Consider the following 1,148,099-nt stretch of genomic DNA (forward strand, 5'->3'; position numbering starts at 1 on the left):
ATTATTTGTAGGAATTTAACAGGTAGGTGAAAATAAAGAAAAGGAAAAAACAGGAGAAGAAGACTTAAGCAGGAATTTTCAAAATTTAGTAATTCATGGAAGATTGGCTTATTCTTTAGAAGTGCAGAAAAGGGAAATTTCTAATCTATAGAAATGCTCTTAAATTCACTGAGGTCATCAGAGATGGCAAAAGGTAGAGGGTAGTCTTAATAGAGTGCAAAGGTGCCTCAGCTTAAGAGCTGGAAAAATAGCCAGTACTCCAGATGGGAAGCAGATTGAAAAACATTCCTTGTTTATATTTATTTATTCAATTTCATGGTGTCCTTGGTTGCTCAGAGGAGCTACTGAGAGTAGTTTCTACTGTGCTGTTGGTCAGAGTTAGGTTACACACACATTTAGAAATTCAGCTGCCTGCCACTAATGAATTGTTCAGTGCAGCTTGAGGTAATGATGCAAATAGCAAAAGTAAGCCAAATCTGTCCCAGGTGAAGCTCTACTGATGTCAGTGGCTTTATTTGGGATGATGTGCTTATCCCAGTGTGTGTAGGGACAGTGTGTAAAAAGAAGAGTCTTGAAAAAGGACTTGCATGGATTTCATTTGTATTTTCCAATACTAATCCTGCATTACATTGAGTAAAATGTGAAAACACAGCATTTGCATTATGCAGCAGTGCATTTCTGGGGTCCAGTGCAGCAATGCAGGAACCTCATCCAGTGGGTGACATCCCTGCCCATGGTGGGGGGTGGGACAAGATGATCTTAAAGATCCCTCCCAAACCAAACCATTCTATGATTTATGATTCTCTGATTCTAAGTTTAATAATTATTTTATATTAGTAATAGTGTCCTTTAAAATTCTACCCATAAACTTGTAGAATAACAGGTTTTCCATTCCCTGCTGACATGCTGCCTTTTTGAATTTGTAAAAGTAAAATATGTACTCAATGTCCTCATACTCAGCTATTCAGGAATTAATTTGCTTCAGAGGAGACCACAGTAAGTGCATGGCAGACAAAATAAGGGTGAATTTTGTCTTCACTCCCCCCCTGACTGGGACACTGAAACACAAAGCAATAACCTTTCCTTGGCCAAAAGGCTTTTAGAGTCTGCTCCACCAATTAAAGATATATTTTATTGCAATGAAGTTACCAGGGCTCCATGACTGTTGCCCTGATAACTAAGAAACAAAATAAAGATTAAAACTGAAATCACAAACCACCCATTTCACCCAGGTTGTACAGGAAGTCTGTGTCAGAGCTCCCAAATCTGATTCAGGGTTGCTCAATTATTTTTTCTGGACTTTGCTGGAAAATTGTGTTACTGTCCCCTTGGTAGGAAGTGAAGCCCTGATGCAGGTCTCCCCAGCCAGAAAGCCTCTCCAAGCTGCAAGAGGCACTGGCCTGCATTAGCATGGGAGACATCAACGTCTGTGACTGAAAATATCCATGTGAATCATGTTCCTGGTCAAGATTTTGTCCAGAAATCATCAGTCCTAGTTGGTGTCTTAAATAAAGAGCCATCCTTCCTCCTATTGCTTTGAAAACAATAACTGAATTTATGAGTAGAGGATAGTCCACTTGATAGTAACATAAAGAGTACAACCTACAGTCCTTGGGTTTATTATCTCTGAAAAAAACCTGGTTTTTTAAGTGGAACTGCTTAAGTGTGACCTCTTAAATGATCTCTGCTAGTGGGTTGTAGCAACAGTTCCCCAGCTGTGCTGTTATTCATAAGTAACCATAGAAATTAAAGTGCTGCCAAGTATGTGCTCTTTGTTTTTTCGAAGGGCTGAAAGATGATGCAGTGATGTCTTTGCCCCTCCTGACTTCATGCTGAACTCACCCCCTGGCAGCCCTGATGGAGAGGTGAAGATGAGACTTGCTGTTATTGGAAAGCTCTGTCCTCAGAGAGCTCAGTCAACCATGTCCCTTCTGCCACTGGGATGATGGTGCATTTTCAAAAGGCCTGCAGCTAGGAATAGGATGTGGTGGGAAGTTAAGTCCTGTTATTCAGTAACTGCTGGTTTTAATGAAAAATATATTTTGTTTATTTCTATTGAGATTGAACTGAAGCAGTGTTGGTATCTTTAGTCAAATAGTTGGTTATAGAAAGAAAAAATTGTATAAAATCTCTTCTACAGGAACACTTTCAAGTTATTTATTAGCCCACATTGATCTTCAAGTTTTTCTGGGTAATTTTGTTCTTTGAAGAGGATTCTCTCCCTCTGAACTGGTGTCTAGGCTTTTCCAGTATCCACTAGAGTGGCACACTTCCAATGGGCAGTGCTAATCCTAGGTTAGGATGGGATTAATCCTCCTTCTCCCAGACTTAGAGGGAGCAACTGGCTGAGAGCCAGCTCCTGTCTTATAGGCAGCTGCAGCTGGGTGAGAGGACTACTCATGATGTTTTACTGCCCATTTACTGGGCAATTTAAGGACTGAGAAACCCTGGTGTCCTGCTCTTTATTGCCCCAGTTCCTTTCCTGCCACACCCTGTACTGCCCAGCAGCCAGGTACCCATGGGCAGTGACAGCCCAATGTGCTTTTGCTTTCCATTGACTGGGCAACATCTGCCCTAAGGAAAGGAGACAGCTCCCACTTGCCCAGGAGAATTTAGAGAACATCCACAATGGGATGCAGTGATTTCTTCAGGAGCTTTTCAAGGGGGAAATCACAGAAGAGGACTTTCTAGCTTGGCATGGCAACAATTAATTGTGCACAGCAGACTCGGTTGTATCTGAGCACTTCTGGCTTGGCATCAGTGTGGGAGGAAGTAACTCATGTCTCTCTACAAATAGAGTGAAATAATCACCACCCCAGGCTTGTTAATCAAAATTGAACAGAAATAATAGATTTGGCAAAAAATGTAATTATTTCCCTCTGTCGCCCTTTGAGGGGTTCACCACTGCCCAGTTTGATTTCACCACAGGAACTTGGTCTAAGAGAGAAAAAAATCTGATTTTAAAATTTGGCTTGTACTTGCCAGATATTCCATGCTGATGTGTACCAAAAATGTTGGGTCATCTAAATATTTGCAGTCTGAAGAATAAAAAACAAAACCTCTTCATGTTGGTTCAAATAAGGAAATCATACAAGTACCATAAAGACAAAACTGCCAGCTCCAGGGTCCAAATGAATTTAAAAGTCTATATTTAGCTCCTACTATATCTGTTTAAATTATAAAACATTTCTTGTTAAATACACACCCTCATCTCAAATGCTGCACTCAGTGCAGTCACTTGGAGGCCCATAATTCATCTCTATTTTTAGTTTGCTCACAAATAAAGGAATGGCAAAGGACATCAAGTAAATGATTTAGGCTGATGCTTTGACAGGACCCTCACAGCTGCTGCACTAGGAATTGCTCTGGAAAAAATCCAAACTTGCCCAACTCCTGTTAAACAACTTCTCTTACAAAGTGTCAGTTCTTAAGCAACCCTTTCCCTGCTTTTGGGAAGGGTAGGAGAAAAGGGTACGTGAATCCTTGCTAGAGCAGAAGGATTTTCTGAGTGTGCAAATGGCATTAAATGTTGTTTTGTGGCCATGCATCACTCCTTGAAAGGGAGAGATCCTTAATTTAAATGCCAGGCCTGGATGTTACTAGGGGCATTAGGCTGTTGGAATTTTTTATCCTGACTATTTGGATTTTCTTGAGAGATTTGTAATTCCCTAATTGCACATTAGAAACAAAAGTGTTTCCATCTTCTAATAAATGCCAAATTTCTTTCTAGAGTCCCTTCAAAATGTTCAGCATATGTTCATTGTGCCCTGCTGCCTGCCATAGAGCATTTCAAATTTGCCAGGAGCCTGGATCCTGGAAGTGAAAAAGGGAGGGGAAATGCAGAAACATGATTCAGTCCCACTTGTGGAAATAACAATGGGCTGAAAAGTAGAGGGGTTTATTGTATTTTAAATAGAAAAATCAACATTTTTAGCAGGCTGTAGAAAGAAGAATTTAAACTGATGGAAGATCTGGGTGGGCAGTGGAGATGTGAGGCCAGGCTGTTCACTTTCCCTCAGGGCATGAGGGGTCAGGTCTCAGCAAACCCACTGGGCACTATCAGGGGAATTTCCTTGCTGCACCACTCTGTCACATGCATGGTGCTTTTCCAAGCTCAGGAGGAGGGAGACTAAGCCAACACCAATGTGGCTGAATGAGAATTGGCTTAGTTGCTGGGTTTAATTAAGTGGGCTCTCACAGGATGAAGTTTGGAAAAAGGAAAATTTCAGCTGGAATACAATTTACACCACTTGAACGGAGGAGGATGTGAAGCCATGCCATAAGGAAAGAGGCTGTTTCTTGTGTCCAAGGTCTTTCAAAACTGGACCACACAAAATCCTAAGTACTTCTCCCAGGAGCAATCATCTGCTGGTGGAAAGATGGAAGGGATGAGGTAATATAAGACAGATATTAAACCCTTCTTTGAGGTACAAGGAGGGAAGTATATATCCTCAATGAAGGGAAAAAGACAGGCAGAGAGGTTAAAGGCTACCTCCAAAAAAGTCAGCTAGAATTGAATAGTAATCTACGTTTTTAGGTGTGATTTAGCTGCTGTAAATCCTGGAAGAAGCTACATTTGACTGGTAGCTCACTTGCTCTGTAAAGCCTCCCCCTTGCACATCCATGCTCACCTCAACACAATGGCATGAGGCAAAGCCCAGCCAGGAGCCCTCCTAGGCTGCAGGAATAAAGCAAAATCCCCAAAATACTTTTAAAAATTTTTTTTAAAAAAGAGTAAATCACCCAACTTCTCTAAATTTTTTAGCTCAATTTGTAATCATTAGGATATGACATAAAAGGTCAGTTTTGCCTCAGCTGTCCTTTAAATGGCATCTCTGAGGTGAGCCTCTGAGAGGTGTCTGTGCTGAGGACACAAGCCCAGATGAGCTCCTGGATGGGATGGCAGCTGGTGGCAGTGTCCCTGGGGCAGCTGCCAGGCCAGGCTGTGTGTGGGGGCTGCAGGGATTGCTTGCTGGAGCCTGGCTGTGACCCTGGCACCGTGTCACCCATCACAACCCCCCCGAGGTGCCAGCCCAACCCTGGCATCTCCAGCCCTGTCCTGGACACAAGGGCCATGTCCTGACTGACAGGGTGGTGATGCCTGCACAGCTGGGGTCCCCAGAGGCTGCACCCCAGCCCCTCAGAGACAGGCAATGCCACCCTTCCCTCCTTGCTACGGCCAAAGTGTTCTAAATTCATGATGGAATCTGCAATTTGTGCCTCAGACTAGCTACTCTAGCAAGAGCTACTGACAGGAGCAGACACAGTGTTGTCATATGTCCAAACTCAGTCCCAAACCTTAAACTAGTTAATTTTACTGAGGTATGTTTACACAAGCTGACTAGAAGGTAGAGATAAATGTCAATGTCTTCGTGTTTATAATGAGAGCAACATCAGTTTCCTCATGCATGGAAGTTTGAAAGCTGCAATACAGAAAAAAAAATTATCACAAGTGTGAGGATTTCTAAAATTAAATATTTATGTCAGGAGATTATCCAATTTGATTAGAGGGATTTTTGAAAGTAGAATTGGCTTGAAATAGCTGCACATCAAACAGCTACTCTCTCAAACTAAATTAATGAATAAAATATGAAGTCCCATACAGCACAGTGTGACGTACATACAGTTCAATATGCACCATAAAGAAAATGGCTCAGTTATTCTCTTCAATGCTAGAGAATACTTAAATGCAGAACTATTTTTAAAACATTGAAAACAATGAGAGGTTTGACATTGGAGCACTTTGCCCAGCATTACTTTTGCAGCAGCATATCCCTTTAAAATAGCAAGAAAATGAGAAGAGTTTCTAGGAAATATCAAAGACTCAATAAAATCAACTCACAAAAAAAAAGGAAGGAATAAGGGAAAACAAAACTGACAACTGTCTTGTGACCACAAGCTTTGATTAAATGTTGAATTCACTTTTGCAAAGACATTTGTTTTACTAAGTATAAAGTTTACTGCCTGTTCTGAACTGCCTGTGTCCTGTTTTATCAGTGGTCAAATAGCATCTGATGTTGCTGATCCCTTGGAAGATATTTGTTCCACACACCCAGTGATGTCTAGTAGGTTCCTTCTCCTAGGAGAGATTGAGTATTCATTTGTTGCAACAAATTCCCAAAAACCTGGAAATCATCCTAACTCAGCTGTGTCTTCTCAGAATGACAGGCACTGACTGGCTGCAGAAAGATGAGCTGAAAATGCATAACCTCATCAATGCTAGGGGGTCCCAAATGTCCGTGGAACAATTCTCCAGTGATTTTTATTCTCCTTAAACTGATATCACACATTCATGCTATCTCAGTGTGAAGTCTGAGCAATACAATGAATCATGAAAGCTGAGGCATTGCAAATACAGACTTACTAAAGAGTTGGAAAAACAGCCCATGAAAAACAGCAGATCAGCATCTGCAGACTCCAATGGACTGTGGGTCAAGCCTTGAAAAGCACTGCCTTCTCCAACGACCAACAAGTTCAGAAACAATTAATTGGATTTACATCTAATTTATGTCCACTTCTAAGACCAGAAGATCATTTTCTATATTGAGTGAAATTCCCACTGCTTTAAAAGATGTATTTCTTCACCACTAAATGCATTCACAGCCAGCTTCCCCTAACTAATTATGGATCATCTGAGTTGAGAATAATGTCATGGATGGACAGGCAACCAACTCAATTCCCAGATAGTTCAGGTATGTCTGTCTTGCATCTCTTCCCTGTGTATTTTTAATAATTTGGACATGAAACTGTCACTTCTGGTCCTAAATTAACTCCAGAAGATAACTTCTGTGTATTAGTACACAAGTACCACTGGGGTTGCAATGCTCTCTCATAGGATGGTGCTCACCAAGAGCCCAGGTGTGATGGAGACAGTGCACATCCAGGTTGTGATCAGAGGGTTGGAGCATGTCTCCTGTGAACACAGACTGAGAGAGCTGCAATTGTTCAGCCCAGAGAGGAGAAGGCTCCAGGGAGACCTTAGGGGGGCTTCCAGTGCCTCAAGGGGATAAAGGAGAGCTGGAGAGGAGCTTTGGGCAAGGGCATGTAGAGATAAGACAATTGCCTTTAAAATGAAAAAGGGGATTGCATGGCATGGCATGGCATGGGATTGGGGGATAGAATGTAAAAAAATACTGCAGAAGGCAGTCTCACAGCTGAGGAGTTGCAGCTGTACTGATCACCAAAGATGAGGAACAAACCTGCCCTTAACAGGGCACAGCTGTGTGCAATAAGATGACAAGTGCCACAAAAGAGTGGGTTAGCTGGTTAAGAGAGTTGGGGTTTGTGGGCTGTGAGGAGCTCCCCATGAGAAAGCATCAAAAAGGTATGGGAACTTTTGCAATGAGATGATAATGGATTGGACTGGATAAAAGGAAGGAATTCCTCACTGTGAGGGTGGTGAGACACTGGAACAGGTTGTGGGCTCCCCATCCCTGGATGTGTTCACGACCAGGCTAGATGGGGCTCTGAGTAACCTGATCTAGTGGGAGGCATCCCTATACATGGCAAGGGATTGGAACCAGATAATCTTTGAGGTGCCTTCCAACCCAAACCATTCTAGGATTCTATGATTACCCTGAAGCTGGATTTCTGACTATTTTTATCTGAAATATAATAGAAGGGCCTTGACTAAAGTTTGATGTTGTTGTCATCTTTCCTCTAAAGCACTACAACATCAAGGATTTGTCAAAGCATGGAAACATTTGTGTTATCCAAAATCAGCCCAAACAATACATTTCTAAGTTCTGCTGTCAGAAAGCCAACATCAAACACTTGGCATGCTTGACACAACTGGTTTTTAAAAGACACTGCAGAAAAAACTCAAATGTTTCCAATGCCTCAGTTGGAAGCACGACATCTCTTTAAACACGTTCACTTAAGGATTATTCCCCAAGCACAGAGGAGTAAAGTGATGTATAATTTATTTACAAAAGAGGGTCAGACCTCTAAACATCAAGGCTGGTGCCATTTTGGTGTTTTCTGAGGAGTTAAAGGGCTTGGGTTTGACTGTACAAGAGGCTTCAACTGCAGCTGGTAATGGTATAAACACAGTTGTGCTTAAATACATATGCTTATACTTGTGTAGCTGATTTTGGCTAGGCAAGGAATTATACTGGTAGAAAAGTTTTTATTAATATACATTCATAACTGTATCCAAAACAGCATTATGCCAACATATACATACACTGGAAAAATAATAATACTCTTAAACAATCCCAGCTACACAATTATAGGCACTGCCTTGTCTTCTCAAATGGCTTTTATCCTTCTTCTGAACACTTACCATAAGGATGAAACATATAAAAGTGGATTGCAGTTTATCTTTCCTGCAGAAAATGTAATGTATGGTCCATTTGACATCTTGAAATAACATTAAGCGAACCAAGAAACCTGAAAGTTGGATTTGGCCTGTGACATATTTGTAAATCAGCTTTCCATTGCATCAAATCCTCCATTATTTTTAATAATGAAATCGGTGTTGCAGCCTTTAGCTAAGTAAAACATTCCCTTAATATGGCTGAATTTTTTAAATGATTATTCAAGGCAGGAGCTGGTCTGTTATGCTCTTTATGTGTGCTTAGAAGCCAAGGAAAGCCTCAATGGAGGGTAAGTCAGTGAGAGCCTTCCCAGAGGGCTCTGGAGGTTTTAGCAGCTATTCTGCAGAGTAGGTGCCATCAGGTGTGTGCATTTAGGAGAATTCCCAGGTGCAGAGCTGACAGAAAGGTTCATCTCCCTCCTGCTTGCTTGTTTCACCCTCAGAAGTATTTTTACAGATAAAGATGATTCTGCTATGGTTTTCAATTGTTTGCAAGGACCATTTAAAATGGTATAGAAATTAAGTGTGCATATTTAGTGTAAACCTGTAATTACCATTTTGGAGGGTTATTTTCTAAGGGTTTTTGGCAAATTAGGAAAGTCCTGCTGCAGCTGTGAGTACTCTTTATTTAAACATCTGAAATTCCACAGCTATCAGCACATTAGCTTGAGCTTCAGTGACTCGTAAATCTTTCTCAGCATCTTATTTCACGAGGTCTAGTTCAAGCATTAGATGGAAATTGCATTTTGCAGAGACCATATTTGAGTGCATTACTTAAAGAGAAGCAAATGGATTTTCATTTTAGCAGTAGTCCAGGTAGATACTAGAGAGTGTTCAAATAATCCAGGATCTGGTTTGAGCTAGACAGCAGGCTTTTAATAGAAATAAAAGACACAGATAGTTTTTACCATTAGTAACAACACAAAACATCAGGGGTATCTGAAGATCTGAGACAAGAACTCAGTGTCTCAAAATGCAGACTTGAAGGCAGGCACAGCCTTGACACAGCAGCCACCTTGCCAAAAGCTGGTGACAAGGGATCCACCCACCCTAAGAATGCTGTTTGGATTCCCAGTTCTTCAGCCCCACTTTGAACACACCCTGCAGACAATGGCAGGGCTGCTTGCTGTGTTTTGAAGCTATCAAGTGCAATCTGAGCCTTTTAAGAGCTTTTTAAACATGCATCTTGGACTGACCTGTGATACAGGTAATAGTATATCTAGTGAGAAAACTCTTGTGATGATGTTTCAGATGGTTTCATGTGTTTACTACCCAGGCATCCATTTTTTGTGATCCTTAAGACCATGGCTTATTTGAGCCTGCTGAGAGACTCAATATTTTTCTGCACCACGAGATCCTGTGCAGGTGGTTAAGGGCTCCTGTGTGGCAAGCTCTGGGCCTGCTAGGGCCCCGTGGAGGGAAGAGGCTTAAAATGCCAAGTCACGGTGAAATAGCAAGAAGCCCCTGTCTTCCACCTTTTGGACCCCAGCTTATCTCTCTGTGACCCCACAGGTCACTTCCCCTTAACCCCTGCTATTGGACAATATCTGATCCCCCTTGGCCTATATAATGGGCTGTTTTAGCCCATTCTGGTCAGAAGAGCCGTGGCTGGAACCCTTCACAGACCCCCCAATAGAGACATTGCTGTGGAATGCCAGGATTGCCTTCTCCTCTCTCTGTGTCTGCCGCCGCCTGCGTCACCTTGCAAGCTAGAGCTGAACTCACCAAGAGCTGATAATCACTAAAGAGCTGATATCCCTTATGCTTGCTAAGGTTGCCAGTGGCTAAGAGCTGCTTGGGTACTCGGACAGTCTGTCCCCAAAGGACTGAGCTATCTGGACTGTGCTGGGGGCAAACCTGCCCAGCAGGAAGCTGGAACACTCCTGCTCAGTGCCATGATCTAAAACTTCCCAAAGTTTAGACAACCTAGGCTAGACCTTCTGCTTTGCATTGCATCACTGTTCTATGGATTGATTGTCACATCTCTGAAAATGCAAGGGTTTGATCCCCTCTCTTAAGAGCCAGGATGACTTTTGCCTTGAAGGAGGCCCCATCTTAGCCCAGCAGTTTTCTCACAAAGTGCAGATACAAATCTCCCTCACCATCAAACATCAACACAATTGCAGCACTCATGCAGGCAGAAGAACCAGGTTTGCATTGCCCATAAACTGGGCACAGAACCTTACCAGTGAAAATTGAGAGACTTTTCACCATTTTGCTCCACCACCCAGTGATTATTCAGCAGCTTCTGCACAGTGAAATTATCCATTGAGAAACCTCAAGAGAACAAAAGTCAGCCTGAGCACCAACAACCCCTTGGTTTGGATCCCCTCCTGTCAGAGCAGTGGGCACTTAGACATGCACTTATTCTGCTGTGGAAGGTGCTCACTGAAGGTTGAGGGGAGCTACAGACAGGAGAGGCTTCCCTGATCTATGTGATAAAACAATTCCAGGAAAAACAACTGGGCCAAGATAGACAAGGGAAAAATTTTCGTGCACGGAGTCTCTTCAACATTGCATTGTCAAAGACTAGAGATTTCACCTCCTTCTCCCAGCTTTTCTCCAGGCAGAACTGGAACACATCCTGAGAGTGTGCCCCAGGGGACAGGGATGCCATGAGGAAGACTGACAAGTGTGTGGAGCTTAGGAACGCTGAGAGGACTTAAATACTGATCTGCTATCAAATTTTTAAATAAATCCATATTTACAACACCAGAAATGTAGACATCTAGATGTTTTCACTGATGGGAATTCCATTTCTTTGAAAGGTATGAAAAAATGCAAGGATCTATGTTTTAGATTTGAGTACCTTAAGCTCCTTTGCAGACCCTGGCCTTTCCTTTTTATCTCTGACACTGATGTCATTCATGGCTGGTGCATTTTTACAGAGCAAGTGACATAATAGTCTACTACAGTCAGTCAATAAAAAACCAAATAGAGCTGCAAAAAGCAAAAGGCTATTTTTTAAAAACCCTAAACAGGAATTGTGTGGTGTTTAATGGACTACCTGCAGTGCAGGGAATTGCTTTGGGCCAGGTAGAAATGGGGTCCGGAAGTCCTGAATGTAGTCAAAGCAAATAGTTTCCAGACAGTGACAAGGTTTTCAGGATTAATAACACAGGTGATGTAGTGCAAATAGGCAGCCTGCACAGACACCAGTCCTCTACTCCTGCTTCCTGAAAATCAGCTCTGGAGATTTTATTGTCTGTGTGACCATTCTTTTCCAGCGAATTCCCAGGCAGATGCTGCTGCCAGCACATTATATTTCTCAGAATGGACAATAAAAAGTCAGATGTGTGACCCAGGCTGTGTAAATGCAAAATGGCAGCCCCTCAATGTCTCTGTTTTCACCAGCAACTTCTGCACCCAGTCAGCACCAGCCAGGTAAGCTCTAGCACTGACAACACAGAAAAGCCCAGCACATCATCAGAAGACTATGGCTATTCTCCTACTTCTCTTAATATATTACAGGTTTTTTCAGCATGTCTACTGAGTAAGATTCTTCATGGAAACAGCAGCAAAGGTTTTGGCAGTTGTAGTGTTTTTTCATCACCTCTTAATGCAGTGGGCAGAGCACGCATGCAGCCTGTGAAACACCTATTTCTAGTTGTTTTCTTAGCCTAAGGAATATCAAATTTACACGTCCTAGGAATGGGATCTAAACATTGAAGTGTTGGAGGATGACTTCATGCACCCTTCTAGACATCCAGCTTTCACTGGAGTTATAAAAGATTCACTAGGCCAAGAGATAATCCTTCTATTTTCAGTTTAAAGTATTCCTTTACGAGGGCAGACTCATGTTCCAGTCCTTGCTGTAAGATCTGTTTATATATCTTGTCCAATTACTATGGATACTGTAGAAATAGGATGCAAAACTCCTAAATGCAGTAAAATTAGAAGAGCGTGTTTGCAGCTTTCAGGGAAACCACCCAACCCCCAAATTAGGGTGTTGATTTCATTGCTTCTTCTGTCTCATTCATTTTCCTTGGGTGTGATCAAAACTTAATAGCACCATTGATAGAAAATCTTTTATTCTCAATTTAGTGGGACACATTTGTATTTAGCTCCATTTCTGATTTCCCCACAACACTGGTAGCATAGGAACACACTCTACAGTGTGCGCCCATTATTTTGTAAAACCAGTTAAAAATAACCAAACCAACAACTTCAAAAGCACAACTCTGATGTTATTTGGTTTCCATCCTCTTTTGGCAAAACCAAATTCTGAGTCTAAAGGCATTTAGTATCAAGCAATAGTTTTTATGCCCCTTGGGCTATCACTCCTCTTGCTGTTTCTATCTTTAATAAATGCTTTTAGCAGGTTTTCTTCTCTCTTAGTCATAATTTGGCAAAAAAAACCTTTTTTGATCTTCCAATGTTTCTTTTTTACAAACTCATTGAATTCTCACTCAATACTGTTAACTCTTTTCATTCAATATGCATTTCTTTATTTTAATTAAATTATTCAATACCTATCTGAAATTTACACATGAAGCACAAAACCACTTGATTCTGGAACTCTTCAATGTTAAAAGATGTTCTCTCACTTCTTCTTTTGTGTTAAAACTTCCTTATTGACACCAAGATTTCAAAATATCTTTCTCCAGCTATATATCTCATTCCAAAGAAAATCTGGTGGAGAACATAATTTAACCTTTTTCCATATTTAATAGCATTTATTCATCATTGAAAGTACTTCAGTGATGTGACTACTATGGTCATCTGGACGTTTCCTAAATCTGTGGAAAGGTGCTTCTAGACAGTACATCCTTCCCCTTAACTTTGTCTCTTTTTGAGGTATGTTATCTTCTTTTTTTTTTCCCAAGAAAATTTAGAAAGCTAATACATTCTAAGCAAGTACGGCTCAGATGAAGCTAGGCAAGATGTCTTCTCCCTGTTCTGTAGATTTTGGCAAGGTCTGAATTCAGTGTTTGAGTTTCCATTAACATGATAAATAATGGCTTTTAGTAAAGCTGGGCCTAGCACCAATTCTTGTAATTCTTCTTATGTCCATCTTCCCTTCCAAACTGGAACACAGCCATTATCATTAATCTTGATTTATGGTCCCCTGTCTGCTTGCTAGTTTACTTGAAAGTGTAGTTATCCTACTCCTTTTTAATTCATTTCTGAAATGAGATTCCGTGCCATGCTATTATAAAGTCCAGATTCAGCAAATATTCTGAATTCCAGCTGTGTATTAATCCTGCCACTCCATTTAACCAGAGATGTCACTTTGAGGAGAGCACAAAGCCCAGGCAGTGTTAAGAACAAGCATTCCCAGCACAGCAAGAATAGGGAAAATAGGTCTGACAGGTTGAAGAGATGGCTCTGGACTTCAGGAATAGTCACATCCCTTTTCAGAAACCTTCTGTTTTATCATCATGCCAAGGACCCAGCATGAAATTTTCTTTGTTCATTTTCCTCAAGAATTCATAAGCATGGGTTGCATTCATCTGCATCAATAGAAAAATAGTTTATTTCTACTGTTATTTATCTGCTAAATACCTTCAGGAGAGTTGGCATTCTGTGGGGAAATGGGTTTAGTACAATCATCCTTGATGTGTTCAATACGGTTCTATTGTGTTGTAAGGACTAAAACCTGTTCTTTTTCAAAAGCTTTTTAAAAATAAGGTTTGTCCTCAGAGGTCTCACTCTGTAATTACCAGTCAAAGAGGTAATTAAGCTCCTCCATTGCTGAAAACTTGTTTCTCCTTGATTTTTTTCCAACTTTGTCTTTACTGATAAGAGGAGTGGAGGTAACTAAAAATCTGATTCATGGAGGCAAGAATTCTGAATCTAGATAAGGAAAAGCCTCCTCTGAGGCAAACAACCCATTACCCCACAAAAGAGCACCTGAAGAGCAATGCAAGGGCAGAAATTATTTACACCAAATGCAATTAGAAATCTCTCATAATTTCTTAAATATAATAAGGAATATAAGTAAGAGTAGCAAAAAATGATCTAGCAACCCTTTTATTAAATGGTATTCATTTCTTCTTCCCTCTGTCCCTGTGAGCATTGTTGCACAGGATAAGCACACAGAGAGATTTTTAGGTGGTGTAAAATACAGTCTACAATTTCTTCAGGAAGGAAATTAATTATCAGCAAAGCTTGAGGCTGGGGAGTTTGTTAATTTTCTAACTTGGATTCTGTGGAATAAACCCCCAACTGGCCAGAAGTAAAGAGCAACAGTCTCAGTTGCTAGCCCCAAGTTTCCATCTCCCTCTAGGGCATCTCATGCTCAAAATCTCATCAGACACACTTTGATCCAATAAACTGATGCTTCTGCTGTGACCTTGTAGCTGGTGCTTACAGCTGTGTCTGTGCAGTAACATAACAAAAGCAATACAGGAGCCTGAGTAGACAAAATAAATTCCTTTAAAGCAACCAAAATTGTTGCACAAGAACATAAGGTGGAAAGGGAAAATGTACATGAGAAAAGACAAGACATTAGGAATTCCTAATGAGAGGGTTGGGGATTAGCTAAAACTGGTAAAACATCTTTATATGGTTTCTTTGGGCCTGGGGCACAGAGAGGTGGAAGGGTATCTTGACTGATCATGAAGTGTGAAGAGGAAGGTGGTGCAGCTATGAGAGTTGGGTTACAATTATGGGCATTTCAAGATTTAATTCTGTTTGCCCCATGGGGTTTTTCCATTGCTGCTCCCCCCCAAAGCCCTGAGAATTCTAGATGCAAAAAAAGGGAGGGCTACAAAAAAAACCCCAACTTTCTCTGCCAACGAAACCCATTTGGATCTCTGACATTTCATTCCAATCTCCATTTTCTCGCCTACCTCAAATTCTACATAAACTTTGGAAGACATTAGCGCACCTCTTTGTCTGAAACAACTCTGCTCTTTTCTTCTTTCTTTTAATCCTTTTAACAGCTGCTTTCCAGCAACTCAGAAAGAATTTAGGTCTGCTAGATGTTAATTATTACACTGCTTGCCTTCTCCCCCTCCATGTGTGCACTCCTCCATCATAAAAACACAGCAAACTACACCACAGAGGCAGCATCACTGCAAAAACCTTTCTACACACAGAGGTCCTTATCTAGTTATTGCTCAATACTCTCTCAGGGAAACTTGACTTCAGTGGGAGCAGCGATTTCAGGTCATGAACTGCAGAGCACAGGAACCCCCACAGAAATTTTATGTAGCAGATCAAGGCAGTGAAGCCCCGCCAACACGGTCTTGTGGGAATACTGACACCACAACTGAGAAGTGTTGACTTCTGCCTCTGCTTAGGATGTACTGTGAGATCAGAACCTGCATTTATATATCAGCTCCAGGCTGTAAAACCTTTCATGACACTTCAAGTTTGATAAAAACATGTTTGTTACTGTTTTAATATTACTTTTAGCATGGTCTTATTTATAGACCTAATAGTAGATTTAAGATATCCTAGAGGTGGAGTTGGTAGCACTGCCTACTATTAAACATTACTAACACTTCCACTTACAAGGCTCTGTGTTTAACAGCATATAGCTCTGCCAGACCTGAATGGTTTGGGCTGCAGTTTTACATGTAGCTCAGGAAATACAGCCTTAGGCTGAATTTTATTGGCAAGTGTCAGCCAAAACTGCACAACTGTCCAGCTGTCTTCAAGAACAAAACTGAAAAAATTAAATATCTTTTGCAATGTTAAAAGTACACAGATATTTTCTTGGAGAAGCTGGAAGAGTATGCTACAAGGCACCTTGGAAACACAGTGGAAATTATACTTTCTTACATGAAGCACATTTTCACTTCTTTCCACCAAATCTAGACAAAGTTTTACAAGATAAACTTCTGTGATATCGTAGATTAAAGGGGCTCAGCAGAAACAGCTTCTGTTTTAAAAGCTAAACAGCACTGACAGCACCAGTTCTGTTGTCAGTGAACAGTCTTCATCTTCTCACATCTCCTGTAGTGCTGGTCTCACAGAGTTGGAGATAAGGCATCTTCCAGATTTCCTCTCTTTGGGGACAGATTTCTTGGTATAGAAACTAGGCAGTAAAAATCAAGCTGAAGCATGAACTTGGATGGGAGGAAGCACAGAGGAGAAATGGTCTACTAAGAATTGGAGAGAGGGCAAAGACAGACCAGTGAAGGGAAGGACACTGAAAATGAGTGAACAAAGATTTAAATCTTTTCTGGAGGATGGAAAGTGAGCCTGGATAAATTACTTGGAATAAGAGGCCCAGAAGAGTCAACGCAGTCATAGGAACATGTTGGACAAGGTGAGACATGAAGTGACAACTTGAGAGTCATAACATACTTTTTTTAGCCTGCAATTGATACCCAGCTTCCTAAGCCTCATCCCTTGCTGCTGCCAGATAGTGGCTGTGAAACCCATTGGTGATGTAGAATGCATTTTTCTTCTTCACAGCTGGTCTCTATAAATTATGTCAATGTATTTCTGCTATAAATTATTTAACTGCTCGACAGCACCCTTCTGTGCTCAGCCATGATATATGATGAAATACTTCTATTTCTTTTACAAGAAACTGAATCAGGCCTGGTCAGAAATGGGTGCTGTGGTTTAAGATGACACTGCCATCTAAGCCAGAAATTTGATTTCCTCTGGGGGTTTAACTGTACCAGTGGCTCCATCATCTCTAAATGAAGCCTAAAAATGTCTCTTCCATATTCAGTGTGAATTCTGGAGAGGTTTTGGTGAAAATGCTCAGATCTGACTGATGTTGCACTGAACTTGACAAAGAGCATTCGCACAATCTGGTCACCTAACTCATCATTACAGCAATCTCCAGCTAGGACATGGCCTAAAACACAATAAAAGAATTTGGAAGCTTTATAGCCAAAAAATCATTACTTGGTAGAAAAACAACAAATAGGCAGACTTTTGTTAATTTATTTAGTACAATGATGATACTGTGGGCTTGTGTAAAATGCTACTTGATATCAATGGAAGGCTCAAAGATTGGTTTCTTAAGATTGCAGCGCCTGATTTTAGTTTCTAGATTTGCTTGTGGCATTTTAAAAGATTCTGCATGTGCTGACACATAAAATTCCCTAAAATATTAAATATTCCTTGTATACTTCCTTTTATATCACACGAGATTTCCTTATTTTAGTTCCTGATCTAAGAAATTTTATTCTGGATGCCAGAATGTATATGACCCATAGTTGAGTTCAGTGCTCAGTTCTTTATTTTTGAAACCAAAGAAGAAAATTGCAAACCATTCTGGATTTGGTATACTGAACCAAAAAAGCACAGATATTTGTTTGTGGATGGAAAAACCTAAGGTGCCATTGCAGTTCTGTTTCACCTACTGTTGAGGTTAGGAAGAGTCAGTCACAGTTTTTTCCATAGTTTAGTTTGGCCTCTGACTTTGTACAGTCACTCTGTGTCACACCAGTGCCAGCAAAGCTACCCATTTCTCTCAGCAGCAAACACCAAAAACTCAATTCCATGACATTAAATTCTTCCTCTTTCTTACAGCAGAAAGGTTGATGCATACTTGAGCTAAAGAATGGTATATTTTGTCTGTACTCTCCAAGGCTTCCTAAAGCAAGGCTGATGGAAAGGTGACTTGTTAGAATTCTGATCAAGCACTGATGGTTTAGGATTTTCTTAGAAAATCATTTCACCTTTCTGAAATAGAGGAAATCAGGGGAGATCAATTTTCAGAAGAAAAAATGGTTCCCAAACTTAGGAGTCCTCAGACTGCATCTTAAAGCAGTGGCTTTAAGATATAACTCACTGGATTTGCAGTAAGGCCAGACTGAGGAGGTCTGGATTTATTCCCTGATTTAAACAGAGCAGATTTAGGTCTCTGACAGCTCCAGCCAGTGAGGAGCTTAGGCTGTGAACAGATGACTTTGGTGGAACAAAGGCACCAATGCCCAAATGTCTCAGGCTGGATGTTTCCTGCCCTGTGCCTATCTGGGATGCAGGCAGGAGCCATTCCCCCAGCTCTGCCCAGAGGTCCCCTTCAGAGAGATTACTGACCTTGAAGAAGACAGAATACTGTTTGTGTATGTAGTGTAAGTTTTCCTCCCATATTCTCTCAAAAAAGCTTCTAGTGCAGCTTTTATCTGTGCTGAGTGGACCAAAACACAAGACTCCCTCCTCCACAGCAGCCACAAGTTGCATGCTCCTTCTGGCTTTGTTCCCTCTTGGACCTTGGATTCCTGTTGGCTTTAGGGGAGAGGGAAAGCTCCAGTTTTGCCCAGCCCATGCTATCTGGCCTGAAAGCACAGCTGAATGCCCCTCCTTCAGTGCCTGCCTGGCCCAGCTCCTTGCCTGGTAAGAGCTTAAAGCACAAGACTCCCAAAACAAGGAAATCACTTTTGTTTTGAGGAGTATTGTTTTTAAAGGAAACCATGAAGCATTATTCTTTCAAAAACCAGATGTAAATCTCTAGCCACAGAAGACCCTCTAAACTCTAAAATGTATGGATACATCATTCTGTAGGCTTGAATCCAGTCTATGCTCTGGAGAGGGATAGTGTTCATAACACATAAAACCCCATTCTTTTCCTATTGGTTAGCTTAAACTTCTCCTTGCCTAATACATGTGTTATGTATTTTCCAAGATGTCCAGTTTTCCCCCTGGTCTTCAAAGGGAGCCCATGTACTTTCATACACACCTATTCTTTGCACTCAGAGGGTCAATGAATTAAAAATGCTGGTGCATCAAAGTTCTTTCAGGAAAACAACCTATGGGCTGGATCCATATAATTGAATTTCTTGTCTATGTAACAAAATTTGGTATCTCAATTTACTTGGCCTGTTTGAAACAGCCAGACACCAAAATCTTACCCTCAAAATAGAAAATTAATAGTGTGACAAGCAGAATGTTTACAAAACACATTACAGAATCAAAACACTGATTCTTTTTTTGGATACAGAAATGGAGACGTAAAGGCTCTGCATAAAAGAGTCATGGAAAAGCACTGGCTGGACTGTTGCATTTTGTGATTCCAATTTAATACTTTTTCATCCAGCCACTGAAGCCACCCAGCATATTCTGATGAAATCTGTGCAAGTGATTTGCCAAGATAAGTGGAAGAATTCAGCTCGGTCTGTACTCACTTCTCCTTAGTGTGAATGGGATTACAGACACAAATACTATCACACACATTGACATTTTCCAGTTATCATCCAAAGTGTTGCTAGCGCCAAGAAATGAAATTTCTCTTAGGATTCCCTCACCACATCAGTTATCACTGAATGGTAGAAGGATATAGCCTGAATCTCAAATTCCCTAAGTCATATGGGAATATTTTTCTGGTAGAATAATACAAGGACTACATGTTACTGATTATTTGCCCTTTTCCTACCCTATTTAAGATATTACTGGCTAGGCAAAAGCACAGAATTCTTTGCTAAACAGATATTTGCTCTTTCTGTGCCGTCTAAAGTCCATTATTTACCTGTTGGCAATGAGGAAATGCGAAGATATTTGGGATTGTTCAGCCTGGAGAAGAGAAGGCATCAGCTAATTGTGGTCTCCTGGTGCCTGAAGGGGGCCTAGAGGGAGGATTGGGAGAGGCTGCAGGAGCTCGCAGTGACAGAGCAGGGAGAATGGAACCAGGCTGCAGGAGAGCAGGTTAGGCTCAGGTGTTTGGAAGAACTTTTCTGTGAGGGTGGTGAGACACTGGGACAGATTGCTCAGAGAAGACGTGGATGCCCCATCCCTGGAAGTGTTCAAGGACACTTTAGAGTTTTGAGCAACCTGGTGTAGTGAAAGGCATCACTGTCTGTGGCAGGGGGGGCTGGAAATAGAAGATCTTTACAGTCCCTTCCGACTCAAGTCATTCTATGATGCTTTTTATGATCTGCCTTTTTGTTCTGAAAACCAACAGATTGCTCACTACCACCAAATCCATTTGTATCACAGTCTTTAATCTCATGCTATCTAGAAGTTACATGTTCCAAAGTATGAAATCTTAATCATTAGGATCAAGAAACAAAAGGAGGCTTAGAAATTCATGTAGGCCATGTATTTTTGGGCTCCCATCAGATTCAACCTACTACATTGTTGGTTGTTCTGGTTGCTCTGGGTTGTCTTCAAATCTCACTGTGCTTCAACATTCTTCTTCAAAACTTTAGTAACAACACTGCTTAGGCATATTTCAGGAATATGTATCCAATATATGTTATGCCAATACACATCATTAATAAGTATCCAGGCAAAAAATTGGAATTGCAACATCACACGCTTGAGTTATACAAGTTAAAAATAGTTTCCCTTTTACAGAGTAGAGAACTATAAGGAATAAAATAAAAGGTGTCTAACACCTTTAAAGTGGTGAAACAACAATTATTTCACCTCCAGTACGTTGAAAGGAAAATAACACCACTTCAGTATTGAATATACTGAGTGTTTATGAAAAACCATCAACACAAAAAAAATCTTTCTGATTCTCTTGCATCATTTTCATCTTTCTGTGCTTGTATTGTTTATATACCCATGGTTTTTCTCTCCCTGACTCAGACAGGCATCATCACTATTTCTGGGAAAATATTATTGACGTTTTGTCCATGGGTGTCTGTCACTTGTGGAGGGGGCGGGGTGAGACTATCTAATGCATGGAATGTAGGTCATAAAAAGCTGAGGACACTCAAGATGTTTTTGAACCAGAAAACAGACTTTACTGGAATGGGAAAAGAAGGAATTAGATGGCTTAATGTGATTTAATTTTAGATGCTTCACTGAAACACCACAGCTGCTCTGCTGGTAGCATATTTTCTGGAGAAAATGAGCTGAGTGTTCTAACAGTGGTTTAGTGCTGGTGGGCAAACTGAGAAAAAGTCAGCAATTGAATGGAATTTTTTTTTTCCCTCTGCAGAAATATTGGGGAACTCAACATTCCTCCAATTCAGCTTGCTCATGCATGGAAGCTGCAAGGTACAAGCTGAAGCTTAGACACTACCTCACCACCTCCAGCCCCATCCAAGGCAATTCGTAAAGAGCACTTCACATCACTGACAAAGGAATTTGGGACAGTTGGAAAGTGCTTCACAAGTTTTTTCCATTCCAGTTCTTCATTCTGGGCGGTCCTTACCAGACCCTGCTCTGGGTTTTGGCTCTTCTCTACCCAAAGCTGGCCAGAATAATTTCAGTTATATAACATTTGCCAGACACTCCTCTATTCTTCAGCCTGTCTCTTCTCACCACATTACCCAGAGTTCCAATTTGCTTAGCAGCATTTTCTCCTCTTCCTATTTTATCAAATTCTCTCCTTGATTGTCATTATCTCTGTGAGAATCTCTACAAATATTTTAAATTATTTCATATCTCTACTTCAGAGCTCAGAGGTTAACACATAATGCTGCTCTCTCCCTGGTCACTCTAGTATGAGTACCTAACAACAGTTACAAATGGAGATATTGATATCTCAGCCACTGGAATCTTTCTTAGGAAGCTCTCATTTCCCATGAAGCCAGTGGAGAATGCTGTTTTATCAAACTTTGGTACAGGTACTAGGCATAGGGAATGTCCTTAAACAATCCTAAATACGTGACAGAGGCTTTAGAAGCATTCATGTACGAAACATAATTTTCTTCTAGGAAAGCAGAGACCTCTGTACTGGTTGTGTGTTCCACCTAAGTTTTTGTGGAACTAGGAGGAGTGACGACTTGCAGGGCACAGAAACGCTGCTGTTGATCCCTGTTATTGGATATTCTGCTCCCCTCCCTCTGCCCTTACCCAGGGCTGTGTGATGGGCAGGTGGTGGTCACAGCCTGGGCACGATCCTGAGCCCACATCTCACTCATGCCCTGCAGCTGGCCTTGCATGTTTAATCCCTAATGGTAGCCAGGTGGTTACTGGGCATTTTGAAGACTATTGACCCCAGTGATTTCCAAACCAATGTTTGTGCAAATGGGAGGTGCAGGATGTTTAATGTCTGTCTGCTACACTTCTAGTGCAGCCACCAGAAACCGTGCAATCCTCTCTCATCATTTAATAGCTCACTTGAGAATAGCAGCCTGATTCTCCTTTCAACAGTTGTGGCCCAGAAAATGCAAGATTATACAACTTCAGTCACTTCTTGACAGCTTACAGGAAAGTAAGTTTTAAAGGTCTTTGTGGGGTTGGACATTTCTGATTGCAGAAGCCCAATCTTAAATGAAACACCATAAAACACTACTAGGGAATAAAAGGCATTCTTTCAGAGTTAGAGAAAAATGCACATTGCAGGTAATTTCTCAGTAAAAGTGCCTACCAGGAATGCTCAAGTTTGTCTGCAAATGTAATAAAGTCCAGGAGAGGAAGCAGTGTTGGAGATAAATGATGCAGAAGGATCTCTGCAGTGGCAATGAGGAAAAAAAGACACCATTTGAAAATACATATGATCATAGTCCAACTGATTTTTAACAGCAATGTGAAAGAATTAAGAAGAATTAATTTCAAAGTGCCAATTCAAATGTACATAAGTTGTAGTAGATCTAATTAGCCCTCGTAAAGGGCTAATTAGAAATGGAAAGGAATGGTTGCAAATGGTAGATCAGATCAGAAATTAATCAAAAAGGAGAAAATGAATTTGCATATAAAAATCTTACCTGAAAATAACATAATCACAACCCAGACATTCTGGATTTTCCTGTAATAGCCGAAGTATAAGACAAGAAAAAGTATTAAAATGTCCTTTAGTCTGAAACAAAAAATTTGGATGGGTGCACTGGTTGAACACAATAGAACTCCAGATATGAGTGAGGCTGTCAGGATAAGTTTTCCTAAGTAATTAATTCACAGAGAGGAAAAAATTTAAAGGTAAAGTAATTAGGAATAGCTGCACCTAATTGGAGAGATGAGTTAAATCAGGTGTTTAAATTACTGACAGGGCTGTATTTCACATGTGCTTTATCACTTAGTTTACTATCAATAAGTAAATGAAACTATGAAGGACAGTACAGAATGCAAAATAAACCTGGATATAAGAAATCCAACAACTTTAAATCTAATTCAGCTAAGGCTTAATACTGAAAAGCATCAGACTGCTAACTTCTATCCCAGTCATTCAGTTAGAGCCTGAACTGCAATGTTTGAAAATTAACAGACTCCCATAGGAACGCAGAATTTCAAAATATAGTGCTATATATTGTCTTTTTCCACTTGATCTGCCTGATATAAAACTAGTAGAACAAGGGCAGATTGAAAGTGAGTCTGAATTTTAAAAATCTGGATATGTTATTAAATGCAGACAATAAGCAGTAGAAAGCACACGGGGAAAATTCTATACTTCAAGCCATGATTTTTCTTTTCAATAACATTTTTGCAGCTCTGCTCTTTATATAAACTGAGACTGCTCAAGTTCCATCTGCCCCGTTCTGCAATTCTCTGATGATACAGTCTGCCAACCAGCTAAGTACCCAAGCCCTCAAATATACATTCCAGGCCTTCAAAGCCTTTGAAAGCAAAGCCTCTTTCAGCTTTTCCTTGACAAGACCTAGTGGGACAGACACACCAGCTGCTCAGACCTGAAAAAGGGCTTTTTGAAACAAAAAATATGAGTATCAAAAATATGCAAAATGAGACTGCAGCACTTATAGACTGCCTGAAAATTAGGAATAAATCAGAGCTGTGACACCTGTAGTGGTATTTGTATTATACAGGCAGCATTAGCAACTGGCAGCATCTTGGTTTTAACAATCAATCAGCCATCTCTTTGACTTGGCTCACTATCAGGTGACATAGTTAAAGAAAATAAGGTCCTGGAAGACTGAAAAATTCTCAAATTAATAAGATGTTTATCATTTAAACCAATTGATGGCAGATTTTGCCACTGAGTCGATAACTTGCATATCTGTGAATGGCATATGTCATCCTTTGATGGTTTCAGTCAATTATAAACTCTCTTCTGATAAAAATAAGAACAGATTTTTAAAGATTTATCTCTAAAAGCTCTCTGTTTTCCAATGGTTTAATTTGTGAAGGAAACAGAACTCTGCTTTCCACTGGAGAGAAAGGCAGGTGGGGTGATGGTATACCTGTGGGACTCTAGAAAAAGACAGGAAAAGTCTTGCCTGGTCAGTATTTTAGTTGCCTTCCATTTTTGCATTTTTCCTCCATAATCAGGCTGAAAGCCACTGAGAAGATTTCTCCCTGGCTCCATGCTATGGAATGAATACATTCACTAGAGCAGAAAGATTGGACACAGCTCTCATGCTGATACTAATGAGGTCCCTGGTATAATTTCCATACCCCCTCTAAGCTGATGCTATAAATAACAATCAATGCAACCTTACATGGCTAAGTCTTGATAAAGTTTCTGATGGTGCCAAAATATCCTATTTCTCTGCCTGCCAGCTGCTTTCAATAAAGTGCCTTCCATCTTGTGGAGCTGTGTTTGCATTACCCTCCTCCCCCTGAGCTGCTTACAGTGATGCTTACAGTTGGGTCAAACTTTTTTCCCCTGTCTTGCCCTTTTGCCTCTGTATAAAAAGTATGCTCATTATTCTTTGGAGCCACCCACAAAGAAGAAAGGATATGTATATACCACCTCTTTCTGAAAGCATTTCACATTGATTTAAGACTTTCTTCCACTCAGGGCTCACTTGCACTGCTCTTAGTGAAAGCTCTCTAAAAATGGCCAGTAACTAATGACAAATAAAATGAAGTTGAGTGGAAGGAAAAGAGCTCTAAAGCTGACAATTACACAGGGACCTTTTGTCCTAGTCTCATCACAGCTGCATTGACATTGGATAGAGGCAGAGAGGCAGCTGTGGTTGAAGTTTGGATGTTTCTCAGGATTGATGGCACTTGAGAAACCTTTCAATATTGCACTACTGGAACCCTGTATCTAATCTCAGTTAAGACTTATTTCAGATAGCTTCTCAGACCCCAGTGCTCATAACCCAGTCTGGTTTCTGTTTTGTTCCCTTGGGCAGGAATCATACAGAACTCACAGAACACTGAGTAAGAAAATCCATTTCTCCCAATTCTTACTTCCTGTACAAATAGACAATGTATTTGTTATAATTTATGAAAGGAGTCTGTTGAGAACTTAAAGGTCAACTGGTCTGAATGGAACTAAATTCTTGCCCTGTGTGCAAAGGAAGAACTAGAAGACATGGAAAAAACAACCAACAACCCAACCAAAAAAACCTGAACCTTTCCACAGTGTCCAAGTTCCAGTAAGTGCAGAAGTGAAGCAATTGCTGTCCCTTCTTCCTCTTAATGGGTAAGCACATGGCTGAGGGCAGCACATCTGCTGGATGGGCTGGTCTGACAGGCACTGCTCAGAGCCCACACTGGGATAAGGCCTTCAAGAGATCAGGGAAGCTGAGGTGGAGGTGAGGGTTTCCCTGCAAGCCGTGGCACTGACCCAGAACCGCTCCGTCCACCCGCGTTCGCTGGCTGCTTCTGTGGCTTCACTGTGGCACTCCAGCCTGTTAGAAAATTTCACAGGTGAAGTCTTTTACTATTGATGAGGGAGTGGTTTAAAAAAGTGTATTCCAGCACTCTTGCTTGTGCACTAAGCCATATGCCAGGCAGGCAAAAAAATCTCGGGCTGAATTTTTTGGGAAATCTATCAAACCACAAAGCCAGGCTAAGTCAGAGCGAGTGTGTGAGTCAATGCACTTATTTAGAGCTCAGCAGTGCCTGGGCTACGGGCTGTGCACGCAGAGAGAGGAGTCAGTTGTTGCTCTGAAGCAGTTCCAGTCCACAGTAGGAAAGGAGACCCAATTCACTGTGGTACATGAAGCAGTAAATGTTTCGTTTTCTAAAGGGAATTGGAATTCATTTATGCCCCAGAAAGGAAAATCCTAATAATAGTCTTATCTGAACTATATCTACTTTATTTGGAACTGGAAAGCAGGGTTGTAAAGGTTATTTTGCGAGATCTGATAACTCTTTACTAAAGGATAGAATTTTATTACTTGCTATTGAGAATTGGATTAAAGCTATTCTATTGGAGTCTTCTTAAACTTCCATTATTGGCCATACTACCTTCTGTATCACCATAAATGGATTTAGAAAAGTAACTGGAAAAAGATCTAATGGCAGAAGTAAGTACTGGCTCAAGATTCAAGGCTATGATGTTATGGGTTACTTTTTCAGTTTTCAGCCAAATATTTTATAAGGCATTCTTACAAAAGGCTGCCACTAATTGGGAGGTTCTCCCAGAGGAACAAAATATCTGCTGTAACAAAACAGTTGCCACAATTTGTAGAATGTAGAAAGAGATATCTGTTTCATATTCAATTCCTGTTCGAACAATGAGATAGCGTTGCAAGAGCTGTCACAAGAATTATTTTTGTATGAAAAAATGTTTCTCCAGGCTATAAGAGGCAAGGGGCAACACTGAAGTCGAGTGTGTCTGTCAGTACACCCAGCTCCAAAATAAATGTTATGAAACTGGCTTTGGTGTGATTAAATTTTATCTTACTGCTGCATCAGTATTGAAAATATGGTTTTGTTAGTTCTGTGTTTATACATCAGAGGTAGACTGACAAACTCTTACAATATCAGAGACTGCAACAAGATTTTTCTGTTGCATCTTATTCTAATTATACATTGGATCTGGTATTTTGAATTGAAGTTTATTATTTTCATTCTTGAGATACCCCTCCATTAACCTAAGAAAAAGTACTATGATACTGTTTCTGTGGGACTGTGTGCTCTGTTTTCTCTTTCAAGCAATTGCAGTTACTTGTGGCTCTATATTTCTCACTTCAACAGCAGCATTGGCCCTGTAGTCTAAAAGCCTTCACTATTTAGCAAATTCTAGCCCCCTGCAGTCAGCACAGGTGAGGTCACATCTCAGGTTCTGTGTTCTGTTTTGGACCCCTCACAACAAGAAGGACACTGAGGTGCTGGAGAGTGGCCAGAGAAGAGCAATGTGCTGGGGAAGGGTCTGGAGCAGAATTCTGATGGGGAGCAGCTGAGGGAGCTGGGGGCTTTCAGCCCAGAGAAAAGGAGGCTCAGGAGGGACCCTAGTGCTCACTAACACCACTGGAAGGAGGTTGTACCAGTGGGGTTCAGCCCCTTCTCCCAGATAACAGGACAAGAGCAAACAGCCTCAAGTGATGCCCCAGGATGTTCAGGTTTTATATTAGGAAAAAATTCATCATAGGAAGGGTTATCAAGCACTGGGTAGGAAGTGGCTACCCAGAGAGTCACCACCCCTGGAGGTACTTACAAAAAGTGCAGATGTGACACTCATGGCCCTGGCAGTGCTGGGTTAAGGGCTGGACTCAATGATCTTGGAGGACTTTTCCAACCTTAGTGATTCTTTGACTCTATGATTAAAATTCAGGGTACACCTAAGCTGGTCTAAAACTCTGATATGAGGACAACCTTTTCTTAGATGTTAAACTTACTCTGTTTTATTTAGCTAAAAAGTGCAGACCATTACATAATCCTATTATTTTTACCAACTGCATGCATTCCTTGAGAAGAGCATTAGAGAATAACACCCAGTGACTGCATAGTCACATTTTTACTTATTACCACAGTAAGGTCAAGTCAGGTGAGGACAGAACAGAAAAACATAAAATAGAACAGGATAGCATTGAACAGGAGAGGCCAGGCCAGGCAAGGCCAGAACTAGGTTGTCCTCCATTTGATTTCATATATTTATATCTGTTGTGTATTTGTAATTTGATTCTTGCAGTGTTTCAAAGGGATCTGAACACTTTTAGCTTTGTTTCTTCAGAAGAAGTCACCTTAGTATTTATACAGATCCTAACACTGGCAGTATATTTTCAACTTGGCCACTTGGCTCAAATCCAGGTCACCCCTTAACACAAAATTATTGCTATTTCATGACAGATGCAAAAGGACTTTGTTGATCTTAGACCAGGTCATAACAGCTTGTAACTTACCACAAAGACTAGTACCTTGTTTGTACTTGCACTAAATATGGAGGGGATTGACTGGTGTCTGGATTTATTCCTTGCCTTTTTCACATTGCTTCTCCATGTCACAACTGAAAATGAAGTCCACCAATATTTATTAGATAATGGGTTTTTTCCCCAAAAAATAAAATCTTATTTTTAGGAAAATACTGGTTTCTAGCTTGTGAAGAAGCCTTCTTATTTACCTGTATTTCATGATAAGCTAATGAATAAATCTTGCCTCACTACATCTCCCTCCTGGCATTTAGAATATTTCATATGGATAATAAAAATGTAGCTATTCTTGTTAAAGTTAGCATTTTTTTGAATTTTCTGTTCATAAATCCTCCTTTTCTTTGCTTGATATGCAAACCTTGTCTGCTGTCTTTATTTGGAAAAGTCAACTTGGCAAACAGCAAAGGCTGGGAGTAGAAAGACAGGGATAAAAAAGATGGAGATTATTTAATTTGACAAGCTGACCTTATGGTGAAGCACAGAACACACAGCTCTTGCATGATCCCTAAAGGGTCTTCTGAAGGCTTTAGCAGCAGCAAGGCTGGATGCTTTCTTGCATCTTGAGGTATCAAAGGAAATGGAATAAATCTTGTCTTCTATTTTCCCCCTCAGAACTGTCTTTCTCAGAAGCCTTGCCAGTATCCAAATAGCTGCCTTATGAGTTTATTCTGTATAAAGTGCACAGATTACTTGACTTACTTCAAAATTACCTACTACTATATTATTCCATGCCTAAAAATAGGGAAAATCAGACAGCCTGTGCATATTCTGCTTTCTTACAGATTTATAAGGAGGCTGACAGGTAACTTGTAGTTTGCCACTCCTAGCACACCTCAAAACCCTCACCTGGTTTTCATATTCAAACACCCCAACAGCTCCCAGATATTTCAGACCTTCCAGAACCACACACATTGCTAATGCACAAAGATGTTTATGGGGATTTTTCCTGTTCCTCCTTGCTGTAATGTTGAGTTAATTTGTAGGGGGGTGATAATGGAGGTTGCCTTCAAAAGAACCTGACCCTTTCAGAAAAATGTTTGCTGTGGTTGTGCAGGCAAGATCTGTCAGCACAGGCACGATTTTGGGATTTTTTCCTCCAATCCCTATAAAAATTGGAGAGCATCCTTGTGCTTTAACTTCTCTGAGTTTTGACACAAGCACCAGTCACTTCCTCTCAGAAGGTAAAAGCAAGTGGAAGAGTTTCTGGCAAGATAGGATTTATCTTGTTTTGACATATTAGCTTTGAGTTTTTCCTATTGTATGAAGTATGGCCCTAACTTATGAAAGACAAAGAAATTAGCTAAGGTATAGTTTAATTTTATATTTATTATTCTGTCTTTTAATTACAAGAACCTTAATATCCTACGAGAATGTTCTACTTGAGACTTGGCACACAAAGAAAACATATATAAAAATCAAAAAGAAAACAAAAACTAAAAAGCACCAGCACCGACTCGCTGATAAAGGGGAAAGAGAGTATGACTTTTCCCAGAAAAAAGTGTTAAAGAATAGGTGGTGACTTACCAGGATTAAAAAATTATTAAAATATATGAAAATATATGAAAAATTAGTCCAAATGAAACTTTCTGACGCTTAGAGACAGCACCCTGACTGGCCATGTTGTCTTTAGCCTGCTCAGGCACTGAATTCAGACATCTACAAAAGCACATGTCCACAGCCATGAGCTAAGGTTTCAGTGAGGAGACTGAATATCAGAGAGGAGCCAGTGTCCATTTAGACATCTGTCCTCTTGCAGACCACACAGGCCAACTGAGTTGTGCTATTTTAAATCACACAGAGACAGAATTTGCAATTTGATAGCATAATCTTATTTTCCTGAGTTTTCAGAATGCTTTGTGCTAGCAGTGCTACCAGTCACATCTAATAGATGCAGGAACTGAAGCAGAGGAGGAGTTAAACAACCAGACCACCATAGATCACAGTCTGGAATAGATATAAACTACAACCCCACCACTTTTCAAGTAAGTTTCAGAAAACTTGTTATCTGTATAAATTCAGGGCTTATTTACCACAGCCACCTCCTCCCTTGCCCTCCTCCTGCCACAACATTCTCATTCCTGTGAGATTCTCATTCCTGGGCAGATTTTTTTAATGTCTGCTAGCCACAAAATTCATCTATGATTTCCCTGGTGAACACTTCTACTATTTTTATATTCTCTTTTATAGTAATTTCTACTTTTTGTATCTTATGTTTGCACAGACTGCATATGCACACACAACATGAATGCACCATGTATATTTTGTTGTGTATATAACCTGGAACACATTAGAAGTGTGTCTTCATCTCTCATAAGGTCAGAGCTGCTGTGAACTTGCTACCCATGGCAGATGAAACACTTGTTGGACTGGCAAATCAGGATTACTCACTTGCAGAGATTTGGAGGGATATTTTAATACTGGAAATATGAAAATTCCAGCATGGACCAGATTTCAGTGTTCACCAATATATTAATCATGTGCTCAACTTCAAGATCATGTTTTCTTTCCTAGATTTTAGGATCAGGCCCTGGGATTCTGTGGACCCACAGACAGATTATTTGTTAAGCAGACAAAGCTCCTGTGCTTGGAATTGAGGAGCAGATGAGTATTAACTTCTGAGATAATTAATCTACCTGTTTTCTCTTTCAGGATTTTAGCTACCTTACATTGTCACTCTCCTGTTTCAGTGTTTACCATGAAAAATGAGCAGAGTTATTTTGATTCATTGTTGTAACAGACTATGAACATCTCCTCTGTTTTCAGAAACATTTACCATAGCAGCTGAAAGATGATTTTTCAAAATACAGCCATGGGATTAGGTCTTGGGTTTAACCCAGAACACCTCCCATGCCACTAACACCCCCTTCTCTAATTCTCCTAATCTCTGCACACACACAAAAGTTAAATGACCTACAGTGACTTGGTTTCTCTTTTCTGTTTTTAGGGGAAAATTTCAATCTAAACCAAACCTATCCTGTGTAGTACATTATTACCAATATGACTTTATATTTGTTGAAGTTGGCACAACTAGAGGTGGGGAATTATCAGTGAAAATGAGCTGCTGCTGCACATCACTAAGCATTAGCCTTAATGTCATGCAGATCTTTCCTAATTTGCATAAATTTAAATGCTGGACATGAAGTAGTTTTTCAAAATGGTGTGATTTTAGCTAAAGATGCTTAATATGGAGCAAAACCCACATTTTTAAAATTAATTGTATACAGCTGCCATTAAAAATCTGAAAAAATTCCTTCTTCTTGCCTTCTTCTGGACACTTTATGTGATGTACTTTATTTTATTTTCTTTCTGTCTGAGCTGTTGATGTGTTTGTAGGGAGATAAATGAACCTCAAAATGTGCCTCTGTAATTAGAAGCATCGAGATGGACCTGAGGGGAGTCCTTCCTCCAATAAAGATGTTTACATTCTGGTGCTTTCTCCCCTAAATCAGGACACAAACCAGTGCTGTGGTGTTAGATATTGCCACACACATATAAATTTTGTCTTATGGCCAGTCTCTAGGAAATAAAATACCACCCACAGCGAAACATGTAATCTATAAGGTATTCATGAAATACCACCTACATCTTCTGGAGAATCTGGACCTCAAATCCCATGGGAATGGGACTGTGTAAAGTCACAGTTAAATAAACCTCTGTACCATCCAACCACTCTGAACCACAGCAAGAGCAAGCTGAGCTTCAGGCCAGCATTGCTTTTCTCTTCTTCATTTTCCTCCATGCTAATAATGAAAGCAGGATGGTGGGGAGCTCATTTTTCACTCTTTGACATCCCCTTTCTTGTTTTTCTCTAAAAATAGAAAAGACCACAGGGGCTTGATTTCACAGAGGGTATATCTATCACTGTAAGCCCACACTGCACATGCAAATGAAAATGTGCCAAGAGCTGTTCAAAATCTGTGATTTTTTTTACTGCATAACTTTCTACTCACTGACCTACTTAAGCTTCAGCACCCCTTTGCATTTACCTCCCAAATCTCATGGACCTAAACAAGATTATAAATGCAGATTTTTTTATATATATATCAGAAATAAATGTAAACAGGAATCAGTTTTCAGGTGAAAAGAAAACCACATTTTATGCTGATTTATCACCTGCAGAGTTATGTTCTCAAACAGATGGAGGTATCAGCAAGCTGGGGGGGGGGGGGGGGGGGCGGGGATATAACTTCTGCCCAGCTGTTGTAATTAATAGCAATTGCTGCAAACTCTCACAGGTACATAAAGAGGCAAATGTATGCCTGGCCTGCAGCAGTCAGCAGAATTACAGAAACCCACCCCAACTCCATGGCAGGCCTTTGTGAGCTGACAAAGTAATTCCAGTTATATCTTACAGGGTCTTTCTGTCTTAGTCTTTCATCCCAGAATCAGACTCCATGCCATTAGGGTTGTCAGCATTAGCAATTTACTCTGCTGGGTGAAAGTTCCTCAGAAATGTATAAAATAAATGTGTTATGAAAACACTGCCCATTTAAAAAGTTATGTTTGACAAGGTTCACCTCTCTCTTAAAAAACTGATTTTATTTAATTACCTACCATGTTTCAAAGTAAAATAATTTCAAAAGTTTTTCAAATGTTGTTCCAGTTAAAGGAAAATTTGTAAGAGCAAAATGTGTAAAGAGTAGTATTTTTATTTTCAACACAAAAATTGTTTAAATGGCATAAATAAGCTGTAGTAAAGCTTGCTTTATTCTAAAAGGTAGTGGTGATGATACAGAGAAGTTTGCCAGGCTGCCTTCAGAGGCTGCTCTTTTTCAATTTGCCAGAATTTACTCATGTGTCCTTTTCTGCAGCTGATGCTACAAATGTCTGTGAAGCAAAAACATACAAACAGAACACACAAAAAAACCCTCAAAATAAAACAACCAAACCCCACTCAAAAAACCATTGCAGCTCATCCATATAATGTTCAGCTCCTGGTTTTGGTGGCTTAGCCTTACACTGATAAGATTAATGAAATTGATCAGCTAGAGCTCATAACTTCTCCCTAAAAATTCTCAGAAGCACTCAGAAAATTTACTTTAAAAATAAAACCAACAAAACAAAAGACCATGTGTACACACATTCTGGGGGAAAAACATGCAAAACAATGGTATATATTCATCATTGCACCTCTCATCATTTTCTCAGATTTTGCTCACTGACTTTCCTCTTCACAAAATATCTGACATCCCAATCCACTGAGAAACTGCAAAGAGTTTTTAAAAATATCAGAATTCCCTTAACCTGCTGCAAAAGTTCCTCTGCTTTTCTCTAAAAGGGGAATTTCACTGTCAGATTTATGGGCCAGAATGGCAATATTTAACCCCAGAGGAGTAACATATTTCAGATGTTGAAGTCTTTCTGCAGAGGCACAAGTGGCAGCTTTATGCCCTTAATGTGAGCAACAGCTCATTTTCCAGCAGGATGCACACCTGGCAGTGGGTGACATGCAGGGGCAAACAGAGCACTGGTGTCCAACCACAAGGACGACCAACATGACAACTTCCAAGCTCAGATACTTTCCTGTACATAGAAAAGGGTTTGGGGAGCATTTCTGCTGGTTGAGGTGTATTTTCCTATGTTCCTTGCATCTGGATTTATAGACAGGAAAGAAACAGCTTTGGTGGTAAAACAGCTAGAAAGGCCAGTGTAATTAATGCATTTCAAACACAGATCAGATAACTTTAGGTAGGTGGGCTTGTCATGGGGGAGTGAGCTTAAAATCCCAACAAGTCAGGAATCAATATTTCGCTTCCTTCAGTAGAAAAACCTACTCCAGTGCTCTTGTAGATAAACCTACACAATACCATGTATTATCACATATTACTACATTCAGAAAGTATATTTCTCCCCTTGGCACAGAACTTAATGGCTTACTTTTTGCTGGACAAGGAAAAAAGCTGAGATTTTTTTTTTTTCACTCATTCAAAATTAGGATTGAATTTAGGCTAGTAATTGCAGGTGAAACCTTCATTATTCTGAATCCACCTTACAAGTATAAGGTTATTTAAATCCATTGAAAGTCATCTCATCTAACAGGATTTGTACAGCGCGGTCATGTACATCAGTTTGGGTTGTCGGAGGCCTCTTAGGAGGAAGGAGGCTTTGTAGTAACTCTTTTTAGGATAAAACCTTTTGGGCTAGTTTTGAACCTCTCCTTTCTGAGAAGAGGAAAGCCACTGTTTCTTTCCCTTGATGCTAAGGGGCATTTAGACAGGTAGCTCAGATGAAATGACCAGCAGTCTATGGGACACCAACCCTGAGAGAGACTTCTTCCTACAGAAGGAGAACAGAGCAGTTGGCACTACTCTTGTAGTGCTGAACATCTTCTTGACCAAAAAGATCTCAGAAAATCATCATCAAAAGCATTAGCACTGCACTCTGCAACTTCATGATCTCTCTTTGACACTTAGGGTCTTACTCAGAGGACACTTGAAGGCTTTTTATTTTCCTGTTGTGTGTTGGTTCAGTTTTTAGGGTTTGGTTGTGGTTTTGTTTTTTTCCCAAGCTGCTTCAGGGGCTGCAAGCAGCAAAGCATCCTGCCCTGCTATTTATAGCAATGGAGGTAAAAATCATTTTAAGAGTGGAGCACAACTTCAGATGGAGGCAATTGAGAGTCATTGAACTCAGCAGCTGTGCAGCTGCGTCACCAAAACCCTCACACTGCCCAGTTATTTTCCTTGGCTACTGCTGCCTTTAAGAACTTGTTTTTTCCTGACTATGCTTCAGTTGGCTGTTTGTGAAGGCCTGGCTGGTGTTTGTTGAACAAAGAAAGAGCAAGAAGTTGCTTCTGTTATTCTCCAGGGATCTTTATAGGGAAAATGCTGTTTAATATTGACATATTCTCACAGTCTCTGGGGGAGAGAAAGGGAGGTGAAGAGGAAGGGGGGATGGGGAGCACTGTCTGACCTTTCTCCCCAGAGGATAAAAATCAAAAGAGGAAAAACCCAAATATATATCTTCTTTTTTTGTTGTTGTTTGTGATTGTTGCAGACTGAAGTTCCTCTCCTGTATCCATGTTCTCTTCTCCCTGAGTATTAGTTCACTGCCAGTAAATATAATCTGCGTTTTTGAGTATAAAATTGCATTCTAGTATTTTCTCTAATGTTTGACAGAAGATAGACAATAGGACCAACCAACAAGGTCTCCTAAGCAACTGCACTTTAAGTGACAGAGGTTCTTTCTGCCTCATTTTACAGCCCATGGCATCACCTGCAAATTCTTCTATAGCAAAGGTCCAGGAAGCTGTTCTGCTGACACTAACACAGGCAAAGCCTGGATAAAAGACCAAATCTACTATTTACAGAACACCAAAGTTAGAAAAATAACCCACTGCTGTTGGAATAAGGATCAGAATAAACACAGACCTGGAGGCTTTCCCTGGGCATGTCCAATTAAATGAAGATTATAGCCAAGTAAATAAAGGGAATAAAATTTTTAAAAATATGCTAAACATCCTTTTCCTTCCCCTTTTAGTCTTCTTCCTACTTCAAAGCAATCCTCAGACTTTAGTCCTGTATGTGGGCACAGAAAGCACACCCATACTGCCCATACACACTGGGGTACACCCTCAGCCTTGTATGTCTACAAACACCAGTTCCTGCCTGCTGGTGCCTAAACAGAGGCAGCATCTCCCATATCCTGCAGTGTCTTGTGGTTAAATAAGCTTCTCATCAACCCAGTGCCTGAGCATTTTGCTATGGACTTGAAATGTTCAGCACAGCACCCCAGACTCCAGAGCCTGGGAAGAAAGAAATAAAAATTCCTCCTTCTTCCTTATTTCTGCTAAAACAACAAAGCCTCAAGCAAAAAACAAGCAGCCCAAACAAATTTTAAAGAGTGTGAGGCTGCTCCCTGGGATATGTGGAGGTAGGGAATAGCTGTGCAAAGGGAGAAGGGCAAACCGAGCAGCTGCTGCAGAGGGCAAAATGCAGAGGTGTGAAAGGCCTGTGGCAGATGCTGTGGGGAAGAGCTTTGCACAGAATAACTGATGCAGAGCCCCAGGACATGTAGAGGAAGGAGAGACTGCTGGCTGGGATGTGGCTGTGCAGAATGTACACAACAGCACACAGAAAGCAGGAGAGTTGACTTGCACTGATTTTCTGTGTGAACACTGGGGTTCCCCAGTAATTCATATTTCTGCTGCCTTTTCAAGCCTTTTCAGACCTCCACAGGCCAAAATTCCTGGAGTGGCAGCAGATACAACTGCTGGACCATGAGAGTGCTCTGGACAACACAGCAGCCCCAGCTGACAAATCATGAGCTGCTGTTACACATGAGCAAGTGTAAAAGCTTGGCAAACCCCAAAGCTCATGCTCATCTTGAGTCCTGTATAGTTCCTTGACAGGTGCTGGATTCCCTTGTTTTTCCTTGTTTGCATACACAAAGTGCCTCTCTCTCTCCTCCCAGTGATGTTTTTTAGCTGCTATCAGAGGCACAAATGTGTTAGAGCATTCATTCCGTGGGGGAACAGAGAGCTATTAATAATCAGGCATTGGAGCAGCTCTGTGGGACTCAGGGAAGATGACAAAGTGTGTGATACACTGACTACAGCCTAAAGGCTCTCTCTCCATTACTGCTTCCTCTTGGGGAGAGTCACTGATGCTCTGGGATAGCACCAATCCTGCACTGAGGGTACAGAGTTATAAGGTGCCATCCCTGCAGAAAGGGGCCTTCAAGTACTTGGCAGCTGTACAGCAGCCTGGCCCAGTGTCATGCCCATCCAGTTAGAGGAAAGAAAGTAGCAGACATAACTTCTTTTCTTTTTTTTTCCTCAGGATATGGTTATTTTCTTTCTGTTGTGTGTTGTTTCATGGTTTCCTGCTCCACCCCTACCTTGTCTTCCTAACAGCCACAACCTCTATTTATGGATGTACATGGTGTGCTCTCATTCCTGTTTTGAACCCAACATTGAGCCTGAAAAGCTGTCATTGCCTTGCTCAGCTTCCCAGCGGGCACACACGAGCAGGACAGGTGAGAGGGAGCTCCCCCACAGGGCTTAGCTAGGGTAGGGCTGAGCAGCAACCAGAGATGACCTTGCTGACCTGCAGCATAGAAGTGTCCTGAAATACTCATGTCTTTCTTACAGTAACTGGGGATCTCTCCCTTTCCTTTTTTTGCTGATTAGGCCTTGCAGAAATAATGAGGTCAATGACCACTTTGACTTGAAAAAGCTGTAGCTGCCAGTCCAGTACTTTTGAGAATCAAGATCACTTACTTTTTTTTTTTCCTAAGAGACACAGCCAGTAACTGCTTACAACAGAAAGACTGTCAGAATATTTTGTTTTAAAGAGACACCACCTGACATTTCACTTCCTTTTATCCAAGAAACAGAGATATCAAGTTTGGGTCATAAACTTGATGTTAACTGCTGGCAGAAGAAGATGCTGATCCCCTCTTTGAGTAATTACCCTTTGCAGTTCTGGCTGATGTAAGGGGACAAGTGGAAATTAATAAAGTCTACTCATATCTCAGCAGATAAGGGTCACACCACAGCTGAAATGACACAGATGCTCCTGCAGCCAAAGGGAATGACAATGCTTTCTTTCTAAAGAACCCCAGCTGGCCTTTGTTACCTTGGAGGGAGATCTGTGACAGTGCAGCAGCACTTGCAGACCACTAGATGCGATATGTGAGTTCATCAAAGTTTTTAGAGACAGTTTACAAAACCTAGGAATTGCTGGTAGAATGCAATATTTTTTGATGAATAAGGAAATAGCCTTTCTCTCCCCACACAGTGACTTGATTAAAAGGCCAAGGCATTTGGCAAGATCCAAAAACAATGTTTTCAATTTTTAATACTGTTGTGTCACTTCCAGTCTCTATCCAATCGTGCTGTATTAGGAGTTTTTATGCAATTTATTTCAAAATCAGCAGTTTGTTAACTGGAAGACAAAAAGCTTATTTTACAGTAAAAGAAGCTAATCACTCTCTAGGGCCTTCTTTAACAAACAATTCCTTGGCCAAAACCTGAAAAATTAGCAACAAATTCAGAAATACTTTAATTTCTTTTGTAATAATCAATGGTTACAGACACCCTTCACAAACTGTAAAATGTTGGTCTTACACGGTACACACGGAGGCATAGGCTTAAATTTAGCCATGAGAGCATCCTCCTGCATGCCACAGCTACCCTAAGTTCAGAACACGAGAAAGCTTTTTGCAAGTCTGGATGCTAAGGCTATATCTTAACATAAAGGAACTGGAATCTTCAACAGATAAAACTGACCATCTTTAGTCTGTGTTCTGAAAACAGCTCTTTGTTTAGTGACAGCAGGGGGGTGTAGCCATCATTACAGGCACGTTACATTTCTGTGATGCACAGACTGTTCATATTTAAGAGGAAGGTAGCCCATCCACCTCTGAACTTTGGAGCTGCAGTCCCAGTCAGCCAGCAAGGAGGGAACAGACTGTGCTTTTCCATGTGTGGCACTGTACAAACCTGAAGATGCAAGGCTTGTCACACAGGAGTGAGTTGGTATAACCAAAAAGTCTAGGCATGATGGCAACCTCAAAGGAACTGCCCAAAGATTAATTCCTTTTTGCATCAGGGTAACAAAGACATGAGAAACAGGTCTGGAAAGCACAGCTTGATGTGGAAAGTGCTCCAGATAGAAACTCCTCTGGCTCTTTGGGAAATGAAGAAATATTCACTAAGGGAGAAGATACTTGTTTGGTTTGGGGTACCTAGGAGATCTGGATTTAGCTCTTTGCAATTTCTCTCCTGGGTTTATTACACAGAAGTCTCACGTGCTCTAGCTGTAAAACAGAGTTACTGGTGTGCTTCCCTTCTGCTTCTCATCCACATACAGAGGGAACTGAGGACAACAGGACTCCAACTTGATACTCTCTAACTGACATCAAAGCACAACTCATAAATATGGAAAAAACCAGTGTAAATAAATTACTTGTGTGAAAAGTATTTCTAAACATAGTCTAAATAAGGGCAGAAAAATTGTATCATAGGGATGCAAAGGGTTTTCATAACATCAGGGCCAAATTTTCTGTAAGAAAATTTTCTCTTGGGAGTGAGACAGAAGAAGCAGAGAAGACATTTGTTTAAAAAGAGGTTTACATCAACAGATTATTTGTGTAAACTTTAATCTCCTTACAGTAGAAACATACAGTCAAAGCCAAAAGTAGTGTAACAATTTTACAGCAAAGCTTACCAGTAAAAATGCAAAACAAGTTTGTATCAAATTCTTAAAAAATTGTGCACTTTCTCAAACTTAACTTTGTTCAGTACATCGTTTTGATTTATATATAAGGCATTAATTCTATAAGAATCATTTACTATATTCCAAAAATCGCATGACCTAGGTGTAACACTCTATAGCCTGACACCATTTTTGTTCCTTTCAATATTTACAGATTTCATCTATGTGCATTGACACGGAGCACAGAAGCACTAAGAACAAGCTTTGCCAATAATAGGCTCACATTGAAAAAGTTACATAAAAGGAAAAAAAAAAGTCAATTTTGCATAGCAATAACTTGGGTCTGCTGTAGCCATGATTGTAGTTTAAGAATAATTCCCTCTTTTATATACTTCCTCACTTCCAGTAGTATTTGGATCTTTCCATATGCAGAACTGAATCTGCTCTGCATCTACAAGAAGTGGGACCCACAGTTCTTAAGTTTCTTTGAAATTTAAATCCTCTATAAATGGCATCCTTGAAGTCATTCTAGCTACTATGTACAGAAATGGCTCAGGCAATTAAGTTAGTCCACCTTGTCATTAGTCAACAGGAAGTATAATTACTGTAGCTGTAAAGGAGGTATCTAGTGTTCCAGAATAAGTGAGTTTACTTATGGTGAGACTCCCCCAATTCTATTTACATGACAACTTCAGGCTCAATGTTAAATAGCAAGTCATCGTTTCCTCTTCGAACTTCAAGTAGTAGAGGCGATTCATTCATCACAGCCTCCTGCAGGTCACTGGAGGTCACCAAAGGACGCCCATTGACCTTCACAATAATATCTCCATCCTGGATCCCTCCTCTGCAAAGGCAAGAAAAAGGCATGAAGGATGCAGTCGATGCAGAGGAAAAGTACAAAAGCTATTCATCGCCTCTTTTGCAAATTCAGTAAATTTTGATTTGTTTTAGTCTCCACTGAAGGGACATTCCAGCCTCCTGACTGTGAAATAATTACAGGTGGCACTTGCTAAATGCAAAATAAGGCTCAGGTTATTTCACTGAGGATTTTTTCTTAAAAAAACAAAACTAATTTTCTCATGTCTTCTACAAGAGTACAACAAATGAGAAAGAAAAAAAGGCTTTTATCTATTACAGATTAACTTAGTCCATTTGCAAGACCATGCTTTTATGACACCAATATTTATTTCAAGAATTGAAAATGAAAACTGCAAAATTTCAAGACAAGTAAAGTGTACCAGCTAAAGTACTGGGAAATTATTTCTCTCTTGCTGCTCAAATGTAATCCTGAATAGATGTTTTTATTACTTTTGCTTTTGATCTTCCTAAAATTATTTTTAGAAATATTTTATTTATTTTGCAACTGTTCTGTAGAACAGCCTCTTCCCTTTAAGATTAAGCACTGTCTCAGATAACAGCTCTGATGGTGCCTTAGGTGAACATTATTCTGTTTCCTGCTTAAACTTAATCCAAGTTTCTATTGATTAATATTCAACATACTTCACAAAACTCCTCAAATTAGTTAATTGTATTTGGGATGTTCTTTTTATTAGCACACTGTTAGTGTTTCATAATGTCATCAAAGGTTGTAGTGAGGTGGGTGGCAGTCTCTTTTACCAAGTAACAAGTGACAGGGCAAGAAGAAATGACCTGAAGTCATCCAAGGGGAAGTTTAGATTGGATAATATGAAAAATTCCTTCACAGAAAGGGTTTTCAAACACTGCAAGAGGTTGCCCAGCAAAGTGGTGGTGTCACCATCCCTGGAGGAATTTAAAAGATGGGTAGAACTGGCACTTAAGGTCAGAGTTTACTGGTGGCCTTGGCAATTCTGGGTTCATGATTTGACTTGATGATCTTAAGGATCATTTCCAACCTAAACAATTCCATGATCTAGATAGTTATGAAATGCTTCATTTTTGTAGAGGTGAGCAGAATCTTAGCACAAATATTTAAAACCAAAAGGCACAATTTTTAATTGTTTAAATACAGCTCAAGCCTGGTATGAGGAAATATTTGAATATAAAAAGAAATATTACCTTCTAGTATCCCTTTGGAGGTTTATTTGTGGTGAAGAAAATGATGTGCTCTACCTACCTATGAGAAGGTGAGTTTGGAACAACTTCGTGTACATAAATTCCACTTCTGACATCAGGAAAATCAGCATTACTGTGCTTCAGTTCCTCCACCAAGCTAAAAGAAGAGCAAAGTTATACAGACTCTGATTGCACTACAAAAGCATATAAATATTCTTATTTATTTAAACTTTTTGTGACAAAAAGTAAAATACAACAATTAATCATTTGCCTGTTGTTTTGTAATGAAAATGTAGAGGATTTGAACTTGGATTAAAACAAATTACATAGATTTTAAGAGAGGTGAAATCCTTACCTGTGCAAAGCATGCTAAACCTAATGGTCTTGCAAATCTGCAAGAATCTGACTTTGGTTCTTTGCAGCACTAGCACAGAGGGCCTTGTCCATGAGCACAAGAACAGGAGCACTCTCAGGGACAAAAGGTTTTTCTGCCCAAAGAATTAATGCTGGTGACAGGGCAGAAATTTGCTAACTTTTCTAGTTTCTTTTATTTTGCAAGTCATTCTTAATTTGTGTTTATCTAGAACAACAGAGTTTTTGATAACTCCAGAGAGAAGACAGATCAGAGCTGGAAACTTCAGTTTCCTCAAATTGCCATCAGCAATTCTTGTGGATCACTTTCTAAAGAAAGAAGACAGGAACCCCCTGCAAAATAGAGCCTCTACAAACATCCCCTCATTTCAGAGATGATTACATCATTTCAGGTCTGTGTACAATGTGGGTTAAAACCCATTTCTGGAAAGAAAGATTTTAAACCAAGGATGGATCACTGGGCTGTCTGCCATGAAAAACTGGGGTCCCACAGAAGGAAAACAAGCCAAAAATGGCTACACAGCTTCTCTTTATTTGATTTAGTACTGAGGAAGCTAACAATTGAATAATTAAAGCAAACACAACAAGGGAAGTGGTCTTTTTTCTGAAAACAGGCCTGCAGACATCTTACACGGCTTACTTAGATGTTCCAAAAGCAGTAAAATCTCACATCATGTTCACAATTATGCAGAGAAACATCCTGAGTGTCTCTCCATCGGTGATGTTAATGCCATTACACTGATTCATTCCAGCTGAGGATCCGACCCTTCAGGGAGGACTGCAGGAGAGTAACTCAAGAAAAAAAGATGGCTTTACTACAACCCCAGCTGGAAATTCTCTTGTTTAATTTTGCAGTCTACTGCCACATTGGAAACATGCCTACTGCTGGGAAAGAACATCAGCACAAGAGCACTCATTTATTATCCAAGAACATATCTGGGCAACAGCAAGACACAAAGCAATGTAAGAGGGAAAAGGCAGTAAAGAGCCAGAGGAGGATGTCCATTTCTGGCTTTGTTAACATGGAGGCACAAAGCTTTAGTTTGGCACTTTAGCAGCTCTTTCTAGTTAATAGTTAGGCACCTAACTTCACATCATATGGCCTCCACTGGCACTGATAAAACACCACCAAACCCTCCATCAGCTGATCTGTCATTGGCACTCAGAGTCACCTGAAAGCACCATTTTGTTTACATGCCACCTAAAACCTGGTGTTACTCCAAGTGCCCTTGTCAAGAACCAAAACATGTGTTTAGGCTTTTCCTATTTTCCCTCAGCCATCCTCAGGACATCCACTACTATCAGAATTTAGAGAATTTCCAGGTCTCAGAACATAGATTTTACCTATGTAATTGAAATGCCTGCATATTTCCTAGAAGCCAATGCCCACTTCTGGAATTCTGGAGATTTTCAGAGAAAGGTGAATGGATTTCTGAAGCACTGCTGACCACTTCCTGTGTGCATGAACATACAGTTCCCTCTCTAAGATACTTACGCAGGTGTTATTGTCAGCATTCTGATGCCAATGAAACGTTTCTTCCCATCTGAAAGGAACACAGAGGATATTTAAGAAATGTAGGTAAACACTGACAAAAATAACTGCTCCGATGACCCAAAATACCTGAAAAGTAAAACAGAATGTATCAGATTTTAACAAAACTAAACAAAATCACACACATCTGTACTAAAGTGTTGGTTTTTTTAAAATTAGCTTTAGTGAACAGAATGACAATCCCTCTTTCTGCAACTAAGGGTAAGAGAGAAAGCACATTTACACTCTGTAAGAGTTGTTCCTCCAGGAAATTCAGAAAATTATTGTGATTTAGTGTCACAAGAATTCAGTAAATGGAAAATTTCATAACCAACTACCATTTAATCTGAAATTGGTCAATACAATTTCATCATATGATGTTCTCATTAAAATGGAGATGGAAATGCAATCTAAACAAATCCAAATTTCCACTTTTCAGAGAAAGGGCAATCAAAAGATTCACGCTGATTATAATGCAAATGGCTTGTTATTTCTACCCCAAAGAATAAAAAGCAAGTTTAAAAAAAAACAAAAACATGTAGACTTTTGCCAAAATGATCACAAAAATACTCAGGGGGCTGGAGCACCTCTGCTATGAAGATAGGCTGACAGAGTTTGGGTCGTTCACCCTAGAGAAAAGAAGGCTTCAGGGACACCTTAATGAGGTCTTCCAGTATTTAAAGAGGGCTTTTAAGACAGGACAAAAGGTAATGGCTTCACACTAAAAGAGGGTAGATTGGCAGTAGGTATCAGGAAGAATTTTTTATTATGAGAGTAGTAACACATTGGAACATGCTGCCCAGAGAAGTGGTAGATGCCCAAGCTGCCAACACTCAAGGTCAGGTGGGATGCAATGAAAGGCGTCCCTGATCACTGCAGAGGGGCTGGACTAGATGAACTTTAAAGGTCCCTTCCTGTAGACACTATTCTATAATTCACTAGGACTCTGTGGAATTTTAAATGGTGAGAAATCACTCCTTTAGGAAGAACAGCATATTTCTGAAGCTGGCTTTTACTAAGCCAAGATATTGCACAGCTGGCTTATGAAAAAAATGCAGTTTGATGACTTCCTGCAGTGAGTGCTGCAGTACTCAGTTACATCCGGCATGAAACAATATTTCCCCTTACTTGTTCCAGAACGACTTCACAAGATCTTTGAGTTTCTCCAGGTTCTCATATGAGGAAAAAGGAGATGCACACAGTCTTCTCTAGCTCTTATTCTTTCCAAGAAAAATACTCCCAAGTAAAGGACTTAGTTTTGAATATTACACATGCCAAATATTCCCATTGGAGTCACTGAAAATGTTGACTACTAAACATTGGATTTACTACACTCTGAAAAATCTGGCATCCACAACTGTCATCCCTACTTAGCCCTGAAATGCTTGGCTCTCCTCTATTTTAAAGTAAAACTAGCAAGATCAAAATCAGCCATAGTAACAATGTCAAGAAGTTCAATTGCTCAGATTTGAAGTCTGAAGAGCTTTGGGCATGACCATGAACTAGCTCACAGCGCTCCTCCACTCCCCATGGCAGAAATGTAATTTTTCACTTTTTAAAAATATTTAGACATGATAATTCTCCCCCCTAAAAACAATCCACTTGTCCATGCAATGTAGACAGCTAAATAATGAAATTCCCTTCCTAAGATCAGTGACAGCATCTGTGATGACAGTTTTCCCTTCGAATTAAACAATTTGATGCTGGTCATCGCCTGCGAGGCAGAAATTTGCAGTAACACGAAGATACTCTGGAGCCTGAGTTAGAAATGTTTACATGATGAAAAATGAAAATGAAAGAAGAGACAAAAGAAATTGACTTGGAAGAAACAGAACTGCAAGAATGCAAAACCACAGGAGAAATGACACTAGTGATAGCAGCAGAGTAGACACTCCTCTCTTTCCCCTCTCCAGACATTTTGTGTGTCAGAATATAAGTTAAAAAAAAAAAAAAAATCAGTCCTTTTGCTTCACAAAAGTCCATTCCATTGAATTTAACCCAAGTCAAACACCTTCAACAAAACCCACAGTTTTCAACAATGATTAATGGGAATTGAACTGTCCATCTTATTTGAAGTATCAGCAGAGACTGAACAGGCACAGACAACCAGTAGTAGTGTTTTATCATTCCCAAAGTATAGACACGGTGATGTAGGGGCTAAGTCACATTGGCACAACAGTACATGGCACCTGGAACTACCATTGTCATCTTACATCTGCTCTGTGAATAGAAAGTCTCAAAACCTGTCATTCTGGCAATATGTGCAATCATGAGACAAAAGAAAAAATATTTAGGAGAACTGGAATAAAGTGATGTCATAAATCTAAGGAGAACATCACAAGGGTGCAGTCCCAGCAGTAGTTAACATATGTTAGAAGAATCAGGTTTAGCAAATGCGAAACCATTGTGGCCTAAAGCTGGAGCACAGCACAGAAGAGAAAGACTCAAATTTCATTTTTGTAAATACCAGGCCAGATTAAACACTGATTCCAGAGGTACAAAGCCAATCAAACCAACCTCAACCACAAATTTAAACTTAAATCTGCTTATTGTTAATAGAAAGTCACAAGCAGCTGACCCCAAGTATTGAGAAGCAGTTCACTATTCCCAGAAATTTCTGTTTCACAATAAGGAAAGCACTTGCCTTACTGTTAAACTTTATTTATTGATGCTTGCAACAATAAAGATAAAAACCAGACAGATAAACACCAACTGAAAGCAGAAATGTTTATGACACATAAACTGTAGCAAAAAGAACTGATAAATCCAAATTAAGGGGGCATATACTCAAACTTCTATGGGCTTGAATAACTGTGGTACAAAATTATACTCAATGAAGCTGATTTCAGTGGGGCCAGGATATCCCCAGGACTTCCAAGTGAAGAAACGGATCCTGCACTTCTAATTCAAATGCCAACTTCTACTTTTCTGATAATTCCTTTTTCACCTAGCACATCTAGTAGATTATATGAACAGCCCTGAAAGCATTTAAGAAAGATTCTAATGCCAAATAGAAAACATGCAAACAGCTCAAGCCTATAATGCTGGACTGTGTGCAGCGTCCCTTTCATATAAACTGCATAGCTGAATTTAACAGTGGTCTGAACCTACACTCAGCAAGGCTCCTAAGCAACCCTCATGATTTGTGGTAATTATTATGGGTAATAATCATTCAAACACAAAGGTAATCATTCAACACAACTAATACAAGGTCCTGGGGATGTAAAATGAGGATTTATGTAAATGAGTTTTTGGGTGTGGCCAATGCAGAACTCCCCTATTTCCCCTTGCCCATCTGAAACCAGGTTTATTCACTTTTCTGCTGACACTTTTAGAGGCTAAGCTGACCTTTTAGGATGGATTTTCTCTTTAATATTTTTTTTCAAATTGCTGACTTACTGACTTCTACCTTAAAGCATCTAAAAGATTTCCTAGTTTTACTGCTTTGCTCAAGTCTAAACTAGGAATAGATAGAGCCAAGACCGAAAGGGAGAAATTCCTAAAAAAAAAAAAATTAAAAAATTTTAAAAATAAAATCAGTCAATGCTTAAGTATGTTGTTAACTTCCAGACATAAACACAGAATACATAGCTGGTTAAAACTGAGATACAGATGGAGACACTTTACTTTATGTAGCAATTTAAGACTTCATAACTATAAAAGGACATTAACCTTATTACCGGGTTACCCCAAAATTAGCAAAGCCTTTCAGACCATTCAACAGACAAACATTTCTGTGAAGGCTGTGGCAAATCTTTGGTCAAAAATACATTAGGTGCTATTATATATTAACAATGCATTAGGTAATATAGAATGTACAGATAACAAACAGTGCAAATTCTTTATTCAAATTACATCCTCTACTTTTCCTCTGCTTGCTACTCCTGTTCTTCAATAGATCAGCTATTTGAAATTATATATAATAGATGAGATTTCAAAAAATATATGCCTTCTATATAAAACAGTTATCTGATCAACTGAGATTCAAAGAACTAAAGTCCAGCTTATTAAAACACTGAGGATCTACTATGCCAGAAAAAATCTGGAAAGAGTGGTATCATAAGGGAATGTTATCTTCAGGCAATATGATATTAAGAGCAAAATGGTAATACCCATAAATGTCTTTCTATGACCTAATTGTATCATAAGGGAGGATCCCACTGAAACTTCTGAAACATAACTGGAAGAAAAGAAAACATGATAAAAACATCCCTAAAATTCTGCTTACACAAATTCATTATGCCAAAAAATAGTGACTATACAATAAACCTGAGAACTATTACTAAAGGCCTAAAAAATCAAAACTAAAAGTCCCAAATATGTGGTGAAAATATCTCCTAGAAACTTTCTGTATGGATTAAGGGCTGTAAATGACTTCTGCTACAGCAAAATTATAAGATGTACTTCAGAGAAGAAAAAGCAAAAAAAAAATTGATAAACAGTAAAATTTCCTATGCCCCAGGATTTTTGGAGCAGGGACAGTCACAGTGACACTAAGAGAATGTGTAAATCCTTTCGATTAGGGAATTCTGTGACATTATTAAAAAATAAAATCTGTATGTTACAATCCCGGTATAAACTTGAATCTTTCACATTTTTTCCTACAGTTCCTCCATGGGCAATGCTGTCTCTGGGCCCTTAGCTGAGCTCATCATTCTGTGGAGGTAAAGGTGACTGAAGGAGCAGGGTGACTGATTTCAGTCGTGACATCTCTAAGCTTCACTGACTTTCCAGCCCCAGTTAGCAGGAGATAGTGAGCTCTGCACAAGGCTTGAGTTCATGCCTCCAGGCCAGCCCTGCAGGCTGAGTCATTGCTCTTCCCAGGACTGGGATGAGCAGTTTGGTTCTAAAGAGTAACATCACTAATGAGACACCTGCTTGTTTCAGAAACCAGCAATAAGTTAGTAACCAGGGCATAGAAGTATGTTTTTTTGACATGTTGACTGAAAAAAAATTATGTCAGCTACTTTAAAATGCACTTCTCAGCATATAATTAACAACTTTTTTTTAACTACTCCTCCCTCTTCCCCCAAATCAACAGTGAAAACAATATGGTTTGTGGAATTCAACAAAGCACAGATGAGGGTACCCATCAGGTTTGTGATGCTCTCATACAAGCAGATGCATCCCATTAAAACCGCTGACTAAGGGAAGTTTCCAAAATAACAATATCTGAGAGGACAGTGGTGTAGGGAAACAGCCCTGGCATCAGGAACTGGATGAACTCAGGAGAAGACAAGATTAATAACATTAAGTTTCAAGAGAAGAAGCAGCAGCAGCCAACACTCATGGTAAAAGATTAGTAGTAGGGTGTGGACAGATAAATTGGCAAGAGAAAGAGCAAGGAAGGTTTGGCCTGGATGCAGCATTACAAGATCAGATTTGGCTGTGCAGCCTATAGTATGACATCTAGAACAGGGTGACAAATATGGTGCAGGCATGTAAAAAGTCTAAAGTACTGCAGTTGTCATTGCCAATATATTTAGATTTATATGCTGTCCGGTGCAGAGACCTTTCTTTCTGCCTCTCTCCCATCTTCCCACGTATTTATTCACAAATTAATAACAGCCTTTCTTCCACCAGGGCCTGAGAGTCTGTCACAATATGTGATTATATAGCATACATGACATACATGACCATGATAAAAAATAGGTCAGGTTCTATGGACTACACCCCACCTGTGGACAGGTGATTTTAAAGGTTTTTACCTTATTTTCTACAGTATACCTTAATCTTTTTGCTTGGACAATAAATGAAAAGAGGACAATAAAACTCCTGAAAACAAGTGATCATCTGTTCTCAAGATCATTTGAGACAGTGATGATTCATCTGTGTCCTCACTATTCTCAGAGGCCCTATTTCCCATATTTATACACACACTGGCTGCTCTTTGGGGGTGTGAGTAATAAAAAGTCTCTCCCACTTCTGTGAGATTGTTTTCTATTTCCTAGTCTGTGATGGTCTATAATGGAAAAGAATGCTGCCCCTTTCAATAATAGGATCCCATATCCATGTCTTTTGGCACTTCACCAGGATCAGGATAATAATTGGAAGATGTCACTGTTTCTTGCAGACCTTACCTTTACTTTGTTTGTCATGTGACTCTGTGAGAAACTGAGTGATACGATCCGAAGGAATAGCAAAAGAAATTCCAGCTGTGACCTTCAAGGTGTTAATCCCAATCACTTCACCATCCTGTTGAGAGACAACACCCAATTAAATTTGTTCCTAAGTACAGGGTCCAGCTCCCTGCCTAGCATTTCATGTTAGAAGCTGGTGTAAGAAATTTTAGAGTGTTGTAATCACTTAAGAAATAAACACTACTTATAAGGGAGGATCTGGGCTTTGATTCATGATCCATTTCACATTTAACTGTGATGGCCAGAGAGATTACAGTACAGTGTGTTCATCCAAGGTCCATCCCAACACACAGCAAGACATTCCCTCTGCCAAGTGGACAGTGGAGTCACTACTACCACTACAACCACTGCCCTGCAAAACCAGTGCTGATTTAAAGCAATCTACTTTCAAAGAGTTGTGTGGGGTAGCCAGGCTCCATCTCTGTTGTGCATCCCAGGTTTCACAGCATGAACTAACAAGTGTAACTGCTCCCCCCAGATCCAATATTTCTCACTGCTATGTAAATATTTCTGTGCTCAATGGGGAAATGTTCTCCTATGGTGTGTGAACTGAGACCTAATTTGCATGTTCTGCATTAGCTACAGGCTGTCTACCATTAGCTAAATGAATGGAAGCTGGAATGACCTATGAATCTTTCCAAAAGAACACTCTCCCACTTGAAACTAGCTCCTGAAACAAAACCAACCAACCAAACCAAGTCACGTGGACTTACCAGATTAACTAGAGGTCCTCCAGAGTTGCCGTACTGTAAAAACGACATAGGGGAACAATAAATTAATACTTCACTGTTGGAAATGCAGTTCTCATTACAAACAGTACTGTTTTTGTAAGTAAATGAAAGAGAGGAAGTAATTTCTTAGGCAGCACTGACAGACACAATATCAATCACAGAAGATTAAAAGTAGGCCTTATTCTGCCCTTCAAGCCCTCTCATGACTATAGTTGGTTTTTTTCAGAAACAAGAATTAAGTTAGGAGTCACTCCAAATAGTCTGAGTTTAAGACATTGAATAGCTAAAACTAGTATTTTGATTCTTCTAAAGCCTGTCAGAACAAGATCTTGAGATAATTAATAGTTATTTAAAGTTATACTTCAGTGAAGTGCTTCCACAATTTTTGTTTCACTCATCACTTTGGTTTGTAACACTGTCAGTCTCTCATTCTCCACTGGAGCAGAATACAGTGGTTTGCATATTTAATCACAGCATATTGCTATGAGGTAGCTACTACATAAGGATTGATTTAGTAACCACAGACCCATATGCCTCTCTAGGGAAGGCACAGAGCAGCTCTGAACAGCTCAAAATTACCTAATACCTAATGGCCTTTAAAGGAAACATGCAACAGGACCACAGGAAATGAGAGCTGGGGAAGTTGCTAGTCCATCTTCAAGCTGGCTCAACAATTTGTTTTTGAGTGAGGCCAGAGTTTGAGTAGGTTTGCAAAACAGCCAAGAGCAGCAACTTACCACTCAAAAGAAACAAAAGCTAAATGATGTATGACAGAGAAGTAAGACACAAACTGTTTACACTTAGATAGTACTGGGCAAACCTTATAGGTTCTTTGGAGAATAAAATAGACATTAAAATTTATAAAACAGCTTCAAAGTTCAAATTAAACAAATAGATTAGTTCCTTATACTGTATCTCTCCAGTGACCAGAGGCTGCACACGTGATTTTTATGTCTGCTGGCACAAAGAAACCAAAATAATGATTTTTCAGGCTTGCTCAGCACCTAGTCTGTCATTCACTTGTCTTCTGCTTGAAGGATGTGAAAGCACTTCAGCACATGCAATACAGCTCCATTTAGAACCTTATGGCCCTGTTTTTGACTGCCCTGTGTTACTGCTGTCCCAGCATTCCTCAAAAGGCAGCTGCATGCACATTCCTGCAGAAAAGTCTTGGCTGAGCCACAGGAATGCTCTGAACAGACCAACTCTCAAACTCCTCCCTTTCTCAGGAGAAAACGAGTGCATTAGCTAAGCACAAAGCATCCTTATGCCAGGGACCATCTTCATGTTTTGTGGTCCCAGATGGCAAAGCAATTCAAACTTAGTGTCATTTTCCTCACCTCATCTGCTATCACTCTTCCTTTGGTCCAGCATTATGAGACACACTGCTATCCCTGTCTAAACCTGCTCATTAGCTTTGAAAGGCAGCAAATGTCTAAGTACATACACAAGGAAGGAGTCTGAGCTTGAAAAATGTGTATACGCAAGAAGCCAAGAATCCCATGTTCCAATTCTGTCTCCACCACCAATTCAGTGTGTGCTCTCAAGTAACCCATCTTGCCTAAGTTTTCCTTATTCTCCTTGCACAGCTGAAGAGAGTAATCCCAATTAAATGTCTAGAGAAGTTCAGCTCCTGCGTCACACAAAAGCTTTTTGAAAAAGCTCACTTTTATGTCATATCAGAGCAAAAAATAATTTTCCTCTTTTTTCCTCCCTACACAATTTCTTTCAACAACTCTGTGACAATAACGATTTGTGAAGTGCTCTGTGTGTGTAAAACACTATTATTTCTTCTTATGTCAAATTTGACATTAAAGTCCAACAAACAAATCCTGAAAATATTTTCCTTTCAATGTGTAACAGATTTAAGGTATAAAATTTCAGGCAGTTTTCCACCTCAGATATGTGTGCAGCACTCATTTTAGAAGCAGTACAAACTACACACACACCCAAGCACTTCTCTTAAGCCCTTTGGATCACTCCAAGATGCTCTGAAGGAACATTACTTAAATGTATTTCTATATAACATGCAATGCTAGGACCCTTAGCTCCAAACCGTACCTCAAACTTTCCGTTATTTTCCACCTTGATTCTTGTTTTGATTATGTGATATGCAAAGGGAAAACAAGAACAGCAACAAAAACCCCCAGTCCTCTCCTTATGTTCTTACCTGGGTGCCCTGTCATTAAACTGAAGTACATACTCTCAATTTGACTACTCCATCTAATGGACGGAGATGAAAGAAATTTAGGCTTCCTTCTACAGCTTCCTTGACCAGAGCAATTCAGCAGGCAGAGAGAGAAATGTTTTAATTTACTGCTGGCTGATACAACCATGTTGCTGCATGAGATTTACAGAATTCAAAGCATCTGACCTATGCAGCATCCTCACAGACAACCTCAGTGGGAGAACTTTTATTTATCATTCCCTGCACAACACTGCCTGAACACACCTGACAGACACTGCACTGCATAGACTTTAGAAAAAGAAGAGTTTCACTGATGTTAAAGCTGTTGTATTCATCTCTCAGAGCAGGCACTTCCATGCCACACAGTGGGGACAGACTGTGAAGTGGAACTCATCCCACACCTCGTGCTTACATTAATAATGGCATCTGTCTGGATGTAATCCATGTCCGAGTCCCGCAGGCCCAGCTCTTTGCCGTCTCGCTGAGCAGTGCTGACAATACCCGTGGTCACAGTGTTCTGTAAGGCAAATGGGCTTCCAATTGCCACCACAAATTCTCCTGGCCTCAGATCAGCTGAGTGTCCCAATAACAATACTGGTAGTTTTTTCTTAAGTAAACAGAGAGAGAAAGAAATAAGCATTAGTTCATACTTGAAAACAACCTGATTGCAAAGATTAAAAATCAGCAAAAAGTTAGGAACAAACACTTTCTATTACATTAACAAAAGAGCCACTCACTATCCTATACCAAAAACTTAAGCTGTTTTAAACCATCTTCAAAAACAAACAGCTATCCGTAGTTCCTTGCAATTTCACTGAGAAAAGGACATCAAAACTTCCCTGTTTTCCAGCAGATTGTTGCCTCCTCCTAGAAGCAGTATACAAACCAACTGTTAACCAGTTGCTGACTGCCACTCTCTCTGCATTATGCCCACCTTGCAGTCCATGCATACTGGCACAAAGCTTAGAAAGATTAGCCTGGGTATTTAGGTAAAGATAGCATGATTTTACCACATATTAAATGAGTTTTTGCCACAAATGAACGTAATTAAAATATTTTTTTCTTGTTCATTTTTTACAGTTCCTAGCACAGAAGACAAAGTAACTTAATTCCAAGATATGAAAAGTTTCCAGGCCTGTATTTCAGTACACTGTTTTCCACAGATCTTTCCAAGGAATCCTTAAACGTAGATTCTACTCAATCTACTTTGCACTAAGTGAAACTGAAACTGCCCAAATGAAGGCATTCACCTGTTTATGTCACTCACCTTAGGGTGAATCTTTATTGTTGCAATGTCAGATTTCTTGTCAATGTCTTTGATGGTTGCTTCATAAGTATCTCCATTCTGGAGCTGTACCTTCAGTTGTTGTCTCCCTGATATTGCATTTGTGCTTGACACCACGTGGGCATTGGTCACAATTAAACCAGAATCAGACATAATAAACCCAGATCCACTGGAAAGGGGGACATTTCGACCAAAGAGAGGGTGCCTGTAAAAAAAGCAAGAAATTTTGTGTCATAAGCAAAACCAACTTAAGAAAAGATTATATCAGACATCACTTACCACCTTTCCCCTTAGAATCATTTTTTTTTTTTAATTAAAGAGAAAGGATCCCTTCCTGAAAATTGTGACTGGTTTTAGTCAGTCAGGGAGATAGGAACTGATGTTTACAGACAATCAGCAGGATCCTTTTCCTTTGGTTTCCAATTCTGTCTTTATAAACTTCCTTGCACAGAGGGTAGGTGACAAAAAAGGAAGGAGAAGGAGCCCATCTGATCCCAATGGTTATTTATTACATACTGAAAGAGGGAAATAATAAAGCTAAAAAATTAACTGATCATCTAATGGGAAAAGGGAAAGAAGGAACCTTGCAGCTGGACAGAGGCATAAAGGAAGAGACGAGGTCTAAGGGGATCATGAAGCCCAAGTGCAGACTGGAAAAAGCATGTCTGGAAACCAAAATGACTAGGAATGTGAAAGAAAAAATGAAAAACACTTACAATGGGTAAAACTTGGTGGGAAATAACAGGCAAAAGATTTTACAAACAGGGGAACATAAAGTGTCTGCATAGCAGAGGACAAGAAAAGGCCCACAAAGTCCCAGGAAAAAGTAGTATCAAAATAAGCACCCAGAAAGCTGCTGGGCAAACATTTACTTGTAGGGAAAGAACAAACAATCTTAACTACATATGCAAAGATCTTAAGGATCTTCCACTGTAACATCCTCTCAAAGGACCAATCACCATGTGCATAAAACTGTGTCTCCTGATACACTTGATTATCTTGATTTTGTAAAGTCAAGATAAAGCCTATGAAAAAAAGCCTACAAAAATTCTCAAAGAAATTCTTATATCTGTGGAAATTGAGAGGACTCTAGGAAGAAAGATATTCCCATAATGGAGTACATGCAATATTTGCAGTAATTTGTTCTGACAGCAGGTTGTTCTGAGCACTCGTATTTAAACCTCTCAGGTTGATTTGACACGTTAGTGTTATCTTGCCACATCAGGGCTCGCTTTAGCATCCTGAACATTGGTGATGTTCTGGTCAAAAAATTTAGTAAATTTCTTTCCTATCAGGACTAATTTCTCTGTTTAGATAGGCTACATCTCCTCCACATTCTACCTCTTAATGCTTTTCCTGCAAAAATAAAATCGTTTCTCATTCAAAGTTGAAAAAGTAACAACAAACCATTTTTTCCCAGCTTAGTGTCTGAATATATATATACACACATACACACACATATATATATAAAAATATGTATATATATGTATTTAAACTGAGATAACAAATACAGTCCAAAAGGCAGAACATTTTAGTGAAGGCTGAAGATACCTCCAAAGATGAGATAGACTTACTTTAGGGTAGATAGTATATATTGTATAGTACTGTAAACCCATTAGAATAGATCTACTGACCAGCAACAAAACACACAAATGGGTGGTTCTCTGGAGAAATGGGTCTGCTGTAATGTTTTAGAATATTTTGTGAATCTCCAATTCAAGAGGAAAGTTACTACACTGTAGATCTTTGTTAAACAATGTAACTAAAACAAAGAATTGAAAGTATTACCTGAGGAAAAGTTCAATGTGCACAACTGCAGGTGCAATCTTTTCCACCACATCAGCTATGAAGTTGAATTTGTATCTTGGGCTGCTGGACTGTAGGTGACCTATACTAGCAGAAAGAATTGGATATGTTAATAAGACAATACATTTTTTTATCAAGCAGGCAAGATGAACCTGACTTGGTCTGTTTCTCCTACTAGAACAGTTTCTAAACAGTACTGGAAAAGGAATCAAAGTCATTAAGATTGTTCAAAACTTACCTAGCATTCTATGTGATCCTGAGAAAATTAAACATCAGCCTCACTTACCTCTACATTCTTTTCTTTGGAAGTCTATAAGCTCTGTCTTGAGCATTTTTCTGAGGACAACTACTTGTTATTATCCCAGACACAGGTGAGGCTGGAAAGGACCTTAGGAGGTATCTGGTTCTACCTCCTGCTCAAAGCTGCATCAGCTACAAAGGAAAACAGAGCTGGGACTTGCAAAACTCCAAGGACATTCTAGAAACTGCCTGGGAAACCTATCCCACTGCTTCACTGTCCCCCATGATGTTTAGGTTTTTCTTACATCAAGTCTGAACTTGTTGAGCTCACATTCCAACTCATATCCCTTGTCCCTCCTCCCATTATGCACCTCTGTGTGAATCTGGCACACTGGGAGGCTGCACTCAGCTCCCTCTGAAGCTTTCTCTTCCTGAGGCTGAACAAGGCCAGTACCCTCAGTTTCTCCTCACATGAGATATGTTCAGTTCCCCCCAAACATCCTCATGACCTGAACTCACTCAAGTCTGTCAATGTCTTTCTTGTGTACTGAGAGATCCAAAACTGGATGCAGTATTCCAGATGTGGTCTGCCAAGTGCTGAGTACCACAGCTGCAGAATTTGGGAGTCACAATTCAAACTTAAGTTCTAATTTTTTCTAAGTAGATGCATTAGAAACCTGCTTTAAATTACAACCTTTCCACTTAAAACTTTTTGTAAATTCCATTTAAGCTGTCACATGCAGCTGGGCCTAGCAATAGATTACTGAAATGTCTGACAAAAGCCTGTATGGTACTACATTAAACAGCACTATACACAGCATTCATTAAGAGTGAATACAATAGCATGAAATTGAGCTCTTAAAGAGGGCGGGGAAGCCCACAGCATCTTGGCTTCTAATGCCACAGCATCCTGGATTCTAGCATCACAATATCCCAAAGGAATAGCACTGCTTGTGCTAAATGACATTCACTGCAGTCCCTGATACACAGAGCCATATCACCACACGTGTAAAGCATATGATAGGGGATGTATCACCAAATTCAAATAGCAATCTTTTGTGTTCACAGCCTGAAGCTTTAAAATTAACTATGGGATCTACCAAAGGGAGAAAATGAGTTGAAGAAACCAGATCAAGAACATTAGGAATTTCTTCACAGAAGTCTGCAAGTTCTTTATCCTGTTACTGGACACAGGATTTAGTTCTGAATGAAAAGAAACCCTGCTTAAATTTAGCAAGTTAGATTTATGTGATACTGAATAAACAAAAGGAAAAGCTTGGCAGGACTAGGTTCAGTCTATTATTTCTATGTACATTCTCACACACTCTGAAGAATCCCTCCAGCCAATTGAATGTGCTTGTTTTAGTGCTCAGTTTAAAAGAGACACAGCAAACAGGAATCACAGAGAACAGTCAAATGTAAGCACAATATACTGTTACTCATTTTGCTTACAAGGCCACTGAAGAGTTATTTTACCTTCAGTTCCCAAGCAGCTTGCCTGCTTATGCAGCATATCCTTTGAAGTCTACTGACATGACTTTGAACACTTGCCTACACAGCAAGTGCTCACTGACAGGATATAACATTGCCATCACATTTATCTTAATAGACATGGCCATGCATCAGTGAAAGGCAGCTGATGAACTGCACAGAACTGGGGAAAAGCTGGGGATGAATGCAGCCTTTCAGTTGGTGTAAATCAGCATAGCTCCGTGTGACTCAGGGCAACTAAATCCATTTGCATCTTCTAAGAGCTCAACTGTTCTGTCCAGACCAAATGGATACAGCACTGTACATGGCCACAAGCACAGGAAGATGCTTGTTCCAAAATCTCACTCCTGACTAGCCACCAGGCAAACATCATGGGTGGCAGTGACTTTCCAGGTAGGATTTGGGGGAGGCAGAGAGAAAGTATCTGAAAGAGGTACTGAACGCAACATGAAAAAAGGTGAGGAAAATAAAATGTGGCCATACAGAGAGGAGACTAAAACTGAAACCATGTTTATCTTCTGTTTATACAACAGTAAAAACATTTCTCTGTCTGAGCAGAAGCCCAGAACATCCCTGCTGGGGTTAGACGACAAGAATGCTCAAACCTGAAAGAAAATCAAAATCTGCACCAATATTAAAGAGAAACCAGAAACAAAGGAGGATCAAGAATAACAGATGCTCAGGCTTTGTATGAAAGGTGTGTCTGAAGATCTGTGCTGATCAGAGTTGAGCTGTTTTTTCTCTTGTCTGGTGGGGACCAAACACTGGTGAAAACTGACTTACAAAGCTGATCTTTCTTGAATAATTTTCTGCAAGCTGGCAGTGATGAAAACCTTTAAACACATTATAGGATGTGCCAGGAACCCAAACTACAGACATGGAAGGTGTAATTGCCCACTTGTATTCGCTCAGCACTATTTAAGGGAACTGAAGTGATGGTTATCATTAACAGCATTTTAGTGCATAATTATTAAACTGATGGTTTTCATCAGAAGTCCTCAGTATACTTCAGAAGGGAGAAACTGAAGCCTGGAAAACTGAAGGAAGCAACATCCAGCACTGAGTATACTGTATAATGTCACCCTGAATACAAGTGTTATAAGTGTAGAGGTAGAATCTATCCTTTAATTTGCATTAGCTGGTAGACACCAGCTGCTGCCACTGTCCTTACCACAAGAGAAAGTTAAATATGTATCTCCCCCCTCCATATTTTTGCTGCCTTGCAGAGGCTCACACAGGCCTCAGATCTCTGCTGCCTTGAGCATATAACAGCTCTGAGCCCACAGCACCCTTGTAGATTTTGACCCATTGACCCTCTGAGATTTCCCACATAGTTTTTCAAAGGTCTCTCAATAACATGCATTATTTTCCACATTATTAATGAGTGTTCAAAATCATCTCACACTAACAAAATCTAATTTATCTTGGCAAAAAGCCATAATTTAATCCGATTAGCCAAGTGTTGCATAACCAAGAATTCAAAGGTGCTGCAACCAGGCTGCATTTGAAACAAAACCAAATTTATGCTGCATGAGTCCTTAGCTGTCTATGCATTTCTTAGCCAAAAAAACTAGATTTCCCCAATCTGCTGCATAGCCACAAATCAGCCAGATTTTCAGCAGCCTTGAACTTTGAGCCTATAATTTCAACTAAGTGATCAGATCTTCAGGTCTCCAGCTCCCCTTGCAGAACACTCAAAATTCAGATTTCAATTTAAGTGCACGGAGCTAAAGATTTTCAGCCTATTTTCTAAAATGTGATCTTATGTTTCCAATTTTATGGGCTCCAACTACACTGAATTCAAATGGAAAAAGCTGAGTGCCTTTTGGGTAGGAGTAACCTTATTATCAGTTTAAGATTTTTCCTGGGTAGTGGTGTTATCTGCTATGGCTATGGGTTCATTAAAAAGTGGTTTATTTACTTTCTTGCAGAGACAATAGACCCACATCAATCTCATTAACACTGCTATAAATCAGGAACAATGCCAACAAATCTGTTGAGTTAACCTAGTATGAGGAGAACTGGAAAAAAATTCAGCAGAAATAATCATTATAATCCCACTGAAGACAATAAAACCAGACCAATTTACATTTGCAAAAGACTGAACATTTCTGAATATCTGCCAACTTAGTCCCTGTAGAATTAAATCAAATCACATTCACTGCTTTCTTAAAGACAATACATGGTATTAAAATCCACAATTTCATATTCATTAAGAATTTGTGAGCCTGGAAAAGTAATTCTTTTAAGGTTGTTTCCCCATCCCCCTTTTAAAAGCAGCTTCAGAGAAGATCTGTGCATTCAGCAAAATTATTATGTCTAAGGGAGGAGTGCAACCTGGCAGATCTGATCACCAGGGATAAACACTGTCCCTACTGTGCTTTCATGGAAAGAAATGAAAGACAAATAAAAGATTATAATGTCTCTGCTTAAAAAACAGAAACATCTGCTGGAAACATAGGTTCATGGGCAGCTTTTCTGATGAATTCAGCATTAAGATCAAGTTGCATAGCTGTGCACTGACCATAAAGCTTTGGTGAGTTTAATGCCACATTATGGTTCAGGCAACTTGTTTATACAACGGATGTCTACCGTGCACAGATGAAAACAATTTGGTGAACCAACACCAAAGTGGCTTTCTTGTGCAATGCAGCAATCACAAGGGCCAGACAGAGACAGACTGGTACAAGCCATCTAGCACAGACACCACAGCCACTTTGTATGCTTGGTATCCCTGCCTTCCGAGCGACCCTCATGAGGAGATGCAGCAAGAATATCCTTTTCCTGCTACCCATCCTTTACAAAGCAGTGAAGTGCTCTACTCTGCATTGCATACCAAACACTGAACACTATCCATCCTCACCTGCAGTAACTCAAAGCAACTCAGGCATAAGAAAAAAAAAAGAAGTACAGAAATGTGACCAAAGTTTGTGTTTCGAGCTAATACCTTGCAGTACATTTCCTTAAATACAGCTGCAGGCAGCTTTAAGGCTTTGATGGCAATAACACCAGCAGGAGACTTCTATCCCTTACTGGGCCAGCTTCTCAGAAATGCACGTAATCGTACACTCAGTTCTTCCTCTGTATCTTCAAGGTTACATACAGGCACACTCAAAACACCTGTGTGCAATGACTTATGAATTAATTGTGTTTCAAACACTCTCTTATGAACTTTTAGGCTCACATCTTGCAAAGATCTGACTGACTTGGGTGAGTCTTAACATCATGACTCCTTTCTGAGAGTGAATTCAGGTTAACAGTGAAGAGGACACTAAATGGTGAGTGTCAAGTCCAGTTCAAAGGTTTTCTAATTAAGCTTTTAATTTTCCTAGTTCCATTGACAAAAATGCTCCTGTATTTAAAATTTTTTTTCTTCCATGTCTTAGGTAAGAAAACACAAATCTTTTGACATTTAAACTCTCTTAACAGAAGCTATTTGCAAAATAACCTTGCAGGGAATTTACCTGTACTAAGCTGTACTGAGAGATCAAAACCAGTCCTTTGTTCAAGAAACAAGTAGATTGACTGTAGAAGGCAGGTGACCAAGTGAATCCTTTGAGTGAGATGTCTGACATCTTAGTAGATTGATATGTAGCATTCTTAAAAACTTACACTTTCTGCCCTGAGAAACAGGGCTCTGTAAGAATAGATCTTTGATTACAGAGGTTGTCCTCAAAAAGTATTTCTTCCACTGCTTACATGCTAGCTTGTAATAGCTTGTTGTTATCACAGTAAGTGACAAAAGGCAAGGAAAAAACCTAGCAGTTTCACAATATATTCCCATATATAAAGGTGTATACTGTTGAAAGTAGTTTTAAAAAACCCCAGTATTTGTAGCAGGGAGTTTAAGTTTGCTCAGGATTTCTGCAGACTGCTCCCATTAGTATCTCTGAGAAGCCCCTGGGCACTGGTACATTGCAGAGCATCAGTAATGGAGCTCCTGGACCTCCATGCAGTGCACACCCCGTTTAGTCCACTGTGTGTAGAACTTGCAATTTGGCATGGTGCTTTTCAACTCAATCCAGGACTTCAACGAGGAAAAAAATATTTTAAATTCTGTTAACTTTTCGATTATCCCTCAGTAACCCTGGACACCTCATTCCTCCCTTCCTGCCTGCATCCTTGTTTCATGTATCCCTATTCACCAGGCTGCTGTCACCAGGAAACCACAGCTAAGTTTCTCAGTCTGGGTTTATCATAGCCAGAATCCAACTCAGCATCAACACAAGCAACTGAAAAAGGAGAGGAGCAGACATTTCAGGAGCCACTCTGGGTCTGTACGTGTTCTAAATAGGGCCTTAGTCATACTATGTGAAGCTTCTGTTATCTGAGTTTATTTTAATATATGGATGGTCAAGTAAAACTGCATTTACTTCATAACTAGCTTATCCCTTCAAATTCTGAGTCATCTGAGGCCAGGCAAGAACAGAAGAAAGAGAAATTGGACAGCAATTTTAAATTGTCAACTTTCTTCCAAGCCTCTCATTACAGCCATTGCATGTTATTGTTAAAAAAAAACCAAAACAAACAAAAACAACCCCATAATTGAGTTCTATTCCTGGCTCAACTACCAACTCAGCCTGACCTTGGGCAAGGCACTCGGTTTCTTTGAGCTTCAGTTTGTGCAGCTGTAGAACTGAACAAAAAAAAAATTAAATCTCAACAGAAAACCAGATGCTTCATCCAAGCTGAGGTTTTCTGAGACAAAAAAAAAAAAAATAGCCAAAATAAAGTGAACACTAAAATAGTTGCTTGAAAAAAAAAAATCTCTTCTGCCTCACAGCTCTAAATTCCTAAGCCTATTAGCATTAGATTCAGGAGGATTCCTTAAAGAAAATGTCACATATACCAAATGCCAAGCACTCAGCAAGCTCTCACATGCAAGCTAGTTCACTCATTTGGTTAAACATTTTGCTTATTTCTCATGGATCAGTTTCAACCAAGTTTTAGGAGTATTAAAGTTAACATTTGCTGATGTGAAAAGGTACAGGCAGAAAACAATTTATAACTACAAAATACTGGAGAGACAGAACACTGCAGCTTCAGGCTGGCATCTGAAACAATTCCTGGCTCTGACAAGATACTCTGAATAGAACTCCAGGAATATAATTTGAATATCTTCCCACTCTGAACTGGTTTACCCTTTCCAAAGATCAGGATATATATGAAAGGCCCCCTATGTTCACAGAAAGGCTACAAGAGTACCCCTATTCCTTCTGAACCTTCCAATCATTTTGGCCAGTTTGCTATGAATAAATAGGATGGTTAGTGGTTTACCTGACATAATGGAAACACTAATGCATGTTTTATAACTCCATTAAGCATAGCACTTTTCTCTTTTCAGGAACTCTATGGGAAATGTAGCAGAAGCAAACCCTTAAAATAATGTATCAGTAAGTATGTGGAAAGATACTACCAGCATTAACACTTCCATAAAGAGACACATTTTAATACTAAAAGGAAATTACTAGCTTAAGAGATTACTAAACTTTCCAAAGTTAAATCACCAAGCCTGATCACAGGCTCTGAGCAAAGGCCTCGACACTTTACTACAACCATAAGACCATTTGATAGCCTGAGCATCAATATTTTACACTATAAAGGAGCTTTTCAGGCTTTTTTTTTTTTCCCTAGTTGGGTCTCTACAAGACTACAAAACCCTTTGGTGAAGAAAGCAAACCAGGCAAAAGACTATGTTTTAGGTGGCTGATCTAATACTCAGAGTTTTTTCTGCCCTGATGGGCTTTTAGAGGCGTTTTCTGATTCGCCTGTCGGGTACATACGATTAACAGCCCAAAATCCCCCAGGGACGGTCCCGGAGCTCAGGTGTTCCCGGGTCCCGCTCTGTTTGTGCGGGCTGTGCCCTGCCCGGGGGATGCCACCCAACACCGCCACCCAACAGCGCGGCCGCCACCGCAGCCGGCGCGGCGAGCGAAGGTGGCACTGGCCCGACGGGAGCGGGCCGGTGCCGCTGCCCTGCCTCCCGAAAAGCCTGTACCGCTGCCCTGCCTCCCGAAAAGCCTGTACCGCTGCCCTGGCTCCCGAAAAGCTCGTACCGCTGCCCTGGCTCGGCAGCCCAGCCACCTCTTCCCACCTCGCTCCCATCCGGCAAGCGCGCCCGCCTCCTGTCCCAGGAGCACTGCGGCAGCAACCTGCACCTCAGCGAGGCATCATCCACAGCCGTGCTGCTGGTTTGGGGGAATCCTTCCCAAACCCCAGCCCAAGCCCACCCTGAGCATCCAGGAGTTCGTTCTGCAGGTCAGAAAGCACCTGAGCATCCATTCCGCATACCACAGGTGTCATTAGCAGCTAGGTAGGTGAGGTACCACATCCTTGGAGGTTTTTAGAGTCCCTAGAGCCACCCAGTCTTCCCAGACCACTGAAAATCATGACTTTCTTTACCCTGGGAGCCAGGTCTCCCACCCCCCCCCTTCCCCCCCCTCCCCGCGGCAGGTCCCACCATGCTCCTACCCGATTCACAGGCTCCCTTCTGGACCTGGGCGACGGCGGGCAGCCCGTGCTGCAGCGCCTTGCGGCTCACCGCCTTCAGCTGGCAGATGTTGTCGTAGGTCCGGCCGTCGCTGCCGCACACCTGGGCGCTGAGCTTGCACTGGCAGACGCCCTTGGCGAAGCGCTTGCCCATGGGGTAGCGGCAGTCGAGGCTGTCCCCGCAGGGCGGGTCCTCCTTGCGGCCGCAGGAGTCCCCCTCGCCCGCGGCGCAGATGAGGCAGCAGCCGCAGCGGTCGGGGACGTACCCGCTGGGGCAGCTGGGGCTGGGGCACGTGGAGACATCGCAGCGGGCCGGGCACTTGGCGCGGCCGAGCTGGAGCTCCGCGGCCTGCGGGCCGGGGCTGAGGGACAGTAGGAGCAGCGGGCTCAGCAGCGACACCCGCATCCTCGGCGGGGACAGCGGCGGCGGAGAGCGGGGTGCGAGCCCGGCCGGCGCCGGGGCAGGAGGCGGGAAGGTGCGATCGCGGCGAGGGAAGGGGAAGGCGGGCTTTATGCACACTCGGGCAGGACAGTGCCTTCTGCCCTGGGCAGCGCTTCTGCGGGCCGAGCGGGACGGCGGAGTGGGCAGCAAGCCGGAGACAGGGCCGCGGAGTCACGGCCGGCTCGGTCCCCGCAGGACGCGGCGGCTCCCAGGACTCAGCTGGCCGGGCTGAGGCGCCGAGCCATGGCACGGAGCGCCGAGGGCAGGCGGAGCGGGAGGCGGTGGGAGAGCAGCGGCAGCGCTTGCAGGGTTATATGAGGGACGGGCCCGCCGCCTCCCGCAGCACCGGCAGCCCCGGGCGGGCAGGCTCCACCCCGGGCGGGACGGACGGACGGAGCGGGGAGGGCCCGCTCCCCTCATCTGGGCGCCGCGGGGCAGAGCCTCCTCCCTGCTGGTAAATCACCGCCCGGACGGGGAGAGCCAGGCGTGAGGCGGGCTGTGCCATCCGCTGGACACCAGCGGCTGTGGGTGCCCGACGTGGCATAAACAAAGGCGAATCTGTTACTTCTGGGCGGCTGTGACCTCTGTGAGTGCAGGGGCAGAAAGCCGGCAGCCGCTTTGCCTTCCCTCATGCTTGTCTGTGATGTCAACAGTAAGGGCGTTTGTCGCCACCGCCACCGAAGGGTAATCAAGTTTGGCCTCTCGTAGTTTGGTCTCTGCTGTAATGTTAAACACGCTTTGGTCACGAATCCCTCTTTGCAGGTGTCGGAGTAGAGACACAAGGAGCTGAACACAGTCCTTGTAGTCACTCATTCGGTATGGCATGTTTTACGAGACACTTTCCAGCTGCCAAAGGGGATCTGCTGGGCTCCCCACCGTCATTTGCTTCAACAAAAGATTTAGCAGCTTCTCTATAATAGTAATTGGAAGTATTGGCTAAGCTTTAATATTTGAGGTTTGAGGGGTTTAATCTACTATTAAACGTATTCAGTTAGTAAGATTATCAGGAGGAAGAGTGCATCTGTTGAGCTCTCAACTAGTCACCTCCATAGTCTTCATAACATACAGAGTAAATCTTGCCCATGCATGCCATCTTTATCAAGAAAATACTCACTTTTGCTCTAAAGTAATCACAACTTTTACTAGACATAGCTTCCAAATTAATTAATCCAAGTATGGGTTGAGTTGGCTTTCAAAAAATTTAAGCTGACTTCAGAAAAAGGACATCTGACATAGCTCACCCAGACCCTATACCAAACTTTGGAAGTCTTACTTGCTGGATTCGACACATCCAGCCTTGACTTCTTCCTGCAGTTCCCCTTTCCCTCTTTTTCACGCAAGGGATAAAACTCATGACGTTCTGTAAGGTACTACCTCAGGCCTTCTGATGGGATCCTGTGAGCTAGGATTAGGCAGGTACAACTCACTGAGCTGCATCAGGCTATAGGGTTGGAATCACCATCCTGTGTTCTAATTAAGGACCTCTTGAATGCAGTAGGCAGCAGCCAGAATCCCCTACTACAGTTAATGAGTTAGTGTTTTGTTGTTCCCTCTGTTATAGGGCCAGAGTTGGTCCAAGCCTGGATTTTCCGAGCAGCAGCAGTCTCATTTATGACAACAAAAAGGTATACATCATTGCTACAGATGCGGCATGTCTTGTGATAAGAAAACTGTAGGATTTTAGTGTAGCATACATTTTTCCACTTTGAAAAGGTAAGTTTTACCTAAATGACTTTATAGTGTTATATCTAAAATATGAAAAATGTTGGTGTTTTGATATACTTGCCCTTTAAGGAAACAGACTAATAAAAGTGAAAAGTGTTTGAAAACATGGATCTGAAGGAAACAAGAGCACTGTGTATAGGTAAGGTGAATATTTTTGTTATTTACAATGACAGTTACAAGGAAGAGGTTGGGAAAATTGTTTCAAATTAAAAAGTAGTAAATATAAACAGTCTGTGAGGTACTGTTGTTACTCATGTTGGACTACAGACTGTTTAATAGTTCTGTTGGATTCCTGTTATCTCTGTAGTCACACTTGGAGACTGCACACACAATATCAGAAAAAAGGGTGAATTTCAACATGTAGATACAGTCACCTTAATTGGAGAGAGTTTGGCATATAAAATGAGTGTAAGGAGTTTCACGGAATCTTTCATAATTGACTTATCAGTCTGCATCTTGATCATTTAGGATTAAAAAAAATAAAAAAATATGAAAGGTGTTTTCTGCTAACTGATGTCTTGTAGCCAAAATGGAACAGATGAAATTATTTGTCTCAGATAAGCATAGGTATAGCATGGGATAGTTTCCCCCCAAAACTCATTATTCCAAAAAATGAGAGTGATGCAGAGAGTAAGGTTAGGAATAGAAATGAAACTCACAAGTATTGGGTGTGTTCCTCTTGGGAGCAGTGAGTAAAGTTTCTTGGCTCAGTGACACTTGTTGAACACCTTTCACTAGAATTTGAATTCATTCAGAATTCAAATGTGGCACTAAAAGCTGTTTAAATGATAACTCATTCAGTAACAGTTCTCCATGACTTGGAAAAATGAGCATTTCATGGGTTCTGAATCACCTCTGTCTGGTGGAAATGATGCTTTACTGCAGAGCTGGAAGGGAAGGGAGGTGCCTCAAGACAAATACAAATCCAAATCCAAAGCAATACAGCAAATGTTACTGGTGACTCAGTGGGTCTCTGTTTTCTCTCTTGAGGGCCAAATTGTGTTTTTGCAAGCCCAAAGGACAACAAAGCATGCATGTCCTTAACAGAATATCAATAGTTAGGTCTAAAACTCACCTATTGCATTCTGAACTCTCCTCTTTTCTTTCTCACAATAGGAAAGAAAATCTTGTTGCCCTTTTATGAAGTCAGTTGTCCTTTTGTGCTTGCTTGTTTGCATCTCCTGGCATACGTGCAGGGCAGCTCCCTGGCTGTTCCTACTTGTGCCTGGCAGCATATGTGTCATCAGAGCCATGGATGCTGGGCTCTGCTGTGCTGTGTAGGCCACTTAGCCATGACAGAGAAATAGGGTGGCACATGACATTACACAGAATTAAAAGTTAAATGATGCTCTAGTGCTGTTCTGGGGATCTAGATGCTGCTGATAATGGAAGTGCCATTTGAATGATAGCTAAATCTAAATTTATGAGCCCATAACCATTAAAATGCATACTTAACTGCTCAAGTAGAAGAATATTTTCCACTCTGTCTTGTCCCAATCCATACTGGGTAACTATGTGCCATCTCTGTGAATCTCTATGTGTCTCTTAGTTATGCAAGTCACAATGCATTCCAATTCACATGCAGTCCTAAATCCTATTATTCTAATTAATCTTGGAGTATTCATAAGTCTTATAAGTTTCTTTGGAGTGAATTTCTATGTAATTCAAATTTCTTGTTGTTTCTTTAATATGGTTAAAGATCAGAAACACTCACTGATGTTATAACATAACTATACAAATTGTGTAAGTTAAAGACCCTCTGACCTTGCCATTGAGGTCTCTAAATTAGGAGCACATGTTTAATATTCATCCTCACTTCCTCGTAGGAGTATTTTGAAAAGAAATCCAAAGCACACTTTAAACTGGAGTAATAAACACTGTTTATTTATCAGATTGTCTGCATCTCATTTCCTGGACTAATCAGCAAAAGTCTGTTTGCACTCCTGACATTGCAAGTCTCACAAGCTGATCCAAGAGAACATCTGTCAGTTTGTTTTCAAGCAGAAGAAAAGAAAAGGTGGGAGGAGAAATAAGACTTTCACAAACACATCAGTTCAAACAGAATGAGAACTTTCTCAGCTGTCTGCATAAGCCAGGAAAGTTGTGCCCTAGAAATATACTTTAAAGGAAAATTTCTTTCTCTTTCCTCCATCCCCTAACAGTAATTGAAAAGCAGAGGTAATTTTTCTTTTTTGTGTTCTTCCTGAAACTGATGCCAATAAATAATCTTTGGAAACGTTAATGAATCCAAAAGTCTATTCAAGAAATGCTTTGAAAGTATACTGAAATCAAAGTAAAAGATCCAGAGCTTTTTCTCCTCTAACATGTATCCAGCTATTCTGAACTCATTGCATTTGATGCAGGAGAAAAAAGGTAGGCTTTTGGCACAAAGACATGGTGATCTGAAGGAAATGCCACAGCCTGCTGTCTTCTTCACTCACTTTTCAGCCAAAAGAACAATTTGTGTTAGTATGTTTAAGGAGAGGAAATTGAGAGTGTTAATAACAGAACTGGACTAGAAATCATGAGCTATAAATTTTGCCACAGACTTAACAGGCTTTTTTGTAGTTGTGGAAGGGGGAATCGTATCTCAAATTTTATTGTTAAGTTGTTCTGCAGTCAAAAGATAAGTGTATTTTTAAGCAGGCGCTTAGGAACAAAATAGGAATCTGTTTTTTTATTGGAAAATACTGATTCATGAAAATGAAAGGTGTCCAGAGGAAGCAAGCAATAGGATTTGTGTTTTGAAGAGCTGTTTGTGTGTGAGGGTGTTTATAAAGAGACAAGGGCGGGTCAAAATATGTGTTTGAACAGGGAAGAACGGAGAAGGAAAGAAAAGACCCCTTTGTTTTTTTCCCCTCCATGAAATCCAAGTAGCAATATTTCAAGCTTTTTTCCTGAGCTATAGGAGCCTACTTCAGTTCTCTGATCTTTCTGGTCAAGAACAAGGACTTGGCTTTGGTGTTTTGGTGTTGCAGGTAAATATTCTGTTTACCCTGGAAAACTCAGTTTCTTATATAGTTTTAGAAACATTTGGTTTTTTGCAGAAGCAAAAAGACAGGAAAGATCAAAGCCACCTAGGAGTGCAGGTTTCCTGCTTTGCAGCCCCCTCTCTTTGCTGCACTGTGCGAGCTCGAGTGGCTGCTGAGGGGCCTCAGCAGACCTAAGGCAGAGTCACTGCTCAGCAAAATACTGACGTTTGTAGTTCTTTAAAAGTACTCACCTATTGATCCTTATCTCCTGCTGGCCTCCAAAGGCAAAGTGATGACACCAGCTACTATCAGGTTAGTATGTGAAGGGCTATCTGAAAGAAAGAGGAATCTCCTTCAAGTCAAACTTTCCTGGGTTCCTCAGACAAGATGGTGACAGGCCCAAGCTGCTTCTGGTCTAGCTCATTGATCTGTCTGTGTGTGATTCACATTTGTGGAACCAGCAGCCACATGGAAATGGTTGTGAGTCGTGGGAACTCCTTATTCTTGTCATAAATGGTTACTGTGAATGGAAGGAAAGCGCAAACGTAAATGGGATTTTGCTTATTTCTGTTCCATGTGCTGCTTTGCTGTTAACAACTGCCTAGAACTTCAAATAACTTAATTCCAGCTGATGTATCCCTGTGAATATACATGTCCTGCAACATCCTGCTCATCAAAAAGGATACAGTGCATTAAAGGGGACCTAATTTCTAAGGAATGAATTAAAGGAGTTACTTTTAGAGATTTTTCTACTTGGCTGGACCAATATGTTTGACCTTAGGATGCTCTTAATGAACTGCCAAAATCAACCTAGAAGAGCAGTTCACAGTACAGTGAAAATAAAATCATCTTATAAGCCTTCAGAAGACCATAAAGTAATAAACAGATATTATGATTAAGAACATTCTTTGTCTCACAAGCCTAATTTCATCTACAATAGAATAATAGGTATTGTAGACTGTGTAAAAGCTGTGGGTGTCACATAATTACATACTAATATTACTAATATCTTTGATCATACTTTTGTAAGCAAACAGTGAAATTAACATCTGGGTAAAACTTCACAATGCACAGCTTCTTGGAATTCTGCTGTCCAAATAATCAGTCCTTCAAAATCCATCACAAATTATGTTGGATGTTTCCATGGGAACACGTCTTTAACACTGTTGTTATGGTTCCTTCAGCTGAGTGCAAGACAAAGGAATAGAAAAATAGAAATTAACAATTATTTCTTTAAATGGAGAAGTGATTCTGGTAAATAAGATGCAATTCAATAAGAGCAGCTGCAGAGTGCTACATTTAGCACAAGTAATGAGCAATCCAGTAGTGAAACTGACTGGCTCAGTACAGTTCCCATGTAAGTTTGCAAGCTTGTGAGAGACCCCACCTCACCTCTCCAGTTTCCTCTTTCCTCACTGTTTGTAGGGTCTCAGTTGGAATTCAGTGCCTAGATTTGCATTTGCAGCTTAAAAAGTAGTACATGAATCAGTTGGAGAAAATCCACAAGAGTGTAAAATCATTAGACCTTTAGAAATATGACTTAAAGCTAAGCTTTAGAGACCTGAAATTGTTTAGTCTAGGACAAAAGAAGACAGTAAAGGGACATGATAAGAGTATTCAAATATGTAAAAGGTTGCTGAAAGAGAGTAACAATCTGTTATTTGTATTCACTGGGATAGCTCAAGAAGAAAAAACTCAAAATTCTACTAGGGAATTTTAGGACTGGTACTGCAAATATTGTCTTCAGTGTAAAGTGTATTTTTAAATATAAAGATAGCAAAGAACTGGAACTGATTTTGTGGACAATATGTGGAATCTATATTTTTAAAGACCTTGTTTATAAGAAAGCTTATATAGTTTTTGATCAGAAATTACTCTAGAAAGAACAAATCCTGTTTTGGAAAGGTAGAATCTTGAATTGCCAGCCTACTTTATTTCTGATTGTGTCACCAGAATGCAGGCAATCAGCCAGATTAAAGGGTATATGATTGAATAGCAGAAGTCCTTAAATGAGTTCAGGGAGCCCATTCACATTTTCAAGATTAAAGAAAAAAAGGGACAGATTGGAATTAGGGATGAAGGAGGATTCCACTAAGACTATGGCAGACTAGGAGTTTCAGTAGTGTGATAAAACCACAAGGCAAAACCCAAAGAGAAGTACAGTGAGACTGAAAGTGAAAATGGTTGTACAGCTAGAGTCTGAGGTCTAGGGATGATCAGAGGATAAAGTGCTGAGGGTGGGGGGATCTAAGAGAAATATATAACAGATGGGAGGGTGGGGGAAAGAGAAACATTTCCTCCAGATGGCATATATTATCTCCTGGAAGGATTGGCAAGATTAGAGAATCTTGCCAAGAGGAGGGTATACTGTGAATAGAGCTATACTAACTGTATTACATTAAATTATGTTCAGAAGTTCTTTTTAAAAGAGTAAATTAGTTATTACTCTTTTAGAAATGCAGATTCCATGTAGTAAGCCGACTTGCTCCCGTTTTACTACAATTATTAGTATCACTCTGTATTCAGTACATAACTATGCATATTTTCTAAAACATCCCAAAATCAACCTTCTTCTGTTTTCCATTTCTTCCCTAATGGTTTTTTTTCCTTGATACCATCCCATTTTATGTGACTGTTTTTTTCCTTTTTGGCAGAGTAACAAGGTTCAGGGGCCTGCAGATTTTATGAATCTTTTTATGGTGGCTTGGCTTTGTGGAAGAATGGTGTGGATGTCACTGGATGTCAGCCAGTCTTTCTGTGAGAGGGTCTGCTGTGTAGGTGCCAAGAGGGATGGGGATTGGAAGACTGAAACAGAATTTTAGAATTAATTAGAGAAACAAATATAGAATTAATTATAGAAATCCAAGTTAAAAGTTTAAATTTATGAAGAAACCTTTCTTCTCTTTAATTCATGAAAGGACAAATTGTTCAATTCAACTTGGAAAGGGCTAGGGAATTTACCATAAAAATGGCACTTGCCTAGAGTATATGATGCTTTTCTCATCAAATTTTTCTAATTAAATTATCAGTCCAAAGGAAGATTGCTGAAAAAAGATTGCTTTCCACCCTCAAGTTTTTAAACTCCTGAGCCTTTTCCTAGTTATGAATTTAAAAATTAATAGCCTACATTTGGTGTGTGTGGGGGGGTGTTTATGGTATTCTTTTTATAAGCCTGAGAGTTGTGTTTTTGAGCTTCCCTCTGTGAAATGAGAACTGGAAAATTGTTTTATTGTGGAATGGAAAGTCTCAAATTACTTCTGTAGTTAATGTTTGAAGAAAAATACCACAAATTTCAAGATTTTCCATAAAATTATAAGAGTTGGAAATTTTAGGTTAATTCAGAGGTTAAAACTTAAAGGTAAGTAGAACTACTTTAAGGAATTAAAGAAAAAACAACATAAGCACAATGAGGAAAATTATAAAGCAGCCTCAGTTTTCCCTGTGAGGATGGAATGATGGCAAAAGAGAGGAGCTAGCAGAACTCAAAAGCCAGGGTAGGGAGATTGATAGGATGAGGGAAACCATAAAGAGGAGGGCATGGGGACAAGTGTGGAGAAGATAAGAGCAGTCCAAAGGGCCAGTGTCCTCTCATTTATGGTGACTTAAAACAGATCCTTGGAAAAAATAAGGAAAGTGGCACTTCCATGGTGGATGGTGCTGCTGATTTGGAAGCAGCTGTTTTCTCACATCCTGCCATTACTGGTTTAAGCTGGAGCTCTCAGCCCAACCACATGAGCCAGATTAGTTGTGAGTGAAAGGGCTGATTGCAGAGGTGGTTGTTACACCTTCTCACCCAAGCAATGGGCATTTTTATTAGCTCAGCCCTGTGAAATAATTGGCCAGAGCAAGTCAAGAGGACAGGTGTTACTGTTGGTCCAAGCTGTTTGCCACAGGGCCGCATTTGCTTACCCTGGCACGCTTGGTGTGATGTCAGCACACAAAGAATGTTTCTGCAGATAAAGCGAACAGCAAATGATTTCATGAGCCTGTTTGTGACAGATGTGTGCAGTGTGAAGAAACATTGTAGCACAAACTGTAGTACTCCTCAAGATCATGTTATTCCAGCTCGTTAATCACTTCTCTCTGGTTTGTCTCCATGGATGACTATCTGTGAAAACTCACCAGTGCTCACAACAAGGCTTTCTGCTTGCCACCCCCTCCACATAGAGGCCTGTTGAAATTCTGTGTATTGTTATCAAAGCCCCGCTGAAAGACAGATGGGAGCTGTACCTTTTTCATGTCTGCTTCACACTCCTCTTCCATTTAGAGCCAAGAGCTGCCTTGTACAGGAAATCTCCCACAATGTTTCATGCTGAAAAAAATAATGGGTTTAATCGGTATTCTCATAAACTCTTTTATCAGTGTGCTTCATCCAAATAAGCTAAAACTATCATGGCTTTTTTTGGTGATGACTGGATAAAAGAAGAATAAATAATAGGCAGTCTAAATTAGAAGAATTTGCATAATGAAATTACTGAATCATATTGCTACAGTGAAATTGGAGCATAAAATATGTTTGAAAACATACGTGTTTTAAGGATATTTTTTAATGAAAAAGAGGAGATGCTTGTCTTCTCTCCACTCCAAAGAACCCAAGGGAATGTATAATTACTGCTATCCCCAGGACTTCTGTGTGCTGCTGGCCCAGATTTTGGAAAATTTTACTAGTCAAGGAGTCATGCATGCCTGTTTTCTCATTCTTTACTTGTCATGGAGCAGCTGCATTTCAGAGTTGTTAGGAGAGAGCAGTGACTACATATGGAAGAGAACAAAATGAATATATCAGTATTTTCAGTTGAGATTAAATCTGAAAATAAGCAAGTAATGTGATGTTCGTTGTTGCAAGGAAGAACAGGGATTCAAAAATTCCCTCTCTATTGGTGCACAGACTCATAAAGCTTTTCCACAGACAAATCTTTTAACGCTGGACATTTTTGGCAGGTTGAATTGCAAGGACAGTTCTTTTACGGTTCTGCCAGTTTCTTGGTGTTCAGAACAGCAGCAGTGGACCACTCAGGTCCCAAATGCACTTTTCTCAGCTGGAGTGCCATTCAGTCAGGTCAGAAAACCTCAAAGTTCCAGTCCCACTGTCCCCAGCCCTTCCTGCTGTTCTTAGAGAAGGAAGAAGGCACTGCACCCTTAGTAGGATTATGATGAGCTTTAGTTTTCCAAGGCAGTAGATGAGGTGTTTGGTGTTACACAGTGCTACAAAGACATGAGCAACTAAAGGAGGATGGAATTCCTCTCAACCAGGTGGCTGAAAATCCCAAAACAGGCCAAGTATGACATTGCCGGGTGGGAGTCACTGCAGGGAAACAAACCCAGGACTGAAATAGCTTCTGCACTGAGGTGTCTGGGTATAATCCCTGACTGTACATTGGCCTAAATCTTCTCTTCAGAAGTTCTGAAGGAGATGAAGATTTAGTCATATTTAATACAGCAGTATAAAGACTGGAGAGCTCATCCTGAAAGCAAAGAAAAGAGCTTGTTCTCACCCAGAGGGTGAGAGGAACTCCTCCTGGCTCTCCATCTAACCTGTCACTAGTGACTTCCCCAAGTTCTGGAGAGGTTGTCTCATCAGAACTACCTTGTTTAATGTTACCTTTGTCCCTCATCTAGCTTCTTGAAGAATCTCTCTCCTTGTTTCTTCCATTCATCCCCTGTCTCATTCACCTCCCACATTTAAAGAGGTGACTCTTATGCCAGATATCTGATTTGAATGTGATGAACTTAACTCACATAAATTATATCATTTATCAAGTTATAGAGGTCCCTTTTCATCCATCAACACCCCCAGAACTTTTCCCCCAGAGTTGCTCTCAATCCATTTTCCTTCCAACCTGTATTTGGATTGGGAATGCAACAAAGTCTGTCTGTTGTATCCATAAGATATAACTAACTCAGTGAATTGTAATGATGGTTGTCACTATATATTGTGCTCAGCATTTTGCTTGTTCTTATATAAACCAACCTCCTCTTCCTATTGTTTTTCTCCTGTTAAGTGTTCCTCATCTTATAATATGTTTCAAAAAAACCTTTAGATGAAAGCATTTGTCATGTTGAAATGTTTTTATCGACAAATGGGAAGTCATCTGGTATCAATATTTAGTAAATAAGTATGATTTAGCAACGCCAAAATGTTTTTTCCCCATTTTTGTAACTCACTTTTCTTGACATGCGCAAAGTGCCAACAATCTGTTTTTCTATTGTAGTTAATGTTTTCTTATGCATGCTTTTTGATGGCTGTGGCCAAAAACATCTGCTCATGGACAGGATCACTTGGGATTTTTGTTGCTTTTTGATTTCCACTTTGGTCTTTGGAGTTCAAATAACGCCCACTCACCTGACAGCATCAAAACCAAGCCAGAACAAAAGCTCATCTGCTGTGGGTGAATTTCCCAATGCACAGCTGACAGCAGATCTAGAAGGGAGCTGAACTTAGGGCCAAGTCAAATGCAGCTTTGGTTTGTAGAGCTCATTTGTATCCAGAGCACACCAGGACAAATCCTGGCTCCTAAAACTGAGTGAGGAATGCCAAACTAGATCCACAATGTTCTGGACTTGGTTTTACTAGTGTTATATAACCTGTCCACGACACTGAGGTCAGTGTCTTTTGCCTTGTGAAATGTTCAATAAGATCTTTGATTTGCCACAGGCCACCAAGGTTCAGGTTTATCTTTCTCAGCAGTAAGGGTCTCTTTGAAGCACGTTGGGCATGGTGGGAAGACTGCTGTCTTCTGAATCACTACCAGCCTTTCACTGCAGCATCCAGCAGGCCTTTGAGATCACAGCTGCCATCCAGATTTTAGCCACTCTGAGCCTGCATTGCTCTACAAAATCTGGAGAGATGATAACCTGAGTTTGTGTAGTGTCTGAGTTGAAAGTGCCTCACAATTTCAGAAATCTTTAAATCAATGGCTGATAAGTAGGTTCTTTACTATGCAGGCAGGCTAAAATTTTCACAATACACACAACTTAGAGAATACAAGTACAGCTTTCAAGGCACAACTAGATAGATAAAACTGAGTTAGCTAGTGAAAAGGTAAAAATGTATAGGGAACTTAGATGTCATATTAGAAAGTCTGTCTCTTCAGTCTGAATGCTCCTTCTTAGATACCTAAGTCTATGGTCATAATGAAACAGTTACACAAAATTTGCAGGAAATATAGAAAATTATATGATCTGGAGAGCCATTGCAGTTCTCTGAGGACAGAAAATCCTTATGGATCAACCTGGAGGCACTGGCAGAAAAATGTAAACCGCAACTCAGTATTGGTTATCAAACACAAGACAGAGGCTCTTTAACTTTTTTATTGTTATGTACTTTGAGTTGTAGAACAGCAGAATCTTTAGTTCAAGACAAGCAGAACATTTAGTTCATTTCATGAATATCATCCCTTGAATTCAAGGTACAATTAATTTAATCAAATGTGGGTGTCTACTTTTAGATTAGAGAAATAATTCCCTGTATTTTATTGCCATTAATATTAAGATTAGCCTAGATACTTGAGTTACATGTAGACATGTCCTTTGCAACTACTTATGGCTCAGTCCAGTTGCACACATATGGATCTATCGCCATCTGAGCTGCATTCTATCTGGCCTGCAAAAGGGCACTGGCACTGCAGAAGAGCATAGCTCTCTTATACACCCCATTTTTCCTGGCAGCTTTGCAAACATCTTGAATATATTAAAGTGCTAAAAATCACAATGTGCGCTGATACTTAGAAAGTTGAATTCAGACCTTGAAGTTAGGGGAGAGGAATCACATGCATTGTGTCTTGTTTCATTTGAGAGCTTGGACAGGATTTAGTTCACCTTTCACAGAAGACACCCTCAATCTTTCCCTTTGTTTAGATGGGAATCAGGTAAGCTATATAAAGTAAAGAGACTGAATAGCCCTCCAAACTGACACTATCCAGACTGCATTATTTCATTTCAAATAAAAGCAAATCTGGTCAGAATCAAAACTTATGCTTATCTAATGGCTGTTTTTTATCTCAGTCCTGTAGATTGATATCTGCATCCCTGATAAAACTGGTGTAGTAGATTCTAGGTATGTATCCAAGACCCAGATTTTATAATACTGCCAATGAAGTTTGATTCAGTTAGCGAGCTCCAGAGCTCTGTAGTGGGAAGTTACTTTGTAGTCCCAGTAAAAGAAAAGCAGGTCTGGCAATTGACAGCTGAGGGTTGGGACAGGGCACTCACCACAGAAGGTGCAGTGGAGAAATGTTGTACAGTGAAAAGATGTTGCTCCCGATGGGTTCTGATTAACATTTTCAGAAATTTCTATCAGACATTGAACATCCACACTGCTTATCAGATTCAAAGAAATTGGAGAGGGGTCTAGAGCATTCCTAAAGCATGCCGGATAATCCAGCATATCCACTCTCTCATAGCAGTGGAGGTATTCCTGCTGACCCCAGCATCAACAGGAGAGGGACTCAAAGCCCACTTCTGCTGCCAGAACTCTCAGAGCAGAAGCTCTTTACAACAAAAAACTGTGCATATGAGTTGAAATACAATACATGTAATTTTCCTGTTAAAACTTCCTTACACATATAAAGCTTTGCTTCTTGGCTTGCATGCAGTTGTCCTGTCCTGACCAAGCTGGATATCAAGCTACCTGTTCTCTAAAAGAGCCCATGACCATCCACACTGTTGGTATCTTTATGCCAAATTCTTTTGATGAGTTTGTTTCACTAGGCATTTAATGTACAACCAGAGAACAGCGACCAGCAGGCATCTTACATTAATTCATTTATTCTAAATTCATTCAAAGACTTGAAGGATAAGCTTTTAGAAGGAGACTAATATCTCTTTTTCATGTTGTAACTGTTTTTCAAATTTGGCTTCCCTTAGACAGCAGAGGGAGTAGAAGAACGTGTGGGGTTTATGAATTGTCGCTAGCAAACTTGTGTTTCATCTTTTCAGCTAGATTTTCACATTTGAAAATAACATCTGCTCCTTCCCTCTTTCTCAGTAAGTCTTTTTAGAAAGAGATTAGATGCAACCATTTTTTAAAATCCCAATATAATGAAACAGCTGAGAGAGAAGCTTAAAAGAAGGCAACTGAAAAAGAAATATATTCCCCACCATGATCATAACTCATAGCTATGTGTTGTGAGAACTCTAACAAGCTAATCCGTCTGGTTTTGGTTTTCAGTCACAGATGAACTAACAGCTTCTCATTTAAGTTACTGCATGGAACCACTGTGAGCTTAAGAAGCATTAGTCATTTTATTTGCGTTCAAAGGGTTGTATTTTTTAAAATGTAAGGAATATCCCTTTCTTTAAGAAAGGAACATATCCTGCATAGCAAGGATTAACAGAGAGGCAGAAAAATATGTGTTAGCTAAAAATTGATTACATAGACTCATTCGGGTTGGGCAAGGATCCTTCTGTGTCATCAATTCCATTCCATTACACCAGAATCAAACTGATGATACCAGTCAGATTGTGGGATGGAAGAAAGTATAATTTCAGAAAGGAAGAACCTAAAATTATTTCAGTGTATGTATATGAAATTAAGGACCTTGAACTGTTCTGATCTCTCTCCTGTAGAAAACACAAGCAAGATTTGCATTTCTTTTGCCAACATTTTCTTTAATACCCTCATTGGGATATCAATTGATACACATTTTAATTATAAATATTTGTTGTTTCTTTTCTCACTGTTTCTTTCAAGAATGTTACAAGAAGTCCTTCAGGAAGTAGTTATCAGCAGATTTCATGAGATTTAGCAACCATGCTTTTGCCACATAGTAAAGAAGGTAATATAGGGCCTTCATCTTGTCTGCTTCATTAAGGCTTGTAGAGGTTGATGAAAACTTCTAATTGTGGAAATACACTTCTATTCAAGGGAAGCCATACCATAAGGAAGCAACTTTGTTCACAACAGGCTTCCTTTTTCAAGAACTCACTCAAGTTTGTTGTACTTTTTATACTGCTTCCATTTGGCATTGGGTCAGGCCTCTTCAATGATGAGTTTGAAACCCTAGGCATAGATAGGAGAATATTCTATGCAATAATAATTCAAAGAAATTACCATGCTACAGTGGAGCGCAGCAGAAAATTTTGCTGTAGTAGGAATTCTAGTCTTTAATTTTGGTTTTGACCTAGAAATTATCTGACATGCTATAGACAGATAAATTGTTACCATTTTTTGATTGTATACGTTGTTTGAAATAAGCTCAAGCAGCTGGTTTTCAGTATGTTTTCTCTTTTTTTTAATGTTAGTCATATTATCCCTTACTCCAGTGATATCACTATAGATTTCATAGGAAGGCAGAGATTATCTTAAAAAAAATTTGAACTACATTATCCCTAACTCACTGGCAACATGTCCTTCTTTTCTCAGAGACTGATAACGCAGGGCTCAGCTGGGCTTGGGAGAGTGTAACCTTTAATAAGTCTATATATATCTTGTTTTCTTGCAGATAGAAAATCAGACAGGGTTACATGGCAATACACCCCATACTCTTACAATGTAGGATATTGCATTTCCCAAAGAACCATAGGGTAACAGCTTTGTTCACAGGAAGCATTTTTAGGACATCACTGTGTAAGGCCACAGGGAAAGAGTCTTTGGCTTCCTCCCCAAAGAGTTCCTGAAAAAAATATGTGTGCATAACTTGGGTCAAAGATGTCCAAACTGTTGAATGGAAAGACAGAACAAAACTGAATTTCTGTGGCCAGAAAATTTCTGTGAAATAGTGCTATGTTCCATGCTACTTCCATGGTACTTATGATGATCATTTTATGGGGTTTTATTTTGGTTTGTTTTCTGGGTTTTTTTAAAATTATGTGGTTTTTTACTCATTTAGAGGCTTCAGTATGGTGTGATTTTTTCCATGGCCTACATCTATCACTAGCTATTGTTTCTAATTCTTAGTAGTTCTGTCACCTTTTCTATTAGACTATAACATTTTAAGGAAGAGGATTATGGTCTTCATTCTACAGGGACGATTTTGTCTACACACATGAGAGTATATAGACATATGTGTGGAGGAATTTCATTTCAGACCTCTGGGAGCCATTTTTGGTTCTCTTTACAGGCTTTGAGGATATGTTCTCTGTGGTGTCTGCTCTGTTACACTTCGGGTAACACTGGTAGAGATCCCAGAAGCTGTTTATGTGAGAGGTTAGAAACTCATTTGCACAAGCTGTTATTCTCCCAACCAGCTTCATAATTATCTCCTACAGAAAAATGGGATTTATTTTGCTTTCCCTTGGGCCTCATGACGTAGGTCAAGATTTTCCGTGGGCAAATACAATCGGCACTGGTATCATTTCATAACTCAAAATGGCTCATAAATCCACAGAAATTTTCCATTAGTGAGAGATAAATTTACCTCAGAAATCCATTTCTATGAAAGCTACAGACAAAATATTCTTGAAGTCATCTCCTTTTATATGCATGGTAATAGCCATTTTGCCTTGAGGTGCATTTGGAATTATTAAATTTTCAATTTAAAATTTAATAAAAACACAACTTATTAATCTCACTCTTCTTTCCTCACTAAGTTGCTGGTCCTATAAAAGAAGAAAAATTCTGCACATTTCTAAACTTAAAAATTATACTAAAAATTTCATTTTCCCAGATTTTATATACTTTACTTTTTCACCAAAAGGGAAGTAATTTTTAATTAAAAAAATATTTTAAGAATAATTTCCAATCTGTACTGCTTATAGTAATGGGCTGGTTATTCTTAATAACAGAACCAGGACCACATTCTGCCTTATGGCACATAAGGGCAAACATGAACGTTGGAAACCACAGCCTTAGTGTTGTCTTTTCAGTCCACTAGTCTCAAGAAAAAATATGGCTATCCATTGAAATTAAAGTAGTTCAGCAAGAGTAATCAGAAGATAGTAACAAGGATCAAGGTCTTGTGACAGGCATAGTCTATAAATAACAGCAAAGAAAAATAAAAAATGTATGCCGTCATTAAAAAAATTCTATTGCTAAATTATGTCTAGCACCTGTGGAAGACAGCAGTCAGCACCCAGCCTATAAATTTAACATTTTTTGTTCACATAAGCAAGTCTCAGTTCTTGCAGACTTCGTTCTGAGCTTTGCCATTACCTCACTGAGGATTTGTGCTCACTGGTGTGTTTGTGTTTGTGCAGCAGTGGAAATTTTTTTTCACCAAGTATGAGAAGAAAGCCTGCATGTTTTTCAATTTTGAAAATATTATCTTTGGCAATGAAAGTGATAAACTGAGTGGCTAAAAATGGTGTACTTTCTAGGGTATATTTCTTGGTTTATACCTGAAATAGGACACCAAAATCAATTACAACAAATCTCTCAGGTGACAAAAATAGCACAGTAGCATGAGTGCTGCCATTAACCATGAGAAGGCTCTCATTAATCTAGATTTTTTGAAGTTACGTAGTGGTTCAAATAATTTATTGTACATATTACTGATTTGATACCATGGAATGGTTGTATGCACCTTTATAACTTTTGCAGTGTTACTGGAAAAATACTGTAGTCACTGGTAAAGCAGTTGTGCTTTAGTGTTCAGGGTGCTTGCCTGAGTTTTCATCAGCTTCAAACCTCAGTGCCCAAAGCTAAAAGGCCAGTATAGGATAATCAATAAAGTCAGTTGGATGTGTAATGGAAGTTTCCAACACTGGGATCATTGTGCTTCATACACAACTGGCACCCAGCAAAAGCAGGTATATGGAAATTGCTCCACTGTTTTACAGGTGGGACTTCTTCTTCCAAAAAGAAAACTTTTATTCCAATAAGGACCTGCTTTTGGAACTGCAAAGCTCACATATGATTATCTGGGACCTTTGGATAAGTACTAAGATATTCTGTAATGGTATCCATCAGTTTGTGGGAAGCCACAAAGCCAGAGAGGCCCTGTGTGATTTCACATTCTTACTGACCTGTTTGGAACATTCTGTTACAACTTCCTCCATTTTCTATTACCTCCTCTCCAAAATTAACAGTGCCTGATGATTAGGGAGGGCAACCTGTTGCTGTTACTCTTTTTAAAAGACTGATTTATTAAGGAAGTTTGAAACTGCTTTCTGGATTGAGATGTCAATCAAAATAAACAAAGGAATATCTTGCTAGCAGATTCTGATGGGACTTAGATTTGAGGTTTGAGCTATTCATGATATAGAAACTGAGGTTATACCACAGGAAGAACATCAGTCAGGAGAATCCAATGGCCAAAATTATAAGTGTCTGTGGGTTTCAGATTGCTTTAAGCAGTTGATAAGCATGAGTTTGGAGTTCTGGAGCTTTGGTGTCAGGTGCTGAATATCTGACTACTCATCTGTCTGGCTCACAAAATAGTACTTCAGAGTATTTTCATTGAAGGCAGTGGACAGAAAAGCGATGTAAGCCAGAAGAAACAAATGACAAGAAAAATTACTGGAAAATATTGTGTCATGCTTCACCCACTATTACATTTAATTCTTCCTGATAAATGTTGTAAAATTTTGCAAGTAGTTTAATTTTTCAGTTACCATTAGGGAGTCTTACATTCAGCTGAAATAAAAATCTGCATATGAAACAATTCTGTCTTATAAAAATGTTTTAGTAGTGGAAATGAATTTCTAAGCAGACCAGTAACACGCAATTGATGTAACATTTCTGTTCTAAATTATGGGGTTTTAGTCCAAAATGTTAGTGACAGCTGTTCATTAGCCTACACTCCTCTCTCAATCTCATTTCCCAGTGGACAGGCATCCATAGCAGAATCATCAGTCTTGGTAAGTGATTGTTTCTGCATCAGCCTGGAGACTAAACTATCCTCCTATAAACTGAGAAAGCCGTCATGTGTTTCATGCTGTGCCTGTCCTGTGCCTGTGCAGATAAAGAAATTATGTCTGTCTCTTTTGCTGTCATATCTACTTTCATTCACAAGCACTAAGCTTGTCTGAGCACAAGAATAATACTATGGAAAAGTTAAATCTCCCAAAAAATTTTTTATTGTTTAGTTTGGGTTTACCAAAGCCCATGCAGTCACTGTAGGATATGTCATTCCTTACTAAGCATCTATCCAGTGTTTTGGTATAACCACCATTCAAAATCTCTCCTGAGCTCTTGAACCTCATTTAATCCCATGACACTTACAGCTTTGTCACTGGTCAGAAGCACATTAGCACTGATAGTGCCAAAGATATGGCTATAGCCTAAAAAATCTGAAAGAAAACAGGTTTCCCCTGTCTCTTGCTCTAGTGATGTATGCATGGTTTATTCCTACAGAGCACAACCAAGTGAAATAATGCCTTTTTAGTTAGTGGTTGGGCAACTAGACATGAAAGAGTCTGAATCACCATCTCCTTTGGCTTCTATCCACTATAGTCTGGGACATTTACAGATGGAAGGCTTTTGATCCCTCCAGCTAAAGCTGGTCTGTTTTGTCAAATTAAATCCTGAAAGCATGCAAATGCAAAGGATCAGATGGATCCCTAGGGATCTAGTGTAACCCTGGTGCCCTGAGGCAGAATACTTACAGCCAGGACACCAAATATTAAAAAAATATTTATCTTATTTTTTTTTTTAAGTGCAATAAATATGACTCTCTGTATGGGATAGATCTTGGTATTTTAATGAAGTACTCCTTCTAGAATGAAAATATACAGTATAAATTGTTTTCCTTTCCCCTGCAGATGAGAGGAGCTATCCTCTTTGTAAAAGGCTTTTACATTGCCAAGCCTGTTATATCTGCTCTCAGTCTGTTCTAGACTAAACAAACATTGCTCCTTTCACAAAGTTCATATTTTCTAAACTTCTTACTGGTTTTATTGTTCCACTTTGTGCTCTAATTTGTCAACATGTTTCTTCTGTTGAGTTGTGCCTAAACTTGATACACTCCCAAGATCTCACTGGACGAGAATAAATTTATCTCTGTTGTCCATGACACTTCTACTGATTTGAAGCTTGCCATTTTTGTACTGCAGCCAAAATGTTTGTTAATGTCTGACTTGCCACCATCACAACCCCCTCCGCCTGTCATCCAGTCAGCTATTCCCCTTCCACATCTCTTCCATAACACAGGCCTTAAACACAAATTTCCTTTCTCAAAGAGTTTTGAATTCTGATCCTGCCCTCAGTAGTGCATGTAGCCCCTATCAATTTGCCATTAAAGGCAAATTATATACACCTAGATTTATCCAAAAGAAGGTAGATGTTTGAAATCCTTTCTATTTTGATAGTGTGAAGTCCCAGCTGCTTGTTTTCAAATTCTTTATAAATCACATATTTACATCATGCATTCCTGTAAAAGAGGATGTATGAAGTGACACTGTTTTACAAAATTTGTCATTTATCACTTCACCTTCATCCACTGTTCCATTAAAGCACTTATCCTGGGAAGCTCTGACGTGTGAGCTCAAGGACACTTTACCATCATCTTGGTGCTTCCTACTGCCAGTTTTATGCCAGTGGCAGATATTATGCCTTTTATTAAATCCCACTTCTGAGATCCTTTGCTGCTACAGGAAAATGGCAATCCAAGAATTGCAAAATTGTTGTCATATCTAAACTGTAGAGACTTTGTGCTTTTCTGCTGGACGCTATAATAATAAAGAATTCCATCCAAGAGTAGGCTCTTGGGATTGAACCAAATTTATATGTTCTTTGGAAAAGGATGTGTGAAATTAATTTGTTACAAGATCTTTTAATAAGTTCAGTTATAAATACATAAAGCTCCTTCTAAGTGATGATTTAAGCCTCAACAATAATGAAAATTTATTTGCATGGGGCTTTATTCCAGAGATTTTATTAGTTTGTTTTCATTAATGAAAGATTCATTAAAGAATGAACATGACTTTAATGTGCAGAAGAGTATGGACCAGAAGAGTATAATGAAAATATACAGAAGAGTATAATTTAAAATTATACTTTGCTCCACCCAAGAAAGAGCTGTGCTTCCCCTTAGCAGACTGAGAATTTGGAAGGAAGAAAATAGCTTCAGGTTGGTTTCTGATGTTCTTTAAAATTGAAAAACAAAACAAAACCCTGAATTTAACCCATTTTGTTTTCCACTGTTTACTCAGAAGTATTGCCTCAAGATATGGATTATTTCAAGCATTGATATTCCACCATACCCTGTAATACAGGACACAGAAACTAAACATGATAGTAAAAATCAATAGAGTATTCTTTCTTACGCCTGAATTCAGACATTTGCCAAGATCATGAACGTATCTGAGATATTTATACTCAGCTCACTGAACCTATGGGTCTGGGGAACTCAAAGGTTCTCTTTGGTGCTTTTTTCCATGAGGTCTAACAAGTGATTATGTTTGTTTCATGTATCTTCTATAGTGTCCCAGTCTTCCTTGCATTGTATGAAAATAATTTCTTCAGTTAACTCAAGCAAATAAAAACAGGGCTAAAGTCTTAACCAGAATTGTATGTTTGCAGAAAAATAAAAACTTGAAGAATTTCTGATCTGCAGTAAAGTGATAAAGGTACCTAAGAAATAGAAAACAGGCATATTATACATAATTTCAATTCTGTAATCTTCCATCCTTTTGTAATTCCTTAGGTACTTTTCATGTACATTTATTACTAAGGACTATCTATGGAAATGTAGTTTATGAATTATGGTATCTTATTGGCATGCACATCTTCAGTTACCAATTTGAGTCTCTTTGCTTAAATTGTGTTACCAGTAGCTCAGGCATGAGTTTAATGTCTTTATCTTTACTTGCTATGGCATAACTAATCAATACCATGACAAAAAATACAAATTTGGAAGATGCAGCGAAGATATTAAAAATTCATTGCTATCTTGTGCATGTCCAATGCACAGATTTTTCTTTTTTTTTTTTGTTCTCTGAAAGAACTGGATGATTGGATGCATAATTTATTCTAGAGATTATGATTGGTTTTTTTGCAGAATAGAAATAAAATCATTAAAAGCGGTGTAGTAACACAGTATTAGACAAAAAATAATGCTAAAAAAGAGGATCTACAAGTATCTTGAGACTGGTTCTGCTATGCTGGAATTCTCCAAACTACTTTGACCATAGTGGAGAATATCCCACATGCATAGGTACTGTAATTAAAGCCTTGGTGTATATTAAGTTAGATCTTTCCAAAGTATTTTAAATTACCTGAGTAACTTATTGAAAATAAATATCGATATTGAAAATACATGTGCTTGCCTAATCAAAACCTTTCTATTAAGGTTTTTCAGCTTTAAGTTAAAATTCCTGAAATTACAAAAGAATGAGGGAAAATATGGCTTGATGAAACTTTTGAGAAATAAAAATCATTCAATTTCCCTTATATTTTCCTGTAATTCAGGAAAACTGAAGGCTTAGTTTTAAAATTTCCTGACTCCCTAGTACTGAAAATTAAATTAGGAATAAAATTATGCTGTCATTGATAGTCTCTCATGCAGTATAACTGATAGACCAACTGTGGAAGGTTTATGCACAAGATGACAAATAAAGGAAGAATCCAAGCAGAAATGGTCAGACTCATATTCCAGTGAAGTCATCCAAATATTAGCTTCATGGAAGTGTAAACAAAGCAGTCAGTAACTTGGCTTAGGAATTGTGGAATGGGAGAAGACTAATTACAGAAATATGAATTAGCCAATAAAGGATAATGGATTTTTTCATATGAGAAAAAAATCCTGTAAGGTCTTGAACTATAGGGAAAGTGCGAGACTGGTTTTAAAGCATGCACTTGTGATCTTCTTCCAAAATCAGACCTCTCTAAAGGGTCTTATAAACCAAATCCTGTAAAACGTGTCCCACTCTGCAGCCCACTTTCCAGTAGAACCTTTAATATTTTGTAGAGCAGTAAAGGAGAGGGGAAGGTCATTGAAAGGACAAGCAAGAAGGATGTGTAGGAATATACCAAAACTTTTACATCCTGTGGAGAAGTGCTCCTCATGGTTTAGTGCAACACAATGATGAGGAAGTCTCTCCTGTTCCTCCCTGCCCACGTAACCCACTTGTCCAGACTCTCACACGGGAAAACACACACCAGAGCTGCTCCCAGATGGGAGGAAGATTCAGTCTCTCGGCCCACATTCACTGTTTCCATTATTCCATTCAGCTTGAGCCCTTCTGCAGGACCTCAGCATTCAGCTTTTATGTCCCATGGGAAGAGAATGTTGTGCTAGATATAGACCTTGAGCCAATCTCAAATTCTGAATTTGACCCAGATCTACAGCTTTAATTTAATGGAGCTTGGCTGATTTATGTGAAGTGAGAATGTGGCTTATTGTCCAAATCAGAATTCCATGTCTCAGCAACTGAGTAAAATAAAACCTTAACTTCTGAACGCAGAGGTCCAAAGGCAGCAATATAAATATTTTTAAATGCTCAAAGTTTATATTAGATTTAACTTGCTATAAACCATATCCAGCATATTTAATACAGGATTAGTTTATAAAAAAAAATTTTAAAATAGAACACAGTTCAGAAAAGATCAACAAATACATTTGGGTAATCATGGTATAGATTTTAAAGTAAAGTTGATGAGCACAAAAAAAGCAGTTTGCAAAACTGCAGATATTTGCAAATTAACAAAGACTAAAACCATAGAGAAATGTGCTCAGTGCACTGCTTTTAAATTTTACCCCTTGCCAATTAGAAAGGATAAGTATAACAAAAAGCAGCAAAGCATTCTGAATCCATATAATTGCTGTGACTATGGGAGACTGGACATTATGTAGCAGTATCCAAAAGTAGTTCCCATGGCATTTTTTCCTCATTTTGAGCAGAGGATAAGCCTTGTTCATACTTATCATAGCTTTTCTCTTACTTTCTCTTGGAAGTCTTGTTGGTTTCTTTGCTTCACCCTTTTCAGGGCACAGAGTGTGCACATGGCAGAGCCTGCTCACCCCTGCAAGATTCAAGTAGATGAAGCTTGCTCAGCAGGCACAGAATTTTGGTAGCATGCTTCAAAGCATCTTTCCTATGCAAGTTAAATTTTTTTAAAAGCTTATGACAGGAATAATTTTCAATAGGAGAAAATACAGGCTTAAAAAAAATCCCTGGCTTTCCTGGCAAATCAATGTTCCTGGTCGCTAAAGCTTAATACTGAACAGGTAACCAGACTTTTCACAGTCTAAAATAAACATTGACCAATTAGTACACTTTTCTCTAGACTCTTTCTTAGAAATAAGATTGATTTTTTTCCAACCTTAACTGGTATGTGGCAGACACCCAGGAACCAGCAAGAGCAATGAAAAGCCTGGCAGGCATAAAAGTAAAAACAATGTCTAAAAAAGGAAAGCAATAGAGCAAACATAATTGGCAAAAGATGCAATAAGAACAACTTTTCTCTGATTTAGTAAGAAAATGTGTCATCTTTTTAATGACCCAGAAAATCACAGATGCAACTTTATATAGATTGATCAACTGGTAGGCAGAAAAAGGAAATATGTAACAGCAAAGTGATTCTACACAAAAATTCCACTATGAAAGAAGAAAAACTGTGTCAGAAAAAAAGACTTCAATTAAAACTCATTAGTAAAAGACAGATTTTTAGGCTAAGATACTTCTTGACAAATGCCTCAATTTTCTTGAAATTTCCTGTAGTTGCAAATATTTCAAACTTTTAAGAAACCTGTAGTTATCAATAAGTTAAAATAAATGGGATATCTTGGACAATAAAGAAAGAATAATAATCATCGAATTATCATTATTTCAGGCTGAACAACTTATTTACTCAGCTGTATGTTTGCCTGTAAGACTGCTGCTATCTCTGGTATGCAGGAAGAACAGAAAAAAGAACTTTTATACAGTGTATAATTGACAGACCTACAGCAGAGCATAAAAGAAAAACAGTTTTCGGATTACTTGGTAAGCAATTTATAAGTGTTTTCTCTTGAGTTCAATTCATCAGTACCAGAATGCATGATTTTAACTATATCTTTATACAACATTAGTCTTGACCAATATGAGACAGACTCAAGACTTAAAGGACTTTGCAGTGCATATCACTTTAATCTACCAAGGAAATAGCTACAGGTTTATGCCAAGAATTTACAAGCGAGGAAGAAATAATTTCTGGGGAATAGCTTCATGGATAGTGTGGATGTATTTATTTCACTATTCTGTGCCTACAATTCAGGTGTTTCTCTACGGTTAATACTAATTTTACAGGAAGTTCCACTTAATATGAGGAAAAGCTCCTTTACTGTGCAGGTGACAGACCACTGGAATGGGTTGCTCAGGGAGAATGTGCAGTCTCCCTCACTGGAGATATTCAAGAGCTGTCTGGACACAATCCTGTGCAATGTGCTCTCAGCTGACTCTGCTTGTGCAGGGAGGTTGAGCCAGATGCCCCATGTCCAACCTCACCCATTCTGTGATTATATGAATATCAACTCTGAAAACATAAGACAAATCCTGACCACATTTTACATTTATACTAAAATTTAAGTCTAAATTAAAGAAGACTGAAAAGGGATCTGATCAATGCATATAAACATCTCAAAGGCAAGTGCCAAGAGGATGGTGCCAGACTCTTTTCAGTGGTGTCCAGTGACAATGAGGAACAATGAACATGAAATACAACACAGGAACATGAGGGAGAACTTCTTTACACTGAGGATGGCAGAGGCCTGGAACAGCTGCCCAGGGAGGTCACGGAGTCTCCCTTTCTGGTGACATTCCAAACCTAGACATGTTCCTGTGTAACCTGCTCTAGGTGACCCTGTCTGGCAGGGGGTTGGACTCGTGATCTCCAAAGCTCTCTTCCAGTCCTACCTATTCTGTGATTCTGTGAATTGAGAGTGAAATTGCCTCAATAAACAACAGGTTGTTGAAGGCTAAAGATACTTTTTAAAGGCTTGTAGACTAAAAGTGATTAATTTACACTTGAATTTTAAGGAAATACAGATGCTTTGCTGCATTGTCGCTGAAGAACAGTGTATCTGGATTTGGAAGGTTTTGTATGTTATTATATGGATTAAAATTTCTAAAGAGTAATTACAGAAAAATATAGAAAATAACTTAGGGGGTTGCTGTGTCACTATACCTAAGTCCCCAATTCTCCTAAAAAACCCATCCCCACCCATTCATGACCAAAGGTCAAAGTGCACAAGAACTCCAGAAAAGGAACCAACATTAGGCTTCACATTCAGTTACAGTCATTTCTTCTGTGTTCATTTGCACCTCCTAATACCCATCTGCTCTTTCTCTCTTGCTTTTTGATATTACAAAATCCACACTCTTATACTGGCAGTGGGTTTGAACTTCTTCTTGAGGGAGAGAAAGAAACAATTGTGTTGAACCTCAAACATGCACCCATGGCATATATTAGCAAAGGCAGGTACACAAAAATGTGTCTTCATCTTAAGCAAAATGCAAACAGGAGGATAATGGTCCATGATTCATTGTAAAGTCTTTGCCCAGCTTGGGAATGGATTGGATCCTGAGAAGTTTCTCTCTCTGTCAGTGTATAACCTGACTGATAGATCAGAAATATCTAATACCAGCCCACAGGAAAGATTCAGAAAGAACCAGGGTTATACTTAGAAAAGCAAAAATGCTTCGTTTATTTTGCTCATTCCAATTTCCAAAAATTTAGATATTTTCCATGCAATGGTGAAATTTCCTTCTGTTGACTTGGCAAAGAAAGGCTACTTTGAACAGATTTTGTACATCTGCTACATCAGGAAAAACACCTGCTGACAATTTTTGAGTTTCCCAGCACATGACTCTCTAGAGTAATTCAGCATCTAAATGGCATACAAGTTTACATAATATTGTAAGTCAGAGTAATTGTGCTTAATTTGCCTTTTCATGGAAAGATACAATCCCTTTAGTATATCAGTGCAAAGGCAACTTAATCTGCCACCCAGTGATTAAAATGCCAGAGCTAGACAGATATTTGTGAAATTAAACATTTTTCTTACCTTCATTATCTGAAATGGCCAAATGAAGGCAGCAAAAGGAGCAAAATATTTAAAGGAACATTTCCTGAGCAGTCAGCAGAGAATAACACCAGCCAAGCAATTTGTATTAACTGGTAAAGCAGCTAATTATACCAATAATACCAATATGTACCAAAATTTTTGGTAGAGCTTCAGAAAAAGTTCTCGGTTCCTTAGGTTAGGTATTTTGATTGTCACTGCCTGTACTGTAGCACCAGGCTCATACAAAGAATTTAAGGAGTATTTCTTTGAAAAACAAGTAAATGTCAAAAGTTGACCTTACTTAAAAATAATACCAGGAGTTTTGAGCATGTACCTGCATCCAACCTCATTCAGCAGGTTTCTTCTCTACCACAGTACCCTGCACTTGCACAGCAGTTTGCCTGTTACAAAATAAATCTCCACAGTACCTCAGAGCAGCCAACTTTCTCTAGATTATGGATAAGTCAGTTAAAGGCATTTCAAAGTAGCTTAGAATTATTATCTTCCATTCTTTTTTTCTCCCTGCAAACACTCTTTTGCTTTCTTAGAGTGTATTTCCCTTGCAATTGCTGCTGACTGGTGAAAGCCCTGTTTTGCTTGCCCTGGTAAAGGGTCTTGAAGAGTTTTAGCTCATCCGTTTCTAGAGGGCTTATTTGAGTGAGTCATGGGGTTTTTAGTGCTGGTTTCTTGTTTGTTTTAAGAAATTTTAGCTGGATGGGAAGGGTATGGGAGAAAATGGGATGCTTTTCCAAGTTCGTGGATTCCTTTGTTATCAGGCGGGCGGGAAGGCACTGATGCGAAGCTAGACATTGCCACCCCGCGGCCAGAGGCGCTCGACTGGCCAGCGCTGGGGCCGCAAAACACAGAGTGCTCCGACCAAATTAGAGCTTCAGGGTCCTGGAAAAACGCGAAGGGCGCTCAACTTCTCCAAGCAGGCCAAAGTTGCCAAAATGGGGACATGTAGCCCTGACCTCTATTACTCCAAAACGAACTGTTTATCCATGAGAGGGGACAGGGCTGCCCTCCCTTGCAGAGACACACACAGAACATGCAGAGTTTGGAGTGTCTTTTTATTAAACCAGGAGACAGGGAGAGGATAGGCCCCTCACTGCCTCAGCATAGTACTCTATGTTTTCCTCTTTGAAAACATAGGCTTCTACAGGAAGACATCCTTTCCAGTAATTAAGTATTCTGTACCATAGTACCATCACTACAGTTTCCTTCTCTGCAATCCCATTTTAAAAATGAAGGGGTGACAATTGGGAACATGTCATTTCTGGATGAGAAAGCACCACAAGCATCTGGCTCTATATCTGACAAGGTTCCACACATGGAGCTGCTCACAGGCACCAGTTTGTGCCAGTTCAGGAAGCAGAACATTGTTATTTCAAATCAAGCAGAAATACCTACAGTGTGTCAGTTCCTGCAGAGCTTTTAACAGCTCAGCAGCACTTTTTGGCTCATTAAGAGTATCAAAATTTGCTACTGATCAGCTACATAACTCATTCTGGGTGGAAGCCCTCTAAATCTATGTGCACTTCCTATGTCTGTTTTTCATTTATCACTCAAACATCTCATTCCTCGCTGTCTTTTCTAACAAACAAACTCTGCAGAGATATGATTCTATACCCTATCAAGGAGGTATCTAGACTCCAGGCTGTTCAGCCATTTGCTTCACTATGCTGGAAGAATGTTCTGCCAGTTATCTGGCCAAAACTGATCATTTACATAACAGCTATGGGAAAACAGTTTTATAATAATCAGATTTCTGTTCAACAAACACTTGCACCAGGAAGCTTATCAGGTAAGGTTCATCTCCCCTACCTCTGGAATTCCACATTGCAGACCATTCTCTGATGCTAAAGACACTAGGGCCACTTAACAGGTGTCTCCTGCAGGGAAGATGAATCCTACCACTCCTTGCTAGATGAACAGGACTTATCAGTGTAATCCATCTATCCAAATGCAGTTCCTCACAGAAATCAAATTCCAGATTTACTGTTCAAGTGCATTAATTGTATTTGTTATCTCAGAATCATAAAATTATATTGTGCTCCCTGGAGGAAAAGATGTATTTAAAGATCAAACAGGTTTTGGAGCAGCTTTTAAAAATTAAACATGCCACTTCTTATATATAATAGAAATGCAGTTCTTTGAAATCCTCTGCCTGTGATGTACTTAACCACATGCAGTAGCAAAACATAATTCCCATGTTACCAGAGCAAGGAGAGAATTCAGATCCCGCCTTTCCAAAAACCAGATACGTTTTAATATGCTGCTCTACTGATTTCAAGGAAATGGTTAAGAAATTCCATGTACTATACACTGCTAAAGCACAATTTAACACTAAAGGGTAAATTAAGAATGTAGAAAAAGATTGCTATGAAAGCAAAACTTCTGTGGAATCAAGGCAACAAGATGAAGTAGCCGTGCAAGAAAGAAGATGGGCCTTATCAGCAGAATTGAATTGCAGATAAAGTGCAGCTTCCCTTCCCAGAATAGAGACAGCCTATGATTGCAGCAATCAGAATCAGCAAGAGGCTATAAATTTAGCTAGTCTGAAAACCAAATTAAATGGAAGATAGAAAAACAAGCTAATGAACAGAGAGCAGCATCTACAATTTTCACAGCTCTCAAGAGATCATACAGGACCTTCTGTTGAGTTTTCAGGTCCAGAGCATGTGGGATAATTAATTTCCCATGCTTAATGGGACAGTATGACACCAGCATGAATATGTCATCAAGTCATTCCTAAGACACCATCACAGTAAAACTTTCAAATTTACTATGTCAGAAGAGAAAACAAGCAAATAAAATGCTTTTTGTGTAAAGAGCCTTCTAGAAGTCGCAAATACAAAGTGTTTAATCTCAAATGCCACTGCTTTCTGGACATTGAGCTAAGAGCAGGACCATAGTGAGTTACCTTGACCAGCTATGTCATCACACTGCTTCAAGGTAATTAAAAGGTCACAGTTTTCATGATAGTGGCAATTATCCGTTATACAGACAAAGGAAAAAGATGCACTTCCCCTTTCCCCAGAGAGTATCTCAATTATATCTAGATCTGTATATACAGACATAGCTATTTAATATACATATAATACATACACTCACACACACATATATATTCTCTCCATGTAGGAAATAAGTAAAGCTGACAAAGAATTCTAAAGGTCAAAAAGATGACAAAAATCCAATACCTGAATGTGCATATAGAAAGAATTCAGAGCATGGTCTGAATGACAGATTTTAGGAAAAGAAAGATTCTTAGGCAAAAAACCAAGGCAATGATATCACATAGCTATAGAAAAAAAAAATGGCGTGTTTTTTACCTTTTCCCAGACTTGACAATATAAACAAACATAATATGTAGCCAAAAGCCCCATCTGGTTTCTGAGGCTGTACGTGCAACTTCCAAAAAACATCCATACTTCCTTTCCTTGTGGTATCCCTTAAATATAAAGTAAATCAGCAGTTTCTGTAGAGAGTTCTTGAGAGAATAAAAACAGGCATCATCTCAAAGTGGACTTCTTTTGTAACTAAAGTGAAATAAAAAATTTTTTCTGAAAATGTTTAGTTCTATATAACACAGTAGGAAAAGCTGTAATAAGTCATTGCAGACAATAGTGACAGTTCTGAAAATTGGTGACACTTAAATTGTCTTTGAAAATAGGGGAGGAAGGCCTTCACATGACCACTGAAATTCACAAAACTACTGCTCACATTATGAGAGCCTTCAGTTCAACAAACCAGTTGGTTCTTAGTACAATATGTATGTAAGCTTTCTTGAATTAGAAGATAAAGCTAGTTCCCATAAGTACTGCAGTAGATGAATTTGGCAGAAAATGAGGAATGGTGTCCAGGGAACTGGGTCAAACCAATTCTCAAGCCCACCTAACATGCTTGTGCAGATGCATTTACTTGATGTCAAAAAATGTAATAAAGCTAAGTGAGGCAAAGGAAGCCACAATTCATATTGAGTGGTTTTTCTGCTGTAACACTTTATTAAATATTTTTCATTGCATCTATGCATTAATAGTTTTCTAATATCCATCAAGGCAGAAAGATACAGCAAAGAAAATAGTAGTTTTTAAAAAAAGACTGTTGGGTTTTGGTTTTAGTTTAGATCCTTAACAAGTTCAAGGCTGTGTATCTTAAAGGCATTGAAATGAAATTCACTTCATATAAACTGTTAATTTAGTCTGGGATGAGGAGCTCCACCTTACAGCACACAGATAATGAGTCACAGAATGCAGCCTGCATCCTCCTACAAAGCCAGTGCAGTATTTCCTTAGGTACTTCTGCAGTAGTTAGGCTGCATTTTCCAAAAATGCTTATGAACTCTTGTAACACCGATCAGGAGCTAAATTTATTCTCCTTACATTCAGCTCTGTTGCAAAGGTTCTTGCCTTTTGGTAGAAGAAGAGAGACATTTCCCGATCCACGAGGAAGTTGTGGTAGATCACAGCAAGTCTGGTGTAAATCTTCAGTTGAGCTTTTTTATTGCCCAGGTCCATGGCAGCAGCAAGTGCCAAGTGGTAATAGCCAGCTGCATCAAAGGGGTCCTGAAATAAGAGGCTCAAAGATAGTACAACCACTGCAAGAGGACTGCAGAGCTCAGGTTTGTAAGTATCTAATAAAAATAAAATAGATTCTGAGCTTTTGAGGTTTTCCCACTTTACTGTTTACATTCCAAAAACACAAAACCAGAAAATGGCAAAATCTGATTCTATGAAATATTACTCAGTATAAAAATTTGCCACACAAGTTGTTAAAATTTCTTACCTTAAGGTCATAGAATATAATATCTCCTAAGATTGAGTACACCTTGACATAATAAAGTGTTTCCTCCTCAAACTCCAGAGGAGAGGAACAGAGGGACAAGGCCTTTAAATAGAAGTGTTCAGCTAGTTCACAGTGACCCAAATGGTGATGGATGGCTGCCAGGCGGTGGTAAGCTACTCTTTCATTTAGCTGATTTCCTAATGAGATAACACAGAAGTCAGGATATAAACAAAGATATAGACTACTCAAATCTATGCTACTTTTTAAAAATTCTATATTGAATTTGCTGAACTTTTATTGAAAAAAAACCCCACATTTGCTTAAGAGATGCATGGTCAAAACCTGCCCTTCACGAAAAATCCTATTGAATTTCTGAATTTCCTCCCATAGGATTTGACAGTGCGTGGGATTTTAAGAAATAACTACATTCATCTCTCATGTATATATTATAATATATATATATATACACACACACACTGTGCATACTTAAAAAGAATAGAAATGAATTATTATGAAAGAAATGAAAGAAAAATTAATGGGAATAAAGACTCCCTTGACCATTCCAAAATATATTTTACATGAAAATTTACAACAAAAAGATTCTTTTCTGACTGACCAAAATGACCTGTCTGTGCTTGTACAGAGGGTTAAGAAGGTTCTTAATCAGTTGAACAGCTACTAAACTTGAAGAACAGTTATTTTGAAACAAGACCTATAATTTTTGATTTTTCCATCTTATGTTGGTTCACAATCAGAGCTTTGGGCACATCTGAAAGTACTCTCAAAAGCCTCTTAGGAGTATTTTATTCATGAGTATTGTATCTTAGGTCTTAGAAGAATACTCAGTTTGGCAATAAAATTCCAGGTTTGATTCTGTGCTCTACCAAAGGTTTTCCATTTGATCCTAAGTTAGAAGAGTAAGAAACAAATTGCTCATCCTTGAATAGAAGCAAAAATAGTAATTATAGTAGTGTTATGAAATCCTGGCAAGAAATGACTGAATGCAAGGGAAGAAAACTAAATTTAGAGTTCTGTTGTATTTTTAGAGGTATCACTCATACTCATTTCATACAATAATGAAAATTGTTCTTACCTAATTTTACACTGAGGACAAGAGCTACTCTTGCATATTCCAGACTTTCCTCATAAGCCTTCAGATTCATCAGCAATTCCACCAATTTATTGCATAATCTGAGTTCAGTGGTTTTGTTGCCAGTCTGAACAGCAAGTGGAAGAGCCCTGTCCTGAAACACACAACAGCAGCTTAGGTATGGCTGAACCCCAAGATATGCACTGACAGTTCTCATTTATGTCAAATCAAGTAATTTGTGGTTTTGATTTGCTCTTTGCTTAGAACAGTCCTTGCAAACAGAAGTGGATTTGAAACAGGTGATATCTACTAACGCCATGACAAGTACTCACTGGAACAATTTGCTGAGAGGTTCAGATTTTGGGTCAGCATTTACAGAATACCTGCTATGGTGGGAGGTACATAACTGTCAATGCTGCAGAAAAACTGCACAAACCCTGTAGAAAGTCACTGCTTTCTCCTTTTCCCAAGTACCATTGAAAAATATGTCTCCAGCAGCTTCAAACAATTCCATTCCTAAATTTGGATCTCCTGTGCAAAGAGCAGCATCCTGAGCAACCTGAAAATTAAAAGAGGAATGGGGAAGAAAAGAAAGAAATTAAATCTTGTTTACTCCATGGTTTAAAAAACCATAGTAATAATAATAAAAATCATAATAATCAAGTATTAGCAATTTTAAAAAGATCATTTTATTTTCTTTCCTATTATAATGATGAGAAAGGCTATATTTGACATGAACATGCTCCTTTTTGGTACCCTGTCTTTGTACAAGCCAGTGACAGGTACTAAAGAAACAAAAACCTGGTTACCTTTTTCTGGCAACAGTATCCTGCTATCTTTGTCAGCACATAACATTCTAAGAACAACAGTGTATTTGATAGCTGCCACATAGTAAATTTGAATTAGATCAAACATATCATAGAAATAAATTCAAACTGCAAGTTAGATATTGCTAACTGCAGATCTAAAAACTTGTGAACTGATTTCTGTAAATAAATGCAGGTCCACTATTCTGTTCTCATGGATAAATACATGTCTTGTTAGCAAAAAGGATTTAATGACAGAGCATGCAGAGCAAGAATACCAGGATCCTCAGTTATTGACAGAGAAAATTGTAATGAAAAATGAGCCTTTTACATAAGGCAAGGTTAAGAATCCTGCTGTGGCTTTGTTGTCTTTAGTTTTCCATCTTTTTCAAATTGTGTTCAGTTAATAAAAGTCTTCCTTTCTATTTGAGCACAGAGGTGTGCAAGACACATGCCTCTGCTCTCACACATGGAAAGACAACAGCAGCTCCAGCTGGCCTTGTGTCATACTAGGCATGGCCACAGCAGGAAAAATTCAGATGCTGTGGAAATGCTTCCTCAAGAAGCTACTCTGTTTTGCTGGGAATCTGGCCCAGAAGCCGGCATGCTGAGGTGGTTATTCTCTGTTACCCACCAGCATGTAGCATGCCTATGTCATATAATTGCTGTGGTGCTGTAGAGCTGGTAAATGGTGTTGAAGGAACACACAGAATTAACAGGAACTAAGAAATGTCACTGCCCAGAATCCTCCCTGAATCAAGCAATAAATTAAAATGGATTAGCAGTGAAAAATGCTGAGACTTTCCTTTCCCCTGCTGAGCATTACATGAATGGTGGCACTAAATATCAGAACATGAACTGGCAAAAAGTATGGAATTTTTATATCTAATTACTTACTCTTATCATGCCACCTGCACAACACTGATACCATGTGCATGCCTGTAAGTGTTGACAATGTACCTGAATATAAAGATCCACAAGCTCATTCTGCCTCAGAACATAATAAATCTTTCCTGCCCGGAGCCAAGCATATGCCTCCTTCTCTTTTTTCTGGAGATCTATAAATATTCCAAGGCTTCTTTTGGTGTATTCCAGAGCTGACCTGTAGGCCCTGAAACAGGGAAAGTGCTAATCACAGAAGGGTTCTTCAGAATTACAAATTGTTTTCTTCATAACAAGAAATGTTGCTGCAAGACATTCTGTTTCCCCTATTTAGGGCACAATTAAAATTTCTCAGCCATAGTACACTAGTTGCTAAAGGACTCTTTTTCCCTCTTTTTTTCCATCTACATTTCCTGTTAGATTATTATTATATTGTTATATATTATAAAAATTTTATATATATAATGGTATATATTATGTTATTCATATATTTTTTCTGTTATATTATTTCAAGATGGTTTATATATGTCCTTCCTCTACCTCAAACTTGTAAGAAGTAGAAAAGTCTTTCATCATCTTTAACTCTTCTATCATTTATGGATTTTTACTAAAAATGTCAAAGAAATCACCTTAGTTTTTTAATCATCTATACACCTGACTTAAGTGGAATTGAGATTAATCAGCAATTGTTGGAAAAAACCCAAGAAACTGACAGAGGAGAATGTCCCATTCTCATGATCAGTTCTAGAAGCACTTAAATTACCAGATTTATTGATGCTGTGGGGCTTTATACCAGACCTAGAAACCCCAGAAATCTTAAATTTTTCTCCATCTTGTGCTAGACTCCCATCACCTTGACCCAAGGCATTTTTATCTGAGCACAAGATGCAAACATATTAAACTGGAACATGACCTGCACAGTTGGGGTGTAGGGAGAGCTGAGTTTCCTTGTTACTCAGGGCAGCTAACACAAGGAATACTGGCATACATACATACATGGTATGTCTAATACCATCTTGAGTTTGTGCTATTATCTGGTGGCTTGCTAAGGTTATACAGTCAACATCTGGGAGCCAGGCTCCTGGGATATACAAATTCCATCTACTACAAGCACACAAAGCAGCAGCTTCTCCAGCTAGTGAAGTCTTTCTGCAAATTCCAGGCAGCTTGAAATTTTAACCAACTCCTTTGTCTTCAGTCTCTCCAAAGGATGGTCACCAACTATATCATTAAAAAGCCCTAACAAAGCAAAATAAATTGGGTGACCTACTAAGCACATTAGATGCTCAGACTACAGTAACTTAAAGCTAAAATAGGCGTCTGTTCTCTTTCCATGACTGAGAATCTTTTTTGCATCCTTACTGAGGCAAGCTTGAAAATATCTGAATCAAAAGTAACTCCTTGAAATACAGCAAGGAAAAAAAAAATCAGACAAAGCAGCCTTAAAATACACTCTAAATGTTCTTAGAGAAAACTAAGTTTCCTCAGCACTTGCGACTATAATTTAACTTGTGCAGTTTGTTATTTCAATAGAACAGAGAAAAAAATTGGTATTTGGAAAATAAGAGCAGTCTAGAAATTGCAGAAGAGCAATACTATGCAGGTTTCCACTTTGGCTTTGTACTTATGTAAGTTTTGAAAAAAAAGCCCTTCCTCAAAGAGAAACACTTACATAGAGGCAATTTAATGCCTGACCTGTTTGGAATATGTCCTTTGGTGCCTTAAAAAAAGTCTTGCAAAAATCCTTGAAAATAAATCACCTGATATGGCAATCATCAAGAGCTGCATAACAGACAATAGGTTTAAAATGTATTTACGTAGATTTTTAAAATAAAATGGTTTTTGAAGTAGTGCTAATCCTTGCAGAACATCTTGTCTCCCTTGAGAGATTACAGTTACTTAAAAAGAAACAAGAAAATTCTCCACTAGCACTGGACTTTTGAATTCTGATGAAGTGTATTACCAAAGCAGAGAGAGGAAAAAAGAAATCACATTCCGCTTTTGTAGAAAAATTGGGATCCTTTGCAGGATGAAAAAGTTAAAATTAGAATGAAAGAAAAGTCATTCAGCATGTCTTACCTTTCTGTTCCTAAAGACAAATAAAGCTGACTAATAGTTTCCAAAATTTGTCCCTCCAGAACTTTGTTTGACATCTTTCTGGCTAAAGATAGTTGATATTCATTGTAGATGACACACTGAGTCTCATTGGGAGCAACTGTACTGTAGAAATGACATAGCAGTTTAATTGCTTGCAGCTGACCTAGGAGAATAGATTGGAAATACAATCATTAATCTCTGCTTTAAAATGAAAATTAATTAATTTTAAAATGATTCATTTTCACTGTTTCACAAATTACAGCACATATGATGAAAAATATAGAAACCATTACAAGAATATCCACTGCCATTTCATTTACCCCCAAAGTTAACAAAGGCTAGAGGTTAGTTCAAACTTCATTTCCAAAATAAAATAGTAATAGAGTCACCTTACCTGCATTAGCTAGCACAATTACAGCAGGAAAAATAGCAAAGTAATATATGAATCTTCTAAATACAGATGTGACATACATGTATAACTAACATTCCCAAACAAGGTATATTTTGTGACTTATGAAAGATATACTTACTCTCCAAATGACTTGTTTCCATTGCAACTAAAAAAGCCCATTCATAGTAAAACCTTCCTTTCTCTCTTTCGGTTCCACCAACATAATAACGTCCCAGCTGAAGGAGGACTTGGATAAAATCTTGACCACAGTCCATAATTGGAAGCTTGGAGAATAGCTTAACTGCCCTGATAAAATAATGTTCTGCCAGCTTGCTGGCTGCTGCATGCAGGCAGAGTGCCCCAAAATTAGCCAGGGCTATGGCTTGGTTATGTGTCATCTCAGTCTCTTCTGAAAGACGCAGTGCTTTGTAGTAGCCCTCGGCAGCTTCTTTTGTGTTGTTTGTCCTTTTCAAAGCAATGGCAAGCATGTTGTAAGCAATGCCAAGCTGCTGAGGACTGCTCCATGCAGAGCCTACAACAGCATTTAAAATGGCTAAGGCCACTTCATACTGCTTGTAAAGAATGTATAGCCAAGCAAGTGAAATCAAATAGTTGATCATGTCCTCTGGCTTAGCAGAAGAAGAGTCCAGTGCTTTCATCATGTAAGCAATGGCTTTTCCATACTGTTTGTGGTGGCTGTACAGCTTTGCTAAGCTGAGATAGATTGTGCTGCACAGTCCTTCCTCCTCATTAGTAAAGACAGAAGAAAGTGCTTGGATGAGGTAAGGTGCAATTTGTGATGGGAATATTTGTCTGAGTTTTCTCAGGCCATATGGTTTGGGAGCATTTTTGATGACTAAATCAATCCTTTTCAGGGAATCCATTAAGGTACTGGGGCTCTGGGGAGAGGTAACCTTTATACAACTTAATACAATGTGTGGCAAACACTTTTCGTGGTAGGACTCTGCCAGTTTGAAGTAACAGTTGTTGGATAAACTGTTTTGTAAACCCAGGTCATTGAGCAACAGCTGAAACCTTTCCAAGAATGGCAGTGCCTCTTGGTGTTGTTTGCGTGCAATGTAATGTTTTGCCAGCAGAAAGCATGCCCTTGCCTCTGCATGTTTATTCTGGCTCAAAATTGTCCTCTTCAGAGCATACTTCAGTATATCTGACTCCAGGTCAGCACTGCAAATGTAGTTGGGAATTCCCATGAGAAGAGATGCAGCCTTGTCAAAAATATGAGTACACTTTTCTTTGTTCTTCTGGGTCAAGTAGATGACTGTTAGATTTGTATAAAGAGCAATCACAAAGTACAAATCACTAAACCCTCCAGCTACTGCTCTCAATGCTTCCTCAAAATACACACGAGCTTGGGAAAACTTCAGCTTTTTGACACTGAGCCTGCCTAAGAGAAAGCATAGCCTTGCTAGTGCCCAGGACAGACCTGCTTTCTTTGCTGCTTCCCTTGCTAATCTTAAAAAATTAACCAGTTCTTCTTCTTCTGAAAATCCATAAAACATGCTATTCATAAATGAATAGGAGAAATTATACAGGCTTTTGAAGTTGCTGTCATACTCATTCCTATTTAAGAAGAGTAACAATGGCTCAAAGATGTCAGATGCTTGAGTATCTTCTTGACATATGTGGAAGCAAGGCCCTTCAGGTAGAGGAAATATTTCAGTCTTTGAAGAGCCAGCAGACTCCTTCCCTTCAGCAGTTGGCTCTTCAGCTTGAGTGGCCTCCAAATTCTTGAAGTTTGTCAGCAATTCTTCTATCTTGCCATTCTTGCTAATAGATCCTGGGCTAGAAGGTGAGTGTGCAATTTCTGAAATTTAAAAATAAATTACAGATCACAACTTCTTGTATGCATGCATGCACACAAAGGCCTTGGATAGACCAAGTAAAACATTTGTCAGTGAAGATGCTGTTATGAAAACATTATGTAAACATACCATGATTTCTTAACAGAATGTCTAGAAGAAAAGCCAAAGGTGTAAAAAGATAGCAAGGAGAATGAAGAAGTGTAGGAGACTGGAGGAGTGGGAATAAACACAATGTGCCACATGTAAGCAGGTTAGTGATCAGTACACTTGTCTAGCCAGGCTCTGGGCCTGATCCAACACTAATCCAACTCAAGTCCAGCATTAATTCAAACTGCCTTTTGTCTGTGTATACTCAGAAAGTACAGTCAGTGTATATTCTGTGTTCTCTCCATGTGTATGTGAGCAAGAGACCTGCCAAAGAAATACAGTTCAGAGTAGCTGGTGAGCAGAAGGAAATCTAAGATCCAAGGTCTGAAGTAGAGGCTGGATAAGGGGCCCAGGCTCAGGACATAGTTGGATTTAAGGTGTGAGGGAAATGGGAAACCATTCCTGTAGAGTAAGGGAATGCCTGTGTCCTGACAGCCTGCTCAGGCAGGTCAGCCAGGGCGGGGAGTAGGATTGTGCTATTTGAGCTGGTCAAGTCTCACTGTGTTTGGGGGTGTCTGCAAAGGTTTTGTTCTCCTGTCCTGTCCTGGCCAGCCAGGCCTGTGTCTTGTGTAATAGGATTTCTTCTATCAATCAGATATCAGCCCTGATTCCCTGCAAGCACAGATTATCTTTCACAAAATTACCAATTTGTGGCAAGTGATGTGGCCATTAATCTAAATTCTCCTAGTGACAATATTGTTGAATACCTACAAATATAATAAAGGCAGATAGGCCATCAATTCTTAATCCTCCCACTGTTTTCCAGGCCAGTTACTAGGGCAGGGATTAGGGATGGAGTATTCAGTCATAGTCAGTTCTTAAATTTACAGCTGCAGATCAATAGGAGCTTGTTGAAGTCACAGATTTAGAGCTCAATTCCCTTAGAATCTCATTTCTGAAACTGCAGCAGAATCACAAATATAAAAATTGTTGTTTAGGAAAATGTTGTACAATATGAAAAATGATAGTGACAGCTTAGCAGCAAAATGCCAAAGGGAAATAATTCTGCACTCTCAACAAAATATCTCCTTTGGGAAATCTATTTCTGGGACGAAGTTTTCTAACAAAAAAAAAAAAAAATCTGCTGGAATTAAAACTCAGCAATTGCCAGGTGCCCCATAAGCAGTATTTTGCCTTGATAAACAATGTGGAGGGGCTGGGAGTGTCACATCAGTGAAAGTCAGTCATAAAATTTACAGCTGTATAGCAAGTTCCAAGAAAGACATTTCCTATCAGTTAAAACCCACAATGTCTTACAGAAAACCTAGTAAGAAGGGGTTAAAGCAAAATCTCAGAAAGCAAACAATGGCACAAGGAAATTTACATGTGAAGAGACATTAGAAGGAGAATAGCTGGCAGAGACACCAAAAATATCAGAAGTCTCATTAATTTTATGTAAAAATTGTATGTGTATGAAGTATTACCACATTCATGAGCTTTCTGAAATTCAGGTTCTTCTAATTCATCTGTAAGAAAGAAAAAAAATATCACATTAGCTATACTATCTTGGTCATTTTTCAGTTTCAAGTCTCCTAAAATAAGGCTCTATTTAGTTGATAATTCTTAAAGTCAGAAGAATTTGATAGATCCTGGAAATTTAGAAGAAAATAAATATTCTAAGTCTGACCCAAAGCTAACAGGGACTTACCCTCCTGCTGACACAATTCACTGCTTCTGCATGGCTATCATCAAGTGGCTGCCTCTGCTCGGTAAGGTGGGGAGCACATGACAGTCAGAATAAAAAGCCAACCTGTCCTGCAGGAGGGTGGCATTTCTGCTGCATTAAAATACAAGTGGGCAACAAAGATATGACCATTCTCCACAACTTGCTTGTAAAATGAGATAGCAAGGAGCCCTTAATATTTTTAGTGTCACTCCCAGGGTAATGGGAAGAGAGGTGGAAAGGGAAGTTGTTTAGGGTTGTTTGTGTAGATGAGTGTCGGACTTTTGTAGCCATTCTAATAGCAGGTGGGTGATAAAAAAAATCATCACTTTTAAAAAAATTTAGCCTAATTATGTAGACATTATAACTATAGATCTAGCTTTACATTTAAACAGAGCACATCTGTAGAGCATTTAAGAATTACTATTTTGAGTAGCAGATATTTCTCAAGGCATGTAAGTTATCATGCTGCATTTCAGGAATATTTTCACTGTCTTTCATACACTTGATGCAATAGAAGTGGTACTGAGGGTATAAAAGATATATACAAAAGCAGAGGCTCACAGACCTATTTAAGCTCTGTTTAAGCTGGTGGAAAGCTACTTTACTAGCCTTTGAGAATGACCTCTCACTGACTGTTTACTTCTGGCAGTCCTTTTTATAAATGCTTTTCTAACTTTGGTGGATGAAAGCCACAGATGTTTACAGTAGTTGTAACTTAATACTCTAAATATTTAATCAGGGAAGTGCTCATAAGTAAATACTTCTCAGTAGATTGATGTAGATGGAAGAATTGAAAATCCATTTAGTCACATCACACAACAAAATATCAAGTGAATATTGTGAATATTGAAAATTATTGCTCTGGATAACTTGAGTTATGAGAATCAATTGAGCTGTTTAAGAGAAAAGTGGTAAAGGTGGTACTATGAGCTTGGGAAGATGCAAAAGAGGGTGATACTTACAAAGATTAGGGAGGAGATGCAGTGAAAAATGTGCAAGAGCAAAATAGCAGTATGTCCATTAAGCCCATAACATGCTTTAGTACCTTAGAGGTTTGAGCTTTTGTTCCCAGGCTTTTCATCAGAGCACAGGAGGGGAGATGTGCAGGCTTTTTGCACATTGCCAGGGCAGGTCTGACACACCCTAGTTATTGTTCACACTCACACACACGCCCTGCTGATTTGCAGAATTAAACCAACGCGCCTGACTCCAACCTACACAGCAGCTCCTTTCAACCTGGAGCCTACAGGCCTGTCTCGCAGGATGGCACTAATGGAGATAACACTTCCTTAGGGATTGGACAAGCAAATGCACCACCAACAGCCTGTGGTGGAGTAAGAAACCACTGCCTCTCCTCAGTTCAGCAAGACTATTACTGATGCCTCAGGTTTTAGCTTTTATATTTTTCAGATTCTGTACTGCTTTAGTGAGTGGGTCTGGGCTTCATATTAGGGGATAGCAAGCTCTCTTCAGACAGTAGAGAGACAAAACAATTCCTTCTCTAGCTGGGGAACAAGGACAACCCATCCAGATCTCAGGCCCAAGAGCATAAACAATGATGGTCTGAAGAGAGAAAAACAAGAAGGATGGGCTGGAGCTGTAATTGGACAATTAACTCAAATATGCCAGACCAAAACTTATAAAAGTGTGAGACGTGTGAGACCCCATGACTGGTAGTTAATTTGGGGACCATTTTGGGTTCACCTGGCCGGGCTCTTGTGCTGCCCAAGGTGAATCTGCTGAGGCCTCCTAATAGACATGTACTTTATTCTTTAGCTCCAGCTAGTCTAGGTCTAGGGTGGCCTTCACAAGGCATCCTTACATCACCCTGCCTTACAGTAAGTCTATGAGGGTGAAACCCCAGTTACCCCAATTGCTTAAGCACAGCACAGAGAAATAACAGCTGTACCAGAGATTATGTTACTATTACTAGATTTTGCTACGTTTCTATACCTTTGAAAATTAAATCAAGCATGAAGAGGTGTGTGTTTGCATGAGCTGTCAATAACTATTAGGCTGTGCTACCTTTCCCAAGACAAAGTCAGCAGTGTTTGGGTGAACATACTGCTTTTAACAATGCAGCCATGTGAAATTTTAATTTGTAATTCAGTCATGTAAAAGCTTGGAGATTTGTACAGCACAATAAGAGTTTTTAAAAGCCTGTTGTTTACATTCACTCGGGAAAAAGAAAAAAAGACAAAAGGTTTACAAATCCTCTTCTGGAAAACCTTGAAACAGCAGAAAAATCGCAAAGATGTTATAAAGGACTTCTACATGCCATATCAAAGATCCAGTTGATAACTAAGATATTGCAAAATATGTGTAAATGCTGGGATATCATTGAAGAAATAATTTTATAACAGGGTTATAAGAACTACACATGTATCTTGTGCAGTAAAAAGGAGTAAAGCTCATACTTACCTACTCTGTACACAGAGCAAACATCTGTGATGGAGGTTTGTTTCAACAAATGTACTACTTCTTCCAAATTTTTTTCTTTTGAAAAAAAAGATAGCTCTTCTGCTTCCAGAAAATCCAGATCTTGTGATCTAGCAAGGAAAGGAGTAACTTTGAAGGTGCCTGAAAGTAGATTTGGCTTAAGGAGCTCACTGCATCAGTCACATATGAGGTTGTTAGAGAAACTAATACAATCTTTACATTATTGGTTGTGCTGCGTTCAAAATTAGTTTCAGTCAATGTATAAAATATGAATATAAACTGATAGTAACTATGCTTACAACTAACAGTATCTGCCATATCAGAGTAAGCTTTATGTCAGTGTCATTGGATAGCCTTTTATGAGAGTATTTACTAGAAGCACGAGTCTTGAAGGACTTTGTGGTATTGATTTTCTAATATAAACTTAAAGTTACATATGAAATGGACCTGCAAGCAGCATTTAAGAACTTCTTGTTTCAGCATGCAAACAGTTCAGGCATATTAATAAGAGCAGCCTATTTACATGGTGCCAATGCATGATGAAATACACCCTTTTTAGAGGTTTCAGTCTGCATTATTAGCAACTGTTTGCAAAGGTCCCATTAGAAGCAAGTTAAGGCGTACAACTGAGGGTACTGAAAAAAAAACAGAACTTGGGTGCTTTAACATAGACCTTGAGAGACCAGAAAGAGAATGTTCTGCAAGGGTAAAGCTGCTCAGATCTTGTGAGCCAAAGAATAGAAACTGAACCAATATAAGTCCAGCAACCTCTTTTCCCAGGAAGAAACTCAGCTACAAACTAATAATATTTTATAATATATAAGCAGATTGCATATTCCAATTCCTTTGCAGTTTTGACTGATACATGCTATGACAATTCACACTAAAACAACACAAAACAACAAAAAAATAAAACAAAACAAAACCCCCCCAAAAAAACCCAAAACACAATAAAAGAAAAAAACCTAAACAAAACAAAAAACCCACACCAACAAACAAACAAAAAAAAACCAAAACCACACCCTGAATTTAATGTTCAGCATTTCAAAACTGAGAATGGAAGACTAGGTTATTTTTGTTTATGAGAGATAAATGTGTATTACTCACTTATTTCTAGATAAGTCCAGTTTAACATGACCTGTCTTTACAAAACCTATTTGGCCAGTAAACACATGTCTTCCAAGAAACCATTCCATGCATTCAATGAAGTAGCCGAGGATCTCAATTTTGTCCCCTTCTTGGAAACTCAGCTCTTCTGACACAATACTTTCATAATTCATCATAGCTAGACAGGATCCCATTGCTGTGTAATAAGGAGATAAATAGTATTTGCAGATAAAGTCATTTAACAATAGAAATACACTTAATAGAACAGCAACTCAGCAGGATATATTTAACAAACGACGTTCCTGGAACCTATGAGTTGAATATCTGCTGTGACAAGATTTAAAGCATCCAAACTTCATTGGTTTGATAATCTGTAAATAGCAAAAAAATGCTAATTTCCTGTTAGAAAGCAAAACCTAAAATATTCTCACAATTCTACCAGATTTCATAATGGAGCAGCAAAAATAAATGTTTTAAGTCCTTACTTTCCGTCTTATAAAGGGCTCTGAACTTGGACCAGAGTAAAGCACTTGAACCAATTTTGAACCAAATGAAACAATCCCTATGGGATAAATAAGGGTATATACCAGTCAGTACAGTATTAAAACTGAAATTGTGGAAGAAAATAAGCCATATTTGCTCTCTAACCTCAAACCATCTGTATAAGTTTAATTTCTCTAGCAGAATGAGTAAAAACAGCACACATATCAAAGATCCACAATTACATTGGTGCATTTTCTTAGGCATCCTCAACTCAGTCACTCTGTACTACCTTCTGTAGTATTTAGGAGATAAAAGGGGAAAGACAAGACTTTAGCACTTGACTCTTGAGAGTTTAATCTTAGACAAATTTATAGTCTCACTAATTTTATGCAAACTAATTTTGGAAGCTGTTTCCCCACTCTAATACAATGGACAAAAAGTTATTGAACTTTTTAGAGTCTGTTCTAGCAAAAGCATAGAGTAAGTTTGGGGTTATTCTAATGTTGATGCTTGAATGAAGTTTCTTACCAACTTTTCTGATAGATTTAGATTCATTTTTATATGGAAAATCAACAGGATTAGAATACCCTTTAAGAAACCACCTGAAAGCAAGAAAAGAAATTGAAGTTAGTGTATAGAACACTTCACTAAAGGTTGAGACAATCATATTTAAAATACATATGAAAACTGATGTGTCCCTCCCACAATTAGCTTTCAATTTCAGCACTGCCCATACACTTGAGACACGTTTATGGTTTCATTAATATTAGTAGTATAAGTTCTGCTACTTCAGGAAAACAAACCAAACTGAGAAAGTTTTGCTATTTTTCCCTGCCCCAGAGAGAGGCATCTCTAAGAAGATGTGCATATGTGAATCAGATGTATATAGAATAGGTTGGTAGAGTCAGGTACCTACTGATGGAAAGGCTCCAATGGCTCCAGGGAAGAATTAGACCACATGGGCATGTCACTATCTACAGATCCACCTGTCACATCTTCAGTAAAAGCCCCAGTCTCGAAATAAGTTGTTTCATTGTCTGTAACCATCATCTTTCTTATCATATTATCAGGATATAAAACAAAAAAAGATCCTAAAATAAAAGCAGTTGAGCAGATGTCATTTTATGTAACATTTTAGTGTCATATAAGCCCTAAAACTGGCTTCAAGAGCATCAGTAATATTCATTTAGAAATTGAAAATCTGATCTTTGTCAAGAATTTTCTTGCTGATTGTCAGATATTCATACATTTCTATTTAGTGTGTCTTTCAGAAGGGGAAAAAAAGAAGCAGAGATGATGTCTTAATGAAGCACTGAGCCCTCTGCTTCAATTCTGCATATTCCTATTGCAGAAACAAAACATCCACCTATCCTGACATCCTGTCTCTGGCAGTACCAGCAGGTGATACTGTTTAGGAGAAACACTGGAAACTGTTTTTAATCCTTCTCCTGCACATCTCCACAATCTGCAATAATATTAAGCAAGTTGGAATGTACATCACTCCCTAATCCTTTTGGTATCCATTTATGCACCAGCTGCACATGAATTTCTTCAATCCCTTCATGATCTCACTGAACCTAATCTGTGTTTGCTCTTTCTTTTCTCTTTACAATGTGCATTTGGAAAGTGTAAATTTAAACTTCAACTCCATTAAGTATTTGAATAGGTCTTAATGTCTGATTTGAACATTTTAAACAAAGATGCTTCCCTGAACTTATCCTTCGCACATACAGTCTTACCTTCCTGTACTAGCAGACTTCTGTACATCAAATTTAATGATTTTTCATTTATACAGACTTCAATGCCTGTATCTTCCTCCTCTTGGGAATACAGCCAGAAAGACTGGTCTAGGAATAAATTCTCCATGCAATGATTTATAAAACCTAGAAAAAAGAAAATCCAATTTGTTTTGCCATTTTACAGTATTACACAAAAATACAAACTTTCAGAGAGTTAGAGACTACTCCATTATTACTTAATGCACAGTGTATAAATCACAAAATTGTGTTCAACAAATTCCCAACAATTGTGTGCAATTGAATACAAATTAATATACTGAACTACTGTATGGTGAAACAACTTTACCCAGTGAGTGGTAAGTTAGAAACTTCCAGATTTCTTCAAAAGTTTTAAATGTCACCACTATTAAATCTTGATCACTGTGAATAGACAGGAGTCTGGCAGAAAGCTCCTAAAAATCAAAACAAATACTCTAATTACAATTACACAGATTTAAGCACAATTTCTCGCTAGGTAACACTTAGGATTCAAAAATAAAAATCCAGAATTTTATCTGTAAGCGTTATCTGTTCTTAACACCTACAACGTATGGGGAGCCAAATTTTAATCTGACTCTTGCTTAGCAGTGGTACTGACAGTTTGTGAGGTTAATTTAAAGAGGAAATAAAGACCACACTGAGTGGGACTGAAGGTTTGTCTAGTTCAGAAATGTCTGTGTATAACCATATGCATAGTCAAATGTATCTGTACAGGCAAGTATATAGTAGTTCTTTCCAAGAATATCCTGCACACAGAGTGCTTTACAGCTTGGGAACTGCCTTTGCCAGACGTGTGGGCATTCATGTTAAATAGTGGAAAGGAGCTAATTTGGGGCTATTTTAACTTGAAATTTCTCACTTGATCACTGTAAATTTTTAGTTTCTACAACTTCCTGATGTAGATTACCCTCAGAGCTCTGTACACACCTAAAAATGCAGCTCCTTTGATGCAACTTTGAACCTGCTTCCCTGTATAGTCAGTTTTTATCCAGAAGAGATATTGAATAATTATTTCCAAGTTCACTCTTTTTTAGTTAAAACAAATATAATGAAGTATTATATTTCTTCTTTTAAAGATGCAGTAAGATATTTTTATCTTCATTTGTACTAGTTCACATTGCTAGAATAGCATTAAATTACACTTTTAACAAAGATAAGCAACGATCATTGTAAGTGGTGATGATGAATTTTAAGTTATTCCAGAAATGCTAAAAGGAACAACTACATAAACCTTCAAATAAGTAAAAGAAAAACACATTTTGATGGATTCTAGACAGAGAGGGGTAATATAGAGTCTGGTTGCACTCCAGTTTATAGTTTAAAAACAGGGCTCCCCAGTGATGCTGGCTATTGCCTTACAGGGAAATTCAAAAGTGTGTAATTTATGAGACAAGTATCTGAATCACTATCTCAGAGAATAAATCAAACTTAAAGCTAACAGGTATGATGCTACTGTACCCTTACTCCCAACATGTTAAAATTGAAATACACCTCGAAAAAATTGAAGGACTGATCAAGAAATTGATTCTAACTCAAAGCAGCAGGGAGGAAATTGTCCCTCAAACCTTTTCTAAAATCTGAGTAAGATGGAGCTGATTCACTGATTTTATGACTGTTACAGCACAGTTTTAAAAATATCTTAATTCTGTTTAACATCCATATTTTCAATTCACACAATCTGAACACATTAAAATATAAAAGTCCAACCTGGACTTCTTCATCAGGCATGTCTCATCACTGCTTTGATCTTCTATATGCACCTTTCTACACCAGATTACATATTAATAGAGCCTGAAATCTATTAATAAATTGCCAACACATGCCAAAGTATGTCAGCCTCAGGGGCTTCATGCACTGCTGAATATCAAAACAACATTCTAAGGAAACTTAACATTATCAGTCTTGTTTCCTTCAAAGCCCTTTGCAGTCTGTTTCTAACAAGGCCACAAATCTAGCCCATTTGTTTGCTCTTTTCCTTTGCCTCCCAATCCCATCTCCTTTCCTCCTTCTCCCTCTAAACACAATCCAGAGCAGAGAAGCAGAAATACAGACTGTTTGCACGGCCACAAGGTCAGCAGCCTGGTGGTGGGATAGTCACAACACATGAAAAGAAAATTCTGTAGAAACATGTGTCTGTATTAGTCAAAAAACATAACTAATTAAGATTTCAGTAATTTGGTTTGCTAGTGAAGGAGGCTGGAACCCATGGCACAGACAGAAAGACACACCAGAGGTTAAATGGTATAATTTTTTTTTTTTCCAAGAGGAAGGAGGAGACTAACCTTTATTGAAAGTAAACCTCACTGGTTGTGGAGGACAGGTTTCCCATATACAAAAAAAATCTGAGAGAGTAATTAAATTTGGCCAACAATTGTATGCTATTTAAAGTTATGGCCATTTAGCCCTAGGAAGTCCAATGCTTAGGCTATTCTCTTTCAGACTTCCTCTTTGGCTTAGCACTGAGCTTCCCAGGAAATTAGCATGCAAAGCTCCAGGTGTCTAGAAGCTGAAGTGATGAGTCAATACAAGGGCAAATTAAAATAAATCAAAGTCCCATTATTTCCCTTGATGTAAATGAAAGCAGAAAATTTTAAGAAACTAATTCAATTACTTATTAAGGTGGGGTTTTTTATTTATTTTATATCAATTTGGTGTTCCAGTCTTTTTCAATAATTCAATATTTCTAAAGCCCCTAAATGTTTCTGGGCCACAGGAAACTGGTTACTCAAATTCAAACACCCAGCATGTAGATGGAAATAGGACCCAAATACCTTGCAGACTATTTCAGTAGCACAGGAGGTATTAGCTGAATACATAAAACAATTTCCAAGCAATTGACTTACACTGAAGACAGCCATCACCTCCTTGCTGTCATTTTCCAGAAGACGGAGCTGCCCTCTGAGCTGTCTTTGGAGCCTGGGATCAGGACATCCACTCTTTCTTTTTACCATTGTTAACTTCAAGGAGATATCTGGAGGAGGATAACCATTTTCAGTACTACAAGCTTTGTGAATCAGCTTTGGACAACCAGAAAAAACCTCACAATCTTAGAATACACATTAAGATATATTTTTTCAGCTTCAGAGACAGGCACACAGTACCCTGATCTACTGCATGTTCTTTTACATTTTTGTTATCCTGTACACATAGGAGCCTAGCATGAAACAATTCAGAGAGACAACTGATATGTATGGATGGATAAAAAAAAAATAAAGCAAGTAGATTGGTAATTTGTCAATTTAGACAGCTCTGGGCATTGGGAACATGCTCAGATTTCCAAATATTCCATGCATATCAGAAATCAAAGCAAACAGATACTGCCACCACAAAAAAAAACCTTCAACAACAAAGTTCTGCATGTTACAACCCTTCATGCTAATCTTAAATTCATAGCTATCTGGTATGTCACCCCTCTGCTTCAGAAGACTTCCATAAATCAAATATTGTAAAAGCTGTTTCTCAACTAAGCAGGTTGAACAGTACCAACCAAGTTAAATGGTCCAACTGAAAGCTCACTTAGATGATTTTCCCAGCACATCTGAAGCAGCTAGATACCATTCCCAAGCTCTTGGCATCTGTTTATGAGAAGTTTTTACCACAGCTAAGGGTACAGCTCCAGCCAGCTTCTCTCACATAAAGAGGATCTTTGATAAAGCTGCTTTTATTCCACATTAATTTGTTAATTTAGCTCAATAATAGTAAATCATAAATTTTCAGACACCCAGATGGGCACATATAAGCCAATAATACCCAGTCAGGAAGAATTCCAATTGCAAAGTATGTAAATAGGTCACACTTCCAGCAGTATGGAACTGTTGTGCATACTAAAATATTCCACCTCCTCTGAGTTTCACTTTTTAATCTGGTAAAATAAATGGTTTTCACATTCTAGTCTAATATGCTGTATCTTGATCTGTTTTCAGAGGGCTTCCTATGCATGTCTCCAGGATTTTTACCATGACTTGCATAAATTACTCATTACATTAGGGTCAAGAAGGGTGGGTCAGAAATATAAACCTGTGTTACTGAATTACAAGGCTTCTCCCTTTAAGCTGTGGTCATATAGTCAATTTTTAGTGGAAGGAACACAAAATAGAGTCCCTGAATTTTGTTCAGATCAATGCTAGAGTAGAATTACTGACCTTTTCATTTTACCTGAAAACATAAAAACATAAAACATACTGGCACAAGAGAAGACTGACTTAAAAATGTATACATACATTTTACTTAATCAAATTGTTTCTGAGGTAGAATATATATATATAAGTAATAGTAGACACAATCTTACTTTCTATAAAAGTTAATGTTAATGAAATAATTATTACATTGAATTAAAACAGAAATACAGCTAGTTCTGTCAAAAATCCCCTATAACAATGCCTTATAGAGATGAAATATGGTCTACAACCCTATTATAATCTCCTGTCTACTTCTGTGAGTCCTGACTCCAGTTACAAAGAACCCAAATTCTGTACACAGCAAGACAAGCAGGTACATAAAGCATAAATAATTTGAGTAGAAATAACCAGATGCCTGGGGAAGACTGCCTGCCACTGATGTGATTTGTCAGGTCAAGCCAGAGAGCAGGGAGCAGCTCAGTGCTGGTTCTGATGGCACAAATGTGCCAAGACCCTCAATTCACAGTGCCTGCCATGAGCTCTCCTGAGCTGAAGCCTACTGAACCCACTTACTGAAGAACTGCATTCAATTGACACTTCACAGAAAATACAGCATTACAAACAATAAAAATAGATACTGGGAAAGGCCACAAACTTTGAATCTTTCAAATGTCTTATCTTTTAAAGGCATATGTAAAATAAGCTATGAACTTTTTCTTTGCTTATCTTTATTTTTTTTGTAACCAGTATAATATAGTACATAAATTATTTCCGGTTTTTATATCAATTGCTTCCTCTTTTTGTAAGAAATGCTCAACAAATCTTATGTATAAGTTGGTCACTTCACAGTTGCCATGAAATACTTTGTAAAACTTACAGGAGTGATGACTGCAAATGTTGATATAGTTAAGTTGTCTCAAAAATAAAAAGTAAACTGCGAGAAAATCATCATAATATAGGATAAAGGATGGAAGAAAAAATGCCTTACCAGTTGGAAAATTCTCTGCCTGACTGGAAAGAGTCCTTGAACTGACATTCATGCATTTTCCACTTGGAGAACACTCTATTATGATAAATGAAAGGAATGGTTATGTGCCTTTTCTAAGTCATATAAAATACCCTGAAAAAAAACCCAACAAAATACCCCGTGCTTTCAAAGCATTTGAGGCATCAGATAATTTCTAAGACAGAATAACTATTTTCTCCCCTTCCTGCTATATAATTCCCAAACTCTGCAAAAAGTATCTGCAGAATAATTCTTTCCTCCTGGGCTGGAGGGGGAAGTTAAATCTTTATTGCATCATTTTGATGTGAAATTTCAAGATGAGGAATTGGTGGAAAGAAAGAGTCTCAGGAAACAGAATTCTCACTTGGGAGAGAGCAAGGGTCAGACCTGATTTTCTCTTCCCTTGCACCTACATTAAAAATGGCTCCCACTGATTCTTCAGTGGTTCAAATTGCTGTGCCTTGTACCAATTAATACATGGAGAAAAATAACTCTTCTTCTGTTATATGTGTGCTTAATACTTGTGAGAGGGTACTGTAAACTCAAGTGATTTGATGTTTCAGGAAAATATCACAAATAGGCTATGTTTTGCTTTAATAGTAATCTGCTTTTTTTCTTTTAACTCTGCTTTGGAGAATGATGTATTTTTATGCTAATAAAACAACCATTTCCATTCTCTCAAGTTCCTGGGCAAGGGAGTGAAGACAAGGCTTCATATTTCTAAGAATAAAAGAGAAATAGATCTTTGATTTTTTCTAGAAAATTTCTGAGGCAATTTTCATGTATCCCAAGACACTATCCTATGAAGTTCTGCTTTTAAAATAAACCCTGTAATATAGCAGGGCATGGTAATTTCCAAGTCTTTTGCATCTTCCCTCAAGTGCATCTATGAATGTTACATGAATAAAGTCATGCAAATAAATAAGGATACATAAAAAAGAGTTTTCCCACCTCACAAAGAAAGGAAGCACTAAAAAACATTGTCTTTAAGGCCTATTACTAGCAGATACTCAAACCAGAAATTGAAATCCCCAAACACTTCAGTTTTGTAGGGTCTTGGCTGAGTGTTTGACAAACTTTGGGGTTGGTGTTTTATTTATTTTCTTAATATAGACTATATGATGTTTGTTTTTAACTAGAAATTTGATAGTAAGCTCACCACAGTGCAGGCTGACCGTGTTTAGGAAACATTCTAAATTTAAGTCCCCTAGAGCTTCTGGGACCAGACTTACCTGCAGTTCTGCTTTTTCTGGTTTTAGTCATAATTACAAACAGAAGGTGTCAAACTTTGGCAACATGTTGTTATTTTATAATCATTTAATAGCTGACAAGAACAATAAATTAGCATATGTTTTTGATACGTGAACTATTAACACTATTATTTTGATATTAAAAACTATAATTTTCCTTTAGAGGCAGTTATCAAGACATTAACATCCATTTCTGTGACTTTTAGGAAAAGGCAAAGGCTATCAGCAAGCATTTGAATTACTCATCAGTTTAATTTAAAATAGTTTGCTGTTAAGTTTGAGTGAAAGGGTAAGAGTTATTCAACCTGTATTTATAGTATGTTTAAACTTTTTCAAGTACTATAATTAGGTTCAAAAACTTAATATTACCTCCTACTTGGTGGAATGTCTTGCGTACTTCCTGGAAAGCTAAGGAGCAACTTTATACTGCCCTGGGATGCTTGTACCTGGTCTTTGATGTCAGAAGTTGTGCACAGAAAGATATTGTGCAAGACACAGGACATATACTTTTAAATTAAACATAGTTTTGTCCATGATTTTTGGAATTATTTTCATATTAAGAACTCTTGTAAACTCTTGTAAACCAAGAGCCTGGCCATTACCACCTACCTATGTCCCTCCACTCCTCTACCCAAAAGGTCCTTCTGACTTGCATGGTTTTAGCCCACAAAATTGATTTTCGTTTTCACAAAGGCAGTACTACACCTCAGATGAAAAATGAACTTTAAAAAATTATTAAAATAGAAACTTGGCTTCTGAATCTTACAGATATAACAAAAAGTGCTAGAAAAAGAACTTATATTTCAGTACCCTGGCTCTTGGGTTCTGATAATTTTCATCTCCTCTTATCTTACTAAAAGATCATCCCTTTGCCTGCCCCAAGTGAATTTCAGTGCAGGTTGTTCAATAATCCAATCTATGCAGTGTTTCTATGGAGGAAACATAGCTGCTTTTTGGATTCCAAAAGAAGCCCATCTGGGTTCTGTGATTCTGTGAAAAACACAGGAGAGTTCTCAGCTTGTGCCCCATTTAAAAAACACAGTAATTCAAGCACAAGAAGCCAGGAGCAGAGGCACCAGGGTGTATTGTTTGAGGTCTTACCCATTTGTTCTTGCAACGTGTCCATCCCATCTCCCTCCCTGAGGGTGCTGATGGCAGCGTTGCTCTCCACATGTTTGCAGTCACACCTGTATTTTTCCTGCTCTATTTCTTCCCTCTCCAAGTTCCTGTCTTGCTCTCCCTCCATAGCAGGGACAATGGTGTTAGTGCTGAGCATAGATGTGCCACCTGCCAAACTCTCCATAATTTGAAGTTCCTCACAGTGACACAATTAACATTATCAACAACCTGAAAGGAAAAAAAAAAAAAAAATTTTTTTTTAAAAAGCATCAGAAAAGATGAGCATATTCAAGAGCTGTGCCTCTCCTGCAGGAGTTATTTTTAATTGTAATATGGATTAAAGAATTTTGCTATAGGCTTTTTTCAGAGGAACTATTGTGTAACACCCAAATTTATCCCAGAAAAAGCTCCTGCAATGAGGTGGCATCACTGCTTTAGGAACAAAGCAACAGACTTGGCTAACAGCAACAATCCAAGGCCTGAAGTGAAATGTACTTGTGCCCACTGCTAATTATTTGTTCTTGGCCAGCCATAAAGCAGAGCCTCCCAGGGATAACATCATTCACATCGACAGAGGAATTGCAGGGGAAAAACATCATTTTCTAAAGGTGACAAGAATGGAACAAGTACTGCATGCTGGATTCAAACAACAAAGAAGGTTTATATAAATTCAGCTAAAGAATGAATCCTCCACAGGAACCCACTGGGCAGGAAGACAGGCATCCAAAGAGCCAAGTATTTGCAGCAAACAGAAAAATGAAGCCCTGCTGAAGCTAGAGGCTGAATCTGGTAGCAAGACTCCATTTGGCATGATCAGGAAGAAGAAATAGAAATGGAAGTAGAGCACAAGTGGCTGCAAGCTTCAGTGCTCCCTGCAGTCAGTGAGGTGAGGCATCCTGCAGTCCCATTTCTTGGGCACAAGCTACTTCAGGGTCAGGAAGATGCAGCCAGACCACCAGCCAAAGCATCTGCAAAGGATGTGACTCACGTGGCCAGAACATGCCCACTGATATTTACACCCTTTTCCTCAGTGGGCTTTCACATGTGTCTAAGTGATTTCATAAAGGCACAGGATAAATTTTGCTTTAGTCCTGTCATTTGCATTAAATCTGAATTCCTCTGTGTTTACTCCAGCCATACTCATTAACGAGCTACATTCATGATGAGTGTCCAAGGTTTCAATCTTTGGGAAATGTCATCATTTCTGTTTTCCAGCAGAAATGATTTAAATCTGAAGCTGCAGATGAAAGATACACTTCTGCTCTGCTAAAGTCTCAGACTAGTGCCTGGTCACCTAGGATCCACTTATGACCTGCCTTCAGTCTGGTCAAGAAATGTCTCACTTCTCCATTTACCATGCAATGGGGTGTCCCAAAGCACATGGTTCTGGTTTTTTTTCTTCACAACCCTGCCTTCCTACACTTCTTGCCCTCCAAGTTGCACATGAGGGATCCCTAACCCTGAGCAAACCAAGTACCAACATGAGCAGCACAACAGCTGCCAGCAGCCTGTCAGGGTAAGCAGGTACACAGGACAAGGCAGGATCTGTATGCACAACTTTCCTACTCTTTTACAGTCATTGAAACCTTTGCCCCAGATGAGCACTTCTTGAAAAAACAGTGAACTATTTATAGACCTAGGCAAGTTATGCAATTATAGAAAATTAATGAGGTATAGTTACAGGTTGTATGACCAGCTCAGAGAATTAAATCATAACCAGATCTACCACAAGTTAATGAAGTATGAAGAAATCTAGGCTGGATTTTGCTTTAATGTTTTCATTGTCCTATTTTACCATTTTTTCAAAGTGCCTATCAGAGTGCTGAGGCTGACTTTCAAAAGATTCTTCTGGTGCTGCATCACAGTTCTGTATACAAAGCTATGTGTAAAATTCATATATGCACCTACAAAACACAGGTGGAACTCAAACACAAGTAATTTTTATCCCTTCTCTTACAAAAGAGCATTTTAACTAACCTATTTGGTTGACCCTAAAACAGTGCCTATCAGATTTTAAATTATTAAAACACAGGCCTGCTAAAGGCCAAACTCACTTTGCCAGAGTTCTGTTTTCCCATTTATATAGCTGATCTTTTCCTGGAAGTAATGACACTAGCTAACACCATTCTTTTCATTACTGTACCAAGATTATATGTAATGCATCCCAATTTTCACACTTAAAAATTAAATACTTTTGTGCATATAATTTGTAAATAATACTATGTCCTGTTGATGAAGATGTAAATATTTTGGTATTGATGATAATTTGGTTCCAAAGGAGGTTGTTTAAATTACATTGTTCTGTGAATCCAAAGACAGTTGTTATTTTTAGATCAGGATTACCCTTAATCCCAGAAATGAAATTCAGTGTTCAGATTATTCATTTTTTCCATAAACTCCTATCCACAAGCAAAAATATCCTGCACAAAATTTAGGAAGAAAACATACTGTGACTCCAATTCAGTTGAATTGGAGAAGAGATACTGATACAATTTTTCATCTCTTCTGCATCAGCTTCTGTCAGTAAGAGTAACATATATGCAGGTCTGTGAATGAACTTAGAAAGCTTGGTGCTATAAGAGCAAGAAGGACATCTGAACAAATCAAAATGGATACAATCTGTTTAAGAGGATTCAGTCATAGAGCCTAAGCCAAGGGAAAAAAATCAGAATGAGTGAAAGAAAAGCAAAACAGGTATGTCCATATGTATATTTCTCTGGTTTCTTCCAAGATCCACAGAAGAAAAACTCAAACCTTGAACATTTTTAGCAGTCATGTTCTCCTCTACAGATGTTTTTTCATTTTTACTGTTTGCCTTACCACCAAATGTCAACCCATGTGGCTTTGTGTAAGTACTGAGAACAAAATAGTAAACTTTCCCGTAGCCGGGCCCCTTGTGTACCTAGGCCCTCTTGAATGTTTATCTGGCATCTAAATGTATCCTAACTGACACAAATTTGGTCCCAAGTGACAAAGATTTCATAGAAATTTACATTAAATCCCTCTACTTTTATTATTTGCCTTTAACTATCATGTAAGTACCTCAAGACACATAAGCAAAGCTACAGTATAATTATCCTATTTATTATGCTGATGCTTTCTCAGTTATTAAATTGTTCCACCGCAAATTAAAGTGGATTTAATGGCACAGAACCAGAGAAAAACATTCATCTAATATAAAACAGCTTCAGAGAATACTAAACCTCAGTGCTTGAGTCACTCTCATTATTAGAGATTTCTTCATAAACCTGTAATGCTAGTAAGTATAATGGTAAATTAGCAACTAACCATTTGTTGATAGCAACAAATACAAGATTAAGATCTTCAAGAGTAAAGATCTAGCACTCACCATATAAAGTTTATCATCTTTAACTAGTTCTTACAATCTACATTTATGTGCAGGCTAAGCATTTTATTGATAATTTAGGTAAAACAATTTTTCTTATGCTCTCTGAGGCTTGACCAAAAAATTCATATTTGGTGCAGGATCTTGGCCATAAGACTAACTGATCTTCCTTTTCTTCTGAACCCAGAGCCAACCTCTACTCAAAATAAAAGCCATGCAGCCAAGATGTGGCTCTCCCCACTGCTCAGGGGGAGGCTCAGTTTCCGAGGCAGCAGAGGGAGGAGCAGCAGATGCTGGACAGCTCAACACCTTGGGTGCTCTGGTGTCCCCCCTGCCCATGGCCCAGGGTCCCTGGACGCTGGAAATGTGTCCAAGGGCTCTGTGTGCTGCCTCTGTCCAGGCTTGTGAGGCTCAGAAGGACACTCCACCTTCCCTGTCCCTTCTCAGGGCACAGCAGGCAGGAAAGGACAGTACCCAACAGCTGTTGGACATAGGGGGAAATGAGACACTTTTTCCTCCTTTATCATGCCTTTCTGTGTGTTGTTGCTTCCTTTTTGCTGAGTGTTTTCGAAGTCCAGCTAATCAGAAGAAAAACATATAGCTTGAGATTTTCCATGCAGGCTGAGGGTTGTTTTTCTCCCCTGCCTTTTTTTATTATTTTAAGATGCATTGTGGATGGCAGGAACATCAATCCATTCCCATTTAAAGGATGTTGAAGGAGAAAGCCAATAACATTCACTGAACCAGAATCTCTCTCTCCCTCTAAAGATATATTTCTGAGACTAGGACTTGGTATACAAAAATGGGCTTTATTCAAACTAGCTGCCTAAAACCTGTATGCAATACAATATTTTTTTCATTCATCATCTTCCCTCTAGGAGCCTCAGGAAAATGTACTAACGACTTACTAATGACCTGCCTTGCAACTGTCCTGCCCTAAGTTAATCTGGGTCATTTTCCCAAACTGACACTAAAGTGATTTTATTCCTTCCTTCCAGTTCCAATTAACATTTCACATCTTCTGTATTAGGCTACAAACATCTTAAAGCCAAGATCATTACAAACTTTTCCCTTAGAGAGTAAATCACAGATTTAATCTCTATGAAATTCAGTCACAGGCATGAATGTAAGAAAAAAAAAAAATCCACATTAGGTTCTGTATAGGCAGCAATTTTTTTGTATTCTACATAAAGGTAAGCAGATCTATAATCAGGGTAAACAAACTTAGGAATCTGAGTGCTTTCCAAAAATGGAAGATTGACTCCTTTATCACAGAAGTAACTTGAGTTTAGTTAGCAATTCTCAGTAAACAATGTTGCAATAGGTATCATTGTTCCCAGCTGGTCTACAAACAAGCCCTAGCAAGCTTCAGAGATCCAATAGATGCCTTTAAAAGCTTTAGTCCTCTCTATGATTAATTTTCTTTATATCTCAGAAGCACTGAAATATATTTTCCATCCTCAACACAGCTCTAAAAGCACCAAAATTTCCAAGTTTAGATACGGAAAACTGGAGAATAAAATCCACAATCCCATAACTGCTTAAAAATAAGCATAAACTCTAGAGATTTTTTAAAATAAAAATCACATCACTGTTAGAAAACTATAAAAGGCATCTGTGAATCTCAGTACTTCATTCTGAGTGCTAGATGTGACAGAACTTGGCCTGTGGCAGATAATTCAGAGGAATAAAGTAGGAGCTGTTGCTACTGAATTGCAGCTCAGCTGACACCACACTACCTAGAAGAGGGAAACAGAGCAGCACAGAAAATCCCAGCAGGTTCTCATAACTGTGACAGATCACATTTACACATATTTTCCAGTGATTTCATTATGGGCACACCAAAGAACAGAACACTACTGAAATTACCCATTGAACTGGCTGCAATTCCAACACATTGACAATAACACAGTCAGATACCAAACCACACGTACCTAAAGCAGAGCAAAAGAGGGAGATGCAGACACAGAGCCCAGCGCTTCCCCTACCTTTTCCAGGTCTGATCCACTGTAACATGCTGGTAAAGAGCAGGCAGATCCCTGCCTTCCTCAGCTCTGCTCAAAACTGACTCCAGCACAGCTCTTCCTGTTTGACCTTCTTATCTTTCCTGTTGATTGCACAGCCTGGCTTGGATGTGGCCAGTACAAAAAGTTGTCTATTAACCAATACTGTTAATTCCAAAACTTTTTTTTTCTTTTTTTAAAGAAAGAAACATTCCTGAGAATAGAGTTGAGCTACTAAAGTTCATTATGCAAAGCAGAAATGTATCCAGTGTGCTGGAAGGTTCATCCACACACTCCAGCTTTTCAAACCAATAATTCATTGTGGCATTTTGCATTGGTGGCTAAAATCTCCAAGGGACACATCCAGGCCATTGTGTTAAAAAAAAGCATTGTTCAGAAAAAAGTTACAAATAGCCCTTCAGATAAAGTAGTGGACTTTGTCACCCTTTTGCTTTTGACTGCAAAATTAGATTTCTTGCTATCATTACAGCTGCAAAAAACACTGATGAAAATTTTTTGACAAAAAATTTACACCAATACGCTCAGGCTTAAATGCAGAAGTCTATTATTTAGCAGATCTATGATGCACTATGCAGCATTAAATATCAGCATGGGGAGTTGAGCAAGACTGTTGTGGAATGCCCACAGAGTTTATCATCTTCTGTGTAACAAGACTGATCCATGTGCCTTATCCTAAAGGACCCACAAAAGCAGTGGGCTCAAGGGGATGGGCTGACCCCACTGCTCTGCTGCCATCCCACAGCTCTTACAGCAGGAGTACCCAAACCAGACCCTTCAGATGCCTTTGAGACCTTAGTTATGACTCCTGCCAGCCCATCTCAAGGAACATGCTCTTGAGGGTTGCTTTAAAACATTACAAATCAGGTATTAATTATAAATCATGCTCTCATTTACCTTACTTCATCCCACATAAACAGGAATTAGAAATGCTACTTCACACTGATAGGGCAGTCTGTTCCTGCAGTGTGCTTGGGAACTCTCCATCTTCCCAGAAATTATGCATTTGGAAGGTACTCAAGTGACTGTGTAAATCACAGCCAACCAATCATCCCAGAGGGAATTAATTTGATATTGCACTATAATGCAGTACATAAAGCATACCACTTCAGGAGTAATTAATTTATGTAGTAACTATGCCAACAGCATGAAATACCACATTTGTCACCACTTTACTGATTTATTTTCTATGAGTTTCATAAATGTCTAAGTCTTTTAATCAAATTTATTTTATATGTATATTTAAAGATAATATTTGGTTACATTTTATTACATTAGTTCTTCACTGGTATTCCTCTTTTTTTATATGACTCAAAGCAGTTTTGAAAAAAACCTTCAAAGAGTCATCTAAGCCTATATTTTTCCCAATGGATAATAATCTTTCAGTCCCTATTTCTGAATCCCAGTCATTGGAGAATCTACTACTGATTAGTATGTCCCTAAAATCTTAAAAGATACAACTAACTTTTATTTTAGAGTACAGAAATTAGGAGAGATGCAACTCACTTCAAGAAACAGATAACAAAATAGCACCAACTGAACTCCAGGCTCCTCAGCTCCCTTTTCCATACTATCATAAAATAGTTTAGGCTAGAAGGGACCTTTAAAAGTTGTCTTATCCAACACCTCCCTGCAATCTTCAACTAGATCAGAAATCTTCAGCTTCCTCTGTGATTTTATTCTGAAGTCATGCTCCATGGTATCTCATCACACCACAGCCAGTACTTCAATTCTTGGTGGTGTATATGGACATGTAGTTTACATGGAAACAAGAAAAACAGTTTTCAGTTTTAAGGGAATGACATCAAAATTTGGCCCTGGACTACCTGTTGTCTTGTTGGGACAATACTAATTTGCATTACAGAACTCTAGGTGAATAACCTTATTGGACAGCTGCTCTCATGAAATAACTCCAGAGACCAACATATTGCAGCAAACAGGAAAAAAACAGAGGTAGCACAGATTGGTTTCCACATTAGTAATCACATCCCTTATACTACATTCTAATTACTATGAATTGTGCTACCTGTTTCAGGTTTCCTTTTGCTAAAAATAGTCTTCAAAATTGCTTCTTCTAGTCAATTCTTTGACTAATAAAATTACATGAAGACTTGATCATCCTGTATATGTTGGGTTGTCCCTGATCTCGTCAAAATTATTAAAAGAAGCTGACAGGAGGCTGGGGAGGACATTGGGTGTTTCTACAAAACACTTCCTCTAATTGTCTCTCTCAGGCATTGCTTTTCATCATCCTGTTTGTCTGCCCTTCTGCAGCTGCATGTTTTTCTGACCATGTTTTCACTTCAGCAGCTTGTTTTAGGGAAAACAACACATTTTAATTTTAAGGCTGACTTATACATTCCAGTATAACTATTATTCCATCACAGTTGGGGAAATACCTATGAAGGAACAGTCCACTGCCAAAGTAACTCTAACTTCTAAACAAGTAACTCTAAGTTATAAAAATATTGAGGCATAACTTATTTGATTACTTACTGATAAGTGACAGAAATACCAGTTTTAGGTGAGAAGGGATATTTCCAAAGATTTTACTAAATTCCTGTCTGATTTCTTTCATCTCAAGTCCAATAAAAGGTAATAAGTATATTGTCCCTTGCTGGAGCCCATCATAAAAAAATCCTCTTTGTTCCATGTTTTGTTGACAGTGGCATTCTCCACTAGTCACATCTAGCTTGGCAAATTTGAAATCACACAAGATACTGACTGCTGTCTTGGCTAAATTAGTCTCTGCTGGTTCCTCTTTCAACAAGTAATTGAGGTACACCCACTTAAAAGAAATGTAGTATTATACAATCTGTATTGCAACGTTCAAAAAGAAATATCAATTGAGGCCCTAGGTGTAAAAAACATTCAGCTTGAAGTACTAAGTCACAGTGGTAATATTTTAGCAAATTTACCCAATTATATTAATTCTAGCCAGATTATCAGCATGCATGGATATTAGTTGTGTTATGTGCATGCTATGATTACACACAATTTCCACAGAAATAGGTTTGGCCATATGTTTCCTTTTGATTAGCATGTTATCTCTCCACAGCGACTGCATATAGAACTAGCTAAAGTGCTTTCTCCTGATCTTCTGTCATCTTTGCATCTGCCTGCTTGAAAACCAGATAGCTTTACTTCCCCCAGGTCTTGAAAAAAACACCATCCCAGCTCCATAGACAGGGTCAGAAAGGAAAAATAAAAAACATGAACAGAAAAATACACTGTCACCCATCTGTACGGAAATGCTGTCGCCTTCTAGTCTGCAGGAAAATGCTGAGTCAAATCATCCAGCTGTGACACCACTTCCAATCCACTTCCACAGCTCCTGAGCTATTGACACACCACCCAATAATGGATAAGTTTGCTTACAATTACCATGCTAATGGTAAAAATATTAAAGTTATATTAAATTAATATTCTATAACATTAAATTAATATTATATTAAATAAAATATTTATCTTATTTAATATAATATGCCATTAAATGAATATTACATAATATTAAATGAAATAATTAAAATACTTCAAATAGATGTTACTCAGCTTGTTATTCTCGAGCACAAGAAGGACCACAGTACACACCTGACAGAGCTTCCTCCCAGGTTCAGCATCTGCCAGGTGCCACTGCTACTCTCTTGAAAACACTTTTATCTGCAGACCAAAAAGCCAACATAGTCCTAACCAAGGAAGCCCATATTCAAATCTCAGCAGGCAGAAGGGGATGCAGTCATGACTGGATTCACAATTGCATCTCAGCCACGGCATGGATCATAGGCCTTCCACAGCAGAGGTGGAGAAAACTTCTAGAAGAGTCTCATCAGGACAGAATAAAAATTGTAATTATCACTTACCACTTAGAATCACTAATCCTTAGATTAATAATTTCACTTCTGTACTTTGTGGCTGGGCAGGACTTATTTTCTGCCCCATAGGAATAGCAGCCTCCCCAAATCAAGCACAAACTTCGGAGTCCCATGCAGCACAGAAAGCACATTACAGCTCAATCACCTCAAACCAAGCACACTGAGTTTATATTCACAGGCTTCAGCATAGGAAATGAGCTTTTCCTATTTTGCTTTCATATTGCAAGTGGAATTAAATTCCTCTTATCTACTGGAATTAACAAACCACTTGCCAAATAGAGCCTCTAAAACATCCAAGTACAAAGAAATTAGGAAATATATGTTGATGGGAAGCAATAATTCTGTTCATCTAAAAACTTCTAATTATTAAAAGGAGGGCAAAAAAAAAAAAAAAAAAAAAAATCAGTATTCCAGGCACCTTACACTTAAACTCCTACAGAATGTCCTTTTTTTAAAAACATTTTTTTTCTCCTTGACAGGCTAAATCCTCACCTTTTGCAGCATTACACGGGAATTAAAGAAAAAAACAGGTACTTCCTTTTATAATTAGGTGAAGTGATTTTTTAATTAAAGGTTAACTATTTTCAGCTGCTTGAAGTTTGCAGGTAGTTTCCTTCTTCTTAAGGAAGGAAACCTTATATGTAGCCAGGAAATAATTATATATCACAATCATACACTGAGTAGAGATTATTTGTTATGCTGTTCAAATAGATTTGGTATCTCTTTTCCTTCAGAGGGCTCTTTTCACAGGGTCACATATCCATCAAGGTTGGAAGAGCCCTTCAAGAGCATCTAGTCCCACATTAAGCATTTAGAAAAAGGCACCACTTAAGGCTTTTTCCTGGAATAAGATTTCTTGCTGAGGTTGTCACAGCTTTTCTGCTGTCCTTTAAAGCAGAGAAAACTATGTCAGTATATCTAAAAGTGTTTATTCTGAGGAGTGGAGTAGAAAGCCACAGCTCCTTGATCTTAAAAAAGAAGGGGGAGGAGCAGCAGCAATGAATATTTAGTTCTGCTTCAATCCCTTCCTAGGATTTGCATAAATGTGTACTATTTGAAATGTATTTTCATATTTCCATGTACATATTCAACTCTTTTCTTTGCTAGCATGCCAGAGCACTTCTGGGATGGATAAAAAGACTTTCAAGAAAGAAGCACTTACAATCCTTAACCATACACTGAAACACTTAATTTGCAGAACTGAAATTTTACCCATCTGTTTGGTGATTCTGCTTAGTGCTAAAAAGTGCAGGGCCATGGAAATTTATTTATAGGAGTTTGAATATATGTGGAATACAGATATCTCCTGAGCTAGTTTTGGCATTGAGAAAGTAAATTTTTATTTCCTTAGGCATTCAAAAATTGGAGAAACGTTGTTTTGATACAGATTCAATAGAAATGAAATCTTGCTTTTGGTTCTCCTAATGCTCTGTGGAAGAACATGCCTGAAGGAATATCTGGAAGACTAAAACCAACAGATAGCCATCAGGATAGAAACAATCACAGAATTTCAATTTATCATCCTATAAGCTCTGTTCCACTCACTAAGTGCTACTTGGGTTGCTGTCAGTAGTTTTCCCTTTGACCAAGGCAGCCCAAAAATACTGACTTCCTACAGTTTGGGGTTACCATTTCCAGCCACCAAAATGTCTACAGTAGAGAAAATCCTATTTTGATACTTTTGACTTCAACAAGTAACTATAAAAGTCTGTCTTCACATAAAACTAACAAAATAATTGGAAGTTTTCCAAATTACTGCTGCCCTCTAGTTGAGACCCGAAGAAGGATTTACGTGTCCAAATTTTGCAGCTTTATCTGTAGATCTAAGTTATAATTTTTAGTAACAGCTTTCCTCTCACATTTATCTTTTTAGACCATTTGGCCACAGGTATCAGAACTAAGTATATTAAAACGTGTTTATAAACATAACAAGCCCAATATTTTCTGTTTAAGTAAGAAGAATAAAATCTTTAAAAAGTACATTGCAACCCTCAGTCTTGAGAAATATGAGGGAAGATTTCTATTTATCAGGGAAAATCTGAGACAGTGGAACTTCTGTCAACACAGATCTGAAAATCATGAAAACTCTAGATGCTTCCTGCCTGGAATTTGGCCTTGGAACCATCTTGCAATTCCATTTTTTGACTTTTAAATAAATCAACTGTACTTGCAATGGTCACCAAAGACAATAATGGTGTTCAGGTTGAATGTGTGGGGAGATGGTATAAAAAGATTCCTGAGTTTAAGGCTATTCAGCTAAACACAAAATTTTTAATAAGCATGAACATATTTTGGACTCACTCCATTAAATGCACAGCATGTTTAATGCACATTAATTACATTCAGTGGCATTTTTTCCACTTTTTCCCATGTTTGAAAAAAAAAATTATGTTTCCATTCCTTCTTTTTTCCTAGTTGCCATCTGTGCATAGGCTATCCACGGTCTCCACGTAATCTTTGAGTTCTCATTTAGGGAGGCTTGGTCCGGGCCATTTCACACAGAGTGAGACCTTCCCCTAGGGAAGCCTGGAAAGCAACAATGATAGTCCAGGATGGCTTTGTTGCAGCTGAGGACACAGAGAGAAGTATCAGGCACAGCTGCATTTTTCTAGGGCCTGGTGTCTCAGGAATGTTCATCCAGAGGGGGCTGAAAGTCCCTGCAAGCTGTCACACATCTTCCCAGGCAAAGCCTCACTTACAGACAGCGCTACACGAGAATTTTATCACCTCAGAAGAGTTTAAATTCTGCTGGCATGAGGCTGTGTTGTGTGGTTTGTTTTTTTTTTTACATAAGAGCAGTGTTAGCTATGCAGTGTAGGATATGGAATGGGAAATCAGCACACATCAGCCTAGGCTGAAAAACAGAGTAAAATTGACTCAGGGCCATGAATTGTAATATCATCTACTCCAAGGGAGAAGCTGAAGCTTCACATAAAGAGTGGTTTCCAAGGAGTCACATTTGCAAGGGATCACAATATACTTAATAAGTGTTAACCTCTCTGCAACAAAAGGGCCCTCATTATCCTTCTTGTTTACTACAGAAAGTACAACATTATTTACATGTTTACTGATGTAAGTATTGACATCAGTGGATACACACACTGTGTGACATGGAACTGAAATCCTTGCAAGCTTCACCTGCCATTCCCAAACTAAAATTAAATTTTGGCAGTGTTTTTTGCAAGTGCAGTGACTTTTATATTATTCATGCTTTGTTTTGGCTCCTCCCCAAACCCTTTGCATTTGTATTTCTGCCCATTTCATTGCTGTGACCTTGGAGTTTGTCATCCTTGTATGCATTCTATATGGATGTTCATCATTACCTGCTAGACTTCCTGCCACGTGCAGCAGCCTGCAATACTAAAATTTATTTGTTCTGACCAACTTTCCAAAAGCTGACTGCTGACATGAGAGAACAGTCTTTGATTGTCTCTCTGTAACAAAGATTTCTTTCATCCTCAGCCATTGCTCCCTTTGATGTTATTTCATGCTTGCTGTTTCCAAAGTTTGCCTGGGAGTTTTATTTGACCTACTGATCATAATGCATTTAGGTTTGTAATGGGTAATGGATATCTAAGCTATAGCTGCTGATGCAGGGTTTATATTCTTCCCACGGTGTGAGAGGAGCTTTGTATAAAAGTTATTGCTGACATCTTGATAGTGCAACTCAGACATCTTAATATAGTGCCATGTTATTATTTCATTACTGCTGCTTCACACTAATTCATTATTTATAAACACGTGTGCTTCTGGCTCAGTGAGTCGCTGGAAATTTATTCCCATACCCAGAATCTCATTTTAAGATCCCAGTTTGTTACTCTCCTGGAACTTCAGACTTGCCTTATATTTTATTTACTACCACTGTCATTCCAATACAACAAACAGAGTAAGGTGGTAGAGAGGTAACTGCTGTCACTGGTTGCAAACACAAGGGTGGCTTATTTTGGCAACTGCCCCAGTACCAGTAATTCTGTGATATAGTAATTTTAATGTCAAAAAGCTCATTACTTGATATGAAATTAGTAATAAAATTACAGAAGTTCAAGTCTAGTTACTGTAACCCAGGCAAAGTAGCCCAGCCCTGAATTCCTAAGAGATGTATGACACCAGAAAATAAGAGTAGAAATGTTTTTAACACAGAGATGTTTAGGGAGCTTTCGTCAAACAAAAGAGAATCAGTAGAAAACAAAAGAGGGGTCATGACAGCATGTCATGTCAGGTTCTTAATATCCTGTGATACAAAAGAATTTCTATTTTTGAATTAATAGGAAAATGACATATTTCTCTAAATTTTCTAATTTGTCATTTAAAACATAAGCACTTCAAAATACATTATAGTAAATTGCAAGATTTATTTTGTCTTCCAGAAGATTTAACACCTGTCAAAAGACAGCAGCTCAGATTGAAAATCAGCTTATAAAGTAGATTTCAGGTTAAAAAGTAAAAATTACTGTAGATTCTTAGAAGCTTAAATTCAGTTTTCAGGACTATACAATAGAACTTAATGGCATGAAATACAGAGCTGCACAGTAAGATTCACAGAAGCAGGTCTAATTTATGCAATTTTTTTCTGATTTTTTTTTTCCATGAGTTATCTATTTAGGACAACATCAGAAAGGTTTCAACAACTAATAGCATATCTGGCACAAAATAATTGTTCTTTTAAATTCAACTCCAAGTTGGTATTTGACCTGAAAAACTTGTGGTACTGTATCAGCTTTGAACATAAAGCCAAGGGAAAATTTAATCAGGTTAAACAGCTACTTGGATTTGTAGTTTTCTATAGTCTGGATTAGCATGAAAATCACTCCTGGCAACTGGATGGATAGTGGCTTTTTTCCCAGGTCTCTTTTTGTTTTGCTTTGTTTGTTTGTTGTTGTTGGTCAGTTGGTTTGTTTATTTGGGTTTGTTTGTTTTGTTGGGTTTTTTTGGAAGAGATAAAGGTTCTGCTTCATTCCCAGTGCAGAAGTTCTAGTTCCTCTCTCTCTGTTGCTGGACCCTCTGTCACTGAGGTGCTTTTAAAATATGACCCCTCTCATATGGCAATGATATAAAAAACTTTCATACAAATCATCAAATAAAAGGAATAATTTTATTGTCCTGGAAGACCATGACCACCCTGAATTTGTAAACTTCAGAAATATTAGAAATATTAGAAACAATCCTTTTTTTCTTGCTTCAGCTGGATCTTTTATAACTGAAGACACACTACATTGGTATTTTTTTCCTTTACATTTACAGTGCTCATTCTTTTTTTTTTTTTTCTTTACATGAAAATATGTTCCCTTACTTGAGGCAAGATACATGAATATATATTCCCTTATGTGAGGAGGATGCATTTCTGATAACTGGGATGGTTACAAATTCAGTAGATAGTGAAGATTTTATTGTCCTGATACAGCTAATACAATAGAGCAAGAGACAAAGATGTACTTCAGAAAGACATGGAGTTTAAATGCACTTGGACTGTAAAATGTAAAGTTCTTCCATAACATTGTCCAAATAATACTAGTGGAGAAATTTTAGAAAACACTTCTATGCTAGAAAGTAAATTTGTCTTGCATAGCATTTTTCAAGCATTTTCAAAATCAATGGTCTTAGAAGAAATCAGGATGACACTGAGGACATGAAGGAAGAGACAGCATCATCAGGTTTGTCAGGTGCCAATTGAATTCCCAGTAATGACAGAAGTGGTGCAAAGTGCTGACAGGTCAAAGGCTGACTTTCCAGCCTTCTTCATCCTAGCTGAACAAGCTGATTGCTTTCAAAAATGAAAATCAAGAGATGACTGCCCACTAGCCTGAGATTGGTAACAAGAGGCTGAATATTACAGTGCCCCAAAGAGTGTATCTGCCCATTCTCAGGACAGATCATTGTCCTGAAAGATTTGAGCTATTTATTCTGTGACTTGGTTCTCAGTTTAAATTGTTTAGTATAAGCCTTCTTGGCAACCCTTTCTGGATGGTTTCACTTTGACTGTGAAACCAACAATTTCACCACACTTTTGTTATCAACCCTTTCCAGGCCAGCTTCTCAGAGAAGGAGACAATTTCTTTCTGGAGAGCAAGGATAACATCAAATCCAACAGAATTCATAATAAACTCTGGCAACTATTTTTGCCACAGACCAGTCATGCACTGAACTGTGACCTCTTCCCAAGTAATACTTCTATCATCTGTGTCATCCATAATACTGAACTATCTTCAAAAGTCATTGAAGCAGGTTTTTTTTCTGGATAAGCTTGGAGAAGGTCTTTTTTAGACAGTAGACCTTTTAAGGGCTGATTACTCCCTTATTCATTGGTTGGAGTAATGGGATCTTACCAGAAGCAGACCGTGATTTTTCCAGGGGCTCACAGGAGCTTTTAATCAAGCTTGTGGCAGGTGGCATTACCCTAAACAAGGGGAAATTTGAAGTCCATGGCCTCTTCCTCACAGTGTTCCCTAAGATCTGGCACTGTGAGGGCACTTTGAGCATTTGTGTAGTAATGTCAACCTTTAAGTTGTCTCTATGAGTTGTAGGGAAATTTTCCAAAAACCTCTTGTGGCCCTGGGGTTCTCACTGCAATGAATTATGAAAGGCTATAGCATGCATTCTCCTTTTGCACTGCCACCCAGCAGAAGGGTCAAACTGTCTTTTAGCAGCCTTCAAGCCCAAGGCAGTTTCCTCTTCATTACCTCCAATATGGATTGTACACCCACCACATCCAAGACAAGAGTTCTGTCTAATTTAGCTTTTAAAGTAACACTTATGCATAGCCACAGGGTTACTAACATCACTCAGAGATTGCCTTGAACTCATGATGATTATTATATGCAAAGGCACTTCATTATTAAAACCAAAGTTGGTAATCAAACAATAAAACTCCAGAACAAATGACAGAAAGTGACAGCAGCATGGTACTGAAGTTACATGTCACCCATTTCAAGGAATGACTAACTAGAGTAAGAGTGAAGGGTGGAATCTGATAGAGCAGTGTAAACTCATAAGTGGCACCGAGAAAGTGAACAGGGAAATGTATGTTTGCTATCTCTTCTATTACAAGAATGAGCAGGTATCAAGTAAAAGTAGCAAACAGCAGGTTCAAAACAACAGCAGATAGTTCTTCACAGCAGACAGTTCAGCTGTGAAATTCCCTGCACAGGAGGCTGTAGTTGTTTGAAGCGTGCCTGGGTTCCAGCTACAACTGGACAAGACAACAGAAGAAAATCCACAGAAGGTTCTTCTAAACAAACACACATCTGGCTCAGGAAATCCCCTCAGCAGATAGCCACTGATGGTGCTGTCAGGAATGGGATGTTACTTGTTTGGATTGTCTGTTCCTGTGGCTGTTCATATTGCAGGTCCACGTTCTTCCTGATGGCAGTGATTATGTCCAGGGGTTCCCCATGCACATCAGACAAATGACATGAGAGCCATAAGGTACTGCCATTCTTACACGGGGCCAAGGACCACAATTCTCTATCAAAGTGGGACATGTAAGCACTGCTACAGAGCTCATCTCTTCAGTTTCAGGTGTAGGTTGGGAAAGCTGTGTAGGTTTCATGCTTACAACTGTTAATTGTTGTAACTTTTAGGCAACTGTCAGTGGAACAGAGCAGACTGATATAAATGCAAAGCGAGTCTTCACATCCCTATTTCCTCATGCTGTTACTGTAACCCCAAGCACAGTCTGAAATCAGCATCAGAGCAGTTGTGCAGTTCAGCACGCTTATGCAACCACGCTGGCTGCTTTTGGATTTGATAAAACAGATGTTTGTTTTTTAAAGAAAGATCCCATTAATTCTAAATAAAATAGAAAATAGAAATAAAATAGATTTTCGGATGGATGCAATACTGAATAAAGCGGTATTTAATAAACAAATGGCTTTAATAGTAATTGTGTGCGCTTGTACTTGCAAATCCAAAGGATCAGTGAAAGTTCACCTGATCCAGAAAGCACTGCTTTACCCTGCTGAACGCCCAGACCTGCTGCCAACACCTTCCGTGCGGTGCAGCGCTGCGTGGGAGTCTGGGCTGCGCTGGGGAACAGCGCAAGCATCCTCACGGTCACTGCCCGGGCGCTTCGGGGACACGCCGGAGCACCTGTGCGCCTCATTGCTTTGCTGGGGCATCGTACGAGCCGAGCACCACCGGGACAGGAAAATGCAGAGGAATACCTCAGCCGCAGGGCGGGGGAGGCCGGACGGAGCGCTGGCTGCCGGCAGGTGGGAGCGGGCTGCGGCTCGGCCCGAGACCTGGGGGGAACTTTCTGCGGGGCGGGGGTGCTGCAGCAGCTCTGCCCGCAGCAGCGGCGGGGCCGGAGCCGCCCCCGGCCGCAGCAAGGCACGGAGGGGGATGTAGTCCGCGGGCGGCGGCGCGGGGCTGCCTACACTTCCCAAGGTGCCGCCGTGCCGTGCCGTGCCGTGCCGAGCCAAGCCGAGCCGCGGAGGGACTGCGGGTGCCGGCACCTGGCGGCGGGGGCGGAGCGCGGCGCGGCCCCGCTGCGCGGCGGGCGGGGACGGAGCCGGAGCCGGAGCCGCCAGCGGGGCGCGGTGACGGGCGGCGGCAGCGGCGGGAGCGCCATGAGCACCGGCACAGGTAGGCGGGCGCGGGGGGCGGCCGGGACCCCCGATGTTTCGGGACATCTTTGCCGCTGCCCAGCTCGGGTCCGTCTCATTGCAGCACGGGGTGCGGGCAGTGGCAGCCGGATAAAAATTGCTCACCTAAAGCCACCCGAAAATACGAGAATCTGTGTGTGCGCCTGTCGCGGGGGGAGCTGCCGCAGCCTCGGGCGCTGCCGGAGCCTCGGGCGCTGCCGGGCGGGAGGGGCTGCGGATCCGGCGCGGTGCGGGCGGCGGGACCCAGCGCGGGGCTCCGGCGGAGCCGCCCCCGCCCCGGGCTCCCCGCAGCCCCGGCCGGAGCCCGCAGGACGGGCTGGAGCGGCCGCGGCCGGGCCGCCCTGGCTCCATCCCCCGCCGGTACCCAGCGGCTCGGGCGTCTCGCCGCGGCCCCGCAGCCGAGGTGCGGTGCGGGCGGCATCAGCTGGTGCCCCGGCATCTCGGGTGGGAGCACACAGCTTTTCAGACGGGATATTTGGGTTAAAAGCCGGCCTTTTTTTGCCGGCCGAGATATTGTGGTGATAGAGGCGGCGGATATTAGGGATGTGCCACGGAGCCCAAGCTAGGATTGCCGCCCGGAGGAATCCAGTTGCCCAGGGCAATACAAAACTAATTTATCTTGTAATACATGCAGGATTTGAGAACTGACTTGGAACTGTATTTTTTAGCGATTCAGCATTCATCTGCGTTGTGTGTCAGCGGGGGGTGGTTACTTCAGAGCACAGCTGATTGCAAAATATTACAGTCCTTAAGGCAAATGCAGGGTTGTGCACAGAGGAGAGGGGACTGTGGGAGGTGGTTGTGTATTTCGTTTGTGAGGGTAACCGTAGTGCTAAATTTACGCTCTACCACAACAACAGGGAGAGGCTGAATAGCTGCAATTAACGTGGTGACTCTGTATGTCAACATGCTTAATCATACCACATCCTCGCACCGAGGCAAAGGGGAGCAAACAGAGAGGAGAACGAGCTCCCGGTTAGGACAGTGAGTGACCTGGGGTCAGGCACCTGCTGCCGATTGCAGCTGAAAGCCTAGTCTGGCATTTCCTCATGTTTGTTGGTGATGTGAGTGCTTTCATGTGTGCTGATTGTCCGCGTTTTCACATGGTCTGTGGATGAAACACATACTGCCAGCGTGCTGGTCCTCTCTGTGGAAGTGCCCAGGCCAAGGCAGGTGTGCAGGTGAGAGCAAAGCATGTGTTGCAGGGTGTTTGAACTAGGATAGAAATCCCAAGTCTGTTTCCTGTCTTTAAAGAGCATCGGGATAGTTAACAGGGATGGTAACATCTCCTTTGGCACTGGTGAAATTACGGAATCCTCTCCTTGATTGCCTGGCTGTAATGTTGAACTGAAGAACATGAAATACTGAGAAATGTTTAAATTCCATTGTGGTGGAACTGAGCCTGGTAGAGGAAATATTAGAGTTTAAATTTTTCTCTCTTTAATATTTTAAATGTCAATTAAATAGATTCTGAAGTTATAAACCCAGTAGTAAAGTTAGCGCAGAGGAGACGTGACACAATTCTATCTCAGTAATTGCTCCAAACACGGTGTAAATTAAATAGCAAAAAAGAGCAGTGCCAAGATAAAAATAACATCCTGGGAAATAAGAGAGTGGAAAAAAACCTTGAGAGTTCTTCAGTCTCATTTGAGAGAATAACTGACAGTTTTAGGAGTTTTGGTTTCAAGTACAGGGTTAGCTTGGATCTTTCCAGATTTTGATTTTGTGTGGCTGTGTGGGCTATGTAAACAACCTGCAATCAATTCTCATGATAAATTAAATGTGAGGAGCCCGTATCTACTCAGTGAAATCAATGGAAATTTTCCATTAACATTGATGGGTCAAGTATTGTACAACAATTTCAGTGCCACGGTTTGTTTAAAATTGCTGTTCCCAAAAGATTTCCACCAAAATTACTATGGAAAGGCTTTAATTCAAAGTTTGCTGTTTACTCTAACAGAAATATATTTCTGGTTCTGCAAAGAAAACAGGGGTGCAGTGGGGTGTTAAAATCAGCCCTATGCAAGCTCCAATGAATTGCTAAATGGTTTGGTAATCTAGAAGAAATTGCCAATATTTCTTTTACTCTTGAGATGGAGCAAACAGTTGTGGATCTGCCTTATTACTCCAGAAACTTTTGCTCAGCCTGTGTCCTCTCTTGCACCAAGGCAGCACATCACTCACTGTCTGTGTCAAGAGGGTTTCAGGCAGTGCTGTGGCACTGCTTTGCCACTTTAACCATAACATTTGGCATTAGATAGCGAAATGCTTATATTTGGTAAAGGTGATGTAGTTTGTTAAATATTGATAAAGGTAATACAATTTAAAATGGTTCAATAGTACATGCATTGAGCCATTGTCCTGAAGAATGGGCTGCAGACTCCTGCTATAATTTTAAATCTAGAAAGCATATGATCATCTGGTGTAGCAAGACACAGCTCAGATGCATCATTACCTGTGTTGTAATTAGATTTTTCCACACGTTATTTTCCTCAGCTGCCTTCTATATACTTACCATTGGTCTTGGCTGAAACTATTTCTAAGAAAGAGCCTATTCACTGCTTTTTATACCTAGGAGGTTTGCATGAAATGGTTGGGCTTTTAGGATACTAAAGGTAGTATTAAGAGTTTATAATATGGTTTTCAGTCTAATAATTAAGTCCTTTGCCGTCTTGAAACCATAGCAAGAAGAACAGAATAGGTTAAATATTTGAGATTGTGAAAATGAGGTTCTCCTCAATTCCCTGAAATAGGGTAACATGATGTCTATTATTTAAGTGCAAAAAGAGAATCACAGAGCTAATTACATACTAGGTGAGTTATCTTAGATTAGATTAAATTAAATGTCATGACACAAATTCACACAGCCATTTAGTCTTTAAACTATTATATTAAAGGGGCAATTTGATTGCATGGATCAGAGAACAGCTAATGGAGTGTCACAGCCCAAATGGAGCAGGAATGTAGTGGCTCTGGTTACAAAAGAGGTTACTCAGGTTGGTCACACAGGGTCCAGCTCAGCTTGGAGATGATTAATTCCTTTTCAAAGTTCACATGCAACTATGCTGATAAGAATCCTCCCTAGACAAAAGTTATGATTGTTTCAGACTGTGCTATATTTTATACTTAGATACAGCATTTTTCTTTCAGCCCTTTGTTCTGAGCACTGGTAAAAGAGCATTGAATTACTAGACAGGGGCACCAGGAGGTCCGCTTGCTTTGGAGTTTGCCTGCTAATGAACGTGTTCACCTTATAAAATGCAACCCTGCATATTTCATAATTAAACAAGAGTAGAACTCCTTAATTTCATTGCCATTTTAGCCAGGTTTCCCTGAAAAAATACCCCAACAACTTGTATTGCCTGATGGTATTTTCTTCCTCTGAGGTTGAATTGCAAAGACACTATTTAATTTCTTAGACTGTAAAAATCAGGAAGCTGTATCTTGGGATTTGTTAAAGTTTTGGGGGATTCTTTACAGCTCTTAAGAAAATTGTTTCAGCTCAGTGCACGTTATCTTTTAAATGGCAGCATGTTCTTGGATGGTGGAAACACATAGCACAGTTAGGAGAGGGTGAAGTAGGACAGAAGAGATTCTCAGGTGATGTCACATCAGCTGGTAATTCCTGACTGCAGGACATCCTGTCTCCTGGTGGCCTTCACATGGCAGCCCATCTCTGGAAAGGTGGATAGCTCTGCTTAACAGAATGCAGACATTTGGCTTTCTGAGTGAGGTCTCCTCCTTGCTCACTTGCCTGTTTGCAGTGCAGCACCTGCCCAGCACTGAGCACCCTTCTGGGCTGGTCTCTGTTCACTTCTGACTGCTCCTGCAGTACAATGTACAAGCAGTATGCTTCCAGTTTTGTTCCTCAGGACATTATTGCTTATGTACTTAATCACCAAGAATTATCTCTGACATAAAAACAGAGAGTGTCGCTGTCATATTTTCTGGAAAAATCCCTTTGCCAGGATTTCTTCTTCTGGGAAGCTGAGAAGCCTCAGAGAAAAATGAAAATAATAATTATCTGATTGCTTCTCCTGTGTTTTGCTGCTTTGGAATGTGGCTGGATATTGTTTATACAACGTGTGAATTGTTTTAACTTAATGACCAACCACATCCAGCTGTGATGGGACTCTGGAAGAGGTCACAAGTTTTTCATTAGTATCTTGTTGAGCCTTCTGTAAGTATCCTTTCTCTATTCCATCCTTACAAACTCCTCTTTCCTGACTCCTGTTAATTGTAAGCTCACTGCTGCATCTTTCAGTCCTGTAGGGGTTTGCTGGTACCATAAACTCACCCTTGGACCTTGGGTTCTCCAACCAAGCACCCAGCACTCACAGTAAAGAATTAAATAAACATATTTGTGTTAAAAGGGCGTGTGCTGCATGTGGCTGTTAGAAACAGAGCTCTGACAGTGCCAGGGTGGAAGGGGGCCCAGGCAGCACAGCTGGGTCTCTGCACAAGCCCAGCATCAGATGGAGGGTGGTGCATGGGCCTTGGAGATTATTGGACAATTTGCTGGCTTGCTCTCTGCAGCCTTAAATATAACCTTAAGGCAAACATTTCTGAATTTATATTATTCCCTGTGTCAGGATACATTAGCAGTGTGTCAAGGTCCATAACTGTTACCATCTGAAACGTTGGAATGTTTTTTTTTCACAGCTTATTGGTTGATGTTCGTGCTCTGACATCTAGATGGAGTGTTGTTTTGCATGAAGCGTGGTTACTTATTTTTCCATTTCAGATAAGAAATGTGACATGAATAAAAACTTTGTTTGGTGAATATTTCTGTAGCTTTAGGAGCCATTTATTTCCCTTTGTCTTTAAAATCAAATCCTTCTACTGGCAGTAGTCAAATTGATCATTAACTATATTGTGAAGAATCTCCTGATCTTATAGGACAAGTTGACAAGTTTCTTGATCTGCAGATGAAAGAAAACAAAGTCTAAATGCAGCTGGCCGTGAAAAATACACATTCCTGAATTGCAGGAGATCTCTAGTGATGTTTTGAAAATACTTTTAAGATTCTTAATTGCAGGTTGGTTTTTTCCTACTTAGAAACTGTTATTTTTAGGTTTAAGTAATGCTGTCATTGTAAAACAGTAACAGATTGCAGTTGCTCCTCATGGTGGAAATGAAGAACAAATGTGTAATCTTGGTTGTTACTGCATAGTAGCTACTCACAAATACAGCACCCAGCTCCTTGGGAAGTTTTCAAGTTCCTCTTCTGTCAGTTCATTTCTAGCGTGAGGCACTGTGATACTTCAGAGGAGGATGAAATGTGGTTCTTCCTCTTGCCTTTTGCCAAGTTCATTTGTGCTTCAGTGGGAAAAAAATCTTTCCCCTGTACTGGTTTATGGAGTGCAATAGCTGGGTAGGGTGTACAAAAGGGAGCACTAAGCATTCAGTAGTTGTGTTCCTTCAAGTCTCTTTCAGTCAGGGCAAAGTAAGATTGAATTGCTGTCATACTGTTTTATGGTAAAATTCATGGTGAAGGAAGAGTTAAAGTTTGATGCATATCATATGAAGAACAAGCCACAGAACCTGTTCTGCTTAAGTGTCAGGCAAGAGCTTTTGTCACTTTAAAAAATAGGTCATATACTTCCTTCTCCTCCTAAGTATATGACTTAGAGATTATATGACATAGAGTATGTGACTTAGGATAAAGGAAATTTCAGAGGTGATTCATGAGGCAGTTTATTAGTTGATGTCTAAATATATACTGGGATCTTCTCTGCTGAGCAACTCTGAGTGGGACCAAATGAATGGACAGCCTTGTATGCAAGGAGAGTTTCATTTGGAGAGTTCTTGATAAGAGACCACTTTGTTATTTTCTTGACTTATTTTTACCTCTGTCAAGAGATTTTACTGAGGTACATTTATAAATCCTAGACTGCTGTAAATTTTGCATTTTAAAATAATGTGAATGCTCTAGAAGTCATGAAAAATACTTTTACATTTTCCTGTTTGTTTTTGTCTCAGTTACCTTCATTTGCCTTGCTCTGTTTACAAATACTTCCCCTCTCTTTTCCTGTTGGTGTCGTTGGTATTGCAAACTCAGCTGGGACCTGCAAGTTAAATAGGCTTTTCTGTTCTTCACCTTGTAAGGCCCCCCTGGGGATATTTGAGTTGGGAAGTTGGATATTTCAGTTGGGAAGTTTGGCTTTATGGGGTCTGGTAGGGTTTTCTGTGGTAGAGTTTCCTTTGTCTTTGCAATACCAGCAGCATGAAGGCAGTCATGCTGCTGGTACAGTTTGAGATGCAACACAGGTACAGAGGATCTAATCTTCAAGGTCACATATACAATTGTGTCCTGATACCAAAGGAAACCATAGAAATGGCTGTGTTGCCACTGTTACTCTTGATGAGAGGAAGATGGGAACGGAGAAGGGTTTGCAGCCAAAGGCTTAGCTGGGACACACCCGGGAGCAGCTGGGACTGCGTCTGTCTGTGCCGTGGGTGTCTGGCGCTGGCCTGGCACCTCACCCCTGGGACTTGCACATATGCTCTCTGCTCTGCTGTCTGTCAACCTGGCTGCAAGTCAGGCTTGCCAACCCAGGGCTCTGCCTGTGCTCTGAGCCTGGCTTTGCTCGGCAGCTCTGGCCCTGCTCAGACCAAACTCAGCCCTGTGCTCTGCTGCTGGCTTCAGGCAGGGACAGACACATTCCTGGGTGCCGGGGATGGGTAAGGACTGGTGATAAGGGAGGAGAGTTGTTTTGCACTGACCTTTCCATGACTAATAGTGTAACTGAGCCATGATGTTCCCACCCACTTGGTCAGCAGAGTGGACCTACCAGGACTGGTGCAGTGAGCGTGATGGGCAAAGCTGCTGTGTGCTTCTCTGGAGAGTGTGGCAGCCAGGGAGAGGGATGGAGAGCTCTGCTCCTGATCCTCCTGCAGAGGAGAAGTCAGGACAGAGGGGAATTGAACTGTGTTTTTCAACCCCCTCGATGGGTGGGTGAAAGGGAGATGAAGCCAAACTTCTCTCATAAAGACATAGAAAAAGGGCAAGAAGCAACAGTCAGGAGTAGCAGGAGGAGTTCATGCTGGTTGTAAGGAAAAGTGAAATCCCAGTGATAGTCCTTGAACCCAGGAGGGAACCAAGGAGGGTGGCAGAGGGGCTGTGAAATCTCCAGCCTCTGAGATTTTCAAAATTTAATGGGCCAGGTTGCTCCAGCAGTTGCCAGGCTGAAGATTGGCCTGCAGTCAGCTGGATCTCCGGGCACCTGGTCCGAAGTTTTTGGTGGGTATTTGAAGCTGTCCTTAACCATGACTGCAGAGCATCTGTTGTGCTGCTGCAGAGATCCACAGGCAGATTAATCTTGAATGTTTTGTGTGGCCATTTACCAGCCAATCTTCCCGGACATGTTTTGATGCCTCATTCCTGCCTTGGAAAATTGGAGAAAAGTTAGTGTCAGCTGCATGTATGAACATTGGTAAGCTTTCCTAAACCAGCCCCTGTGGAGAAACAGGGTTTATGTATCACAAATCTCTTGAACAATTGCCTAAAGATGCAGACCTGTCCTGAGGTTATGTATGTGCAGCTGCAGAGCCTCTCAACTGGGACATGGAGTTCAGTGTGAAAATCTGGCTTCTCCACTGCTGAGACTTTGGGAAGTTTTAAGTATCATCACCCATCACTGTGAACTGCAGTGTTTTATCTCTTTGAAACTAGGGCATTTATTTATGTGCCTTTGTACAGAATTAGGTGCAATCATTTCAGCATTTGTTTGTTCTAATAGCCACAGGTTTTCATGGTACCAAACTAAGGTAACAAGCATCTCACAGATTGCCTTAATTTGTTGTCAGTGAGAGCATAACCAAAGCTTTTCTAGCATGTTCTTTACGTCTGTGTGAGCCATGGGACCTTTAGTAATGATAAAACACAATAGATCATGTTTCAATTTGCTGACATTTACTGTCATTATTTCAGATCATTAGACTGTCCAGCTTGGATTGAGTGCTTGTGTGGCCCAGTGGTTTGTTTCCAGCCGTGCCCATTGTCCTGACCTGGGAGCTAATGATGACAGTGGCTGTGTCCATCTTGGACATGTTTCTCAAGATGCTACTAAGGGATCATCACCTCAGATGATGAATTTTAGCTTCTTTTTTTAGTATGGCCTAAATTTCATTAAATGCATAAAGCCAGCTTAACAAAGTTCTATTTATATCTTAATAGAGCTACCCACTGACACTGCTGCAGATTTGGTTGTCTATATTATTAATAGGATTTGAACTAAGACTAAAGCCTAGGTTGTGCTGGGAACCCTTAACTTCTGTTATTGCTAAACTTTGGGGTTAAATCAAATTTTTGGTCCGAAGTCATGTGATACATTTTCAGAAAAACTGCTGAAGCAATTTTTTGCATTTCTTTCCATAGATCTATAATTTTAACTCGTGATGCGCCTGAGTTTTTTCCCCAAGGTCAAAGCTGGCTTTTGATGGGAACAGCTCAGGCTGTGTCCTGTGAAGTTGATGAGATTGATGTTGGGGGAGTGCTGCCAGCTCTGAGGAAATGCTCTGCTGAGCTTTCAGTGCCTTGTCTCTGAAGCACATAAGGTCTACATAGATCTAGAAGCGTGCCATAGCCGTGCCTATTTTAGAAAGCAGCACGAGCTGCAAATTTGAGTTGGCAGAAGAAGCCTGGCTGTTAAACTGAAGCTGTCAGAAACTGCCACAGTGTTGGTTGGATGCTCGATTTACCTGTCCTGCTAAGAGTTAGAAAGATGAAGCTTCTCAGGCCCTTTCTAAATACAAGGGTAAATAGTATTTTTGGCAATCTATAGAAATCCTGTATATTGGAGGCAATCCCAGTTTCCATCCTAGTAATTTTACCATCATATATGTGTTTTGTATGGCCATTAATTATGTATTTATTACAGTGATGGATGCTTTCAGTATAGCTGTTTGCACCATGGGCATCAAAAAGCACAAATATTTCAGTTCTGCATTCCATCTTTAATTCTAGTTATTTGCATAAACTATTTTTGAGACACTGCCTACTTTAAGGATCAAATTCAGTTGCTAAACATCTAATCCTCTCCTAATTTTCTGTATAAGTGGTTGTTTTTGCTCATATATCCCAGCAGTGAGTTGATTGCAAAAGCAGAAGTGTGTTCTTTCAGGACAATAGAAGGTATTGAACATATCACTTCTCCTGATAGTCCATTTCTGTGCCAGTTACACTGAATGCTTAGAAAATGCTGTACTGGTTTGCATTTTTGTAATAAAAAAATAATTTTCTTTTTTCCCTAGGTGAATTTGTGAATCTGTTTTAAGGAGTTGCACATCCATTGTTGCTTAGAGAGACCTTAGCAATGGGTAAACAACAAACCTTGACATTTTAAAGGAAGATTCCTACCCTTAGCTTGCCTTGTGGCTCTGTGCTGTGGATCTGGAAGGCAGATCGTGTCTCTTGTGCTGGAAGGCAAAGGACTGAAATTTAGATGGCCCCTGTGAATTTTCTAGGGAAATCATTGTAACTGTGCTGTGGGAAAAAACATTGCATGGACATTGTTTCCACTGCACTGATATTATGGTACCATGAAGAATCAATGCTTACTAAAGAACCAGACTGGTCACAAGCTACCTGGCATTGCATCTTGGCAGCTCTGGAGCTGTGGGGAGGGAGCACTTTGGGTGGGCAGTAGGAGCTGCACATCCACAAGTCCATTGGACAAAATGGTTTAAACAAATCAGAAACAAATAAACAAATCACCCTATGTGTTCCACTCCTTCCTGTCTCTAGGCTGCTTCCAGCATGGCTCTTGAATCTGTCAGTGTTAAAATCTCTTTTCATCAATTTATTTTAACCTTTATTGCATACTTCTTTGTAAGCATCCTGAAATGGTATGGCGTAAAGAAAGCAATAATGCAATAAATGACTGGAAAACTTTTAAATACAAATAGCATAATTATTGCAACAATTGCTGTTATATTCATATTCCCTGTATTTTTTCTGACTGCATTTTATATAGTTTGTAAACTATTGGGAGGAGATGTTGTCTCTGGCTTTGTGTCATAGGTAAACAGTTGTACTATTTTTAATCCCAAACCAAAAGATAACATTTTATCTTTAGGAAAATGTTGCCATATTTTGCAGGAACCTCTTCCTTTTTTGGTAGGATGTATGACATTTATGTTCTCTGATGTCAGAGTTTCTTTTTGGTAGAATTTCATTATGGTATGTTGGTGCTCATATTTTTGTAAATATGTTTAGATTTCTAATAGAGTTTTTTGTCCATTGACTGCAAAGCTCTCACAGGGGGGGATTTGCTTGTGCACGCAGAGCTGAGAAGAGATTTGTGACTTGTGTTGAGTACGATTACTCAAGAGAAGAAGAGTCTGAAATACCAAAGTCTGAATTATATGTTCCTTCTGTTAGGTCACTCTGACTTTACATGTGTAAGACTTAATACATTTTGGGTTATTTTTGGCATTGGCATGAGTGGCTGACATTTGTCTGTAGATGTAAGAGTGGAAATTGAAAGGTTAATTTGTTTGCCATCTTCCCCTAAGTTTTGAAAATAATATCTGGTCCTTAGCTTGTCCAGTGGCTCAAGAAGGGAGGGAAGAGCTGGGCTTGAGAAAACTAACCGTAACAAAGCCAGTTTCCTGCTGCTAACTCCATGCCCCTGGCAGCCTAAATATTCCTGCCCTTGATTTTTGTTTCTCTCTGGATCATATCCATGAGGAGATTTCATTTCAAAAAACAACCAAGATTGCGGCTGATGTCATCAGAAAAAACTTCACATGTAAAAAAATGACATTTAAAAAGAAATCCTTAGAACCTAAGCCTGGAATTTATTTTTTAAGATTTTATTTTTATTTTTACATGGTAGGAAAAGGCAGCATGTGCTGGCACCCAAGCCTTGAGCGTGCAGCCCCACCAAGGAATCTGTGCAGCTTGTCCCAGTACACCCCTGCCAGCAGCTGTCACTGTCACTTGCCAGTTCTTTAAAGCTCTTTAAAGGTGGCATAACGTGGCAAAGAGATAACGTGCAGCTTTCTGCCCTAGAGACAGGCTTCAGTTAATATTCCCCCAAAGGCCATTGTTGTGGATAAGTGCAGCCAAGTGGAAAAGCTCCAGGTTTCTCTGTGCTCACCCATCTCCCTTTCCCAGCTAGGTAGGGAAGCTGGGGTTTGAGGCAACTTTCCAATTTTTCAATTTATGCAGCTTTCATCAGTTACAATCCCATGGATTCAATAGGTAGTTCAGAAAATATTTGTGTTCCGTTCCAGGTCACACCGATAGCGCGTGTCAGCTCTTGTATCCCCCAGTGACCTGAAGGCTGAGTTGTTGGGGTGAGGATTATTTCAGCTCTGAGGATTGGTACTGAGTCAAGCTTCTTTGCTGAGTATGATTGTCTAGATAAAGGTTACCTGCTCCAAGCCACACGTGGCACTCCTCTTCAAAAGGCCTTGAGACAACTGAGGCCATCCGAAAAAAATCCGGCCAAAGTGCACCACATTGGTTGTGTCCTGTTGCTCTCTGTTTGGAGGCATCACATTCCTGTGTTCATTTCTTTGGCAGCAGGTTTTGATCATTTCAGCACTGCAGAAGAGCATCACTGCTGGTATAATTCAATTGTTGGGGGAAAGGCATATGCATGATGAGAACTATTCCCAGGAGAGGTGCAGCAGACGGGCCACGCTGGAGGTGCCTGCTGGGGACTGGCACGGGGTGGTTATGAAGAACTGTCGCTGAACACGCTCCTTCCAGCTTTTTTGTTGTTAGAAGCCTTCTGACAGCTCTGGCCTGTGTTCCAGAGGTGTCTCTCAGTGGGTTGTGCCTGCACACGTTGTGCAATGGGCCATTGCAGTCCCAGTGAGGAGTGGCTGCCTGCCCACCGAGTCAGATGAGCCTGCTGTACAGAAAAATGCAGACGAGTGTTTCTTTGCAGGAATTCCTCCATGTCACACAACATTGTCCTTTAACTGGGTTTCCAAGCACAGAAGCGTGTTTCGGAAGCTGTATTTTTAAGTGCACTCCACAATTTTGATTGTACATTGCAGTTTAAGAGGTTCATGAGGGTTCTTTGCAGAGCTGTTGACGTGACCCCGCTGCTGAAGCAGCAGCCAGCTGTGCAGTGCCTGTAGGAAAGGCTTGTCACAATGCTAACCCTGTCACAATGCCTAACCCAAATCACCAGGGTAAGGCACTGGCAAGCTGAATGTGTTTTACTCATGCCCAGAGCCCCAAGGAACCAGAAGTGCTAATGCAAGGGGTGCTGACTTATCAAAGGGCTGCAGCTACATGCAAGAGGATTATTTTTACTAATACATGCTTAGAGTTTGTCAGGCTAATAAGGCTCTGCAACGTTTCTTGTGAATGCACTGAAAGTTCAGTAGAGTTCATATTTCTCCTTCAGTTTAATAGGTGCAGCGTTCATCTTTACAGCTTGGAATTCCTCATTTGTACTGCTCATCATAATGTTTTAAAAATTATTCTAAAATTGATTCCTTAAAAGTTTTTGAGATGAATAATCTTCAGTCAAGACTAGCTGTACTGCCATGTATAATCCCATTGAAGCATAAGGAACTATATATATATATAAGAAATAAAACTTCATTTTTTATTTATTAAAATCTGCTGTTACCTTAGAATTAAAGTTTTGAAGAATATTTTCTGAAAAAGTTGGATTCAAACAAGACTATTTAGATTTCAGATTTTAATACTATTACTCAGAGACCCATTGCAAATACAGCTTTGGCCAGCTTTCTTACTCAGACACAGAAATCAAGCTATTATGCCTTAAACTCCCAGAGCCCCATCATTTATGAATTATTGTGCTGCAGTTTGTTAGCAGAACATATTATACTGGAAGTTTTATCTGAATCTGTCTTATATAATTTAATGCAAATAAATTGTAGATAAAATATCCTAGGACATGAAATGTTTATTTGTGATAATAGTTCTGTTTATTCAGCTTGAGGAAACTGGGGGTGAAGTTAAGAGTAAGTACACTTAAAAGGAAGCAAGAAAACAGGTTTTAATTATGATTTAAAGTAAAACAAGCCAATAGGTCTAAAATAAAATGATTAAATATTGCTGTAGGTTGCTGCAGTGGTACATTAACATACTAAACTATTTAGAGTGTGACACATTTTCCACATCAGAATTAAACAAATAGCAGCTTAATACGTTAAGTCATTTCAGCGACATCTGCTCTGTCAGTTGCCTGCGGGCTGGAAAATGAAGTATTCTAGCAAAAGATCCACAGATGGATCCAGCAGCTCAGGATTTGCTCTGAGTGCTGGAGGGCTTGGGGCCAGTTCTGGGTCCCTTGGCACCAGCCGTGTTGTGATTTGCCTTTGGCCCTGCCTTGGTTTGGTACAGGGTGCTCAGCTCTGGGCGTTGTCCCCACTGTCCCATTTCCCCCACCACGGCCATGAAATCAGTGAGTGGGACAAAGAGTCCATTCCTGCTGTTTCCAAGAGGAATATCACTTACTGTGGGAGGTTTTTTTAATTTTTTTTTTCTCCCTGATTTTTTTTCCTTTCTTTGTGGCTACACTGGTGAGTGAAACTGTCCCATCAGCTCTTCCCAACACCCTGGGAAGGTCCCTTCAAAACTCGTGGTTGGTGTTCTTTCTCCAAAGCAAGGTATTATAGTGTATCTCTAGGACTTAAAATAAATAAATACAATATTTTTTTAAAAATACTATAGTATGATAAATTTAGAGACCATACAGGCAGAAACCAAAATCTTATGCATATTCCTGAGACCTGTAAATTAGGCTATGTACAAGCTCAAGAACCATTAAGGGAAAAATCACAAGCAGTGGCATCCATAATCATAAGATGGAACAGAAATTGGAGTCTCATTTTTACCATTTGCATTTTGTTTATGTTGTTCATACTGGAAAGGGATGAGAAGACTTTATAGAATGTTGAAAACTTCTAACCTTTTTCTGCAACTATGACAACTAGAACCAAATTAATCTAATAAAAAACTAAAGAACAGATTGCTGTGCAGTCACATATCTCTGAGGGATGGTACTTAATTTAAAACAACAAGTGTTTCAAGGCTGTGATAGAACTTTGAGGGCTTAACAATACTTCTTATATTGCAGTCAAAACTCCCAGAGCTCCCATATGGAAGAGTCAGCCAAAATTCACAGTGCAGCCAGATTAGCAGTGTTAATCACACTGCCTGTTCTTTGAATTGCAAGGAGCCTGGGCAGGGTGTAGGGGCTGGAAACTGGATACCTGTGCAGTAATGCCTGTGATCCTGAGGAAATATTGTTAGATGGGATTGGTATTTATTGTCTCAACAAAATCTCTACTTCTAAGGCGAATTGCAATGCCAAATGTGTAACTTTGTAAGCTGCCTTGGTTTCTTTATATGTTTATTCCATGCATAGATTTAAAAACTGTTTGGCTGCTCTACTTCTGCTGTGAATTTTTGGTGGTGGGATCATTGATGTCACTGTGTATCTAGTATTTGGTTTGTAGGGTCAGTCCTCAGGGTAGGCTGATCTACAAATCTCTATATTTGTTTTGACTGGTAACACTGTGGGACAATTAATTATGACATTTATATCTAAAAGAAAGGCATTTATTTAGCTATTTAAGCATGAGTATAATATTAGTTTCTATTATTCTAGAATCCAGTGGTCTAAAGCTATATGTCCAGATGAGAAATGGTGACCCCCCCCAGGGCATTCCAAGCTCCTTTATGGCAGATCCAGATAGAAGAGTTTTGGTTTGTTACTTAGGCTACATGGTACCATGCTGGAAGGTGGCTGTGTAAAAAAAAACCTGGATGGGCAAAATGTGAGTTAAAGGTGTTCAGGAGCACTGAACACTGGGTCAGCTTTCAAATGATACAAAATATGGGTTTGGAAGGCTAATTTTTATCACCCTGCTTGAAATTTGTCTCCTCACTCTGCTGTGCTGGTGTTTATGTTGGAGAGGGGTTTCAGAGAGCTCTGCTTTGCTGTCACACCAGAGTCCTGGCAGGGGAGCAGGGCTGTGGACAGGCTGGATGTACAAGGAGGGTCTGCAGGAGCCAGGCTCCTTCGGGAGGTGAGGGAGAGCATCAGTGTCCTCATGTCCCACTGCTGGCCTGGAGGGAGGATGGACCCAGGCTCTGCTCAGAGGTGTGGGGCAAAGGACAGGGCTCAACCCCATGGCAGCTTGCAACGTGGCAAGTTCTGATTAAATAGAAGAGGAATCAAAATTCCCAAGAAGACTGTAAAGCACTGGAGGAGGGAAAGTGGCAGCCTTACATCCTTGGAGGTTTGAGATTTGGACAGGACGAGGCCCTGGGCAACCTGATCTAGTGGGATCTGTGCTGAGGAGGAGGCTGGACTAAATGACCTCCAGAGGTGCCTTCCAACCTAAATTATTCTGATTCTAAATATAGCACGTGGGAGTGCTAAACTTAACTTTGGCATGATTAAAATTACATTTAAAGCTAAAGCAGGACGGCGAGACAATGCTTCTGGGACTCTGGTGCAGCACTTCCAAAAAACACACACATTTCATGGGGAAGCTCAGTTACTCTGAAGCACAGAGTTACACCAGAGTTACATGGTGATTTTAAAACCAAGCTGTGCCTCAGAGTGTGTGTGGTGCTTACATGTGCTTGGTAAGAGGTCAGATTTATTTCTGCAGGTCACAAACTGAACAGCTGAATGGATTCGAGGCTCCCAACTCCCCTTCTGTGACAGATAATTAAAAGATCTAATCTCTTGTACAGCTGACCTGAGAATAAATTTCTAACAGCCTCTGGATTTGCTGCACAACAGAGTATACAGCTTCTCATTATAATTTAATATGTTGTTAGTACAGCTAGAACAGTTTTGAGATAGTGTCTTGATTTAAAGTTGAATCTTGAGACTGTTAGTTTCTTTTTGAGTGAATGTCAAAAATATAAGAAATTCCTAGATAGGAGAGGTATAATCTCAGTAGTATAAAACTGTCTGTAAAATGATAGCAAAACATACTGAGAAAAGGGAGCTTTTATTTAAGATAGAAGAATTTAGAGTTTAAAAAAGCAAATTTTATTACATTTTCTAATTATGTCCCTAACTAATCATACAACCAATAAAGAGATTGATATGTGGCAAAGCTGAGGTTTAACATATAAGTATTAAGGCTTTTGAGTAGGTCTGAGTGTGTTGGAAAGGTTTTGGATTAGTGCTTTACATAAAATAAATTAAATCTTACTGCGTGAGTAGAATAATTAACTTAAAAGTGATTGTTATAATTCTGCCTTTGTACCAACATCATCTCACTGGTTGAAAAGAGAACATACAAAATGAATGGAGAACTCCATCTCAGAGGGATAATCATGAGTTTATTTTCTGTCTTTTTCCAGTTTTTGGTAATTATTAACAGACCAAATATGGAAGTGGGAAATCTGTCAGTCTGCTGGAGCATCTCTGGCACTGCTGCTCTAGTGCTGGCGAGTCAGACACTTAGGCTGTCTGGAGGACAAAAAGATGACTTCCAGCAATTTTCCTTTCCCCTTACTGATGCTAAGTGGAACTCACAGCTGAAATTAACCTAACCAGTTTTTAAATGAGTGTTGATTACACCTGTATGGATATAACCACCCTAGCAGACTGTCAGTAATGGGGCTGAAGGCAGGAATTATGTGGCAAACTTGACCTGCAGCTGGAAAGAAAGTTCAGTAGAGGTTTAAAAGAAGCAAATTGTCAAGTGCAGCAGAAAATGTTCTAGAACTAGAGGTACAGGGATTCTGCTGCTTTCTGAAGAGCCATACTGAATGATCTTGTGTTAGTGGTGTATTTCTAAATCAAGTTAATATTATTGCTGTGTGTATAGAAAACCTCCATGACACTATCTTGAAAAAAGAATATTTACCAAAAAAAAAATCCTGTATTTTGAGATGACAGTTGTAGAATGACACAGCATTGCTCTTTTTTTTTTTTTTTCCCAAATGGTTAGCTAGTCTTTGGGGCACGTTTTATTATTTTGGTTAAGAGAAAGAATTGACAGCAGGTATTCCTTGCAAAATTACATTTTCTCAAGAAAATAATACGAAGAAAGGCCTGTTTTGTGTGAATAGCAGGGCCCAAGATAAGACAGAGATCTGCTATTTCTCCACTCTAGAGAACCTGCTGTTGTTCTCTTATTATTAAAAAAGTAGTAGTTGGTGGGGTTTGCATTTCTCCTGGTCCTTTTCTTTCCTCAGGACCTCATCTGTGTTGGCCAGCAGTTGCCAGGTATTTGTATGCAGGGGTTTTCTATTGTTTTACAGATCTTCCCCTAAAAGAGGCAGCTTTCTTCTTTTTCCTTTGTTTTTCTTCTTCCTTGGTTTTTCACTCAGTTTTGATATAAGTCAACATTAAAGATACAGCTTGCACATTTATTTAATATTTGGTTATATCCTGAGCTTGCACAATCAGCATCTAGAAGTAAGACTTTGTAGCAATTTGAAAAAATTGAGAAAGAGAATTTCTTCTTCCAGTGCCTAATTTTAAAGCTAGAGATTAAAGATGTTTCATTTTTATTATGCAATACCACACATTGTTAATTTTTGCCCAAGAGAAATGCCTAAACCATTAAATATTATTGCTTTGAATAAAATATATTTGCACATTGTTTCATATAAAGTGTTCTCAGTGAGTGATTTTGTTTGGGAGTTACTAACTCCTCTGATAAAATTTGTGTTGCTATTGGCAGTAGCATTTCAGGAAACTTTAGCAAACAATGGGAGTCTGGAGTGTTACCTGTTCTCCCTGTTTGTGTAAAGCTCAATGTTTACATAGAGGGAAGAACTGAAATCGTGTTCCTTTGAAGATTACAGCTGCCATTGGAAAAGATGCCATGTTAGACTCACTCACAGTGCTCTGGAAATACGAATGTGCCTAAAAGCATTGCTGTTGTCAACTCAGTGCTGCAATGCAAGGTACTAAAACCTGTCTGCCCTGGGCTCTAGCCAGGTGTCAGAGAGGGAACCTGTGACATATTGGGGGCCATCAAGCTGGTATGGCTTGGAGCATAAGAGGAAGTTCGTTGTGCTGTGCCAGACTGAAATTCACACCTGAGTTTTCAACTCAGTTTCAGCTCAGCGTTGGAAGAGGGACTGAAATTGAGATAGCAGAATTTCTAATGCTTAGTGACACAGCAAATATTACTAATAGACTCACAAAGAGTTGGAACTGATTTCTGATTGACAGCATGAAAAGTGTTGTCAGAACGACTTGAATCTGAAAGCTAGGTCAAATTAAGGATTTCTGCAAGTCATGGTGGCTAATTCAGAGTTTTCTGCTCTTGGCACCTAAGGTTGAGCTAGTTGGTGTCAGTAGAGAGAAGCATTTCCGTTAGATGTCACATTTTCCACAGCCCCAGTGACAGTTGTAGCTAAAATTATTACAGTGGTAAGGATTGGATTGCATTAAGGAATTGTTCCTAGTGCTCTGCTTATTTAACGTGTCAGCCCTTACTATTTCCTTTTCCTAGCTCTTATGTAAGAAACTCTATTGCTGAGAAAATTCAATTGCATCATATCATTTTTCACACCCTGAGGAACCCATCAGTCTTTTCATGGAGTTGCATATTGTGCTTTGAATATAAAATTAATACTCACTGCTTCCAGCTTGCTCAGTGTAACTTTTTTAGGCTGTGTTTTTCTCAGGTACCTCACTCAGTGCTACAATTACATTTGTATTTTAAGAGAGCACCTTGAAAAGCAAAATAACTTTTTGAAATTCAGGCCTGTTTCTACAGAAACACTATTGAAGTGAAGGAGTTTTAAAGTCCAATAATGATAGTGCTTAGCAGTGCCGAAAAACAAGTCATACAGGAGAGAATGTTGATTTCATTCATTACAAAGCAGAATTGTCTTCTTTAATTCAGCGAGAGCAGGGCTGTCACTCCAAATGATAGAGAGAAGTGGGATGTGGTAGAAAGGATATTTACCATCTGAGTCATCATTTACTTCAGGAGTATTTGGACTGACTCTTTGTTTATTTTCTGTTTTGGAAATAAACGCTGGAAATGTGCTGTGGTAGCATGGATCACTTGTTCTTTCTGTGTAAAATTGGGCTTCTCTTTAATTAAAACCATTATTTTTTCTGCTCTGGGAGCAGAGCAGTGCCAGACTGTGCTCTGATGCTCCTTTGGTACATGGTCAGCAGTGGGGAAGGGTGTCACAGCCCTGGGAAGCACTAAGGGAGACTCACTTCCTCCAGCAACACGGTGGAAGGAATATTTGAAGAAACTGTGTGCCCAGGAGAAGGATTAAAGTTGGGAAAGTGAGATGCTAAGGGCAGTCAGGGAGGAGCATTTGTGGGAAAATCGAGCTAAATTAGAAGTAAATGGTTGTAAGCAGATTGGTCATTGGGTGTTGTCCTGCTCTGGATGAGCCCATCACTTCACGGCCATAGCTTGTCCTCTGTTCTTAAACTGCCTGTGGGTTTGGTGGGGCTGCATGTGCCTATTGGGCTCCTTGCTGGCTGTGTGTGGACACATCCCTGCGCCCCATGGTGCCCCAGATCTGGCTGTGCATCATCTGTCCTGCTTCTACACAAAGCCAGCTGCCCCAAGAGCAGCCGTCGGTGCGAACACCAAACCCGTGTGCCAGCAGCCATGGGGCAGTGCAAGGGGGCCCAAAGTGCTTAAGGTGGGAGGGCTGTGAGTGCAAACAGCCTCAGAGCCAGGCAGGCAGCAAGGAGGGGATGTGCTGGAACGTGTCCTGCCATGAGCTGGGTCCTTGGAGAGCCGTCTCTGTGGTGGCCCAGCAGCCCAAGTCTCGCTCCGGTGGCATGTAGGTCAGGGGACAGCGTCCTGCGTCACTGCTGTCTTAGCAGGTTGTTATTCAAAGACCCAAATTGGGGGGATTATTGGCAATTGGAGCAGCTTGCAGCCAGATGAAACTCCTGGTTTCCTTGCCCTTCTGAGGGGGAGGAGGGGAGTGACCTACATCTGCCCAGGGGGCTGCCAGCCTCCACATTGCAGTGGCTTGCTAGGCTGTTCTCTGTTAGGGACAGAGATAAAGGCTTCTCTTGAGACAGAGGGAATAAAGGTTCTCCATGTTCACCAGGCCTTGGCTAGAATTTTAGATTAATTGCATGTTTTGTGTAGAGCATGAGACATTAACCAGCTTCAGTGGCTGGATGGGGAGTAGTGTGCTTCAGGGTCTCCTGACCACACTGCCGTTCACTTGACACAATAAAGACTCTTTGTGTTTCAACCCTGTTGAAATCAAGGTAGAGAGGTTAGTGTGGAATTTGGCATTGGATTTTCATCTGTCCTGCACTGGAATGCATTTCTGTACATTAGTTGGGAAAAATGCTGTACAATATCTTTGTTTTTACACATAAGACATGATTTTATCAGATGATGTTGCTGCTTCCGCTTCTGTCTGTAAAAGGTGAATATAAAGTTTCAGAACAAAATATTTATTTTGAACTGAAACTCATTTGCTGTCTGAATGAGGTGGTGGTTTGCAAATTAAGCAACTCAAAACTTTGTCTAAAAGCAAGTTGTAGAGATACTTTAAAAATGTTCCTGTAGATAATAGAACTGTTAGTTGCAGAACTGTGCAAGAAGTAGCGCTGTAGCTGAAGGCTCTGGGGTCGTGTTGGTGTGAATGTAACACATTTCTGCTATGAATGCAGTGTTGGGAGATAATTGATTGCAGAAATTGTGTAGCCTGAATGTGAAAAGGGAGGGAACAGTGCTGGTTTGTCTGATGGGGATGAAGCAGAATTAGATTTGTATGGGTGTAACTAAATCTAAGAAGAAATTCTTACGCTGTGAAAAATTCACCAAAGATAACTAATTTGCACTGTGTGAGGTAGTGTGACTTTAGCACCAGAACTTCAGTAACATCAATATCTATGTATATCTTAATTAACTCTATGATTGCAGTAAAACAAGAATTAATCCCCTTCTAATGCCAAATTAAGCAGAGCAAATAAAAGCAGGAGTTCAATTTTATATTTCAGAGTAACTATTTTAGACATTTTTTTAGGCTTTAGACTGCAACATAAAAAGGAAGAAGCCCTTGCAAAGATCCCTAAGTTATTAATTGTAATTCTTTTAGAAATATATTTCATATAGTGCTAGTGGAAAATTAGTAAATTTTATTCATTAATGATTGGGGGTGATATATTGTGGCTTGGCTATCAAAATGAACTGTTCCTTTCTGTATTACTTTATCTTGCTCTTGCTTTTTGGTGTTGCTGTAACAAACAGCCGTCACTGTTGTTAGTATTACTCTGTTTGTACCAGGGAATGGAAAGACAAATGAGCCATGGAAATTCCTTGTACACTGTTTTTCCCCAGTTGCAAACATTTGCTCATTTCCAAGCCAGGGAATGTGCTTGTCCCTCTCCCCCCTTGGAGGATGCAGATGGAGCAGATGCCAGTGTGAAGAGTGATGCAGAGCAGGGCTGCACCCAGCAGGTGCTGCAGACCTGGGGGCAGGAAATATCTCCACAGTGACAGTTTCTGGTATTGGGTCACAGCTCTCCAAAAAAGAATGCCCTAAAGGTGAGGGGACTGGCAGGAATATGGTTTGGGTAACTGGTGGAGGGGCTGGAAACTGATTATCAGGCAGCCAGGGAGGTGCAAAACAGTAATAGATATAGACTCCATTGAATTTATTTTTTTTTTAGTTGATTCTGAAGCTGCAGATTTTGGAGCTGCTTATGGTGGAACTGAGCAATAAAGACTATCCATTAATTTAGACACACTCCAAGAAAAAAAAAAATCTGCTTTGTTTCTTGGTATTAAAGCGAGCTCAGAGACATAATTGCATTTTGGATGTTACTGATGGGAAATTGTAACCCCGGGCAAGCAGGGGAAAGGCTGAACTTTCTGGTCGTGATGAGCCAACTGCTCAGATCAAAACTTGACAGAATTAGGAAATGAATGCTGATGAAAGTCTCTAACCCAGATCAATAATGGTTTTACTGGGGGACTTTACTGGGAACAGTGTTAAGTGTAACAGCATCTCATTTCCAGTGGTGGCTTCTTTTTTACTTTCAAACCAGCACTGCACATTGTTGACAAATTCCTCAGCGATCGTCAACCAAAATGAATGCATTTAAGTAGGATTTGGATGTGACCTGCTGCTTTGCAGCTACATCCCTTCACAGAGAATGGGATTTGGAAAGCAGGCAGAAAATGTTCTCTGGCATGGTCCCTGTGGGCTGAAGGCAAGGATTAAAGTGCTGGGAGCTGTGTGTGTGAGCAGGACACAGAGTGCTGCAGATGAGGATGTGTCTGAAATCCCCACTCCCCTCTGGGGCAGATTGCTTCTTCAGGGCTTTTCACTTGGGATTTGAATTCCAGATCCCAAATATGATCTTCAGTGGAGAGAGACACTGAAAACCTGAGCAGAGCTATCTGTGCAAACATCAGGGTTGGGATTGCAGCTGCTTGAGCCTCTGAGGAAGAGGAATTTGCACCCGTGGGTCCCTGTTGGATCTACTGGTATAAAACTCACCTTGCCACTCGTTCAGGTGGCCCCAGTCTGAAGATGATAGTCAGCTTCTTTTGCACAGTGTGGTCTCTGTCTCTGCATGGCCATCTCTAACTGTCCTGCCATCACCATCGCTGGACTGAGCTGCAGGGTTTGTGGAAAGGCATCCCAGGCTTGTGGGATGAGTGCATCCAACAAATGTGACAGGGATTCGAGAGGTCTCTATGGTCACAGAGTTGTTGTTTCTTGGAAAACAAGGAAGGGGACTCTTCAGATGGAAACTTCTGAGATCTGCTGGGTGACAGGGAGTGCAGCCCTCAGTCCCCACACTCACAAAGGACACGAGCACAAACAAGCACACACAGCTGTGCCCACTACATGTGGAAGCCAAAGGTGCTTTCCCACAGTCAGCCATGGACAGCTGGGAAGTGGGAAGTGAAAAATCAGCTTGCCCTGCCTTTGGATGTGTCGAGGAGGGGTTTCCAGCCTTGCAGCTTTGGACTTCTGTGTTTGGCATTTCAGGCACATGAGTTCTGGATCCGAGCCTCTTCACCCTCAGAATACCCCATTTTGGGGGGGTTGATGGGGGTGCCTTTTTTCTTTTTTTTTTTGGTGAGAAATCTTCAAAGTTAAATTTATTGATTCCAATTGAAACACATGAGAGGTTGAATCTTTTTTTTTCTGGATAGTGCACAACCCCCATCGTCATTTGATAATTTTGTAAGATAGGTAGCTGGTGATTGAAGAACTATGGCAATGTCCATCTAACTTTTCAGAAGAGAGCAGTGCAATGAAGGTCCTTTAAGTCTGTCTAATTCTTTAGGTAATACTTCTGTTTACTCTCTATTTAAGCACTTGAAATGTCCATTGATTAAAAATCCAGACAATTTGAACGATAATTTTATATATAAACCAATGATAAATTAAAATGTAGTAGTCTCTTTCTTTATGTGCATGTAGCATCATCCCACACAGAAGAATCTTTCCTTTAAAACCTTCTCCATGTATTCATTTAGTCCCAAAAGAAATACCCAAAAATTATCTTGGCATCTTTGCAGTGCTATCTTTCTTGCACCACTCATGATCTCCTAAATGCCAAAATCACATTGTAGTTTAAATCCTCCCATGTTCAAAGATATAAATGAGTTTTTCTAATTCTCATGCCTACCATGTGCAATTTTTGGCCACACAAACTGACGTTTATTGCCTTGTTCTGCTTCTTTGATTTCCCTCCCATAAAATTCAAGTTTTTTCCTGGGTGGTTCTTGTTACAGTACCTTTTCTGTTGCAGCCAGGATGCCTTCCCTTAATACAATACATCCCATTATCCTAGCTCACCACTGGGTGTACAGTTTCCCTCCTGCTTTCTGAAGCCCTTCCTGTGAAAAGTCCCTTGTAGTGCCTTTTAGAAACCTTTTATTAACCTTTTGTTAATTGCTTGCCTTATCCTTATTACATGACAGGTTTTCTCAGAGCTAAATTGTAGCCTACAACCTCTACTTCAGCAGATCTTTCCTTATCTGAGGTCTGCTCCATTTTACTGGCAGTCCCTGTGAGTTTCAGAAGGTCAGCAGAGTCCTGGGCTGGCAGGTTCATTCCTGAAGGTGTGTGACCTGCAGGACCATCGCTGTGCCTCTCATTGTCTCTCTGCTGCTAACCAGACCCTATCCCTTTGTCCTCTCACCTGGGTCACTTCTGCATTCTGGACATGCTCTCACTTCATTATGGGGCAGTGTTTGGTTTTTTCAGTTCCCTGAGCATTTTCTTGCACCCTGTTTTTAGGTTTGATACACCATGTTTCCCGTTATAAAATCTCTGCTAAAGGCTTTGTAGGGTTTGTGTCTGATTTCTGCTCACTCTTTTGGGTGTTTTCTGAAGAATATGAGATGGTGCTTTCATTCTAGTTGGGGAAGGACAGGGGGCTAATGCCAGCTTGATTTGGATCTAGGTCTGCCATAGAGAGGTCCCCCCTGGAAAAAGGAGCTGGGAGTGGAAAGTTCTGCTTTTGTTCATCCAACTTGCTGGCCAGCAGTTAAGGGCTGTCATCATGGATTTCAGGGCTGAAGAAGCTCTTTATTTCCAAGAGATAGCAAAGAGCAGAGCAGGACTCATGACCCAGTTACCTCTGGAGCAAACACAGCTTCCTGCTCTCTGTCAGAGCTCAGAGCGGATCCTCAGTCTGATTTTTCCTGCTTCATAAATATGCAAGATTCACAGAATCACAGAGTGGTTGAGGTTGGAAGGGGCCTCTGGAGTTCATCTAGTCATTAAGGCTCCAGTATTGCAAGGGACCCATGGGGATTGTTGAGTCCAGTTCATGACTCCACACAGGGCAACCTAAAATTTTAACCAATAAACCAATCCTAAGCAAGTTTAGAGTTGCTGCAAGCTAGCAGGTACATACCTGGTGTGTATTGCAAAGTCCCTGAGTCTTGGGTGGTGTTATGGCTCTGACTTTTAAAAAAATTCTTTGTTAGAAAATACTTCCATATTTTATAGTGAAGAGCAAACTCTACATTCTTCTATATGTAATAAAGTAATTGCTCCAAAACATTTTCAGAGACAGACTGCGAAAAAAGCTCAAAACAGGCCTAGTGGAATGCAGTGAAGAAGAGGAATGGGGCTAGACTGTGTATTGTCATCTTCCTAGAGTCATATTCCTGGAATCCTATTGGAATGCCTCAAACTGAAAGGGACCACGAGGATCAACATCAGGTCTAGCTCCCTGTCCCTTGCTAAACTACTAAAGCTAAACTATAACTAGTCCAGTTACTACTGACATTTACTTTAGCTTACACTTGGGAAGAGGGCAGGAAGTGCAGGAAAAAAGTGTGAGTTAATTAGGAACAGGTCTGAAATCTTTTTAAGATGTCCTTCATAATTCATGGTACCATAGGTTATAAAGACTTTGCAGCCAGCTCATCCATTTCAGAGTGGCCTAAATTCATTGCTGCCTGGTTGCTGTTTGCAAAGATGTTGGTGACAGCATTGACCTGGGTAATGTAACCTTGGAAAAAGCAAACCTGGAACAGAGGATGGGTGACAGCACTGCTGTGGCTACCAGGACTTGACTTGAGATTTTAAGAGGAGCCAGGTGTCCTGTCCTTTTCTGTAGCAAGGGCAGTGTGCTGTTATTACTGTTTAAACAGTGAAGTTACAGGTGTTTGGTCTGGGTTGATTTGAGAAATCAGGTTAGAGCTACATGGTTTTTTGGATCGTTTGCAGCAGGAGGTCTCTGAGCTCTGCCTGTGCTGCTGCCACTGCTGTCCCTTGTCATGGCCATCATGAGGCAGCCCATCATGCTAATGAAGGGCAATGGCCTCGTGTTCTGTGCCTGTGAAGCCCATGAGTGGTTGATGGAGTTTCTCAGAAACACCACACAAACCCTGTTTCTGAGCTCCTCCTTTGCTGTAGCCGAGTGGTGAGACTGCAGGGCAGGCTCAGGGATCACACCTCAAATTGTAAATACAAATCAGCGCACTGTGTGACTGCATTGTGATCATACAACGTTAGAATGCAGGTTACCAAGCATTTAGCCCTGGGAGCCTGGCAAGCAGAGGGAAAGGCTGTGTTAGAGTGAAAGCCCTTTCACTTTTCCTGCCTATTAATTTACGTGCCTTCAGAGTGTTGCCATTTAGCAAAGTGCCTTTTGTGTTTCTGCCAAGCTGAAGTAGCCGCTGGGAAAAACTAAGTAGGCCAAATCCTGCAAATATCTGGAGAGCTCAGCCAGGGTAGCTGATGGTGATCCAAAAGAGTGTGAGGATGGATTTGGCTTCACGCAGGCAGCACAACAATATTGAACAAAATAAAAAGCTGACATGAGAGTTTCGTGTCAAAATGTAGTTGCTGCAAGATAATGCATATAGAAGTTATTTTTTTTTTTAATTGAGTTGTTCATAGTTTTGGTTCAGTGTATAGAACCTGGGATCTTCAGATCTGTGCTCTGGGTCTCAGGCTGTGTCAGCTGAGGGCTATTTCAGGTTATAACCATGCCTGGCATGGCCCAGGGCAGCAGTGTCCTCACCATATAGATTCCTGAAGTCAGAGTACTTATAGAAGTGCTCGTTCTGTTCCCATGTAGTGCTTTAAATAGCCGAACACATCACTGTTATTCCAGTGCTGCACATTCCAACTCCCTACGAGCAAGCAGGGGAGAGATTTTTGGCTGCCAGGTATGGCACAGTGGGAGCATCTCCCTGCTTTCATCATCTCCTTCTGCCATCAGTGCTGTGCCCTCCTGCGCCGGGGGAAGGGACCGCTGTGTTTGGGGGGTGTCTAAAGGGCTTTCCCTGCTTCCTCAGCCTACATTTATCATTTACGACAAGGAGTTCGCAGGTTTTAGTTCCTTCAGCCTTTCTCCCCAGCCGCCCTGAAGCGGCTGTGCCATCACCTGATGCAAACTCACCCCTCGCTGGCACGTCCTGCATCCGGTCCCTCCGGGACAGCGGTGCCACCCCCCATGGACGTGACAATATTTCGGCTTCTGGAGGTCGCTATTTTTGCCCGGCGGTGACGGCGAGGTTGGCCCCGCTCCCGGCTGTGCGGGGGTGCGGCAGGCGCCGCCTGACCCGGCTGCGGGGTGACACCGGTGGTGACAGCGGTGGCCGTGGTGGCAGCGGTGACACAGCGGTGGTAGCAGCGGTGGTAGAGGTGGCGGTGGTGGCAGCGGTGACACAGCGGTGACACGGTGGTGGCAGCGGTGACAGCGGTGGTGGCAGCGCTCCCCGCGGACCCCGCTCCCCGCGGCAGCAGCAGCAGCAGCGCTCCTGCGGGAAGTGCCCCTGCGGGAGGGAATTGCGGCAGGGATGCCCGAAGATGCAGGTACAGTGCGGTGACTCCGCATTCTGCTCAGCCGACACCTGAAATGACTCGTTTATCTCCTGGGGCTGTGGTAACTGAGTCGCTGATGCTGTCGTGAGAGTAACACCTCGGTGTTTATGTGGAAACACAGCAGAGTGGGAAAAGATGGTTAAATGCTTATTGTAAATGATGCTTTGTGTTCTTTTAATTATGTGGATGATGGTTTGGAAATGATAATGATTCTGGGAGTTAGCTGACAGCTCAATTTGAAAACTTTCCTCATTTTTTTTTAATTGAAAATGACTTCAGAGTTTATATTAGACTATAATGCGAAAAAAACCCCCATTTCCTTATGCAGATATCTTGGAATATTGCTTCTATATCCTATCTCATTGGAATCTGCCTAAACCTGTACAAAAATAGCCTTTACAATACTGCAGTATTGTAACTCAGCAGAGATTTTTATGAAATGTGTTTGGATTCAGTAAATATCTTATTATAATAATGAGGGCAGGAGGTTAGCTTATGCTAGGTTTGTTTATGTGATACGAATTTAGCACAGAGCATATGGTGAGATTTTGAACTCTTGTGTAAATACTGGAGCTGTGTTGCACCTCTTGTGCATGGTTCATTCACAACCTGTTGGATGACACCTCTCTTTTGCCTCTGGCAGAAACTCTGTGATTGTTGGTAAAAGCAGAGGTCAGCTCAGTTGTGCTGTGTGCCTGCCCTGTATCAGCTGTGGGTTTCTGTTTTGATGAGGATGAGTAGGAAGTGCTGGAATAGGCATGCCTTGGAAAGGCACTGTAGGAGTGGTTGCTTTTATGTAGTAGAAGCAGGTACACAATTTGAAAAGGAAAACAGTTCATGGAGCATTTTATTTTGTATTTTTGGACAATGTGAAAGAATTAAATTGAGATATATTGACATAGAGATTTGTCAAATTTGATGAATATTTTTCTTATAATACAGGACCTAAAGAGAGAAGTAACAGTGCTTTGCTGTAGGAGCCACCACAGAGGTCTTGGAAAGAGCAGTGAGCACTTCTGGGGGGGTGCCCAGACCCCCTTGGTGCAGAGAAGCACTCTTGGGAAAGGGATTGAGTTTGTGTGCTGGCCTGGGCACACTTCAGCCCTCTGTGTGGCCAGCTGGAGGGCTCAAGGGACCATGTAATATGGACATTGACAGCAAAACTTCTTTCCCTTTATCCTCCTCATCTTCTGGTTTCTTGTGAGACATACAGAGGAGCAGGCATTTTACTGAGAAGGCACCATAAAGCAGGAAAACATGTTTGTAAAGTCACTTAACACAGGGGCTACCTGAGAAATAGGGTAAAGCAGATAACCATCAGTTATTTAGCATCTAACATGTCCAGTCCTTAGGCAGGGCTGGGCCAGGGAACTGCTCTGGCTGAGTGAGGTTGGCAGGATGGATGGGAAGAGCTAGTGGAGTTCCCATTACAGAATTTCTCTTTTTCTCATCTTTTCTGTGTAAAGGACCAACAGGGTCTCAGGCCCCCAGAAGGCTCCATAATGAATCACTGGTTCTTAGGGGGAAAAAAACCAAACCCTTATCTAAATTGAATGTTCAGCTGACACCCACGTAGCTCTCTGATCACTGCATATGTTACTGTGTCATGTATTTCTGTGTTTTCCTCACATCAGCACAGCTCCTTGTCACTGGATTTTAGACACAAGACGGGGAGAGAGCAGGGGCCAGCTCTGCAGTGGGAATAATGCTTCACTGGGGTATATAGAAGCACTTACATGCTTCTTTCCTTTGTTTTCATCAGGATGTTTTTAATTTCAGCCCTGAGTGTTTGGACTCAGTTGACACAAGAAGAGTTTGTTAAAACAACAACTTAAACTCCAATCTCTAATTCCAGCAGTACTTGTGTGCGTCTTCTTTAATCCTGCTCCAGGAAGATTGCAAATTTAATTCCCCTCTGGGCTGCTGTGAACCTCACCCTCCCCAAGTCACAGCATATCAGCAATCAATAATTCTGTCCTGTTTCTCAAATACTTAGTGAGTAAATGGAATTTGGGTCCCATATTTGTCTATTTTGATTTTCAGTAGCCACCTGTAGCTATAGAGATGAAAGGTTTTAGTGTAAACACAAAGATAATTTCCTGGTAATTCCTTCTTGCAGAATAACATCCTTTACCAGTGTTGTGTGGTTTTGGTTCAGAGTTGGAATGTAGCCTTTGCCTTTGTTGAAAAAGCTGAACATTATTATGAACTAAACAGCTTATAATTACAGTTTGAAATATTGATGTCTAATATTTTTTCCACTCAAAAATGTGTTTTCATCTCATGAAGCAAAAGGTGGTGGATTTATACAGGAGCCGGTAGTGCTGATATTTGCTAAAGAAAAATGTTGGATCTTTTCTGCTGATGGAGGGTTGCTCTTGCAGGCCAGTGATACTGTATTTGTATGAGCCTGAAATGAAAGGCTTGCACTTTTTTATCCTAACCTCCAGAGCACAATAATAAAAGTGCATTCTTAAACAACCCACAGAAAGGACAGGGAAGGTTCCCCCTCACACGTCATGCCCTTTGTTTTTCCTTTCATTGTTGCCTTTAGGCTCAGTTTCTGCACTATCCTTCCAGGAACTTTCCCTGCATTGAGAGGTAATTTGGGGGGTATTGCAAATATTAGGAACAAAATTTCTTTTCTCATTACTCCTGTCTCTCCACTCAAATCCCATCTCTCTTTAGATCACAGTACTCTTTAAAATGTCAACATCACAGAAGGACAGGTTGGATGGGGCTTTGAGCAACTTATTGTAGAGGAAGGTGTCCCTGCCAGTGCAGGAGGGTTGGAGTTAGGTGACCTTTAAAGTCCCTTCCAACCCAAATCATTCAAGGATTCGGAGATTATACTATCAAATTGTGTCATTTGACCCTTTATCATTTTGGGCTTCTTTAATCACCAAGAGCAGTAAATCTATTAAACTGGTTTTTTTAGAACAGAGTTAAATAATGTGACACAAATGAGATATGTGGCCTTAATTATGTCTGTATAGTAAACAAAGAAGGTGGAAATCTTTATTATTAAACTTTATAGTTGAGGTTCGATTCCAGATTAAATGTGCATTCTTAAGCATGACGCTTCTTTATTGTCATACTTGATTTCCAAGCTCAGAAATGGCTTCTGTAGGTTCCTGTGCAGAGTTGAAACAAAGCACAACAAACTGGAAAAATCCTTAGGGCTGTGTGGAATTCTGCACTTTCTGGGCATGTTTCTTCACCAGGTCTGTAATCTGCCATGGAGGTTTCTCATTTAGGAGAGCCTGATAGCAAAGGCGTTTATTGTCTTCTGCACAGACCAGTCCCAGACTGGCTCTGTTGCCAGGAGTTTGGTTTCCCTTGGCAGTTTGCTCACAGCAGAGAGGAGGTGACATTTTCTATCCCAGGCTCCTGACCAGAGCATGACCAGGGACTTGTGAATCCTCTCTCTTTTGTCACTGCCATCAGCTTGTCTTGCTCTCACCCAAATCTTTCCCTTACCTCTGGCACCTTATCCCAGAGCTGTTAAATCCTGCTTAGTCTGGCAATAACAAAGGAGGTGGGCTTAGTCAAAGGGATGGGTTTTTGCCCACAAACTGTGGATTTGGGATCCAGTGTACCTGTCACAGTGTTCCCCAAGGTCAGGCTGCAGCCTTTGATCCAAAAGCAAGCTGCTCTGCTTTCTTTTTCATGTTGAAAACCAATATATTGTATACTAACCTTTTTTCACCTTTATAAAAAGCTTAAACATTTTATCTGAAATTTTCCCTGAAGAAATGTGTTTGAGATCATCAAATGCAAGTAATGTTCATGTGAAGGGGTCAAGTTTGGCAAAGCTCTCAGGCAAATACTGTGATTCTTAGGGATGTTCCTGTGTAGGGCCAAGAGTTGTACTTGATGCTCCCTGTCAGTCCTTTCCAACTCAGGATATTCTGTGAATCTGCAGGAGTTATAAGCACACTGAAAACAGCCATAAGATGTGTTAATGCAGCTTTAGCACTAAGCAATGCCACTGTCCCTCCTTCCCTGTGGTGCATGCTGCACATCTAGAGTGAGCACTATAGAAGCCAGTCTGAGGAGTTTATCTTATTTGACAATTCTTCAGCAAACTGTTGCTGGTTCATGTGCCCCACTTGGTCCAGGGCTGAGCAGAATTATCCACTGTGTAGCCTGGTGGAGACAGGCTGAGTCTTGACATCAGAGATGTGTGAGCCCTGGACAGTTGGCAAGAATATTGGCAGTACTGTCCCCAGCAGAGAAGTCTTGCACAAAGAAGTCCTGTGGAAACTGCTCGTTCATTCCTTGCCAGTTTTTGTCCTTGTCAAAAAGTGAGTGCAGTCAGATCCTTTTAGGGTTTAGGGATTAATGAGGATACCTCTGCTGGAGCAGAATGTAGTCTGGGAGAAAGGCAAATTTAGAGAATCAGGTATTCAGCTGTATTATGGGTTTGAAAAAGTAGCTTAAAGTTAAGAAGGAAATTTCTACAAATTGGGGTAAAATGGAAGCATTTAATTTTTAATGAACTCTTTAGTTAGTTATGATCTGATGAGTAGCCTCAGATCGTTCCATTCCATCCGTAATTCATTATTTCACTTATTAAATATGTTGGTTGTTTCTTCTGCTGCTTTGAAGACTGATTTTGATACATAAAGGCATAAAGGTAGAGTGCTGAAAATTCCCATGTAAACTTATCTCCTTAAATATGGTTTGAATCATAAGTTAAAGTGTGAAGTTCCCTAATGGAATTAGTTTCTCAGAATTGTCAGCAGTTGAAATTTCAACCTAAATCCTATTATGTTATATTAAATACAAATTGATATTTGATTAATTATATGATTTTGTTGTGCTAGATGGAAGAGTCAGTATTTCAAACTGTCTTCAGAAGGACCTCTGAATACAGAGGCACTGTATTCCCACTGGGGTTTTGGGTGAAATAATTAGTGGCTCAGTTCTGAACTGAGACAAAAGAAAAATAATTACTTCTTTGTCTGCAGTGTATATTTTAAATATGCTTTGTTTTACTTCAAAATTAATAGAAAAAATCTGGAAGAAATTTCAAAGAAGAATTTTTAAAAAATCGCAAACCTAAATATTTTCCTTTTTAAATTTCTTTTATAGCCGAGTTACTGAGTTTTTAATTCCAAACCTTAATTTAGAGACACAAAGGGAAGGAAATGTGTGAACTCCTGCCCTGTAACTCTGGACACTGAGCACCAAATACATCATGGGAAACAAATTTTTTTCTGTTTTTTGTCACATTTTCAGCTTGCAACTGTGCCAGAAACTAAAAAAAAAACAACTTTGCAACAGTTTTCAGTGTTCTGCTGCTTTGCAGAAAGTTCAGCTTTGGACTCCCAGGGGGAGGAAAGCAAAGAGAAAAGCAGAGTTTTCTCTGGAGGTGGGAGGCTGTTGTCACTTTGGGGAGGGGGATGTTTGGAGGGGTGGGCTGCCTCTGGCAGGGCTCTGGCTCCTCCTGGCCCTGGGCTGGAATTCCTGAGCCTGGAGTTCCTAGGCTGGCTTTCTCTGCCCTGTGGGACTCTCCACAGCATGGGCTGGCAGCTTTCAGCTCTGGCCAGGCACAGATGCCTCTGCAGAGATGCTGTTCTGAAAGGCTGGAACAGGGGAATAGTCGAGTGTGAGGAAAAGTCAGTTGTTCGATTGTTCCAATCAGAATTTTATATTTCAAATGTGACTGTTTAGGCCCAAAAGCTCTGGCTATGGTCAGCTCCTTTTCAGTCAAGTCTTTCCTGAGTTGTGTGCTACTAATTTGATGCTTGTTAGCAGATCTGGAGAGAGCAAACCTTTATTTATAGTTGCACTTTTAGCTGCTGCTCTGCTCTACTAACTCAGGAAAATACTTTGTTTTGGTTTCTTACAGGGTTGATTCTTTTTCAGGGTGGGTCGTTTGTTTTGGGCAGGTTACAGTACAGAGAGATTCTTGTGTCAAAAGCAGAGTCTTGCAAAGTTCAGAGTTTCCTCTGTTTTTATTTGAGGAATAAATCAGACCCTCATATTAGCCTGAATGATCTGTACTGCTTGCTCTGTGTAAGTTTGAGCATCTGCCTTTCTCTAAACTTCCAGTTGCCTGTCATGCTTCTATTGTTTTTATTGGAGATGTCCTTAATTATAACCAGCCCTTCAGTAATTGCTCCAAAGTTCACAAAGCCTTGAGCAGGACTTTTTGACCATCACAGAACGTGTAATTTTAGCAGACAAGGCAGAATGCGAGTGGGTGGTGAATAATGTCATGAGAAGCTCAAGCCCATGTATCTTCTGGGTAAAAAAAAAAACCCCAAACCACTTTAGTTGCAGGAGTAGAAAGTGCTGGTTTGGGTAAAACTTGCAGCAAGAGTGTGTGGGAGGGAAGCTCATCATCTCACTAACTCCTTCAACTCAGTGGGTGTGGAAAAGCCTTTTTTGCTTAAGCATATTGATGTATGAGAGGCTGCTCCATCTTGACTGGTTGGTTGGTTGGCGAGTTTATTTTGTAGCCAAAATTTAAACAAAATCATTTTGAAATAAGCAATCCAGCCTTTGAGTAAGCATGCCAGATTACAGAAGAAAATGTCATTAAATATGTCATTTATTTGAAATGCTTTCTGTGCTTTCCTGTTATTAGTTCTTCACCCAGGGAAAAAGCCAGATGTGTTGAGTTACAGTGCAGCTCCTCTATAATTAACTGCCTTGATGTTTCCTCTCTTGACTCCTAAGTACACTGATAAAATATTGATGCAAGTGCTGCAGCAGGACTGCAAGAATGAGGTCATATCTCACCTGTTCCACATAACACATTGAGATGCCAGCTTTGCCCATGTTATCAACTGCACAATAAATGCAATTTCTAATTTACATCACAAGATGGCAGCAAATTTTTAATTCACTTAATTTTCACTAACCTAGATTAACCTAACCTCTTGAAATGGTGGTTTCCTTACAGAATGACAGAGAACTTTGGTTAATGGTCAGATATGTGTGCTATTTATGGGGATGTCAATGTTTCAGAAGCGTTCAGAACATCTACAGAGCTGTATTTCTGCCTTAAAATCAGTAGAAAAGGCATTTACTATGAACTTTAAAGAACAGTAGCTCACAGTGTAAGAGTTACCAAGTACCATTAAAGATATTTTGAATAAAAACTGTAGCTTTTATCTATATTCTCTGATTTCTTGAAGAGAAAATATGACAAAGCAGTTTTTGAAATTCAGGCGGAGGCTCTCAAGACTTGATCACGTGGATTCTTTCTTCTAAAAGAAATTCTGATTTATGTTTGAAGTGTGTTCAGTCAAAAGCTTTCAAAGTTATGAAATAACAGAGTTGGCTTGGCTCAATTCCTTTTGGCAGATCTTTTCTCCTGTGCTGGCCAATTCCAGAAGTTAAAATTTTAGTCTGCTTGAGCTGATTTGTCCTAGGTGTTAATTGTCATTGCTTGTAGTTCTTAGAGAAGATGCATCTATGGCCTTTAAAATGCTCTCCATTTTGTTTTCTCCTGCAGTGTCACAACCACAGGCTGTACATAGCCAGCTGGAGAAGCCATCCAGTACTGCAATTCTCTGCAATACCTGTGGAAAACCATGCAAAGGGGAAGTTCTGAGAGTTCAGAACAAATATTTCCATATTAAATGCTTTGTTTGCAAAGGTAAGTGTGACTGCTGCTTCTGTGAGTAGGGCATTAGCAATGGTGTGTTACTTAATGATCCTGCAAACTTCACAAGCATATTTTACAATCCAGTCCATGCCTGAAATGGTTTACTGTGAAATCCCTGACTCCTTGCTGTGAGGTTATAAACATTCTGAGTCTCAAAACTGGAGGATGTTTTCAGTGGATATAAAGCTGTTTTTATCCATATTGGAGTTTACTGTAGATCTGGGATGTCAGGAAAAAAGAGCACTTTGGGAGGACAGTGCAGGGCTAGGAGAGGGTGAACATTTGCAAAGAAACTCAGAGGTTTTCTCTCCCCCAGCTCTCTAGTGCATGCTGTAGGCTGCACCATGGCCATGTCCAGGCTCTCTTGTGTTGGACTGTGATCTGGAAATTCCAGTGTGACCCTCTGTGCTTTTCCATTTTTGGGGGGGAATGACTTGGTTTGCTCCAGCTTGCTGCCTGGTGATCTGATATTGTCACTTCAATAGCAGAAGGATGCACAGGAAAAGGGAATTATCTGATACAACACCCCTTCTGTAGATACTTGCTTGTTTCAAAACCTGTCTGGAAGCTGCTAAGATCTAATTTGTTTTAAATGTACAGGTACATAAATGTTAACTGATATTTACTGAACAACCTGCTTACTCCATTATTAACCAGTGCTTCAAATGACATTTATTAATCCTTGTAGCTCAGTCTGGAAATATGAGCATGTCTCTGGTTTCAGATGTGTTACTGTAACTATTTCTACTCCTCTTTAGAGGAAATACTGGAAAGAAAACTGTCACTATCTGTTAGCTATACTGATATTTTTATAAATCTAGTGGGATTGAGTACATAATATAAAAAACTGAGGCAATAATGAGTTGGACAGACATGATTAAATGTTCAGCTCAGTAATGGTGTTCTTTGCAAAATTGCACAGCAAGCAAAATAAACATACTGCACTTTCCTAAACAGCAAAAATATTTTGGTCATCTATTCAGAAGAGATTAGTATTCAAAGCAGAACACAGCCCATACATTCATCTTTTAAGTTCTTCTAAAGCCAGCTGTTCTTATGGCAAATTTCACTATTAAATCAGTTTTTCAGACCTAGCTGAGGAAAAGAGCAGCTGATCTGTTATTCAGGAGTCCTGTTGCCCACATGAACCAGTAACATGCTGATATTTACTCCATATGATTATCTGTATGAAGACCAATCCCCCTTTACTTTTAATAGATTTGCTGTGAGAAAAGACAAATTCTACAGGGGGAGTAAGACAGAATTGTACATCCAGTTTTTGGTTTTATAGGCCATCTCCATTTAGATGATGCCAGGGCACCAGCAAATGCAGCATGTGGTCACTGAACCAATCCACTGATCCCAAATTTAGGCAGTGCAGAGGGCTTTTTCCCACCCCCATGCAGAGGAAGATGATGAATGCACTGTACAAGTGCATTGCCCCTATCTGTCTGTGAGAGATAAGGAGGAGTTTGTTCTGCTTCTGGCAGATCTTGAATAAAATGAGGAAAAAATCACAGTGTTAACAAGGCAGCAGGGTAGCATCTGTCAGCCACCTGTCAGTCTCTCAGCTGGCACAGGAGAGTGTCAGAGGTGTGCTGAAACTGCTGCTAGGTGTCAAGGCTCTTGGACTCCTCCTTACTAATCATTTTGCTGAGTTTGCCCACATGATTGGTTTGAGGGTTTTCTCTCTTTATTTAATGCCTTCATTTCTTTTATCACCTTTCACTGGTTTCCATCAATTTTTCTGGCATTCTTCTGGTAACTGTTTTTGTTTTGTTTCTGGGCTTTATTGGTTAGTTTAGAAGCATAAGTTGCTTTGTGATATGTATTTGCCATATTGTTAGGTGAGAAGAGCTTTGGAACAAGCAGAGCACTGAAGATACATTTCACCAGCTACATAAAAGGAGAAAAAGCAGGTTAGGCAAATGTGACTTGGATTTTTAAATTAAGGGATGAAAGAATACAGTTCATGTGTTAGGATTTAGCAAAGAAATGGCATTCAGTTCTGACCAGTCCATCTGCTTCCAGCCTTGGAGGAGAGTTTTGTGCCATGACTCCTGCTGTGCACGGGCAGGGTGATGATTCTGGGAATGTATTTATCCTATTGTTGATTCCTCCCTGTGGTGCATTTATTTTGCTGCTACTCAGCAATGCAATTTGTGCTGCCTCACCTCATGCACCAAAGATAGCACATGGAACGAGGCTGTGTGTCCATGCTGGACTGTCCAGGACAGATAATCCCATGTGTGGGCTGCCTGCATTGCCCTGCTAGGATGCCTGCCTGCTTGGCTGACTGCCTCTGTATTAAACCATCCTGTAGCCTGCATCAGAAAACATACAATATTTATAAAGCTGCAGGAAATTTTGGTTCCTCTCTCAGAATTTATGGCTGTACCGTGGTGGAAAATGCAAACTGATAAGAATGACAAATGACCATGGTGTGATGGCTAGAGGTACTTGAGGTCTGTTTGAATGACCTCATCAGTGACAGATGATCTTACACTGGAAGAAGTTACACCTTTTTGAATATGTGTGAAATTTGAAACTAATTCTTTGATAGTTTTGGATAAATTACAAGGTTTCAGAGGGTCAAATACATTGAATTCTGTATTTCTACCCTTTTTTTTTTGTAGGGTAGAAAGGTAGTTTTGTGTATTGCCATACTGCTGTCTGATTATTCATAGAATGGTTTGGGTTGGAAAGAACCTTAAAGATCACCTCGTTCCAACCCCCCTGCTATGGGGAAGGGTACCTTGAACTAGACCAGGATGCTCAAAGCCATCCAGCCTTGGGCACTTCCAGGGGTGGGGCAGCCAGAACTTTTCTGGGCAACCTTGTGAATTTCAGAATGGCAACAGCAACTCTCTAGATGCCTTTTGTATTCAAATTAAATTACATAACCAAGGAAGGTTAGTATAAAGTCACTAATTCCCATGCAGTTCTTCTTTCATTCCCATCCAGTTCTTCTTGCATTCCCCAGGTAATGATTCTAAACAATTCAAAGTTTTTAAAAGGTGAACAACTCCTTTATTATTCAAGACTAAGAGATACATCCAGATTAAAAAATTTAACAGCAGTATTGGGAGCATCTGCTAGTTTTGCTCAGTATCAAAGTGTAATAGGACCTAAGGAGGTAAATAGGCATTATTAATAAGGTTTATACTCATATCTATTCATATGTGTTATTTCCTGTTCAGCTGCCCATCTAATCTGCTAATAAAATTCTGCAGGGAACCTGCCATCTAACCTTACTTCAGATTTTTACTTAATTTTTAGTTTAAAATATATCCCATTTTAATCAGGTTTTATAGAAGTACTGTTATAATGAAGAGATACCTTTGATATAGTAAGGCAAAGTTTCATCAGACTTCAAGGGCTTTTGTTCCCATGTTTGCTAATTATTTTTTTATTTGTTACCACTGTAATAAAAATGTCAAGGACTGTAATAAAAAGCATTGTAATAAAATATTTATGACTTAGACTGTCAAACTAAAAAAAAAAAATGTGTTGAGTATAAACTATTCTGAGGGTGTCTGTTAGGTCAGAACTGCATTTAATGGAGTGGATGGTATTAGACAAATATTAACCTGGAGCTTGCTTACAGCTGTGATTTAGTAGACCCAGCAGAGAGACAGGTTAACATAGAACTGTAGATAGGAAGATGTAGGTGCTGTAATTATATTATCTTGGGCAGCCTCTTAGATCATTGATAAGGATAGAAATTACCCTGTTTTATTAGTATTTAATTTTCTGTGTTTTGATTGTATCCTAATATTTGCAGAGTTGCAGTGACCAATTTAAGCAGGAGAACCCAATTTAAGCAGGAGAACCATCTTGCTAAGCAGTGTTCTTTGTGCATATGTGAGAACTCTAACTCACATCTGTGTCCTTTCCTGGGTTGTCTTGATGAAAGGAAATAAACTTCCAGTCTGAGCCACAGAGGTGAAAACATGACCTGTGTGTTACACCTGCTTCCTTGTATCTCATATGTATCTTGTTTTACCCCTGATCAAAATTCTCCTGATTGCTGTCTTGTTATGAGTGCAGCACATGCAGTCTTCCCTGCTGGCACAGCTAGCAGTACAAGTATACTTGTTCTCCCATTAATTCCCCTGGTTTTTTTTTTAATTAATATGCTAGAATTTAGCACATCTTTACCTTAGAATGGGGTATGTGGTTCTGGGGATTAGTGTTTCTGTGACCCTGCAGTGTCCTGGGAATTGTGAAAAAGCCCAGGTCTGCATCTATCACTTCTATACCTTTTTCTCAGTAGAACATGCAACAGAACCCAGAGTTATATCATTTATTGGGAAGTCCTATTAATGGGGAGGGCTAAGACAAAATATTCAGTGAAAAACACATGGAGTAACTTGGCAATAGGAGTTAGTTCTTTGTTAGATCAAATGCATTTGCTAGGATATAAATAAGTTCTAAGCCACACTGAGCAGTCTGAGGGACTCACATCTGAGCATGGCTAGGGGGTTTCACATTTCAAACTGGGAGTCACTTATGGGAAGCTCATTTGTAAGATTTCCCAGTCCCAGATTTTGCCAGGCAGTAGCAATTTCTGGTATTTCTGCTGTCATGGCACTGGGCATTAGTGTGGGGACTCTTTTTCATCTGGCACTCTCAGCAGCATGTCCAGCACTTCCTGAGTCCTGGAGGAGTTTGCAGTCCCTGATCATATAAACTCAGGATAACAGGAAAAACTGTTTCCAGTGTAATGCTCACCAAGGTTGCAGAGAGTGCCTTACCAATGTCATGTTAGCTTGTAATTTTTTATTTCAGTGAAATTGTGATGATGATAATAATGATCACTTTTGCTGGTGCAAAAGTAATTTAATGTATCAGCAAATGGTTCTGTGTTGTAGTTTTAAAAACCTGAACTTTAAAATTTTTAATCACTGATTTTCTAAAAACAGCTCAGTGATTAAAGCACAAATTTTGGTCTGTTAGCTAACTTGCACTATCACAAAGCAATGGATACTTTTCCTTTTTTTATAATCATGTTCTTGTTGCAACCTTTGCATTCATGAAGACCCTTCTGCAGCCCCTCACATCCTGGCCATACACCCATCACACCATCACTCTCACAACATGGCATATATATTTCAACCAGAGTCTGTGAATATATTTTTTAAGAGTATCTTTCATGAATTTAATAAATAAATAATATTAGTAAAGCATGATGAAATGGGAGGAATCATGGTTACGAGAACTGGTAAAGGAATGTCTTAATAACATTCAATAGAAAGTAGCTAACTACCCACCCAAGGAAGCCAAACCTCTGTTTTCTCTGTTTTCCAATTTATTTACTCCTTATTTGCACCCTTTTAGTCCATTACAGTTGTAGTAGAAAGGTAAGTGCTCATTAGAGGAGAGTATTTTCAAATCTATGTAAGCTTTGCAGGCAGTAAAGATACCATTCATATAAAGAAATTTTGAACATACATAGTTTCAGCCCACGTTAGATCATTAGATAATGTCACAGAATTATTAATATTTTAAAAAGTCCATAAGTCTTTTTAATTACTCAAGTTCTCTTTTGGGGTAAGGTTTTCCCTGTGCAAAAAAAAAAGTCAGTGCCAGGATGCCTTTCTGCAGGGGACTTGCAGACTGTGAGATGCTCTTTCCCTTGAGGACACAGCAGGGATGCAGCAGCACCCTGGAGTAGCTACTGGGCATTTCAGTGCACTTAGGTGATGTGATGCTTGTATTGAGACCCAGAGAAATTGCCTGAAATTCATCACTGCCACAGTGGTGTTATTCCACCTCCCACTTGCTGCAACTCATTAACACGAGGCCATCTGCCATATCTGTGAATAGAGCAGGGACTTCATTTGCAAACCTGGAACTGGCACCCAAAGCACTGTTAAAAGAAATCTGAAAATATTTGGTGTTGTTGCTTTGCATGTTGGGGTTTCTTTTGGGTTGTGGCTTTTATTGTATTTTATTGTTTTTAAAAGCCTGTTTTAATTAGTCTGGCTAATGACAGGAGTGTTATAATAGACACTTAAGATGTTATTAGGTTTAAAATGGGTTAAAGCACATTATCCTGTTTCTTAAATTCCTTTAGCATACTTGTAAATTTTAAATAACCAGGTTGAATACTTAAAATAAGAAATTAGTATAAACAGGACATTTTTTGCAGTTTTCCTGGGGATTATTTTGGCAGTTTGAAACAGCCACATACCTAATGCTGAGAGGACCTTGTTCACCTCTAAGACTGTGGGAGAGCTTTTATAGGGCAGCAGCATTCTCTAAGCTATTGGGAAACTATGCTCTCCAGAGGGAACATGGAAATATATTTTCTAATGAAAAATTACTCAATGTGTAGTTTTATTATAGGAGTCAAGGTACATAGTGCAGGACATTTCCAAACCTCTTCTTCATTTTAATTGGTACACTCTAATGTTTCATCAATCTCATAAGAGTATTCTGAATCTCAAAGGGTTTTCCTGCAGTGAAGTGTTTACTCCACAAATTAATTTGTGAGCATCATGGCCAGTGTAGCCAGGGAGCTTATGTAGGTGCTGTACTCTCTATCCTTTATAGCTTTATCAGTGCCACATGTGCATGGTGAAGTGTTGCAGGATATGATGTATCCCCACAGTTCTCTGTATCTTTTCTGCTCCAAAAGTTGCTGGTTTTCTTCCATCAGACCTGTCTGCCTTCCTGCATTTCCTGGTTGGAAGCTGCAGAAGAGACCAGCAGGCCTGTCCAAGACTTTTCTGGGACTGCATGCTGCTTTTGTTTGCCCTAGATATTAACAAAATGAGATGTCATTCAAGTCCTTGAGATAATAGATGATATTTTAGATATTATTGCTAATACACTGCCAATGACTGACAGGCTTGAGTATTCATGATTTCACAGATGTGTTTGGAAAGACAGTTGATATGATCACTTGTGCACAGAAGAGTGATTGTATTGTATGGTTTGTATTCCCCATTGCAAGGTTCCCTCTGTCTTACTGCTGCTCACCTATAGGTGAAGGTTGAGGTGTGAATTAACTAAGAGATGATATCCCCATGCCAGTATTTGTATGGCCAGCAGACTTGGAGCTGTGAAAGGCTTCCCCAAAAACTTTGTGAAAAGCTTATCTGGACTTAGCACACCAGACCATGCAAGGAGGAGTATCAGAGTCACAGCTGTCTGCTGGAAATGAGCTTAGACTGCTTCAGATTAATTGCAGCTCAGTTTGAACTTCAGTCAAAGCTGTAGCTGTGGAAGTTTGCCAGGTGATTCTGATTCCTTCTCACAGCATAGTGGCCAGGAGAAATGTTCCACGTATGATCGTGGGCTTCTGGAGAACTTCATTGGTGGTGTTTGAATATATACAATTTAGCTGCCAAAAGAGAATAATATCAGCAGTGCCATTCTTGGGATCGTGGTCAGCCAGCAGCATCCATCTCATGGATGGAGGAAAATACCAAAGTGGACATAAAACCACAGTGTTGAGGAAGAAAAATTTTATTTAACTTACATCAGGCAGAAAATGGGGGGAAAATATAGACTTGATATGTGCACTTGCATGTAGGCAAACCACTTATTTGTCTGGCATGTTGACAGCAGAACAGCACTGCTGGGCTGACCAGACCTGCAGTGCCTGCTGCTGCTGCAGCCTGCTGCAATGTGCAGCAGCACAGAGAGCGTAGCATCCCCCAAGACACAGCTGGTTTTTAGACCCAGCATGCAGCCAAAAAATTAATCTAATTTCAGGAGGCTCATTTGCCAGCACAGAAAACAGATGAATTTTATATTTGTACGCTGCAAATGGAGTACTGATGGCATACAGTAGGGGAATAGCAATGTGCTTAAAGTGCATTGATTAATTGATTTACTGCTATTTATTTTTATAAAATCATAGCGTAATGGAAGGGACATTTAAAGGTCAGCTAGTCCAAACTCCCCTGGAATGAGCACTGATGTCTTCAACCAAATCAGTTTGCTCAGGGCTCTGTCCAACCTGACTTCAAATGTTTCCAGAGAGGGACCATCTACCATCTCTCTGGACAAGCTGTTCCAGTGTCTCACCAGCCTCTCTTAAGAAAAGGTCTTCCATATATCCTGTCTAAATTGCACCTATTTTAGTTTAAAAACATTACCATTACACACTTCATAAATTCCAGTGCTTCAGGTTGCAGATGCTGTGCTAGGGAAAAAAGTAGTCAGTTTCTAAACCTGTAGGGGAACCCCTCACATCTATATATGAAGTATTTTGGTGTCAGGAAACTGCAAACTGTCTTGAAAAGTGGAATTATCCAGCTGTAAGAGAAGCCACCCTGAGATACCCTCCCTAAAAATGGTGTGGATATTTTCCCTCTCAAGTCCCATAGCACATCCAGGTACTGGCTTGCTTTGAAGTATCATAAGAATAAGAGACAAACACTTATTCACTACTTAAAAATTCCTCCTAAAGCTTATAACTGCTCAGGAAAAGGCAGTTTTCTTTGCCTTGTATGCAGGGTAATACCGAGACAAGAAGATGAGTTACTCTGTGTTAGTCTCTTCATTAATATAATTACTGTTTTCAGTGCTTTTCTCATCACCAAGATAAGCTCCAGAAACTGTTGAAAACTGTTTCTAGGCTAAAAATAATCCTTCCTCCAGATACTCCTTTTGGAAGACAAATGCTAGGTGGGAGTGGATGTGACATAATGCTAATTTCCTGTCCTAGGAGAATAAGATCTGGTAGCTGCCTTCAGATGTTCTCCCTAGACTTCCTCCAGCTTTCCTTTCCCGGTTTCTTGTCTCTGCAGCACCATCTCAGATGGGCAGAGGCTGTGTCCACATGAGTAGCCAGCAAGGGGCACAGCATCCCCCCTGAGGGAAGGCCAGTGGGTCTCTCTTCAGAGCTGCTCTTCTCAGCCTTAAAGCATGATTATTTTTAATATCCAGGCCAGTATTTAACTGGAATCCCTATGTTTTTCTCTGGTCAGCTGGGTGTCCAGTTGAACTGGATCAGATGGTTCAGAGGGTGCAGGAGCAGGAAGGGTCTGTGACTCAAGCAGAGCTGGTGGTGGTGTTCATGCACCCCCTCTCTGCACAGGGGAGGCTGAAGTGATGGGGGTGCAGAAGGGACCTGGTGAGAGGATGCTGAGCTCACTTTTGTTTTGAAGTCCCAATAAGTTGTTTTTCTGTCTCTCTTTAGGAGAGCAGCTTCACTGCAGGGTTTCCTGAGAAGCCAGGATGAAGTGCATTAGTGCAGACTGCTTTGGGGACAGAACTGAGAGAGGCCACTACCCTCAGGGGGAGGCAGAGTGCCACCAAATGCCAGTGGCACAACTGCTGCTCACCCCACGTGCCCCAAACCTGCACCAGGCCTCTCTGAGCTGCAGTGAGACAGAGCCTGCCTGGCTTCCATTTAGACTATAAATACATATTTGCTTGTGCTTATCTCTCATTTTAGCAGGTGAACAGGGACAAAAGTGCACAACAGAGCAGTGGCAAATAATTTGTGGCTGCGCTATCAAGTCATCTTCCTGTGGTGATGGAAGCCCAGCTGCAAGTCCCTCTGTGATGGTGCACAGCAGAACGTGTTACCCAGTAGCTCCAAGTGGCTCTTGGTGCCTTTTTCCAGGCGCATTGCAGTCAGGTGTGCCACTACCAGCATAAAGAAACACATTTAGGGACACAACCCCTCTCTCCTCTTTTAAGAAATGCACTTATGTCCTTTTAACTTTTTTGTCTTATGCTCCATTTTACAAGTTCAAACACTGTATGGTGCAGTTAAGAACTGCTCTGGGGCATCAGAATCAGCTCAGCATGCCACTCAACATCATCCTGAATCCATAGCTGAGCTCTGCTTCTGTGACACCAGTAGGTAGCTGAAATACATAGGCTGAAATAAACTCATGATATCCAGAGTGTTGTGCCACATTTTTAGAAAGTCTGTTCAAAAAGCCTGTCCTTCGTAAAAATGAGAGCACGGGTGAGAAAGAGAAATGCTAAAGCAAATGTGTTAAGCCTTTGAGATGGAGAACATGAACAATGTATTCAAATATAAATAATCTAATCCATGTTGTCCATGACACATGCAATAATAATAATTGGAATTATTGGAATTATTTTGAATTATAGGAAAGATTAGAGCCCATAGTTCTTCAGTTCTTGACCATGCGCTAATGTTCTAGCATGATTGTTGTTTTCTGGCTCTTGGCAGTCAGGGCCATCTCCAGGGAGAATGATGAGCGCTGAAATCCAGATGAGCACTGAAATCCAACACAGGGATGAGCCTTCAGAGGGTTGAAGGAGAGCCTTGATCTCAGGCCTCCTGTGCTACAGTTAACAAAGACTATAAGAAGGGAGGGTGACTGGATGTAATTTTGAATGAATGATCTGGATCTTCTGCTTCCTTGGGGTTTCTGTGCTGTATATGTTGCTTTGTGTCTTGAGCACCTCTGTTGCACTCTTTTCTTGTAGTTTAGTAGCAAGGTGACTGATTCTGACACTGCAAACAGCCCTGGGTGTGAGTTGCCAGGCTTTACATTTAGAAACCAAAGTGCCTGTGGGCTCCCAGGTACCTAAGTGTAAATCTCAATCTGGAATTTTAGAAGCATGGATACTTCTGCTATTTTGGGACCAAAGCACTGAGCAACTCTCCAATGTTTTGTACATGCAACCCAGATTTAATAAGCAACATTCCCACTCCTTTTCTGTGGGCTGTGTGTGAGTAGTGACACTGCTGTGGTTCAGCACCATTTGACTGTAAACACCATTTGCTGATGGGAACACATTCCCACGTGAACATCCCCGGGAGCAGAGGAATGTAGTAACAAGTGTGGTGCTGTGACTTGCACCAAAGGAGTAGTCAGCACAGCAGCAGAATCACCACTTTGAAGTCCAGTTCTCTTTTAAATCAAGTCAAGTCTGTTTTCAAAGATCCTGGTCAATGTGGAGGATGGTGGTGTTCTACATGTCTGCCCTTTCTGTGTGACTTCACCAGACCATTCTATCTCTCCTTTCCCATCTTATACTTTCTCAAAATTCCAGCCTAGCTCCACCCCTGGTGCAAGGAAGGAAACTCCTGAACAGTCTCACAAACCTTTGGTAAATCAACTTTAACCCTTTCCTACGGGTTTAATTTAAAAAATAGAAATTGATATTTCAGATTAAAACCTTACTTTTGGCAGGAGCAGATGGACCTGGAGGTGCCTCCAGTTCATATGTGATGAGTGGTGTTCATCAGGCAAACATGAGAGCTGCTTTAAACTGATTTAACTTGTGAAAACTTGCAGCAGTTGCCATGAGCATAAGCCCCTGTGTTTAGAGATAGCACTAGTTAACCCTTTTGTGTCAAGGAGAAATATCAAACACCTGTAGTCTGTCAGAGATGTTTCTTTGCAACACTGGTGCTTTAGATTTTAAAGATTTATATCCTTTAAGCATTTCTTTTAACCTGTTACATATGTTAGATGTTGTATATGGTAACCCTGAACTTCTACAGACTTTAACTTTGTACTCACAGCTGCTGCACTGAGGTTTTTACATTAAATATGTCCAAAATACCTGACTGATGTAATTCACTGTAAGGGTAGAGTCTTTCAGATGCACATCTGCTGTGAGATCATATGCCCATACATTGAAGTGCTTAAATACTCCACTATGAACCGTTCAGATCACAGGTGAAAACTCAGCCTAATTTTAGAACATTTGTTTCTTGCCTTCTGAGTCTGCCTTTTCTCTTTCTGCAGCTTGTGGATGTGACCTGGCTCAAGGAGGATTTTTTGTGAGACAGGGAGACTACATCTGTACTTTGGACTACCAGAGACTCTATGGCACACGATGCTTCAGTTGTGATGAATTCATTGAGGGAGAAGTGGTCTCAGCCCTGGGCAAAACCTATCACCCAGACTGTTTTGTGTGTGCTGTCTGCAGGTAGGTTTTCTATCACCCAGACTGTTTTGTGTGTGCTGTCTGCAGGTAGGTTTTCTATCACCCAGACTGTTTGGTGTGTGCTGTCTGCAGGTAGGTTTTCTACATGAAGTTGTGTTTCTGATGCCAGAATGTCCTGAATTCCAGGCATTCAAACCTATTGCCTAGAGATAGGGTTTTCCTTTACTCACTCCTTAAAAAATTGCAGAATTAAAAAGAAAAAGAAAATCTGTAATTTTGAGTGCCTCCCTTTTTTCCAAATGTGTTTTTCTTTTTAATGTTATCTTATGTGTGATGTTTTCAAAGTACTTTAGAAACTTCCACTGTCTTCACTGTAAGATCTTTTGCCCCAAGTGTTACCTAATTTCTCTGGTGTCTGCTGTTTTGTCATTTATTGGCCTGAAGCTACAAAGAATTCCAGTGCCTGTAGCTGAATCCTCAGCAGGCTCCTACTAGAGCCCAGTGTAGTTCAGTGGGATCATTTCCCACATGGGTCCCCAACTCAGCAGTACAGCACAAACACATCTATTGAGGGCTTCATGAAGCAGCTTGAAGTGCACTAAACCTTCAGAAAACACTGTTCTAGCAGTTTGGAGCAAGTGGAAATGCTGCCATAGTTTCTCTGGCTCAACTTGAGCTTTGAGGGTCCAAGAAAAGCGACCCCACCCTGACAGGGTTTAGAGCCCAGCGAGGCTCTGGTGCAGCCCAGTTGAGATGCTCTGTGTGCAGGTGACTGTGCAGTCCCAAACCAGCAGGGCCATGCCCCTGTGGCTGTCTGCCAGCCCAGCCTGCCCTGCCCATGGAGCTCAGAGATCCTCCTGTGCTGATGCAGGAGCAGGACGTTAAATTCCAGGGCAGCTGTGGCTCCTGACAGAGTCTCAATTAAATAAAGCAATTGCACAAATAATAATAATAATAGCTGTGATAGAGGGGAGACTCTGAGATGGACAAGCCTTTATTATATTAAATTCTGTCTAAATTCTGATCTGTTTTTCCTTTTGGATACTTAAAACAAATGTGGAGAGTTAAGATAAGAAAAATTCTAAAATTCTTTTTGCATTTTATTTTTTTCTTTTACTAGTAAAGGAAAATGACTTCAAGTGTATCTCATTAATTAACTGCTGGCTGCACATGCTGTTGGCCTGCAGCCTGGCAGTATCACAGCTCTGCTAGAGATGAGCACAGTTAATTTTTGGTACCATATTCTCAGCACTAGTACCTTCTGTAAAGTGAGGTACTCCTTCATTTAAGAGAAATCAAAAAACTGCTTGATTCCATTTTTCTGGCTAGACATGCTTGTATCCTCAGTCACACCACTAGAGCTTAGCAGAAATGTATTTAACTGTGTATTACTGTACTGAGAAACTACCTGCCTTGGCTTTCAGACCATTGGAAATGCAATTCCTGCTTTATTTAGTCAATCATCACTTAGAGCTTGGTGATACAGTTTCTTTTGTCTCCCTGGAAATTTGGAATAATTTTCCTTGTGACTAAAATTTATTTTTAAGTACCTAACAATTCAGGTGAGTTAAATTGCAGCACTGTGAAATTGTTCATGCTGCAAATACAATGTGTGATGAAGATGTGGTAAAGCTTTTAAAAATGAAGTTCCTGATACAATAATATATCATATAAAAAATAAAATCAGAGATGTTCCCTAAGCTTCTGTATATTTAATTTATATATTTAACACAACTAAATAGTTGTATTAAATGCTATTTTGCTGTTTCTAGTCATTCAGTAGAGAGACACAGATCTGCTTCTGTTGCTTTTCTTGGAAGGGCACACAAATTCATATTGTCTTCATCAAAGCCAGCTAATGCCCTGCTGACTAGCAGGATTCAATTAGTGTCTCCCAGGGGGGTTGTAACACTGATTTGTGGTGCAGAGCAGCAGAAGAATCCTGTCATGTGTTTATATGCTTTAAATCAGCTTCAATTACCCCTGTCATTGCAAGCCAGACATAACCTGTGTTTTTTATGGGGAAGGGCGTCCTATCTAAACATCATCAGCTTTTATTTTATTGAGTGATATCCTCAGTAAAAAAAAGGTTGGTAGGCTGTAAAGACATGCTGTTTAAGCCAAATGAAGGAACTTGTTTGTTTTTTAAGAAACAGTAATGATAAAAGAGGGGTGAAATGGTGTAAAGCTCTCTACCTTGGTATTTCCCTTGGTGAGAAGAACCAGGAGAACCATTTGTGGTTCTGTTTTTTACAGATGGGCAGAAACCTTAAATACTGCACCAAGGCACACTGTCAGTAGTAGTTGGTGGGTGATGCCAACTGCATTTGGCATTACCTTTCGCAGCCAGACTTTATTGTGGGTGCTGTGTTAGGAATCCAACCTCCAGAATGGTGAGAATTTGAGAGATGGTGACTGCCTGCCAGTGGGGCTGATCCTGCTCTCATGGAAACCAAGCCAGGCTCATGCCATCTTCAGCATGAAAACACTGGCAGCAGAAGGCATTTTGCACTCATGACACATTTCTCCAGAATGCTGCAGGATCCTCAAATTCTTTTAAATGAGCTCTTCTGCAACCCCTACTTCTGTAGCTGCTGAAGTAACACTTCTGAACTGTTTCTACAGTGCATAGTAAACCAGTGTCAGTAGCAAGTCCTTTTTTTTCCTTATTTTCAGAGAGGATAAGGTTTGAATAGAAACGTGTGGGAAGTGTATGGTAGCAGCAGTGGGAAAACCTGCTAGCAGGAGCAGTGGGAAGAAGTCAGCAATCCAAACCCAGTTGTCTCCTGATATTACTGTGCTGGATGCCACATGGCCCAGTGTCACAGGGAGCTGTATTCCTTGTGCCCCCTGCACTGCATTTGTAACCTGCTGCCCTGCTCTTTGAAAAAGCTGGAGTGTCAGGAATCCAGCTCATCCCTGGGCATCTCCTGGGAATCAGATGCTACTGCCCAGGGCTGCCACAAGCTAAAGCCTTAAAAAAATGAATGAATTGGTATTCAGAGAAAAATTGGTAGAAGTAAAATATATTGTGCCATCCTATTTGATTGTTTCTCTCTATCTTGTGTCAACCAAGCAGCTCTTAAAAAAAAAATAAATCAGGTTTCAGTTGCGTGTTTGCTCTGCTGGAGTAAAGATTAAGGACTTAATCCCTCCTTCTTCCAGTGCTGTTCAGTCTAGTGAAACCTTTTTTCTGCTGTGGTGTTTTCTGATGATAATGCCTAAAACTAGGAACGAGTGGAAGAATAACAACATAGATTGAAAACTGTTGCAGATTAAATGCTTACTCTGAATTCCCAGGAAGTGGCTGAGCAATCTTCTTATAGCTTCATTAATTGGAAGGAGCTGTGTCCTCCAGAGGACTGCCAAAGACATTTCCTTCAAAAGCTTCATGTGTTTGTAAAAGTTAACTAGAAAAGGTAGAAAATTGAGGCTGGCTGTAGCAATAGAAGCTTAATTTTATTAAAATTGTGCGCCTACTTCTTACATGGCTTTCACAGTCAGGACAGTTTGGCTTGTATGTAGGATGGGAAAGGGCAGGACATTGAGTCTTTCAGAATGATAATACTTTGAAAATGGAATTTCCAGGAGATGTCTTAGTATGTTAACAAGTCCTATAGATTTAGTAAGCATATCTAAGATGTATGGCCTTGTAGGACAAGGGGAAATGTCTGTATATTGTGCTAAAGAAGGTTCAGACTGGATATTGGGAGAAGGTTCATTGCTGAAAAGGGGTTAAGCATTGGAGCAAGGTGCCCAGGGAGGTGATGGGGCCACCATCTCTGGCAGTGTTCACAAATCAGTAGACATGGCACTGTGTGATGACATGAGCATGGTGGAGTTTGGTCAAAGACTGGACTTGATCTCAGAGGTCTGTTGCAACCTTAGTGATTTTAGGATTCTTTGGTTCTATATGGAGCATCCCTATGCCCTAGAATAATGTAGCATGGAAGGGATTTTTGGTGGTCCTGTGGTCCAGCCCCTGGCTCAAAGCAAGTCCAGTTTGAGCAGACAGCTGATGGCATTTCTTTAAAAAATTCCCAACAGACTCTCTGAACAGTGTGTTCCAGCATTCAACAAGCTCATGGTAATTTTTTTTCCTTATATTGAGCTGACATTTCCCATGTTCCAGCTTATGTCTGCTGCCTCTTGTCCTTTCACTCTTTACCTCTGAGAAGAGCATGGTTCCAGTTTTGTGTGCATGTCATCAGGTGGTTTTGGACAGCAACACAATCTCCCCTGAGCAGGTGCATCTGCTGCAGCCCCTGCCTGCCCATGTGTCTTGTGCTGCACTCTGGACCTGACCACCTTCCCTCGTCTCCCTCCAGTAATCCTTGTCCTCAGGAGCCCAGGATGGTGCCTGCTGCAGTCTCCTAAATGATGGACAGAGGGAAGGTCACATCCCTGTGCCTGCTGGCTGCACTGGTGCCTCTCAGGAGGTGGCTGGCCAGTTGCTGTGGGGACACGCTGCTGACTCACATCCAACTTCGTGTCCCCTGGGACCCCACATCTTCTTATGCTTGATTAACCCCTGTGTGCACTGGTGCATGGGGCTGTTCCTCACTGCTTGCAGGATTTAGCATTTTCCCTCACTGAAATTTGTGTAGATGGTAGCTAGCACTCAATGCCCGCTTTGTATCATCATTTTAATCCACAGGGATTCATCCCTGTGGAGCACCTTGAGGGGTGTGATTGTACCAGGTACAAGTTAGAGCAGAATTTGATCCTGCTGGTCCTTGGGTTGCTGTCTGACATTACACCTGACCTGGTGAAACTGCAGCCACCTACTGACATGAATAGCTTTGCTCTCTCAACTGCCTGACCACAGGCTTTTCTTAATTTTCATATATCAAATTTAGTTGACTGTTCAGCTACAGAGTCAGATCAGCAATTTAAAGAATAGATGGGCATTCATCTGCTCTGAAAAAAACCCAAAAAACACTTTCTTTTGTCCCTCCCAGAAAGCTTGAATGACTTGCCCACAGCTGCATAGATTGAGGTGTGGTGCAGAGAAAGACAAGACCTTTTGGTTTCAACACACAGCCTGGATTAGGCTGATGGTGATTCAGTGTTTTACAATATAGTTGTGTTGGTCACCTCCAGATTTTTTTTCTGGGTTTGCAAATATTGGCAGGTGGATAAAACAAAATTTGTTGGGAAATGAATCATAGATGTATTAAAATCCTGCAAGTCATTTGAGAGGGCTGCTTTAAAAATGCTCTTAATTCTCATTTTAAAAATAGATTATCCAACTGTGAAAATCTCACTGAATATTTATTAAAGGATAAGTAGCTAATTAAAACCCTGTCCTGCTTTTTGCAATACCTAGCAGCGTTCAGTGGGTGACTGGTGGTGAGATATCATTGTATTTGAAGGCAGATATGCTGCTCTTAGCCTAAAATTCTATATATAGTCCTGCTCACAACTTACAGAGCTCAGAAGCTGAAACCTTGTTAATTGGCTGTTACCACCTTCTGTTGTGCCTTCGCTCATCCTGGCACTGAAATGCTTGTGAAAGGGAGAGGTCAGCTGGTACAGGAAAACTGACAAATGTGTTGGGTATGAATTCTCAGTGAACAAGACAGTGAAACAAACTTTGAAACTTACTTATAGGTTTAGAAGACCTGTGAGGGGAGGAAATGTCTGTCTGTACCTTGGGGTGGACAGCTCCAAGGAATATTTCCCTGGGTTTTTTTCCGAACAAGATGTCTTGCATATTTGGAGAACAATAAGGAATCAAAATTGTTGCCTTCTCCCATTGGAATGGAAAGGCGTGGTGATTAGCTACTGAACCATGAGAAAATAAACCAAGTACAGTATTTCTATGGGCTAGGAAACCCCCTAAGTGCCCTGCCATCTAAGGAGGCTCTGTGACTTGCTCTGGGGCCTATGAGCTCTGGCATGTTTGGAGGTGTCATCTGCCTGGTTCTGTCTTTGTGCCATAGGAGGTGAATATTCCTCTTCTGCTCCTCCAGTTTTAACTTATTTCCTTTTAGATCATCTGATTGCTCAGGCAATGATGAGGTGAGCCTATTCAAAGTGGGCACTCCCTGCTTCTACTGATGCTTGGTGCATCTGTTTGAGAGGTGCTTCTGTGCTCAGCTGGAAGATCAGCTGGATCTTTATTAGGTATATCCCTGAGTCAGGAAGATGTAATTATAATATACCTCACCTCTCCCTACTGCTCCTTGCAGACTGCATACAAGATTGTTCAGTAGTCACAGTCATTCTTCAGAGCAGTGAATTCTCACAGCTCCAGTGTGTCACCATCCCTGGGATTGTTAATGGTGCAAACCCTGCTGAGCCCAGCCTTGGTTCCCATGGCAAAACAGCTGAAGGTCCTGTCCTGCCCAGGGCAAGCAGCTGTGCATAGGAGTGAGAGATGCCAGGGTGGTTGTGTGCTGGTATCAGTGCAGCAGGGTGCTGCTTTTGTGGGGCAGATTAACAGTGGTTAATTTGGGGCAGATTACCAGTGGTTATAATAAGTCTGTGTGTATCTGTAAGTCAAGATGAGATGTCTTCCTGAAAACATGCAGGAGACTGGATAAAAGTTCCTGTCTCTGTTCTGGAATGTTTGAAATCCCTTGGCTTGTGTCTTTCCAGGTCAATTGCAAGTGCTAAGTTCTAGGCTTGATTTTGTAATATTTTTTTTCTAATGAAAACATTATTAAATGGTTTCTTTCATATTTGCAGTAGAAAACTGGGACGGCATTTGAATTGTATCACTCCATTTTTGAGACAGTTTTTGGTAATTAGTCATGAATTTTTATTATCTATATAGAATTCTGTCACATTTACTGATTTTTATTCAAATGTTCATTTGAATAAGCTTTGGGTTGGTCCAGATGACCTTCAGAGGTGCTTTCCAACCTCTACTATTCTGTGAGTTCATAAAGCTCTTTTATTATTCCATGTATTAGAAGTATCTCTGACTTTAAAAAGTACCAAAATCTGTTGCAGACCACAGTTATGACCTAACAAGATAGTGCTGGGAGTTTTTTTGAATGTGTAACACAGAAGCTTTCTGCTGCTGCTCTGCTGCAAGACATGACAGGTTTGCTCCCTGCAGTGCAGCTCCACCACATCCTGCCTGTCACACTAGAAACAGTGTTGTCTTCTGGTTAGGTTGTTGAGTAAAACTCATGGTACAAAATCCTCTTTGAAACAGATGGAAATTTAGGCCTCCTGAATCTATAATAACATGGGGTTGGACCTTGTTGTACCAGAGTCATGAGCAGATCCTTGAGTTGGGTCAGAGAGTAAAGCAATATTAAATGCTATTTCCATGAGGTATTTTTACTTATTGTAACTTTGAGTGAAAAGGTAGGAAGTTTTTTGACTATGAAAACTTGATAAAGAGAAAAAAAAAAGGTGAAATGCAGAACTCATTATCAGATATCAAAAAAGATAATAATATTTGCACTCCATGTGTCGTCATGATTTTTTAAATTATCACCAGTGGTCCAAAATGGATGGCACTTAGCTGGTTTCAAATATATTTTAGTAACATTATATAGAAACAAAGGACAGCATTGCTTCTGTTCTTCTTCTAAGTAATAAAAAACTTCTTTTAAGTGTAATTCAAGTGTAGAATAAGCATCTCTTAGGCAGTTTTGGAAGCAAAATAATGTTTAAGTTTAGCAGTGTAGCTGTGTAGTTTTGTAGTGGAGACAACGTCACAATTGGTATGAATTTGATAGAATTTGTGGGAGAATGCCATGAATTTTAATGAAATGTTAATGAAATAGTGTGGTCAGATGGACTTCACCATGCAGCAGAAGTTGTGTGTTATGTTTGTGCCCCATTAAGCCACATTTTGATAGCTTGGATAGGAATTTAGTTGGACATGAGCTTTGGGTGGAGTGAAATGTGTTTCTAAATCCTCACCATCCTTTGCTGCATATGAAGTGATTTGTCCATCTGGTTCTCTTAGAGGAAAAGCCTCAGTGGTTTCTGTGCCCAGGCAAGGAAGTGCACAGCAGAGAGCTTTTGTTTTAAGAACATTGATAAAAAGGAATGATTTAATTAAGTGTAAGGAGAGCTGTTGTTGGGTAGGGAAAACAAATAGTGTAGACACTGTGGGTTTTGTAACTGGGATAGGTTTTTTCCCTTTGAGAGTTCATTGCTTTCTGAGCACATAGATTAAGAGAAAGACTTTGATGTGATAAAAGTTGTGAGGACAAGCACTGATTTTAATGTATAAAAGTCATCACTCTCGTGCAGTTATTTACAACATAAAAGCAGCTGCATTTGCCTCTACTTAACTCCCTGTAATGCCAATTTTATTTTCATTCTGTAACTGATCCTGTTAGTGATGAACTCTGGCTGATACTACATTTCTTACATACACAACAGTTTGGACTTGAGTGCTCACTGTGTTTTTGTATCTTTAGATATTGTTTTTCCTAAGAAGCTGTAACCATCTGCATTTGAAGTTGTCTGTTTGATATGTCCCTTTGATACTTAAGCCTCTAAGTGGCCGGAAAACTGAATGAGAACTGTGCAAGCAGAGAAAAAGAAGCCAGAATTTAATCAGTTCCTTTATGGGGAGATATTTAATTTTGATAAAGGCATGAGGCTGTAACCAGTTTGCTTTTGTTTCTGCTGTTGCAGGTTGCCTTTCCCTGCTGGTGACCGGGTAACTTTCAATGGGAAGGAATGCATCTGCCAGAAATGTTCCCTGCCCCCTTCCAGCAGCACTGGCTCCTTCCCTGTACAGAACCTGAGAAGTAAGTACAGATTTCTGCTCTTTTCACTCAGTACTTCTTAGTCTGCACAGGTTTCATGAACATAATTTTACACCACTGTGTACAGTTGGAACTTCTACTACTCTGCTGCATAAGAGGTGTCATGAAATTCAAGGTATCCACATGAAAAAGTATAGGGTAATTTTTCAAGAAAGTCTGATATTAAAAAGAAGCACAGATGGTGCTATTATAGGATTAACAATACATTGAACCTCTCAAAGATCTGATTAAAATGAACTAAATACAATTTTTTGGAGAAAAACAAAATATAGATGCTAATACTTTTGAGGATTTAGTCCAAGTCCATCTGAAATAAAAGCCAGGGTGAGATTTAATGATTTTTAAGTGTTCCAGTTCCAGCTTCAGAAAATATCAGGCAGGACTGCATGGCTAAATACTAGACAGCAAGGGGTTTAATGTATGAAATGTCAGTGGGGGGCATTCACCTTGGCCTCAGACTTCTGTGCACTGTCAGAAGATACAAACACAATGGGTAAGAAATGTGGTCTTTCCACACCAACTTCTTTGCAGTAAATCATAGAGGGATGGTGTTGCTCTGGACTCTGTCCCTCTGCTGTTTTGCTCATAAAGTGCTGCCATGCTTTACGAGTCCACCACTAATTTTATGTAATTAAACAGCAGCAGCAATTCAATTAAACAGCAAAGAAAGAAAAATTTTTAATGACTGCTACATCAAGCTGGATTCTGCATGGCTGAGGAGGTGCCCATGGATTGCTCATCTTCCTGCATAAGAAATCTAGCCCACTTCTGGGAGAAATCTCTCCTTTTTTTCTGTTTTATTTCCCCCCCAAACATTTCTTCTCAGAAGTTTTCACCATCTCATTTCTACAGTTCACCAGCCAAACCTGCTGTGTGAGTGCCCTGTGAGATGCTCTATTGATTCCTCTTGCTAATGCCATTCTCTTTTTGGGATAGGTTGGCCCTCTCTGTTTGGTGCTTTCTCTTGTCACTTATTCTGGAGATGGATCCTCCTGGGCCATCTTTGCTGTCTCCTTGTCATATGTGAAAAGTGCCTTTGACTACAATGGACATTATTAGTCTGGTTGAGTACTGACAGGACAAGTTCATTTGATTATCTGTGGCACAGAATCCTTTAATGTATTTACATTCCCTTTCTCTGTGAACACACACACCGTGGAGAGTTCTTCTTGTCATTGCATTTCCTCAGCAATCTTGGGTCTGCACTGAGCCTTCCCAGAGCACAGATCCCTGCAAACATCAGCAAACCACTTGCCTCAGAGGGAAACAGCACTGGGAGCAAGCACATCTCTGTGGCAAAACCTGACCCTGGGAAGCAGCAGTTTACCTTTTGCCCACATTGCATCGAGCAGTGAATGGTGGATCTCCTGACAAGAACTCTCTTGGAAAAGACCTTAATGCTTTAAACGAGCAGCTCGTGTTAGTAGTGCACAAAAACCTGACCTCAGGCAAGCTTTTCAAGGAAGGAGTAGTGCATTGCCCCACTGTTACACTGGGTTTGTTCCTGTCTCAGAACTGTCTGATGTGTACCATGTGTGCTGCTCCCCAGCCAGTTTATCTCAGCACTGCTTTCAGAACATCTCTTGGGGACTCACTGAGGGGGCATCACTGCCCCCTCTGACAAGTCCTTCTATTTTCATCCTCCCCTTTTGCTCCTAACCTCCTTCATGCATTCCATTTGGAAGAAATGAGGAATGTAAAATGCTTGCTTTCTGCCTGAGACCTTGAATTTTTTATTGTAAAAGTGCCTACCTCTCTGTTTTGTTTTGTTTTATAAAACAATAGCTCTGAAAACCTCTTGTGACAGTGTTGATTTTGAGAGAGTGCTCAAGGAAGAATATTAACATGGAGCAGCAAATTGATGTGTTCTGCAGAGTTATTGCTTGAAATTAGTTGAGTCACCAAAGGATGCTGCATCCAAGATGGGAAGACAAGGACACGCATCAGTAGGCACTGTTGGCATAGCAACCACAATATTTGTTTGTAATTATCTGGCACTTTACAGAGAAAGCCGCAGTTGGGAATAAAAAAAAGTAGCTCACAAGATGCTGCATTTCTGCCCACCCAAGCTTAAACCAGATAAAAGGTGAATGACATTTGAGCACACGATGTTGTGTTCAGTTTGTGAAATAAACCCTCAAGCAGTCGGATTAAATTAGATTTCCAGATGAATCCCCAGTACAAGGGAGATCACAAACAAATTTCTGATTGCAGTTGAACAACAGATACTGTAGAATACTGCAGGGACTAAAGCCAGGCACACACCCAAATGTTCTTTATTATTAGCAAAACTCAAATGTTCTGATCTGTAGTGCACATGCTTTTGTGCTAGGCTTGTTTCCAGGTACTGGTGCTCCAGAGGGTAACATTAAAGAGCCACGTTATTGCTCCCTCAATACATTCCAAATCCACTAGAGCAGAATACAAACTGTGCTTTATCATTGTGTGCTCAGAAGTGAAACATTTACAATTTCACTAACACTGTCTCATTAGGGTCATGGAACCAATGAAATACAGTCTTAAATCAGAAAGTTTTTAAGAAGGCTGTTGAAATGCTTTAATGAGATCCTAGGTTGAGAGTACCTTCTTAATAACTAGATAAATCTTTCTAATGCTTTTGCATAGCTTTGTCTTCCCTGTAAGACATTGTTATGGGTTTGTTTTCTCTCCTGGCATTTCTGAATGATTAAGTGTCTTTCAGGTTTTGTCTTTTCTCTAGAAAATTATTGGTATACCTGAAGAATTCCTAAAAATACCATGTATTTCTCCACATGAGATGAAAGATATTTTATGGAGGATTTAAAGGATTACTGAGATATTGCTACTAGAATCAATTTTATCACTGCCATTTACCCCTTTTTTCCTCACATATTTTACTGTTTTAACATTTAGTAAGAAAATCATCCATAGACAGGAAATCTGTAGAGTGAAGAGTGAATGAGAGATGGACCTTGTAGGGTATTAGAGGGTTTATTTGGGTTCTAGAGAACCAGATCCAAATCCCATGTCTTGTAACATCTCTGAAAAGGCCGAAACTGATTGTAGGTTTGGCTTTTGCTAGCTTAGTCAAAATCTTCCATTGTTAAAAAGAAAGGCAGCCCAACCCCCAGACAGTCCTGTTCTCAGTTACTCTTTCTGAGGAGCATAGCTTGTTCACCCACAGCCTGTTTAACCAACATAGACAGCCTCTGTTACCAATTATTGCATGTTTTACATGTATTTTTTGTTAACACCTCTTGAAACTTTATATAAGTGAATTTTTATAGAGAATAAATACATAGACAGCCATCACTTACTTCCACATATTGAAATGTCACTAATACCTGTAAAGCATTGGTGTGTTTTTACTAGTTATAGGACATTTCATTCCAGAATTTCAGCTTGGATTTTTTTTCATGGTTCCAAAAAGAATTTTGAAATAAGTAGAGCTTGCAGATCCAAAAGCAAAGGCTAATATGAAGAATCAGTTATTTGTTTTACTCTTTGTCTTTTTTATTGCTTTTATCAGGCTGATTTGTGGCGCTTGAAAAATTAATCAGCAAAACTTCATTTTTTTTTAAAACACAGTATAAATGAATTAAAGCCTAAGTCACTAGGAAACTGAACTCATCAGATTTTTTCTTTGAATGATGCATGTCTTGTAGCAATTTCAGAGCTTTCTAAGGGCAGCAACACTTGCCATCCATCAGTGAGCAGTGGAGTGAGCAGTGGAGCCCTTGCGAGCTGTTACTGGGACACTGATGGATCCTGGTGCTGCTGTAACTGACTGCTGCATCACCACCTAAAGAACATCCTTCACTCTTTTGGCTTTTTCTCTTGCAGATTGTGGAGGCTGTGGTTCAGAAATAAAAAATGGTCAGTCCTTGGTCGCCTTGGACAAACACTGGCATTTGGGCTGTTTTAAGTGCAATACATGTGGGAAGCTACTGAATGCAGAGTACATCAGCAAGTAAGTAAAGGAGCATTTTCACCTCTTTTAATCATGCTTTTAATGCCAAATAATTAATTTATCATTGCACTTATTTGCATTTTAAAGGTTTAAAGGTAATGCATAATATAGAAATATATATATCATAATAATATAATTAAGTCATGTAATATATAAATACATTACCTATATATATATATATTCAGAAATATATAAGATATTATATATTATTGTCTAAATTATTACCTAAATTGTAGTTTTAAAAATTAAATGGAGAAAAGTAGAAGTAACATTTTTCCATTTACCTGGAATGGGACTTGACAAAGCAGCTATGCTACAGAGAGGCAGCAGGTGGAATATGTTTCCAGGACCCAAATGTATGCCCTTAGTTACCCATGGTTTTGCTGTCTGTGATGCTGTAATGTAAGCAAGCGGGTACTGTTCTTTCTATATGCATTACATAAGAAGAAATGTTAGCCAAGAGGTTCATCAAGGATGTACATGCCCTGATTTTGTGTAGCTGCAGACCCTCATGCTGTCAGATTTGGGTTGAATGTGATGACAGCACTGAGAAGCAGCACAAAGCACACACACAGACCATGTCCCGTGTCAACACTTGATCAGGCCAGTGACATGCAGGCCTTTCACTGGCCAAGGCACTTGGTAATAATTTCTGCTTCAGAGAATGTGCTGTGCTCAAATTTTCTTAAGCAGCAAAGTAACTCAGTCACCAGTGCCCAGAGGTGATGGAGTTTCAGAGCCTGTGTCCCCCTGAGTTTCAACAGTTCTTTGGATTTCGATTAATACAAATGCAACATTTAATTTCACAGATTGCACTGGAGAACAATATTTATTAAAATGGTGTTCTTAAATAAGGTTTTGCATTGTCTCAATGTTGGGCTAATCTGCTGTATTTTAGTACAGTGCTTTTTTTGCTTGTTATTGAATATAACCCTCCCATAAATTGTAAAGATATAATTACTGCAAAATCGTCTTTTTAAACAGGCTAAATGCCAAACAAAATAACTCAAGAGAAGAAACATCCTGTCTTTAATTAATTATATATTGTGATAACTTCTAGGTTAGCCTCTAAGAAATCCAACTTCAGGCTATAAAATGAATGTCTATGTTTCTCCAGGGAAATGTCTGATAAAATTATGCCTCTACTAATAAATCTGTCTGATCATGGGCTATTTTAGTATAACAAACAAAACATATTTAACTATGTTTAACTTGAACTTTGAAGAACGAGAAGAGTCTCCAATTTCTTCTTAGAGCAATTTGTTTTCATTCATCAGTGTAATTGTCTGCATGTACAATTCAGTAAAACTGTAAAATGTAAAATTAACAGATTCTTCTCAGGGCAGTAGTCCAAATATTCTGGTCTTGACACTTTAAAATAAAAGCTGAGACTCCAGGTGGTTTTTTCTTTATATCTCTAAACTGTATCTTAACTCACTGGTGGTGGTGAAATAGCTGGTTACATCATGCATGAACACACTGCTGCTCAGCCTGAATTCTTGTAGTCATTGCTGGCTTCTGTGGAGCAATTCCCAAGTTGTTTGATCCATGATTGTCTTTAAGCAAGTCAAGTCAAGAGTGCCAGTAGATTTAAATGTTTATCAAAACTTGGTTTACAGACAAGATATTGGAGAAATTACTCTCTGCAGTCTCAGCTAAAGGATTAGGTAATACGAATTAGATGCTAGGAGGGGAAGAGTAATATGTAGAAATAACTGTCTTTCCAGAGAGGGGGAAACACATAAAAGAAGTTAATGGGTAGCATGATTAAACAGGTGGTGTGAGGGTCTCAGAGACTGAGTGTTACTATGGGGCTGATGGCTGAGTTTAGCAACAAAGGAGAAAAGTGGTCCAGAAGAGTTGTTCATTACTATTCAGCTTTTTACAACATTAACAACTACAAGATACCTGGGAGGCAGGAAAGCCCATAAATGCCCTGTGAGGTGTTGAAACATTGACAAATTTTAGATGCAGAATCTCCCAGTGAGCTGTAAGCTTATATAAAGGAGCATCTCTACAGCCTGTGGTTCTTCCCTAGGGATGGGGTCCCTTACTGTGAAACAGACTACCACGCCAAGTTTGGGATCAGGTGTGACAACTGCGAGAAGTACATCACAGGAAGAGTGCTCGAGGTAAGGAGAATTCAAGCACATCTCAAAGTGTACAAAAAGACTAGCTTTTTGGGTTCAGTCCTGTGCTCACAAATGAGTGTTAATGCCTCAGCTTAATGTTACTTTTATTGAATACCAGGAACTTTGTCTGTAATCGGGTTTTTTGTTTCTGTTGTAATACACAAACTCCCTAACTGGATATTTATGGTACTGGAGAATGTTCAGGCAGCAGAAGTAATAAATGAATGTGTTATCAGGCCCATTTTAAAACTTTCATTAAATTCATTTATAATTTCTGCTTTTTTTGATTCCCTTAATGTTCCCCAAAGATAGGATGAAGCTGTTGATAAGTGAAATGAATTATTTGAACTGTGTTTTTGCAACAAGAAATGAACTGTGTGGCAGAGATTTTTTTGCACTTGTTGTTCTAAGAAGCAGGAAGTTGTTTAGTGTAAGTGTATGTTTATGCATTATGCAAAAATTTCCAGATAACTGACCCAGTGTCACAAAATGAATATATTCCTTTGATCAGGATAAAAATTATCCTTGGATCTAAGTGTGTTGTTACCCTGTCAGTGTCATCGATTATCTACTTTTTCTTTCTACTTTTCCCTGTGAAGTCCAAGCAGTACTGGAGTTAGGAAGAGTTGCTCAGTTCACTCTTTTCATCAACTAAGAAAGCCTGGAGAAATCCCAAAGGGCTTCCACCAGAGAGAGATCTGCTTGGAGTCACACAAAGACTTAACTGTCCAAGTGGTGGACAATGATAACTTGGTAGGAGCTGATGAGCCAGTATCCATACCAGATGGGAATCTGTATTGGATGGGATGAGATGGTGTTAACATAGGCATGAGAGATTTTTCCATTTACAAATGTTTTTACAGACCTCTCTGAAAAGAGGTTTTTAAAAGGGAATTTCAAAGAGTATAAAGACATTTATACTCTTTTTTGCATATTTTATATACATATTTTTGCACACAATTGTCTCAACTGGAAGAGGCAAAACAAAAGAAAACATCTTAAAACCTTCAAAAATGTAAAAGGTGACCATGGAAGCTGTTACATATTTTCAGAGGTGTCAAGCATTGACACTGAATGAAAGTAAAAGGGTGAGATTTGAAAGGGAAGGTAATTAAGAGAGGTGCATGCAGAGAGAAGAGTTAAAGCTGTGGCAAATTTGGAGTGCACTTAGTCAGAGCAGTTTACAAGGAGTGATTTATACTGAGACAGGAGAAGAACAGAAGCTCCAGTTTCTGTACTGACTATTGGCTTCACAGTATTGTGTTTTTCTGTCCTGGTTCTTGCCTTGAAATATGTGCAAGAATGCTCTTTTTATGTGGTAATATTCTACCTGCAGTATGGTTAAACAATAGCATGTGGTGTGATGTGATTGAGAACTGGGTCCTTACTGTCTCTATGGGTAATAAAATGAAAAAAAAAAGCCTTAAAGATCTGCAAAGTGACATTACCAAGTGTGATTTGTGGGACCTGGGAGCACATGTGACTGTAGTTGATTCTTCTGACTGCTTGGTGAGAGTGTACTGAATAGGAAGACAGTTCCTTGTTTTGATGGTAGATGGGCCAGTAAGAGACTTGGGAAGAGCTAATTTTTGAAAGCTCTTGTAGGAATTCTACCATGACAGATTACATATGATGGTTTTGGTCAGTGTGTGTGTGTGTCCCTCTCCTCTCCATTCCCCAGTGTTGCTCTAAGGACAGCTCTGTTCCACTGATCCTCATCTTGTTTTGGTACTGCTTCAGGCTGGGAGCTACATTCATTGGTCTGTGGCATTTAACTGTGGAAAAAATACTGATGCAAGATACCAAAACCTTTAAAAAAAAATAGATGAGGAGAAGGACTTTTAGCATCTGTAAAAGCATAGATAGTATCATTGTGAAACAGGAAACGTAGGTTGAGGTTAGAATGGAGCAGGAAAGGGATTTGAATTGGTTACAATGACATTTAATGTCTGGACACTTGTTGGAACAACCTGGAAATTTTATGATCTGATAATTTTTTTTTTCTATAGAATTGTACAAAACAGTTTGTTGGTTTGTGTGCAGCAAAGCTGATGAAGCTCGAAGATGGGTGCATGTCACATGTCCTGGCATTCTGCTGTCACAGTAGGTCCTGTTCCTCATGACATCTCCCAAGATATCTGCTGCCATCCCCTCTGTTTTTCCATGACACATCTCAGGAGCTTTCTGTACATTCCTGCTGCCTGTTCACAAGGAGTGACTCACACTGTGAGCCTTCTCCCATGGTTTTCCTGCATTTCCATGACTCTTTGGAGCTCTGTAAGGGATCCCTTAAAGCAGCCTTTGAGCTGGGTGAGGAGGCAATGCACACACCTCGTTTCAGTGGGAAGCCAGACTAAAAGCCACAGTCTGAGCAAACAGATCTGAAAGGGCTCAGAAAGCATGTCCATGGCCAACGTGGTTAAGGCATTTGTTGTTTGTGTGCAGCAGATGGGCTGGTTCTAAAGGCTTGGAACTGGGCTGATCTTTTCTCTCTCTCTCTGGTCTTTGTATCAAACTCTATGTCTCTCTGTCACTAGCAGCCTAATTTACATGTTTGTGTATCTCCTGGTCAGGAGGACAGAGAAAATACCGGGTAGCAATGCATGTTCTTTGTTGTAGGATGTATTATTAGTGAAATTTTCTGGAATATTGACACATTTTTCAAAACATCTGTATTTCTTTTTACCATCTTGAATATTATCTGGAGAAACACAGAAATAATAGGGCAAATTGCTCTTAAACTGGGGGGAAATCTTGACAGCAATACTTATTAGGTAGGGGAATGCTCTCCCAAGGGAGCTGCTGGAAACTATCACTTTGAAAGTCTTGTAACAAGATTGGACAAGGCACTGGAAAATCCATGTTAGGGAACAGTCCTGCAATGACAAAGGGAGGGACTATATGACCTAATAGGATTTTTTCCATCTCTGATTTCTGTGATAATGTCAGGAGGACAGCTGCTTCCAATGTTATTCTGTGACCAGATTTTATAATATTGTCTTGCTTTCCAACACTTGTTCATTTTAAGTGTTTATTCAGCAGAAGGGAAGGGAGTGTCAGCTAGTGTGAGTTACTGATAAGTTATAAAATATGGCTGGTTTTGTAGGTCCTCAGCCAAAGACAGTGATGATTTAGTTACCTAAATTCTTCTCTCAGCGCATTTCCTGAGGGCCAGATTAATTCAATGTAGTAAATGGGCTTAGACACAGAATAGCCTTGTTTATAATTCCTTTCTAGTTTCTTTCTTCCCCTCCAGTCCACCTTGGCTTGCACCCACTCTCCCAGGGAACTTGTACTGGAAAAGCTATAAAAGCAGTTCCTTTATGGAGATGAGAAATTTTATTACTTTTAAAAGAAATTATTTTGCTGATTTTTTTTTTAAACCCTACCCACCAGTGCACTTATGGGCAAGATTTGCTTGGTTTGTGATGTATGCAGGACACTTTTAAATGTAAATCAATCCTCTCCTAGAAGTTGTGTTATTTTATCCCAGACCATAGATATTGATAAACCTGCCAGCTTAAGTGAGGAGCAGGAAGTTGCTGGAGTTTACTTTTGTAGTTTGACTTAAAATGCACTGAGACTGAAAACTTCTAGGGAGAGAAAGGGTCTACTTCAGTGCTCATGCTGTATCTCTGCTGCCAATCCTGCAATAGTTAGCATCATGCAATAGCACACATCTTAAAATAGCAAGCCATTGATTTTTATGACCAGCCATTTCCCTTTTGTCATGTTGCAATCCATTTCTCTGCACTTAGCCCTAAAAATATTTTTCTCCTTTTTTCTATTACAAGGAGTAATTTATTAGTTAAAATTTCAACTTGTGCTAATGAGCATATCCTAAAAAATGCAACTGTCTTTTTCTTTTTAATTACTGTGCATCTTTTGATAATACAGAGCCTGCTTTAAATCCCTTTCATTCAAGAAGACACTTTCTGTTTCTTTCCTCATTTTTAATGAGTCTTTTAGCTGCATTTTGCTGGGGGAGGCAGAGATGTGTGGTCCGTCTCTCAGTCCCTCCCACATAGCAGGTTGTGTGAAAGGTTTGTAAAGCTGTTGAGGTTCATGACAAAGCTGTGTGACAGCCAGTGACTCCTGCTTGTCCTCTCCTGGGAGGCATTTCTGGGTTTCCCTAACAGCTGATACTTACAAACAGCATCTCAATTCCAGCATCTTTTTATTTTTAAGTGGTCCACATTAAAAGAATTAAAAATGCTTTGGTTAAGATTGATTTTTAGCTTTTTGTGTTTTCCCCTCCAATTGATGAAATATAAGAGAAATTTATAGTGAGTAGTCTTAGTTCCTCTCAACTTTTATTTTACAAAACTGAGTGAACCCAGTTCTCCTCTGCTGGTAAAGTCAGCTCCAGGCTTTTCTGGGGAGGCTGGACCTTCTCACTGTGGGCTCCTGACTGGAGCCACCTTCTCCCAGCACGTATGAACACTGTACTCCAGACAATGCCCCAGCACTATCCTGGGCAGTGATAGCAACCCCTTCCACCATTTCTAAAGAAAGTGCTTTCCTGGTGCATCCACACTGGTGTGATTTTCTTCTGTGAGTTCTCTAACACTGACAGCCCATGGCAAGATATTGAGACATTACTTTGTGGGGAGGGGTTCTCTTCATCCGCTTCTTCAGCTGGTGGTTTCCTGCATTGTTAGAGGAAGCCTCCTTATGAGACAGAGTAGAAATTTTCTAGGGTAGAAATCTATTTTGATTTAGGTGAAATGTACATCTTTAAGTCAAGTCTGTAGTTTGAAAGCATAGCTATTTAGTTTGACTGCTTGTTCTCATAAAAAGCCTAGGCTCAGAGAAACTGTTTCAGTGAAGGACAGAGGTAAGGGTGGGGAGGCAGAGGGAGATAGAGACAGAGGCTGCTGAGGGGGCAGGTCAGCTTGACCTAGGAATTTTTTCTGATAGAGAAGAACTAGCCCCAAATGTCACACGAAATTTGTAAAAATGAATATGTATGAACTTATTGTGAAATTGTATGCATATGCATTTGAGAGGGAGATAAAAAGAGATCTGAAGTTCTCAGAAGTACACATGCCTTTTAAGGAGAGTAATCTCAGCATGTGTCTAGTGCTGCAATAAACATACTGGCTTTACAACTTCTGTAAAGTTGTGGAGTTTTTGATCTTCTCCACAAAACACTTACCCAAAGATAACCTTCTGAGGATGTTTTAATGGCAAACACAATATAGGCTGTGAGGGGGTCACATTTGCTTGGATAGGCAACTGTGTCCCATCAGTGCCCAAAATACCCCTCAGGGGTATTTTCAGCACTCGATTTTATCTACAACTGTCCCATGATTCACAGCTACATGACTCTGGTGTAAATGTGGCTTACAGGTGCTGTTGAAAATCACAGCAGTTGGAGCCATCATCTTTATGTTTAGTATCTGACATCCTAACGCAGCAGCATGGCACTCACTTTATGTGAGGGAAGAAAGAGTTAGCATTTTACTAGTTGACATGTATGTGTAAATGTCTGGAAAAACATAATCAATATATGTTCTTAAAATCTATTAATCACAACCATATGTTATTTTGAAATAAGGGAACAAAAGCAGTGGGCACCAGGCAGGAATGAGACTAGAAATGTCAATAATTTATATGTCAATTAAATGTCACTTATGACAAAGTCACAGTGACTTACTAATTAAAACATGAATCTTCTTTTCCATAGTTTGTGTTTTGCCGTGCCCTAGGGTTGAGCTGGTTTTGTTTGCAGCCTTATCTACTTTGTAAATCGATTGCCTTTCCCTTTGCAAGAGTCTTGGTATAGCAGAGAGACGATACTAATTCTTTACAGCAGGGAGTACAAATTTCTGCCTGCAGTGTGGAAGAATGGTTCATTCTGCAATGTCTGTTGCCCTGCTGTTTCATTAACAACAGGACCTACTGATGTGTGAAAGGTGCTTGAGCAGCTTATTATGTAGGCATTAACAGTGAAACATGCAATAAAGGCAGCTCTGTCTGTAGGAGTGAAGGGTTCCCTGTGCATGGGCAGCCTCGGGAGGGCTGTCAGAGCAGCAGAAGGATCCAAGTGTCAGTGCTGCCTTCCTTAGAAACTGCTCTCTGCGCTTCTCTCCCTTCAACAGAGAAGAAAGAAAGCTGTTGGAAAGACAAATCTAAATAAATCAGCATTAGCTTTTGCAAAAGGAGACCATCCAAGGTAGGAAACCTTCACTAGCCCTTTAATGTTTCCTGAGATTCAAGGCATTCTGCAGCTTGGGAATGGTCTCTGCTTTGGTGCCACTTGCATTTATCTGGGGCTGCTGGCTTGCAAAGGCAGGTTAATCATCAGTGCGTTGTATCTGAATTTGGCTGGGTAAGTGTTGACAGTTGACCTAGACTTTCTCCTTTAAAACAGGCATCATTAACCATACTATCAGCAAACAGATAAACAGCAATGCAAATGCTTTTTTTCCTTATATTTTAGCTTTTTCTGTAGCACAGTTATATTGGTCTAGATGAATTTACCTCATCTTTTTCCCACTTTCAGCCTTTCTGTTTTTAGCCACCTCTTCTCTCCAGAAATACAGATCTATGCCTGTCTTTATTGTCTCGACTCCTACAAACTCACAGATTGTAAATGTGTCAGGAGAAAACTATACATTAAACCAAAGTCTTTGCATAGCTTTTACCCTGTGAATAATTTGTTAGGTTTATTGAAGAGCGCTGAGTGCTGTTTGATGATAACTTAAGACATATTTTTACCAAAGGAAGGGGTTCTGCAAACTATTTCTGAATAACATAGAAAAGTTTAGGATTTAGGGGAAACTGATTGAATGAGAAGAAAGAATGACTGTTCCAGGTTTTGGGAGGGTTTTTTATTTCTTTTCTCAGCTGCTTATTTGCTTTTCTGTTGAGAATTCCTCCCACATGTGTGGGGAAAGTCCTCAGTAGTGCTGCTGTGCATTTGTGCTTGTGTGGGTTCGTACATGTTAGTTTTAGTGCACAGCTTGATTTCGAGCCTGGCAGACTTGTGGTGCCCGTTGCCTTTACTCACACAAAAATGCAGTACCAGTTACCTGTCTTAAATTATCTGACTTGACTGACAGGAGGATCAAAGGAGTGATTCCAGTAGTCACCCTGATGCTGCTGAGCCCCAGACCCCAGCAGCACAGTCTGCAGCTACCCTGCCTCCCCAAGCCATGTGTTGCTGTGGTGATGCATTAACATCCAGTGCCGTTTGCCATTTGGGTGTTCTTGCAATGTGAAATGTTGCACCTCATGGGTATCTTCAGTCCCTCATCCAATTATCTCGTGTGTTCTTTCATTCCTGTGGTCCTCTGACCCCCATCAGGGGAATGCTGCCCAACCCAGTCAGCAGCACAAGCCCTGCCTCCAGCTCTGTCCCGTAACCATGGCAGTGGTGCAGCAGTGAGTGCACTCAGTGATGGTTGCCTTTGTTGATAAAGTACCTCCAGGATGCTCTGGCCCGTGTGAAAACAGTTCAACATGTCAGCTAATAGCAGGAGAGCAGCCTGTGACTCATTTCTTGTAGCTTTAAGATTTTTTCATCCTACTAACCTTCAGCATTCTTTGTGATTTTTCAAATTTCTCCCCCCCCCCCCCCCCACTCCAAAGTAAGAACTGCTGAATGGTGCATTGAACTGGAAATATGTAGATTAGGTCTGAAAGTAGTAACTACCTACTTTCAGGAAGGATTATCAATGTCAGTTCTGCATGTGACAGCAGCATTTCCACTCCCAGGTAAATCTAGTGATCCAGAACAGCAGTCCTTACTCAGGCACAGAATGAGACAGCTTCTGTTCTTAGATTGTTTACAGCCCAGATCACCACATTCAGCTTGAAAAGAGCTGTGCTGGCTTCCTCTGATAACTTGGGTTGTTTCTCCAGGGCTGTTCAGTGTTGGTTGAGCTTCATTCTTCCTATCTGAAATAGGTGTGTTAAATACACAGCTGCAAAGTTGAAAATTAAGGGGAATATGTCTGCAAGTCATCTTTCTCCTTCCTCACTCCCACTCTCCTATCAAAAGTTGGCATAAGTGAGAGCCAGCTGCAGCTTGTCTTGGCCCTTAGGTGGGTTTTAAGGAGTGGGAAAGGAAAGTGGAAAAAAAATAAAGGAGATTTGTTGAGCAGATGGAAAACAGAAGCCTCTTCCAGTCTCAGTGGGTGGCAAGAAAAATTGCAAAGCTGAGAAGAAAAAGACAAAAGAGGCAGATCACTCACTCCATAACAGAAACAACTGAGTGCAAAATCAGTGGTTTTCGGTATGACAGACCATTTTGATTTACAAGAACATTTACCAAATTCTGTAGAAAAAAATGCACTGTTGTCCTTTTCCAGATTTTATCTGATTTTGGCAGGGCTGAATTTGCTCCTGAGCCAGAACTTGTTTGGAGAAGTCACAGAATGAGATTACAGTTGTAATATTGCTAGTTTTCCTTCTATTATTTATTTTTTCTCAGTTATCCCCTTTATGGTTTTTTAATTACTTTTATTTTATTTTCTCCCACAACCATTAGAAACTTCTTCTGCGAGTCCAGTTTTATAGTAAGTTGTTATCATTCTTAGGTAAATGTTTCTGTTGGTACATTTGATTTGCACCTTATACCTGGAAGAATAAAGGAGTGTGTGGGAAGCAATTAAAATGACTCAAATGTGGGTGGGAATTCTCAAGGCTCTGCAAAGCACAGCAGGATGAGCCAGAACCAAGACAACATGAAATAACTGTACATGTGAGATGGCTAAAGCTGTAGGTAATGCTGCAGGTGTGTGTAGGGAACATTTCATGTGACTGTTTCTTGCCACCCAGTAGGATGATAAATGAATCCAGTACGGAGAAGATGAGGAGAATGATTGATGTAAAACATTACACTGCATTTGCAGTGGTGTAAATCCTGATGAAAACGGTTCATTTGCCCTGGCACGCTGTTGAAGTGAGTCACTGGTGAGTCAGGTCCACCGTGACTAAGAGAATTAGTGAGAGTTTTTCTCCACAGAATTCTGTCTTCTGGCTCTCACACTTTTTCTGCTCAACACTGTTGTATGACTTAAACAATAGACATTTTGCCAAATACCTCTGCCTTTACAATGTTGCCTGTCCCTTCAAACCCAGGAGATGATATGACAGCTGTTTACTGACATTGCCATTACTGTGTACAACTATTACTGAGTAATTCTTCGAGTCCTTCTGTTGTGTATGCAAAACTCTGGCTCTGCTAGAAATGTGAGTGGAAGTTTTATGCGATTCCACTTAAAGCTGTTCATGAGCAGAGTGTTATATTCCAATATATATCCCAGTTCTGAATAGCATCACTGTAATTTGAATATACTCCTTAGAATTCAGTTTATGGTAGCTGTAGTATGCCCCAAGGTGGATGCAGTGGCAGAGTTATCAGAGTTATCAGTGCATCCATTGATCACACTTGATGGTGCAGTGCTGTGCACCTTTCCTGAGAGAAAGGCAGGACAAACATCTGAGCCCTAGATTTTACCCAGCCTTTTGGATTAAATGCACACTGTGGGTGGAAGCACTGGCCAAGAGTAGGAGGGTTATATTAAAATGTGGGAATAAGCGAGAGCAACTCCTGATTGGCTTTGCCTAATTGGTGGAATAACTTGATAGGAAAATTTCCTAAGCCAGTTCTGTGCTGTTAGGTCAGAGAGTTATTAGATATCTAATGTAGTTCTGGGAGCAGGAATTAAAACCTTATCTCAGCCAAAGTCAGGGAACTGCATTTACTTAGAGAAATTGGGAATTTGCCTTTATAAATCAATGACTGGTTGGGCTATTTAACAACAAAATGCTGAATCTCATTCAAAAACTTTATTAAATTTCATAAAGATAAATATGTGGAGTTCCTTTTTATGCCTGTGCTTCATTATCAGTTTCCTGTAGATTCCTGGCACCTAAGAAAAAGCACAATTCATTCACATAATGGCCTAATATCTTAGTAAAAACAATCATTTGGGCAATGAATGAAGAAGTATAAACAGGATGAATTAAATTTCCATTAAAGGAGTTCTGTGGTTTTCCACCTTTTTTATTTATATACTCTGAAAAAAAATATTCCCAGTGAAAGTACATGCTCCTCAATGTTGAGTTTAAAATGATAGATAATGAAGCAAGTATGAAATGAAAGATAATGGGAGCAGAACAGAGCCAGCAGATTTTAAGGAAGTCTTCCACAGAGTGGAAGAACTCGCAATGTGATTTTGGTGGAGGACAACCATGATAGTTGAGGTGTTGAAGCAGATATCCTGAGGAGATGCTCAGGGAGCTGAACTTGTTCAGCCAAGGAAAGTGATGGCTTTAATGGGACCTGACTGTAGTGTTCCCACACCTATGAGGAGGCCCTTGAATGTGTGGAGACAAGCACCTTGCTGAGGCACATGGTGGGAGGGCAGGAGACAACTGTCATAAATTTAAAGTAGGGAGGTTCTGACTGGATAAAAAAAAAAAAAAATCATTATAAATAACTAAGAGTAACTACTGTCTGTTGGAGCAATATTCTCAGAGGTTGTGCAGTGTCCATCCTTGAAGGTTTTCAATATTCAACTGAAAAAATTCCTGGGCAGACTGATCTGAATTGAGTATCAACCCTGCTTTGAGCAGGAGGTTGGATTAGATGAATTACTCTATCATTCTGTGATCACTTGCACACTTCCTGGCTTTAAACTGAATTCTATTTCTCTTGCCTGTACTATGAAATTTACCTGAAAGAATATCAGTGTCCTTTAATGAACAAATGGGAGACAAACTATACAAAACAGAATAATTTATTGTGCAATCAAAGTTTTACACTTTCACCCATCCCTGCATTGCCTAAGTATTTTTCCCCTGCCCATCTCATACAAACACTAACTTCCCTCCACTTAAAAAAGCAACAGAAGTCAAGTCATATGTCTTCTATAGGATCTCTAATACTTCATTTCAGGTTGAGAAGCTGCCTGCTGGGAAGGCTTATTGGCTGTCAGTGGTTTTGTGCTTTATTCTGTTTCCCTTTGCTTGGACAGGTGGTTGTCTGCTGATGACACAACTCTCTAACACATTTGTTCCATGTGAAAAGCTTTTAACTAAGAATGCTTTATACCAGTCTTCTGTGGGCTTTGTTTGTGGGTCAGGCAGCTGCCTCATGCCTTGGCATACCCATCAGCTGTTTTTCATTATTTCTGTTCAGGGTAGGGTACAGCAAGGACTTGACTTGGGGATTTTGGAATATGAGGTTGGCAGGATTTGAATCTACTTCAATAGACAACACTTAGTGGTAATGAGGAACTATTATAGCAACTATATTGTATTATACACTCAAAATGGAAAATATGCTTTGATATGATTGAATCATTGCAGCAATCTAACCTTTTGTCACTTCCACAAACTCTTTACTCCCTGCAATAAAAGATGTCAGTTACCCCTATGCATTTTGATAGCAAGATAGATAGATTTTTTTTTCTTGTTATTATTTTTCATTTTTACAGGAAAAAGTTTGCTGATAGCTTTTAATTCTCAGGAAAAGAATCAGATAGCTGGAAGTTTATGTAGTATTTGAAATGATTTTCTGTACTCTTATCTTCCCTTTACTAATTACTTCATTGAGTAATGCAATGAGGATATATTTAGACCTCAGTGATGAATCAGACATCAGAAATCTTGAGTCTTCCTTCCAGGACTCAGCTCACACTCTGAGCTTTAGGCTGCTCAGTTTCTTTTGTGTCAATCCATAAGCAATTGCCGCTCATCAGCTGCACTAAAAAATTGTATCAATCACACTTTAGAAACAGCATGAGACATCAGACAAGCAATGTCATTGTGGTAGAGTTACAGTTATTGTGCATATCATCTTTTATATATTCTACCACTTCATCACTTATGGCAGCCATAGCCAGAAAATGAGCAGAGTTTTTTGCTGAGCTGTCTGCAGTAATGTAATATACTTTTCCTGGGTGATGACAGCTAAGTTAAAAGTCAAACTTAACTACTTAAGGTTATTCCTTTTGGTATGAACTACTCTAGTTTTGCTAGTGCTGCATGTTTTCCAGGCCTGGTGATCATACTGTTCTAAGTACTCATTTGAGTAACATCCCTTACTGTCTCCAAATTGTGCTTTGAATGATGCAATTCACACTTGTCCCATCAGCTTAATTCTCCTTTACTTAGTTCAAGCCCTCAAGTTATGAGAAATGAGGAAAGGTGGTTGTATGTACTTTGTTGCAGAGCTCTGTGGTCTTGCTTTAAGTGAAGCATGGGTTTGTTTGTCAATGTACTGTGAGACAGGTAGCAATGCTGAGATGGCCCCTGTGCTCAGGGCAAGGGCTGCAGGAGGTCTGTGTTCATCAGCCCAGGTAAACATCATTCTCATGTTGATCAGCCCAGGTAAACATCATTCTCATGTTGATCAGCCCAGGTAAACATCATTCTCATGTTGATCAGCCCAGATAAACATCATTCTCATGTTGATCAGCCCAGGTAAACATCATTCTCATGTTGATCAGCCCAGGTAAACATCATTCTCATATTGATCAGCCCAAGTAAACATCATTCTCATGTTGATCAGCCCAGGTAAACATCATTCTCATGTTGATCAGCCCAGGTAAACATCATTCTCATGTTGATCAGCCCAGAAGGCTCTTCCTTCTCTGCAGAGGAGACTTCACATTCAAAGGGGTCTCTAATACCTGAAGGGAAAGAGGTAACTCATCATACTTTGTCTCAGGGGGTTGAGGACTGTTTTGACTCCATTTAAATTGCACTCTAAGAGTGCAGCTTGGTGATTGTGGGAAGCTGGTTCATGGTCAGTTGGAGAAAAATTAAATTGTTGGTACATGTACTGTATTGTTACTAAGGACACACTTTGCTAATCAGGTTTGAGGTAATCTCAGCTGAAAATTAGTCTTCAAGTTGATCTTCACAATAATACTGTCTTCACATCTGGATTCCTGGGCACAGAGACCTGGTGCAGTCTTGAAGCAAATGTAGGATATTGGGGAGGTTTTTTAGAAGCTATCACTTGAACTGTAAGAGATGTCTCACTGATGAATGTTGCTTCTTCTGTGCTCTGAGTGTATTGGTGTTTTATTAAACACTGAGACAACAATCTGTCAAACTAAGCTTTCAAACTGTGCAAAGAAGAAGTAACCATATGGTTAGGAATTTGTTTGCTGCATTGAACTACTTCACATCAATATAAGCAAGAAGAGAAAAAATGATGAGGCCTTTATTACAACTGAACCAAAACCATACAATATTTGCTGCCCTTAGTTTATAAAGTAGCTGTGTTCTGCTGGAACCAATTGTTCATCTGTAAGACCAAGCCCCTGAAATTGAAAGGACAGGAGAAAGGGGCACTGGTGAAAGCCTCCTTGGAATTTATCCCAGGGACTCTATCATTCAGACTCAGGTCCTAGGTTTGAATATAATTTATGACATCTAATCAGAGTAATTGCATATACATATTAATAAATAGTATTAGTTAATTCCTGCATCAGCTGCCTGGCCTCAGGTTCAGCTTAGAAATATGGTGTGGTCTTATTTAAATGTTTCCAAGTGTTGAAATGTCTACTGTATCTTGTCTTCTGTGCTCTGATTAGAAGAAGGACAAAGTCAAATAAAAAAAATTAAAAGGGGCGACAAAAGTCGCTGTCAGCACTTAGACTTACATGAAAATTTTTGAGTTTGTGCCATTTTAATTCATTGAAGTTCTCCTGGTGTGATCATCAGCAAAAGAATCACTATACATTTCTCCTCTAATTTTTCTGTTCCAGTTGTGTCTATGTCATCAAAGAGGTCTTTCTGTGCCATTCAATATCTATGCAAGTGAATTTACTAAGTGAATCGAAATTATATATTTGATTGTACTGTTAAATTTAGGGAAATAGGCTTTGTTCTGTGATGCATCCAGGTTATCTGAGAATCTGTCCTGGCAGTTTATTTTAGCGAAGAAGTAATTTAATTCCCTTAGAGAATGTTAGCCTGGGAATTGTCTAATCTGAGCTAAATCAGTTGAATTATTGAGGTTATGCATTCCATTAGAAATACTTGTGCACTTCCAAGGGAAATTGTATTTCTTTTCAATTTGATACGCCAAACATAAGTTTGTCTGGTAATAATTAAATATTCTTCTGTGCTTAAACACCTGCACTAGGGCAAGCAATTTTAAACCAGAAGTTTAAGCTCAGTGCTGATACTTTGTGGTCTGGTACTTTAAAGGTGTTATCACAGATATTATTGACCATGTTCCATGTCTAAAATAGCAAAAATCACTCTGAAATCTGCCCAGATGAAACCATAAAAAGAGTGAGCTGGAGCAGAGCTTTTTTCAAAATGGCAATTCTGATGTGATGTGTTGCTCTTTATTGCCAACCTGAAATGCTGCAGCAGGTTTTCAGGAGTGAATCAAGTTAACACTGATGCAGTGGAACAGGAGATTCTTTAATGTAGATTTACTGCATTCCTGTGATTGGTACTGTGAATGGCCCCCACACACAGATTACGTTCTTTAATGTAAATGCCTCTGAAAGCTTTGAAATTCAGTGCATAAGAAAGAGTTAGAAAAGTCATCTTCATAGTAACAGGGCTAAATTTCTAGATTGACAGAAGGGGATTTGCAGTGCTGTGAGAGCCTGTTTACATGCTGAAGGCTGTGGGGCAATAGTTGAGAGTAGTTTCTTAAAGGCATCCACAATGCTAGTAGCACTTTCAGTGTTTTTCAGGTAAGCAGGTTATGAGACATTCTACGTGGATCAACATTTGCATTTTTTTAACTTCAGGAGAATTTCTACTAAAGTCAGGCTTAGCTTAATCTTAAATTAAACCTAGTTTACTTAACTCTAAGCTGTAGAGTTACTTGGTCTCCTGGTTTTTATTCCAAGTGGAAATGGCATTGACCTTAAGCCATTTAAACCATGGGTGATTCTGTCTGGCATGGAGGAGTGTGGGGTCAAAGGGAGGCAGGAGATGCCACGATCTGGCTTTCAGTTCCACAGGGATTTTGAAGAGTGAGGAGTGCTGGGGGTATGTGCAAGAACTGTCTTTGGGTCTTTGAGCTCTGTTTTGTGAGTGCCATCTGAAAGATGGGGTGGGAGTGCAGTTTGGAGGGACCGGCCCGTGTTGTTCACTCAGCACAACTCCATGAGTGCTTTTTGTCCCTGGCTCAAGCCAAAGTTGCAGGTAATTAAGAATTTAAATACATGAAAATTGGTAGGTTGCTAAGCAGTTCTGAGCAAATTGAGGGCTCAGTGCTGTTCTCATTCCAGTCAATGAAAACAGTGGTATTAAATTATGTGGATTAATCTCTGAACAGATGGCAAAATTCTTGGCCTGTCCATGTGAAGGTGTGGGTGCACAGTACCAAAGGTGCCTGCTCTGGACTTGCTGTCTTAAAGGCAGGCTACACTCATTCCTCATGGAACTCTTTTGTACAATTTACCTTTCAAAGCAGCTACAAACATTCCTTGCACAGAATGGTTTTTGTTGAGCATTAAGAATATGTGTTCAGTTGATGCATGATGAACATATGAGTTGCAAATCTGTGCTCAGGGTTATGACCTCCCAAATTCCTCTTGCAGGTAAGTCCTAGGCTGCCCTGAACTTGGTTTACAGGGAAGATGTGTTCATTGCATAAATTTGTTTCTGTCCTTTAAATTCAGAGACTTAACTTTTGCACGTAAACTTTTTTGGCTTTGTGTAGGCAAGACCATAATTACATTTTAAAGCATGAATTGTCTAGAATGACAAATCAGTATTGTGGTTGTAGGAGACTGTTGAACTAATTATCATTAATTAATTAAATTATTCATAATCAAGAGAATGAAAGAAAAACTGCAAGATTGATCAATATTAATCATCTGTACTTTCTTTCTGATCAGGCAGGAGAGAAGCATTACCACCCAACCTGCGCACGATGTGTCAGGTGCAATCAGATGTTTGCAGAAGGAGAAGAAATGTATCTGCAAGGTAAATCACACAAACAAAAAAATAAAACACTTGGCTCTCTTGCCCACACCATAGGCTTGCACAGGAGAAATTCAGTGTTACAGAAGGACTTGTGCAATAAAGTATGCAATGGGAAAAGAAGTAATTTAACATAAATATGAGCTGAAATTCTTCATATGTAGCAACTTCTAGCTCTACTCAACTGATCAAAGAAAATTGTTTGCACAGTTAAATACAGGGGAAAACAACAGAGAAAATAAAGGCTTTTGTACATGTCTTTGACTGGAAGCATCTTTTCAAAGGAAAACAGAAAAGAGAAGCTCTGTAGGATGTGGGAACTGCAAGGCTGGTGTTATCCTAAAATCAGATTCCTGCCCAGATCTGTGTTTACTTCTCAATTGTCCATGGTTTTCTAGAAGTGTACTTGAACATTTTTACTTAAGCTGGAAAAGTTAGACTTTATTTAGAACACAGCAGTGGTCTCAGTAAGATCTAATTATGGTTTAGTATTTTATTTTAAATGACAATTTTATTGTCACTTTAGTTTGCAACAAGAGCAAGCTCATTAAAGGACATGGTGATACTTGTCTGTGCTCATGAATTTTCCCTCAGGAGCCAGAAAATGATGCAGTTCTTCCACTTGAAAAGGATCTTAGCTGTGCTAAAATCCCATAATTCATTAATGCTTTACAAACTACAAATTCGTTCCTGGATTTCAAACCTTCTGAAACTTTTTTGCAAGTCAATCTTCTTTTTAAGTTCCATTTGTTGTTAGGGTGGATATTTGTTAGGTTTTATTCTGATTATTAGTTCAAATAATAGCAGGGTATGCTCAGGTTCTCTTAATTTGGATCCATTTTACTGTATTTTATGATGCATGGAATGTTTGCACCAGCTTTCTGTCATACCCATTTTGTCTTCACATGGACAGCAGTTTCCATCAGAAACTGGTGTTAGCGCCATGAAAGATCTATAATCAGTTATTTGGACTGCAAACCTGTTAAATAAAAAATATTGGAGCCCTGGGTTTTATAATGTGTTCTTCATCTTCTTAATAAACTATTATAAAGTTTTAGGTGTTTCATGTTCTTAGCAGAAATCTTCAGTGGTCATGCAACAGGTAGCTTTTGGGTGAAAGGACATTTTTTATTCAGTGTGAAAAAGTTTCCCAGCCAGTGTTGCTTGGCTATGGAGAGGAGTAGGTGAAAAAAAAAACAAAAACCAACTAAATACTTCTTAAATCCACTGGGATAATTTGAAGCAATTTATGGGACAAATGAGGCAAGCTCAAATCCACTTGTAAATGGAAGAGAACTTAGCATTAAATTTAAAGGCGCTATAGTCACTCAGGTTCTTAGGTCACTCAGCTACAAAAAATCCCAGTAACTTAGTAAACATAATTTATCTGGTCTGTTCTTATAGGTGCTCTTTTACTGCAAGAATCTGGGTTCATCTGAGTTATTTTTGTGAAATAAATTCTAATGATTTCCATCTGTCTTCTGGGAAATAGACTATGTTTCTATCTTGTTTCCAAAATCCACTAGTTAGAAAACTATCAAACTGCTGTGAAAACAAAGCATTTCCAATAACTCTTCTTGATACTCCCCACCCAGTATAAACATTAAGTATTTATTATGCAAAGGTTCTCAGATTCCAGTTCAGTCAGGCAGAAGTTGTAGTGCACTCACATTGTTTACCTCTGGAGCTCTAATTTGTGGCGTGTCTGAGCTCAGACTGGCAAAAACATAAAGGTTTCTTCTTACTATTAAGACTTGCAAATAACTATTTTATTTTATATCATTATGCACATTCCACTTCTTCTGAACAATATTCCAAACATCATGTTCAACTTTTTGAAAAATTGTGACTAGTGCAAAACTATTCAAGTTTCTGTCTCACGCTCATTGTTCACTTACATCTCGTTAAGATCCTCGTTTCAGTACCTGTATGCAAGAGAGATTTGGTTCATTGGGTATCTCCTGCTTCCTCCACAATGGAAATTCCCCTGAGTTTATGCAGTTCCTTAGTAGCAGACTTACAAGAGACACACATGTGGGCAGTGCAAGGTGAAAGCAGTGAGTAAATGACAGACAGACTGGATGTTCAGTAGGGTTACATGGCACAATGCTGTGTACAATTCCATCCCACCATGGCTGTTGTGCTACTGTGTATGAGCCAAGCCTGACTACTACAGGAATGTGTATTACCGGAGTGTAGGAAACTCTAACTATATCTAGATAAAAAAGAGGCAAAGCCCAGCTAGACACAGCCCTGCCTGCTCTAATGGGACCTCCCTGGGCAGGAGGTTGGACTGGTGGAGCTCCAGAGATCCCATATCATGCTTCTTAGGACTCAGATTTTGATGTTGATCTGCCCTATTGAGGTACATGTAGCTTTCTGAAATCTTATAAATGTCTGTGATCAGGCTCACAGGGATTGAGAGGCTGTCATCTTGACCTCTGAAAGTATCCTGCACTAGCAGGGGAAGTAGTCAGTAACCTATGTCTTATAAAACCTTATGGGAGGGTTTAAGAAGGTTCTTATTTTCAACTTTTTGAAGGTTCTGAATTAATCAGAACTTTAAATTTACTTTGCAGGAACATCCATTTGGCATCCAGTTTGTAGACAGGCTGCAAAGGCTGAAGAAAAAAACAAGGTAAAATACCTGTGGTTTTTATCCAATGTTTTTAAATTGCCATATTATTCTCTATCAATTTTTTTTTTTCAGCAGGCATGGATGGAAGGATTTGGAAAATTTTCACTACTGTAATTTTAAATTTTAAATTATAGGAATCCAGTTGGCTAATGAAATGTAATATAAATACTCTGCTTTTAATCAGTGATTAAAGCTATAGATAAAGGAGAATGTTGACCTAAGAGTTTTATATATATATATTGTAAGCTGAATAAGTAAAAATGTGAAAATCTGCATAGGGAAAAAAAAGTTTAAAATTAACTTCTGTTTGATTATGATGTTATCAGTTCATGACCTCTTCTCTTCTCATGTGGCTCTGAACTTAAAAGATCAGAGGACTTTCACTTTGCTTTTACAAAAAAAAAAAAATCCTTGGCGTTTCTGTTAAATTTTTTGTTTATAAAATGTTGGCAAGCCAGCCACAATTTAATTTAGTCTCTGGCTTTAAGTACCTCCTAAGTTGGATGATTGTGCACCTCTCTGTGTGCAAGGGGAAAAGGGGGAGAATTCTGGCAGAAGATTAGCTGATAAATAAGCTGTCCCTAGGACATGAAGAATTAATGATCCTTCTGAAGTGGTGGGAATGAGTTACAACTATCTCATTTAATGTAGAGGCCAAGTGTGGGTTTTTCACTTCTGATGTTCTCTGATGCCCTAAGTGGTACCCTTGGTATCCTTCTTCAGAAAAGCTCTGCTTTGGTTCAAGGCTTGGAGGAAGGCACATGGGGCAAGTCAGAACAGCAGGCAGCATCCATAAAAAGATTGTTAAATCTGGTGTGTCAGAAAGTCCAACTTTGACTAAATTACAGCTTGAAAAAAAAAAATTTGTTTGGGCTTTACCCTAAAGGATCTTGGCTGTAGTTTTTGTACCCATGTGTTTGGGAAGTGATTGCTTGGTGTTGTTTATGACGAGCTCTGAATATCAAATAATTTTCCCGAGCATAGCAGTTTTTCTTTTTCTTGGAGTTTTTCCTATTTTCTGATCTTTATGTTCATTATTGAAAAAACAAAACCAGAAGGAAGGATGCCATTTTTAAGAGAGTAATAATGAACTTTTCAACATAACTTGTAAAGTCTGGAATGAGATCTACTGTTTGAGAAATTTACTGTTTGACCTTGCAGTTTGTTGTTTTTAAGTTATCTTCCTATATATAGATATATGAACAGCATGTAATAAAAGTAGGTGCCAAAGGCAAAAGGAGAAAGTGGCAGCATGCTCCAAAACTTTGGAGATGGAGTGGATGGGAAAAAGAAGTTGTGAAAGAGACTGACAGCATAAAGAAAGATGATGGGAGAGTGAGATTTTAAGCAGAAGGGAGGACACTTGAAAAGACAGGAGAAATCAAAGTAGCAAGGGAAAGTAACGTTTATAAAAAGGCATATAGGGAAAAGAGGTAGGTGGAAGAAGAAGAAAAATTTGCAGTACAGAAAATGAACTAACAGAGGCAATAGAGTCAACAAAGGTGTGAGGTTTTATTGAAAAAGCTGGGAGATGATGTGGAGCAGGCATGGATGGGGATGCTAAAAGGGGTAATGGGTCATGAAGAGAATAAAGAGCATGTGTGAGATGTGGGGTGTCTCATATCCAATTCCTTAGCCACCAGTATCCTCCAACTCCTCCCTTCACCACCCAGTTTGTGGAGGTGGTACTGGAGATTGCCCTGACCTTGCCCTTGGCCTTGTTGAATTCCATGAGGTTTGCATGGCCCCACTTCCCAAGCTGATCAGGATCCCTGTGGATGGCATCCCTTCCCTCCAGCATGTTATCCCACCACATGGCTCACTGCAGTCTCCAGGTTTGCCAAGGATGTGCTCAATCCCCCTGTCTGGGTCATGGAGGGAGACATTAGGCATCACTGCTCCCTGTAAGGACCCTTGAAGAGCACCACCTGTTACTGGTTTCCACTTGGGCTGTTCAGAGAGGTCACTGGAAACATGCAAGGCTCAGGCTGGGAACTCTGGTGACCTCGGTGCCAATGGAAAGCTGTGATTGGGATCTTCCAAGGGGGTGTCAGGAAAAAGGACTCACCCCTTGTCTGTCCTTGGAAAGACCCAGAGCTCCAAGGGAGCCTCTGGAGGTCATCTTGTCATCTGCTCAAGCTTGGCTGCCTTGGGCCAGATGCCCATGACCATGCTCAGGACACAGAAAGAAGCTCTGAAGCTTTATCTGGGAATCCTGAGCTTAATCCAAAACTGTTATTTGACTTTAACATGGTTCAAAACATTGGGATAACATAATTTTCTAAAGTTATTTTTCTCTTCTGCATTGAGTGTCCTATAAAGACCTCATGAAAGAGGAATATGGTTTGTACATGACATCAGTTTATCAGTGACACTTTTATGTTATTTACACAAGTTCTGGAAAACTGAAAAGTGCTTTAATTATGCAGAAGAGGTGTTTAATTAGACTGTCTGTCTTAAATGATCATTCCCCAGGTCCTTTTCCATGTTGTGTTTGCTGTGAGTGAATGGCATGGCAGTGTGACATGTTTCAGTCACAGTGGTTTGATGGCATAACCTTGGAGTAAAAATGTTGTCACTGTATTGTCTTGTAACTGTCTCTGATAGTGCCCAAAGGCTGCCCTGGCACCCCAGAAATGCTCTGGGACATTTTATTCTGAAGAGCAGGGATAAGAAAGCCATGTGTAAAACAATTCCTGCACTTTTAAAAGGTTAAATTGATTGTCTGCAAGTGTTCTTTTATTTTTACTCCATATTTTGAGCTCACTATAATATGTCATTTTTGAGTGTTAGAGATTGAATTAAATTAAATGTTCTGTATGCTTTTTTTAAAATAACTGTTATGTTATCTTTGACTCTCCTGTATTTCCTATCCATGTCACTTCTCCTGCCATAGGAAACTAGGACTTCCTCTGAGAGTATTATTTCTGTACCTGCTTCAAGTACATCAGGTTCCCCAAGCCGTGTGATCTATGTGAGTATTTCCCAGTGAAATTTGTTCTGTGGGATGGGAAAACCTTGTGCTTCCTCCTACAATTTAGCACATTATATGGAAAGTTAGTGTCTCTAAACCACTGCAGTTGGTGATTCCTCTAAGATGAAATTATTTTCTCGAGTTTAAAGTATTTGAGTGTTGCATTTGCTGTTACAGAATTCTGGCATATTCCTCCCATATTTTGTGGTGTACTTGTAGCACTTACACTATAGCTAGAGCTGGCTTATACCAAAGCATGCAGAATACCACAGTTCTTTCTGAAAAGAAAAGTTGAAGTAAACAGTACAGCCCACAGGTACTTTACAAGTTTGGATTTGAACACAACTTGTTTAAATTGAGCTCCTGAGCCTGCATCTGATTGCTTAAGGAAACTCTCATGTGTGTGATTGCAGGACTCTGCCTGTGCCAAATGCCAGTCCCTTGCTCAGAGGACCTTTGATGTGTTTATGGTTTACAAAACACTCTGAAAAGCTCATTGAGAGAATTTAAAATAACAAGTGTAACAAAATTTTAGGACTTTTTTTTTCAATACAAGATCAAAATTGCTGTAATGTAGAGTTCATGGCCAAGTTCTCAAGGATACCAGCAATAGATAAAAAATGCAAGTGTGTTATGATCCATACAGATATCTCTTGCAGGGCTTCAGCATTTCCAGGGCTTTCCTTTCTCCCAGCCAAGTATCCTTCAGGATGCAGGTCATCCTCATCAGTTAGAGCCATGTAGTGAGAAACTTGCTGGAGATGCAGTTGACTTCCAGAGAGGTTATTATACAAATATTAAAGGCTTTTATCTCCTCCATAGAGACAAGCAGAGAGTGCTTTGGATCTAAACTTGTCTTTTTTCCTCAAATAAAAGTTATTTTGAATACAATAGGCACTTTATCTGAGTAAGATTGAACTTGCAGTGGTAGAAGTGCCTCTTCTCTAGATGCTTATCAGGGATTCTGACTGCTGCTGAATACCACTGGTACATTACCAGCCAAGAAATGTCATTGTGAAGACAGTTCATTGTGCTGGGAGCCTGTTATCATGTAAGCACTTTCTTTGGCCAAATGATCCCTTTTTTTGAGGCATGCACCATCTCATTGTGTTTCTAAGCATGAGAATTCTCCTAAGATTTATATGTTTTTAGAGAAATTTATCTAACTGCAGTATGGTGCTGTTTTTATTGATGTTTGTGTTACAACCTTAAATGTGCTTCACTGGCTGTTAAAAGTCGAGGATGAGCCTCCATTCTCCTTTTCTGTTTTTGTTTGTTAGTTTGTTTTTAAAGGCTATCATCATTAAATCAGCACACAACCCTGATGTTTTTTACTGTAATTTACAGCTGGGACTTTGAAAGAATAAAATTGTCTAGCAATATGAGTCAGTCAGAAAAAAAGATTCCCCAGAGGAGTGCAAGTTCTTGTTCTATCTGTCCCATCTCTCACTGCTTAATTGTCAAAACTTGATTTTGATTGATTGAATCAATCCTATTTTGGCTTTCACAGACAGGAAAGTAAAAAGAATTTAAAACATGTTACTGACTTCTATATTATCACAGTGGCTATCTGTTTTTGCATGTGTTTTCTGTTACAGGAGTGTTATGACATACAGACACGCTCAAGATCTGTCTTGTGTGCTTTTGTGGCTGTTTTTGCCAAACCTAAATTCTTGCTGCCACTGAAAGGAAGGTCCCACCCACATGTGGCCCTGTCCCTCTCTGGCTGTGCTTTTCCATCTCCTCTTTGCTGTTAATACTAGCGGGTACACAGAGATATGCAGTCAAATTTGAGGCCAGACTGAGCTAAACAATAACTCAGGAAAAACCTCCAGACAACCAAAGAGGCAAAAAAAAAAAAAAAAAGAAAAAAAGAAAAAAAGCCCAAGCTGTCTACATGACTTCTAATGCTAAGCAGTAGCACAGATCCAATCATTAAAGTTGTAGTAAAGTTGTACCTCACCAGCTGGTGAGCTCTGTGGAGTATTTAATGGACAGAACAGTTTAGAGAAAGCAGTTCCATCGTAGGAAGTATGAGTTTGTGGTGCTGACAGTTCCAAAGCCATCGAGTCAGAGCAGTGCTGAACATCATCGTGGGCACCACCCCACGGCAGGGCAGCTGTGCTTCTGGGCCACGGGGGTGTGGTCACATAGGGAGAGGTGAAAAAAGGGTTTTTTTGACATAAATATGAATGTGCCTCATACAGATGGTTTACTAAAGCCATACCACTTGTTCTTCATCTACTGAACAGAATTTGGTGTCTTCTTGCACTGAGAGAGGGCACAGGCCAATGCCTTTTGAAGGAAATGGGCATCTTTTCATGACCTGTAGGGATGACTTCATTATATCCAGACTGAAATTTGCCCTAGTGCTGGCAGCCCTTTGGTGTTCCTAATTAAAAATTTGTTCATTTCTAAATTATGCCATTAAATAAGTTTTAAATAAAAGTCCTGCTTTATACTTTGCTTAATTTTATTAAGGCAGAATTAGGTGCTCCAACCTAATATATCCAACTGGAAGGCTTACATTAGTTTACATAGCTTTGTTATATGTGCTCTCATACAAGGAATAGAAATCACACTATATTTTTATACAGGTCATATTCACAATTATATGTTTGTAAAATTACATATTCCAGATGAAACAGATACTCTATACTTAGAGCATGGTTTTACCAGAACCCTAAATACCAAATTACTGAAGAAATGGCTTGAAGCCTCTCAGCTGTAATTTGAGCTTTCCTGAGCTGATTTGAACTCCATTCACATAACTGAATGTAGGTGAAACAAATAAAATAAAAATACAGTGTAGACTCAATGTTTGAAAAATTGAGTGTTTAGAAAGCAGCTGTATTCCTAAGGTGTTTCTTCATCCAAATTTGCCCGCATTGTTATATCTAAACTGAAAGGAATTACATAGCAAGTTAAGTTTTACTCCTCTGACATCTGATATCTAAGGGGAAGTTGCACATCTAGATGGAGAGCCAAAATTATTATAATTCACATTTAAATATTCCCAATTCTGAACTAATTTGGATTCACTAGATTAATGGCCAAAAACCTGGATACCTTAACTGAAATCACAGCCTTTTTGGCCTTCCTTGTAGGTATGATGCTGCCCAACGTATTTCTGGGACAGATGGGACAGACAGATTCTTTCCCTTTGCATTACCTGTCTCTGCATCAGAGCTCTCTGCTGCTTTCTCAGCAGGGAGAGACTTTCTTTAATTAAGAGGATATTTCATTGCTCTTTAGCTTCTTAAAGGATGGAACTGTGTGATGGTTATGGCACCTTGGTTCTACTTTCCTATTTAAGAGTAATCTCCCTTCTTTTCATGCAGTTTATGCTTGCACAAATTCATGCATTGTTTTAGAAAAAGGGGTAACTGGAAGTTGTCAGACTAAATTTTTCCTGGATTATTAATCTGATAGAAAAGTCCCCTGGAAAATCTGTTGAATTTTTCTTAGCTCATACTAAGAAACAACAGAATTACTGCACACATAAATCCTGGATACTTTTGTATTTTTGCATATGGAAAGCATTATTGCAGTTTTATAGCTAATCATACTGAGATTTTCAGAGCACAGCAAGATTCACTCATCATTTTGTTGCCAACAAAGAGTTTATCCTTCTGCAAAACCTGAAGTGGGAATGAGACCATTATGCTGCCTGTTTCTCCACTCTCAGTGTGGCCAACTTGTCATCATATCTACAACACAGTTTGTGCTGGATACAGTTTTGGTGCAATTATCCTAAGGGCAATCTGTGAAAATGTGGCAGCTTGGTAATAAGTTACTCTTTTGGAATATGTGTAGTAGGAGGAGAACAGGGACCAGCACAGTCCTTTCTCCCTGTTGGTTGTGTGAGTCTCATGGAGGATTTGAACTTTGAGTGGCATCTGTGATCTTCCAACATGGTGCAAATCCATCATCTGCTGGTTTGTGACCCATAATTAAGGGCTGTTCAGACATAGTCAGGAAAGGAGGTGAAGCTGTGGGACACAACTGAATGGGGAAGATCAAAGAGCTGATTGATGCTTTTCAGCACCTGAGAGTATATGCTAGAAATACATATTTGATTATTCACTACTGCTTACAGCAGGGGAATTCTGCACACCAAAACCACTTCAAAATTCAGTGTGTTTTGCCTGAAAAAGACTGCAATATCTGTCCTCTGTATTTGTTTGTGCATCCAGGAGTAAGTGGGATATAACCAGGGAATTGGAATGATGCCCTGCTATTCCTGTTAGCCAAATGCCAGTGACGAGGTAGAAGGCAACAATATATAGAAGAAAACAGCATTAATATTTAGCATAGTGTAGTAAATACAAGAGATTAAATGTTCACAAACAAAATTAAAAAGTGGTTTATTATGATTATGACTTTTCTACCTACATTTATCTTTCCTTGTCTGATTGCATCCTGCTCATATTCTTTCTTATTCTCACTGCTTTCTTTCCTCCTTTTCTTAGGCAAAGCTTGGAGATGAAATTCTTGACTACAGGGACTTGGCTGCTCTTCCTAAAAATAAAGCCATCTATAACATTGACCGCCCAGATATGATCTCCTATTCTCCATATATCAGTTACTCTTCAGATGACAGGCATAGTTACGGGGAGGTACTGAAACATGGGTATTTTTCTAACTCTGAGTCTCAGGTTTTATGTGCATCATTGAACATGTTGCCAAAGATATTCACATGTGCATAACGTTTTTTTTTAAAACTGTAACATTTGTAGCTCTAGTTAATTTTAATTGAGTCATGTCATCCATTCATTCCCAGTGACTTCCAAAAAAAAAGAACAACAACCAAACCCAAGATGTTAATTTCTATTATTTTAATTTTTTAGTTTGTAGAAATTAAAACATTGCTATGTGTGATCATTTTTTGAAGAGATGACATGCAATTAAAATGTTTTTCCATGGGAGTAGTTCTGCATGCGGTAGGAAACAAGAGCCATTGCTAATTATAATGCAAAAATGAGAAGCAAAGCCAAGTGTCTTTCATAATTTTTTTTTTAATCAAAGTGTACCATGTTATTTTGGTAACAAAACAATGGTATCACTTTCTTGTGAACAAATTTCTTTCAACTGTCCCTTACTTAACTTCATCCTCATGTCATGCATGCACTTCAGCCTTTTCATATGCAAAGCTAATATGATACAGTTTGTGCTAATGAAATCTAATTTAACACAATACTAACATACTAATAACTAATACTAATTCTGGGCTTTGTGAAACATAATTGTATATAACTCCTGTCATGCAAGTTAGCTTTTCTTCTCTGAACATACCTGCATTTCATTTGACTTTATGATTGCTTTTATAGTTTTAGCTAAATTTTTATAAGTTAAATCTTTACAATATGCTAGATATGAGCAATATGCATAGAGTGTAGCATGGAAGTCTGCTTTGTTCTCTCCAGGTGTCAGTAAATGAGCAGAAATAAATGCTATAATTAATGGTCATGATATTTATAAAAGCCCTAGTCATGCTATCACTTGCACCTTTTACACTTAATCAGTACCACTAAGGTCTCAGTACCACTGTCAGGTGAAGGGCAGTGCATATGTTAGGTTTTGCAGGCTTTCTTCCAAGCCCTCTCTGCACAGTGCTGAACCATGATAGTATTCAAAAATAATTAAATTGTATTTGGTAAAGGGTTTAAATGGTATTCAGGTTTCTGATTTCACAAAATGAAAAGCTGCTACCTCACCCTGAACCTGTGGAGCATAATAACTTCCTCTTTATGTCAAAATTTGTTGGTGCTGCTGATAGCTGTGGCCCTCCTCAAGTGCCTGGCAGAGGTGCACAGACCAAACATGGACTGTGTTTGCAATCCAACATATTTCACAGCGCTCCAACTATTTATTGTCCTTGATATTACCAGGGGGAAAAAAAATTCCTATCTTCCAAATTTCAGCATCCTGGCTTCTTACCTGCAGCTGCAAGACTTTCAGTCTGTTTGCTCAACTAACCAAATGTAGTGTTTGATTTGGAAAGGAAAATGAGCAGCAGATTGTCAAATTACATGATGTTTAATTGAAAATAAATAGTGCAGGCATTTTCCTTTCCCTTAAAACTGTCAGTTCTAGTCCTGATTTTGGAGGTCCTTCAATGCAGATTTAATTAGGTCTTGTGTTTAGTTTCAGGCAATTGCTTTAACTGGGAGTTCCCTGTTGCCCTTCTCTGTGCCACAGGACTGCCCTCACCAGACCCCAGGATTCTGTAGTAGAGAAATTACTCAAAAACAAATATGAAGTTATTTATATATTAGTTCTTATGTATTAATTCAAAACAGATAATAAAAAAATTGCCCTAACTTAATTGACAGGGGTTTTTCCTAACTGTATCATGTGTTATACATGGATAGGGATATTTTAAAAGTAATTCTTCTCACGAATAACATCATGCATGAATTTGTATCACTAATTTGTTGTGTGTTGCTGTTTGCAGTCACCTCAGTTGCTCTCTCCAACACCTACTGAGGTAATCCCCAGTGCCTTTGTTCTCCTATTCTGACCCATTTTGTGATGCATTAACCTGGTCATATTAATAACCAGCAGTGTCTGAAATGTGGGGTTTGCCCCTTGCCTCTACAGTGCATGGGGTTTATAATTTATGATTTTCAGAGTGTTACTTGTTTTCAGTGTGTGCTCTGCTTCTGGATTGTCTTCTGTATGCATCTGTCTCCACTGTCATCCATGTTTCTGCTTTCCAAAATAAAGGTTGTATGGTGGTCACTTCTTCAAGCTCTACTGAATAAATTATATTGGGAAATATGATTTATGTTCACATTTAAAGCTGCCAGTGTGAGCTGATTCAAATTAGTGCTCGGCATAGATTTCTCTTCTTTTATTCTTCTCATTTTTTTATTCCACAAATAGTTAAACTACTTATACTATTTGTGTGCACCTACATTTAAATCATTTGCACATACCTGAACTTCTAGGTCTGTGTATTTTGACGTGCATTAATTAAGTTAGTCATTGTTTCAAGAAACATCACTTTGGAAGCGGTGAAAGCATTTAATGTATTTTCCCAGATAGTAACTCAATTCCATATCATGGGTCTGGCTATTTTCTCCACTATCCCAATTTTATGCACTGCAAAATTTTGGTAATCATGGAGAATGAAGGACTTTAAGAACTGGTTAACAGAGAGGGTAACCAGTATAGATGTAATTTTTTTGATAATTTAAAAATAAAAGCATGTTTCATGTAATATTTGGTGACATGGACTAGGTTGATTGTTCCTTGCAGAGACACAAGGTAAGGTCTGAAACAATATGAAAACGTGATGTTTTGTAAGATTATAACAATATCCTTTAAATTCAGTTACCAAACTGCCAATATTAAGTTCCAGAAGAGATACTGGTGTGGAGGTTGGGACTGCCATGATTTGTGTATATTCCCATGTTATCCAGCTTCTCTGTGCTTGCTGTCTCTGTTTTGTTGCAGGGATTTTTTGTTAGAGGAAAATTCCACTGTGTCATACAATGGGACACATCACAGACCTTTAGCTGACACTCATATGATATTTAAATATCATTACAAGACTTTGTAGAGCCATTGCAATACTGCTTGTAAATCTCTTCACAAAGGTTGGAGTAGGTATTACACAGTGAGAAGGAAAAACCCTAGGTTGGATGTTGAGAGGAGTTGGTGGCAGAGTGCCTACAGAACACTGCATGTTTGGGAAAGCATCAGTTGTTCTTTGCTTTTTTTGTAAAACTACTTTTGAACTTGATGTTAAAGCAATAATGCTGCTGGCCACTATACTAAACTGATTTTCCACTTTTGAAAATGTAGCTGGTAGGTCTGGGGTGACGTTGAAGGGACAGAGCATCTCTTGTCCACAGGATAAACCTGATGATGTGAGACTATTGTACATCTTTGTAGAGTCAAGGATAGTCCCAGAGAAGCCAAATTCATCTAAAGATGAATGCGTGGACATAATTAAGTTATTCTGATAAGAATTTGGGAGATGATGGTAGGGCTAATAGGATGTATGGTTTATTTAAATGATGAATGATCCAGATGCCTAAAGGCATCCCCATATTCATGATAAGTGACTGACACTTGATACAGTGCACGATACCTTCATGTTTTTCTACTGGAACAGGAGAGGGGAAGCAATTTTTAAGTATGACTTTTCATAAAAGAGCATCTGCAGGTAACATTGATTTGTTCCAATATGAACTTCACTCAAGCCAATGTCTCACGTGTCTTAAAAAACAAGAAATTTGAATTTGCTTTTATGGCAAGTTTACACAAAGTCACTTCCCATCTGTTTCACTCAGTGCTTTTACTGTTAAGACCCTACTTGCAAGCTGCAGTTGCAGTTTAACTGGCTGTTGAAAATCAGAGGCTTGGAGGGTGTGTACATGGTTTTGACTGGTTGAAGCCAAGGGTTTAGTGGGAATTGTATGAATGGCTCTGCACAATGGTGCAGTATTAATGCTGATGTGTTAATATTGTGTTTCTTAGGGTAATGACCATGTTACAGCGTGGCACACTGGGTAATTTATACACAGTCAGTTTCATGATGTAGTGAAACCAGCAAATGCTGATTTTTGTGTTGTCTGCAATCATTATGTATCTATTCATATGGGTACAAAGTGACCATAATGCTGTCATGCTGACCTGAGCTCATCATCCTCCCACTTTCATTTGTTCAGGAAATTACACTGTCCTGAAACAACACTTTTACAGTTCTGTTCAAATTAAATTATAATTTTAACTTTATGTCTGTGCTGACTTTCCTGGCAACATGACCACTCTCTGGTACTTGGCACAGCTCTTTCAGTCACTCTGCAGGTGGAGGTGCTGAAAGCCACCTAATTTCATTAGGATTGCATGGAATCTTAGGACAGCATTGACTCCCATCTACACAGCACAGAAACACATGAGATGGCATATTCTGCCTGTTTGAGAAATAGCTTCTCTTCCCTAATAACATGATTTTCTCTCTTCCTCTAAGGGTGACCAAGATGACAGATCTTTCAAGCAGTACAGGACATCAAGTCCTAGCTCTGCTGGCTCCCTGGGCTATGGTCGGTACACCCCCACCTCCCATTCTCCTCAGCATTACAGCAGACCAGGTAATCCAAAATCAGCCTTATTTCTTCTCTAGATTTTCCCATTACTTTGTGTTATGTTGTAAGTAGAATTGACTCCAGCAGTCAGGGGTTTAAGGTGGAATAGCAGTTCATTGCAGGGATTTATTTACGGTGAAAAGCGAGTTCCATGGGGAGAAATCTGGAAACAAATGCTTCAGGAACGTGCATCCAAGAAAACAAAATCAGGCATTTACAAAAAATGGATTCTGTTCAGACACAAGATAGGAGGGTTTAAGGGACTTAATCCTGGTGTCATCCTGCCTGAAGATGCACACTCATTCCACAGTTCTTCCAAGGGGTGGCACAGTAGCAGTGAGTGCACACACAGCCGAGAGGGTGATCAAGTGACCCTGTGTTACATTCTTGTACCACAGGGTCGTGGTTCATGTCCCCTCCCCACAGTGCAAGAGCTGGAGGAATGACTAATTCTGATGGCTGAATTTTGAAGGCCAAGTTGATTTAGTTGAGAAGTTTGCAGAGTTTTTTGCAGCTTTGGGCTGTAGTAACAGCTGTGTTGGTGCTCTTGTCACACAGACAGGAGGGATCATCTCCTTTTGACCTTTGCATGGGAATGCTTTACAAAACCCCATTCATATCTGGGCTCTGTACAGGGTTTTATCCTTGGAAATAATTGGTGAAATTGCTCAAAATTAATTGTATTTTTTCTCTACTCCATCATTTAGGTGAAGAACACAGAGCATTTATATTATTCTTTTGTTGTCTTTTAATTTCATTGGGGATACATTATAATTCTAAACTAGTTTGAAATATGCATGTTCTTAATCTTTCCAGGGGAAATGAAGATTTTAGAAGTAACAGAAACAGTTTTTACAGGATTTGAATATTTGTACTACACAAAGTCTTTGACAAAATGGAAATGAGGTGGAGTATAAAAAAATCTATTAGAGTGACATTAATCTCTGCTGAAGGTCTGGTAGCTGTCACACCTCATCTTAGTAGCACAATGTTAAAGCAAGGAGGAAAAACAAAAGGAATTCCAAATAAAATTGAATGCTTTAAAATTTAGAAGATAATCTTCATTATAACCATTTTTAATAATTGCCACTAATCCTCCAAACTGTGTATCAGGACATTATGGCAGCAAAGCAGAGACGATTTGAGAGCATTTTTCAAGGTACTTAATCACACATCTAACTTTCAGAGCTCAAATAACTTCAGGATGTTTCTTCAGGTATTTAAATTAGCCATGCACTAGAGTGCCCTGGTGCATTGTGAACTAAATCCTAGCAGTGTGCAGCGCTGACAGCGAGAACTGGACCCACTGGTGGCACAGTTCTCTGCAGAGACAGAGAGGCTCTTCCCATTTCATTTCATTAGACCCATGATGAGCATTTCTCATTCCCTCTTGCAGCTTTTTAATATGCAGGTTTTCCCCTGAGTACAGCCATGCCTTTTGTGGTGCCTTTTCTGGAATATTTTCTGATGCCTTACAGCGGTTTGGGTGATGGCCTTTCTGTCTGCAGAAAGCCCCTGGCCCTTGGCCGACCCCGTGGCGGGGCCGCTGGAATGTTTTTAGCAATAACCAGAGAAAGAGGAAGACTTAAATGTAAACTGTATGTTTTCTAAGCATCAGGAGGAAAATGTTCCTGAAAAAAAAAAGGATGGCATTGTAATTTGTGGCTTTCAGTAAGTGAACTAAATAGTTTATTTTCACTTACTCTCTGTTGCCCCCAGCTGGTACTCACAGTCTTGGTACCAGTAGCTGCATCTCCCTGCCCCAACACCCAAGCCTTACATCTACATTCAGACATCATTACATCCCTTTCTTCAAAGGTAAGGTCCAGGAATGCAAAACCGTGCTGTGATAATGTAGATTTATTCAGCTGTGTTTCACTTTTATGTCTGTGCAAGCATGGCTTCCACTTGGATAAAATTTGTCTTAATTTTGTGCAAATGCTTCCTTGATGTACTGTGTAAAGTTTTACAAACTGAGTGGGTATGGGGTGTTTTATTTTTGCTTTTTCAGTCAGTGTTCAGTGTCTTTCAAAGGGATAGAGGGAAGGAAATAGTTTTTATAATGAAACTGAGGAAGGAAAATATTTAAAAGTCTGTTAGTTCTAAAATACCTTTACCCTTTCTGGTGATGCTAAATCATATAATATGCTTACACATTTGATACAACATAGAATGATCAGTTATCTAACTACATTTAGATATTCCTTCCAACCTACATTTAGATATTCTTTATATTACTTGTAGCATTGCCAAAAATGATGATAGCTGGTTACATCAGTGCAGCTGCACTGACTCTCGATTAGTCTGTGCTACATCTTACAAAACAGTAACTGAATCTGTTCTCTTGCCATTAGTTTTTTTGCAGTGGATGTAACTTCTAGCAACCTCCATGTTGCTGAGGAATGCCGAGAACCTTTGAGGCCAAGGCTTTGTTTTAGTCAGTTGGTAAATGTCTGAAAGAGAAGGCATTCACCTACCACATTTGTCTTCCCCTGAGTCTGTCTTCTCCAGTAACAATATGAACTGTGAGGCTGCATGAATGGCAAGCACTTTCAATGCCTGTTCCTTGACTCTCATGTACTCTCTGATTTAATAAAGTAAAACTGTTGTTCTTGAGGTTGTAACCAGTAAAGAAAAGGGAATGACCCTCTGCAGGAGACAGACTTGCACATTCAAGTGAATAGCAGGTTATTATTCCATTGCCTTTGGAATAATAACTAAGGCATCTTCTTTTGGGCCCTGATGCTGCCCAAAGTCAGCTGAATTTCACTGGGATAAACAGGAACAGAATCAAGCTTGAGACCTCCAAATATGATCCTTGAGAAAAAATTTTGGAGGAAAGAGCTGATGAGATTAAACTGTTTGATGTTGTTTTTGAGGCTACCTGCAAATCTCTTTTCCACAACCAGAAGCAGTCAACCTCCCACACATTTCTTGAAAGGCTGGCACAACCCCTGGTATTCTCTGAGGCACTGCTTGAACTATTTTTGTATCTGTCCTCTCATTTTGGATGGTATTATACAACCTGATGTACTGAGTAAGAGAAACTTCTTTATTGTGCTGCAGCACACGATTTCAGTGTATGGAAAGCCTTTGCTCAGAGTCCTGTTGGCAGCTGCTTGGCAGCACTCCTGTGCAAAGGAGTTTCTGCTCAGTGCTACCTGCTGTTTCTCAGAGCAGCAGCAATTATTAAGTGCTGCTGTTTGGATGAAGGAATCGTTAAGTGGTACCTACTTGTGCCCAAATAATTATTAGTAATGTGATCAAAATTATAATATTTTGCAATTCTGAGGCACTTTTTTATCAAGGAGCTAAAATATTTTGTAGGCAGTACCTGACAGTGCTTCACAGTGTTCCTTTGAGGCAGGTGAACCTTTTTATAATTTTCCTAAGTAGGTAGTCCTGGGCCCTGCCAAGGTTGAATAGGTTATTCATTGATTTACACTGAGTTAATGTCTCTGTCCAAAATAATTCCAAAGATTCACTTCATCCTCTTCAAGGTCTCTAAATTCAGAGTTCCAGAATGTGGTTTTTTCCTTATCTTAAGGAGCCTTTTGATGGTGTGGATGTGCTCTTTTTTTCTCTTCAAAGTGGTTAGTGTGGGAAGAGAGGGATTGTAGAAATAGTAGGTTTGTATCCAGATCAACCTCGATGTTGCCACTTCAGTTTTAAGAAAGTGAAATCTTGCTAATTAAAAAAAAAAAATTATAAGATCCAAAAATAATACACTGCTTTACTATACTAGAAGTAATATTTTTAAAACCAGCACTCCACATATGTCATAAAAGAGATTTCTCTACACTTCCAGTAGACAGATATATTACTACCCATGGGAAATTAAGACAAACAAAATCTTCCTTTTGATTTCACTGAGGTTGCATCATGTTCTTCCTGAGAATGACAGGGTTCATAATTTTTTCCAATGACAAATATGATTACTAAGTTCCTGTTCTTCCAGCAGTGTTCTGCAGTCTAGCTCCCATGAAGTATAATGGGATGATCTGTTATTTATCATGAAGGCAGATGATTTGGTTGCGCTCTTTTAAGGATTTTTGTCTTCAAAATAAGTTCTGTGACAATCTCACTTCAAGAAAGCTTCACAGTTCATGCCACTGCAAGTGATAGGTGTGATTTTCCAAGCACCTCTGCTTGGTGTAGTAGTTCCTCTTGAGGTGATGGAGTCTTTGAGTGTGCTGAGCCCTGCTCAAAAAATGTTTACTTAAAACACAGTGGAAATTATTTTGCCTTTGTAGTGCAGGAGCACAGCTTCCAAAGCCCTTTTTTTTTTTTTGCTTTGAACACTTGAAAATAATTAGTCATCAAACTCCAGAAAACTTCTTTTAATTTAATGCACCATGGGCAGAGATATTAAAGGGTCCAATTTTGTGAGTAGGCTTGGATGGCTCCCTCCTTCAACCAGTTCTGTTTGTTCTTCAGTGCTGAACTTGGACAGCTCTTGCTGTAACTTAGTATCAAATTTCCCATTCTCACAGATAAGATAAAAGCTGACTAAGTAGGCGATATAAGCAATATTGTACTTTTCCTTGAAAATGGAGCATGGCCTGAGCCCTGGTCAGTTGGCTCTGCACACACAGGGTTAAAAATACAGCCTGCCCTGTCAGCAACCAGAAGACACAAGGAAGTTTTTGTGGTTTACACTCAAGTTCAAAGTAAGCCTTCCCAGATTCTTTCCAAGTTAAACAACATCCAAGGAAGAGTTCAAGATTCTGGTTTTTTGCTCTTCACTGATCAGTAGGGAAGATCACAGCCTGTGGCTGCTTAGGGCAGAAGGCAAACCCAAAAGTTTGAAAAATTGCTCTCTCTGGTAGTTGTCTTTTCTCTGAGAATTTATTTGAAGTTCTTCTTCAGTCTGTACTAAGCAAACCTTGAAAGAAATAGTTTATTGGCAAAGTCTCATTTTAGAGATTGAAATTATAGCCTTGTTTAAGTGGTTGTCTGTAGTTCCTACTCATTAACTTTCTACGTGGGTCTTCAGTTTGCTTTATTATTAAACACTTACTTTGGTATGCAAAATGTGAAATACAACTACTCACATGTTTATCTGAATCAGTGGCAGAATGAAAGTTCAAATGTGCATTAGTTTGTATGAGTGGAGTCCAAGAAAAACCTTTTCCATAATTTCATCCTTAATTCTTCCATTTTAAGCAAGTTAGAGGTGATGGCTTTGCAAACTGCTCCACACAGATGATCCTTGCACTGAGAAATTTTTAGATTCCCTGTCCCCTGGTACTTGCACTTACATCTTGTGTTCCTAAAAGCTTATTCCTCTTAATTAATGCTTCCTCCTGATTCCTTGCTGACACTCTACCCTGTCTGTACAATACCAGCACCTTGAGTCACTGCTCAATGAAGTGATTACTCATGCAGGTCATATATGAATAGGCATTTTAAAAATATGCTAATTTTTAAGTAAATGAGAAATCAGTACACTGTGCAAATTGCTTGAGAATTTTCATTTTCTGTTTAAATTAGAAAAATCCAATAACAATATCTAACTTGAGTGAAGGACATTACAAAATTTTTAAGAATTTTGGAGGTGTAATGGATGTTACTTTAGTAAGTATCTGCCAGTGACATTGAGGGTTCTCCTATTTAATAGGGATAGGCAGGAATCTGGGCAGCAAGCAGCAAAGAAAGAGGGGAATTCATAAATGTGGAGTGAAAACCTGTCCCCACTTTTTTCTTTCCAAGGGCAAAGTGGGAATCAAGAAACTGAATAACTGTCTGGTTTCTTGTCTGAGGACTACTTGCCAGCAAGCTCATGGTGATGCACCAGATTCTTTGTAACTCCTTAATTTTTTCTTAACATTTTGGAAGGACCATAGGCTCTCAGCACCTGTAGTTGGCATTTCAATCTTTCAGTATCCCAGATTACATTTTTCCAACAACAAATCACTGAGTGGTCATGGCTGAGCCGCTTTTGAGTTTTAATTTTTGGTCTACTGTGAACTCTGCAGACACAAAATTTAGGGTGGATTAGTTAGTGTATTGTCATGAGATAACACAGCAGGCTCTTCTGACCTCGTCTGTCCTGTCTCTGCTCCCACTGAGCTCGGTGGCACTGTCCCTAACCTCAGTGGTGCATGGCAAGGCTGGCTTTGGTGGCAGTGGGGTGGCCATGAGCCCACTGTGTGTCAGCAGAGACCACCTCCACAGGCATGGCCTTGACAACTCTGGTAACCCAGCAGCTCTGTGGCTATGAAACATCCCCTTCATGAAGGCAAAACTCAGCTGCAGATCTAATGCCCTGAGCTGCTGCACTTTCTTCACCCCAGAGAAACTTGCTACAACATCATTATTACCAGCCATTAAATTTGTGCTTCATCCACACTAAAACAATAACAGCAAATTAACAATCATTTGATGTAAGAATAAATGTCATGTTTGCTTCCAGTTGCTTAACAGTGCTGTAAACTGAAAGGATTTTACAAGTCCCAAAAAAGTAGAGCTTTACTTTTTTGTTTGCCAAGCAGCACTATAATGCCATAGAGTGTGCTTCAGGGAAATAAGCCAAGAGGAGATAAATGGCACCTAATAAGCATTTGAAAAAACAAGTGGAAAAATCCTATGTATATCTTGAAATCTGGTGAAGTGACTATGGCATTATAGATCCATGACTTGATAATCCAACCTTGTTTGCATAAAAATGCTGTGGCATGTTACCTGTGGGAAAAGTTTGCAATTGAAAGCCAAATTTCAACATCTCTTTTTGTCACTGATATATGCAGGATTTTTTGACTTAACCATAATGTTTATATTTTGGTCTGGTCCTGCTTTGAGATAATTTAAACTCTACTGAATTATGTATTACTAGTTTCAGGGGCAGGCTACGAGCCATAGCATTTAACTTTTAAAACACTTGATCAATTATTCTGTTAAGGCTATGCAAAATGTATTGAAAGATTCTGGATGTTCTTATCCTTTGATTTTCTTTTTAAAGCATCATTAAAAGAGAAGTTTTCACTTCAAAGTAGGGCATCTTAATCTGATATCTATCAGATAGTAATTTTTGATGAGGTGTTAGGAGTCTGAGCCAATATACTATGTTGAAAAAGAATGGGTTTTACAAAAATATAGATTTAAAACTGTTGGATTAACAAGTCATTCTAAACAAGCTTTTATGCTTGAAATACTCTACTTTGCTTTCCATTTTTCTTTTATCTGCTTTCTTTGCTCTTCCCCTTGGAGGCAGTGAAAGTGGTCGGAGCACTCCAAGCTTATCCATGTACTCTGACAGCAAATCTTCTCCTTCTGTCTATCAGCAGGCTCCTAGGCATTTCCATATTCCAGGTAGGCATTAACTGCTTAGCTTTTGATCTTCAATTTCTAGCACCTGTTTGTACTCTTCTGAATGTAATTTTTTTTTTTGCATTGATTTGTGAATTTCAAACTGTAGAAAGAGAAAATGTCTACTAGTGAATATCTGTTGTTAAACTTCATCTCAAAAATAAAAGAAAGCTGTGTGCTCATGTACCTATATGTTAAAAAAATTGCTTCACAGAAGGAACAGAATGAAAAATGTTACCAACAGTACAAAGTTACAGCAAGCACTGGGTTAGTGGCTGTACTAGATGATCTTAGATGTCCTTTACAGCCTTAATGTTTCTAAGATCCCATGATTTATAGTGCCATAACTGCATAGATGTATTGAATTTGTGTGCAGGAGGAATGACTGAAGGGGTTTTTGTTGTTTGTTTGTTTTTTTTCTTACCAGTCTATTATCTGAATTTAAGTAATAGCAACATAAACTTTAAAAGAAGCTGGAAGGCTTCAGACCTGCAGGAGGCTCATTGTGGAATCTTTGTATATATACTGAACTGTTTTCAAGTTCAGTCAACAAGCACATTAAACTTACATCCACATCATTTAGTTTTTTGACCACTGAACACACTTACTTCCTCACTGTAATCCTTTGTTTATTCACATTTAGCTTCTGTGGTTAATGTTTCTGTAAACAGATCACAATTAGGAATTCTGTCTGCTCAGATCCACAGTACTGAGTAAATCTGATGTTTGTACAATGTGATGTGGGAACCTAGACTGTGGCTCTGAGTGCTTCCAGAAAATTCCTGGAAGGCCAGGTTGGCTATACAATTCAAAGTAAAGATAAATGATAGGATTCCTTAAAAGAATTGTTGGTATTTACAGTATAAACCTTCATACCTGAACATGTACACTTTATTTATAAATAATGGAGAAAATCCTTTTCCAAGTGTGACAGTTGTAGTATTATGTTGTACTCCTATATGAATTTTCAATAGTGGCAAGTGTGCCAGTTTCTTTTTTGCTGATTATGAAGTATATTCTGGTAGTGCAGATGAAACCACCTCCATATCACCAAATGGATGCCACTCAAGTTGTCTTAAAGCATTCTGAGGGACTTGGGGGGATTATGATGTACAGGTAGGTATAAAGATTTTCAGCATATGATGGAAAAAGTTCCATTCTCTTTTAATAAGCAGTGAATGGCAAACCACTGAATGAATGCATAGTTTTTGCTGAAGTTTCTGCATTGTTACTGTTGCTGAGAGGAGACAAGAGCAGTGTGGTCTGAACTGCTTGCTTACTCTTTCATTCTTTCCTTTCTCTTTCCTCTTCCTCAGACACTGGTGCAAAAGATAACATCTATAGGAAACCTCCTATCTACAAACAGCATGGTACAGTCTGCTTTTCTCTGTTGCAGTTTTACCTCTGTGTCTTTGCAAAAATGTGTATTAACTCCCAAATTTGTTTGCTGTAGCATTTCATTATGTCCCTCTAGCCTCAAATAGAAAAGGAGAAAAAGTGATATGAAAATTAAATAGCATTTGGTATAACGTGATGTCCAAGGATACAGTAAGTTCTCCAGAACTGGGATACTGGTATTTTGATTTGTTGTGATGGTTCAGAGCTGATAATGAATGCCACATAAAGTGCTGTGCTACACCCTGACTGCTGCTTCACTTCCTATTTGCCCTCTCCTGCCCCTCTGTGCCTGCTCCTCAATATAAATCATTAGATGTAACTTCTCAGGCTGAGGAAAAAAAAAAAAAAAAAAAAAGGACAGACAACTAAAAATTTGAATATTATACTGGTGTTTGGAAAAATCATGAACAAATGCAAAGTAACAATCACCTAGTGTGAGTCAGCATAGTTTCACTCATTTACAGAAGCTGATGTTTGCAAAGAGGATTCTAAGCAACAGCTTTATATTTGCAGGCTGGGCATTTTTATATCAGTTTGCTGTCTATCGAAGTCTGGATTATGTCAGTTTTGCACTGCTGCATGGAGTTGTGCTTGTAATCACTGAAGTTAGCAGAGAATTAAAGTAGCAAGTCAGCAATCTCCATAGGTTAACAAGACTTTGTTTTAAACTTTCTTTTCTAGATTATAGACTTTCTGAAAGATTGTGTTGGAAATAGTTTTTTTTCCCTCCCAGAGGGCAAAATATAATTGAGTAAAAAATCCCCAAAACCCATAAAATCCAGAAACAGCAACAACAACAAAAATCAATAAACTTTGCTTCCAATAAAAATAATACAAATGAATATCAAATTTAAAAAGATTTATTTTTTGTTCTGGAAGGACTTCCAGCTAAAGCATGAACACATGAGCAGCTGATGATTCAGCTCCTCAAGCTAATGGGACACTGAACTAATTCATACTTAAAAGGAGCCAGGGAACATTCCTTTGTTGAAGAGACCAAGTTTGAACAAACAAGCACAAAAATGTTCTTTAAAACAAGAAGTGCAAGAAGCTCTTCCAAAACATTTGGTTTAAAACGTTTTAGTTACATCAGCACCCAACAGATTTGCTATAGGCACAGCTTCTGTGTTTCTATTATAAACAACCAACTTCAGAATGAGAAAAAGGTGGTGAAAGAATGGAACATGCAAAAAGATCAGGCTCAGAGCTGGGGTTGGAAAGTGAAGTGTGTAGGAGCCTGCGTGGTTGTGTGTGTGTTTGTGTTTTAGAAATATTTGAACATCATTCAGAGTTACTAAAAAAGTTTTGAAATCACGTTGGGATTCATGGCAGAACAGAGTATCCCTTGTAGTGGTGAAGCTAATGCTCAGCACTGATGAAATTCAGGGCACTTGGATTTATCTGCTAGCAATGTGTTATATGAAGCCTTCTCAGGAACTTGGGAGGGACTGGCCTTCATGGCCCTCACTGATTTTGGCTGTAAATCCTCTGCATCTCTTTGAAGTCAGATGCTCTCAAGATCTTGTGGAACTTTCTTGAAATTTCTGAATAGAAATCTTGAATCAAGCATGAGGTGTTTTTCCTTTGAAGACGTCAATATCTTGAAATAAAAATAAAAATTTCCAAAAATGCATCAGATCCTCTATAAGGATTTCTGATTTAATGAGAGCAAGATCTGTACACATAACCCAGAATAACTTGTTGACTTACAGTTTAGTGTGCTCCCAAAATATCTGCGAAGCAGGTTTAGGTCCTTCTTGCAGTGTAGGGACTTTCATCATCTGTCATATTTGAATATTCCTTCCTATTTTATTCCTCAGAGAAGCAGCTTGCCATCATGGGGAAATACCCTTGTCAGGAGAGATAACTGTGAAAACCTTTTTCATAATGCTGTTCACATTTTGTAATCCAGCTTTTTTTTTTTCTCCACACTTGAATTGAATTGAAATTGAAGTGGGGGAAGCATCCAAACCCTCTACAGTTCCAGACTTTCACCTCCAACCTACAGATATTTTCCTTATGGCAATTTATCATTTTTTAGCTACCACCTCCTCAGCAAAACCACTTAAGGCCTGGATGTGAGCTGTGCAATGGCACCAGAAATTGCATCAGAATAACACTGAGATGTTTTTGGTAGTGGCCTTTCGCCTTTCGTGTTGTTTAGACATGGGGCAGAGCCTCTGCAGACATGATGGCTGGGGAACTGGAGAGGGCAGAGTTTTTCCCAACTTGCTGGGAGTTTTCCAGCACTTCTAATGGTGCAATTTAATCTCCTCTCCATCTCTGTCTCTAAGAATCTCATCTGAGCCTTAACTTTTGTATTATCATACCCTTTTTCTTAACAATAATTACATTTTCTGTCTACATTGCATTGCACAGGGACAATTTTCTCAGGCCTTGCAGTCAACCCCTTTTTCACATTCATTTCTCATGGGCCTAAAGTTGTGCTATGTCCTTCCATTATTTCAGTTTTGCACCATTAAAACTCTCCCTAAACTACCCAGAAGGATACAAAGGCAAGTAGGGCTCAAATTTTAAGAACTTACCTGAAATTGTGTGAAATTTGGCAAATTATGTGAAAATTCTATAAGATTCTTGAGTGTAACTCAGTGTCTGTAACAATACCCGGGGAAATAAAAGACAAGGGAAAACAATTCAAGGGTTGGGAATTATCTAATGAAGAGCTTTGAGGTTTTCAGTTTTCTTCTCAGCAAGTTGGAAATTTAAAAGGAAATAACCCAATGGTAAAACATCAGCATTTTTTGGGAAACATTCTTTAACAGGACAATATGGGCAGAAGAGGAAAATACAGTCATAAAAATTGGTTGGTCAAGAATTTTGAATTTTAGAGTCTTACACAATCTCTCATGCATATTTTATAAAGAGGCAATGCCAAGTTTGTTCATAGTTTTCTTTACCATGATTGTCTGCCCTCTTTGGGACTCCAGGAGATCTGACTCCAGGTGTGCTGACTACAAAATATCTGTGTGACTACTCATACTTCCATGGTCATTGTTACACAGAAGGGGGAAGTGGCTTCCCTGTGAGTGGTGGCTGTAGAAATTTGTCCCTAAGTTATGATATACAATTCTTTTTCCCACCAATCATTCCCCAAAAGTAGTTTCTTCCTGAAAATGCAGGTTCAAAATCCAACAGGAATAGATTCTCTAAATTTACTGTATACGTGAAGGATGAGGATTACTGTAATACTTTCAAAATTATTTCAGTTAATTATGTGAAACCATAGCTCTATACATTAAATTTTCTGTCAAACTCTATTTTTTTAATTGATTTTACTCTCCCTCTTAAAAATATTCAGAACATAACTACATTCAAAACAGAAGACAAAAAAAAGATGCATTCTGTTAAAATTTTTCAAAATAATTTAATCTTACAGCAGCAAGAAGATCAGAAGGGGAGGATGGAAGCTTGGATCAGGACAATAAGAAGGTAATGACCAGAAAGAACAAGAGGAAGTTTTGATGATTCTTGAAGCAACTGGTTTTTAAAATACATTCATATGTAAAGGTATTCTTTTAAATAATTGAAATAATCATTACTACTTTTAGGTCTTTCCAAAAAGATATAGAAAAGCTTAATCTCTCACCCAAATGGTGTAGAATGTACATTCTACAGTAAAGAGAAGTAGGGATATTGAGATTGAGAGCATTAAATATGGATTTTTACTGAGTCTCAATATCTACACTGGTGATTCAGCTAATCCTGCATACACAGCGTGCACATCAACCTAGAAGAAAAATGTCAAGAGCAGATTAATTATAAGAAAATGACACAGGGCATCTTCTAAAGTGGGGCAGAGTGGGTAGCTTCATGAAGAGAGAAACTATCCTCAGCCCAGCTAAAAATTAAAACTTTCTGGTAGCTGTGATGTCTAATTCACCATAGAGTCAGCTTTTGTAATTTGATAAAGGATGGTACAAGCGGCAGTGAGCATTAACAAACACTCAGTTCACAAGGCATGTGCGACAGCCGAGGTAGAACTGCCTCTAGGTGTTAAATCCTGTATCTTACAACAGCCTTTTCCTCTCTGCAGCTGAAGAGCAGCTGGCTGATCTTGAAAGGGGATCTGGAGACCAGAACCAACTCCCCGGATTCGGAGACGCGCTCGCTGTCGCTCACCGCCGGCAGCGAGCGGGCGCAGGAGGGCACGGCCACACCGTACTGCCGTGAGTGCTGCCGGGGCACCGAGGGCTCCTGCCGGGGCACCGAGGGCTCCTGCCGGGGCACCGAGGGCTCCTGCCGGGGCACCGAGGGCTCCTGCCGGGGCACCGAGGGCTCCTGCCGGGGCACCGAGGGCTCCTGCCGGGGCACCGAGGGCTCCTGCCGGGGCACCGAGGGCTCCTGCCGGGGCCCGGCCCCACCGCTCCCTGCCCGTGCTCAGCCCAGCCCCACCGCTCCCTGGCTGTGCCTCAGCCCGGCCCCACCGCTCCCTGCCCGTGCTCAGCCCGGCCCCACCGCTCCCTGCCTTTGCCTCAGCCCAGCCCCACCGCTCCCTGGCTGTGCCTCAGCCCGGTCCCACCGCTCCCTGGCTGTGCCTCAGCCCGGCCCCACCGCTCCCTGCCCGTGCTCAGCCCGGCCCCACCGCTCCCTGCCCGTGCTCAGCCCAGCCCCACCGCTCCCTGGCTGTGCCTCAGCCCGGCCCCACCGCTCCCTGCCCGTGCTCAGCCCGGCCCCACCGCTCCCTGCCTTTGCCTCAGCCCAGCCCCACCGCTCCCTGGCTGTGCCTCAGCCCGGTCCCACCGCTCCCTGGCTGTGCCTCAGCCCGGCCCCACCGCTCCCTGCCCGTGCTCAGCCCGGTCCCACCGCTCCCTGCCCGTGCCTCAGCCCGGCCCCACCGCTCCCTGCCTGTGCTCAGCCCGGCCCCACGGCTCCCTGGCCGTGCTCAGCCCGGCCCCACCGCTCCCTGGCTGCCTTTGTGCCTCATCTCTGCCATAACTACACCCATCTGTCTGTTGTGCCGTGGTTTGGGAGCGTTCAGTGCCTCCGGATTTTTTGTAGTTTATATAAACAATTTGTAGTTTCTTATTAGTGAAAGGAGCAGCATTATGGTGGTGTTTGAGGGTTCCCAGGATCAGGAAAGAGATGAGAATCTTGACTCCATGTTTCAGAAGGCTGATTTACTATTTTATGGTACATATTATATTAAAAGAAAATGGTATACTAAACCTGTACTAAAGAAGGAGAAAGGAGACATCAGAAGGATAGCAAAGAAAGGAATGAATAATAAAATCTTGTGACTGCTCACAGCCTCGACACAGCTCGCGGTCATTGGTCATCAAGTAAAAACAATTCACATTCTGGGTAAACAATTCTCCAAATCACATTCCAAAGCAGCAAAACATGGAGAAGCTGAAGCTTCCCAGCTTTTCCCAGGAGAAAAGATCCTGACAAAGGGATTTTTCATAAAATATGTCAGTGACACAGCATTGCCGGTGTAACTGAACTGTTGTCTCTTTGGAGAGCAGAGATTCCTTACTGCAAAAACCTACTCCTCATAAAAGTGCCCATTTATTATATGATACCTATTTTCCATTTATTATATGATACCTATTTTCAGTAGATGGGATGTCAGTATCAAATAGATTTTTCATTTGTGCTAATTAGTCCTTGACACAAACTATATATTTTGAATATTGACTGACCCATTCCTTCTCTATCATGATATGCATAAAGATATTAACTTGCTCCAGAGATTAACTTAGGCAATTTTTTTTTTGTTATCACTCACAGTTATAAGGTCACAGAAATATGCCAGGTGGGAAAGGGAACAATTTTGTAACTGAATACTGGCCTGGAGGCCATATGCCCATGCTAGCTGTCAGTACCAAAAGCACGTTCTACACATTTCTTAGTACGCATTTCAGCAAGTCAGAAGCATTGCTATTGGGCCTGAATTTTACTTTTAAGTTACAGACATGACAAAAAATACGTTTAATGAATTTTAAGAAATATCTGGGTCGTTCCTCCTTGCCTCCTCCACTTTGCCCCATGCTGCAGTAGCAGGTCATCCAGGGTAAACAAGCTGGGGAAGCAGTTTTCCAAAAGAATGCACCCAATGCAAGGCATGTCTGGTAGCAGGGCTAGGATGTCAGCGTTGTGGGCATTTTGGTAATGTGATAGTTGGCTCCATCAACTTATATTAAGGAAATTATGGCTTAGCTATGCAAGGAAGAGGGAAAACAGATGCTACAAAGTCTGTCACAAGCCTGTAACAAGATAAAGAAGAAGACTTATTTTAGATCATACCAGTCTCACTGGTCTAGCTTAAAGGAATTTGATAACTTAATCCTTACTAGAAATAACAAACATGTGCGCAAGGTGTACTGCAGGATTCCCTGTGCAGGGGAAACCAAGTCTGACCACCTCACACACTAAGCATCTGTAAATCATAGCCCATGAATGAGCACCTTTGAAACCTTTCATTTCACATGGGGTATGTCTGGAAGCTTTATGGCGTAGATCTGATGCTCTTCTACATGTGTTTTGAGAGACCAGTCCTTAAGTGCAGATTTTAAGCGGGGAGAAGTATGTAGCACACCAATAACTGTTATATAGGAACATATATGGTGTTCATTTTTTCCCCTGAGAATGTTGCTATACCTGTCACTCTGCTATACTAGCACTCCTTTCATATTTTATATTATCTTGGGAATGTGGAACTATTAAAACTAGAAATGCAATAGATAATTCACACCTCTGTGTCAAGGTCTATATCCCATTTGTGCCAATATTGGTTCTGTAGTTCATGTTCCATTGCTTTTTATCATCATTTCTCTGTCCCTCATGAAAGTTGACTCCATTACCCAATTAGCAGCTACACAGAAATGACATTGAGGAAGTTGTATCTTCCTGAAATTTACAGTTTTCCTTTCCTTATGCTTTTATTCACTTATTGACTGTTTTAATACCTGTGGACATCCTAAGTAATTCCTTCTCTATTCAGTGTTTCCCTATTTAGTTCTGAATATTCATAGTCTGTCATGTGCCTCCCATTGGCCACAGAAGAGTAGCATCTCTACCCCCTGCACTTCTGTTTGAGAACTCTGGCTTTCAGCCCCATCCCTGTGGCATAGTCAGTGACTATCAGAGAAAATGAACGTGTTAGGTGTAGGTTTGGTGCCAAGTGGTTACATGCAGAGTGGAGGGAGTTAGCAGGCTGTTAATTGGTAGTGATGTTTCCAGATATACTGAGCAAAAAGCTCTTCAATTTTCTGTCCAGCCTCTGAGCAAACTGGAGAAGAGTTGTTTTGCTCTAGAAGAAATGTTGCCACATTGCATAATTTGAATGCCCAGAAGAACACAACTAACAGTACATCAGTGTGAGGCTTGTCCAATCAACAGGCAAGAGTGGAGCTTATATCTCCTTACATCCACCTGTGCAAATGGGTCTTGTTTCTGTATATGTAAATGTGTAATAGCTAGTCATTTACCATAATTCATGATTTTAAGTGTTGTGTATTTAGGAAAGCAGGCATCTAGGAAGGCATGTAACCCTTGCTGTTGATGTGTCCGTGATGTGCCGAGAGGCAGCTTCAGGCTGGAGTGCATGTCGTACTGGACGGAGCAGGAGCCGTTCCCCTGCCGAGGGCAGCTGCTGTTCGGACAGTGTCTGATGGCAGAGGAGAGGAGCTGGCTCTCAGTGCTGTGCTGGGGCCGTTCGGGCTCAGCGCTGCGCTCCGCTGCTCCAGGCGGCCGCGCGGTGTCGCCGGCGCCGCGGCTGCGGCTCAGCCCGGCCGCTCCAGGCGGCTCCGCGCCCGCCCGGCTCTGCTGCCAGCGCCCCTTCGCCTTGGGGCAGCGTTCCTCGGTCACCGAGGGTTACTTAGCGACAGAACAAACCTCACTCGCCCATCTCTGTAGCCAAAAGGCCAAAAGATTGATCTGCACGCTGATGTCCAACATAGCAGCTTTCTCCAGGCAGGAGCAGAGATGACAGCTTTGTTGCAGATACAGGCATTCTGTTGCACAGGTATTATTTTGCTCTTTGCTCCCTGGTGGCGCTACCATTCACAATACAGGCAATTATAAGGTTTTTGTTTTGTTATTTTTTCCTCTCTTAAATATAAAAACTGTAGTTCCCCTTCTCTAATGGTAGGAGGTATTTGGTTTGTAATTCAGTGGGAGCCTGTTGCTCCCTGTTTAAGTACATTCAGTGCTTTGAATTTTTTTTTCCATCATGACAGTGATTCACTGGCCTACCCTTACTCCTTTAGCTTTTCATCCGTGCTCAGTACTGCACTTTCTGTTCCCTGGATGAAATACTCCTTCAGTGCTCAAGCCCTACCTGGGCTGTCTTTCACCTTTGCTGAGTGCTGAGTACTGACACAGTGCAACTCCCTGTGATCCCCTTTCTTCTTGCCTTGTTCTCTTTTTATTTTGATAGCTGGAGAAACTTTTGCTATTTGTTTTAATATCATTTTCAGTGTTTAACTCAGCTTGACTTCTGGCAGTTTTCAGTTTATCTCAGCACATTTTGAGCTCTCTGCTGATCCATCTTTTGCTTTTTCTTTCTGCATGCTTATTCCTAATAATCTCCTTAGGGTATTTATTAATCCAGTGGGGTCTGGATTCCCTTCCTGCATTCCTCTTTGGACACAGACTGCTAACAATTTTGACAGAAAGAAGTATTGTACATTCAGTTCTTTGAGCTATCTGACTTCTGTAACTCTTTACACCAGTTTTACATAATGTCCTGTACTAGAATCAGGAATTTTTATTACACATGTGTTTGTTCTTCTATTATTTAACTTTTAAACTTTTTTATTAAAGTCTTAATACTAAAAGTAAGGCATTTCAGTTGTCTCATAATGACCGCAGTCAGTACTCAGTTTTATCACTGTATTACATAATTTATTCATGGTAACACCACTTTGCCAGTTTTCTCCATCTTAAAACTTTCTTTCACTTGGGTGTATATACTCTGGCTGATTTACTTTATCCACTGCTGTATCTTCATTTTTGCTTTTTTCCAAGAGATATTTTACAGGAAAAAAGAAAAAAAGTTTTTATTTTTCAAGTGGTAGGGTATCAACCCATATTTTTCAAGAAACAAAACCATAACCCAGAACTCATATAGCACATTCAGAAGTGATGATCTAAATCCCTTTAATCCCAAGTTCAAGTTATGATTTAGCACCAATCTGGAAGGCAGAGATGTCCCAATCTCTCAATTCACAAGCTTTACATCATGTAGGTGCATGAGGCTTCCATAATGTGAGCCCCACAACTCTCTCCATGTTGTGTCCCTGGCATGCTGCTGTTTCTAGATATTGCTACACATGTTCTTGTGCATGAAATATGGAGAAAAGATGAGCATAGGTCAGTTACATCTCATCTCATTGATAAAATATTTGCATTGATCTTGTAATTGCTGTTTCTGGATGGTTTTTAGTAGGCTGTGAAAAATTTAGTTGTATATTATGTCTTTTACAGGATTTCCATATTCTAAGTCTGCTTCTCTACCTGGCTATGGAAAGAATGGCTTACATCAGGTAGGTACACATTTAAATACATTCTCCAGGGAATAAGGTCTCATAAATAGACAACTCAGTAACTAGTTGAAAATCTACACAGTAATAACACTTCAAAGGTGTTTTGGCTGTCAGCCCTGTCTGACAGATTCATTCCCTAAGTGGGTTACAGTTTGCCTTTCTGCAAGAGTGAGACTGACTGAGGCTTCTCCTTTTAATTGTGTGCATTGTGAGCATTGGGAATCTTGATTCTCCTCCCAAAACAAACCAAGATCTAAAATGTACAGGCTGCACATATTAGTCATAGCTTTGAATTAATGATAGAGACAGCCCTATAATTAGGAAAGTAATGATCCAAGAGCAAAGGTGGAACAGCCCACATCCATTGCATTCCTTGAACCATCTGTTCTGTTTTTTCTAGTGTGTGTGTCTGTGTGTGGTGTGTGTATTCACACACAGCCATTGTACTTCTAAGGCAGGGAGGGATCAATGAAGACTGAATGATAAGCAGCAATCTAGAAAGAAAATTTTCTAACAAAATTATGATCAGGACAGATGAAGAATTATTTTTTAATACTTTTTTGCAACTTTTATTAATCTTTAAGAAAAAGGAAGCTTTGACAATGTGGCCTCTCTGGAGTCTAGCATTATGGATTCTCAGTTCATGTCTTATGCTATTAGGTGAAAAACCACTATGGTTTATAGTAATGAGCAATACATAGATGCAGGTGCACCTACCTTTGGAAGAATTGATTTGTGTCCAAATTGCATGGAGAGGACCTCGTTCAAATTCCTTTCTTTCTCCAACGGAAGATGTGAAACCTGGAAAATCATATGAGGAGGATCAAACTTCCCCAGTGACAAGAGTCAAACTGAGAGGCATTTAGAAGGAACTACAAGAAAAAAATTTTCAAGGAGTAGCTAAATGGATTTTTCCATTTAGCTGTTGTAATGTCCATCCCTTTGAGTTAATATTACTAATTATGTCTGTGGTGCTTCAGTACCTGCTTTCTTGAATTCTTCTCTGAAGAAAGGAATGACACTGAAATTTTTTCAAATCATATTTAGAAATTTAAAAGGGTCCATATTAAACTTATCCCACTATGAGTCTAGAGGTTTTTCTGACTGTTCAGAATAGGTGTTGGCAGTAACCTGAAGTGAGCAAGGCACTGACTTGTGCCCTGCCACTGCCCCGGTGATGAGACACCAAATCCTTCCCGAGGCTTCCCGAGGCCAAAGCAGTCAGGATGCCTTGCAGTGTGATGGAAAAGCAGCAGATGGCAGCATCTGTCCCACATAAAGAGTTCCAAACCTGTGTGAGAGTTGAAAAGGTTGCTCATGGTCAAATCCTTGAGGCCAAAATTCCTCTGAGAATGGATGTCCTGTGTTTGGATTGTAGGTTCATACCAGCTTTTGTGGTTTGTTATTTTTAATCAGCCATCCTAGAGCTGCATAAATAAAACCCCAAAAGCAAACAACAAGGAGCCTTGCAGGTTATTGTGGGCATAGCTGTGCACACCATTGATACCCTAGCAGGCAAAAATGAGACTTGGGAAAAAAAAATCCCACAATTTTCTGATTTCCTGTACTGTTTTTCATCATAGCATTTGTCAGCAGAGGAAGAAGACAGTGGTTCAAACAAAGCACATATATGGTACATGTAGTACACTGACTCCCTGGTCAATGGCATCAGCAGTGTGAAACAGAAGGCAGAAGGAGAAAAGTTACAGTGCAGCAGAAGTGATTTGTGGTGATGGCAGTAACACATCAGCATGTGACAGTTTCAGTGTTCCCTTGCTTACTTGAGCATTTAGGTCAAATTTGAATGAGACTTATTTCTCTTTCTCTCACACAAGGATCTGTATTTTGGTTCTATGTGTTTCTTTTTTCTCTCAACAATATCCAGAGTGGGGTTTTTGTGTATTTTGCTGTTACATTGCTTCTTTCTTTCCCTGTCAGCCTGAAACTATGGGCCAATATGAAACGGACCAGGATGCAAGCTGGGGGATGAAAGGTACAATTTTTTTGCAATATCATTTCCCCTTGTGTTTTCACCCTTTGAGGATTTTAATTAACATATTGCCATAAAGGTTACTATTCTGAGCTCCTGCTGTAGTTCACATAATAATGACTAGCCAGAGACACAGCTCAGTATCTGTTTATCACAGAGAATATTCTTTTTACTTACCCCAACTTAAAGGCTTGACAGAAGTCTTGCATTATAGGGTGGTGCAACCAGGCTGAGTCAACAGCACAATCCTTGATATGTGGCAACAGCCTTGTGGTGTTCGTCTCATATCAAAGACAGGAGGAAATTTAAGATAATCATTCCTTCAAGTCTAGTTGGAAAAAGTCCATTGTGTTTCTTGGTTGTGCTACAGTGTGGTTAAAAAGTGGAGGGTTCAAAATGCAGAATTTATTTGCAGTTTTTTCTTTTATTGCAGTTTTAAGTGGACTGTGCACTTAAGATAGAACTTGGGTTGGACTTTTCTAAGGAGCTGAAAAATTTTATTTCCAAGACACTTTAACTCATTTTAAAAATCTTACTCCAATGCCTCACTTCATGATTCTGTGTTGATAAAAATCTTTGTCTCAGTGCTTGAATAGATTAAAGTACAGGTTTGGAAAAGTAGAATCAATCTCTGATTTAATTTCAGACCATAAAGAGGTCTGTGAGAACCTTTTGGCTCTCCTGGTTGCGTTTAATCACCATCGTGAACAGATAACATTGTGTAGTTATATCATATATAGTCATACACTGACCTAAATTCCCTTGTGCTAGTGTAGATCCAGGAGTCACTGTTACCACATCCCCAAATCATCTTTTCTTCCCTATTGTTATTCCCACTGCAGTCAGCCCAAGTGCAGGGTGTCAGCATCTTGTAATACCGTATTATCTCAGTGGTTTTCATCTATGTTTCCAAACTGACATGCCTTTAATAATCCATATATTTTAACTATTTTCAGTAAAGAACAATAAGGGCAGGAGTTTTGGATGACAGACTGACTTAACTCTGCACATAAGCCTCCTGTAAAAAAGAGATACCCAATTTTGCCAGACATACTCACCGTGTAACCCAATGGCATCGGGAGATGGATTTTCTGTAATAAGCCTTTGCTTTCCAGGACAATTGCTTTGGTAATAGACAGTGTTACAGGCATTCAGGGCATGGGGGTCAAATTCTTATTATGCATGCAGTTATCCAACAGCTACTGAGAAGAAAGAAATGTAGTAGCATAGCACATTTGTGATGTACCTAAATGTTCATTGTGGTGACACCAAAAATGGCGATAAATTCTAAACTGTGAACCTGTTCTCATTCTTTTGCAGAATACAAGGTAAGAAGGGCTTTTCCAGCACTGGAAGAACAATCAGATTCAGCACTTCCTAGCAAGGTTACATGGGTTCCTTTCTTTTATTTCATTTTTTAAATTTTTGTCCCACTGAAATATTTGTCAAATCAGGATGCAAGTATGTACCATTTTTTAGTAAGTTCCTCATACCACCATTTCCATGCCTCAGAATTGGATTCAGCTGGAGTTCATATGCTCTTGTCTTTTTAACAGATTTATCCCTATGAAACACTTATTGTAACAAACCGAGTTCGAGTGAAATTGCCCAAGGATGTGGACAGGACCAGGCTGGAGGTAGGAATGTTTGCTCAACAGTTGTGCAAGCACTTCTCCTGTTTGCTTACTATCCTGGATATCCCCGTGCCTCAGTAATAGCAACATAGAAGAGAGAAGAGAAGAATGACATTGCGTATTTTTTTTCTCAAAAAAGTCAATAGGTAGGCAATTTAGCTAAAAAATTTCCAAAATCCTGGGAAATGCCTGACCAAATGGTGTTTTACAAAGATACTGATGAAACCCATCAGTTTTGGATGATTTTACAGGGTATTGGAAGTTCAGGCGGGGAGTAGGAAAACGTGGGGTTTGTTTCAGTTTTAATTCATATAAAAAACATCCTCATAGAATAACCTAAATATTACAAAAAGACTCAATTTATCCTGAAACGACAGGGACCTCTGCTTGGTCTGTTGTCCTATTCAGCCTCTCCTTTGGCTGTGTGATCTGTGGTTACTCTGCTACAGCTTTGCTGTACCATGCACATCTCACTTGAGATAGAGAAATAGATATAATAGTAGATATAAATTATATAAATAGATATATAGTAGATATAATTTATCATAACAGAAAGCTGAGTTTCCAAAGATCAAATCCTGAAGTTGATGGTCAAGCAAAATTCCCAAGGTTGATTTTTTTGACTGATCAATAACAGGACTGAATAAAGACACACCTTAACTAACCTCTCTTTCTGTGAACTACTATTAAGAAGAAGAGATAGCTTAATAAAAAATATGTGATAACAATATTAAACTTTTAGGGAGATTTACATTTTAATGAATTTACTGTATTTGAACTTGATAATACGACAAGAAAAGAAGAAAGAAAACTTACTTCTAAAACAAGAAAAGAAGAAAAACTCTGAAGGAGCATAAAGTTCCTCATTAAAGATCAGTTTTTAAAAACAATAATGTACCAAATTTAATTTACCAAATTGCATACATGGACGATGTTTTGAAATTGGTGTTATGCCCTTGAATACTTGAATGTGCTTGTCACTCACTTGATTTCCCAACAAGTAGTGTTGATTTGATTGTAAGGAAAAGAGAGCCTCAGTTATGTGCTGTTTTAAGTCTGGTTTATAGTAAGGCATGATAGCAATACTAAAAAGCCTGATGAGTCTGGAAAAAGGAGCAGGGAGTTGGAGGGATGCTCCTCTGGACATCCTGTAAAGGATTCTTTCATATGTATATATTTACACACATCTGTCTATGTGTGTGTTAAAGAATAGAGTCTCTGTTTAAACACAGCAGACTTGTCTGAATAGCAAATGCAGCTCTAAATTGCTTTGTTAAGACAACACAGAGTTTGCTTTGGATGGATCATGCCTGCCCTGGCTGCCATTATCTGTAACTCATACACCATCCTCAGCTGGGATCGCTGTTTGTTTAACTTTGGAGCTGTTCTGTCTGCCTCACACCAGGTGCAGCACAGGGCCTGTTGGCTCAAGGAGCCCAACCACTTCAAAGATCTCACAGAGGTTTGCAAAAAAGAACAATAAACAAGATCTGCTTCAAACCTGCACCAGAAAAGCAGTGAGGGGACCAGGCCAATCCTGCTGATTGCTGCTCTATGCTAAACACATGTGTCTGCAGGAAGGACTCCTTTGTAGACTGTCTTACATTTAATAGGGATTGGTAGTTTTTTAAACAATTAAATTAGAGTTTTAATAGCACTCTAACTACTGTAAGAGCAGAGGCAGTTGCTTATCTACACATTCAAACCATATGCAGAGTTGAGTGACAGGCACAAACCATTGCCTTCCCTGTTCATTCCTGACCCTTTCTTTTGTATTACAGAATGCCTGCAAATAAGTAGCTTTGCATAGAAAAGCAGTTTATCATTATTTCCCTTTTGTGACAGAAGTAGAAGATAATTACTTAATTATTGCCTTGTACACTCAGCAGATTTCAGGCTTGGCAGGACCCAGGGACTCAGGGAGCCCAGGACTATGTGGGCTTTTAGGTTTGCACAGAATCAGACCAGGCTTAGAAATGTGGATACAGACTGTCTGTTAATGCAAGGCCCACTTCACAATATCTTGGTATCACCAAGTTTTTAAGGACAGCACTGGGAATACTGAAGGCATGTACTAGGGATATATTTCACCTTGTCTTGAGATCCATTTTACACTTGCTAGATGGTATGATTCCATGCTTGGGATCTCTAAGAGGCAAGTGCTGTTTCCAGTCTGGATTGGTTTCCAGCTGATGTTCTGTTTCCATCCTGCACATCCAATGTCCCTTGTGAAAGGGCTGGATTTCACCTACAGAAATGGTGGCAGTGCTAAGTCCATGTGTTATCCAAGCTGTAGAGTGATATACCTAGGAAAATTTCCTAGGAAAAAAATCCATGTTCTAATACACCAGTTTTATTTGTGCGGGCTGAAGCCTCACCTTGCTGCTGCTGCAAAGCAGAGCAAGTTCCTGGCTGTGATGGCTGTGCCCAAGGGTACAGGTGGTGTCTGTGAAAGGAGACCTGGAGCTTCTGTGCTTCATATCAGCTGTCAAGCCTGAAAGCAGTCTTACTGTGCCTGGTATCAGCAGGATATCTCTCTCTGACTTGTGATGTTTCTGATTTCCTGATCCACTTAGGAGCAATAAGGTTGACTAAGTTTGCAAGAGGTAGATTTGTTTAAGAGCCGTCTCACAATTTGACTTGAAGCAGCCTCCTCTTTGTGAAACAGTTTGTTGTGAACTTTGAATGATCCATCATAGATGTCATGGAAGGGGCATTATTGTTTGTCTATGATTCACTCTTCCAAGCAAAATCTCCTACATTGAGTGTTCCTATCAGGAGAAGTGAACTCAAGTCAATGATATTAGCTCCTGGGGTCAAGTTAAGGGAGGCTGCAATGAAACCTTGGCTAATGTTCAAGGACCACAGGAGGGTGGGGGTTTAATGGGTGGTAGTGTTTTCCTAACTTCACTCCCATTGCGAGTATTTTTTAGATTACACTGTTGTGCGAGAAATTTATTTTAAGGATTATAAAAAATATTTTCCTGTAAAAATGCGTATTTTTCTAAGCCCAAGAGGTATCTAGAGATTAGGATGGCTCAACTGGTAATAAATGCATTCAAATAATAGTCATTCTTTCCTCAAAAGTACACGTAACTAAGCACAGAAACATGCAGCATGTTTTTGTTTGCTTGTCTTAACTCAGCAGTGAGACAGAAGTACCCAGATCCTTGTGCTCTTCCAAGGAGATGTTTATGCCAACAGTGAACTAATACATGCAGCACCAAGAACTGGTTATAATGAGCAGCCTGCTGATTTTTAAATACCTTACTGGCACTTTGGTTTTTGAATAAATAGCCTGGATCTCACTTTTGTATAGGCTGATTAGAAATGCAAGGAATTTACAGTAGATAAGGATTTGGCCAAGGAATTTTTTTAGGAGTTTCTCTCTACCACAGTGCTGTTTATTGTAATGTTAGATGAACAGAGCAGCATTCTAACAGGAAATGGTGAAGAGCAAGTTCACTCACATAACATTGCAAAACAGCAAAGCAGTAAAGTGGGTGGATTATACAACCGGGGTAGAGAAGAGGAATTGCACTCTCCCCATGTCTGCAGATGACATTAACTTGAGGGAACTGCAGCTAATGCTTAGGTGAGCAGAGCCTCTGTTCAGAGGGACCTGCCAGGCTGCAGGAGTGACTGACAGAAGCTTCATGGAATTCAGTGAAAATAAATCCACATCCTTGCACTTGTGACCAAGTAACGCTATTCATCAGGACAAGATGGGGGGAACAGCTCTGAGGAAAGGTACCCGATGATGCTGATGGAGAACAAGCTGAAGATGAACCAGCTGCTCACCTTTGTAGTAGAGGGGTTAGGGCAAATCATCCCCCTCCCAGAGGGTGGCACTGGAAAGCCAAGAGGCAACAGTCACAAGCTGCAGGAAAGGAAATTACAATTGGATATAAGGAGAATGTTCCTCACTGGAAGAGTAGTGCAGTGGATAGGTTGCCCAAGAGGCTGTGGAGTCTCTAGACCTGAAGGCAGACAAAACATAGCTGGAAAAGGCCTTGAGGAATTTGGTCTGTTTTGTCTTTATAGTCTTCATGGTCTTCAAATTTGGCCCTGCTTTGAAGACCTCTGTAAGTCTCTAATTTGCCTAGATTTAGTATAATTACAAAATGGGATTATTTGGTGACTTTGCTGCAATAGCATTTGAAAAAATATAGCAAATTTGGTCTCTGAACTTTTTATCCTTTTTTTTTTTTAATGCAACAGTTATAATATAAATGTTCTGAACCAAACTTCCCCATTTTGGACAACTTAAGTCCTAAGTTTTCAGGACTAAGACATCACCTTTGGATAGTACACATTGGCACATTCCTTACCTGATGCTTCTCAAAGGAAGTTGGGCTTGCAGACACTTTCAAATATTTTGCAGTCTCTTTTAAGTATTTGAATACCTTGATCATTTGAGCCTTGTGCTCCTAAAAGCATGCATTTGATACTTTTATCTTAGATTGGATATTGTTTGGCTGTTCTTCAGTCACAACAGTATGGTTCAGTGCACACATTGCACATTCATATTGGTAGTTCATACCCAACTGTGAGGATTTTTTTTTTTTTTCCTTCTGCCGTTGTTTTTATCGCAGAGTATAAGATTTCTTTTGTGGTCACAGGCTGGTAGTTTTGAAAGCCAATATAGTTAGGATCTTCCATTTGGAAACCATGCTTTAGTGTTTTCATTTCATTTCCTTATCCTAATGTATCTTAGGTTTTTTTTAGCAGTTTCTTTTGAATGTCAAGGCTTAAAAGCATTATCCATTCATGCCTATCAAATGCAGTAGAAAGTAAATTACTCCACTTTTTGTTTGAGCCTGTTCATTCTTTGTTTAACTGAGAAAATTGCTAAGGAAAAAGTACTCTGGAATGTCAAGTAGCAAACTTTCATTTGTCACCTTGTTCTCCTGTAAACAGAAATGAGAGATTTAAACATGGGTGTGGTCTTATTTGAACAGAACACTCACTTTAAGTCAAACATGCTTTTCCTCCTGGAACTGCTTGTCTGGATTTGCTTTAGGGATAACATTTTTTCCACTACTTTTCATTCAACAGTCGCCCTGGGTTCCAGCCATTTGGGCTTCAACAATTTTAGAACTTGTTTCCAGTAACTGAGGCTGAATTTTCAAGAGCCCAAGTTCCTGGATGTCATTCATACAAGTAGCATTGTGTGTCCCACCTCCTCTGGAGCTCAGATGGAGAAAACGAGAGCAAGACTGGGCTGCTGTGTGTTTTACAGTTTGCAGCTTGGGGCTGGGTTTGAGGTTCCAGGCTGACTTCACAATAAAGCTCATAACCTGGGGTGAAAAAGTGTGGGTCACTGACTTCAGCAGAACTATTTCACACTGTTAACCTTGAAAAATACATGTGTGGTGTTTCTCATTCTAGGCATGTGCTTGTGTTGTGATCAGTGATGCATGTTTATATCAGATTTCAAAGCCTTTTACAAAAGGAGCCATTATAAAACGAAAATACGCGTTAGAATTGATGGGATATGATCTGAAAAGTAATTTCTGTGTGAGTGGAAACACTGTAGGAGTGAACAGAGATTAGATGTGGGACACATATTACAGGTGCACTAAAGTCCAAACTAAGGGAAGCTGGAAAATCTGCTTTAAGAGTAAGGTATTTTGTGCCTAAAACAAATGAAATTTTTGAAACTCGTTGTCTTCTTTATATTTTCATATGTTATTATGGTGTCCAAGTTTTTTTAATTTATTTATTATTTATTTCCTTAATTATACAGAATTTTTAGCAGCCATCAGCTGGAGGCAATGACTTATGTCAATGCCAGTAATGAAAAAGCTCATTTGAATGATAGGATGGTGGCATAGATTATCATCAGAGATATTCTCTGTGTATGCTATTTAGATAATATGTTCATATACCTGAGAGAAATACATTGTCCCAGCTTTCTTTACCTTTATGAATGACTCAGCTGGGCAAAATCCTGGCTGTACAGTGCTCCTACAGACGATTTTCTGTGTGCCTTGTGATGTTTCCCAGGAGGTTAGATTGGCACACCCTGCAGTGGCAGTGCTGAGTGGAATGCAGCTTCTCTGGGAGACTTCATGGTACCCTGAAATACTGAATGAGATAAAGCCCAAGATCCAGGAGCCTTGTAGAGGTGCTTGGGGTGATATGGGCATGGGGAAGGGTCTCAGACTCCTTTCCTCCCTGCTCCTATTGCACTGCTTTCCCTGGAAACCCCTCTGGGCACCCACATTGCTGCGTGGAGGGGGATCTGCAGCTCCTGCAAGGCTTGGCTGCACAAGGGCTCTAACTGTTTGTGTTGCCACTCATTGCCCTTATCTGGGGTAGCTGCAGGTGCCTGCTGCCTTATCCTCTGATCAGCAGAGCTGCCCTAGTGATCTTTTGATACCCTCTAAAGTTCATTAGGTGCAATTCATGCCATTTCTTAACTTTCCCTCCCCAGTCACATAATTACTTAATAGTTTCAAATATTTATTGAGCATGAGGCTTAATTAGGCTGTAGATGAGCATAACATTCAATACTCCCTTGGGAATGTGACACATGGCTAATTACAGCTTTGTAATTAGCCATGCAGCAGGCTTAGAAGGAACCTCTGAAAAGCCTGCTGAGCCCCAGCAGTGAAACAGAAAGAGGGGTGAAGAGTGCAAACCTTGTGAAAGCAAAATAAGGATTCAAAAGTCAATAGAAAAAAAATTCCAGCAAATTTTGATTGGCCATCTGAGAGTTTTATTTGGGCTAACCTTGAGAGGCATGAGAGAAGGGAGTGGAAGGGCAGTGAAGAAGAGAAAAACTGGAGAGGGGAAGAAGCTATTATCTTCTAAGGTTTGAAATACTTCTACAGTCCTGAGTCTTACTATAGGAAAAGCTTGTGCACCAACTTGAAGAGCTAAGGCTCGGTTATTTACATGAATGCTCACTTAGCAGTGAATAAACCTTTCTCAGTAAATCCCTGTTTATTTTGAGTATTTCTCATGCTGAAATCTCTGGAGAAGATCCTGTAGCTTTTATTTCTGGATTATGTGAATCAGAAGTTGGAAGTGTTGCAAGGATTTTGAATAAAAACGAATTGAAGTAGACAGCTACTTAAAATTTCACTCTATAAAACAGAGTGCACAGTAGTGCCTCAGAGAGACTGGCTGAAAGAGTCACCACAGATTCAGGCAAAGGCAGTGTGGTGGTCAGCTGTCATTTCCCATGAATGCAGCAAAACAAAGAGCAAAAGAGAAACAAAACAGGTTTTAAATTCCTCTAGGAATTAGGAACTTGATCTTTCTGGTCTTCAGCTCGTCACCTGCTGCCATCCACTGAGATCTCTCATTGGCTCAATTTTTTTTCCTTCATGAGGAAGTAGGATATCCTCAGAGTTTCCTACATCAGCAGGTTTGCACATGAGGACTCCAATCCAGTTACTGACACAGAACAGGGATGCTTGTGAAGCACCCCCTGGTCACCATGTACTGCAGGATGGCTGCAGGTGAACTGCCATTTCATCTTCCTGTGACTCATTCATACTAATGCCACATTCCTAAGTGTTGGTTTTGGCTGGAGTAATTTTCTTCAGAGTGGCAGGTGTGGGGCTGTGCTGTGGATTTGTGCTGAACACAGGGTTGATAACATAGAGATGTTTTTGTTATTGCTGAGCAGAGCTCACACAGAGCCAAGGTCTTCTCTGCTTGTCACCCTCCACTCTGGCAGGGAAGCTGGAGATGAATGGGAGGCTGGGAGGAGACACAGCCAGGACAGGTGACCCAAACTGACAAATGGGATAATGCAGACCATGTGACATCATGCTCAGTATATAAGTGGGGGTGGAAGGAAGGGGGAACATTTGAAGTTTTTGTCTTCCTAAGTGACTGTTATGCATGATGGGCCCTGCTCTCTTGGAGATGGCTGAGCACCTGCCTGCCCGTGGGAAGCAGTGAATTAATTCCTTGTTTTGCTTTCCTTGTGTGTGTATCTTTTTCTTTCCCTATTAAACTGTCTTTATCTCAACACATGAGTTTTCCTGCTTTCACCCTTCCAATTCTTTCCTTGATCCCACTAGTGGGGAAGTGAGTGAATGGCTGTGTGGATTGCCAGCTGCAGTGAAACCATGACACTATGTATTGGTTTTGAGCATCTCTGAATTTCATTGAGAGCTAAATTTTTCTTGGGAAAAAGAAATATCTTTGAATTAAATAAAGATTATAACTCTATTTAGAATTATTACTGGCTTTTTAACAGACCACAGAAATAGAGACAAGCCTCATTAATTTATAGTGAAAAGTACCACTTCTTTCTGAGATAACACTGTGGAGCAAGTATTTGAATGTGCAATTAATTACTTTTGTTCTGAGAGAGTAAAAAATGAGGTCATGTCTGTACTGCTCATTTTCATGTTTGTGTTTTGTAGAGGATGAGGATTTTCTGTTCTAGTAGTTGCAATGCAGTGGAGAGCTTTAGCTCAGCCCTCACTTAGTTCTGTGTATCCTAATAAAAGCCTCAGATTAATACAACGTTATCAAAACAACATGATGCCATAGTCCTTTCTATTGTAGCAATATCGCACTTAACTATATCACAAATGCTGATATTCTGATGCTGTGAGGTCCAGTATAGCAGTCATCATAGTGAAGAATCATCTTTAAATTGCTTACCTTATCTTTCAGCAAAGTTTTCAGGTAGCATCATGTTAACATCATTATGTAGCTTCCAAAATGACCTCACTTCAATACAGTGAGTTCAGAGTGTGGGCAGAACAGGATCTCGGTAAGTCCTCTCTTCTCCTCAGTGTCTGCAACGTGCCCAGCCTTGCTGTTGTTGCAGAGCAGAGAAGGAGATTGAGTTAAGCTGCCTGAATATGGCCAAACTGTCACAAAGGGAATTAGGAATCACTTACTAGCACACTGTAAAACACCCAGACTTCCTATGTAAACAAGGCCAACTCTAGTAAAAAAAAAAGGAATGAATGTTGCTTTTCCTAGTAAGTTTGGCCATTCCTTCCTTTAATAGCCCAGTGATGCATTATTAACATAGCTGGATATTTTAAGCTGATCCATTACTGAAAAAAGGAAAAAGAAATTATGTTCTTGGCCTTGTAAAGCATAGCTTCACCCATATTCTCTCATACCTCAAGATGAATATCTTTCGTATTCCCTGCTCATAGTTTTCAATTTCCCTTCTTTTGTTTCACTAATGAGAGACGGTAACGCTTCACTTAAGGCAAATTAATATTCCAATAGCTGAGAAGAAAGATTAATCAGTCCAGGATTTCTTAGTGGTGCATTTTTTCTGCCTTTAGGTTTGGGAGGAGCTCTAGGTTTTCAAGCTTTAAGGAAAGCTGTTAGGAAAGTCCCAACAATAGTGGAGGCAAAATGTAGCATCACATATACATAGAAAAGTGGGACCATAAACTTCTGACACTGGTGTATTCCCCTGGTGTTTAGACCCTTCAAATATTTGTAGATATTACCATATTTTACCTTAGTCATCATTTGGCTGAATTTAGACATACTTAGGCTTTTTAGTGTTTCCTCATAAATCAAACTGCAACCCATGATTACTTTCATTGCTTTTATCTGAAGCTTTGCCAGTTTGATGACAACTTTCTGGGACCAAGGTTTTATTCCAAATTTGAAGACAGAACTTAAGTCATTGCTGCTTCTAGGGTCAGTCCCAAATCTAGAGCCCACGGTGCTTAAGAAGGGCATGGTGAAAGCTTCTAAGATGCAGGGACAGCAGCAGGAAACAGGTTACACTGGGGACAGACTGGCATTCTCAGAGAGAGTTCAGACCTAAGGGAAAATGTTCCCTTCTACCAGAATTATTTTTGCATGTGGATAAAGCATTGATAGAATAAGAAACTGCCAATATGGAAGTCAGTGTGTTAGTCCTTGAGGTGGGGGCATATGTGGAAGAAAATTAGAAGCAAAGAAGCACTCTAATTGAATGGATGTGGAAATAAGTGAGCTTATGCTTTCCCCATCTCAGTTGCTTTGTCCCTGGGCTGGAAGCTGTCACCTGCTTTTGGACCAGGCAGCACCAAATGAGACCTTCTATGGGGAGGAAAAAATGGTGCTGTTATAAAACAAAACTTAGGTATAAGAGATAGAAAATGAGTGTATGCAAAGAATGAAGGTGGTGTCATGTGGGCACAGGCAGAGGAGCACAGTGCACAGCTAATTAATTCTGGCTTGGATAGCTGCATGTGGATGGAAAGCTCAATAAGCCTGAGGGCAAAGCAAAAGGATAAATGGCAAAGTACAGCATGGGAGAGGGAAGGGGGAATTGCACAGCTTGTGCTGAGATGGGTGGCAGCTTCATTAGGAGGGGGAGATGTAGCAAATGTTTGGCACTCTGGAGGAAAGGGGTGATTTAGGGCTTCTTGAGTTTTCCTCCACTGACCTTCAGTACTGGAACAGATCTAATGAGACCACAGCAGTTTCTCATGATACATGGTGTGAATTACCTTAGGAAAAGAAAAATGGTGAAAACAGTTCTTTTAAAGTTTTATGTAATTTTCTATGATTTTGGAAGGTTGGCAAGGTAGGTTTACCTGCAAGGGTATATAGGCTTTCTCATTTTCTGAGTGAGATCTACAGTTTGCCACTGCTTTCTCCTGAGTGAGGAGATGTCTCAAGTCTTATCCACAACCTAGAAAGTAAAATCAAATAAAATATTGCACAGTTTGCTCATCCAGCCTTCCTTTTCAATCCTACAGCCTACAGACATGTTCCTTGCTGTGGGAAGTTGCTAAAGTTAAATTTACTTGCATTTGTCCACTGGATTACCAAGAAAATATTCTAAAAAAAACAGTGCAGAGAGACGTTACTTTTTCTTTCTGAGCCCAATAGAATTAAATTCTGTCAGTGAGAGATTGTTTCTAGAATACATTGTCAGATGTTGCTCATTTTCATGTGAAAAATGATCTCCTTTGCTAAATATGCATGGTGTGTTTGTTCCATGCTATGAGCAGCGCTTATGGTGGGTTGCTGTCATTTGTCAAATGAAAAGTAAAGGCTCAGTTCCAAGATTTTAGTCACTGTTGTTCTGAATATGTGGAATCTCAAGGGAAAAAAACAAGTCCTGTTTAAAAAAACCAAGTCTGTCCTTTCTTAAGAAACAAGAATCTGTGATAACCATTCAAAGTAATTATATACAATGACTTCTTACAAACAATTTCTTTAGTTTTCTTGAGTAAATTACATTACAAAGATGAAGTCTTTGTTAATAAATGGAAAGTGAAATTTTACTTCCAAATTAATTCACATATTTACCTTTTCCACCTTTTCTGTGTGGATGCTAATAATTGCTAGGGAATTGTTATCCTACCTCCTTCCAATTCTTTATGTTGGATTTCTTCCCTTTTTCTCATCTCTTTTTCATTTATTTTTTTTTAATATTAAAGCATGAAAACATCAAATAGGAGCATATTTCTTGACACTTAAAACCCCCTGACTTTATCCAGCCTGAATTTCTGACTAGAGTCTCTCCCCCTGGATAAGCACATTTTGGATTTCAGAATTTAGCAGTACCCTCTCTCCTTTGTTACAAGGTTGCTCTTAGTGGAACAGTGTGGTGTCCAGTGCTCGCATTAAAGATCAAGCCAAAACAAATCCAACTTTGAAATTACATTGTTATCAATCTCTTTAAAGTCCTGGAATAACTCGAATTTGTCTTGGTGTGCTCTGTCATCAGGCACCCTGGATAAACATACTTTCTCCCAAAAGCCATAGCTTCTGTTCAGTTAGAACTGTATTGAAAAGATAACTTTTTTTAAAAAAAGTCACTACTGCCATCAATAATTTCATTTCCAAGCTACTCTGAGCTCATTTGGTTTCGATGCAGTCTTTTCCAGAAACAATTTTGGAATTTAAATGCAAACCCTAATGCATTATTTTGTGGTGTGTTTTAAAACTTAGGGCAGAAGTATTCCTGTGCACAGACAAGCTTAATGATATCTTTTGTATTTTCATTTTCAAGAGGCATTTGTCCCCTGAAGAGTTCCAGGAAGTCTTCAAAATGAGTATTGAGGAATTTGATCGTCTGGCACTTTGGAAGCGGAATGACCTGAAGAAAAAGGCCCTGCTTTTCTAAACCCTCCCGGATAAAATATGTGCTTAATCAAAACAAAAATAGTCTTGCCAGAACTATCACATGCACTTGCTGTTGAACCATTGTCCAGCTTCATTGTGTTAGTATGTGTCAGGGAAACAAGACAGATTAGATGGTAATGTGTTGGGATACAGAGAATTTGCTAATCTTGCATCTCCAGCTGGTTTTGTCAGTAACTCCTGGTCCTACCCAGTTTACAATGTGCAAAAAAATCTAGCTTTAAATTTATTGTTGCTTGCATTTGTTGCTTGATGCAAATGGAAATTCTGAAAGGAAGAGAAAAAAGTGTAGCTGTACACAGGAAATGCATCCAACATTTTGTTCCATTCAGTTTTATAATGCAATTTTTACAAAAACCAAGTAAGTAATTATTATAGAAATTTTCCAGCGGGGGGTCAGATGCTATTAAAAATATGGTAAAAGCCAAAGAAAAGCATATCCGCAAGCAATTACTGCAATTGTTTATCTGTGGTACTTTTTAAGAATGAAAGCAGAAATATGGAAGCACCTTAATTCTACTTCTTATATTTAAACACAGTGTACTCTTTAAAAGATCATATTTGTCTAGAAGGTAACTAGCTATCTTTAATTACAACACCAGAGTTTTTATTTTATTAAGAATATATTGTGACATAAAACAGTTATAATTACTAAAATGTATACAGACCTACTAAGATTTAGTTCCATTCATCGGGAAAACTGAAGCCTTATACAAAACTGGTTGAAAAGTGTATTGTGCCAGTTGACTGTGTTTTCCTATTAGCTTGGGGTGTTTGAAGAATGATTTTTTTTACATTTCATGCTGATAAAATACCATGTAATCTTAATTACTATGTAGATAGATATATCTATCTATAAAAGAATTATTTTCATTAATATGTGTCCCAAGTGAAGGCATTCTTACTTTCTCAACTTTCCAGCTTTACACAGTAAGCCATGAGAACTGTGGTGGCATTTGGTAGATGTGGAAATGGAACAGTTCAGCATAAAATGTAACAAAAAAAGCTTGGTGTGCTCTATCAGTAATACAGACAATTAGAATCAAATCCATAAAAACCTCATGCATTACTATTTGCATGTTTCTGTACAAGTCAATTTGAAAAAAAAAAACCAAACTATGTGATACTGGTGCAGTACCTTAAAACTATCTTAAATAACAAGCAAAGCTAACAAAATCTAAGCATTTGATATAAGTGTTAGACCTTAATATCTCTTCCAGCTGAAAGACTGTATTAAATTTAATAGTTTCATTTGGTCAGAGGTATGGTTGCTGACAAAGAATGTTTAAAGTGAGTTGCTAGTTTTTTGTGATACTAAATGAGCATTACAAAAAGTACATTTTTCAGCCATGTGTCAGTATTCTGCATTTTTACTGCCTTGGATGTTTGTACTCACCTCCTAGTTCACTGTCTTTTTGCATTTCCTTAAGGTAACTGGTTAATATGCACTACAACACACTATTTCAACTGACCCAGCATTGGAAAAACCATAGCATTGAACATGCCTTCTTCCAACTAACTTTCAAAGTCCATGCTGTTGGAAATGAATATTTTCTCATTACCTAAATGTTTTGTCTGATGATACAAATGTTTAAAAAAATTCATTAAAACAAAGACATAACTGAATGACTTTGCTAATGTGTGTATAATTTTTTAGATCATATTGTTACTCTGGAAAGGGTCTTCCCATTATATTAATGTAAATAATCCCTAATTTGCATTAAATTTGCTCACTGAGGAGAGCATTGAGGGCACCTCTGAATATCAAGTCACTGTAAAGTTGGTCTTGATTTAAACAATCAAGCAGCTGTCACGTCTCAGCAAGCAGAAGTTGCTTCACTGGTGATGTACAGAACCACCAGCCTGTGTACAGAACCATTAGCCAGTTTCAAATGAGAGCTCCCAATCACATGTAGAGTACATCCATAATGCTCTTCAACCTCAGAGTAGCTTGTTGCATTATTTTGCATTAAAACTGGCAGCCCACTGAAATGGGCCAATCTGAAATGTGAGCAGCAGGGTCCATTGCAACTATGAAAAACTAAATCCAGGAGAACAATTGGTTGGAGAAGTATTATGAGGAAGTTTGACATTGGCAATGACCACTCTTCTCATCCACACATTCCTGGGACATCATATGGATTACAGGCATCTTCTCAGTGATTAAGAAAATCTCAGGTTGATCAAAGAAATCCATGTATCAATGCAGATCAGGTTTACTGTGGGTTTTCATAAATAATTTGACAATTTCTTAACCACAGCAGCTTTTGTACTGGTGTAGGATTCAATCTGTGCTGTAAGGAAAAAGTGCATTACTGAAGTGCATTACTGAGCACCACAGGCAATCTGTGTTGCTCTATTGTTTTATGCACCAGCAGATGTGTGCATGATGACAAGTGAGGATGGTGAGCTCATGTGAGCTGTGTTGACCCATTTACACTGTTTTGAGACAGTTCCTCTCTTATAATGTCAAGCCTTTAAAGCGTCTCTTGAAGGTCCTTGTCCTTACCTGAGCTAAATCAGGTACAACTCTTGCTTTAAATAGCCCCATCCAGAATTTTTAGCTCAGGAGCATCAGTTCTTACCACAATGCCCAAATCTGCTAGGAGTTGTACCCCTTCTTCTTTCTATATTTGCAGACAAATTCTTTTATCATTCTGTGCTTCCTTTTATGGTCAGTGAAGAGAAAAAAAGCTTCATTCACATCCTAATGTTCAAAATGCAAGATGAATTGCCCCAATCATATTCCTGTCCACTGAATATAAAGAAGGCAATGCCTCTGCAGAAGTACACATTGCAGGCTACCTAATCTTGGGTGAAATTAATTCTATGCCTACAGTCTATTGAAGGAAATAAGCCAGTTTTTACCAATTGGTAGAAGACCAGTCTTAAAACCACTGGCAGTTCCTAGACCATGTTACCAAATCACTCTCAAGCAATCAGGAAAGTACTTTGAGTTGCACAGATCTCACAAAACTCCCTAACACAGTAATTTTTTGTGCTCATTATACTATTCACTAAACAGGCATGCATTCAATGCCAAACACGCAAAAATGTTTTAGAAGACAGTCAGTTTATCAACTGACGTTCCTACTACCAGCCAAAACCAAAAAGGAATTTTGGCTTCCATACACAAAACCTTTGCTGACTTTAGATGAACAAGTACTCTTGTGTGTCCTTATTTCATTTCCATGAAGTTTGAAATGGTCTGTAGATGTCTGTTCCATGCAAAGGTGGCACAGCTCGGTAAGCTGTTCATTTTTTCACATGATACATGCCAGTGGATCACCCTATATTTGAAGCATCTACTGTCATATTCAGTTGTGCTCCCCTGCCTAACTAAATTCACATTTACAGTATGATATTGCGTGCTGGATTTGGCAGCTAAATGTACCAGTGTAAAAGGGTCATAACATGAGTAGCATTGTGATTTACTTCACTGCTAAGTTGCCTGTACATCACCTAAACTCCATAAACCATGGTATACCAGAGAATACAAGATTCCTGTTTCTAAAATCTATCATGTTTTCCCCGTTTAAAAATTGCAAATTGGAATTTCAGACATGTTGTTTTCTTTCAGGAACTCTGAGTGTCTAATTAAATGTGGATAGACTGACATGTGGATAGTAAATATTCAGGTTTATTTTAATAGGGCTCCATATGCTAATCTTATGTAGGATTATGAAATGGAAAAGGCATTCAGAGTAATGAGATAAGACTTTGCCAGAATGTTCCATCTGATAGTGTGGTCTGATGTTGGCAGTAAAAAACTGAGTCTCAACAAATCATAGGCTGTTTTTCAGATAATGCTCTTTAGAGTTAAGTTACTGTTCTATAGTCTTGTTTTCAAGGACATGCTGCCTTTCAGCATTTTTGTAAATATGGATATGCAGCTCAAAAGGATCAATATAGCTCTTGGAGAAACTTATTTTGATATGCATACAAGAAGCAGGGGAATTCTGTCAGAGACTTCATTTTCATTCTTGGATCTGAGCTGTATGTCTCAGCTGCTCATGTCAGCCCTATGTATGACCTAATTCTCACCTCATGTATTTTAAAGAAGACATGTCTCAAACTCAGCAATGAAAGAGACAGCATTTCATCATCACTGTCTTTGAGACACAGGAATATGTGGGGTTTTGTGGTTGCTGAAGGAATATCTTACCAGCAATTCCAGCTAGGGAACCAGGCATGCCAGGTTACCATTATAGCTGTCTGAGAAGGCTGGACATTTTTGTCTGACCTTCTGCTATTTCTTTTCCTCATGGTTCAGGGTAGAACTCTGAAACCTGTAATTTGTTTCTTGCAGAAACAAGAAAATACATAGTTGTGAGATAGTACCTGGAATCTAATAACCCTCTGAGATAAGGCTAATTTTATATGGGCAAAAAGATATGGTTCAGACCAAGAGAGATGCCTGGTCCTACATTCCACATTTTGATTTTGAGAAGCCATCTATTTGACATTTCCCATGTGTGACTAAGACAGACCAAAATATTTTACTAACCTTTTCACATATCTGCAGGAAAATGCTGTTCTGTTATTTGCAGATGAGCTGGATGAGATCCCAGGCACTTCTGTCTGGCACTCAACTCTGATGCATAAGCTTCAGAGTGTCCTTATATTCATATTCTCCTGCCCCTTTGATTTGTGTGTCAGAAAAAGGACAGGATCATTGTATAAGCTTCCTAAGACCTCAGCTGACCTTTGACCAATGTGATTACTTGATAGGTCACAGTTGTGGCTACCATTTTTCATATATCTTGAGTAGCTCAAAAAAGAAAAAAAAGATGGCTGTTATTAATATAGCTATTAATAACAGATGTGACTCTCTTGTACATGTAAATTTATACTGGGACTTGCATCACTTCGTCAAATCCAAGCTGCCTCTGAGGTATGGGTAAATCTTTGAAGGCTCATAGAAGGCGCTGGCTCAGGCTTTGTGAGTCTTTGTATCCCTTCTCACTTTTTCTAGCCTGTGAAAAGCCATGTTAGAAAAGGTGGTACTCAGTATACTCAGTGTACTTTTACTAAGTACATGGCCATGAAAAGCAAGATCTCAGTAGTTTAACTCCCAGGTGATGAAGCACCCTCAGCAAATTGCAGTTTGTTGTGTTGTTGCAGCAGCTTGTTACTCCCTCCTCACAACCACCATCTCTTTGAGTTACAGCTCAGAGAAGTTAGTTCTAAATGCTGCTGCTTTTCGTGATTTAGGACATTTTCTTCCTTCCCCTGGGTGTTTGACATCCATGCCCACAGGTAAGTAGGTAGGTTCCATGTTTGTAATGCTTGGACAGACATCTGCAGCACCCAGGCTGTTGGGACCAGCCAGTCCTTCCCTGCCAGTCTGGACAAGCAGCTCCAGAGGGATCCGGAGGAAACCAAAACCAGGCAAAAGCCTCGTGTCCCACACAGGTAAATGTATCCCAAGTTGGCATTAGTGCCCCAGCTATTTTGTATTTGCCTTTTGTTACAAGTCTGGATAACGTTGAGTTCTGGTTTTCAATCTGGTTACATTTGTGTCATGGATGATTTGCTGTTGATCTGTGTTTTCCATTTGCTATCATACATTCTTTTACATTACATCTTCTACCTTGTCTCTCCACTAAAAAATGCAATGTTTTTTATTTCTTTTGAGATTAAAACCTTTCTTTGCCCTTGATAGTTCTTCTGCAAATTTCTCATAGCTCATTGTACCTTGTGTTCCAGAATGGTCTGACAGAATAAAAGCTTCCTATTTGGCATGTAATGTCAAGAACTATAACTTTTTTTTTTTTTTTTGGGGGGGGGGCAGTGGGAGAGAGGTGGGGAAGACGAAAATTGAGAATGTCTTTGACTTTTTTTATTACAAATCTATATTATGCTGATGCCTTGCTTGACCTAACCTCACTCTTGCAAATTGCTGGGGTTTTTTTCCATACAAGTGGACATGATTCTGAACTCTGACACGAGTCATTGTTATTTCTACTGCTATAAATTTTTTTCTATTAACTGATAATCTAGAAAGCACCATGATTGATAGCAAATTAAATAACTGAGGTTGTTAATGGTCTGTCTGAACTTCCTTTCAGTGCTCTGACCTGGAATAATTCATTTGAGAAACAGGGTTAAAACTCTTCATGTCACTTGACAATTTTGCTAGTCAGACTTTAAAAAAAAAATTCTCTCAAGGTATGGATGTGGAGCATAAACACTTTGAGCTCCCCATTTTTCCCAGTTTTACACTAGACATTTTTCATCTGATAATTAGTTTTTTACAGATGGAAGTGCCAGGGAGACTGTATGAATTGCTGTATAAGGATCAAATTCTTCAAATTGCATTTCTTTGTCTTAATCCCTTTTTTCAGTATGATAACTGATTATTTTTATAGTGCAATAAAAATAATATAATAATCAAAGATTACTGAAATCATTTACTCCATTTTAAATGGCATAGGAGACAAATACAGAATAGAAGCTAAAATTTGTCTTTCAATGAGATTCCATTTTTGGCCCAGTGTTGCTTGAAGCAAGGGGCCCAGGGGCAAGAAGCAAGACTCAGTGGAAATCCCCTATTGTATTCAACTTTAATATAAAATCTAAATTTATAAAAAGTAAAATTACAAGAATAGGATTTTTTTCAAGTTAGTAATACCCAAAGGCAGAGCTACTTTTCAGAGATTCTGAGGGTTTAATATGCATTTAATAAAAGGATGTTAGCATAGTATTTTGAAAATGTCAGTAACTAAATGCTAATCCCACTGAAATCACTGGCGCTCGTACCTGCACCAGAGCGCAAAGGTCAGGTTATACAGAATTTCTTCCCAAACTGAAATCACAAGGAAGGATTGTTTGCCTATGTTTAGTTCAAACAGAGGAATATAAGTGGAAAGTAACTATTTTTACCTGCACAAGAAGGTTCTATAAAATGTATATTCTCTTTTTTTATATATTCCTTCCTTTGTCCTGATTCAAAATTAAGAAGCTAATTTAAGGTATTTACATTTCTGTGAATTTACTTGCAGATAGTTTTGTTACACAGATGACCTACCTGTGTGGAGAGTAAAGAGAGGCCTGTGCATTGTAGAAAAGCAGCATAATCCCTGCTCTTGAAGTTTCTATAATGCACACTTTTTCAAATTTGCTTTTTTGCACAAAGGTGAATGGCATTTCTGCTTTATAAGCCCTTTTGGGACATATATGTACTCAGCACTATAAGATCCCTGAAACAAATTTTTCAAGTATATCTAAAATATAATTACTTTTTCCCCCAGTGGATCTGGAAATTATGTGGGACCCAAGAAGAAATAACTCATGATACTCTTTTAAAAAAATCAAAAATATGCTATTAGGTTCTTAATAGCAATAGATTCTGCTGTAACAGGATCACAGTATATGATAAGAAAGGGAAAAAGACCCTATCTTTGTCAAGAGTTTTTTTTCTATTTGTAAAATACGTGTATTTCTAGTCTGTAAATACCTTGAGTGTCTGAGACAACTTCAGAAACAGTGATGTTTTCCTTACTGAAAAATTATGGTTTCAAATTAGAACAGAAGATTTCTGTTCTAAAAAGGCATAACTTGCCTCCTGCTTTTGAAATCCTGCCATCAGTATGTTTTACTGAGGAGAGTGGCAATTGCTGCACTGTCACTCCATCTCTTGACAGATTGCACAGTATTTTTGCCTGCTTTTCGCTCTTCCCTGAGACCATCCTGGCAATACAATACGAGGGCAGGAGGTGGGACACATCAGGAGGCAGCTGATGCTTGCTCCAGGGAGCCTGACCTCCCCTGCCTGACACACCAGTGTCACAGGGCAGTGTGGGCTCTCACATGAAATCAACATTTTGCTAATTCTAGGCTTTTTTTTGTCTGCTCAACCCCCCTTCCCAGAAAAAGAAAACAACAATCCAAAGAGGTAAATTATTTTACAGTCTTTCTGATACCAAATATCAAGAACACACAGACTTTACCTTACAGCTATGATTTCACTTTAAGGTACTGAAAATAAAGAACATAATCTTGTACAGGCACCCTGAAAGGTTCTACTGAAAAGTATTGAGCAGACTTTCAGGGAATACCAGCCATCACTTAGAGCACCCAATAGGTTTTCTTACACTTGTTTCCTCAATAGGATGTTGCTGAGTTTTGGGGGCCTCTAACTAGTGAGTTGTCAGGGTATGGACTCAGTCCAAGGTGTATTTGAAGTGGAATTGAGTGTATCTTTAAAAACTGACCCATACTTCTAAATGCCTGAAGTACTTTTTTCCTGCCTTTTTACATTACTTAAGTGAGCCAAATCCAAATTGCTTGGAGTACCTTACAAGACATAAATCTCCACAAATGGTTGGAGATTTTTTTTCAAAAAAAAAAAAAAATAGATGCCTGTGTTTCTCAGATTTCATCCAATGTTGCTTTTCCAAGGGGAAAAAAACCCCCAACCTTAAAATATGCATAAATAACTCTTTTGAGCACATCCTAAAGATGATAAATATGGTCTGTCATTGTCATGACTTCTCTGTTTCAACACACTACAGATTATCTGATGGTTAAAGTCCCAGTTTTGTAAACAAGTCTATTTGGATACCTTACTGCTGGGACTACTTGACTGTTTTATTTTTCTTTGCTCTGTTTATTTTCTTTCTTTTTTTTTTTTTTTTGTGATAACCAGTGCTAAGAAGATTATAGGAAGATTGGGGAATCCCTGTGACTAAGCTTCACCAAGTCCTGCCTAAAGCTTGTGAAGATTATTTCTACAGTAATGAAGTTACCCTTGATAGAGTAGAACTTAATAATGAATTATTGAGAATAAAGACAGTTTGGAACACTGCATGAATATTTGGTCTTAAAGCTAAAAAGTGCTTTTTGAAGCTGGAGGACATGTATTTCAAATAGGGACATTTACACAGATTTGCTTTCTGCTGCTTTGTGTTAAAAGATGATTAGTTTAAGAAGTTTATTGGGTGCAAAGTATGACGTACAGTTACTGTGGACCTCAGATTTCCTATTAATGATGTGACTTCAGTTTCCCTGCAAGCAATTCCTTAGGAATCACTTGATTTATTTTGATGATATTGTGTTCTAGGTGAGTTATATGCTGTTCTTTTTAATTCTATAAAATAGAATTTGTATTTCAGTAGTGTCATTAAAGATTCATGGGGAAGAAATTCAATGAATCACTAAATTGTATTTTGCAGCTGAAGTAGCTTACAGAATGGATATGTACAAATGAAAAAGTGGGGGAGAAATGCCATTTTGAAGTGTAGCATTGTGAAAACTAAAAATTCAAATAAGAAAAAAGGCCTTTTGAGCCCTTCATCCTGAGAGCTTGTCCATGAGGAACAGCTTGTGCTGTCTGATGATTGTCTTTATGATAGATGGCCCATTATTTGGTCCCTATGGAGTTACCACACAAGACATGAAGTCTTTACCACTCTCTCCAACAGCCTAAGGACAAACCCTTAAGTTATCTCGCTTTCACATCTGACAGAGGGCACAAAGTGCTTATTTTCCTGCTGGTCTTGTGATGACATTCTCTGATCTGTGCTTCTCTGTTGATTATCTTCCTAACTTCTTCAGGACATTTCTGTGGAAGAAATACTCTGAAGTGTTGCTAGAACCAAGCACTCTGTTTACAGACCACAGAGTGTCTTAGGGCAGGGAGAGGCTGAAGTGTCACTTAATGTGATGTGTGCATTAGAAATAAAAAAAAACCAAAACAATAAAACTAGATTGGTAAAGCCAGCAAATAATGGAAGTGCTCACTGCAAGCATCCAAATCAATGGTAGTGCATGTGCCACAACAGCCAAGGGCTGTGCTTTTACAGCAAAGTACTGGATTGTTCTCCCTAGAGATCATATTTTACAGGTCATGATACAAATTAAATAGCTCTAAGAGAGCAATAGCTGCAAGCAATTGAACCATGGAGAAGAGGAGCTGCGGTTTAATTTTTTCAAGACCAGCTAAGCACTTTACTATTGCCTGAAAAATCACTACTTCTAAGTACTCCAAGGCTCGCCCTGCCAACTCTCAACAAGCAGAATACAAAAAGGCAGGTAGGAGCAGGCTGCTGCTGTAATAGCTCATCCAGTAGGCAAGTCCTTCCCTGCCCATACCCAAAGGCATACAAGAAAGAGAACAGCTGAAAGTGAGATTTCAGGCTAAGTAATACTTGTTGAAAAGGTTGGGCTGTGAATTCAGCTCTCCTGTTTTAGGCTACAGAGATCTCATGCAAATCCTAAGTGGCCACACAGTGTACATGCTGACTAAATAGAATTTTCCCTGGTCAAACCTGTTACCTTTGGTATGACCTTCTTGGAATGACTGAGGATGATGAAACAGGACAGAAAAGCCAGACATTAAACCTGGCCAGAAGAATCCAAATTTTATTGATCAAAATTTAATGTGCATAACAAGTTGCATACTCTATGGTACAAAGTAACCTACAAGCTTGTACAGAATTATGCACTTGCATGTCCAGTGCTCCCCAAATATTTCTCACAAGAGCACACTTGTGCATCTAGCTGAAGTTAAAGAACAGGAGTTCTGACACCCAGCTGGACTAATGACAGAGTTGCCTTAAGTAATGTTCTTCCTTTAGTGACATTCTTCTGTGACCTCAGTTTCTGTATGGACAGGGAGGAAAAGAAATGGATTCCTCAGAGTTGGAACGTTTACCCAGGTTGCCCCTATGTGAGCTTGCCCTGGTTCAGCAATTTTGTTACAAACCGAAGCCTGCAGGTTCCATCAGTATAAACCGTAGTCTCACCTTGATTTAGATCTGGCTTATATTAAGCTAAACTAAGATGATGGAACCAGGTGTTAAATCCATGTTGGGTTTGTGCATGATTTCACACCATTTCAACAAAAGGGCTTAAATTTTAGATAAATGCAGACATGCTCGTTATGCCCCAAACCCATGTTATTCCTCCACTGCTCAGCGCTCAGGTCACAGCATCTCCTGGGCAGGAACGGGGAGGGCATGGGCTGCACTGAGGCCCCGCTGTGATATCTCAGTATTCCAGCTTTTACTCGGGGAACAAGCCTCCGGCTCCTGGTACGCTTTACTCTGGGGCAAGAAGCCCAGGTTTGATCTGCCAGCATCTGCTGCTGCGCACACCTGCCCCATCCTGCCCCGCACCAGGGGCTGCTGTGCACACCTGCCCCATCCTGCCTTGCACCCGGGGGCTGCTGTGCACACCTGCCCCATCCTGCCCCGCACCAGGGACTGCTGTGCACACCTGCCCCATCCTACTCCATCCTGCCCCGCACCAGGGGGCTGCTGCGCACACCTGCCCCATCCTGCCTTGCACCCGGGGGCTGCTGCGCACACCTGCCCCATCCTGCCCCGCACCAGGGACTGCTGTGCACACCTGCCCCATCCTACTCCATCCTGCCCCGCACCAGGGGGCTGCTGCGCACACCTGCCCCATCCTGCCTTGCACCCGGGGGCTGCTGCGCACACCTGCCCCATCCTGCTCCATCCTGCCCCGCACCCGGGGGCTGCTGCGCACACCTGCCCCATCCTGCACCATCCTGCCCCATCCTGCCCCGCACCAGGGGCTGCTGCGCACACCTGCCCCATCCTGCACCGCACCCGGGGGCTGCTGTGCACACCTGCCCCATCCTGCTCCATCCTGCCCCGCACCAGGGGCTGCTGCGCACACCTGCCCCATCCTGCCCCGCACCAGGGGCTGCTGCGCACACCTGCCCCATCCTGCCCCGCACCCGGGGGCTGCTGCGCACACCTGCCCCATCCTGCCCCGCACCAGGGGCTGCTGCGCACACCTGCCCCATCCTGCCCCGCACCAGGGACTGCTGCGCGCCCCCCCCGCCTTTGTTCGGCTGGCTCCGCCTCGGCGCTGTCCCCTCCCCGCGGGGCGGGCCCGGCCCGGGGGCGGTGGGAGCGGGCGGCTGCTCCCGCCCCGCTCGTCCCCTCCCCGCTGTCCCCTCCCCGCTGTCCCCTGCCGGCGCGGCGCTGGCTGCGCTCCGCGGCAGAGCGGGGCTGCGGGAGGAGCCGCGCTCGGCCGCTTTGTGCCGGCAGCCGCCGCAGGACGGCCGCAAAGGTAGGAGGGCTCCGGCCCCGCTCGCTCCCCGCCCGGCCCGGGCAGCATCCCTGCCGAGCTCCGCGGGCGGAGAGGGAGCGCGGGAGGGAGGAAGAGGGAGGGGAAGGGCTGGATTCAGGAATGGGCTTTTTCAGCCGCTGCTCCGCTGCTTCTCCCGGCAGCCCCGTGCTAGGAAAGCTGTGGGTTTACTGGGGAAAAAAAAAAAAGCTGAAAAAATAATAGGAAAAAAAAAAAATGTCTCGCTCGTTTTCTTGGCCGGGAGCAGCACATGGAAAGAGCGGGGAGGAAACCCGGTTATCGGGCGGTGGCGGCCCCTGCCCGGGCTGTAGAAGGGCAGGAACCCGGCCGAGATCCTCCGGAGCACAGCCTCTGTCCGCCATCCCGAAACTCGCATCCCTTCCCGGGAAAGGCACCGGCCCCGCAGCCGCGCTGCTGCTTTGTACCTTTGCGAGCTTCCTTATTTTCTGCCTTGTGGGGTGGGCAGAGGTGGTCTCCCCGCAGGCTTGGCCGTTTGATCTGTTTCATCATAGCCGAGAGATTGCATCATGTTTCAGTCCTGGAGTCAGTCATGGCACAGGCGAACAGAACCATCTTTCCAGATCCATCCCCTCGGCTTCCCGGGCCGACCCCCTCCTCGATTTCCTGTTGCACGGAGGTTCGAGCGGAGGAGCCGCCTGCCATTGGAGGCTGGGGGGACCGGTCACAGCGACGTGGTTCGATTTCTTCCACTGAGAGGTTTTTTGGAAACTCGAGTTTGTCGGTCCTACGCGCGGTATGTGCCTTGTGTGGAGGGCTTAGGGAAAACTTGCCAAAGATTTAGGCGGTAGGAAAATAATGGGCGGCAAAAGAGCCAGATAAACTGCCAAAAGCGGGAGTCGCTCCGTAAGCTAAAAGCTCTGGAGTGGCAGGAGACGAGTGGATTCAGGCAGGCATCCCTCGGCAACCCAGGCATTCACCTGCCCTAAAGGGCAGTGCAGCTGAGTAAATGCTCACTCTGAAAGGCAAGACAAGGCACATGTGAGAAACAGAAGTATTAAGCTCATTTCCTCTCTGGATCCTTTATGATCATTTTGATGCAAACACTTGGTGTGCCTGTGCCTGTTCTGTTTATTGTATTACTGAAGTTTGCGGCTGAGGTCCAACTATGAAATGATAAATCTCAAAACCAGAGAGATGCAATTAAATCATGTACTTCAGTCTAGGGCTTCTTAAGGCGTCAGATTCTGCTGTTCTTTGTGCATCTCTTTGTTTTGTTCCATAGGGAAAAAAATGTCATGGCACAGCTTGGTTCAGTTCTCAGAGGTATCCATAACAATTAATGATTATTCCATAACTAGTGTCTCGCCCTTGCAGGTGCTCTGCTACTGTTTGCTCCAAGTGTTACAGGGCCACTCTTTTCCGTTCATGAAAACAATAGTATTGTGAACCTTTTTTTGTGTGTGCCTTTCTGAGAATGGTCGGTGCAGGGGCACAAGGGAGCAGCTTGGCAGGCAGATGGATCTATCCATCAGTGCTCTCGGATGTGGGCACTTGGTGCCTTTCCGTCATCCCTTATGCCTCCTGGCGGTTTCCATGGGAAGAACTGCACAATTACTTTCTTGTTTTGAACAAACCATTTTTCCTTTTAGAACTGGTGTAAAAGAAGAGCAAATCTACATTCGAGCAAGAGGGAGAGTATCCTGTCATTCTGGGGCCATAGGGCCCCACATGGGTTTAAGAAGAGTTTGAAATGGATTTGAAAAAGAAGGATCTACAGTTTTCTTTGTGTGTCAGCCAGTGATGGCAGTGACAAGCCGGCAAACAGAACAATGAGCAGATACTCACTGCCTTTGGGGATATGTGGCATGTTTGGTGTTTCCTAGGAAATTTGTCATCAAAAGTCAAAGTGTTATGTTGTGTTCCTGTGGCTTGGATAGATTTTTAGATGAAGGGATTTGGGAGGTCTGTGGGGTTGGAACTGAAGTATAGAAGCAGTGCCAACGAGGACGGGGTAAAATGCAAGACTTCAATAGATCAACCTAGATCACACAATTTTAAAATTTTACAATCTTAGTGAAGGATGATTTTCCTTTTTCTCTCCTGAAGTTCTCAGAGTTGAAGAGATACTGTCTGAGACATAAAACCCAAAAGCAAATACTGAAGTCTCAGTGGGACAGGCTGTATTTGGTACATGTATGACGAATTAATTGTGCTGTTCCTTTCCGTGGTGCAAAGACAACTTGCTGTAAGACCAGGAATTGTATTGCCCTGCTGCTCGCTGCAGTCTCCCTTGTGACATTGCCTCAGGACAAAGAGACAGCGGTTCAGGGGTGGTTGATGCTATCTGGAGTCGACTGATTTAATTTCCATGCATTTTCAAAAGTTTCTGATAGGTCAGTCAGGGCGAGTGTGGTATCCAGGAGCCCGCCTGGTTAACTGCTTTGTTCAAAGCTGTGCTCTTTGTTTCCTGAGGAGGGGTTGAGGAGGAAGAGGAGGAGGAGGAGGAGGAAGGGATGTACTTTATATTCATTTGCAGATCTCCTGCTGAGGTGGGAGGGTGGGATGCAAGAACTTGCACCTCCAAACTCCTGTACAGCTTAGTCTGCTGTGTGCTGTTATGGGTTAGTCATAGTAAAGTGTACTGTGGCAATTAAAAAAAAAAAATTATGCATCCCTTCCAGCTGTGCAGTTCAACTGGGTTTAGGTGTGAATGACACCTAGCTACTGGTATGGTTCTGGCTTCCCTGACTCATCACTTCATTGACAAATAGTATTTCATCTGGTATAGAAACTCTGTCTGGGCTGGGCAGCTGACTGGGTTACACACTCAGTATGTATTATTCCAGATCAATGTAAAGTTTTATTAGGCTCACAGTTGAACTCCTAGTAGTCAAACCCAACAAGATTAATAGAAATGTGGAAGTCAGCCTGAGGACTGCAGGTACTGTGAACTCTGAGCTTTTAGTGGAGGACTGAAAAAGCCAGATCTTGAATGTACTCCTCCATCTGTAAGTGTTGTCTAGTTTTAGGAATTAGTTTTAGGAATTAGTTTTCCTACTATGAAGCACCCCAAGCTGACCTTAGAGCAATTGAAGTTTTCAAGACCATACCAGATGTCTTTTTGGGGAGTGTCTGCATGAAGCCATCCTGAGAGCAGCCTGTCAGCCCAGGATGAGCAGGTAGGAAGGCACGTAGCTGCAATGGCAGTGACCCTGAGCTCAGAGTGCAGGGTTACACCATCACAGCTGTCTCACTGAACCAGCCTGTCCATGCACACATGAAGGTCTGCCTTTTGTAGTGCTCTAAAACACTTTGTGTAGATTCAGTTGCTCTTTACTGGATGATCTTTCAGGCCCCTCCAAACCCAAACTCCTATGAGACTCTGTGATCAGAAGTTAACTCTTGACTCTCCAGGTCATAAAAGACGTGCTGCTGTGACTAATGGTAATCAATAGTGTTCCAGGAACATAACTTGAGTTTGTGCAGTGGGGGATATCTCATAGCAGGTAACAGTCTTTTGGGACATAATCTCTATTTTCCAGAGAAATGGCAAGTAATTAAAACCTGGATGGCAACACTGCCATCAGGTTCCCCTTTGCCATCCTGGCAAAAAGTCAGCCATGAGTCAGTGTGCACAGTAAGGTTTGACTGCCAAAGGTGCTGAGCACCCTTAACACAGCAATGTCCAAATGAGCTGCTGGTGGTTACCTCTCTTAGAGTATGCCTTGGAGAATACAGGAGTCTGTGAAAAGGATAAATCAATATCTCTTTTATATTTTGCCAGTATTCATCAAGAAACCTAGGAAAGAAACTCCTAAAAGTATTTATCAGCTGGATCGTGTATAGATACTGTTTTTTACTTGTATTGGTATTTTAAAATTGATTGTGTATGTTTAGCAGTAAAAGGAGCAAACTGATAGACACATCTTTTCTAAATCTCTTTCCTCAACTGGAAAAGGAAAAAAAAATCAATGTATTATTCCTCTTATGGTGACATAGTAGTGGGATTTTTTAACTATCCGGAGGATTCCTGCTGCCAAGATCTCTCTGCCATCAGCTAGTTTTGAGCTGAGTGATAAAGACTGTCTTTCTCTAAGACAGATGTTGGTAATGGCCTTACTGTGCCAAAATCCTCGTGAGTACAAAATGCTGTATAAAAATATTTCCATCCATTAATAGTGAGTGCCAGAAAAGAGTACACAAGTGGTTTCAAATTTAATCTGTAATGTAGCTGATGTCTCAAAGATAACAACATCTTACCCCCAAGAAATACAACACTGTATGTGAGGTAATTGCTGTGAGTTACGCTGAATATATATTATTCATTAGGGGACTGTCATTATATCATGCTTGTGAATTCCCCAAAGTCTCATATCAGTGTCCTCATGACATCTCAACATCTATGGAAAAGATGATTTTGGTGTCCCACTTGACTGACTGATGCTCTGGCTTGCTAGTAGCCACTTCTAGTGAGCCTGCTTTCCTAGTTCATTTAAAATGAATAGACTTCGGGAAAGGAGCTTAGTTCATATATTCACATTATCAGAGATAGCACTCCCTCACAGGGAATATGTAGTGGTATGTTATCTCAGTTTTGCAGAAGAGCAAATAGTAAAAGCTCTTTCATGCGTAGCTTTCATGCTAAACTACTCTGCACTGTCTTCCAAGTATAAAGGCTCAATATTTGGCCAGTTGCTGTGGATAGATTTTTTTTTTTTCTCCATTAAAGGATGTTTAAGTATGTCTTTGAAACTTATCTGGTCTCTCATCAGTTACACATGCTTATGGTATTCCTGTTAGAAATTGGAAGAGAGGAGAAGGCAAGGTAAGGACGGAATTTCCCTGTTATTGGCAATTAGCGGATCCAGATTTTATTTTCCTGTACCATTTTTGCCAGGAGCAGCTGCAAAGGGAGAATTACACCGTGACCTTCACAGCACTTCCTAGTGCCATCATCAATCAGATCTGGCAGGAGCTTTATCACATCTATCAGTGTGGCTCATAAGCCACATGCTGTCTAGTCTGGGGGGAAAAACAAACAAACAATGGGAGCTACTGTAGGGCTTGTTTAAAATAAAACAACCAGGAGTGAGCTTTTCCCACGTGTGCCAGCTTTGTAGGCAGATTTCTGGTTTTGCCGTGTGCTGTTGGGCTGATTAATAAAAGATGATTGTAAAGCAGTGGAAGAGATTTTCATTACATTTCAATGGCACTGGCAGCTCATTCACAAGAATGTGAATTGCAGCTTCAGCATTTCTCAGGAGATGCTCTTCAGTCCCATTCTACCCCTCAGCATTATTTTCACAAAGGCATTTGTGCAGTTAGATTAATTCAGGTGTTTTCTACACAGGTAAATATTACAGAATCAATGTTTTCAGACCTCTCTGATTCCTATATGAAATAACATAGCTTTCTCAGATTAAGTGGTTTGCTATATATATATATATATATATATATATTTTTTTTTTTTTTTTTTTTTTTTTTTTGGTGGGATCATGTGTGCCTTTGCAGGCCACTCTAGGTCTCTTCGAGGCAAGTTCATAATGTAGCAGCCAAGGTCAGGAGATCAGCAACAGCATCTCCCTTTTCAGCATGCAAAACATTATTAATACCCTGTAAGTAGCTGTTTTGTTTTCTGGTTGGTTGGTTGGTTTTCTCTATTTACCTTGCTCTGATTATGGAGTTTTACTAAAATTTAAAACATTTTGTGTTCTTACATTTTTTCATTGTTACACCAAGTTCACTGCCATTTTCAAATTCCTTTGCTCTCCTTTTCTTGCTGTCTACAATAGATAAAACTTTCTTGCTTTGCTTTCCTGTGCTCAGTACAGTGACAGTTTGACAGGTTGTCACATTGTGCCTGATTTGCTTGCAGGCACAGTGCTTGCTGACAGGGAGAGCAAGAAGGGGACAGGCAGAATTGCTACTGGATGTGTAATTCTAGCTGCCTTCATGGTGATATGTTTGTGTGTGTATGTGATATATACAAATGAAGATGTACATGTATATAGATAAATAAAGAGTGTGTATAAGTGTAGGTGATATGTTAGAGCTGCCTGTTACACAGGTTTTTGAGAAAAATGATAATGGCTAATAGATAAATAAATGTACTGTTATACTTTTGAGTAAAAGATTAAGGCCTTGAGCTTCAAGCTGCTGATGCTGATTGCCAGCAGCAGGGTGTGATCTGTAATTTCAGTGGTTTTAACCAGCCAGTTCTTGGCAGAAGCCATCTTGGTACCAGATCAGGGCAAGGAAGTTTGAAATGCCATATGAAATGAGCAGGTGCAAGGAAAATGCGCATAAAACGTGAAATACACTTAGCAAAAGGTTATGAACTGGCTAGCTGGTTATGGAAATAATGACTTTTGTGTTTTTCCTCAGTGTGTGCTGTGTCATTTTGACAGGTTTTATAGCCCCAGCTGCTGCAGTGGCACTGGGCAGGGCAGTGGCTGCAGTGCTCGGTCCCTGCTCCACAGACCAGCAAAGCCTGCCCAAAACTGCGCTGCCTGGTCTCCATCTTCTGCTTCTAGCAGCCAGGCACCATGCACCAACACTTGGTAGAGAGGTTTTAAAGAGTCCAAAGCCATGAGCCATCCCATTTCTGCAGCAGGATGAGGAGGAGAGGGAAAGCTGCCAGCAGGAATTGGTCTGAGATGCTGAGTCCTGTGTCATTGTTTGGGGGCTCCTGCTTCAGGGGGATGCAGCAAACCAGCTGGCTGCCTGCTGCAGGTCAGGCTGCACAAAAAGACATGGTTTCAGCCCTGAAGACAAGGTGGGCAGTAATGAGGAAGTAATAAAATGGCAGGAGTTAAAATAGCAGATAATGCAGAAGGCAGAGGGATGAGTTCAGGAGCAGGGCTGCTGGGGGTCACCAGGGCAGTGGTGGTTGGGAGCTGAGCTGCAGAGGGGCCATGCTGGTGCTGTTCTGCTGCTGCATCTTAGCATAGATCAAACATAAAGAGACTGCCCCTTGGAGAGTAGGATTTATTAATGTAATGCAGTCCATGCTAAGGAATAGAGTGAAATACTGGATTTGTCACTGGCTGTAAGAGATCAGGCTGAAGAAAGTAAATACCTGAAAATGTTAGGAAGCTCAGTGATTCTAAGCTCTGTTAATACAGAGCATTAACAAAAGAATACCTGTTGGAAAATGAAAAGATCTGGTTCTTGGAAGGAGGAAGAAGTGTTCAGAGTGAAGAGCTGCTGAGAATATACAGAACTCCTCTCCTTGCCTGAGCCCTCTGTCTGCACCATGTGTTTGTCATTAGCACCAAGAACAGCTGAGTCTCCTTGGAGGGGGAGTGATGGGTGCATGGTGGGTCCTTCAGGAAGAACCTGGAGAGCTGAGAGGAGACAAGGGGCTAGGTCAGGCCACAGCATTTTGTTTTGAGCTTAACAGGAATGAAATCCACCCTGAAGAGTCTTGGGGAAAATTCTGGATGAGGGCCAGTATGAATAATGCTGAGTGCAGATGGGTGGGACCCCACCTGGTTACAAAAACAATCCCATTTCCAAGGTTAGCTATTTCTGCTGAAAAAGGGGATATTTAACAAGTACGGTTTCATTTAAAAGGAAAAAAAAACAGTTGGGGACCTTAAAAAAACAAACCCAAATCAAAAAATCTAGAAGTCTCTCACTTCAGAAATTAATGAAAACAAGCCCCCAAACATGCAGACAGCTGAAAGTACACACCAAAAACCTCAGATAAACAAAACAAGTGTCCTCTGGGGAAAGGAAGAGTTGTTCCCTCTCTGGGAAAATTTGTCTGTTCCTGTGGCTTGTGAACTTTTCATCTTCTCTGGGACTTTCTGCTGTCCTTGGTTTGCTTTTTTCAGCTTCTTGGTCTTCTTTCCCTGGAGCCTAGAAAAGTGTTTATGCAAGCACTAGACTTTAAGTAAATGAATGATGAGTGCTGTTTCTCAGAGGTTGGTTTTGGACCAGACTTGTTTAACTTTTTGTCAGTGACAAGGGCAGTGGGATTGAGTGCAACTCAGCAGGCACTGGCCTCTACCCCTGCAGCTTGTGGCCATCAAGACACCTTTCCCCTTGTGACAGCCACATCCTGAGCATTATTCCAGAGCTAATCTGGAGCAAACTGTATTCAACACGCCCCAAAAAATGCCACAGTTAACTTCAGTCTGACTCAAGTTTCCATTAATCTCCAGTTGACTCCTGTTCTGTCTGTCTGCAATGACTGAGCCTCACAGCCTCTCAACACAGCAATTTCCTTCACATCCCTTTGGATCTTCCTCTTTATTGTTGTTTGCAAAACACTGAGTCTAGATTTTGCATAAGTGGAAAATCTTGCTGAGAGCTGTCCCCCCTTTGACCTCATTCTTTTCAGATCTCTCATTTTTCTGTCTTCTTGCTTTTAGTCCAACTGTGTAACTTTTAAAAGTGGCCTGAGTGTAAAAAATAAGTTGTAGTGAAGGCTTGTGTGTAAAAAGGGAAGGCAGTAGCTCTCTCTACATCCCAGGGGCTAGTGATATGTGTGTGGAAAGCCCAAATGACTGACTGTCCCAAGAAGTGACTAAAATACTGATTAGATTCAAAGGAAAGCAAAAGCTGCCGTGAAGAGGTATGATGTTTGGGGATTTCTAGACTTCCTCAACTCTTTTTAAATCCTTCAAGAAAAAATTGTTTTTCTACCACAATTACATCTTTTAAAGCATTATGGAACTACCTCTGCTGTTGCACTTGGGATTCCAGTCTGGTTTATGGTCAGCACACCCACAGGCTCTAGGATATAAGTGCAAACTCAGATTGCCCTGAAGTTTATTGTACTTTATGGGAGCAAAGGGTGAAATCCATCTTCAAGATCTGGGGTCATTTGGGCTAGGTTTCCTAACATACCAGCTCTTACAAAAAACCCAGCTGTTCTGGGGTTTTCTACCAGCTTTAAAGAAAAACAACCAAATAAAGAAAAAGTACTCTGCCAAACAGGGATCAAACCTTCTCTTGCTTTGAGTGTGCTTTGAGTCGTCTCAGTCTTTGCACTGACACCAGTTAAGTTCTTCTGCTTCAGGGAGGTAACTTGGAAGCAGCACTTGTGAGCGAGTCCAGGCCTTTCCCTGCACATTGCTGTAGGGAAGGGCTGTTTCCTGCTAAGCTCTGAGTGTTTCCCTCTGTGAGATAGGATCTGAACAACCCAGAGCAAGACCTACATGTAAATAATGTGAAAATAAAGGCACATGAAACGATGCTGCTCTCCGAGGTGTGATTGTGGAGCAGTTCTTGGCCAGGAGGCATCTCTGGGATGGCCCATCCTCAGCCAGGAGCACAGGAGACAGCACAGCAGCAATGTGCTCTTTCCCAAGCTGTGGTTTGAGCCCTGTGGAGAGAGCAAAAGAAGCAGGGCCCTTGCAGCAAGTTGTCATCAGTGACTTATAAAGCACTTGGTACCTTAGAGCAGCTCTTTATATGTTAATAACTCATTAAAATCTAAAATTAAACTCATTAAAATCTAAAAATTAAAATCTAATGACTTCATGAAATTGGACAGGCAGTAGGAACTGGAAATGGCAGATGTTCAGGGTGCAAAGGGAAGGAGAGAACCCACAGGCTGTTTGAATGCTTGAAAGAAATGCATAATAAAGTTGTAAGGGTTTTGGTAAACTGGTCACTTCTCTCATCAGCCCTGCTAGTGCCTCAGCTCTCCTGAGGTTTCAGTACAAACCCACAATCTTCTCTGAAGTGCAAGGAAGGGAGAGAACATCTAAGAATCCTTTAGCATCTTTTCTGTTTATTTGTGTTGCCACCCCTGCTTTTTAAACTTTCTTTTTAACTCTTGCAGTGCTAGTGAGTTTAGGAACACTCCTAAATTCTGGGATAAACAAGCTTTTATCTACTTTACCTGGAAACCTTTCTGACATAATGCCAGGTGTTACATCCCTAAGACCTTTTGCCACAGCACCTCTGAACTGTGGTTTGCAGGGGTTACCTCACCTGCCCCTTGTGCCAAGCAGCCTGCAGCAAACATCTCACCTGCTCTTGGACACTGTTTGCATGAGTGGTGCCACTCAGTGCTCTGCTGTTTGCTATTGAAATTACAGCCCCTGCCCTTCTCCCAGGGAGCCTGCAGAGAAAAGCTGTGCAGGTTTTCTCACTGACTTGGGACATGCTGAGCCCTCCACATGTATCTGCACTTCTCAGCTGTGAGAGCTGACCATCCTGGATCACTGCAGTTCATGCCAAGATAATCCTTCCCCTGTTCAGTTCAGCTGCATGCAGAACAAGAAGTATCTGCATCATTCCAGAGGGCTCTTAGCAGCTCTAGGAGGGGTGGGATGAGGCATGGCTCTGTGTGTACCAAAGCACTTCATGGGGCTGTTTTGTTATAATCAGTAATAAAGAGCATTTTTGTGGAGTTCAGTAATATAAAAGTAATATGGAGCAAGTGCACCTTGTGATGAGAGTTGCCAGGGTGTAGCTACATAAAAAGCAGACAAAGAGCTTGGCAAGAAGGTTTTTGCTTGGATTGAAGAAATTGTTATTAGAGGCATAATTCTTCAAAATCCTAGTTGTTGGACCATCTGAAGTAAGCCTACCTAGGAAAATATTTAACTCCTTTTGCCACTGTTTCTTTATTAAAGTGAGAATTTCTTCATGGTGAGATTTTTGTAAGGAGAAAACTTCACATACACCAGTGGAAGTTGTCCAGAGCAGAAGGGAAAAATGCTATTTCAAATTGTTAAGTACAGAATTAAAGGCCACCTGGAAAAAGAAATGTTCATTGGTTGCTGATTTCACATGTAAGTGCATTTTCTTCTGGAATTATTATTTATACTGTAGTAAACCCAATGCCGAATTAAATAATTTTATTCAGTTTTTAATTTGGCGTTATAACCAACTGATGTTTCTTCCTTCCTGTGCTTAAGAATTAACATTCTTGTCTACAATAACTCTTTGTCTGCCTGTAGGCAAGTGAATTTTTGTCATTGACTAATACCAGAGAGATCAGGGACTTGGGACCCTAATAGTAGGACTGCTGGGAAGCACTGAACTCCAGCAGAGAAACCTTTGAGTGGAGAGAATTGAGAATTTTCATTGTCTGCTGCCATGATCTTATTTCACATTCTGCTTGTCTGCCAGCTTGTTACTGTAGTAAAAAAGATTACTAGAATCTGGACTTTTGAAATTCCCATTATTTTCCTTTCTTTATCTGATCACACCATGGAATTGTGTCACTGAATTAAAATTCTGACAGTGGTAGACTTTGTGTCCTGGATGATTAAACATTTTGTCAGCATAAAGTTGCATGGTTTCTAATTTAAGGATCAGAGGGCTGCATCCCTTCTGCTCAGTGTGAGGGCTAAGAAATAGCATTACTAACCTAGCCAAACAACTGTAAAATGTGTATGAAGACTAGCAAGTGGATTCATTTGGGTAGTTTCCTGTTGCCCTAGCTTCTTTATCTTCCAGAGGGTTTTCTCCTACCTTCTTCATATGTGCATTCATTTTCAGAATCTCTCAATGCAAGAACTGTGTATAAAATGTGCCACTGCTCTTTTGCCATATAGTTATTATAGGATTTTTACTTGTTAGATCAGACTGGTGTCATTTTCCAGATTAAAAATAGTCACTTCTGAAGGGAAAATTTAGAATGAAGTATTGATTGTAACTGATAGCTGCTTTTCCAAATGATCATCTATCAGCATCTACTCATACAGGGCACTTAGCAACACAGAATGGCCTTAATCTAGCTGCAAGTCCAAAGATGACAATATATCTGCTGGACTTGAAAAACATTAAACTGGTTTGTCTGCACTCTTCACTTGAAAATATCCTACCCCAAAACAACCATATTAGTTATTGTTTATGCTTTTGTTTGTTCTTAAGCAGCAGTCTACCCCACACTGGAGGTATTTTGGGTCCACCTCTGAATGGTACCCTATCCTTGATATATGACTTTTGCCATCCTTTTTTTAGCCTTGCCTTACTCTTTGATTGAGTACCTGTGTCTGTTGTTAATTTTCATTTGTGATGAGTTTTGGATAGGGTCAGCATCCTGACAAATTACTTTGGAAAACAAATGGGGAGCAAGTGTCCCCATTGTAAGAAATGAGACCAAGGTCCTCCATCATGGAGATAATCAGTCCCTCAATATAGAATGTTGCTGATGGGAGCTTGTTTGGGTCTCTTTTCTTATCCACCATGGGTAGAAGTTATGTAGGGGATTTCATTTCAGATTACTTTCAATCACTGTCCCTCAAATACAGAATGCAACTTGACATGTGCAGCCAATGGCAAAGTGAAACAGAGGACAACCAACTTGGATTGGTTGATTAAAGATGTGAATGATTGCAAATAGTAATAAGATTTGTGAAATAAGATGCTTATCTAAATCAGGTGTAGAAGAGCAGTAGTGGGATCCAGAGGGGTACTAAAGGGATATTTAACTGCATTATTCAGTGTACTCTGGGGCTGGAACTAAGTTGCTACAGCTGAACTGGCGTTGGTAGGTTAGGAAAAGCAAAGGTGTACTGAGTGCAGTGCAAGTCCTGCTTATCGGTGGGACTGGTGGGAAGAGGCTTGCTGTTTGTTAAAACCATTTTCACTGTGTTTGTGCTGGCCTGTCAGGTTTGCTGTTCTTGATAGATGAGTGTCAGCTATGAGCCAGAAGTGCTTTCTTTCCATCCTCCCTTTTCTTTGGACACTGGCATGAAATCTTTCCTTTATACATCACATCTGTTATGTTTTTCATGTTTTGAGGTGTGGAGAAAGAGACCATGATGAGTCTGTGACAGGAGGAAGCCAAAGTTAAAGTGAAATGAGAATGCATTTTTATGAAGTTATGTTCCATTTACCAATTTTGAAGATTAGCATTTGGAAATGTGCTTCTTAGCTGAGGATAAACAGTTTGTTTTAATCTATTCACATCTAAATTAGGACTCAACTACTGGTACTTGCAAGGCACTAAGAAAAGCACTCACTCAGACCATCTGTTGAGAAAATGGGAATATGAAACTGTCATCGTATGTTCACAAATCCTTCCTGTCCCTGGTGCTTTAAGAGCAGCCTCATGTGAATGCTGAGTGAGTCTGAAACTGAGGAGGCTCTGTGGGATCTCCACTGTGGCTCTCTGTGGTGCCAGTTAATAGGTCCTTCAGAAAATGCAAGTCTAGCTATTTCTCTCACTCCTGTTCTCAGCAAAATTCTTTGAGTGCTGTTAGAAGATGACATGAAAATAATAAATAATAATAGCACAAGTTAATATATGTGAGCATAACCTATCATTAAACAGCTTTCTACCTATGTATCAATATGTTACTGTAATGAAAAAGCTCTTTTCCACTTTCATTTTAGTAAACATGGGATCAGATTTCCAAATGAAAGGCGTGTGAAAGCTGATAGGCACTTAGACTGAGATGCATTCTGCCTGACTTGAGCCACACATGGCAGAGCAGGTCTACAGCTGAGTTCCTTCCCAGCAGACCTTCTGTACCATCAGGGAATGCAAATTGGCTTCTCCAGGATGTGATTAATCTGATCTGTTCTAGACATCTATTTTAGGAAGACTGAATTTCTCCATTGACTGTGCATTGAGCCTAGGGCAGCTAGCTGAGATACAGATGACTGCTTTGTAAGCACTGGCATTTAGTCAGAGCAATGGCACTGCTAAAGCTCAAATGGCCTGCCTCACCTTTCAACCCTATAAAATGAGCAATTCTTCTGAATTAAAGGAATTTATTCTGGAGGCTTAAAACAAGACAATCATTCTTTGCATTTGCATGTAGTGTACTCCTACTTTGGGTTTAGTTAGTGCTTACAAAAAGGTCTGTCCCAACATCTTTGCATGGCTGTTTCAGAGCTTTGATGGCTTATGGTATTCAGGGAAAACATCTTTGGAAAGAGACTGGAAATGCAGGAAGGATGACAGAGACAGATTCTCAGTAAATGAGGTTTATGATATAAAATTCTTAGTGGGGTTCTTCTGGGCATTGCTGTATAATTTTAGTTTCCTGATGTATGAGTAGTTTGTCATTTTGGTCACATAGAAAATTATTTGCATACCAAATGTGAGTTCATTCAGCTGTGAGATTTTCATTTAGGCTGCTGCTCTCCATGCCTAACTAATTAAGATGCTGTGCATTTGAGTAACTTAGGTTCTTAATCTCCAATAAACTAAGAATAATTAGTTTTATTGCCACTGTTTAAAGTTTTAAAACAACAAATAAAAGTGCCATCCAAATTAAATGTTCTCAAGGCAGGAAAAGAAACTGATTGTGTAGTGGCTTAGAAGCCATCACATGGGAAACTACAGATAGAATTTGGGAATTTTTTTTTCCTTGAGTCTTTGAAAAAGGTGCACACTAGAGATTGTGATTTCTGGGAAGTTGAAGTGTTTGGGTTTAACTGATAATTTAGTAATCTGTTTAAAGATGAATCTTACATTTAAACAATATCAGGAATTTGGGATTTTGATAGGAAGCCCAGGGAGGACCGGTGGCTTTGATTTCTTTCCAAAACCTGATTCTTTTATAAGTATATTTCAGGTTTGGCCAGGAAGTATAGATATGGATAATTGAGAAATATTTCATACGGAGATTTCTTCAGCGGAAATCTCTATATGAAATACAGTATTGTAAGGTGATCTCCTTAAAGGCTGCTTTTTAATCAAACTCGGTTTGGGTTTTTATTATATACTCTTATCATGTTACATATTTAATACATTTTATCTAATTATCATTCTGAGGTAGTGTAATAGAGCAATAATTTCCATAGAATGTAGAAGAAATTTAAATAGAGATGACTGGAAACTGTAAACCTGCAACAGCACTCAAATGACTCCAATGGGAAATGAACACCTATAAAAATGGGTTTGCCCATGAGATGCAGTCAGGCAGAGTTCATTACACATGTGTGCTTGCATTGAATCCAGTGGAAAATTCAGAGAGTTAAATATGTCTATTTCCATGCCAGAAGTCCCAGTGGAGCTGCAGAGCTCTGAAGGTGCAGAGCGCCTTGTGAAGCTCCTTCATTTACCCAAAGGCAGGCAGTGCACACAACCCATGTTCTCTATTTCTTGTTGATATTTGTTTACTGATATCAGCCTTTGTCTGACTTCTTGTTGCTGTTTAAGTCTTAAAAATAGTTCAAAGACTTAATAATAAGCTCAAGGTATTTTTGTAAGGAATGTAGTTCTTCATCACTGCTGCAGGCTGAATAATTGCAGGGTGTACATGTTGCTTGTATGGTAGGTGACCTCCCAGAAAGATTCATTAGTGTTTGGAACAGGATGATTACTCCTGTATTGTTTTACCTAAATAGTTTTTGTTGAAAGAAAGAGATAAGTTAAATATTATTAGAAGTTGGAGAGGTAGAGTGTATTTTAGAAAGTGCTGTTCATAAACACATCACATTCACTCAGTGCAGACCACCACGTGGTTGCTGTTTAATTTAGGCAAGTGTCCATTTATGTGTTCATTACAAGGGCTTGTGATACATTGAGCAGCTGGAGTTTTTGTTAGCTTTTTATATTAACCAGAGAGACAAGGTGGAACTAAATGTGAGCCTTGGTAAGTACTTCTGTGCTTTCTTCAAAACTGTATCCTAGATCCCTAGCAAAATACCACACCGTGCTGCAGGTGTTGGGAGGAAGAGATCAGCTGTAAATGTATTTACACAGCTCTCCTTACCTTTCTGTCCAGAGAATTGCTGATTTCTTTGACAGTTAAAGACTGTAAGTGCAACAAAATGTAAAGGACTGGGTGGGGATTAGGGATTTTAAGTGCAAGGAGCAGCCCTCTGGAGATGCCTGCCTTTCAATATTGGCCTCAATTTAGAAGAAATTGGTTTCTACTGGCAACCATATAGCACATAAGTGCTTTTACCTCTTCACTAGGATATTAACAAATACAACCTTGGATAGCATTTCTTGACTTAAAACTAATTTGTAACTAGGCTTCTCCCCTGCAGAGTAGTGAGGTGTGACCTAATCTAGTGAAATGTATTGCAAGTGTAGTTCTGGAATAAAGCCACATATTGTCCTACAGGCCTACATTGAGAGAGGCTCTCTGTTGCAAAATGGTGGAAACTTCTAAATTGTTTAATTCAGGCAACCTCATTTGCTGATCCCAAACAAATCTGGGGAAGATTGACCCCAGCTTCTTTATAGATGGCTAGCTGGTACCCATCACTCCTTTTGTTGCTATTGTGATATTCTGCACAATATGCTTGTATTTATCTCTCTCAGTATGTTTATATAAATATAAATATAGGTATGCACTGGTTGTTCTTGTGTCAGTGGAGAATGCCTGAGAGAAGCCATGCTGTGAAAGGACTCTCAGATCTGTGTCTCCCTGGACTGCCTCGTCCCTGGCACTGACATTGCTGCGTGACACACATCCCTGGGTATCATCAGGGGACCTGAGACTTCTCTGCTTAATTTAGGGAAGCTTGCCCACTTTTCCTAAACCCTGGTGAGAATTTTCAGCTTTTCCTGAGCTGTTGGATTTTGATGTAGAATAGAAGTACCAAGTAAACTAGGTAGTGCTTCCAATGCTGGATTGGTTTAGCTGAGTGGGAGCTGTGGGGTAGAAAAGATTCAGGAACTTAAACTGTGTTATGGACAGCAGGTCATATATGAAAGCAATACATGCATTTATACATGTATTATATATACAATATATAGAAATACTAACTCATTGCAGGGGAATTGTGAAAGCCTTCGGGAGAGATTTGTTCCTATTGCTTCTGATGCATTTCCATTTTTCTCATAAACTGGAAACCCCAGCTACCTTTCCATACTCCATCCTTAAAGAGTATTGGTTCTTTCTGTTTGTTTTTTGTTTGAGTGTTGGGGATTTATTGTTTTGGTTTTTTTGTGGTGATGGTGGGGGTTTGGTGGGGGTTTGGTTTTTTTTTTTTTTTTTTTTTTTTGTTTGTTTGTTTGTTTTGTTTAATGCTTTCATTTGCCATACTGCTTGTGGATTTCAAAACCTTGCCTGAAGGTATTTTTAAAATTGGTCACTCCTCTTGGTTGTCACACTTCAGCACAAATCAAAATACTTGTAAACAATTTTTCCAATAAATATCTTTATTAAATTCATCTTACAGTATGAGTGTATGTATGTAGTCGGCTTCAGTAAAGGTTGAATAATATGCTTGAATCTACTTTTGAGGAAAAGAGACTGTAGTAAGAATTGTAATGTATTCAATTTCACCTGGAGGACAATGTCCTGAGGGTTAAAATACATCAAAAAATTAAATCATTCCCTTTGGAATGTGAGATGTGGATGATTGTGTGCATTCCTCTGCTACAACTTTTGCTTATCCAGTTGCACTCTCTTCTATTTAATTATCAGGTAGGAGCACAAATCAAAAAATATAAAAAGGAAATGGTAGTTGTGATAGCGCGTTGGATCATTATTTATGTAAGCAAATATGGTCTCTACTTATGTTGTATTTATTGACCTTAAACCAGATTTCAGAAGGCAAAATAAACAATGTCCCTAATGTAACACATGAAAGGCTACAGCACTGCTTAACTCTTGCAGAATTACTCAGAGTGAACTTTCCCACTCTTTTCATAGTTGCTTTGTAGTCTTTAAAAGCACAGGGCTGCATTGTTACCAGAGAAGATAATGCTTTCCACATAGCTGCAGGATAACACCCCTGCTAGGAATGCACTGCCCCAGGGAGGAGAAGGCTAAAGGTGAGCCTGCTTGCAGCTTTTGCTTTCATTTGAAAATAATTATGACATTTGGGCTGTTGGTGTCATTGCCTCTGATAATCCCAGCAGGTTAGAGCGTCTGAGTCTGTTTCACATGTAACACACAGAAGTATTTTGCGTATGTTTTTAATAATTACCATTTTTTCCTTCAGGTGTTTTTCCTTCTGGTGTTCTTATGCAGCCCCAAATTTCTCTGTCTGAATCACACATGCTCCGAGAAGCTGAGCATACTGATACTAAAACCAGCCTTGTTTCTGCTCCCACATAGCTACTGAGTCCTTCAGGTAAATCAGGGAATCCCCTCTGGAACAGGGGCTGTAGTCTGAGGAGCTGGGAGGGAGCTGCAGCCTTCCTGCCATACCCTGAGTGCCCTACCCAGGGGACAGAGATGTTTTCTCCCAGCATTTGTCCCCTGGTAGCTGTCATGCTTCCACCCACAGCAGCACGGGGGTAGTCTCCTGTGTACATGTACAGCTGTGTGGGGATAGATAGAGAGATAGATGGATGGATGGATGGATGGATGGATGGATGGATGGATGGATGGATAGATAGATAGATAGATAGATAGATAGATAGATAGATAGATAGATAGATAGATAGATAGATAGATAGATGCATGGATGGATGGATGGATAGATAGATGGATAGATGCATGGATGGATAGATAGATGGATGGATGGATGGATAGATAGATACATACATAGATGGATAGATAGATAGATGGATGGATAGATGGATGGATGGATAGATAGATACATACATAGATGGATAGATAGATAGATAGATAGATAGATAGATAGATAGATGTACATTTTTACACACACACATATATAGGACTACACCATGTGCAGTGTTACCATTGTGTGACATCTGCTGTTTCACAGTGGCTTTAAATCTAAATGTAGGCTGCTGTTACAAGATGTGACCCAGCTCGTTCTCCCTTCCTTGCTCTTGCCCTGCAGAGACACCAACAGAAGCTCTCACTGGCACGTGGTGAGCTGGCTCCATGCCCTCCTGGCTCACCCATGGCCCAAAAATGCTAATTTTGGCCCGAAGGAAGTCATGGAAATGAGGGATCAGGGATGACATCAGTCCCTCTCAGCAGCAGCCTGAGTTAACTTTTTGTAAAACCACAGCTTTCAGGAAAGGCAGGGATGAAAAAAGAAACCCAGAAATAACCATCTGATTTGAAATACCTACTTGCACACTCGAGTGTGCCTCTTTCACTTGTACAGATTGCACTGAAAGTCATCTCAGTATCTCAGACAGTGACTCTCCAGTTACTGTTTTCTCAGTGTTGGTGACTTGTTTCAGGAGAACATCCAGCCTGTCCTGAGGGACAGCAAGTTCTCTAATCAGGAAATAGTTAAGATGAAAGCACCCTGCAACCGTCTTGGAAGGGGGGGGGGAAGTAGAGAGGGCATCAGCAGGAGCTTTTTATTTACATTCAATTGTGCATCTTGTCCTCTCACAGAATATATGATTTTATCTCATGCCAGTCTGCAAAGAGAAGTAGGATGAATACCTATGGAATTTAAACTTATAACAATGTCAGAATTACCTTTTGTCCTGACTTTTCCAGGTTTTTTATTATTTGCATGATATGTTACAGCTACTCTCTAAATTAAACTGCTACTCCTTGACATGTATCAAAGAGATTCCCTAGGAACTTGATTTTTTTCCACTAAAATTTAAGTGGAGAACTCAACATTATTAGATCTAAGTCTTTAATGAGGATCACTTATTTTCTGTGAAAATTGTATTTTGTTTATATTGAAAATTTATTGTATAATTTTTTTATTGTATCACATTTTCTGTGAAAAGTAAGAAGGAAGAAAAGGAGGCTCTTAGGACAAGCTCTGCACAGACTTCTTTACTGCTGAGCCTGTCAAACCCTTGGTTAAGAGCTCTGGTGTATCCTTCTTGGCCAGCTGAAGTTAATTCTACCCATGCATGGCTGAGCTACTTATGATTCAGCTGCTGAGCTGCTTGGCATTCAAATACTAACAAGAAACAGGGATCTTTTGCATTAGCCTGACTCTTCCAGGCACAGTGGCTCAGCAGATGAAATAAGACTGGTTCAGCTCCCCTGCATGGGGAGGAGGGAGAGGGATATCCTTGGCAGCTGTGCCAAGGTATGTCCAAACCCTGAGAGATCTGTGTCATTCTGTTGAGGTGAGCTGATTGTGTATAGTGCCTCTTCCTTCTGTCTTTTTTATTCCTGCCTGAGCTTATGTAGCAATTCAGGATTGACAGAAAGGAGCCAATAACCCATTATTTCTGCTCCATAATTAGGCTTTGTTGTTGCCATTTCTTTACAACCTCCTAGTTTGTCATGTTAGCAGAGCTGTGTTGCCTCATCACAACTTTTTTTAATCATGAAAGGATAAGGTCAGCTGAACTATATATATATTGTCACTGCTAATACTTCAGGCAGACACAGAGCTGTTTCTCTGATTCAAGTGATGTGCAGTATTTCAGGAGGTGTTGGATTATGTCATGTTTTTCCCCCCGTTACTCGAACAGTGCTTGAGCACCTGAAGGTTGTTCCTGGACTCCTAAGCACACCATTTGTATCATCTGCTTGCAAATCCTTCCCTTTCCATCATTCTGCTTCTCATAAAACTGACTGCTAGAACATGAGGGAGAGTTGGCAAGCCTTCTGCAGTATCTTGGCATGTGGGAAGGGGTCTCTCAACCTGCAGCAAAGCAGTTTCTTCAGACTGCCACCAGCTGGGATGTTTGCGGCTTTTTTGTCGTCTTGTCTCATGCCCAGATGTCAGAAAGGTTTATTATTCTGTGCAATTAGGGTGAATGTTCCTCACTTGTTTTTCATCTTCGGTGTGATAAATTTGGTGATGAAACCCTGAAGAGTTTTTAAATGATGTTTTTTTGCCTATGCAGAGGCTGAAGGCCAGTAACATTATAAAATGTCATCCCTGGCCTCCCTTACCCATGTTTAAGTAATAGAAGTAATTAAAGGTAAAAGTGTTAACCTTTCATGTGGTGGTTGCATTACCTACAGCAATAATCAAATAGCTGGATACAATAATCACTTAACTGTAAACACTCCCAAGGTGTGAGAAGTGGGGGCCACATCTTGGCCAAGGCTGAAGGACTGATGGCAAGCCTTGCCAGGGTAACAGGCAAACACTTTATTGGAGTGTTGTCTGCAAGAGATGTCAAATAATCCTCATGGCCCAAATAGCCTTGAGAGGGCCTCTTCTAGAGCAGTGTCACATGTGGGGCACTGTGCTTGAGGGAAAATTTGGACTAGCACATATAAAAGAGATTTCAGTACAAAAGCAAAAGGAATATTCAAAAGTTCCGAGGGTGCAACCTGTGAGAGATAGGGGAAGGGATTTCAGAGAGGAAAATGAGAAGAGGCATCACAATAGTCTTCAGGTATGGTAAGGCTGCAATAAAAACACCGTGTTCCCCCTATATTCTGTGGGCAGAACAGTGCAAATGGGCTTAAGACTCAAAAAAGAAGATTGATAATGTGTGTTAGAAGCACTCTTTCTTAGGTTAATAGTTTGAAGGTTGGGTTTGATTGCCAGATAAGAGGTTGGACTGATTTCCCTGAGGAATGAGATAGCTGGTCTCACCTAGGATGAGAATGATAAACAGCATCACTTCCTCAATGTTGTTTTCAGCTATATTCTTTGAATGAGCACAAACTATTCCTGTTGTGTGCATTCGCCTGTTTTTTAACCCTTTCCCATGCAAAAGATTGATCTTTCCTCATATGATGCCTAAGCAAAGTAAACTTAAACAATAGTAAAGGACATTTTTCATGAGGGTAGCTTGGATTTCCTGGCTGCTCTCTTCAGTGACCTGACAGCTTGTTTCCACATCTTGAATACAGTATGATGGTCATACAGTAAATAACTAATGAAAAATAGTTTTGCCCTCTTGGAAGCTTTAAATGCTAAAATACCATTGCTTCGCTTATCATATTCATAGTTCTTCTTAAATCACCGTTTCATGTTCACCCAAAGCTGCTCTTCCATAGAACTCTATATATGGAATTATTCTGTTCTTTTTCTTCTTTTGTTGGGTTGAAATTCAATTCTACAGTCATAGCAAAACTGACATGTCCTTCACCTATTCACCCTTGGAAGCAGCTGCAGGACTGGCTGCTCTGTCACCTCTTCTCAACAGCAATACCTTCCCTTTCTCTCCCTCCCCTTTGCTTCTCCAATGGCCAGAATTTGAAAACCATCTGCTGGCAGGCTGGGACGTGCTTTCTGTTTCCTTTCAGTTGTAGTTGCTGGCACCTCTCGCTCCCTGAGGAGAGCACATCCCTGTCCTGAGTCAGCTCCGCGCTCCCGGGAGCTCCCACCCCGCCAGGGACACGGCTCGCACCAGGCAGGGTCAGGCTGGTGTAGGGCTCTGTCCTATCTATTAAAGGCTCCAGCAGGAAAATCTCCAGCTGAGTGTTTAAAGGAGGGAATGTTGGAGAGGCTCTGACAGAGCAGACATCTTCTGGCACTGCGGTCTGTCCTTCCTCCTGCCTGCTTCTGTTGTCTCATCCTGCTTCCTCCGATGGCTGCTGCTTTAGAAGTGGCTTTAGTACAAAAAGGGTTTTCTTTGAAGTATTGTGGAAATGCCATTTCTGAGAAAATATGACCAGCAAAACCCCAGCTTTCTTTTTCAGCTGTCTGGTTAGAGCCACAGCACCAGTATCTGTGTTTCTCCTCTTCTGGTGTAATATTAAAACTTCCAGTGACTTTTACGGTTCAATTGCTTTTGGCAAACTTCGGTTCTCCATCTTAAACCCACGCACTTGTTTAAACATAACTGGCTTCAAGCTGTGTCAAATATAATCACTTAGCTACAAAAACAAAAACACCCAGATATAATTGCTAAGATTCCACTTTTTATAAACATTTTAGACTGAAAATGAGAATTTGGAGTGACAGTCACACTCGTCTTCCTAGAACCTTTTTGGTTCTTCCATTCATTGTTCCCTGTTGTCATCCTTTTCTGTTCACTAAAATCACATTTTTGCTGCTCTGAGCCTCACAGAAATACATTCTGCCTAAATTGTGTCTTAAAAACACACACAGAGACACATGTCAATGGGAAATACAAAGCAAAAGCTGAAATATGACACCACCATTCCTTAAGGAGAGGAATATTGAATATTAAGTGAAATCCTGAAGTTTTTTGTGCTGCTGCCTAAAAGCAGCTTGATATGGCTGGTGAGCATTAAAAACCAAACTGTTTTGTGAAAGGAGTGGAGTCAGCAAAACAATTCAAAGAATGCATTTGCTTTATGTTTCTGTTTGAGAGTAAATATTTGTTCTACATTAGTCAAAGAGGAAAAAAAGAAACTAAAAAATCATTTTTAAAAAGCCACTGTGCTGGCAAAAACAAACCCACAAGTAGTGGGGCAGAAGAGATTGCAGGGTTTATTTTGAGGAGGCTCTTAGGATATTTTTGAGCAATTCCTCCCTCCCACACAGTTCTCCAAAGCAGTGGATCACTTTCGGCTTTGTTTGAAAGTTAAAAATACTAACCAGAAAAAAAAAAACAAAACCCAAACAACAAACAGCCACCCTGTGCTTTTTTGAAACTGACAGTAAAAGCATGGAAATGTTGTTCTGTACAAATGAGGTCAAAACAGCTTTCAGTCCCCCAGCACTACCCAAACTTGAACTCTCTGAAGGGCTCTTCCTGAGATTCAGAAAACGCAGTTGCACTTTGCATGAACATCACGAGCTGTAGTAAGAATTCAACTTGTTTCATACTTGTCTGTAATTCCAACCTTTACTTTAAAAATAACTAAAAAAACCCCAAAAAACAAGCAACCCCCCCACCCCCCCAAAAAAACCCCAGAACAAAACCCCCCCAAAACAAAAACAAAACCAAAAAAAAACCCAAAATATTAAGTGATGTGTTACCTTCCATTGAGCTGCAGCTCTGGGGCTGCTGAGACTCCAGGAAGGGCAGATGAACATGAATTAGCTGCTGATCCTTTTCCAGGCTTCACTCCTACCCTTGCCCAGGTTTTGTCTGGTTCACTTCCCAAACACACTTCCCAAAACCCTCTGAACAGAGCTTGGAGCTGCTCTCAGGGTGGGCAAGGAGCTCGATGTGAGCAGCTAGGGGAAGAGCTGGGAGGGGTCATTGCTGGGGGCTGCTGCTCTGGCTGCTTCCCAGCCAGGATGGGGCTGAGCTGCAGAGGAGTTGTGACTCTACCTGGGCATTCCCAGAATTTCCTACGTGTGCCTGAAGGCAGGCAGTGAACCTGTGGAGGTGTGCTCCCAGAAGCTCTTGCAAAGCCCATCTGGAAAGGCAGGAGTTATCTGATGTGTATGGGATAGAAATGCCCCACCTGAACTGGGTTCATCCACTGAGCAGTGCTGCAGATGTTCCTGAAGCAAAAGATATGTTTTATCAAATATTTAAATATGAGTATCATGGTGGTTGCTTGGTTGATTATATGGAAGGTATTAACTACTGAACAGCCTGTAAATATTTACTAAGCTGTAAAAGTCACAGGAAACTGAAAAATTCTGGATAACACTAAAAAAACCCTTGAGAATCTTTTCTTGCTCTTCGTACAACCTAGGTATAAATTAAATTGTAAGTTACATTATTGTCTTCTCAAATGATAAAAATACTCCAAATTTCATAATAACATAGCTGAATTGTTGAGAATTCCAAAGGTTTGTTTTCTCTGTGGCCCACTTTGCTCCACTGACAAATAGAAAAGCGTGTGGTTAATATTACTAGAGAAAATACACACTTTTATTGATGGAACTGCTTTCATTTACATGGTTTTGGAATACATGGGTTTACTTAGGGAAAATCCAGATGCAGATGATTAGATGAAAGGGAAAACCACCAAAAACAATAGGATGAGACTAAATCTGTGGAGCCACCATAATGTATCTCCATATCTGGACTGCTGTTTTCTCTTAATGAGTAACAGGACCCGGAAACCCTTTAACATATGTTACATTCACAATGAATCAACTCACAGTTTTACTCATATCCTTTTTATACTTTTATAAAACAAAATTTGGATCTGGTTTCAGCAATTTAGAAATGTTTTATGGCAACTGAGTCAAAGAATTTGGCAGGTTTTGCAGTTCGGAAGGCCGCTGGAATGTTTTGAAAAAGCCGTACTAATGTCTTAGTAATAATGAGGTAAAAGTAATAAATTTTTCTTCATTGCTAAAAGTAAGATTCTAATTTTTATTTGAATAGTTAGAGGATATTCACTCTCTGGGAGATTCCTGTCGGTTTTGTCTTTCATATGATAGATTCTTTATAAGGAAGGAGTCGTCCATGGGGAACCTTCTGACTTTTTTCTGTATTTGCATGGAGATGGATGTTTCCTTATAAAATTTAAAAAAAAGTTATAAATACATATTGGTTTTCTAATATCAAGCTTAGTTTTTCAGGGAAGTAACAGAAGGACAATGTAGGGGATAGAGTTTTTATGTCTAACATAATAGCCTAGAAGGTGCCTAGTGCTACCTGGAAATTATGAGAGTGTAATAACATCAAAAAAATCTCACCCCTCTTTCTTAAATATTTAAATGTCAATGAACCACCATGTCAGAATGTTTAATGTGGGCAACCTGATTCTGGCATAAATAACATGATATTTTTTCTGTTAAGTTTACTGCCTAGGAAAATATGTGTGAGGTTTTTGGTGGTAAGCATGAACAATTCCTAACAAATAGAATTTTGTCACTGATGCTGCACTTTTCCAGAAGGCCTGGAAATGATGAGGAATAAGTGCAAAGGGTTAAGGAGCTGGTTTCTTGCTGCCACAGTATTGTGTTAAGTATTGTAGGAGTATAGCTGGATCTTCTCGTAAATCAGAGTAAGGTAAGGAGTAAATGCATGAAAGTTAACAGAATACTACATGGTTAAAATAAGGGTCTTCAAAGTGTTGGTGTATTTATTCCATTATGTCAGCTAACATGGCACATGAGGGCCTATTTGTACAGGAATTGTTGGATCATTTTGTTTGTGGAGAAGTTACATTCTCAGTGGTGTGGCTCTGGTGTCCTTCCTGAGAATCAGGCTGTGTTAAGTCTTTGGTGTGATGGTTGGAAGAGGCATGTTGGGAGTCTGACCACTTCCATCAGTAATCAGAAGACTTCACCTTATTGCAGCACTTGTGGAGAAAGGTGTCAGCGTGTCACAGTTGTGAGAGACCTTAAATAAAGTCAACATACTGGAAGAATGTGAAGAACCTGAGACTAAAATGTTGTAATCTAAATTTCCAGCCTCCCTTATGTGATTATTGAAGCCACTGGTTCCTGATTTACAGAGGAATGAGGCTTGAAAACCACCAGGAACTCAGCAAGGTTATCCCATCTTTGGACCAGCTTACAGAGCTGGAGTTACACTGAGTTCTTGTCACTCCTTGGCTGCCAGCAGAGAAATGATCATTCTTTGGCTCTCTTAAACCTTGAGACTGAACAAAAACCTGGAGATTTTGATTTTCTTGTGAAGTGGTGTCTGTCTGATAGGTGTGCCACTGGGACACATGTAGGATGCCTTTGGGGTTTGATATACCTTCCCATGTGCTACTGGGATTAAAATGCACTTGTAACTCTGGTCTGCAGAGCAGGTGCCCATCTGCCAGGGACAGCAGAGGCAGCAGGGACCTGGATTTCATGGGCAGTGAATGCATATGGGCACAATTATGCACTACAGAGGTGTTGTTTCTCATTTGTGTTTTTTTAAAGTAACAGAACTCTAGGGAAAAACAGTGTTTGCTCATTGTTTTGAGGGACAGCAGGGACAGCATATTCTTATATTGTCATAAATTGTTAATGCCTGCAGTCCAGTTATGATGATAAATTATTAATTACTCACCATTTTGTACTCTTCTGTATCTTCACATAGGATAGGTAGCTTCTTTCTCACTGGAGCATAAGGAAGGGAATGCATCTGGTAATAGCAAAACTTTCATGAATTTGAAAGAAATTAAGTTAGGGAAAAGAGAAGAGTGAACAAACTTAGACTATCTATTAGCGTTTGAAGAAAGCTGTATTTACTTCAAAATTTGTCATTTGAAGTATATATTAATAGATCATAATCTGTTCATTTTTTGTTGTATTTTTAGGCTTGTTTTCTCCACTTTCAGTGCCATAAAATCAGCAGTTATTTTAACTAGCAGTCACATCGTTAACAACATTTGCAGGTTTTTCATATTTATCAAATATTTTTTTTTCTCTCTTAAAAGCTGTTTGCTCGTTATTATCTCCCTGTTTCAATACAGAATGTGAAATAGTTTGTGTACTTTTTCAGTAGATGCTGAAGGAAAAGCAAGGAAAGCTGGGCCACACAGTCATCATTGGCATTTGTTAGGATTATTACGCTGTATAACGGCTTGCTTTTACTAAATATCTTTTTGATTGACCACCAAGCCTTTCCTGGACTTTTAAAATTTGATAGTTGACTCAAGCATGTAATTTCAAAGATTATATTAGACATTTGGAATTGTATTACCAGTTTATGGGTGTTCGACTTCATGGCAATTCTATTCTAATTTTTAGACTATTCTTTAAACTAATAAATCTGCTGTTTAGTTCAGACAGATGACAAATAAATGGCTTCTGCCAACCTGGCTAATTTTTTTCCCTTTTCCTCTCTGAATACAAAAATAAGTATTCTGTAATGTTCATTTGAAGGGACAAAGTAATTGGATATGTACATCTATTCTTTAGGCCATTAGTTGAAATTCGGCCAACCTCAAAGTCATTAACGTGACTGAGGCTGTTTCTAGCTAGTGTGAAATGAGCTGGAAATCTTATCTAACTATTGATAGGCATCTATAATAAAATGCTTTTGCTGCAACTGATGCAGAAAAAATATATATAGTGGGCATAATTAAGTATATAAATAGCAAATTTTGCATTCCTAGGATGTAAAAAAATTTTTTACCGAGAAAAAAAGTTGTCTGAATCATTGTTTGAGGTCTTTTAGCAGAGAATACCTTTTGGAGTTCCCCCTTATATTACTGTGCTATGCCTGCTGGACTTTTGGAAATAAGACTTCAGTTTTCATGACTGAGATGTATTTCAGACACAGTAGCATAACCTTCAGTACAATGACAAGGTTTGTGTATGGATGAAACCTTGAAATGAATGTAGCTTTGATCCAGAATGGAAGGGATGTAAGAACTGTGTCTCTCCTAAGATTAAGGTAAATACTAGAGGCAGATGAGATTAAATGTGGAAAGACCAACCTGAGCATCTAGTCCTGCAAGTTGTGGTACTGTCTTTGTAGCTATAGTAAAGCCTCAGTTAATTTCACACAATTTTTCAATCTTCTGGGTATTAGTATAATGAAAATACTAAAAATATTGTCAATATGTTGTAACTGTCATCAAAAGACTTGTTCTGCAGATGTGGGCCTTCTGCAGAAAGTTCTCTCTTTATAATTCAGTTAAATGAACTTAAATGTATTAAACTTAAAAACACCCCACACATTTGCTGTTGGAGATGCAAAAAAATGTAGAATTAAATGTCTTTAGAAATTTAAGTCATTCAACAAGGTGGGATCTTTTACAGCCATAGGTGTTCTCCCTGGAGCATGGAGTATTTCCCTTTTGAGGAAAGGTTGTGGGAGCTGGGGCTGTTCAGCCTTGAGGATGCTGAGGGGAATCTTAAAGGTACATACAAATACCTTAAGGGCAGGTGTCATGATGGTGGGGTCAGGCTCTTTTCAGTGGTGCCCAGAGACAGGGTAGGGGCAACAGGCACAGACTGAGCACAGGAAATTCCATCTGAATGTGTGGGAAATCTTCTTTAGGTTGAGGCTGAAAGAGGACTGAACCAGGTTGTGATCTCTTCTCTGCAGATAGGCACGAGCTGCCTGGATGCAGCCCTGCTCTAGGTGAAGCTGCTTCAGCAGGGGAGTTGGACCAGAGGATCTCCAGAGGTCTCTTCCAACCCCAACCATTCCATGATTCTGTGCCAGAAGAATGTCAGAGTCTCAGGTCACTTTTCAGCCACTAAGACTAAAGGAGATGGGGAAAACCTTCATGCAGAGCATCAGGCTCTGCCTCCTTGAGTGAGGAGGAGCAGACAGGGTGACTGCAGAAAGGAATGGGAATGAATCTGTCAGGATGTGTCCTGCTTTTTGGATGAAAGAATGCCTTCCTGCCAGAACATGTACCAGCCTTCTGAGGATCCCAAAGAAGGTCTGAATCTCTGAGTAGCTGAGTCCAGAAGGACTCTGTTCTGAAAAAAGTGACTAGTCCCATGAATTCAGGTTATTGTGGCTGTGACTGGTGTATTTTGCTTAGTATCTTGTAAGGAGCAAACCTTAACAGCTGATAAGGATGAAGGTTCCCCAGGTGTCATCTACCCTGCAGCAAGTCTCCCCCAAAGCCTCTCAGATCTAATTCTTTTACTATTTTGAAACAATGCTTTTCACTTTGAGAAATATTTTTTTCTTTATTTTCCTTAGCAACTTCATGACAAAAAAAAAAGCAAGCACTGGCCCTGCAGCACAAAGGGAGGTTCCAAGGCATGGCTGTGCACGAAGTGCTCAGAAGGGTCTGTAGGAGAGAGGCTCAGCATCCAGCAGAGTTGTTTTGTGCCTCAGGAAATGTGACATGTGCCATCATCAGGTCTGTAGTGCCAAGAGAGAGTGGCCTAATATAAAAGCACCAGCAGGAAGTATTTAATGGAAATCTAGAAGTCATTTCCATGGAGACAGCTCTGAATTTTCTATATCTTAATGTTAACAAAGCATTCCCTTAAAATAGGAGTGTCTTGTTGAACATATAAATGGGTTTTGTGATTAAACCTGACTATTGAAAGATTGCATTTTCAACCTCAGAGTAAGGCATTAGCAAGAAGAACAAAAAGCAGTTGGAAATTGAGTTGCTCCAGAGTAATTTTAAGATTAAAGTCAGCAGCCCTGAAGATGACAGTGCCTGACTGGATTGTTTTACCAGGGACTTGGATTCATGATGGGTGCACCAGATCTAGCAGTTGTGCAGCTGCAGGGTGAGATGGCTCTTATCAAGGAAAAGGAATCCTTCCCTTTGCACTCACTCGAGGTGCACTGCTCTGCTGAGTTAGTTCTTGGGGGGGGAGAAAAGCCAGAAACCCACAGCAAAAAGTGGGGACAGAGCAGCTCCACCCTTTCCCAACCATCAACAATCACACTGGGTTAGGAGCAAGGAATTGCATTTTTTAGCCAGATGTGCCAGAGGAAAAGGATCCAAGTTAACTTTAGTGTTTGCTATAGATTCTGCAGGTCTGTTCAGAGTGTCTCCCACATGCCTGAAAGCAAGAAGGTGTTTTAGGGCTGTTTCTTTTATTACAATTGTCTCTGATGTAACAGGGATTGTTTTTCATATGAAACTATATAAAAGTAGTACATTATGGCATTGACACTGTGTTCAAATTGATGTTTTGGTATTATTTAGAAAATGTTCCAAGCCAAAGGCAAAATGCCTCAAATTAGCTTAGAAACAATATAACTCAAAGAAAAAATTGTCCCCTGGATAAAATCCAGCTCTGGAAAAAGAGAGAATTAGATTGTCATCCTAACTGGCACCAGCTCCTGCACAGCATTTGGCAGATTACTTAGGTCAGATTTTAGCTGTAGTGTTGATGATTAAGTGAAGAGGCTCTGGTTTCCAAGCAGGTTACTATATAATGATATTTTAACTGATAATAAAGGCCAGTTCTCTCAAAAGTGCTGGAAAATTTGAGCTTTTGGGGGATTTTAGGAATTAATCAACAAAATTCATGTTTAGGAAAGTGTGTAAAATAATGATGTAAAGACACAGACTTAAGTGTCCTTCTATTAACAAAATTACTTTAAGGAATTCTAATGCCAAAAATTAATAGGCATTTGAAAAGAATGAAATGCATGGCTGTTAAAAAGGCACAAAGTAGACTAAAATAATAGCAGAATGTTCATTTTTTCCCTCAAAAAAGAAAACCCTTGTGTTCATCATAAATACTAGAATTGAGAAGATAGTGCAAGTTACAAAAACTTTTATTTACCTCATTTTGAATAGAATTGGAATTTTTTTTCTGCTTCAGAACAAAAGTTTAGAGGAGAAAAAAAGAAGTTTCCTTTGACAGATGATTTTAATTTACTTCTAATAAATCTGACTTGTATTATACTTATTCTTCTGAGCTCTTATTGGAAACTGCCTGAGCAGAAAGTTCATTTTTCCTGAAAAGTCACACTTCCTCCTGGATGTGAGTAATAACGTGTATGTTTATTTAGTAATTTATTTTTTTTAAACTAAATAAAAGACCTCTCCAAATACACAAGGCTGCCAAGAAGCGGATATTTGCCGGTAATTTTCATGGTAGGTTTCCAGAGCATCTTTTTCTAACATAAAACACTGTTATTCTGAGGTGTAATAAAATGTTCTTGCACTTTTAAAGCATTAAAAAATGGCTCTGAAGCACTGGCTATAAATGAGAGGACCTTATCTCAGTACCTCAGGTTGGTGGGACACTTACATTTCTTCTTGATCCGAGACTTCTGAACAGGTTTTTGGTTCTCAGAGGGGATCTCTCACATGGTGTTTGTGCTTGGCATATTGCAGATCTCACCTCTTGGTGTGGCAGTTTCTCATGGTCTTGAGGAGAAGAAGGAAGAATGGTTGAGAAGGTGCAAAAGAGCGCTGGATCTTCATTGTAGCGTTTGGTTCTTGCTGGGGAAATGGCCATTTAACCCTTCACTGCCTCCTCCTCCTAGTCAGTACACCCAGACAAAGCTCCTTCAGAGCTGACCCTTGGCAGTGATCTGTGTGTTCCATAAACGTCCTTTCTCTGGAGACTCTCACAACTGCTCAATTAACAACAATGTGATGTTACAGTCAGGGAAACTTCATCATTCTGGGATGGGAGATGCTCCCACCTCTCTTGCTGCCATGGTGAAGCTCTAGCACACAGTTCAGTATCTTTTTGTGCAAAGCACAGCTGGATAGCTGTATTCCCACCGGACTATTACATTCATGTTCATCAAAATTAAGCTTTGCCTGCTTTAATGTACCTGAATCCTCCTGTACAGGAGACTTCTGGTTTCAGGAATTCAGCATATTCTTGTACAATGCCAGAATAAATAGGGGGTAGGAAACAAAGATGAAACAGAGCTAATGAGGATTTTGTGTTGAGTGAATGTTTGGACTTTAAACTCTACAGTGGTTTGGGCTGTGTATACACACTTGTGTTGTGAGGAGGCTGATCTCAACACCAGTGTCCAACAATAAATAAGATTTTGCAAAGAGAATAAATAAAATTTTGAGAAGACAGATAAGGCTGCAGCCTGTCCAAAGCTGAAAGGCAGCAGAGAGGCTCATTATGAGGTGCTGAACCTATAAGAAAACATTAAGATTCAATGCCCTTGGAAAACATGTAAATTAGAAAAGAATTTCATGCAATTAAGTGAAACCCAAAATAATAAGCAAGTAAACTTTGACCCAGACTATTCCTTGAACTCAGCTTTGCCCTTGACTTTTCTGCTGATTCACTGGCACCAAGACAGGCTCCAGTGTAGGGGCAGAAACAGGGACAATTCGTGATGATGGAATCAAATATTGCTAAGATCCTGCCAAAGCAGACGCAGCCTTTTCTCCTCTCTGTCCATGTCTGAGTGCACTGTTGCCAGAGATCCAGCTTTGTAGCAAATGCACAAAGAGAGCATGCCCCATCCCATCATTTGGGTCACCTTGGTATAACCAGACTTCTGGGAAGTTTCTTATTAACCCCTTGAGAAACAGATAATCCTGTCTGGTCTGTGTCCTACCCTGCAGACAGAATTATTAGCAAAAGAAACATTCTTTGCATCCTTGTTGATATGTTCTATTTATGTTTTTCAGTTGCATTTTTCAAGTTTTTACTATAATACGAATGTATTATATCAGTTGTTTTCTTTGAATTGTGTTTACTGTATTCAAACGTCCTATGTTATTTAGCTTCCTATTGTTTAAGTGAGAAAGACTAGAAGATAGATGTTTATTTGTTAATTTGGAAAAACTTCACCATTACTTAGACCACCTAGAAGATTAAACCTTGCCAAGGCATCAGTGACCTGTCCTGTGTCCTTTACTCAGAGGTGTATACTATAAATAAGGATAAATAACAATTTTTATTGTCTTATGCAGGGAAAGTTGGAAATGACAAATTAGACAGAAGGGTTGGATTGCTTGGTGGCAGACCTTTGTGATCATACTCTGCTTGCATTTTACTTCTTGTCATGCTTTCATATTTCTGTAGCTGAGAAACCGCTTAACAGTTGGATGGCATACACAAGAATTCTTACGTTGCTTTCCTATATGAGTTATAAAAGACATAATATAATTTTTATCTCCAATGACAAGGCCATAAAAAGCCCCAGAGGAGGTTTTGTTTCCTTCAGTGCACCTCATGAGTCCATGAAGAAAAAGTAGCATGTCTGCTTGGTCCTCTGGTATGTTTCTTCTAGCCCTCTCCTTCTGGAGGAGCAGAGGTGTTGGGGCACAGCTATTGCCTGTCTGCTTCCTGGGCTTTCCATGCAGGCTTTGTGCCAGGATTGTTTATTCTCCATGTAGGTTTCTGAGATGGGATTGAAGCTTCTTGAGGCAAACCTGTTGCCCTGGGGTGTGGCTGAGGCTTCTGCAGCTTACCCCTGCATAGGTGCCCGTGTCTAACCTGTGTGCCAGGGGGTGTTTGCTGTGGTCATCCTCAGCTGCACATTCTGCAAATCAGAACATACAGGGCTTGCCAGACACTCCCTGACAAAATGTTTTCCAAAGTTGATATATATTCTGGAAAATGCCATCTGACTGTGATGATTGCCAAAGGGCAGTGTTTTTAAGGCACCATTGCTGAACCTAAAATTTATGTCAAGAGCTCAATGAACCCTTTTCTTTTCGCTTTTAATTTGAAGCCCTGCTGACAGCGCTGCTCCATTGATCTGCTCCATGGATCACTGAGCTGTGGCCTCTCAGGGCAAGCCTTGGGAAACTGTTACCAGAGCTCTAAAGAGTGATATTATTAGCTCACGATTTGCTACACTTAAGTAGTGCTCCCAGAGGAGCCGGGTACTGGACTGAGTTTTCAGAGTTCTGAATTCACCTCTGTTTTTGCCATTTATTTTTGTAGTGGTCTTGGGCAATTGCCTTTCTCCACAGTCACTTAGTTGTTGCTCTTTTAACCTTAGAGAAAGATAATTGTTAAAAGACTTGATGAGACTATGGAGAAAGAGCAATCCTCAAGTCCTGTGTAGATGTTTGAAACTGGGCTTTTATGCCTTGTTTTTTTAATGCATAAAGGGAAGATACCAATACTCAAACCTGATGCCTCCTAAGCTGGGAGGCTTAATGAATATTCATGCAGTGCTCTGAAGAGTAAGTACCTAAGAATTTTCCAAATAATAATTACACCTGCTGACTTGGATTCTAAGCCCCCTTCCACCCTTGCTCTTTCATTATTTCAATATATAGTCTCTCAGGGCTGTGGAACTGAGACCATTGGAATTTAATAATGAACATTTCAGAGTTGTGCCTGCGGTGTGCTTGCATATGACGATAATTTTCACCTATCGTTTTATTTCTCCATTTTCTTCTTGTTTCAGGCATTTAGGATGGGCTGGTATAGTGGGATACAGTTTCACTGTAGCCTGTGATAGAATTTTTTGCTAATGTCATCGTGTCAGAGGGTGACACGATGACATTAGCATCTGCAGCCACCAGTGGGGGTGATGTGTTGGTGTGGTTGAGTGTTTTTATTCTGAAGCATTTATTCTTTCTCAGTATGAGAGGTTAAAAAAGGAATCCAAGCAGTTCTGATTAATCCATGCTGCATATAATCTCTGGCTTGGCTTGCAGTCCAGTCCTCTTCCTCCTTACTCCTGAACCTAGGTAATCCATTTGCCTGCAGGCTAGTGCAAGCCAGGAATGTGAGTCTGGGGCCCGAGGTGACCTGTGATTGTCCTTCCAGGCCAGCCTCCTTGGGCTGGGGAGGCTGGGTGTCCCTCTGAGCCTGCACCTCCTTCTTGGCAGTGGCTCAGCATCCTTCAGCTCCATGTCAGGATGATGAGGTGAGGGGCCCCGGGGGCCGCGCGCGCTGCCAGGACGGCTCTCGGCCCCTGACTCCTGGCCAGCCATCTGAGCAGCTTTGGCACTGGAGATGGAGGAGAGGCTGGAAACCAGAAAGTCATGAATGCTTACATGGTTCTGCCATCATCATCATCATCGTTATTATTATTTATTAACATCTGCACATCTGGTCAGGCCGTGCTGTGGCTTGTGCAGAGGCAGCTCCTGCCAGGGGGCTCTGCCTCCATTCACAGCGCTGGGACGGTCCTGCAAAGGCAGGGAAACCTGCTCAGTTGTGTTGAAACTTCTTAATAAAATGTACTGTTATAAAAGTTTATATAATAGTAAAATCTGTATGGTTTTAACAATTTATTTAATGATTTTCTAATGCAAATATTTAATGATTTACTATATAGGAGTTTGGGCTTTTTTAGGTTTAACAAAACATTTCTCTTCTTCAATAAGAACTTTCCACTGCGTTCAGGTCACATTATTTAGATCCACATTTTCATTACAAAGCCAAAGACAAAAATAAACAACACTGTCAAAAAAGGATAAAATTAGTCACATTATCTGGAGAGGGCCACAGCTTGATTTGGATTTTCAGATGTGCTAAGAATTAGATTATCTCAGCAGCCATTGACACTGGGAGAACTTTACTATTAATGGGAATAATTGGAAAAGGCTTTTTGGATCTGAGATTCCATCTCAAACATTCAGTGTATGTACACATTCAACATGTATATATTTGGTCTGTAGGGCTGATTTGGTGTTGCAGCACAGCAGTTACATTGCCACCAAATTTGTGGATTTAGAGAACTGCAGAACACGAAACTTTTCCCATTTGTCACTGGTCTCCCCACGAGGGAAGTACCAGGCTGTGCACAGAGCTGCCCTAGCCTGCAGTGTGGTTGGGACACCAGCCCTCAATGTGTTCTGTCACTCCCTTTGTGGAAGCAGGACACAGAGGACAACATGATTCTGTCATTACCCCAGTATTGCCTGATAGGATAGGATAAAAGGAATTTCAAAACAGCCTGAGCTTGTGACTACAGCCCTACAAGCTTCATGGAGCGTTAATTTAGGTACAGGTATGTCTGTGGTCATGTTCCACCATGAAGTTACTGCAGCATGACTGGGTATTGCTCTTAAAAACTTTATCAGAGCCCTGCTTCAGTCCATCCTGTGGCTGCACAAGCACACATGCCAGCCCAGAGAAGAGGCAGAAAGTCAGCCTGGCTTTGGGAAAAGCTGTGGTTTGGGAAAGGTGCCCAGAGCTCCTTCTTTTGGTGGCAGTGCCAAGTTAAGCTCTGTGACAGTGTTTGTGGTACTAAGCCTGCCTCAGTTTCCCATCTGTAAACCACAGAGTGCTGCTTTGTCATCCAAAAGGATGGTAGGAAAATTGAGTAGTCTCCAGTGCCTTGGGAATGAGCATTGCTTTCTAAAAGTTAGGAGATAGTTTCTTTCCTGTTTCTCTGACTTGAAAAATTGCAAAGGCTTTTTTTAGAATCCATGCCTTCATCATAATGATTTCTTGATTTAGCTATTAGTCAGTTTTCATCACTTTGCCATCTGGAATGAAAAGGAAGTGTAAGCAGATTCTGCCTTTCTTCATATTCCTCTTAAGGAAAATAGTGGCAAAAAAAAAAAAAAAGTAATCATGAGAAAAGAGATTAAATAAGCAAAGAAGATAAAAAGCCTTAGCCCAAGCACACATTTGCATTTTTCCTATAAACAAGCTATTTAACTGAGAGAAACTTTTCAGTTTTTCTTCAAAGAATTCTGTAAAGGTTCATGGATTGTGAATGACCCATCTTCCTCTTGTTTTTCTTCTCACGTTCCTTCCATTTCATCAGGGCCACCTGGCCTTTTTGAAGCACCTTTCTGCCATTTTCAAATGCTCCAAAACAAGGACTTATTTAGATAGTTGATATTTTTCTCCTGGTCTTTTCTGCCTTTTGCCAATTGCCTGTCAATTTCTTGCTTCTAGGAGGTGAACAAAGTCACCAGGCATTATTTTATTGCTAAAGTATGTATCTGTCCTGAGCCCCTACAAATATGGGGACAGATCTAGAAAGGACTAGGACATGATGGAACATTTTGTCCTTTCTAATGTTGTTTGGGTTTGGGTTTTTGGGTTTTTTCTTTTTGGTTTTAGAACTTTATTAGCTACAGCCATGGTTCTCAAACTGTAGCTTAAGAAAAAAATGGTTGCAAATATTCATCTTAGCAGTTTCTTCACTTCATTTTCAAAGTGCTTTAAACAGAAGGGAAATGGTTTGGGCTTTGGTTTTTTGTATTTGCTAGAATTCCCCCAAAACCTGCTAATGTGGATTTGACTGCTTGTTTTCTTATTGTAAATAATTTCTAAATTGAATGATGAAAAATCCATGTAGGGTAAAATGTATTTTACTAGGAGCATTTTAAAATGCTCAATTTGATGATTCTGTTCCTGTAAGAAGTTTTCAGTGTGTCTTCCATGGAAAAGAAGAGAGCAGATTTCTACCTCAGATTATTGCCCCTGGAGCCTGGCGAATTAGTTCTTCTCTAGAGTCAGTATGTTGCAATTTATGTATAGGAAATGTCTCTCTGAGACTTTCTCTTTTTAAAGGCCACAGAAGTAAGATTAGTATGAGAATTGTAACCTCAATGTGCTTGATTATTCTCACATTTTGCTTTTCTTCATGCAGTGCAAATCAGATGCAAATAGGAAACTATTAGGAATAAATGATCAAGATGATAAAATGCAGTTTCACTTGTTTCCTTAACAGCCCCTAGAAATTAGATGGGGAAATGTAATTTACACAAGCAAGACCAGTCCTGAGTTTTCTGTACTTTTGCTTGGGAAAGACCTTCTTATGTTCTTTGGAAGAGATGTACACTTTATTAACTTACTTTTTAACTCTGATGAAAATGTATGGGGGAAGGAGAAGGGGAAAGTAAAAAAGCACAGACCAGGAGGAAGATTCAGTCCCATTTGTTTCAGTGTCTACAATTTGGTCTCTCTTGATGGAGGATAGATGCTGTCAGATTAGAGGCCACTGTCACCCCATTTGAGTTGCAAAGAGGGTTGCCTGTGTGGTCTAATAATGATCTAAGGAGGACAGATGTAGCATTAGCTTCTGGTTCAAGCAGCCACTGTATTAATTTTCAAGTGAGCAGCAGCAGCAGATGGTGAGATGAGGCAAGGATGCAAATGCTTGCCACGGACAGCTTTTGTGTTTGTGCAGGGGCAGGGCTCAGCCCCTGCCTGGCCAGCCCAGCTGGTCAGTGCCAGCCTGGCTGGGAGGGATCCCCACGGGGCTCCGAGCCTGACCCTGGCTCTTTGTGCTGTGATGCAATGGGATCACTTTTATAGAGAGTCAGCACATTTTTGATAATAACCGAGACCAACAGATGCATCAGGCTGTGGTTTCCTACTTAGGGTATGAGTCTGGGAAAAACAAAGCACATAAACTCAGGAAATGTGCAAACTTGCTATAACTCTGATGGTTGCTGTTTTGCTTTTTTTCTTGAGGGAGGGTGCTGGGTTTCGCCTTTGAGATCTCAGTGGGAGAACATTTGGCAGTGTATCTTCTTTGTTACTCAGGAGTATGGGAAAAGCTGGGGAACACCTTTTGGCAAATGTGGCTTAGCAAACCATCCAGGATCTCATCCAGATTGATGGCACACCCAGCCCTTGGTGAAGCTCCTGTTGATCAGGGCATCCCCTCAGCTGTGGCAGAAGTTTCATGAGGACAGATGGACATGCAGTGAACCTCTTAGTCATAAAATGTGACTTCCCTGCCCAAGTGATACTGCTGAAGTGTGCTCAGAGGTAATTTGTGCTTGCTGTGTAGTTTGAATATAGGGTTTTGTTCTGAACCCAATGGTCCATTTTTATCTTTATGGTATCCATCAGCTGATGCAAGTGGGCAATCACAGAGAGAATATGCTAAGGATGTAGGTAAAGTGCTTTTCTTCTTCTCTCCTGTGGCCTGATAGGAAGTTTTTAAATGCTGTAACAGTGAGGAGCTGATGTTGCTTGTGCTGTTCAGTCCCAGCCCTTTTTACAAACAATAAATTATGTCCTTGACCTGAAGAAACACAGCCAGACTCAGAGTGAGTGAGAGCCACTGGTAACATTTTGGACATACATCCCCAGAGCTTAGAATTATTCTTGGCATATAGAATAATAATATTACTTTTTGTAAATGGCACCTCTGTGTTGGAAAGGGCCAGGTGTGAGGGGGAGGATGGAGCTGGCACAGCTGGCCAGGCAGTGCCCGTGCTGCTGCCAGGATATGTTCTGGCAGCTGCCCTGGGCTCCCATCCTCAGAGCTGCATTCTCCCACTGCTGGCAGGAGGAACAGACATCTGACTGTTTGTCTTTGCTCCTTCTGCATTGGAATGAAGTTACTGCCTTTTAGGTGTTAATAGCTAAACCCCTTTTTTTTGGTCTCTCTCTGAACCCATCCTGCTGCTTTGGTTAGTAAAATTGATCAGAAGGATTGGGAGGTTTTTTTACCATGGGAAAACATTTGCAGGGTCTGACCCAAAGGTAGATAAAAAACCCCAGCTGCATGAGGAAACTGGTGCAACTGTTGGTCAAGGGGAATGTGAGGATTACTGCTTGAGGGAATGCTGAAAGAAAGAGGGATTTCATGGGAGAGAGGGAGGCTGCCTGGCAGGGAAAAGGGAGGCTGTTCCAAACATATGGGGCAGTGTGACCAGATATTAAAAAAAACAGATAATGTCCAGAAAGCAGAAAATGATGCAAGGGGAGTTCAAGTCATGGAGGTAAATTTTCCCTGTGATCTTGTAGGTAAGTCTGTCTAGCACAGTCTGTATTCCAAAGAGGTGCAGGGCTGATTGAATAGAAGAGGAAAGGTGGCTGGAGCAGCCTGAGAGAAAGGTGTTGACAGCAGTTTATTACTGTTTCTTAAACATATGTTTTTTGGTTTCATGACAAATTTAGAGCAGAGCCATAATTAAAATGAAATCTCTGTAAAATACAAGTATTTGCTGCATGTCCTAGGTTGCAGTGAATTAGTTGAGCTTTAGTGAAACTTCATGAAGTGTGCCAGATAAAGACCCAAAGTGTTGAATAAAGGGTTATTTTTCTTTCATTTTTTGTTGAGAGGAGAAATTTTTTGTTTTGTTTTTGTTTTTTGTTTGTTTTATTTTTTGTCTTCTGAATATGTCTTGTTTTCTGGCTGGTCAGTACCCACAGATGAAAATCCCCATCTATCAGTACTATGGATGTTGAAAATAATTCAGCTTTCCAGTTAGTGTATTTCACATGGTACGTTGGTGACACAGTGACAACTTCTTACATGAGATTTGTGGGGTCTAAATCTAGTCACAAAAATTGTGCCAGAGTATTTGTGCTGCTCTTTTCAGCATGCTCAGTTTCAGGTCCCATCACAGTGGTATTGCCCATGTCCTGCTGGGGCAGTGAGGCTCTCATGTACTGCTGCCATTATTTACAATTCCCACTGTCACTTCCAGCATTCCATGCTAGAATATTTAAATGTTGAGGTTTCTGTATATTTTAAAGGTGGGAAAATGAGATTTTGTGACAAAATAGCATTTTGGATTCCAGTACAGTCCTTCGAGTGGCAACATTTCAGTTGACTTATTGAACCAACTTATTTTTAGTGTATTCTTCAGCACCTCTTCTTTTCTGACAAATACATGAAAGTGCACTTGTTTGAATTCTGAGTCTCTTATTGTAAGAAAATATAACTTAGTTTCAGGGACCATTCCTGAAATGTACTTTCAGACTTCATCTTCTTTTAGAGAATAGTCTTTGATCAGTTAGTAACAATGGAGACAAAAAGGGGCCCTGGAGGTTGCTCTGTGGAGCTCCATCAGCAGGTGTGGATCCCACTCCTGGCTGATCCCTTGCCTGTGCTGGGGGTGTTTGGTGTTGCCCTCCCTGGCAGCAGCCTCTGTCCAAGCCCAGAGGCCCCTGGATGGAATCCAGGCTCCCAGCACTCTCTGTGCTGGCCATGGCAGGGTTCCAGAGGGAGCTTTGGTCTCCCTCATTGGCATGCTGCAGAGCTGTGTTGAGGGCAGGAACTGAAAGGAGTAATTTGCCTCAGGCTGGCTGAGCTCATTTTTTTTTTTTAATTTATTTTTTATTTATTTTCAGAAACTATAATGTTAAACATTTATTTGATTTTCCTGTCTTCCTAGTAACCATGAAGGAGAACCAGGAGGAGGAAAAATCATTGGTGTATTTCAGATAATGAACCTAAGGGGTAGTGGGAATTGAATTTCCCCATTTTAGAATTACAGCTTTCCTACTTTATCACAGCTAGCTGAATCCACTGTTGAAAGGCATATATTGCTGTTTTCAATGGAGAATATATTTCATGCATTTATGGATCATGTGTGTCATCTGTATCAATGTGTACATCTATTAATAGAAATTTTCAAAAGCCTGACAGAAAAAGCAGAACATGCTTCTCTCCTTGGAGAAAGCGTCAGACAATAATCAATGTATGGCAGAAGTTACTCATTGCATAATGAACTGTCATATATATATATTGCAATGAGAACTGTCATATAAAAAGTGTTGTAGGACAGAAAAAAAGGAGTTCTTTTCCATCTTCGCATCCAAATGGGAGAGCTTATGGATCTATTCTTATAAAATGCAGTATTATCTCATTTCTGGCTCTAATTTAGCTGCACACTGAAAGTCTGGAGCTCCAAATTCACAAAGTGAAAACTGTTCTTCAGCTGTACTGCTCACATGGCTGACATGAGCAGACTCTGGACTTGAACAATTTTAAAGTTTGCTATTTGACGTGGATAATAAAATTGTGTTGCTCAATGCAGAAATGCCAAATTCTAATGTACAATTCCTACCGTCGCCGTATTTGTGTTTCTTTGTCATTGTTTTGCTATTCTGTTTCTCCCTTCCATTAACTTCCTTAATTTACTGTCTCACTTTTCTTCTGGATATGTAATTATTCATAACTTTGAAAGAAGTTCTGCCCTAAGAAGGGATCTGTGTTCAGCTGGGGACACAAGTGAAGAGCTCCCAGGGGGTGCTGCAGTTCTTTCCTTTGTTTTTACTGCCACAGGTCACTTGTTTCTGTGTGTCTCAGCCTTATCTGAGCCCCATTTCCCCTGGGATTTGGAGACAGGCACAGACTTTCACCTCCTACCACAGATTTTCTGTCTTCTTCATCAGAGGGAACTGCTTTGCTTTTGTGGATTTGGAGCCTGTTCATTAATTCTGTAGTGGCTGCTTATCTTTGGTGGTTTGGAGAGAGGGAGGAGGTGAGATAATGCAGGAGCCAGCAGACAGGACCTGGAATGTCTTGTCCTGATGGGATGATGGCAGCTGATACTTTTGGAGGTGGTGAAATGCAAGAAATTCCAGTTTCCTGCTGCAGAGGGATAATGGGGGCCCAAACATAAAGCTGAGCCTGAGTGCTCACAGAGAGCACAGAGGCAGGAGGGTGAGACTTTCTCAGCCTCTGGGCATCCAGTGAGGGTGTAATCCATGTTCATGGGCTTTGCAAAGTGTGTTACATTCATTTTGGGAACAAAAGAAATCTCATATGGAAAACATACTTTTAGATAAAGTCTTGAACAGCTTTATAAAAGTCCACTGTAAGTTTATTTAGTTAGTTATCAGCATTTTTTTCTCTTTTTGGCTAGCATATTATGGGTGTCTTGTAGATAATTGGTACTTAAATAAAAATAAATGCCTTGAACACTAATTATTTTTTTCTTCTTTTTTGGTTCTTTGTTTCTTATTTATTTTTTCCCTTTTTTATTTCTCCTTTTGTCATTTTTCCTCCTCTGTTTTATTTTTAGGTTTTTTTTTTTTTTTCTGAGAGTCTGTGAATTTGCTTAAAGGCAGACATTCCTCTCCAAAGCCTGTGGCATTGCTTAAACACTGGTCTGTGCCTTAAAAAATAAATGCTTTATCCATCCACCCTATGCTAATGGATTACACCCCAGCACTGCTGTCACTCCTTGCATGGCTGTAGGATTTTTGGCATGGCTGTAGGATTCAGTGATGGAGCAGGACTTTTGGCAGCTTGTTTCTTGTCCAGACATTCCTTAATGCCTTCCCACCTCTGGTTTTATCACCCAGGTATGGAAACAGTAGCACTTGGAGCTCTGATGGCTTTTGTGGAAAGCTGGTTTTGTAAAAGCCAATTCCTTGAGAGCTGAAGCAGAGAAAAGAGGGAGAAAGAGGAATACACTGGGTTGTGGGTGAAGTGATCCCTTGAGGATGATCATAAATATGCATGAGACAGGAGGAGTTTTTAGTAGATTTGTTTTGCCTCTCTTGCCCCAAGCTGTCTGGAGAGAATCTTCGTGACAGGCTGGGGAGTGCCAAATTTTAAACAAAACATTATTTTTTGCCATTTTTTATAGGGGTGTAATTATTTTTATGCTAAAACACTCTAGTGGAAATCCTTATATACATTTTACTTGCTTCATACTAGCTCTTCATCTCTAGGGCTTCATTTACTATTTAGGGTTCACCCCTTTTCAACACACTACCATTCTTTGCTCTAATGCCCTGTATCCCCAAGCTGATCATCTTCAATTTGTGGAGCACGATCTGGCATATTTATCAGGCAGAATCCATCACACCTTGTACATTATGGGCAGCAAAGAAGGGCAAGTGCAATTAAGAGAAAACTCATCAAGTGAGAAGTCTTGTCTCCTCCCAGGGAGTTCCTCAAGCAGCAAGACTTTTTATTTCATGGGGCAGGGGATGCCAATACAATTTTCAAATATGTCAACTAGTTGCTGGTAGCATATTGAAAACATTAAAAACTTTTCCTGCTGCTAAGTATGCTCTCACTGCCTGCTTTCATGTTTTGTGTTCTTCTGTGTGAAAACCTTTCCCTGGATAATGATAAAATAGTCATGAAAGGAGTTTTTTTATTAATTGCTGGATACAGGTATTTGTAACTGTGTAATAGGATTGAGTAGAAGTGCATCAAAGTGAATTTGCATTTTTTTTCATAAAGCTCCTTGTGGCTCTGCATTCATTATGGTGTCCCTGATATTTATAGCTTTATAAAAAACAGCCATGGTTTCCTCAGCAGTAGTCTGTTATGATCTTTTTAATAAAATATTCAAATTACAGCATCCAAAGCTAAGGATAGTGACACTATTTCAAGAGAAATGGGTATAAGCCTGAAGCTCACATTCTGCTTTTTATTTTAAATGAGAACAATATGTCTGGTTTCTACAATGTTCTTGTGTACCCAAATACCAGGGAGGTTTTTTTGAAGGTTTGGGAGAGTCTCTGTGTTTCAAGAAGTTTTTACATGGGTTCAAGATTGGCCTCAGTATTACCCATTAATCCAGTCATATTTGTTTGGGGAAGTCAAGTGGGATCACCCCCCATGAAACTGGGGCTCAAGATGCTGACACAGATTTTTTGCTTTCCTGGAAGATGCACTTCACATAAATACACCTCTCTCCACAAACAGAGAGGTAGCAAAGGGAAAATCTCTGACCTGTATTGTATAAAAAGTCAGATTAGGTGATTTTTTGTAGTGGGTCTCTGTTCTAACCTTCAATTTCTGCAAATGACAAACTAAACAGAGAACAAAAAACATAAGCACAGAGAAATTTCATTCAGCAATGTTTAAGGAACTGATCAATAGGATCTTCTAGGGGCTCAATTAAAATTCATGTTGCTGTGATAAGAACTGATCAATAGGATCTTTTAATTGGGGCTCAATTAAAATTCATGTTGCTGTGATAGATTTGCATACTTAGGTATTTTCATAAATACATTTATGACAGACATGCAAGCATGGAAGTGAAGTTATTTTGTATGGGAGGTTTGTGCTGCATGGACAAGACAACAATTAATAAACAAACTTGCTGTCCTCCTTCCTGGACTTGCATTTCTTTTTCTTTGAAAGTTCACTAGTGTATATTAGTCAACTGGAAAACACTTTCTGGTCATTTGTGCTATGACAAGGGTAAGAAATACTGTAATTGCTAGGACTGACCAAAAACAATCTGACCATTTTTCTAAAGAGCTCATTCTTGTCATTTCTTCTGGTTTAAGCAACCTTGAAATCATGTGTGTGATACAGAACTGTCCCTACAATTTTTTTCAAATCAACTGTAAGTGAAAACTATATTCTTTTAAAAAATGGTTATAAACTAGTATCTGTAAACATAGATTTGGAATAATTGCATCATTATGCATTTTTATTCCCATTTGGTTTTAGTTCTGGTTTGGAACAAAATCTGCAGTGTGATGTAATTGCCTTCTTCTGATTATTTTTGCCTTGGTGTATTCTGTTGCTGGCTGGTGTATATAGTTTTTATGTGCTGCCATTTGAAAAACTTTAAAACTCTTGAGAGCTGGTCTTGGAAACCCTTCTGGATTTATCATTGTTTTTTTATTTGTGCATGGCAATTACAGCAGCCCATTAGGGGCTGCTGTAATTCCTATTGAGCATAGAATGGACTTCTCATCATTTAATATGGAATTTGATTTTGTTTCTCAGTCCAGCTAAAATCAGCTTACTGTTGTGATTACCATCCCTGTGCTCCACCCTGCCTTTCACCACCTGCCACTTACCAGTAATTCCTTTGGCAATGAGAATACAGCTAAACTGTCAAATAAATTGGCCCCTTTTTGAGAGCCTTCTTCTGATTATTATTCTTTCTTTGTGGTGATGTCAGATTTCCAAGGGTAATCTCTCACTGGAGGAGTATGTTTTTCTTTGGTGCTTGCATCACCCGCACTTTTTCAGTCTCCATTTAAGAAATAATGATTGCTTACTGAGAATATGTAGATTTTCTGTTACTCAGTTCCTTTTTTTTTTTTTTGTGAGCACATCTCCACATTTCTAGGAAGGAGAAAATAAGACTTTTTAATCCAGAAAATCAGCCAAGGACTGACAACAGGGAATCTTGTTTCTTCCTCTGAACATACAAGCTCATCTTGGAAAAAAGAGTTTTCAGTACTTTGTTTCAATGCACTCCATGGCATTATTTCTGCTCTTTCCTTAAGCTGCAAAAGTACTAACTTAGGAAAGTATGCTTTAGGATGTGTGGAAAGAGTGTTCCTTGCTAGCTGGGAACAGTGTTTCCCTTCTTTCTTTTCAGATGTTTGACATCAATGCGTATATGAAATGAAATGCGGAACTTTCTTCCTTCACAGTTTGATATTTATGATACTATTAACTCCCACCAAAAAAAAACCAAAAAAACATTCCTCATTTATTCCTGGTAGAAACAATGTCTAAGTGCTCATGTCTAGCATTTTTTAAAAGCTGCCAACAATTTCATTCTGTTGTCACACCAGAATTGTCAATTAGCATTTTTGGCTGCCTGCCTGAAGTCAGTGTCACACACCTGGGAGCTGGGCCAGGCAGGAGCAGCAGTCACTGTCACACACCTGGGAGCTGGGCCAGGCAGGAGCAGCAGTCACTGTCACACACCTGGGAGGGCAGGAGCAGCAGTCAGTGTCACACACCTGGGCCAGACAGGAGCAGCAGTCAGTGTCACACACCTGGGCCAGGCAGGAGCAGCAGTCAGTGTCACACACCTGGGAGCTAGGTCAGGCAGGAGCAGCAGTCAGTGTCACACACCTGGGCCAGGCAGGAGCAGCAGTCAGTGTCACACACCTGGGAGCTAGGTCAGGCAGGAGCAGCAGTCAGTGTCACACACCTGGGCCAGGCAGGAGCAGCAGTCAGTGTCACACACCTGGGCCAGGCAGGAGCAGCAGTCAGTGTCACACACCTTGGCCAGGCAGGAGCAGCAGTCAGTGTCACACACCTGGGAGGGCAGGAGCAGCAGTCAGTGTCACACACCTGGGAGGGCAGGAGCAGCAGTCAGTGTCACACACCTGGGAGGGCAGGAGCAGCAGTCAGTGTCACACACCTTGGCCAGGCAGGAGCAGCAGTCAGTGTCACACACCTGGGCCAGGCAGGAGCAGCAGTCAGTCAGTGTCACACACCTGGGCCAGGCAGGAGCATCAATCTGGCCTTTCTGTGTTCTGGGTGAGGCACTGCTGGACCTCTGAGCCTCTGCCCAGCGTGCCCAGGGCACACGCAGGGAGTGTCACTGCTGAGGCAGTGCTTGGCATGTTCTCAAGTATTGCCTCACTGGTATCAGGTTGATCTTCCCATCCTCTTATCCATCCTAACCAAAGATTTGTGTTTTAAATCCTCTGCTGGGGCAGTTAAATTGCTGGAAATCTTCTTACCTTTGCTATTGCTCACACCAGTGCCTTTGGTGGGCTGGTCACTGTAGGTCCATGGGAAGGGGTCACCAGGGATTGCAATGCAGATTTCCTCCAAGCCAGAGAGAAAAGCCACATATTTGGTGCCACATATGGTACAATCAGGGGGGATTTGGGCTGGTGCAGCTCCCAGAAGTCTCTCCAGTTGTGGTTTCCTATCTCTTGTCCTCTTGCTTCCCTGTCTCCTTCCCTCTTGCTCTGTTTTTGTTTCTCATTGTGCAATCCATCTGTTTATATTAGATTATAAGATCCTGAGACGAAGGATCTGATAATTTTTAATAACTTCACACAGTTGTGTACACTTTGCATATCAAAGGTATCTGATGCTTTCATCCTTTTTTCCCTTCCTGGAAGTGAAGGTTCTCAGCAAAGAAATGAGGTGACTGTGGCAGACTGTATTCTTTGGTGAAGAGGTGAAGGCAGGGCTCCCTTTCAGCCTATTTACAGTCCCTTGCCTAAAAGAAATCAGGAAACATGGCATTGCAAAGAAATATTAGTGCAGTAAAATATGCAATTACTAACAGTAATTGCAATTACTAACAATAAATATGGCTGTAGAGCAATATGAAAAATACACATTTCTTGCACTGCATTCTGATGAGGTTTTACAATGATTGCCTAGATTGTATGATAATGATAGCTTTTGAAAGCATGTATCATATCAAGTAACTATTAAAATATTCATATATTCTGTAACTAAAATGAACAATATTAATGCATTTTATATTCAAAGCATACTTAAAAGCTGGAGACCACTATACACAGAATGGAATATGCATCTTATCTCTAAATTTGAGAAGAAGATAAGAGCTGATTATTTGGGCATTACTTTTTTTGGTTTTTTTGGTCATACAGACTTTTTATTTCTCCTAGAGTCTCATGATCACTTTGCAAATCTGAATTTATGCCTTTGTGCTTCAGAAAGCTGTATGCTGTATATATATTGTTTCATAATTTGAACAACTCTGGAAGTAATAGGGTTGTTGTGAAATACTTTGGATTTCTGGCAGATTTCTAGAGAGCTTAGACGGCTACAAATAGGATGGCAAAAAAAATTACCATTGTAGCCATGGGATGTTTTTCATGAGCTACATTCTGAAGCAACACAGACAGTTTCCCTGTCATTTTAAAAACCCTTTTTCTGCCAATATATTGTGAAAATCTTTGGGAAACATAGTTCATGAATATGTGGACAGTTTGTGTAATGGCAGTACTACTGCTCAGTGGAATAAAAGAATATCATCACCAAGAAAAACTTAGGGAGGATGGAATTATATGTACAAATGAATAGTGTCTTTGAGAAAATTAAGGGTTAAGGGTCTGGAGCACAAGCCCTAAGGAGCAGTATCTAAGGGAGCTGAGATTGTTGAGACTGGAGAAAATGGGATTCAGGTTGGCCATTGTCTCCAACTACCTGAAAAGAGGTTGTAGGGAGGTGGGTGCCGGTGTTTTACCCCAGGTCAAGAGGAAATGCCCTCAGTTTGCACCAGGGGATGTTTAGGTTGGATATTATGGAAAATGTCTTCTGTGAAAAGATGGTCAAACATTGAAACAGGCTCCCCAGGAAAGGATGGAGTCACTGTCCTTGATAAATGTGGATGTGGTGCTTAGGGACATGGTGTGGTGGTGCACTTGCCAGTGCTGTGTTTGGACTTGATTATCTTAAAAGTCTTCTACAGCCTAAATGATTCAGTGAAAATAATTGCCCAAGCATACTTCTTCAGGGATTTCTTTGTTAAGATGTTTTTGTGCCCTGGTATTGCTGACTGGTACATCTTCTGCACTTGCCAGGAGCTTGTTGGCTTTGCCAGAGGTACCTAGGTACAGTTTCCAAATGCATGGGAAAATCTGCATTTCTTGGAGACAAAAATAGGCCAGGAGTCCTTGCAGGAGTGTAGCTGACTCTGTGGGATAAAGCAAATGCACCTCAAACAAGGGTTGTTTAAACATCCTGACACGTTCTCAGAAATGGAAGAAAGGATTCCAGGTTCACTTGGGTAAACAATTGTATCTGAAAGGTTTTAGGAGTAGGGGAGAGCTGGTGAGGGAGTAAGCAGCAAAGAATGTACCTTTCAGAGGTCTGAAGGGGCTTAGCAGCAGTTGCCCAGTTAGGCCTGGAAAAGACTATAAAAACAAATGTGATTAAGTAGAGAAAAATTTAAGTGGAGGCTTTTTGGAATGAAAATACAAAACTATAAATAGTACATCCCCTTAAGCAAAGGGACCAGAGAATCTCAGAATTATGAGAGAACTGAAGCATGAAAATGTGGTTCAATACCATGGGTTTGCTCAGAAAGCTGCTGAAGAGATCATATGATCAGGCTAACAGAGGTGTTTGTATGTATGGTCTGAGCTACTGCAGTTCTTAGGATGATGCAAGACTTTGGGGATGACTTGAAGGGACAAAAGTAGAACGGTGCTTATGAAATTCATTGATAAAAAAATTGAGAAGCACTGGGAATAGAGAGAAGGAATTTAATTTTTTCTAGAGTTGGAAAGTTTTGAGATCTGGAATAATAGAATAGGATGAAATGTGAAATGCATCACATGGAATCTGGGGAGTGATAAGAAAACCTGTGAGAGATTGGGAGCTTGCCTTTGGACGTCATAAAAAAGAGAAATCACTGCAAAGAAAAGAGTACCTGCTCTTACCACAGCAAACAGAAGAAAAAAAAGGAAATGCATGAAGGAAAGATTCATTAAAATACCAGTGGTGTCTGGAAGCTTTACCAAGCCTTATATTTGTTCTGCTGCAGTTTGTTAATGGGAGGGGAACGAGAGTGGCAGAGACAGAAAAGCCAGGGGCCACCATTCCTGTCTGGTGCTGGCTTCATCATGTGGCATGTGAAAAGATATGTCTTCCAGTTTGGAAATAAATGTTATAAATGCCAGCAGTGCTCACTGATGGATTATTCTGTTGGTTCTTTAATGTATAATAATGTTAAAATCTCTTTTCATCAGGGAGGACTTCATTTTTAATAAACACTAGAAAATAACAATGAATGTGGATAAATGAGAATTTTTTTTTCCAATGGGACTATTCAGAAAAAGTAATTCTATTCTTTTGTCTTTCAGCCATGGAAGAGTTAATAGTTGAGCTGCGCCTGTTTCTTGAACTTCTGGACCATGAATATCTAACTTCCACTGTCAGGGAGAAGAAGGCAGTAATAACTAACATTCTCCTGAGGATACAGTCATCAAAAGGTCAGCGCTGGGGTGTGTTTTCTCATTTGCAGAATGCACAGAATAAGTCTGTGCACTCAGTGAAATAACTTTAAGAGCGGAAGACAAGCCCTAAATTGAAGCAGGACAGAAAGACAGGGTGAAGCCAAAGTGTGACTTTCCTGAATGCTTGGCTTTGTGTCCAGCAGTGAAATACAGCAAAGGGCACACTTAGGAGTGCGTTGGGTGAACCCAGCCACAGAATTATTGCCTAGGTAGAATGTCTTCACTTCTGCTGGTAGAGTGGCTACTTCATTTAATTGTGCCAGCAATGCTGTGTGTGAGTTTTGATGGCAGGGAGTGCTGGCTGCAGCAGTTTATCGGTGTCAAATGACCCAAATCCATCAAAAGGCCTGATACTGAGGTGGAGTCTGGTGCACAACTGATACAGGAGTGCCAAGCCAGAGATAGGAAATGGTTGTCAGAATGTTTGGATTGCATTTTGCAGTTAGACTCACTTTCTTGTTTTCTTCCTATCTAAAACCATTTTTATTGCACAACTTCTTGTCTCCATCAAGATTATGGAACTGAGTGCAACATAAATGATTCACTGTGTACAGGAACCTTTCCACAGAGCTTTGGTGAAGAACATTCCTCACTATTTTTTCTAATAGTGCCCATATATTTTTTACCACACTTTTCTGTATGCAGTGACATCTGGGCCCTAAGACCTCTGTCTCCACTACATCTGACAGAAGTAGTGCCAGTGTAAACCCCCAGTCTAGATTTTTGAAAAATACCAGAGTTTGTTGAAGGAAAATGCCAAATTGTGAGCAGCTGGATTTCTCTTGATTTGTTTCCTCTCTGGTGCTAGAAAAATGTGGTCTTGTTTGATGCAGTGTTGCCCCCATCTATTAAAGAAATAGTTTTTGCTGCAGGATTCAAGTCCAAGGAGATCTTTAAAGTAATGATTGTCCTCTTTTCCATTTTGACATCCTTAAAGACTCACCACTATTTCTACTTTACACTGAGAGAACAAGGTAGATACCAATTTCTCATATTGTGGAAGGAGTCTTCATGCTCCAAAAGCTCATCAAAACACACCAAACTCCCCAAAAATCTATAGGGGTGAACCTGCAATTTATGTTTAGAAACAGCTGTATTTTACTGGCATTCAAAATAAACTCAGCAATGCTGAGCTGACCCTGCATGTTCTTGCAATCTTTACAACTAGACTTATTAAGAAAAACATTTGACAGGTGTCATTCTGTTGCCATCTTTGAGAACATGGGGAAAGATTGTCACATTCTTTCCTTTGGGATTGTGGATGGTGTTCCAGGAGGAAAACCCTCCATTCACAGTGCTATGTTTCTGGACTCTAGTGCTCAATTATTTATGCTGTTGTACTGTGGAGTGGTCCTTGCATTAGTTTGGCCTGACCAGACTTGTGTCCTCCATCAGTTCCTAGGCATGATGTGGGAGTTTGCTTGGCCAAAGATCTGCTCCCTATAGACAGTTAAAATCACTTTGAGGGTGAGAGGTCTCACTGTGTGAATATCAATTTCTGTGTGCCAGGGCTCCTTCCTGGGTGTGTCCAGTCTATGTCTCTACGTGTGGTGGCAGATAAGAATACCCCAGAGCCATAGCTTTCCACTATTCAGCACCTACCATTTAGGTTTTAAAGCCTATTAGGCTCTGTAGCAAGATCCATATCATCCAGTTACAGGATCCATCCATCACCAAGGTCTCTATGAGATCCTTGTATTAAGTGGTCGGGCTTTGCTCAGTGCAGTTGTACTGGAACATTTTACTCACCTCTAGTGCCTTCGTTCAAGGAGATCAAATGTAGACATTTGAAAGAAAAGTTGTAAAAGTGATTAAAGGATCCAGAAATATGCCTTCAAATTAGCCAAAATGAGGTGTCATAATTAATCTTTATGTAGAAAAGGAGTGACTGAGAACAAGCTCCTAGCCTTACACAAGAGTAAGTGCAATGACTGAATGCTTGCTTCAAAGTGGTAATAAAACACGTTTTGAGCATTGAAGCTATGAACTAATGGAAGAACTTAGCAAGTTCTGCATGCCATTGCTGGCATCTTATCAAGATGGAATATTTTGCTAAAAGATATGCTCTGGTTCAAACCAGAGTTAAGGAAACCCCATAGTTCAGTTAAGTAAGAGATCATAGGTCCATGCTTTATATATCTATAAACTTTAGTTTATGTTATTGAGTGGAATTTAAGCCAGCATGGCCTCTAAAAAAGCATCCAGTTTCTCTCCCCAGGCTACTCATGTATTGCCTCTTCTTTTCTTCTAGTACAAACATTATTTGCTTTTTTTTGCTGGTTTAGTCCTAACCAGTGTCACTTCCCTGGTCTGGTTCAACCTAAGGCCACACACATGCTTATGCTGGCTCAGAGGAGAGGTTGGTGCAGGGACAGGAACAAGGCAGGGAAGGAGAGGAACTGCCTCCTTGGGAGCTCTGCCATCACATCCTGGCCTTGAGTGTGTGTGAAACTACCCAGGGAGTCATGTACTTTACTGGAGCCGACCCTGCTGCTTTTTTAATCAGTCATAACATTCAGTACTCCCATCCCTTTGAAACTATTCATCTCTTCATTAAAATTAAAAGCAATAAAAGATGCATAAGCCCACAGTACTGTGTAACTAAGATGAGCTATCATTTGGAGTCTGTTTTTCAGATTGTTGTTTTACTCCACCCACACAACTCCACGAGAGCTCTTGAGTTGCTGGCACAGTTTAAGAGGCTTGAGGACTATGCTGAGTTCAAGCTCTTAAGTTGCATTTGCAGAAATCAACAGGGTGAATCCAACAGGATTTTTTGATTGCTGGAGAAAACCATGTAAGATCAATGGGGAATGGTGATGATGGATCTGGGAACTGGCTGGCTTTGTTAGAGCATCTGGAAATGAACAATTATGTTTTTCTTTGTAAAGGTGTGGAAATTATAGTGATGGGCTGGTTGGGTTTCAGTAAAACACTTCAATCTGAGTGAGTTCTTACTTGGGGAATTCTTTAGAAATCTTTTGCCTTGTTTTGTTCTATCTCCCCTAAATGCACACTGTTTTCTTCATCTAATATCTACCAAGCAGAGAGAACTGGCCCAGGCAGATGTGTTCTTCAGGTCATAGCTGCTTGGCCTCAACCTGCCCTGCATCCAAACTAGTGGTTACTCTGAATAGCTGGCAAAACTATAAACCTTATTTTTCTTCCTGAGCCTTGGCATGCCCAGTGGAGTGTAGGTCTGAAGAAAACACTTGGCATTTCATTCTAAAACTCAGCCTAAAAAACAAAGACACAAAGAGTTTATTTTGGAATAAGAACTGTTGCTGGATTTAGTCATTTAATATGACTGTCAACACTGCCTGTTTTCCTTAACAGGACCTGATGCCCTAAACTTGTTGGACTCCTTTTGCAGTATAGGTTGGTAGAAGAAATTCAATGTTAGAGCAGGTTCTTGTTCACATACACATAGATGAAAACTGGGGAAAATTGTTTTACAGAGTCTGTAGTATTTACTTGGAATGGTTTGGGGTTTTTTCAGTAAAAATCCCTTCATATATGACTTCTGGTTGTTATAGAAAGCATGGGAGACTTGGACATGGATGGCAGTCATAATATGGACTCATCACTCATGCTAGTAAAGACCAATGAGTGAAAGTTATACTGGAAAAAAAAAGAAAAAGGAATGTTTCCCAAGACTAATCACTGTCTTGATTTGTAGGAAGAAAGAAGAATCTGTAGTCTTTGGAGACAGTTTAATATATCAGTGTTGTTTTTCAACCCATGACTTCACAGCCAGTGGGACTGGGATGTTATGACAAGAAACATTTCATCATTGATTACATTTTTGAGAATTATATGATCTTGTCCGAAAGGCATCCATTTTACTGTGTAAATACATATTTTAAAAACGGAGCTAAACACTAGGAACTAAAGTCCATCTAGGGTTAAAGAGAGTCCACGCCATGACTGAATTTCTGCCAGAACATTGAGGAGATGCACCCAAATCTTCTTTTGATATTTAGAAGAATAAACAATATCCTGTTTCTATGAAGGGAATTCAACTGTGATTTAAATTATTGTGCCAAAACCACAGTGAGTTGGTCCTTCCTCTGTTCTCCTGTGAGGGAGATGCAACAAGGTCTTTTCTTCCACCCTCTTCTCCATTCTTTTGGCATGAAAGATGGTTTGGGGCTCGTTTCTCCGTGATGGCCTTGCCCATCCAAAATGTGCCACAGGAACAACTGTTGATCATCTCCATTGAAGAAAGGCAGCTGGTCATGTACTGCCCACTGGCTATGTTTTATTTACTGTATGGTGCCACTGAGATATTTTCAAATGTGGCATATTCCCCCAGCAAATGTTTTTATCTGGCGGGCACCTGGCAGCGTGTTTGAATGTTGTTTGAGTTTGAGATGGATAGGCAGCTCAGAATGATTTCCTGTCATTTTTTTCAACGTCTGGTATTTGTTGATCCAAACAGCATATATGTCATTATCATATAGAGCAAGTATGTGTTTGTTCTGCTTGATTAAATTCCTGAATTCCCAGCATTCTTCCAGTCCTGCCTCAGTAACTGCACTTGGGAGGTGGGCTGTGATCAGAACTGCATGCCAGATTTCAGTGTGTGACACTCAGACATGGGAGCCACATGTGGAAAAAATACCCCCTTTGCATCCACCAAGGTATTAAGTGATGTTTGGTGCTCTTCCACAGGTTTAGAAATAAAAGAACATGTCCAGAAGCAAGAAGTTGCCAACAGTTTGCCGGCGCCTCCTCAAATGCCTCTGCCAGAAATACCTCAGCAGTGGCTGGTGAGTGTTATATTTAATTATATAAATATATACAAGAGTGAAGGTATTTATGGTAAGTCCTAAAAGAAATGATTACAAGGAGAAGAGTCTGCAGGTCCAGGGAAATAATTATTCCTCTCACTTCTGCTTTGGTTGAGGGAATTTGGTTCAGCCTGCTGAAGAGACATGAAAAAATTCCCTGTGGTGAAATAAGCCTTGGAATAGGTCACCTGCAGAGGCTGTGGAATGGCAGTCCTTGGAGATTTGCAGAATTCAGACAGAAGCCTGAGCAACATAGCCTTAATTTCAAAGGTTGACCTGTCCTGTGTTGGAGGTTGGCCTAGCCAAGCTCACAGGTCCCAGACAGTTTCTTACACTTTTATTGGTAACATTTCCTGGAGCAAGCCTAGCGAGAAGACTCTTTTCAGTAGCTGAAAAATGAAGGTGCAGAGTTTTAAAATGAAGGAAGAATACTTCCTTTTTTAAAAATTAAGTCTTTAGTGCCTTTCCTGCCCAGTCTCTGGGTAGGAAATTCCCTTCAGATCAAGCAGATGCACTGATTCTTAGAGGTGTTTATAGCAAAGATACTGATTCAGATCTGTAATTCAATCCTCCAGCTGGGAGCAGCTGTCTTATAGAAAAAACCTGTAAACAAGTTTCAGTTCTTCTGTCATAGTGACTTTACAGTAGATATGATGAAGAAAACATTTTCAAGATTTTTTTTGAGAAGTGTAAAAATATCATGGTTTAGCCTGTTGAAGGTTGAACTGATACTGATAAAGTATCCATCTCTTTGTTCTTGGGTGGAAAATTGTGTGCACAGTGGTAAGGACCATCCATGGAGACCCATGTTCATTCAATCAGGAAGCACAGATGCAGCTTACAGGGCCAGAGTAACTGGATGGCTGAAGCTCTCCCTCATTTTAGTGTGGTATTTAATTAACACAGTCATGCCTGGGCCTAAGGGAAATATAAGGCAGTAGCATCTTATGAACAAAAGAACTGTGTATGAAATGGAACTCCTGGCCAGCCTTTTGTAAAATGCTATGGACTGCAGAAAAAAAAAAATAAAAAAACCGGAGCAAACAGGTATGGAATAGCTAAATCTTACTTTCTTTCTAAGCAATGCCAGCTTTAGGTTTGTGACAGTAGATTAATTATGCATGTATTTAATGGATGCAAAAGAAGTGTTATTAATATTCAGTGAAACTTAGAGAATCCATTTCATGGTTAACAGTGCCAGAAACTGATTATTTTTATTTAATTCAAAATACATACAGCATAAATTACAAGGGAAAGGGTTCAGAAGAGGCAGGAAAATTATGCAAAATGAACATGTCTTTGAAATGTAGACTTCAGGTACTTCAGGTTTCATAAACTGAAACCAGCAAAGATCCTCATTCTTTTATACATGTGTGGGTTCAGTTTGGCTCTGAAGATTCAAGTTGTTTTTCTTAGAACAACCCATCTCCTTTTCCTTTCTCATACACTAATGTGTAAATTCCCCTAAAGTTGGTACAGCTGCAGCAAGTTAAATGGTGTGAAGTATGAATTAGGTCCAGGAGGTCAGCACTGGTTTTTGCAGTAGTTAATTTTGGATTTTTAATAACAAAATATTTCTCTGAGATACTGTGGGAATTGCCGTGGAAGTTGGCGCGGTTAGAGCTGGCTGCAGCCTGGTCTTCCCATGTTGAGCCTGGCAAAGTGGAGTTTGAACATGGCCCTCCCTTGTGATCTGCCTGTAACACTGTGGATGTTTTCACCTCAGTGAATTCAGCACGTTTTTCCATAGTGTTAGAAGCTGATTTTTGCCAGTGTTTCTGCAATTCTGTTGCTGCTCTCAGGCATTGGTGGATTTCCCCTCCCTTTCAGTGCCACTGTGAGATGAGCCAGGAGGTGTCCCAAGCCTCTCATTGTCTTGCAGTACCCAAATACAGGTTACAAGTGGTGATATTTTAATATGGTAGCACATTGCAATTTGTGCAAATGATCACAGACTGCTGCTGTTCTGCAAAAGACCAGGAGGAATCTGAACAGAAAGACAAAACCATCAGCTTTTTGTCCTTTGAACACTATGGTAAGCTCAGACCCCAGTCTTACTTTGAATTCTTCTCCTGAAGTCACATTGATATGATGGAATTGATCATTATATCATTCAGGTGTCTCTGTATTAAACCCTTGTTATTATTGATATGTTCAGAGACTGTCATCTTTCTTTTCATACACAGGACATTAGTGCCAGTGGCCAAGATCTAATTCTCTCATCCACTACTGCTCTTGCATGGTGATTTTCAATGCACCCTGAATCAATGGAGTCCTAAAGATTTGTAGCTGATGCCAAACTCTATGAAAACTGTACATAATTGCAGTGATATAAATACTGAGCTACCTTTCCCAGCCACTTTTCATAGACTGTGTTTTCATAGCTGAGTAGAAAAAATTCCCTGGGCCCACCAGAGGCTGGAATATCCTGCTGCTGGTTGCCCTTCTTCACATGGCAAGTTGGAAGGCATTCTCTGTGGCACCTCTTTTTGACAACTGTTCAGGACAGAAAGTTTTTTCCACTTGCTAAGTAACATCTAGTGATGGTCTCAGCCTCCAATGAAAACACATTGTGCTGATGGAGCACAGGAATTTACTGGAGGTGGGAATCAATAACTTCAAATAAACTATACACTGTTTTAAAATCTCTGGGTTTAGCCCATCAGTTATTGAATGTGATGAAAATTAAAGGTTCATTTACACCACTGTTTCTCTTTATGTCACTCAAGGATTTCTGCATTCAAAAATGTTTAGTCTGAATTGGTGTTTAAGTTTCTACTTATGTAAAGATGTGTGGGTGGGAAGGAATTCAATACTCCTTAAAGTAGTGCCAGGAGCAGAATTATGTGTGGGCAGGTGCTGTGCAAGGTTTCCTTTGTAAATCTGTAAATAGACCTGCATATTTGCTCAGGCCAAATCTTTTATCGGTTTTGTTATTCATCAGCCCATGAACTAAGAGTATAAAATTCATTTTATTGAGACATGCTGTTAATAGTTTAAATGGAGTCTCAAGTTATTAAAACACATTAGAGCCTGGAGAGTTTTTCTGGACTCAGTGGGCTTTGAAGGGTCAAAGTTGAGGGACAAAGTTGGGCCTTAGGTATACTCGAATTAAGAAAATCACTACACAGTCTCTTAGTAATTCTCTTTTGTACACATTTCCTTGGCTGCATCTGCTCTAGCAGACCTTCTGTCAGGCGTGGAAAGCCCAAATCCCCTCTTGCTTTAGTCTGTGTGTGCAGCTCCTTTAGGTGGCTGGCAGAGTAAACGCTGCAGATGAAGGATGTGAGGCTTAGGGGCAGTGCTGAATCCCTCTAGAGAGCTGAGACCCCACTTGTCTGGGAGCATCGCTCTGAGCTTGCCAGCAGGGATGCAGTGCCAGCTCTGGAGCTTTCTTTGGGTCAGCTGCAGAGCAGGAGGTCGCTGTGTTTGAAATGGAGTCCTGTCTGTTCCTCCTTCCTGAACCTGCTCGCTGCCAGGTCCTGTCTTCAGCCTGCCTCGCCCACCTCTGCATCAGCAGCTGCTTTTATGGCTTTCCCTGCTCCTCACAGGCGTGAAGCAGTGCTCCATGGTGGCTCTGGGGGAATAACAGGGCCAAGGCTGTGTGCATGCTTCAGAGTGCTGCTGGTGGTTTAACACCTGGGGTCCCATTCTTGCACCATCACCAAGTTGCCTTGAAGTCCATTTTCCACTGGGGCAGTGGGATAATATCCGGTGTGTCCCGCTGCTCACATGTGCCTGAGGATTCCTGGCATAAATTATCCACAGCATGACAGTGACAGAATGCTTCTAGCCTCCAAGCATTTTGGTTGTCATATTACATCTGACAGTTGGTGATTTCATTGCACTGTGCTGTCCAACAAAATCAAACACAAACGGCACACTTAGCTATTTTGCATGATTTTCACACTGAAATCGAGTGTATGTTTTGTTTTTCTTGGAATACTGACAATTTAATAATTATTTAACTGCAGCAAATGTTCAGCAAAATTCCAGAACCCTGCAGATATGAATCAAAAGAATGGGTCATCTTCCTCCAACCCACTCCTGCACAATACACATTCACTCTGTAGGAGTGCTTCATATAAATGGGTTTCCTGTTGTGGGGAAATCATTTGACAGCCTCCCTTTATCTGGCTCCCTGTCAGGTAAACCCTTACATATTTATTAGGAAATGCTGAAATGAGACAGTGTCCTTGGAGAAGAAGAAAAATCACCTAGAAATCGAAAGGATTTTTGAGGTGATATATCACTAATTATATTAATCATTCTTTGCATAGCAAACAAAAAAGTGCCAGTTTTTGAGCTTTTTCTAAAGTATGCCTTGAGAAAAGTGCCATAACAGAAGCACAGGTCCATGTGTCATGTGGATATTTGGGAATTTGTTTCATCTACCTTTTTTCCCTAACACTGAAAACCAGTTATTATTCTCCATTTCTCTTTAAAGATGATCTTAAGACATTATTAATTTTCAGGTTCTTTCCTTCCTGGAGCAGAGTCAAAAGTAGAGTTGAAAGCCACAAAAATAAATTTAACAAATATTCATTTGTTTCATTCAGAGCTGGCTATACCTTCAGCTTGAACAGGTCTGAGCAAGTTCTTCCACAATGAAGGAACAAGTAAAGAGGCCTTTTTAAATTATCAGTGCAGTTACTCTTACTGCAGACAATGATAAAATATTAACCCTTTCAGAAACCAGCTAAAATCTGTTCACTAGCATTTAGGTTTCTTTAACCCACTGTGTCAATTTTAAAGTTGTTTATCATCCCAGTGTTCTTTGCCAGTCTTTGTCTATGTGTTTAAGCAGGTCTTTTCCCCTCACCATGGTATGTGTGCTTCAGATATTCTTTGTAATCCCAATCATATTCCCCTCAGGTGTCATTTCATTCCACTGTGTATAAGAAAGGCTCTATCAGTTTCATTCTGAGCTTTGGTTTAATATGATGATATTATGATATCAGTATTTATTATGATAATATGATATTATTATTATATTATGATATCGGTATTTCTCCTGAGCACCTGCTGCATGGATCACGTGCATTGATCATACCAGAACAGCAGTCTGAACACAGAATGAACATAGAATCATTTAGGTTGGAAAAGACCCTTCAGATCATGGAGTCCAAGTGTTTGCCTAAAGCTCCCACTAAACTGTGTCCCCACATGCCACATCTGCATGAATTTAAATAGCTCCACACTATTGCTGATCCAAGCCAGGTGCCATTGGCCTTCTTGGCCACCTGGGCACACTGGGATTGTGGAATATAATATGTCATTGCATAAGGAACAAGGATGAAGAAATGTGTGCCACCTCTTTTTTGTGTTACCAATGTCTTGCAGGGCACTCTAGTTGCCATTTCTGTTTTCCAGGGTTGAGGTTGGTGAATTATTGTTGATGATTTATTTCATACTTGCAAATGGTGCCACAGAAAAGTTTTAGCTAAAGCAATTACCTTCTCAGTTAATTTATAGCACACCTTTATAGCAGTACACATCACCGTATTTCAAAACTTTCCTCATGTCTGAGCTGCCAGAATGAGCTGTTCTCAGCTGCCTTTGGTTGGAATTTACATTTTAACTGCATTTATTGTAGAATGCTCACACTTCTGACCTCAGGTTTTTAATTTCTTGTTTCTATGTTTCTTGTTACCTGTCCATAAAATCCCATCCCTGTGGTGATAGGGACCAATTTTTTTGCTTTCCTGATCATGCTCATTAATATTCTGTGCACAAATACATGAGGAAGGAATTAGGCCAATAAGGACCAAGTCTCCTCTTGTTTTAATTTGATGAAGTGCTCAGGCCCTTAGACAGTATAGTTCCAGTGGAAATGGCATTGCCTGCACTTTCATCACTGCGCTGCCTTGTCCTCACTGTCAAGTCACACACTTGGATGAGTTTATTTACTTCTGGAAGAGAAAGGTGATTTTGTCTTTTCTGGGGAGTACAGACACTCCTTTGAGCACAGTCAGAATAAACAACTCTGACTGAGAGCCCTGCTGCTTAAAATTCAGATTAATCCTTCTCATGTAATATGTATGAAAGTGTTCCCTGCATTAATTAAAGCCCATTTCATTTTTTGGTACACACAGACCCTTTGCTTGACATGAGTCAAGTCTGTTGTTTTGTCTGAGTGATGCTTCCAACTGTCTGTGTAATAATCTTTTATTATAAATTATGAATGATACAGAAATACCTTGGTTTTGTTTCTGGCTCATTCGCTTTCACTTTTAATTATTTTGTTAGATCTTCTGTTCCTTCCGTTGAGTCATTTTCACTCCAGTCGTCCACAGAGTTTGGGTGTAACTCTTTCCAGCTACCTGTACTTCAGTGATGCATTCCATGCTTCAGTCTTTTTGGTTTTATTTACTATCTCAAATAATATGTGTGTAATACATAGAACAGCAAGAACTGAGACTATTTGTGTCTGGACACAGACTGACAGTGCCATCAGAGGTGCAAGAACCAGCTGGGTTTTCTACTTTGTCAATATACTGTGTTGTTCTGTTGTTCTGTTACTGTTCCCACTTGGTCCTGTTCATTGTCATCTTTGCCTTCCTGTTTCTTAGGTGAAGGGATTGTTCAGGTATCCGAGCAGATGTGTTGTACCTTGTGAAACAGTAACTCATCTCCTGGAGAGATGCAGGTGTAAATGCTCTCCAGACAATCTTCAGATAAAACTGTGGAGCCATAGGATGCCCTGATTCATTCTTTAATGTGAGCCAGCCTGTTCAGATCTCTTTCCCATCATCAGGCTGTGCTCTCTGAGGCTGTGATCTGTTTGTAGTCACTGTCTAAGCACTTTTCCAGTGATACCTTTAATTAGGCATTCACCCCTGAGTCAGCAGACACGCTCTCAGGCTGTGTCAGATGTTCCTCCACTCCCTGGAGGACAGGGTGCCAAGTGTGTGCCTTCTGTTCTTAATCTTAAAGCTGCTCAAATCCCTGTTCAGGACCACCCCCTAAGGTGAAGCTCCACTTGAGCTTACACTCATCCTCTGCTTGATCACTTCCACTTCTTTCCCCCTTGCCCTCCTCTGTTCAGCACTGCAGGAGCTGGTGGGTGACCAGTTCTGCTCATATTGCAGGGCATCCCATCATGTCAAACTCTGGTTGTTGGTTTTTCAGGGGATTCCTTCTGTTTTTTCCTGGTAGCACTGGCATTGTAGAGGTGTGTGCTGGAAATGCATCTGCAGTCAGAGATGGTCAGGTGGGACTACACCAACACCCATCAAGTGGCCCTGTTACCCCCCTTCTGGTGGGACTGACAGGGTTACTCCATTCCAGAAAGCTTTGTAGCTGTCTGTCTGGTTTTGTGGCCTTTTGTGCTCAGAAGTTGGGAAGATAAATTGTTAGACTTCCTTCACATTATTTGGCTCCCAGTTTTGTGGTCTCCAACTGACAAACTCAGAAATAATAAACTTAGAATAAGAAGCAGAGGTCAAATGAAGAATATTTCTCAGCTTTTCCTTGTGTACCCTCAGGCTAATATTGCGCAGCTTAAAGTGATCTTAATGTCCCACAAAGTCAGCACTTTTGTCCAGAAGAAATCCAAGGTCCATCCAGGTCCTCAACTGCTGAAAATAAATGGTGAATTCTCTTTAGCAGAATTTTGAATTTATTTAAGGGCTGTCATACCAAGTGCTTGGCAAGTACTAATGCCCAGTTTCTATTTCTAACCCTTACAGTGTTACAAAAAAAGCCTGATTGAAATGTATGCTCAGTAATTTTGTGAATTGTGTTTTGCCCAGTTTGTTGGTTCATCTTGCTTTGTGGACATCCAGTTCTGCACATGTGTATTTAGGGACCATAGATGTGTGCATACTCTTCCCCCTGCCTCCAGGCTGAAGGTGCAGTGGGATTCTGCAGAGGTCAGGTCTAAGCTTGCTCTGGAACAAATGAATATGCTTGTCTCAGAGTTTGTTCCTGACAGCCCAGGTTTGCCTGCTGGCCCCTGAGCAGCTTTCTTGGACATCCCCAGTGTGTGACCCCTTTTCTGTTCTGGTGTTGCTGCCTTCAGCACTGAGGGGCTCTGTATGAGCTGGATCCAGACTGGTGGTTGCTGTAATAACACAGCTCTAAGGGTGGCACTTGGGTTGCTGGCAGTGTTTGCCTGCAGCACAGGTTACTGACAGGCTCTGCTGAGCTCACTGCTTTGCTCTGGAATCTCCACATCCTAAATCATTGCATAAAGGAAGGTATTGCTTTCTATTTTCTACAGAGTGTAAGTCTTCATCGGGGTATGATACATTGACATTTATTTTCCTTTGTCACTGAGACTGCTTTCCATATTGTAACCAGATTTTCAGATAGACTATCTGTAAGATAAAAGTTACTGTCTTGCTCAGAAGGGGAGGAAAAAGTAGTGTACCTCTGAGGATAAAGGAAGAAAGTTTATTTGTGGTCTGTGGAATACAGGTGGGCAGGTAGAGGGGAAGATGATAATATGCCATTAAATTAGAATGTCCATACAAGTATGTTTCAGAGTCCAGTAGGATAACAATTTCTACCATTTTGTTTCTTTCTCTTAACAATCAATCCTGTCAGCTGGAATTGGGCGTCCTGTGCACAATCCAGTCTCTAATTTCATCAGAGATCTCAACTCTGTAGTGTAATGATCACTTCATCTGCTTCTTGGTTTCAATTAAAGCAGCTCTCAGTTGGTCTCAAACCCAGGACCTGACAAACAACTTCATCAGTGCTCTTTCATTATTGCTGTTATTGTTCTGGACAACAACATATTGCATCTTTGTCCCTTTTCCTCCAAGGAGATAAAAGTAATTTCAGTTTCTTTTCTCAGTTCTTATTCCTGTGACTGAGAGAGGTGGTTTATCTTGAGGGGCAACATTCTCTAGGCTTTTTCTCTGTTGCCTCTCATTAAAACAGAACAAAACAAAACAAATTAAAAAGGAGAAATTCATGCTGATGCCTTCCTTGCAGGTTGCCACCTCTTTCCTCCTGATACCACACATGTTCTGGTCTTTTTTTTATTTAATCTTTTTACAGAATATGTAAATAATTTTGTGGGGTTTATGGCTTTTTATATTTTCAGGTAAACTATAAAGAAGTTATTGAATAAAGACTTCATTCATAATTCATAACTTCATCAAAATTCTTCCACTAAAAATTGCTGAGTGGAAAGAATGAAACAATACAACGAGCAATAGTAAAAACATTAAAGAACTGTAATTTAAGTAACTAATACCAGAATGCACACATACATGTTTTTACATATCTTGGTGGTCAAACTCATAAACTCCATAGCTGCCAAAAGATGTAGTTGTTTAGGGTACAGATTTGAGTGAGATTTTATTTTGTATTTAATCAATTGCAGGTTTTTTTAATATTAAAGCAGCCCCACTTTTAGCAGAAAGTATTTAATGTTGGATGTTTCTGTTTCTCCCTTTTAAAAAAAGTAATTTTTTATAATTGTTTTCAACTTTGTTATGGCAAGCACTGCAAAATGCATTTCAGAGGGGAGGGCCCAGTTAATTCAGCAATGGATTCCATCTGTGTTGACCTTGGCTGCACAGCCCAGCCCGCCCCAGCTGTATGAAGTAACTGGTGCTCCAGCAGGGTCGAAATCAGACAAGCACCATTTGTGTTTCATTTCCTTTTTTCTTTCTTTCTGAATAACATTTTGTCTAAAAACAAGGATTTTTTTTCTCTCCTGATCTTTATTGGAACTTCTCATTTGTCCTGGGATAAAATACAGCTTTGAAACCTTGGTGCTGTGTCAAGTCAAAATTGGAATGACTCAGGACATGTATTTCCTGGGTGAATGAGGTTCAATAATGATAGGAATTTCATATATTGTATGCACCTGATGGAAAAAAATGGTTTAAGGCTAGACCAAGAAATTAATTTGTCTAATGAAAAGGGTGGCATGAATGTATACTGCCCCAGGAACAAACCGTGACCCCAGTTAACTAGAACAAGTTTCTACCCACTTGTGTGAAGGGGGAAAATCAACTCTTTGGAGGCAGTTCTGCCTCTTGTGTTTAGCACTTCAGGCTACACAGAGGTGATATGTGTAGAGCAATTCATAATTGCTGTCAATTTTCCAACAGTAATGAACATATAATAATTTTTAATGTCCCTTATGGCTGTTGTGCAGCAGCAGCTAACCTTGAAAGACTCATTTATTTTGTCATAATGTGCAGGTTGTCAATTTGATTTTTTTTCAGCAAAATTATGGGATCACTACACTAAGAGTCATGTTTTTTCTTTATTTTACTTCTTTGACAGATAATTTCTCTAGCAAATCTGGTCTGTGAGGAAATCTCATTTGGTTCACATCATAGGTAACAGTGATTGCCAACTGTAATTTGTTAATTGATTGTGACATAAAAGTTGGCTGTATCATTTGATAATAGAAGTAATATTAGTGTAAATTTCAGTCTGACCAGGAATTTCTGTGTTCAGTGGTGAATCAGTTCATTGTTTGTGAAAAAGTTTCTCATTTTACTTGGTGTGCAAAGGTAAGTCCATGCTGGATGAGCTGAAGGGCAGGGTCAGTCATTAACTCCTTGCCTTCCTGCACTCTGGGAAGGCACAAGCACTGACCTGCAAGGTGGAATAACCTCCTTGATGGGAATTGGACCAGGGAGCCCTCCAAGGGTGGGACTCATTTAGTGATAGTGTCAAGAATGGGGTGACTGCTGTAGGTGTGTAATCAGCAGTGAGATTTGGAGATGTCTGGCTTTGAAATATTCAAAGATGAATCCAGCCCTGAAAGTGCCCACAGAAGTAATTTCACTGCAGTTAATGGCACATGTTATTAAAGCTCAGGCTCCTCCCAGGTATCATCAGGTCTGTAGCAAAAGAGGAGCACAGTCCCTGTGGCTTCATCTGTGTGATGTGGAAGAAGGCTCTGCTAGACTGGTCAGCCCACCTGGGGTACAGCCCAAAAGTGTCTGTATCTGTGTCTGACCAGGTTCTCCCTTCAGTATCTCCCTTTATTCCCTTAGTTTACGCTGGATCAGTCCAGTGCAGACAAACACCATTGCATCTCTGTCATTCCATAAAAAAAAAAAAAATTGAAAAACTGTTACTGCAGTAATGTAACTCTGAAATGCAACTCTGCTTGCAAGTTAAATTTTTGTGATCATGAAATAAACCACTGGTGCTGAAAAAAGGCTTCAGTATTTTCTCTAACACATAAATATGAAACTAAAAACCTGGGGCAAATATGAATGGGTTCCATGAAATACTGTTGTTTTGGTATTTGTTAAGGAAATAGAGCAGTAAAGTCATATGGAAGAAGTCACAGAGTATTAAATTTACTTGGTTATTATATCAGCATACCACCAATTGGTCAGTTTTAAATTAAAAACAGGTTTATATTTAAAAGAAGCATTTTAAAATTTGAGCTATTATTTGACATATTTATCATGTAATAGTTTATTGATTTTTCAAACTGTTCCTTGTTTGTGGATTACTTTTCACTATGTAGAAATAGCATTATAAACATTAATATGTATATTAAGAATTGATTTTCCATTGAAGAAACACCTACCATGAAAATATGATTCAATTTTCTGTCCTTAGTCTCTGCCAGCCCATGCTATTTAACTTTTCTACAGTGTCCAACCAAACTGCTGTTTGCTGCTCTAATGTGAATTATTTTAGGTGTAAAATGCTAATAAATTAACCTTAACAGCATAAAGTGATCTGTGCATGGAAATCTTTTTCCTACATAGACCCATTAGATTTTCAGTATTTTTACCACTTAATGCTGTTGTAAAGAAAAATTCTTTTAATGTAGCTGTAGTATTGATCTTGCCATCCTTAGCAATGACAAGTAGGATTCTACAGTGTTTATCATCTCCAAAGGACTCAGAGGACATGTAAGAAGGTTTTGTTTCCTTATCATGAGTAGAGGTGAAGGTCTGGACAATAATGATACATTTAAAAATGTATCAGCGTGTTATAAAGCATAATTAAGTTGCTTTACTCCTTCAAGTCTCAACCTTTACTTATTATTGTTAAATTATAGGAGGAAGGAACTTGAGATTTGGGCTTTCTTCTCATCTAAAAGATGCTACCTTGCAGAGCATCTGAATGAGCCCTCCAAAGCCTTGCCTTTAGAGATAGTTAATGTTAGAAATATTCACAAGAGCAGGGTTTATGAAGCTGGGTGCATTGGCACTGATCATGAGCAGATGTTCTGGCCATGTTTAATTTAACACCTTGCTTAATTAAACCTTGTTGGTCTGTAATCACTTTTTCTTTTTTGTTGTTTATTTAGCCACCAGATAATGGTCCTCCACCACTGCCAACATCCTCCCTTCCCGAAGGCTATTATGAAGAGGCAGTGCCACTTAGTCCTGGGAAGGCTCCTGAGTACATCACTTCCAGTGAGTGAGATATTTCCAGGCAGTTTCTCAGCAGTTGGTAATTCCAGTGGCCTTCAGCTTTTTCAGTGTTTGAGATCTCTCCAATCTCAAATACTCCACCTCTCCTGCTGCTGTGGTGATGTGTCATAAGAGTCACTTTGACAGTTTGGGCCAGTTCTGGTTATCCTTGCATTGGACTGGTTTGCAGAACTGTTTTGGTGTGCATTGGAATGGTTTGCAGAACTGTTTTGGTGTGCATTGGATTGGTTTGCAGAACTGTTTTGGTGTGCCTTGGATTGGTTTGCAGAACTGTTTTGGTGTGCCTTGGAATGGTTTGCAGAACTGTTTTGGTGTGCTCAAACCAGGCTCCTTTTACAGAAAACTAAACTTAGTACCCAAGGGAGGAGCACATAAACAGGTTTCAGCAGCTATTGCAGATAGAGGGTCCAAATTAGACATGAACCTCTTAGACTGCTTTGAAGCACAGACAACGGGGGCATTGGACCAGGAGTCCAGAGTTAAATATTGCCCAGAGTAAACCCCTCTAAATCGATCACCCTGTGAATGTGGTGGTCTCAGAAACTGGTACTGACCTGCACATCTGCCTGCTGTGCCTCTATTGCACTGAATTGCTCGCTAAAATAGACAAATAAAAGTGGAAAAAAATAAAAAGGAGCTGTTGGAAAGATGTGGTTTGCAGCGTTTCTGATGGCACATTGTGGAAAGGAATGAATTGGTCACAGCAGCTCCCAGAAGCCATGTGTGATGCCCGTGGCAGTACTTTTGTGACACTCATTCAGGGCAGTAGGCAGAGGGCTACCTCTGGCTGTCTACCAGAACGTCCTTCTGCAGCGCCCAAATGTTGTTTTTCACACCCAAACACTTCCCCAAAGAGCTGTGCACTTCAGTGGAGCTGTGCTGAGAGCACCCTGATGAAACACTGCAATGGCTGCTGTGACCTTAACACAGGGTCATTTGTGTACCATCTTTTTGCTGCTTTTTTTATTGGCTGGAGTAATTTATTACTTGTGTAGGGCTGATTTATCACTAATCATTATTTTCTATGGTCCAAAGATTAAAGGCATATCTTCTCCTGTATAGCCAATTTAATTATTTTAAATTATCTCTCTGTTCTTAAAACATGCATAGGAGTCACCTGAAAACTAAAATACTGTTCATCTGTATACTGCACAAACTGATGTTATCTAGCAGCTTTTAATTAACCTAAGAAATCCAAAGTAAGAAAGAGTTTCATGTGCTGGAAAGCAAAGGAAAGAACATACGGACTTAGAAGAGCAGCAGAATCACTCTTCTCTTCATTTCCTCCCTTGAAATGCTGCAGGGTGGTCCTGCTATATACCCTGTAACCCAGTGAGCTTCTGACTTGGGTTTTGTTGTTAAACAAGAGCCATGCTCAGGCAGGAAAATATTAACAGTGCAAATATTAATAGCACTGCTAAAAAATGACCTAGGGAAAAACAAGACAAAGCATGAAGCTTTTGTCTTGTTCTTAATTTCTTATTGTTCTTAACCATTTAAATCCATAAAAATATTTAGGATATCAGCTTTAAAAGTTCATTAATAATGCAATAATTTAAGTATATATATATACATTTAAAGCTCTGTGTGCATCTCACTTGCTGAGATTTTATATTTTCTTATGGTCTGAACTTTATCATATCTTAAAAATTGTGTTGAAAGAATTCCTCTCTTCACTGTTAATGAATTTGTTTTTAAGCTCAGTTGTGCAATTAGTAGTACATCTTCACTCATGCAAAATGTCCACTAAATGCATTTCTGTGCTAATTCGAATCAGGTACCAAAGTATATTAAAAGATATAACCGTAGCTGTTTGGAGTGTTTGAGATGGAGAAGACAATAAAAAAAAAGTGCTTGAAGTAGAATAAGTGCAAGAAGGCATCTATTGGGATAGATATAATTATTTAAGTAAACATGCCCATGGAATATTTTTGTAATGTCATTAATAGCAAGAAGACTTACATACCATGTATCTTACCTGTAAAAGTAAACAAGCCCTGAAGAAAATTGCAGAATACAATCATGAAAATTAAATATCTCTGACTTTCCCAAGTCCCTCTGGTTGGTTTGTAAGTAAGTGCTTGCATGTAGATGAAAAGAAGTGTGTATGACTTACTTGTCTGTGATTGGGGATTGTATGAAATGTTGTGGTTGGGAGATCCTGCCCCATAATGTGTTCTTATGACCTTTGCCATATGGGGTGTTTGTTTCTCGATGTGATGTACTAAAGCAAGATGAAGATGTTTCTCTGTGAAAGAATTACAGAAAATTAAGCTGTCTATCAAATAATATTTTGATGATGATGAAACTACCTTAAATTCTAGCTATGTATTCCCAGCTTCCTGTTTCATTAAAATTCACAAGGTGTCTGTATGGGTCTTGGCAAAGTATCCAATGTTTAATTAACATAATGCATTGATATTACTGAGCACTGAAACAGTAACTTGTTCATGGCTGACTTTCAAAAGCTTGAACTTAAAATGAACCTTCTTGAGGTTTTCAGTTATTTCAGTGTGCTTCATGGCTAAGTGTTTTAACCTAACACTTTTACACTTTTATTAAAGATTATGACTCAGATGCCATGAGCAGCTCTTACGAATCCTACGATGAAGAGGAAGAGGATGGAAAGGGGAAGAAAATGAGACATCAGTGGCCTTCTGAGGAAGCCTCTATGGATCTGGTGAAGGATGCCAAAATCTGTGCCTTCCTTCTTAGAAAAAAACGATTTGGGCAGTGGACCAAACTACTGTGTGTTATCAAAGAAAACAAACTACTGGTAATTCTTATTTTTAGCTAGCTGTATTTTCATTATACCTTTTAAATGATGTATTTATTTTTACAGGAATCTGATTTTTGGAATATGTTCTGCAAACAGTGGCCAAGTCTGCAGTAACCTTACCAAAGAGTTTGGTAATGATTTACCCAAGAAGCAGAAAAGCCCTGAAATTATAAGTGTATCATTTCACCACTTAGAACTTTGATTTTTATTTCACTTAAGCTTGAACCCCAGCAGTTCTCTCATATTGGAAAGAACATCTGGCCCATTATCTTCTAAAATATTTAATTTGGAAAAAAATAGTTGCTGAAACTGTAAATTCAGTCTTTCATTCCCTGCGGACAAAAAATCTCATAGGGAGCTCTGTGTGTGAACTGTTGGATCAGACTGCTGGAGAGAAAAGTCCCTTGTTGGACTGAGAATTTGCTTGGCAGCATATGCTGTGGTAATGTACACACTTTAAACTAAACCTTTGCCATCTGTTCTGCAGTAATTATGAGGCAGTATTCACATGATGCACAGCTGCATTATAAAAGGGACAGAAACAAGTGGATGTATTTATTCCTTAAGCAAATCTGTTATGCTTCTTTCTGGTTGGAGGCACCAGTGAAAGATTCCATGAATTATGTGCTCACAGATGTATTTTTGTTTTCTGAAAAGAGACCTTAATTGAGGGAAGCATTTACTGTGTGTTGTTATGAGCAAACTAATGCTTATATCAATCAATAAGTTGGGCTCCTCGGTGCTCCTGCCTTCTGATACAGTCCTTGCAGCCATTGTACCTCATTACATAGCAATTACTGCACTATCCTAAGTGGTAAAAACTGATTAACAAGTCATGGAACATTTTCTGTAGAACCCCTCTGTTCTACAGTGGTAGAGTGTAGTTTAGGTGTGTTCACTTTCCAAGTTCATTTGTGCTTATGGCAATATAGAAAGTAGCAGGATATGACATGGAGGTCAGGGATTTCTGAAAATACAGTTGGAATGAATTTGCTAGTTTGCAGTAGCTTTAATTTTTGTACCCTCCTGTATTTAAATGTTAAAAAAAAGTTCATTCTGATTCAGCTTTTATTATAATCTTATAATGCCATTATCCTTAATGCACATTTTTATCACCATATATCAATATCATATCAGGTTTCAGGACCATCTGATAACAGCTTGAAGAAAGGAAGGGAAGAAACAGAGAAACAATTTTTTCCCTGAAGTCATACAGCATTTGTTCTACAATTACATTTATTGTTCCATATAAAAATATGTTATTTTTTATATTTTCATTTCCTTTACCCACATGTGTGGTCCAAAAAGTGCTTTTTTTTCCTTATAGGGATCGTCTTTCAGTAATTCTATAATGGGGATTAAGAAAATAAAAGTCACAATAGGAGTCTAACGACCAAGTTACACAAGATTGGTTTATTGTTTGAAGGAGGACTTGGACAGTTAACTTATGAGATATGCAAGTAAAACAAATATGTGTTTTTAGGGATTAGTCATAAATGCAGCTGTCATCATAAAACAAAAATATTTTAATTAGAATTAGACATTTGAAATAACTTTTAGTAGGGAATTACTTTTCACTTAAAGTCCGTTAGGGACTCATTTTTCACTTAAAGTCTTTAAATATATACATACTTCAGTTTTAGCAATGTATAATTTTGAATAAAATATTTAGATTAATATAAAAGGAATTACAAGCTGTTTATTGGTTCTTAAAGTGAATAATGTTGTATATCTTCAAGATTTCATAGCTTGAAAGCTTAGTATTTTTTAAATGTTTCAAATGAAAAATCTGTGACCAAATTGGAGAAACTTTGGTGTAATGGGCTTTGGAGAGGGAAGGCTTGTCAGTGATCTGCAGAGTCTGGTTTAGAGTTGGCTGTATTTGCTCAGCCTGACTTGCAGTGTTTACAGCATACTTTGATCCATTTTCTTCCAGACAATTGCATCCTGGCATGGATACTGCTGCAGACATGCAGAAGTTCATGTGCTTTTCTCTGTTCACATAAATGCTCAGCTATTCTTTGTATGCAGATACTAGTTAGTCTTTTGATTGTCAGAGACCCCTCTAGTATCAGATGTCTTTTCAGCCTTAGTGCTTATTTGTATGACTGAAAGCACAGTTTACATAAGTATATAAAATAACTGTGCATTCATATGGAAACTTAAACATTGTTCTGCAGTCTTGGGGAGCCTCAGCTGTACTGATGGGTTGGAAGGTGGGAATGGAGATTGGGTCTGTAGGACAAGTGATGTAAAGAGGGAGCCCTCTGTCTTCAGATCACCATTTCCAACAGGGAACAGGCCATCAGTGACCCAGCAGGAATTGGCTGTTCCTTGACAGCATTTACTGAGGAGGGAAGACATGGAAGTACATCATTGTAGTCAGGAGCTTACAAAATGAAGTAGCATGGAAATTTGTGCAGGGACTATTCGACTGTATTAACTGAAAAAGTGTAATTTACCCACTTTCCATGAAGTTTTTTTACTTATCTCAAGAAAATGAACAGGTGAGTAAGGCATGTGCCAGTGTCTTTGCAGTTGCAGTGTGTAGGCACTGATGGAGATTTGCCTTCATATGCTGGCCTGTCACTGGAGAGCAAGGTAAACATCTGGGCTTTAAAAGTTACAAGTTTATTCTGCTGCTACATGTGAGTTATCCTAAATCACCCTCTTCCTACCTGGCCAAGGTCAAGATTGACTTATGAGGATAATGCAGAGACACTTAATGCTCTCCATGTGTTGTACCTGTCCTGCAATAAAAGGCATCTGTCATTGTCAGTCTGGAAATAATTTTGCTTTACAGAGTGGATGAGTTTGCTCTGGCTGAACTCTGTGGTGTGTGGTAAAGGGATGTGTAAAATATATTCACAATTTTATTAATTGGAAATATAGCATTTCTAAGTAATAAGAGATTCCCCCCAGGATTCAGAAGGATAATATCTAACTCTGGAACTTCCCTTATGTTTATTTAGTGTTACAAAAGCTCCAAGGACCAGCAGCCCCAGATGGAGCTGTTCCTGAATGACTGCAGTATCACCTATATTCCCAAAGACAGCAAAAAGAAGAAGCATGAGCTGAAAATCTCTCACCAAGGAGCAGATGCCCTGGTTCTGGCAGTGCAGAGCAAAGAGCAGGCAGAGCAGTGGCTAAAGGTAAGGGGGCTTTTCTGACCAGGAGTGTTCTACCCACAAAGTGTTGGCATTGCTCAGTGGCTGTGTACAAACTGAGACACAGACAACAACTTCCACACAAATCCAGGCCACTTAAATCCCATCTGATTTGGGACTGCAGGAACACAGACTTCAGCAATTCCTCAGGGTTAACCCAGTGCTGCTGCTGTGATGGTTTTCACTGCTAATAGCACAATAATCTGGCACAGAGAAGAGAGGAGGCAAATTCCCTTCCATCTTCTTCTCCAGTTCATTTTTCAGAACAATTTGGTGGTTAGGGCACACCTAAGGTGTGGAAGGTTCAAATTCCCTCAGGTGGAGGCAGCTGGCACTGATACCATTTTTGGCATGGTGTCACCTTTTTAAAAAGAAGATTCTCTGAGGACATACCTGTTTGAATTGCTCTGGATGGAGAAAAACCCTTCAGTTTCCTGAAGGCCATTCAAGTTTCCTAATTCTGATTTAGCAACATATCATCTGTTGTGGTTTGTCCTGCAAATGCAGACCAGAGAAAATGGGATTTTGTCATCTTCCATTCCTCTCTGTTCAGTGTCTGCAAACATGGAAAATCCCAAGGCAAGGGCTGCAGTTACAGATCCTAACCAGATTACTGGTATTTATGTTGGCCTTTGCCAGTCTCAAAGGTGGAGGTCAGTGAAGTAGTGTGGGAAACTATCACTGCAGTTGCAGTAGCAACTGTTTTAAGACCTTGAAATCTGGCCTTTTAAATACATGTATAAGTCTGAATGCATCAGTCTCATCAGGCATTCTTCATGCTGTGCTCTGATCTAACCTTATATGGTATTTATTTTTCTAAGAATAAATTGTATTTCCCCAAATACAATTGAATTAAACACATAGGAATTTCCTGATGGCAGATAGTTTTTCTGCAGAAGAGGGAGACATAAAATTCAGCTTAAGTGGTCTAAATTCTGCTGTGGGCTAATGTACTAAATGGAAAATTAATCTGTAATTTCCTATTTTGCAATATTTGAATATACCTTTTGGGGGTTTGAGGTTTATGTGTGTTTGGTTTTGGCTGTGACTTTGTATCCTAGCTCAGAAAATGCTCTATTGTCATTCTAATGGCAACTAATCCCAGCCATGTATTTGTTGTGCTTCTTCTAACATCAGTATCTTGTCCTAAGTTTTAAAGTCATGCAAGTGTCCCACTAGTTCAGCTAGCAGTTGAAAACCACTGATTGGAATGAAGAGAAGTTCATAAGTCATGTTCCCTTCCAAGGGAATTCCGCTGTAATTAGATCATAGGAGCTGCACCCTTATTTCCTGTGTTGTTCTGAATTTAGTAATTCTGAATTCACTGGCATCTATCAGACGTTCTTTCATAAAAATTGTTTTATTTTTTTTAATTGTATATAAAGCCTCCCCACACAGGCAGACAGAGCAGTACTAGATTTTTCCACATCCCAGATGCATTCCTGCTGCTTCAAAATGAGAAGAAAAAGAGGGATTTTGTGCAGTTGCATGTTCACACAGTTGTGTATTCTGTGTGTCTGCAAAGCATTTGGAGACAGTCTGACAGCACTTTATTTAGCTCCCTCATGCTGCAAAGCTCTCTATTCATGAAATCTATCAAGTACATGGCAGTGTTACTCTACTCAACTTCCAAGTCCTCAGTGCTGCTTCAGCCCTTTGCTTCTGCAGAAATTGCCTTTCCCACAGCTAACCAGAAATGATCTGTGCAGCTCTTGCAACAGCTCCAGCGTTTTCCAAAAGAAGTGTGGCCTTTGGAGAAATAAAATAAGCTTTGCTTTCTGTATTTTTGAAAATACACCAATATTTAAGATTTTTTTATTATTATTATATAAGCAATTATGTTTGGATCATTCAAGCCTTACCAAAAATTAGCTTCTAAAAATCATGTGTGGCTTTGTGTAGGACATGCTTACACTATGAAAGAGGTCACTGCTTCTTGGGAGATTTTAGCTTGTCAGTCAGAGGGCCAGGGTCCTTCCCAGTGCTCTGTCCCTTACATGTGATTTCTGTAGTTAATAAAATGGACAGGTCCAGAGACTGCCAATGAGAAAGAACTCTGCAACCACATTTTTAGAGCATAAGATGCCTTCTTGGTCAAAGATACTACACCAGTGTGTGCCACTTGAGGCAGAGTATCACCCAGGAGCAATGGGTTCTCATGAATTCAAATGTTCACTGTCACATTAAAGCTTTACACTTGATCCTAAAGAGCTCAAAATGCTTTTGGAGATCAGATGGTCCTTTGAAAGCTAAATAAATTTTTTTTTTCCAATTCATGTATGAAATCAGTACAGAATATGTTTATCAAGTAAATAATTTTAAAATATCTATTGGAAGACAAATTCTAAATTGATGCAGAATACTTTAGACCCTTTTTTTTGTAAAGATGACACCAAAAAAGCCCCAGCTGATAAACATAGTGCAAATGGAAGTCTAGACTGGAAACCACAAAGGGAGTTTCAGATTTACCAGCTAACAAATGCTTGATGAAAACAGAGAGCTGATGTCACCAAAGAGCCTGTCAAGATTTCAGAGGAAGGAGCAAAGCTCGTATAAATTCAGGCTAGAGCTGAGACCATCTCAGTAATATGGTGGGCAACAAAAAGTGGTGGAATTTTCCAGACTTGAGTCCTAAAATGTTCCCACAAAAATGTACATGAAAAAAATGTGTGTAGTCACACACTCTGACCCAAAAATGATCTTTTTCCATGCGTGCTTGAGCATATGTGCATCTGTGCACCCTTTTGTGGTCAAGTAAGGTCTGAAACTTTCCTGTTTGTCTCAGCACATCCAACAGACTGGTAAGCCTACACCTATTTGTCAGCATCCCTGGGAAATGCTGCATTAAAAACAAAAAGACCATGACCTTACAAGAAGATGCTTGTTCAGTGGCTTCATTTGTGCAGATGAATGTGCTCTGTGTGCAGAAGCCTCAGACGAGGCCACAGAAAACTGCACTCAGTATTAGAAATACATGGATGCCAAAGAAATTAAGTTGAGGTAACTTGTTGTAGAAAACTGGTAGAAGAAGGAAATGGTCACAGTGCCTGGTCCCAAGGCCTTCTCTTCCTCCTGACATTCCTCCTGCAAAATTGTATTTCTCATTTATCATGCATGAGGTGTAATCTGTCATTCTGGAGGAGTGGCCTTGATTTTCATTTTTCCCTAACATTAGGCACCCTTAGTTAACTCCTCTTCATTTTCTGGTGCTCTGCCACTGTGCAGCAATCTCTCCAGCTGAGGGTCTGTAATTGGGCAGTGAATCTTCCAGCCATAAGGAGACATTGCTTCATCTATCATTTTGACAATGCTCAGCCAGTTCTGAACTTGTCATAATAAGGAGGATATTTTGCCCTGAAGAGAGAATAAAATCATGGTTGGGACTGTATCCAGTCACCCAGAGGCTCTGCAGCATTCCTTGTAGGGCTGTTTAGCTGGTTCACCTACCCAGTTTTTCTCTCTGATTAACTGCATGTTATCTCTTATGAAAGTCTATGAAAATATCTCTTTTTTTTCACTGTCCTGAGTTTAGTGAAGGTAATGAAGTAACTTCTGGCCTCCAGTCTTTATGTGGACAGTTTTACTGAAGAGTAAACTAGTGACAGAGCTGTTCTTTAGCCAGTTTATATCAGCATAAAATTGAGCTTGTAACTGTAAACAGTGTGTGGCTGCTTTTGCTTTCTATGGGAATCTCCAGCTAGAGATCTTCAACACTTCAAGCATTTCTTTCTTGGCTTATGTAATGCTCCCGAAAGAGGTTGTTATCTGCATTTTGTAGCTGAGTAGAATCAAGTGCTGAATGGTCAAGCCCTAAAACTGACTAAAAAAAGTGGTTTTGGGGATGTATACTTAGCACTAGTGATTTCCATGCAGTGTTTGTTAATTTGTAAGAAACTCAAAGAATGTCCTGTGACCCCAGGCAGTCGGGCCAGGTTCTTTCTCCACTGCCCATCATCACCAGCAGCAAAGGCTGTGCAAACTAAATGAAACCTCCCAGGAATTGCACCCCTGTCATCTCAATCAGATGGTTTGAAATACCTCAGTCCAAGTCACAGCAAGGTCAGTCAGTTTGCATTAGAGCTATTTAGGGCCTCACCTGCAGAGGGGACAGACCAGACTGCACGTGGGAGTTTTGACCAGTCTGCAGGACTCTGCCAGTGGGCAGAGCTGGAGGATCCCAGCTTGGCTGTGAGCCAGAGTCTGTGTGAGTGTGTGAGTGTGTGTGTGTGACCAGCACCATGGAAAACAATACGTTATTTAAAAGAACCAGATGTAGATGTAAATTAAAAAAACCCAAGCAAACCCACCCATGAATACAGAACCACAAACATGCTATTTACTTGTTTTCTCAGTGATAAGTTTTTTTGGGTTTCCTGGCTAAAATCACAAATGCAAGCTGTCACAGTCAGAGCAGAACCCAGGAGGGCTGGGACTTTCACCACTAGATATTATTTATTCCTCCTCTCTCCTACTCACAGCTTTGGATGGAAAATCATTTTCATCACACCTAGCTCAGACTCACAGCCTGAAGTGCCATGAGCATCACCTCAGCACCCAGGCTGGGGATGCAGCCCCCTGGCACAGGGCACCTCTGCCCTTGGAGCAGCAGTGCCTCCTGCCACCCTCCCCAGCCTCTGGGGAGTGTCTCCTCCCTGGGCTCTGTCTGGTCCAGCAGCCTTAAATGGCAATGGACTTCATGGCAATAACTCAGGAGAAGTGATACAGGGCTTGTCTTGGTTGAGTAAGCCAGAAAAGTGTGTCTAAGGGGATGCACAGGCACTAAGGACAGGCTTACTGACTGCTGGGCTGCCAGAATCTCATCCTCACTTTGCTCAGACAAATGGCAGCAAGGCAGAAAGATTAATCTTTCCAGGTTAAGGGATAAATAATGCTTTCCAATACAGAATGTAAAGGGGGTTTCTTTCTAACACTTAAAGCATAGGTTGTGATGGGACCTTTCCTGCCTAAGGTTTTCCTCTAGGTGAAGTCCTTGGGGCATTTCTTCTGTGCAAAACACTAACAGGAGTTTTGCTGCTCTCCTAAGGAGGAGGGTATTGACACTAACATATGAAACAGTCCACAAGAAGGAGAAAATGAGGATTTAGTCATGCCAAAATGACAGAGAGTCCCAGAAAATCAGTACTCTTCCAGCACTGAAAAAGGAGTGTTTCAGGAATGGGAAATACTGACTTACAGCTGGAGCCAAACCCTTTCCCTGTGCTGTGTTGTACTTAGGCAGATTTCAGCTTTGCCATATTCCTATTTCCAGAGTTAAGTGGCAGAGCCAAGGGACACAGCCCATCCCATTCCCAGCAATTCCAGTATTTGCAAAACATGTGGGCAGAGGGGACAGCTGGGTGGGTGGCTGGCTGGATTTTTACCCTGATTACATAAAGTAAAGCAAATGTGCAGTCAGGCTGTGAGCTTTCTGTCTTGAGCTCGATCATATTAAAAGTGTGAGCTTCTCATGGGAGTTCCATGTGATACAAAATGCTGTGATCACATCCCTGTGGTAGGGAGGCTGTATCTTGAGCTCATCTATATATCCACCAGGAGAGAGGTCTGCAAGCTCCTCAAGCACAGGACAACTTTGAGTCTTAGTCCTTAACAGGTCCCAAAGAGATCAGCCATAAGAACTATCTACAAATGTGCTTTTACTCGTAATTTGTTTGGTTTCTGTGTGGCAGGGGCTGGCTGACAAGCAGCTGGCTTTCTGGTTTTACTCCAGAGCCAGGGCTTTTTATCTGGAGCTTGGAACTTTAAAGTAGCCAGAAGAATCTAATTTACTTTTTCTGACTTCACATGTTGAATAAATGTTGAGGAAGTATTTTGCCTCCAGTCCTGGTGTGTCTTTTAAAATAAGATACAAGAATCACAGAAATTTGTAGGTGTATGCAGGTATGAACTTTTTTATAGTAAATATTACTGCTTCTGTAGTAAGATAGTTTTAAAGAAAGAAGTATTCCAGACACACCATGTGGCAGAAATTCCACTGACTTCACCCACGGCTCAGGGCAGGGAATCTTTCCAGCTTCCTACCTACAAATATTTCTCCTCTGTGCCTTATGTCACTGCCCTCAAGGCTCTACTCTGATTTATATCCTGATCCACCTGAGGATTCAAGGTTCAAAGCCCAAGTCTGATGAGGAGCAGCTAGGGCTGTTTAACCTGGAGAAAAGGAGGTTCAGGGGGGCCCTTTGTGTTCTCTGCAGCTCCCTGAAGGAGGCTGTAGCCAGGTGGGGATCAGTCTGTTCTCCCAGGTAACGTGTGACAGGAAAAGAGAAAACGATCTCAAGTCTCACCAGAGGAGGTTTAGATTGGATATCCAGGAAAAATTCTTTCACTGAAAGGAACAGGCTGCCAGGGAAAGTGGTGGAGTCAGTCCCTGGAGGTATTTAAAATACTGTGTAGATGTGGCACTTAGGGACATGGTTGAGTGGTGCATTTGGCACTGCTGGGTAACAGTTGGACTTTGTCTTAGGGGTCTTTTCCAACTAAATGATTCTATAATTCTATAAATAAGGAATAATAATACAGTTCAGGTTGCAGAAGCTTTTTCCAGGTCTGCTAATCGTAACATGGTAATGGTAATTGTGGTACTTCAGATTCTTGCCATGGAATAACAAAAGATTATTTTAAATGCATTTGGTTTTGAGGCTATCCAAAGAAATACAGGGTCTTCAGTTTTCTGGTTACATTTGCTCATAGATTTTAAATATTTGAATAGATAGTCTGTTTATGATGTCAGTTTGATTTTCCTGGCAGATCACACTGTGTGTGTGTGTGTACATGTAATGTACAAAGGCATTTGTGGTGAGAAAAAGGGAGTTATTTCCTTTCCCTAATGTGTGACAAAACGTAAGGTAATAATAGGATATTTGCCATTATAAGGTATTCTCAGTGCATCCTTCCACATGGTGCCATTTTATTAAAAATAACACTTTTGGGGATTCCTTTTTTTTCCCTTTTCTGTTTTTGGAGCTACTGAGATACATTTGTTCATATTTTTTAGGCATTTCATTGCAATGGCTAAAAGTTTGCTGAACTCCATTCTTCACTCTCACTCACAATTACTTTTTAATGAAAATAGTAATCTTTTGTTTTCATATGGCTCCAGAAGATGGAACATAGAAAAAACTGACAAGAACTTTTGAGTCTTGTGATTGAAATTATGCAAGTTGGCAATACTGGTGGAATGTTTTATCCTTAAAATTTTGAGCTAAAGCTATATGCATGTGAAAACCAGATTTTTAATGGCAGCTGTCTGCAAATGTAATTACAGAGAGTGCATCCAGGCAACCATTACATATTAAAGACATTTCATCCTGGTGAGGTGGAGGAGGATGAGTTTTGTGCTGTGCATTGAACACAATTACAGTGCACATAGAAGGTGATGAGCAAGTCTTTGCCAGCAAACCTTTTGAACCCAAATGAAGTGTTGGACCCTTGAATTTGCATTTACTTTAGATCCTGCCACCAACTCCCTTTTGACAATGGGTCATTTTTTAATCAAAATTTAATTACAGCCCAATTAAGCACTTCAGCTTCTCCTTAAATATGTGGGGTATGATAAGAACCGGATTTACTTGAGTGCATGACTTAGCACATACCATTGAGTTAGTGCTGCCAAATCATTTCCCTCTGTTCTGTCTGTAACTCCCATTACAATCTGCCTTTGCCAGAATTAACTAACTGTGTGGTGTGAGCAGATGCTGAAAACATAAGCCATTGAATCAGGGTCATGCAGGAGACAGAAATGAATGTTCCCAGAAACTGTACAGTCACATTTCCCTAGGAAGAAAATAGCAGTGTATTTACACCATACTGAGGACCAGGGATTGGAAAAAAAAACCAGACACATGAAAAAATCTCATGATTTTGGGGAGTTCAGGGCTTTTCTTAACTCTGAGGTGCTCTGCTGCAGATACATCTACATTTTGTGTCACAAAGGACACCAAGTGCCATGAAATGCTGCTCTTGTTTCTGGAACAAAATGTAGGGTAGGTCAGACAGTCAGGAAGAGATGCTGAAGTGTGTTGAGATTCTAGCTCAGAAATAAAAATGTAGGTTCATTTCCCGGCTTTGCTTAGGTTTTTTTGTGTGTCATTGACATCATCCTTTTGTTCCTGGGTTCTTCCTCTGTAAAATGGGGCTGGTGCTCTTCCTTTCTTTATGGTGTACAATGCCTGTAATTTATGATGTGCTCCTGGGTAGCATAAGGGTCTTTGTAAGCCCATAAACATTTGATTTGTTTTAGCTTCACCCTTAAGGGGAGCTTAAATGCTGGGAAAGGACTGTTTGGTGCCATCCTTTGCTTTTTAGCAGTTTCCTCATCAAAATTGTTCAGTTTCAAACTCAGCATGAGCTTGGATCAAGAGCCTGTTCTCATCAGCACAAGCAGTTTCAGGATGATAATGGGCTGGTGGTAACCTCACAAGAGATAAAACCCTTAGCTATGGCCATGGGAAATCATCAGGCATCTTTACTCATTGTGTAGTTTTACATTTATGTAATTTCAGGTTTTTAAGTTCTTGAAATTCTATCAAAATACCAGCAAATTCCCACTTCAAGATTTTTCTTTAACTTTTTAGAACAGAAAGTGCCATTTCCGTTTGCTACAAACATATTTACAATTACTTTGACCTTTAACTCTTGTATAAATGTGCAATTATGATATAAAAATGCCCCAAAAATACCACTGTGCAAAATATTAACTCTAAGCTAACCAGCACTTCACTAGTTCTCTGGTAGCAAAAAAAGAGCAAATGTGTAGTGTATTATACAAAACTCTTGTGTACTGGCTTGAGGTACCTTGGATCCCATTTTCTCATCATTGTAATGAAATTAGTTTGGTGGTGTCAGCTCGGTTCATATTGCAAAATTAGCTCATGGAAATCAGCAGTTCTATTGGTTTCTTCTCTTAGGAGAGCCTTGGAGCACAGTCTGCTTAGAAACTGAAACCTTCCACCTCCAGACTTTATGTCTCCTTCAGGTCAAGTGAAGTCTCCTCTAAGTCAAGTGAAATGACTTAGAGAGGGAGCATGGAGAAGTTGTTGTAGTGTCAGCCTGCCTGACCCCTGCCAACCTAGTAGATGTCAGTGTGGTTCTCCTTTTACATCCATATATAATTTCTAATCTCTCTGATTGGTATTTTATGAATAATTAATAAGTTTTGCCTTGTCTCCTAAGGTTATAAAAGATGTGTGCAGCAACTGTACAGGAGCTGTAGACTCTGATGGGCCGTTGTCTAGTTCTCCAGTACACAAAGTGGAGCTGGAAAAGGTAAAGTTACCAAAATGGTGAATGCAAAATTCCTGGTGATTACTCAAAGAGCCATGAACAAGGAGCAGGCTGGCTTGGGTCCAGCTTCTCCTCAGCCACGGCAGAGTGCAGATTAATGGGTCTGGTACCTGTGCTGAGATGCAGAGATGGGCTGCAACAAATGCAAGCAGCCAGTGGGGTGTCACTCTTGAGGAAGAATAGATGAAGATATACCAGGGTTTTAAGGGAAAGTCTCTTATTTTGGGGAATTGAGTCCTTGAAGAGCTCCCTGGGCATGCTGAGGTCACTGTTTTGGCAGACTCTTCCAAGCATTCGTGTCTCAGTAGAGAAACTTGGCTACTCACACGTGGTGCTTGGCTACTCCCCTGCCTTGACTCAGCAGGATGTGAGAGCAGGAATTAGGGAAGTGAGCAGCTTTGCAGGGAATGATTGGTGCATTACTGGCACCAGTTTAAGCCCCTGCCCATTAAGGCATCCATATCAGCAACTCTTTCTGCAGCCCCTGCTTAAAAATCCCATTGACAGGGGCTTCACCACTTAGATCCTGATGGCAAGGGGCAGCCCTGGTTTCACAGGCAGAAGTGTTGTGTTTGCCTGTTTGCACACACCTGCGCAATACTGAAAAAGCAACTTAAAGTTTTTGACAAATAGGGTTTATTTCTAAAATGCATGCCGTGAAAAGCAGTAGTTTATCTGGTCATCTATTCTTTCTTGTGATAATCTACACATCTGCTTCATGGTTTCACCACTTCTGAGTAATGTGGTCATCAAAACTGGTCATAAGCTCTATCTACATCAACCCAGACCTCATGCCTAACCATTACAGAATAGTCAGTGCTAAGAATTTATTTCAAAAGCCTTTCTTGCACATATTGAAAATACTGGAGGACCTTGTAGGATTACACTATTTTCTGCTAAGTTGTAATTGCAAATGAATGTATGAAGCATTTTTAAAGATACAGCTTTTACCCTACTCATATCTGGTACATGTAATTCTTAATTGCAACATTTAGAGTCTAGAAATACATATGGTGAATTATGAATATTGCACTGATTTTTAATACACTTTGAAATATATACTATTTTATTGTTTCTGTGATTTTCTAAAGCCTCTAAAACTTAAGTTTTCACTATCTCCTAATTCTCTTCCAAGTGGATGAGAGCTTGAAAGTGTGTTTTCTTTCATAGTAAGTCTATTTTTGAAGGGACTTGTGACATTTGATTTTATGAAGATCCAAACATTGTATGTCAGCTGATCTCTTTGCCCCTGCAGAAGCTGTCATTTGAGAGGCCAAGCTCAGATGGGGAAGGTGCTGTGGAAAATGGCATCACTACCGTGTGCAATGGTAAAGAACAAGGTATGTCTGGTGTAAGTAATGTGTGCTGAGAGAAAGGGGAATACCTCTCTTTTATCTTTCCAAAAAAGTAAAATTTTTGAATGATTTTATTAGGATTCAGTCTAACTTGAAAGTTGAGCTATGTCAACGAGAATTCCTTCAATTTTGGCAGCAATATTTGATATTACTGTGTAGGTAAAATCAATATAATTAGTATGAGGAAACAGAATATAGAAATTCTGATTTGGCCTTTTCTGTGTTTAAAATAAGTACAGGTTTTCAAAACTTGGGCGACCACTATAGGCAAATAACAGTTTTTTAGTAATTGTATAGTGGCAATATTAACAGTGGTGTAAAGCTTCTAAGCAAATAAACTATCATTAAATACTAGAAGGAGAGAACCATGCATATATATATATGTGTGTGTGTGTGTGCACAGACACCTTCATATATAAACTATCGTATTACATATGATTATTTACATTAAAAATACATAGTCATTCAGTATCAGTGAGCTTTTGAGTACATATGTGTATAATTTTGCATATGCTTCTTTGGAGCCCTGCATTTTCTGTAGTCCTTATCATCTTACAAAGGTAAATCCCAAATCCAGAGGGAGTTGTGGCCAAGTTATTTCTAATATTCTCAACCCTTATCTCTTCCCTCCTCCACGAAGCAGAAGAAATTCTGTGCCTTGCTGTCAGATAAAGCATTTTCCTGCTGCTGTTAGTGAAGGGTAACATGAGCTGAGTGAGCCCTGGGTCAATACTGGCCTTGGTGCCAGCTCTGTCTCGCCTTCTGATCTTGTCCCTTCTCTCCTGCCTGGGTCATTTTCCAGCATTTCCTGGCCATACAGATCTCTGCACAGTATGGGACAGTATCATGGTTTGTGGTGTCCTGAAAGTCGTGGTACATTTTTACTTTTTTTTTTTTTTTTTTTAAATAAATTTTAAAATCTTTTATTAAGCTTTTATAAAACTCTGAAACCTGTGGAGAATCATCTGGGACCCAAAACCTGTGTTGGCCACGATATCCAGAAATACCTGGTGGCCCAGGTACCCTGCAGAAGGTGTGATGATGCAGCTGGGCAAGCAGCCCAGCTTAGGTGCCTCAAGGAGGCAGTTGAAAATTGACTTTCAATGCATAGTAAGAGAAATTAGGGGCATTAAAGACTGCAGGAAGACTGAGGTGTCCTTGGAGAGGTTCTGCCATGCCTTTTTAGAAGGGATAGGAAGTGTTTCAGGCAGTAGTACATGGGAAGGGAGGCTTCAGTGAATGATCATCTCCAGCTGGCACCAAGCCCCAGCCTCTGCTCTGCTCTAAACCAGCTGCTTGCTTTGCTCTCGGGAAGGAAATGAGAATAAAAGGCTTTTGTGAAAAAAATCACTGGCAATTGGGCAATTAGTATATTCTTTAGACTCAAAAAGATTAAGTCATGAAGGCCTTATTTCTGCTGCCTCTCAGTTCTGCAGGGAAAATAAATCAGCAATGTAAAGGGAAGACAGGACAGGAAAACAAACACTAGAATGGGCTTATTCCACTGTCTGTTCATGCTTGTGGGAATGATTCCTTTTGGTTTCACTCTCAGAGAAATGAGATTTTCTGTCTCTGGCCTTTTTCCATGCTTTTCATCTACCTCTCAATAGCTACAGTCAGCCTTTGGCTGCTGCTGTGTGGGATGGAAACCTGTCTGAGGGCAGGTGTGTGCCCCCAGAAAGGGGTTCCTGAGCTGATGGGATGGGGGGCCCTCCTCCCTCCAACAGGGGAGCCTCATGCATGTTTAGAGAGAACAGTGTGAGTTGTGAGCACCCTTCTCTTGAAAAAGATAATGAGTTGGAGTTGGCTTGGGGGGCAGCACGTGCAGAGCTGCCTTTCCCCCTCAGCACTGGCAGATTTGTACAGTCTTGGCTGCAGATACAACTCCTAAATAGTGTTCCATGATTGCTAACAATTAAGCTAAATGATAAATTATCCCATGGTGAGTCCCAAGCTGCTTCTCTGTTTGCTGTGCATTCTTCTTCCCAGCTCATCAGTTCATACTGTCGTTTCTCATGTGAACATTTTGTCCAATTTTTCCCTCAGTTTGTGCAAGTCCATAACCACTAAGTGTTCCCTGTTGCAAAAATAATAGATATGTTGGGGATAAAGACAGAGCAGCTCAATTAGTAACTATTTAAAATTAAGTGCTCATTAAAATCACATATCAGGGCCAGTTGATGGAATTTTTGCTGCCCTGTGAGTTAGCAGAGACTTTTGCTCTGTTGCTAGAATCCAGTTTAGGCCACTGAATGCAGTTTTTGAAGTTTATTTTATTTGTTCTGTTTTTGCAAAGAAAATCTTGGTTTTTTTCTGAATCTGTTTAGTCTTAGAAAATCTCCTTTAAAAAAAAAAGTGTTAGGATTTTAATCAGGTTGGCACTTCTAAACACCATATCCATAGTCCTTGCCATATTGCATTCAGCAGCTGAACCTGCTTCAGTTCTCAGAGTGATAATATTCCTAGTATCAAGTGAAGTTTGAAAGCATAGACTGGATGTTAGCAAAATACCTCTTTTCAGCAGAGCTTTTTCTTTCCTGGGATCACAGAAATGGCCAACTTACAGCCATTGAATATTCATACTGATCCCACCAATTTCTTATCAGTTAGTTCATAAGTCTTGTCTTTCTAAAATGTCCATTTTTTGTGATAAGATCTCTTGACCTAGTTGTACACAGAAAAAGTAATTTCGCTAAGCAAGCATATTCTGTCTTTTTTGTGTACTTAATTATTGAAGTGTTTTGAGAAAAATGTTTAGGAACATTGAAGAAAACACTGAAGAAGTGTCTGACTGGATTTTTATTGCTGTGTATATGAGCTAAATTTATATACAGGTCCTTCAGTCATACTCCTAAATTAGATGAAGACTGCCATGGAAAGAGAGTTGAAGCTTGATTAGATTAAATAAAGATGGAAGATTGATTTTTGTTTGTATTATCCTTCAGAATGCCATGATTTTTATAACACAGAGGTTATAAGGGAATAAATTTGTCTCATTGAAATGTGCAACTTTTGTGCAATTGTTTGTCTTTGTTCTTCCTTATGTCTTGCACAGGATATTTTTGTCTGAACTTCTGTTTTTATTCAGGTTCTCTCTATTGGTTGGTGTACACACACTACTAAATACACACTTCTGCTTTCTTAATAGTGAAGAGGAAAAAAAGTTCGAAAACAGAAGCCAAGGGCACTGTGACTAAAGTGACAGGGAAAAAAATAACAAAGATCATTGGTTTAGGAAAGAAAAAGCCATCAACAGATGAACAGACCTCATCAGCTGAAGAAGATGTTCCAACATGTGGTAAGTGGTTTTTCTCCTTCAGTCTTAAATGCACGTTGCTATTAAAATTTTATAGCATTCTAGCCTAGGAATGTCTCAAAAATTGCTTTTACTGCAGTAATTCTTCCCCCAACATTGGGAGGATGCACCCAGACTGCAAGAGAAGTAATCAAGAGTTTGTCATTTGCAAAGAGACTAAAATAATTTGACTTTTTAAATGAAATGGTAACACAGGCTCAGATATCACTACTCTTTGCAGAAGTGAGGAGAAAGAGAAATGTGAGCAAGAAGCATAAAGAAACAAGTGCTGTTCTCAAACAGATGGTTATAAAATGAATATAGGCTGAACTATGAAATAAATTGAGGCTACAAAGTAGAAGGTTCTTGGAAAGTGATCAGGTCTTTTATAGTAGATTGTGGTTAAGGTTTTATGGAATAGCAGACAGCAGTCAACTGGTCTCAACCAAAATGATTTGAGTTTAATTATGGGTTCCTAAAGTGGTAAATAGTGGACAAAATGAAGTAACAAATTTCTAGGAAGCTATTTTAACTCTTAATTTTCCCCATTCCATATGACAGCTGTAGTGCACCAGGAAGTGTATAAAAAGGCATGCAGAAAATACTTGTGTTTTGTTTTGTAGGTGTTAAGATTTGCTCACAATTTAAGACATTGTGCAATGCACTTAGCTGATGTCCTCACAGCTCTGCTATTTTAAAACAATGCAGTGTACTTACATTCTCCAGTTTATCTCTTGGTGCTCCAGTATTAGGTAACACATGCATCAGTAAGATTAAACCTTCCCCCAATCCCTTCAAAAGACAAATTTCCTTGGAAAGCTTTGAAGCAGTTGCACCAGATTCTGAGTTTGGATTTTACCCTTTAATTGACTAGAAAAACTTAGGGAAACCCAGAAGTCTGTGATTAGGGAGCAGCTGGCAGAACTCATTGGAGCATGAAGTGTGTTAGGTGCTTGCCCAAGGTGATGGCAGCAGGTCCATGGACCAGCAGAGAGAACTTCATCAATCACAGGTGCCTTTCAGCCACACTTTGGGCATCATTCACATCAGCAAACTTTGATTGAGTAGGTGCATGGATCTGTGTCTATACATCAGCTAAGTACCCATGTGATTCATTGACCAAAAGAGCAGCTGGGGAGAGCTGTGTCCAGCCAGATGCATTGTCCAAAGCATCTGGCCTCCATAAGGGCTCAGACTTCCGGGCTCTCATGCTCCTGTGACTATTTTGCATTATGTGAGAAGTTAACCACTGCTGTACAATCTAATTCCTCATATTTCTATCATTAGTTTGGATATGGACATAAATACTGATTCAGCCATTACTGTTTGCCTGCATTTGGCTCTACTCAACACCACTTACAGATTTTAAAGGAAAATATATAAAAGTCTAGGCTTTGGTCATTGCAGGGAGTCTTGGCTAGAAGGAGTTTCTCACCACCAGCAGTTTGGCTCAGTTCAGTGCCCTCTGGGAGGCTGTCCATAGTTGAAGGATTTTACACTTTAGAAGGCTTTACCTCCCATGAAGAAAGGGAAAATCCCAGCAGGGCTGCAGGTGTCACCCAGCTAGTGTAGAAAAACTAAAACCCACCTGCCCTTGCAGTCATGGCAGAGCTCTTGCCTACAGCACCACTGCTCCTGGAGTACTTGCACTAAGCTGAAGTGCTAATGCCCCAAAGGGAAACACACTCGAGGCATTTTGGTCATGTCAGCTTGTGAAGGTTTAGGCAGAAATGTGGGGGGGGAAAAGTGGGATCCTGTGTAGTTCAACTCTGAAGTTTTGCAGGAAGTTTTGCAAGAGCTTTTCTGAGAGGTGCACTGGGAGCAGAGGGGAAAAACTGTCTGAAGAAAGGGACTCTCTCTCCAAAACAATCTGTATCTGGCTTGCATGGGAAGGTTTTTTTCATTTCTAGGGATTGTAATGCAATGCACAGTGATACAGGGTTTTGTTACAGGAGGAGGGAGGAGAGCTGAGGAGTGTGATTATCACAAGGAGCCAAAACCAGAGGATTGAGCACATCCTCATTTTTTATAGCACCTTCCAAGATGTGCACAATCCTGATCTGCTATATCCTGTTGGATCACACTTTGACATTGGAACCATAATGTTGGAAGGAAGAGCTAGAAAAATGAATAATAAGTCATAGTTTTAATGAAAACCAAAGAGAGGGCTCTCCAACAGGATTAAATGAAAATCATGTCTGAGATAGAAGACAGCTTTTTAACCTCACTTCTGGCTTTTGCAAGATATCATTTATTTCCCTCCTCATAGCCTGTTTGGAAGCAGCAACATGCTGAATTCATGTACCATTTGTAATGTAATGTGGAAGCAAAAGTAAATGGATTTTTTTGTTTTTCTATTTCCAAACTGTACTAAGGCAGGAAAAAAGGGCATTGCTTTAACTGTAATATTTGAGTCTGGAATGATTGTTGCTATGGCACAGAGAAGGAAATCCACAAAACTCTGCCTGTTTAATGATATTATATGCCTAGACACTATATTGATATACAGCAAAAAAAGAAAAGTGGGTGGTTTTAAAAGAAAAATTTTAATGACATTTTAATATGTAAGGATACTGTATCATAATTACTTCCTGAATTTTAAATCAATAGGAATTTTATTTCTATTTGCAAAGGTAACAATCTTTTAAGTTCTGGTTTGCAAGTGCTGCAAACCAGATGTGCATTCTTCTTTCTAAATGTAATTAGAACATAGAGCATCAACACTTCCTAGGTCATTTAAACATGCTTTTGGATGTTACACAAGGTAGCTCAATCCATACTTACATAATATGAGCTGTGGTTTTCCCAGAAAAGGTTGGTCAGGCACAGTTACCAAAGTCATTACCCACAGAGAGGCAAAGTGAGCACATTGGCTGTGTATGTTATACTTTTCATCAGTGTCCCTCTCCCATTCTTACCCAAGGCCTGGGGACCTGTGTGCTCCTACACGTGCAGCTGCTGCAGGGACTGACACGGAACAGCCATTTGCACATCAGCTGGATCACATATTTATATGCTTTTTCTTGGTTATTGGCACAGTGAAAGTTTTCATTAAAAGGAGTGGGGCAGGATCATTTACTTGTCTTCCTAAAGTACATCTGGACTTTCTATTAGAAGAGGAACAAGTTATTTAAAGGCTAGCATTACATTGAGGAGTGAGTTTCTTTTTTTCTTCCTTTTCAGAAAAAGTGAGGAGTAAAATATCTCACATTTCATTTTACTGCAGGATATCTCAACGTGCTCTCTAATAACCGCTGGCGCGAGCGCTGGTGCAGAGTGAAGGACAATAAACTCATTTTCCACAAGGACAGGACAGACCTGAAGACACACATTGTTTCCATCCCCCTCCGTGGCTGTGAGGTCATCCTGGGGCTGGATTCGAAGCATCCCCTGACCTTCCGCCTGCTCCGCAACGGGCAGGAGGTGGCCGTGCTCGAGGTACAAGGGCTGTGACTGACACAACTCCCACAAAGGGAATTAGAGCAGCACTTTCATGCAACCTCTGTCTGTCCATTCCAAAAAAAGATAAATTTTTGGAATAATATTATTGCAGAGCTGAACAATAGAAGTTGGAAGGAGGAAAGAAGTAATAAATGTTGTGGACAAAGAAAGAGCTGAGATTAAATGTAGTTCAGAAATCTTCTCAGTAAAATACCTTTCTCTGCACTGACCTCCCCTTGACCTTGTGCTAGAATATCCCTGCTCCTTCTCTAGGCACACCTTTGTATCAGGGATATAATTACTTTGGGTAAATAACTTAGCAGTAATTAAATCATGGATCACTGTTGATGAGAGCTCTAAAACTCCCCACTTTCATTTTTCTGCTATTTGTGGGAACTCGTTTTGCTCAGTCTATGTCTGTATGAATACAGTTATGCATTTCAGAAAATGCAGTGTGCCAGCAGCCTGGTGTGTCTCTTGACTCTCCTCACGTGCACACACCTTTGCCTGTGTTAGGTGGGTCAGGCTTTCTATGGGGAATTTATTCATCATCTTGTAAAACCTAAAATAAGAAGACACTTAAAGCCAAGTGTAATGAGCAGGAGGCAGCCTTCTGCTTTCAGTGGCAGGACAGGCACTTTGGCTACTTTGGGTTTCTGACTGCACATCAAGTCTGCTGTCCTTGCAACCAGGCCTATTGTATGACAGCAGTTCAGAGAATTTGAAAATAGAAAACAGCTCAAGGAAGTGTGAAAAGCAATGAAATATGTAAAAATAAGAAATTTAGAAACTAGTATATTTGTTAATGACAAATTGTTGCCTTTCCCCACTATTTCTGTCCAATATTTGTTTTGCTAGTGTTTAACTTCTGAATTGGTGGCTTGAAGCAAAATATGAAAAAAAACTTCAATTATTTTAATAGTATTAATTCTGTTACTTGTGTTATCAGGAAGATGAATGCCATAATTTAGACAAATGTAGCAAAATTTTAAAAAAAGTAACATTAAAGTCTCTTCACTATTTTGCTCCCTTTTCCTTCTTGTTTCTGCTTAACAGTAACACTTTCTTCTCAGGAGTCATGCTATCCAAAAATCCTCCAGCCTAACATAAGAAAATAATTATGTTAAAGCTTTCAATATTCTGAAGTCTAAAATAAGCATTACTTGAATCTAAATCCGCTGGCCTTAAATGATTATTTTTTCGTCTTTTTCGTGGATTGCCCACTTTGTATTACATCATAGCTGATGAGCACATAGCTTACTTAAAGTGCCCTCCTTCTAGCAAAGCAGATTTAATATGAAATCCTGGGGTTTTTAAGAGCTCAGCAGAATGAAACCAGAGCCTCTCGTACCATGTGGTAGCAATTTGTCAACCCAGAAGAATGCGCATTTTGCAATCGCGCTCAGCCCAGTGGAAGAGCAAAGACCTGACCTGTGTTCATGCCCTCTCCTCACAGGCCTCCTCCTCAGAAGACATGGGCAGATGGATTGGAATTTTGCTGGCAGAAACGGGGTCTTCAACAGACCCTGGAGCTCTGCACTACGACTACATCGACGTGGAGATGACGGCAAGCGTCATCCAGGCTGCCAAGCAGACCTTCTGGTGAGCATCCCCAGGGCTGCTCCCGGGGCTTGGGGAGTCACAGCCCTGTGTCAGCCCCACTGCCAGCCCTGCTTAGCAAAATCCACCTCCCCCTTTGCCACACGCTGAACTCCTCAAGTGGGTCAGCATTGCAGCATGTAGATGTGTTTATGATTATTGTGCTGGAATCCTGCTAAGTTCTGTAAGAGGTGCAAGGCACTATGCAACTTTACTCAAATCTTTACTGATTTTTTTCAGTAAGTCCCCTTATCAAATGCTATATTTTAATCTTCTATTTTACCTGAAGTCTTAGTGCTCTTCCTGGAAGAGAACAAATATTCTGAAATATGCAGCTACATAATTCGTATTTATTAGCTGTATTTGCTGTACATATAGGGAAATAGGCAGCCTATTGGATATTATATGCTGCATATATATACATATACACTCACAGTGTATAGCAAATTTAAATCTTGGACAGTCACATAATCCGTGTTTCCTTCTCAAGTTCTTTCTGATTAATTAAAAACTTCATCAAGCTCACCCCTGTTCAATTAATTTCTGGGGTTTAATATGGGAGGTGGAAATTGAGAAAGTGCCTAGAGGGTGCAGCATGGAAACTGTTTAAATTGCAAATCAATAGAGTGAATTCCCCATTACTGATCCTGTGCTAAAAGGAGAAATGCATACTTAGCAGATGCAGTGACTTACATGTTCAAATAATTTGAAGCACTAAAGTAGTCCTTGGTGGGAAAAACCATCATTTTTCCTTGGCTACATGAGGTTTGTAGAAACAGGAGTGGAGAAACAGTGGGAAAGGGGGATGCCCTGCTACAGTTGTTCCCCGTGGTCAGGAAGTGGGTGGCCTGAGAAGACAGATGGCAAAGGCATCATCCCTCATCCCTCTGCAAGATGACACTCCCTAGGCTAATTTGGAATTTGTGTGACTTCATACATTAGAGAATCACACCCCATCTGCCCATCATGACTTTGAACAGATAGAAAATGAAGGGGGGAAAAAAAAAGGAACAAAGTTTTGGAGTTTTCCAAAGGAAGATCCTATTGCCATTTGCAAGCATCCGAGAGAAGTTAACAAGGGAAAATGCCCAGCTTCAATCAGAGTCCAGTTTGAATGACTTCTGATGGAAATCAAAGTGACTCAGTGTTAACACAAGGCCAGTTTTGTGAAAACCAAATAATTTTGATAGAATTAAAATGCACTTAGCATTCAGACTTATGGTAATATTTGTTTAGAAGTCAATAGGGCTCAAAAAGTTTATCCTGTGCTGACACGTATTTTTGCTTCAGTCAGCATCTAGCAATAACCACGTTTAAGAGAAATAGAATGGTAACCTTTTCCCCCTGAATTCTGCATGGCTTTCCTTTTCTGCACAAATGTGGTACTAATTGGAGCCAAGTGAAAAAACATATGCAACTAGACCACATGTTAGAAAGCAATGTCAAACAACTTGCAAAATAGCAGAATTTCCTGTTAAGAATTAATTAAAATTCATTGGGTGTCTTTAAGAGCCTGTGAGGGCTTGCTGATAAGCAATAGAGTAGCTGTCTGCTGATTTTAAACTACTGCTAGAAAATGAGGAGAAATTACAGTGGTACTTAAATGTTAATGAACTGCTACATTTGCCCTTTATAGAATGAATATCAGTATTCCAAATTAAATGCAGTTATCATTAAAGCTTAGTTTATCACTCAGTCACTTAGATTATTGGTTATTCACTTATTTAGACCAATGCTTTGCAAAACTATCAGCTCCTCATCAATTTCCTTCACCTAAATCATTAGGTATGGAGGAAAAGCTAAGGAAACTTGCTTCCAGGCAAGTTTCTCCATTTTCCTTCTAGCAGTTTCTGAATACAATTAACTTGCATGGATGCACCTGAAAACATGATTAATGAGGGTTATTGAAATAATGATTATTAATTGTTTGCAACTACTGAGATAAATTCTGCCTTCCTTTGGTGGCAGAAATAGTGACTACAGGTGCATCAGATGCCACTAATGAATATCCCAGTTTTCAGACATGATTGTCTGTTATTGCTGTTATTGTATATTTCTGTAATTGAAGCCTCTTAACTTGAAAGAAATAGAGCAACAGCTCCAAACTCAGTTCTTCACACCCACCAGAAGCATTTGTGTAATGCTCTTCTTTAAGAACAGTAAACAAATGCAGCCCTCTGATAATGTCTAACAAGGTATGAGTTATGATAAGGTTAAAAACATTTTTATCTTGGGCTTTTCCTGGGCTTTTTGCTGTTAGTTTGCTTGAAGTAAGAAAAGCTTCTGTCTGATGTTTTTTCCATCCCCACACTGCCCTGAAGGGTTCACAGTGAGCTGGGCAGGTTCCTCCCTCCTGTGAGCCCAGGTTTCCCGTGGCTCAGGTGAGCCCCAGTTCTCCCTCTGAATGAGAAACAAAATGGACTCCATGTTATTGCAAAGCCAAAAGAAAGCAACTGTTGAAACCACAGCATTCCTGAGCTCCTGCCAGCACTACAGAAGACCCTCTCTGCTTTAGCAGTGCTTTATCATATTTTATGAATGTCAGCACAGACTCTGAATAGTTCCATTGTTTGGGATGGAAAACATTGTTTTCCCATTTATGTACACCTGAAACTGTAGAAATGGAATTATTTAGGATCTCACTCTATACCTTGTTCAATTCCAGCGGTTGCTACAAAGGAAGACTCACCCTTGGAATCATTATTAAGCAGCAGTGTTGATTGGAACAGGATAAGGGGGGAAAAATTAAAATATATTATATATATGTATATCCCTTTTGAAGTTTCCAGAGGACTCAGGCCCACCATGTGTAACAGAGCGAGAATAAGCATATAGAGTATTTGCATGTGCAATTACCCATAGAGAGTTGGGAAGCATAGTGCCATAGCCAGCCAAAAGTCCTGATATAGAGAAGAATTGCCAGGTTTTGAGAAAGTAATTATTCAGGAAATTTTTACAGATGTATTAACTTGGATTTCATTGAAATTATTTGGGTGTTTTAAAATTTTTGCTGTATTTTATTCTTAGTTCTCTCATTTCCTAAGTTTGCAGCCCCTTGGGCATGCACACAGAAACACCTGCTTCTCCCCAGTGCAGACAACAAGGGAACATTTCTGGGACCCTGTCAGGCTGGTGTGTAACAGAGACCAGCAGGTTCCTATGTAAACATGCCACTGAGCAATTACAGCTGTTGCCCTTCTGGCCTTCACACAGCCATAGCCCCGCTGCAGGAATGGAGAGCAGGAACATATGTTGTTTCACTGGCTGTAGCAGCAATGTGTGAGTAGCAAAGAAAGAAAACCTGCCCTGCAGAAAGTGAGAAGCTCCGTGCTTCCAGGCCACATGATCAGGCAGGGGGAATTTACCACTGTATCATCACTTAGGCTTAGGTTTGAGTGCTGTTTTTGATTATTCTTGCATTGTTCAGTTTCATGAACAGGCGGGTCGTGTCTGCGAGTCCGTACCGGGGGAGCGCTGCCAACGGCTACGCCTGCCCCAGTGGGATGGCGCTGCACTACGACGATGTTCCCTGCATCAACGGATCGGTGAGAGCTCAGCCTGCACACCACAAATGCCTTGCATGTGTTCAGTGCCTGGACATCTGAAAATTATATTATCTAAAGATCCTCCCTGGGCAGTTTCCAGATGAACTCATGTTTTTTTGATTGGGGGTTGCAAACTCCTCTCACACCTATAGAATATGAGGGCATGGGACATATTGTTTACATTAACCTGCATGTGAGCCAATGTGCATTTAGAAAGCAGTTGCCTGTTGATGGTTTGTTGCCAAGTCCTTGAATATAATACTCACTTGAGGAGGTATTTTTTTAGATCACACTGGAAAGGGCAAAATTAAAGACTCAATTACACCAGGCACTTTTTGATGTCTGTTAAAAAACACCAGTACCAAACACTTCTCAGTCCCTGTGGCTGCATTCCTGAGGATTGCAGGTGCTGCTCGTCCCAAAGGAGAACCACAGTGGTCACTTCCATCTTCATAAATTGCAGAGCTGATCGTAGGCAGATGTGTAAGAGGATTTAAAATCCAGTGGATGCTCACCAATAGCAATAGGGGGTCCTCAGGAAGGTTTGCAGGGGAGCTACAGCCTATGTCAGCTCTTAATTGGGCTGTTGTGTAAAGGTCCCACTAAGGGTGAACTCAAGAGAAATTAATAGTTTAAAGTGTGAAATGGACTGGACATTCAGCCCTCCAATATGTCAGTAATGCCTGAAAGATGTTAGAAACCCCCTCTTGGGAGCAGTGCATGATCACTTGTGTGGAGAGCAGTCTTGGCATAGTTCTTGGGTGTGCTCATGCCTTTGTTTGAGCAGTGTACTGCCATGGCCAGGATGGGTTAAGGAGGGATATTTAGCAGTCAGGTTGGTTTCTTTTAAGGTTAATCAGATGAACCACTGGAGTACTATTGTCGAGCTTTCCATTTTTCTAAAAGTTAAAAAAAAAAAAGTTTAGTTCTTGTAGCTCAGAATAATAAATCTCCATCAAATAAAGTGTGCTAGCGTACCAGCAGCTGATATTCATGGGAAAGACATGTAGCCTGAAGAAATTAAAAAAACAAGCTGGAAAAAACTTGGCTTCTGATAACTGCTAGGCCGTCTTACTTTTAACAGCTGCTGTACCAGATGTAACCCCATGGATTCATCTGTGCAAATTGCAAGCATCCCCTGCTAACACAGTCTGCCTCTGCCCCCTTGGTGCTCGAGCTAGCAGCTGAAGGTGCAGTCAGGGTGCTAGGTTTGCTTGTACTCAGGGCTGAGGCTGTGAGCCATGGGGTGCACTGCTTGCTTTCCACAGAGTGTCCTCCCCCCACTTTTCTCAGTAGTGTCAGTGGTAAGTGTGTGCTCACCAAGCACTGAGGGCTTGCTGCAGTCCAAAGCATCACTAATGTTTTAATTTCACTTAGGAGGTTCTGCATGGTGCATTGTTCACTAACTGCCGAGGTGTGTGTGTTGCAGTGGGAACCAGAAGATGGCTTTCCTTCTCCTCGTAGCAGGAACATTGGAGAAGAAATGCTTTATGATAACGCAGGCCTGTACGATAACTTGCCGTCTCCAAAAATCTTTGCGCGCTATCCGCCAGCTGACAGGAAAGCCAATAGGTTATCTACTGACAAACTCTCCTCTAACCATTACAAACACCCTGTCTCATCCAATCTGTCTCCTGCTCAGTCTGTCACTAACACCTCTGCTGTGGGGAGGGGATCTGGCTCGCAGGTACTGTACCATTTAATACTTAACAAAGCTTCTTGTTTGTTCTGTTTATCTGGTTGTTATCTGAAGGGAGTTTAGATAAACTCTTAAAGTTTAGTTATGAGCCCACTGCAAATGAAGCAGGTTTGCAAAGGTATAAGTTCCAATGTGGAAGCAGTGGTACCTGGAAAAGGCTTTGCCAACATGTTCTTGATGATTTACAGATAGTGAATAATAAGAAAAAAAATCAATGTGACCTGCCACACTAAACGTGAATGCATGTCTAGCTACCTTTTGGCTTCTCAGGCAGAGATGTCTTAGAAAAAAATAAACAAAAAAGACAGGTGACATGTGACCTGACTGTGACAGCAGATTTGGCTTTTTAGAATTATACTAGTCTATATATCATGTATACTTTGGTTATATATTTTATGAATATGCATATATATCATAACTTGATGTTATATATTTAGTAAATTATGTTTTATATATTACTATATACCATCTTTTTATTTTTTATTACTGCCTGTTATTTTCTTCCCCATAAAAAATAATGAGGCTATTTCTCTGCTGCTTTCTGAGGGTGGCTGCAGGCTTTTGTACCTCAAACATGAACTTAGAGAGCAGATGAAGTCCTGTGAGCTCAGCATTGTAGCAGATGGGCACAGCCCAGCAGGGGAGCAGAGCAAGCCTTGCTCACAGCCATGCCAGGAACCTTCTCAGAGCCCTTAGCTGGTCTCTGAAAGGTGGTCATTGGCTTAAACCAATGTGTCACAGTGTGAATATCTCACAGTGATGTGTGGTTTTCAATCTAATCCGACATGGAACAGTTTAGATAAATGTTTCCCTCGTATAAGGTACCTATTATACTGTGTGTTAACTCACTTAATCCTTACAAAAACTTCATATTGGAATATTGGAATTCAGTGCAGTTGCATAATTGGAGATGGACATGAGCAATAAATTACTGCAGCAGCAAGCTTCTCCATGCACTCCCAGTTTAGTCCTCACAAACCTTTGGAAGCAGGAGAACAGAGCATGGCACACATATGCCCTGTGCTTGGCTGGAGCATCCCCATGGAGGCACTATGAGTAGTCAGGACAGGGTTATCTTTCCAGAGTTCAGGTCATTGCTGTGAGTCCTCTAAATGGAAACCCCTTGAACGTGAGATGTTCTGTTCCTGGTAATCTGGTGAGCCTGTATGGCCATTATGAGAGGGTTTTTTTAAGTACGAAAAGCTTCTAAGTAGTAGCTAGAAGTAGTATAAGAGGAAAACAATATGTTAACTCCTAGCACTTAAAAACATGCAATAATCATATTGTTTCAAAGAAAACTAGTGTTTCAAGAGTCTTTACTGTAAAACATTTTTCAAAGGTACATTTTTTTCTGCCTTGCAGTGGCTTTCTTAATACTGTAAATGCCAGGGTTCTAAATGCCTTGGAAACCATGATGCCACCAGGAACAGGGAGTTGATCCCCTTGTTATCCTGTGATTGCTGGCAGGGCTCCCGCTGAGCAGGCGGCTCCCAGAGGCATCTCTGGAGGAAGCGCCGTCTCCAGCTCAATCAATGTGCTCTGTTAATGCTCTCTGATCTAGCAAGCAGCTTTCTGTCAAGCTCTGCCCTTGATGAAAGGGTGAAAGTAATGCCAGTGGCACGGGAATAGCTGGAGCCCATTTGTACTTTTGTTTTCAAACAGTTTAAAGGCAAGAAGCCTCCTGTGACTGCTAATGGGATCACTGGAAAAGCAAGGACCTTAAACAGCCAGCCGAAGAAATCTGAAACGGTTTCCTGTGTGAAGCGCACTGCATCCAGTAAGTGTCTGTCTGTCCTCACTGCTGCCTGCTGGGAGTGGGGCCAGGAGGGAGCCCCCAAGGGCTCTTGTCCTAGCAGGCAAGGTCAGAACCAGGGTGGTTTTTGTGAGCTAGAGGCTGAGGAGGGGATGCCAGGACTGAACAGGAGATACCTTGGTGACTTAACTCCAGCCACACCGCACGAGAAAAGGGTGCCTGTCGTATGGGAGAATGATAAATATGAAATGTGGCCCCATGGCTGCTGCAATGTCATGAGGACAGCAGGGAAAAAAGGATAATGATTCCTCATTTGGAGCAGAGAGGAATTCTCTCTTCCTGTTGGAAAAGGAGGATGAGATGCTGGTGCAGATGTAAAAACATTGTGTTGCTTATAAGTGGACTTACTAATAAAGTCTTATTTAAGAAGCCATGGATTTAATGGCAACAAGAAAAACTGGTGTTAGACTTTTGGACAAAAGTAAATAGCTTCTAACTGACTAAAACTGGCTTAACAATTCTTTGTCACGAATGTTTTCATGTCATGGAGTTCAGATATGCCTTCAGATATGTGACAAAGTGATCTCTTAGCTGACCTATCTTCTTTTAGTCTGCAACTGGAGCAGAGCTATAGAGGGGGCTGTGATATGAATTAGACCACAAATACATGTGAGCCATGAAATGAAAGCATTTGTATAGGAAATTTAAAAAGAAAAGTAAAGCTGCCAAGCATCAAAGAAGTGTGAACATCTTTGTATTCTCTTATTTAAGGTGAGAAAAGATGTGCACTTGAAGTAGGAATGAAAGTCAGGCAAAAGGCCAAGCAGGTGGTTTTTCCTCTGACCCTTCCAATTAGAAATGAAGGGTTCATAGCTTGAGAGGAGCCTCCTTTCCATCTTCTGAACTACAGAGAAAGGCAAGGCCATTTTTCAAAACTAGTGTGCTATAAAGTAACTGGTATTTCTCATTTTCTTCATGTAAATATAAAGAACATACTCTATCCTGTATCATTGTTATAGCTGTGCTGCAGAACTTGGCAGAAATCATGGACCTTGAGAAAGAGCCAGTGGAAGGTGAAGGCCAAAACTTTTCCTCAAACCATAGAATTATAGAATGGTTTGGGTTGGAAGGGAGCCTTGCAGATCATCAGTTGCAGCACCCCTGCTGTGGGGAGCCGTGACACGCTTCACGTCATGTTTATCTCAGGGACCAGTTCAGGGTTGTGCTGTTAATTTAAACCCTAATTAACTACAATCTGATACATGCAGATGCAGAGCAGTACAAATATGGCAAGAATCGTGTGGAAGCAGATGCAAAGAAGTTACAAAGCAAAGAGGAGGAGCTGCTGAAGAAAAAAGAAGCCCTTCGGAACAGGCTGGCCCAGCTCCGGAAAGAAAGAAAAGATCTGCGTGCTGCCATTGAAGTCAATGCTGGTAGGAGGTGCTTTTTGTGCTGAACCCCCACCTGAGAATTAGGCTTAGCTATCCAAACAGCTTTGTGTTCTGTGCTGAGTGTCACCCTAAACAAAGTTAGATTTCGATGCTGAGCAATACTCTGTAATGTCTATATTTCTTTCTGTATAGATACAAAATGTATAAGACAAAAATACATATGTGTAAGTGTATATCCTTATTTTATATATGCATGTGTATGTATACAGATACCTAAGGAATTACACTGGTGAGAACTTCAGATAAGCAGAACATGAGAATAGTTTTTTTGTCACTAGCTAATTATATTTTCATGATACAGAAAAATAAAGACAACAATACTGGTTTGAAACCAGACTAGATACGTAGGAATGTCACTTGATAGAAGGCATTTGATTTATGCTACTAAACTTTTTACATGAAAAAAGTGTTTTATCTAAAGTACCTAATTTTTTTGTTTCATGTTTGCTTACTGTTTAGAAAGAAAATAATTTCTCTAAGTATCAATTTAACATTATTTTTATTGAAATAATAAAATTGCTGTGAATGACAGGCCGGAAGACTCAAGTGATTCTTGAAGACAAGTTAAAGAAGCTGGAAGAGGAGTGTAAGCAGAAGGAGGCTGAGCGTGTGAATCTGGAGCTAGAACTGACTGAGGTGAAGGAGAGCCTTAAGAAAGCCTTGGCTGGTGGCATCACACTGGGCTTGGCTATTGAGCCCAAATCAGGAACATCAAGTCCACAGGTATGCAAAGCCATTGAACATGCAAATCCCAGTACCATGGGCTGGGAGTGCTCAGCCTTCCCAGCTCCAGCAAAAATGAATAGGAACTGAGAGTTGTATAATGGTTTTTTGAGCCTGAGAAATAAGAGCAGAATTAAATGCCTTTCTGTGTTATTTACATTTCCTGCAGCTGCAGGGAGCAGGTAGACATGGGAATCACAGGCAGGATACGTTAGGATAATGTGCAAAAAGCCAACAACTTGTCCTCGGTGGTTGTATAAGTGCAGGAACCAAGACATTGCTCCAGCCCAGGGAGATTTAAAGGCACCAAGTCATCATGCAGCAATGAAGAACTGCTTGTGCTGGTTCTTGTCAGTTGTGTCACTCTGCAAGGGCTGCATCTCACACCTTCAGGGTGGAGCTTGTGCTACACATCTGTGTCTGAAGCAGCCATCACAGAAAGATCAGAGGGATACATCAATTCCTCTGGATTGTCCATAGTTGTTAAATCAGACCCATAGTTGTTTAACAGAAAAGAAACTTCAATTTTCATCACAGAACACACATGCACATTGTTTTGGCTTTTTTGTTCTAATCTCCTTTTCATTTGTTCATCATTATAATGAATATAGTTTCTTTAAAGAAGAGTTCTGCAGTTCTGAATCTAAAGTAGAAAATATTGCACGTGTGGCTACTTGGAGGAAACTCAGTATAGGCTTTTCACTCTTTACTAGTCTCCAATTTTCAAGCACCGAACTTTGGAGAACTCTCCAATCTCCAGCTGTGATACCAGTGACACTGAGTGCTCCATCCCTGTGAACAGTGCAGCAGCTCTGAAGAGACCTCCCTCGTCAAACAGCTCTCCATGTCGAGGCCATGTCCTTCGAAAAGCAAAGGTGAGAGCATTGATGTCTTAATTATCTTCTGCTGTGCTTTTTCATACTTTCTTACAAAGTCTTATTTAGCCTTAAGAAGAGAAGATTATGAGAAATGATTCACATAAATACTGCTGGTTTGGGGAACCTTCTGCAGAAGAGTTGGTAAGTAAGTTTGGGAGGCAGATTTGACTCTACTCTGATTCCATGTTTTTCTCTGTTGCTTTTTAGATTTAATTTGCAAAGTAAGTACTGTGTGGTGTAGACAGTCCATGTGTCCACTACTCTGTGTAGCAGAGAAGTGGTTAAAAGAGCACTGTTAGTGTAAGTGATTAGAAATGGCACAAGCTTGGGTCTGATCTTTTCCAGCCACTGCAAGAACAGAACAGATGTACATTATAATTAATGACAATGTGTTGTGCAAGTAAGTGCTCAATGTACATTTAAAGTAAAAGTTGAATTACTTCAATTTTGTCATGCAAGTACCAGGCTAAAATTTGCTGTCCTCTTGTATTGTTACAGTTTTCTAATTTTTGTGGTTTAGTTTAAATGGTGTTTGTATGACCAGTCTTTTGGGCATGAACATAGGGACAACACATAACCAAGGGTGGCAGTAATAGCATTGGGTCCAAGCTTTTGTTTATTTAGTAGTTCATTGCTAGTTGTAATTATAAACAGTAGTAATCATAAACACTTGTCATTCATGAATGCTATTTCTGATTTCTTCAAGTAACTTTTGTTACATGTATTCGTTGAGTATATACTTTTCCAGTGTCTGAGCATAAACCTGGAAGCTAAATGTGGTAGATACTGAAAAATCAGCATCTCAAAAAATTATTTTATTATTAAATTATCATAATAGAAATATTTTTCTTGAAACACCATTTGAAACAGCTTTCTCACCCTTCTTCTACCCCCTTTGCATGGACATCAACTATTTTTTCCTGCCACTTAGCTTGATTCATTTAAATCCAACTAAGAATAATTACACTCAGCATAATAGGTTTGAGTTCTAATCAACTTTGAAGTCTTCAGCTTGTGTTTCAAACCTGAGGAAGGATTTATGTGCTCTAAAGCTTATCTGGGTTTTCCAATTATAGCCTAATTTGTGCCATAACGATATCATCTCTAACTGTACACTTTGTCTTAGATGTGGAAGGTAGCTCAGCAATACTCAGGGAGAGTGGTCTAGCAGAGCACAGTGCTTGCAAATGGGAGCATGGATTTGTGCTGGACAGGCACATTAAATCCAGACATCTAATCGTTACAGCTGGAGGAACCAGGGCATTATAAAAACCTAAACATTTTTGGTGTAAAGAATACCTTCCTGTAGTACATTTTTTATGCTCAGCACATACCATACAGGAAAAGCCCTGCTGTGTTTGGTGTCGTTGTGCTTTGGATGGCACAATAAGTTGGTCAGGCAGAGCAGTCTTGGATATAGGATTAGGCTAATCAAAAAGGATGTGGAGCAGCTAAGCATATTTTTCCCATGCTGGGAAAAACAACAAAAAGTATCCAATTCAGCTTTAACAGCTTTTTCCCTAAAACCTCATGCACTAAATATTAAGAGTGAAATTTTGCTGAATTAGATAGTGCAACCCAATCTGTTCCCAGCCCGTTGGCAGCCACAGCTGCCATCAGGTGCACATCTGCAGCACGCCCCGCGCTCGGGGGTCGCTGTACGTGCGCGGGGGTGGAATTTGGCTCCCAATTCTTTTGGCCTTTTGCAGTTGTGAGCGAGCCCAGGCCCTGTAGAGGTGGCTCAGGAAAGGGCGTCACACGTGAGTGTCCCAGAGCAGGACTTGGCTCTGCAGGCGTGGATGTCAGTGCAGCTTGTGGGAGTGAAACAGATCCCACGTCTGTGCTCGCTTGCATCTCCAGCAGCTGGCACATCTCCCAGTGCTATGAGGGAGTTGTAGAAACGTTCAAAATGTCAGAATATAGTTTTTCCCCCTGGTGTGTATTTGAGTGCACTGAATGCCTCCCATCTTGGCCTTTTCCTTGAATGGAGGATGCTGAGCCTGTCACCTGCCAGCCTTGTGTTCACAGCCAGCCTGGTGTCACAGTGGGCTCACCTGTGCTGGGGCAGCTGCTGCTCTGTGCCCTGCACAGCTGGGACAGCAGGTTTGGAAGCTCTGCCACAAAAAGCTTTCTCCTCTCAGATGCACTAACAGTAGAAGGAAATACAGAGAGAAGCAGCAAGATCTAATGTGAAGTGTAAGAAAGAGCAGCAATTTGGGGGTTGGCTGTTCAGGACACACATGATACATACACATACATATGCATACATACATTTGAATTTTTTAACTTTTCTTTTTTACGAGTATCTTTAAATTTTTTTTTTTTTAGAAAGTAATTATGCATATTTTTAAGAAGCCAGAAGGCATTTTAATTGCAATTTTGTCTAATCTGTACTTGGCTAGAAAAGGAGACTCCAATTAAAATATGGAAAACAATATTCTGCGTCAGTAGTCCTAGAGAAGTAAAAAGATTAAAATATCCTTGCTGTACAGCAATTATTACAGCATTTCAAATATTCATTTAAATATCAAATAGGTTTCTAAAGCCAAATTGTTATGTGCAGCAAGGAAACTGAAATTAGTATTTCTGATTTGTTTTTGAAACTAGTGGGCTGGTGAATGTCAGCATCTTACATCTTGCTTTGTTCAAGGACTGGAGAAGAAAAGGAGCTGTCCCAGTTTCCCAGCTCACAGTCAGGCTGTCAGTGTTGACTGAGACATTCTTTCCTTGGTGTGAACCTGCAGGAGCAGTGGAAAGAAACAAAAAGTTCCTTTTGCACCTGCAAAAGAAGCTTCTGCTTTCAAGCCTTATTTAACACTTCAAAGAAAATCTCCTCCCAGCTGCTGAGCCAAGGACTTCCTTTATAGCTTTGGTAGCATATCTATAGAGAACACAGATTTAACAGAGTTTTTAAAGTAATCTAACTTCTACCAGTACTGTGTTTTAACTTTAGAATTACCATAATTTGAAGAGTAGAACTGAATATTTAAAATACACTGAATTTTAGTAAAAGTACTTTTTAAATAAAAACAAACACAAGTTTAGAAACAAAGTAAATTATTGTCTACCTTTAAACCCAAAGGTTTGGTTTTTTTTCTTACATGGCTAAAGCAGCCATCAACTGTGACCATTACTGTTATTTTACAACAGCTGGAGAGGTGTCACAGTCATACAGCTGCTGAGCCAAACTAATGCTCTTACTGCTTTCAGCAGCAGGAACAGCTATTTACGTGCATAAGTAATGGATTCAGTCAGAGCTCTTAAATGTTGTGGAATGAGTGTTAAATTCAGGAATTCAGGTTGGAAGCCAAGTCAGCAGGCTGCCTGCAGAGTGTCTCCTCTGGTGGGTCACAGAGGAATCTGCAGCCCCCAGTGCCTGGTGAGGAGGAGTGGGCAGCTGCTCCAAGGGGATTGCTGGAGCCAGAGGCACCTCCTGTGGATCTTCAGTAGTTCCTGAGGCTGAAAGGGTGGGATTCAGGCAGGGGTACAGTGTGCATGTCCTCAGGTGAGCCCATCCTAGGCTAGGATGAGCTGTTAGGAGATGCTGGAGGTGACATTCGACAGTCACAAAATTTACTGACCTGGGGGCTCAGCTGTAGCAATCTCATGATTTTCAGTTATGTGGCAGAAGAAATGGCAATACCTTGCTCTGAGACAAATGACCAAAAGCACTGTAGATTTCATGTTTTGTTGTGGATGGTGTCCTTGTGCTCAGCTAACAGGTGAGGAAACTGAGGCACAAAAAGTCAAAGCAATTTCTTTAACTTGCCAGGCAATAGCTGGTTATCTATAAGGGAGACAAATGCAATGCAAACTGACTTGTTTCTCTTAACCCTGCCTGTTAGTATCTCTGCTAAGTTGAACTTTTTAGTCATAAATTTATGTGTTTGCCATGAGTCTTATAATAAAAAAATTGAAGAGCAGTAAAGCAATAACTTGGTGTCAGCTCTGAGAGATATTGAGGGCTTCCTGCTGTCTCAAACGAGTCATTTAGAGAGCCTTGTGTGCTTAAATCAGCCTCTCCCTCACTCAGGGAGAGCTGAGTGCTTTACACCAGCTGTGGGGTGTCAATTGCTCCAGAAGTCCCCTCTGCAGAATACAAACATGGCTTATTTGCACTGCACTAGGAAATATCTCGCTGTATATAGTTGTGGAAGGGTGGATGCTGTGCACAGACTATCAGAACATACTTGTTAGCATTCCCTAACTAATTTTTGGGCTGAATCCAGCAAAGTTAATGAAAAAAGCCTGTTATTGACCCCAGTTGTGGCTTAGCAGATTTGATGACATCTGTGAAATATCCTGATTTCTTCTAACATTTTCTGTATCTTTTTTTTTCCCCCTTTCCAGGAATGGGAGATGAAAAATGGAACATAAACAAAACAAAGCCACTCACTTTCCATAAAAGCCTTACCTACTACAGACCAAGACATAGGCTGCAAAGGACTCACCTGGAAGGTCACATCAAGTGATGAAACATGAGAAGTTTTATAACTCTGTTCAGTTAATGGTAGCTTGGCGCTAATTTGCCTGTATTCCCTCTACTGTATTGCTGTGTAACTCCGTGTGCCCCTTTTTATTAGCTGTAACTCCTTGTTTCCAACTTCACTGGTAGAGAAAATGAAAACCAAAAAAAACCCCAACCATAGGAACTAAAAAGGAGCATAAAGTCACAGTTGAAAGTTTGCTTTGCTGAAGCAGCAAAGAACCAGCAATGTTAATGATAGTGCATCAGACGGCTGGAACACTGCTGAAGACTGGTGTGAAATCCTGACTCCTGCAGATTAAAACTGCCTTTGGAACTCTGCCACAGAGCAGGTCTGGCTCATCAGCAGAGGCTTTGCTGGTGGCTGCTCACGTGGCAAAACAAACCTGAAGCAATGTGCTGGCAGAAGCAGCAGTGCCTGCTCAGCCCAGCAGCTCTGCAGGGCCATGACTCGGTGGTGAAGCGATTTTGGGATACTTTTCAGACAGATGCTTTTGTCATGGGGACATAAAAAGCTGCCAAACTTCGAGACAGATGTGTTCTTGTGCTTTCTCTTTATTGCTGTTCTGAAGCACCAGTCATTTTCAAAGGTCATCTTCTTGAACTATGACTTGTTCCTGATTTTTTTAAAGGGCAAACAGGTATTTTTAGATACTGCTTCTTTTCTATACATTTTAAAGAAGAAAAAGACAACAATTGAACTTAGTCCTCAACAGATAACAGCAACTCAGAATGACTTATGCAGTCAGTCTTGTTTTGTTTTTTATAATATAGTATTGTTAAACTTGAGGTATAGAACACTGCTGTACTTAGTTTCCTTTGTCTGTTTTCAGACCTCAGCTATTATTTTTGAGGAAGATGGACTGAAAAGGTAATAATTTTCAGACTCTTTTTTAAACAGTTTAACAAATAATTGGGGATTTTCTCAAACAGGGGTCCATTTCTGATTACTAGGAAATAGCATCTTGCATTTTAGTCTGTAAAATTACAAAAATCTCTTTTTCTTTGTCTCTTATCCATGTCATTCCCTAGAAATTACATGCAGTAAATTGCCACTGAAGCCCTTCAAAATCTCAAGATTGGTTTTAAAAAATCAGAAGGGGGTTGGGGGGAGAATGTATAATCAGATGGCTTCTATTAAGTTTTTCCATTTTGTTTTTTTTAGGCCTTTGGAGAGCTTTCAATCATACTCTCAAGATTTTTTTCCTCCTCAACTGTGAGGAGTAGAAAATAATTTTAAAAATTACCTCAAAATATGAGTAGTATTTCAATCACAGATGTTAGGGCTGGAGTCTTGATAATTAGTTAAGACTGCAATTCCAATCACAGAAGTTGGCAAGACAGCAGTTCTCAAGGATCCCATCCCTTTATGGCCAAGCCTGCAGATTGTCTCTTACCCTTAGGAATGGGTGTGTGCAACTCCTGGAAGGTACCCTGGGATTCTCAGCTGAGCTGGATGCCAGAGGACTTCCTGCAGGAGCTTGTGGGATTTGAAGGCACAGATGAGTCAAAAAGACCTGACAGCTGACAGGAGATGGGGCTGTGTCCTGCTCCCAAATGCATTTAGGGCCAGGGACCCCACTGACCTTCACAGTGTAGAAATGGGGCCCAGGATGAGAAAAGGCTCTTTGCTTCTTGTGTCTGTACTTGGTGCAAAGGGCCACAGGAATGCAGATACAGTAGGAGAGCAAGTGTCAGTGTGGTTTTCATTGAAAACACCATTTTTTAATATTAGTTTAGGTCACTTTTTAACTCTCTAACTTGAGGGCACATTCTGTACTGTGTGACTATGGACTAAACAGCATCAAATTCCCATAAATAATAGCAGAAACAAATTTGAAGCAAAAGTAAGTTCATTTAGGCTTTTTATTTCAAATTAAGTTATTTATTTGTATATTTCAATAAATATTTAATTTATATCTGTACATATTTATAATGCAAATTAGGCTTCTAGTCAAGGATAGCAGTGATGTAACAGTTGCCATTAAGAAGTGGTCCCACATGAAATAATGCAGAGTAGTCAAAAGCCAGATCACTTGTCTTGTTTACCCAATATTGGCATTGTCTCTTTCCACCCCCTTATCCCATGGTAAAAAAAAAAATAAATTAAAAAAAGAAAAATTCCTTGGCAAGGACAGGTTTTAATCTATGCCTGAGGTAGATGTGTGTAAATCTCTGCCCAGGCAAATGGAAATTGTGTGGTGCAGCCTTCCTCCAGCTCTGCTGTAGGTGCAGGTCTCCCTCAGCACCTACAGCACTCTTCACAGGGGCTGCCCCCTGATCCAAACATCTTCCACTCTTCTCCAGCAAAGGCTCCACAAAGCCACCACCACTCTAGTCTGTTCTGTGTAACAGCCAAGGTTCTGGAAGGAGGAAAACCAAAAAGCTTGGGAAATAACCTCTCTATAGACCACTCTCAGTGCTGTGAAATGCACTCTGTTGCCTTCAATAGCACTATTGCTGCACAATTTTTTATAAAGAGCAACAGAACTTGTATTTTTCACTGTTTTTAGATTCCAGGATCACCAGGCAAACTCAGCCATAGAGCAGCATGACTTTTGTTTTAAAGGAAAACTCGTATTTTGAACCATTTCTGTCTTCTAAGAAAAGGTTACACTTATGCTTCCTCACCAAATGCCTGTTACTGTACCAGGTGCTTTTTTAAAATTGTTTGTTTTGTTTGGTTGGTTTTTTTAATGGGTGATGCTTTTTTTTATAAAAAACCCAGATCGTAACTTTAGGGGATCAAGGGCTTTTTTTTTTTTTAATGAGATGATTGTGGCAATTTGATTTTTCAAATGGAGAATATTAATTTAGTATCGAGTTTTGTTAGACACTTTCAAATTAATTGGCCAAGGATGTGTGTTGTATGATAATGTTCTCATATTAAGAATGTAATTATTTCCTTATTGTATTTTTTAAAAAACAAAATCATATTTAAAAAAAAAAATCTCTGTGAAAAAAAGCATGATAGAAACATGAGAAAAAGGTTTTGTTTTATTTTTGTTATTGGATATGTTGGCAGTGCCCATTATAATTGACTGTAAATATAGCCTTTCTACTGTATTTCTCAGTGTATTTAAGTTCTTTCTGACACACATTCATGGACACTTCTGTTAAAAAAAAAAAAAGAACAAAAGTCCAAAACAGACCCACCTTCAAATGTGTGTCTTAGTAGCTTCAACTAACTTTATGCCTTTCTAGTTTATTCTTCAGAAAGTCTTGCAAAGTGTGAAAAAAAAAGACTGGCACCTGGTGGGTGCGACAGATCCGAGACCAGTATTAATAAAGTTACCTGTCAAAAAAAGGATTTGCAGTGTTGTTTCTTGGTGTTTGTCAGTTCCAGAGTCACCTGCAGGTGCTGAGATGGCACCTGAGCAGCTCTCCCACAACAGAGACTCAGCTAGAACCATTCTCCTGTGCCAGTCAATTGAAAAACGTTTGGACATTATCATGAGTATTTTTTGGTATCAGCTGTATTCCCATTTATCTGAGCAGTGACCTCCTGCAACTTGAGTGCAGCCCAAGGACTCTCTTGGCAGTGGAAATGTGGAATTTGATGTATTTAGAGCTCATAGCAGCACTTCCTGCCTGCCTGTTGCATCTGCACCATTTGCTTCGATGCCAACTCCACTAATAAATTATGCAATATGTAGAACATTAAAAATTACCTCTAAGAAATGAAAGTGGATTAAAATTAAACTGAGCTGATTACCAGGCTACTTAAAGATGAATGTAGCAATTTCTTACAGATGACTGACAGATGAGATTGAGAAGTGTTAAACTGTAATTACTCCTCGCTGCTTTTCTTAGATTTTGCTCTTGCTCCTGTTACACCACAATTATTACCAAATTTATAAAGTAGAAAGCTTAAGTATACATTTCATTTTCCCAAACTGAGGGAAGCAGTATTCTAAGGTAGTTAATTTGGCTTTTTTCTGTAGTTACAGCCTCCAAGATCATAATGGAGTTTTAATAGGTAGGTTCATGTACTGCCTAATAACGATTAAAGACCAAAAAAATAAATGAAAACAAAAACTAACCTAAAAACACAACATGAAAAACAACAACAAAAAATAAACCTGCCATAGTCCTGTGATCTAAATGAAGCATGTATCTCTACTCTCTGTCTGATTCACAAGACTTGCAGAAGCAAATGGCAAAAGAAGGAAAACCACCTGCATTGCTGGTGTCTCAGTCATCTGCCTGTGTATCTGTACCACATCATCCAAATGGCTCTGACTGCCATAAATAGATAAACTCTATGGGACATGGTACAAGCATCCCTCCAGACAAGGAAAAATCCTATTCATATTACAGTGAAGTTCAAGGGAAAAAAAAATAAGGTCATTCTAGTGTGAAAAAAAACTCTTGAGGAGGGGACTGCGTTAACAGGTTATAGAAATGGGGAAACAAAATAGCCCCTGCCACTAACAGTACAAACACTGAGGGTATCAAAATCAATGATCAGGTTCAAAACAACTGCCCAATTCAGCTACAGAACTTGTCACAGAATTTTATTGATGCTAAAAGCTTATATGGGTCCATAAACAATAAACAAAATTCATGGCAGAAGATAATTCCTTAAAGCTATCAAAGACAAAGCTCCCTGCTTCAAAACAGAAACGTCCAGCTCCAGGGAGGCTGGAAGTGTGTTCTCTTTAAGTGTCCTTGTGTGCTTCCCCCTGCTCTCCTGACATTGTACTACTGATAAATGAAGCTGTTTTCTCGCACAGAAAAATGATTCTCATTTTTCACACCAGCAGTTACAAAAACATTCCCTTCTATAAAGCTGTGTATCATATTCTCTTTAATTTGACTTGTAAAGCAAGAATCTCTCTTTTAAGATAAGGTAATGCAAAATGATTCCTTCACAATTTATTAGATAACAAAAAAATTAAATCTTATCAGGGGTATTCCTCATCAGTAATCTGATTACAAGGGAATTATTTTCCTGTTAGATTTTGTAGAAGCAGTAGAGTTGTAGTTACAGGGTCCTGAGCTGAACATAAGCTTAATTTCTGGTTTAATTACTAATTTTTAAATAGATTGTTACTTGCTCTCACAGAATTTTTCCTTAGAATTTTTATTTATTTAGCCTGTTTTGGCATGTAGCACTGATTTTGAATTTTTTTTGAAGTCAGGCTTTGGTATGATGCTGTAATGGCAGGAATGGATCCTTTTATCACTTTCAAAATACACTGTGCAGCATTTGTACTATTTTGCTTCAGCTTTTGAAAACCATGAAGGTCAGAGTACAGTACATTTTCTCCACAGCAGCTGGATCCATAAGAAAGCAAAACATCTTTCAAGGCATAAATCACAAAAAACAAAACAAAACAAAAGAAAAAAAAATTAAAAGAAATCAGTGTCTTAATGGAAAACAGGAAAAAATGTTGCCTGTTTATGCCTCAGAAGTTTTATTAGACAGACATGATTTAATGATGATGTTGAAACCAGTTAAGCTTTAAAATAGTATAGGAATTAATATGACTTCGACGATGATAGCAAAGGAAACAGAAGTGAAGCAATTATTCCTTTTTTTCCTTGGAAATCAGTTTCTGAAGTAAAGTAGCCCTTTAGGTCAGATATTAGCAAATTTTATTTGGTGTCTCATTTATGGGAACAGCTTGGCTGTGTCTGTTCTCACTCCTGACCTTCCAAATCAGGAGCTTTCCTTGGAAAGAACTATTGGAACATCATTAAAAATAACTAAAATTTCTTTGAGTTTTGCTTTTACTTATATTAGAGCACTAAATTTGGAAAATGAGATGTCATTTGAGATCCAGCAGTCTGCTTTTGTAGAGATAAACTGCAGTTAAAGTCTCAGCTAGCCACAGTATAGGATTAGAGAACCTAAAATGACAAATTGCAGTGTTTCCTAGCAGGGGAAGCCTCAAGCTTCATTCCTGCATCCAGCCTCACATTTAGCCTGGTGTGCCACAGGGAAGGGTCAGACTGCCCACACCACAGGGCTCCTCCAGCTGCCAGCTCCTCACCAGGCACCCTGAGAAAGTGCTGAACTAGGGCAGGCTGAAAAAATTCAGTTTCATCTTGTCTGAATTATTTTTCTTTTTAATTATCCATCTTTAGATCCTCAAAATGCATCCACTCTGTGAATAAATAATCCATTTGTGGTCCTATTAAAACTTCATTGCAGTCTATAAAATTTGTATGGCTAATTAAGAAAACAATAGATAATTCATGGTGCTGCTTTATCCCAGTATGAGGTTTAAAAAGACTTCACATTGCACACCCACAACAATCAGAACCCCTCTGTTCTTCCCTGTTGTGGGCAACAGGCAGTGGAAAACATTCATTCTGCCAGTGTCAGACTTTCCTTGGGCAGGCACCGAGCTGCAAGCACCTCTCAGCAAACCATGCACTCTGTTCCAGGCTGAAAATAGGAGTGACACCAAAAGCAGCTCATCTCTAAACTTTGAAGCAGGAAGGAATGCCCAGTCTGTAGGGATGCAAGGCATATTCTGACTTCAGCAATTCAGTGACCTTTGCAAAGACAGAGAGCACTTGCCAGGAGCACTAGGAGAAAATCTTTAGGACATTAAAGCCAAGACTTTATAAAAATACACTCTATAATTTTGCATTTTGTTTCCAAAACTGTAGGCAGAGTGAAATAAATATCATATGTAGTACCTGGACATGTCCAATGGGCAGAATTCTGAGGATTTTGGTTTCCTGACTGAATATAGTTTGTAGCTTAGTTTTATTTTGAGTCACGGCCTGATCCTTACACACAGCTACATCCAGTTAAGGGCTAAGTTTGACTTGCAGACCCCTCAATTTTGCAAAGAGAATGCAGCTTCCACAGCACAGGCAACTCCTTAGGGAAAGAGTGGGATAAAGGAAGGGCAATTAATAAAAAGAAGAGATTGGAATAAAGGCAGGGGAAGGGCAGAACACACGTACCTTTGTTCTCTTGATGGCGCTCTGTCACAGGGAGACGAAGGCTGACCTAGGGAATTCCTCAGCAGGACACAAATCCTCTGATCCAGGGGTTTTACAGAAGAGCCGCTGCACGGCTCCCGTCTGCCCACAGGATGTCACCCTCCACCAGCTACACTGCAGGCACCTCCCCGGGAAAAGCAAAAAGGAAAAAGGACTTTTCCCCCCTTTCCCTAGGAATGCAGCCGAGCTGCAGTGTAGGAGGATGAAGTGGGGTGGCTAAAGAGAGGAGAATGAAGGTTTGCTGCAGCCCTTGAGCTCAGCGTTGCAGACTTGAGTCGTTCGCTGCTAAATACAGACACACAAACCCTGGGGACTGCTTAAACCGTTTTCCCTCCACCAACCCCATGAGAAGCTTCAAAAGAAAAACAAAGCAAGCAATAGTTTAGAACCAAATTTTATTAAAGAAAAACCTGGAGTGCAGGTTCTCAGGACAAATGCATACCTTTGGATGCAGTGGAGTACACAGGTACGTATACAGTAGTTTGCCTGCTACATGTTTGGAAGCTGAAAGAGACCGTGATAATCTGTACTGCACAGTTCATCACCATTGTTAAAAGTTGCCAAAAATTTGCTTGTGGATTGCTAACAGATACTTGGTTATGTGTGTGTGCACTACATATTGCACAAGACTTCTTGATTAAGCTATTACTTGTGCAACTGAATCACAGTTAAGTGTTACGTCAAGCATATTCAAACATATATTTGTTTCCTTTTCTCAAAAACAGCACGTCACTACAAAACTGCCATTAAATGTTACATATTTACAAAAATATACAAATAACACTTTTCCCCCGTTTTTGACAATGCACCAGTTATGGATTTATTTCATTCTTCACTTGAGCCCCGTTACCGTATACAAAGAAACCTGCTTAAAGTCAAGGTCACCTGAAACAAAATTAGGAGAAGGCATGTTCTGTTTTCACAAATACAGAATGTGCAAAGGCAGAAGGAGAGGGCTGTGTAGCCATGTATGTTAAAGGTAGGGCTATAGCATACTGATGACTGCTAAGAAATTTCACCCCCTGGTGAATAAATTTCACCCCCTGGTGAATAAATAACCCCCTGGTAAAAAATTAGGCATTTGCTGACCAAGCAGTCATAAGCAGTTAGAAAATTCAGTTCTACCTTGGTTGTAATTAGCTTACATCTATCCAAAGAACTCTCATGCTAGCAATGGGAATAAAAGGGCTAAAATCAATGAGTAACCTGTGAGTAACAGGTGCTTTGAGAAGACTGATTTTAACCTGCAGTTGCTTTCCAAATCCACCGTGGATGAAATTCTTCTGTAACACAAAGCTGAACTGATATTGTCTGTGAAACTGCATGGACATAAATTAGGGTAGAATCTGGCCCTGCCATGCCAAGTAAATGATGTTCCACATTAACAACAGGGTAGTGAGACATGCTTTGTGAATCTTCACAAGACATATGTCAAGTCTAGTTTTTATTTTACAGGCTTTCATGTACTTACCAAGAGCTGCAACACTAATTAGCCATGAAATATTATTTAGGCTAGGTTTAATTACCATATTTTCCTGTTTTGTTTTCATGGGTAATGCCAGCAAAATCTATATTTATCTGTTTGTACCTGGATTAAGAGGCTTTGCACCCACCTGTGCTGGAACAGCCACAGATTCACTGTAAATAAGCTGGCTTCCATCCTGTGCTCTTAAAAAGGAAAATTCTCCAATTCCAACTCTCATCTCTCCCAATATTCCTCCAATCTAGGATGAAGCAATATTCCTAGTGCTGCTTCATACATATAACAGGTTAATACATCAAGTTAATTTCATTTAGGTGAGGAAGGGCAATACCTGATGCCTCCTAAATCCACACTTGCAATACACTAAGGTGGTATTCTTTAAAACCACCCTCTACAAAGAAACCTATCAAAGTTTAATGGAAAGATAAATCACAGGTGCTGTACATATTTGTAAAAATAAGTGGTAGGTAAAACAAAAAAATGGAAGCTTCCCAAAGCACTCTGCCAGATGATCAAATTCCCCACCCTCTTCCAATCTGCTATTCCTCTGCAAACTTCTTGTATTTATTTTTCCTCAGCCACACAGAAGAGGATGAAAATTGGTTAATCACCTTTTAACATCAACCCTGTTTTTTGACAGAATGACAATCAGAGAAAAACAACTCAGAGAAGACTGGGATCAAGAGAGAAGAATTCAAGTATACTTCTCCATTTGATTATGTTTTCCCTTCAGAGCTTTCTTCACTGCAGCAAGCACAACCCATGACTTTACACCCATGAGGAAATAAATCACAGCCTGTCAGTGACAAATGAAAAAAAGGATCTGTACTCAAAGGCCTGGTGTGTATATGAAATGGAGGAACTCTCTGTTCCTAAAATTAAAATTTCTAGTCACATGTTCAGTAAACTCCAATCACTGGTGTTTACCCTCAGGAATACTACACCAGCTCCATTCATCTTCTTTAAACATTATAAAATTACAGCTCATACAGGCATTCTAGTAAATTACATTTCAACAGTATAAATGCAAGACACAGACTATAAAATAATTCTTTTCCCTTGTCTCCTAGCTCAGTGCTGTGCTAGAGAGGAAGATCATTAGTAAATGATCCCCAATCTTCTGGACCACACATACAGGCATCTCAACTCCAAAGGCAACATCTTTTCCATGCACCTCAGGTGTTGCTGCAAGTCAGATCTGTCTTAAATTATAGGCAGAAGTGGTGATAATTTTGCATGTCCCTCGTGCTGCATCATTCTAGACTCATGATTTAAGTTCTCTGCATGCAACCAACAAAACAAAATAGTTGCCATTACAAATCAAAGTAAGCTTCAAGGCTTAACCAAAACACAATCAACAACATGGTAAAACCACACACACTGGTAACACTGACTGTCTCCCTGCTTTTCCCTGTGCTATTTCATCCTGTGCTCCCCTCCCTCCCACATCTCTCTCACTTACACTCCCTAAGACAGACCCCAAGGTACTGCTGGGCTTTTCAATGATCTTACTCCCTTTACATTCTCCAAGTGCCTCCAGCAGGATGATTCTGCCAAATATATCTGGTGACTTTACTTAAATTTGTATTTTATGGAATTTGAATCCAAGCCATTTTCCCCACCCTCTATGAAAGGTTTCATACAGACCCATAAACCTGTCAAGTCAAATTGCTCCCAACCCTCTATTAACAAATAATTCTCTTTCCTTCACCTATTCTTCAGCTTTGGGTTGTAACAATTTTTCTAAAAGGCTGGGTCTCAGCATTTCCCATCCTGAAATACAAATGCAGCCCAGTGGTCTGACAAGGTGTCTCTACCCCTGCTGCAGTTCTGAACCTGCCAGACTGCAAGGCTGGCAAAGAAAGCCAACCCTTGCTGTGCTCCAGGAAACTCATGGGAACACGTCTCAGCCATTAACCCAAAAGGAGGCAGAGGAAGATATCTGGGAGATAACAGATAAATACATAATTTTTTTTTGCCAATTAAAGACATAATTTTACTACAGACCAATGGCAAAACCAATATATAAACTGGTGAGAGAGGAAATGCTGGATTTTATTCTTTCAGGGAGTCTAATACTCATCCACATCTCAAATTAGAAGCATGTGCTCTCTGGGATGAACATCTGAGAGAAGTTCTTGAAAAGTAAAAGATAAGAATTCCAGAAAGGTTCAGCAAAAATGAGAGCCAAAATTAAAGCTGAAAGGATTAAAAGATACTGAAGTGGGAAAGAAGCAGGAGGGATGGACTGCAGTGACACAAAGCACAGGGAACCTCATCTACTCACACAATAAGGCAGAGCTTAGAGGAGAGGCAGGAATGGGGAAGACTGTGATTCTTCTTGCTATCAGCTGGGACACAGTAAGGTGCATATCCAAATAGGAACACAGACAGTAACATAAAGCAGAACAAAAAGCAAGGAAGAAAAAGTGAACTGTAGAAAACTCTCATCTGGAGAAGCCAGGCAAGGCAGAGCCACAAACAGCAGCAATAATGAAAGAGAACAAAGGACTACAAAACAGGGGTGGGGGGAAAGGAGGAGAGAAAGAAAAGAGTGGAAATATGGGGGTTTTGTTGTTTTGGTTTTTTTTTTTTGGTTTCAGAAGCTACTTGGCAAAGATTTGGGAGCATTAAACAATGCAGGTGACTTCATGAACAGTTACTTTGCTACTTCAGCATCTCAGAAGATTAACCCCAAAGAGAGGAGTGTATTTACAAGTAAATGGAGCCAATGAATTTGGCAATTCGCTGGGCAGTTTGTTTGTGAAGATATTCTGTAATTTCAACCATTTAAAGGCCCCAATGGGAACCTGAAGCATAGAGGTGGTGTATTACAATATTCTCCTTTGGACTAGTTTTACCATTTGCAAACTGCCTACGTGCCTCTTACTGATGTTTGAGGTCACTCTTCCTCTGCACAGTCCTCTCTATTCAAAATCCATAACAAGAATATCTCCAAAGCCACATGGATATAAGCCTGCTGTTTTCCTGTATGAGCTGTCCTCATTAAAAGTATCTCTTTCACCATTTCAGAAAGATTTAATTTTTAAACTCTTTTAATCAATAAGCAGTGTGAATTAATACTTTTTCTAAAAAGCGAATAAGCCAATTCATTTGCTTTGATCTGCAAGAGCAGACACTGTCAGGAAGAACTAAATATAAGTATCAAAAGCTGGCTAAAATTAGCAACAAATAACATAGAAATGTTAAGACTTGTTAAGAAAGTTATTTGGAATGCCTGGCCTTCCTGGTGATTAATATACTCATTATACCATTAAAAATACGTGCAAAAAAAGGCATATTATTTAAGCAGTGCCAGGTACTGCTGCTTGTATTATTGCTGCTTAACAGGGCTTTCTGTCCACTGTATTGCAAGTAATCGTGTAAAGATGCAAATTTTACAGAAACTCAGAAATCAAGGCTGATCAAAACAGACGAAGCTTGTGTGAAATGCAAGTGTTGCAAAGAAAAAAATATTTAACAAAATTACTTGTGTAAGGGAAAGAATGCACTCTGCCAGGGGTAGTAAATGTTCTTCTGAAAGAAAATCAATCTGGAAGGAAGAGAGGCAAAAAGTTTGCAAATAAGAGTATGTATTTTTAGAGATACTACTAAAAAGTATTTAATAGCTCTTTGATAAGGATTTTTTCACACAGCTATATCATTGTATTCCAGAGTACATATTTCTAAGCCTTCCAGGATTTCTTACATTAGAAACTGTCTTACAGAAGATCATCTCAACTACCAGCATAAAAACTAGCTGGAAAAAGTAATGCTGACAAGCTTCACATATGAAAAAAAAAGGGATGAAAAGAATGGAAGTCACACACGGCTCCACAATTCATAGTTTAAATAATTTGCTACTCCATTTAACAGGAGGAAAAAAGCTGGAACTGAAGACTTACAGAAATGAGATCTCATATTAAAAATCATGAAGCTAACACACTGTACATATCAATTTCAATGGAAATATTCCAAGAGGATGCACTCTTTACCCTCCAGAGAAGCCTCAAGTACCATTACAGGTTCTTCTTTCCCCAATAACATGCACTCTCTCTGCTTCAGCAACACACTTGAAAAGAAGGAACAAACAAGAACCTTTTCTGCATGACACTGCCATCCAGATTTGGGAAATGGGCTGTTCTAGGCTGTCTGAACGTGGAGCAACCCTTCTGCACCCCCTGAGCCTGAGCATGCACAGACAGCCGGAGGCAATGCTGCCGAGGTGATCAGCTGGGGACCAGGGCTGGCTGGGCACAGAAGAACACAACTTTGAGAGGGCACAGCTTGACATTTCCCAAAGACTGCAGGGTTAGGCTATTAATTGCAAAAGCTAACCAGGGGTCTGATTTATTTGTCACTTTGATGATTATAGTCTAAAAATAAGTAAAAAAACATTACAGGAATAAAAATGCATTTAAGTGGCACTGAGAGGGCAAATGCTAAGAAGCTGAAAGGAAATACAGAGCATGAAAATACAAACTTAACATTAAGATAATTGTCTGAGCAGACCTTACTTACAGTCAATTAAATGCAATTCTAATTAAAGTTTTAGGTTTTCTCAGACTAGTTACTGGCTATGTGCCAGTCTCTTGAAGAAAGTTGTAGAAGCAATGTGCAACTGGGACTAAAACAGAGAAAATGAGCCAGGAAGCAGCTTTTTGGATGGACTTACAAGATAAAACAAAATTTTGTATCTCAAAAATCAAGATTTATAAGGGTAAATGCTTATAAATTTTGTCATGGTAGAAATCCAATATTTTGAGATAAATGGGCACTTACTTTCATCTAAAATGCTGAAATAAAATGAATATGGAAACAATATAGTGGTATCAATCAATATACAATAAAACAACTACAATAACTCCAACTGGCAGGGACTGTGCAGTGAAATAAAATGTTTAGTCTCTCTTTTCCCCTGAAGTCTCATTAATGAAAAATTACAAAACATTTTAATAGGAAACATAGAAAAAATCTATGACTGAAATTGTCATTGATTCTATCTACTTAGAAATATTGACTTGAAATAACACTAGAAATTCAAAACTTATCAGAACCTCTGGTTCATCATCAAAAAGCTACTGCATGTATTTAATTTCTTATAAGGATTTTCTTTTTCTCACACATTTTTTTGAGCATGTGTCTGTGTAAGGAGGATGGAAATGACTGCAGTTCCATTCTATTAATCTCTGCTAAAGATACAGCATACAGTGGTAGAGTCTTCCCACTAAGAGAAGGTCTCATTGGAATGAAAAGTCAGCTAACCATGATAATCATGTCAGATGAAACTTGCTTTGCACTAGGAACTACTAGTGGCAAAGCAATGATTTCTCTTTCTCTACAGGACAGTTAGTTAACAAATCATCTACTTTATATGAATAAACAGCTTACTCCTCATTACACCAGTCATTGAAAGAAGAAAATGCATCAAGAAGGATTTAATTCAATGAGAATAGCATAAAAGAGTTCCAAGAAATTGGATGTGAATTGTGGATAACAATCACATCTCGCCTCAGGCCTTCTATTTTTTCACAGCCATTTCCACCACCCTCTTCAACAGAGTATAAAAATATACACTGGTTTATATTGCTTATATTATTGAAAAATTAATTAACACTGTGTGCATTTTCCCTAAATGTCCTCTGAGCATTTCTGAGTATTTTATATGGATGGGCTGTTCCAAAGCCACATAAAACATTTAATGTCAAAAGAGAAAGCAAAGATAACAGCTGTAAATCTTGATGGTTCTGTTAGAATGCTTCAGATCATACTGCTTGGAGCACTCTGAAAAGTACAGAGTGTTACTGAAATTGCAAATACATCAGATTTTAAGAAGGCCAAAAGAAGCCAGTGAGGCCAGTACTCTGCCAGTTTTTTAGATTCAGTATGGTTCAATATCAATGCTGATAAATATCACTGTACCCATTTTTATAAGGTTTTCAATCAAATAACAATGCAGAGAAGTGAGTTCACAATACTAGTGTGTAACAGCAAATTCACAGCCAATGTTGCAGTGCTACCACATAACAGTATGTTCCAATAGCAGTGTTTAAATAAAATTACTTTTTTTTTTCTTTTTTGCCAGTGATGCACCTTTTTTGAATTATGCATTTTTTACATTTATACATAATTGCAGCTGGTTTCAGTAGAGAACTTTTAAGAACAATGATAATTACAAGTGAAACAAACAAAGTTAAACCATTAATTTACACTCACAAAATTCTTCTGCTCTGATGATCCTTAACAAACAATAATGAATTTAGCCTCACAATACCCCTGTGAGGTAGGTAATTACTATCAGCCCCATTTTACAGGTGGGGAAACAAGAGCACAGTAACTTGCTCAAAGTCTGGGTACAGGATCCAGGTATCTGACAGTCATCTTGGGTTTCTTAGCCACCACATCACCCTTCCCACTAAAAAACATAACTAAAATATGTACAAATACTGCATGTGTGCATGCACACATGTGTGACTAGCACTTGTGCATAGAAGCAATTCTGTTTTTCTGAATATTCATGTGTCAGGATTTTAGATACAGATAAAGAATAAAAAGATATTTATTCTTTATGTGTATCTAAAGATTTGAGAACTAGCACTAGTGAGTCTTTTCATTTACAGATAAATCACCATGAATGAGAAAATGGTAATAATACTTTCTCAGTTTAAAAATAATTAATTTAAAAATTATTCTTGCAAGGAAATCAAAGGCTTCCTTTATTAACTGCTGGGTATTATTAGTACAGTTACGGCAATACCAACATGTCTTTAGAAAACTGTTTTTAAGACATGACAAACCAACCTCACAGGAGTGCTGTATGAATCAAATTAATAAGCATTGGAAAAAAATATTACAGGTACTACACTGTGCTAATTAGAGTACCAAGAGGTTAAATATTCTAAGTTCCAAAAGACTCCTGTGATCAGAGACACAAATCATCCTGAATTAAATGTACAAAAGTAGCTGTTAAAGCATAAATTAGATGTGTGACCTAGTTCCAGCCATGTGAGAACAACCCCAAGCTGGAGCTTCCATCCCATTCCTTGTCTATGATGCTGGTTTGCCACTCACCTGCCCTATACAAACAACCTATTTCAGATTTATTTCACAGGAACAAGTAAGGTGGTTGCAATGTTATTTTATTCTCTGCTCCAGCTCATTTCTACTAGAAAAAGCAAGAAGAGCTGGTGAGGAGAGAAAGCCCCTGGTGCAATGATCCCGAGAGTTTCCAATTCACAGCGTGTTTTGTACACGCACTTCTCTTCAAGAAAGCCAGACTCAGATACATTTAAGACCTTGGATTTCCATAGTCAGCCAGGGCATTGCTTCTCTGCTAATAAGTTTACATGGCACTATACAACTAAATAGGCAGAAATCTTAGAACAATTTTTGTAATTGTTTTCCTGAGCGGGTTGCAAGTGCTTTTCAGAATCTTCACTCTAACTTCTCCACCTAGTTCCTTACAGTAAGTTTATAATCTAGATTTTCTTGTGCTTTACTCATACATCCTATGGGGTTCATGAGAGAGCCTACAGTACTACATTGAGTTATGACCTCCCAACCTGCTGCATTTGATGATAATATGAATAGAGATATTCACAGCTACATGGAAGAATGATTCCAATGCATACACTGATTTTAAGACAGTTCTTTTCTCTTTGAGTAGCCTTCATTATTTTCTGTTTGCATTTCCGGATGATGCACTGTCTGTATCCTTCTTAAACCAGGTGGTGTGCGAGCTTGTCACTAGCATCAGTATGACATTCAGTGAGTACAGAGTTATTTATTCTCTATCAAAGGCAAAAAGTGAAGAGATTATATAGGTTTCTGAGAGAAGCATCCTAATCCCAGGCAGCTATGACACACAGGATGCCAGACATTTAAACTCACCACACCACACTTGTTTTCCCACATGGCTAAAATAAACCGCAGAGAAAAGACAAGAGGAGCGTGGATTCACTGCATGGATCCCTAAGCATGCAGAGGTCAAGACTAGGAAACTCTGACCCAAGTGACAAAACTGGGATTAGGAAACAAGGACCTGACTCACAAACCTTTCTGCAGGCAGCTCCTCCAGAAGCCCTTCCCCTGCTGTCCCTGCAGGGAAAGGGGCCAGTGGTGGTAGGGACTGAGAGACACCCCGTGGTGATGGGAGGGAAACAGGAAGACCTAAATCCCTTCCCATCATCCCCATGACCCTTTGGATTGTCAAACCAACCCAAGTGGAAAAGGTCAGGCTGGGGTTTGCCCACTCCCACCAGCAAGGGCAAACATCAGGGGAAATCCCAAACAGGGAAGCCCTGGGAAGGAGATGGCAGTGCTACCCAGCCCTTCCCAGAGCAGAACTCTGACCCACGCGGCACAGCTGCACTTATAGGAAGTCTTAAAAAAATAACCATACAAAGAAAACTGTGTAAAAGAGGTATTTACACTCTCTGGAAATTTAAAAAGAGACAGGCCACCAGCCTAGGGTTTAACAGGAGAACTCATCTGGCAGCCATCATCCTAGAGGGGCTTGCTCAGGAGAAAAAAAAAAGGAGCAACTAAAATGACTGTCTGCAAGTGAAGGCACCTGGTCTGGAAATAGCATTAAGCTGGTGTTTTTCTTTCACATGTGATGGGATGGAGGGAGATACTGCTGCTGATAGTTTTTCAGGACTTGCTACACTTACTAGAGCATTATTGTATATTACAAGAAATCCTAATTAACATTTTTCTTCCTTTAATCCTCAGAAGGGCCTAAGCCTAAATTTGTTAGATTGTCTCACACATGTTTAAGTTAAGAGCTGGTCTCAACTAGGAGTGCATTTGTCTCTCTCTCAGTCCTTTGCCAGTACAGAAACACTTGGCCCACTAAAAAAATTGTCATTGTTATCAGCCATCTTTTCTGGTCTAGTCACTTGTGTAAAAATCACCTTTTCAGGCTGAAGACTCCCAGCCTTCCACTGAAAACCTCAATTAAAAATATAATTAAAAAGTTACAGTCAATCATTCTAAAAATAAACATAAAGAAATAGAGCATATACAGAAAAGAAACAAGGTGGCATTGAAGGTGCCTAGGGCTACAAATTTGCTACCATATTTTGAGTTTCAGTTGAAATGAGTTCCCAGGCCATAGAGTGAACACAAGACACGTTATCCTTCGCCCTTGGTAACTGATGATGGATGCTTTTTTCCACAGGACTGATAAGAAACCTCCTCTCCATCAGCATTTACAGCCATGTTTGCAATTTTGGGACATCACCAGGGAAAAATAAAACGGTACAGTGAAGAGTCTTTCGGTTTTTGTGTTCAGCTGCAAATATCAGCTAACCAGGTAACTGTGCATCTCTCTGGAGTTGATGCTCAAAACCACGCCTGAGTGATTGCCTAGGGAAATACAGAAACAAAAGGCCAACATTAGTGCATTTCAGGTACTCCACAATAAATCCCCCTTTTATTGCAGAGACAAGTAAATTGCATAAGAGAGTGTCTTTATCAAACAACAGGTCAGGTGAAGGTTGGTGCAACAGCTCCATGTACCTACAGCACACTTTTGCACAAAGCTTTTGCTCATGGTGGTGGATTTGTGGTGAATTCCTAGGGTTTCTATCCCAGTGACAGCATAAGTTGGTTCTCTTTGTGGCTTATAAAGGTGTAGTTGTCTCGAGGGGTGCAGGTGAGGGAGGAGAATGGAACCTGAGGCGTCCATTCGACATGCCACTGACCTGGGACTGGACACTGACCGGCATCAGCAATAAGGGAACTCTGTAGCTGTTCAAGTTGCCACTTCTCCCAGAAGGAGTCACTGCAAGGTAATGGTGTTGAGGAGTCCCAAGGTGGGGGTTGCGATAAAGTAGGCAACATAAAATATATAGAAAACAAAAAAAGTGGATGGGTGAGTCTGGAAATACTGTACTGTGGAAATTCAAAAGTTATGAGAAGAGAGAGAACAAACAGAAACCCAGGCCTGAAACTCCCTGCTGCGCATGGAGCGGAGGCGGCTCCTGACATCTCCCAAGAGGGAGGGAGAAAGCTCACCAGAACTAGGAGGGATCTCCATAGCATAGGAACCTTCTGCAAATAATGTAGTAAACCAGAATTTAATATAAAGCAGGGATTATAACATGTTTCATAGTCTAAACCAGATAAAATAGAGTATCATTAACGGGAATATTTTCTTGGCAGTACTGAGCAGTACCGGAGCTAGTGGAAAGTATTGCAAATAACAAAACAGTAGAGCGAGCAGGAGTGTAGTTTTATGTATTAAATAACATCTTCTGTCTAAAAGCTGTACAGTAGCTGAAAAATACAAATTATTATGATCCACAAAAATGAGCTTTTTACACTCTCCTGGAAAGTCTACTGCTGCAGACAGCTTGGCTGAAGCACAAATCACCTCAAAATCACATTCACATTCTTATGTCATCAAAACATCATGATCTTGTACTCTTCAGCCCAAAAATAATGCTCTGCTCAGATGGAAGATTTTTGTTTTCTCTGAGTAACAAGTACAGGGCAAGCAGAGATTAATTCTAAATGTGTTACAAATCAGGGTAGCATTTCTTTATTAGAGTATCCCAAGCTGCCTTCTTTTAAATAAGCCATGAGGGATTTTCTACCATTAAAAGAAGTTATGCTTTTGTACTAGAGATGTTTGAATGCTCCACTTAAATAGGCATGTCTGCAAGGACCTTGTTAGCATTCAGCTTTTCCTCTAAAGACCCTGGAGATGAGATGACCAAACAAATTTAACACAGACTTTGTTTTTCCAGGTTTGTTTTTGGAACTAACTCCGGTAAAGTCAGGGGAGAAACAAAGGTCTTCTTGCAAAATTAGAATGAAAGCAGTGATACTCATACACAAGGTTGTCAGAGAAGAGATAGAAATACACAAAGCAAAGCAAGAGGCTGGATTCTTCCCTTGTGTTCAAAGCTAACACCTCCAAGAACCTAGAAGCAGCACACAGTTCTGCAAATGAAAATAAAGACATCGACAACAAACAGAAAAGGTGAAACCCAAGACAAAGAAATCTCTCGTCAGCCCAGGTTCTGTCATGCCCAGGCTACCTCGGGTGCAGCTAAAACACATCTTCTTCCTTGGGGTTCACAAAGACATTACAATTGCCTTTCACACCATCAATCTGCTGCTACAAATCCCAAAAGCTCTGGATCATCTGATTTATTTTCACAAATTTCCAGAAATGGAACTGGGTGTTGTTTACATTGTCCTACAATTTTCAGACTGTGACCTGAAAGCAGTCTGAAGACAATGCATTATAGATCAGAACTCCATGTTGCATTAAAACTAACCACAGGGTGCCAGGATATACAATTCCACCTGACACTGAAATTATTTGCACTGAGATACTCACAGAAAGTTTCCCTCATGGGTTCTTTATAACCACCTTATGAATACTAGAAAATCAACAGCTAAATTAAGGAAGATTTATGATACTTTTGATACATTAATAAATTTAATATTTCTAATAGCAAAAAATTTAAATGCCATTGGAATAGCAATGGATCTCCATACAATCCATCTGAAATCACAGAAGCATTGACTCCACAAATCCTTTTGGCCTGAACTCAATTTTTCACTAATTCAGGGGATTATTGAGTGAATTCAACTGTTGCAGATTATATCCCATTCTACCAAATATAATTTATCTCTAAAATTGTCCAAGTCGATCTCCTGACATTAAACTACTATACTGTACTCATGCTCTATATAGCACATCATCTATACATTAGCCTGTATCTCAAGCAAGCCAAAAGGTGATTGAGATAATCCCTTGTTACTGGTATTACCATTTGCATCTTTTTGAGACTGAGCAGAAAATGAAAAAGAATTAAAATGAAAACAAACATCAATTTAAAATCAACTACTTATGAAAATTTATAAGCTAAAAACGAAGTTACCTCTTGCGTTACCTAGTGTTTGAGAGTCCAGATCATCATCAATAAACTCCTCACCCTGGATGATGTTCTGGGTGTCCTCACTGTGATTAACAGGGCTTGTCATCTCCTGCTCTTTTTCATTGTGCATCTGGGCGTAGACATTTCTGCCTGGCAGTTTCCTAAATGGGATAAGAAGAAAAAATTTTGGGATGGAATTCTTTCGTGTCACAGACGCACTGGCATCAGAGCAGAGCTCCAGCAGGGCAAAGCTATTCCACAACAAAAATCATCACCAATCTCATCCTTCCTTAATTTGGTGATTATAACCTAAACTTACAAACTCTTTGTTCTCTGTCATGTTTTTATATAACTGCCTTATCAGGATCTTCAGACTAACATAATATTTAAGCATCCATTTCTAAGATTGGCAGACAATGAACAATGTTGAAAAAAAAATTACTAAAGCCACAGAAAACCTATTTTAAGAATTCAAGCAATAAAAGGGCCCAGTGGGTGTTCATTCTTGATCCCAGGTGTCTTCACATACATTAAGCTGGGCTGCAATCATCATCACATCTCCCTGAGCATGTGGACAGACACTGAAGTGTGATAGCATCAGATGGCACTCATAGTCAATCAGCATCAGGGAGGAAAAGTCAGGAGAAGTACAGGAGACAGGGAATGGAAAGGAGCAGAGACTGAAGAGCCAGGAGACAGGGAATGGAAAGGAGCAGAGACTGAAGAGCCAGGAGACAGGGAATGGGAAGGAGCAGAGACTGAAGAGCCAGGAGACAGGGAATGGAAAGGAGCAGAGACTGAAGAGCCAGGAGGCCACGACCAAGGGGGAAGGAGTAAGAACATAAACAGGCATCAACAAGACCACAAGACAGGGGAGGCTGGTTAAGTTTAGCAGCAGCACTGAAGGAGACAGAGTATAAAGTTTGGACTGGGAACTGATGAATTAGACAAACTCCACAAGAGACAATAATTCTCTCACTCTGCCTGGAATCTAGAGAAACAAAAAGCATCTTATTAAATTATCAGCCTGGCTGAGACTGGGAGGCTTAAGACTTAATAATGATAAGGGGTCCTTAACTAGATTAATTTAAATTAGACTTTGTCTGCTCAAAGGGAAAAATCAGGGACTGCTAGCTTTGCAAGAGATTTTATGGTTTAAACATTCCTCAAGAGCCATACCCTTTGTGCTGTAGCTGTGTTCACCTGCAGTCTGCCTAGGCACACCAGGACATCCTTTCCCAAGCACCAAGCAGACACTTCAGATTAGGGAGCTGCAGGCTCTAAGCTCCCTTTCCTACAGTGCCAGAAGCTGCTTGACAGCTTGAGCAGCATGACAGCAGATCATGGCTGTCAAACTCTGTGCTTAAAGCCAGATTATTGCAATGGGCAGAAAAGAAAAACAACGAGAAAAAAAGAAAAAAATAGGGTTGAACGGCTGTGGTTTCTGTTGAGCCCCTTTGGACAGTGAGAGAATAGAAAAAGTGACGCTAATTTTTAGGTATCTCTCTAAAAGCAACCATCTCCTGCTCCATATTACAGCACCAGTTTAAAGGCTGGAAAAATATAGAGATCATTCTATTTTTTTCTAGGCTTTTGAAGAAGATTCATTTTAAATGACATTTCACAAGAAGGTGTCTTTAGCAAGGGGTACCATTTTAATTTCAGATGAAAAAAAGGAACTGCAACAAACGATTCCATTCCATTCAAAGTAATGAAAACAAATGGAACTTACTAAAAAATTAAAGATGACTGAAGATAATATCATCCCTTTAATCTGAGCAATCCAAAAGATAAATTGAGTCCTGCATATCTACACAAACACACATATCTGTATAGGTATATGTATATACACACATACACACACACACTCAATTATACCTCTAAAAAAAAATGAGGCATTTTATCCCATTATTTATAAGAAGTACAAAACTAAAAGGAGAAGGACAAGGATGGAAAGAAGGCTTGATGACAAAATGCTGTGTTATTATGATCACTTCAACAGGTCTGAGGGCTCCTCCAACAAAAACATACACGTAAAGCCAAGCCCTGTATCACTCTCCTTTCATTATATGGATAAAAAAAGCCATTTTGCAAGAGGGAAGGACATTCCTCATAACCAAAACAAATACATTAAGTAATTAATTTTGATTTTTTTTCTCTAGGGCCAATAACTCCAGACTGTTTTTAATGTGTCTGGTAATGAAACTGGTCATGTGGAAAACTATTCTCTCAATCAGACCTGCATCAAACCTGTCAAACTGCTCACTTTCAGTCCACCATCAAAAGCCTAAGGGAGACAAAACCCAGAAGAATGTCTCTGTAACACATCTGCAGAATTAGCACATATGTTTCTACAATAATTATAATAACCTTCTCCGAACTATTTCTGACAGATTGGAGAAGCATCAATGGCATTATCGAAACAATTTTGACATAATAAAAATGTTAAACATCTCAAAGCCATATGGCATATCAGACCTTTGCAGTTAAGTAAAGGGAGAAGAGCTGCTAGTGTGACTACTGCCTATGAAACCAGGTTAACAAAGTGTGTCCTTTAGTGTAAATCCTGAAGCTTCAACTTACAGCTCCTACATGGCTTACTAGTTAGAGATCACCATGAGCAGAACACATACTAGCAAAGATGTTCAGGAAGAAAGAAGAAACCTCTCAAATTCACCAATAACCATTAAATGTATTGTTGCTAAGACCATTTCCTTATGGTTTAGGAATTAAAGGAGAAAAAAATGTGAGCTATTACTTCTCACTCGCCTTACCCTGCCCAATTCTGTTAAGTGCAGATCCTTTGGGGAAGTTATGAAGCTAAGGTACTCAGTACTCCCACACTTTCTTTTGCTTCTCACACTTACATGGAAAAGACTGTAACATTGAATGGATTGGAGGAAGGAGAATATCACAGGCCTTGAGAAGACATATACTGTAGGCATTAGACTCTTTACACACTACAGAGATCTCTCTGTGTTCCATAGTGGTTCAGCTTTACAAGGAACACACTCAACCCCCCTGAAGGAAATGACAGTCCAAGCCTTTTCAAGAGGCATTTTTAACACATGTGCTGGATATTTTCTTTACGAGGGACGACCACACTGTGGGATGAAATAGGATGTGGATACTGGAGCCTCTCTAAAGATGGGCCTGATTCTGGCAATTTTGCTTCTTACTGCTTGAACATGCAGGAGGGAGGCTGCAACCCCTACTTACACAGAGTGAAACTCCAGTGTACCCTGATGTGCTGTGCTCTTCTTCAAGAAGCAGTTAATTTTGAGTCCATTGTAACTGTCTGAAGCAGGCAGAGCTGAAATTCTTGGGTCTACATAAAAGACTATGTGAAAACATGACAAGACACGAAATTTGACCCAAGAGATTTGTATCAGCAATATGAAAATTGAAAGCACATTTAGAAGAACAGACAAGAAGATTATGCAATAGTTTCTTTGGGGGTTTAACTCATCTGCAAAATGCATGTGCTTCACATCCATCACTGGAGACAATTACCTCTTCTGAACAGCACTCCATGGTTTACATTTTTAGTTCCTTTTGTTTTTCCTATAGCATTTTATTTCAATCATGAAAAAGAAGGGATATTATGCCTGCTTTGAGGACTATAAAATTATGAGCTGGGGCCCACCACTACTAAAGAACATCACAGCACATGATTTTCACCAAGCTCTCCATGTCCCACACCTTTTAGAAGATATTCCAGGAAGTACTTTGTTTTCCTTCCTTTATTCACAAATTCTAATCAATTCATACCCCAAACTGTTAGCACTTAAAAATGTTCAGCAGGAAGGATCAGCAGGAGGGGGATGTGATATTGATTCCTACTCATTTAAGCTCTAGTTTATTTGGCTTCAATTCCTTCTTTGTGGAAAAAAAATTCATTCGCCTTCATGAAACTTCATTTATTTTCCAGAGGCTTGATTAAAATTCAGTTTACTATAAAAAATATGAACATATTCACAAGGCAAAGAGTACGGAATAATGTAGCATTTTCTTGGAACTTAAATAAAAATAACAAAAATAATAATCCATTAAATAGAATACTTTATTGTGGTGTTGACTTTATTATGTTTGGATAAATGTTCAGATGACTGATTTCTTTGTGCTTTAAGGCACTCCTGATATACTTGCCTCTTTCATTTCTGAAATCTTTTCTGCATGCTATTACTTTGATTTCTGAGGATGTTTTTACAAAATATTACGGAACATTAAATTAGTGCCTGTTTTTTTATCACTAAAAGGCATGGATTGGGACTAAGCTTGCTCTCATGGAACATAAAAGTAGTATAAGCAAGGTGGGGAAAAAAGATAGCTTTTCTTCAGAGACTGAAAATGAGATAGTAAGTCAATGAGGCAGAAAGATAACACAGTTCTGCTCCAGATTGTGGAAATGACCCAAGAGGGGGTTCATTTACCAAAATTGGTACTTGATAGTTGCAGGCAAAAAAGGAATACACACAAAATGGTGTAAGTCTGGCTGAAGACGATTTATGGTGATTTGTGAAAACAATGCATGCAGCTTTAAGTAGTAAAGCAGTTTGCAGCAGTTTGCATACAAATTAAAAAGTGAAGATTTTCATACTCTTTCAGAGAATCGAATTTGCTGCAATTAGCCAGGTAAAATACATAAGCACAAAAGCCAGCTATTTGCTCTGGTTTGGCTATTCTAATATCCTGCTATTATACAGAAATGAAAAATAAGAAAATGATGATTTCAGATCTTCCGCTGGTAGCATGATGATTACATGGCAGCTTTGATGTGGCTAAAATGTAATATTCCTTTCCTCCACTTTGCCTGGTGCAGACAGTGCTATTTCCCTTCTCTATACTGTTGCCCAGGATCCCACACCATAAAGCTTCTTCTGAGAGGACGAAGAAATGTTTTCTGGATGGCAGCTTGGAAACCACAAAAAAATACAAACATTGTTTCAAAGGGAACGGAAGAAATGTGTTTTTACTGAACCAAATCTAGTAAAGATGACATGGTATAAAAAAATATATATGCAGATCCCAGATCCACATTAAAAAATAGCCCTGGATTTTTCAAAATTATTTTCCAGCTGCTTCATATTGTTGTGGGCAAAAGAAGCAGCTGCAGTCCATATTACCTGGATGCTAAAACAACTGGAGCATACTAGTGAGCATTGCAACATGTTGTTTGCTTGAGGCACCCGCTCTGTGGTGCTTTTCATAGTCAGGAAGTGAGAGCAGAGCAGAGCAGAGCAGGGCAAAGGTGCTTCACTCGTGGCTTGCCCACCACCCACACCTGCTGACAGCTCTGCTCCTCCTGCACAGGCAAGATTGGTTCACCTGCAAGGAGTGACCCCTTGCTACTTGTTGCCATGCTCAAAATTCCTCCCCTAAACTATCTAAACCAATAGCTCAAACAAACCAAACAGCTCATTTGTTGAACACCATTACAATTAATTTTTAAAAACCCGTCACATTTATAATTTAAAATTTACTTGCCCTATACGGAGTAAAAATAGCCCTAATCTGAAGTCCTTATCTACTCTGATCACAAAGGATCAAACCTCTGTGTTTCTCAAAACATTTTGGATTCTTCCTTTTTTTCCCCCCCTTTATTTAAAGCAATGAACCATGGCTTGGGATTGCCAGGAGGCACTTCCTGAGCTCTGGGACTCCAGCACCAGTTTTTCTGGAAGTGGTGGGATGCACAAAGAAACCATCAGATAAAGAGTGGGGCGCATGAATTGCAGGAATGGGGACATGAAAGGATAAACACTTGCAATTTTACAGCCTGTAAAAACAGAGGGCAGCAGTCTTCCTAGCCAATGCTTAAGTATTTAGGATTAGGGCTTATAAAATGTGACCTACAGTCATCCAATCATTAGCTAGACAGCCATAACAGCTCTGGTTATCCAGCTGATCATAAAATTACAAACTTCAGGAATAATTTGGGCAGGTGATCATGCTCGGGGACAAGATGTTTCAGCACTGAGAATCCATGGGGCAGTTTGGGCATGTTTTGCCATTTTCTATCAAAGCTGTAGGTCTACAAAAAAGCCTGCTGTTTTCTCTGCTTTTTTCATAACAAGTCCTGAACTCTGTCACTGCAAATAGATGACATGCTCTCATGTATGAAGCTGTAACCTCCCTGCCAATCCAGTTAGCATCTTATTTTGCAAGCCAGTCTTTCCATCTTGCATCTTTGCAGGTATCAAACTTCGAGCCAGCAAAGAGAAAGAAAGCAGCCCAAGGCATGTTCATGCAGCCTCCTGCAAACCACCTGCTTTGCATGTGCTCCAATGCTAGCTGCAGGTCCTTAGACCCATTCAGTGTAGTAAAAAAACTAGGATCCAAAAATATTTTCACTGAGGTAGGGAAAAATGAGTTTAAACCCTTCTATTAATTTACATGAATGAAGGGAAAGCACCACCAAATGTCTTCCATCTCCTCCTTAGGTTTGTAAATCATACAGCATAATTAAAGACAGTATTATCATTTCAACACTTTACACATCTGTAATTTCTCTGTGGAATTAAATAATATTTCTATTTCCCCAAGTTATCTGAGTTACCATAGGCCACAGTAATTCTGAAATTATCACGTAAAATTGAACATTTTTTATTGCCTATGGCATTCTTTCAGCAAATTAATTTTTAATACCCAGGCATATAATAGTGAAAAGTCTCCTTAATGTATTATAACTTGCTACTTTTGTATCTATAAAGGACACTCATTTCATAGCCTCAGTCCCTGTGGAGCAGTTTGTAAACTTACATACTCACTGTACTGACTTTAAAGGGACTGCACTCCCAACAAGTACTCCATGGGGATCCAGCAATGCACCAACCATCTCCATCAACACAGGAAGACTTTTTAAAATGGATTAAAGATTTTGGTGGCACAGAAGTTCACAGGGAGCCCATGAGGAAAAAGTGATTTTTGAAACATTGCACTGATTAGGTGCTTAATATTCTTTGAAGAAGAAATTGCAAACGAAGGATGCAACCAAAAAAATTGTCAATTTTGAAAAGCTTAGCAGTATTATTTAAAAAGGATTCTTTCAAATATTGCAGAAACAGATAAGATACAGACTAAAATTGAAAACTACTGCACGGTCATTCATCAATGCCAACAGCAGTTTTTAGGCTACTGGCAAACTTTTGAATATATCTCACAATAATCCTCACTTGCATCTAAATTACCCCCAGCCCCCAAATGAAAATGCAAATGATTTTCACGAATCATATACAGAAGTGCAAGAGACATTAAAGATCACAATTTGTAAATTGTACTGTGTTTTCCTCCTTAATAAAAGCTCTACCTATAAAGCGATGGTTCATAGAGCATTTTAAAAAGAACTCGAAGAAGAATATATTTCTATTCCTTTCTTGAATATTTTATACTTCTTCTACCATGCAGTAATTGTGACTGTTATTTAATTGCTCTCATTTAAGAGCTAATAAAAGATATAAATCAGATAGCTTTTAAAAGATATCACAAGGAAGTTTTATGGTCAAAACGCAAACAGAAAATCCTCCATTGTATTGCTATTGAAATAATATAATTACATCACATCAACCATTTTAATGTTTTTTCCTTGCTTCAGGCACCTAAAAGAGCAAAATGGATTTTTATTCCATTGTAGACAGTCTGATACAGTATTCTGTGTTTTGTCTTTTAAAGCAATCAGTCACTATGAGCTCTAAAAAACTCAGGTTCTTGAAGAAAAATGGATTTTTCTCTATTGACATAAAAATCCTTTAGCTAAACAAACTCTTAATGCTAGATTCATTTACTGCTGTCACAAACTTAATGCTGATAGTAGTTCTATAAACTTGCATTTATTTTAAATAAAAATCAACCCCTAAAAAATGAGGCAAATCAGTATGAATCTTCACTGAGGAAGGACAACAGGAGTTGTTGTTGATGATGATGAAGGCTTGTTTCCAGTATGCTCAAACCCAACAGCTTCTGAATGCCCCAGAGATACAGAAATTCCGGTAGGATAGACTATGATAACAGTCTCCCATGAACAAGAACAAATTATTTAAATTGCACACCAGCTCAGATTAAAATTATTGGCACACTGAAGATACATCAGCTTGTCCAAGGCTGGCATTGCTCAGTTTTGAGATTTCCTCCACAGAAGAAATATTTCATGCAGAAATATTTCTTCCCTCCGCACATTATAGTGCCAGGTTGACGCTAATTTCTTTCTGTCAGTCATTTTCCATGGCATTGCCTCAGCAATTAAAATGTAATGTGTGCAAAGAGAAGCCCCAGAGCATTACATGCTTTGATAAAACTACTTTTTTAAGCAAATCAGCATTGCAGATGCACTCCCTCTCCCAATAGTTTTAGCTTATTCATAACTGTTAGGAGTAATAGAAGGGAATTAATCAGGAATGATATTTTAGTTCAGCTATGATTCTTGATGGTATTATTTAGACAAACTGAACAAACCATAGTTCCATAGTTCCTATATTGTTGATATTTATCTTGGATCACAGCAAGTGAAACAAGCAAAAGTTCAGTACCTTGCTGTCTGAAAAGTTCAGAAAAATATGACTTTCAAAGTGGTGCACTTGCAGTTCTTCAAGGAATCTGCTTTATAAATGACAAACTCTATCTTGCTAATCTATGGATACATCTAATTATCAAAATGCATCTATTGATTAAGGTTTACTTGCCTTTTGAACTTGTAGAGGATGAAAGCCCCAACTGCAACTAGACAAACAACAAAGAGAACCACAATAGCCCAGTAGCCACTGCCTCCTCCAATCCTCTGAGAGTCTGAAACACAAAATAAAAGAACAGTTTTGCATGTCCCCTTCCACATCATTCACATTCCTGAGCATTCTTTTCTATTTAATTGTCAGGTCAAAAACATTGGTTGTTGTTTTTGCAACCTCTTCTTTTCACCCCATCTGGCTTCTTTAGAAAGGCAAAACCACAGAATTAGTTGGTGACTTGTTACTGACGGACAGAGGACCCATTTAAAAAATAGAAAGCAACAAACAGCAAAACCCAAGATCCTGAAGATTTAATTATTTGCGTACTCAGTGGTTGTTTGCATTTTTTTCAGGGAATCCAAAGTTATCATAGTAAGTATCACACACCCTAAGTATTTGCTTTGCAAAAGCAGGGCTGTATTAATTTCACAGACGGAGAAACTAAGGCTCTGAATGGCAAATGAACTTATCAAGGTCATGCATTGGAAAAGGCTGGAATGAACATGGATTTCTTTCAATCCCTTTTGTGCTGGCAAGAAAATGCCAACCCTTTACACCAGACAAGGTACCACAGTGAGACTGTATCACAATTCTACAACAGAAACTAGATAAAAGAGCTTTGTTTTCTACAGAGAGATGACAGATAAAATATCACACCATAATTTTAAAAAATTGATATTGGCTGGCTAAAGCTGTTCTCCCAAAACACACTGAAATTAATAAAGGATATATTATGGGAGATAATGCACAAACAAAAATTACAGGACATTCTCATACAAGATTCAAGTCAAAGCTGGACCTTATGGTTAAAACATCATTTTAACATCTCCCTGTTTAATATACACACATACTCTCTTCAACCACTTTCCATCAACAGTGAATCTGGGGAGGCAGGAAATGCCAATTTCCCTTGCCCCAACCCCATTTCCATTTGTTTTAAATGGAGAAAAACCACAATTTATCTCAGGATGGGATTAGCAATGTGGAGACCCTACAGCAACCTTCCCATCAGTTGATCAGAAGAACAGAGATCCATGGCAGAGATGCAGCAGGCCTTGTGTTAGACCCATGTAGTCACAGCAGCAGAGTTAATGGCTGATAAAAAGGCAAAGAAATTCTGCTTTCTTAGCAGCCAGTGAAACCTAAAGGGCTTTTAGATAACCAGATGAGCTTTTGAAGCCTGGTTGGCTCTTCCTTCAGAGCACTATTTTGTACAGTGAAGGTATTTACATTGTGGTTACACAGAAAAAACAAGAAGCATGTGATACAAATTGTGAGGTAGGACAAAATAGAACATCAAAAAAAATTTATTTGGTTGTGATTGTTAATAATGACCAAATGAAAATGTGTGTGTGTGTGTGTGTGTGTGTAAAAATATATATAAATAACCACATATAAACAGAAATAAAAATATATATTAAAATAATCATATATGCATATGTTTATTTATATGTAACAAGTACCAAGTAAATATATACATATGTGTTATATGTACACATACATATTGATATAAAGATTTTCTTCTTAAATTATTAGAACTTGAACAGGCATCCAGAAGTTGGTCTATTGGTAGGTTTTTTTATATATTTACCTGAGCCGGAGTCAGCTAAAGTCACTAAGACCCAGTATCCTCCCCTCAGAAAGAAACTGATGTTGTGTGCATTCAGGGCCTGCTTTATAGCTGCTATTCTCTGAAAATACAACAGAGAGAATGTCAGATGTCTTGTGCTCTGTTCCACTTTGAGACACTCAATGTTTTAGAAAGGAAAACCTCTGGTTCTTTAAATGGTGAAAGCACTTGTCAATGATGAGTTGAAATCTAAAAGAAATTCAATATTTAAAAATCAAGCAATACTCCAGAAGACATAAAAGCTGAAAACATCACAATCTTATAGCAAAATCTTTCTTTCTGATTACCCAGGTCTTTACATTTACCCACTATGAGACAGACAGCAAGGAATTTGCACGTGCTATTGGGTTTACCTGGGTCATAACTCACACAATGCATAATCCATATTAAAAGCTCCCATTCTCTAACCTATCAGAAGACAACTTGTGATTTCACTTTGGATTTTTTGCTATGAAAATTAACTACTCTTTAAAAATGAACCGCATGTCATAATTTACCTTACCTCCTTACCTATATTGGAATTAATTCCATTTATAGCTAATTTTTAACAATACTCCATAGAAATAGATACATTAATTCAGGTGGAAAAAATCAGTATTCCTCCCATTTTCCTCCAGTGGATAGAGCAAAGTGAAATATGGTCTCTCATATTTTTATGGAGCAGAACCATTAAATATACCCTCACATCTTAACCCCGGATGACAAATTGTCTGAATTATACTTTCTACTTGCTTGTGTCTTCAAAATGGTCAATTTTCTAAAAGATCAAAGCTAGTTTTATACTCTATGCCTTATAATTTGGGACATGACTTCCCAGAGGACGCCAAATTAGAAATTTGCTTTACATCCATGAAACCTTCACAAGTAACTCCTTTCACGATATTATCAATTATGGTGCTCATCTTTGACAAGCTTTTGAAGTATAATGGATAAAAATCCCTGTAGTCCCTCTCATATTATGGACAGACACTATACAAAAGTTAAAATATCATTATTCTTTTTGAAGAATCTCTAACTTCTGAAGCTATTCCACTGCCTTTATTATTTTTTTTTTTTATGTGGGAACGACTCAACGTAATGGTGAAGTGAACATGGCTTCAGTTATTTCACAAGACAATTACAGCAGATGGCTCCCAAGTATTTATCTTGTTGCCCAAAGCCTGAAAAGGAAATGGAGATGACAACTCCACTTAGGAGTAACGCCTCCTTAGGATTAGGAGGTTTTAAAGTGATGCTGCTCTCAATGAATAAAGTTTCTTTGTATCAATCCAGGGTCATTCATGAGTTCATGGTGTACAGTGCCAGAGAGACAGCTACTTTAGGTTAACCAACTTACAGCCAGTAAATGAAATTTCTGAGCTCCATGACTTTTGATTCCTCATATTTTTCTGGCAGGTTTGTAAGGAACCCAACATTTGGTGTGGTTTTTGCTTAAGTGATTAAGACTTGCTTGTTATTTAATCCCCACTGCTGGATTTGAACCCAAATCTATATGAACAACATGTCCTCAGGTCCTCAGGTCAAAAATTTGAATCTCATGTGAATCCAGCCAAAGGTTCTGGCTTACTTATTTCACTGACAGACTGATGTTTTTTTCAGTGCTCATGGGTTGGGTTTTTTTCTGCCCCATGGTATTTATTGAGCTCCTCTCTATACTTCTTAAGTTAAGGTTCATATACCAGCACTTGAATTTTCCATCTTTTTGTCCTACATCCTTTACAATGACAATATTTGAACACGTCAACACAATGGCTCCTGCATTATAAGAATGTAAAAGAATGAAAAATAATGACACTGTTCAAACTCTTACCCACTTCTACATCTTGGGTTCTGACTTTCCCTTTTTGCCAAAGCAACTCATGGGGAATTTTTGTGAAGTAGCTTGTCTGGATAGAAATCTTCCTCAGAGCCCCTGCCTTCCAGATTATAGTTTAATTGCATTTTAATTGACTCTTTCAACTGGACTCATCCCACCTGACATTAGACATGCAGTAGATGTGCATAAATTAAGCAACCAAGTCTTCTCTGGAGTCAATAATTAGAATGGAATACTTTTGAAATTTCTCTGTTCTTGAAAGCTGGTTAAATCACAGTCAGCGTTTATTTCTCACTTCATATATTTGAAACAAACAGGGCTCTTGTCAGAGTGGAATAAAATTTCCAAATTTCCAAAGAGCTCCTCCTACTGCACTGACAGCTTACTTACCATCTTTGTTATTGATGGCTACTTTTATCAGTCATGATTCATATTCTACATGACTAAACTAATAAACAGTATCACATCCCAACACTCCATGTAAAGAACCAATAAAAACTCCAACAAGAAGCTGTTCCCTGCCTGAGCAAGAAATTGTTGCCTTTAATATTTCTGAAATAATGTAAGATTCCCAAATCTAAATGGTTTTCAGCCAAAAACAATGAGGTTCTCTTTCAGAAAAGACATTTTATAACTATGTCTTAGCTAAGGGTATCAGGGACACCTCCAAATGTGCAGAAAACATTCTGAATTGCTGAGTCCTCACAAAAGTGTCACAACTCTGACTTTGGGAATTGGCTTGAGCAGCACAACAAAGCACATCTTTCCACTGATTCATGATAAAAATCTTCAAGATTCTCTTCTAGTAACAGAAGGGAATGTAAGGAATCTTTAAATATATGACAACATGAGTATTTTCCTGCTGACTTACCAGAAGCTATTGCTTCTAAGCTTATTCATACAGGGTGTATTTTCAGGATATTTCTCAAGTCACAATTGATTCTGATATAACACTTTTTATCAACATTTTTGCCATTCAAGTCTAAAGCAACAAATGTATATGCACATATCAATAGCTAAAACAATGTCCATTAGCAATAACATACAACCAGAAATGTAGGCAGCTGTCACAAGAAGACTGGCTGTACATCTCTACAGCACTGTACTCTACAAAACAATAATTGCTGAGATGTGAGACTGGGGTACCTGACTTATCATCACAGCACAGCATAGGCCGCTGTAATTGCTCCTGTCTCCCTTGTTCCTGCTCCAGCCATGGGGCTGACCTGGTTCACCCTAACAATGTCAGAAATGTACACATATTCTCCAGATTATACAATTACTTTCCCGTTCCCCTGCTCCTCTAGTTGCAGAAAACCTTTGCAAGGTCTTACTGGAGAACTAATTACAAAACTGTGTCCTGCTACATTACTGGGACATCCCTATAGACACACTGAACGGAAGCTTTTCCAAATCATTTGCAGCATGGGATTGCTCCTCTTTATGCTTTAAAGTAACTCACAGGATGTTTCATACACAAACATGAGAAAAACCTTGAGACAGTATTGATTTTAACTGATACTCTTTAAGCTGCCTTGAAGCACAGCACTAATACAGAAATTGAGTTTTAAAAGGAGCTAATATGCATAACACTTTGCATTGAAGTAAAATGTTTGAACAACCAAAAGAATCTATCACCATTAGTTTCCTGAAATTATTGAACATATCCATTCCCCACAGGCTCAGAATAAGAAATTTCCTTTAGAAACTTCACCTTGCTTCCTCAAGAAATGTAAATTTTCAAATAATTTTGAAGTGGTAATATTCCCCTGGCTGAAAGGCTTAGTTCATGAATGGGTCTCTACAAAAGAAATGACCCACAAAAATTAACTGTTTCATGCAACACAATCAGGAATTCAGACTCCAAGGAATTCTCACTGTGATTACATGGGAGAACAGTGAGGGTGTCTGCCAAAAAAGCAGAAAGCTTTGTGCACCCACACATTTTAATGACAGACACTTGTTCAAGTACTTGGACAGCTTCAACATACTCCAACATTGGACCTTCCAAAGTACCTTCCTTCTCATGAACTCCAAACACAATCTATTTGGTTTATGTTAATACAAAGAGCTTTGTCTTACCTACTTCTCCAGCTCTTCAGAGACTGTGACCTTGTCTTAAAAAGCTGCAAAATGCCCTTCAAAGTTAAGGGTGCCTTACACTGATTCTTTGTCACTGGCAGGACATGAACTGCAAGGTACAGGTACAGAGCTAGGATCTGTTTCTTCTCTATCACAGCAAAAGGACAAATATAATAAATTGTAAGTGCCAAACAGTTTTCTGGTTTTCAACTGGCATGAAGTCTTTTACTATGGAGGAAACATTGTTTGAAAACAACTAGGAAGAAACTAATGTCTGATTTTCAATCCTGTGTTCACTAAATTTGTTTTGTACCAATTGAAAACTTACAAGGGCAGAAAATACTTGCTTGATGTTCTTTACATTATGGGTCAATGACTAAGGTTCTGTGTTTGTTTGGACCTGAAATCTAATTTCCTTCTGAAGACAGTGCAGAGACTTTGTTCTACTGGATCTTCACAGAATTACATGCATCAATGCTGTTTATGTTTAAAAGAAGACCAATATTAAATATTCTTGAGAAACACACTAATACCAGAAAGAAGTAGATTATGCTGGTCTGTCAAACACAGCAAACATAGCTGCTGTAGCATTCACATCTATCTTGTCAGATGGGAGTGAGATTTTTACATAGGCAGGGATCACCTCTTAATTTCATGTAAAGGCAATGAGAGTACAGCCACTTATTGCAAAACAGGATGAAGTCTGTCCTAGGCAGATGTGCATTGCTCTCGTTACCTTATCACTTGTTATGCTTCTTTTCTTTTTTGGTTGATTTGCTGGTAATAGCACATGCAAGTCAGCAGCTGTGGGCAGACCAGGTTTCACAACTGTCATGAGTGTTTCTTCAGGTATACTGGTCTCCTGTGAAGACAACACAGACACACTTTGTGTTTTATATAAACTACATATGTAACTCCACCTATGGCTTTTAGACTTCATTGTTCAGATCCTTAATATCTAAAGGGAATTCCACTAGAAGCTGAAACATGAACAAAGCCAAACATAAATGTACTGAAATGTGAGTTTCTCTTTGAATATTGGAAGACCTAAGTGGTGTTATCACATTATAAAGTAATTCAGTGGCATCAAGAAAAGAAGCAAATGAAGAGGTTTTTAGGTTTTATCAAAACTCTGCAATGGCTGAGCACTTCAGAGGTAACATACAAAAAAAAATCCTAAGTGGTTTAGGATCTTTTGTGGGCCATTCAGACACAGTGTAGACTTAGAAGTGCATATTCGTTACAGCTAACTTTAGCTTCTGAAGGTTGCTTAGGAAGGTGCTTAATGGACAGAGAAAGGTCCTTCAGTGTGAGACTAAGAACACTCAGGTTCAGCTCCTGAAATGGTAATGAATACCTTCATTCCCCTGCTGAAAGTCAAGTGCATCTCTTCATAAAATAGTTTGTGCAAATTTAGCCTTTAGTCTCAAATTTCTCCATGTTTGTACAATGCATCCACACAATTTTAGGGACCATACCCTGGGCACTTTCCTTGGCCTTCCTCAAACAGATTCTGAAACTCCATTAAATTGTTCGTATACTTTGGCAAATGTTTTAGTAATTATTAAAATGCAAGAGTTATTTTATAGGGGAGTAAAATATTTTTTGACTGGCACTAATGGAACTCATTATGGAATGAGCTGAAGTTGATAAAAGCAAGAAATTAATTTGACATTTGATAAGAATCTCAAAGAAAAAAGAGTGGGAAACTCTATAAAGTCATAAAGTTTAGAACCTGATTTGCACAATTGCAAATCCAGGATGAATAAAATTATTTAAAATTCAAATGTTTTATAAACAATATCAAGCTGTACCTCGGTGCTATTGCCCTCATGAAAGCCAGTGTGTGCACCCTCAGTTGCTGGCAGGGTGTGTGCCTGAAGAGCTCTCGAGCCCAAAGTTTCTGTGAAGTGATCTAATGCCACAGCACTACTGCATAGTTTGTATTTGATTTAACCTACAGGATTCAGCTGCTCCAAATCCAGATTTCTTCTGTGAACATGCTCTGAAAAATAACTGTACAATTTATGTGCCTATATATTATACATAATTTTCAAAGTTACAGAACAAGCTTAGGAAATTCTTTCTGCTCTGTTTTTACACAAAGATAATGTCTTTTATAGTACACATTGCTTAGCTTCTAAATCTATCACATTTAAGCTACTTAACTCTTCCTGCTTTGGAGTCACCAGTGTTTGCTAATATGTCTATCCCTAATCCCAGAGAGCAATATTTAGCATTAATTGCCAATTAGGCTGTGTTAGACCTAAACTGTCTGTGTTACAATGTCATCATCGACAGCTTGCACTTAAAAGTGACACTAGGCTCAAACCTGCATGAAATGTGGCTCATGAGGTTCAGTGTATTATTCTGCTCTGCCTCCATTTCAAAATATCTTCTAAATGAGAAGGTATTAACTTAACCTTCAAGCTTTACAACTGGCGAGGGAACATTTTATGACCAATCTGAAGGAGCACCTTCGCAAGAAGTCGCGTCACCACCCGCCCAATGTCTTCCCTCCACTCCGGAATGTCGGGGTTGTACGTGTCCAGGTCCTTAGTAAACTTCAGAGGAAGAACATGAAAATGTTCTAGAAAAACAAAAAGAAATAGCAAGAAATAAACTAGATTGCAAAAGGGGTTTGATAGAGCTACAAGTCTCTATTTAGCCCTTTGTGCTGTGCAGCGCTGCAGTATCTAGGACCCCTGCTGCTCTCTGTTGTCAGGCGTTCCATTTCTTTCTGTATTTTCATCAACATCATCAAAATTGTGCCCAAAGACTAAAAAAGGAGGAAGAAAAGGAAACAAAGCAGATTTACATACATGCTCTGGGGTCATAATGTTCCCAATAATTTTCCCCTAGCTCAATAAGGGAGTACTAAAAAGAAGTCATTGGTTTCTTTTATTTGAAATGAAAATGCACCAATTGATTTTATTCTCACTGAAACATAAGTATGTGGGGGTTTTTCCACTAGATGTTTCTGTTTTCTGTATAAAATGAATACCTTACTCCATAAATTAGATATGAAAATAAGAACAGAAATTATATTACAAAGGCTAACTACTTCCTTCTTTGAAGAAAAAATAAAACAAAGGTACACCCACAATATTTCTCTGGATATTGTCAAAAATATCTGAAACACTAGAAATGGGATGATCCTCAGAAAGAAGTCTCTGAAATCTTCCCTTTCTCCCTACAGGATCCTTGGATGAAAACCTAGGGAACTTAATGCAAAGCAGGGATAGAGAACCTCTGGAATGCACAAGTCAAACCTGCTTGGCTTTCTTTTTCAAAAGTTTCTTTATTTTCCTGTTGGCCAGTACTTTCATGCTCTTAATATCAGGATTGGCAAAAGAAGAACTGGAATGATAGAGACATTGATGTAGTCACACTGAGAAGCTTATATGTCTAAAAATTTCTTAAAAAGCTAATGCATTTATAAGTGGTAGTATAAATATTATATCTATTTATCTTTGAAAATGAGAAGGTTCATAAAGCTCCATTTAGCATAACTGGGGGTTTTGCCATTATTTAAAATTAATAAGTATACTAAAAGCAAAAATAACAGAATCTTTTTCAGACAACAGAGATGCATCACGTCTTGTATTGCATGATAGCTGAAGGCTTTTAGCTCTGCATTAAAATAAAAGCTTTTATACTTATCAAAGTTCCCACATGTGACAGCACAAATACAAATGTAAATAATTTCCCAGCACTGCATTTTTCACAGTATATTCTGCCTTGTCACAACATTATAAAACACAAAAAAGCCACACCAGGACACAGTATGGAAAAAGAGCTCAAGGGTTATTTAATAATTACTGCAGAGCTATATTTGATCCAAAATCTCAGATAAACATCAAGGTAACAGTGACATATTGTGATAAAAGGCAATTATTTAACATGCTTTTCAATGCTGAAAGCATTTTCTTTTTTTTTTTTCAGAGGTATTTAGACTACTTACAAATTTTGGGAAACTTTCTAGTCACAGACCATTTAAACACATATAGCATCTGGCAACCACAGTAACATTTAAAATAAGCAAAGGAAACAAAATGTTTAAACTTCCCATAGAATCCCACTGTTCAGCTTTGTGGAGTTATTTAGTGACTGCTCATGCCTCTAATTTTAACAATTAAATCAGGCATTAGATTCAATTTTACAATAGGTTCACTTGTGGTAGGGCTGGTTTAAGAGGTCCAATAAAAATATATATGAAACGAAAAAAGGAAAAAGACTAATGTCTCACCAAAAACATGGACAACTTTTGAGTCCTGAAGCATAGAGCTCCCACAGGAAACTTGCACTGTAACTCTGACATCACCTGTCTCAGCAAACTTTGTCACCAGAAAATTCTCCAATGTAAGTAGTGGCTTTAAAAAAGCAAAGAACAGTTAAAAACAGAATTTCAGCAAGAACCATGAGAACAGTGCTACAAATATCACCAAAAAAATTTCACATCAGATTTAAATTTTTCACTGTTTTATCAGATTGATCAATAACAATTTTCAATATAGAATTTTTCTTTCCCTAAAAGGATCCTATACAATCAGAATAGCAGCCAGATGAGGAAATCATTTTTTTTTAGAATAATCAGTCAAGCATTAGATTTTCACTCAGATCCCACTAAAATTAATGGAGCCTAAGACTCAACAATCTCTGCAAGATTATATGAAGCAACTCATTTGCCTCAAAAAAATGTAGGGTATGTTAGGGTCAAAAGGATTAATGATGTCAGCTTAGAGCACCAGCCCACAGTCACCTGTAGGGTGGAGCTGAGATACTCTGTTCCCTTACCACATCCTTAAGAGTAACAAAATCCTTCACAAGACCCTCAGTGCCTCTTCTTGCAATGCTAAAGTCAATAATGATGAACAGATACAGGCTGGGATTAGGGTAGACAGCACATTCACAAGAAGAAAGTTCACTGCACTTATTTGAAGCATTCCTCTGTCACACTTAGTCTGCCTCATAAAGAAAATATCTTACTTATCTGTTATTGAAAAAATTACCTTAAAAGAAATTAACCCAGCTATACAATACATACTCCCCTACAGAAATACTTGGATATTTAATGCTCTAGGACATGTTTATATGGATTTTGATCCCCAAATAAATAACACTAGCTTGTTTGAATGCTCTCAATGTTTTGATAACCTTTAAGAGAATACATTTATTTTTGATATGACAGTTATTTTAGACTCACAGAAAACATTTATCTATACAATGAAATAAAACCAAACAACCTATGTTTGTTCAGCACTTCAATTTACATCACTCATGTTATTAGCTTGGAAGTGCATAAGTCTAAGTTTCATCATTCACCAGTTATGATCCCAAATCCATTCCCGTCTAAAAGCTGGGGGTTTTTTCACAGGTAATGAAGTAGAAGAAATTGTTGTTTTTCCCCCACAAAGCCAACAAAATTTAGAAATTGAAAGAAAGGGACAACCTTTTTTGGAAAGAGATTGAAATAATCTCTTGAAATAATCAAAACCATTTGTGTACCTGAAGATTGTTTCCTATCCACCAGTAGAAAACTGTCAGGTTGGGGTTCTTAGGCAGGATGATGGCTGTCAGGTTCACCTCCTGGTTTCTCCCAATGACTGGAACCACTTCTAAATTTAAAGCCTGGAGTGGAGCTGAACAAAGTTTCAAAAATATCATTGAACAAGAATCCATCAGTTTAATTACACCTCCTTCCCCAAAAGCCTCCCAGTTGATCACCATAAGGTGAATTTATTTTTCCCTCCCTCCTTTCCTTCCTCTTCTACATCCATGTTGAAAGCTATGGACATAATTGGAAAGACCTCATTTCAACGAAAAAACATCCCCCAGATGACCCCAAAACCCCTCAAACCAAATCTTAAAGCAATAAGACAGATCAACAAAAAGGGCTTCTCTCATGCCCATTCATTTCATTCATGTCCAATTCAAGAACACATAAGCAAATACTCCAGTTAAAAACTGGTAAAGGCAATCTCAGCTTTTTTTTTTTTCTTTTTTTAACCTCAGTAACAAAACATCAAATGAATAGAAATCTAACAAGTCTCAAATTGCTAAGGGAAAATCAGAAAACTGAAAAAGAATGCTGCTGACTACTCATTTTCATTATAAAATATCAGCTGTTAAGCTCACACAAAAAATCTCATTAATTCATGCTTTAAAATAGATCTGTACATCAGGGGAGCATTTATTTGCAAATCAAAATAGATAACCTCTGGACTCCAAAATGTGCCTTAGAGCAAGTTTATTCCTTTCTGAACTACTAAACCCATAAACATTACTATTTGTTTAAAAGAAGTGCATCATTACAACAGTTTTATCTGATTGTGTTATGTTTATTAGTGTTGTTCTGTTTCACAGTACAATAACTGTGTTGAAAGAAAATCTTTCCCTCAGTTGTTTCCCAGTATATCTTCATCAGAAAGTCTGAAGGTAAAAGCTTTTTAACAGTACAATGTGGTAACTAGAATTTCTTAACTTCCTCCCCTGCACCAACTACCTGGGATATGAAACCACTGTATAGATCAGTATTCATTCATTACATGGAATTAATACTAATCCCTCCATTTCTGTTCCATTCTAAACATCTTTTAACCCATTCAAAGGTTTTTCATCTCAGTGCTAACTTAATAGTAATTAACACTGCTCTAAAGCACTTCTCATATTTTGTATCAGGGACTGAATCATTGCTGGTTCACTTCTAATTTCACTTTGACTAAACTGACTGAATTTCTGAGAGCAAGTTGTCCAAAGCCCTTTTCCACCTCACTTCACTTGGTCTGTGTGGTGCTTCATCCAAATGTAAGGCTCTATTTTACTCTGCATTTTCTCCAATAACTCTTTAACCACCTACATGAATTGAGGAAATGTTGGGTGCTTTAACAAACAAAATTTCTTCAGTAGCTTCCAGAGGAGTAAAAATGCTTCTCTGCTGACGGTGTCTCGAAGAAAATTCAGAAATGTTAGGAATTTCATTAAATTTGTTCCTCCTAGAAATAGATTTTCCTTCTCAAAGGATCTGAGAAACATTTTTGCTTCGCCATAAATTTGTGTTTTCACAGAGGAAACAGATTACTTTGAGATATGGTTTTGTTCCTGAAGAAGATTACTTTCTTTTCCAAAATTTTTAGAGGCCAAGTTGTTTGGTACTTGAATGATGACTGTAATTTCAAGTTTGCTGTTTCTGTACATTAAAGAGCTGAGAATAATTACTGCAAATCCTTCTGCTTGTCTCTGTTACACAATTCCATAATGCATTTGAACAAGCTTCATAGCACCCTTAAGTGTGTACAATTAAGACTGAAGTTACATGATTTATATTTAACTAAGTTAAAAATTCCATAGTTTCCAAAGTTCCACACTATACAGGTCATGGTTCCATGAGAAATAAAATGCATGCAGCATATGAATTAATGTATGTATGCAGTTCTTTAGTTCTTTTTAATTCTGAGTTCTTGGGCCTCTACAGTTGCCTACTCACATTTATGCTAATTCTAATTTCTAATTTCTCTTGCAGTTCATTAGAAAGTTGTAGATTCCTTAATCTGGATCAGAAAGTATGATTTGTATGACAGGAAAAATTTCTTGTAATTGTCCTGCATTACAGAGTATGCCATAGCAACGTGGCAGAAGTGAAAAGACTTCCTCTGCCATTTGCCTCTGAAAAAATTCCCTGGGAATAATACATCAGTTGGAGACTGCTGACTCCTGAAAGAAGAATTCTACAGAGACTCCTGTTTTCATGGTATTCCACAGTGAAGAATGTCCCTTAATGGCTATCAGTGTCTCACTAGAATGTAGAAATTGCAGTTTAATTAGTGCCAACTAATTTCCTCAAATCTTGTAATTTACCTAAAAAAATTAAACAGAGCAAATCATGTGGAAAGCATTTACTTAAGCAGGCTGTGTAACACACTTCCATGAGTCTGGCAGTCCCTGTGCAGCAGCCAGGGGCAGGCTCAGGAAGGGATCACATCTGCCCCAGTGCCCTGCTGCCTCTGCACTTCAGCACCAAAGTCCCCCTAATGCACCAGTTGTGTAGAACAACTCTGCTTTCTGCAATTTTAAAATCTGCTGCATAAAAGAGAATCAACATCTTTTAGTTTGACTGTTTATTCTAACATAGGGCATGGTAAAAGCACACTTTGAGAAAGTCTTCTGCTTTCCATCAGGGCTTGCTACTGCTTGTCATTCTCTGAAGGGTTAGAAGTTATTCTTGGAGAGAAGAACACCACACAGAGTTTTTTCCTGTTCATTGCTTGTATAGATCTACTATTTCTTTGCCTACTCTACTTCTCAGCACCTAGAAGCTTCTCAAATGTAACAGTGAAGCCCTAAGTAATTTATCTGATCTCTCCGGAGTTTTCAAATGATTTAAAAAAGAAACACAACAAAGAAACAGATAATGAAACTGAGTTGTAAAATTTGATTCTGATTCTTTCTGCTTGATATTAACAGGAGACTGGTCTTTAGCATGAATGTGTTTGGCTTTGTCTGCTACACAAAGAAGGGCTGGAAACTCTGAACTCAAGGACACTGACTAGCAAAATACAAAAATATCAGCAGTCACTAGACAAGCTGACATAAAGCAGATGGCTCTGTGCACAACCTGGTATATGGCTCCAGTTTTTTCCATTGCTTTGGGATTAGGATGGAAGACACACCACTCACAACAGAGGGAAACAGACACCTGGAGAATGCAAGATGAGTATCTTTCCCTTTGATGTTACTCGTTTCTGAATTTTTTTGATGCATCTGAAAACAGGCAATAGCTGTCTTGAATCTCAAAGGAAGAGGAGAAATCAGTTCCACTTTTGAGTTCCCTTCTTCATTTCAGTTATGAGATGACTGAGGTACATTAAGCTTGCAATGGTGCATGATATTCCCTGGGCCATGCTATTCTTTATTTTATATCTGTTTGATTGGGTTTTTTCAGTCTTAATTAAGGAGAGAAAGAGAAGTACAAGTCAAGTAATACTGCCTGCAAACATGAAGTTATATCCAAGTACTATTTAAAACTCTGTGAGAATTAACTACCTAAAATTTAAATTTAGAAACACTGAGATTTTGACTATTTTTTTAAATCATACAAGAACTCATGTTTCCCAACATGAATTAACTTGCTTTACACTGCACTTGGAAGCTCTACAAAGACATATCTCAAAGAATTAAATTTTAGCTGCTAAGGCTGTCAAGGGGTGTTGAATCAGGAAGATGGATCAAACCTGAAATTTATACTGAGGCATACTTGTTATTTAAAAGATTAATAAACCATCCTTCTGCCAAATCCAAACAAAACTAATTCTGACTCCTACTGGATTAGGTTTACAAGCCTCTGCATTAACAACACACAATACTGCAGAGCTGCATGAGGATGTTGAAAAAATACAGTCTTTCCTAATTGTGACAAGCAATTTTCTTTCCTCCTTCATAGCTGACATGAGGTTTGCACACAGTGGCCAAAGTAAGAAAACCAAGAAGCTGATTTACAGTTGACTTGGACGAACACCACAGCCTCGTCATGCCCAGCCACGTTCTCGGCCTTCACGGAGACGCGGTAAATCCCGGGATTCTCGTAGCGGTGACGGATGGGCTCTCCGGTCATCGTCAGGTTCACGTATATCGCCTTAAAGCCATCCCCAAGATCCACCTGGTATTTGGTACTCAACACATCACCCTAAAAGGAAAGCACATCAAAGACGTCTGCAATGGCCACAACCAAAATAGACAGGACACATGTTCATAACCTTTTATGGAATCACAACAGCGTTTTCAGCCCCAGCCAGACATCTTGACCCAACAGCTGCAGTAAAATCACTACTGCCATGGCGATTACATTACTGCAACAGATGCTGTGTGCACCAATAGAGAAAATACCATGTTTGCAGAGCAAGGTGCTGCCTTAAAATTATATACCCCAGACCACTAACCAAGTTGTAGGGCACAGAAACCATCACTCTTCTCTTAATGCAGCTGGACATTATGTAACATAATGGTGCAGGGCAGCCCCAGGTTCAAAAGTGATGCTCATGTGATTGTAAACAACTGAAGATTGCCATTTTAGCAATTTACTACTCATCACACAAGTTTCTAGCCTTTGTAATTAAAATAGCCTTTGTAAACTAAAATTAATTGGCTTAGACATTCTTCACAGCACTTTCCAGCCACCCCTTCTTAGTGTCAACCATGTGGCCTTTAAGACCCAAGCTGGGATCTTCACAGAGTTGTAGAGCGTTACACTGAGCTACCGACATGCCAAGAACTAACATGCTCTAGTGCAAAATTTGATGTATGCTTAACAAAGCAGACCACTGAACTGAGTTTGAGAAATGGTTAAAAAGTCCAGTCAAATAATTCTGTCATGTCAAATAGCTCATGGAATTTATAACTCATAATACTTCTGTTAAGTGCTCCTTTAAGTGACACTGTGTTCCTAAATTCAGGCCTAAAGTACCACAAGGCTGATACCACTGTCAGAGGACAAACATGCCCATCAGTCATGTTGTCATGGCAGAGCTGTTCAAGCTGTTCAATCAGGCCTGTGCCACATGGACTGGTCATTTGGATGCAGTCAAAGGAAAATTTGTTTTAGCTGGAAGCAGCAACACTTTCCCAATACTACTGGCAGCACTGCCTGAGCAAGGGGCCCTGATTCCTTAACCTCCAGCAGTGTGGATGCTCCTGTATGCTTCCCAGAGATCATGGCAGGCTTCAGGGCCAGGCTTCATAGAAAAGCCTCTTTGTTGTGGAAACACAAGCATAGATTTCAAAAACTACCTTTCCTCTAGGAAAGGAATGTATACACCCATATGCTGGTCAAGTGACATGAAAGGCCATCAAAGCAGAAAAGTATTGACATTACAGTATTCAAAATCACTTCATTTCTCCAAAAGCCACTCTCTGAAATTGCTTTATTTCAAAATTTATTCCTAAAAGGCAGCACCAATGTAATTCTTTTCATGATGACAACGATCAGTGGTTGCAATAATCTCCCGAGGAAACTGGTGAATTATCCAGAATTCTATTCTATTCTATTCTATTCTATTCTATTCTATTCTATTCTATTCTATTCTATTCTAGATTCATCAGGACATGTGCCAGGCATCTTGTCCAGCCCTATGCTTTTTCCAAGAGAGGTTGGACCAGATGATCCTTGAGGTCCCTGCCAACCAGTCAGTCTATATTTCCATGATTCTTTGAAAATCAAAGGAGGAACCATGCCTAGAACGACATACCATTCCATTACAAAAGGAAGGAAAACATACTATTATTTCCTCCTTTTATTTTTTTGCAGTGTGGATGATTTTCTTCCATGTTCTATCACATGAAACAACATTGCTTATAATGTAAAAAAATACCCATAATAAGGAACCTGTAGGAGTATCAAATATCTAAGCACAATATTTCAAGACACATAAAGCACTGTGAAAGCCTCTTCATTGTGATTAGTTTTTTTCCCAAATAATATGTTTCTTTTGACAACAGAAGAGTAGAATTTTGCAGAGGAGATAATATGTTATAAAAGTTTAAAGCAGAAGAGATATCTGCTTGCCAGCAATGTGTTAGTAAGTGGAATCTCTTTAGATGACATTAGCTTGCATACAATTCTTTTTCACTCTATCTAATACTAACAAGTGTACATGCATATTTTTTCCAGGTGAGACAGAAACCAGCATTGAAAGACAGTACAGGAAGGTTCCCTTAACATTTCATTCTAATAACTTCCCTAGGGTAAAGATGAGGGTGCTTTCTTCAAAACACGACAGTATTGCTATTTCCTCACCAGTGAAGACAGAGTATGGAGAGATAGCAAAACAGTAACAAAGGGAAAAGGCAGATAAATGTATAAGGAATTGGGGCATCCACTTCCATAAAAAATAGGAGGTTGTCATGACATTATGAATTCATATATTCAGCCAAGAAAATTTGGGAAAGATTATGACCTATTTATTTGTTATTATTATTTCTAAGGACAGTTGCAAACTGCCCAAATGTACCAGAAGCATGCTTCCTTTCTTCTTTGATATCTGGTATTCCTGCACCTAACAAGATGCATTCACAGAAACAAGCAAATTAATTTTGTTCACCAGAGAAAGTAGTATGTTTTGGTTTGCTGTAGTAGAGCTGATTCTTAAACTCAATAATTGTTACGAATTCTCATTAGACTTTGTCATACAGATTAAGTCCTAAGCAGTGCTCAGAACATTTGAGTTTAAATATTATTCTTAGCCATAGAGGGCACCAAACTGCTATATTTCTTCTAAATCTGTCTTCCTCTTTGATGTATGGAGCAAAGACTTCACCAAAAGACACAGCAAGGGATTCTCTCCAAGATCCTTATTTCTGGAGATTTTTGAATAATTTTAAATGTTTTTCATATTGCCACAGAGATTCATCAAAGCTTCAGTAGGAAGAAAGTCAAACTGCCAGTCAAAATCATTAGAGTCCAAATTGCAACCAAATGCTCCACGCTTACAATAAACATTTCCAAACAAACTCTAAAAAGAGAGGGCAGCAGGACTTGCCACACAAACTGTTGGGGCACTGCACGCACTGGGACAGAGCCTGCAAAGCATTAAGCAGCCCAGTGTTCTGCATGTAACCTTCTTGATTCTATTACAGAAATAAATCCCAAGTGCTCGATTTATACTGCACAGGTTTGCCAAAATGTGTGAACTTTCTTCAAGTTCTTGCAAACCAGAGGGGTTAGCCAGGATTACAATACTCTGGTAACCTGAGCAGAGCAGTTTTAGCTTAATGCTAAAAAACAAGCATGAGAAAACAAACCCATGGCAAACAATTAATCTGAGAGTTACTCGCTGCTGTTGGTCAGGGCTTTAGGGAATTGTCTCTCAATAAACAGAAAAAGCCCCTGTATCTTTGGCAACACAACTAATATATTAAAATATTCTTACACTGAGCTATTTGCTGATTTCTGTAAGGCTTTGCCTCATTCCTTTTTGAAAGGCTGATTCTCAAAAACACCTAAACCCAAGTATTAAATGTTCTCTCCATTTTTGTTCCTCTCTGGTACAGCAGTTGAAGTTTTCAGTCCAAGAAGACTTTGGTAATCCAGTTACTCTGACTTTCCAAGAAACCAGTGCCTTTTCTGCTGAGGAGACAAATCCTGTTCTGTGGGTAAATTTGGAGGTTCACTGAGTTTACTGGCTTATTTTATGCACTTGAAATCAAGTTTCAGTATTTAGAAAGCTGTTTATCTTTGTATCAAGCAAAAATTAATCTTCATTCAGCACCAAAACAGGTAGGAATTAAACTAACCCTAAAATCAGTGATTTAACTTCCATGCAGCCAATGTTTATTACTACCTGCTCTTGTTGGACAATGAAGGTGATGTCTTCCCCAGGCCTTACAGCCAGACTTTCTTCTCTGATGCTGATCTGAAGTCCCTTGGGAGCAATCAGTGGACACATATGGTGTGCTAAGTTCTGCTGCAGGTCTACTCCACCTTCACACACATTAGAAACAACTTTCCTGTACCTGCAAAAACAGTAAACAGTGGGCACAGTGAATTGGAGGTAAGAAAAGAATGCCAGTAAAGGCACCAAATGCAAGTGTGATTGAGGCTACTGCATTTTCCTTGGATTCACAAACAGAAAGAGAAGATTGAAAATTATCAAAGCCAACTAACAACTAAACTACTTTCATTGGGGGTACTTTCATTGCCCTTACTGGGGAAACCTTCTGAAGAAAGGGTGTGGAGCACGGATGAGAATTTCACTTGCCTGCATGGGAGGAGTCTGCATTTTCCAACTTAGAAACATGCCTGACTAGCCCTTGGGGACCCAGACAGCCTGCTGTCCTCTCTGTCATCCCCTTTTCTAGCATCCAAGTCTTCAATGCTCTAGAGGTCTTGGTTCAAATCCCAAAGATCGAGAAGAAATTAGACCAAACAGCTTTTACTTTAACCCAGAACTAATTGCTTAACTGCTGCTTCCAAATCTATTTGATTCTTAAAACACTTAAACATTTGTTTAATAAAACCATATAAAAGAGTGAAAGGACTCAAACTTTTAAAGTGCTAATAATGAAATGGTCGGATGTGTACAGTAATTATTTACAGATCACTTTCACACAGGTATGCCATTTTTAAACATCCTTTACAATCAGAGTTACATTTCATTCTTTTGAATTCCCACTCTGTATATCCCAGCTGTCAGCCGCAACCCAAAAGGCAGCATTTTCCTCTGTAAGGTAAATATACACAGACACTGTGATTCTACTGCCAGATTGGACATTTCAGCATTTGGTTCTCATCTCCACAACCGACTGTGATGGTGTTATGATAAGCCAGAATAGATGCCAGCTGCAAGTTATTCTCAGCACAGACGTCAGACTGCATTGTAGGGTATATTCTATGCAGTATTGTTTATAGTTCCTAAAGCTTTCCTTTGATTCTGAGTGTCCCATATGGTCAGGAAAAGAATCTATTCTCCACAGAACTCCTTACCCTTACGGAAGTGAGAAACTTGGAAATTCTGTGAGATGCTGTTAGTTCCTCAGAGTAATTCATTGGATCCAAACTGAAAATTACTCTGAACCCAAGAAATGAGCTAAAAGACTCATGAACATTCCTATCAGAAGTGTAATAATAGATACAAAATATTACAAAAAACCTAAAATTTTGTAAAGACAGCTCACCCTCTTCTCAAATTGAGTAGTTTTTAAGCTGCTGTGAACAGTTTCATTAATCTGTAGGAACCTTCTGCTCATGCTCTGTGTCAAAATCAGAACTTTTCCATTTCCCTGTTTTTACAGTTTGCCTAATTTACATTTCATAGAATCATAGACTGGTTCAGGTTGGAAGAGACCTAAAAGATTATCTCTATTAACTCTCCTGTCATGGATAGGGACACCTTCCACTAGATCAGGTTTCTCAAAGCCCCATCCAACCTTCAACACTTCCAGTGATGACAAATCCACAGCTTCTCTGGGCAACCTATGCTGCTGTCTCACTACTCTTAGAGCAAAGAATTTTTTCCTATTATCTAATCCAAACCTTCACTCCTTCAGTTTAAGGCCATTCCCCCCTGTCTTGTCACTATGTGTTCTTGTGTAAAGTCCCTCTCCAGTTCTCTCATAGACTCCATTTAAGTATTTAAATATGAATTTCTTTCAAACCACATTTGAGGCTGCTGATTGAAATATTCTACCCCTCTCTGGAAGCCTCATCAAGCCCATGAAATGCAAAATTAGCTTACCCAGTGCTGCTGGTGTACGCCTGCCCCAGCACACAATCTTCAGGAGGTGCTTCTGGGTTAAACCAAAAGTCAGCAAAGCATTTGCTCGACTCCAGCTTCAGAGGTGCCGAGCGCTCAAACCCGTAATCACTGAAAAACATCAACACCAAACGTGCTGCTTTCCCCACTTCACTCTGCAATCCAGTTTGGGGTGAATGAGACTACATTTTTCAAAGTCAGTATATTTTTTCAGTGTTATTCTACTAGATGAACATACAAGTTGATGAAGCCAATTCTGTTCTAATTTCAGTGGGAGTTGTGTACACTTGGGGGAAAAACTGGTTACAATTACTTCGTCTGTTCTGCAAAATTACCTCCCTTGGTAAAAAAGATTTTTTTAAAGGTTTCCTTTGACACTCAGACCAACCATTTCTTCTTTTTTTTAAGCTTGCCTTTAAAATTAATTTAATGGTCATTTTTCAAGTCTTGATCAATAGAGAAAAACATCAGGATCTGTTCAGTCAGGTGAAACAAATACTTAAACATGGTAACATTTTTAAACAAATGCAAACTTAAAAGAAACCTATTATTCAATAACAGGTTTTTCATTTGCTTATACATGGCTATGGGAACTGGGGCAAAAGGAGGAAAATAAACCCATCTCAAACTCTACATAAATATTTATTAGAAATAAGTCAAAAGGCCCACAGACAGACTCACCATAAGAAATCAGTATTCACACATTCACAAACTTTGGATGTGAGAGCTGATGTGAAACTTTTCCCTTTAATGCACCATGATGAAATCTTCCTCTTCCGAAAGCTTCTCTGCTGGCCCATGATGCAACGATCACCCTGAATATCAAAGCACTGGACTTATTGCAACAGAACCTCCACAAACAGACCTTGTGTTGTCCTGAGAGAGGCTGGTCATGCTGCCAAGACTATAAACCTTATCAAACCTCTGATCCTCAGATATATAGGTATAGAAAGCCTCATATCCACTGCTGTCCACTTACAGGTCATTACAGAGTTGTAACATAGGCTATATTTCCAGAACACAAATCTGAAGATGCTCATGAAAATGCAACTGCAATTTATGTTTCATGTGTGTCCAATGTGTGCAAAGCTCAGAACAGCCATTTAAACATTTCATCTGGCTGCAGATAGCTGAATTTCTCTAAATCATCATATCTCTTGTTGGCTGTCCATTTTAAGCACCAGCCATGAGGACACAGAATGAAGCCTCTCCATACACACTCCACTGGCAAATGGGCAGCTGAAAGTACTCTGTCAAAGTCACTTTAGTAGTTTCTAATTTCTGAAAGATATTTCAACGCCAATACCCCAAGATACTGTTACTCTTTAGGCTCAGATCTGTGTAACATTCTTTGTATGCACACAGCAGTCCCAAACAGGAGGTGTAAAATTAGGCATGAGAACTAGAAAATAAGAGCTGCAGTAACACTGAGTAGTATGCAAAAAATAAACCAACCCTGGTGGAAGAAGCAAAACATAAAAATGAGAATGATTATGAATACATATGATGTGTTCCATTTAATAAAAAATCCCACCACATACTGGTCTCTTTAATCAGTACATTGTACAGAGAATTTAGCTTCCGGGAAGTGGATTTGGCCAGAGCATCATGATTAGCACAGCCTTAGTGAACTACTGAGGAAAGGGTATTGCCCAAAACAACTGGAGTCCATTACATGATTGGTCCGCTGAGATCCTAAATTACTTCTGGAATGGACTTTACTTATGGCAATTTATATATGAGTATGGTATGTGGTCAGGAAGTTGGCAGAACACGACTGCATGTTGAAATTGTTTCAATCAATATTACACACTTCACTTTATGGGACATGCTTCCCAACCCAGCAGGACCACCTATTATTATGGCAGCCCCCAGATATACTTCTGCCTTTTTTGGGACACAGATCACACAACCTAAGGGAACACAAAATCCCCTCTAACTTTAAACTTCAGTGAAATCAGCATAAAGAGACTAAGCTGGGATTGTAGAATCCAAATTCAATTTGGAAACATTTTCTCAGCACACTACTCTATATGAATCTGAAAGCTATGGAAAAATTTTGTCAGTTAACATAAAACCATGAATACCTGCAGATTTGTGAGCTCCCAAGACTCATAGTCTTCATCAGTGCACTCCCTGGGGAAGGATGGTCTGAAGTCCACCTTCACCAGTTCCCAGTCCGAACGGTAGCTGATATGTCCAAAGACTCTGAACAACAGACCAAAAGGAAACTCTTACTGCAAAGAAATACCATACAGCTGAGATTCAAAATTTCAGTCTTATCTTTTCCTATCCACAGTCATAGCACTCTGCTAACAGGTCCCAGGTAAATTTTTCTTCCACTTTTATTCCTCTTCAATGTACAATGAGTCTAGTTAGGAAACATTTGTCAATTGTTTGAAACTTTAAAATGAAGAGATATAACTCATATGTTAAAGGTTTTTTCCCTAGCAAACTATCCAGAAATTTAATAGGGAATGATATTTTCTAATTTGGAATAAATTTTTTTGTCTACTTTCTTGTTATGTGAAACAGACAGAGCTCTCAGATTTTGACAGGAAGGTCACATAAGGGAGGAGAAACCCAGATCACCAGAGTCAGTTTCCAGCTCTGTCACTCATTCCTTGTGATTTGCAATTTCTTCCGTTATTTTTCTTCTGGGATATTTTGTTAATTTCTACAGTCTTCAGATGGCAATGTGCTATTGTTAAGCTCACAGCATTATCATGATATTTTATTCATTTCTAAGGAATACACTACATCTTCACAGTGTGCTGGAGAACTCAGATAGCTCAATGTATAACAAAAACCAGCCACAAACAGTACAATTTTTGTAGGGAGGAAAAAGAAAAAAAAAAAGGAAATCTCATTGCTTTAAAAAACAACCTGCACTTTCAAAGCAGACAATATTTTTTACATCAGAATCTTTATTTCCAAAACAAAATGGATACATATGGCATCCCACAACAAATTAGAAAGGATAAAGACTCTTTTTGGGCAAAAGTGAAATGTATTTGTGGTTTGTATCAGGCTTATGTGACTTACTTGCCAAAGAATTTAAGGTTAATTCTGAAGCCAACAATTTCTGTGCAGTTCATACTGCACAGAGTTCGTATTCCAAGCTTTAGTATCATTGTCCAAAGTACTTAATTCCTTTTGCTTTGCCCTCAGTTTTGTCCAAATCCAGGCACAGCAGGAACAGTACAGTTTTACTAAAAGCATTCTGCAGTGCCCACTCATTTCTCTTGTCCTGAATTCCAGGTTCAGATTGGAACTGGAGTAGACCAGAAGTAATTGATTCTCTACAGCACAGAGGCAATACACAAAGCAGGCTCCCTGGTAAATGGCTTACAACTCTTAAATCTACCCAAAAGGCTGAAAAATAGTTCACAGAGACTAAAGATGTACAGTGATTTCCCCCTTTCCTTTCTGGTGTCTTCTCTTCTCCTCCACAGCAGAGAGATGTAGATATCAATAGGTTATTGCTCACCCTGCTCCCATTATAATGACTGGACCCATGCTCACATGAAACCACACATCAAGCAGTGCAGTTCATGAAACACAAACATATGCATTTACTTTGTATTTCTTACTCTTTTCTTGTAAGGCTCTGAAATTAAAGGACTCGGATCATCTAATTCTTTTCCTTCTAGATGCACTTATGGCTCAGAAGTAGAAGCAATGCAAACAAACTAAAAAATGTGGCTCAGTCCACTGGCTGTATGTGCACATAGGTGTGTGGTCCCATTTCTCTCACTGAGCCTAAGGGTTTGGTTCTTTTTTCTGGTTCAGCTGGATCCTAAGAGCAGCTGTCACCATATAATCTTATTCACTGGTAGTTACATATTCAATAAAGTGTCTACTTAGGTGGTCTCTTGCTTTTTCCACAATGCCTGTTTCAATATGACTGGGTTTGCTGACAGACATGAAGTGCCTTTTGTATGCAAAATACCTGTGCCTTTTTTCTAAAATCTTTATGTCTTCATACAAGGTACTAACATAAGGCATACTTCACCATGTGCTTATGCAACTACCTACCTCAGTGACTGCTGCTCCAGACATCACAAAACTTCATAAATTTACTACATTTCTTTTATTAACTCATTCATAAAAATATACATTCAAGTGCAAGTAGCCAAGCCCTGTGAAAGCTTCACTCCTGTCTCAAGAAAAGTATTTTCTACAGAACAAATGAAATTTCCTCCATTCATGTTAGCTATCTCAGGCAGATTAGTCAAGGTAAGAGGAAGAAAGGAGATGGTGTTTTGAGTCCAAGGCAGAACAGAATAATGACATTCTCCTGAAAACATAATCTCTGAACTATCATTAATGATCTTTGAAATCTCATGAGGGTGATTCCAAAGAACTGTGGCAAGGGAAAGATGCTGCTTATACATATAAATCCGCACACACAACCACACATACACATTTATATAGAACCAGAGATATAAAAGAGCAAAACAGAGCTCAGAGAGTTAGAGAATTAATTTTGATATCCACAGAGATACCAAACAAATTATTGAGCTATCCACTTCTAAGCACCTTGGAGATAATTGAAATGATAACAAACAGCTACCATGGATTTATCAAAACCAAATCATGTCAAACTAATGTAATTTTCTCCTTTTACAGGGTAACTGGCTTAGTGGATAAAGGAAAGAAAAAAATGTAGCATATTTTGACCTTTGTTAAAACTGTTACACATTTCTACCTGACATTGTCTCAGTGTAAGAAAGAAAACAGTACAGATAAAATCACTGTGAAGAGGAATGGAAATACATATTGAATTAGAAGAATCCATTTTCAAAAGGTAGTTATCAAATAAAGAATATTTTGAGATATGTACCACAAAGATATGATGGGTCCACAGTCAATATTTCCATTAACAATTGTGGTCAAATAAGAAAGACAAAAAATTTTGCAGGTAACACATAAGGAAGGGAGATAGAAGCAATGTTCAGAAACCAATATGATGATACAATACTCCAAAACCAAGCAGAAAGTACTCCTTGGGAAAAAAGAAACCCAAACCCATATCGAAGGTGGAAACCAAAATGGAAAATAACATTCAAATATCAAATAAAAGAGTTGAGTAATTCTGTGCAATCATAAACAAGAATTAATTGCTGCAAAATAAGAAAGACTAATTCTAGGTTGTATTCAGAACTCGACAACAGAAGACATGAAGGTAATTATTTTGATAAACTTGGCACTGGTAAAGCCTCTGAAAGAATTTTGTGTCCAATTTTAGATTTTATATGCATATTTACATACCCCCTAAAAATGAATTTGAAGAGGGGCAAAATGACTCATAAGCTGCTTAGAAAATGTAACCAATGAAGAATGATTGAAAGAATTGGGTTTTTCACTGGAATGGATAAAGCTGAGAAGTACAACAAAATGTTTGCAGAGTCTTGTTACAGAGTAAAGAGCTGTCTTCAAAGAGACCCGGCAGAAAGGGCAAGAAAGACTAAGGACAAGGATAAACTTAAAGATACTGCCACATTATTCTCTAATTCCTTCTCCTCAGTACTGGTGAGTTTTCATGTGAAGTACTGGGTCCAGTTCTGGGCTCCCTGTACAAGAGAGAAATGGAATGACTGGAGGGAGTCCAACAAAAGGCTGTGAAGAGTTGAAGGGGCTGGAGCAGCTCTTGTAAGAGGAGAGGTTGAGAGAATTGGGACTGTTCAGCCCAAAGAAGAGAAGGCTCAGGGGAAACTGTCAAAAGCTGTCTATAAATATCTGCTAGGACTGGAGCCAGGTCTTTAGTGGTGTCCAGTGACAGGACCAGAGGCAACAGACTCCAAATGAAACACAGGAAATCTCTGAACATCAGGAATCAACATTTCTGCTGTGAGGGCGCACTGTTACAGGTGCCCAGAGAGGCTGTGAGTCTCCACCCTTGGAGATACTCAAAAGCTATCCGGGAATAGCTCTGTGTGGTTGGCCCTGGGTGGGTGTGTGTGAGCAAAGGGGTTTGACCAGATCATCTCCAGAGGTCACTTCTGACCTCAACGATTTTATGACTCTAGAATTCTGTAGAAGTAATGATTCAAAATGTTGACCTTGCTCATTCTGCCTCACTAGAGTGAGAAATTAGAAAATATCAGTATTATAGACAGAGGTTAGATAAATATTGCCCAGTTCCACGCCCTATAATGATAGAAAAACTATAGAAATTAGTCTGGAAATTATTCAAAATCTACTGGGATAATATGGCAGCTATGTACAAACCATATGTGCAAACAGCAAAATCACTGTTTCAGGGGTGAACTTTAACATTCTCTTCTGTGCATTTTTAGCACAACACTGAAATAACATTTCTGTATGTTGGTCCAGCCCTTGGAAAAAAAAAAAAAAAAAGGAAACCAAAAAAACCCCCAAAAAGTCATTTCCATTATGGCTGTTCTGATTCTACAGACTGAAGACCACGTTCTCACAGAGCACAGAAATGACACCAGTGTTCCCAGAATTCTCTGGCTTAAATAAAATCCCAAAGATTTAAGAAAATTCCCAGCACAGTCACAAAACCCATTAAAAATGCAGACATACAGCTTTGTAATTCCTAGGGTAAATTTTCCAAGGAATGAAGCATTTTACACACATCCACTTTAGCAAACTGTTTGAAAGAAAAGTCTTAATGATTATTAATGCTGTTGCTGCAGTAGCATGTGTTGCAGAGACCTCACATGAGCATATTTAAATGTACTGCTAAAGATAGCTAGAATTAAAAAAATAAGTATTTTTCAAAGTAACTAAGGCAGGTATTAAGTAGGATTCAATGAATTAGACAAAAGTATGAGCTACAATAAAGCAATACATAACAGCAATCACAATATAATTGCTCAGGTGCAAAACATATAATATATGATGAATAAAATCATATGAATGAAGAAAACTGGAATGGTGCAGCAAGTGTAACTGATGACAAGAAGTTATATATCAAGATGATAGCAATTCATAAGCTACTAAAACCTTCCTCATGATTAACTATATTTCATTAGAAAGCCATCAAATCAATTCTGTTGAAACTATAAAAGATGATGCTGTGATAAATAATTTTTGGAAGAAATTCCAATTACCTTGGAAATTAATTTACTTTTATTTGCAAGGATTTAGGACCCATAATTTTAACTTCAGTGTTTCAGTTGCCATAACAACTTTGTACATTTGTTCCTAGTTCATTTATGAGCACATAATTTTTTAATTTGATTGCATCATTTGATAGATAAGACAGTTTAATGCAGTTTTTAAGCTAACTCATTTAAACTATTTGCTGGAGGATTGCTGGTTATTTCTGTTCCTGATAAAGCTCATAAGCAGGCAGAGTTAATTTAACAGAAATTATATGCAATAATAATCTTTTTCAGTAAATTCTGTTCAATAGACAAGACCTATTCAATAGAGGCTCCTTGCTCAGGTGAGCAGTAGTAGCTGTGTCATCTCCTGTCTGTGTGTTTTGCTTTAGTCATGAATACCTGAGAACTCAAAGAACTCAGAGTGGTGGGAGCAATCCTGCAGGATTTTCCCACCAAGGTCACAAAGGTCACGTGGGGAATTTATTCAGATGTTTAATGTACCAACTAAAACTGTGCAAGTTTTGCAGTTGTACTGAGGACTAGTGATGCCAATTGTGTGATGCACAGTCCCTCTGTTTGAAATCAGAAGCCTCTTTCATTCTAGACTCACTGCCTTAATCTCCAAGTGCTGCACTGGCTTTTGCTCTCCCCTGTACGAGTTTGCCATCAGCTGTGATGTTCAGAGCAGGACACTGCAGCAGAGTGTCTGCACAGTGATGAGCAGCCCTGTTGGCATACTCTGCTAACTTCATATGCCACTTGGGGGTGGACTCTAGTGTTTTTGAAAGAGGCTTCAAAAGTATAGAGCTACTGACAGTAAAACCTAGGATTTGAATCAGGGTCAGTTGATGGCCCCACATACAGGTGAGATGGGCAATCTCAGGGGCTCTCTCTTGGATAATATGTCTAAATTCCTCTGGAGAGCACCTAAACAAAGCTGTCCAAGCATGTACCCAAAATTCTTTACAGATCTAAACCTCAGTAGCTAACAGAGAGTATATGATCAAGCTGGGAAAGGAAACCACACTATAAGATATGCTAGTTCATTGTTTTAACAATCCTTTCTGTCTCCTTTTAAGTGGAAGCAGTCACAGAGCTTTGTCAAAAAGTTATATTCATACCTTGTTCCAAATATGAGGTCTCCTTTCCAGCAGTAAACCATATGAAAAGGAAATAGAATGCTCAGTGAACTTACTGTTTTGTATATTTTTTAACTCTTGTGTTTTGTATATTTTCTAACTCTCAGACCTCTCTGCTAATTTTTATAACATAATTGTGATTTCAGATTAAATATTCAATCTACCTTATAGTTCACTAGATATCAAAGACCATTTACATTAAAAAAACCAGTATCTTTCTCAGTTATTTTCTACATAAAAAGACTTGTTAGAAGTCTCTTGCCAATTATGGTGTGTTCAAAGAGCTGAGTCCTTTGCTTCACGTGGACCTTTATTATGAATTATGAAAATATCCCTGAAAAAGGAAAGAAATGTGAAAATCTTCTTTTTGTTCTGCCTGTTGTGGTTCATGTTATTACAGTGTCTTTGAACATACAGCAAGACAGCAATACAGCAATGCCAAAATCTGTGTAGAAATTACCTAGCTGAGGAGTAAATTGATGAGATGGTGGCAGGGAATGATGTACTTCAGCATAGCCACCACCAACAGCTAGTGCTCTTGTTAACCCACAGGAATAATATTATTATGAAAGATTTTCCAAGGGGATATGGGCTGGCAGAGATTGCCAGGAATATATCCTACAGCAACATTTAAAGCCTACTATTTTCAAAAGAGAAAATGACAGATGAATCTTTATTAGATGAGCTTTCCTTCCAACAGTTGTCTTTTCTTCCATTTCACCATTGTAAAATCAACAGAAACCTAGAAAAGTCAGAGGGTTCCTTCTGGTAAAATGGATGAAAGTAATGTGAGATTCAAGCTGCAGTCTGTTACACATCAAGATTATAATTCAGCATATTTTTCTAATTCTGCAAAAGAACATAACAGAGGTCACATTTCAGTGGCCTTCCTAAATTGCAACTAGAGAAATGATGAATGCTTCCATGTGCAAAAGTAGACACCTGCCTACATAAAGCAACTGCACATGGAAAGTGCTTGTGTATACAGGAGATCATGTGCAAATATGCTGAGACATTTATGATTTAAATGCCTTAAACTACAAACACATGCATATGCTTAATACACTGAAGAGAAGAGTAGGGTTTCTGGGTTGGGCTGGTTTTTCTTGGTTTTGGTTGTTTTTTGGGTTTTTTTTTTTTGCTGCCAAAGTGAAAAATGAAGGGAGGAAACAATTTAGTTGAAATTGAACCAAAATATGTTTTTTCATTGTTTCCTGTTCCCATAAGCTAATAATTGCCATTCATTCTTTAATGCCAAAACATCTTGGTTTTAGCTCTTTTGGGGAAAAAGAACGGAAATGAATGCTTAGGTTCTGAGAAGTGCTGGGGAGAAGCAGAATGAGGGTGTTTCCACTTCATCCAGGAGTTCAGTGGCTCCATGATATTTGTGAGTTACATTCAACATTTTTTCCCATCTATTTGATAAATTCCTGTCCAAGAACAACCTTTTAACACATATGCTGTTTGAAAAACATTGCAGATTTAGTGCCTAGCCTAATGTCTTATGCAGAAGTAAATACAAGGTGGACAGTGAACAAAATTGTTTAAAGAAAAACATATGACACTGTAGAGGATAGCTTTTACATAATTCAACTCTCTGTTTTCATCTTACTTAAAGATCAAATTAATCTGGGATACTTGCAAGATTTTACAATTTTTTAGCTAATATTTTTTTTTCTACTCATATATTTAAAAACCAAGTCTCATCACAATTTGAAATTCTTAATTCAGACTTCACCCAGCAGAGGTAGAGTTAATAGACTACAGTCACCTAAATTGTGGTTCTTTCATTTTGAGACCAAAATATAGTTCAAGGCCCCAACCAAAAGTAAATAAAGTATTAAAAAATTTAGTTGTTGTCTAACTTTGCTATTTATTTGAAATAGAAACCAAAAGGGAAGCATAGTTAGAGGATCAAAACTTCAGGTGCTCTCTCTGTGACAAGGGCTTAAAATGACACAAAGCCTATTCTGAATGAAAAAAATCACATCACCATTTTCTGTCCTCTCCTCCTTTAAATAGGGCCAAGGTGATAACGGAGTCTTACAGAACATGGATTCCTAACTTTTCAGTTCCTCTTACTCAAATAATACTCAGTTCTCTCCTAAAAATGTATTAAATAATGGGCTTTAAAGTGACACTGAAAGCATCCTGTTCCTGTAATTCTGTCTACAATATGAAACTGTAAGGAAAGAAATTTACAGAACAAACTTTACCCTCTTAACTTCTTTTGAGCAGAGTTAGAGACTGGGGCAGTACCAGGTCTTGACTCCAAAGTCACAAGCTGGTGGTGACACCGCAATGCTTTGACTTGCTCTGCTAACATTTGTGCCCACAGAGATGACAGCAAAAGCATTAGGCTTGCTGCTAAACAGAGATCTGTACATCTGCATTAGCTGATATCTGGATTGGATTGGAATAGAAGAAGCAGTTTACTTTTCCAATACTTTTTTCACCACATTTCCTCTATCTACTCTCAGATATGTTCCTTCTCATGCAGAGAACAGAAGAACTATTTCATAACTGAGCAATCATTCTCATTCAAGACATTAACTAGCTGAGAAGAATATGTAGAATTTGCCTTCAGAAATCAGCTATTCTCCATCATAATGAGGCTTTGTCCACCTTTTATCTACCTTTTATAGGTGCTGCAGCATGAGGAAGTCAGTAGAGAAGAATTCAAAACACAGAGAAGTACCTTCACCTAGTAAGATACTCAAAGAGGACAGGAAAAGTCCTGCCATGTGTGATAATAAACTCCACAAAGTACATGTAATGTTGACTGCTATTGATGTTGTTAATGGTGAGGTTGACATTCCTAGTAAAATCAACAGCTACAAAAACCCAGACAGCTCTACCTAATATCTAATGCCTATTAATATTCACCTGGTTAATGAGTAAGTTAAAATTAGACTATCTTCCTGTTTCCATGATCACCCAGGAACCCAAAAGGAACACAATGGACATTCAAGACAGCAAAACATGTATGCAGGAGTTCAGAGATGCCATAAAGTTCCCAGCAGCATCCAAAGTTATTATTCTATGAGACAATACAAAAATAATATCCCTCTGGAAAAAATACAATTACCCACAAGGAAGATTTTGATTCTGCCTGACATAAAAAAAAAGCAGTTCTTTTATGTAACCTCTTATTTGCCTTTTAAAAGGGGCTATGGTCTGTGGTACCGTATGTTATTGTGCCTACTGGGTTTACACTGCAATCTAAATAACCTGGTTTGGGAAACACTCCCAGAAGCTGAGATGTGATTTAGGAGCATTTTCAACAGGTTGGAAACTTTCATTACATTAACTATTTCCACTGGAGAGGAACATCAATATTTCAGACACACAAAAATTCTTCCTTTTGCACTGAGTTAGGCCTTTACTCAATCCAGTATTAGCAAGTAATTTTTCCCAGCTATAAAATATTGTTCAGTATTGTTCAATTGGGTTGCAGTAACTTTCATTATTACAAATTTAGAACAAAATAAAACCTACTAGTCCATGATAAAAATATACTAGTTCAGAAAATTTCTTAGCAAACCTCACTTATTCATTTAGCAATAAATACTGGGTTTGAGCTCCTCATTTAGAAATTGATTTTTACACAGATCAAGTTTCCTAAGATTTATGAATACTATATTGCTTTTCTTTCCTAAACTCCTAACTAGGTCTCTTTAGAAATGGAAATCTAGACAGATTGAAAACAGAATGAGTTTCCTAAAGTTTTTGAATACTTTACCACTAAAACTCCTAAAAATCTTAACTAGGTCTTCTGCAGAGCACAATGGAATAAAATATTTTTTCCTTAGCATTTGTATGTACATATCTTGAATACTGCAGGGGATTTTGATGAATGATTTAGATTAATGTTGACTGACAGATGACAACTGAGTTTTATGAAAACTTTTGACAAGTCAACATTTGGCTTTCCTCTCTGTTTTGGAGAAAACACAAAACTTTCTGAAATGAAGACTTGAGGCAACCAGGTTTTCTGTTTCTTCAGTAAAGCTTACTAGACCATTTCATTTTGGAATGGAAAACAGTCATGAGTGACATTCCTGAGGGGTCAGTATTGGGACTAGTGCTGTTTGACACCTCTGCTGGAACATGGACAGTGGGATCAAATCCTCCCTCAGAAAATGTGCCAATGACACCAAACTGTGTGGTGTGGCTGGCACACTGGAGGGAAGGGATGCCATCCAGAGGGACTTGAAGGCTTGAGAGGTGCAAACCTCATGAAGTTCAACAAGGCCAAATTCAAGGTCCTGCACCTGGTTTGAGTCAATCCCAAGCACAAATACAGGCTGGGTGGAAGAATGAATTAAAAACAGCCCTGATGAGAAGGAGTGGGGGGTGTTGGTTGGCAAGAAGTTCAGTATGAGCCAGCAGCAATGTTCAATATGTGCTCACAGCCCAGAAAGCCAAATTTATCCTGGAATGCATCCAAAGCCCTGCATGCCACAAGGCAAGAGAGAGGATTCTGCCACTCTGTCCACTCTCATGAGACCCCACCCATAGTGCTGCATCCAGCTCTGGGGTCCCCAACACAAGAATGATGTGGAGGCATTGGACCATGTCCAGAGAAGCTGTGGATATTCCATCCCTGGAGCTGTTCAAGGCCAGGCTGGATGGGGCTTTGAGCAGCTTATTCTAGTAGGTGTCCCTGCCCACGAGAGGAGGGGTCTCTCTAAATGTCTTGAAAGTCCCTTCCAACCCAAACCATTCTGTGATTTTATGATTCTGGATAAATTAGGACAGAACTGGAATTCAAATGCAAGCCATTTACAAGTCCAGTCAATATCCTAGACACAATGCTGGAGAATGAGAAATCTCTTACACAAAGATGGACTTCAGTGGAACCAGGATTTTACCTTAACAGTCAATTTCAGGACATGTAAAATATTCTTTGACTCTTTAGTGAGTTTATTCTAGAAGCTTTAAATTAAATACTGTCTATTCCTTAATTTTGCTGCACATTTTTTCAGCTATTACCTTCCCACTTCAGAATTATGCTAGCTCTACTAATTTATGCAGATTTTGACCTCACACTCTTTACTCAAAGTCTTTATTCAAGCACATTCCATACCAAAGGAAGAAAATCAAATTCCCGTACTAGGAAAATATATCAGACTAGGTCCTTGGCAATGGATTTGGGGATTCCTCAAAGTGAAAGACACTAATTTATTGCCATTACCATTTACAAGTTCATCTTACCATGTTCTACTTGGAAGAAAACTCTATCTAACAAAACCAAAAATGGCATAGTTGATTTTTTGCTTTTTTTTCCAGGGAATGTGTATTTCTCAAAAGCAACAAATCACTGTAGATTAAGTCAAGCACAATCTTTTAATACAAGAATAGGTTTTCAGAAAAAGTGAACTAAGCCAGACAGAACCATAAAAGGTCTTGACATAAAGTCAGACAGAGCACCACTGGGCTGACAACATCACCCTGAAGGTAAAACAGTCAAAAGCAGTGGGAGTGACAAGGAAGTTGATACAATGCTTTATTCCTGCAGGTTTATTCCTCTCATTGTCTTTAGAATCTGGTAGGAAATTTGCATGTATCTTCAGGGCCAGTTTGTGCTATTAAATGTTTGATGCCCTCCATGCTCAGTAAAACTAGTTAAAAAGTAAGATCCTACAAGCCTGGCATTACACACTAGAGTCAGACTCTTGCTGTGCCTTTAGAAATATTCAAGTCACATGATGCTTTTGTTGTCAGTTTGGGCTCATGTACCAAATTAAGCTGTAGCTCTGTGTTTTTTAGATAGATGATTTTAGAAAGGCATCATGTTTCACCAGTGCTCTTTATCCCATTCAGCCAGATATTTAAGCACATCTTCACAGAATCACTGTTTTAAATGATACTTAATAAGGAAAAAAAAACAAGCCCAGAGCATACAGTCACCACACATCATTTTATCTGCCAGTAGGTACAGTTTGGGATAAGCCTTTGATCCATCTACTTTTACTGAAATAAATGGAAATCCCTCATTCAGAGGCATAAGTGTCTCCATATGGCATATATTATATCATAAATAAACCTGTCTTTGAGAGAAGAGGAAGATGATGGGATAATACTGTTCTCAGGTTATAGATGCATAATGGAGGATAAATGGGGCAGTGAAGAAAGAGAGAAACAACCAACAGCCCAAACCCCAGGTCTGCACAGCGCAGCGCTATGAACTTGGCACAACCCTTGGAAGTACATTGGGCAGGATTTCTGCTTTGCTGAGGGTCCTTTATACACTGGGCTATTAATTTATTTTTCCTTGGGGAAAATGCTACTGGTACATGTCAAAGGCAGCTCTATTTGCAGCTCCTGGGAGAAAAAGCTTGTCACGAGCACACTGAGCTCCATATAAAGAATCACACAAACTGTGGCAATAGGAGCACACACAACAACCTGTGTGCATTGCCCTCAGTGCACTCCCCTTTCTGGCTGCAGGCAGCATAAGCCTTCCTTCCCTACTGGACAGGTGTTTTAAACTCTCAGACACTTCTAAAATATGAGCCTTTGTCCTAGAGATGGAGCAAAATGTGCAGCTCAGATCCAGATGTCCCTGATCCTTTGGAAAAAGACAGACAAACAGGATAAACAATTCTGAGTTGCAGAATTTGCTTATTTTTAACTCTATTCACAGCAACTGCCTTTGTCACTGCAGAGAATAAAAACAAATATTTGACAGCACAGTGCTTGGTTACATCAAGTACTGCAGTGCTATTTACTAAGACAACACTACAGTTATCTACACAGTGAAGACAATAGATGTTCAACATTTTTGATGTCTGACTACAAATCTGTAGAAAACAAAAAAAAAACCAAGAGGAAATGGTTATTTTTCCCCTGCATCTTTCAGATTTGTAAAGCAGTCCTATTATTTCACTCTCTCCAGTGGTAACTTTGCAAGGTTTCATTTGAACACAATTTTTAAAATCTGAAATACTGCAGTCAGATGATTTCAAAGACAGTTACATACCAGGGAGGTTCAGACATTACTGTAAGTGTCTATGTGACTGTGAGAAGCAAAAGCCACTGACTCAAGGACCACCTCAAACATGCACAGGTGAAAATCTATGCAAATGCATCACAGAGAGAGCCCTGGAAACAGAGGTGAAACCAAAACCTTACGTCATGACCAGCGTCTCATCTCCAGGTTCACTAAGTAGTCCATCTACAAAGACAGAAGTGCTGGTAAAATTATGTGTGCTCCAGGTCTGGCCTTCATCTATGCTGAACCTGTAAAAAAGCAGAAAAAGCTTTCATTTGCAACTATTGGTATACAGAGCAGAATGCACCCTAAAAATCCCCTCACTACTAAAGCTTAGGATTTTCAATCACACGATAGTGTGCCTAGGCAGTGCATGATATTAATGTGATTTTCTTCTCAGCAACTTATCCAGGGATTCACATTTTTATGAGAAGGTGTAATAAATTTTCCACAAAAAAAAATTCCTCAGGTTGATAAAAAACTGAGCTCTGTCAACAAATTATCTTGCCGCCTTGAAGATTCAAAAGCTAATTAATTCACATTTCATTCTTTCTAGTAGTCTCTGAGCTACAGACCTGTTGAGCAGAGGCCAGTGAAACATGAAAGGCCAACTGCTAAAACATGGGAGGTGCACTAACTCCAGGCACCAGTATGAGGGTGACCCTTCATGACTGCCACCATCTACTTAAACATTTGCAAAAGATACTGATGAACCAGCAAAACATATTTCAAATTTGCACCCCAAAATTTATAAGTCAAAGTCTCTTTTTTTCTGTACATTTCCTTCAGGTCTTTTGGACAGTAGGTTAATGATGGCTTTCAGTCCAGACAACCAGGTACAGAGCCTAGTTCCTATTCATGTATATAACACAGTCCTGTAAAAAATGAGCCAATTCACAAGGGATAAAGATGTCTTACAGTTTTTTTATGCTGAAGATTATAGTTCTGTGTGCCATTACATGAGGTTACCATGTTTTGCTGCACTATCATGCAGTCTAAATCTTTATATTCTATACCAAACTGCTTTGCAACAAACTTTTCCTGCCAAACAGGCTGAGAAGGCCATTTGCTGCACTGTCACCTATGAGCAGACCTATGCACACTGCAGTTACTTTGTGCATGAATATCTCAGATGAGCTATGATTCTGGCACACCAAACTACACAGCATATTAGCTCAAATAAGTCCTTCACCTTTTGGCTCCCAAACTGTACATTAAATTGCTCTTGCCAGAGAAACTCAGGGCTATTCTCCAATGTCCCTATGGCTCTTGGAGAGGACAGAGAATGTACAGTACCAATGAACTCTCCTGACTGCCCACCTAAGCCACACATGCAGCACAGGCTGAGCATCACTGACACGCACTGCTGGTGCCAGTCAGTAGCAGATAAACAATTATGCTGAGCATGGCTTCTGCTGTAGAGTTCCAGAACAGTCTTTTAAGCAAAAAATGCCTACACTGATGCAAGAAAATTTTCTTATGACTAATGCATGATGCCATGGTATCTTCAGCATCATGAAGTAATCCAAAAGTAAACATCCAACTGCATTTTTGTTGACTCAATGAATGTTAAATTAAGTTGACTCCACCTGTGCTTCATACATGATCACAATGAAATGCTTATCTTAAACTCTGAACTTTGCCTGAGGTCTAGAGTACACAACAGCTCTACTCTAATTGACTGTAGAATTACTTGAGTATTTTCAGAGGAATAGAGGTGTCTTTGATAGCCACAATAACTCCACCATGGTCCAAGTACAAGATGTGGTGCTCTTCTTCAAAGACCTACAAGTCAGACAAAGAAAGGCCAGCTAAGCAAGTGTACAAAACAGCTGAAATAAAATGAACAAGCAAACAAGAATTAAGAGACTTATGTTTTATAATGTCCACACTTCAAACTGAAAAGAACATAAAAGTCATGTTAAATCTTATATTTCTCCCAGCTGTAAAAGAAAAGAAAGTTAAGAAGGTGAATCAGAAAATGTTCAGGTTCAAATCACAGTCAGATTAAACTGCCTAAAGTGATTTTAGCCCAAGTTTATATTTCTCATAGCATGCATTCTGCATTCCTTCCTGTTATATATCACCAAATGACCCATCACCTTACTTTGGTGTTTGCCATATTCTGTGTATCCTGCAGAATAAAATGCTTCGTAGTCTAAATCTAAGAGAATGTGAAATAATTGGTGCAAGTATATTTTCTGCATTTCCAGTCAGTGAGTTTAAGTTCAAACATTATGTGATGTCCCATGGAGACCACTGTGAGTTTGGAACCAATATACATGTAATATTGATTTAATGGTATGAGGAATTAAAAACATCATAAATTGTTTTAATTCCTTATCTAGAGGTTATCAGCAGTGCTAAAATAAAAGCACCTTTCCTGCTTTACATCTAAAATCTGTCTTAAGACAGGATTCAATTTTGTTATTAACCTCTGTAGTTCATTAAACAGAAAACCAAGTGATACATGAGAATTATACACACTTAGCCTTTATAGACAAACATGCAGTCTCCCGTTTGTTTTGACAAAGCAATGGTGAAAACAATAAAGGTTAGCTTTACTTTGCCTTGTAAATGAAAAAAATACTGACAATTATAAATTATTTTTGTTTTTGGCAAAAATAAATTCTACATTTAGAGGATTTTTCAAAAAGACTGAGCTGGAGCTGGGGTGAAAATATCTTACAGCACACTCACAGTTACTTCAAAAATAGGAAGCATTTAATTTGGGTTGAGAACTCAGTCTTCCTCTCATCTAGTAAGAACATATTTTATGGGAATCCTAGGGCTTCAAGTGTCTGATCTGTTTTTCAGTGTTGCAAATTTACAGGCAAAACCCTGATATGAGGCATTGATAGTCCAACCCACTCATTCCCCCAGCTGTGTATTTTAGAAGAGAATTCAGTAAAGGACAGACATTAATTTTAGATGCACTTCAAAAGGATGAGATCAGCTGGAGTCAGATAAGCAAGCAGAGTTTTGATCCTCCTCTAAACTTTGTTTGACCTTTCCCTCAAACCAAAATGCAACAGGATGTGCTGGGACACCAAGTCTCCCATAGCTTCAGCACCAAAGATAAAGGAAGCTGATACCTGCACCACTTAATGCAAATCAGCCTTTCCCAGAGAAGCACCATGGTAGGTCTACATGTAGCATTTTAATAACCCTGCTTTAGCACACTATAAAGCACAGAGGACACGTTACAGGCATATTAATGCAGTTGTAATTTCATCCTCTTCTTGCACACACTTCAAACTTTTTATAAACAAAATGTATGAAAGCCTTATGAAAACAATTCTTCATCTTCAATACATTGAAAAGAATGAACAGTTTCATGCCTGTTTATCACAAAGGTAAATATTTATCTCTACTTTCTGGTAAAAAGACCCAAGACAAACAGTTTGCAAAGGATTGAGGCAAAGGTGGTCCCAATGAGAGAGATGAAGTTCAGACCTATGAAGATGAGATATGTGAGTTCACAGCAGGCCACGAATTCTGATATACATCTCTCCACTAAATAAAGCAGGTCCTAAATCTATTCTGATCCTTACTACTAGCCAGCCACTACAGAAAAAGATTTTTATAACCTATTTCTGTAATTTTTTGTGCTTTATAATCACAATATCAGCTCCTATTCTATCCTCTTCCTTTTGCTGTAAATGCTTTTCTTCCTATGTCTGCCCTAACATTTCAGAAGCTATTTCAGGCCAGAATATCATTTGGAAGAAATTGGGACAGCTCCATGAAATCAGACAGAGCATATTTAAGTGTTCCTAGAGAAATAGATGCCATACAACTTTACTTCTCAATACAGAAGTTGCAAGAATAAACAAAAATTCCTGAGATTACATTTTTATTTCATCGAGTGATATCCATTACTAAATTTAAATCTGGAAACAGAAGTTTTCTACACAGAATGAGCCAGCTGGACATTCTCAGGGTTGAAAGGCTGGAATTACATCCTATTTTGTTGTGCTTAGAAGTGTTACCATCTATCTCCTAAGATGCCTGCAGGAAAACATGTACTCCCACTTAACTGAAGGTTTTCCAAGTTGCTTTGATACAGAAGGATTCAACACAGATAAAAAATATTCCAACAAAAAACACCAGACTAAAGCTCGAGAGATCCAGATTTAGTTCCTAGATATCCAAAAGGCTTTCTCTGCAACCTCATTAGCTTCACTGAACATTTTGTTGCTGCAAGAGCTACTCTAGTAGCTGATCAAATGTGAAAGGTTTATTATTGCTGACTTCTTCCTTTTATTTATGCCATTTCCTTTGAAATCCAGACCTTTCTCTTAGTGTTTGCTGAATAAATACTTTGCTGTATTTCAAGTACAGTGTTGTAACAGATGCTGTTGAAATAACAAAGCAACCAGACTTGTGAACAGTATTGAACAGACTTGTGAAATCAGTATTATAATAAAATAAAACCACTCAAATATACATATGGTAATCCTTAGCACTTAACAGAGTATCCTAATATTTCCTGTTCATTAACACACTTTATTATATCGTTCTCCTGGTATAATAGACAGAGAAATCTTTCAAATAAACATGAGTTCACCTTAGGCTACGTCTTCATGGTCCACTTGGCACTTAAATTAACGGTTGGACTTAGTGATCTTAAGTGTCTTTTCTAACTTTAATGATTCTATGATTCTAAGTCCACATATTTCATGATAATGTCAAGGCGAGATTCCTTTCTTCTACAACCCAGTTCACAGCATGGATGTTTAAGCTGCTTGCCAAATAGCTCCTAAAGCATTATTGCTATTTACAGTGCAATGTTGTACAGTACATAGCCACAATTTTCAGTTTTCTTCAAAAAAAGAGTGCTCGTTTCAAGATATAACAAGCAGCTCAGCTATGCAACAGAAAGGTTGCACAGAAGAGCAACTGGAACTAGCACAAGTAGTATTGTGGTTATTTATAATAACAATTTTGGTTTTGCTTCTTGTGTGAGCTGACACAGGCAGGATGCAGCAACAACCACAAAAGCACAGATGAAATGCAATAATAAATGTATCCTCATTACCTGGCTAACCAGGGGAGACCTGAAGCAGCACCTGGGCAAAGACATACAAGTGGGGGTGCAGGCACTGCAGAGCTCAGTCCATGCCAGAGGATCACCCAGCCTACTGTAATGTAGAGGTTTGCACAGACATAATTTACCACTCTGCCTTGGTCTTTGCAGCAGCAGGACAGGGATCTCAGGTATGTTTGGTACTGTGCCTATGTTATCTAAACACAGATGTTTGATTTGTCCAACAGAGATGTCCGAAAAGTTAATAGTATGATGTATGTGGGTTTTGACACCTGCACGTCACTTGTGTTTACAGTCCTCCTCACCAGCCTTCTAATTTTTTCCTGAATATTTCTATTTCTCACCAGAATTTACTTAACTTCAAATCCACCTATTTAAGCATTCATTTCTGTCTATGAACTCTGGCTGTGTTTATAGGTAAGTCTTCCTGAACCCTTATATGACCACATCAAAAGCTATGGAAGGTTTGGTGTTGTCTCGGAGCACACCATGAATTACAGGATCTTTGACCTTCCCCACAGTCCTATAATCCACAGTCCTATGAACCAATACTGCTATTATGTCAATAAAGGTTTAATTAATTCCTTGCACTACATTTTCCCCAAAGTCTCTTATGTTTGCTTTTCTTCATTCTGTCTCTATACACAAGCACAGACTGCTCCTCTCTTCCTCTGTACACAGCTCAGCAACATCATGTGAGCTGCTGAGAAAGGTGCCAGGCCCTCATTAATGACAACAACAAAGTCTCCAAGGCAGAGACTTAAACTCAGACAAAGTGTCGTGCCAAAGCACAGGATTTCACCAGCTCACAAGACCTGCAATTTACTGAATTATCTAAATTCCTGTATCACCTGACTGAAGCCTACTCTTTTGTTGTAAGAAGTCCAGCAGAGAAAGGAAATGTGCTGCTGTCCTCTGGAAAAATTCTTTAATTCTGCACAGTGAGGCCATGAAATACATAAAATAATCTATAGTTTCATTCTGATCACAAATATTAGAATTTAGTAAACTCTTTCAAGGGCTCCATAGGAGTTTTAATTAAAATAAAGCTAGCAATGTTGTTTGCCATTTTGACTGTCACAATGAGGGATCAGTTTGTGGTTGATTTTACAGCATAATTAGGCACCTTAGGGTCAAGTTGCAACACATATCATTTACCTGTGTGTCTCTGCAAATAAAAAGCAGTGAAAATATTAATTTGATCTCATTCCTCTTTTCTTCTTATTTTTCACCCCAGAAAAACTATAAAACTTTGGCAAATGCTGACAAGAAATTATAGGAGGCCTCTAAGTATTAAACAACACAGTACCCACTGTAAATCCTGGAAGGCTTTTCCATTTACACACCTATTTATTGTATGCTAGATTTCAAGATGGAATTTGATATAAAATTTTATCTTTTAAACATCAAAGGAAATTATCATTACAAAAATAACCCAATTCTTTTTAAAGTACTCTGTGGAGTACTAATGGAACCCTACAATAGCAATATAAGAAACTGTATTTTTTTCTTTTAATGTCAAATTCCCCAAGCTCAGTCAGTAAGACTACTGAGAATATTTTTACACTTAATGGTTCTAAAAAAAATCAAAATTTTATTTCAGCTGAACACTACAACACTACTTTAACTAAAATTAAATTATTTTTTGAAAACACTTAGGTCCTTTGAGGGTGCTTTATTTTATCCTGGATATATATTATAATAGAATCTATATGATATTGTGTACTGTTGGTTTATACATATATAGAGAAAGAAAATACCCCTAATGCTGTGTGCACTGGGTTTGCACAGCAAGGTTTTGGTAGCACGTTAGTCCACTGGGGTGGCTTCTTTGAGACACTTCTAGAGAAGCTTTCCCACATCCTACAGCCAGCACCAGCCAGCTTCAAGATTGATATGCCACTGGTCAAGGGTGAGTCAATCAGCAACAGCAGTAGCACCTTTGGGATTATGTATTTAAGAAGTGCACAACAGCAACTACAGCAGGACTGAAGAGGTTATGAGAGGGGAGCAGCCCTGCAGACAGCAAGGTCAGTGCAGAAGGAGGGGCAGGAGGTGCTCCAAGTGCCAGAGCAGAGGTTCCCCTGCAGCCCCTAGAGCAGCCCATGGTGAGGCAGCGGTGCCCCTGCAGCCCATGGAGGTCCAGGATGGAGCAGAGACCCACCTGCAGCCTGTGGAGGACCAAGTGGAGCAGGAGAATGTCTGAAGGAGGCTGTGACTCCACAGGAAGGAGTTGGAGAACTAATGAGTGACTCCTCAGGGATGGGAGTTGGAGAATTAATGAGTAAAGTTGAGCCCATGATGAAGGGAGAGGTAGGGGGAAGCTGTTGTAAGATTTTTGGGTTTATTTCTCACTCTCCTACTCTGCTATTAATTGGCAATCAAATAAATACCCCCCAGGTTGGGTCTGTTTTGCCTGTGATGGTAATTTGTGACAACCTCCCCCTGCTCTTATCTCAACCCATGAGCTTTTTGTTATATTCTCCCTCCCCTGTCCAGCTGAGGAGAGCAGTGACAGACAGAGATTGGTACCAAGCCAGGGCAAACCCACCACACTGAGAAAGAGCAGCTTAGGAAACAATGCATGAGAAAGGTGAAATGCTTGAACTGACACTAGCCAGTGGAAGAAAAAGTCAGAATTCAAGTAGCATTATGATATCACTGTTCTCTTTTTAACATTTTGGTATTTTTTCCCCTAAATTTATTAGATCATGCCAAAAGTCTTAAAAAATTTTATTATTTTTTGAAAATATCTTTTTTCTGTCTCAGTTTCAATGAAGAAAATGTTTATGCTTTAGTAACAGCTTTCAGACCATGAAGCAGAAGAATTTTTGCCCTTGTACCTAAGCTATGTCTTTTAGCTCAGAATGTTTGTACAGCAAGATCTAGTCTAAGTCCACTTCATGATTAACATAGGAAGATTACTTAAATTATTAAAAACCTAAACACACACTATGTTTTTTTGCATAAGATACTTACAGGATCTTTAAAGAGGCCAAAATATTTGAACTTCAACAGAACCTGACAGCCTGATCAATTTGAGTCCTAGAAAATCACCTTCTTAATCTCTTACTTTCCAAGCAAACTGGAGATAATAATACCACCTCCTTCAAAAGAGTGAGTATCTAAAGATTAGTTAAGCATTACAAAATTCCTCACATTTGGGACATTACAATTATTTCCAGGTTCCTTTGATGAGTTTTGCCTCCTACCTGACGCCACGTGTTCCCACAGTCAGATGTTATGTACATCTCTTCTTTATACTCAACCAGCTGGGACCCCAGGTTACCTGCCACAAAAGAGGAGAAAACAAGGATTGCATCCACGTGAGCAAGAGAGATTGGATCTAGCCCTGATGCCAGTCTGAGTAAGAAGTTTCCAGGTCAGAGCAAGAACTGAATGCAGTTGAATAGGCTTACTTTATTTCTGGTAGAACCAGCAAAATCCCTTTAAAAACACATATGTACAATTTCAAAGGCTTCCTTTCCATTGCTAGGCTGTCCATAGGTGGAAGCAATGAGGCTTGATTCTAATACCAAAATGCAGAAGTCACATCAACATTTTAATTTTTGTTGAAAATTTATTATGAAACAAAATGTATTTAAGATGTAAGTATGAAGCATCCATAAACTCAGAAGCTTTAATCTTAATAATATTCTGTAAAGAATCTTAATAATATTCTGTAAAGTTACTCACATTGAACTCAAACTGTTAAAATGAAATATTTTATCTTTAAAATTTGATGAAGTAGTATCTAGACTAGGATCTGGTGAAATATGCAACATGAAAAGCGAGGACAGAGCTTTTGAAAAAGAGTAAATACAAAAGAATTGAAAGCAGAATTATTTGATTTACCTTAATATTAAGCAGAAAGTTACTGAATATATTGAGACAGCACTGCGGAGAATTCACTTAACTGAATTCAAAGTTAACAGAAGTGTTAAACTTGGGGAAGATGATAGCAGATGCAGTCCTAAATACAGAGATCTCCATCTTTTAACATGCAGTACTTCAAATAGCAAATTATTAAACCACCAGGCAGCTTAATGTTCTAGGGGAGAATCATTCATGGCACAATATTCCTTCTAAATGATATCCTCCTGGGGATTTAGACTTAAATATATGGTTTGAATGTTTTCACAGTAGAAATAAGATGAAAATTATCAGATCCTCTTAAGCAGAAGAAATGATGAAAGAAAACACTTGAGATTAGAACAGCACTATGAAATTTCACTTGTGTCTTATATAAATAGCTGGTTTTTAACCACTAAACCAGATCTACTTATTCAGAGTGTGCTTACTGGTGCTGAAAGGTTCCCAAGAGGGTGCCAGCACCCATTGCCCAAAATACACACTCTATTTAGACCATCAAGGGTGCATGTGCTCCACTATTCAATAAGATAACTCTACATCATTTGACCCTAAATACATCCCAGACAGGACTGGAATACTTATATTGAATCAGGGAATTTATAGGAGTCAGTTAATTCCTTTAAATTGCATCTAACACTTCAGAAGATGCCACTTCCCATTCTTGGGCTTTTCTTGGGTTTTCATCTTTCCAAGACACTGCACATTCTCTCATTTATCACATAATTCAGAGATCACATAATTCAAAGATTTAGTTGCTCATAGAATATGTTGAGTTGGAAGGGACCCATGAAGATCATTGAATCCTGGCCCTGCACAGGACACCCCAAGAATCACACCATGTGCCTGAGAGCATTGTCCAAATGCTTCTTGAACTCATGCAGGCTTGATGATGTGACCCTTTCCCTGGGGAGCCTGTTCCAAAGCTCAGTCACCTTCTGGTGAAAAACCTTTTCCTGATGTCTTACCCAGACCTCCCATGAATATAAGCAAATGAAATAGCTCCAAAAGGAAAGCTGCACACATTAATTCAGTTCTATTTTCTCCCCAAATACAGGTTTAAGATAAATCTGATCACTAGAAGGAGATATGAATGAGAAATCACCTTCTCAGGGCTGAAGGAAGGGAAGGAAGATTTGATAAACTGCATATACATGTTACATTTATTTTGCTATTCTTACTTTCCTCTGTTATACTTTTCACTGCAATATCACCTGCAAATGGACATAATCCTGTGCTACTGAAGTTAATCACAGAATGTTTTCTATAGGATAGCTGAAAACAGAAATATTTATTTACTGGCTGGAATCTAACATACTGCTGTCAGTCTACACTCTTCTTTAAACAAATAATTTTAATGAATGCATTGTTAGTTTTGCTCCTGAATAAATGTTGTTTATTCTACCTCTTTTCACCACTTACTGAATTCTACTTACATGAGTATTTCTTTCTTTTTGAGCATTGATAGGGATCTACACTTTAAAGAATTCAGTGGTAAATTGCCTTGCTAATGGAAAATTAGTCTGTAAACTAAACAGCATCTACCTGTGCTTCATTAAAAAGCCTTTTCTGTCCAGCTGATTTAGTAATGACATTAGCAACAGCATTGTACTTGCAGCTCTGTTAAAAGACAGACATGACTTCTTCCAGTTCTTATTTTACCTTTACTGTCGTTTCTTGGTAAAAGACAAAAAGGACTTGGTGGCCTCAGTTATAATTCCAGAGACTTTTCCTTTTGCCTAAACTACAACTGATGCCAACCAGAACAGAATCTGGGACACTACTTTGGAAAAAAGGACTTCAGTAATGTTTGACCTTTGAAAAGAGTCCATCAAGGGGCCAAGGGTGGAAGCCCAGGAGTGGTGCATGCAGGACCTGCTGATTGTTGCCACGACGTTTAACTGTGTCATTAATGAAGGCTGTAACCTTTCACTACTTCCAGATTTTTTTGGACAACAGTTGTATGACATAACTTTGCAAAATTTGTAAAATGAAGTCTTCAAGCAGGAAAAAACCAAAAACATAAAACACTATTCTGTAAGGAAGGATAAAACTTCTCAGTGCAGTTGGAGTTTTCTCTGCGGGTACCATAGACCATGGCCTGCTGAAAAAGAGCATCAGTGGATTGACAAAGAAAAAGCAGGCAAGGCCAAAAGAAGGAAAGCTACAGCACCACTGTAGGAGCCTGCCTGTCTCCTGCAAAGTGCAGAGGGAAGCACCCATGCAGCCAAACCTGACATGTGACAGACAGAAGGAAACTTCCACAGGAACACATAATGATGCATAAGTTTTATAAGCCACAGAAAAGCCACTCTGAAAGCTGTTAGCCTGAGAGAGTAGAACTGGAATAAAACCAAGTCCTTCAAAAATCCAAGAGAACTCCCCCCACTTTTATTAGCAAACCTTTCTATTTAAGATGTGTGAAACAAGAGTTATGAGTTTCCTCTAGTTAAAAAGTTACATTGTTTTAACTTTATTTTTCAATATGCTAATAAAAAAATAACTTCAAAGATTTGGAGCATTTTGTTATTTTTGAGTTTTAAAATAAAGTGCATAATTTTAGGCTCTAGCTACCTTGCAGAGTGTTGTGTTACTGGGTAAGCCAGCTAACTTAACACAGTACGTGTAATGGCACCCCATAAACCCCTTCACAACAGCTCCAATTCACATCAAATGAAATGCAAAAATATCCTGACATTAATAACACTGCAAACAAACAACTGCAAAGCCACAGCAGCACTCCAAGTAGAACTGACAAATTCTGAACCTTTCCATGGCATACCTGAGGAGACATAAAACATTTCTGGTAATGGTGGCGCCCAGTAACATGTGAGCACAACTGACACTGTGACCAAGTGACACGAGAAGGTGGGAAAGAAACAATTATGCCCAGCCCAAGACTGGAAGACAACAATGTTTAAGTACGATTCCCATCAAGTCCTGAAGTGTTTGGACTGTACCACACCCCCCAAATATCAGCGTGCTACTTTGCCTGGTGGGCCACACATAAATTTGTGCTTCTTATTCAGCTGTAAATACCTGCAGTAACTCCTCAGGTGCACCACCACAGCAAAGAAACTCTTCTGTCATGTTAGTGTGTCTGTGTTAGATCTCAAAATCCATCTGGGGGAACAAGTAAATGTAATCTAATACACTGAAGGCAACTTCAAGGTTACTTGCATTCTTAGAAACCTTTCCAAACTGTGTTTTGGGATGCATGAAATCTTTTGCTTTTTCACTTGTCCCCAGTAAAGGCTGATTTTAAGTAACTGCATAAAATCATGTGTTCCATCCTTGCAGGGTGGCAGTGCCAAAACCTAGAATACAGAGGCACTAACTAATGTTCAACATAGCTTTTCTCCAAGCTTTCTGTCACTCTGCACATGACAGTTTAGCAGCTGGTAGCACAGGGATGTAAAAGAAATCAATGTTTTTCAGTGATGTCTGGTGGCCAGCAAAGCTCTCTGGAAAGGTGGTACAGCTGTGAGAAACACAGCACTCAATATAGATCTCAAGAGAGGTGAGCATTTTGGCAGGTTCTTACTGGATCACAAAAGAAATGAAAGATTACTTCATTTAAAATTTACATCAATTTACATGTTTTAAGTGCTAGTTATCACTGTGTTTACCCGTATTTTTATATGTGACTTTGGACATGTTTACAGTAAGAAGAAATAATCCCCATATGCAATGCTTAGATAATCCTTCTAATATGGAAAATCTTTTCCAATCACTTAAATTTAGCATACAGGCAGACACCTACTCCAAAAAGAGAGATGTGCCTTGCCTGGATAACTGGTAATTATTACAGTTGTAACATGCCCTTGGGCCATGCACAAGAAGTTAAAATTTCATGGTTTGCAATCTTGTAGTCACAGTATAGAACAAACATGCAACCAATTTGTATTTAAATCTCCCAGACACAAAGTTTTGCCTGGCAAGCTGAAGATGTGTTCAGATGAGGGAGTGGGGAGGGAATCAGAATTGAGGAGTTTAACAAAAAATTTAAAGGAATTTCAGGATGTTCACTCCAAAATGTACTGGAAAATGGTCAATCATCTCCCTGTTCCCTTATCCTTTTTGATAGAGGCATCCTAGTGTGCTACTTCTGTGAAAAATGATAGAAATTCACCACAATGTATGCAATTATATTTGGCCCTGGTATGACAAAAAGTAAACAGAACTTCTCCAGCACTTCCTCAATTCGTGTGAATGTGCAGAATTTATTGCTTGCTTGATTTGCCATCTGGATTGGAAGCTAAACAGGCAATTATTGTAAACTAGCACCTGAAAAAGCTACACTTCTCTAAACATTTTTCATAGAAAAGTCCTTAGCAAGTTTATAGTAAAAATTTACACATCAATTGACACACATTTCATAGCTGATGCTGTGAGAAATAGAAGTCATTGCCAAGATTAAAATGCACAAAAATGAAATGTAAATGCAAAATCCTACTGCATTTCTTAAAGAGAGCAAAGCAGTTATTTAAAATACCACTTTCGTATGGAGCTACAAAATTTAATATTCTGCCTGAACAATTTTTATATAGACATAAGCTAAAAATATGAGTTCCTGAGAACTATTTATGCAAGTTTAACAGAGTGGGGGTTTTATTTGTAAACATGAGTTTAAAAAGATGCAATTTTATCATTTTATTAAAGATGTGAAATTTCCCCAATTTTCTAGGTGTTAAATGTAGTCCATCACCTAATTATTCCTTTTTTAAAATTAAAACAATATTCAGTAGTCTCTGATCTCTGATTTTCCAGCATTTTCCATATCAAAACAGTACTTAAGTCATAGAATAGCTTTTCCATTACCAATGGCAGCTGTGTTTTATAAGCTTCCCAGAAAGAAGCCAAAATCCACTTTGTAAAGGGATTTTTTTTTCCTTTTTGATCAATAGGGTTCTTATGCTTAGGAACCATATTTCCAGTTCTTATCCACTTGTTTGCATCACTTGTTTGTTTCTACCCCGTGGTTACACTGCCAGGAAAAAAAATATTTTTTATTGTCCTTTAGTTTTTCAGCTAATGAGGGTTTTCTTGTAAATATTCTCTATTTCCATCAACTGCCAATAAGACCTTCTTAGCACCTGCTCACTGGTCCTGAAAATTGATTATCAGAATTGTACACAGTCGTATTAATAGTGTCACTGTACAGTATTTTTCCAGAGTATTAATAATTCCCCCTCTCTGTTGGCAATTATTTACCTATTTCACACCAAGAATAATTTTGCTTTTTACAGCACAAGGCACTGATGATTCCTAGACATGCTGTGATCAACTGACATTCACAGATCTTATCATCTTCAGTCACTTCCAAAAGATGTGATCTCCCGAAATCTAACAGTAAAATTCCCATAGTGTGTGATGTGGCCCAAATAATCTGATTCCTGGATCTACTGAGAACCTAATACAGGATTCTGAATCAACATATAGGATTATCAGTTCCAAGGATCAGGCAAAAGGAAATTCAAGCTCACTCTATGTAAAGCATTTCTGAAAATAAGTGTAAGTTTACAAGGGTGTCAGGTTTGCCAGATAAGACTGAACACATGCACTGAATCCACATGACCTGGGCATCCAAATAACGTAAATGCAATCAAAATCAGAGTTCATTCAGGTCATCTTTTGGCAAGGGGATGCAGTTGCTCTGTAGTATTTTTAAGGCTCCGAAACAGATCCCTTTGCTCTCTTTTCAGCTACAGAGGTTTTTCTTCTACCAGAAAATGGACACACTGCACTCTCTTGCACTCAAATTTTTCCCACTTTCACATCACCCCTCCCAGAGGGTAGGTAGCTAACAGCAAGGTGGCTTGCAACTGAGCAAAGGTGCCTTCTGCCATTCCCATTACATTACTGGTTGCTCCACAGGCAGGTCAAATTTGACATATTAGTTCAGTTCTTCATGATATCAGGATGTTATCAAAACCACTCCCTCCTGATCATGTTGAGGAAAGTTGTTGACAAGTTCTCTACGTGGCAGAGTCATACAATGTCACAGTGATAAATGTCACCCCATTCTAGAAGGGAATTAAGGGCAAAATACTCTTCTACAACTTTCTCTCCCTAATGTGGTCTCAGAGAACAGTGCACTTAAAAAACATCTATAAACCCCAAACAAAAGAACACAACCCAGCATCTCAACAAATATCTGTTTAACACATCAGATTACAGTGCAAAGAGAAAGAAAAATGAAATAGGAATAATGGACTAATTAAATCTCACTGATTAATTTGCTACTGTAAGGCATTTAAGCATGGTATGATGAGGCTAAAATTAAGAACCTACATTTTGAGTGCTTTCATGAAAAAAGAAGACATTTGAAATGGAAGATATTTTTATAAACATTTGAATTAATAAAGTTTGACCTGAACACATATTAGAAATCTATCTACAAGGACATTGCACAAATTCTTAGTCTCATTTGTACCAGTAAAACATAGCAGCATTTTAACAGGTACATCTGTCTCCACTAAAATACTTTGAACTCCCTTTACATTACAGAAAAACTTGAACTCTTCAGTTGTATTAAAAAATTACCAGTACTGGCAGCTGTCATTCTCTTTAAGCACCAAACATTCTCACCTTGACATTCTCAGGAAACTTTCAACTTAGTAAGCTGCTTGTCAGAGACTAGTGTAAGATAAAGTAGAAGCCATTATTCATTAAAAGCAGATGCACTTTTATGAAAAGAGAAGCCTACATGTGTGCATTTCACCTAAACATTATCCATAACATAAGAATAAAATAATACAATTTTAAAAAGCTCTTAGTATCATTACATTTAGACAATTTTGAAACAAAGAAACAGAAGATTAAATAAAATGAATAGATGGATTACAAAGATACAAAGCAAAACTGAGTTATGTGAATGTTTTTCTTGATGAGTGCTCAACACTGCAATGGAATTTCCTTTATTAAATTCCACTTCATACTGACATAACTCCATATGTAAGTTATAATGGAGAAGCCACAACCAGCATTGTTCCCAACACAGCCTCTTTCAATTCCTCTCTCTTTCGGCAGAATAGAATTAATAAAAATTACAAGACAAATTATCTGTATCCAGGCTTAAAGAACAAAGGATTGACCACTGTTTCCATTAGTTTTTCTGGGTTATTCATGATGCTGGAGGGCCTGCACATCACTTCCAGAGAAAAAGAATCCAGGGCATGTCCTTCAGCCACAGCCACATCTCCACTTCACTTTAATGGTGAAGGAGGTACTGCACAGCAGAGCAGAGCATGATGTACCCAGGTGATGATAGAGATCTGTCTGAGAAGACACAACTCTGGGCCTTCCATCAACTCATGGATTGATTTGCTTGATCAAAAATTGCATAAAGGATTATTCTGCAGGAAAGCCTTATTTTGGCAATCTTTGCAGCATGGTATTCTTACAAATCCAAAGACTAGATCTACAAAGAACCCCTGCCAGATTTCAGGTCTCACAAAGCAATGCCATGCACTTACCTGCCCCCATGATGAGCCCTGGTGCCGTGTCCTTGGTGTGCACTGTGCCTGACACATAGGGGTTGTCTGCCCACCGCAGATGCAGGTGGAGGTAACAATCAGGCTTGGGGGGAAAGAAGCAGAGAACAGGTTTTAAAAATCACTGCTACCAGTTATGCTCCTAGAATGAATGAAAGCTCAGACAGGGAGCAGATCCAGTAATGTATGTCTTCATCAAGAAAAAGAATGGCTGCTTCCCATGGAGCCAAATTCCAGTCTGAAGTATCAGTCTTCACTTTATATCAAGAGTCTCTGGTGATGTCTGCATAGTGTGCCACTGTCTCAACAAAAAGATTTCCAAACCCAAGGAAGTCAGCATTCTTTTATAAACCCCCTTCTGACAGAATAATTGCTTTAAAATGTTAATAGCAATTTGTTTGTTGGTCCCAGGTAAATGGTAAAATTATTATTAAAAACAACCGTTTGGGCTGAAATGCCTTTTTTTAGTAAAAAAGTGATATGAAAAATAGCATAGTGGCTTTAGGACACATCATGTCTCCTTGCAAAGCAACTTACTGCTTCTTGCCCTTTGTGCAGCAGTGCACTCAAAGGTCATATTGTTCACAGCAATGTGACCAGGAGCTTTACCAGGAGCCAGCTGCCAGCTCTGCCTGGGAGCTGCTGCCACTGCCATTGTCCCACTCATCTCAGATTGACCTGCACCAGACCCTGCAGGCTGGAACCCTGCAGCACAGCCTTGAACTCTCCAAAAGGGAACCAGCAGCTCCAGCCCTCCACTTCTGCCATGGGGAGAGGGAGCAAATCTCTGGCAGTGGCAGGACTGCAAACATTTATTTTGCTCACCAATGCAGAGCTTTGAGTCCCCAGGAGCAGAAAGTCAGTGGGAAAAATATAAGACTTTCAGTACAGCCTTGCAAATAATAAAATACTATGGGCACGTGGGACATCTAAACAAACAGAAATAATGTCTTACAAAAAGAAAGGAATATTTAATGCGAGTTACCATGGTATTCATTTCCAAGCAACTGTCAGGAGGTCCCTTTAACAGGGAACCGTGGTTTATTATGAAACAAAAATATGAAGAGATGGAAAGAGAAAAATTATTGGTAATCTCAGTTTCACTCATAATGTGTCCCATATATCCAGACACAAATGACTGCCATAATTATTCTGAACTGGGTTGTGTGGTTGACACACAAGAAATGTGCCCTGTTTGTGTCAAAGTGATCTCAAATATGAAATGCAGTACACCAGAAAGCCCTGACTACTCATTCTACATGATGAGACTAAGACCCTGTGGAAGCCCAGCTCATGCAATGCAAGTCCATTTGCCTGCCAGTTTGGCTGCTAAACTCAGCACAAAGCTCTTGGGCTGTTGGAACTACTGCAAATCCTACCATGCAGGTAATTCTTGCACACTTTAGAGGGAGGAGGCTCCAAAAAGAGCCACTTACAGGTTTGCAGTTGGTGGGCTTGCCGTTCATATCGATGTCTGGAGGGTTTAGAAAATCCCAGTCACGGCCTTTGTTGTAGGTTATCAGGGTTGTAACTTTCCCATCAATTTTCTGGTTGGCCAAAAAGACTCCTTTTACACCTCTGACCTGAAGCATAGAGAAGAAAAGCTAATATCCAGCACATACACGTTTTTTTCAACAAGGATTATCCCTGATTAGCTGCTCTTTTGTGGCTCTGAACTGTGTATCTCAGGTAGTTTCTCCTGGGAACTGAAAGGAAAGTGGATGATACCTTAAAAAAAATGAGGAAGGCAAAAATATAAGAGGGAAGGGAGAAAGGGAGAATGCAGGGACAATTACGATTTTTATTTCTAAATGTATTTTAAAAGCATCTGCAGTTCTCTCCATGTCAGAAGGCTAATTAAAGTACATGTTCAATATAGCAAAACACAATAGTTTGTATAGCAAAAGATAAAAATTATGATAGCATGGGCTCACCAATAAAATTTCCCCTCTGCATTTTCTTTAAATACGGACATCTTCAAAATGCTATTCTACAAATGATGTAAACAATTTTTAAAAACCATCTAACTTTTAACCTGAATTTCTGTGCCCATATCACACAAATAGGTTACAATAAAACAACACAGTATCATATCCTTTAAAATAACACTGATTTGGGAAGCATTCTTGTCCTTTGCAGGAAATAAATACAGGCAGATCATCTGAGGAAGACACATAGAGGGCTGAATCACCCTCTCAAACCTCTGAAATGCTTCCACACTCCACCCTTCACCAGTTTAACCTCTGGAGAGAAAATAATAACAAAAAATGACCCTCTTCTCTTGGGCTGCTATTTTATTTCAAAACAACACGTATTAGAAAATTACTACGACTCAAAGTGTCAGATTTAATGGTTATAATTTTAGAAGCAACCTGACAGTAATTATAACTTAATATGTTTAGTTCTAACCCTAACCCTAATTTAAATTATTAACATATTAATGTATATTCCACCCATGGGCATGAGATAAGGTCTTCTAATAAAAGTGAAGGTTGCCTTAAGAGTGCTCCTGGTTCTCTTGCCATTATTTATGAGACTTCCCGAATTTTTGAAAAATTCTGGACAACATATATAAACTGATGTACATTTCAAGCACAGTACAACTTGCTCATTTCCTTGGGTGCTGACTTAACAAAAAGGAACCATTGATTACAAATAAATGCACAAGACAGCCAGCTCTTTGAATGATCAGGAATATTTGCCTCCTGATAACATGATGCACTTCTGAACTTTCATTTTTCATTTGAAATATTTACTATTTCTTTCTTTTTCCAACTGCAAGTTCTTAACTCCATTTAACATTTATTTAGCAGAAGTCTGCATTGAAGGTGAAAAGCAGGCATCCCCACCAGCAGGCTTCAGATTTGATACTCACTGTTTATAAGTACAGGAATAAACTGATCCAAACCTACAGAGAATAAGAATGTTTTGCTGGTTATGGTAACAGCCTAGAACTTGGAAATATATATAACTTTATATATGAAAAAAATTCTGTATAAACATTTAAATACTCTACTCTCTCACAAGCTCCTTCTTTCTTAAAATCTATGCACATGTGATTGGGTTAATTATCCAAAATGCTGAAAGTTCAGAACCACCTCCAAGTCAAACATACCATAAAAGTCAACTATTTGCAGTGCAGGTGAGAAAAGCAAAGGAAGAGAAGAAATTATGAACCTCCTTTCTTTGCTTTCAAAGTATTTAAATCTTACTGAGAATTTTTTTCATAGTCTACCTTCAAGAGACAGCTCAGCCATGAAAAGCCTGGCAGTTCAAATACTTACATGGGAAGGCAGACTTGGGGTAAAATTTCTGTGCATGTCTTCCTTCCAGTGAACACAATATTAAATATTTAAACAATAATTAGATCAGAGACTGCAAGTGAGGTTTCCCTCTTCATCTGTGGATGGCAAAACCAGTGCTGCATCATGATTATTTTTGTTTCTTCTCTCTTTCCCTTCCCCACCCACTCATTTAATGAATATTAAATAATTCCATATAATCATCAAATAGGAGTCAGGCTAAAATTTTTCTCCATTGCCACTCCCATCTCTAATCTACCCAAGCTCCAGGGTAACTTCTCCTCTCTACAATATGGGACATAAGTGTTTGAATCTATCAAACATTGAAAGGTTATGAAAACATTTCTTCCAGTGCCTCAGTTAACTTCTCTCACTGCTGCTTTAAAAGATAAAAGCCAACCAGCACTTCACAGCAGTTGCACTTTGAATGAAAGGCATAAACCCTGCTTGAAATAATAAATAGGTTTCAGGCATCTATCTCCAGAGCAAGTTCAGAAATATCATCTTCGGAGTGGTGCATTAGCCTCAAGCCCAATAACTAACACAAAATTATGGTGTGTAAAAAATGGCATCTTTAACATCCCACCCCTGCTGCAGAATTTTCCATTTCATTTGTCCTGTGGCCTATACAAATACACACCTGTAAATACTGGAAATGAAGTGTGTCTAATCTGCTTCCTGGATTAGACTGTGATGCCAGGGCACCCAAAATCTTCTGTACATTCTACTCCTTGACTTAGTTCCCTAATCTAAAATTGCAAGATAAGTATCTTTCTATCAAGAAGGGAAAAGATTCACATTAATAGTAAGTTGCTATGGGAAAGAAGACACTTCAACATTGTGCAGTGCTCAGTTAACTCTGATGAACAGTCCAGGTGCCACTCAAGACAGTTGAACATGAGGAAATTCAAAGGACCTTTCTGCTAATTTTTTTGAACTTCGAGCTTAGTTCTCAGCGTACCTATTTTCTTTAACAGTTCAGGGGATAGTTGTTGCCCAGTACTCTTAGAACAGCATTTTGTACCTTATAAAATTATTTTCTGAGACTTTCTGCTGTGACTTATTACTTGCTCCTTGTTACATTTTTGATATTCCATCCCAACAATGTTTTGGTTAAGTGGTAGCAAGACACACAGTTCAGATGGTCCCACAGTGTTTATTAGCAGCAGTTACTGAAATGTAGAAATTACTGCTACATCATATATGTTTGTGACTAAAATATAACATATGTATTTAAATATATACAATTTGTTGTTTGGGGAAAAAAGGCATGAAGAAAGTGCACTGCAACTCATGTAGCTCTTATCTACATAAGGAGTCACAGCAGGAACCAATGCAGAGGTATTGCATTAGTATGCCCATTCTGCAAATATGCCTATGCCAAATTTGTGACACCTTCACCTGTGCAGCACTTGATACAATTTCGAGGACATGCTCCTTGTAAACAGTCACATCATTCAAGGGCATGCTCCTTTTGGACAGTCATTAGTATTTACCTATTTTTTTTCTTCTCTTTTTTAAACAAGTATTTGTAAATTGTTCCCTTTTACATGTGCAGCATGAGAAGAAATATGGTACAAGAAAAAGATAAAGCATAGAAAAGAAAATGAATACAGACAGGCAGATACCTATTGAAAATTTTATGGCAGATGCACAAGTAAAAGATTAAGTGCAGTCTGAAGATAACAAAGATGAACAGTACAAATTTTAAGGAGAATTACACACTGGCAGAAAGAGAAATTTTCCACCACTGAGGGCTTTCTCTGTGCTGCACTGAAGATTCCACTTCCCAAGATGGGACACTTTCATTAAAATGCCCAAAAAAAAAAACTTAGATTAGATTTAAAAAAAATCCCATCCTCAAGGGCTGCAATATGTGTTTTATTTATTAGCAATTTTATACTGAGTAAACAACCCACACATTATGAGCACTTGATCCCATTCTAGTAAACAAGATGAGCACTAATTATTAATCATGCAAGCTATCTAGAAGCCATCAGTGCTCTCCTATAAAGCAACTCAATTTCAAAAATAGCTTAAAAAATTGAATTGTATGGCTCCACATGTGTTGTCCTTATCATGTGTACATTTCCTTTTTAATGTAACCCTACAAACTGATCCAGCCCACAATAAACTACAATTGCATTATCTAATATGCTCTCGGTTACATTGGGAAATTATTAAACAATCAGTGTAACTGAATTAAGTTAATAATTCTTGTAGACAAAAGGATAGCCAGGGGTAGCATCTCTGTACAACTTATATGAAATTACATGCTACAGGTGATGTAAGGAGTAGAGATTGCACCTGACTGCCTTTTAGCTTAGCTTGGTCACAGGGGTGCCCAAGAGTAAAATGCTGCAAATTAATGCTATCAATAAATCACCCTGTGGGAACATGGCTACACACAATGTGCAGCTTCACTCATTAGGAAGCCTCATTTCTAAAAAGGTAGAGTCTAGAAAATAATCACTGGTAATGAGAGACCTTTTTGTTTTACCACAGCCATTTAGAAAGAAAAAGCTAAAGAAAGATGGAGGAGATAAGAAGGAAGAAAACACTATCATTTTCCCCCACCAAGAAGGATCTAATTACAGCCATTTAACAGTTCTGTCAGTGTGTGCCTTGTATCCAGAATTACTACAAACCTTTGCCAAAGAAGTCTGGTGCACCTTTAAAGTTTTGTTTTGTTTTTTTTTTTTTTTAAATTAACACCAGGTAAATTACATGCAATGGGACAAACTGAGTCAGACCAAAGCCAGTTTAATGCTCTGATAATGGCCAGAAAGAACAGAACCAGAGCAAATATATACCTTATTACACTGAATTTCATTACACTGAAATTCCATTCCCTAAACAGGAATGGAATTGTTAACGGCCTCTGACACTCTTCCAAGACACTATAGTCTTTTATTTTGCCAAGTGCGCTGATGTTAAAATACAAGATAGATTTGTTTACAGCCGAGTTGGTCTCATAGAAAATGCTGTTGGCACAAGACACGTACTGAAAGCAAGTGAATTTGCTGTCCAATATGTAATTTTGTTGACTTAGCCTTTCAGAGCTGACACAACCTAGCACAAGGCTTGCAGGATTACTACTTAAAACCCTAAAAGATGTCCTGCTCTTAAGTCAGGCAAAGCACCACTGAGTCACCTAGAAGGAAAAAGCTGTGCATAGACAGCTGCATAACTTCTTCAGTAATAAATTGTGCTGCCAGATTAACTTTTCAATATCTTAAAAAAAAAACTTAGCAAGTTTTGGATTTGCACATCCATAGAACCTCATCCCAAGTATGTATTATGTACTCTATTTAGAGTACACAACACATTAGTAGTGCAAGAGGGAAACATGTAAGTAGTAACAATGTGCTAGAAATAAGAAAGAAATCCTAGACTTTCTATTTAAATATAAGTGTGAAAACACATTGTTTAAAATTAATTACACTCAAAATAAAAAAAAGAATCCTCCCCACAGACCACACATAATAACATAAAGATCTACCTCCAGAATATCTATCAGGACATTCTCTTCTGGCTGCTTCGTGCTCCGGACGTTCTCCAGCAAGATGGAGTAATAAACACCTTGTGGGTCAGACTGGTACAGGTTGTATGTGTCTGTCTGGTACCACTCCTGTACAGCCACAAACACTTGGTTTTCATCTGTACTGATTATCTGTAAGTCCTGTAGAAAAATAAGATACATAATGACGAATCTTTTTACATAATTTCTATTATACAAACAGTGAGTTGGTCACGAGAGTTTAATACTGGGGGGAGGGGAAACATCTAAATGTTTAAAAACAATAACCTCCCAAAATAACACAGCATGCCTATCCCAGTGCTCCAAAGTTCCTCACTGCCTTTTGAGTGCAAACCACCTTAGTGAAGAAAAAAATCATGAATGTGCAATATCTGTATTCTGCTTTGACTTCAGCAGAAAATGATTTCTTGAAAGGAAAAATAGGGAAAGGAAAAGAAAACCAAGTGGCTGACTTCCTAAAATGTGGATAAGAGTCAATGGAAGAATGAAACATCATTAACAAAGTTAATCTAAAAAAAATAATCTTCAAGTAATAGAGAAATGAAAATTAGGTAAAAAAACAGCATAGCATTAAGAGGATCAGATATATTGTACAGCAGTTCACATAGGATATAGTACTTATCACGCACACAGCTCAGGTGCATTATAGTAGATTACATTAATTTGTCTACACAACCACTTAAATATTCAAAGTAATAACAGGAGAGTCAACGTTCTGCATTCATTTCCCAAGAATTTCAGGCATGGATATTGCTACAGCCTGCTTTCAGTTTTCCCAGCTTCTTCACTCCAAATGTCTCAGACAAAAAAAAAAAAGCACAGCTGGGGAAAATAATTTAACACTAATATTAAACAGAAGAAATAATTCAGGAAGTAGCAACACTGAACTAAGCTTAGGAAATAGAATAAAGGGACATGAGTTGGCAACATGGTTTGGGAGCACACAGGCAGATGTTTGGGCTATGTAAGAATGACATCAAGTCACAGAGACTGGAAGCTTGTAAACTCTTCATGACCTTGGAATTTAACTGGGATACTGCATTCAGTTTGGTCACCTTATTACTGGAAAAGTACTAAGGCAATAGAGTGAATATTAAAGTTACCAGAATGCCAAGACAATATGAATTTAGGATGAATTCGTTTAAAAAAAAAAAAAGAAATCAAGAAAACAACTTTGTAGAACTCAAGGGGACAAACCAAATTCATAAAAATCCAGCAAAGACTGAAGAAAGAATGAGTAACAGAGGAACACTGAGTACTCAGCCAAGCATGGAAGTCACACTGTAGGCAATATGCACAGTGACTGAGACACTCAGATTAAAAAAAGACATGTATAAAAGTAAAATAATGCAAAGGAAAGATTTTTAATATGAACAGAGGAGTGTTATTAAATACTAATAGCTTAGTTGAATTTAAAGTATTTCTGTATATGTGACACATCACAACACAAAGGAAGCTAAGTGAAATTTCCTATCAATGACAGCTCAATGATGTTTCCAAAGACTCTCATTTGAACTTTGTAGCAAAGTAGACTTTTGCTAAGCATCCCAGGAATAGTTCTCTTTTTTTTTTTTTTTTTTTCCTTTGGTACTGAAAAATTACTCCAAAGCAGAGAGTCTGCCAGAAATGCCAGCAAAACACATCAACTGATCACAACAGGTTCTTTTAAAAGTCTATACATCTTTAATGTATAGAATGTTTCATTTCCTGCCTTAAACCAGGACAACAGGAGGATTGGTAGCTCACATTATACTACATGGAAAGTTCCCATGACTATCTGATAATAAGGATGAAAACAAAGCAGAGACAAAAAGAATAAAGAAACATTTTTTTTAATGTGAAAACCTCTAGAAAACCCTTAATCATCCACGAAGCCAGGAGCTTTCTGCAAAATTAACGACCACATTGTTACAATAAAACATTTATACAGTGCCACAGCAGTGCAAACCTCCAGGGAATGTAGGCAAGGCACCTTCCCTGCCCCAATGCTGTCCCACCCCATGAAGTGGCAGTGGTTGCTTGGGTGGCCCTTGGTGGCAGGGGTAAGAGCTGGGGACAGGCTCAGCTCTGGGTGTCCCATCCCAGGGTGGGGTAGGAGCAGCTGAGCCATCAGAAACAACGCGCAAAGAGCCAAAATGTGCAGTGCACGAGGACAGGGAGATTGACTTTGAGCAGACTGTGGGGGCCACGTGAGGGAAAGAGAGGTTGGATGCAAAAGTTTACTCAGCAAATCAGAGTTCACTTTCCTCTTGGCAGTGGCTGCTGCTAATAAAGATGTTTGTCCTCTCAGGCTGCTGGTTGGCAACTTTGCTGAGGCAAGAGTTTAACAGATCCTGGTCTTAGCAAGTGAAATTACCCTTGCACTGCCTTGAACTTTGTTCCTTCCTTTCAGAATTTATGCTTTCAGATTTCCAGTTCAGCCTCACAGCTATTGTCCTTTCACAGTGATTTCTTTTCTCTCAAGAAACAAAGCAGTCCTTCAGTTATACTACCTTGCAACAATCCTGTGCAGCATTTCCTGCTTTTTGATACAATCTTCTGGGAAAAGTAATTGACAACGTGAAGAAAACTGCAAATTTCATGCCCAATTTTTCAAATTATCTTTCAAAATCGCAGATGACACAAACTGCTGAAAATCTAGTTAAAACAAAGGTAAATTGCCATGTCACTCTTCTACTATTCCTATACTGAAAGGTGTATTTAAAAAGAAGAAATTGACTGGCAAATACAGGGGATGGGTTCCATTCCTTCATCCCAGCTACCCCTCACTGCTCAAGAGGTGAGAAGCACTTGGAGAGGGGACATCAGCAAATATTGCTAGGCAGTACCTACTGTCTGTCACCTAAGAGTTAACTAGAAAGGATGTCTGAGGAAAAAAATATCTTGATGGAAAGAATGCATGTTTTTACTGCTTTATCTAATTCATGGACACAGTTACAACCTGAGGCTGTAACCTCAGCAGATCCTATAAGGAAAGCATTTATTCTTTTATGATTTCACGCTTGGACTACGGCAATTGCCTCTTGCTGGACCTGCTGCTTTCTCTCTCTACATTCTGCAAGCTACTCAAAGTGCCACTGATCATCTCATCTTTCTGTAATTATGCTGTTCACACACAATTTATCCAAATTAATTTATAAAGACCTTCTTTACCGATCTTAGAGATCATCAGAGTTTGGAACATTCCTTATTGTCTCTATTCAGATTTTTGGCATGTCCAGGCTGCATTTTCATGTACATTCAGTATTTAAGATCTTGTGGTTTTCTTTCACTTCCATGCTGAAATGAGAAGCCAAGCCCTTCCAGATGTCCCAAGGCAGAACCTTCTCCCCAATTTGCCATAGCACCACAATGTTTCCTCTGTGGTATGTTCATTTCTCCATGGGCATCCCTTCGCTTATCTCTGCTACTTTACTTTTGTCCTCTCAGGTCTTCTATGCCTCCTCTGCTCTATCTCTTACTGACCCAGGTATCCGTGCTCTTGACATTTTCACTTTCATCTTTCTCTTTGTTTTTGCAAAGTTTGCCAATGTCAGTTGGTATCAGCCATAGACTAATTCCCAAATACCAGTATTCTCCCTTTATCTCTGCTTAGGTTGTAAGTTTTTGCACAGTTCTGAAGTTCTATGAGCTGCATTGTCCAAAACTTCTTGGTTTTTTGGTTTTTTTTAAACCTCTAAGCCCCCATGAGATTTCTCTGTTTTGTTTACTAAGGTGCTTCTTGTGCACTGTATTTTGCACATTCCTTTGTCACAACTTTTCCTTCATCCTTCCCTCTTCACTGGGACATGTTAGACCACACTATGCACAGAAATCTGTATATTTATCACGAAAAATCTGTGAAACTACTCATAGGTCCAAAGCAGTGAACGAGCCCATGGAATTAGAATTAAGGACAGCTGGAGATCTGTTGAATCAGAATTACTTTTTCTACAAAAAATGCTAAATGAATCTTGATCAAAGACTTCATATTAAAATCTGGCATAATTATGTTAGGCATCCAGCGACAGGTCATGTCACTCCTGCTCTCTCAGGGACTTGTAAGCTGCTATGTTTGTACTACATCAATAGCAGAGAACATAATTAACAAACAAATAACACAAAAAGAGTTTCAAAGTGATACCCAAAATAATTAGGCATTTGCAGAAGGCCAACTTATGCCAAAAGATGAGCACCACTTCAAAGAAACTCCATATCACATGGAACAGACATGGTCTGTTCAATCAATGAGTCTGAGGGTGTACAGAGGGCATTGAAAGAACTGTGCATGTTCAGCCACAACATGGAGCACAGGTACTCAAGAACTCTTCCATCAAGTATACAGACACAATCAAGCGTTTCTTCCTGAAAACACTGCTTAAAAATTATTTCTTTACTTCTAACGCAGATACCAACAGTCTTTCCATAATTAATTACCTGTTTTTAATGTAGTCAAATCTGAGCTGAATCAACATCCAACCAAAAGTTGGTCCAAAAAGCCTAAACCTATTAAGAAGAGCTGGGACATGGGGCAGTTGTGGATAGCAGGAAAGAAGGAAAGAGGTTTAAAAGAGGAAGGGAAGAGGAGTTGTTTTCATTGTATACAGACACATGCCATCTACATTCAGTAACTGACCAGTTACTGCAAATACTTTACAGAATTTTATATTCAAGAAATGCTCAGTATGGTTTACCATGTTACTAACTGTGATAAGAAACTCTATGACACAAATAAGTACAATTACAGCCTGAAGACAGAAGGCTATAAAAGAATAAAAGATGACAAAGATTGCACAGCCCTCCAGTGCTCCTTTGTTTACAATGTGCTGATAACATAGTGATCAGCTGATATCATTCAAAATTCTTGGGGTTTAAATCTAACAACTTTTGGTCAGATGCCAGAATTCTGCCCCTTTGCAATCTTTTAATGCTGTGGTTGAGGAAAGTGTTAACATGAAATAAGCAATGTATTAAACAGAGAATGGTGAGGAGTAAATGTATCAGTAGTGGAACAGATGTAAGGACTCAAGGCTCTGTAGTCTCTGTCGTCAGTCTTGACCTCCAGATGTACCACATTTATACTCCTGTAATCTCTCAAGCACAATCAAGGTAACTGGATGGCACATATCCCAAAGATAATCCTCCTAATCTTCCTTGCCTGGCTGAGTAAAAGAAGTTCATGGAGAGAAATCAATAAGTTGCACAGTGAAGAAAAGAAAAGTTCCTGAATCCTCCTCGGATGGATTTGTACACCCAGCAAGTCAGACAACTGCTATAGCTCAGGTTCACTGGCTGCTGTGGTGACACTGCCTGGGAAAGGAATATTTCCCCTGCACCAAATGCCACTGCCACCTGCATTTCTACTTTCTCCCCTCTTGTTCTTTGCTCAACAGTCGTTCCAGTGGACTTTCAGAAGAATGGAGCTGCCACTAAAAACTGCTCTTCTGCCTGGTACAGGGGAACAACCTCAGCCAAAGTCTTCCAGGGTGGTGAGTGGCAGAGGTGGTGAAGGAATTTCCCAAGTAGAACAAAAATTATTGGGAGACTAAAAGCCTTGCCAAATGAGCTGTCATAGACCAGTAGTTTGCAATGCAACCATCAGGCAGCCAAATCCTTGGAGAACAGCACACAAAAGGGTTGCAGGAATCTTCTACCATTTCTGCTGTTAATGAATAGAGCCATTTAAGGATTGTCTTAGATCTATTACTGAATGATACAGACAATTTCAGAAGTCTATGCTTAAAACAGTGATGTGTATTCAGACTGAGGCCAGGAAGAGGTGGCATGCTTTGAGGTGACTAGGTGATAATCAAACAAAAAGAATACATGGATCTCATAAAAGGCATCTATAGGAGATTCATCTTGCCATGAATAAAGTACAGACTTCAACCTATTTTTAAGGCAATTGGATTTTTTCTTCTCTTGTTTTTGTTCACTCTTCCCCTATACTTCCATCTATCCTGGTTATCTGAAAATTTTTAAATTATTGCCTATTTCACAAGATAGAAAATAGATACAGAGATTGAAAAAGATGAAAGAAGCTTTTTTCCATACCATATATTTTCAGAACTAAACTTTCTGAATTGCAGCAGGACACAATAAACAATAGAGCTCTTGCATCATTAAGATTTTGTAGGAGGCATGAATGAATGCAAAATCAATCAATGCCTTGTATCAGTTCTTAAAGGCAGATCATTATCAATTGAATTTATTTAAGAGAGATGGGAAGAGGACTCAGAATAATTAAATTATTCCAAATTGCAATAGTAAAAGCGCCATAATTTGTAGCAGTTTCCTTGGCTTGGTCAAAAATTTTGTTAACAATATTTTTTTCTTTAACTCTCAGAATGAACTAGTTCCCAGTTTTATTGTTACCCACATCAGAGCATTACTCAAATTCATGAACAAGGACCAGACCCAATGTACTGCTCCCTCTCTCCCTCTTCAAATTGCCCTTCTCAAGGAGAGGGGTGTCAGAGCTGCAGGAATTGTGCAATAGGAGTGTGCTGACAGTCTGGATGGGGCTTTAGCCTGTGCCCCTGGGCAGATTTACCCTCCCAGCAGTGGCAGCTAAACCTGTGCTCCAGGCTGAAAACAGCCCAGGGGGATTGCTGGATTCCCCTGGGACACTCCTGGATGCCTAACCAGCCAAGCTGACACACAAATGCTGTCCTGCTGCTCTTGGCTTGATTTTGGAATTCACTTCCTATGAGTTCCTAACTTCTGATCTAGTTTTAGCAGCACAGAACAAGCAATCTTGGTAAAATGGAATACAATATAAAAACCAGTACAATATAAAACCAGATATTAAAACAACAGTTTGAAAACAATATTTTGAAAATTCCCCTTCTGTTCTGGGCAGCATACAAGCAACCTTTGATATGGTCTCACCAGCCTTTGCTACCACCTTTCCTGGCAGCAGCCAGCACTTGTCAAATGCAAGAGACAGCTGTGGGATTCCATGCAATGTAAGTATCAAACACAGTGTTAAAAAAAGAAAAAAGATCTCTCAACAGCACAGAAGAAAGGTTAAAGAAATTATCTGAATTCAGATGGCCCCCAATGGATCTGCTGTCTGTACACACAGAGCTATGATGAGTTACAAAAAGGTGATCTCAGTGGCACTGTGGAGCTGGAGCCCAGAAAGTTAACAGAGGTAAAGCTTGGCTGGAAGCTGCTTTTAGCAGCCTTTTATTCACAAGTAAGGAGGACTGTAGGTATGTCCAAAGACACAGTATTCTTATCCAGGTTTCTCTTTGGGGATGCATTTGGACAAACGTAAACACAAACACAAATGCGAACAGTATTAAAAAAAGATAACTTCTTTGCAGATTTCCAACCTTTTCATATTGAAAGGGAAATGAGATATCAAAAACATCTTCTAACTATGCAGTCTGAAAGTGCTCATTCTATCTCTATATGCAAAATCATCATGAAAGGAATCTATGCAGGAAAAGAGTAACACCTGAAGAACCCAGCCCAGTTCCATAAGGCTAGAGGTTTATTTTGGCACAGCTCTCCTGATGTTCTTAGATACAACCTTGACCAGTCTACAGCATCTTCTGACTTGGCTACAGTTTTCCTTCCCTGTATACAATCACTGCTCAAAAATTCTGTACAGAGACCACTTGGGAAAAGATTTTTTTGACACCTCATTTCATGTTTTGAGAAAAATGAAATATAGCCTCTTATAGTCATGTTTCATCTCCTGGTTAGGCAAAATCTGTGATTTAAAACTCTCTGAAATTCAGATCTTTCAAAAGCTTTTTGTTTTAATCAATCTTAAAAAACATTCTTTGTAAACTCTTCCATTCTGTTTATCTCCAACCACCATAAAAGAAGCAGCTTCAAAGTCACATGTTCTAAATGTACATTTAATGTGCCAGTGTCTTTGCTGATATCCTGTGTCTTTGCAAAGTTCCATGATCCAATTCTACTGCACTTGGATGAGTCTCACTGAAATATAGCACTGTGAAAAATTTTAGAGCTGTGTTCATATTTACTTCAGTATGTAAAGTTTCTGTTCTAATGTGAAGGTACCAAATCACTTTAAAAAAATGTCTTTCTCAGAAAAGGTTAAAATCTTTCATTTTCACCACTATTCTAAATGTATGTATGACTTCCAGGCCCTCTTCCTGAAATTTTCAACTCTGTTTTGTGCAGATACCAGAGAAACATCTCCTGGAAGCATTGTCAAAATTCTGGAGAGATAATATTTACTTTATTCCTCTTGCCTGAACTAGGAAGAGCACAAAAACATCTCTTTCAAAATTACATAGTCAACCTGTTCCTAGGTAGCTATAGACTCTTCCCAAAATGAAACCATGAACTTCTAATTTATTTATTCAGTCAGGCCTGAGGTAATCCACTTACCAAGAAAACAAAAAAGAAAAATAAACAAAAGCAATATTTTCCAAGGCAAAGAATTGAGCATGCAGCACTATTTCAAACAACCCAGACTCTGTATGACAGAAATGCCAGGGAATTGTGGCTGACACTTTATGAATGTGTCAGAAGCTCCTTGTTTACACTCTGCTTGCCTGCCTTGCTCCTTAATTGCTTATTTGTGTCCCAGTGCAGGGTTCAATGGGCTGCAGCCCCTTGAGGTTTCCATGTTTGGCATATTTTAACCTTCAAAACCTGGATATTCTCCTGCTGTTTTCCTGACTACAATTTCCCCCAAGAAAGCACAAACGCTTCCTTGAAGGGCTGAAAAACACAGAAATAACTTTGTGTTACTGTTGGTCTATATACCTGTCTGACTATAAATTTCTTGACAAGACAGAGACATAGAGAGATAGAGAGAGAGATATTCCTGTAGTGTTACTAGGAACATATCCAAGTTTCAGATTCTTGTTCAATTAATACCTGAGGATTTGATCTGAGATTCTGGTAATATGAAGTAATTTAAAATTACTGACCACCATTTATACTGGCATAAAAAAAATCTAAGATGAAAAAAATCTGATATTAGAACGTTTGCTTTACAACAATAACAGCAAAAGGAAATAAATTGTACTCTAATGTCCGTCCTTAGATGAGCAATTAATAAAACTAATACAATTCAAGGCATGCAAAGAAAACAAGTTCTCTGCTAAGTAAGTGGTAGAATCACAGAGAATCACATGAAAAGCAGGAACCTCATGAGACCTCCAGATCAGCCTCCTGCTGGGAGCAGGGTGAACTGTAAGGTCAGAGCTTGTTACTGAGGGTTTTATCCAGCTGGATCTTTCAAACTTCCAAGGTTTTTTTCTTCAGGACTACAGAAGCCTTTCAACTGTGAAGTTAGTAAATACACTGTGCGCAGCACAAAAAATTCAACTGCATCACATAGACCATATTTAAATTTCTGTGCTTAAATTGCTGATTTGCTATGGAAATACAGAAACCCTATCTTGACGAAGATATGGTGGACTGAAGGAACCTCTCACCAAGTCTTTCAATTTCATTGAGCAGTCAAAGTCAGAACTGGGATTCTTTAATGAAACAGAGAAACACCAAGTAGTAAAATTTTCTTCTATTATTATATTCATGCTTATACCAGACAACACCATGTGGAATTAAAATGTAATTGATTCTTGAAAGAACACTTGCTTTATATCTTTCCATTGCCATTGGGTGTATAGCACTGCCTCATGAAAGCAAAGCTCAAAAACTGTTGCAGTAACTGATGACAAATAAGCTGTTGTTTATTATTCCCCTCTATGGTTTACGAGTACTACATTAATGGAATAAAAATAAAAGTAGCATTCAAAATAAAAATAATGATTCAAATATCCTTACAAGGAGAAATTTTGAACTCAGAATAATGAGGTTTGAAAAAGAGCAGAACAAAACTAGTTTAAGTAGAAAGAGAAGATGACAAATGCAAAAAGAGAAAGAAAAGCATGCACACTTACTTTTGGCAATGCATATTTTGGCAACTTCATCTGAACGAAGGCATTTCGACGGTACGAGACGTAATACTTGGTCCTATTTGCTGATGTTGTCTACAGGAAGGAGAAACCGAACTCTGTGACAGCTTATGTTAAATATAAAGAACCTGAGATGGAAGACTGTTTTGCATTTAAACAGTAACTGAAATATGTAGTCATTACTTTTAATGCAATGTTCCAAAGTACCAAAAGGAATATTCCAAATAAACATCAGTGAAAATTTTCAACTCACAACTCACATCAGAAATGTAACACCAACGTACTGGTATATAAATTGGCATAATTCAAACTAAACCTTTGAGCATCACCAGATGATATCAGTAAATAAAACTCAGCCTTTGGCAATATTTCACTTTTTTTTTCACACTGAGACTCATCTTCTTTCTTTGACTTGGGAAATCCTTTTAAAATAGTACCCCAATCCCACTTTTTTTCTCATAAATTTTTGTGTTTAAAAAGGGAACATGATTCGAAAGACAGCCTATCCAGAAACATGAAAACTTGATTTGGCTTGGTAAAAATAAAGTTGATATATGACAGTAGGTCCACATGCCTGAATATTTTAAAGGTAACAAAGTATTTAATATTGTATGCATTTTTTGGTGATATATAGAATGCAATGCCTTTAGGAATGTGATTTGTTAAATGATGATGGATCAAACCAAAAACCTCATCATTTGCTTAACTAGTGCTAAATGGCAGTCATACCTATCTGTTCAAAAGCTTTTTTTTTAAATGCATGTTTTAACATCATTCATTAAAATAACTGGAGATGATGCAAGGCAGAGGAAAATTGGACTTGAAGCACATAGTCATGTCAAGCCTCACTGGCATTAAAGGCTGGTCTGTGCTTAAGAACAGCATTGAAACTTTAATCCTCCTACTAAAATCACCTCTGAAACTGTCTGACTGCCAGTGCAAATTGGGAAAAAAAATGAGTATTAGAAAGTTTCTGATCTTTGTGGATATAGACATACTAAAGAAATGTGGCTGAGATCTTCCTCTAAGATGGTAAAAATCTCCAAAATAGATTTGGGCCAGTGCAGACTTGCAGCACTGTGATTCACATCTGTACAGCTCAGGAAATATGAACAATGCTAGGGGCAGGGAGACAGCCCCAAACTCTCCTGTCTTTTTGCACAGAAGATTCTGTCCCATCCTCTTTCTGACAGGCATTGCTGTGATATCATCAGGAGTCCTTGGTCTGATTATAACTTATATAACTGTACTTTAGTGTAGTGATAAAAGAATTTCCACATGGTTTCAAAAGTATGCTGTTTCTCAGATGTGCAGCTGAGGTGTGGTTTCACTGGAACAGGTGAATGCAGTTCTGTCTCACAACTCAGGGTGCTGTGCTTCAGATGTGCCACAGGATCCCAGGGTCACCTTCTATCCTCCAGTAATACAGACATGGCTAACTGTAAACCAATTTAGCAATAAGATATACATTACATACTGTGGTTTACTGCAGAAAAGTCCAAAGGAAAAACACTAGAGATGTTTCCCCTTTATGGGGAACATCTTTATGTTCATGGAACGCATGAACATTTCATCTTCTGGCATTGACATGTCTCAGATCTAGAGAGACCAAATTACCAAAAGGCATCATTGAGGAGCAACTGTCTTCTACTTATGTGTGCATTTCCACCTTGCACTTCCATTTTGTGTCTGCTCATGTCTGTCACGAAAGGGAGTAACAGCTCAGGGTGCCATTGTACATGGCATCCAGCAAAGCAAAATGCTTGATGAGGAAGCAGCCAGTGTTTTGCTGAGCACAGCAGTCTGGAAGTTTGCATGGTGAGAAGATATTCTCAGCATCTATATACTATGAAATAGATTTTTAGACTGTGCCTGGGGGAGCCACAGATGATAACAGCTTTGAGCAAAATGCATGCCATGAGTGCTAGATCTTATCTGAAAAATGCCTACTTTAGTCCAAAAGTCTTTCCCAATGCCATTGGGTTTTAGTTTTGCTGGGTTTTTTGTTATTACTGTGTTTTTTTTTTTTTTAATTTTGGTTGGTGCATGGGTTTTTGTTAGGTTTTTTTGGTTCGGTTTTGTTGTTGTTGGGTTTTTTTGGATGGTTTTTTTTTGTTTTTTAGTATTAATTCCTCTAAGCCATGCAGGTCCTTGAAACCACTATGCCAAACAAGAGAACAGATCCTTTGTGTTCCAGCTAATTTACAGGTCCTTGCAGAAGAAACAGGCTCATGGGGGGAAAGTTGGAAAGGAGCCAATCTGATGCCCACTGAGGCACTGGTGGGGAGGTGTATCCATTGCCACAAGATAGCTGTCCTACAAAAGTCAATAAATAGATAAGCCTTGCAGCAAACAAATCTCATCAAAGTAAGAGAAAAATGATAGCTGAGCACTAAGGAAAGTACAAGCAACTTCCCTAGTGAAATCTAATAAAACAAAAAGGACATAACTGCTCCTTGAGAAGTTTGCAGCTCTGAGAGATTCAAACCACAACCAGTGCCAAGCACTTAAAACAATACTTACAAGTGTGCCTGAGCTGTACTGGTGCCACATGGCTGACAAAGTTCCAGCCCAAATTTCTGCAGGCAGGTCTTGTAATTTGGGAATGAAACAACCCCAATGTAATTTGGACCACCATGAGCTGTAGACGTGGTGCTTGGGGACATGGTTTAGTGATGGACTTGGCAGTGTTACGGTTTGTGGCTGGACTCGATTTTAAGGGTCTTTTCCAAACTAAATCATCCTGTGATTCCATGCTAATTTGCTCCAAGCTCCCCAGCTATGACCATTTTGCTTCCTAAGCACAGCCATGTTAGCAGCTCTTTCCTGGCAAAACCTCTTCAGAGGAGAACCCACGTGAAGAAGATGTGCAACTATTCTGTCAGTGGTGGTCCTTGGATGTTCTTCCCAGGGAATACTTTTGTGTTTTGTCCTGGAAAGGACCTAGAAGAGTTTGTAATCACAGGAACAGGAACACAAGGTTTGCATTTCACCTAACACACAAGAGTATTTATAAAAAGTAACACAATCCACTTGAAAATTTTTGCATAGTTAAAGGGAAACTGGTTGCACAAACAAAAGATTTTTTTTTAAATTTCTTTTTTTTTGGACTGATAAAGGAATGGTTTTTTCCATGTAAAAAATCATAAATCATCATTCATTAATTCCTCCCTGCTCCTTACAGCGCTGCTGCACTGTTTAGAACTTTATTTTTGAATTCCAAAATGAGCTGTCTCTCCCAAAATTGGCAGAGAAATATGAAGTACATATATACCTGAAGAAATATGTAGTCATCCTGCACAGTAAGGGAATCCCGATCAGTGCTGCCAGCAAATGGGACTGTCATTGTCTTATCAGAACAATTTTGAATCTGGCAAGTGATGTAGCGATAACCTGAGGGAAGAGAGACAGAAACATATGACAGGGCTATCAAGGGAAAAAGAAGCAAGCAGTACTAAATGCTATTCATGTAGGAAAAAGGCTGCCTTTGCCAGGTGAGTTAGTTGTAGAATTATTATATTAAACTCTCATATAAGACTTTTTCAATCTCCAACGTACTGAGAATATATTAACTGCTTACAGTTCAGATCGTTCCCTGGAGGCAGCCTGTTATTATCCAAATTTTGCTGGTCCAGAGAGATTAGGGGTTAGATGAATGAGCCATTCATGGGTGGGGATAATAGAAGGAGCCTCTTTTCTCACTTAACCTATGCACAGAGCCAAATTATTCACTTGAAGATATGGCAGCCTGACACAACATAACTGAAATCAATAGATCAACTCCAGTATAAAATTGTGATGAATGAGAAAAGAATCAGGCTCCATTTAATAGATGGCGTGCAGAATTTTAAAGCCTATTTTCAAAGCTCTGTAAGAATGTTCAGACACACTATTAGCACAATATTGGAAGTTGTCTGTTGGGGCAGGATTTCTATATTCAGAGTTAATACCTTGCTGAAAAAGCTTAGACTGATTTATAATCAGAGGAGGCTATGGCCTTTCTCTTCCTCTCCAGTTAGCAAGGACTATCTTCTCTCCCTGGATTCTTAGAACAGCTCCACTGCATCTTTGATACAATCTGCTCTTATCAGAGACAGCAGAGCCAACAATCACTATCTTATACCAGCTGTGACTTAAAGACCCTGTGATTCTTAAAGACCTTCCCTAAGCTCTTGTACAGCTCATCCTTTGTCACAAGCTTCTGAGCTCAAAGTAGTTGAGTGACTTGCCCAAGCACAGTGAGGAAAATGTCATTTACACAATCTTGGGCCCAAGTCATTAATGCTACCCACACTCCAGGTACAGCATGAGAGAGCAAATAACGAAGCCCCATGTCCTTCACTACTTTTGCAGTGTGAGGGGAAATGCATCCCACATTTAATGACTTTTTATTAGAGAAGGACAAACCAGTATACTGGATACAATTATTTGTTTTAAAATCTGGATCTGTTTTTAAGAGGTAGTTAGAATCAATCCAAATTCTCCAGTTTATGTCCAAATCATCACCACAAGGACATTTGGTGCAGTAATGGACCATCTAAAGTCTTGCAGGTGTTCACAGGTCACAACCCAAAAATTACAGATCTTTGTCATATAGGTAGTGCAAAGATGCTGTTTCCACTAAAATCAGTGGCTATGCTTGTATTGACCCTAAATGCATAAGGTCAGTTTGTTGAGAATCTAGCCAGGAGGTATTTCATGAGAGTTTTTCTTTTTCTGCTATTTCTGAAATAATAAAAATAAAATAAAAAACTCCACCAAAAAAAAAAAAAAGAAGAAAAACAAACAAAAAAAACGAAACACCAAAACCCCACCAAAACTGAAAAAACAAACAAAAAAGCAAGCAAGCAACCAAGCAAAAACACCCCAATAACCGACCAACCAACCAATCAAACAAACCAACCAACCACACTCCCCTACAAAAAAACCCACTCTAAACCAAAACCAACCAAACAAAACAAACAAACAAACAAAACCACCCAAAGTCCACCACCAACTAAAAACCCCTTTTCATTCAGACCCTGAAGAATCATCTTACATTGTCTCTAAAGAAAGCAGCTGATGGAGCTGTCACCATGTCTCATAAATCTTACTGCAAAAAGGTTTCGACTTTTTTTCATTCAGCTTTTAACATGAAAAATTTGATTTTGTTAATGGGGCTGTAATTAAGAAAAACTATAGGAACAGAGCAAGTCAAACTGTGCATTCTTTATGGCTCACTTTTAGACTGCATGGGAACTTAGATGATCTGATTCAAGGAATTAAATTATCTTTCAAGAGTATGATAGGAAACAAAAACTTTACAAGCTTTTGGAATCATGGTGACTCTTTAAGCACATTCTGACTACTAATCTGCTTTTCCATTTATTTTCCTTTTGAAGTTTCAAAGTATACTGGATACTACAACATGAGGAAATTCTGAGAAATGGTGGCTGTTGCCCTAGACCTGACATGTGCAATGATTCACATTAACAGACACTTACCCAGCACTAACACTGCATTGCCAGTTTTATTTGCAAATCAGGAGAAACTGTTCAATGTTCAAATGCCAGGATAAATTGCACTATTAATGGACATTATCAATAGAGCTTAGCATCTTGACATCAATTCCTCTTAAAGTGAAAAACAAGTAGCTTTTAAATTACACTATATTTTTATATAACAGGACAGTTTTGCTGACTACAAATAAACAGAGGAAGAATCTGACTTGCACATTTTCTCTTCTGACTAGTTTTAAAAACAGTCCAAAAAGTACCTCTAAACCAAAGAGAAATAACTATATACTAGTGCATCAATTGATAACATTTTCATTTGCATACCTCCACTGGGGTCCTGGATTTCCATATGAACTAAATCAAGGTCCCTGTCAACTCCAGCAACAGCCCTGAGAACATAATATAATCAAGTTATGTAGAGGCAGCTACAGAATAGTAATCATGTGGATGGAAGAAAAAGGAGGATTTCATACCAATCAACTTTAGAATTCTAGCTGGGAATAAAATAAACCCCATTTATAATGTCCCATTAGTAACATCTGTAAAGAACTTTTTTTTTTTCTACTTTACATTATGTTTTCTTAAATTTCTTTAAGAAATCTTCTACTAAAAAATGCATATAAATAGAATCAATTGAAAAAAAAAGAATAGAAATATGCATGAAATTAGAGGAAAAAACCTTCATAATCATAAATTGATATATACACACACACAGAATATGCAGACACTCACATGCACTGGCAAGCACTATAGCATATTTTTACAATTATGTTTAACATTTGAGACTATAAAGCAGATTTAATGCTAAAAAAGAGTCAGATTCCTTTCTTATTAGAAATATCTTAAACTTGACACATGGTTTCCATAACAAATTGATATATCTTTGGTTAGCATATTCAAGAGAAGAGAAAATTCTGCTTTGACAAAGAAAGGGAAGAATAATTTCGAAAAAAATATCTTGAGAAGGAAATTCAGTCAGAGTTGATCAAGGTACAGTTTAACTTTGTAAAGGTGTAATGGGAATACAGGATGATTTTCTCCCAATATCTCTCATGTCAAATATGCTCAGGCAAAAGATGAGTTTTCTGCCCTCGGGGCTTCCATCCCAGCCTGGGAATGGCAGCCCCAACTGTGCTTTTTTCTGGCCCTTCTATTGTCATTAGTCAGGCAGATTCTGCAGAGGCAGCTTTGGGCTGGCAGTTGGGCTGTCACAACGTGAAGCAGAATCCAGCCCCACTCCCACAGACACATCACTTTTCTCAAGGCCCTTCACTGGCAGGGCAGGAGCCATTGAGTCAGAAAAAGTGAGCTGAAGACAGGCAAAGGAGATCCACTGAGTGTTAAAGTGCAGCTGGATGCAGATATTAAAAAGGTCCATTAAGATACTTAAGAGAAAATTATCATTTTGATACAATTATTAACAATCAAATGCAATAAAGCTATACTTTGGACTGAAATTACATCATTGTTTAATGATTTTAGTAGCAGTGATTTATGAGGAGTGCTTAAAACTCAGACTCAGTAATTGGTGGCTCCTCAGGAACATGGGCCAGGGGGAAGAACCTGGATGATTTCCACTGGCTGCATAACAAGCAGAAATAATCACATATGCTGTTTTTCCCTCGTAAGATAAATGATCAGTCCAAAGGAGGAAAGGGAGGGGGACAGATGAGCCCCCTCCAAGCTATAAGATGCCAGAGAAACTTCGTGCATTTTTTTTTTTTAGCAAATGCATGGAAAAATCTTGTATTTATTAAGAATTTGATCTCTCAAACACAAACTATTTTAGCATTTTGAAGGCAATACATTAGGTCAGAGAAGATTTTAGATCCACTGAGGTATGTTGGAAATATATATGAGCAGAGGGAAGGGACCTGTGAACTTTTGTGCTGTGTGTGCTGTTATCTATGTTTCTAGATAGCCACAATACAAAATCAAACCTGCTATAACTCTGTAGTCAGCAATTTGAGGGAAGAAAATGTTTGCTGAATATTTTACTTTTAGTGTTGGACCTCAGGCAACTGAACCAAAGAAACTTTTGGGTTGAATTTTTCTGAGCCTGAGCCTGACATGCTAATAAACATCAATAGTGCAAATAAAGTTTTTGGGTACTTCTGAAATGACTTCTTTTATCTATAATTTATCACATGTGATTTCATAAGCACAGTTTGAGGTATTTGTCAATATCTTTACCTTCTCATCTTTATTTCAGCAGCTCAGAATTACAATGATCTCACTTCTATCATGCTCCTCCTAACAGGGGCAGCTGACACATGTAGACTCAAATCTTTTTTCCAATGTAATTTTTCAGTGAAAGAAAATGTAACTCATCTGTTTTAATGAACACTGCAGAATGAAACTTTCTGCCCCAGACTACTTTTCTCCTTTCAATTTTTAGTAATTATAATTATTTAATCAACTATAAATCACACAGAATATTCCAAAAGTATTATTTGTGGTTTTAATTACTCTAATTGTACTGATGAATTCTAGCAGCAGACACTATTTACTCAATGAAGATGTCACACCCTCAAAGTCTACTTTTGAATGTCAGATACAGGTCAGAGTTTCTGAACTCCAAAGTCCCTTTACCCAGCTTTACAAACACTTAGGAATTGTCCTTTCTTCTTTCATTTAAAAAAAGACCAAATCTCTTACAGCTGCTAAGAAAATCTCTAGAAGAGAGTATAACTAATATAGAGAATTTGAAGCCATATCCCTGAAGAATAAACTAATCTCATTTCAGTGGACTCCTCTGCCAACAGTACTTAAAAGATAATGCTGTTATTTCACTTGTGCTTAAATCATGAACCAGAGGAAAAGTCGTGTGATGCTCTGCAGGCTAAACACAGACCAGAGCCCTCTGCTGAGTTTCTGAAAATACCCAGCAAACAAGATGCATACAGGAACACAAACCTTATTTGGTCCTCTGAAAAGGAAATCTCAGTTGCATACTTTTTCATTTTGAGGGAGAAATGTAAGACAAACTCAGGGGTTTTTTGCAGTTTCATTTACAATCTTACTACTACCACAACCTAAGTGTGAGCATTGTGTCCACACATCCATTCACAAGGACAGTTTACTGTTCCCCAGCTGGCTTTAGGATAGGACCTCTTCTGTCTCAAAAAGCACAGATGCAATGGACTCTGATAATCTGACAGTTTCTTTCTTTTTGGCTGACATTTCAGAATAAATTATATTTTTTCTCTCCAAATAGAACAAGCCTTTTCTTGTGAACTATCTGTTTTTCTCAATTTCAGTAGGGATTACTTTTGGTTTGGTTAAAATTCCCCCACTCTTCTTTAATTGCAAAGAGTACTTTGCAATTAAAATGATCTCACCTCAGCAGTCTGGGACCACTTGGTTGTAGTCTTACTTAATAAATCCAGGGCTTTCTGGTTGACTTTTTTAATATTTTGCACTCAATTGCTGAGTTTTCCAATGAAATTCAGACTAACTTTCAGATCAGACATGTCTTCTAGGAAAAGAAGTATTTCTTGACCAAGTGCACCATGTGGGATAAAGCAAGTGCAACACACCAACACTTCAGATCACATAACAGGGTGGTTACAACACTTCAGAATTAAAATATTCCAACTTGACTGCAGGGTAGTGTAAATAAAAGCAGCTTCAATATGCTTCTTCCCTTTCCTGTGAACATAAACTCCCATTATCTCCCTTGTGCTCGTCTGACACCATGTTGAGCCTCTTGAGAAGAACAGTTCTGCAGAATGTAATTTTAGGAAATTTATTTGAGGGATTAGTTTTATATGCATATGAGTTTTTTGTACTTTATAGAAGTTCTCCTGAAAGATTAGCTATTGTATGACCTAGTTCTTCATAATTTTTGCATCAGTGCTTCACCAGGTAATTTCACTGACCTGAACAGCATTATATCAGCATGAAAATGGTGCAAAGGAGATGATTGCAAAGCTCTTTATGTTTGTCTTAGTAGGTGTATAAATGTATATTTCATGGTACAACCATTAGATATTTTGTAGTTTCAAATAACTATACTGAAATTCTAAGAATTTAGAATTTTCTGTTAAAAGTTTTCTAAGAGACTTTTGGTATTATTTTTAAAAAAATCTTTTATTTTATATAGCTACCTCTCTTTTTCCCTAAATGCCCCAATAATTTCTTCCTCTAGTTCAGTAAAGCATTAGGAGAACACCAATAGTCACTTGAAATTTCACAGTTATGCCATATTCATTATTATTATCATGAATATCAAGATTCAATTAATTACCACTGGCATGTAATAGAACACATCTCAAAATCTGGATCATAAGCATCAGTCCCTTCTATGACAATTCTGATTCGATTTTACTTCAAGCAGGAAACCCTTTGTTTCCAGTAGTTCAGGCTCATTTTGTAGGGGAGCAATTGTCTGCAAACACTAATCAGGTACAGTCTGCACTGGACATACGTCCTCCCTACCTCCAGTGGATCCCTTCATTGTTAAACATTTGATGCAGTTCATTTGGGTGAATATTAATGAAGAGACAACTTCAAACAGGACATCTGAAAACAAAAGCAAATCCAGAAAAATATGCTTGCTGATGTGCAGGAGCTTCCAATCAAAACTTGCTGGGTTCCTCAATCTGCCCCTCTCATAATCTCGGAATATGAAGTTTATCCAAAAAGTAACACATTCCCCATTGATACTGCCTGATTTCTAGCAATTGGCTTAAGGGCACTGCCCTGCTTAGAAAGCAATCACAAGTATATAAATGTTTTCAATAAATAGTTAAAAATGGCATTGACTCTTGGCAAGCTGGTTACTCAGGAAGACATAACTATAATTTGATTCATACAACCTAAAAATACATCTGCTTATGACTGATTTGTGGTTTAGGCCTTGCTGCCTTCCCATCCACTTCAAAAGACACACCTTTAATGATTCAGTCAATGCCTTACACAACCAGCATGTTCTGTTATTGTTTATCTCCTATGCCTAAATACTTTTTAACAACAATGCTTTTCCTGCCATGTTTTGTCCAAACAGAAGAGCTACCGTGATTTTTCCCTGCCATGGGTTCACCTTGGCTGGCCACAAGGTGCTCACAGATTATTCTCTCTCTGCTCCATCTTAGCAGGACAGAGAGAGAAAATATAATGAAAAGTTCAAGAGTGGAGATAAAGACAGGGAGCTCACTCACAAACTAACTACTGTGACAGGTGAAACAGACTTGACTTGGGGATGAGTAATTTAATTTATTGCTAATGAATAACAGGGTAGAATAATGCCTCACCATGGCCTTCACCACAGGCTTCAGGGGTGTCTCTGCCCTGGCACCTGGAGCACCTCTTTCGCCTCCTTCTGCACTGACCTTGGTGTCTGCAGGGCTGTTCCTCTCACACATTCTCACCCCTTTTCCTCACACCTATTGTGCACTTTTTACCCTTTCTTTCATCTCTTATCACAGAGGCACCACCAGCATCACTCCCAGCTCAGTTTGGCCAGTAGAGGGTTTTCCTTGGAGCTGGCTGGAACTGGTTCTGTCTGACACGAGGGCAGCTCCTGATCTCATCCCACAGCAGCCCTGAACACTCCTGCTGCCAAACCTTGCCACATGAACCAGTCACACACTTCATCACACAGAAACAGAAACAAAACCTTCTTCAAGTCAAACATAAGAATAACTGTCCATACAGGTTCTTGCCTTTAAACACAAGTAAAATTCAATGCAAAGGCTCAATAAAATCCTCTTTGCATTTCTTTCCTTCAGGACATAACATGGCTGAAACCTTTCTTTCACCTGGCACTTGAATAGCCAGACACCCACTACATTTGACACAAATGGGTACAGCTGTGACTGAGTATCTGTATGGAATTTCATGATGAGAACAGAACTTCGTTCCTGGAGAACAACTGCTTATCAAAATAAACTCACCATTTTTTATTTTTATGTTCTTACCTCTCAAGAAAATGGAGGACCTGTAGCTAAAAATAAGAGAAACAGAGCCCCACAGCATAGGATCCAAATGTCCAAGTGAATCAAGGAAAAAGAATTCCTAAGGCTCTAGACAGTGATAAAAGAAATGTGTTGAGCCTAATTCTCTGGTAATTACCAATTCATTTCTTACCATCCCAGAGTATATTTGTGCTGGTGTAGACAGCTGATTCACAATCTATTCTTTGCCAAGACCTATTTTGAGAAATCAAAAGGATTTCTCAATGCTGCATAAGCCTTGGGGACTGAGAAGAATAGCAGCAGACCTAAAGGAATCCCAAACTCCACTACTCTTTCTTCTTCTCAAGGATTACCACATAATGCAGCACTTTTAAAAATGGGCTTCATACACAAAAGCAGTTATATACCATCTAATGGGTGAGTGTTTGATGTTTGGCTGGGATAGCTCATATCTTTGCATTCCATGCTACAAATGCACCAAGAACCGAAAAAAAAGGCACTTATAAAGTATGGGTGCTATAACATCTCCTAAACAGAAATCATCACAATGGGGCAAGTGCAGTTTGTAGGCAGAAGTAAAACTGGTCACAGCAAGTGAAGTTTCTTAATTTTAAGAAAAAGAAGTTGCTCAAAAATTTTTTAAAGTGCCTAATTAGCATTTATACAGAAATGAAATATTTATTTTCTATTTGTTGATGCAATTTTTTTTTTTATTACAGCGTGACTTACTTACTATTTTTTGTTAGTTTCAAATCTGCCTTTCATGCTATTGCTTTATAGTTCTTTTGGTTTTAGAATAGGGTGGAATAAACCATTGCAGTTGGAAGGTACCAACAGCAACCCTCCTGTCCCACTGCCCATAGTATTTAACACTGACCAAAATTTAAAGCAGGTGGTTGATGGCATTGCCCAAATGTCTCTTAAACACTGACAGGCCTGGGGCATCACCCAGCTCTCTGGTAAACCTCCCTTGCCTCCTAAAATGCTAGAAGACAAGATCTTATGAAGGCTTAACCAGCTTTCTTTTCCAAAAGAATAAATGAAACAAATAGGAAAATCAGCTAGGATGGTGTGAGAAAAGATCACACTGTACCACAGAAGAAAGAAAATATTCTGTGCTCCTGAATTAGAGATGGTTGTATACACTTTCACTGATGCCAATAATATTTTCATTAGTTCCACTATAATGAAAGATCAAATTCCACACATAAAATCTAAAAGGATATTTAAGGAAGGATCAAGAACTCTTGGGAAGCAAATAAACCCTTGAAGGTGACATTAATATATTGCTTATAAATCCATAATACGCATCTGAACATAAATATTTAGAATACTCAGTCTTTACTGACCTTCCCTTAATATAAATACATAACACATTTTAACAAATTAATTGTAATTAGATTTTAATTTCTTTTTGAAAACAAAAAGGAAAGCTTATTTGGGAAATACATGAAGATCTGGCTGCTTCTAGAGGCACAGAAAAAATGGTTTCTACAAGTCACAGGAAAATATTATGACTGATAATATTTGTAGTTACCAGACTGAAATAAAAATCTTAGGCTATATTATTAACCTCAGTGGCAAAGATCAAATTGAAATCAAAGAGGAAACATCTGCTAAAGATCTGCCCAGTGAAATGTTCTTGGCACAGCCAGCCACGATCAGCAAGAGACAAGCCCTCATTTATCATGAGATGTACAATTAGTTTGGCACAATATTTTAACACATCAGATGTACACTGACAGGAAAACAACACTAGACTCGTCCTTACAGTCAAACTACTACAAAACCCAATGCTTACATTGGTTGAAAATGACACAAACACTTGTTTCTATCTATCACTCAGATAATTTGGGAGACTAAGGCCAAAAAATACTGGAAAGTCTCACACAACAGACAAACTCACTGGAAAGCCATCACGTCCAGCTCTCCACTCACAGCTCACTCTTTATATATTGCAAATTTCCATATGAAATAGAAGTAAAATATAGATCTTTATTCTGTGTAAGTTTATGAGAAGGATAATTTGGTAGTGATGCACTGAACATCTGCCTCCAAACCCTTGCTGTTGCTGGCTGATACAGTTTTTGAGAGAAATCACCCTGGTGATATAGAAAAGAGGAAAACAACCCCCTAGAAAATATATATACAGGTTATAAATGTGCAGACTCTTCAAATTTATAATTCTTATTTGTGAGGAATTTGACATTTATGAACAACCATGACTTTGAAGTACTACATTGGAGTTATTCCTATCAAATGATATAAGGAAACATAGGGATTTGGAAACACAGCAGAATACAGACAATATTAAACATGTCCTCGTGGGCTTTAATTCTTACATACAGAAAACAGTGACAAATTATTTGGGTTGAAGCAGAACCGAGACACATTTCTGTGGCTTTCTGCATTTTTTATAACTTAAGTGTACTAAGTGTCAGATAAGCAAAAACTCCAGTAAAAAAAGTCTGTGAGAGAGAGGCTCCCACTCTTACCTGTTAGTGACTTGGATAGTTTCCAGACTTCATGCATTTTAAAATATTTTTATTAAAGACATAACCGCATGCCCTCATGATTTACATCCCATATAATCTCGCTGGGGAAGAATTGGTTATAAGGCAGATATGACATTTCTGACACACAGTGCTACTTAAAAACAATCCCACCTTTCCACAGGGTACTTCAAAGACCTGCAAAGTGTATGGCCTATGAAACTCCATCTGCTGTGCAGAAATAAGCTGTTCAATAGCTGCCCAAATCTATACTTTGCAGGAGCAAGATAGCAGAAAGTGTTTGCTCAACTCAACTGTTTCAGCAGATGAAGTTGAGGCAAACTGGAATAAATCAGATGAATGTTCTACAACCCAACCATAGGCTACTTTTCTAAAATTATGGGCAGTAAGTGGTTGTAGATTGAAAATGAGGCACTTGGAAGTGTAAAAAAGCTTGTGTGTGTTGTGCCCAGGGCTAATGAGCCCAACAGGGCAGCAGGGCAGGTTAGGTCTTGTGCTCCCAGCTCTTTCAAACAGGGTTTGAACTGTCCTTGAGTCTCTGCCCCAGACTCAGCCTTCCCCCTGCCTGGCTTCAGCAGCAGCAGCAGCAGCACACATGCAGCACGCCCTTGGCTCACCAAATTATGCTTTGGCAGTGGCCAGTGTATCTGTAGTCACCATAACACCTCTGTGTGCTTTGTAATCAGTTTGTGCAGGTTTTGTTCTGTTGCTTTGTTTTACCCTGAGCATGGCCAGGATGAGAATTTATTTAAACACAAATTATTTATTTAAACAACTACATGAAAAACTGGGAGGGTCACAGATGAAACCAAGATCAGGCATCTATTGAAATACTGGCACCACCCCCAGCACACCACAAAATTACCACCAAAAGCCAGATATGTTTCCACAGACATGTGGAAAATTATACTTTGCACAACTGACAAGGATCAGAGTCCACTTAGAAGTTAAAAGCCATTCAGGGAAGACAAGTGTTTAGTGTAGTATGACTTAAACCTGAAATAAAAAAATACATGCTTACACATCAAAATTAAATGTGAAAGGTGGGAGTGTGAAACTAACCAATTTAAAAAATAAAACTAATTAAAATGTTATCAAAAAGTTAATTAAAGTTTTAAGAAACGATACCATTTTCAAAATAGTTTTTTTGTTAAAATAAGGAAATAACAAATAACTTTTCAAACATTTTGCCAACCTGTTAAATCACTTAAACACTTTGTGAGACACATATACAATGTGAGATACCTGCACAATACTTGAGCTGAAAATGAAATAATTAGATATATATGTTCTCAATAAAGTAATATTTTTCACCTTAGTAGTTTCCTTAGTAGCACAAGTGTAAATATGATTCCAGTTAGTAGGTATGATCCAGCCTCTCTTAAAAAAAAAAACTTATAGATCTTTCTCTGCAAAAAGACTCCTCTCCTTCCTAAAGATCAATTTAAGTAAAATGGAGAGCAATTTCATTCAACATTGCTGCTTTCGTTAAATCTGGGGCTCCACAGATCCAGACCTATAACCCTTCCATGTGCTGATACTCAGTACGATCCCTGGCATGAGTGTAACTTTGCAAAAGAGGATACAGAAACACTGCCATCATCTGCAAAGGATGCCAAGGCTCACACCATCTCCACCCATACCTCTGTAAACCTCTTCTTGGATTAGAATGAAATGCTTTCACTGCTCATTTTATTATTCCAAAAATAACAGACTTCTTACCAAAAAAAATGATCTTTAGAAACTCGCTCCTGCAGAAGATTCCATTTTTTCCCCAAGTCAATAGATACATAAATCTTGAAAAGGAGAAAAGAAGGTGAAAAATTAGATTACAGGAAACTGATAATACTCTACATCTTCAAAGACAGGCCCTGTATCACTATGAGAAAGACAGATTGTAAAAAGACAAATTAAAATAATAAAAAAAAAAGAAACAAACTCAAAAACACATTGCCAGGAGCTCAGTACCTGGTCTTCCAGAGTAACAGCCATTCATAGAGAAATTAATTTCAAATATTGTCTATAATAAAGAAAATGCTGCAACAATGACTTTTTATTCACTGTGAAAGCACAATTCATTTGGGGTCAGATTCCTTTTTTACCTCAGCATGGTTACACAAAAGGGATGGGAAGAGGGCACTTCTTCTTCCCATTCATTGGCCAAAGAAGCACAAATGTTTCCTCTATGCTTCAAGCCTTAATGCCATCAAAACTACTTAAGCCAGGGAGTCAATTTAAAACTCTGCTAAAATAGTACCAAAATATATTACAGAAATGCTTAAGAGATTTGATGAGAGATGCAGTTATGGGCTTGCTCCACGGACACTAATTTGTAATCAAAAAGAAATGGTACTTCAGCACAGAGGCACAAAATGGCCTGGAGGAGCAAGATTCCAGCTCCACCTTATCCATAAACAGTTCCCCTCTGGCAAAAAAACAAATGCTAATGATATGAATGGATATCAAAAGTGCAGATGAAAGATATTCTCCCCTAGAATAATGTGGGATCTAAAATATCTCTTAACAAATCTCCTTCCTTTAGCATTTGCCTTCTAAATGTGTTTCTTCTAGTTAAAATAGGAAGTTTCTATCAGACTTCTAAAAGAGAGATTTAAAGCCTCCTGCTGTCTGCATGCATTTCTTATTTGATCCAATTTACATAAGATGGGTTTTCTCTTGATATTTCTAATAAGGAGGAGAAGGCAAGTAAAACTGTTCTTCTCAGATGTAGAATTTACCAATTCAGTAACTCAGTGTTCTGGGGGAAAGTATCTTCTAAGGAGTTGTCAGGAATGATTATGTTTTAAAATGATAGGTACAATGACAAAAGATAAAAAGCCCCCACAGTTATGTATTATGTTCTATTATAGAAAAACAGCAATATTAATATGCAAAGATAAAGGCTGAGGTAAAGTTGCATAAACTCTATGGGTAAATTTACTGAAGTTTGAATTAGAGATAGAATTTCCCAGTTACTCTGCCCTTCACAATAACTGGGCTTCCTTCCATTGCACACTTGATTAGAGTAGACGGACTGCAGAGAAGGAAACTACAATGAGGACTCAGACTGCTTACTGACCCAGTCAATGCACAGAGAGAAATTACTGAGGATCAAAAATTCTTCATCCCCAGAGCTAAATGATGGGGCAGCAGAGCCAGGCTCCTGATTTGCCTGATAAATGTTTGCTATTAATTTTATGTGGCTTAGGATTTGCTGCAACCAGGGTATTTTATAACACCCTGCTCTGAGCAACCTCCTTGGGGGGATGGATGTGGCTGTGAATGGACTGGACTGAGCAGGGGGAAGAACCTGAGCTGCTTACTTCTTCAAACACCTGTGACCACAGGCATTGCAGAGAAAATAACCATTGGGTTTACCATTTTTCTAAACAGTCCCTGCTCACTGAGTAACCTCCCTCAGTAGACTGCTTGAATCTGGGAGATTTAATCATTTGATTAAATGATCATTTAATGCACTATCCTAACCCTGTTGTCTAAGCTGCCAAGAAAGCCAAGAATTCAGATGTTCCCAGCAAGAGGGAAGAGAACTGTTTAGGCTAAGGGACAACATTGGCACATGAACAAAGGGATATATTTTTGTCATCAATGAATTTCAGCAGAAAATGAAAGATTCTTGCTCTTTCAACAGTGGTACCTGTACAGGAGAAGCCAAAGGCCAAACCAAGTCCACCCCCACTTCCCCAAACCCAAACTACCTGCTCACACACACATTTAAGATCAAAGTCTGGGAGCTTATGAGTGAACAGTTTGGCTTCCTGCAGAGGGAAGAAGCCCTTGCAATCTTATTGTTAGGGAGAGTGAAGTAGGACTAATAAGGCATATTCAAATTCAAATGAAATTTTAACTGACACAGTATATGAAATAGATAAAAAATAACATGTAACTAAGTTACATACACATTGAACTTTGTGCAATAAAAAACCCCAAGTGATCCATATGTATTTTTTTTCAACAGGCACTTATGATAAAACTATTAAATGAGATTAGATAGGATGTGAAAACAGTTATTTTAGTAGACAGCTAAAATCTCTAGCTGAAGCAAACAGATCTAATAGGATTGATAATTTTGCCTATGCTCACTTGTGCAATAAATGTGCAGAAAAGCTTTTTAAAAAATGAAAATATTTTTCTGTTTTGCCACTATTTCATCTTTTCTGATTCCAAATGAACAACGAAAATCTATTGCATCCTTGACATTTTTTTAAAAAAATCTAGAAGCATTTATGTAGGCTCAGCAAATAGATGATTGTTATTCATTATAACTGAGGGGTTGCCAGAAAAAGAGTGTATAGATTTGAGGCAGTAAATGGATTAATCCAACCACATTGCTTGGATTTGCATTCATTTATGGTGTCAGCTAGAGGCTAGAGATTTATTTAAACAGAATCTAGGGTTCTGAATGAAAGAACAACACATATTTTGTAATATGAAATAAGCCCTAAATCAAATCAAAAGTCATGAAAAAGGCCAAGATGCTCCAGTAGACAAAGAAGGCTTGCTGACTGCTCTTGGTGTAGGACCTGATTCCTTGCAGTCTCCTTGCAGTTTCTTACAAAGTGCCTTTGTAAGAAATCATTTGAGTAACAGAAGCTAATGGTTTCTCCATTTTAGAGTATTAGATTTTATTACATTCTGATACTACTTTTTTTTAGAGAACGTAAAGTTACTTAACTCAAAAACCTAGAGTGTCCTGACTCCTCAGGGCAATTGCAGATCAACACTATCTCTCAAGATCATTGATTTTAGTACACTGACCTTTTCTTGCGTCAAGTTGCAATTTTGATTTTCAACTCCTTCTCTGCAAACATCACTTTATCTTCCTCTCCCTTCTAGGCCATATAGATCAGATTTCATACAAAACATAAGCAGGTTACTGACCCAGTTATAGTCAAAGGCATCCTTCATTCCTACACATCCAAGGTAAAGATGTAGGACTTGTCAAGGAAGTCTTTATGGTTGACTTTTTTGTGTCATTGAAAGCCTCAGAAAGTCCAGCAGATTACCTAACCCTTCTAGCTATTCCTGCAGAACTATTGAACTATTCCTTACTGAATAATTTTATAGGGTTTTTTTTTTGTTTTGTCCAGTAACATTTTAAGCATGGCAAATAGTAGCTTCACTCCTTTTGGGAGATTATCCAGTAATAAAATGCCTGAAAATCTTCCTAACATTTAGGAACTTAATTGATCAAAACACAAACCAACTGCTTCACTTTGTACTTCTACCTCCTGCTCTCTTCTGACAAATACTTCTGCCCATTTGTTGTGAGCTGGACATGTTCATACACTTTGGGCTCCTACACTTGATGATTCTACCACTCTGTAACTATACAAAATTCAGTAATTATATCTACTGTCAGGAATAAAAACCAACCAAACAAAAAATAATTCATAACAAAGTCTTTTCATTGATATTTTCATAACAAAGGCTTTTCATTACTTCAGGCTTTCCTGATGTATTTTATTTATATAACATGCATTCGAATTATTTGTAATTGTGCTAGGATTTCAAACCAAAGCAAAATAAAATATTTAGTGTAATTTGTGACTTAGTTTGGTTTGCTATGGTTTTTATTCTAGTTCTACCCATATTTGCAAATGCCTGTAAACATTAATTGTTTTGGCATCAGCTGTTAACTTATATATTCAAAAACATGTCCAAAAGGGTGACTTGGTATAACATCACTGGAATCAGTGCAGTATTTGGCTGCAGTATGTGCAACTTCTCTGACTAATCTCACCACCTAAATACTTTCTGTGAGATATGATGAGAGTAAAATGGACTGGAGTTTACCAATTTAAGTTTAAACCAGGAGTAATGTAGAGGTGAGTCAAGGTGCTATCAGGGCTGGAATGACAGTCCTGCATTCCAGCTGCAAAAAACAGCTGCAGTTTTGGCACTGTGCAAAAGAGATGAGCTACACACTTAGAGATGGTGTGCACACTCATCAGCCCAACCCACCCAGAAAATAGACTTTACAGTTTAACCACAAGAAATCTGAAAGAGGGTAGAAATTAACAAACATGAACAGCTCCTGAATCTGAAAGTGGTATAAAGCCACTCTAAGGGAGATAATTATTGTACATTTCTACAGAGTCACTGATTCCACAAATCCTATTCTGCTATATGAGTGTGCAGTTTGTTTTGTATGAGTTTATTTTATATCCTGTGAACAGCCTTTGGAGGCAATATTTCAACTTCATTGACTTGCTACTGTACTATAAATTGTTTATGGTCACTTTCCAAGGAGAAGCATATTTAATTATTATTCACCTGCATTATGAAGAAGGAGAAATATTCCCAATATCAATATCAACTGAAAATGCCAGGATGGAAATTGCCATAATCACAAAGATTTGGACATCAATAAATTAAATATTTAAATAAATCTCAAAACCACTATATGATTCCCTTCTGGGCAATTGCTATTTCATAAAACCCAACACTAATCAGCATGTCAGAATTACTTTATTTAATAGAGCAATTCCTAAATTTCAATGAAATGTTCTATCTTCAAGCCTTACCTTGCCTTCCTTGGTATAAGCAAGTACTTTATCTTCTTCTTTTGGGTGAAAAAGGAGAGTTTCCACAAAGAAAGCAATGGGTTGTTTCTGGAAGGTGGCTCCTTCATCTGTGCTTATGAAAAGGCTTTGGTCACGGTCGTTATGGGAAGAACTCACAAGAATTATCTAAAAGACAAAAAAAACAACATACTTTCAGAAGCCTGATTTCTCTGTAACAGAAAACAGAGCCTTGTTTTTTCTGTGTTAATATCAGGTTTTGTAGACACCTTACCTACATATCAAAATTCTGCAGACAAGAAACTCAAATCACCTAAGAGATAAGGATTGCAAGATTTTATTAATCTTCCCTGACCAAACCTGTGAATGTTAATATTCTATGACTTCTCTTGGAATCCACACACAACTGATTGTGCTTCTCATCTCTGCTCAGAATGACTGCCTTGGGTTTTTGGTGCTTGTACAAGGTTCATAAGGCAACATGATAAAATCTCCAGACTAATGAAAAAAAAAAAAAGAAAAATACTACTAGTAATGACTTATTTTAACACACCCATATAAATACATCTCTATATCTAGTGAGGCTACTAAATGTAAAAGAAATCATTGCCATAGCAGAAGAATGACTGAGCAGAAATAACTTCTTTATAATATCTCTCCATTGTTTCACCATTCTCCTCTTCCTAATATATTTTGAATAAAAAAGACAATTCACTTTAATGCAGAAGAATATGCCAACAAATTATCTGCATTTTCTACTCAGGTCCAAACAATGCCTTGACTCAAGATAATATCTTGAGCTGTCTCCTTGTGTGATCTTTAAGCAACAAAGAAATCCTCCCCACATAATTTAGTTATAATTGCACTCATTTCAACTTCTTCACCTTTTGCTATAACATCATGGTTCTAAAACTGCCAATGTGAGAATCCATTGTTTTTCCAGATCAAAAAAGTCCAGTTGGCATTCAAAAATCTGCCTTTGTCAACTGATAGCCTGCAAACAACCTGGATTTTCAAAGTCCAGCTGGGCTCTCTCTAGCTCACACTTCAAAAACAATTTTAAAAAATCCCTTATTCAAAATGTATTTAGAATATTCAGCAAATGGTGCAGAAAACATCACAGAATACTGATCACTGTGATACAGTGACTGTAAATTGCTTACAGAGATAAATGGCAATGAGTTATGCAAGCAGAATCACAATAATGCGAATACAGAGAAGGAAAGAGATTAACAAAAGCAGTACAGTTTTAATGTAGTCACTTTTTTAGAGCAGAGCTGAAGTTAAAATCTTGAAACTTCTAATGAATTATACAGATATGACAGCTGGGTTGAGCTTTTACTGCAATTGGTCTTGGGGGCAAAACTATAAATTCAACATTTATAGATGCTCCAATTTGACAAGTAACTTAAGCATGTGCACTTTTCCTTGAAGCACAGACACAGTGGCACTAATTTCGAGGGCTTTCATATACCTCAAATAGGGCACTTATTGAAGTACATTGTTGAACAAGAGAGACAACTGCAGATACTTCAGGGTTCATGGTCCAGTGCTGAAATCCCACACTAAAGCATATATTAAGGCAAATCTATTCCATTAGCTGCGTGACTAGGTCAGTAAGAAGAGCAAAATAATAACCCATTACATTGTTAAAATCTTGTATTTTTTAATGATATAATTTACCCAAGAGAAAGAAAATTACATTTTTATTGGAGAGCCTCTGTAAATGACACCTTCACAAATGCCTTCTCTTATTTCTACTGTACCCAATGCCTTTCTGTCTCTTGGGTTTTTTGTCCCTTCAAACAGTGTCTGTTTAATTCGTTACTATCTACACTCCACCAGTAGCTGCTGGTGGCCTAGATACAGCCTTCAGAGATTCTTGTAACACACTCATTTATTAGGTTTTCTGCAGCAGGCATGGCATGAGCCTGAAATTGAATGTGGCTGCCATGTGCTGCCCTGTCCCTGTGCCTGCATCTCAAGGGGGAGTGAAGAAGTGTTTATGCCAAGCACAGATATCTGTACTTTCTTGCCAGACTCCCATCTGTGACTTAAGCTTAAAGTACCTGTTTTCTTTTGGAAATAAATAAATTCAAACTATTTTCCTGCTGAGTGAGGTAAAGAGTGCTCATTCCTGTTGGTTCGTGACCAGAACATCGAGAGAAGGACCTGGTCCCCAGAAAAGGCATGAACTGCACTTGTACACAGCAGTAATCTCTGGACTAGAGAAATACTGTCTTACTTTTTTTTTTCCCTGACCCTATAAATCTTACACTTCCAAAAATATCAAAATTATGGCTTCAAAATAATAAATGAATGAGATTTATAAATAAGGGGGTGGTTTTCATTGTTAATGAGGCTTAATTATAGGCGTGGCTAAGTTTCATAATATGCACTCAACAGCACTGAAATCATAAGAAAAATGCTTGTTAAAATGTAACACAAACACACTGTGATATTTGCTAATGCCTTCCTTCAAAAACATTATGTATCTTTTGGAGTTAAATCTATTTTAAAAAATAGCCTAAAGATTGTAGACTTTCAAGCATATATGGCAGGGTTGCTAACTATTCTTTTATTCATACACATCATAATTCATTTAAATAAATATTTTTGAATTTCACTCAGTGTTGTGATTTATATTTCAATAGTTTAAACTGATCATTATGTGTCAGACATACAGATTTCCTCCCACAGCTAACACACCGGGTGCTCAGACTTGCCTGCTGGCTAACACTAGTTATTTAGGAAAATGCTCCAGAGTAAATATTGTATTCACATTAGATGCTTTTCATAACAAGTTTTATTTACTTTGTAAGTGGAACAAGTAGCAAAACCCTCCTGCAAGCAACTGATGAAGGAATGCAACTGGGACATTCTATCTAGAGAGCCAACTAGCAGTGATGGCTTTACCTCAAAATAAACTTCTTCCTTGAATAACTGTGTATTTAAAAACCAGAACAGATTTGAAGCACAAATAAATCTGAACTCCTTATAAACATTTTCCATATAATTTCTCACTCCTGTGAGATTCTTCTAATATTTTTTTAAATTGTAACTTTATATTATGTTGTTTATCTCAGGCATCAGTACTTATTCCCCATCCAACTAAATAAACCACAATAACATGTGTATACATTCAGGTCTTATGCAAGTCAACAACTGCCAGTAGCTACACAGAAGTAAAAAAAATAAAAATATTTGAAGGAGATAAACAGCCCTACAGATTGTAAAGAAAAATATTAAAAATAGTAGATGTTATAGACAAAGAAAGGGAAAAGGAAAAGAATTCAATAAAAAAGAAAAATACCACACCATGCCAATATAGGAATTAAACCATTCCAAAACTAAATAAAAGTCGTGCTTTTGCTCATTACTGAAAAAGTCAGTGAGGCAGGAGTTAACAGAAAAACCAAACAAATCTGAAAATAACCTAATTAAATCCATTTGTTTAATCTCTCTTTCAAGACTGATTGGCCAATATGCCTGTCTAACCATTCCTACTATGAGTGGAATCACAATCTGAGCCCCAAAGAATGAAAAGATTCTGATGGCTTAGGCTGCAGTTCTTTGCGTATCAGACTTTTTCTTTCACTGTTACCATGAAGATTTGGAATAATCATAGTGATTACTCGGGAGTCTTAACTGTAGATTTGGCAGCAATTCAAAGCTATGCTGCAATTTCAAGTGGCAATAAACAGAGGATATTAACACGCATCATTTGCACTGTGTCTGAAATATAACCCCCCTCCCCTCAGTTTACGTCCAATCAAAATTTAAACTCAAGACAAATTTGATCTTAATCAGCACTTTCTCTAAAACAAGGCAATTTTCTAACATATTACAATTGTGCTGTCTCTTTCAACTGCAGCAACTGATCTTAATTTTAATTGTAGCTTTTATTTTCCTTTCTATTTCCCTAGTATTACAAAGGAAAAAAAGTAAAAAGTAAAAATGCTCATGATTAATAAATTTTTACACTCACAGCATCTGACTTGCTATAGGACACTTCTGCAGTAAGTGGTGAGAGGTGAGACACTATTTTTCAATTCTATAATCCTCCATAAGGTCAGAAATCAAGACACTCCTCAGCACTCCATGCTGACCCCGAAGGAAGAAACCTCCACTGGGCAAAGTAAGAAATGAAAAAAAAAAACCACAGAGACTTCATTTAAGCACACAGCAAACATGCAGGAGAAGCCAAGCATGGCCAGGAAGAACCTATCCTTTCTCAGCCGTCCCCAGTAGACTGAACTCCCACTGGACAAAGGGGATACAATCCTACAGAATGCTGGACCTACTCCAGGAAAAAAACCCTTAGCGATGTGAACATAAAAGCCATTATTATGTGAACATATAAGCCATCCCCACTGAGGTCAAATAATTTCATAGAACACTTTCCAGAGAGGGGTCATCAACAACTACTCTGAACATGTGTCCAGCATCTCATCACCCTCAGAGTAAAGAACTTCCAATCTAAATCTGCCCTCCTTCACCTTAAAGCCATGAAGAACATGCAGTGCTAATGCCCAGATGAAGGTGCTTAGCTAAACTGGAGACAAGGCTGCTGAGCACAGGGCATCACCTGGTGACACCACCACAGAAACCTCTGTGCCCACACAGCTCTGATGGGAAGTGGCCTTTGAGCCAGCACTGCCAGTCTCAGGGCAATATTCACAGAGCTTCACAGCACTGCAGTCACACCCTCAACATTTTTAAGACTAATTAACTCATCTATTTGTCTTGGGTTTACAATTTATGTTATTCATGTGTTATTAGATACACTTGGCTGAGAGAAAGATTACTAAAGCTTCTGGTCCCACTTGTAAATGAGATGTTGCTTCTCAGGCAGCATTCATAAAACACACAAAGTGGACTGCAAAGGGTTATGATTTTTATTTTGGATGGTATGAGAGACCTGATAACTCAAGAGTGTCTAAGTGAGAGTGAAATATAGTCCCTTTACTCTCAGAGTGGGGAAAAACAATACCTAAAAAATCAGCCCAAGGTCATTCCAAGCAGAGAGTAAAATAAAATGTCTCCCAGATAGCAGCTTAATCTTGTAGATTTTCCCTGGAAGATTACATTACAAAATCACTCCTCACAAATGTTAAGTTATAAGTGGATCGAATAAGTCTGCATCTGTGTCCCACTGAATTGGGTGAAATACATATAGAAAGGAATTTACATACACCCCAGAACAGTATTTTACTTTTTCTGTTAAGCATTTACAGCTTCCTCTAGAATTGTTACTTTCTCTTGAAGAGTTCCCTTTAAGCTGTCACACAGAAGCATTTCAAAACAGCAACTAGTCTCAGGGAGAACCGCCATAAGGGAGGGGAAAAGGGGAATATTAAAGATGATTCCTGAGGATTATTTGCTACACTAATCACATAATCTCAGGACACAATCAAAGCCCATCTGAAGCAATCCTGGTGGAGCTAATGGAAAGCATGTATCACAGTTTCTTCTCCCCTGGGTTGTGGTCAGCTCATTAATCATTTGGAATATCACAACAGAAGGTGCAATATTTTTTGTCAAGTATCAGCAACATATTAGGCACTTTAAGATGTGGAATGAATATTTAGAGGTCAGGATCTTAAAATAAGCTGGTTAGCAACTGGAGCAGTTGGTAATACATAAGACATACTGAAGAGGGAGCAAACATCAGAGTTAGCACATTAACAGAAAAATGTGTTCAGAGTAACTGGACAGAACACAGCTGGCTTACACTGTGCCTAAGCAAGCCTGAAATAATACAATCAGATCACAAAAGAAAATAGTTTTGAAATAGTTGGCTTTCCTTTAGGGCATTCACCATAGTGAAATCAAGTTTAAGGGTGCTTAAATATCATAATAATGAATGCCTGCAGAGAAACAGCCATGGATGTTCTGAGTGAAATTGATGAACAGACTACAATCCTGCCCTGTTGGCAACCTGTATCTACCTAAATCTGCCAGATCTTTTGAACTAAACACCTCAAAGGGGCTGATGATGCCAAGTCTCTAGGGGACACCAATTACAACTCAATTCATCAGCCTCTTCACTTAGAGAAGGGTAAGGATACACAAGCTGATCCCAATTCCTCCACAGGACAAACTTCATGCATCTGTAACCTGCTAGAACCAAAACATCATTGCCACCTGACTTCCATGACGGTGCAAATTTTCTTGAGAAATGCTCTCTTCAAAAACATTTCAGAGCAGTACCTCATGCTGCCAGCCTGAGAATTCAAAACCACTGGCACACATTAGAGCAAATTAGGAATTTCTGCAATGTACTGAGAAAGGCACGAATATGCCAAAGGTCACAGCAAAAACAGAAGAGTCCTTTGATCTTCTTGCAAAGTCCAATGTTAGCCTGGCTAGTTCTAATTCTTCAGCAAAAGTGATCATTTGATGTACCCCTTGTAGATTCCTACACCCAAAGGGGGCAAAACTTAATGTTGAGGTGCTTTGAGGGGTGGTCCCCATATTGGTTTGTTCACATATTCAAAAGTTTGGGTTTAAATCAATGCGCTCCAGCGTACCAAGATCTAAATCAGATGGTCTTTTCCAGTATGCTCTAAATCAGCAGTTTGAGAGGGAAATAGCACTGGGAAAGGCATAGCACCAATTCTTGTCACAGCAGGGGAATGTTCCCTAACCTGGTTTTATATTGCCCATGAAACAAGAACATTTTTTTTGTCTCAGAGGGAAAGAAAAAAAAAAAAAGGAGTAGTATTAAAAGCAGAAATGGGCAAGTTTCACTCTTTCCCACCAATATTTCCACAAACATTAGTATTTACCGGAAAAAATCCAGGCACACACTGACCTTTTTAGCTTAGGCATTCACAGATTAATCTAATTCAAGAGCTTATTTTGTAGACCTCCAACTAAACTGCAAATATTTTCTGCCTCAATACATCACAGAGCAAAAATATAAAACAATGCTTTCCAAACAGGATAATGGATGCACAACAAATGACTGCAGCATGTGATTTGATCTAAATTAATGAAGAAACAGCTCAAACAGTTCTTAGCCACCAGCCATTAATTTGTCAACAGCAAAATCTGCACTAAGCTCAAAGAGAAATTGCATGGATGGTAATTAGTGACAGGGAGAAAACATGAAGGAAAAAAGGCAGTTGTGGGGGCTAAAATTATCACTCATATAGGATTGACCAGAACCTTATCATCTTCTGTAATAGAGAAACACTTTTCTGTCCTAAAAATGCTAAAGGTATGCCTTTTGGTCCTTTACTATGAATTTCATCTTTGTAATAAGGTTGTATAAGAATTTTCTGGGAAGACTACAAAAATGAGCTCTCAAAACATTGCTCTGGGAATCTCACTTTGCACAATTTTTCCCCTCCAATCCCAAATACTCATCAGGTGTTTTCACAGGCAAAGGTCTTCCCATAATGCAACCAAGACATCCCTAACACCAGTTGAGGAATCAACTTCAAACACATCTATTCCTCTCTCTTCCACTTTTATAGAGCACTTCTTATGGAGATCAAGGTGTTTAATGACTCTGCCACAAGTTATAAAGAATAAGTAGCATTTTCCAAACTTGTGGGTAAGAAATGTGTGTGTGTGTTTGTGTGTGTGTGTTTGTGTGAATATACACATTTGCAAACACAAGCAAGGTGAAGAAACCAGATGGGCCACCTCCAAAGCTGCTGAAGCTGCTGACTCTAATCATTGAGAGCTTTGAAAGGCTCAGTGACTGGGAATTCTTGAAGACTGGAAAACAATAAACAAGATGCCTGTCTTAGCATTATCTACAAAGTGCTTCAGATGAGTCTCACAGGTTTCACGGGCATTTTGCTTTTGCCATTTCCATACCTAAAGGGGCAGCTGGCACTAGGAAATGAGCTGTTAAAGTCCTTATCCTTCAGGAAGCCCCTGATTCCTTTTGAAAAATGTTGGCACTGAAAGGAGCTCTGGGTATAGTTAAAGATTGAACAGGTCTTCTCCCCTAGACTGGGGGAGAAGTGTTATCCCTAAAACACAAACCTGGGGGAAAGAGCTGCTCTGAGCAAGTCTTTCATACTTAAGTCACAACAGATTATGTAGGTTTGAAGGAGAAAATGGGAAACAGAAAAAATGGAGAGCAGCAGAAGCAAGTGCTGGAAAAACAGTAATTATTTTTCACTTGAATTTGGCCATATCTCCATTATGTAGGCTACAAAGCTTAATTATAAAAGCTCTTGCTATTGAAATATTTCCCCTTATCTTTGATATCCAGTCCAAATGGACTGGAAAAAAGCCTTTGAAAAGCAGAAAGAAAATGTCTTTTAAAGTAATTTTTGGTCCCATTAGGGTGAATCTCATTAATAGAAAAAGGACTTCACTGAAGAATAGAGCTTTTATATTCAGAGGCATACAGTACTGCTGTGCCTGATTGTAACAGCACTACAGATAATAAACCTTTCTCCACTGGGGCTTAGATTTTTTGCAGTTATAAAATACACATTTGATATCGAGGTAGGATTTCAGTAAATACACATACCTGGTAGCTGTTGTCCTAGTTTTCTCTGGGTGTACTTGGGAGTGGTGTTGACTGGTGCTTTTGGAAGTGTATGTTTAAAATATTTTTTCTATTGAAAAGCATAATTTATTTCTATAACTGAAATGTGTTGCTGAAAACTTACATAAGATTTACAAGTATGATTCCTAGGGCCCATGAGGGACTTGGGGGGAGAGAACACCTTCCTCTGGGGATGCTCCACCTTATGCACATGGTTAGAAAATATTTGTTGGGGCAGAGATACTGTCTTTGTTCATTAGTTTTTAGAGCACTCATATATATGATTGCAGGAACAAGTCCTGGCCTCATCCCAGTTGAATGCTGTTATTACTAATCCTTAGGCAATTCTGTACATATTCTCACATATATGAGAGAGAAAAGGCTGCACATCACCCAAACCAGCTCAGAAATAGAAATAACATGCTCTTGCTTATTTGCTACATTGGAAAAATTTAGGGGCAGGTGTTATTGTTTCTTTGTTCCTAAGAAGGTTATTTTTACTCATTTCCACTACATTTTAATGAGTAGTTTAAAAGTGAATACAGACATTAATAAATGAATGAACAAACATTTCTACTAATACCCTTTTCTCCTTTTACTAACATTTAATCCTCCTTAAAAGCTTGTAATTAAAACAGGCATTTCTTTGCTTGTTATTTTGTTTGGTTTTAGCATATTATTTTACTGGAAATGGAAAGTTGAGGAGCTTGGCTCCTAGCAGTGTGTTTAGAGAGAGAAAACAGCAAGGAAGATTTCAGGAGCTTTCTCTCCTGCCAACAACATTGCTAGAGACTCAGCTACAAATTATAACCGATATGGAAAAAGAAAATCGAGGCAGTATTGTTCTTTTCCTTTCTAAGACAAGCAACTACACAGAGCTCTAAAAACATGAGACCAAGGTTAGTCTTGAAGTAACAATTCTGATCCCAGTCAGATAGAGCTCTGCAAAGTGACCATTTTGCAGACCCTGGGACTGATGCCATCTAAAGCAGAATCCAAACAAAACATCAGCCTTATCACTGCTTTTGCCCTTACAAGATTTTTGCAGTGGTTCTTGAGGCTGTAACACGAATGTCTTATGAGACTTTACATTTATCACAGTTTCTCTACATTTCCCATCAATACCAACAAGATGGGAATAAAAATAAGTGTCCTTCAAGTGCTGTTAAAAGATGGGTGTCTGCAGTGGGATAACTTCCCAACACAGCTGATGAGGGACCCAGCTAGGGAACATGCCCAGCTGGACCTCCTGTTTAGGAGCAGGGAGATTGCTGTGATCACAAAATTATAAGTTGGCTGTTCTTAGAGAAGCATTTATGGCATTTGGAAGAAGGTCATCATGAGGTTAAGAAGGGAGAAAACTAAAAGGGCCAAAGCCCAGCAAGAATTTAATTTGACTAATGCCATTAAAAAATAAAAAAATAGGTTTTGGTGGCTTTTCTTGTGTGTTTTGGGTTGCAGTTTTTTGTTGTTTTGTTTGAGACTTTGTTGTGGTTGTTGGGTTTTTTTCCTGTTGGTATTAGCCCTGTAAATGACACTGTACTTATGTTTACAAAATCCTTGCCACCTCTTATGTTTTAAGCCACTGCAGCCTAGGACCACAGCTAGATATTGATAAAAAATGTAAGAATACTTTCAGACTTTTTTATGGATTGCATTTGAGATAATGCTCCTAAAAACTTGTGAGCACCATCAAATCACCATAATACAACACAACTAACTGAGTGGAGGCCAGTGTGAGCAAGCCATAAAGAATGAGACATAAAAAATGAAGCACTGGGATATATAAAGAGCCTCTTTCACATAATTAAAAGTTAATTAAAAACTCCCAGTATAATCTCTATCCAGAAAAAATGGCCTTTTGTCATTTCTTCAAGTGAGTTTCCTGAAAGAAGCACTCATCTGAGAGACTGCAGTCCATTCCAGAAAAGTAAATAAAAATCACAAAATAATCAACAGCCTGTCCTAGGGGATATACTGATTTACTAACAGTTCTTGATAATTTATTGCAAGCTAAACAGTTCGGTGACATGCAAGAGAAAAAAAAAAGGGAAAAAAACTTATTTATTCTCTTTCCTGACAGTGTCTCACACTCAAATCTATCTTACTTCATCAGCTTGTTCTTAGGCATTTCTTTGAGAGAATTAATAAGTGGACAAGAAAAAGTTTGTAGAGAAATATACTATAACTTATTTATTGTTACTAAAAATAAAAGGGCTTATAGAACTCAAAAGGTATCGAAGATGGCATATTTACAAAAAAAAAAAAACCCACAAAAAACCCCCAACCTGCCTCCCTCCCCCAAAATGAAAAAAACCAATATCCCACCCAACCAACCTCTCCCAACAACCAAGAGAAAAGATAAGCCTCACTCAAGAAGCAAGATTGCCCAGGGGGATGGCTAGTTGTCCCAAATTGCCTCCAAACAGACTTTCATGATCTGTGAAATAATTTGCCTTGGATAACTAAACAATAGATTTTATTTTTATACAAAGGATCCTAATAAAAATGTTTCAGGAAAAAATAACCAAAATTTCTCTGAGTTTTAAGTGTATAAATCCAGGTGGTGATTTGGCATGCAGAAATAACACTGATGCTAGCATTCATAAACAAAGCAGCAAGAAGACCCCACCATCTAAAATGTGCTCAGCGTGCCTGTAGTCCCAGCTAGGTTTTCAAAGGGCTTCAGCATATCCATTTTTCTGTCAGCCTGATTACAAGTTGCCCAGGGCAAGACTCTCTCCCTGTTTCCCATCTGGACAGTGCTGAGCTCAATCATACCTTTGCCTGTAGGTGCAATAATGATAAAAGTAAACAAATACAGCTGCAAAAACCAGACTGGTCACACCCAGTGCTAAAAGCAGCTGAGAATTGAAGCAATTCTTTTTTTAACCTCAAAAGAGAACTTGGTGATTTTTAAAGAAACAATAATTATTTATGGCAAATTAGTTCAAATAAGCTACACACTATCACTTCCTCTGTCATATTCAGAAAGCAGCTCCACTAATTTCATTCACTGTACTAGCGGTGTGATATGCAAACTGCTCAGCATCAGAAATTCCCAGCTGCAGCGTGGTTTATGCTTTCCACAATTTTTAGGGAATTTAAATCTATGCCTACAGAGAAGCCTGGGTCTGCTTAGCCTCCTATTCTGAGCATCTTTTCCAAGGTTTATCACTAGGAAGAGTTTTCAGTATCCCCAAGCTACAAATGACTTTACAGCCATGGCTGTGGGTATTAATGAAAGGCTCCCTGTGATCTGGGCTGTTAGAGTAGCTGCAGACAAGGAGAAAGAGAGCAAAAGAGAACAACACAGGTTCATGCCCCAAGAACCTGAAGTGGCACCATGCTAACAGACAATAATCACTGCAAGCAATTGAGAAGCTGAACTGCTCCTCTGGAAAACATGCTGGGACAGAGAAATGTCAGATTGCCAACAGCTAGTTGAAACAGGATGAAACAAGAAGCTGAAGTTATGTTTTTGGAGTGGCCTATATAATTTCTGCAGAATGCTAAATTCTTGCAAACTCTCAATAACAAAATACCCAACCTGTCAAACCTCAGCTAAGATGTGTTCATCTGGTTCCCATCTCTCTCTCTCAGTGACACTGAGAGGCTGTCAGGTCCCTCTGCTGAGCAGGGCACAGGATTCTACAGAAATCCAACCAGGTCGGGCAGCTACAGCATGATGCCAGTATTTTGCAAGTACAAAACAATTGTTTACTTCTTTCTTATCCACATTCAACAGTGAGTGCATATATTCAGTCTTTCAGTTTTGAGAATTCAATTTGTGAATTCAGATTTAGGCCATAGATTCTTAGAGAGCATGCAACCTACATCTACTGCAGAAAGACACTTTGCAGGGAACTGGGACCATAAGGTTCAGTGTATGGCAGATTGGGTTTCCAACTAAGATTTGTTCTAGAATAAAGTAACTTCCTCCTGAAAAAAAAACCCAGTCTGTCTTATATTGAGACACTTTTCAGAAACAGGCAAAAGCCAAATTCTGCAGCCTAGCCTCACATTCACACTATAACTTATTACCCAGAAGTTGGTTTTCTCTGGTTTCTACCAGTAAAATGAACAGTCTTTGCAGGTCTGCAGAGCTTTGGAAACATTCATGAGATCCAGATCATGATTTCAAGTTTGTATTGTCACTAGTGTCCAAGATTTACCATGCTCAGGCTGGGAATTTATATATTTTGCATCTCAAACCCCCAGGTCCATCTTTTGATTTCTCTCCATTATTCATGTCTAAGTGAAACTGCAAGTTGACAAACTATTACAGAAGGCGAAGAAGAAGGAGCAGTGTAGGTTATAGGTAATTTAAAGATGCATCTCCATCAAAAGTTGCAGTTAAAGTGGTTTCTTGCTGCCCTGTTTCTTTAGCATATCTGGGCCTCCCAGGGAAACATTGATTGTCTGTAGTTCCCATTATGTAGCTCGACAGCAATGGGTGATCCTGTGATATTATAACTTCCCATGAAAAAAGGTTTGGCTTCATCTCAATATTTTGCCTACACTTGCCTTCAGAATTTAGGAATGATTTAAGATTTATTTTAATCTATTCCCAAATCCTCCACTAGTTTTAATCAAAACAGTCAACTGTGACCTTTGTTAATCCATACTCACTATGCTAAATATAAGGGGAAAAAACCACCTTCAAAAGTTTCAGGTGCTTTTTGCAATGTAGTTATAGTAAAAAACAATTTGTTGTGGATGGTGTAACATAATGGAAGCTGACAAGGTACAATAACTGTTTCCCAAAGCACACTGCACTCTGCAAACACACATCACAGCAGCAAACACCACACAGCTTTTCCTCAATAGCAGATTTGTAATAAAATTACATTCTCACAAAGCCTTCCCTCTCAACACAAAAGCCTAAATCTATGCCAACTCTACTGCATGTTGGGATGAGACTCTGCAAACTCTCTGCTGAAGGCTACACTCTAAAAAAGGAGCAGCAAAAAGGCCTCCCCTGGTCATAGACCACAATATTATGATAAACTGCTTTATTGGTAGCTTAAAGAAGATTCACCAGGGTATGATTCTTGAGCCTAACAAAGATGTACTGTGATGGACAGGCAGCCAAACATGGCATTAGAGAGCCCAGGCTTATTTGGTATCCTCTCAGCAATTCAGTCTAAGACTTGGGGGAGTGTTTCCCTCACCTCTCTGTGCTTTATAATACCCATCAACATAACGTAGGTAAATGCTTATGTGCATTACAGGATTAATGTGATGGAATAAAAATATGCCTTAATATTGCACTGTCTTTTGCTATAAATATTCCAGAATATCTCTACTTGTACGTCTCAAAAAAATAACTACACAGGTTTCATCCTCTCTGGGTTTTTTCTCATTTTCTCTGCAGGCATTTTGACCATTTAATGCAAAAATTTCGTTGCAATGTGCATAGTGTAGATCAAAATAGCAACCACTGAACAAGAAAACAAAAACAATTGTGAAGAGAAAGAAACATCTGTATGTTCAAAGGAGTCTCAAAAGCAGATTTTTCATAAATAAGTGAATCTTCTACTCATTCAACTTCATAGCTCCCTGTAGAAATGACGGAGCCAAATATGAAGACTGTTAAACCTGCTGAAGCTCAGTCTAACAGATGCAAATCTTTACCCTGAGAAATAAAATCTCTTACTATAATATCTGTTTTAATCACATTTGCCAGTGTAAAAATTGTTGCTAAAACAATGAAGTCCAGATGTATTTTGACATTTCAAAAAAACAGAGTTGGAGGTCTGTACAGTCTGTCTTCACTTTAATAAAGGAGGTATTTTAGAGAAACAACTAATCATTCCTTATGTAAGGCAAGGCTGCAGAGTCAGGTCTGCCATGACCATCTGTTGAACTAAAACAATTTGTGAGGAGTATCTTGCTTTTCAGAGGTGTAAGAATTCAGGCCTTTGAGCTGGTTTATCCTCCATAGCACACCAGCACTCTGTGACTTTCATATTATCAAGAAGCACTCAATTCAGTGTGAGAAGTTAACATTTGTACCAGCATTGCATTTCCCCCACCCTACCTGTTCTGACCTGAAAGTGAGCCAATATACCTATTTTTAGTTCTAGTAATTACCACTCTTCAGATTCTCACCACTCTGAAGAAAGACCTGAATCACAGCACTCACCATTATATACAACATATGAATGGACTGTACTTGAAATACTCAATAAAAGGAATCAAAAGTTAAGGTCACCCCATCAGCATTGAGAGTTACCAGTGCTTCTGGATGCTGAGTGCTGTGTCAGTTTATTGGAATTAATGGAACACAGCCTAGATACAGTCTGATCACAGAAAGATTCTTAAAAATATTTTTCAAGGAAACATTCGTGCACAGTCTTGGTCTGATGTTTTATTAAAATAAACACAGTTCTGTAGTCTGCAGAATACAAGACCACGAGTGCCTGTGGCAGATGGCAGATGGCAGAGGAGGCTTGGAGGTTGCTGGCAGTTGTTAGCATTCCTTAGACCAAACCCCAAGAAAGGTTTGTATTCTGCAAGGACAGCCTTCCTCATTGAGTTAGGGAGTAAAAGGAAAGCAGAACTACAATACTCATGGAGCCCCACTGGAAATAAATAAATAAATAAATACAGAATTTACAACTATTGCTGAATGATTAGAATATTTTTTCTTCCCAGTATCCTTTAAATTCTGAATAGCAGTTTGGAAAACAATAAGTATGTAACATAGATTTCCACCTGAAACTTTAATCTTTTAAAAATACAAATGGATAAAATGTATGAAAATCAAGTATGAGTCTTGCATCAAAGCAGTTCTTTGTGTTCCAATACAAGAGTAAATATATACCACTGCAGAGAAATGTGTCAAATAATCCTAAGATTTAAATTATTTTCTCTCTATTTACAGAGCAAATGTATTTACTAGAGTAATTTTAAGAACTTTGAAGAACAGTGCTTGGCTGCTTGAAAAATATTAAAAAGCCATTAAAATGTGGCATTTGTACAATCTATGCAGACAAAAACTGCAGGAAATCTCAAAAGTCATGCTGCCTTCTGAATAATCACTGGGAATACCAGCATTGCTCACACCACATCACTAGCTACTCCTCAGTCACAAACAGCTGCAATTAAGGAATTATTGGAAAATGTGAAAATGTATCTTACTGGGCTACCAAAATTATTTTTTACTACCTCGAGAGATGCATAAAAAAGACTATGTCAGTAACAGACAAAATTTTTCTTCCCAATTCATACTCTGCACATAAACAACTCAAGTTTACCAAACTGGACCTCCATTTGCCTTGCTTTCAGTAATTATTATAGATACAGTCAGTCTTAGATGAGAACAATACAGGTACATTATTCCTTGTTCATCATCTCTTTATATCTTGATTATTTAATTACATTTACAGCAGAACTTGCTACATTTTACAGGGACTAGCCATTTTACATTTCACTAGTAGCTCTCAGTTATTCAACTCAGCTCCCTGCTATCCAGACACATTCATTTCTTCATTCTCATTACAGTGTTGAGTTAACACATATCCCAACATTCAAAAAGGAGCAGCACTTCAGGTGCCTTGATCCAACACAACTGAATTATTGACATGACACTGCTTCCCGAATCAAAAACTCTTCCTTGTCAAAAGCAATCTGCAGTTCCTACAACTTTCTGCTGCTGTTCTTCCTTTCTCTCCCTGCTCTTGCACCAGTCTTGATTTCCCCTGGAGGGATTCTCATCTTTTTTCAATCCCACTTGGCTTGGTCCTTCCCTGCTAGGTACAAACCTGACACTCCTGCTCCTTTTAACTTTGATTATCAAACATATCAGCTGTCTGCTCAGAAATAGGCACAATTAAAAGCAGTGTGATCCTGCATGTAAGAATTTGAAGGGAAGGTGTCAAGCGAATGGAGCCAGACTCTGCTCAGTGGTACGTACCAACCACTAGGTCAAGAGGCAGTGGGAAGAAACTGATGCACAAGAAATTCCACCTGAATAATGGGAAGAACTTCTTTACTGTTTGGATGAGCAAACACTGGAACTGTCCAGAGAGTGGGTGGAGTCTCCCTCACTGGAGATATTAAGAACTGTCTGGACAGAAACCTGTTCCCTGTTCCCTGGGATGGCCCTGCTTGAGCAGGGAGGGTGGACCAGATGACCCAGCGTGGTCCCTTACAACCTGACCCATCCTGTGATTCTGTGATCCTGTCCCAGAAGGCTAAAATACAACAGTTGTATTCAGAAGGACTTCTGAATACTTCTATAGCTCTTTATAAGCCACAGCAGCTCAGAAATGTGAACACAGAGAAGCAAAGAGATTCTATCATTTCTACTGTAAAAAAGAAAACAGACTGAAGGACAAAGGAAAAATATTAACATTACTCTCAATTTTGTGAACTAATGGAGAAAAACAAAGATTGGCTTTAAAAAAAACCTCTTACTACAGTATGTAAACAAAGACATGGAAAAACACTGAGAATAAAGCAATTCCTTTTGTGACATCATGAATTTTCCAATTATGTCAAAACTTGTTACTCTAAGCCCTTAAAAATATGGTCTTAATTTTAGGCACTAAGTAATTTTGATCCTTTCTGTCCTTGCCTACCATCCCCCAAATCTTTCCCAAAAGGATTCTATAACTGTGAAGTCTGTTGCAGAACCTGGTATTACTGCGGTGCATTTTCTGTTTCACTCAAGAACTTAATCCATAAACTTGATACTCAGTATAAGAATACCCATTTCTTAGTTTCATACATGTATATATTTTATGGCAAATAAATACCTGTGTGTCATTGTGTGTCATTAATACCAAGCACCTGTAGCATAGAGACATTACTTCAGAACACCATACTAATCTTACAAGCAACAACTCATCCTTTCTATCAGATAAAAAAGAAGTAACAGTTTCTGATCTCAGATTACAGCTGTGATGCTGCTGATGGAAGAATATTCTGTTTAATAGAACGACCTGTGTTACCTTTTGTTAGGGAAGTGTCAACTGTGAAAGGCTTCATTAAGAAGAGAGAACGAATGAGCAAGACAGAAAAGCCCTTTAAGAAAGTTGGGCTGTCAGGTTTTCTCCAAGGAAAGTAACAATCCTTTCAACACTGCTGTGTGAACTGAATCATAGTTGACATTTACTCCAACTCAAACCTACCTAAAAGTTACACAGTCAATCAACATTCATTAGACTCAAGCAGATTTATTAAAGTGTTTTTCTCTTCCCTTCACACCCCCACCTTTACAGATCCTCCATCAGTAACTTTCCAACACAGCATGATGCAAGACAGTCAACTTTTTACTGAGCTCTGTGCACGGCACATTCAAGCTTAGTGAGCTTTATGAAGGTGGTGTGTACCTGTGAAACTTCAGAGATAAGTTTAATTGAGGCAGGTATCACTCCTGGTACACAGATGTGCACCACTGCCCTTTAGGGACCTGTCCAGGGCTTTGTGATAGCAGCCCTCTGCTATCAGATTTTTGTCACCAGGGGTTTCAGGGGAGCTCAAAAGCTGTAACACTTGAGATTCCTATCCTTCCTCTCCAGCTTCTACCTCTTAATCAAGTTTTGATAAGCCATCACTTGTACAGCAGGTTGTGAACTTACAGATTAGACAACAGAACGCACTCAGCTGTGCTCAAAGCACGACAGTGTTGGTCTCAGAGCAGTGAACTGGGGATGTGATAGCATTAAGCTGTGCTCCTGTTCAAATGCAGGGCATGCTTCAGAAGGCCAGGTAACTGAAAAACCTTTTATCTGTCTGTGACATAAAAAAAGACAATAAAACCCTATAAAAATTATGGAAAGTTTTGCTGCATGTCTAAATATTAACTCTGAGTACCTGATAGTGCTCAAATACAGATATTATGAGGCTTTCATTTGTTGGAGGAATTGATCTAAAAGGCAGACTGCAACACACATGTAAACAGCTGAATCAGTCATGCATTAAACTATTGACACCAAACATTTTTAAGCAGTCATTTACCATAAAAAGGCAGGGCAATTGCTGTATTTTTTCCTAACTATAAAAGCTTCACAGTTTCATACCTTTTAAGTCTAGAAAAGGCCACTACAACAGTCTCTCACGGGACCAACACTGCTGAAACTGCATATGATACTAATGTAAATTTCTAGCATCATTTGCACACATTTTGCTGGGTTGCTGGATTTTCCCCAGATTTAATTACCTCTTTAATATTATGCTGCCTATACTTGCAATATAAAAAACACTATGATCTAAACCTTCAAAATGGGGCAACTTTATTTCCTAAATAGGGTTCACTGCACGTCCCCTTTTGCTGTAAAATGTAGTTCAAGTCAAAAAGCAGAACAGTCCAAAGACCAAGAGGGACTGGGGGGAGTCATTCTAACACCATCCTACTCAACATCATATCAAACAAATCCACCATGGGTGGGGAGGGTGGTGTATGAATACTTCAGGTTTTATCAGAAGATATTGGGACACCATTCATATCCAAGTAGCCTCCATTTATTTCTGCATTAATGGAATCATATTTCAGCTGTCATCAGCTGTCAAGGGGGAGAATTAACCACATTAGGAATAGCAGAGGCAGTGGTGGCAAATAAATTTGGCTCACAAAGCACTCACAGGTCCATGGGCTGTATTTTTTGCCCAAAGCCAATTTTCAAGCAATTTTGCAGTGCCATCAATTACATCAACAAAGTGAAATACTTTGTTTATACCAGAACTGAAATACCCACTCTTTAAAACAAACAAATAAAATTTCCACTTTACATAGCTTCTTTTTTCAGTCTGTGTCCCAGAAAATGAACTTTGTGCAACTAAAAAATTCTCTCTGGCTTTAGGACAACAGCTGGAAAAAAAACTGAAACAAGATCACAAATATTATGGCTGTCAGTTCTCCATCTGAACTGTTTAATAAAGAACTTATTTCTTCCTTTCATTTTTGGTGTAAATCCAAAAATGTTCCATTAATTTTAATGGAATGACTTTGGAATTAAACTAGCATGGAGCACAATTTGCACAATTTGCTCCTTAATGACAGTTATTTGCAGAAGGGAAGCTGTTTCATGTAATCAGAGCACCTGCTTTTGTAATCAGCCTGTGGAATCAGACAGATTACATGATTACTACCAAACATTGTGCGGATACATTCTGAAAGACTTCACTGCTACTTCATCATTTTAATCAAGGTGGCAGAAAAAGAACCACAGAAGAAATAAAAATAAGGTTCCATCTCAGCAGGTATTAGAAGGATAGAAGAGAAGCATGATGTTTGCCTGAAGGCTGTTTCTGAAACAGATTAAAAAATTTAAGTCACATTTTTTCCACCAAAATTCCAAAGAAAAATTCATCATAAGCTCCTCATAGGGCTTGAGATCAATCTGCAATCCACAGAGATCATCCTTAATTTTAATACCATTTTATAGTAGCAAGGGAAAAAGGAATTGGCAATGGACAGGACAACCCCTCAGACTCATGGTACAATATGAAGGACTTGTGTGGATGATGAAAATCAAGACACCAGCCTCTTCCCAGTGAGATCTGCTAAGAGATTCCACCCTTGAATAGAAACTTTTTACTATAAAAAGTCACAAAAAGTATAATTTTGGCACACCCTCCACCAAGTCACTGGGCATTTGTACACTTTTTGTTTCTCTTATTAATTTCTAATTATGTTGCAAAATCGTTTCCTTCAAAGACCACAGTCAGTAACATATCTGACACCACACAAGCTGAGAAATACCATCAATTAAAAATCTTGCAGATAGTGAACTTCAAATTGGATTTGTATAATAACTAGTTCAGAAGAAAACAATTGGACTGCATAGCGTGCAAAATGCTTCAAAAATTCATAAACAGACTGAAAAATCACTGGAAAAATAAATCTACAGTCTATTATCCTGATACACAGCAGCAATACAGAGATGCAACTAAGATACCTGACTGTAAGGACTCAGTCATAACACTATTATGAATACTTTCAATATGAGGAACTTCAGCATTGAATTCAGTACCCTACTTATTGAAAAAGAAGAATATTTGCATCTTGAATGTATAGTATGATTCAAATCCAAAATATTATAAGGTTCTCTCAGCAGTGTGAAAATATCTTTGCGTGATGTTTGAGCCAAATTACTTTGCTTAGAAAATACAAGTCTTGGAGATTGCTGATTTATAGCATAGGAAAGTTATTCAGTAAAAAAAAAACTCTTGGAAAATGTTGACTATCTTAATCCTTTTAATAAAAGTCCTCTAGTTATAAAGAGAACCCAAGAGAATTCTAGCCTTTTTCTCAGTTTGATTATGGACTATGGCATAGAAATGTTATTTTTTCTGCACTTTTTTAATGTCAAAAACCTCCAAACCCCAAAACTAAGCAAATGGCAGTTCTCCAAAGGACAGATAAGCTTCCAGCAGTGGAACTCAGCCCAGAAAGACTCAGGTGCTCATGCTTCCAGTGTTGCCTGCATTATCTACAATTTATCAGCTCTCCCAATACCTGGGGACTGAAGAGTTTTTGTAACCATAAACTTGCTAACTCTATTCTACTAATGGACATGCTGTCAAGCAGGCTGTTGAAACATTAAGATGAATGACCATTTTGACAGAGTAACCATAATGAATGACTTAATTTTTAAGAAGTTGCATGCATAATTACACATGCAAGTAGATGCAGACACGGGACTGCATCTCATGTACATGTTTACTGAAGCAACAACTGAATTTTCATCACCACTATGGACATAGGTTAGAGTTTTGTGCTTACAGACATCTGTACACTTCTATATATACATGTTCCAAACATATGAATAGAGCCAATCAAGACTGCTGCTGGAAACAAAGTATAACCTTCTGCCTTCATGCTTGGAAGAAAAGCTAAGAAATCAAGTTATGTAGAATAGAAAAGGCTAAAATTAAAATAAAATTTCAATGCACATTTGATTGGATACCGATTTTAGGCTTATAAAATGAAATATATTTCATCTGACAGAAAAGCAGATGCACAAATATCAAGAAGAAATAGAGATACAATATATTTTCCTTAGTATTTGCAACAGAATCTCTTGATTTCCTCTACCAAAAGCACTTCTATGTTGACTACCAACCCATGTAAAACATTCCATGTGTATGATGAAACCACACATTGTGCCTTGCTGGAAAGAAACACAGAACGTGCCACCATTTAAGCAGGTTGACTGAGCACAATTCTGTTTGTTTGGTCAGCCATGCACATACCTGCTCACATGGTTTATGTGTGGCTGTATTTGCAGTGTGCTCTTAGCATCACAGTATGGCTTTATTACATTACTAAATCTTGATGTGCTACCTCAGTACTTATTCCCTCCATATTTCTATGATTTCCTGCTATCTTAACCAGAACTTGCTGGAACTCAAAATCAGAAAGAAATAATGAAAACATTATTTTTTCTTATTGCCAGATCCTCTGTCTGGTCTAGTGCTAGAGAATCCCTTCTCTGCATCCATTCAGAGTGAGAGACCTCTTGCTGTATGAGCAGATCCAATGAATCCAGTAGGTTTACTCCTGCAGCCAGATGCTAATGCACACAACAAGTGAAGTCACTGAAACTGGGCTCCAACATGTTGTTTGTTCACAGTAAAATGCCTCTCATTTCACAGATGTGTTTAATCAGCTCCTAAAATTTCAGCACTCCTATCCCAGAGATATGGACCAGAAATGCTGGAGCTGTAATTGCCAAAACTTACACTGAAGTTTCTTGTGCAGCCTTGGCTCAGCATCTCAGGTATTCATCATAAATTAGTCTTTGAGCATGGGTTCTCTTTGTTCTTGCATATAGTCCCACATATTTTCTTCATTCCCTGGCAAAAGATTGATATCTAACCTTCAAAGACCGTTTACTACCTAATAGTAAAACAATCAAGTAGCAGATATGGAAAATAAAAATTCAGTGTAAATTTTACCAAAAGCCAGCCAGAACTATAAGCAACTGAAAAGTCAGAAAATCAGTAAATACTTGGGAACTTTAATGACAATCACAAATACTTGGATCATCCCTCTGACAGCACATGCAGCACAATCCCATAGTTTTCCTATCTGTGCATTTTATTTTCTATTGCCATGGGATCTGCTGGCAATAATGTATTGCTATTAATGTGTTACGAAGGATGTCTGATAGGATTTGCTTCAAACCCTGCTATCTTGTCTGTACCCCATATTAGCAGGAGGTTTATTTAGGATCTGTTGCTCAGTGTTTTGTTCTATACAATTCTTAGCTCCATTAGTGTGTAGGGAACCCAGGGAGAGGATTCTTACTTTGTACCACCAAAATCCTTTACCAACTTCTTCACTTCCTCTTAACAGAAAAGTAAATTTTTCTCTGCTCTCCCCAGCTCTACAGACTATTTCTCCTTTCAAATTGACTGGCTTTTTTCAGCCTCATTTCTTGTCTTCCCTATTGGCCTTTTTTACAAACATGTTAAGGTCAGATTACATTTTCAATGAGAAGAACTTGAGTTTAATTTATTATCATGTTAAAAAAGTTTTTTATCTATCATTGCTATGATAGATATCTATGATTGCTATATTTTTGTCTATCACAATAGATTGCTATGATATTTTTATCTATCATCAATATGATGTCATCTCTGGGGTTTTTTTTGATTGCTTACTATATGACCTGTTTTACACTCTGTACATAATAAGCTTCCAATTTGGTGAAGCTGAAGACCTATTTCTTCTTTGCTCCTGTTTGAGTGCTCTTGCCCTAAGATGTGTCCAAAGGGAGGAGAAGCTTTCTGCCCTCTGGTTATATTTGTTCTTTATCATGTTCTTGATGCAGAGCTGGAGGCTGAGGCAGGGAGCACTGTGCTACATTGTGGGCATTTTTTATTTCAATGGATTTCAGCTAGTCTTGTGTTTTAAGTCACCGAAGCCTTTAAGTTAAAAGCCTCCAGTAATCCAGTTACATATTGGGAAAGTGCTACATAAGCATTAAAGGCAATTGTTAATATCTTCCAGGGGCTCCAAACAGCTCAGATCATTTTTAACTGGTCCTCTTGGCTGCACACAGGGCTGTATTACTCATATCTGGAAGGAGATGTGTCCAGTCGACTTTATCCACTGCCAAAAATGTTTATTTATTGCAGCACTTCAGTGCATTCCCTAAGCTCTTCTGTTCAATAGCTGGTGGAAGAGGCAGGATTAAAAGACTGCTTCTCAGCAGCTTTGTCTATCTTTACATTTTTCTTCAAAGACATGTATAGGACAGAAGCTACCCTATGGCTTTTAGAAGCAGAGATGATGAGTGATCCTCTTTGGCTGTAAAGCATACCTTGCAGCTGTCCCTGATTGTTACTTCTAAAGTTCACTACCCTCCTTGATCTCAATTGTAACTTCGCTGAAAAACTGAGGCAAGGAAATGTCAGGTTATAAAACAAGGCAACAACCCTTTGGAAACAACAGTCTCTTTTTAAAAAAATTCACAACAAAAATGAAGAACTTCGTGGCTTAGTGAAAAATTTAACAGTATGTCTGCTTCCAGGCAAAAGCATATTAATAATTTGTTTAAACAACGAATTTTTCTGATGCTACATATTCTTAAGGTACTCTTTACAAGGAAGGGTCAGAGAAAGCAAGAAGCCAAACATCTTTAAAGGAACTCACTAAGTGAAAATTAATGTGATGCTTTTTTCCTCTTTTAGCATACCCATAGGGACTGTTCTATCAGCCAAGAATACTAACAGGTCTAACTATTCTAAACACAAAATCAGCATGTGAAAGCACAAGTTTCCTCTGAATATTCTCTAAGCCCAGCCCTCTCCCATCTTCATCATCCTTCCTTCTTGGCTTCCTCCCCTAAAGGGAATCCAGATTCAAAGGTGGCATATTACAACTGGGAACCCAAATGCAATGGGATTGCTTTTATTTGACTTAGGAAGTAAACAGCCTTTTCAAAGAACTTACCCAAACATATCTCATTCCATGATGTGACCTTACTCATACAGCTGGTCTTTTGACAAATAATAAAATTTTTGCAAGTCTAGAATAGCTTAGATAAGACAAAATCCACATGCTAGCATCATTAGCCCAGATGCAGGCTAAAAAAGCCCCAAAATTGAAGCATTCACCTTGAAACCTTAATATTTAGATTAATCCAACAATATTTCACCTATATATTTTTTCAAAGAGAGTTCTCCACCAGAGATGCAGTTCATTCTTATTAAAGAATAGAAGACCATACTCATGTGGTACAAGGAGCATGAAACAGTTGTCTACTTAGAGGCTGCTGCTCATTAAATTTTTTTGCAAGGCTTATTTCAGACAAGACAAATTTATTGGATAAGGAAGATTAAGGAGGCCATTGCTTCTCAATTAGCACCAGACACAGCAGTATCTATTTGTGCTTCATATGACATGGTCATCATTGTGTAGATATGTAACTTGCCTCAACCTTTCACCCTCCCTTCTGTCCATCTACACTTGGGACTACAGCTGTGTCTAAATTCAATATATTCACTGGGTAGGGATTACCTCACATTTTCTATGCACTGCATGAACATTAACTTATTAACCTCCATAAGAGCCACGGGAGACTCATCTGAAACCTATTCAAATCCCATTGGAGGATATGGGAAGACTCAGCTTTGAATCAGGCTCACATATAAGTAAAGAAAAACATAAGATTCTGTTTAACTTAAGACTACATAACAACCCAAACTTCAGCCAAGGTCAGTTTCATCCTCTCGATTATTTACGGATGTTCCAACTCCTCTGGCTGTTTAAAACATTCCTGTTACTTCTGGTTCTGCTTACAACAGCCAGAGTGTTACAGCAGATCTCACAGAGAGGACAAAATGTTCAAGTTTCATGAACTTGTGGTTTCATTTAACCATTTTTGATATTTTTAAAGCAATGCTTATGCTCTGAGAAATGAAGATTTTGTCTAAATCATTACTGAGCGGATCAGGGTGTTTGGTTTGATCGTAGCATGTTTTAGCCTATTCATTTCTAAAGTTTATGATTGTCACAGAGTACAGTAAGCACAGGATATAATATTTTTCTAAGGTATCTAAGCATAACTTTTCCATTGATACATATTCTTGTAAGTAATTTAATCACCCTAAAAATTATCCTCTCTATGGTTAATTATGAGCAATAGAAAAATCAAAAAGTGTGACTTTGCAATTTCTACTGTGATTATTTAAAGAAGTTTTTAAAACTCAAAATGAACTTAATATTTAAATTAATTAATTCCTAATATAAAGACTTTTTTCTTTATAGCTATGATAAGTTAATAGCTTATAAAAGGAATAACATAACTGGAAGTGTTTAAAGCAGGTTTGAATGGGTCTTGGAGCCACCTGGTCTATTGGAAGGTGTCCCTGCCTATGGTAGAGGGGTTGAAATAGGATGATTTGAAGGGTCCCTTCTAAGCCAAACCATTCTATAATTCTATAATTCTATGATCAAACTTTCAGAAAACTTCTTATATTGCTGAGATATTTGGTGTTGAGATTTGGGTTTGCATTTGGGGTTTTTTGTAAGTAACCAATGTCAGAAATCCTTAACATAAAAAGAATACCCTTAAATTAAAAACCCAGTTAAACGACAGCCTTTTCTTAAAGGGCACAAAGATATAACATTGATTCTGCTTGCTAAGGCATATCACTTCATGCCAAACATAGTTAAATTCTTCAAGTTCAGTTTGTAAATTCAGCATTTATTTCCCAACTGACTAAACAACAAAATGCCACAAACTTCAAAAATCATGAAGGACCCAACCCATTCTGAAATGGACCATTGTGACTCTTTCCTTTAAATATTAGTATATAGAAAAAGGAAAACTTCAATTAGTATGTGCATTAAACTAAGTAGTATTGTCCTTGCGTACCAAAGCTTGTTTCAGAATTCATGAACCATGACAATATGACTGAGAGAACCTGAGTCCAGGTTCAAAAAAAAAAAAGGTTCTCTAAAAAACCCTTCCAGCCACCTGGCAGCTGAAATGCTTTAAAATGTTCCAGCAGAACTTACTATCAAACAGAGTCCTCCAGTAAGCATAAGCCATGTTAACTAGGGTTTCCCTGCTAAAAAATCAGTGATGTAAACCAAAACTTTCAACTAGAGGCCAGGTTTGAAAAAGAAACAAATATTTGGAGGAACATAAAACACCTTTGCAAGAAGAGCAAAAGAAAAGCTTGTCTGCTTCTGCACATTCTTTCTACTACTCTCTTTTATTTCGACAATTTTTCATTCCCTTCTTGTTCAGTGTTTTGGGAAATTTTGAAATTTCTGCAGTAGACAGTTGTACAACAAGGGGCATAGGCAGGAGAACACTGCAGTAAAAATCCTTCTGTTGGAAGATCTGTATTTCTGACTCACTAGGAAGAATGTGCTTATTAGAAGGAGCACAAAAAAGCTGACTATAAAGTATAATAGGAACTATTGAAAAACTTATATACATCATCTGCAAGCCAAACACTGTATCACAAATACCAATAAAGGCAACTTCCAAACCTGAGCAGCTGGTAAAAACAAATATGATTAGTACTTGAATAAATAGATTGATGTCCCCTGCAAATCCTGGTTTAAGATTAATTTGACTGTAACAGAACTTTGGCAGATCAGATGACCTTGACTCAGAGTGTGAGAAGCTGTCCTGGCACAAATGCAGGATTGCAATTTTAGGCAACAGTTTTCACTTTAAATTACAGAATTATAGAACCTCCCAGGGTAGGACATTCAACTTGAATAAATTTACTTTATTTTGACTTTTCTCATGCATCCAAGCTTGTCAAGGAGTGAACTAGATGGTTGCAGTATTATCTGGCAACTACAGCTACACAGTATATGGGTATTGCGAATAATTTCAGCTGGATAACTTTTCTTGATGATAAAATTTCACTATACAAAGTGCTTAAGACTTTTCATCTACTGGAATCCAAAACACCATGCACAGCTTTATATTCTCCTTCAGATCTTCTCTATTAATATGGCACTCACTTGAGAGGCTTATCTTTTTCAGAAAAACACATTATGCAGCTTCAAGAAATTTGCTAATACTTTTATGTCACATTGGTCAAACTATGATGGAACACAAAAGCATCAGACTAATAATACAGAATCTCAAAGAAACAGGCTAAATGGAAAGCATTTATGCTAAGCTACCATTTACATAATATATTTTTCTTTATAACTAGTGTGGTTGATATAAATAGGATATTGTATTAATGGCAAAACCCCCAACCCTTTAGGGTTGGTCATTTTTATCTTAGCCTGGGCTTGATTTGTGCTGAAGCTAAAAGAGGACATCAGTTCTGGATTCCATTTTCATTTTCCAGTTCAATGACACACACGACATTGAGGTTTTCTCCTCATCTGGTTTTAGATGGAAAAAGAAGATCACAAAGAAATACAAATTACACCAGATGAGCCCAAGGCACACTACATGTGCTTCACATTTCAAATGTTAAATAGTTTAGATCATACAACTAATGAGAAAAAACTTTTGCAAACTGGCTAGATGGCATTAAGTGGGCTTAAGTCTGAAAACAGACAAGAGAGCAAATGAACATGAGCTACCAAGGCTACAGTCCTCAGAATAGTAAAGGAGAAGATGGTATAGTGCTTCCTTCAAAGAGGACTAATTCTTTTATATTAGTGAGACTATAAATGTTAGTCATTAAAAGCCAAAATGCACTATATCCAAAATGAAGGTTACAGGAAGGGATAAAAACAAATGCTTAATTTTTTAATCAACTTCTAGAGCCTGACTTTGCTATACCATTAGTGCTCACTTCTCTATTTCTTCAAATATCTGTGACAATACTGAAGCGAATATTGGAAGAAATGCTGAAGCAGGATTTCACTGGCATCACAAACTATGTTTAACATGCAAACAGATTTCTTGCCTAAAAAGTGGGTCTCACTATAGCTGAAACAAAACCACTTCCAAAAAAGTATGTCTGGAAACTGGTCACCTACTAGGTGGATTCAAAGCAGGAAAGTAGGCCTAGTGCAATGAGTAATTACAGAAAGATGATGGAGAGATAAAAATGGCCACTGTTCACAGAGATTTAGCCCCAAACAGATTGCATAGTCCCCTTAACTGCATACAAATAAATAGAAATCTGTCTGAATGTTGATGCTTTCACTTCCTTGGCAAGAAAATACAACAGCTATATGCATCTAGCAATAAATACTGCCCCATTTCCTAAAGCAACTGCCTCTTGCCACTGAGCAATTCTTATTAAACCCTTTCTTCCCTCTCTTCCCGGCAAGGCAGCACATTTCAGCAGCACAAACTGCACCCCAGTGACCACCCATCCTGCTCCAGGAGCTGTCATTATCTGGGGCTGACTCTGCCAGGGAATCACAATGAAGAAGCTTCTTCACTTTCTTGTCTATTGCACTGTTCTGTGATGATGATGATGATGATGGTGATAACACCCTTCAAATCACAAAAATAAAGGCGAATGATAAGGGCTGTAAATGATTTATAATGGGGAGCAACATTTAAGTGCAAAGTGTATTTCAGTTATGTCAGCTACAAAAAATAGATCACAAAAGCATATTGGAGCTTGCAGTAATATTTTTTGCTAATTAGTGGTGCAGGGAGAATGAGGAAAATGGCCTTCCAATACCCATCACTAATGAGACTCAATTTAGGCCTTTTACATAATCTACTTATGAGAGTAAAGAAAATCCCCACCCTGTCTGATAGATATATACTGGGATAAATTTCCCAGAGAGATTTGCCTCAATCATGAAACCAAGCAGAATGTTAAGACTTTGATGTGAAGATGGAGGCTTAAGATGAAAATCACTCTACAAATTAAAAGACTCTGCTTTCTAAAATAACAGCTGGAAAAAGTTCTAAAATCAATACAGAATGAATGATTGATAATGATGTCTCAGACCAGAACCTAGCCTATGCTTTTCCTGGGCACAGTCATTAAGCTTTTGAAAGTGCTTATATGCTCTGAATAAACTTGATTTGAAGCTAATGTGCTAGTTTGCCCTTTTTTAAAAATAAAAAACAGTTAAAAAAAAAAATTACACACATCAGGATGTACCTGTGGACAGCTGTGGCTAACTGAATCAGTCCTCCATGTACAAGTATAAGAGTGTGCTTACAATATTATCTTGCAGCATCAATATTTTTGCTAGTCAGATACTACTTCTCAGCTTTTTACAAAACCAAACTCACCAGTTCCCTCAAGATCATAATAAAGCTACTGGTCTTTCTTGGCTATTTAAAAAAATAAGTTTGTTTTTAGCCTCAGAACAAAAATACCACAGTACATAAATCCACAAATTAGCTACCATGTAATGTGAAGATGCACAGAAAAGGCAGGTGCAGACAACGTCCTATAAACTTGCAGAATGCTTATTCAAAGGCCTGTACATGCTGGGCAAAAACTAGTCACAATTTACCAAAATTTAGCCAGTAAAGACAGTTGATGATGTATTTGCTGAGAGATTCCAGATACACTGGGCATTGCCAATAACAGATTTTCTCCAAAGGGTTTTTTTCAACCAGAAATCAAAACACTTTATGCAATAGTAATAGCTACTACAAAAAACCTTGTTTTACACTGTCACCATTGCACACACTGATTTTTTTGCCAAGGTATGTTCCCTTCAGGTACAGAGCTGACCCAAATGTTGATGTCCTCCGACATGGGACCGCCAGGGAGGAAAGCAGTAGGATTTCTAACATCTATATGCATCTACTGCCGATTTAAAAACATGCAAATGGTTGTTAGGGTCTAACATGGCAACCAAATTTGAAATCATATGAAATTTACCTACTTTGCCAACACAAACCTTATCTACAATTTTCAGTAAATCAAATGAACCTGAAACACAACACATTAGTTAATCAACTCTACAAATTGTAAGGTCCAAACAGAGGAAAATACATTAGGAACATGCTATGATTTAGAAAACCTTTGTTCACGAAGCAACCTGAAAAAAGTCAACCTCTGTTATTTTTCTTTAAAATCCCTTTAAATATGTGTTTTGTGCAAACTCAGGTAAGTTGAGCAGTTTTGAATTTTATTATACGGATGGAGTTTCTTTTCCTAGTGGAAAACTACACAAAAGTTGTTGTTACACTTCAGAACCAAAAACTAAGAGTAATTCATGAAAGCCATGTAGAAGAACTCAAATCACTGAGCTAGCTGATCTCAGCTATAGCTGCTAATTAATTGTTATGCTATTCTGCTTGTAAAGTGTTATTTGTTTACATACACATCTTTTCTCCATGCTATCCCTGCATGTCCTTGTATATTGTCCTGTACCCTTTGTCACTGACCAACACCTCCACCAGAAAGCAAAAAGACCACAGCAAATTTAAATTCATTTCTGTTGAACTTTTAGCTGATTAAGGTAAAGGATGACATGATTTGACCTCCCATTAAGAAATGTGAGCAAGTGTTGCTTTTCCAGACAAATTATCAATAACATTTTAATTATGGTTTGATTGAGCCAAAGCAATTATCACATGGCAGCAGGTAGTGAGCAGTGAAGAGCTCGGGGTATCATTCTTTCCCTGCAAGGGCTGGAAGAAGACAGGGTAATTACTATTGACGAGGCTAATCTTCCAGTCTTCTAACCTCAGGCATGCTCAGAGAGACAAATCCCACTCAGCATTCCTTGTCGACAAATTGGTCATTTACATAAACATGTTTTCTCGCCAACATACGCTATTGTAGTAGATTTCCCAAAGATGGCAGCAGGCCAGACACTCACTTAGCAGCCAATATTCATGTCTTTTGCATAAACATATGTGCTTTTCTAGCCTTTATATATAAGTCTGGGGACTAAACCTTACTAAGGGCAAGTGGAGCTTTGGGTCAAAACCTACTGACGAGGGTCCCTGCCTTTGAAGTCACTCCCTATTATCATAACAGCATACAGCTATAGTGCTTTTTTCCCCAGTGGACATTTCCTGTCCCCCCAAGGAAACTTTCAAGGCTTTTGGAAATAAAATTACTGTTAGACAGAGCATACACAATTTTTTTACATACTGGTTTAGCTGTCCAAAAGCATTACTTCAACACTGCATCTACATTACCCACACAAAGCAGTAACCCATGGCGTGCCCTGCCCAGGTTGTTTCAGCCCAGCGTTTACATTTGCTCTCCAGGTACCAGACTGAAGCTGGGGAATGGTATTATGGTATTACTCCATTCACAGGTTTTATTCACATGCAGATGCTGTATTTATTACTGTTCACCCCCTTGTCCTCCCAAAGATCAGAATGACTCCATTCACAATGGGATGAGACCACCCTGCCAAGACACTTATCTGCAATAGGACTAATGTAGATTTTTGCAGTAAAAGTTACTGATAATAGTGACTACCCACACAGGTCATGGATATTTCTGTGGTCTTCTGCATGGTATTGGGAAAATAAAATAAAATTAGGAAAAAAACCCTTATATCTACCTCTTATTAATTATATGACTTTTTTCTTTCTTTTTAATTTTTTTTTAGACAAAGCAAACTCAAATGCTGCAGTATAAACTAAGTGGATACACAAAAATATTGACAGAATGTAGACAGATTTTTTTAGAAAGTGACCTCTGTCACGTCCTTCAAACATTTCACAGGCTATCCCTGCTGATGAACAGCTATCCCATCTCACAAGGCTCCATCAGACAAGAAATAGGATATCTAATTATTCTGCATCCATCACTGGAATGATCTAAGCCTGGACTAAGAAATAACCACCGTGACATCTCATTTAATAGTAGATATATTTAAAAGATGATCTTCATAAAACAGATTTCCTTGTAAAAAAAGCCCAAAACAAAACACAGAAACCAAAAAAAAAGAAAAATCAAACATTTCTGTACATCCAATTTAACATTCTGCATCCTCTCAATTATTTCACAAGGAAATTTGCAAATGCATTTGCAAATTGTGATTACAGTCTTCCAAAGGCTAAAATTCCAATCATCATATGAGGCCTTTTCTGCTTCGCTAAGTACATTTCTCTAAATGTTCCTGACTCTCATTGCAGGTCAGAGGAAATATTGTTAGTATTTATCACTTGCACAGTGTCAGAAAGAAACAGTAATGCACTTCCTACAGACAGATGGATGTCATTCTGAAAGGCATAAAATCAAAGTAGGTAAAGAAATAAAAAGAGAATGGATAAAAGCATTCCTGAGCTCAGTACACATTTTGTTGTCTCAACTCTATTTGCTTTGCTTTCCACATTTCTTTGCAAATAAAGTCACAGCCTGATAAAAGGTGGGCAGCAATGTGTACAAACCCTGCAATATACACTCCTCTCTGGTATCATCCATGCTGAGACTAAATGGTGAAACAGTATCCCAAGGCCTTATCTGAATACATTCCCGGGCTGCCTCCTGCCTCAAAAGCCCTTCTGTTTTATTTCCTACATGGCTAAAGATTTTACCTCCACTATACACTATAAAAGCAAAAAAATCACTGAATTTGTTTGTGCTTCCACAAAAGAACTGTAGAAATTCACTGTGGTGAGCAGTGTAACAAACACCTTGGATACAGGTAGTCCTGCAAGGAGCAGGGAGTTGGACTCAATCCTTATGGGTCCATTTTAACTCAAGACATCATCTGAGACTCAACAAGTAAAAATGGAAAAAGTAACTAACTGAAAGATGCATTTATTAAACTTCATCTGACAGTTCAATCCTCTTTGTCCTTGAAAAGTTTAGTTACAGCTTGAAGATGACAGCTGTAGATTTCCCTCCAAGGGGTTTCAGAGTTTTCTCTCAATATATTCATCATGCATTGATACCTTTGCAGGGCTAAAACGAAGATTACACTTTCTCCTATCTGTTGTCAGATACTAATAACATGGATTCTAGCAAGTCTCTAAGGATTTGGTCTGAAACTTTTCCCTCTGTGTCCCAGTTCCTTGCAGTCTCCTTGTGATGGTGTCAGCCAGGGAGGAAGGGATAACACATTGGCTGTGCATAAACCCCAGGCTGTTGCCTCCCTGTTTATCTATTTTTGAGCATAGTCATAAATTTTGACATTACATTACTGCACTAATGAAATCAGAGGGAACCTTCACAATAAATATCAAGTGAGAACTGAAAAACTTTTGCTGTCAGGTTCCCAAGCTGGCCAAGGAAAATATCCCGTGAGGTGCTTCAAGGGCACCACTGCCCCCAGACCTGTAGGACCACAGGTCAGTGGGGCAGCATCTTGTACTGTGGCCTTAGTCCAAATCTGATTGAAATAGCACTGATGAAATTTCCTCTGCCCTGAGTGTTGCAAAAAGTGTTGCTTCATGGGCTGCATAATTCAAAACCATAGGGAATTATATTCTCTCCCAAACTAAGCATCTCCTCATTGACAGGCACAGGTAGATGGCATTAGTTGCCACACAGCTCCTGGTGCTCTTCATTTACCAACAAGGCTGTAATGAACCTTCCCACAAGCACACTGCTGCTGCCATGGGGATCCACCCTGGACATGAAGACACTTCCATTCTGTGCTGCATATGCCAAGGAAAAGTTACAATTCTGAAGCTGCCCTGTCACGAGGGGATGTCAGAGCAGGTGTGAGCATCAGCAGCTTGGCAAGAGATGGGGCAACAGCTCAAGAGGAAAGTCATGACTGATCTAATGAAATGAAGGCCACAGGAGGTGCCAGGGAACCCAGAAAGCCACGTCATTCCAGTTCAAATCACCTTTCATCCCACTTCTTCAGAGTAAGCAATCACTGCAGAAAATAAAGATTTCAAAGCAGGAGGAAAGAGTGCAGGAGAGCACTCTCCTGCATTTCCACATCTAAATGATACCATACTAAACAAGAAATTAAAAACAAAAAACCAAAAGACTTAGCTCTTAAAGCTAATCTACAATAGGCACAGAAACTCAAAAACACTATTTATTTTTAAAATGAATTCAGTAGACTTACCTATCTGAGGAAACAAGAATCATAAAATCTAAACAGAATAGCACCTTTATTAGATAATATTTAGTTTGCACACCACAATTTGCATTATAATCATCACCTACTTTCTCCTCAGAAAGGATTTCTAAAGACCAACATAATGAGATTTACAATTTATTATCTACAATTTGTAATTATAGATTACTGTACAAATCTCCAGCATTATTTAAATTTATCAAATAATATTTATTAGTAGTCTAGGAAGCCTTTAATTCAGTACTAATCTACATTCGTCAAATAAAGAACTAGAATACATTTTGAGTTGCATTATCTTTTCTTTCATAAGAAATTGAATTTGTATATTCACTAATTTTCAAAATTCATTGTCCATTACATCTTTAGATCATTAACTGTTTTCGATTCTAATTCACTATTAATGAAATCAAAAGTAAAAAACCCAATTCATTTGTAGATATGAGAAGGAATTTCTAACATAAAACATTCTATTGAAATGTAAAAGTACTAATGATGTATTCCTCAGGTTTCCACAGAAATATTTCATCTGTCCATATTTGGGAGGTAAAAAAGTACTTAGGCATCCAAAACTCAAATCGGACAAAATTTAAGCAGAGTCCAAACATGAGAGCTAAGGAATAATTTTCACAGTAACACTTCCCATATCTAATGGTCCCTGAGAACTTCTGCTTTCTCCTGGAAAAAAAATTATACTGGGATGTTTTGAGTTTGCTGTTGCACACTTGCTGACTTTTCTCAGCTCTGTCTGTAAATGCATGCCAGCTCTAGCTCAGACTCACAAAGTCAGACATCTATGGGTCTAAAATTTGTGTCTACTAATCTTGGAGATGTACTCAGCCCATGCCCCCAAGCATGGACAGCAAGAAGCTCAAAAAGATGGAAAACTAAAAGCAGAAGACAGCAGCATTGCTCACATTTTCCCAATAGCATGTGATGGCTGAGCACTCTGCCTGGAAAGTGCAAGACCCAATACTACATCTTCACCTGAAAACTATTTATTTACTATTGTAGAAGAATAGGAATATAAAATGCATAAAGCAGAGTCAGTCAGAAGCTGCAGCATGATTTCTGAGCTGTGCTCTCTCCTGATAGACTAATGCCTATCCCAGGAACACTCCAGGCAGGCCACAGACACATTTTTGCATGCTGTCTTTGTTCACATTCTCCTGATAAATGGCTCAAAGGCATTTCCAGGCTTCAGTGGCATTAAGCACAATTCAGTTTTGTAGTGGCACCACCAATGGTTGAGAGCTGCAGAAGGGGCAGGAGCAGGTTATCAGCATTTCAAGGGCAGCAGTGGCCAGAGGGGCTTGTGTATGAAAGGCTAACAGCAGACCAGAGGTACTGGGATCTGCCTGAATTGGAAGAGCTGGCTCTGAGGGGCCAGGATCAGAGCTATTTAAGCTGCAGATGAAGATCTCTTTCTTTCTCTTCCCTCAAACCATGTTTCTTCAGGGATCTCACTCTCCCCCCTTACATCCTCATGACACTGCTGACAGTCTGCAGCTGCTGCTACACCTTCGTATAATGTCCTGCAGCCCCAGGCAACTGGCTCCTGCTTTGAGCTGGCCAGACAGTCCAGCATATTTCACATCTTGCACACCTGACAGTCCTCATCTGTTTCATAAAGAGCACATGCTGGAAGGTGGGATTGTGGGCTCCATTCCTGGAGCTGGATATTCAAGGAATAACTGATGATGTACAGCAGTGTTGCAAATCATCTCCCAGGTCACCTTCAGACCTGCTGGGTGATACAAAAGGCTCATTCCCTCAAAAGGCTTCATTCCCTCAAAAGGCTTCATTCCCTCAAAAGGCTTTGAGGGAATGAAGGTGAGGATGCCTCACTGCACTTTTAGGGCATTCAAAACTTGTTAAAATTAAAATGAAAATTGCTTTTCTGCTTTTTTGCTTTTCTTCTGCTAGGGACCTGCTCCCATTTTCACTGGACTGGTCCAGAATTTACAGCACTCAATAGGAAGAACTGTAATGACAACAGTTTCTTTGAGCAAGCAATTTGATATTGACCTCAACAGTGGCTGATCAGGCTCTCAGGCAAACACACACATAATTTTTGCCCCTCTCAGTACAGAAGAAACCAGCTACAATAAGGAGTTGGGTCTCTGTGCCAAAAATGAAACTGGAAAGAAATAGATGATGTTTCCATGTTCACAAATACATGAAACACCCAAAACCATGATGGGTCCCATCACCTTGATTACCAAAATATGACTTTTAATTATTTACATGCTTCTGAAGGTTTGAGTACAAAGCCTGTTATAGCTGAGTTTTTCATGGTTGGAAGTATTTGTATATGTCCACAGTGTTTATGTATGAAGTACATTATGTATATGTACTCTACCACTAAGTAACTTATTCAGTTCAAAATCAAAACATCATAATAAATTTTTGCTTTCTTCAAGGCACTGCTGTAGTGGTTATCCAAGAAGGAAGGCAGAGTCTGTATTTCAGAGATCCTCCACTATGTAACTGTTTGAAAGGCCCTTTGCTATGTCTTACAACTGCTTTTATCACTTGGAGTACTGAGCAATGTTTTCCCTATTATCAGTTACATCCTCCTGAAATAAAAGTGTTGGAAAGCCCCTGCACCTCTGTTTAATGTTAAAAGTTACCATTTGGTCACTGTAACTTTCCAAATTGCAGCAGTTTTTTCTTATGGGATTTCTATATGTTCTTGTCCCATGCAATTAGGTCCTTAAAGCAGATACTAAAAAGCCTAGGGAAAATTAGACACTGAACTATGAACTTTTCTGGATGACCTTAGACAACTTTTCCTTGTGATTCATCCACTTAATCTGAGGAAGGAAAAAAAAAGCCAACACAACTGCCAAACTTTATCCCCCCCCCCCCCCCCCAAACAAAAACAAAACCAACAAAACCAACAAAAATAAACAAACAAAACCCAAAAAACCCACTCATAACAGTGTAAAACCATCTCAGATCTCGAAGAAAATTGGAGGTGACATGTCATCTGAGCTCACCTTGCAACACCATCCTACAACTACCTACTACAGGCCTGAGCACATTCCTGAAATTTTGATTTTATAAATTATGTATACTGTACACTGCTAGAAGATACAAGTGCAAACTTGTGAAGTCAGAAGTGCCAACTGGCTAAATCACTATATTTCTTTAAACTTACATTCTGAACTTAGAAATCACTGTGAAAATGTCAATTAGTGCCAACTATGGTGCACTAATAAGCTGAGTAGAGGAAAATATCCTACTTGGCAGCTTTGATTGTACTGAATTCACCAGCTTTCCAGTGAAACATCACTAATGTGGTAGCAATGGATGTTTGCTTATCAAAAAGAAATCACTCTAATTAAGAATTTACCTACCTAACACTGCAGTGCCTTTTTTGAAGCCATGTGTGCAGTGTCTCTTTGAAAGGTACAGTAAGAATTTAGGACAACATAATATGACCCACTATGTCTCAGTCCAGGACTTGAAAAGGTGTCCTACTTCTGGAAATAGTTTTGCTGCTATTTCTTTTCCTGTGTGTTCCCCACTTCTTCAACATTTGGGTTTTAAAAATTTACTGCTTATTTTCTATTCCTCCAAATGCCATTTTCTATCACTCCCTGCTGTCTTCCTCTGCACTTGTCTGGAGCTCAGAATTGAAATGGTTTATCTGAACTCAGTGCTGTCTCCAGAGGAGTCACCATGATGACAAAATCCAAGGAAATCAAAACATCTGAGTCACTGATTAGTCTGAGGATAGGGCCAGACAGGACAGGTGGGGAGGAAAGGAGATGAGCCCATGATTATTTAAACCTCCCAAGTGAGTCACAATGAATAAAACCCTGAGCCCAGCTGAAAATAAGAATTTAGGAATCAGGAATTATATACTTCAGCAAACACATTGACAGTATTTCTCATAGAAATGCTTCCCCTTGAAGCACAATAGAGCTGCAAAGGGACTGTTTCTGAGTTGGATTTTGAATATCTCACTGACAAATAACAGCAACACACCTCCACAATTCACCTGCTTGTCTTAATTTACAAAGATAATCCACAACATGAAGGTATTTTGGGTTCTACAGTTGTGTAAAAGTGATGGAGATTATTTCTAAAACCAACCACAATTAGGTAGAAATAGACTCCTCAGCCTTGTCAAGAATGACAAGCAGTTGGAAAGAAAGCTTTTGCATGAAGCTTTACATAAAGCTTTACATAAAGCATAAAGCTTACAGGTTGCATCCTTTTTCTCTAAAGGGGTGTCAATGCTATGCACTGCAATGATGAAGGGGAAAAAGAATAAATGAGAAGTTGTCAGGCACTGAGAGGGAGCAGAACTGATTTGGTGTAAATTCAAAAAGCAAACAAAAAAACCACAAAATGCCTTGGTATAGATGTATAGCTTAGTACTTGATTTTGTCCCAAAATCTACAATTTCCAGACATAACAGCCTAGCAGTCCCAGGAAATCACTTTATTAAGTACTTTCTTGTTTGGTTATCACTGACTTATTTTTTTCCATTAAAATTATAGATTTGCTGAATTACTGAAATCTCTATAATAAAACTATATTTAAACATTAAAATAAGTTATTTTAAAACCTAAAAAAAATGCCTGCAATGAGCAGGAGATGTCTCTTACTGAAGAATAGCTGCTATTATTATTGTTTTATGCTATAGCAGATGTCTTATAACCCTTCTATGTACTATCCAAAGTACTTTTACATTTTAGATATTACATGCCTCATGAATCAGAACATTTTTGTGAGAATTTTCTGATTTAATAATCTAATATTTTAGTAATACTCAAAGCATCTTGAAAACAGTTTGTTTTGCCTACAGACTTCAGACAAGCTCTCTTGAGCTCATCACACTGATGTCAGTCTGTGATCTGTATTCTACAGAGAAGTTCAGTTGACCTTCAGGCCTAAGATTTATTAATTTATGCACTTCCCTGACAAAGCAGCACAACAGCAGTTTGGAGCTTACTCCAAACTGTTTCAAGTTTGAAGGATCTGGACTGATGGCCAATTTTAGGAGGTTCAACGGGGCCAAGTGTTGGCTCCTGTCCTTGGATCACAACAACCTCAGGCAGCACCAACCCAAGGCTGGGGCAGAGTGGCTGGAAAGGCCCAGCAGGAAAGGACCTGGGGGTTCTGGTTAAGAGTGGCTGAACATGAGCCAGCTGTGCCCAGGTGGCCAAGATGGCCAATGGCACCTGGCCTGGAGCAGGACTAGCGTGGCCAGCAGGAGCAGGGCAGTGATCATCAGTCTCTTCCCCAGGTAACAAGGGACAGAAGAAGAGGACATGGCTCAAAATGCACCAGGGAAGATTTAGATCAGATATTATGAAAAGTTTCTTCTCTGAAAGGGTTATTAAGCATTGGAACATGTGGCCCAGGGAAGTGGGGGAATCGCTGTCCCTGGAAGGTTTGAACGTGTAGATGCAATTTTCAGGGACATGGTTGAGTGGTGAACTTGGCAGTGGTAGGTTTTTAACTGGATAAAGGTGGGTTTATGGATGGTTTATGGATGATTTTAAAGATCTTTTCCAACCCTAATGATTCTATAATTCTACAATTCTAGGTCTCTTACTCTTCACTAACCATAAGTAGCTGCCTCTACCCCAAAGTGGTTTGAGTGTGACTTGATAACTTGGTGTATTCTAGTGGTCAAAAGCTGTCTTCCTCCAAAAAAGAGAAGAGACAATTCTGCCACACTTCATAAGGTTTGTTTTTTTTTTAATACACAGCATGAAAATGGTAGGGAACCCTCCTCCCCTTCTCTCGACGTCTTTATTGAGTGGATGTCGCTTAATTTCATTCCTTGAATAGCTTTTTCTCTTAGACAAAAGTACTCTCATATGAAATTTCCTTTATGTCTGTTATCTTCAAGGATATTCTGCTCTTACCATTCACTTATCACTTTTCTTAACCTTTACAAATGAAAAAAAAATCCTCCCAATGGTGTGAAAAGCATTAAATTGTGTTGACAGTAGACTGGTGTTTAAAACCATTTACAAATTAGCAGGCAACTAATAAATCACAACAGTATTACAATAGTATGCAGGATAAATATCTCTGCTTTGGGTGATCAATTTGAAGAAACACAAATGAATAGCAGAAAATGACCAAGACTTAATGGACTGACAGGCCTATTCTAGAATAAGGAAAGAAAAAGGAAAGTTAAGCCCAGAGAAGATGAGGTCCAACATCTAGGGGTGTGAGTGACAGCCATGCTATTACACAATTAGGTCTTAACATTATTCTTCCCTCAGAAAAGATCCAGAAGAAGAAACTTTCTAAAAGTGGTAATTCAGACAAATTTTCAGGCACCTATTTAAGACAAGGTTGGTAAAATCTGAGAAAAAACAAATGAAGAGTAAGGGAGAAGATAGTTCCACCATTTGAACAAGAAAACTGAAACTGAAAGCGCAATGTTCTGTCAGTTCTAAAGAACTGGACACAAAGTTTGGGAAAATGTCCAGTAATGGTGACAGAGACGGCTTCAAATGATGTAACAAAGCTCATGTTCCAACTGCTGATTCAGTTTCTCATGCAAAACATAGGACAAGCCAGATATAACTGCCAAGATATCAACAAAAGTTCATGATTTTCAAGTTCTCTATTTTTCCACACCTACTGAAGGAGGTTTTAATTCTGCTAACAAAGTTTGCAGTCATTTTTTGGTCTAACTTTGCCAATTTAATTTTAATAAGAATTTGAGACTTAAGAATTAACTTATTTTCCCAGAGCTTTTTTTATTACTTGTGGAATCACTGATTCACAGATTTCTAATGGAAAGGATCATCACCACTCCTAGCCTGGAATCAGCACAGTTAGAGACTATGTGATACCACTCACTATTCACAAGTTCAGCTATTTATTCAGCTAGTCTCCAGCATTTTCCACATTATAGAATAAATCTATAGTTTCAAACCAGGTGACTCAGGAGGTGAATGTCACAGCCCATTAAAATTTGTATGCAGTATGAAGTTTAAATTGCCTGGCTGAGCATTTCTGGAAAAATACCTCCTCTTACCATATACATAAATTGTAGTCACACTACAGTAACATGGTATCTTAGTATTTCTTTTGAAAAACAAAAGTACTTGTAGTACTTAAAATTTTTTAAAACATATATATGCAAAACTCCCCCAAATATGCAGCTTTTAGTAAAAAAGTCACCTAATTTGTCACAATTTGGATTTCTTTACTATGCTGCAGAACGATCCAGCCCTGCATGAACTCGTGATCTGCAAGGTGAACCACATGTAACTGAAAAAAAGTAATCTAAATTAAAAATCCATTAAATACTACTGGAGATTACTGGTGTTTTTTACTCATTTGAGAGGACTACCTCTACAGTTAAAGAAAAAACGCTGGCATTCAGTCAAGGTACCTCTCTTGGCTGACTGTCTTAGGTAAATGAAATGAAGATATGAAAATAGCTCCTGGATTTCAAAGAAAAAAAAATTGATTTGGTTTGAGGAGAACAGCAAATTGGGTACAACCTTAAATGCTGGCACTAAATAAGGTTTTAGAGCACTGCTATTTGTTGAGAAGCCATCACCAGGATGGATAACTGCATCTGTGAATGAGGGCACATGCTTAGAAATTCCAATAACAACTCACAGAACCCCCTTGAAAATACAGCGGAGAGTGTTAACCTGACAGGACTGAAGCACCTCATCCTCAACTACCTCCTTGACTTGTGTTGGACTTTCCAAGCACACACATGGCACACCTCTAGCATCTTTCCTCCTCTCTGCATCTCCCCCAGCCTCAGAGCTGCAGCTGTCACACACCCTCCACCCAGTTTCCCATTCAGTTCTTATTTTCCTGATAAATGATTTGTCTATGCTCAGGTTCTGAATCTTCCTTCTGTTCCCACCTGTCTTCTCTCACCTTCTCTCATCCCTCTTCTCTTATCAAATTCCCAATAGAAAATCGATCAACAACCAAGTGTAAAAATATCCCCCCAGCACAGTGATACATTTTCCCATTTTTATAATCAATCTGTAAAAATGGTCAATGATTTGTCTTGAATCCAGCTAAAGATATAAAGGTTAATACCAGGATATTAACCTGATCTATTAACCTATCGTCATGGATCCACACTCCAAGAAATCAAATCACACAACATCCAAATTCCTCCACATCTTTTGCAGATGTGATGTCATCTAAGTTGTGTTATTCTCATGCCCATGAGGAATTGTAACTCCTTTGACTTCTCTCCAACAAACTCCTTTTAATTGAAGCTGGACCATCTCCCAGTAGGAAAGAGTCGCTCAGAGAGGAAATTAAATACCTGTCAATATGTCTGAAAGAAGAAAACAATAATATAAGCCAAAAGCACAATACCATGCTCTGGCATTTTTAAGTACATGCCACAAAAGGATCATTTAACACACTGGTCTCAGAGAACTGCCTTTTTAAACTTACTTTTTCATTTTTTAAAAGGAACAAGATGCAGAAGAAGCCACAGTAAAAAATTCTTTGGTTGAAGAGATTGATTCTCACCAGTAACATTGCTCATGTAAGGCAAATTCATGATAAGCATTATCAGATTTTGTCCACTCTGCAGAAAAAGATTCTTAATGATCTTGTGAAGAATCCAACTAAGCTACATTCAGTTATTTTTTATGTTTAATCACCACATATCAAGTACTCAGAACTGAATTCTGCATATTTATTAAAAAGCATTAAAGAACAGAGGAAAATCTACATTGAGGAAAATTTTATAAAATTATGAGAAGACTATGGATGCATATTTCTAAATATTACTGCCAGCTTAAAAAAAATACATTTTTCTCAATTAAAAAGCCACAAAAATAATCTTTTCTCTAGAATTTAATTTATACAATAAAACTTCTAGAAGACCTTCTCTTACTTATCCTGAGAACACTGACAAGAATGGATAAAGATGTTCTCTGAAATACTCACATGTAAACACACAGAGCCAGATGAGAAAGCAGCACTTACTATCAGAAATCCATCATGCATGTAAAAAATACAATGGGGATTTGAGTGTCGAATCTCACAGTGGTGGACTTCATCAAAGAAAGAATTACAGCTTTAAGTCTTCTTTGAATAGTGGACCAGGATTTTCTTCAAAGCTTTCTGTGAAATTGACTTCTAACAAGTCACCTTTAATCTTTAAAGTAACCAGAAAAAGGTACAATTCTTGAGATGTTATAGCTACAAGAGTGAATTTAACCAATTGACCATTTTTACTAACACTACTGAATTTTAACACAACTTCCACTAAACCTAAGCAATTATGAGATCTAAGGATTCCAGGTTTCCCATACAAGGAGGATATCTCAAGGATTTGCCTTGAAACAATGCCCTGAATGAGGTCTGCTACTGCAACTGCATTTGTTCTCCAGCAGAAAACAAAATCTGATGTCACTGTAATGAGACTGATAATACCTTGTTACCACAGAAGAAAGCCTGTGATAAGATAAAGGGATTTCCCTGTAGCATAGGATAAATCTGTCTGAACAAAGATCATCCCTGCTAATCCTGAAGTACACAAATTTAGTGAAATTTCCATTATAAATATGATTGCAAAATATCATAGTAGATTACATTCTCCTGAGAATTTTCACAGCTATTTACTGGTCCTTCACTCCATATGGGAGATCAAAGTCAAGCTGAACTGCTCAGAAGTTTGTCTCAATCAGAAATACAGTGTCAGGTATTAAATAATTTTATATTTATTCAAACACATAGTACTCAACCCTGATTTTACTAAGATGCCAAAATACCTGCTTTCAATGGATTTTTAGAAGTGCAACTTCTTTCAGGTCTGTAAATAATCTGACTGACATATAAACAGAAACATTAATGACTTTTCATGAATATAGCAAAATTTAGTGTGACAGAGTGATGCTATAAATGGGACAAATTAGTCTGGAGGAGAGAAGGCTCAAGGAGATCTTATCAGCCAGGATATTCACAGTGACATAACCAGAGGCAGTGAGCACACACTGAGACACAGGAGGTTTCCTCTGAACATCAGGAAATACCTTCTTGCTGAGTGTGACCAGGTGCTCTCACCTTGCCTGAGCAACAAAAGTTTGTATTTGCCAAAGTCTCGGTGTATTTATCCTAGACTAATTCCAGTACCTTGAAATGTCACCACTGGAGGATACTGCAGGAGAGGCTCAACTACATCCTACAGATCCACTCAAAATCAGGAAGTCAGTGAAGCAGCACCCATTCAGCTCTTTCTTGCCTTTGAGTCACTTCTGAGCAACCCGGATTGTACCAGCAATTCCTTCACAGCTTATGATGCACACAGCACTAGCTAAGCTGGTGACAAATTGAATTTAGAAGTAAGTATGTATTTAGAAGATAAGAAATGTGAGAAGTTCCTTCTGGGTTTTAAAATTAAGTCTGTTTTGGATTAGGAGAAAAAAACCTGAGAGTTTGGTTCTATACTAATATTTAAGTAGGCTAATAGCAAATATTCTGGCTAATACTGAAATTAGTGAGGTTTTCCTACTGCGATGTCTTTTTCTTTTTTTATTCAGTGCTTTAAGCTGTTTTACAAATATGCTGAAACTACAGCTTTGAATGGCTTTAACAACATAGGAGCTATTGATTTTTGCACCCAGTTCCAAGAGCTGATGAATGTCCTTTTTCCACTTCAGGAGAAGAGAGATGGCAGCTCTTCCATCTGTTGGGACTGAGAACCTTTTTCACTGAAAAACAGCTGGGCCTTTTTCCCTCCTCAGGGAGGAAAACCAGAAGAATTTGGCCATGTAGAAGTTCTTTAACAGACAGTGCTTACATTGAGAGTCTACAGCAACATGGGCTGCTTTCTATAGAGGGTTTGTTTGTGTCCCAGGCACCAGAGCCAAGGGAGATGGCAGCATTATTTGCTGAATGTTGCTGTTACTGCAAGATAAATACAGCAATTCTTCTTTTTATCTGTGAAGTGCCTTTCAGATAAACAGTCTGACCTGAAGTAAAGTCCTTTGCTGTTTAAAGAAAAAAAACAGAAATGATCTCTTTTCCCAACAAAAGCAGAACAAAGCAGAAATGGCTTTGGACCTGATGTTTAAGACCAGCATCTGAAACCATCTCAACCAGGATAACAGAGGGGGGGAAAGAAAAATAAAAAAAAATTAAAAGGAAGTTCAAGAAAAATGCCACTGAAGAAATTATGAGACATAGAAACAAGACAATAACAAGGCTGAAATTTGCAGTACCTTTGCTGTCAGGTCTGGCAAAATCAAAGTCAGTAACAAGGCCTGGCTAAGAAGCAGGAGCCCAGCAGGGCCATTAGGACTGGGTTAGGACTGAACTACAACTCTCCAGTGGAAGTGTTGTGCTCTGAGCTGCTGAGTGCTGAAACAGCATTTTATGAGGATAATAATCTCTAAGAAAATTTGTTCTCTATTTCACCTTTGATAGACTAGAATGTAGAAATGTTTTTGCTCATAAGAATGAGACCCAGGGACGAAGTTTGCTCCTCTTCCAAGTTCAATGCATATTTAACTACATTACATCCTCGTATTTTCATGTACCAGTAACATACAAAACTGTTCAAATACAAATATATGTTTCAAAGAACCCAACATAAAGATACTAGATGTTACTAAATGCATCATATGCATCTATCACCTTAGGTCAAAGAGCTCTCCCTGCTCCCTCTGTATTTCCCCAACACCAAGTACAGACACTTGTTCTTGAAACCTCAAACAGTGGAAGCCTCACTTTATGTCTAGGCCACCTGCTTCAAGGCTTCACCCTCCTTATTGCTAGAAGTTTTTTTCTGATGTGTAACCTAAATCTTCCTTGCTGCAATTCAAGCCTTTTTCTCACTGATCTCTCTGTAAAATACCAGGCATGCATTCTCTACCTCTTTGCAACAGCCTTTTATATATTTGAAAGCTGTATCATAACATCGTAGTCCTACCCTCTCTGTATCATATATATAAACATATAAAATCCAATTCCTTCAACCTTTCCTTCTTAGGGTTTTGGTTTTTCTTAACAGACTTCTGAGGGCTCTTGTTTTTTTGCTGAGCTCTCCTAAATTGGTCCATATCCTTTTTGACCTTAGGAGAATCAAGGACTAAAGAATTCCTTCTGATGTTTAACACAATATTCCCGTGTTCCTGTCACACACTCCAGATGGTCTTTGACACCACTGACAAGAGATTGTTTACCTAAGTTCAAGTTAAAATTGACTATTAGCTCACACTTCTTCTTGTATGGCTGACTCCTAAGGAATCATTACCCACCCTCTGCTTGTACAGTTAATTATTCCAGTCTAAATATAGAAGCTTAAATCTGTCCTTTCTACACAGCTAAGCTTATTTTATTTTTCCCATAGTGTTTCAGTAACAGAATGGCTAAAACAATTTTATATTCACAGGATTCAGACTTTGTCTTCTAAACATCCTTGTATGTTTTATGTTTTTGTCATGACCTGAAGAATGAATAAGCAGTCTCTGTCCTTCATTTGAAGTATTTATTAAAAATATAGAATACCAATTGGGCTCCTGAAAAGTCCCATATCTCTCTGTTCTGACAGATTTTCTAATGCATAACTATATAGAAATCTACAGCTTCTCTCCTATCTATCAAAACTGTTAAGCGGTCAGAATAGAGAAGTGAATTTACAACATTTTTTTCTTTTCTTGATTAACCTTGGTTTCTTGATTGCAGTTATTATGCATAATTATAATCTTACAGTTGCTAATAAAATTATTTATTTTTTCCAATGCTTTTCTAAAAAATTAGTTAAATTGCCAACCTTGTAATGCCAAGATTCTTCCTCCTTCTCGTCTTTTACAGATGGCATTATGTTTGCCCTTTTCAACCAGGTTTTGCTTAAAAACTATCATGCCACTGAAGGCCAACCAGTTAAAAAAAAAAAACTGGAGTATTTCTAGCCTATATGCCTACAGAGCCTCAGGCTTTTAGGGGTTCTCAAAGTATGAGTAACATTTACCAGCAGCATAAAGACCTGCACAAAACGCAGCAGTGGCAGAGTAGAAGTTTGAAGTCCATTGTTTTCCTCTGCCTGGAAGGATTCAAACCCATGTCTCCTATCAAAGCAGCTCTAGATATGAAATTACCTCTCAGGAGGGACACAGCAGGGAGGAACAGGGATTATGAAGCCTTGCAGCCCTTCTTACAACAGCACTCCTGGATTTTATAGCAGTCTTTGCTTAGTGCAGAAGCTGAGTCATAAGGATTTACACCACCCCTCTGTATTCTTCCTTTCTCACTTCCTGTGCCTTACAGGGCACAAGGGGACAGTTTCAGCAGGACAGGAGAGTCAGAGCCCATCATGCTGGTGACAGCACTGAACCAGTCTCTTTCACCTCCTGAGCAAAAATCCACTAACACAGGACATTAATATCTTCAGAAGTCCCCTCCAAACTACAGCTGAAAGACTACTGACATCTTCCTAGAGTGTACCTAATAAGGTCCCACACATTATGGGGTTTGTCCAAATTACTATTATTGACAATATTTAAAAACATTAATCATTATGCACAGATATTCTAAAATTCAATCCTAATATTTAGCAAATTCCTTTAGAACAGTATTTTCTGTTTCACCCCAGTGTATTGAATTTATTTACATCAGCAAAACTGAACTCACCTTGCTAGAAAAACACTGATTGAGGCCCTGCACTTAGAAGTACTGACATAGTCTGCGTGCCTGAAAATATCACTGCAAGGATGCTTACTCACTCCTTATAGTCACTATAAGAAAAATACTACATTAATTTCCTAATACATAAAAGTACCTATCTCAATGCACCCATACACAGTAAGCAGTGATCACATTCAGAAAGCATAGCCTGAGAAGTAGTTAAATGTCAAAAAAGCACATAATCCCTTCCCCCAACAAAAATATCTTTTAATGGTATCTTTTAATCACACTTTTATTTTGCTTCCAAACAGTGACAAAAACCCCACTACATTTAGCATATCACAAATTTCTGATCACCATAATTATCCTCTATGCTGGATTGCTTTAAATTTTAAAAGAAAAAACAAACAAACAAACAAAAAACTAACCAACCAAACAAACCCCCCCTCCCCCCCAAAAAAAACCCCACTACAACCAAAACTGGAAGATTACACTTATCAAAACAAAAGTATGTGGATGCTATTCATTATTCCTTACTTTAGGGTGGACAGAAATAGTACAGGTAGAGCAAGGAAAATGGGCAACATAAACATAGAAATGTACTGTAGCTAAGTTAGAAAATAATAGAATCTACTTTATTATAAAGTACAAAGCTTAGAAAAGATGCAAAAGACATGATCATTGTTATTATAGAACCATATAACACGGGAATGCCTGTGGGTGTTCCTCTTATACATGTGGGATTTAGCAGCAAAGAAAATGAACACAAATAAAGCAATAAGAATCCTCTCAAGACTTTGGTTTAGCCCTGCATGCCCTCCTTTGTCATTCCAGCTGATCAATTGGTCTTTAGTGTTAGCAAGAGCTTATCTTGCAACACCTCTGATCACAGGGAAAAGTTTAAAAGTAAGAAAAACATTGTCTCCATAATTTCATGGAAGAAGAAAGGACCACATCTGTTTTGCAGAAAAGAGAAATGCCTACACTGCATTTCTACACTAAAATACTAAAATACACTAAATGCCTACATGCCTACACTAAAATACTGAATTTTGTTTAAAATGCTGAAGTTATGTCAGGTTCACCACCCTTTCATTAATAACACACAGCTATTTGTGGGGAAAATAAGAGATCTTGGGAATAGAAAATAGATAAATCCTTGTTTATGGAGAGCCTGATGCTGTGGGGCTCACTCAGGGCTAGTAGAAGGCTGGCAATGGCCCCAGCCAACTCATGGGATCTGGGAGCACAGCTGGAGTCGAGCTGATGACTCAATGCTGTGCCAGGGAAACCTCAGTGCCCCACAAATACCATCCAAATTAATTGTGCACAAGCAGAAGCAATAGTAGCTCTTCCCTTAGGGCAGATCTCCACCAATTGGTTTTATACCCACTTGCCTCCTAACAGTATAAAACCCATCAGAATCTAATATTCAAAGCAAACTAATTTTTCTGTAAGTTTTAAGCAAACACCAACAAGACTTGCATCAACTTCATATTGAAACAGAACCCCAGCTGCACAAAAAGACCCAAGAGAAGCCTTCCACTCAAGGACTTCATGTTCTCCTCTCAGAAAGGAGGAGAAACAAAAGACTATGTGCAAAAGGTTACAGAGCTACCACTACAACTTCCACTGAATGGAGAAAGTCACTGACTTCAGGCAGGGGCAGTAACCCACTGGAGAACAATTAAATACCTCTGGTAGCAGTGTTGGGTACCTGTGAGCAGATACAGCTCACTGACAGATTTCCTGAATTTACCACAGAAGTACCTTTCTTTGGAAAGGATAGTTTACATTCCTGTAGCCTTGACCTCCTTCTCCTCGGACAGAACATCTGAGCCTTTTCCATTCCATCCATAAGTACCAGATTATCTTCTCCCAAATGGTATAACTGGCATCAACATATTAAATATTGGATAACCATTGTCTTTCAAGTTTACCCAAACAGAACTGTCTGTTTGGAAGACAACAGTCCAAAAGCTTGCCTAACTTTTCGCAGCTTTATGGTCAGGGCAACAAAACATTGATCAACTGCCAATATATTTGTTCTTTTGTAAGTCTTGGAAAGCACAGAGAAGCCTAAGGCTGTGGTTTACCAAGGTAGCTTTTCAAGTTTTAATTGGAATTCCTGTTTCCATACTCAGACCATGTCAGTTCTGCAACTCAGATCTTTGAAACATCAATGCAAAAACTATCACCAAGACTCATCAACCAGTTAAAGAGTAAATTGAGTAGGACACAAACATTTTTACAGGTGGATAAGTAGGTGAAATGTCCAATTTTACTAATTTCTGCTAGGAAATTAGAACACATGGTATAAGATCCCAGCTTCTCCAGCAACAGAATTTTTACACTGTCTAATATGCACATCAAATGGGAAAAAAATGTATCATTAACAGTCTGACTAACCAGAAATTTTCCTTTCTTCCTATTATGAATAATGTTGAAAACACTACAATAAATTCAAATGTCAGAATCTATTAAAATCTCCATGCTAGAAGAGGCTTGATTTTTCAGGGGAAAGAAATCCATACAGATCTGACTTATTAATGGTTTATTAAAAATTAATTCATGCCAAGAGCACATTAAATGTTCATCTTATTAAAGAAAATATAATGATTTTAGTGAAGATAAAATAAGAAATAGATGTTAAAAGTTATTAATGGGATTAATCTTAAAAACATATTGTCTAGAAGCACCACTAATGAAATGCTAACATGATAACTAAACTATTAAAAAATATTCTCCACAGCTATTTTTAAGTTAAACCAACTTTGAAAGCTTTTATTTTTCTGACACTTGATCACTTAGGACCAATAATTTTGATATGATATAAATAAATTGTTTGGCAAGCCTTTGCTTAACCCCACAGTACACAATTTCTTTAATAAATTTAACACTATGTTATTAAGAAAACAGGGATTTGAGTTCAAGTCTTGCATTTCTTTTGTGAATGTAAGTAAATTATTTTCTTAAACCAATAGCAGCTTTCTAAAAGCAGGTTTAAGGAAAATATTTTTAAAAATGCAAGGCTCTCAATTAAACTTAACATGCATATAGGGATGTAGGTCAAGGTAGTGTATTAGGACGTATATATGGATGTTAAAATACTTTTATCAGAAGCAATATGAGGTATAAAAACAAAGTAACTGATATAAGGTATAAAAGCAAAGTAACTGAAAGGGACAAAATCTTTTAAGAACAATATTCCAACATGCTACACTAATATTACCAAGAATATCTGTTTTCTCATTGTTAGACAGAGGTAAAAGTTGCCTCATCACAGCATTTTGATTCCGATATTTCCAAATGATCAAACAAATTCTAGTATCCCCATTTAGATGATAAAACATGAGTCAGTACAAGAAAAGGCTTATGGTTGGGTAGAGCAGTTGCAATGCTGAAATGTAAGTTTTAGGCAGCTGTGATATGAAATAGCTGTAAAGTTTCATATAAAAATCTACGATTTTCTGAAAAAAGTATTTTGTCCCTTTTATTTGCATGGACTCTTTCACCTACTACATTAGATGGAAATATAACACCTCAGGGGATAAAATGGATGCAGAAAATGAAATATTTTTCAATTGCAATCATCAAGAAAAATAGCAAATGCCATGCTTTGTGCTCAGCAACAATTTATTTTAAATTTTAGCAAAACTGAGGCATTTCCACTCATTGCAACATCATTACATTTTCCAGGTACCTCTCCCTGTTTAATCACATTATGAGGTTTTTCTTGATCTTCTGCTTCACTATTTTCCTAGTGCTTACAGTACTCCTCAGGTTGGTGTCATCTATAGATTTAATAAGCACATTCTTGACACAAAGTCTTTTTTTTGACACTGAAATATTAATAGCATTCCGCTATTATAGCTTTTTCAACAGTTTTTTATCCAACTACAATAATTTCTACTGTTGAAGTCAAAATATGACACCTACTGCCTGTCCTTTACCCACAAGGCCTGTTATTCTACACAAGATGAACATGAAATTGGTTTGACACATTTTGTTCTTGGCAAATGTATGTTTACCATCCTTTACCTCCTTTATTTTTCTAGGTGCTTACAGGTACCTTGAGTGACTTCTTCCAGTATTTTTCTAGTAATTGAAGTAAAGCATGTAAAACCTCACTGAATAGCTGAAATCCTGAGTAGAATGGATGTATAAGCTATTAATTTAAAATAAATAATACTTTTAAAAGCTTATTTGATTCAAATTCCATGCACCCTAAAATACCTAGGCTTCCTAACATCAGAATATTTTATTCTTAAAAATACAGTTGTGACATTTCAAGAGTTGGGAGAAAATGACCTTATTCAAATATTTCACTTATTTAAGTATAATACAAACATAATACTCAAAAACCTACTCAGTGTTCAGTGACACAGGATTCAGCATGCTGTAGCCAATCATTTTTGAATTCATTAATGGATTGATTTTACTGAGTTTTATCTTACTGTAGTTTTTACAAAACTCAGGGCAGTCTTTGAAGCCCTAGTACAAAAGACAAGGGAGCATATGTGTATTTTCTGCCCTAGAGGAGACCCAACAGCTGGTATCACACCATGGCTTTGAACAGAGGTAAGAAGCAGCTCAGGTGATGCTTTGCATTAGCTGTAACCACTTGGGAGAGAAAGTGCTCACCTTGCTTCATTTAAAAGATCTCCTAATGTACTAAACTCATGTCAGCAGAATTTTGTTACTATAAAATGTGGTTTTGTTACTAAAAAATGTTCTTCCACATTACTTAAAACCAAAGCAAAACTCCCAATGCACCCATTCCTTACATGTTTAAGAAACAAAACTAGGGACATCATGAAAAGAAACAGTTGTCAATTTCCTACCTTAGGATCTCCTTGCTCAGCAAGCCCTGACTCCCTGCTTAACAGAGAATGTTTAACACACTCTACTGCAATTTACTGCAAGGCACCTCATACTGCATTGACCAAAATCATCCTTCAACTTCTTTTCCTATTAAATTCCCATCACATCCTCGGGTGAAGAAAAAAAGTAATTCTGGAAAACCTGCTCAATTAGACTTACCCTGAAAATTTTAACACTAATAAATGGCATAATTGCTTATCCACAACTAGCATTTCCCTTAGTCTTCAATGTCTACACTGTGAGAAAAAAAGCCCATGAAGGCATGACCTTTCTGTTCACTTGAGTAACATTGTTATACATGCAAAGACCTGGCTTATTTTCTATTGACCATGACTAATGTATTGAATCCATACATAACATGCTTAAGTCACACAGTTTACTACAGACTTACAACTGCAAATAAAAGCTGATAGGTGACTGTCTTCAGTGTAAAACCAGGCAAAGGAGATTATATTTTTAGCAGAAATATCCCTATTCGTGAAAAAATTGTGTTTTCCCGGCTAAGCGCTTTAGGAAGATGCATTTCCTTTTCACAGCACGAGGATTTGATGCTGTGATGGGTATATTAATACCAAGCTGCCAGAAGTGCTTAGTAATCTCCTGTGGGTGCAATCAGCCCTCACTGCCTTCATCCAAAACAGGAAGGAGGAGTGAAAAGAGTATTACCCATTATCCTGCAGAGTAGGAGAGAGAACAGCTTTAACAGAGCCAAAGACCTGAAGGGGTCTGGGATGTGTCAGAAACCTGCCTAATCCAGCAAAGGCTGTGACATAAGGCAGTTCAGAGACAGAGGCAGTAACATACACTGGTCCTTCTGATAACCAAGATCTCTGTATCCCCACATAAAAATAAATAATTAAAAATACCAGCATCAGAAGATGAACCAAAACTACCTAGGAAGCTCCACAGTTAACAAGAAACTCAGCATGAGAAGAGGGTTGTCTATAAATTCCTGCCATATTCTGAAGCTCAGGTATCTGAGGGAGGGCTTGGTGGCTCCCTCCACTTGAGATCTAGGTGCCAGAGGCAGGAGTTATACCTAAAAGCCACATCCAACTGTGGGTGACAAGAACAGCTTACCCTGTGCCTTGCAGGTTAACACATAGAGCCAGGAATGGAAGAGGTGGGGTCAGAATCTTTCCTTGGGTAGAAATAAACTCAACCTGTCAGGCACCTCAGAGAGGCAAGTCTTCTTCTATCTAATTCCAAGTGCTTTCCTAAATTGGGAGAGAATTCGCTGCATCTCTCTAAGTTGAGAGAGAATAGATGGGTGTTTATATCCCATGGACAAATTACCTGTAAATATGTTTGGTGAACTGTTGCAGACAGGTAAAAGATGTTATAAAAGAAAAGTCTTATAAAATATGGATTAGGCCCTGCTAGTTCAACTAAGCTAACAACAGCTTGCAAGCTCCCAAGCAAAGCAATCTTGAGAATGAGAGTTCATCAACACAACAAACTATTTCTAGGTGAAAAACAACCTAGAAATAAAATCTTAGTTATAAAATCTTTAATAATAAGGGATCCATCTCACGAGAATCAGAAGAAACAGTATGCAAACTAACTAAAAATACAGAATATGATATGCAAAATACCATGTACTGACCAATGAACTAAGTGTGAGTACACTGTCAATCAATAAGATCTGACACAGCGCCTTCTGATAATCCTATAAAACATGACCTATACAATAAAGATTTAGCTTTTCTGCATGAAGAAAATGGAGTCTTGGCTGACTTATTACAACAGTGAACAACTGCTTCTCTCTTTCCATTCATTATTGAGGTAAGAACATGAACACCTCAGGGCATTTCAGTTGAGCATCTAGAATTTTCTGGGAGGACCACAAGTCAGAGTGCCCACAGCCTACAGGAGGGTCTGGTGAAGATGTGTTTCATGGCTGCACATTAGAGCAGAGTATTTGCAGGCACAGTGAGCTGCTTCTGTGGCCTCAGACTCAGAGTACTCAGTGGGAAGTGGAAGAAACTGAGTTATGCCTCCTGTTCAGTTTATGCATTGTACATTTTAGAGCCACCCAATGAGAACAGAAAATGCCCAGAACAGGGCTCTGCAGTCAGGTCTGAGTCTGCTGACACTTGGCTGTGGAGCAGCTTGCAGAGGAGACGCCACATTCCTGCTACTCATTTGTGGCTGAGTGCATGCAGGGGAACAGAGTGGAAGAATTTCACTGCAGCTCTTACCTTTTATTAACAGATAACCAAAAAACCCTCTGCACACACAGAACCTGATCACACTTTCTATTGCAATCAGACAAACATTTCATCTGTGGAACACCATGTGTCCAAGGAAAAAACAGAAATGTATTAAATAAATGTACTCATCTCATAGCTGCAAATGCTAAATGATTTTTTTTCTTGAAATTGCTACACAAAGTGCAACAGATCATCCTCATCTGTTTCCAGCTGTGATCTAATGCTTTAGAGGGATGCATAAAACCTCATGTACCTGGAGATTAGGAGATTTCTATAATTCCAGCTGATCAGCTTGCAAAACCAAAGCTAAACATTTTACATAATTTGTACTTTATATTTAAAGTGTGCATGATGGTTTCACATCCAATAAATTTTACTGTACTCATTTTCACATTTAAAATATTCTTCATGTTATTTTCAGATTACTTGTTATGAATTAAGCCTTTCCAAGGGGTGGAAAAGGTGAATCTTGCAAAGCAAGCTTGGTTTTGCTGCTATCCTGAAGGATTCCCCCCACCCCTTGTGTCTATTTAATGGGTTAAGTCTCTTTACTGAGACTAGAGAGTACCATAACAATATTAATGACTTTTAAGAGAAATAATCAAATGGCTTGCAAATAAAATTAAATTAAATTTTGAAAAAATTGAGTGGGGGAAGGGGGAAAGCTATTTTTTGTGACTGATGTACTTACACTCTTTATCCTTATTTTTGTTGCAGGATTGGTAAAATACTACCTTATGGTAGTATTACACCAATGGAAGCTGATGGCAAAACTCCCTTACTCCTTTAGTGAGAAATATATTAGAAGACAGGCAATAGAAGAGAGAAAAAAAAAGCTGCAGTTCTCTAAGTCTGATGCCTACTACTGGAATGTTGTGGTGGAATGAGGTTATGCAGAAAGAAACAGGGATGTGTTAGAGTTAAATGCAATGCTCAGAAAACACAAAAGAAACTGGAATGTTAATGAACCAGAGAGCACAGTTAGAATGCAGAATTAATTTGTAGTCAAGACAAGTGAAGCCTGAAATTTGCTATTGGATTCTGCTACTTGTTGTCTGTAGTCTGTGTTAGGTTCTGAGGCTTGCTTTTTTCCTCATTCTACTGGGATTTAGCATTTAAGAATAAACAAAACTTAAGTATATGAGTCACACTAATGACCCAAGAGTAGAAGGCTTTAAAATTCCTGTTTCTTGGCCAGCTGAGCTCAATTATACTTTTAATCCTTTTGTAATAATTAAATAAACAGAAAGAGAAAACAATCCTTTAAGTTAAAAAAACAGAGGGTGGACATGATGAAAGACAAGAAGTTCCACATAGGTCCAGACAAGAAACAGACTTGTACAGTTCTTCACAAAAGTGCAATTTTGGCCCCATTTAACAGGAACAGCATAGTGGGACATTCAACAGTACCTGTCTTATTTTTGCAGTGGCACTGCTGGACTGCTTGCTCATGCTAATTTACCTTTTCTTAGCAGCACCAGCTATCTATTACCAGCTCTACTTCCCCTTTTCACCACGCTGGGTTCACTCATAGATGCTTCCACAAAGGTACTGAGACTCTGAATTAAAAGATACACACTGGCTTCAGCAGAGACATGTGGCCCTTGGAAGCATCAGTTAGTATTTTTTACCACTGCCACCTTGTTTTGCAACTTAATAGATGTTCTCTGTCACTTCTCTAATAACTTCTGTGCTCTTCTAGCACCCTGAATGCATGTAGATACCCTCCTCATGGAAGTCCTTTGCAATTCCTGAGCATGATGAGCTGCCCTCAAGCTCCATTATCACATACCTCCTGAAGGTTCTTATTCTCCCTCTCCCTCTCCCTCTCCAGCTCCTTTGCAGGACTGGCAGCTGATATGCAAACCAAGCACTGCTTTGCTGCCTGGTGTTCAGATGCAGATCCATTTATTTTGTGACTATGTCTTCAAGCATATGGTTCTTCTCTTCTGTCTGGGTGTGCCCAGTGTGCTGGCCATGCTCTGACATCCTTGCTGAACTTGTGCAGTAAGATTCTGAGGATCATAATCTAGTAACCTTGGCTTTTCATCTCCATTCCCAATAATTTCAACTCACAGTGTAAATATTTGCTGTCAAATATGATTCACATTTAAAGTAATGGAATGCCCAAAAGAAAAACATGGCCATTACTTTTTATGAGTTGCCCATGTTGAGCGGTGCTTGATAATACAGCTCATTTGGACCACTCATTCCTAATGATTTGCAACAACAGGAAGGCAAATCAGCTAAAAAACTGGGGAACTAACCTCTGTGTGGAGAACTGAGCTGGCATTCTGACAAAAGAAAATTATCTGGCAATGAAAGAAAACCCTTTGCAGATTTTTCAAGACTACAGGTACTCTTAATTTCAGTAAAAGGTCCTGTTTTATATTCTTAGCAGAGAACCACGTAACAATTACTAGGTGAAGAGGAGAAACTAAGAATGGAAACAGGATAATTTAAGATTATTTTTCATAGTGATTTCTTCCATATTTTATTATTTTTTTCCAAAAATAATTGTAAAAAAAAAATCTTGGCAACAGCCTCTTTCAGCTAAATATTTAATGCATATTGCTTTCTGAACAAAAAAGAAATAATGGGAAACTTAAGGCCTGCACTGGGCCTCCTTTATCTGTAAACTTTTATTGAATCTCCATGTTTGCAAACAATAAATAATAATAATAAAACTGAGCATTTTTATAGTTGTTTTCATCCATAAACTCCAAGGTACTCTTTAGTACGCTTGTCTAACTATAGCCAATAATTTTCCCCTGTTGACTGGTGTGGAATGCTCAATGCAAGTGTAGTCCATTAAAAGGGAAATGAGGAGAAAGATTGTCTTGTGGTTAGTGCCTGTGACTGGGAGTAATAATTCTTCAGTTTTATTTCCAGCTCAGACATTGACTCACAGAATGACCCTGGGCAAGTCACAAAGAGGAAGAGAGAAAAACAGAACAAAGTTTGTACCTTTGATTTAACCACCAACATGAAGCTTGATTTTTCTATCTGCCAACTATCTGGAAATTCTCTTTGTGTAAAAATTCTGTCCTAGTCCCTTGTTCCAGTAGTTGATCCATCTGAAATTCAGTCATCATGAGAAATTGAACTGGTTTAACTTGAATCAATTTCAAATTGATCTCATTAACTTTTTATAAATCTCAACTGTATACATGCTTAATCCAACTAAACTGTCACTTAAGTAACAGGTTTATTTAGTAAAATATCTATCTTATTAAATAAAATTTCAAGTCAGCAATTTTAGAGCTTCTGGATTAGAAGATGACACTGGATTATCCTGGTTCACACTCAGCTTTCCTCTAAGGCACCTTTCTATCCTGCATCTGCATTTTGTAGGCATTGTTATGTCATGACTCCATGACTGTCCTCTCACATGATTCAATTCTGATTAATACATTACCTTGTCAAACCATTATTGTAGATTCCTTTTTCCTACCTTTAGCTCAACTTTCACCATTCTGCGACTGCAGAGAAATCTGCTCCCAATTCCAACTAGCCAATTTTATTTTGCAAATGTCTTTGGGGGAAAAAAGCCCAACAGACCATCACACTCAGAAAATATTCTAACCAGTAACACTGGTCTGACAAGATTAGTCTTGATTAATTTATGCTCATAAGAACATTGAAAACTTGCCAGCAATTTATGGCCTTTAGATCAAACTGTGATCTCAATACTGGTTTTCTCATACAAAGAAAACCAAAGCAAACCCATATGCTAATATGTGATGTTGTTGTGAACCTTTCCTATGGATCACTTATAAAATCCAACAGAATATCAATGGCACCTTATTGAAATTATCTCTCACACTCTCAGATACAGTAGGGAGTCTCATGTGCATTTAATACATTTAAAAGGGAATTCTCATTAGTGAGTGTGTACATTTTAGAATCAAATAGATTCTAAATATCAAGATCACATAGATTCTAGATAGCCACAAATAGAACGTTCGTGATGTTGATATTTTAACAAAAATTAAGTCACTATTATAAATATTTCAACATAGTGTCTGCATCAATGTACTGCAATAGGAGTAAAATTCCATGTGCTGATTAGTGGGTTCTGATATGCACCCTGATCTGAGAAAGAAATTAACAACTTGTGTTTTTCTTTCAGATCTTCTCACCATCCTCAGATTTTCTATATAACAAAGTAATTTATTTGTTAATTGGCATGGCACTATCTCCAGTAAAATCAATGGTTTTACTTCATTAATTTTGAGACCAGCAGAGCCTTCTAAGAATTTAATTTTAATGGAAATTCTTGAGAATTAGTTTGTCAAACTGGAGAAAGAAAATAAATAATACAGAAATATATGAATTCAAGTATTTCATGCTGCACATTTCTGCCAACAGGATAAATAAATTTTGCTTAAAACTACCAGCAGCAAAGAAACACCAGTTCTAAAGAGAGAATACAACTGAATGTCCAGCCACTCAGCACAGGGGTCAAGAGGGAATGAATATCTGGAATTATGTTACATGGAGAACAAAAATTTTACTTCTACCTCTCTCCATTTCTGTGGGTGAAAATTTGCTGGTTTTTTTGTAAATTTATGAAAATAAAATGTGAAAACCATTATTAGGCTGTGAAAGATTAGAAGAAATTTTGAGACCAAAAACAAGGAGAAATAGCAGCAAATGGTGGTCAGAAAGATGTGAGCACCACACAGGAAAAGCAGCAGTAGTAAGGACAGATGAGAGGAGTGAGGCTTGAGATAAAAGAACAGAAAAACTGAACAAAATTCTGTTCCACAAACTCAAAAGCCTTCATAATCTGTTCACTGAGTAGCTTTATGAAGGGAAGTAAAGTAGCATATAAATAATTGAACACCTTTGTGAATAAAAAAATTGAAAAGAAACCCATCTGTTTGGTTTTCCACAGGAAAAAACACAAGCTTTTAACATCACAAAAGCATGTTGACAAGAACTTCACCAGGAAGACAAGCATTGTTTTATAATACTTAATACTCATAAAATCACAGAATAGTTCAGCCTGATATATAATACTTGCATTTTTAAAAATCATAACTATCATCCTATTTTCCACCTTTGTTGAGAACAAGTGAATGCTCTTCACCAAATTTGAGCCCTCTCCATCGTGTTGGTTTGATCCTGAACACAGCAACACCTTGCTTGCTTTGTGAGAGAGAGAAGGAAAGATCAAAGGAAATATCTGAAACATTAGGAGTTACACTGAGCAATAAGAACAAAAAAGTTCAGTTCTTGCAGCTAGGTTTAACAACAACACAGGCACAAAGGGTACATACATTTTTTTTTAATGGCACATAAATTCCAAGAGGATGTCTTGGGTCTGTATCATTTTACTACTATGTTAGTATTAGTACTGTCATCACACAAAAGCTATAGTAGTTATATTTCATTTGCATTTTTTGGATATGTTGCACACTACTCAGGGGGGACTGGTCTTTTCCTGTAGCTTCTGTGGCATAAAGTTGAAATACTTCATATGGCACCATAGGAATTTAAAATTCTAACACAAGTGAACGTGTGAATCTTGGTTCCTGACATAGCAATCATTCTTTCCCAAGCATTTCCAGTGGTTTGCATGCACCTGTGGACTGTAAATGAAAATAATTTAATTTTAAAATCCCCAAAATTATACATTTATTGCAGGTTTTAGCTCTTCTAGTCAGAGGTATGAAGGTACTGAAAGCACTCAAATTCAAATATGTGCTTAAAATGAGCTCCAGCAGTGCCCACAATCATTTAGCTAAACTTTGGTTTTAATCACCACGTTGTTTAAACATTTATGCAAATTCTCCAAGAAGTCTGACTGCTTCCTCTGGTCCCTTAACTTCTTTAAAAACCTTAATCATGATCTGCAGTTTTAATCACGTGACCTTTCAGCTTCATGAAATCTTAAACACATAAGAGATCTATGCAGAAGGGAGCCAGATCTTATTCCAGAATTTCTATTGAACTATTTATTTGAGTCCTCATTAATGCTATAATAAGGAAAAAAAAAAAAAGGGAAGGGAAGGGAAGGAAGGAAATTGCTGCAGTTTGTCCCTACAACACTATCTCAGCTTTGTCCAAGATTGACAAGACACCTCATTATAAAAGCCAGCATGTGTACAAACTGCATAGGGACACAGAAATGACATTTATAAGCTCTGTGTGAAATTTTCCATGCAAAGCCCAAGGGACAAGCCTATGCTGTTTGCCATGGTTTGGAATGAATTTAGTTCATTTTTAAGCCAATATTGGGTCATGTTGTATGGTAGATTACCTTTTCCTTTCTAATCTAGGTAGCATCTGGTTAATAAACAACTCAAATACACTGGGGATATGGTAGATCACTGAGAACGAAGCATGGATATAGAAGTGTTCTAATTTATTTAGAGAAAGTTCTCTTAAGGTGAGAAAATGGTAATTACCCCTGCAGCACAGAATCATCAGCATCTACGCTTGAGGATCTGTAAAAAATCAGTCTAAAAACTGGTTCAATTTACACAGCCAAGAGAGTCCCTACTGCATGGCTCACTGGGGTCCAGACCTGAATGGAGCAAGTGAACGAAAGCAAACATACCTAAGAATGCAGCATTCCAGTTATAACTGCTTGTCTAATTTAACTACTTCCAAACACCTGTTCCTCTGCCCCTTCCCTCTGCAGCAGCAATTCCAAAGTCAGGGTGATTTAAAAGTTTTCTGCTTGACTTATACCTGCTATGAGATATTCATTGCCACTTCACACTACCTTTTACTTATTTTCTTTTTTTTTTTTTTTAATAAACTGCAATTTGGTAGTTACATTGGCACTAACCTGATTTTACCCCAGCAATCTAGAAAGACAAAAAACCTCGTTTCTCTCTAATGTTGTGGCACAGAGGCAGACACCTTGAAAGGGCAACTTTTACCACTCATCTTAGACATTTATTTTAGGACAGGATGCATAATATTTATATTGCAAACAACCCAGAAATGTTCCAACCTTTAACATCTGATAGAGAGATTTCTGATGTTTGTGGACTATTAGTTCTAGAAACAGATGTTAAAGCCCTAATTGATATAAAGATCAAGTTTACCTTGTTTTTTTAACCTGAAGATATAAAGCTCTTCCACCATTTAGGAGACATCCAGATGGTTGAAAATATTCTCAAAGGCCACACAATTAATTGCAGTGTATGGTTCATAACAGAGAGCAGATAGTCACTTTATGCGTGCACAGCTAATTCTGAATGCCTTGAAACACCATCATATTCTCATTTAATGAACCTCTCTCCTAATGTTGCCAGTTTGTGATGTCTCTCTTTGGAAAGCAATGAAAAAAAAATATCTCCCTTGCAGACAAAGCCAAAGGTGGTAAAGGAAAGCTTTGGTCTTCTATTTCAAAGAGAGTAAACAATAATTTTGAAATTGTCATTAATGCCACCATAAACATATCTATAATTATTTCTGCTGATTCTTGAGACTTAATTATTAAAGAAAACAAAGGGTTTGTATGATACTTTCACTCTGAAGATTAATGATTTAAAAAAAAATATTATTGATGTTACTTTTTAAAGGAAATTAATACAAATTTAGAGCTACAATCACTGGTACTCCACTGGTGACAACAGAATGTTGTTTCATTTTAACTTAAGTTCACATTAAAAGAGACTTGCATTCAGTTTGCACCTTGTGGCACACTGGGCACTAAGTAGATACAGAAATATTCTGTTTTCTCATAGAATTTTCGTTAATATCATTTACATTTTAAAATAGCATCAAAAAGAAAAAAAAAAAAAAAAAAAAAAAAAGCATTTTGTGTGCTCTGTAAGTCCAGTGGCTGGTGAACTGGACCAAAGGAACACTAAAACACACCCATAGCAGGCAGATAGAATCCAAAAGCTTCAATATTAAGTGGTCCAAAAAACACTCTGAAAAACTCTGTGCCAGGGTTCAGTTCTACAGCAATTAGTGACAAGCATTGAAAAAAGAGATGCAGATGCTCTGCTGGCTGTACAGCCCACCCTGGGACCTGCCAGTCACTGTGGTACAAAGAGGAGCACTAACAATTGAAGAGAAGCAGGCTGCTCAGCACCTCCTCATTCTTTACTTTTGCCACAGCGCATTTTCTTCTCAGCACACCTATGGCAAAGCACGGGTTATTATACAGGGTCATTTTTTTATTTCACTTCAACTCAACTTTCATTTAGAAATATGTCTCCTCAATCTTCATTCTGGAGCATTTCGTCTTCTACAGATGTAAATTTTAAATATTTTATAGATTTATATACATACAAACTCAATGATTATAGATGACTTCTGCATGCCTGTTAGATAGAATTGATCCACTATTAATATGTGCCTATACTTTACTACAGGAAAAACCTGCTCAAGTATCCTGAATAGTTGGAGAGTTTGGTTTCATGCAGAGTTATAACCCTACCCTATAACCCTCTTTCTCTCCTCCTTCATCTAAGCACACTTTCTCCTCAGAAACTGTAACACAAAGAGCTGCAATGAACCTGGCTGTTTGTGCTCAGTGCTTGCACTAAACAAGTTCAATTTAAATATGTATCCACTCTTCTTTCATTTGTCAGCTACAAAATAAATATCACACCTTCCATAGAAATTATATTTAAATATCACTTGGTATGTGGATGTAGAAATACTTTTTTTTTTGCATTTTGTTACCTTAAACTATCATTCTTCACTTAATAATGATATAGGTTTAGTACTTAACAATGGAGCATAATAGACAAAAGTACATTAAATACATATTGCTGTAAGAATGGATAACTTGAGAATCTTCTTCTTATTATTATTCTTATTCTTATTACTACTACTATTATTTCCACCTTAGAAAATATGGACCTGGTGGCAAGAAGGTTAAAAAACTTCAAGCAGAAATTCCCACTAAGTTTAACAGATATGCATGATGGCCTGGAAAGACAAGGACTGATTTTCAGGGGAGATAACCAGCATTACAAGCCATGGAAGTCCTCAGAAACAAGACCTCTTCAGGACCCTTGCAAATCCAGGCTTTATTTACTGTGCATCCACCCCACAAAAGAATTTAAGGAATTTAACTCAAGCCCCAAATGACAGGTTTGTAATGCATAGAGATAAAGAGCTATTGTGCTGGATGGATTTTCAATGGAAGGCACCATTATACCTTTTATCAACAGTATGAAAACATACAAGAAAGAAATATGCACAGAATAGCTGGAGAGACCCCAGGAAAACAGCTGGGAGGGGCTGTGACGAGGAAGAAACCAGAATCATTTCAGGCAAAAAAATCTGTACTGCTATAACTTTTGTTCTACTTCTTCTGTTTTAAATTTAAGTTTAAGAGAGTATGCCAAAAAATGCATATGGGCTCTGGTCCACAGTGCCCTGGAGAAGGTCACTAAATTTTGCCCAACTACAAGAAAATCCTCTTAGAGTTGGTTTAGGACAGCATAATTATATTGCTTATTCCAGTGCCAGTGCCACAGTAAAAAAAAGAAACACACTTCATCAGTGAGTACCTGATAATTTGCAAAGTCTCTGTTTTATATCTGTTTAAAGAAAAAAAACCACAAGTGAATAGAAAGATCATTACTTAGGGGGAGGGAGGGGACAAAATTAATTTCAAAAAATGGTTCCTAAGATGCTTGGGGGCACAGTTATCCATGGTACATATATACAGTATCCAACACAGGCTTTACAGGTGCTCTCCAGATTTTACTGCAAGTCTGTGAAAAATAATAGTCCTCTCAAGGACATCCATTTTCCCAGGGTTTAACAAAATAAATCTAAAAGATGAATGGCCTTTTTTCAAACCAGTCTCAAAATTACAGGGATTCACCAGTATGGCAGTCTCTTTGAAAGTAAGAGAATGCAGCCATAAAGAGTTTAATCTCCTGATTTGATGATGTTTTTATACCCTTCACATCAAAACAGAGCAGCTGGTATGCACTAATGAATACGGCCCATGGCTCCCAGCTTTAAACTCCCTCTTGCTCATTCTAAGTCCTATTCTAACCCAATCTGACACTCACAGCAGAAGCAGATTCTTGGAAATTTTCAGTTGGCAACAATGGTAAGGGTTGGACCACAGTAAACTGTTCTGAGATAGGGGAGAGACATGCACACAGCCAGAATGTCATTCCTGATTAGGAAGCAAAAAACCACCATGGCTTAATTCCAGGCAGTTCCTTTCTTGCTGCTTTCCACCACCTCTAATCAGAGCTCTACCTCATACATATTTGTCATACCCACCTGGCAATAGTCTCCACATTCTTTATCCCTATGAACCACGAATGAATGCAGAAAGCTGCCCTGTTCTCTCTTCACACCAATCCTCTACAGCCCAAACCCCATCCCAGCTTAAGTGAGAATCAGGGAATCACACAGCAGAATGAAATGCCACCAAGAGGAGGGGGCAATGAGGCCAGGACAGCAATTCCAGATCTCCTTGGTCAAAAAAAAAGCACAAAGGAACTTGAAAGGGTTCAAGGAGCCCTTCAATTGCATGTCCTAGTTCAAACAATCCTTCGGCTTTCAGAAAACTTAATTTTTAACTCAGAGAAATAGGACTTCATACAGTCAGAGAATCATAGAATTGTTGAGGTTGGAAAAGACCTTTCAGATCAACAAGTCCAGGCATCAACGTAGCACCACCACCATTCACCATTAAACAGATTATCAAGTGGCATAGCCACATGCCTCATTAGCACTTTCAGGAATCATGACTCCAACGCTTCCCCAAGCAGTCTGTTCCAATGCTTTTTAACCCTTTCCTTGATTTTTCCCCCTAATATCTATTCAAAACCCTGTGTAACAGACCAAAGCTGACACAGAAGCAGACTGCACTGCCACATTTCATCCCACAGCTGGAGCAATAACAGGAGCTCTCATATTTGCTAGCTGCTGAAGTAAAAAAAAACCTCACTGATATTTGCAACAGATATTTAATGACCTATAAACAGAACTAAATCTAAAACATTACATTGGCCACTAGACACAAGATTGAAGTGAATGAAATTGGTTTGATAGATCTGGAATTCAGGAAGAAAAAGTACATCTCCCTTTAATTCACTTCCTCTTCCTTTGGTTATTCGTGTAAGAATAATGAATTCTCATTCTCTTCCTTAGAGGCTCTATCAATAACATTGCAGACAAACCCAATTAGCATTTAAAGGCTGCAACCTGCCTGAATTGCTTTGAGATTCCTTTGAGCTCATCTCCCAGTCAGACAATATACTGAAACTGATTTAGCCCACTCTTTTTGAAATATCACTGCTATTTTGCTCTTAATATATCACAAACAAAAATACGCCTTCATTCTGACAGAGGGCCACAATGGATTTTGCATAAAGTTGAATAAATGAGAGCAGATGATAACCAAGCAAGATCCAATCTCATGATTTCAAACAGTACATCTATTTTGCATAAACAAATTAACTTTTGGAAAAAAGTTCCTCAAAACCATTTGCTTTATACTTGGCTCAAAAGTGGTGAAATTTGAAATCATCCCAAAGCCATGCTGGTCCAGGAGTTCTGAAATTACTTTGAAAACACTCAAAGCTACTCTTGTTTTTCAGGGGGTGGGTTGCTACACATTATCATAGCTGTAGATGCTTCATTTGTTCTCATATATATATTTCCAGTTATTTTTTCCAAGGCTGGTAAAACACTACCCTCAATACCATCTTAAGGAAATGACTGCATGGGCTAATTATACAATGTGTGAATAAATCTTTTCTCGAATCCTTTTTTTATTTCCCCCTTCCAGTTTCAATCAGTGTTTCCTTGTTCTTCTGTTCCAGCTTTAAAAATAAAATACAAATTCACATCCTGATTTTCTTTACTGTAATCACAACTTTGGCTAATTTTACTGTTTCCCTCTTATTCATTTATCCTTAAATAGTCTAAGGCATTTCAGGCTCTTCATATGATAAATGTTCTCCACCTAATCCTCATCTTCCCTCTAAGCCCCTCTCTGTCTCTCTCCGGTATCTTTCTGATGCAGCAATTGGAACCAAACACAGAATCTCAGGTGAGGGCAAAGCACTGATTTTTCTTGGGTTTTTAATAAAATTATAGTCATAGTGTTCTCAGCATTTCCCTCTCCCTCATTGTCACAACTTTTGAATATTTTTTTATTCCTTGGCAGCTGTTGCACATAGAAGCCTGAGTGTAGCTGTCTACACTGATGCCAAGATTTATTTTTGACTTGATTTTGTCAAGTTAGAGCATAAAATTAATTTCTAAATTTAAACATCTGCATGAATATCTAGATCTGAAATAGTTACCCAAGCTTCTCTATGTAATGAAGAGAAATAGGCACTTTAAGGCACAAATTCAGACATGTGTTCTATGAATTTCACTGCGTCCTAAAAATACAGTTCCTTCCACCAATTACAATTAACTGAGATATTGACATCTACACCTTAGGCCTGAGGAATCCTACCCAACCAACCGTCTTTCATTTTTACAATTCCATCCATTCATATTTTTTAATACAAAAAAAGAAAGAAAGAAAGAAAGAAAGAAAGAAAGAAAGAAAGAAAGAAAGAAAGAAAGAAAGAAAGAAAGAAAGAAAGGTAACAAAAAAAGCCTAAGAAAGAAAAAAAATATCAAGGATTATTTTAGGAGATTTCCCTCCCAGGCCTAAAGCCAGTCTTTTAAAGTGATCATTATCAAATCAAAGAAACAGAGGACAACCAGACTGGGTCAACAATGTTTATCTTGAAGACAATATTTCAAAATCAATGTTGTTCCATTCATAATTCTCACAGCTTTGTCACTTTTTCCTGAAGAATTGTCAAACCATTTTTTCTTTCTCTTCTTAGGAAAAAAGCTTCCTTTTCATTTTCGACTTCTAGCTTGAATTACAGAGTTGGATTCTCTGCTACTTTGTTGAGTTGCTTCCATGGTCAGATTTCAGGAGGGCACACAAGTAAGACACTCAATGTGCAAACCAAATCGATCGAGTTTCTCTGAGACAATGTCAATTATGAATTCCCTTCTCCACTTCTTTGAAATTTCATTTCTATTCTCTATCATTGTAGAGAAGTGAAGTTGGGGATGGAAGCAGAGGAAGAAAAGAGGGAAGAAAGAAAACCATGGAGCTGACTTTACAAAAAAGAAAGAAAAGTTCAGTCTTTCCCAGTAGAAATTGCTCTATTGGTACAGCACATACAAGAATACAGGATTTATATTCCACAAAATAGCACTCAATGCTTTCTGTAAAAAAAAAAAACCAAAAAAACAAAAAACCCCAAAAGAACATCTTAGAAAGGTCCTGAAAAGAACTCAAATTTAAGGTAAAACTCCAACAGTGTCATTGTCATTTTGTGCAAACGTTGAAAGCTAGAGGAAGATTTTGTTTCCTAATGGCAATGACAGCAGCTGTGCTCAAGAGCTGTCCTGGGTTTTCATTTTGCTTGCTTGTTTTCCAATAAAGTTCTATTGATTCCCAGTCAGGTGGTACAAAAGGGCTGTATAAAATAGTCTCTGAGAAAATTACCACAATGTCTTTACTCACCTTCCACCCTCTCCTTCAACTCGATTTAAACAAAGGAGACTTAATGATTCCCCTGCTTGATGCTTTGGAGAATAGGAATGTGCACTTAAAAAAGCAACTCCTATTTGCTTACCAAATCTTTTATCTTAAATGCAGGCACTTTAAGAATATGTTGAGATGATTTTTAAAACTATGAAAAAATTTAGAAGCGCTTTCTGTATAATGAGACATCAAAGTTTGATGTGGAATATGGTTTTGGAATAAAATTTCATCCTTTCTCATTTGCATTTCAAATAAACCATTAATATCTTACAAAAGGACGGAGAACTGAGATAAAACATACTTTACACTTTGATATGTTAGCTGTTGTTCACCCCTGTGGCTTCAACTTTTTCTGCTACTAGAGTTACTACAACTTCACACTTTTTTTAATTTAGCCTTATGCCATCACCAGTGTCTGAAGCCAAAAAAGCTGCCTTGACATGGGTTTCTAAAGACCCCAAAAACCTACAGTACAGATGGATTACGGCTTCAAAAGCTTTCAAAAGAGACTTGCAGCTTATTTTTCTCTTTATCCCCATCTAATGTCCTCAGCCCTCTTTGCAGCAGGCATCATCTGCTGCTGAACTCCCAATCTGCCTCTTGCTGCAACCTTCTGTAACCTGAAAACAAATTTAAGAGAAAATTTTAAAAAATCCCATGAATGTCCTAAATGATTAACATGAGTTTCCTCAGCCAATACTGCCAAGTTTGAAGTTGTATTTAATCTAGGAATGCTACCAGGAAGGAGAGGAAAAGAGAGGTGGGTGGTGCTTGTTCCCACCATCACCACACGCTGTAAGAAATCCAAGCAAGTTTGTATCCACAGGGTCCCAAAGCAGCCGCTGAGAGTTCAGGGCACTAAACCTCCCCCTGAACAACAATCGGGATCCACAAAACATCTGTTTATTGCCTACCTGCCTTGTTTCAAAAAGGCATTTTTAGGGTATAAAGATTGTGATTATTCTGGGATAGCCTGCCTTTGAGTCAGTGAGAGGTCGTTTCTGGTTTGTGCGCAGCATGGATTCATTCCTGTGAGAGATGCGCACCTTAGACATGCTGATAAACAGACAAAAAGGACAAATGCAGCCACACTTCACATTTCCCAGGTGAATGACCTCTGCTCTCCATCAGAAAAGCACAACCTGACTCTCCCATTGCAAATACAGATTGCTTGCACTGCCGCCAGAATTTCTGCCAGCTTATTTTTTATCCGAAGCCTGTTTTATCAGAAATGGATCAGCCAGGAGAATGTGGACTGCAGGGAGGCTCAGCATGCCAGGAACCAGGGGAAACCAAGATTTTTAAAGTAAAGCCCACTGGAGCTGTTCACAGAACATCATCTGGGGATGGATATTAAAGGGCAAATTGGAAGAGCATCTCTTTTACTTCTAACTGGGCCTTTTCCATCAAATATATCTCCTCAAAGTGTACATCTGGTGAGATCTTTATCCTGCCTGGTCTTCCTTCCAAAAGAAAATAATGTGGAGTTTCAGACAGGTTTTCTTAGCCTGTTTTGCGTATTCAAGCATAGCAGTGGTGTCTTGCATTAAAAAAAAGCTCTGTACTTTTCTGCACACTCATCAATCTAACCCTCACATTTTATCTGTAGTTTACTTGTTTTGAGCGCTGAGAATTGGTTCTGCACTTCATGAGAAGTAATCCCTGCTCCAGAGAATGAGGGTGATCTGCAGTTTAAAACCACAGTTTGTCCCCATTGAATTAAAAAAGATTATTCATGTGTGTAAAGCTCCATTTATACAAAAAGGAAACATATTTAGAGGTTAAAGGAAGGCTGAAAACCATCTCCCCCTCACCTCAAACCAAACCAACCCAACAAACCATCAAAAGCCTCTGGAAACAGCAGAGGATGGAGTGAAGAGGAGAAAATCAAAGAGTGCTTCTCACCCCTAAAGAACCCCCTGAGAATGAGTCTGTAGCATAATTAACCCTAAATGTTGATGTTAACAGGACTGTTCACATGGATATGGTTTCCCCAGCTGAGCTCAGGTATTTTCAGCAAAACATTAAAAAAACCCTATGGCTGGAAAGCAAGTTTGATTTAAATTTAAAATAAAATTAAAATTAAATTCTAATAAAAATCCAGAATAAAAATTGTTCTTCAAGTTAACACATTCATATTGTTGGCATTGTACATATTCTAAGTTCTGATGCTTGTAATACAGGACAGCTATATGGTTTTCTGCACACAAAAAAAAAAAAAAAAAAAAGAAAAAGAAAAAAAAGAAAAAGAAAAAGAAAAAGAAAAAGAAAAAAAGAAAAAAAATCAGATTATTACATGTTGTGCATAGAGAAGTTACTCTGAGATCACAAAGGCTACCTTTGGATCAACATTACTCTTATATCAGTTAAGCATTTGGGGTAAAAGGTTTGCATTTGCTTTTGGAAAAGGCTTCTTTACCAACTCAAATACACACTGCATCCACATGAAAATTCAGACTACCTCTCATCATGTTTCCAGATCATATATGTGTCTGCTCTCCAATTCCAATGGGCTTTGTAACTACGCAATGCTATTCCTAATAACGAATTACTAAATCTCTAAATTAGAAAGATTTACAAGTTGATGAACAAAAAGGTTCTAAGATTTCCTTATTTTCAAATATTTTAAGGAAAAAAAAGGATTAGAAACTGTCCTTAAAAAAATCACTTCCCCAATGCATTTTCCCGCTTTCTCATTAAAGGTAAATTTAAATTTAAAAAGCCAATACCTTACAATATCATAACCACTTTTTTCAACCTCTTGTGTATTAATGATATTAATGCAACATAAATTTGAAAGTAGCTTTATTAAGCAAATTTCTGCATTTTTCACTGGATACAGCTATTACAGGCAACTTAATGCCTCTCAACTCTACTAACAGTCATAAAACACTTTGCAGAGAGATTAACATGATTAAAGTATCATCCAGGGAGACTGAACTATGGTTCCTGCTGAACTCAAACAAAGGGTTTTTGCTATAGCCACCACTGTCAGCCTGAAGAGATGTTGCTACATGCAAGTTAGGGAAAAAAAAAAAAAAGAAAATCAATATTATTATAAATTAGATGTTTTCTAGAAGTTTGCAGTAATTGAGAGACATATCTTGAGAGACAGATACTCGTTTGTAGACCAAGGCTTTGAGCCACAAGAGCGATACTGATAAAACACATCCGTGTGTCAATACTTGAATGAGTAGTCACTAAAAAGGTTACAAGTGCAGCAATTCTAATCCAATTATACAGGCAAAAAAGTCCATAAAATCTATATCAAAAGCTGAAGTCTAAAACTTATTTCCATTGCACAGTGACAGATGAAAGTGATTTCATCCTTAGAGGTATCTACTGAGTGATACATTTTTTGCTATCATTTAATAGTCTAGTTATTTAAAATCAATACTCCCACGCATGCTGTCATTCTTCTCCTCCTGTCCCATTCAGGACTGGGGAAGCAAAAAATTCCCTTATGTAATTATAAATCCATTTAAAACAAAATATTGAACCATGTTTTCAAATCTTCTTCCCACTACATGGCATTTTCAATGTAATTACTTCTAAAACTTCCACAGCTGAATTTAGTTTCATTATAGAAAAGGCTTGGGAATGCAGAAGAGAAAAGGCTAGAAATGCAGAAGGGGATGAAAACCTGTATTGGATTTCAGCATAATTATCAACACTCTCCTCTGGTCACATCCACAAGGGAAGTCAAGACACCTACTTGCCAAAATGGAATAAACAACCCTGCTTTTTTAGATGCATAAAAGTTTGTCTAACCAACTGCTCTGACAGGGCTCCCTGAGCCATGCCTGTAAGCAGAAGCATGATGAAAAGACACTCTTGCGTATCATGACAGCACAGACATATTGGTTGCAGGGGTGAAAAAGGTAAATTTGCTTATACTTGGTTTCCCTTGGGTCAGTGTTAAATTTTTGGTACTTTTTAATGATTGTTATTATTATTTCTTTTTTTAATCCACTCCCTATTCTGAATGTAAAGACTGAGGCATATAGAGTGGAATACAACTCCTGTTGGTACACTGAAATGGGCAGAGGATCAAGAGTGCACCTAATGTAAATGACATAAAATGGTGAAAAATACCACCTCCTCCTAGAGATTGTACACTGAGCAAAAATAAAAGCTTGATACTGAAAGAAGACTGGAATTGTCAACTCCCTCTCAAATTAAGTATTCCACTTTGTATGGACATAAGGGACACAGGGGTTTTTTAAGCTGGAGGAAGGAGTGTGGGAATTGTTATTACTGCACTATACGATCAGCTACACTCTAATTTAGAAAGCATGACACCTACCAGCTAAAAGCCAAATTGGACAAGGACATACACTAGTACTTGTTCATTGGGTCAGCAAGAAGAAATTTAGACCAGCAAGAAGGGCCAGAGATAGGATCTATCTCTACATCCCCTCTTCCATGAATCATCTGGGAGGGCAAAATCCTGAATTTGGTTTACAAGTACCTTTATATCTACTGATCACCGAGGAGAAAGTAGAAATCCTCCTAGAGGAATGGAGATTTCTCTGAAAATCACAAGCTCTGGTCTGGATTCCCTCTAGTTTAAAGCAGTCCTGTGATCCTGGTATTACATTGCCTGGACAGATGCTCTCATCACTTTGCCATGGGTATAGAGGAATAACCCCCATTTGTAACAGCTGTAGCAGCCACAGCTTTGCAGCACTGTCAGGACCTGTTAGACATGTGCTCAGCACACCTGCTACAGTATTTGCCTGGGAGATTGAGCAGGCAGTGCAGCTGCATGATCCACACAGCCTCTTGCACCAGGCAGGAGCCAGGACATCCAGCTCAGCTGAGTCTGGGCCACCTCTGGGCTCTCATGGCACTAAAAGGCACCTCAACTCCACTGGTGAAAAGAGCTGGACCTCCAGGGCTTGCAGCTCACTCAGTGACATTCTCAGATTTATACTCCTGCACTTTGATCCCATCAAAATTGTACTTAGATGCTAAATCTTGAGCTAGGCTTAAGCAAAAATGATGAGTGTGCAGTGAGAGGCAACAAAGGAATGAGCAGCTGGGACAGAGGGTGTCACAGTCACAGAGAAGAGTGTGTCCACACCTATCTGCTGAAAGAAATGAGAAGATTTAGAAAGTGATGAGAAAGTTTAGCACCCAATATCATGTTCATCCATTGAATCCATCACTTAACAAAGACAATATACAGCACACATCACAAGAAAAAGCTATAAGGGAATTCCATTTGAAGGTTGAGAAAGAGTACATTGAATCATTCCAGGGGCATCCAGATATATTCTTGTGCATCTCCTTCTGAACAGGATCATTTATTATGTGATACACATCATACTACTGAAGCAGTTTTTAATTAAGAATATTCAGTTATAGAAGAGTAAATATTCAATGGTAATCTATTCAGAGAACAATATTAAACTTTAAAATATACTGGGTGAATTTAGAATTTAATATTTTTTAAAAATAATATAGTCACAGGAAGCACTCGCCAGAGGAAGATGCAGATGCTTAACAGGGCTTTTGCAATTTTATGCTCTTCAGATATTCATATAACTAACCACACTAGTGATGACAGAGGGTTCACATCAATGTCATTTCCCCATGACAGGAGAGGAATAGATTCTGAAAAAAACTACTACAGAAAAGGTAATCTCTGCTCCACACTTTTGCCACACAGTTTTTCTACACTGCAATCTTCCAACGATTCACAGTTCAGTACTTTCCAAAACAAGAGTGGCAGCTTTATGTTTAACAGCATAAGCATGCTTTTCTTCCATGAATTTCTTGATCCATTTTTAAACCATTGCAAATGTTTGGCATTCACAGACTCATGTGCCAACACTGAAACACACAAAATAGCTGTAGAAGAAGGAAAGTAGGTCCACCGAAAAACCCAGACAGACAATCAAACAAATCCTCCTCTTTCAAATATTAGTTGGTTCCTCAAAAACATCTCTGACATATTTCCAAGATTCAGAAACTCCTCAATATACATTTTATTTATTATTTTTATTGTTTAAGATTGTTTCTAATGATTAGTTATGAATCTTGAGCTTCCTGGGTAGTTTCACAGATCACACATCTCTACCCTCCTTCCTCTCCAATTCTGAGGTATATTGCACACCTTCTAGTGCTCTCGTGGCACATCAAATTTTATCAACTGGTACAAGGCAGAGCTATTTCATCCCTAAATTCCTTTTCCCTCCTAGGTAATTACCAATAGCCTCTGGCAATGCATTTTAATATCTCCTCTACTGTCACTTCAGATGTTCCCTGTGAACGAGAGTGATGGTAGGAGGAACCCTTGACTCAATGCACACAGTAGAAATTTATTCCACTGTCTTTCTCATTTCAAATTTACACCTGACACAATCAAACCAATTGATTATCTTCACTGTGCAACTCTGAAGTGAGGAACAACAAGGTGCTTACCTTCCTTTGATGGCTATAAAGTCAGAGTAATTGCTATTTAAGTGCTCTCACTCTAAGATGTGATTTTACTGCAAAAAGAACATTATGCAGTACAGTATAGCAGAAAACAAGTAATTATCCTGAACAGCAATTAAGTTCTTCACAAGCTGAAGTTCAAAATCTATTTCATCCATGCTAGGTTAAAAGCATTAAGGAAATTGGTCCAAACTTTCATATCAGTGAAGGAGTACTATTTAAAAAGATGAAACAACTTGATTTGCTTTCATAAAGGTGTTTCCATAAAGAATAAAGTCTAATTTAGAGGATCAAATTTAAAAAAAAAGAAAAAAAGAAAACCAGAAGTTATTTTGTTTTGGATTTTTAATCTCACAATGTAACCTTACTTCTGTGAAAACATTTATGACCTTTCAAGATTTTGCCCCAGTAATCCAATGGCCTATGGAATCCTTTACTTCCTTCTGCAGATTTAACCATATAATTTTCTCTAACGATATTACCGTAAAGCCATGTTATTTTATGGAGGGGCATTTGTTTTCTTTATGCTTTTGTAAAGCCAAACACTTTCACTGGCAAGACTGCAGCTTCCCATATAAAATGTTTATACCCTTTAAAAAACACTTTATCACATTAGTAAACTTAAATTGGAGCTGTCAGATTTCTTCAAAGTATCCTGAGGAATCTGTCAGCAGCGTGGCCATGTGCATAAATTCTGGCATTTCCTTTCACAGTATATCAAACCCTAGACGATGAACGATCTGAAACTGTTATGTGTGTGCTGCTGTCTGAAAGAGTTGAACTGTTTGGTTTAATGGCAGAAAAATGTTCTTCCAGCTGCACTGACATGACATAATCATGATGTACAGTCAATGGTCACATTCACGGTCTGCGATATAACACCTTTGGATATGTGAAAGCAGCAGGCAGCACGCTGCCCATTTCAGCTCCCAGCTCTAAAAGCCACCCCTCAGTCAAACACCTCTCACAACAGACACAGCTCTTTTCTAACTCACAGGTCTGCATCAGCCATCAGCAAGGACATGCTCAGAAGACTTGGTTGGGAGGTTGGTCTTGCCACTAGCCCTTGCTGCCAAATAGTGATTGCAGGGAACCATGCCTGCATTTACTTCTAGAGTAGAATGAATAGCAGAATATGGTCAGCAAAATGCACTAAAACACAAGAAACATCTACTGCAGTCTCAAACATCTTGTTGACCAAGTTCAGCAAAAAGAAGTGCATCATCAAGTGCATCATCTCAAGTACAAGCTAATGCAACCAAAATGGAAATGTAAAAAATCCAGAAAAGAGAAACAAAAGTAGCCAAATATTACCAAGATTTAAAAGTATTGGGTCTTCTTACAGAGAATTTTGATGAAGGAATCAATACTTCATATACACAGGAGATATGTGAGTAGAGTAACAGAAAACAGCAACCTGTTGTGGGGTTAACAAGTACTGTCTGCTTAAACCAGGTTTAGGCTTTTCATACTCAGATTGCACTGTTGATCTGGTCTCTCTTCACCTGGCCTTTACTAAAATAAACTGATTCAGACACTTTAAAATTGCCTAGCTGTGGAGAAAACTGCTCTAAGCTGAACCAATCACTGCTGCCTTTCTTCTTTTTCTTAAATAAACAAACAAATAAACAAACAAAACTCCTCTGTTTTCTCCCTATATGAAAATTACAAAAATTATTACCAAGGTTTCAATTTTTGTAACTGCTGGTTAAGAGTGCAGCAGTCTTAGGAGAATATTAAAAAAAAAAAAAGTTGAAAATTACATCCATAGATATCTTAACTACTATCAGATTGAAGTATGTAAAGTACATTCTTTATTAAAAAATTTAAAACTGAATTCTCCTACTATCAGTGTTACTTAATTTAATAAGCATTTCCATACAGCTTTAGTATCTTTAAAAACACTAAGTAAATGAGCAGTTTAGAGAACTGTTACAAAATCTCAGACACTCAAGGGAAACCTTTGGAGCTGAAATTATTTCTCCAACACTAACAGGAGCTAGAACCCTTGAAAAGCTGTTTTGTTGTCCTTGCATCTTGATAGCAATTATTGCTCATATTCAAATGGAAAAATTTAACACCAAGCCTTCAATTTAAATGGCAGCCAGACATCACCTCTGTCATCCCAAATCCTGGGCCAAAACATGGGAACCAATATGGATGCAGACTGCCAAGGTTTCTTTCCCAAATAATGGACAACCTCATAATGGCTATGGATTAAATTACTTGTACAGTTGTGTGTCATGAGTGAAATACATATTTCACACACCTATTCACAATATCAATAAGCAAGGGAGTGCATGATTTAGTAAATGAATATTTGTTAAATTGGAATTAATTAGGGAAAATGGAAAATTGGCAATTATTCAGCCCTTATGTATGAAATGAAGGACACATATTTTGTACTTTCACATAAAAATTATTTTGAATATGTTTTTATTTTCCCTTACAGATTAGAAAGCCCTCTAATAATCCTTCAATAATTATTTTCTTGCAGCAAGAAAATATTAATGAATATAACCATGATGAAAAGTCTACAAAACTCATATTAAAAATTGAATTGTATTTACAGAACATAAGTTTGAACAGGGTCTAATACAAGCAACCTCTATTGTTATTCTACCAATAGCAAAAGCAACCCATTGCTCATTAAGGTGGGAGTTTATACTCAATGACACAGTAAAAATTGAGTCCTTTGCCCTCTTGACTATGTCAAGACTCCTCAGACAAGGCATGTGCAGTCTGTCCTGTATGCAGTTATGGGATGGCAGCAGAAACATCAGCTGTTAACATCCCCTCACAGCATCTCTTGACTCCTTGAAAAACAACAATTAAGCAATTTCTAGACAGAGGTATTAACAATTTTTGACTTGCCCCTGGGCTAGGCATGAGTTGCCTCTTTCTGAGCTCTCTTGTCATAATAGCTACCACATTTTGACTAAGACTTCATTACACAGAAATTGACAATCAAAAGGCTTTTTTTTAATGAATGCTGATGCATGGAAAAAAACCTGATCCCATCAAACCTGTTTTTTTCAGTCTTTATATAAAATATGCTTCATCAAGTACTTAGCTCAGATCTATCTCCCAAAATTAAAAAACAAGTTTTGAGATGTACTTACATCTAATAATTTTCCAGGATGTAATAATTGTTAGACTACAATTGTGCAAGGAATCAGCAAGTTTATATTTACCTTTATATCCCTCAACTAATTCCAAATACCTTATTTGCATTGTAAAACAAGTCACCTATCACTATGTAAGAAATATATGAAGCTGTAAAACCTAATTTAAAATTACTCTAATGTCTTGGTCCTTTCATAAAATCATTGTGCCTGTGCAATGGCAAACTAAACAAATCTTTTGGTTTGAAGAACATCCTGACATGCATTTTAATTCTCCTGAATGTTCTTTGTCATCTGCGATTATAAATTGAGAGCCAGTGCTCAAGGAAAATACAAAACTCATCTGAAAGGCTGCCATTGGCATAAGTGACTTCTAATTTAAATGTTAAAGCTTTGAGATGCGAAAAAGTCTGAGGTTTTTACAGAGGAAACACTTTTGTGTTCTTGTTTAATATATATATACACACATACACACACCCCTTCATCTACAGTCAAGATCACACAGCTCTCACTGCTCATTACACAGAAAACTTGGGTTCTAACTCCAGTCCTCCAATTCACAGTATCACAGAACAATTGAGGTGGGAAAGACCTCCAAGGCCATTGAGTACAACCTTTGACTGATCAGCCCCTTGTGCCCTACACCATGGCACCAAGTGTCACATCCAGCCCTCCCTTGAGCAGCTCCAGGGATGGTGATTCCAGGGCTGAGGAACTCATTCAGCGCAGGAAGCTCAGTGAGCAGCTGCAGTGGGAGCTGCAGGTTGAGCCCCAGGCAAAAGGCCATGAAATGCCACCCTTTGAAAAACAAAGGGCTCAGGGACCTGTGGCACCAGCCAGAGGACAGGGCAGGAGCCAAGGACTCAATTTGTGCTTAGACTGTGAGAGGTCTTTGTTCAAGGTCCCTCCTTGGAGACACCAGCTGGAGAGATTATTTTGTTATTGCACCAAAATTAAATTATTTTAACAATTGAGACATCTGAGATTGTGCTGTAGGAATCCTGGTCTGGCTGGGTGAGTGGGGAGGGTGTAGCTGTTGGGTGGCCTCAGTCCCAGCCCAGGTGGTGTGGGTGTGACTGCCAGAGCGGCTCCTGGATGGTTGGATAGGGAAGTTTCCTAACCACCACCATCTCCCTGGGCAGTTCATTCCAATGCCTGATCCATATCTACCTTGCAGTCTTCAGTACACAAAATATAGCCTCAGGGAAATGATACTAGGAGTATTCAGGCCATTTCAGAGTATGCTGGGGTCATAAGAAACAGGATTTAAAAAAAAAAAATTAATATGTTTACATATAAAAAATTTCTAGACAACATAGATGAGAATGACTTCACCAGTATTAATTAAGAAAAACATTAAGACAGATAAAAAGGGATGCTATAATTGGAAGAAGCAACTGAGACAACAAAAAGTAGTAGTTGTTCTTATTTATTCACATAAATATGTAGATTATCTTTGCTCCTCCAGTGACTGCACTGCCTGGTTTATGCTTCCCTTTGTTACCCATTTCTAAGTCACTGCTGTGGAATTGGGCAGCTCTTTCATTCAAAACCTCAAATACACGATTTGCAGATTTTGTAAGAACTATGTTGTACTGTCCTTAGCCTCCAAAACAGAACAAGACAGATTTTCTCATACAAACTCCAGCTATATTCATGTAAAGGTAATTGTGTCAGGCCAGTGGACAGAGAGGGCATTATTTTCTGACTCCATCCTTTTCTATGCTGCTTTAATAAATATAACATCACTATGATAACAAAGACTTTGTATTTGGAACATGCTTTTAAGATTAACCATGTTTTTAAGAATTCTTTGTAAACAGAGCTTCTTCCTTTGAAGTTGGATTTGAAAACATTGATAGTGTTTATCCCAGAAGGGAAATAAACAAGAAGATTCATAATTAATGTATCAAAAATAATGAGTTATATTGAGAGGGAACTTTAGCTCTCTGTCTCATGACAGAAGAGTCATTCCACAAAAGTGACTAGTGGTATACTTTAAAAAAAAAGGAAACATTAACTCTTTCCTCTTCACTCTTTGTTATGAGATATTGTTATCCCAAACAAATTTCTCTTTGAGACAGGATATTAAACTAAGCGGATCAAATCTATCTACGTTAGATTCCCATCTATTAATGTTGGTTTCTTAGCACACAAATACTCAAATAAAGAAGTTCAAGAACAATAGTCCATGTACACATTCAGCCAGGTATTAGATTCCAAATCCAGTTATTATAGTTTCTTCAGCTAACAAATATTACCTGGCCCATGGCAACCATCAGTGCATACAGTCTTAGACCACAAGAAACACAAATTAATGCACTGCAGCCTAATGCACAGTGTTAAAGATAACTTACATGACTTTGGCAGACACAAGACATGATGGTGCATTTGAGGTGTTAGCACCAAATTCATCCCTCCCAACTGTAGATAGCCAAGGGTAATACTTAACCTATGTGTATGCCATGGTTTGTGGTCCTTCTACAGCGAGTGAAGGCTCACACTGGGCTATTCACATCCTAGATGGAAGGAAATGCACCCTCCAAAGGCCATGCCCCTTCCACAAGGCAAGACTTAGACTGATGTTAGGAAGGTAAATCAAAGATAGCTATGCAGTTTTTGGAATTAAGCTGGAGCCCAATGTACTAATCTCACCCCCCCAAACTTTTTTCTTTATGATTAAAATAAACCAAGAAAAAGCTGAAAGCTGGCAGCTCCAATGGCTCCATGTTTCTACAAGGTGTAAGCCTTTTCCTCATATAAGCTGTTGGCTAATTCTTTGGCTGAAGTCCACCCCTCCTGCTGTTGACTGAGGAATTGATTGTATAATGATCCCTCTTCCTCAGCCCAGACTTGGGTGGCTTGACTTGGATAGCTACTGAGCCTTGATTAAACAGAGGTTGTTATTTTGCACAAAAGATGCTGAAAAGCACTTGGATGATTTGTTCTGCTACCTCAGCTGTCTTCTGGCAAAACTCCCAATGCAGGGGTCGAGCAATTCAGGGATGATACCATCTCAGCCCACTACAGATATTTCTTGAAGGCCATGTGAGCCCAGCTAAAATTGCACTGAATTCACAGGACAAAGTGTTGTTCCTTCAAGGAGGATAGGACTCAACCTCAGATTACAGACACACTGTGAACTGGCAGGATTGCTCTTAAAAACTGTTAATAATTCATTGTCAGCCCCTGGAGAAGAACAAATTAAAAATGCTGCTTGAAATATCATCTTTATTGGCAATACTGGTGAAAAAAAAATTTCTTTTCCCTATTCACTGCATGCAAACACACAAAGAAAATGGCCTTCTTTAAATGAAAACAGTTGCTGACATTTTACATTTCTGATTTTACTCTATTTACAGAGGATTCTGATTCTGTCTACTGGGAAATGACATTTTCCTTCAGCTAACAAAATGAAAATATATAGAAAAAATGGTGGAGCTGGCATTTACAGGAAATACAGCCAGAAAATTACAGAGGACAAATAGCCACTTGTGTTTTCTATAATTACACAGAAATATGAATTAGAGTTTGCATTATTGTGTTTTATTTATGATTCTATTTATGACCTCAAGAATACAATAATAGAATCCTTTTTAAAATCTACCTTTCAAAGCACCAGTTAACACTCACTACCAGAAAGGACATTTCTTGAAATTATAGTCTTAGGAGTACAACTGTAAATTTTTAATAAGATTACTAAAATATTATAAAAATGAATATATTTAAGTATAGATTGATAAAAAACCCAAAATAATTCTTATCTCTTACCCAGGAATTACCACAGATATTTATTGTAAGATAATGTCAAAATGATTTCATGAATTAATTTATAGCCTTGAAAATACAGACAGAAAGATGAAATACAAACTCACAGTAGAATTATTCAATCCTATTTCACCCAAAAATAGGATATCAGGCAAACAGCATATTCTGGTTAGAGAGCACAATTTGTCTAAGAATGCATATTTTTATTCACTACTTCTACAAACTGTCAGCAGTTGTAGAAACACAGACTTTATGTTTCCAATGATAGCTGACAGCACAAGTCAAGTAACCAGCATTGCCTTCCCTACATGCTTGAAGAACTGTAGCATCATTTATCCACTGCAAAGGTTCACAAAGGCCTGGCAGAGTGAGATTAATATGTTTCTTTATGAGGCAAGCAGTAATGTTTATATCCTTCCTTCTTCTTGAGTAGTGTCTGACTGCAAACCCTTTGTATAATCAGGCTTGATGGGTGTCACTGGAGGCTCAAAGTAAAATAAATGCAAAAATCACGCTTCAGAACAAATGAGGGAATACTAAATCATTGCGGAAGAACTTAAAAAGGATCAGCAATGTTTCTGGTTTTCAATTTACTTTTCCAGCAGAGCATTAGCAGAGCACTGCAGAAATCCCCATCCATTTGCATTGCAGGACCAACAACACCCACTCTGAAAAGCCAAAACTCTGTATTCCCAAATTATTTTCATCAAATACAAAAAAACCTTTTCTGCACACTTTCATATAGACTCTGAAAAGCCGAAGCAACCAACAAATTCAGTCTCCTATAGGAGGCAAAAAAATCAGTTGTTTTTTAGACACAGGAGCTTGGATACCTTGTTCCCAAGTGACATTTTCATCAGGCTCCTGCAATGATGCAGCCAGGGAGCAGCAAGGGGAGATGCACTGCTGGGGGCACAAGTCAGCAACTGCCTGAGCGCTGAACCTTGGTGATTCACCCTGGAGTGAAGCCAGCCAGGGGAAACCCCAGTTTATATCCTGCTCTCACCATGAAGTTAGCATGGATTAGGTAACTTTAGAGGAGTTGATCAGGATTGACTCTGGTATAAGTGCTGAGCACAACACAGTCCCACATTTGCTGCTCTATTTACAAAGCAGCACCTCAGATTCCTTCTGAAAATCCAGCTTTTCTGCAGTTCTGCTGAAAGAGATTCATTTGCTAATACCAACAAGTCTCCCTGTTTTATCAACTGTAACTGAAAGATTTTGAAGAATTTAGCTAACCATAGTCTTAAAGAATTGTAGTCCTTTGGGTGCTATATCTTTAAAAAGAAGGTAATAAGGATGATGAAAAGAGAATAATCCAGATTCTTCAATACACACTTCTAAATCAATCCAAGGAGGGCAAAAATCGACAGTTTCTGAGTTTCTATGAACATGTACAAAGCACACAGGCATATGTTTAGATGCAAATACTCCCTTTCCAAAGGATCCAATACTTATTTCTTAGTCCTGAATGCCCAGAAATTACAGGCCTACAACTGTGTCTTTGTGAAGGCATTGAAGAGCTCCTCTAAATAATTTTTAGGTTGAATTCCCCCGCCTTCAAATCATCTTCAGAGTCCTAGAGAATCAAACTCCCAGCAGGTGGCTCAGCTTTAAAATAAAAGGAAGCAGTGACAACCACTTGCTAGAAAATTATTTTTGGTTGTAATTGTAGGGTGGGACTTTCTAAAGCTCTCATTGCTTAGCTTTGCTCCCACAGGCTAAGAAGTGAAGAATGCTATGATCTCCAGCAGGAAGCCAGCAAAACAGCCTTCGACTAGCCAACATCACCCACAATTACAATTACATATTTTGTAAGCAACTCAAGAAGTAGCCAGCTGCTCCAATTAAAGTTTATATAAGTGAAGCAGCATTTGGGGTTTCTTATCTCCCAGAAATTTGTCACCATCAATGATCATACAGAAAAAAATCAATACAGAATATTAGGTAGGTAGGGCAGAGCACACTTAGCAAATAAATTTTCTCAAATGTAAAATTTTATAATGCCACAAATCTGTAAGGAAAAAATAAGGCATAGAAATGCTCTAAGAGCTGAAAAGCCAGCTTTACCATGTAAGGCCTCCAAGCTCAATCTGTTCAGCTAGAGCAAACTGTTCTTACCTAAACAAGGAAAAGATGCAATGAAAGAGAAATGTTCCATTTCAATGCTGTATGTATGTTAGGATATGACAGATCACAACTGAAATAAGAAGACCTGATGTTGTAGCAGTGAAAACAAACCACTTTTTAAATTCATGGTTTTGTCTTGTCCATGTTCACATGAGATTTAGTAAATGGGACAGAATTTTAACCCAGCTCACCAGCCTCAGTTTCCTCTACAAATAGCACCAATACTCTGCTTCTGCTCTTTACACATCTAGCCTTGCTTTTTTCCACCTCCTTTCAATTGTAGTTCTGCTCATTTTTAAATACAGAGATGAATTTTTTTCCTTATGGCTTCCTGCCAAACACTTCTTCTTTCATGTTCTTTAGCCCTGGCTTTATTAGCCTTGTCTATCAGTATGCCCAGAAGATGCTGTCACCCATGCACGTGACAGGCTCTTCCTAACATTTCCTAAAGTACTATCAGCAATGAATTGTCTTTCTTCTTAGTCTGAAGGAATTCTAAGTTTCTCCTCTCTCCTTTAGCCTGTCAGAAGCCTTACTTCCCTGGCATTAAACATTCTGCTGAATGATCTAGTGCAATAAGAAGAATTATGAATCTTTGGAAACTTACTTAAATATTCAATAATTTTAAAATATGAAAATTCACCTACAGTGATTCTTTAAGCTTTTTCCCTGAAGATCTTAATACCATCTGCAGCTGCTGCTTTTATTAAGATTAGAATTAATGCATTTGTATTTTGGAGCAGATTTATATAGTGGTCCAGATGCAATTAGGGTTCAGTTAAAATTTAACATTGGGGATTCCCAAATTAAACACAGTCATTCTCTAATGCACAAAATCACTGCTATCCAATAGATCTGCCTTCCCATCTTGTGCTACTGAGACTTTGGGGAAGATTTTTCAAAGGGCAATATTGGGTTACTTATTTGTTAAATGCGAGGTTCTGGCCACTTCCATGGGATCTAGAAAAGGGATAAAGGCACCCACCACAGACTATGGACAGCAAGGGTGGTACACTGACCCCTTTTCTGTGCCCCCATCTGCTCTTCTTGCCTCAGCAAAAGGATTCTAAAATACTTTTTTTCTTCACATTGAAACTCCTATCAGGTGGCTTGTATTTGCTCTACTACTTCAAATCCTGCAGGAAATGCTCGCCAAATACCTCTCCATGGAATCCTCCCCATGCCTCCTGAAGTGACACATGCCCTTTACTGAAACCTCTGATGCCAATAAATCCTCGTGTGTTTTACTTATAGAATGAATTGGAAGAGACCCACAAGGATCTTTGAGTCCAGCTCCTGGCCCTGCACAGCACCATCCCCAAGAGTCACTCAGTGTGCCCAAAAGTATTGTCCCAACTCTGAACTCTGTCAGCCTTGGTGCTGTAACCACTGCACTGAGGAGCTGGTTCCAGTGCCCAGCCACCCTCTGGGTGAAGCCTATTTGCACTAGACCTTTTCCTTGCTCCCTAATTCATCATTTCTGCATGTTGGCTCTAATCCAAAATGACAAGAATTTCTACAACCATCCAGATAAACACTCTTAAGACCTACTTTTCCTCTGTGTTAAATATGACTTTGTGTTGCAGATCTGAGGTCGGTTTAATCCAGCCCCTTTTTTTTCTTTTTCTTTTAGAAGATACTTGAAGACATCTGATAAAAGAAGCTTAAGACATTACCATATCAGTATGCACAACAACCCTGCCCTAGTCTGACTCCCTAGCTTTTATAAAATATTTAGATTTAGATCCATTCTGATTTATTTTGTAACCAATCAATAGCAATTTGTGTCTTCTCAAGGCCTTTACTCCTTCCCCACTCCAGGAGCCCAGGTGGTGTCACAGGGCAGATCCACGAGATGCTGCTTCCGCAGATCCAGAGGGGCATCACTGATAGGCTCAGCTCCCTCAAGGAAAACTGCTACAAAGGGATTTTGTTTGAGGCTCTGAGGAGGAATAACAGAACTATGCTTTTATAATCAGCACATCCAGTGGTCAGGCTCCACCACAGAAACTGCTGATCCATTTACCAAACTTAACCAACTTGAATATCAATCATGTGCACATTTCTTGAAGAGAGAAAAATTAATATCTTTCAAGTTAAAAAGTTCATTCTTTCATATCACTGTTCCAGAAACTCATGTCTTTGCCTGACTTATTACCAAGTAACCTCTTGAATATCCAAGGATATCACTCACTCACTCACCTCCCTGTACAAGCCTTGAAGGCTTCAGAAATCCCTATTGATCCAACACTAACTCCCCTGAATTCATAAGTCAACAGCAGCAGTGGAAACTAGAGCTTGCAGGCCTTACTGCAGAAACCCATCTGTCAAAAGCCTGGTAACACACACAAATGTTTTCTCAAAGAATTGTTAATTTGCCTCCCTGCCATCTGTGACACTTTTAAGAGTCAAAAGCCAACACTGCTGGTCTTGATACCCAACTTTCTATTGCCACTGCTCCTCACAAAGGTTCACCATGTAGATCTGCACATTCTGCAGATCTGAATTTCCCTGGATAATGTGTCTTTTGCTATTTACATTTTTATTATTAGTAGTTTAACACAGCAGTTCTGCTCACCCCAGAAGGTTTCTAAGTCACATATAGAAACAATGAAGCTTCTACAACAGAGTGACAACTGACAGCTAAAGAACATGCCTAATAATTACAGATTTCAGCAGGTCACATTCTCAATGAATGCAAAAAAAATCCACCTTTACTAAAAGAGCCATGGAATCTAAACATCCTCATCATGCAGATAGCACACTGATATCTCCCCTTCAGCAGAAAATACTTGTGTTAAATTGAACAAATGACAATTAACTTGCTTCAGAAGGGAGATGATATTCACACCTGCTGCCAAATCTGAGTGGTAACACATGGAAATAGTTCTCTGATTATATATTTCAGAAAGCATGTATTGGCTTGCAACTGAGGAAGATGCTCAAGTTCTACAAACACATCAATAATTTTCAGTAGATCCTATGCATTAATAATATTAAAATATAACTTAATAAATACTCCCTTTCTTTATTAATCACACTGTAACTTTTATTCAGGGCTAATTCTAAAGGAATTTAGTTACTTCAATCATACCTTATTGATCCTCACTTCCTGTCACAACTGCCACCTTTCTCATTATACCCTGCTAAAACAATGCCCATAGCCACCACAGATTGTCAGCTCAAAATGACCTGCAAGTGGTTTTAATCTAGAAAATTACCTTTATCAGGAGACCCTCTGCCTAGTCATTTTTACCATCTCTATTTGAGTAACATTAGACACAAGACTGTTATTGTCCCCTGTTTCCCATGCCTACAGGAAAACCTGCCTAATATTCATACAGCTGTTGTCTTGAAAAAGACCCTACTGTACTTCAGTAGAGCCCATCTGAGGCAACACACAGCAAACACTTTTATGCCCAAGTAACTAATAGGAAATGGCCATGGACATTAAAAACTATCTAAAATGGTGTCACACACCTAGTTGAGTATTTCCTATTACATTTTCCAAAAATAACCACAACCAAGTTATTATTAGTAGGAGTGAGAAGACACTTCAGCAGAGATGGAGCTCAAATCTGTCATGTGTGTGTATTATTCTGAATTTAATTTTTTCCTGAAGGTTAACAGGGCACACACAATTGAGAAAGAACATTGCTTTTCCAAAGACAAAAGATCTGGATTGTGAGGAGATCAGTTACTAACAAACTCCAAGTTAGATGAGGTATCCCCAGCTCACTATGCTCATCTCCAGGCATCCTGTGATCTTGCAGAAAGGACCCCTCCAGTTCACCTATTTTTCTGTACTGTTGCACTCTCATTACACCAATTTACAGTCTTCATCACAGTTCCACAGCTTCAAAAGCCACATCTTATTGCTTTGGGAGGTGCTCAACAATCCCCTTGGTGCAAAGAGCAATACCAACAGCAACAGACCCCAGTCCCCCATCTAACATATTCTTAAGAGTAATAATAACAGCAATTCATACCAGAAGACGTGAACGACTGAGCAACCAATAACACCTATCTATAGTTTCAAGTCATTTTATAATCATGGCAGAAATGTAGATGGAAATTAGGATTTCCTTATTAATAGTTTTCATTTGTTGTGTCAGAGATAGAAAAAACTCCTCAAACAAAAGTTTCTTTTTCTAGTATTGATTTAGAAATGTAAACTTAACACAGGATTAGATGCTTAAGGTTTTAAGAGCAAACACACACAAAGAGGATGTCAATAGTGACAATGAAAGGCCAAATTCTAAATCTTCACTGGCTATTTCTAAAAATCTGCCTCTCAGTGTACATTTCCTCAGTCTGTAAACAAATCTTGTTATAGCCAATCAATGCTATATTTCATCTCTCACTCCAGTTTTATGACTTTTCACGGTGAGATGTCACTGGCTTTTTATTAATTTGACAACTAAAATGTACTAAATGCCTGTGGTTTTAGATTGCTACAGGTGAAAGGAAGTGAGACATTTCTCCCTACTAGATTATTACCTACTAGTAATTATTAACAACATTTGTATAATTTCTGGGTCTGGCCAACACTGTACAAGACTACAAAACTGCAGCAGCAGTCCTTTTATGTTTTCTTTTTGCAAGGCACAGGACTGAAGAATTATGAGAGGGAAAAGGCCGTTCTTTAAAAGAGAAATAATATACAGTTGAAGAATTTCTCTTTTCCCTAAATCACAAGGAACCAGAAGTACAGTTTAACAAACAACTTTTCCTTTTCCCACATACATCTTTTCTTTAATATTTTGCAAGGTACTTCTTTGTGCAATACACTTGCTCAGTCAGGACACTCAGTCCTTGCAGCAATTCTTAATAAAGGACAAAGGAGTATGAAAAACTGTTGAAAAACTGCAATATTAAATGAGCCATAAACACAGGATTGTTATATACCAACCCTTGAGTTCATCTTGAGGATAATGCAGTATGCAGATTTTAATACAATAAATGGTCTAGCAGGAGCCAAGATGAGCAATATTCATTACTGTGACTATAAAATCAAAATACAGGAGCAAGCTGGAAACACTGACCACACACCACTCATATAAAATACATATCCCAAGGGACAAAATATCAAACCAGTGCCAGGAGACTCAAATTATCATTTCTTTTCCCACATTGTAGCCTCTGTCTGATTTCAGGGAAATCAGTTAGTCTCATTTCAAAAGCACCATAACATTAAGAGAGAGGCAGACCAAAAAAAAATGTCTCTAAATGGTTTGATTACTACTTCATGAAAAAATTTGGGGTTTTGTTTGAAATGAAGGGATAGTTGAATCTGTGATTCAATGTCTGAAGTTGATGAGTGCATGGGTTGGGGACAAACATGAGCCACTTGGAGTAGTGCTTGCCTTGCACTCAATGCAGGGAAGGTAGGTAAGAGCCACCAAGGTCAGGTCTGCTTTCTTCCTACTGCCATGGAGGTAGAAGCTGTCAGATTTTCACTGCTTTTATTTATTTATTTAAATGTCTTTACTGTGACCATGGCTGAAATACTGGTCCTGGTTCCTGCCCATTTAAGTAGCTGTTTGCTAACTGAAAGCTTAAAAATCCAATGACCTTTTGTAGTTGCAGCAACGTGTGTGTTATCCTGCCAATATCTACTCTCTCATGAGCTCCCCACTCATTAGTTGGCATTAAGCATGATTGCCATAAAGGTGATGTAGCTGAGCTTTAAATGGTACCTGCATTGTCCTATGGATATTTAGTCCATGGCTACTCTGTAATTAAAGGCTTTATCAAACCCTTTGGGAAATTCACTTACAAAACAGTTAAAGAAATTTGAATTGTTCTGAATTACTGTATTTTCACCCAGCAATTCAGTAGACTGCCAGAAAATGCACCAAAAATCTTAAACAATTTTTTAGACTGGGAACAGAGATTAGTTCATACAACTACTGTGTTATTTTCAGAGAGCATTAACAGATACTGACCTGTACACAGCTCATGATGGCTGAACAATATGTTGCATTCAAAAAAATTCTCCAGAACACACTTCCTTGCAGCAAAACAGAATGAAGTCTGCATTTTCCACTCAACTAAAATGTTGCCATTTAGACAGCTAAGAGCCAAAGCTAAGCTCAGTCAATAGCTCTTTTGATATGTTATCTGGGTAAGAGTTAAGCCTGCTTTCTACCCTTTCATAGTTAATTCTTGCCATTCTAAGCGTGGCTAAAATAAATCCACAGCAAATCAACCCAATATAAACATGAGATATCACATAATGACAGATCATCTGAAGTCTACAAACCTGTCCTCTATAAATCAGCTTATTGTTCGAGGCTTTCATTTAAAAAGCAGTGAGAGACAGGTTAAACACGGTGCTGAAGGATGCAGACAAACAGTACACTATAGCTCAATTTCAACCTTTCTTAAAGGTAGTCTGAGGAAGTGCAGTAAACTCAGTAATTTCAGTGAACTATGCTGCACAGATTTAAAAGATTTATTTCTTTCTCCATCCATTGACATTCATTTTTCGTGTAATTAAGCCGCTGTCATGGATCAATGAGCACAGATAACAACTAAAAGTAGAACAAGAGCATCCACCAGCAATCTTTTTCATTAAGTACATAACCAAATATTATTTGTTAGGCTGCAATACAAAATGCATCTAAAGGATCTCATTTTGTTTGAAATCTGAGGGACAGCCAGAACTTGCAACCTTCTAGAGATGAGGGCATAAAACCAAAGCATTCAGGAGCAAACAAGCCAGTCCTTATTACTGATATGAGGTTTAAATCTAATATGAAGTTTAAATCTAATTTTTAGAGGTAAGGCTCCAATGAAAATATAAACCCAGTTAAAATGATAGTGGTAAGAATTTGGCCCTCAGCAATAATATAATTACAAAGCAAAATAAATTCAAAATCTTTAACAACAAAAAAAGTAAATATTTCAGATGTGTATAAGCAAATCAATTTTTCATATTTTGACAAGTTGATAGTACTTTAAAGTCACTGCATATGTAGGAAGTATCACTTAGGAAATAGATGAAGAGGAATGAGAGAATACAGAGAAAGCAATGTTTGAGGTTTTAATTCTGCCCCTTGACATTTTATTTGTGTTCCTTAAAATATCAGCACTGGTTGAACATAAAAATCTGCTTCTATACTAACAGTGACAAAACCCCCCATTATAACAACAAATATTGCTTCTAAATACTTAATTCACAATTTTTTTTTTTGTCAGGGAAAGAAAGAGATCTTTAAGCTAGTTCCCGTGCCAAATTTTGCAGTCTTTAGGAACCTGAACTTGAACTTTGGCATTCCCTTTTGACTTTGGCCCAGTATTAAACCAACTCTTAAACAGAACTATCTTATAAAGCTCTTTGTATTTAAAAAGAAATGCTTCACTTTGTTTACAGATCCTACAAGAACAGCCTTTGCACCTGAAACAGTGACAGTGGAATCACCAGAGAAAGCACAAAGCATCACAGCTACACAGTGCAGAAACCAGTGAGTGATGACCTCCATTTAATACACCTTGTGATTGCTCTATTTCTTCATAAAAGCTGAAGTTATTTCAGTAAAATCTAGAATAGCAATATGTCAGTTTTCAGACAATCCTGGCTAAAAAAAGATGCATATTTTGCACGAACTTGCATATTTTTTTACATTTGAATACTAGCAGAATTTAAAAGCATTAGCACCATTGGTATTAATAGCCTTTGCATGCTCAAATCCCACAAAGCAGGACTACTTCCCTTGGTTTCCATTTCTCAATGCTTTAACTGCTAAAAATGTTCCTGTTCCATTGTCCCTGCAAGCATATCTGTACCAGGCAAGAGACCAAGTGAGTTTTAGAAATCTCAAGCAGAGGCACCCTGTCCAATTACACCATCCAAAGATATTCACACTTCATCTATAAATGACTCAGAAACCAAGACAAGGTTAGGACAATGATCTACCATTGACTCATTAACAGCCCCACATCACATCTGCAAGTGTGCTCTCAACACAGTGGCAGAAATGGTTATTCAATTTTGCAGGATGATTGGAAGCTTCATATTCCAGGTGTAAAAAGACAGTCTCAGTCCTCAATATATATTACATTTCTAATTAGCATAAAAATACTATTCTGCTTTTCTGCAAAGAACTGTAGCTGACAGGGTAATCCCAAAGAGAAATACAATTACTTGTATTCTATTGTCCTCTCTTCCTTAACAGTTGCTCATTAAGGGGCTTGAAGCTAGTGAAAATGGTGTCAACATTCTCCCTTAATGCAAAGCAGTAGCTTTCCAGCCTCTGATTATTTTGACATTTCTACCCGAAACAAAAAGCATTTCAAAGTCTGCATTGTCTGTAAGGGATACAGAGAGTGGACAATCTGTTTATTCTTGCATGTTTGCTTTCAAGGTTTATCACTTGGTTCACGTAGGAAGAGATGGGGGAAAAAGCAAAACGTGCCAAGAAATAACAAGGGGAATACAAGAAAGGAGCACATCTGCTGATGAATGCTGTTAGCAAAGTGCACACTTGGAAAATGAGTGCACACATCCAAAATAGGGTTCAATCTGGACAGAAAATTGCCACCCCTAGGTGGGAAGATCTGGCTCTGCTCCCTTTGTATATTACATATAGATTACAGACAGTATCTCCCACAGTGTAACATGCGCTGGTGGCCTCCACAACTCTCCGTGGAGGTAATTTGCAGGAATTTTTGTGACCCTACACTGACCAGCTTTCTGCAATCAAAAGAACACATGCAGCTGAAAGTCAAATGTGCTGTGGTTCCCATCACAAAGCTGCCACCCTGAGCCATGCAGGGCAAGGCAGAAGAAAGCCTCCCATGAGCTGTGTTCTGCAACAGCCTTGCATCCCTGGACAGCCCCTGGTATAGCAGCCTGCTCTACCTGGCTGGCTGGCAGTTCCTCTATATAATGTTTGAAAATTGTACCAAAATTCTCTGCTGGCAAGTAATAAAGACAAGCTGACAGTGGCAATCAGCAGCAAGTTCATGTGCAGTGGTTTTCCTGCCACAGGACTTCGCATGCTGGCTCACCCCTTAAAGGCGAGCATTTATGGAGAAAGCAGCAAAAGGCTGTCCCAAGCTTAGTTTCTTTATATTTCTTTATATTTCTGTATTTTCATGTTTCACCATCTTTTTCAGCATGTTTCCTACTCTTATCCTGTCCTGTTCCTTTGTGCTGTCCTTGATGCTTTCACAGACTTAGATAAGGAAATTGTACTCAAATAGATAAAGCTGTCTTCTGCCACTATTACTAACACCAAACAATACCATATAATTCTTCCTCTAGAGCCTTATTCAATGTGAACAAAGGAAATAAAACCCAATCCACAGAATCTAGTATTTTCTTAGAATAGTTTTCAAGCTCATCTATACAATTTTATAGAATGAACAGAATTTATCTAATGCATTACAGTTATTCCACAGGGAGAGAGAAAAGGATAAGACAATCCAAGGAAGTAAACAAAATAACTCTGGCAGGATATGCTTAGATCTCACCCTACAACTCCTCCCACACAGAAGGAAACACACAGCCACTGAAGTAAACACATATTATACTGCAGTTATTACCACCTTATTGATACAGTTATAAAACCATTAATTTTAAGAAAGCATATGTTTTTCTGAACTTAATTTAAATGGAAAAAATCTATGATTTCTACAAGGTTACAGTCTTGCAGTGACTACTGTGTTTATTATTAGATATTTTAATCTTACCTCCCTAATCTGTTTTACTCAGATTAGACAGTGGTGGATGTCAGCTAATTCACACCTCTCACCCCACAGAAGTGTCACTTGAGAGAAAAATCTCAAAGCCAGCAAGTCAAAATGTTCCACTGACTCTATCGATGCTACCAAACAGGGGTCTGGCCCACCAGACACAGATGCATTTGACACAAAACCCTGCCACAGCAGCATCCTCACCAGCATCCCCTGCTCTCCTCAGGTGCAGCTCTCACTGCCACCACTCTTCTCTTGACCTTCCAGCCACCAAATGATCTTGCAGATGGCCCCACTTTACTTTGCTGCACGGTACTGCAGACCTGGGTGCCTTCTGTACATCATCTGCTGACAGCTCAAAAGAGCTGTACCACTCACCTTCTTCCTAATTAACTTGGGCTGAATTACAGGCTAGTGCAGAAAAAAAGATTCAGTGTGGGAATGACTACTAACATGTAACAAGGAACTGAATACCTGTACACATATTTATAAAATTAGCCTCACTGTTAACAAACAAAAAGAAAGAAAAGCTCTATGACAATGTAGCTATTGTACCTACTCTCTAGTTAATGTGCTGCAAAGGCTGCACACATATTTTGTCTGCTTTAGCAAAAGAACTGGCTGCTCCATCTATTCCTTCAATCTCCAGTTTAGCTTCATTGCCTCTCTCACACTTCTAGCACTGACTTAACTGGTCTCTTTAGTCCTCACAAGTGCATTAACAAAGCTTCCCATCAAACTATCACCCAAAGTACTATTATTAGCTTAGCTCTAATATAGCACAGAAATTGAGAATGGCTGCAGCTAGAAAAAGCCTATGTAGATGTTACTTGTCTGACAGCTTCAGGCTTATTTTCAACATGTTAAATAACTCAAAAATGACTCAGGCAGCTATTCACTGACATCAACCCCTGCACAGCTGAGTAAGTAATGTTAAGGCCCTGTAAATGGAAGGAAATCCTATTATGAATGCCAGAAGGGGCATCAGTCTTTTCTTCCAAGCCAGTGGTCCCTGTGAATGAGGGGAGCAGTACTAAGAACCAAACACAAAGCCTGATTTCCAACAGTTACAGTAAAGCAATACATTCTTCCAAGGTGAGGACACCCAGGAAAAACTCCAAAAGACTCTGGAACCGCTGAAATATCGACACTTTCAGAGACAAATCTTAAACGTGAAAATCTCTACAGTGCTAAAAACTTCAGGGAGGCTCTACTGAGTAAACAACACCTGGCTGCTCTTCTTGCAATTTATGGCTTTTTAAATTTCTTTTTGCCACTTTCTTCATTCAGGTTCTAACAATCCCAATACCACCAGCCAGCCTGCAGGCAGGCAGGAAGAAGCTGGGTTCTACAGCCTTGGTCCTGGGAGGGAAGGGGGGAAGGGGCAGGGGGAAAGGGAGCAAATAGATACACAAAGAGAAACTATTAGTCACTACAAAATGTCCTGCCAGGGAACATTTGGGAAATACTGTTATTGAGGTGCACATAAGCGTAAGCAGATCCTTTCTGTCACTTCAGAGGAAAAAGGGGTGAGGATGAAGGAGGTCTTACAGAAGGGAATATCTGCAGAAATGGCAGTTAGTCTGGGCTAACCAGAAAACAGTAGCTGAACTTCAATGCCAAAGTCTCTCCCCATTCAGAGCAAGGAAATAAAATTCCATTCTCGTTTTATCTTGGCACAGATCTTTTCCCTCAACCTCTGAATTACACCAGTTTCTGTGATTAGGACTCAGGGCCATTATTTTTGGCCTTTAAAAAAAAGACTGCACTAAGCTGAGAGTAACTATGTCTAGTATAAATACAAGTTGAGCAATGGGCAGGTTTTAATTCAGACACATTAATCAAAGAAAATAAAGCAATGTAAAAGCATCTGGCAACACACAAATTAGTTAGATTAAATGTCTCACTTCTCACAGTAATTGTTTCTTTTCCCCTCTCATCTGTCCTGAAAGGTTTGCATTTTCCTCCCTTCTTTGAATCCCTCTAAGGTATTGCCATAATGAACTTTTCTCCTGGAGACTTCTGGATAGATGCAGCACATTTTGGCTGTGATTTCCATGGGACAACAAATAAATTGCATCACACGAGCAGCACTGCAACACTCACTGGACTGAAGCACAGTTCAGTGATGTATTAGAAATGAGAATGTTGCATCTTGTCTCTTCTGTGGCTTCTGCTGTCCCAGGTGGGCAGAGATCAGCCCTGTAACACAGCAGTTCCCTGTAGGCCACCAAACTGGTCTTTATATTATTTTCCTCATTGGCTGCCCATATATCCCAGAGAGAGCTGTATCTCTTTATGGATTCACTTGGAAAATAAATCATTACCTTCAGATGATTATGTTTTACAATGACACCCATTTGTCTGTCACAACCAGTCTGACAGACTATATATGTGTTATAAAACAGACTGCTTGTTCCTCTAAAATGACCTTTGGCCCTTAATACACAAATCTTATTCTTCCAGTGCTCACATGCAGGTTGAGTTTTCCTTCATTTAGTTAAAATGGAGAGTATTTAATTTCAAGATTATCTGAATCATACTAAATAATTCATGTAACTGAAACTAAATAACAGCCATGGTCTCAGTTATACATCAAATCTTGGTGCAACTTACATGACATAACATCAGAAAACATCATCTTTGAGCGAGGGATACTCAGACTCTCCAATTACTTCCCATTTACCACTAGGGGCCAGCAGTTCACCTGCTGCTGCTACACCGAGGAGTACCTGCCCACCTGAAAGAAATTCTGCTCCCTCTTCCATCTGCTAAATCATATTGAAACAGGCTAGAAATTCCTATCCATACATCTTACACATAAGGGATGCGTATGAACCTTTGTTCATAAGAAATACTTTATAGAGGGAGAGAGAATAAACTTAGGTCATTATGAATTTAAAGGAGGTACAAGAAAAAAGTGAAAATAGAAGCATTACAATTGGGGAGAACAATGGGGGATTTTTGAGGGGTGGTTATTTCCCCCGTCTAAAGCTATCAGCCAAAGGAAGGGTGCTTATTGTTTTCACTGTTTTAATGCTCTCTCTAAAATTAGTATCAATGGCCTGAGACATATAATTTAACATTTGGTTGCCCTTCCCTCTAGCTGTATCAGGCTACCTAGGGAGCAAAGACACAGTGGATTTGGTATCTCATCCCAGCACATTCACTTGGAGACAATCCCTTGCTTTGGAAAAGGGCAAGCAGTAATCATATGAAAAAAAGTCTCTGTTTAAACATCAAAAAAAGTAAAGATATTTAAAATTTCTTCACCATATATTTATTTACCTTTACTTGTTTTGAAGTCATAGGAGTAAGCAAGAGCTACTAAACAACACCTATATTATAGAGCTATTATGTCATGGTGTCAAAATTACAAGGGAAAAATCTCATCTCATCACAGGCATTGCATTACTGTAAACAATTACCAGATTATGCAGCTCTAGGCAAAACCATCTTAGCATTCTTTTGGGTTCCTCTGGACTTAAATAGCACCCATCTCCTAGGAATTTTATAATTTAAGAGCACTACAAGAGAACTACTGAAAGAGATTAAGAGATTAAGCTATTAATTAAAACTTTTATCTGATATTGAAAAACCAACCAACTTCTAGTGGAGATGAATCTGTACAAAGGACAAAGCTTTAGTTATAGTTGTCCTTATTTACAGTTTTCCTAAGGAACAGACAACCAGGAAAAGATGAGGCCATCAATTTCATCACCTTACTTCCACCTCTTTGCAAACCAGTGGCTAGGACTGCAATGCAGATACTGCTCACATGGGAATACCTTCAACAATACAGTTTCTCCTTGAAAATTGAACCTCCTTTAAGCACTTTTGCACTGTGCAGTGAAATAAAGTCTCACATATATTTTTGCCTACATTAAGGAGGTTCCATAACAGTGATGGCTAATCCCAGCTAGGAAAACCTTGGCATGGTGCACTCTTTGAGAGCTGGGAAGCATCAGAGGTGGTAAAAGGTCTCTTCAAAGTCTGAGCAAGGAATCTCTGAGACTAGACCTAGATATTTTCCCCACCTCACAGTAAGCAAAACAGCACAGCATGTAGGAAAAGCAGCAGTCACATGCTGCCCATCAGGCTCAGAAAAACCCTGAACAGCAGACCCTCAGGCTGATGTGACAAGCAGAGGTCCCCTGAACACAATGTAATTGCATCAGGTCATACCAGCTGTGAGTCTAGCACAGGGTTTTGCTAACTATTAATAGCTGGTATAATTCTGTTAAAATTCTCAGCACAGTTCAGCTGCAGGTCAGTCTGTTTTCAAAGAAAACAAAGATGATAATTTTGGTGAAATGTTTGTCTGAAATACAATAAAATACTCATTAGGAAACTCAGGTGGCTCCTACCCTCAAGAGCATTTATTAACCCTTGTATTAGGTTCCTCAAATCCTTTCTGCTTGCAGTGTAAAACCAGCCCTATTTTCCCTGCTGCCTCCATTTTGCACTGCCACAGTCGTGTGCTTGTAGATTCTCCTCACAGTTTTAAGCCAGCTAATGGGTTTCAGGACAACTGACACTCAAGCCCCTGAGTATTAAAATTACTTAGGAAAAAAAGACATAAGAGAAGTCAATTCCATCTGTTCATCCTCACTGAATCCCTCCCTTCTTTTGGCATGGATTTTCCATCAACATCAGTCTTGCACCCCCAGCAAGAGGGATGGTCAATCCATTATATTTACCAAAACAAATCATGCAAGCTGATGAGAAGAGTTTCTTGTAGCAGTATCATTTAAAGTATGGGAGAGGGTATAGAGGAAAAAGGGCTCAAAATCAAGTGTTGTTATCAATGAAACTTTGTTCATGTCAGTAGAGAATCTGTGTACCAGAAGAAAAGACACAGGGAGAGAATGGCTGTAATTCCTTAGCAGGAAGCCAAATTGAAAAATAACATATCTCTAACAGATCTACTTAGAAAGTCCTTCAGCAAGTATGCCCGAGTCCAGTAATTGCAGCATTCTTATAGCAGTAAACAGATTACTAAAAAGCAAGAGCAAGCCTGGGGAAAATGTGATTATAGGAATGGTAGGTCTCATCTAACTATTTTGTGTTATTTAGCACATATTTCTGAAGTCAACATGGAGCACAGAGGTTTGCAGATATCCAGGCAGGCTTGATTAACTACTGCTTTCTCTTGACTGGCATATAGTTTGCTCAAGAGGCCCTACATTCACACTGAGCCTAGAGTTTTAATGTGCACTGGAGACTTAAAATTCCCGAAATTTGAGATTTACATGTCTGTCAATGTACAAGAAATGAGCAGGTACACATTTATAGAGGTAATAGTACATAATGGAGCTCACAGTTCCAATCATAGTCTTGGAAACAACAAAAAAATTATGTTTGTATTCAGAAATAAAACTAAAATCAGTAATATTTGGTCAGTTAGACACACTATAATAATTCCATTTGTTATAGTTTTGTAGGTTTGGCATGCTATGTTGAGACAGTTCTCTTTTTTAAAGTAGCATACTCAGCTTTAAGAATGTGCCCTCTGAAAATCTCAATATATTTGTTTCACATTATGGTTACTGCTCTGAAGTCTGCAGTGACAGGCTCAAATCCTAAAAACCATGTTTCTGCTGCCGGAGAAAGTCCACCAGCTCCCAACAGGGGGGGGAGACAGAAGAGATCTGAAGTGATCTGAATCCTTTCCTGTGCCACATGCAAAGTGACAGGTGTGGTTGGATATAGCTGCTAGAAAATAAAGAAAGCTGAGCAATTACAGCTGTTTGTCTTGGGAAAAGAGAACTGTGTCATCAGTAAATCTAACTGAGTTGTATTGATCGAGCCAACAGTGTTGCCTCTTCAGAAACCTGATGAAAATGCCAACACAAAGGCCACCAATAGGTGCTCTACAGTTTGTGGGGAGAGCTGAAAGGGGTCACCAGATGTTCTGTAGAACATGCTTTTTCTATAGGCATGGTGCAGATTCTCATAGATTGTCTGTTTTGAAAAGACTTCGCAAACACAAAGTCCTATAATATCCCAGAAGCTCACACACTAACAGTGGGGATATATGCCTAGGAAACTGCACATTGAGAACACTGCCAGTGAATTGGCTGGCAAGCAGCGCTCTGAAAGAAATCCCTGATGCTGTCACATACAAAGTGTGACCCACCTCAATGGTGTCGAGCTTTCTCTGCATCTTCTACCATGAAAAATTACATTCCAACACCTCACATGCAGTTTTGCCATGAGTTACACAAATTTGTCTGACTTCACTTGAAGTGAAAGGTGTAAAGCAGTTTACCTACATAGACACATTGTAAAAAAAAAACTAGATAAAAGGGTGAAAAAAAAAACCCCATCAATAAACAGCAAATAATGCAATGTATAGAAAAAGAAAAAAAATCTACAGAATAGTGGGTGGCTCTGGAGGGGGGTGAATACTCCCTGTGCACACTGTGTCTTTCTCTTTCACCAGTGAACCTGCTACAAAAGGAGCTGGCAAACCTTTTGCCTAACGAGAAACCATAACTAAAGGCATCTGCCACAGCATTTACTGAATTGCAAACCACAGCTTCAGGCACCTTTCACTCCCACACACTAGATCACCAGTGCCTCTCAGGTTCAGCTGTCTCCAGTGTGCTGCTAGACTTCAAAACAGGAAGGTTGTTAAGTAAAAAGTCAGCCAAGTGACAAAAGAACCAATATCAATATACATAATGCGACCAAACCAAGTGAACTTGGGTCATCTTGCTTACAACAGCGTGGCTTTCTATCCCTGGAGGAATGGGGATGCTCTCAGCCTAACAAGGCACTGATTCTTGTCTCACTTGGGCTCCAGAGGCATGACAGGAGCAATCTTTTTCTCCCATCAGAGAAGGAGGTGCTACAACCTTGAAAGGTCTAGTTCAAGTACCTACAAAAGGGAAAGGATGTCAAGGAAATTATAAATAAATGTTTAAAATGGGTATTCTGGCCAACTGGATTGAACCAACACATTTTTCTACAGTGAGCTGTGTGAAACTGGTGACTTCAAGACTCAGAGGATCTATTTTAAGGATTTATACTGCAGGTTGCACAGCATTTTCCTTTCTTGTGGTGTCTTTGACTCTGCAATATAAAACCAGATTTTATATATATATATAAATGGGCTGACTCACACTGCTCATCTTGTATGAGAAAGAGTTTTATGCAGTTTTGAATTTAAGTTAAACAATTTAAAAATAAATACGCATTAATTAAATCATACTCTGACTGGAAGACACAAGAAACTGAACTCTGAATGTGTGGGGCACTCAGTCACCCCAGAAACCCAGCAGACCTTGGGAGGTCTCCATGCCAGACCCCTGCTCAAGCTGACCAGTGAAAGAACTGCTTTAAAAATATTTTTAAAAGATATTGTAAAAAAAGGTACTGGATCATATGAAGTATTTTAAATAATGGAAACAACTTCAAGCTACTTCAGTTTACTTCATCAACATCAGACAATACATGTGATGTAGAACCACATCACTACTTACTGATCCAAATTAGTAATTTATCTATAGGTAATGAAATAAACTCTTATTTTGCAGGTTGGGTTGGTTACATTACCAGTTCAGTAAAAAGCAGGTAGATATGTTAGCGGTATTTTGGGGCAAGGTATCTAGTCTACCTATAAATGGCATTCATTAATCACATAAGCAAAAAAAAAAAAAAAAAAGAAAACTGAAAAGAATAGCTCCTTTTTAGGAACATATTTCAATTATTGAACAAATAACATGTTCACAGAAAAACAGTTGCCCTTCTATAACAGGCAGTTTTAATGAGTCTATTTCCATAAAAATGCTTGATTTTCAGCTTCAAACCACTCCAGTGCCCTCCTTCAACTCCCTTGCTAGGCATCTGATTAAAAACAAGTATCATGAAAAATATTCACAGCTTTATTCATTTGAGTCTTATTCCAGGACTATTCCCTGATATTACTTTTAGCCGTTTCCCATTAAATGCTCTAGGGCTTCCATTGCTGATTAACACACACATGCACACACCTCACATCCCACACTCCATTTCAAAGAACATGGATTGATTTATGGATTGTGATATGGTCTAATACCACTTACAAAATCTCCTACTTTCTTACTGCAATGAGAGTAAACCAAGTCACCTTCACAACAGAGATAATTTTCCACTTCCACAAGAGATGGAGGTTTCATTTCTCTACTCCCTGACTTTCAAATTAGCCATTGACAGCTCCACAAAGGTAAACACACCCAACCCTACAGTCTCATCAAAAACTGCTACATCCCTACAGAGCAGGAGCTCCTAGAGCATGAGCAGAGCATCCAGCCTCCTCCACAGTGTCCTGGGGGACAAGCCTCTCCTGCAGGAAGGCTGCTGCAGCAGATTCTATTTGAAAGACAAACAGAAAAATCATCAGGACTAATTTTACTTAAATCTCTTGGCTGTCTTTCCCCTTCAATCATTTGGGGGTTATAACTTTTTCTTTGCCAGAAGAGCTCCTGGAAGGCCAACCTGCTGCACTCCCTTTTTGGGAGGGAGGGAGAGGGAGAAGATCTGTCTCTAAGAGCTATGTGCTGGCCTAAAATCAGATTTAAACTCACCCACTGGGAAATGAGGCTCTGGGACAGATCCCCAGCACATATGTAACCCTGCAATACAAACCAGCTGCTGTGTCACCTCTGCATGGGCTAAACCTGGAGGTCTTCCCTGTTTTGGTGGTGCTTTCCATAACAGTAGCTTAAATCCAACTCTTACTATTGGCAGAATGTCAAACCCCTTCACACTACATTTGCCTGAGTTTAAACAGCACTGAACCATGCAGTGAAGATATAGCCCAAATCTCAAGCTCTTCCAGAAGAACCTCCAGTGAAGAGCCAACCAGAACATAGCAGCAATGTGATACTCCTTGAATTCCTCAAGGAATAACAGGACAGGGCTTTCTCTCAATCATTACCATGGTCATTACATATACTGCTGTATTTCAGGACTTAACATTGCTCTGATTCACAAGCAAGAGGGAACAGAAAGGCTCTGCCAGGTCTGCTCTTGGTCTGGTTTAGTTTCTTTTTGGAAGCGTGCAATTGCTGTCGGGGCAATGAACTGTGGAAGGTGTTGCTCCAGGAAAAACCACAGTGGTTTTAGTCTTTTTTATCTCAGCAGAGGTCACCCTGAAAGCTGCATTGAAGAAACAATACAAAAGCATGTCTGATGTAATGTGTCTGACTACTGAGAAGGAAAAGCCCCACAAGCTTGAAACAAAGCCTCCAGCAAAAGATTTCTGTGTGCACTGTGACACACAGAGCCACCAGCAATTTAAAACTTTAAAAAAAGGAGCTAAGAGAAGGCTCCAGGTAAATTGCATTTTACTGTAAAACAGAGACTTGATTTGCTTGGGAAAAAAAAGCTACTCTTCTCATTTATAAATTAAGATATGGAGATGTTCCTGTCCCACTCCTCTACTAAAGACTAATTTTTGCACATTCCATCTTATTCCCCAGCTCCCAAATGCAATTGTGCAAATGCTTAACCTTAAGCACTGCACTGAAGTCAATAGCATCATCCACTTGCTTAGTGCCAAACATGACCAGATGAAACTCCAGCTGCAGCAGAACACAGAAACCAACCTGAAATCCATGTTTTAGATGAAACTGTGACCAATGTTCCATAGGGCGAGGGGACTGCTAAGGCTCTTCTAATGCTCATCTTAGAGATACAAATAACACAGCAGCAGAACAGGGAAAAGAGCCCAGGATTTGTAGCTTCTCTGTTCCAGACTGAGTCTTTAATTTCTCAGACCCATATACTAATGGACTAGTTTGCTAAGCTGTTTCAGTCCTGATCCAGATATTTGAATGTGAATCTTACTTTAGATCGTTGCTGAAGCTGCTTGAATTAAGCTTGACAAGTAGCACAAAAACCACAGAGTAACAAATATGTATTACAAGTCCCTTAAGCCAAGTCATCACTGATTGTACAGGACACTTGAAGAGCTAAAACCCTAATTAAAAAGACATGCATGGATTCTATATAAGCAGTATATGTTTAACAGCTAAAAACTCTCTTAAAAAATTTTATTAGCCCAATTTTGAAATTTGCACGACAACACATACTGCAGTCTCTGTACAAGCTGTATGTACTAAGCTACCTGACACCAAAACAGAACTTTCTGAGGCAATAAATAGCAGTCTTTCTAGTGAAGATGATGGATCTGCCATTGGATCATCTCTCTGGAGCTCCTCAGTCTTTTTCCATGGCTTTCTAACACAAGCCTAGAATAAGGATATGTATTTTCTAAATAATAAAGCTTGCTCTGAGGAGGCCATGGGCAAGGGGCACAACCCTTTCATTAGCAGTGGTTATAAGACAGAACATTATTTATTACTCAATGCAATGATGTGTCACAGCAACAGTGTACAAGAAGGTTTGAAATATACAAATATAAAGCAACTTATGCTATTGATGAGGTCAACATTCCTAAGCAAGCAAAGATATTGAAAAGTCAATTTATAGCCATTTCAAAAATAGTGTTGCTCAACAGGCAGGCCAAAACTTTCAACTTAGCACTGCATTTTAGCACAAATACTTGTTAAAAACCAAGCAAATACCAGCAAAACTTATTCCTCTCTTTTACTGAAAAATCAATTGTTTGCTGTGGGAAAAAACATAAGTAAGAAACATATTTAAATTCCAATTTAAAAAAAAAAGTGCAGAGAATTTTACTTAGAGAAATGTAGACAAATGGGCTATTCCTTGCAATTATTTATAGATCAGCTAGAGACTGTTGTCACACCAGACTTAAAACAATTTTACCACACTTAAGAGGCTCAAGAATGCTTTTGTTTGTGCACAGAACTTTTCTAAACATAACGCAGCTCTGCTAACAGCCGCCAGCCCTCAAGTGGAAGCCCTTGGAGAGGTATTACCCTGAAAGCCATTTATCTTTTACTTCAATTTGCAAGCAAACACCAACACAGAGAGCCATTAGAGAACAAGTGCTCTCTGGATGCTGAAAATCAATGGAGGAAAATTAAAAATCAACAAAGCTCTCACATACAGCCTCTTAAATGAAATGGCCTGTGATCCAGTCAATCCTAGTTAAGAGGAGAGTAAAATAAAATCTTAATCAAGGATGAGCTTTAGTGACTTCTTACTATATTTATGTTGTATATCATGTACCTCCAACTATAACCTGTGGCATAAGAATATAATCTGCTAATAAATAAAGTCATAGTGCATAGAACAATTAAGAAACTATTTTCAACACTCCAGTTCTAATGCCAGACTAAAGGTTGATGCTCCAAGAAGGTTGATGACAAATGAGGTGGCACAAGAAACATAGCAGAAGTTTTGTGCAATATTTTGATAAATGCCCCTTCACTTACATCCTCAAGAGTAAATTCAGCTAATTTACATTTTATCAAACTTAGGTTAGATCCTGTAGCACCACAGGGAGCAACACACTGCCTGTGATGCTCTTCCATGTTGCTCACAGCCAAGGAGAAATAAAAAAAAAAAAAAAAAAAAAAGAAGGAAAAATATTGAAAAGATTTGTTTATGTTGTTTTATCTACTAATTACTATCACCCATGAACCAGTCAAACCACTGGTTCTGAGAACATGAATATAAAGATGGCAAAAGAACTCAGTGTCATGTGAATTAATCTCTCTGTTACCTTGTAATAAACATGCAACAGCATGAGGTTTGCCAACAAAATAAACGATCATTCAGCAAGGCAATTATTAGCCATCCTCATGTGACAATTCCCCTAGGATGTAATAGGTATAGCACAGCAAAGCAGTTTTGTCCTACATGTACTGAAATTATCTTTACTGGTTGAATTAATTTTCTCTATTATTTCTGAATAAGGAGAAGGTCAGTGTTTCTACTTTTGTTGATAATTCCTTAACATGGCAACCAGAGAGAAGATGAAAGGATTTACTTAGATCCTTTCTAATTTCCATTATAAACACAATTTCTGTGAGGAAAGAGGAATTCAGAGGTAAAAAATAAACAGAAATGAGAGACCTTACACCCAAGGCATATCTCCCCATTTGCTTACAGCCAGTTCAGCAAATAGAAACAGTAATTCAAAATTAATGCAAAGGATAGGGTAGGAAACCAAGCACAACAGTTTTGACTGAGAACAAGCAAAATGTAAAGATCAAATCTCCAAGTTATCTACCCTTTTGCAATTGCTCCTAGTTGGATGCATGGCACCACGGTAAGGAGTGGCTGGTTTACAACTGTACTAGGTGGACAAGGTGAAGTGATGAAGCTGTTAATTACTCCAGAAGATCAGAACAGTTTGAGCCTTTGATATGGTCATGGATTTCTCTGTTAATTTATGTGTCATGGTCTCACCTGAGGCTCTTTGAGTGCATCATCCATAGTTAGATGTTGTGTAACCACCCACAACTTCCACCTGGAGGAAGTTGTGCTTCCAACTTCAGCCAGACAGATCTGGGCAGAATATGGTTTCTCTTCCCCTGTTCTTTCAAAGAATCAGTGCTTCAGGCTCTTCTGTGAAACTCGTTTTACTCAGCATAATGGAATTATAGATCCAACTAAAGCATGTAAAGCCTCCACGGACTTGACTGTTATTTCTTTTGTTGGGGCTGATTTCATCAGCAGCAAATGAAGTCCCTCCTCTTTGCCTGACCTTCTAGAAACATACAGACTTTGAAAACCTTTTCACACACCTTTCATCTTTATCTTGTACAAAGACTATTTTTCAAAGGCTTTGCAAGCTGTTGGGTGCAAAAAGCCTTTAATGATTACCATATTTTCCTTGTTTACTAGTGTCACTGTGCTAAAAATGCGGGCATCATTGATGTCTACTACCAGAAAATACAAACTTTAAAGTGCCCAAATGGCCACCTATCTTATAATCATGAAGACAGATGGAATGGCATCTCTGAACACAAAAACAACAAATTGAGGACTACATAAATCTGCAGAGCTGACATTTCAAGATAATTGTTTGGCAGTCAAAGTGTTTTCAAAAATGCTAAAAATGAAAATTCACAATTTATTCTTCCAGAATCAAGACAGTTTCCACAGGTGACTAACTCAGGAAGTCTTAGATGACTGATTCAATAATTTTTAATAGGTAAGGGAATAGAAGCTAAAATACAAATGGGAATAGAAGCTAAAATACAAACTGTACTTTAACTTTTTGTTTTCACTTCTGAGGTGAAAATTTCAAGATAGTTGAAATTAGGGTGACAGAGAGAATAGCTCAGGACATCTTTCTTTATTGTAAAGCTCAAGAAAATTTAAAAGAAATCACAGTAGATTTTCTTTGATTATAAAAGGCAAAGATAAAATGGCAGTTGCCAAAACCTTGACTATGTTGCCTGCTCTTCCTCAGCAAGGTTAATTTGATTGCAACTTGACTCATCAGAGGTTGCTTTAACACCTCTTGAGATGCACAAAGTTGATGTCTATGCTCCCCTGAAGACAGGAACATATTTTTCAAGGCTCTAGGCTGCCAGCCACACTGCAGTGAAACATATGCTGTCCTGTTACTTCAGATAATAAACAGCTTCCCTTTTTTTAGTGAGTCAGCCACAGAAATAAATTATTTTGTCTCCTGAGACTTCTGAAATGAGTGAGGTGTCTGCAAAGAGGCATCAACTGCATTGTGTTTACTGGGTAATATACTTCTAACACAGGGCTAGATTATTGCAACCAAGGTATGATAATTCAGCTGGCTTCTGTAGGCAGCAGCTGAGGTAATCAGTTGTGACTCTGCTATTCCCAACAGCAGTCCTTATGGGAAGACTATAAATATTGCATACTCACCATTACATGTGGTGAATAAACATTGACAATAGACTGTATTCTGAAATGGTCAGTAAGTATCCTCATTCCCATAAGGCAACTCCATTTAGGAAGAGATTTTTAGATTGAGGAAGTATATCCAAGATTACAAAGAGGTCTGGTGACATTGTTTTAGGAACTTCAAGTACTGACAGCAGCCACCAGCTCAACCCCTTGTGACACTACTGCTCATACTCCCATTCCCTAGGCATGAGGAGCATTTCAACCAGATAATGGGTTCTTCACACAGAACTAGTCTCACAGCAACCAACATCACACTTATTTAATTTGGAAGCCACCCATCACCAAGGTGCACTCATTCCCATCATCCAGATCATGAACATCTTCATCAGTGATCTGGATGGGGGGATCACAGAATCACAGAATAAATATGAGGTTGGCCAGGACCTCTAGAATCACCTGATCCAACTAGTCTGGGCAAAAGAGGGCACTTCCAGTAAGTTCACAGATAGCACCAAGTTGGGCTGGAATGTTGATCTGCCAGAGGGCTGGAAGGCTCTGCAGAGTAACTTGGACAGTCTGGATTGATGGACCAAGGTGTCTCTATGAGGTTTTACAAAGTGAAAGTGCCAGGTCCTGCCCTGATGACCCCTTCATGGGAGTCATGTCCCTGGCACTTAGGGACATGAATTAGTGGTGGCACTGGCAGCGTTAGCCTTACGGTTGGTCTTGATAATCTTAAAGGTCTTTTCCAATATAAATAATTCTGTGATTTTATGGTACCCCAGTGTGAACTGCGGATTCATACCCTGGAGCTTTAGAAAGGGAAGGAGTTTACATAGAGGTTTGAACAAAATAATGCCAGGACATTTCTTTGAACAAAGGAAGGAGATAAGACACTCTGAAAGCAGAGTTTGAGGTGATTCTTGACTAAAACTGCATCTGATGTGGAATTTATCATCCAAGGTACAACTCTCTCAGCTTTCAGTGCTGCAGTAGTTAGCAGTGTCCATGCAAGGCTGCCCAGCCATACAGGCTGAGCTGAATGCTGCTGCTGCTCCTGGTGTGAGTGTGCCAGGAAAAGCCCCCTCCAGGTCAATCTGCAACTGGAAGGGTGGGATGGAATGAAAATAAGCTGGAATGGAAAGACTGAGGAAGAGACACTAGGGAAACACTTTTTTTGGAGCTTTCACAAAAAGAAAGTGGGGAGAGAGGTGCCATTTCCATCAACCCACCGCTCCCAGAAGCTGACTAGAGTCACAAGGAATAAAAGCAAACAGGTCAGAGTGATGCCATACCTCCCCAGGTTACTCTTCCAGTTCTTGCTATCTGAAAAATCAATACTCAAAACACATGAAAGGCCAGATTGCAGCGCTGTGCCCTGCTAAACAACAACCCTAGATGAAAGGTCATCAAACTGCAGTACATCTGATTACCATATAACATACTAGCACAGAGCTGGGCAAGCCTAAATTGAAGGTTTCCTCCTGATGTTTACAGTTCCTTAAGAAATGATAAGCTGGAAACTTCAATCATCTTAGTGTGCAGCGATAACATATATTTACTGGATTTAAAAGTGAACTGAAAATTCACTGTGCATTCTTACATTATTCCTAATTTTCCTAAGATCCACCAAAAATGCCTATAAGCCTGAGAACAGACCTTTTTTGGAGATTTCTGGTAAAAGCCACAGTAGATGTCCCTGCCAGTTTACAGCTGTAATGTTCTCTGGGGTAATTTTGTTAGCTGAAGCTGCAGGAAGGCAGGAAGGGGGACTCTGGCGTTCTGTCTCTACATCATTTGCTGATTTTTAAATACACTTATTTGCTATTATGAACACTTATAGACTTAGACTTTGTCTCTTTTTTTCCTGGGTGACATTCTGAACATGGCCTAAATGCTGTGGCAGATGAGACAGCAGTGTTAAGGAGCAGCAAAGTGTCCAACCTCAAACACTGACAAGCTGCAGTAGTTTCTTTAGTCAGAGAGCAGACAAGAGAGACGGCAAAAAAACACCACAAACAAAACAGTGTGCTATCAAAATGATCAAAAGAGATAAATAACTGGCAATTACCTAAATCATGGACCACTGAACACAAGACAGAAAACCAGAGCAGTGTCACCTGACTGTGAGCATCAGCCTGATGAATTTGCCTCTTAAGATCTTGGTTTAAAAAAACAGGGGAAGAGGATAATGCCCTTACTGATCAATCAAAAAAAAAAGAAAAATACATAAGCAAAGCAGTATCCCTTGTAGCTTGGAAGTAAAATCAGAGTTATAAATATTATTTAAGTCAAAAATTTACCAGCTATCAGAGTAAAAAATGTGCAAGCTTCTGGCACTTACCAGGCTATTAAAATGTCAAAGCACTTTCAGAAAAAAATAAAGTTTGGCCAGAAAATGCTGAAGTAGCAAAGGCAATGTTTACAATGCACGTTTTAATTCTGACTAGTTTCCCAAGTCAAATGCTAATTTTAATTAGGAAAATTTATTATTTTTATAAGCAAACCTTGACATCATTTTAAAGCACTACATTTAAAAGGGTGACAACCTAAACAAAATATTACACTTTATCTCATTGGTTTTCCTTATCATCAACACTTTTCCAAGCATTTTATTTTAATTTGGAAGTCAAGATATATATTTTTTTTCAGAACTTTTCAGTCTTGGAAAAAATTTCTGATCTTATTCTAATACAGCCATGTGATAATGGTACTTGACCTGGTAAATGGCTTAAAGAAGTGTTAATAAAAATTTAGAAGGGTAAGAAGTGTGAATTCTGTGAACAGTGCAGAAACACAGGGGCAATGTTTTCCAACTGAGTATCTAGAATTAAGGTCCTAGGTGTGAATTCAACTCTCTTCTTCATTTCTGAATAGAACTTTTTAAATATGTAGTTCAAATTGTCTCAAACACTTTAGAAAAGCTTCAGAACTTTGAACATCTTCATGGAGTAGCTTTTTACAAAGTTAAGAAATTTGACTCAGAAGTCACATCTTTCGTCTTAGACATATTTTATCTTAGATAACATATAGATGAATATTTACTCAAATTATGTGTATTCACCTATTTAATCTTTAAACAAAAAAAACCAACACAAAGTGTAAAAATCTACTTGATCCCTCTTAAAGCTTATTATGATCTTACCATTAAAAATATGTCCTAAATTTTAGCCTTATATTGTGGAAATAACGAACTTTCTGATTTTTTTTTTTTTGTCATCAAAATATACTTTCATCTATTTTTGACTACTGATATTTATGGTATTGATAGACCTTCCACAAGCCCAAACTCCCCTGTAAACTGGTAATAATTTATATTACTTAATTAATCAAATACTTTTTTGTGATGGAAAAGACTAATTTTCAAGACTAGTCTTCAAGCTGAGAGGCTGCCTTGGAAGTGTGGCATATTATTAAATTTCTCTAATTTCTTTCCCATGCAAGTAATTTACATCTTTCTGTTTCCACATCTGTAAAAGGGAAATCTTATAACCTCTCCGGAATTCCCAAAGTTATTAAGAGGAGATGCCAAGTCATCCACATGCACATAAAATTCTGAGATCTTATGGCAGACTACAGCACACAAGTGGTTTTAATATGGTCCTGCAATATACCAAGCAATACATTAGTACCTCCTGAATGGAATTTTAGTCCAGAACGGACACTTTTATAGACTTTGTCAGCCTAAGTCAAGTGAAAAGTTACAGCTGGGCCTTGCAATAATATACAGCATGTAAGAGTTTCTGAGGAGCCTTTGCTTTGCAATCCCAAAGTAGAGCACAAATCCTGTATCCCTGAGACTTACATAGTAAATATGAAAAAAGAATAATATAGATCCAGACCCAGACTTGCTGCTCCTGTGCTGCAGCACTTTGTAGAGCAGAGAAGCATTTCTGAAATCCTCAGCAGCAGCAGGTAAGAGAACCATTGTCTTTCCTGGAGCCCACATGAAGAACAAAGTGTGAGACACTATTATTCTCATGGGCAGACTGGAACCTTTAGCCAAACCCCTCTAATTTAAGCCTGCCAGCGCTGCATCCCAAATAAACTGTAAAAGCCTTCAAACATGGAGTGATGCAATCCATAAAATAATTTGTTCATGGGTATGGTTAAATAAAAAAAATCAGGACATATATTAGCACTAAAAAACTACTCTGGTGCATTTACTACCTTAAACTGATATGAGATGTTTGATTATTCCCATGGATCCCAGGCTGATTCCTGTAGTCATAGTTACACTGAAAGCACAGCTTTTATGCAACTTGCAGTCGTCCGTTTTTGGCACTGATTTTACAAGATAAACACCCACAATTCTCCAGTGCTACCTGACACACTTCCATCCCACACCCTCCCTGCACAGATTTGTGCCTTCTAAAAGAATGAGAACATCTTAGTCAAATCTGAAAGCCAATTCAAGACCCAGACTGCTAATTTTGTTCAGAGGACTGAGAATAAAATAATATATCTGTAAATTGTAGATCCCGCAATTGCAGCAGAAATCAATCCTGTTCTATTTGGGGCAAAAAGCTGACTTTTCTAATTTCAGTGAGAATAAAGGTATTACCATCATATTCAAATTATTACCTATGTACTGAACCAGCCATGACTGATAAAAGCTGAACAATCTTTAAAAATACAGGAGCATATTTATAAAAATTATTTTCAGCATGCTGCAAATCTTAAAATGCTGTTGAATACTGCAGGGGTGTGACACCAAAGATACCTGATAAATGTGCATTTGTCTTGAAATGAGTTCATTAAAACACTTGGCACTTATTTAGGGATCATAGGTGATCTAGAGACTTCAGTATTATGGACTTAGGTTTATAAACAAAGAAACTAAGCCAGATTAACTCTGTGCAAAACCTTACCTTGCAAACTGATCTCAAGGTAGGGTGTCAAATCATGTCATGTCACAGTGGTTTTGCACCAGGCAAATGCAATTACAAGGTATGAGGCAATAGGAAGTCAGGCTTCAAGGAGGCTCAGGCTTACTCAAGGTCATAGAAACTGATGTCAGGTCTCCTGGCTAACAGCTTCCTGACTGAATCATCCAACCACCACTGTTGAAGAGATTTGTTTAATGAATTATAGTTAAGGATATGCCAGAAGATTTATTATTATTATTTTCCCAAGAATACTGTGATTTTTGAATAGAAAATAGACCATTAGCTCCATTCTTCGAAATAATATTTTTCTTTAATAATTGTAATCATGAAAGAAAAAGCTTTAATTTGGTCCACAAATTATGTGTGAGCTGTAGGAAGAAGTAATGCTCAAAAAAGGAAAAAAAGAAAAGTAGAAAGAGTTTTGGAAAGATATTAGGAAATGGAAAAGCAGAAAGAGGTGATGAAAGGTTACAAAAAAAAACCAAAACACCAAAAGAACAGTAAAGAAAGAAATACCTGCTAGTCACAAGCTTAAACAAAATTGCAGAAAGCCCATCCTGAAAACCAAACAGGCAATATGAAGGAGAATCCACCATTCATTTCATAGCAATCTTCTACTATGAAGGGATGGCAGCAACCTAGTGTGTTACTCCCACAGATGGAAAAAATCTGTCTCTAGCACAAGCCTCAAAGAGACCACATCAAGAAGGCTTCAGAGGTGGCTCAGTTGAATATCAGATTCCAGTTTCCAGGAGGAAGAATCTTTCTCTGACAGAAACACACAGTGTGAAGAAAAAAAAAAACTTAAATCCTGTTTTATTTTTGCAAGAATTTTTGCTGACTGTGCTCAAACACATGGGTGCAGGCTGCACTAGAATATATTTGCCACACAGGTCCTGCTTTTTCAGTAGACATTTGGTGCTGCTGCAGGTTGCTGGGACTACTGGGAGTCAGGACTCATTTCAGAATTAGAAACAGGTAAGCAAACAGTTACATTCATTCCTCCCAGTAAATGCCAAAAAGAGAGTGGAATAAACAAGGTCACTGGAATACTTAATTTCCACAATAGTTCAGAAGTCCTGCTTGTGGCATGACAGGCGGATTGTAGAAGTTGACTGGTTTAACATCAGCTTTACTCCTGGCAGATCAGGGGGAGAGCAGCCCCAGGGATTCTCAGGGGGCTGAGCACACTACCAGCCCTGCAAAATGGCCAAATACCATTTAAACCCTGATCATTTCCACTGTGCTTCCAAGCCAACCCTGGGGATAAAAGTCCTGCTGCATCTCTGCTACTGAGAGAGCCAGGGAAGCATGTGTGGTCAGCACAAGGGAAGTTGAACAGTGGTGGTGAAGAGAAGCAGGATTTGACACATCAGTAGATTGGACAATGCTGGCATAGTGAGAGGTGTGGATGCTGGGACTCATCCACTCTTCCATCCCTGAGGAAATGAGAAGGAAACACACAGGGCTCCAGGAGATGCAGACGATCCAGCAGCAAGCATGATGGATATGTTTCAACCACACTACACCATTATTTTCTTGGGGCTGTCTGGGGAATACACCTACTGCTCACAGTCCTTGCAGACCTCCTGAATGGTACTCATCTCTTGTCAAATACAGTTTAGCAGTTTTCACATCATCTCCTTAGCACAGACCTCCTGGTTCCTGCCATTAGACTCTGAATCGAGATGAAAGAGTTCCAAATTTCTTCCCATCTGCAACGTGGGGAACATGGTACAGCCTCTTGGCATGTTGGGATGTTCAGTAAGTAATCTTACTATACAGGATTATTGAAATTGATATAAATAATCCAAATCAGCCACAAAAACCTTGCCTATGCCAGTTCAACAGAATCCTGACTGTTTTATAAACTTACCTGTACTCATTTCATCCAAGCAGATTTGGTGACCTCCTAAATACTTATTGAGTACAGTAAGAGACTTGTTACCAATCCTTTACCATTTCCTCTTTTTAGTTATCTTTTCTCTCTTTTCTCCTGTTTCATCTTGCTAAGATTCAGCATCACTTATGCAGCACATCTTCCTTTTTTGTTTCACCTGTGACAGAATTCATGCAGATTGAGTAACTTTCTACTCTCTCTTCATATGGACACCTTCTCCTTTGGACACTATCCCATATATTATGACTTGCCTCCTTGTTATATTTAATTCTGCAAGTTCCATATTGCATCAGAAAACCTTCCAAGATATTTGCCCGGAAATGTACAGTCTTAAAAAAAAAGATGTGCATGATCCTCATAATGATTGATTAGAAGACTTTTGTAGCTTTTGCTAGGACACATTAAATTCTCTGCCATGATGGAGAAAAGCCTCATTCAGGTCTCACTCAGGTCTAGAGTGATCGCCTGCAGATAGTTATGGTTGATTATTTCAGTTTGTTTTTTGCCTTAGTTGTTATCTCAAGCAGAGAAGGATTCAAAAGTACTTTCAGGTCAATGAGCACATGGGCAGGCTGGACAAGGGAAACACACAACTTGCCTGGTGTCCTGCCCAGCAAATCCACACCTCTCACCCCCTCCATATTTTTCTCTGGCATATGGCTCAAATTTAGAATTTGGCCTAAGAATCTACATTTTAAAATAATGAGCTTGAAATAACAACCTAGTCTAAATTTTGCAACATTACCCTTATTTTTAGACATAGAAAATCAAAATCCCAGATCTTAGACCCCCCTGGCATGGAATATTGTGCATTCCCATTCCCTTTGACCAGCCATCCCTCAGCAACACACCCTCCCCCAGGTGCTGAGGGCAGCTTCAGATCTGCTTTCTGCTGCATGCTCTTGATTGACTGCTCCTATTTCTCCAAGCAATGACCCCTGCTCATCATAATAGCAAATAAAACCTTGCTGAAAATACGATGCTTGGGATCTTTCTCTTTCCAGAATTACTGGGAGGGAAATAGATGTCTCTCAAGTGCAGAATCATATGCACAATGGTCTCTTAACAGTTGCTCGGAGGTCTTTTCCATTTTCACATAAATCTTTTTTATGTTGTACTCCCACCAACTAGTCATTTTATTTTTGGCTTCACTACAGTAAACTTAATTTAACAGTACGTCTTTTTGGTAGTTGTTGGTGTGCTTTTATGACTAATGAGTTTTAGACAGGATATTCATAAAAACAGAACAAAAGCATCTATAATGAGCACACTGTAAAGACAGGCCTATTTTTCCTCAGAATAATTGTGTGCCTGAGCACAAAAGATTGCAAAAGTTGCACATTAGGCTACAAAATCACAGTGGAAGGTCAGTCTCAAAAACTTAAATTGAGATCTCTAAGCATCAAATGAATTTTAGGATAGAATAATAACAAGAATGTTCAAGCATGCAGCCATTTAGCTCACCCACTTTCTACCTTCATAAGCAATTATCCTACGTACCTACATACTGTGGGAAACCTACATGCTGGTCAAGGCATTCTGCTGTTCACTGGTATTGTTAGCCAGGTTTGTTGGCTTGGATGACTTTTGTGGATTGTTTTCTTTCTTTTTTTAATATCAATTGCAGCCCTTAAAGACAGTGTACTTCAGGTACTGGATTGCAGAATATTTATTGGTTCCAAGAGAGTGGAATTGACACAAAAATTTCAGAGGCACCTTCAGCTTGCATGGATCAATATCTTAGTAGACATGCATTCAAAAGGGTCTTCAAAGACAAACCTGTGATGATCAACAAGATCAACAAGATCAAACATGATGAACAAGATCTGGGGATATTCCTTCTAGCTCTGCACATACAAGAACAGGATGGAGAAATGCACAGAAAGAGTTTTGATGGAAACAAAACTAAACTTTTCTCTGTCACACTGTAGGAAAATGCTTTCATTATCTACTGGTTAGGAGAAAGGGTATTCTCAAATAGAGCAGCAACACTGCTCCTACATTCCACTTATTGAATGGGTTACAAGGAGTTAGAATATGACAGTGACACAGGAGTTACAAATTTTTTATGCAGCCCTGTTTACAAACAAATTGTGAAAAAGCCCTGGCTTCTCAACCATAGCAGAAATCAGTCCAGCTGGAAAGATATGGCTCCTACCCTCCATTTAGCCAGTAAATAACTCAAATACTTCTTTAATAGCCAGATCCCAAGCCATTGTTTCATCCACAGCTTTAATTTTCAACAGTTCCACTCTGTTTCTCAAAGCTTTATCCTATTTTTTCCACATATACATAGTCACACCCCATCAAACAGCATCCATCAAATCCTCCCTATATATGTCATGGGCTTGGTAGTGCTGGATGAACCTCTGCTGTGGACTGTGACTTCAGCTAACAGCTCAATGGAAGCTCTGACTGCTTTAACCTATTGAGTTCCACTTGCATTTAGCAGCTTCCTGCTTGTCAACGAAGCAACTGCTCATCAATTGTGCGCGAATAAAATCTGGGATTTCTGCCCAGGACTGCCTCTCACAGCAATTTACCAACTAGCTAAGTGTGGGTAGGGGAAAAAAAGGTCAGTTATTGGGCATATTTCTGGTAGTGTCTGGAATACCTGAAGACAAACTGAACAGTCATGGACTTAAGCCTTAAGCAAAATGATGCAGTCAGGTCACATTAGTGCTCTGATGGTGCATCACTGGAATAAAATGGAATGGTGACACTGCTTGTAAGGCAAGAGCACATCATGGTAGAGATCTCAACATACAAACTCCTATTCTGTAATTTCACAGGGAAATGTTGCTCAAGTAACCACTCATCTTATTGAAAGGAATATCCCTTACCTGACTACTAGTAAAAGTGTAAGATAATTCTGCTCTCTATATTTCCAGATGTTCTGGTATGGTCTCTAAGGAAACTGATACTTGAGTAGAATTACTCCTTAGTAGTGAATGTAGTCATACTGCACTTTGACAAATTCCACAACCAATTTTTCTGCTCTGAAACACAAATGTCAAAATTATGTAGGGCTGCATTTACCTGTAAATGCTTACAAACATTGCTCAAAACAACTGCATCTTGCTTCTAAAGTTCTGTCAAATAGTCTTCTGCAAAGTGTAGCTCATACCATTTAAATTATAAGGAGTTAAAATAGTGCATAAAAAAGCCTATATCCTTGTTAATATCTTAAGTATTCTGCCTTGTTTGGCAAGCAAGAATACGTTTGTCACCTTGTCTTTCAGTTTGGAAAAAATATGCAGCTATTGGTTATTGTGACAGCTGGGAAATGTAAGTGTTCAACTCATTGAAACTAATAAGTTAGTGTATCACAATCAATACTTATTTTCTCTTAATATCAAAAGCCTGGATATAAACTGATTAGCTGCATGTTTTCCAAAAGCATATAAATGAAAGGATGGATGCGCCAATTACCTCAGCATGAGTTAAAATTAAAATATGCACTGATTGTGAGGGAAAAAAAAAATCAGTGTGTTCATTCAACTCCTCCCCAGCAGCACTACATAAAATCAAATATGCAATTTCGACATGCAAGACCATATATGACCCAAAAAAGTTAAATATTTTATTGATAATTTAGCTTAGCTAAATTAAATTCTGCTAAGTTTTTTCTTCTGTAGAAAGAGTTTGCTTTGTTCGCCTGATTCCAGATTGACACTGTGGAAGCCTTAATCCCATACGCTATAAACCACACACATCACTCTTCCAAGTCACAATTAAAATGTTGGTTTGGAAAACAGAGAAAGAAAGCAAATTATTTCCTGTACATGGTACATGATGTATTTCCTGCACCATTTGACTCTATCAGCATGTGTTAATTACTGAAAAAGAGATAATTACATAAATTCTGTTGGTTAAAGTGCAGGGACATCCCTTATCACTGCACAACCCTTCAAGACTGCATAGGGAAAGGCTATTTCATAACACAGATTAATGAAAAAGTGCTTCAAATGGAGAAGTTAGCATCAGAGAGCTTACATAGCAGAACTCCCCTTCACTAGTCTACTAGCTGATATGGCTTTCCAAAACCACATCAGCGTCTTTAGCTGCGGGTTTATACTACACTAAAACCAGACAGAATGCAAACCAAGTATTAATGCATCCTGAGGAAGCATAAACTCTTAATTAGAGTGTGACCTTGCCTATTACTCTTCTGTTTCATGGCACTTCAGGTGATGATCAATGATCCTACTTGGTCATTTGCAGGTAGGTCAAAATGTTTTCTACTTGTGCAGCTGCTGACTGCAATTCAACTCTGCCTCACAAACAATACAGCCACAGTTCACATCCCCATCCCATCATTTCATCAGAAAGGTCCATTCAGAGCAACAAACAAAGCCCACTAAAGCTCTACCCTCAGAGATTTGCCATCATTTCTTGTCCAAACAGAGTTTCATGGCTTGAGTCCTCTGGTAACCGCAGCAACACAATTTCTGCGTTTGAGTTCTCCTGCCTTCAGCCAGAAAAAGACACAGAGTGAATGAATTTACCTCAACTGTCAAAAGACTGTGGAGATGTGACCTTGATGAAACTCCTTCCAGATTCTTAACTTAGGCCTATGAGCAGTGCTCACCATAGCTTGTTCATAGAAGGCTATGGCACGTTTCCAAAGCAAAATGGAATGTGCCACTTTTTGAATGGATATACTGGGGTTTATAGATTATTTCCATACTTCCTCCAGCTTATTCAGTCCCCAACATTTCTATATTTTACCTTATAACTTTGTGGGGTTTTTTATACAATCTTTTTTCCATAGAGTACTATGTGAAAAGGATGCTGTTGTAATTTTTGCTAATGCACTTCTTCATCAACTGCATTACTTTCAATACATCTTAAGAAAATGAAAATTAGAGTAATTAACAGAAAATTTCCAGAACGATTTCACATTTACTGTATAAAGCTCAGTTAGAATTCCATTGCTCTGTCTGGTATGATTGCAACTCACAGAGTGGAAGCAAGATGAGTGAAAGTGTAAGCCACTCCAGGAGCTGGTACACTGGAAGCTATGAACTGTAAAAATTATGTCAGCCCAAGAACTAGACTGGAGCCTTCTAGCAGATATTTTATTTAATTGCATTTCAAAACAAAGAAACAAGCAAACAAATAATCTCCCACTTCATGTTTGTTTCTTGGCCCAGGAGAGCTCTAGTCATACCATCCAAATCAAAGAAGGCAAAGGCTGGGACTGGGAGAATGAAGAATTTGCCCTGGTAGAGGAGGCCAGGTTTGAGACCATCTAAGGAACCTGAAGGTGCACAGGTCCATGGGACTCGATGAGAGGAATCCCCAGGCCCTGAGGGAACTGGTGGATGAAATGAGCCAACAGCACTGTGGTACTTAATTGCCAGCTGGGGTCAAACCGTGACCCATCTCTTTGTGTGTCTTTGTGTGTCTGTAGGAAGCCATAATTTGATTCTGTTCAAACCCACAAAAGTCACAAAGCCAGTTACAGAGACCTCCTTATTCTCACAGAATTCTCACAAAGAACTATGATTTTAACAGTATGAACTGCCTGGAGATACCCATATTTCTCCTTTGGGGTTTTTTGGTGGGTTTTTTGTTGGTTTGGGTTTTTTTATTTGGTTTAGTTGTTGATGTTGTTTTTTGGGTGGTTTTTTTTGTTTGTTTGTTTTCTGGTTGGTTTTTGCTTCTGGTTTTTTTTGGGGGGGGGGGTTGTTTGTTTGGGGGGTTTTTTTGTGTTTTGTTTTGGTTTGGTTTTGGTTTTTTTTTTTTGATTGTAGAGGGAGAGGACTTGACCAGATACCTAATTCTAAAGAACTTAAATCAGATGTGGTTAATGCCCTGATGACACTGAGGTGGGAATGATGAGCTTTAAATGTGCAGAATCTGTTCTTCTACAGATGAGGACAACAATGGCTAAATGAAATAAAATCATAGAACATTTTTTACTATGTGAAGTATTAAAAATCCCTATAAATGTATTTTATCTCTGCTTTCATGTATTTTCCCAGTCACTAAATGCTAAGTGGTAGCATGGGACTACTTATGCTTTAAATTTAAAGTGCACACTCAGTTCCAGTATATGCAGTCAGCACTCCAGTTTCCATTTTCAGCACATTTTAAAAGATGTGAACTGGTTTAAGAAAACCCACACTATAATGATCTGAAGTAACATCAAGAACAGGTAAAACCCTGAAGCTTCTGCTCAGCTATGAAAAAGGGAGTCAGAGTTCTAAATATTCTATTCCCCCCCCAGTGCAACTGTGCTGAAAGAGACAGACAGGGAGATATGTTCCTCCACCATCTCAAATAACCTGTATGAGATCAACTTAGTCTTGGTCTTAATGCCTTAATCAAAGGTCCAGCACCTAAAATTTCCCATCTCAACAGACTTACAACATGAAGCTCTTAAAACATGAATACTTCCCTCTCACCTTCCACATGACTGCAAAACCTCCAAGAACAGTCTGGAGCTGTTGGCTAAAAGATGCAACCTCATTGCTTTCATCATTTTTGTACCACATATGCATGTTTGTATATTTCCATGTATAATAAATCTCCTTCTGCCATCATTTAAAGGCCCTAGAAATCCTTTCTGCTCTGCTGTTTTTGTTGTTTGTATACTAATAAACAACAACTTCATAGAAGCAAATATCCACATAAAAATAACATATTTATATTGACTCAAAGGGAATTTCTATATCAGGTGGCTTTCAATATCATATTAGTTTACTAAGTGGGGTTTATATCTCTAAGAACTTCAACTTGCAAAATTCACTAGAACATAGATTTTTCTTAGACAGGATTAAGATAGGGTCCTGGTGTGTCTTTCGGGCCTGAAATAAAGCAGTGATCTGACTGCTGTTTATTTTTTCACACAACTGGCACAATCATATGGTCACTGAACCCTTGTGCTTGGGCAGGCTTTGATATTGTAGCTGACTGAGCTGGGAAAGATCTTCCACGGGGCTCTCATCCATCTCATTCTTCAAGCTTTTATCCCAGAAACTGAGGTAGGTAAAGATTTTTGGTTTTATTCTTTTGGACTTGAAATCACCAGTAGATCATATATCTGAGATACACAATCTGAAGAAACTTTGTGCCTGTTGGCAGTTCCACCTCAAGAAACAAAATAATACTTTCTGGCTTTGCAGCAGATTAAAAATATATTACCAATTTCAGACATAGCACAGTTTGGGCACAAAATTCCAGTGACAATTTCAAGGAAAATACAATATGTACTTAATCATCTAGGCAGCCTTACAGAGTTCCACTGATTTTTGATTAAGCAAAACAGACAGACAAACACAACAAACATTGTTCTTCCAATCAGAGGCCTCTACTGGAAATCAGTGTTTCTGTATTGCACTGGATTTAAAAGGCCCTTATCAAGAGAAAATTCTTATTTCATGAAAGACCAACTGTGCTTATGTTTCACATTGTACTTCACAATTCTTGCCATTTAAATCACAGGCACTCTGAAGACATAGAAGGGCTGCTACTGTGATTTTTTTTTCTCATAATCATTGTTCTTTTGCTTCTAATATAACATCCATTGTAAATACACTCAGTGGGTTGATTTTGCTCTCACTTATAAAGTCCACTTAACCTTTCCCAGTTCCAAGAAGTGTTTTGTTTCTTAGTAATGATGCAGGAACATTTCTTAAGAAAGCTTCAAGGAGAGGGGTTTTTAAAATTTATTTAATTAAGGTTCTACACAGGATAAACATCATTATCAATGACAGCCTGCCCAATCCCTATAAGCCACCTGATACAGTAAGCCCCTTTGAGTCAATATATACCTGCTATTTTTATGTGGATATAAGGAACATGCAAAGAACCTTGTGCATTAAAGATAAAGAGTTTGCATGTTAGTCCCAGAATCCATTGGGATGTGTGAAAACCTACAGAATTTCCTTTTTCATTTGCATGGGAAACACTATGAAAGCTTAATTTCCAGAAATCATATGAGTCAATGATCTCATAAGGTTTCCATGCCCATCAAGGTAATTTTTTTTTCTGGCCTAACTATTCAGGAACAATAAACATCCCACTTCTGTATGTCACAAATGCACCAAAGGTGAAATACATTGTGAAAACCTATAAGACACTCTTTACGTAATCACAGAACCTCACCTGCACTACAAAAATGGTTCTTTGCCACATACCTTCTTTTTGTTGGTGGAACAAATGTAGAAATTGTCAATAACAGTGGCAATCCCAGGCTGTAGGTTCAACTTTGTATATAATGTCCCAAAATCTGAAGACCTGAAAGAAATCAAACATCTGTAAGTGCTCTTTTCTAAAGGATTCCGCATTGAAACTCTGCAAAGAAAATCCCTCTCTGTGCACCAGCTGTCCATTTTCAATGCTTCTCTGCCACCCTTTTGTTCTTTTCAGTGTTCATTAGCTACTAGAAGAAACCCACTACTATGAAGAAAACTAAATTCTAGGTTTGAAAAAAATTGCAAGTTCTGTTTGTACTTTGAAGTTCTCTGCAGTGCTGGTTGATTTTTTTCTGTGCAGCGACAGAAGCCTGACATGTACACCTTTCCATCACCACCCACAAGGTGGAAAAAAAGATCTATGAAGAGCACAGGCTCATTGGCAAGTACTAACAGCATCTCCTCAGCTATGAAGAAAAAAGTAGTGTTGACTTCAGAGCTTGCTGTTGCATAAGAGAATAATTTGGCCCAAGATCTAGAAGATTCAAATTAGACCTCTAGCAGAATTAGTATTGAATAAAGGTATCCCATCTACTCTGCCAGCTCTTATTCAGAGTATCACTAAGTTTAGAATTAAAAAAAGCAAAGTCAGTATTTGGCCATCAGTACATCACACAGACATCTTAATGAGTATTTCAAATGTGGGCACTCTGCAGAATTTTTTCCATATTTCTGAAAAGTCAGCAGTGAAAAATGACATCCGTGCTCTGCAGTTGTATTGCCAATTTCAATTATAAAAAGAACAGACAAGTAAAATGTTTATATAAAGAAAAGTTTGAGAAATTCAAAGCAAGTCACACCCAAATTTAAATCACTTTGGATAAAATCTTGCTTGTTCTGTTTAGAATCAAATTGTACCATATGCCCTCTCCATAGTTACTCATTTTGCATTTGGAAAGGGACTCAGACACATCTAAGGCACTTGTCCCTTCTTCACCAAGAAGCACTCCCTAGGATAGAGAGTTGGTGTGAGGACTTCCACTCTATACACCCTTTTCTCTCCCTGGAATAACAAATAGGGCTGAAGATACCCTGCCCTAATTCTTCATCATTCAAACAACTGGGAGCACTCCAAAGCTCTCATGTCCAAGAGAACCAAGACAAGACTGTCCCTCCCAGTGTGACACTGTACTGCCTGTGCAGTGATTTCTGCCCTGCAGTCCCTTTCTACAACATTCATTGCCCCCCAGCAGGCTCTGCTGCCTCATGCTCCTCACCCAGGGCAGTCACTGCTGAAGTTTGTGGGAGCATGACTGAGCACAACAAGAGAGAACCCTGAAGAACCAAATCCCTGGCTGAGTGTGTCCACATTGAGAGGTAGCCCTCTGCCCGAGGCTTCCTCCAAGCCAAGTGAGGCAGATTATTCCCTGAAGGGCTGGTGCCCACAGAAGGCCACCATGAGCATCCCACCTATGTCCCAGTGCCACCTAGAATGTCACTGAAGTTGGAGGGCATGTCCTATGAAGCCAGAGGCTCCTTCTGTGCTTTCACCAATCCAGCTTTCCACAAGAGATAGTAACTTTCAGCTGCTGCCATAAAGCAGCTTTCTGTGTCTTCAGCATCACCAAGCATAGTGGGCAGACAGTGATATGCCTGGAACAAGTCCTAAGGAATACCTAGGAAGGTTCATATTTACCTTGTTTTTCTTCCTTCTCCACCAGTTAAAAAAACCCAATTGGTCATAACACTATGACACTCAGGCCATCCTCCAGCCTAAAGCTGAAAGTTTAACCATTTAAAGCTGAGAGTTTAACCATTTAACATTTCAGTGTTATCTGAATAGATTTGATCTGGGATTTCCCTCCCCACACACACAATGTTGCTTTCTCTGCAGATATACAGCAATGCATTAGAGAATTATGTGAATCATAGCAATTTGATTCTGACAAATAAATATGTAGATATCAAACACATAAAACTGCAGTGCACAACTGGGTGTTCAGCACAGAACTAATTAAAATTCTAAGGGGAATAGGATGGACAGTGCTAAACCTAATTTGCCAGTGGTATTGGACAGAAAGAAATTAAAGCAAAGACTTAAAATATCAACTTCAGACAGATGTACTGAAACCATGCAGAACAAGTATGTATAATGGAAACATAACCTAGTCTATTCTCTTTGAGGGAAGAATATCAGGTCGGTGGCTAGCCCAGTAATAACATCCTGAAATAATTCTCTGAACCTTAAAGATGATTCAATTTACTTTGAAGAGGCCGTTCCAGGATTAATACAATGGGACCACTGGAGAGTGACACCATGCGAAGGACACCATGGCAACTCTGTCAATGTGTGAAAAGAGTACAGGCAGGAAGCACAAAAAAGATAAGTAAGTTCCAAGATAAAAAGTTCTAGTCCAAAACTTTCCCTTCTAATTCTCATGACTTATAGAGAGCAATGTAAAAAAATGAACAAGGTTTTAGCAAGATGAGAGCATTAAGATAACTACGGTATTTTCAGACAAATGTAATAAAACTATACAGTCAACTTTTTTTTTTTTTTCCCAGGTATAAATTAGCAATCTCAAGGGGAAAAAAATATCCAGTTCCAGCCTGAGAAAACAGGCAACAGTATCTCCTGAAAAGTACAGCATGCCTAAACAGGAAGAACATGATTGGAAGAAGATCTGTGGATCTATGGAGTCAGAATGTATTCTGACTTCCAAATCTTTTTTACTATAGCCCAGACTCGAGAGAGCCCAGGAATGTCAGCTATTCTTTCAGACATTCATGCACAAGAGGACATAGCTCAAGGACATCATTCAAGGCAGGCACTGTACAAAATAATTTGTTTTCCAAATATACTATAACCCAGAGAAAACAGGTCACCTCAACTTTTTCACTTAAGATATAACTTTGAAGTTCCTGACTCTGCATATATAAAGAACCAACATTTTGAAGCATGCAGCTAGAACAGAATATCCTTTAATTGCACTACTAAACTACAGACAGTTGGGGAGGATGAATTCTATGATCCCAGTGCATGCCTATTTCAATATATATTTCAACATATATTTGTACTTGTGTAAAATTAAGGAGAGGGGGAGCCCTTTATGGTTTTCGAGTCTCTGTGAGACTTTTTTTTCATGTTAGGAACCCAACTCATGTTCTGTCAAGAGTGTTAAGGAGATGGAAAAACTCCACATGTGTAATCTGTTTTTATAAGGATAGACATATTCTCTTTCCTCCCTAAAAATCATGAAAAGATACTTCAAGTTATAATGAAAAGAGGATTCACATGTACCTGATGGGAAGACTAAAACTTCTTCATACACCACGGTTTATTTGAAGTGGCAGCACAACAGCAGAACTCCATAAACTGGAGCAAGATGTGTACAGACTGCCTTTGTAAAAAGAAGGGTCTGATCTGCAGTTCTAAGTGATCTGGACACAGCTAATTAGAATTTTGGCTTCATGTAACACATTGCAGGGGAAACAGCAAGTTATACTGAGGCTGCCTCCTGCTGCTGTGTACCCACCTGTGCACTGCAGGTGCACATGACAAGGATGCACTACAGGCTACAGATTACAAGGGTGTTTCTTCATTGAGCAAAACCCAGTGGAGGATTCACAGGATATACATATTCCAGTACTCATGTGGCAGAACCATTGGCTGATGGGACAACATGATTACTCACATACTGATGCAGACATCACACAACCTGAGCCACACCATTTGTGGCTTTTTTGAAGTCATATACATAATGCTGCTGTAATATGTGTTAGTCTTCTTTTTTTTTCCCCCCTCTATGGAAAAAATCAGTTAATCAGTTCTCACTGTAAGAACAGCATGTTCAGATAAGAGTCCTCAAAATCATACAATGATATTCCAGCACAGACATAATTAGGTCTTTTTAGCTTAATATTGTGAGCTCAAAAAAATAGGTGGGAAAACGTCGAAGTGGTAAAGAAATGTAGCCTCATGAAATAAAACTCCCAAAGCCCCTAGGCTCTGTGCAAATTTTGGTCTCATCCTCAAAAATGTAACTTTTTTAGATTTGAGGTAAAATAAACCTATGTCTAACATAATTTGGAGCTGTACCTAAACATTGGAACTGGATATCTCAGAAATTTTGAGAAAGAAGAAGAAATTTGGCAGATACCGAAAGAGACATGAACCAAATGTTTGCCTTTCTGAACTTCACTATCACTATAAAGCTCTCCCCTGGTGACTCACACCTATGACTCAACATTGCTCATTGTTAGTTGGTTTTCCAGGTTTTATTTACAGATAGATATTTAAAAAGATATAAGAAAAATTAAAAATTAATATAGTAAAATGTCAATGAAGATTCTTAGAGATGAAAATTGCATTCCCAAATCAAATGTAATACTCAAAGAACACATCAACTGCAAAAAAAAATGCTTCCTTCCTTTTTTTTTTTTAAATGAATTGAAGAGACATGCTTGAAAGAGAATGGTTGGAACACTTAACACACATGTTCATCAGATTTCCTCTACTTTTTCTACTTGAAGACTAACTCAAGATTCATTCTAGTCAAATGAGTCATATTGTACAAGCTCCATTAACTTAAAATCCTAGAAGACAACAATGAAGAGGTTTCAAATGACTCTTGGAGCACTTAACTGGTGAAACTAAAAAAAAAAAGTCTCTGAATGAAAAGAATACAAAAGATCTGCTGGTTTAGATAATTGGGAAATTGTTGGAAAAAAGATTCAATTGAGATGCACATTAAAGAATCAAGGAAGAGTGGATCTGTACATAAAACTCACTCGACTGCTTCCCACTTAATTTTCTCCAGACTCTATTGCAACTGTTGTCTTCCCACCTTCCCCTCCTTTCAGTCAGCAGAACAGTCCAAGATTTACAGCATGAACTTTTAAAATACAGGAGAAATTCTTTTAGATTCTTGCTCTGTGACAGACTTACATCTAACAGTAGGATTTCCTTTGTGCTCTGGTCCCTCGCCTCAATAACAGAGATACCACTGCTGACTACACCTCAAATGTGTGTAAGGAAAATAGATAACTACAGCAGAGTAATGAAGAACTGGCTTATGGAGTATCTAAAACAGATACATCAGAGGTTCCAGCAACAAATACCAGGACAAGTGTACTGAAAGGGAAGAAACAAGAGGAACATCATTAAAGAAGTGGAAAATTAACTCATCATCTTCACTTAAACAGCACAGAAGCCTTCAAAGGTTTTCACATGTCCTATGTGGAAATTGCACAGGCTTTGGTTAGCCTCATGAAATCCTTTCAAACAAAACCAAAAACCTCAAAAGCCCCAAAGCCTTTCTTCAGAGAACAAACACATTGTAACATTGAATTCCAACACCCAATTCATATATTGAGGAATTCATGTGGGAGAAAGTTTCTTCAAAGACTGTAGAAGTATAGGACTCCTAGCAATCCAATTAACACCCAGCCATCCAATTAACAGATTAATAATCAGCTATCAGCTTTGCTGGAGTACTTTTTGGAAATACCTCTCTCTCTACTTTCGGGAAAATTGAGCCTTTTGGAAATTACACATTTTTCATCCCAAAACCAAAAATATAGAAATGCTTCTTCCTTAATCCAGTTTAACACTAAAGAATCAATGGCATAGGTTAGAGGTAACATAAAATATTATAGCAACTTCATATTTAGGCAATAGAGGGTTTACCTATTTTTCCCAAAACATGTCCTGTTTTCACTTATCAAATATTGATATCATATACTGATCACATATCTGATAACATAGATTTTTTAAGAGCTGTTGGTAATCCCAACTGCCTTTTTAGTTGCAATGACCTGTTCCTGGTCACTGCAACTAAATGCCCTGCTGTGTACAGGGTGCAACTTTGCATTCATACGGTTATAGAGACTCCTTCCAATATGATTGTAAATTGCTGACCTAAAAAATTCCACAGGGAAAAAAATTAAAGAACCCAAAAGACTGCATTTGCATCAAGTGAAGACTCAAGGAGGATCATAAACATTGCATATTCTAGAACTGGGGTTTTATTCAAATCATTAAACATATCCAGTTCAACTGGCCACAGCAGAAGGAAAACCAGTCCTCTGTAGCCAACAATAAAAGCCAGGATTACCATGGTATGACTTTCTGGAGCCAGATCTCTCCTCAAGAGCACTGGCTGCCAATGTCAGAGTGATGAATAAGACGTGACCTTATTTCCCAATGCACACAGCCGGGTCCTCTGACACCACACAGTAGCAAGTCTGACTGGGCCCCAGACTGGCATGCCAGGCTACAGTCTTCTACCCTGATCTTGCAATTACCTTTGGAAAAAGTGGTTTAAGTTCACATTTTCCAGGAACTATCCTATCTCAGTGCTGTCTGGACCCAATGCTTCGTACACATAAAGGAACCATTCACATTTTCTTATGAGAGAACATGGACAGTGATAAACAGAGCTCTTTGTACAGATGGGGGTGTTACTTGATGGAGATATGTGAATTATACAATATGTATTTATGTACAGCATCATTTTTTCCCCTTACTAGTATCTTCTGTCATGCATTTATCAGGTACTGGTTTTGGTTAATTGCTTCATCTGCACAATGCACATGTGCACACACACCCATGCTCAAACTCAAATAGTTAGCAGCATTGTGTCTTTAGTATCTACGACATATCTTTCTGTGCTGTATTTAAACTATTTAAACATTCCTACCCTGCGTATCTCACTGTATAGCATCGCAGTTATCTTTTGCAGCCCTTCATTAGTCCTTCAATATAGCACAAACATCCTGCTCATTAGCCTATAATCACTCTGCTTATCAGTTTCATTTTCAAGCTCCTCATTACTTTGCTGCACAGCTGCAACAATTAGCTTTTATATTCTACAGGCTGACAAAACATCACATTAGCTTCTATTAGCTGCAGCCATCTCCTATCCTCTCAGAAAGTGTTAGTTTAGGTTAGACACCTATTCTGAAACTACTGCCTTGCTGCATTAATTCCATCACCAACAACAGCACTTGCTGACAGAACGTCTCAGAAGGTACAGCCTGTAGCCACGCTTGCACTACACAGATACTTGTGATGAATCCACTCAAGCATGAAACAAGCAGTGTCACAGTGACAAAGCAGACAAGACACCGCCAGCAAGACAGGGTTATGTCTTACTTTTGCAAAAAGTAAAAGCTCTGGGTTATTTCTTCTTTAGCTTTGCAGCCATAGAAGAGCTGGATCACGCTGCCCTCAAGGGGCACAGGGAATTTTTAATTTGCTTGGGGCACACTAAAAATTCCCCCACAATCATTCAATCCCAGTCATTTGTTCCTGTTAAAAACAAACTTATTGAAACAATTCACAGTCAAATTAACAGTTTTGAAGTCCTGCTTTTGGATCATTTCAGTAATGCTGTTTACAGTTCCAGCGACCTGCATGAGGGAGTAAAAAACAAAAATGAAATTGTGGGAAATAGGGAAAGATCAATTTCTTACCACACTTTCATTACTGAATTCAATGTATTGTGTAACTAACAGTTAGTATGCAGGCATTTCTCATAAGAAACAGCCCTGTGTAGATTCAGTTTCAGCAGCTGCAAGTCCAGCACTGCATTAGCAAGGAATGGAGAGTATTATGGAGCATTTAGGAGGTTTGCTATTGAGAGACTTAACTATTTAATTGACAATTCAATTAATGATTCAATTATTACCTACAAAACAAATTAATACTTCCTACGCAATACTAACTTCCTTTCACCTATTTAGACAACCGTCTTTGGAATAAAATAGGTTGGGTTTAGTTTTGGTGGGGTATTTTTTGTTTGGGATTTTTTTTTTTTTTTTGTTTAGGAAAAAGAAGTCTTTGTTGCTAAAATGCGATTTTCTTAAATTATGCTTACTAACTCTACTGCCAGAAGTGGAAACATACATATATCACTTCCAGTATGATTTGTCCTTTATGAGTGTTGTGAAAGGAAATGAGTAATTACAAAGGAATTATTTCTTATCTCACATACTTGTGTTCTTTGGGGAAAGGAGATGGTTCAAGAATATTTTCTTGAGGTTTGCAAGGAACATTAAAATTTTCCACCATGGAAAAATGCTAGGCATTTCCCATAGCCCAGGCTTTTTATTTAAACCACTGAACACAGCTGAAATATTTCTGAAACAGCTTTATTCTCAGTCAGGCAGCTTCTTGGAAGGCAAGAAACATGTTGGGATATATGAGAGAATTTGGCCTGGTGCTTTCTGACCAGAACCGCAAATTTTCTTGTAATCACTGGATAGAACTGGTTGAAATAGGAACATTTATTAAATTAAAAAATAACGGATAATAATTTAATAAATTGCATATGCACATTCACATGCAATTATCTATTCCTCTAGCAGTGGGCTCTGCCAACTATAACAGTCTTCTACTCACTCTTCAGTAAGCACAACTCTTGTTTAACTCCAATTGTAGCAGTTTTAGGTTTTGCTGCTGATGGGCTGATCTCCATTTTATGATTGCTGTGGGGGAGGTGAGAGGGAAAATGAACTATATGGCCAGGTGTAGCACTTTGTAAAAAGGTAAATGAAGTCAATGTTTTGTCAGTAATTTGAGTATGGTATTCTGCACCTGAATCCAAATGCTTGGCAAAGCTAAGGGAGTAACTGGACATTTTTAAAACAAATAAAAATCCTAAACAAGTAAATACAGAAAAATAGACTCTGGAAATGTTATCAGAGATCCACTGTTGCCTGTTGTGAGTGTTCTGGAACGCCTCTCTGAAACTGCAAGTACACACCTGAGATGGAGGCTGGTCAGTGCTCAGATGCAGCTCAAGTTCATCCAAGATGAGAGTTCCCATGTTCCCAGTGTCAAAGGAGTGATTATTTCAAGTTATTAAAATTACATCAGAACAAACCTTTACAAGGAATTTTAAAGCCTTGCTTTGAATCCCTCTCCTTCAAAAACAGTCCATGTCAAAACAATCATCTGCCTTACCCATGTCTGCCCACAAACAATTGACATGATGCGTCTGAATCATGAAAACAGTCAGATGGTTAAACAAAATCAGGTTTTCCTAACAGGTTTAAAATCACTGAGTGAGTGTGCTGCCTAAGCTGGCAGCATGCAGAACATGATGGGAAGCAGGTAGGAAAGGGAGGAGGGTGCAGATCTCAGGGTGCTGCAGCAGCCAGGGACACCAGGGAATTCAGGTACTCACAACCACTTCAGCAAGGTTTGTTTCTGCTATTTGCTAATGACCCCAACCATAGTCTCTAACAGCATTCTACAGTTGCTGAAGTGTTTTTTTTTTATTTAATTATTTTGTTTAGAGCTTTCAGCAGCCCAATTTCCCTTACAGTCATTCTCCTGTGACTGCAGTGACACCTGTGGAGGGCTGAGCCCATCAGCAGTAGTTTGGCCTGCTGTTGAACTTGGCAAGCCAGCAGCACATAAAGCCCCAGCAGATGTTTCTGCTTTAATAGCAGCTCTTTCAAACCCTTGGCCAGACATAAATCCAAAATAGATCCCGAAAAGAGACAAGCAGTGCCACCATCATGGCTCTTAAAATTAGGAGGCAGAACTAGCCTTTTCTGCAGACTCTGAGAGACCATTAGCAGCAGAAGGTGTTGGGAAGTGTTCCCATAAATTATGCTGACAGGTTAAGAGGGCCAGCCACAGCAAAAGCAGCACATTTTGCACTGTGTCACGGCTTGCTAGGAAACAGAGTCCTAAGACAAATACACGCATTTACACAGGAGTTTCCAAATTAAGATCACACTTCATAGCAACAAGTACAGGAAGCAGCCAATTTTATGGCCATTAACACCTCCACATGGATCCATGGTGCTTCCACACCACGGTAATGAACATTCCAAAAATAAAACAGTAAGGCAACAATCCTTGGTAGAAGGGATCTTCTGAATACATGCCTTGCTAGATCTATTTTCTTAAAAGAAAACTGCACTAAGAGTGTATTTACACCTGCCACTGTGCTTTATGGGAAAGGAGGTTGATATATACCAGGGTGACATGCTAATACATCCATTCACTTGGTGATGACTAACTGCCCCTAACAGAAGCCTGGTCCACTGTAAATTACTGACATGTAATTTCAAATGCAAGTTAAAACAACCCCCACAGAATAAGAATAGTTCTCAGCATCCAAAATAACTCAAAACACTGAAGGAGCTGAAAACTTCAATCACATTCTTGTCTGACATTAAAGGAGACTAGGAAGAGAAAAAAGTGACCCAGGGTCTAAAAAGGAATGAAGGCTATTACCTGTCCTCCTGCTTCCCCTGTCACCTACTACTCAAGCTCAGATGGAGGTGCCAGTAGCAGATGTAGCTCTGAGGCTGTTGGGGTGTCTGGGCTTTCTCACTGAGGCTGGGACAGCAGGGCATGGGCTCCTTCCTTGTACCAGCCTTGTGGTGTTTGAAGGTCACCAAGAGAACAGCTGCAGATGGAGGCCAGCAAATTTCACAGCGTCCAAGAAGATGGGAGAGAGATCCATGATGATGGCAGCAAGTTTATAGATGAAACAAAAATGTGAGGAGTGGCTGTTATATCAGTAATACATCTTGTGGAGACACAGGCAAATGGGAATCTCATAAAGCTCAACAAAGTGAGGTAGAAAGTATTACATCTGGGAAGAAATAACCCCATGCATCAGGATGTACTGGAGGGCAACAGGCTGGAAGGCATCTTGGCAGAAAAAGCCCTGGAGGTCCTGGTGGACATCAAATGAAACCTAAGCCAACAAAGTGCAGGAAAGGCAGCTGACAGTGTCTCAAGCTGAATCAGGAAGAGCATTTCCAGCCAGCCAAGGGAGGTGAAACCTTCACACTCATCAGTGCTGAGATACAGCTGCAGTGATGTGGCCCCTCAGAAGGAGAGGCACAGACATACTGGAGTACACCCAAAAACAGCCACAGAGATGATTAGAGACAGGAGCACCCATCACAAAGAGCATGGCTGAGACAACTGTGGCTGGTCAGCCTGGAGAAGGCTCAGGAGACACCTTATCAATGTATATAAATAATTGATGTGAGTGTATAAAGATGGAGCCAGACTCTTCTTGGCAGTGCTCAGTGACAAGTGAAGAGGCAATGGACACAAACTGAAATACATCAAACTATGTTTTAACGTAAGAAAATTTTTTTCTTTTTCTTTTTCTTTTTTTTTTTTTTTTTCCCTAGGGTGGCTGAACAGTGGAACAGGCTGCCCAGGGAACTTGTGGCATCTCCATCCTTCTAGATGGACTCTAGATGACTCAAAAGTCAACTGGACAAGATCTAGATCACTGTGTTTTGATCAAGGGGACTGGATTCAAGGATGTCAAAGAACTCCCTTCCAATGTCACTCAACTTGTGATTCTGCAGTTACTGAAAGTTAAATTACATTATTTGACTTTTCTGAAGATACTGTGCATCAAAAGTAATTTTCTGTAGACAACCAACACAGTTAAAGCATCACCAAGTCATAGGAGGAATTCATTGCATATTTACTGGGGAATCCACAACTTCACAAACTAAAACCAAAAGCTTTGTTATTTTGCTTTAAGTTCTGTGGAACTGAATTCTGCTTGGAGTGTGCTTGTTCCAAAGAAGTTCCTAACAGGCAGCACTGTGGATTAAGCCAACAAAAGAAACCTTCACATTTACTGACAAGAAAAGTGCTTACAACACAGAGCTTGCATAATCTTTGGATGTGAAGTCTGAAATTACAGTTGTATCCCAAACTCTACATTTGAAGTGGCACAAAAGCATTTTATCTAAATGTCATTTTGCAGTCATATAGCTCAGTCTCTGAGCTAGCTAGCTCATTCAACTGCCCAAAGCAGTCAAACTAAAATAAAGAGAAAAAAACCAGATTTGCTCAAGGAAAGCTTTTTTTTTATCCTTTTCTGTTGTTGGTTCCACTCTAAACCCCCACTTTAGGGAATTTAACCTATGAAAGCTTTGGCAAACCTTTTGGTATATGCAGTCAAACCTACAGTTCACAGGGAAAGTTCAGCATGACACAACTACTCTACAAATAAATGCACAGATTCCAAACTCTAGCCACTAGTCCCACCAAACATTATTAAATACCTTTTACACATTACTTGGAAACCAGCTTGATTTTACACCAGTGAATAAAACCCAACATGCCAGCATTTGGGAAGAGATCAAGATATATTTGTTGTTCTTATTTCCAAATCATTTCCACTCCAGGACAGTTTTGTCAAAGAAATCCAGATTCCAGCTATCATTGAGAAAAACAACAGTAAGGTGGTCAGGAGTCACTCAATGCCTACTGCCCTACATTTCTGGAATACCCCATGGAAAACCACAGAGTGCTATCTGCCCCCTTCTCATAAAATCATAGAATCATTTAAGTTGGAAAGGACCTCTAAGGTTATCAACCAATGAACCATTAACCCAGCACTGCCAAATTCACCATACAATATATATTTACATATATAAATATGTATAAATGTAACTGTAATATAAATATGTGTAAATTTATATGTAGATGTATCTTGAATGCAGACTGGATCAGACTGGATCTCCAGGTATGAATTTTTTTCTTTTTACTGAGACAAATTCTCATTATAACCATATATATATGTGTCTTAAATACACATATAATTCCTTTATTGCTGAATCACCTGAAGCACTTTATCATTACAGGCATTTTACATTTTTTTCTGATTTTTAATATTCTTGCTAATAACAATGAGACATTCAAGTCACAATTTTGTTGTTTCTATATATTTACTTAGCAGGTAAAGGGAATTTCTTTCTTCCAGAGCCATCTGCCTAACTTTGGACTGTGTCCTACTATGAAAGTGGGAGACTGGCTGTATTTAACATTACCATTTATTAACCCATGTCTAACATCTAACCCTGTAGAAAAGGTTCTACAGAAAATTTAGGGAAATGAAAGATAGTGACACCACAGGGCATGCTAAAAATGCCAGAATCTGTCAGCATATTGAAAGACAAAAATTACCTAACTTCTGAGCCTGGATTTGCCAAATGCATTGTCAGTGAATGCAACAGTTGAAATAAATAATTTTTTAATGCCTGTAAATTACCATCCATGAATTATCAACACTAAAACATGATAATTCTTAAATTAAAATTAACCATCTTGCTTCTTTTAGTACTTAAATGTGTTCAGTACGCATTTAAGTTTAGTTACTTAAAAAGTTGAGACGACTTTAACATAATAGATTTTTGCTATTTCTAATTTTCAGAAGCAATAAACTGAAGAATACTGTCTCCTACAGGAGACAACCATATTTCCAGGTCGTATGTAATGGTTGTTCATCATTAGCTACTATTCCAAGGATACCAAAATGGACATCATGCACATATATTTTCCAATATACACTTTTGTCATGTTCTGATCTCTCTTCTTTATTAAGAATTTGCTAGTAAAACTGATTGATAGGTAGTCCTATTGTAAGAGGAGAACGTGTCATTCCACTCTTTGACCTTGTCTTTACAGTAACAGTCAAGCGTCTTTGAAATTTGTTTACTTCAGAATTTACAAGAGCATTAAAGACAGGATGTCAGCACATCTCAAGTTTGGAAAGATCTTATAATAATAATAAATGAGTTTGGACAGTAGGGTCACCTGTAATTTACTTTAAGAACGAGAGACAAATTTCATTCTTCCACTTTATAGTTAAAGACAAGTAAAACCATTCTTAAACTATGCTGTGTTCTTTTTTTTATTGGTTTGGTTTTGGTTTTTTGTACAGAGGAGTATTATTTTTTGAAACCAAGATAGACAACATTACATGAGATGAAGACAAATGCAAAATACTTTCCAGAAACAGTTACAGAACCTAAAAAGCTTTTTCTTACCTCTTACTGAGCAAGCTCTGGGCAAGTTTGAGAAGCAGCCTCAAAGCTGGTTTGCTCTTTCAGCATGATGTACAATGCATAGAACTGAATTTTTCCCTCTGTCACTAACATGAGCCAACATTCCTGCACTTCAGAGTCACAAAAAGGAGTGTAAAGGAGGATGGAAATATTTTCAAGTGCTAATGCTTTCCTTTCTTCATTAGCATTGTTACATTAAAAATTACATACAGCAATATTTTTCTTTTGTGTTTCCTAAATATTTGCATTGCTGCATAACTGCATAATTGTCTCAGAAAGAAAAGTGATATTTTGTTCCAATTTAGAGCAGAGTCCTAATGATGCCAAAGTTGTGGCTTCGACCCCTGTATGGGCCACTCACTTAAGAGTTGAACTTGATGATCCTTTTGCCCCCCTTCCAAGGGGAGAATAAGAATATATTATAAGAATATTCTGCGTGTGAATATAGTTGCACTCTCTTTATTTACCTGCTCGGAAATTCATCTCTTCTACTGCATGAGATTAGTAAGAATAATACAAAATATGTTAATCAGATGACCCATCAAATCCCACAGAAATTGTCCTCCATATCAGTACTGTGTCTTCAGGAACTGACTAATCTAGCATAACAAGGAACAGTCACATCACGTCCCTATTTGCATTGGCCACATATGGGCTATCAGCAGATATGTGTGGATAGCATTTTGATTAGCACTTAAAGTTGATAATTATTTTCTTTGTTATAGTTTTTGAATCTGTCTCAGATTCTTCTAATATTTTGCATATTTTACATACATAAATATGCATTCCAAACAACTGAGCTTCAGATGCTTCATATTCCCTCAAATATTGCAAAAGGCCAGAGAAACTTTTGGATTTGTCTCAATAAAGCATTAAAATTGAACAAACTGATACCTTGTAACCTCTAAGACACTAAAGGATGTAAATGTGAAGGGTATTACCATACAATCAAAGGAAGTCATAAATAATTATAAAAAGAAGTAAAATAAGAAGTAGCTTTAAGTCACTTATTCTGTAAAAATGCAAATTATAAGGGGTATTAGCTGATAATTGATAAGAAACTTCAAGTGATCCCAAATCTTTAAGTTATTCACGCTGATATTCAAAATGTAATTACTTTCAAACCAAACAGTAGAGTTGGATTAATGGAACAAATACTTTAGAAGTAATCCATGAGTCATGCCTACTTATTATTATGAGGTTTGGATTACTTTTCATTTCAGCTCTGTGCCTTTACTAAATAACAATAAGTAACACAACATTCAGGCTCTCACATCTTTACACACATACTGTCAAGTACAAAAGGAAAGAAAAGAAGAATGTTTATGTAAGATTTTTAATGAAATGTCTTCAAGAAAATACAGATTGGGTTATGCATATAGCATGTAGATTTTCCAGGCTTTAGTTTTCTGCTTTGTGATTGTCTCTTCAAATCTTTAGGTACAGGTTTGGGAAAAAAAATACCTTGTCTTTTTTAGTAAATGTGTCAAAAGGCAAAGAATGTGGGAGGGAATTAGTTCTGCTGTTCCTCAATCCCTTGGGCAGCAGACACACAAAGGCAGAGTATAATGAAACGGAGAGAAAAGCATCTTCCAAGCCTTGTAGTGAATAAGCAATACTGCAAGGCAAAGAATTACTAAAGATATATGTGACTTCATCATTAAAAGACCTAAGGTCCTGAGGAGGGAAACATGATCTGTTATCCTCTGCTGCCCACCCTAACCCTACTTCCACTTCAAGGTCTATGAGCAGGAAAGCAAAATTTGCCTTTGGAGATGGCTGACCTTTAGTAACTGCATTTCCAATTATTATCACAGCACTAATTGCATATACAATCTTTCTTTTCTACCTATCTTTCTTTGCCTTCCCCATGACAGTAGCATTGTTTTTTGCTACTTTTTCTTCCCATTTCATTCTTATCTCTTGGTAGTGATTACACAAGACTCAGTGTGTAGCAGAGAAAGGAGAGAAAAATGCATTAGTCCTTACTTTGAAAACTGGACATGCTAGGTACAGATTTAATCTAAATTGCCAGTACAGCATCACTAACAGTACTGATAGCAATGTCAGGCATCCTTGGACAAAGTCGAGAAGGCCTATTTGCATTTGCCTTGGAATTTTCTATTATCTGCTCTTTTAGCCTAAGAACACTTGGTGTCAATTTACTGTCCTGTCTCAGAAAAAAGACAAATTCCTTAAATATCAGGTATAATGTCTGCAGGCAACTGGTTCCAAAAATGTTAAATAAGGGGCTCTCTGGCAGAATATTTCAAATATCACTATACACTGCCAATTGAAAACAACACACCTGCAGTGCAGTTCCACAGCTCAGCTGTGAAGCACTGGCCCATGGGCTTGCAGACCTCACTTGCCCCTCTCACCACCCTAGTTTCTATTATAACTGAGAAAAGGTGAAGATGAGAATGGTGAGACAGTTTGCATTTCCTGAAAAAGGTAAATATTCTGCAAAGATGTATACAGGAAGGGAAGAGGTGCTAGGAGCCAGGAAACAGTACATCCTTTAAGACCCCCTTTAAAAAGGCACCTACCTAAGTAAATCACTTGGAATCAAGCTCTGTGTATATGAATGCTAAATTCATCTCAATACACCAGTATATCACAGAACACTGTTATTATGTTATTCAGACAAATTACTGTTTACAAAGTATCAATGATAGTTGCTTCAGAATATTTGTAAAGTAATTCTTGACCTGTATCTTGTTTGGAATAAAATGGAATGTTTCCTTATGCCCTGTCAGAGGTAGTTTTGCCTGATCAACTTCACACTTAGAGAACCAGAGTTCTACCTTTACATTTGTGATTACAAATTCTGACTGCCATCCTCAAGAATTCTCTAATGCATAGTTAAAATCTATTGATTTGGAAAATCCTTTTGCCATTTGCTGAAGTCTGTTTGTAGAAGATGAACAAAAGACATGTCTAGACAGGACTGAAATAAATTAATTCTCAAATATGAGCTAATATTCACAGAAAACAATATTCTGTTGCTTGACTCAAGCAGAACAAGAGATTAAGTTAGGCATGTGGCTTATTTGATGTCCTGTATCCTAGCACAAGACTTGGCTCCCCAGTCTGCTGCCATATGCTTCCTGTTTGAAACCAAACTCAACTGCAATCTCAAACACACTCAAATACAGAGAAGACTTCTGAGGGAAAATTAACTGCCACAATCTTCCCCTGGGTTGCACCTTCACTGATTCCATGATTCCAGTGGCTTGCCAGTTAATCCTCCTCCCTGTGGGTGTAATGTTACCATGCTGTCCATCAAATTGCATCCACAGAACAAAACAATGCCAGCTCCTAACCTCAGAATAAAAACCTGCAGATAGAAGCAGAGGACCTACACTGGGTCCAGTCTGCTCCTAGAGAGCAACAGTCAATTTAGAAAAAGAGCGACATGAAAAATGGAATTGGGTCTACATGCCATGAAGTTCACGGTAACAATTCCTATCACGGCTGATTCTGTTTATATGCTGCACTGGAGCTCCCAAATACATCCTGGAGCTTGGAAGAACTTGCAGAAGACAAGATCTGATGAGAGCTGCACTTCTCAGTTGTGGAGGTTTTTCACAGGAGCCAGAGCTCCTGGTCACCTTGTGCTCACAAGGAAAACCACCAGCTCATCCAGAGACAAGTAAATATTCCAGCATTATTCTTCCATTTCTCTGCCACTATCCCTGTTGATGCAGAACAACAACACTTTCTAACTTAACAAATCATTCTTTAAAGAGTCCTTCATAATGTAAATGTTAATTTCCTACTGCCCTTCACTACAGACAAGCATTTAGAAATACATGATTTCATCTCAAAATCTGCTTATCCAAGTGGTTAAAAATCATTTCAGTTGAGAACATGTTCCCATCCAAAGCAAAAATTATTTCCATAATCAAAATCGCTGTTTCTCCTCCCCAGCTTGAGACCATCTCAACAGAAGTGTGCAGGGGGAGCAGTTCAAGAGGTTTTTTTTGTTCACTTCATGAAACACTTGTGACAGAACTTCATAACCTTGAACAAGTCTCTCAATTATTCTTTGTGTACTGCATATGCCTTCAATAATGCTCTCTTGCCTGAGCACTCCCCAGACACACTTCTTCTCTCTTTGGAACTAATAGTGACTGAACAGAAGTATAAGAGGTAATTTGACTGAACAGAACTGTAAAACAAAAGTGCTCTCTGCTGCATGGAGATGCAGAACAATCACCATACCTGTCCCAACAAACCTATTCACAGAACAAGTGCTTCTTTAGCTGGTCTGCACATCTTCCTTTCTGGCAGTGTTTTGCCACTAGAAAACATCCCTCTTTCAATATCAACCTTGGAATTACTTGGTTAATATGTTTTGGAATACTTCAGCTTTCATAAAGATTTGATTTCATTATGGAAAAGTCAAAATGCCATCAGTCAGTAGCACAAACCTTTCTTAGCTCCTCTCCTTCACCTACATTTGGTGAGTGTTCATATTTGTCTGAAAATGTATGCAGGTGGAAAGGGCTGTACCACGTAACAGCCCTACAAACCACCCTCCAGCTAAAGCCCTGCATGTATTGCCATGGAAGAATTTGCAGAAGACAAGATCTAATGAGAGCCCTTCTGCTCACATCCTCCAGTAACAGTGGGCTTCTCCTAATAGCAAAGACATCAATGTATTTCCTTTTTTTTAATGGATATTGAATCAAGCAATAAAGGGATCTGATTCCAGTGTTCTGCCTTTATTATGGAGCTGACATCTGTGTACAATAGCAAATTCATTTACAACTATTTTTAAGGTCTGTTCCAACCCAAGCCATTCTATGATTCTACGAACTTTTCATGAGAATCCAGGGCAGCTAACAGGGCTGTTTTCTGTATTTGACAGCATAAACCCACGAGGAAATGCTGCGACTTGGAACAAACAAGCCTGATAGAAATTGTTCCGTCTTCCAGATCTGAAAGATATTTCAGATAACAAAGAGAACTGAAAATGCATTAGGGCCAAAATGTGAACATATGCAAAGCATGAAAAATCTAAAGGAAACTTCTTGATTTGAGCATGTCATAATTAGCAGTAAAATTCCAATTTCTTGCCACAGTGCCTAAAAACATTAAATTTTTGTATACGATATTAATTTTTTGTATACAAGTACTGTAAAAATAACTTTCAACTCCGCAAAAGTGTTTTAGTCCTCAATCCTTCCATTACAGAACAGTAGATCTAAAGACACATTTCCTGCATAACTGTAATCCACATTGACAGAGGTACCTCTCAGGATTAAAAACATGTTTTCTCTATGAAAAATGAAACATCCTGGTGGCAGGCAGAACAGCTGCCAACTGCTGGATTACTGGTGAACCACTCATCTCTAGAAAGGATTCCTTCAGGTGTCTCATCTACCTCAAACACACCAGGGCACCCTGCCTGCCATGCCATGCCCACCTCCACCTTGGCAAAGGCAATTACAGGGATACAAGGAACTGAATTCTTTGCCTCTCTCAAATTCCCATCAGCTCCTGCTGTAGGCTATTCCTCTCTGTGATAAAGGTGTCTCACTGCTTTTCAATCTGAGTTTATGCCTCTTTAAATGACAGTATCATGCCACATAGAACAGCATAGAGTAACAACTTTTGCTTTATTGCACCATTGCTATGGAAGCTGGTAACAAACCCTAATGCCACCCAAGGCAAGGTGCTTTCAAATGTGCTTTCAAAATTACCACTTTCAGAAGGTCACAAGAGTTATCAGAATAACTCTGTGGCTTTTTAAAAAAGCCAAAATACTAAAAATATGTTTCATTTACCAGCAACATGTCAGAGCAGATAAAAGTGTTTATTTTAGGCGTGGTCATAAAAGAAGCTTTTCAGAAGGAAGAGACAATTTACCACATCCTGGAAGGATAAGAACATTTTATTTACCCTGCTACAGGTACATTTAATAATTATTGATCAATGTAACAGTATGGATCTGCCTAACACAAGAAACTCTAACAATGTAAATTTAAGCATCATCTGTAGGTGAAATTTTTTAGGCTTTAAATGCACAAAGCAGTAAGTAGTCCTAAAGCCCAAAATTTCTTTTCTGATAATATCATTTTTCCATTAGAATCAAAGCAAACAAACAAACAAACCCTCAGAGAAATCCAGACATCAGGGCTGCAAGTTTCTTCAAAAGATGCCTACTTAATTTCCATCACTGCCAGGGCAGGTAAATTATACTTTATCCCTAACAGATGTTTGTTTGTACATTTATTAACCTACAGTAATGAAGATGTAAAAACTTTCTCAGGCAAACAATCCAAACAGTGTAACAGTGTAAAGTTTTTCCTATTTTCTGACTTGTGCTTTCTTTGCTGACATTTAAACCTCCTATTCACCATCTAGCATTATGCATTTAGAGTCTGCATCCTCTTTGCTGGTATTTTTTATTATATTTGATTAACACATTGCCTGCTGACTGCAATTCTTTAAAATGAAACCCCCACATTCTTCTGGTCTTTGTCACAAGTCAATTGTTAGATCTTCCTTCACCCCTGATTCTCTTTAGGCTCACTCCCATCTGATGCCCTACAAAACCAAATTGACCAGAAGGACTAATCTGTGTACTTCACACATAAAATATACATATATTCCAGTGTGAGGTTTGACTTTTCTGCATCACAAAGACAGTACTGAAGTTCAGTTTGTGGTTAATTTTAAACTCAAGCTTTTTTTTCTGTAAAATTTCCAGTTAATTGGTAGCTGTGAATCTCTCATATCCTGCTAAAGTGCAAAAGTTTGCCCTTAGACCTATTAATTAATCTCCTCTGGTTTTCCCATCATTTCTTCAGTTTGCCAACATCATATTGAATTCCAGTTCTGTCTTCCAACAACGCTTAGAAACATTTCAAATTCCAAGACATACAGATAAAATATATACACTGTCTATTCCATCAACCAAATCAGTAATAAAAATTGATTGACTTCAAACACAGAGTTGTCAGGAGAATCTCCTTCAACTCTTCTGTTTTTCCAGTGAAGCTGACTGTGAAGAAGTCTTTACACCATCTCTCCACCTTCTCTGTAGCAGCTTCATTCTACTATTCACCCCTAGATACTGGTTTGTTTTCCATGAGACCATCAAAATGTTTGGACAAAAATAAAGAACTGGATACTCTAAAATTACTTTATGGAAAGTGACCAATTAGAGCAATAAAATGTAGATGCATTTTACTGAACTCACATTGATAATCCCACCATTCGACATGCCAGATTTCCATCAAGCTCTAGGCTCAGCTCTGAAATATTAACAATTCACAGCATAATTCTGGTACTTACAAGTGAGATGTGGTATACAACAGCAAAGAAGATAATTTACTGTAGTCCTGTCCATGCCACCCACAGAAAGAAAAAATTAAAACTACAGCAGTAGTTTTAGGGATAATACTAGTAGTAGTAGTAGGGATAAAATATTGCTTTTAGACACTAACTTGAGTAGGCTTTGTGACTGGAACTATGTTTGGTGGAGAAATCTGATAGTAGATTATAGAGTTGTCATTTGTAACAAGTATAATCCCTTATAGTGCAAAGTCAGGAGATTTCAGATTTGGGACTGCAGAGAAATCCAGATCCATATGCATGACTGCCTTGTGTCCCTGGCCAAAAGAATTATAGTCTTGGACATTCAGAAGCCAGTTTTGAACATGATCTGGATGCAGTAGAGTATGTACTTGTGCTAGACCTCCACTGCTCACATTCCAAACACATCACTTTGCTTGGGCTGACTATATTCAAAAGAATTGCCCACAATAATTTGTCTCTATCAATGCCTATAGAATGAATAAAAGAAGAAATAGCAAGACATTTTGAAAAAGTAAAAGAGAACAGGTAAAGTTTATCCTAAAACAAAACAGAATAACCTAATATGAAGACAGACCTGAAGAGCTGAATCCATATAGCTTGGGAAACAATGAGCTGCAGAGGATTTTGGCAGAGTAAATTTGTCAATTTAACAATGACAGCCAGTGTAGTATGACAACTAAACTAGAGTTTAACAAAAGGAAACAGCCTCTAATATCAACATGTTTAGGCTTGATTGGATGCAAAATAACCAAGCTTTTCCATACTTAAAGCAGAGGTGGTTTATTCAGCACTGAAAAGGCATTTCCTCTCAATTTATCCTTGCTGAGAGAGAATTTCCCAGGTTTCCCCAGAGCCAGCAGCAGACGCTGAAATGAGAAAGTTTAATGAATTCTAAATACTTCTTCAGCTTACATCTCCTGTACATCTGAGTGAGCGGGGGGGTATTTGTCTCTTGTCTCACAATTAAATGGAAAAGATTTTTTCATATGACACGACAGAAATTTAAAAGTTATTTCTAAGAAGGTGCTTCATGATGCAAATCCAGGTAAAAGCAACATTATTTCTTCCTGTCTAATTCTTTCAGGGTGTGTCTGTGACAAAGCAAACCTAAAACATGTCTGAACAGTATTGCATTATACTTGTTAATATTCTACCATATCCAAAAATCAAAACTAGTAGAAAGCATTATTATGAAGCAAATTTAATACATGAGAGAAGGAAATGTATCTGCAGTGCATCTTTTGCTAATCTTCTCACATGACACAACAATGCTCAGATAACACCTTTTGGCAAATAAAATATCATATATATGTATCTACAAACACATAAATATGTATGTGGTGTTACACATTTTTATTATTAATTTGGAATTTGGGTAAGTCTATCCATACACACTGGTATTACTCAGATTGTATCATTTCCTCTACTAACATTTCATCTTTCTCACCTTACAATGATTCTTCCCTTCACAGCTGGGCAGGAACCATTTTCCTGTCATAAAATCTTTGAGACTCCATATTGCTATGGTTTGACTTAGGATGAAAATAAGGGTAAAAGAACAACAAACCAAAATACTTTATCAATATATCCACTAGTCCTGTGGGAACCCTTGATTCAAATTCTCGACCCTGCACTACCTACAGGACCACTTTGCTGTTTCTGAGATAGGTGTCTGTCAGTGTGTGGCCCCATAGAATTTCCAGCCACAAACTAGACATTTTGGTAAAAGAATTCTTGGTTGAAACCAGTACAGGTCTGTAAAAGCTTTATTTCCATAAATGTAAATGTACATTTAGAAAAAAAAAAAATTACCACAAGCCACTTCCAGACTGACCCTCATTTTATGCACTTACTGAAAGCTGGTGAAAGCACAGAACCAGGAGGAGAGTACACACTTTATCCCAGAGTTACTGTTGCCAGAGTAGAAGTAAAGTCAAATGGGAATGAGTGTGTAACTCAATATTTTGTTTTAATCCTATTCACAGCAACTGACTGATAAGAAATAAATATAATTTTAGTTCAATTACTAAAAATATTTGAGTTTTAATATCGTTCTTTTTAACTTGTGTATTTATTGTTATCTTCCAAACCTGTAAAATCTTAATTTATGAGCTTTTTTATTTTAATCACCCTAGCCATCTGTAGCACATCTGTTACTTGCTAGTATACAGTAATTAACTTAAATGTGGACTGGGTACTATCCTGAATCAACAGATATCAAAGCACCTGCTTTGATAAGAGTCACACACCTTTTTATCATCTATAATAGTTGCTCAGGTTAGAGCTAGATTTACTATCCATCCCCTAAACATATGTGATCTATCTCTATGCAGTAATTTAAAAGAAAGCCTTGATTTTTTTTAATGTTCTCCATTTTAGTTGCAAAATGGTCTCTCTTAAGGAGACATATAAAAAGAAGGGTACTCTGGTATTAGTATTTATTTGGTTTTAGATACAAAAAACTGAATGCTTCACATTCATTCAATTAGAAATCCTGTCTCACTGAAATTTTTCTGCTGAGTATGGGGAAAGGGTCCATTTTTGTGGTCTCTGATGGAGAGAGCACATTTAATGAATTTATTTTAAAAGTTCTCAGAATATTAATTCATTAGGGTTTTAAATACTCATCATGAACACGCTGAATCCGCATAACTACCATTCCAAAATTTGCAGGCAGCCTTGAATTGGTCACCTGACTACAGCCATTAGACTTCCCAGCCAACTGGATCTGTCCTTAATTGCATCCTCAGTACAAGTCACTTTTGACAATCCTGTTACATTTTAAACAAGACATAACAGAATCCATCATGAATCCCTGGATAATTACATTTTGTTACCTTAGAGGTCTGTGACTCCTATAATTAATTGCATTCCTTTTAAAGTCAGCTTAAAAGAGAATGGCTTTCTGCCAAGAAAGTTTTTTAAATGTTCAAAGACTCATTCTGAGGAACAGCAGGTGCTCTTTGTTTTTATTTCTCAGTGCGCTCATGCCAGAGAAGCAGGGCATTCAATTGCCATGTGTCCACAACCTAATGCTCTCTCCATCTCCATAAAAGAGAGAGATTATTGTACCATTCAGAGCAATACTCTAATAAGCACAGTAAGGATTGGACTATTAGGAAGGTTGTTTTGGGAAGTTTTTCTCTTGGGGAAACACGGTTCATAGGTGCCCATGAGAAAAAGTCTGCTACAGTATTTGTGCATCAAACCTTTCATCACATGTGTTACATCCTCACTGAGGGTGCTCAGCCTGTTAGTTCTCAGAACACAAAGCATTTCAATCCGCCTTCCCTGGGCAGCAGGGAGCTCATTAGTACCACCAGCTCACCATCTGTCTCTGAAGGAGGAAGAGACAGAATTAATATATGATGGAGCAGAGAGGGAAAAAAAAGGCAAACAAAAAAATGGTTGGGAGCAGCAGGATGTCATCCATAATGGCATACAATGTTTCCTTTGAAATAATTTCTCCTTGTCTGCACAAAATATGGAGAATAGTTTGGGCATGGCTGTGAAATGTTCACAAAAGCATTTGTAAAGACTGAATTTTGGTAATTTTAGGTACAGTGGGGTTCAAAAATCCTCAGGAGATATTCATTAAATACAGCTGTGCCCAGAAGAATCCTGTGAAACCTTCCCTGAGCCGTACTGTCTGAAGTCAGGGGCAGACAGCAGCTGAAACGATGCTTTTCTGCTTTGAGGCATAATGAGAGAAAAGGCAATGAAAGTGAGCAGCTCCTGGTACAGACTGAGGCACATTCGTAAGCACAGCCCATGTGAGAGGTCGGTGACAGAGGGGAGCAATCATTTATAGCTGGAAAGGGTCACACCTGGCCTGCACACCCAAAATAAAAGCTGCAATCACCTAAATGTGGAGCCATCTCCTTCCCACTTCAAGTCAGTACAAATCACTGGGAAAGCAAAAAAAGGCCAGAGAGGGAGAAATTGGGGGTGGGATAAAGCCATACACGCTCACAGCTAAACCAGAAATGAAATCCCAAATTATTAAGTCCAAGCTCAACCTGAAAGTCAAATATCAAGTGAATCCTGTACCATCTGAGCCTTCAGGAATTTTGATAGAAATATTCAGAAAGAGAATACATCTTACTGAAAAATCAGGAGCGGCTGCACAAAGCATTTAGGGCTTTAAAACAGTGACATAAGTATCAGCCTTACAACTGATCCCACAGACCTTTGGATCAAAGCAGCAACTTCCCAGATGTACAAAGATGAACAGCTCAGACATTAAATGTCCACAATCTGAGCCTCTTTCAATTCTGTTTTCTTTGGGCTTCTAACTTCTTTGTCCAGGAAAGCACACTACAAGCCAATCAAAAATTTGGAAAAAGATTGAGCCAAATAACACAGAACACCTAAGTCAGACAGTGGGTGTTTACACTGTTGTACCTAATCAAATGCTTTGATTTTCAGAATTACTGAAAAGTTACCAACAGGTATTGTCAGACAGCACCATTTTTTGGAAAACCAACTCATTGATCTACAAGGTATTACAATTAGCTTTCAGGTTTTAAAATTTATTTATTTCAAAGTTGTGTTCTCCTAAAAGGGGAAAAATGTCTAGCTATGAATGCCAAAAAATGTTACTGGTGTGATCTCAGTTTTCAGCTGATCATGAACTATGTGGCACTTGTCCTACAAACTTAATAGAGGGGGAAAACGAGTAACTGAGTTCTTGAAAAGAGAAAGTGAGTATGTCATCAGCACACAGAGTAAATGCACTTCTGTGCTACTTTCTGGGTCACAGACACTCTCACAGCCCACAATATCCTTCTCCTGACTATTTCATAGACTTCTGTGGGTCTGACATACATCGATAACACATCTTTGTCATATTCGCAACTTCAAAAGAAAAATGTAGTTACAAAAGCAACCCACTGTAGCAGCACATTGGGGAAACCAAATCTTACATCTGAAGAAAAACATGTTCATGACTCAAATCCAGCTCTCTTTTACAATGTCTTTAGCTGGACTAGATCCCTGATTTTCACTGGAACTGCCCCAGAAGTGCAACCAAATAACCCTTTTTATCATCAGTGTAACAAAGAGGCGAGTCCAGTTCACAACAGAAGAGCTCTTATACTTCTTTCAAAAAGTGACATCCAAGTCAGTTATGAAAAACATTTTCATTTCTGAAGTTCTAGTGCCAGTAATGATTATTTGATTGCATTATATTACTTTCTGCTTCTCATGGACAAATGTTCAACAATGGATGTAAATTATTGGATGTAAATCCCTGCCATAGAAGAAAATTCAGAAATACTGATCCCAAGACAGTGACACAAGACACAACTGCTAATACTGGTTTTGTACCAAGGAATGGAGTGACTATAGCCCTGTTCACTTGCTGAGGTATAGAAAACTGGAAATCATGAAAATCATAAGTATGGGTAAATAGGGAGACATGAGCCAGGTCAGCACAGCAAATATGACTTTGCTTGTTACAAACAGCTATTTGCTTCTTTTGAAGACATTAGCATGAGGTTTATTCATGTCACTACTGTGCACTCAACTTTTGAGGTTTCAGTGTTGATGGTAATTCATAAAAAAATAAATGAATGAATACTGGCCTTCATAATATATTTAACAAGCCTCTCAAAATCTGAAATCAATAATCTTAGTGCTACCCAACAAAATTGCCACACTGCCTGCCTCTAACACAAAACGGTTTAGATTTTCTAAATAGTAGTTGACCATGACAGCTGACAATCATCTAATTCTCTTGTATCTGTTAGCACACAAAGAGCAGCTCTTGTAGTAATTTACAACAACTATGCCCCAGGATTAGTATTTGGGTTCTGCTCAAGAAGAAGTCTGCTAGGTAACAAATGCCACATGGAAAATGATGTCTGAAAATTAACCTTCTCTTTTGCTTAATTTGGTTGGATGGTAATTTTGAAGGTGGTTGAATTTCTTGAGTAGGGTGTTTTACTAGATTGATGACCTCCAGAGATCCCTTTAAGGACCTGGCAAACATCCATTCTCTTGAAAAAGAAGAGGTGCATGTGCCAACCCACAATACCCCGTAATCACTGTTGTTGCAGAATTTTATCTGCTAAATAGTAGATAAAATCAAGGTGCCCCAAAGCCGGAAATACAACCAGACTCACAAGAAGGAGGAGAGAACAACTGCCAGTCCTGAAGACAGATTTTCACAAGGAGATTCATATACAAGTTCATGACACATTTTGTTTTGATGAGCCTCTAGCAAGCAAATATACATACATACATATATATATATACACACACACACACACTCTTTTAGCCCATTAACATATTGGTAACTTATCTGGAATCATTTTTTCAAAAGAAGGTACTCACCACTTAACTGGAATTGTGTCAAAAGAATCCCTTCTTTTTCTTTGCTTACCTCTCTCCTTGAATTTTTCCAGGGTTTTTATTTATTTATAATCTAGGTAGGCCTCCTAAAGGGTTGGAATATTGTTTGTTCTAACAAATTGCAATCACAATTAATAAATGCGCTAAACCTGCTATCGACCTAACTGATGAGGAAAACTGATGAGGACTGGATCCTAGCAGGGAAGAATTTTTCCCTGCTGGGCCTTTTTGGTTTCAGGACAGAGGTAGTGAAATGAGAGAAATGATGTTGAAACGCTTTAATACTACAAAGAAGTTTTAAAGGCATAAAATTTTAGTTTTAAATTTAATGCAAAATTTAAGTAATGACTGGTATGAATTAAGCCCTTAGAGATCATTAGAATGTAATTTGAAAACAGGAGATGATTGTCCTGTTTTATCTATTGCTCCTCTAAGAAACAAACTTCTGCTAGATCTGGTGTGCTGATAGCCCACCATATTCTTGTTAGTGTGTCTTTCTCATGGACATCTACAAGCTTTTCCCAGAACTATCTAATACTTGTGAGTTTCATGGAGAAGAGAGAGAATTATCTCCAATTTGGTTATTCAGTGCCCTAAAGTTTGTTCATGGGGCAAATGCACTGTAACCCCAGGCAAGGTGAGGGTAAGAAGAAATATCATAAAACCATCATACAACTGCACTCATTTTTAGGGTGAAGAATAAGGAAAACACAATGGAAAAGGGAATACAACATGAAAACCCAACACACCTTAAAAGATGTCAAAAATCCTATTCACTAAAAGCCCACCACCAACATTGTTAGGATTTTCACCAAACACAGTGCAATAACTAGTCATTAATAGATAATCACACTGAACTTCTAGGAGTCTCAATTATGAGGACAGCACACGTGTTAAATATTTAATTGGAAATAACCAATTACATTAATTAGGAGGACTTTAGGCTGCTGTTCCAGTGGTAATTGTATTTGTCAGGACAGAGAGAGATATACTCCACAATGTCAGTATAATATTCTTCAGAAGAATAAGTATTGATTAAACCTTGCTGTGGTTATCTAATTGTGGCTAGAGGAATTATGGTGCCATTTTCAGTGCAGACGATAAGTAAATGAAGAATATGCCTGTGATAAAAAAATAAAAACAATAAAGCTATTAGGTTCCATGTGATGCTTTAGGAGCTTGCCTGGAGAATTCCCTCAAGTAAAGCTGGGGATACTATTAAAACCAGTGAATCATAACAACTGCCATAAGGGAATTACCCAGCACACTTTCCTGCTCTGGTAACCTTGCACCCCATGGACAACAAGGTACATGAACCCACCCACTGGGAAAAACTCTTTACTTCTCTACTGTGTTGTTATGTAAAAGACTCAGATGGCAATTTACTATTTTCTGTTCCAAATTTTTTTCACCCTTCTTAGCCACCAAGGCTGTCTGATTTCATTTGCCATTAATGATGATTAGCTCAGGGCCATAGAAATTAAACTCTTAAAGGACTCATTTCACCTGGAATTTCCATGATTAAAGGTATGCCTTTGCTAGAGAAACCAGAGCAAGATTCTGACTTCCCAGTCACACTCCAAAATAAAAACTACTTATGTAAGCTCAAGCTCCATAGCAATACCTTGCTCAAACTAAACCATTGGGTCTGACAGCAGTGTTTAGCTACCAATATAAATACTGTCCAAGTTCATATGAAAATTATAGGGTCCCCAGCTCCAAATTATCTGACTAGCTAACAGAAAGGTGGCTGAGCAATGTGCTATCTTCATACATCCCAGAATACATGCATTACCCAGTGTTAAGCAGAAAGGTTCTGCAGAATTTCTGCCCATGTTATTCAGCACAGTCTAGCCCTGCTAAGAATAACTCTCTGCTCCAGTAACCCAGAAAGTGGAGCAACATCCTCTGCTTTAGCCCTACAGCCAGTCAGCCCACACAGCACTTACTCAGGCTTCTGCTGAATCCCTTTGCTTGGATACAATATTCACAAATGAAATGGGGTAGGGGAAACATGACAGATGTGACAGGAGATAGCAAAAAAAACCAGAAAAAAATTTAGCACTCCCCCCATAAGAACAAGAAGCATATATAGCAACTATATGTAAGAAAGGAATAAAATTTTAAGAAAAAATTACTCCACCCTGTATAAGTTTTAAAGGTTTTTGCAAGCTGGAGAGAATCCACTTTGAAATTTCTTATTTTATTAACTTTCCCAACAGCTTTAAGCATTTCTCAGTATAATTTTATGGCTAATAAATTATCATTATTTTGAATTGTCTGAAAATCATGAATCAATTTAGTCACAAAGCAGATCTGTTTGATTAAATGTTCTTGTTCCTTACTGCTTCAGTCTTGCAATTTTCCCCATTTGCTTCCTTTATTTCTTTCCCTCTCCTCACATCACCCTGTTGTACTGCCTTTAATATAAAAGATGGCCTTCATTCTCATGTACTATTTAAATTCATCATGTCTGACCTCTTCAAATGCAATGAATGCATAATTAATTTTCATTATAAATTTAGAATACTTCCTCTCTTCTTGCCAGTTCAAGCTTCCTGTAGCTTTCAACAGCTATCTTGTTTTATTTTATATTCCTTATGAAATTCTTTCATGCTGTCTTCCTTTCAAATTTCACTTCACAAACAATTTGACTCTGGTGCACACAGCAGGAACCTGCTCAGAGCCTGATGTAAGAATCACCAGTAAAAGAATGGGTGTTTGGTCCATCACTAAAACACAGACTGTACTGATATGGCTGGAAAACAGCTGAGCATCATCCACCCCAGAAAGAGAGGTTTTAGGATTAATATGCAGAGTCCTTATACTGATAATAACAAGTATTTAAGAAATAGATACAGCACAGAGCTAAAAGTATACGCTTATTTTGCTTGTTAAATGTTGTGATTACTTCAGCATTTTTCTCTTTTTCATAGTCATTAGGAATGCTCTTATTTTCATGTTCACACAGATTTCTAAAACCCTGGTACACAGGCTTTGTTTGGATATTGCTTCTCCTCTTAAAAGAGGTAACAATTCTATTCTGCCAGCTACAGCTTCAGCTGACAATGGGACTTAACACAAATTCATGGAGACAGGGTGATCAGCCAGAGACTACAGGAAAGGAAAGCAGCCTGCTCAGGTCAGATTTCAGCACCTTCCCTGTCAAGGGGACTACCACTTCAGGGAACTTCCTTGCAGCTTCACAGCACTAAAAATTAAGAACTTTGCTGAGCAACCATCAGGCTTATCTAATTGACCAGAACAGTTTTGAAATGTACTTCAAGCTGAACAAATAGACTTGTGAAACTGCAGCACTCAGAATGTTTTCCCATGAAGGACACAGAGGTGGAAGATTTATTTCCACTCTGCATTCCCAGTTTGTAGGAAAAGCATAACAGCACAATTCCTGTAGATTTATGATTTGACTAAACCAATTTTGGGGGTTTTTTTATGGCAACTGCATTAACTTTAGTTCCTGTATTTATTCTTTTTTCTGTAAAATAGCCTTCAAAGAAAGGAAAAAACAAAAAACTTAAAAACAGGTGACTAATCATCACTAAAACATCGGATCTCCAAAAGTCCTGCTCAATTCAGTTGCCTTCCACTCTGTAAAACACAGCATTTAAAGACTGAAGCTTAGCTGGGGCATCAGATCTACCATACCTGCACAGGAAAGCTTTCTACATACAAGTACTTTGCAGGTTAGTTGTTCTGCTTTTTCAGAGAGGTCCTCCATCTCTACCAGCTCATGGACTTGAAAGCCCTTTTTCAGAAAAGAAAACTGTGATTTGTCTGGGGTTGTTTTGTTAAACCACTTTTTGTGGCAAATAAGTAATTTTGCTGTCATTTCCATCCTACTGTCCAAAGAGATCAAATTTCAAAACAGTTCAAATTTCAACCTATAGGCAAATTCTTGCCAAACAAGGTCCCAGTGACATGACACCAAGCCAGAAAGGTGACACATTAAGAATGCAATAGTGGCAATTGTTGTTTTAATGGATTGTCTTAGGAGGCAGAAGTTTTGAATTTTCCTCTTTATCCATTAAAAAAAAACAAAAAAAGAAAAAGCAAAACCAAAAAAAACCCACAAACAAAAAAAAAAAAAAATACCCAAACAAGGAAACTGCCTAAAATCTGTGAACTTTATCTTCTGAATATAATTCAGTTACATTAATGGAAAGCTATCTGCTGTACTGTCCTGCTTTTGGCTGGGGTAGTGTTAATTTTCTCCTTGGAAGATGACACAGGGCTGTGTTTCAGATTTGGGATGAGAATAGTGTTGATCACACTCTGATGTTTTGGCTGCTGCTCAGCAGTGCTCACCCTATGTCAAGGACTCTTCAGTGGCTCATGCTCTGCCAGGGAGGAGCTGCAGCAGAAGGGTGCCAGCAGGGAGCATAGCCAGACACCCAACCTGTAGGGCCCAAAGGGATATTCCACACAAAGAGCTTCATGCTCAGGGAACAACCAGGGAGCTGCTGGGAGGTGCCAGGCCCTGCTGAGGGACTCACTGGGCAGTTGGCAGCAGATGGTAAGCAGCTGCAGTGTGCAGTACTTGTTCTTCATGGGATTTATTTCTCTCTCTTTTTGTTGTCCACCTTTTTATTAAAATTATCATTATTAGATTTTATTTCAATTATAAAGTTATTCTTATCTCAAACCACAGGTTTTACTTGTTTGGTTTTTTTTCTCTGATTGTCCTCCCCATCCTTCCATGGGAGGGGAAGGTGGAAGGGGTGAGAAATCAGCAGTGCAGTACCTGGCTGCTGCCTGGGTTAAACCCTGACACGTGAGCTCCATGTATTGCTGCTCCTATCTGCTATACTTGGATTTATATAAGCTGCAATAGAGAACTAAACAATACTAAAAAGAAGCAAATGGCACAAATTCCAGAGATTTAACTAATGCACTGGAGATTATTAAAAAAAGGGAAAGATGGTTATAGCATACAGAGTATCCCATATAATGAATGGATATAATGCCAATCAAAACCCACCCTAAACAAAAGAGCCCTTGAAAAAGTGATACCAGTTTCTTAACCCTGGTCTTGAAAAAGAGCTAATACACAATGTCAACTACAATCCTGCAGACTGTGACTACATGCCAGGAGCACATTTATATCATTATCCTGGTTCTACTGAAAGATGGTGAAAAGGAAATTTACTCTATGGTTAGATATTGATACAACCATCATGGAAATTATCCTGGAGAGAAGGAGGAGAAAGGGAAATGCTTGAGTGGAAAGAAGATTTATTGGATAATTTAATAGGATTTTGTCATCACTAAATTCTATTTTTTTCTGTCCCTAATCACCTTTCTTCTACCTCATTAAATCCAATTTCACTTCATCTTATCTTTCTTTACTCTCTAATTTCATAGACCATCATGTAATTCCTCTCTTGCCAAACAGCATACTTTTTTTGCATCAGTCTTTCCACATCTACTTTTCCCCACCTTATCATTTAGCTGCCTCATTTCTTTCTGCTCATTATCTCTCTTGCCATAAACTTTTCACTGCTATAGTGGTGCCCATCCTGTCTTTCTGCAGCCTTATGCACCTCTGCTTTGCTTGATTTCTTTGTTTTGGCCAATTTTTCGACTGAGCCATTTTAAATTTCTTCATTTTTCTTATTTCTAGAAACATATATATATACATAAAAGGATAATATCAGCTATACAATCATTGGTTTGTGTTATAGGGAATTGCATCCATGCTCCTGCACACATTGTTAACTATAATGAGGGTTAACTGTACAAGAATAAAAATAAATTTAGTACTTCTACACAGATTGGACTGCTCTGCATTTTACTTATGCCCCTGAATTACTCTCTGTTTCAGCAATGGACATTTCAGTAATTCTGCACATTTTCTGATTTTACACATAATGAGTAAGACTGGCTGAACATTATGTCATCTTGGGAAGATTCAACAAGGTACTTGGAGCAGCATTCAGTCTTTCCTGGACTGAAAAGACTGAATCCTATCAAACAACATTTCAACACCATCTTTTGCAATTTGTCCCCCACATATTCTTAATTTAAAAAAAAAATGTATATACACATACAAATCTCCTCCTTAGGCACATTCCACATCTCTCAAGGTTTTAATGGGAAAAAAAAATTCAATGCCACCATCAGTAATTGCTTTTATCACCTCTGAAAGAGTCCCTATTCTATCATGAGAGTAGAACCTTTCAAGGAGTCAATTATCATCTAAGGCAAAGAAGGGGACTGGGACACTCCCCAAAAGGCCAAGGCCCCAAATAATCAGACACTGTGGGAGGTTTGACTCATTCCTGTAATAAATGCACCTGTCTGTAGGAAGCCAGCTTGGCTCAGGGGTTTGCATTACATTACCATAGGCACCGTGAGCAAATGGAAATCCTCCTAGAAGTGGGAGCACAGAAACACTCATGAAGGACCTGATAAGTACCGGCTTCATGACATTTGGCTCCTGCATCACAAAGGAAGGGCTTTATAAAAGGAGAGAAGCAGCCCTGTCAAAGGCCCCAGGTCAGGGATGTGGGGCAGGCACAAGGGATTCTTCTGGTCAGTATGACCAGGACTGAGATGCAGTTTCTGATCCATCTTTGACTAGTTTGAAGTCAGGTATCATGCCCATCCATCATGTCCTGGAGTGATCCCCCTCTCCAAAAATAACAAGTATAGATGCATTTGTGCAATATGGTCCTGGAGTCCTAAAATGTGATTGCCCTGAGATGTCCCTGAAGAAAGCCAGCTCCCAGGACATAACATCCATCACACACCAATCTGCCAGCTCTTCAGGAACCTGTACGCTCAAGAAATCATGCCATCAAGTGGGATGGGCAACCTAGGAAAGAGAGAATGTACCAACCTCTTCCCTATCCAATTTTTATGAATAAGGGAAAAGATGCAGGGGACAACATTACCACAAATTATTAAGGAACAGATATTGGGTGTCTTGTGATTTAAAACAAAAAAGAACCTTGAAATATCTGATCATGAGCAACAGAATATTTTTAGGAGTACAAGCAGCATTGTCAGGAGCTGGACCTATTCTCAGTTTACCTTTGGCAATAAGCTAAAATGTAAAATATTAATAGCCACATATTGTCAATATGTTCATATATTCACATAGAACAGTTCAAACTGCAGCCCTCTATATTTACAGAAATTGGCATGAAATATTTGATCATACCAGTCTCAGATTAAACCCTGCACATCTTTTGAAAGGAGACCCCAAGAAGAACTAATTCTTCTCTGATCCTTCTGAAGAAACTGCTGGGTAGACAGAGAACTGACTCAAAAGGTGCAAGTTGAAATCATCTGCAAAATGTAAAGCTGTTTCAAGAACACAGTAATAGGTGAAGGTAAAAGAAATGTTAGTCAAATCCATAATTGTAAAAAGACAGTATGTGTCTAAATGGGGTTCTGGGACGGGCAAGTCAGGTCCACTGCTCTCCTCTTTTTTTCCTGCTAAAAGTGCTCTCTCTGCTTATCTTACTATTTCTTGTCTGTCAGACAAAGATTTGGTATTACCATCCTTGTTAACAGACCATCTCTTTAAAATCAACACTCAAATTCCCGGGTTCTTGGGGACCACACGTAAAATGAAGGTGCAGAAAAAACCCCACAAATCAAATCAATTCCAGCTTGCTCTGTATGGTATTTTCCAGTCAAGGGTCTTAATGTTATGTTTTATAATGTTTAACAATGTATGACTCCATTGGAATCAACTTAAATAATGAGATGTCAAAAATATATTTTGTTACATTTATCTAAGTTAGTAAGAAATTCAGAATTCCTTTAATGACAAACAAATATATTTTCATTTGCTGTCAACGAGTCTTTGATGTTATTCTATAAGTGAATGCATCTGTTGCATTAAAATTCTTGTGTAAAGCTACATTCATCATTTGCTTTAGAAAATAACCTCTCAACCATAAAACTGGTTCATCTGGACATTAAAATGCAGAACATCAAGAATAGAAATAGGAAGAAGAAATCATTTAGATACAGAGATACAGCAGTAGAACCTCATTCACTGCTATGTTAAAGCATACTTGTGCTCAACTTTATTTTTTACTTTTTTATCACTAGCTGCTAGTACGGTGAACTCAAAAATAAATATTCATTATACTGGAATAATATACACCAAGAAAAGCAATATATTTCCACATATCTCTGTTCCTGATTTTATCTATATAATGAAGAAAACTTTTGTATTTCAGGGCATAAGTACATAGAGCATGTGGAAATGAACATACACATGGCATCAGTCAGTTCACTGACAGCATCTCTGAAGAATTTTGTCTGGGTAAAGATTCTAAACTCAGTGGTCTCAGAGAAATTCTTAAACAGGACCAAAAAGATGGGAATCCACCTCAGGGGACATTGAATTGTGATTTTACAGACAAAAAAAATATTAATTAAATGAATGCAACATCTTATCTTCAACCTTGGAAAATATTTTGGATTTAGGGCCTGATATGAATAGTCCATATTCAAAATATCACATGAAAGGCCTCTAAGTTTGCCAGGGCTGGGAGCTGACAGTCAATGAGTGAAAATACAGAAGCAAATGGGTTCTCATTTATCACAAGCAGAAGATGATGACAGAATTTTAAAAACACCATTTTAATATTTTAACATGCAATTTAGATTTCTTCAAGAATGCAGAAACTTTAATGTCTTCTATAGAGAAAATGTTAATTAGTTTAAAGTGATAACTTGTCACTGCTTATTTCTAAAAAACATGAGAGCAAAATACCAACAGGGAGAAGGGGAGGGATGAAATTTTCATTCTGCAAGAAGTATGTTAAATCTACTCTTTTCAGGTCATGCTTTTTCTCCTTTTAAAGCTTCATTCATAGCTATTCCTATCCTCCTTTTCTCTCAAAGCCCTTTTTTAGCCACAATGTTGAATGTCTCTGGTGCATCAACATTTTATTAACAGTATAGGGCTTATTACATTTTCTGTTTTCATTCTGTGCAATATTTTAGTATTCAAAAATAGTCATCAATCCCTTTGGGCCTGCTCACAGTCTTAACAGAGAGTAGGGCTGTAAGTATTTAAGGGTCTGAAACTGTCAATTTATTTGAAGAAAATGGATGATAAAACACATAATCTATGCCATTTGAGGCTCCTTATTTTCCATTAAGAATTTACATGATTACTGAAACAACAAGCCAATCTTCCCTAAACCAAGGGTAATTAAAAACAGAAAATCTGTAAGGAATACTAATTTTAAAGAGAGGCTTAGATTAATCAAGTCCTTGAAGAGATGTGAGGCAAGATGGCAGAACTGAGGACAATGGTGTTTGCTAAAAGCTGAACTATTTTGTGATATGAATCTTAATAACCCTGTGGTGTGTGTCATGGACAAGATTAGTCTTCTACAAGTGAAGAGCTGGAAAAATGACAGCAGTAACACTCCTGCTATGGAGGAAAGTTCTGGCTTCAGCAGGTCCTAGTTCTGTCACTAGAGCATAGTAATTTCTCCATTCTCCAGCTTTACAGCTGTAAATGGGGGTAAAATTTTGGTTTTTCCAAAACAAAACCCCTTATGAGCCAATGAGAATACAAAATCAGAGCTGCACACAGACACACACACACAATACTTGCACACACCTACACACTCTGGCAGAGAGGACTGTGTGTCCAGAAAGAAGCACTTGATGTCAATGTATCCCAAGAAATATTAACTAGCAGGCATTGACTTGGCATGTGGCAATCAACATTATTTTCATAGCTAACAGAACTATTTTTCTCAGATTATAGTTTTACTCTACTATACAACTAAAAGAATATTAAATTAAGTAATTACATATGGCCACCACTCTCTCCCTCTGTAATTGTATTCTTACTTTACCTGTACAGAAAATGGTGTGCTTGATTATAAATGGACAATATTTTGTGTTACCCCACTTGTAAAAAATAATCAAAATGCCACATATTGAAATATTACACAAAAAGAAAATTAAATGTTAAAAAGGCAGCACACTTTCTTGCATATTTTTTTTACAGATGTAATTTTTTTGAGATTTTTTTCTACTTTGTTTATTTCAAAGAGGGGCATTTCTGCTTATTCATGTGTCAATTCATGCTATTTTCCTTTCTTCAAAACCAATTAGTTTATGTAACAAAGTTTTTCATCCCTGCAGAGATTAAGATTTCAGCATAAAGTTTTATGGTATGAAGAACAGCACAAATATTCAGATGACAAGTATTATTTAAAGTTGTAACATTAAAAATCATGCTGACATTTTCAAGTGACCAGACTTTGTAACTCTTCAGCAACAACTGGAATACATTTTCAACTTCTTAGGAAACTCCAATCTTTATCAACATTAAACTTTTTTTAATGTCACAAGTTGTATTACTCCATTAATCAAATTGATAGAGGAGACCTGAATTTCCCATTAAAGTCAAAAGTAGTAATTACACAACTGTGAAGAAATTTTAGATTACATGTCAATCAATCTCTGAAGCAAACACATCAGTCCCTGCATTTCATTTATAAATCATTCAAAAATTCTGTTTTAAAATCTTCTAAATCAAGATTTAGGAGTCGTGCCAACAGTACATTTTACTAAGATGCTTCTGCTGAGAAAATACCCAGTTTGTTTCCATTGGACTGAAAATAAAAGTAGTTTTATTTATGTAAGGTGGGTTTTAAATGGTTAAAAAGGGGAATCATGTTCCACAAAGGTTCAAATTAAGAAAACAGAAGTGTAACACCCCATCTATTAGTCAGTAATAACATGACTTGTTTAGTGACAGGAACATGCTCAGAGCTGCATGCAAAAGAAAGAAGACAGGAATGCTGCCCCAAGGCAGCTATAAGCACACACAAGACAGGCACATAAGACATCTCAGAGCTGGAGACAACTTTATCTTAAACTGTAAATCATTTTAAGAAGACCTAAAATCATTTGTATGACCTATCAGCATCAATCACACATAGGAGGTGAATTCTCAGAAAAGGGTAGGAGAGTTTATTTCCCCCCTGAATGGGGAAAACCATCCAGGTGCAAATAAGAGATCAAAGTTCAGACTGGATAAAAAAAAATAACCAACCCAAAAATAAATGATTGAATATGAAGAGTATGCTAAGGAAATAGAAGGTGAGAAATTCAGAAATGTAAACAGCATCAGAGAGCAGCATATAAATGGATGATATTCGTTTTGCCAGCAAAGAGATCCAGGGAAAAAGAAAGAGAGCAGTGGGGAGGGCAGCAGGAAGGATAAAAACCAGAGAGGTCATGGCACATCCAAAGAAATGAAAATAAGGAAAAGAAGTTCTAGTTTGGGGGACGACAGAAAGATAATTTAATAGAAGAAGCTACAGGTTAAAAAAAAAAAATCCCAGAGGATGAAGGAAGATACTTAAAAATAAAATCTTTTTGTATGCAGGTCCTTTCCCTCAGTATTTATTGCCTCAACATAAGACACATCTGTAAATATTGATCCATAGGTATGTTGGGTAATTGAAATTTTAATTTACAGTTATTGCTCCTTTTATTAGAAAGGTCACTTAATCCATGTCAGCTTCTGCTTTCTCTGACATTATTTACACTTGTTTTCAACAGCTGGAGAATATTTTCTGTATGTAGCACACAGAGTAGATTAAGATTTATTGTACACTGGACTAATAATTTAAAAATCATGAACAGAGGAGTGTGTAGGAGCTATATTTGCATTTTTATCAAAATTTTATGTTTCATACAGAAATGCATATAAGTCTAGCAAGAAAATTAGTAAGTACCTATTACACATGCACATAAAACAGCTATTGACTGTACAAGGCTGCTAAAACCATGAAAAGTCCATTTCACATATGAGAGTACTATTTGCTAAGGGTTGGATCAGTGGCCAGAATTTGCTATTTGGTTGGATCAGTGGCCAGAATAAATTCAACAAATTAATCTATTCTAAAGATTCTTTTCAATGTCACATCTTTTCTATTTCTCTATAAGGTACTGATTTTTCCTGAAGAAAGGAAACTGGGCTGGCAGGACCCTTGCCCTGATCACAGCAGCAGTTGTTCTGGTCTTTCTTGGGCAAAATCAGAACATCCTGAGCAAAGAAAAAAGAATACATTTTTTGAAGAGAAAGGCTGCTTAGAGTTTGTTAAACTCCGGATTTATTACGAGACAGAGGATGTGGCCAATGCCCTTGCTAGTGATCTTGCAATTTACGGAAATCGATCAGATTATGTGCAAGTCCTTAAAAAGTAGAGTTATTCAAAAGAAAAGCAAACTTGAGGTGAAGAAAGCAGATACCAAGCCCTATCCCAGGTTACTGCTAATGAATGAACACAAATTCTCCAGCTGTAAGAGGGAGCTTAAGAAACAAACTTCATAGGGCACAGAACCAGCTGAGCTAGAAACTGGGAAAACGCACAAATTAAAAAGTCATTCATTTTTCCAATATTACTTTCTATCATATGTTTTCTGAAATTTCAGCGTTATATAAAACTCCTATTATTAACAGACCCTATTCTGGGGTCCTCCTTTTTGAGTGTTAAGTCTAGAGAAAGTCCTGAAGTGACTTACTCTTTAATAGTTGAGCAGGTGGGCTTTAAACTTTTTTCCTCTTCCCAAAAGAAAGAGATTTCAAAACCTATGGATTTTTTAGACAGTCACCTCGGGCAGTCACCTGATGTAAATCCCAGCCCCAAACCCTGTTTTCCTAATTACAGCGCTTTCATTAATTTGGAATGAATGATATTCTAAAGCTGAAAATGAAAATAGAGGCTTCTGATTAAAATCCTTAGGGTAGAAAAAGATACTGAACAGATGAGAACAACTTAGGTAAGAAAAAGTCAGCCTTCCAAAACCAAAAACCTGGCTGAAGCTCATTAATAAAGGTGGGAGGAGTCTTATGTGACTAACAGGATAATGGTTGCACTTGGATTTTAAAAGAAGAGATGAAAATTCACTGTTGATTGCCTTCAGGTGCTTCAGGTTAGGACTTTATGAGTTTTAAGAAAAAGTCAGAGGGAGCCAAGGTACAGACTATAGCAACTGACATTACATGGTGCACTAGCTGTAGTAAAGCAAGGAAAACCTATCAGCCATTTCTTTTGTAAAGGTCCTCCAGAAACTTGTCTGTATCTGGGTTTTATCCACAACATGTTCTTAACTTTAGAAATTCCAGCTGCAGTTGAATTTCAGGCAGGTCAGTCCCACTTCTATTATGAATGTGTATTTTAGGGCAAAAGTTCTCTGCCAAAACGCAGGTTTTGGCCAATATTGCCAACTTATTCCTACTTATTTTAATTCATTAGCTGGAGTAAAAAAAAACAAACAAACAAATGAAAACATGGCCTGGAATAGCTTCGAGCATTTCATGTTTAGAAACTTCCTGTGACTCCAATGTCTTTCTACACCACCACAACCCATGAGATATGTCACCATTCTGAAAGTCAGGTGGGAGCTGTGCCTGAGTGTCGACAGTGAGCCACAGGAACATGGTACACGTTCACAAACCCTCCAGAGTCCTTCCACAGGCACTTTTGCTCTCAGAAGCTGTTGCAATAAAGATCCATGTTGAAGGACTGGATAATTTTACAATTACAATTCTCAGCCACTTGTGAGCTGCCTGATTCAGTTATACTGAGAGCATTTTGTGTATTAAAGCAACTGTACAAAGTGCAGTGTAAGAAGCTTAACTCTCATTTCATTTCCATCATGCTGTATTGCACAAGCTCTACGGACCTTGCCGTGACTCATGCTGAGATCCCAAAGGGGTGCAGTTGAAAATTCAGAACCTTAGATGTTTTAGTAAAAAGAGAGATTACTTAAAATACTGTTAATGAATCTAAAATATGAAATAAATGAATATGCTTCCCAACTAAAACTAAAAGGATAGGAGAAATATTCCACTATTTGTAAGGACATGTCAATGACAATACTATATAGATTTGGTTGCCAAATAACCAAGGTACTGAACTCTTGCTTGATCTCTCCAATGGAGAAAAGAATAAAAATGTGCCTTAAAAGATCTTACAAGGGGGACATTGATAACAGAATAAAGGGAGCCTTGAAAATGTGTGCTACACTGAGATGTGTAATTAGGACTTCTAATTCTAGCAAGACTTACATCAACAGATGGCTTAAAACCTTAATCCTTTTATCATTTTATGGCATCTATAGCAGACAGCTGGAAGAACCAATGGAGGTGGGAAAACAGAGAGTTCACTGATGAATTAAAGCCTTTCTTCATCATAGTGAGACGCAACAGAAGGAATTTGTTAAATTATTACTAGTGTACATACACATATTTAACTGAATTATAACTAAAGATTCATCCATAAGAAAGTAATTCTTCTCTGAGTGACAATCCCAGGACTGTGAAATTATTTTTTAAAACCTTTTCTCATCTGGGATTATAAACATTTACTCCTTAAAATCATGACCCCTGTCTCTTGTCTGTTGCACAGACTTTTGACCACCCACATTTCATGGACTTTTCCCTTCTCTAAAGGCAGAGTGAATCTGATTTATATTTTCATTGTTTAAAAGACAGATATGATTTTAGTTCAATTTATGTATTCATTTGAAACTTGAGTGTTGTGACTCTAAATTGCACCCATGTGCAAATTAGATTAAGGCAAGCAGGCTCCTGTAGAGAAACAATCGTTTTCCCATTCAGAAGCTATAAAGCCAGAAATCAGTGACCTGTTAATATATTTTTAAGAGGACCCAAAATTCTAAATGTCTACCCCAGTGCTCCCCTAACACTCTAGAGCTGTTCTCTCAGTTTTTTGCTTTCTAGCTCATCTTTTTATGCACCCCATAGTTATCCTTCCTTTCTCGAAAAGAAATAGAAATTCAATAGAATGAGCAATATTAACTGAAACTCTTGAATGTGACAAAGTTGAAATGTCATCATAGGTGACAAATGAGTCTCTTCAGACAGAAATTTTTCTTTCTAAGACCTGAAAAGCAGAATTCCTGTCTTCCAACCACACAATGATTAGAGCTTCTCTCTCCAAACGTGAGGTTTTTAATGAGAGAGAAGTATGAAAAAAATGTACAGCTCATGATATGTGCTACTTAAAAGAAAGTAGAAATTAGCCTTAAAGCAAACTAATTTTTGTGGCAACCTGATTCCTATTGAAACTAATGAAAAATCTCTTTTAGCTTCTAAAAAAGACAGATATATTATAGATTTCAAGGCATTTTAAAAACTGCATTTCCCAGCGTTTCAGAGTCAAACAAATGGGAATGTCCTTAAATGAGATTAAGTGTAATTAAAAACAAAGTAATCAACTATCAAAGCTTTACCAATATACTGACTGATATAAATTCTTTTGAAATTACATTCAAATTAATGGGAAATGTCAATGTTTCTTACTAAATTATTGTACCTGTGGGCTTTAAACTTCCATTCATCATGGACATTTGGGGGATTAGGAATGAGAACCATACCATGTTCATGGATTACACATACTAAAACAGCTTTTCAGGGAAGAAATCCTCTAAGGTTTTATTTTCTTCACAAATTTCCACTTCTCACACCTTTTCTTAAAGTTGAAACTGAAATTTCTATTTAGCAGCCATTTAAAACAGAAGAAATATTTTGAGACAACTTCCTCTGTTGGCTCCTATATGCTTTCACAAACATGACATTTTGGCATCCTTCAAAGCAATGGCACTTTTGCAATTATGATCATCTTCTACAGCAAACTCCAATAGAATAGGAAAAAAAAAATATAAGGTAGTCATATTTTTTATACATCTAGCAAACTAAAAAAACCCCAAGTATAGTTAATTGAAGGGTATATTTTGTGACATGAAATAAAGAAAGCTATCTCTACAAACACAAGTGAAAGAAAGTGGTCTTTTCCCATAACCACTGTGTTTGAAAGGCAGAGGACACAGCCATCAGGGTTGGGCACTGTCAGTTCTTCTTTAATTTGATCCCTAATAGTGATTTCAGAAAACAAAAGAAACCTCCACAAACACTAGAAGTATAGACATAATTGCAATGTGACTTCTTAACAGCAGAGATGTAGAGAAGATATTTTATCAGTACATTAGGCTACACTTGAGATTTGCATTACCAGTATCAGCATTACTGAAAATGACTGCATTTTTAACAGGTAACAAGCTACACAACAGCAAAAACATGAAACTGGGAATGTGAAAATGTGAAACAGTGTGAAGAGAAATTTTTTTTAAATTCTACCTATACACATTAGTAGGACTGAAAGCTTTCTTGCCTAACAGCACAATGGACACAACAAGTTTATATTTAAATTCTCTGCAGTCCGAAGTTTTTGAAAAAGTTTCTTAACGCCTCACAGTTTTGAAGCTTGTTAAGATAATTACAGGTTCAAAAGCAAGTTTATAGGCTATGTTTCTTAGCCTTTGATAATGCTTCCTCTTGCTGTCCTAGTACAGTGGTACTTTGAGCATTTATCTCATATTCTTCAAGTAAATTTATTCCTAATACCTTACTTCCTGGTATGGCACTAGGGGACTTTAATCTTCATAATAAGAGATCTGGGAACTCAGAACTCTGAATTATGTCTGTAAATTTATATTAATCTTAACTGCTCATTTACATCTAATCCAAGGTGAATATTTTATTAATGATTTTATTAATTAAAAAAAAATAGAAACAGAAATGTTGAAGAGCAGTAGGGGTTCTTTGGATTTTTACATATGATATAGTGAGGAAAAAGAGGTGTAGTTACCAGACTTCAGACAGGTACCTCCCAAAAATAGGCCTTGAGACACTTTATAAGGAGCCTCTGTTGAAAGGTTTTATCAGGATTACACACACAAGTTTCTGCAAAGGGGAACTCTTGTTATTGTTCTAAATATTCTACTAAAACCCCTAAAACTGGCCAGTGATAAGGAGACACAAGATCCTATTATACATCTTCCAATATTAAACTGGGAACCTCCTGGAGCTGTGAAAAAAGCTTTATGCTTCTCTTTATCCCACAAGACCAGGGTCTGAAATTAAAGGTCAGATCCATTATTTCACATCAGTGCTAAAGGCAGGAGAATTTATTCACTACAGAATTAAAGATTAACCAGATGCTTCACCAGGCATATGACTGTCATAACTTAGCAGACATTATGAGAATGTAGAAATCTGAAAGCACCCTGTAAAAGCTGATGCTATCTCCAGTCTTTTGCTGTACTCCAGAAGGAGGCTGGGAGAGCTGAAATACCAAAGGTGGTTTTGTCTTTGTATTTTCAAAGCCAATCTTTTTTGCATCACCCACCTTTGGCTGCTATTGTGGTGTAAATCAACCATTAGAACAAGGAGAACAAGCAGGGCTCATCTACAGATTTTGACAAGTGGCAAAGCATCACAAAAACCTAAAATTACTTTTTATAAATGTAGGATCAATAATAAATAAAATTAACTCCCCATATTTTCCCTCCTTCTCTCACCTAGATGTGCAAATAGAGCAGTAAAATATTTTATGTTCTCTAAAAATGCTATACTTCAGGTGTTGCTTCCCTCTCTTTGTTTGGTTTTTCTTTGGCTACTGGATCCATATTGCCTAAATACTTGACAGCTTAGCTGTTGCCAGACTTTTCATAATATTTCCACCTCTAGCCTCCTGTAGGCTAGACACTGAAATAGTGACATCAAAGTAATCTAATTTATGCCAAAACCCAGTAAGATTATTCTGTACACAGTCATCTCAACCTATTTTCAGATGGGTTGCCTATGAAATTCAGTCTTGTGTTAGTCTTAGCATGCAAAATTTTAGAAAATGCAATTTAATGCAATTTTATAAACTTAGAAGGACAACCTCTTTCCTGTTAACCTTCTTGTTCTCAAGCTCTAACAAGAGCATCATTTCACACTCTCTCCTGCATTCAAATGTGTCAAATTCACTGGGGCCAGACTTTGCTTCAGTTGCCTTATTAAAAACTCCAAGTTACTCTACCAAGCTAAACAGGATGAGAGTAAATTTGTGTCAGGTTAACTGAAAGCATAATCCAGACCTTTAAGATTTTACCCAACAACTCCATTCAATTTATATTTTGGGAAATGGACTCAACACTACGGTCTTAGCACAGGAGAGAGAGCCTTACACAGTGTGTAACTTGTCATTCCCTTCAGTTCTTGTTGCACCTGTCTTCACTTGCTCTGGAAAAGTGATGTATTTGCTTTCTGCTCCAATGGATGAACAGAGCTGCTTCATCCATAACCTTGTCATTACATTTCCAGCTCTTAGACGCTTCTTGGATACTCCCTCAGGCATTGCAGTTTGTTGCAGAGCATGACCCATTTCCATAATCTGCTCTTTCCACTGTTGTCTCTCTGAATGGGATATGTTCTTCTTTTCTCTAAGAATCTGCAGCGGGTCCCCCATGCATATCCGAAACGTTCGTTCTCGCTTACAAGCTCCATCACTGGCTCGTTCATAATGACATACAAGCACCATTATTCCACCCAATACAAAGGACTTTTGTGACAGTAAAAGGTGTCCCTAGTGATCTAAGGCTGACTCAGCCTTAGATGCAAATGTGTAGACTGTAAAATGATGATAAATTGATTCTGTACCAATGAATGCACATCAGGCACCTTAATAATCTGTTTTCAAAGGCAATCACTTAGGTCTTCTGTTCATTTTTAGAGACAAACTATTAAATCAAGTAAGAAAGCATTTTTCCTTCCTCAAAAACATGTCAGAAAACATTACGGTTTCTCCTCTGCTCAAGAGAAGTAAGGTCCACGCACACAAATGTGATTTAACAGAGCACCCTTGGCAACTCCTCTCATTTTAGGGCCCAGTTTGGCCTTTCTCCCAGGTAATTCTGTCACTGCCCAAACAATACAGCAGCTCTTGAAGCCCCTGTGAGCAGGCAAGAGTACACACATGCAGGGCAACAGACCCCAACTTGCCTCACCAACAGAGGGGATCACAGAAACATTTTGGTCTGGAAACCAGAGCACGAGGGTCTAACATGGCAGTTTTACTCCCAGCTTCTTCTCTCACATGGAACTGGACATCAGTCTTTGTGACACCAAAAGCAGGGTCTATCTGCTGTTTAATTTCTCCTCTCAATTTATCTTCCAGCTCATTAATCCGTTTCCCAGCAACCTGTCCCCAGTTTCTATTCTTACAGGCAATTCTTCTCTGAGCTCCTGCTGGGAGGCATCCATCTTTCAAAGCAGCCAAGCTTTAATTCCTTCTTGTCTTGCTTGAGCTGCATCAATCCTTCTTTTTTTCTGTCCTGAAAATTCAAGACTTGTTCTCAGATTAAGAAAACATTGCTGGAAATGGGACAGCTAACCTGAGTAATGGACACCCTTTCTTAGAGAAAAAGCTTTCAAGTACCTGGAAAAGGAACACCCCATATTCTAGTACAGAAATTGCAACATCTCAATAAACAGAGCCTCATTTAGCATGACAATTCTTCAGAGAACAGAACAAGTGTCTTCAATGGCAAAGCACCTTCTAGAATACAAGACCTAAAAACCAATTCAAAATTACCCCATCTTAAACACTAATATATATATTATCAAGTTCCTACATTTGATGCTTTTCATTTATCTACAAAACAACTAAACAATTGAGATGATATAAGTTTCAATTCCCACCACAGTGGGAATGTGTATATTAATAAATGGAATCCTCTTTTTAGAGCACTTGCATATACTGTCAATGCACATTTGCAGCCCGACTTCTGTGCTGTTGTTTGCTTTGTTTATGCTAACAGTGGAAAATACTTCAAACACAAAGTGCTCCAGGTCCCTTTTTGTACCTGATGCAGAGATAATAAGAGGTTTTTTCATAAAAAAGCTCCTTTACTTTCCATCCCAGCTCAATTAAGAGATGTGTTTTCCTATCAAGTTTCTCTTCTCTGTCCTTGTATCCTTGCACACTTAGGAATTGTTGCCAGATTAGCCAAGCCAGCCCTACTGCTACTGGAATGACTGCAGGGAAGGTAGGGGATGTGACCTCTGGTTGCTTCAGTGCAAGATACAGCTGCTGCCACATTTTGCTCTCTCACTCTTGTGCTACTACTTCTATTTGTACTGTTTAGGCAGACCCATGCCATATATTTGGAGATGCTTTTATCAGTAACAAGAAGGTTTTGTGTGTTGCTCTGCTTGGATTTTTTAATTTAGGGCATTTTTCCTGCTTTCCTTTTTTTTTCCTTGCTGATAGTTATTCCAATATAGGACTATGCCTACAAAGAAAAGAGGACTTGGAGAAGAGTTAGCAGATATGATGAGTAAGGGAAAAGATTGATTTCCCTCTCCAGTTCTCCTTTTTTATTACTTCTTTAGAGTTTGAGGCATGAAGTAATTCCCTTATCTGGACAAATATATTTGCCCAGAAGTAGCTCAAATAATAGAGGCAGCAAGGAAAGCTCCACTGAAGAATACAAAGAACTATTGGAGACAATACACCTGGGGAGAAGCTACAAAGGCAGAGAGATGGTGGATGTGGATACCCACAGGAGACAGCATATTGAAAATTAAAAAAAAAATAAAATAAAAGGAGGACTGAAAAGCAATAGCCTAGCTTGAACCTTTGTGTATTTCCTCTATACTCCAAGGCCCGGACCAATTCTTTCTTTGTTATTGTTGTTCCTATTTCATTAAAGCCTCTGGCCCCACTAGAGGTGCTCTGGCTATTTCTGTTCTCAGGCTTGCATCATCCTTCCCCATTTCCTATATGGACAGCCTGAACCCCTTCTACTGTTGAAATTCAGCTACATTTTTGGCAAATAAACTTAGTGGTCAGTCAAGAAGTACCACAGGAGGGTCTGTTGCACGTATGCCAGGCTGCACAGGGATACATACACACTGGAGTGTGCACTGGCCATGGAGCTCCCAGAAACACCCCTCAGAGGCACCCCTGAAGGCACTGGAGACACTGAAATGTGCTGGGGATGCAGCTGGACCTAAGGCTGCCCTTTGGCTGCTCCTGCCCAGCAAGAAGGATGTAACTTCCCTGTAGAAATGCCTCCTGCTGTAGATACGGTATCACACAATCCTAAAGCAAAATTTTCAAGCACCATAAAGGGATGCAGTCCCTTTCAATATTGCACAGCCCTGGTCAGCCTTCCAATATTGGGTGACACTATTAACCATGACTAATATAAAGACAGAAATATGAGGAAAGACTTTTTTCCCCCTTATATTTAGGTTAAATGATAACCCACAGAGGATACTGGGAATCCAATTCCATGTTTACAAATATAAACTAGTAAAATGCTAACATCATCTACATTAGAGAATACTTTTTTCCACACTTGAGTAGTATTAGATGATTCCCTGACCTTCTGCTATGAACAGTTCATTGCCAGTTTCATTTATAACACTGTTACTATGAAAAACCAGTACCTGGGGAATTTTAGGGCATGAAATCTCTCCAATACTCCTTAAAAGTTGCAAGGTCATAATTATAACTAAGATGGATGTCCCGTTTTTATTCATTTATCACAATGGTCCTCTGGAGAAGATTTCTCTACTGTGAATGGCAACCAAAAAAAAAAGAACAGACAAACCAAAGACCTTGGGAGTTTGACAGAGTACAGGATTCAGTAGCCTGAAACAGCATAGACTGAGCAGGCATGCTGGAGGAGAACAAGTCTGGTCCAGTGTTTGATGGAGTGACTATCACAAGCTCCCTATCTTAATTTTTTTTTCTTGCTTGTCTTCCTTTCACTGTTTGCTATAAACCTTTCTGTGCTTGATATTCAGTCACTCTCTTTTCTCCTCCAAAGCTGCTTTTTGGGCTTTTTTTGTACAATGTGGAATCAACTTACTCTCATACAATCTGCAAAGAAATTCAATAAAGCCTGCAATTCAACCTGTGAGTCTTTGAAAAAATGCAGAATTAAATATCAACAACACAACTGTGTGCCCACATCTATTTCATCCTGTGAGAGCATCATAAGTTTATTACAGAGGAACTATCACTCCATAGTAGTAGTGGAGACTGGCTTTTAGCTGTAAGCCCCATAAAATATTTTTCTAGAAATAAGAGTTAAAGAACTTGTCTACCTCTCTACTACAACATAACAAGTGTTTTCCTTCACAAATACATTATGTCCCCTCAAAAGGACAAAATATATGTGACAACTTCAGCATACCTAATTACTAGATCACAAATAACTACATTTCCAGTTGAAGGATGAAATATCCTGGAGGCATGAAACATTTCTGTCAATAACTGATTTAAAGCCTTGAAGGACACACTATGTAGGAACTAAACCACTTATTAATCATATTTATTTGCTTACATGTCACCTATGTATTTCTTAACACCACCAGCTGAACTGCTGCCATTTCTTTAATCAAAATCTATTTCTAGCCCATATGGAAATCTGTGGCTCATAAGCATAAAGTACATCTTGGGACTATGTCCCTTTCAAATTTTTTAATGTTTATTTCGGATCAATTCCAGATTTTATTGAGTCTTGGAAAGAGTCTTATTTAGTTTTAAAGTGCTTTTTTAACTCACTGGCCAGTATGCACTGCCTCAGTCCGTGGCTGCTATGGCTGGAGGCCCTGGCCCAAGCTCAAGACAAAAGTGTGAAGATTTCCATTACCATCTCCTGCATGAGTCAACAGGGAGTCATCACACTCCAGTCAGACTCATGAGAAACTCTCTGTGCTATGTTTCGAAGTGTAAGTGTATATTTAAAAGAGAATTAAAGATAAGCCTTGACAGATGTATTTCATTGGCATTAAGTGTAATGTAAGAGCACGTGATAATGAAGAATTGGCTGGGTCCCTTAAGGCCCAGACATCTCTAGAATGAGTTTATTCCATCCGATTTTTATAATTAAAAGAAATTGCAGAAAGGAGAACCAAAGCATTATCCAGCTCCCAATACAAGTATGCTGAATTAGCAATGGCAAGAGCTAATTGTTACTGGCTGATAGAGCCTCTGCCCATGCTGGACAGCAAGCAAATGATGGAAAAAAACTTTATATTAACAAACTCTGAACTCATTTACGAATATAAATGCATTTTTTCTTTGGTGAAGATTTCTGAGATATTACTTCTTAACTTTTTTAGATCATAAAGCAAACCACAGGACAATACTCAGATATTTACTATAAGTAATCCCACCTTTCTGAACAAAACATGGAAAGTTATTTACATACTCTCATACTTTCAGACTGTGGTCTCAAGCCTGCTTATGGGTCAGTCACAGACATGTGACAAGCTTCCATAGCTGTTTCAGAAAACCACATTAAATTCTTATTTCTAATTAAAAAGAAAAAAAAAGTTTATGAGGCAGCCCAAGTCAGATGCAAAAGAAAACAGCCCAAGCCAGATGAAAACACCTCAGCAATACAATTCAAAACACTACATAGAACAATATTTAAACAACATTACACTGACTCACCTAACTCTCTTAAATAGCCCCACTGAAAGCAACAGGATGACTTTTAATATAAGGTTAAAGTAATATGGTTTTCAAGTTAATAAAAGAAACATATTCTTCTAGGTAGTCTCTTATAATGATGAAGTTCAAAAGAGATTAAATGACTGTGAAAGGTTTTTTCCCCTTTTCTAAAATTCATATTCCTCTTTTCAATTTCACTTTGGGTTACACACTTCATACATTCGGTTCATGAATGCGAATGTAATCTTACACTATGGATCACGGCCCCTCTGGAGCAGGGACAAAGGAGCTAAAGGACGATTGAGAATTGTTAGGCAGCAGTAATCTGCAAGACTCAGTTCTTCCAAGGTGGAGAAATGAGAGCAGGCTGTGATAAGTGACTACACACGGTTTCACATGCTGGGAAAGTGCTCATCTAATGCAATTGTTTACAACAGCTCAGATCCTCCAAAACATTTGTGTGAGCCAGTAATTACAGACACATCTCAGTCTTCACATGGCAGAGGAAGTAAGTCAGTGTCAACTCAGGGGGTCCCTTAAATATAAGTAAACAAGAAAGAGGTCAGGAATTTCAGTTTAAAAATGCCAAGTACTCAGATCAAATACTCCAAAGTCTACAATAGGAATTATTCCTGAGCTGTACACAACAATTCAGATTTCTATAAGCACAAGTGACAGGGGCTGAACCTATGGGAGCTAGGCTGCAATTACACACTCACTAGCAGTACTGGCTACAGCAGCTTAACTAATCTTCCTCAGTCCCAGCCACTTATTCCAGCCCTTGCATGGCAGGCAGTACCGTGCTTGAGAAGGTGTTTGTGTGCCCAGCTATGACTAAAAAGGAAAACCAGTCAAACTGTAAAACAATTCCATTAGAAAAATAACAATGATTGTTATTATTAGGGCTGTAGCAGCACACATGGAGAACCAATGAGGCAGCTGAGAGAAGACACTGATGAAGTTATGCTGCTGCCAAGAGGTTGTTCAGCAGCTACATCCAGCCAGGAAGAGTTGCCACATCTCCCTGAAAGGCTTTACCACATCTTGTGCCAGTGTCATGGGTGTCAAATTTCCCATGTTTTTTTTTAGCAGGAATATAAGAGTAAAAAGTAAAAGCAAGGATTCCATTGGCCTTCTTGGCCACAAGGGCACTTCTGGCTCATGAAAAACTTTTCCACCATGAACCCGAGGTCCTACTCTGCAGAGATGCCTTCCAGCAGGTCAGCCTCCAGCCTGTGCCTGGGATTATTCCTCCCCAGGTGCAGGACCCTGCATTTGCCCTTGCTGAATTTCAGAAGGTTTCTCTCTGCCCATCTCTGAAGCCCATCAAGGTCCCTCATAAGGGCAGGGGTAGTGGCCACTCCTCCCAGCCTTGTGTCATCAGCAAACTTGCTGAGGAAACATCTGCCCCTCCAGCACTGACAAACAAGTTAAAAATACTGGGGCCAGTAGAGAACCCTGGGGGACAGCTAGACCCTGTGCCACTGATCACAACCCTTTGGGATTACCACTCAGCCAGTTTTCAAACTATCCCACTGTCCAGTCACCCAGTCAACACTTCTTGAGTTTGCCTATAAGAGACAGTGTAAAAAGCCAAGATACACATTTATCCACTGCTCTCCCTTCATCCATCCAGGTAATTTGTAGAGGCAAAATACCCTGTAAGAAGAAAATTTCAACTCTCCCTGGCAATATTGTATGCATAACAGATACAATTTTATACTTACTGCAGTTTCAGTATTGGAAAATAAGTCTGTGACTATGATCTTCTGAAAGACTTCAACCCTGATTCTCTCTCCCTGGATGGGTTGATCACTCCTTAGTCTCACATTTGTACTCCAAAAATCAATGGGACACACATCACTTTTCCCAGCAGGAAGTTTTTTACCGATACAAGGAAAAGTGGCTTTTCATGCAGGACATTCCTTTTAAATTGTTTCTTGGAAGCAGGCAACAGAGCACAACATTTGTGCATTTTGTCTCCTTTCCTCCCTCATCAAGATTTAAAATGGAATGAACCTAAAGCAACTACTGAAACACTGGGCTGGTGTTTGAATTCAAGCACAGGTAATTTTTCCTGTTGTAAAATAGATGGAATTTTCCTTAATTTTTCAAGGTGCAACAAGGGGTGACTGATCTCCAAATGCCAAGGTCACCAGGGCAAGAACCTCACTGCAGGTTGAGCACATCAAGTGAAGAGAGCTGGGCAGGCTGGACATGGTGGCCTGGTCCAACCATGAGTCCAGAGGGTAAGCCAGCGTCCTGGTGATGAGCCAGGTCTGAGCTCCAGCCACATCAAGCTCATGTCACGGTCCAGAGCATGGAGCACATGGCCAGAGAGGCGTACCTGGTGTGGTAGCAGAGCTGGGGACAGCTGCACCCATGGTGTGGCTCAGGCTATGATGATCCCCAAAGAGCTTGGTCATGGCCACCAAAGCCCATCAGTGCCTTCAGGGTACACAATTTCAGGAGGATTAAATGGGTTTTGTTGTCTGTTTGATTTTGAATTTAAAAACACTGAAAATTAAGGAGGTCATGCCTAAGCTCCTCTGAATGCTTTCCTGAGCTGGGTTCTTAACATCCATCTAATCTGGAGGATTCCATTTGCTTAGCTTTTAGAATATATTATTTTTCAGGGGGGAAAAGGGTATATGTGTTTTCCTACTGAATATGCTACTGTTTGTTATTGTCAATTCATTATTAACATAATTGGTACAAAATTTCTAAGACTTTGTTCTGAAAATAATCCTTATGTCCATAGGCCTTTAAAAGATAATCATGGAGTATTAGGTAAATACTATCTCAAATCAGAGAGAAAATCTTGCATTAATGCCATTTCACATTTGAAAGTCCATGTTCAACTGCCCTTGAAAGATTTCCCAAATGACACTGAATCAGTTACAATCCACAGGGACTACAGAATTGGACCCAATGGCAAAAAATAGAAAATAACTTTGCCACAAGAACAATAGGCAGTTTGCTGTCACCTACTTATACCAGTTTGCCAAATAATCCTCCTCACAAATCTATGCATTAACAGCAAGTATTTTTATCATCACCAAGCACAAAGAATTAAAAAAAAAAAAAAAAAAAAAAAGGCTGAATTCTAGTGTGCTGGGCATTGCATGCCACCACATATATGCTAAAGCAAATCTTTAAAGTGTTCTTTTTGGTTTTTTTTATGTTGCTTTCTGTTTTCCTTCTGACATCTCTGAATCCTTTAAAGCTTCGCCGTTTTTCTCGTGCAACTTTCTGTGCTTTCCTCTAATTGCTAAATCATGATGAAGCCAAGATAGACTTTTGTGCTAAAATTCAGTGTTGATGTGCTTGCTCTTCATTACACCAACCTAAAGTTTCCCAGGAACTATTTGCAGAACAGCTCTCAGTTATTCCTTGTTCCAAATGTGAATAGCTCTTTATGCTCCAGCCTACTTCCCCTTGTTGATATGGTTTTTCATCTTTACAGATGAGAGCAGACTTTTGTGTACTTGTCAACACTTTTTAAAAGTTTTAAGTTATCCACACCTCTTTCAGGCACAATAATTGAGTCACAATTGGGATGTTTAACCTTTGCTGACAATTGATTCCACAAAAATTATTTGTACTCACTTTACTGCTGACATAAAAGGAATTAAATGTGATGGACATATGGTTATTTTGAAGCAATGTGTTTTAAATGAACTCTTAAGAAGTAATGTTGTACACTAGCCAATCAAATACTTTGATATAACTCCAGATACTCTATTAATTCTGAATTATAGCCCTCCTTCCTAAATCTTCTTTCAGATCTCATGTTCTTAATATACAATGAAGAGCACTTATGGGAATTGGAAATAGAGGGTTCATACTTATGGCTGCAATCCATTTTTTTATTAGAAGTCAAAATCAGCCCATCAGTCAAAGAAATACCATTTCCTATAACAGTTCATGAGGGATGAGATAGAATTTTTCTACTACTTTTGAAATCCATTATAAGATAGGCTCCTTAGTTTAGAAATCCTAAAATCAGAGGTAGCAACCAAGAGCGGAGTGACGCTTCAATTTGCAGATAGAGGAATTACAAGTGGTTTGCCTAGTTGAAATCTAACATTCAGGACCAAAGACTGCTGCTTTTCCCCCTCAGAATATAGCATTAGAGATTCTTTATCTCTAAAGTCAGATATCTTACACGCTGTGGGACTGTTTTAAATGCATATTTTAATATTTAAATCTATAAAGAGCTCCTGAATTAAAAAAAATACAAATGAACATAGAACTAAACTAACATGGAATGCCAGTATGACTGTGCATCCGTGTCACTGCATTATCTGTACCCCCAACCTGAGGCAGACAGCAGAGCAGAGAAGTGGATGATGGTCTTGACACAACACCTTATAGTGTAGGCAATAACTCTTTTGAATATGAAGTCAAAATAACAAATTGCTCATTAAATAATTTTAAGTAATACTTTCCTAGAATATTCTTGTAACAAGATTCAATGCCCCTGTCAAAATTCCTTGTCTCCAGTCCTACAGACTCTGGCAAGCAGATTAATAACTGAAAGTGTAATGCACTGTTATCTTCCATTGTTATCCTTCACTGACAAATGATGAGGTCCCAGATACATAATTGTTAAATCTTGGATTTAAAAAATTATATAATCATGAATGAAACCACTCAAAATTTTACTCTGGATGATCTGCAAAAGACTGTGCTTATGTTGTTACATGTTGCTTCTGGTTTAGCTCTTTGAACACAATTACTATGAGTATTGGAAGAGATTAAGGATTCTGGTATTAACCTCTATTTGCCTGTTTTAGCAGGCCTAACTTGGCTTCTTTGAACTGAATGGCACTCTATAATTATATTTTCCTCTGACAAATTTCACCCTTGGAATCCAGGCACATGGACAGGACCAGATTGCATGATTTCATTGCACTTCTGCAAGGTGTTTGTATCTGCTCTCATTTCAGCTTAAGCCATGTATTTATTTCAATTTAGCTGAAGCTGTGTAGGAACACAGTGAAGGTAAACTAAGTTTAGACACACAAGCAAGAATACAGAGATATATGCTGAAAACTTGTGAGCAGTAACAGCTGTACTCAGAGCCTTGGAATAAACCTATCTAAAAGGGAGACAAAAATCTCATCTCACTTTTGTGATGGACTAAGAGCATAGATTTCATTGATAAAGATTGAGCTGATGAGCTGAATATGTAACACTACCAGTATTCAGAGCAGGTTTAAGTCCTCCTAAGATGTAAGCCCTTTAATTAAGGGCCCCCATTTAATTAAGGAAGACTGTGCTAGAACAAGACCTTATGTTAATAGTCTTATACCACCAAAATCAAACAGCTGAACTATTCAGGATCACATCACCTGACATTTGTTTGCACAAACAATTTGGCACATGCTTATGAACAATGGATGCTTCTGTGGAGGCAGGATCGTTCATTACAGAGTATGGACTAAATTATTCATAGAAAATAAATTATTTAATACCAGTGCTTTAAAGTACTGCATGCCAGTTTGGGCACTTATTACAAAAAGGACATTAATAAATTAGAGAAAATCTGAAGTAGGCAAGCAAAACAATAAACGGGTTGTAAAGATAAAGCCCAGAGGCGAGGTTGTGAAAATGCCTTGTTTATACCTGGCAGGAAAGGTGAGAGTACACCTTTCAAGAATAATTCCTTCTGGCAAGGGATTATTTACAGTGGGATAGAGACACCTAAAAGAAGTAACAGATTGAATCTAAAAATGGCCAATATCAAAAGAAAGCTAAAAAATATTTTTAAAATTACTAATAATATAAACCTAAAGTTAAGAGGAACAGAAGCAGTAACAAAATTGTTAATGGCTTAGAAATATAGAGACATGGTGGAACAGGTATTTCAGATATTCTGCCACACTTCACAGAGAAATTCAAGCTACAAAGCCTAGGTTACAATTAAAGAAAAATAAAAGAAAAAAAAAGAAGGAAGAATAACCTTAGTAATCATCTGCCACAAGACACTGGGGAGAAGAATCTAAGTGACAAAAGTCTGAAAGGACCAGATCAGACAGTGTGAATCAGTGCCATCCTCAATAAAAGAAGACATGTTGTGAAAGGAGGGGAAAAGCTGGACACAAAAGGCATTAGAGGGATTCATTCTGTACAAAGACTCATCTGTGCAGCATATAGAACACCCTGTCAGGTAGCAGCAGGATTTCATGAGTGGGGGAGGTGTAAAACATACTATCAGAAAATGTACTGGGGCATAAAAATACCAATACGGCTCAATTGGGGGGGGGGGGGGGGGGGGCAGGAAGCTGGGCAACCATCAGGCCACTTTCACTTCTTTTGTAATAAATCTTTTGCTCTGCACACTTTCTTGCCTGATACAGTGAGAAATGTCAAAATCTGCCTCTCTCTCACAATGGTACACCCCTTTACCTGACTGTAATAATTATTTTCACCAAAAGCTTAGGGAGAAAATAAAATTGTATTTATAAAAATGATATGAATTCTTGAGATTACTTTAAGTTCAATACCTCTATTAAGGCTCAAGCATTAACCATAAAATATCACTTTCAAAAGTGTTACTTTAACCCATCCTTATCATCTGACAATGAATTTTTGTTTGGGTTTTCTGGAGTGCTTTCCCTTTCCTCCTTCAGATAAAAATTGTGCTACACTGTTAGTATCATTCTAATATTAAAACAGTCCAATCAAAAAGCAACAATAATGTTTTGTTGTCTCTTCAAGGTGGGACTTGCATCTTGCTCTTCCCCCAGTCTTTATGTACATCAGGAGAAAGTGCCCCAGCAGCACAGAGCAGTTTGTAGTTTGCACTCTGAGTAAAGAGTGAATGAGTCATTTAATCATGTAACGCACCCAACATTTGCTAGAGCAGAACAAAAAATGCAATATTATCCAGTAAGCCTGTTAGTTGGGTGTCTTGTTACAAAGTAAGTAGGGCTGAAAAATCATTAGAAACACTTAGATAATCCTCAGATTGGCTCAAATTTTCCAGCTGGAGAAAGGTCTTTCCCTATTAAAAAGGCCCCAAATATGCATTAGAGCACTGGAGCTGTGAAATGAAATACCCTGAGGCTTCCATAGCTTCACAGAAGCACTGTACTCACAAATGTTCCAAATATATCAGCTTGGTGACAATGTTCGAGCCCTTTGCCTGGCAGGATGAATTGCTGTTGCCAGAGACAATTGCAAAAGAAATTTTCAAAATATTCCAAAGCATTCTGTATCAGCTGGTTAAGGGAACTTTCTAAAGAAGACATAGAAAAAGGCTGGGAGCTAGAAATCACTGCTCTTTTAGAGACTGGTAAAAACGTTAACATTGTTATTGTATCTTGCTCTAAATTTCTAATGGACAGGGAAATTTATAAAAATTATCTTGCACCCAAAATTTTATAGTGCTGTTGGTGCATTCTGTGGTTGAACTGTTCAATATCCTTTGAGCCAAATGTCTGCAGTGGTATATACCAACAGCAAGTACCCCTTTCTATGAAACCTGAGTCACAGTTTGAAGAGTAAAGAATTCTGACATAAGCAGGGGAAAAAAAAATCAATTTTCTAGTTATTTGAGGTCTGGACTAGTCATCCCAGAGACTGCAGCCAAACCATGGACTGTAATTTAGATATTTTGCAAAGATTTGAGCATGATATGGTCAATTCATAAAGCCACAAACATACCCACTCTAAATTAGTTTCCTTTTTTCAACACAAAAGCCACTGAAATATTTTCTTTGGTACAAGGCAAGAACCTCATCTGTTAATTCTGCAGACTGTACTTTTACTCTAGAAGAGGCATGTTGAGCCATATCAAAGGGAACTGCAAAGTGACTGTGACCATGAGAAGTCCTGCACCAGCTATTTATACTCTCTGACACCAACAGTGCATTTCCACCTTCTTTGCTACTTCACCCAAAGCTGAAAATGAGCTAAGACCATATGGATATGCAGAGGCATTGCCTCCATGGCCTGAAGTTTTAGCTATCATGACTCATTTATTATTCTAACACATTTTTCTGTTGTAAAAACATTCCAGAAAATTTACTCTCCCTATTCCTACTCTCTCCATTCAGCTGCCACCTGTACAGAAGTTTCACAAATGTTTCTTTTCACTGCCTGTGAAAAAGCTGAATGCAAAGGAATAGCGTTAATATCTGCAGATTTTCAAATTTTTTAAAGGCTTATTATCTTGAATATTGCAACCTGGTAAAAGAAAAAAATACTTGGCCTTGTTCATTAATAAAACAAAAGAGACTCCACAGATCTTTAAACAACATTCTACAAATCCACAGTCTTATTGCTATTAAAAGTCTCAAATTAAACTTGCTCTACTGACAAATATTGCTTGACAAGGAACAAGTTCAGCTCATTTAAGGACTAGTGTTGCCTAGAGCTTGCCATCAACCCTGACTCAAGCACCACGGTAATCCTTCCATTTGTTACAGACTGATCATAGCCTAATTTACCTCAAGTAAAAAGTCAGAAAATTGCATTTCAATTTCATACATTTTCAAAGTAAGTAACTGCTAAAACCAGAGCGATACATTCTCCCACTTGCAAGGCTTTCAGTCAATGAGACTGTGGATCCAAGCAGTGCTGATTGCACAGCACCTTTCTACACACTTAATCCCCTGCAGCAGTGCCACTTGCTCCCAGTATAGCAACAGTGCAACCAATTTCATGCCAGCATTGGAAAAATCAGTATGCAAAAAGTGTTGGTTCCCTACTGAAAAATTAATTAGTGCTATTTGTATGCATCACTCAACTTTTTGTAACAGTGAACAAGAACTGCATAGTTATTTCCTAAATTTTGCTCTAACTTTTTTGTGCTGTTTTAAAATTCAATAAGCATAAATCACTGGTGTTTTATACAGCTAAACAACAAACTACTTTGCTATGATTCCTACATTTATTTACTCAATGGAGACACTTACAATGCAAAGTCCTTTGAATACTAATGCATGCTTCCATAGGTGCTCTCTCCTAATTTTAAGGGTTGTAAAAGAAGTATAACAAAAGAGAAAAAAAAAATTACACTGTACTCAAAATTCCTCTACAGTTTCCACACATCATGCCTGTAATTTCAGAATTTGCACTCCAAGCAGGGATATGGCTCAACATCTCACACAAAGCACTGGAACCCATGTAAAGACATTGAGACAATTATCTCCATGTGTCTAAGGAGGATTTCAATCTGGGATCATCTGGCATAAAGAGAAAACTGCTGCTAACATTGACTGAGGAAACTCTTCACAAAGCAGCAGTGTTTTTATTTCACAGGTATTAAAAATAATTCCTGCCTCACTTAGCACTATTAATATTCACAGCATCACAAGTAGTGAAATAAAATCCTGAATAGCCAAAATAAGCAGCCTTACCAAGTTTCTCAGTAAGCACACAAAACTCCCAGCAGTGAGGCATTTCAATAACAAAATTTAAGTACAATACCTAGAAGTACTATGTATGACTGATCATTATGTTAACACAACAGTAAGACATGAGTTATTTATTTAAGCCTTTAGTAATCCTGTATCATATCACTGATGCTCTTATCCTATTCAAGATCAATCTTAAAAGCCTTTCAGGTGGGCTAATATTGCTTCTGTCTTCATTCCAGTGCGAACGAAGGGCAAAGTAAATGATTAATGGAGAATTTAATTAGTTTTTTTTCATCACAAACTGTGAATAGGAGTTTCCATTTGACTGCCCAATTTCAGCCCATTTGCAAGGAGATGATATTGGCTGGATTGGTTGGGACACATGGTGAGAGGCAATTCACATGCAGTGTGTTTGTGGAGACAAAGCCATCGACCAGAAAAGTAACAGCCACTATTCTTCTACCACCCACTACCTAAAGGCTGAAGTGTCAGCAAAATTAATGTTTGGATAGCCAAGAGTTTCCAGTATCTATCTTTTTTCAAATATGCCATTAGAAGGAAATGCTGCAAACATGGTCTCACACAAAGCAGATTCAGCTGTCCAGACAGAGGCCACTGCAGCCTTCTAAAGCAATCTCCAGTCTGATATACATCCACACAAAACCCCAAAAAATTAAAACCCCTCAAATTTATGAAATCCTGAATATACCAGCTTAAAAGTTTGTCCATGAAGGCAGTTGGCAAAGCAAGTATGACTGAAGTTAAATATTCACTAAACACTAGATTTGAAATATGGCTGAACTAATAACTATATTTTGTAACAAACTGATTCACTACCTGATAGTTGCATGTCTCTTTTCTGACCCTTAATCTCAGCAAAGCTTTTGGAAGCTAAAAAGTTTAAGAGTTAAGCCAAACCTCTGAAAAAGTAATAATTCTACTCTTGCTAGAGCAAAATACTAGGAATAATCTGCCAGTGTTCCAGACACAGTCAGTACTTAAGCAATCAAATCAAAATCTGAAATTAAATAGATGCTGGGATTAATCTGCTATCCCATATGATTGAGGTGGTATTTGCAATTATAATTACAATTAGCCCAATATCTAACAATGAGTTAGATATTGGGCTAATTCTAGAGGGTTTATGGTTTGGGTTTCCTCCTCGGTCTCTAAGTGCTACAAACTTTGACACTAGCTTTAGGAAGAGAAGGAAAGTATGTGCTACATTCTACATGTAAAACTCCAAGTGATATTTATCAGCAAAAATTGATGAACAGCTCTTTTGGGAAAAAATTTCAGCTCAGATTTAAATGGCACTTAAACTCTATTTCCACTAGCTTCTGGTCCAAACTGGCCAATTGCAAAACTGGAAATCTGCTCTTTTGAGGATTTACTCCCCAAACTCCTCCCGTCTGCTACCAATCATTCCAAATAGCAGCAGTAAAACCCAGGGGGACATCTGGAACAGTCTTATGGGCAGAAAAACATAACGAGTATCTCTAGCACTATAGCAACCTTAGCTGGATTCATTTCAAAGTGACTTCTACCAGCAAAGACTAGGCAGGGCTAATTAAGAAATATTAATTCAGGCTTATTATTCTTTCACAAAAGAGGACTAAACAAATTCAACTGTATTCAGCTGAGCTGTGAAGCCTGTTTAAAACCTATACAGAGGACAAAATCCAAGTAATAACTTCATAAAGACTGAAGCAAAGTGATACTTACTCCTTCTGGAATAGGAACTAGCAGAGCCTCATTATAATTTTGAAAAAAGCTCAGATGAAACGCTATCACCTGATCAAGAAGGTATCTGCTGAGGGGTACAGAAATACTTCTAAAGAGATCAAAAGAAAGCACATCAAATTCAAACAAATAGTTATAAAAGAGAGACCCAAATCAGAGGGGATCCTGCGCCACTTTACAGCCAAATACACCAGAGATGATGTAGGAATGAGATGATGAAATTTGCTAAAGCATTATTTCACCACTTTTTTCTGTCAACCAGTACCTTAAAATACCACTGTAGCAAATGACACACCAGTCTTTATGAGCACCTAACTTGGTTAGCATTAATGCTCTCCCACGCTGTCGTTCCCCACACATCCAGTCAACTCTGACAAACCGCCCTGCTGTCCTGCTTCTCTATAACTGCTTGCTGCTGCCTTCACTAGATGCACAGGCTGTCCCTAGCCCTGCTCCCCTGCCACAGGCCATGGCTCCCCCATTCACAGCAAAACCCCGGGCAAGAGGAGTGAGTCAGAGCCAGAAAGTGCTGCAAAAACACCTGGCTGTCACCTCCTCCTGCGCCCAAAGCTGTCAGCCAGGGCACACCCTGCCCTCCCTCCCTGCAGCCACACCAACATCAGCCCCTGACAGGGGATGGGTGGCCTCTGTCTGGGGTAGGAGAGGGAAAGGAGCTGCCCTTTCTGTACCAGAGGAGTTTCTGATGATTAAATTGCCTGTGCAACTCCAGCCTTAAGATACATGTTGGACATAATGAGGACTAAGAAACCCAACCCAGCACACAAACACAATACCCCGAGCCTTGCACCTGCTGTCCACTTAAAAATAATTTCAAGGTGTTTGTAGTGGTGTTTCTTATCTTCTTCAAAAAACACAGAGCAGTGTGAAGCCAGAGCTGCTGTGTGGCACATGTCCATGCAGATGCTCTATCCTCTAGAATAGAGGCTGTGTGACATATTATGCTCAGATAACTGATTTCACATTCATCTAACCCACATGACCACCCTTTCTTATGCACCGCCATAAAATACATATGCATGTAACAAAGCAAAATGCTCACGTTCATTGCACAAGCAACATTATATTCAAAGTCAGACTTCTTTTTCAGAAAGATTAATTTTAATGAACTTACAAATAAAACCAATGAAAGCCAGACAAATTGAAGAGATTAAAGTGTACGATCAAGACAGGCAGGAGAAACTGTGTTGTGAATAATTAATCACAAATCAAAAGTCTTCTGAAGCCAATAATTTTCCTAGGATTCCATAGTGAAACAACCTATGCCTTTCCCATTTATGCTTCTCTAAAGCACATTACAGGTACTACTAGCAATATCAAAGACTCCCCTAATTCAGGATTAAATTCCTTGTGGCAGCAGGGATTGGGGGTGGTGGGATTCTTGCTAATTGATAAATCTTACAATTAACTCCTCTGGAGACATTTTCAGCTATGAAAAATCCATTCTTTTTTAAATGTCTACAAAACCATCTGTATCTTGGGATATCCCATCAGTTCCCAATTACAGGATGGACAGAGGCTGAATGAAATAACTTCATCCAAGTAGAAGGAACATAGAATCATAGAATGGTATTAGTTAGAAGGCTCCTTAAAGAACATCCAGCTCCAAACCCCCTGCCCTGGGAAGGGACATCTTCCACTTCACCAGGCTGCTCAAAGCCCCATCTAACCTAGCCTTGAAATCTTCCATGGATGGATGATAGCGGAAGGCTCCTAATTCCAGCAGCACAGAAGGTTATTACACACTCCCATGCAAATGCATGGATTTCTACTGCAAACAGGAACAATTGTGCTCAGGTTCTCAACAGCAAATTGGGAACACCAGCCTTTTTTGCATTGCACACTTTCCTTTTTACAGCACACATTTACTTAAGCAATTACTGCCTGCTGTCTTCTGTGTACTAAGCATTTGGACTGCTTTTTTACCTCATCAGTACATCTTCAGAAACAAGGTCTCAGCAGAATCCTCTCTCTTTTAATTGCCTAGTTTGATACTTTAGTCTTTTCAAAGTTCTCCCTGTGTTCTTTAAATATTTAAGGAGGATACAACCCCTTCATCTTTTGAAAAGGCCAGATTGTCATCCAAAATGCTTTGTTCCAGTTTGGAGCTCCATTGAACTAGAAGCACAAAGTCCATAAAACTGTCCTGATCTCACATAAAGTTGCTCCCTTGCCTCTTTCCTCCACTGACAGCATGACTTCCCACCCCTCCTTCCAATGCCCCTTTTACACATGAGAAGTTCTGTTAAGCAAATGATTCATCTTCAGATTTCTCATTGCTCACATCCCTCCTGAAGACCCCCTACTGCCATTTACACTACACTATTAAAAAAAAAAAAAAAGGAAAAAAAAAGAAAAAAACAGATCAAAAAAGCCCCCAAAAATTTCTTTTCTAGTAGGTTTTTTTTGTCCCACAAGCTGTGCTTGCATGTGATAGCAACCCCTTTAACCAATTGCTTTCTCCAGTGGTTCTTTTCAGCCTTTATGCTCCCCAAGGAAGTTTCTCTACTGTGTGAACAAAGCACACAGCCCCAACAAAACATATTGGCTAAATACTGAAATGTAGAAAGATGCATTAAGTTGGGCTCTTTTTTCTGTTGCTTTGTTTAATTTCTGACATTAGGGGATCTCATTGGAGGGCTGGCCTGAAATGCTTTATAGAGTCATGGTAAAGATGCAGGTGAAGCTATTTGATGCTGAAAAAATATCAAAGGAATTCAAGTTAGAAAGGACAGGAAAAAAAGACAGAAAAGGACACAATGATGCACAGAAAAAGTATATTTGGGAAGGAAATACAAAGGCAGAGCAGGCAGAGAGGTGGGAACAGGAAATGCAAACACTAATCTTAGCAAATCACTGAACTTTAGAAGAAAATGTTCATAAGCTAAAAGCCTATTGAAATACTTACAAAGGTCAGCACAACTTGGTTGATCATGCTGTGAGACAAAGCTCATACTCTATCTGTACAGGTTATCTGGTCACTTCTTCTGAGTTAGAAATACACAGGTGAAATTGAATGTTGTTACACAACATGTGAAAAAACCTGCATCAGTGGATCTGTGTGCAAAAAACCTGCTGTGAAATGCATGATTAGGAAAGGATGTGTATGAAACACATTTTGCATTGTTTAAAGTATTTATATAGGATCTACCATTGTTTTCTTTATTTTATTAAAGTACTTATCTTCTGAGTGATCAGTAACTTAGACCCAGGCTTGGTTGGTGAAGAAGCTTACAGCAGCAGCAATTAAGCTTTAGATAAACACACAAAGTGGAGTTTGTTTTGCCTTACAGATATAGGGCAAGCATGGGGGAATCTGATGATTTCACAGCATGGCAACACTTCTCTTTCAGCAATTCACAAAGCTGCTATCATCAAATCACAAAAACTGCAGCCTTCACAGGTTTCTTTGATTGTTTTCCTGTAATTAAAACATACATTGCACAATATGTTTCCTACACTGTGAAAAAATTTCACTTTTACTTCTAGTATCACTTCTGAAGGTTTACTTCATTGCCAAATCTGGTTTTTTTTCTCCAAGTATTTACTGGAGAAAAAGAAAAAAATTCTCACCTTTCAGACTCTTACAAGTTTCTCTCTGAAAACACTTCACAGAGAGCAAGCCCAGCTTGCACCCACTCCCCTTAACAGCAGACCTCAGGAGGCAGCGTGGGAGAAAAAGCAGAGAACAGACTTGGAAAACAAGGTAAAGAAGAAAAGGGAAAACTGGGAGGAAAAGAGCAGGTTCAGAAAAGACCTGCCTTAGTGCACAACCTCTCAAGGCCACCAGCCCAGCAAGGAACAGGTTCAAGAGGGCACCACGCTGCTTCTGGGAGCGCTCCTGGGCACAGGCTGGGACAGGGAAGGCCAGAAACAAAAGATGTTTCCTACTGCTCCCCCAGTGCATCACCTGCCCAGCATTCCCACCAACTGCAGCCTCAACAAGCAGCTCTGAGGCAAGACTGAGGATAAAGGAAGACAAAAGGTAATGTGCTGAATTTACTGATCTGTCTTTTTCTAAAGAATATATCATGTGTTCTACCTGTCAGTTCCTGTCCAAAGGAATTATATACACACATAAAAAAAATTACAGAGAGAAAACTCATCATGAGCCGCACAATCTTTTACAGGTGCTGGAAAGAAATCTTTCTGTAATGACCAAAACCTCTCCTCCACCCCTTTTCCACCCCTCTCATGCAACTCTTAAGCCTGGTTAGTATCACTCATCTCTGTGAACTGGGTGACATGAACTGTCCAGAAACTGAGGCACACTGTCTATCTGCTAGCTGACTGCTGGCTTTGAATGGCAGAACATATTGCCAAGAGTTTCTCCTGCAATTGCATCATTTAGCACTGACAGTGGCTAAGAAGCTGCTAACACTTGCAGAAGCTTTCAGACCCTATTCACAAGGCTCATGGTGACAGGTCTGAGAGACAGAGGCTGCAGTCTCAGGACCAACTGCTACATACTGGTTTGCAGCAGCCACCTCCTCTGCAAGTGTTGCTCAAGACAAAACCAATTAGAATTAATAACAGAGACAGGTAGGGAAATCCTGAGGGAGACATCCCTTAAAGTGAAGGCTTTGCTTAAGCTAAATCCAGATGAAACAGATCTGTGAGGGATGTACTTGTAGTTAGTTATTGCCGTGATTAATATTGAAGTTAAGTATGATGTCATTATCTTTTGCCTCCTTAGTGTACTTAGAAATCACAGACTGGAATAGAAAGGCACAAAATATCCTGCCTACCCCAGAAACACAGAATTTTAAAATGCACAAAGATGCATCTATTTAGATAGCAAAACAATGCAGTATTTACCCCAAAAAATCCCTTTTATACAAGTGTTCTGATTAAAACAGACCTCCTGTCATAGGAAAGAAGCTACCAAGACATGAGTTCATTTTTAAAAAATGAATTAAAATGAGAAATATGAAAAGTCATCAAACATAATAAGGGAATCCATTAATCCAATCAGAGATGCCATCTTTCAGAGGCATTGCCAAAACAGGAGTACCCCACCTGAGGATGCACAAGAAGCCAGAAGCAGAGAGTAATGACTCAGAAAGCTGACCAAACCCCACAAGGGGTCTTGGCAAAAAAAACTTGAAGATATCCAAACCCATTTATCAACTTTTTGCATTTTATCACTCATTAATGGGTGACTCAGCTGGAGGGAAAAAAATACGAAGAGTGCAGATGGGCAATGCTCAATATTTGAATAATGGATCATTTCCATTAAGTTGTAAAAAGAATGTAAAATTGCATGGTAATCTATTAATCTGATTTAGTGATGGATAACTAAAATGATGAATATGGATTATATATTTTTAATGAGTGCTACATTTAACAAGCATGAACACTGGTGAGTGTGAACATTAGTGAATGAATAGCAAGGCTTAAAAAGTTTTGGATCTGACAAACATAACTAGAACTCTTCCTAGCATGCATATTATTAGTATCTTGAGATTAAACAAGATCTATTGGAGCATGTAATTGTTGACAGATAAAGAGATCTTAAGTCATGTAAGCAGTTTCCTCTTGCTTGGTGAATATATTTTAGAGTCCACGTTGTACTGCATGGGAATGTATTTGTTGCAGCTAAACTGGCATTCCTGTCTTTTACCAGGCTGGCAATGGAAAGAACAATAAAAAATACAAAGGTTGCTCAAATTTTAGTATAAGCCAATTAATAGTTATGAAAAGAAAGCTCAGGAGAAGCAATGAAGTTGAGACTCAAAGTGCCATTAGAAGACAATCAGATGCCAGGAAGTCTATGCCCTCGGTATCAACACTGGAACAGACACACACCTGCACAGCCACACCAATCCAGCCACCAAGCGTGCCCACAGCTGTGGGCTACCACATCTCACCTCCTCCACAGTATCCCAAGTCGCTCATATCCAAATTCAAGCGTGTTATTTTTCATCTATACATGCACAATGCAATAAAGAGTCCTCCTAGTAAAGTTCCACTAGTTTTCTACCCATTTTGTAGCAAATACAATACTCACTTCACATCAGAATCCATCTGCCTACCAGAGATCAGGCTTGAGCCTATCCAACAGTGTCCTCTTTCCTTCTTTTTCCCCTTTTGCTGCTGCACTACTGTCAGCAAGTGAAACACATCATTCTCCTTCTCAAAGTACTTTTTGAAGCTGTATTAAATAGATAATGCCTATAGGCAATATCTAGACAGCTTGATGGCTGTAAATTACAAAGATTTTGTTACACTTACAGTTACTATTTCACTTCAGATATTTACCCTTCATCACTCCTTCACTCTGTTATTCTCACTAGCTTTTTGGCATCATGACGCTTGCACACTTACAAGATGGAGATATGAAAGCAATAGCAGGAAGCTCTACAATGGAAAATGCTTCTTTGAAAAAGAGAGCTCTTTAGCCAAAAGGTGAAAAACTATTCCCTGTTCCAGACAGAGCACACCAGAAACAGCATCTTGAGTGGAGCCTCTTGTGGAGCCGGAGATCAGAATCCAGATTTGTTGGCTTTCACTACCAGGATCTCATCACTTGAGCTCCTCATGCAGCACCTTTTTATAGCAGATGTGCTCAGGGTACTTTGGTTTGCTACAGCTGAGCTCTTCAGCCCATGCTTCCTGTAAACATTTCCCATACACTTTGATCTAAAGTTCCTTTTTCCTATCTGGTACTTCAGTCTACCTAAAAGATTTTAGTTACAAAAAAAGCAGGACTTGGCTAAATACCATGACAGCTCCAGCTTTCCTTAGCTTTCCAATTTTGTTAATTCAGCCACTGAGCTCAATGTGCAATTTCAATGCAGTTCTTTTTTTCACATATCAGTGAGTACTCTTCTCAAGAAGATAATTTCCATTTTCTTTAGCACAACTGAGGTTTGTTTCTTTTTCATTTTCCCACCCTAGGAAGAACAGTCTGCCCTGAGCCTCACTGGTAAGCAATTAAAATCTGGAAACTTGCCAGCCTCTGTGGTACTGTGAATTCATTTCCCAAGTACACATGTAATTCTTGGAGCTGAAGTTGAGACAATAAAATGTGTAATACTTGACTATATTATGACTCCTCACTCAATGACAAAGCCCCTTTCACACAAAGAAATTGGAGCAAATCAGTCAATAATGAGAAAGTGCAGGCACTAATTATTTTATTACAAATCTGGAAAATATGCATAATTTAATTTTTGGAAATTAAATGTGCTTATGATAGCATAATCATTTTTCAGCTGTGACATCATTAGCACTCTGGTTGCCTTTAATATTTCTCAATAATATTCTTATTCTCACCATCAAAGCTGAGCAATATTCCAAATATCTAGATTTCAAAATCTCATATTTTGTTTGCAACTATCAGTTTGATCCTCTCCAGATACTGCAGAAAAGCCAAAACCCACCAGTGATTGAGGGGAAAGGACACTGTAAAAGCAATGTTTTAAAGGTAGCATAGCCCAGTAAATGCAATTAGTGAATCTTTGTCCTGTATACTGTATGAAATGCAGAAAAAAAGCAATAGACTTGCTGGAGGGTTCACAGGAAGGTCATGGCCACAGATGTCAGTGCCCAGCCCAGGCACATTTCACTGGAAGGGAACTGAGTTCCAGCACCTTATCCCTGTGGATTGAACGTGGATTTGGGAAAGCTTCAGGTTTCGGGCTGGAAACAGAAGAAAAAGGGCAGGGGGTGGGGGAGAGAAGGAGACTCATCAGCCAAACCATATTACATTTCCCACTGCACTCCCACAGCTCAGGCCTTGAAAGAAGTTAATCCTAACAAATCCATGTTATAAAATTTTTTCACCTAATTCATACAATCATTTTATTGTTTGTGTATGTGTACCTATCCCTCACAAAGATTTAAACTGTGGTGTGCCTTACATGTATTGGAAGATTAACAAAGCTGCTACAGCATGTGGCTTGTTGGAATCAAAGGGAACAGATTTGTTCCAATGTCCTATAGCTGTTTTAAAATAAATTCAGTGATTTCACCTGAAATCCTATATGGTGTTCTGTGCTATATAGCCATGATTATGACATTAAAGGTCATTCAAGGTTTATTTTCTACACTTTGATAAGTGGTGGATTTATTCTCTTGAACCCTTTATGTGCCAAAATTTAGCACTGTGTTACTTGGGTTCTACAGTAAATGCAAATGTGTTTCTGAAATGTGGTGTAGAGCCATTATGGAGCAAAGGAAAATTTAGGACCTAAAAATATTTTCACACACTTATAGCAGTGCACAAGAGTAAAAATGTTTAAAACAGTCATTCACTAAATGCTCGGTAATTTTATTAACCTAATCCAAAAATAGCTAATAAGGAATTAATATTCATTCACCAATGTCTGCATCCTAATTAAGAAAGACTTCTGAATTAACCAATGTATTCTTTTAGGCCAAGGTTCAGCAAAACATAAAAGTACAAGTATAAATCCATTTCTAGCTGACTAAGTCTGCTTTATGCTTAATCCAAAGGGCTAAATCCATTTATTAAAGATCTAAAAGGGGTTTGGGGATGGAAATATATAGAGTGATACAAGTATTCCCTCAAAAAAAGTGACTTAAAAGGCTGAAAGATTATTTTACAAAGATAAAAACTGAGGAAATATGATAAGCATGCTGTATAACGAAAGCACATGCTACAGAGGGCTGTAGTAACACTTTTATTTAATGCAGTACCATGACAAAGGTATTCCAAATGAAACAAAGAATGTATCAAATCAAACCTGATCAAGCAAAATAATCTTTTTTGAGCAACTGATGCATAGAATTCCTTGTCACATCTTAAAGAAATCAAGTAGAGAAGAATGATATTTAGCTCATGGAATGATATTTAGAGAAATGGGAATTTCTAGAGTTACTGGCAAGTTTTTTGGTCACATTTTGAAAATCTTACTGAACCCAATTCTTCAGTGTCTCAGCCAGTTCAGATAGCACAGAAACCTCTCAACCCATTTTGCATTTTCCTTTAAGCATTTGGTACTCAGATGTTACACACTGGACTAACTGCATCACTGGTTCCCTAGTAACTATCTGCTGCTTGAAGATCAACATACAGATTCTCTTATACCAGCAAGACAAAGTCATTTGGTTACCTGACAGTATAATGGCACTACTGAAAAATTTGCCCTTTCACATTCTCTTCTTCTGCTTACCCACAGTCTTTATCTGTTGCTCTTAAACAGCTGACTTTTCTTCCCAGGTATACCTCTAAAAGTGATTTTTTTTTTTTAATGTTTTGTTCTTTTCCCCATTAAACAGCTGCCATTCAGATGTGGGCCACAAATGTACAACAGTCTCCAAGTGATACACAAAGATCCGTGGTCAGGAGGACAGGTGTGTTCAACTGAATGTTTGGATTTTGTCATGACAACAGCATGCCTTGCAACTCGCATTAATTACTTCTCCTGAAGCAGATCTGACAGCTTTGCTCAGAACACATTCAATCTATAAAATTTCATGCAGCACTACAGACAGAATACCCATTTTGAAAATTGTAATACCAACAACTCATTTCTCATCAGTTCAGAACCACTTAAGCTATGTTTAATAGATTTATTTCATTAAGGTGCCCAACCCTACATAAAAAGACCAAAGTCATCACTAAGTATATTTTGATTCTTACACTTATTTTTTAAAAATTTAGTATTTTTTCTTTTACAAAGCATCAGAGTAGTGCAAAGTAATTTTTCCAAAATCACTAGCAGCAGAAAAAAGATTAGTGCTTGCACAGGTCTGAGGACTTGAAGAGAAGAGTAGGATATTTTCTCAGCAGGGGCTATAAGATAGTCTTTGTTTCCTGCTATATCACTATAAAATGTAATGCCATGAACTTGTGAACAATTTATGTCAGAAAACATTACAGCATCAGACTCCCTTCCTTCAACAGTGAAGGCAGAAGATTCAGCAATCAGTGGGGTTATCTTCCAAAATACAAAAAGCCATCAGTATTATTTTAATATAGCACAGACCATGAGAAAGAATGTAATCATCTTTTTATTTCAGTAAACATTGAGAATAAGATGGCCTGTACTAAATGAAAAAGGAAACTTCAGACCCATAATCTCTTCATTATAGCTATTTCCTTTTTAATATAGAGTTTCTTTTCTTCTGATATGAAGCTTAATTTATAAGCTGTTATTTAAGAAACTGATATAAAGACATCAAACTAAGCTATACACTTGATTTACAACAGAATGTTAATTACTAAAATTGTAACAGTAATTTAAACTTGCATATTTTTATAGCCCTAAATACAGATAATTTCTCACAGAAAGAAATGCTATAGTAGCATAATTTTGGTTATGTAAATAAAGAATGTTTATATTCACGGAATAAGCTTGACTCAAAAGTGTCCATTCTCATATGGCTGATATCTGTTCAAACATGCTTTATTCTACACAGTCTAATGGTTTGAATCCCCTCACAGTTCCAAAAATTTCATTGTTGTATATTTCCATATCACTTATGTGAGCCCTGTTTGGTGGTGCTTGATACCATTGCAACTGAACAGTTAAAATTTAATCTACAATTCAAATGCTCACAAAAGCACTGCATGTACTCCTGTTTTTTGTAATACCATAGTGAAAATTCCTTACTGAAGACAAGCATTCTTACTTAGCACTCCTGCAAATATGAATTCTACCCTTCCAAAAAGAAACACAAGAAAAAGTTATGAGAAAGAGTTAAAGAAAATGAGTACATAATTCCATAAGCACTCACTCATAAAAACTGCCCATCTATTCCCCACCTATTCCCCTTGCTCATAAAAAGGAATCCCATGCAGTGAAAAACATTTGCCTGTGTTTGATTGATTTCAGTTCTCAGAGATCAGGACTCACAGGTTACACTTTCACTCTGCCACTGCCTTGTCTGTAACCTAGGGCAAATGACTCAATGTCTTTATCTTCTTTTATATGAAAAATGGGGCTACAAATACTTCCTTTAGGAGGGCAGTTGCAGGGATTATTAATACTTCCTGAAATGCTCCAAGTTCCTCCAATTAAAAACATTTCACAAATACTACCCGGAGCATAATGTTACAGTGTAACAATAGCAGTACTAAAAATGGAAATTATTATTTTGAGAACAAGGATAATATCATGAAGATTTCAGTTACATCTTTTTAAAAGTTTTGCAAAAAGCTTGAAGAAACTAGGCTAGTATTATTTATGATCCCTTGGCTTCCTAAGTTGCTGTAAGTCTAAATTCTCTCAAGCATTTAGTCAATAATTGACTGTTCTCAAACTGAACTCAAACTGCAGAATCAAAGCAAACAACATCCCAGACCTCCACCAAAATCAAAGCTTGTGTGAGGAAAACACATACTGGGCTAATGCAAAGCATGTTTTGATTTTGATCTTCTTTTGGATATTTTTCAGTCTCAATTTTGTCCATTAGGCAAATTACTGAGACAATCAGAAGGTAGCTGCCCTCAGTGAACTAACTGTAAAAACCTGCTACATTCTGGCCATTTTGAAAAGCTCCAGAAGACTGCCATACTAGAGGTAATCTTCAGACTTAATGTCTCCTAGTTCTAAAGAGGTTATTCAAATCTCCCTGGACAGTCCCTTCTTTAGACTCTGCAAGAGCTGAGATGTTTTAGAGCCCACCTTCCAACCTGATCTTCAGGGATCACCCTTACACCAAAGAAAGCCTGCTGCCATAGGACCATGAAGAACATTTCTAAATGCACCTGAGCACAATCCTGAACAGAAGACATGGAAAACTAGACACACAGTAAGTCATTGCCCTGTACGCAGGCAAACAGCCAAGCAAAAGTTTTCATTTTAATTTTTCTTCCCCTGATCTAAGAAAAACACCCTCTATATGCATAAAAAAATATGACCAGGAGTAAGTACATCACAAAACATTCACAATATCTCACAGAGAATGATATTCAAGCATGTGCACATGCCAGATTTCATGAGGAACATTGAAGTGAGGTTAAAGCCAGCTGTATGAGTCAACATAAAAGTGAACATTTTCCCACTGCTGAACATAATTAATATACTATTATTCTTCCAAGGAAAGGATTTTTTAACCCCAAATTCGAGATTTCACCCTTTTTTATATAGCCTTTTCAATTTTTTTCTAATTCTGCATGATGACAGAGACAAAGCAGAGACAATTGAATTGTTACATTTTCTCAGGTTTCTGTATAATGACTAAAGCATTTTGGCTTGCATTTAGAAAGTAGATAAAAATCCCCCTCACACCAATTAAAGCCTCACTCTTTTGGGCAGAGACCAAGCACAGAAAATTACAGCTCTAGTCAAATAAAAGGAGAAATCAGAATACTTCCATTAGTAGAACTTCCTTCTCTGCTGTCTGCAAAACTACTTTACATCTTCAATCAAGGAATTTAACAGGTAGTGCAGCTGTCCTAAAATATTATCTTCTTTTGCAGAAATGCATGGAAAATGAAGATCACCTCCAGTACACTGCATAACTCAAAAGCCAATAAAATAACAGCAAAAAAATTGATCCAGAAGCCATATCAGACCATCTTTGTATCTGGAGTGATGTATTGAAACCAAGAAGTGACACAGGCGCATGATAAATCAATTCATAATCATGCTACACACAGCACTAGAAACATAATCCATACTGTGCTGGTGAGATTGCACTAGAGCCCAGCAGGTGATGGAACATATTTCACCTCTGCTTAGCTTTATTATCCATCTCCATGGGCACACAATGGCATCTACAGGTTCCAGAGCCTGACCTCAATCACGTGCACCAGAAGTAATGAATGGTCATACTTGAACAAGACACGCTGATTTCATCCCCTTCACTACAGAGAAACCTATTTTATAATGCTGGAATAATCAGCCAGAAATTTGGCAATTCAAATTCATTCTTTACAGTCTGAATTAAATTCTTCTTTAGCTTATCATGATACCAATGTTCTGTTTTCAAAATCACTCATCAAACTTTGCCTAAAACTATACATATAGAAACTCATGTTCTCTTTGAAAGTGTGAGTAAATCACCTTTTCAATTACTTTATAGGTCTGCTTTAACCTATCACATCTATGGATGCTTTTTGCCTTATCTTTTCTTGTAGAGGTCAGGAAATGAAGAGAAAAATTTGTGGGTTTTTTTAATATTATTGATAAGAAGGACACTCCAATGCCTTGGCTTTGAATCCAGACAAAGAAGTATTTGTCTACACTAGGAAAAAAATAGCCTTAAAACCTGGTTTGATCAGCAGTCATAAAGAGGCAAAACCAATAGAAATTATAAAAAAAACAATTATAGCAGTTTTCTACTGTGGCTTAGTGACCTACAGCAGCTGCAGTCACGCACTGTTGTGTTTGTGTTCAAGGTTTTAGTTCACATGCATTTGTACATCCTGTTAGTGGGAATTTAGACCCCTCATACTTAAATGAATTGGGCATCCTTCTCTTTAAACATTTTACCTACAAAGTAAAACCTGCCAGATCCATTTCATACCATGTAAATTATGAGAAAGATTAAATGCATCAAACATAAGTATTCACTAATCAATAGCTTCTTTCCCCTCTCCCCCTTAAATACCTTCAGCACTTCTCCACCCAAGTTTGAGCTATCTACTATTTCTATAAGCTGCATATTGAATAATAGCTTATCCACCTACATCACCAGAGATTATAGTAACCAGCATAAAACCCCTTATCTAATTCAACAATCACCATTAAATTCTGCAGCAAGCCATGCCTTTTCTAGATAATGAGATTGAACACTACTTTGATGTTCCTTACAGCCTAATTTACTGAAGATTTGTTGGGCATTTATGAAGTTTTCGCTGCAGAGCTCTGAACTTGCCCAGACCAAAATCAGGAGCAAAGATGTAAATAAAAGAGAGGCAGTTTAACAGTTCAAACCAGCTGCTCACTTCTCAGACAAACAGTATTTTTCCTACATTGAAGATACAAAACAACTTGTAAAATGAGGTATCCAGGAGGTATTTGTTTTGCTATTGAACTTGACCCAGAGAAGAACTGCAGATACATCGCTATGAAAACCTGGTTTGTCCTTGTGCTCACAAAATTCTTTGTCTAATGAAGAATTAAAATTTGGCATTAGACACTATAAAGGAGGACAGATGATCCTATGCAGCAATAGTATAGAAGATGAGACAGTGCTGCAGAAGAGAATGAAAAGGGGAAGGGGTGCCATCAAACAATCATGATTATTATAGTAATTTGCTGTTAAAGCGCATCAGTTCGTTATTATCCGCACTTCTGGCCCCATGAATCAATAAACACAGTATAGTAGAAGACATTATAAGTTAAATGGATGAGCTTTTTCACTCTGAGGGTCAACAATTAAAACATTTCTCAGTTTTGTTCATGGAGAACTTGAGAACAGAGGCTGTTCAGATCAGAGTAGTTCAGCCTGAGCTGGCACAGAAAAACTGGCCCAGCAGCGGCTTTGCACTGTTCCTGACCACATTGTTTGCTGCATTTAAACTCACTCTTATCACTTCTATATTTTCACAATCTTCAAAACCATTCTTTCATCAAAAAATGAAAACACTCTGTGAGGTAGAAGCAGCAGTTATAGAGCGATAACACTCTTTCCACATTTCAGATCAGGGAGAATGGATTCCTACAGGAACCTTATGGCAAGACAGTGGTTTTCGTTGTTACATTTCAGCAGTTAATTTTAGAAGCATTTCTTCAGCATCACCAACATGCAAGTAGCCAGTCACACCACTTAATGGGAATAATTTTCTGTGTGCATTGCAAACACACACTGTGTGCTTTAGACCAGAAGAAAACAAGATGAAAACAAGCCTGTTGCACTGTACTTCGACTTGGAAATAAATGCAATAAATCACTATTTCTCTTATATGTTCTGAGGCAAAAATACAGTATAGTTCTTTCACCAATTTCTAGAAGAGCTGAAATCAGCAAACTGAGTTTGGCATGCCAGGTTGGGTTAGCAGCCAAATGTGGACAGCGAAGGCTGGTGAAACCAAAGGGCTTTTTATATTTTAAGAATGGTGAGAAAAGTCTGAAAAAAAGGCGATTGACATCTCATAGGAAAATTCAGAGAATATTTAACCACCATTCCATAGGAGCCAAGTTCTTTGCATGTACCACTAGGATGTAAAGACCTTGTCCTTACTGCTACTAAAAAAAAAAAAAACAAAACCAGAAACAAACTAACGTACAATGAAGTGTTGTTTAAGGAAGATGATCAATATATTTCAGCTATGTATTTCTGAAATGCTAGAGATATTCAGTTGGGCACCAAATTTTCACCACTAGGTAATTTTAAGCTGTGTCCCAAGCAATACCTCATGCTTTCAGTATACTATAAGTTGTATTCACTTGTCCAGCTCATGAATAAAATATTATGATATAGTATGGACCTACTAGTGCAGTATCTTTAAATATTAAAAAACTTTAAACTCCTCTCTAGAGAAAAATATTACCTCTGCTTCCAAAAAATAGATAAAGAGTCTTGTCTTAAATCAAAGCAAATAATTGGCAGAGTTGGGAATGAAGTACTTGGAATACAACTGTTTGAGCCAAGCCTTTGTCTTTAAAGAAAAGATAAATCCTCTTGAAAAACATGATTTGCAAGATGAGCTTTCACTGAGGTAGTACAGCAAAATTCACAAGCAGAGAAGAGGGTGATAACAAAGCAGGTTATAAAAAAAGGTGGACAGTTTTCCAAAAGACATGCTCATAGCAGGGGCCGCAGATTCCTATGCCAGTGAGTAATCCTGGATGTGCATAGAACAGACTTCAACCTTACTGGCTCTTTGCAGATCATCTTCCTCGGTATTTCATCAGCAAAGAAGAACTCATGAATAGCTACAGTAATCCTGATGCAACCCGTGGTTCCATGAATCTGAAACTTTGAATGCTGACAGAGGCAGGAGATGTCTCTAAATCTCCAACCTGTGTGTATTTTCATACTCTGTCCCAAGAATCCTATATCACTCCTTGCTAGTAAGAAGACACCAGGCTTCAGAAACCCATGTGCTGAACATTTTCCAGTTTTTACAAGGATTTAGGTTTCTTCAGTCACTTAAAATTGTTGTGCCTTAGTTTGGTAAAAATAGACTTCCTATGGAAATGGGCACAATTCAAACAAAGACTGTAATTCTCTTGCACACTGCTGGCACAAAACTGCACCCACCTCAATTTCTGCTATATGATACCATTTAGGTATTATGAGCAGCTAGGGACAGTATCATGAGGACAAAAATTCTGTTATAAGGAACAAGACTATGATCCAGAAAAAGTGCTGAGAATAATTTAAGACACCTTTTCAGATCAAAGTTGACAGGACTGTGACCATATCTGCAGTTATTCAATATTATCTTCTGCAAGAGCAGCACTAGCTGTATGGCAAATGACTCCAAGAAAGAGAAATTTCTCATGATTTTGAAATTTCTTTTTCCTAGGAAAAGGTTACCTTGAGACATAAGAGCAACTTCTGCAGCACAGAAAGTATTTGTTCCACAGTTATCACTTCCTGCATCAGGACTGTGGCATATAAGACATCTTAACTGTTGGGAAATGAAGATGCTATGACAATAAACGTTATGTGTTTGTACAAACACAGAACCACAGAATGACTAAGTTGGAAGAGACCTTCAGCATCTAGTCCAACCAATGCTCTAACCCCTCAACTAAACCACAGCACCCATTGCCACATCCAGTCTTTTTCAAACCCGTCCAGAGATGGTGAGTCTACCACCACCCTGGGCAGACCATTCCAGTACTTTATCACTCTTTCTGTAAAAAACTTTTTCCTGTTCTCCAACCTATAATTCCTTTGGTGCAGCTTCAGACTGGGTCCTCTGGTTTTATCAGTTGCTGCCTGGTGAAAGAGATCAACCCCCACCTGACTACACCCAGCTTTCAGGAAGTTGTAGAGAGTCATAAGGTCACCCCTGAGTCTCCTTTTCTCCAGGCTAAACACCCCCAGCTCCCTCAGTCATTCCTCTCAGAGCTTGTGTTCCCAGCCCCTCCCCAGCCTCGTTGCCTCCTCGGGATGTGCCCGAGCGTCTCGATGTCCTTCCCAAACCCAGGGGCCGGAACTGGACACAGCACTCAAGGCATGCCCTCACCAGTGCTGAGTGCAGGAGAAGAATGACCTCCCTGCTCCTGCAGGCCACATTAATTCCTAATGCAGGCCAGGATGCCATTGGCCTTCTTGGCCAGCAGGGCTCACTGCTGACTCCTGTTCAGTCAGCTGCCGACCAGTACCCTGGTCCCTTTCTGCCTGGGCATGGTCCAGCCACACCATCCCCAGCCTAGAGCATTGCAGGGGATTATTGTGGCCAAAATGCAGGACTTGGCACTTGGACCTGTTAAACTTCATCTTGTTAGACTCTGCCCATCCATCCAACTGTTCCAGGTTTCTCTGCAGAGCCCTTCTACCTTCCAACAGATAAACACACGCTCCCAGCTTAGTGTCATCTGCAAATTTACTAATGAAAGACTCAATCCCCTCATCCATGCCATCAATATAAATATTGAACAGGACTGGCCCCAGCACAGACCCCTGAGGGACACCACTGGTGACTGGCCCCAGCTGGATGCAGCACCGTTCACCACCACTCTCTGGGCTGGCCATGCAGCCAGTCCCTAACCCAGCACAGAGTGTTCCTGTTCCAGCTGTGGGCTGCAGCTTTTCCAGGAGAGTGCTGTGGTAGAAAGTGTCAAAGGCCTTGGTGAAGTCCAGGTACACAACACCCACAGCCTTTCCTGCATCCACCAGGCAGGTCACTTGATCATAAAAGGAGACCAGGTTGGTCAAACACGACCTACCTCCCTAAACTCATGGTGGCTGGGTCTGATTCCCTGGCCATGCTGTAAGTGCTGTGTGATGACACTCAGTATAAACTGTTCCATAACCATAACCAGGTACTGAGGTCAGGCTAACTGGCCTAACCAGGATCCTCCTTCCCACTTGTTTTGTGAATGGGCTTCACATTGGCCAGCTTCCAGTCATCTGGAACCTCAGCTAAATAACACACTAAATAACAAGCCAAAACATCCATCTAAAAACAAGTCAAGGTCATCATCTGCCTTTGTTGAACTTAACATCTGGCTGAGTTTTCTAACTGAAGTCTGCCTCCCTGCAGAGCTGACTGCATGCATGGGTACTCCTGAAACAAAACCATTTATGCAAAGCTATGGAATGTAAAATATCTATTCCCAGCCTAGATGATAGTGTGCTCTCACATGCCCAGCTCCACTCATAGGCAATTTCCTCCTGGAATTCATCCCCACCATCTTCCCATCTCCCTCATGCTCTGCTTGCTTCAACAGCTGCTCCCAAAGGCAGCTACTTCTGAGCTATGCAAAACACACATTTTTTGTTCTGTTTGTTTGGTTTTGTTCGTTGGAGTTTTTTTGTTTGGTTTTTTTTTTCCTGTGGAAGGCTACAAGTGGGAGCCTACTTCAATGATCATACTGCCCTACAGCATTTCATCTTCCCCTCCCAGGGATACATCCAGCCACTGACACCCAACCACTTCAACATTTTTACTCTGGCTTCACAGGAAGCAATTTCACAGGCCATGAGTTCTCTCAGCATTGTCTCCTAGACTGATCCATTAAGGAATTGCAGAGTCTGTCTGTCTGTCTGTGTTGCTCAAGTAGCCACTGCGTTCATAACTGTAAGTGGGGGAAAAGGAAAACAGCTCCACAAGCTTCAACACATTTGCTTTGCAAGGCCACCATGCTCAGAGGCCTCCTTCAGGACTCCCTGCTCTAATAGAAACAGGGATGACATCCTAAGAGGTAAATGAGCAGAATTTTTGGGAAATAGGTGGTGTTAAATTCTGTTAAATACAAAACATATTTTCTGCCTTGTCTGCACATTAAAATGCAAAGCTTTCCATTAAATACTTGGCTTATTTATAGAAGATTGTTTAGATTTAATCCAGTAAAAGGGAATTATTCACCAACACACTCATGCAGGACATGTGGACTATACTGGAGGGTATTTTTAGTCCTTGCATGGTTGCCAGGTTGCCTTGTATTGCTTAGTCCTTGGTCAGTCTGCCATGATCCTTGCTGATCCCTTCATCTCAGCTACATTAAACACCAGCTAACTTTGTCATCTGAAATGCTGTAAAATCACGTAGACAAACCTCAAAGAAATCAAAATAAATAGCAGCCACCACTTGGAGCTCATTGTGGCACACAATTGTGTATGCTTCAGAATTGTGCCTAGAATTCAGATACACAAATTTCCACTTAATCTGTGTCCAATTCATATTTGGTCACAGATAATATGTGTGCATTCACTAGATCATTCATATGTTTCCAACCCATAAACCTAAGATAAAAAATAATGTATGACCCTCATGGACACAAGGACCTGCAACTAAGTTGCTGGCGTGGTATTAATGGAGAAATAGAGCAACTTTAAGCAAGTTTGCTCACAGTGAACTAATTTTTACATAGTTACATTTTTTTTCAAAACTAGCTGTGTATAGCACGTTGACCTTTTTTATCACTATAAGCAGACTTTCTGTGAAGGGGGGGAGGCAGAGAAAAAAGCAGAGAAAAACAGAAGCAGATCACAGGTCACTGTAAGAACAGGTTTTATTCTCAGATTTGAACAAAAGTGAGTATCAGCATCAATTTTAAAAGATTAGTTGTATCAGAGGGAGGCCTCAGAAGGCAGTCATTTTCCAGATACATTCTTCCTATTTGTAAGACATCAAAGGACAAAGCCCAACTTTTGTCTTTTTATTTTCACCTTTACTTTTACTTCCTTTTTAAGCAAAAGCTCTCAGTGACAATGCTGGAACATCAGAAAGATTTAGTCATAATAAAAATCTGTATCTATATATGGGCATACATAATGATAATGTGCAAGGATATGACACTGACTTCATCCTTTAGGGTCTGAATCCCAAGAACAATAATTCCTTTTTATTAATGGAATAGGGAGGAAGAAGGGAAAACAGCATCAAAAAGCTAATAAGAAGAAAATGTGTCAGTATTATTCAGTAAACTTAATTCCATGAACACGTGTAAATGATGCTACACAAAATGCCCAAATAAGGCAGAAAATGCTGAGCTGTAGGAGACATACATTTGATGAGGTTTTCCTTGAGGCAAAGTTTTCATGCAGAAGAGCATTTTCCTCTTTCACCATTACTGCTGCCTTACAAGGGGCTTTCCAAAAAAAAAAAGGTTTTCTTTGGGTGCTGCATTTGGACAATGTTTTCTGCACCAGGAGTTAAAGGTCTTCTGTGAGCTGCAAGCACGCTGAACTCAGGGCAGGAGCTCCTACCTCACAACCCCCAGAGGACTGGCTTTCACCTGACTGTCCACACATCACACCAACTTTCCAAGGTTAACCTGAGCATCACTTGAAATTTTCTTCTTAAAATAATCAGTTATTCATAATGTATTCCAAACCTCAAATATAATTTCCTACATTAAATAGTCATATCAGAGAGTTTTTCAGTTGTAAGAAATGAATGCCATTTTAAAGGCCCTAAGTTTGCAGTATGTAACTTTAAAGAATATAAATATTTCACAAACTGACTAGTATTTATATTGCTCTCAAAGCCTGTGACAAATGTATGATGTATCTGACAATCTTAACTTTTTACAGCTATTGATTTAGAATTAATTTAGAATTACTACAGATTTAATTATATGCTAAGCAGTCAATGCTACAAAGCGAGACATTATCTGACTGCAGAGACAACTTGGGTCAAATTAGAGTTGGATATTCAATTAGTTTCAGCTTCTTGATGTTTGTGTATGTTTTTTTCCACCCCTACTGAAGTAATGAATGTGTGACTTGCTTATTTAACTGTATTGTGAGTGCACAAAGTAAGAAAAACCTAGAGAAATAATTTAAAAAAAAAAAACAAAAACCACTAGCATATTATAGAGTAAGTAGAAAAGAAGAAAAGCACTTTAAAGCTGTCCTTTTTGCAGAACAAACAAACTATCCAGACCTTCATACAGGCAGGGGATATAAATATCTCAAGCTAGAACATTCAGACTTGAGGAGCTTATCAGACTCTTGAACCAGAACCATTCAGTTTGCAGCAATTTGAGCTAAGGCATCCTGAACTGAACTTGTAACTTCCACAACACAATAGGCTCACTTGACAATATATAACTCATGGTACAAAGAAGCATGAGGCAAACTCCTTGATAAGATCACAGTCTCTCTGTATTAAACCTAATCCTGATTCATGCTTGTAATATAGCTATAAAATATAGTAATGCTTCTTGTAGAAAATTCAAAACAGTTTGGTAATTTTTTTTTTAATTTAATTAGGATTTTTCTCTTTTCTTAAATAAAGATTAGTCAAAGCAGTACAACTCTCCTTTTTTTCCAAAAGCTAGGCATTTGCAAAGCAGACCAGAGAGCCATTAAAACATTTTCAGATGGGCAGCATCTGAACCTTCTTCACCACTCAATCCACTACAGGCAGTAACAGCAGTAGCCCTCTAAATAAAGGAGAGGAGACATCAGAGATTTTTAGGAAAAAAATGTCTATATTCCCCTCAGTTATATAAAGCACAGCTATGAAGTACATCTGCTAAAGATGCCAAAGGGAGATAACAATAATCTTGTTTAGGGTAGAAGTGAATGGCAACTCAAGTTTGTGAGTGTCCACTGCTGCCCACCCCAGCTCTGCACATGGAGAACCACCTTCCTGCATGCCAGCACCACCTGCTGTGGGAAAAAGGCCTCAATTCAAAGATAAGTCAGGGATTTACTGCAATTTATGGGATAGTCTTGTAGCACAATGAAAAATAAAATTTTAGTGAACTAAAATGATTTGGTCTGCATTTACTTCCATATATTATTTTGTAATACGTTTGATTAACTTTGATGGCTTTGAAGATTTAAATAGCAACATGGATTAACTTTTACACTGAAAATGGAGAAGGATATTATAAATCCTGTCAGGAAAGGCTATAGGGAAAACAGAAAATGTGACAGATGGAGAGGAAATACTGCAAAGTTTAGGTACATGAGGAAGCTGTCCGAGTTGGAAAAATCAAGCATATTATTTAGTTAATTATTCCACATCCTAATCTAGGCAATGAAACAATTAACTAGACTTCAAAGAGTCCATGCAAGTATAATTCGATTTTTTTTTTAATTTTGGCATCCCAGTGAAATAAATATTTACACCCTTTAATGACTATTCTTGCAGCAAGGCTTTACAAACCGGAGAAGCAAAGAGTTGCTGGTTTGCACTTCTAACAACTAAAAGAAATTACTTAAGCAAGAGGAGCTTGATTTGTTTTGGGTTTCTTTGTTGCTGCTTTTAGATTTAGGGCGTTTTATGTTCCTTGGTGATAGTGGTGATGCTTTGTTTTGGGCTTTTCTTTAGAAAAGCTTAGCCACAGGACTAGATTAAACCCAAGGGATAAAATGTAACATATTAAGAGTTGCACAGAGTTGTAGAAAGTGACTCAATTATCCATCCATGCGCAAGCACTCCAACACCAAAGCACTTCCAGTCCAACACAACCCTTTTGTCATTTTCATGGAGAATACAGGAGGCAGAGGCAAAACTTCTCCTGAACTCTACCAGACAAGGAAGGAGATAAAAATCAATCAGATTTAGAATCACACAGCCTGATGTCTCGTAGCTCCTTTCCATTTTACTCCCATGTCTCAGGTGCTGAATTTTACCACTGACTTTGAGTGTCAGGCTTACTTCAAATATACCCCATTGAGGCAAGAACTGAAACAGCACAGGAGATATTCTGTGCTTGGGCTGCAAAAACACAGACAACTGGTGAGTACATTTTACATTCAAGCTTACAGGAATCTAGTTTTAATTTTTTTCTTCTGCCTTACTTGTATAGCAAAAACGACCCTCTCTGGCAAATCAGAAACTTACTCTTAATAAAATGAGAAACATTGTGTAGAGCTGTTTTGCCTGTATCTGTAGGTTTCCAAACCACTGATGTAGGCATTGTTTTCTAAATTTGTTTTTTACTGAGTTAATTAGAATAAATAAGTTTTCCATTTTTCCTCACCTCTTTGGTGCCCACAAGCACCTTAGGGAATTCCTGGCTGGGTTTTATCAGTTAGTTGATCAATCACTTTTCTATTAGAGACACAAACATTGAAGATGTGATTGAAGTACAAGGTTATTTAGTCTTCACACATTCAGTGGCAGCTACAAAACAAAGCAGCCAGCAAAGTGATTAAAGTGATTAAAAAGGGTCAAATAAACCATAAAGTACATTCTTAATTGTATTCATAATAAAGTTATCTTTACCACAGCAGTCAAAGCAGATGAGGATGCTCTGAGATTTGCAGAGTACTAATGTTTAGCTATGCTAAACACGTCCAATTCTGAAAGATGCAATTATGCTCAGGACATCAAGTCTGCAATGTCTTAAGTCTCTGCATTTCAAATTCTAGATTTTAACCCCAATCCCTCTCTTGGGGCTAACAGCAATATACAGATATGTGAGACACTTCTAATTGAAATCAATATTAAAGATGTGCACTCAGATACTGGAAAAAACCCTGCTGGGAAGTTACAGGAGTATTTGCAAGATGAGCTTTCATGTCCACATAAGCTACCCTGTGCCCTCTACTTTCAACTATCAGCTCCTGTTCTTATGCTTCTCCCTGCTTCCTAAAAAAAAAAAAAAATCCCAACTGATGTCCTTTGTCTGAGGAGATTTCCTCATCAGCCTCACAAAACCTCCTGCCCATAACCCTTTGTCCCCATGGCATCACACTGAGCCTACCTGAGTTCACTGAACAAAAGAGGAGATGGAGAGGAGAGCCACCAGAGCCCATCATGAACAGAGCCTGTTCCAGGATGGCCACATTCCCTGTCTTGGGTTCACACCGGCCATCAACCACTTCTGGCTGGTTGCTTTCCCTCTGCAGAATTTCCTAACTGTAAATCTAAATCTGTGGGGTTACAAAGCTCTTTGCTGCCAAAACACCAAACACTTTCTTGAGGGCAGGAAAATGTCCTTGAGGGCAGGAAAGAGTGTTTTTGAGTGGGTGCCAAAACAGCACATGGAAGATGCCACAGGTAGCCAATACAGTTTAATAAAACCCAAACCCACACCTCCTCAAACGCTGGGGGAGTAGGGAGTCACAGTGATACTGCTGCAGCTGTAACACAGAAGGGACAGCAAGCAGGAGATGCAACAGTGGCAGAACAGCTCACATACCACAGGGTCTGAATGAAAGATTCTCACCCTACTACTGTGCAAATACCACTGAGCATTGTTAAAAGTATGTCATATTTGCAGATACTGGCTGCTGGAATTTGCCGATGGCACTGAGTCTGTGCTGGCACAGCAGCTCAGCTTTCCATGGGCTCTGCACCAGCTGATTTGATCAGCTCTGCTGAGAAAAGTAAAGGAAGTCCTAGCAAAGACAAATATTTGACTTCATACATTCACAAAACCAACACATAAGAGCCTCAAAACCTTCACCCACAATCTGTTTCACATATCTGAATGAGAAACACTTTTTAAAAATATGCTCAACATCAGACTGCAATATTCATGATGATGACTTCACTGTGCTTACCTTGAGCAAATCATCTTTATAAAACTAAATTCTATTTAAAATTCAAAGCACGTATTTTGCAGGAAATTGGAAAACCACAAAGAATCATTTCTCTAAAATTTAAAACAGTAGTTGGGATTAAAACTAAAAACAAACAAAAATATTAAGTGTAAGTTTTAACAAAATACAAGGATGTCTGTACAAGTAAAAGCTCCTAAATTCTCAAGAAGTCATCATTACTCAAACAAAAACCAAGCCATGAAAGTATAATGCTTAAAATGTGACATGGAATTCACAATGAAAACAGAAAAGAAACTAGAACATATAAAATACATATGAGAATAAAAGTGAGCATGTGGACGTATAAGGCTGAAGAAAGGTAAGGGAAAGAGCAAAAAAATAATAATGGCAAGAAAGACACAGCAGATCTGCAAGAAGTGAGTGGCAAAACTGCAAAAGATGATGTAAAGTACAAAAAGTACACAGAAATGCTCTACTTTTTCCCCTGTTCTGTATTCAGAATGAAGCAGGAGGATGCATTCATCTCATGCAATGTTGTGGATGGAATAGGAAGTCTGCCATATGTGATAAAGAAGGATGTTAAGCAATATCTGCTAAAATTAAACAATGTTCAAATCAGAAGCCTGGCTAACACATACCCCTGAGTGCTAAAAGGGCATGCTGAGGAACTTCCCTGAATTGCTAATATTATTTTTAAACAAACCTTTGAAAAATTGGGACATTCCAAAGAAAAAAACCTGCCAAAGGAAACCTAATATTTAAACAAGGATAAAAGAGACAGGCCACAGACCTCTAGAACAGTTATTTAGCATTCAGTAAAAGGAGTGATTAATTTGAAATTTCATCAACAAAGAATTAGAGGCTAAAAATCTAATTAATGTCAATCAGTTAGTTTAATGGAAGGCTGGTCTTGTAAAACAAACCTATTGTCTTTTCATGAAGAGATAACAGGTCTGCTTGACAAAGGCAATTGTGTGCTATAGTGCACTTGATTTCTCCATGGCATTTGACTTAGTACAACATGACAACTCAATTAAAAAATGATGACGTGGAATTAACACAGTGTACTTCAGTTGGATTCAACTGTAGCATAATCACAGGCCTCAAAATGCTCTTGATACCAACAACTCCTCCTCTAGTGGAATGACAAGGAATTCATTCTTCATCTGATGTTATTTTTATAAAAAATATATAATGTCCTGAGACAGCTTCTCAGGGTTAGGAAAGAAAATGGGGTGCCTGAGAAATAAACTAGGCTCCTGCCTACATGGAGAACCTAACAAAATTCATTTTAAAAAAACAAATACAAGACACTGCAAGGGGAATTCAGAATGAAGTTTTTATGTGCTGAATGGGAAGTCCAGAACTGTACTTGACTTGCCCACTTAAGGAATTTAGTTTAGAAATTTTTCAGTTTTTAAATTAAGATCCTATGCTTCCTACAGAATTACAGAAAAGAAAAAGACACTTCCAGAGTTGTATGGCTGAAAGTTATCAGTTAGTCTGCCATGAGAACCTCCTACTTTGGGAACTTGGAGAAGAGTTTCAGTAGCAGTGAAATTTAAAAAAGAAAATAAGCCGAACGAAAAAGAAGAATGAGAAATTCAGAAAAACCTCCTGAAATAATTTTTTAGTAAAAAGCATCTATTACATTCTTGAGGGGAAAAAATAACTATATAAAGCTTAGACAAACAGAAATCATCCCCATTTTATATTAATTGTGAGCCCTCTGACAGAATACCAGCATAACATCCACAATTTATGAAACATGTGGAAATACTGGAAAACATTAAAAGGAGGACCACAAAAATTACTCCAGTCTAGAAAACATGATTTATGATCTGAGACTTAAGAAATGCAACATACTCAGATCATCAAAGAGAAAGTTATAAGCTGACTTCATCACCACATAGGTATTTTCACACGTAAAAGCTAAGTGATAACAGGATGGAAATAGTTAATCATGCAGACAATGGCATAACTAACTTCCAGTCACTGGATCTCATTAGCAAGTTAAACCTTGAAAGAAGCTTTTGATTACTTTCACAGCCAGGAAAATCAAATTGAAATATTTTACCAAGGGATTCTGCATTGCTTGAAGTCTTTAAAAGAAAATTATGCCATCCTTCTAGAACATATTCCTCTGCCTCTTTTTCCCTGCAAAAATTCTCTGCAGTAAGCACGCTTTGGACTGAACAGGAAAGATCATGCTTTGACTTTCAGAGGCAGAAAGACTATAAAAGTAAGACTCCAAACCCTTTGCCTGCTCATTTCTCTTCATTCACTCCTTGCCTTCCCTCACAGTTTCCTTTCTCTGCAAAGAGTCAGATTTAATTCTCCTCTCCATTAAGAAGATGATTTTACTGAAATACCATATTCTAGGGCTTCTAAAATCACCCACTGAGGTTCAGAAGCAACACCTTCTCCCTTTCAAGCAGCTAACTAGACTTACTCCAAAGGCAGAAGAGAAAGGACTCTAGCTTATTCTACTTCATTAGAGATTAAACACAATCAAAACTTGAAACTAAGAAAATGGTGCTATGAACTTTCTTTTCTGATGAACTCATGAAATCATACGTAATAAATTCCCTGTCATTCCAAGAGTATCACATACTGGGAAGTTTTATCATCCCTCCTGTTCTCTGGAATAGTCTCCAGAAGACAAAAGAGCTTTAATGTGAAAAAAGGGGTATTTGAGTTAAAAAAAAATCTATCATTTTCTCTGAAGAAAATAAGAACTAAATTCTCTAGTGGTTTCTTTGGGCTTGAAACCCTGTGAAGTGAAGCTTCCACAGTTTTCATAGTGATTGTCAGCATGCCAAGATATAACGTGGAAATAGGTTTCAAGTAGCCCTGGTTGAGATTGTAATTGCACTGAGATTATGACAATTAGAAACCAAGAATAAATCTCCAGAAAGATAGGATTGCATTGTGCATTTTGCATGGGATTTGAGAAACACAGTGCATGTGTCTGTCAGTGAAAGAAGCTGAGTACCCAACCTAGGGAGGCACATTCCCAGAGCCACAACTGACCCTGAAGCCTCATGTTTCCTAAATGCTCAAAACCTGTCACCAAGATGCTCTGTAGATGCCTAGAAAAAGCTCCTAGAAAAATCTTTGAGAGCACCATGCATGAACCTTATAGCAGAGCTAAAACCAGGATTTATGCCTCAACTAGATTGTCCATCTATTCTGTGTTCCAGAATACATGGCACAAATACTGCAATTTGCTCTTACCTGAATAGTCTTCACTATTCAGGGCTAGACACAATCCTGTGATACACCAAAAAAACCCCTCAATGAAAACTCCAGGCAAAAAAAAAAATCCAAAACCCTCAGTTATCACATGCAAAGAAATCTTTCAAAAGAAACAACAAAGAAAACTTGTGCCTTGTTTCTAAGACTAATAAACTATCAATATGAGCAAGATACAGCACAGATACAGCACGTAGCTAATATTTGGTGGCTTCCAGAACCATCTGCTTACTCAACGGGATGTGAAGAATACAGGGAGATATTCTTCATTGCATTTGCACTAAAAAATTATGCAGCATCTGTTATTGATGGTCTCCATTATAAATGGATGACCAGAAGTCTTAGTCACAGTCCAGTGTCATATCACCCATCTGGCATCTTCCAGTATTTTCACCATGCCACCAAGGTGTGCATAACACAGTCTGAACATGAAGTAAGCCCAGTGTTTCAAACACCAAAAACTTTCAAAGAAAGGTGGTAGCCTATTGCTACTGAAAAGCAGATCACCTAAGCTTGAGAGCCCTTTAAAAAAAAGACATCACAAGGCATAAAGATCCCCAAGAGCCTCCCTGGGCTGTGAGTCCCTGCTCCACATGTCCCTGGGGAGCACTGTGTAGCAAGGAAAATACTCCCAGCTCCTCAACTTCCTGAAATCATTGCACTAGAATTGAAGTGCAGCGTGCATATGGCTTCCTTCACTTACACCAGAATAGGCCTTTCTTTTCCTCAAGTAAATAATTTTCTCAGGTTCAAAACCACACCAGAATGTTTTTATCTTTATCATTGTTAGAAAACACAGCCCAGCTGCCACGGCCGTTCTTTTCTCTCCAAGTGTTTGAATACGCCTCAGACACTGTTTCTTTCAGTCAACAAATGTTTGTATGGCAGAAAAAGACACCTGATTTCCTTATCTGTTTTGTCCCCAAAACACATAAGATTTCTTGTCAAACTCACTGGGCCTTGATCTAGTCCTGTTTCAGGAAAAAAAAACAGGTGGGAAAAGGCAGAGAAGGAGCATCAACTCAGGCAGCAAAACCTTCCAAAAGCAAATACAGTCATCTGTGTTGTTACTGTAAAGTGTCTATAGAGCTGCCAGCCAATTGTTGGTGCAAGAAAGATTATTTTTAATATCAGAACTGTTTCTAACAGAATGTATATTCCCAAGATCAAATCTAATGCAACACCATCTGGATCTGGGTCTAGACAACATCCCTGACGTTTTATAGTACTTATCAGCACCACAGTTAAGTGCTGCTGACAGGGGCTGCGGAAAGTGAACTGGGCAGGCAAGTTAGGCTGGAAACTTCAGGCTCCCGGGAGGAGCCTCTGTTTAGGACCTCTGTTTCAGGCAAGTTCTGTGTCCATCTCCAGATCACTGTGCTATTGTCTGCAGTGGTTTAATATCTCTCCTGCCACAAGCTGACAGCCTTCACTAACCAAGGTAGAAGGAAAAGCAAAGCAAGCAGCCAATTCACACCAGCACTTTGCTAAATAAATAAATAAACAGAACTCGTTGAACGTACCATGTATCCTTACACTTAGCACCAACTCATGGTGAGAATTTGCAACTCCCATGCATTGCTGATTCTTTAAGTCCTATTTAACATGAAGAAAAAAAAAGAAAACAAACCAACAAAAAACCCTCAGAATATCCAGATGTTTCTGAAAAGGCCAACACTGTTTCTCATTTCGCTGCATATGTTATTCCACCATCCAGAAGTTTTACAATACATTTCGTATTACCTTTTCAGGTCAGCAGTTTTTCAAGCTTAGTGTACTCAGAGCCTTTAGCACCTCTGCAATTTTTCCAGTTTGGCTTTCTCCAAAGATGGGCCACCATCCAAAAACCCAACTTCTACCTCAGGGCTGCTCTCCCATTCTGCATTTCCAGCCCTCATTTCTGATTCTGTCCCAAGGCAGGCCAAGTGAGAGGAAGGAAAAAAAGGTTAAGGTTTGTGTTAAATATTCAAAAGGCATTCTGTGGTTTCTTTAAAGTTTAATTTAATTTTGCAATTTTCCTAAAGGAAGTTCATTTCAGACTTTTCTTTCAGAACAGGTAATTCACTCCAACTCCTGAGAGAACAAAAGGACTGAGTCTCAGGAATGGATTCAGAGAGCATCAGAGTCCCTACACTAAAGGTGAGTTCTTTTGCTACACAGGTTTGCCACCAGTTCCATCACAATTCTCTGGACTATCAATTCCCATGGGGCATGACTGCAGGTGTCCAACTCCCTGGTTCAGCTGTCACACCTGCAGAGCAGGTCACAGGAGGAGGAAGTTCCCAATAAAATCATCCTGCTCTTTCAAACAGCACTGACCTTTACATCTTCAGCTCCCCCAGGAGACATGAAAGATGCCCAGCCTTCTCCATAAGCAGCTGAGTAATTTTTGCCAGTGGCATTACATAAAATAGACAATAGAACCCCTCAGGCTTTACCATGTGCCCAACTCCAACCCACGCCTTCAACGGCCATCCTGTCAGGGCAGGGAGGAACAAATGCATGGGCAATCTCTAATGATTAGGCCAATCTACTTGTCCATTTCCTACTATTATGAGATCAAACAGAAACCTCAGCCTGGATGCATTACAGTCTCATTAAGCCTTAAAGCCAGAATGGAATAAACCATTGCACACAAATTCATTTACTCTTGAAATTCAAGCCAGTCAGTCAGGACAGGAAGGACAGGAAAATAACAGCCTTTTGTAGTGAGTAAATTACAGACAAATGGGTTTACAGGGCAGATGATCTCAGTTTTTAAATCTAAACTCAACCAAAACAACTCCACTAGAAAAAGAGGTTTCATATTTTCCTTTAATGCGTGGAGCATACATTTGCTGATGTACACAGGGAAACTAAAATTTGTTATTATAAGGTTGGAATAAATAAGGCCACAGTCTCCCCAAGCCCTCCCCTGCCTACAAACCAAGTAAACAGAAAGATGGCATTTAGGAAAGAATGCAAACTGAGCAAGTAATTGCGTATAATAATTACATCGATCAGCAGGAAACTGCACAAGAGAACAGGATTTAGAAGGATATCTTGAACAGCCTACTCCCATTTGGATTTTGTTAAGCAGGCTATATAAAATCTAATATTAAATGTATTAGTATAAGAATGTTTAGACAGTTTTGCAAGCTTGGACCAGTCTCGGAAGGAGAGCTGCTCATCACCCATGACAAACATAAAAATAGAGCTAATATTTCTACAACAAGAATTGTTTTTTAAATCAAAAGAGCCAAAAGTTGCAAACTATTAGAAAGTGCTGCTAGTGAATGAATGCTATTTCATTCCACCTCTTCCCGTTCAACATTGGGAAGTAAGAATATTCAAGTACCACTGCATAAGATCAGTAACAAACAATGAGAAGTTAAAATCTCTTCTGAGGCATCATTCTTAATTAATAACATACATTGTATTAATACATAATGTTCTAATACATAATTAAGTACAAATATGGTATTTCATCTTTAAATAAATAATTAAATTTAAACTTAATTTTTGTTCTATGAATAGAAATAGAACTTACATATATGTTTATAAATTATGTTTTGAAGTAATATTAGCTGGTAAAGAATATGTATTAAAACTGGCAAAGGCTGTTTTAACTTTACCTTTTTTTTTAACATTTGGAACAATTCACGTTTATAAACATGGACTTAAACTTCTACAGCAAATGGAAATACAGCTAAAAATACTGGGGTTTATCATTTTTCTGGGTTCTGCATTTGGGACTGCAGGTAGTATTTGCATGCAACTCACCAGCTGTGATGGGGAAGTGCTCTGTACTCAACCTGGAACATCAGACTTGCCAGGTGAATCAAGGAAAACAAGATCCTGCCCCAGATCTGCCTGAGCAAAACCCTACCCATGTGATCCTTACAGTTTTCAGGGAATCCAACAGCATGAATTCAATCTCAATCTGCTTCTTCTCAATCTAGGGATTTTTTGCATGTTTTAAAACATATGTATTTGTGAGTTCATACTTGTGTTCTAAAAATTCAGCTTTAGCTCAGCACTCAATAATTTCAGATGTCACACAGCTTCAGTTACCTTCTTTGGCTTAGTATAGATGCTGCTTTTTCATATTTAAAGTGGTTTGAGAAAAGACAATTTAAACTCTGTAGGATTTGCTTTGTTCCTAAGTGCTCTATATCGATTGCCCTAAAATCCCTGATGTTCTTGTTTTATTGTTTGCTTTATTTCCTTCTGATGCTACACAGGGCTCTTGAATCATTTTTCCATTAGCTTCCTATAGCATGAACCAAAAACAGCTCGAGGGAGCTCCACATGCCCATGCTGAGTATGAAAAGCTCTGACACCCTGCAAGGGGGAAGAGCCCCCACCTGGACACTGCATTCCTACAGAAGCACTCGGTGCCACCATCCATGGCAGCCCTCGTGGCTTAAAACCTGCAAGTGCTGTCTCCATCTGTGTGACAGTCAGCAAGGAGGATGGCAGCAGGAGCAAGCTGGAGCACGAGCTGTAGCTGGATTGCAGGTGTTCTCCTACAGCCCTGCTGCAAGAGAGTCCAATGGCACAGGAAATACCTACCCCAGAACTCCACACACCTCAACGGTCCCAGCTGCAGGGTATTAGAGAGAGAAGGGAAACCCTGTTCTAGGAACAGGCAAGATACAGGTCTAGCCATGGGAATTATCCTTTTGTTCATACTGTGAAATCTTATGAAAAATCTGAGTATCATCCTGAGACTTCAGATTTATTTTTTTCTTTTAAGTGGCCTTTTTTTTCGGACAGGTAATTACCAAAAAAATCCAGGCTCTCTTTTTTCCTTTATGTAAAGCAATGCAAAAGAGGATGTCAGTTCATTGCTAGAGTAGAAAAAAAAAAAAAAACTTTAAAAATACCGGCCCTAAAGAAAAAAATTCAAGAAGATAAGGAAAAATAATTCACAGTTCAGTAACTGAAGCCTGTTTCTGGATGTACAGGATTGACTTTGCCTAAAGTCCTCTATGACCCCAAGTATTTACTTCTACGTGTTCTATTCTGGTATGCAAATATAATTAATTTTAAAAATACATACTTCACTAGTAAGTTAGAAGACTTCACTTATTTCTAATGCCACTTCAATTATTATTCCCTACTCTTGAAATGTGATTCTCAATCTAATTCTCACGTTGACTCTAACAACTGGTCTTTCTAAATAGTCCAGGCTTCCATTAACAAAAGTTATCAGAATGCTGTATTGCATATGATAAAGTAATTTTCCATATTTATGATGTTGAAGTTACATGAGTAAAAGTGGAATCTGAGATTTTATTGATAACTAATACAATATGCAGCGCTCTGCTTCCAAGAAAATTTGCATTATGACCTGACATTTCTTGGTGTACACATGCAATTCTGGTAACTCATACGGGAATTGGAAGCACTCACCAAAATTTGCTATTTAATGAGCATGGAACACAGGTTCCCACTGATGATTAATATCCAAATTTTCATCACATTTGAGTGCCTAATTAAATTCACTGATTTGTTCTGATCCTCCAGAGAGAAGAGATCCAAAAGCAAAGTCTGAATCTAGATTTGCTCCATTTCCTTCCTCAAATCCCATCTCTGGGAATTACAAAGGAAAGCACAAATAGACTGCAAGCAACCAGAAAAGCCTCTGCAAAGGAAGAACTGCTTGTATTAATTCACATGTTCTCACTGTAAATTTATCAATCAACACATATATTTAGCTAACCAAGATATCCATGTAATTTTTATTATAAAACATAATAGTCAAGTGAAAAATAAACAAACCAGATAGTGAAATTCTGGATTCTGTGTGTCAAAACAGGCATTAGAAGCTCTTTGACAGAATGAAAGGAAAGGGAAGAATATTGCAAATGTGGATTTGAAATTAAATGCATTCAAAGAATCACACATGGACACACACAAATAAATTGTGCAGGGCCTGCACATGACTTCTTTGGTTTTAGAGGCAGTTTAACTAATAGAAAGAGATTTTATATTTTCCAGGGAGGCTTTAAAAGTAATCATTGTCTGTGTGTTCTTTGTCCATAATTCTTTTGTGGCAGCCAGCAGAATTTAATTTTCTTCCCTTATTTCAGTAATAAATTTCTTTTAACTTTTTTTTGCCCCCACACAAAAGCAGTATTCAAGTCTAAGAAACAGAAGACTTAACCAAGGCAAAACCCCAGAATTTTAGAGGTTGTCAGATCTGACAATAGTGGAGCACTTCTCTGGGTTCAAGCTCATGTTCTGAACATGCTTCATTTCTTAAACACCACATTTTTAAGGCCATGGTATCAGGTTGCTGACTTTTAGGAATAAGAAAGGATGCTCACAAATTGCATTTGGATCCCAGGTTAATTCTTCATCTTGGCTAGATCCCTACTCAGAAAGAACAAGCACTAGAGGAACTTCTGTGAAACACATGTTCAAACAAAAAACTTCATCAGCTTTATAGTTCCTTAATTAATTTTTAAATTGAACATACATAAACACCAATTTATATTTCTATGATACCTTTTCTCAATGATGAACTAAACAGGCTATTCACTTCTTACTGTGACAACTTTTTATGGAATATTTTACACTTCATTCTATAAAGGACATAAAGCCAGAATAGATCAAGTTCTGAATACACAGCAAGTTAATCTATGGAGCATAAAAGTTCAACTTCCTAAAGCAAATCATTTTTTTTTTCCATCCAGTACTGTATTGCCAAGGGTAGGAAATTTTTCATTCTGCTTACCACTTGTACTCTGAGTTCCTGGGTGACTTCTGACTGGCAGTGCCAGAGACCTAGGTGGGACATGGCTTGGGACAAGAGATACCCTTGGAAAAAGTACTATGGAAAGAAAGAGGCAGAAATAATCTCCTCTGTTGTAGCAGGAAAGAGGAAACGGATGATTCCCTGGGGTTTCTTTCAGTGTGAGAACATTCTGCAGCTTTAAAACATTTACTTGAGAATTCAGTATTACTCTGCAGATTAGACTCACATGAAAGTTAGTAAATGGCAATATGCCAGAACACTCAGCTGAGTGCTCCTGTCAATGAGGGGATCCCTCCAACACTCAGGAAAAATCTTGAATTATAAGAATCTGAAGACTAACAGCTGTACCTCCCAGTCTGGGATCTCAGTTTTCTGTCCTTAAACTTCTCAGCTCTAGTCCCTAATTGCAGTAAGGACAAAACCATAACCCCCCCCCCGCCCTTACACAATGCCCAGATGAAGGCTTACAAAACAGAAATTAAAGTAAAATTCGTCAGAGCTGATGGAGGCAGACACATCTTCAAAGGCATGGACTCAACTGGCTTATAAGATTGGTTTATTTTAGTTGGTGGGCAAATGCTGGAAAAGCAGATGGGCTTATTAATACCTGTGTAACTCACCTGTGTGCAAAAGCCCACAACTAACAATGAGAAAACCAAATTATTATTCCTGGATGTGTTTATTTTCACCCAGGTATTCCTAAATCGCACCCATCAGTTTTCAACAAGGTAGAGATATTAAACATCTAATTTGGCACCAGTGCAACAATTGCCTTCTTACAGACTGTGGGTAACATTAAATATTCCAGCAAGATCCAGGAGCACAACATGAAAGGTTTGAAAAAGTTAGAGTCCCAAAAGCTACTGACACAATGAGCACTAATTGTCAGTCACACACTAAGTAGTAGTGATTCAACAGGCAACAGCCACAGAGGCTGCACCCTCCCTCTGCTAGAGATGGACCTTCCACAGCATGGAGCTGAGAAACAGCTCCTACCTTCACCTTCACTGAACCCATTCTGAAGAAAAAAGGTGACTCTTACCTCCCAACACTATGATTCATGTTTCAAAAGCACAAGGTTTTTCTTAAATATTTATCCTTTGGATGCTATAAAATATTTCTGAAACACAGTAAGATGGAGTTCCCAGCTACAATCTATCTTCAAAATAATAGTAAGGTATATATGTGTATGAAATGAAGAAATTCTGGAGTGCCCCATGAAAATGCAAATCTGATTTGCCCTTCCACATTGTATCCCTCATCACTTCATATATGCACTTATATGGCCAAACTAAAACCAGCCTGTCTTCACCTAACATGTTGATGAAATTTTTTCCATTGTCCAAAAAAAAGACCCCTCCCAAAATCCAGTTGCATTCAAAGTCAAATGTTTGGAGCCAAGTTCTGAAATTCTTGTTTAGGGCACTAAGGTGGTTTAGGTTAAGCAGCTAAGGTGGAAGGATGCAAACATCCAACAGTTCTTACTTATAAGAGTACACCTCAGTGGTTTGATCCCTCTCACACACACTTTGTAAGGGTTACAAAGGTTTTCTCCTTTATTACAAAGAGAAGAAACAGTACCAAAAGAAGTAATTGGTAAACATATTCATATGTGTCAGGTAAATACCCAGCCCAAAGATGCATCAGCAATAATCCCTCACCTCAGTTTGCACAGCTGCTGATGCTGAAATTGCCCAATGCAAAGATCACAGGAGGCTGCACCACAACCTCCAATAGTCATCTCCAGCCAACACACCTGTGATTCTATGATCCTGCTTCTACAGCTCTCTTACCCCTCCCTGTGAGCTTTAAACTGTGGGTAATTAAGCCTCAGAGGCTAGACCACAAACAAACAAATCTGTTCCTCCTGCCTACAAAGGGAATTCAGATTCATCTGATGTAAAACTTCTGTGCCATGCCATCTCCCCTTAAAGCACCCACATTGGGCCAGGGAGACGCCTTTAGCTCAGCTTCATCCTGGCCCCTGCTGCCTCCACTGTGCTCCCTGCCATGTGAACAGAGAAGTCTCTCATCTGGTAGGAGGTGCAGGTCCCCAGGATTGGCTTGGGGAAATGTAACACTGACAGTTTCAAACAGGCTTCTTCAGGGACACAATTGTTTCCAAGGAAAGGCAGCAATAAGAAGAGAAGTTTGAGAATTGTACATGCATTTCTGGTATTGAACAGAGAAAGAAATTCAGAAATGTCATTCCTCTGTATACATCAGTTCTGCAACTTAGCCAGGTAACACAGTTATCCTCTGGTGACTTCTCATTCTCAGAGCTCAGGCTTCATTCTAATCTCCATTTCCAAAGGTGAGAATCCTACCTCTGGCCTGCTCAGCCAAGGTGACATCAGATGCCATGCAAGTGGGCAATTCCTGCTGCAAGCCTGATTTGGGCTACATCTTCACCTTCAGAAGGGTTTACAAAAAGCACTTGGTATATTGTACATGAAATACAGTGAACCTCTTTCTGACCACCAAAGCTCTATATATATATATAAACTTGAAACAAATCCAAGACAAAGGAAAAAAAAATCTCCAATGTTATCACCCCTGTAGGAAGGGCCTAGAGAGATATGGGTCATTTGTTCAAATAATCTCATCTTGAAGAATGGTTTAAGAGTTCAAAAGCCTGAGGGGTATTGCAAGAATGAATTTTACTTTTCAGGGAAGACATCAAACCCAGACATTTCTGTGGCAGACATACCAGCATATCCTTTCAGATCCCTCTGAGAATGTTTTCTGCTTTTTGGATTTGAAATCTTGAAGCAATACAACAAGCTCTTATTTTTTAATTAAGTTTCCTGTAGGCAAGGCTGAAGAAGGAATATCAGTCGGTGTCTCTGAAGTGGGAGCTAGCACAAAACCCCACTAATAGGCCCATTGACCTAACATTCACAGACTTTACCATTCCTAAAATATTTTCTACCAGTCCAGGCAGCAACAAATATGAGGTTTTGATGTTCTTAGTCATGGTACATTATCAGGGAATATACAATCAACTTCTCTTTGAAAAGGTTGACTGCTGCTGCTCTTCAAAGTTCATTTATGTATTGCACTCTCCTGCCTGCAGTGCCAGAGTATGTACTGCATATTCTAATAGGACTAAATGGAAATGTTGCACAGCTGCTAATGGTTATTCAAACTCTATCTGGGCTCTTTTGTTTTTGTTTTTTTTTTAAGATAGAATAATTCTCTTAATTGAAGGTGTGTTTGCTGAGAGAAAATAATTGTTATGAAGGAAAAACTGTCTCCTCTCAAAGGAAAGAAACTCAAGTGGAGTAACAGGATGCATATCAGACAACCATATGTAGGAGACTTCATGGAAAGTGCAATTCCTTCTGATATTAGATTCATATTCTTGACAGCCACACTTTACAAATGACCAAAGACTGGAGAAATTAACTCTAATGATAAACAGCTCTTAAGAAATTAATAGCTGGTCAGGTTTACACCAATTCCTTCCCATATCCTGCTGCTTTTGGAAGATCTTCTCATAGGCAATACATTGAAAACGAAGCATCAGTGATTTCAAATCCAAACACTTTACAAAAGTTTCACATAATAAGGAAATGTTTTCTAGAAATACCAAACTATTAATGTTGCATGCTGCAATGACATAATATTAGGTATATTTTCTGCCACTCTAGAAGAGGAGGTACATAAAGCAAAGCACAAGGTTTATTTTGAATTTATATCTACAAGAATAATTTTTTAATTTTGTTATTACTTAGTGAGCAAGCTTGGCCTCTACCTCAAGCGTTTTCCAAAATGCTAAAACACTCACAACTGTTTTATTTTGACTTACTTTTTAATTTATCTCTCTAGTAAAAAAAAAAAAAAAAATTAATTACATTCTGTCCTCAGCTGTGTGGTTAATATACGTTGTTTGCATTTGAAACCCACAGGACTCTCAGTGCTTTCAAATCAATGAATTCAGAAAGAATTAAGTCACACTGTTTTTTCCATCAAAAAGTCACTATGATATCCAGATGCAGAACTATGACTCTAAACACAGACATGAGAAGATGTTGACAGTAATTGCTCTCGTATCACTTTGGTTTTCTTTCCATTGAAATGTACAGCTCAGAATTCGTGCCTCTCTTGGCCTCTCCATGTAGTCACATGCACACACACATCCAAAAAAACACATTTAAATAAATGAATAGATCAATACCAAGGTATATAAAGGTAATCATATTCCCAGAAAAAAAAGAAAGATAGGAGTTGGGGATTTTTTTGTTTGAGGTTATTTTCTTTTGTTTTCTTTCCTTATAGATGAAAACAGCAGTGAAACAACAAGAATGCGACATTATACTGAAGGTCCAAAAGTTAAACTTCAGGAATATCCTTGCAATATACACACACTAATTAAAAATATGTAAATAGGCCCCTTTTAATGAGGAAATTTCAAAGTTACAGATCAGGACTTCATTAAGACATTATTTTAGTCACCCTGCCAAGAAAACTTGCCAGCTGATAGAGCTCACATCTACCCTTCCTAAGGTTTCTAGTTTGCCTCAGGAAAGCCTTGAATGTCCACCTCCATTTTTGGGACACAGAAGAAATCCCTTTGCCCTGAAGGTTCTCAGCATGCCTCAGTATTCTCAGCATGCTCAGTATTTTATGCACTAAGGTCACAAAAGGAAAATACATTTCCCAAGTTCCTCCTCCAAGCACAATCCAAATGATGAAGTGCAGCAACAGAGTACATAAATGACCAACAGTTTAAAAATGAAAGTTTTGCTCTGCTCTGTACAGAACAGAGAACATTTACTAGCACTACTCAGGTAATTGATTTCTTCAGGTGGAATTAACATGTTAATTAGCAATTAAGTCATTTTACACTCTAAGGATAACAAGGAAATTATCACATTGTCAGAAACTAAACACAAAGTTTGTAAAATGTACAGTTTATATAACTAATTGATTTACACAAGGTTGGATTTTAGAAGAAATCCTGATGCTTTCTCCAAGTAAAGATGTGTATTTAATCATATTTTCAGTAGTATAAATATACAGATATGCCCGTATCAGTCAAGTTATATTCCACAGTAACATCTTATGCAATTAATCAATGTAATTATATCCCTGCCATGAAAATATAAAATATTATTTAAGTCATGCAAGGGAGAGCTGTAATTTTTCATCTCTTGCTGATTAAATCCCACTTTTCAATAAAGGTTAAAGTGTACATTATGCTACCTTCCTACTTATATTTTGTAGTGTGTTTTCTGAAATCAGTCCAGATACCCCTGCTGCCAATCTGTTCAACCAGCTAATGAAGGTGCCACACTAAGCTGTTTCTTTACATAAGAAAGAGATCCTCCCTGCCCATCTCTTAAACAAGCCAGCCAGGAATTAGTTGAGGAGGACTGTAGCATCCATTTCTCTTGGATATTTCTTCTCAGAAGGAAAAGTCTAGCAACTCACTGAACAAGGCAGAAGTGACGGCAGCAATATCCCTATTCCATCCAAACCACTAAAACTATTGCCATCATCACCCACCTAGGAAGACCTCTGAGTATACAATATACCAGCAGCAATCTTTCCCTACTCCAGAATTGTCTGAATGGACTGAGTGACAAGACTGAACCAGACACAAGCATCATCTGAATGGTGATTGGAAAAGATCAATTTCATCTGCTCCTGTGTTCCTCACTCTGTGACTCAGTCATTCTCCCACTGCTTTCCTCCCACCTTCAGTACAGGCTCTTGCTCAACAAGGCACCAAGCTGAACTTCACCAATCCCACCTACCCAGAATTGTTTGTGCTGCATTTTTGTTCCCTCTTTCCCCCTAAATGTATATTAGATCCAAACCAAGAGAACTGGAGAGACCTGCTACCTGCTGAACCCTCCATCTTTCCCAATGGGACTTTTATGATCCAGATTCATCCCACTTAACATTCACCTTACAGAAATCAGTGGACAGACAAAGGCAACTGCCATGGTCAGGTCAGCACCCCTATCTTCCCAATTATCCTCTGGAGACCTATACTCATCTCCATTAGCAACACATATGTCCTCAGGCAACTACCTACTTAATTTAGGCATTTAAGTTAATGGAGCTCACAGTCACTTGGTGAATTTAGACAAGATCTTCCTTTAAAAAATAAAACCTACAAGGAAAAGAGGGAAATAGAGTTAGTTACAATTCTGCGTATTAAAACTTAACTATCTGTATTTTCCTTGTTTTCCTCTTTGTTTCTAGTAGCACTGCTAAATATTTTAGATAGTTTCTGCTTGGCAGAATAAATGGATTCAAGCCCTTACTAATAAGTTCCTCAACTCCAAATTACTCACGACTGTAAGAAAAGTAGCAAAAAGGGCAATTTAAAATTTATAACCTCCTTAATATTGTGTACAGTCTTGACAAAAATACACAGACAAACCTAAAAAGCATTTAAGGAACTGTGGTCCACTTGCCAAACACAGTAAAGGCATTCCAGGCAATGATTATTTCTGTTTCGCTTCAGCTGTCTGTAGTTTGTGGGGCAAAGAGGAACTCAGCCAGAAATCTGAAACCTGTTACATTTAGGAACACATTTTTTTTGTAGTAACTAGGTGGCTGATGACTTCATGGGAATATCTAAACCTATTTAAAATTTGGGAAAACAGCTGAATGAGTATTTTTACTTCCTGTTTAATTAGCGCACCACAGGAAAAAAAAGAAAAAGAAAATGAAAAAAGAACCAGAAACAGACAGTTGCTCTCCAAAAAAATCTTACACATTTCTTAGTCTCTTAGAATACCACATATATAACTATTGCAGAGATATTGCATACAATTGTAAGAGCTATATAATGTCTCTCTATAGCCTTAAGGAAATGCACTCAAAAGCAAATCTTTGAAACTAAGAACAGCTTGGGGTGGCTGAGATCCTGCAACTGCTGAAAGTTGACCATATCCAAGTAACACCAAGGCAGGATTTCTCCTCCCTCTCCAGGGAATGCCAGTATTCTCTGGCTGCCAGGGCACAATAGTGAGTGGTACAATAAGGAGCTGAAAAACAATTTAAAATGCCTGTTCAAACCCTACTTCTCTTCATACCTCCCATATATACAGAGTTTGATAGAAAGTCCAATTTTTCACTCCACACTTCTAATTGACATAGAAACCACAAACTAATAATAAATAGAATAATACAGTCCCCACAGCACAACAGAAAAAGCACTGAGAAAATTATTCCTATGTCTACATGTTAAAAGGGTCAAATGGGCCAAAACCAGGAATGAATAGAAATTCTGTTTTAAATTGCTGCTTTTTCCCCTTCATTGGAAAATGAAAATATCTCAGTATCCCCCAGTTAAACCAATGACACAAGTTCATTATGAAATCCAGTTAGATCCTAACTTGTAAAGTTTTCCTACATGTATTGACAAAAAATTGAATGTAAAGTACATGCCCATGAGAAGGGGAAAAAAATCATAATACAGAGCTAGAAATTAGAAATTTAAACTAGGAATTTAACATGTGCCTTCCTTAAACACTTTCCCCTCCACATTTTACTAAGTTTGCTGTTTTCCACTTTTAAATACATATGCTTCACAGCAATACCATAAGTTTTTCAATTCACTTGGTTTTAATCTGGAGCATGCATTAGAGCTTCCAGCCTGACCTGCTGAATAAAACTGGCCAGAACATTTTGCTCAATACAGTTATGTGAGAGGACAGCAACTCAGCTGACCAATGCACATCTTTCTAAAAACCACCCAGCCTCAGCAGAATCTATCACTCTGACTGGTTTGTTTCAGTATACAATTATGCTTCTAATTAAAAATGTGTTCCTGAATTCTAATTTGAATTTGTCTTGCTTCAATTCTCAGCCATTGCTTTTATTTTATTATGTTAGAGTTTGGAGCTCTCCAGTACTTGCTCTGCTAGAGAGGACAGTGGATTTCTCCTCAATGGGCTACATGTGTGCTTACAGAAACACATAAATACAGAGTATCACATCCCCATTACCTGAGAGCAACACCTCTACAAAGTCCAAAAATGTGCATGTAGAAGTTGAAATGTGTCCAGGATAACAGGGTTAAGTCCTCTCTTTTTATAAAGACTGCTTTTCTAATAATAAAAGATAATGATTTTATTTAGCACTTTATCAAAAAAACAGCACTGACATAAATTTTCATCATTTGAGCACTATGAGTCACTCAATGCCCACTTCCTTCTCCCTGCTACACTTAGCACATAGCTCCAGGTTTGAGCTTGCCAGGATTAAGGCTCCACTGCAATGGTATACCCCTAAATAGTCAAGTTGACCCACACAGGCTGACAAAATAATGATTAATAGTTTAATCATTAATAGTTTTTAATGAAAGCAATAATAGTTTTATGCAGCATTTATTTGCACATTAGTTTTTTCTGCAAAACACAGAGTGAAAGTATGAAATACTCTTCTAGGAGTTTCTTCCACATCTTTTTCTTTTTTACAGGTTTTCCCCTCCTACTATCCTCTCCTCTTTCTCAGACATAGAATAGACCAGAGAAAAGAAATGCAGGGACAAGCGGACAAGGCTTCCTCTTTTTTTTTTCTTGGCAGCTCTGATATAAAGACTTGTTCTTGTAACAGGCTCCTTACCAAGGAAAGGACCTTGTGTTGTACAGGAAGGTCATAGGCAGAGCTTTACTACTGCAAAAACAAACAAAAGTTCTTATCTTAAAAATATATGAAATCATATTTGGCAGGGCTTGGAAATCTAATGAAATTCCTAGGAAATGTAATCCATAATTGACCTTAATAAATACAATTCTTGATCATTTTTCTTAAACATGCTGGTCTTCTGTTACTAACATTTCTGCTTTTATTTTAAAACACCCTGAATAAATTGGTGGCAGAGGACAAAGAGAGATCTCTTCAGAGATGACAGATGTTTTCCTGTAAAGGGGAAGGCATAAGCAAGAGGCACAGACAGTGAAGAAGCGACTCCCAAACATCACTGCTCAAATCACTGACAGGCAGGACCTACTACAGGCTCAAGCAGTAGTGAGAGAAACTACAATCCAGATGACTAAACTGTTTCTAGCCACTAAAATTAACAAATAATGATGTTCTGGAGGTAATGTCCACGAAGCATTAAACAGCAGTTTTATTTTAAATGACACAAATGATGGCCAAGCATTGAGGTTTAATTGCAAAGCCAGAGGAAAGTGTTGGCTGCCTGGTGCATGCAGTGTGGGAAGCTGCTGCAGACATGCAAAGCCTGTTTTATTCATGTGTACTATCTCTGTTTTGATTCACCAGAAAAGTCAAAGCATGCTGGTTAGTTTCAACTTAGTTTTATAGCAAATATGTAAAACCAAAAAAAAAAAAAAAAAAAAAAAAAAGGCAGCCAGATGACAAATGTACAAAAAACACATGGCCACAGATTTTACAAAGGCTTCCTCACTCTTTAATGAGAATTTTCCCAGGGAAGCCACTGGAGTGAGGGAGAAAGAGAAAAATTTTTTTATTCTTTTGAGTTAATGACCCTCTTCCCTAAAAAGAAACAGTTCTGCCTCATTTTTGGCATTTCCAGTGTGTAAACTCACAGTCATAGGAAAAGAGGAAAATAAAAGAACTCCCAAAAATATATTGATATTAAAGACATTGTATATATCTGATGGTATTTAGCATCACTTGCTTTCTCTTTTTTTTTAACAGAAATAATAATGCTGAAAATTCCATTTACTTTCTTACTTAATTTGAAGTCAATAAAATTGATTGCCACATTATGAGAAAGCAAATTAAGAAAAGACATATAGCAAGGGACTGTTCAAAGGCACAGAAGAACTCACATTTTGGGACATGCAACTTTTGAAGAAGGAAGGCAAACACTGTATGTTAAACAAAGAATAGGAGAGAGATCATTAAAACTGAAACAGCAGGCCATTGTAAGCAGTCAGATAAAAAAACCCCTCCCATTTAAACAAGCATGAAAGAAGAAGAAAAACATACCAAAGGATAAATGAAACAATGTCCTTCTACATATAGATGTTAGATATTAAAGAAACAAAGGGGGAATACAGAAAAAAAACCCAGAATAACTAGCAAGGGTACTATCCATCAGAAAAATCTGAAAGTTAAATCTAATAAATGAGTTAAGTGTAGGAAGTAACATGGCATCCCCATGGACTAGAAGTTGATCCCACAGAGGGCTGGGAGCACAGCAGGCAGCATTTAGCATCTCACCACTGGGCTGGCCTGATGGGAGCTCTGAGATCTGCTCCACAAACTCCACGAGCGCCAGACCAGGAAACACAGAACTAATGGGAGATTTCAACGACCCCATGTAGATTGCTTAAATGTTCTATCAGGGCACTGTGCCAAGAGCAAATTTTCAGAGCAGCTTCATGAGCAGCTATCCAGGAAACTCTGAGGGGAAGCAACTCTTCACTGGATCTCAGCAGGGCTGTCAGTGAGTCACTGCAACCGTGAGCAGCACGGACGTGGAGTCAACATCTGTGCATAAGTAAGGAAGCCAAAATATCCACAAGGAAAGGGTTGTGCACAAAAAGGAGGAAGCTTAGTTTTAAAAAAAAAAAAAAAAGAGAGAGAGAAAAAAGACCCCAAAAAACTAAAGGAATGAATGCAAAAGGTAAAATTTTAGAAACATCTTTCCAAAGGCATAAGGCTGAATTTTAGTGCAGGTTCATTGCACCTAAAATGGACCAAAGAGAACAAAAGGCAGGATTGAAAAGAAGCGTAATTCAAAGAAAGACACACAAGTTTAATGAGCTGAATTTGACCTGCTGAAGATAATGGGGGGAAACATCCTCAGAAGGATAACCCTATAATGCAATAGGCCAAAATAAAAACCTTTGAAACACAACTTGCAAAAGTGTAACAATACATCTTCTGTCAACATCCCAAAAGATGAGAAGTCTGCCACAGCAATCTGTGGAACAAATACATGAGCAAGGTAAGAAAAGAGCATCCAGAGACAAAGCCACAGCAGAGAAAGCAAACTAATGCTTTGCATCTCTGCTCATCCTCAAGCTTCTATGAAAGGTTCTCATGTCAGAGCTCCTCTTCCCTGTCATTGTATTAAGAAATGTCTCATATTAAAGTGTCAGTGAAAGAAATTTTACACAAATCAATGCTACTCATCTGCTCAGACCAGATGGTATTCATCCAAATGTTCTAAAGGAGCTCAAGGATGAAATCACTAAGCCCTTAATTGCAAAGTGTCTTCTCATTTAAAATAATGTTTGTATTAGAAAAATGAACATTGCAATACGGGTTCCAATTTCTTAAAGGTCTCCAAGAGCAATTCAGAGAGGCACTTCAGGGCATTAAAGTCTGCAAAATAGTAATTTGACATACAGAGAAATAAAAGGTACACAGTGAGAGTCCATACTGTTTTGGGAAGGGAATGCATGACCCATTAATGTCCTCATTTTTTTTGACAGAATCAATGAATATATAAAATTAAAACTCAACCAAATTGTCTTCTCCAAGTCTTTCTGAGAAAGTTCCCCTACAAAATGTGCTCAAGAAGCTGCATTGCTAGAGGATAGGAGGACAGGTCTTCATTTGGAGAAATAATTATTCTAAAATCAGGAAACATTAGGTTTGATTAATTTTTTGCTATTGGGAAAAGTCCTCAAGGAAACCCACAAGGTTCTTCATCAGTCCTATTTAACCTACCATAATTATAGAAATGAGGCAGATGGTGACAAAAGTATGCTGATAGCACTGTACCATTCAAAGGAGTAAAACAAAGACAAGTAAATATCAAGTAAGACAGTAAATATGAAAGTTTGTCTCATGATGCTGAGTGACTGGTCATTAAAAAGGGAAGTTCAGGAATTACAGACAAAATGAAGGCTTTTGAACAAACCATGAAGGCACTTGAGTTATATGAGCCAGAGTACCATGAAAACACCAACCTGCCGTTCAGCAGTGATTCAAAAAAACACAACGCCAGAAATATTTAGAGCAGTAACAGGTTTTTCCTAAAGGTTTAGAAATCACCACTACAGCACTGCATTAGCCCCTTCACAGTGCCTTTACCTTAAACCTGTTCAACATTGCTGTACTTAAACAAGGACACAAGGGAAGTGTAAGAAGTACACCAAAGAGAAACCAGGGCAAACAAAGTGAAATGACTCCTCTTCAAGGATCAGAAACTAGTGTACACAAAATCTAAAGCTTACAAGATAAAGTGGAGCAGGTTTTTCCTCAAAACCTGTATTTGTGGGGGGTGGAAATTTGAAAAAGGTGCTGCAACATTTTTCAAATTGCCAAGGAGAGTCCTCATGCAAGAAAGAATTTCCCCCAATCTTCTAGAGAGGCTAAAAGCAGGAACCAGGGAGCTACAAGCATCTATACCTCTCCTTCATCCCTGACTGAGAGACAGAGAGCTGGGAATGTTCAGAAGAAAATACTCAGGGGCCCCTTATTCATATGCATAAATACATAACAGGGAGGTTTAAGAATGCTGAGAGACTTTTTTCTGTGGTGCGCAATGATGGGACGCAGGCAATTCCATGTAAATACCTAAAAAACACCTTTGAATGTGAAGAGGGTCAAACTCTGGTGCTGAGTCCTGGCCCAGACAGGTTTAGAGTCTCCATCCTTGAAACCAGCTGAGCACAGTCCTGGGTTGACAGTGCTGTGAGAAGGACCTTGGACCAGATGGTCTTGAGAGATTCCTTGCACCCTCAATTATTATGTGGTTCTCTGAAACTCCAGTACAGACTTCGGTCCTTTTCTGGCAGTTCAGTTTGCTATGAGCAACTGGAAAAGACAAAGGACTGTCCAGCTCAGTGCTGTTGTGAACTATAGTCATTCCCATTTTCTGAATTATTTTCAGGAAACTATATTTCTTTAAAACATGCAAAATGTATCATTTTAAGATGGAATCAATTTATGTTCATGAAGACTACTCAATGTGACTAATATTTTCCAAAGGTGGAAAAAAAAAAAAAAAAAGGAAAGAAAAAAGAACAGCACACACAACTCAGCTTTCTTCTTGCATGGAAGAATCAACAGTAGAGCAAATCACAAATTAAAGCATAAACCTAATATTTGCTTTCTTTCACCTCATCTGATTAGAGCCATTAAATTTGCATCATCCTTAGCTGTGCAATTATTATCACAGAAAGCTTAGCCTGTTAAATTCAATTCTCACATTGCAAAAGCTTTCCAGGGAGAGAGTCTCCTTTTCATACAACTTCCCCAGGATATAAATGGAGGTTATGTCATTTGAAGAATCTATTTTTACTCCTAATCTTTGTCCTAAAGGTGCTTGGAACTGACTTGTAAGAACTTTCTTATCCCAAACCAAAGAATACAGGGCAGAAAATGATGAATTTGTAGCTGAGAACAACTTTAATATTGCTTTGCACTACATCATCCTGACTCTTACCATAGTCAATGAGTTTAATGTCACTTTCCCTCACTTGTCATCTGATAGAAAAAAGCAGGAGGAAAAAATTAATGGCAAAGAAGGAATATGTAAGGGAAAAAGTTCCTAAAAAACAATAACCCCCAAAACAGCTTCCTCTGCATGCACAAGGTATTTATAGGAGGTGTTTGCAAAACCATATTCTCCAACTGAGATTTCATCTTGATTTATTTTTCCCCTTCCTACCCATTTATTTTAAATCATAATAATGTTCAATCCATCTAAATTTAACAGAGCAATTCAGAACAAAACTTGAACAATTTTTCAAATCATACAAGACTGCTTATCCAGTACAGATGCCATGCAAATTGACCATTAAAATCCACCAAAACCATACAATCTTCAGTGAGAGAAATGCCCCCACATCCAAGCTGTCTGACACCATTGCATAACATCTCCATTTAAAGCTAAACAAAACCCTCATTTACATGATTCAGTAACACTATAAATTAGCGAGTCTCCCTCTGAGTACCAACCCCTTTTCCTAATGAGTACATGGGTAATTTGAGTATTTCAAATTGTTAAATGCTACCAATCTAAGGCATTGGGTATTTTGTCTCTTTTTCAGAATTGTTCCTCTAAGCAGAACTGACACAGAAGACACACGAAAGATTCACTCATTTAACGTTTTCATTCATGCAGCTTTTGCTGATAACCTTTCAATCTGAACTACCTTGTTTCCTTTTAATTAATGCTCACTGGGGAAAACTTTTCCATTCAAAGTGACAGGATACATGGATGAGGTGTAAAGAAAACAGGAATAATAGCCTTGCCTCTGCTCTCAGAAGGAAATGCAAAAGCCTGAGGGTGCATACGTACCCAAAGGCACACAGCCCTGGTCTGTACACACCTTGCTAAGACACTCGAGTTAATCACACTCTCAGTGAACACCCAGGCACGAGTCTGGATGCCTCCCTCCCTCCCTTCCTCCCTCCCTGTTGCACAAAGGTAAGGATGCCTTCTGACTTCACACAGTCTTTAAAATAATTGACAAGCAACATTTCACAGTTTCAAAACTTACTATTTATGACACTAAACATTTAGGGAGATAAAACTGAACATTGTGCTGATGGCCAAAGCTCCAGTCTGAATCATCCACATCCCAAGAGAAGAACATATTTCACAGCTGCATTTGTATCAGTTTCCTGGTCCTTCTGCAGCAGCTCCCTATTGGAACATAAATCATCATTGACACTCTTGGGGCTTCTGACCTCTTCAAGAACTTGGCTGTGAGCAATCAGATGGAGATTACCAACTCTCCCAATGCAAAGTTGGTGTTATGTACTATTAATTTATAAATGGGATTAAATTTATAAACTAAGCTATTTTTTTTTAATAAAGCATTATTGCCAAGTCAGAATGTTATAAAGCTTTTTGTAAAGAACTGTGGTAATGTCTTCCATGTACTTATTTTACTTGCCTACTACTCTTTGATCCTTCACCCAACCTGTAGAAAAACAACTGGAGAATGAACATACCTATCCAACTGAGCAATTACTATCTCCCTTTCTTTTTTAAAGAAACTCACCAAAAATAATTTACAGAGAAATCTGGCTAAGGAGCAAGAAGTCAGAAAGGTATTTTTGGTCAAACCAGCTAAGATGGGGAATGTCAGCAAGAAAAAACAAATTAATAAACACATCCATCACTTCCCTGACTCTGCTGGCTGCAGCAAAGGTCACCCAGGGTTGAGCAAACAGCAAGCCCTCCTGTAAACTGAATGTTAGATTTAAACAGCCCTTTACTTCCCTTTGATAAGCTGGACATCTGAAGGCTGTGCATCCCTCACACCAGGCCATGGTCTCCAGCTTCCAAATGCTCCCATGATTCTATCCCCCTTTTGCTACATGCCCTGATGCACTTGTCATTTATAGAAATGTTTGGCTAATTTATTTAGCACTTGAGCAAAGACAGTGACCAACTTAACACACATGCTAACAGCTTTGGTGAGTCTTACAATACTCTTTTTGAATGACATGCTGATTTGAAAATAAATGAGACCATCAGAAGCCACACCTCATGTGCACCATACCACTGACCAAATTGAGCAGTGGCCCCACACAACTGGAGGCAATCAGTTTTCTTACATTTACATTTGGATATTCACATCTTTCAGCAGAGGTGGGACTGATCCATTTGCTTGTTTCCAATATGCAGCTAAGCTGAGGTGTTTTGAGCAAACTGAAAGAAACTATTGCCTTTCTGCAGCTGACTGTCCCGCTGCCATTCAGCTGTCAGGTAGGACTGAGTTAAGCCTGGTTAACTTAATGGGAGAGAGAGACTGAGTTCAGCACTGGGACTCTTGCCATTTCCTATCAAATGCAGAAGGAAACCAGGAGCCAAGAATCTACTCAAGCCTCTTGGCCTCCAGTGTGCCTCCTTCTGCCCATTACACTAAGTGACAAAATGAGTAATAAGGTGTGAGGCTCAACAAAGATCCTTGCTTGTGACAGAGCAATGAATAGATCAGGGACATGAGAATAAGAGGATCAGCAGACTTAGTTCTAACACGCCATTTCTCTCCATTTTGATGTCCAAACTGATGCAATCGTTGTCAGATGCATAGAGGAAGCCCGAGGCCTTTTAAGTCTCCAGTTTTTACTCAGATTAATCTAACCTATACATATTCAATATTGCCTTTCTCCCACCTCAAGGAAAATCACCCAATTTCTGCCTAGTTGAAAATTCTTTATGATGCAAAAAACAAATTGCTGAGCAAATTTTGTCAAGATGAGAAAATTCCTGCTGTTGAACTTGAGTTTAACCCTTTTTCTGCTGCAGGACTTCATCTGTGGAACATATACTCCAGTGATCCAAAAAATGCCTCCTCAGAGGCAGTCAAGAAGAGGGAAAAAGGAATAGGAACAGATGATTACTACTTCCAGAAGAAATAACAAAAGAAATGCACTGCACAGATGTTCAGTCTAAAGAATCCACAATTGGTACAATTTTAGGACCTGACTTGTAACCCATACAAATCAATAGAGCCCCAGTGCTTCCAAAGGTGCTGGAGTGATTTATGCCAATTCAGCCACTTTATTCTCATGTCCCCCATGCATTTGTACCCTAAAACACAGTTTGTTTTCCAGGAGAGAAGATGGAGGGCCATGCAGGTTAGCTTGGCCCCAAGGGTAAGACCACACAGTTCACTTCTTCTGGAGCGGCTGTTTTCCAGCAATCAACCTGCGACTTGCTGAAGGGGAAATCCTGCTCACTGTGAGCACAGCAGCACCAACAGCTGCTACTTCTCATGGGAATTTTGCAGACAGAGTGCAAAGGAAAATTAAACTGTGAATTTATAACACGGTGGGGAGTTTTGAAAGGAAAACTGGAGCAAACCCTGTGTGGTCTAGGCTCTGCCTCAGTGTCATCCCAATATTTTCTTTGTAATGTCCAACACAGTCATCCACTTTGCTTCACTACCCACAAGAGAACACACTAGAGCCTTTTCATAAACACCATTCCCCATTATCCAGCCAAATGGAATATATTGATTAAAAAAAAAGACAGAATCATAACATATAAAAGTTTTGACCCTTTGTTCTTTCATTTCTCTCTTAACAAAACACTATGGGAAAACAACATGTTCAAGGGAACAACTTTCAACAGAACAAGTCCAACCTGACTCCCTTACGTTTCCCATCCCCTGTTCTGAATGTTCTCCTGACAAAGACTGTTTCACTATTTTGTTACATAAATTGAAGCAAATCCATCAGCTTTTCAAAGGTTCTGGGGTGGCTACTGTATATTTGGACTTTCAAAGTTAATGTTGAATTTCATTCCATTTCTTTGAATTATTTCTACCTAACTGGAATTCATCACATAGTTCACAATAGAATCCAGCTTTGATGGGAAGATGCCAAGACACAAGAAATCCACCAAACTGCACCTCTTACAATTACTTCTCAGCTAATCATCACCTTTTAAAGCAATTAGCAGATTTTACTCTAGAGATTTCAGGTGTCTACATCGACCCTTGAAGCACTTTCAATTAACAATACACATATACAAAAGTATAGATCAAACTAAAGATGATTCAAAATTGTCCAAAACCCAAATCTAATAGCAGTAAAAACTGCTAGTCCACTCTTTGAATAAGACTTTAGATTTACCTACACTCCAAAAGCCCTCAAAAAATTTGGCTTTGCACTTTTCAATATTCTCAATGGATAGAAGACTCTTCCAAGTAGAGGATCATTAAAACAAAAATTCTCCCTCCTTTCCTGGCAAAACTAATGTTTGTGGTCACATTAATGTTTACCTGTCGTAGACAAATCTTCAAAAGAAAAAAAAGACTTTAATCTGCCATTCAGTCTGACTAATGCTTTATTTAGAAGAGCCTATGTTACAACCAATTACAGCACATCCTGCCTAATTACCTGGGAGTTGCTCTACAACAAAATACAATTCTATTACTAGAAATAATAGGCTTGGCTTTGGTTTGTGGATTACAGCAGCTGCAGCCAAGAGATGTCATAAATAATGTACCAGCAACTAAATCAAAACCTATCAAGAATTCATAGTGCATAACAAAAGTGAGGACAAAAAGTTAATGCTGGCATCCCCACCGTTCTTACACTGAGCGGTTCAGTGCAAACAAGACCAGTGTTATCTTTCTGTACAGGTAATGAAGTGACTTGGGTGTCTAAGCAATTTCTAAAGAATTGAATTTCCCCTGCTAATGATTTCAGCATTTCACACTGATTTTTGTATTCAGATAAATAAGGTAACTATTCTAAATAATTCACCATAGAACAGTCTATTTTATATTGTGAGAGCAGCAGAAAGGAGCTTCCAGAAAACAGATAATCCCAGTTCTGCAAATGGAATGAAAAATAAAAATAATAAAAATAATATTGATAAAAAAATCTGTGTCACTTCACGGAGGAAAGAGCTCAGCAATGTGAAGCCAGTCCAATGGAGGGTCATTAAGATGCTGGGTACTGGAGCACATGATGTACGAGGAATGGCTGAGGGAGCTGGGTTAGGTCATTCTAGGAAATGAGGCTAATGGAGAATCTCATTTCACTCAGCATCTAAAGAGAAGTTTTAAATAAGACAGAGTCAGAGTAGCCAGTGAAAAGGCAATAGATGGCAAGCATAAGCTGCAAAATGGGAAATGCCAGCTGACATAACCCCTCGCAATGGCAGCAGCAAAGCATTGCCAGTAAAGCTGTGAGATTTCTGACCTGGACATTTTTCAGATCTAGGCAGGATGAGGCCATGAGTGACCTGATTAACTTCTGCAGCCACTCCTGATTTGAGCAGGAGTTGTACTTGCTTTCCATTGTGCTCCCTTGCAAATGAATCATTCTCTGATGGATGCAATACAGTAGAAACTTGCCAGTAAAGCAGAGATATAAGCGACCAACTGGGTTTCAGAAAACTTACATCCTATTCCCAGCCCTAACAAACATGCTAAAGAAAAAATAAATAATGATCTTTATTATAATAACAGCACTGTGTATCTATTCCAAATATGATATAAAAAAACCAAAACAAAACATAAGAACTCAAGCATTTGAATGTACCAAGACTTCCAGTTAGCATGGAAATCAAAAATAATTTTATATTTCAATATTCACTCATATTTATTTATTGATGTACCTTACAAATGTTTACAATGTTTTGAGAAGCTAAGTCCTACTATCACTTTGAAGACCTCGGAACTCCAACTCTGCTTTTCACATATCTGGCCACATTAAGAGAGCTCCTCTAACTGGACCTGTTAAGGTAACGTTATGATAGGTCATGGTGTCTTATGAAGCATATTTGTAACACACTTTTCTGGTCTTTACATAATTAACTTTACTTCCTTCTTCAGTTTTATTTAAAGATGATTCTTGGATGCTTTCCAGTCTGGAACACCAACAGATTCCTATATTCATCTGAGGCCACATGGAAAGCTGAGGCATGGGAGTTTTCACTCTAGGCTTCCACACTGTGCCAGAATGCACCGCACTTTCACAGTGCAGAGGTTTAATCTTTTACTGGTGCATCCTCCCCACTAGCACTGAGAAGTCTGAATTGTCCTGAAAAACTGCACCAAAATAGCACCAAGAGCTTAAGTATTATGCACCTGAAATCATCATATATACAAAACTCTATCACATGTATATTTTTCTTCCAAATATTTTTAAATGGGGATAAAAGAAAAATACTGTTATTTTTTTTTAATTCTACCTGTCAGGCTGAAGAAAATTCAAAATTAATGAAACCTGAGAGACCAGTATTTAGTATAGAAACTGCATAGGAGTAGGGTGAAGGGAGAGAAATCTCAAACTGTAGTCAGTGTACTTCAGAACAGCACAACTTGATTTTTCCATTCTATCCCAAAGAGACGTTGCTAAATTAGGAACTGGACAGCACATAGTAAGAATTAAGATAAAACAATGATAAGTTTCCAAATTTTGGGGGGAGAGTAAAATTTAGAATAGTTTTACATTGAAGTCTTCAGAACAGCCAACAACCCTAAGGAAAGATCAGCCTTACAGAAAACGATTCTAAACCATACAGAAAGCAGAACCACACATCCCCTTCCTGCCAGAAAGGAAAGCTTGGAAGTCAGACTATCAAAAGGCTGAATGACATAAATGCTTTTGAACCCAATTGTTAAGTTTTTTGTTATTAAGACTGTTTTACCACGTCTCTTTACTCATTTCCCTAGCTTTTGCCCAGGCGTGGTTGTATTTCAGCTGATACTGTGATGCCTTTTTATCAAGGGGAATAATTTGAGCTGCATGCATGCTCTTCAAGAAAAATTATATCCATTTAGTAAAGAAAGTACATACCAGATTGGGAAAAAAAAAAGAATTCTTTTACTCACACAGACACACAGATGCTTTTCAACAAAAAGGTGATAACAATTATTGCCCCACTCCTGCCCAAAATGACAATTACAGATCCTACGATAGAAAGTTGGGATAAAATGTATTCACAGGTCATTGAAATATCCACAGTCTGTCAAAGCAAGTATGAAGAGAAAGCCCTGCCATCAGAAGGATATCAACTCTGGAACAGCCTCAAAAAAAAACAGGTTTTGAGCCAATATATTAGGCCAAAATACCAAAACTTACTTCACACCTTATCTAAAAAGCAGCTTCTCCAGTCTGGAGTGAAGCAATCAGGCCCAGAAGAGACAAACCAGTTCTGGGAGAGAGGGAGGGTGAGAGCTGGCCAAAAAAGGCCACTAGGAGAGAAAAATCAGTGTGAAAGTGAAATATCCTTTTTGAAGGGTAGCTCAAGAGTAGGTATTTGTTAAAACATAAAAATTTGTTATCCCTGTTCTATATGCAATAGAAGGAAAATACACCAAGGGAGAAATAGGGGGAGCAGAAGCAGGAGGGGACAAAATCAACTTACACATATACCTCCCCCAAATAATTTTTAAAAAACTGGCTGGAACAGAGATTCTATTGACTAATTGACATATTATCTGTCATCTTTTCAATGACAGGCTGCAGGGAGAGTGAGGAAAAACCCTCAACTAACATTCTGTATTTCAGAAAGCCCCCCCAAAAAATCAAGACATTTAAATCTTACTGTAAAATGTATTTCATTTTTGCCATCTACCCACACCCTCAAATTCTTCAGCATGTAAGATTATATTTACATTTGAGAAACTGGCCCGTATTGAGTTTTTAATTTTCCCAATTCTTACCAAATTAAATCAGAGAAAGCTGCCTAACAATATGATGATCTTAATAAATAAATTATGTGGGAAATATTGCCTTTGTTATTTTCACACTGAAAAATATATTCCACACTGCAGAGATAATGAGGGTATAAAACATTAACACTACATTTTTCTATACCATTCTGCATAATTAACCATGCAGCTGTTCATTCATTCAGTCCCAACAACCAAATTAATTTGCAATCAGTTCACAGTGGATGCTCTGGAGCAGACTGCATGTACTGCAGAAGCAAGTGAAGCTGCTCACATTCCACATACCACATCAGTGCACAAGGTGCTCAACTCTAAGAGACTCAACAGGGGGTTGCAAAATGGTATTTTCAAAGATCAGCTATGAAAAGGCACTGTGCCATCAGCTGCCTCATAGGGAAAATATAGGTATTTTCAGGTGAGCCTCATGGTGTGTCCGTGCTCTTTGATGGACTCCTGTCCTTCTCAGGCTCAAGCCAAAAACTTTAAGGACACAAACATTAAACATCCATAATCATTACAGCTCCTTCCTATTATTTGTATTAATGCAGTATTACAGCCCCAGCACTGTTACAAATCCCACAATCAGTTCTCCAAATTACCTGTATTTCCAAGAAACAAAAGACCAAGTGAGGAAAGAAGAGTAATGGCAGGTTCTCAAAAAAGGTCACAATAGGCTGGTGGAATGAAGGTGGAACCAGCACCATCACTGACTGCTGAGTGGAATGTCACATGTACCTTATCACAAGCTCCCTGACACCACGACTTCACCCCCTTCAGATTTTAAAAACTATCCTATCCCAGGTTTTATACCTCATTCATCATCATGAAAATGCAATGAGCAATGAAAGTAGCTGCTTTGATTGTGGTTTCTCATTTCTTTCATTTCACAGAGTGGAAAACATTGATACATATATATAGGTATATAGAGGGACCCAGAGAGAGAGAAAGAGATGGTGTGATTCCATCTGCCCCAGGTTATGGGCCCTGCACCTCCCTGCTGTGCCAGCCTGCTGACAGTGGGAGTTAATGGATGATAATCCAGCAAAGCACCTCCAATTACCAAAAACTTGACAGCACAACGGTTTTCACATGAACTTAGGACAGAGGAATCATGCCACAATAAAAGCCCCAAGATTGCTGTTCTCAGTTTGCTTATATAAAAGAGTGGATCATGGGTAAAACGTCCCTCTTTTATGCAGGGGGGAGGGCAAAAGAAATCACAAGCCCCATGGGTGACTAATGCATGGAAAGACAGCATTTCCTGTTTCTCACCTAAAACTGTCTGCTGAGGCTGGCAAGAAAGAGGATCATTTCTTGTAGGGAGGCTTATTCAATAAAATACCATGACAAAACTGAGGAAACATCAGCAAAGCAACTTTCCTAAGCATCCTACTGCTTCCAACCTGCATGGGTCTTGGGAAGGAAAGATCAATTCTATTACCATCAGTCTTGGCCAAACAGAGTCTACTTAAAACAAGAACCTGTGGTACAAATCCCATGAAGTCTGCTGCACTAGTTAAAGGAATCAGAAATTCTATTACTTAGGCTCAAGTTACTCAAACAAGAGAAAAGGATTCTTAAGCCATTTAAAATAAATGATTATTCTTTCTCAATAAATTGACTCACTCATTATGAGTTATATCTTGCAATGACTTAATTCATTTTCCAGAAGGAGGATTAACAGGGGAAAAAAAAATCAACCAGTAAAGCAGCAAAATTCTCATGCTCCAAGATGTATTTAACATGTTCAGCAGCCATGCTGCAATCAGCTTCAATAAGCACAAGTGTACTGCAAGAGCCCTTTCCTAACTACATAAATCACAGCTTTCTAACTGGATCTTAATTTGCATGTCATATATTCTCTATGTGATCACAAGCTAGTGCAGAAACATCTTAACATTCAAAATCATCATCATTATTCCAAGTTGTTGAAGACATGGAAAAGTAGTTGTGACGCAGCACTCTCATCTGTGACCAACAGATATTCAGTAAAGAAATTTGGATAGACTTATTTGGTAGCTTTTACTTGCTTGTAGGATATATTTTTTCAGTTCAGACCTTCATACATACTAAGACATCAAAATAATCTTTAAATTTTATTATGGCAACACAGACCAAAAAGTACCTGCTTCAGCTAAATCCCATGCACTGGGAAGCCTTTTAGAAGACATCTCCTTCAGAGGAATCTATAGGTCACAACTCAGAGAACAGTCCCAAATATCCACAGCCAAATTTGATTCCTCTGTTGAATGGCCAAAAGCTACAGCCAAAACATGGCAGGATGAGTGCCACACCAAGGCACCAACAAGGTTACTGCCAGCCCACTGTGCTGGGCTCGGGCTCAGAGAGTCAGCGGTAGGTCATGGGTCCATTAGGGCACACACGGCAACAGCAGCACACTCTGTGCTCCTGAATCAGTTCCATTACCCATTCAAACCATCAATAATCACCTCTTCAATAATCACCTCTTCAATTCCTTGCACATTCCAAGGTTTGTCAAGATATGTTTATTTAATTTCCTTTACCTTCTACATATTTTTCCTCCTGACACCCATAATAAAACATGGCTGAAATGCTGAAACCTACTACATCCATTTTTTAACTGTGGTTTTACAGAACATTTTATATTTCCAAAATAAATTTAAAATAAAGATTTTCCTGCACAATTCAATTCATTATGGCACACTGTTGAGTATTAGCAAGACAATGCAAGTTGCAGCAAAGACAATGAAAGTCTTTGTAATACTATTACATGAATATGGAAATATGATCAAAGAGAGTATGAAAATATCTGTTTTCAGTAAGAGAAAGAAATTTCTAATTGTAAGACTGCCTTTTCAACGTTGCCCAAAACCTTTGCTCAGCTGAACAGGTGTAAATAAGGATATATTATGAGCACAAGAGAGCTGCACAGGTATAATTGAGAACACTCTATTTTGATTGCAGAACTTGCATTACTCATGATGATGCATTAGCTAGAGAAAGCACAGCTAGACATTAGATCCCAAGCTGAGTTCACTGGGCTAATAATTAGAAAGCCATTTCTTTTTACTTTTTAATTTGGAAGGAGAAAATTTGATATGAAAATCACAGACTCAATAACTCCATCCCTTGGGGCCATTTCTACAAAGTCACTTTTCAAAGCAGAGCCACAATATAAGGCCATCTGGAAGTGCAAGTTGTTGCAGAATACTGTTGCTCATTTATTAAGCAGTACTTCATACCAAAAATTTCACTGGGGCACTGAACTGTATATTGGGTTTTTGTTTTCCTTTTAAAATTAATTTCAGGAAGCAGCTGAAATGAGTTTCACCTACAAGTCCAAAGATTTTAGAAACAAATGTCCATATTCATTTTCACACATTCTGTGAGCCATCTGGAAATTTTACTTTCCTGAGCCATATGCTGTTCACTCTATCCACCTTAAAAGAATCTCCAGCTCTTTGTAGTCTGGATTTTTGCTTTAGTGTAGGCCTGCACTCTGTAAATGCCCAAAGCCCCCTGCAGTCACTGTGCCCCAATCACTCCTGATGGCCAGCAGGCCTGCACAAGTGAGCCTTGTCCTTGAATAGGTGGCTTGTTGTGGGCGCAGACAGAAAGAGCTGTGCCACCACCGCCAGGATATTCCTGGCTCCTTGGGATTTGGCAAGCACCATGCTATCTGTGAGGCTCTCCAGACTGTTCTCCCCTCTACCTGCCACCACTGATCTAGACTTTCAACCTCAGCAACATGACTTTTCTCCCCCCTCAGGCTGCTTTTGGAGTAAGGACTCCCAGAAAACTCAACTGTGACATCCAAAAATATTTAAGGAGGTGGGGAAGTCTGTTTCTTCATTGAGTATTTCTTTAGTGGTAACATGGGGCAAAACAACCCTTCTCTGAAAACAGGGCTACCTAGCATTCATCTAGGGCTACCTAGCACTCAGTAGGCAAAGCTAAGAGGATCCAACAGTGCAGTTAACATCAAGTAATGCCGTTTGTTTTGCTGTGGTGAAGCAGTAACAACATGGTGATGCCATTGGGAACAATGGCAATTACACAGCAAGCCACTTTAGCATTACTCTGTCATTACAGCTTGATAATATGCAATCAAAACGTTATTAGCAATCATCAGCAGCATCTATTATTCATTGCTTAGATTAAGCTAAGAAAGGGAAGGCTGTATGCCTACCAGTAACAGGACTCTGAGCCAGTCTAAGCATAGGGTTGGAAGTAATTCCATGGCCCTATAGTGCTGAGTCACCACTGCATAACCTTCAGCAATGTTACCATGTCACTTGTTCCATGGATAAAATTGAATAATAATAATCATCTATATTTCCAATATTGTTAGGAATAATTAACTCAGATAAGTATTATCATTAATTTCATAGTGGTTACTAATTCAAAGTTAAGTATTAAATTTTACAATCAAATAGTTTATATCTAAAGTTACAGGCACTGAACAGATGCAAGCAGTTATCAGAGGTTGTAAAATATGTGCTCCTACATATTTGTGCACAAATGGGCCCATAAAGCATATGAAAACACATAATCAACCTAATGGTCAGTTGGTTTCAGCTCCTTCATACTGTAAATATGCTGGATAAATATGTGTGTGAACTCTGACACAAACAGCTCTAGTATGTAAAGTATCTTCTATGTATGCAAACTTGTTGCAATAATTTTAGTATTTGAATTCTCAGTTTTTTCAGCATGCTAATGAGCTCTAACATGACAACCAAACCAACCTGTATTCCCAATATATACCACAGTCTGGAAACTCTAAAAGTAGACCTGAAAATAATCCTCTGTTCCTTCTCAAAAAGTTATTTTAGTTTATATTCAAGAGGCAACCAATGTTATCTCTATTTATTTCCCGACGCTTTTTTGAGTAAAATAATTATACAATTTACACCTTGACAATTACTTAATAAGCAAATTAGGAAAGCATCAGAAATAGCTGACTAAAGAAGCACAGTCTGGTATTTTTTACCTGCATACTTCCATCAACATTTTGTCTTCACCCCTTCAGTGCAACCAGACATGGCTCTTACAAGTAAAAACCCTGTTAATAATTTCATTACATAGCACTATTTTCCCTATTTATTCAACAAGGAAAAATTCTAAGGTAATTCAAATTTAGGTCTCCCAAGCCTGTAACCTGACTTATGTGGGCAGGCATAAGTTACCTACACAAACTGACAATGCTCTGCGGAGGTACAAAAATACATCACCAAGATCACCCCTGGTTTTAGAAGCCACAGAATCATGGCATGGTTTGGTTTGGGTTGGAAGGGACCTGAAAACCATCTAATTCCAACCCCACTGCCATGGGCAAGGAACCTTCCACTAGACCAGGGGATTCATAACCCATCCAACCTGTCTGGTCAACAAGCCCCAGCCTCCATCCCCATCCCTGGATCAGCAGGTTCTGAGCCTCATCACATCAAGGAGTGAGCTCCCAAGGGCTCTCTTGACAAAGCAGACAGGCCAAGGCACGCTGATGCCCAGACCCTGGCTGGGCTGTGCCCTGTGAAATCACAAGACACACCCAAGGAGAGTCCCCCAAGGCCCCATCCCTGCTGCACTAAAGTCGAGCCATGGGCACTCAGCACATCCCCAAAGCCCAACACCACTGAGAGAGAGCCCTGGGGACACGTGTGCCCAGCCCTTGGGGCAGGACCTGACCTGTGCCAGTACCAAAGCATCTGGTACATCTGCTCCTTGTGAGTAAAAAGGCACGATTTCCAGATGATGCACGCTAGTATCAATTTTATTTGAATGCAGTTCACACGAGTTCTTTACACCAGCTGTCAGCAAGGTCTGGATGACCTTGTTTTAAGTGTTTATGTTCTCCAAAGACAGAAACATTATCTGAAGCCTGGTTTATGTTTATTTTAAAAGACCAAAGAGTTTATTTTGAAGAATCCAACTGAAAATGCTTAAAAGACTATGATAGATACTCTGAAGTATGAATTGGAAAACTTGAAATATATTGCATATGTTGTATGGGCCACTGACAAATAGCAGGAAAGCAGTGTGTGCTTACACAGTTGGGAGTATCCAAACTGTCATTTGGTTGTCTTATTTGCACAAGATGTTGGATAAAAATTAAAACAGAAACAAATGTGCAATGAATTTTTCATCGTGTAAGTTTAAAGGACAGTTACAAATGAACTGTCACAGCCCTAAAAAGGCCAATCTCGAGCCAATGCTAAGCAGTCTCCATTTGATCTTACTCTCTTTTCCTGAATACTTCCTTCTTATAACTAGAAATACCCTTATTCTGCATGGACTACTGGCCCTGGCCAGACTGAGCACTATTCAGACCCTGGTATGACAACAAGTTATTGCAGAAGCACTGTCACTGAGAAACCCCACACAGTTAAAACAATGCCACCTCTTTCAAAATAAGTAACAAGGCTGTTTTGCAGCTTGTCTTGGAAAAAGACTTTTCCCACTCCCTATTCCCTTACCCAGTCCTTTTCTTGGATTGTCTCTGTAAAGGTCCTTACACTCACAGCTGAAGGTCAAGTTGCCATACAAACTCTTGGGACAGCATGAAGTTTGAAAGTACCTAAGCCATGAGGTTTTAGATAAACTATTTGTTTCTAGACCCAAAGCTTATGAGCTACATTTGAATTTAACTATCCTGTCATTTATTTCTACTGCTAGAGAAAGCCAGCAAAACTAGCAGAGCAAATACTGGTGCAGTACCACATTTATTGATAACAGTGAAATAGTTTCACTTTTCAAATGTACATGATAGGTCTAGCAAAAATTCATTGTGGAAAATTTTGTGCAATATGTGCACACACAGGCAACAAGCATATTGGTATCTTAATTCACAAGTATTATGGGAATGAGAATCAGAAATTTATTTGGATTACTATTTATTCCCAGTTGTCATAAAACACAATATAACCTCCACTGCTGGTATACTTCATCCAGACAATCCTAACAACTTCCAAAGCAGGATTATTTACTAACCTCAGTACACTACCCAAACAGCAAGAATTCCCAAAAGACACATCCCAACAAAGTAAGTATTTCAAACCTTTTGAATAAGTTTGATACAGAATTTCTAGGAAAAGGAAAAACATGGCAACTTGCAAAGTAGCATCAAGAAGTTACCTTATATTCTCCATTCTTTGTTTATACTGTTAAAGCTCATTACAAACTTTAATTCAACAACAGGAAATGCATTCAAGGAAGAGAAGGAGTAGGAGTTGATGACACTGTGGATAATACTGTGCTACACTACAGTAGCATCATCATCAGCTACCAACACAACCCAGAAGCAGTCTGGAAGAGGAAGGGATGGATCTTTTCCAAGAATGGCAGGAGGGAAGATGATAGAAAAAGCAGAGGACTTACCTCCACAAAGAGCTCTCCAGAACTTTCCCCATGTCAGTATGATAATACTTGGTGAGGATCAGGATCACCTAAAAGAAAATGAGAATAAATAGATTTAAATATGTAAACTGACATAAGAAACAGAAGCAGACATGAGCAGCATGATTTTGGAAAAAACAAAAGTGAGGCTTCTAAAAATCTGAAAAGCATTTGATCTCATTCTTAACTCTTAAGAGTTTTACTTTTGAGCCTGGATTTTTCATTTCTTTTTCTGGGAAGAGCGATTTCAGCACTTGAAGTTTTCTGCAAACCTGGTGACTGTGAAAGATTGCCCATTTCACATAAACAGTGGAGTTGGAATTGTCACATAAATATCACCACCACATGACATTCCTCAAGTAATCTTTATGACTTTCTGATTAGAAAAAACCAACTTGGTTGCTAGTTTACATTTAGGAGGCAACTCAACAGACACAATTATTTTTTTAATCCAAAGTGTTAAACAATGGTGACTAATTTTGATTTTCCAGAAAAAAAAAATCAGAAAAAAAAAAGAGCTCTGGCCTTCCTTACAAGATCAGCAATGCAACTGTCATAGCTATCACTTTTCATTTCTTGAAGAATCACTTCTTCCCTTTCATGAACCAGCTCTGTGCTCAGTAAATTACTCATCTACATCAGCAACAGCCAACAAAACACACAAGCAAATTTTATCCACAAAACATCTTCATCCTATGAAAATAGTCAGCAAGAAATATTTTCCATCTGCTCAGCATGTGACAAATTCACTGGTCAAATAATGTGAAGCACTAGTCCACAACCAGTGTATCAAGCTCAGTTCTATGGTTTGTGTTTGGATCTTTTGCAGGTTTCTTTCACTTGCTGCCAGTCCATATTAGTGGCTCTTAGAGCCACAAGCCCATGGCAACCCCAGAGAGGCAGAACAGGCTGGTCCCCTGCACAGCTGGAGGCTTTCTTTAATGTGGGGTCAACACCAGTCTCCAACAGTCAGGGGCAAGCTGTTCTTTACCTGGCACTGCTCTGCCCTGACCACCAGATGAAATTTACAGCAAACAGCAAGCAGGTGTTCACTTTGATTATTCAGATAATTAAATATGCCAATGATACATTTATGCTGCACTCCTTGTATGCTGGAGATTGTGAGAGATTGAGGATGTTATTACATGGGAATAATGCAATGTTTTACAGAACTGAGGTATAATACCAGTCTCACCCAGGGTTAGCCAAACCTAATAAACTCACAACACATATTCCTGGATGTATATTGATATAAGCAAAAGTGGAAACAATCTGTAATTCACAAGTACTATTATTCAGTCCTATTCTCAAAAGAGTCACAATCTACCAGATCACTTTTCTTAATTTGATTATTTATTAAATTAAAAGTTTGGCTTAAAAAAAGAAAAAAAAATAGGCTCCTACAAGACTTACAAAGCAAAGGAAAAGAACCATTTCCCAAAGGAGAATGTATCTGTGGATGAGATTCCTGGCTACAGCCCAAGCACGTTCTACCAGGTCAGCTATTTATTGTATCATCCGTATCATCACTACAGCTTTTTCAGATGCTTGCAGTTAAGAAGAAAAAGAAAGAAACTTCACTACTGGGAGCATCTATTGGCTCCAATTATTAAGGAAAAAGTTTCAGACTGTGCCTTTCCAAACAAGTATAATCCCTCTTAAATCACAAAAACTGATCTGGAATTTCTTTGTTTAAGAGATGCAAGAATGCATATTTGGTACATGAAAATAAAAAAGAAAATAACTAAAATTACAATATTTATACTTTCTTTCCTTCCATTTGTGCAGAAATGGAGGCTGAATCCTGAACTTGGTGAACCAACTGTCTTCATCCCTGCACATCCTAGAATTGGAAATTTTAAAATTCAGATAATTTTCAGCAAAGTGTGTTGGAGCCATCCTGCCACAGGCTAAACCCAATGTTCCATTGATGAATTAAACAGATTAAAATCACCCACAGAAAATCCTATGGTGTCACCCTCAGTTTACCTGCTTTGAGCATAACCTGTACAGATGCACCAACAAAGAACCTTCCAGAAAAGCCATTTTTTGTAACTCAGCACCTGTCAGGAATGTTAAAGACTGCCAGGCTCTTGGTACTGCTGGCTAGCTGCAGTTCATCTGGGCATGCACACACCAAACCAGAAAGGCACTGCTGTTCCACACACTTCAACTGAATGGCTTTCAGGTAACTGCAAACTGCAGTGGGGAGCAGCCAGAAGCAGTAAAACATCTTCTTGATGCTGCAGGATTGGTGCTTTAAACTAAGTCAGAGCTCTGAAAAATTGATGTCAGTACTTTCCAATCTGACTGGTTAATACATGGAAAAATTTAAATACCTTATTTTGCACTTTAGGAAGTGGAGAGAATGACTTAGCAGGAAAAACAAAGCCTCAAGAAGCCATCTCTGAACTAACAACATTAGCACATTCCTGTCATGACTTAAGAACTATGAAGCTGCTGAGGGGCTGACCATCATGTCAACTTTGCCAGTGGATTTCATCCCAGTATCTGAATAATGGAGGGCAGCTATTTAACAGATTTTACAGCACAGTCCTTTAGCCTGGGGGCATCTTTTCAGGTGATCCTGAAAACAGGATCCAGGCTGACCATACAGGCAGTTTTTCTAAATTAATAGATAGATCCAAGGAACAGAAGGAACTATTTCACAATGAAAGCGTAAAGGTCTTCAGGCTCTCTGGATTCTACCCATCATTTTTAAGAGCAGAAGCCTGTTTCACTGATTTCATTTTAATGAGACTGCATAATTACGAGCATTTTACAGGCTGGATTGAAGCCAGTGCTTCATACACATGGTTCTCCTGGTGAAAGTGCTTGGGTGGCCTGTGGTGGGGAGAGGCACAGCAGCAACTGAGCAGTGATCAAGGATATGATTCTTAACCAGCACATACTACCATCAGTCATGGACAGCTACAAGCAATTTAACTTTTTTCTCTTATTATTTTACAGCTAAAATAAATGCAGGCAATGAAGGAAAATTAAGATTTATCCGATTTTTTTTACTTTAAGTTGGATTTATAGGATTATCTAGAAATCTCCTCTCCATTCGGACTTCCAGAGACTTGTGAAACCATTTTAAACCATTTAAACTTATATTCACCCACAATTCTTTGAGTTCCCTCCCAGAGTATGACAATGGAGGTGGCAACAGTGATTACTGTTGCATGCTAGGGACCTGTGAATACCTGGTGGTGCTTCTGGACAAAAATACTGAAAGGGAAAACAAGAAAGTGGAAACTTTTAGCTTTTATTACCTGCTTCTTTACCAAAGCCTTGGGTAAAGGCCTCTCCATAAAGCCAGTATTTCTCTGTATGTGCCATGGTATGGAAGATAAATCACTTATGAATTCCAAGAATCAAATGCAATGTGCATTAGAAGTTAGTTTTCCATGGAAGAAATAACTAGCTCCAGTCAATTTCTCCGTGTTGGGTCTTCAGAAATTTCTCTACCTCATCCTCCCTCTCCTTTTTTGGTGGGGAGAGGGACAGTGGGGTGCACAGATGGAGCTTTGATTGTCCCACATCATTTCCCTGATTCCATAACTACATTCCTGCCTTGGGTGAATTCTCAGTAGTCAAAGGTCCAAACTGTTCTCCAAATAAAGGAGTTGAAGCAGTTTGATCCAAAATCCTTTCTGGATATAGACCTTTCTTCAGGGGTGCACTGGGTTTTCAGTGAATGACAGACCAGGAAAACAAATGGAAAATTCCACAGATATTATTACCAGTGAATAATGAAAGTTAGAATGATCTATGTTTATCCCCTCTCCTTTCCTGTTGCTCTCCTCTGAAAACGCTTTGCAGCAAGGCTGGGCTGAAAAGAGCGCAACTTCATTTTACAAGACACAATGTGCTTTTAATCATTTACTAATAAAATTTTGGCTTTAAGAAGCCCATTTTAATCCTCTCTTTTCATCACCATGTTAGCAAAGAGTCCTGAGAAGGGAAAAAAAATGAATTCTAGATCAATCACCATTCCTGGTGCTTATATTTTATCTTTCTGCAGAGGATTTGCTAAGGTCCTTTTTTTGATAAACATCAACTTTTGTAAAACTATTTTATTTTTTTTTCCATGATGCTTTTTTTTCAAGGACCATTCTTAACAAAGATCTCTCTTTTTCTATCTACATGCAGATTGTTACAGATAAAGTTTTATTTGACTCCTGAAATTTGTGATTTTAGGTTTAGGGATTTTTTTAATCTATTTAGAAGTTTCATAGCAAAAATCGCATACTTTCAAATGCACAATTACAAGCATGATTGCGAGTTTTTGTCTTTTCTCAAGTTTTTAGACAGTGAGAGCATGCTGTAAGTACTTCTGGGCAGCCAGAGCTACCAGGAAAATAAACTCCTCAGACAGATTCAAGTTTCTGCAAACCTTTTAGCATCTGCTTAATTTAATTCATGTGAATGAACCCACTGAAATCCAAAGAAGTGTTTATGAGAGCCACTTAATGCCCTGTATGACTGGAACATAAGCTGCTGTTTTGCTCAAGAACAGAGCCTCACTCACCTTTCCAGCTATTAAACTATTCCACTGTACACCACAACTATTTTGGGGAGATCAAGAGGTTCTAGGCACATCCTATTAATTTTTCACTTCCACCCCCTGTAATTCCCAAACTTTTTTGACACCTAATAATCAAAAAGCTCCCTAAGAAATTATAGGCGACCACCTCCTGCTCAAATCCCTCAAGCCATTTCCACTTTTGCAGCAGCAGGCTCTTCAATCATCATGCTAAGAGCAATATTAATTTTCACATCTCTTATTTAAAACAAAGACTCTTAAGAGAAAAATAAAATTCAGGAAATTATTAATATGATGGTACATTACCTACAAGGCTATTATATGGACTAACTAACATACTACTATTAATAACTACATCATAATTTGATTATGCTAAGAAAACTAAACAGAAAAAGGGCATTTAGGTTGACTCTGTTGCAGTACTATGATAAAAGGGAAAAAAGCAAACATTTAAACCATTACTTAAGCTATTAAGAATTCACTGTATAAGCTTCTACTCCTCTCTGGTAATAAAGTTCATAAAAGCAATACATGATTTAATATGAAATACTGAAAGAATTAGATTTCTATTTCTTCCAACTAAATTGTATTGGGAGACGAGAGGACTTACTGTGTATGAAGTCACTGACTATACCAGTGCACTTGTATTAAACATTAGTAATAATTCCATACTGTGAATTAATTCATAATTCAAAGTAAGACACAATAATGACTCAATTCCTGTTCTCTAAGAGGTATTTCCATCCACAAGAGCTGAATAAGTGCATAGTCTTAAAAGCAGTGGTTGTGATTGCTTCCAGATCCAAAACCATTTTAAACATAGTACTTCACACATTGACCCTGAAAACACTCATACAGAAAAGTAACTTTAAGATATCAAATAGATTTAATCCACTGTCTAGCACAGAACAGGATTATTCTCTGTTAGCTCTGTACAAACACAGGACAAAAAGACAACCTACTGCCTTCAGGAGCCTACAGTTCCAGCAAAGAATACAAGAAGTCTTCAACACCATCACCATCAACCTTTACCAGCTCATGCCAGATTTTCAATGCAAGCTCCTAAGAAAATTATGTTTCTGTGATGCCACTCCATATGTACAACACTGTATATGTATGGGTTTGGCTTCTCATCCCCACCTTTTAATTCTAAGTCTACTGACTAATTCCAATCATATTTAACAGAGAAGTAGAGAGCCATATGGCTTAAGCAGCCATATCAGTTTATACCACAAGTCCATGGCACAGATGCATCTAGAACAGCAATAAACGAAAAACTGCAAAAAATACAAGAATGGGGAAGGCATATAAATAAAGGTGCTTCCCAAATATATTTTCCTATCTTCAGTAATTTGTAACCCAGGCAGCTGGGCTGCTAGTGCAGTTGTTAGCAACTGGCTGCTAGATAAGCACAGGTTTCTATGTGGTACTGCCTGACCCACCCACACAAGAACAGAGACTATTGTTATGTAACTGTTGATGATCAGTCCCCAAAAATCAAAGCCTATGCAGAACTGGTCAGCCAATGTGGACTGCTGCTACTCCAACATATTCACATTGCTGCTTCTTTCTAGAACCATTAGGTGCAGGTCCAGGATTTCTGGGCATGCTGCAGATGCAGAGCTTGCTCAAGCAAACAGGAGGGAACTCAGTCTGAATTATTAGAATCAAATCTGCAGCTTTGGAAACTGCCTAATATTTTAACTAGTTGTTTAATTAAACTTCCTGCTCTTTTTCAAACAGCCCCAAACAATGTCACCTCTGACACAAAAATCTCCGGTTTTCTGTCATTGCCTTTTACTACACAACCAGAGGAATTTTTAGGTTTAAATATTTAACATAGCATTTGATGAGTTCTTAAAACCACATTTGCAAACATGCCAAGAGAAAAAATTTCTAAAACATGAAGCAAGGATATTTTTTTCCTGTCTCTCTAGTCCCCTAATTGTGATTCTTTTTTAAATACGGACTAGCTTTACTTATCTTCCCTACTAATGTATTCTAAATTGAATTAGCAATCCTTCCTGCAGAACCAAACTTATTATGTGAATATTCTTTTTCATTCCAATGAAAATTCAAGAGGAAGCAGAACTAACATCAAATGATGGCATATGTAAAGCATCTTTAGTCTCTTCCAAATATTTCAGGAATTCAATATTGTAAATAAGCTGTTTACCTCCATCATCACTATTATATAGTTATTCACTACCAGAAAAGAAAAATCAGATTTTAAGTGCAGTTTGTGAAATATTCCCATTCTCTCATTTAGTGTTATAGCCCAATAGTAAAATATGAAAATTGAAGCTGAGCTTCTAATCTGCATCACTAAATGCTTTCTCAAGGCCAGAGCTTTTTTTTAAAAAAAAATTTACATATAAAAATAACTATGCTTTTAATTTAAAGAATTAAATTATTATGCAAGACATATGGAAATAGCAATAGAGGAGGATACCACAAGCTGGGCAGAGCCTTCCTTTGACGCAGGGCTGTTGGCAGACGTGTTCATATTGGTTACTCTCCCCCACAGCTGCTCTGTCTTCACCAGAACCACAGGATTAAGTATCATTGTACCAAATAGCATCATATTTATCAGAGGTTTCATCAACCTACAATGACCTCAAAATAAAATTTAATTATCTCTGAAATGGCTTATGGTGTTCAAATGAGACCTAATTGTCTATCATAAAAAGGTTTTATAAACACTGTACATGGAAGCAAGGACTTTGATACTTCATGAAGATCAGTCAAAGAACCACACTGTTTAATATCCTTCTTCGTCATGAACAAGGACTGAAATTTATATTTACTGAATATAAGGTGCCTGAGTTTGTTCTGTATGAATGGGAAAGATAAACACAGGAACATGGTCTAGAGAGTGGAACATGGGCACACTCCCACCTGAAAGGAGTTCTGCCAGGACAAACATGCTAAAGACCAAGGCAGTTCTATTACAGTGACAGAGTGTTGCTGATTAATATTTCAGTCAGAAGACCAGAGACAAACCAGAGACAGATGAAAAACTTGTTTCACACCTTTTGTGATGTGGACCCTGTGTGTTGTACTAATCAGCATTTACATGGTCAGGGATACTTTAACTCTGCTTATTCTAAAGTCAAAATCAGGCTGAAAAATGACACAAAAAAAGAGAGTAAAGAGGATGAAATGTAATGAAAAAAAAAGTCAGGTTGCCTAGTAAAACAGGAATAACCCAAGACAGATCTGAGGCTGATACTCCAGATACTGTCTAACAAAAGCCCCCTAGTCCTCCAGCTTGGTCACTTTTCCAGTGAGGAGTGCCTGGGTGCCTCTCCAAACAAGGACCATACTCTGCAGTTTCACACAGGGATAGGCAAGGCCCAACACCACCCACTTTTCCTGGGTGGAAGTCAGTCACTCTAGGACTGCCTTTCATTTTAACTGTTTCATCTTACTTATCTTGCTAAAATAATTAATTTCAGAAGTACCACACACTGCCCCTAGCGTAATGTGAGAGGGAACCATTCCCACTCCAATGCCAAGCCTGCCTGCTCCCCGTGGCCCCATTCACAATAAATTTGGAACACCTCAAATGGCATTAACAGAATTCAGCTACTGTAAAATACTGGGAATGAACCCCTTTGAGAAGAAGGATGAAAGCACATTTATCTTCAGCATTATTCCTGAAGCAGCAGAACTTCATATCCGTGCCAATGGAAAGGGCGTAAAGGAGCAGAGGGAACATCCAAGTGGGTTAGGAGACTATTAGAGAGGGCTTGGGAGCAGTTGGGAAAATTGGTCAGGGGCCAAATACGTCAAAGAAAACATTGGAAGCGACTGAGGGAGTGCTGGAAAGTTCTCCACATTCAGTCTGAAGCCAAACCAGGAGATTTCCAATCTGTGAGCGCTGAGTTTTTGCCAGCTTTTTGTGTTTCCTCACCCAGCCTCTGCCCTAGGTGTCCATTACTTTAAGAGCCATGGGGACATAAAAAAGCTAAGTGGAATTATATAGCATTATCTGTGAAAAGGAACAGCTCTTTCACCACATCATTTTGGATCCCTCCTGTCATACAGACACTGTGCTTTAGTTTAACCACTATGAAGTATAATAACATATTCAGTCATCTTAGAGCCAGGTTTCAAATTAGCCTCACATTCCAATCTTAAACCTCTAATACATTTTAAATGACCCTCAGATCAAGTAGATACAAGCAGGAAAAGATTTTAGGCCCTGATAAATGAGATCTATATTTCTTTATTTTACTCCAGTAAAGACTTAGGTATTCAACAGATTCTTTAGAGACAGTTTTTGCATGTCAGCATTTAATTGGCTGTAGCTAGAGCTGCAAAGCAGTTTCAGTCAAAAACCCTTAATGTGAAATTCTCCCCCTTAAAGACTGATGTTTTTCATGGTTGGTCTCTCCCCATGATCACAGATTATTTTAGAAATATGCTAAGTACTTCTTTCTTCATGTTATGAGCACTACTGTTTTCTGTCTTCATGGATTTAAGGATAGATCTTATAGTTAAGCAGCACAAGAAGTGGAAGGGAAATATTTTAAATTCATGCCTAGAACTCTCCTGAACAGTTACCTCTACACTTACACCTTCTCATGGCTCTTTTCTGTAGAAATGTGGTAATTTCAGGCTTCTTGCACCCCCTTAATATAATGTTTATTTTACAGTTGAGAAATGGAGACATATATATCACCCTGATTTATCCCAACTTTCGGATAGGAAAAGAGAGACATACCTCTAGAGATCAGTTTTGCCCATCTAGACGTAACAGTTCTTTGGAACTACTGTGTTTCCTAGTGATTTATCATACTTAGGACCTACACTTCCAGCTTGACCCTCTCAGAAAGATTGGATGAATCCCTGCCTAAATATGCTGCAGGAAAAGTCCAGGCAGAGCAGAAAACATCATATCAAGTGAGAACAAACTGAGAAGCAGGATCAATAGACACATCTAAATTTCATATGCCTAACCCCAAGGATCTTCTTTTCTGATCCATTATGTTCCTAGACCCAGCTCTCACACCTCCCAAAAGCTTTCAGGGTCCCAAGACCCTTTCCCTTAATACTCCTACCCACAGCACACAGCAACACACCCACACATGGAGCCAGCAGGTCTGCAGTAGTTATGTGCTTCTGTATCACCAATGTCCTGATATGTAAGAGAAACTGTGCCAAAGAGGCAACATCTTTAATATGGAAAAAAATCTTTTTTCCCTTACCTCCTAGAAAAACAAAGGAAAGAGTTGGAGAAATTTGTAAAATTATACATATCATCTCAGAAGTTGCTGCAGACTAAATTTTTCAACTACTAAAAAATCCTGTATTTCATTTCCTCAAAATGGTAGGTATGACTATTATATAATTAATTCCAAGGTTCTTTACAATAGAACTTTATACTATCAGACAGTTAAAACTTTTGTACAGTGTACATGACATTTACTGTTGTCCTCCATTATACTGAGCATCTCTCTGGAACTGCTGTTTATTTTCCAATCATTTTTCCTAATGAGTTTGTTCTATATTTGAATTACAAATGCCTGTCTCTATTTATATTTTATTTCTGAAACTTAAGAGAATAGTCTTCTCTGTTTAACAGTCAACAATCTTTTTCTTATGGAAATTAACTTATCCCAAAACAAAGAAAAAAATCTGAACCTTTTAATTCTTGCAGATTGTTTTTCCTCAAGTTAGTGGTTTAAGTGATGCCAGGACAGAAAGACAGTAATATCCAGAGCTCAGAAGCTACAGTCCAAAACCAATGGCAGCTTTTCAGCTCAGTGTTGTGGATGTTTTCGTTGCTTCCTCCTCCCCCTTCCATACCCATGCATTTAAACAGAGTCTAATCCAAAGTCTGAACCAATTAGAATCTGGATTAAGCCCATTCTAAACACAGGAAAAAGAAATCAGATCTTGAAATTTCTTACATGAAGAGAAGGATTCAGTTTTGATGAAACCTGTATTTGCAAGTCTCACACATTCTGTGCACAGGAAAAACAACCACATTGTGTTTTCCATTAAATGCATGTAATTGTACAAATTTCTGACTTTAAATGTCAAGTTATAATGGTCATGAGACCACTGCAAGAGAATAGCTAGAGCTGAACTTAAAGATGCAAGCTTTTTCACCATACAGTGGGAACTTACACTGCCAGAGGTATCTCTAAATAGACATTTCTTGAAGTAAAGTTCACTCACAACATACAAGAGAAAGCAAGCAGAAGTAACTACTGGAAATTACCTCAGACCTATTATGTCAATCCCTGATCAACTACACACATTGTTATTTTTTTTAATACTGTATTTTGCAATAATTTTATAAGATTAGAGGCCGCAGGAAAAAATGCATCACGCATACGTCTAAAACAACATTCAATTCCTTTCATTTCCCCGCTTTGGAAGAAGAAATAGCTTTTCATCAGTAGAAATTATTTTCAAACCTCTCCCAAGCCTATCATCCTCTTAGACAAGGCAGTAGGCCTGTATTTTTCAGAAGAAAATAGAAGGAAAAAAAAGCTTTCAATGCAGCCCAAAAAATAGCTGCAGAAGATTATTTTGTAGACACGGTAAAATGAATAAAACATCTGTTCAAGACTACTCAGCCACCTCCTGAAGACAGAAGCATGTCAAAAGTGACCAAGTTTAGGGGGGAAAAAATAATCCAAAAAAACTTCTATCTTCCCTGCCAATTCTTCCATGAATAGTCTTTTTCCAAATAGAAGACCAGTGACATTTCTTCAGGAAACACAGTGTTAAAAATAAGGAAACAAATTTGTTTAAGCTAAAATTTGACTTTTAATAGTCAGTTGTATGAATAGCACCCCAACAAAAATGTTTGTGCATGACACATGAAACATAGAGAGCAAACTGGCTCAGGTTTTCTTTCTGAGACTTAAAATGAGCAAATATAACAATCACATTAGTTAATTAATAGAGTATCCTTCTTACTGCTATGGGAAGAGAGAAATTACAAATGTTAAAGTTCAGTGCTGGGAGATTTTAGCTCAGTCCAGAGATTTTCTACCTGTCTTCACAAACTCCCAGCTCAGAGCACTACCCACAGACACCTAAGCAATTTCTGGGGCATTGATTCCATACCAGCAGGGAAAGAAATCAAGTCCCCTCAATATTCCCTGGTCTGGAGAAGGTGAAAGAATTCTTTAATCTCTGTGACAACAAATTGACGACAATTTACCTGAACTTTTTTCTTTTTTTTTTCCTTTGCAGTTTATCTATCCCTTCCCCAAATCACAACACAGCCTGAAGTGCATTTCTCAGGAAGAAAGCATAATATGTACACCTCTTAACCAGTTGTGCTTATTAACTAACTTACCAACAGATGGTGATCCAAAAAAAAATTCCCAAAAGAAAGAAGAGATCCAGTTTATGGACATAAAGGTCAGGGGCTACAGTGAAGAAGTAAAAATTATCCAATATCTGGAAATAATGCAAGTCCTCCATGAATAAAATACACAGGCAGTAAATGTGCTATCAGAGAAATGTATCAGCCAGGAAGGGGGAAACAGACACTCAAACACAAAATGCAGTTTCTTGGTTTCTATCTTAACTAAAGCAGTGCCTGTTTTCTCAGTGAGATAAGCTATTTGGAAATCAGTCAGTCCCTAAGAATTTTTTACTCCTCAATGCCTTAAGAAAAATATTTTAGGCAGGGTCTCTGATCACAGCTCAGGCAAGTTTTTGTTTTGGTTTTAGCATCCTGGTACCTAGGGTTGGCCCTCCTTCCCTACTTTTTTTTTTATTTTATTATTTTCTCAGAGCAAAGAATACTGTCTGCGGCTGTGCATGACAGACAGAGATCTGCAAACTTCAGTCACAACTCCCCAGGTCCAGAAACAGCAGCATGGATTGATAATAAGAAGTGTAATCTGAATTTCGCAAAATGGATTTGTGTCCAAAACAAAGACTACTTGCTAATTCTTTCTTTTGCTTAAAAATAAGAAAGCAACTTACCTACTCCTCCCCCCACAAATCAATGCATTATAGATACATTTCTCTGGATCTGTCTTTAATTATTAATTACCTTTCAGCTCTGCAGAGACTCTCATGGTTATTTCACACTGATAGACCAGAGAAAAGGGTCCATCCCACTGCAGCTAGCAGAGAGGTAGGAGGATGGACAAAAGGAGGGGGAAGGTGGGAATTGGCAAGCTTCCACGATAGTTTGTTTATTTTAGTTTCAAAGATTATGAAAATTTTATTTTCAACACCAAAGAAAAAAGACAGAAATAAAAAATTAAATAACTGCCTGGAGCTAAATGTTTCCTGCTTAGAATTGAGCTGGAAATCTGTAGAAATAGATATTTCTGCAACTATAACCTTAATTCCAATAGTGCTCAATACAGTGAAATGTAACAGTCCTCATAGCAGGTAATGGGAGATAATGATCACAAAGCCAAATGTTTTCTGGCTAAATTCATTATGAATCCAAGAAGATAAAGGCTACAAAGTGTTACTAGGGTGGCAGGGAAGGTAATGCTTTCCTGAACTAAAAAAGTATTTTCACTTCCTGGCAGTGGTTCCTTTTTACTGCAAAATGAAGAATTTCTGTACATCTCAGAGAGCCTGTAAGGCATGTTGTAGGTTAGCTTCTAGATTCTCTAAACTGTAGGTTCTAGCTCCTAAGATGTACCTGTAGTTTAACTTACCCTAAAACTGTTTGCATTTTGTGTAAGAGATGGTGATTGTTCCTGAAGGTTTATGTGACAGAAACATTCTGATTTATTCCAACTGATTAATTTGATATTTTGCTCTTACATTGGGATAGGAAGACAGGGACAAAATTCCCATAGTCAAGATTGCCACGACTCAGGCTTAAGGAGAAGATGGGTCTCTCAAAGCAATGAGGCAGGAACAATTCTGAACAGCGGAAATGGCCCTCAAAAAGCACAAAACACAATCACATTTCCTAAAAAAGCTCCCTTTAAGAAGAGGTGGTAAGCCAGAAATCTAGATCTTTGTGTGCATTACCTCAGGTACTGCCTCCTCCCAGGCTGTGGCTGTCCTCAGCTCCCTGAAGGAACAAAAGTTTGTTGAGGGGTGCACATGGGTAGGTGTGACTGCAACAGGAGCCAAGAACATGTCCAGGAGAAAAAGGGATCTTTTGTGACCTCCTGTAGACTGATATTCTGTGGTGTCAGGTAATTACCATGTTGCTTTAGATCTGCAGCCATTAGAAACACAAATAACCCTGCAGTGAAAGAAATAAGCTGAAGGCATCTCAGATGCTAAATCCAAAGCTAGAAAGGATCACCTGGTCCTCTCTGTATATTCTCCCCTCCTCCTACACTTCCAGACCCAAATCCATACAAATCAGACACATACTTAAAGCAAATCACACAAAATGCAGCTATCTACACTTTAAAAAATATACCTCTTCCTCTAGCAATGAGTTCCACATTTATTTATGCAGCCAAGCAAGTAATGAAGACTTATTCCTTGAGTAAATTTATCTACCTTCGATATTTATCTACTGGATCATGTCATGTGCTTTAATAGAAGATTAAAAGACCTCTTCTGACAAATATATTTTCCATAAATAAGTACTTACACACAGTAATCACGTTGCTTTTTGACCTTTTCTCTTTGATAAGATTAATGACTGGCCTCCCTGCAATTCACCTCATAAAGATTACTTTTCAGCATCTGGATGATTTTTTTGGGTCATCTCCCTACTCCTACCCCTCACCCCTTATCATCAGAATATATTTTCCAGAATTGAGGACATTTCTAAGGTGACAATACCAGATCTGAGCAGCAGCAGCTACCAAAGGCAAAGCCAAGTTGATTTTCTTACTTGTTCTTGATATACCCTTTCTGGCCAGCCCACAAAGAGCTTTACAGGAACCTCACCACAGGTTTCCAGGAACAGTGATTCTGGGATAAGCCAGCATAGTGCTGCTATTGGAAAACTAACTTAAAACAGTTTGTTCTTCTTTCCCTAAAAGTAAAAGCTCACTTGGCAAGAATGCCTAATAAAATCAGGCCATGCAGAGAAGGGACTAAACGAATGCATATACATACAAAAATAATCAGCATTTTTTCAACTACCCCACCAGGTTCTCCCAGAGAATTCAAGAACTTTCTAAGCCCAGACATTATTCATCTCTGACTCCAAAGAGCTGGTTTTAATCTGTCTCCTCTTGCTTAGCCTTAGGCTTTGTAGACCTACACCTACACCTCCAGCAATAATTATTCTAACTAGTCTGTGCTTCCCTGGGCTAATTGCCAGCAGAATTCAACTGATTTTCTGCAGAAGGGCAAGCAAGTTTGTCAAGAAAAAGTCTGCAGCTGGAGACAAGGAGAAAAAAAAATGAAAGCAAGATCTTCCAGGTTCAGTTCACAAATACATATTTAGGAAAATATCAGCATCAAGAACAAACCTCTTGAGCTCTCTTTCCCATTAATTCAGTTGATTTACTCACTGAAGAAGCTACCCCCAAAAACCCTACATTGACTTGAGGGTTACTAATTCCCAAAGCAGCCTTCCATCCTGAAAGCCTTATATCTTTGCATGTACAGCTCTCCATCTGTCTCCATAAAAGTGAATTTTTGAAATTTCATCTAATCAACCATTTCAGATTATGTTTGCAACAACATTCATTAATTTAGCAATTTTTGTGCTATCTACAAACTTATCAACAAATTCATGTCACTATCCATATTGGTGATTGAAAATATGGAAATAATGACTGGCACTGGATTCAGAATGAATGCTTAGAAACTATGTTAATGAGTTTTCACAAAATTGTGAATTATGTCCCCACTGCTTCTTCAAGGGAGATTTTCCCTCTTTCCTGACACTTGCCCCAAATGGACTATTCCAGCTTGTGCAAAGCATGCTCTGACTTCTGTAGCTGACAGACCTGCCTTGGATCGTAAACACCCAATATCCTTTTTTCAACACTAAGCCATCATTTGAATTCACAGCTTTTAAGGAAACACCATGTGTTTCAACTGTCATATTTACCCAACACTAAAAAGCCTACCAGGAAAAATAAATTTTATTCTCATAACGCAATGCGTTACATTCCTAATTGCAGAACTGGAAACAGTTAAAAAGGGAAACTGTTCCCTGCATTACATCATGCTTAGCACTAAAGTGGCTCCAGTGTTTCAGTGAGCAATGTGCCAAAAGACACTCTCACTCATCTCTCTGCAACTTGCTTCTTCGTCACGTCTCCAGGAAAATGAAGCTTTAGAATTCGTACTTAATATCAGCACTATAACTGAGAACACTCTTCTTTCAAACTGGGTTTCTCCCCTGTTTTGGTTGTTTTTTCCCCTCAGAAATGGAATACAATGTACAAAGGCAAAGATCTAAGTAACTCATCCTTCCTGGTTGCATTCAGATTCTCATGACAAATCTGGCACATAAACTATGTCCCCTCACATCCAGGTAGGTGTGGGGATCCTCTCATTGATATTTATCATTCAATAAATCCCTACAACAGCAACATACACAATCCAGAATACTGTGTCCCTCCTTGGGATCCTGCTGCAACAGACTGACAGCCTGGAGCTGTCAGCTCCAGTAGAGGACCATGATTAGAGAGCTGAAGCACGTGTCAGAAAAGGAAAAGTAAGGTGGCTTCATTTGCCCAGTGAAGAGAACACTAAGGCAGCACCTTTCACTACCTAAAGAGAAGAGAGAGACAGACTCTTCCCAGGGTCTGAGAACAAGAGAAATAAAACCCCAAGCTGGAGGGTAAATTCTAGGGAGATATAAAAAGAAAAATAATTGCATCCTGAGAGTAGTTAGGGACTAGGTCACCCAGTGAGGCTGACAAATCTCTAACCTTGGTGTTCTCAAATTATACCTGAACCAGACAGGCCCTTAACAGCTTCACCTCACTTTTGATATGAGCCCTACCTTGAGCAAGAAGGTGGGCCAGATGACCTCCAGATCTTCCTCCCAACCTCAATTACTCTGCAATTCCATGCCACATGGATGGCTTAAAATTAATCTCATGTGCCTTAATATATTATGTGAATATAATATTTTAAGAGTTCCGTTGATCAAATTTCTTAAGTCAAAAACTTTACAGGAAGCCAAGTATATTTTAATATCATAACCACTTTCCTCACTTTGTAAGGAAAACCATTTTTTCTATCCTTTTAATAATGACTTCATAAAAAATATTTGAATAATTTATAACTTACCAACTTTCTCCCTGCTGCTGCAGTTAGCTGTTATCACTATGATAAGCACACAGTAAAATGTATTGGTTTTCTTAGATATAGCAAGTGCAGACATAGCATTGCTACTCAGACTTAATCTGTAACTCAGTCTCTAGGCATAATTCATGGTCAGAGTACAGAATACATCACTGGCTTTCAGCTCTTCTTTGCCTTTGCTGTTTTCCTATCCTTTTTCATTATCACATTATGTCAACAGTAACACTAAAGCTACAATAACCTAAACCCATTGAATAATACTAAGTAGGAACATACTCACTTACTAAGGAGTATGATTAATAACAGCCTCTTCCTCCACAAAAATTATTTTTTCTAGTATGCCAATAATCGTACTCAGCTGAGGTTGGATCAGATGATCCCACTGGGGTCCCTTCCAACCTTACTACTCCTGAAATTCTCTGATTTGCTGCCAGTCATTGGACAGGTTGGTGGCAGAGCTGGGACCAGAGCCAAGGACACCTCCTTTACCACTAGACCATGCAGCCTTCACACATTTCAGTGGTTTTTTCTAGCGAGATACTATAGTTCATTTGTATATATGGCTAAATAAATCAATAAATAACAACAACAAGGTTTAATATTTTGTGATATTAAACATTATTAATCCAGGGGTGTTTGTTATACATGAGCAAGTATATTTTAAACTATGATGCTCACAATTGAGCTAATAATTTTCCCCAGAGCAGGAACAAGAAAACCTCTCAGTGCTTTTCCAAAACACTGTTATATACACTCTTTGCTAAGGGGGGGCACTATACACCAGTGATACACAAAAGATCTTCCAATACACAGTCTATAAAATATTTCAAAATATTCTTGGTGAAATACTGCACTGAAATATAACACCACATCATACACTGTCATTTTGTAAGTAAAACTATATGCTGTTGCAGGATGCCTTCACTCAAATTCACAGAACTGAAAAGCAAGGGGAGAAAAGTAGTGGCAGGATGGCTCATTTGACAAAGTACCCTGTAGCAACCACATCAATTAAGTTTGCATAGATCTCCAAGTGTGAGGCAGTTAATGAAACACTGATCATTTTCCCCAACTCTAACTTAGACATGTTAATTAAAAATTAGAAGAAATCATCATCATATAAAATGAGTTCACGGAGAGAGAGTATAAAAATACCTACCAGGCAGTGCTCTGTACACGAGACTTCTTTTCAACACTAATTAAAATGGATATTTCTGCACATACAAGTCTACCCAATGAAACGCAAATAATAGTGTGAGTTTAACATTTAATGATTTCTCTGTAAAGGAGAAGACTTTCATTTGGGAATGCTATAATTTACTCTGAGTAAGATCCATTTAATCATCATGTTTACTGCTTTCTTTTTCTGCTCACATTTCCTTTTTCTAGCCAGTCATGCAATTGGCAATTTAAGGTTTAAATTGTGACCACTTAAGACTTTATCTATCACACTTCCCACCCCTCACTTTTATTTTCCTCCTTGCATCACAAACTAGCTAGCTGAAAATCTTCCCTAGCTGATAAAATGAGTCATTTACAGTACTAAATGAAACACTGATGCCTACAGCTTCACCCCACAGCAGAGGAATCACCCCCAGCAGCAGGGCAAGCTCAGTTCAGCTGTACAACTGGAAAGAAGAGGAGTTACAGAGAGCCCTGCAGAGGGAGGGGTGAGGCCAAGCCAAACAGGAATAAGGAGAAGAGGGAAAGTGCTCTGGAGGCACACAGCCTGAACACAGACAATTCAGATCAAGCTCCTCTAATGGCGAATTTTCAGCCTCAAGGAAGTCTCCTTCACTTAACTCCCCATGACCAGAGAATAGATACAATAATTCTTTGTTTTCCTCACACAGGCCTTGATTTGCTAAAACTTTGCAGTCTCCAAGACAAATGCTTTTTCTCATGTAAGTAAAGCATTCAGTGGGATCAAACTCTGACATTGACTGAGATCTTAGGAAAATGCACAGTGGTTAGCAAAATTAAAGGATGAAATATCAAGCACTCCATAAATAGCCAAAGCTAGGATTAAAACGACTATATTTTGTCAACTCCTTCTCCTGCCTGTCTCTTCCCAACTAGCTCTGGTTCCCAGTCCATGGAAATCATTTATTAAACAAATCAGCTTCCCTTGGCTGTGCATTCACAAGCAAAGCTGCTAACTTAGAGGAGCCTATTTTTAGCTAGGGTGCCTGGTTTCCCTGAGCGACCAGGGCTGTAGCTGCAAAGCATTTCTTTCACATCTCTCCTGCAATGAGGTGCAGCAGCCAGAACGGGCAGCGGGGCTGCTGTGGGTGACAGGATCTGCCCTGAGCACTCACTTGCCTCTAAGATAGCATTAACTCCTTTGAACACATTTGTTTCAGTGAAAAATTTAACAGACTGTAAAGAGAAGACTGAATCTCTACCTGACATTAGTAAGAAAATGATCACGCAAACTTCTTTTTAATAAGATGTACATGAGCGGATGAGCAAGGGGAGATGAGTCACTTTTTTTTTTGAGCCCAGAGATTTCTGTTAAGCCCATCCTGTCACTGCAGCAGAACTGGAAGGGTTCCAGGCTAGTAGCCCACTATGAAGAAGAAAGAAAATAATGGTGTATTGTGAAAACCACAATGGAAGCTAATGGCCAAATTGTCAACTGCTGTCTTAATCAGTGCTGCTAATTAAAAAAATAATTTAAAAGCCACTGCAAAAGTACTTTTTATTATTAAACTGCATACAAACACACAGACAAGAACTCAGAGCCCTTCAGAGCAAAAAGACCCATAGCTTAAGGAAAACAAAACAGAGCAATGCAGCTGCAGCAAGTGGCCACAGCTCATTGCAACAAGCATGGACTTGTTCCGTTGTGTGAGCAACGTTTTCCAAGGCTGAATGGTGACTTTCTCAAATACTCATCATAAACTTAAAATGACCCTTCCCCACCGCCCGCTGCAGAGTGCTGAAAAGGGACAGACACCATGACCTTAGGAAACATGGAAACACAGACTTCTATTTAAAAAGAGTTTAATATACCAGTTGTCCCACGGAAGGGACAAGTTCACACAGCTCCCTACTGCACAAGACGTTCCCTCAACTAAAAAAGCTCTAAGTGTGCAGGATTCCCAGGATCTAAATCCCTGCCAGCCAACACTCTGAGACAGCCCATAGGGGACTCAATTAAGAGGAGCCAAGCCTGTAATTCCAGCACAGAAACCGTGATTCAGCAATGCACCCAGGCACATACCAAGTACTCATCAAATAAGGCCTCAACTTTCTAACGCTCATTTTCTAAAGGACAACTGCATTGATGACCTAGAAAGCAGCAACTTGTTCCAGCCCAACTTTTATTCCATTCATACAATGGGATAGAGAATGCCATTGATCAGCTGCAATTTAGAATGAAAGAAAAAATGCATTGCAAAACGTGGAGGTTTTATTAGTTTATTTTTAAATTCTGATAATTCTCTTGTAAGAGTAAATTCTTGGAATGTGACTGAATTTTATTGTAATAAAGAATAGTGCCATTCCATTGATGCTGGAGTAAGATTTGTTTTGTACAACACAAGAATTTCTATGATGATCTCATAGGTACCTGTAAGCCCCTGTACCTTGGAAGCCCCCAATATTTCAAATCTATTTATAGTACTAATATATAATTGGAAAGGCTGTGATATTGTTTCTGTAAGTATCAGTAGTGTCATGGGCTTGTATTAAAAAAATAAAAATAAAAAACCAACAACAAAACCAAACAGTTCATTTCAGCATCTAGCTTCTAATGCCACAAGGATGACTGTCTGTTCATGACCAATGAAATTCTGCTTTCAAGAATGTGTCAGTGTGAAAGATACAACTTGCAGTTAGGATAAAATTCTTTCCACAAGATCAGAATTGTCTGGTCCGATTCTTATTGTTTTCATTCTCTACAGATTCAGTCAGTGTTATATGAATATCTCCTGTCACATGAATGTGACCACTTATACAGTCCATTGTGATGCATCAGAATAAGTCCTGTTAGATCTTAAATGAATAAAAAACTCATACCTTGCTAAAGATGCGTTTCTTTTTCTGAATCAAATCATCTCACTTCAAACAGAAAATGTTGATGGCCTGAAAATAAAGCCTTTAAAAAAACATTCAGGATACCTATAAATTATATTTTAAAATAAACCTAAATAATATTATTTATTTTACTGTTGTAACATCTGGTAACTACAAAGCACTGTAGGTCACATTAGAAAAAAATGAACAATATCCTGTTTCCAACAGGACAAGGCCAGATATGTTAAAGCAAGAATTCTCCCCTTAGGATAACTTTGAAGGAGTAAATAGCACCATTAAAAGGAAGCCTTACTCTATTAATCTTTTAGGACCCATGTATTTCCTTAAGACAATGCTCTAATAGTTGGTGTAGTTTTATTCTGGAAAATGAACTAATTTTGCAAAGAATAAGTCTTCAAATTTACAAAAATTATCTGCACCAGTAAGATCTTACTAAGAACATCAATCTCACAGAGAAGACTTTTCAGCAACTTCTTCTTCAGACTGCAAAATTATCATCTGTTGAAACAATGCTTCATGGCAGCTGATCAGGATTTCAAAGTGAGACTATTAACTAGCTGTAAACTACTAAACAGCTCTTAAAATTGCACAAATAAGTTGCATGAATTTACAATCAGTTTTTCCTCATAAATTGGTATATTATGCACCTCTGATATTTTTTCTTTTGGTGGAAAGACATTTCAAAGCATCCCTTTCTTTCACAGAAACATAGCGAAACCTATATATCTAAACACACTGCTAGAATACAAACATCACCATTAAAACAGCAAATCATGTTGCTAATAATGTGAAGGAAAAACTCATTTTACTGTAATCTCCTGCTCCTGCTGTGGAAAAAAAAAAAAAGAAATAGGAAGAACCCAAAATAATAATAAAATTTCCTTAAAAACTTAAGAGATAAGAAATAAAAAGTATTCAGCACTATGCTTGATTGTGCTTCATCTGCAGTTGGTTTCATGTAGTGCCATTGCACCCAGGCAGCACACAGATAACCAGGCTCAGACTGCTCATTTTACATCTAAAACTAAGATGAGCAGAATGTGATTGCCAGTTAGGAAGAGCTGCAGCGCTCACTGCGTTCAAGCCTCTCTCACAGTAAGGTTTCCAAAGCAGTTGAGGAAACACAACCACTCATTTTCTTTCAACATTTCACCGGCAGATTTACATAAATAGCTGTTGAATTGGAGTGAGGCTGTTGTTTGACTCTACTGCAGAGCTACCCCTCAGGCTCCTAAGAAAACACCAAAGCACTGCTTCAGTATTAACTCAGCCTGACAGCTCAAATCTGACAAGCAAATGCTGAAAAGTTAATTTGCTATTGTCAAGCTTTACGTTGGCTCAGGTATTATCCCCCTGCACCACTCCAATCACCCCCATGGATCAGGTAACATCTGTCTTCCAGCATCAGGCACAGAGCCAGCACGGATTTCACACTGCGCTGCCTGGCTAATTTGACAGCAGTGCTCCAGATCACACTTGGTCTGCTGGATGATAAAGGAGCACCTGGCCTGGGATTAACAATCATGGAGCTGGACTCTCATTTCTGATTCACACCAGCCTGGGAGAAGCAACAGTCTCCTGGGGAGGACAGAAGAACAGCATGAGAAGCAGCACCTTCCTGCCTGTGGGATCACACAGCCCAGGACCAGAGGGAAGAGAGCACACACGGCCATGCCCAGAGCCTGCAGGAAAACCTTCCCCCACAGCTGAGCACCAAGACAACCTCAGTCACGAGGATGTGAAGGCTGTCAGAGCTCATTCACTGCTCTGCAACTCCAGCAGTCAGATTTCTCTTTCCTAGAGTGGACATGGGCACAAAGAAACAGCCTCACAGCAACTGATCCACACTGCACAGCCCCAGAGGTGGGTGAATTGCTCCCCAGCCATCCTTGGCTGAGCAGAGCTGTACAGGTGTAATTCTGATCAGAGCAGTCTGGGTCACACAGTGCTGCAAAATGCAGGTGCATTTCAGAAGCTATCCGGGGTATTTGCCATTCAGTGGAACGTAGCCACATTTTTCTTCACAGAGAAAAGCAAGGCACAATTCTTCCCAAGAATAGTTCTGAGATTCATGTTCTCTGAAAGTCAGAGAAAGGAAAAACAATTCTTATTTGCTGTGCTTGTGTTGTGCCAAAGTAGAATGCAGTATGGAGATTGTTTACCCAGAGAGATGGTGTTGTGTTTCCTTGGCCTGTCAGGACCATGTGTGTGTGTGTGTGTGTGTGTGTGTGTGTGTGTGTGTGTGTGTGTGTGTGTCAGGACTGTCAGGTGACAGTCACAAGGAGCTGTGCAGTGTGTGCAGAGTCGAGTGCTTGGCAGATTCAGTTTAGATGTAATGAAATATAGATGTAATATGGCATAGAATAACATAGTATAATAAAGTAATGAATTAGTCTTCTGATAAGATGGAGTCAGATGCATCATTCCTTCCTTCATCAGGGCACCCTGCAAATACTATAGTGGAAAACACTGAGACACTGTCAGTCTGGGAACTCATTCCTGAACCCAATTTAATGGTATTATATGCTGATAACAAACATCCCTAACATTTAAATTTCTTTTTTCTAAAAGCCTCCAAGGCAGGGAAAGCAACACTGAATCAATAACAAACTTATATGAACCAGGTATGTGTTTACTGGGAGACAGCAGAACCTCCAGAGGGGATATAGGAAGCAAAAGTTTGGTGTAACTGTGATTGTTGTCACTCTTGCTTTCCCTGAGGATCAATTTCATTGCAAAATCTATTAACATTGGCAACAAGCAGAAAGTTTGTAACAATTGAAATTTAAGTTGTTCCTTTTTACAGAGTATTTTGAGTAAAATCAATTTCACAACAATTCCCCTACATCTCACTGCTAAGGTGACTGCCCATGACTTCTCCCCCAACAGGAAGTTTCTGTGTCTACCTGTTTCCATGGTACAGCAAGAAGGAGAGGGACCAAGTCACATTAATGCACTGATGAGCTAAGTAGATATAAAGACTTACTCCTACTATGAAGTTTTTCACATTTTTTGTTTTTTCACACAGTTTTTGTTAGCAAGTAAATAAGCTTCACCAAAATCTTCCCTCCTTACTTTAAATGAAATATATGCATCATCACTAGAAAAAAAAATTCTAAAAATTGTTCTTGTGACTGCCAGACTCAAATCTTCCCTGTTTCAAAGACATACATGAACTAAAGGAGCATCCCCCTTCTTTAGACAATATATACAATTGCAGAGACCTGTAATACACAGTCAATGCTTATTTTTCTTATTTTTAATTTTTCCAGTGGGGGTGGGGGAAACCATTTTAACCAGGATTGGTGTGTTATTATTCTTCTGATGGCCCACGTTTGTTTTTTTCCCCAACAAACCTAAACAAAAAGCACAAATCTAAATGCTATTATGTAAATGAGATTAAGTGATTAAGCAGATGAGATACTGACACCAGGAAGTAATAAACTATAACTATCAAGAGACCCAGAAAGATCTACCAAATATATACAAAATACATTAAAAAAATTGTAAGATAAGCTCTACAATAATATAGACACAAACCAGAAAAAACCAAACTATTAAGAAAATTTGAAAGTTTTCTTACACTAAGAAAGAATGTATCAGATATCTTTGACCTACTGTTAGATAAAGAAGTGTTCTCATTGTCAGAGCACTATTCAACCTGCTGCAAAACAAGCAAACTTTAGTGATTTTCTTCATGTACCACAAAAGAATCATGGTGCTTTTAAAGAAACAAAAAATTAAAACCAGATGTATTAAGTTTCAGGGGATGTTAGCAAGAGGTAATGTAGGGGACCTGACATTTGTGACAGCCCCACAACTGACCCTATGTCTCAGCAGTGCTCCCTCTGAACCCAGCCTGCCCTAACAACGCTGCCTTCAGCTTTAGAAGCTGAGGGAAGCAGGAAAGAACTCCCCCATGAAGTCCCACAATTCCCTAAAGAGACATCACCATAAGCCCCCAAACCAGTCAGGTTTTCATTCATCTGGTGCCTGAGAAATGTAACTTCATTCTCTGCCCTGCACAATTGTTTTTGCCGCACATCAGGACTTCACACACTCAAGCAAAAGCCAACCCTACCCACAGGGGCTGCTGCAGAGGGGTCAGAACAACTCCCACAGTGACAAACGGCTGCTGGTCACTGCAAAGTCGGGTCCAGGTGACAAAGGTGCAAAATGCTGACAACTCTGTCACCTGTGCCCAGCCACAGTCAGACTATTTAAGCTGCCAATTAACTGTCCTGATGCAGCTCCAGAGCACTGAGCACACTAAACTAAGGCTTATTAGCTCAGGTGCAGCAACAACTCATTTTTGCAGCTTCTCACCTAGGTTTTGTCTAGAAGCAGAGCAGAGGTATTTCATGTTCACAACTGGAGCTAATTAGCCTTTCCAAAATCCTGGGGGCTTAGAACAGTGGTTCAAGGGTCTTTAAACTGCACTCCAAGCTTATTCTGGATGACACATATTATCCAAAGCCTACACCAACCTCCCAATACCCTGGGTAATAGAGAAATGACTACAAGAATGATCTCTTGACTTACAATGCAAGGATCTAATCACTACACCAAGTGATGAGAAAGGCCACCTGAGGCCTTTAAAGTTCTACAGTTTCTCAGAAGAGAAAATTAGATCAAACACAGGCACAAATACAACACATGCAGCAATCCTGGGCTTTGCATGAAGAATTCCCTTCCATTATCCATTTAGACACAGGCAGCAATACTGATCAGACACAGCAATTCCAGAAAAAAAACAAACATGTATATTCCAAATTCCAAGGCTTTGCTTCCATTTCCAAGGTGCTGCATTCAGCTACAGTCTCTGTTTAACCCTCTGTCATCCCTTTCTTGCTGATTTTTATTTGTGTCATCTGATATAAATATATATTGGAGTTGTATATAAATATATATTGACATATTAAATCATAAATATATTATTTAATTTATATCATCTGATACAAATTAAAAGCTTGTTAAATTATTTGCTGGCTGCTTAGGCACTTTGATTTCCATTCTGTTTATTCAACAGAGCCCACACTCCTGAAAACAGTATCTGAACACATTAGAGAAGTTATCTAGGCAGTGATTAAAAACTACTATGTAACCTTCTCTAAGAATTTTTTTGGCCAGAATTCGGCATGCCACCAAGAATTTTAAGAGCTTTAATAAAACAGCACAAATCTAACCTGCTCAGTGTCTGATTTTTAAAAGGCAAGCAGATGAAGCATGCCTGGTATAGGCAAAATAAGTTGATGAACTTTGCAGTGCTCTATATTGCACAGAAGTATTACACAGAAAGATAGAAATGTGCACAGCCTACCACGTGCTGTCTCACACTAGAAGGTCTCACACTAGAAGGTGGGGGTAGCCATCTCATACTGCACAGGTCCAACGTTCTCCTCCAGCCAAAGGATTTCCCCCAATGTAATGGGGAGAGATGCTTCTGTGATGACTCTCTGGGTTGTTCCCTTCATCTGAAGTCAGAGACCACTGATCTTAGTATTCCTTATTGCTTAAACTTGTAACAGCATCACATCCTCTGCAATGGGTTCATTGGTTTTCTTGCGCCTGAGACACATTACCCGATCCAGAAAACCCGCCTAGATAAATAATGTGTACTCTGCTGTTACCTTTCTGCTTTAGAACTGTTCTGTCTTGCTTGGTAGCCTGGTAACCCTAGCAATGAAAGCCACCATTCTGATAAGATTTAAAAAAAAAAAAAACCAACCCAAAACCATAAGTTTGAGGGCATGATTCAGCAACTGAGAATTCAACTTAAGTCATAAAACTATTTTTCTCCTTGTCTCTTGTTTTTCTCTTCCCTTCCCTCTCTACCCCGTTCCTCTCAAATACAACAAGAAGTCCCTGGCCTCAGGATTTGCCAGGGGTTACACCCTTAAAGTCCTTTCAGAACACAGTCAAACCTCAGCCCCTTCTCTGATGCTGGGAAACAGCATTACTCATCTATGCCAGCATGATAACTCTGGATGTTTCCATCAAGTTGACAAAGACGCATAACTTAAATAAAAATTCATGTTCAAATTATCAACAAATGAAAGTTAATGATGGATCAAATTTGGCAGAACTATTCTAACATGTAACACAATTTGGTACCAAGCTATAAGATGTGAAATTTAAGTGATAAATGGTTGCTGGAGACCTTTTCAAGATAATTGACATGCTACAGTGCATTAATATTTCTTTCATTAGTATCCATCTGGAGCACTCATCTGTTGGCAGAAGGCCAAGTAGATTGTGTAGAAAATACCCCTACCACAAGAGTCTTCTACTTAAAAGACAAATGCCTTGGGAAACCAAATATTAGTCAGATAATATTAAGACTCTGATTTTTGACCTTGGTTCTCCACTGTCATCTCTTTTTACATCCATATCTTTTACCAAAATGATACTACCAGTCTGAATTATTTTTTGTTCTATGTACTTGATTTTTGTCTGAAACCAGGTGTTTTGATATGAACATGACCTGAGTATCCCCTGCAGATTCTTTCACAGATCAAAAGCACAAAAATATTTTTGAAGCGTAGGCTTTTGTAGAAAGTGTCATCTAAGTCCCATTGATTACTTTTAGAGTAAATCAGTTACAATTATCATCTTTTTCATCTGTTCTAAGAATTGTAGTTGTCCCCTTCCCTCTTCCTCTCCTGTACAAGAAGTCTTGGTACAAAACAGCATGGACTGGAATCACAGGTTCCTGGGGGCTTTGTCTAGCCTGATGCTGCAATGATATTATCTCCTCTACATGTTTCCTTATAATTGCTCCATTTGAAAGCCAGCATGAGATGCTCATGCTCATTCTCAACACAGTCAGCATCATCCACCTTTCAGCTCTACTGGGCACTTCTAGTTTGTCACAGTGACTTTGGCCATAAGATTCTCCCAGTAAATGCAAGTTGTATTTGTCAGTCCTGAGAAGCACCACCAGGCTTTATTTGCCATGGTCAGTCTCACCTTGGAGCCCAACCCATGCACTTCCTAATGCAGAGCCTGCCATCTTCATTTCAGTTCTGCCAGAATCCTGCCCTGAGCTGTGTCATGGCTGTGCCTGTTCCCCATCCCAGTCCCTGATGTTCCTGAACCCTACTTAGATCTCCTGGCTTGACTTTGGACCCGACTCTATATCTTTCCTGCAACTAGGGAAATGCTCATTCTACATGATTTTTAAACCAGATCAAACTTGAAAAGAAAGAAAAAATTAAAAGTTTACAAATGTTCAGACCCTGGTTGACCTGCTCTTTATACTTTGTTTTACAATATTCTTCCAGTTTCGAAGAGGTGGTTACAGCACACACTTGCAGCTGAGGTGGAGAAACAGCATCATCACTCAATTAATGTTAAAAAGCTAATAGAAATACTTTTTAACCAATCATTGGCAAAAAGTCAAATAAGTACAAAAGAGAGAGAAAAGATAAATCCTGTGGATTCCCCTGAGCCAAACAAGCCTTGAATTCCCAGCATCAATAAAAAGAGCAGAAAAAGAAGAAAGAAAAGCAGTTGTCCCTTGTGTCATCATATAGAAGTTAAAAAGCACAAGACCCTTTTCACCCTGCACAATCACAGTTCACTTCTCTTTGAAAGATCTAAAGATCTTTTGAGAGATTAAAATACATCTATTTTCTGCTATTACAACCACAGGACAGTGATCCTTGTATGGATTTTATGCCCACACACAGACAGCTGAAAAAGATAGCGATGTGAGCAGCTGCTAACCGAGAGCTGTAGCACAAATAAAAAGAAGACAACACCACAGGCTAAGCTTCTGGAGCCACAGCAAATAGCTGTTAATGGTGTGGTGCAGGTACTGCTTTGGGACCCACCTGCTGCCAACCAGCTCAGCCACAGAAACTGCTTTCCTAAGGAAAGGGAGCAGGAGAAATCAAGTTTTTCCTATTACCAATCCAAAACATTATATATGGATTCCAAGGGAATCATAATAGAATAAATCTGGAGCATCCTGGAGAAGAGGATTTTAGCATAGGAGACTTAATTACTTTTACCACAGAAAGAAAATTTTTTTCCCCACAAGAAAACAGAACTGAACTAATGGCCTGGGAGAAAAAGCTAAACAAGCAGGCAAGTGGAAATGCAAACCAAGATTATCTTAAATGCACATGGGACAGAATTCAGAAGAGTAGGAATGTTGCTGAACAAACAGCATAAATCCACCACACTAGAGAGCCACTCAAGGGACAAAAATCAGAAGAGAGCCTAAATTAGAAAGAAAAGGGGGTAGAATAGCATATATACAAATGAGAAAGACATTCATAAGGAGCTTATTATACATTCCCTCTCAGTTATACAATCACCATTGCCAACCTGCTTAATTCTGTGAGATCATAATTCATCCTAGGATCCACACACATCCATCTTCTTCGTTTCCTGTTTCTCCTTCAGTTTTAGCATGTATTACCTCCTAAAATACAAATACATCACTTGCTTCCCAGCCACATGGATCTCTTCCTGACTTTCCTGAATGTTTTCTATGCACACCTTCCCCACATGGTTTTGTCCATTTGAATATCCAATAATCTCATCTGGAATCTATGTGATAATGATTCTTTTTCCTGCTGCTTAGAAACTCCAGCAGTCCACCCAGTCCCACAGATTTTTCAGGATGTGATCATGTCAGAAACAGCATCATTCATCTGTACAAGTGATTCCTGACCAGAAAGGCATTTAGCAATACAGACCTTTGAAGTGAGGCTACTTGGGGCTGCACATCTCACAAAATGTACCAAATTCTGCATACCCTTATGATCAAGGTTACAGTGGCCATGGCATACTGAGGGGAGAACAAAATTCAGAGGGACTGAGGCATCATAACCAACAAGAATGCTGCATTAAATGACTAATAGGTCAAATGGACACCCATCTCTGATCAGAGCAGCCCTCACAGGGATGTACACTGAGAAGGGGAAGCAATATGGAGCAGCACAGTGACAACCCTCCAAAAAGACCCTAAACCTTACGGAAAATTCAATCATCACACAAACTGTGTCATAAGTAGATAAAGGGAATATTGATCAGCTAACACTGGTTTAGGATTTCTTTCTATTACATGTATCACAGGAACAGCAAACTGCCTCAGCCAGGGTTCAGTCCCCATTAAGTCACCTTATAGAGGCCTGGCCCAACTGGACTTCTCATACTGGTTTTCAGTAGCATCATGGCTGACAAGCTGTTTTTCCTAAGTGTTTGTTTCATTTGGTTGGGCACAGCTGTTCTTGATTTGGTCAAGGTGAAGCGCCTGTGCTTCCCTAGCTTAGTGATCCATAAAAAAAAAATAATATAAATTTTTTAAGGCTTTGATATAGAGCAATGTTCAGTGAGGGTACCAATAAGGCAGCAGGAATCTTCATTAGTCCTATGGGGGAAAGGCATATATTTATTCTGGTCTCCATCACATAGTGGAAAAAATAGACCAACTTTATAGGAATTCCAGTTCTTGAGTAAGAGCATCTGTAAAATCAAAGAGTGAAATTGGGGAAATGGGTAAAGAAGATTAAAAGGCCTCATGTACCTCTGAAGTACAATAATTTGAGACAGGAAATTGGTGTCACTATAGCAACCAGCATAGTATCCTGAATGGCCAAAAGGAATTTTTAAAGGCTACAGGGGTGGGAAACTGGATGTTTGGGACATTAAAGGAACATTTTATTTACATTTAACCACTTAAAGAAACAAATCAGTCATATGGTACATTGTATTTCTAAGAATTTTTTCCTCAAACTTGGCATTATGCAGTTTTGTTACATCTAATTAGTAAGAAGTCTGATTACCGTTCACAGATGGTGAAGTCTTTAACAGGAATACAAAAAGACTACTTTTAATCAGTCAGCATCTTACTTTGGTAAGTCTGCAGGCACAATATCCAGATGTAAATAAAATTTAAAGTGCCAAAATATTTCCCACGAGGGAATGACTTGCAGGAGCTATCAAGCAACAAAAGCTTGCAGTAATAGGACCAAATTTATATGGAACTCCAGTGGGAGAGTGTGGAAAGATGGCTTGGGGTAAAATTAGAAGAAACTGAGAAGTTGTATTCACATTCTAACAAAAGTTACAGCACTACAGAAATTATAGGATAAAATGCAGCTGCTGCTCCCTGGATGGAATGCATTTGGCAGCTCAAAACCTCTGCCATGATGTTTCCCCATACACAGAACCTGCAACAACAGCATCTGCTGAAGAGGAGGAATGTAGGGTGGAGCAGAGCAGAAGCACCACTGCCAGGCTCTTTTGAAATCCTTGCAGGGAGGGGAACTCAATGGTAGCAGATAATCACACAGTGCCTGTCAGCCAGGGGAAGATGTCCTGCTGCTGAGCCAGCAAGTCAGGGCTGAAATTGCTCTCCTCAGATGAACTTGGTTCATTAAAACCTAAGTGTAATATTAACACACATATCCATCCCAAAGTTACCCATCTCCAAGGTAGAAACCACCTCTCACTGAGTTTATTGACTATTGACTTTAGGAGCAAAGTGAGAGAACTTTACAACAAGCAGTAACAAAGGTAGGCATGACTAGAGTCACTTGAGCTCCACCTAAACAAAAAAAATAGTACAAAAGTAAGATGAGAAGGAGTCTTCCCTGACTTTTCCTCAATCATAACTGCTGGGATCAGCTGATGGGCTGAATTCTCCTCTCCCTCATAGGGACATCTATTGCTTAAGAGCCCTACTCTGTGGATGCAGAACACTCTTAATGGGGATTAGAGTTTGCCTGTGTATTGCTTTGAATATGCTTTTGCATTCAGATACTACCACCAGCAATCCTCAAAGCTTAACCTGTCACAATTTTATATTTATAAAGTGTTATTCCATCAACTGTTGGTAGGAGTCCTTCGTGGGCATCAGTAGTTGCCAGCAGTGGGCAACAGCCAAGTAAGGTGGAGGACCCACTGAGGGGTCTCCCTTTTGCTGCTGGAGTGCCCCTAGGTCGGTCAAACCCCCCTCTGCCCCAGCAGCATGCTCAGCCCTTGTAGAAAGGGCTCTATAATGGGACACCAACAGAATGGTTGGGCACTGACAAACCAAACAGTAATGACTGAAGAAATCTCCCCACACTGAGGATCAAGGAAAATGCCCCTTCTCATGTGACAGATGCATAGACAGGTGTGTCCCATGCGCAATGTGTCGGAAATTTCTCATCCAAACCACCAGCAAAAGAGGCAAGAAAATGATACAATTTCTCCTGTCAAATTCCCAGTTAGCAATGAACATCCTATCCAAAAAAACAATGACGAGGCTCTAACAACATGCTGGAAGTTCAGAAGTGTTGTGACAAAAAAAAAAGGAAATTAACTGAATTTCAATTTGTCAGAAAGGATGAAAGCATTCTGAAAGCATGCAAAAATAAATAGGAATGCCAGGCAAGACAGTCAGCATGGCTAGTCTGGTGAACAGACCAACAGAGTATGGAGACCTGCATCTCCTCTATAGTTGCTCTGTATATTCTGCTCTTGATTTAAATGGAATTATTTAAAGGCAAAGATTTCCTGAGAAGACAGTGAACCTACTAAAGTTTGGTACAAGCTTGGTTTAAGCTGTCCCCTGAGCTTTACCAACCATTAGCTTTCATGGTGATACTGCACCATGGGTCTCTTATTAAAGCCACAGTGCTAGATGCTGCACAAACACTAAGCCCAAAAGATCCCCACCCCAAAGATAAGTCTAGATAAGCCCATATAAAGAGTATATATAGCAGATTTACCAACACTAGAGGACCCTAGAGCCAGAGTGCCTAACCCATGAACTGAGGCGGCATAGAAAAGAAATTCATTTCATATATGCAGAAATTGAATCACTCAGTCTTTGCTTGGTCAAGAAAATGCCCTTTTTCAGATACAGGAACTTCAGTTGAAATGCCAAGGCCACCTTTCCATACTGGCTATGAAAAAGGCACCAAAGGCACAGCAGCTCTTGTTCACTGCATTCACAAGCCCAGGGAAGCCACCACCTGCAAATGCACATGGAGAATAGGAATCATCTATGGATCCAATTGGCAAAATGAGACAGGAGCACCCAAAGACTGATGACAGGCTTCTTCCTCATTCTATAAGCAATTACTCCAGCATGCTAATGGTCTGAACAAAACAAAGCACTCTTCTAGAAGACTAATCTCAAAATCAAATATTGAGTCCAGATGTGACATGAAAAAGCAGCATTCACCAGCATTTGACCAGCCAAAGAAAGTGCAAACCTGAACAAAAAAAATTCTCCAAGATTCTAAACACCAGAATGGGGAGCTAGAGAGAGAATCTCACCAAAATCAAGGTATAATGGAGATTCTTCATAGCAAAGAGCAGAAGGAAGTGGTTCAAAAATCCCAGTTAACCTAGAATTTTGCAAACTGTACTTCTCCGTGCCTACCAAATGTGGAAAGCTGACAGGATCAGGCAACAGCAGCATCTCCTGCTACAGAAAATGTTTTCAATAAAAGAAAAGACAGGTTTACAGCTGACAGAGAGAAGCTGATTAATTTCTTTGTATGCAACCCTTACAATATTAACAGAAGGAAGTCTTTAATTAGTATAGTAAGGCTTTAAAAATAAACAAACCAACAAAACCCCCAAAACCGGGGCGGACATTTCAGCTATTGCCAAGGAGATTTTGCATGAGGCATTCAGATGAGACTTTTGTGAGCTAGGTTTTGTAGCAATTAAGAAAGTCTGAAATGAAGAGGGGGAAAAAGAAGACAGAGAGGCTCTCTAAGATCAAAAGCTGGGAAAGAATCTGTGAGAAAAAGTGGTTTTGCAGAAATTGCAGCCACGAGACACATCACATTGTTAAGCTTACAAAACCCAAGACAGACCTGAAATAATTTTCCATTCTCTTGCTTATGGTACTTTCTTAGAGCACCAAGTATCTTTTATTATCATTATGACTAACATGACTGCAAGTTGATAATAATCATTATCAGAACTCAGGATTCCTGGCAGGAGAACACAGAAAGCTGCAGAAAGAACTCAGAATCCATTTTAAAATATGCATTTCTTGGCTAAGATGTTGTGAGGATTTGCCCTTTTACTGTCTGAGTTGTCAGAAAATTCATAAGAGCAATAAGAAATTAAGTGCTTCAATTTTATAGTGCTGTTTTGATTATAAAAATCATAAGGATAAGTAATTGAAAACCCACTATTTTGATCACTACATATTTACCACCTCTGATATCTGAATAAATCTGACAGCACGCTCACATGTTTTAGGATTCCCATAAATATTCCTAATCCCTAAGGACTTTGGGTTATGCAATGGTGTCTAACTTGCAAGACACCTAACCCCAGAGATAAATGATAATCAGAATTGTTCCAGCAGGAGCCTGCTACAAGATTAGACCTTCCAGCTATTCTTTCTCCTGATCACAGAATGACAGACTGGTTTGGGCTGGAAGGGATCTTAAAGGTCATCTCACTCCAACTCCCACTACAACAGGCTGCCCAGAGCCCCATCCAAACTGACCTTGAACATTTCCATTTACTTTAAGAGAACTCTGCATTTTCACTATAAGTAAAGGCAAAGCTTAGTGACCAATCAAGCAATAAGAATTTTTTGAAGAAAAAGACTCAAGGAATATATTTCAAATTTAATCAGTGTGCATCCATTTTTACTTCAAATGTCTGAGTCACATTCCATTACTGAAATGAGAATTTTAATAAGGTTACTATTTTGCTTCTGTCTCATTAGTTTTATTACTAATTGCAATGATTTATATCTATTGTAAATATTACTATAAGGCACATACTTCAGGGTTACATTCAGGCCAAACTATGATTCAAATCTACATTTTATTACATTTAATTGTGTTTCTCAGACACATGGTTCAGCTATCAGATGTACAGGAGATGTGCTAGGTCTTGAATTACTTGAATAGAGCAACTAAGGAATTTAAGTCAAAGATTCTCCTTTCCCCTGGAAACACAGATATGTCCTAGTATAGTTAAATCAGTCCCAGCTTCTTACTCTGTATTGCAAAGTGTAGTGGGAGATGCAGAATCTGGACAAGTCATTAGAAATATGAGATAAGTCTTTCATCCCTTTTTTTCAGGGGTAGAAGAAAAATTAGGGGAAAAAATACCTCAGGGTTTTGTGTCTCTGCAGTACCCCACACTCAGAATTTCACAGCTGAAGGTTCACCACTTTTGCAACAAGCTTGACAGAAATATTGCAAGCTCTAAAGTTAAGAACCCACTACAGCTGCATTAAGAAGGGAAACTGGGGAAAAACAAGGCCAGCCTTAGCAGGATACTTATTGACAGCATGGACTCTGAGAAGTTCATATCAACCCTTCCAACCTGTAGACTGACATTACCCAAACCAAAATAGAGTGTTCTCGGCAGTAAGATGACAAAGTTACTCTGGTTTGTCCTTGCAATGGCTATGTTTCATTTCCAGCAACTGAACTTCTTTGTCTGTGAAAATCCTCAAGAGTGTGGGTCTTCTGTATAAGAAAAAAATCTGCACAGCAATTTCTCCAGATACAGTCAGAATATGAAAGCTCTATGGCTTTAAGTAAAAACATGAAGAAGCCAGCAAGAGGGAATAAATAGCCTTTACACTTATATCTCACATATTTAATTTTTCTTTTTTTTTTCCCAGAAAAGGTACATTCAAAACAAAACAAATCAAAAAATACAAAACCACACACATACAAAAAACCTAAAAAAATCCCAGAAAACCAACAACACAGCATGTCAGAAACATTTTCATAAAAGATGTTTAACACACTTGAACTGGATCTCTATCCAACCTTTATGCCCATTTCAGATATTTCTTTCACTACCAGCGGAATACAAAGCTGCTGCTGTACAAATTGCTCTTTTACTTCATGGAACATGAAGCCTAATAAAATCCTCCTGTTAAAGTTTTGCCTCCCAATTAAAAAGAGGGATTAGTGCTCTCAAGCAAAAACCAAGAAACATTTTCCTTGAGTTCCAGATCGTGAGATTTGTTTTCTATCTCAAAGGAAGTGGATGCCAATAACCTTGATCCCTGTTGATAAGAACTTGAGAGCAACTTGCATTACAGATATTCCCATCAGAGCATCTTACTTCACAGATGAAATGAGAAGCACTGAAGGCCAGCAGGAAAAGCTGTCTCTCCTGGGCCAGTTGGGATGATAGGAGCAATCAATGTGCATGTGCTGTTTGTGTGATTTCAATACTTCTTATTCAAAGGAGTCAAGATCTCCATCCCCTGTGTAGAGGCTGAGTTCACTGAGTGTCTAAAATAAAACCAACAGGAGGAGGAGGAGGTCTCATTGCATGTGCAGCCAACCAGGGAAAAATAATAGCAGCTCTCTTTAGACTTCCAAAAAACCTCTCAAAGCTTCCCATTTCACCTAAGTTCTTGCAAATATTACAGCTCCACGTCAATAAAATGCAATCAGAAATTTTAAGTGATTCTTCCTCTGTGTGTGTATACACACACACACACATCTATTTATGAAAGCCTTACAAGTAAAAGGAAAAAAAAAAATCTTTTCAATTCTACACATGCTTTAAAAGTTTCTTAACTACCTAATTACTCTGTAAAAGTATCTAAGAACTCCAGGCCATGCCATACCAAGAAATGTGTTTGAAATCTATTGTTCTAAGGAATAAAAATATATTTAGGACCTACAGCATGTGATGAGTTAAAAAAAAAAAAAACCAACAAAAGAAAAAATCCTGAACAGCTCCTTTGTGTCTGTAAACAAGCAGGCTCTTTGGACCCCTGTCCCGTGCTCCCATAGCTTGTGACAGCTTCAAGTCACTGGCCTCTGCTTGCATGAAAGATCTCTTTAAAGAGAACATTTCAAGAGACTGTAAATCAATGGGTATGGACAACAATGTGTTTTTCTCAACCCATGAGCCAGGTCCCCTTGGGAAGATGTTGGCAAACTACATCAAGGGAGAGTTTCTATGCAATTGGTGTGCTTTGGGCCTCTGCTAATTCCTACTGCCCACATTTGCCCCAGTGCTAACCCCACAAAGTGGGGCCAGCTTCTGAGCTTAGGAGGAGAGGGATTGCATCAAGATGTGCACTGCTGTAACCATGCTCACATTTGGGTTTTTATTTTCTCCGAATATATGAGGTTTGCAGGATGCTTTCCTCACAAACAGGAAGCTAAGTGCAAAGCCATGTGCACTGGCAATGCATCCTGAACCAGAGACCTTCTGCCCTCCAAAGCTGAGCTACTGCAGGCAGGATGAAGCTTTTCAAGGCTAAATTGTTCTGTGGAAAGCCTCTGCCTGCCAGCCTCTGCCCAGTGCTGCAGGGAGATGCTGGCAGGCTGTGCAGACAAGCTGGGTCCTGAAGCAGCAGGAGCCACAGTTATGTGTGGGGACATGGGGCCAGGAAGCTCATTCAGGCTTGGCACCAAGCCACATTATGATGGCACCTGACAGAATATTGCAGTGATTTTGTTACCTCCATCAGCCTTCTCTCCAAACACCTACTTTGCCTTTGCTGAGGTGCAGAAACTCTTCTGATTTTCTTGTTTCCTGCACTGCTGTTCAGTACAACCCACAAGCATATGGTGCAGTTTTACCCTATAACACTCCATCCATGGCTAGCTGTTTTTAGGAGTGTAAAAGGTGATGTGTCTCTTGTTACAAAACTGCTTTATGCATCTCATCTGCCTGACATGACAAGTGCCCTGGGCAATTGGTATTACTGCTAATGATGAGTTACCACCGACACACATATTTCTGCCTTTCCTGGTTTATTTATTTTGCTCATTCCTGAACCAAAAGTACAGCATTTCCAATTCTATATGGTTATAGATAGTATAAGGATGCAACTGGGCTGTGACCTCTTTGTATAATGAGGAAATACTGTTATTCTCTCACAAAACTGTGCTACCATGAGCACCAAGATGATTTGGCCCTTTGCCTTTTCACCTCTGCAATACAGACAGATCACATTTTCACCTCTGCAACACATCTGTAGAGAGATCACATTTTTTAATAAAATATTTTATAAAAATTTTTTATTCTTCCATCTTACTTCTTTTACATCCTGAAATTCTTTACCTTGTCCCTGCCATATTGGCTGTGATAATCAGTATCATCTGCTGTATCACTTCTGGGTGAACTAGAACAGCAAGCCAGCTGCATTTGCCAGGTAAAACCATACCTACCCAGCCAAAAAACCTTCCAGATCTGCATCTTAGTGTTAAAGCTGGATAACAAGACAGTGGCTATCTATTACAGTAGATGACAAATAGTTGCATCCTAACTATGTCTGAAATTGTGATTATTTTGAAAGATCAGAATTTTTGGATGCAAAAATCTACAAGTGCTGCCAACAGCAGCAAAAGCATTTTCATGAGAGTAAACTTACAGATCTTATTGATCAAAGCAAGCATTTCTATACTCAGATTTTGGAGTTGTTGTTTCTTCATATGAAAATGCTAAAGAAAAGGCTGCATTGCATCTATCAGAATTTTCAATAGCAATACCAAAACCTGATGCTTGTGATTTCTCAGTGAGTCTTAGAGATAGCTGTGCAAGCTTACAGCTCTCACAGGGAGGAGAGGAGGCATTTAAGACTGGCTTTCTGAAACACTGAAAGGGATGGCAAGCCAGAAAGCAGACAGGAGGAGTAATTCAGAATGCCTATTTGTATGCACTGCAAATACATTCATGCAGTTTTCCTCGTGCCAGTTGTCTTTAGAGACAGCTCAAGTGAAGTGAGGCCAGCTGCGCCAGGCCTGGCAAGGGCACCCCAGCCAGAGTTCTGTGCCCAGATGTAAAACATAAGACATCGTCTGTGGAAAGTCAGTTTGCAAACAATTCCTAAGGGAGCTTCTTAATGCACTGGTGAGCAATGCAAACACACTGCACAAACCTGCAGACTGTGTTCTTGCAGAGCTATAAAGTAGATTCCAAATCTGGGTTTTTCCTAAAGATATCAGCTCTAATTCTTAGCCTCAGGGCAACTACTTCACACCAGATGTAACAATTCAAGGAACAACTGCTAGGGAAGTGGATAAAAAAAATTGGAAAAGGTTCATATGCAAGTTAGTTACTGGCATCACGAGGATCAGATGAGAAAGCTCATTTACAAGGCAACTCCCCAACCAGCTGACATCTAACAGTAATATGAAGTCAACAAACACCAGAGATTGAACTGCAGAGTCAAGTAGTGCCAGGGAACTGAGAAGTGGCTGATGCAGAAGAGTAACCAGCAGCAATTAGCAGAGCAGCCTCCACAAGATGCTGCCCTGATACCTGCTGGTATCTGGTACACAGACACATGGGGAGGCTGAGCATTCTGAGATGCTGCAGAAGCACAGTGTGGTCTGATACAAGGTCCTGAAGCAATTCTATGTCTGAGATAAAACTCCTGAACTATGAATGGAGACTTTTGCCTTTACTTATCCAAAAATTAAGAAATAGTCATAATTCATCACCAGCCTTTGCAACAAGAAAAAAATTACTTGCAATGGAATGAGAAGTCTCTGCTGTGTATACACACATACTTTGGAAACAGTATTTCTAATACTGCTGTACTAAAAATAAAGCTCACCCTTGATGACCACATCACTTCATAGCATATTGACAGAGAAAACTTACTTTTGGGGGATGTTGAAGGTGATCCCATCCAATGTCCCTCCAAAGCAGTCACCTTTCATTCTCAGACTTTTTAGCTTGCTTGCTAAGTGATTAAATGCTTCCTTTGGTGGTTCACAGAAGTTCCACGTAGCCTAATCAAGCCATGTCCCCCTTGTTATTGTTGCAGTTGTGCCTGAAGCACATTTTTAAGCTACAAAGCTCCAGCTGGGACAGCTGTTTCCACCAATTTTCGATGCCAGGTGGACAAAGATAAAGTCTGAGCAAGCAAAACTAGTGCAAGTGATCAGTAAGGACAGCTGGGGAGATTGAAACACAAGGAGAGCTGCTGAAACTAGCTGAATACATGTCTTTCAGTGTAATACTAACTTGGAAAGAAAAGTGCAGTTTAGTATTCTCTCAGCCTCCAGAAGAGAGTAAAAAAGCATTAGATGGTCTTCTGACAACATCAACAGCCTGAGGAATTAGTGTTGGCTCATCAATATATGTACCAAAGGAAAGCAAGGCTGCTGAGCCTGGAATAGTTCAATAGCAGTTCAGCCTACTGATCTAGCTAACAATTTTGCCTCTGTCTGCAGGTTTTGCAGGACTGTGTTCTCAGGAAGGTCACTCCAGTCCAGGGGAGTTTCCATAGTACAGTAGAGGATTTTTTGGGGGGAGCACCATGCAGATACAGTGCAGATCTCATATCTCCAGTTATTCAGGTAATGGCTACCAGGTGTGTGTTGTTGCTCTGTGGAAGGTAATGAGATTGTTCTTGGTGAATAAAAACAGGGAGGAGTTCATACAACAAAAACTAGCTCAGGTTTCTTTGAAAGGAAGGAGATGAACCATGACACAGGGATGCAGGGAGGAAAGTATGGTAACTCCCCAGCATGTTTCATTCACAGCAGTGGGGTATCAGATATGAAGAATGGGCAGAATAACCCCAGAGCCTCAACTCATGGAAGTCTTCAAGAATCATTTTGCAGTCTACCCATGATCTCTTTGCTCTTCCTCATACAAGTGGGGAGATACACACACCTTCTGCCCATGTGATGGGCTAAAGTATTTGGATTTCTGTTAAGTAATAAAAATAATAGAACTTCAAGTTTTGCTTTCAAATGCAGATCTACGAACTGGTGAAAAGAGTCTCTGCACCATTGCTACTGCTCCTTTATCTTTAAGGTCTTTGATGTTGTATTGTTATGGATGAGGAGTTAAAGAATGTTAATTACTGCTGATACATAGCAGCAACTGCTGCTTCTTGAATTCCAATAAACCCTTTGATATCAATGTATGAATATTATAGGAGACATTTGCCCATTGAAGTGACTAAAAAAAGACTGGCAAAAGAGGAAACCATGTGTAGATCAGCAGGCAAGTTGGACAAATATGCTGCAGAGAAAGCCACCATAACTCTTGTCAACTCTGTCCCTTTTGATGTAGGTCACTTAGGAAAGGCAGAGGCACAACTTCATATCCCATGCAAAAGGGAAGGGTGGGAATTCTTTGGGGACAAAACAACTGGGGAAGGCATCTGGCACACAGGAATAACTCCATTGTGGAAGGCTGCTCAGAAGCAAACAGAGCTTCAGATGGAAGAAAAAAAATTGGGGGATTATTTATAAAACAGATTTCAGCAGTGGCTGGGGAAGAAGAAAGAAGTTCTTATCTATATTGACCTGGGAGGAAGGCAGGGCAGAAGAACCTGTCTGAGACACATTAGCTCTCTGTTCTCAGAGGAAAGGGAAATAAGGAAAGTGTCCCATATGTTAAAAATTAAGAGGCTGAAGTCCCTTTTACAAGGATCAAGCAGTCAGTTTCCACCTTCATAAGAGTTTTAATCACTACATCCACAATGACTGCAGCTTTTGCCTTTCCTGTCAGCTCTGCTGAGGTATTTTTTTTCATTTTAACCACATATCCAAGTGCCTGTAGCACTGAAGCAGGAGCCCTGTCCTTCTGCCCACGCACCTGGGGAAATCTGGTGCACTGCCCACTCACCACACCTCAGAGCACTTCTGACCCATAGCTCAAGTCCTGCTGAACACAGCAAGTGCATGGCCAGAGCTTCAAGCCACAGCCACCTCTGGGGAAAGGGCAGAGAGCTCCTCTCCAGCTGCCTTGCACTTACTAGCAGAGATCACAGGGCTGTGGCAGCACAACCATCAGCTCAAGGGCCGGCTGCTGACTTATCAGTCTCACGTTCCTCCAAATCCAGCTGTATCTTACACTCCTCAAGCACCCAGGACCCTTTTTTCCTAGCACTTACTTGTTTTTCTGTCCAAAGTAGCCCAAATTCCCATTATTTATGTGTTCTTCTAATAGCAGCCTCTGAGTTTCCACCAACACCCAGCTGTCAAATACCCATACAACCTGCATGGTCTCAATACACACCACCAGTCTCACAAACCCATTTTTAGAGCCACCCACCTCCCAGTGACTAAGCACTCCATCCACATACAGCTTTCCTGTCAGATGCCTCTCAACTCTCCCACTTGTTTGCAGGAGAGGTCAGTCAGGGGCTCTATTTCTTATACATTTCACAGGGTCTGATGTTTCCCATCCCTGCCCTCCATGTACAATGTTTTAAGCAAGATTCGCTGATGAAAATCCAAATTTTTATTATAAATTCACTTACATATAAAGAGCTTTTACTTCATAAACCCAGACAGAACAACCTGAATAGTATTTGACAGTAATTTTTTGGCTTTACCTAGCTAAAAAGAAAAAAACATAATCTTTTTCACTGTGGGTGGATGTGGATGTGTGTTGAAGTGGTATTTTCCCAAAGTAATCTTAACAAGTATAGCATTACAGCTATTTATAAAATTAAATTCTATGGCTGACAGTTTTTCTGGGAGCTCAATGCTTCCTGTGATTAAGATCACTTTGCTGGAAGTCAGAAGTTCTATACAGATGGAAAAAAAGCCCCAGATGGAAACTGAAGTATAGCACTAAAAAGTATTGATATTGACCACTACTAGCTCAGATTAAAACAGTTAACATGCTTTCCCAAAGATGAACAGGTTATCAACAGCAAGAATGAATAAAAATAAAACTCTTTTTATTCACAAGAGTGAATAAAAAACAAAACTGCATGTACTTCAAGATACAGTAACAGGAATGCCCAATCCCAGGGACAAAAATAATAATACGCCCAGGCTGAAGTTTGCTACATAAACCCATGACATTTAATACAAGCTATTCTTCTGCTAACAAAATGTGTTGAAATTATGATTATGGAAATTCAGGTATAACCATAATCGTTGCACATTTCCATCATAAACTGAGGTCGCGTTCTTGACAAACTCCCAACCTTACATTCCCTTCTTGGTCAGCAGGACATGGTGATGCTGTTCTCTACTAAAAATTCATTAAATTATTTAAGCTTGGCTAAAGATCTGTATCTGTTCAGAGGCTTTTAGTTTACTCATGTGCTAGCATTATTTATTGATTTATTTACAACTGAGTATGGGAGGCAGGGGAACACTTTCCCCTATTATTTGTCAGCATCTAGTTTTGGCCAGATCTAAGTCTGCTGTTGCAAAGTTCCATGTCTACCAGCACTGCAGCCCTAGCCAACATGCTACACACAATCCTGTACCAGTTTTTCTGAGTCTGAGTTTCTAGTGGCTGTGATTCATTAATTAAAAAGGGCAGAGGACAAAGCTGATTATGATAATGACATCAAGGAAATTAGAAAGATTCTATGACTCCCAACAAAAGGAAAAAAAAATTACGTATAAGGGAAGATCTAAAAAACCAGATATGTCCTTAGATAAAATGATCTAAAAAAAAAAATTCACCTACAAATACCTTTAGTATCTAAAATGCTTAGAGCATTTGCTATAGTACATACCTGCATGCACAAAGGAATGATCAAAATTCTTAGACAGCTTTACTGTTTTACTTCATGTAAAACTGGTAAGATAAAGAGCAACAAAGCTTTGTGTTTAGTCATCTATGATCAGAAGTTGTTCCTAGAACTTTGTAGGTGACTGTTTTCAATAGCACATAATAACGTCCCTTCTAAATATGCAAAGCAGAGACTTTATAGATACCTCTCTCTAGCAAAATCATACTCAGCATATTCTAAAGTGGGAGACTAGAACCAGCCTATCCTGTCATTTAACCAGCAATTAGCCTGATTTTAAAATAAAGAAAATAATCTCCCACAGAATTCAGTAGAAAGTGCAAGTTATCAGCATTCAGAAGATCTAAGTTGTTTCTGTTTAGCAACTGAAATTAATTTGAAAATGTTTAACCTGCTGGGCCCAAACCTTGAGTAAATGACTTGTGACTTGAACAACATCGTCCCTAACATAATTAAGAACATTCACTGGTAACAGAGCACTTAACAAGGCACCAGGGGGCCTATATGTAGCCGACAGTAGGGAAATTTCAATTATGAAGTTGTAACTTCACAGAACCTACAAGCAATAAGCTTCTGGACACGAAGACCAGCCAAAAAAAAGGCAAGAAGGCAGGGAGAAGATTTGCTGCAAGGGAAGGTATGTGAAGAGATTTTGTTATTCATAAATGGATCATTATTTTAAAGTCAGGAAGTCTCTGTGACATCCTCTGAGCTCTCCTCTTTTAGGCTTCATTAGAACCAAGCCTTCGTACCACATTCTTTTCTATACAAAGTGGCAGCAGCCAAAGCAATACCAGCGCTAACAAAGCACATTTACAGCAGAACATGAACTGCTGGACTTTGTGGTTTGCAGAGCAAAAATATCAAAGGAAGAAATGTCCCTTGCAATGAATTCTGCTGCTACTGATTAACAGATAGACAAGCACAGCCTCCCCTCCAGAGATCAGCAGACTTCCACAAAGGCTTTCAGAAAGCTGAAAAACACACCTCAAGGCATAGAGCAGAAATCAAACCTGTGTCTATCCTCTCAAACACTTCAGTCTCTGCTGAAGTCCTCTCCATGCCCACCAATGCAATGCATCACTAATTCTCAATACTGTATACTGAAATTCTCCTAGAACTGGAGGAGGAAATGAACCTGGCCTTAGATTTCCCACAGAAAGCAAAAAACCTTAACTCAAATGTTTGAAGTTGCAGGATAAAAAGTATTTCTAAGGGTATATGGAAAATCTGTAATAAACAGAGATCGTTATTGTTTATTCCCACATTCAATGTTAACAGAAATCAACAATTACATAGTACACTAAAAATGCCAGTCTTGGAAAATTTAATTTGGCAACCAGAAAACACAAGTGTACATTTAGGACAAAACCTACCATACCCAGCATCTAGCAGTGTCATGCTGAATACCCTTATTCTCACTGACACAATTCTTTCAGGGGTCCTTAGTGAAACACAGAAACAATCCTTCAGTTGCTTTTTTTCCTTCCAGTCTAATAAGAAGTGTTGCCTTCACAGAAATACAATACAATACAGGACAAGTATGTATTGCCCAACATCTTTTCTTCAGTTTTCCGTCATGCACCTCCTCTTTTTATTTGTTAAATAGTGCTCCAAAAGTTCATTAACCAACACTTCATAAAAAGTTTTGAAGATGAACACTGGTAGATAGGGATGACTACTGTTATTATCAAAGAACAAAGCAGAGGTCATGAAGTGTCGAGCAGATTTGTTCTGCATGAAAAAAGCTTTACAAATTCTTTCCCATCTCTGTAAAAATTCTTACATATCATTAAAAGATATTGCAGAAAGGACATACTACTTGTCAAATTCTTTCAATGCTATTTACTGATACCAAAACATAATACTAAATACAGTTGTGGGGAAAAAACGTTTTTCTTAAATAATTCTTCTATTTAAGTCTAACACAAAAATTCTGCTGAAAATGTACATTTTGAAAATACTGATGGATAGAGAATAGAGACACAGAATATTGGACTGAGGTTTTAGTTTGGTTCTACCAGTCTGTTGATTCTGTTCACAGGTGACATGCATACATACCTCTGCCTCTGACAAAACCGAAACAGATTTGCAGTAGTTGTCACTTTACTACAACACTAAAAAACCTGATTAAGCAGCACATCTGTTGAGAAAACATATAGGAAAATGTTCATGCTGCTGCAAAGACCCAAACTATCCAAGTTCAGGATGATTTCTCGCTGCAGCAAGACCACATGGATGGGCATGCAAAGAACATCCTAATTTAAACTGATCTGTAGGCAGGCAGCTCTTCTCCAACAGCAAGGGCTGAAGATTTATCACAGTTCCCTGTCTGTGCTTTAAACAGAGAGTAAAATGGTACAGAAGCCTGCAAATGCATCTCCTAGCAATGGCAGCTAATTACCATTCAGGCTCCAGCTCCTATCCCAGCTGCTCAGGGATAATTACCCCTAATGAAAGTGGTGGTGCAGGCTTCTTGGCTCTGCTAACTTGTCTCAGAATAACAGACGGCCAAAGACATTTGGCATTCAGTACACCTTGCCACAGAGGAACACTATTGATCCACGTGCCACGGCATCGCATTCAGACTGAGAAATTCTGTTGTGAAAAACATATGATACACTCAAAAGCAGAGGAAAACATCACTACCAAGACCAGACAGTTCCTCTGTGCCAAGAATGTCTGAAATGCAGCCTGCCCACAGGACAGCACAGCTCCTTAACACAAAGCCATCTGGGGCAACAGACAAGTAATGCTCTTATTTACAGAGCACTTAGGAGAGATGAGGGTGCTAACACACACAGCAAGCTTAAGTGTGGTTGGGGCAGACCCTGGTCTCTTTGGCTACTTTGGCCATTTACTGTTACACTGTACAAAACATTTCTCACTATGGTAAAAACATCACCAGGATTTATTCCAGTTCAAATTTCCCTTCAGCTCTAAATTTGCTGTTTTGACAAAACATCCAGTGAGCATCCTATCATTGGTCATGTTCCCCAGGGATCAGTGTTGGGCCTGATCCTGTTCTGATGAACTGGATGAGGGGATGTGAGTGTACCCCCAGCAAATTTATGGACTACACCAAGTTGGGCAAGGATGTTCATCTGCTGGAGGGCAGGAAGGCTCTGCAGAGGGATCTGTGGGCTGAAGTCAATGGCAGGAGGCTCAACAAGGCCAAGTGCTGGGTCCTGTACTTGGGTCAACAACCCCAGACAGTGCTACAGGCCGGGGCAGAGTGGCTGGAGAGCAGTCTGGTGGCAAAGGAGGCTCAGGGGAGACCTTACTGCTCTTTACAACAGCCTGAAAGGAGATTTAGCCAGGTGAGAATTGGTCTCTTCTCCCAGGCAACTACTGACAGGACAAGAGGCCATAGCCTCAAGCTGTGCCAGGAGATGTTCAGACTGGACATCAGGAGGAAATTCTTCATGGAAAGGGTTGCTAAACATTGGAATGGACTGTCCAGGGAGGTGGTGGAGTCACTGTCCCTGGGAGTGTCCAAGAAACAACTGGACGTGGTGCGCAGCTGACAAGGTGGAGAAGAGTCAAAGGTTGGACTCTGTGATCTCAGACATTTTTTCCAAACCAAATGATTCTGTGATTCTGTCTTACAGTTTCAGCTCTAGAAAAATGGAACCAATATTTCATGGTCAAGATATTTTCATTTGATGGCTTTTCTTTACATGTGCCCTACAGCAAATGGCTGCATAATATTTGCCTGAGATTTTGAGAAGGTATGATTCTCATCTGGTCTAACAGAAACAGTAGGAAAATAATGCTGCTCACCCTCTTTTTCTACACAGCCATAAGCAACACAGATAAACCAACATCAAGATGCAACTTTGCATGAAAGAGCTGGGAAGTTATGGGGAACATTCACAGAATATTTTTGCAGGGAGCAGCCTCGGGAATTGACAGAACAGAGGAAATATTATAAAATTTCATCTTACTTTGAGTTTTTTAAACAAAATTTACCCTTTTTTCCTTTTTTTTTTAACCTTGAAAATATATACTTAATGACTGCAGTACCAATACAGAGCAGAATGACACAGAAATGAAGGAACAGAGAAAAGGGAGAAAGATACATTCTTAGACTAAATGTGAAGCACAGAGGACTGTCAATAATGTGAATTGATGAGCTGGAGAGATGTGAAAAAATTGTTCCAAAGGATAGAAGAAATAAGGAGTTTCTCTGACAGCAAGAAGACTTTTTGATTTGCCAAGGAAGTAGTCATCAAGATGAAAACACAGGAAGCTGGGAAAAGTGACAGAAAAATACGAATTGAGAAAGTGGAAGATTTGTGGAACCTCTCCAGCTTTTCTATTTTTTTGAATGTGAAAATCATCAAGTCCTATTGTTATTGAGATGAAATGACACTTTTGCCTTTAAGTATGAAAAAGAAAAGGAATGAGAAAAGGAATAAGTACAGTGATGAACAGCAATGAACACAAAGTCAATAAAAACAATGGCTGAGAGAATATCCAATCAATACATAAACGTTATAAATAATGTTTTGGACATAATACTACTTACTTTTTTCAGTCAGCATATGATAAGGCTCAGTAATGCTGAAATTTATATTTATTTGGCAGTTACATATTACTGGCCACTTTCTATCCCTGTCTTTGGAAAAATCAAGTACTTTCTAGCAGTAGAGACCACAGGAGTCTCTACAGTTCTTTTGATGCAACACTGCAAATTTTGCATTCTCCCTGTGTTTGGTTGACAGTTGCAATCAGAGGTTTCTTAGAGAGATGCCTAGGTTAATAGTCCTTAATTCAACAAAATTTGAATACCACATTTCAAACTTATACTTCACAAACACTGAGAAGTATAATGTGAGACACCAGAGACTGTAGGTTCCTAGCACAGCTGAATTCTAACATCCTAACTTGTGAGTACACATTGTCACTTACATGTTTTAAAAATACATAAGTGATTTGTAATAAAGTTAAATAAAAGCCTTCTGTGCTAAGGCCCAGGACAAAAATGGGAAAAAATTCAGAGTCATTCTTTGTGTTCCTTGCAGTATCTGAATAATAAGTGGTCTCAAAGCACTGGATGACCTCATTAAGAAGTGGCATGGTTAAATTGCAAAGCATTTCACTATAAATAGAGCATCTGCAGACAATACTGTACAACAGAAACTAATTTAAGTCTTAATTCCATAGATCCCTGATATGGTAGGTTTGGCTTTTTTGGAATTTAGGAAATTTTTTGGAATTTAGGAAATGATGTGAATGCTATTCCAAACCCCACACCTGTGCTTCAGAAGAACACCTAGTGCTTAGAGCATTTCAGGATGTGCACAGACACATATAGCCCTCTTTAGAAACAACTTACTCTGCACTGATAGTACTCACACTTAAGTCTTTTTCTTTCTCTTAACAAAGCTGTCAACTGGCTGATAAAACTTTCTTTGCTGTCCCTTGGAGATTACCAGTTTATGTAAGATTCTTCTCAATTACAGCATAAAAGAACTCTCCAAGTCTGCACACATTCACTCCATCCATCTAGTGGGATGCCCCCTGCTCTGGTTAGGAAGGAAGGAGGATCTTTATGTTTGCAGGTTCTGCACACAGGGTGATATGTGACATTGCCACCTAGTTCTCAATAAAGATCACCCACTCCACTGCACTCAATTTGCTTCCCATCAGCTGTAACAAATGTTCCTTATTTCTCTTCTCCTGGGGGGAGAAAAACAACCTTAACTAAATTGGGGCTGCTGGTAGGGAGCCATGAAGTCCAAATAACAAGGAGACAAAATTATTTTACTTTTACCTTGTTCCCTCCTACAGCCCTAGCACAAAGCCTGGTGATCTGGGAAGGGAGATGTAACCTGCAGATCTCTGCACTGTGCAGCTGGCAGTGAATCCTCCCTCGAAGCCCTTACGAAGGTACTTACTGCCTCAGTCACAGCCTTGTCTGATCTGAATGGCAAGGAATGAAAATTAAAGGATCAACAGCATTCAAAATTACAGTCTTCTGTGTCAGCTAAGTGTCAGGCAAGGCAATAGCTCCAGTCCACTTCAATTAGTTTAATTCCCATTTGGAGTGCATCCACCCTCCATCTCAGCAAACAGCTCTGTTGCCTTGTCTCTCTGCCAGATTACTTGGCCTTCTTATGTGATGATATACATGTAGAAGGACAATTTCTAGGATACAAACCACAAGGTACACAGTTTATTTTACTACAAAAACATCATGGCTTTGTCAAGGATTCTGAACTCCCCCACACAAGTAGATTTGTCCTGTCCTATGAAAATACCTGCGCCTAATTTAACACATCATTTTAATTATTGCTAAAAATCAAATAAGCAGCACATTATTTCTGTCTCCTGGGAGAGACTGCAATTTACATCTCCAAAAATAATATAATTCACAGCAAAATTGAAGTCCCAGTGTGTATAATAATTTTCTAAAATATACCCACCACTGTCAATTAACGAAAACCTATCTAAACCATTGTATAATGCACCAGATAATTTAAACACTAAAATAGCCTTTAAAATCCCATAGAATAAATACAATACCTCATCCAAGAGAAAGTGATTATCATTTTCATTTCACTCCTTAGACAGTTCCTAATAGGGCCCATTCCCCTAATATGTCCAAAACATTCATTAAGGATAATGAGAACAATGCACATGAATCAAGTGGGAGATTGCAATTCATGTTTTCTGGTAGGGGCCAGACCATGAGCTCCCTTGCCACACAAGTCTAAAATAGTTCAGCTGAGCAGTTTCTCCACACCTTGGTAAATGAAAGCAGACCAGAATCTTGCCCCAGATTCCTAGTATTTACATAATAATAATGAAATAAAATATTTAAGGAAATAGCTTGAAAGAAACTTCAGAAATCTTCATGCCATACAGAGAAATAAAGGAAAATATTGTGACTAGCTGAAGAAAAGAGAATACATATCTACTGCAAGTTTAGGTAGTAATAGACAGGTGTATTTATACACCTGTATTATTTTATACCTAGAAATATATCTAGATAACTTACTTAGATAAAATAAATATGAGTTACTCCACAGCTGCTAGTGTGTAGCCCCACATTTATCTTCACAGAGAAAAGGCACAATTCTTCCCAAGAATATTTCTGGGAATCACATTCTCTGAACCTCAGAGAAAGGAAAACAATCCTTATCATTTGCTGTGCCTGTGTTTGTGCAAAAGTAGAATGCAATATGGAGATTGTTTACCCAAAGTCATGGTGCTTTGTTTCCTTGGCCTATCAGGGCCATGTGTGTGTGTTGGGACTGTCAGGTGAAAATCACAAGAGATTTAGTGCAGTGTGTGCAGTTGGGTGCAGGGTTGAGTACTTGGCAGAATCAATTTTAGATGTATAGAATAATATAGTATAATAAAGTAATTAATTAGCCTTCTGAGATCAATGGAGTCCTCCTCATCATTCCTCCTTCATCCCTCACAGCATTGCTGTACTAGTGGCATCATTCTCCTTAGTGTTCTGAGTTGCAGTATCAATTTAAGCCAGCCTAATCTTTTATAGTAGATGCTATTTCCCAAGTTAAAACACACAGCCCCCTGCAAAACAGACAAATGGACAGACAAATGGAACTTCTAAGCAGCAGACTCTCCAATACAATTACAAAACCAGTGCTCAGCCAGTGCACTGTGCCATTATTATAACCCATCCATAGCCCAGAGATACCAAGCAGGAATACACCAGCCTAACTGAACAGGCACTCTTAAACTGCAGAGATGGCTTGTACAGAATCCCTTACACTCAGGGCAGGGAAATTATACAAGGAGCAAGAAATCTTCATGTGGTATGGGGGAAGTTACTCTTTTTTGAAGGCTGAACCACTCATGTCACCTTTCATTTATTTAACACAGAAATTGGTACCAGAACTAGCAGACTGTGATGAAATGTTTCATTTGTGGAGCCATGGTGTTAGCAATGGTTCATTGAGATTATTTCTCATAAACTACCAATAAAGTACTCTTTGTAATTATGTGGAGCAATTAAGCATAAATTACCAAAAATTACATTGGGCAAAAACATTTTCTTATATTAACTCTGCTGACCCCTGTGACTTTACATGGGGGAGAATCTGGAGCTACCCAAAAATATGCCTTGATGGGTATCTTGGAGCTAGGCAGAAAAAAAAATAACATTTTAATCCTATTGAATTTAAGATACATTTATTAAAGGCATTCATTCTAATCCAAAATATTTTAAATTATTACTGAATATCAAAATATACTGAATTAGAAATGCCATTTTTAAAGCCTTCTCAAATTGAAACAAAGGCATTACTACACACCTGGCAAAGTTCTGCTAGAAATGCTGTTGTCCTGTTGCAAACAGCCACTTCTACTGAACAGCAAGGAAGAGAATTTGGTCCTTTTTTAAATACTCTGTACAGATTATAAGAAAGTTTGTTTCCAAATGTTGAGGGCCTCCACTGTACATTAATATATGCTCTAAAGCATCTGTGGAAAACTGAACACCAGAAGAATCATATGTTTCAGTGTAAAAACTTACTGAATGCATGGAATCAGTTCTCTGTCTTCCTTGTCTCTGTTTCGCTGTGTATGTTGTCTATGTCTATATTCAAAAGGGATGAGTGCCATGATTTTAGAATTAAGACATAATATCTAAAAAATAAAGAACAATGTTTTCTAAAAATTTGTGTAATTTAAGTATTTCTGATACTTCTTTCTTGATACTTTTTTTTAAGATTCCATTAAAAATACCATCTTTAAAATAAGCTTTCTCTTTAACTTTTAGAGAAGAGCAGATAAAACTAAAGGTCTATTTAGTTCGATCAAAAAACAGTACAAGATAAATATACATCTACAAACCAAAAAGCAAATGTAGGTCTAGTAAGTTAAACATCATAAGCACTAGACAAAAAGCCAAAGAGCTTTCCCCCTTAAACAGAGAAATCTTTTTTTGTCCTCTATCACCATAGTCAAAGGAAATCTGACAGATAGTATTAAGTCTATAGTCTTTCCAGTCTCCAAGATAATAAAAATACTTATCTTCAGTCATCATCATTTTCTTTAAATCCACAAATTATTAAGTACTTGTGTAGAGTCAAAACCATTTCTCAAAAAAATAATTATAATCTCCAATAATCCTTTTAAGAAATTGCACTGTATCCTCTAGGAAGCCTTTTCCTTTCTCCTGTGAGAACAGCTTCACATGCCCAAGCTTCATGTGTCAAGTTACAGGAATCACATTTAAGTGCTCACATGTAAGTGGAACTTACAGTTCCACGGAGCAATCTAACAAATCTCACTCTCATGAACAGGTTTAATGAAATACTTTCATGTCTTTAGGCTCTCCTTTACTCTCATTTTGATTACAACTGCTGCTATGTTTGTTTATTAAATGTACATGGCTCAGAACATCGTCAGAAGAAAACCAGAGTATGAATTTTGCTTTGTTCAAGAAGTGTTTATTGTGAGCCACGGAGATTTGCATCCAGAGCTTTATCTTACTGTGAAGATTCTGTGTGCTTCACAGCAAACTGGGTAATAGGTTGATAACAACATGCAATGCCAATTTGATGACTGATGAGAAAAGATAGTGTGTTCAGAGACTCCCCATAGCATGCATAGAGTAATTTGGGACAGGCATCATGACTTCTTCAGCTATTTTCCATCCTTCCTAAAAAGAACAGGATTGAGAGATGTGAGCATTTAACACACTTCAGCTTTTCCTTATGACCTCTGATACAGCCACCCCTGTTCTTTATTATTATAGCATGTGCAGAAACTGTGTGTTGACTGAAAATCATTTGTGGTGGCTTAATTATTCATGGATGGATTCTATTCTATCCTGCTCTGATCTGTTCTATATCCACCAAGAGCTGAAGACATTCAACACCTTTTTACCTCTCACTGATTTACCTCCAACGAGAAGGAGCTGCCAGTGTAAGGCTCTACCTTCTCTCTGATTTATTCACTTGCTAGAAAGGCATATCAAGTTTCTAAACACTCAAACACAGGAGTTCCAACAATACAGAGAAAATAAATTCCATCTTTGACCTTTTTTAAACTGCTCTTATAGCATCACTCTGTAAGACTGAATTCATTATTCTACTCAATATATTCCATTCAGTGGCTGCAAGACATTAGCTAGGATTAAAATCAGGTCAGCAGCACTAAGAATATATAGCACTTTACCCTGACGAATACAAAGGCACCAAAACACCCCAAAATGGTCACAACTGATTTGTTTGCTCTAGGATTCAGTATTCTCTGTGGCAAGCTGATGGTCCTCTTTCAGTTTTTCTGAAGAATAACAATAAACCCCATTTAAAAGATCGATATTTATAAAAGAACATGATGAGGTCAGGACAGGCTTCAAAGATGGAAATGACATTACTGTTATTCATGACATGATAATACCCAGGGCCTCTGGGTATGATATGACATGATAATAACCTGGGTACTACTGTGTTAGTTATTTTACAAAGAATGGGAGGTAAATGGAGCCATTGCATGAAAAAATATATTAAATACATAGGAGAGAGATAAATACATATGATAGAGAATGGGCCAGAGCCCCAGGGTCACAGCATCTGACATGAGAACTACAGACTATACAATCAATCAATTTATTTACTCATCTTCCCACAACACTAAACACCTCCTAAATTAGATAATTTTTAAATAAGTTCCTCCCTTGCAGGTAGTATATCTGTATATTAGTTGTACATCACACCATCCAGGCCAAGTAGGGGCATCACAGAGAATAGCTGCACCTAAAGCCTTAATCAATGAGGGCAGAAATAGAGTATTTCCAGATAGGTTCATCTCCAATCAAGGTGGTTGAACTGTACAAGATCTGTAACGTTTTCTCCCCTTCCCCACCTACTCTCTAAACACGGATATTACATATGGATACTCAAAATACAGATGCATGCATAACCCAGCTCATTATCTGCATCTATTACTTGCTATTTCAGCAGAAAATCCTCTATCACAAGCACTACCGCTGTGCTTGCCAGTGGAGTTAGATGCAGACCTCCTGACCTGGAGCACGAGGTCTACAGTGCGTGCTGAGAACTGAATCAGCCTGCGGGCAGCTCCAGCAGCCCTGAGCGCTCGCTGGGTGAAGCACCGTGGCAGCAAAAGCAACACATTGCTGGCGTCGAGTCCCGATAGGCACGGACTCCTTCGGGATCGGGGAGGGTTTCTTTGGGATGGGCGCGGGTTTCTTTGGGATCGGGGAGGGTTTCTTTAGGATGGGCGCGGGTTTCTTTGGGATCGGTGCGGGTTTCTTTGAGATGGGCGCGGGTTTCTTTGGGATGGGCGCGGGTTTCTTTGGGATCGGTGCGGGTTTCTTTGGGATGGGCGCGGGTTTCTTTGGGATGGGCGCGGGCTCCTCCGGGCTCCGGGAAGGCGCCGATCGGGACTGGCGTCTGCCGGCGCCCTCTGCTGGCGGCCGGCGCGCGAGCACGATCCGCGGCGCGGCGCTCGGGCCGGGTCCCGTCCCGGCTCCAGCGGACCCCGCTGCCCGGGCAGGTGGAGAGGCCTGTCCTCCCCTCCCCTCCTATTGAAGAATTTCCATAATCTTCATGGTGCATGTCTGAGTTTATGCAGTGACAGTCATATTAGCTCGTGACAGACAGCAGATATTCACGTGTATTTTGGGGTGAGCTATGCATGTAGTGTCCTAAATATAACAATCCTGCTGACCCTGTTCTCAGCAAATACTTGGCTCCTTCTCTGTGCCATTTTCCTTGGACTTCATATCAGTGATGAAAACCAAGACTAGGCAGGCAATCTCATCGAGGGTCCAGGTGAACTTGCCCTGGAGCTGGGGTTCTGTTGGCTGTGCCCCTGCCCTGGCCCATGACTGCTGGATGCTTTCTTTACACTGCAGTAGCACCTGGGGACCTCCAGAGCAGGGCAGGGTGAGGGGGCTTCTGGGGTGTGAACCCTGAACAAAAACCAGGCTTGGCCTTCCTGGGTAACAACATGCAAAAGAAAAATGAAATAAATAGATAGTAATAGGGCGCCAGAAGTACTGTGTCATTAATTTGGGTTCTAGTTTCTCCATCTGAAAAGCACTTTGAGATGTTCACATGAAAGGTGAGCATGGATTTTTAAACACTGGTATTACATTATGTGGGAGGTTTTTTTACACATTTTCCTACAGTAGCTTTTTTCCCTGGAACAGGTAACACTGAATCTTTCTGTAGACTGTGTTTCCATGATGACAAGATACAGAACAGCACAATACCTCAATTAAATGTTTGCTTTACAACTAGCAGTAAAAAAACTACATCTGAAACCTTCATCCTTGGTAGTTATCTCACCCATAGCTGCAAATGATCTCTTTTAAGTGAGATTCAGAGCCCGGACTTCCACATAAGCATTTTGCTACTCAAAGAGAAATTCATTCAGCTGACAGGACCATGAAAAGCTCAGAAGTTTAAAAAATAAAAATACAAAAATCACTGCCAGTTTTTTCTTCTTTGGATTCCACCCTCTGCTTTTTAGCTGTGTATGTCCACAGCTCCCTTCCCTCGCCTGCACACACACACAAAACTAGCTGCAACGCAAAAATTCAATCCTCAGTATGAGGCTGTCATCACACTAAAATAAAACTGCTCATTTTTAACCGAAGGAAACTTTTTTATGACTTGCTCCTCCAATAAAGCCATCATCCCATGCTAACGAGGTGCTGTGAGATAGCTCACATGGTCCCGCCGAGGCGCTGCTCCTCGCCGCAGCAGGAGGAGCGGGAGGAGGCTCAGCGCTGCTCGACCTGCCTGCTCCCTCATACGCAGGGAGATGTCACCTCCTCCTGACCCCATCCTTTGAGCAAAATTAAGAGCCTTTCCACTGGAATGCAGTGCTACAGGCAAACATGCCCTAAGGAAATAAGAAGAGCTATCAAATCAGTAAAGCCTTGCAGGATGAGGCCCTGTCTCTATCTTTCCCTGATATTCTTTTCCAGTGCTCAAAAGCTGTGTCACCGCCAAACCGCAAAACTGTGGCATCCACATCATTGACGTTCACATGAAGAGGCTTCTGTTTTGTTTAGTGAACTAAAGTGAATACATTTTAAGCTAAATTTTAATTAACCACTTATTTGCACTTAGGGTAACATGTTCCTAAACACAGGTTGAAGAAATCTCTGCCGCATTTTCCCTTTATATGTTTATTCTAAATTCTCTCAACCAGATTCTTAAAAGGTAGCTAAGCCTAAAAAGGATAAAATTCTACATTTATTACAACTGCAAAGAATACAATTAAGGGGAGTTAGAGACGTAAAGCGGCAGTTCCAATTTTCCTGTTTTTAAGCTGGTAGAGCTCTCTGCAGAAGACTTTGCATCTTCTGCAAAGCCTGTGTATACATACACACATAACACAATGGAGTTTTAATAAAGAGTTTCTTATTAAACAAGGTCAATTTTCATTACTGTTCCAAAGATAATATTATGAAAAAATAGAGTAATATTGGATGTAATATGGTGAAAAACTTAAAACACTGCAATGATCTTTAATAGACCCTGTAACAGTTTCCCATGTGCTACTTTGGCACAGCTTGCACCTTTTCTGTCACTGTGAGACTGGGAATAGCTACCAATATCCCCACTGGGGGCTAACATCATATGCGCCAGCCATGCTTAGCACAGCCTGGAAATAAGACTCCAAAGATTTTACTAAGGGTTATAAAGAGCTGGTAGGCACAGAGCCCACATAAATGAGCAAGACAGTCCATCTAGCTGATGGACCATGTCTTGTAATCATCCACAAGGAAAGCTGCTGCCCTGTCTGCTGTTCAGTCAGAGTACTATCACTGCTGAGCTTGAATTTTGTCATTCCCACAGTCACATTGGAAATAGGAGGTGTATTTCATACACCTGAGTCTGTACTGAAGGATTGCTGCTGGAAAGCCACTGCTCCTCAAAACACCCCTACCCATCCCCTGAACTCTTGCAGTACTAAGTCCATAATTTAGTACAAGTCTAAAATATCACTTTGATCAACCAACATGCCCTGGAGATGTCTTCTCTCAAACAGGCATGTTGAACTGCTTAAACCTGACCTGCATGTGACTACAAAAATGCACCTGAGAACTACTGATTTATGGAGCTGACTGAAGAACTATTCTAATACAACAGGCAACCACAGCTCTGGATATACATGCTCTGAGGAAACATTCCCAAATAGGTATCTCACACACACCTCCTCCAGTCCAATAGTTTGTGGTTCCCACTGGCCTTTTCTTTATTTGGGACCCACAAGTGCAACATATAAACACACTTAATGATAGGCTAATGATAGGTTAATTTCCTACCCCTGGGATGTCCCAGCTATTTAATGGGAAAGACCAAACTCGGCTGGATGACTTGCCATTACCTTATAATGAATGTGTTTAAAAATGACAAGATTCAGAGATGGACATACATAATGCAGCCTAGGACAACAAATCACCTTCTGTCACATGATGAAGGTCAGTCAGCTTGGGTTCTGTGGGACTGAGGGTGGCAGCAAGTTTTTAGACATAGATATTTTGCACGATGTCTAATACAAAGCCTATGCTCTGTGCCTGCTAATAAATGTGTCCTTGTAAAATCCCTGTGAAGTAGAAAAGTGGTGTTATCCTGATTTTTCACAGATGGAAAATGGAGACACAGAGAAATTAAAGGGGAGAGGCTGTCTCTAGGGTACGCATGACGCAAAACAGCCAAATCTTTATAGGTCAAAACTGCCACTTTGAATTGCACCTAGCAACAGATGGGAAACCAGATTCATTCCATTATGTGTCCTTTTCAGTAAGGAGAGAGAAAATAACCAGTGTAAAAAAAAAAAAAATATGGCTTATTTTTGCTATTATTGTTTGTTAAGGACTGCTAGAACAGAATGTGCTGTGGAGGAGATGAAGGGGAAATGATGATTATTGCAAGGGTAACATTTACCTACAAATCTTGTAATCAAGGAGTTGCTTTTTGCACCAGTCTATTCCCAGCAGCTTTAAAATCTCCCAGATGAGTAAAGACATTTGGTCTCTAGCCCAGTGTTCCCTCATAGGAAGTAAAGTAAATAGCAAGCCAGCAAGAAGGGAAAAGCCAGGCTTATCAGGCTGTTGCTGCTCTATCTATCTCTTGCTGCCTTCCACAGTTTGCAGGGCACATGAAAAGTAGAATAAATACCCAGTTACATTTTGCTTATCATTCGACACATTTCACAAAAAAAAGAAAGGCATCCACTGAGGGTTTTCTCTTTTTAATTCTGTCTGCTGCTGACAGAAGGGGTGCTTAGAATCAGACAGAAAAGATAAAATGGTTTTAAATATGTATATATTTAAGAGGTTATCTCAAAGGAAAAAATATTTTTCTGCTGTGGTTGTCTGCTATCTTAGCCCTGCTTTAAACATTTATCTGATGAAATCACTGCATTCCTCAAAAGAGACGGTTCGTGAGTCCTCAGATTCTTACGGCTAACAAATAATTAAATAGCCCAAACCCTGCACTTTTAACAGTAAAGTGTCTGACTCATGATGCCTAGTTAAAAACCCAGCAGGTTCAGCATGGCCCCCTGCCTGGTGGGGTAATGCACTCTCCCACAGCAGACAGCAGGACAGGATTTTGGCCAGGCCCCTCAGCTCAGGAATCCCACGGCATTTCCAGCAGCCCCTGCAAACAGGATACAGACGGATTCACCGCGGAGCCACGCTGACAGCCTGGACAAGAGGCATTAACATTGCAGAAATTAAAGCAAGATGAATTAAGGACATCAGCTTTTCTTTGGGATTAGCTGATTTTATAGACCTTGGGAAAAGCGTCAGCTTTTTTTAAACTACTTCTAATTTGAGACTGCATGGTTTCAAAGCCTGTTTTTAAAGCTATGCTGGTGACCCCAGTTCAGACAGCAATATGAGCGGATGACTAGTTGCTAATATTTATAGTTCTTTGGCATCCAGGTGTCTCAGAGCATTTTAGAGACACTTGTGAGAGGAATTTCTAGAAACTGTAAATCATATGGGTGATGGCAAGCAAGAGACAAACAGGTACAGAGGGTTAAATGACTTCCATGAGGTTGGCTGAACATCTGAAAACCTAAGTCAAGTCCTTTCCACTCCACTTCCATGTGGTTTTATTTCATAGCAATTGAAAAGTCCTGTCCTGCTGTTATTGTTTCACTGATATTTTTATTTAAGCATTCTGTATAGTATAACCTGTCAAAGTGCAAACTTATAAGAGGAGTCCCAAGTCAGTACATAATTTCTACATGTACCCAAAATTAGGAGAGAAATTTAAATCTAAAAATAATTAAGTTAGATCAATTCAATCTGGAACAAATCATGTAAGGGAGAAAGAATATAACTTGCTATCCCTTTACAAACATTCTGGGCAGTGAGTTATGGACAGCTGTCAGACTGGTGGAAAACCCAAGGGATCAACATGAGATGACCACAATAACATCTTGTATCCAAAGGAACCTCAAATTTCAGCCTCAGTGTTTGTAAATACAAATGTCACATTAATACACGTGAAGGTCTGCATGTGTTAGAGACACCAACTGCTGATTTGAAGTGCTAGTAATCTTCCACAGTACCTCATTTCCCTGACAGTGTGAAAAGAGGTGGCTGGTACAACAGCTGCAACTTCAATTATCTGTGAGGACATAATTCTAGATGCACGCTGTCTTCAGAGTGAAAAACATAACCCATGTCTTGTGCTCCAACCAACCCTGGATTAACACCATGAGAAAACTAAAAAATGTGCAAGCTGATGTGAGTGAGATGCAAGGTCAGGTATCCTTCAGAAATGCAGGAAGGGAAGGAGGGGGAAAGAGGAAGGGAGGAGGGGAAGATTGTGAACTAGATTAATTTGATTACGAATAACCTACCGCCATTCACTTGATGGAGGTGAGCACTGATAAGCCCCCATAAGAACTGAAAAGCCTTGAAGTCAGGGATCATAGTTTATCTGAAATGGCAGAAAACCTGCCTGCCTGCCTTAAAAGGGGCTTGGCCAAATCCAATTTGATTTCCTAACAGGTGCTACAGAGAACCACACAAATTAATTAAAAGGTAATGAAGGAAATGATCCCTTAGATTGTATTGAGATCTCTTGTATCCAATATCAGTTTAGTGTAGCAGCCAGGAAGGGTTTCTGCAGGAAAACATAAAGGAGAAATTGGGGAAAACTTCTCATGGCATCTGGACTTTTCAAGTAACTGATCCAACTCTGCTCCACCTCACCATGTGGACAAGATCTAGCACCTTTCCATGTGCCTTTGCCTTGCTTCCCTTTGACTGGCAGCAACAGTCTGAGGGATGGGGGTGAGGGAGGGAAATTGATGTTGACAGAAGGTCCAAAAAGGGCAACTCATGCCTTGAACACAACTAGTTGAGTGGTTAAATGGGGTAAGATGTACCACACAGGATGCAAAGGGGGATTCTATGCTCTGTACTTCAGACAGGCCAACAGTTCACTGCCAGCCTGAAGACTGATGATTATTGAGAAGAAAACTTCCAACTGTTGACATTATTCACATCGAAGCTGCACTTATTCCAAGATTTTTTTAAAAAAAATCTCTTGCTGCAAAATGTTCATTATCAGAGATATATGATGTGGCAATAGCACAGGAGTGGAGTTTATAATCTTGCTTCTGTACATCAGCCCAGCCAGGGCTCCACACAGCTCCAATCCTGCTTGGGTGTAGCTGAAGATGAGCCATGCAGTTGAAGAGTGTACAAAGCAGATCTGTATCAGCTTTCCTTTCCCAAAAGCATCCTCTGTGGGACAAAACATCAAAAGCACCTGCACAACACAGAGCCAGAGAGAAGTAGCTCTGGATATTCACAAGGCCAAAAAACATCCATATTTTGAGTATATCTCCATAACAGTAATTCTAAGTACATCATGGCATGGCTATATACATCTTCTAACTCACTTATCAAGAATTGACTTAAAAACAATGACTTCAGGTTGATTTGAATGGTTCTTATCCATCTGCAGTGCTAGAAAGTTGTTCAAAATTATGTACTATATATCTCGGAGAGCTTAATGAAAAAGTTTTATACTTCACTTCTATGAATTGTAAATCCCAAAAAAATTTTTATCATTCTTCCCTTGTATAACCTCTCCTTACTCGTAGCTAATTAAAAAGCAGGGTCCCAAATTGCCTGCTCTTGTAATATCATCCTAGGGAGAAAAAAAAATTAAAAATTATAAAATTGCTCCAACACTCTTGGAAATTACATTTTAAAATGCTGCCTCTGAGTGCAAGCATGGACAGAACAGAAATAAAGCCAAGTGAAAACAGAAGAGCCGGGTCACCAAGAAATAAGTTCTCCTTACATTACTATGTAAACATGTAATGGAAGGAATCTAACACCTTGAGATCACAATGAAAAGCCTAAGAGAGGTGGAATATAGTCAGTGATTCCCAGAATTCGGGCCAAAGAAAGAATGCAACATTTGTTTCTCTGGTGAACAGGTTCTGGAGTTGTCCCTACTTCAGTCCATTAAAAAACTTGCAATAAGAATACATTTTATACCTTAAAGCTTGAAGGAATCTATGCAAGAATGGACTTTTCCCGTGTTTGCTCTTATTTAATCAAGTGAAAAATTTCATTTCACTGAAGTTTACTCTGTATGATTTCATCAATGCACAGTAGTAGCAAGTAATTTAAGCATTTCTGTTCTCAGATCTTAATCTTTACGATGTAGTTTTTAAATCTGCCACTTTCCCATTTGGAGGGTAACTAACAACAGAGTGCATTCATTCCATCCTTTCCCAACCAAGGAAAACACTCACTGGGATTTCCTTTTCAAGCCTGCTAATTGAAAACATTCTGCAGTTTATTAGTCACTATACAGATTATCTGCTGACATGCAAACTCTCACTCATTCCAGACTTGTTAATTAACATGTAATTACTGATCCCACAGAGACTGGACTGCAGGTGTGATGCTCTGGGTCCTGCTCTAATAACCATTCCCCTCAGATGCCAGCACAGATGCAATACACAGCAATTGCATTTTCCCAGAACACCATCTCACCCTCCCCAAAAGCACTCAGGCTCTGTTTCAGTTTTAGTACTTTTTACATTTTTTTCTTTTTTTTTCTTTTTTGTCTGGGTTTATTATGTGCAACACTCACCCACAACTTAGCACAGAAAAGCAACAAAAATCTGTGCTCTCCCATCAGCCTGTCTCAGCAAGAGCTGGCCCAGGGCAGCTGTTCTGCATTGGTGAATTTGAATGGGAAGACCAAGAGGAAAATAATGGCAGAGGATGAAGAAGAGAATAACAAGCAAATAGACAGATATTCCCTGTCATTTCTGTGACCACCTAAATGATGATCTCACCTACTGGTGTATTCAGTGCAAGGCTATTCTCAGTAAAGTCTCTTGGAGAGCACTAATCTCTACATTCAAATACTACCTTCCAATCAATTACTCCTATATGAAGCCTCATGGTACCATAACTATTCTCTTCATGTATTTTTTGGATAACGGGATGTTCAAAAAGAAACCTTTTTCAAATCCCTTGCCAATGAATTTCCTATAAGGCTTGAAATGTTTCAAAAAGTCTTTGCTCAAGGAAGACAAAATGGTTATCAAATAGTAATAGTGAGAATATAAAGGCACTGCCGTGGAAAGTTGGGTCAGATGAAACCACCTACAAGTTTATAATTCCTTGTTAGCAAGGTTATACTGGTCACGGAATATGGTCAAGAACCAAGACCAGAAGGAATTTTATTAAGCAAAGTACAATTGTCAGGGATAAGTACATCCAAATTTAAAACAACTAGGGAATTTGACTGTTAAAAGCATGTAGAGTAGGCACATAATTCTATCACTGAAGTCAGAAGTAAAACTACCCTTGGCCGCAACTAATGGGAGCAGACTATATTGACAGTTTTGAAAATGTAATCCTACACATATAGGGATTAGGAACAATTTCTGAATCCCTGGGAAAGAATCTCCAATAAAAACATGATCAGAAGTCATGAAAATTCCCACCTCAGATGGACCCACAAAATTTGCTGCACTGTGGTTCATTATGAACTGAGTATGATCATAACAAGCACACTTTCAATAATCTTTCACTGTCCTATTAGAGGAAACAAAAGATTAAACTGTCCTAAGTAGGAGCCACATTCAGTTTGAAAGTTTCATTTACTGGATTTCAACAACAAAATCTTTGCAACAAGAACACTGTGCCACTACTAGGACCTCTGGACCTTCATGGACTCATCTTTCTATGCATTCATTGTTAATTCACCTTTAACTACACTGCTAGTTTATGAACTTTCCAGAAGGAAATGGATAAGAAAGATGGTGCTAGTACAAATTGGTTAAGAGAGTCACTAAGGAAAGGGACTTTTGGAATTAATAAATCTTTTTCACAAGATACACTGTCTGGAAAGTGGCTGTGCATTTGCATCAGAGGAGATCAACTCTGTCCGAAACAAAAGCACATAACCGTCAAGAGAAGGAACAGGGAAACTCCTGTGCGATAGATGATTCCAAGATTGTCAGATCTGGGTCAAGATATTAAATCAGAGCAGAGGTAATTACTTTTGTTAAACATGGCACATTAACAACACTAAAGACCAACAATGACTCAATAGCCATGGCACTGGTAGAGAAAGCTGTAGCAACGTCGGCCTTTCTGTATTTGGAGCAGCAATGTTTCAACCTGCTCTTGCATATGGGAATTACAGGACTCATCTCTTCAAGGCACTGGCTTCAAAGGGACTTGAAAAAATGAAGCAGTAAGGGGTCACTGCTTAGCTATCATACAGCAGTAATCTTCCGAAACCTTGACAATTCCTAGCAAAATCCAGGTTCAGCCAAGCATTTGGTCTACCATGGTCACTGAGTGATCCTGACCTCGCCAACTTCTCTCTACTGAGGATTCAGTAAGGGCCTGTTCACAAAGCTCCCATCAGTGACAGATTTAGAACAGGTTCCATGCCAGTATTTCACACAACTGAATTTGCCAATATAAATGGACACATTATGCCATGGAAGAAACTTTATGCAGTGGAATTTTATAATTCCTACCTTGGCTACAAGAAGGACATTTTATGAAACTGAAGAGAAAACTAAAGCTCTGAAAAAGGAAAATGCAAGACAGCTGTTCACAAAGTCATGACAGGTGGGAACAAACAGATTTATATAAGCAATGATTAAGATGAACTGTTCCACTTGACAGTAGATGTTTTATCTGTAAACTGTTTCACAAAAATCAGTGAAGATATTGCCTACAGAATATAAGTTGGAGCAAAATCCAGCTCTTTAAGAGTTAATGTAATTCTAGGAGAATAAAGCAAATTCTGCTTCTGACCCTGTCCATGATACATCAGTCTTCATCATTGTGAAGTGTCCTGACCTCTTCCTCCAAGCAGAATGATGAAAGACAGCTACTAAAACTACCCACTTTCAGATCTTGGCTTCTAGAAAAGAGGCAGTTGCCCCTCTTTCTGAGCAAGAAAACAGAGAAAAGAATTACCAGAAATGTCACACTCAGCCACACCTATGAAAGGGTTCAAAGGCTTTTTCATACCTGGATAACATTGGGAAAGGCTTGTCAGGAGAGCCACAGCACTGTACAGTGCCACTGAAGCTTCCAGCCTCTAGTTTGCTGCTGACAATCCAGGACAATAAATGGTGAAAGGAAACACATCAGGAGCAGTCTTATTTATTGTTCCATTGCTGACACTGTTATTCATAGGTGGGGTCCTGAAAGAGTTCCTTTACACTTCCAGTACAAACACTTACATGGGTTTTTCTTCCCACCTCAATTTAATTTCAAATAATATCCCAACAAGCCCATCAGCCTTTTGGAAGGATGACAGAGACTGTCTATCAACAAACAGTCACATAATGACATTTGCAGCACATACTCTTAAACCTGTACTTTCAGGTAGTGTCTTGGACCCTTTCTCCTACAGATTGGAATGCTAATATAAAACATATCCCTTGAAAGAGGAGAAAAACTGGTTACAACAAAAAGAAAAGGCAAGCACATTTTTGTCTTCTAAAGTAAGGCCAGAGAAGACGTGAGCTAGAGGTGAAATACATATGGAGGCTTCTCAAGCAAAAATTATTTGTATAACTGAAAAGAGAACAAAAACTGAGTAAGGGATTAATAAGAAACTACTAGTTCTTTAATATTCTGTAAACTCTTTCTTATTTGTTAACCTCTGAATAAGAAATGTCTTACATTGTTTATGTGGATTTCTTTCCCTGAGATTATATTCAGCTCTGGAAAAGGTGAAGAAAACAATGAAGTTTTCTCAGCCTAATATTTCTGCTCAATAATTAATGGAAGAAAGTGAAATCTGGAAAGAAACAAAGAATGAAATCAAAACCTATCCTTTATCCAGTCTGGGTTGTTATCTATACTGTTGTTCATAAGACAGCATGGTTTTCATTAATGAGCTACTGTTTCAAGCTCAGTGTTTACAGATCACTACAGTACCACAGAAATCTTTCGGTATTAAAGACACAATTCTGACTCATTCCAAGACTCTTCCCAACTGTGCTCATCAATGCATTCCATGACAGAGTTACTTTTGAACTAGCTCAGTACACAGATGTTATTACAATGTACATGAATGTGATTACAGTAACAATGAATTGAAATTTGCATCAAATGCAATCTCATTAATTGATTGTATCCAATTTGAAAATTCCAATACATTAAAAAAAAATTTACTAGATGACAGTAAGATTCTAACTTGGTTAATTTTCTAAAAAAATCATTCCAGCTTACTATTTCATCTTGATTTTTTACATCTTAATTTTAAAAACCCATAGTACTTAAACTTGGAAAGAAGTTTAATCAAAGAAACAGAAAACCTGAGTGTTGTCCTAAATTAATGAAGCCTCAAAAGCGTGCTTTAGATTTCTACTTACTTGCTTCCCCAGTCACTCAGACAGTCAGGACACCAGAGATCCAGATGGACAGAGATGGCAGAGTGACAGCCTGCTGCCCTTGGGCTATCAAAAAAGCAGGTGCAATAAAGCACGCCCAACCACGACCCTCTGAGCTCACCTGAAGGGTGCTCAACAGAAGAGGGTTGGGTTTGGCTCCTGCAGCTGGTGCAGCATCATTGCCACATCTTTGTAAGGCAAGATAAATGCTTGTGCAAGAAGAACTATACTCAGGTCTTAATGCCTACTTCCTACCACCCGTCCAACAGGGAAAATACCAGTACTCTTCAGCAGCTTGGGTTGTAATCACTGAAATGACTGGATTCAAGTCAATGGGACAATGCCCACAGTCTTAACATCCTGATTTTTTTTCCTTTTTTAAATCAAGCACTGGTGAAGGAACATACTTCAGGTTCCTTTTTGACACTGCTGGGAAGCAGGTGAGCTTGGAGCATTGTTTCACCTTGCAGAGAGGAATCCAAGACAAAATATTGGCTTTCAACACCTTTTTATCTTTTAGAACAATTCAGAGGAAACATTACACCTGTGAATAACAAACCCACTACCAATTACACAGAGTCTGCATTTTCACCTGCTGACCTGTATTGTACAGAATTCAGTCCCTGAACTATTCTTTCTAAGTCAAGTCACTGGTTTGTTTAGGACAGCTGCACAGATGTGATCACTGTACATGAATACCTCTCCAGAAATCCATCCATTGCAGAATGAGAGAGTCTTTAAAATAAATAATTTTTAAATGCACAGTAATCAGAATCAATTATAGATCGAGTTAATATCTTTTAGATAAACTGAAGGCTTCTTATTAATGTAATAGACTATGGATCATATCCTGAGGGTGCTCAAACCAGGCCCACCTATTTTATTAAAAGCCTAAACACATGGCTTGGTTTTCAAAGTGCTGGAGCTTTAGCAACTTGCAATGATTTCGAAGCTCAAGATTTTTGAAAAACAGTAAGGTATATAATTTAAACATCTAAACACAGGCTTACTGGAATCTTCAAAGAAAATTCTAATAAATACCTATGTAATTAATTTACAGGCCTTGAGCAGTACCACTGGAAGAATCTTGCTAAAGATGCTTCATTTACATACTGGTGGCTGTAATCCACTGAGGTATTTTAATGCACCAGGAAAAACACAAACACTTATTCCAACACACTTCATTATCATCTCAAATTCATTTTACCACAACTCTGACATCCTTATGCACTCTGTCAGCCCACAGCCAGGTAATCCCATGGAGGTCAAACCTCTTGCACTGAGATTTAAGGTAGATTATGTTGTTGGGCTTTCACTCTTGTACCTCAGCTGATGCAAGGTCATTTATTAAGCTTTAATAAACTGATTACAAGTCTAAGCCCCAAGTTTCTCCTGAAGATGCCAGCAGTTGCTGAGAGTCATGGAGTTACCAACACTTAAGAAGTTAGCACTTACCAACAATTCTGTGTGGATACTTATATGAAGCATCCCTAGAGGTGGTTTAAATCAATTTAACTTCCAATTAGTCATTCCATACTCAGTTGTGTCTGTACCATATACAGTGTAATTTCAAACTGCATCATTGAACACCATGCAGTTGCCATTAAAAAATATATCTGACTCAGATAGGTTTAATTTCTATTAGTAAACATTCAAATGCAAATTAAACTGATGTAACTGTTTTTTAAGAAATAAACAGTTGTGCATGGAAGACTATGAATCTATTTGAACATATCTGTGTCTTTTTCCTTATTCTAAACAAAGTAAATTTTAGACTATATTTAGAGTATGTTGGATAGTAGAGCTCTAAAATACTTGTTTCACATAACTTTTTTGGATCTTTAATGATTACCAATGATAATAATTATCAGAGTCAAACAGCAACTATACACATTTTTCTTTATATTATATTATTTTATATACAATTTATAGGTAAACCTTCATTATATTGATATAGGAGATGAGAGCTAATCTAGCAAGGAAATGTTGAATTAAATTTAAATATCCTTCAGGAACTACCATTAATGAATTGCTGTAAAGTTTGTATGTAACCATATACATATAGAGAGTATATAACCATGTATATATAATGCCATTCCATGATTTCATAGAATCACTGAATCATTTAGGCTGGAAAAGACCTTTAATATTATCAAGTCCAACAATTAACCCAGGTGCTGAAACACCACTAAACCATGTCCCAAAGCCCCAATTGTGCACGTTTTTTAAATCCCTCTAAGGATAGTGATTTCACCACTTCTTTGAACTCCCTGTCCCAATGCTCGACAACCCTTTTGTAAAAAAGCTTTTCCTAGTATCTAACCTAAACCTCCCTTGTGCAATTTGAGGCCATTTCCTCTTGTCCTCTCACTTGCTGCCTGGGAGAAGGCACCAATCCCCACCTGGCCACAACCTCATTCAGGTATCTTCTCATTAGTGAATTTACATCTATTATTGTTCCAGAAGAAAAAGACTAAACTTAGAGAAAACGTAGGTAAATCCATGACCTTCCAAAGAAATGGGAACACCTGCTCATTTATTTTATTAGCTGCAAAACTAGGAACAGGAAGAGAATTTGGTATGAAGAGCTGTCTAATGCTTGTATGCAGACTATCAAAATACAGTGGCAGTGGTTCCTGGCAGCACTCCTCGACAGGATGCTGCAGTGAGCACTGGTAAAAAAGGTCCATAAGGAAGTTGATGAAAACTGTTTTCTATTGAGCACCTGTTTAAACAGCAACTGACGTTTTATCAACGCAAATGGCCGGAGTCAAAGCTGAAGCTCTCTAGTAGCATCCAAATGTGCCAAAGGGTAAATGTCAGATTGTCTTTGGTACATTACAAATTATTACAAAACAAAAATCATTGCCATTTAAAAACCTTACTCAGATGGAAAGGAAAAATTACAGAAGTCTACACAAAATATAAATAATATATGCCAAATTCTTTGCAGAATCAAGGCATAAAGTTACAGATGTAGAAAGTCTTCAGATTTTAAAATATTTAAACAAAGTTTTGAGCTTTTACTCTGTTGTACCTAATCCTATATTTTTAGGGGCCATAGTGATGAACTGCAACTGAGTTTACCATCTGAAAATTATTTAAAATGTAATTACTAAAGATTATAATACAGCAGCACATATTTCATTATGCTACTCTTGATCCCAGTTGACAGGATACCAAAACAAGACTGCCTCCTTTATCAGAAAAAGCAGGAGAACACCTCCTGGATTTTGACAGAAGGTCAGTCCAGAGCCCTTGGAGCACAAAAGTATTTGCAAAGCATCTGCAAGAATCCCACAGCCAGCAGATTAAATCTCCAGAATCCAATGAAAATGTTGCATGCTAGTACCAGAGGAACAAAAAATGTGTGTATTATTAATCATTTCTACCTCTCCTCCAGCTCTGTGGACACTTACATCCCTTGTTGGGTCAATATTTCATTATTCTATGAAATTAGAAGCCAAAAGGTTAGCCCAAAATTAGAGGAATTCTAGAATCTATGTGGAATCATCTGTGATTCCAGAACACATAATATTGGTGAGGATATAACACAGAGCACATAGAAAAGGAACAGCTTTCTTTGTGCCTGCACAGCCTGTACCTGTCACTCCAATGTGTGGAGACCTATGGAGAATGTTATTTTCACAAATTATTTAGGAGCCTTGTTTCAGCACTGTCAGAGTTTGCAAAGTAGATGTCCCACATTTCTGAACACTTAAACACAGTTATATGGCATTAAAGCCCAGAATGTGTGTGTGAGAGGAGTGCACAGGCTGCAGTGGCAGCAGCAGCAGGGAGCTGTCATTCCACCCGCCTGCTGCAAACACGTCAGGGAGTCGGGGCACGGCAAGATGAGTACTGATGAGTCTGTGTAACACTTCCTCCAAGTGATGGCAACTTAACACACAGGTCCAATCAAAGCCTGCAGCATGCGAAAACAAAATCAAAGCAGGGCCCTTGAGGGACTAAATATAGCTCCAAATCTAAACTTTCTGAGAAATGTTAAGAAAAGATGAAATGTACAAGAAAATTGACTTATTCTAATACAGAGTCTAGAGCTACATCTGATCTTTGGACACCTGCCTATCAAGCCACATCTGAACCAACTGCCTCCAGTGGTTTAGTTCATATTTTTCATTTCTCCTTAATATGGCTATTACAGAAACTACTTTCAATTTAATCTGGCAGTACAAGTCATAGTCTGGTGGTATTAAAAAAATGCATGAAATGGGATTATGTATTAGATGATTCTACACACCCAGAAAGCATTTGCTGGGAAACTGTGACATTATAGCTTTGCAAACACTGTAGCATGTGCTATGTATAGATGTATACATTCTTGAGCTCCTTTGCAAGCACACACTCTGCCATGGCTCGTGTATATATAAATGGATGAGTACCTACACTCTAAGAGAAAAGGATAATGTATTTGATCTGTAAGCAAAATAGCAACAGATCAAATCAAGGAAAAGTGAACAAAGAAAACAAATACATCAGATCAGCAGTGCAGACACATCACTTATCACTTGGAAAGCACTACATTAGGTTGCAACTTCATTTCTTAAAACAATGAGGAACAGCTAGAAGAGCTTTGCAGCAGAACCCCCATTGTTGTGCCAGCTCTGGCTGAGCAGAGCAGGGGGGTTGTTCCTCACCCCCAAGAGCTTTCCCTCCCTTTCTTTCACAACCTGCCCCCCTGGCACCACACACCTGCAGGCTTGGTGCTGGATTTGGTCTGGCATTTCTTCTGCCAGGCCTGCCATGTACTGATAGGTGCCAGACTGTTGCTGCAGCTGTAGCTGAGGTCTCAGGACATTGTGCACATATGACCAGACTGAGAGGAAGGAAGAAAAGAAAGAGACTAGAAATCAATGACTTACTGTACCAAGAAAGAACCAATTATTCAGCAAATCTGCTTTTGCTAATTCTGTCACACAACCTCATTCATTAAAGTTCCATCATTATTTGAATTAACTGTTGCTGTCACAGCAATAATATTCACAATCAGACACTCACATTCTGCAACTACATAGCTTCTATTAGGCCCAATTTAGTGATGTCGCCTGCAACTAATGAACTGGTTTGTAGTTTAATTATAGTGCTTACCAGATAATTTATTAGACAGCAATAAAGTTTAGATTTACTTCTCTTGCACTGCTGCTCCATTATTAGATGTATACATGAAGCTGCATTTTGTTCTCAATTACACATGTATAAATCTTGAGAAACTCTACTGAATTAAAAGTTATTTTAAATTGACATGCAGCTACTTTGCATTTGAAAATTTGTAACAAAGCACAGTTTTGTTCCATGTATGTGCATTACTTACAGCACTCCAGGTGGTAACTTTGATAATGATACAGAAAGTTTTTGTACTGTTGAAATAAATGCCAATCCTGTTACAGAAAGTGCTTTTATAATAAGAAATTAAATGAACTAAACATTTAGTGCAAAAACCAGCATTCAGGCAATTCCTGCTATATAGTCAAAGATGATTGACTAAAAAGGAAAACTGCTCTCAAAAAGGTACATTTATTTTGCCCCAAAACCAACTCAGTGAAATATTAGGAAGCAGAAGCTACTGTATAAAAATCTGAGATCAATTAACAGAGCTCACAGTAAAAAAAAAGTATTGATTTTTGCAAGCAGATAAGAATAAATACCAAAAAAATCACAAGGTAAAGTAATGTTGCATTTATTATATTACAATATTATATGGTTTAGCTCTACATAGAACTAAAAGGCTAGATAGGACTTATGCTTCAAATTCATTAAAGCCTGAACCTGGACAAACTCAGTATTAACAGTACAACTTCTTTTCTTTTACTTTTTTTTTTTTTAAATACAGCATAGTGGTGTAATTTTATAGTTGCTTTGATCACATATAAGCATATATTAGACTCTTTCACATAGCTGCCTTTTAACTAATCAGTGGCATTCAGTAATGAAGACTGGTTCCGCTCATATCTCAGGGGTGAAAGTTGAGCAGGTGAAAGCAAGGAAAATCTTGCATTAGCCTTATAACTGCTCTTTGGGATATCTGGCTTTGGGAATGCCATAGAAAACCTGCCTCACTTCTCTATCAGCTCTCTTGCAGTGAAATGGAGTTTAGAAGACCCACAGTTAAATTACATTGTGGGGAGACTTCCACTGGGGAGGCCCCCTTCTATGTGATTCTTAAATAATTCTGGCCTGTTCAATGGCACACCCAGTCATACAAAACAGATTCCTATCTTCAGAGATTTTGCAATATGTGGGCTCTGTTACTAGGGATCCAGGTCTTGAGCAGATGCAGATTATGTGAACCCAAATTACTGAATTTCCCAGTGCATTTACCCCATTTACACAAGAAGATACTAATGTTTCCTTTGTCTACTGCTAACACTTGTATGTTTAGACTGTGAATCCTTTCAATAACAATGGTTTCTTGGTTCATTTCTGGAATAGATAAGGTATTAATTGATGGTGGAAAAAGTAGATGTGAGACAGAGTAAAAATTTTCCAAGGTAGAAATCCATTTTGATTTAGGTGAAATGTACATCTTTGAATTAAGTCTGTAGCTTGCTGTTTAGTCTCACTGCCTGTTCTCTTGAAGGGCCTGTGCTTAGAGAGGCTGCTTCAGCCAAAGGACAAGAGATAAGGGGGGAGAAAAGAAGCAGACAGAGCAGGGCAACCTGACCCAAGAGTTCCTTCTGAAGAATTAGTAGCAAGTGTCACATGAAATCAGTAGAATGAATATGTATGAACCTATTGTGAAATTGTATGCATATGTATTTGAGAGGGCCATAAAAAGAGAGCTGAAGTTCACAGAAGTACGCGTGTCATTTTAGGGGAACAATTCCCACACGCGTCCAGCGCTGTAAGAACATACCGGCTTTACAACTTTCACAAAGTTGTAGAGTTTTGGTTTTTTCTCCGCAAAACAGATGCCACCAGTATAAAAAAAATCTAATTACAGAAACAGTAAAATGGATTGTTCTGAATGCTGCATGACATTTTTTAACATTGAGAAAACAGAATTAAATACATTAATTTTAAAACTAGAGTCTTTTAAAAACATTACATATTCTTTCCTATGGTTTGCTTTTAGCTCTCAGCTTCAATTTTTAACGAACAAGCAATTTTGGCTAGAACACCCCATGAGGTCTCAAAGCCCACAGCAGTTTCCATCATATCAGTAACTTCAGCCCAAGCTGTGAAACTTTTGTCAGCAGAATGACTTTGAAGTTACTGGATTTCTGCAAGAAGCATGGTTTTGACCTAAAACTAGAATATTTTAGAAAGAATAAGGTGAAGAAAAATCCAAATGGTATCCAACCTGTGCCCCAGTGCTTGAAAGTTGAGTTTTATTTCTCAGACATAATCTTTCCTCTGAAACTGGCTTTCTCTTCAAACTAGAATGCCTTCAAATGGTCTGTGTATCTGCCCACGCAGCTGGCAAAGGGCTGACTGCCAGTTAGTTACAGGTGTTACTTCTACACAGATTTTTATTCCACAGCATCCTGTATGTATTGAAGTGGCAGAGTGGCCTTGGACAAAACAGAAGGAAAGGAAAATTACAGAAAAGAGAATTCTAAAATACTTGGGGGAGGGTGGGGAGGTTAAAGGAAGTATGTAGGTATGAACACATTCCCACAAATCCACAAAATCAATATGAACTAATTTACATTTCAAAGCTGTAGCTGATAGGAAACCAAGAAGACTTCTGTCCTGAGGTTTCAAGTCAGCTGCTCAACAGCTAAGGGCTCTTTGCAAAGTCAGATCCAAGTTTGTATTTCTGATATATACAAAAGCTCAGGAGCCAAACTCACCAGCAGAAGAAGAAATATCTGCCACAAACACATCTTCTGTCTGCATATTCCCCATGTCAAACTCCCAACCTTTTTAACCAAATACCCAGAAACCTCCAATGTGAATGCCATTCCTTGATGTCATATAACAGTGAAAGGAGAATTAATGAAAGAAAAATAGATGAGAAAGAACTGTGTAAGGAGGGGAATTAAACAGTTTGTTTTCACCTCTCAGTATCACTCACCATACCTGCACACTGAAAAAATGGCAAGGAGGGCATTCGCGGACCATTACTATTGCACTTGTCAAGAAACAGCCAAGTAGCCAAGAAAACCATGCCTCTCTTACATGTCTTGTATTTATATATTGATTGTCTGTGTGAAGTGACCACATTGCTTTAGTAGGCTCCAGTCACCAACGACCTGTGTCAAATCAGTTACAAAAATGCAATGATCAAGAAATTACTGTTTTTTCTTTCTGCACTGAAGACAAATTCTTGTATTTTCTTTACCTAACTCCTCTGCTTCCTGCTACCTCTTCCCTTAGGCTCCTAAACTGTGGCATTTTCACAGACAGAAAGCACACATTTGGAAATAAAAGACCTGGAAAAAGCTGAATAAAGTACAATGAGTGGCTCCACCATATCAAAATAGTAATACCAGCAAATTACATAGGACAAACTAAAAGTGCATAGAAAGAAAGCAGCATCTTCCCATCACTGGCCCATTGGCATGTCCTTTACTGAGTCTCTGAGTTCTTTCAAACCTCTCCTAAGAGTGCAAGAAAGATTTGGACAATGACACCCGTCACCTTCAATGCTGCACTAAGCCCAGTTCCAATTTCCTGCAGCACTACAGCAGACCTCAGAAATACTAGTGCTTACTGCCTCAGGCTAAACCAAATTACAGAATCTCTTGGTTTCAATTTTCTATTCCGCCAAAATTCCCTAGAGCCACAGCTGCCACTGGACTCCCCAGTAATATCCATATGCAGGTTTAATATTAAGGGATAGTTAATACCCTTTAATTCATTTTTGGCCTATCTGCAGTTTAAGCTTCACACAAAGTGGCAAAACCAAGAAAACCAAGAAATATGGTCAAGTTCCACAAATTGAGTTAGAACTTGTTATCTAAAATATTTTGGTAATACAGAGATATCAATGGCAAAAATATGTCAGCTTTCAAGATAAACAGGGAAAACAATTCAAGTAAGAAACCAAGATAAGCTTGTGCAGCTTTGGGTTTTTTGGCACCAGTCTGTTGATACACATAGAAGCTGTAATTGAGTTACTTAAATATAAGATATTGGTCAATTTTAATACACCATATCCATAGGTTTTATATTTCTATTTTGTTTTTGGGGTTTTTTTTGCCCAAACTGTTGCATTTGTTGTCATCTAAAATATAAAGCTCTTTAGTCATAAACACTTATAACAGCAGCAGCAGCAAAGACCCTCTGTGACTACTGCATAAAATCTCTATTTTGATTTGAGCCATATTGAATTTAACTATTTTAATGATAACTTCTCTCACCAGGAGGTCACATAATAACTTTCTCAGCCTGTATGGAGAGAACACAGCTGAACTGATACATCACCACCAGTTTTCTGCTTCTCTGCTTTATGCTTTAAGGAAGCATCTTGTTTCACACAGCCCTACCTGTTAAATATTGTGCAAGGATGCCACTCATTTGACTGAAAAAATATGCAGCATAAGGCAGGCCTGCACTACAAAACCACTGAATTTAATTGAAGATACTGAATAGCTCTTCAGAGGTTTGGTTGTTTTAATTCAGCTCCTAGTTTTTATTCCCTCATAAAACAGACCAATTCAAGCACAAAGCAACTATGCAGCCCGTTCTATTCTGCACATTCATTCAGTGAGCTCAATAAAAGGACTCTAGCAAACAAACTTATCAATACTTCAGCAAATCTGGAAGGCCACCACCAAAGGCAGCAGCCCTTTTCCTTTCCCAGTTTTGTACACAAGTGCAATGTCACAGATCCAATAGATGTGCATGTGCTTACCAGTCCCACAAGGCAATGGCTGCACCAGCCTAAGCAAGAATGTTTGTAGTCCCAGCCTATACACATTTTTAATCTCATTTTTCAACAAGTATCCTTTCCTACCTCTCCTCTGAAACTTGAAACAAACAAGTGTGCTTTTGCAACTCTTGCTTGTACCATAAACAAAATATACACCCAAAACCACAAACCAGAACACTACCTACTGCCAAGCTCTGAACAAACACAGAAACAATGACAGTAGATACATAATGATTGTTATTTTCTACTCATACCCTTCATACTAGACATCTGCCAAAAGTTACTTTATTTGCAATGCTTAAAATTCTTGAAAAGGAAAAAGCACTTTGGAGACTTTCTACTTCTCTGAGTATTGGATTACAGCATGTGCACACAACCGACTGACAAGTGAAAAAAAGAGAAAAATTATTATTTATGCTTGCATAAATAATAATCAAAAGCATAAATAATAATCAAAAGCATATACAGTAAATATTTCTGACAATATCAAGACTATTCCTGAATGACCATCCCATGGAATTGGAGTGGAAAGGGAGGGCTCTTCTTCAGCTCTTGTGCAGAGGCTTGGAAGTATCCCTAGTCTTTCCCAGAGCAGAAGAAAGCATAAACACTGGAAAGACCTGGCTTGAAATCCTGGCTCAAATGATTTCAGATGAGTCAACATTTGACTCAACATTGAATGTGGGAGATTTATTTTGTAAGCAAACATCAAGCAGCACAAAGCAACTGAAGAAATGCAGTTTCAGAATGGGACTGCTGGCAATCGACCTCCAGAGCCTGCAGGACCCTCCAGAGTGGTGGAGCAGACACTGGCTGCAGCAGAATGGCACAAATGCTACAGGCTGGCCCCTGCTTCAACACAACAAATGTTTGGGGTTTATTCCTCATTACTGCTATTTTCATTTAAAATCCTTCTGGTAAAAACCAATAGATTTCCCTTTAGGTGTCTTCCTTCTATATTGTGAATGGAAGCATATAACGAGTTTAACTTATACTTTTAATTTCTGATTTTAATTTCTAATGGTCGGTCCTTCACTGCCTCTTGGATGTCAGGCATAGTACAAGATACTGTGCAGTCTGCATCCATGTGTTCAGGTTCTGCCCATCTCAGCACAACACAGGTTTCTCCCAGCTATACCTAATGCAGAGAGCAACTGATTTCAAAACATTTTAAACTACCCTAGCTGTTTTTTGTCTCCATATCCTTTACCTCATTCCTGGTGAACTAGCTCAGCTGGTTAGAGCCAAGGGACTAATAATGCCAAGGAACATGTGGAAACACAAGGCAGGATTGCTAAGCTGTGACTTCAAAAGCTGATTTAATGTCCTTAAGGTACACACTGTGCATACCTAGATTTCAAAAGATGAATGAGATGGACAAATAAGGTCGATCATAGCAAAAGTTGGAAGTTATTCCAAGTGAGGATACCTTGAGTAAGGTGCCAGCCAGAGTTCAGACATCATGCTGCCACAAGCCCTGGGTCAACACTTTACCTTTATATGCCAGTGCAGCAAATAGCTTAAGTGAATTGCATCTAAGAGGGCACACAGCTGTGTAAATCTGCACCCTCTGGGCATAGAGTGCTTACAGCAGTAAATGCCTGGAGTAAAACAGAGGTGCCTGAAGTACATAAGGGAATGAGCTATACCTTTGTTTGACCTGAGATACTTCTCAGTGCAACTGAAGATTAGAGAGTTCAGGTTTTACCAAACAAGAAACACATTTAACTTGGAGAGCATTATTCAGGATGTCATGGTACTCATTAGTTGTAAATCTACAGTAATCCTATAACAGAAGCTGGAATAACACCAGTTTAAAAAAGGTGAGATTTAGAAAAGAATTAGGCAATCTCCTTGGTTTGTTTTGCATGGACTAATTAACAATAATTGCAATCTGCACTAATGAGGCAGGTGTTACCTAAGTGTAAGCAGCAAAAAAAAACAACCTCCCAAGCAATTCTCTGTCTAAACATTAGGTCTTCCTCAAACTTAAAGATACATTCCTTACCAATTTATTTTAATTACCTATAAGCAACAGGGGGGCAAAGCGCTCACATCTCAGTCATTTAAGTCCAAATTTCACCAGTACACGGATGAATTACAAAGAACTCCATAACACGGCTCAGGATGGAAATTCTGAGAAGCTGTTGAATGTAATGGTGCAACAGAGAGATTAAATTTACCTCACAAACCATTCAAATCTGGACAGAGACAGATGGAGGAAGTATATCAAATGTTGGTGTTTCAGGGGAAAAATTGTAAATAGTGAAAACATGATTACAATATCAATTTACAAAGTATAAAGACTACTGAAGTCTTACTTCCTTAGTCCACAGAGGTCTCAAATGCAACTGGAGAAGGATTGATGCTACAATTTAATTGTGGAGCTATTCTGAATTCATATATTACAAATGTCTCTACCCAGCTGCTCTGTACCCCATGAAAAAAAGAGCTGAGCTTCATTGTCCATCCACAGGACCTGGCTTCAAATCCTGGCTTCAAATGCTGGCTCCAATTCCACTCCTTTCTGAGACTCTGGGAAAATAGTTTAACTCCTAATGGCCCAGTACTAATGCTGACTAATCCTGCACAAACCCTCTGATCTATCACGATTCAACTCATGAATCCTTTTGGAGCATGCAAGTTAACCTGATACTACTTTCTGCTCATCCACTGGGATTGCAAAAAATTCATCAGTCTCCTGTCTCCTCCCAAGAGCAAGTCTTGAGCAGGCACAGAGTCACAGCCTCAGATCTACACAACAGCCCTTCCCCTGTCCTTGGAAAGACTTGGAACCCAGCAGACAGCATTGCCCTCCCTGATCCATCACCCAGGCAGAAATTTGGGCAAATCAGGAGCTGGAGCCAATTGCAGCTGACCATACTATAAAAAAGGCCCCTGCCTTGGTCAAATATTGTTGTCTCAATCTCCCTGCTTTACACTGCAAACCTAAAATTACTTTGCTTCATCCTCTGGACAGCCATACCTGTGTTCTTAGTGAATGGGAACTACATATCCTAGTCTACAAATCTGTAACACTACCCGGGTACTTGTCCCTGCATTCAAAGTGATACAGAGACAAGAAAAAGTAAGCAAAATTCTTCTCCCATCTCCCCACTTCTTTAGCTACTTCAAGAATTATCTCTGCAGAAGTTCATCTATATAACACACACTAACACACACACACACAAGTTAAAAACCTGTGCTTTTCCCTTCTACCTGAATTTGTCATGCTTTGGTTTCCAGCCAAATGTTCTTGCCATGTCTTTGACAACAGGATTGAAGATCCCTCTACTCTCAAAAATTATTCCCTCTGTGGGTAATTATAGTTGTCACACCATTCAAAAACCTTCTAAACGCTCACTTCTACCATAATAATTTAACAAATAAAACTAGTCAGGTTTTACTTTTTCAAGTAGGTGTTTGTAGACAAAAATTGACTTCTTCATAATAAAAAGAGGGGGAAAAAATACCAACATTTTGGAAGAGAGGTTGGGAGATTTTGTTATTTGCATTGACAAAACTTATGTTCTCCATTTTTAGTTTTTTCTGTTGTTGGGTTTTTTCCTTCTTTTCCCAGATCCTTTCATTTCTTGTAGTCAAATCAAAAAGTAGGAGGCAGACAGATGAAAATGGCATTTAAAATTCAAATACTTAATTAAAACCTAAAAATGTAAAACTTTCTATTGAAATTTTCAAACTTTTAATAGTACAAAAACTCAAATCATGAAAGGGTTGCTTTTCTCTTTGCTAAAACAGCTCTGTATCTGGGCAAGTTACAGTTTCTGGTTAAAATTATACTCTTGAAATTATAATATATAAACATATTTTTTTGAAGGCATATTGTCCTCTACTACTTAGCCTCTGAAATGCACTTTGCCTCCTTTCTTTTCTTAATTTTCCTTCTATTTTCATTGCTTCTGATGTTTGACTCTGTTCTTCTGCTGTTTTAAGACACAAAGAAAAACATTCAAATGCCACTGAAGGATAAATGTATACAGAAAAACAATCATGAGCACTATAAATTTATTACCTCTAGCTGTATAACAAGATGACCTTGTTTGCAATATATCATATTCATTGGCTGTTACATAGTGTCCTTTGAAATCTGTTAATTCTGCAGTAATGTCTTAATAATATCAAACTGTGTACATTACAAAGCATATATATTATCTCATGTATTGAAATAACGTCTCATTACACCATTTCTTAACTCCTACATCCCCATTTGACAAACATTTAAACAATTTTTACCTCATATTTTAAAGTATGGCTGACAAATGCAGAAGATGAATACTTCCAGGAAAACAAGGGAATAGTAATGAGCATACTTCTTATCTATGACATTGCATTTTTCTGCTTTCATTGTTCACAGTGCTAATACAGCGCTGCTTCAAAATGCAGTTACTGATAGATGCAAATCACAGTAATAATGGTACATTCTTTTCATCTCCTCCCTTAAGTATTGAGTATTTTTTAAATTAAATTATACTTTGAATATGAGCAGTATCAGAAAGCCAACCAGGAGAAGAAATCTAAGATTTATTTTTCCTGTTTCCTCACCCAGAAAAATTGCCAAAAAGCATAAATAAATTCTTGATTTAATTAATTACTTCATTAATAAAATCACTTTCCTGCTATCAGTAACAGGAATAAGTGAGCTCCTTTTTCCAATCAAAATGAAATTTTAAGAATAGAAAGTAGAGGGAGGGAATAAATATGGAAGCTCACAAGTAATCACTGAGGTCACCTTCTGAACCACACACCGATTTTTCTGACAACAAACCTACTCTAATCTAGAATAGAGGTTGACAATGATGTTCTTGTGGTCACAATACCCCATTGTATCAGCCAAATTAGTGTTTCTTTTATTCATAATGTCCTTGTGTTTTGCTGTCCAAAGTCACTTAGGTGAATTTGCTGAATATATTTTCACAACAGTAGATCAATTGGAAAGGCTTAGGAGCATATAATTATTCCATATCATTGCATTTTACTGCTGTGATAGGACAAACTTATCCAATGGGGAGAAAAAAAAAGCTCCATTTCAGAGCACAGAAGGTTTATTTCTTTCTATTTCTGTCTTTTTTTTTCCCCTAAATGTCCCTGGCTTTTATACTTTCATAAGTAAAATGATTCACTGCAGGAAATGAAGCGTTAGTGCAGCTTCACGACATTTGGAAGCTACAGCTGTTTCAATAACAAGAGTTTTAGCCCTGAATGTACTAGTAGCACTTGGAGCTGAAAGCATCTATTGAGTGAGGAAGGGCTTGACCCTTTGCTCAGTGACTTCAAAGTTGTGAGTCATATGGCCCGAAAAGAATCCCTGAAGTCTTTAGAAATAACAGTGTAACATAACCATTGTGCTACAAATGGCTTCTGTAAAAAAGCACATCTATCATTATGCACCAAACTAAATAAATGAGTCTGAAAAATGTAACCACACTTTTCAAAAGCTAAATGTAAAGAAATAGAAGGCTGTAGGTCCGGACAGCTCAGTCTCCCTGATGGGAGAGGAGCTGGTTCAGTCCCACTGCCATCTGCAGCACAGGAGGGCTCTGGGCTATGCTCTCCTCACTAGAACATCCTTTTCTAACAACTCCATGAATTGTTTTGCCAAAGGAGAACAGTTAGGAGTCACAATTACCAACAACTGTATTGTCTTCCATCTTCTCTAGCAGAGACTGCTTCATTTGCCAATTAGAGAATACTCTTTCTTTGCCTCTTAACAAACCTTTTCTCAGCTCCAGTGGGGGCTTCCATCTCTCAGGAGCCTCAGCCAGGGTCTCTAAGCAATGAATGAGTCTCTAAAAAGGAAGGAAATACCTGCAGGTGTTGCTGATCAACTGCACAAGAGGTAACAGCTACTGTGACCACAATCTCATGTCCAATATAATGAAGGTAAAAGGGGAAACATATTTTAACTACCTGCATAAAAGATAATTGAGATGGAGGCAAGAACATCTCCATAAACTAAACAAGAGAGAACATTAAAAAAAAATAAAAAAAGGGAAATAGGAAAAACAGTTGAGAAAATCAATTATCTAGAAAAAAAATTAGTAGTATTGGTTCCAGAGAAGGAAGGGGTAAATAACTGGAAAGGAGACAAAACAAAGGAGAAAAATACTGCAAGCAGCAATATCAAAGGCAGGAAAACTGCTATGAAACAGAACAAAGGAGACCCTGGGGAAGAAAGGATGGTTATGAATGCTTACTCAACCCAAGAGCTGTGAACATTAGGTATTGGTCTAAACAGACAGTACCAATGTTTTAAAAAGTGTTTCTATAGGAAACTAACCAAGAAACATGTTGTAACACAAAAACCATCCTGCAATCGATGGTTTATGTAACACCTTTATTAGAAATCTAAACAGTTAAAACAGATATCTGTGGGTGGCACAACATTACTGAGGCTGGACACTGAAACAACCTGAGAAAAAGTCCTAAATCCAAGCAATACAACAAATTCTAGCAATACAACAAAGGAAAGCCACTGTAATGAAATGCACTCTGGAAAGATTCAATGAATTCACAATCAGCTTTGACTCCTCAGGGAAAGACATCATCTCCTTATGGTCATATGGGCTGCTTGATTAAAATGTTTTGCTCACTATTATGGAAAAGATGCACTTTGATCTGTGAACCAAGTTTCTTTCCAGTGAAGAGGCATTGGTTAACTGTATCCTGAAATACTTCAGTTCTAAGAGAACTCGAGTAATTCATGATTCTTCTATGACACATGAATACTAAAGAATGCAGCAAAAACTTTGTCTTCCTTTAGAGGGGTTTTTTAATTCAACAAATACACACACACACACACACACCCCCCAAAAAAAAAAAAAACCAAACTAAAAAAAACCCCACCAAAACCCAAAGAACAACAAAAAAAAACCAACAACAACAAAAAAATGCAATAAAGCTGAATCTCATATGAAAATACCTATTTTTTAAATAGGCCATGACTAATAAAATGTTCCCTAAAAGGACTGGCTTGCCAGACATGCAAGGGCCAGATGAAACTGTCTGATGATAGCCCATCTTTAATTTTCCTGCCTGCAGCAGATTCTAAAGGGTTAATTACATGAGGATTTTTTCCTATTCAAAACTCTGTGCAACCTATTTCCTTACCCAGAACATCTCATGCATTGTGTTAGAGCACAATGAAAGTATTCAGAAATTCTTGTGATTCATTCATTTTCTGTCGTTGGTTTTAGGCTGCTGGCTAGGAAAGTGTTACTGTGGAATAACACAAGTACTCTGATTAAAATGACTTTGGGTCTTTAATTCACGTCTTCTGGACTTTGGGTGACACAAGTTGAAGCAGAATCTGGCCTCTTCCACTTCTCACATCCTTAAAATAAGTCTGTGAAATATGTCTTCATCACCCTTTTCCTCAGATATAGGAGCAATACTGGGTTAGATCATTAACGTCAGAGAGTTGCTAAAGACCAAAGCAATACAATGATTTTATCCAGCTGTGAGATTAGGCCTATTGTTCTGTAAGGATCTAAAAGGTGATAAAACTTTCCATTCTGGAAGGATGCTGCTGTCAAATGTGCATCAGCTTCTTCTGATTTAGACATCCATTTGCATCTGAAAAGATTCTAAATTATATGTGTGCTCCACATGCAATGCTTCACAGTAATCAAATAACAGGGCTAAGAATGACATAGATGCTTCAGTGCTACACATGACTGCTTATGGTTACTGATACTACAGAGCTACCTATCTGCAATTAAAGATGCTCTAGAAAGCCACTGCAAGCCCCTATGCCCCCAGAAAAGCTGGGAATAAGCTGATACAGCTGCATGGGCAGGGAAGTGTCTCATGGACAGGCAGCTTGTGGCTCCATCTCAGCTCACCAGGCCTCCAACTATGATCTCCTCAGTCTTGCTCCTGGGTCAGGTATCCACATAAAAAACAATCTGAACTGTAGGTTCTGGCTTGGTTTATTTAGAATATGCCAGGAAAAAAGAAGAAACTTTCTACAAAAATAAAACTGCAGAAGATAGAATTAATTCTTTCCCACTTTGGATTCAGGCTGATCCAACAAGCTAAGCTTTATCTCACATCTATTGGGGGGATGGAAAATTTGCTTACACTCACCCTCAGGAAGGGCAAATTGTGTAGCAGAATGTTGGTTGAGCAAAATAAGGAGCTTGTGTCCAAACTGTTTCTCAGAGTGCAGAAACCAAAGCTCGAAAAGATTATGGTATCTCCTGGCTGGAAGACAAAAACTATGCTCTTTAATAAAAGATGCTGTTACAAAGAGGATTTTCTGCTACATACACACATCATTCCAATTTTGATGAAAGTCTCATAAATAAAATTAACAAAACTGTCTCTCTCCCTGGCAGGTCATTTTTTATCATACCCAAATTTCTTAACAAGTAGCAATTACCAAGCCACATTGCCTCTAAGTGCACCCAACAGTCACAGACTACAGGATGACATATTATACCCATGAATACCTCACAATTGAAATACATTTTCCCTATGGGACTACATCACTGCTTGATTTAATTTTTCCTGACATTTGGCCTGGAGCTTCTTTAAAGAAATGAACTTAGGATGGCTTTGCTGACAGCAAAGGACAAACCATGGCTATATACTCAAATCCTACTTAAATCATGCACACTACCCTTTAAAACACTGATCCTGCATAAATTGTAGGACAGTCACTGGGATCTATTAGTCAGAGTTCATCTTCTACTGTTTGAGGATGAGCTATATGTCCACATAAGCAGTACAAAAGGTCCAGCATAAATCATACAACTGCAAAGGAATAAACAGCTTCACCAGTGACAAATTTATCGATGTGGAAGGAGATATGCCAACTCGTCAGAATCCCCACCAGGGTTTTTTACAGCCTCAGTGGTTCTTACTATGAATCACCCATATTCTGCTTTGGATTGGTTTCTTCTTCCTTTTCACCCACAACGTTCACTAAAAAAATGGTACCTAAAAAGATTCCATTTCAAGAGAGAGAAGCGAATGGAGAACCTTACTGTGAACTGAGGGAAAAGAGGTAAGTTAGGAATTAGAACACTACAGTGTTTCTAATAAATCTCCTGTCTGAAGAGCAGCCAAAAAAGTCTACATTCATTCCCCAATTAGGTTATATACTTCTTTTTAACATTATGAAGCTGTTATTAATGTTCTGAAGTTTTGTGTCTCTTCAAATACTAATATCTATTTTAAGTGACATATTGACAAGTTCAGAGAAGGAAGTGCTCTGGCTTTGACAGAGGCACAGTAATACCATCTATGGAGTATTTTCAATGGTTTTGTGACAGTGTCTCAATCCTGTACCTGAGAACCAAACTGTAGCTGTGTGATCTCCACTCCTCCTGGAATCCTTGGTTTCAGTATTGAGGGGAACTGAACATTTCATAAGGAGGAAAAGGAGTTTTAACTGTGTAAAGCTCTAAGAAATTATTTGTATTTTAGTTAACTTATTGTCTCAAAAATACCTAGAAATGGTTCATAAAAAAAGGAAAACTATGGGAAAAAATGAAAATGAAGACTGAATTAGGCCTGGCCCCATTCTCATTCCACTAAAGAAAGTTTTCTCTGAGCTCCACATCCTCACCTCACAGTGGTCTAACAATAAATGCTCCGCAATGCAAACCCATCCAAGGCTGGCATTCCATCAAGACATCAAGAAACTGCCTGTATCCCAACAGGAGCACAAAATATTTCATCCATAAGCAGAGTGGTCACCCAGGAAGCAGTGAAACACTGTGACAAGTAAAAGCAAGACTAACAGCCCTGTTTGTAGATACCATTACATTAGATGCACTCTAGGTTTTGTGACTCTCTTTGGACATTTTGAAGCACTTCATCTAAAAACAAGTTTTTCCACACAATTGTCTCTAAACTCATTTTTTTCTCATGCTCTTTTAATTTCCTCCCAATCCTCTTTTCTCTGCCCTCTAGAGCAGCTTGTCCACCTCCAGCACAGAACACAGGAATGGAATAACCCATTTCCGAGTTAAAAATGGTTAGTTCAGGATTAAAAGTGGCAACAGTTGACCAATCTTTGAATACATGAATCTTTGAATAAGTGACTAAATGCTTAAAAGCAGCTTAGATCTGTCCCATGAATAGAAAAACGGAGAAATTGGACACTTTCAAATGCCCACTATTCACATTTCTCATTCTTTCAAATGCACAGACTGTTTATTTGTAGAAACCATGGGACAATATGCTCCAGGATTAGGCCTCAAGAATAATCTCTTTCCTTTTTCATGCATCTACAGGATTGCCAATGCTCTTGTTGTCAGGGTATCTTTTGTGCCCTGGGCAATCTTTTAGAACATGGAGAAACAATCCCATGCAATTGAGTTCCTGCTTACCACACAAACCTTGGATGAAATGTTCTCACTGAAAACATGAAATTAAATTAATGTAAACTACCACTAAGTAATGAAATTGAAAGGTTTCTGAGATGGAAAGATTGCCTATATGAGCCATGTTTCAGGCACTGCTGGTGAATTTTGTATGTTTAAAAAAAATCTCCTCACCTTCTAAAATAAGTGAAAAAGTTTCAATTCAATCTCTGAAAATACTTCATTTTGAAGAGGCAAAAAATGCCTTTTAAGCGTTCAGGTTTGCACAAAGAACCCAGTCTGAATCATACTCTCAAGAACAAGCAACAGCTCCTTCCAGTTCAAATGAACTGAATTCTTTTTCAAAAACTCCATTCTTTTTGCTGAGCTTTAACTCTCTGTTCTGTCCCTCTGGCACATCTGATCCATGTCTCCCTTTAACCATGTTACTCTCAATAATGATGATTTTTGCTCTCCAACACTGTAACTCAATCTCCTCATCTTTCCCTAGGTTTCTTTTGCTTGAGGCAGTCAGAACTAAGACTGATTATTTTAAGACCCACATTTTTTTCCTAGGTATGTAGCAGACCCTTGGTGTGACCAGAGGAAGTCGTTCAGTCTCTGCTTCCATCTCATATATTTAGGAGAAGATGTCAGGCAAGGACAGTCCCTCCATCACAGCTCTTCATGCTCAGTAGAACCATGACCTCATTAAAGAACCCAAATGATAATATTTCTGTGTCAGATTTTAAATTCAAACATAATTTGTTTTGCAAAATGGTAAGCAAATTTGTTCCTTAACAACACTGTAAACCTTTTAAATCATGTGTAAGCAGCAGAACAAACCTCTACATTGCTAGGGCAGAATAAGATATTTTAGTGCCAACTCTGGTCCATGAGATTTTAATTGGCTCCAGCTGGCAGCCCCATAAACTATAACATTTTTTACCTGCAGCTGAGCAGCTGTCCACACAAAGTGAAGAAAAAAATTTCCTACCCAGGAAAAAGAAGAAAATATGTTGCCTGTAACTTCTTCCTTACAGTCTACAAATACAGAACTAAGTATAGCCAGTGTACCTGATTAAACAGCTCCTTCAGAGTTCCTTTTAATCCAAAATCTGAACAACTTCAAAACCTTATATTCTGCAATGTATTTACACAAAGAGAGTCACTCATTCAAACACAATTCTTCAAGCAATCTTTGTAACACTGTATGAGTGAGAGAGTAACATTTAACTCAGAAACTTAATATGAACTTAGAAACAGAAATGATCAGTGTTTTACCAACTCTCAGCCTCTGCTTTACCTGCCTGGCTAGATGCACTATGGGGGAGAGCCCCTCACTGCTTCTTGGGGGCAAACTCAACAGGCATTACAGCTCAGACTGCAGAATTCATTGAAGTTTTCCCACTCAGGTAAAAAGGATTTAGCCACGGAAATGATGAATTGAATTAGTTCTGCCACCACAACCATGAAGTACAATTTTAGTGAAGTACAGACAACTGTCCACATATTGCCTATTATGTGTAGATAAAGAGACAGATATCAATTACAAACAGTTCACAAAAATTACAGCAGCTTCATCAAATTCTTATCTCATTGTAGTAAATCCAGAGTAACTAGCAAACCAAAGATTCCAGATTTTCACTAAGAATAGTCAAGATGACAACTTGGTCTGTGGATTCCAGCTGTACTATTTCCTTTTCCTTCTTTTATTTCCCTTTGACAATGAACAAGGAGGGGGAAAAAAAACCAACAAAATTTCAGTCTGAGCTGCAAATCAAGTCTTTTCAGCTAAAGAGTCTCACCTGTATTACTGCTAACAGTGTTAGTAACAGACATGGTACTGTCTCCTGCAATCCACCTCTGAGAGGAGAGGGTGGGAGCTGGGCAAGCCTTTCAGAGAGACCATGGCATTCCCCATGGCATTCCCCAGGGCCATTGCTGAGCCCCCTCTGCAGCACAGCAGTATAAGAACAATCCTGCTGAGGTCTGCAGGCACTGCCAATGAGCAGCACACAAAGAGCTGCAAAAATCCCCCTTTGCCAGCTGATATGTGCAACACCTGTAAGAGGAATGTCATCAACTCCCCTTTAAAATCTTGAAACTCAGATGGGTGTTGTGGTGTTTCCCTGCTGAGCACATAAGCCTCATTCTTCTGCCTCCCCTGGCTCTGCTCCTCTCCTGATGCCACAAAGGTCTGTTGAACCAGGAAAAACCACACTGAAATATAAACATCTGTGGGGGTGTGCAGGCCTTCAGAGCTTGAAGCCTCTAAGATTTTCCCTGCTCAGGGAGCACCCAGGAGGATGTGAGGCTGAGCTTCCCACCCCACTCAGAAATGAGCAGCCTCTCACTCTGGCATCCTTCTTCCCTACACACGTGCCAGCAATAAAGTAAACAGTCAGAGCTATTTAAAAAATTACTCTAATGATGTAAATTAGACAAACATTAATAAACTCAGCAGGTTATTTCCCTGCTGGAAAAACCACCATAGATCAGAACAGCTCTCACATCAGTGATTCATATTGTTATACAAGGCCTGTGTCTGGAAATAAAAGTTCCACATGAGACTTGCACTGAAAACACCTTATCCGTCAGGATCGCCTTTATTATTTCTGAAGTACAAAGAGGTCAATAAAAGAGCTGTATTAAAACAGGGCCCCTGTTACCAGAGTGCTGTGATTAAATGTTTGACTTACAGTTTGCTTTATTAAGCAAAGCAAACACCATCAGCTTTCCAGCTTTCTGAACTTTGAGTCGTTTTTTAACATTAGGGCTGACCCAAAACTGCTCATGTCCTACAAGCTTGGAACCTGTACATAATGCAATCCTGCAGGCTATATTTTATCCTACTGCAAACTGTTAGCTGTCTGATTATATAAGGGTTAATTTACCATTAGGGGGATCTCTTAAAGCCAGACAACAGAAAGACTGAAGAATCACAGGTTTTGCTCTTGATAAAGAAGGTTTATGCCAGACAGTTACTTCTCATTTTAAAAGAAACACAAAATCTTATATTAAAATTGAATCAAAAAGTTCTCCAATTCCTAATATTTTTGGTTAATGATGTTATTTCTATATGTGAAATAATACATGATTCTCAAAAGAAGAACACTGAGGAACTACAGACTAACAACCAAAAGACACCATAGTTAAAGTACTTTCTTCCTACCTCCATACTGGAGAAAAATTTAAGCATGAAGAGGAGCTCCTCAAACACCTGTAACAGAATCCACATCAATGGGACTATCAGCATGGCAGTGGTGGGTGAGGCTCCCAAGCACCCACCAGCACTGGTCTACCCTTCAAAGGCTTTCTCCAAATATACTGGTACAGCTAATCCTGACTTTGGAGTTTTGATGACCATTTTGGCACTTGAGATTTCTCTTTCCCAACACTATCTTCTGCAATATTTTATTGTGAATTATTAATTCTATGCTAGAAACAAAAAACTAGAGAAGCAGGCCAAACTACTACTCCAAACCCTGCTTTTAAATCTGATGTCAGCAACCAGGACAGAATGCTGAACAGCCCTAGACTGTGTTACTTCACAGGCTGGATAACTTTAGACTGCTACAATGAGACCTTTACTGACTTGGTAAAAATTTTTGCCTACTGCTTCCTTCACATGTAGACAACTCTATTCAGATATTTAAATTTAAAAGCAGAATCTCACCCTAAGGGCTAGAGGGATGATGCAGGCTCAGGTTTTACTGAATGCATTGTCATCCACATTTCCCCCCCCCAAAGAGAGGAGTGCCTTCATGAGGAGTGTGGGGAACTTTGCACCAGAGACAGATTTTACAATTTTCACTTTGTTAAGTCACAAATGACAGCAGTGTGTGCTGTTCCTTCTTCCTGCAACTTATAAGTAAAAAAAAGTTTTAGGTAGGTAACTTAGCCATTGTTCCTCATATACAGTTTAGCTGTTCTGTTGCACTGCAGACTGTGAGGCCACAAAGGATTTAAGCATGTCATTTAATCATTCTCCAAAAGACAAGCTGAACAATGTCACATCTTTATCATTGCATATGGCATCACTTACCCTGATAGCTGTAAAAGCAAGAATCACTGTTAGGCATTTAATCCTGTCAGACAGGGATATTAACCTGCTATTTTAGAAGCCATTGCCATCTGATCTGTAGTACTGACAATGATGGCTTCCCAAGGAACAATTCCTTCTGCCAAACCATTGAATGGTACAAATAGCTTTGATGGAAATGGAATTCTGGAGCTGGTCGAGAAAACTTTTGATGCAAATAGAATTTATTTCAGTAAAAATACTGTGGGAGGAAAAACAGGCTCTTTAAAACATTCATTCACTTCCTGTAGTACATAACAAGTTCATCTATTTCCCTCATTTGCAAGCATACACACATACATTATTCACTTATCTGTACCTACAAGGATAAAATCAAAGAATGACCTCATGCCACAGTTAATTTCCTAGCAAGGATCTCAACCCCAAAGTACACTTCAAGGGGGAGAAGGTGAATAAACAGAGGATTTTGAGTAACAAATTAGACATTTGCTTGCATAGTACTGAGACTAAGCACAACTGCAGGAAGCAACTGGACTCTAGACTCTGAGCAGAATACAGCCAAAGCAGCTGGACTCAGTTGACAATGACTCTTTCAGACATGAGATGTTTCATTCATATATCACACAATGGCTACATGAGTAATGAACAGATGGGTTTGCTATTCCCACCACTTAGTGGAGCATGAAGTGATGCACTGACAGGTAGGAGAGAGAAGAATTTGAAGCAGGTGTTGTAGTAACACTATGACAGCATACAGTATGTCAAAATGCAGGGTGCAAAATAATTAACTAAAATGTATTCAGAGGCTTGAAAATTAGAAAGATTGTTTAGTGGATAAAGTTTTTAAGTTATTTTTCAAGCTCAAAGGGCAAAAATTATAATAAGCCAGGACATTTTGGAGTGTAACTAATCCATTCAGGCCTGTATGTCCTTCTGTACTAATGGAAGAGAGAGAAGAATTATTTATATATTTGTACTGTCCAAGCCTGCTGCAGCTCACAGTGCATGGGACTGAAAGCTGGAGAGGTCTAACAGACTCCAGCTGATGTAACAGGCAGCTGCCCAATTAGTAATGGGTTTGCTGTCTCACAGACACGCTGGTGCTCTGGACACTGTACTTGTTAAAAACAAGCAAAAAACAAAACAAAACAAACCACCAAACAACCACCAGAGTTTTTATCTTCAAATCTACCCTACTATTTGTCTCTCAACTGGAAACTCCATGATTGGGTTTCTGCAATTATATGATGTTGTCTGGGACTGGAAGCTGACTTTCCTTGTAATGCTAAGATAAAGAAAACCAAAAGCACAGTCTAAAATCACACCAATTTCTCTTGGATTTAAGTAGAATCATGGCAAATCTCTCCCAGAAGCCAAAAATTCTCAACTTGAAGTTATATTTTGTATTAAGTCTCATGAATGATTTTTTAAAAATAATTCATTAATTTAGTACTGAAAGTTTTTATTATTTTAACAAGGAATGCATATCAGATTTCATTTCTTCCTAAAATATTTTAATAAAATGTTAACATTTAATTATTATTAACAATTACAAAGTAAATTATTTTTTCTGATATACTGAAAATGGTGCAGTTTTTGCTGCAACTATCATAATGTGAGTGAAATAAAAAATAGTTTCTCTTCCAATCTGTCTCTGTGTGAGAAGCTTTGCCTGGGAGCAGTACCCCTCCTCATACATTATTTGTCCTCAGGGTTCTACCCATATTACTTTCCTCCTTGGACTTTTTCTCATCATTTTGGACAAACACATTGCTAAATGTGTTTGGGATTGACACACCTTCCATTTCCTCTGTGTAAATGAACAGCAGCTCCAGAGCTCAACAGCCATGCAAAGCTACTGTTAGTGAGACAGAGCTTGGATCCCCTGTCCCCGCTGCTTCCGAACTTTATGGTGCAATAAAAAACAGCAGCTGTTAACTTGGAAAGATGAGATGTAACTAATGGGAGCTATAGGCCACTGGGGTGGAGCACACATATTTCCATGGAATCTGTGCAGTCCTGACTGAGCCCAGTCTCTGGGGTGTGGCCTTTGTGTCTTCTCCCATAGAGGGGAGCGCCCTGCAGCTCCGGCTCACGGCCTCTGCCCTGACTGAGGAAAGAGACTGCCATCTACTGAGGCAACCCCTCCACTGGCAAACAGGGAGTTAATGAAATGAAGAGGGGATCGATGGTTAAGGCAAGGAGTTTAGAGAGTTCCCACAGACATCAGCTGTTCACACTAACAAAGACTTAATAGGGAACAATAATTTTAAGAAAATCCTTTTCTTCCCTTCCTTCCCAGCTACTTTCCCTTAGTCAACAAACTGATTTTCTAATGGGAATTATTCATTCCATGTACACTTTTGCAACATCTAACCCCTGTAATCCTTTTGCTCTGAAGGACAGAGATTTCTGTGCCTGCAGTTTTGCTGCACTGAAGAGGCAAAGCAAAAAGGTGGAGTATCTGAAGAAGAAAACAAAAAAGGAGAGTGGAGTGTTGCAAGAAGGAAGGCTTTTGAATGCTCAGAGAGTTCACCAAAACATTTATATGAAACAGTCAGTGGAAAAGATCAAAGAAAATGCAGTAAAACATATAGTGAATAAAAGAACATTGCCACAAACAGCTCATCCCCACTGACAGAGAAGTGTGTTCCTACCATTAGGACACAGCTCAATAAGCCTGAGCACTTGAAAAGCATCTCAAAGCAAATATCTCAGAGCAATTGCAAATATTAAGGTTCCTTCTTGCACCAGGTGATCTTCATGATCAGCTATTATTATCCATCAGAGCCAACAATGTTCAGGATCTTGCAGGACCCAACTCTAATTGATTAAAAGCCTCAAAACAATGCAAGGACATATGAGTTATTGTCTGAAATTTAATCAGGAAAAAACACTAAGAAATAAAAGTGTTCAGAAGATACCACATGCTTCTATGTTCCACTAATTTACACTAATTTTCCTGGAAACCCAGAGAGTTCCTACAGCAAACATAGAGCTGAAACATTCAGTCACGAACGTCTGCATGAACATACAGTTAATTACAGAAATAGCAAGTGCTGGGAATGTTGGGTGTCCAGAATGAAAAGCAGAGTTGTGGGTTTACATTAAGAAACTAGGTGGCTTATATAAGCACCTGGCTGTAGAAAAATAAAATTTTGTCCATGTGATTTTTCAAATGTCATCCAGCAAGCTGATCTCAAAGCTGGGATGAGAATATATGAATTTTTATCCCTAACAAAAAATCCCATTCCTCTTACGATGGAAAGTGAGACAAAGGAAGAGGGTAATTATTTTGTCCTGGAAAAACTCAATTCCATTTAGCTAACTCTGGCCCGATGGAAGTAAAACTTTTCTGCTTTACATCTTCCCAGGGCTGTTACAACAAGCATTACCACATAGTTTCAGCTGACTGCACCTGTTGTTGACAACGTCACTTCCCAACTGTGCAGAGATTTGGAAATGGTTATTAAACACTCATCAAAGAATAAAAAAAAAATTGAATCTAAATGGGCTGTGCTACACTCCATGGAAGAGAGACAGCTGGCAGAGCTGCATTGCACTGAGGCCTTCTGTCAGGCTCCACAAGGAATGTCACCCAGCTCCAGTGGTGGCATATCAGCTGTAGTGGCAGATTCCCACATTCCAGGTTATCTGCTCAAATTGATTCTCCATACATAGCATGAGACATCTTCCTTGGTTTCTTTATAACAGGCTGCTGACTATGGCTGTACTGAGAAGCACCTGAGAAAAATTTAACCAGCTGGTTTGTTAAAAAAGTATCTATATCACCATTCATTTTTTATCTTATGTTCTTTAAAGCAGGACCACTCATTTTCATAAATCATTCAAGGCAGAAATGCCTGAAATAATTTCCTATACTATAAACCGTCCAGGAATAAACAATTAGGCTCATGGGAAAGTCCATATTTTCATTATTATGGCCAACATTTTTATTTGTTTCAATTGTCTCTTGCATGGACCCAGAGATGCCACATTCTCCCATCTCCCAGAGAGGTCCTGCCATTGGCTAAGGGCTTTAAAGAGCAGTCTGAGAAGTACACACATGATGGATCCCATTCCCACCAACAAATTGCCTTACAGGCAAGTTTGAGAAGGTTCCAACACCCAGCTTGACTTGGTTACAAAGCCATTACCATTTTTGTCTTGCTGCAGTCATGCAGTCAAGCAATTCCAGCCATTTCAAGCAGTGTCTTGCATGATTGGGAGTTAAAGACTCTTAGAGAGATGGGAGGACATTTTCCTGCTCAACTACTATACATTGTAGGTAAATAAGTGATTTCTTCACTATCCAAACTGTTGAGCTACAAGTTGAGAGGGTGAGGGAGGAAACCTCAGGGGAACAGGTCTGATTTCATTTCTTATCAACAGTTCACTGCTGCCAAATGCAGCCATCAGAGAAAATCCAGCAAACCTTAAACACTTAAAAATGGAAAGACTGAACATACCCCAGAGAAAAGCTAATGGAACACAGAGCTTTTCACCTCCAGGTCACAAGCTCAAATCTGGCTCCTCTCAGAAGCAACAAGCCTAGCAGGCTGCTCCTCAGCTGGATGGAAGGATGCTCATCAACCAGCCAAGCCCTCACTGCTAGTCAGCAAATTCTGAGAAATAATCCAGAAATAATCCACACCAGTCCTGCTCTGAGCAGAGGCTGAAACTTCTGTCTGCAGAATGTCTTAACATCACAGCCACAGCATATTAGTGTTGAGGATGAGGTAGAAATACACTGCCCAGGATGCTTATTTAAATTTCAACACTTTCATCTTCTGTCATGGTTGACAGTTCCCAATCCAGTGTTATGTATTAAGCTTTTTTATTCAAGATGTTTTTCTTACTGTTTCTGCTTCATATAAATGGCCTGACAAACTTGTATCAAGCCTCAGAGGGAAGCCAATGGGAAAGAATGCAAATAAAACAGTAACTAAACTTTAAGGCTACAAAATAATGTTTCTTTCATACAGTAATACTGTGGAACTGCCTCCCACACACTATTATAGATGTCACATATATAAATGGATTAGAGAAATTAGAGAAACGAGTAAGAGTCATAAGGTCTGATTTAATGGGCAATAGAACAGGACTACCGAGACTTGGAACATGTACTAATTCCAACTGAAGTTAAAATTAACATCTCCGCCTGCTGTAATGCCACATGGACAGATCTTTTAGTTATAATTTAGTGAAGCCAGTGGAAAAACAAGTACTAAATTCACAACCAAATATCCAGATGCATATTTAGAATCCTAAAATATAAGGGAAAGGATTTCTGGAGGTCATAAGATCCAATGCCCTGATGAAAGCAGGGTCAACTACCAAGTCAGAGCAGGCTGTTGTGGGTTGTACCAAGCGAAACAGTGAGGATCCCACAACATGTCTGGACAACTGTTGTAGTGCTTAACTACCAATGGCTTTCATGGTGAAAAAGTTTATACTAATATCTAATGATATTTTTATGTTCTTTATAGAACATAAGCAAAGGATCAAGAATTTTCCTGAACTGCTGCTAGTCCCACCTCAATAACAGAGTTTCCAATCATATCTGATGACATATTGTATCCTCTCCATTTTTATCTCCTTTTTAACAGGAAAAAATGCAGCAGATAAAAGGGGGAAAAAGGAAAAAAAGAATCTGCTTTTTTTGACATCTCAGAATCCATGACACTAACTGCTATGATTGTCTCCAACAGCAGAAAGGAAAGTCTGTGTAAGCAGTCAACAGTTCCAGCATCAGACTTACAGATGGTGAGGCTGTCTGTGGGTATCCTATTCTCTGAGGCATTTTATAAATATATAAATGCATATATATATAAAAAATCCCACTAATATCTAGTCTCTGATTTTTTTTTTTTAATTTTCATTCTGGAGTTCCATTCCTGTTATTCAAAAAAATAAAAAAAGTATGCCTGAGGAGGTTATTTCCATAATGGCAGAATGTTTTTGGTTACAGCACAGTTTGCTGCAGGTGATGTTACAACATAAAATCTCTGCTATATTAACTTCATCACAGTAGTCCCTTGGGATACTTTACTGAAGTGTATTCTTATGATAAAACTCAAATTTAAAAATAAAAGTGACCAGAGCTATATTTAGCCCTCTGTTCTAAGCAGCATAAGATGCTGTTAGAACTGCACCTCCAATATCTTCAGGAATTTGCTACTTAGCAGTAATTGCCAGCAGAGCATGAACAAGACAAAATACAGTTCTCACAAAGCATCTGATGGAATAAAAAGCAGCATTATTTTCCTTGAACTAGAGTTTCTTACAACATTAATGATTTAGATATTCAAAGGCTTTCAACTAATATACAGACAAGACAGTGAAACATAATGTCAATATTTATGAATATAAAAATACATTAAGACAATAGAAACAAGAATTCCCTTCTACTAATTGACTTCTTTTCCATAAAGACAGCATGAACTGCAGTTCTTGACTCTTCTCTGACACTAAGACACATGTACTCTCATAAATTCAATGTTACTGTGGGGAGAGGAGGAAATATTTGGGTAAAAAAGGAGTCAACAAAACCTGCTCAAAAATTGTTAAAAGCTTTCTGATGAAAGCTTATTTTTTCCAAAATAACTGGTGATTTCACATGCTTAATTTCACAATGAATACTGAAAGGACTTGTCTTTCACTAAGTAATGAGGATGTTTTTATGAGGCAACAAGACAGACATATAAAGTCATTAGTGATTTTTCAAAGAGTAAATTTGTTCCTAGAACACGTGCCCAGGAGACTGAGAAACCAACAGAATCGTAAAATCATGGAATATTTTGGGCTGGAAGGGACCTTCAAGGTCATCTAGCTCCAGCTCCCCTGTCATGGGCAGGGACATCTCCCAGTGCACAGCAGGTTGCTCAAAGCCCCATCCTGCCTGGCCCTGAACACTCTCAGGGATGTGGCATCAACAATTTCTCTGAGCAACCTGCTCCAGTGTCTCGTCACCCACACTGAAAAGAATTTCATCCTCATATCTAACCTAAACCTGCCCTCTTCCAGCTAAAAGCCATTTGCCCTTGTCCTATCACTACATGCCCATGTCAAAAGTCCTTCTGTACCTCTCTTGTAGCCCCCTTTAGGTACTGGAAAGTCTTCCTGGAGACTTCCTTCTCTTCTCTAGGCTGAACAACCCAACACTCTCAGCCTGTCTTCACAGCAGAGATGCTCCACCCTTCTTGTGGCCTCCTCTGGACTTGCTCCAGCAGCTCCATGTCCTTCCTGTGCTGGAGGCCCCAGAGCTGGAGGCAGCCCTGCAGGTGGGCTCTCAGGAGAGGAGAGCAGAGCAGCAGAATCAGAATCCCCTCCCTGGCCCTGCTGCCCACACTGCCTTGGATGCAGCCCAGGACAACTTCGACTTTCTGGGCTGTGAGTGCACATGGGCAGCTCATGTTGAGGATCTCACACACCAACACACAATAACATTACACACTCTTGTAGGACAGGACTTGAATGCAATACCTTGCCCAGTGGCAGCTGATGACAGAAGTCCATGAGACAGCACATAATTACCCAAGCTGGAATTTTGCCCAGATACCCGAGTTAACAACCTATAACAAACCTACCACAGATCTTTAATTACCACCAGTGCTCATGACCTCAGTTTTATGCATCATCTGAAGTGTGCCCTGGGAAATAAGCAAAGCCTCCAGTATACATGACTGAGTGAAAAACAGTAAAGATTTTGGTGATTTTTAGGGAGAAAGGCAAAGCACTGGTTAGAACTGCAGAGATCTCCCTAGGAAGGTAATAGGGATACAAAATCTGATTTTTGTCACAAATTACTTTCAGCTAGCAAGATCTCTTGGAGAAAAAAAAAAAAACAATATCCCTTTTCTTTCATCAGTCAAAGCAAGTTTGATGATGCTGCCTCTTGATTTAATGTTGCTCTGTCCAGGTATAAAAGGGAATTTCAAATCTACTCTACTATTTAAAGAAACTCTTACTGCCTCAAATCTTTTAGAGAATATACTGATTGCATTACCAAGAGACCAGAAGCACTGGTTTTTAAAGAATTTCTGTTGTTACCACCTTCACCTGACTGTGATTTTCTATTTTTCATTTTCCTCTGTATTGTGATACTTAGGAACAGTGAATTGTTAAATGCACTCCAATTGTTGAAAAATGTTTTATTTCTTCATGTCCCTTAAAAAAACATGTTGAGGCACTCTTTAACATGAGTTAAATTGGTTTATGCAAAATATTGTTTAGAAAACAGCTCTACCAGAGGGATCATAAAAAGCAGAACAAAACCAAGTTTTCCTTTAGCATCTACTGTAATTCATCAATGAGCTTGCTACTTCTTTAATTGGACAGGACTTTCTTTGTCACTGGCTGTCTCTTAAAACTATCCATTGCAACAGTACATGTATAGCTCTGAAATTACTCTCACATGAGAGCCGGGGAAAAACTGGCAGGAAGAAAAAAATCAATGGCTTTAAACTGGTTTAAAACATTTAATTTGGTTTCCACTTTTTTTAATTCATTCCAACCAGGAAATTGGAAGAATCATTATTATTCATTCAGATTTACCCCTAAGACCTAGAGAGGTTGCTGGCCACAAGACCATCCATTTTGTGCATGCTAGAGTTAAGGAGGTACCAAATCAGGCACCAGTAGAACCACAGATGCCTGTGTCAGAGTCTGAGTCCCTTCTCTGACACTTTGCTGAATTACACAGACTGCAAGGTAAAACGATGTGTTCATTTCCTTACCTTTTCCTTGTTAATGTGTCATTCTCCAGTCGTTTTCCTCAGTGTATTTTGGCTCCAGCACAGATGACCCATTGTAATTTGCCTGCAAAGTCTCACTTGGAAGGTCTCAGATGTTTGGTTTTACTCAGAAATGTGACTGCATAAAGATTTCACATTTTTATTGCTATTTTTGTTTTACTCTACTGCCCCTATAGAGTCTCAGGGAAATCTGTTCAATGGAATAACATGAGCAGGGCATGCTACTTTCTGCCCCTGCTCATCCTGCAAATCTAACTAACTCAGTGAACAGAGGAGGAACTGGATTTTATTCTGGCCCATACTTCATCAGCAGGACCATTAATGAAGTTCCAGCATTTTCACCTGCACCACCACATTAACAGAAACTTGTTTAACACTGCAGTAGCAAAGAACAAAAGTACAGTAGGAACCCACAGTGCTGCTCTGGCACTCACTTTATTCTCCAGTTCTCTTTGAAGGAAGGATTAAATCCACAGCTGAAATAAACATCTCTCCTGGGAATAGAACCCAAACCAACAATCAAAAAAAAAAAAAAAACACCTAAAAACCTCAACATACAGAATCCCTCTTTACTGTCTGTGTTAAATCCAGCTTTTCAATAGCATTACTCTGCTGTAAAATCAAATAGGATATGAAAATCACAGTAATTCCTCAAAAATGGCAATTTGTTATTTGTTAGTTGTTTATAATTTGTGTTACTATTCAGAAATACAATCTGTTAAATAAGAAGTGGACAGTTTTCACAGTTTCTGGTCTTCCAAACAATAAATCCCACAGTGGCAAATACTCTGACCATCTTCAGGCAAAAGACATTTTAGTAGGGTCTTGGGGGTTTATCAGGTTTTTGGTTATGGTTCTTCATGGGGTTTTTTCACCCTATTGCAAACCGTGGTATCAGTAAAAGAGCTTTTTATTTTTCCAAAAAAAACCCAGGTCAAACTTCTTTTTAATTAAGATGCAAGAATACTACAAAGGTTCAAGAATATATTTGGGATTTTAAAAATGAATGCAGACCTATCAGCAAACAGATTGACAAAGTTCTGATATGTATGGGCAAAAGGACAGGAAAAAACCCTGAAAACTGTAAAGTGAAATCACCTATGAGCAAATGAGTTTAAGTGCATGCACAGGCAATTACAGATGAAGTAAGCAACCAATAGCAACTGAATTAGTACCATAATTCTGATACCCTCTTTGGCTTTTGGCACTTATTAGAAGCTTAGATGTTTTGTGAGCATTTTTCCTACAATAAGCCTTAACATCTACAGCAGTATTCAAAATCCTATTCATTACCAATGCCAAGAATATGAAAGGACATTACCCAGCACACACAGGCAGGAGCCAATTCATCTAAACTCAGCATGAAAATGTGCTGTTACTATTCAAACCAGAGGGCACAACATGCAATGAGGCACTGGCTGGCCTTTGTTGCTGAAGAGTTGATCAAATTATCAAGTAATACACATTCTGATTTAAAAGAAGAGGGGGAAAAAAGACAGTAAACTGAATTTTAAGATGAATAAAAAATAAGCTTTCTTAAAGACTACCAACTGAACAAAAACTTCAATTATTTTTCTGATTTAGGATTACTAAAACACCATTGAAAAACAAGGAGAGCAGATAGCAAGCTAGTGCAGCCAGTCAAATCACTGCCATCTCACTGGAGATCTCTGTGAGCAGTCAGGGCACAGTTAAGGGATGAGCTTCATGAACACACACTCACAGGAAGTCATCATGGCTCAGCTGATTTACAGGTTAACAACACCTGTGGTGAGTTTGAATCTTCTGAAGACCCATGCTGCAAAGAAAAATGAGACAAAACCAGAAAGCCCAATTCCAGAAAGCAAAAGAACATGAAATAGCTAAGGCAGTACCTATCCTTCCCTTGTCTTCATGCAAGACTCCTGGACAAACATTCACAAAGCAAATTATGGCCTGGGGAAAGAAGTCAATTTTAAATAAATTCATGGATGACAAAGTCTCCAGAAGATAAAAGCCTACAGAAGGTAATTCAGAATCACAACCTGTTTCTTTTTGAAAGAAGTGAACAAGTGTGAAACCTGGCTTCTCAGCACCAAGTAAGCTCATGAATACATCTTGAACACTGACTGCTGCCTAACCACAGGGCCACAGACACACAGAGAGATCTCACAGCAAAAAAAAAGTCCCCAGAGAGATGCCAGAACAACTGAAACAGAAAAGAATGAAAAAAATCCTCAACAGTTGAAGATTATTTTCAGTTAATTGACCGGAACATTGTGTGGGATCTGCAATTTTATCCAGATGGATATTTTGTGTATGGAAGCTCCAATCTCAGCTCTGCTCTCAGATCCACTGGACACCACAGTCCCTTGCTCTAAGGTTACTCAAAGTTAATCTCAGCTCTGCATCTGGCCTAGTAGCTACAGCACATCACCCAAGCCCTCTGAATTCAGATAACTCACCTATGCAGTACCTAATCAAAAAATATCTTGGATGTAAACTTTAATCTGAAGCACTGTTATGTCTTTAGATGTAGGATGATAATAATATAATTTACATTTACATCACACTGCCATGCATGCTTCTCTCATTGTGCTTTCATTAAGTAATCCTGGTATAAACCTACAGTATGGCTGGGCACTGTTTTTAACTTCACCTTTTAGTATTTCATTCATGCTGTAATAGCCTTTTACCTTGCAGTTTGCTGAAGATTTTTTCTTCTTTTTTTTTTTCCCCCCAATTTTTCTGTTCCTCATTACTTGGCAGCCCAAGGGAAGCATGGTTTGGATTAACTTTCAGGGACTCCATGGAGGAAGTACAAAATATTAAAACTCATCCAGCCCAATACCTATTTCATTTAATGTTCACTGGAATATTTATTGGTCAAGACACTTTGTTAAATGTGAGACTATATGCAAGGGCACTTTATCTAAAAAATCAATCTGATCAGGCTAAGGACATGAGTTTGGATGCACACTATACTTAGAGGGAGTGACTTTCATAACATGAACATACTTGTCTTCTACAAGCAATTACTTCAATGGCCAAAGACTACAGAAAAGTAAAGAGAGCACTCAAAACAGTGAATCACATTTTGTTTTGCCATTTGTTATCAAAAATTCACTTGAAAAATAAAAGAACAAACAAAGGAAAGAGGTCAGGGCTAGGGTAATCTAGCTGCACTGGAGGAAAATGCCCACGGTAAGTGCAGTGTTAATCAATGAAGCTTAGTGATTCTAAAGACTAATGTTAAGAGATACTTCATAAAGCAATCAAAACATGTTTTTGCAGCACCCTCTTCCCTTGACTTTACTCTCTCTTTGTTCCTTTCAGAGAGGGCTATGGAAAATTATTTGGTATAAACAGGGGATTACTTTCCTCTCTCATCACTCATTCCCCATTTGCTCTGTTTTGACAGCACAGCCCATTATTAAAGCAATAACACAAATACAATTCTGCTTGCTCCACAGTACACAGCAGTCACAGGTACTTTTACTTACTGAAATGGAAGTAGAAAGGGATGAGCAGCAAGACAGGTCATTTCCAGATTCTATTTGATTCTCAAAAGCAAGCAGAAGAGGGTATGGAGACAACATATCTTTTTATGTTCTGCTCTGCATCGTTTTGCAGTGGGTTGGGTCAGATCAGCATCACTCACTGTGCCAAGCCCCAGGGGCAGGAAAGAAAGGAAAGGGTCATGGCACTGCTCTCCTTTCCGTGGAGCCATGCACAGGGAATGCAACAACCACGTGCCCACTCTTGGAAGCAGCCTGGCTGTTAATGCTGCCTTTGAAAGTTTCTAACTTCACATTAAGCTCCAGCTGAGCCATAATGCTACTGCTAAGTCCTAGGAATTCAGAAAATTACTACATTTTCATAAATCATGTCAAGTTCTCAAATTCTCCCTCCTGCACGCAGTCCAGTCTTGAAAACAATAATCACTTTCATTTCCTACGTTGGGTACAGTTTGTGACAGCTACATAAATCTCTAAGATGTCCACATAGCATCAGATTTACACCACAAGAAATGAGAACAGAATCCAGCCCAACTCTTTGAAGTGTTCTCTAGTCTGTTTCAATTCGCTGAACTGCTTTTGATTTTGGATTGCCAGTGCCACAAGAAGACAGACAAATCAAAAAAAGTATTTAGCAAAATTTAAATCATAGCAAAATTTTTTAAATCTATGCAGGGTTTTATATAATCTTCTTTTCCTCTCATCCTTATTTGATAAACAACATCTACATTTAGGGCACAGATTGTATGGTCTAAAAATGCAAGTGAATAATTCTACTGATAACAAAAACTACTTTCACACAAGCAAGGTGAACAGGATTTGGCTGGGAATCCCTTGTGGAGGAAGAGGCTGAGGGCAAAGAAAACCAAAAGAAGTGGAACTCCCCAAGGCTCAGGGTTGCTATGTCAGCATCAATGTGGGCACTGCTCTGTTTTATTTTACAGAGAGATGTGAACTTTAGCTACATTAGAAGCCAGCTCTATCTACAGCTGTTCTTTGACATCTGATGCCAGATGGCTCCCAAAAAAGGCTTATTCAAGGCATTGCAATCCTTACCAAAATGGAAGCTGGTTATGCTAATAGTAGGATAATGTGAGAGAAAGTGCAGTGGTACGTGGTAAAGAAAAGCAGAGGTGATAAGAATCAGTTCTCTGCTCCATCTATTTGATGCACAGCTTCTGCTTAGCCCTCACAGGTTCTGTTCTAACACATTCCTGTAGTGTAATTCCTATTTTTTTTTTAATCACTTGGGTTGTGAAGGCCCAACTTAATTGTTTCTCTACAATAAGTACCGTTTTGTCTGATTATCACTGATGTTCTGACAACAAGAAAGAAAAAGGCATTAACTCCTGACAGCACTGCACTTTCAGAGTTGGCCTCAATATTTGTTTTCTGCTTCTCTCTTGTCCTCTCCATTTCAATTTTGGTCACTTGCATATTCAGCAACATGCTTTACAAAGAGCAGTATCCCCCACTGCTTCCTAGCCAAGCTTTGACAGTGTTCATTGCTAATCCAGGAGTTTGCACAAGTCCATAGCACAAGGTCAAGTATAATTATCTTCTCCACTTTTTCCCCACTCCCTCAAGGCAATAATAGCTTCAGGGAATTAGATACAGGATCAAAAATGAGAACTCTAGTCCTATTAATTGACCTGCATTTTCAGAAGCATTACAGGGGCAATGTCAGAGTTTCAGGTGCAGCAGAATAAAGATATTACCACCTGCTGTCACGTGTGAGGCTTTCTTACTCCATTCATACTGTTTGGAGTTCACACAAATTGCCCAGACAGCATTTCTCCAGTTTAGGGGAGAGGCTGCAAGAAGTTTAGACATATCAGATGCAAAGTTATGCCTAGGTGAGCTTTCATTTAACATGAATTTTTCAGTCCAACATCTTTCTCCACATATGTGCAATTCCTTGTCTTCCTTGTACATCCTTCTTCTTACACAGAATGTTACAAGTCATCTAAAGTTCACTGAGTGCCTCCAAGAAGGCAGAAAGACAAAGACAATATTCACACTTTCTCGTGGTTTAAATAAAAAGAAAGTTACAGGAGAAACACAGAGAGAAGTAGGAAGAAATTAAGCAAAGGTCAGATTTTCAAGATATGAGTTTCCTTGTTTGCTCTGGAAGCAAGTCATGTTTCACCAGAAGCTTGCTATAATCTATTTCACAGTGCTAGGACTAGAACTCAAAGACTAGCAGCATGTACTAAAGACAGAAGTCATTCTTTCTTGTTAAAAATTAAGGGACACAAACACCCCAAGAAGTCCCCTCAAGCAAATTCAGGAAAACATCTTCTTTGTTATCTGCAAACATGGAATGTGGTGTCTCTAGGATATCTCCTCACAGATACCAGCAAATGAGATAAATGTATGACATTTTCTCCAGATCTGCTGCTGACATATTCTGCCAGAGATTGCCTTCTCCTTCTCATCACAGAGGAGGAGCATGCACCCAGCATGCAAACTCAACATTTTCATAGCACTGAGCTCATCCCCATAAGGACCATCATAAAGCTCTGACACATCATTCTTACTACTGAGCTCCCTCCACTGGCTTTCATTCAAGGACACCTTCCTTGGCCTCTGCAGAAAGCTTTTGCACTGCCTATGTTTCCACTGCTTGTCTCACTCCAGTATGCTTGAACACACCAGTAACAGCAACCTCAAATAGCCTTTTGTCCTGTCACCTACAACTCTGACACATCCAGCCCTAGAAATGTTGTCTCAGGACCAGCTCAAAAGGTTCCTCTGTCAAATCTATTTCTCTTAGAAGTTAGCAGTTAACTGTGGCCAGACACTTTCTCCTTCTGCTTACCCTTAGGGACTGATTTTTGCCTAGCCAACCATGGGCCACATCGTGGTTGTCATCACAGCTTTCCATCCCTTCACGAGTTTTGAAACATCTTATTTTGATCGAGATCACAAGCTCCCTGAAACATAATTTCTCATTTACCACTATGTGTTTGCACAGTTCTTGGAGCACTATGGACCAGATCTGACTAAGAATGCCCAATACAAGAGTCTAAATACAACCAGTTTTCAGTTTCTGTTCATATTAAGAGTATCAGACAAAATAAACACCACACAAATAATCTTTATGATCAGCAATTGAGCATGTATTTTCTATTCTCCTCAGTTCTCAGGGAAGCACTCTGAATGACTCCATCCATGCTGAAGACAGAATTCCTGCTATATTGCTCTTTTCTCCTTTGAGGTTTGTCTCATGCAGGCATAGGATGACCAGCACTCCTCATTCTGTCCTGTAAGTTAAAAAAGGCACACCACTGCCCTCTCTGATCTCTTGGTAGAGCCTCCACCCAGGCGTCCCCAGGAGTTGGGGAGGAAAACCACAACAGTAAAACCTCTGTTGGGAATAGCAGACACAAAGAGCTGCTGCATGGCACTGCAGAGGGCTGGGATGCAGGAGGGGGAGGGAGGTTAGTGCCCTTCTCCCACCAACACTGATAAAACCTTAGCAGAACAGAAGAGATTTTTACTCTGCAGAATCATCAGACTCAACAAATATTGATTTGCAAGATGGGGAAATTGCTGGACTAAGCCTGCCACAACCTGCACAGAGAAGCATCTGCAGGGGGAAGCCTGGGCATCAGTGTTGCCATCAGCAGCTGTTTTGCACAGCTTTTACCCACAACATGCTTTGCCTGGGATGGGCTATCAGTCCCTTCCCTCTGCAGTCCCCTGGGATACCCGGTGCGCTGGTGTGGAAAGAGTTAAGATAAGGAAAACCATCAAAGCTACAGGGGACTCTTTCAAATTGCTTCTTGTGGGGCAAAACACAAATGTTAAAATACACATTAATTTTCTTCCCCATAGCAGGAGCTTTGCAGATATTGACAACTCTCTCAGGATGAAGCTTACAGCAGCTGCATTAATTTATACTATTGAGCTATAATGCTTTTAATTTATTTTCTAATTTGCTTCACATCCCCAAATTCCCTAAACTGTTTCTGTCTGTTTAATATGAAGGTTAGGCAAGGCTCTACCAGATAAATCCACCTTAAGGCTATCAGAAACCTTTTGTGAAGCAAAAGCATTCTCCTTCCAAAGAGGCCTTTCTTCTGTTCATGAAAAGACTATTAATAACACAATTATTCCTGTTGAAAGAAAAGGCCATAATTAATAGACTCAAGAGCAAAACATCCATCCTACAGGAAAACAGATTTTCTGTTCCTGGAGGCAATATTTTAAATCCAGAGTATTCCTTTGGATTTAGAAGCTGCTAAATCTAGAGAATAATAGAAAATAATAGAGACTGAAAAAATAAAAAAAAAGTTCCAGATTCCGTGAATAGCTCAGCACTGAAAGCAGAAAATGAGGCTACACTTCTTTTTTCCCAGCAGTCAATTAGACTTACCTTTCACACCATGGCTTGAACTAAATGATCTGCAAATATATTTTACACATGTTATACCAAAGCTCAGCATTGAAGTATATAGGCATATATTTTTAAGGATACAGCTACTTCAGAAGTATTTCCCTTATTTGCAACCTCATTCTGTTAGCTGGTAGCTGAACAAAATATTAACAAGTTTTCTGTGCAGTGCTAGAGGAAAAAGAGCATGGGAAAGAAGGATGAGATAAATGAAGAGCAGAAACTAGAGTGATAGCAGAATTTTTTGAAAGCTAGTGGTCTCCAAACCTTCCCAGCTATTACCTGATCAGCATCAGTCTTGTACCAGTGATAACCTACCCAATCTCAGCTGTGCTCCAGGAGAACAGTTAGAGTCTACTCCACACCTCACCACCTTAGAAAACACATATTTGCTGGAATTGAGCCCCATTTTGATTTAAAGTGAACCTAATTAAATGGGATGCATGCAGGGAGATAGACTCACTGACTGGGTAAAGAGTGGGAGCCTGAAGCTGTAGTGATAAAAGTGAAGTACCAGGGGTGTCACCCCAACCAGCTGTAAGTTCATTTCCAGTCTGTAATATTTCATTGGCATGACAGCTGCTTGTCTGTCATGCTTCTAATCAGCTGCAAATGTCTGGGGGGCTGTCGTGGGTCCATTTGTCACAACTGGCTTCTCCTTATTCACACACAGGCATGCCAGCATCTCTGCTTTTTTGCCAAGTTAATAATAGTGTGGGTTTGGTGTTTTGAGTTTTGTTGCTTTCTTGTTGGCTTTTTTTTTATTTGTTTGTTGGTTTTTGGATTTGGTTTGGGTTTTTTTGGGGGGTCCTCCCTCACCTCCTTCCCCGTGCCATGTTCCCATATACCTTTGCCACCCGAGAAAAAATCTCTGTTCCATTTTTCCCCCTATCATGATTTACCTTTACTCTGCCCAATGTCACCCTGTGCAATGTTTTGGTTATCCCACTTCCTACCATTACTGCATGCTCATCCTAATAAATACTAAGTCTCACAGCTGAGAAGCTACTCTCCTTTTATCTTAACTGTGCTGCTGGAAGAGATTTCTTCAGACAATGATTCAGCATCTTTCTTTATCAAAACCACAGGAGAGTGTTTGGTGCTGCTCTGCCTGAGCCCCCATTGGGTGCAGTGTGTCACCCAACACTCACCGAATTTGAACAGTGCAAAGTCACATTAGAAACACTACAACTCATTCAGAGCAAAATGCCTAAACCAGTACAAAACACTTCACTTATGTTACAAAAAAAAAGTTGCTATTTCTGACAACTGTGACCTTTAAGTGTTTAGTGTACAGAGCCAAAAAAGGATATTTTGCTGCCACCTTTACAATAAAAGATTTCAGTATGTCCTACAGAGTGTCTAAACCCTTTTGGTGTTGAAACTGCTGTGTCAGTTTACTACTGTGAATTGTACAGAGACACATGACCACATACAGACTTACACACAAGTGTACTGAAGGATGCTGTAGCATCTATATTTTAAAGTAAATTATGCAGTTATCTATTTCATTATTATACTACAGTACTATCCCATCAAAATAAAATCAACACAGAGCACTGCATGAATAACTCTGGGATGACAGAAAATAAGAAACAATCTGAGAGTTGAGGAGGCCTTCTGACAAATTTGGCTTTGAGTGTACACTTTGTGAGAACTAGTTGTTTAATAATTATAAAGTGTTTTCATATAAAAACCAAGAGCTGTAGATATTTTCAGTATTTTTCTACAGCAAAGAATCAGAAAACAGTGACTTACTGCTGGGTCAGGTCTTGGTTTGGTTGCACCAAAAATTCATGCTTCACTTGCAAAATCTCATATGACAACAGCTATCACTAAAATCTGCTTATTCTTTGTGTTGTTTCAGGCTTAATGCACATCCTCTAAAGTGACAGGCTACACAGGCACCCTTCAGGGAAAAATCTGCAGAGTATTATTGCATTTGGATAGCCAGGCCTAAGGTGAAAATACTCATCAGTATAAGCTTGTTAGCTTATAAATCTGCTACCATTTATGACAAGGCTAAAACAGCTCCTTAGAGGAGTTCAAAACATATACCATCAACTCAGGGGACAGCATCTGTCACAGGAAAAGGGAGGTGAAACACATTTTGCATTAATTCAGCACGCAGTCCCCACAGAATTCCTTGGCAGAAGCTATCCTGCCACTGCCCCAGGGGGCAAAATGGCAAAACAAGCCTCGAAGGTTTGTGCTGTGCCCTCCATTTCACACACACAGACACAAATCTGCCATTAACCTCTCCATGCACCTCAACAGAAAGTTGTTGCAACACAGATCTGTGCAGCTGAGCAGCAAACTGCAATTCAGGAGACACGTGGTCATTGCCTATGCCTTACATCTGGCAATTCCATCCTTTGCACTTCCAAAGGCAAACCTTTAAGCCTTTTTCCCCAAGCTCCTGTCTATCCCTGTTCTGAAGGATATCCACATTTTCCACTTGGTAGTACATGCAAGCCAAGCTTTTACAGCTCAGGAGTTCTCTTTCACAGATCTTTTCAGAATTCTGTCTTTTATTAGGCATTTGTGATATTTGCTACAAGGAGGAAAAGGAGGGAAAATACCCAGCTAACAGTCCCTGCTAGATTAATTCCTGTAGATTTCTTCTTTCTTGGACCTTAGTGAGTTTATATACATATAAATAAAGAGAGTGCTGTTGTTAACAGATTGTTGTTAACATTCTCTATAAAAGAATGAGTCTCTTTTATCTTTCACCCATGGATTGGCAAGACATTCTGATGTCACTAGTTTTCCCACTTCCAATATGAGTGCAACTGACTGCATTGAGGTCAGAGCTTAGCTCACCTCAGCTACATTTAAGACAAGAGAGCTCCTTCAGCTGGCAAAAAAAAGATAGAAAGCGACACCCAGGAGAATGAAAAAATCTTTCATTTTGTATTCTAATTTTTGGTCATTGGAAGCTGCTTCTCTATGGTGATGCTAATTTGTTTTTTCAAAAATGAAACTCCCCCCTGGGATGAAAATCTCCTCAGAGGTCTCTGGCCTTTTGTTTCAAATTCCTTGTGAAGTCCTTAGGGTTGAAAATGCGGCTGCTTCTTAATACATTCTATTTTCCATGTGTTAGGGTCAGTAATCCAGTCCCATGCAGAGCAGGATCTTCCAGTTGGTTCTGAGCTTCCATGACGACAGTGAGCAGGGAGATAAACATTATGGAGACACACAGAGCCCCCAACAGCAGTACCTCACAAAAACACTACCCAGCCTGCCTTTCCTTCTCTTCTTTTTTCTTTAAATAAATCATCAGTGAATATGTGCCTTGTGATTATGCTCCTATGAGAAGCCATCTGACAAATCATAATTAAAAACCATCCTAAAAATCATTCACTGCATTTTTTAACATCTGCTTATAAATCCCTTTTAGATTTTCCTACCTATTTTGGGTGCGCTGTGTATGTAAAACCCGTCACACAAAGGGAGAAGCGTTCATCTCACGCCACTTTATCTTTGAAGTGCTGATAAGAGGACCTAAAAATGCTAATACATTTGGAAATTCCCCACAGAGCCATAATGAACAGATTTCTATAAACCTCAGTATTCTGCCAGTGTCTCGGGTGAGAGAATTCTTCAGTAAAAGCAGTTTTCTTCTTCATCCATGCTGCATACCTCAGACAACAAGCAAAGAAGAAGAGCAACACTTTACAAAATCTACATTTGCTCTCTCTTTCTGCATGTGTGTATTAACAGTTTATAAATTTAAATTCATGCAGCTCACCCTGAATTGTCCAGCTGCCATCCTACTGGGCAGGGGAGTTAAAAACCAAGAGCTAAATTAACTTCAGCTCGGTGCAGAGCAGTGGTCCAAACCAAGACAAATGTGAGAGAAAGTGGCTCAATCTAACCTGAGGGCAGCATGTGACTCCCTAGCAACCACAAGCAGCAGATGGGCTTTTTCCTCTCCCTCTCTCTCTTACAAAGGGTAGCAAAGTTGTCCAGCAATTAAAGCTGCTGGGAGACAGGAACATGAACCACTGAGCAAGATGTATATTATCCAAGAAGAGTCTTGTTCCTAAAGATTCCTCATGGTTATATCTGTAAAACAGAGAACATGCTCTCCTCCAATCTTTCCAAAATACCAGAAGGTTCATGGATGTAAGGTAAATACACACAATTTTTTTTGGAGGAAAAAAGCACAGGCTGGAGAGGGTTTAATGTTCTCAAGGAAACACAATACTAACAGCTACACTTGGATGGTAACAAAAACAACAAAAAAGTTGGAAATGGAATGGCATTTTTCATCAAAAGATGACAAAGGATTGTGCAGTAGATCTCTGCCTCCTTATCTTTAAATGAGGACAGGACAGAAGAGATTTGCCAAGGCCACCCACTAAGTGAAAACTAAGACTAGAGAACCTGACTCTGTTATTAGGCACCAACCATCCTGGGAGAAAGGACTTTGTTCATGTGACCACATCTGACTTGGGCTTAAATATATTTAATTGCCTTCCTAAAATTTTGATGTGCATAAGGCAGTATTTCAGATTGCAGTGGAAGCTGAATTAATATAATATAACAATCATAAACACACACACCTTTTGCCCCAAACGATTTCCTATTGTTTAGGTAAACCTTACTTGAAACATCAAGAAAATGAAGTGGCAGAGGGATATAGCACCAATGTAACTCCTGTGAAAATGTTTGAAAGTGATGGAAGAAAGGTGTCCAAGAAGTCTAAGACAAACTTGTGTCATTACAGGATTGTGTGATTCCAGTAATGCACATACTGTCACAAGATATATAGGCACAGTGCATAAGCTGCCAGATAAAGAAGTTGTGTTAATTATTTTTCCAAATAAGAGAATTGGAGAAAGCAATATTAAGCATAAAAATCAACACATTTACATGAGACACTTTTGGACAAACACTGAAGCACTGAGAGACTGAAAAAATGATTCTTAATTCCAGCCTCTGAGCTGGGCATCTCCTTTCTAGCTCACAGAGAGTTCAACTGCCTTTCCTACAGAATTATATGGATCAGTATTGTTTAAGCTGTGCTTTGTTTGAGGATGCAGAATTGGGTGTTAGGAGAAGAAAATAATATTCAAACACTAAAATTTAAGTGCTGACTGTGATAACATTGCCCAGGTCCTGCTAGTGTGTGTTCCAAAGCACAATGCACTACCATTTCTACTATGACAGATACAGCATTTTAGGAGCAATAAGATCAGGGTAGGCTTGGCACTTGAAAATCTCTAGCCCTGGGTTCCTGTCCCTCTGGTACTGATTACTGACAAGGGTAGATAAAACAAAGATCGACATAGAAGTCATTTGGGTGCATAAGAGAAAAGACAAGCTCATAAAAAGAATAAACAAATCCATTTGTTTCAACTTCTCTTAATCAATTTTAGGTAAATTTTGAGATGATATTAATGCCTGAGCAAGGAGATAGGCACACAGGATGCCTGCTGATTCAGGCTGCATTGCCTCTACTGCATTAAGGCCTTACACAGCCGCATAAATGGCCTTGGGATTAGGTCCTGTGGGAAGTGAAAACAAAAGTAACATACTTGAGTGCAAACTAAATCAATAATCGTGAAGCTTTTTATTCCTCTCAGTCAAGAGTCAAATGAAAGACAATCAATACAATTATTGTAACTTCTTCCTGAAAAAGCAACAGATAATCTATTCGGCAGAGTTGGAGGAACCCAAAGCACAGTGCAAAAGATCAGCCCTCTTCATTGTGAGAGTAGCAAAGGATGCTCAGTGCTTTTCTAGCCAGTTCTGCCAAACCCACAGGAAATAGAAACAAATTCCAGGTTAGTGCCATTATCATCAGTGGATACTTTCTAAAAGAGACTGCATTCTCCACATCATTTAAATCTGCACATCAAATGGAAACACTCGTGTGCACAAAGCTCAAAACAGATTTTTTGCAGAGTAAAACTTTCATCAATAATTGTTTTTTGCTGCAGGACAAGAAATGTTCAACAATCCAATTTTTCCATTCCCATTCACAACACCTTCGATTTCTTCAACACCTCCCCATTTTTTTCAATTCACACCTACAGCCACCCATGCAGAATTCCCTTAGCACCACTGGCAGCTGCACTAACAAGAACTGAGCATCTCACATTATTAGACCTTTTTCTACTACAGGTCCTTTATAGAGACTAAATAGCCTACAAGCCAGACACAGCAATGAAATGTAAACAACCTTGGTAGAAAGAGGGAAAAAACAAAGCACTGAAAAAGGAACTGAAGAGGAAATCCAGGAGTTTTGAGCAATCTAAAACTGGTGACAATCATAGTGGCTTTGTAGCAGGGATGCTTCATTTTTGAAGGCATTTTTCTTAGTAGCACTTTCCCAGCTATAAGAACCACATATATTTCCCCTACAAAGATCTGTCTTGCTAGTCTCAGCCTAGCCAACTGCCCTGACAGCTCTGCAGCATTCAGAGCTGAAAGCATCAATTTAGAAATATCAGCTGTGATGTCCCTGCCAGAGAGATCTGCACCTTTTTGTCTTCCTTACAGGTGACTCAGTCTTTCACCTCTCTGTCTAGTACATACAATCATAATGGCAGCAAAAGAATGATTCTTCTGACAGGCTGCTCCAGTATCTTGCTCTTCAGTCCTCCTGTATTACTTTCCAAAAATGTCCTTCTGTTTGCTTCTGATATTATTGTTGTTGTTATGGCCCCTCTATGGTTTCTTTTTGGCTCTGTCAAACGGTAGATTTCCCAAAACCATTTTCTCAAGGACTCTGAGGAGAGCACTTCATCCCAATGGCACAGACTTTTGTTCAAACCAATTCCTCTTCCTCTTTTCACTAGAAATGTCACAGAACAAGTTTTATTTGAGAAGTTTAAATAACTGAAAGCAACAAGGAAAATGCAAAGCTTCCTGGCAAAGGAGTTAATTCTGAATTCAGTTATGCATGTACTTGCATTTACTGTCATTCACAACTCTCAGCTACTCACAATTCTATTTATTAATACAAAGGTGAAAACTCTTATCCAGTAGATTCTGGTCCTACAGTGAAACATGCACCTCTTGCTTTGGTAGAAGGTCTTCTACTGGCCAGACCTTTAAAATATTGGAACAAAGATACTTTCTAACACTTATACTGGCCATATAAGGGACTATTTAGGTATTTACAACTCAAAAAGAAAAAAAAAAAGGAGGGTAAGAGGGAAAGAAAACAGTAGAAGAAGTAAATACTAGGACCCAAGTCCTTTTATGAGGCTAAAAACTCACCCATAATAGCACAGGAAATTTATGGAAGATAAAGAAATGAGTATCAGTCTCTCAAGTTTCAAAGGCACAAGGTAGACTTCCCTCTCTATGAACAGTAACAAACAACTATTGTGATTCATAATCTATGTTAATATCTATATAATAATCTATGTTAACCATCACCTCTAAAAACAGCCTGGAGAACTGTATTGCTTTGAAGAGCAGTGTAATTAGAAACGAATGTATTATGTTGGACAGGAGTTAAACTACAGTGGTACAGATCCAAATCCACCAAAACAAAAAAGTACAGGAGAGTATTCAGGAAGATTTCACTGCCTTCTTGGTACACAGACATTTTTCATTTGCTCACTATTTTTACATCAAGATCAGAAGTTTGTAGAATTTCTAATGCTCCAGGATATCATTATTAGAGATAGTCCAGGCTTTGTCTTCCTCCTTGTACTATTTTTAAAAGAATGTTATTAAGGAGGAACAGTGTGTAATTTTGTGCTTGGAAACAGATGAAATCAGAAGTGTGTGTTCCTGGGTTTTAATATGCAATTGGAACAAACCTGAGAATTAGTCACACTATGCAACATCAGCTGTTGCATTTGTTATAAGAATCTTTCTCCCAAGGATTCAACTGGCTGTTTGACTATGGATATGCAACTAAAGGGGTTTATCATGGCCCAAAATTTCAACTTTGTTAACCACACCTCAAAGTCTCTTCTCCAATATATTTCTGACATACAGTGAATTTTTTGGTTTGTGGTTTTTTTTTTTTGAATAAGCTAAAGCAAGGCAATTTATCATCTATACTTTAAAAATCATTTATTTAATAATAACGAATAAAATAAAATAAAATAAAATAAAAACATGCTGGAATCTCATTAAATATAGGAATAGAATTGTGTGTAGAATTTTATCTTCAACTCAAACTCCACAGATTTTCCTTGCTGAACATTTTTCATGGACTATACCAATACATCTGAACTTCCCTAAAATACAAGAAGCAAGGGAATACAAGAAGAAGGTAGATATCAAACACACAATTACACATTTTTGAGTAGACTCAAATGTTTTCCTTTATTTTAAACCAGAGAGGAGTTATGCCTTATGCTATCTTGCTTAATTGAAATGAAAACACATTTTGAGACAATGAAAAGACACACAATGTCAGCTTGTATTCTAAAATTGATACAATTAAGTAATTAATTAATGCAATTATAATTCTCTTCAGAAAACATTTCACTGCTGTTTTCTCTAAAACTTCACTATCTCTGAAGGTCTCAGTGTGGATAGGCCCTTCTCTACCAAAAAGTCATCTTATGCTTTTTATAAACAGATATAAGAATCCATCCCAAATGGCAAAAGGAAACAGCAATCCCTAAAGGAAGTAAAAAAAAAAAAAAAAAAAAAAGGAAGAGAATGTAGAAAGGTTTGTGTAATACAGAACTAGAAAATATTTGCAAATATTTTACTGGTCAAATTCAAATTTACCTGGATCAAGGTATTAACAAAGCTGAAAACATTTAAAGCACTTTTAACAGGCTGTATCAACACAGTTCTGGTTGCCCAACCAGCACTTCTATGTGTTGTATTATTTGAATTTGTGTTTTGTGTTTTATACCGGAGAGCTCTCACAGAGGGTAACAAAATGTCCTCAGTGCTGGAGGAGCTCACCTACAATCAAATTGCAAAGGAAGCAAAACCTATGAGCTGCAGAAGAGAGGAGGAAACGTCAATGTAGGTCATTACTAACTAGGTGAAAAATAGAGGAAAGAAGGGAAGGATTTAGGTACACCCAAAATTTAGTGCAAAAGGAGAAACCATTTTAATAGCTAGAAAGTGTGTAATGATCTCCCTGGAAAAATGATAGCAGATGTGAGTCTTCAGATACTTGAAAGTATTGTTTTGTTCTGAAGAGCTTCAAAATAGAATTACACCTTCTCTTCCACAGAATCTGCTCCTTACAAGACACTTGTACAAAACAAAATATTACTACTTTCATTCCTCATAACCTTGTTCTCACTGCACAGTTCCATCACATTCAGTGAGTGAGATCACTGAAGGCATAATCTAAAAAAAGTAGATTTTTCTTTTCTGATAACAGTCAATGAACCTTCTGCCACAAGCAGCTTATCTCTTACTGGAAATAGATTTAAGCACACACAGAGAAAAAGAAGGAACATAACTTTATTGTCACATTTCAAAATTGAGTTTATGGGTCTGGCAGGAAAAAAAAAGCACAGTTTTTCATTGGTAAACTTAATACTTAAAATATTGACAAGTTGCAACTATAGAACCCAAGAATGTACCAACAAAAGCATTATTTGAGAGAGCAATTTAGATTTAAAGAGAATTCAAAAGTAACATCCAACATTAGAGCAAAGAATGACAAGAAATCCCAGTGCTCAGACAATAACCTCAATTGTATGAGAGCAGTTCCAGCAAGGAGTACATGAGGAACCAAAACTTCCTGCATTCATGACAACAGATCCTTTCAGTGGAGCAACAGCAATTTTCAGGTATGTTGTACCTATACATAAGTAAGATGACAGTATTATAATATATTTTTTAGAAAACCAAAATTTTGCCTTAAGATATTTGCTTGTGCCTGAAAGCAAGAATACCAATCTATAAATAATTTCTAGAATAACATTTTAAGCAGGGCACGAGTTTTTAAACAGATTTATGGCCCATGGTAGGTAATCATAAAAGAACAATTTCTTCTCATATAAAGAGTTTCCAGTAGAATTTGTGATTATGTAAATTTACAAGGTTAAGAACATGACCATAATCTCAATTTCTTTTAATTTGGACTCCTATTGAAGGAAATTTATTAATATAAATTCAATAATCTGGTTTTATATTGAGTAGGTATCAGAGCATATTCCACAATTAATGCTCTGTTCAAACAGGCCAGTTAAGAGTCATACATCCTGAACTGGAAACGGAGATTACCTTTTGAGTGCCAAAAATGTTTTCATAGATGAAAAAATTAAGTAAAAAACCACAGGAAAACAAACAAACAAACAAACACCCACCCAGAAATGTCAGGATCCCAAACTCTCAAAGTACTGATTTTCTTGCCACATTACAAAGAGAGAGAAGGTGTTGATGGTGATGCTGACATGCTTGAAAATTTACTCTCAATGCCACTAACACCATAACCATTAATATAAACCAAGTGTGCATTTTTATTAAGTTACCCTAAAGTGGAGTCAGGGCTTTCCCAAAGATTCTGATGTTATTATAGTGGAATAGAGCAATTCATAAATTAAATGCAAAGCTACAGCTATTCAGTTTTGCAGCCAAACCTTATGGGCAATTGTTTCTGTGGGGATTTGGTGGGGGGAAAGGGGGGGTTGGGTTGGGTTTTTTTGTTTGTTTGGTTTGGTGAGTTTTTTGATTTTTGGTTTTTGTTTTTTTTTATTTTTACTGTTTTTCATTATTGTTACTGATTATCTGATCCCAAAAGAGGAAGCATGTAGAGAGGAGAATGAAGAGAAATGAATGGGTAGATAATTATACTTCATCAGATGTACTTGAAATCAATCATGATGCAGTGTACTCAGGCTGTTTTCCTGAGTTTTCTGTGTCTATGAAGTGTTCAAGGGGAAACCTCAGTAATGATCCAGCTTTCTAAACATTGATTTTTAACAGTGCTGTCATTTCAGCCAATAGAACTCAGGTAAAAACTAAAATGTTTTCCTTTATTAGGGAACTAACAAGTGCATGTAGGAATTTCTGCAGAAATAAGGTAAAGAAAATAAAAGGGATGGTTATGCGAAGAAGGAAGATGATCAGAAAAAGAAAAAGGCAGTGGTTTGTGTTAAATTAATGAGGTTTTACAATGTTGCAAATTTTGTTTATGAGTTTTGTATATGTGAAGCATTCTCCAGGTAGATAATAATTAGTAGTGTCATCAGTAGAATATTTCCATGTCTGTTCACCAGCTACATTAAGTTAATCCACTAGGTTCTAGTAAGGGACAATGTTTGTTTATGGCTTATCTGTACAATAAAACTAGGGAAGTTTTACTAAATTGAAAATGAGGAGAAAATAGTCAAGTATTTATTTTTTCATGACAACTTTCTGTAAATATCTCTTATGTTTATTTCATGCTAACTAGCTGTTCAGACAACAGAATGTGCCACAGGAAAATAATATGTGTGATAACTGACCCACCTCTTTTTTATATAAAAAATTGTAATACAAAACATGAACTGTAGTGGGCAAAATTAATTCAAAACATTTTCCATTTTAAGGAACTATAAGTAACTCTACATGTAAGTGAAAGACTTAAAAAGAAAATGTTGCTTTTAAACCACTAGTGATTTAACACCAAAAGAAATCATTTTTGGGAGAAGAAGATTCCATTTCAGCAACTGAGTTTGTTTTACCATTTGAATAACCAATAAACTCAAATTGCCTTAACATATCAATCCAACAACTAAAATTGCTCGGGAAGCTCCCCACTCTAGTGAAAGGTTTGCCAGTGCAATGGGTGATACAATTTTCAGTCTGAAGTTCCAGAATTACAAAACAGCTTTTATATCCAGAAGGCTTGCAGGAAGAGATCTTCACTTTCAAGCGCAAATATTCAGAAACTCTGCACATTTTGCTTGTAAAGATTATTGAACTCAACAGTAATATGATTACTAGAGAACACTTGTTACATTGGTACAGCTGAGACCAGCTTTATATTTGAAAGGTCAAATGTCAGGATGATCAATGTAGTCCATGTAATCCAAATGTAAACAACACATTTACTTCATTTGAGTTCACAAATAAAATTAATTTTGATTTTACACAGGATGAGTAGCACCTAGGCACTTCAAGTTCTAATGCAGGGACTCCTTCCATTTTAGCTTCCCCATATGTAAAACAGAGATCAAACTTACCTCCCTAACTCAGCAGACGTGTGGATTAGCTAGGGAGACTGAAAGCCCTTTGAAGATGAGAAGTGCTCCTCATTATTATCCAATGGCAGCATTCCAATTACAGGCTCTCATCCTTCTTCCTTTGGAAGGTGTCAAACACAATATAACACTCCATGCCTCACAAAGATTAAATATGTCTGATATGACAGGTCTAGGATGGACAGGATATTATCCTAACGAAGTTACATGCAAACACAATTACTCGTTCTCTAATTCATTTCATTTAACCCACAAACACTGTCAGTCTGCTTTCTGAAAAGAAGGACCCCAGAGCTCTGCCATTAAGGGGGTGTTGTTTCTTAAGAGTGTACGTGAAAAAAACTCTTCTTCCTACTACCTCCACCATGTCAGACCTGTTATTTCGTTTTGGTTTTATTCTCACATTGTAAGAATTTCACATTTCTTGGATATCTTGGATTCCTTGATATCTTGGAAGTTAGTTTTTATCCTCAGCACTCTGCCCACCTGCCTCACACTTTCTATTAGTGAACTAATCCTGGTTGTATTTTCATTTTTACTCAAGCAATATCTAGAGCAGAGAAGCCAGGGGCAAATTTTAATGGCATTTAAGCACCTACAGTAACTGCAGGCTAAGAACAGGTTTGTTTTTAAAATTTCATGAGGCCTCTGTCTGAATATTTAAGTAACTAGATGCTCTTAAAGATCTTCTTTTCTTGAAGTCAGAGAAAAAATATCTAAACAAGGATTCATGTGTTTTGACATCAGCAGGATGCATCTTCTGCATAGGTCACAGTCAGCTGATTCTCTAAATTGACTTCCAAAGTAACAAGTACCACTTCATAAGCGAAAAAAAAAAAAAAAAAAAAAAAAAAAAAAAAAAAAAAAAGGGACTGTCACCAGCAAAGTACATATAGTCCCAAAAAGTCCTGGAGGACAAAGATGCTCATTTCATCTAATGACAGAACAACAGATTCTCTGCCCTAACCAGCACACACTGGGTGTCCTGTTTCTGCACAACCCAGGCAGAGCTGCTGCATCCAGGCTCAGCCCCATGGAGAGAACACAACTCCTGGCCCTGCTGGCAGCTCCTGCTCTGCTGGGTGTCCCCAGTGCCAGCAGCCACAGCCTGTCAGCACGGTGCTCACTGCTACCCCATCAGCAGCAGAATGGGGACACACGGCCAAGTGCCTGCACTGCTCAATGACAGACAGGTAAGCTCGATTTTGCAACATAATGAAGGAAGTGAACTAAATGAGAAGAGCTACAAAAGCATGTGAATAGGATAAAGGGAACACTGAATTTTTTCTTTGCTTTTTCTCAAAATTTTCATGTCAGGCAAAGCCAAGATGAAAGCATCAGCCGACAATCCTCAGCTAACCTGCTGGAAGTCGAGTTTTACAGGTTAAATTCAATGAGGCCTTTAGAAACCCACTGTATTCCTTATAGCAATCCAACTTTATTAAAGTTTTCAAACATACCATACCTTTGAAATAACAGGTGATGGCACCTCTAGCTTCTGACCTAGATATTTATCTTAACAGAACTAGGATTTACAAATGCCCTGCAAAGGGTGATGGTCTTTCTAATCAGTTTAAGCAATAAAGAATGGGATTTTTAAGGCTCACTTTCCCATGAAACTACAACTGTACCCTTTCATGTGGCTCTGCAGGTCAATCCTACAGTGCATGCACAGGCAGCCAAGATCTCCATTTGCTGCAGCTAGGCACACAAACTCACAGGAGCCTGCTGCCCTTTCAAAAATGGTCAGAAATACGGTATTTTGACTTACTTTAAGCACCGCTGCAAACACTGTCAAGGGAATCAATTCCACAGAAAATTCCACCCCATTGATAAGGACAGCTTGCTAGAGAAATCTGTGCAACAAAGAGATTTCAGTTCTTAGGGAGATGGTTGCATTTTCTGCAGATAAGACCACTTAGGAGTCATCCTTCTCTATTAATAATCACAAATTTCTAAAAATTTACAATTATTTTTAAAACCTGGTTAAATTCTTCTTCATGATTGTCTAAAGACTCAAAACAATAAAGGCTGAAGGGTGAAGGACAGTGTTCACTAGAATTATAATTGCCAAGCCATTTGAAAGCCATTTTTGCAGAGGAACACATAGATGCACTTAGAAGTTTGATGTTCAGACACACAATTAATTTTCCATCATCTCGTGACAGCAAAGAAAGAGGCTGAGAACTGATTGACAGATTACGCTTCAGAGAAACAGAGGGATATCTGTTTGAGCAACTTAACTTTGTCTTGTCAGTTACTTTGCAAGAGATTGACCTTTTTAATTCCCATGTGAACCTGAAGTTAGAGCAGAAAAGGCCTGCTACACACACTGTACTGACAGCTAGAAACACTTTTTTTTTTAATACTACAACACACACATTCCTTTATCTTCAATTCCTCAAGGGTGGGGCAGTTTGGCCAAAAGAGAGACTGCTGGAACAGCAGCAGCAGCCCTGGGGCTACAGCTGGAGCTGTATGGCCAAGCCAGAGCATAATTCCTCTGCCTGCATCCTTCACTCTCCAGTGTGGCTCAGTGAGGCTGGAGATCCAATTTTGCAGCCATCCATCTTGATCTGATCGATGAAAGTACACTCCCCTACAACTGCAAGTCTCAACAGGCAACACTGAATTCTGATTTAAGTAACTTCCAACTCTGACCACCTGAGTCAGTGGCCACATCTTTATATTAAAGATAGCAAAACACTGCAACTCCAAAGACTGTAAATAGAAGAAGACCAAATACAATAATTTCATGTCCATATGGGTGTATTTTTATCCTTATGTTTTTATTTCCTTCATGACTTTAAAAATCTTCTGTATCTCATATAAATGTGCAAGTTAGACTCCTTTGCATAAATTACAAGTTTCTCTATAGCTATATACACATTAAAGTAATCTTTGCAAATGTCTACAATTTTAAAAAAGCAACAAAGGCAGCACGAAGTAATATGAAATCTTCCTGTTCCCCTGAAATGCAGGGTGGGTAATTTTCTTTAACCATCTGTCCTGACCGCCCTAAAGAAATCATAATGCCCCCGCTTATCTGAAGACAAACTTTTGTGACATCTCTGCTGCACCAAGCAATGGGTGCAGCAACAAGAAAATGAATTTTCAATACCATGCTAGCTGCCCCCATTAATACCCCTTTGCTTGGACTGCTTAGATAGAGCTGTCTTGATTTAAGATCTCCACCTCAGCTCAGCCCTGATCAGAGCAGCGGCAGAAACCTGGCAGTATATTTAAAGTTATTCACTGTAATGAAGCCATACCACACACACAAGGAGTCTATTGTCAAAGCATAATTGCCACTGCTGTTACACCTTGGGACCTGCAGACTGGATTACTGTATTGATTTTTACATGGAGCAGTTGTGGATCACTTAAAAGTTGCAAGCAATGGAGAAAGCAGCCATCAAGAAGGAACACAACAATTTTTCAGACCATATATTTGCCCTGTTAACCCTAATACAGCTCAGGATCTTGGTGCTGAGCTATGAGAGGTTAGGTTCAAGTTATTTTTAAGATCACCTTTCTTCCTCAGAGTGTTGTAATGTTAAAGGAAGCCTCCTAGATTTAATTAATAATATCAACAGCAGGACGTTTCTATTGAAGCAGATTTAACAGTGGTCTATTGTTTCTGTACAGATCTGATACAGTTCTATCTGTCTGTGTTTAGGACAAGGTAGATGACTGTGATGATACACACATGGCAAACAGGAACCTACACAAACACATCTCTGCAGGACATGAATGCTTCTTTTTAATTTCAAAAATATTTTAAAGCCTTGTCTTAAATTTGCAAATCCTTTAACCAAGCTGCCTCCACAATCCCCTCATTTTCCATGGTCTTGCAGGATAGCTCTGCTCTCAAGAAACAATACAGCTTTGACTGAAGCAGCAAGGACCACGTATTTTCAATGGCTGGATGCCAAATATTAAAGTCCCTGTCAAAAGAAATTTGCCAAAGACTGATATTTAACTCCAAACATAAACTACATTTTGGGGAAACCTTTCTCTAGGTAAACCATTGATAAAAATCATCCCCACAAGGGGAAATAAGCATGTCTGAATGCTCGTGAATGCAGAGAAATAAGAGTCTTGATGGGAATGAATACTGATAGTCTTATTTTTTTTTAACAAAGCTTAATAAACATATTATGATTCATACCTCAGTGGAAACTTAATTGGGTTTCTAAATCTTCATCTATAGATCTTTGAAAGTACTTAGTGTCTGATGTCAGGTGATTCTGTTTTCAGTGCTTTGAAAATCAAACTGTGTACTTCAAAGCCCAGGGAGGATTTAAACAGCAATTTTGAAAAAAACCCACACACCCCAAAACCAAACAAACTTTAAAATCTACCTTTCAAATCATATATGACCAAAGAAAGGAAGGGTTGCATGATATCTCTATGTCCTAATCCTGGCATGGGTATATTTATTTCTACTGTCTTTGATCAGTAAGCAGTAGAAATCCATGCACCTGGGAAGTTGAAACAGAAATCACAGCCTGACTCAGCAGCTTCTCCTACACACAAATCTGTACTTCTAGAGAGGATCCTGCTGAGCTGGGATCACATTTTAGGAAGGACTGTTAAACATGGAAGAAGGCTACATAATCAGGAGGAATACATTACTCACAAGAGACTAAGGGAACAGTAGTATTTCCATACTCTATTATAGGGGAGGCACATGGTTTATGTGTGTTTCCATGGGTGGCTTGGATTAATTACGCATAGCACAGTAAAAAATATGAACCATGAAAATTGTAATGGACTGGTATCATTTCTGGCCACTTAGTGGCTTTATGCTCTCAGCATTTTTTCCCACACACTGGAAAACAAACAAGTACAGGTGCAAGCTCCTTGTAAATGGAAACAAGCAATGCTTCTCTAACAGCTGCTTTATCTCCTTGCTATCTCTGAGCTAATACTACAAACCAAAGCCCTAACTAATCCAACAGCTGTAATAAAAAGGCTGATGCTGTCATTTTTCTAATCGTTTCAACAAGGTACATATACACAAAGTGATTATTGCATACACTATTGCTCTCTTTGCTTGCAGAAAACTGATCAGCCTATTGATTACAGCTTTATATTTACAGGCCAACAATGCAAGTATCTTAAGCTTAGAAAGCAACAGCCTGGCTGTCTGATTGGGTAGTACCCTATCAGAAATTAGTATCTACATTAATATCTATGACTCACTAAAAAATTCCCCCTTTAAAGAACAGCTATGCACTATCTCCACTAAGAAATACAATTCCTTTCTTCTTTGCCCAAGACAGAAGCAGCTGCAATTCCAGGCACAGCCCTCACCAAAACACCAGCCCTGTCAGCAAACCCAGCAGGGGCATTATGGTAATTACAGAATTCTGTCCATTGAACAATAGGGTTATTCTGAATCAACAGGCACCACTGAGAGACCTCCATGTTTCCGAACCAAAAAGAAGTAAGAGAACATATGCTTATGCTCTGAAACTAGTATTGCAAATACTGCTTCATTTTTAGCCATATGCCTTTGCATTTGGATGGTACCACATCCCAAATGCCAGAAACCACTGTCCTGAAATGCTGTGGGGAACAGCTACAGCCTTGCATTAAGTTTAGCCAGCATCCCAACATGGAGCCAGACAATAGATGTCCTGAAGAGCTATTTAAGTAGAAATTGATCATTTATTCTTCAAAAATGTTATGTTTATTTGAGGGTGTTGGCAGAATACATGAAACATGTATTAGAGAACAAGAATGCTGTAAAATTCCTGGTGTAACCAAGAGGTGAAACCAGCAAGTTTTTGGTTTTCTTTTTATTCTACTACTTGCTATTATGTTCCTCCCAGATAGTAGCTATTATGTGATGTTGACATTGCAGGTGTGCAGGATAGGCCTCTGTGTTATCAAGGCATTATGGAATTACATGAACTGAATATTTTAATTGAAATAATCAAAAATTACTTACTAGACTTGAAGCCGAATAGGAGTAGCTTGGCTTTCCTCCAGTATGTGTAGCAACAGTATCCCAAGTTTGTTAACATATTGCAAGCTTTTGTATAGGCAAGAGATCACAAGGTAAATCAGTTCTCCCCCTTCCGCAGTATACAAATCATGTACTCATTCCATACATACCAAATCCTTCTCAAACCCCTTGAAGTTTTCTTTCTAAAATACATCAGGCTACCTAATAAATACAAATGTCTTTCATGAGTGGATTAAATTCCCAGTGAGGTATATAGAGTTCAGACACATCACAAAGCAGATCCTTTCAATGAGTTAAGCAAAGCTAGAGAAAATATCAACACTCACTGAAAGATATTCAGCTGTTTGTTTTGCAAAGTTTGCACAGAATTTCTTTAATGCATTTCAAATATTCCTTTTTTGGGAATGAGTTAGTCCTCTAAATTACTTGCTTGAACAATTACTGTTTTATAGAAATTCATTTTTTAAACTTACTTTGTCACCTTGCATATGAATGTATAAAAAGACAAAAAGACAATAAATAACATTAGTACATACAAAATAAAATCTCCTGCTTCAATGAATCACTGCACTATTACTTGTACAATATAAATTCCTCATTAACAAATTTACATATAAAAAGCCTGTGCTCTCTGCCTTAAAAGACTGAATGGGTGAGGTTGTCTATGGAAAGGTGTCCTTGCAAGCAGAAATCTCCAGAGTATCCAAAGTGCTGTTCTCATGCAAGCAATCAACTGGTCATGAACAGAAGCATCCAGCAAAGACATCACTGCATTGTGAAGCTACAAAATGAGCATTACTGCAATTCCTCAACCTCTGAACACAGGCAGAGCCACAATAGCCTGGAGCTGCCAAAACTCTGGCAAACACTGACAGACACTTTAACTGCACCCACACACGGCTGCTCAGATCACCCCTGCTCTTTGAGGCAGCTGTGGATGAGAGAATGGATAATATCCTGGTGGGAAGGAATGATGGTTTTGTGTTCACTCGGCAGAATCCATGACAGCTGACCCAGAGCAGTGCAGGAACAGCAGCTGTAACTGCTCAGGGGATTGCAGATGAGAGGGACAGGAGAAGGAAGGAGTGAAGATAAGAGCAGCCAAAGAGATGATGCACCTAAAAGACTATTCCAGAAAACAGCACTGAAGCCTATGATTAAATCATTAAAATAAAGACTGAGATACTGAAAACTTCATCCTGAAGCTGGAAAAAATTTATCAAAGTAACTTGTTTCCAAATGATGAACACCATGAAACTTTAATTAAAATTATTAGAAGGCATGAGTACTTAGCAGTGATACAGATCAGGTCACTTGGTTATTTAAGAGGGAGTGATGAAATCTCATCTATGAGATGGGCTACACATCCCAGATTTGGGGTCAGGAGATTTCCATGGGCTAGGCTGCTGCAGGAGTGACATATCTGAGTGCCTTTCCATATACAGGGGGGAGCTAATCCCCATCTCCTCTGACTCCTCTCCAGGAAACACAGAGCAATACAAGAAATCCAAAGACTAACAATTTATGCTGATTTACGGATATGCCTTTAGACGTGTCTGGGATTTGAAAATTTTCGTTGCTGTGACTTCATGCATGAGCAAAAGAACTCCTTCTTCCAAATCCTTGTAAATCAATAGCTGCCACTAAATATGAAACTATTTCTGAATCTTCATGGTAAATAAAGAATCCATGTCTTATCTAGCCCTCAATATAAAAGGATATCAAATTCTCGAGGTCATATTTTACACTCCCTGCTAGCACACAGTACAATTTATTAGCTTGTGGATCACAAATAATAACTTATGATATATTAGTGTAGGCAGAGAATAACCCACCTCTGCCAGTTAGACCCAGAAGGCACTCAGAAGTTTATTTTCCCCCCATGTCTTCCATTCTGAAGACTTGGGAAAATGTGATCCCAGCTGATTCCACTGACTCGTCTTCTCCACATAAATAGCAATTTAAAAGACAGAAATGTTAAAAGGCTGCTGTCTGTTGAGCTCAATATATTACATCTAGAGAGAAGGCCATTATGACCTGATAAATTGAAACAGATAAATCTTAGGTTGTATCCAGATCATGAGAAAAAAATTAATCATGTGGATGGAAAAGAAAACCATAATGTTATGTTACATTTGCCTCCTCTCCAGGAGCATACCTAGAAATGTAAACATTTCAGGAAATAATGTGAAGTAATCAGCAACTCTTATATTGTGATTGGAAAGGACTACTCTGTCTCCAAAAATTACTATAATCTGTGCATCAAAGGAGAAATGAAAGCACTGCAAGTTTATGTAGTATTTAAATATTGCTGAACTACATATGTAATGGTATATTCAAGATTTAAAAAAGTAACCTATTTCTTCAAGACTGAGAAGTCATGAGGGTTGTAACCAGTTCAAATGATCAAAAACTACACTGCAAGTGTGTCTCTTGAGCTGTACTCTCAACACATCACCTGCTTTGCAATGCAACAAGCTAGAGGGTACATATTACCTGGGGAAAATGTCCTCTTATATGTTTTCTAAATCTTCTGTGCATTTGTGTGTTAACAGACTCACACAATACACTCTTTTCTACCCTTTTTATCTCATCCACAAACACAGAACAATGTGTTCTCAGGAATTAGTGTTCTCTTTTTCTTTAACTGATAAAAACTATGTATGATAGGTAGCAAATTTAACAAATATTTCATCATAGTGAGCACCACACAGTGTAACACATCCAGTGTAGCACTTAAAAATTCAAAATATCAACTATAAATATAGTCAGTAAGCAAACCATAAGAGTTCCCAGAACTAAAGCTCAGAGCTAATATGTGCTTAACACACTACACAAGTACTGCCAGGCCAAAGTCAGATGACCCCTTTAAGTCAGTGAACTCCACAGACAGTATCATATTAATAACAATGTAATATCAATGGGCAGAGCATTTGAAAACGCTTTTCAGCCCTAGCTGTCACTTTTCTGGCACAAAATCTTAGTTTAACAGATACTGGTGTAAACTAAATTATTAAACTGAACTATAATCATCTGGGAAGGAAGCTTCTTATTTTTGATGGGAATACCCACAAAATAGTTCTTAATTCCTGAAAGGAGAAGGTTTCAACCTCTGGATGGCACTTCCCCTATTCACCTCAAATTGTCTCAAGTAATTTAATTCAGAAGCAGAGCACAGAAGCAGGACTGGAATTACTCTATCACATTAACTTCTGATTAGAGATGGATATAAATTTTGGGAAATGAGCACAGTCAGACCTACAAGACAACCTCCAAGACAAGGACTGTCATTAAAAAAAAAGACACGAGCTGGCCAGACATTTGTGTTCTCTCTTCCACATTCAACAACAAATTCTTCTGGTGATTTTGTTTTATTGTGCTTTTCAATTTAGGAGTGTCTCTACTACCTCCAAATATACTTCTTGAGGTGGAGAACAGTATAAGGCATACAGATGCAAGAGCCAGCAACTGGGGAACAGTCACTGTGGTACTTAAAGGGGGCCTGCAGAGGGACTTCTGACAAGGGCAGGGAGGGACATCATTTTAATATTCTCTGCCTTCTGCTGTTTTTCAGGAAGAGAAAAAAACCTCAAACTATCACAACAAATGAAATATCGGCCAACTCTTCAAATGGATACCCAACATTGCTATGCCTGCAAAGCTTTTCTGCTCACAAGCAGACATGAATCTCTCCTCTGCCACCATCAAGAGCTTTATTATCAAAATAAATACTGTGGAGGCAAAAAAGGACTCCCATGATGGTTTCCTCATCATAGCCACTCTTCTGACTCTTGCTCTAAATTCAGCTTCAAGCGCTGAATTTCATCCATATCAAGAAAAGCATACTATAGCCAAAAATCCTTCTAAAACATTTGACCCATCATGGTTTTTAAATAATTTCAAAGCATCAAGTTGAAAAACAGATAGAAAGGTTGAAAAAGTATCTTTTCTCTCTGAGTCCTCACAGAAACATTTGTACCTCTGCTTGTGAGAACAGGACAACACCAGATTCATTCTACAAAACTCCACATCCTGCTGAAGACTAGAAGAGATACCAGCCTCAGTTTCTGGAACAATCATTCAAATCCCAAAACAGGTGAAACATGGTTCATTCTGAACATTTGCATTCTCTCAAAATAATCAATTTATGCTTCTATTTTAAAAAAAAAAGCCCAAAACAACACTTCAGATGTCTGCTTCAGTGAGCAAACTCCCCAAGTGGAAGAAGGATAGGTCCTCCCCTTGGCACGTTTACATCATTGTAATTAACTCAGGCATTGCATCTCACCAGTTGACAATCTGGTATATTAAATAATTCAATTTCATGGATGGCCCTACGTGGTGCAGTTAGATTTACTTTCTGCTGATACACAACTGTTTGTGAGTTTAACCAAATCTGATCCTTTCTGGATTGCAGGCAGAAGCAATACAGGGAGCAGCAGGGAGCAGTGCTCCTCTCTTGCACATCTATCAGCATGGGGATGACCCCAGCTTTACACAAGTGCTTGAGAGTGCTGGGGCAGCGTCCAGAAGGCAACTGCAGGACTTGAAGTTACTGAGATGTCCCGTGCAAAGCAAAGCAGGGTTGGTGGTTGAACTTCAACACATGCAAGCCCCCCGCTCAGCTTGTTCCAATAAAAATCTCCTCAACACTCTCCCAAGGCAGTGTAGCAAGAGATTGTGTCTCACAAGAAAGAAAGGTTTTGAGTATCAGGAACTGTGTTGCTGTGGTGACGTTGATGATTCACACTTAGTCTGTGGCCTCACACCAAACTGCCATGGCACAAACGTCACACACACGCCACCATCAGACTCCTGCAGCTACACTGGAACAGACTCCAAGCCAGCGAGGAACACACACCCACGCTCACCTCCCATGGGAAGGCAGCGGGACTTGGTCACGTGCTGAAGTGACTTGTTGACAAAAAATGGATTAAAGCCATGTCTGTAGTCAAATGCATGCTGAAATATTTGGCTGAAGAGGGACATTAATCTGTCTTAAGTTTAACTTGCTTTGCTTCCTTGATCTGTGTAGATTTGTGGTGGTGGTAATACTTTTTACAGATTCACAGAAAGAGGAATAGAGATTTTTCTACTTTTATAACATCTCCCAGAACTATCTGGGAGACCTCAGGCTAGAAGAGAATATACCAGTAACACAAACCATAGATCACAAGTAGAGTTTGCAAAATGCATTTAAAATTAGCTTGCATGATTTTATTTTCAAAATAAAACTTATCAAATATAGGGAAGACTTCAACACCACAAAGAAATATTTAATTTGGTTTCCTCAAAACTCATCAAGTAAATGAATATCATTAGATGGATTTTCATACAGAAATAAAAAAAATAAGGCTCCAAACACCAATTAGCTGACTCTGATCTTAGTTATTCAGATGTAAATGGGAAGGAACTCTACTGAAGCCACTAGAAAAAGAGCACTGGCATGACCTTAATTTCAGCACACTACACAAACCACAGTCAACATTTGCCAAAGATCAGAGGTCTTGCCTAGAAGAACACAAAACCTGACCTGGAGAATCCAAATTGCAAATCCAAATTGCAGATTATTAAACAAATATGCCAACAAAAGTGCAATAATTTCACTACTGCCCAGCACAATCATTATTTTGTAGACATTTACAATGGCAAGCAATGGCCTGGTGCTTGCATGCTTAAAATCCAAGTGAAACAACAGAAAGTGAAAGGTCATTATATTCTCTTGTCATTATATTCTATTGTCCACACATCAAAATAAACATATATTTTCATTCTCATGCAGTAAGAGTTGTTTTGTTTTGTGTGGCTTCTATATGAGAAGTATTTGGCAGCACTCTCTATGAACTATCTGGAAGAGCCTGCTCTCGAGCAAAGATTGAAGAATCTTTAGAAGAAGGAAACAGGCAGACAGACACGTACAAACCATAACAGTTTTGATTCTGGACTGTTGCCAGTACTCAGCATAGTTTTAGTGTTTAAATACACTTTTTTTTTTCTCTGCATGTAGATTTTACAATGTGTTTCTTACTAGTGGGATCCATATCTCCCACTCAGACAAATAATACAAACAAATGTATATAACCTTCTTCCAGGAGTGAAAAGCAAATTGCATTTCACACGCAACAAATCCCATGATTATACACAGATGAACTGCACAGGACATTTGTGTTTCAGTCATGTCATATCTGAAAACATTTAGAGAGAGGTTTGCACGTTTGTACTCTCCTTTGTTCCCAAGCAGCTAGTTCACTGCTAAGAAATGCTGATGAAATAGATTTTTCTTGATGCTTCATCTGACATACTAGTATGTTTGGTTCACAACAATTGAATAATTGAATTATCAATTTCTTGCTTCTTTAATACATTAATTTATTAAATGCAAAATATGTAAAGCTGATATTTCAAGAAGTTCATTTTCAAACTAAGGCAATGGTGGGATTGTTTAAGAAGATGACCTCTGTTTCAAAAGTCTGGGGATATATAATAAAAAAGGGAGATAACAAAGTAATAAAATATTTTAAATATAGTTGTTTGAATTTAGATAACATGATTTTATTACCAGCATTGGAAAAACTAGGCTGAAAGAAATATTTTCACTAACAAAGAATGTGATTTTATTTCAGGCTAATTTTTTTAAATTTTGATATGTATGTCAGCCAAATCTCCCCTACATTCTCAGAACTGTCAGCAGTTTTACTTTTAATCATAAGTCATGGAACAAAAGGATAATACAACACTCACTCCATAACAAAGGTAAACCCATCAATCACTACCATCATCACCTCTGGGTTAGTGCTCATCCGTTTGAAAATGGAAGAGAAAATGCCAACGTTCCAAGTTCTTTTAAAATGGGATAGAGAAGCAAGGTTAGTACAATTGTCTTTTTTTCTTTTTGAAACTCTTGCCAAGAGATTCAACCTACAGCTCTCCATGATGGATCTCAAAAGCATTGTCATGTCTTTCTGGAATGATGCTGGCAGGTACATGTCCTCCAAAAAACCCATCCTCTTATCAGAGGAGAGCCCTGCACAGAAACAGGCTGACAAGGGCAGAGGGAAGTTTTAGAGCTCTCCCTTTTCTTCCTCCCCTCTCTGAATTTGCCTTCCCAGCAGCAGAGCAGATCATCCCAAGGCACAGGATGCAGTGAGGGCCACCAGTCAGGCAGACACTGACCATCCTGGCTGCAACTGCAGCAGGGGCTGCCAAAGTTAGCTCAGCCGGGCTGCTTCCAGCACACACTGCACCAGCTTCTGCCTTTGAAAGGCTGAGGTACAAAGCTGGTATCTGAAAGAAAAAGTTCTTGTGGCTCTAGTTTCCACAGGCATTAAAATGTCATTGCAAATTCAGCTATTAGAGAAGAGATAAATATCTTCAGGGCAAGCAGTGGTTATATTCTCTGCAATAACTTGCTGGTACTCTTCTGTTTAAAAGGTCTCTCCTCCTTCTCATCCATGCTAGGCCATGACCACCTAGCCACTATCTGAACTCCAGCGTCACACATACACAAACCTCCAAACAATCTTAGCCCAAAACGGAGTATCAGCAATTTAATGAACATTTTCAATGTTCAAGTGATAGACTTAGCTCTCAGTCGAGCATGGTAGCTGACAAAGTACACTCCCAGTCCTTTCCAATACAAAATAAAACAAAGACATATAAAATCCTTTCACAGCAAGTTTTTAATATATGACCACTTGATTGCTTGCAAGCAGCTCTTCATGTGGGGATGCTTCCTCTGGAATCAGAGGGGATTATTTCAATTTAGTCACAAATTTGGTTTGGCAGTCTAGAAAAAAAAAAGGAATTGAAAAACAAAATCACTGTAGAATACAGATATCCCCATAGAGACATATATCAGTAAATCTGGAATTGTTTAAAATCACACTTAAATTTTTCCAGTAAAGCTTTTTACAATCTGGCCATGTAAAAACAACACAGACTGGACAGCCTGTGAGAAATAAATTATAAGACCTTGAAACATGATCATAACACACCCTGTGCTCAATCCACCATGATTCACATTTTCTTATACAATGAGAGTAATTTCAAAAAAACCTGTGGGTGATCACTGACATTCACAAGAGCTGTGAGCTTTCCCAAAGCATTACCAAACAGGAAAAACAAAGGTTTGGGAGAAAATTCTTTTAACATTCCTGACATATTTGTACAACAAAATTTGATTTCACAAGATATTCTTTAGTTACATGTCCCATTAAAATTTCATCCTAATATCATGCAATCAGAGTAATTTTGATGAAACTAAATTAAAAAAAGGAAGTCAGATGTTTTCTAGAATGGGAAAAATATGAATTACCCATGCAAGGGAAATAAATAAGATCAAACAGTTGTGCAGCACCCAAATAAATCTGCTGAGCAAAAGTTTGCAGGAGGTTTTCTACAGAGAAACAAATTGTTTCTAATCCCACCCTTGCTCCCTCTTGTCCATTTATATTCGAGAACTATCCTGTAACATTTTATTTGGTAGAAGACAAAATTGTCAAATTATTTTTAAAAATGCTGAAGCAGGACTTTGCAAGTATATTTAGGAATAAATCTCAGAAGTCATGCACTGTCTCAGTATTTTTGTGTCAATTCTACTGTATTTGTACTGATTTCATTAAGCATTCTATCTGCCAGAATTTAAATGTAAGCAATTCATAACAGAATATTTTGAAATAAAGTAATGCAACACATTAACTAGAACTTTCAGTTACACCGTACAATTTGTCAAATTGCCAACAGAACAACTCATTTGAAAAGACAGATTGTTGCTTATTCTTCAGCTGTCACTTGTGTTACTTCACTTCAGCTCCTTTTGCCTGACACTTGGCACAGAGTTAGTCAATCATACTGACGGCTACCTGATGAGCTCTGATAAAACCCACAAACAAAACAGAGATTCTGGTGACTCATCCATCAGTCTGGAGAGCAATTTGATACCCCAGATAGTGGCTCCAGGAAAGCAACCCCTGCCAGCCACACATGCCAGCAGATATTAGTGACGCAATCTAGGCATGGCATCCTTCCCAAGACTAGGGTATTATGGGGATATTATGGGGATAAATTACTTAGATTTGCTGGATTTAAAAATATCATGAGATTCTAAATCTGTGGACTTTCAAGGTATTTTCAAGGCAACCTCTCTCTGCTAAGGGCTTAAGTGTAGGTATTTAAAACAGCTACTTAATATGAAAAACAAACAAACAAACAAACAAAAAAAACCAACCCAACCAAAAATCCAAACCAAACCAAACAACTTTGCAGAGTCTGTAGAGATTCTCTGTACCTGGTCCAAACACCTCTGGAGATCAAATCAAACATCTTCCACCAGGGGCTCCATTGAGATCACAACCAATTTTTGTATTAGGTACGCAACAATTGCAATGCAATATGATAATCTGGTCACTTTCCTTTCTCAGAGGCTCAATTTTCCTTTCCTGTGTTAAACTTAGCCATATATTTTTATATCCTATCCAGCATTCCACAGGTGGAGCACAAATAAGGCCTTATAAAATAATGCAGTCACAGAAATAAGGAATATGACCACTGTCTGCTGCTTTCCCTCTCCCTTTCATGAGCATCACATACACAGCAATAACCTTCATGCATCTTAAAGCTGCAACTGCTCACTCATGTGTGAAAATGAACCTCAGACTTCTACCAGTGATGAGGACAGAAGCCTAATGGTTTTGTCCAAATTAGCTCTTGAATTGGGTCATATATATTTTAATGAAGTAGAAGCTAATGTGGGAGCTAGATGCTGGATGAGTGCTTGTGATAGCTTTTGTCCTTGGTTTGATTAGTTTGGCAATCACAATCATTTACATAAATGGCGCACACCTTACAGAGGGGGAATCACATCCCAAGGGGACAGGAGAAAGGAATGTACATTCCATTCATAAAAAGATTTTACTGTGCAAATAGATACCAGGTAATTTCATTCTCTGTCCCTGTGTTCATCATTGACAAAGCAACTCAGGTGGCTCAGGCAGCACTGCAGCAACCAGGACTGCATCCTTGGCCTGGTCACTGTGAGAAACACGATGAACACCAGGGGAGAAAAGATGGATAATTTTCCCTCTCATCCTGGTAAATGAGTATGCATGTTCTAGGAAGAATTCCAATCTCCAGCAAACACATCCCCAAAAAAACATTTAAAATTTTCCCAAGTTTGTCAGCACAGTCTTCTCTCAGTGGTTCCACCCTTCCCCAAGCAGCACTGACTGACTTGGTCACAAAGCACAGATGTGCACAGAGAAGGGTGGCATTCAGAGTTATCCACTTGATAATCTATTATGAATCTAAATGGAATTAGACAAGCATCAAAATGTTAAAAAAATTTATTTGCTCACAGAATTGATGCTGGCTGTACGTTTTTCCACTGACTGGTGTGTTTTTTGTTATAAACTCATCCATCTCAGAGCAGAAGAGAGCAGTAATGCACATCCTGATTCTCCTTTCCAGTCATCTTGGCTTAGCACACCGAGAGCTTAATTACCCTTCACTGGCTCATGGAAAGCATCTTTAGCATCTTTTCACATCTCTCTTTCCCATGCTGGATGGAGACAACCAAAACATTTCACCATCACTGAGCAGGAGTAAGCAGGTGTTACTAACCCCATGATTCTTCCAAATTTTCAGGAAAGTCTTTTCTCAAATATTTTTATCTGTTGTATAGGTGAATCAACTTTATTTCTAAGACATATAAATAAAAATTATAGGTCTGCCCTGCCTATGAACTTCATGGTTACACTTCCAAGTAGGAAACCTGTGGGACTCCCTTACAAAAGATGTCATGAATCCATGATTTTACATGGTGTTCAACATGAATTGGGCAGGTACATAAGAGATCCATGGACAGTTACTGTGTAAATGAACCATATCAGGTTCAAGAAATCCCCTGAGCTAAATATTATCTGAAACTGAGAGAACATTCATGGAAACATCAGACAGGCTTGTCCCCTTCTTACCCCCTGGGTCTACTTACTGTGGCCACTGTTGCAGACAGGATATTGGGTTAGATGAAGTCTTCATCTGAACCAGTACAGCTGTTATTATGCAGGAGCGGTAACATCCCTAAGAGTTTACTGTGACAGAACAGATGTGAGGAAATGTTCAAGAAAACAGAGGAGCTGAAAAGTAATTTGGCAAGTAATGTTTTGGCAGCAGTACTGGCTTAAATGGCCTCCTTTCTCCCTGACCTCACCCACTTATTCCCACCACTCCCTTCTTTGTGCTTGCACAGCTGTTTGTGTAGCCACATCGTGAACCAGGCTAGAAAACCATTTGGATGAGACACCTCTCTTCTTTCCTCCCCCTTTTCTGCAAGTTATTTTTCAGCCAGATCAGTATGCAGATTTAGCTGTGCTGCAGATTTAGCTGCTGCACAGCTGAACAAATAGTTTGCCACGACTACACAAGAAGCAGCACAAATCAGGAACACGTGTCCAGGGCCAGGACCTGTTTATGCTCAGCATAAGCAAAGCTTAAGCAGGACCATCACATCACTACCACCAGCCCACAGCCTGAGACTCCCCAGGGCAATGAAAGAAGTGTCTCTGCCCAGGGTAAGAGCCCAGCTTGCTGCCCAGCCACAGCACCAACTGTGAGGACACTCTGCTCACCTGGTCTAGAAAAGATAGAGTTTCAATACTGATCAGACAGTGAGACAAGCTGTTTGTACAACTCCTTGCATCATAAGTCAGACAAACGTTAAAGCTCTCCTAGGAGAAATGAGGCCATGCACAAGTTAAAAATGGGACATGGCCAGGTACCTGTAAATCACCTGAGGATGTTCCTGCTAAGCAGAATTACTGTGTCTCTTAAACAGTAGTTATTGAGTGCATTTGGCTTTATTAGTTCTCTGGGCAATTTCCCGATTAGGAACCCCCTGATTAAGTGGAAAGCAATACACTGCCTCTGCATTCTCTATAAACAACATATGGTAGTTTACTACCTAGGCACACACAGAGGCTGAGCAGAACACAAAGCAGAGGAGGGAGCTGGGTACTACTAATGCTTTCAGAACACAGGCACTAAATGAAAACTTGGCTTCCATCTCCTTGCACAACCCAGTCTGACACCTTTGCCTCACAGTAAACAGGACTAATGCATTAGGAAACAGCAAGGTGCCATGAAAAGCACGCACCTTTTTTTTCTTACATACGCAGCATTTAAAGGCAGGAATCGCTGCACACTGCTTTCCTGACAGACTGCCACAATACCAACCAGCTCCTACCAGAAGTTGCATTACTTTGAAAAAGGTGGACCAAAAGAGCAAAATGCAGAATTCAACAGAACTGCCTTAAACTACCAGCAGCAGCTGTTAAACAGTGTGCAAGTAAAGGCAGCCAGATAATGCAGCCCTCATGACTGAAGGGCTCTGACTGCATATACTAAAATCCTCTCAAACTCCATACACCTGCCTGGATGCTATTTCCCAGGTCAGCTGGAGGAAACCAGCAGAGGCTGTGTATGGACACATTAATAAATGGGACACTACAGGCAGCTTAAACTCTGCACTTCATTATGTTCAAAACACAAACACAAGTCAAACACATACCAAACAAGCATCAATCGAAGTATTGATGTTGTCACTCTAAATTGTCTCCTTCTGATAAATTTTTTGAAGGTGAAGGAATTAGGTGTATTCCACCAGAAAGGTCATATAATATGACTGTACAGAACCAAAAGAGAGGAAACAGAATTCAGACGCAAAAGCTGATTTCTAAGAAGCCCCAAAACTAAATTGATTTCACCCCTCTCAACCTTTCAGATGCAACTGTTTCCAGTAGATTCTCCCAACACATACATACCAGCTAAAATTAGGCTCATAATTGTGACTCATCCAAGTGGCTGCCAATCACTTAAGTTAAAAAAAGAAACAATTCCAGCAGTTGTGTACTGCACACAGCCCTGTACTGCACAAGACACTTGAATCCAAATTGGAGCAAAGCAGCTCCATCACTTCAGAATGAAAAAACAACACAGGCAGCGCATTTCTTAACAGTCAAGGTCCTTTCTGATACATTATTTAAAACTATGAAAAACACAATTGTCTGAGCTGATTCTGCTCAACAGCTGGATTTTGAAAGATTAATCAAATATGTGATAAAACCATTTCCTTGAAGAATGTTTTTCTGGCAAATCAGAATGATACTGTCTCTGTATTTGTTCTCCACCCGTTAAAGGAAAAATTGTACCATGATAGTCAAAAAAGACAAAACTTTCAGAGTTAACAGGAAAAGCACTCTCACACCTCTGCATCAAAGCAGAGGAAAAATTTCTTTCTGAGCAATTATGTCTGTCTGTTTAAACTGGAATCTTCTGCAGTAAAGAACCACACCTTCCAAGAGTAGTGAGCAGTCAGCTCATGTTTAAGTCACTGACAGCAAGAGGCAGTCAGTACTTTTGGATATAAACTCCCTAAAGAACAAATTATAACAGAAGAAATCCAGTCAGGCTGCCACTACATTTAAAGACAAAATTCCCATTGAATTCAGCAGGACAAAAGTAGGCTTTGATACACGTTCCACACAAACTGGCATCAGACTTTGGTCTGTCCCCAAAAGGGGCAGAGTTGTGACAGCCCTCACGAAACGGAAGGGAGAGGGATACTAGAATTGAAGACACTTCTCCCTGCAAACAATACTATATTCACTGGGAACTTCTATTTTAAGATGCACACTCTGGAGCATAACTGCAACAAGCTGAAAGCTACAACTTTACATGCTACCATCAGATCTAATCCTTTAAAGTGTGCCACAGAACTCACTCCCTTTATATTAATATATAGCAAAATTAACATGGCCTTGCCACTGTAAATCCTGACCAGAAGAATTTAAAAGGAGAGTTCTACACTTTGATGAAAAGGAATTTAGATCCCAGTGTAGCTGTAAGCTCTTCTGTTCTTTATGCCAGAGTTACGTCAAGAAAATGAGATTGGAATGCGGCCCCCAAAGTTTACCAAAACAGTGGAAATTATGGGTTTTTCAATCAAATGCTCCAACATTCTGCTCCAGCCCATCAAGCCAACATACTTATGAATCCAGAGTACCACAAAGAAGCCTTTATCTCATCAGTATGACATTGCACATGTCTCTAAGAAGCTAACTACTCATTAAGAAACTGCAGTTCATCTGCTTTGGTAGAGGGTGGATCAAACCAGGCTGTGTTTAACAGCACAGTCTTGATATTCAGAAATGTATTAGATTGCTACATTTGCACATGACAACTGCATTATGTTTGGGCAACAGGTCTGAAGAAATCTCCCTCCTTGTATTGTAATAATTACTGCCTTTATTTATAAACTAGAAAATATCAGTTACTCATTGATCAAAACACACTGTCCATAAGTCTTTCTGCATTCCTCTTCAGCAAGGTAAGCCTTTTTGGGTTAGCTGAACAGAGGATCAAAAAATTCCAGTGTGTACGTCAAGGCTGACATTCTCAAACTTGGCTGACTTATGTTACACTCCCAAATCCTCATTTAGTTTTTCAGTAATGCTGCAAACCCCCACACAATATACCACATAAAGACACAGTGGGAGTTAGCATCTATAAAAATCAGAGTAGTCCTACTTTAGGCTTAACTACATATTTGGATGTCTAACTTCAGATATCAACATTCAAAAAATGTTGGCCTAACTGATTTATTGAAGTCTGCAAAGACAGTCAGACTTAAGGACTGGAGATGGAAGCAGAGGACCTCACCTAGGCCTCTACCTAACCAAAGCCTTCTCAGTGTGCAAATGCAGTTATCTGTGAGCTAGCACAGAACTAAAAGAACAGCCAGAGCTGAAGACAGGTGTTCACAATCTGTGTGAAAAGAATCATGCACAGAAAGCTCTTTTGCCTTCTCTATGGAAGGTTAATAAAGCAGGGTCCTGAAATGAATACATCAACATCCCAAAGGCAATTGCATCCAGTTTCTCCATCAATGACCTTTCAGTGGACACTTTATTCACCCCACACTTCTACAGTGTGCAACTGACATTACAGGATGCATCCAACGCCAGCACCCAAAAGAAAAGAAACTGCAGTTACCATTTAGCTAATTTTTCACTCTGTGTTTCATCACTATCCAGAAGGATATTAACAACAGCTAATAAACCTGCAATCTGGGTGCTCTGCAAAGGAGGAGGCTGTGAACAGCTGCTGGTTCATAAGCTTCTAAAGCGCTGCTGCCTGCCAAGCCTGTCCTGCTCTCCAGGAGGCTGGAGCCACCTGGAGCAGGAGGGAAGCCCTGGTGCCTTCCCTTCCAGAATGCAGAGTATGCATGTGTGAATCAGCGCCCACACCGAGCTAGGCTCCATCTATTGCCAAAGCATGGAAAATTCAAAGGGAAGAGCATAGCTCTGCCCACCCCACTCCAGTGTGTTTAGCTGAGGTCGTGCTCTCCTGTGTCATGTTGGATCGCCGCGCTCTCAAGGACTTTGGCAAGAGCAGGCCTGAGAAAGTGAGTTAAAAGCTGTGAATTTCTGCTATGCCACAGAACATCCTCGCTCCTTGGACTTCAGATTGGATCCACATTGTTTCCCTAGCACGGTCTAATATTTCCCAGGCTCCAGAAAACAGGGTGGGACCCAGCCCCATGGCAAACTACCCAAAGCCATCACCCTCTGAAGGACCTGCAGTTTAATGCTATCATTCAACAGAGATTCAGGGAAAGGAGGGGAGATCTGTGGATAGAAACAACAGCACAATGCTTAGTTTGGCTGAACGGTCTTCAATACTGCCTATTTCTCATAAGTATGTGCATGTTAATTTAAAATATTTCATAATCTGGTAGTGTTTTGCTTGAATGGCTTCTGGCAAGCTCTATGATATGCTTGAGTTTTTAGGGCATAGCAATGTAAAATACTACAGGTATCCAGTTCAGTACTGAAAGAATCTGACATTAAAAAGGTCAAACAACACAGCTTTAAAAAGACAAGATGGGAGGAATTTAGCAAGAAGAATCAAGTACTTTTCATATTATTTTAAGGTGGTAACATGAGGTTTATTTCTCCAAGAGATGGGATTGTTTCTCAAGGAACTGAGCCAAATCCAACAAAAAGCTAACAAGACACAGACAATAAAGTACTGCCAGCGAGTTTAACAGATGTTTTTCAGCTCACTTAGTTTAACCTGTCCTTGCCTTTGGCAGAAGACTTTTAATTTTAGCAAGACAACTAGGATTTCATAGCAGGCAATGCTGAACAAACATTTTAGAAAGAACACAGAAGAAAAATGTTTATGCATATTCTGTGCAAGATGGACACTGGGTACTTCCCTCACCTTCTTCTGTTTGTGAAGATAAAATCCAGTGAAGTGAAGGATAAAATTCACAGAGCAGAGTTAAGCCACTACAAAGTGCCTTCTGAAAACCTTGCCCCTAGTATGTTCCACTGTTTCTCTTTATACTCCCATGAGGTGGTAATTTATTTTATTAAACCAATAGTTTACACTGGAACTAAAACAACTTATTGCAGATATTTCTTAATCAGCTTCATCAAGCTCAAGTGAAAAATATTTGCTTGTTTAAAGAGATCAAATATTTGCATTTAGTGGATTATTAAGTAGGAACAAAAAAATGTTCCTGATATATCTGGGATTTGATAAATAAGAAATTAAAATGTCTACATTACATCTTAGCAAAATTCAGAGTTGCTGCATTAATAGAACACTATCATGTAATTAAAGTATGAAGAATATTTGGCTGATTTTAAAATTCCATATCCTATCCTTGTGCTGGGAACACATTAAAACACAAGATATATATTGCTTCTCTCCTGAAAGGAAGCTGAAATGGATGCTCTGAGCTGCTTGGTCTGAGCAGCAGAAATGCACAATATTCTCCTGGAAGTTAGAAGTTCCTCCACTGCTAAATGTTTCTTCTGGTGCCAATAAAGGGAGGATGTGTCACAAGGGGACTATCTGCCACTTCAACTGTAATTAAACTTGTTGCTCAGTATGATCCATGTAAAAGTAATTCTTGATCCACTTCAGCTGGTGATTATTTCCCCACAGAAAAATGAAAGACCTTCAGTAGGCAGTGACGAAGGCATGGGATAGAATACAAGCAGAAAAGAGCCACTTGGATGGGAACATGTTGAAGGTTTTACTCTTTGGAAGCATTTTAAAGAAGGATACAAGAACTGGCCTCCGTGTAAGATTAATCTCAAAAGTCAATAGCACCTCACAAGGGTTTGAAATTGCATCTTTCCTATGGCTTTTCCATTAGAACTGGTATTTACCACATTACTTATTACTGCAAAATCATTCCTTCATGTACAAAACTTTGCATTTAATTTCTAAGTACATATCTGTGCCTAATGAAAGGCTGGTTGCTTGGTGTCTTTTCCAGGCACAGGTGTGCAGCCAGCTGTGAGCTAACTGTGCATAGATGGAGCCAGAAGAGTTCCAAGCATTTAAACTGGAATTAAAATAAGTATTTAGTGAAATTTCAGATGCCTTATAGTACCACACCCAGCTGATCTAAAAAGACATATATTCTTCCCAGGTCCAGTATTAGGCCAATTCCATGCATATTAATAAAATATGGTGCTTGTAGAGTGCCAGAGGGGCACCAGGTCAGTGCATTAAACATCTGAGTTGCTAAAAAGTAAAGATTCTGGTAACCAGGGCCATGCAAGTACCCATGATACACAACTATGAGATGTTAGAGATGATCCACAAAGCATATGAGAAGGAGCTGACTTCTAATCATACACTGCTTTTTCTGGCACAATAGCTCAGACATTTGGGGAAAGGAAGTGAATGAAACTTGTATTTGGAATTGTTTTGACTGCTATTGCTTGTACTAATTGCTTTTAAAAGGATTTTGTTTGATTGTTTAGATAGCATTTTAGGAGAGTAAAATTAAGCACTGAGACAGGTCTTTGAACACTTCAAACATTTCCAGCGGGATTTATGGACAAAATCTTTGGTGATCAAGAACAATCCAAATCCTGAATCAAAACGTTAGCCTACTTAGGGCTTTTCATCTCCTTGAGAAACCATGGTCTCTTGAAAGGCTTTGGCAGACCTGGCTGGATACTTTGGTACTTAATATGCAACAGCAAGAGCGAACAAGCTTGTGAACAGCCATTAAATCACAATCAAGGATAGAGTCTAATCAAGTCTAAAAAGAGCAACATTAGGTTTGAGCATGCAGTTTGTTATCAGCTGAACATATTAAACCATTAAAAGCATTCACACAGGAATCTGATGAATAATTTCATAGATCGATGATACCAAAATTTGAATATGAATACAAGCCACAAACTCGCTCTGGGTTGAAATGCCTGCATCTCTCAGCTACACAGCAGCACCAGATATAATGCAGGACATGAATGTGATGTTAATAGGAATATTTTACAAAGTAGGCATCAAAACAAGAGATGGAAATGGCTTAAAATTTCAGCTTAAGGGGCTAGGAGTGTGGCACAGGGAATGCTTAAGCTTCAAAACCTGAAAAGGGGGAGTTCATGAAAATTCCCTATCTCCATCAACTGGTTTCCATTCTCCACAGAAAAAAAATTAATACCAAATAATACCATCATGCTCATTTTAGGGAGATACAGATAGGCAAAGTGTGTGCCCACCAGGGGCCACAACAATAAAGTAATACTTAAGAGTTGTAATTTGGGAAGCATTCAGAATCTTTCAAAAGTATTAACTCTGACAAGAATATGATGAAGTACATCTCTTTAGTTCCCTGCACAGAGTGATTAAATGAAGCAAGGAAAAAAAAAAGGCATCATTGTTTCCAAACAGGAACCTTAAATTAGGCTCCTCCATATTAGACAGATGCAGATTTTTAAAAATGACTGGTGAACTGACTCGCACTCATCTCCACTTTAAGCAACCTTAAGCAGATCTGATTTTTGGAAAATATTGTGTTCTCAGTCCTTTCAAATGATCCTTTAAAAAAAAAAACTCAAAATGGGTATCCAAAAATCTTAAATATTTGAAATAATTAAATAGCTGTAAATATATCACTATAATTAATCACTTCTAAACCACTTGATTTTGCTATCTTGTTTTTGTTACTGGAAGAGATAGGCCCTTGGTCTTTGTAAGAGTGAAAAAAACCAGAATATCCCTTCTGGAAACAAACCAACAGCCAAGTTCATCTAAATACTTGGAGCATGAATTTTAGAGATTTAATTTTATTCATACAAATTTGTAAAGTGTTCTCCAAGGCCCATTTTGTGCTATGTGTATTGAACATACAAAACAAAGATGTTCAGCTCCCTGGCTGGGATGCTTAGACACTCTGGGAAGGAGCAGCAGTAACAGATCAGCAGGACAACCAGCACCAGATCCCAAAGTCTGCACTCCCAACTCCTCACCAATTCCCTGACTGCCAGCACATCCACTCTTACTAAAGAAAAGGTAACAAAGCAGCACCAGAGCATTTCAAGGTCCTGGATTTAAAAAATGAAAACCAAAAAGATGCACAAAGAGTGACTGCTCAAAGGAAATGCATTAGTGATGGGACAAAGGGTGACTTTCATACACTCTGACATGTAAGCAGCTAGACACTGAATCAATACACTGTTAAAAATTAATTTGGCTGAAAAAAGTCTTCTTGGCTCACCAGATCTTCACAGATTGAAAGTTTCTACTCTTACATAGAAGGGTTCCCATTAGGGAATACAAAGTAGACAGGTAGTGGAAAACTTTGTTAACAATCCATGGAACTGAGAATATTCGGAGCCCATAGCCTGACAAAGAAAACAGTTAAGAGAGAAAGAAAAACAGTAGAATGAAAACATAAATACTGTGGGTGCATTGTGTTTCTGCTCGCTTACACAGTCCTAAGGGGCACACTGAACACTCCAAAGCAAGGGCAGTGGGAACTGGCAGGAGTGTCCAGCACACTGCAGGACTCGGCTCTCTAACACAAACCAGAGCTGTTGCGATTACATGATTTTATAATCAAGGCACATGCACATATCCAATGCAAGTCCAATGCCTATTGGAAGACAATGCAAAACATTATTTTGCTTTTGTTTTAACTTGGACCATGATTGGAAAGAACAGAATCTCAGGTTCCAAAGAAGAGTCATGAGAACTGAGTAGTCTACAAGAAAAACAAGAACTTCTGATTCCACTTTTGACCTCATCTCAGTGTACTACAATGTACCAAACTTTAGAAAACTTCAAAAATATTACTGTGTATTCCATAGATATAGTGTGTATGCAATTATCCCAATACCCACACCCCCACCACCAGCAGCTGGAGGTTAATAAATTAATTTTCAAGGTAAATAACTATATGTACATAAGGAACCATTGCTGTTCTCACTTTACAGAGTCAAAGCAGAAGCTCAAGATCCCAGGATTGGTCACTTTGATCTGGCTCCTGTTGATCCAAGACTATGACATCCATCATTAAACACATAGCAATCTCTATTACTGTGACTTAAAGGATTCCACTAAAGTCAAGCTTCTAACTAAAATTCTCAAAAAATTACATATAAATACTTCCAGGAAAAATTTAAACACTTTATGGCATAGTCTAAACTCACACTATCCTGCAGATTTCAACAGGATGGTAAAAACTCATCCCTAATATCTGGTTTAATTGTCTTTGAAGAAGATGAAGTCCTAATACATCCACACTGGATCAATTAATGTGGTCAGTCCTTGTGATACCAGGACTTAAGAAGCTTCAGTTTAAGTTCATATTTTCTTCTTAATTTGTTGTTTGGTATTTTTGAAAGCAGGTGTTTATAAATTTTACAAGGTGAAGTTTTACAAGTTTTCACTACAGTGGAAACTAAATGTCAAAAAAGGTAACTAATATTCAGGCTAGCAACAAAGACAAGGCAGATCTATCCAAAATCACCTATTCTCAAAAGTCCTGCAATCCTTAGCCAGGGAGATGGTAGATCACTTCATTTGACACAAGTATACACAAAACAACTGTAGACAATAAATCTCCTGCTTTAATATCACCTATTATGCACTTTAACCAATGATCCTTTAAGAAAAAAAAGTATAAATAAAGCCTACAACAAGCAGCTGAAGCAGCATCCATGCTCCTCTAGCATCCTGCCTCATCTTGCTTATTCTGCATCTGGCCCCCTTAAACCTCTTTACCCAGCAGCAAAACTCAACCAGAATATGCTGAGCAGCTCATTCCAGCCTCATCTATTACTTGGTGAGGAAGTAGCTGGCACTGAACAGAGCTGGATACTTGTCAAAGAACAAGTTTGCTGAATGCACACAACACAGTAAATTACAGGCATATTTGCTTTAATTTCATTCTCATGCATCTCCTTAAATCAGAAGGTGGGAAGCACAACCTTTCTGTATTCAAAGTATTCATATTGGTTCCTCATCATCATTCTAATAAAAGGAAAACAATGAGCCTGGTGAAAGGCTCTTCTTGCAGTTTATATGTTCTTAGCCACTCTTTTGGTTACTATTCCACCTTTTCTCATTTAAGCACAGGCCACATAAAATCTGAAAAATATATTGCATTTTCATAGATAGCACAGACAACTATTGCATTATACTTCTGCAAATAAATTCTTTTTTCATTCATGCTATGCAATATTAAAGAAAAGACAATCAGCTGGCTACTGAATCTAAAATAGTTATTGAGCTTTGTGAAATGATGTAAAGATAGAAAAATGGAGTTAGATGGCAAAAGCAAAAGCCAGAACATCTTATCTAATTAACATCTCACTAGATTTTTGGTTTCCTGTCAACTTTGTAGTTCCATCCTTGTCAGATGGAAAGTATTTGCTTGATAAAATTTTCAGAAATTCTAATTTGTGAGTAAAACAGATTTTTACAGGGAGCAGGAAAAGAAATTAAATTAGATCCTGTTTTCTTGTTTATTCAAATGGATTAAAAAAAAAAAAAAGAAAGGTCTGATAAAATATTATGCCAATGGTATCATTTAGCAAAAAACCAACTCCTTATTTCACATGAAAGACCCAGTGGTTCAACCTGGGTGTATATAACCCCCTGGAGATACTGCAATATGACCTTAATCTGCATGACTGAATCTGACTCTTAGGTTTTGCCAAAAATCTGTACACTCATTTGTGAACACAACATCAAGCATTTAATGTCTCATGCATCAGTACAATAATGAGAAATGCCCTTTCCACTTGGCTGTTAGAAAGCTTGTAAACTTCTGAGCAACAACACTAATATAACCAACCTCAAAATATGGCCAGAGACTTTGTTGTCATACAGAAGAAATTAATTCAGTCCAGTTCAGATTCCTGTATCGCACTTCTCAGCACAGCACCTGAGCATGCCTGCACCATAAAATGGCAATAAATCTACTGCAGTCACAGAAAGAGAGTTGGATCCCTGGAGAAAACCCTTCACAGTCTCCCTGTTCCACTTCTGTGCCATATGGCTCAACTCACATCACAATTTAATAAAGGCAAGAATATGTGATCCCTTTGAATCAGAGTCTGCATCCAAAAGTTTCCCTCTTGCAATAGGATACAATAGGATGAAAACAAATCTGCTTGAAAAAAAATTTTGGAAAGACCATGACAGCTCCCAATTTCTTTTTCCCCCCTTTAGCTTTTCCAGGCTTATTCCAGTGAAAGCACAGCATGCCTGGGCCAAGTCCAATGAAAAGGTGCTCTTGGAATCATGTCAAAACCCACTTTGTGGTAACGCAGGCACAAACCATACTGTAAAAAATACTGTGCTCCTAAGATGACTTTGCTAAATATTTCTTCTACCACTAACTAAGTAGCACTAAGGGCCATTGAACGTTAGCTTGACAGTGCTATATGGAGACTTGGCTGTAAACAAAGTCTTGTCTTTTTCAAAACTGCATTATTAAATGGCCATAATATCCTACAGGAGCTTTTGAAGCTTTAAATCCATTAGCCCAGCATATACTATCAATGGTAAAAATATTACCTATCCTTCCAACAGACACAGAATGATGGGTTATTCTCATTTCAGTTATCCCAAGGGCCAAATCTTTACCTTGTTTTGTTCTGTCTCCCAGCTACAAAGAGCAAAACATGTCCTTTCAGTCTGGCTGACTTTCATCAGTGATTAAGGGGAGAAAGAGAAAACCTATCAAATCTAAGGGACACACAGCGCAAGCCAAAATGTTCCCTCCTTAGTGCTATGCTCAGGCTGGATGAGCACTTAGTGTCATGGCAGAGCAGTAGCAACTTTCACAGCACTCTGTCCCAGGAAACTGCCAGAAGCTGAACAAAGCCAGGAACCCAAGGAGGACTGACAAAGAATCCCCTGCTTCTGGCAAGGTAGCAATTCCTGCTCTTACAGGCAGTTTGGTGCAGAAAACCACTATCTTCCCAAAGGAGAGATAAGATTGAACAAGAGTGCAGAAGGCAGCTTGCTCTTAAAGAGGCTGGAGGAGGAGGGAGTTGCTTCCCCAGCAGAACATAAGCAAAGTGGGATTTCTGTCTTTTTGCAATTTCTATCTTTCTGTGATTTCTGTCTTCCAGCTCACATGTGCCATTGCTCTCCAATTTTATTTTTGCAGCTTTGAGTGTCGCCCAACTATGAGCAATCTTTCTGGGGAAAAATAAAAGTATGGAAACTGTTATTTAACATGTAGAATATACAAAGTGGAATCACACAGAAATAATTTTCCAGCTGGCCTTGTTCTCCCATTCATATGATAGTTTTCATATTCTTCTGGAATTCTGTGTATTTGAGCTGCCAGAATACAGATGCTGGCCACTGTAACAGAGCAAGCTAACTCAGCAGCCATGACTGACCTGCAAAAAACATATCCTATGATAGACACAAACTTACTTCCAAAAATCCATCAAATATTAGAGTGCAATGTTTAATTTTCCACTAGTTTCCACTTGTTTTCATTTCCTAATTTATTGCAGAAAACTGGATCCTGCATAGTTAGGAAAAATGACATCTTTTCCTTTTCATTTATCCCACACAGCACAGAAATTCAAACTGGTGATTCAGCAGAAAGAAGGTCAATGTACTAATGGAATCAATAAACTTAAGTGTGATGAAGTGACTGCCACTTCAATTACTGTATAAACCGTAAATCATTTTCAAACGCAAGAAATGTCCTTCTATCAATAAACTATCTGTTTAAGCAATTGTTTAAGAATCAAAGTGTGATCTTGTAAACATTTTGGAACTCAGTTACACTGTACATCTCACTCATAACTTCTGCCTATTCCTCATTGCTTATTCCTTATTGACTGAGATTCAGCACAGAGTAATGACTAACTGAAGCAGTATTTACAATTAGAAATTGTGGCAATGATCTCCTGCTCCCTACTTTTTTTCCTCTACTCCTTAGTCATAACTGGATGCTGTGACATTTCTCCATTTCTCCCACAACTGGATGCTGTGGCATTTCTCCCAAGAAAACTGGGAGCATAGAGTTAAACCTGTGCCCACTCCAAGCCACTGGTGCTGTCCAGACACAGAGAGTTCCATCTTTACACAAGCTGCCATCACTACCAGAAACTCTAAAGGCTGATCTCGTGTGTGCTGATACAGACCAATAGCTAAATATTCCTGTTAAGCTCTACATGCTGCATGGTCCTGTATGACATGTCTCTCACTCAGGAAGCAAAGTCACAGGCATTTTTTCTCACCCTGGAAGTTTAAAATATGGTCCCTGGTGAAATGAAGTCTTGTCTGCCCAAGTTAACAAAATACCATAGTATGACCTGCTCTTAACAGTCCTCATTCCCCAGTGAAACGTGTCACCCACTCACTGTCTCTCTCTCAAAGCCTGAAAGATGCTCACTGGCACAGAAAAGGAAGAGCAAGAAAATCCAGAGAGACTGTTAGTGATTACATACTGTATATACAGTGGCATGAGGATGCTCAGCAACCCTTAGATGCAACAGAAGCTTTTCATCCTGCAGCCCAGGACAGATAGGAGTTATTACACAGAAAGAGATAACCACTGGCAACACTAATTATGTAGCCTGAAGCGGAACATATGTGGGATCACAAACTACTGAAGCATAGATTATTAGACAAGTGGAGCCAATGCTCCCTCTGTAAACTTTTTCTAAAGATCTGCTACAGTTCTGCAGGCAAAATAATGGGCATCGACTCTGCTTTTGGTGAACTCTACTTTCCACATCATAAAACTTCAAAACTCTGTCAAATTTGGGATTCCTCTGCACTTTGTGCCACAGAAATGCATGATAAGAAGTTCCTTTTCCCCTGAAGTTTTATCTGGAGAGATTAAAAGCATCAAAATCAAAATGAAATGTAGATTATCCAAATCAAAAGAGACTGATTTCAGGGTTGAAAAATCCAACCTGGCTGTAGTAGAGCCAAAGTGGGAAACTGAGTCTGTAGACAACAGTATCAGTACTCCTCATCACAAAACTCCCACATCTCTAAACAGACCCACCCATTCAACATGAGCCCACACTCCTCAGAGCTAAACTTCCTGACTCCCAAGAGAGGCAGCAGACTTTAAATTGCAATAGCAACTCTCACGGGCCAAATCTCCTTTGCTCCTTGTTTCCAGGTCCCAAATTATTTTCAGAGCCTCTGTTAGGTATGTACAAATTTCACCTTTGTTTCTTCCTACAACAAGAACACCATGAGCTCCAAAAACTTCCTGACTGCATTAAAAAACAGTCCAAGCAGTAAAAATGTCAAATACAGAGCAATCTTTAATATTCAGTGACACTACCTAATGCCAAAACTTTTACAATGTCTTTTGAAGATGCAAGATCTCTTGCTCCTGGGATACTAAGCCTTCCTTTAGCACTCTGGCTTTGTACTCTCCTTAGCTAATGAAGTCTTGGACCCTACCAGAGGCAATTCTCATATTACAACTCAAACAGCTTCTTCACAACACAGGTCCCCCAGGACAGCATACACAACTGCTGAGAAAGCTGCACTGACCTCTGAAAAAATATTTGGGAAACACACAGTTCCATGCCTTCAGCATTTCAGTTTCCTCACAATTCATGGCAAGCCCTGTAGTTTTCAGTCGTCTTGCACCTAAACCGATGCCAGCAGCAGCCTGTGAAACCTCCTCAGCCTCCAATGTAGAACATGCAAGACAGTGAGACATTCTGCTACACATGAGCTGCACCAGAAACTTCACCTAATGCTGAGTGAAAATTCCCACAGCACTCCTGTGTGCAGAGCAGACACACTCCATCACCATTGTCCCGTGTTTCACTGGTTATTCTTCAATAGACTTTCCTCAACTTTCTTTGCCCTGTCAGTAGCAATGACTTGGTAGAAGCACTAGCAATGCTGCTTCTTTGTTCTGTTCAGCAAGCTATTCACTTCTATTTATCTGAAAAATCACTTTAATTCTTATAGATGCAAAGTTAAATATTATGGTTTTTTTTTTCTTCTGTTCTCTGAATGTCTCTGCAAGAAATTCTGCAGCTATGAGGGTTCAACCAATGTTGGGTTTTACTTTAATTCTGTGTCTGGTCTTGGTAACACTTAATTTCATATTGCTCTCAGAAGATGTTTTGAATTCATCAGCAGAAAGGGAATTTTCCAATCAGTGTTATCAAATCACATTTGTCACTTTTTCTTGTAAACAGCCAGAAGGAATTTACTTCACTCAATAAATTCCAGATATCTGCCTAGGAAGATGCAGGGACACTTAAAAGCTGTGCAGTAATAATAATAAAAGTTAGAATCCTGCCTCTGAACTCCTATGTTTAATGCATTAACATCTGCTGAATATTATTACCTGCTTTACCATAGCATCTATATGCCCTACTGCAAAACCAAAACCTAAGGGACGCACAAGGTACTGTTTGAGAAGCAGAGATTTCACACTGGCCACATGGGAGAAGTGACAGAGAAAAGGAAACATTCACCCAAAGCAACAGAGGTCATTATTTGTAAACATTTCAATGATTTTCTGTGAAGAAAATAAAGCAGAGGTTAACCTACAAAGTAATTCAAGTGAGACATAAATAAGTATGTCTACATGCACACAGAGCTTCTAATTTTAACAGAACTTGTTTTTACTTGTGTGCATTGCTTATACAAAATTTACCAAAAAATGTCTATAATCCAGAAATGTATCATGAAGCTCATGTTGGTTGAAAAATTAAGGGTGTAGAGGGAGATAGAAAGAAAATCCCAGCAGTGCCTGAAGACTAAATAGAAGAAATAAAGAAAAAAAAGAAGAAAAAAAAAACCAGGAGAATAGGAGACTGCCCAGCAGTAAAAGTGAAGTGAGGAAGAGGTGAAAGGAGATGTGGGAGGACATATGCTGTGTGTCCATATGCCAGAAAGGAAGAACATCCAGGCAACAGCATGCAAAACCCAGTGACACTATGCAAAACTTGAAATAGATGCACTAATTCAAAGCAGAGCTTGCCATGAGAAGTAAAAGCCACACAAATACAAAAATCCCTATTTTTCTAAAAGATTCATTTCCTTATATATTATTTTATTCAGCAAGAAAAAGAATTAAATTCATGGACTTTACCAATAAAATGAACAAAGCTACCTAGAAGACCACAGTTGGAAGAGTGTGTTCCTGCCAGAGCATCACAGGACTAATGCTGATTAATTGGAAAGAGCCTGGAAGTGCACTGTAAAAATGATGAGCAGTCCAGAAAAGCAGCAGCAAGCAAGCAACAAGGCAAGGATGAAAAAGTTGAGGGTATTAAATCTAAAGAACACAATACATAGGAGAAGTCTAATAAAGGCTTTCAGAGATATTAAAGCTTGATGAAAACAGACAGGAAATAAACTTTTCTCCATATGGAGTTGATAGGGAAAGAAGTAAACTGAAGAAAAGCAGATTTAAATCAGACATTAAAGCAAATAGTCTAACTCAGCAGTCCAGGTTCTTGTTATCACAATAAATTCTCTCCAATTCAGTTCTTCACAAACAACTACAGTGAAACCAGCTGGGAGTGTTTGTATAAGTCTGGAAATACCCTGTAGCTGCTTCAGGCAGCACTGCTACCCAGACAAACAGGTAGCAAACTGTACATCAAGAAATCTGCTTCACACCCCACTGATTCAGCAGTGAATCTACTCTCCCAATGTTCATGTTCCCATACTGCTTTGGCCACATTTTCTCTGCCCTTGCCTGTGTCAGATCTGTCTCAGGTGTGTCAGCACAGGGGCTGCAGAGCTGCACCAAGGACCAGCACACTTAAAAATAACCTTGGGCTTGGAGGGTTTGTTTTAAGAGGGCTAGAACCGAGGAAAATGCAAACTCAACATACTGCAAAGCATTTAAACCCACCAATAGACGGGTGAACTTCAGCTACTCACATAAATGGAGCTCGTATTCCATGCTTGACGCTCAGGAACTGCTTATATCCAAGATCCAGAGTGCAAACTCTCATCACACAAAACTGCACTGGGATTATACACCCCCCAGAAGCTTACATCTTCTCTGATGGCTTCGCACCACCATGCTCACAGGGCTGTTTCATGCCCTACACAGCTCTCCTGAGAACAAATAACTGGCTCTTCAGTAATGAAAGTGGAATGCTACAATGACATCTTCTAAAATTAAAATACCAACATGACTTTCTCCCAGAAACTCCCAAGGAAATGGTTGCACTTACACTATTTTGCAGGAAATTTCAAAGCAAGTATCTTTTGAAACTAAACATATTATGACCATTAGCAATGCTAATGCAATCCTCATTAAATAAATGCATCTACCACAGAACATAAATTAAAATCCCTTTCAAAAATAAAAGCTGTCAAGACAGTTATGGAAGTTTATGAAGGCTATAGCTATAGGCAGAAGGTTGGCTAGCATTATCTAAATATTTAACCTCATTGCTAGAGTACAATAGTCAATGTTGTACAACACATTAGACCCCTCAGGCCTTCCAGAATAGAGTTACAGTGATTACAAAGCAGGTAGGTTAAATTTGTTGACTAAGTAGCTCAGCAGTTGACCCTGAAAGTAACTAAATATGAAGGCCCAGTTAATATTAAAGACACACAGATTAGGTTACTAATACAGCTCTAGGAAGTGGAACAGGAACAAAAGCATTACCCCAAATTGCAATGATAGCCATGTGAAAGATTCAGGAATCCAAACAAGCTCCTACTATAATGAGTTATAAGCTCACCCTCCTAGACCACAGATATCCCTCATTATAACTTGAAGACCTCATGTGGCAATTATTTCAGCTCAAATAAAACTTCTGCAGCACTTCACTGATTTGTAATTCTTCTTTGGGAGAAGAAGTCATATTCTTTCACCAACAGTTTAAATACTAATTATTTCTTTGCTGAACCCTGCAGTGAAACTCATCTTTAGAAGGGGCCATGTGGAAGCACTTCCAATATTTCAGCTGCCCAAAGAGCAATACTCTTCATTCGCTTCAGTGATTTTCTACCCAACAGGTACAACAGTGAAGTAATGAGCATTATAAAACTTAATACAGTGCCATATATATTTTATGACTCTGTAGATCCAGATCAGAGAACATCCAGATTGTTTTTACAGAACTAATGCCAGACACATTTCAAATTATTATGTATGCAATGATTCTAATAAATTTATAACTCTTACCAAACTAAAATTTAAAAAAAAAATATAGCTGAGAAAAATAATTTTTAAAATACCAAACATTCCTTAAGGAAGTTAAAATTTCCCAAGAATTTTAAAAATAGATCTTATTATGAGAGAAAATAATATATATCAAAATTAAATGTGGCTTAATAAGAAGGATTTTTCACTAATGCAAGTATAAGACATTAAAAATATACAAAAATGAAAAACCATTCACAATGCTCTACTGTTTGTACAGTACAGCATTTAAAAAGCAATACCATGGAGGATGTAAAGCCACATAAAAGCTCTGGATAAGGGACTGTAAAATGAGATTCCCTTATATCAGACTAACATCAGAAAAATAACTTCCCTGTGTAGATTGCCACTATTTCCCTTCTGTTTACCTATGGTAACATGATAAATTTCCAAAATATCCAACAACTTAATGATCTTTGATGTTGCCCTTAGAACCAAAAGGTGGAACAAGACTTTCATATTTGACATTCAGATGTGGAAAGAGTCAAGTTACCTGCTCAAGGTTGAACAGAAAGCCTCTGGCAGCCCTGCAAACCAAAACTGGTTCTGAAGCCCAAGAGATTCAAAAACAACTGGACCCACCTTGTTTGCCATTTCTGCAGGAACACATGAAGGTGCAACCAGGCAGTCCTCGGTAGAGAAATCACAACTCACCTCAAGTCTGGTTTTGAGACAGAGACTACAGAAACAGAGGCTTACATTGTTGACAATCTGAGCAAAAATCTCCTACTTTAGGACCTTACTGAGGAGAATAATTGGCTGTGCATCAGCTCTGGACCAAATAGTTCAAGAAAAGAGCCCAATGTCCAAATATCTTGATTAGGAAGCTGTTTAAAGTTTGTTCAACACTGTTCATATCCATCAAAAACTATGTTTTTTCTTTATCCAATTTCTCTTCCTCAACAGGAAGTTACAGCCAGGTGTAATTTCAGAGGCTTATCTCAGTACTGGCCAAGTACAGCAAGAAAGTTCATAGGAGCACAGTTCTCTGGACAGTAGTGTCACAGTTAAAGCCATCACGAGTGGACAGGCTTCCCCAGCTCCTGGGGAGGAGCTGTCCAAGGACTGCCCATCCTAGCCTCACTTAGAGAATATACTATGTTTTACTTACATCAATCTGTGTTTTCAAAGAACAGCAGCTCAAACTTTAAATCTACAAATTATATAGGCAGAGTTAGTGTTTAACATAAAACGTGTTTCTGTGTGAAAAGAAAGTTGAGAATATGCAGACTTGGAAAGCACAAATTTCAACAGATCTTTCATATCTAGTGTGTGCTGGTTTTGGCTGGAGTAATTCTCTTCACAATGGCAGGTGTGGGGCTGTGTTGTGGATTTGTGCTGAACACAGGGTTGATAACATAGAGATGTTTTTGCTATTGCTGAGCAGAGCTCACACAGAGCCAAGGTCTTCTCTGCTTGTCACCCTCCATCTGGCAGCGAAGCTGGAGGTGAATGGGAGGCTGGGAGGAGACACAGCCAGGAGAGGTGACCCAAAGTGACAAAAATGGGATAATGCAGACCATGTGACATCATGCTCAGTATATAAACTGGGAGGAAGAAGGGAGAAGGGGTGGGATGTTTGGAGTGGTGGCCTTTGTCTTCACAAGTCACTGTTACCACGGTAGGTCCTGCTGTCCTGGAGGTTCCTGCTGAACACCTGCCTGCACATGGGAAGCAGGAGATCAATTTTTTGGTTTTCTTTGTTTGGGGTGTGTGGCTCTTGCTTTCCCTGTCAAACTGTCCTTATCTTCAGCCCACCAGTTCTACCCTTCCCATTCTCTCCCCAGTCCCACTGGGCGGTGAGAGTGAGTAAATAAGGGCTGTGGGGGCTGGTTGCCAGCTGAGGTGAAACCATGACAGTCCTTTTTGTTGCCAACTGAGGCTCTTGTGGTTTAGGAATGGTATTCTCCACTTCAGTACTCCTCTAAAACCACATGCCCCTCCCCTCTCCCCTCCAAATGGAGGCAGGCATTGAGGTAAGAACAATTCACTGGAAATAGCAATGAGAAAAAAGAATTTAAAATTAACAATAACAGCAACTATATTAATAACAAAAGGTATAAGAAAATAAATTATTCACACATAAAAACTCTCAATAATAGACAATATCAGATAGATCCCTCCACTATGTTTCTTGAACAGAAGGAATCCCTTCTCCCCAGAAGGGTTTCCCTTTCCCCCCACCCCAGCAATGACCAGAGGTGGTATAGAATCACCTCTATGTCCTAGCCATGCCCCCTCCTGGATACTGCAAAACAAAACCTGTCCTGGCTGGAACCAGCACCCATAGGAAGGTAGTTTCATACAAGATCTGAAGTCCAGTTTAGAATGAGCACAAACTGTTCAGCAAGAGGAGCCAGGATGCAGCCTGCTAGTGCTGTTACATGTTGCTTTTCTGACCCAGGTTTGACAGAATCAGCCTTGCACGCTGCCATCACCCTGAAGAATGACTAGGCCTGTCTAGGACTACATTCCATAACTAAATCCAGAAACACCTCACCTAAAGAGCAAATGTATGATTCAATTATTTTTTCCTTGGACAAACCAATTTCCCACCTAGTCTATTTCTACAGAACAGGAAAACTACTATTTCCACAGAAAACACTGCAGCCTTCCATTCTCACCAGAAGATCTCCTTCATATTTAAGAAACCAAATCAGCATTCTCAAAGGCCCTGATTTCAGTGCATGTTATATGTCTTAATTTTATTTAAAATGTCTTCTGGAAACTACTGAACATCTTCTCCTCCAGTTTCTCACAGTATGTGTCAGGCATACACAGGAGGGGCCCAGGAATATACTGCAATATCAAATATTATGTGTGGTTGTGTTTAGTTGTGTTAACAGCACAGGCATCCCAGCTGAATTTGCCTTGAAGATAAAGTATGAGCAGCACTGCTTAGTATGCTTCACAGTTGCCTCTAACAAGGTTTGAATGAAGGACAGAACAAATACAAACAAAATTATCTTACTTCCTGTTGCACTTGAATTTTGACAGATTGGAAACTGTCCAAATTCTCCCACTATTTTGTGGTTAAAATAGGAAAATCCAGTCTGCTACAAATGGAGAACAGTCCAATTAAACATATTTATTACTGAAAAATTGTCATCTCTGGAGCTGCCTTGAAGCATGATGCATCAACAAATTTGCCTGCTAAGGAAGCATCACGTATATAATGACTAAAGTTTGTGACATTAGCAAAGACCCCTCAAGAATGAAAAGTGATACAAATTGCTGCAAGCTTTGTTTCTAAACTTCTGATTGTTCCTGAATATGACACAAATAGAATCAATCTAAACCTACTAATTTTTCCAACATCTGTTAGGATCTCTTAAAGAGTCTGTCCTTGGGGACAATTTGTCACATTACAAAATGATGACATTTGCACCACGACATGCTGACATTATACTGTCCTACTGTCCCCATTTGTGACAAACACGGCCCTACAACAGCCTTTTGTTAACCTCTCTGATACCATGGACAAATATTTGACCGTGTACTGCAAATAGAATCAATGACACCTTTGGGACCAAAGCAGAGCAAGTCTGTTCCCTTGTGTAAGCCAATGTCAGCCTATTTGCTCCCAATTCTATGGTACCAGGAATGCCACAAGTGCCACATGCTCTGATCCTGCAACACCTCGCCTCTGAACAAGGACAGCCTGACATGCAAGGAGTTAGTTCATTGCAATAGTCGAACTAAATGAAGCAGTAACAGAACTCTATAGTCAACATCTTTAAGTGGTAATAGGGAAGGATGAATCCAAATTAGCCTTCTAATTATTTTCTCTTTAACTTGACTATTTAAGCAATTACCTAAGTTACACAGTTTAATGCCCTGAATTTTTTTAGTACTGAACAGACTTGGTTTGCTGCATCACTGTTCCTTCAACAAAAAAAAAAAGTGAAAGAAGAAAACCATCTTTTCCCCATGTAGATATAACAATGATGCCTACTTCTGTGTCATTCCTTAGAATTATTAGCATATGATTCAGAAACTACAAAAAATTACAAATAGAATTGGTGCTGCTTTAGTTGTCAGGATGAGCCTCATGCTGTTAGCAAAGAGAGATGAGAGCCACCTAATGCTTTGGGGGCTTAAATAGCTGTTAACTAACAGGGAGACTACTGTGGTTGCAGCATCAGCCCAAGGATCTGACCCAAAACACACTGAAGCTGCTGTGGCCTTGCACAAACTTTGGGCTCAGTGGCACCATATGGAGAACCCCTGCTCTCACAGCTCAGTGAGTGCAGCAGAGAGCCCAGGACAATGAAACTCCACTACAGGGAGCCTTCTGCTGCAGGGAAGTGATGAGGACTCAGGTCTCGTTTCTCTCTGCTGAATTGATTGCCTGAGCAAGGAGATTGATGCAGAAATCAATTCACTGATGCCAGCTGGTTTCCCTCCATCTGCACTGGTAGTAAGTTGATTGGGATATTAGTTTCCTTCAGCTGATGTGTCTTCCATATGTAACATGCTGACCCTAGTGATGCTGAACACACAGCAGCTAGAAAGATTAAATTAACCAGTCCATGGAAAGGAAGGTAGGAGAGTAAGAAAGAGTAAGACAAAGAAAGGCAAAAACCAGCAATCCTCAGCTCATGCTAAGAGGCTTGTTTCTTCTAGATAAATGCAATAATATAGAATTTTAGAGAAAATAAACTGAAGAGGAAGAACAGTAAGAAAGAACAGCGTGGAATTCAACAATTAAGATATAATTCTTGGGTTATTACTTGTTTCAGTTTACTTTTGTCCATTTTGTAGGCTCTTGCACCTCTTTCTTCCCATTACTGTTAACATTCCATTACCTGTAAGACAAATTAAAGCCAAGGACCCTTCCATAATGGACGAAATTTAAGTCAATGAAATGGTGATGCTTCATGCATAGCTGAGAAATATAATCACAGCACAGGTTCCCAGAGAGTCTACAGATAGAACACTAAAATTGAATGTTTTTACTGCTGTCCTTCAAAATGATTTTTAAAATTGAAAGAGAGCACTAGTAATCTCTAAAAATGATGAGCTTTTTGTAAATAATAATGAGCAAAATTTTCAAAATTCACCTTCAGCACTTCTTAAAATCTAAGAAACTTGATCATGCCTGTTTAATAAACCTTTTAAGCAACTTAAGAAAAGGAGTGATTTCCATTTCAAAAGAATCACCAATTTTTATTGAACAAAAACCTAGCTTAACTGTGCCATGCAAACTTGGAACAAACAAGCAGAATTTCTTGTATGTATCAAAACAACTTTATTATACAGCATACCAGAAGATCAGCTGTTTTAAAGTCAAATGCTGAGACATCAAAGGCATATTTTCATACATGGAAAGGGTGAGACACTTGAATACTCTCAGGTAAGCTTCCATAAATTAAAAATGAGACTCGCTTGTTGATAAGAACATACAAAGTATTGGTTATTTACCAGAGGAATAATGGCTTGAATTTAAAATTAATCCTGGCTTAGATGAGGTTGTCCATTTAATGAACATTTATTCAACTTGGTTATTTATTCAAATAACCAAGGAAAACATTTGGGATACTTTGTACTTTTTGCATATGACAGCACCATCATCCACACATCCAAAAGGATGCTTTAATAAATTCCATAGAAACAAAAAGACATCTAAAACTGCTTTTGCCATGCATCTTTCTTTACAGAAACAACATTCACTCAAGATAAATAACACCCTTTAAAGTACCCAAATTGGTGAGAAACTTACAATGGAAATAAAACACATCATTTGTACATTGTGTTGATAGATCTACTTGTTACTTCATACATTTTTTCTGAATTTAAATACTATTTAAATCAATAAGAATCAATAAATGGTTTTAAAATTCTAAAATGTAAAGACAAATTCACAAAATCTAAATTACTCAGAGAATATACCCCAAAATTTAAACTCATTTATGTTTATGGAAAGGATAATAGAAATGCAGTACTAGCAAGTACATGAGCTTATCTTCCCTCTCATTTCATGTTTACAAACAAGGTGCTTCTTGCACCTGAGAAGTTTTTACAGTTACCCCTGAGCCACAACATGCTGTTGGCCAGAAAAGCTGTCTGGTGAAGGATCACAGAATTTTCATCTGAGTCTGATGCTCTTCCCTAAATATCCACAGGTCTAGCCTAGTACAGACATTCTCCTGTTCTTCTTAGAAGTCATTCCCTTAAGACAGTATCAATTTCATGTTAGATAAAAGCACTCTAAATCTGTTCATCTTCTTTCAGCCCATGAACCTCAGTGACTACGCAGCAAGTGCACTTGCATCAGAGAAATAAGGTATGCCAGAAACCAAGACCTTACATGTTTCTGCTTTTGACTCCCATGTTTTGAGGGTTCTGATAAAGTGACAGCTTGGATAGATGAGATTCAAAGTTGTCTCCTGTGACAGCTTCGAACTCATTTGCTGTCCCTGCTTTCCTCAGATTGTGTTTGTTTTCAAAAGAAGCTTCATTCATTTAAATTCCTGCAATAAGTAACAGCTTGTAAATATTTAATTTCATTTAAAGGAAAAAGAATTCATTGCCTATCAGCTGCAAAAAATAATAATGAAGCATACTTGGCAAAGTCCCACCTCAGAATGACATCACCCAAGTATAAGAATGACATGCATTAATATTTGAACTTAACCCAGACAATAAAATCCACAGCAATTGACATTTCAGAAGCTGTGTTTTGCTCACAATACCTCTTTTATATATTAAATCTAACACTGAATATGATTATTTTTCAATTACACCTGGATGATCAACCAAGTCATTTCAAATTCTTATTAGATGGCATGTGCAGATCACAGAACTGAAGACAGAATTTTGAGTATTTCATTTCTAATTATGATTATTTAAACTCACCTGGGAGCTTAACACAGAAGCAGTGTACTTCATAGTATGCCCCCAAGCCAAAACTAACCCTAGGTAAGTTTAAGGGATCTCTTCACAGCTTTCAATTTGGGGCATTATGTGGAATATAACACTCCTGGGCCAGTTTCAAGTAAGATGATGTATTTTGGGGACAGTTGTTTTTTAAATATCTGCTATTGCTATGCTCTGGAGCTACAGGTCCTGCCATGAACACAAGATGTCCTTAAGCAATGCCATGCAATGCGTCCACTTCTACACACAACATGTGACCAAGTGTGAACATCTACTTTCATGGGAATGACAGATCCCAAACTGATGACATGTCAGTATCATAACTAACCATGGTCTTCAAGATCTCTTTTTTTTCAGATGGAATGGGGGAGGTGATGCTATTCAGCCCCTCAGGAGTGAGAAAGGTGATTTAATACTGAAAAGGAAATGATGGGGGAATAACAAAGGAGATACAGGGAGATAAAGAAAGGAGGAAGGGGGAATGAGACATACAAAAAAAAAAAAAAAAGCAGATGAGGAAGTAACAGGAACAATGGACAGCTGCAGGACTTGCCTGAAGGGGAGCAAAGTTTCTGACTCACTGATAGTGACTGTGACAATCAGGTTCACTTAATAAATCCAAGTCTATTTAGTGGCTACAAAAAATAAAAACTTGCCTATTTTGTGCAAACCATCCACATACAACAGACTGTGGATCAAAGACTATGAACTCTTTATATTATTCCCTGGCACAGTCTATGCCTAAATGTGAATTTCAGTGCTCTTATCTCAATGGGCTCAACTTCTGAGCTACCGACCCCTGTGAAACATCACACTGGGCTGAGCTCTGCTCCCTCAGGGAAGCCTTGCTGTACTTCACAAAGTATAGCAATGCAATAACCAGACTTAGCTGGCAGTTTCTGCAAACAAGATAAAAATTACATCCTTCTGTAGCTTTACATTCCCATCTTGAGGAACAGTCTCTTCACAGTTAGGAACATTAGAGCCAAGATGTAATCCCTCCCAATAGATGGACATTGAGTCAAACAGGAAGTGGAGGCAATTCTTTTCATGGAGATCCAGTGTTCATAAAGCATCTCTTGCCTCAGAAACACACACAAAAGCACCCTGAACATTCCTATGTGCTTGCAGACTGATCAAACTAAACCAAGTCCCCCCACTGACGAAGAAACTTGTCTTTTTTCAATTCTTATGTTGTGGTAGTTCATGTCAGTTTAAAAAGTGCCTTTCTGCAGTTAACTAAACCACCAAAAAAAATTTATATTGATAATTTACCAGTTCTCACATGGATTATATATGGTTGTCAGATATCAGTCATCTCCCTCCCGAAGGTTTTTAAATCAAGAAATGGAACAGAGGGCACAAGGTGCTTATATAATAAATTTTAAAAATTCTCTCGTAGGGTTTTCCAGGAGCAATGAGATTATTAAAAGGCTCAAAGCCTTCTAAATGAAGCCCGCTTTATAAAAAAACCATCCGGTTTAAAGCAGTTGGAAGAGGAGGAAGAAAGGAAGGAAGGAAAAGAAGATCTTGTTAGTAGCCCTCAGTGCTCTGCCCAGTAGCCCTTGAGAGATGCTGCAGGAAGATGAACATATGTATTTCATTATGAACTGAAAACGTGTTCACTGAGCTACATCCTACAATTTTTAAGCAAAGGTCTGATTCAGCCTCTATGCAGGGAATGTGTTCCTTCTGCATCTTACTTCACAGAAGCTGACAGGAACCAACAACTTAATCAGTGAATCAGAAAGTGGGTTTCACAGAGCTACAAAAATGCTGTTCAGCTCTCATGCAAGATTTTTTTGCTTCTCTTCTTTACAGTGGTTTTAGGCATTGTTAAATAATAGTATCTGTGACCTGAGAGAAATTTAGTACATTGATAATGGGCTGCTTGCTCAAAAAATATGGACACTTTTGTTCTATCCACACATCCTCTTCCTCTTGTATATGGTCCGCAGCACCTTGGTGGATGTCACACACAGGAGAGGAAAGAAGAAATTCTGGATTCTTTCATATTTGTTTTTTGTATCGGGCTGGGATACTACAAAAAGAAGAGGACCAGATCTCAGCTGACTCCACCAGTATTGGCCTGCCTCACCCAGGGAGAAAGAACAGCTCAGAACCACTAATAGTAACAGCTTCCCAATTTTCTACCCTAAGCACCAATACAGTTCAGGGCAACCAGAGAGTTCACTGTCAGTCCTCTGTAATCTGTCACTGGTGCTCAGGACACAGCTCTCAGCATAAATGTTTTGCATACTTTCTGTTCAGCTTGTACTTCTCACTCAGGGAAAAGAACATGTTTCAAGACTGCTCTCAAGGCAGCTGAGACCTTTCCACATACTAGCCATTTTGTGGTTGGGTAACAGGCAGGGAAACACAGGAAACCACTGATTAAAAGCAAAATAAATTAGCAAAATAAGAAATGGCCTTTTACATCAAAAGCTGCAACTTTGATGAAGTCCTACTGCCTATAAGGAGGCATCTGTGCTTGGGAGAAGGAAGCTTTTTCTATGCTCAAACTTCATAAAATCCAACAATACTGAAGATTCCAAAGCCCTATGCACAGCAATTAAACGAGTGCAGGTTACAAGAGTGAAATGAGAGAGGCCAGAAGGAATGAAGTTCACTTGGCACATGTGCAGAGCAGTGTAAGGCAGCCACATCTAATGTGAACCCTCACTACTCTCAACAGGGCCCCACAAAGTGCTCAGAAAGAGCATGGAGGGATCCCTCCCAAAACCAGCTGGGAACTTACAGATAGGAGTTTACTGATTCCAACCTGCCCTGGAGTAGGATACTGAGGTTTCTTTAGTTAAGAATCATCCAGATTAGAGCCTGTAACTACAAACACATACATGCATAGCAGATCCTAATAATCTGATTTTGACTTCTTTTTCCACTGGGAAAATCACTGCAGGCTGAGGTGAGGTGGGTATGAGAGCATCAGTCTTTCTATGACATCCAACTGCTCCAACAGTCCAATGTGCTCTAGCATCACCAGCCAGGTCTGTGTGAATCTCCAGGAATTTGCTGCCACAAATCTCCCCAGAATTCACCTCATGAGCTCCCTACCAGGCTGATTGTTAAAACACTGCATATGTGCATGACATCCATTTGGACCCCCATCCACTGGTGCTGGTATTGAAGTAAAGATCTCTGCACTGAGAAGGAAATCCACTAATCCACCTGTTCCTGGCCCATGCTGCTTTTGTTTGGTTTATTTCTGATTTTATATCTCATCCATGGAGCCCTTCAAAAGCCATGCATAAAATAGAGCTGCCCATACTACAGGGGCTCACGAGGTCCCTCAGGGTTATACTCTTATTTCTACCTATGTTAACACTGTTGCCTCCTTTGGCTGAACACCCAAAACAATTGCTGGGAGCCTAAAACAAGAGCTGAGAGAAGTGTATTCTGCTCTCCATAAATGGCAAGTCTTAATGAGTGCTGCTTCAGATTTAGATGTGTCAGACTTCACAAACAGTTCCAATCCTCTGAAAAGAGCAAGTTACAAGGTATCTTTCTGCTAGCAAACACAGGAAAAATACCTTATTGTACCCCTTGAGGATTTTATGGCAACCTACTACCACTGATACAATTGTGTTTTCAAGGAAGAAACAACAATTTCTTCAGAATCAGTCACATTTACCATTGTGAAACAGCGCTGAAAGCTCAAAGAGTGATTCCAACATACTCCTCTCAGCCTCCAGCTCCATTCCCTTGGGCACCTGTCTTGCAGTGACAATTGTTGGTGGGGGGGAAGCATGGGAATGCATTAATCATAAACAGGCTCTTCTTTGCCACCTGAGAAAAGCAACATTTCTCCACCAGAGCTCAGTTAGGGAGGCCAAGCTGCACACTGGTAAAATTTACAGGTGGAACGGCTCGATTCTCAATCATCATCACCATTATTTATTGGCATTACACGGCACCTAAATGTTACCAACTCAGAGCAGAACCCCAGTACACATCTTGTTCATACAGATGCAGGGGGAAGATTGCTCCTTCCCAGGGCACTTTCAGTCCAGGGACCAGACCAGAGACAGTTACTGTGATAAAAAAAGAAAAAAGTGTTTTCACAGAGTGTAGCTTGCCATCTGCTAAAACTTAACACACTGGCCAGTAAACATGGGGCCTACTGCTCCACAGGAGCAAGGACACATCACAGGGCTTGGTGCTCCCCAATACAATGCTGCAACACTCCTGCAGCTTTACTGTGCCTCCAGTAACAAAGAAAAAAAGTTCATAAAGTGAATGGGGAAAAAAAAAATTAAATACATCTAGTTCATCTACTAGAACAAATTTTTAATAATGTTATTGCACAAAAACCACAAAAAACAGCTTTTTTTTTGCTAATGAACAAATGTAGTGTTTCTATGACTTCCCTTTAAAAAAAAAACGAACAAAACTATTTACTGTTCTGTGATTTTCTTTTTAGAAAAACAGATAATCATGACGATGATTAGAAGGATGCCAGAAATTAACAATAATCTCTGTGTGCAAGTATATTTCTAAAAATGTGCCTGTCAGATACACAATAGGTACTATTATATCTAGGTACTGTCCTATCCAGATGGTGCAATTAAAGAGCTAGCAAAAGTGAGCTACAAAAGAAAACTTAAAAGATAAAAAAAAATGTTATGTAGAGTCTACAGAGTCTATTATTAGTCTACAAGAGCAGAAAAAGTACGAAGCCTGAGAAAGAAACATAGCTGTTTGAGTAAACTGCTAAACAAAGGCAGAAAAATTATATTAAATACAGGTTAAATTTCACTGATACTGGTTTTAGTCACATAATCTTAAGACTGCTCAATGATCTTGAAGTGCCAGAGTCCAGGCATTTAAATTAAACTGGACTACACATTAAAAGGAGCCCTGATCAAAACAAACGTCAGAACAAGCAGACAAGTTTGCATGACTTCAGAGAGTCTTTTCTTCTCTAATTCCTGGGCTGTACTGTCAAAGGAACAAAGAAATCATAGATGTGATAGTCCTGCCTCTTTTAGGTGTTATGGTGATAACCATTACTTTAATATCAAAGTGCAAAGCTAATTTTAAGACAAAAGCCATCCTAAGAGATGGAGAAGTACTATTATTCTCACCTTGCAGGTAGGAAACTGCAAAATCACCTATGTGAGGAAGTGGTATTTCAGAAGATACTGGTGAGGGAACTGGCAGAAGTTCTTTAGCACTACTATTCAGCTTCAATTTAATCCAACAGCTGTTGGAACCTCGTGCTCTGTCTCTGGCCAGGCCTTAAATTTCAACTGCACCTCAGTTCTTGCTTAGAGCTCACAGAAGTGGTGATGGGGCTGCACAGAGCATCACCAGCTCTTCCAGGGCTCTCAGTCCTGCAAGGCAGCAGCACCTCAGCATCTCTCCTCTTTGCACAACAGCCTCACCCAGGGCTGATGACACCCAGTAGGATTCACACGCCCAGCACTTCTCTACCCACCACACTAAAGTCAGCAAGTCCAGCAGATGTACCCAGCTTTCTCAAGCATGTCTGTTAGCATTGTCAGGGGTCAATTCAGAGACCATCCCCATCTCTTCCTACTGCAGAAGTCCAAGCTTAGACTTAATGGCTGAATCATAGAATCAGAATGGTTTTGTCTGGAAGGGACCATAAAGTTCATCTAGTTCCAACCCCCTGCCAGAGGCAGGAAACCTCCCCCTAGACCAGGTATCTCAAAGCCACATCCATCCAGGCCTTGGACAGCTCCAGGAATGGAACAGCCACAGCTTCTCCAGGCAACCCTTTACAGTGTCTCACCACCCTTGCAGCAGAGAATTTTCTCCTTCCTAAAGAAGTAAAGCACAGCAAAGGATCCTACACATTATTTCTTTAAAAGTGGTTTTGTCATTGGTGATTTGTCAAGAGTTTTAAATTATTATTACTGGGACGGGGGGTTGGAGATGGAATGTTTGGAAAGGAATGTGAGACGTTGAGAATAAAAATTCTGAAGATGTTGCAGGTTATCAAGTTTCATTCTGAGCTACAGCAAGAAGTCATATACTGCAGAATAGTTTCAACCTATACTTTCTGCTTTTGCATAAATGAAGTTGAGTTTTCAGAACAACAGAAGGATCCCACTTGATTGTACTGCCGGTTCTCTCTCCTTTATGTGAACAACCTTTGGTCTTAACTGACACAACCATAAAATATTGTATTTGGACAGGCAAAGGACATGGCATAAAAGCTTCTGTAACCTGGGCAGTTTAATGTTTTAAATTCATACGGTGGTCCATACCTTACAGAGCTTGCCGTTTTAGCAGAACAATTACTGTTTTTATGAAAAGCTCATAATTTCCCCTTCCCATTCTTTAAAAAAGGATCTTCTACTCTTATTGAATTTTAATAAAGTCAAAAGGGGTGTCCTCAATTCTTTCTCCAAAGATGTATATCAGTAGATTTCTAAGACCATCAACTTGGGAAGAACTCATGTTCCCACAGGGATACATGAACTGCTATCCCCAGCCTGAACACATCCCTCTGTTTATCATGCACGTGTAATACATCAGCAGCATCAGAGGGAGGATTTCAATCTGGTCTCTCTCTAGAATGTACATTGCCAATTTTCCCTCTTAGATTTAAACTGAGCCTGTCCCAGTGTCAGCACAGTCATTTTGCTATAATACCTTGTTCCTATGTAAGCCAGGTAATGCCAGTCAAACCAGCAAACCAGGTAAAACCAGGTATGGCTGCAGGTTCATGGAGGAGGACTTGGAAGCATGTTTGAAATACACATTTACTAATTAAAGTTCATATCAATTTTAAGTGTCTGCTTAGGGGATGAGAAGAGGTGCTATCTTTCTGTAGCAGTTGAAATTTGCTGAGATGTGGATAGAGCTCAGCAGGCAGCAAAATGACTTACAGCCAGATGTCAGGCTGGCAAAAGAGGGAAAACAGAGGTTGGTAGAAGCAAATAGATGAAGTAAGCCAGAAACTTTATACCAATAAAAAAGAGAAAGGAAAAAGAAATTTTAAACTCCTGAGTTACTTCAATCAGATTAAAATCATTCTGCTTTCCACGTGGGATTCTGCTGTTCCATTCAAATATGATTATTGGGTTTGGTTTCTGTTTGTTTTTATAATCACACTATCATCTCCAGGAATTTTAAGAAAAACCCTCCCTATGGGAAATCTACTTTTCACTTTGCAATATATCTGCCATTTATCAAAGGTCTGAGCTGTCAGGATTTTTGACCTCATGCTCCCTTTTGTTTCATAAAATGTAGTCTGACTACTCTGCAGAAACACCACCCGACCCTTACCAGAAATGGACTTTAGCCCATGTTTGCATAGATAACTACATTTACCATTACAGGTACTGCTACAGTAATGTTGAACTCAATACTTTTTATAGTTTTCCTCACAACTGATTGCAACTGAGCAAAACAGAAAACCAATTAAATAAAATATCTGCTAGAAGAATACATGTAGTGATCACTAGCCTCTACAAATCATAATGGTGAAACTGTATCAAAAAGAGTAAGTTTCTAAATTAAACAAAGTATCTGTATATCAAATATAAACAAGTCCGTATCAGCTAAAGTTTTTGTGTGCAGCAATATCTGTAGGCATGCAATAAATCTTTCTTTTTGGTAAGCCATTGCTTTTTAGGACTCAAAAAAAATTTATGTGCATATTTATATTTATTTTCCTTAACAAACATATTTATGGGGGATCATGACATCAAGTTACTGGACAAATAAGTGCCCGCATGGACTTAATATTTTGACAACAAACAAAAAAATTAAATACCGGCACCATGAAACTGCAGACTTGGAAGTAGTTGGCCAAAGTCCTGCTCACACTACTTTAGCAGTCTGCACACAGCATGAAGAGCAGCCCCTGAATCAAAATCAATTGTGAATACAAGTCTCATTCTCCCACTATTTCTGCTTTGGCTTTGATTTTTTCTTTTTAAATTGGCTAGTATGAATGCAGAACGGGAATTCTTCAGGAGAGTCAAAAAGAATATAGTTTTGCAAACAAAGTTGCTTATCTAGCACCAAAAAAAAGCTCCTGGGATGACGAAGTTGTCTTCAAAGGAAAAGTAGGATTTTTAAAAGCTGTCATGAATTGACTACTTCTCCCCCAAATCAGAAAGGCTTGCAAATTTTTAGTAAATTTGGGCACAAGCATATTTAGCTTAACACACTAAGGACTATTCTTTTAGCATGCTACCTATTTATTTCCCAGTTCTCTGTGTTATTTATCAGTTACATGGATAGCAATTACTTGCCCTTCCCACAGTAAATGGTGTGTTGCATCACCCACTGCCATGTCTTCAGTTTATGATATTTTAAGACTGGCAGGAAAATTAGTTCCACTTGCATGAGCCTTTGTTTGAAAGTAAGACCACACAACAGCTTTCTGCGGGCAGAGGGGACAGAGAGCAGAAATACTAATTGCAGGAATTCACTAACCAGATACATTCTTGCTGTGACAAGTACTGGCTTTGCAAGACCTACATCACCAGTGATGGTTTTGACTTTACATCCCCCAGGAAGAAAGGCTGGGGACATGCTTCTTGTTCATAGGATTTGTAAATAATTAATAGACTACAAAATAAAGTAACGAGGACACAAAACCAGAAGTAATTTGTCTATTTCCTGTTACAGCTTTCTCTTGACAAAACAAGGAATTGTACCCTGATCTTCCCAGTGATTCAAGCCCACTTTACAATCCATGCAACAACATCCTCTGCTTTGCCATCAAATCCACCATTTCTCTAACTCACCAAACTAACAGCATTACAAGAGGATAATAAGTAAACATCAGACTTCTACAGTACAGAAAAGAGGGAAGAGAGAGGATCAAATTAATTTAAAACCTCCCTAGTTTCTCACAAGATATCTCATGCAACCAAAAATCTCCTATTCATAGAACTGCAGCACAGGATGATTTACACAATGCAAATTATTTTTTTTAAAACTCCATGTGCACATCAACCTAACCTCTGCCCCTCTCACATTTATGTATTTGCCGTTGATCCACACACGAGTACTCCATGGCAGCACTTTCAGTGAACTGTTCATGCAGGTGAACATCCCTGAGGGATGCAGCTGCCAATCTGCTTTTATAGTTATTTATCTCTTCATCATGGAGCTCAAAGGAATAATCCTATTGCATATTTCTTCTTCATTTATTTTACTAGGTGAGGTGTTTAAGAGGATATGTGGTCATCTGGAGCTCATCACTGTCAAATTTTCATCCACAGATGTAAAGGGTAAAGAAACAAGTTTAGCTCCTTGGTTTACAAAGTGCTGAGTACCTCCAATGAGGTGCCAAATGTGTGTGGTGACACTTTCAGATTGCTGAGTGCCTCCTGAGGTTAGCAGAGCCTGATCCAAAACCCCACTGCAGGAATGACAGCCCTTCCTATCGCTGCAATGCGCCTGGGACAGAACATAGCTTCGAGACTCAAGCCTGTGCTTCCAAGACAAGGAAAACCTTGCCACAGATTTGAGAACAGAGAATAAGGTGGCAATTTTGAGAAGCACTGGATCATAGTGTTCCTACCTGCAAACAACCCAGAATAATATAAATAAATTCATACATATCTACTTAAACAAATAGACATTCAAGATACTTTAAATATGTTTGGGATCAGGTACTTATTTTCAATTGTTTGAATATAACATACAGACATGCAGCAAAATTCTCTCCAATCCTCTGGAGGCCATCCTGTTTCCTTTGAGCTTAATGTATTTCTTCCACTCCTTAAAAAAGAAATAATAATAAAGAAAAAATATTCTATGAACTGTCTTTACAAATCATTTTTCTCTGGAAGCCTTTGTTAAAATCAGCCCTTCTTCTGGAAGCATGCAATAAAACAAAGCTAACGAACAAGAAAAGAAGCTAAAAAAAATGCTGACAGTCATATTGTAAAACATCCAGTGCAAAGACTGACTGCTTTCATTTGGGTTAAGGCAGCAAAGTCTTTCATTAACAGGTCACTTGTTCAAATACTATCTTGCTTGACAGTAATCAGCTGATGGCAGGCAGAGCAAGCATCACACTTTGTAAGGAACTTTGCAAAAGTATTTTTTATTGAATGTATAAATAATGTACAGACCGTCTGCAGGCATTCATGATGAGTGTGTCCTTCTGCAATACTGAATTAGTAGATAGCAACTAAGCAAACAAAAAAAGAGCTAAGTTGCAGCAAAGACTGTAACCACTTTCATTTCTTCTGACAGTTGCCATTTATCTTTGCTTTTGAAGAGACTATGTGGTAGTATTCTAGTAAGGGAGCTGTAGCATACTGTGAAAAAATAATAACATTTTAGCAATACAAGCCCTCACTGCAGCATCTGTTATTAAATCTTTGCAGAGAGGCGAGGCGAGACCGCCAGTCATAACTGTGGATTAGCAAGGTTCTAGTATATTCATTTTAGAGTGCAGAATGCTTTGCATGAAAGCTGTTACTTGCCTTCTATGTCAAAAAATGAACTTATGCCAACTTTTTAATGCTGAATTCTTCAAGGAAGCTGTCCTAACAGCCTGCAAGCACTGTCCACACAAAACAGCAGCTGTCTAATAGCAGAGAAATGGAGGAAGGACAGAATCAGAATACCTGATGCTGCTGATTTGCAACATTTTCTTTTCACAGAAAATGACCATCATCTTACACTTCCTTCCTGAGCAAATCAAAAACTGCCTTTGAAAGTGTCAAGCTTTATGATGCTGACTTCAACTCTGACACCCGATTATACAAGAGCATTAACATAAGCGCTCAGCATGCTCCAGGGAATCACTGCATCCTCATCAGGAGCCTTAGCAGCTCCACATCCTGGCTGACTCCCTAGCAAAACAGGCAAAAACCCAGGACTTCAGGTCCTAGAGAAAGGATGATAACTCACATACTTATGGGAAGTATATAACACACGCTCTGAACTGAGCCAAGTTTAAGTAAACTTTATACTAAATTCACAAAGTTCAAGCAGAGTCAGAGCTTAGCTGAATGCAGTTAAAATGCTTGTGAGTTTTCCAGAAACATTAAAATCCTCCAGGAGAAAGTTCATCTTAAGCTTTCATAATGATATTTTCCTGACTATGAAGTTACACAGACAGTGCAAGGTGATATGTAATATTTACCTGTGACACCCACTGTTATGATATAAAGTTTCAATGAAGAATAAATTAGAAGCAGCAAATCCCTGAAACCACCCGTGCAAATACACAACCATTAATGGATTAATACAAAAAGAAGTGAAGAGTAGCTGAAACTGAAAATTAGTTTAAAAAATATTAGTGGCATCCACCGTAAGAGTTGCTGCCTAAAACAGATAATAAAGGCAAGACATATTGCTTTAACTGTGAAAAGTTGTGAACACTGATGCTGTAATGCAGTATCACTGGTCCCAGCGCAAGGTTTTTATGCACCGATGTGGCTGTGAAAGCCCCCTCGGAGAGCTGCTGCTATTCCGGACCTTTGCGGGACGTGCCTACGCACCTGCGGCGCCCGGCGGGGCCGTCCCGCTCTCTCACTCCTGCTGCTCGCATCACCTCAAGCCCAGAGCTACGTTTTATTTCATTTTCCGTTTCTTTCGGGTTTTTCTTTTCCCGGCGCTTGAGGAGGCAGAGCGCGGCGCGGGGGAGATTACATGGGGATGACTGAATCGCAGTGAATCGATTAAGCCTCGACAATTTAATCTGGGACTTCATGCGGGGCTGGAGGAGATAATCCCCGCACCGCAGTTCGTCCGTGCCTCTCCTTTACCCGGATACCCTGGCACAGAGCCGGGGGCACTCCGGCCGCACACGGACAGCGCCTCGCCGGTCCGGAGCTAAGCCGCCCTCCTCCTCCTCCTACTCCTCGCAGCGCGGCGCACACCGCGCACCCGGCGCCTCTGCAAGATGCGCGCTCGCAAACTTTCCAAACTTCTGGGGAAGTGGCGAGGGGTACGCGGGGTCGGCCCGACAACGGCGGCGCTTCGCCTCCCGGCGGCCCCTCACCGTCCGCAGCACCCCGAGCGCTGCCCGCGGGGACTCGTCCGCCCCGGGCCGGCCAGCGCGAGGCGGGAGCAGCGCGCTCCGACCGCACCGAGGCCGGCGGAGCGCAGGTTGCTCCCCGCAAGTTGGAAGAGCAAAGCAAAGGCAAGGGCAGGGACGGCAGGGACCCCAAACCCCGCCCGCGCTGTCCCTCGTACTCACGCTGCTGTTCTCGCCCGTCCAGTGCACCATCGCCTGGTTGTGAGACGCGTCCCCTTTCAGCACGAAGGAGGTGCTGATGAGGGAGACCTGCTCCCGGCCGGCCGCCAAGGATGCTCTCCTGGAGCGGCTGCTCCCCGCCGCCGCCCCGCCGCCTCGCCGCGGCTCCGGCGGGCTGCGCGCCCCGCGGGTCAGGGCTACGGGGCGCGGGCGGCCGCAGGGCTCCGCGCAGCGCGGCGCGGCGGCGGCGCCCAGCAGCGGCGGCAGCAGCAGCAGCAGCAGCAGCAGCAGCGGCGGCGGCGGCAGCCGGGCAGCCCCGCGCGGAGCGGCAGCGGCGGACACGCGTGGCCCGCCGTGCGCCATGGTGGCTCTCCGGCGTGGTAGTGACAGGCGGGGAGGTGGCGGGGAGGGAGGGAGACACCGCGGCGGAGGGCGGGGGCGGGGGAGGGCTGTAACCGGAGCGGGGCTCAGCGGCAGCGCCGTGCGCGGGGCTGCGCGCCGAGCCGGGGCGGCGCCGCCATCTGCTGGTCCGCGCCGAAACGCCGGGCGGGCTCCGGCGCTCACGGACACGGGCACTCGCGCCCCGCGGGAGCCGTGGCAGGGACGGGTCTCTCGGCGGCGGCGGGGCCCCGCCGCTTGTGAACTTTCCCCGAAAGCTCCAGGGAGAGGCTTCCCGAGAGCGCCCCGGCAAGATTCACGCAGACGCTCGGCGCGGGTGCGCTGCAGCCCGAGGGGCGCGGGGGGCGAGCACCCACCGCTGCCTCTCTGGACACGAGGGATGGATGGCCTTGGTTTGGCTGTCCGTCCCAGGAGGCTGCAGTGAAACAGTCAGAAGAGGTCTGTGGTCAGAAGCTGAGAGCTGAGGAGCAAATAAAGCCAGTGCAAAAATACGATTTCTGTCATTAAGACAAGTGCTTCCATGAGGTAGAGGATCCTGTCCATTCTTCTGCCCCTCAGCTCGTAGGAAGCACGAGGCTCGTCACCTGCAGAGCCAGCTGCTAATCTGTTGTTGTCCACTGTGGGGACATTTGCCTTGCGATTTGGGATTGATCCATGGCAGCCCCAAGAAATGCTCTCCTGGCGTGGGCACGGCCAGGAGGGACAATGCCTGGACCTGTGCAGGGTGGCATCACTCAACTGACAGGTGAAGTGGTGGAAGAAGATTCAGCCACCATAGTTTAGGTGCTCTTGCTGCTTCACTGCAGTGTGCTGTGTAACTGTGAATAAATTGGGACTCGTGAAGCAGTTTGCCTCACATGCTGTGAAGAGGACACAGGTTAGAAACCCAGAATAACTGAGGTTGGCAGGGACCTCTGGAAAAGTGCAACCTGCTGCTCAGTTGAGGGCCAACTCTGAAGCTCAATCTAACTTCATGGTAAAATAAGGATACTCAGGCCTAAATGTAAGAAAACAAGTTTGGAAGACCATTGACAAAAGTAATGACTCCAGGTATAGGCTCCCAACAAAGGAGATCTGGGCTGGTTAAACCCAAGGTGAGTAAAGTTAATAAACCAGCTTTAGCTGTAATCTGCCTTTACCCTAATGGCCTAGAAAATTAGGATTACAAAGGCTTTTCTAGGAAGATTAATAGAAAAAATAGTATCCACTGGTTTAACTGTACCATTTACAGGGCTGTGATGACTACCACAGTGACCTAAAGTGACCTGGTTATACCAAATTCGTGTAAAAACTACTGTCAGCAAGCTATATGACTATGTATTAGCTGCACACCTTCAGTGCTAGGAGACCTATGGTAACCTGCCCTGTTATTACTGTAAGAGCTCAAACTAGAAGGCTGTTTCAAATTCAGGATGACTCTCCATTTCAAAAGAAATGCAGAATAAAAGTTTTTAAACAGTATTTTTTTAAAAATCACATGTGTTTTTTCTGCAACTCCCAATAAAATCCTCTTTCAGAGTTCCAAGCGCAGCCCCACAATCTCAAAACAACCTCTGTGCAGCCTTACCCCTTCTTCCTCCAGCACAGTGTCTGAACCAAAAGAAGCTATTGCCCCTTATCTAGGAGTCTCCAGATGCCAATTATGGAGATTCTGTTCCAAACACCCTGTCAACAGGAGCCCAGGCAGTGACAGAAACTCAAGTAGGCAGTACCACATGACCCAGGTCACCAGTAGCTGCCTCTGGGACTCCTGAAGGGCCATGGAATAAATTCATTTCTGAAGTACATCTTGTGTAAAGAGAAAGTTAATTTTTGGTCTCAGATCTTGATTCTGGAGACAATATCAAAAGCTCAGAATGCCTAGGAGAAGCTACAGGGAGCTAAGGAAGGTGAAACAAGAGTGTGAGACAAGACTGACTTTGCATCCATTTAGTTTTCCCACAGTATCTTATCCCTCTGAAGCACTACCTTGTAAAGCAAAAAACCACCTGGGTTTAAGTGAGCAGAAAGTTAATTTTCCAGACAAAACACTCTTGACTCTTGTAAACTGGTCTCAACAACATCTGTGGTCCAACACTTGTTTGAATCACTGCTGTTTGGGCATGTTCTTTAGGGACACAGAAGTTGGGCAGTGATTCAACAGTTCACAGAAGACACACCAGCAGAAAGTGATTCTTGTTGGAATAACAGTTCCATACTGAGTGAGTCACCTTCCATCTTTTGCACCTCTGCACAAAGAGGAACAAGAGAAAAAATGCAATGCAGAATTATTAAGAAAACATTGACCAACCACAACTGTATCAACCAACATGAAGGGGTCATTTCCCCATTATTAGGAATACAATAATTTTGATTCTTACATCATGGCCTGTCTCCTGTATAACTGTGGATATTACCCACAATTTGTAGAAGAACCTAAAAGTATTCAGAAGAGATGGAAGGGCCCAGGTCCCTACATGTTAAAACTGGCATGCAAAACCTAATACTTCATCTGAATAAATGTGGCTGGACTTTGTCATGCTCATCCATTTTGCATTCACCACTGTGTTTGACAGGCTGGGCTCCCAAGAGCAGCAGCAAAGAGATGGTGACATCCACATTCCTAAAAGTCAAGCTCTCTGTATCTGTCAGTTACTGACACTTCCCATAATGAGAGTAAAAAAGGAAAAGAAAACCAAGCAGTTGTTGCAGAACTAATGAAGCCTGGTTTCTTCCCGCCTTGCACCTTATGGTCAACTGCAAGTTCTGGTCACGTCTTTCCCCACCGTCAGAATATCTTTTCCATGATTTTCACAGGAACCTAGCAAACCCACCAATAAAGTTCTCCTTGTCTGCCCAATCGCAAATCTTGCCATTTATTTTTGTGATCCCCCCCAGTTTGCCAATTTAGCTGAAATTGTCTTAAGGGTGCAGAAGACTGACCAAGGTGGATGGACAAATCCACAGCCTAATGAATCACTCACTGACAAGGACTAATCAAGCCCTTTATTCTTAGGCAAGTTAATTAAATATTTTACCTAAAGAATGCTAAAGCTGAGAGAAATGGATGTAATTCTTAAGTATGAATTGTGAGACTTGAATGCATGGGGATGAATCACTCAACCTACAACTATACTTGTCACTAATTGAATCCCTTAGTATCAGGCTTTTAAGAGGTCAAGGATTTAATGGAACCAAAAGTAACGTCTCCATTTTCCTTTCTTTAGAGATTATCATAACCAAGACAGATGTGTGGGCAACACAATGAAATCTTTGTACCATCTCTTGTCTCTGTCACTTAGTGAAAGACTTTTGCCTGGCTTCTTCAATGGCTGTTGAAGCTGGGTTTATACCAACCAGATTAATACATACTTTCTGAATACTGCAATCTAATAAATACTTCAAATTTAATATATCAGTAATTCACAATAATAAAATCTATCTCTAGACAAGGGATGCTGTAGAAACAATGCCTACATGGTATTATTTCACTGTAGTGCACACTTAATGATAGTAGAGTTTCAAAATACTAATATGGAGCAGACTGGATGAAAATGCTAAGATTTGCAAAACTGGAAAAGAAGCTTCATTATATAACTCCCATTAATGCATTCAAAGTCCTGTAGCTAAGTCACCTAAGAGATATAATGATGTCTTTATTTTGTCCAAAGTAGGCGACTGCATCACAGGTCAGAGCCCAGTTGTCTTAGGTAGGTACTGTACAAAAAGAGAAACAAAGGTTGATCCAGCTTCCATCCACAATGTTTGGTTATGCAAAGAACAATCAAAACAACACACTTCTAGTCCAAAGCATGACCAGAATATTTAATTACTTCTTATTCTGTTGTGACTATTCTAGGTGAAATGCAAACATGAGAGAAGTGCTACTGATTTTTATGGGTTTGTTAGCATCAAGGTTGCTAATAAAGAAAGGAAGCTAACTGACAGACTAGCAAATATCATTTTGTCTAGAAAGCCCAAGCAAGCTAAGCAATATAAGAGACCAACTCTGATAAGTAAGGAGCTCTCCCAGTTTCAAATCTGGTTTAACTGGAACTTCTTAAGAGTTGCCAAAAGGATGGTTTAGATTTAGTTTAAGAATTCCTAAAACAAAGAGGCTTCCCTAAATGTCTGTAATCTTTTATGTCTCTTATAAACTCTGGCTCAGCAAATACATAGGGGCAGACAAAAAGATAAATTACTGAGTATCACAAACCTCTAAGCTCCTCTAGTCCCATAATAGAAATGGCTCAAAAATTCAAGGCAAGTTTCTTCCTGTTAATAGCAGAATTATTAGTGCTATACTAATAGCATTTACTTACATTTTTACTGACTGTCAGATTAAATTAAAAGGCTTCAGTTAACCCACTCTATTTTTACCACATCAATTTTTGATCAAATACTGGAAATATTGCAGAAAGCTTCAAATTCTGCTCAGGCAATACTAATACTCCTTTTGTTTGCAAATAAAAATATTGATAACAATTTGTTACATGTTTCATCCTCACAGTTGCCTTAGCTTGATAAATCAAAATGACTGCTGATGTACAATATGGTGGAAAATCACAGAAGAATTACCCACTTAAGCATGCTCCTCGTATATTGTTCTCCTCTTTTAAAGGTTGATTTAAAATAATGTCTCAAGGTGCATTTAGGATACCTTATTCTATTCATTAGAGACAAAACAATTTCCTAGTTACATTGTGTTTATGTTGATCACATCACTAAAAGCACAGGAACTTGCAGTTTTTTTGACAAAATACTTATGCATGAAAGCAACTTAATCTCACACATTTATCAAAATGCCCAACTCCAAAATACCTTATGATTCACTCTGACCATATCATTAGATAACAACTTAATAAACAGCAAAGCTTTACTTCCTCATTACTCAATTAACAAAACCCAAATGCTTTCTTCTTTGTTAAATGAAAATTATTATTACATAATAATGCCATATCCTTATGCCAAACAGCAGAGCTTTTATTTAACTATGCCTCTGAGGTTCCAAAATAAGTTTTATTTGTATACTGCAACTACCAAAAAAAAAAATCTTTCTTTAGTCAACAAATCTAGGTGTCTTAACACTTTTCTCAGTAGTTGCTCAGTAGTTGACAGAAAAAAAAACAAAGCAGGTGTCAGGTTGTTTGATTCTCATTATTATTAATTCAGCAATTGATACATTGCTGTCAGCAGCCAGTCCAGATGCCCACAGAAGAAAGCTTAATTAATAGGTAGCATTACTTGTCACAAAGGAAAAAAAACCTCTACTTCTGTGGGAAGTTGTGAAGTAAAAAAAAGTGAGTAACTGCCTTTGTTCTATGAAGAACTGACTGAGCTACAAAGTACATGTTCAATTATCCTGTTCAAATTTGAACAATATAAAAGAGTGGATTTCAGTATAGTGTATTATCTCTGATTATTACAAAGAGCTCTCTCCAGGTATGGGTATACTAGCTGGCATACACTTATGAGAAAAAATTTGGAACTGTAAGTGATTTAAGAAAAAACTAAATAGCTTCCAATTTTACCAGTATCAAGTTAGCAAACAGCATGTACACAGAAAAAACTGCCACAACCACCCCTTGGCCAGTAGTCTGTAAGCAGGCAGTCACTGAATTCAATGAAAGTAATTGAGAAGTTCAGCACTTTTACTAGTGAGTAGGTAAATATACATTATAATTTTGTTTAGTTCTAGCTCATAAAATAAAAGAGAAAACAAGTTGTACAATCACTGTCACTGAGAAAACAGGCTGACAATTAATACAAGCTCTCTTGATCTCCTTAGGTTTTATCTTCCATCAATCAGAAGAAAAAACCCAGCTAACCTGTACACATTTGTTATGCCACAAAGTGGTTTAGTCTGAAACAGAAAATAAAAGGTGAAGCGTAATGTTGTGGTGGCTATTGTAAGATTATCTGTCTGCAACCTTCATAATTTCTCATCAACAATTAATGAGCAGAGTTCTGAAAACATGGGAGCTGTCTACACCTTAAGAGTTCACAAGAGAACAAAACATTTTTGGTTTATGTGGTTTAGCTTTCACTCATGTGTTTTCTGCCCTAAAATTTCATGGACCTTATTTGGCAAAATATGGAAAGCTGAGAAATATTTGTGTATTTAGATAATCACAATGTGATGTGAAAAATGTAATCCTCAGGTTTAGATTCATCTTCATATTTGTCTATTAAGTTCCTTTTATTTCAAATACAATGTTAATGTCCTACCAACCACTTAAATCCTGATCTACTCTTAACAGTACTTTTATCAGTGTCATTTTATTAAACAGTTTGCTAATACAGCTGCATTTCTGAGAAAATGGTGTGAGAAAAATAAATATTAAGCTCACCTAAAACCAAACCATTCTAAATCAGTTTTAGTCTTTTGCAAAGTATCCAGAGCTCCAGCTGTAAGATTTGGAGACCACATAAAGGCACCATTTTTCTACAAGGAGATGTTCCCATCTGGTAGATGTTTAGTGGGAAGTCAGTATGACATGTTTACAGCTACCTCAGTGCCCTTGAACTCTTCATGGAAAGAGCTTAGCAAGGAATGCAGATGTGAGTGGGCTCCAGTTTATGGTTAAGATGTTTTGACCATAGAGCAAATCCTTTCTACTGCAAGCATGCAAGCTTAAGTGGGTGTGAGACTGGGACCAAACTGTGTGGTCTTGCGTGCCTATTCCAAGGGATGGGGAAGGCTTTTGCTCCGAGTTTTCCAGGGAGTGTGCTAAATTTTGTCTCATGGCTGAGGTCTGCAGATACAGCACTGGCTGGTTCAAAGCCAAACCAAGAAAAATGAGAGGGTTTTCTGCAGAAGACATATTCGGCTAAAACATCATAGAAAACCACACTATTTTTAAGCTGTGAAATAGATTTACTTAAAGTAACAACCTTCAGGAGTGTCTTCTTTAAATAATTAACAGAACTGTACATGATATTTGTTTAGGTGGGATTTTTTTTTTTCTGAGCTGGCTTATTCTTTTTCACGTCTTTTTTTTTCCTTGTTTGCTTGCTATAAAAATTTGCATGGTCTCAGTGAATAGATAGAGATAAGTCTTTCCCCAAAAAAGGAAGTTACTGAAATAACGTAGCACTGTGAAAAATGTGTACTATCAGATGCCAGGGAACCTGACTGCCACACATTTTGGAGAACATCATTTTCAAAAAAAAAAAGCTGTATGAGTAATAGTGAAAATTAAAGTAATAGAAACATAATAGACAACTGGTGCCAATTCCTCTCCTACAAACTATTGTTTTTGAAAAGCAGAACAGCTGGAGGCAGATGTTTTATGTAAGTAAAAGGCTGGAGGGCTTTGGAATCACGAACTGGAGAAATACAAAGCGCTTCACACTTTCCAAGGCACCCCTTATCAATTCCATTTCTCTGCTTAAGAATTCATTTCCTTTAAGTCACTCTTGCTCTGTGTTTGAGCCAGTTAAACAAAACCCTGCCATATTTTTAACATCTTAAAAATCTTATTTTATGCACCAAGCCAGGTTGGTGCAATATCAAGACACTATACTACTTTTCCCAAAGAAAAGGTACCTTTTGTCATTGTCTTATGAATACAGGATGACCCAACTAACCTGAGAAAAAACAAACTGGTACATAAATATCATACTGTTTTGAACAGCCCTCTATGAATCCTATCATTGGTACTTCATATAAACACAAAGGATGAAAAGATAAAGTATTTATCTATTTTTTTTTTGTTTGTTTTCTATGTGATATTTTCTCTCCAGTCCAAACATTTGTGGCCTACTGTGAAATTTCCTTCACCCAGAATCTTGAGAGTCTGAATGTCTAAAAATGCAAGTAGACATTTTCAAAGCTCTTGGTTCCTAATTTCTAGGAAGATCAATGGGATCTATGAGCCCATATGCACTAGAAAATGAATTTGCATTTAGAAATTTGGCATTAGTTTCAGTTTTCTTCAGAATTATCAAGAACAGGGAAGTCTGGCAAACATCTGTGTTTTTTCCACATGCCTGGTACTTCCTTCACTTTGAACCTGGCAATAAGCACCATGTGAGAGGTAAGGAAGAGCAAATGTGTGTCCATAGGAAACAATTCACTTGCCCAGAGGGGCTGTGGACTCTCCATCCCTGGAAGTGTTCAAGACCAGCCTAAATGGGGCTCTGAGTAACTTGGTGGAAGGTTCCCTGCCCATGCCAGGGGGTGGAACTGGATGATCTTTAAGGTCCCTTCCAACCCAAACCATCCAGTGATTCTAATACAAAAAGTTTATACAACAGCTTATAGACTCACAATATTTTTCATAGAGCTCCAGCTGTAAGATCAGGAGATTACTTAAAAGTCTCAGTGCTGGCTTTAGCAAGTGTGACAGTCCTCATGTCTTCAAAGAAAGACTGAAAACACAGAATAAATTAATTCTCTTCACTCAGGAAACTGGAAAACAAAGAAAGACGCATCGAGAACTTCATTTTAATTTTACAATATTTAAGACATTCTCATGATTTTTCACCATTTTAGCTTTTCTTTCACAGTGCTGTTGCAGAAGAGTCTAGCATGATGTTCTCACCATCTTCTGCCTGACTAAACTTGCAAAAGCATTTGGTGGTTATCACATTGCTGGACTTGAGATGATTGCTTCTGCTTTTGAAATGATCCTTAGAATAACAGAATCATAGAATGCTTTGGGTTGGAAGGGATCTTAAAGATCATCCAGTTTTGACAAGATGCCATGGGCAGGGAACCTTCCACTAGATCAGATTGCTCAAAGCACCAACCTGGCCTTGGGAAGTAATTTTTATGAAAAAGGAACTTAAACTAGAATTCTTTTTTTCCATCTTTGGTTGATAATTCTGTATCCCTGAACTGTAGAAGATAGAAAACAAAATGTGGGGAAAATTACATTTGAAACACCTAACAGAACAAATCTGCCTAGGGCTCATGAAAGAGTGTTTGAAATCTGAATTTGCATCACCCAAACTGTAAAAATTGACAAAGAAACAGAGAATGACTTTCATATTGATTTTAGTGACAACACTACTGCTTAAGTCCCACACCTCACTCTAATTTCATATATGATTCAGAGTCTAGCCAGAGAAGTAGCACATTTTTCCACCAAAATACTTAAAATAAATAGTGTTTAAAAAAACCCAATCAAACAGAATGATCATATCTTTTCTTCAAAGACAACTTGCTCAAGAAAAATACAGTAAGCCCACAGATTTGTTTCTGCTATTGTAAAGATTCTGCAGCTTTAGTCTGCTGTAATCATATAAATTCATCCATCCATAAACTTAACTACTGTAAGTCTTATTCAAGAAAAGCCATTAAAAATACCTGAATGGCAGAGCAGAAATAGCAGTCTGAAAAGCAAATAAACTATCTATAGCTATTTTTACAAGACTGAAACCACCTACACCATACTGTCAGAAATTACTTTTCCCCATGAATTTAAAAACTGTTTTATGTGGCAAAAATAATCACCCTTTGTGCCTATAGTGCAGTGTTTATATGTTTTCCCTTGTTCAGTTTTTGATACAGGAATAAATCATTGTTCCTGCAATTTTCCAGCAGTAGTGCCAGCTCTTGTAGTTTCAGCCTGCATAGAGCTGCATGAAAGGATACAAATCTTCTGATTTGAGAGAAAAAATTTAACAAAAAAAAATACTTCTCATGTCAGCATGACTTCTGTTGAATTCTGTCAAAAAGACTTCTGTTGTCAGCAGAAAATATTCGTTAAGAGATTCAATTGTAGATATCTAGCTACAGAATTTTTCTCATCTCCAGTTTCTTTCTACCACTTTATTTTCAAAGCACCTAATTTTCTAGTTTTTGTACCTCAGCTGTATTAGTAGTTATCCCTAGGGATGTGAGTATTACTGTGAATCAGGTGCATGCCCAAGTATCCTTCCATCTCCAAAACCAGTCTAATTCTTTGTCCAGTGGAGTATTGCATATGGCTCCTGGAATTCATTAGTTTAATCAGTCACCACAGCAGCATTTGATACAGTGCTTGTCACTGCTAGGTTATAAATTATGGAGAATGTATTGAATACATTACTGATTTTCCAATTTTAAAAAAACCCCAGTAAAGGAAGATCCTTACCAAGGCTCACCACTCAGCAGAGACCTTGAACACATATTTAACTGATTTAAATTAAGTCATGCAAATGGATCCACTGATTTCACTAGGACTCTTCCTTTGCATGCCTTGAAATAAAACATTTTAATGAGTTTTTTAAAAGAGTTAAAATGGTGCAAATATTCACTTCATGTCCATTGCATCCACTAAGCATTAGCATTTCAGAGAAGGATTCACTTCATGGTTGTATTTCCCATACTGCTGATGCCTCAATGTAAGCTATCATATAACTTACCTTATTTATTTACCTTATTAGCCTTATTCATGCTGTGACCCCTAAACCAGGTTGGAAACCCATTTGTAGCCCAGTTAAAGGGAGAGGTCACTTAGTAATCTAAGGTTTTTAGGTCCTAGAGGGATAACACCCTAGAGACACCTGGACCCCAAGTATGCCATCAGGTCAACAGACCAGCCAAATTAAAGGATATTTCAGTGTATGGGTTCTACAGAGGATGCTAATCTAGGATAGGCCATGCAATGCAACAGAAATACTGCTGCTCCTTCTGGCCACCAAAGATCTACCAGAGAATAAAAGCAGCCTCTGGCCATTCAGAAATTTACCACTCTGACATATACATCAACTTAAGTAATGTCTTAACAGCTACAGCCATCCACTTCCTGCTTCTCCTACTGTAAATGTTGGGGTTGACCCTTAGATAGCCTTACTGACATGCAAAGCAAGCCTACAGGGATCTTTTTCAGGTGGATGTAAGCCTTACATAAGCTCAAGTGGAAGAAAATGTTCCAAGAAAGACTCCAATCGAGCCATAATGCAAATAAGATATGTTTCCCTTTTTTTTCACTAGGTTCCATTATTTCCAGTTAGTTGGATATCCTTACAATCTTTCCAAAAAGTTTAACTTTTTCTCTTCATGGGTTTATTTGTTACTACCTAAAGAGTTCTGCCAGTATTCCCCATCATTGTCATCTTGTAATTGTGGTTTCCCTGAGTTTTACACATTAAACTAGACTCACACATGGGGTTGAAAGAGACAACCCACCCAGCTCTGCTTAAGCTCAGGTGTGCTGGCCCCAGCTGTGACCCAGGCTGCTGGGCTTATGCTGACTTAGCCAGCTGAAACTCCAGCAGAGACAGCTCCAACTCCTCCCTGAGATGTCTCACTGGACGCCAGGCAGAGATTCACATCCATGTTTGTTTTTATCTTAGGGAGCTTCCTGGAGTGGCAAGTCAGAATCTGACTTTTCTTCACAAAATGCTTACTGATTATGAATGCTCTGTACCATTCTTCTTACCTCCTCCAGACTTCCAGAAGATACAGATTAGGCATCTGTGCATCCTGTATTACAAGAGGAGCTTGCTTTTCAGCAGCAGAACTTACATGAGGGTCTGTATAACTTTCAGAAAATATTATCCCATGGGATTTATTGCTTCCACAAATTCACTTGAGCCAATTTCTAAAGCAGTCTGAATCAACATCTTCAAAAAAGTAGAGGAACAGTATTCAGAGTAGGTTTTCTTACAAAAATCAGATTTTGCCATGCAGATTGTGAAGGAGGCATTTATCACTGAATCAATAAATGCACCATTTACTTCTGTTAGTTAGTTTGACCCTCCAATTTTGAGTGTTAAATAAAAATAAATGAACCTACAATAAGATAACAAAAAAAAAAATAGAAGACAGGTGGAAAGTTTAAGTGTCTCCCTTAAAACAAATAAACAAGAAAGAAGATATTTGCAAAGATTTCAGTTGACAGATCATGAATGTGAATACAATCTCATGAAATATTGCCAAGAGTTGACCCACTAATGACAACAAGATGAAAACACTGTCATTGGTTTAATAGGGAGCAAGAGGAGGCTTTTTTAGATAACGATACATCAGTCTACTGAGTCAGGGCCAGACTCTGCAGGTAATCAAATACCTCCTGCTGTTCTCATGAGCATAAGTAGATCACATCACCTTCTGTGCAATACCATGGTTTACACTTCTCAGAATTAGCATCTGCTTCTTTAATATATGTGTGTCACAAGGGTTTGGGTAGGGAATCCCTGGACAATAATATTTTAGAAGAGCTTTCATTGGCTCTATTTATTTTCCAAACATGAGCAGGTGTAAGAGGCAGAAAGGTTTGGCTCTTAATGCTACAACATTCCTCATCTGCACACCTGCACTTCTGGCTGCTCTCCTCATCAGAATGCTGAGAGCTGGTAACTGGCACTGCTGTATGATTAATTTTAGTGTTTAACATGTACTAGCTCTGTGCATTCACAAAGCTAATCAAAACTAAATAATATGTGGCACTATCCAACTGGCTAAAACCAGAGAAAATTACATCAAATTCTTACCCCTTTTGAAGTCAACAGAGTTAATTGTGCCAAACAGCATATGTGTTGAATTTAGGCTTGGTTATAGACTGAATGCAGCTGTAGGACTGACCAATACAGAAAGGGCATTCATCTGGCATGTTGTCTGAACATCCTTCTTTCCAAATCCTCAAGTAAGCATGCTGGATAAGATACTTAAAAATAGTCCTCTCCTCACACAAAATTTCAACATAGCATCTGTTATTTTACCATATTCAACAGCAGCAAGGCCATCAGTACACACCAAGCCTCTGAAACTCCCACTCCTGTGATAGGCATGTGATACGCTGATTCACTCACTCAGGATACCTTCTCATGTGGCTGGACTGTGGTGCTGAGCCTTCTTTTCAGAGCACTTTTTATTGCTAAAGAAACCTGTGAATACTTGTCTAGTTCTAGAAAAGCACTGGGAACACCTTTCTCAGCAATTGTTTCATATGAGAACAAAATTTGTCTCTCTGCTGTTTTTAGTATGCATTTCTCAAAAAAATACCAGTAATCACTCTATTGTCACAACACTTTTGATGAAAAATATTCAAATTAGAATTCACCAGTCATGAATGTTTCCCCCTCAGGTTGTATTCCCATGGATTTCTCTAAGAAGCATTCTCCTTTTAAAGCCAGGCATTTCTTCCAGGATTATTATGGTGCATTCATTTGTAATTGGGTGCTAGATATCCAGCCAAAAAAGTAGCTCCATGTAGCTATCAGGTCAATATGCAAGTATTTCTGTGTAAAATACACCAGAAAGAAATGCAGCATCTCCTGTTTTGTTGATGACACATGTTCCCTGTCTCCAGAGGTGATCAGATCACTCCAGACTACAGCCCAAGCATATCGCACAGACATTAGGGATGATTTGGGGAGCAGAGAACTGAAGTTTGAGATTCAAGCTAATATGACAGCAAGGTCTCATTCTCATCAGCTGAGGAGGTGGCTGGAAGTAAAGGGTCTGAAATGCAGAAAGGAAGGTTAAGGTGAGGTATCAGGAAATGTTCCATAAGGTGAATTGCCAACACTTGTAAGAAAATGCCTCTGGTGACTGAAGATCCCTGTGCACTTTTTAAAGCACGAGTAGAACAAGGCTTTCTGGAGAATGGCTGAGGTACAGCAACCCCTGGTTCAGAGCCAAGAGGTTCACCAGATGGCCATTACCAGCTATATTTTACATGTGCATAGGCTTTATTTTAAATCAAAACACCACAAATGTGAATTCAGCCCTCAAAAGAGCACAAGTACTGAGCAATACCTTTTGCTCAGCTTTTTCTCTACCCCTTTTCAACCAGATATTCCTTTAACTTCTTTAAAGCTACAGTCCTTCTTGTATTCCTTGGTCTCCTGGCCCATTTGCATACAGACTTTCAAAGCTCTTCTATGCTTTAGGCTTATATTATCATTTAGTTTTCCAGTCACTCTGCTTGCCAGTTTCTTTACCCTCCATTACCTTGTCTGATAGAATTTAGATTGCTTTTCCAGTATCTACTTCACCGAACCATTTAAAAGTCATTCTTAACCACTCTTGTATTATTTCTACAGCAACTTTCATTTATTATTCTCAAAACTCCTTACATGTTGTACATGCAGGTCTAAGATTACAAGGAGAAAAATATATCTTAGGTAGAAGTTTGTTAGTCATGGAATATTTTGTAGCTTTTTTAAGCAGATGTTTCAACTATCAATAATAACTTTTATCATGTCATGAGTAAAAAAGACTTCCTGTCTATATGACCATGAATACAATACTATGATAGGAAGTGCTTGTTATTAACCTTACTGTTATTTAGCAATTTATTTAGTATGTTTATCACTGTAGCTGCAGAGAACTGGAGGGTTATGACATCTTCACTTGAAGATGTGTCTAAGGCACAAGAAAATATCATCTCAATTGTAATTGTTATCACTTGATAAAGTAATGGAGAAGGAGCATATTTGGTATATGTATATACTTACAGTACATGTGTGTGTGTCCCTTCCAACCCAAACCATTCTATGATTCTGTGAAATTCTGTGTGCAGTGCTGATCTTGCATTTCACAAAGGGTGTAACAGAGCCTGGAGAAGGGAAGGTGCAAGGAAGGTATGAGCAACACCAGTATGTATGTGAAGAGGCTAGTCAGACTCTCAAGCTTGGCTGAAGGATGACTAAAAAGGAGTACAATATAGTTCTACAAAATAATTGGTAGGGAGAAAGTAGTTCATGAATTTGGCATGCAAAAGGGCTAAAGCATTTTAAAAGGAACACTTCTTAGTATAATTACACTCCACATGAGATGTTGTAGAAGCAGAAGTACAAAGAGAGAGTAGAGACAGGTAATGGCACATTAAAGCATTTGAGGATAGTGATACAGATGGAACATCCAGCCAGGTCTGAAAGTCCATGAGTTGCAATTTACAGAAAGGCTGGATGGCACCAGGGAAAGATTATTCAGTATTTGCCCTGTTTCCTTTATTTTTCTCCAACCATCTGTTACTAGATATTGAGAGAAAGTGTTCTATTTATATCTCTCTGCTTTGTTTGTGTCATCAGTTTAACTTTTTAAATGCAAAGTAGCTAAACTATAAAAGGAGAGCACAGCAGCAAGCACACCTTTCTCTCCCTTCATACATACAAAGCAATAGTAACTAAATAACAACAAAGGCAAGTGAAATTCAATGGCTGACATGATGGCATTATCAAACTAGCCAGACAAGTACCAGAATCTTGTCCAAATGGTATTAATTTCATGACCTTTAGTTGACTTTTCCAAGATATTAAGTAAGTCAGACATGTGAACATCTGGGGCCCAAGAAACTTGCAAAAGCACCGAGCTTGAAGTCTCCCTCTTTAGGAATGTGTTATTTCAGTGAAGGAAGTGGTGGAAGATTGCTGAATTGTAAGAAATCGTCATCCACTCACAGAAGAATTTAGGAAAATTACATGATTTAATGTCTCAGAAATTGTGAGGGTAGACTGGAGTCTGTGCTCTGGACAAATAGGATTAAAGATATAATGGCAAAACCAGAACTGTACAAAGAAACCTGTATCAGCTGGATAGATTATTATTAGTTACTTGACATTTTCAGCAACAATTTTGGTTAAAATTTATTGAACTCTTCCTAATGCACAGCGATGGTTAAATTCTAGTAATGTTCACCAGGAAAAAGGAGCTGCAAACTATTAGGTTTCTAAACATTCAGTTTTAGCCTCATGCAGGATGACAACTTCAGTTTTAGAGTTTTTGCTCACACCAGTCTTCTCTATATTACCTATTTTCCTAAAACATTACATGGCACCTACCTGCTCCTTTGCATTATAATAAGGTGCAAAGTCTATGCCAGGTTGATTGGGCAAAGCCTTGTCACCAACAGATAATACCATAAATTATGGTCTCTATCATATAATTAATATCAATCTGAATAGAATTAAGGTGTAGTTGCTACTTATTAAAATTCTAGCTCTAAGCCATGAAAAACATATAGAATTAATTTCATAAAAAGAGAGCAGATTCTACTAAAATCAAGTGCCCTCTAATCACAGTCATAGAGAATGTTCTGTTACTTATGGTCTGCATATAACTTCATTTAATTAATTCTCTTTAGTAAAACTTTTATTATCCTAACTGACAATCTCAACATAGAAGTAGTGTTGGAAGCTTTGATTTTACTCTGTTTAATGAGTACTCCTTCTGAAAAATATCTGCTTTGTTGTTTCAATTACACCTTCTGAGTATAAAATTCAGAATTTTTCATTCACACTTGGAGACTCAGCTTACAATTTATTTATGAAGTGCAGTCTATTTCAATAATGAATCAAAACACATTGTTCCAATAAAGCTGAGAAACTGAATTACACAATAAAGTCCTAATGGTTGGGGTTTTGTCAAGTTGTTCAGCAGAAATGGAAAGAGGACATCAAACCCCAGAAATTTCAGTCAGACAAATTTCAGTCAGACAAATGACAAAGTTGTAAAGATTAGGAACACGGGATCAATATGGTTTCATCTCCTGCAAAAAGTCTGGATTAAATATTTACATTCTGAAAGCATCATGATGTATCTGATTTCTGTGAGTCTGAAAGATGGATCTAACATAAGGATCTGAGTGTTATATCTAAAAGTATGCTCTTAAAATACGTGGGAGGTGATAAGGATTCTTAGGGAGGCTGAGATATCTGCCTTCAGCTTCTTGCAGTAGAAACTCTCCTTTACAAATAAATAAATAAATTAGAAATTTTTTTTCAATAGTTTTTAAGGACATTGAGAACATTTAAAATTTCAACAATTATTTCTTGTATATTCAAAAGGTTGTCTAGTTTAAGTAATTGCAGAAAAAGTATCAGAAAATCCAGTTTTTCTCAGACAAAGCCTTTCAGTTATAAACTACAATCAAAATAAACCATGTTTTAGTGAGCTTCCCTGATTTAAAATATGTACTTCAACAACTACTAGCATTAAGAAAACTCAAGATGGACTGACACTGATGCCTGAACACATTTGAATCAAAGCTATTCCAACACAAACAGGTAACACCTCACACCTCCCTCACCAGTCAACCTGTTCTCATGCAGGAACATGCAGGAATATTATACTTCTACTCCCTTTCAAATTCTGGTGACTTAAGCATAACTATTGGTGAAAGCAGGCCTGGCTGTTTCTTTCTCTAGCAAAGAGGCTGTTATTAACTAAATGACTCATAAAAACTTATTGATGCTGCTCAAAGGACAAAGGAAACTAAAATCACAAGTGGAACATCTATCTGCAAGAACACACCATTGTCTAGAAAAATAGAGTAGACATAGCTGCAAGAAATAAAAAAGAAAGGAGCAGGGGTGGAAGGATTATTTCTAATATGTCAGAATCTGACCCTAAAGGAAGGAAGTGAGAGTGGTTGTGAAGGAAAGTCAGGGCATGGTGCTTCACTCCATTCTCTGTCCCTACACTTCATGAAGGTACTGTGGGTGCCAAGAAAGCAGTGGACCAGGAGGAGCACATAATACTGGTCAGATGCATCCAGCAGCATCCCTTCTTTCACATTATGACTGCATCTGGTACTGGCATTCTTCTTAGGTCAATTTGTAGCATTCTCTTGAATTCTCACTTTCAAATCTCTGAATAAAAGCTAATTATTTTCAACAGTTTTAAAATCAGAGGACAATTCTTGTTGCAACAGCACCTACTGAAATCAAAAGCAGCTTTGTTGGAGGTACACTGTGGAAATACAGCTCCATAAGATCTTGAGATTTCACACTCCATGATAAGGAGAAGACAAAAGTAATAAATAACTCAAGTTCCACAAAAACAAACAAAAACAAACCCACAAAAACAAACAAACAAAACAACCAAAACCCAAACAAACCACCAAAACTCAACCAAAAAAACCCACCTGATAATGCATTTAAAATTAAAAAAGTTTTACCATAAACTGCAGGTGACCCCTTATTAAAATCCCCATTCCTTGATATAAGGAATAGTATATTCTGTAATTTATAAACACAAAAGAGGATGTAATAAACAAAATAGATATAAAAATAAATTTCCCCCAATATTTTTATTTTCTTCTTCTAAAAATGCTGGTGAATTCTGAGTTCTGTGCAGAATGTATATCAGCAGAAATGAGTAGTCTGAAAGCATGAAAGCTGCTCAAGTGCTGCAACATGTCCTTACGCAGAGGACCACTGAGTGATGTGAAGGCTATGAACAATCTGACAGTTTGCAGACATATTGAGCAGCAGCAAGACTGCATTAGAATTTTAAAATATCTCACTAGAAACTGTAGCTACAGCATTTGCTGTGCTGTGAGCTAATCTGAAGACAAACTGGCAAAAAACAATACAAAACTGTACTAGCTGGCTGATAATGCATCAGCTACAGAAACAATGTAAGGAGGAGAAAAACAGAAAGAGAGCTGGATTTTGCTTATTCAGTATAGTAAATCAGTCTTGCAGTGTCATGAAAAATTACCAGTTTGGGCACCTGTGCTTTGCATAATTAATATGCAAATAATTAATTATGAAAAGAAGGTGAACAGGGTACCTGTTGTTATGAGCACTGAAAGAACAAATCCCAGTTTGTGTTGTATGAGGACTACCAATTTAGCCAGGTCCCTCTGTGGACTCAAACCTAAAGACTGGGACAAGGGAATGACGCTCCTAACCTCAGCAGGTCTCTTTCAGTATCAGTGGTTTAGCACTTTAGAATTTATTTACCTGATACAGAGATTTTTATCATTATCCACCTCTGCCATGATGCCTGGATGAAGTGAGCTAACATGCAATTAAACTAAATAATGGTTTTTTTACTTACTCTAGCAAAAACGTGTGCCTGGATACATGCATATATATACTCTACACATGGAATGGTCACTTCTTTTGGATGTTTTTAGGTTTTGCCACTTCAACCTTAGATTGTAGAAGCCAGACACTTTGCTATCAGGCTCTTGCAGCATTACACAGAGAAAAGCCCTGGTCCTCTGCAGCCCCTCCAAGTAAGACAGACACTGATAGTGGCGATCAGGGCCAGAGTCCTGAACAACTCACTACAAGACAGAGCCATGTTGTTCCAGTGTATCTCAGGTGAGCCTTGCATGGACCCACTTCCCTCCCTACAAAGAGGGAACACTGGGGATGAAGGCTGAATTTGTAACTAACAAGTGAGGATCTGTGGTAAGACCTAGCATGACAGGTTGACTCATGCATTAGGTGGTGAAGATTCTTTTATAACCACAGAGAGTATATCATAAACCCTCAGATTTTTTTAATTGCTGTGCACTTGAAAGTTCTGGGAACAATAAATTTTTTTTTCTATCACATCATCCAGCTCTTTAGCTAAATTGTGTGCAATTAATAAGATGACAGATGTATACTACTAGGCAAAAATATTTTTTATTCTTGTATCTAATATATATGTGCATATACTAGATATATCAATCTACTGCATAACTACTCTCTGTATCAATCTAAAATTATATGTAACTACTTATATATTGTTAATTTGTGTACCCAGTGTATTGCATCCTTTCACTCTTCCAACACATTGTGTACATTCTTGCCACGAAATAAGATTTTCGTATCTATATGCACATCAGGACTCGACCAGGTAATATACTAGACACTGTATTGCTCCTGCACAGACATACATTTTTTGCCCATTTTAAGTTTTGAGGAAAAGGGATGTAATTTTCTTCAGATTTTTCTCATCCTGCACTCTTGAACATAGCATGTTGCTTATTCATGCTAATTGCAGCTAATGAAGCTATAATTCTCAGGCACTGTTGCTTCCCAGTCAGGATGTATTATCCCTGCTGGATCCTTTGCCCATGGCTGCAGTCACCAGCACATCTTTAGCTGAGTTTGCTCAGGCTGTTAAAGGAATGACATAACGTATTTGTCTGACTCATTGACCCAAGGAGCATCCCTGGACCTATTGGAGCCTGTCGAGAGGAGGGCAATGAAGATGTTCAGAGGGCTGGAGCACCTCTGCTGTGAAGACAGGCTAAGAAAGTTGGGGTTGCTCAGCCTGAAGAAGATAAGGTTCCAAGGAGACCTTAAAGCACCTTCCAGTACCCAAGGGGGGCCTTTAACAGAGCTGGAGAAGCACTTTTGACAAGGGCATGAAGTAACAGCATAAGGGGAAATGGTCTTAAGCAGAAAGAGACAAAGTTTAGATTAGGTATTAGGAAAGAAGTCTTTACTGTGATGGTGGTGAGACACTGGCACAGGTTGCCCAGAGAACACCCCACCCCTGAAAGTGTTCAAGGCAACCAGGGAGGATGGGGCTCTGAGCAACTCAGTCTAGTGGAAGGAGTCCCTGCCCGTGGGTCAGAAAGAGATGATCTTTACCATTCCTTCCAACACAAACCATTCTAGGATTCTACAATTTCTATGAAAACACAGTCAGGACACCTCTTTGGGAAGGACAGAAATATCTTTAAGTCCCTGGCTGACAAAAAAAACCCAAAAACTTCTCTGCCCTTCCCCAGGGCCTTCTGAGAATCAATAATGCAGAGCAAGCATCAGTGTCAGCTTTCTCACTCCCAGCCCACCACCCAAAGACAACTGCACAGGCTCTGGTTCATGCCAGCCTTGGCCTCTGGGTGAAGATTTCCGAAAAACATATCAATTATGAAAAACTTGACAAGAAGATATCACCACAACTTCTGTTCCCATTGGTGAAACTTTTTTTTCATTACCATATAAAAATGCCTTAGAACTGAAAGGCCTTGTGTGCTTTCACCAGTCCACTCAGCAATCCAACACGTGAGGGTTTTAACCCAGACACAGTTCACTATATATTAATCCTGTCTGAATTAATTAGGCAGAGATAAATTCTAAATTAATTAGAAGCTTTCAGGAAAGAGACAGGAGCACTACTGTAAACAGATTGAATACAAAAGCTTCTGATCAACACACAACTGCAAATAAAAAGGCAAACAATGTGTAGGATTATGGGAGAAGGAGGGGAAAACATGATTTCTTGAGATTCTCAGACTTATTTTTTGTAATGGACTGATGTAAAAAAATATATTTTAGCATTATTTTAGTTATAGTATGTCTTCAGCTGAAATAGTACATTTAGTTCTGAGAATCTCACTTTCCTCTATTATCTTTGAAAATAGATGTCAACAAGATTTCAACAAGAAAAGACATATGATGGACATATATAATCAATGGTATAGCCACTGTCAGCCAAGGTTTGGTATACCTTCACTCAGGGAAGCAGTGAAGGTAAATGGCAGAAGTTCTTTAAATACAAAAATTTGTCAGTTATCCTCTGAAATTCATCACCATCCGGTATTAAAAGCAAATCTTAAATGTTTATATAAACAGGATGAACACACCATTTTTATAGCAGGAGCAAAAAAAAAAAATTTAACTTCATATTTGGGTGGATTTCTCACTGACAGCCCTTACAAAAATGCCTCTACCAGAGGAAGGTCACTGTGGGATTTTAGAAAGGGCTCCTCAAATCTCACTGTGGAACAGGCCATTGTCAGACCTGGGATACCAGACTAGAGACATGATATTTTGACATACATGGCAATTCTTGTGTTCATACACTTCATTGTTCACTAAAGTGATAGTTCATTTAGACTAGGGCATTGGTTATCTTCAGCAACCTGGCAGAAGATAAAACAAATACCAGCAATTTTATCTTTTTTTACCCATTGTCAGTCAGTAAGAGGCCCAGAACTGCAACAGCCAGTTAATGGGATTCTCTGTTCAAACTGCCTGCAAGACCAGGACATGTTTCACTGATTGGGCAGGACCCTTCTGGTCCTAAATTACTAAATACATACTGTACCTGAAAATCAAAGTGTTTCAGGATTTTTACATGAGGACCACAGTCTCCATTCATGAAAGGCAACATCAGTTCTGCTTGAATATCCATCAGTTTGATTCTGCATGCAAGGCACATACATAGAAAGAGCTCTACACCTTCATGTCTGAGCCCACAAAAAGTGATGCAGTGATGCTTGAAAGTGCCTGAGCCACTGGCAAGACATCTGTGCTTATTAAAACCAAGAAAATAATAGATTCATATTAATTTTTTGTTTGATGAGAATTTGAATTTCATATTAGTTATGTTTGTTCAGATTTAGAAGCATCTGTCATCCAAAACCACCAATCAATATTTTATTCATCACAAACCATTTAAATCCATTGTGAAACAACCTAAAGTAACAGCACAGAATCTAAAACTGCTTCAATTAAAAACACAGCTCAGCATTTTCAGTCCAAATTAATGATCTTCTGAGGCTTTTGTTGTTGTTTCTTCAATGTTGTTCATACCCAAAGGTGAGCTGCTTTTGTTGGCCAGTTTATTTTATGTACTTATAGTTAAAAATACAGAGAAGGTGTTACCAGGAGTAAGAAGAAAGAAATACCAAAAAAAAGCAAGAGATGATCCATAGTCACAGACTGGTCAACCACCATGTAACTGAACACAGAGCTGCAGTGGATGGGATTTCCTGCAGAGTAACTTAGCATTTCAATATAGGGAAGAACATTTCAATTCAGCTTTAACTGCTGAGTAAGCCTTGTGCCACTAAGGAATAACTGAAAACATAATCATCAGGCCACAGCCACTGAATCTTTCTCCTGTTTCCCATCTTGTCACAGAAATTTCTATCTTTGAATAGTGTCTGAAAAGTAAAGAAAGCTATGCTGTTGCCTTTGAACTACTGACAATTTGCAGTTATGCTGAATGCCACAGATTTTAATAATAATTTGAATTACCATGTAGAAAACCTTAAATAATCATTGCTTTTGTTTTGCAATTGTATTCTTTACTTAGTTAATTTTCATTGTTGGTTTGCATTGTTATTTTCTCTTTACTGACAAAAATAAATTAAGAACTTATTTGAGTAATACTCAACTGTTTGGACTCTCCAGGGTCTTAGAGTCAGACTCAAGTGAATAGTATCTATCTTGTTTGTTAAATGTCTGCCTCTTTGTAACTTCTGTCAAAATGAATTAGGATTTTAAATTCTGATTCATCCCAAATGTGTAACACAGCATTTGAAGCTATTTTATGAAAAGTAAAAATCTTCAGTCTGCTGTATACCTGAAGAAAAATGTCAACTAATATTTTCTCTACAAAACTTCCTAATTGACAGGGAAGGCTTTCCTAATGTAAAATTAGCAAACTAATCTGATTTTCTCTTTTTCCTGTTGTCACAAAGTGTTTAATTAGTAGATCTGATCATCCTATCAACAGTTTGAGAGAAAACCAACTTTATCTGCTCTTTCAGCAGAGGTCAAGTTCTCAGCTTGACGTTAAATAATTAATGAACTGAACTATTTGAAAAATCCAAAATAAGGCAGAATTTTTGTATTTGCAAAAAAAAAAAAAACCAAACCACAAAAAACCCAAAAAACCCCCAAATTAAAAAAAAAACCCCAAAAAACCTCCCCCTAAACTAAACCTGTATTCTAGCCTCAGTAACCAATGGTTTAAAACACTTACTCAGTGACTGCAGTGGTTTGACAACTGAAAATATTGGCAGTACAATAAACCTCTATGGAATAAAAATAACTGAAAAGTAACTAGAAGTATATTTTACTGATAACATAACTTATTATATACTCATATTTCAAACAGGGTTTTTAAAAATGTATTTTCAAAAGAAAATAGTTTTAGCTTAAATTTTTAAAATAATTTAAAATTACTTGGTTTTTTTTCTACTTTATTGTTACTAGCCAGCTTGATATACCACTTATTAGAATTGATTTTTCATTATCACACAGGTCAAGAAAGAGGAAGAAATATATTTTCATACAGTATAAGATAATAAACATGACCATATTCCTGGGGCCTCAGCATGTACCTTGTTGGACTTTCTGGGAGTCTGAAGCAGCACAACATGAGTGGACCAAAATAATAAGCTGGGAAAAAGGAGAGATATGGTGTAAGAGACCAAGGTTCAGCAAAGAGAGACTGCAAGACAAGAAAATGCTTATAAAGAAAAAAAAAATGCAATATTGAAAAAGGAGTAGTCCCAGAAAAGAAAAAAAAAAAAAGGAGCAAATGTGAAGGTGATCAACAGCAGTCAAACCTCAAGGCATACCTTCCATGTCAGACTTCATCACAGAATTGTCTGAGTTGGAAGGGCCCGACAAGGATCATCGAGTCCATCTCTCATGTGGTCATTCACAATCCCACAACCCTGGCATTCTTAGCACCGTGCTCTGACCAACTGGGCACACAGGAGGTGCTTGCTGGCTGCTGCAAAAAGTGCCAACTGTCCAGGAGGTTTTCGTGGTGTGTGTTTGATTCATACTAGAGACCTTCAAGGTGCTGAGGACAAGTCATGGTTTCAGTCCTCATTATTAGGGATAATGATAATTTCGTACATACCCACAGCAAATGTTATGGGTTAGTTCCCTCTGAAAGCAATTTAGGTCATTCAAACTGCAACTGCTCTATGATGGAAAGAAATGCACAGTTAAGTGTTGACAGCTGGGAGATCTGCTTCAAAAATACTCTTCTGCCTCAGTCTGGGCTGACAGAGAATCCACCAATGACACATTGGAGCCTGGATCTTCCTTCCACCCAGACCATCAGGCTGGTCCTGACACGTACGTGTCAAGGCATAGGAAGAAGAGAAGAAACTCTGCCTCATGTACAACACCCCACAGTGGCTTAACTCCTAATTTCAACTGCTGTGACATGGGAGCCCTTCACATCGAGGCTGCGTGTTCCTGTTTTGGAACAGGTAACATCCATTCTGACATTTCCTGAACTGATCTCTTGGAAGCCATTAGTAATATTTGTGTGTGCAAGTAAATACATTTGCACAGTTCCACAGGAGCAAGGGGACAGTAATCTAAAAAAAAAAAATCCTCTTTTCTTTCATATGGGTAGATGAGGGAATACACAGTATTGCTTATAAGACAATATTGATCTGCACAACAAGCAGCATGCTGCAGGGTAGAAACCAACAACAAAATACGGGCTGCACTTACAATAAGGCTCTACTTAGAAATATTTTTTAAAGGTTAAATGAACATAATGTTATAAAGATGGTGTAGATTTCTATACATAAGATTTACATACTAAGGCTGACAATATCATTAGAAGATTTAATCTCTAGTTAAAGGCAATGATCATAAACAACCTACTGGATTGTAATGGCTGATTTTCCTTTTACTTAACTATCTAGGAAGTCTTTTATTGACCCTCTGTATGATCCTGACTGTAACTTATGACCACAACATGGATTTCTGTGGTTTTTTGCATCCTATCCACTCAACAATTTCCCTAGGCTAAAAAAAAAACATTTTAGACAGTGCTTATAAGCAGGTGTCATCAATACACTATGTTATGCTGTTGGAAGGAAACCAAAGTTTATTGCAGTTCTCCTCTATATTAAGCACTTTGTCACTTGGGAGGACAACATTGCTTACAGAAAAAATGTTTCAAAGCAGTTTAAAATTAGTTCCTTCTTTCTGCTATTATAGTTTACTGGCACTCTTTCCTTTCTCTTTTCCTTTCTCTATGTTCCCTTTGGGACAGATGGAGTGAGTAACTGTGAATAAAATGATACAATTGAATTAAATGCAGCAAGCTTCAGCAAGCACAGTTCCTGATCCTGCAAGGTGCCAAGTACTCTCAAGACAAGATAAGGTACTTAGAGCTCTACTCTGAATGAAACAAGCATAAAAGACTAAGTACAGAACTCATTAATATGGAACAGGCACCAAAGAAGGGCATCACTTCCCTTACCTACAGGACTACTCCTGAATCACTTAAATGGTCAATTACCCAGGTCATCACTGCAATATCAATTCCCATTTTTGACTCCCATAGTCCTATGAAAATCAATGACTATACCATTGGTGCATATTGGTTTTCATGCACCTTGATGCTTCCTTTTCCCAAACTGCTGAAGCCAAAAATTGATATTACAGTATGTTCTTTATAGGATGCCTAATAATAAAATATGTTTTTAATGAGCACAGTCATACCCCATTGTTTTATTTATTTTTTTAATAAAACCAAGTAATGATAAGGGAGTGACTGAGGATAACTCCAAGGCCCACATCAAAAGCAATGCCTGTTTTTATGGCATTTACAAAGAATGGCTTTTCAATTTTACAGCACAATTCATATGTGGATTTCAAAGCCCTTGACAGACACCAATATTACCTCCCAGTTAATCAAATCATTAAAGGGAGACAGAGGAATCACAAACAATGGAGTGGAACACAGCAGCTAGTTAGCAGCACAGAGCTAAGCCTTTTGATGCCAGTGCTTAGAACAGAACTCATCTAACTGTCTAATTTGGAATCAATTTAAAAGTCCCCAAAACCCTAAAAATTCTTGATTCTTGTGACATGTTCCACTGAAATTAATTAGGTCACTTGCAAAAAACAGAAGTCAGATGTTATCCTTGTAGAGTGTGAGTATGTCAAGGACACTAAGGCTAGTATCTGTTCTCAAAACAAATTTTTATCAATGCAAATTTCAATCAGCTAGAAGGACAGGCTTCTAGGTATCAGAATCATAAGCCTAAGGAAAAAATTTTATTCAGCCTTCTCTATGCTATAAGTCAATCCAGTAGCCCTACATAATTTAAAGAAAACTACTAAATCATTAAAAATATAGACATTTTAAAGACTTGTTTAAAAATCATCAGACCAAAGAAAATGTATTCAGGAATCAGAATTCTTCATACTGCAGATAAATGGACCTGTGACTCCAGCACACAGTTTGAGATCAGTATAGTTCAACAGGTTTTTCTGGCTCTTTTATCACTTTATCTCCCTCTCTTAATCATATAAAAATATAGAAGTAATAGAAGTCAAACAGAATTTTACAGAATTATGTGCAAAGATACTTCCTTTTCAGCAAACAAAACAATCAAGTCTATGATCACAAATATGTTTCGACAAAAAATTGAAGATTATAGAATATGCTTTAGAATGGTCTGTCTTTACTCAGCTGTCAGGTGTCACCAAGCACAACAGTTATCATAATCTACAACAAAATAAACCATCCAAAAAAAAAAGCCTTAATCTAATAGGACTGCAATCTTTGATATAGTCATCAGGTTACTGCTGGCCATCTATTAATCTATTTTATGTGCAGGATTACACTGTAAATCATTTTTTCCCAGGATTATCACAGATCAAGAATTTTCGGTCAGAAAATTTGCTATCAGAAGAGACCTTTCCTGCTATTGGAAGAGAGCTGACCTACATATTTAGTCAAGATACTAAAATTCTAGCCTATTAATTTCAGAAGGATGTAAATTCCTCTTCTGAAGCTCCGCTCTGATACTGACCATCACACAACCACTGTAACTATGGACAGCAAGGAGGCTGCGCATGAAGGCACAAGCTGCACTGTGCAGCCTCTTCGTAGACTTCAGGCATCATTGCTGGCTCTCCTCCCTTGCACACACTTTAACCCAGTCTCTAAACAACAGAGCTGAGAACAGCAATGCTTGCACCAGACTTGTGCTGCCTGGGTGAGCTCTAAATTTGTAGTTGAGACTTACAAAATCATATCATTAACTTTCACACAACCGTCCATTAAAAGTTCACCAAAAATACTGAGTCTCTGTTGCACTTGACAGGGCCCACTTAGGCAGATAGGTACAATGAGACACCAAAATCCAGTGATTTTCTGGAGGCCACAAAGATAACAAAGCTGAAAAAACCCATATCTCCTGTCATCAAGTCCCATGATTTTCTGCAAGACCAACATTACCATATTAGTTGCATATAATAACACATCACTTATAGATCACATCCTGGAACTTCACAAGGAATAATGAGACAAGCAGAGGGAGTAACAAAATAAAATTTAAAGCTTTCTGCACTTCAACATACCTGCTGTATGTTCATAGGAGTTCTATCAGAGCAAAACTGAGCAAAGGATAAGTTAATATAAACCCAAAAATAGTATCTTTTTTAGAAATATCATCTCCAGAGTAATTTAAATCATAGCTTATACTCTCAGTAGGTAAGAATCCTTATTGTTTTTCTAATGAGAAGGGTGAATTCTGAAAAAGAATTGCTGGGAACTAATATTTTTAAAAGTTTCAGCCCATCCTAAGCTGTCTCAGATGTCGGCTTTCAGTTTGGGAAAGGTAAAAAAATCAGCAAACAGTTCACACTTCCCTTACCCAATGGTCAGATATTGCTGTGGCAAGTATTGTGTGTGGGACTCAAGAGAGGCTCTTCAGGCATTTAACACTGCTGAAGCACCACATCATGTCCTGATGGTACTCACAGCTCAGGAGAAAGCAAAAACAGTGCCCTTCCACGAGTTCACCTGCCCCTGCCCATGGAGTGGGCATTATGGTTGCTCTGCCATAGCCTCATGGTTGGCAACACAACTAGAACTGTTCACTGGTTTCTGAATTCTTCATTTCAACAGTTGCTCCAGCTGCCTTTGTAAGAAGCTGCAGGGAAACATGATCAGCCATTTCCTTGTTTTGGAAAAGGAAGCAAAGGAAGCTGCAGTACTTTGCCAGAAACAATTCTAGTGGCAGCAAAGTTAGCTACAAAAGTATCTCAACAGACTACAGCAGCAGTCCACATCAGTTATTTTTCTTAATTATGGCTCATAAATCCTGTGAGCACCTTACATCAACATTAATTGGAAGTCAAGGGTTCACAGTACCCTCCAGGAATTAACACTACAGAAGGCACAGAAAGTCTTCCACCAAGTAACATAAGGATTTCAGTGTCAAATACAGCCCTGTGGTTTTATTTTTATTTTGGGAGGAGGGAAGGGAAGGAAGCCAAGATACAAGCAGAGTCTTATGAGCAAACATAGATTCTTCTCCCCTGTCTTGCCCCATTAACTGTAACAAGGCTCTCCAGCCTCTCTACTCAACATTACTCTAATTCAATCCCAGTTTCCAGTCACCATTGCTAGCACTTCCATTTATAATACAAGTTAATTTAAGTCTCTCTCTGGGAGCAATACAACAGTAAGGACTTTCATTTTCTCTCAGTGTTAAACAACCAATGTAGTCAGACAGAAATTCCAGCTATAACATTTTGCATTTTTACAGTATTGTTCACTTTCAGATGCTGTTTTACTTAGAGGCTTACCCAATATGAGGCCCTGGCGTGCTGTATGCTAAACAGCTAGTTAAAATTCACTTCTTGTGCCAAAAGGTTTGCAGTCTAAATAGGGAAAGAATGGCAGAGGAAAACAAACCAATGACTTTTATACATTATCAAGGCAGAAGTATGGTCAAGTCCAAAGTCAGCTCAGACTTCCATGTGAGGGACCATGCTGTTATTCAGGCACTACCTGAGCTCTGTGACACTTCTAAGGATAGATACATCCATGGAAATCAGGAGGAAAGATGACTCAAGGACTAGCCTAAGATTTAAAACATTTTCTGTGAAAGTGCACAGAATAACTTAAAAACTTCATACTTCTTTCCCATCTCCATTTTATCTGTCCTACATTTCAGAAGGATGTCATGTCCAGAGGTAAAGACTTGCTATGGAATGGGATAATTATGGAATAGTCAGTTTGAAAAAGACCTCTTAAGACCAACCTCTTCCTCAAAACATGGTGAATTCCAAAGTGAAACTGGGTTGCCCAAGGACTTAACAAATTACAGTATCTGCAGTATTCCAGCCTCCTGCTGAGAGCAGATTAGCCCCCGAGCAGGCTGCACAGTCTGGATAGCTCAGTCCTTTGGGGACAGACTGCCTGAAAACCCAAGCAGCTCTTAGCCACTGGCAACCTTAGCAAGCATAAGGGATATCAGCTCTTTAGTGATTATCAGCTCTTGGTGAGTTCAGCTCTAGCTTGCAAGGTGCCGCAGGCTGGCCGGCAGACACAGAGAGAGGAGAAGGCAATCCTGGCATTCCACAGCAATGTCTCTATTGGGGGGTCTGTGAAGGGTTCCAGCCACGGCTCTTCTGACCAGAATGGGCTAAAACAGCCCATTATATAGGCCAAGGGGGATCAAATATTGTCCAATAGCAGGGGTTAAGGGGAAGTGACTTATGGGGTCACAGAGAGATAAGCTGGGGTCCAAAAGGTGGAAGACAGGGGCTTCTTGCTATTTCACCGTGACTTGGCATTTCCTATCTTTAAGCCTCTGCCCTCCACGGACCCCTAGCAGGCCCTGTGCCTGCTACATGCAAGGATGGGGACTCCACAACCTCTCCAGATAATCTATTCCAGTACTTAAATACCCTCCTCCCCCTGCAAAATAAAACTACATCATATCTAAGAAATTTGACTAAGGCTTTTGAATTCCTGTGCAGAAACATGTATCCATTACATCTGGCCCTCCTTCTGTGCATTCCTAATTCTATTCTCTCTCTATCTCTCCTAGAGGTAGTGGAAGACTGCAGTTAGATCCTCCCTTAGCCTTAATTTGTCCAGCATAAACAACCACAGAGCTCCCAACTTTTCCTTGAGCTACCCCAATTTTCCTATGCTGCAGTTCTCTAACCATCTTATCCCCTGATGGACTGCTCCAGTTTATTCCTCCTTCTCTTGCCCAGGAGGTCTAAATTGAATACAGTTCTCTACATGGGGTATTATAAGTAATGGGCAGAGGGGAATAACCACTTGACCTGATGGCTACAGACTTGACAAGGGTGCCCAGTATGCAACTGGCTTTCATTGCCCTGAGCATGTTCCTGCTGACTCATGATCACCTCACTGCCCACTGGGACCCCGCCAGGTCTCTCTGCAGCATCACTTTCCAGACAGTTGGGCCCCAGCTTGCACTAATCTGTCTTGGCAGAGCACTGCCATTGTATTGTGAACATTATGAGGAATCTACCAGCCCATTCCTACCATTTGTTGAAGTCACTCTGTATAGAAGCTCTGCCCCAGTCTAGCATATCAACTGCTCTCCTTCCACACACACAATTTTGCATTATTAATGAACTTGCTGAGGGTGCACGTTTCCCCTTTAGGCTGATGCATTGGAACAGGCTGCCCTGGGGAAGGGGTTAAGTCACCATCCCTAGAAGTATTCAAAGACATGGAGAAGTGATGCTTAGGAACATGGTTCAGTGGTGGACTTGGCAGTGCTGGTTTAACTGTGGGATACGATGATCTTACAAGTCATTCCCAAACTAAATTATTCTGTAATTCTATAAACCTATGAAGATGTTGAACAGCATCAGCCCCAGTACTGATTGCTGAGGAAGATTACCTGCCAGTTTTAGTCCAAACCATACAGCAGTCTCTTTGAGCAAACAGTCCAATTTTTCAAAACTACCCAATTCAAAACTCACCAACTTAGCCCCAAAGATAGTGTGGGGGATCATATCAGAAGCCTTGTCAAGGTAAACAACATTCACAGCTATTCCTTTGCAACAGAGCATTCATTTCATTCTAGAAAGCAATCAATTGGTCAGGCATCATTTATCCTGGTAAATCAGGGCTGTTCTCAATTATCTTTCTTCTCTTCAAATAGCTGGGAGGTAGCTTTAAACATGACTTCCTCCACAACTTCTTCAAAGACTGAGAGTTGCTACCAAGCCTGTGGTTCACACAGCGCCCCTGCTTGCATTTGTGGAGAACCTCATTAATTTAATAAAGCTGTGGAACAATTGATTGGATGCAAAATAGACACAATTAGAATGGAAAACAGCCCAGTGGAACGACAAAGTCCTTACGATGTTTCCTGTGTCTGATGCGGCAGCAGAGGAAGGAAGAATTCTGAATATCCTGAGCAGACACCTGCTGTGCAGATTTTTCACATGGAATGCTATTTGAAGCCAAAGCACACAATTATTGAAACAGAGCTATTAACTGCCAGATCTTTTCAATGGTGTCATATAGGAGGGCACTATAATCAAGCATTCATCTGGCTAGAACAGAAACAAGACAAGGTATTTCTGCTTATTCAATTTCTCTTGAAGAGTTAAAGAAAGATGCTTCTCTAAAATCTCCCTCAGGTTCATAAAAAAAGTCAGGAAATACATTTAAAATTGCACAAAGGAAACTCGAATCTCATCTCAGAGGATGATTTTTTTCTTTCAGAAGTCTAGCTCCTATTAAACAACAGAATACCTCCTACTGCTTTCAGTATGTGTTAGACTTAGCCATTGATTGCCACTTGATAAGCCACTGAGTACATGACTAATATGAAGGAAGCCTAAAGACCACCATATATTCAATCTGAAGTTGTTCTGAGAGAGCCAGAAAAAACAACTTTCTTCTAGAAAACAACATGGAATTCAAAGTTAACAACTATTTGACAATCAAAACCATCTGTATTACATGGAGGACACTTAAGCACAGTTTAGAGAGAGAAATAACTGGAAAACACTACAGTTTTCACTTCAATAAATTAAAGATGTTTATTTTAGCATAAACACAACTTCAGTGAAATATTTTTCTGGAAAATTTGAAGTACATGCAGAAACCTTCTTTCAGACCCAAACCACACTTAAGAGCTGTGAGTGTATCTGCCTCTCTACATAACACTTCTGTCTGAGAATTCACACAGCATTTGATACTTTTGGTTTCTTTGCTACTGTTCTTTACTAGGCATTTCAGTCATCTTTAATTTATTCTTCTCTTAGACCCTTTGCAGAGGTATCAATACTAAAGAATCAAAAAATCAGAAATGGATGGCCAGGGAGTGACTGTTCCTTTCACAGGCTAATTAAAAAAAAAAAACCAAAACCAAAACCAAAATCAAAACAAAACAAAAAAACAATCAAACAAAAAAAAAACCAAACAAAAAAACAACAACCAAAAAAAGAACAAAAAAAAAACCAAAACAAACAAAAAAAACACCACCCCAGTAACATGCACAAAATGAGTCCCAATTTAGTACAGAGCATGACATTCAAAATAACATGGGTCACCCAGAAGCCAAATATTATTGACTTTCCATGACATTTATTCTTTTCAAGGCCCAAGTTGCTTTAGACAGTGGGGCTTAATCATTGTAATATAGTACATTGTCTTCCCCACAAAGTCTCTTTGTGACTTGAATGGGATTAATGAATACTACTTTGTAGTATTATGCATGAATATTATGGCATTCTTGTGCTACATCTAATCTGGTTAACACCTGTATAGTTTACATCGGCTTCTTTGAGTTTCTAGGAGTTTACATGTATATTTTTATGGTACAAAACTAACAAATAAAAACTAGATTTTTAGCAGCTGTCTGGAGCAGTTACTGCCCTAACATTGCCTTAGGCAGTGTCACTGCCCTAGAGCTGCATGTTGCCGTTGGTTGGCTGAAATGACTCCCTCTGCATTAGAGCAGGGAAGTGAGAATATGTGAGTCCTCATTTCCTCAGGACAAGGTCAAAGCTTACCTTAAACCGTGCCTGTCTTGGCTGGGGCTACAGTGCCTGATTTTGCATCACACTGCACACTTTGCAACTGAATGCTCTGCAAGAACCATGCCAACCTCCAGCTGAAGAGTGTGTCTGTCCCTTTACTCACCTTCTGGATAGCAGGTCTACCCACACTTCATTAGCATTTACACAGGCTCAGCACAGATTCAAACAGTTCAACTGTGCCCTTTTAGCTCAAACCAAAATTGCAGGTTTTGGTAGAAAACTTTATGCTAAAATTAAAAAAAAAAGTGGGTAGCGCAGTTCTTATGAAGCAGCTAACATTTCAAAAAGTAGAACAATAATTACTTGTAAATACTGCCTTAAAAACAAACAAAATTATGTCTGCTATAGAAAATCAGGCTGTGTACATACCATATACCATTACAATTTTTACATGTTAGTTATCATATAGTTAGCACAAATCCCTTTCCCTACTGTGGAAAATCCCAAAGCCCTATAGATCATAGCTCTGCATATTTTTCAGCTATTTAAAATAAGGCAGAAATGTTCAGTATTATTAACTCACACCAGTGTCATTCCCATTACACTGGTGTAGGCAACTTGCATCACAAGCCATGCTGGAAAGTTGCAGAACAAAATGAGCACATCTGTAATGCTGGAAGTTGTTCTTCTACTTCAAAGTAAGACCTGAAGTATCACTGAGCAAGTGAAATGGAAGTCCAGGTAATGGTTCACATGCATGGTTGCAGGAAGCATGTCTCAGTTATCAATTACTCACAGAGGGTTGTTCCTATCCCTCACCACAGTCTGCTGCCCCCAAACCTCTGCAAGCAGAAGAAACAAGCAGATGTTCTTCCTTTCCTTCAAAGCAAAGCTGGATGTCTCAGCTGACTTTTCCAGGAGATGCTTTGAGAGCACCCACACAATGCAGAGCAGTGGACACAGTGCTGCTATTACCAAGGGCTGCAGGGATGACTTTAATGAATAGAATCATAGAATATGCTGAGTTGGAAGCGATTGACAGGGATCACCTGAGTGCAGCTCCTGACCCTACACAGGACATCCCCAAGAGTCACACCATGTGCCTGAGAGCATTGTCCAAATGCTTCTTGAGCTCTGTCAGGCTGGAGCTGTGACCCCTTCCCTGGGGAGCTGTTCCAGTGCCCAGCCACTCTCTGGGTGAAGAACCTTTTCCTGATATCCAATCTAAACCTCCTCTGACAGAGCTTCAGGCCATTTCCTTGACTCCTGTCACTGGTCACAAAAGTGAAAAGTGAAGAGATTGGTATCTGCCCCTCTGCTTCCCCTCAGGAGGAAGCTGCAACTGCACTGAGGTCTTCCCTCAGTGTCCTCTGAGGCTGAACAGACCAAATACCCCCAGCCACTGCTCACATGGCTTCTCCTCAAGGCATTTTACCATCTCGTGGCCCTCTTTTGCTCACTGTCTAGTACCTTTTCATGTTGTGGTGCCCAAAACTGCAGCTTGACCCAAACTGCCATGCCCAGCTAGCCACAGCACTACGTTCTTGTCTATGCTATATCTGACCTGAGAATAAACACAGCATTTTGCCTACGAGGTTGCCAATTTTTATAAATACAAATCTCATTGAGGAAAGACTCCTAAATGAAATATGACAACTAAAATTTTTGTGGAGAAAGAAAGCCCACAAAACATATAAAAAAGAAACAAAGCTTTTAAAGCAATTTCACATTAGAACTCAAGTTAAATGAAAGAAAAATAAGCTAAGCCATACACTCCTCTGTAATGGCTGAATTGCTTTCAAGTGAACTCTTCATGACAGCATTTGACATAACTAGGAGGTTCTGCATTTCAGATTCAGGACTGCAATTCAACATTCAGGACTTGAATAAATATCAAAAGGTGTCTATCTATTTATTTTATATAATTGCTAAAATTTATATTAAAGAGGTAGGATATTAATTTAGGTTCCAACTTGCTTGTTGTAAAAGTTCTGAGAGACTCTGCTGCCATTTAAAAATCAAGAAGTAATTCCACACAGAGATACTGACAGTGAACACAATGATGTTTCTGAATTTTGTTGTTGTTACATAATTCAGAAAGAGACCTCCATTTTTATTAAACAAGTCAGAAACTTTTCTCACTGAAATTTTCCCATTGCATTTCCAAAATGCAACAAGTACTGCATAATTTATATATAAAAATAAGCATTGTCAATAGACTTCATAAATGTTACACTGCTTTATAATTTCTTCCTTTAGGAAATAGGACAGGGAAAGAAATCTGACAGTGAATGACCTCCACCTTTGCCTTTATCTATAACTAATGATTTTAGAGCTTAGTTTTTCAGATGTCTTCCATGGCCTACAAAGAACACAACACTACTGGGTCACATTTAACATTCTTCTGTTGTAAGATATCGCTGGAACCATGAACAAAATCAATTAACACAAAGCCAGATCAGAACCTTGTGAAAGAAACTGAGTGTGGGTCTGTTAGAGGTCAAATAAATCACTCAGAACATAATTTTTGTGGACAAAATAAGAATGTCAAATGGTTTTGCTTCTTATTCAATACATTCCACAGAAGTAAAAGAAACTTAGTGGTTTTGTATAATGTTTTAAGACAACCAGCATCATACAGGCAAAACAAACTTTAGTTCTAGACACACAGAAAGTCAGAACACCAAGAGAAAGACTTTTGGGAGACAGCTCAGAGGCACAGGACACTAATAGTAAATGTTACATTTCAATAGGTTACAATATGGCAAAATCTCCGTGGCTTTTCCTGAGACCAGCAGAAGGAAAGTCTCTTTGCCTTTGACAGTAAACAATGTAAACGATGTTTGGAGGAGAGAGAAGCACCACTACCAGCTTTCCAAAGTCCCGTTCTTCGGAATGGGTTATAATATTTCATTCCACATGGAATCTGAAAGGAGCCATGCTTTATAACATCTCAGGTAAAAGAGACACTGAACTACCCAAACTGTTTATCAGTACTTTAAAAAAAATCCCCAACATTATTCAAATCAATTAATTAACACTCTGAAAGTCAAATCTAATGCTGAAATCAATAAGGTATTCTGTACAGCAACATTTGTTACATATTTGGAGTCAATTATAATAGAGTCCAAGGTGAAATGGAGTTGAAAGTGCTTTTACTTTTACAAAACAATGTAGTGAATAAGTTTTATTTCCTTCCAGTGTAATGAACTTCAGCCCTTTAAACAGAGGGCATCAGAAAGTTTTCCTTGGAAGTATGAAGCTTTACTGGTCTCTTGCCATTCTGCTAGCAGAGCTGTTCTACAAAGGGTGAATAGAGCTGTTAAATCAGTGTATATACACATGTGACCTTCAGCATGGAGTGTTCTTTCCAGCAACCATGAAGTGTCTACAATAGTGACAAGTTATTTTCTGAGTAATCTTGTGTGTACGTATATATCACAGGATGATATAAGATTTCATGTAGTAATCTTACTCTGCTCAGTAGAGTTAGGGTGACATATGCTGCTTTGTGATACAGAACAGAGGAAAATTGAGTTTTCTAATATAAGTCCTGACAAAAATAGTAAGTGAAATACCAGTAGTGCCAAAGATGATGGGGCAAACAGAGCCACTATTATGGGCTTTGTAATATCTCAGACACAGTCCTTGATTTTTAGAATTAATTTCACTGGGAAATGGAATGTCTGACAAGACACAGAGGTGATTTTTAAGAGGGCCATTGACAGAAGCGACCTCAATTTAACATATCAGCTGAAAGATAGCACCTCTTATCATGTAGCTTCTCCTAAAATCACTCTTCAGTGACAGCATCAAATATGAGTCAAAGTCCCAAGTCAATACAACAACCACGTTGTAACTTTCTGCTCCAAATGCAAATGTACAGTGAAAAATTAACACCCTGTCACCAAGGACTTAAGGGATGAATAGAAACTCAAGAGGAACGACAGGTTATGCAAAAAAAGCCATTGGACAAAACTACCTCTATCCAGAAATACTTCCATTTTCTTATCTTCCAAGAAAGAAAGAAGCGTTGGACTAATTTCACAATGGATGAAGGATATGAGTTTAAGAGATATTCTATGTGTAGAAAAGTGAATTTTCAAGAATGTCCTAGCAGATAGCTCCCATTGAGCTCAGTGAAATGTGGGTAACTGAAATGTGGGTAAGGAGTGTTCAAAAATATGCCTAAAATGACTTGATTAGAGCAGCAAGTTAAATGTAACGTCAAAAATGAAACAGCAGGGGGCCAGCGCTGTGCCCATCCCTGCACTGAAGCTGACACATCACTTTACACTCTGTTCTCTTGTTTTAATACTCAATTCAGCTCAGCCGCTTGGTCACACTCTGATGCAAAGAACTGACAGCAAGAGGCCCAGAAATGTAAGGAAGGAATTTACAACTTCAGCCTTGGTTCCATATCATCTCTAGTAATAACATTCAGCAGCTTATGTCTGATCTTCTATTGTCTTTGCTTCACAGTCCAAATATCCTACATTTCTGTGCCCTTAGGCTGCTGAGCTATCACTAAAGAACCTCCTTCCCAAGACACGTTGCTTTTCACATTTTAAACTCCATATATAATTTCTGTCACCTCAGGAGCAGGAAAATCTCTAAAGCAGTGTTAACATCTCAGTTACCAGCTACTCATGTTTTAAATTAATATTTACAATGTTAATAAAAAATTCATTGTTTACCATGGCAACCTGTATCATACATATGCTACTGATGAGAGTGAGAGAATCCATTAAAAATAAATAAAAATAAGCACAGAAATGAACCATATCCATTTCTGGAAACATAATACTTCCAAAGAAGATGAAAAAATTAATCAGCTCTATTAAAAATCCAGATTTTCAAATCAATGCAAAGGAGACTGGAACATGAAATCTTGGGAGTCAATTATGAATCTTCAGTTTGAGGGGAACTTCCCCGATTTGGGTCTGTACAGTTCTAAGAGGGAGAAAATGAATAATAACAAAATAGAAATTGGATGTAAAAATCTCAGTTTGATCCTACTTCTGTCTAAACTTTATATTCCTCTATTCCTTTCTGACATACTTATTAAAATAGAAGCTTTGGAAGAACTCCTATTTTGGCCTATTTTTTTTTTTGTCTCACCTGTTTTTTGGTTTTGTGGTTTTGGTTTTTTTTAATAACCACAAAATATTCTGCCACAACACGAGAAGCTTATTTTAAAAACCAAAGCTTTCCTCACTCTGCTTTCAGGAAACTCTCTAGAAAATATAAAGCCTGGACATCTCATAAGTACTAACCCCAATTTTTTTCTGAAGAAGGCTTCTGCCTAATCATGTCTGTGGTAAAGCTTTTCAGATGAAGCATGTGATAGGGAGCAGCATCCTTCCCCTGGAACAACAGGAGCTCATCTCCTGCACCAGAAAGGCTCAGATTCAAGTCCCTGTGCTCTCCTGCCTGTGCTGGCTGCAATCCTACAAGCAGTTGTACAGGCAAGCACAATTACCTGTACAGGTGTATTAAACCAAAGAGAAGGAACTCTGCTGGAGTGCAGCTCCTCCTGGAACAGCAACACAGTCAGAGCAGGTCACTCTCCTGCCTAGCAGAAATAACTCTGCTGATTTCAGAAAAATTACAGCAAGGATAAATTTAGCTCTGCACAATAAAAATGAGAACTTTACTGCAGGTGAACAATTGTCTGTACCTTATCTTTTCTGAGTAGACATAAAACATCAGGGGACAAATATTCAATACGGTTTATTATTTTTGTTGTTCTTGATGCCAGTTACTGTCAAAAAATGGAAATATTTTCAGAGCAACAAAAAAAAAAATACCCCTATACTTCCTACTCTTCTTTAACTATGAGAAAAAGATATTAAAACATCATGAATTACTATTTTTAATACAAGATTTTTATGTGCAACAACTTTTTTCCAAACATTAATAAATCAGGAGGAAAGGCTCGGTCTCTTTGCAAAACACAGAATACATTAGGTACAATTTGTTTTTATTGATTTTCAGGGGCATTTACAAAGCCCAACGTGGAGTATAAAAAGAATATATTGCTTAAATATATTCACAGGCATGTTATTTTCATTTCAGAGCTTCAGAAAAATAACAGAAGGTCTTTCCAATCTGCTGTATGCTGGCTGCCACTCCTCTGTGGAACTTGGGGCAGCATTTATTGTAAAATGTGATGGGGTTTATTTTCAATATGGTCCAAGCACCAAACATTTGATCTCCCTTTCTATTCACTTAGAAAGAATGAGTTATCCAAAGCTACGGGAGGAACATACAAAGCCTTCTTAGGCCAATGGTTTCATTTAGAAGTTCATGTTTTCATGTGTCTTAGCATTCAAAGCAAGAACAACATGCTGGTAAGTATCTAGGAATTCAACATGAGACAAAAGGATGCACTCAGATGACTTAAATCCAAGTTATGGTGACCTCACATTTCTTTCCAACTCACAAGACAGAGCACAAAATGGAAGAGTCAAGACTGAAAACACCTCCTGAAATAGCTGGGTAAACCACTGACAAGAGGCAGAGTCACAAGAAATGCTGTGAAGCAGATAAGAGAAGAGCCAAGAAAAACAGACTGAAGACCAGAAGACTGAGCCAAACAAAGGCCTCAGGATGATTCTGAAAGGCAGACTGGAAAGGGCATCAATAATTTTGTCAAAAGCCAAGCAGACACACAAACACAGGGGATGCACAGGCAGACAAACCCAAATGAAGCAAAGCTGTGTGATGACTGCAAGGCAGAGAGCAACTTGCTGAGTCTTAAATATCTTTGAGAGGCCATTCTTTGACATGTACAGCAGCTCCAATGATATGGCTGATATGGCACCTGTAGAACTGTGGCTTACAGGATTTGTGCAGACTTATCCACTAGAACTTGAAAAGTCATTTGGGTGCCTAAAAACAGGTATGTAAAGATATCAGTATAGGACTGGTGGAAATAGAACAGGACTTACTAAGACTTGTGCACTTCTGGAACAGCAGCTGGAGGCCAGGTGGGGTATGAGTTGTCTACAACAGGACTGCACAGGTTTAGCACCTGCATCTCTTTGTAACTGACATGGTAGAAAAGACAAAGCTCAGTCAGCCCAAGTGACACATACAGAAGTTCCACAAACAAAATGAAGCCTGCTGGTCCCCTTATCCTTTTAGCATTTGTATGTGAAAACATTGCTCGGTTTTGAAAATATTACTGTTTCCAGCCTAACACCACCTCTATCTCACATTATATGTCATCTCAGCTTCTGTGAATGTAACAAATTTCACCTAAAAAAATGAGTTCAAGTAAAGTAGGAGTGCTTAGAGGTCAAATAGAAGATTGCTTTAAATTAAATTCCAGAAAGTCTCTAAACAAGGTGATATTTCACCACAGGGCAGCACAGGCTCTTCTAGAAGAAAACCAAGACAGTTCTCCAGGAACAAGTTTCTCTAAACCATAGATTTATATTTACCTAGGTTATAGATTTACTTAACTAGAATTTCACCTAAATGCAATGAAAATATGTCATGAAAAGCAAATAAAAACTAATGAATACACAACCACTGTAAAATTAAGCCTCACACAAATTTTCTGGAACTACAAGTGAAGAACATGTCCGAAGACCAAAATATTTATGTGCATAAGTAAAGATCAAGTGCACAATTTCAGCTATTCCATTTGCAAATTTTGCTTATAGCTTTCATAAAATGTATCAGAAGTTTAAATACTGGTATTCTTTATGACAGCTGGACACATGTCATTAACATGGACTAAAGAAAATTAAAAAAGAAGACACAAATAGAATCAGGTCATATTTAGAGTTAGCAGGGTGTTAACCTAACTGTAAGGTCAGGCTTATCTATTATTTTATGTACTGGCTCTGGGCTGGGATGGAGTAAATTTTCTTCACAGCAACTTTTAAGAGATGCCTTAGATTCATGGTTAAAACAGTGTTAATAACACACTCATTTTTAGCTAAAGCTGAGCAGTGCTTACAGTGTGCCAAGGCCACTTCTGGTTTTCCCTCCATCCCCCAGCAAACTGGCTGGGGTCAGACAGGAGGCTGGGAGGAGCCATGGCTGGGTCAGCTGACCCAAGTTATCCAGAAGGTTATTCCATGCCATATGCCTTGCTCAGCAATAAATCTGGGAGGGAATCTTTCCAAGGCAGTGATGGCTCAGACACTGCCTGGGCATGAGCCTGTGGGTGAGGAGAGGGGATTGCCTTTTTTTCTTCATTTACTAAACTGTCCTTTTCTCGAGCCATAAGTTTTTCTTGCTCTTGCCCTTCCAAATCTCTCCCTGGTCCCTGCCGTGGGAGGATGTAAGAGAGGGGCTGGTGGGTGCTTTGCTGCTGGCCGGGGTCAACCCATCACATTGTGTCACCAGAGGAAGACAAATGTACCCTGTCTCTGCCATGCACTGGCTCTGCTGGAGAAGCTGAGACCGACTTTAAGTCATCACTTGACTTTTATCAGCATTTTGCATGCACTTCATGATCTGCAGAGCCCTTACAAAGGCAGATAATATTTGAAAAGTAAAAAGCTGGGTAAATTTGCTTTCTGCCTTGGAACTGCCCCCAGCTGGGAAATTATTCCTAACAAACCATAAGCTGTAACAACAAAATTGCCATTAATGCATAAATGTTTTCTGTGCTATGTTCTTGCTTGACCTTGCTTGTAGCTGTGCTGGCCAACTGCTAACACGATCTACATAGTTTAGCTGGAGTTTATGGAGAACTTGGCTCTGAAACACAGTTATTTGCAATGCAGAGGACCATGAGAACAGATCCTCTGAGTTTGTCATGCTGTCTTCTGGCAAAAAAGTACAGCATCTATTTACAGCTCTCAGAGTTATCTCTGAATCCTCAACTTCTTGTTTATCCATATTTTATTCTCTTGGGTTTGTACCAAAGTATTAATAATAGTTATTGAAAAACAACCAACAGTCCCAAGCAGCTCCTTCTGTCCCAAATAACAGAACAACTGTCAGATCAATGTGTAGACAGTTACTAATTTATCTGCAGAGCAGTGTAAAGCTGCATGAGATAGAAGTTGCCTCAGGTACTCCGGCTTTCCAAAAGCTCAACCAGCTCAGAGTTAAATAGCATGACAATGTACCAGGACACTTAAGCAGGTTTTCTACCTGGCATAGAATTCTTTGGTACTTCCTGACCACTGTCAGCTTTCGACTTATACCAAGTTAGTCTGGGTGGATCTGTCCTACAGAGCCAACACTGTAAAAATAGCACAAATACACCATTCAGTACATGTGCTTAATGCAGAACGGGGAAGACCAATGCTTCAACAGTTCATAACTGCATGATTATATTACAAATATTTCTCCTGTGCATTCCTATTTTACTTGAAGTATTCTATGATTATATGATTCTTACTTTCCTCAGCATCTTCAAACTTGCATGTCCCATTCCAAGGAGGGAGCAGATTTTTATACCTGTAACATGAAATTAATTTTATTAATTAAGACTTTGCCAGCCAAAGCACTTGGAGAAGCATAAAGAAGTTATACACACATGAAAAAAGACACAATAGAAATATATATATTAAAGTATTAAAATACAAATTAAACAAGTAAAGAAAAAAACACAGACATCAGTAGTCATAAGAACAGCTATTTCTTTGAAATGGAAGAGCCTGCTTTGTTTGGTAATTATGATAATAAAAGAGAAGCCATGGTGGAGCAGGGATTCTCCACCTCGATGCTTTCTCACAGCACAGGCATAATTACCATCCAACAGCAACACCATGGAACAGAGCAGGAGGTGCTGGTCACACCATCTCCAGGGATGAACACAGTGCTCTTGAAGAAGTCAGTATCAAAAAAACCTTAAGTTGTTCTTGATCACAATGAGATCTAAAGGAAACACAGCTTTGGCAAAAGCTGGGAATGAGAAAGCAGAGATAGAAGCAGTGTGTTAAAGAGATTCTTCCACTCTAAACACAGCAGATGTGGCGATGGAAAGTGAAAAGCCGAAGTTAAAAGAGGAGGAATGAGAAAGAACAACATAAGGACAAAAGCCAAGGACCAGAGATGTGTTTTAGTGGCAATGAGAAACAGCTCATCAGATCAGATCAGAGAACAGTGCAGAGACCAGGAGCTGGTAATGGAGCCCGAAGGGAAGACTACATGGTTTCAGCTACAGCAGAAGGATTCCTATTTAACACCAATCATTAAAATACAGATTTCCTTCTTGGTGCTGTATTTTATTTTATAAACATCTAGCACAAGCGCATTCACAATGCTGAACCAGTAATTTTCATGCCGTTTCTGATGAGTAGAAATACATTAACCCGAGGTGATTCATGAATCTGAGGTGACCTTTAGAACAGCAGTGGAAGTGTGACAATTGTTTAAAAACTTAAAGCAGCCATATTCTTGCTTTCTGAACAAGGTGCAAACACTGTGGATGTAATTAGGTGTTTTCCTTCAGTTCTGTCTGTATCTGGCTGGCATGAGATTTACATTCTAATTTTACATCCAAAATCTGGAGATATACTATAGTGACAGAACCCAAATGATTTTGAGGGAAATCTGACAAAAAATCACAATTGCCTTAAATGTCATTGGCCTAGCTTTAATCATGATATGAACTCCTACAACATGGTTGAAATTGCACCCTCAGAGATGCTTGTGGAAAGCAAACAAAGTGTGAAGCATTCACTTTAGGGACAGGTTCAAATCCAGCTTCAGAGACTGTGATCTTCACACAAAGCACCAAAAATATGTTAGGCAGACTTTCTTTATATGGCAAAATTTTGAAAGCTTTTTATTTCCTCCCACTACAGCTATTTTTAGCTGAACTCCTTGGCCCATTCTGGTCAAACTCATCTAGCCAGATTAGGATTAAATGGAGCACAGCAGTGGTCTCACAGGAGTGTTCACTCCCTCATTAATTAGGCATAGAATTACAATTAAAAGATCTTGCTGCTTTCTAGACTTAAATAAAAGCAGAAGATAATATTTTTAAAATTTTGCTTTTAACTTCTTTCATTCATAGCTTTTCAAAACCATTGCACAACGTCAGCAGAATGAGAATCCCCCTTTGTCAATCATCTGGGAGCTCAGAGAACAGCCTATGGCACTGCACTGGGATTCTGAGCCCTGAAACACTGTGATGAAACAGAGCTTCGTGCACCAGCCCAACCAACCCTCCTGTTCAACACCCTGTCAGTCATCACAAAAAAATATGTCATAAGCAAAGGATAGACTCACATCTGAGCAATAAATAGCCACTTCAGGTTTTTGTGGTGCTACTGGCAGCCTATTTGCCAGCATCTGGCTCTGACTAATACAAATCACTTGTACACAAAGGCAGCAGAAACAAGTCCACAGCAACTAATTCATCAAACCTTAAAGAAAAATTAAGAGAGGAAAATGTAGATCTGAATGTCAAAGTACCATTCCATTGTTAGCATGTGTGCAGAAATAGAGACCGACAACTGCTGTCTTCTTGGCAAATCTGAATGTGACCAGAGAGCTGATCTCCCCTTCTGTCCAATTCTGGTAAACTGAGAGGTAACAATTGACTTTTATTTAAAAAATCTTAAGAAAAGCCATGACAGCACACTCAGAATCACAACAGATTTGACAACTCTTCTCTCAATGCTCAATAATTTTGTCTCAAGGTGGAAAGCCACATCAGCATGACAGTAAATTGTTTCTGTGCATTTAAACAGCTTGGTTCTGAATGGTAACTAAAGTAAGATAGACAATGCCTGATTGGCAGAGTTTTTCCATTTTTATCACTCCAGGAATGCTACACGAAGCATACACGAGTGTCCACAATAACATGAGGGCTAAGAGAACTGTAATAGATAGCCAGATTTGTAAATCCTTGGGATACCAGATGACTTATGCATTATATTACAATAAATTGCCTCTGAAATTGTGGCATGCTGCTTCGGGGAAGGAACACTTCAGTGTCCTCCCAGGAAAAGAACTTTTGTTATTCTAAATTGCTCTAATTAGCGCTCTTCAGAGCCCTGTGGCTATAGCTATTAGCTTTCCAACACAGCGACAACATTCTCCAGGCAACAAGATGGTTACAAAATACACCCTTCAAACTAGTTAGCAAAAGGCTATGGGAACTCAAAAGTACTCTTTATAATCAGAGCAAGATGCATGATTCTGTATTTTCAACCTAGGGAGAAACCAAGCAGAATGTAAGTATTACACATTTACTCCTGGGAGAGTTTTCTTAAAATGTTTACATTAAAAATTATAAATTCTGAATGCACAGATTAACTATTTTAGTACTTCTCTAATTAAAAGCAAATAAGATTGTCTTCCTACACACACATCCCAACCTGCATTTCAGGATTAAAAGTTTCTGAATTCAAGAAATTATTTTAACTTTATTGTCCTCTGTCTGAAATGGACCCATGGAGTATCTGATCCTCAGTCTTGATAACCCTTACAGAAGAAAACCTGCTATTATTTTATACACAAGGATCAGTCCCTTAATTTGCCATTGGCATCTTCCCAGAGCAGACTATGGAAGACTGGGCTGTGTGGTCTGATCTGTGATCTTTTCTAAAGGGCAGAGGTACAAGTGTTTGTCTTCACTGCTATATGGTTCAATAACAGGCTTACAGCTACATTAATATTTTTAAATTTGATTTAGGTATTTCCTGGTTACTGGCCTGAAAGGTCACTGCTGGAATATTTACAGAGATATTTGTGGTGGTTCCCCCCCACCCCAAGCTTGCTTCCACCACAGCTCAATATTTGGTTCTGGCTGGGATATAACATTTGATTGGAGAAGATACAATAGCCTTTTTCCTTTACCCTCAAAACATTAATAAGAAAGTTCATATCTGAAACACAAATGTAGTGACATTCTGTTTGCTGCTTGAATATCAATAAACTACATCTTGGCATTAGGACTCTGAACAAGGTTCAGGGGGGTTTTTTAGAGAAATAGAAATGTCTTAATTTTTCATTTAAGTTTTTAAGCACAGATCTTATATTTGTGGCACTGTTCATCATGAAGTATTATGGGGTTTTTTTACTGCAACTGCAATATTAATAATAAGAGACTTATTCAGTTGATATTTTGAATTTTCAAAATATCACAGAAATTCCCTCGTGCTCGCTACACAACTTTCTTGTAAGGTCCTGAAAGATTACTGTCCTTAATTGTAGTTGTAGAAATGAGGTTAAGTAACTGCCCAAGACCACAAAGTTAATCACTAGAGGAAGTGCAACTGCTATCCTGACTATTTCATTCTATCACTAGCTCAGAGAAATTAGAGGTTCAAATCACTTTCAAACCACAAGTTGAAAAGTGCCTGCTGGTTCACAGAATCTTCTGAGTTGGAAGGGATCCACAAGAATCATTGAGTCCAACTCTTAAGTGAATGGCCTATGCAGGGATGATGGGTGACTGTTTAGAATTCAGAATAAGCATTATTTATCTTCAATTCATATTCAAACCAAGTATTTATGTGAAGAAGTAAAGATTGCTTGATAGGGAGAAGACTGGATGAGAAAAAACTGTGCCTGTTCCTGAACACTATGACAGCCAACCAGATCAAGCAACAGATGCTGAATACTCAGTAGCTGAGTTTAAAAACACCGAACTCCTGAGATGACTGCAATAAATCCAGAACAGCTTGCAATAGCCTGAGTCAAAACAAAACATGAAAAACTCTTGAGTGGGACAGTACCTACAGCCAACATCAGCCACGATGCAAACAAGCTCCAGTAAACTCACAAGTTCTTCTGAAGCTGCAGATGTTGTTTGGTCTTGACCCATCAGCATCTCAGCTGCTGCAGGTTTTTCATGACAGCTGTTCAATTTGCAGGACACACAACAAAATGCATTTGCACTGTCCCTTATCTTGAAAGGTTACTTGCAGAAGGCCAGTGAAATGTCATTTGGCGTAAATGGCTTCTAATTCAAGCGAGATATTGCTACAGACATATAAAGTCTAATATATATCCTCAGTTATTGGAAATGTTGGCAGTGGGTTCTTCTCAGTATTTTGTTATCAATTCTGTGATTTTGTGATTAATCATTAATCAAGCCCAACTTTTAAAGATGGTGGGCAGCAAAGAAATGGAGACAAGCTGAAACAGAAATCTACATCCAAAGGTGTGGGGAAAAACAACCCACAAGAATGATGAGACAGACAGACTCCTTGTCTAGGTTTTTCAAGGAATACTCTTTTCAGGAAACATTTTAAAAACATCAGACCTAAAGATCCAGTTGCCTTCTCTGTCTCATCTTCATGGCTTCCTGTAGATATCATCCTTTATAGCTGCTCTTTGTTTTCTCCTTGTTCTCTATGATTCTTTCTCATCATTATCTTAACAAATTTCCTCAATTATTTCTTTCAGGATTTCTGAGCATACAGCTTGAAATTTGTGGCTCATCAGCTTTCTGGAAAGCAGATACTGACCACCACTCCATGTGGACAGGACATGGCACACAACCTTCCTCTTTGCTGTGTTATGGGAATGTACCAGTGTCACATCACAGAACAGCCACAGGCAAAACAAGGCTTAGTGGGATCTAAACTTGCCGTGGTGTGAGGCCACTGACCTGGACCATTTATCCTGCTTTCTGCACAGGCTGTGGCACAGCCCAAGCCAGGCAAACCAATCTGCTGAATAAAGGCCACGTTGGAGCCTTGGTGCACCTGGCAAAGTTCCTCTGTACCGAGCAAGGTCCCACAGGATCCTCATGCAGCAAGCCAAAAACGTCTTCTGAACCTTCTTTTTTAGTGTGCAGTTTAATTTTTCACTTAAGTATAACAACTACTAAATTTGCATTATGGAATTTGCATCTTTATCTTCAGCTTTCATTAGGAGAGGGCACAAATGCATGCAGGAATCAGGCTAACAGCTGGTGTTCAGGCATCTGTGCATAATCTAGCACTCAGCCTCATGGTTGTAATAAAAGAAATACGTGACCCTGATTTATTTCCCCCACCCCTTTAACAAGATGTGGACAAAGCAACTGAGGAACTGCGGAGTTCAGCTATCCCAGCATCACGGAGCAGGGCTCCCACAGCCTCCAGTTACACAGGACACTTGCACAAACAGCTTGCAAAAGCAGGTGGCCCAATCTGGAACTAGTGGATTAGCAACATTATCCCACTTAATGAAAGCTCAAGATTTCATTAAATGAAATGATTGTCCAGGACGAGTACACACAGCAGTTACAGCAAGCGTGTGTGGATCGAAACCTCTCTGTGGAGATCTGCAAATTACTGACGGGTGCTACACGGTGTTATTGGTAACGGGGGTTATCCAGCACTCAAAATGAGTTAAATCTTCAAACTTTTCCAGTCACAGCTGCGACAGGCCGATCACGCGAGCGGCCCCCACAGGACAGCGGCCCTCCCCCGCCCGCCACTAGACAAAATGGCGGCCGGCCCGCCCGCCGCGCGTCACGGTGGGGCGAGGCGCGCGCACCTCTGGGCGCTCCGCCGCGCCCCGGAATAGCCGCCTGTTCGGCCCGGGGCGGCGCGTCCGCCTTGCTGATTGGCTCCCGGCCGCGTCACTCCCGGCCCGCCCGCTCGCTGATTGGCGGGGCGCGGGGGGCGGGCCGAGGGGGCCGGCGGGCAGGAAAGCGCCATGGCGGCCGTGGCCCAGTGCGTGCGGGGAGCGCTGCGCCCGCGCCTCCCGCTACTGAGCGTCGCGCTGAGGTGAGGGGGCCGCGCCGCGCCGCTCGCCCGACACCGGGCATTCGGGCTAGGGCCGCGCTCACCGCCGCACCGGGAGGAGAGCGAGGCGCGGTCCCGCCATGCTGGGTCCCAAGCCCTGGGGAGCCCCGTCCGACAGCCGGGACGGGCCGGGGCCGCCCGCATCTCCGCCGCTCTTCGCTGCTCTCCCTTGCCTTTCTCCGGGAGAGCGGGCCCGGCTCGGCCCGGCACTGCGGGGAGCCCGAGGGCTCTAGGCCCGGAGTGTCCGTGCGGTGGGGGGGGATAGAGCCCGTGTGTGAGCGCGGCGCTGGTCCCGCGGCCTCGTCCTTGGGTGGCTCAGCTCGCTCAGCCTCGGGAACGCCGCGGAGCGATGAAGAGCCATTGTTTGTGCAGGCGGGCCCGGGGCTGCCGCTGCCCGGCGGGGGCAGGAGGCCCGGGGCTGCCGCTCCAGCGGCCAGGCCCGGATCTGCGCCTGGGTTTTCTGGGTTGCCGGCGATTGCATCACGGAATTTGTTTCTTCATAGAGCCCAGGGCTGAAAACGCGTGCTCCCCTTAAAAATTCTATAGCTGTAAACTGAATGTAGTGGACACTTACAAGCAGATATCTTGCAGCAGTAATTTACTGCTGCAGTTTAAGTGATCGGAGATCTGCTGCTTCTGACGGAGGGTTCTGCACACAATATTCACAGACTTAAAATTGTTTGAATTCGTGCTTTGATGTGAGAATTTTGTGGATGTTATGTGTCAAAGTGTCTTTTAGACCTAGAAAATGCTGATATCTTACAAAATAAACAGCAGAATAATAATGTCCATCTTCTTGCCTTAGAACATCTCCACGACTGCTTTGTGCAGCAACACAGAAGAAAAACACTGGCCAGAACTTGGAAGAGGACCAGAGTCAGAGCCAAAATGAGCAGAAGGTGGAACGCAGCTCTCTTGAAAAACTTCTAGCTGAAGAAAAGGCCAAACTGGAAGAACAACTAAAAGAAGTTACTGTAAGTGCCCCTGGGTTATTAGGTTGCACATGTTGCAAGCTGTGTGCCCAAGAGCCTGCACTGTGGGTTCTCAGTGCACAGTCTGGATATGGTTATGTGACTCCTGTTTAGTTGTGTAAAAGTTGATAATTTCTTTAAGCTTTTAAGTACATGTCCTACAAGACTTGGGATGCATCCCTGGTAAAAATTAGGATCTTTGTTAATTTCTTTCCAGTTTCTGGATGGAATTGGACCTTTTCCTCCCAGAAAACTTGTTAGTGATGTTCACATAGGTTTTGCTCAATGGAGAAGTAATTTCTGGGAGCCATGGAAGGGTGTGATTGTGTCTCTGGTGTGTGCATTTGTGTGTGTTAACAGTAGACTTCATGGAAACAGCTGCTGACTTTCCAAAGGTCAGAGTTAATGGTGCTTAGCTTTTGTAGAATAGTGTATTTAGGCCGTAGTTAGGAAGTTTCAGACTTTCTGTGGGAGAGCCCTTCAGACTCAAGGCTGAATCATCACTTCCCTGCTGTGTGGCCTCATGTATCTTGCATTCTCTCCTGTGCAGCAGCTGAAGGATGCCCTGAGAGGTGGGCATTAAGCTAAGATATTAATGACTGCTTTATATAAAATATCTTTCTGACATTTGAGACTTCAAGAGGTAGCCCAGAACCTTCTATAGAGCCAGCACCTGTGGATCATATGTGGATTGAGTTTGCTTTCTGTTGCCCTTCCCAAATCTCTACAGGAAAAATTTGAGATGTTATTTAATGTCTTAGTTTGCTGTTGGTTGCTTAATGCAGCTCTTTGGCCAGCTTGTTGACCATTTTTGTTCTGTTTTGAGATTTTTCACTGGCATACAAAGGTCAAGCATGTTCAGGGTGGAAGCCATTTGGGGTTAGTTGGTAAAGCACTCAGTGTGAATTTTAATTTTATTAATTTTATTGTATTTCACATCATAGTACATCTGCTGGTAAATGGCCATATTTCTTGGAATGGAACAAAACTTGATCTAAACAGCAGAGGAGATAGCCTTTTTAGTTTGTAAAGGCTGAGAAAACTGAAGGCACTCTGTGGTGTTTATGGAGAGGGAAGAGAAGGTTTGAAAGTCATGGCTGGATTGAATCTGATTTGCTGTAGTGTCAGTGTACCTCATGACTGATGAAGGATTTCTGGGAGCCCACAGCAGCAAAAGCAGAAATACTGGCTTCATAGAACTTGATATATCTGTAGAATGAAATTTTTTTTCCAGCTAATCTCTTGACAAATACTAAGAGTTTGGAAAACTATCTGATTTCCTTTCCCTCATTTTTGTCCCTCTGAAGTGAGGCAAACTTTTGTCTTGCTAGGAGGGATGGTGTGATAATTGACATGTTCTTTCAGATTACCCTAAATGGTAGATTTCGGGTATGAAACTGTTTAAAATGCTGTTTTATAGTGAATATGCTGGATTATTGTCAGCTGCCTGACTAGGAGGAATAACTTCTGTTACTTCTCTGTTTTTCTTCTTTAGGAGAAGTACAAGCGTGCCTTGGCAGACGCAGAAAACGTGAGGCAAAGAAGCCAGAAACTGGTAGAAGAGGCAAAGTTATATGGTCAGTGGAGGCTCCTCTGGTGGTTACTCAGTGAGACCCAGGAAATGCAAAGCCTGGAAAAATGAAGCTGACTGGCCTTGCACTATTGACAAGTTGTACTTGCCTGTGATTCTGACTACTTGCTTAAATAATGCTTTTGAGGCAGAGAGGTTTGAACAGTTCCTCGACTTGCATCAGAATTGTGATCATCTCCCCAGCCAAGGGCAAGACTTTAACGGCTGAAGTCAACAGCTGACATTTTCTCTAATTTTGGTATCTGGTTTCCTACAATGTGCACTGCATTTGTAGATTTTTTTGTAAGTTTTGCAGCCTGAAGTTTGCCTTTTTCACTTATTTTTGGTCTCAGATCTAACCAAGAGCACGGAATATTGGTTTGCCTTCTGGTTTGGGTTTCTGGTTGTTTTTTTTTCTTTTTTGTTTTGGTTTTTTTGGGGGAAGGGGGGTGTTTGGTTGGTTGGAGGCATTTTTGTGGGTTCATTGGTTAGTTTTTGTTGGTTTTTTTGGGAGTTTATTGGGGTTGGTTGAGGGGTTTTGTTTTGCTTTTTTGGTTGGTTGGGTTTTTTTGGTTTTGTTTTGGAGGTTTTGTTGTTTTTTGTTCCTACTGTTTGTTTTGAATTTGGTTCTTTTTTGATTTTGGGATATTTTTGTGGGTTTTTTAGCCTCTTACAGTTGAACAACTGTTCTGATGAAGACGATAGCTTTCAAATAGATGTAATACCTCTGAATGAATGGATTCTGTTCAGTGCTAGGAATGCACAATCACTGGCTGTGAGAGTGCTAGAAGCACATCTTCCTTCAAGAGCCAGGCCACTAACATTTGATTTAGCTTTTTGACATTTCCAACACAAATCTGTAAAACAGAAGTTGTGTGCAAATGCTGCAGCAGCAGAGTGCTGTTTTATCCTGGTGTTTGAAAAATGAGTTGCTCTTGTACACCATACACAGCTGTAGTTTAAATCTCAGTATTCAAGTTCAAATTTCTGAATACAGGGTCTTCAGTTAATGTGTACTTGAGAAAAAGTACATAGTACTCTTGCATTCTTCTTCATGGATGTTTGAGTGCTTCATCCTGAGGTTGATTTGCAATAAGCATTGTTTCACTAATGTTCTCCTTACTGCAAAGGACTTAGCGTCATGTCTGAGCTCAGAGGTGCTACAATGGAAATTAATTTATTTTAAAAACTATATTGCATATAATCTATAAGTTTTACTGCTTGTGCATGACTGCTTGTTCTGTTGAAAAAGGAGAAATTCATTTCTGAGACTTGTATAAATTCTGAGTTCCAGTCACAGATATTTGCAAACATAACGTATGCAATAAAAAACCGAACCAAACCACCTGAAGAGTTTAGCTATTTGGTTTGATCCAGGTAACTAGACAGCTGGTCTGTCTATATTTGGTACAGTTCAGCCCAAATCACAGCTCTAGTTTCTAGTTTAAAACTGTGACGGTTTTTTTTTTCAGATTTTTGGAACTACTTGGACATTGTTAGTTATTGTTCTGTAAAGAGCTTGAGTCTCTACAGAGTTGTGCAGTTGTTAAAGAGGTCCTTTCCTGAGAACTAGCTGATCCCCACAGATCTTGTAAGGTGCTTCTACAGTTGTGGGGGGTTTTGTTTAAACCAAAGATGTGGCCTCTGGTAATAGTCATATCATTTCTTGGTAAGGAAAAAAAAAACCCCATCCAAAAGGCTGAATCCAGCTTAAAAAAGAACCAAACCAAAATCCAGTGCTGTTTGTCCTTTGCTTAACTCAATGTAGAAATGTGTTAATTTATTGAACTGTTTTAATTTTTTCTTGATTGCTAATTCCTTAAGTGAGATTAGTCCAGATTCTCTTAGAGTAAACCAGAGAACAGCCTCAGGACAGGGACTGTGATTAATTTGGAAATTGCTCAGTATTTACAAGGCACAGCTGCTGATGCTGTAAAAGAGGTTTGTAGAGGGGGAGGGAGAGGTGCAAGTTCTTTTCATTCAAGGAAGAATCATTGTACATCTCTTGAAATCCTCATGAGTCTGATTACATAATTGTCTTCTGCAAATGTTTTTATGACATCAGATTAAAAGTTAGGAATAAGGCAACATAATGCTTTGAATATTAGGTGATGAGAGAGACACGAGAAAACTACTTGAAACCATCTGAAGGTTTTGGTAAGAATGCTGTTATTGTTAGGTCATCAGCCTTTTAACTCTTTTGAGTTAAAATCACTTTTTTTTTTCATAGAAGTAGAGGAGATGGTGTGGATTTTAAGGTATCTCTAATAGTTCTTTATTATCATCCAAAACTGGAAAGGATATTTTACCCCAAATGATTACAGTATCTCATATATTCTTAAAAGTCAAAGAGTGCAGATTATTGCTGTAGCTTTTGGGGTTGTGAGGTTGGGGGACCTTAACACTTGTTTCCCTCAGTGGACTAATCCCATTCTCTCCTCCTTTATTCATTTTCAGGGATCCAGAGCTTCTGCAAGGACTTACTAGAAGTTGCAGACATTCTGGAGAAAGCAACAGAAAGCGTTCCTAAAGAAGAAATTAAAGATGAAAATCCTCACTTGAAGAGCTTGTACGAAGGTCTTGTCATGACAGAAATGCAGATTCAGAAAGTGTTTAAAAAGCATGGCCTGCTCAGACTGAACCCTGTGGGGGCCAAGTTCGATCCCTACGAGCACGAGGCGCTGTTCCACACGCCCGCCGAGGGCCAGGAGCCCGGCACCATCGCCATGGTCTCCAAGATCGGCTACAAGCTGCACGGGCGCACGCTGCGGCCCGCCCTGGTGGGCGTGGTGAAGGACGCTTAGCTGCCCCAGCTGGAGTTTCAAATGCCATACAACTATTAAACAGCTGGATGGTTTTTCTCTCACACCATGCTTCCCTCGTTCCTCTGCTCCCTGAGAGGTGTAAATGAGTTGGTTGAGGTGTCCCAGTGAAAATGAAGTAACAGATGAAATTCTCCTGCTTAGTGGCCTTCAACATCACTGTTCCATAAGCTCCTCTTCAGTGTGAAGAGAGCCATTAAGCCCTCTAATGCTTTAGATTAGATAATGTTTTCTACAACTATTGCTCCTGAGATGGTGAATTAAATTGAAAAGAATGAAATGCTCACAAGAATGTTGCAATCTCGAGTTTATCACTGTGTAGATTGAAAATGCAGATAGTGGTTCAGACACTTCCTTTGGTTTTGTAGAATCTCACATTGCAGAAGTGGGTGATGTACAAAGAACCTGCCTTCTGCAAGCACCCATCAGCTTTTACACACTGATGTGATAAATGCCCTGTTTTGTTTATTCAAAAATAATCTCTCAACAACTGAAACTGAAACCTGTGTGAATTCTGAACTGTAAATAAATGGCAATGGAGATTAGATATCTTTTGCAATTGTTCAACCTTTTTGTCCTGTACTAACACTGAATCAGGAAAACCATCTAATACTTGTATGGCATTGAAGAACCAATAGAATTTATCCTATCTCTGGATTTTTAATTTAATGTTGTATAAATTGGTTTAAATAATTTTTATAGTCTTGTAACTTCCAGCTTTGCAATCAGGTTGTTATGCAAACTGTAGTTACAATCCTGATGAGAGCCAGAACACCCAAAGAAGTGAGTTGCTGAGAGTTTGGTATATGATTTCTTTTAGACTTATATAAATAATTGCATGTAAGTGGCTCAAACCAAAGTGTGAACTTAGTTTCATTTTCTTTATTTCTTACATTTACTCAGCTTGGATATGAGGTTGCACCAGAACTTTTCTCTATGCAGCTGTTGCCATGTCCTGCAGAATCAGCATAAAATACAGCACATGGTTACCTGAATGACATCTGTCTGGTCACCTGGATAGGAGTGGATGGAACCTGGCAGATTACACAGCTGACAAAGGATCTGCTCTCTTGTATTCTGAAAGCCCTTTATAATTAACTATAATAAATTAACTATTAACACACAGAACAGGATCTTCAAACTTAGGGAAGTTACTAGGTCCTGTAAAAAGTAAGTACTTCTGAATTTGTTACCATGTTTCTGGTTATTGTGGATTAAGGAGCTTCTTACCTTAAAGTCAAGTATTGATTATATTTTTTGTGATTCAGATAGAGATTTACCAAGAGTTTATTGAACATGACCTACTCATGGTAAGGAGTGATTAGTCATTCCTTAAGCCATTCTTCCCAGAGCTGGTTTCCTTCATGGGAATGAAGCAGTTAACCAGGAACAGCCGAAATGCATAAAACTGTTTGGATATTATTCATGTTAATTATATTTAAGGATTCATTCTTTCTCAACTCCACAAAAGAATGCTTTGACTGGGCAGAGGAAGGAATTATCTGATGTGTGAAAACAACTACAATGTTAATTTTTTTTAACTAATCAAGTACAGGGAAAAAACCACAAAGATCAAGTTTAAAAATAGAGGGGGAAAAAGGGATTCCTATACTGAAGTTGAATTTGGCCCTATCTTTCCTTCCTCTGGGTTTAAGAGCACACTGTAGTTGTGTGAAGTAGGATTGAAGGATTGAAAAAATGGTTTTGTTGCACTTTGACTGGGACCTGTTCTCTTAACTGATGTCAAAAAGGGACCAGGTTCTATTTTATATACCTTTAAAGAATTGTCATGTGTTATGTACCCTCCCAATCCCTCTGGATCTAAACTAAATGTAATAATAATGTCCTTAGTATAGAAGTTTTTGTAATAGAGCGTTAAAACAAAGGGACACATTGTTCTCTAGCAGATGAAGATTTTGTTAATGAGCTTCACACAAACTGTCATTTTTGGACATCAATGCAGTAGGGGTGTTCTCAAGCACAGGCTCCTGTTAATGTTCAGCACAAGGGTCGTCTTTAAAGCTGGTAACTGAATCTCTCATTTAAGTGGTTCCCCTTCCCTGGCCTGCCCTCAGAAAGGCTTGGTTGGAGTGGGTCAGTCTGTGGAGAGCTCCAACCACCTGTGCACTCTGTCAGAGCCCAGGAAGGAGCACTGAAGAAATCAAGGAACAGAGGAGGGTAGTTCTGAAATTTAAGGACCCAGCAAAGCTACCACCAGTACTAGCTATTCTCATACACTACATTTCCACCATCACATTTAGCTACAATGCAGCTCCAGTTGTTATTGCAAAGACTTAGACCATTTTCCTCATTGCCCAAGCTACATTATTGTTAAATCAATCATGGAAAGAAACTTTAATACGAGTTTATTAATCAATTCACAATGCAAAAATCTAGTAAAATGCTGTGTGCACAACATCAGTGAGGCTTTGTGTGATTTCAGCACAGGTGTTTGTGGGTCTGGCACAGCTATAAATGTAAACTTCAAATGAATGCAACAGTCCCTTTAAGGGAGAAAGAAGCTGATGAGCTGAACATGCTCATGGGGTGTCTTGCTTCACAGTATTGAATGTGTCATCACTTAGGAGTGCCTGGGGCACAGGCAAACCCATTTTGTGGGAAGAGTAAACCAGAAGGTTCATGAAGCCTGTTCCAGTTGCAAAGGAATCTAATGCAGCGGCAGCACGAGAGAATAAGGGCAGAGCTTAGTTTGGGAGATTTCCAAGGCAGTTCATGGTCACAGACTCGTGCAAACCTACAAACACTCTTCTCACTGCCTGCTGGGCCTGCCAGGAGCAGCGCAGGAGGGGCTGGAGCCAGAACACTGCAGCATCCGAGCCCAGCACTGGGCAGTGCACATGGAGTGAGATGGAGGCTCCCTCCAACACAGCACTGGGATGGGACACACAGCACAGCCCCCACCCAGAGCACAAGATCAGTATTTGCAACAGCTTAGAGAGTGTTGCTTTTCCATAGGCTTACATCAATGGTGGTAAGACAGACACTATCATTAGTAATAACTTTAATTAGAAAAGTGAAGAGCATTAAGCATATAAAACACCTTGTCATTAGCAACATGAAGGCTGGATTATTTATACAGTACAGGAAGCACTTCCAGATCAACACAAAATACAAGCTGAAAGAGCTCTTTGCCATCTCAGCCCCTTCACCACAGAAGAGAGCAGCATAGCTGTAGTAAATTGCTGGATTAACATTAACTGCATCTCAATTTATAAGCAATCAAACAGAAAACCAGCAGCTCATAACAAAGGAATGCTTTAGACTAAATCAGTTCCATGTGAAATATGGAACAGCAGCATCCTCTAGTGCAAGTCACCTTTAAAATTAAAAGCATAGCTGAAAATGAGACATTGCTTCTAGGGAAGCCTGTTCCACGGGACTAATATTTGCTAAAGCAAACATTTACCACCTTGAGTTAGCTTGCAAGTACAAAATAAATATTGAAATCCATATTGCATACATTAAAAATACTTTTATTTTACATTCATTTTGATGTTCAATAAGTTACATCTAGCACCAAAGAAACATTTTGGAGGGGTTGAGGAATTAAGAAGCTACAAAGTGTAAATGCAGAATTCACTTCAACATTTAAATGACTCATTGGTGCCTAGATTTTTTCCTAAGTTATTGTTCAGATGGGCTTTATGCTATTGCTTCAGTTTAACTTAGATGTGCCAAAACAGTATAGAAATATGAAAATCACAGATTTGAGGGGAAAAACCCCAGAAGAACCAAAACCAAAACAATTCTCTCAAACTCCCAGCTACATGCAGAATTGAGGCTTCAAAACAGCATGTTATGGCAGTTGAGTAACAAGTTACAGGAAGAATCAAATTGCATAACTAGAATGCTGAAAAGAAAGACTGAGCTTCCTTCCCACAGGTGTAGGACAGAGAAAATAACAAAGGGTTTATACCTTATGAACTTGTGTGCTGCTTGTACATGCATATAGGGTGAAAGTGGTTATTAAAGCTACTCAGCACACTGCAGTTAGCTCCACTGCTGCCAAGAAGAGACAGTTTTGTCTCGAGTATGCCACAACAAACCACTTACAGATAAGCCAAAGAAAGTATTACATCCCAGAGGACATAGCCCTTACCTTTTTTGAAGGGACATAACGTAAGCTCAAAAGAAAAAGGCACTAGAGTTTTGGTTTTTTTCCTTAGAAATGCTGGCTTTGTAATTTTACCCCTTTTATTCTAAACTCACTGGTAACACTAGTTTGGTAATGCTGGATGTATTAAATGAAACCCAGTTCTGATCAGAATACCTCTGCCAAACTGCAGAATTAATACTGTTTTAAGATTTTGTGGTATCCTCACTGACTACAGCCCAAAGCATCAAAGCAAGATGACATACCCAGGTCTTGCACTCATATTGAAGCCAGTCAGGTTTCAAGTTTGGTACACCTGCACTCTAGAAGACCTGCCCAGCCTGCCTCCAGTCACATCTTCCTGCTCCAGATACGACCAGCAGAGAGGCTTAAGCACAAGTAACTGTTCCATCTTCCACGTGGCAACCACTGTTTTTTATTCATTTGGTTAAATACCAGCAGAGAATTGAAAGATGAAATGGGCATAAAAACTTTTTTCTAATCCTCCTTCAACATTTTTCCCTTAATCAACAGATTTAACTAGAACAGTACTGTGGGTTGGGCATTTGTGTTTCCCACTGTGTTACATCCCAGAAAGCACTCCAGGAAGCAGCTGTCAGAACTGGAGGAATCCCTCCCAAGGTGCACTGCCCTTCTACCTGTAAGTAAACTCAGAATCAATGTGCCTGGGCTGGTACATTTCAAGGTGTGTAAAATCAGAACCCTACAGTGGCTGGATTAAGCACTCCAAATTTAGGAACGCTTTGTGCATTTTGACCAAATCTGCATCAATTGTTATTTTTGTTTTTAAAGACCAATCTCAGTGATCACACCCCATTTGAGAATCTTGCTCCCTTTCCCTGACTTCCTAACAAAATTCAGGAGACAGCTACATCTCCTCAGCCTCTATGAGCTCAGCAGTTAAGATCCCCAAGGAGGAGAAGCAGGCTCCCCCAGTAAGGAAAAACAGTGATTTTGCTGCCTGAGGCTCTTAACTGCTGCCGAACGCCTTACTGCCTATTCTACCAAATGCCATTTCTGGCCCAAATCAGGTACCTTGCTGTAGCTGACCCCTCCTCTGGAGCAGAGCACCACAGCTGCTGGGGATTCCTGACACTCCAGTACCAAGCAGGAAACGTCAACTCTTCAGAGGGGTCTGTTTCAGGAAACTCGGGTCAAAACAATGCCCAGATCAGCTGGGAGCTCTTCAAGAACCCCCCTCCAGAGCACAAGTCCCTGGAAGCATCTCAGCTACCCCATTTCCTTCCTTCCTTCCACTCCCTGCCACGGCTCAGCCCTGCTGTACTCCTGACAGAACTCTCATCCCGCTGTCCCCACGCCTCGGCTGTAGTTACTAAGGAGAATGTTCCGAAAGCACAGCACTGGTCACAAAAGTCCCTGCTCACCTCCTCCTGAGCACAGGACTTTTGTAAGCTTCACTTTGCTGCCAGCATTATGCCAAAAGAAAACAAAGGGTGAAGAAAGTTTCCAGTGAATGAAACTATCTCCTACCTTCAAAGAAAAGCAAGGATTACACTGATATTCGTTTATCCAACAGTACGGACTAAAGCAACTACTCTGGGACTACTGGACTTGAGTAAGTTCATATGAAAAAATCTGTTCTAAGAATGTACCAAAAGCAGTGAAATCCAATGTAGAAGTTTCACAATTAAGCATTTTCCATGATCCAAAGCAAAAGGCTACTTAAACCACCATGGATCATGATGACTGTGGAGGTTTACGTATTTGCTCTTTTGTGTTTTTAAGCGACATGGTTTCTGTATCTTTGGGGAGGGAAGGAAAAAATAATGGAGTCCTTGAGGCTGTAATGGGCCTCTGCTGTGTTTTTTCACATCGGCTGAATTTCATGAAGCATCCCTGGATATCCAACCACTTTCTGTCAGAAAGTTTAAAATCCTTTTCTTCAGTACCTTATCTAAGTAACTGGGAAGGCGACTCTTTGAAGGAATTCCTTGTCTTTTTTGGAGATGGTCTTTAATGATGATAGTTTTTACAGTCACATAACGTGCAGGACTCAAGTTCAGAGAGCTGCAGAGCACCTTTTCCCTGTCCGATAAGAGTTCAAAGCCAGGCAGGTTTTCAATGGCAGCAAATTCACCTTCTTTACCCTCTTCCTTCCCTCTCTTGGAACTAGCTATGTTCTTGTTCTCCTTCCTCTTTTCCCGTTTGTGCCGGGCCGCCTCGTACTCTGCCGACTCCTCCATTTTGGTGATCCCGTTTCGCCGGTACCGCTGCAGCTCCCGAATCTTCGCTCGAAGTATCCTCTCCTTGTGCATGTTCTCAAAGAAGTCTTCAAACTCCTTGCAAGACATAAACTGGTACAAAGGCCTCAGTTTCAGCCTCAGCTCCTTCTCTTCTTTTGTGATCTTCCGTTTGGGAGCTTTCTCCTTGTCCTTTTTATCCTTCCCCAGGAAGGCCGGTACCAAGTTATAATCTCGCGCAATGTTCTTCCGCCGCTGCCTCTCCTTGAGCTTCCTCACGTACATGTCCACGTGAGCTCTTTTCAGCTCGATCTCCACGTCGTCGTCGTCGTAGTTGACCGAGAGGCCGCTGATGAGCGTCTCGGCGTCCTGGTCGTACTCGATCTCGTAGTCGTCGCGCAGGGGCATGTAGCCCAGCTGCTGCTGCTCGGCCACCGAGATGTCCAGCGGCGGCAGCGGCGTCGTCAGGCTGGGGGACAGCGGGCCGCCGCTGGGACACGTGTGGTCCGTCACCCTGTTGGGAATGGTGTCAGGGATGCAGGCCTTGCCCAGGTTGCCGTGGATGTACATGCTCACGTAGTGTTCCATCACCTCCTGAGGCGTTCGGGATGCGCCCACGTGAGCGGCCATGTCCTCCTAAACAGAAAAAAAGGAGGAGTAATAATACAATTCCCATTACTTCTCCAGCATAATGAGCACTCAGGAAAGAGCACGACTTTCTCCTTGCTCCTCAAAAGCCAACTCCCAGTACCTAAACTTCTCTAGCAATACCGGCTCCATTTCTATCAGATCTGTGATTTCAGCTCTGGATGAGTGTTTACAGTGCATGGAGGGAGGTAAGCCACGAAAACTGCACCCCATGGTGATTCCAGAGGAACCATGGCACTTCCACAAAGCCAGCTCACCATAACCAGGAAGCTTTCCAAGTCCCAAGACAACACCAAAAGCACTGTACAGCTTGGGTTTTATATCATATGGCTGAGGAACAACATGGAAATAAGCAGTATTTACTGTAAGAGTAACAACTTTTATTATTTTCTAATATTTAAGAACTAAGCAAGCTGCAATGATTATACACTTAAAGGTTCTGAAACAGTCTTTATATTTAATGAAGCAAAACATAAGTAACAACAAATCAAATCACTCAAAAATGAATCAAATGGTCCAGCAGAGGGCAATGAGGATGACTGGGGGACTGGAGCATCTCCCTTACAAGGACAGGCTGAGGGAATTGGGCTTGTTCAGCCTCAAGAAGGGACAACTGAAAGGGGACAGCACCAAAGTCCACCTCTGAAGGGAGGTGTCAGATGGACCAGGCTCTGCTCTGTGGTGCCAAGCCACAGGACAAGAGGTAACAAGCAGAAACTGATGCACAGGAAGTCCCACATGTACATGAGGAAGAACTTCCCTGTGCAGGTGGCTGAGCACTGGGACATGCTGCCCAGAGAGACTGTGGAGTCTCCCTCACTGGAAACAGCCAGGAACTCCAAGAACCGTCTGGATGCAATTCAGTGCAACGTGCTCCGGGATGCCCCACTGGAGTCCTTTCCGACCTGACCCGCTCTGTGACTGTGAGATGCTTTCTTACTGCTGCTTTTAAACCCACGTCTGCCTGTGCAGTGACGCTGAAGGCGAGCGGCCGGCCCGCACCTGGGACACACGGAGGCAAAGGCCGAGCACGGCTCAGAGGCAGGCGCCAGCTCTGTGACACGGACGGGCAGACGGGAGGCACACGCAGAACCTGGAGCAGCGACAGCTGCGAGCTGCGGGAGCGCTGCTCGGACCGGCGGGGAGCCCGCCCGGACAGCGAGGGGCAGCCCGGGCTCCGCGGCGCAGGACGCGCCCCCGGGGCTGCTGTCAGGGCCGCTGGCCCGGGGAGGAGGATCGCGCCCGCCCCTGTCCCTCACCCCTCGCCCCTTACCCAGTTGCCGAAGCCGAACTGCTCGATGGCGTCCAGCAGCAGCTGCTCCTCGCGGCTGCTCCAGCCGCCCTCGGCCTCGGCGCCCCAGAGGGTGAAGCGGCCGCCGTCCACCAGCTGGTAGCCGTGCCATCGGCGGTGCGGGCCGATCTCGGCGCCCGCCGAGAAGCACTCGGGGCAGAGCTCGATGTCGGCGCACTCGGTGCAGCGGAAGCGCAGCGGGCTCACCTCGGCCAGGCAGTACACGCAGTACTTCTTCCCCAGTTCCGCCATCTTACCCCGCCCGCGCGCGCGCGCGGCCGCGCCCCCGGCGCCCGCGCCGCCAATGGCAGCGCGCTCGGGGGGCGGGGCCTCAGCCAGCACCGGCCAATGGGGCCGGGGCTGGCGGGCGCGGGGGGTGTCAGCGCGAGGGGACGGCTCCGATTGGCCGAGCCGGACCCCTCTGCCCTTCCCACGGCCAATGGGAGGGGCCGCCCCGAGCGGAGCCGCCGCGCAGGGGCCGCCCGCCAGGGGGCGGGGCCTCGCACGAGGAGGGGGCGGGGCCTCGCGGGTGCCCGGCAACGGGGGAAGCTGGGCCGGGCCGGGCCCCGCGGGAGGAGCCTCGCAATTGTCATTGCCATTGTCAGCGCCACATTCCAAAGGGAAGCAGCCCTGCCCCGGGCAGGTGAGGATTAAAGAAATAGATTCTTCTTTTAGTTCGTCTCCTCTCGGCCCACGCAGAAAACATCAGGCTGCGATGTGAAATCCAAACTGCGGAACCACCGTGACTGCTCAGCGCTCCATGGACTGTGAGCACGTGAAGAAAGAGCTCAACCATCTGGGATGAAATCCTGAAGCTCAAAAAGAATACGAGCGCAGTCCGTATTCTCAGCCACTACATGGAAAAACTGGAGCTAATGGAAGCTGAAAGCCAAGGTAAAAAGGCTGAAGGGATGGGCATGGAAATGTGTCAGAGGAGAGCGATATCCTCACCAAAACAAAGCTGGCCGGACAAACAACCTGAAAGCCTGCGGAGAAACAACCTGAAACTGCAGCAGAAACGTGGGTGCTTGGAACTGAGATACCACTCCAGGACTTTGAGGAAAAATCCTGCAGAGCTGCTGAGTCAGCAGCTGGAAATGCAGAAATGTCACTGTGCTGGGCTGACCTCTACTTGTAGGGGAGTTCAGATGAAAAGCCAGAAAACAAATTCCTCCTTCCTTGCTGAGCATGGCTAAAGAAACTTGGAATTATTATCTGGGAAAACAAGTAAAGAAGAGTAAATCTAGTTTTGAACAAATGTGTGGAACTCCAGTAACAGATACAATATAAATCTCTTTCAGTATCAAATCGGTGTTAGAGAGAACATTATCTGATTTCACATTCCAATTCTGCACATCAGGAGATACTTCAGTGAAAGAACACGGGCTGCTGGATTAACCAGAACCATGGCAGCCACGGCTTTGCCTGTGTTCTGCACGTATCCTTGGTACACAGGTACTGCCTTCTCTCCCCTCTTTTACTTGATCTTTCAATCTCTTTTCATTTTAGCAACAGGAAGCTTCTCCACTTCAAGTTCTGAAGTTATGCCTATGTCAGAAGTAAAACAACACTGCCTTAACTTGAGCACAAAAAAACTTTGTGATTATGAAACTTGCAAAAAACTAAGATTGCTTCTTCTGAAACAAAGCCAGGATAAGGTATTTAAGCATTCCTGAACTCTGAAAATACACAAAGGTGTATTTACAACTATTTTTTATAATACATTTATCAGACCTCAGGCCTAGTCCAGAGAAAGATGTATGAAAAGGGATAAAACCACAGGCACAGTGGTATCAGATTTTCTTTATGTCTCAGGGTATTTAAAGGTATTTCAGCACGAGAACTTCAAAGCATCAGCAAAAAGTCCTCTACCTTCAAGACAAAAATTGCTAAAGCCACCTGTGAAAAAGACTAGTACTGCAATTTTTAATATCTGAATTACACTGACAACAGTTGATTAAGATAACTTTACATGACTTTATTTAACAAAACCATATATTTACAGTTGAAAAAAGTTCCAGTTTGATACACATATCTAAACAAAACAAATGTGGTAACTACATAACTCAATTTAAACATGATGTACAGGAGATGTACCAATACTTCTCTATGTATCATTCTTGTTTTAAAACGTTCAAAAATAAGCTGTTACAAGGTACCTTTTTTTCCCCAAATAAAACTGTTTAATAAATGAAATAATATCATTGATTGATTGCAGATTGAAGTTGCAAAACTGCTTTATTATAAAGTGCAGATTGTAAAGAATCCCAAAGCTGGCTGGAGTTTTCTGGTTTCTCTGATCTGCTGCACATACAGTGGTACTTTTCATGTATTGCAGCAGATTCATTTTTCTTTATACCCATGAAGAAAAAAAAGTTTGCTTGATGGGGACATTTGCTCCATGAAAGAAAATCTCATGCATCTTGTTACAGATACTTTCAAGTATCCGAACAATAAAATTGTCAATTTTTTAATGCAATTCCCTGAATTTCTTAGAGAGGATTTCTGTATTAGCTAATTAAGAGATTTGGTATACTACAAGAAACTTGAAAAGCTCAGTGGCAACAAATTCTATGCCATTACTACTCAGCTCTGTTTTTATCAAAATTCAAGCATTACCTTCAAATCAAGTAATTGAGAAGTTGAAATAATTGCATGTTTAGGCAGGTGATTTTTTTTCACATGTATTTTTTTGAAAATAAACTGTGCAAAGCTCCTTATTGCATTGCTGTTTCTTCATTAAAGAACATACCTTATATACACAAAGAAATCATTTAGAAAATATATACAACTTCTAAGAACAGATCAAATCACAAATCAAAGTAATTACATTTGCAGTAACAAACAGTGCACAAGTGTGGCAGCAGGCTTTTTCCCCACAACTATGCCCACTGTCACTGTTACATTCAACATCTTACCGAGAAGAGAAAAAGAGCAGGCTGTCAATGGCTGCCAAGATACCTAGTAGCTAAAAAAATGCTTTTTTAACCAAACAAATGAGCCACACTTGTAGACTTGCTTTAAAAGAAAATACGAATGTAGTTGCAATGAAGACTTAAATCACAAAGCCAGTTACAGTACCACCTAAACGTGTATTGAGGAAAAAGTGATCTCTGTGTTCCATAAACCGTTTAAAAGCATAGTGCAAATGTTTCGGATGGTAGGCCTCTCGTATTCTTCATGGAAAGGCATATTTGTTGTACTAATAGAAAAAGTAATATTAAAAAACACTTACTGACCTTCCTGCTTTCTATTGCACTTCAAAGCAACGGAGCATACAAGTACCAGTCACTGGAGGACAAATTCTGTACAAATTCTGAGAGAATTAACATGTTTCCTATCACATCTTAATGTCTATTTTCAGTAAGTGATGACCGAGGTGATGTCTTGTGGTGGAATAAGGATGATCAACAAAAAACCACATCCACTACACCAGCTACACAAAGTGGACAGGAGAAGAGGTCAATGAGGTATCGGACTTGCAAGCTGCATTTGCATTACACATGTTTCAAAGTGATTATGAGTCCTCAATTACCAGGGAATCTTGTTCTCACTCTTCTTAATATTACAATCAAATTATCCCTCATAGAAATAATGTCTGTACCAAAGGACAGTGTTTTGATTATATTCCACAGTCCTTTACACTGTATGTTGAGTTGAGCAGTGTGCAACTATTCTTCTTGGTTTGATTCAGACAATGCCAAAATAATCAGCATAAAGTAGCTGAAGAGCACTGGGAAACTGCTGACCATACAGCTGGAGGATTTAGTAACGCCTGCTCACAGTTAACACAAATATTGCTTCAGTTACCTCTCCCTTTTCAATGATCATCATTAGCATAAAATAGGTTTTACACTACACACTATGCAATAAACATTCTTGTAAATCAGAGGCACTCATGATTTGCCCTTCAACATTCATCTGAATGCAGAGAGGATCTACAATCTAAGAGGGGTTTATGTAACGGCCGTTTGCACTGTAACTTGCTCTCATGTATTAGAGGTCAGATAAAACGCTCAGAAATGACAGCTTGTACTTATCCTGATGGTGTCTGGCACATTTCCCAATAAACTTCTTTTACTTGTCACTCTGTGGATCTGCTCCACATAACTTTCCCACTGTGGCAGCAGCTTCAGGAGATTCCATAAAACCTTTGCTTTTCAGCAGCAACATTGGCAAGCATTAACAGCGCCCCTACCACCCTTCCTCCTTAGTTCTGCCAGTGAGCAAAGCTTGGTTTAAAGTAGCTACCAAAATTGCTTTTACCATTCCTCAGTTTATCTGCTAAGTCCAGTTTTATCTCCATGACTGGACACATGGCACACAGTATGCAGATGGTAGGCAAGAACATCCTGAAACAACAGTGCCCCAGGAGAGGGACACATGGAAACATGCATTCAGTAGTATGTGACCTTGGCTTTCAACAGAGGAAAGAAAGCACAACTGGGAAATTATACCACCTTAATACCAGAACCCTCTTGGCGAGTTTAGAATCTAGTCTGATGAATTTCCTCCATATGCATCCAGATTGGAAAATAAATTTCCAAGGCATCTTGAAGAATAATTAGATGTGCACTGCTAGTATGACTTCTCTTCCAAGCTCACTTTCTACTTAACTTTTTCTTATTAAAGAAAGGAATGTAGTTCTATGTCTACATGGTTTCTTTGGTAAATGGGACCCACATCCTATAAAATCAGAAGCATTTCTAAAGAAATGGTCCTTACATCATTTAGAATTCAAGCACCAGTTATCTAAAATCCAGATCCAGCTACTGTTACAGGTATTGGAAATATATCCTGCCTAAGAATGGAACGGGAATAGCTGTCAAAGCAACCAACATTGCTGAACGTCCAGTCTTTTAAAACATCTAAGAAAAAATTTAGAAAACCCCCAAACCCTTGATATTATTTTGTTTTACTGCCCTCATCAGAAGTACAGAATGTGTAATGCTCTCCACAGCATATGCGCATACCACTAAAAGTTTAAGGCTAAGCCTAGGTTTAATTTATAAGGGGTTTATCCCCTAATTTCCTTTCTTCTTTTTTTTTTCACTCCTCCTCCTCGATTTTCTTCTCTCCCCCTTAAGGCTATTCTACTACTAAATGTAACTCTGAACTAACACTTTGATTTGCAGGCTCATACATGTCAAACAGTAATCAATACTTTTGCCACTTTAGCTCTTTTCCTGGGAGTCACTGGAGGCGAACCCAACGTTAACGCTTCAGTGAAGGACTTCCTTTTTCCATTTCCCGGTTATCTTTCTGCAGAGCAGCCAGTATCTAGACATTTCAGGAAATGAGAGAGAGAAAAAGCATTACATTTACAAAAATAAAAGCTCATTCTGAAGAGTTTCCAATTATGTCTGAGCAGCACTACTTTAACTATTTAATGTAATTAAATTTAGAGAACCTCTCCCCTGACAAGAGACTTCACCCGTAATTCCTTGTGACATGGTGGATAGAAACAGGTTTAACCATCTTCCCCAACACACACTTTTGAAGCCTGTTATTTGGGGTACTTGGCAGAATAGGACCCTTATCTCTCCTTCTCCACAAGGGACACAGCAGCAGGCTGGCAACAATTTTATTTGGAATGCAATCCTCATGCACACATGACATGTTCAAGGAAGCTGAGACAACTGAACAACCTGTGGAGCCACTCCTGCTGTGAAGGTTAGAAATGCTCCTCTTGAAGAGAAAACTGGCAATCACCAGCATCTACAGGCACTGCTCCCTCAGGAGAGAACCAGAAACACCCAGTTGCAGCTGAATTGCCCCAATCCCTACATTTAACACCACCTTTCATTTTCTCTGCAAAAAGGCAACTGGATAAAATAGGCAGAGCTCTATTATGGAATGACTCACAAAGTGGGCTGTATTGCTGCTTTGAACAAAGAAAAAAAAAAGGTGTGTTTCACCTCTCCAACATGAATGGCTGCCACAGCCACCTAATGATTTCCAAATTCAGATGACACATCTTTTTTTCTTTAAACTGAAATTTAGTTGAAACTACAGCGATGAAACAATTTCTGAAATCACATGCTAAATCACAATAAAGAAGTCAGAGATGCAATCACTTCTGTAGAGCCCAAAATTAGGCAGAATAGAGATCTTCAAGAAGATTAAAATGACTGTATGATAGCATGTCCTAACAACTCCCCCCCAAAGAGGGGATATCTGCTTTTAAGTATCAAGCTGTAATGTTGCTAGCAGCCTTTGTGATTAAAAAAAATTTCACAGTTGTCTAATTTTCACTTATAAATTTCACTCAATATTTCAATTTTGAATGTTGACGGAGTTCTCCCTTTCCAGAGGAGATTAAGCTAAGCTAATCCACTCATCTCAACGCATGCTAAAAGCATGGAGTGAGCTACAAAGTCCTATCTACCCATAAAATCAAGCACTAGCTCTGCTAAAACATTCTTCCAGATGTTGCCAAATCCCATTTCCATGAGTAAAGTAAAATCACCAGTTACCAAAGATTGACATCCTCTTTACCTGAGCCCATTTTTTGTTTCTACTTTGCATCTGAATGGCTGCAATAGATGTGAAGAATTCTTCTGAAGGCAAGTCCTCTGGTAGCTTTGTTAAAAACTGAGCTATGTGAATGAAGTCCATTTTGGTCAAAATATCTTCAAAAAGTTTTAGTATTCCCAACGCTGTACGGAATAAGAACTCTTCTCCATCGCGGCAGAACACATCCCAGACACGACAAGCCAAGTCTAGTGGCAAAGATTTGCTGTACAATGTGAATATCCTGAAAGACCAAACAAGATTTTCAGTTATTGGACAAGAAGTCTTGGATACTCACAGAAATACACACACCAATCAACAGTAAGTTTGAGGATTTTCAAATATTTGTAACTGAATATTCATTTTTTAATTTCAGAAGTACGTCTGTTAGTTGCAGCACACCAATCCATGAAACAATATAAAATTGTACAACCATTAAGGCATGATCTCTAAATTTGATTTTCTTGCATCATACCAGAAGAAACAATGTACATGGTTTTACAATGGGCATGTGATGACCACAGCTATAATCAAAGGCCTATTTAAACATCACTTCAGAGCTGAGAACTGATACAGTTTTAGTTGCAAAAACTCAAAAAGCAGAACTTTAAGACAAATTGCAATGGGCATTTTGTGGTTCAGATAAAGGAGATGAGTAAAATTAACTCTTGTGTTCCAGGCTTGATTGACAGGCAAAGTAATATTAGCATGAGTTTTGGAGGAAGGATCAGCCTGAACTCCCTTGAGTTGAGAGAAAAAGGCAAGGCAGGATGTCCAGAGAGGTGTAGATGGTGGTGATAAGATGGTGGCTCAGTGTCCCTGTACAGATGTGATTCCAAAGAGAAAGGGTAATAGCAAAAGCAACAGACTCATTCCAGTTGCTAAAACTCTATTCTCATTAACTAATATGAGCACATTTCTTCCTTCACCAAGATGCTGACCACCTTGCAGCCAGAAACAAAAAATTGCTCCCTCCTCTCTCCTTCATCCAACATCTCATTACTGTGTCCAGTTCTGGTTTAGGAAGGATGTTGAGATGCTTGAGCGCATCCAGAGGAAGGCAACAAGGCTGGTGAGGGGCTTGGAACACAAAACCTTTGGGGAACATTTGAAGGAACAGGGGTTGTTTAGCCTGGAGCAGAGGAGGTTTAGAGGTGACCTTATTGCTCTCTACAACTTCCTAAAGGGAGGTCTTTTCCACCGGGCAGCAACTGACAGAACCAGAGGACCAGTCTCAAGCCACATCAGGGAAGGTATAGGTTGGATATTAGGAAAAAAATTTTCACCAAAAGAATGATGAAGTACTGGAATGCTCTTCCCAGGGAGGTGGTAGAATCACCGTCTCTGGATGTGTTTAAAAAAAGACTGGCCATGGCACTTGGTGCTATAGTCTAGTAGAGGGCATAGGTTGGACTCCATGATCTTAGAGGTCTCTTCCAACCTCATTATTCTGTGATCTCACTACACAACAGAGCAGGAGCATTGCTGCCAACAATGACCTAACATGATGAGAATCATTTCCTGGAATAATTTTACAATATACAAGGGGAAAGGGTTACAGTGGTTTTATCCTTAAGAATTCAGAAGTAACTTTTCCACAGATGCACTGCACAAAAATCTCCGTGAAACTGCAAAGAATTCTCTCCCCAGCAGAGGTCAGCAAAGGCTCAAATTTCAATCAAACCTTTCTACAGCTTTTAACAAAAAACTCCTTTTCAAGTATGCTGAATTGAACAGTAGTTTTCTTTTAAAACTACCCTCTATCCCCTCCAATTTTTTATTTGGGAAATTTGGATTCATATTAAAAAGATAAAATGGAACAGATATATACACACACATACATATAGGTATAGAATATGAAGTAATATATTTTCACAGCAAAGTCTAATAATCAAAGGTTTTCTGCATTAACTGCTTTTTACTATATAAAAATTTATTTGAATGATGTGTTGTTAAGTATATGGCTTCTGTATGAATCACCACACTTTAGAAAAAAAGAGAAAAGATATTCATTTGATTAACATGCTTATGAAACTAACATTCGCACAAATTTGGATGACAAGTGAATTGCAGGTTTAAGATCCTTAGGATTTTACTGGTTTTCCTATTTTTACATCTCACTGCAGTCTTCTTATAATAAGTGGAAACATTTTAAATCCTGTTCTCCAAAAAGCTAAGTGAGAATTATAAAATAAACAAGAAGTATAAGTCTGAGATGAAAAACTCATAGACTTGTTCATCACACATACATGAAGGTGTAAGAAGAGCACAATACGAGCTCTTTTTTTTGGGTTATTGGGTGATCCTCCACTGTAGACTTCATTTACTTTGTACACTCTTTCAATCTTTCTGAACAATCACAGACCATATAAAACTGTACTGCCACAGAATACCTACATGACAGAATTAAGACTTTTGTCTGTACACACACACACACAGAGGAAACAGCAAAAGGTTATTAATTTAAAAGGAACAGTGTAATAGGAAGCAATTCAACTGAGTCCTTTCCTGGTCACAAGTAGCAGGGAAACACTACTACAGCCAGAAACAAGTCCTGGTTAAAGATAAGTAACAATGCCAACTTTATAGACCTGTTGTTATTCACAAAAGCCATTATTCTGTCATAATTCAGACCTAACCTGAATAACCCATTTGTATTAAATCTCCAACTATGCAGAAAATTAACTGTCAAAAGACAGAACTATTTATGAGAACACTTTTGTATGAAAGGATTTACTCACATCAAAAAAGCTGTCACATCAGTCAGGTATTTGCCACTGAGCTCTTCATAATTTGGAAGGATGTGCCATTTGCAGGAACTTATCAAGACAATTAACTTTCATTAATATTTGCATAGAATTGATGCATCAAGACCTAACAGCAGAGACTAGGGCCCCTAGTATAAGCAGTGAAAGGCCAGTAGGAATCACTGCTTAGATTCCTAGAACAGATACAGCATTTCATCCCTTCAAACATTTCCTACTGAAAGACATTTTTTATTAGACATCTGATCTACTGGTCTGAAACTCTGCTGGAATTTATTGGAGTAATAAAGCAGCTGCCAGACTGAGGCAGTTCCAGCAGCATCTTTCAGCAGCCCTGGCACACTCCTTGCACATGACCTGCTGTCACTGTACTGCAGGGTGACTTCTGTCTGCAGCTCTCTTGCAACCCACTCTAAGTCACAGGTGCAGACAACACAGCTAACTCACACAGAGATGTCCAGTGTCAGGACAATGCAGGCTCCTGGCCTTTCTCGGCTGGAAGAGGAAGAGAAGAAGCACCAGATGCTCCTGCTCTTCCCTGGCCCTGTTTCTGTGGGGGCACTGACTGTGCTTTTCTCGAAGCAACAGAAAACAAACTTATACATACTTTACTGGAAGTGCCCAGTAAAAATGGCCACACAAAGTGGCTTGGACCTCTATCCTAACAAGCACATGGTGTCAACAGAAACTTCGTGTTCACAGAGCACAATCACACTCCATGTAAGAGTAAAGAACCACTGATCAATCCATCAGTACAAACACAGCCCATGGCTACAATTATTGCCAAAATAATTTTCCTGAGTAGGGATAAAGAGGTGTTTGTATAACAGCAGCAGGCCATAAATAGACAGCATGTGTCCTTGGCAAATCCACATTCCACTGTGCTCACAAGAGCCTGCGGAACATCAGCTGACAGAGTGAGAGGCCAAAACTGGGCTATTCAGACACACTATTTCCCCTCTGTTCTTTCTGAACCTGACTCCACATTCTTCTTTCTGGCTTTTTCATGCTTGATCCCCTTTAAACTCACCAAAAAAAGTAAAACCTGTATAGTTTTTGAATTCTTTCTACAAGGTTTATCAGTTGGAGTTTAGGCTTAGAGCACATGGGTCCTTTTTAAATGAGATGCCTTAGCTGTGGCAGGTATTCCCCAATAATCATGTCACAGTGCCTTTAATTAAACTAATCAGTCCTTGGAGTTTTCCCATCACAGAAGGCAGCAATGGAACTAAACTGGCAGGAGGCTCTCCTCCCTAAATCAGCTCCAAGAGAACCTGCATAGCTGGGTCCACCTACAGCATTTCTTTTTCTTGGAACAGAGTCCTTCAAAAATGATTTAAGCACACCGATTTTACTGCTGTTCCCTGCAGCACAGGTGACAGGAAGAAGCACAAAGCAGACTAGTTGTCTCCATTCTAATTGTGGAAGGAGCAGAAAGGTTTCCCAGCAACTGGTCTGTGCAGCACTGGCTACTGGAGCCTCCCAGAGCTGGCACCAGCAGAGATTAACTGCACACATGCCTGCACAGTAACCACGCCAGCCACTCGAACAGCAGCAGGCATCCCTTTGGAGCTCAGAACAAACGTTCATTTAAATAAAAGTAATGTCAGAGCAAGGCTGTTTCACAGAGATTTTTTTACCTGCATGCAAAAGGTCTGCCCACTCAAAGCAATGCTGTACCATATTCTTCCCTGATTTTAAATACACTGCAGTCACACTCATAGTGGCAATTTAAAGAAAAAAAAATCTAAATCTGCTTCCTAGAGGATCAAAGTATTTTGAAGTAGAAAGTATGTATATGTATGCACACACACACACACACGAATACCTTTACACATATATTTAAGTAAAATACATAAGTTTTACATACATACAGTCTAACAAAATTAAGGACAGAGCAGTATCTGTCCTTAATTTTGTTACAGAGCTGTGTAGCTCAAGACAAGTGTGAAAAAGTTTAATACACTAGTGGGCACGCCTGTCTCGAAGAGCCTACATTCCTGTGCATGATCAGTGCTGTAACTCTCTAGGGATGGGAAGGAACACAGTAAATTGTCCTTGGAATTAAAATAACCAGCTTGAATATGGATGCAGGTAGTCAGCAAAAAATGCTAATTGTCAGTTCACTGATGCAAAGATCTTGAGAAGCATCATCCACAGTCACTCCTCACTGACTTCTCTTTCAAGTGCTCTTGACAACACTCACAGAGGTAACAAAAGGGGACCTGATATGCTTCAAGACTTCAGTAACACTTCAACACAGGTATCACTTCAGTTCTTCACTCACAAGTCCGTAATTTTTCTTTTTGGTTTGTTTTGGTTTTGTGTTTGGTTTATTCCCTATATATACACTAAGAGAAAACAACTAATAATGTAAATGTTTACTCAAGAAATATAAATAAAGAGTATTCTATCAAAGCAAAATTGCTGAAGGCAATGTAAACCTTCAGTCTTCTGCCAAAAAAGTATTTTTTTCTAAATCTCTGATTTCTGGTACTGTTTCTTAAGATTTCTTCTTTACAGTGCAAAGTTAAACAATAGCATGATATTAACATGCCTGTACCATAAGGATGCTCAATTTTAGTTCCTCCTACATAGCAATCACCTTATTTATGACAGCATCATATCCAATTAGTAATCTATAGTATCACAGAATACCCTGAGTTGAGAAGGACCCAAAAAGATTACAGAGTCCAGTTCCTGGTCCTGCACAGGAGCCATCTCAAGGGTCACATCATGTACCTGAGAGCACTGTCTGAAAGCTTCTTGAGCTCTGCCAGGCTTAGTGCTCTGACCACTTTCTTGGGGAGCCTGTGCCACTGCCCAGCTACCCTCTGGGAAGAAGAATCTTTTCCTCATATTTAGTTTGAATTTCACAGCTTCATGCACTGTTACCACAGAGAAGAGATCAGTGCCTGCCCCTCCTCTTCTCCTCACAGGGAAGCTGGAACTGCAGGGAGGTCTCCCCTCACTCTCCTCCAGGCTGAACAGACCAAGTGACCTCAGCTCCTCCACACACAGCTTCCCCTTAAAGCCATTCACCGTGCTTATTGCTCTCCTTTGCACACTCTCTAATAGTCAACTATGGTTTCTATATTGTGGTGTCCCAAACTGCCCTCAGGGCTCGAGGTGAGGCTGCCCCAGCTCAGAGCAGAGCAGGACAATCCCCTCCCTTGCCTGGCTGACAATGCTGTGTCTGATGCCCCCCAGGACAGGGCTGGCCCTCCTGGCTGCCAGGGCACTGCTGATTCACATTCAACTTGCCACTGATCAGGAGCCCCAGGGCCCTTTCTATGGTGCTGCTTTCCAGCATCTCATTTCCCAGTCTGTCTGTACATCCAGGATTGCTCCATCCCAGGTGCAGAATCTGGAGAGGTTACTGTGAGATGGTATCAAAAACTTTAGTGAAGTCTAAAAATATCACATCTACCCAACGAGGTTGGTAACCTTGTCATAAAAGGAAATTAAGTTTGTAAAGCAGGGCTTTTACCTTGTGAACCTGTGCTAGCTGTGCTATCCTCTAGGTGTCTTTCAGTATGTTCCAGATAACCTTATGGCTCCATAATTTTACCAGTCACTGTAATGACTCTGACAGGCCTTTCGTTTCCAGAGACACACTTCCTGAAAATCAGGACAATGTTTGCCAGCTTCCAGAAAAACAGAACCTCTCCAGATTCCCAAGACTGTTCAAAAATCATTGAGAGAGATCTCATGATGATATCTGCCTTGGATGAATCCCATCAGGCCCCACAGACCATCAGGCTTGAGCAGCAAATCCCAGAAATTCAGAGTCGAATGGAAGTTTATCCTCACAGCCATGGTCTTCCAGCTCAGGGCTCTGGGACTCCCAAAGCACATCATCATCATCGTTAAAAACCAAAGTGAAGACAGCATTAAATATCTCTGCCTAGTCTGTGTCCCTGCTGGTAAGGTGACCATCCACATCATGTAACAGGCTGACATAATTTTTGGACTGCTATTGACATTATTGTCCATTAAAATTACAATAACCTGGTGATTTCAGTGTTGGCTATCCAGTTATTCTCCCACATGTATGTTTACAGTCATCTTATTCTGATGTCCCTTTTATTCAATTGCTTTCTCCACACATAGGCTTTCACAACACTGAGGCATACAATTTCAACATCTTTCCTTTTATCACTGAGCACACCAGCCTCTGCTCTCTTTTTTCTCTTCTACCTTATCCAAGTACTTTTTCTATTCTCTGTGCACAAATCTACTTCAGTTTAATATTGTCAGCTTTCAGTCACAAATTCTTTCCCATGGTATTTCTCCCATTAAATGTTGGGAGAAATGAGCCTGTTCATTACAATCCCCAACAATTCCCCTACACATGATGCATTAAAATTTAATCCCAGTGTAATGGCCAAATCACAAAGCCCATGGTTTGTATATGCCTACTGCACAGAGGGTTACACCACCCTCTGCGCAACAGGGACATACAAAGCATGCAAATCAAGCAAAGGCAGCACAAGAAGTCCATTTGGAGCTGAATCAACATTAAGGACAACAAGAAGGGCTTTCCTGCATCTGCAGGGAAAAAAAAGACTGGTCTTAAAAATCAGGGTACTGCCAAAGATGCTCAGGTAAAATCACATTAACACTACAAATATTTTCCAGAATAATAAGCTGTTCCAGAAGAACAGCTTATTAATCTCAGGAAAAAAATCCCAATGTTACCACTGGGAATTTATTCTCTTATTTAAGGTATTGGTCATATACCTGGGAACAGAAGAAATTATCAACAATTTAAGGGCAAACCAATTTTTCACAAAAAAAATCTTTCATGTCATCCCAAAACTGATGACGCAGTCTTTCTGAAAAGAGGCTTTCTAACTGCCCCAAACCAAGGTCTCACAGCATAAATATAGGTGCTCAATTTGGAGTGCATAATACCTCACTGAAATTTGGCAGAAGTGCAAGTAAGATCTTTGTCCTTTTTCCTCTCTAAAGAAAATTTTCTGATTATACTAGAACTTAAAGGAAAGACAGTTTCATCTAATAAAAAGACCTTAATTGCCCATCTGCTAAGTGGAATAGCTTTTCTGTAGCTTTGAGTTGCAAGCTGTATGAACAAATGTTTTAATTACACTTTTCCCAATCTGTGCAGGACAAAGGACATATTTCAAATGCAAGACTGGAAATATTTTCTGAACAGACAACCCTGGTACACACCTGCACATGCAACAGACAGATTTTCTCAGAAGGTCAGCATTATTTCAAAACAAGCTTCCAACTTAACACAAGTACAGTAATAAAGGTTAGGCAAATGTTAAGCATCACAGAAGTATGTGGGAATGATTTGGATTGACAACTCAAGTACTGAACAAAAAATAAAGCCTCTATCTTAGAACAAAATTAAACCAGATAAAAGAGTTCCCATTTCTGTCATGAACACTGACACGGAGCTGTATGTCACACAAATTAGTAATTACTCTTTCAATGTCTTACCAATCAATTAGATAGATGTCTGGAGTTAAGTTATTTTTTTTGAAGTGGGCAAATAACTTTGGCAGATTTTCTTCAAAGAATACCTCAAATGCAGCAAAGTAAGTCAACATCTGGGAAAATATAACAGGTAGAAAACAAGCAGTTAGCTGTGTTATTAATAAGCTTAACTGTATTATCTGTTGTAGGATTAACACCCTTCAAAAACAGGATCAATGAATTACATGATACTATAAAGAGCTAAGCATTTACATAAAAGGCAGCATCTGCAAGCACTAAGAGTTTAAGATCCACTCTATATACATTCTCATACTAAACAATGTAACATTTTCTTTGGGTCTTGGCCAGCTTCCTTTGGAAAGAAAAATACCAGCAGGAGGGAAGTTTTTGGCTGATTTCTCAAAATAATTATAACAGAATGGTGTTTTATGCTTGTGGCAGTAATTTAATATTATACTGAATAAAATCCAAGACCCAATGGAACATAATGAAATACAAAACTAAAATAATGTTAATACTCCACAGATACAGTGAAGAGTCCAGTATATTCCAGTCATAAATCACAATCTAATGCCAAAGCTATTCCAGTAGTCTAATACCAATGTAGTACCAAAATTTCTACATTTAGATAATAGTCATTTCTTTTGCAAAAAGGATGATAAGAGTTTAACACAAAAAATTTAAAGACTGGGACAAAACATCTGTGCAAGAGAAACAGTTTGTAACTCTCTGACATCATAACCCCTGAACTTCATTGCTTTTAACACAGAGACTTTTATGCTATTTTAGAATTCAAGTATTTAGTCAAATTTATTAACAGAGAATATGTTAAAAATATCTTCCAGCAAGAGTCAAAAACAAAAGATTATTTAATCACTGTCCCTAATACTATAGGGAGGAAAGTTAAGCAAAGTCCTTGAATGATTCAGTAATACAAATCCCAATAAAAGCAATAAAGAAAGACTGTGATTTCTTCAAAGCATGACTTACAACAGCATACTTTTCCCCAAAACATCATGACAGTAAAGGGAAGAGGGATCTTTTTGGAAACTTCTGTGTGAATCCTTTTAAAGAATGAAAAGTTTATCTCCCAGGTTTTTTAATGTCCTTACAGAAGTATTTTCCATTTCCCCTGAAGGAAGTGACAGATGGTGGACTACTTTCATTAACCGTGACAAATAAACACCTGAGCCCGGTAGTTAGTATGAGGCTTTAACTCAACCAGAGATTGTTGCATGCTAGAGAAATAACTGAAGTTACTGAAATCGCTGAACTGACAGTTACTGAAAAACAGCTTCAGGTCAAACATGACACCAGAAATCTAGGAACCCACTTTAGAAAACTGTACCCCTGAAACAGCTCCCCAGTGTGGATTTTTAAATGCATGAAATCCAAGCACCTATAAGATGTGTGAGTATAAAGAAGGAAGCAGGTAATGCATTAGAGACAGTCCTACTTGCAAAATAATCTGCGGGCACCACTATAAGGCAATTCCACTGAAGTCCCTCCTTTCAAAAGTACTGCAGAGGCAGGACCTTACACATAACTGCTACAGTCATTTCTACTGATAGCAATGTGGGCAGCAGTACAAGTAGTACTTTGATCAAATCAACATTCAACAAGACTTTTTCTTAGTGGTAATAAAAAAATATATTGTTTAATAAAATTAACCAACAAAAGAAGTCAAGTAAACCTGTAGAAATTACTATTATTCACACAATTAACTTATGCTGGTATTATTTTTATTAATTTACTATACAAAGAAATCAGCATTTGCTTATTAAGCTGACACAAAAAGATGAGGGTAGACTGCAGATTAGTATGCTCACCACAGAAAGCAAAAACTGTCCCACTCAAGTGTAACTAGTCACTTTGAAATATTACATGACATTTTCTTTGTGTTGTTAAATCATGGGTTTGATTTCATGACATTAATATTTCATGTATCACCATCTCTGCCCTCTGTAAGCACACAGTTATCTCAAAGTCCCTATTTGGCCAGGCTAACAGAACTGAACAGCACTATCTGAAAGAACTGCAAACCCCACTAGCTCAGCTAAAAAAATATTTATCTTATACTATCCAATTCAATTCCAAAATCATCTTCACAAAAACCATATTTACACATTGAATGCATGAGCATGTCCCCCTTTTCCAAGTACTGTAATGGAGATAGCTGATACTGCTCCTAGCAATGCTGTCTGCCCTGTGGCACATTTTCCCATGGTATTTACAACTGCTGAAATTCAGGGACTGAACAGGGAATACCTTTCCAGCAGGAATACTGATAGGATTTCTAGCATCTACTTTTTATGCAACAACAGTGACTGTTGTCATCATTCATTCTCTTGCATTTGAACTCTTAAGAGGCAGATCCTATTTTCACAGTGCTAAGAGGTGAGAAAGAAATACAGAATGCCATATATTTTACACAAAAATACCTTTAAAGTAAATTAAAACCACATCTGAGGAGATATGCCTTATTTTGCTAGTGTACCTGGTGACATGGAATTTTAGAGACTCTAGAGAAAATAAGGGAATCAGCTCCCAGTGAAAATTTGGGGGATGAGAGGTTTCTTTCTCTGAAAAGCAGCCTGTGGGACTCAAACACAGCAGCTCCTACAGGAAGATATGGAAAACCTGGTCCTCCCTGCAACAGTCTGTTTTTAGCAACCCATTAGCCTGTGATAAAAAGTGCTTTCAAGACACTTTCATTAAGGTGCTTTCAGCTTTCAACTGCAGCATTGTTCAACCACCCACAGTAATATTCTCATAACTATTCTCTGAGCATCATAAAATAGCTACTCAACAATTTCATTCACATGTCTTTTTCAAAAAGGTTGATAGGGTGATCTTTGGTTTGACTTTTTTGAGGCATTCTACATATGTGTGTTGGGTTTTTTTTAATAAAGTGTGTTGATTTAAAATAAATTCTGACTTCTTTTCCAAGCCACTGAAATCATAAATTTTTACTTTTTTAAACTTTTCCTACACAATATCCACAGCATGTTGATTACAGGTTTTTTTGCATACTTACAAGGCCATGGTCCACACGGAAAAATGCCATCTGACAGGGCTTATTTAAAAGGTTAGAAAAAGCAATGAAGGCATCTGCAGTATCCAAGTTCAAGATCAGTACAGCTGCTATGAATGACATGCCCTGCACCTGAAGAAAGGAGAAGTGTTACTCTTTAGCAGCAATTCTATTATATTGCCTCATTTTGTCCTCATGTTCACTAGTATTTGACGCACTCAATGAGCTGCTGCAGCTTGAGAAATGTTCAGAAAAGTAGGACTTTTTAACCCACATGGCCCTTTATATCACATGTTCAGTGCATGGAAGCTAACAATTTCCATGTTGTCTTCTTTCAAAGGCTCCAAATTAAACTCAGGATAGGCTAGGTTGACAACACTTTAAAATATACAGAATAAAGATTTTTTTCAACAATTAGGTGTTTTGAAGTAATCCCTTTTCTCCCAGGGATGGGTCATCTAGATCCTTATTTGAGGAAAGCTGAACTTGAACCCTAGAGACAAAGCCTGTACTTTTGTTTTTCAATAAATTACCAGCAGTTAAAAACAACTGCACTGAGTCATTTGATAAACAAAACCATTCTAAGATTATACTCTTGTTTTATTCATACTGTTCCCTTTCTCTACAAAGTCTGTTGTGGAATCCAGGCAAACCTCTCTCCCGGAGGGCGCAGTGCTGCCATTGCGAGTCACGTGGAGCAAGGTGTGACTGTCATTCCTGCAAACCTGAGGAACAAGCTCTTTCCCAACACAACAGGTTGTTGCTGTGCCACAGCAGCTGATCTGTCCTTTGTCTCATTTCCCAGCAGTCATGTTCAGCAGCTCTTGCCAAGCATTATGTGCTACCTGCAAAGTAGGAGCGTCCTCTCTCTACACTTGCCTTGTCTGTAACTGCTCCTCAATAAAGAATAAGCCTCTCTGTGTAACCCTGCTCTGCATACAGAGACTGCATGAAATCCACTCAGCCCTCTCATAGTCACTACTTCAAACACTATGATTGAGCTCATGTAGCTTCAATGTGCGTTGCTTTAGAGACTGGTCGAGAAATCACGGTGCTAAGGGACAGAAATAACAATCATTTCAATTCAACAGCAGTCTTAGTAAGACTGGTACTGACAATAAGGACATAACTACACCTTGTCTCAGACTCCAATATTCAAATTATGTACTTTTCAGTACAAATATGGATTTTCCAATTACTTAACCTGTAAAAAGCTTAAATCCAGAAAATAAATGTTATACACACTTTTCAAGCATGTGCTGTAATAGAAAAAAGCATACACAACCCCCCCCCCGAAGCATTTAATACAGGTCTAGAAATGACTAATTAATAAAATCCTTCCTCCCCCTAAAAACATCTCCCTCCCCACCCCTGAAAAAATAAATTCTTTACTTACATAGCCTACATCAGGTCTGTAACAAGTATAGGCTCCTAAAATACTGTGCAACGTGTCATGGTAAGGACCACCCTATAATTAAACAAAAACAGCACAATACATCTGATAATACAACAAGCATGTTAAAAACCCCTCAGTGCTACAGATGGTCTCTATCACTGCTGACAAAGTAGCAGTAATACTCTTTCCCACTGTAGCTTAGAACCACTGAACTATTCCAAATAATTTTAGCTGTAACAGAATGAAACAACTCTCCAAACCCCATTTATTATAAATAAATCCAGTTCATCCAATACATTGATTAGATATTATATACTTATACAATAGGAATGCAAGCCTAAGAGATTCCTTACAGCTCAGCAACCCTCTGGCAATAGTGCCAAGAAAGTAGAACAATAATGCAAACCACATAATTGTTTCTGAGACTGGAGGCAAAAGTCAACCAGAAGAAAACAGTCAAAACAACAATATGCCACAACACAGACAGAGCATATTGAGAAGGACATGTACAGCTAAAAAGAATTTCACATTGCTGACTATTAACAGCTGCCATATCTTGCACTGAGTACTGTAAATGACTGAGAACTTCCAAAGGGAGAAGATTTTGCCTAAAAATGTTGATTTATCACAACCAAAACCTTTTACAGGGCTGCTGAAATCTGTGCATAGAAGGACAAAATCTGAGTCACTAAAGCACACTAAAACCATACAAGCTAAATCAGTTTTGCATCAAACCAAAAAAATGTCAACCAGTCCCATTTGTTTGAGATGTTCTCTCTCACTGTGTATTTATAACCAGCAATGTTGATTTCACTGACTTTGGGACAGTCACCTGCATCACTTCATCAGACAGAAACCAGCATGAACTATGTTAGATAAATCAGTGATTACCAAACAGTTTGGGGTTTTGTATGCACCTTGATGTTACTCTCCTCTAGATTATTTCTAGTTTTCCAAAATCTCTAGGAACTTTATCCTCTCAAGATGCATGCTCATTCAGAACTCAACAGCCTGTTCCAACCAAGGAACAGGCCAGAATACGTAAACTTAATTTCCTCAACATGTCAAGACATAAGTTAACATTGCTTACTTGTTGGAATATACAGAGACTAGGAAATGTTCTTGAGATATCCAATTTTATTAACTCCAAGCTCGCTTCTCTGTCAGCTGCAGAAAACCCAGCATCTGCAAAACCCAAAGTTATTACATTCAGTGAACATTCGCTCTTGTTTTTATTTTCCCGCAAGGTTTACCTTTTGCACAGTTCATGTATTTTGATGTGAATGCTAGGGAATAAGGCTACAGACAGAACAATTCCTCAAATTCAGCAGACAGGACAAGCAGAAAGTAGGTCCTGATCTAGAGCAACCCTACAGTGCCCAGTGACTCTCAATATGTTTTGAAGCGAAGTGGGGAAAGATACAGGGTAAGGCAGGTCAGGCACTTTTTCTGTATCTGCTGACAAATCATTGGACAGATACAAGCCTGTTAACTTGTGACCCCTCATCACCAACAAGGCTTCCCAGTGGATCCTGAAGTAGCTGCCTCTGTGAAAAAGCTGTGGTGGAAGAGGGAAGTCAAAGTGGCAGCCTGTGATGGATGCTACCTATCTCTGCTACTGTGAAAAGCTCTCCTTCCAGCTTCATGTTTATTTAGCCTTTGTTACAAGATCTGATGCAATATCAGTATAGTATCAGTACCTCTCCATAACTGAAACAGATCCTGCATCAAGTATATTTCTATAGCATTAGTCTTCATTCTGGTAACAAGATGTCTTACTGGTATTCTGTTCAGTATAGTTGGGAATTACTTACTACTGTTTACTGAGCAAGCTATCAATAGACAATGAGCATCAATCACATGAGCATCTACACTCCAGAAAATAAAGTGCAAGAGGAAGCTGGAAACATACTAAGTGTTATCTAATTTAAGATATAAACAAAGTGGGAATTTCCAATAAAAAATATTTTTCTGCTTATAAATGCCAGTATGTAATGTCCTTTTTTTTTTTCTCTGCTCAGTATAATTACTTACTGAAGGCAATTTCAATCATTTGCATGGGGTTTCCTAATCTCTCAAAAGCAGTCAACTCTTCCAATTAGTAAATCTCAAATTACTTAATCTGCAAAAAAAACCCCAGTTGCTCTCTGAAACACACCAATGACTTGAGCTCAAAGTTGCAATAAGGCACTAAAATGCAATTTTTCTGCTCTAACCAGAGTTACGATCCCAAAACTATACATGCAGAAAAGTATTTTAGTGTTGCAATTCAAATGATAATCCCCAAACTACTATTTTTAGTTTTCCTACAAATTTGCATCAAAATAAAGCCTGTACCCAGAGACTGTTTATAAAAAAAACCTCAAAGTGTTTTGTATAACACCAGAATTTCATTGAGAAAAATAGCTTTTCCTGGCTTTCACAAAAAGACATTTTTTTTTTACCAGAACACAACTTTATAGCTGATTTTTTGCTGTTGTTGTTTAAAATATGTTATTTCATTTTAAGGAACTTGTTTACAAAATGTCTCATTCTATAACACAGCAGAAATAATTTACAAAAAGCATACCTTCACATTCTACTTCAGGCCCTCCTGTACTAAGTGATCGCCACTTCTCTTTGGCACGAGCCAGACAAATATCATATAGTTCTGGAAAAAGAAAAACACAAAACCAAGTCCATTATTTGTACATGCTCATGTCCACTAACCACCCTCCACATGGACAATGCTGCCCTAGGCATCAACAGTAGGAGAACTTCTAACTGGGTTACAGTTTTGAAAGACCTGCTCTACTCACCTGTAACTTCATATTAAGTGAAAAGGAAAGGCAATCTAAGCTGCATTTTACATTCAAATATTTGCTTTCTCTTGCAGAACACTGATGTTCAAAATTACAGTCCAAATGGATAATTAGGAAAGTCTAGCAAATTATCTAAGAGCTATACCCAAGGTAACTAAGCAATGCACCGAAAAGCAGGACAATACAGCAGGAACACAGGCAGTCTACTACATTTCCATGTTGGAATTTATTACATAAGTTAGTCTTTCAGAGCTGAATTTTTCTGTACTCAGAAGTAATAGATTATTTCTATTCTCACAAATCAAAGTACAAATCTTGCCAGGGGTCTGTTAATCTCTTACAAACCTGTTGTCCTACTTCAAATCAAAGGAAGCACACTATACACATAATCAGAGGCATTTCAAAATTAACAACAATTTTATATTTCAAAAAGAAAAAAAAATTGAGTCATTAGTTCTGACCATCTCCATCAAACATCAAAGCAAGACACAGTGACAGCAACACTGAGAAACGATTCACAGCAGCTACAAGATTAAAAGACGCTGTATTTTTGAACAAAACACATCAAAGCAGCACCAAAAAAGCATAACTAGATAAGATTTCCTCACACCCACACCACAACAGAAACAAGAATGTCCCCTTGCTATTTCACTTTGTGAGAAATGTCTACAGAACAGCAGCCTCACCGTGGGTGATGTTTAACTCGTTTCCAATTGCCAAGCTCCAGACTTTGCCTCTCACGCTCGGTGGAATGCCCTGCCACCACAGCTCTCGGACTTTACGCGAACAACACCTGTTTAAAGTAAAACAGGTTATTCTAAGAAGTATTTCCATGCCAGCTGAATTGCAAATATATCATCCTACCACTGCTGATGGGATTCAAACCAAATGAACATCAATGGCCCAAGAAATAAAATACAACTTGCACATTCTTTAGTACTATTTTGCTTTGAACTGCAAAGGAAAGCTTTCTTCCTTTTAATGTAATGGCTTTATATGGACAGAAGCATTGCAATCACAATACACATAATCTGCAGCCATACTTGATTAGCAAAAATCATAGGGAAAAAGCAAACAAATGGAAAGGAAGTCCACACCTATGCCACTGCCTATGCTAAAGGCTGGACAGCTCCATACAAGACTGAACACAGGAACAAGTTATGAAAGTCTACCCTCTGCCATCACCCTGCAGAGCAAAGACATGCAGCTTCCCACCTATCTTTGCAGTTCTGTGCCTCTGGGAAAACGCACAAAGATGTGACAAAGATTAACTTTTAGGTGGGAGCTTGAAAGACATTTTAAATGTCTTAAACAGGCTTTGAAATGGATGCAGCTGATGTTCAGCAATCTGAGAGCCCAGGAGGAGGAGAAACAATAGCACCTAAGCATGAATGAAAAGTGGTAAAACCACAACAATCCATTTATACTTCAGCAGATTCTGAAAACTAAAATGTAAAACAGTGAATACACTGGGGAACTTCTGAATTTATAAACCAATGAAGGAAAAGGTGACCTAATTTTTACAGCAACCATAACAGATGAATCTTCAAATACTAAAGATAAACATATAAATCTACAATTTGTTTAGACTTAGTTTATTATACTTCAGCTCTCCAGAAATGCATTTTCCAACAAATTCTGTCCATCTTTTTAATATATATTCTCAGGATAACTGAATTCCATTGTAGAGCAAATTGCAGTTCTGTTGGTTTATAGTTTATGTTGTGGTGGTTGTATTTGGAGCACTGGGGGCTGTTTTTTTTAAAATAACTAGCAAAGATCACCAAGGTATTTTATCAACTGGTTGTGTCTTTGAAGGAAATCTTCTAGCACTTAAATAACTTTTTCCCTACTTCTCTTTTCCATCATTTGATTATCCCAGCATACATACCATTCTAGAATTAAAGAGGCTTCATAAACCATTCACATACCTCAAAATCTACATTCATATTATATTAACAGTTCAGTCAAGGAAAGCTCATTTCTGATAAAGGGATAATGTTCAAGTACTATGCCTTATGCTTTTACATTCTCTACCACAGATCACTCCTCAGTGCTTCACAGTTTCTGAGTATCTTGAGCTTTCATTAAAGACAAGTAATAAGACTCAGCACTGCATCACTTCCAACCACCTTGTAGAAATAGATGTTGCTTATTTCTTTTGTAGCTTCAAGAATGATTTTCTAACAAAAGCTTCCAAGACCATTTAAAATTTATGCTTCCTAACTTTGTAACTTCTCTTCAAGATATAGACTGCAATTTTTAATTAAACCTCAGTAAAACATACTGTCTTACATAGTTTCCCAGTTGGGTAAGATTTCATTGTTCCAAGTTAAAACAGCATTGCCAATGCTGTCTTCCAGTTTACAGCGTTCTTCCAGTTGTTTCTTTCTCTTCTGGGCTTCTTTAAGCTCTGCAAAAAAGGAATTTCCTTTCTAAGTTAATAAAACCACAAACTAAGTATTCAGTTAGTCATGGCTGTGCAACCATGTAAAGCACACAGTGTTCACCCTAAAGTACAGTGGACTGTTCAAATTCTGAAAAATTCTCAAGCACATGGCAAGCTGAGCCGTGATTGCAAATGTGAATGAAGAACGAACTAGAACTATGAGTTTCATTTTTCCACAGATTGGACAATGAGAATTGGATAATGTATAACTTCTTTGACTCTTCAAATCTAACCACACTATTAACTTTGAATTAACACCTCAGCCAGTCAACAGCCTCACCTAGTAGAACAGGTCAGAGTATTTCCTAATAAAGCCCCACCCCTTTTATGGCATACTCAAAACTACAGGCCAAATGAATACAAATTATTTTTGTTTTCATTCTTCTATTACAATTTAGGTATACTGTCAAGAAATCACAAGAGCCACATTTTGATGCTACTTCATATATGGATAATCTCAATGTTACCCACAATAGAAACCTTCAGTTTACTAAGAAAAAAACCCCATATTTCATGTCTATTTTAGATGTATTTTGTAGTTTGAATTATCACTCAGTATTTCTTCCTTCATTATCCATTACTGCTTTTTCCACTGGCAAATTTGTTAAACAAATGCAGGCACTCTCTCCAGCAGGACATAGGTGTGCATTTACATGCTATCTACAGTATGAGGAGGTGCTCACCTGGCAAGCAGAACTCACTGAAGAACAGCAGTACCATAAACAAGGTCCTTTTTTACCTGATTGATCCATTTTACCTGATGGATCCACTTTAAAGTCCCACAGAAACTATGTCTGAGCAGAACCATAGCAACTGCCTCATAATGTTTTCAGCTCTGAACAATGCTGAAATGCAGGCTTTCAAATTTTCTCTAACCAACAAGAGGGCCTTTATAGTCTTTGATCTCCTGACGTCTTGACAATGTATTGCCCTGCAAAGCTGTTCATCTGGAGTGGCTTCAGGAAAAATGGGTTTGTCATGGTATTTATTGGGACAGACTGACATACTGCAGTTCAATGCCTGGTCCATCACCTAACAATCATCCCATTTTCCCCAATCCACCCACCCTACACGCAAAGAAAGAACAGGGAAACTCCTTTAGACTACACATAGAGTAGCAGATATATTGAACAGGAGTCACATGAAGTTAGAACGTCACTGGTAGGTATATGATGTTCAAGATCACAAGAGGATACTTCTATCAGTGTGTCACTTGCATTCTGCAGTTAAGTCCTGTGTTCAGATACTCTTTTCACTGTTTCATACAGTTGGAGGGTCTGGCCAGCTGGAAAAACATATTTCCAGTAGCTCCCATTAGATGCAAAACCCAAGTTCCAAATCTCCTATATTGCAATGCTTTGTTTTGAATTAGAAAACCCAGCTGGTCAAAAGTATCAGCCAAAAGAAACCACAACCATCACCTCTACCTCATGTTCATGGTACAGCGTTACTAAGACACTTCTCCAAAAAATATCAGGCTAGAAATTATGAGCAAATCCTTGAGAAATGTACATTTTAAGTGAGAGATCATCAAATGAACAAAACTGCATACATCTTCCTATGTGGAAAATTATGTGTTTAAGTACTACAGCCTGAACAGGTTGCTTCCATCATGAAACTGACAAATATCCTGCAGTTTCAAGTCCAGTCTTCACTAATTTGACCAACAATCTACACCAATATATTACTACGTATTTAAACCCACAAATAATGGGTTTGTTGATCATTCATTTAAGAGTTATGGATTGAAAAATTATTTCCTGCTGGATTCTAGGACCATTTTCTTTTCAGCTTGGGGTCGGGCTTTTCAACAAAACTACCTCGGCTCCTCTCTCTTCGAAATGATCCTTCTTTGAGAGGAAGCAGAGATCCCTCACATTACAGAACAACAGACTGACAAAAGTATATTCCAGGTTTAGAAACATCCCTATACTTTTCAACTCTGAAGACAAGAAATTCCATCACCTCTTTTTTTTGCTTGAACCACCATTTCTTCGTACTGCTGCCTGTGTTTCTGAGCTTCTTCTGCTGGTTTTGCAGGAAGGTTCCTAAAAAAAAAATATTTACAGTTGGCATGACTGTCTAAATAAAATTCTAGACCCTTCTAAACGAAAAGCACACTCTGCTTCCTGTCAAAATATCCAGTCAAAGAGCAGAACAAGAGATCCTTGGAAAGAATCTTTTTTTTGCCAGAGTCAGCAGAAGAGAAGAACACTGACCAGCAATGGCTACGTTTATACAAAAAAATACGCTGAGTAATTTCCTTACATTTGGTAATTTCAGCATTTTTATTAATAAACCAACTGAACCCACAGGCTGATCTTCATAAAGAGAATACACTGGTATATACATAGCTGGCTGGTTTTGATTTGAGCTGGTAAGATACAGGATGGTATTCTTTCTTACTGTTCACCTTGTTTAAGAGTTACATCCACAACTTTCTTTACTCACACGTAATGAGTCCTTAACCTAGCCTTTTCCCCTCTGCTCTCTGAAACCCCATTTCTATTTTAAAGACAATTCCTTCCCCTCTCTTCTAGAGCAACAAGTAGCACTGGAGTCATCCTCAATATTCTCCACTTATTAATACTAACAAAACATTTTAATTTGTGATTAAGGCTCTGCCATACAAATGCATGTGTTCATATGTCAGAACACACGACCTTTCAGCTAATCATATTTGTAATGAACAAAACCATACGTATCTCTTACAATTATAGGATCAGCAAAACATCAAAACAGGAAATGACTAACTATTTTGTTCTTCTGTATTGTAGAACACTGTATTTTATTCCTAGAACAGTTTATATCTTTGGTTATTAGAAAAGCTACGCAAAAATTCACTTTCATGTTCCTGTAAGGTGTCACACATCAGGCAGCTGACAGTCCCCAACACCATTAACAGTTAACATGCATTACTATTTATGTAATCACAGCAGCGCCTGTAATGTACACATAAGCATGGCATACAGGCCAATGAGTATTTTTCCAAATCAAGGTTGTTAGTAGAAAAACAAAAGTAAACTTTCACTTTGCTGGAATGTTGGTTTGTTAACCAGAGAGACCAATCTACTCTTTATCCAGCTTCACCTTGGTAAATTGATCTGCATCCTTTTTTTAAATCCAAATGTTTAGAAATTATTTAAGTTAGGGGAAGTTTGGAAAGAAAAACCAGATGAAAGAAGTCAACTATTGCTAACTTAAATCCTACCACAGAAATTATTGGTTCTATGTCTTAACACTGCTAACAAACATGTGAGATGGTGCTTAGTATCTATTAAAATTCAACTAATGCTTTTTCCAGTTGAAGCTACAGGCACTATGGAATATTTATTGATTTTTTACTGTGAAGTTTTACCTAAGCTCTTCAAATGAGTGTGAAATCAAGAGCAGGTATTTTGAAAAAAAATAATCTCACTCCACTGCTCTGAAGTCTTAAAAAGGAAATTTCTCAAAGACTAACAGGTAAACATAAACAATAGTATACAAAGTGTAGGTAAACAATTAAAAAAAGATTCCTTAGTAAGAGTCAGATAACAGCACTGCTGTCCAGAGCAGTTTTCCCATTAGACAAAAGAAGTGATGCTTCAATTGTCTTCAATTTTAAAAATACCTTTCTGCTACAAGTTCCTCACTCTATCAACAGCAGGAAAGAAAGCAAAATCTGAACATTCCCTGTAATGTAACACTAACTTCATCTGTCTGAACACTGTACTACTCAGATTACCCCACAAAAAAGAGATTTTTAACAGACAAGTTTTAAATACAACAGATAACCTAGTACACTTTGTTTCCAGTTGGACATAATAAAGCCTGCTATAACAAATAATCACTCTTACATTTTTCTACATCTCCCAGTGTCTTGAGACACAGTCCATCAGCCAAGCCACAAAGCTCCTTAAGTAACCCTACAATTAGACTACTTTATGTGAGCATTTTTCATACAGGTTTGTTGATGAAAACACAGATCTACGTTTTGCCAGTTCTTCACACCAATGCACAGCTACACTAAAAATGCAGATGTCATGCCCACAAAGCCAGCTCACATTCATAATCATAAACTGACTAAGCATGACTGAATTTATGTAATTCAGGAGAAAAACACGGTAAAGCAGCTGCCGGTAAATCGCTTTGAAGTCACTCTGCATATGCAAAAATCTCCTTGCAGTAAAAGGTATGAAACAACTCATCAAGTGCTTGACAACCCTTAAAATGTGATGCTGAACTCCCTACAGAGCAATCACTATGCTGTTTCATTATTTATGGAGGTGTGGCCTTTCTCTGTGTAAACAGGACATTGTATTCTTGCTTCTAAATTTCTGTAGCATATACCAGCTTTGTTGCTATGCTTAGGTTATCTCATGGAAAACAGAAATCCCTTAATCATGTTTAAGAGGTAGAATTACTCAAAACTAAAGCTTTGGTATCCTAATTAACTCCCTTCACAAAAAGCCATTGCTTTTATTATAAAATAAAGTTATTTCTGTTTGAATAATTTTTCTCATAATCACCCCAATTTCATATTCACTAGTCTGGAAAAAAAAAATGTCTACTTTAGTTTTTAAATGAGGTTGAGGTTAGAGTAAGCAAATACACTGAGAAAATACTGGCTAGGTTTTAAAGAGACCCTCACTGTGGCACTTCCAAAACTTACGCTGGTCGGTCCTCTAAAATAAGTGCTGTAGTGGAGAGTGGTTCAAAATCAAGATTCTTCCTCACATTCTGTTTAGGAGAGAGTGGTCTCTGAGCTCGTCCAGTTTTTTCTTCATATTCCTGGAGAAGAAAAAGACAGGGAAACTTACATGAGTGAAGAGCATCAAGATGATGCACTTGATAATTTAAAAAGGGATCTACAAAAGTCTTCAAGACAATGCTTTCACATCTCAGCCCTACTACAGTCCCTTTGAAGCTTTTCAACTAGAGCAACCTCAACACTGAAAACACCAACAAAATTTATGTTCAGGAATGAATCTTGATGATTTTTGCCATTCCTTCTGTTTGTAAACACACCTTAAGTTCCTCTGGCTGACAGCCTGCTTTTACAAAGTATTACTAAGAAGGAGTTTACAAACAGCAGGTATTTTGTGAGGTACAAAAAATAGGACCTATTTAATTTTTTTTTAATTTACACAGTTTTTAAACTAAAGTAAAAAATGACCACAAGCTCCATGTCTTAAAATCTCATTGTAAGATTTCTCCTACACAAGCTGTTTTCATATCCAACAGCTCAACAATGGGGAGAGGAAAAAAAAGGTTAAAATCAGTGTTAGACAGAAAGACCACACTTCGTACAATGCCTTGGATAATCCTAAATCACAGAAGAGCATAACATGTTAACCTGTGTCTGTAATCAGACACTGACATACTGGAGCAAGACTAGCAAAGAGGCAATGAGATGTCAGGGTGTGGAGCAAGTGCCACATGAAGAGAGGCCAAGAGAACCAGGCTTGCTCAGCCTCCAGAGGAAAAAGCTTTGTAGGGAGAGGAGGCGAGCACTGGGACAAGTTGCCTGAGATGTGACAGAACTCCCGACCTTGAAAGCATTCAAAGCTCAGGTGGATGAGCACTGAGCACCTGGTTTAAGTAAACTCTATCCTGAGAGTTCACCCCTTGGGGTCCTTCTACCCTTAATTACTGCATCACCCTGACCTACAGGAGAGGACTTGGCATTCAGGTACCATTTTACTTTTGCTTTTCCTACAAACACTGGTTTAAAAGAAAGTATATTAAATCCATGTCGTAATGGGATAAAACAAGGTTTACACAACTTCCATGTACTTTGGTGCTTGAAGTATTACAGCAAATATTAAATATGCAAACTATCAGGATACACAATAACAAACATGGTCAAACAGTCCAATGGAAAAATCAAATCCACATTATGTGTAGTTACTTCTACATTCAACTTTATAATGATTCTTGCCACTTCCAAAACTCAAAGGCTTTAATGCACAGCTTTTTTATACCATTTATATTAAAATAAAATTGAAAAACACAAATGTACACTATCAATGAGCACTATGAACAGTGCTCCAGCCATAGACATTTTCCTGCTAGCATGAAGAGTTCCTCAGATGGTTCTGCTTTCTTTCTCTCAACCTAACCTCTCCATTTCATCAAAACTTCCTTGGGCAATAGATATGGTGTTTCCAACCAAAGAGGTTCATTCAGCAACTAAAATGGGATCCATCCCTTCCAGAAAGGCTGTCTCCAATCACACCTTAAAAAAGGGGATGGATGAAAACAAGACATGATGCAATGAATGTGGACCAACACAGTTCAATCCTAGTTCAAATTACTTCCATGGGACTCATGGGTACAGGTCTGTGCAGCCCTCAGGACACAGAAAATCCCTATTTTTTCCTTGTCTGTTAACTGGGCACTGCCTCAACAATCAATCCTATGATGACTACACTGCTGTAATGCGAAACATGGTCATGAATTTGGAATGTCTGGCTCATTAATACCAGCTAATACTGCTATGCATGACATCAGTTGGAAAACAAGGAAAAGAATCAAGGAAAGTGCATTTAAATTACAGACTAGTACTTAGCTTTGTCAAGTAAAGGGACAGCGCTCATGCTGACAAAGCCATTCACTAAAAAAACCTCCAGAAAGAAAATAAGCAAAATAATACTATAAAAAAGGTACTGAGATAGAGAGCATATTCAGAAAGCACAGGCTTACAATGGTCACTTGCACCAACAAACAACTGAGAGTGACCAGTGTGTAAGTTCACAATCGTAATGTGCTTCAGCTGCACCAGCTGCACAGTAAATCCACTGTGCTGACAGGAATGAAGCAAATGGCTTTTCTTTCTCACACTTTCTATTAAGAGACTGATTTTTTTTAATCAGCCCTTTTTCACAAATTAACATAGTCAAATATTAACCTCTCTCACACTCCAAAGCATCTCAGAATTTGACATTAAAACATACGCACTTAATGTTTATTACAGCAGAAGTTCCAGAAAAGCTGCTTAATTTTGACTTATGAAAATTATATTCAGGGTCTTCTTTCACTGAAAGCCAACTGGAGAGCAAAATTGCTTTTGGAAAGTGAGAAAAGAATGTCCACACTGGGCTACAACGGGAATTTTATACTGAACACCCAAATTGATTTGGAAATCCCGTTCAGCTGAGCACAAAGTTCTCCAGATCAGCACTATGCATCTCCTTACAAGAATTTCTTGGTTAAGAAAATGTTCTATTTCTAAATATGAACGGCTAGTTACAGTATCAGCACATCAGTACAATTACGCAAACCTCTCAGAAGAGCCAAAGCCCACCCTGCATTTCAGCAAGTATTCACTGGTGTTCTACTCAGCACTACCCTACAGTAAAAAAGCCAGACCAGCACAAAAATGGGAGTGGCACATTTGATCAGATTACAAGTATGATTCCTTTGTACCAATTCCATCCTTTTCAGTGGTAGCCAAAAAAGACTAAAAACGTCCTCTTGTGATATTATCTACAAGACTGCTTTTTATTAAGGGAAAATTTAAAACAACCAAACAAAACAAAACCTCCCACCCCAGTTCCCCCCCCAAAAAACCCACAAAAACCAAACACCCTAAAATTCACAGAAGACAAATGTTCATGAAAATTATCTTTTACTCCAGTGAGAAGAAAATGCAATTTCAGAGGACAAGGTATGATACAGCAATGAAGCACACTGAAGCCTCCACAAACTCATATTAAGAGTATCTGCTGACTGAGCAACTACAAGTATTTGCACATACAGGCATATTGCAATAGGCTGAGCTGCACAATAGCTCATTTTAAGCTTTTTCTTTTAAAGCAGACTCAAATCTCTCACAGGTACAAATAATTCAGGATCTGTTTAAATGTTATGCAGCAATTAAGGTCACTAACCTGATACGGTTGCAAGTTAATTTTAGGATCAACTCAGGATGAGCTGACCGTTTACGATTTAAAATACAGCCTTATCACTAGGATCATTTAGGCTTTCTTCCAGGTTTCACCTTTAGCTGTTCACAAGAGCTGAACAAGGGTTTGAAGATGTTCTATTAAAAGCGTGCTGTAGATTAAAGCACTGATTTAAATAATCCAAACTAAACAAAGAAAACCCACAGAAACACGCCTCCTGAAACCAAGTTTAATTCTGGGTGGAACCTGCCAGCTTTGCAGTTAAGATGCAAGAAGCTCTGACTGTGGTGATCATCTGCAATTCTTCAAAAAAGACAAGCCAACCTACAAAGGGATCCTCAACAATCTCTGCCGAGAGACACAAATAACCCTCTAGAACCCAGAGCAAGCGCCGAAAGAACGACTGCTCTCCCCGGGAGAGCGCTGTGGGACTTCCCACGCGCCCCAAGCCTCCCCAAGCACCAGCAGCATGGGAGAACTGAACCTACAATAACACAAACTGCTCTATCAAGGTCATCTTGTTTTGGCCCTGCGTGTTTAAAGGCAGCCACTTTCCGACGGAGCCGAATATGAAATATTCATGCTGGGTGCCGGAGCGGCAGACGCCAGGCTGCGGGACTCTGGCTCCACGGGCGGCAGCAGCGCAGGGCAGGAGGGATGGCCGGGGTTCCAGTAGGGTTCCAGCCAGCAGCCCCCACGCTCCGACACCCCGAACACCCGGCAGAGCTGCGCTGCCGCCTTCCATCCCCGCGGAGCCCCGCCTCGCACAAAGAGAATCCCCTTCCCGGTGAGCTGGTTCTCCCCCGGACTCGGTGCGGCGACTGAGAAGCGGACGAGGCCGGGTTCACCCACAAGCGTTCAAGTCCGCGCCCGTCCATCCCGCCTGCCCCGACCCCCGCGCCCCGCAGCTGCCCCGCTCCGCTCACCATGAACGCTGCGGTCCCTCACGGGCGGCGGCGCCGGAGCCCCATTGCCCGCCCCGCACCGCGGGCCTGGCTCCCGCCGCCCGGGCCCGCACGGCCTCGCGGGCCGCCCGCCCGCCCCGCCCGGGCCGCCTCCCGCGGGTGGGTCCGGCCGGGCCGCCCCGCCCCGCCAGCCGCGCTAATCACCCGCGGAGCCGCCGCACACCATCGCTTCTCTCCGCCTCGCCCAGCGCTGCCTGAGCACGCACGGCACCGCCTGGCACACGCTTCCCGCCTCCCGGGCCGCCCCGGCAGCCCTGCCCTGCCCGGTGCAGATCCGGGTCCATGACGGACAACCCGAGCCTCGCACACGCTCGTCTGCATTAGCCGCAGTCTTTGTCAGCTCAGCATTACGGGCGCGTTTAGGACGCAGCTGCATTCCTCAAACAGTGACATCTCTCTCCACTGGTTTCCCACACTGCCGCTTCCCCTCCCCGCGTCCCCGGCTCCAAGCCAGGCGTTTGTTTGTACCGAGTCCCGCTCTGCCTTGGTGAGACAGCCTCGGTACCTGTCCGAAGTGCAAGAGCAGCTAAAACTCACCAACCCCTAAATCACTGCCGAAGGAACAGCTGCAGCGTTGTGCTGCAATACTTCCCTACAGCGTAAACATCTTTTCAGTACCACTCATGCTCTGTCCACCTCTGACAGCTGTAAGAGATAGATATATATCTCTTCTACAGTTCGGACAACTTCCACATTACCTCTTAGTGAATATTTTGCCTCAATCCAGATAGAATATCGAGCTTAATTTTAATCTGTCCAAAGGCTCTGTCATTTAACTCAGTAGAGACACCCAAGTTGCTGTGGCTTCACCTTTGGTAGATCTGCATTTTAAAATATTATCTATTGACCTGCAAGTGTTGCCATTTTCTCAGCTCATCACTAAGGATTTCATATTCTTAAGTATCACTGGCTGTGGTTTGCAGCTGCCAGAGTGAATTGCTCATGATATTTTATCAAAGTCTGACCCTCAATCCCAAAATGATCAGCAAGGACTGATCTGAAAACAAGCAGTCACTTAAGTATTCTGCTATCAAAAGGTGGCTTTGCAGAAGCTAAATTATTTTCTAAGAACTGATAGGTGTTGTATCAGCTGTTGTTTTCAACCTGTGACTTCATATCTATTTCACAGATTCAGTGATACAATGCCAAATACAGAACAACTCACTGCTTAAAGTATGGGCTCCATTCCCACCAATGCTAATTAGTTGCAGGCACCTGCCATCCAAACATCTCATGTCAAAGCAAAAGTCAACACAGCTCATACAAAACACTACAGGCTCCAGTACTAATGCATTACCTCATGAACTATCTGAAACTAAATTATCACACATATCAAAAAACCATTCATGTAAAGTCAGAGCTATTAACCCAGGCAAAAAGCAGCTCCTGAGGAAGAGCACCCTTGGATGGGCAGTGGTATTCCTGCAGTAGAAAATAGCATTATATTGCAGCTCTTCTGCAAAGCAGGCAGAGAGAGGGATGCCTGGTGACACAGGGTAAAAAGTGAAGTATGCCCTGTAACTCAAACCACAGCTGGCCACATGTTAGAGTTATTATTTTTAGGTTGCTGCATTTACAACAGTACCTGAGACTACTTAAACAGGTTATGTACAAGATTTAATCGCATTTTATTTTTTCCACTGGCCTCACCCCGCATATGAAATAAGAACTGGGCCAGAATTGCACAAGCAAAACCCCCCTATTTTTTCCGTGTTTTTTAACTCTTACCACTACCTCAACTGTGCTTCAATGTTCTCTTCCATTGTTTCATGACTGTCAAATGCATCTCCATCTGAAATCTCTTATCTTTTCTAAATGAAATAGTTTGCCAGACAAATTTCAGCTGGCACCCACTGCAGCACTTCAGCAGCACTTCACTGCTCCCCATCCCCCTTCTGGCCCCTCACACTATTTCTGTGCCACCATTATACAGCCACGTGACTTGCAATATGCTGGACTGGGGAAATGACACCAGTAAAACCACACCTTTTGTTCTGTTCCATTTGTTTGGTTACTCTGCAATGCCTGCTGTGGGGCAATGTAAATGTGAAAGGAAAAGGAAAGGAAAGGAATATGCAGCAGGACTACCAGATAATGAAATTTGTAATGATCTTTGGGTTGGGAAACTAAGATCTGAATCTTCACATAGCACCAGGCCACAAAGTAATAATTTTAACAAAGACTCTTATATATACAATAATCAAAGAGAATTTAAGGAGACCAAAACTTCAGGCAAAGATCAGATTATGAGACTATCCTTCAAAATTTAACAGAGAATACATACTTCTGAGTTCAGATATTACACTGTCAAACAATTTCTTGGGGATCTTTACATATAACTTCAAAACTAGTACAGAAGTATTCTGTAATGCAATTAATTTATTAGTCACTGATCTAACAACCTGAGAAATCAGAATTGCACCCTCAACCTGTACACTTTAGTGATCTGCCAAGCTCTATGAATAATTAATGGTTCACAACCCATCAGCCCTACCTGCTTTACAGAGCTCTCTGTATGTGTATACATTTATGTTTAATCCTCTTACATTAAAGAAAGGATATGAGCAGAAGATAGCAATGACATGACAGAACTTGACAGTAATAACATATGCATGAAGTTTTATCTTCCACCAGGACATCTTTCTCATCTTTAGTACCACAGTATTCTCCTGTTCCATACTTTACGAATTAGGAATGCCTAAGCAATGTAGAAGATAAGATACTATGGCCAGGCTGTGAGGAAAACCTCATACTATTTGTAGGCATAATTTCAAGTGCTCTGAAATTTTCCTCTTTTCCCCTGGGAAGCAGCTACTTTTCCTTTCAGATTACAGGGAAAACACAACCTGGGCTGGCAACTGATGTGATCCCACACAATCACACTAAAATTAAATGAATAAAATAATCCATACATGTTACAGAAAGTTACAAGTAAAGCAAAAGAGTGAGAAGCCACATACTCTATTTTGCAGTCCTGTGCTCCAGCCACTGGACTATTTTAACAGTTTTTCCATATACATATTTTTATATTTTGAGCAAGATTTAGATTAAGGAACATTTAAAACCTAAGCATAGACAAGGCCAGGTAAGCTCTTCCAAGAAAGAATAACAGCTTGCTGTTTTGAAGTCTGTTGCCTCTAATCATTCAACATGCTATGTATCAGGTGGTTCTCACCCTCAGGGTTCACATTTCGTTTGTGCTATATGTAAATAATTTAAGTGGGTTTTGGTTATATAGAGTGACACGCTTCATTAAAAAAAAAAAAAAAAAAAAAAAAAAAAAAAAAAAAGGATAATATTTTAAGTACTCAGAGACAAAGCATACCATGAACCATTTTGCTCATTTTGCTTAAGACCAGCTTTTTACTGTCAAAAGCGGGATCTTCAATCAGATTGCGCAGTGTAATGTTACGAGTGACTCCAACATGAGTCACAGTAACAACAAAAAACAACACCCTTCTACTTAGAACCCTGCAAAGGACACCATTTAATCTGCACAAACAAAAGTGTGCACACTTTCCCTAGGTACTGACACTATCTGGTACACTGCAGTGTTAATCAAATGGAAACATCTGCAAGAAAGGCCTCCAGCAGGACAAGCATCTGGGAAATGTCTGGGCAAGAAAACACAAGCTAAATGATTGTTTTATTTTACTGCTATTTTCTTGTGAGCATCTGCCAGAATAAAACATTATAAACACCTGCTTTCAGCCTATCCCATTAACATTACTTCCAGGGACTGGAATTCCACTGGATATGGACTTCATGTGAAAGCATAACTTTACTTAATCTGTATGCCTGCTCACTGATCTCTCCACCTTTATTATCTGTGTAGTCTCAGCATCATACCCTTCCAAATAACCTCTCAGCAACTTTTTCTTCTGACATTTCACATTAGTGCTGATATTGCAGAAGAAAACCAATTGCAGAAGAAAACCAGCCTTTCATATCTAGTCTCAACACTTCTTACTGTGGCTGAAGACCATGTCAAAACTGTCTCCCTCATTCTGAGAGGCACTAAAATAAAAGGATTCTCCATGCCACAGCAACCTGATGCTAACACCACTCTGAAATGGCCAAAAATTAAGATTAACTCCAGGATATAGAGGAAAGGAGTCACAGGAATATCACATTTCATCTTGCAAGTTCTCAAATCAGTTGCAAATACCAATACTTGTAATCTTCAACACAGTGCAGAAGTCCCCCAGAAATGCCACCTACTTTGCAATGCACAACAACTTGCATTTTATGCTGTTCACAGCACACAGCACACACAGTCACTGTTTTGTTTGCAAACAGTTGTCTTTGTAGGTAAGTATATGCACACTTGTATCTAGCTCCATGACTCCAGCACATACACCATACTAGTGTAGGAAAAGGTACTTCACTTGATACTTTTAAAGATATTCTACTTCTCCCCTGTTTTTAAATCTCTCTGCTAATCTCCCTTCTGCTTCCTCATCAAGACTTGGGTATCTTTAAGGGTCACAGACCTCTTCAAGTTTAATGCTTGTATGCCCTTGGAAATTACAGAAAAATAAGGAAATAAGTCAACTGCATTAAAACCTCAGAGTGGTTTCCTGCACCCATGTTTGCTTCTCTGACCCCTGAAATCACCTTTGAAGCCATTACTGATGCCAATTTCTTACATGCTTAATAAAAGCTTCTTTTGTGCTTATACTGAGAGCGCCCCATATTTTCTCTCATCACTTGGCCAAATCCTTGTGTATTCTTTATTTTACAAAAAAAACCCACCTATATAAAACTGTAAATATTCCTGAATACAATCATCTTCACAACTTAAAGTTCAGTCTTGACAAGAAGAAATTGTAATTTTTTAAAGTTACACACAAATACAATACATGAAGGAGGGCAACATACCTTCGTGGTGTGGCTTAAAGTGATGACTATTTTCAGGGTTTAATATTCATGAAGCTGTTTCCACTGAACTTTGTCATGCTCAAGTGACAAGTTCTCAATAGAGCACAAGAAAGTTATGTGAAAATACTGACAGGCATGAAAATTTGTAATAAAATCAAGGTAAAAAATAGGACCAAGAATCCTCAGAGAGAGAATGAGAATGAGAACATAAAATTGGCTAGTCTTCCTTCAGAAAGACATTTCAGGAAAAAGCACCAGTCTGGCTTTCTAAAATCCTTACATCCATAACTTCAGGTACTGTGTGTTCAGGGTTTCCAGTAACACACAGTACCTCCATTCATTTTGCAGAGCTGAAGAAAATCAGCTTTATTTGTTGCTGCTACTGAGCGTGGTAAGAGTTAGCCTTTCAAAACCTGCATCTATCCCCATTCTTTAATTATAGATGAAGTTTGAGATGTATAAACTGGAAGACAGACAAAGAAAACCTTTGGGTCAAGTTTCTCGGGAGCTTGCTTCTGCCTAACACACAATTAGCACAATGAAGTCTAGCAAAGGTTTCTCAATTTTACATGTCAGCAATGGCAATGTTCCAGTCTCCAGCTAGAATAGGCAGTTCCAACACAATATTTAGGGGCCACACACCTGCTTTCAAAAATTTATTGCCAGCTCTGCTTCACAGCAATGCTTTGCCGAGTGTTTGTGCAATGCAACAGCCAAGGGCACATGGGGTGATTTCCAGGCTTGCTCTCTACAGACATCTATTTCCATTCAGAAACACGAGGGGAGGGGGGGAATCTGAAAGCCTCCTGCGTATTGCCAGTGGAAGGTTACTACATGGAAAAAAATTAACTGGCTACACAAAGCAACAAGTCTTTAAGTATCTTTCTATTACCACTGGAAGACACACAAATACCAGCTGCATGATGGATTCTTACTTAACACAAATGAGAACAAACTTCCACTGATGTATCAGCTGTCCTGAATAGTTATAATCTCTGGCATTGAAATTTTGGGGTTAGAAAGAATTATGTATTTGATACTCAAAAGTTGATTCAGGAATTTGTGGCTTCCTGCATTTAAAAATAATCTTGTGCTATCAGCATTCATATTCCAGTTAATGTTAATTATCAACCTGGGCTACAAAGTAACTGTCCCTATTGAGACAAAGAGAACAACTTCGAAGTTCCTGCACTTCCCCCAAAACATGCCACCAGCATTGAAGCAGACGCTGCAGCAGAGACCAGCAGCTGACACCGTAACTGCAGTACCAACTAACTAAGCTTATCCTTCTATTTAGTATCTTCACTCGTGAAAGCAGATACTTATCCTCCAACACTGCCTGCTACACCTCTTTAGGATCCCTCCATCTTCCAGGGCTTTTGATCCCCACAATTTACAAGGCATTCTAGAGAGTGAGAAAGCTAAAATAAAAGCTTTAAATCAGGAAAAGGAGAAAAAAAACCTCTCACTTCCTTCAAAAGCACTCTGTAGCTTGTCATAGCTATTTAAACCAATACTCAAACCTTACTGTTTTCTATTAGTCTAATGCTTGTAACATAATTTGTAGTTTCACACATTGTTAACATATGGAAAGAAGTTCCAACAGCATCTAAAGCAGCACTTTGTCAGCTACACTCTGCTAGATTATGATACCTGACTGAGTCATATTAAATGCTTTTATTATTAAAATACTGAGGAACAATCATCCTGACATAGCTTATATTTAATGAGAATGGAAGCTACTACTCTTGCTTTTTCTGTTTAAATATGATAGTATTTTTGTTTTAGGCAGTTGATTTTCAAGACAGGACAAGGGCAACACACTCTTTGTAGATTAATACAGCATACTGGAATTGATGAATGATCTATTTATTACTGCTCTTGTTGGAGAAAAAGAAAAGACTTTTTAGGACATCATTGACATAATAGGTTTCTTTTTTTTTAGTTATTTACATTTACCTTCACAAAAGTTAGATGCCCTTTACATATGATTACAATAAAATAAAGGTGTTTGTAACTGGATCAGAAGGAAAGACACAAAAGAGCTGTGCATTAAGGCAACTTGCAAGTTTTGGGTTATAATAATTAGGTTAGGAGGTTAGTTACATCATTATTTCCAGAGAATGTAACAATAATAGGCATAGGTTAGACTAACCTTCTAACTATACCTTTTTACGCTGCACTTCCTTCCTGTTAAAAAAAAAAAGGAACTCTGCCACACAGATCTAAATCCTGCCTTTCTGAAGGCTGTCAAGTAGAAATTAACCCAACAGTGGTGAACTTGGGAAGTGACTCATTTTCACCCTTGGACTTCTCAAGCAGAACACAAAATAGGAACTACGCATTTTCTAGCTTCAAAGTGGCAGTGAAGTCTATATGCAAGCACCCACCCTATCTGCAGCCATAGCCATCAGTCACAATGACTTACCCAGGCTACCCAAAGTCAAACTCTGTACAAACAGAGGACAGTGCTCTATCCAGAGCTGTAGTTTTGGCTCCTGCCACAACCAGCAGCCAGCTTGAACCAACCACTTCCCCTCCGAAGGCCTGAAGGGGCCATGGGAATGCAGCAGAGCACGGCTCAGGCAAGCGCTCAGAAAAGTTCTGTATTTTTAGCACTGCTGGCCATCAGCAGAGGCTGCAGATGTGGATGTGGAACAGGAGGCAGCGGCTCCCCACACTGCACGGCTTCCACCCGGGACAGGAGGCAGCAGCTCCCCACGCTGCACGGCTCCCATCCGGGACAGGAGGCAGCAGCTCCCCACGCTGCACAGGACAGGAGGCAGCAGCTCCCCACGCTGCACAGGACAGGAGGCAGCAGCTCCCCACGCTGCACAGGACAGGAGGCAGCAGCTCCCCACGCTGCACAGGACAGGAGGCAGCAGCTCCCCACGCTGCACAGCTTCCACCCGCGCCGCTCGCACACACAGAGCTGCATGAGAACTTCCACACATCAGCACTCTGGGGGCTCTGCTCTGGGCTTTTTTTAACCTGAGAAAACACACTGCTTATAACAGGAGAGTTGATCACTGTCTGCTTAAAGCATGGGTTGCAGTAAATTCTTTCCATATTTCTTGCTGTGTGCTGTTGCTTTGAAACTCTTTTCCATCTAACAGATCCAAGCCAGAAAACAGACTTTGATAAAATCACTTCACTTCATCAAACAGGATTATAGCTTAAATCAAGTGAAAATTGAATTATAATTAACCCAATTCAACTTACAAAGTTTTTCCTACAGTAATGTTATAAGCTTTACTGTTCATCCCATAACAAAGCATCACCTGTGAGCCAAGCAATTTATTTTCCTATTTCAAGAGCTAATTTTCACTTTATCACGTGCTTCAGAGTGAGCCTCTTCAGTACAACTGATTTTAATTGACTGGAATGTGACCGTCCACATATAGCCATACCCTAATTATTACAGAAAAACATTTGGGAAAATTACAATCCCCAAGTTAAAAATCAGTTATTTTTAATTATTAAGGAACTGCCTTTAAAATTTTTAAATATTCTAACATGGAACATCAGCAAATAAGATAATAAAATATTCAGAACTGAATGTTTGAGTAAAGATTGTAATTGAAAGGCCTCAAGTGTTATATGTGCTGAATTTTACCAATATTGAAACTTAAAAAAATAAAGATATTCCATTGAGCTCTTATTGGAATTCATATAGTGAAAGCTAAATTGAACAACCCTCATAGGGTCAAAGCACACTTAAAAGGGAAAAAAACCCCAAAGTTTGCTGATTAAAAATTGATTTTGCCATTAGAGAAAATTAAAATAAATTCCCCGACTTATATTAAAAAATAAAAAAGCAATTGAATTTCACTGGGGATGAAAGCTATAACATGTCTCTAGGGATAGAGCCAAAATCTGGCCTTCCTCTATGTGACTTATTTTTTTAATATACAAAATCTTGACTGGTTGTATGCAAACAAGTTCTGTGAAGACAGATCACATGAGAGCCAACCAAATGATATACTGGTTACCTTTTCTTGATTTTTTAAAGGAATTTCTTTTGAAGAGCATTCACTAACAAAACTGGAGGGAGAAAAGTTGTTGCAAATAAATAGCATTTACATATACTTCTGTGCTTGCCAATCTTGAAAAGAGTTTCTAAATGGAACAGTGACTGCAAAGCTTAATTCAGTTCTACAGTCTACTGGGAGAGAACTTCAGTGGTTACTCTTGGTGAAGTTCTGTCATCTGACTGACTTAGTGCATTTTCAAACACCAATTGCAAAAGCAACTGGCATAACCAGTTCTGCCCAAGCAGAATTCCTGAAGAGAACTGATATAAAAAATTAATCATGCAAGCCTCCATTGCAAATGCACTTCCAGCTTCTCCAAGATTACTCATCCTGACAGCTGCTAAGTTTTAAAACATTTCACTGGATAAAAACTATGCAACAACTCTCAGCGACCCAGTAAAGCAACCCAGCCTGACCAGATACCAGTATTGCTTCTCTATCAGAAGACTAATACATATATTTTCAGCACTAAAAACAGGACAAGCAACATCCTAGCTGGAGTGATTTTAATTCCTATATTGTGAAATTACAGTATGATGCTATGTTGTATATACCACTGTTGAACAAGACAGTGCTGTCAGAAGAGTTTTTTACAGGGCTTGAGGAAAGGCTCGTGTGCTCACAAAGCCTGTCTGACCATTGCTTTGCTGAGGGGTCACCTAAATCAGGCTGTGCTTTTAGATGCTGCTGAGACTCAATTAGTGACTTACAGGACTACTTATGACTCAAAGTCTACATGTCAAAAATAACTTCAAAAAAGCACCAAATCATTTAGGAAGGATTAGTTATTGTTACCCAAGAGGCACTGGAGATAATTGTTTTAGGCTGCAATTTTGCCAGAAACTTACTAATGGTTGGATTCCATACCACACTAATAGTGACTGTTTTGTAACAATTTTAATACAATAATTCAAAGTTGTAATGTAAGACAGTTTGGATGTAAAAGAAAAATATTCACACTACCAGCAACAACCACAAAATGTCAATAAATTATTTACCCACTTATTGAAGAATATGCACTACAATGAAATATACTGCTAAATGTCAGGGTACTGCACTTATTAAGCCTCTTCAATTTTGTCATCAAAAATCTTTGGTGGACACTTCAGAACAACTGTGTCAAGACAAGCTGTAGATAAAGTCTGAATGGTTGAGTACAGTGACAAGTTCAAAAAGCACCTCAATTTCATCTTAACAGCCTAACTACAGCTAAGAACAGTCACATGACGTGGATTTCCAGAATATTTTACCCTGAATTAAGCAGCACAATCCTTCAAATCAGCATTTGCATTTCATACACAGTAGCTGGTTTTAAAGTTTTACTACATGGTCTCTTTCCATGCAAACATTATTATTCCCACAGTCATTTGAACAAGGAAGTGACAACTGAAATACAGAAAAAGCTCCAAACATAAAAAGGCAACATGCAATCCAAAAATCCCAGATCAAGTCAGACAGATCAAAAGAGGCTGTTTTCCTGTCGCTAAGAGAGCAGCTCATGAGCTACTGACCACATGGCTGGATTTCACAAGACTTCCCCATTGGAAAGACAAATCATTTGATTCACTAGCCAAGAACTTGGGTTCACCTGTAGTAGAACCAGTTCTCTGAAATGTTGCTTTCAACAATGCTGGAAAAAAGTGAGTTTAACTTAGGTTTTTTATTCTCTTATGACACACTCAGGGAGGCTCTTCATGCATCATGTACTCAGTGTAATGACCAAGTGGAACACATTCTTCTGAACAGCACTGCTGTAACAGAAGTAAAATTTCAACGAAGAGCCTTTTCTGGTACTGAAATTGTGTGCAACTCAAACAAACAGGCTGCACAGTCCTATATACAGATGATAAAATTAACTGCCTTCTTCATTCACTAATCCTAACACAGAATTAAACAAATACCTTTTGTATTTTCTTTGGGTCTTTCTCTAAGTTTTCTCCAAGAGGTACTTTTCCAAACAACTTCCATCGCACATCATTTTGTTTTTCAAATCTTGCACTCTGCTTTCTGGTAAACAAATTCCTAAAAAAAAAAAAAAAAAAAAAAAAAAAATTATTAAGAAAAAGGGTTGATTAATTATAATAAGAAGGATGAACATTTGCTAACCTTATGTATCCTAATGATATATTCAAACTTCTCTTGTGGTTGTGCTGACAGACACTGTTTCCCAGCTTCAAAAGGTACATCATGCAGTATTATCACCATACCAGACAATGGACTTAGCTAAATTATGACTTTTAGTAGATAAAAAAAGTTAATTTTCCAACTGTCTAAAAGTGGACACCTTTCTTTAGCATTCCTGGAGATCATTCAGCCTCACTCTTTTAAAAAATAACTAAGACACTAAACCTCTTGCTGCACAAACATTCTTTACCCACCTGTTACAACACATTACTACCAAAACCCACAAAAACCTTGGAGACATAGTACCCTTTTACTGTATTTGATCTGCTTTCACAAAAGATTATTTTTCTAAATAAGCTTAAAAGCAGCTATCAAAACACATTAATTCTGAAGTCTCTCTGAAATATCCAATATTTAGCTTAAACAGTGTAGGAACAGTAATAAAGCTAGACATAAAGCCACTAAAAATTAGATTAGTTTTATTGACATTGTTAGTTCTTAATCATAAAGCAATTTTCCAGACTTGCATATTCACACCACAACTACTTTTTCCAAAACTGGATGCACAGTACAGACCAGTCTTCATGATTTTGATAGCACTGAGCTCCTCCAAGAGCACAGATATTCTGCCCCCACGGCATGTCTGCACTATTAGAGTAACCAATTTTCTTTTGTCCTACTGTCCAGTTCATCACGTATTCAGATAGGTCCAGGTTAGTTCTGTTATTTACTCACCTCAGGGCGGATTTTTCTGGAAACTGACTATTGTTTTTTGCTCCCTCATCAAAATAAAAAATAAATCCATCGAGACAAAAACATTTTTCCTACTGCAATCAGCAGGCAGCTTCAGCACCTTCAAATCACAGATGCTTCCATTCTGACATTACTGCTTTTTCTTACAGTTACCACCTTAATGCCCTGTGTGTTGGTCCATCAAGTACACATTGCTTCTTACATAAAAAGTGTGATTGTCTGGGAAATAAAACTATTTTGAGTTTCACATTCTAGAAGAGCTGAATACATGTCTGCAACAGGAACAATCTAGGCACTAAAAAACTGGTTTTCCTGTTGCTGTATCAGTTGCCATAAAAAATACCATAGCTATACCAACAGAGATAACCTTGCTGAAATACAAGAGAATTGTTTCATATGTGAAAAACAATTAAGGTTATAACATCAAAATGTGCTGAAATATATTTATATTATAATATATTATATTTATATATATAGCATTAGTGTGCACTGCCATCCTTAAATATGCATGTATTTATATAAATTATCACATGCTTCCGTATCACAAGGGTACAGTTACCTTGAAATTCAAACCAAGAACAGATTATCATATTAAAAGATAAGGACAAAGTGTTTAGGTACAGAAACCATGCAAGTCAATTACAACTGATTCCAAAGCTAAGCAGTAACTGTACTTCTCCAAACCCTTTCAGCTATGCAGAGATTGTAAGGTAACTAAAGCCCGAGAGGATGTATCAAGCAAGTTCTAAAATAAAAAGCAAAGCATGGCAAAAATAACATAACAAAATCTACTGCATGTAAATAGGATACTCAATGCAAGACAGACTGGCTGTTCTTAAAAAAGAGGGGTTTTTTTCAGGTTGTTACTACTCTAGAAGCAAGCAAAACCCAGACTCCAAACCATCTTCAGAGAAAACAAGAACTTCTGGCATCAGGGCCATTGGAAGAGCCCTGTAAGGAGGCACATCTCTGTGACAGCTCTGTGCACATTCAAATCCTTTTGCAAGTAAAAGGCTTTCATCACACTTCATTAGCACAGCAATAACACAAAAATTAAAGGCAATTTTCTCTCTATCTCTATCCACATTAGAGGTTCCTAGCACAAGTGTATATACAAGCAACAACTCCTTCAGTCTCCTCTGAGGGATTTTAATAACAGCAGTAGTTCTTTATCCTCAGAGCAAAGTAAAGATGAATTGGAATGATAAATTGTAATAGCTCTCTGCTGCAAGTGCCTGCATAAAATGAACCAAATCTGAAAAGCCAATCTCATACACTTCCTCTCAACTCAATTCACAATCCTAACTATCTACTTTCCCTTTAGCAGCAGCATCATAATAAATAATCTGCTCTACAGCTTATCTAGCAGATGGCACAGCACTTGTTCAGCTCACTCTTCTCTATCCCTACCTTCTAGGGCACCAGGCATCTCTTCCTCCCTTTGTACTATGTCAGGGATTTCCAGTTCACTTTTAATTTAAAATATATCTATATTGAACTGAAAGCAGCAGGCATGGTCAATATACAAATTTCATTCTTCACAGTCCTTTTCTTTCACCCTGTGTCTGGGCCTAAATCCCAGTGTTTGGTTGGTGTCCACACTCTTTACAAACTCCAGAAAGTCTCAAAATTCCCCAAAGGCTTAATTAACATTATCAGCAGCTGCAAATCAGCAAAGCAGATACAGAAGAGCAAACTACAATGTGTTCTTGCTTTGACTGAGGACACACAGCATTAAACCCTGATCTGCCCCAGACTGAAACACACCAAAGGTAATGTATGACAGGATGGCATGGAAGGAGCAGAAGACATGCCACCTAATTTGCACCTATTCTGAAAAAATTTAAGGGGAAAAAAAAAAAGAAAAGAAAAGAAAAAGAAAAAAGAACAATAAAAACCAACAACCACCAACCAACCAAAAAGGAACTCTGGAATGTTCTCTGGTTCAATTTCTACAGAGCTTTGCAATAAATCAGGACAACCCCACAGGGTTCTGATAAAGCCACTACTTGAGATTCCTGAACTGAAAGTAAACCCTTAAAATATGCAACTGCCTTAGGAGGAAGTTTCTGCCATATATATGTCAGAGCAAATAACTCATTGCAAAACCTTTTATTTTTCTGCTCCTACAGCACCAAAAGGAATTATTTTTCTCTTATTTTTACACAGCTCCCTCAGATTTTCAAGAAAAGCACTAAGCCATTTCACTTGAGAGCAAATTCACTTAGAAAAATTCCACACTAAACATAACTTAAGAAGAGCTTACTAATAGAAAATGTACATTAACAAGAAGCAAAACTTCTTTATTTTAAAAAACAAAACAAACCCCTAAACAAACAGATCTTTATTCTGAAGACAAGCCCAGAAATTCTAGGGTAAAAGATGTCAAAGCTTCATTACAAGTGTTTTAAGATAACAAAAATAAATTTGAGGGCCTGAATGTAAAAAAGGGCTGAAATGACTTGAAAGAAAAGATTACATGCTCATCATTAGTTCAGTTTCACTGTCCTCTTTAAAACTATCAGAACACATCATGGTGATTTTTAACAGGGATATTAACAAGAACTCTGACATGATGCATGATGTCTGCAGTCTCTTAGTGTGGAGTCATTTCAGTGTCATGGATTACATCTGGATTCCCATTGTAAATGCCCATTATTTTACACTAAGTATTTGTAGCTGCTTATTTTAGAAAAGCCAAGCACAGAAGTTAAATTGAGATCAAATTTCAGTTAGAAAACTGCTTTTTCACAGTCCCCTACAAACAGTATTTGGCACCAAACAGCTGTTTAACCTTGCTATTTTAATTGAGCTGTGGAGAGGGATTACCTACCTGAAGAGAATTTAATTCTAACTCCAGAGGTAATTTTTACATACAAAGAACATCCTGTGGTACAGGACAAAGATGGAACAATCTTTTGCTTGAGCATACAGATATTGCATCACCACTCTATACTGATCTGCCCAGCTGCCTTTTCTGTGGGGAAAAAGAGGAAGTTAAAACCAAGAGGCAAGTTTAGCAGTGTCAGGAAAACCTTATTTTTTAATAAAACTTAAGAAACAATTCCGTTTTGGTTCTCTAAGCACTGCTAAAATAAACTTACAAAATAGCTACATGTACTGCACATGTGTATATTGCTACTCTTTATGGAGCCTTGTATGCTATCATGATCAGGCTAAAGCCTCAATCAAATTTTAAAAATGTGGTTCTAAAGATATTAGAACCACATCAATAACAATAATCAAGTCAAACCTATCTGTACTGCATCTGTTGGAGCATTTTAAAGCTTTTGCTTTTTAAAAAAATCCAGCATCACCACTGAAGAAAGCTCATCTAGTTCTGTCCAATTTTCTTTCCAAAAAGACAGGAGGTCTGCAACACAACTGCCAGCAATTACTGCCCTGTGGGGAGTTGAGAGCAGCAGCTCCACAAGCACTCAGCTATTCATTTTTTCCACATTTCAGCCATGCTTTGTTCCATGCAAGGTCAGTCACTTCTGTGAAGTCACCTCTTAATAGGTTACTCCCTTCCACCACATCCCCCCTGTTCAGTACTCAAACCTATCCACTAAAGCAGCAGAGACAGTGCTGTCATGGCTTCTGTTGCCAATTTACTCCAAGTCTTGACATCAGCTGCAAAGCTCCTTCCTGAAAAGTCTCAAAGTCTTCTCAAGCCAGGTAGACCCAACACTGAGCCCATTCACAGATCTCTGAAGTTTGGTACCACCAGAGTCAAGGAACTGTTTCTCTGGCACATGTCACTGAAACAACAGGAAAAAAGGATGGGCTCCCAGGAGCTGTCAGAGGGTGAAGCTGAGCCACAGAGGCACACACACCCCCTCTGGACTTCAGGCAACACACAGTATCTTTTTACCAGAATGCTCAAGATAACCAGTTTACTGAAACAAAAGGGTAGAGGAGCTTAGGATTTAGGAGTTTTTGCAACTAGAGCATTTGGGTTATTCAGAAAATCTGAATTTCAACTTTACTGATGTGACTATTTTGCCAGGGCTTCTAAGATGATATTCTGCAGTACCTGAACTACTGGCACGCAGCACAGAATCACAACTGCAAGCAATAGAAAAGTGAGATGGCATGTGCAGCTCTCTGATAGACTTACACTGACCTAGCACAGAGATTACATTTCCAAGTAAATGGGTTCCTTACTCTTAAAAAGATGGTTGGTGTACAGAAACATCGATGAAAATTGCCTAGAAAGTGACCCAGCTCATGCAAACTGATGCAATTTCTTATCGGCATTTAACCAACGCTGATTTGCAAATACAAGTAAATTTTTATTAAATGTTTTAAAAATACACACATCCTCCCCAGCTCTCAAGATGCATGCTCCAAATTTTAATTGTCTTGCAATTAAGGTTATTTTCAGAAGACAAAACAAGTGGAATAGTCATGCAAATTAACTACCGGAAGAACTTACCAGTCGCATGAGCACAACAGATGCAAAATAAGGACAGTGGAGAAAGTTCAAAAGGTTCACTTTTGTAGAACAATTTTATCTTGAAAGACAATTTTTCAAATGAGTGTCAGACTGGCATGTGTTCTTAAGAAGCAAGAAAGAAACAGAGGCAAGTCAAAGTTCATTTCAGCTGCTTCTGAAGGAAGACCCTGAAACTCCCATGATAACTCTAAAGTGCACAAGGAGAGAGCACTAAGGTCGTGAACCCCGCAGCCAGGCTGAGGCTAAGGTCCATGTACATTTAGATAAGTAAGCAGATATGAAGCATAAGAACCAGGTAAACACACACTGAGCACACAAGCAATGTAAGACATGTCTCCACAGACATTACTCCACAAGGCATCCAGAAAACTACATTGAAACAAGACATTTTAAATAACATACAGCACCTATTAAGCAAAAAATACATTAAGATAAAATTTATTAAATATTTGCTGCATTGTCAGCAAAAGTGTCCAGCCACCTTATCTGATGTGGTATTAATTTAATTAACACTATCAAGGAAACATTCCCAACAACAACATTATTTTCTTCTCATCTGCCAATGACTCTTTCTTTTCTGTACTAATCATAACTTTTGCAACTTACCAATAAACAGAAGAAAGGAATATCTAAAGGTGAGACTCTAATTTGCTCACTTAAACAATTTCCAGAGACTGAGAAAATAAATCCTGAAAAGTCATCAACATATTCTATCAAAGGAATTTTTGTTACTTGGTTAGTGGAAGAACAAGACTGACACATAAATCATGCTGACTGGAGAACTGATGGACTTGAGAAGGCACAACTGTCAGGAGATCCACCAAAGTCTCCTGAAATGCCCTAAATCTACAGTCTCCAAAGGGAAAAGCAACAATTGGTACCCATGATCCAGTAATGCTGGTTTCTAGAAATAATTCACTAGATGCAGTTCTAACATGCCCTCCTCTCAAACCCAGATCACCTCTCAGTCAACCTATACATCAAAACAACCAACAGACAGAATACCATCAAAAAAGTTCAAGTACTTTGGCTACAGTCAAGAACCTCCATAAACAGGTCAGAAGTTATGCTTTGAGTAAGATTCCAGAATTACATACAGAAGTAGGGTTTGCAGAATTTCGTCTCTGCAAGATTGCCAAAGGTCAGACTAAAGGAAGAATAATGCTTTGTTTATGGATAAACAAATCAACAGAAATAAAGCCAGACAGGCTACAAGCTGACCTGCCTATGAAAGAGGTAACTAATCACAGAACTATGTTTTATAAATTCCTATCACATTTTATAAACAAAGTTTTCCAATCACTAACATTCCAGTACATTCAGTAAGAATCAAACACAGTAACACTTTACAGTGTAACAGATACCTGCAGGTCTGGAAAAAAAAGACCTCCACAGTTAAGAGAAGCAGTAATACAATATAAATTAGCAGTATAAGATACCTGATAGCTTGCAATAGGGTAACTTGGAAATTTCTCTAGATTTCTGGGGGAAAGAGCAGGGTTTAATAAACTATTTATCAAAACTACAGTATTCAGCATGTATCTTTCTCCTTACAGGTTCCCCTCATTTTACAGGGGAACAAAGCTGACTGCACTGAAGTATCCAAGACATGCAAAGGTATCAGGCAGTAACCTGGCAAGTTCAGCTTTAGAACTGGCTGCAGCAAGCCAAGAACTATTTTGCACATGGATAATGCACCTGGTCTACCATGCAAATACTGAAGAATTCTCAGAAACTGGAGTTTCAGCAAGTAAGGACTGTCACACAAAATCAACACTCAGGTCCAGCTTCAAACAAATATATTAGCATCAACCAGCTATAATTAATGATCCTTTTCTAGCTGGCCAAATTCCCAGTTATTCTCATATTACCAGAGTAATTGAAATTCCATTCCTAAAATTTGAAAGTAGATTTCTTCATTGATTTGAAGCACTATTACCACACAAATAAAAAACAGAATATATGAAATGTCATCCTAAGCAAAAAGCTGAAGCCAAGTAAACTCTAAGAACTTGCAGCAATAGAAATTAAATATGGGCCTGTCTGCATTAAGATGAAAAGGAAAAAGTGAATAAAAGCTCTGCCTGGTACCTACAAGACCATATCTGTATCTAGTAAGGGGCTCCTGGACTGCAGCAAGGAATCAAAAATTGGAGGAAGTCCAATGGATGACAACTATGATGGCCAAGTGCTCAGGCCTACAGCACACAAGCAGGGATGCTGACTAAGGTGTTTTCATTTAGCCTGGATGACCATCCTCAGAGATGCAATTAGGAAAAAACCCCAATGAGAAAAAAACCCAAGATGCAATGAGGAAAAAACCCCAATGAGTGAAAAACCCGAGATGTAATGAGGAATAAACTCCAAGCTGCTGCAAGGCATGTTCCAAATGTATAAAAGGGGAGGAAAAAAAATCACAGTGGCAGAAAATAAATCCTGAACTGTGCAGTCCAGGGAGGTTAGCTCCAAGCTTGGATGCACTCACAACTGCTCAGGGTCCCGAGGAACATGCTCTGGTGCTGAAGCCAGCCCTGCACTGAGCAGGGACTTAGGCACAGCTCCAGAAATCCCCCCTGAGCTGAGCTGCTCTGGATTCCACACTGGCAGGAGGCTCCTGCTCACCAAGGGGAGTCCTGCTCCAAGTACATGCCTTGTCCTACCTCCAACTGCAGCCAAGTTTTTGTGTTTATTCTGTCAGCTCCAAAGTGTAAATGACACTAATATTTACTGAAGGGTTTTTTTTTTATTATTATCATGATATGGCTGGAGAACTTTGGAGGCACTTAATGACTAAAAAGATACAAATAAGGAATGTATTCAGAAAATTTATGGTTTCCATATACCAGTTCTGTTAATAAAATTCTATGTAAGGATGAAAACTTCAACAGACTGTTTCTTGTTTGAACCTTTTTAAATGTGTTTAAAACCAAAATTAATACTGACTCCAACTCTTCCACAGATTCTGTAACAGAGGAAGAGATACTGTGTAAATCAAAACATCAAGGAGCAAAAATTATATTTATTCCATCTAATTCCATCTTGCTCACTCCATTTTTCAGGAAAGAAAAAGTCACCTGAACATTAAACAGTACTTCGATCAGATGGAGAGAGAGCATCACATAGCAATAATTGTGCTGATATTCTCCATTCCTCATGTCATTTACTTCTCACAGCTCCTTTTAACAAAGGAAAACACCAGTAAAACTCTTGCAAATTAAATGAAGATACAAAGACCATCTAACCCACCCATTCATTAAACCTTCATAGAGACAGTGAATCAGAATGAAACCAGAGCTTAACTTCATTAATTTGAATTAGCTCCTAAAGTCTCATGCACACCTATAAGAAACTTTCATAGTTCTCACTCTTTCTATTCAAAAGCAAGTGTGTGCAGTGCTGCAATGGCAAAGTTTTGGTAGTGGGGGGCTACAGGAGTGGCTGCTGTGAAAAGCAGTCAGAGGCTTCTTCCATGTCCAACAGAGCCAATGCAAGCTGGCTCCAGGACAAACCTACTGGACTCAGCCTTGGTCAAGGCTGAGTCCAGTGGGGACTGTGCTAGCTTCCCTGGCATAACAGCTCAGAGGGGAAAAAATCTGCTGCACAACAGCAGCAGCAGCCAAAAGAGAGGAGTGAGATTGTGTGGGAGAAACAGCCCTGCAGACAGCAAGGTCAGTGCAGAAGGAGGGGCAGGAGGTGCTCCAAGTGCCAGAGCAGAGGTTCCCCTGCAGCCCCTAGAGCAGCCCCTGGTGAGGCAGCTGTGCCCCTGCAGCCCATGGAGGTCCAGGATGGAGCAGAGACCCACCTGCAGCCTGTGGAGGACCCCAAGTGGAGCAGGAGGATGTGCCTCAAGGACACTGACCCTGTGAGAACTGGAGCAGGCTCCTGGCAGCACCTGTGGCCCCTTGGAACAAGGAGCCCATGTTGGAGCAGGTTTGCTGGCAGGACTTCTGACCCCACAAGGGAAGGGAGGGTGGAGGAAGCATTACAGCTCAGTGCTGCAAGCAACATTCAACACCATCTATGTCACAGATTTCATTCACCAGCCATATCAGACTCCTGTAATGCTTCCCACCAGCCACTAGAAAAGAAACATGCACGTGTCTCCTGCTTTGAAGTAATAACTAGACCACATTAAGTCCTCACTTACTGCATAGTTTTGTACAGTTACTAAAAAAAAACTCCAAAACTCAAAACTGTCACTGAGAAGATTTTCATTTAGTTTCTATAATGAACAAGTAAGTTCAACAAGCCTCTTTGTTTAAAGTCTTTTTTGTGTATAACTGTTTCCAGTTACTCAACAGCAAAACTAAGATGTTAATCTACTACTCTTTATACTAAAGAGCCACATCTCAAAATTTAGTGAAAAGTTTAAGGTAGAACTAAAAGAACTGTAATTGTAAAGAGTTACATTATCCCACACAAAAAGGGGAAATAAGGATTGCAATTAATTTAGACAGTTTCAGTTCAACACCTAGTGGAGAACAGGCCACATGACAAAGTTCAAAACTTCATTCTCTGAATAAGACAGGAATTCTGAAAACTGTATCATACAATTTTCAATCTTTATCAAAAGCAAAGGCTGTTACCTTTGTAGAATTCCAACTTTCCACCTGTGGAAGATTTGCTTTGACAGAGAATGCTTATTTCAGAAAATTCTGCTGATTTCTTCTGTTCCACACAGAGCTGTGGTAGGAAATACAGGTGGGGAGAGGAATTTAAGTCTGTCAGTTTCACTAGAGAGAGTGGCCTTCAAAGAAGAACTATCCAAAAGCACACTTTGAAGGCTGAAGCACCTTTCAGATGAGCACACCTGAATGCCTCACAGGCTGCTGAAATACTGCTGCCAGCATCCTGTGTTAAACAGATCCTCAGTGCCTATGCTGCTTCCCACACCACTGAAGCATGAGCTGGTTTGCCCTCCTCTCTTCCCAGCCCTTTTAGCCACCTGCTATTGGCAACAATTTGCTAGAAATGCACCCAGGTAAAGCAGCAGGGAAGGACAAAACTGCCACTCAGTTATTCTCTTCCCTCCAACAGGGCAGTGAAGCCTGTTGGGCAACTGGAGCACTTGGGAGCCCAGCCCACAGCAGGGCAGGGAAGCAGCCTGTGCTGGGCGGCCCTGCAGGTTCCCTCCATCCGAGGCTGGGCTTCTGGAGTCCTTCCCATCAGCTTCTGGACAACTGCACCTGCAGCTCAGTTTGGCTTTGCTCATTTCTGGTTAGAAGCACTGAACTTATATCTGCCCTCACAGTGCATCCAGCTCTTTCTGTTCCTCTGTCTGCACACTTCAGTCCTGTTCTCAGCCTGTCTCCTCCTGGACAGCCAATACTCTAACAGGCTTCATTGAACAGAAACTTGCACAGAAGAGGAGACAGCATAACTAATAGATTAGTCAACTGCAATTATTTTCACAATTTTTCTTCTCTCCTGTGGTCAGTGAATTCCCATTTTTGGAGACATGAAAGCAGGAAATCAGCACTACAGTGCTCCTTGTCATTCTACCTTCCTTTTAATGCCAAAATTATAGAAGTACAATAAGCTCTCCTTTCATTAAAAGCAACAAACAGCGTCATGAAAGGGTCCTATCCATTAACACAGATGACTGACTTTTGCCATTGATGGACCTAATTCCCAAATTCAGAAATCCAAATTATGTGTGACCAGTAATCTCAAAACATGGGTGTACATGTGTGATATAAGCATATTAAATTCACATGATTTCAGACTTAAAACAGTTACTGAAAGCAGTAGCTACTATTTTGAAATTTAAGACCTTTTTCTTATCAGATTACAAGTAAGGTCACAGGTACATGCTTCTACATAGGGTATAGGATGCCAATCTTGCTCCAGAAACTTTCTTCCAGAAATGCAGAGATTCTTTGCAAATAGTAAAATGTAATATTCTTCTTAAAGCCCTTTATTTCATGTGTAGTCCCTATGCTCCTTAGAGGCTTCCTGACATCCAAATACTTAGAACACTAGGATTAAAAACTTCTAGGAGTAGCCTGAAAAGAAAGAAGACACAAATTCTTGGGAAAACAGACAATATCCATGGCAGTGGACTAAGTAAAGACTTAGGCTGCTTGTAATCCATTAAAATGAAACAAACTGCATGGCTTATTATTTAACTGTACACAGAGTGACCCCTTTATAGTCACTCTCCATGTAAGCACAAAAATCCTCCTCCTCAGTCTCCAAAATGAAAATTGAAAAGGGAAGCTTCTGCAGTAAGATCACTACCGTCCTGATTGAGCAAAGCTGATTAAGATCCACACATTTTAAAAGTTTCAGCAGTACTGTACAGAAGTAAAGTCCAAAGGTAAAACTCATTACCCACACTACTCTGGGTCAGTAAGGCAAAGGAGCATACAAGCTATGGAGTCTTTAGTCTCCCACCCAGTTATTTGCTCACAGTAGTTTTCAACCCAAATTCCTGTATATATTCAAATGAAGTTAATTCCAACTCAGGGTTACATGAAAGACCTCTGGGTTTTTAAAGCTGACAAAAGTGACACCTGAAAACAACCAACATGTCAGGTTTTTTTGTCAACAGTCAGCATTACAGCTTCTTTCAGAAGCAGGAGTTCATTTTCATATGACAACCTTGAGCCTAATGAGAGCACTGTACCTCTGGTGCCTTAAGCTCTTCCAAGAGGAAAGCTGTGTGTAAGCAAGAAAGCGGCCTCTTTCTCACTTTTGATCTTCCTGGCCACACCCAAAGATGCACCCAGCAGCCTGAGGAAACAACGAGGCCTTATGGATACTCAAACTGCTGAAGACACAAACTGAGCCAGAGAAGCAGTCCAGCAAACTTTCTTCACCATAGTGCTCAAAGAGGCAGGGCAGGAGCACTCCATTCCCAAGCCATCTTGAAGGTGCCAGAACTGAAGGAAATAAGCCAACAGTGTTTCCTTTTTCCTTGATCTCTTCTACAACTCCTGTTTTGTAAATACCTTGTTTTGCAACTGCAGTCTCAAACCAAACTTCATAACACACCACAGAACTGACAGGGAATATGCAACCTTGTGCACAGTGCACATGCACACATGCATACAGTCTCAAAAGGAAAAATGAATGTACAGTGTGCCAAAAAATAACTTTATATTCTAAAGCAACTACTTCTCTAAGCATTTTCTTGGTACTGAGAAAGACTTACCCCTAGCTGATATGTAAGTAGCTTAAGCACATGTGACCAGGCAACTGGAGGCATCTAATTATTGTCAGTATTATCTCTACAGGCAGCCACAAATCTTAACTGACATGTCAAGGCCAAGTTTACTCTGATAAGATCAGAGAAATTAGCACATTCTCAGAGGCCAGATGGGGTTCAATACAAGCAGGGGCACCATTTCAAGAAGCAAGGTTTCTCCCTTTTACCAAATATCAACAACCTGTGCAAAAAATTAAGCTGACTCATCTTTGCTCTCAATGGCTCAAACCTGTATCCTATTACCCAGAGAAGCCCTCAAAGAGCTAAACCTGCAGATTAAGGCTGAGTCTCTGCATTGCAGCCATACCCCATGACCATCAGGCTGCTGGAAGGCAGTGTACAAAGCACTCAGGTCTCATTATTCCACGTCGTACACATGTGCCAGCCACTGGCCAAAGCCAAGACAATTTGGCTTTCTCCTGCCATGGTTCACTTTTGGTTTTCTGAAGTGAAGTTTATGCACTCAACCTGTGAGACTGAATCACAACTTTCAGCACAGAGTGCAGTGCTAAGAACACACTCCTTTCCGGGACTTGGTTTACACCCACCACTGTAGCATTTCAAACAAACTGCTTTAGGAAGCTCCTTCTCAGCAAGCTGGTCTTTAACAATACTGTTCAAAATGCCTCCTCTTCATCTCACACTGCACACAAACCCCAGTACAGAGCACAGGGTGAGCTGGGGAGGAAGGCCTCTAGAAAGCAGCTACTTTCAAACCAAACACTGGAAGACCCAGGTTCATTTACTTCAGTACTGGTATAAATCCTGAGAATCCAAGGAGCCCACAGGAACTCCAGGGAACAGGGAGTTTTCAAACCCACGAATGGCAGATTACAAACACCAACAAAAACTAGCAAGGCACGTTTTGAACCCTTACAATGCTGACAGCATAAATATAAATAGTACTCCCTGTGGCACAGAACAACCTCCAAGGCTCCCTGCTTGTTCAACACCTGTGAAACTCACCACCAGGTCTCATGACACGGGACGGTGCATAAAATATGGGGGTGTGGTGTGCAAGTACAGACGAAAAGTGGGCAGCTCTTGTTTCCAAAACAGAGCAGGAAGTGGATGCCAAAGAGGAGGATATTCAAGGTCAGGTTACAGACTGAGCACCTGGAACTTCAAAGCCGATCACCTAGTTTGAACTTAATCCTCATTTTCTTACAATGACATCACCCAGTGACCAAGATTATCTGTTCCCCATTTAAAAGGCAGTAATGACAGCCTTTGTTTCCTGGCATTCAATGTACCTGCAAAGATTCAGGTGAAAAAACTCAGTCTAGTGAGTACTACAGTTTCTGTAACACTGGTAAAACCACCACAGACTACACTAGAACAGAATTTGGACAGATGGCTTTGCTGTGTTGGTTAAGAAAAGTTGAGAAGTGATTAAACATCCTACTCTGAGTGGGGTCTAAATGTGCCTGTTCCACTCTGCTCCCTTCCAGGCTGAAGGACAGCATTTGTTTGAGTTAGCAGTTGTGCTACCAGAACGGGTAACAAAAGTTTATGCTTTGAAGTGCTGAGAAGCCTCCCGCTTCACAATTAAGTCTGGTTCCATGGCAACAAACAGACAAGGGTCCACAAAAGCATCAGCACCTCAAACATGACTGATGACTGGAGTTCTGCTGCACAGTACTCTAACCTAAGAATAAAAATCAACAAAGGTTTCAGTCAGCTTAGTAGGTCTAAACAAATTTATTTGCTTAAGCTTTGCAAATAAGGCAGCCTTTCAAAGAATGATTTTTGCCAATTCTTGATGTATTTTATTAGCCTACTTGTCTCATGCAAAAGAAAAATTGCATGAGGAAAGAGATACTAGCTGAAGCCATGTGCAAAACAGGTTATTTACAGCCAACTCCGCTTGATGTCTAAAATTTCTTTCTAGAACAATTTATTTAAAACACATCAAACTTCAGATGATATAACTTAAAAGTAAGAAACATTGCGAAGGCCTTACATAACTTTAAAAAAAGAACCCACCAGCAAACAGCTCAACCCCCCAAAAGTAGATTAGTTCACTTCCCTGGGGTATCTGCATGTAGAACCTTATCGTTCATACAAAGGCGACATTTAGAAACTGCTATGGCTAGCCAATGCCATCATTTCAACAAGTGGGTGACACAATGTCAGATGTTTTCATTCCACACAAAAATTAAGGAAAAAGATATTAAAAAAGCAGTAACTGAGATTTGGAAAGATCAGAGTAGTCATACCAAGTGTTTGTAAGGTATTTGTATTTCAAGCTTCATACTCTTAGAATGATCAATAAAATATCCCATCACTACTGAACTACTTATGAATCTTCAGATGTCAAACACAGGTATGGATTCTACCTATATTTTTCTATTTATGTGACACAAGATTAAAGACCCTGGCCAAAATCACAAAAGATATCATTAGAGAAGCCACTGTTCAGAAGAAAAAAGACCTTGTTCAGAAATCCTTTTCCTGCAACACAGAAGGAATGTTCCAAGATTTAAGATGCTTCCATACACCATAAACAAAAAATAGAATAGGATGCAGCAGTATTTGCCTATTTACTCATAACAGAAAAAATATGTTAATCTAAATTAAAACACCAAGGTATTATATCTTTCAAAATACAACATCAAAGAGGACCTTGCCCTTAAGATCTGACATAAGCCATTAAAACATCATTTATGGAAATGTTTTATGGAAACATTACCTGGCAAAGAAGTTTGTAAAAGGTCCCAGTATTTTCCGTTTACTGTCCACGTCTGTCCCATGGCAATAGTGCTGCTGGTTCTGGTCATTGCTGTCTCTAGAGGAATTCAGGGTGACATCCGAAAAGTGCGCCTCGTCAGTCTCGAGAGTCACAATTGCACTTGAACTGCTTGTGACCACAAAGTCCAAAATGTCTTCATTGCTAACTGATAAAGTTGTTGACAGTTCTGTGCTAAGACTAGACACACTACAAACAGAGATATCATCACTTCGATTTAGAGTGTTTGAGGTTGGACTATAAAGTTTGACAGTGTCATACCCAGTTCTCGGGAAAGTCGAGGATTTGCGCACGGCATGGTCGTGCTCAGCAGTCAGCGAATGCGGAGGCACATACGGCGGCAGCGTGCACGCGCTCTGAAAAGCCCTGTCAGGCACAAGCTCAGGTTCTGATTGCTTTCTCTTCACATTCAAGACACTGCAGTGAACAGGCTCTGGATTTCCTATTTCTAGAGTTGGAATACCAGAATCCACTGATTTAAGGCTATGACAATCTTCTAAAGCACTGGACAGCAGGCCAGGTCCATACTCAGGCAATGAGAGATCTCTCGGGGTCCCAGAGTTCAAGTTTTGAAGGCCCTGGATACTGCTGCCCACTCTTGCATCCAGAATCCCCATGAAGGTCAAACCATTTAAACAGTTGGATAAATTTGCATCAGTTGTCTTGGCCCAGCTGGTAACTGGTTAAAAAGAAAGAAAAGATTAGGAGTTTGCAGGAAGGTTGTGGTTAGTTCTCAACTGTTTGTTTTGTAGGGTTGGTTTGTTTCTTGGTTTTGTTTCTTGGTTTGTTTTTTTAATGCACTCAGTCCTGTCCTAATTTAGGCTTTTAATTAAAAATTATTTGTCTTCTCTAGCACATGATTACTATCCCTTCCCACAGCATGAACAACCAGGACAATGGCAACCTAAATTAGGCTTCTAGCAAATGTGAAGCATGAAAAGCTTTTCATAAGCAGTTTGTGTGCCCATGTTTGCTCCTTACACATCTCCTGAGAGTGAAATTACGTACTATAAAACCTGCAGTATTTTAATGTTCCCTGTCAATATTGAGGTAAATATATGAGATTTATTTTCACACCATCATAAATTCATATTTGCTGATGTCAGAGGGCTACAAAACTTGTTTCCATACACTTAGACCAGATTCAAATTTGTTCATTTAAACAGAATTTCTCAGCATTCTTTTGGAAACTAAAAAACTGATAATAAAGTTGTCACAGAAGAGAATGCATAATGTATCATTGTTGCATCAAGGAAGAGATGCAAAATCTGAACAGCTATAAAGCTATCCATGCAGTCAATGTTTTGACAGTACACCAATGCACTTCATCTGTGCACATCCAGTAGCAATGACGTTTGCCAATACGTTGTATTTACTGCACTCGGAGACTGTGATCCTCCATCCATGCTGTCTCCCCAGGGGCTGCCAGCAGGTCAGTTAATCCAGTCAGTGCCCCACTTCCAGTCTGAATCTGAATGACCTGCAAAGCAAGGGCTGTCAAAAAGGAGCTACAGGTTGGATGCCCCAATCTTAATGGCAATTTTTATATACTGGGAACACTAACAGGAATACTGCCCTGGCTTCCAGAACTGCTACTGACCCTTTCAACACTATATGAGATATATAACACTATATATTACACAGATCTTCTTTTTCTATATGAGTAGTAAATTATCTACAGCTCTTCTGAAGTTTGCAATGCAATTACTCTGCAGCAGTTGGCAGAACAAATATGCACATATTGCCTCAATTTCTTCTCTCTGAAACACTCTGGGGTAAGTGTGAATGAGTGAAGAACACTCATTCCATCTTGCAAACAGACTGGTTTCTAGATAGATTTTTCTTCAGCTCCTAAAGCCTGGTCTCCTAGTCTCTCTCAAGTTGAGCACTCAATTAAAGGTCCTGGTTGTTCTCTAGAGGTCCTCCCCCCATTCTATTTTTAAAAAATAACCCAAATGAAAACCCAAACTTCTCAATTTCAAACGTCAGTGAAAACGGCTATCTCACAGCAGTTCTAAACCCCTGGTTAATGTCACCTGAGCCCTGCCAAACACCAGGGTTTGACACACAGTCCATTCTTAGATCTGAGGACATCAATACATTTTGCCATTGTGATACCAACATGTGGTGAGTGAGAGAAAACTAATTTCAAACATATCTCACTGGTCCAAACTGATTTTTTTTTCTGTAAGTTTTCAGTCATGTGGAAAGTTCAAGAATCCAACTGTACTTTGTATGCTACACTAAATCTTTAACTTACTATGCAAACAATATTTGCTAGCAGATATGAAACTCCAGTTCAGTCCATTCCTAAGTACAGACAAAAGTCAAGCAGCAACAACCCTGGATATTTCATCTTTTAGACTTCTTCAGAACTTTTTAACAGCCAACTATATGCTACCCATCCAAATCAATCAATGCATCAATTGCCTAATCCTCTGTCTAAGCAAGGTTTCAAGTGTATTGTTTTGACTAAAAAGCTTGTGAAGATGTGTGAAGTCTTTATTTAAAGAGTTGCTATAGCAACTTTTTTTTTCATATTACCATGGTTTGAAAAGTTTACCTCCCCTGCAATTAAAGTATGTTTTGAAATAGCTGGCATACCAACTGTGTACATTATAAATTCTTTATTCACTTAATTAAAATTGCAAGGGCCAGCAAAAAAATGAACAACCCTAAAGACCAATTCTTGAATGCAGGCAACAAACTATACTCCAGGAGTCAACAGTGATAGCTCAAGAGTACAAATAAGACAGAACATGGAGCATTAGATATAACTACTCTTGTATATACTGTAATCTCCTGTTCTCAGACCTTCTTACTTGAATTCACTTGTTTCTCCAACATAAGTCTGACTTTGTTCTTCTCCCTGTGTTCACCTTTATTCCTTCATAGATGTCACATTACTCTTCAAACCCACAGCCCACCCCAGTCCCTTTTGTTACTCTAAAGCATATACACATATATACTCCAGAACAGGGTAACCAAGGGGTTTGACTTACAAGAATTTAAACTTTGAATGCATCTAGAAAGTGCTGTCCAGGAAACAAAACACAAATGTAATCTGTCAGGAACAGCTTTGATGATGTTTGGGTAAACAGTACAAGCATGTTCCCATAATGAATTCCTCCCATGACGGCCTTTACTTCTGCTCAATGATTTTCCCAAGCAGCAGCCAGTCCTTAGCTTAATTGCATTGCTCTTCTCTCCCAAGCTTACAAATAATAAGCATTCAAGTGACCTTGGCAGAGGCAGTAACTACAGCAGCTCAAGAGGCCAAATACTGTAAACAAAAGAATTACAAAAAAGAAAAGTGAAAATAGCTTCTGTACCCGCTGTGGAATTTTTTTTTTAACTTGACCTGGTATTTTTTCAAGCAATAAATTGAACAGGAAGAGATCCTTTAAACGGGCAAGCAAGAAATGCAGAAGTATACAACACTACAGCTTGCCGGAGCAAATTATGCAACAGCAAGTTACAAAGGTTTTACACAGTTCAGCAAAACTGTAGGAGGCTTTGAAGTGTACCCATCAAGGGCTTTAAATGAAAACTCGAGATGCAGTCAGCTCTCAAGAACACACAGGAGAACTCCTTGATTCATTTTGAGTTAAGTTGTTGTAGGATTGTTTTTAAGGATGGAGTGATATTTATACTCTGTTTTAGCTGCCTCACTGTAAGTGCACAATCTGACAATTTATGTCAAATATTCTGTCATGTACTCCAATGCTAACTTCTTTCCATAAAGCACTTATTAACATAACAATGTTGAAACATTATCATCTGAGTACCATAAACTACTGAAAATAGTATGCAATTTTGTCTGCACAAGATTCATCATCCCCATTGTTTATTTAAATATATTACAATTGAAATAAAATCAATATTTGTAAAGCCTTAACATCCTATGTCTTATAGAGAACACGATCCTGTAAGAGGGAACATCCCACAAGAAATAACAAGGAGAAGGGGGTTAGGAAAACCCTTGTGTCAAGGTCACAAGTGGCAATGAGAGAGCAGGTAGACGTTATTTACTCATTAACACCTCCAACTTAAGTGCTAAGGAGCACATGATAAAGACAGTTTTGTAGCCAGGTTCAAAATTAACATCAGGACACAACTATTCACACAAAGAGCAGCTAACCTGGGCAGCTCTTTGTCACTGTGGACACAAGAAATTTACATGTAAGCTTGGGAAGGCAAAATCATGGATGATTCCTAAACAAAGAGACTCAGGCTCTAAATTTCAAGTATCAGAACTTCATGAAAACATCTACATGCATTAGTTCTGCTTTCAGACTCTCTCCTAGGTACATTTTTTTCTGACAGGTGGAGTTTCCATCTGTCTCAGTAGGGCTGTCTATACAGCCTCACATTCCCCAGATTCTGATCACAGCATGCAAGAAGGCATGTTCTGACAATAACCAGAGGCTTTAAAACACATTTTGGCTCTGCATATCACTCAACCATACAGAGTGAACAAGTCACATTTGATTATAATTGCTAACATCTACAATAAAATGGCTTTTTGATATAAAAGTTAAAGATAACAGCAATGCCGAACCATTAGAGTAAAACAAATCCAGAAAGATGCAAACTCAAAGCCCCTTCATTGCAAGTTTGCTGGGAGTTACGATGAAGTTTAGGCAAGCAACAAGGGTAAGACAAAAGCTTGCAAAAAAAGGCTTTATAATTTCTTGCCTCGCAGGAATGAGAAGAGGAATGATTGTATACACAGCTCAGTTCCCAAGGAGTTAACGTCACACATCACCTCTTCAACACTTACTTCTGCCAGGAGTTTTTCTCAAATGTTTAAGAACAAGGAATTTCTTCAATTACAAAGTTGGAATTTTTTTTTTCTTCTTAAAGGTTTTTTTTTTTAATTAATGGCTTATATTCTCCATGCTTTTAATGTTATTTTTGTTGTATGTACCAAAAAACACATTGCTGTTATCAAGGGCAGCTTTGAGCGACCTTGGTTCACAAGAGCATCAAACTCAGTTTTGTTTATTAAAGATTTCTTTATTCCATTTGTGTGGAGGCTCTAACAGCCACAGCATTGCCAACAGTGAAGAATTCCTGAAACTAGAAAAAGTCTGCCTTTTAACTAAACATGGGATACAGCAATTAAGGTTACCTGTGTAAGTACTGCCAAAACTTTACTGGCAAAAAAAGAAAATAAACTAGTGGGGATTGTTTTGTTTTAATTAAGATGACTATTATTTAACTCTCAGCTGGTGACCTATTAGAAGTGTGAGCTTTACAAAGCTGGTTTCTGAGAGGAGTGCTCGGAGAATAATCATAAGTAAGCCATTCCCCGCTTTCCGACTGTTTTTGCTCCGGCAGGCAATACAAACAAGTTACAGTGCTCTGCTAAAGCCTCTGCTCCAGAAGCGCTTTACAGGGCTTTTACCCTCCCCACACCATTATTACTGGAAGCTCTGTGAATCACATTAAATTAGAGCGACGTCAGGAGAACTTCAGCTGCTGTGAGATGTAGTTTTGTTTGGTCTTTGGAAATTGCTGTGAGACCTCGACTAGAAGAGAGGCAGCGAGATGCAAGTTGCTTACTTCTCACGGGCTGAGCCCGACTCGCTCTGCGAAGGTTCCGAGCTAGCGGCCTTCGCTTACAAAACAACCCAAAGAAACTGAAATCGAAAAAAAAAAAAAAGCCACAACGAAAGCCTACAGGAAGCAGCGCTCACTCTTCTCTGCGGTCTCCAACCCACTCGCTGAACACTCCGAGGGCTCAGCCCACCTGCTCCTCTTAACTTTTTTTACGTGGCCACGGCCGGGCAAGTCAGTCCGGCAGCCAGCGCGGCCCCTCGGTCCTGAGGCGGCTCCCCTCCCGCCCGCCCCGCTCGGCCCCGGGCTCTGCCCCTCGCACCAACAGGTACCACCAACACCCCCAGCACCGGCAGGGCTGCGCCGCGCCGCAGGAACAGCCCCGAGGAGCCCGGACGCCTCACCGGGGTAGCGCTGCCCTCCGTCGCTCTCGTCACGCTGGGCCATGCCCGACGCGCCCCACAGCCACTGCTGCGGGACTAGGAGGCGGCCGGCGGCTGCGGCGGGCAGTCCATGTCGCTGCTCTCCGGTCCCCGCGGAGCAGCGCCGGGTTCAGCGAGCTAGCGGCTGAGGCGGAGCAGCCACCCCTCGCCCGGCACCCCCTCGGCGTGGCGTGGGGCCTCCCATGGCACCGGCAGCGCACACCTGGCTGCGGGGCAGGTGCCGGGCTCCTCCGGCGATGCTCCAACCCCCGCAGCTCGGACTCCTCCCGCCCCGCCTCCGCTCCCCCTGCCCGGCACTCCGGGAGAAGCCCCGCCCGCCGGGAAAGGGAACGCCTGCGCAGAGGGGGGCGAGGGGCGGCCGCCGCCGGGCGCCATTTTGAATCGCCTCAGCGCCCGTGGCGGGCTGGGTGGTGGTGCCGGACTGGCTCAGCAGCGGAGGCGCCCCGGGAGTGGGGTTGTGGCTCGGGCGCTGGTTCCGAGGAGCCCCCGGAACGGAGGGAAAAGGGGCTGTGGCTGAGAACGCTCGTTTCAAGGAGCCCTGGGCTCGGCGGGAGCCACTTTTTGGCCGCCAGGTGCTGCAGCCCCTCCCGCGTTACTGCAGGGGCCGGCAAGCGGCCCTGGCCGTCCCCGGGGGGAGCAGGTGAGCGGGCGGGCTGCACTCGTGTTGCTGCCTGCCATTAAGGGGAAAACAAAATTCAGTGAGTTTGTAAGTGTGGGCTGCGCAACGTGTGGAGACATCGTGTGCAGGTGTGTCCCTAGCTCTGTGGAACTCTGGTATTATGCTCTGTAATGCCAAAAGTGGAAGCTCTAGGGTGGTAATTGCGATTTTTGTATTTTTATTTTTATCTTTCCATTCTCTTCGCCCTCCGTCTCAAAGTGCACCCTTTTGCTGCTCTCATGGTGGAGCTGTGCACACCCTGCTCTACCCCCACACCGATTTCCGAGCAGTCAGCACCTGACAGGAGCAGAGCTGTCCTGTTTCCTTATCATCTGTGAAACTCGGCACTGCTTTTGTTTTATGCAAAGGTCACATGTTTTGCACCTAGAGTCGGTGATCATGTCTCTAGAACGGTGGTAAGATAAAGCTGTCCCCCATCTGAACCGAGGATTTAAGCACTCTTGTCACCTCACACTTCTCTACACTGAAGCTGGAAGTGTGAGGGCAGCAGACGCAGAAATATCTGAACTTGTCTTGGGGTAGCTGGTTCGCTATGAAGTGGTGCAAACCCATGATTATTCAAGCTTTGATATGGGCAAGTTACACTTCAATGAATCGTGAGAGGCTGAGGTAAACCTGTACAGAAGTACTTGCCACCATGACCCTCTTGACACCAATTCCATACTATGAAGATAAGAATTAGATTGTTATGAAACTGCTCTGAAAATCTACCATGAATCAAAAATTATACCTCTGCAAATAGTTTGTTTCTGTGACTGGGTCAGTTCTTAGTCTGCTGTGTTTCTAAGATGGGTATCAACATAAAATGATTTAAGATTGGCACTAATTTTTCTATATCTTCTTTTGAAAATGACTATCTCTGTAAGAGAGCTTCCATATTAAATGTAAATAAAAGCAAACCAATTTTGAGGCACTATAAACTTGTTTATATGCAAAAGATTTTTGGAGCATATACTCTCACTAATTCCTTTTTCTGTAATAATTTTTTTCTTCTGTTTTTGAGAGTATGAATCAGTTCTTCTGTTGGAGCAACCAGAAGAGAGTATTGTCATCATGATGTGTCATTGTACCTAGGTCAGTTGTTTGGTTCCCAGGGTAAATAAAAGAATGGAAACAGTCAGGAACTCTCTAATTCTGCAGAGTACCTGCACAGGAAATAATGATGCTCCCAGCTTAATATAATTTAGGCTGAAGAAACAATTAGAAAAACCTGCTGCAGAAAATCTTTCAGCAGTAGCTGAGCATGTGGAAAGTCACAGAAATTGCAGCCTAGTCAATATTAAAAAAACACCCCTCTATTGCACATGAATGGCTGTGTAACTCATAAGAAAGGGGAAGTAGCATTTCTGGTTGTCATGAGCTGTTACCAAAAGTTGTTTTGCATTAGTAGTTAGTATCAGTCTGTTCGTGCCCCCTCCATCCCAGATAAGGTCAATTTCTGTCTGCAAATGTGTACTGTTACTTCTCTGGGGAAGAGCTGAAAGGCTCACATTGTGACTAAGTACAGGGTCACACCACTAGCTGTGATGAAGTGTGGCATGTGCTAATTACTGAAAGGAAACAGAACAGGTACTGCCAGGTACAGGAAGTCTAAAAGCATAACTCAGCATAAAGGGGACCTTTAGCACCTTTATTTTGCAGCAGCTGTGCAAAATTTTAGTCCACACAGAAGGGCACACGGAAAGCAAGACTTCCTGTTAAAACACCTGGGTTGTAATGTGATAAGAAGTTAATTGTGGCACATAAAATCAGCATTGTTATTATCAGTCTTTTGCCACTGATTCAGGGTCAAGTAAACCTGCAGCACACTTAATTTTATAAAAATTTGTGGAATAAAATCATGTTTTGTTTAAGAGTGTCTTGCATGCAGCTGTTGTGTAGAAACAAAATGTTACATGGAGCGGCCTCAAACTGGCAATTGATGTTCACCTAGTGGGCAAAAAAACTTCTACAGGTCTATTATTAGCTTGGTGCTAGAGAATTTATTTTTTTTTTTAAACATTCTGTTCAAAAGCTCTGTCATGCAGACTCATATTAATGCCAGCAGAGTTCAATATCCCAGGTTTATGGTTATTTTGCAAGAAAGCAGGAAGGGTTTTTGCTCTCTTCTGTCTTGGTGATTTCTCTAAAATATGCAACATATGATAAAAGTACACCAAATACCAGTCCTTCCTCTGTTTCATTAGAGCCAAGAAACAGAAATGCAATTTTCTGTCAGGCTTATTCCTGTAGATGTGAGAAAGCATTCTCTGCTTAGGCTTTCAGTTCTCTTTTGAAGCTTCAGCAATTTTGTAATTGATACAACTTCAAATTTATTTTTTAAGAGCTAGATGAGAACATCTAGATTGAATTTTAATTCATCAGAAGCCAAGTGTGATGCAAGCAGCTTTCAGAGCCAGCCAAACTGAGCTTCATTTGAATCCACCGTGCAGTTCTTCAAATTCTCTGTCATAAGCTACAGGACAATTTTTTTTCCTTTAGTTTAAGGGAAAGATTAGCATGTTGTGAATGTACGGCAGTTGTGCATCATTGTGAGCTGACCAACAGCTCCTGCCTCCACTTGCCATCACTGTGATTTAAGGCAGTTCTAGCTCACCCAAACCTGAGTGCAAAGGTACCACGTGTGGCAGTGCTGGACACTCCCAGCTGTTATCCTTCAGACCATGATAGAGAAGCTCTCTCTGAAAAGCAAATGTTAGCAAGACAGGAGCCCGAGGACAGCAAGACATTGGTCCTTTTCCTCCTTTACAGAATTACCAGTAGGCACAGTGAAATAACCCATTCATGTTATATGGCACAAGAAAAGGGAACAATGAATATATTCAGGTTTCTGCTGACTCATAGCAATGAAAAGGGTAATAATTCTGTGAAGAATTCAATACCTTGGAGGTAAATGGTGATGCTTTTGAGGAATGAATATTATGCTCTTCTACTTCAGATTAATCAGAAATTAATTTTGGTCACACAAAACTATTTTTGCCTGTCTGTATTTGATAGCAGTCTATTTTCAGCATGGCCACCATCTGCATGGGCATTCCTACAAGAGGTATTCTCTCTGTATACCAGGCCATTTTAATAGGTTTGGGATGAATCAGGAACAGCTGGAGAACATGCTATTTGATTATCCCAAAAGGCTGCCTCTTCCTATAGGAACTTAGACCTGATAAAGTATGAGGAAGCTTGATCTATAACTACCATCACTTCTGTTGCCACTGGGTAAGAACAGACTGAGATGGTTTCCCTCCATGAGACAGCAAGAAAATGAAGAGCAGGAAAGACAGGGGAAAGTGTGTGAGACTTTCCAGCATGTTTGAACTGATATTACTGAAACATGATGCGTGACAGGATTGTTTCTATCGCTGTCTACAAGCTGTTTAGGAAAGACAACATGAGTAATAAGGTGTGAAGGAGTAAAACTATATCAACTAAAAACATTACTCCTTGCATAATATCTCAGAATTGCAGAATCCTGAGTGCCCATAAATAATCACTCACAAAGTCTCCATGGTACCTCTGCTACAGATCTTCACTCATCACTAAATCATGCCAGAGAAGGAAACATGGTTGTTATTATGCACAGCTGCATAATGAAAAGCTGGAGTTCTATAACAGATTTATTCTCTTAAGCAAGCACTATTTAAATTACATTTCCAAAGGAAAACAGATCTATTCTGGAGCAGTTGCCAACTTGGGAACATCTACTGGAACTCACTAGGAAGAAAAAAAAGTAGCAGTGGACTAAAACTCAATTGTTGTCTAGAACTAGTAGGGATGAAGGAAACTAAGTAACATTCAGTTTGGGCAAGTAACATACCATTATGTCTCCATGGGACTGCAGTGATTTGAGGAATTTAATACTTTTGTATTGAATACAATAACAGGAAAACTGGTGAATGAATGACAACTCGGACTTCCTGAAGAAGACTTTGTTGTTAAATAGATGAAGGTTTCAGAGGCAAATGATTGAGGGCTAGAACTCCATTGCAAAGTGAGGACCATTATAAGCCAAATAGCAATGAAAAAATTAGAAGTTATGAAATGTAAGAAAAAAAGTAAAAAGGCAAAATCCTACTAAAAGGGTATTGGAAACATAAAGGATGTCCTTAATATTTATTATTGCATAAATAAACTAACTGCAAAAATGAAAAATTCAACACCAGTTTCTATCCTGTATCTGTAAGGGATCAGGCTGGCCCATCATAGCAGTTAGAGATTAATGAGGCAAATTATTCTTTGGACAGTAGGCCTAAACAACACACAAGTTGTACTTTTTTTCACACATTTGTCTAATATGTTCCTAAAAATCTCTAGCGGTGGAAGTGGCATCCTTTTTTTTAGGTGGTGCTTATGTATTTGCTTTCAGTACTGCTACTGTACTGTACTGTTCTTTGCTTGAGCATTTCCATGGCTACCAACAGGAAAGCAGAGATGAATCTGAAAATGTACTCATCTATACTTTTTAACAGTATTTTTACTGTTTAGAAGTAAAAATTGTTTTAGAAGAAATTAAAGAATTTGAGAGTTCTCAGTTTTATGAGACAAAGAGAGTTGCTGCTTCTCCTCTGTCTGTTTGCCTGTAGTGAGTAAAATAAGGCCTGTGCAGAAATGATTGGCAGTTAACCCTTCATCAGCAAATCCTGAAATCTTTATGTGACGAGCAGTTGTAGCACTATTAAATGGCTTTTACTGCTGTTAACAGAAGGGACCCTGCATCATTACCAAGGGACACAGAGACTTTGTACAGCTTTTGCAGCCCCTCGTTCTTGGATTAGCTGCAAATACAGTAATGACAGACACTGTCCTTGCAGAATCATTTGCCCTACCAGAAGGCTGTCAGACAGAAGGCAGCCTCCATGGCAGCCTCTCAGCTCAGCCTCTGTCCTCACTGTTTACAGGACAGGTTGTTATACACGGATGCAGTAGGGCAGGGACACCAGTGTTTTGTCACTCAGTGACTTTTTCTCCGCAGCATGTTGGCCCACTGTCAGCTCTGTCGGCTGTTTCTTCCTGTTCATCCCATTATCATCCCATTGGAGCAGAGGTAGACCATAAAATTTATTAAGCATTTGCATGTAATACTACATTTTGAGAGAACTTGAGCAATGGAACAGAAGTCTTACAGTAGAAAGCTAAAATGTATCAGTAAAGACTCCTTTGTCCCAAACCTTTTGCTATTAGTTTCACAGGTAATAAAAGAAAATTATGTGAGATGCTGTATGTGGAAGGTAATGACTAATTCATTGGGGATAATACTTAACTACGCTGGTCCTGGCAGGGAAAGAATGAGTTACTGTGAAGGAATGCTGGCTTTCTAAAAGGTTCACTGCCTTCCCATGTATTTTCACATCAGACACTCCCATGAAGGCACAGTGTGACATGCACTTACAGCCAGCCTGTCCTACCATTGCTTGTCCTACCATGCACTTGCTCTAAGACTATACAGTGTCAGTTTTTGCATGACAGAAGCACTGTTTACACTGGAAACTAATTCTTTACAATATGTGTATTTAATATTAATTCAGAGACAGGAATTGAAAAGCCTGACTGATGAAATGTAGTTCTTTTATCAAGTATCTTCTATAAATGCAATGAAAATATACTACTTCTGCTGTATTTAAGAAATAATTGAAAATAACATATGCCTTTTAAAGTTTCAACTACCAAGTTTGGACAAAAGTATTCACCCAAGGACCTTACAGAGGCACTTCCATTATTTCCCTGTGTGTGTTTCCGTGTTGTTTTCACTGAACTTCTGATTTAGCAGAATTCATTCTGCACAGAATCCGAGGTTACTTTGGCTGCAGACTTACAGCACCAAAATGCACAAGGCTCTACCAAGTAGAATGTGAGCTACTGAGGCTTTTTCTCCTTTCTCTGAAAGGAGGTGCAGCCATGGAATTAGTGAGATACTGGTTACTTGATGGCTGAACACAAGTTAAAAGCAGAAATAGAAATCTGCTGCATTAGATCCCATATTACATACAAGTTCTGTAACTGTTATGTGAGAGAGGGTCTGGGTTTGCTTGGGTTTGATTTTTTTTTAAAAGGTCTCATGTTTTCTAAACATGAATTTGTCATTATAAATTAATTTCTACAGAAATAAAGTGTGGACAAAGGTCATTTTGTCTTCTTCTTTTTTTTAAGAATGTATGCAATATATTTAATTTTCCTACATCCTAAAAATAGTTTAAAGATTACAGCAATGAAAAGGACTCCCAAATTAAGTATGTCATGCCATTTCTCAAGAATATTTAATGCTTAACTGCATGTTGTATCTATCTATTATACACATTAGCCGAAGAAAATGAAGACACACACACACACACACCATCCAATTGTCCTTTTATATTTTTATTCGGTGTTAAGTAACTCCACAAGAAAACAAAATCAGTTACTCTGGTGTACGTGAAATCAGAACAATACAACCACTTGAAGCAAAAAGTAGAAACAAATTTCAGCCCAGGAATGGAAAACTGATACTTCAATGCTATGGATATGCAATGCGCTTCATCCCACAGTGCGGTTCAGCGTATGCCAACCTTTAATGCTCTTGTTGTTGTTATTGTTGTTGGTGTGTGTTTCTATCCATATAGAAAAACTAAAAACCACACTTCAACTCTCACTGAAAACCTTAGAGCTTTAGCCATTAAACTATGAAAACAAGTAAAGACAAGTTGTTATTGCCCAAGCTCAAGTTAGGATTTTATTTTCCCCAAAGGTGCTGGAATCATTACATGCCACAGTGTAACTATGAGCAACACCTTTGTTACTTTTGAGCCCTTTCTTACCAACGAAGAAGCTCTAGTCAGAATTAACTGAGCTGAAGTTTGTGTTTGAAATATGTCCACTTGGTCACTTCCTGTTCTCAAATGAATTCTATTCCATTCTTCACTGTAGTGATTTGAAGAATTTGTGTGTAAAGTTCTTTTTTCCTTTCATGTTACAGTTAACTAGTTTCAGTGCAGGTGCTAAACAACCTCTCAAGGAAGCTCCAGAAGAAAGTAAAATATATAAAATCTATTCAAAGTCTGCAAATAAATTAAGAAAAGAAACTGTAAAGTGTCAAAAGATTTGCTGTATGAATACAAACCCTAAAACATAGTCTAAGAGGAGGACCAAAAGAAAGTCCTTGGATAAGGGCAACCAAGCCAGTTTTAGTAAGGATCTCACCAAAAGCGTTGCACGAAGACCGGCATGGTTTCCCAAACAAGTATTTCAATTCTTACACTGTCAATTGAATAAAGGCAACAAAACCCAGTTACTCAGAAAGCATTTCTAGCGCAGAACATATTTCAAAGGCAGTTCAGCTCACATTTCAAACAGCTATGTTTCTTGTGAGGTTTATTGCCTGTCAAAAATAATGGTGAAGCTTTTCAAGTCAGTATTGGACTTTCTGCACTTCCTGGTGTTATAGACATGCTGCGATCGTGTAGACTAGTTAGTTGTTGTCATTTCTTAAACTAGGAGTTGTTAAGAACTCAGAATGTTTAGTTTTGCAAATATTGCTCCTCCTGGCTTATACATTTTGCATAATGTGTTAAAAGCAGAAGGAGTTGATAGTCTTGTACAGATGCAACTTGACAATGTATTGACTTTCTAAGTTAACAAAAGAAAATTTAAAAGCAAGTCACATAAAGCAACAATCACTACTGCAATCACACATGTATGTTGTAAGTCATCACCTTCCCTACCCCCACCCACCACACACATAACTTGCCCCACACATTCTCTCAGAAACACAAAATGAACTACAAGATTTACTAAATTACAGCCACAACAGCAGCTAACTGCAGCAGCCACAGGATTTCTTTCAAGTGAAGCACTGACCCTTTGCATTTAAAACATTGAACACTGAGCATTTTAGAGAGTTTCAGTCATTCAGGCTCAAGTTCAGTTACAGGATGCTTTTGCAGGTTACATGAATGCCTTCATCTGCAACAAGACAACATTCTCATTACTCATTAACAAAATTCACAACAATCCACACATCACCCCAGTGGTTTATAATTTTTGGTGTTACTTTTTGAACTCCTGCCCCACATTGGCAAATTGCTAAAAAGGACAAAAAAAAAAAAGAAAAAAAGGAAAAAAAACCAAACAACACATTGCCTCCATACCTACAAAAAAATCCTTGGCTTCTCCAGTTAGCAAAAATACAAACCATGGTATCCTCAGTGTTGGTTTGTGGGAGGGGGGAATCATAGGATAGAAAACACAGTTTCTGTAAGTCTCTAAAGCACAACCCTGTTGTTCCTACTTCAAAGTTATGAGATTTACTGAATGAAGACTGGACAAGTCATTCATGCTTTTCTCCTGCATTCAGAAAGGCACTGATAGATTACAGTGTTAAGTATTTATCTCCCAGTTCTTAAAGAACAAAGCCTAATGTGCAGAAAGCTGAAGTCTCTGAATAGCAGAAGTAGTTGTAGACACTGCGATGCTAAGAAGATCGTAATAGTGGTAGGGCTACAGTTACGAAAGAAAATAACTGCAATTAAGATGCAAAAAAGCAGTGGTACTACTAAGACAAGCACATGCACATCCATTCTTGATTTGACAACACAATCTAGTCTAGTTCAAATAGCCAAGAATTTAACAGTATTTTTTGGGGAAAAAAATCTTCAACAGGACAGCTGTGTCCTCATCTATAAAATAAGCAAGAAGAGAAAGATAAATACACATCTGAATCCATTAACTGAAGAGGAAACTTAAGTTGTTGTTTTAGAGCTACAGACCCTCAAGAAAGATAGTTTTCCATCTCATGTAACTTTTCAATCATCTGCTCTACTCTGCAGTTTTTACAGTTGAGTTCGAGAAAAAAGCTCCTCCTCACATGGATCAGCCCATTCGCTTCCACCTTCTGAAGCTGTGTCTTCAGAGCTGGAGCTATCACTGGAGTAGATCTTCTTCCTGAAGCCATTTGGTTTTGCTTCAGCATTTATATCATCTGCACATCTTGCTTCATAAACAGAAGATACCTAAGGATTTAAACTGACAGTGTTGATGGGGAACAATAAAGAACATGCTTGCTTTTCTCTGGGCTAGGAGGTTATATGGATTTTTAGCTGTCCAAGAGAGATGCCATGATTACAGGGCAAGTCCTCCTCTTTCCTGACTTAGTCTACTATGTAGAAAAGACTGCAGAATAGCAGGGAAAAAAGGTAGTGCTTTTATTATTTTTCCTATTCCTTAATTTTAGGATTTGCACAACACAGCAAGAGAATCAAAAGTGAACTCAGGATGTATCTTTATCACAGCTCATGTTAGAAAAATTACTGTAAAAGTTATCTCCAAAACTTGATAGCAAGTATTAAATAGTAAGAAAACACAGCACAGATCTGACTAAACTTCAAGCAAATGTATTTTAAATATATTTTCATCTGAATGAGTAAAGCCATAGCAAGCATGTCACAATGTTAAGCTAAGCACTATCGTCACTCTGAAGTTTAAAGGTATATCAATAAATACATGTATACATGAAATGTTTTCCCTAGAGAAAAAAAATAGAGTTTTTTTGCTTGTAATGAGGACAATGAGTATTCAGCATATATTATCTTTATGTGTTTATTTGCTGGTCCTTTCTGCCCTCATAGTGCACTTCAGCTCACTCTACACTTACTGAAATTAGAAGTTGAAGGAAAAGAAGACTCATGTTTAACACTCATGACAAGCAAATGGCAAGCACTCCCAAAGGAAACTGGCTTTGCTTATCTACCAGAAGTACGGCTGTTTGTACAAAGGGTTGTACTCCCCAAAGTACAACACCCTGAGGAACTTTCAGAAGGATGCTCAAGATGCAGAGGAGGTTAAAAAACAAAGTAAGAGAAGAGAAGCTTTTGAAGGTTTTTGCAGGAATTTCATTTGAGGGTAGACTGAGAACTGTGATGAAAGGAAAGATGCAGCAGCCCACCCTTATAAAATAAGAAAAAATCTTCCTCCCCAAAACCATTGACAAACTTACCATGTTAAAATCTAAAAGATGTTCATCATCATTGGATACTTCCTTTACATCTGCAAGTTCTCCTACACCATTCTCTCCCTTGGCATTTGTATAGCACTCTTATATTGTTTTTGTGGGGGTGTTTCAGATGCAAAGGAAGAAAAAACAGAATTGAGGAACACTGTTATTTACATTTACCATAAATTAAAGCATCCAGAGATGTATTCTTGGATTCACACTCTATGCCATGTAAACTCTGTGCTTGTGGGTGTTTTTATGGTCTGACACCCATAAAGAAATCACCATAATACCTCACAGAAGCTTCATCAAGTCCTACCTGGATAACTAATAGTAAAAGAAGCTACTTAGTTAATGAAAACACCTAAAATACCAAAGGACAAAAATTACTTTTTTTATGATAAATGGCTCAGTACATTTTTTAATTCTGATATTGCATTTTGTTCCACATCACTCCTATTTCTATACCCATACAGTATAGACTGAAACAGTAGCCTGCTCCTCACTGAAACTCAAGAACCCCAACTGATGTGAATGACTATGATTTCTACTTACCAGAGTAAACTTGTATATATAATATCAACATGTATCATGTAGATAGATACACATGGATCACATGCATCAACACCCACATATAAAAAAGTACCCATACTGAAAACTGGATACAGAAAAAGGTTTGTGGAAGAATAACGTCAGCTGTGAGGATCAAGTCCCGGTCTTGTTTAAAAACTGAGTCGCACAGAGCAAACCGTCGCTCTGTTGTCCCTGACAGACAGTGTTCTGCATCAGCAGCTCCGGGGCTCGGGGAAGCGCTGCCGCAGTGAGGCGCGCTGGCCGCCAGGGGGCAGCCCCGGCACCGTCACCGGGCACGGCCCCGCGGCTTTGCAGGGGACCCCAACCCCCGCTTTGGGAAGACTGATGGCTTTGGCCAACGTGGCAGCCTCTGAGCGCCCCTCTGCCCCTGCACTGGGCACAGTTCTATAGCTGGGAGTGAAGTAAAAGTTAAGATGTTCTTGGAAGTCATCCAGACTGTCCTAAACACCAAAGTAAGACTGTTCTGGAACCAAGAACAAAGTTTAGTTGGTTGCACTTAAAGGTGCGCTAAAAAAATAATAACTGACTAATCTACTTTCAGATTATTAAGGAACCAAGTCTCAAATCAAAATTTTCTCACCCTGAGCCTGTACCAACAGAAAGCACCAGAGAGCCTGTCAATTCAGGATACTAATTCAGAATGACCTTGTTTAGCTTCTTGCCCTTGAGACAGAGAAGGTGAATTGGTATGCGGGCAAAAAAAGCTGCTGGGATTTTTGCCGGTCCACTGAAAACCTGGGCTTGAGTCAGTTGTCAGATGGTACGGATTCCTGGGAGTGCTGGAAGCACACCTGCTTCTGGTCACGAGCAGCCTGCCAACTAACACTGGACTTGCTCTCCGTGCAGGTCAGAAAAATTCCCAGATTGTCAGTGTGAAAGGAGTGGGCAAATGGCAAATCCCTCTCCTTCCCAGCCTCAGAGAGATTCCACACATTCACTGAATAACTGGCACGTTATTTATGCACACCTATAAAAGGTAATCATCATGTTTTCACATTTTTATAGACTTATCTACCTAAGAAGTATTTTTCAGGACAAAACATTTAAAAATATAATAAAGTTTTTTCATAATCAGATATTTCCTGTTTATTTAATTGCAGGCTTTGGAATTAAGTAAATATGTGTAAATGTTAAGATTATTTTAAAACCACTTTCTTTTAAAACCAATTTAGAATCATGCTAGAGGTCTACTACAAGTGTAACTGAAGCATCCCAGCTCTCTCTCGGATATGAGATTTTTTTGTGGAAGCTTACTGGTGTGGATTTTTTAAATACAGACAGTAAATCCAACTCATCTGCAGCAATTCTAAGCCATAACAAGGAGCATTTCATTCTAATTTGTGTGCAACAGCAAGTTAGTTCTAACAGGCAGAGGTGCTTACCTTCACACTGTGATGCAGGAAAAAGGGGAGAATAGAGCGCCTTTTCCCACCAGCATTGCTTTTCCTGGCTGCCACTCATTCTCTGCAGATTAGTATTCAATATAGGAAAGTGTTTAGACAGTAATCACACTTCATTTTGCCATAAATAATATACTTACATGTAGAGGAGGAAATTCTGGTATTACAATGAATTTTCCTAAGTCTTACAGGTCACACTGCTCTAGTTGTAACATTAATGGGAAATGATTGTCAAACTACAGTGGAACATCCATTCTCTGAAATCTTACAGCCAATATTAGCTCCATGCTGGGGCTCAGACTTTGCCCATACAGAGTTATACAAATACAGAAAGAAATATTTTAATTCCACCCCTACACTTTATAATCTAGAGAGAGCTACCCAAGAGATGGAAGTACAGTGAAATGTTAGCCAACATGACAAACAGTTCAGTGTAACACAAAAAGAGAAGACAGCGAACAAAAAGTGGCAAAATTTCATGTTTAAAGTTTGGGAGGATGAATTGGCAGTACCATTACTCAATGGAAAAACATAAAATTTGAGAATTATGTGTCAACATGAGGAAAAAGAGGTTATGAGGATGACCAATGATTTGTCTTTATCATAGAAGTAATCCATTCACTAAGACTCTCTTCCTTTCCCTGTATTTTAATTCATTTAATTTTACCAGAGGCCTTTCCTTATGACATCGATGGATGCGGCTAAAATAGCAAGGGCTTGTCACAACACACACGTCCCCAGTTTCACTGCTGTACCTCAGGTAACCCCATTAGCTTTCAAAAGATTATGCCACCTTGTAACATCCTCTACAGATATTAGAATGATTCAAAAAACAAACAACAGTGCAAATGCCTATAACAAACATTAACAAATGAGCTTCAACACTGACTTTCTAGCCAGTTTCCTCCTCAGTAAACTTGAGAATGTTTAAACATGGAAGATTAATAAGCATCCTTTTGTTCCTCCTTAACCTGCTGTAGAACTACACACCCATAGAACTTAAATTGACAAACACTCATTCCTTAATAAAGAGAAGCCCCTCTCAAACCAAAGGAGTGACTCAAGAGTGCTGTATTTAGAAACATGTCCTAGATTCAACTTATTTGAACATATCCATGCTGGTTTCCTGTCATAAGACCCAGGAACAGTCTTTTTGGAACCACCCTCCAAAAATTCAAACCCTTAATTCCAGAAAAAAAATTCTTAGGAACTTAAACCATCATTTGGTATCTTTTTTTATCATTAAAAAAAAGAGAAAAAAGGAAAAAAAAAGCAGCAGCTCAAGGGTATAAGCAGGACATAGTAAGAAATATGTGCATTTACAAATACATTCAACCATGGGAGCCTCACTCTGTGCTGATTATAGATAGAGGCATCTAAACTCCACAGGCACAATGTATTATTAACTTCAAAGTCTCTCCCCTGCTGCTGTCACACCTGCACATGGGATAAGCTGGATGAACCCCAGCAGGTACTGGCAAAGCCAGCATGAGTCTGGCAGGGCACAAGAGGCTGCAGCAGCCTTGCTTCCCTGGCTGAGGCACCAGCAGAGCTCAGCCCCTGCCCTGGGATGGCTCCGTGACTGAACCAGCACTGGCTGCTTCAGCCCCGCCGTGCTTCCATCACAGCCTCGACACCTGGAGAGCTGGGGCAGGTCACAGAGAGCTCCCAGCTCATTGCTGAATTTTTGTTTGGGAGGGGATAGAGGACATTTTTAATGTCCATGTTATACATTTGCAGAAGAAAAGTTTTTTCCTACAGTTGCCTAAGTGTCTCCTAGAAATGCAGTCTCACATTGTGAAATTTTTTTGTGAATTAAAGAGACACTCCCAATCAGAAAATACAAAATACCAACCAAATAGCACGAGTCTACCGTCCTCTGTTGGCAATCTTTCCCTTTTAAAACAGGATTTTCAATTTATGTCTCCTTCTCCTCCTCTCTCACACATAATCCTATACACTTCCAGTGTTTTATGAAAAGTTTTATTAAATTTTCCACCTAACCATCTAAATAGCTATTATTTAGAATGATCCTGAAATTAAATATTGTGACTGGAAGTCTCTCCTCTCTGAAACTATTAATATTTATTTTACTTTATTCTTAAATTAAACTCATAGACAGCAAGGCAAAAACAGCTACAATGCTGTTTCACCCCCAGTTTTGCTGCAGGTTGGAGAGAAAACTGATGGGTTTCCTTTCTGGTTTTTAAGCTAGGCACAGGGTAAGTGAGGCTTCTCCCAGACTGTGAGATACTAACGTGGAAACACCATCAGAGTTGTACTGCTTCAGAATGCTTGCTGACAAGGGTAACAAGAGGCTTGAAGAATGTGAATGGAATAAGCACTAAAGCCTCAGTATGGTCTAAATGAATATTATCAGAAGTGTTACAACTGACAGAAAAAATCACATTAATCTGTAAGCAAATATTTCTTTGAACCTGCTCTGCAAGCCCTTACTATCAGGAAGAATACAACATATGAATAATTCAGAAGCCAAAGCAGCAATGAACCTATTGACTCCCATGCCAAAAGATCAGGTCCTAATTTTAGTTCATCAGCTACCCAGTGAAGATACACTTGGCTCAAGAAGTCAGTCACAGGTGAAAAAAGGGAGCTGAGTCTAGACTTTATATTCTTAACACCTATTTGGCAGTAACCTCATTGTTGAATTTTACTGAAAATATATGTGGAAAGGACTCTATGAGATAATCCAGCTTCCACTCTTTAACAAAGCTGGAATCAACTACAATGCACTATTCCTTCGTTCAGTCTCATCAAGGCAGAATTTCCACTTCTTCCCTAAAAAATAACTGAGCCTTACGGTATGCTCCTTGGCTGGTTGCAATTCTTACTCCTCAATTTCCCTTAGTGTGATTTAAGGTAATCACATCCAGTTCCTTTGTGTTTACCGGAGCCTACAGAGAACACAGCTTTTCCCTTATCTCCTCTAAATATGAACATGGCTTCTGTAAAACTGCTGCCTCTGCTCAGTTTCCCTCATTTGAGAAAAAACACCCCCAGTTCCTTCACTGTTTTCCTAAGTAGTGACCTTTGTGTTTTCTCCTCAAGACATCCTTCCTGATACAAGGAGCCCAGTACTCCAGCAGAGCAACTCTGCTCTCACAGAAGGGTATTCCTGTTCATGGATCTCCATGTTGCTCTTTTGCAGTGTATCGTTCCTGATATACACTCAACTATGATGTATTTGAAAATGCTTTTCTGTTTCCCATCACTTCCTCACCTGTCACTCCTCCCATAGTGTTTGTAAAGAGGGTTATTATTTTCTGTAGCAATTTTAGTTGTCCCAGCAGTATTGCATTTTATGTTTCAGACACTGTTCAGATTTAACAACTTTTTGATTCTAATCCTGTCTTCCAGTGTAACTGCAGACCTTCCCCGTTTGTTATTATCAGGGATTTTCACAAACATGCCACATACTAAAATAAATAATCATCTCTGTTGTCCTCTAGTAAGCCATTGACTGTTATTTTGAGAGTGCATTCTCCTAAACTAATACTTGGAAACTTCCTGTTACTCACACATCTGGGCCATTTACAGTTTAGAGTACAGTTTAGGCAATTTAAGAGGGTCATCAGCTCCATTGTCCCTGAGTTCCATTTTCCTCTTTTAAAACAAGATTTGCTTCTTTATATATTTTTTATCTTCCATGTGTTTTCAAACAAGTATTCTGGTAGGCTTTTCTCAAATTAGTTGCTGCTCTTCATGATACTCAGGTTAATACTGCTGTGACTAACTGAAACCGTGCAATATCTGTATTTTCATTAAAAATGACAATAGATGCATTAATCAATACTCTGGATATTACATTTTCATCGCTTTCCAAGCTTGTTAGTTCTGTTTATCAAATATATTTCTGTCATCTTTCTGTTTCTGATTTACTTCCAGAACTTTCAGGTGTACCAAATCTTTGTTATTTGCTTTGTTTAAACCTTGGGGTTTTTCCCCAGGATTTTTAAACTGTTATCATGAACTCTATCTTTTTTAAGTCCTTTCATACAAGCCCTTCAATATCTTTGCAAAATAATGTTTTCATAATTAAAAGGTTAGAGCTTAAGAGTCTTTGTAGGTGTTTTCATCACCTGCCACGATCAGCACTTACCAAGGACTATCTGGCCCAGTCCTGTCTCAGGTAGCCCCCAGATTACTCACTATTTACAGTCAGTCCTTTGCTTTGCATGTGGATGACTCTACATGCTCTTTCTCCACTTTATTTCCCTGATTTTAAGGCACACAGTAGACACCTCCAAATTTTGTCTCCCTCTTACCACTACCTGGATTTATGACAGCTTACCTTCTACCCTGCTGACCTCAGAACCAATGTTTATAAAGCACCCCTCTTCCCTTCCTCTCTTGACAGCCCTTTCTAAAGGGGTTATGCACTTCTACTGCATTACTCCACTCCAGCCTCACCAAATCTCAAGGCTAATTCAGTCATGAGATACACAAACACAGTTTTTGTCAGTAAAATTTCCTCATCCCCAAACCCAGTGCCTCAGGCATGTTCAGACCTTAAACCCCCAGAGGTCCCTTTATTTATCTCAAGGACCAGACAGTATGAGCGTTCTTTGAGAACACCTGCTGGACTGGAGCCCATATAAAATTTGTTGACAGGAGATGCAGTGTTGGTATATTCACAGGCCATTAACTGGTGCAGACTGTGTACTTACCCATGACTCCACAGCTAAACAGTAGGAGCATTTACTCAGAAGAAAAAGGACTGTACTTTGGAAGGAGGCAAGGGAGCTGTGTTTGTGGGGTTTTATGTAGTTGTTTGGGTGGCATGTGCTGGTGGTTTTTTGTAGAAGTTGTTTGGTTTGGACTTCTTTTTTTTAATTGTTTTGTTGGTTTCATTTTGTTGTTGGTTTAATTTTAGGGTTTTTAATCTTATGGCTAGATATATAAATATCATTCATGTTTGAAAAAATTCTGCAGGAGCTATTTGCAATTTCCTGCTGCAAAATACACTGTAATTCTAAAACAAGTGCTCTGACATAAAAGGTAAGAGGGAGGAAACTGAACCACATTCTCCTACAGTCTTGTTCCTAAATAGGAGGTATTCAGAGATGTGTGTTTCCACAGCACATATGTAACTCAAGTTTAAGTGATGCAAAACAGAATGTGTTACTATTACACTGTGATTTATATTAGTATTTTCACATCCATTATTTATGCAAAAATACTGTAAGTACCTCAGAACACAACTCAAACTTTACATTAGATGACTGAGTTAAACAATGACTTTCATTTCTGTCCAAAGTCAAGCACAGAAACACAGAAAGTTTCATTTAAAAAAAAACTTTACAAATATTGATCTATACTAATAAATCCACACCATAGTGCCTGCTTTTCCCCCATGCATGTATGTGTGGGGTGTCCATGAAAAAAGTTGCTCCTAGACTGTCTAGGTATAATTCTAGGTATTTTATATTGATTTAGCTTAATGCTCACGAAAATAAATAATATCACTCTTAAAAAGAAAAAAGCTCACACACATCTTTTACAGACATTTAAGCACAATAAGAAATTTAAATAAATGCTCTTGAGCCCAAAAGCCAGTTACCTTCAGACTCCAACTACAGGTGCTTAGAAAAGCCTGGAGTGTGCACACACCTTCTTGAGACATGGTAGACAGAGGGGGACAACTTAACCCAGGCTGTCTGAGCTTAGGGGGTAATCAAGCTCCCCAAGCCCCCCAGGAAGAGCTGAATTGCAAACCAAACTGGAGTCTAGACTGCTGAGAGGGTTGTTGGCCCTTGGTACTTCTCAGTGTTTTATCACTTTGAAGCTATGAAAATGCCTACAAAATCATGTGACCTGAGCAAGGCAAGCAGTAGTTTTCCTCTTGCACTAAGGAACTCAAATAAAATGAAATACCAGGGGCTTTCTGAGCACTGTTCACTACCAAAAGACCTTTTACAAGCCTCAGAGCTACCATAAGCTATGGTACCACTGTATATACCAGCCACTTACTAGTTTCTTGAATGGATAAGTGGTTGAAGTGAAGATGAGAATAAGCAACCTCACAGAGCACTACACACCCAGAAGGAAGATCTGAAAAAGGCTGGAAGGAACTTCAGGCTCTTGCTGTCACAAATAACTGTAAAATCTCTTGTTCATTCATTATGCCCTACTGTGTGATGAAGTTAAGATTTCACTTACTCCTGGTAAAAGGCAATTTCAGAACCTGTTCTCACTTACAATCTAAGTTCATTAAGTTTTTTGATGACTCTTTCTGCAAGGCCTGGTACAAATACAGAAACTTCCCAAACTCCAGTAAAGATTTTTGAAGCCACTTCTCTGTTAACTTAACAGAGCTGCAGGAACCAAGATGTCTAGAAAGGGTCTGGAAAAGTCTGGAAAACTTGATTCTCTGGTGCAAGCAGCAGATATCAACTTATTGATGTTGGGAAAAGAAGCAATTAATTTAAAGGAGGATGAGAGAAGAAACAAATAAGAAAGAAGGAAAATAAGAAAATCTGATTTTGTTAAACAAAAAGGTGAGCTTTAGTTTTAGCAAGAGAAAGGTTAGCTTGCCTATGTATGAGTTAGTGTTTCAAACTTATAACTGAGAAATATGCAATTGCGCAACAGAAGCTGGGTGCAACTCTTCAGTTGAAAATGGAAAAACTTCCTCCAAATGTAAATACTACAATCGCTGAGTATGTGCAAGAGGAGGCTGAAGAGGAAAAGAAAATGTACAATGTAAGGAAAAGAAAATGTAAGATGTAACTTATAGCTATCCAGACAATATCTCTGGGCTGGCCACACATCTAATTCATTTTGATAGTTCAATGGTTCTACTCAAGAACAGAGGCAGCTCACAGCAAGAAAAACTCAAGGTATTCTTAGCTAGAAAGGATTTTTAATCTTGATTATTACTTAACTTATGGCTACAATTACCAGAAAGAAACCTCTGAGCTTAGCCCATAGTTATGCTGAGGCTTTCTTACGGTACTGTGGTAGTGAGGGATATTTTGCATCCACGTTTTATTTCTTTTTGGCTATATGCTGACAAGAGGATGCTTTAATTTCCAGACAACTAAGCCTTTTTACAAGTCTTTCTTTGCTGAAATTTACATCCAGTAGTTCAACTCCAAATTCTTCTACTTGGAAGAAACTATATTGAAAAGACTGACTTCAGATCTTTTTCTTCAGAATTTTAAAATATGTTTGAATCAAAATCAGTAATATTTCATTACTCAAAATTTATGCACATTTTAACATTTTATATGTAAATCGGATAACCTAAAAACCTAAGGTAAACAGATTTTTAAAGTCACATGAGTGTACACATGCATATATTTCTAAAGGTATGCAAGATGACACCAAAATACCTGAAGATGGCTAATTTTTCACAGAATCACAGAACGACTGAGGTTCAAAAGGAACTCTGGAGGTCATCACATCCAACTCCCCCTGCTCAAGCTGGGCCCAGTAGAGCAGGCTGCCCAGGACCTTGTCCAGATGTCGTTTGAAATCTCCAAGGATGGAGACTCTACAGCCTTCCTGGGCAACCAGTGCCAGCACTCGGTCACCCTTACAATAAGCAAGTTTATTCTTACGTTCAGATGGGACCTCCAGTTTCTCTACAAAACTGTATTTTCTAGAGATCTGTACAATCACAAACATTTAAACTGAACTCTCACATGACAAACTGCTGGTTATCAGCTGCCAGCTGCAAATTCTGTAATTTTATATATCCACATACCTCTTCATGCTCTCCTGAAGAAACAGGATTATCCTCATACGTGGGGAAATGACACCCTGCTTTACAACTGCAAAACCTGCCAGTCTCCTCACGTGGCTCCACTATTCTGCAGTTTACTTTAGAGCTCTCCACCACTCTCCCTTCTAGAGATTCTTTCATACTGCATTCTAAACAGGGATCTTGGTTTCCTACTGGCAACATCCCGGCCGACTCTTCTTGGGAATCCAACGATGTCTGTGCACTCTTCTCCATTCCAGACTTTTTTAATCTGGGAAGGAATTTTCCAGATTCAAGCTCTGATTTTCCGTAATAATGCCCTTCTTTTTCTGCATCTTCTTCCAGAGGTTTGAGATCTGCTTGTGGATCCTCAAATACATCTACTTGGGGAGGGACAGCAATACCTCCCTCATCTTTTTCTGACTCAAATTCTGACTCGCTTCCACCACCTGGAGAAAGTTCAGATGCAGAAATTGGGCGAAAGTGAGTCCTCGGAGAAATCCGTATAGCCCTGTACTGCGTTCGATCCACACCACATATCCTGGGGTGTAAAACCTCGCTGTCTGAATCAGAGCACAGAATCGACTTAGGTTTAAAACTAGGGCTGAAAGATGCAATTCCTTCTGGCTCAAAAGAACACTCTACATGAAGAACTTGTGAAAATGGATTGTTCAGGTCAAAGGAAGAGAATGAGTATTCAAGCCCTGGTTCTTCAACTTGAAAGTTACCACAAGCTCCCAGTAAGTCTTCATGGAAGATAAAAGAAAAACCCTTATTTAATCCGTTATCTCCACTCTTTGATTGCTCGTTCTGTTCAAATGATACAAACGGCCTCCATAATTGCCTGTGGCCAGGGGCAAAGCTATTACCTGGAGTCATAAAAACATCTGTGCCAGCTATTGTCACCACATCGGAAGCTGCACACTGCAGTAAGCTCCCCTTTGAGTGACCAGGTGGCACCACTGCCCATTCTCCATCACTGTTAAATGTTTTGAGCTCCCCATACACACCACCAAGTATAAATGAGTTTTCTTTATCCTGGTTAACATCCCAGGGTTTTGATGGTGTGGTATAGTCACCACCATCTACTTTTGATAAATCATTTGAGACAAAGGCTCTCTTCTCTACATTCTCCTTTTGACCTTCCCAAAGGTGATACTCTGATCTTTGCACTGCTTTATTGGGTTCCTGGAGGGTTTCAACTTTTGCTTCTGTATCCAAACAGCAGCAATAGTTATTTACATCAGTTGAAAACAATTCATCTTCTATTCCTTCTATTTCTACCATCGCTGCAGAATTTCTGTCTGTCATATTTGTCCAAATATCTTTAATAACCCCTGAGCTGTAGCCATCTCCATGTGGACTGCTTTCCCTACACCCTTGTGTAGTTTCATAGTCTTTACTTTCTGCTTTTTGTTCTAGCTGAATACCACAGACAGATTCTAGCTTAGATTTCTTTTTGAAAATCAAAGTGGGCATTTCTCCTAAACTTCTAGCTTGTTGCTGGCAAGTTTCTTCTGGCAGAAAATCTAGAATTTCTTCATCTACATAATTCGAAGACACTCTAGGAACTACATAATTAATATCTTCTGCATTAAATTGCGTGGATTCTTCATACGGAATATTTATAGTCTCATTGTCTGAACGTGTTTCTTCCGAGTGTGACCATGGACTACAGGTTCTTGTTGAAAGATTAGAACAGTGTTCATTTTCATCAAAGGCACTATTTTTGGTCCATATTAGCAATCTAGACTGTGTTTTCCCAAGAATATTAGCAGTGCTACTAGAATCTGCATTTTCATTTCCCAAGCTGAGTGTTTCAAAAGAAAATGGTAAAACAGAGTTACTGCATTGCACTTCAAACACTGAAAAACAAGAGTTTATACCAGACCCTTCATTAATATCTGAAAAGAGCTCTTGATTGCCAGCAAGCATGTGTGAATTAAGCATTGTGCTGTCTAGGATGGGGGAGAATCTGATTGGAGAATCTCCTCCAAAACTTTCCCCATCTGCATCACCAGAACTAGAAGATGAACAGCACTCCCAAAATTGGGCTAAATTACTAAGATCTTGCAAGAACCACCCTTCAGCACCAACAGAGCTGGTCGAATCAGTCCATATTGCACTTTCCCCTTGCAACTCCATTCCATCTAACACTATGCAACATTCTGCCTCAAAATCAGTTTTTTCTTTACTCTTCTGTCGAATCATATTTAAAATCCGACTCTCCCCTTGCATCGTATCTGAGGCACCAGGATCCAACATGGATTGATCAATATCCACTTCATAGAAGTGCGTTAGTTCTGACAGATGAACATCATCTAAATACTTGTCGTCCTCTGGTTGAGAACATATTGAGGTCCCAGCGAGGTCAATATCCTCATTTAGAACTGCAGGCATTTCTACAAAATGACCATCGATGAAAGTACCTGCTGCGAGGTATGTTTTATGAGTATTATTGTTGCTAATACAAAGACCATGCACTGATTCAGACAACTCTTCTACAGCCTCTGATGTTACTCCACATATATCTTCTCTGTTGCGGTACGTCGTCTCCAGCTTGCTTTTTCTGCTAAGAGGAACAAAGTACTCCGTAATCGGCTCAGTATACCACAAGGGCTCTTCTTTATATTCCTTTTCATTTCTACTGTCTAAATACAAATCTTTTCCATCGCTACCGCCAGCTTCTTTTCTTCCAATTTCTTTTAATGGCCTTTTACCTCTTTTGCACAGTTGTTTGATGGACCCGCTGCTGCTGCTGCTGCTGCTGCTTCCGCTGTGGACTTTTCTATCAACCTTTTCACCAGATTTCACTGACAGCCTGCTCTGCCCATTCCGCCCTTTTTTACTCCGAACCTCTCTTGCTTTGTGTCTTACTTTAATACATTTCATTGATGCCTTGTATTCACCTTGATTACCACTAGAACTTGAGCCAGCCTCACTGGATCCCGATGACCAGGAGCGGGGACGCATCTTCCCTTCAGACTTATGTCGGACTTGCTTTTTGCACAAAACAGCCTTCTCTTCAACGGTGTTGTTACTGAACTTGTTTTCTTTCTCGTTTTTACTCTTCTTCTGCTGGGTTCTCTCCTGTACAGTGGCAGATACTTTATTACTTCTGTCTTTAGTTACTTCACTTTCACTATTGCAGTCCTTTGGAGAAGATGTATCCGTGCTAGTTGGTGGAATAGTGGATGAAGATGAGGAGCTAGAGTAAGAGCATACTTTGGATTTATTCCATACAGTCATAATTTCCTGCAGGCAAACTGGCTTTTCAGAAAGAGGAGGAAATGCTTCATAGTACCTGAAAGCAAAACAAAAGGGACATTTGGATTGTAGAGCTTCAGATAAGCAATAAGATTAGAAAGCACCACTAAAAACACAGAAAAGCACCACTAAAAACACAGAAAAACTACCAGACTAATTACTAAAAATCTACTTTGCAGTACATATGCACATGCCACTCACTGCACTATTTGAATGATATCAAAGGGAAAATTAAAACAAGCTTTAAAAGTACTTATATTAATATATGTTTAGAAATATACTGCATACAAGTAAAACAATTTCCTTTTCAGCTACTACTAAACATCACTGCAGAGACAAACTGTAGATGCTCACAACAGTGGCTCCAGGTTTATTAGATAATGTGGTAATTCACAACAGTCTTCTTAAATGTTTGATTTAGATTATAAATGAGGAAGTCCTGAATTTCAGTTAATTCAGCCCTAAATTTCTGCTTTTAAAATCCTCGTTTATGAAATTAGACACTATCTGTTAAGTTCTATGTAGTTTGATCATCCAGTTATTAAGAAAAAGCTATTAAAAATATTCAGTTTTGAGTAGTTTAAGATGCTTAACAGATTTATGCAAGAGGTATGAGATTAAAATATGGTTTTCTGCAACATTTATAGTAGTATGTGTTTGGTGGTATACAGCTTTTTACCGAATCACATATATTTCAATGAAAACTTATTTAAAATTTTTAGTAGTCAGGTAAATGAAATAAACATTAGCACAATCAGTTCCCTGAAGACAGATCATCCATTTAGTAACATTTTGACTAGGCTGTTGCTAGTATTAAGAGATACAGAAGAAGTTGTATCTCCAAGAGAGGTCAGTGACAGAACTCCTGGGTAGTTCAGTAACACTGGAGTCAGGTACTTGCTAACTAGGAGACCACTTTGGTTATCAAGAGTTTAAAGGTTATAAGAGAATTTGTTTGCCCTTTCTGCAACAGAAAACAGTGAGATCTGAATCCAGGAAACAGATTATTGCCTTCTTGTAAATCTTCATACCAATTAATGTTGTTTTAAAGGTTTTTTCCTCTGGTTGACTTAGTCTTCAGGAAACTAAAATAAAGTATGGTTTGAGTTCTGTATGGAGTCAAATGAAAGCAGTCTGGGCTTTGACAGAAATTAATCTACTCCATGGTACCAAATGCTTATATTTAAATATACAAGAGTAACAAAATAAGATGGCTTGAAAAGAAATGTATTTCTTAATATCCACAAAACTCCAGATTCCCCACTAAGTTAACTTCACTGTGTTAAAATATGTGAATAAAAAGAGAAAAGCATCTCAGATAATAATAAGAAAAAAAAATGCATACATTTCTACTTGATCCTTTGCTGTGGGAGATAAATCAGTCTCAGGAGTCAAAGAGCCTTCTAACTTTTTGTGAATCTTCTCCTCTGTTTTGGAAGAAAATTCCAAATGCTTAACAGAAAAATTCAAAAAAGCCAGTGTACTTTATAACAGTATTTAACAAAAAGCACCAGCATGTATAACTGTAATAGCAGTTAAAATTTCATACAACACTGTAAATAACATTAAGAAATTATGAATTACCACCCAAGATCCAAGTTTTTTACAGTTGTCCAGTCCTGCAAATCTGACCAAACATGACTGGCCAGCAGCTCCATGCAACATCACAGCTAGCAATGCCCCACTGGCAGGATTCCTGCTGAATGTTTAATTGTTCCATATCCAAATCCTTATCTCATCCTTGCATTGCTACAGACACAAAAAATATTTCTTAAAAATCAAATATTTAACTAAATGTTTTTATCATTGGTCACACACTTCTCATGTGTTTCACTAAAAGGAAATATCCTTGCAGTAATTTTTGAACCTTGAGTGGATGTAAAGGCATATTTCCTGTGTGAGAGGTGACTGAAGATTTTTTCTAATTCTTTATATTCAAACCTTTAAAATAAAAAAAAAGGTGAGACATACTATTTTTTTATTTTATTTTTTTCAAAATAAATGCTCAACATCACCTTGGCTCAAGAAGAAATTCACAGCATTATGAAATACTAAGAGGTGACTACAGATTACTGTTTAAAAACAAAAACAGGGAATGGAAACAACTAAAACTATGCTTTAAGCAGGTAAATGTTTCTCTTATTTACAGGTACTTATACTACATAATAAGCATATTAGTTTTACTCTAACTGTTCAAGGCTGCTGCTGTGTGCCTGAGTAAACATTTATGTGTGATAAACTTTCACTGGAGACAATACAACTTTACATTATGCTCCCTCTCCCCTAAGTTTGACATCATAAAGTTCCCATTATCATTCCCCTATAGCCCAGAAATTTTAAGTAGTGGTGGTTATTTGGATGCTTTTCACACAAATAATTTCCACGTAATTATTTTGAGGCAAACCTGCTCTTCACAAGCACCAACACACAAAAGGAATAGAATCAAGCCTACTTTATTTTCATTACTTTTGGTAGGGAGGGATAATGCTGAATTTGGAATATTTACTAAAAAAGCAGGGACAGCTGGATATGAATAGTTATAGCTTTTCATGAAGAAAGCTCCATTTGTGACTGGCTATTTCTTAGTAAATAAAGCATACCAATACAAAATAGCTTAAATTAGTTGAATGAAATTATTCAAACGTATTTTAAAATTGCAAGGCCTGTACTAAAAGCTGCTGAAAAACAGCATACTCCCCCACACCCACCCCCGTCTCAGAATGTTGCAGAGTTGATAAATACAATGCATGGCCTCAGAAGTTTAAACATTTTTTTCCTCACCTTGCTTACTCTGAAGGTCTTTCAGTTTGGAGCAAAGCTCCTCCACTAACGTTTCAATCCCAGAGCTCTGCACGACAACAAAGCCACGTGGGTAAAAAAGAAAAGAAAAACAGAAAACATAACTTACTAAAAAGAATTTTAATGTCATAGAAATATACCAATACAGTAAACATATCTCAGCAGACATAATGTTCTTTTTGCACAGTAACTACATATGAAAAAATCAACAAAAATTATTCCTAGTATAAATCCAATCCTATAAATACATTAGTTAGAGGTCAAAATGATTCCATGGAACACGAAGACACATTCACACAGAGGTTTCAAACTACAGGTCACATTGTTGCACCATTGGATATCCAAGGCTTTGCAAACACAGCATGTCACATTTACTGCATGGTATTGCTGCATATTGCTGCAGATTTAGCCAGGAGTCTCAGGATAGAAGTTCAATGATCCACTGATCACTAAGATGCATTTCAAATAGCTAGGCCTGATCCTTTTGGCTGCACAATTTATACCTGTGGGAATGGGACTGTTAAAAGGATACAGAAAATCAGGCATGAAGGTGGAAAGGAGAACAGTAGGAAGGCGTACCCACGCATGTGGCAGAGAGAGAGAGGAAATGCTTCCACAGTATCTGTAAAAAACCTATCCCATAGTCTTGCCAATTTAAAATGACCAGATAGTTTTTTTCTTTTTAAACATTGTGTTATTAACAAGACAGGAGAGGAGAGGGAAAAATAAACATCTTGTTCATATTCCTATAAGTCTCTATTTTTCCTTCTTCCTCTACATAATATACATACACACAAAACAGTCCAATATATTACCCACAGAGGAAAATCACATGTCACTTCAAAGGAATAAAATTTGAATTCCAGTCAGTGAAATACTAAACACCAACTTAGAGCCTGAAATGACCCTTCCTGTTGGAAGGAAAACTAAGTGAGGTGGGTACTGTGTGGGTATTTGTATTGTCATTATTTGATGTTCAGGAACTGTGCTCAGAGATTGCACTTCACACTTTCCATAACAGCAAACAGAGCTGGAATCACAGCTAAACCCAGCAAATCTGGAACTAGTGAGGAAGATCCCAGAGGTCCCCTGCATGTCATCCTACAGCTGGGAGTGGTAATGAGGGAGGACCATGCAGCTTATTGTATCCCGTGCACAGTTTCCTCAATATCAACACCATTGCTGGAAGTCTAGTTCCAATTATACTTGGAGAAACTTACACAAACCCCAAGAAAATTATCTCATTTTCTGAATTTAACACGGTCTTACTGTGCATATAGTTATGGGACATGTTTTCTATCCAAAGGCAATGCCGATCAAGTATCAAGTTACAGAAATGCACAGAAAAGAGTTTGACTTGCTCTGCCACCCTGGTGGTATACAGATTTCATTTTCCCCAGATCTAAGAGTTTCTCATCTCTCCTGACTGCTGTCCAGAAACTGCTGAGAAATATGAATATATATTGCTAAAGCAGAAGCAAATATTATGAAAAAGAGAATACTCATTTATTCAGTCAGACTAGCTTGTTTAGTTCACTGTCAGAAAAACACATTTGAAAAATCATACACTGAAGCAATGACTTGTATGCTAACTTTAATTATTTGCAGCCAAGTGAGAAAGAAAGCAATGTTCTATTCCTAATTGTATTGCTGCACTGAAGTGCTAAATATAAACCTTTATACCACATACTTAACTGAGGATGACTTAGCAATATCAAACTTCAGAAGGCATCTTCTATATCAGTAAATTTACCAGTATAAATTTAATCACTCAGCAAGAACCAAGCAGGACAGTAATATGGACAAAGCTATGTAGTTGTAATAATTTGTCACTTTATGCCCTTACCACTCTTGACTCCCCCCTCCTCCCTCAAAAAGGTCAACAGAGGAGGAGCTGGCCTTGGTTTTCCTGAGCTCCCCAAACTGTCTAATCGAACAGACACCTGTAGCAAACACTCCAAGGAATACAGATTCACTTCCTTAACTTAATATAACATCATGCTAAAAAAAATGCCCCAAACCAGCAAGAATATGCTTACCATTACACCGAAGAAGTGAAAACTTTTGGAATCAAACGTTTCATTTCCTCCTGGACCATGAAACTAATACTTGAGTCAGCTGACGCGCCGCCCGCTGTCCTGCAGGGCGCTGAAGGAGACAGCGCTCGCTTGAAAAAAACGGGGGTGGGACCCACTGAGCAGAACGCCAGGACTCCAGAGACCCCCGGCTCGACCTCCCACCGCAGCACATGAAAACGTGCTGCAGACTTCGTGAAACAAACGCCACGGCACTTATTTCATATTTCACGCTGGTGTTCTCAGAATATGAGATTTCGTTACTTTTTTTCTTGTTTACCTTAATGCGCTGTAGATGTAACAACCCCATGGCCTGAAAGTAACACGTTCCAGGCACTGGCTTGGTTCAATAGGACACGGCTAGCTAACAAAGCCAGGGTGATCTGCTTGAATTACTTTGCTTATGTTCAAATTTAAAGACCGTCCCCATACAGTACAAATACTGGAGCACCTTATAAACATTTTGAAAAATGGAAGTTTTAGTGCCTAATTATGACTGCTTTTTTAATTCCATCACAAAAGGCTTAAATCTCAAAATTGTCTGGCCCAGATTTCTACCAACCTATTTCTCTCATCTGAATTACAAAGGACAGTGCATAATTTTTAATTACTATTTTTCATTTTGCATAGCAATATTTTCTGCACACCGAACACATTTTATTCTCTTCTACTGTTTTTAACGTATTTCTCTTTCCTTCCCCTACTTTAACATACATCCAGTTTCACCAAAAGTTGTTCTTTTTGGCTTTTTATCAGCTGGCTGAAGCAAGGAAAGGATTACATAAAGGATAGGTGTTATGTTACTGGCATAGGAATGATGGTGTTAACAGATAAATTAAGCTTCTGAACTCACCCAGCATGAACAAGAACAGTCAATCTGATTGCTGGAGTTACAGGACTACAATAACCACTGTCATTCTTTACTGACCACCATAACCCTATTCACAGCCTAATTAATGCAGTTCTGCATAATGAAGAATAAGACCAATTTAAAAAAAAAAAAAGAGCAAAGCTCACACACATTTTTAAACATATTTCAAAGTATGTTTGGTACTTTTGACTTCTTTTTGAGGTTGGATTTTCTTTTTCCTAAACACACAAGCACATATATATATATATATATATATATATATAGATAGATAGATAGATAGATATAGATATAGATATATAGATATAGATATATAGATATAGTCAAATATTAAATCAAAGACCTTTTAAACATACTCTACTTTGGAAGTGGAGCAGTCAGAGATGACAAGCAGTAACTTATTAGCCTAAAGCAGTCCAATTGCTTTTGTATATATATTCACACCTTTGTATAGCTGCAGAAAATGTCCCCAGAAGATATTAAATCTGTAAGTGTAGTTACTTCTGAATGTAGTTGTTATAAATTTAAAATATTCAGTTTTATCATGAACCGTGGAGAAATCCTGTATTATGTGCATCAAACAAATTCACTAAAAACTGTTGCCTATGTTAACAGAGGGCACTGGCTTCTATGTGTTCACAGTTTGGAGTAAGAAGCTGTGAAACATTAGCTCCTCATATGCTTGACAAATCACTTGAATTCTCAACTGATATTCACCTCTGCTAGCAGGTTACTTCTGAATATTGCAAACAAGCACAGCACAGTCGCCAGAAAATTTAAGAAGTTTTTCCTGAATTTGATCACAAACAGCACCACTATTATTTCACATAGCTATATTATGGAACTGAGAAGGGGATTGTTCAACAAAATTTTTCATTTTCACTGAGCTTTCACCTCTTCCCATCACCCAGTAATATTATCTGGTTATGGGTTTCATATTTCCAACAAAAAAATGCCATGCAAACATATACTTTGTCCTGCAGGTCCGCACATATGCAGTAGCCAAGCCTTCTGGACAAAACAAAGGAAAACAAACTTCTGATAGCTAGTACTTAGAAGGAGATTTTCCACATCTGACAGACCATGAATATAGACACAGAAACTGAAAAATTCCGTCAAATTATACAACTCAAAGGGAAGTGTTGTTTTAGGGAGATGCTGTTTGGCTTTAGGTTTTCTGGCATGTTCAGGTTTTTTGCCTCTTAGTCTAACATAAGTGAAAAGCTTCCTCCAGAAGCTTTGAACTGCGCAGTGCAAATATTTACTAAATATGGCTTGTTGCTTCAGGCCTGTAAAGTATGGGGAAAGGTCCTTGCCCCTTTTCAATCTTTTTGAAAAGCAAAAGCATTACAATTCCTTTTACTTGAACAATTAAAATAATCACTCATTTGCTATTAGGCTTTTGAGAGCTTTCTAGCTTACACTTTCAAAACAAATCCTCATTTCCTTTTCCCAAACATAGAGAATTTGTTTAGGTTGGAAAGTACCTCTGGAGATCATCTAGTCCAAACCCCTGCTGAAAGAGGATACCCTAGAGAACACTGACACTCCTTTCACAAAATACATGTTTAAGCAATCTAGAAATTAAAGTAAATCAATATATTTATAGTTTCAAATCATTGATTTAACAGGCCACAGGCTCTCCAGAGAAGATGGCACTGTGACTGAACCAGGACCGTTTTCTTGGCACGTCTCCCGTCACCAAGCGCAGGATCAGACAGCTTTCCTATATGAATCAGCTGTTAAGCCACGTGAACTGAGTAAGGCACAAAATGTGATTCACTGCAACCACACATCTATTTCTATATTTTGTAGGATGATGAGAGAAAGTTAGAAGTCTAGGTTTTCGTTTTTTAGCATTCTGACACAGTATAATTCATCTGATTACAAGTACTCTCAAAAGAGGTGCTCAAGACAGACTGAAAAAAAGACTAAAAAAAATCTTGGCCCAAGATCAGCACTATATGAATGAATAAATGAATAAATAAATCAATCCATTAAAAAAGTAGCTTCTCTGGGTGTTCAACCCAGGTGGAGTTCAAAGGAATAAAATAAGGTTCCAGCTTGCATTATGGAATTTTTTTCCATCATAATAAGGTGGATGACACTAAGAAACATTTAAGAGTATGTACAACCTTTTTGACCCTTTAGAAGTAAGGACACAAATCTTTATCTGCTCACTTGAATACATAATGATTTACAACAAAGATATTGGACCAGTCAGAAAAACAGATTCTATTTATTAACTTCACTTTTTGGGGCTCATGAATACTTGATCCAAAGTAATCTTCAATCAATGTGTGACCTCAGAATACAAATTTCCAAGCAAACTGACTTAATATCACAAAAATCCAAGCTATTTTAAGAAATAAAAAAGCAAGCTTTCCAACAAGGAAATAAAAATACTTCCCTACAGCTCTCTTAATTCTGTCTTTGATATTAAAACAAAATTAGGAAAGGTAAATTACATATCTAGCACATAGCTAGGATCAGGCTCAGATTTCAGAGCTATGATTCACCACTTCACACAACACCTTCTAAGAGAGAGAGAGAGAGAGAGATAATAAATAGCACATGTTATTTACTAATTCTAGATAAAAGAGATCATCTGCCACCTCAAATTAACTTCAAATGAACATGCTATCCCTAAATGTAGGTTACTAGAGCAGCTAATCTGACTTCTGTTATTTAAAACTTAATTCTTTTAGATCCCTCCCATAGCAGGCCACACTGAAATAGAAGTTATCCCCCCAAGAAAGGATAATTCCTCACTAGAAGCTATTCTTTCTGATTATTATTCATCACATATAAACAAACATGCTGACTTCAAAGCCACAACAGACTTGCTATCCTTGTAAGCAGTGCTGCTGAGATTTCACTTAATCACAGTACATCAGCTTGCCCATGCTAAAATGTTCTTATCTGTATTATCAATGAAATGGGAGAAACTCGTAAAGTGTGTTCCCACCAATTATGTAAAGGCTCTTTTCTGCATCAAGTGAATTGCAGAAAGGACACTTGAATTTTCCCCAGCAAGTGCTCTGCCAAATTTGTTCAAGTTTGCTTGTGTGTTATGATAAGAATTCATAATGGACCCCCAACTCAAATTTTTGGTAAAAATTATTCTTCTGCATTAAGGAAAATTATAATCTAATAACACTGCTCTGTGAGGGAACACAGGGCATTATTCAGGAGAGCTCTGTAAGCAAGTCCTCTGGCATTTTCCTGGCCATTCCTTTGTGCCTGAAAGACTGTGCTGCTCCTCCCTCCAAGAAATGCATATGCCAACTTTGCTTCTGTCCCAGGCTTAGCAGAGAAGCTGTGTGAGGACAGATCTGCCTTGCCCCAGTTTGTTCCCATTTTCATTGGAAGCACATACAAGGTGAAATAACTTTCAATCACACTGAAGACACACTTTCAGCCTCCAAGACAGTCAACTGTACTATTGGAAATAATGCTTTTGAAGCCACTTTTGTGTAGACTAAGTTCCAACAAGGAATTTCTCCAGTTCAATATGCATCTTTTCTATATTGAGAAAATACATATAAAAATTGGAATAATTATAGGTTTTGTCAACTTCAATTAATGTTACTATTATTGACAGCAAAGAGGCTTCAGTAACAAGACAAATCAGATATGTGGTACTTTGAATATCTCTTTAATGCCATAGTCATAAGGAAAAGAAATTGATTTATTGTAATTAATCTATTCTGTGATGGTTACCTTGGCAAGACAAATTACTTTCATTTCTTATATGGTATGTAAAGTTATTTTAGAAATTCTTTTCTAAATAACGCTGCATGCTCTGGAAACTGCTAGTATATCCCTTTCAATAAGGGCAACTGGATACAGCTCAAAAGAAAGATAATATTCATTGACTTTGTGAAGTGTTTTGGCATTTTCCAGTAAAAGACTCTGAACAATCAGACACACAGAAATGCTAACTACTGAGTTAGTCAGTATATATGCTTCAAGAACCATTACAGCTCTTTTGGAAACTTCATTTTTTTGCTTTACTAAATTCAAATTTTCAGCATGCACTTCACTTTTCTGATTTGTTAAGATGGCTTTTACACAACTTGATTCATTCTTGTAATGTCCCATATCTTTACATTAACACTCTCATTCATGTCACTTCTAGTTATACAAAAATGTGTCATTTAAATCACTCAAGAAACCACCTGATGTTTACAACTGATTCCCTGGTATCCCAGTGTAGTAGTCTGTGTGTTTTACCTAATTAATATTGGCTTACTTTAGAGAAGCAGGGAAGAGCAGGAATAAATCAGTGATTAAAATTAATTTCAAATCATCTACTTAAGGTGCCATTCTACTTAAGAGGAAAAGAAAGACTGTTCCCTTGCTACAAATTCCAGAAGTCCTTTTTTCTCAGTTCTTTATCACTACTGCAAAGTGTAAGGCAGATTATGCAACAGTGCCCTAGGCCAAATGTCACACAGATACCATAATCTCTGGAGGCAGCAATAGCTGACCAAAGTAACCAGTCAATAAAGACATGCTCAGATATGCAATCATAACCAATTTATTCATTTGGCCTGGACTAGCAGATTATTTCTTCAAAGAAGGTTTATGTGCACAACTGTAATAACTGCATGCATGCCCCACCTCTGCAAATGTTGAAGGCCAGGTTGGATGGGGCTCCAAGCAAACTGGTCTAGTGGGAGGCGTCCCTGCCCATGGCAGGAGGTTGGAATAAGATGGTCTTCAAGATTCTTTAGGTCTCTAAGGTTTTTAAGGTTCCAAACCAAACCATTCTAGGATTCTATGATGCTATGAAAGTTTGACAGTTCTGCACTTCAAGTAAGAAAGATGACAAACACTAAGAAAATTTCAACAAAATCTTATTTTAGACACATCTCAAGTCTGTGCTGAAAGCAAGGCACATTTGAGAATAAAATTATAATTTTAAATTTTTAACAAAACAGTTCACTAGAGCCACACTTGTTCCCCTATGTGGTCCCACATGATAACACAAGTATCAGAAGAGTTATATTCCCCCATCATGACTCAAAGTAAGCAAAGCCAACTCTGTACTGTTAGCATGCCACACCTGAGTAATTTAAAATAAATTACTGTTACAAAGTTTCACCAATTATGTTTCTATGTTATCTCCAAGCAGTAATTTCTTAGAACAGTGGGATGGAAGGCACTGTGTGTTCTTGTCAAATATATTAGAGTAGTTCTCGTTCAAAATTCATCACGAAATCTATCAACCAAGACTAGCTCTTGCTTTAACACATTGCACACTGTTTCATGTTAGCAGATTTTGAGAGCTTGGTTAGTTCAGAAGGGACCACATTGCCTGAACCCCATTATGCAGGCCTTGGGAGACCAGCAGCACAGGACACTAGGATTGTCTCAGGATGTGCTGTGGACCAGCTTAGGTAAAGTGGCCCCCTACATTGGGAGAAGGAGAGTCTCGGAGCACTGGTTTCATCCGTGCACAAAGTAAGATCACAGGAAGTTGTCTCCTTTGCTCATTCTTAAAAAGTTCTCACACATTTCAGCAGAAGGACACAGCAACTGGTTGAATTGAAACTCTGGCACCATCTTGGGGCGCAGCTTCGTGTGTCACACTGCAGGTGTTTGGTGACTGAACTGCAACTACACAGCTGGAGACCTGCTCGCTCTATTGAACAATGCAATTTTTGGCAGAAAAGTCATCAGCTACAAGCTAATTAAGCTTGGATTTGTGACCAATGGACAGGTACATAAGTAATTTCAATATTATTACTAGGAAAAGTCTTATTGAAAAGTCTTACATGTATCAGTCTCCATAAGTAACGTCTAATTCCAATACTGCTCCCAGTATCCACCTTATAAAAGTAACACACATGAATTCCTAAACTCTCGTTTACTTAATAAATTTCTGAGTCTCAAAGATACTGCCTTCTGTCTTTTTACAGTAACAAAACAAGTAATGACAAGTTTCATTATTCAAATACAAAACAATGTACCTTCAGAATTAGGAGGTTTAAAAAAAAAGAAAAAAAGAACCTCCACTTGTAACTGAACAAATGATCATGTTTCTACAAACAACAACAATAAAACTAATCACCAAGCTATTTAATGTTGACAGATCAGCCATTTTTACTTAAAATTTGAGGCAGTAATTTCAGCATAATATTTCTTATTTTCATCAAAGTACTTTTACATAAATATTCCCCAGTCCTAAACATTAGGATTTTTTACCCAATGTTTCATTAGAATGGATATCCCTACTTGAGCAGTTAATGGCAAAACAACCTTTAAAAATTTCTTCCATACTTTAGCAGGATGAAAATTAAGGCAAAATCTCTACTCAAGGTCAATATTAACAAGCTTTTTAAAATTTGAGCAATTCTTCAGCATGTCTTTAAACTGCTATTTATTCAAGTGTTTCAGAAAAAAATAAACTTTAGAACTGCAGTAAGAATAGCAATTGATTGCTACATTAAAGTACTTGTCTTAAAAGTCTTTCTCACCATCATTCTGTCTCCATTTTCTGGAGAGTTGCAATGCACTTACATTTCCTCTGCTCCTGACTGCACCAAGAGCATCTGCAGCCAAAGACTCATTCATACAAATATAGACAATTTGAGACACCAAAATGCTTGTCACACAAAAAATACTGTCCTCAGAACACACACCCATTAACAATTTGCATTCTTACATATACCAGATGGTGCCTGTCAGAATGAGGCCTCTCCCAACAAACACACTTAGTCCACAACAGGCTCTGCTGTGGCAAAGACACAGAGAGGCAGAGCAGCTTCTCTGACTCTTCATTCTCCACAACGTAGGAAATGTTTTAGAAATAAACGCCAAACTTGGGCTTCTTCAAGTCAGATCTTTGTTTTCAGCACTATAAAATTAAAACTAGAACCCTGGATTTCTGTCTCAGATTAGTGTTTTACAGAATTACTCTTTAGCACAAGAGGAAGAACAGAATTGAAGCAAAACTAAGCTACCAAATGAAGCACCTAACTATGAATGTAAAACATAAATGAAGCATAAACATATAAATGAAGTACCCTAAGAATGAATACGGTGGAAATGAAAATCCACAAGAGGTTATTTCAAAATACTTGTTTCAACCACTAAATGGAAGTCTGACAAAAAAAGTACTTACTGCTATCAAGCAAATTTTCATGTAATCTATTTTATCACTTCCTCTCTCCATCAAGTACTTTTTTGAAGTGATCACCCAATTTTAAGGCTTTTGGTTACTGGTAGGGGAGGAGGCAGACTGTCTGCCATTTCTTAACACGTTATTGGTTTAAACAGTTAAATGCAAAAATCCAAATTACATGAACCATATCTCTGTAATTTCCTATGAGAGTTAGAAAAGTTATTACTGACCCTCATTAACTTTTCATCCTCTGCACACTTTTCTCTCAAAAATGAACAGACTGCAAAACCCTAAAGTCTTCACTGAATTTTCACCCTGTTTTGGCTCTTTTGTGTGTGTTTGTTTGTGTGTGCCTATACACACATGTATACATACTCTGTCTACAGACATACACAGGGTAAACATTACAATCACTTCGTTTAAATACAATTTTATTTAAATATATTCAAGTTGAAATCCCTATAACTTTTTCCCAATTACTCCCAATAAAGGGACTCAAACTTGCTTGTTTTTGTTTTACTCCAATACTAAGGTTGAAAGAAGAGCTTAGGCTGGAAGACCAAGTGTTCCATATCCATGTGAACAGATTGGCATTTCTGCATCCACCTACTTTGAAAAAGGGATCACAGAAGGTAAGCAAAACTATAAACAAGCTCTATAACTGCCCATGTGGATTATTTATCAGGCCACTTGCAAAAAGAGAACATCCCAATGAACACATCTACCTCATCAGACAACAAAAAAAAAAAATCACAGATAAACATTTCTCAGATGATTCAGAAAACTATTTTAAAAAATTCAAGTGGCACTGGGAAAAAAGTATTTATTTGTATCTCAACAATTTTTATAAATACTCCTTACACACAACGGACCTACCATTTCAACTACAGTTCACAGAGTATTCTTATCTTGTTGTAGAGACGAAACCATGAACATTGTATGGAACAGCTTGAATGCCTCAGCAGAGATATTATTTTAACATTATCTTTCACAGTACCAAATCTATTCATTATTTCCATCAGATTAGCACACAAACTTAAATACGAAAACACAAGATCAGAAATGTGTTTCAAAAATCAGAAATAAAAGATATCTTACAAGTTACTTAAAAGTATTACTAGCATTTAAGTAGGATCACCCCTCCCTTTAATTCTGGGGGAAAAATTTAAAGTCTGTATTTCTTTAATGCAATGCTTGTGTTAAACTACCTACAAAGCAGCTTTAAGTAAAAACTTTTTTTAAAAGGTTTAAAGGTTCAATTCTGAGTTTGAATATACATCATAAAAATTATGACCTGCAATTTCATTAATGACAAGAAATGTGTAAGCTTAATTGTCTGAGCAGGCAACAGAAGTCAAAATAGCTCTGAAATAAGTCTACAGCTTGCAGATTATAGGTTAATGTTGAACACTAACAAGGTGACAGAGGTCAAAGGTGAAGTTATTTTTCAACCTTTCAGATCTTATGTATTTTTATCTTTTCAAAACTATAGTTGAATAGTTTCTTCCCTTCTCTGTTAAAGATTATTAATAAATTCACCTCCTCCTTCCTTTTGCTCTGCAACTAAATTTCTCTATATAACATAAATTTAGTTCTAAGTGATGATTCTTGATTTTCAGCTACGTGGAGATGCATCAAGAGTGCAATTTCTGAAGTTAAGAATCAATCATCAGTATTCCTGTAGTCTATGTATGAAACCTACATTTTATTGTTCATAAAATGAGTATACAAAGACAAACATATCCTCAAGAAAGACATTGCTTCTTGCAATTATTTCTCTCTATTTGCTTCATATTCAAATTAACTTCTATGGTAGTTGGAGTGCTGACCTCAATATTCTGTAACTTTGAGAGCAGAGCGAATTATCAACAAATTCTACTTTGCATCACTTTGTAGGATAAAAAGTAATGGGAAAATGGGAGGTCAGAAACCTCCCAGTTAGTCAATTAGCAATTTAGTAACTGAACAAATACTCAAGTAGATTCACAGTGAGCTAGAACGTGATGGTAATGCTGCTGAAGGTGGTGGGAATAACCACCACATCTTCCCCACTTCCTTGATTACTTTTCCACAGCCTTACTGGCACAAGAGCCTGTGCCACAAATCTGACCAGGAAACCTCTCTGGGTTAACATTTCCTCTGCCCCAACCAGGTTAATCTCAGGAAACTGATTCACTTTCCCAAACCAGTTGTCCACATAACCACCCAAATGCTTGTGCAAGCACAAGCTATGACTAGGAAGGTGTGGAGAGCAGTAACGCAACCAAGCTGCAGAGGTGGGGTAGTTTCTTCTTACAGCAGTGACAGATCAGAGCATTTATAGTTCTGTAAACTAAAAAAACAGTTTCTCATTTTTGCTGTCTGAAAAATCTCCCTGGAGAGATTCCTTTAACTTGTGCTACAGATCATTCCTTCTTTTTAAACATTGCCTTCAACTGCCTCTCCCTTTGCCCACTTTTCTGCTCATCTACAGAGTATCTGCTGCCTCTGCTATCTTCCTTCACCTCTCTTCACCTGCTCTAGTCAGTGCACTTCACTTCCACTCAATCATGTAATCTGGAAAGTTAACACTTGCTACTGTACATGGCTTTTTATTTAGGAATTCTGGATTACATATGTGGCATGCACAGAGCAAGATGGCTTCTGCCCACATATTCCAGTCCTTTTTATCCACACACAACACAAAGTCAACTTAAAATTTTTAGAATTACCTTTATGCAAAGATTTGTGGTAATTTCAACTCAAACTGGTGCCCCTAACAAGAATAGGGAAGGGTTTACAGAAAGGAAAGCATGACACCACATAGTACAGAATCTCTTGTGAAATCATTCTAACATACACTGATATCATGATTTACTATATAAAAATAAAGAATTCTTGGAGAACTCTTGGCAAGCTAGCATTTAAAAGAAGCCACAAATTAAAATACAAGCATCACAAGCAAAATAAATCTAGCACAAAGAAGGACATAAAGCCTTAAGAATCTATTAAATAGTCCAAACTTACTTCATCAGAAGCAGAGCGAAGACACTGGACAGCAGCCTGTTTTTTCATTTCCTCTAGTGTTAGATCAGAGCACTTTTTCTTACTCTTTCCCCATTTCTTGTAAGCTCCCTTTTCCCAGCCCAGGAAGATGTCATTCTCCTAAAATCAAATAAAGAAATTACATTATTTAAATACATTAATATCTCAGTACTATAGCAAAGCAGGACTACAAATAACATACTGAGCAAAAAGAAACCAACCCCTTTCTATCTGCTAAAAACTACTTTTTGCCAAATTAAAGATTAGTTTGATTACATAAAACTTGCACTTACTACTCAGAAAAGCACATGCATCTTTCACAGGACATGGAGGCAACTCACACTTCCCTGTAATATTTTCCAATTTTTGCAAAGTAAATCCACAAAGGCAATTTTATGGCCAACTTATGGTTGAATGTATTACTGTAAATTACACAAAATATGTTAGTTTCACTGATCTCTGAAATAATAAGAATGAAAAGCAAGTAATTCAGAGAGTTAAGATCAAACTTAAGAGAAAGTTAAACAAGCCAGAAGAAGAAAATGCAGTGTTAGATCCTGAAGCCTTCAACTCAGTGTTAAAATGAACATGATTACAGCTAGAGATAGCAGTAGCTATCATAAAATAAACCTGAACTACTTCAGAAAAAAATTCAAGTAATTGAGAAGTGAGGGTGAGTAGGCGGGGTTGGCTACTAACACGTGTAAGAACGATGAAGAACAATAACATCAGAGTAGAATGCTATTGTATTATATGCAATCATCTGAAGATACAGCATCCCTTTGCATCCCTTTTATATGGCTTTTCAGAATTTACAAACTTTATTACCAGACTTGCTTGTTCTTCACTGTCTGTTCACGTACATATACATGATTTGCCATTTTCATCTCATGAAGTAAGTATTTTGGCTGTCAGTAAGATAATCTTTAACATCTTAAAATGTATGCTTGTCTAAAATTGTCTTCTCCAAAGAGATCCACAAATATCTGATGCTTTTCAGCCTACCTGTTTCAACCTTTTCCAAGTACCTGTTACTGCTTCCAAAGAAAACCAGGCTAAGACCTACCCTCATTTAAAAGAATTCCTAATTCCCCATGGTTTTAAAACAAAGTAAAACAAGTTGTCAGTGCAGATAATTGTTCCTGTGCAATCAAAGAACAAGATGGGAAAAAAAAGGGTGCCAACAGAGACCAATCCTATGCAGAAGCAGCCATCAAAGAGCTGCCACTTGTGACTTCATGAGAAGGAGCAGAGCAATTCGCTGGATTTACTGCTTGAAGTCTTATTTGAGCACCAAAACTGGAGAATTGCATTTAGTGCTGAAAGAGCAAAAAGCTACCAGTCACTCTGATTTTCCCAGCACTTGTGCAAGTTGCCAGTGATTCACTTAAAACCAAAAATTTGAACAGGCTACTGCACTGTTATTAGAAGGAATAACAAAAGAAATCATAAAAAAGAATAAGAAAAAAAAAAATCAGAGAATAGGTTTAAAAGACTGTGCATATCTACAATTCATTATTAAAAAAAAAATTTAAGTCTTTTCCAAAATTGCAGTTTATATATATCTTTATAAAATGAGGCTGCAGAACACTCTAACTCTTCCCAATATTCATGGGAAAGAAAACAAACTGATGAGAACCACCTACTCCCCACCAGCTCCCAAAACCCCTCCAGCTCATTCACATGGGCACAGCTGCAGATAAATAAATAGAGACCCATCTGTGTGGGTGAAGATCCAGGTACACCAGCAAATTTGCACTGGGTTAACTTCATTTATTCTGATTTTATGTGGAAAGTTCACAAAGACAACATCTGCAGTGGGAAAACATTCCTAAAATGCTATGTATTACTGTTTTTCTCTATGCTAACAAAGGTTTGCTTTGTACTGATAGATCACAGCTTTACCAACTATCTGTCAGCAGAGCAGCAAGAACCTTCATGCTCACAGAAATTTATAAAGCATTTCATTCAGTCCTTCACACATGTAATTTCAAAAATATCTGACACTTGTCTACAAACTTTGTCAGGTTTCAACTTTTAAAAACTGAAAAATCTCTTTTAAGAGATATGCAGTTTTTTCAAGGGGGAAGGGAAGCTAAACGGAATTCTCTCTCAGGCCCCCACCCCAGAGCTGGGTTATCATGGTCTCATCCCTCCTTTCAGAGTGAGTGAGTTGTTTGTGCACTCTGGGAACAACATGGCTTGTCCTTCAGGATGCAGCAATTGAGGACATAGCTCCAACAGAATTCTCGTTTTCCTTCTACCTCTTTATATGATACACACAAAAAAAATTTTGGAGACATGGTTTTCAGTCACACCTGGCTGCCAAGTTTAAAACTTGAGTTTGGATTTTTTTTCCAGGACAAACTCATAAGTTTCATAGCCTCAGATTTTACAAAACTAGCAAACAGCACGGATTACAGCTATTCCATGAAAAATTTTGCAGTTTAAAATCTTCATCTAAACTACAGTATTTATCAGCACCACATATGTATTGGATATAGCCTATGTTACTGAGGATCTTGCACCTTCTGTACACTAATCAAACACCACACCCATAAAACCCTATAGAACAGTGAAGAAAAAAAACCTTAGGTATAATTCTTGCGTAACAAGACCATTCTGGATCAAAAACAAAAAGGTTTTACAAAGCTCACATTAAAGTAAAATGCCTGAGAAACAAGGACATGGAATACACCCTTAGAGAGTGAGTTTGTAGAACATGAGATGCAAACAGAGCGATCCTCTTCTTTTATGATGACTAAGTTGTCAAAAAAAAAAAAAAAAGACAACCCAGTAGTAAATCCCAATGGTTTAAATTAGTTAAACAAGTCTCTTAATTTTTTCCCCCCTCTCTTTTGCTCTCTGTCTTCAGCAGGTTTACTCCTTAGACTGAAAAGTATCAAGTCCATAACAAACAGGAAAGAAAGCAGCTCAGCAAAACATTCTGTATGCATGAAGACACGTAAACTACTTTCTCCACGTGGAAAGAATAACCAAGGACTTCTGATCTCTTCACCTTCACAGATGCCTTCCTTTACCATGTTTTCTAACAGAACTAGAGATTATAACATAATGCTCATTTTAATGCAAGAGCTCTACACTGATCACTGAACTTTTCACAAAAGCAAAGACACTCTGAACTTACAGATTTTATAAGTGCACATACACACAGAAAAAAACCTTAAATTTTGCTTACAGAGCTCAAATATTTAAACCAGACTACCATTACCTACATTTTCAGGAGATGACCATCCAATATTAAAGAAGTATCAACAGAGAGCTAATGCCCTCTGGATATTGAAAAACCCCCAAGTTTGTATATCTAAACTGCTATTTAAATTTCTACTCTTCAGAGTCCTACGATCTCCTACCTACTACGTAACTAGATAACTATGATAATTTCAATCATGAAGACACTGAAAATGCAGTTTCCTGACAAGAATAATTCAATAAATGGCTAAAAAAATATAGATGAAGTATCTGTATTCTTCACACTAATGGTGCAGTCACAGCCCAGAAAGACAACTCTGTCCTGGGCTGTATCCAAAGCAGCGTGGCCAGCAGGCAAAGGAAGGTGATTCTGGCTGTCTCATTCTCATGAGACCCCACCAATAGTACTGCACCCCAGCTCTGTTCCCAACATGAGAGGGACATGGACCTCTAGAACTGGGTCCACAGAAGGGCCTCAAGAAGGCTGGAACACCTCTGCTATGAACACAGGCTGACAGAGTTCTCTAGATTGTTCAGCCTAGAGAAGAGAAGCCTCCAGGGGGAATGTCTCTAAAATGAAGGCAGGCAGGTATAGATTAGATATTAGAAAGAAATTCTTCACTCTGAGGGTTATAAGGCACTTGAAAGGTTGCCCAGAGAAGTTGTGGCTCCCCCTTCCCGAAGGTATTCAAGGCCAGGCTAGATGGGGCTCTGAGCAACCCAGTCTTGTGGAAGGAATCCCTGCCCATGGCAGGGGGCTAGGAACTAGATGGTCTTCAAGATCCCTTAAAAACCAAACCATTCAATGATTCCATGACAAATAATACCCAAAACAGAACACCACTGCCTCTTTGAGGATTTCACAATTGAGATTTGGGGAAAATTACAACAAATCACAAATTATTCAACAATGTATAAAGACCTTCAGTGATCTTGCCTGAAAAAAATGCTTCCATTAAACTGAGATTCAGGAAAAACCCTCATAGATTGCTTAAAGCCACAGTGATTGATACCTTTTCATAATGAAATTTATTATAAATACTGAGAAAGGTCTGGTGGGCCAGGATCAGCTTAGACATTCCTTACAGGCTGCCTCAGACTGAGACAAAGAGATAATACATAGATGAGACAGTTCAGGAAAAAAATGCAAGAACATTGGCTAATATGCCCCAAAGGAAATGCAGACAAAGGGTACATTTCAGAGAGCAGCATAAGTTTTCTCCGTGGCAAAAAAACATAGCTAAACACAGAACAGAGAGGACCAGGAAACGTCCTTTAATGTTAGATAATAACTCCAAATCCAGCCATTATCATGGAAAGAATTCATCTAAGACTCATAGTGAAAAAACAGGGAACCATCTAGCCACTACAGTCACCTCTTTCCCAGATGTCCCAACCAGAACATTATAACCCTGCAGAGCCTCACTGTAACAGAACAGCTGATAATGTAGCAGATCACAACATGCACTGCTATGACCTCAGGGTATTCGGGACTGATGGCAGGCAGGAAAGAATTCTCCTTACCAAAACTAAACAATCCAAGTATAAAAACCTGTAATCTGAATTTCTGCCAATTATAAACTTTTGCTTATAATCCTACCAGTTTGAAAGGGCAGTCTATGTGATGTTCAGTAATTAGAAGTAACTTCTAGGCTAAAACTAAGGAGGAGAAATTTGTCACACCCACTCCAAAGAATGAGAGAACATGCAAATTCTGCATCTGTTAAAATGTTTGTTGAGCAGATTGCCTTTAGACTTTTCCCATTAAAGTAAAAGCAGAAAAGAAGAAAATTTAGCAAGGCTATAGCCAGAGCTACAAAGGCATCGTTTTACTTACATGTCTGACTTACACTGCAGAAAAGAAAGCCAGGAACTCAACAGAAACTGTCACTACAGAGTCAAGGTGTCTGAAAGGGGCATGTCATGACTGGAGAAGTTATTTCATAACATTTATGGTTGCTTTCTTGGCTTTAGAGATAAAGCTGTGTGTCAAGCATTACAGACCACTGCAATCATCTGATTTCAGAGAATATAGGCAGCACATGTCTATGCTTGGAGAAATGTGACAAGTGTACTGCCATGCAATGACATATACCCAAAGAAAACAAAGGAAGTATCTCAATTACGCCCAGAAATCTAAACAGGACAATTGTATCAGCACAGAGATGACTGCAAAGAAATCCTGACTGTTAGGAGGACTCACCAACCTGGCCCTTGAGCTTCCATCTCTGCTTTGTATTATGTAAGGCTTTGTGAGAATACATTAGTAGTCACAACTTGATAAAAAAGGAACGAGCAGCTCAACATGATCACTCACACCAATACAAACACAGCAGAGAGTGTGGAAATAAAGTTTCTCAGATAAGCACAATCCTTGAGAATGAATGTTTTTTTTCTGCACTGACACACAAGCTGAAGCTGACTGCCCTGGAACCCGCACAGTTTGCATGAGCCTATTCTGAGCTCCAATCCCTGCCACCACAATTCCCATCCCTAAAACAGAATAGAGAATACAAACTCACAGTCCATGATACTCCAAACCTGTCCCATATCTATCAGTCACTGGCCAGAGAAATACAGAACAGCTTAGTTACTGCACAATTAACAAGACAAATGCCAACTAAAAGTCAATAAATAAATTTCCTGAGCCTCATGCTTTTACAGTAAAGACATTTCAGCCATCTTCCATTGCTTAAGTGAAGAAGAATCCATATCCACCTAATTTTTCTCAAAAAACTAATATTGTACACAAAAAATTACTTCCCAAAATTTGAATTATATAGCTCTCGGCTATAGTACCCCCTTCCTAGAGAGGGATAGAGGGCAGGACCACAGCTAAGTTTTCCTCTATAAACTTTTAAACTTAATTATCTGAGCTTTTGGAAAGTGGTTAACCTTTTGTATGAATAAGCTTTATGGGCATATTAATTTCAAGTTATAGTACTATTTTCTAAATAAGATTAATTGGTCCTTTCTTCAGTTTACATGTTTATGTATGGGAAGAAGAAGGGGGCTACTCCCATTGCTGTAAACATATACATTTGAGTAATCTAAGGATTTCAAATTAGTAATATAAAAAAGTACAGCCAAAAGTCTTGGTTTCACAGCTCCCCCTCCTACCTACTCTTTTCTTCATACACTGATTCCCACAATTTTAAATTTACATACCTAATTGGGGTACTGACTAAAAAACTACGGTCAGAACATTTTAAAAATTGTTCCTACAGGACTGCTTAATAAGCCGTATAAGCTTATAAGTATAAGCTTAAGCTTATACAGCTTAATAAGCAGTAACAAAGATACAAACTAAACAGAAAATGCTTTGCATTCAAGAAATTTATTTCTACTTGTTGCTGGTGAACTTTGAAATTTACTGACATTTGTGTACAGCAGTCACACAGCATTTCTCTACTGTAGCTGAACCCATTCTGCATATTTAATGCCTCATCAAAAAATGTGTTTGAATGACCCAAAAGCATTTCTTAGGGATGACAATAGAAAAGGTGTAATTATACTAGAAGCAGCACTGTTATTTTTGTGAAATAGGATTACTAGCCAGATTAACATTTAACACATCGTTAGTAGAGTGCAGAGGACCAAATCTTCATTTCTCCTCCTCTCTTTGGGTTATGGATGAGACATACAAACACAAAACACATACAAAACCACACATCCTCTTCCACCCAAAATATACATGGGAAAAACTAGTATCTATTACTAGAATATAAATCCAGACATCAGGTCCCTCTACTGGGTTAATATGGGATGGCAGGAGAACTAACAGCACATTCCACTGGATCTGGGAACCCAGCAAGTGCATCCCAAGTTCAGTCACCAAAGTGTCCTCTGTCCTTAGCACAGGCAAGCCAAACACAGACTAAAGTTGGCAATGATATCCCCATCCCAGGGCAGAGGAATAGGCCAAAATCATTTATGGACTTAAAACCACAAGGTCCAGCCCTCAAATATATCGCATATAGGCTGAGGTGTCCCTTCTGCTGCTCTCCTTTTCTCTTAACATAAAAAAGAAAACTACATTTTGGACTTTAAATATGTAAATGACAATGATGAAAAAGCAAGAATAAAAACTATTATCAGAGTCAGTGGATAGTTACACTTCTGATAGTGTAACTATTATATCTTTTTATGCCTCCATATAAAAGAGTTCCTGAATGGAACTACTTCAAATCAGTCAACAAATAATTATTCTTCCTGCAAAAAAGCCTCTCTGTTAAAAATTGAAAAATCAAAAGCAAAAATCTGAACCTGGTCACAAAAGTACATAGTTTGCAGTGCAATAGCCAATTAATTCTGAGAGTTAGGAAAACATCGTCTTAAAAAAAAAAAGGATTTTACTTTTGAGGTTCAGAAAAAAACTGTTAACTTCCAAAAACGAGTCGAAAGAAGTAGATCAAAAGCAACAGAAGACACTTGATATGAAAAGTATGCATAACAAATGCATTTCGACCTTCCTGCTGCAGACCAAAGGCTTACAAACAAAGCCTTTATCTCACAGTGTCTAGCTGTTGGGGTTAGGTTTTGGGTTTTTTTAAATAAAGGCTCTATAAGGGAGAACAGTCCACAGGAACAAATCTATAGCTCTAAAACATAAATTTATTATATTCAAAATCAGTTAGGCTTACAATTAGTATGTGAAAGATACAACACGGAACACTGATGTTAATACCATATAAAGAACGATCAATGAAATAATGTTTCACACAAAGTATATTTTAAGGCAATGCCTTCTGCTTCACACAGATTATATTATCTTAATACGAAATTTACTGTATCATAAACTGGTTTGAGAACACATGTATCTACAAATATATTTTTAAGCAGCACTTAAACAACAATCAAATCTTCAAAGCACCTAGTTGGTTTGCTACTAGGAAACTAAGAGCAAGGTATTCTGATCAATAATTAGTCTAGCGTGAAGTCAAAAGGCTGTCTCACAATATTTAGATCTCCACCAACAGCAATTCTGTGGGTCCCCAAAAGTTAAAAACTTGACAGCAATTTCATGATTTTTGCTTAATTTATCCAAAGTAAATTCAGTAAAAAAATGCAAATGGCGAAAACATGTATACTTGGCAGAAACATTCTGCACTTTACTGACATTGAACAGTCTGTAAATCCACACAAATTTTATGAGGTTTTCCTTAATGGACCAAGAGTGACTAAAAAGTTATCTATCTCAGCACAAAATACCAGTGATTTCCAAACATTTTGAAGAGACGACTCACAGGCTCAAAAAAAAAACCTAACCAAACTGAACCAAGTAAACTCCCTAACACACTCTCTAAATAATGAATATCTTTTATAGCATTGTTCAAAGATTTCTTTAGTAATCTTTAGGCCATGTAGACATGTAATATATGTGCAAATCAATTTGAGAATTGTTCTCTAGAAAGATGGTGCACAAGCAATATCTTCACTTGCCGGAAAAAAAGGGCAAGTCTACCACTGAAATCCTTACCTGTCTTCTGATACAACAAACCTCAACTAATCACAAAACCCTCAAAACTATTTCAGTGAACTGTATCACAGGAATCAAGGAAAATGTGCAAATCCAATTCATACTATCTTTGTATTTTCTACTCCGTCAGTCAATACTGGGGAAAAAAATCCCAAAGAGCCTCCTACTTCTACCCACTTAACCCCCCCCCCATCAGCAATATCATTGCTGCCAAACAAACCTGAGGGGAGAGGGAAATTAAAAAAAGGAAAAAGGAAAAAAGAGTACACAGTCAGAATGAAGTACTTAAGAACTTTTACATCTTGAGCTCTAAGACTCACTTCCAAAAGTAGTATGCTTGGATAAGAATTGTGCTCCAGATGCCAACAATAACTCAGTTACCTTCAGTACTTGAGTATTTCAAAACAAACCAACATGCATTTAAAGTGTGTATATTTAGAGAATTTGAGAATTTTACAGTAACTCTTGATAGGTATGAATAACACATGTATAACCATAGCAGTCCTGAAGACCCTGGTACCACAGTACAGTTTACCATAAACAAGATTCCTTTCTTGGAAATTCTCTATTCCTTTGAAATACAGCTGGGCAAAACATACTGGCTTATAAATTTTCCCAATATTTTAATAGCTATTTCAGCTTAAGCCAATGAGCCAGAATAGGAACTGCAAACATTCCAGTAAAATTTGGTTGCAGTGTACTAGGGTTTTACTTCCACCTATGTTTTCTGTATTTGCAAAAATCTGCTATGAACTCTCTGGAAACTCATGACTTACCAATCTAACATTTTGTGATTCTGAGCCTGAATCCATATAACAATACCCAACAAAGACCATTCTAATTGGGCAAGGCATAGATGTAACACCACTAACAAACCCAAACAAAACCCAAACAAAAAAATCATACCCTTACATATATACAAATAATGGGGAATGAAAACCAACACAACCCCCCCACACACATATCCTTAGTCTTATCTTCTATGCAGACATCAAACTAGCTCACTGCACAAAAAAAGATAATATTGGAGAAAGTCACACAAATCTGCACCAGAGTAACACTGAAGAAGACTGCATCAGAATCAAGACCAAAATCCACATATTAAATATTACTAACAGAGCAGAAGGGAACATCCTGCTTATTTGCAAAAATAACCCTGAAGATCTAATCAATCAAGACTTCCATAGTCAATCAAGATTCCCATATTCCTTTGAAATTCTTATTTTAACTGTAAACAGAAGTGACTGATAACGTGACAACAGTGATATCTTAAATAGCTGTGTATACCCAGTAAGGTTGGGAATGGGTTTTCTTACTTATTTTTGATATTAAATTTTTTTGTACTTACCTGACAGAACCTCAGTCCAGACTTCAGAGTTCCATTTCCCTGCTACACTTGATGACACTAGAACACTACAAAGCAAGCACTGAAGGAGGCTCCCTGAAGCAACTAAAGCAGTGCTAATGATACCATCAACACCCTGAGGTGGAAAGACCTTAATGACCATCTTCACTTCAGCCTGTAACATTTCTAATGAAGATGACAGTATCTGTAAGATTAAGACTTCCTAAATTAGTCCTCTTCCCTCCCACCCCCGCAAAAAGCAAACTGCAACGGATTGTTCCTATACATAATCCCATTGTGAGACTATACATTCCTTGTAACCTGCTCTAAACAGAAGCCACTGCTCTATTTTGAGGAAAAAGGGATGGCTACTAACTATCCCAAAAACAGAGCACAAAAAGCAAAGAATCACAGAATCACATTACAGCTCAGGATGGAAGGGACCTCAAAGAATCATGTGGTCGAGTCTTCCAAAGGAAAAGGAAACTAGACAAGATTATCTAACACTCTACTGCATCTCAAAAACCTCCAGCAACAGGGATTCTATCACATTCCTGAGGAGGTTGTTCCAGTGAATGACTGTTCTCACTACAAGAAAACAGAAAAAGAAAAAAATTCTCATATCAAGATGAAACTGCCCCCAGTGCAACATGTACCCATTGTCCCTCGTCTTCTCCATGTGATTAGACTGCTTCAGTCCTTTTTGTAGCTGTCCTCTAAGTTGGAGAGAAATCATTGCAATAAGCCCACTATTGAGAATAGCTCTTTCCATGGAAATTCTCTTATCTTTCTTAAGAATTAAAGGAATCATATGGGAGAAAAAATTCCTGAGATTCCAAAGACCAAATCTTCAATGGGAATTAATCTGGGTTAAAGAAGCTCAGCAACTCTAATTATTTTACTCCTAAATTACTTCTCATTTAGGTTTTTAATTCCTGTTCTCTTCCTTAACTTCTACTTGTAAGCAACACTAGTATATGTTTTTCCCCTTTGTCTTAATATTGTACACATCACCAAAATTGGATTGAAATTGCTTATACCTAAATACATGCTTTAGAATAAAGATTTTCTTGTTTCTGAATAACTTCACTCAACAAAACTAATTTAAAATGTCAGGCGATACAAAGAACCAGTAAGTAACAAGAAAAAAATTCAAATCAGTAACAAATAACAAAACATATGTATTTAAATATTTCCTCAATGTTAGAAATTTGTACTTGCAGGCTTTACAGACTAAGCTATTTGAGAAAGGAATTAGGAAGCAGTATGTTTCGTAACAGGTGCATCTAATCATTACTACAAAATATAACCCCAAAACTAAATTGATATTAGGTCTCAAAACTTAGAAAACAGTTATTTGAAGTAGGGTGAACAGAGTAAAAGTACATTATAAACAGGATCAAATTGGAGGAGGTGGGAAAAAAATCTTCCAGCTTCAAAGCCCAATGTTGTTCAGAAGACCTCCTGTACATTGGTACCACAGCACCCACTCAGCAACACAGGTTTTGGCTACCCTGTCAGCATGTGGTATTCTTCTCCCTTTGGCTCATTAGGTTCAGATAATCAACTTGGAAAGAGAACAGACACATTCCTAAAAGCTCTGTTATCAAACCCACAAAGGATCCAGTTTAAGTATCAAAATGAGAAATAAACTGAATGAGATTTTCATAATATAGTAACCCTGCTTCTTGCAAAGCCTGATAAAAAGAAAACTAATTTTGGCACTTCATTAATTTGAAATATCACAGTAGCAACTTCAAAGTTATGACAGTGGTCTGAAATGGACTGAAAAGAAACACGTCTTCATTTCCCCCAAGGCCACTGGCCTATCTCTAAAGCTCCTCAAGTTCTCCTGTGGTTTCAATAGGTTTCGTTTTTAATGTCCTCATCCCACATGCTCCTTTCAAACAGGTTTTGGAACCTTTTTCTGCCCCCTTCTAAAATACAGATATTAATGTCTGACCAAGACCTACATGTTAAGGTATATTTCCAGAAAGTGCTTAAACTGGGTTTTTAAAATTATTATTATTATTATTAATCATGGGATTGTTGCTGAGGTCACCTACTGGTGCCAGATACACTTTTGAAAAAAAAGAAACAAAAAAACTTTTACCGATACAAGTTTTCTGGTTTGCACAAGGGAAGCAAGAAGGCTTTTATGCATGGTAATGGTTGCTAAGAGTTCAAACACTGACAGCAACTGACATGAGTTTTTTTGTTCTTCTGTTACACTTACATCTATCTAACAATAACCTGCTCCGCTCTAGCTGGATTTTTAAAAGGATAAACTAGGTGACAATGGAATTTCTGAAGCAGTTAGGCAGCAATGCTTGAAGTCTAACCAAAACAACAGTAATGAAAAAGGACTAATAATTAAGCTATCAAATAATAGGTATTTGCTTTTCTTCCTTCCCACTGTCACCACAGCCACCTTCTAAGACAAAGCCCATGTTTAATGGCATCATCAGCCTCTTCTGAAACACTGTAATTTCTCTAAGTCCTGAATCCATAAACTCCACTATTAAAAGTATTTCTATACAGGTTCAAGATGCAGACAAATAAAAAAGTAAAAAAAAAAAAAAAGGTATTGAGACTGAACAGTATGTTCCAGGGTCACAACTATCTTGCATGCTTTTTATCAGCATTCAGCATTAACATTATTTTAGAAGAAATTAATAATGTATGTATAATAATTATAATATATTTATAATGTATGTGTAATAATAATATATTTCAAATACTTGAAGACTAAAAGATATTTGGGGGGTGTTTATTCTTTACTGAAAATAGCACAACATGAAATCCATGGGAAGTGATGGGGGGGGTCTACAAACTACTGTGAAGCCGGGCAATTTGACACGGTTTACAAGAATTACATTAATTTACTAATGTTCCAGTATTAAATAAGCTTCTAATCACAAGCAGTGATGGTCTCCATTAAGGACACAGCTATCCCAGTGTTAACAATTCAGATATCAATTGTAGCCATGTGAAAACATTGTTTAATGTAATTGCCCATACAGGAACCTAACTACTTTAATCTCAGTTCACCCATCAATTCTGACTCCTGTGTGGTTTATACCCTCCTTCCACCCACACACTTAAAGACAACCACCCTCCCAGCTGAAGCATACCCAGGTATAATACACAAAACATAACTGGTACAAAAACTCACTTTCACTGGACAACATCTAAAATATGTAAATACCTGTTCCTGCAGGTCGTAGTCATAGCTATCATGCAGCAGAAGACTGAGGACATACCGAGTATAAATCATGGCATCAATGCCACACTTCTCTAGCTCTTGTCCCAGCCAGGTCTGCACTGGACCCAAAGCATGTAGCAGAGACATTTCAGAAACAGATACAGGGCCTGGATAAGAGCTTGAGGAGCTTTCAGATGGCAAACCATCCACAACAACTGTACAGATAGGGCGCATGAATCTAGGTGGTTGGCATCCTTATAACGTGAAGCATTTTCTGTAGTTGATTTTCCGTCGATATCTGGAGGTGATTTTCACTCCAGTAAATAGGAGAGAGGCTTGACTTCTAGGACAATCATTTATATTTCCTGGCTGTTAGCCGACTAGAGACGAACATCACTCTTCAGGCATGACCAGTGAATAAACTAAATCCTAATAGCAAACACATATGTAGATGTGTTTTTCTACCTTAATTTCACATTGAGGCCAGATGCAAGTCCCCAGCAGGACCTATAAAGAGGAAAAAATGATAAGTTGTGATAATATGTATCCATACATGAATAATATTAAACAGCGAAAAAAACCACCCAAAGTAGAAAGCAGTCATTTACATACTGCTTACTCCAAATATCTATGGATATTGTACAACTACTCAGTGTCATTTTGAAGAGTGACAGGAATTATTACAAGTTTAAAGGTGACTTCTAGAAAAGGTATTTTTTACTGCAGGAAGAGAAACTCATCAGACACTTCACAAGTAATCTGTCAGTTGAAACATATGTCTGACCTAGCTTTACGGGAAAGTTGAGATTTTATTACTTTCACAATCAGCTGAAAAAACCCACTCTCATGAAATAAAACTCTATGTTAGTTTGAATGAAGACTGCATATTTTGCATCACTAGAAGACAACATTATCCTGCTGTTTTGCAGGGACACCCATTTCTGGAATAGAAGTGTTTTGTTTATAAAACACTGAATTAATTAAGTCCATCTAATCAGGAGTTTCATAAATCCTACTACTAAATAGGTGCTACTACCTTCAGGTTCAGGTTTTTTGGTGGTGGTGGTTTTCAGGTTCTTTTCTTAGTTTCAATTATTTCCTTTACTCCAGGACAGTAAAACATTTTATCATCCAAAATCTGTCCTTATAAAAATGTAAATCCCTGGAATAACTTCAAAAATTTGAGTAGAGCATAATTTATCTGTGCCAAAAATTAACATTTAACCCTCTTTACACAAAGCATATACCTGTCCTACCTGAGAGCTTAAACTCTAAACCATGTCCTAAAATAGACAAACTATCCTAAGACTTATACCACCCACAATCACAAATCAATCTTGGTAAGCCAGGGGCAGAAGGTGCAAGCACCACACAAGTCAGCATTCTGCTCTCGAACGCAGAAAATGTCAGCCCAAAAAAGGCATTTTTGGATCGGTCTACTTATCAACCACATGCCAATCTGGCATTTGTGTAGGCCTTCTTTCTCCTTTCCAGCTTCTTAGCATGAGAAAACAAAGCTCAACTCCAAGCAGGAAATATCCCTTCACTGAAAGGAAACAAAATAGACTCAAGTGACTAAGCAAAATCTGCTGCTCTGTTTCAACCCCAGTGCAAGGTAACCAGCACTCAGCAGACATCACCTAATGTAAGTATCTGAACTAGTTACTGGGGGTAGCATTTCATGTGGGCAGCATGTGTTCTGTGGCCAAACAAAACTGAAAGCCGATACACATCAGTACAACAAAAGATGATAGTTTTTAGGAGCTTTCTTTACAGCACCATGCAGGTATAACTGTATATTCCAGATTTTTCTAAGTCAATTGCAACATCACCAAATAGAAACCCATTACCATCAGTTGCTACTGAGCTCACAAAACCCCTTCCCTCTCCCTAAAGTGACCTTACTGCTCTGGTTGCAGTGTTCATTTTGAGAAATGGGATAGCACATTATTCAATATTGCTCAGCAGCAAGTTTCAATTAGTCAAAATCTTTTAGGCAAGCACAAATAACAGTAGGTAGAAACATGCTGCAAGGCACTGGAGGTTGCTGCTTCATCACATAATTAGAGAACAGAAAGTACAAGAAAAGTCCAGTATTGTGACCCAAGGTAGTCAAAATCCAAGAGCCACAGGTTAAAACTACTAAGAATTCCATACTATCTTAATTGTTGAAGAACAACATTGCAGAAAATCTGTTCAGTCCTGCTGGCTCTCGACAGCACAGCATGTGATGAATGTTCTCCCCAAGTCAATGCCACAGCCCTTGTTGGTCTCCCAAATCCTACATTTCATAGATATGGAAAAACTGACACTCTTCATTTATATTTTTTGAGACATGGTGCACAACTACCTAAAGGTTCAAGGGAACAGGAGCCTCAATCCACCCTACTGCTATCAGTTTCATGTTAGAGCCACCAAAAAATGCTCAGAGCCTGGAAAGGGATTGTAGGTCAGCAGGAGAGCACCTGAAGATCAGCACAAAGGAACTTCTGCCACTCCAGCCAGCAAGTTGGCTCCATTGGGAGCTCAGCTAAAATGCCTGTATGGAAATGCACGAAGCAAAGACAATAAAAAAAAAAAGTTAGAGACATGCATGTGCCTGCATGTCTATCATCTAACTGGCATCACTAAGACATGGTGGGATACCTCCTATGACTGGAGTGTTGGAATGGAAGGATACAGTGTGTTTAGGAAGGACAGGCATGGGAGACAAGGAGGGGATGTTACCCTCTATGTTAGCAACTGCCTGGGGTGCATGGAGATCTGCCATGGAACGGAAGAGGAGCTGACTGAAAGGTTATGGGTCAGGATGAAAGGGAGGGAAGGGACAGGACATGTTATGCTAGAGGTCTGCTACAGGCTCCCCACCCAGGAACACTGAACTATGAAGTCCTCTATAGACAAATAAGAGCAGCCTCACATTCACAAGCCATGGTCCTCATGGGGGACTTCAACCACCCCCATATCTGTTAGAGGGACAACACAGCAAAGCATAATCAACTCAGGACCAGGAGGTGCCTGGAATGTGATAATGGCGATACCTTCCTTCCCCGAGTTAGAGAAGCCAACAAGGAGAGGTGCTATGCTGGGTCTCCTTCTCACCAAAATGTGGGGGCTGCTGGGGAACGTGAAGCTCAAGGGCAGCCTGGGCTGCAGGGACCGTGAAACACTGGAGTTCAAGATCCTCAGGGCAGCAAGGGTGCACAGCGAGCTCACTGTCCTGGACTTCAGGAGAGCACAGTTTGGCCTTCTCAGGGATCTGCTTGGCAGATGGCCCCAAGAAAACTGGTTAATATTGCAGGATCACCTCTTCCAGGCTCAGGAGCAATGCATGCCTACCAATGGAAGCCGGGCAAAACACCAGCCACCTGCATGGTTGAACAAGGAACTCCTGGACAAACACAAGCAGAAAAATGAAGCCTACAGAGGGTGGAAGCAAGGACAGGTAGCTTGGGAGGAATACAGAGAAATTGTACAAGCAGCCAGGAATCAGGATAGGAAAGCTAAAGCTGTAATAGAATTAAATCTGGCCTGGGACATCAAGCTTGATGAAGCTTCTATGCAATAAAAAACGTCTATAGGTACGTCAGTGATAAAAGGGCCCCTATCTCAAAGGAGACCCAGGACACGGACAAGGCTGAGGTTCTTAATGACTTCTTTATCCTGGTCTTCACCAGCAAGTGCTCCAGATACACTGTCCCAGTCCCTGGAGGCAAACGTGGGCACTGGGAGAATGAAGAACTGTCCACTGCAGCACAACATCAGATTTAAGACCATCTAAGGAACCTGAAGGACATGAGTCTATGAAACCTGATGAAATGCACCCCTAGGTACTGAGGGAACTTAAAAGGTGCTTGGAAGAAAAATGGGGACAGACTCTTCATGAGGGTCTGTAACTGGGTTTTAAACTAAAAACTGGTAGATTTAGATTGGACATTAGGAAGGTATTTTTACATTGAAGGGGTGAGACACTGAACAACTTGTCCAGAGAAGTTGCGCATGATCTGTTCCAAGTATTCAAGGTCAGGTGGGGCAGGGCTTTGAGCAACCTCATTTAATGAACGATGTACCCACCCACAGAAGTGAGCATTGATGATCTTGAAAGATTATTTTCAACTCAAACCATTCTGATTCTATACGGCAAAGCTTGTGGATACTTCAATCAAAACTTTGACACATTGTTTAGCTCCTTAGCTGAACCTAATAAGGACTGAGTTTATGCTTCAGCCTTTTCCATGAATGAGATGATAACGGGGCCTCTTTTCTATCTTAACACTAATTTAAGTGAGACATTTGAGAAATTCAGTTCTTGAGACCAAAACTAACAAAATCTGATTGACTTTAAGCTGACCAGTTAAAGCATGTCTTGCTTTTATTAGATGGGGAGGAGAGGGAAAGACAGCAAGAGAGAGACAGATTATAAGAGGAATTATGAAATCAGACAACAAAATTTTTGGTTTTTTTTTTGCACTCCAGCTTTTCTGAATATCATATTCTATTACCTTTTTCTCTTACCTCATTCAGTTATGATATAAAACCTGGAAATCTAAACAAATGTATTAAATATTATTTAAGAGTTCTCATTTTACAACTCTCAAGTACTTTGTTTCACAGATGGTCTCAGGCATTTCCATTATGTTTTAGAGTTAACAAAATTTCATAAAGAGTATTTTTCCATCCTAGTACTAGAGAGATTTTCCATATCAAATTAATACAAGTCACTCAAAGAGCAAACATTTCTGCTGATAGATGTGAAGCTTGATTTTAGAAATAACACTTTCTGACAAATAAGTTATTATCCCTCTTAAATCTATTTCACACTGTCTCACTAAAAATAATTTTTCCATCCTCACAAGGCCAGGGCTAATCTGAACAGAGGGAGCACATTGCATCTTAAATAATTAGTGGAAGCCTAGTTATTTTAACTAAGTCAGAAAGAATTCTCCATTTCCAGCTATAAAATATGACAGATGGACATGCCTTATAACAAGAATTACAAATACAAATTTAAACATCTGCATCAATACTTTTTATTTACAAAGTAAAAAATACATGTTGAAACTATTTCAAAATAATTTCTCCTTACTCCACTTCTTAGTATATTTTTTTTCCTTTTAAGTAACCTTCAGTTTTTGCACTACTAATCCATGACCTTAACAAGGTCACACTAGTTAAACTGTCAGCAGCTTAACCAGCAGAGGCACAAGGGCCAAATTATGAAGCGCCTCCTAAGGACTGAAAACACAATATTGTATAAACACTCAGATTTTTCAACTCAGACTGTCTTAGAATACATGTATTTCTCAAACTTCTATTTTGTGTGATAGACACTAAATACTCTTTTGATCTACAATAGACAGCAGAAGAAAATAACTAAGCCTTAGTCTCCTTAGATCCAGCTACAGCAAAGCAACAACTTTAAATAACCTATAGCAAGCAACAGAAAGGAGGATCAATGATACAGAAAGTGATGCTGGAGCTCTCCAGGTTTGTTCCCTACAACACAGTTGCTCTTTCATGGTAAATAACCTTTTTTGAAGACTAAGCAATCTAGTCTTCTCCATAAAATAACTGGAATATGAGTACTGTCATAACAAATACACAAAACTTTTTTTTTTAAGTGTCTTGGTACTACAATAATCAAAGTAACACAAACAACTTCTTGTGGCAGTTGTGTCTAGGGGATACAGGATGACAGCATAAAATCAGAGATTACCAAAGAATGCAGTAAAAGAAAGGTATAATTAAATCACTCTTCAATTAAGCTTGATACAAGCACATCAAGAAAGTGCTAATGTATGGACTATCAACAGAAGATTAACTGAAAGTTTATGCCAAGCAAGACAATTCCATGTCTTTAACAGCTATTTTTCTCCATATTCTCTTGCATACTGTTAGAACACAGGAACCAAAGCCAAACCACAAAACCCACTGAATTAATCTAAGGTAACCTAATCTCTATTTTATCAGCACCAAGAGGCCTCTGAAAATTGTGTATCCATGCAGCAAGGTCCCACATCAAATTTTTTTGTAAATTAATAAACCTCAAAACAATACAATGATTTAACACTCAAGTTTTCTTAAATATCAACTTTTAAAGCAGTAGAAGATATTGGAGTAAGAAAGTGAAAACTATACCCTTTACAATTGTCCTATCAGGTAAACTAAAGGTCCCCAATGTCTTGGGGATCATAAAAGGTAACTTGAAAAGAAAGCAAATCATTTGCAAGCTCAAATTCACTACACTGGGGTCTATACCATCACTAGGAAAAAAAAAAAAAAAAAGTTACTGAATTACATATTGAAAGAGGTTGAAAACTAATACACTGTTTACTTGTACAACCTGCAAGTGAGTCTCTAAAACCTCAAATTCACTCTTCACACATTTTGATACATTTCTACAGAGAAGCCAATCTCTTGGATAATCCACAGATACTACTTTTCCTTCCTTCAGTTCTCAAAAAGGAAAACATCTGTGTTTCCAGTGTTTCATGCTGCCTACTGCTACATATTAACAATGAAACTAAACATATTCTCACACAATAGTTAAGTCAAAACTGCTGTTTTATACAAAGTTTCCTCTATTATTCTTTGAAATACACCAGTGCATTACACAGTTTAAATTAACAGCTCTCATTTCAAAATTTTTTCTCCACTTTGACACTGTTCATTTATTCAATGAATAGAGGGGAAAAATAGATTTCAAATATATATATATGTGTATATATATGTGTGTATATATATATATATATATATATATATATACACACACTTTTTTTTTTTTTTTTTTATGTGTATAGAGCACATTTTTGTGGATAGTCCACATTTTTTAACCAGGACAATGTTTTTCAAACTAATGTTTTCTCCCAGAATGGTTTTATTAAAAGCAAACAATATGTCTTCTCTCTGGCAACTACAGGTAAGGAAAAACTATGAAGATCCTAATTAATATTAAAAAAAGTAAGAACTTAATAAAGTTTGGTGAACAACATACTAAAATCATATACACAGTGCAGTAAATTTCAGTCCCCTTTAGAAAACTCTTAGTCAAAAGCATGACCACATTATATGATGGCAACAGAATTCCAAATTGTTCTTGTATATTGTGGAAGATTCTACAATTTTACCCTAATTTCTTTTGTTTCTTTCCACAAAAACGCTGAACAAATCCTTAATAGACAAACCAAGCAGCTACATACTGGGGAAGGCACTGTCAAAGCCTATTTAGTCTAGCAAACAATGGAATTTGTGTGCTTAATTTCACACACTATTTAAAAGACATGTGAATTCAGAAGTAAGAGAAGTTGTTATTTTTTAACCACATTCCTTGATAATCTAAGAAATTTGGCTGTGTAGTCTTCAGAACAAGGACAACTTTTTTATGCACTAGGGATGTTTGATGTTATTGCACAACAAACAGCAAGAGCAGCAGCTTGATTCATGACCAAGGTGTTGAAACACTACAGAAATATTGTCTTGCCATAAGAAACAGAGAATATTGTTTGCTTTTAATAAAACCATCAATGAGAAACCATCTTTCTTAAGAAGCATTACCAAGAGGTACAAGAGTGATACAGTCTTATTTGTAATGGGTTTATGCTTTATAGGGAACTGATGTCTAACGAGGCTGGGCTTAAGGTTCTAGGATAACTCAAATCAAAGAACCCACAAGGGTGACAGAAACCAGTGCCTGGCTGTTACTGCAAGATTTTTTCCTTGCAAATCTGCAATCTTATTTTCATAACACTTATCCAAAGGAAAATTTGAAGCTGCTAATCCTGTATAAAAGCTTAATGGAATTACTCAAAGGATTCAAGAGCTACCATGCAAGCCCTAGTTACTTAGGTTAGCAAAGAAAAAGAACAGATATAATCAAGATGACACCAGGGGAAGTCACCAGTACAGTTCTGAAAGATTCTGCTCTGGGACCTGTATTACCTGATTAATTCCTAAGTGGCCTGGAAGATGAGATGGGTGACACAGTTTAGAAGCTACCAAAGGACAGCAAGTGACCAGGAATAGTGACTTGAGAGCAACTGAAAAAATGCAGAAGGCCATTATGAAACAGGACTGGACAATAAAAAAGTAAAAATAAGCATAGTAAAAAAAGTAAAAATACAGCATAGGAAAACTTGAAATGAGGCAGAGGGGCAATAACCACCCCATTCAGACATAAACCAATTAGTTGTGAGCTACAAATCCATGTCTCTCCATTGATAGAGACTGTTGAACATCTAATTTTTGTTACTAGAAAGTACTAATGAGTTAGTAATATCTACATACAAAACTTCACACAACAGCTAGCAGAATTCCTTGCAAGAGATACCAAAGACTCAAAAAGAAAAAAAAAAATAAGAAGAAGAAAAAAAATATGGCCTTCAATGGAAATGGAGTAAGAGAGATCCCTTGAGAATTTTCAACTAGACAAACCATATCAGGGTCAGGAAATCCCCTAGGCTGAAAATAGTGTATGGCTGAGGGAGAATTTAGGGGAGGTATCATCCTCCCTGTTCTGTTTTTGTCCCTAACTGCTCCTTTAGAGATGATGCTGCAGACAAGTGCAGGGTTTGTCAAGCCTTTGTCTGAACCAGTACAGCTGTTCTTATAAAACATTTATGTTTACCATCATACAAGAACAGCACTTCAAAAAAACAGTTGCTGGAAGAGTGCAACAAGCTGATCCACTCACAGGGCTGCACATTATTAACACACAGGAGTTTGTTTAAAGATGTCAAAACATCAATCCTGTCAGGGACCAAAAACTGAGCTATGGGAAACAACTGTTAACAGGCTGTAGAATTAGCAGGTGAGACACTTGCACTAGGGGGTCAGCTGCATATCAAAGACCCCAAATTCTTGTCACCTGTATATTCTTTACTTCTGCAAAACAAACATGTATGTAACCTTGAAAATGTAAAACTTTTTAGCGAAGAAAAAAAGGCGAGACAGAAAGGAAAAAAGCATGACCTAATAACAAAACCTGCAGATACTACGTACACCCCAAAACTTCATCATTTCACAGATTTCTAAGGTTTGAATGTGCCTTCATAAGCAAGACTCTTTTGGAAAGGTCCTCATTACAACAGGCTTGTAAAGAATCATCTCTGGAGAGTGGAGACTTATGAAGTGGTCCTTCAGTATATATAATATGACTTAAAAAAAAAATCATTAATAAGCCTAATAGTTGGCAAGGTTTGCAGATCATGGTTCAGTGGGAGCCTTGATAATTTGGGAAGCAAATTTTATCTTCAAGATGGAAATATTTTTATTTCATAGCATCACTCAAGAAACTGCTTCAAGAGGTCAACTCAATATTAAAGTTGCATTAAAAAAAAACAAAAGAAAGCATGTCATTATGCAGCACATAGATACCACTTCAATAAACAGAATGGAGCTCAGAGCATTTCTGACAAAATAAAACATGACAAAACAATCTCTGGTACCACAGATTATGCAATTGCACCAGAAAAGTTTAAATACAGCACATCTGTAACCTGCAACCACCTCAACCCAAAGAATTGTATCTGCAAAAATGTTGCTATTTAAGAAGGACTTGAAACTGTTAAAAATACCTCCACTGATCAGATTTAAGAAATGGGAAGATATCTATAAATTGCCTGAATCTAGAGAAGTGAAATGCTGCCTCACTATTATCAAATGCCCATCTGCCATTAACAATGGCAACAATTACATTATTAAAGAATTTGTCCAAAAGGCTATCTAGCTACCAATGGAGTACTAATAATTCCATTCTATCCTTAAAAAACAACAAACATAAACTGACATGAGAATTTTTTTTTTCCTATTTAGCTTGTTACTGTCTACACTGGGGTTTGAACCAAATTTTACTTTGTTTAAACATGACTATTTTTTTTTTAAATCTTAGCCAAAAAAGAAAAAATGTACACATATTGCATAACTTAGATGTATGATAACTTTTAAGAACTTTAAAAATACAAATCAGCATGTAATGACAAAGAATTTTGGAAAATATTTTTAACATTAAAAATTAATTAAAACAATGTCACACGAAGACTTAAAGGAATTACTACTGCTGCCAGCACAAGAACCAGTTTGCAAAAACCAGAAGTGATAATTTTTATAGCAGTAGTTACTAACTTCCAAGAGAACAACAGCAGCGGCATTTTGACAGAGAAACCTCTGTGGATGACTTGAAGGTGAGTTAGTGTAACAGGAACTGCACCAACCACTGCACATTGCCACCAAGAGAGGACAAGACATTTCACTGTTTCTCTCATCCTCCCCTCCATGTTGCCACCCTCTTGTCCTTGTACTTAACACATCCACTGCAGGGTTGCAGAGATGAACTGTATCAATTTTTTGTTCCAAATGGAAAGATTTAATTTCTGGTAACCCAGTCTTAAAAAAATACAAATCAGTGATCAACTCACTCTCTCGCCACAGAATTTCTACATGTGGCATAAGAAAGGAATTGGGGTTGTCCCTTTCAGCAGCAACACACTATTAGATCCACTTAAGAAAACATTAGGAAGGCAGAATGCAGAAGCTACATTTTCCTTAATTCAAATCCAAGTCTTTCAGACAATGATTATTCTTAGGAACGTGAAGTGTGGAAGCCAATTCAGGTACTTCAATAGGTATGATATTTACTTCCAATATTTTTACAGAAATTCACTAGGCACCCATGCAACCACACCCTGTACTTGTAACATCCAGCAGACTCAGTCTCAAACAGTAGCCTGATGATAACAAAGAAATTACTGGTTCCTTCAGATTTGCTGGGAGAGAGGCAGGTGTTGCTCTGTAACTAAATGAGAATAGGATGGATCACCCAAGTGTGGAGAGCCTAAGAGAATGCGTGGTAGTTCAGACTTCAACCACTGAGGCATTGCCTCACCTCACACTTCACCCTCCAACCATCAGTGTCATTTCAGTACCACTAACATCAACTTTCAGATCTTTCTGCTACACGTCTTTTACCACAGAAGACAGTGGTATGATTTAAGTTTTTCAGTTTGAACTTGCAGATCTTAACAGTGTACCATGGCAATGCCAGTGACATGCATCTTGTTCTCCCTTGTTTACCTCAGTTTATTACACAGGGATTGCCTGGATGGGCTGCTACTGGACCGGAGAGATCCTGGGTAGAAATACTTTTCTAGATGCAACTTCAAGGAGGAGATAGCTACAGTCTTTTCTGTTCAGTCCCAAGAGAATCTTCACATGGACACTATTTATCAAAAGCAGTACCTTTTACTATGTACACAAGCAACAGACTACGCATCACTGATTGCCATCATCATACTTCAATAACACTTCCTCAGATTCAGGGAAACATTAATGGAGTTAGCAGACAACAAAACCAAACACAACCGTGATTGCACAGATGCACATATTTTGAGTTCACCAAGACATTTATCTTCAGGATTTTTGGGCAGGTAAGCTCTGTAAGCTTTCTACTATTTGAATCTCAGTATATTTATGAGCCTTAGTATCACCTAGAATATATGCAGGACTTAAAAACATAATACAGGATGTAGTCAAGTAATGAAAAAGACTAGATATATGTTCTTGACTATTTGATCATTCTCCTTCCTGCCCTCCTGATGTCCTGGATTTACTTAACTTTTAGAGCAGTTCAAACTATCTGCTACCAACAGGTACTTGTCTGTATTTCAACTCCATTCCCAAGTGGGATGCTAATGCTTGGAGGCCCACGCACCAAGTTACACGTGTATGCATTAAAACAGACGTGACCCCAGTTCTGAACACCTCAGTGAGAGACACAGGCACCCACCCATGTACCCCAACATGTGCTGCAGACTCCTCCAAGGCACAGGCAGCCACCAGGTGGAATCATCTGCCAGGCCACCAGTGGGACCACCCTGATAAAATATTCAGTGCTCTTCATATCAGCCAGAATCCAGTGGCCACTCTTGTAGTGCAACCATACAAGATTTATTTCAATTAATATACAATTTACTCTCAGGCACACACTGCATCTTTCAGTCAGGCAAGGAAAAGGAGAATGAATTATGAATGCCAAAGATCCAACCACCAGTGCTCATTTAAAGGCTACAATATTTTTCCTGCTATTTATACCTGCAAGGTTAATAATCCATCTGTATATAAACAGCAAATTCGTTAAAGACCACACTGTATATTTTACTCTGGTTTATTAATTTCTTTAATTTGTATGAAAGTATTTTCTGAATACTTAATATTGATGTTTTCTATACTTGGTCTGCAGCTCAGAGAGTTAATTACTATCTTGCTGAAAAGCTTTAAATAGCCTCATAAAGAGTTTAAGGACAAATATAACTTCACCTAACTATAAAGCCTCTTTAACGGTTATTTTAATAAAAAGAAGTTTCTCTAAATTCAGTTGGAAATCATATATAGACAATGTTTTCAATAATAAGAGTGTAAAAACTTACAGGATGTGTCAGCCAAAGAAGGCTCAGTAAACACAAAGAGGTCTGACAACTTGAACTTGCAAGCTCTACAACTTAACCAGCAGAGAAGATACTGAATTTACAGCACATAAAATATGGTAGGCCTACAAAGGAAATAGCTTCAAATACTTTTCCCCTGCCCCTCTACCACCTCTGATTTTTATTCCAAAATATTAGTAAATGAACTTCTATGTATGAAATTGAGATCCGAAGTAGGATACTTTGCAATTTCGAAGAGAATAGCAAGTCACCATGAAATAATTTATATTTTAGCATTTGATTCAATTTGCATAGGCATTTATTGTTCAGTTTATGTTGTAAGGCTGCCAGGCTGTCTTTTTCCATAAAAACAGTGATGATATTTGTTACCGTATCTCCACTTTTATGGTTAAGAATGTTGTTTAGAAACACGACTTATTTTAATAAATTACTAACTGAATAAGTAGGACAATTTAATATTACTCTTAAAATAATACATTGCTGCTTGATACTTCAAATGACAGATGAAAAGGTCATTTTACTAAAATGCAACCAGAAAACCTCTTACAAAAACAGCAGGTCAGCATTGCATTAATTCTCTTCAAGGAAGTTACTGTACTGTTAACCAAGGCATTTCTTTCACAATTCAAGAACAAAGTTACTAAAAACTGGAACTCTGAGGTTTCCCTGAAGTCAGTAAGATACTCAGTTCAGACAAGCTGGTGAAAAAAATAATCTATATATGGTAAACTAATATCTGAACTTACAGAGGCATTTTAAAACTTTTGTGTCACCTCACAAAATTCAGCAGGACTTCCATCAAAACTGCTATAAAAACATCAATAAAACAAAAATTACTAAAGGTAATTCAGTTTCACTGTCAAATGCAAGACTTGAATGTGCAGTGGATTGAACTTCTACCTCAGAAAACAGAACCAGAAGAGGAATACACTGAACAGCAGTCTTTAGCTAATTAGTAGCAGTAATTAGCTCAGAATCTTCAGAGAGCAGAATCAAATATCATTAAACAGTAAAAGCTTTTCCTGTACCTTAAAAAGTAAAGATATGAACCCAACAAATAACTGGAAGCTGGTTCCATTTCTTTCAGGACATTCCAGTGTCCTAAATACAATACAATGTTTTTAAGTTGTACATCCACTCAGTCATCAATTCTGGTTCAAGTTCATAATAACACATGACAGTGTCACAAGGATCTAGTGAGAATTAATTACTCATCCAGTGGCAGCAATAGGCATTACTGATTTCTTCATTAGTGATTCTTCAAGCAGACCTTCTCCTTTAGGCTAATAAAACACACTCTTTTCTTAAAAAGTGCATATGACACACGCTAAATTAACAAAATAACTTCTTTAATCAATCTGTGTATGTTTTAGCATGTTTTCCCATTTAACTGTTGTTGATGATTATTATCTCAATCCAAGCCCTGACTATGCTAACACTACCTGGAATAACCCTGCAGAGGATACAGATCTTGCAACCCCACTCTGCTGCTCTGATGTTAAAGCTGTACCATCTTATGTCAGGTTGCTTTATTTTTTCTGGCCTTCAGCCACCCCCAGTCTCTTACTCCCTTATCTGTCTCTCTGTACTTTCTTCCACAGTCTATATATGCAAAATCTCATCAGCAAGGCAATCATGTCTCTCTTCAGAATTCTTCTACAAGCAAGCTAGTCCATCTAACCAAACCATAAAAACAAACTCACGCAATTTAACAACCTACAAAAGGGCTAACAGCTATACCTTTCCATATAGCACCTTAAACACAAGCACATGAAAATGAAATTTCACTTGAATTCACTCAGTGGTACAGCTGATAGAAAACTTAATGCAGGTCTCTTTTCTCAATCCCAGCCAAGCACTCTATCCAGCAGATTTTGTTCCTTTGGTAAATGTAATAGTAACTAGAGAAAGATTTTTAAAAGCCGTAAAAACTCCACAAAATTATTCAGATTTCATCCCTGATACAATTTATTTTTATTTATTAACAAACCTTTTTGCACAGAGTATAAATTTCCACATGCAATCCTTTCTTCTAGAATAAGGCCTAGAAAGTTACAGACACAATTAACATTAGCATGGACTGCATATTTGAAATTTCTTCCTCAATACAGCAAAACTCAGAAATTTAAACATTCCCCAAATTACAGTAAAAATGAAAATCACTACAGCAAACCTGAGCACAGACTTAGTAGGACATAATTAAACTTACATGTAATATCAGAACTGAAAAAATGAATTTAAATACATAATTTATATTTCCATGCTAATATAATTAAAATATCACATGTACTATCACAAGAGTGAAAAATGAATTTAAATACTTCATTATTTAAATTTCCACACTACTGCCTCAGAAATAAAACGCTTGGAAAGACACATTCCATATGTTCTCTTTGGTATCAAAGTTATGAACAGAATTTAGATGCAGAAACAAAACAAAAACAATGTATAATATTATGCAGGTAGATCCAAACATCCTGCATATGAAATTATAAAGGAAGTAGAGAATTAAAAAATTAAAATACTCAGTAGTTTCCAATAAAGCTACAGAAATAGCTGCTGGTAAGATGTCTGTGAAAGAATAATCTTTATACTGAATGTTTAAGCTACTCAACCCTTCCCCCCAACCCCAACCACCTCTGTGGGCCAATAAAATACACATTCAATCTCTTAAAATATACCCAACCAACTTTCAGGAAAGTAGAGCAAGATGCTTTTTAGTAAAAATATTATAACTAGCCCATCTAGATCTTTTTCTACTAAAACATTCTGACAGCCCCACAGTTATATGGTACTTCTGACTAGAAAAGTCTGGTAAATTATTTCCAAAATAAAAAAAAAAAATTTTCCTTCCAATCTGACAATTTTACTTTTGTCTGTGTATTGAAACATAACTAAGCACACCAATGCTCATTTGAAATTTTTTCTTTTGTATCATGTAATTGACTTTAGTTGAAAAAAATTCTTGGGGCAGGACTATGGGGATGGACAACACAACTCATTTCTGCAATTCCATTTACAAATTATCCAACCAGCTTGTCACTCTTCGTGGACAAAAATGAAGGATACCAATCTCTGTTCCACAGGACAGAAGAATATCCTAAATACAGACTATCCCAATAAAAAGAACATATTAAATAGCTTCTACAAAATCATTTGTATTCTAAGCTCCATTAGCAATGCAAATAATGGGAATATTTCCTGCTAACTCTCCAACTCTACAGGAGTTCTAAGTCTTACTGCCTTCACCACATTCTGCTTTACCAGACATTGTTGCCTATCCTATTATAGTGCTAACTTGTTACTTTCAGTTATTAGATATTGCTTAAAGAAGCAGCAAACTGTGACACGATTTTGCTAGGATTTCAGCTAAGTATATAAAGTGTCTATTCTGACTCTACAACACTATGCCTAAAACCTAGTAAAATCCTTCAAGAGAATTCACCTGTGCATTTAAAGGTGAATTTAAAGGTTGCTTCATTCCCCCTATTTGCCTAGAAACCACATTCTCAAGATGGACAAATAATGAAGTTTTGAACAGTATCTAGATCTTCCTCTGACCCTATCACTGTTAGAATGCACAGCAAATGAGCAAAGGAAAATGCTGACATCATTTTACCCCTATGGAATTTCTCTTATGTGGAAGAGTAACAAATAGCAACAACAAAAGCAGTGGGGAATGCTGAAATATTCCTATGAAACAGGCATAATAAGGTAAGAGAAATTCAGGGCCTCCATTTTTTTTCTTCTTGGGTCACATATAGATCTCTTTGACCCTTACTTTCCTTCCAATTCTACTGCTCATGAGCAGAAAAGCTGGAGGGTCATATACCCAACCCATATTTGCAGAATCTGTCGACTCAAAGGGTCTTAATCCCAATGGTGCCCCAAACAGACAGATAAAGTTCTGCCACTGTACACGTGTTAAAATCTGTCAAGCAGAACATGGTGGCGATATACACTCCTGAGGCTTTTAAAGGCCTGTCTCAGGATTTCCCCTATAACTGTCAAGTCTTTGAAAATAAATAACATTATGAACATATAACATCCTACTCATTTTATTCAAGTCACTTACATCCCCTCTTATATCTCAATGATGAAAAGAGAAGATTTTGATACCTATATGATATGCTTTATTGACTAGAAGAGAATGGTTGTACACTGCCATTTTAGCATATTCATACTAACAAGAAACAGCAGATGGAGGATTAGTACAAAATAAAATCTGTACAGTTACATGTCAAGTAACAGTCAAGTTCTATGTCATTTACTTTTGTAAGGCATATTTTTGTCTTAAATAATAAAGGAAAACGTCAATTACAGACTACTATGGATTGTGAGGAGTATGCAATACCTAGGGTTTAAGCACTGCAGTGAAGTACTTTGTTTTACACAATTATCTACTGAATCATCACGAGTTCACTTTTGACAGCTAAGAAACCAAAGTCAATCAGCAATTCCTACTTCATTCCAGGAATACAGAAGAAATATTTGGTGTACAACAGAAACCATAAACATTTAAAAGGGTTTGAATGAAGAAAAGCAACTACACATACCACGGAGGCCTCTGATCCCAAGCTTATAAATTACAGCCCAAGTCACTTATACACAGAAAACATCAGACAACAGGAATGCATTTTATTTTTAAGGAAGGACAAGCAAATCGTAGTATTTTCACCCTTCAAATCAGTATCAGGTACTGCAATGAGTAATTAAAACAAAGACATGACAGAAAAAAAGCACCGCACTTTGGCTTTCTTAAAGTTTCATAACACGATTCAATACGTGTATACTTTTAATCGAGACGACACGAGGAGAACATGGAAACGAGTTTGCTGGAGCGAAGTGTCAGTTTGTGTCACTTCTGCATTCAGCTGTAACCTTCGCCAAACCTTGTCCCCCACCCCGCCCATCGCCCGCGAGAGGCCGCGGCCGGCATTCCCGCCCCAGCGGCGCCCGGCTCCCAGCGCCCATAGGACGCGGCTCCCGTCAGTCTCCCATCAGCCCAGCTCCGCCTCCTCCAACAGCAGCAGCCCTAGCCCTCCTATCCGCCTTTTGCCTTCAATAGGCCCTAAAGGACAATGCTGCTGGAAGGGGGGAAAAAGGGAAAAAAAAAAAAAAAAAAAAAAAAAAAAAAAAAAAAAAAAGAGGGGAGCGAGCCTCGCCAGACCGGGCCCCGGGGCAGCGCTGTAACACCGCGGCTCAGTCGGGGCGGTTTCCATCGGCCCCAGCCCGTTCCCAGCTCGCCCTCCTCGGTGCGCGGCCGCCGCTGCGCTCTGAACGCCCGCACAGGATGAAAGGTCACGGCGTGAGCAGCAGCCGGGCCCGGCAGCGGTACAACCCCGTCACCTCAACCTCGGGGTCAGGCGGGGCAGGCGAGGCGCTGCCCGGATCGAGATCTCCCTACTCCAAGCCCGAACCGCCGCATCCTCCGCTTTGCCGTCTGCTGGCGCCGGATGACACCGGCGCGGGCCGGCACCCGCGGCGGGTGGGTTCTGGGTGCCGCCTTTCCCTCCCTCCTTCTCCTCCCCTGCTCCCGGGCGTGAACCAGCCCGAGGGCACCGAGCCGCTGTTCCCGCTCCAGGCTGGCGCCTTCCTCCCGGCCGCGGCACAAGCCGCGCACCTGGCGCCAGGTCCCGCCAGGATGGAAGAGCGCGGAGCCGGCGGCAGCCAGGGAGTGCTCAGCTCCCTTCCCGGGCTGCGCTCTGACCGGGGCACCCCGGCCGGGCCCCCGGCCCCGCCCCCGAGCCCTGCCCGCCGCCGGCCGGCAGCCGCCCCCCGCCCGGCCCCCGGCGCTCCTGTCACCCCCTCCCCGGCCCCTTCCTCCGGCGCCCCCCGGCACGCTCCCGCCGCGTTGCGCCAGGCGCAAACCAAGAGCGGGACGCGCCGTCCCGGGAAACCGTCCTCCCGCCGGGACCAGGCCCGGCCCCGCAACTCCTCCTCTTCCCGGGCTGTTAGCGGAGCGGGCAGGGATGCGCGGGCCTTCCCGGCCGGGCCCCGAGCCGCCGGCCCGGCGCTCCCGGGGGTCCGGCCCGCCTGTCCCAACACAGCGGTGGGAAGGAAGCGGGGGAGGGGAAGGGCGCCCGCCGCCGCCTCCCGGTTCCGTCCTCCCGTTCCACGGGCAGGGCGGCTGCCACTCTCCCTCCCTCCCTTCAGCCCTGCCCCTCCCTCTGCTCCCCGGGCCCGCGGCGGGCATTTACCTGCCGTGGTGGCGCAGAGCGGGGCCCTGGGGCCTCTGGCAGCCGGAGGAGGCAGCGGACTCCGTCCCGCTGCTGCCGTCCCCGAGTGAGGCGGGCGGGACGGAGCCGGGACCTGCCCCGGGAGGCGTTACGTAAACCGGCGGCGGCGGCGGTTCCAGCGCCACGGGGAGGGAAGGAGGGAGGGAGGAGGCCGGGCCGGCCGCTCCGTCACCCGGCAACGGGACTCAGCGCCCCGGCGGACCGCGCCGCCGGCTCCGCCCCGTATCCCTCCGCCCAGAGGGCGGCCCAGATCCCTGATCCCAGATCCGTGGGCCTGCGTCGGGCGGGTGGGAAGGGGCTAGCGACCGTCGCGTCTATGGGCGGGAGATGACGGGACCGGTCCGCTCTGCTCTGCCCCGCACTCATCCCTGTCCCTATCTCTGTCGTCGGCTGTAGGGCCCGGCTGCCGGCGAGCCGCCTTCATGTCGGGGCCGCGGCTCAGGAAGGGCGGGGGGGAGGAAGGGAAGTGTCCTTTGCCCTGGTTGTACAGCCTCCCGCCCGCCGGCAGAGCGCCGCGCTGCCCGCCGGCCGCCTGAGGAGGGAAGCGGCGGGCGAGGCGCTCGGAACTCACCGGGCGGGCGGCGGGAGCGGCGCCGGGCCGCGGGGCCGCCGCTCAGGCGGGAGAGCCGGCGGCCGGAAGCACCCGCGCCCCTCCGGAGGGCTGTGCCGCCGGGAGGGGAACACCCAGGCAGGGCCGGCGCAGGAATGCGAGGGAGGGAGCGGGGGATAATGATGGAGCGTAGCGGTGTTTGTCATGTGAGGTCCTTTTGAAATCCAGAACGACTCCGAGAGCAAGGTTAGCAAATAAAAGTTTATTTTACTGCGCAATGGAATCCCGTCTGGAAGGGAAGTCGTCTGTTAGGCGATTGTTGCCATTGAAAGTCGGGTTTAGTAGGTGAGCTTCTCGGGAGCCGCGGGGATTTTGTTCCAACTGATTAAATGCCAGTTTAATCACAACTGTTTACACAAGCGTGGAGTAATGAAAGGGCAACATTTTTAGCATAGTAGATGGGTGAAAATGGGCCACTGTAAGGCTGAAAATATGACAAGACACACCAAAGTAATCATTAAGTTTCTTAATTGGGAAAATAATGATGCCCTTTTCAGGTGTACACTACCACCCCACATTTCTCAAATACATGAATACATATGGGCCTAAGGAAAGTCAATATTATGTAAGACGTCAAAATAAGTCTTCTATCTGTGTAATCCTGAGGTTTTCTTCCTTTTGTTTACTGCTCAACGTGTGGCTCCTAGAGTTCCAAAATGCAGTATGTCATCCATATTGGCTCACACTGCTTCTTTTGTGCACAACATCTTCAGTCAATGGAACCAAGATTGCTTTTGAAAACATGATCCCCCACTACCGGATGTGGTCCCATTTAGGCCTTTCAACAAGTTAAGTCTGTATATAAAAAATACATCTCATAAGAAGCATGAATGCAAACTGCCTCCCAGCCTATATACTCATTTCCTGATACAGAGCAACATTATCCTTATTTTTGTTTTAGTTAGGGTTTGCCAATTTTGAACATCCTTAGCACTTAATTTAGTCATAAATCTGACTTAGGCTAGCCAAAAGTTAAGTATGCAAGATTGTATAGCTACATGAACTACCAGCATTCTCTTAAATGTCCCTGAGGCAGTAATTGATGTTGTATGAACGTGCAGTTAATCAGTTACTTTCTCCAAACCTTGCAGGACTATTTTGGGCGAAATCTAAAGAGAAAGTAGTGCTTTACACTGTGTAATAAAAGCACAGAATTGTTCTCTGAACTATTTAATTACTGTTCAAGTTATTTTCTCGTTATGAAAAGCTGAAACTGAAAAGCTTTGGGGGAAAAATCCTGCTGACTGTTTTCTGCTGAGTCATTCCCCGGGTTTATCAGAAGCGTTTCACCACCACTGTAACACAACTCACGCCAATCACAGTCAAACCTCCTTTTGTTCAGGAGCTCAGAATTTGAATTCCCCTTTTCAAGGTAGAATAAGATATACTAAAATATGAGGCACCTGGTCTGTAGTAACAATTGGCACCAATTTAAATCAATCTCCATACAGTCCTCTGCACATATCCTCAGTGTATTAGTAATGTATATCATCAATACAAATCCACTCTATTTCACCCTTTCTAAACATTTTTTCTCTGAAGGTTTGTAGAAGGAACAGATGCTCAGAACGTTGGTGTTCTCCTAATGGAGCAAATCAGAGCATGGAGGCCAATGACAGATTATTCTGAATATTCACGTAGTTGCTGTGTGACATTTCAAATTGGCAGTTCTGGTTTTGTGGTCAGATCTCAGGAATCCCGACAGTGGAACTTTTTTGTTTGTTTGTTGGTTTTTGTTGGGTTTTATTTTCCTAACAACCAACCCAGTTCTGATCTCCATTTGGCAAGCATTTCAGAAACAGCTGGTACATGACCATATGCCGTGCTGGCACTGCTGTGAGCTTATTTCCCACTTGTCCTCCTGGTCAATCAGAGCAGCTCCATGTGCTGAAGGACAGCTGGTCCCTTGGCATGCAAGGCAGCTAATGAACTTTTCCTCCAAAAAGCTCTAGGGATAGAGCACGTGAGCTGCAATCAGTGGTTTTTCCTTTCTGAAGTGCTATCAAAGATGGAAGTTTTCTGTGGGAACCCTGTTTATTGCCTCTGTGTGACAACCTGCACCCTGAGAACAACTATGTGGGTGTGCATGGTAGGTGACAGCACTTGTTTGGAAAATGAAGGCTAAATGATCTGTGTTGAAAAGAATGCTAAACCACTACTGAGTGACTGATGGACTTTAGCTGTCAGCCTCAGCAAGTAGCACCGTTTCCCTTTTTCATTGTGATCCCTGCTGAAAGGGTCTCCAATAAATTTCTAAAAATGTATCCACTTCATATATTATTTTTTCCTTTAAGTAACCTACTGAAGGAGAAATTGCATGGCAGTTCATTATTACATAGCCACAGCTTGTAAGCATTTTATTGTCAGCTATTCCTCTTACTTCCTTAAAATCAGTCAGTTTATAATATTCCCTAAAATTTCCTTGTAGGTGCAATAAAAATCCCCTGATTTTCCCTGAGCAGGGATTAAGTATCAGTTAGCTTTGAAAGTCATGATAACCAATCAGTAGACAATTCTCTTGTTCACAGTTCATAAACTGTTCATATTAAATGCTTGATAAAAACAATCTGCCCATTCAGCATTTTAGAAACAGAGCTGCAGTACCATTCGTGAGGGAATATATGTAGTTCAAGAATTTTGAAGATCGTCTAAATTTGCACATCTAAATATATATGTAAAGTCATAATGTGTTTTTAAAATCTAGAAAATGGATGAATGTTAATGTAAACTGAAACAGGGAATATCCAACAGACTCATGATGAGTTTTATTTGAAATCTTGATGCACAGATTCAAAATTATAATTATCTCTTTGAAACTACTTTTCTTAATTCCATGAAGGCTTGCCTAACTTTTTTACTTCTTTTCAGGATCCATTTTAGGTTTTGAGCAAAGACATTCACACCTCCCAGAAGTAATAACTTGGTTCAAATGACACATTCAAAAGGCATTCCTCAGCACTAGATCAGGTTTCAGATTCCTTTTTACTGATCCCTCATTCCTAATAATATCCCTGTGCTGTACCAAAAACCAAGCTGTACATACCCACAGAATCAGAGGACCACTCTGTTGTCAGCATCAAGGACTTCATCTACTGCAGTGAATGGAATGTGACATTAAATTTTAGTGGGGCTTTCATTAGGCCACAGTTCAACCCTTTTCCTTTCAGACTCCTCTCAAAGAGGTTTCAATATCTTTAATAGGAACACACTAGCGTGGTGAGCTTGGAAGATCTGAGTCACTTGAAAAATCAATTACATAATTCAAAGTAAATTTATTTTCTGTTTAATTCAACTTGATCACTATAACCTCAAAATGTATTTTTGTTTTCTTTGAACAGAAACTGCATGTAGGAAACTGTCATAGAAACTGCAGGTCAGGCAGTGCTGTTCTGTAACAAGTGTCTGGGCTCGGTGTTGGTATTTCTTTAGGACTCTACTTTTTAAAAAATTATTTGGCTTCAGTGTTACTCTTACCCTTTTTCATCCTGCAGCACTAACAATTGAGAAACCCTAATAATACCTTGAGAAGCCCTTGGACAGCCCAAAGTAATACATGACCAGGGCTCTGTCTCAACATGGTGCTGTGTGCCTAAAACAGACTACCTGAGGTCTATTGTAAAAAGTACTCAGAAAATTATAAAGAACCCTGATAATTGTCTGTAGCAGTTTGGACAAACAGCCAAGCAATAAAAAAATATTAGAAAACTGAAAACATTACACTACATAATGAATGTAAAGGTCCAAGTAGCTAGATACAGCATTTGAAACCATACACCAAGGAATAGCTTTCACTTGTGGCGTAATGAAAGGACTACAGGAAGTACAGTGTTACAAAAATAAAACCATTTTCACAAATGATGAAATACAAAGCAAGTATTACATGCAATTGCATTTTAAAGACAATTAGTCACTATTAAATATACCAGTGTCTCAAAATCTGATCGTTTTTTGTAATGCATATGTAGAAGAATTTTATGTCATAATGAGGTATGAATTTGATTGCATTGTATTTGTTGCTACATCAGCTATTGTCAAGCTATTAAGTTAATTACATGTTAAGTTTTAAACTAAATGAAGCACATTATGGCATCTGTTTTTTCCTATATACTACAGCCATTCCAGAATTACCATGTTGGAAATGTCTGAGGTTTTGGCAACTCACTGTCTTACAAATAGTTCATGAATACAATTGAACATCCTTGAGTAGCCTGCAGCATCAGCATCCAATCCTTGTTTTGTTCATCAGAGATACAATACTGTTCTACACTAATTCCACCATTTTTTTCTCCAGATATTGACCCTATTCTCAGTCAGTGAAAATGCTGAAAACAGAGTTGAATGCATTCTCATAGCTGATGATCTGGCCACAGATTTTGGAATGAATGTACTACCATCTTTATTAATGATCTGTAAAAAATGAAAGATGAAAGAAACACTTGAAATTTTATTGAGTTCTTAAAACAATTGCACTGAAGGTATTATTATTTTTCTTAGCATTTTCTTAACAAGATATTCTATTGCAGTCCCAGGTGATAGAAAAGTATTCCTTTGTGTATTAATGGCTTATTGCCCTGGCACTTTGACATTATGTTTTGACTGATCAAAAAGTATTTTTATCTGATCCTGAAGTAAAAAAAAGCAAAAAGGTTGTATGTTTTCAGATGCTTTAAAAAAACAACAAAAATAAGCCCTCAAACTTGGTTTGAAAGCTGAGACTTGAAAGTGAAGGAACCTGTAAACATGACTTACAGACTGTAATAATATTATCATTGTTGTTCTTAATAATAAAAATGTTAGTATTTTTATTTGTGTGAACTTTTTTATCTGTGTGGGAGCAAAAGGCAAAATGGCCATTGCTGCTTTCTGATAGAGCTGATAGGCTGGGAAGTGCTGCCATTAGAAATAAATAACTCATTCTGTAGATACCAAAGGACTGTTAAGAGTGGCTGATTAATACCAGTAGCCATTACAATGAGTTCATTTACCATAGGGGAAAAAGTCAAGTTTGAAAAAAGCAGCATTTAAAAATGGGTATTGAATCCCAACCAAATATACTACTATTTTGATATTAAGGGGAAAAAAATTGGCAGTACATGCAGAGCTCTAGTATCTGCATTTCCAAAGCTGCTCTAGGAAGAGATTTCTAGCTGCTGTGATTGACTACAGGGCTGTCAGCCTGAAATAGAAACCATTTGAGCAGCACGAGAGAAGGAGAGGGTATTTTTCTGTCAAGAAGTAGCTAATATTTCAGTATTCTCCAAATAGACTGATAGGCTCTCAAAAGTATATTTCATGATATTTTGGCTTGTAATTTGAACTTAATTAGATTAGATGCTCATTTAAAGAGTTACTCGTTGGAACTTGTTAATGGGAAGAAAACTACCTCACTTTCCAAGGCTGGTTTATGTGTTTATGCTAAAAAGGTGTTTTCTCTCAATACAGTTATTGCTGTTGAGATGAAAACTACTTGTTTTCTGGTTTCATTAGCATTTTTTTGGTTAAAATAGGATTGCCTTTTGAGTTTGATACTATTTCAATATCAACTGTGAAGAAACAAAAAGGCAGGCATAGCTTTAACTGGCTGAACAGAGATTGCTGTCTTGGTGTTAAAACACCCCCACACATTTTGGCAGTTGAAGAGGTCATGAAATAAATGAACATTTAAATGCCTAAACCCAGCCAGCTTTTTGCAGGTGTAGAGTGTAGAGCATTCATTTGTAGGGGTCATTTCCCCTAAGAAAGTTTTTTTTTTTTCCTCTGAGGCTGACTGCAGGCCATACTGTGTTCACATTATGTAGGGAGGAGGCACTAAAGACCAAGCTAATCAAGCTCTGCAGGGTGGTATAGAAGAGGAGAATATTAGGTGGCAGGATTGGGCCACAAGTACAGATCACAAATGGGAGTATAATCCTACAAGATACATTATTTGAACATTATTTGTTAAAGGGGTAAAATGAATGAAGTAACTTTAAATAAGAGAATAGTTTATTTCTCAGAATAAATATTTTCTTCCTAAATGTAAATGTCAATATTCATGGCATTGAATAAGAATTGATAGCCAAAGGCATCACTTTCTGGGTTATTGCAATGTTTTGATTTTATAGATTTTTATTCCTGGGAGCATACTTTCACAGATGCATGTTCTTCTGTATGATGTACAGTATTTGACTTTGAACTTTTCCAGGTAGGAAATCATATCCTTAAGAAACCAGATGGAAATCCCATGCTTCACTGTTGTGTGTAAAGGTGATTCCTGTATTTGGAATTGAAGTATTGCTGTGGCAAAAAATATTGTTACAACATTTCTTCCATAGTCAATGAAAAACTATAAGGCTCTGTAAAAAGGAATTCAGGGCACCTGTGTGAGGCACCAGCTCCTCTGCTCTGACTGCCTACGTCTGCCAGCTGATCCAGCACTCCCACATGCTGAAACGGAGCTCATCAGTGCAAACATTTTTGAAAATCATCTGAAGAGTCAGCAGGTTTGGCTTTGCCAGAACAAACTTTTGACACCAAGACATTTTTACAAGTAGGAGCCATGAGAGGCTCCCACTCTCACATCCGCATGACTGTTCTCTCTTCCCACTCCTTGAAGCCAGTGTGGCTTCATCCAGGTTTCCTATCAGGGATGGTTCTTGGCTTGTGCTACCTCCTGATGATGCTGGGCAGCTGTTGTTTGCCAGCTGTGCTAACAGTTAAGTACTATGTAGTCCTGAGCAAAGGTACCTGTTGATTTGGGAATTTATCCTGGAAGACAGAAATGTGTTTTCTAGGTCTAGGTCTCGGACCATTTCAGTCTTGAGTGAGCTCAACCCATCAATTCTGATTTTCCCAAGGAATGAGCTAATGGTAGAATGCCCAAGGCTAGAGGCTACTCTCCATCCCTCTTGTTGCAACTAGGTTATTGTTCAGAAGGGAAAGACAGAATGAAGAAGAATATAAAACCAGACCGAAACTCCCTTTATCGTGTTGCTGAAGATCCTCCTTTGAAAGGGCAAGTCTAAAAGTCTTAGGATTCAAACTCTGTTTCCATTTATATGTAAGCAGTTTACCCAGTTTTGCAATGCAAACTGTGAATACTGTCTCTATCTCATGAGTGAGTTACTGAGAGCTGAAAGGAGGGAGAAGTGAACCTTATCCCAAGGTATTCTCTACACTACACTAGGTTAGAGCAGTCTTCTGGAAGAGCTCACTCTACATGCAGGATAAGAATGCTAATGTCAGCTGGGAGTACTAGATGGAATTTGGGCTAAATTCAGGGCTACTCATGGATGTTAGCTGTGGGAATGGCCTCTCTGGGGATGAACTTAGGCATTTCTTTCTCAATTACAACTTTAAGAGTTCAGTTTGGGATACTTTTAAGCATCTGGGGGGGTGGGGTCTATATAGAAAATTTTTAAGTCCAAAATGGAGACTCTAGTAAATTTTAAGCTCTTCCATGGATATTAGGTGACCTGAATAGCTCTCTTGGATTTTAGACACTGTGCAGACTGGAGCTATTAAAAAACTGGCAGGAAGACCAATGAGCAGAAATCAGCTCTTATAACTGAAACATGTTTTTTGCCCTCTCATCTTCAAGACATGCACATTTGGAAAAGCCATGAAGGCAGTTTCCCTGCTTACAATCACCCAATTTTAAATGAGGGAGTAAATTTGTGTAGGTTGGATTCAACTCCTTAAGATATTTGATACATTTTCTGTATGTTTGTGTAGTTTTCCTTCTGTGAATGAAATGATCCATATATATGATACTATAGTCCATGTTCTTTGTTTCACAGATTCACCACCAACTGCCTGGTAATGTGTCAGTGAAAGTGAGGCATTCAGCTGCAGTTTCTTTTCTAATGTAGCAGTGAAAGTGAGGTATTCAGCTGCAATTTCTTTTCAGCAAACTCCTTAACTGACTTTTCTAGACAGTCACTCCTTGTCATTATTTGTGACAAGGGAGTTTTGAAAACTGTTCCGTGAGTTAGTGGTAGAAAGTACTTCCAATGTACATGAAAAGTACCTCCTCATTTGTTTGACAAAGAAAATCCTAGCAATAGCTCAGCTGAAATTTAATAACTGCCTGGTTTTACTGCTGCTGCTGGTCTCATCCAAAGCCAATGGTAAGTGCTGACATTTTTTCTGTGATTGGTCTCGAATTTGGAGTGTGTGATTGTTTGCATTAACTGTTCTGCTTTGTACAGAATTACGTACAGTTATGATACAGATGTACAGATGATAACAAGCTCCCATGATTTAGTAATTATTCTTTTTTAACTGTAGATGCAGAGAACATTTTAATTGCTTACCACCCCATTTCAGGTGTTCACCTGAGTCATGTCTCACTGGGGCAGGCAAGTTTTGAGTTTATACAGTTGTATGTTAAAGCAACATTCTTCTTTGCTTGTGATGTGGATTTAGGGAGATTTTTCTTTTAATTCCATAATGATTGGATTCTCCAGTGCACTGCTCTTATTTTTCATGGTGGTGGATTTTGTAATGCCAGCTGAGATTATATTCATTTGGCTCACCTGTCATTTGCATACGCATAAGGCACTGAAGGTGCCCATTATTTTCAGCTAGCAAGTAATCTTGTTCCCACTTAACTTGAAATACATTGTTCTCTGTATCCTAATTTTGGCTTTTACAGTTACTTGCTTAATTGCCTTTGGATTACTCTGCACTGTGTTTTAATACATTATATTTAAAATCTTCAAGATAAAACATCACCATAAATAGATGCATAGATGTGGTCACAGTGGAAACATTATGGCAGCTGTAGGGGTTGACATGATTTACCACCTGTCAGGAGTACATCATCATTGGCACAGTGGACAGTGTGGTGCTGCTCTGCTGGTAAAAGCTCTCTCTTTCCACTGGTCCTACCAGGCTCTCAGGCTACCCAGGGCTGAATAGAGATTGTACCAAAACATTTCTGCGCTCACTGGAACGGTGGCAGATATCTCCACAGACAGGGCCTTGTGGTAATATCAGTGCAGGAGCAACCCATTCTTAGAAGGTGTAAAGATTTATGAAGGTTCGTGCTCCTGCATCCTCCACTTTTTTAACCCTTGAGCTGCTGGACAAATATGCCAGTGTCTCCTTGCAAAGCAATGGCAAATCTCTCCTTCATGTGGGAGCAGCAACTTCTGCAGAGATTCATACACCTCCTGAGTTAGTAATTTCCTTTCATCTCCAGCCCAAGGTTGTACAAGATGGTAATGGTGGTATGACAGAAATTGTCTTATTTGGCTGGAACAACACCAGTGGTAGTGTATGATAGTTGCAGACAGTATCAGTTGCTGTTTGCAGTGGCTGAATGTCTTGGTAAGAAGTTAATGTAATGCCAATGAAAAAAATAAGTCTCATAATTTATCTTTTTGGAAAGGTTTTATCACATGTAACTGTGAATGCTCCTTTCATCTTGCATTAGGGCTGTTTCTTTCACTTTCAGTCCCTTTTCCATGTCATAGGATAATCAAAAGAGACAGTTGTACACCTACAATATGAGGGACTTCACAAGAAGCCATCACAGAATATTTTCATTTATAAGACATTGGAAAACCTTCTTCTGAAGATTAAGCTTTAGTTAAAATATTTAGGTTGCATTAAACAATGTGGTGTACATTTGGTTCTGTCAGATCAGAATCCACCCTGTAAATCCCTACACCTGGAAGGTCTCTATGAAAGGACCATATGAGCTCTGCCATATTTTGACAGGATATAGCATATATAGAATATTCAAATAGTCTCCCACCTCCATCATGCTGACAACTTAGTTAAGGACTTCTAGAAAGCACAGAATAATATTGGTGCAGCCAATTTGCAGTTCAGAAAGATGTCAGATAAAGTGCTACACAGAGGTGAATCTACCTTTACTTGGTTAATATGCACGAAATCCTTATTTCCCTAGAAAGAATAACATACTGGTGTTGCAAAGTTTGTTGCAGAGGGGCATAAAAGTGAAAGCAGAAATGCATAAATATATATGCCTATGCTACTATATATTCGTGTCTATAAATTATATGGGGTTTTCAGCAAGGAGTGGTGAATGGTACATCTCTGCATTTCTCAGTATAAGTGTACATCATTTCCATGCATGTTTCAAGAGATAAACCGAATTCTTGAAGGGAGTGGGGGTTGTGGAGGACTGAGATAACACCAGGAGTCACCTGCAGGATATGGAAAGGGTGGGGCTACCAAACTTACTATGCCAGAGCTCACAAAATTGAATATTTAAGAGGTTTCAGTGTTATTTAATATATTTTCAAGTGTCTCATGATCTGATAGATTTCTTTTGGTGGAATGCCTGTGTTTTCCAATCACAGGGAAATAATGGCTTACCATGATAAATATGCTTTCAGGAATGCATGTTATTAATCTGCCCCTTTAAGCACTGAAGTGTAGGCTGAACTTTAACTGTGTGCTGAAGTCTTGATTTCACTGGGATTTAATCACAGGATAAAGTGGTTTCCTGAGTTAGAACCAGAAAGACAGTTTACAACTAAAGGACATGAAGAAAACCTATTTAGCTCCTAAACTGCTCTTGTCATCCATATATGCATGTTTACAAATAATTTTTCATACAAATCTGGGCAGAATTAGAGCTGGGTAAGAGAAGGGAGTACATCAGAGCCTGCCTCTGAACTTAATTGAACTGAGAAATCAAGAATTTGAAGAATTTCTTCAAACTCTTGCAAACATGATTTGGAATGCCCAGAAGATGCTGGGATGATACCCAAAAGACTATTACTAGAACAAAAGCTATTAGCATATATCATGATGTGCATCCTGGCAAACAGCTCAACAAAAAATCATATTGATAAAGCCACTTGGATCTGGGTCACCAGTGTTCAGGATCATACCTTTAAATATTGGAAAGATTTACCAGGAATTGTGTAATGAACCATTTTCATATAAACAAAGTTTCTATATTGCAGAAAATAATGTATTATTATGATGCATAGATTTGATGGCATATAAAGAGAGTTTCTTGTGCTTACAAAATCACAGAAAATAAAAAAGTAAAGGAATGGTCCATTATGAAATAGATTCAATAATTTGACAAGGAATCTATTTAAATATATACCTTAGATTATTTTCTGTGCTGTGTCAACAAAAAACCATAACAGAAATATTCCAAATGTAAAATGTGTGATCGATGTGCATAAATTTAGCTAGTATATACAAAATAGAGACAACAGTAAAAAAAATAGAGACTATTTCAATTAAGCAAGGGGGATCTGGACAAGCTCAAGAAGTAGGCACAGGGCAATCTCATGAGGTTCAACATGGTCAAGTGTAAGGTCCTACATCTGCTTTGCCTGGTGTCATTACAGGCTGGGGATTGAGAGAAACCCTGTGGAGAAGAACTTGGGGGTGCTGGTGGATGAAAATTTGGACATGAGCTGGCAGTGTGTGCATGGAGCATAGGAAGTATCCTGGGCTGCATCCAGAGCAGTGTGGGTGACAAGTCAAGGGAGCTGATTCTGCCCTGTGCTCTCCACTCTGGTGAGACTCCCCCCTGAGTACTGCATCCTGCTTGGGATCCTCTGCAGAAGAAAGCCATGGACCTGCTGATTTGAAATGAAAGGAGGGGGGATTCAGACTAGTTGTAAGTGAGAAATTTATTATGATTAGGGTGGTGAAACACTGGAACAGGTTGTTCAGTGAGGCAGTGGCTGCTGGATGGGGCTCTGGGTAATCGGGTCTAATGTAAGATGTCCCTGCTCATTGCAGGAGGATTGGGCTAGACAAGCTTTAAGGGTCCCTTCCAACCCAAACTGACTGTATAAGACTGTATATCATTTCTCATCCTGAAAATATTTTGACATGTGAATAGTTTTATTTCCATATTCTAGAGTTTATTTAAAAGATGTGCCACATTACAGGTAATTATGCAAGTCAAAACTTTTTTTGTTGTTGTCAATGTAATTGAAGTGAGTTTACTAGTAAGATACAGCAAGGAACAAAGGGCTCCAAATCCTTGCTTAGTTTGTTAGACCCCATATTTCTGTGCTATTTTCTCTTTCCTAACTTTCAGTATATCTTACTCAGCAGCTACCCTGTGCATGATGCATTCAGTTCACTACTTTCATGTGATATATCTGCTTATAGTGTCAGAAACAAGGTTACTCAGTGATTCAACCTAATGGAGTTACTGGTAGTGTTTGGATCAATTCTCTATAAATACATAGTGAAGGGAATCTTCAAAAAGAGGTAGATTTGCTGAACAGATTTATTGTCTCCATTTTGATACTCATAATGATAAGTAGGAACAAAATGTCTTTTATTGAAATATTCTGCATGAAAATTTGCATTTTATTTAACATGAAACTGAAAGAACACATTCAATAATTTGAAACTTTGATCTTTGCTTGAAATCTGAATTCAGATTTAGATCCAAAATTAGTAAATTATCTAATAAGCAAAAGTGAAGTTTTTGTCTGCAATGGTGGCTCTTGCACAAGAAAAGAAGTTGTAGAAGTGAGTAATAATTCCACCCAACTAATATAGAGCAGTTGTTTGCCATTGTTACTTCTCAAATTGCTTTGCAAATTGACTTTCTCTCATTTTGTGAAGCAGAAGACTGAGGCACAGAGAGAGAAGGTGGTTTACCAAAGGTTTTACGGCAGGCCAGAGTCAGGGGCCCAAGCAGAAGCCCATTCTCTGCTGCCTGGTTCTACCATCGGTCCACCAGCACCATGGTGCTCATCAGTGAGCACTGGGAAACAGAAATCTTCAGAGTATTAGCCAGCTTTTGCAATAGTGCAGGCCTTTTCTTATTCATATATAGGCATTACTTTATCTGACTAGAAGAATGAAAATGGAAGGAAAATCCCTTCCATTTTCAAGATGAGAAACTAGAACATTATAGTAAAATGTATGCTGCCAGAAACATTTATTCCTCTGTGATCTTTTACTGTTTTCTTAAACAAGCAGCTTCACTGCATCCAGCCATAGTGATTCCCTCTTCATTCCTATGCAAAGAATCAGTTTAGACTGATTCAAGTACTTTCTCAGGCAGCCACCAAATGAATGCACTGCATTTCCCTGAGTTTGCAAATGCTGGTTAGGTCACAAGTTGCTCAGACAAAAAGGTTCTATCGTAAACACTGGTTATTTTCACTTCTCCTCCTTGTCACATGCAAGAGGAGTGAGATTCATCCACTGGCATTTATTTGTGAAATAGTGAGTCTTGCCTCTTCATACATCATATACCAAATTAATTGTGTTAGCTACATGAATTTTTACATCCCATTTAATTATACTCTTTAAAATGATGTATGCTTATACTGGTATGAAGGTGTTTTACACTGACACTGGTTTTACTTCTGCTAGGGGAAAAGAAGCTATTCTTACACAGCTCCTGAACTGGAGATGTACAGCTTTAACTGTACTAATGTAGTGAGGTCAGCACAACTCCCTATTGTAAACAAGGTCTGTATTGCACAGCTAAGGCTAGATTACTGGGGTTTGCACAAGGTCTGCCTGCAGAATATGCACAACCAGTGTAACTAGTTGTGTTTTAATAAATACTAATAACATGTGTCTAATTGCGCCAGTTCATCTCGACATTTCCTGCCTGCCTCTCACAGGATGACTAAGCGCTTCTCTCTCACCACCCAGCCAATTGCTGCCTGCACCCTGTTATTAGGGGCAGTCCTGTATAATTTTCACAATTATGGTATATGTCATTTCATACTTGTGGACTGCCAACAAGAGAGCACTGTCCATCCAGAAGAAAAATACTGCCTGCAATCGCTTTCAAGGGCTGAGGGAGGCAAATGTTGACTCACAGGCATAGCTTTTCTGACCATGAATAGTCCCCGTGCTTTCAAAGAGATTAAGCCTGGTAGTATTTGCAGAATCAATGCCTTGATCAGCATGCTCAAATTAATTAATTTTGCCCTTTGCAAACATGTTTGAAGGATGCTAAAGCAGTCTTATGATGGTACACGTGCAGGTTAGGTCCTGGTTTGGAATTGCATTTTAATTTTTAAAAAGCTTTGGCGAGCAAACCCCCACTGTCACATTTACTCCAAAGTGTGTTTTGTGATGAATGTAGTGGTCAGAATGTCACACAGACAAGTACTTCAGTAGAAACATGCAAATAATCAGATGTGCAAGTAATCAAATGACAATGTTACAAAATCTCATTAAATAATGGGATCTAGAAACTACAGGTTAGATTTATTACTGGAATGAACAGATGCCATTCATGGAAATTTTAGTATAATTGTAAAAAAATTGTAGAATATGTGGATTTTAGGGAAAGAAAATTTACATTAATATCTTTTCTGCCTTCTTTTCAGTCTCCTCTTAATATGTTTTTGCTCTGTGGTCTTGCTGTCATCTTTTCCAGACTACACCCTTTCCATAACTCAGTGCAGCACTAGATCCAAGAAATCACTTTTGCCTGCTGCTATGAAATCTGTACTGGTTTTGAGTGCTCCTCTCAGCCACCAATCAGTTTTTCTTGTTGTTTCACTCTGCGATTAATCCTTCACAGGTCACTAGGGAGTTTAGCCACAGAGGAGCTCACTTTCTCTCTTGTAAGAGGAAATGCCCTTGAAGGTGCCTTGAGCCTTTCCAAGGAGCTTTGGGAAGATAAATAGCATGTCTGTGCTGTCCACATTGATCAGCTGCAAACTTTGCACCTACTTCTTATCTTCCCTTGCCCACAAAGCCTGCCTGTCACTGTGCACATGCAAATGCAGCCTCAATAGCTGGCCCTGTAATTGAGAAATTCAGCTGTATGTGATAGCTGCACCCATAGCTCAGCTTCACCTCTTTCCAAGCATGGTTGATGCCCCTCCACTCCAAAAAGCTGTTGAGACCCCCACACTGAAGGTGTACTTGGTGTTCAGCACCTGAATTATGAACACAGTTCTATGTTTTGTGAGTGTGATTAAAAGCAGTCACATCATAGGGAAATGGATTTGTAGAAGACTTTGCAAAGGATGTAAGTTATCCTACAGCAGTTGTACATTGCATGAACTTAATGATGTCTTTGTTCTATGAACTGTAATAATTAAAATCTAATCCACAGTAGAATCAATAGATGGTGCCATTATTTTCATTAATGTATACACATAAATAAGAGTATAGGGAGAAGCTGTAAGTATATGTGATGAGGTTATGGAAGCCTTTGATAAAACTTCACCTGGTATTTTCATAGTTGAGGTACATTTAGATACTGATAAACATCTTTGAATGTTACTAAATTAAAATTAATAATCTGAAAATGAAAACTGCTTAACAACAGCAGTTCAGTATAAAAATATTTTAAGAAGGGAAAAAGGTAAAAGAGCACATATAGGTAAGCAATGTCATACTGCTGCACAAAAATAAACATCCTATGAGGATGTCATAGAAGAAATGTTGTATGTAAATAAGACCAAATAATCCTTCCACACTACTTAGCTTTCTGAATGTTTAAACTTCAAAATTGATCATGTTCTTGTTTTTTTTGCAGATCAATGAAAGCAGGAATCCAAGGACAAGCAACAAGATTGATTGATTCCCTTCCTTGACAGCTCAGGACCAGAACCACTAACAGATGCAGCAGAGAAGCCCACTGTGCACATTCTTGATCCACATCATGTACATAAGTGTAGCAAGTTCATAAACTAAGGGAGTAGGATATTGTTGACCTGAATGCCACTGAAAGCATTTGCACTCACAAAAAAAATATTATCTCTGTTTAATAAAGCAACACATGACTTGCATAAACTGGGGCTCAAAATTTAGGTTTGTAAAATGCTAGAATATCCTGAATTGAAAGGGTCCCACACAAGGATCATCCAGTCCAACTCCTGGCCCTTCACAGCACTAACCCCAAGAGTTACACCATGTCCCTGAGAGTGTTGGCCAGAAGCTTCTTGAGCTCTGTCAGGCTGGAGCTGTGACCCTTTCCCTGAGGAGCTGTTCCAGTGCCCAGCCACTCTCTGGCTGAAGAACCTTTTTCTGATACCCAACCTAAACCTCCTCTGACACAACTTCAGGCCATTGCCTGGGGTCCTGTCAGTGTCACCACAGAGAAGAGATAAATGTCTGTCCCTGCTCTTCCCCTCACAAGGAAGTTGTAGCTGCAGTGAGGCCTCCCCTCAGTCTCCACTTCTTCAGGCTGAACAGACCAAGTGACCTCAGCTACTTCTAAACTCAAGGGTCTTCACCATCTTCACTACCCTCCTCTGGACATTCTCTAATAGTTTAATGTCTTCCTTTTATTGTGGCACACAAAACTGCCCCCAGGACTTGAAGTGAGACCACCCCAGTGCAGAGCAAGAGCAGGAGAATTCCCTCCCTTGCCTGGCTGGTGATGCTGTGCCTGATGCCCTTCAGGTCAGGGATGTCCTTCCTGGCTGCCAGGGCACTGCTGACTCTTGTTCAACTTCCTGTTGACCAGGACCCCAAGATCCCTTTCCACAGCACTGCTTCCATCATCTCATTCTCCAGGCGGTCTGTGTATCCAGAGTTACCCCCTCCCAAGTGAAGAATCTAGAACTTTTCCTTGTTCCCTTCATATGGTTGGTGATTTCTCAGTCCTCCTGTTTCTCAAGGTCTCTCTGCAGGGCCTTTCTGCCTACGAGGGAGTCACCAGCTCTTCCCAATTTAGTGTCATCTGCAAACTTATTTAGTCTACTAGGGGTATAGAAGGGCCTGCATAGCAAAAACAACTTAAAAAAAATTATTTGGGGCAATACTGAAAGAGTAAGGCATGTCCCTCCTGACCAAGACTGTCAAAAGCAGCAGCATGCAAAAAAGAATAGACTAGGAGCCCACAGCCTGAGCTCAAATCCTTCTGTTCTTGATCTGCTCAGCAGAGTGAAGAGGTCAGTGTTTCTCTTTGTTTCCCTTCCCACTGAAGTTCTTGGTTTCTCCTTTCTGAGAAAGGTGTTTTGACCTTTTTGCCACCTTTGACTTTTATCTCTTTGGAGCCAGACCATCTTTCCCATAAAGTTTAGCAGAATGTGTCTCTGGGTCTTTGTGCGAGACTTTAGAAACTGCCGCCATTATAATTTGGCAGGAAGGAAATGAATTTCTTTCTTAGGCAGGGAAATGATCCCAAATATATGGTAACATCTGAAACTTGAATTTCAACAAATGGCTGTTTGCTTCTGTGGCATCTACTTCAGCATGCCATTGACTTCACAGGACGTGTGCAGGGCACTGGAGCTGTGCATATGCTGCAGACAGCTTTCCTTTGGCTGAAGATACAGAAAGTTAGACTGGCATTAACAGCTGCCTGAAGCACAGGTTACAGTAAAGTATATCATGTTCATGTCATCATTACATACCTTGGATTCCACTGTAAGCCTGAAGTCTGGGAGTGAGGAGAACTCTTCGGACCATAAATACATTAGCTCGGCGTGATGAACTGTGTGAATTTGTCCTTCAGTTAAGGGTAAAGAAGAAAGCACTTTTATTCCACAGTCATATTCTTGAGACTGCTATAGTGCAAATCAAGACAGGATTTTTTCTCTTGTCCCAGAAAACATAGAGACATTTCTGTCTGTAACAGATACTACTGATATTATCAATACAGGTATATATCTGAGGCAAAGTTAAGTGTAAATCTTCATTCACAATCAAACTTAAATAATAATTCATGAGTGTGCTTACAGCTATGCCTGCAATAATAGTTCTTTATTATTCAATATGCATTTTGTACAATATTGGCAATTTTTTTAAGGGGGAATAGAAGAAAAATTGTAGAAACATGTTATGAGATAATTATTAGAAACCTAGGGAAAAGAGAATTTTGGGCTTTATGATGCTTGGACAGTGTGGAGAGGAAATGGAACAAAGACACAGAGAATCAAAGATGAGAGAAAAAATGGCATGATGTTTTTATGAGGGAAGGACTAGGCAGCAAAAGAAATGTTTCACCTTCCCTAATACTGGATTTTTCATGTGGCCAAAATGAGTATAAGGAGGAAAATAAAGCCAGAGGAAGAAATCCATCTGACTGAGAATGGATCCAAGAGATTCTTCTGTTGTTGTTGAAGTTCAATGCATAGTTGGAAGATACAGATTTTAAAAAATAATATATACTTTTAAGTAACTGTATCCACAGCTACCAGAAGCAAGTCCAGCTTAAGCAGAAATACTTCACTGCTTTCCCTAATAAGGAATAAAAGGGCATAATATGATGTCTCTGATTTAAAATGTCCTCTTTTTTCTCTCATTTGCTGTCAAAGTCTAACAAACTTATTTGCATTCACTTGTCCCAAAATTTCTGATAATTTTGTCAGTTGCAGCCAAGCCTCTGTGCCTTGAAACACAACATTGTCAGATCATCCAATCAAAGTCTTAGCCGCACCATTTACTGTACAAAAATTGAGATTTAATAAACAAATGCTGGAAATAGGGCATTAGGGTGTTTATTTGCACTTGGAAATGATAGTTGTTTTTTACCTTAGCAGAAAAACTGCCCCGCAAAGCGATTTCCGACCCTTGATTCAGCACCCTGCTTCGGCATCGTTCCCAATCCCTGTTAATCCTGGGCATAAAAACCACCCGAGGCTACTGCCTGCTGCTGCAGAGCACTACACTATGGGTCAAAGGGACAGCCCTTCTCACCTTTCTTTACTGCCCTCTATCAAACAAATAATTTTGAGATGTTGGAAACATTTGGAGTGAATAGAAGAGAGCCTGCCCCCACAGGCAGAGTGTTTCCAGTGAGAGGCACGGGGCTGTGCAGGTTTCACCTGTGCATTAGCTCATCCGTGGGCAGTTCCAGCAAGGCTCAGAACATGAGGCCCCTCTAGCAGGGCTTGCAAAAGCTAATCCACAAAATGTTTCTGCTCATTGAGTCATGTGCTTGAACATGTGGAAATTAGAAACTAGCTGAACCTTTTTATCTAATTGCTAAATTGAGCTTTGTGTACTTCAACTGAAAGTAGCGGAGGGGACCTTCCCACTGCACAAGGTAGTTGTTGGACTGTGTGTGGGCTGAATGGGCAATTTAAAACAGGTATTTCTTTAGTGCATTTCTCTGATAGAGTATATTGAGTGTATTTCTTTTCTTTAATTCCCATACTGTATTTCTCTTGTAAATTTATATATGTATTTGTGCATGTTTCGGTGGTGTTTGGGCATGAGTATCTTGAGGATATTTTTATACAAATGCAGGAGCACACATATTGACAGAATGGAATGTTGGAAAAAAAGGAAATATTAATGGAATTTTTTTTTTTCTGTAAATACAAGTAATTTACAGAAAGATCCTCTGTAAGCATTATCAGTTTGTGCTACTGTAACTATTGCTATCAAATTAAGTGGGAACACTGCAGTAGCTCCTGAGGGCACTAGTCATAAATCTGTAAAACTCTAAAGTCTGTGATACTTGCTGCACGAGTATCAGTGGCTCTGGAAAAATGTGTTCTGCTGGGGAATGGGGGAGGCCGCCAGAGATAGCTGCTTGCTCTTTCTGCTTGATTAGACGCCCAGACCCTGACGAGTACAGCTGGCCTTGTCAAATGCAACATGCCAAGGCCAAACATGGCTGAGCATGGAGAGCTGTTCTTAACTCATGAAGTATGGCCCCAGCCCTGCAAGGACTGCGAGCACAAGCTCTCTGAGCTGTACAAGAGTATATGAGTAATGCCCAAGTCATCTAGGAATAGACACAGAGCTGGATCAAACATTTAGGTGCCCACATGCAACTTTTTTATCTGTTGACAAATCTCTAAAATTTGAGCAGGAATTAAGGATTCAATGAGGAAAGCCTTTTATAACTTAAAAAAAAAAAGAAAAAAAGGCATTGACATAGCCTGAAACATAGCTACCCAGACTGCTGCCAAGGCACTTGGTAGGGCTCAAGCTGAAAGATCAGCCCAAGCACAGAGGAAACCACTCAGTGAAGCCCCACGCACTTTCCCAGTGAGTTATCACTGTGCTGCAGCATTATAACTGCAGACAAAAATACCACCCTGCAGCAAGCATGCCATGAGTGAAGCAACACAGTTATTGATGCAATCTTGGAAGTGCCAGCAGTGCCTGAGGTTTTCCTTTTGGTTTCTCTGTGCAGAATCCAGGTCTGACATTTAATTCTGAAACTCCCCCTGTGATATTCACACACTTCCTTAAACTGGATCTTGCACATACTGAAACGAGTGTCTGTGCTTCACTGATCATCCTGTGGGAAAATGTGTCTGATAAAAAAGTTTACTTCCTTTTCCCCCTTCAATTCCTTCTGTTTGTACTAGATTTTGCGTAAACAAAATGCCAAACACCACATTCCCTTGAAAATATTTTCACCCCAATTAGACTTAAATTTCTACTTGTGGCCCCTGATTCCTGTGCAAGTGTTCCATGAAGAATTAAGCATCTAGAGCGTTGAAGCTGATAGAGTCAGACTACAAAACCCCGTCAGTTTGAGCAGCTGTTTGTGCAGCGCCGGGCTGCGTCCTTTCCGTGTTGACGAAAACACTCTTTATCCTGGTTTATTATGGCTAAACTCCGGCAGCCTGTGCGCTTCAGGGGAGCAGTGCCCCGTGACCTGGCAGGGTCCCGGCGATAACCCCGTCCCTGCCGGGCCCCGCTAATCGCGGCTCCCCATCTGTACGCGCTATTGCACAGCTCCTCTGCACAGCAGCTCCTTCCCAGTAGCTCCTTTCAGTGCTGCGGGACCAGGAAGGCTGTCACAGCTCTCCGTGGTTACTTTGCAGAGCTGTTTCTGTAAATATGCAGCCTGAAAATGCTCGGTTACAAACTCCCATCCGTGCAGAGCTACGGCCGGATTTGCAAAAATGTGTGGAAAAAAAAAAGAGATGAACGTTTTCAAGATTCCTTTACTGCTGCTGAAAATGAATCATCTATACATGAAAATTATGAAAACTGAAAAAATGGCACATTAACATACATCTAAAGAAGAACTGGATAACAATTATATAAATACCAAGTCTCTACCAAGATGAAAACATAATTACAGGCTCAATTTTCTGACAGATGAAAGAGAAAATTTTACAGAAATTTGGTTCTGTCTATGCCTCAAACATACTGAATAAAATCTTTCTCTCTTTCTGTTTTTTCTTTTTTTCTTTTTTTTTGTCCTGCTACACTGCTTTTACTAATCAGGAAAATTCCATCTTTTTTTTCATAATGTCTTTAGTAATACAGTTGCTACTTGGAGAAGTATGGAAATAACATGATATTTCAACCTTGATGACTAGGTAAAATTAAAATATAGGTATGGTACAATAACTCAGGTTATTGCAAGTATAATGAGTAATTTTCTTATTATTTTTTAAAATGTTACCTTTTTTTTTTTGTTTAAGTTATGTCTTTATGGTAAAGGCCTACTAATTTTTTTTGCTACCACTGCCTTAAGCCTTGTGACTTTGAGCCCAGTGTAAGGGAACTTATTTTGAAAGTAAAACTGAAGACAGTTACCTCATTTAAAATGTTTTCTTGAAGGCTTTACATACAATCTTTAAGTGTTAGTTTCCTCCCTCATGAGCAAGTGAGGGGGACAGAATATGATTTCAATCTTCAAAAAATGTAATCAGTTCTCAGGACTTGTCACTAAACTTAGATTTTCCTGTGGACTTTCAACCTTCTAGGTGCCCATTCTAGCTGTCCCCTCTTCACATGAACTAGTAGGGTGGTGATCACTAGAATTTTATTTTGATTATTGTGTGCTATGCTGCATTTCGGTTTCTTTTGCGATAGATCCAGCAAAAAATGTGTCAGTCCAGGTTTTGCATGAAGCAGCAATTAGCCATTCCCAGGTTGGCATTAAATGGCTGTGTGGGCTGGATTCCTGAAACACCTGAGAAGTGTGCTGGTGCCTGATGTTTAAAATGTATTTATGTATAGCTTTGCTGAGCGTGGTGAAACTCATATGAACTAGAGGACTAAGTGGCATTTCTGAAGCAGTATGGATGCTGCCAGGTCTGAGGATGTGGTGTGACAACAAGGTACCCAAATTAGAGGCAAACAAGGTCACAGCCAGAAAACGAGCCAGCGCTGCGACCGAGTGCAGCCACCATCCTCCCCGGGCTAATTGGCCCTGCTGGGAGTGAGCGCTCATTAGCCCGGGAGCAGCAGCAGCCTGGGACCCTCTGCAAACCACGGGTGCACTTTGGGACAGGCAGGTCCCAGCCATGCACAGATGTCATTTGCACTGGAGCAGCCTGGTGTGGCTGAAGGGGACAGTGCTGCAGGTCCCCACCGGCCCTGAGGACACCGAGGCTCCTCGGTGCCTGCCCTGCTCCAGTCCCAGACACGCCCTGGTGGCAGGGAACGCCAGCCCAGAGGGATTCCAGAGCTGCTGGCAGATCCTGAGCTGATGAACTCCACCTGGCTTGGCTCCAGCCCTGACTGCAGGAGAGGTGTGGGACAAGGCGGTGTGGCAGATGTCAGCAAGAGCTCGGGGCAAGGAGGCAGCAGGTAGGTGCAGAGGAGGGTGTGGAGACAGAGAGATGACAGTGATGGAGCCTGAGTTTAAAAAGTAAAATCTTAGAGGCTTTTCAGAGAAATGAAACCCATTGGTGACTCTCCAGGAGTACCTGGTGGACTCTGCAGGGACTGTCAGGCTTCATCTTCTCTGTTCACCAAAACCAAGACTGGGTTCTTTTGAAAATCTGTCCATGCTGCACTGAGATGGGGTTTTCTGCTCAGCAAAAATATGCTTTGATAATTCATCTGATCAGATGGAGAAAGGCAGAAGGTAGTGAAATCTGAGAGATAAAAGGGAAAGGCCAATCTGCTCAGGAATGGGGCTAATCTGACAGTCCACCTGGACAGTAGACTTTAACCGGGGAGGAAAGGCTGTAATCTTAAAGTTATCTTGGTACAGCACCCAAACAGAGTGTCACACAGCTGGGGCTCGTCATCACCTTGACTAGCAGCTCTTTCTTCATTAGATGTTTGTAAAAATAAATAATTCCTTCTAAACCCTATCCTAATATATTAGTGCTATTTCCAGTGTTGGAAGCTTTTCAACATAGTTTTATCCTGTTGTGGAAGCACATAGTAACCATCAAGCTACTAATAAGACATTAGTTTGGGCCTCCTCCGACTAAGGCATCTTTGTACTTCTTAATAGAGAACTTCTGAACACCTTCATATCCCTTTTTTCATGGTATCAGGCTAGAATTAGCATTTTAAAAAATTGACTAAGCTCTTCATTCCTTTGAAGTACATATCTGTTTTAATTTCACTCTGATGGGTCTTAGGTTTCTTATAGATTGTCCTTTAAATCTGGATTACATCTGTGGCCAGAATGATCCTCTGAAGGCTGAATTCCAGAGTTCCCTCTTTGTGCCATACAACCTTTACCATTATAGGGGTTTGCTGATAGTCCTTAGAAGCTCTGTGATTTCTCTAAAGTCATGCTAGGCTACTCCAACCCAGTGGATATGCCCCTGCTTGAGGTGCACCCTTAAGACACTGAGCAGGATCTTAGTGTAAATGAGGTGCTTGTGCCTGAAAATGTCTAGGACAACATGCTGCCCTGAATTTCACATTTACATCAGATGTGATAAAGGATTCACCTTTGCACTTTGAGGGAAATATATTTTGGGCCTTATACTTTTACACTGGTCTTGGTGCAGAAGAGACTTTGGGAAGGACTTAAATATAAAAACCTGTTCAATAATATTTCATTTGTTTTTAATACCTGCCTTTTATGACATGTAAAAATCCTAAATTTTTGTAAGTCACATTCTCTGTGTAAGAGGTAAAAAGCATCTGTAGGACATTGCAGGACCATTCTGTCTGTACAGCTGGCTTTTTCCAAAGGAGAAGAATTACCACAGCAAGTCTTGAGCTGCTTTTGCCCCTACACCTTTTGGAACTCTGAGCCTTGTTAAGTTCAGTGGGGTGAGAACAGGACTTTTGTGCAAAAGATACTGCCTTGGACAAGCATCTGTCCCTCACAGAAACAGGAACACAGCTGGAAGGTGTCTTTTGGAAAAGATCTGTGCATGCAATAAGACATGTACATAGGGCAGTGTTCCAGCATGATTTTCTACCTGCTAAAGAAGCGTTTCCTGCTCTTTTGTGAATTTGCATGTGAGTGGTGTATGTTTTCTAAGCTGAGGCCTAACAAGACAAAGGAGTCCCTGGGTGACTTTTTTTCCCCCTGGTTTTTTAGTGTACCTTCTGTCTGCTTGTTCATCTCTCTCAGTTCTCATTGACTTCTGGAGCTGTGTATCAAATTTGATTGAAATCAGCCAGAGTTGGGTTTGTTAAACGTAAATTAGATTATTCCAGTCTCACCATATTCCTCCAGTACTGGAGTTGGTGCCATTTAATTTGGCTTGAGACTTCCTCAGTTTCTTTCTTTGTCTTGCACAGATGTGAACACAGAATGCAGGACCAGCAGTGGGAGTGACTGTTCTGCAGAAAAGATGCTGGTATGTGCTGGGGAGACAAATGGGGAGATCTTTGTTAGAAGAAATGGACTTGGAATTTAGCCCACAGCTAAACCTGCTTAGAGCTGAAGTGCTCTTGTGCAGTATAAAGGCAGCACTTTGACTCTGGCCCCTGTAATTCAGGAATTACCTGGACAGCAGACACACAACAAGAGTCAAATCAGAGTGGAAACCTTGATGCTGGTCAGCCCTTTATTCCTCTTAGCTTCTTAGAGTACTGGTGGCTTTTTTCAGCTTAAAATGATGAGATTAATATAGATTCTTTGGCTTAATTTTTCAACCAGCAAAAGAACAATATATTTACCTTGAAGGAAGAAAATATATTTGTTATGAAAAATACTCACTGGAGAGTATTTTGGAAAAAGAAAATGCTGTTTCTTCTTGGGTTTTTTTTATTAAAGGTGGTAAAGCACAGGCTTCCTTACTGCCTTGTCACCAAAAACAATGGGTTTAGCTCTAATTTGTTATAAGAGTCATGCAGAATGTTCTCAGCTAATCCATCCAGCTACCAATGCAGGAATTTCATGAGGCTTGAATGCTATTGGAGTTGAACAGGTAGTTTATTTGCATCTGCATGATATATGTGCACTTTTGTTTAACTCTGACATATAAAATAAACTCTCTTGGAAAGTGTGATTAATTGAAAGAGGCATCAGGCTTTAAAAAAGGTCTCCTGCAATGGAGCTACACCACAACTGTTTTCCCAAAATGGAACCCCAAAATTTTCAGCCTAAAGGAATTGAGTCTTGGATGTCTCAAAGCTGGTCTGCTTTCACAGCCTTGCAAAACTTTGTCAGGGAGGCAGATGAAAAGAAGCACTCCTCGCAGTAAGGCAGATTATACTGTGAAAGCAAATGTGTTAGTGAGTACCAGGGAACTCACAGGAGGGAGGAGAGAGCTGCAGGAAATGTTTCAAGCACTGCCTGCACCTTATTACACACATAATAACCCAGTCAAGCACACAAAGCCCTCTGAAATCAACCTTCTTATGACCTGTCATTTTAAAATTCTTCATTTGTCAAACATCCCCCGATCCCTGCTCATAGGCCAGGGAAGCTGAGGCATCCTCTGGAGCACAGGTGTGTTACTGGGTTGTGTTCTGCAGGCACACAACATGGAGCACCTGCTCTGAGCTGCAGGGAGTGATGACAGGCTGCTCAGGGACCAGCAGCCTGTGCTGCAAACACAGCAAGTCTCCTGCATTTTCAGCCCTGTGTCCCCCTTCCTCACCATATTTTACCATGGGGTTCCAGCACAGTCAGTTAAGTCCAAATATTTTCAAGCTACCTAAGAATTATTTTAGATCTCCAGGTGACACTGGAAGCAATTTGATGAGTTTCCTTTCCCTGCAGCTGGCCAGCTGTTTGCTGTTGAGAGAGAAAATGCCGAGCAATGACTCCTTTTTTTAATCTGCTGTGCAGCTTTGAGAATTGGAGCTTTCTATCCTCCACTGAAGACATTCCCTCCCAGGTCCCAGTCTCCCTCTCCTCCAGCAGCAGGACCCATCACTGTACTCACTGGGAGCTTTGCCCCTTCCCCACTGCCCTCTCCCCCATGGGGTTTTGTCTCTGGCCCCAAAAAGGGGCATGCAGAGGGCATGCACATTTCCAACTCTTCTCAGACAATGTTAATAATGGTGACTGGGATCATTGTGAATTAACTTCAGCAGTCCATAGTTTGGGTGCAGTTAGCTGGGCAAGGACCCCAGGCACCTTGAGTTCCAGATCATTATATTGTGCAAGTTCATCTGTTCTCCTCCACTCCTCCACTCCCCTGTGTGTTTGTGTGTGAGTGTTTGTGTTTCAGGGTAGAGGCATTTCAATGTGAAAAACCCCACAAGCCTTAGAAGGGAGAAGGGTTGGTCAAATGCATCACTGGGAGGAAGGGGGAAGCCAGAAGAGCACTAGGTGATTCACACACAAATCAGCAGAGTCCACTATCAGCAGCCAGATTACTGAATTCTCCATCCTGAACCTGGACAGTTCCCAAATTCTACATTGCAGATTCAGCCTATCTAATTAAATGTGTTTCAGAGGCTTGCCTCACTGCATGCCTTTATTTTGCAAAAAAATGCAGGAAAAGAGGCAGCTGCCTGCACACCAGAAATCCTGATTCTGCTGTACTTGGGAAGACTGTATAACCCTGCCTGATAATTAGTTAATAGATACCTCTATTACATACAAAAGCCAAGCATATATTCAAGGCAAGGTGTTTGAGATTTGGCAGCAGATGCCATGTAAGATTGCAGTTATTTCTAGTTACCCCTTTCAGGGAGCAGCTCCATGTCCCCCAAAGCCAGGCAGGGGCCTCCTAAGGCAGAATGTTCTGGAATTGCTTTAGCTCCTTTCTCATACACCCACCCCTCAACAGAAGAAATTATCTGAATATCTTGAGTCAAAAGGCTTTAAGAGCAGGTCTGTACATATTCTGTAGGGGTCTTACAGCACACATAAGTGCTCTCACCTGCAGTGGGCTATTCTCAGGGGTGTGTTAGAGTGGGAGACTTTGACAGTCCTTCCCAAGGTCAGGAGGCTCGGGCAAACCTCTGTCCTGCGTTTGCCAGCTGAGCCTGCAAGCTGTGTGATGGCTTGTTCCTTGCAGAATCTCCAGCAGAGCCCATGGATGTCCCTTGAACATATCCTGTGCCTCCACCAGCAGCAACCTGCACAGAACCCCTCTTCTGCACTTCTGCATCACCCCTTTGCGCAGAAATTGGGCTGCTACAATGTATTCTGAAAAGAGAAATATTGCACAGTTGCGGCCTCCCAGGAGAAAAAGCATGTTCTTTAAATATAAAAAGCAGATTTATTACATGAGAAAAAATGCAGGGTGCATTTTGTCACTATGTTTTTATTGCTTTCTGATCCAGAGGGAAAATATTTTATTACAGCAGCAGTTGCCAAGTCGACTGCTGTGTCCCAGCCATCCCCACGGAGGGGGCAGCATGTCACCTGGTTGTGGGCACATCGTCTGAGGGGAACAAGAGCTTTTCCTAATCACATATCACCAGTTTTAATACAGCTCAGGTTTTCAGCAGTTATTTACAGGCTGGTTTATGACCTGTTGTGACATTGCTCTGGATTTACTCCAGTTTTTAACAGGCAGGAACTCACATGTTTCACTTTTATTTTATTGTCAACCACAAGGTCTGAAAAAAGCACTGAAGGTGGACTCACAAATTATCACAGCATGGCCTGTGACTATAAGTGA

At 39.2% G+C, this 1,148,099-nt stretch overlaps 9 protein-coding genes across 16 annotated transcripts; 3 read left to right on the forward strand and 6 right to left on the reverse strand.

The window, feature by feature from the left end:
• Positions 1-39,303: 39,303 nt before the first annotated feature.
• HTRA3 (HtrA serine peptidase 3) lies at positions 39,304-64,298 on the reverse strand. Its single transcript, XM_084204067.1, has 9 exons — positions 63,571-64,298; positions 55,351-55,450; positions 53,545-53,767; positions 52,690-52,884; positions 50,072-50,104; positions 49,299-49,413; positions 43,183-43,231; positions 41,377-41,472; positions 39,304-40,125 (listed from the first exon to the last, which is right to left on the reverse strand). The coding sequence occupies exons 1-9, from the start codon at positions 63,992-63,994 to the stop codon at positions 39,960-39,962; spliced, it is 1,401 nt and encodes a 466-aa protein (XP_084060193.1). The 5' UTR covers positions 63,995-64,298; the 3' UTR covers positions 39,304-39,959.
• A 30,438-nt stretch (positions 64,299-94,736) lies between these two features.
• SH3TC1 (SH3 domain and tetratricopeptide repeats 1) lies at positions 94,737-122,979 on the reverse strand. The gene is made up of 18 exons (XM_084204256.1): positions 122,912-122,979; positions 117,560-117,805; positions 115,191-115,265; positions 112,928-113,055; positions 110,392-110,497; positions 110,046-110,189; positions 109,223-109,397; positions 108,835-108,908; positions 107,824-108,019; positions 106,699-106,826; positions 104,036-104,077; positions 100,781-102,466; positions 100,233-100,413; positions 98,232-98,382; positions 96,902-97,024; positions 96,469-96,619; positions 95,376-95,572; positions 94,737-95,155 (listed from the first exon to the last, which is right to left on the reverse strand). The coding sequence occupies exons 2-18, from the start codon at positions 117,759-117,761 to the stop codon at positions 94,925-94,927; spliced, it is 3,990 nt and encodes a 1,329-aa protein (XP_084060382.1). The 5' UTR covers positions 117,762-117,805; positions 122,912-122,979; the 3' UTR covers positions 94,737-94,924.
• A 45,876-nt stretch (positions 122,980-168,855) lies between these two features.
• ABLIM2 (actin binding LIM protein family member 2) lies at positions 168,856-261,999 on the forward strand (the record flags this gene model as incomplete). The annotated part of the gene is made up of 22 exons (XM_084205113.1): positions 168,856-168,868; positions 170,126-170,269; positions 181,978-182,161; positions 190,733-190,848; positions 194,689-194,815; positions 196,854-196,947; positions 212,787-212,874; positions 215,451-215,509; positions 218,406-218,483; positions 222,956-223,102; positions 224,941-224,973; positions 227,467-227,587; positions 229,301-229,399; positions 234,791-234,892; positions 236,206-236,259; positions 239,685-239,737; positions 240,342-240,474; positions 245,738-245,796; positions 247,735-247,789; positions 249,107-249,171; positions 249,343-249,423; positions 261,380-261,999. 22 exons carry the CDS (start codon positions 168,856-168,858, stop codon positions 261,491-261,493), a joined length of 2,019 nt encoding a protein of 672 aa, XP_084061239.1. The 3' UTR covers positions 261,494-261,999.
• Positions 262,000-273,463: 11,464 nt separating this feature from the next.
• AFAP1 (actin filament associated protein 1) lies at positions 273,464-383,633 on the forward strand. The gene is made up of 17 exons (XM_084204245.1): positions 273,464-273,555; positions 323,563-323,691; positions 328,390-328,487; positions 340,762-340,870; positions 343,453-343,664; positions 346,640-346,819; positions 356,024-356,116; positions 357,390-357,474; positions 360,638-360,787; positions 364,011-364,222; positions 365,682-365,827; positions 369,252-369,369; positions 372,731-372,845; positions 374,090-374,254; positions 374,805-374,995; positions 375,709-375,870; positions 380,224-383,633. Exons 2-17 carry the CDS (start codon positions 323,565-323,567, stop codon positions 380,248-380,250), a joined length of 2,190 nt encoding a protein of 729 aa, XP_084060371.1. The 5' UTR covers positions 273,464-273,555; positions 323,563-323,564; the 3' UTR covers positions 380,251-383,633.
• Positions 383,634-398,153: 14,520 nt separating this feature from the next.
• SORCS2 (sortilin related VPS10 domain containing receptor 2) lies at positions 398,154-920,480 on the reverse strand (the record flags this gene model as incomplete). Its single annotated transcript, XM_084203970.1, has 28 exons — positions 398,154-398,177; positions 398,516-398,595; positions 400,709-400,866; positions 409,384-409,486; positions 411,017-411,116; positions 415,690-415,815; positions 417,431-417,543; positions 419,203-419,326; positions 420,462-420,595; positions 424,449-424,635; positions 428,285-428,456; positions 430,178-430,306; positions 430,877-431,010; positions 432,283-432,403; positions 445,551-445,658; positions 447,104-447,195; positions 453,673-453,749; positions 461,809-461,911; positions 463,263-463,409; positions 468,631-468,810; positions 478,548-478,637; positions 481,837-481,955; positions 484,382-484,446; positions 494,211-494,284; positions 499,034-499,198; positions 621,515-621,614; positions 746,463-746,530; positions 920,121-920,480. 28 exons carry the CDS (start codon positions 920,478-920,480, stop codon positions 398,154-398,156), a joined length of 3,453 nt encoding a protein of 1,150 aa, XP_084060096.1.
• Positions 920,481-969,210: 48,730 nt separating this feature from the next.
• Positions 969,211-975,241, forward strand: GRPEL1 (GrpE like 1, mitochondrial). Its single transcript, XM_084204823.1, has 4 exons — positions 969,211-969,313; positions 970,137-970,305; positions 971,798-971,879; positions 974,330-975,241. The coding sequence occupies exons 1-4, from the start codon at positions 969,243-969,245 to the stop codon at positions 974,674-974,676; spliced, it is 669 nt and encodes a 222-aa protein (XP_084060949.1). The 5' UTR covers positions 969,211-969,242; the 3' UTR covers positions 974,677-975,241.
• Positions 975,242-977,880: 2,639 nt separating this feature from the next.
• TADA2B (transcriptional adaptor 2B) lies at positions 977,881-983,230 on the reverse strand. The gene is made up of 2 exons (XM_084204342.1): positions 982,952-983,230; positions 977,881-981,666 (listed from the first exon to the last, which is right to left on the reverse strand). Exons 1-2 carry the CDS (start codon positions 983,219-983,221, stop codon positions 980,674-980,676), a joined length of 1,263 nt encoding a protein of 420 aa, XP_084060468.1. The 5' UTR covers positions 983,222-983,230; the 3' UTR covers positions 977,881-980,673.
• A 1,696-nt stretch (positions 983,231-984,926) lies between these two features.
• On the reverse strand, positions 984,927-1,048,622 carry TBC1D14 (TBC1 domain family member 14). Of its 2 annotated transcripts, XM_084204804.1 has the most exons (14): positions 1,048,427-1,048,622; positions 1,042,404-1,043,139; positions 1,027,067-1,027,187; positions 1,012,051-1,012,169; positions 1,009,362-1,009,444; positions 1,007,243-1,007,360; positions 1,005,634-1,005,740; positions 1,004,716-1,004,796; positions 1,003,237-1,003,331; positions 1,002,147-1,002,218; positions 1,000,754-1,000,882; positions 997,720-997,829; positions 989,468-989,726; positions 984,927-988,249 (listed from the first exon to the last, which is right to left on the reverse strand). In XM_084204804.1, the coding sequence occupies exons 1-14, from the start codon at positions 1,048,467-1,048,469 to the stop codon at positions 988,184-988,186; spliced, it is 2,139 nt and encodes a 712-aa protein (XP_084060930.1). In that variant the 5' UTR covers positions 1,048,470-1,048,622; the 3' UTR covers positions 984,927-988,183. The 2 variants fall into 2 exon arrangements, with proteins under 2 accessions (XP_084060930.1, XP_084060931.1); XM_084204805.1 differs by lacking the exons at positions 1,027,067-1,027,187; positions 1,042,404-1,043,139; positions 1,048,427-1,048,622 and adding an exon at positions 1,016,212-1,016,351.
• Positions 1,048,623-1,055,479: 6,857 nt separating this feature from the next.
• KIAA0232 lies at positions 1,055,480-1,120,581 on the reverse strand. 7 transcript variants are annotated; one of them, XM_084205036.1, is made up of 10 exons: positions 1,119,867-1,120,069; positions 1,101,233-1,101,736; positions 1,087,970-1,088,107; positions 1,074,871-1,074,937; positions 1,073,435-1,073,516; positions 1,068,826-1,072,126; positions 1,061,079-1,061,160; positions 1,059,106-1,059,203; positions 1,057,978-1,058,122; positions 1,055,480-1,057,076 (listed from the first exon to the last, which is right to left on the reverse strand). In XM_084205036.1, exons 2-10 carry the CDS (start codon positions 1,101,461-1,101,463, stop codon positions 1,057,039-1,057,041), a joined length of 4,182 nt encoding a protein of 1,393 aa, XP_084061162.1. In that variant the 5' UTR covers positions 1,101,464-1,101,736; positions 1,119,867-1,120,069; the 3' UTR covers positions 1,055,480-1,057,038. The 7 variants fall into 7 exon arrangements, with proteins under 7 accessions (XP_084061162.1, XP_084061163.1, XP_084061164.1 ...); XM_084205037.1 differs by lacking the exons at positions 1,059,106-1,059,203; positions 1,061,079-1,061,160; XM_084205038.1 differs by lacking the exons at positions 1,057,978-1,058,122; positions 1,059,106-1,059,203.
• Between the last annotated feature and the right edge of the window lie 27,518 nt (positions 1,120,582-1,148,099).

The sequence above is a fragment of the Fringilla coelebs genome (genome assembly GCF_963513975.1).
Source record: "Fringilla coelebs genome assembly, chromosome: 4".
Classification (NCBI taxonomy): domain Eukaryota; kingdom Metazoa; phylum Chordata; class Aves; order Passeriformes; family Fringillidae; genus Fringilla; species Fringilla coelebs.

What these genes read in the sequence shown, in the direction of transcription:
- HTRA3 (XM_084204067.1), bottom strand. Translation starts at nt 63,994, where the DNA reads ATGCGGGTGTCGCTGCTGAGCCCGCTGCTCCTACTGTCCCTCAGCCCC. An exon ending in CAATAAAGATTCACCCTAAG is followed by an intron (nt 52,885 to 53,544) that starts GTGAGTGACATA and finishes TGTTTACTTAAG; the next exon opens with AAAAAACTACCAGTATTGTT. An exon ending in ATGCTGACAATAACACCTGC is followed by an intron (nt 41,473 to 43,182) that starts GTAAGTATCTTA and finishes CTCTTCTTTTAG; the next exon opens with CTTGGTGGAGGAACTGAAGC.
- AFAP1 (XM_084204245.1), top strand. Translation starts at nt 323,565, where the DNA reads ATGGAAGAGTTAATAGTTGAGCTGCGCCTGTTTCTTGAACTTCTGGAC. An exon ending in GTGCAATGGTAAAGAACAAG is followed by an intron (nt 357,475 to 360,637) that starts GTATGTCTGGTG and finishes CTTTCTTAATAG; the next exon opens with TGAAGAGGAAAAAAAGTTCG. An exon ending in AGGAGGTGGCCGTGCTCGAG is followed by an intron (nt 364,223 to 365,681) that starts GTACAAGGGCTG and finishes CTCTCCTCACAG; the next exon opens with GCCTCCTCCTCAGAAGACAT.
- TADA2B (XM_084204342.1), bottom strand. Translation starts at nt 983,221, where the DNA reads ATGGCGGAACTGGGGAAGAAGTACTGCGTGTACTGCCTGGCCGAGGTG. An exon ending in AGTTCGGCTTCGGCAACTGG is followed by an intron (nt 981,667 to 982,951) that starts GTAAGGGGCGAG and finishes TTTTCTGTTTAG; the next exon opens with GAGGACATGGCCGCTCACGT.
- SH3TC1 (XM_084204256.1), bottom strand. Translation starts at nt 117,761, where the DNA reads ATGGAGAGTTTGGCAGGTGGCACATCTATGCTCAGCACTAACACCATT. An exon ending in GGAAACAAGTCATTTGGAGA is followed by an intron (nt 100,414 to 100,780) that starts GTAAGTATATCT and finishes CTATTCTCCTAG; the next exon opens with GTCAGCTGCAAGCAATTAAA. An exon ending in TTATATTCTATGACCTTAAG is followed by an intron (nt 95,156 to 95,375) that starts GTAAGAAATTTT and finishes CTCTTATTTCAG; the next exon opens with GACCCCTTTGATGCAGCTGG.
- KIAA0232 (XM_084205035.1), bottom strand. Translation starts at nt 1,101,463, where the DNA reads ATGCGCCCTATCTGTACAGTTGTTGTGGATGGTTTGCCATCTGAAAGC. An exon ending in TTCGCTCTGCTTCTGATGAA is followed by an intron (nt 1,074,938 to 1,087,969) that starts GTAAGTTTGGAC and finishes GTTGTCGTGCAG; the next exon opens with AGCTCTGGGATTGAAACGTT. An exon ending in AGACCTTCAGAGTAAGCAAG is followed by an intron (nt 1,073,517 to 1,074,870) that starts GTGAGGAAAAAA and finishes CTTCCAAAACAG; the next exon opens with AGGAGAAGATTCACAAAAAG.
- GRPEL1 (XM_084204823.1), top strand. Translation starts at nt 969,243, where the DNA reads ATGGCGGCCGTGGCCCAGTGCGTGCGGGGAGCGCTGCGCCCGCGCCTC. An exon ending in AACAACTAAAAGAAGTTACT is followed by an intron (nt 970,306 to 971,797) that starts GTAAGTGCCCCT and finishes TTTCTTCTTTAG; the next exon opens with GAGAAGTACAAGCGTGCCTT. An exon ending in AGAAGAGGCAAAGTTATATG is followed by an intron (nt 971,880 to 974,329) that starts GTCAGTGGAGGC and finishes ATTCATTTTCAG; the next exon opens with GGATCCAGAGCTTCTGCAAG.
- TBC1D14 (XM_084204804.1), bottom strand. Translation starts at nt 1,048,469, where the DNA reads ATGGCCCAGCGTGACGAGAGCGACGGAGGGCAGCGCTACCCCG. An exon ending in CGAGTTAAACATCACCCACG is followed by an intron (nt 1,004,797 to 1,005,633) that starts GTGAGGCTGCTG and finishes TTCTTTTTCCAG; the next exon opens with AACTATATGATATTTGTCTG. An exon ending in GACATCTATCTAATTGATTG is followed by an intron (nt 989,727 to 997,719) that starts GTAAGACATTGA and finishes TTGGTCTTTCAG; the next exon opens with GATATTCACATTGTACAGCA.